This window comes from Nilaparvata lugens, chromosome 2 (genome assembly GCF_014356525.2).
Source record: "Nilaparvata lugens isolate BPH chromosome 2, ASM1435652v1, whole genome shotgun sequence".
In the NCBI taxonomy this organism is placed as follows: domain Eukaryota; kingdom Metazoa; phylum Arthropoda; class Insecta; order Hemiptera; family Delphacidae; genus Nilaparvata; species Nilaparvata lugens.
Genome location: NC_052505.1, coordinates 58,921,362 through 59,965,291, shown reverse-complemented (window position 1 = coordinate 59,965,291; position 1,043,930 = coordinate 58,921,362). Strand labels below are relative to the sequence as shown.

At 35.1% G+C, this 1,043,930-nt stretch overlaps 12 protein-coding genes across 27 annotated transcripts; 6 read left to right on the top strand and 6 right to left on the bottom strand.

Annotated features, from left to right (window-relative positions):
• Positions 1-11,564: 11,564 nt before the first annotated feature.
• Positions 11,565-19,711, bottom strand: LOC111058039 (6-pyruvoyl tetrahydrobiopterin synthase). Its single transcript, XM_022345537.2, has 3 exons — positions 19,216-19,711; positions 14,509-14,588; positions 11,565-13,346 (listed from the first exon to the last, which is right to left on the bottom strand). Exons 1-3 carry the CDS (start codon positions 19,290-19,292, stop codon positions 13,069-13,071), a joined length of 435 nt encoding a protein of 144 aa, XP_022201229.1. The 5' UTR covers positions 19,293-19,711; the 3' UTR covers positions 11,565-13,068.
• A 150-nt stretch (positions 19,712-19,861) lies between these two features.
• On the top strand, positions 19,862-34,711 carry LOC111063171 (coiled-coil domain-containing protein 124). Of its 2 annotated transcripts, XR_005570599.1 has the most exons (6): positions 19,875-20,097; positions 21,872-22,040; positions 23,561-23,695; positions 30,790-30,938; positions 33,085-33,378; positions 33,672-34,711. XR_005570599.1 is itself a non-coding variant. In XM_039422267.1 (5 exons), exons 2-5 carry the CDS (start codon positions 21,882-21,884, stop codon positions 33,269-33,271), a joined length of 630 nt encoding a protein of 209 aa, XP_039278201.1. In that variant the 5' UTR covers positions 19,862-20,097; positions 21,872-21,881; the 3' UTR covers positions 33,272-34,711. The 2 variants fall into 2 exon arrangements, 1 of the variants encoding a protein (XP_039278201.1); XM_039422267.1 differs by having other exon boundaries at positions 19,862-20,097; positions 33,085-34,711.
• Positions 34,712-41,703: 6,992 nt separating this feature from the next.
• LOC111058042 (cAMP-dependent protein kinase type II regulatory subunit) lies at positions 41,704-73,731 on the top strand. 4 transcript variants are annotated; one of them, XM_039422265.1, is made up of 9 exons: positions 41,932-42,492; positions 53,740-53,828; positions 54,897-54,980; positions 55,397-55,503; positions 58,218-58,407; positions 60,043-60,270; positions 64,592-64,694; positions 65,135-65,301; positions 73,491-73,731. In XM_039422265.1, the coding sequence occupies exons 1-8, from the start codon at positions 42,300-42,302 to the stop codon at positions 65,263-65,265; spliced, it is 1,125 nt and encodes a 374-aa protein (XP_039278199.1). In that variant the 5' UTR covers positions 41,932-42,299; the 3' UTR covers positions 65,266-65,301; positions 73,491-73,731. The 4 variants fall into 4 exon arrangements, with proteins under 4 accessions (XP_022201233.1, XP_039278199.1, XP_039278197.1 ...); XM_039422263.1 differs by lacking the exon at positions 73,491-73,731 and adding an exon at positions 65,532-70,708; XM_022345541.2 differs by lacking the exon at positions 73,491-73,731 and having other exon boundaries at positions 41,704-42,492; positions 65,135-70,708.
• A 3,082-nt stretch (positions 73,732-76,813) lies between these two features.
• LOC111044850 (farnesyl pyrophosphate synthase) lies at positions 76,814-94,678 on the top strand. Its single transcript, XM_039422262.1, has 8 exons — positions 76,814-77,287; positions 80,219-80,393; positions 82,750-82,890; positions 85,113-85,313; positions 90,670-90,825; positions 92,469-92,546; positions 92,917-93,045; positions 93,801-94,678. The coding sequence occupies exons 1-8, from the start codon at positions 77,196-77,198 to the stop codon at positions 94,008-94,010; spliced, it is 1,182 nt and encodes a 393-aa protein (XP_039278196.1). The 5' UTR covers positions 76,814-77,195; the 3' UTR covers positions 94,011-94,678.
• A 332-nt stretch (positions 94,679-95,010) lies between these two features.
• Positions 95,011-139,872, bottom strand: LOC111044844. Its single transcript, XM_039420137.1, has 17 exons — positions 139,512-139,872; positions 138,319-138,488; positions 137,058-137,201; positions 136,348-136,557; positions 133,790-134,068; positions 133,227-133,368; positions 130,508-130,761; positions 127,479-127,757; positions 126,911-127,052; positions 124,204-124,457; positions 122,645-122,798; positions 119,419-119,631; positions 116,885-117,149; positions 108,971-109,344; positions 99,549-99,770; positions 96,836-97,044; positions 95,011-96,183 (listed from the first exon to the last, which is right to left on the bottom strand). Exons 1-16 carry the CDS (start codon positions 139,536-139,538, stop codon positions 96,844-96,846), a joined length of 3,330 nt encoding a protein of 1,109 aa, XP_039276071.1. The 5' UTR covers positions 139,539-139,872; the 3' UTR covers positions 95,011-96,183; positions 96,836-96,843.
• Positions 139,873-140,527: 655 nt separating this feature from the next.
• On the bottom strand, positions 140,528-186,636 carry LOC111044851 (homocysteine-responsive endoplasmic reticulum-resident ubiquitin-like domain member 2 protein). Of its 5 annotated transcripts, none has more exons than XM_022330088.2 (8): positions 172,752-172,992; positions 167,670-167,721; positions 161,284-161,434; positions 154,532-154,829; positions 147,229-147,409; positions 145,331-145,449; positions 144,519-144,675; positions 140,528-143,245 (listed from the first exon to the last, which is right to left on the bottom strand). In XM_022330088.2, exons 3-8 carry the CDS (start codon positions 161,425-161,427, stop codon positions 142,945-142,947), a joined length of 1,200 nt encoding a protein of 399 aa, XP_022185780.2. In that variant the 5' UTR covers positions 161,428-161,434; positions 167,670-167,721; positions 172,752-172,992; the 3' UTR covers positions 140,528-142,944. The 5 variants fall into 5 exon arrangements, with proteins under 5 accessions (XP_022185780.2, XP_022185778.2, XP_022185779.2 ...); XM_022330086.2 differs by having other exon boundaries at positions 161,284-161,437; positions 172,752-172,991; XM_022330087.2 differs by lacking the exons at positions 167,670-167,721; positions 172,752-172,992 and adding an exon at positions 186,488-186,636 and having other exon boundaries at positions 161,284-161,437.
• On the top strand, positions 164,747-181,331 carry LOC111044852 (nucleoside diphosphate-linked moiety X motif 19). Of its 4 annotated transcripts, none has more exons than XM_022330092.2 (3): positions 164,747-164,930; positions 176,356-176,569; positions 180,940-181,331. In XM_022330092.2, exons 2-3 carry the CDS (start codon positions 176,464-176,466, stop codon positions 181,173-181,175), a joined length of 342 nt encoding a protein of 113 aa, XP_022185784.1. In that variant the 5' UTR covers positions 164,747-164,930; positions 176,356-176,463; the 3' UTR covers positions 181,176-181,331. The 4 variants fall into 4 exon arrangements, with proteins under 4 accessions (XP_022185784.1, XP_022185783.1, XP_022185782.2 ...); XM_022330091.2 differs by lacking the exon at positions 164,747-164,930 and adding an exon at positions 172,992-173,119; XM_022330090.2 differs by lacking the exon at positions 164,747-164,930 and adding an exon at positions 173,070-173,912.
• A 5,061-nt stretch (positions 186,637-191,697) lies between the features above and the next one.
• LOC111044845 (trafficking protein particle complex subunit 8) lies at positions 191,698-247,262 on the top strand. The gene is made up of 22 exons (XM_039422256.1): positions 191,698-192,056; positions 196,332-196,493; positions 197,304-197,417; positions 198,975-199,152; positions 200,864-201,011; positions 201,470-201,628; positions 203,060-203,221; positions 204,689-204,798; positions 207,544-207,798; positions 214,717-214,996; positions 216,279-216,464; positions 219,613-219,776; positions 220,459-220,586; positions 221,573-221,787; positions 222,933-223,169; positions 230,166-230,476; positions 232,487-232,625; positions 233,152-233,245; positions 233,587-233,804; positions 236,732-236,979; positions 242,277-242,366; positions 243,940-247,262. The coding sequence occupies exons 1-22, from the start codon at positions 191,900-191,902 to the stop codon at positions 244,184-244,186; spliced, it is 4,002 nt and encodes a 1,333-aa protein (XP_039278190.1). The 5' UTR covers positions 191,698-191,899; the 3' UTR covers positions 244,187-247,262.
• On the bottom strand, positions 246,656-265,758 carry LOC111044854 (protein artemis). 5 transcript variants are annotated; one of them, XM_022330094.2, is made up of 3 exons: positions 265,605-265,758; positions 264,070-264,196; positions 246,656-252,365 (listed from the first exon to the last, which is right to left on the bottom strand). In XM_022330094.2, exon 3 carries the CDS (start codon positions 252,342-252,344, stop codon positions 251,094-251,096), a length of 1,251 nt encoding a protein of 416 aa, XP_022185786.2. In that variant the 5' UTR covers positions 252,345-252,365; positions 264,070-264,196; positions 265,605-265,758; the 3' UTR covers positions 246,656-251,093. The 5 variants fall into 5 exon arrangements, 3 of the variants coding, with proteins under 3 accessions (XP_022185786.2, XP_039278193.1, XP_039278192.1); XM_039422259.1 differs by lacking the exon at positions 265,605-265,758 and adding an exon at positions 265,098-265,233; XM_039422258.1 differs by lacking the exon at positions 265,605-265,758 and adding an exon at positions 264,852-265,047.
• A 10,295-nt stretch (positions 265,759-276,053) lies between these two features.
• LOC120349655 (histone-lysine N-methyltransferase SETMAR-like) lies at positions 276,054-277,142 on the top strand. Its single transcript, XM_039420136.1, has one exon. The coding sequence runs from the start codon at positions 276,054-276,056 to the stop codon at positions 277,140-277,142; it is 1,089 nt and encodes a 362-aa protein (XP_039276070.1).
• A 106,522-nt stretch (positions 277,143-383,664) lies between these two features.
• On the bottom strand, positions 383,665-385,164 carry LOC120349654 (craniofacial development protein 2-like). The gene has a single exon (XM_039420135.1). The coding sequence runs from the start codon at positions 385,162-385,164 to the stop codon at positions 383,665-383,667; it is 1,500 nt and encodes a 499-aa protein (XP_039276069.1).
• A 48,584-nt stretch (positions 385,165-433,748) lies between these two features.
• LOC111058086 (lachesin-like) lies at positions 433,749-912,920 on the bottom strand. Its single transcript, XM_039422255.1, has 9 exons — positions 912,506-912,920; positions 566,203-566,309; positions 503,026-503,233; positions 499,472-499,633; positions 489,514-489,642; positions 461,842-462,126; positions 457,786-457,848; positions 455,153-455,302; positions 433,749-435,736 (listed from the first exon to the last, which is right to left on the bottom strand). The coding sequence occupies exons 1-9, from the start codon at positions 912,585-912,587 to the stop codon at positions 435,660-435,662; spliced, it is 1,263 nt and encodes a 420-aa protein (XP_039278189.1). The 5' UTR covers positions 912,588-912,920; the 3' UTR covers positions 433,749-435,659.
• Between the last annotated feature and the right edge of the window lie 131,010 nt (positions 912,921-1,043,930).

Here is a 1,043,930-nt window from a genome sequence, read left to right as displayed (position 1 = left end):
GGCTGTTGTACAATTTGGCCAGGATGCCTGATATTATCTAATCTTTAATGTTATCATCTTTGGCGATATTAGCCTATTATTTCACTTAGACCTATAAATCTCTCAAATAGGAATTTTTATTTATCCATCCAAATTTAAATACGTTACAGCACACACTTACAGAGTCGATACAACACAACGCAGATAAGCAAAGCAGCAAAATAAATTGTTATAACAGACTGACTTCTCATGATAATTCGCATAATCCTCATCATTCTACAGATTCAATCCCGAATTAATTACAGTAATACGAAATCTATACTCTCAACCACTGATCCGGATTAATTAGATGAGAAATTGATACTGAACATTGTATTTTCAACTATATACTGATCTACTCCAAACTTGAAAGAATAGGAAGCTTATGTTGTCAATACTCCTTTCAACGTCAACGTCAACGTCAACGCAACGTCAACTTCATTGTCAACCTCAACGTCAACGTCAACGTCAACGTCAACATCAACGTCAACGTTGTCAAAGTCTTATCATAGAGAAACAATAGCATAAGTAGATATCCCATGGTGGAGGGCGTTTATGTCGCAACTTTTACTGTTATCTCAAGCCGATAGTCCACGTAGTTCTATCCTGTGAAGCTGTGTGACACTAGTAGTCTCTCATATTGTGCCGTTCATACACTCTCACCCCAACAGAACAGTAAAATTCGACAATAGTCAACAGTAATCGGCTTGAGATAACAGTAAAGGTTGCGACATAAACGCCCTATACCATGGGATATCTACTCAAGCTATTGTTTCTCTATCGACTTATTCTTCCAATTATGGAGAAATACCACAACATCTCATACCATACATACACTTTGAAAATTATTCCCTTCAAACTGTTAGGCTCGGTCGCACAAAAGCCGGTTAAATTTTAACCGTGATTAATTTCATGAGAACCAATCAGAGAAGGCCTTTTTGATAAGACGGATTTTCTAATTGGTTATGGTGGAATTAATCACGGTTTATTTATTTATTTATTCTATTTCATTCATTTACAATGCAAATGACACTAATGTAATAACATGGTAGATAAAATAATAAGGTAGTCCTTGTGCTATTCTTCTTCCAAATTTATAGGTGACGAAGTCCAAGATAAGGTTAAAATTTAACCGGCTTTTGTGCGACCGGCACTTAGAATTTCCTATACAGTACAACATAATTTCAATGCCTCCTAATCAGTCAATGCTAACTATATAACGTGATTCTCACTATGGAAACATTAAACTTCAAATTAGTAAGCATTGCAAATTGGTGTAAGAACCGAAACTATTGTACCGGCGGTACCTCACATATTTTCAACTACTGATCAAGAAATAGAAGTTGGAAGTTAATTGATTGATTGATTGATTGATTGAGTACTTTATTTATGTAGATTACAATATATACTGGCTTATACACTTATATACAATAGCTTACAATACAGCAAAATTATAGATGAATTTACATAATATAGACTAGGAAAATAATTATTGAACTGTATATGATATGAAAAAGCAATTTGTAATATAATAACTATAGATGATAATTATATTGTTATGCATCTACATAAATTGGCGGAGCTTTGGACATATCAACGTTCATTCTTCGTAAAGAATAAAATCTTTTGAAGTTAATGTGATATTACAAGAAGGAAGAACAGAAGAAGATTGAAAAAGAAAGGAAAAGGAGAGGAGGAGGAGGAGGAGGAGGAGGAGAGGAAGAGAGGAAGACGAAGAGGAGGAGGAGAGGAGGAAGGAGTGGTGGAGGAGGAGTAGGACGGAGAGGAGGAGGAGGAGGAGGAGGAGGAGGAAGAGAGGAGGTGAGAGGGAGGAGAAAGACGAAGATAAGAAGAAGAAGAAGAAGAAGAAGAAGAAGAAGTAGTAGTAGTAGAAGAAGAAGAAGAAGAAGAAGAAGAAGAAGAAGAAGAAGAAGAAGAAGAAGGGGGAGAAGAAGAAGAAGAAGAAGAAGCTAAGAATTGATGACAGTTCGACCCATAGCGGTGAGCAAATCGTACCGTCAAACGGGTATATATGGAACGATATTTTCAATAATTCTCATATAAAACTGAAAGTTGATGAAGAATTTTTTACAAATCAATATTTTTTTTTAATTAGATACGCTATTTTCCATGATTTATGAGGAAAAACCATCAATTTGTATTTTTTTCACTTATATTTTTTAATTTATCACTGTTCCATATAACCCTGGTTTTGGGTTATATGGAACGACTAAAATTTCTACAGGAAACCTCATTGTAAATGATAAATGTTCCATATAATAATTATATTTTACTTTATGGAACAATTTTGGTATTTTAAAAAATAATTTAACAATACTGGTACCATCAAAAAGTCATATTATTGAACATAATAGAATCATGAATCAAAACAATAATTAATCAATGTCCTTGAAAGAAAATCGTCCTCTTGAGATTGAAGGACTTCCTAAAAGTTTCACAATGTCTTTCAAGCTAACAATATTGATATCTTCAATGGTAGGAAATACAAAGCAATGGTTGAGTTTTTGGTATTGCCTCATACAGCTTACCTTGATATGTTCAGTAACAGGGTCCATAGAGACAATTTTACAAACGAAAATTTTTTTCATTTCTTTCCTTGTGTGTTGATTATAGATGAAACTCACAAGAACAAAGAGCCCTTCATCAAGCTGGTTCCATTGAACTCTTTCTGCCGGTTGAGAATGTGTGGGCTGTATGGGTTGATCAATAAGAATAGGTTGGTTCTCATCTCCTTGAATCGATGCTTCACGTGAAGGTTCCTCCTCTTCCTCTGCATTCCCTTGGAGATCATTCGATGTCACTGATTGGCCAGGTTGAACAGTGATTTTACGTTTTCTCTGGTTACCATTCACAGGGACATTTTTCTGGAATGTTTCCTGTAGCACTTTTGTGAAAGAGTTATTGAGGGCATTTTCATTAATGTCAGTGGTAGGAAAAAGTTTCTTGATCACTCGGTCAGGATTGAAAGGAATAATCCCACAAGCCTCAAACCCTGCTTTAATATTTCTTTCTACACTTCCTTCGAGTTTGTCCATAAGGTCTGTGATGAGTGAAGGAAATTTAGATTTTTGAATAACTCCTCTATTCTTCTGTTTCCACTCGATCAAAATTTTTTTCCACATCATTTTTACTGGACGAAAAACAGCTACATCCAGTGGCTGACAAACATGGTGCTGTTAGCAGGCAGGAATACAAAATTAATATCATTTTCTTCACAAAGTCGAATTATTTTAATTGACATGTGGGATGCCAAATTGTCACCGATCAACATTTTTTTGCCTTCTTTCTTTTTTAGGTAAGGAAGCGCCACCTTTAAAAACCAATCCTCAAATATAAAGCTGTCAAACCACCCACTATTAGACCTATTGTAGACGGTTCCTCTAGGCCCTCCTTCAATCCAATCAGGATATAAGTTCTTTGCCTTATAGACAATGTACAGAGGAAGCATACATCCATTCCCTGCACAAGCAAACATAAGGGAAGTGGAAGATTTTGATGTGTCCATAATTTTGCTAGAGTGTTTGCTGCCACGTCTCACAATCACTTTTTCTTTACCTGGATCGTCCGATAAATTGGTTTCGTCAAAATTCACAATATTTTCTGGCAGGATACCTTCAATTGACACTTTTAAATTGTTAAAATAGGTTTGCATTGTCTCTTTGCTTAAATAGGCTCGTGATCGCTTAATGTTTTCAGAGTTCCTCACTGACAGCTCTGGATGTCTGCCAATAAAATTGTTATACCACTCTATCCTGGTAGATTGTCTTTGAAAAATTGACTACAACACCTTTTGATTCAAGTAACTTTGAATAAATTGTCTTAACTGCACACTTGTAAATGATAACCAAACTCTGCTGCTTCATCAATGCTTCCACAATTTTATCCTCTTCATTCAAGTTCAACACAGTTGGTCTTCCTAACTTATCACTATTCATACCGCGATATCGTCTGTAGATTGTCGTTTTTGGTACACCAAACTTTTCTGCTGCCTGTGAGAAAGACAAATGTTCATCAACTACCGAATTCAAGGCCAATTCGATGTTATTAAGATTGTAATTGCGCCTGAGAGCTGTTCCAGGAACGTGAATATGTTTTCGAGGCATTGTTCCATATAACCTCACAGAATGACAACTTTTATAAAAATCCTCCTCAAATTATTGAAACACAAACTGATCTAGGTAAACAAGCATGTATTTTTAAAAGAGGTTATGACCACACTAGACTTCAGTGAAAAAACGGATAGTTGGTTACTATGGCTACTTGATCACAGATGAGACTATTCTAGAAACATATTTTTCATATAAACAGCTGTAATAGAAATCTTGATATTGGAAGGGGAATAATTATTTTTTTAAAGTAAATAATCACATATATTCAAGTATTGAACATTATTAATGCATATAATTGAGTTGAAAACAGGATAAAAGTCTGGTGGCAGACCTGGGAGTGGGAATTTTGAACTGGGAACAAAAATTCCATATAACCCCTGCAGTTCCATATATACCCGTTTGACGGTACTTATTACGGTAATCAAATTATTTGATCTGATTACATAACTATTTCTATTGCAGACTGAAAGGAAGAAGTAGTGTCAAATAATTTACCGAGCGAAGTGAGGTCTGAGATTCAAGTCGACAGTTTGACATTTCTCTTAATGTTTAAATGTTTATATGTTGCGCATTTACGGCGAAACGCGGTAATAGATTTTCATGGAATTTGACAGGTATGTTCCTTTTTAAATTGCGCGTCGACGTATATTCAAGGTTTTTGGAAATTTTGCATTTCAAGGATAATATAGAAGGAAAAAGGAGCCTCCTTCATACGCCAATATTGGAGTAAAAATCAGACTATAGAATTATTCATCATAAATCAGCTGTTCAGTGGACTATAATACTACCTGTTCTAAAACATCGAACATCTAGAAAATGTATCTTTCCATCAACGTTGTAGACAGTTGAAGCCAGACCTGATAACAGCGCTCACACTCACATTCCGGGACGACACGTCACGGTACGATAGGACAGAAAGCTCTATGTTTATTTAGGATTTTTTCTAGAGATTTTAAATTGATAAATTATTTATTAATTTTCGAGAAAACACAAAAACATCAGGTCAATGTAACTTACTGAGCGCGAGTTCTACTGATCACAGAACTACTAGTATATATGTTTGATATACTAGATTGAATGAAGCGTTTGTTCCAGTATTCCACTAATACACTATAGAAGTAAAGCTGGGAAAATCTAAAGTAAAGTAAAGCTATACTACTCACACTGAATATGACAGCATAGGTGTTGAAACAAGCATGTAATCTATACTATAATAAAGGAAAGAACTGGATCATACACTTAAGCCCCCCACATATTATGTGGGTTAGTGTATGATCCAGTTCTTTATAATTATATATGTATATTATACACATCGATTTTTGATCGGTACGGTATTTTGCCGTCCGTATTGTTGTCAAATAATAAACGCTAGTAATGAAACAGGCGTTTTATTGGGCTGGACTTGGATTTGCTATAATTTTATTGATTGTCTGAGAGTTAAACTCAATTCTAGGATCACTTCAAAGTGATCTGTATTGGTCTGTATGTGTGTGTGGTGTGTGTGTGTGTGTGTGTGTTGTGTGTGTGTGTGTGTGTGTGTGTGTGTGTGTGTGTGTGTATGTGCGTCTGTGTACACGATATCTCATCTTCCAAATAACGGAATGACTTGAAACTTGGAACATAAGGTCCTTAAAATATAAGGATCCGACACGAACTGCAATTTAATATGGCGGCTAAAATGGCAAAAATGTTGTCAAAAACAGGGTTTTTCGCGATTTTCTCGAGAACGGCTCCAACGATTTTGATCAAATTTATACCTAGAATAGTCATTGATAAGCTCTATCAAATCAAATCAAATCAAATCAAATTTTTATTCTCACAATTGAGTCTATTATTTCCAAAAAGAGTCTTATCCCAAAAAATCAAAAAATGAGTTGGATATTGCATTGCCATCTATATCAATTTCTGCGTCGATTGGGCAGAAGCAGAAATTCCAAAAAAATCTTATCCCACACAAATTGATAGGAAAACTTTTGCAGTAGTTCCAAAGTAAAGCCTTATCCATCTATTGCCTGTTCCAAAACGAGTCTAATCCAGACCTTTTCAAAAGCATGTCTTATCCTTCAGTAATGATATGGCTTCCTTGACAAGCTACTCCAATGAGAGTCTTATCCTCTGTATGAGCATTGGAGTCTGTTTTGAATCTTTATTTTCTTGAATATTTTAATAGTTAACCACAGAACTGCATTCTCATTTATACAAAGGTCCAGTGAAATGAGTTGGCAAACCTGCCAGCAATGTTTCAATCTTCATAACCTACGAACTTCGTATTATTGTTCTTACTAACAATACAAACTGCTTAGCTTGATTTGTCTTTGTTACTAATCTTCAAGTTTTAAAACTAAAAAATAACTTTTTAAAATGTTTTGAGCTTTTCAACGTTTTACTAAAGATGGAAGAACAAGACCAGAACTTTAAAATAATCAAATCGGAGTAATGTTCATCTGAATTAGTTTTCATGTAAGGACTAGTAGAAATACCTACACCTATAACATCATGTTGTGTACCGTAAAGTGGGGTAACTTGAAACACTTTTCAATTTCAAAATCTTGTAACTTTTGACAGGATGATTTTTTCAACAGAAATGTTACTCACTCATATTAGTCCTATTCCAAAGAACATATTTATACCTTGAAATAAGAATTTTTTATTGGAGAAATATATTTTTCTAACATCATGTTCCAGAACCCTTCCCTTATATTAGTTATACCCTGTTTGACTTCAAATTTTTGCTATTTTTCATGTCAATTTATAATGTTTCACTTCTAAGAATTGTAGAAATACCTACACCTATAACTTAATGTTCTGGAACCCCTCCCTTTTTTCAGTTGTACCCTGTTTGAACTCCGAATTTTAGCTATTTTTCATGTCAATTAAAATGTTTTACCACTATGACTTGTAGAAATAAATACCTACACCTATAATATTATGTGTATAACCTCATGTTCTAGATCCCCTCCCTTTTTTGAGGAGCACTTCAAATTTCTGCTATCTTTCATGTTAATTATAATGTTTTATTATTAAGACTAGTAGAAATACCTATACCTATGTAATATTATGTGTATTACTTAATGTTCTGGAATGTATCCCTTTTTTGGCTTGTACCCTGTTTGCAACACAAATTTTTAACATGTCCCATGTTAAGTTTAATGTTCTATCATTAAATTCTAACTTTTTTGTATCAGAGTATTCTAGTTTTTTCCAAACAGATCCTTATCCACTATCACCTGTTCCAAACAGATTCTGATCCACAACCTGTTCCAAAAAAGGTCTTATCCAAACTTCAATATTCAATAATATTTTTCTTGCTCAAGGTAGTCTAGAGCTTTTTATTGATTCGTAATCTATGATGCAAACCCTTGTTTCATTAAAAAAATCATCTTGGAATTCCAATCCACAGTACTCAGAAGAGTTTTTTGTGATTCCTGAAAAATTTGGTAAAACGGAGAAGACTTTTTTTGGAAATAATGGACTCAATTTACAAATAATACAGTACAGTTACAGTACATTTATATATACCCTTACGTTATGAGAGACTCACATGTAGGCAAAAGCCTGTGTTTGTGAGGGCCTGGCGTAATTCGCTGAATTAAAATCGATAAACTAAATTATGAAAATTTGATATTATATTAAACTAAATTGAGAAAAATACAGATTGAAAAAAAGATATGAGTAAATGTTGATATTATAGGCAGAAAAACAAATAATTGGCTGCAGAAACAGCCAGTTATAATTAATGACTAAAAGTTAGTAAAACTAAAAGGTAGATACACTATAGCAATGCAATTAAATACTAAGTTATAAAGAATTTTCCAAACTTAGAATGAAAGATGGTGATGACGATGGACAATCCAATCAAGAACATGTAATACTATAACAGTGGACTACACTGGCTACAAAAAAAAATAATAATAAGCACTATGGGACTTGGATTTCGAAGGACCACAGACAAGATCACCAAGTTCCACATTCCCTACCTATATACAGAGAGCAGCACGCGTTCAGACTCCTCCTGGTCACTTACAATTAACCACCTCTCAACAAGTCGCTTATACTGGCCTGATCTGTAATTTTGAAAAGTTTTAAGATAGTCAGGTATGTTTCTAAGTATTATGTGTGACAGGTACTGAATATTAGTTGTTGAATATGTTTTATTTAATCTTGGAGTCTGTATATTGTTTATATGTGATGCTCTGGTGGGGTATCTATGATCTATTGTATTGTTGAAAATTTCGTTATGGTGAGAGTGCATGTAAATCAAGGCAGATCTCACAAATAGCTGCCTTTAATTAATTTAATTACATTAAACACTTTAAAGTCCTCATATAATTCCTTAGTGGAACATCTGGGACCTCTCTGCAATGCGACCCTCAAGATAGAATTTTGAGAAACTTTTAAAGGCTCAAGAACAGTTTTATAGCACCCCCCCCCCCACGCAATTATTCCCCACTGTAACATTGATTGTACATATGCAAAATATACATTCCTAAGCTCCTGTACATTAAGTATATTCTTAAGCCCATGAAACAGAAATATTGCTTTACGAATTTTGCTTTTAATGTATGAAATGTGAGAGGACCAATTCATTCTGTCATCAAATATTACCCCAAGATATTTATATGTGCCTACTTTTTCAATAGATGGACAGTTGCAAAAACCCCCCTGTTGAATATTGCAACTGCCACAAGTCCCATATCTGTAAAAATTCCAAGATCTCCGCCCCATCTATGCAAAGTTTGATTTTAGATCCCCAATTATCAGGCTTCAGATACAATTTAAATAAAAAATTCCAAGTGGAAAAGATTGAGCATGAAAATCTTTACAATTAATGCCTAGTAACATTTTCACCTAAAATCGAAAATAAGCTCGAAATTCGAGAAAATGTTATTATTTCAATTGCAAACTGTTGGCAACTGTGGATTCTATTGAATCATTCACTTTGAAGAGTTAGCAGACTTCCTGTGTCTCCAGCGTTATTGTCCTGTCACCAGCTGACTCAGATCTTAGAATAATAGACTTGAGATGCGCGTGAACACTAGCGTCAGTTTATCAATTTTTATAACGGCAAGGAAAGTTGTGTGAGAGCGCCACACCAGATTTTTATTTAAATTGTTTATTCACGACATGTTTCGGCCATAATGCCATTACCAAGTAAGTGAATAAAAATAAAATTAGTAAAATAATGAAAAAATAGTAATTGGAAAGAGTAATTTTTATTCATTTACTTGATAATGGCATCTTGGCCAAAACATGTAAATAAACATTAAAAAAAGGTACCTACTTAAATTTTTATTTCTAGTATTTTTTACAAATAAGACCAACACTTTCTATATTCAGCAATTTTGGGCAGTTTGAAGTAAATCTCACTATAGCTTATTCTATGTAGGATATAGATAGATAGATAGATTTTATTTTACAATCGTTTATTTCACATAGGCTTGTCGCCTATGGTAACATGGTTACAAAATTACAGTTTTACAAATCATCTTAAATGATAACACAGCTACATGATTTTATTACATTCTCATATTAATAAGAGATATAATAATACATAGATAATAATTCTATATAACTCTAAAATAATTAACAAAAAATGTAAGATGCATAATAATACATACAATCAACGAAAATAAGATGCCATTGGGTATTATGATTTACAGGTTTGATTTGGCAATCAAACGTTCCAATACTCCAGCAAAACGAGCAAAAAAATATAAAACTGTACAACGATTATTGCAAATTTCCAATAAAAAGTATTCACAACATCTACAAAAAGATTGTGGCTAAAACATATCTAAGTATTCTCATTCAACGAGCCTGGACCTGAACATACCCAAGGTTGCCGCAAAAATAACATCATTGATCGTTCCAAAATCTTGAGGCCGTGACCGTGAATGAGTTATTATACATAACTGTGCGGTGACGAGGTATTTGAAGGAAGTATTCATGCTGTCTCGTGTTCCTGTTGTGAATATGAGCTAGGAGTGTGAATCTTTCCTTCAAATACCGAGGACCTCTCCCCTTGACAATCAGCTGATAAACAAGACCTGATATAAGATTATTCTACTACGATTCTACACGATTGTAGAATACTGTTTATTCTATTTCACTTTGCTTTTTTAGTGAGGTCAACGTTATAATGGCATTATTTGATTAACATTGGTGTTGCTATCCTTGTCTATCATTCAACAAAGTAGAATAGTAGCGCTATTCTTTTGTAGCTCCGCAACGTTGCCAGCTCGTTTTAACAATACAGAAATAATATGAAAATTACTATTACTGTATCATTTAGAAATTTATTTTCTTGGCGAATAAGATATAATTTATATAAATTCGGCGGAGCGCCACTAGAATATAATACTACCCGTTCAACAATACATCAAACATTTTTGAAAATGTATCTTTCCATTAGCAACAGATGCTCTTTTGTATCTTCTCAAAAGCAACTTGAAACACAAGGAGATTTTTGGAGTACGTCCTTTCAGCACAACTCAGTTTACAGTCCGCGTCCTGTAGCTTTGCCTACCGGCTTATACTTGAAAATTTTCAGTGGAAGCCTATCAGCTGACATTCAATCAACATGTTCTTTCTATTGTGGTGATACGTTGCAACTCTCTCATTCATGAAGAATCCCTGTGTTTAGGAAGCTTCTTCCATCTAGGATCTCTGGAGCCTGTTGTTTTTGCAAAGCCGTAAATATTACCCCGCCAACCATACCTTGCCTATAAGCCGTTTCAAAGTCACGGAGGCAAAGCTACGGGACGCCTACTGTACAGCTGATAACAATGCTCATTGTATTTTAAGAACACATTTTTAGCTTCAACCATCATCACCAGCTTCATTTACCTCAAAGTGAGATGATATAAGTTCATAAGATCATGTTCTATGAGGATCACCCTTTAGATGCACATTATCAACAGTCATAACTATTGACACAAAGATCGGATCTCCTCGTACTACAGATCATTCTTCGTAGCTCGTCAAGGCGGTACAGAATCACGTATCATAAGTCAAATTTGTAAGAGAAATGTATTGTTGAGTATACTTCAACCCATATTTCTATGATAGGAGCCAGTAGTTCAAGATGATTTCAAGGCAACTGAGCTCGTATAGGATGAAATTCTCATAATTTGAAACCAATCATTAGTTTCTATTATGTATCAGACTCGTTTTAGAGACTCTTGATTAACAGTAAAAAATGGAAAACTAAAATCGCCATTTTTTTCAATCGGTTGTAACTTTCTAATGGTATTGAAATATAAATTATTATTGTTCATTAGAATGAGAAAAGGAGAAATTCTTCACATCCTTGACTAGATTTTAAATTTTTAATTGATATTGGCCATTATTTTGTGTATGGAAATTTGTGTTGGAAGTACGGTATGTTCAATTCCCATTTTTTTTTTTTTTTTTTTTTTTTTTTGAAATTTGACTCATAATTTTGAACCGCCTTGACGAGCAGAATGAGCTATTGTACATAAGGAGATCCGATAATTGTATCAAAAGTTATGACTGTTTGAAATGCTGATCTTTGAGGTGTCCTTATGCGCGCGCGTCTCTCCACTAAATTAAGTGCATCTAACGGGTGATCCTCTTAGAACATGATTTTATGAACTTTTATCATTATGCGAATTCTCAATGGGAGAACAATGAAGTTGGTAACGATATTGAAGTTGAAAGTTAGGTGTTTTTCAAAATGCAAGGAGCATAGTTAGCAGGTTTACCTGGAAATCTATAAGAGATAGAGCGCTCTATCTGGTCTCAGGTGTATAGCACAAAATTACGCTCAGAGGGATTTTGAATTGTACATTTGAATTGTGACAATTAGAAGATATTGTTGAATAAAAACTGAAATTCATGAAAATTGATTTTTCTCTTGAATTTTATTCATTTTGAAAAATTGTAACTCATTAAAGATAGTGAGCTCGGAATTATTTCAATTTATTCAGAATTTTAAAATGTAAAAAAGACGAGAGCGAATGTTTCTGCCCGATGGCTGTATTTGGCAGAAATAGCTGAAAACTGGAAAATGAACAGAAAATACTAGGCGTTTGTCCCCCCACAACCTATATTTTTACATATTAATCATTTGATTTAACTGGTGGGGAAAACGTGAAATGTAGGGGAATTTTCTGAACCTGATTCTGTGGACACCCTGTTGAAATACTTTAGTACTGAAATGGATTCAAGAATACTATACAAATATAATTGAAATGATTGGATGTTCAAAATACTTTGTATCAATAATATTTGAAAAGTCATTAATGGATGTTCAAAATACTTTGTATCAATAATATTTGAAAAGTCATTAATTATAAAATAATTTTATTCAATAACAAAAATACAGTAAATTTAGATACCGGTATATTTTTTGCAAAATTATAAAACTTGTTTCATTAATACTATATAGTTTGAACTATAATATATTCAAGTTTGAGATTCGTTGGAATTTAAAGAAAGTATAAAATAATATTTCAATATCAAATACAGTAGATAAAATAAGGATCTATAACTATTGTAAGAATATTTTCATTATTTGATGGGTAACAACTATTTATAGATCTATTACAAAAATAACTGAAGCTATAAATTTTGGATAGTGAAATATAGAAAAATAAATGCTTTTCCTCCATAACTATTGTAAGAATATTTTCATTATTTGATGGGTAACAACTAATTATAGATCTATTACAAAAAAAACTGAAGCTATAAATTTTGGATAGAGAAATATAGAAAAATAAATGCTCACCAAGGTTACATTACCTACGTTAATTAATTTTGGAAAAAACAAATACCAACAGGACAATTTGAGTCACTTGTCATATTATTGGATATTCTTTTACCGATAATTTTAAAGGAAGTGTCAAACATTTGGAATGTACGTAATCATTGAAATGGTAAGCGAAATCTGAATAAGACATTATTCTCCACGATAGAGCACAACATTCTTATCAGTCTCGAATATTTTTACCTCATACAAAATGGATGGATCCGGCATTTCTCTTTTCAAATTATTCCAAATAAATATAGCCACATTTTCTGTAGTGCTCACTATATTCTTAAAATAGGGGACGTCCTTGTCCAGGTTCTTGTGATCCATTGGTTTGTGAATAGCAGCATCCATGTAGGTTTTCAAGTCGTTGATGTTCATCACCATACCAGTGTCTTTCGTCACCGGCCCTCTCAGAGTTATTTCAACTGAAAAATATTCAGATTATATTAAACAGAAAAATTCATCTTATTAGGAAAAACTTGAGGTCATGTCATTCAACTTGAAGGAGAGAATGAGCCTACTCGTCAATTGATACGATAAACGTTATAAAAGATAATATGTATTTATTCAACACAATATTTTCACAAAAACAGTTGAATAGCGTCAAGTGGACTATACGCGCACTTGATGATTAGGTTCTTTCATAGAAGATACACAAAAGCACCCTGCTTTCCTATGAGCTTCTTCTCTGCTGGGCAGAGAAATAACATGAAAAAATCTTTCAGGCGGAGTTAGGACTTTCAAGTCCTCTCTACCACTCAACCTCGCAAACATGATTGGTTCTAATGGGATTGTTCGCAAATTTCTAAATAAAAATGTGTGAACACTACCATAACAACCAATGGTATTCTTCTTTGTCATACAGAACAAACATTAAGATCGGAAAGCACGGCTTGTGGTGTTCTATTTTAGTGGATTTTTACTATAACTCAATTGTTTCAGAACAAAGTTATGTTTATGAAAAAAAATACAAAATGAATATACATTTTTCAATAGCAGCATTTCAAAATTGCATAGAATGATATTTTTATAATATTACAACATTAAGGAAGCATATGAATATTTATGTATGCTTATTTGGCCCTATTCACACAGAGCCGACATCAGGCAGAGACGTGTCCCTTCCATGACCCTCGTATGTAAACAAAATTATGTTCCAATGCTCACAGAAAAAACATGGCGCTTTCCTATGAGCTTCTGCTCTACTGGGAGGAGAAATAACATGAAAATGGAATGAAAAAATGAATATTACTTCTAGTCTTTACATTGTAAATAAATGAATAAATGAGTGAATGAGTCTCTCAATATTACTTACAACTATTTATAACGTCCCTTTTTCCTTCATTAACACATTTTATTGATTACATATTATTACAAACACTAATGTGTCGCCTACAACAATATCTGATGATTTAATAAAGCACATTGATCTTATGAGAACTAGGAAGTAGTAGAGCTTGAAAATTGAAATTAAAAACTTGATACCAAACACTAAGATCGAGATGGGAGATCAGTCATAGATCTCAGAAAATATTGTATTGCCTCTTCATCCAATGAGTAGAGTGCCAGACTCTATAAATGAATTACCTGTGTAGTTATGACCATGGCCATGTAAATTGTTGCATTTTCCATAAACTTCCAAGTTCTCCTCCTCATTCAAAAGTGGACTGCAATAGAAAATGTGAGTTTTATTAAAAAAATTAAGTAAGAAGCATGATATTGATATTTCTAGTCTATATTATCAAGAGAATTGATTCATAGGACCATATTACAAACATAATATTGAGGATTTTTCTCTTTGTCTGTCTGTGTACCTTAGTAATAATGATGTATAGCAATCATTAAAGTGAGTAGCCTACCTATAGTTTTTCTTATTTCAATTTATTGGGAACGTGTATTGAGTTTTATGGCGCCATCGATCCCAAAAGTGTGGGTAAAAAAGTAAATTCGTATGGTTTTTGTTGGTGGGAAGTCCCTTGCGGGAAGGTGCCACCACCTGAATATATAATTTAAGCCGTCAATGGGCCTTACGACGGGTAAAAGAAAGGAGACAGGGCCGCGCTGCCTGTGCACTAGGCTATTGTTCCAGAAAGGTAATCCTCTAACTCTCGACTAGCATACTTTATTGTCCTCTGATTCCGCTTCATTACTCTCATTAGTGGCCCCGTGTGCTTTCTTGAAGGCAATTTCTAGCTGGTGGCACCGACTTATCTATTACTTTGCACTATACATCTGTTACTTGTATTCTCTGCAATTATTGAATGTAAGTAGTGATCAAGTACTTGTAATATATTATTGAATTATTCCCAATGGTTCACTTGATGAAACTCAACTTGCTCACAAGCTGTATACAGACTAAATTGAGTTACATACAATTCTATACTTATTGAACGTACAATTTTTTGGCGTCCTTTCAAATTCTATTAGATTGAACACAACTTGGCAAATATATTATGTGTAGCATATGTTTGTCAAGTAACATTCGATCTCATAGAATTTATAAGGACGGCTAACAAATGTACGTCCAAAAATCGATGTGGACTTTACACACCACGTTTGACTAAATTTGTACTTGTCATCGATAGTAATGTGTGTATTTATCTAGTCACTGTATGCTACCACAGGTTTACAGCTGAAAGTACCTTCAAGTAACCACACTGGTCCACCAATATATTGATCGAAGTGGTAACCCTAACAATAGACCACGAAAATGTCGAAATTCAATAACAATAGGTGACCACTGAAGGGTATCTAGTACTTCTACCTTTTCATCCATTGTTTTCAGCGGCCCCGTCTCATTTCTTTAACCCCTTACGACTGTCATACTTCAGCTGGGACCGACAATTTAACGTGCTCATCCGATAAAACGGGAGTGATCTGGTTAAAAAACTTTGGTAATGAGCGGGTTTGAACCCGGGATCTTTATGCTGATACGCAAGCACTCTATCCACTAGACCACGGATCACTCTGTGTGAATATCACTAGACCACTCAAGTGTGGGTAATGAATGATGAAATTCAGTAATTCAGTAATCAGCAGCACTGCAGTATCCAGCACTTGCTGGATATATTGTGTCAAACAATTTGAAACTTGATAACAAAGTCTAAGATCAAGATGGGAGATCAGTCATATATATCTCAGAAAATATTGTATTGTCTGTTCATCCAATGAGTAGAGTGCCAGACTCACAAGCCTCTCCCGAAGTGCTCTCTCAAAAACCTTCTCCTGCTGCTCACGGAAATACACGGGCATCATATTGAAGATCTTGAATGCTGGGACAGGGAAGCTATTACGCGATCTTGTCAGTATGTCATGATATCATTTCTCCTCCTTGTGTTGTGGCGGTGTACATGTTCTCTTTGCAGAAAGTTATGTTGGCCTCTTCTCAACAGTAACAGCGAACTGAACAGACAGTAACTATAGACCTTCATAATCTTCAGTCTCCTAAAGATTGGTGCACAGTGTTCCAGCCATGAGACAAGGTGATGATCCGGAGAACCTCCTTTGTAGGAACAAGATCTTTCTGCAGCCGCCTACACGACCCCAAAGCAAAATGCCGTAACCAGGTTCTTCAAAGAAACATGACCTCTCAGCTTGTGCATCAGATAATTGATTCTTGACAGTCTATTGCAGATCATGTCAACATGCTGCTCCCATGTCAATGTGGCATCCATCATGAATCCAAGCAGCTTCACATTGCGATTCCCAAAGATTGGTGGATTCCATAGAGTACAAAGTAGATTTTGAGTCTTCCTTTCTGTTCGGTGCTAGTTTTTTCACCCGGAACCAATCACTGGCAACCTCCAACAGTTGGGCTGACCTGTGTATTGCCACATCCACATCTCCATTCCTGGCAACTAGGGTTGTGTCATCTTCAAATAGCAGAGCACTTGCATCCAGCCTGAGGTCATTGATGAAGATGAGGGAGAGGAGAGTTCCCAGGATAGAACCCTGAGGCACGCCACAGCATACATCACGAGCGCCTGACACAACACCACCAATTGACACCACCTGCCTACGATGAGACAGATAATCCTTCAGCAACCCAAGGGCCGCCCTTTGAACTCCATATCTCTCTAACAATTCACAGTAAAAGGCACAGTCGAAGGCCTTGGTCAGGTCACACAGGATTACCGCCACTGAGTGCTTATCCTCCATTGCTGCCAGCATGGACTCCACCAAGCTACGAACAGCATCTGTGGTAGAACGCCCCCTTCCGAATCCAAACTGATGAGGTGAGAAGAGTGTGTTCTCCTCAAAATAGGCACATAGTTGTGTGTACAGAACAGCTTCAAAGATTTTTCAGATCACAAGGATTATTGAGATAAGTTCGACCTGAAGTTTCCCCGACTCCTCGGGGTCATCTTTCTTGAAGAAACGAATTGTTCTAGTCTTAAGCAAGTCAGGAAAGACTCCACATTCCAAGCAGCTGTTGATTAACAGGCACAAGAAAGCTGCTATACTTTAAATCACAGACTTCATGAGTAGTGGAGGCATACCAAAGATGTCCGGACTTAAAGAACTCCTGAAGCCATGGACTATATTTAGTAGATCCTGGGTGGTTATCTTTTTCCATCATAGGAACTGGAATTCACATAGACGCATCCTATTGACAGCATCAGCAGGAGATCCATGAAAATGGTCAACAATCAACTTTACAGAGTCCACAAAAAAGTCATTGAAGTTTTCTGGACTAGCATTCTTTGCCATAACAGGCTGTTTCTTACTTGCACTGTTGATAATGTTCTATGCAGCCACACAGGGTTTAAAGGTTTGTCTTATCAGATTCTCAGCACTGGACTTCTTAGCCCACTTCACCTCCTGTCGATAAAAAAATGCTCTTGAGTCCGAGATAGACTGAGTACTGTATAATAGCTGTCCTTCACTTCACCAGCAACAGCCTACTTGTAGAGAACCAGCACCAGTGCCCTGATGTTACTCAGATCGGCCGCATACCACTGCTTGGCATCCACTGACTAAGGCTTACCACTTAAGACACCAGAAAACCTCTTCAGTTTGGAGGGGAAGAAGTCATTAAACAGTGAGTTGAAGACAGAAACACTCACCGAAAGCCACATCCGGACTCCGAAGTGTTCTCAGGTATTCCCAGTCAATTCTTCGAAGAGCAGTGGCAAAGAGTGAGAGACTCTCAGGGTTGAGCCTTCTATATGTGAAGCTGTACCTATCAGCCCATGTTGGCTCACTTACATCCCACCTGGAAAGTTGACAACCTTCATAATTAAGGTCTGATGGTCAGCAACCACAGGCTCAACTACTTCAACACTGTAGTCCCGAGAGCCCAGGCTAGTGGCAACGGTGTCCAGGCACGCTACACCACTTGTAGGTCTCCAGTTTCCAATGAATAGATCACTGCTGGGCTGTTTTCCTCTGAATGGATATTAAAATCACCTCCTATGATAGTATGTTGACACTGTAAAGAGCTCAGGTACACAAGGCAATCCTCCAACAAGTCAAAGAAACACTGAATATCACCATTTGGTGGCCTGTACACAGACAAAATTATAGTAGAGCAACTAAAATACATAACTGCCGACAACTCCAGAGTGGTGTCACTAATAGAATTATCAAGGTTGATTGGCTCGACATTTGCCCTCAACCTGTTGTCAACATAGAATGCTGTGCCCCCATAGTTCACAGATCCTGACACTGCAGACTTGTTAGCATCAGATAACCAAGATTTTGGTAAAATTCGAATTCTTGTGATTTGAGCCAGTGTTCACAGGTACACTAGAAGGTGGGATTGGTTTCCTAAATCCGAACCGTCAATGGGTATAGTTTTGATGCAGGCACTGTACATTAATAAAACAAATCAGCAAGTCAGTTACTCTTGTGAATACACTTTATATGACAGTTCATGGTGGAAGAATTGCTGACCACACCAAACATATCTTCTGTACTGAGTACTAAGCGTTGCAAGATACACCCACTGCCGACATGCCAATTTACTACTGAAGGCTCTGATAGGGAAATCAAAAGAAAACTTGGACAATTCCCCAATCCTTGGACTGGAGTGGTGGAGACACAGTACAGTATAAGAAAGAGATGTACTAAGTATACATGTGACTAGAGACAATAGCCTGCTTCAATTTTTCTTGAGTATTTTTATGCCAAACATGCATCTCAATCCTGAAAAACCCGATCAAAGTCAAAATATTCAAGTGGTTTTGCTACACCGTAGCTAAGAAATTAATACATCAAGTTGCCTACTCAAGGTAGGTTTGGGTCTGGTATGGGTGGAGTAAATAAGACATAATAATATGTAAGAAAATTTACCTGTGCAACCGATGACATGCACTGAATTTTTCAATTCGAGTCAAATAAGCAATTGGTTGAGATGCTGTTGGTGACATTCTGAGATCCTTGAAATATTCACAGTTGAATAATCGACTACTTTACTCTGTAACTTGTACAGCTACAATGAGGCAGAACCAAAGGGCTAGGCTATTACATAATAAGTTTATTGTAAACTTTTTCAGGATAAAAGCGATAGTTGTGATGACTTGTTATATAACCTGTTCACACTTTAACAAAGGTTCTCAATAACTAGTATATTATTATTAATTTATGAATCTAATAGAAATGGCTTTTTAATACACTTTAAACAATTATTATCGGTCAAAATGACTAAACAAATAATATGTTGGCAAGTTTTGAAAGTTGTTTATATAGGCTAATCATGATTTTCAAGGATAAGTTTATAGGCCTATCAACTTTTTTTGTAGGTTATGTTTTATGTTATGCTTATGCTTGTTTTTTGAGACCTTCGAGTGTCGAAAGTCGAATATCTAAAAATTGCTCGATAAAAATATATCGACAGTGAATATTTCTTTGTTGTTCGATGACATAATGAAGTATCGACTATTGTGTCTCCAATGAGGAAAATATCGATAATATGATATCAAATTGTTTTGACTACCACAAAACTTTATCGAGATTCTTAACCTCGACAAATTTTTCGAGTTTTTAAGTAAATTTTTATCCAAATAATTTTTGTTGTAAATCTCATTTCATTTTTTATAAACGTTATCACATTAATAGAAAAATATAATGTAAAGTTGAGTACTAAATGTAGAACCAAATTCGACTATTATAATATTGCGTGATATTGCTATTACTGATTTTATTATAACTTACTTATCAGTGGTACAATAAGAGGTTAGTTTGTTTGGCCAATTTTATAATCAATATCATTATTCATTATAATATCTGTTTGATTTAGGGTTATTAAACAATTCTCCAATACTCATGCATGTTTCTGGTCGAATAGCTAGTAATTTTCTTGTATTAATTCCATTATTTTATGTTTTTTTAACTTGAAAACCAGTGTTATTCAACATGCAGATCCTGGTCAATTTGCACTTTAGTATGTGGAACGGGCTTTAAACTTTATTATCAATCTTAAAACTATCATGTGTCATTCTTGGTATTTATAAATAAGGGGGCTAAAGTGAAGACTGTGATCCCACATACTTTACATTACCTTTGGGGCCTAAAGTCAAGCCTATCGGTTGCAACCAAAAATTTGATGACAAGTATGGGGGCTCACAGTTTTACTTACACCAATAAGTGGGGACAGAGGTAAAAGTCTGTCTCTGGTTAAAATTAATGTACTAAACATTGGAACACTTTTAGCAAGGTGTAGGCTAATATAATCTGGGTACGCCCACTTGATAATTGCTACTGGTAAGCCAATGTTATTAAGAAAATGTCTTTTTGACCGAGTAGGTACCAGTAACTTTAGTCTACTTAGTTTCTATTTCATTTGTTGCCAATATCCTATACAACCTATGTCATGTGTATATTTTTTGTCAACAACATAATTTATTTAGAATCCATGACCTAAGAACAATACGTACTTTTATTATTGAGTTCTTCGCCAGGAGGAACCGCTCCTTAGATTTTGTTATGACTGTGGATCACATTGGAAAACAGAGGTTCATTTTCCATTTTTGTCAGTTTATAGTTGTGATCGATGACCCTTCAGACACTCATCTATAGCACTAGCCAATGCTTCTGCAATTGGAACAGGATAATCCATGGATGTCCTGTGTTTTAGAGTTATTGAAACTCTTTACCAGATTCACATTCTGTGAAGGACTCATCTCCTTCCATCTGGTCATTCTATGATGTCCTGACATAATATAGTAGACATTGCATTGTAGGCAGTAGTTTTCCTGTCAGTGCGCTAAAAATATTCAACAGGATGCCAGTGAGTCTCCGTGTGCGGGATGTGAAGATATTTGAGAGGGTGCTTCGAGCAAAGCTTGTGAACCTGCCGCTTTACTCCCTGAATGAAGAGGCAATACAGAGTTTTTTAAATTTGCTTTAAATGTCACCCATCTCAATCTTATGTTTGACCTAATGACGCAATCTATCCAGCAAGTGCTGTTCATGGATGGAGAAAACTGAATTACTGAATATAATTAGAGGATTGTTCAACTTCAGTGGTTTGTAAATTGTAAGCCTGCTTGATTATCATCCGCAACCGACACAAGGTAATCATAAGGATTTAATGGAGATTCTACTTCTGATTTTTTTGGACTATGATTGTTTATGACACTCCATGCAGCCTTACGGATTTATATTTTATTCTATAGTAGGCACAAGTAAGATTGCATAAATCACAGATTCTTCATCCCTCAGCCAGTGTTTAGTTACACACAATAGGTACATATTTACCTAATAGGGGAAGAGTTCAAGAAGGTCAAGTTAGGTTCTTATACACTGAACTTTTAATGCAATAATGGTGAAATTACAAATATTCTGTGTTACTTCAACCTGATTTCCGCTCAAGGTTGCACATTTAGTCCATCTTGAGTTATCCAAGATAGCTTATATATATGATTGAAAGAAGATCCTAGTTTGAAGGTACTAAGCATTACTATATTCGGTACTTTTGCTTTAAGTTTTCAAAATTCCTTCATTTTAGGGTTTACACGATGCCAAAAAAATTTGCTGGTGAAAACAGTAAAGCGGCTGCAAGTAGAGCTCGTAAAGCCGCAGCTAAAGAGGAGGAAACAATCAAAAAACAAAAAGCCATTGAAGATGAATATTGGAAGGATGACGATAAGAATCTTGCCAAGAAACAGCAGAAAAAGGTAAGTTTTTTACTTGAATATTCATGATAATTATACCATATCTTTTAATATTGTGTCAACTTTCACAAAAGGTTGGAATACCCTTCCAAGTTTTATGGTAAATTTCAAGGATTGTTATTGATGGTGACTTGATGTAGTCTGTCTCGTAGAAATGTTTAGGTTCGTGGAATGCGTGCCTGCTGCTGGACTGGAAAGTAACTTTCTTAAATCAAGCCTTTACACATGAAGGTCTACAAGCTATTATCCGCACAAAGAACAGAACAACATCATGCAATAAAATTACTTTCTCATTGCTTTTCTACTTTTTGCACCTAGTTCCGGTTGGATGACGGTAGAATGAGATTCAATGCGCAATCTTCTATGTAACAAGATTCTGTTTTGAAATATTTGAACACTTAGTTTTAAAGATCAACTCTGTGGACTTTACCCTCAGAATAAATTATTGATAGAGAAATAGATCAATTAGGAATAGATTATCTTGATTCTTAACTGACGATCTACAGAGTGTCCGATAAGTCCCTCCCTATTTTTATACAGCTTTAATTTCGTTATTTATAAACCAATTCTGTTAGAACTACATCTGTTAGATAGAGCACTCCTTGAGGCTGTGTTTAAAACCAATTTTTATTTGTTTCATTTTAAAAATGCCCCCTCTCTTGAATGTGGAAGAACGAGCCGAAATAGCAGCTCGTTATGTGGTCTGAGGACCTGTGGTGCGAGTACAAAGATGGTGGAGGGCTGAACGAGGGATCCATGCAAAACTGGATGCAAAAACTGTTCAAAATTCCTATTCCAAATTACTAACAACAGGGAGTGTCGCAGATGCAAGACGATCAGGAAGACTATCAACGTCAAGAGCAGCAGAGAATGTTGACAGAGTTCGTGAAATGTTTATGAGGAGCCCTAAGAAATCACTGCGTTAAGGATCTCGTGAACGTGGTCTTTCACGTTACTCTGTTGCAACGTTTCTTAAGAAAGATCTCAGTGTTTTTGCCTCCAGTGCTGCATGGATCCCTCGTTCAGCCCTCCACCACCTTTGTACTCGCACTACAGATCCCCAGAACTCATAACGAGCTTCTATTTTGTCTCGCTATTTTTTCTTCCACAGTCAAGAGAGGGGGCATTTTTAAACTGAAACAAATGAAAACTAGTGTTAAACACAACCTCAAAGAGTGCTCTAACAAATGTAGCTCTAACAAAGTTGGTTCATAAATTAAGAAATTATAGCTGTATAAAAATTGGGAGTGGCTTATCAGACACTGTATGTTTAGAAAATAAATGTCTTGTATGCGAGGAATCTTTAAAAAGTGTCTCCGTTTAAAACTGTACATCGTTTTATTCCAATCATTTTTCTCTTTTTTCTCCTTATGCTATCTTTACTCAATATTTTATTTCTACCTTCAACGCATAAATACTACCAATACTATCGGGGAAGAACTCATACTTTTCCATCCAAACATTTTTTGACTAGTATTTATCTTATCAGTTTATCATATATCTTGGATACATTTTTCTTACAGGAAGAGCAGGAGAAAAAGAAACAAGAATTGTTAGCGAAGAAGGCTCTCAACAAACAGCTGGCAGAAGAAGAGTTGAAAAGCATTCAAGTCGGTGGAAAGCAATCAGCCTCCAAAGTGACTAGAGCACAAATTGTTGTAAGTTTCATCTCATTCCATTAGAGCATATAGCCTATCATTTGGTAATTCTCATCATAAGACATCTACGAAAGTTGTTGTGGCTGAATTCATTCACAGTATTTGCTTATATTCCCGTCTCACGTATAATAAATTTAACCGCGTTTGAATGACAGTTTCTGAATCAACAATGTACCTGAAAACAAATTTAATAGATCTACGTGTAAATAGAATTACAATATTCTTTAATTCATTGTTATACCGCTTATATGTTATTGAAACGTTGGTATGGAATTCGAGTTGAAAACCTTGCCTTATTAGATGCATGGTTAACGATTATAGTGAGCGTGACGTGGTGTTATAACATAATAAGTACTTGCGAAACATTTCTTACATGAATATGTCACGCGATATAAAATTGTTTGTTTAAAACTTGACGCTCTTTATCTCACTAAGAATTTGATAGCATAGAAGGGGCTTCAGCCGTTAATAGCATGAGATTGTCATTGTTGAGAACTTCAGTTTTTAAATCTATAGAGCTCTGAATGGTTTGAAAACAAATTATACAACTTACCAACTAGCCAACGACATCATTTTTCTCTGGGTGATTGAAGTAATTTATGAACTTCAATGTTCATCTATACTAAATATCATAAAAATAAAAATCTATTTTCCCATAAAATGTAACACCTTATTACTGGTGAAATATTCCGTTCTGTTGGCATGCTCGTTACTTGTTTAAAATTGATTCATAAGTTGTGAAGTAAACAGAATCATTTTAATCTAATGCATTGGAACACACAGGGAATCACTCAGAGCAACAAATTAGATGAAATTAATTTATTCATTGACACATTAACAATTAGGCCACATATAATCTGTCTGATAGAACACTGGGCTAATGATAGTAATTTATTTCTATTGCATAAGTTTCATAATTTCAAACTTATTTCATATTATTGTAGACCTGAAAAAATAAGAGGAGGTTCTTGCATCCTTGCTAGGAATGATTTAAATTTCGTATTAATAAAAGATTTTGAAAAATTCTTGAACAATCTTTTGAAGGCTTCAGGCACGGAAATTGATAAAAGGAGATGTAAAAACGTGACAATTAATAACTGTCTATCTGATCATACCCGTGTGGGGACTTGCCAGTTACCTCCATCGGGCGCGTCCCCGTTGGAATCGGGGAATGCTCACCGGCCCTGCAGCCAGCAGCGTCGGGGGGTAGTGGTGAAATAAAATAGCCACCGTGAAAGAAAAACTGGACTGGTCCTCCAGGTTGGGGGTTGGGGTAGGGCTAACAATCCTACCCCGTAAAAAGAACTACGTTACGAAAACCACTAAATGTGCCTCGGAACAGGACAGGAATTACAGGATTGATTTGGAAACAGACAATGACTTGATTAGGAAACGGATGGAAAAACGAAAGAGGAGAAGAAGAGATATGTTGATTGCTTCTTGGAATGTCACAAGTTTAAATAGAGCCGGTAGCACAATGAGACTGAGACAAGAACTAGAAAAGTATAGAATTGGAATTGTAGCTCTACAGGAAATAAGATGGAAAGGGAATGGAATAATGGACCTAGGTAATCATACCATATTCTACAGTGGACACGACCATAACACATTTGGAACAGGATTTCTTGTACACAAGAATTTTAAGGACAAAGTTATAGGATTCAAAGCAATAAATGAAAGGATTTGTTTGCTGAGAATAAAAGAAAAATTCTTTAATATAAGTTTGATATGTGTTCATGCACCCACCAATGAAGCAGATGGAAATAATAAAGATCAATTCTATGAGAAACTGGAAAATGTCTATAAAGATACCCCTGAGTATGATGTTAAAATAATCCTTGGTGACTTCAATGCTAAACTTGGACGAGAACAGTGTTACAGGCCAACTATTGGACCCTACAGCCTACACAATGAAAGCAATGAGAATGGCCTGAGAATGATTGATTTTGCAGGAGGAAACAACATGACCATTAGTAGTACCTTTTTTAAACACAAGGACGTTCACAAAATGACGTGGTTATCCCCAGATGGACGGACAAAAAATCAAATTGATCATGTTATGATTGACAGACGTCACGGCTCAGATATCCTTGATGTGAGAAGTCTTCGTGGAGCTGATTGTGACACAGATCACTTCATGATAAGATTGAAATACAGGCAAAGAATAAATAACACTGGGTTCTCCAAAGGCAAGAAACAACTAAAGTTCGACTGTGAAAAGCTACTCAAAAACCAAAGTCTGAAAGAAGCCTACCAACAAAGATTACAAGATAAGCTAGAAGAATACCAGCATGCGGGGGACACAACAACAGAACAGAAATGGAAAAATCTGAGACATAGTATTGTGATGAGTGCTCAGGAGACAATCGGATACAAGAGAAAGGAAGTCAGAAATACATGGATAGATGAAGAATGCATACAAGCCCTTGAAGAGAGAAATAAGGCAAGAATAAGTATGTTGAATAGGAGAACAAGGGCAACAATGAACCTGTTCCAAGAGAAGAGATCGTCTGCCAGACAAGTCTGCCGTAGAAAGAAAAGAGATTTTGAAAAGAGGAAGCTGGAAGAAATCATGGCATATGCTGAAACAAAGGATGCAAGAAAGATGTACCTGAGGATACGTGAAGGAAAAGCTGGTTTCCAACCACGAACAAATTTCTGCACAGATAAGGAAGGCAACCTCATTGGTGGCGAAGAAGAAGTCATTGAACGATGGAAAGAATATTTCAGTGATTTACTTGGAGAGATTGCAGAAGAGGATGGTGGAATGGAAGGAATCACCCGTATAGGTCCAGAACCATTCAGCCACGACCCCCAACTACATGAAATGGAAGAAGCCATTGGTTCGATGAAGAACAACAAAGCGCCTGGAGAAGATGCAATCACGGCAGAAATGATCAAAACTGGTGGCCCTGCGCTCCTCAGCACATTACATAGTTTGATAGTGCAAATCTGGAGAGAAGAAGAAATGCCTGAAGACTGGCACACGGCGTTAATATGTCCTATCCACAAAAAAGGAAGCAAAATCGACTGCACAAACTACAGAGGAATAGCCTTGTTAAGTGTTGCTTATAAGATATTGACCAAAATAATTGCCAAGAGATTGATACCATATATGGATGAGATAATAGGAGACTATCAATGTGGATTTAGGCCGAACAGATCATGTACAGATCATATATTCACAATACGCACAATTTTAGAGAAATGCTATGAGTACAATATAAGTCTACATCAACTTTACATAGACTATAAACAAGCATTTGATAGCATAAAAAGAGATAGTCTCATTAAAGCTATGATAGAATTTGGTATACCTTGTAAGCTGGTGAGATTGGTCAGAATGACACTCAAAGAGACTAAATATAAAATAAAGGTGCAAGGGAGACTATCTAGCAGTTTCATGGCAAGCAAAGGTCTGAGACAAGGAGATGTTTTATCAGCAATGCTGTTCAACATAAGTTTGGAGAAAGTAATGCGAAACTTGACTGTCAATCCAAATGGAACAATCATGGATAGAACATTGCAATATATGGCATATGCGGATGATGTGGTTTTGATTGCTAGGAACAAAAGAGCTCTGGAAGAAGGTTTCAACCAACTGGAAATTGGCTCTCAGAATACAGGACTCACCATAAATGCAAACAAGACAAAATACATGTTCAACAGCAGGATAGATGGTCAAGAAAACGAAAGGCAACTAGTGATGGGCAATAGTATCTTTGAAAGAGTTGACGAATTCAAGTACTTAGGTGCTATGATAACACATAGAAATGAAGTGCAGGTAGATATCAAAGCAAAGCTGTCAGCAGGTAATCGATGCTATTATGCCATGAAACATTTTTTGAATTCCCGGCTCATCACTAGGAAAGTGAAAATACAAGTATATATCACCGTTATTAGACCAGTAGTGCTTTATGGTGCAGAAACTTGGGTCCTAACTCAAAAAGACGAAGCGCTACTTAATGTCTGGGAAAGAAAAATCCTCCGGAAAATATATGGACCTATCTTCAGTAATGGAGAATGGAGGATACGTACTAATCAGGAGTTACGAGAGCTTTTCGGAAACCCAGACATTGTGAGTGAGATAAAAGTTAGGCGTCTTAGCTGGCTGGGACACCTTGAACGAATGAGTGACTCCAGGAGTGCGAAAAAAGTCCACAGAATGAATCCAGGTGGAAGAAGATTAAAGGGAAGACCGAGAATGCGCTGGATTGATGACGTAGAGAATGACCTGAAAGAAATGGGTATCAGAGGTTGGAGGAGAAAGGTGCAAGACCGAGACGAATGGAGAGGCATATTGCGGAAGGCCAAGACCCTCAATGGGTTGTAGAGCCACGGAGTAAGTAAGTAAGTATCTGATCATACAGTTCAGATAGTTCAGTTACCAAAAGAAGCATTAATATCTTCTAGATCATTCAAATCTAACTTAAACATTTCAAATAAATCTACAAAAGCTATAAGAATATTTTCTAAACATAATATTTCCAAATTCAAGCTTCTCCTGAATCAAGAAAAATGGTCTGACTTGTTTATTATGCGCCATACAACTTCAGATTAAAATTCTCTTTATAGGAAATTCACTCATATAATATTGTCCCACTTTGAGGAATCATTCCCTAAAAGGTATAAACCAATAAAAAGTCGCACACAGGAATCTAAAGGATGGATCACAGCAGGCATACGCATATCGTGTGCAAGGGCTAGAGAGTTACATAGTCAAGCTAGAACAAATCACAATTCTTGCTTTCTTCTTTATTTAAAAATTTACAAGAAACTACTAAATAGATGTATTAGAGCTGCTAAAATTAATTATAATAGCAACAGAATAAAAAATGCATCCAATAAAACCTAAATGGCTTGGAAGATCGTTCGGGAGGAAACATGTGTTAAAAATTACAATAGATGTTTAACAGAAACATTTTCTAACAAAAGCATAGAGGATATCTTGAACTCATTCAATGAATATTTTATTGATATATGTAACACTCTTAATCTCAGTCCAGACATTCACAAGGCCCTAAACTACTGTAATAAATCTCCTAAATCGAATAATTTTCTTAAATCATTCCATCCAGTTACAGAAAGGGAAGTAATTGACTTAATAAATAATATAAAATTATCAAAGACACCTGGCTGGGTTGAATTTCCACCATTCTTGCTTAAAACTTCTGTAATGTCTCTAGCAAAGCCAATGGTGCTTTTGATAAATTCCTCATTTAGAAATGGTGTGATCCCGGAATTTCTGAAATACTCAACTGTGATCCCTATATTAAAAACAGGAGAACCAAGTAATCTGAATAATTATAGGCTTATTGCAATGTTGACAGCTTTCTCCAAGATGAGATGGCGGTGGCTTCCAGATTGATTAGATATAGGACACGAATAATCTACTCCATGCAGATCAATTTGGGTTCCGTAAGGGCAGAAACACAACCGGGGCTATATATGAGTTCATTTCATGTCTTTCATTGGCCGTTGATGGATCGCAGTGGGCTTCAGGCATCTACTGTGATCTGTCGAAGGCCTTTGACTGTGTCAATCATTCTATTATTTTGGAGAAGCTTCGCTACTATGGAATAGTTGGAGCAGCTCATAAATGGTTCAGCTCTTACCTGAAGGATAGGCAACAATGTATAAAAGATAAAACATCCTCCAAATCCTCTGCTTTTTTGAATATACCTAGTGGGGTGCCACAGGGATCGATCCTGGGACCTCTGCTATTCATTATATACGTCAATGACCTCCCAACATCAGTCTCCCATTCAAGGTTAATAATGTTTGCGGATGATACTACAGCTTTAGTAACAGATAAAAATCAAACAAATCTAGCAAATAATATAAAAAATGACCTTGATACCATGTCCTGCTGGCTCACAGCAAATGGACTCTCTTTTAATTATAATAAGACTTTTTTAATGGAGTTTAGCTACAGATCAACAGACAACAGAATTCTTCTTTCATTAACTGACAGCAAACTGAAACCAGCGAAATCAATAAAATTCTTGGGAGTTACAATAGATGAGCATTTGACTTGGAAGGAACACATACAGAGTCTCACCTCCAAGTTGAACCGTGCATACTTTATGATTCTAAAATTGTCTCATTCGGTGGACAGAAACACTCTCATCACAGTATATTATGCCTATGTCTATTCCCATATCTTCTGGGGTAATTCAACAGACAGTTCTAAGGTATTCTTAATGCAAAAAAGATGATTTGAGTGATTTTTCGGGTTGAGACAAAGAGACTCATGCAAGTCTGTTTTTCAAAATTCTCAGATTCTCACCTTGCCTGCAATCTATATTTATCAGTTATTAATTTTCATCAAGAGTAATATCAATAAATTTCAATTTTGCACAGAGAGACATAATTACTGCACACGCAATCAGCATTTGCTGTTGTATCCAGTCCATAGACATGCGACATATGAGAAGAATCCCTCTTATTCAGGATTAAGATTATATAATAAATTACCTGAGACCATTCGAAAAATCGAATCTCTAAAGCTCTTCAAGAAATCTGTGAAAAGAATCTTAGTTGATAAAGCGTACTACTCGGTGGCAGAATTCAATTAACCATAAACTCTGCACTCAATGACACAAATTAAAATGCTCACATTTGCTCTATTTTTAGGACTAAGAATAATGATAGACTTAATATAGGATACACTTTGTTATATAATTTTTTATATACTGTTACTATTTATTTTACCTGTTAGAAATCTTACTTAGTTCTAAGGATGCAATTATTTGACAAATCACCTATCAAATGGGAGTATTCCCAATATTATGATGTAATGTGATGAAATAATAAATAAATAAATGTGACTCGCTCAATTAGCTGGGGCTGTGATCATTTTAAGTTGAAGTTCTGTCAAGTTTGTTATAACTGAGACATTGAAAAATAATGATCGTTCCATCATTTTTTATTTTTATGTCAGTAAAATTACTTGTTCTAAAATTATTTGTTCTCGTACAACTGTGGTAACTGTGGTTTTTTGTCAATGATTACACCAGTACCTGTAACTTGTTGTGCATGTCAATTAATAATATTATAGTGTTCGATTTGCATTTCAACTAACTTTATTGCAGTCGGAAACTGAGAAACGAAACCAGGTAGCTATGAAAGCCAAGCCTCAAGTGGAAACTCACCTCAGCAAGCCACTTGAGGAGAATATCAACAGACTTACTATTGAAGGTGAAGAGGCGAGGACTGTCACTGAGGCTATTAGTATTCTAAGGTAGGCAAATTTAAATCTTGTATCAAATTTATTCATAGATCGGGTCGCTGACGAACCCCACCAATGTGACAGTCTGCACCATTAACGTGTGAATGTTTCACTTGACGCGTATATTGTTTAAAATATTATGAATTATATTGAAAGTGAAAACAATCTTCAAGAGCGCAGTCGTCAATCCCGATACCATAAAATTATTTGATACAGTTAAAACCACATATATTTCTCAATTTATTACACCAAATAATTCATTTTTACTGCATTATTAATATCCAGCGTACACTATTTTCAATGTACTTAATTGTTTGAATTATTTAAAACAATATTTCGGGAAAATAAATAGTTTGGCGGTTAATCCAATTTTACCTGTTCCAAATTGACTTATTCTGTCTTTAATTTTTTATTACACCTTAAAATCTATATTCTATCTTTAAAACAATTTTTATGTTGACATATATGTCCCATTCTATGGATATTTACCACATTCATCCATTTTGATATTTATGTGATATATCTCATCACTACTCCACATAAAATTTCAGAGTCACTGTTGGTATTGTAAAACCGTTCCGTAATGAAATGAGAACACTCAGATTTTGTCACTACAAAAATGTTTCATGGTAGAAGACCATGGTTTCAGCTTGATGATGTGACACCTGTGTGGCAACGAAACCATAGTACATAAATAAATGTAGAATTGGCAAAGTCTCTTTGATTCTATATCAATACAGAAAATTCTTGTATATCAAGTGTAATATTCACTTCATACTGTCAGCATTGCTAATAAATATATCATCAATGCTGTCCATCCAACTAATGCTGATTGTTGGAAGTGATTCTCACAATAGCTCTAAAATTGCAATAATTTGATGGCGGCAGACTTTCATGACAGTGGAGACATTCACGACAGTGTTTTATCTTGTTTTCATGCCAGTTTATATGTATAGATATTTCAATGACGAGAAAATCTAACAAAAAATGAGCGGTTTTACGGGGACCGTGCCTTTTTTTCGTGACTGATCCATCTGTAACTGAAATATTCAAGTTGATACCCATTTAGTTATGGATAGATTTGGAAAAATCCTGATTTCTCTCAATTTTATGAATTTTACTCAATCCGAATAAAAATTACTCAATTTTACTGTTAGGTGGAGTAGCATACGGGTCTTTCCATCAACATGAGCCATAGTTAAAAATAGAATAAATTTATGTAATAATGTTTTAGAAGAATAGAAATAAAAGTTTCAAACGAAAATAGAAAGAAAAATATTTGCTTGAAGAATCTTGATGAAAAAAATCAGGTGCCATTGGGTATTATATTTTGGTTTTGTTTTTGGCATTACAACTCTCGAGACTGCAATATTTATGTTACTGACTGGCAAAGATTATTTTATATTATATTATATGCGACTGCAGGCTTTCATGCCTGTCTGGTGAACTCGATCCCCGCACTGGCATATCATTTTTGTATAAATCAAATTTCCCTCTATCTGTTCTTCCTGTTTTCAATATTTGCCTTCGCAGAAGGTTTAAAGGTACTTGATAGCATACACATTTTTTGTTTAATTATAATTATGTAACTATTCAGTATTTGCACAATTGCATTGTCAAATTTATTTCCATCTTTAATGTCTGGTTTGTTGTCATACTCCACTACAATATTTTCAATACGCCACTAAATTCATAAATTGTTCAAATTTAAATTATGATATTTTTCCGTTTCTCTATCTTCTTATATTTGGCCTCAGTTGTAAATTTTCAAGTACTCTATTTTTCATGTAATATTTTAATTTCTTGCTCAATTCATATGTTTGTCATTCTGTTTTGATAGGTTTCAGCCTTGCCACAATCATCAATGAAGAATTCTATTTTGTCTTATTATATAATGCATATTTTATATGCAATACTTTGCTTTGACTTATAAAAACCTTCATTTAGGTCATAGAAGGACTTTTCAATAGTTGAACAAATAATTAAAATAAAACACAATCGTGGTACTGAATTTCAAACATTGAGTATAAACGTTTCTACTCAATAACTGTGGAGCGTTGATTGTAGATGAGTAACTTTGTGCTTGACCATAAATGTTTAGACAAGTGTACTTTATAACAGTGCAGTGATGTTAATGATACTGTTTGTTGAATTGCAGTACAAAAGATGCAGAGGTTGACTTACATCCAGAGCGGAGAATGAAGGCAGCCTACAACGCGTTCCACGACGCCAACATCAATAGAATAAAACTCGAAAATCCAACAATGCGCATGTCTCAATGGAAACAACTTCTATGGAAAGAATGGCTCAAATCACCCGAGAACCCTACCAATCAAAGGAATTAGAAAATACTTTTTGTAATAATTGCACGAATATATTTCAACTTGTGTAAATTTTTCAGGACTTGAAAGCCAGAATATTAGTGTAAAGCACACTTGAAACAGGGGCATTATAGACATCCGCACGAATATAGTCCGACGTTCAACGTTACCAAATAAGAGTTGGTCAGCATTGTCAATAGCTAATTATGATTGAGAACTCATTAATATGTTTATAATACACCTGACGAACTGGCAACGTCTATGGTTTTGAGTTTGGGGGGGGGCGTGAGGAGGTACTCACTTGTTCCAATTTCCATCGGATTATTTTCGTGCGGTTCACTACAGCTGCTACGGGATCGCGGAATTAGAGATGTCAAGAACTCAAATGTACATGGTATCTCCGACTCCGTGTTCCCATGACAGCTAGTGGACAGCTAGTTGACACTACTATTGTCCCTGAGTGCAGGCTGCTTTATGGAGATATTTTCGATGATATAGATTCCAATGGCCATTTCTATAAAATACTTAATAACATTCTTAGCACGTTTGGTTGTCTGCCAATTAGCTACTAGATTTCATATTATTAGTAGCTGAGCAACCAAAGTGTGCTTCATTGAGAACGTATTGAAGAATCGTTTATAAATAATAAGGCCTAAATCCATCATCCTTAAGCAAATAATGCATCTTATACTATATAAAAATCCATGTATTTGATTTTTCATGGAAATTATTTGTTGGATTCAGAATACATTGTACTTACCTTTTGAGTGGAGTCCCATCTAAATTTGAAAATAGATGCCTAAAGTTATCTTATGTCACTTCTAAGGAGGTACCAGGAAGTCGTGGTATTAATCGAAATATTGATTTATATGAACTATAACGACACGTTGTGCTCTTAAAATACTAATAAAAGGCTACTATTTCATCTGCTTAGAAATATAACTAATATAATATAATCAAATTTTCTCAAGTTGAACCAAACTTAAATTAGAGAAATCAAATCACAAAATAGTTTTGGATTTTGGATCAAAAACAGTTTTTTTGTTGAGAATTATTCAGTCATCTCCTCTCTTCTTACTGGCTTTCAAATGCTTGAAAAAAAAAAATTAAGCTGTCAACTATTTATATGAAGAAGTAATTGTTTTGTTAAAATTTATACTGTAGGGAATATATTGTGATCAATAATATAGTTTTAAACAAAGTGATTTCAATTGAGAAGTATAGTGATATACACTTTGAAGAGTCAGCATTGCTCGAATGGAAGGGATTGATATCATATAATGAGGGAACGCTGACTGTATAAAGTGATTCTCACTACAGTGATTCTCCCAATGTACTGAGGTCATTGGAACTTTTGAACAAATCAGATTGTGTTTTACAATGTTCATTTTGTTTGAATCTTGACTAGAGATGGTAGTCTATTGTATGAATTCTATTTATTTAATTATAATTAAATTCTAATTATCTGTTGTCAATCAATCTCCGTTGTTGACTAATCAAGTTTATACGTAGACTAGCTTACCCGGCGAACTTCGTACCGCCAAAAAGTCAATGTATTTCATGCCACACTTGACTTTATTTGGTGAATCATGAAATTTATCTGACAATCAATATTTTCATTTACATCTCAATACGCTCTTCCTATGTGCTTAGTCATGCAGCATTTATTATTCCGAAAACATACTCTTCTCATTCAATTGGTAGTAATATCTATCAGTAAAGTGTTGAATTAAAAAAAGATAGGTTAAATCAGTGTTTCAAGGATGAATTTAATGTTTTCATATTTGTTTATTGTCAATAGATGGTCCAGGAAATAATGAGATGTACGATGAATTACACAGAATGCCATATTCTTTCCATCTTCCATTTTAGGATGAATATAAGCTAAGCTAAATTAAAAAAAAATGTAAATTATTCTGTCATTCGTCAGTAATTAATGAATGCAATATGAACAACTCTCTTTCATGAGGTGAATAATTTTTTTCCAACATTTTCCAGTTTCTCAATGATAGGAGAGTGATAATTATTTGTATAGGTTTTCTAAGGAACCATTATCTACAGCTGGTACCAATCAACTACACTAACTTCAACTCCAAACTACCGTTTCAATACCAGTACACAATTTATCACAGGGTGATGTGTTTATTATACAGCTGGTAACTTTAGATGCTAAATCATATTATCACAATAATATGATCTTGAATCATGATCATCTTTCCGTTCTTCGGTAGCCGCTCGGCCGAAAATTTCGAAAAAATAGTTCTGTAAAATGGATTAATAAATAATATTATTATTATCAGCCCCCCTATTAGAATTTCTTGTCAGAAACCATCTGCAATATTCACACAACATATTCCCAAAGTTTCATGCCGTTCTGTCAAGTAGTTTTCGAGTCTATAGGGAACAAACAAACAGACATTCATTTTTATACTGTATATGGAGTATAGATGTATACAGAGTGAGTCATATGTATGGGAACCCCTCAATAAGTTGAAGACTGTTGTAGATATAATACTGTAACTTTCAGGATAAGTTATTGGTCGAATTCTCCACCTTTTGACGTAAAACTGAATTTCAACCCCTCATAAGGGGATAATTTAGGGGTTGTAACTCGAATATTTAAAATGTTAACACCCATTGTGTGGTACATGATTTTTAAGGCCTTTTTAAAACAAGGAAAATGGCATCAATAAAAATGTTCTATGAAATCTGTATCCAAAATGGCGGCTTATTGAAATTTCAGGTAAAAACTAGAACTTCAATCAGCCGCCGTTTCGGATACAAGTATCATAGAACATTTTTATTGATGTCATCTTTCTTGTTTTGAAAAGGCCTTCAAAATGATGTGCCACACAATGGGTGTTCACATTTCAAATATTTGAGTTACAACCCCTCATTTCTTAAAAACGAAAACTTTAATCTTCCGCCATTTTGGATACATATTTCATAGAACATTTTTATTGATGCGATTTTCCTTGTTTTAAAAAGGCCTTAAAAATTATGTACCACACAATGGGTGTTAACATTTTAAATATTCGAGTTGAAATTCAGTTTTACGTCAAAAGGTGGAGTATTCGACCAATAACTTATCCTGAAGGTTACAGTATTATATCTACAACAGTCTTCAATTTATTGAGGGGTTCCCATACATATGACTCACTCTGTATATAAGAAATATGGAAATCTTCGGCTTCATAAACTTATTTAACTAATCTCAAAACTATAATAACAGTTTTTCTGGAGACACCTGTTGGTGGTAGTATTACTCAAATGAACATCTACTGTAAAAATATCTACATTGTACAACAGATTAACTAGACTATCAAGATTATAAGGCATCAAAAAAGTATGATTTATGAATGATACATAATTTTGAAGGCCTTGGAACGAGCCACAACCTTTATTTCAACCTTTGATTTCATCCTTTTGAGTGTGAATAAATTGACAATAATTATTAATGTCATTTAGCATTATTTCGTATATCTATTGTTCAGGATGTTATCCCCATAGAAGGCGAGAAAATTAGGAAATTTTCACCACATAATTTTATATTTTGTCTAAAGACAAAACAACACTTTCCTAATTTTCTCGCCGTGTATGGGAATAACATCCTGAACAATATATAGATACACTGTACGAAACAATGTTGAATGCCATTGATAATAATTATTTGTAGATCTATTCACAATCAAAATGATGAAATCAAAGTCGTCTGCTCAATATCTTTTTATTTGGTGCAGAGATAACCTTTTTTACGAAACCATTGTAGTTTCAAACGTCGGTGGTGGGGAGGGGGATCTTGGGGGGAATTTGCAGTTCTGCCCTACGTACTAGGTATACTAACACCCCGCTAAATTCAGCTTTCCCCTAGTTTGTTGCGCAGAACCCTGTTTTTTCTCTTTATTATCTGGGTATGAAATCTATTGTTTTTATTACTTTCCTTGCCCTATTACCATAGGCAAGGAAAGTATTGCTTTCCAAAAAAATTAATGTACCCTGATTTCAAGTTTTCTTTCCGTTTCAAGGTCCCTTGAGTCCAAATCCCTTGATTTTTGGGTATTGGCTGTGTGTGTGTGTGAGTGTGTGTATGTCTGTGAACATGATAACTCCATTCCTGATCAACCGATTGATTTGAAATTTTAAAATTAAGGTCCTTATACCATGAGGATCCGACAATAAGAAATTCAATAAAATTTAATTCAAAGTTGTGGAAAATGACTAAAAAACCATGTTTTTCACGGTTTTCTCGAAAACGGCTCCAACGATTTCAAATTTCTTCAATATCTTCAAATTTGTACCCTTGATAGCTATATATAAACCCTATCAACCGACATAGGTCTCATTTCTGGGAAAATTGCAGGAGCTCCGTAATATTCTTGAAAAAATGGATTTTGTTAAATTTCTATTACGATTTTCTCAAAAATGACTACTTGACCGATTTTTTTTAAATTCATACCCTGTATATTTTTTATCAACTGGCATGAGTCTCCTTCCTGGGAAACTAGCAGGGGGTCCACCCCATCCTTGAGAAAATTGACTTTGTAACCTCCTTCTCGTCCATGAGGTAGGTAGGTAGATAGAGCAGTTTATTCAAATGAAAACAGTCATATTCGAGATATTTTACCTGTAGATAAAATATCCAGCTTTTTTGACGACTTTCAAAAAAATCATCAAATTTCACAATTTACACAAAGGAAATGTACTCTGAAAACAATATAAATACAATAGTTTGATCATATAGTTTTAAATATGTAGCCGCCAATCGTCAGTTATTCCCCTAAATTATTCTCGTTTAAGAATGATGAGGCTTACGATTCAATGAGCAAGGAAAGTTGTGTGAGTGTAACACACCAGATTTTTTTAGCCTTAATACAATAATGCTATAACATAATAACAGGAAAGAAGGGAGTAATTATCAACTTAATATAATTTACCTAGTATAAATAACAACATATTAGATCTGCCACTTTTTGCGCCAGTGCTTTTGTTTTACTTCCCTATTTACCTACTCACACAATTTGATGAAATGTGGTATAAATATATATAAAATCAATAATATCCGTGTGAAATTTGCAGGTTTGCTGTGATGTAGGTATTTCCCGAGGGAAGACACCAAACCCCCTTTCCTCGTGGGGGGGGGGTCTTTTCACAACTATCAAATTAGTTGAAACCAGAATGGGCCCCCAATAATTTATATAAGTCGGCGCCTATGAAATATGAAGGCCTAAGTAACCTACAACATAAAATAGTAAATCACTCTTGTTATTAAATAGAGCGAACGACTATTAGTCAAATTTCTTCAAATAAATTAATTTAATCACTTACTGTGATGACGAGATCTTATTTTGACAGGACCTGCCGAAATAATAGCTCAGGATACTCAGGACCTGCCAAAAGATCTCGTCTCAGTAAGTAAATGCATACAGTACATTTATTGAATAAATTTCACTTCTAGTCGTTCTATTTAATAACAAAAAAGTGATTTAATAGTGAGCATTTGGTAATAGTAATAATATATAACTAATATTATTGAATTTTAATCATTACTGAATATAAATTAATATTGGAACTGCAAATATTACCGTAGTTAAAAACATAAAACTATCGAGACTAAAAAGAAAATACTAATTTCACACAAGAATAAAAATAACATTTGCTATTAAAAAGAACGACTAGCAGTCAGATTTTTTACAATAATGAATCAATCACTCATTAATTCATTTATTGTAGAACATCTGACTGCTAGTCGTTCTTTTTAATAGCAAAAAGTGATTTAATAATAAGCAGTTCGTGATGGAAAACAACATTGAAGAATAAAAATAAACATACACGGAAACTAAAAAATAAATAAAAAATGTGCAATACGCAGTTGACCTCTGTCTCAGCATCAAATGTTGTGAACACATTGAATGTTTATATATGTGCAATTTCAAGTCGAGTCATGCATGAGGTGAAAAACAAAATTTGAAAAGAGCCATTGAAACACGTTGTGGCTTAAGGTGCGTACAGATATACGCGCCGCGAACATGTGCAATTCACTTTTAAAAGTAAATCTGTACGCACCTTTACATGTAGCTGCTCACACTGAACGCAACCAGCAAATGCAAGCGTTCAGTGTGAGTGTTCTATTGCTCTTTCAAGATTTTGTTTGTCATCTGTACGCATGGTTGTGCACTACCAATCTTGTATTTTCACATAATATACGCATTCAATGTGATCACACCCTTATATTCAACCCTTGCAGCCAAAGCATGGCCTCCTCATCATCTGCCAGGTGCAATCTAGCCAACCCTCCAGACAGTCGATACAATGGACACGCAGAAACAATAATACATGGTATATTTGTTTGGATCTCTCTACCTTCACAATTGGGATAGTCTGCGAATCCTTATAGATGCATGCTTCTATTGCATCTCCCTTGGCCAGCTCTGAACCTGTTCAGGCAAACCCATAACAGCTATCGGGGCAGCTCGAAGCCTGGGACTTTACTACTCGGCCTGGTAACAGGATCTTTGTTTCTCACTGCCGAAGTATCCCAGTCAAACCATTTTTTAATTGTGCTGTCAATGAACCCTGCTCGGTAGGGGCAGAACCAAACTGGCTTTCTTGATTTTAAGCGCAATGCTGCAGGAAAAACTGCTGTGCCTGTTGGGTCCTGATGTATTGGAAGTGTAGGCATCTCACTGATCTTCCTCATTTCTCTGCCAGCAACTTCCTCTTTCCTCAGCTTTGGGATTTGATATGTTACTGAATAATGGTATCAAATACAGCCCAGTGGATACAGCCCCAAGACAAAAAACAGAGGTTTGCGCAACTAATTAGGGGAAATCTGAATCTTTCCAGGGTGTATATTTATTTTATAGTACTTAGCCTGGAACCGAAGACTCCCTATCGTTACACCGTTTACTTCCCCCCCGGAAGTTCGAAACTGCAATGGTTTATTTAACAAGTAGCCTATATCACGGCTCCAAATCAAGATATCGATCTGACTTTGATTTGATACTCACAAGGATGAATAGATCTACAATCAATGCTATAAAACATTTTATCGTATCTATTGTTTAGGAAATCGTACATCCATTGTTATTCCCATACAAAGCCAGCAGAAAATCAATAAATTTCATTTCATAATTTTATATTTTGTCTAATGAAAGTTTACGCTTCCGTTTTCCGAGAAAAGTGATAGCACGTTTTAAGACCTTTAAAATGATGTACCGTATCATAAGTAAAACTTTTTTATGTCATATAAACTAAATATGTCCATCCTGCATAATATTCTTTGAATGCCGATTTGAGTAACACTACCTAGGTACTGTACCAGGCAGGAGTGGTCTAGTGTATAGAGTGCTTGTGTAGCAGCATAGAGATCCCGGGTTCAAACCCTCTCTTTAATCCCACTTACATGGCATTTCATATAATGGAACTTAATTTACTTTTAGGAAATATAGTTCGATTTCAAAAGATTATTAATAGCTCGAAAACCCTTGATGATAGAGAATTGAATTTGGTGTCAAATTGTGGACCAGGATTTTTTCTTCCATGTGCATTAAATTAAATTACGAATACCAAATAGTTTTGAAATTATCTACAAGTTTAAAGAAACCGCATAGATTTCAAGAAATTTATCCTCTCTCCAGAGTTCAATTCATTTTTAAATCAAACAGAGTGGATAAAGACAAATTTGAGACTACAGAGGATATAAAGGATAAAATTCCCTACAATTCTACACCAAATAGGTTGTTTTCTTCTTGAATTAATCTTAAGATGATAAGTTGCTTGAACTTTGGAGAGAGGATATATTTCTTGAAATCTTCGTCTTCTTCAAACACACCTAACTAATCTCAAAACTATTCATTCTTAATTTAATTCAATGCACGTGGAAGGAAAAAATCCTGGATTATAATATGAGATTATCAAATCAATATACCGGTAGGGTATTTAATTCTCTACATTAAATCAACATATTCAATTCTCTATAATCAATATATTTAATTCACTATCATGAAGGGCTTTTAGTGATGGGGACTCGACGGTTCCAGGCTATGTAGGTAAGGTACTATATGTAGGTACCGGTACTGTCATTAATACCAACACCCTGCAAAAATCCAGCTTTAAATTCCTCTAATTCTAAAAATGGAAACTAACAATATTTAAAACAAAGAAAATAAAAAGTTTGACTACATTTAAACACCCCCTAGATTTTCAAAATTTCACTGCGACTATTTTAGTATGCCAAAAGGCAGTTTCAATAGTAGATAATTACAGGCTATTGAACATCAGTATCTGTCCCACCAGACTCGGTACCAATTTACAACATTCCTCCTTTTCCTTACCGTGTTACAATTTTTTTAAGGCAAAAAAATATTTCCATTATGTTGTGCTTTGACCTCTTACATTCAAATTACCCGCGATGGTTGTTTGTTCGATTTCTAGGCCTTCACAATCATTGAAGTTTCCGATTACGATAACAAAAACAATGTATGGAATATTTACTTGAAACCATTCATTTTCTTGTTATTTAAGAAAATTCAAAGAGTAAAATATTTACCACATGAACCTTTTATTCTTCCTTATGTCACTTGTGAGAAATGTGTGAATCGTATGGTAATGATAAGAATTGAATGTTCTTGTTTATCATGAATAATAATCAATACCATCAATAATCGTTTTCCAATGAATAATTTACAATATTATAATTAATATTTTGCATCAAAATTAGCCTATTTTGCAATCACTCCACTCAATACATTACCCAGATTCACTGCACCCTGGCTAGCCGCCATCTTGATTTTAGCAGAGTTTTTGCAGGGTCTCTAATCAAAAATTTATACAAATAAGTGAAATCAGGTGTTAAGTTTTCTATTTTCCGTGTAATGATTCCGGCATTCTTTCGATTATCATTTTTCTGCATTATGAATTTGTACTAAAAGCCCTGGAGAGAAAATTTCGGGGTTTGTTCTTATAAGGTGAAGTGAGAAAGCCTTCTGCTAGTCTTCTCCAGGCCAGTTTCCTAGCTATTTTTCTACAGTAATCGTATTATAAATTTTACATTATGAGTAGGACACCGTCTGGGAAAATTACGGTTCCAGACGAACTTCGTGATGTATTGCTAGAATTCACAATAAGCTACTTGTTAGATCAGCCTCCTGATGTGGTTGAATTTGCTATCAACTTCTTCACAAATATGAGGGAAAACCGAAGAACCGGAGGCCGATCATCGCCAGACTCGATCATCTCTGACGATGGTAAGATAACATTCTAAGATGCTATTATGAATATAACATTATTTTAAGTCTAAATAACTTAGAGCCCTTTATTCAGTTTTATTATTAATAAGTTATAATTATGTAGGTAGAGTCAAGATTGATATTAGCCTACTGATGAAAAATTAGCCTTTAATGTCAACTGTCATTATATTGACTTTTTTAAGTATTCCTCAACACTGCAGCTGCATTAACTACAGTATAATAAACTAGTGATGATACTTTTGTAAGTTAGTAGGCTCTACAGTAACAATAGTTTTGAATAGGCTCATGTATTTAATTTTAGTTGGACCCATGAACAAACAAATTCATTTCATCTACATGAATGTTGAATGATCACAATGTCAACAGGTGTAATTTTTTGTAAGTTTTTGGTAGGCTTACCTATAGCATGTAAAATTGTAAAAAATATTGTATACCTTCTACTTTTTTCTTTTCCTCCATCCATTACCCACACTTGTGGAATCCATGGCGTTAACGGTCATGGAGACGCCAATACTCAAAATTCAATTCACACTTTGTTATAACATTTAAGCCATGCCCTTTGACTTGATGGGAATTCAGACTAGCCTAAATGCTATTTGACCAAAAAGTTGAAATAAAATATCTAGGAACCAAAAACCAGAGATCGTTTTCAATAACTACGTTATAGGTAGGTGTATAAACTGTACTGATCCCTTTTACTGCCTTGTCAATACGTCTCTTGCTCTAATGATTGAAAAAAAAGAGTTGGATTAAAAAAATATACCTTTTGACTTTACATTTTGTCATCCATAAAAGGTATCTTCTGATCCATCTTACAAACTTTTAAAACCCTATTCGAGTTTGAATAAGGAAATATTACCGTACAGGTAGTTTGATTCTTAGCCAGTTTTGTTTATCATTAAACATAATCTCTTGCTGCGACAATCTGAGATTTCTTATTCAGCTATAGAACAACAATTGTGATTGCTTTTATAATTAACACAGCTTAATGAAAAAATAAATAAAAAAAAATGTTGAAAAATGAAAATATTAGGTAAAATATTAGCCAAAGAAATTAAAGAAAATGTTGAAAAATGAAAATATTAGGTAGATACATAAAAATATAATAATAAAAAAAATTGTTTATCATGAAACAGATAATTGCCCATTTTAAATCAGAATGAAACATTTTTATTCAAAAAATGATTTATTCCGCACAACATACTATTATTACAAAACATTGTACCAGCTAAAAATACTAATGAAAATTATATGTTTTGCTTTAGTTTAGATGACAAAAACATGAAGCGAAATAAAGATGAGCACACCTAGGCATAAGCCCTATTGGAGTGCACTTCTCTTAAAATAAAATAAATTAAAAAATATATTTAATAGGGATATCTAACCATTGATATAAAAAAGTTCTGTAAAATGCAAAAACTAGGCTACTTCTTTTGAGAGCGCTAGAAAATGAATTACTTGTAAATTTTTGTTCAAATTAACCTCTTGTTAAGGTGGAATAATAGCCCTTGTCTATGGCTATAAACTGGATCCATAATTTTCTTTAATATAAGGTGCATAACCTACATTGATATTAGCCGAGTTTTGCATGTGTCACTTCTGTTATCGCTTCTTCCCTCCAGCTTTCCAGAGGTCTACCAAAAAATAAGAAGCCTGATACTTGTAGATGGTCAGCTATTGGTGACTTACAATTACCTTATATTATAAAAAGTTTAAGCTAAGAATGTAATATTTCTTATCAAGATTTTTTAAATATTCCTCGTGTCATTGAAATCACTCAGCCAATTTATAAGTGTCCTGCAAAAACTCAGAATAATTTTTCATTCTCAATATTTTTCCATTAATTTTTTTGCAGGCTCTATAAACAAGAATTTATGAGTCTATACAAATTTATTATTTCAAGTTTGGTATCATAGGCCTACACAGTAATTAGTTTGTTACTGCTCCTCATAATTTTGATGTAGGTTCCCAGTACCATGAATTCCACTTTTTAATTAAAATATTTTCCAAACTTATAGATTTTGAGTGAGCTTACTGTACTGCTTAATAGGGAAAGAGCTATCTCTCAATTTATTGTAAAATAATGATCTAATCAGGTGAATTGGTGTTATTTGCATTATGTTTATGTAAGTTTTGAATGCTCCACCGCAGAGCTCATCAAATAATTTTTGCATTTGAGAGTGAATTAGGTCTATAGCATATTTTCATTTGCGATTGCTCATTGATATTCCTGACAGAATAGAATTCACAAATTGACCTTCTTATGTTCCCATGTAGAGTTTGAATATGTTCTCCAATATTTTTTCATCCAATAATCATCCTATTTCCCTAATATTTGAAGCAGTGACTACCTTTTTAAAATTTTTGCTTCCGCAATTTTCAAGTTTAAATTTTTGAGAGTGAAATACTCAAACGTCGATATTTCTAAATTTTGTTTTAGTTGAATTTCAACCGTGCTAAAAACATTCCTAATCAAGGAGTAGAAGAAGAAAAGCTAAACACATTCTTGACAATTGTTTAGAAAGGCCGTACGGTAACTGATAGTAAATGTGAAGAAAAATTTAAATTCGGCGAAAGTAAATGACAAGGGTTTAATTTATGTTGGGTCATGGTGAATCGCTGTAGCAATATTGTTTTTATCATTCAAGTGTCGAATATTTAGACTAGAGTAGAGACCGCCTGGGTCGAACTCGCTCATGAACTGTTGTATTGATCTCTGAGATTTTTTACAAGGTATAATATTAGAGTATAGTAGGTTCCATGGGGATCCAATTCCAATTGAAAATAAAATACTCTGTCGCTTCAAAACTTTTGTCCGCCATCTTGGATCCAACTTCATTTTGAATCATGTGATACATGATTTCGATATAGAATTTCAAAGGAAAATCAATGGCGAAACCCGCACATCCATATCTCAAACCGTTTCAATGATCACAACATTTGAACATACTAATAAATTATTTAAAAATGAAATGAATGAGTACCTATACATTGAATAATCAAGTGTTAGTCAACACTAATAGTAGCTTCTACTCACATTTTAACACTAAAAAAATAGCAACTGCTATCACAAGTATTATTATTAATTACGTGTATGTTACAGACAGACAGACAGAAGTTAACGGAAGGGAGCTAATAGAATAAATTGATGTGTATTATTTAGCTGAAATCATGTGTCGGCGCATATAGTCTGTCTGTCTGACAGTCTGTGTGATATCTCCCAAATAGCATCAGCTTTTTTAGATGAATGAAAAAAATAAAGAAATAGCATTCATATTGAATGAAAAAGACTAAGAAATTGTCAAAAAACCACTGATTTATTGATAATTAGAAAGACCGGTTTCGGTTATTACACCATTGTCAATCTCTGATAAACTAAAACTAAATACAAGAGCAGCAGAATTATATATTTTTCATTCAATATGAATTACCACAATATAAACTTCTCAACTACACAAAAAGGGAAAATAGCATTCAATTAATTCCAGCTTATTAAATAATAAAATGAAAAAAAATCTTATGCACTTTCAATGTTATTTTTATATCCTGAAAAAGGACGGAGTGAGTCAATTTTGTTGTCCAACGAACTTGACCTGTAAAAAGGTTCGAAGAATTCGTGTTCGAAATTTGAAGCTGATTGATCAATTCTCTCTAAAGTTCTTGTCGAACATACAAACAGTCAGAAAACGACTTTGGCCTTTAGTAAGTCAAAAGTGAGAACTTTGCTAACGCTTGATCAATAAAATTGATTTAAGCTTTGAAAATTAATTCTCCACTCGTTTTATATTTTTCTTGGTACACTGTTTTAAAACAATACCTCTCACTATATATTTACTTTGGAAATAAAACTAGATTGCATTAAAACTTAGGACATCTTCCCCCAAACTTGCCGTTTAAAATAATGTTGTTCTCGATTAAATTTATTGTGTTGAAAGTATTCGTTGCAGTTGTAAATTTTTTGCAATCAATCAAATCCAAATTAAAACAACATGTGATTCCGCAAAATATTATTATTATTTTTTTTTATCTTATATGATCATCTGCGACCATGGTTTTTTGTTGCATTAAAGAAGCAATTATCTAAGAACTTAAGGAAGCAATTTCTATTTTTCTCAAAATCCACTACCTGGTTTTCTTTGAAAAATGGCAGTTCATTTACGAGAAACAAATCTCCTCAATGAAGGTATAAAAGCATACTAATGTCTATCGTTAACTATCATCACTTGTGAGTAATATTGGCGATGATCTCAGTACAGTGATTATTACAGATGATCTTAAATATGGCTCTATTCCTCTTTGCTCCTCTAAAATTAGTATCATCAATAATTGGTTCTCGTATTGACGTTTTAGCCATTAAGTACTTTTAAGAGACACAATCACCAATTCTATATACTTTTTAACTAGATGCTATTAAAAACATATTTTTATTGCTCAAATTATATGTACTAGAAGCGATGAGTTTGATTGCAACGAGCATGGTGCGCGGGTTTGTGTGGGTGTCGGCACTCAATCAATATTCTCGTTCATAACAGCCTACGAGGGGAAGCACCTACCTGTTTAATGTTGTGTGCCTAATTTGGAAAAAGATCATCTTTCCCTGCTCCCTTCACTGAGAGAGAAAGAGCAAGAGAGTGAGAGTGAGGCAGTAAGAGGTGTGATGAACTTATTGACAGTTTCCCTTCTTTTGTCGTAACTGAGAAGGGCAGAAGGGATGCTGCTTTCCCTATTCGCATGCATCGGCTCTCATCCACTTTGAATGTATTTTATTGTTCTGCTACGCTGAATCTCATTTCCATGTATCTCCCCGTTGGGCAAACTCTATTCTCTAGTTGATTAAATAGATGAATACTTTGTTTATCGTGTACAACGTTGACAGGTACTGTTATAATGTAAAAACTCAAATCTAGAATATTCAATTGCCTTATTTCAAACCATGTAGCCTATTCTTAATTTTGAAATTTATAAAAATATTTGGAAAATTCAATTGAGTGATATTCTTTATTAATCCTGAAATATGTAGGTATTTTAGTGTTTTCTTTTTAGGTTTGGGATCTGTTTTATAACTTGAATCGATTTCAGTTCTTGGATAAATTATGTAAATTAATATCTTTAGAAATCAATCTACACCCTTATAAGTTTATTTTATTCACACAACATTAGATAAATGACTGGGAAAAAATCAACAGAGTAAACCCAAAGCTGTCTCTAATTTCGATAGTAAAATAGTTCAAATGAGTTTATCTAAACACTTGTATTAATAATCACAAAAACTTCTACTCCAGATATAATATATTAATAATATACTTAACATTTTGTTTCTGGGTTAATCAGAAAGGTCAAAAGACCTTTCAAAGAGGTAAAACAACTATGTCTACTGATATAATTTGTATCATCCATCATACTCTGTATAATCTGCTTAAGTAATGGCTATGGAACGAAATATGTTTCGTGAGATTTACTGTTAACTGCCAGCACTAGTTTGGGATGCATCTCAGCTACTACAAAAGAAGGGTATTTATTTGGTTAATGACACCTCACAGCACTGATGACAGTTTGAAGGGAATCTCACTATAGAAGAAAGTTTTGAATGAAGTGGTGGAGCAGGTCCACTTCCAGACCTAGTTACACAACCAACCTAATTTGTAATTTGAGTTGACACAACCTGAGCTACACTAAGCAAGTTTCCTGGTCAAATATTGGATTCTATTTCAAGTGAAATAGGAGTATGGTCAAGAATATTTTCCAAAATAGCCAGTTTATACATTGTACTTGGGAGAAGGCAGGCAAACCGATCGGTTGGGAAACACTGACCAGAGCTCCATGAATAAGTTGCAAATCCATTAGTTCGGCAGCGAGCTCTCCTGCCCTTGGGACACACTAGTTTATTGTAAAATATTTTCAGGCGGTTATTTCGTCTTCTTATTTTGAGACATGAATGCTTTTTCTCTAGAGATAACTCATATTTCCTGTTTATTTTTTGAACAAACGCTTTACCAACATCGATTTGGGACGTGGAGAATTCTCGTGTGAATGCAACATTGGATAAACGTTCATGTCAATAATATTTCAGTTCTACGATAATGATTACCATGGTAACTTGAAAGCAGTGGAATGCACAAAGAGTAAAGAACCTGGGGTTCCGTCATTCATGAATCGATTAACTATCAAACGCAGCTGCAATAGAGATGTCAGTGCAGTAATAAAAGTACGGGCGGCTTATTTTCTCCATCGAATTTCAGGTTAATATTTTATTATTTCTAAAAGCTTTATAGAAACTCCTTCCATTAGGGTATTTCGGTATTTTTAGGTAAAAGAATATCATCTTCGAAATCTTTATTGAAGACGATCATGCATTCATCAATGATAACCTGCTGAGTATAACCAGCTAGTTATTGCGTGGATTTCTTTTCTCAGACTCTAAAAAAGTTGATATGAATAATTCAGATGGTTCTTTTTTCACAATTCGCTGCATTGAATAATCCATTATGTGATGAGTAACTCAAGAGAAAACTGTTTGCAGTATTGTTGCTAGAAATTTACATTTCTAAAGCCGTTGCATATGAACGAATTTCCATAAAAAACCTTCAGTTTTCGTTAAGTCTTGTCTGATCTTCCAATACTGGATAAGAATATTGAAGAAATGTGACAAGACTGAAATCTTAATAACTCTTGTATTTAGTAGAGATTTGATTCTGCGTGAAAAGGTTAATTCCCTCATCCATGGGCTAGGGAAAAAAGGATAAAATAGGCTTTTTATCTCCTGATTATCCATTATTTCATGTGAATTTTCAGAATAACTCCATCAAATCAGAATCGACCAGTAACAAAAGATAAGTTTTATCTCTCATGATATTAATCTCTTTTCAAATTGTATAAACTTTTACTTTACCTTTTTATCTGTAAGTCACGAAATGTTTCGGCAATAATTACAATTATAATTCGAATAACATTATTAATAGAACCGTGAGAGCTATTCAACTTAAAAGAACTATTTCTTAAAAAAACGAAGTTTACTAGCTTATTCAATGAAAAAACTATTAAGTAACCCTGATGAATAAATAAAAAATTACTCCTCCGTAACTTACACAATTTTTGTGCTTCTATATAAACTCTCATATAATATTATCCTCTTGGTAAAGGTCTATATCTCCTTTGGGCGTCATCCTGAGTACAAAACAGAAGCAACAAGGTAGATTTAAACGTTTGAATTTTTTTAAGGTCGGTTGAAAACGTCGCAATAAATATATATTTCGAATAATTATTGAGGTGAAGTGTAAGGTTTTCTTTCATCTGCTAACATATTCAGAAAGTGGGTGCAATTCCACTAGACAGAAAAGTGGAAAATTCTGAGCAACCATTTCACTTTTTCCAAAGCTAAACTTTCCCCCGTTATTGATCTCAGGAAGAAAGTTAAGCAATAAGTTAGCAGGAAATTTTGCTCTCATTGATGCTCTGCATAGGAGTTGCCGTAAACAGAAAGACTTCAAATGCTGATTCCAAGATGGAAAAGAAAACTAGACTGGGAATGATGAAAAATTTCTTCACCAAGTCATTTGATGTAAATTGGAAATTCTCGTGAAATAAAGGCTATTGTGAACATTTTAAATGCTTAGCGTTTTCTTTTTCTGTATACTAGCTATACCTACAAAACTAGACGCTTTATATTTTCCTAAATGTTTTGGGCATCAATTGTCTTTTGATAAATCCGAGTTCTTGTTCCAACTTGTTCTAATGTACGGCCTATGTATACATTTTAACAATCGGTAAATCCAAGCTTCTGTTTTGACGTACATAATACTAATAATACATCAAACTGGTGTAGTGTTGAGTCATGAATAATAAAAGGTTAATAAACTCGCAGTTTTCCTCTGGGGAAAATCCAAATGGGTAAATTGGCGAGGAGTGAACTACATTACTTTGGGTGCACTTATGCAAATCGATGTGAGAAACATATACCTAGTGGGAAATGTTTGAATAGAAAGGGGCTCCTTATCCTCCTATCATCAATATCTACATCAACTCTACACCACTTTGTTCAAAATTAACGTCAATATAACTATTAATTATCTAAGTAATTGTTTCTAATATAGGAATACAACCATGCAGATTACTCATATTAAACGGTCTTGTGTGTATAGGTTGTCTAGTTTGCAATTAAATGTCTGAAAATTCATATTGGTGTAGGAACTAGCATTAACGAGGAAGACGTTCGTAATTTTTGTGGATATCCTATTACTCACTGGATTTATTCTCGAATTGATGTTGACGTTTGTCCATGTCTATAATATAATATGTTGGTGGTAGATGCTTAGCATTGCCAGTTGAACTTTGGTAGTGGCCGCGTGTAGATGGTTGGTGGAGCTCTATTAAGTTTTAATTGATGTTTTATTATGCCCAGTCGCTCTGCATCTGTCATGGTGAAAAAGTCATCTCGGACAGCAAGTGAGTTTGCCTTTTTCTGTCTTATCATACATTTTACAATATTATATGTATTCAGCATTGTTTTGACAGTACAGTATGTACATGTGTATGTATGTACAATACGAGTGAAATAGTAGGCTTATCCAAATTTCATGTTCCTATTTACACTGATGATAAACGTATATTGAACTAAAATTTCATTCAATTTATTGGTTTTATCAAAAGATACAATATTGAGGGAAGAACAAACCGGGGTTAATTTGAAGAAAACGTGAATTTTTTTGATAGTCTCTCACCTCTCAGTGTATTTTCAAATCAAAGGTAATATTTATTTATAAGCAGTAACTTCCTTGAATAAGGCAAAAACTTGCTTTCGAGATCTACTGCATTATCATTGATCTGTTGGATTCAGAAAAACCAAATATTGTGTACAGTTATAAATAGTTATTCAAAAATAGAACTGTGAAACGTCCTCAAAAAATTAATTGGCATCAACTCCATCGAGAGTGTATTTTATTCTTCACTCATTCAATTTATTTAAAAGCTTGTAAATTGTCTTACATAATTTTTAATTACTTGATCTTTTGCAAACTTTGAATGTTGTCAATGTAATTTTTATTATGAATTATCACAGCTTCAGCTTTACGGCTTTCATTTCTCAATAATTATGTTGAAGGAATATTTTATGTTCAATCTAAAAAAGGTCAAGCGCAATATTTCCTTTCCATGGATCTTAGGCTATGAACAATTTCATTCACTATCACTTGGATATCTGTATTACTTGGTATTATATCTGTAATCAATTGCAATATAGAGCTACTATTTGTTTATAAAATGAGTTATACAATACTGTATATAAGAAATAAATAAAGTATTATTACTTTAAACATAAAGTTTCTTTATGTTTAAGATAATTTTAAGAAAATTACTTACAACATAAAGTTTCTTTCCAAGATATACAATATCTTGGGCTTGCATTCTGACATTAATGTTTTTTCTCAAAGATCTTGAAAAATGTCACTATTATTTTTTGTAGTATCACTTGGATAATTTATTAATCTTGAACTTGGTGGATGTTAATTGTGTTCAGTTTCAAATCAAATCAATGTTTATTTCAATAGCATATACAATAATAATACAATAACATAATATAGATATCAATTTAATAAATGTATTATAATAATTTTTGAATAACAATCTACCATATATCTTTACAGTGTTCTCATTAAGAAAAAGAATCTTTATTCGCCATTAAACAAACATAGATGCAATAGGATTCGTCAATTGACTTTGGAATCACTTCCATAAATCACTCATTAACGTATTTGACAACTATGTTCCACGTGTATGATTTAAAGACCAACCAACTAACTTCAATTTCAATATATTAACTACCGGTGTATTAAAATAAGGCAATCATGCAGTGTTCTCATTTGGAATCGCTTGAATATTTATTACTCATTAGTGGTGATGGTTGGTGTGTTTGGGCCTCATTTGCGTCGATGTGTGCAGCTCATTCTGTAAACGTTGCAAGTGTGTACTCGCCGTGGAGTGGCCACTACACTTGAGAAGGCAGTTGGGGCTCGGGGCTCAGGGCCGGGGTGGCAACGGCAGCTCAAGGGTGTTGACACGCTGCTACTTGTGTGGGCTCAATGGCGTGGCATGGCACAACCAGCACAACACAAAATTACGCATCTCACACTATACTCACATTCATTTCAAACTGTCAGCCCTCCTTATAAATATCAACAAAGCTTTCCATTCAACCAATGCTGTCAGTTTGGATCGAATCTCACTAGAAGCGTTCTAGCTGCCCAGCGTACTACTTTCTTTTAAATACGGTTCGCTGCTGGTTTCTAGTCGTTCCCGTATATAATGATACACCGGTACAAGATATACTCCAGTATCGGTATAACTATGGTATCATATATCTATGGTATAAGTAAACACATACAATAGATTTATATCAAATCAAATTTATTTCAATACTTACAGAAACATTTGCATGAAAATGTGAGACTACTGTCTCATTAACAAATCAAAATAAATAAATATATAAATAGTCGCTGACACCAAGTAAGGAAAACATAATATGATAATACGGTATCACTATCTGTTTTGTATGTCATATTAACTAGCGTACTTCGTTTTCTGGTATATTCTCTATCTAGGTTATTCTTAAAGTTCAAGCATTACAACGAATCCGACCATTTATTCTTTAAATAGAATACTATTTTTACTCACTTTTTTAAAGTGCAGTACAGTTTAAAATGTATACTATTTTTGCTAAAATGTAGTGCAGTACTTTTCCGCTGTTGTTGAACTATATTGACGATTTGAATAAAATAAGTTGGCACTTTTGAATTGAGAAACTAGTTTCGGTTGCTACATCAACAATTTCTAGTAAACACAGCGAACGACAATCAGAGTCCCAATCATACATGTACTTCATCCATGTATAGATTCTGTATAATAGAAGGATTGATCAGTTGAACAGATAAGCCGACTATCGGTTTTGATATAATTTTGCCGTGGACTAATTACGCCACGTAATAGTGTGTCAAGATACGTTATAGCCTATGTATATATGGTATTATATGATGTCAATCATAGCCCCAATCATACATGCACACTATACATCATTATAAATTCTCAATAGCATTGTTCAGTAGCCTCATGCTATAAGATCTTGTTACACTCTCCATTCCTATTTAATATTTTTTCTCATTACAGTGAACAAATATTATTGCTATTGCTTTTTGTTATCCATTGTTGAGAGTAATCTAGAAAATATTCAAGAGCAATTGAATGTTTCTGTTGCAGAGCCTGAAATTTTGCGTAAGGAAGGCAGAAGAAAATCTGTGTTTGCAGAAACTTACGATCCTTCGGATGACTCCGACGAAGGACAAAAGGTAAAAATTGAGTTTACTGAAAATGAATAAATTGTCAGTATTTTCCAAAACCGTACGGTATTGAAATTTATTTCAATTCATACACTAAATTCACTTGTTATCAAATTAGAAAAAAGTAATTTTAAAAATATATTCCACTTGACTTTATTCTAATTACTTGGTTTTTGTGAAACTAAATCTAATGTGGAGAAATTATCATTTCTTATCTTTCTTGAAGTTGTTCATTTACAGTGGAAGGATTATTATTTAGTGACTATTGTATTTTCCAACTTTGAATTTCGGAATAAAAAATAATTCTCATTTTTGATGATAATGCTTATCAGACGGTTATGCAATAACATTTCTTATTTGAATAAATTTTTTATTTTTGATACTGTGCTCTTGAATAGGAATAAATTCAATAAACCAGGGTAGTTGATTCAATTTTTGTATTGGATATCTTTACTATTAATTGATTGATTCGTGAAATACTACTAATTATTCATTTTATGTATTGATCCTCTGTGTATCACTCAATTAAAATTTCGAGATAAAGTTCTTGAAATAATTTTTGGAAGTTATTCTCTCAACCTTTATCAGAAGTAGGCTACACAATGTGCCAACTATTTAAAGAAGACTATTAAATGCTATAGGATCCTATTCAATATTAATGTTCGGCTATTTCTTAGTCAACCAATAAATATATATAAAATTTGCTGATTTTGAACTGAATTTTTCAGAAAATAAACGACTGCTTGATTTTATTAAAATATTCTATACTTGACTTTATTTATTGTGGTTATGCAATAACATTTCTTATTTGAATATATATATTTTTTGATAGGAATAAATTCAATAAACCAGGGTAGTTGATTCAATTTTTGTATTGGATTTTATAAGCTAACAAACTTTGCTGATCGAAATCATTACAATTTTATATTCAACAATTACATTGATTAGTAGATGTTGTATGATTGAAAAGTTTGTATATGTTATTAAATTAATATTTACGTTTATGCTGCAAGTTGTATACCTTTTTCTTGAAATTTGTTCTTGACCTTGATCTTTTATTTTTGTCTTATCTTCTAGGTTGTACATCCGAAAACAGATGAGCAGAGAAAAAGCTTAGCGGAATCTGTAAAGAATATACTTCTATTTAGATCTCTAGATAAAGTGAGTATTTTTCTTTTACTTATGCATGAAAACTCGAAGAGTTTCCAATCTATCAACTTTGTTGATAATACTTTTATAATACTTTTATAATCATACATTTAAAAAAATTGGAACATGAAACACGAATCATACTATTAAAATTACTACTACAACAGTGTTGGAAAATGCCTTATAAATGACTGCTCTATCAGTCAACATTCAAATATTGTCTTGAATAGATTTAAAATGTGTGTACTTCTAATATACGGTACTTAGCTAGAGAATTCTTACTAATATACTGTAGTTGAAAATATCAATTTAGCCAATACATCTTCACGCTATCGATTTTAATATGAAAATGTGATTGTGAATTCAATTTCGTATGCTCGACGTAGTCTGTAATGAAGTGTGCCTAATTTACATGATGAATGTTGCAGGAACAAATGAATGAAGTATTGGACGCCATGTTTGAGAAGAGAGTTAACAAAGATGAATTCGTCATCAAGCAAGGCGATGATGGAGATAACTTCTATGTCATTGAATCGTGAGTATCGTTGTAAAAGAAAATAACCAAAATTTTATACTTTTTCTAGCTGAAAATGTGGAATTCTGATTGCTTAGAATCAATACAAAACTTATATGTGAAGCTGCGTGCGTACAGTGATTTTCTTTACTTCACTTTCCATTAATTTTCATTTATCTAGGGTATATCTTTCAATAACTTGAAAATGGAAATTGGTGGAAATTTACGCAAAGAAAAACACTGACCGCCAATCACTTTCTTTCTATCTTTCCCGTCTGTAAACAGCTTTTTGCGATTTTATTTTTAACCATCATCTGTTAGCCGATGAATGGAATTCTGATATAAGTCAGGAAGAAATTCCTGCATTATTATTTTTTATTCAACCTCAATTTTATTTATTTATTTATTCATTGGATAAAACAAATACATACCATATTCAGAAAAAAAGAAAGGCAATATCCCAAAACGTCTACTTCTTAATCCCCTCTTATAAATAATAATCCAATAATTATTTGCCTACATTCATTATGCACACCAGATCACTCATCGTGAAAATAGCAAATCGCAAGTAAAATATGTATAATACTTCTAGATAGTAATACTTCTAATCGGAAAACCATAAAACAAATTCAAAACTCACAGATTAAAAGTTTTGCGCCAAACATTTCCATGTTATCTCAAACTACTACAGCTGTTAGGTACCAGTTTTAAACTTTCAACGACGGGGTTAGTCATGAGATGGAGCTTATTACAGTATTTCCATCGGAAATCAATTTTGCTTTCTATATTTATAAAAGCGAAATGGCACTCACTCACTGACTGACTGGCTCACTCACTCACTCACTCGCAGAACTAAAAATCTACCGGACCAAAAACGTTCAAATTTGGTAGGTATGTTCAGTTGGCCCTTTAGAGGCGCACTAAGAAATCTTTTGGCAATATTTTAACTCTAAGGGTGGTTTTTAAGGGTTTAAAGTTCGTCTTTTAGCATGTATATTCTTCTTATTCCAATCTCTTAATTATAATAATTATTGAAAAATGTCCATACCATATGTTACCATAGAACTATAATCTAGAGAGAGTATCTCTTCGAAACAGTTGTTAACTGGTAACTAAATTAATAATTTTGTCAGGTTGGCATTAAGTTGAGTTGACTTTGTTAGGTTGGCACCAAGTTGAAGATTGAAATGCATTTTTCCAGTACCTCCTAAATACCAATTTATCCAGTTAGCCAAAATTAGCGTTTTCTCAGCTTTTCTGCGTTTCCTCGCCTTTTTCAATAATTGATGGAAATATATTTAAAAAATTCAGTACACAGGTTTAGCTGAGGTGGAAGAATTTTGTTCGCCAAAGATACGCCGATATAGTAACAGGTGTTTTTCGAGATCAAATTGACATAATACGTTCAAATTCGGTACAGAGGTTCCGCTGAGGTCTACATGCAGGCGAGCGAAGCGAGCCCGCTGATCTCATTTTTGGACAATCCAGTCGGGGTACAGAGGTTCCGCTGAGGTCTACATGCAGGCGAGCGAAGCGAGCCCGCTGATCTCATTTTTGGACGATCCAGTCAGGGGTCCAGGGGGCGGAGCCCCCTGGCTAGACGGATATGGCGAGCGAAGCGAGCCTGACGGCTAGTGTAGTATAAATAGCCTAGCCTACCTCTCGAGACTACAATTTTTTTACAATATATTTAACATGATATAGATTTACATTATTTGATTACTTGGTTGACTTGTTTTCAACTAGGGATATGTTTTGTTCATGCAGTGTCGCCTACTTTTCATGACATAAAACAAAAATTGTATTGTATAAATTAAACTTATCGATTCATATGAGAGTAATTGATTGTTTTGCAACAACTTTTTTTATTTGTATTCCATTGAAAATCACTATAGTTCATATAGTGTAGCCTTCTTTTCAGGACTAACCCCATAAAACTGGTACCTAGCTGTAGTAGCTCAAGTGAACATTGGAAATATTGATTGCTATTGGAGTATGTGATTGATTGAATATTGATCTGGTGTTCCATTCAAATTTATAAGAAAGCTCTACAATATTGTGGTTGGCCTCGCTGAATGAGTATGGCTGTTCGAGTCTCCTCAGATCGGTCTACTCCTAAATCACTCCACCAATCCATTCTTTTAGCATGAATGTGTGTGTGTGTGTGTGTGTGTGTGTGTGTGTGTGCGTGCTGCCCCCCCCCCTGTATGCGTGTGTGGGCTGTGTGGGTATTTATGTGTGTGTGTATGAGTGCGGAGTTAATTATTATATCGCATCATATTTTTTTCTCAGTTTCTATGTTATTTAAGCTATTTTTATAATTTAATTGTAGAATTATCAAGGGTTTTATTTAATCTTAATCATAAATAATAATAATAATATTCTAAGAACTCACGACTCACAAACAAACCTTAAGGTTCATGTGAGCGTAGTTTCAGTAATTGTGAACTTTACTTATTCTATTGAATGCTGTGTATAAATGTACATTGTATGCTTGTATTTTGTTGGAAATAAATAAATTCAATTCAATTCAATTTGCTTTAGCGGTTACAGGATTCCATTGTTTCTCGAATTGAAATTACTTTTGTTCTTGTAAGTACTGTCAAATACTGACAAATAATTGAAAGCAAAGATTTTAACCATTGAAAATATAGATTGATATTGAAGATGACAAAAATGTTGACCATTGATAATATAGATTGATAGATTGATATAGTTGATTGGTTTGTTGTCAGTGGTGAATTCGAGGCATACGTGCAGGACGACTCGGGTGAGCCGATGCTGATTCACACGTATCACGGCAAGGGCAGCTTTGGCGAGCTGGCTCTGCTCTACAACATGCCACGAGCCGCCTCCATCAAGGCCGCCTCTCAGGGCGCACTCTGGGCCATGGACCGCATCACTTTCAGGCGCATCGTGCTCAAGGTAACCCAACCCTACCTAACCGATAATAGATTATACAGGGTATTTCAGAAGTAGTGTCGAACATTTCAGGGTATTGTTCCTGGATGATAGGAGACTACAAATGTAGTATTTGAAGTGTCCAAAACTCAGCGGTTATCCTTATGGCTGCCATTTTGTTTTTTTCACTTCGGAATTTTTATCTCAACGAAATGTTGTATTGATTTGAAATTTGGCATGAATATTTATGCTATAAAGACTCAACTTTTCGATCTAAATTTTCAAAATGGCGGCCATTTTAAATTTTTGATTGAAAATTTCACGAAAACCGTTCACTTTACAGAAAATTTACAAGAGACAAAAAAGTTAACAAATTTTATAAACATTGCAAGGATATCTCATTTATTAAGATTTGTCAAAGAATAAAAGAGAAATTAATTATTTTCGTATTGCATGCATGACCACTTTTCACAATTTAAACATCAATATGACATTATTTTAATTCCAATTGTATTTAGGATGAAGCTTTGAAACACGGTATGGCTCCATATGGCCATCCAGCTGATTTTACAATGTTTTTCAGATGATCTTTTTTGTTCATGATCATGCATGCTGTACAATAATAATTTATTTCTCTGTTATTCTCTGACCAATCTTAATAAATGAGATATCCTTGAAATGTTGATAGCATTTGTTAACTTTTTTGTCTCCTGTAAATTTTTTGTAAAGTGAACGGTTTTCGTGAAATTTTCAATCAAAAATTTAAAATGACCGCCATTTTGAAAATTTAGATCGAAAAGTTTTTATTTTATTTTTTAAAGTTGAGTATTTATAGCATAAATAATATTCATGCCAAAATTCAGATCAATACAACATTTCGTCGTTGAGATAAAAATTCCTAAGTGAAAAAAACAAAATGGCAGCTATAAGGATAACCACTGAGTTTTGGACACTTGAAATACGACATTTGTAGTCTCCTATCATCCAGTAACAATACCCTTAAATGTTCGTCACTACTTCTGAAACACTCTGTATAAATAACTATATATAATATGGCACCTTGAGAAGCACTCAAACTGTTTGCGCGTGTAAACGCATGTCACCAATCGTACAGATTGAAAACTTATACCATTGGGAAAATATAGCATAAGAAGATGTCCCATGCTATAGGGCGTTTATGTTACAAGTTTCACTTTTTTTTTCAAGGAATAGTCGATTACTGTCGATTATTACTGTCATGGCCGTGTGAGAGTGTATGTACGGCACAATATGAGAGACTACCAGTTACATAGCTTCACGAATAACTACGTGCACTATTGGCTTGAACAAACAGTGAATAACAGTTGAAATTTGAAACATGAACGCTCTATAGCATAGGACATATTTATGAGATATCTTCTTATGCTTATACTATATTAAGATATAGCAAGATAGTCAATTTTAATTACATTTTTGTAGATTTATTGGTATTAAATTAAAAAAAAAGTTGAATTCAAGATGGCGGACCAAAATTTTGAAGCGACAAAGGTAGTTTTTTATACAAATAGGATCCCCAATGAGCATATCGTAAATTTCCCTTGTAACAAAAATATTAGGCTGTTTGCATAATTTTCACCAATCGTGTATAATTGAAGTTAATGAGTTGGTTGGTTGTGGCAGAGCGCGTTCCGCAAGCGCAAGATGTACGAGCAGCTGATCGATGTGGTGCCGATGCTGAAGACGCTGCAGAACTACGAGCGCATGAACCTGGCCGATGCCCTCATCCCCAAGGTCTACCAGGAGGGCGAGACCATCATCAAGCAGGGTGACTCAGCCGACGGCATGTACTTCGTCGAGTCCGGCACTGTCCGCATCACCATCATCGGCGACAACAATCAGGAGACCGAGGTAAGCTGCCTGCACACTCATGCCTGCATCTCATGCCGGCGCGCTGCACTCTCGCCGAGTTCGTACGAATGGATGGCTACTGTGCCACCGCTCTGTTCGGCGAGCGACTCGGCGAGGGTGTCGACAGCAGAAGCATCAAACTGTGCTGTACTGTATCAATTTTACAAAGATGCTTATAAATATAAATTATGAAATATGTAGACTCACTTCAATCGACATTATTCCATGTGAAATAACACTACATGTTATTAAATGAATATAATTTTATCGTCAAGAAACAATACATGTCATAAGCATCGTCAAACAAATTCACAAGTTGTACTATTAATGAACAAGCAATGCTTGGGAAAACTAAGGCGAAATTTATTCTGTTGCTTGAAAACATGGATTAAGCCTATGTAGCATGTAAACTATAATATTCCATTTGCAATTGACATTATTCATGTCAAATAACACTACATGAAATTAAATAAATGAATTGAATTTATTGTTAAGGAACAATACATGTCACAAACAACGTCAAAAATTCAAATGTTGTACTATTAATGAAAAAGCAATGCCTAGGGAAGCTAAGGCGAAATTCATCTTTAACATCTCGCAATTGATTTGTGATTGATGTGAACCGTATTGAATAAGTTTTAGAATATGAATCATTTATAGGGATTGATAATTTGGTAAATATTCACGCTGGAAGCTAATGAAATTACCTCCCTCAACACAAGTTGGAAAGCTGCAGAAACAGATCAAGTAGCTGCAGGCTCGTTTCCAATATTCCAGTGTAGGCTATATATCCAGTCTTCCAATGTGCGTGTATTTACAACTGACGCAGAATGGGATTTTGATCATGGATCTATATTTCAGATTAAATGAATTTCTTACAGCATTGAAATTAAGCAGATGAATTCAAAATGTAATAGATCACAAAGTCATGTAGTATTATAGTAAGAATACTAAAACAGTTATTGTGTTTATTGACCATCATGACTTTCAAATAACATCCTTGTTTTTAATCACATTAATTTAGTAAAATGTGTTCCTACTTAAATGTTATGAAATTCATACATTGTTCTTAAATTTACATGTTTTAAATATTTTTTAATCATCATGACATTCAAATAACATCCTTTTTTTTAATCTCAGTATTCATTAACTCAGTTATTTATGTTCCCACTTAGATGTTATGAATTCATATACTGCTCTGAAAAATTTTACATGTATTTGAATATGGTTTAATTTTCAAATAAACCTATTTTAAATCTAGACCTCAACGTTATACTCTGAAATTTTAATATGACTAGCTTTTTCATTTTACATGTATCATTGGTATTATATTCTCATCATATTTTGTTTAATTGATCATTATTTTGCATACAACGCTGCTGCTGTCTCGTGGTACTTAGGAACAAGTATGTGTGATTACTGACGGCGAGCATGACGTTTTGAGTAGCTTGACTGTGTGAACAATTTCACAGCAGCCTGACTGGACCTGGTTTAGTTGTGAAATCCTCCTCTCCCTTTCCCCTCTCTGCCAATCAACTTTTCTTCAATTTCTAAACTGTCCACCGTTTCTAATATTTGTAGTTCTCATTATTAGAACCTTTCAAGAGAGTTGTTACTATTCCACTTTCATCACAATTGATGAGAAGGGCATTAGAAAATGAAGTTGATAATTATACAATACAGTGATGACCAATGATCCTTTATTACCCTTGTAAAGTCACTTGGATATTCGTGAATTACTTATTTATTGTACGCTCATAATACCGAATAGGGCCTACCTCATTTGTACGTTGGTATCTGGCATATCAACGCTGAATTATACATTGATAAATTACTTCATAATTATTCAAAGCTCCTATCATCTTTACATTACATTCATTAATTCATATCATACCATCTTTTGAAACTATCTACAGTACCTTCATCTTCAGGCAGACCTCATGAGAAATTTCAGTTGACATTTCATAAGAATAATTGGTCCTTCAGAATTTTATAAAATCCTCTAAAGCTTTTGTGAAAAATCTCCTAGAATAATTTTATCCATGTTGAAGAAATATCTGCTGCCTTTCTGCTGAGGATAAATTATTTCATTCTGTAATAGGGCATAGAGTTATTGCATGCGAAAAAATGAGTCTGGACATCTTGCCAATCACTCAGTGGTTCTTGTATTACAGAAGTTCTATGATTAGAGGCCTTGCTTAAGTGAAGCACAAATGATAGTGAAATCTCACAAGTGACTCTTGTGTAGTTACCCTCCTAGCAGTGCACTGTAACACTACATAGCACGTTTCAAATCGAGAGAAATTCATCCAAAGCTATTATAGCTTCTATTGAAGATAACAATCCTCCATTATTCCATCATACATTTTTCTATTGATAGATAAGGACCAATAATATCAATGGGATAGATAATTCAATATTATGAGGGGTTAAACAAAAAATATTCTTTATACAACAAAACATTCTTATTAGAAATTGAATCTATTACTATTAGAAACAATCATCATGTATAACTGATTACATAGGAAAGGAATGATTACCATACAGTAAATCGTTCTGCTAAAGTTTTGTTTTGTTAAACTTACAACTGTCTTCCGTTTTTTCATCGCACAGTCACTGGCTACCTATTTTGTGATTGACCATTTGAAATGAGGTAATTGAAAATAATCTTGCCGCTGTAACAATAATGTATTCAATTGGTGTGTTTCTAGATGACTTGCAAATCCTTAGAAGAGTTGTAGGTAAATTAAATCTCCTTAGAAACGTTTATAGGTGGCTTGTATTTTTGTAGTAACAAACTAGATGAAGATGATCCCATAGATGCGTTGAATGTTGTTACTCTCCTAAAGCTACTAGTTCTTTTGATCTGACTGTCACTTGAATTGTCCTGGTTGATTCACTGCCCACCTAAACTAAAATTATGACAAATATGATTAACGTTCAACACAGTTTTATGAATAATAATCAAATTTGTTTTTTGTTTTCCTGAATTTGAATCAGTTAATACTAATTTTTATAAATGCGCTCGAATTGTTAGTGTGTTAGCGCATGTTTTACCGTATGAAACGTGTCGTTGTAATTTATATGAAAAACTGATCTTATTTTTCAAAGTATACATCAGTTAATGCGGTGATGGATTGATCTAAATCAATCATTGATGTCGATAATCATTTTATTGAGAAATCATTTTTCATGTCATCTCATTCTATTAAGCATCACAGCTCATATTTCATCTCATTATAATGAAGCCCGTACTATGTAACATATAGGTACAAACGTCTTCACTCAGGGTTTTTTCTTACAACTGTCTATAATTTACTGATGATTATGTCAAGGATTATGTCTTCACTCTTTTGTTTAATAAATAATACAAGAGTACTTCCTCATTTTTTTCAGTTCATATTGAATATGATTTGAATCAACTGTGGTTTAAATATTTACTGGAACTCTACGAACTACTTGCAGCTATAATTTAATTTCTATAATTTCATTTAGATAAGAAATTCATCATGAAAATAGTTTTTGCTATAGGCCTGCACTGTTAGTGCAATACTAAGCCTTGACCCAATCACATAATCAAACAATTTATCAGGTCATAGAGAGGAAATAATTTTCTCAGTTCCATCTCTGCGCCAAGCGTCAACTAGATCAACTCTCCTCCTTCAACCCTACTGTCTCGTATTAGAGTTTGAAATGAAATAGTTTTATAAAGTGAACTGTATCTTGCACTAGCTTTTCATTATTAATGCACTTGACTATAATGTGAGTGTGTAATCAATATGATTTAAATTATTATAGACTATAAAATTTAATATTAATAACATTTTATTCAGCTGTTGTGAGATACATTTCAAACTGTCATAAATGTCGACAGTCTGAAATGAATCTTAACAAAGATCAAAGAATTCAACTTTTTAGCTTCAAAAATCGATTATCTGATCAATTGAATGATTTTTTTTAGTTTAGGGAAGATTCCCATTAGGGACGAGTCAGTCGTTGCCAGAATTGTAAAGATTATTCTTTCAAGTGATTTATCATTTCACTGATTCCTATAATGTTAATTTATTATGTGAATTTAAGTAGATTGTTTTTGTAAAACGTATTTTTAATTTACTATTCATTCCAATAATAATCATCATTCTTATTGTGAATCATTGCAAATCCTAATAATGTATTACTATTCTACTAATTTTCATAATCTGACTCAAAAAAAGGCATCTATATTTGCGTTCATCTAATGAGTAATGTGGAAGATTATATTTTCCCATAGTCTTATCCCGCAGATTTTAATGTTGTTACTAATGGGTTGTATTATTTTCAGATAAAACGTATTACAAAAGGCAGTTACTTCGGAGAGTTGGCTTTGGTCACGCATAAGCCCAGAGCAGCCTCAGCCTACTCTGTTGGAGAAACAAAACTTGCTTGTAAGTTTGTTTACTGTTTTATGTACAGTAATAAACACCTTCTATAGTTTTTAGTGTTCACAAAGTGACTTACAGTGAAGTGCATATTGCATGACCTATTTGATTTATTTATTGAAATCAGGAATAAGAGAAGTTCTAGACTTTGACTATCTTTTCTTGTGCTTCATAAAAAAAAGATTAGTAATATTGTTGTTTTTATCGACTATTTATACATATTTTGATTTAACATTTTCAATTGCAGTTTAATATTTAAAAATCTCCACTTCTAAGGATCATGGTGTTTGTTTATTTCAATTACCAAGCTTCAAAATTCAGAACAGTTTTTGGTTTTCCAAGTGAGATGATTAAATAATTGGAATGGCTTCTTAATCTCTTTCAGACTATTTCTGTTTAAATTGGAAATTGTATTTATGTTGATTGGATATTTGCTTTGGTTGCAGTTCTAGAAGTGGATGCTTTCGAACGTCTGCTGGGCCCGTGCATGGACATCATGAAGCGCAACATTGATGACTACGAGACTCAGCTGGTGAAAATATTCGGTTCAAAGCAGAACATTTCCGATGTACGATGAAAGCCTTGCTACTACAATCTGTAGTTTGTTGACACTGTACGTATTTACCTCCTTCCTAACCACTCAATAACATTATACGAGCTTAAAATATGATTTCACATACAACCTTGAACAAAATTGAAGATTTACGTCAAATCATTATGTTTTCTCTCGGAACAATTCAAGCTCTTTGTGAAGCTGCTATTTTCTATTTGCAACGACCAGTATTAAGATGAATTGAATAAATTATTTTCTCAACCACTCTCATCAATTTTATTTATTTGTAGATTTGAACTATTTTAAATCATCGAATGAAAGCTGGTCGTTTTACCATTGTGTTGTGGTTGCTTCCCCATGGTAAGTCATAGTACCATTCAATATTCAACTAACATGTATTCAAAATACCCAAAATTTGATATGATCTGGAGATCAGTCTGTTGGAGTATTTTGGATTATTATTATTTAAAAAATGGTAATAAAATTGAGATGGGTGTCGTCTGATCCTGGTTGTAGTAAATAATGTGTGTGTGTACGTGTAAAATCGATAATAGTTATAAGTACATGTTTATCAAACAAAAATCTGTTATTTAATGTCCCTAAAATGAAAAGGCTAAGATACGTTCAAATGAAAACTATTAATGAATTACTGTTTGAAGATACGTTTTAGTTGAAGATCAGAACAATTTTGTTTCTTAATGAGTTGTTGAAAGAAATGTAGCCTGATTTCTATAACTAATATTGACTTCGCATTCAAAATAAATAACATTATTTATTTTTTAAATGAATATAGAACTAGTGGCTTTCGGATTTTATTCGAAATAGATGCTTATATTTAGATTGATTATATTTCTTTTAAAATACCTGGATGGAAATATTTTGGATTCTTGTGCAATATCTGAACTATCCGTTTAGAAGACAATCAGAAAAATACTTAATGTCCTTGATAGATTACCAAATTAGACAACTTAAATGAAGGGTATTTATGATTCCATCACAGTTAAATAAGTGGAGCTTGAGACGAAAAACGTTGATCTATGTTGAAACCTCCTATTAGTTTGTAGTCTATGCATACATTTTTGCTTGCATTGCGAAAAAATTCATCAAAACAAGTTTTGGGAAGATACCTTTCTTACCGAAGAAAGTTATAAGGAAAGTAACTAATATTAAAGATATTTTCTATTAAGAACTTGAAAACTTAATGATTTTTTAGTTTTAATCGGCTCCCTAGTAACTATATAGTGGATGTATTTTATCAGATCTTACTAAAATAAGGTCTGGATTCCCCTTTAAATCTTCTAATGCTTGAGCAAGTGTAGCTCCAATATATTTTGAAACTCCACATACTGTAGTACTTTGAAATTGAATCGGAATTTGTTGAGTAAATTCGATCCTTGGGGCTGCTTTGTTCTCTAATAGTGCTACGAAATTGATGTCAAGTCAAGTAATAAATGGCTTTTCACTCATCAATCTAATAAATAATTAACCTTTATGTGTTCGCTTGTTAATTGTTGTTGGACCATTAGCATAATATATTCAAAATGCCATATAGTAATAATATAAATGAATGTGTTGATTGTCCTCTTTTAGTACAATTCAGAATAGTTATTGCTAGTATTATTGATGAACGACTGTATTGAAATCTTCGTATGATATTTTATGCTGATGATGAAACTTTTCTAAAGCTGCTTAAACTTTGACCAAATTTCTTATCAATAACCTTCTACTTTACTCATTTTCTCTTTTCTATTATTCTCGGTAGTTTTTAACAGCAGCACATTTCACGCACACTCAATTTTTCAAAGCACATTAAACAGCCGGAACATTTTTTATTATTACGCACCGACTTATTTGCTTCATTTCTCAAGTCATTCTGTTGACCCAGGTTTTGTATTGCTTCTTAATCAATACGGCACTGCCTTATAATATGATCAATTGTAATTGGAATAATATAATTTCTAACTTGCTTAAGTACTACTGTGATACGGCCAATTAGTTATTTTAATACACTTAACAGCAAACTGGCGACCAATTGAATTTATTACATTAATTATTATTGTAAATTTCGTAATAAATTTGAGAGTTAAAATCTTTATAAAGTTTCATTAGCAGTAAGAGCAGAAGAATATATTTATATATTTATAATCTGAAGTCAATAATCATATATTTATTAATGTAATAATTATTATTATTCCTTGTTTGCTTTTTTAATTTTAAGCTTTGCAACTCTTTCATTGTAAAGTTGTGTTATTAAGTCCATCACTATCAATTTACAAATTTACTTAATATATTATGCTTTTTAATCGAATGATAAAATAGCTTATTAGATTTCCAACTCTTGTTGAAATAAATCTTGATTTTAAAGCTGCGACGATAGCTGTACCTATTCCTGAAATACAAAGCAATGGAATAACATGTTGAATCATGTTATTACTAAGCAAAACCAATGCGCAGTAATATTGTAAACAATAATAAATACTGTTTTTCGCAAGAGAAAGAAAATAAATTTCATACTTCATTGAAGAAGTTTTGGGCAATTGCCTGTTTTTCTTTTCCGATTATTGTATTGATTGTGCTAACCTAATAAATAAATAAAAACAGAATCTGTCATCACTAATCCAATACATTTATAAGATAGGAAAATATATTTCCAAGTAAGAAAAACCTTACTTTTAAATGTTAATAATACATTTCAATATTGTCAATTTATATTAATTTACATTAAAATACAGTGCATAAGAGTGATCTAATAATTCTCAATGTATTTTTTCAATTGTTACTCTGTAGGGCATGAGTTTTTATCGTCAGATCTATTTTATGCAGAAAAAAATTGAGAAATTGATTGTGCGCATTTACTGTATACAATATTATATAATATTGAGTAATTCTTGCTATTAGATTTGTTTAAAATGTTCAAAAACTGGCGATTATACTTAATCATCATTATTGTTTACCATTTACAATCTTCTATACAAGTTGCTGAAACACAAAATTCAAAAATATTCTCGAGTAAATAATTTTTGCTAAGGTATTAATTATGTTTGTTTAACTACTGTGAAAAATATTCAAATTCTTTCACATTGAAGCTAATGGGCTGCTTATGTTTACTTATTTCTTATCTGGAAGTGTTCACGACACAAAGAACTTCGTCTTTGACTTCTTTATCGCTTAGAGCTAGACTAATCATAAATTTGTCTAGCGATATTCTTAACTGGGAGAAAACCATGTGCTAGTACATTTACATTGGATTTTCTCAACCTTCATTAGGGAAACCACTCGAAAATTCGAATTCAAGCTCTGACAATTTGACATTACAAATAATTTGGTATTGGTCGATCTTTGTTCGAGAATAGTTGTAAATTTTGAAGTCAAAGAAGTCTTGGTCAAAGCAAGTTTCTAAATGAAGCAATACTAATCTGCAAACTATCGTAATCCTAGATGTCAAAAATTCTGAATATCTTGATATTGTCTGTCCCAAATTCCATTACGTATTTGTGTAAGTGTTACATTATTAATGTTACGTGAAACTGTGTAAAGGACTATTTGATATATTGTAGTGGAGAAAAGTATATATTTTGTTTTTATAGTAGTCTTGCATTATCCTTTACAAGTAAACTGATGATATTGATAGTTGATTGTTGTTACTTTTAAAAATGTTGATCATGAAATTTTTATAAAACTATGTAATAGGACATGTATACTGCCAAATTGTTTAAATCATTTCAAACATTCATCGGAAACTCCTATAATAATAAATTTGAAGATACAGTCATAATTGGCAAGTTTATGTTGATAAAAATCAAGTACTTTTTCATTCATCTACTGTATCCATATATTTTTATGTTAACGCTCATAATTGGAAATTTAATAAGTCAACTAAGTTTTCATTCGTCTTCTGTGCCTACCATAACTTTGTCGATTCTCCAACTCTTGTAAGTCCTCGGTTAGAGACAGCCTATTTTTGGAAATGTTTTCCAATCATTAATGTACTCTTCTTGTAATACATTATTGAAAATTTTCTTGTAAACATAATTCATCCTTGCGTGCAATATTTCACTCATCAAATCGAATAATTCTTATTTAGTGCTTGGTTCATGTTTTTAGACATTACTAAATAACTGGAAAAGATTGATAGTATCATCTTTCAATAGAATAACTTATACTTCTTTACACTTTCAATTTTACTGTGCTCCTTTCAATTCATTTATTTTTAATAATTTATGTCTTCCTCCCTTTATCGTGTCCAAGCTTCAATAGTATCAACTGACATTTTTTTACATTGTTCATTATTTAAATCTATAAAATTATTAGCTACACTTGATCCAATTCTACTTGAATGTCTTCAAGCAATGTAAATTAATTTTCTCTGTTTAGTCTTCAGATAATACACTTCATAAACGGTTCTTGTTTAAACTAATTTCTCCAAAATTATTTTGAATTTCCTCAACCTTATGTTGAACTTTTTACATATTGTAACGAGTACAGGTGAAGATGGTAGTGATAAGAATTTCACTTCGTGATTATACATTTTTCGCTCCTTTACCTTGAATTGAAATATGAATGATAGTATAATGGGGTATTCAATTATCAATAGTCTACTATGTGATGTATTTACCGATGATACAACTGTTCGTAATCTTCCTCTTTGCTTTCTTAATATCAAAACTTACAGTTACTTCTGTTTTTTGTTGCTAAACGCACATTCAAGTTGAAGCAGGAATTTAATTTTTTTTAGTTATTAAGGCTCGAAAGTGTTGATTGCTTAGTTGGAACATATCATGGATTGGCTTTAATATGTCGGATTGTTGATGAGATGCTTTAAACTTTTCCAGATTATATTTATTTAGTTCTCAAGAAACCTTAAACCTCTGAAAACCGTTTCAAGTTTACATATTTGAAACGGTTTCAATCTTAATGTATTGGAGCATTGTTTTGTTGTTATATTATGTTAACTTCATTTGTTGAATCTCCAAAGTTTGTTATAGATTTATTTATATTTTAATTGGTGTCTTGTTATTTAAATTCAATAGTTTATTGTTATTTATTAATCCTATCATTTCAGTTGTAAAATATTGTATATAGTCATCTAATTTTCTCATTAAACATTTCATTTATTTATTTTAAATATGTTACCTGCTGTACCTTAAAATAATTGGTGAATCATGTACAATTACTATGAGATAGTTCTGTCATCAAACATGCTATTTGATGATGTCATTGTGAGTTCTATCTATTAAAATACAGATATTTACTATTGAAGAGTATTAACAGACCAAAAGTATTATTAATGGATACTGATAATGTACTAATTTGTACTGATACTTTACTAATCAGAGTACTGATACTTCACACTGCATACCGTTACTGTCGGTTTTGTATTGTCAAATCTTAATTTGAATGGAAAAATAAATTTATGTATTAATACTTTGTGTAGAATCACATTCCAATAAAAAATGACTTACTATCATTGTGAGTATTTAGTTATGTTAAAACCAATTGTCCGATTTTCGAAAGTGCTGAATGCGGGCCTATTAAATAGAAATTCAGATTAGCTAAAAAAAAGAGGTAAACTGTATTGTTTCTTCGTCGATTACTCAGCAGCTTTCGATTCTATTGATAGGAAAGCATTATTTTACAAACTAAGTTGTTTAGGATTATCAACCAAAATGTTAAATATTATTAAAGCAGTTTAGGATTATCAACCAAAATGTTAAATATTATTAAAGCATTAAATGATAATTCAAGTACTTCAGCTGGCGTCTGGTGCTCTGAGGGGCTGACTCAAAGTTTTGAGACTAGGTCAGGCTTAAGACAGGGTTGTTTATTGAGTCCGTTGCTTTTTTTCACTTTTTATGAATGACTTCCATGATGAGCTGGTGGGAGGGTTGTTAATCTCAGGTATGAAGATTCGAGTGTTGCTATATGCGGATGATATTGCCATATTATCGGATTCTCCAACTGGCCTCCAATATTTGATAAATAATCTGGAACGATATTGCGAAATGTGGAACTTGAAGGTCAATCTGAATAAATAAAAAATAATGGCTTTCAGAAACGGAGGAAAATTGAGCAGGTACGAAAAATGGTTCTACAAGGGAGAGAGAATCGAATGCATGAAGGAATATAAATATTTGGGGGTAGTTCTGACACCCACCCTTAGTTTTGAAAAGCATCTGAGTGATAAACTGTCTAAAGCAAAATTAGGTATGAATCTGGCTTGGGGAGGAATGCTGAATGGTAATGGGGTCGACTTTTCTTCTAAATGTAAATTGTTTAAGTCATACGCTAGTACATTTTTATGTTATGGGGCTCAAATATGGGGTTGTAAACAGTACGAAAATATTGAAAAACTGCAGCGCTTCATCAAAAAAGTGTTTGCTCTACCCATAAATACGCCCAATTATATGCTCTTCATCGAAACAGGACTAACTCCTCTCTTTGAATACTGCCTCAGGTTGCAAATCATGAAAATGGAAGATGAAAGACTACCAAAAATTTTAGCTCAGCAAGCAATAAGAGATAAGTGCTTTTGGTTCAGGGAGTGGAGGGTCGTTTGTGATAGGGTAAACTTAAATATGAATCTTTCTTTGGAGAATGTGATAAGTTGGAGAGAGTCTTTCCAAAGCTTACTGTCTGTTCTGCAAATGTTTCACAGAAATAAATTTATAAGTGAAGCACGAGCGGGACGGTTTCATGCGTTGTAAAGGACTCTCGACTTTGAGCTGAGTGACAAGAAATAAATTGGAAAGGACACCCAAATGTGGGCTATCAGGTGGATTTTCAAGGCAAGGGGTGAGCTAATCCATTTGAACTATAAACCTTGGGTAGCTAATAGGAACTATATTTGCTCGATGTGCAATCTGAAGGAGGCTGAGGATGTATTCCATTTCATTGCTCGATGCCCTTGTTTGAAGGAATGGTTTGGTGTTGTTGAACAATCAAGGGAAGAGTTTACTATGTACATGAACGGCAAAGATTGGAAGAAACTAGCCTCTTACTGTAGAGAAGTCTGGAATTACAGACATGCTCTCACCCAAGAATTTAATTGGTAGAGGCTACATTGGCTACTTTGTCGAGGCACTCACTACTTGATTTTTGGTATCACTTATAATTGTCATTTTCTGCTCTCTTTAGCATTCTGTTTATTTTAGTTCAAGCCTTGTTTTATTTTTGAGTTTGTTTCAATTTGAGGATTCAATCTTTCTCATTGTATATTCACTCACGTTACTGACTAGATAATTACACTATACATTATATTGCTTACTGTGTTACTACTTGATTCATCATTTCGTATAATTTTTGTATTTTACTATACACTTGGAGGATCATATTTATGTATTTTCCACAATCGCATGTTTTTCCGGCTTTACGGCTGGCGATCGTGTGATCAAGCCGTAAATGTGTGTTTAATTATTGTGTATTTATAGTTTAATGGAGAATAAAAGCATTTTTCTATTCTATAGAAATTCAGAAATCTCATGATAAAGTATTGAGCTGTATTAATTCAACTGTTTACTCGATGGTCTATTTCTATCAGTTGGGCTTGTTGATAGTTAATTTTCCGAATAAAAGAGTATTGTAGCTTGCACCAGCTCAAAAAGTGATTCAGTTAATCGTATTAACAATGCAAACAGATGCTACTAACAATGCCACTTCTGTTTGCATTGCATCTTAGGAGTGGCGTGCAAGTGGCAAAAAGTCAGTGTTGTGTAGTACCAATTTATTGTATCGCTGTTTCTACTGTAGACTGAAAACTGCTGTCTTCTTTTCAACTTCAATTATGATTTTTAAGAGATTTTATCTACTCGAGTCGAATTTATCGATTCTATTGCATATAATGGGACTGTGATGTTCACTCTAAACTGTGAGCATTCTTTATAAATAATACCATATCAATACTTCGCTTTCAACCAATGCTGAATACCAATGAATATCACTATTAAAGATTAACACTTGACTTGAGAGCATTTTAGATAATGCAATGCGTATTACTATAGTGTACGTGAGAAGAATCAGGTAGATATGTATCGGCCTACTCTGACAATGTCCTAGTCAATCGGGTAATGCAATCTTAGAATTGATGGCGTAGAATTGAATCTTAGTTAAGTGGCATCGAATTGAATCTGTTGGTCGACGCGTCCGAAATAGCCTATTACTTCAAGTGTTATACAGCCTATATCAAGACTTGTTCCTACAGATTGAGTTAAGTTAACCTTGGCAATGAAAATAGGTTTGCTTTTTTACGGCAGGCGGCCGCCTTCTCCGGGCCAATGCCACCTGGCTGCAAACAAACGAGTTTTTCAGCTGATCACGCGACCACTAAATGAAGATCCGAAGCTGGGTGCACACGAATAATGCGATTTATGTGGAGGAACTGATTTATACTCCAACAATAATAACTCATGTCATGCGGATTACCATTTTTAATGTGGATACTGTATGATAAATTGACTGGAAGTCCTGATTTCAAGAATAAATTTATTTTCCGTGAAGCCTTACAAAAATTTGTCCTGACCTCAAGAAGAAATTATTTGAACATAGAAATTAACACAAGCTAATAATATTATACTAAAAATCCTGGCAATCAATAGATTACTTTTTAAGTAATAATGGAGAAATCGAATCAAAATCAGTTTTGTTAATTCTCATCAACTAATGTAATTATTTTTTTCATGGAGTTGAAGGTATCTGTATATTAATATTGATTTTTCTATGAATGATAAATAATTATTATCCAGAGTATAGCTATCAATTTATTTCTGGCTAAGGAAATTTCTTGAAAAGTTATAAACAAAGTCTTGCCCACTAAGCTTGAATAAGTTACCAACAAGCTTTATCAACAATCAAATTTGTTTTTTATTTAACCATTGTTGTACAAGTTAATCGTATCATATAGTGTATCGTCAAAATACTAAAGCAATAAAAACATAATGTAATACAGTAGGCTACTGTTGGCTACAGTAGGCTATCTTGAACATCAAGGAATCAAGTATATTAATAATAGTATAATAATTGGTAAGTTTCCTTATACTATTAAGTTTTATTATAAAAAGTTCGTCAACTCTGTAAAATGCCCCTTTTACCAAAAAAGGAATGACATCCATTTTGATACATCTGCGGGTTTCATCCTTTATTACAGATGGCAGTTGATCGAATGAAGAGCTTGGCTCCCATATAACTCAGCTTCTCAATCAAAAAGCCTTAACCTGTGTGAGACAACACACAAATTCCCCTTATTGCCTCTAGTGTTGTATTGGCGAACCTAATTTTGCTGTATTGGCCTAACCTTTAATTTTGCTGTAAATTCTACGATATAGTTGAGAGTTGAGCATTACATCATGATAAAAAATGTAGTCCTTATAAGTACGAGCAGCCTACTTCAGGAAATGTAACTAGTATCCTATTCTTTTCAATTATTGCACTAAATGAGTTGTTCAACTTGGAAGGATAATTGTCACAAAATGAGATAAACGCACGATAGGTTCACTTGCAACTGAATAATAATTATTGTTTACGTTTGTCAGTTTTTGCATTCTGTGATAATTGTTTCTGCGTAAACATAGTAGTAGACGTTGAATTGAAATGTGTCACAGTCATACAACGTCATTTGATCTTTGAAAAAATATTTAATCAATATTAGGATTGAATGGTAATTAGGCTAGTATATTTTCACACTCTGAAACAAAATAAAAACTTTCTTTAGAGAAACAAAATAATATATCTCCTATATTATAATCTTTTGTTGAATAATCAGCTCCACATTGTTTTTGAAACATGGATTTTCTTTAAAGAATGCATGCAAAGTACCTTGAATTGTAATTTATTCAGTAGAACCTAAAGAAACTATAGCAGAATAATATTAAATTCTTTAGTTACTGACCAGCCATTCGCCACGGTTACTGAAACGCTATTCATTCATTCATAATATTATTCTCTTTCTGTTGAGAAAATAATTACGTTTCCTATGAAAATCCTTCATTTGTGAGAAAAAACTGACAATGACTTCCTTGACGGTGGCTGTGAAGCAATCGAACCAAAAATCAATATAGTCCAGTTAATATAGACATAAAAAAGGGGCGTGCTTGCAATTTATATTGTAGTTCTGATTTTTTTATATATTATTTGGGTACATAAGAGAAGTCCAGAACCAATTTCTTCATGCAAAATTTCCTTGTGCTAGATACAGAGTGGCCCAAAAACCTCGTATTTTCGGCTCATTTTTCAGTTTTCAGCTATTTCTGCCAAATCTCGTGATCGGACAGAAACATTATTTGCTCTCGCCTTTTTTCTAGATTATGAAATTCTGAATAAAATGACATCATTCGGAACTCATCTCCAATGAGTACTGAGTTATGATTTTTCAAAAATGAGTGAAATTTGAAGAAAAAAAATCAATTTTGATGAATTTTGGTTTTTGATCAACAATATCTTCCGATTGTTACTATTTAGATGTATGATTCAAAATCCCTCTGGGCGTATTTTTGTGCTCTACAATCTGAGATCAGGTAGAGCGCTCTATCTCATATAGATTTCCAGGTACACCTGACAACAATGCTCCTTGTATTGTGAAAATACTCAATTTTCAGCTTCAACCATCATCACCAACTACATAGTCTTCACATTAGCTGTGCAAAGGCTAAAAAACTTTCTACTGGTGAAATTTTTCAAAGTTTTTCGATTTGTATACTATCAAGCTATCATAATGAAAAAGTTTTCTCAGAAAAATCAATTTTTGAGAAACTTATTCAATTTATTAATAATAACTTATATATTTGGTAAATTGAATAACTTTTTAAAAAATTGATATTTTCAGAATATTTTCGTTTTATTCAATCAACAATACCATGAATTTATCTTCAAAATTTCATGGATGTATTTCTTACCGAATTTGAAATGATCTGACCCAAAAATGTCAACTTCAGGCGCTCATATCTCAAAAAGTAATGATAGGAAAAAATGCTTTCCTGAGAAAACGTTTCTATTTTGATAGCTTGATGGTATAAAAATCGAAAAACTTTGTAAAATATCACCAGTAAAAAGTTTTTTTTAGCCTTTTGCAAAGCCTGATTAAAAGAAATTGATCTTGTGAAATAATAAAAAATGATGTAAAATAATTTGTCACCTATTATTTTATGTTTTAGGTGACGTTTAACATGAACTAACTATTCTATGTCATAGTTCAATTATTGAACAATTATCGAATTATTATTTACAATTATTGTAAGTGCCAAACTAGTAATTAATTTGATTTAAACTATCATTAAATTTTTGATAAATTTCAATCTATCTTATAGATATTGATGAAAATCGTTTTTTTTTATTTTATTAATTCAAGACAGACTAGGAGGCTAGTGACAATTCATAAAGCGCTATTAGTTTGATGAATAAAGGCTATGCCTACTCGCAACTGGTCACGTTCTAGCCTCGCGGTTTCACATTGAATTTGCTCTTCTTTTTTCATCTTCTCTTCTTCATCGAGAATATGTGATAGCGGTCGTTGTGGAGCGGGGTGGAGGGGAGATGCATGGGAGCAGTGCTCGATAGAAGCCGCACCGAGTCTATAATAAGAGGTTTTTGTTAATCAGTTGCTTCATAACCAGTTAACGCGTCCTATAGCATCGCTCTCGCTCTTCCCGATCGGAATCCAATTCGTGTGCGATTAGCAGCGGAGACCCTTTCAAGTGAATTTTGTTTTCGATCCTCCTAGCAATTGATTGCCATTACATAACAATTATTATTTGAGCTTACTGGTTTTATTAGACGATAAATTCGTCTTATTCAAATCTAACAGTTATTGAACAATATTTTTTCTATTTACCGGTGTTCTTGAATGCCGGTTGTATATTGAACAGCTATTATTCCAATTTAACGATCCCTCCTTATTATCGTTTAATTAGTTGCCTCTATTTTACTTTCAATATTTACTTTTATTTGTGAATTGGAAAAAGAAAAAGATGAGGAGGTCGTTGTTTAGTTCGGCCACTACTTGGTCCACAATCCAGAGCCTGCTCAAGACACAAAACTCGTTGACAGCTCGTATGAGAAGGTAAGCCTCAATCAATCACCTTAATATGCTAAAATTAGAAATATATGTTTAAATATATTGCGGGATCTTGATAGGCTCGACTGTTAATGGAGATGGGCTTATCTGTGGATGGAGATAGGCAATAGAGGTGTACAACAATATTCTTGAAAATTATTAATCTTTCCATTTTATATATTTTTTTCAAAAAATATAATTTTACCACTAGGCTAATATATATTTTTTCAATATGATTTGCAATATACAGTTCCAGTAAATTCAACTGTTTTGGTCGAGCGAGGCAAGAGAAGTCTTTAACTATCATTCACATCATCAGGAGTGTGGTATTTTTGTTTGTAATTATGTTATGAAATGTTTATGAATATGATAACTTCACAAGTAGATATGATAATACAGTGAGTATAGCTGGAGGTTTGCTGGAGAAAAAATGTGTTTTTTTTTTAATTTTACATATAATCAAATCAGTACAAGTGGAGATTATAATAGAATATTACAAGATAATTTTTATAATAATTGTATAAACTATTATCAATGAGATTCTACTTTGTTCATTTTAATTTTTAATTCTTTTTATCCAAGGAATTCATATTTTAGAGTTTTTTGAGGAACCACCCATCATTGACAGTATTCCCTGATATTAATGTGATATGATACCGGCGGTAGAAGTAATAAATTAATCACCAAAATCATATGTGCGCCATAGAATAATAATTGCAGCATAATATTCTATTATTTATTAAAACTGGATTGTAAGTTTATGCCTCAATTATATATTTAAATTTCATAAAATCAATAGCAGAGAGCTGAATTTATTGTTGAGTTCAACTGGAAATCTCAATGGAAATTATATCTCATATGTTTTTCATACGGGGTATGCCTATGTATAATAATTTTTGTTTGCTTCAATAATAGGTACAACAAAAGAGAGGAGAATTTTAATTTTCATTAAAAGTGTTACCGTAGCCGTAGAGAAGAACTCAATGTGTTACTATAAATGAATTAGTTCTTGAGTTATATTTATTCGAATTTATCTTCATGGTATCCATTTATTTTTGAAGAATCATGATTTCAATGAATTTAAACATCATTATTGGCTTTTGGCTGCCTAATGTATGATAATAGGAGTGTCTATATTTTTATTAGATTTATCAGCAGTCTAATGGTGGAGAATAAAACTAAAGAAATTATTGGTGAAATATGTAGTCTTCATTTTATCAAGTGGTACATCGTATATGATAAAAAATATTTCATTTCATTCTTTTAGCGATATTCATCTCATATGCATGTCTTAGGCTCAGAAGCTATATATAGTAGGATGCCTTTACATTAATAAATCGTAATAGATATTGAAATTATCTTATCCTAAATTAGGACTTTCAAGTACTTCATTTATATATTTTTAGTTCTTATTGCCATAAATAGGAATTTTATTAATCATGAGAGTAAAATCTAAAACAAAAAAAAGAGTATTTTGATTAAGTGACTCTTCACTCCAAGTTGTTCTCGCTCAGTTTACTCAAAAACAGTTTTCAGTGTTACTCAAAAACACTTGAAGAAACTGGTACCGGTATAGTAGTATAGATAGGTACCTTCTCAATTGTTCAAAGTTCAAAAACCGATATACCAAGTAACCCACTTCAAAAAATAAGATTGTACTACTGCTGTTGGAAGGCAATTTTTCACTGCTAAATGTCAATAAATTGAAAGATTGCGCTCTCTCTCTCTCTCTCTCTCTCTCTCTCTCTCTCTCTATTGTTATATCATGAGAGTTTATTGATCAGTTGAATAGTTGAGCCTATTCACTCACAATTTATTGTCATTCAACGAAGATATATTTAGAATATTCATGATCCATTGTTATCTTTGGCAATAAATTAAATCAATCAATACCAAGAGTGGCACTCACACCTTTGAATTATTAAATTATAGAACAAGTTTTTGTTCTTATTGATAATGCAGCACCTCAATTCATCGAATAGATGTTGCCTAGATGAAAAAATAAAAGAAGATACAACGATAAAAACACAACTGTTATTTACACAGTGGAAATAAGCTATTCTTCCGGTTCCTTGTTCAATGATTGGATAGGCTACATTGATTGTCAATTGAATCAACAAATAAGATTGATATTTGAAATATGTTTCGCTATTTAGTGAGTAGACAGACTACTTCATGCACTCACTATGTATACAATATCCCAATCTCTACTTCCACTCTTTATTTTTTAGCGTGTAGCTTATTTCCTTTTGTCATCTATTGGAAATAAGTACTTCACGCTGAAATTCTCCTAATGATTGATCGATTTTTATTTTAATTTCTTTAACCATTCAAAATGTGTTGCTAGTTCCTACAAGGCCCATTGCATAATAGGCCTACATTGAAAATACAATAAAATTTATTTATTCTTCCTTATTATCATTACGGTAAATTGTTGATATGAGATACAATAATAATCCATTATTAGTAATATAATGTAATTTTGTAAAATAGGGTGAACATTAACAACGTTACTGTACTTTCAATTGGTCTTGTGAGTTATGGCGGCCAGGGGTGTTGTTGGAGTTTAAAGTCGAGAATATTGAATTTCTACAAAAATGTAGTTATAGGATAGAAAGAGTGTTTTTCAAAACAATTACTGACAATACTACAAATCGAATTCATAATAATAATTGATATTTATAAAGTTATAGTGTGCCCAAAACCAAACTTTTTCTGACAATATTTACTTTAACTGATTCTACATTATATAAAGTGGAATTATTGTTTTTAAACGTCAATAGTATGTTGCTTGCTTTCCTATTTTAAAAAGTTATTGCATTAAAACTAGCTGTCTAAGCTGAAATAAGTGTTTGATGAAACGCTAACACTCTCTCACTAACTAATATTTGCTTTATATTTAGATAATTAATATATTGCTCATTATTTTGGGAACAGTGATTGCGCTGCTTCGGTGATGCTGAAAGACGTACCGCAGGCCGCAGTCATTCCCGCCTGGAAGCAGAGCGAACTGCTCGAATTCAACAGGTTGCTGCCCGATATTGTCAGAGATCTCACCGAAACTGACAACCGCTACTATGATGTCGACATATCCAACAAGTGGTTTGCAAAGGTAGGCCTACTATTAGAAAACATTCTAATAATAATCGACTTACTAGAATTAATATCACCGTAACTTATACAATGAAGGTAGATTAGTTGGAACTCACTTTAGATTTAGATTTCACTGGTTGAATGAGACATTGATGTTATAGGAATTAGTCAGTGTTTTAAGACTTGTGCACACCACTACGATTCGCATATGACAACGAAGGCGCTGATTTGATGCATTCAACCATGGAGCTCTCTGTTTGCTCTCCCGTCACCGTCATGCGAATCGCTGTGGTGTACGAAATAAGGCTCAAACCAAATCTCACTATACAGAAGGGATAAATTTGTATCTATAATGGTAAGGAATTGAAGAGTACGATCTTTTTTACTCGTGATTATGTGTACATTGCTTGGGCGATTATGCGTGAATACTTAGGCGAAGTAGTGGGTAGACCTACTAATGTAAGGGGATAGTTTTTTAATCTTTATGAGGATGGTGCCTACATATGAGTCGTAGACTTGTGCAGGAAGAATGGATGGTTTCATCACTTCATACATTTTCAAACATGAATTAATTGATGAATACAGTGGATTAATGATAGGTACTTACTTATTAACAATCAATATAGAAAAAATATATTATCAGCTGTTAAATTATCATAATTAATTGTTTATAAATCGCTTAGTTGATTTAAAACCATATCTAGGTTGCTACGTGGTATGAGGCCCCACACTTAAAATAGGGATGGAGGAGAGAAAATATAAAGAGAATAAAGAAAGAGGAAAAGGAGGATGAAGAAACAGGGGGAAAAGAGTTATATAATAATGATGAAAAAGAAGAAGAAAATAATAATGGAAATATTGAATGGAAAAGAAATATTATTACAATGCTTGTTATGAAAGTTGAGGGAGTTTCTTTAGAGATAGTTTTGCTTAGTACACTCGATAATATAAAACTGACATATTTTCTCACCTTCACTACTCATTGCATTATCTCAGTAGTAGGAGTAGCCTTTTGTTATTTCCCATCTTATGCCTTGAGAATGTCAGAAAGCGTAGATAAGATACCAACGGTGTTATTTGCTTCAACAGCATCATATCTTTGACAAATAACTCTACTAATGATATAGCAGCGTCACTCATTCTCCATTATTGGACAAAAACATTTTTTAGACATAAAGTAAATTTAAATTGATGATGCATCTTCTGAATACAGTATAAATAATCGTTATGTTGACGATAATAATAATTATTACTTTATTTTTGCAAAAAATAATTTTTTTATATCTTCTCAGCATTGGAGTGTATCAATGAAATTTATTATGTTTTTAGCTAGAAAAATGTCGTCACAAATTAATTCTATCAACTCAAACACGTCAAGTTCTATAGATAGTGAATGCACGGAATGCATACATAAATAGATCAGCAGGTACATGTATACATACTGTACCAAGGTACCTAGAATACATGTATTCTAGGTACATTGTACTGTACTGTACATTTTATGTGTATTATTGAACATCAGGAACGTTATTGGAAAGAATGATACGGTAGTCAGTTTGAAGTTACATAATAATAACGTATATAAATTACATAAGCTAATTGTTATTAACTTATGTAACATAAATTACTAACGTAATTAAAAAACTAACATAAATTAACGAAAAATGGTTGATTTCATTCATCAAAGGGAATTCACTCACCGTTATTATGGTAATTCTAGAGTTTGGATGTGATAGAAGAGTTTGTGTTTTAATTCACTCATGTAAGACAGTATTGATGTCTATTGTCTTCAATATCTACCATAACATTTTTCAGTAGCAATAGTATTAAATTTAAAATAATATCCAATCTAGTTTATTCATGCTATAATGTTAGGTAGTTTACTCAGTTTTTATCTTGTTTATTCAATATAAATAATATACCTCTTTCATCTTTTGTATTCTTTTTCAATAATTTTAGAATGAAAATGCTCGATGAATGAAAAAAGACTTGATAAAGGGATTATCTTTATCAAACAACAAGAAATAATATAAAACAATATATCTGTATAAAATATTATAGAACGTCAAAATTGGAAGTCTTTTTCTCAAAAAAAAAAAAACAAAAACAATTGAAAGCAAGTAAGTTGGATAGGAACTCCTTTTTTCAAAATATATATCTTAATTATTCTGTTCATTACTCCATTTCGAAGTGAAAAGTGTAAATTTAAAGTATTGTGCTCACTATATAACCTTAGTGTCCGGTTTCCCATTACTGAACTTTGGACTATATACGGCGAGGTGGAACTACCCTTGGGTCTCCCCACCATTCAAAGTCATACGCTAATAATAATAATAATTCTGTTCATTTCGTAATTCACATTATTGGTTTTTAAGCTGCTGCAATACAACATGACTGGAGGAAGCAAGATGAGAGGACTTGCCGTGGTACAAGCTTACAGGACTCTGGCTGCACCGGGAGATCTCAGTGAAGAAAATTTTAAACTAGCACGAATAATGGGATGGTGTTTGGAAATCGTAAGTTCAAAAACCTTTTTTTATCATTTAATTGATTTAAAAAGCCAGTATTCCATAAAAAACGAGAAGTCAAAATAATAGCGATTTGTCTATTAATTATTGAGAATTGAAATTTCAATAGATATTGCAATATCTTTATATGATTCTCACCGCCAGAAAATTTGTTTTTGTGAGAATGATCATATTTTTAATAAATTATATCAGAAATCCCTGGGTAAGGAATATTTCGAGTGAATGCATTTAGAATGCTTTTCATGTAATATGTAATGCAAATAACAATAATATGTATTTTACTCAAATGCTATTTCAAGAATATTTCATATTCTAAATAAAGTGAGAACTTACTAAGAACTTTAAACCCAAAAAAGAATTAAATTATTCTTCTGCTTCATTTTTTGAGAATCACTGCATTGCCAATATTAAAAATAAATAGTATTAATAAATAAATAGAACTTGGTATAGTATCTCTAAAATAATATTTTTAATACAGTATGAATAGATCGATGGTATTCCAGCCTTTGAAATATTCTTGGGGGTCTTTATCTATTCAATAGCATATCCTTAGACGATAATAATAATAAAAATATAAATGTCAGTGGCCCAGATAAATTATAATTTCGAGCGTCATTGGTCACAATTTGATCACGTGATTTATCTCACCGGTAGGCTATAGACTTATCCCATGTCTCATGCAGTATATTGAATAGGCTAAGACTGCATTATCATAAGGTTATCATATCAATTTTTATTTGGACCTGACTATCTTTTCAGTTTCTATTATTCAGTTATCATCCCAGTGAATAATTCAAGCGAATCATTTACGTCACTTGAAGTATTGTTATTTTACTGTATTAAAATGATTTGAGAAGTATTGACAAGTAAATATATATTTATAAAATATAGTTGAGTGAGCTATATTTAGAGCTTCTTGATAGAGTTGGTAGTAGGCTGTTATCAGAGAAATCACTTTCCTTTCACGTGATTCTGAACTAATTTTTCTATCAAAAATCATTCTTTATCTAATTACGTAAATTCTTTCCATTTCTAATGCTCATTGAATAAAACACTTGAATATCTTATCATCAATGCCTGTGTATTTGATACTAACATGGATATGTAATATTTACCGCATTAAAAAAGTTCAAGTGTCATCAATGCCGTAATTGAAAAGCCTGAACATCATCTTTATGATCATCAATGCTCATAATGAGATAAAAGTCTAAAAATAGAAATGTAATATTGCAAGTTAGTAGCATAATTAATCCTATAGATAAGATTGGAGTTGTTTACAAAATAGCATGCATCTTCAAATAGCCTACATCTGTATCTTTATTGTTTAACATAATTGTCGAGCCACTCACTAATTTGGAAGTATGTCCTTCTAATTAAATGACCTTCCTGTGCCCTATTTCCGCGTTTGTATCTTTACATTAATCTCAGAGGAAATTGTTTTCTACAAGTTATCAGTTTTAAATAAAAACCTTATTTTATTACCTTATTATAGACACTTTAAATTGTTGCATTTCATCAGCGATATTATGTGAATCTAGATCATAAACCAAATAGTAATATAAATCCGGAATAATAATTTAGTTGAAATTCTTAATCCAATTTTTTTGAATCATTATTTAATAGGTAAGGATATTTCTTTTTTATTCCTTAATTTTTCTTATTGGAGCTGCATATTGTTCTCTAAACTTCTCTCAATACCCATCTATTGTACTAAACAAAACCAGTTTTATAAGAAACATCTTTTAGACAAACAAAACTGAAGTTTAAAACCAGCATTAAAAAAATAATAAAAATTTAACAACAATCATGTTAATAATAAATGAAAAATAACAATTCGAAAATAGAGAAATAACAGACAGCGGTAGCCTAAAACAAAACTAGTTTAGTCAGTGTAGATCAAAACTAGTTTGAAATAAAATTTAAGATGAGTCAGTTTGTAGCAGACATATTTGTAACTATGACTATTTGTAACTATTAGCAGACTATTCGTAAAGTCTGCAAGATTTATTGATTCCATAACCTTATGGAATAAGATTATAATCTTATCTTCATGTTCTTTTTTTTTTAATCACAGTATTATGGAAACTGTATGAATTAAAGAATGAACACAGCATAACATTATGAATTAAGCATTTTTCATAAATGTATGTATTTTTCGAACTTGAATGTGATTTGAACATTTGAACAAATGTACTTTTGATTGATTACAGCTGCACACTTCACTTGGACTGACCCAGGACATACTGAACCGGGCTGAGCACCGCAATGGCAAACTGTGCTGGTACCTGCACTCTCCCCGCCAGCAGCCCGACGAAGCTCCCCGCCTTCTGCACAATGCCATCTTTATTCTGCTCAAAAAACATTTCCACAATCAATCCTTCTATGTCGATGCTATGGAGCTGTTTCACGATGTAAGAATTCTCAATATAAAATTATTCTATTGTGAGAGTCACTTTGAACTGTCAACATTGATTGAATGAGAAGCGTTCGTCGTGTCATCATCATGAATATTGCAAATCAATAAAATAATAAAAATAATAATACAACAATGAGAGAAAATATTGAGATACAGAAAATATATTCATATCAAAAATAAGAAACAATATCACAAAGAATCTTTCATAATAAATTAATATTTTTAATGAATATTGATAGTTTCATGTGGATCACACTATAATATCATATTAGCATGATCCTTATTAAAGCTTATTGTTCACATAGACTTTGTACTAAAAAATTAGGATTTGCTGTAGCTTGTTTAATGGACATTTTTCTATTCACCTTTCAGGAGAAGTTAACTGTGAGCCGTTCCCACAGTCAAGGTTTACACCGCAAAGTTTTTAAAATGAAAATGTAAAGAAATTATACTGAATTAAATCTCATTAGGTCAATAATAAAATACACACCATTTATTCAGATTTCGTTTGAACCTTCACAGTAGAAACCACTCAAAAGTTATGTAGCCCACTTTTACAAAGCTTTTGAAACTATCGAAAAGAATTTGAGTGTTGGTACTCTTGCAATTTGAGACTTTGGTACTCAAAAAGAATTCATGCTGTTTTAATTTGTAAATAGTTGTGGGTTCACTTATGCGGATTCTATGTATATGCCTACGGTACACCGGTACACGATATGTAGAGGTTGCATATGTATTGATATAAATATTTATATCCTATGTAAACTTTTAAAAATTCGCGGATGGATGAACATGCTAAACTATCAACCGGGTACATCCGATAAGCAGTTTCACTTACTTGCTGACGTTAATAACTTACTTGCTATCAATAAAACTTGATAGTAAACATCGGTGTAATCGATATGCGGACTTAACATTTTACCGGGAATTTGACACGATCCCGGAATTAGTTCTCTTTATTCTAATACCGAAATGATAATGATATTGCATACTTTGAAAAGAAAAATTGAATAATCATGGAAGTAACTTTTGTTAAAAAAGCAGAAGTTTTATTGTGGAAAATGACAGGTTTCATTCATTGTGTAAGAAGAAATATGCAATAGAACAATGTTATCAGTCTGGTTATAAATTGATATCAAGAGAATACAAGTAGAAAATAATAAATAAGGCAAGAAAGAAAAACAATCATTGTTCAAATCTACTCGTAATAATAATTATAGTTCCATTGACAGAGCTTCAGTGATTGTGTGCTGGTAGTGATCCAGCTTATTGAAAAATTAGGAATGTTGTTTGTTTACAAATCATTAAAATTTATACATCCGGTGAGACAATCCAGACCAGACTGAGACTATTCAAACCACTTACTTATAGATAAGATTTACTTCTTTTCTCTCTGATTCAAACAAAGATTGTCAGAATAGTTCTAAAGTAGATCGTTATATTTTATTTATTATCTTTAAGTAAGCATTGGAGGAAAGAAATTATTTTTAATTTGAATTTAATTATGAACTTGGAGGCATGTAGGAGACATCAAATCAAATGTTTTTATAAATTATTAAATTTATTATTTTAATAATTCATGAATCTTAAGACTAGATACTACTTACTAACTCTATTTCTAGCTCTAAAGGTTGGATTCTATATTTGTAGCTTAAAACATAATTCTTGACTTAAATTGTAGAATTCAATCGAGATCAAGTTTTATTTTTTCAACGAAGCTATGTAAGCTATGAAAGATGTTCGTTCACATTAGAGTTTAATGCTTGGGATTAAGGGAGAAGGGGGCTGGAGAAAGGTGGTACGATTTTAGAAGAGGGGCCCGGAATTTTTTTTGCGGGGGGGCCCGGTTTGGTAACGTTACGCCACTGCCATGCAGCCTCCAGTCGCGGAACGGCGGCCGAGAGAGGCGAGAGTGGCTGATCCAAACACACAGCTATTGGCTGCAGGATTACAAACATAGCAGGAAAATCTCTCTTGAATTCATAGAAAAATTTGACACAGATATACATTTCCATGTCCCATCATCTCCCACACATACAAGTATGTGCAATCAAGCTACTCAACCTGACATATTGGATTATGCATTGTCAGTGGACTTACAAAGACCTCCCTGGTTGAGGTGGCTGAGGACCTGTCTTCAGATCACCTGCCAGTGTTGTTCACTCTTGTGAATCCCGACTACATTGCAAGACCACCTCCACATCGCCTTACAGTGAAGTGGAGGATGTTTCATGAAAGTGTGTCAAACTCTATTCCCATCCTTCCAAGCACACATTCGAACACTGTCGACTTGGAATAAGCTCATACAGCAAATATCACGGAAGTAATAAAAACAGCACTAGCTGATAACACTTCCTTAGCCCCACCCCAACAACGCTCACTACTTCCCACTGAAATTCAAGTGGCTATCAGTGAGCGCCGCAGCACTCGCAAACGTTGGCAGATAACACGAGCTCCTGCTGACAAATATGCATTTAATAGAGCATCAAACAAATGCTCTCAACTACTTAAATTACATCGCCTCCAATCCTGGGAAGAGTATCTCACCTCTTTGCCACCCAACTCAGCCTGGCAAGCTACCCGAAAACTTCTCAGGAAACAACCTCCAAACTCTCCACTTGAGGGCCCAAATGGGCTAATCTTCTCAGACCAAGAGAAAGTGGATCAGTTTGCCTCCCATCTAGAACTTCACTTCTCAAATCCACTCGTCCCTCATAGTCAAAAGCTCGACACCCACTTTAGAAAAATAGTCGACAGTGTTTTAGTAACAGTGCAAGACCCCACCCCAAATAATCTCTCCCCCTTTATAATGGGAGATATAACAAATGCACTTAAAAATACCAATCCAAAAAAGGCCCCAGGTCTTGATGGTATTACTGGAAAGGCCATCTTAAATGCGCCTCCAGAGCTAGCCCAACACCTGCTTGTAATTTTCAATTCTATTCTGAACACCCAACACTTCCCCTTAGAATGGAAAAAGAGCAAATTATTCCTGCTCCTAAAGCCTGGAAAACGCTCCACCCTACCATCCAGCTACAGGCCAATCTCCATACCCTGCTTTTTCTCGAAGCTTTTTGAGAAAATGTTTCTGGAGAAACATATAAGAGATACACTAGATAGTGTGATAAGGCCAGAGCAGTTTGGATTTCGTGCAGGTTTTTCAACAACACTGCAACTAATGAAATTCTGCTCTCAGTTATCAGATTCTTTCAACAAGAAAGAGCACGTGGCTGCAGTCTTTATAGACTTCAAAGCAGCCTTTGACACTGTGTGGCTGGATGGACTACCCTATAGACTTTCATCTGTCTTTCCACCTTCAACAATAAGACTCTTCAAGTCATACTTTACTAACAGGTGAAGTTCACACCTGGGGTGAAGTTCACACCCGCACCCAATCTTCAGTAAACTCTTCAGCTCTCACCCCAGTAACAGCAGGTGTCCCCCAAGGATCTGTGCTTAGACCTATCCTCTACTCCTTCTTCATCAATGACATGCCATCTCTACCTTCAGTTCAAACAAGTCTATTTGCTGATGACACCACATTCCACTCGAGCAGCATGAATCTGAATAGGGCGGCCAGGAATGTTCAAGAGCAGTTGAACCTGCTTACATCTTGGTGTTCATCCTGGAAGGTAGAGATTAATCCAACTAAATGTGTGGCTGTCGCCTTTTCCCGAAAACTTAATCTTCCTCCCACTCTCAAAATCCATGGCCACGCCCTGCCATGGTCCCATACTGTCAAGTACCTAGGTGTAACTCTGGACAGAATACTCACCTTCAAGCAACATATTAAAGTGAAAATTCAACACTGTCGTGTGCTGTTTGTACAACTATTCCTCCTCCTTGTCCCCCTTCACTCCCCCTGAAATTTCGGCTGCTCATATTCACAGCCATCATCAGGGCATACCTGACCTATGCCGCCCCAGTCTGGTTCCCATATCTATCGAAGACCAATAGAAAACATCTATTTGGCCTTCAAAACAGACTCATCAGAACCATCTGCAACTTTCACTACACTGTGAATAACAGGTTACTCTATGAATATGCCAGTACCCCTCAATTACTCAACTTCATTCAGCTCACATCTCGAAAGCTTCATGATACAGCTTCTATCTCGTGGCGTACATCAATAAGGCAGATGTACGAAATACCACGACCAGCTCAGACCCACAAGCCACTCCCATTTCAACAATGGTGGCCTGATTGACAGTTAGCAGTTGGGCCGTGAAGGTGCCAACAGCTGGTTGTCAGTCAGCCACTGTTCACAGTACTAAAATCCCCAGAAGAGAACCCTCCTCCATTATCACTTCTCCCAAAAAAGTAGACTTGGCAAAAAAAAATTATATATATATATCACTTTAAAAATATATTTTGAAAATGAAATGAAATTAAACTAGAATTAGAATATCAGAAAATAATGAATTAGAAAAAGAAAAATCAGAGAATAATAAATAAATAAAGATAAAATTGCCAAGCTCTACTAAAGGTCTTATATATCAGGAATCCCCAACTTCAGCACTTTTATTACTTTGAGCAGTCATAGAGCTCCATAGCTCAAGACACTGCCGAGTTAGGGTGCAATGACTCACCCTCACATGTTCCACCAGTAGCGTAGTCAGAGGAACACAGTAGAGACACAGCTTAGCGCTAGGACATTAAACAGGAAAGTCCCCCGTTTGATTCCTTAAGCTTCTGGGAGATTTTTTCTCACTTTTGTGTCACATTACCGTGATTATTATTTTTCTTTCTTATTTCCTGCTGATGACCCGACCGGGGCTCTGAATTCAGAGCCTAAGCTGGGATCCACTCTAGGATGACCCAACCGGGGATCTGAATTTCAGACCTCCAGCAGGGATCCCCTCTCCATTGATGACCCAACTCAAAATTCTGATTCCCTCAGAATTTTGAGCAGGGATCAATCCTCATGCCCAGTTGACTCCCTCAACTCCTTCACCTCTCCCCCCATAAAGAAACAACATATAAACAGCCTGCAGCTGAGGTTTCATGCACTGTCCAGCAGCCGATTATTGATGAACGTACCAAACATATTTCTAACTTTAATCATGTTCAATCTATGTGTGATTATTTGTTCTGATGTAAACTGAATTTTTTCGAATCATTTAAAAATTATAATTTGATTTGCTCTGAACTGGACTTCTTATTCATAGGCATTAAATCCATTCATGATTTCTCAAGATGTTAGTATGATTGGAACCGATGACTTTCCTTGGGTGAAAAACTATCAAACCTTATTGGACAAAATTGGTAGCACGGTAGTATATACTGTACATGATGTACTTTATATAATTATGTAGCTGAAGAGTATTAATTCTTGTTGATTAATGTTGCAGATATCTCACAAAGCTATGATGGGAATGGTACTGGAATTGGAAACACAGAGCGATCGCTTGTTGAATCAATACACAATGGACAGATACTCATCGATTGCAAAGTATAAAACTGCCTACCACTCATTCAAACTGCCTGTTTCACTTGGTCTCTACATGGTCAGTGTCTTGCTATTCTTCATTTTTCAAACAAAAAAATATAACTAGTATACAATTACTTTCAAATAGAAATAAATATAAAAAAATCTGGTGTGGTACACTCACACAACTTTCCTTGCTCATTGAACTGTAAAAGCCTCATTCTTAAACGAGAATGATTTAGGGGAATAACATAATGACGATTGGCGGACATATTTGAAACTACGATCAGACTACTGTATATGTGTACCTATATATAATTGTTTTCAGAGTACTTTTTTCCTTTGTGTAAATTGTGAAATTCGATGATTTTTTTAAAAGTCGTCAAAACAGCTGTTCTACACATGAAATATCTCGACTATGTGTTCTTTTTATAAACTGCTCTACCTACCTACCTCATGCACGAGAAGGACAAAAGACTCCAAAGTTTACAAAGTTTACAAAGTCCATTTCTCAAGGATGGGGTGGACCTCATTAGTTTCCCAGGAAATAGACTCATGCCTGTTGATAGGGCTTATAAATAGCTACCCATGGTATAAATTTGAAAAAATCGTTAGAGCTGTTTTCGAGAAAACAGTGAAAAACATGGTTTTTTAGTAATTATCCGCCATTTTTCCCGCCATCTTGAATTGAATTTTATTGAATCTTTTATTGTCGGGTCCTCATGGTATAAGGACCTTAAGTTTAAAATTTCAAGCCAATCGGTTAATTAGGAATGGAGTTATCGTGTTCACAGACATACACACACACAGACCAACACCCAAAAATCATGTTTTTGAATTCAGGGGACCTTGAAACGGATAGAAAACTTGAAATTGGGGTACCTTAATTTTTTTTGGAAAGCAATACTTTCCTTACCTATGGTAGTATGGCAAGGAAAGTAATATAAATCTTAGTACCCTTATTTTGAATTATTTTATCACAACATGTTTCAACATTGATGCCATTTTCAAGAAAATTGCCATTGACTTGAGAATAGCATCAATGTTGAAACATGTTGTGATCAAATAATTCAAAATAAGGGTACTAAGAGTTTTATTTTTATTTCTATTTATATTACAAGTAGCCCTATACAGAAAAGAGACAATAACTTTCAAGTATTTGAGTATAAAGTATTTTTATATATGCTTAGGAATACATAGGACGTTTATTAAAATGATAGACTCTAGCTAGAAGGTGATGTCAACATTTTGCACGATTTCTCTAACGTGTTAGTTAAACCTCCACTTATGAAAGTTTCCTGTTAGTGGTTTATTTTAATATCAGTTGATATGTGGATCTATGGAAATTTTAATTTTATACTTTTCTATCAATAACTCAATAGAATATTTCAGAATTTATTATCATATTATTATGTTCTAAGTATCAAAATGAGGAAAAGTTTGTGAGGTTCCATATGGGTCATGACGAAATAGCAGCGGAACAGTAGTGCCTTAGTTTACCTATTTAATAACAGTTAGGCATAGAACTTACAGTATTGTGACAGATTGGGATGGAATAATTGAGGATGTGAGGATAATTTTTATTCAGAGATTTTTTTAAAGATTACATCCTAAGGACGTAATAATAAGGTCAATAATTTTATATAATTCATAATCAACACTAAGTTTACATAATTGGATTGCTATTACTGCCAATAAACCTGTCAATTTCTATCATTATAGGCCGGTGTGAGAGACTTGGAAATGCACAGACAAGCTAGGACTATTCTACTCGAAATGGGACATTTCTATCAAGTTCAGGTAAATAAACTTATTGCACAGCAAATATATTTTCAAACTTCAGTAGTACCTACTGAAGTAAGTTTTATGCCTTTTATTTGAAAATCATACATCTGATTTTGTTTCTCCATCCTTTTGAACCTATAGTGAATTGTAGGGAATAATTTTCCAATATAGGAATTTCAATAGAAGTTCACTTAATAATTCACATTATGAGTATACTAATGACTCACTTTAACCTTTATTTGTAAGTTTGTAATAGAAATACGATGTTATGTTTAATGAAAACTCTTTGAAATCCCTCGTAAAGCACTAGAGTCTATTTGGTTTATTAAAGCACTGATTTTTTAATGTATAACAACTATTAATATGGAATGTTTGCTTATTGCAGAAAGACTTTTACAATTGTTTTGGAAACTCGGAGATGTTGCCCGGCACCGACATTGAGGATGGAAAATGTTCGTGGCTTGTAGTGGTTGCTCTTCAGAGGGCTTCAGTCGAGCAGAAACAACTTCTATTGGTAACTATTCCAACATAATATCATTATCTTGAGTTTTGAGTTACATTTTAGTATTATTGTTGGTAACAATAATTTTCTTAATTTTACTCAACTTTTATTGATTTATTGCCTATTACTTCATTGTATATTATGTTTATTGGCAATCAAATATTATAATATCTTATCTTATTTCAATATGTTGAAAAAATTGAATAATTGTTATTTTATCATTAATCCCATTTCTTGGCCTCAACATAAATTAGGTTACACATAATATAAACATCCAAGCAATGCATTTTTTCTTTCATTTTTATTTTATAATATTAAAAGACATGTTTTCACCCATAACTGTATAACTAATGGAAATTAATTTGATTTTGTACAGTAAAAATAATCAAATACAAATTTATTTGAATATTTCATTTAATATAAATTTGATAAGTATAATAATTATTAATTCCATCTTAATCCAATACAACCGTGGATTTGGATGCAAAAATGTTTATAAAATGATAAATATTGTATAATAAGGTTTTGCAAATAAATTAGAATTCAAATAAAATATTTCAATGAAAATTGAATCAATCTTGTTTTTAATTAAGAAATACTTATTAAAGTTCTAATGAATTAAAACTCATTAGTAATAAAAATTAGGATACTTTTAAAAATCAACTATACTTTAAAATACAATCATGTCATAATCAGTAATAAATATAGAATGTTTTGATTGATCTCATATTGAATCGTAATTGATGAGTGCATTATTCGATATTCAGGAATCATACGGCTCGAAGGACCCAGCCAAAGTGGAAGCCGTGAAGCAGCTGTACATGGACCTTGGGCTTCCTTCCACATTCAAACTCTACGAAGAGCACACGCATGACCTCATCTGCACCCAGATCCAACAGATCTCCAGAGGATTACCTCACAAGTTATTCTATACCTATCTCAAAAATTTCACTATACCCTTGTCCAATAAATTCTAATGGAATCTGGAAAATCCATTGAGAATTTAATGAAAATACGATCAGCCGAGAGGTATATATATATATAAGGTGGCTGGGAAGGATAATGGAGTCTCAATGAAAATATTCTCAGGAATAGAATGACGAACAGGGTTACGACTAGAGTGATGGTAGTAAGATTCGGGGCGTTGAGAAAAATTATGCTTTAGTAATTTTTTCCAAAAACAAAACTGCTTTGGCTAAACAAAGTGGTTCGGTTTTCTTTTAAACACTACATCCATCGTGTAAATGTAATAGCTCTTTCTTTTGAGAGACAGACACTTTTATTAGCTTTGATATTAGGGCAAGGAAAGTAGGGTTATAGTATCAATAAATTAGATAATGAGTCTACTGAAAGTTGAGTAGTTGAATAGCATTTCACTCAGTGAACTACACTCACCTTCATAAAATCATAATAATTTATTGGAATAATTAATGTAACATCTTTAGATAATATTAAACTTGTTCAGAATGTCCAAGTTAGTGAATATCGTCACCAATCAATTTTTCAGAAAAATGATGAATTATCATAGACAGAGTTCAGTAATAAAATAGGCTAAGTAATAATAATTATTAATTATTCATGATTTTATATTATTTTATTATCATTATGAAAGTAGTATGCTATGAAATATATTATTTTAAACGAGCTTTATTGCAGTAATAGAGAGTTATTATTATTATTACTAAACTATTCTGAAATAGAATTTAAATTTGAAATACATTATTTCTATGCAATATGCAGTGTTTCATTTTCATTAAGCTCATCATTCTGTCTGTAGTATAAAATCATAGAGAAAAGATAGCGTGTATCAGTTGTCTCTGATAAAACGTATCTAACTCTTTATGTGAATATTCAATAATTTATTTTTAGTTTGAAAGAGATTTATTAGTTTCAGGATTTTTCTAATACATCTGAACTTTTCTCACCTCGATATCTAGATATCAAGAAATAAACACACATTCATAGAATAAGAGCACATTTTTTTAACTTGAAAATTGCTTTATTCGTCAACATAAATTTTCAAATAATAAAAACAACATATTGATGCATTGTGCATACATAATTGCTTATTAATTGTTGGGTAGATTCATTAATCTTATCAACAAAACAGTCACAGAAGACCTTGTGTACAGTAAATTTTATAATTTATTTATTTATTCATACTTTCACTAATCAATCAATGATTGGAAGTTAAAAACAGCCAGACACAAAACTTTTTTATCTTAAAAAATCTAAAAAATTATATATTACAAATGAAAGAACTAAAAATTTATCCTGAATATCAAAAGTGAATGAAGTGACAAAATTAATCCATTCGAATATTTGAAGATTTTCGCTTAATATCATTGAAATCACACTCTCTACATAGTTTTCTCAAAATTTTAATTCATTCTATTTCGATCATCTGCCTGTTATTTGGAAGAGAATAAGTTAATCAGATTTGATAAAATATTAAAAGCTATTATAATTGAAGGAACCAATGTTGGTTTCGGTTATGGGCTTGAACAATTACAACCAGGGGTCTATTGCTGCATGTACGGTAAACATTGCATGTATACATGAATACAAACTTATAATAGTAGTAGCCAGCTGATTGTTAGCATAGGAAAGTAGCTTGTATCAAGGTACCTGTATTCTAGGTACATTGGCTTGTATTTTATCACGCAACAGGGCCCTCATGGTTTCGAACCCAAAAAAATGTAAAATACATGAATTAAACTCAGTGAATAATCAATTCACTGAGCTTTGAAATTTATGCTTCCAAATATTAATAAATTTTTTTAAATTTTTCATAATCAAATCAATTTTTAAAAGATCTATTTACTGAAAAGATGCAATGTGAATTTGATCCAATTCTATTCCATGATGGCACTTTTACTCTACAATCAATACCTTATAAATTAGAAAACAGGAAAACATTCAATTCTTCATCCACTATTTAAAATTTGGCATTCAAAACTTGAATGGAAATAACACAAAATAAATTAACAATAAAAATAAAACAAAAAGATGAAGAAATTCTCACTACATTGTCGCAGACAGGGTTCGTCACAGTCAACGCATTAAAGGAAGTCTCTTTACAAAAGTCCGTGAGTCTGGAGAGGAACATCCCAGGAGTTTACTTCTCACGTTAATCAATCCATCAAACGTCTGAAATAATTTATTGAAATATTTTCAATTATTATGTAAGATATTGATCGATAAGTTAAACAATTTGAAGCTATTCTTAATAGATTACCTGATAGATACGATACCTAACCACTGAAAAAAGAAATACGTTACACAATTGTTCGAGTACTAAAATTCTGGATTATTCTATTATAACATGTTATAAAACATTGATAGATTGATACATTCATTCATACATTGATAGCAATTAATACTGCTGGTACCGCTAAACTACACATTTACTGCTTACACAACTTACTGCTCAACAGTTGAATAAATTAACTGTATGGTTGTATTGGAAAATAGAAGCTTTTCTATTGTCTTCAATAATACTATGATAAAAGATTCTTTTAGATCATAGAAACCAGTAGAACATTGTACCAATCCCATAGGCCTACCTCTTATACAAGAAACATAATAGTAATCAATATTAACTTGGTAAGAGTTAAAATTGTTTAAATTGAAATTGAAATAAAAATCCGAATACGGAAATATGGAATTACAGATAGGCCCAAGTACCGACCTATAAATTTTGATGAATAGGCCGAAAAAATAAAGTAAATGTACTGTTTGTACCTTTCCTTCGTATGTTAGATGCGAAAGGAGACAAGAGTTTGTATTGTACAATACTCACCTGATAAATCAATTTTTGGTAATCTCATTCATACAGTGCTTCATGTAATCATCTAATTGCGAGTAGTCCACTAAAGTATCTCTGATCAGCTCCATAAGAATGTTGGACCATTCTTCTTCTAGAATTTTCAGTTTTAGGAAAGCCGAACAAGCTTGTTCGATTAGGAACTCCAAGTAGGCACGGCCTTTCTGCCTCCATTGCAAGTCATCCTAGCAAACAAGCACAATCGTTAAGAAGACTTGGCTAATAGAAGATTAGCCAAACTTTTCGAGCTCTTTTTTCAATTCAATAATGGATTAATTTTATTATCAATTCAATTTTTCAGATTATATTATTGTATTCTGTAATCGTATTTTTTGGAAATTTCGAGTATGGTACGGTATTCAAGTAATTATATTAATAGTTGGAAAAGTAGAGAGGATCATTGAAAATTAAAAAGGTTTACAGTGAAATAAAACTGAAAGAAATCCAATATTTTTGAAGATCTTAGTTTAATTTTCGGAATGGAAAGTTTATATCTAAGTTAAATTTTCATTTTTTTGTGTAAAGATTTTATAATGATCGCATTTGAACAAAAACATTAACTGTCTTTTGAATACTTCTTCCACTATTTCATGAAAAATGTCAGAGGGGCGAGCTCCACTAGGATATGTAAAGACACATGAATGTTTGGAAGACATAAGAATGGTTTTTTAATAACAATAACTGCAGTATTTGATTGAAAGTTAGTCTTCTTATTGAGCATAAAACCCGGTTTATGAATTGGGAAGAGAATCGGAATCTCTTATATTATCTGACTAGGTAATTTTGATGTTTTTTCACTCACGGTAATTAGAATACAGCATGTATTGTGAAATATATCATTTTACTACCATATAAATTTCATAGATATATCATTTTACAATTAATTATATAAATTTATCATTTTAACAAATTATATTAATTCCATAAATAATATCACCAAATTTGGTCTCAGTCATATTAAGCGTTTTTCAGGCGTTGTTTAGAGTTGGTGGGGCAGGATCGAATCTCTCCGATTGGCTGATTGCGTTGTCGTCTGGAAAACGCTATGGTCTGCCCTTATTCAGACTTGTGCTCATACTCTATCGTCTCCAACCATCGAGCTCAAAATAAGATGCTACATCATGTCAATGTCTCCAACAGACGATACAGACTCCAACATACGATAAATATTTCAGACTTGATTAGGTATTCTTCGAAGGACGAAGTTTTTTTTTGGACTTATAACTTACTTACTTGACTTAATTCCTGTAACTCCGGTTGGAGCATAGGGCATCCACGAATAACCGCCATCAATCTCTATCCTCCGCCATTCTTTTCACCTCTCGCCATGTCTTCTTCACCTTCCCAAGCTCGCTGTCTACTGTTCGCCTCCATGAAATCCTTGGCCTTCCTCTTTTTCTCTTTCACTGGGGATTCCACTGCAAGGCATCCTTTTCAATTGCTCCCTCTCTTTTCCTCAAAGTATGGCCTATCCACCTCCATTTCCTCTTTCTGATCTCAATGTCTATGGGTGTCTGTCCTGTATTGTGCCAGAGCTCCTCATTTGAAATTACATTTGGCCACCAAACACGTTCAATCTTTCGCAAGCACCGGTTGATGAAGACCTGGAGTCTTTTACTGATTTCAGCTGTAACCTTCCACGTCTCGCACCCGTAAAGGAGGACAGACTTTACATTTGAATTGAAAATTAGTATCTTGGTCTGTTTTGAAATGTTATTGTTCCTCCATACTGTATACAGCTGTGAAAAGACTCCATTTGCTTTTCTAATGCGAGTTTTGACATCATCCTCGGCACCCCCTTCCAGATTTACAATGCTGCCCAAATAAGCAAATGAGTCCACCCTCTCTATTCTCTTCCCATTTATTCAAAGCTCTCCCCACCATGGACATTGAGCATCATCTCTTTTGTTTTTGCCTCATTTATCTTCAGGCCTACTTTCCTAGCAATCTCATTTAACGCCCTCAGTTTCTCCCTCATGTCACTGTGTCTCTGTGCTAGAAGACAAAGGTCATCTGCAAAATCCTTGGCTGATTGCGTTGTCGTCTGGAAAACGCTATGGTCTGCCCTTATTCAGACTTGTGCTCATACTCTATCGTCTCCAACCATCGAGCTCAAAATAAGATGCTACATCATGTCAATGTCTCCAACAGACGATACAGACTCCAACATACGATAACGATTTCAGACTTGATTAGGTATTCTTCGAAGGACGAAGTTTTTTTTGGACTTATAATGTTACCTAAATTTGGGAGAGAAATAGTACAAGGTATTATTAGTTTTTCTCTTCCGATCTGTGCTCCAATGTAAAAATAAAAGTAAAAGAATAATAAAAGGTCCCAGAGATTGGACCTGGTTTAAATTATTTTTGTACCACGAACCTATTGTATTCCAAACTCCATAGAGCCGTTTCCAAGATCCGTTGGAAATACATTTGATAATTTGAGTTTATCAGTAATATTGGATTACACTTTGACATGTAATATACTGCAGGAGTGCTGCTTCCTTGTTGCAGTTTCATATGACGACGGATAAGGAAAGTAAATGACATAACATGCAATACATACAGCAATATACACAATATTCTACTGTTCATTCAGTAGTAAAGGACATTTGTTATTAACATTTTAACTTCTTATTTCCATATTCTAATTCCCCTGATATTTTAGGATAATAGTTTGAGTGATTTACCTGGGTGTGATTGAGCCGCCGCCACTGCAAGGCCTCCTTGGCGACAACCGTCCTGAGGGCGGGGTCAGCGGCCCACAGCCAGTCGCGGGCACTCTGCTGCTGCGTCTCCAGTCGCAAGCGACTGAGCAGTGGCTGCAGCAGGCTGTCAGGCAGCGACGACAGCACCAGGTCGCTCAGACCCGCAAACTCAGATGCCGCTGCCACGATCTCTTCCTCGGTTACCTGCACAACAAACCACGCCATAACACTAAAAACATAAAAAAATCTTGAAAAAACTGTATTTGGATTGGTTAAAAACGAGATTACTGATGTTTGAGTGCTTTTTCAATACAACTACTATTGAGAGACTAAATTACTAAGATAAGAATAAGAATAAGAATAAGAATGCTTTTTATTCCTTCAATGCATACATACAATGCTATCGGAAACGTCAGTCAACAATATAATACATAGTTTTAAGTTTTGAATTATACAGTGAAAGTTACACTTAGTACGATTTGATTTGACAATACAGAAAAAGTAACAATGTATCGAATAAATACAAAATTGTCTTGCATTAGATGAAAAACTGAGGAAGAACAATTAAGTACATTTACATGATTAGTAGCTTATTGAATTATTTCACTACCTATTTGACTTGAAAATAGTCCTTCACTGGTAGTTGGAAGAAATCTGAAATTGAGTATAAAGGATTATTCAATAGTAGGCACTCTAGGTTTTTCTTATAAATTGGCATTGGTAGGTTCCTGGCTATCTCGGGTAATGTGTTGAATAATTTCAATGAAACTTGATTTGGACTTGTTGATATTCTTTTGAGTCTTGTATATGGTATATCTATTTTTGTCTTATTTCTAGTATTATGACAGTGAATGTCAACTCTGCGGCTATAAGAACCTAAATTATTCTTTATCTGGAGGAGAAGTTTGAAAGCTACCAAACTGTGCACTGTCATAATTTTCTCCTTTATAAACAATGGCTTACAATGCTCCAGATAAGTAGCGTTACATATAATTCTTTTTAGATGAAATATTCAATCCTATATCATTCATCATCACTAGAAACAATAACGGTCCCAGTATGGACCCTTGAGGTACTCCGTGTGGTACATTAAGTGGCTCAGAAATATTTGAGTTAATACACACTGACTGAGTACGACCCTCCAAATAGGATTCTAAAAGTTTAAGAGTATTGTCATGGACACCAAGAAACTGTAATTTATTCAACAAGATGCAGTGATCCACGACATCAAATCCCTTACTTAGATCGAATAGAATTAATCCTGTGTATTTTTTACTATTAAAGCCCTCCTCAACTTCGGTTATAACTGATTGCACAGCGTCTATTGTTGACTTCCCTTTTCTAAAACCATACTGGGAATCTGTAAACAAGCAATTTAATTCAAGGAAGTCATAGAGTTGGGTTGCGATAATATATTCTAGGATTTTTCCAAAGATAGGTGGGATGGAGATTGGTCTGAAGTTATCTGGAAAATTTATGTCACCCTTCTTATGAATCGGGATGGTTCTTGAATGTTTCAGCAAGGATGGAAAAACTGATGATTTTATACATGCATTTAAAACTGTGGTGAGCGGCTGTAAAATGAATTCAATTACTTCTTTAATAAGGGAGCTAGAGTGAGAATATATGTCTTTGGTGGTGGAAGACTTCATTCTAGAAACTATTTCGAGGACTTGAATACAGGTTACTTCTTTTATTACAAAAGTTGCCTGCGTTTTTGGGGAAGAGTTCAGCAGGTCAACAGCAGAAATTTTTGACGGCTCAATATCTTTATAAATTTTCTCAATGGAGCTGATAAAGTGTTTGTTGAATTCCTTTGCTGAGATAGAAGTAGCGGTAGATTTAGCGGGCTTGGAATTATTTCGAATAATTTTCCAAGCTGCTGAGCATTTATTGTTAGCTGCTTCAATCAAATTCGCATTGTGGTTTAACTGAGCCACTTTCAATTCACTTCTGTATAGCTTTTTAATACTATTGTAAGTCAACCTAGCTGATTCTGTACCTTCTTTTTTCAGTTTATAGTAGGCAATCAAAACGTAATTCTTAAGTATGTTCAGAGCCGGTGAATTGAGAAACTTTTTAGCCTTAGATTTATTGGAAATATCCGGTCTACGTTTGACAACTGGAAATGAGTCCAAGAACAAACCGTTAAACATATTGAAAAATGCATTAAAATTGTATTCAGCCCTGTCATGAATGGTTACTCTAGTCCAATCGACCAAACTAAGTCTATAGCAAAACCAGTGCAATGCCCTTGAGGTTATTGGCCTGAAACTCTGTGGCTGCAAACTCTGTTTTTTACCAGAATTTCCCGAATTTAAATTTGATCTCACAAAGAAACATAGTGCATCATGATCACCTAGTGCTAGCGGGTCTACCTTAACACTAAAATCTTCAGGATTTAAATCAGTAGCTATATTATCTAGTGCAGAATTATGTCTTGTTGCCTCAAAATTTGTCAGATGTAAATCCAGGGACTTTAATAGATTTATTAAATCTGACCTTCTAGAATCCATTGATAGAATATTTACATTAAAGTCTCCACCTACGATAATATTATATTTATTTTTCTTATATTTATTCAGAGATAAAATTAGTCTCTCCAAAACACTGAAAAATAATTCCAGGTTACCATTAGGCGATCTATATATCACTATGATGAGAAGTTTTAATTTTTTAACTATAACTCCGGCAAATTCATGGTGTAATTCAAGACAATGAGATGACAAATCAAGAGGCTGGACATGGTCCGAATACTTGTTGGAAATAAATATAGCAACCCCACCATTTCTTAAAGAGGTTCTGCAAAAGGCAGTTAACAATAGAAACCCACTTATCTGTACTAGATCTATGATTTCTTTCCTTAACCAGTGCTCAGAAAGACAAAGCACATCAAAATCCCTCTCTTGATTTATCATCTCGATCTCAGTGATTTTGTTATTCAGAGATTGAACATTACATACATAAGAGAAAAAATATTAGGATTATTTTTAGAATCTAAAATGTTCCGTTTAAAAAACGAGCTGGATTGTTTGGAGAACTGACTAAAAAATTGTTTTCATCCAGTGATTGATAGGAGATCGGGATGATGGTTTCAACTGAAGGTGATTTCTCTGTCAGTACAGAGATGACTGATTTTTGCGCGCGGAGAGGGGCTGGTGAGCTGGGTGTGACTGGATATGATCCTAGACATTGAAAGACAGGAGAGTCAGGTGACTTGTGAGAGTTGCGCGTAAGTAAATTGTGTTTCTCCGCTAATAATTCAGCTCTCGAGGATGCAGGGCGAGCATTGAAAAAGTCTCTCACAAAATTCGTCAGTCGGTTGACGAGAGTCCGTTTCCCACGCCGGTTGAGATGAAGCCCGTGTCGCGTAAAATGAGATCTGACGAGGAACGCATTAATATCCATGTAGTCAATATTAAGTCTACCTGTATAGTTCCGCACCGCACTGGATAAGTACAAGTTTGCATTACAGATATTTTCATTGAGAGTAGAATCATCGTATCGATAGGGTACACTGCATAACAGGACATTAGTCTGAATGTTTATATCAGCAAGAGACTGGACTGCCTGGTTTAACGTCGACTTGAACGGTTCACCGCGATGTAAGTCATTTGAACCCGCCGATACAATTACAAAGTCTCTCTCAGTAAAGTCCTTGATCAAACTACAACTATCAAGAACAACATTTTTCAACTTAGCACTCGATTTGGTGGAAACTAAAACCTCAAAATCATCTCCCAGGTCTCTCGTGTGCTTACAGAACTGTTTTCCCTGACTATCAGTTAGAAAAGTAACTCTCTGTTTCTTCTTGGAGGTGATATTCTTACGGCGTTTCAAGTGAGTTGTTTCTCGCGTTGAGGGGGGTTGGTGAACTTCAACTTGTACCTTAAATTTATCCGGCATCAAAGGTGACGATGTGTTAGAAGAGAGTACGGAAAACCTATTCTCTGTCACGATTGGATTACTCTCTCTCTGTCCATTCTTAGGCTTAACAACTTTTTTAGATATGATAAAGTCCGTATCTTTAATTGAATCTTGTTCCAGAAGGATATCTCCTCTATCATAAAAACTATTTTGTTCTGTTTGAATTATATTTATAATAGCATTTTTATTTTTCAACTCTTCACTCAAACTGCGTTTAGTTGCCTCTAGACTGACAATGCGTGATTTCAGCAATTTTATTTCCTCGTCTGCTCTCCCTTCATTGACCAAAGAGTCCTCAAAACATTCCTTTCTTCTGTTCCTCTCATCACTCAAGGATTTAGCCAACTGTTTATTTTCAACTGAGATCTCCATAAGATCGTTTCTCAATTCATTGTTCTCCGAAATAGAACTGTCAAGTTTATTTAAGACTCCGATAATATTTGGAATCAAGTCAACTATTGCATTATTCGAATATTTTTCAGCTATCATAGAGAGTGTTTCCCTAACATTAACTGCCAGTTCAACAACATCAGCATTGATTAAGTCACCATTTAAACTATTGAGCTCCGATTGCGCGCGAATCAAATTTTCGCGCCTTTGACGAGTCGTCATTGGCTTCATAGGCCCGATTTCACCAAACACCAAACCAACAGTTTAACAAAATGAAATCTGCTGTTTAACCGTAAACGACAGAATCGAATTTCACCACACTCGTTTAGGGTCACGTGACTCCGAAAACTCCAGTTCAAACTTACCGGCCAAGTTTGGTCGGTTAGCCTTCGAAAACGGGCGATTATAACCTATAAACAGTTTTATATCGCACTACTTTCGCGTTTTCGTGTAGCCTACTGTAATCGTAAACAGCTGAATGTTAGGTCACACACACTCATGTATTGACATTTCAAATGTTGTTCAATAGTCAGTTGATTATTTTGATATTGTTGGATTTAGTTATAAGTTTGTTAGTTAATTCATTAGGCAGTAGTTTATTAAAATTGTTGAATTCGCTTCCTATTTTTAACCAATCCAACAGTTTCAATAATTTATTTAAAGTAATAAAGTAATAAGTCTTCTTACATTCAATAATATTAAAATGTTTTTCTATTAGATCAATCAGAACTGTTCATATATATATGCAGAGGCTCCCCAATCGTTTTCCCACTCAACGTTTTCTCCATGAGTTTCTTATTAAACTACCTAATGTATATAAATGACCCAATTAAAACTAATTAACAGATAAAACGAATAAATTTTCGATTACAAATAATACCTATAGCTAATTTACAACACCGGAAAAACTATAGAAACAAGAAAAAGGCAACTTATACGTATATGTATGACTGTTTGGTTTGCAAGGGCATTTTCCAAGTGTATTGAAAAACATTAAGGTATTACTTGTACATAAAAAAGGCGATAAAAAAACTTCTGACCATCAATTATTGTACCTGTGATATCCAAAGTATTCAAGGCCATAATGCAAGACCAGATATCAAGTCATTTTGAAAGCTTTGGTATGTTTACTGAAAAACAATTTGGCTTCAGGCCATGTAATGAAGTTACAAGACTAGTAAATAGTGTTGTTGATTATTTGGATAAGGATCTTTCTGTTAGCTTTAGGTCATATGCTGGTATGTCTTACGATACGGTACTGGCATAACATACTTGGTAGCAAACTTTCTTATTATGGCTGCAATTCTGAATGAATCGATCTCGTTATGTCATATTTAAAAGACCGCAACCAGATTGTTTACAGAGATTGACAGTTCTCTAAGGGCAGGAAGGATCGGTATAGGGTCACTCAAGCTCCATACTTGGAACAATACTCATTAATAGCCTATATTTTAATGACATAATTTGTAACATAGAAGGTACTCATAAAGCAGGATTACTTTTTGCTGATGATTTTAATCTCAAAGTTAGTTGTAAATCCAAAACAGGAGTACAAAATTTTCTAGATGATAGCTCTGTACTCCTTAATGATTCATGTGAATAATGAAATCTCTCATTGAACCTAGAAAAAACTCTAATATTATGTCCACTTACAATAGATATTCAATCACCTATTCAGAAATAGGAATACTATCAGAGCTCAAAAGCTCAGGATCACTACTTTGCAAAAAAATCTTGTGTATACATCTGTCTTCAAGTATACATCACTTGTGTATACTTGACAATTCTTTACTACTAGGAATCAAATCATTGTCTCTTGAATTCTTCAGAAGAAAATTGAAAACTACTGAAAGCCTAAATTTTATATAGCATACAAGAATTTTATGTGATTGACTAGACCAAATATTTGCAGACTAGTACTATTATGTATTATCTAGTATCTATTATTGACGTTTGTAAATGCATTGTTAACAATGTCTTTAATAATGAAGATTCTTATTCGTATTGAATGTTAGAACAACAATCTACGAGAGCACAACGAAGTTTTTAGGTTATAAAAATGACGTCAAGTGGGTTCACTGCCTTCACAATATCCCAAAACGACGGTTTCGGAATCTTTGGTCAGTTTGTGCTGGTGAAATCCGTCAGCATTCAAAACTTCTGTTCAGCCAGGAACCACAGTTTCGAAACCGGCGGTTTCAGAAACTTTGGTGAAATTGGGCCATAGTCTCTATGAAAAGTAAAAACACCGGTTCTATTGAAAGAGAAAGTTCACTGATAAGAAAACTGGTGGTCACTGTCGACAGTCAGCGTTGTCATAGCAACCGAAAGACGCTACCTATTTTGCTAGCAGTCACGTCAGCCGGCAACTCTTGTACAGGTATGAAAATAAGATAAGGAGAACGCTATCAGTTGCACATAAATTGAGCTGCTTGAAAACAACAAGGAATTATTGAGCCGGTGAAATTGAGAGGGTGAGTGATACTGAGAGAGAAAATAATTGAACACTGTAACAGCAGAAAGGATAACTCCGACGATGTTTCACAGTCAATCGTAACACAAGCAACAGATGGGGTAAGAATTGATACGGAAAACAACAGCGTTTAGGAGTGTTCCTTTTTATATCACTTCTCACAATAAAGTAATCATTAGAGACAGTTTTTGTGAGGGTGAATTTATATCCGTTAGGTTCTTAGCAGAGGGTTCAAGGTTCATCAAGCTCGAAAAGTGTAATCAAACTGTCAATTTCTTGCAATGTCCACTAGGTTAGAAACAAATGAAATTCTGAATAAATCCAAGTTCCAACAAATCACAAACTTTCTATACACATTACTGAAAGTCCATCACTAACTTTTATGAAAAATCTATCGATTATTGATGAAAAACTATCGAAAACATTTTAAAATATGAAAAATAGCAGACACGACACTAGAGCAAACAATCGAGGCAGCCAGTGCTACCAACCAATATATTATATATTTATTCAAAAAACCAATCATTATTTAAATTACGATATATGGTATTGAAAATGCTCACAACACAAATATATAAAGAAAATATATATTTACCAGATACATATACTTATAATTCGTGTTTTTGGATTCAAACAGTCAACATGTACATTTTGAACAGAAACTTCGAAGAATGTACAAATTGACTTCTAGATCTTTATTTCAATGACATTAGTGATGATAAAAATGAATTCATATTTCAAGATAAGAATACTGATCCTTAGTGGAATGATAGTGAAACCAATGAACTTCATGTGATCCCAAGGATACTAAACCTCCCCTTAAAGTGAACTTTATATGACCTTATATATTTTTCATGTTTCTAGTAGTGTTTCATGAAGGTTTTAGGATTTATAATAGTATTAACCACTATAATTTCATACGTTTTGCATAGATTGTGCAACATGAACTTGAGGGTAGGGTAAAAACTACCTCAAGAGTGAACTATGACCTTCCAATTTTTTTCCTATCTTTCTAGTAGTGTTGCATGTAAGATCCATCATAGAATTCATCACTATAATTTTTTGTTCACTCTATATAAAATAATAACCAAAAGTTACTTTTCACTACCATATAAATTTATTTTTATAATTATAATAAAGATCGATTTCTGCTACACATAAGTGCTCGTTGCGTTCATCAATAACCCTTTGACATATTAGAATCATAAAATAACATCATATCTTGAAATATATAGAAATATTGAATAGGAAAGAAGTGGGTCCCTGGGACTCAGGGTCACAACTAACGCCAGAAAAAAAATAGGGTCACGAGAACCAATCAGAGAAGGCCTTTTCGATGAGACATCTTTGATTGGTACTTGTAAAATTAATCACGGTTAAAATTTAACCGGCTTTTTTGGAACCTGGCCTCACTCCAGAAAAGCGAGTTTCAACATAGCGCTCCACACGTGTGAACTAGTTTTATTTAATAATTTTTATTCAAAAACTCGAACTAAACTTGGAAGTTTAATTTATTTATTTATATATAACATTACATAAAAATAATAAAACAACTTGAAAGTAGGGTGCAGGCAGCCGAGATGAGATTTCTCCGAAGAACCAAGGGATGTGACAGAAGAGATCATTTCAGGAATGAAGATATTAGGAAAGAATTGAAAATCTGCAGCATGAATGAAAGAGTTACGGAGAATCGGCATCAATGGAGGGAGCATGTTCAAAGAATGTCAGCTGAAAGAATACCATTTAAAGTCTATAATTATCAGCAAGTAGGCAAAAGAGATGTTGGCAGACCACGCAAGTGGTGGCAATAATAGGATTTTGTATGTTTATTTGAATAATTGGCTAGATGTGAGTCGGAACAGGTTAAAGCCTAATCCTTGTTTGTAAGAAGAAGAAGAATAAAACAACTCAAAGAGGTTTACAATTTTGCCAAAACAAACCTCATAAAACATACCTGTAGTGTTGTCAAAAGTAGTTAAAAAACGAATCATTAGCTAGCAGATCGTCATGAAAAGTGTAATAGATGAGTACAAAATTATAATCAGTTTTATTGGATTTAACGACATATTTACTTAGGCCAACCATTTTGAGTTCTATCATGACCCTTCCATGTGATATTATGAATTCTCCGGGAAAACCCCAAATAATTACTTTAGTGATTATCTGCCACAAACTCTTGGAATCATATTTATATGTGAACGCACTCACTATACATATTTTTGACCTACGTAGATAGTGTAGAAGAGTTTCTCCTTTCAAACTGAAACTTCAATTTGGCGTTTATCAGGGTTCAATCAAGGGTCTATTCTTTCCCTTTTGTTTATTTTGGACGTGTATTCGGCAGTGTAGCACTTTACGCTAACGACACTTTCTTGTACAGGACTTTTCCCTAAGTCCAATATTGACAAGTAAAATTCGATACTTGAAAGATTATTGAAAATCAGTTCTAGTTTGGGATGAAATATACAAGACATAGAATTTAAAGTAGAGTATTGCAATTATTCACTTGCTAGGGTATCAGAATAATTTCTTTCTATTAATTATACATTAATTAATAGCATGAAATTTAATTTTCACAGTATCATCAAGGAACAAATAATCACTTTTGACAGACCGGCAAGTCATTGATGTTGGACAGCCCCCAGTGCGAGAGGCGGTAGATGGCATAGCTGCGCCACTCCTTGTCGTAGATGGGGTTGCCCTCGGGATGAATGGTCAACGAGGTCAAGCCCTGAATGTCGGCCAGGGCGTTGAGTTGGCCCAGCGCCTGTACGTTGGTGTCGCGGAACATGAAATGCTCGGCGTTGGGGAAGCGCTGCTTCAGCCTGCATAGCACCGGAGCCAGGCTGTTGAAGTTCACATAGTTGAAGCGAATCGTGGTGACGTCACCTGCCTTCACCGGGTTCCACGGCCGGTCGATGAACTTGAGTGCGCCCTGACCGTACACGTTCAGGTAGCGGCCGCTTATCTCCACCAGGTAGTCGCCTCCTGTTTGGAAAATCACATAGAATAGATTATATAATTGCAGGTATAGTATGGAAGAGTATATCAAATCTTTTTTAGCTACTTATTGAAAGCGTATAAATTATAGTTTTTGTTTTTGATAGAGAAATCTTTAAATGATTGATGATACGCCTAGATACATATAACCTCTATTCATAAGAAATTGAAATCTTATAAAAATGTAACAGAATTTTTTATATATTAAAGATACTTTATTTTAGATATATTGCTTCTACTCAGTGTATGCATACAATTTGAATAATTTTTCTCTTGAAAATGAATAATGAAATTACTATGAAACAAAAACTATTGTCCTTTTTACTATTCAAAAAATTTGAAATAGGTAGAATAACTCAACTCCCAACTTATCATCAGCAGTCAAAGATATTCCTGATAGTCGAATGACAGCAGTCCATTATATCAAACGGATAATACATAGCACAATAGATCTTATTTGGTATATAAAACAGAAGACTAATTACTTATAAAACTGAAGTCGTCATTTATTACCCTACTTGCTCTATGATATTTCCACATATATTTTTTGTCTGAAACCAGTCTAAAACTAATTCACAATGTAGAGAGATGTGCTCCAACATTTCACCTGCTTCGAAGTTACCAAACAGTTAACAAGGCACTTAGGTCACAGCTTCGTAGTGGAGAACGATGATTTCAGTAGGGATCGAATTCTTAGCCGGATGAAAAATCTGATTTATGATGTGGGAAGTTGGATTTAATATATTGAGAAGAAGAGAAGTTTAGAGATCTGTTTGTTGTTTAATTTTTGCTGTATGAAAAATTATTGGTACCTGTATAACAATTACCTCGTAATTGTATCGAATTAATACAAAAATGAATCATACACGAAAAAATTAGAGTTACTAACATTTAATGTGTAGCAAATATTTTAATAATAGACTTATGTACTTACATAATAGTATGCTAATTAATTCTGGTGAAATGGTTATAAAATTAATAAATAATACTTTGATTTATCAGTATTGAATGAATTTTAATAAATCTCATTGCAAGTTAATGAATTACTCAAGTTTAAATAAATTTCAAAATAAGAACGAGAATACTTCACAAGCATATGTCAATATAAGTGTGCTACAATCAATAAAAGTTCAAAATCAAGGATATATTCATATATTTTTCAAGATGGGGGCTCTCTTTGTGGCTGTTTTTCTGCAACATATTCTGTGAGTCATTTTCCTTGAGGCCAGAAAGTAACTAGTAAAGAGTAACAATGAAGGTAGTTGATAGTGCTCAGATAACGCATGTATGTTAATGTATCCGCTTCCTTCCAACTTCACCGCTCCATATGTTCTGAGACATTTGAATACTTACTTACTCCTTGGCTCTACAACCCATTGAGGGTCTTGGCCTCCCGCAGTATCCCTCTCCATTCGTCTCTATTTTGCGCCTTTTTCTCATCCTCTGATGCCCATCTGCCTCGTCAGTTTGAGACATTTGAAAACATTCATTATTTTCAATAATAATTATCAGCTACCTTCTCTGATACTTACACTATACCTTCGCTCCACTATGTTTTGAGCTATGCACTTGAGGTTTTTTCTGAAAAGGGTTAGAATAGCTATTTATGCGTTACTTGATTCTATGGGCCCGTTCTGTGTACATGGAATGTGGTAAATTGTCCGATTCACAATTTACCAGGTAAAAAGTTCCGCGTTCCATGGGAAGAGTTTTGACAGATTCTGTACCAGAAACCAGAACCAGTTCCAAATTCCTGCCCTACAGTCGAAGCGTGGTAAATTGTCCGGCCTGGTACAGTTCCAACTATCTGAGCTCTCATTGGTCGATTATTGTAGTCTGCTTGCTTCTCTGGGCATGCACTGATAGTTTGTTTGTTTTCCATAGCATAGCCATAGAATATATAACCAACAATATGATGTTTGATAACCATTCATTAAATGAATTTTTCTCTAAAGAAATTTGAGAGTAATGGAATAAAAGAAATTCACACTTTTCTAGACGGTAAGTTTGTAAAACAGCCTTTCTTCATTCACGCAGCTAGTAAACGACACATTTCGGTGTAAATCAACTTTATAAGTGCGCGCCAAAAGCTTGAACCAACGATTTTGAAATGGCGTTCAATTCAATTCAATTTATTAATTTCAACAAAAATTAATATACAATTCATACTTACAAACATAAAATACAAATTCTTTATAAAATAATGAATATTTACATAAAATATCATATTCTAAATAATATTGTTGCATCCCTCTTTAAGCAAAGCTTGTGATGAGGGATGGTGTATCTCTAGAATGTTGGATAGCATAAGATACTAATATACATCGTAATATTAATAACATAATTAGATTTTATAATTTTACATTACAATATCAAGAAAAAAGAAAAAAAAGAAAATTCCATTCTCTTATGCTATTTTCAAACAAATGTTGCTCTTGTAATCAGTATAGGCCTAATTGAGATTCAACTATATGTTCTACATCAAAGATAAAGATCACCAATATTTAAAAATAAAACAACAAGTTCTGTTCTGCTCTGTTATACTAAGTAAGATATGTATTTGAAGAACAGAATTGAGATTTACAAAACAGATTTGAGAAATAAATCAAAATTAGTCTTCATTTTGTCTCCCTAATAAGTAGTGTCCAAGATACTGTCTAAAAGTTTTGAAAGTGAAAGAATAATAACAAATTGGTATACATTGGGATGCTCCAGAAACTTCAAGCAACAGACGGTTTAAAAGTCTAGGACCATAATACGCTGCATGAGCACTGGCAGCCGCTGTTCCACAAGATGGTTCTAGCAAAAATCTCTCAGATTGTCTACGAGTAACATAGCCGCCATGAGGGGCTATAGGGAATCTATCTGTCTGTCTGTCTATTGGGCCACGAATAGACAAAACTAGCTAGGTCAAGATCATACAAGTGCTCAATACTGAGTACATTAAATTCTTCATACAGCAAATTTGTTGGATATCTAACCGGTTTTTTCAAGCATATTTTAATAATTCTCTTATAGCTGCGCCACTCCTTGTCGTAGATGGGGTTGCCCTCGGGATGAATGGTCAACGAGGTCAAGCCCTGAATGTCGGCCAGGGCGTTGAGTTGGCCCAGCGCCTGTACGTTCGTGTCGCGGAACATGAAATGCTCGGCGTTGGGGAAGCGCTGCTTCAGCCTGCATAGCACCGGAGCCAGGCTGTTGAAGTTCACATAGTTGAAGCGAATCGTGGTGACGTCACCTGCCTTCACCGGGTTCCACGGCCGGTCGATGAACTTGAGTGCGCCCTGACCGTACACGTTCAGGTAGCGGCCGCTTATCTCCACCAGGTAGTCGCCTCCTGTTTGGAAAATCACATAGAATAGATTATATAATTGCAGGTATAGTATGGAAGAGTATATCAAATCTTTTTTAGCTACTTATTGAAAGCGTATAAATTATAGTTTTTGTTTTTGATAGAGAAATCTTTGAATAATTGATGATACGCCTAGTTACATATAACCTCTATTTATAAGAAATTGAAATCTTATAAAAATGTAACAGAATTTTTATATATTAAAGATACTTTATTTTAGATATATTGCTTCTACTCAGTGTATGCATTCAATTTGAATAATTTTTCTCTTGAAAATGAATAATGAAATTACTATGAAACAAAAACTATTGTCCTTTTTACTATTCAAAAAATTTGAAATAGGTAGAATAACTCAACTCCCAACTTATCATCAGCAGTCAAAGATATTCCTGATAGTCGAATGACAGCAGTCCATTATATCAAACGGATAATACATAGCACAATAGATCTTATTTGGTATATAAAACAGAAGACTAATTACTTATAAAACTGAAGTCGTCATTTATTACCCTACTTGCTCTATGCCAATATGCCATTTAGACAACCCAGAGAATATTTCCACATATATTTTTGTCTGAAACCAGTCTAAAACTAATTCACAATGTAGAGAGATGTGCTCCAACATTTCACCTGCTTCGAAGTTACCAAACAGTTAACAAGGCACTTAGGTCACAGCTTCGTAGTGGAGAACGATGATTTCAGTAGGGATCGAATTCTTAGCCGGATGAAAAATCTGATTTATGATGTGGGAAGTTGGATTTAATATATTGAGAAGAAGAGAAGTTTAGAGATCTGTTTGTTGTTTAATTTTTGCTGTATGAAAAATTATTGGTACCTGTATAACAATTACCTCGTAATTGTATCGAATTAATACAAAAATGAATCATACACGAAAAAATTAGAGTTACTAACATTTAATGTGTAGCAAATATTTTAATAATAGACTTATGTACTTACATAATAGTATGCTAATTAATTCTGGTAAAATGGTTATAAAATTAATAAATAATACTTTGATTTATCAGTATTGAATGAATTTTAATAAATCTCATTGCAAGTTATTGAATTACTCAAGTTTAAATAAATTTCAAAATAAGAACGAGAATACTTCACAAGCATATGTCAATATAAGTGTGCTACAATCAATAAAAGTTCAAAATCAAGGATATATTCATATATTTTTCAAGATATACTTTGTTATTATTCTTGGGGGCTCTCTTTGTGGCTGTTTTTCTGCAACATATTCTGTGAGTCATTTTCCTTGAGGCCAGAAAGTAACTAGTAAAGAGTAACAATGAAGGTAGTTGATAGTGCTCAGATAACGCATGTATGTTAATGTATCCGCTTCCTTCCAACTTCACCGCTCCAATATGTTCTGAGACATTTGAATACTTACTTACTCCTTGGCTCCACAACCCATTGAGGGTCTTGGCCTCCCGCAGTATCCCTCTCCATTCGTCTCTATTTTGCGCCTTTTTCTCATCCTCTGATGCCCATCTGCCTCGTCAGTTTGAGACATTTGAAAACATTCATTATTTGCAATAATAATTATCAGCTACCTTCTCTGATACTCACACTATACCTTCGCTCCACTATGTTTTGAGCTATGCACTTGAGTTTTTTCTGAAAAGGATTAGAATAGCTATTTATGCGTTACTTGATTCTATGGGCCCGTTCTGTGTACATGGAATGTGGTAAATTGTCCGATTCACAATTTACCAGGTAAAAAGTTCCGCGTTCCATGGAAGAGTTTTGACAGATTCTGTACCAGAAACCAGAACCAGTTCCAAATTCCTGCCCTACAGTCGAAGCGTGGTAAATTGTCCGGCCTGGTACAGTTCCAACTATCTGAGCTCTCATTGGTCGATTATTGTAGTCTGCTTGCTTCTCTGGGCATGCACTGATAGTTTGTTTGTTTTCCATAGCATAGCCATAGAATATATAACCAACAATATGATGTTTGATAACCATTCATTAAATGAATTTTTCTCTAAAGAAAATTTGAGAGTAATGGAATAAAAGAAATTCACACTTTTCTAGACGGTAAGTTTGTAAAACAGCCTTTCTTCATTCACGCAGCTAGTAAACGACACATTTCGGTGTAAATCAACTTTATAAGTGCGCGCCAAAAGCTTGAACCAACGATTTTGAAATGGCGTTCAATTCAATTCAATTTATTAATTTCAACAAAAATTAATATACAATTCATACTTACAAACATAAAATACAAATTCTTTATAAAATAATGAATATTTACATAAAATATCATATTCTAAATAATATTGTTGCATCCCTCTTTAAGCAAAGCTTGTGATGAGGGATGGTGTATCTCTAGAATGTTGGATAGCATAAGATACTAATATACATCGTAATATTAATAACATAATTAGATTTTATAATTTTACATTACAATATCAAGAAAAAAGAAAAAAAGAAAATTCCATTCTCTTATGCTATTTTCAAACAAATGTTGCTCTTGTAATCAGTATAGGCCTAATTGAGATTCAACTATATGTTCTACATCAAAGATAAAGATCACCAATATTTAAAAATAAAACAACAAGTTCTGTTCTGCTCTGTTATACTAAGTAAGATATGTATTTGAAGAACAGAATTGAGATTTACAAAACAGATTTGAGAAATAAATCAAAATTAGTCTTCATTTTGTCTCCCTAATAAGTAGTGTCCAAGATACTGTCTAAAAGTTTTGAAAGTGAAAGAATAATAACAAATTGGTATACATTGGGATGCTCCAGAAACTTCAAGCAACAGACGGTTTAAAAGTCTAGGACCATAATACGCTGCATGAGCACTGGCAGCCGCTGTTCCACAAGATGGTTCTAGCAAAAATCTCTCAGATTGTCTACGAGTAACATAGCCGCCATGAGGGGCTATAGGGAATCTATCTGTCTGTCTGTCTATTGGGCCACGAATAGACAAAACTAGCTAGGTCAAGATCATACAAGTGCTCAATACTGAGTACATTAAATTCTTCATACAGCAAATTTGTTGGATATCTAACCGGTTTTTTCAAGCATATTTTAATAATTCTCTTATACAATACTATAAGAGGCTTAAGAACGGTAACACCACTACCACCCCAGCCAATGATACCATATCGCACAATTGACTGCACAAGCGCAAAGAAAACCATTTCTCAGAAAAAATATTTCTCAGTTGAACAAACTTATACAGCGTTTTCCTCAACCTAGAACATAAATATGAAATATGGTCTCTCCATATCAAATGCTTATCAATGATTATTCCCAAGTATTTGGTGCTGCTCTTGAATATTATTATAGGACATAGACAACTATTATCATCGCATCCAGTTTCATGAAAAGCCAAACTCCCCTTGTTATCTGGCTGACCTGCTGAGGTCAAAGAAAACGACACTGCTTTAGTTTTTGTTATATTTAAACTAACTAAGTTGAAATCTAACCAGTTTTTTATAACTTTCAAACCCTCATTAGCTCTACAAAAAACATCTTCCCATTTTGATGCACAGAAAGTAGCAACAGTGTTGTCAGCAAAAGAAAACAAAGAACAGCTCTCAAGCTCTATCTTGAGTAAGTCATTAATGTAAATCAAAAATAATATTGGACCCAGAACTGTTCCCTGTGGCACACCCATCGTAATTTCTAATTCTGAGCTCATTATACCATCAACACCAACCACCTGTGATCTACAACTGAGATAGCTTTTGCAGAAAACCAAAGCAACACCTCTAATTCCAATACCTTCTAACTTTCTAAATAAAATATTGTGGTCCACTGTATCAAAAGCCTTCTGGAGATCTAAAAACACAGCTATACATTTTTGTTCCCTATCCAATGTTTCAATAATTCTCTTAGTAACATTATATACAGCATCAGAAGTACACTTACGAAAACCAAATTGGCAATTGGATAAAATTTCATATTTTTCCAAGAATTCGACCAAACGAGCCAAACACATTTCTCAATCACCTTTGACAAACATGAAAGCAGAGAAATTGGGCGATAGTTCCCTTGATCACTTTTGTGATCCATGGGAACTATCGGGAACATTTTGGAACTATCGGGAACGTTTCATGGGAACATTTTGCACTAGTCACGTGATGGAACAATTTACGATTGGAACTGGAACAATTTACTGTAGGCTACACAGAACGTACACAAATGGAAATAGCATTACCTTGCTCTCTGATCTTGCCAGGCGTCGACGAGGTCTTCGTCTTGACCTTGGTGGTTTGCGCGCGATGCGAGTGCGTGCGACAGTAGGAGTGCTGCGAGCCACTTGCGCTTGCGCTGTGTTTGTTTTGCGACGAACTCGACGAGCTGGCCGTGTTGTTGGCACTTTTGATCGACCTCTGCGCATGCGCCGTCGACTCTGACGAGGGCCGGCGACCGCGACCGCCCGCCAACCGCCAGCGGGCCGCGTCTTCGCTCACCTCGTCCTCCTCATAAACAAATAATTTGTAAGTTGCATAATTATCAAACAAATATTGAATAAAATGATTTATTAATTAATTTAATGATCTATTAATCCAGTCATTAAACACTTTAACGACCTTAAACACCAGTATGGTACACTGCAAGGTTTTCCCATGTGTACCTAGTGAAAAATATGCGATAGTCATGTTTCAAGCACTATGGTTATATCAGGAGCACAGCTATAGAACATTTCAAAAGGTTTGCTTCAAACGTTGTGTATAGTTGAGAAGTTTTATTGTGCTAATTATTAATATTTTATGAAAAATACTATGAAATTGTCAAAAAACCACAGATTTATTGATACTTAGAAAGACCGGTTTCGGTTATTACACCATTGTCAATCTCTGATAAAAGTTTACTTTAAAAGCTGGTCCCAGGGTAAAATATCATTACTTTAGATTGCGATTTGTTTCTATCATTGTATAAAGAAACACAGAAATATACTCTGGTCCACTCGTAAAGTTCCCAAATTTGTAGCCTGTCGTTAAGTGTTTTTTCATATAGCCTATTAATGTTTATTTATCAATCATTTGACTTTATTGCCAATGTTTATTTATCAATCATTTGACTTTATTGCCAATGTTTATTTATCAATCATTTGACTTTATTGCCAATGTTTATTTATCAATCATTTGACTTTATTGCCAATGTTTATTTATCAATCATTTGATAATGAAAAATTCTACACACACATCAAATTTTTTCAAGGTTTGTCAATTTCACATCATATTATACAGAGTGTGTTTGAAAAGTCACTCTACACCAGTAAATCATTTCCAAGGTGATAAATTAGAGGGCACAGCGACGATTCGAACAATCTTTATCAGGCCTATTTGGAATGAGGGAAAAACATAGAAATCATTCAAATAACGGAACTAGACCAGCAGAATCCTTGTTTGCTGGTGGGAGAATACAGCTCAGAAAAAATATAACAAATTCATCTTATAACCACACATTATAATATTATCTTATAAAACACATTGAACACACGTAAATTGCTTCATGAATGTTTATTTGTTTGTTTTTGAAAGCTTCTCAGAGACTCTTTTATAAGAGTATAGGAGTTGTCAAATCAAAATCTACCATTTCACTTCTCATTTTAGATTGTCGATATTGAAATATATCTATTAACTCTTATCCATGTCTTTAGTTCATATTATAAAATCCTGTAAACATTTAACATAACATTTAGATTATGGCTTTGCTACTGATATATTCATTGTTCGTTTTTTAATTTACTTATTTATCCATTTATCTATTGATTTTTGCATTTAATAAGAATGTTATGTGATCTGCATCCAATACAATACAGGCGATCATTATAACAGAAATCAAAATGAAAGATGATGGTTTCTTGATCAATTTCCGAGCTGCGACACTGTATTACCACACTTTTTTGACCATGGAGTGATTCGTGGTCTATTGCATAGAGTGCTTGCTTAGCAGCATAGATATCCCGGGTTCAAAACCTCTCATTACCAAAAGTTTTTTAACCAGATCACTACCGTGTTATCGGATGAGCACATTAAACTGTCGGTCCCAGTTGAAGTATGACAGTCATAAGGTTCATTGAAGGCTTAAATTATATATTCAGGTGAATGTGTGAATGTTGTGTGAATGATTATATTAATAATTCCTTCTTTTACTATTGTTTCTTGAATTATATAATTGATTTTTCAGTCTAAATGCAGATTGACTGTTTTGTTCCAACTATATGTTTCTGTTTTGTAGCGATATTATTTAATGTATTTTTATCTATATATTAAGTTACATTATATTTTTTATTCAATTGCATGTGTTATGTTGAGGTTGAGTGCCTGATAAAGATTTTTTCATTTCATTTTTTATTTCATTTCATTCAGGCAAGGTGGGACCTTCCCGCAAGGGACTCCCCACCAACAAAAGAGATACGAATTTACTTTCTACTGTTTTGATGATTTTGTTTTCTTACTGGCAGGAGAACTTTAGAACGGCCATCGCCCATTTTCAATATAGTAACTGTTAAGCAAACGTGAATAAAAAAAATGCTCATTTACTTAAATAATTAGCGGCAAGTCGTTGTAAAAAACATCAAAACGGTGTAGGGATAAAATTTCTTAATAAGGGGCCCATTACTTGACCCTTTACGATGACTGGTGGAGTACAGTAATATCAATTTTTTATAAGAATATTTTTCAAAAAAATTGTCGATGATCTTTTACAAAATAGTTGACCATGTAATGGGCTGGGCCTTACCTCTGAGCTGGTATCGCTAGGCAGCGAACTGAGTGAGCTGTCTGCGACCGGCTCCACACTGGACACAGTTTCGGCAGCGTCTGCCTGCTGCTTTAGGCCAAGGCCACCCTCTTCGGGCGAGCCGGCCAGCGGTGCTAGTATTGGCGGCAGTCGGTAGAGTTCGCTAGTGTCCAGTGCTGGAGGAGCCGGGTTACGCAGCGGTGACGACAGAACCTGCAATCAGACATGGAAATTGCCAGAAATTATGAGAATATAAGAATGATAATATAATAGAACATGTGTAGAATGTCTATATTTTATTATTTATTGAATAGAGCAAACAATATAATAGTCAGAAAAGAGAAACAGGCTATTATGGATACTTATTGAACTATTCTTACTTTTCCCATGGATAATTTCTGTTGCAAGCTACTTCTATTTGAAGGAGAATTAATTTCAAGGGTGAAGTCCATGAGAGATAAAAGCACGTAGACTATACTAAATAGCGGTTAATACAAAATTTAAATTTCATAATAAAGTTATGATGGCATTGTTATTCAATTGGGTCAGCTGATGGTTTAAACTTAAAATGCACTTGAACTGCTATTGAGCATACGTGTTTTAGTATCTATGTCAAGCACATCAGCGTGCGACTGGCACTACTGTTCAGCTTTTCGACTATCCATTCGAAAATGTCCAGTGAAACACATTTCGTCAAAAAGGATACAGAAAGTAGCTCCTAGTTGAGGCAGCAGCGTTTTGTCTAAAAAAAATGTTTTTAATACATGTGTCCTTAGAATGAAATGAAATTTGTCAAGTACCAGACAGGACTCCCATTCAAAAATGGTTATCTTAAAGATTTCTACTTAAAAATGGCTATAAACATTAGCAGTTTATACATTTTGTGGTGAATTTATGAAACATTTCAAAAGGGTAGCCTATTTTTTTAATTTTATTTCATTCTATCAATTATTGTAGTAGCCCTAAAAGGAAAAGTGAATATGTGCCCTTGAGTTACTATCAACCTAAAACGTTTTGTCAAGCACCTATCCTATTATATTAAGCGAGCAATTTCTGTATTTATATATCTGGTTATTTATGTTCAACTGATCTCGAAAACGGCTCTAACGATTTTCACGAAATTTGGAACATAGTATAGGTTTATGATATAAAAATTCGATTGCACTAGGTCTCATCCTTGGGAAAACTCGCTGAACGACATTAAAAGGATAATTTTATTCATCCTTGACTGAAACAGCTGTGGATAGTAAAAAAGTGATTGAGCGAGTGAGTATGTGAAAAATCAAAATATCGCATCCCCGAAATTCTTAAAATGACGTATTGCCAGCTGTAAAATATAAGCACGATCATTTTAGAGGATTGCGTTCTGTTTATCAATAAATAAAAATAACGAGCGAAGCTCGGTGCCCTGATATTGTATAATAATGCTTATGCTCTTTTCAGGCCCAGTTCAGTAATAAAATAAACAAATAACAACAAATAGACAAACTAATGAATAAAACGTACATATAGGGTTTATAATGTTCGACATAAATATATGTCTCTTCGGGTTTTCTTCATTTTTTGGAGGTCAAATGCAAAGCTCTCCCACAGTTCCATGACATGGCACGCTCATCCGCCAGGTGAATACCCTGAGTCCCCCTTCATAGTGGGCAGTCTTCCACCAAGTGCGGCATCGTCTGCACATCTCCACAGGTGCAGTGGGGGTCAGTGGCTATGCCACGCACCTGAATCCTTTTTAAAAATCATGTTGTGGTGAATTGATAAAACATTTTACAAAAGGGTTACTTGAGAATTTTCATTCAATTCTGATAATTGTAGTAGTCCTTCAAGGAAAAGTGAATATAAGCCCTTGAGTTGCTATCAACCTGAAAAGGTTGGCTTTCGAGTTGGGAGATCAACAGTGGGTGCAGTTGACCATGTAGCTGAGCGGATCGACGCGGCCTTCGAGGATGGTGAGTCTCTTGCTCTTGCTCTTTGTTATCTGAGCCGAGCCTTTGACTGCGTGGACCATGGCATTCTTCTTAGAAAGCTGAGCTTTTATGGTCTTAGAGACTCTGCCCTTTCTATCTTGGGCTCTTACCTTTCTGGAAGGACTCAGCTTGTCTCCCAGACACTGCGGACTCCCGGACACTTCCGGTGACTTTTGGTGTTCCTCAGGGATCGGTGCTGGGGCCTACACTGTTCCTTGTCATGATAAATGACCTCGACGACCACGGTTCCTCTCTGATGTTCGCGGATGATGCATCTCTACTGTCATCGGGTGCTGAGCTTGAGCGGGTTTTGGAGGCATCTGCGGAGCATCTTCGATCTGCCACTTCATGGTTCCTGGCTAATCGATTCCAGCTGAATGAGGACAAGACCCAAAGGATCATCTGCAGCTTGTCACGTGAACTGCGTGACCCTCAGTATCCAGTGAAGCTGCTGGGTTTTGTCTTGGACAGCAAACTCAGCTGGAACAGTCATATACAGCAGGTCTCTCCCGCATTTGCTTTCTGCTGCTCAAGATGAGGGGCCTGGTGACTGAGAAGTACCTTATAATGATGTATCACGCGCTCTTCCATTGCCACATTACCTATGGCTTGCTTCTGTGGGGTCATTCAGCGGGGGCTGCTGATGTGCTGAGACTGCAAAAGAGGGCTATAAGAATTATAGCAGGCAGCGATCATCTTGCCCACTGCAAGCCCATCTTTGCTCGCCTTGGTGTGCTGACGGTCTTCAGTCATTACATCCTCCTGTGCTTGATGTATGTCAAGAGGATACGGTGTACTCTGACTGCCCGAAGTGACGTTCACAACCACAACACCAGGCACCGCGAGCTGCTGGATGTCCCTAGGAGACGTCTCCACCGTTCACAGGCCAGCTATAGAGTTTCTGCACTGAAATTCTTCAACAAGCTGCCTCCTGGTGTGGAGCAGTTGGATGAGGCCGCCTTCAAGAGAGCCGACAGAAAGCTGCTTTGACATAAATCATATTATAGCGTAAATGAATTTATGAGTGATGATCTGAACTTTTTTAAAAAGTGGTCACTGTTTTACCTGCCATCTGAATAGTTTTTGTGTTATTGTGTATATTGAAATTGAACTCTATGACGCCATCGATCCCACAAATGTGGGTAATGGATGAAGCAAAAGGTATTAAAGGTATTAAAGGTTTGTCAGCACCTAAATCTTGTTTGAAAATCATTCTTAACTTGCACCTACATATTAGGTTGCTGGTAACTGACCTTGTCCAATCCCTGCGACACGGTTCTCCTTCGAGAGTATTCGGCTCTCTTGACTTCGGCTCGCTCCGGCAACCGGACTGCCCTCGCCGACAGGGGAAGCGACTCCAATTCGCTCTCGTCACTGCGTCCCCCTCCCCCTGCCACTGCCCCATCGCTACAAACAACACAAACATAGAATTTCAATGAAATTTCAACACGGGAGGAGAAGTTACATTCTTAAATTAGAAAATACAAAGTACGATAGTTAATGTAGAATAGTGGGTTATCTTCCTTTATAAAGGAAGGTTTTGGTTAACAGATGTATGAACGTACACATGTATGGGATAGAAAATACACGATTGAAGCATCATCACGTCTGAACTACTGAACTGATTAACTTTCAATTTTACATAAAGATTCTAATTTCTCAAGGATGGATATAGGCATATCCTTATTCTCAGTGTTATTAATAAATTAATTGAAACAAATTGATCCAATTTGTGATTCAAAGTTTACACATCAATAATGGTTCAACCAAACAGACCTTCCTCCAATTGACTCAAGCAGTAGCGTAATTGGTAACACGTGCGGCTCATGAATCAAAGGTTCGAGACCAATCAAACTCATTTTTTTCTGCTGAGGATTTTCAACTCTTATGAAGATTATCCATGTGATTTTGACAAAACGAATAATTATTTTATTTGTTGATGGACATAAAGAGAATGCATTTTACAAACACAAAATTTTACTCTGTGCAAAGCACAGGCTACCTGCTGGTAATGAATAAAATGGAAATAAAAGACGAATAATATGTAACAAGAAATGTTCATGAAATAGAACTTGAGCATGATAACACAGTAAAAAATGAAGCTTTTTATTTGTAGCTGAAACATTGTATTTTTAGCAAGACACAAAGAGGTCTCTCACAATATATACCATCAATATACATTCACTGTAAATTCTGAATTTTTAAGTAAAATTGCAAATTAATCAGTTCAGTACAACAATGTAAAAATTCAGTACACATTATAAGTTTATTGCCTACCTGTTTTGGACATTTGTAATGGTGAAAATGATTTTGAAAAAAATTCTGCGAAAATTGAAAATTGAGTTTTAACCTCGAAATTGTTCCAGCAGTTTTTCAACTTAAATGTGTAGGTAATGCTAGTTCGCCTCCTTGGTGAACATTGGGTAACGCTAAATGGACTAGCAAATGATGGCGGTCAGTCAAATTTATGTTCTCCTGTCCGAAAACTGCACAGTATCTCAATTTGGAAATTTGGAATTTGTAAATATACAGTGTATATCTAGGCATTTGAGACTCATGAGATATATATTTGTTGTGTATCTGTCATACGCTAAATAAATAAATAAATAAATTGCCTACCTATCCTTAATCGTCACTCATTCTTTCAACAAAAATTTAGCATTTCTGGATTTTATGAATTCTTCAATTATTTTCCTGCATTTGAATACAGAAAAAAAATCAAAGTACAGAACCGGCTCATCCCCCGAATTTAAATTTCAACTTGAAAAATCTCACATTTACCGTTAATGAAATCTAATAAAAAGATGATTACTTTCCGCCGGCCGTTTTCCGGATGTTGGCAAACGAACGCGCGGTTTGCGAGCGCAGCAGCTCCCAGTTGGTTCGCGCATTATAGATGACCTCGTCGCGCTTGTCACCCACTCCGCCCACTGCGCCCCCCTCGGCCTGCGACGTGGACAGGGGGACTGTGGTGGGGGGAGGGGGGCCGATCACGTTGGTGGTGGAGCAGGAAGCCTCCTTGGTTGAACGCCATGCCAACGCAGCTCGGCGCACTTGCTCCGTTACCTGTTCACAAAGCAAAGCACAACTAACTTTTCATCCAACTAAAAAATACTATCCTTATTGACCGAGCGAAGTGAGGTATAATTTTACACTTAATACGTCAAATACTAATGGAATCTAGTAAGTTCTGGACCTCTTCTCCAGCATCATGAACTTCTGTCAGCCCTCCATGATAGGAGTGTTGTGGACACTCAGATATTAGGTGATTCATTGATTGAATTTGTCCACATTGGCACAGAGGATCAGAGGTGTATCCCCATGCTGTCATCAGCTCAGCACACCTTCCCACCTGCGTCCTGAACCGGTCAAGGCCACACCACTCTCTACGTCTCAGCTGGGTGCCAGGAACAATGTCATTAGGGTCATCCACAAGGCCTTTGTTCCTGACCTCTCCCTGCAACCATCTCAGTCTCCATAACTCCCTCGCACTTCTTATTTCTCCCTGCTCATCAAGTCTCAAGTATCTTCTTGACTTGAGGCGCCTTGGTGGAGGGTTAGCCAAATCTCTAGAAACTGGGAGATCCTCATGAATGTCTTGCAACTGATAATATTTCAGAAATATACTATTTCAAGGATAATACAAAACGAAAAGTAGTCTCCTTTGAACGCCAATATAACCGTAAAAGTCAGACTTTCATCATAAATCAGCTGTCAAGTCGTCTAGTGGACTATAATACTACCTAGGGCTCTATAAATATAAGTCTTATTATAGTGCCTTAATACTACCCGTTCAAAAACATCGAACACCTTGAAAATGTATCTTTCCATCAACGTTAGTAGACAGTTGTCTACTACTAACTTTGTCTTTCCATAAGCTGAGGCCATGATTCTAGTTTGGAGTTTGGAGTTATTGATAGAAAACATTTTTTTTACATTTTTCTTTTTTAATCTGATGATTAAAATTGCAACAAATATTATTGAACAGAAATTGATTTCTAAAATCATGAAAAGTGATACATGAAGTTTGTAGGAAATCAGCATTATGGTAGTTTATTTTGTTAATTTCAACACACCGATTTTTCGCCAACACGACAACACAGAATGTTCTCTGATGGGTTGATTGGATTGGCGTATCGACGGCGGCCAGACCTGATAACAGCGCTCACACTCACATTCCGGGACGACACGTCACGGTACGATAGGACAGAAAGCTCTATGTTTATTTAGGATTTTTTCTAGACATTTTAAATTGATAAATTATTTATTAATTTTTGAGAAAACATAACAACAGGTCAATGTAACTTACTGAGCGCGAGGTCTACTGTTCACAGAACTACTAGTATAATAAATAATATATCTATACTTATAAAATTCTGGACTCACTCACTCAATGATCACGATTTCTGTTGAAAACGAGAGAAAGCAAGTGTGAGCAAGTAAAAAAATTATAACAGCTCTAAGTTACCAACAAATCGGCCCTTGCTTAGCACTTGGTACAAATGATTAAAGGACGTGGTACAAATGATACAACTCATGGTTACCTGTTGCTTGAAAACTGGATGACTGTTTTCAGTCATATCGGTGCATTTCCATCAATACTACTAGATAAAACATCAATAAAGGATTCAAACCTACTATAAAGGATTAAAAAAACTATAATTATTAGATTTTTTGTTGTGTGAAGCCACAAATTCTGAGCAGTGCTCAAGTAGCATACAACATGTCATTTTAAGAACGGAGTCACATGATTGCTCTAAAACACTCCTCAATGGTATAAGGACAAGTCTCTACCAGTGTCCTAATTATCTTTGATACAAATAACTTATAGCTGCTACACAGCCTTATATCCTCAGGAATGCAATTAAAACACTTGAGTCCTGAATAATACGGTCCCTTTTCGAGAAGAGTCAATCTATGGATAGGGAACTGGAATAATCCTGTATTTTTACCTCGTGTTTCATAAGTATGACAAATTACATGAGTTTTTTCTTCGAGGAGAAATTCAAACATTTGGAAATTAACCCCTTGAATTTTATTTATCTGATAAAAAACCTTCACCGATATTCACACAGCTTGATTCCTAAAGTAGCATACCGATTGCTTTGGGTTGGATAGCCTAACATAATTTTTATTTATATATATGGATAAATGGATACTGAGTGATGGGTTATTTTTTGATTCATTCCAGTGAGTGTACGGTATTTGACCACTACCTCCGTAAACAAAGCCGTAGAACATTCGTGGGACATCAGCACAGGTAGGGCTCCTACACCAATAAAAACACTAGCTGATATAGATAAGCTGAAATCAAAGAATTTTTATTGGTGTAGAAGCCCTACCTGTGCTGACGTCACACGAATGCACTACGGCTTTGTTTACGGAGGTAGTGATTTGACAGGTGATTGTATGTTATCTAATGTGATATCGTACGATTTTTGATGTGAAGAATTGGAAATTGAATTTGAATTGAAACTTGAATGTCTTGAAGGAATAATAATAAAAAATGTTCTACTTACTTGCATGTGACTAAGCAGTTGAAGCTGTGGCAAATGAGATACTAGAAACGAAGCGCAGTCCCCACTCAAAGCGATAGGATTTCCGTCAACACTGATCTCCTTCAACTGTACAGCCTTCAGTACACTGTTCATATCTTCTATGCTGTGCGAAAATAATAAATTAACTGAATACCGTAGTACATTTTTATAAACAACAGAATTATTATGATTCATTAAATAATAAGTATTTTGTTGTATAAAACAAAAGGTTTAATAATAGGAAAATTAATATTTTAGTATTTTTTAGTTATGTTAATCATAATATTTTAAAACTAGAATATCTATTACATTTTTTCATTGAATCTTGATCGAATTGAAGAAGTCAAGTCTGATAGATATGCTATGTAATAATGTGACGAGTGCTAGGAAAAATGTACAATATATCTTAATGTAGTAATATGGTAAATTACATGTAGGCTAGTACAGTGGCGTAGCACTGAATCCTACCAAATAATAAGTACAGTACATTGATTTGAAATAGCTCATACGTCGTTGCATATAATTATATCCTACTCAAGGGTAAACTTACCTCTGAATTTCGTTATTGCTCAAAAATAGTTTATTCAATTGCAGAGTTTCAGCGAAACCCAAAAGTCGTTTCAGTCTATTACGGCGCAAATTGAGTTCCTGCAGCGAACGTAGTCCCTGCAAGTCGTAAGTCCCCAGCACTCTGATCTGGTTTCCGGCCAAGTTCAATACTTTCAGTTCATTGAGCATTGTCAGGCCACTTATTTGAGTTATCTGGTTGCCGTGCAAATCGAGAACTTCCAACTTGGAAAGAGATTTCAGTCCTTCCATACGCCGGATCCTGGGAAAAGAAATTAACATAGGTACTCAGAAAAAATTGTGAGACACAATAATTGACCACGAATAATTGATGATTTTATAGAATAGCTCGAATTAAATAAATTTGATTATCAATTGAATCAAATCAAACCAGCAGAGATGATAGATTATATGTCTATCCAGTAACGTAATTTGAGTACTTTGATTGAAATAATTTACGATTTGGGTTTCCAGTCAACCGAATAGCCGAATTTCATGAAATTGAGACCTTCTCTCAATAAATTGTTTCTATTCAATTACTTGGCATAATGGCATAGTCACAATTCAATAGAAATAGAAATATATTTATTAGCCGATAAATACTTAAAATAGTACAGTGGGCCATGTCACATATAAACATCTCAATATAAAAATACAGGTTACAACATACCTATAAACATCAATCAATAATTATAACATAACAATTCTCGTAATTATATAAATATATCAGTCAGCTTGAAAGAAATTATTTACAATATCACAAGGGAGATCAAAGAACTCTCCAACACTGTACAGTGGGTTCTCTAAAAGCATCCTTTTCACATTTATTTTGAAAATGTTATTTTAAATTTTTATATATATCTCGATTTAAATAAACCATTTATCTAGTAATTTGTTAACCCTGCCTCAGTGACACCATGGAACAATGCAACAAACATTTACGATAATAAATTCTCCGTCAAAAAGTTTGTCCGTCTATTGATGACTCTGATATTTACTATAAAGTTCCATAGATCTCGAATTGAAGATTCGATTCAAATGTGAGAAAAAATGTAATATTACAAATACCCCCCTCTTGACATAAAAAAATTTTTACTGTTTGAAAATTAAAGAAAAATTTACATTGACCCTAATGAAAATTGTTGAAATATAAATTCGAGAACAGTAACAATTTTTTCTAGAAAAACATTACATGTCATCCAATATATTGAAAATTATTATAAAAATTCATCAATAGCGTTTGTTATATGTTTCCAAACAATATTTCAAAATATAGAATATCAATATTACTTTTGATTTAGCTTTATAATTTAAAGGATAATATCTCAACAGAAAGTTTAATATGTAAAGAATAGTTTTTTTGAATTGCACATAAATTTAATAGATAGAAAAATTCAATTTTTATTGCATAAAAAAATTTAGTATGTTGAATGAAAAATTTATTATTATTATATATATTTTATTTTTAAATGAATTGATGAATTGTTACAATTAATTTTCACATAAAATTTCAATAAATCAAAAATGTTCATTTCTTTCACTATTGACGCGGTTGATTTTATTGATGCACATTTTGGAAAACAGTCCGTTAAGGCACTCAGTATGATTTTCAGTTAAGTGTGACTCCAATGTGATGACGTAAGTGTTGGGCTGATCTGGATGCACGTAGTGTTGGGCTGATACTTGTAGTCGACTGATGCATATCAAACTCGATACAGGTGACATCTCAGTTAGCATTGCCTCATGCTTGTAGTAGACGGCTGCATTCCAAATTCAATACAGAGTCACATAAATTTTGTATCATATTTGTAATTATACAATGTACATTTCAGGCTTGAAATGACAATGTAATTCGTTTTTTGGAAAAGAGATAGACGCTGCATACAGGATTAATTTAGGTGAGGATTAATTTAGGTAAGGTTTGGTTTTTTGATACTTTCAGTGTTCAAGGTTTAGAGTTCTGCATACAGGAATAATTTAGGAGAGGATTTTTTGAATCAATTCTTTCATGATACTGTGACTGTTCTTCTGAATTCAAAGTTGCGAATGTGAACATGGATGACAATTACCTCCAGGTAATGTAGTAGTGTTGAAGTTTGAGATACAAAGTCAGCAATAAGCGTTGACATCGTTATTGGCGTATGCTTTGGTGTCAGCTTTGGCATCGGCATCAGCATTGGCGCAGGCATAGGCATTGGTATCAGCATTGGCGCAGATATTGGCATTGGCGCAGGCATCGACGTTGATTTTTGTTGTTGGCATCAGCATTGGCACAGGCATTGGCGTAGCTATTGGCATTGGCATCAGCATTGGCGCAGATTTTGGCATTGGCGTAGTTATTAGTGTTGATATTGGCGTAGTTATTAGTGTAGTTATTGTGTTGACATTGGCAAGTTATGGCGTTGGCAAGAGCATTGGCGCAGATCTTGGCATTGGCGCAGGCATTGGCGTAGCTATTGGCATTGGCGCAGGCATTGGCATCAGCATTGGCACAGATTTTGGCATTGGCGCAGGCATTGACATCAGCATTGGCGCAGATTTTGGCATTGGCGCAGGCATTGGCGTAGTTATTGGCATTGCGTAGCTTTTAAAAATAGACGAATTTATGAGGAGAACCAGGTGAGTCATCCCCATAATACTCGATTTAGAGGTTTTGTTTACCCACATCACAGACTAAGCCTGCTGGAGAGTGGCCCGTTATATATGGGAATGAAAATATTTAATTCAATCCCATCTCACATAAGAGAAATTGATGGCTTGAAGGAGTTCAAAAAAACACTTAGGGAATTCCTTATTGTATTGTGTCCGTACAGGTTAGCAGACTTCCTTGTTGAGTAGTGTTTGATTGATGTATGTTATGTGGGATCTGTAGTGTTGAAATAGGAGGGATGGTAGATATTAGATTAAACTTTGACGTGTCATATACTGCGGGATCGTTGCTCCCTTAATGCAGTTCAATAATTGTGACGAATAAGAAAAGTAAAGTAAAGTAAGTAAAGTAAAGATGATTACTTTCCGCCGGCCGTTTTCCGGATGTTGGCAAACGAACGCGCGGTTTGCGAGCGCAGCAGCTCCCAGTTGGTTCGCGCATTATAGATGACCTCGTCGCGCTTGTCACCCACTCCGCCCACTGCGCCCCCCTCGGCCTGCGACGTGGACAGGGGGACTGTGGTGGGGGGAGGGGGGCCGATCACGTTGGTGGTGGAGCAGGAAGCCTCCTTGGTTGAACGCCATGCCAACGCAGCTCGGCGCACTTGCTCCGTTACCTGTTCACAAAGCAAAGCACAACTAACTTTTCATCCAACTAAAAAATACTATCCTTATTGACCGAGCGAAGTGAGGTATAATTTTACACTTAATATGTCAAATACTAATGGAATCTAGTAAGTTCTGGACCTCTTCTCCAGCATCATGAACTTCTGTCAGCCCTCCATGATAGGAGTGTTGTGGACACTCAGATATTAGGTGATTCATTGATTGAATTTGTCCACATTGGCACAGAGGATCAGAGGTGTATCCCCATGCTGTCATCAGCTCAGCACACCTTCCCACCTGCGTCCTGAACCGGTCAAGGCCACACCACTCTCTACGTCTCAGCTGGATGCCAGGAACAATGTCATTAGGGTCATCCACAAGGCCTTTGTTCCTGACCTCTCCCTGCAACCATCTCAGTCTCCATAACTCCCTCGCACTTCTTATTTCTCCCTGCTCATCAAGTCTCAAGTATCTTCTTGACTTGAGGCGCCTTGGTGGAGGGTTAGCCAAATCTCTAGAAACTGGGAGATCTTCATGAATGTCTTGCAACTGATAATATTTCAGAAATATACTATTTCAAGGATAATACAAAACGAAAAGTAGTCTCCTTTGAACGCCAATATAACCGTAAAAGTCAGACTTTCATCATAAATCAGCTGTCAAGTCGTCTAGTGGACTATAATACTACCTAGGGCTCTATAAATATAAGTCTTATTATAGTGCCTTAATACTACCCGTTCAAAAACATCGAACACCTTGAAAATGTATCTTTCCATCAACGTTAGTAGACAGTTGTCTACTACTAACTTTGTCTTTCCATAAGCTGAGGCCATGATTCTAGTTTGCAGTTTGGAGTTATTGATAGAAAACATTTTTTTTTACATTTTTCTTTTTTAATCTGATGATTAAAATTGCAACAAATATTATTGAACAGAAATTGATTTCTAAAATCATGAAAAGTGATACATGAAGTTTGTAGGAAATCAGCATTATGGTAGTTTATTTTGTTAATTTCAACACACCGATTTTTCGCCAACACGACAACACAGAATGTTCTCTGATGGGTTGATTGGATTGGCGTATCGACGGCGGCCAGACCTGATAACAGCGCTCACACTCACATTCCGGGACGACACGTTACGGTACGATAGGACAGAAAGCTCTATGTTTATTTAGGATTTTTTCTAGACATTTTAAATTGATAAATTATTTATTAATTTTTGAGAAAACATAACAACAGGTCAATGTAACTTACTGAGCGCGAGGTCTACTGTTCACAGAACTACTAGTATAATAAATAATATATATACTAGTATATAAATAATATATACTTATAAAATTCTGGACTCACTCACTCAATGATCACGATTTCTGTTGAAAACGAGAGAAAGCAAGTGTGAGCAAGTAAAAAAATTATAACAGCTCTAAGTTACCAACAAATCGGCCCTTGCTTAGCACTTGGTACAAATGATTAAAGGACGATTCATATAACTCATGGTTACCTGTTGCTTGAAAACTGGATGACTGTTTTCAGTCATATCGGTGCATTTCCATCAATACTACTAGATAAAACATCAATAAAGGATTCAAACCTACTATAAAGGATTAAAAAAACTATAATTATTAGATTTTTTGTTGTGTGAAGCCACAAATTCTGAGCAGTGCTCAAGTAGCATACAACATGTCATTTTAAGAACGGAGTCACATGATTGCTCTAAAACACTCCTCAATGGTATAAGGACAAGTCTCTACCAGTGTCCTAATTATCTTTGATACAAATAACTTATAGCTGCTACACAGCCTTATATCCTCAGGAATGCAATTAAAACACTTGAGTCCTGAATAATACGGTCCCTTTTCGAGAAGAGTCAATCTATGGATAGGGAACTGGAATAATCCTGTATTTTTACCTCGTGTTTCATAAGTATGACAAATTACATGAGTTTTTTCTTCGAGGAGAAATTCAAACATTTGGAAATTAACCCCTTGAATTTTATTTATCTGATAAAAAACCTTCACCGATATTCACACAGCTTTATTCCTAAAGTAGCATACCGATTGCTTTGGGTTGGATAGCCTAACATAATTTTTATTTATATATATGGATAAATGGATACTGAGTGATGGGTTATTTTTTGATTCATTCCAGTGAGTGTACGGTATTTGACCACTACCTCCGTAAACAAAGCCGTAGAACATTCGTGGGACATCAGCACAGGTAGGGCTCCTACACCATAAAAACACTAGCTGATATAGATAAGCTGAAATCAAAGAATTTTTATTGGTGTAGAAGCCCTACCTGTGCTGACGTCACACGAATGCACTACGGCTTTGTTTACGGAGGTAGTGATTTGACAGGTGATTGTATGTTATCTAATGTGATATCGTACGATTTTTGATGTGAAGAATTGGAAATTGAATTTGAATTGAAACTTGAATGTCTTGAAGGAATAATAATAAAAAATGTTCTACTTACTTGCATGTGACTAAGCAGTTGAAGCTGTGGCAAATGAGATACTAGAAACGAAGCGCAGTCCCCACTCAAAGCGACAGGATTTCCGTCAACACTGATCTCCTTCAACTGTACAGCCTTCAGTACACTGTTCATATCTTCTATGCTGTGCGAAAATAATAAATTAACTGAATACCGTAGTACATTTTTATAAACAACAGAATTATTATGATTCATTAAATAATAAGTATTTTGTTGTATAAAACAAAAGGTTTAATAATAGGAAAATTAATATTTTAGTATTTTTTAGTTATGTTAATCATAATATTTTAAAACTAGAATATCTATTACATTTTTTCATTGAATCTTGATCGAATTGAAGAAGTCAAGTCTGATAGATATGCTATGTAATAATGTGACGAGTGCTAGGAAAAATGTACAATATATCTTAATGTAGTAATATGGTAAATTACATAGGCTAGTACAGTGGCGTAGCACTGAATCCTACCAAATAATAAGTACAGTACATTGATTTGAAATAGCTCATACGTTGCATATAATTATATCCTACTCAAGGGTAAACTTACCTCTGAATTTCGTTATTGCTCAAAAATAGTTTATTCAATTGCAGAGTTTCAGCGAAACCCAAAAGTCGTTTCAGTCTATTACGGCGCAAATTGAGTTCCTGCAGCGAACGTAGTCCCTGCAAGTCGTAAGTCCCCAGCACTCTGATCTGGTTTCCGGCCAAGTTCAATACTTTCAGTTCATTGAGCATTGTCAGGCCACTTATTTGAGTTATCTGGTTGCCGTGCAAATCGAGAACTTCCAACTTGGAAAGAGATTTCAGTCCTTCCATACGCCGGATCCTGGGAAAAGAAATTAACATAGGTACTCAGAAAAAATTGTGAGACACAATAATTGACCACGAATAATTGATGATTTTATAGAATAGCTCGAATTAAATAAATTTGATTATCAATTGAATCAAATCAAACCAGCAGAGATGATAGATTATATGTCTATCCAGTAACGTAATTTGAGTACTTTGATTGAAATAATTTACGATTTGGGTTTCCAGTCAACCGAATAGCCGAATTTCATGAAATTGAGACCTTATCTCAATAAATTGTTTCTATTCAATCACTTGGCATAATGGCATAGTCACAATTAAATAGAAATAAAAATATATTTTATTAGCCGATAAATACTTAAAATAGTACAGTGGGCCATGTCACATATAAACATCTCAATATAAAAAATACAGGTTACAACATACCTATAAACATCAATCAATAATTATAGCATAACAACTCTCGTAATTATATAAATATATCAGTCAGCTTGGAAGAAATTATTTACAATATCACAAGGGAGATCAATGAACTCTCGAACACTGTACAGTGGGTTCTCTAAAAGCATCCTTTTCACATTTGTTTTGAAAACAGATATACTCAGATTCCTGGAACACAACGGTAATCTATTGAAAGCTCTTATTGATAGAACGTCAGATTGACATGCAACTTTCTCAATCTTACATAGGGAACATTCAAATAATTACTCTGTCTAGTGCCATGCCTATGCATTTCTGATCTACACTTCAAAGTATGCAACTCATTTTTCACTTTTATCAGAAGGAGCATAACATACAAACTGAACACTGTCATAATATGTTGTGATTTAAAAAGAGGACGACAATTCGCATAGTAGTCTGAACCAGTCATTATTCTCAGTACTTTTTTCTGGAGTAATAGAATTCTCCCCACATTAGCTGCCCCACCCCAGAGAATAAGCCCGTACATCATTACACTCTGGAAAAACCCAAAGTATGAAATCTTCAAATACTGACAATACAATATGAAAGATTAAGTCTCAACTTATTTTATCCAGACTAAAGTGTAAAAATCACTAAGAAATCATCTTCAACTCTGTGTGCAGTATCATTCTTTTCCCATCGTTGAAATAATTGACGATGAAAATAAAAAACTTTATAATTTCTATCATAAAAATACATTTTATTATCCTACGATAATCCCCTCTTGTAAGTATGTTGTTCGTCTGCGAATGAATTATTTCACGGTAATGAAGGCTCACTCTATATTCATGATTGTGATAAATGAAAAATCTGGTGTGGCGCAGTCACACAACTTTCCTTGCCGTTATGAAAATTGATCACCTGACGCTGGTGTTCACGCGCATCTCAAGTCTACTATTCAAAGATCTGAGCCAGCTGATGACAGGACAATAACGCTGGAGACACTCGAGGTCTCCTATCTCTTCATAGTGAATGATTTAATAGAATCAACAGTTGCCAACAGTTTGCAATTGAATAATAACATTTTCTCGAATTTCAAGTTTCAATTCAAGGTGAAAATGTCACTTAACATTAATTGTAGAGATTTTCATGCTCAATCTTTTTCACTTGAATTTTTTTGTTTAAATTGTATCTGACACCAGATAATTGGGAATAAAAAATCAAACTTTGCATAGATCAAACTAACATTTTCGCTATTTTAGCCGCCATCTTGAATTGCATATGATCTAAATTGTTCGTGTCGGATCCTTATAGTGTAAGGACCTTAAGTTACAAATTTCAAGTCATTCCGTTAATTGGGAGATTAGATATCGTGTACACAGACACACATACATTCATACAAACACACACACATACAGACCAATATACCTAAAAGCCACTTTTTTGGACTCCAGAGACTTTGAAACGTATAGAAATTTGGAAATTGGTGTACCTCAATTGTTTTCGGAAAGCAATACTTTCCTTACCTATGGTGATGGGGCAAGGAAAGTAAGAAACCTGTGAATAACACAGGGCCTACAGTACCGGTGAATAAAGCACTGAAATCTATACAAAAAGGTTTTCTATGTTACGTTCTATAAAAAAAATCCCAAATACCTATTATGATAAGTTATAGACTATTATACCTATTATGCCTATTATGATAGATCTATAACTTTGCTAGTGAGGACATAGTTGAGGATTTAATATTTCGTATATTATGTATCTATACTGGGAGACGGCTTTCCTTACAAAACATATTTATATAACAGAAGCCTCAAATACAGAAAGGTTCTATGCTAAGACGTTTCAATTATTCAACAATGTTCAATGAAAGTATTTGAATAAATTTACCTGTTTTTGCCCATCAAAAGAACACGAAGGTTTGGCAATGAATCGAGCCCAGCTATTCTATCGAGCTGATTATCATAAATATCGAGGAAGACTAGTCTCACAAGTCCTAGTGACTGTATATTATCTAAGCGAGTTATCAAATTGTGCTGGAGAGAGAGGAGTCTGACTTTGCTTTCGCCTACCAGGATAGGCACGGTAGTCAATCCACGCCTGTAAAAATAGTAACACAATAATTCATCAATTTGTTAATTTAAAAAGCAGTGAACAAAATTGAAATGCACTGCTCGAGATATGGAAATTTGTCTTTAAATTCACAATTTTGATATTCTATTATTGAATTGAATAGCTGCCTTTATTTTAATTCTAGGAGGGCGAAGTGAGGGCGCAGCAGGACTTCTTTTACACTAGACCCTCCAATACAGTACTAAGTTACAAACCAATACAAAACATCGCATCCAACACAAAATACATTAAACGCTTTGAAAATACAAAGGGTCTACGATACAAGATTCACATTGCTTAGGTCGCTTAGGAACCTTCAGCTCTGATATTAAATAAGACGAGAAATTCCATAAAAGCAATGCAAAGTAATATTTTTTATTAGCGAATTATTGAGATATTTTTGTCATGATACACTACACTCTCATAAACTAATGAGTAGCATGTAGCATTATAAATAATCAATCATTCAATGTGAATCACTAACTCACCTATCAAGACTAATCCTATCAGGATTTCGTTCCCTATCCTTCTGACTTCTGGACGCTTGTATTTTCCCTTCATTGTTTGTTTGTAGGAAGACAACACCCGAAGATACGCCTGACTCAGCTTCTCCATTTGTAACTCCACTACCACTGAAAAATAGGAATTATCACAGCTGGTTCAAAAATGTAGAAAATATTGAGAAATGTTTGCGCGATGGTGTAGTACATGAATGAGCATAATAGCTAATTTTAAGTAAAATTCAGCCTTCTGAAATAAACTTGTATTAAAAAACTGTTTGATTTTAATCCTATTCTTACCTATGCATCCAATCCTAAAATACACAAAACAATATATTAAAAGTAGCCATGGTGAATAATAATGTAGCACTTTATACATGGATAAATTATTTTTAAAGGTCGAGTTTTTTACGTAATTTAACAAGCTGTAATCTTTTGTTTGAATTAATTTTATCAATTATCTGAAATTATTTACCTTAATTTTCAACTATAGAACACAAACAATGGCTTTTATTATCCTGAAGATAATTTTCACACAGTAAAACCATCTACTGGAAGACACCAATATTGATAAAATATTCTGAAGCTATCTATTTTGAAGAGAAATATTATACGTTATACGTAGAGTTGTCATTAAATGAATTGAACTCTGATTGGTAAGTAATTGTTATATCGGAGACTGGTGAGAGACTAGCTTTAAGCTGTGTTTACACCAAAGTTATTAACAAAATGTTAATAACTTAATCCTTATAGATTCTATTACATTGAACATAACTTATCATACACATGATGATCATATGTGTTTGTCAAGTTCCGTTCAGTCTAATAGAATCTATAAGGATCAAGTTATTAACATTTTGTTGGTGTAAACGCGGCTCAAGTTACTATTAGCAGATTGGAAAAACTTATTTAATTTGGTTCACTTTGAAATATTTCTTTAAATAAATGTAATGTATACTCCAATTCAATGATACATGTGTAAATCTTAGACAAGACTACGTTTTGGAATAAACGTTTTTACTGCCAGTATCCCTTATAAATAGCATCAGTGCTTTATTCCATTCAACCAATACTAAGAATTTAAAATGGATCGCACTGTAAGACCAAAGTATGCAATATAATTCTTCTATTGCAATACCAATGGTATTATGGCAATTATTATAAATGATATCTATTATTGTGAATGATGTAAAAATGTTGAAATTTATATTTTTTAATAATAATATTGTTGGTACGGTAGGCCTACTACCCTAGAGTGGTGTTTGAGCGCTGATGGAGCTTGGGAGGCTTAGGAACAGCTGGCAGTAAAGGTAGAGCAGGCGCGATTTTGAGCAACTTTCTGTTGATTTGTCTAGATGCTGATCCATTTTCCAAATTCTGCGGAGGTTTTCCTTGTGCACTGAAAACATTCTGTTTTTCCTGTAACAAAGAACACACACTAGTCACGGAGATTTGGTGGTACGAGAGAATTTATTTCAGAATATCAAACCATAGCCTTTCAAGATAGAACTACAATGAAAAAATCATGTTTTTGGACTCTGGGGACCTTGAAACAGATAGTAAACTTGAATTTGGGGAACCTTAATTATTTTTGGAAAGCAATACCTTCTTCCTCACCTATGGTAGTAGGTGGGGTAAGGAAAGTAATACTACCTACTCATTATTGATTTCGGATTAAATCAATATTTATGTCTCCAAGATTGTTTTAAATGTTAAAATGAGAGAGACGACTAACACAAACATGGAAATCCAATAACTTAGTAAGAGTTGAAAAAGGACTAATATCATCCAAAAAAATCCTCAATTATTTAAGATGAGAATAATTAGCAATGAAGTATGTTTCTATTGCTCTTCCAATATGGCATTGAGGGTTGAGTATTCTTGAAAAGGCATTCATATCTCAAATACTTGTAACTCACCAGTTCAATAGAGCCGTGTGATGTAGTGAAACTTACAATGACATATATAAAAGACTTGAATGTACTAAAAAATCACTTTTATGAAAGAGAATAAATTATTTTGTACCGATACTTGAATTCTATAATATGAATCACTGTATTATAGTCACTGAGATGATAATAAAGTACCGATAAAGACTGTTTAAGATAGGTAGTCTAGATTTAAGGATGGATTTTTTAATTAATTACTTCAATATCCTACTGGAAGTCGAACATTTTAAACTATGTTAAACGATTCTACTAGTAAATATGATAATGTAAAAAGAAAATTGGTAAAGGCTTCTGAAAATTGAGTACCGTAAGTTTGACATCGGAAGTAGCTGCACATTACGGTTATAACCCAGAAAGTAATAAGAACAAATAATAATATTCATGTTTTGGTATTTTTTAATTCTATGATAATACATTGTTTGCAATTATAGGCTAGTAATGATAATGCATTCTGTACGGTGGGATTCTGTACAATTTCATGATTTTTACTCACACTTGGCCCTCCACTACTTATTGGCATTGGCTGGTCTCCTGGCAGAAGTTAAACAGTCATCTCCAAATGAATATTTCATTAGTAATCACAACATGAATACACCTTTTCTCAATTACTCTTCTTAATAATACTATCAGGCTATCACTAGAAGGAACTCTTTTTCGGTACTAGGCCCGGAGCGACACTGGTCTGGATATTGGCCAATAACAATAAATTCGGCTGCTCGGTCAGGAGTCTGATTGTTGAGGATGGTAACCATGACAACGCACAGCGGACTGTCCTACAGCATAGACCCAGCAGAATATAGAAAGTTCAAAATCTGTGAGTGACCCTTTAGAGGCGGCTCTTTTGTTAATCGTATCACTGATATACCCCAACTATGAAACCATGCATCCGGTTAACGAGAAAAACAATTCTGCGCGTTCAAGACGCCCGCATAATTGGGGCCCTACAGCTCCAAAATACACTCTCACACGCGCATGCTTGTTTTCATTACCTCTCAACTTCCTTGATAAAGTTTAGAGTTTATAATGAAAGCTTATAATAGAATAGGCTATATTGTTTTCTTATTGGGTAATGGGTGAAGATGAATAATTATATATGAATGGACGTACTGTTTTAGGTGAATTCCGACCGGTATATTACCAGATACATCTGTTTCAATTTTATCGGTTATTGGAACATTTGTTTTTTCCAGGGAAAGTCTTGACTCACGTGAGGCGTCATTTCAATTCACGAACGCAAGCCGATGCTATTCCGGGATTAAAACACTGTTAACAGATTATGAATAGTTATGAAAATACCTTGAAATCAAATTTTTATTATTTGAACTAAACTTGATTCTACGGAATGGAAGTCAAAAGTTCTGGATGAAATTTCGAATTAGATGGAGCATCAAGAGAAAACGCTTGAAATTACAGTAGCCTTATGAGAACCGAGCTTTTTGTATTGGCTGAACTCTATAATAATACTGTACTAAACTAATTGATAATCATGGTAAAAATTGAACAATCACAAAAATTTAACGGTTTATTAATCCACTTCATTAAATTACAATTATAATACAGCATTATATTAGGTTATATATTATTTTAAAAATAATACGTTACCTCAACTCTGTAGGTACAATTATGTATATTTCATTCCTACCAAACTTAGCAGCTCATCATCCATTGGTTATCCAGAATAAAAATAAGGATAGAATGAGTATGATTATACTAAAATTTAAAACTTATAAAGTTGAAAATCAAAACGCTCTTGTACATGAAAAGTTAAATTGATGCTGATTCCTACATTATTTACTAGGAAGAGAAGACAAATCAGTTATTTATGGTTGTGTTAACCGTGATAGTTTTGATAAGATAAAATTAATTAGAGACAATTACGCTTTTTATGACATTTCAATAGAATAAAAGTAAAGACTAGAGCTCTGTGAATAGAAAACAGTACCGGTACAATTATATTGATTTTGCACCTCAAATTACTCGGATCAAAACTTTTAGAACTCCTGAACTTGTACTCGACTCGAGCTTTATAGAATAGATCAAGATAAAAAAGTTACCTGTAAATTTGATACTCGATACTAATTTTCAATTCAATGATCACATTCAAAGAGCAAACAAATAAATAAATCGAAAATACTTTTCAAACGATAATGGCAAAGGATATTATCATCTAAAATCGTTTGGTAAAAATTATATGACAGGATATCACTGAATTGAGTATTTGTTTAACAAACCAAATAGCAAAGCTCGTGTTCTTTGAAGAGTTTCAAAGAACTGAAATTTAATGTGAAAAAATAGTTGGAAATTGAAGTAGGCTACAAGGTGACAGAAGTTTAATGACATGATTTTTAAATTTCACAAATATTTTACTAAATTTTGATCTGTACTTTGAAAGAACTTTATATTCGGTACTCAATTCATGAGCTGTTTTATATAACTCCATCAGATGGCATCGGAAACCTTTGGTAGTAACCCTAAACAAAAATCAATACTCTCAATAATATATTCTATAAAAGTATATAATAATCTCCACTTAGATAATATTAGATCAATTAAAGCAGAATCTACAAGCTAGAATAGAATATTATATACATAGATTACATTTCAAAACAATTCAATTAACTTCATTGTGATTGGCCAGCTTCGACTAATCTTGTCTTATTATCAATGATATATCATTTTCTTGACAAATTATTGTATGTCAAATTAATAAATAATGACAATGATCTGTATAGGATAAACAATCTTTATGTTAATCACCACAGCTTTGTACATATATTTATATCTACATTATGACTAATTTTTGCAAATAAAACATTTGAAAAAATGGTTCAAACATGAAAACTTGAAAGTATAAAACAGGCCCAAGCTTCTAATCTGGCTTGATTGCCAAATGATTTATGAAACAGGATCCAGGTCCTATAGTGAGATTCACTTGAAACTGTCAGCATTATTTGTAGATAACAAAGCTTCCCATTCAACCATTGCTCACTGTCCGAATTAATCTCACTATCACAGTATGAAAGAACACAGATAATATCAGAAATATTTCACATATCACTATCATGAAGATGGGGAGATAACAATTTTCTGAAGATCGAACGACAAAAAAAAATTTCTCACTCAAGATAAAAATCTTCAAAATGAGTTGACACTTGGAAAACCGAAACACATAACTAAATAAATGTGATCATACTGGATTTTAAAATCTGTTTACACAAACAATCCACAATTAGATAATTTTTCGAAAAAGCGTGACAAGACTGTTTCTTAAAAAGTGAACAGTTACTTTGAAGAATGCATTCTTATATTCTTCTAATGAACTTGTGTAAGCATCTTGAATTATTATTTGTTTGAAATGGTTTATTTCTCGAAAAAATGTAGTGCCGTATTTAGTGGTCAATTACCTTAAATATGCATTATTTCAACTTTTCAAAAAAGTAGCACAAAATTCACTATTTTGAAGATGTTCGGTTCAATTATTTAAGAAACTGTAGGCAAATATTAAGTATTGAAGTCATAAAATTAGCAAAATGCATAATCTTGACTACTTTAATAAACTAGCGTAAACTTCTAGAACGATTTTTACATAACTGTGATGTTTTATTTCACCAAGAGAATGTAGTGGCGATTATTGAGTATCACAGTGGAAATAGCAGACAGCTATTTTGAAGAATGCATTCTTTCAACTATCTAAAAAACTAGCATAAATTGCAAAACGATTCATTCACTGTGTAGGTTTTATTTTTTTAAGAAGCTGTAGTGACGTGTATTGAGTATCACAAAAGTAGCCAGTTATTTTTATGAATGCATTGTAATGTCTAATCCATCCCATGGAACGTTTCTAATAAGCCTGCCTAAACTTCCAAAACGACTGTGAACAGTTGAAGAAGCTTAGAGTTGGTGAGGAATTAGCAGCAATATCACAGTTATATCACATTGGGTTGCTCGGGTATGAGGGAGAGGAGAAAACTGCAGAATATGGACCAGGTGAGCATGAGGACCGAGGGCCGTTCAGTGTTGGGTTGAGCGGGAGGCGGAGTAGCATTCGTGTCCGCCCCTGGCTGATCTATCCCCGCCGCTCCAACCCCCGCGGCCCCCATGGCATCCGCCCCAACGGGCACGTTGTTGTTCTCGCGCTCCTGGTCGCGGTCAACACCCCCAGCCGCTCCTTCCGCGACTCCTCGCACTCCATCGATTCCCTGCATCCTGAAGAATCCCACTTGGTACCTGGAAATAACAAATTACATGAATTAGTACTTCTTCCTAATAAGAAGACATGATTGGAGATCCACAGTTTTCGTGAAACCGATTTTACTTGAGTTTAAACAGTTATACTACTTTGATTTTTTGAATAGCTTTGAACATTAACACCTTCAACAATTGAGAGTTTATATGATACTATTTGTTGATACTGGATGATTTACATTTTATTTGTAAGTTCTTTGCTTATATTATAATACATGTAATGATGTTTAGAATAGAGCACTTTGATAACTATATAATATATTTAATTTTCATGGTTATAACATAACTGTAAATGGTGATCATTCATCGAAGCAAAAATGTGTGTGAATGAAGCATAAAAACCTTTTTTAACTGCTACTTGCATACGAATTAGTTTTAATTCAGCAAGTAGTATTTTTGTTTTGCCAGGGTTATGTGACGATTTTATTTAATTCATTATTCTTAGTAATTTATGATAATTTGTAGGCTATTATTTTTTCTGTTCTGGATTTATAATATTCAATTTGATTCTATTATTGTTTTGGCAAAATAAAACTGTTTTGAATTGAATTTATTTCTAATATGAAGGATAATTATAGTACATTCACAGCTTTCCTCTCTGAAAAACTATTCATTAATAAATTCATTGAGACTTTCCCCAGTAAACATTATTTATATGCACGTGTTAATTCATAGTTCTTATTTTTATCTTAGCTTGAATCAAAGCTCAGAGCATGTATTTGTAAATATATTATACAAGATATGGCTTTATTAGATGCTTCTCTCAAATGAGAAGTACTGTGTGAAAAATAATCCATTCGTTTTTTGAATCAACTATTTACACTGAATTCATTTTCAACTGTAAAAACAATACTATCACAACCGTACAATAATTCAAAGGGGATGTAGTCTATAATAAGAGTAAAACGTGTTGATAATGGAACATATAGCTTTGAATTGCAGAATAGTGAAGATGAAATATAATTCAGTGGAGATTTTGACAAGATTAATTGACAAGATTACTTCATTAAATACTATTATATAATTTTTCAAATGCATGTTCGTTGTGTTTTAGCTTTTCTATCAAACTATTTAAAAAATGACTTTCGGTTATTTCTTAGAAAAAAACGCTGGGAATAAACTTACTCGGGACAATTTCTGGACTGTTTAAAAAATGGATGTTTTAGGTTATTGTTTGTTTTTAATTTCATCAATTATTTTCTCAATTTACTAAATATTTAATTCAAATATATTAAACAAGAAAAAGTATACTTACAAGTACATGATGAGGCCTAACGTGGTGACCATGAAGAAGCGAACTGGAGATGAGTAGAAATAAACGACACTGAATAGAACAGTCACTCTGCTCATGATGTAGAACCAGTCTAGCCAATCTCTATGTCCTCTGCCCTCTTCTTCTTCATTTTCACCACCTATCACAACAAATAAATTCATAATTGCTCAATTAGAACTAAGCTTTTCAACTGAAAAAATAATCCAAGAATGGAAGAAGGTTGATGATGACTTGAGTGATAGTAGGATGATTTACAAATCTGCCAATTGATACGTTATAATGGTAGTGGAGAAAGATAGAGGATACAGGTATATCTCATGTAATATTAACTGCTAATTCATGTTAAAAATAATAAATTATAATTCATCCAGAAACTATATTTTTGTATGATTTAATGGTACATTTTCATAATTGAGATTGGATATTTTGTTAATTATATTCAACTACATTGTTCAAAAACGATCCGGACATTTTGCGGAGATAGAAAAGGATAGCGCTATCTGAATTGTCGAATGATAGTCAAGGATGGCAAAACCAATGATAATCAAATACTGCCATTATAACGTGGACCTCACTACAGTGTAGCCTACAATCCACCACAATGGGTTGGTGATGATATTATCCAGTAACGAAAATTTGACAACAATACTGCCCATTTAACCGACACAGAGCGTTTGACAAGAGTCCCATTACAGCTATGCACGAATAATAAAAAAATAAAATGAATAAATAAATGAATAGATAATTAATAGATAAATGAATAGTTAGAAACGAACGTTTTGCTAAATACTTACCGGCAGCTGGATTGGCGGCTGGCTGGTTGTCATCCCTGACTGGAGCGGGCTGTTGCTGAGGGGTGGGCGCTGTGTGAATCGGGTAGGCATTGTTCACTCCACCTTGTGTCGCCGCCAAGCTACAACAAAACCACACCAGTTATCAATAGCAGCTAGCAATTTTCATCAATTCATCCAATCCATGCATTTATTGGCTGCTGTCACAATCACTTTCCATATTCCAACTAATTGTCTAATGCAGTATGAACTGAATATACCGGGTGCGACAGCGAAACTTCCTTTTTCAAAGTGAACGCCATTCAGTCAGCTGATGTCGTAGTAGAGCAAATTTGGTCTCGTTAGAGAGGCCAAACCATAAAAATTACTTCCCGACATGTTCAGTCGCCATCATGCATTGGAACAATGAGAAGCGTGCGTTTGCCGTTGAGACTTATTTTTCGAGCGGATGTTCTGTGGTCACAACCCAGCGCGCGTTTCGAAATTGCTTCAATTCAGCCCCTTTGGTTACTGTCTCGGACAGGAAATCAATTGCTACGTGAGTCACTACGTTCAGACAAACTGCAAGTGCGACAAGACAAGTCCCTCGGCCTATTAGATCACCTGAGAACATTGAGGCAGTGAGAGTTTCAATGTTGCAATCATCATAGCGTTCTGTACACAAACATGCGTCTGCTCTTTCCGATCGTTCTGTAGGAAGAATTCTTCATGATGATCTTCATTTCCATTTATACAAGATGTCAATTGTGCAGGAACTTTCTGAACGTGACTTCAATATTGAGGGAACACTTTCCAGGACGCCTCATCTCAATTAGAAGCGATCAGCATTTGGAGTGGAGTGGCCAGCCCGATCTCCTGATTCGAACCCTTGTGATTTATTCTATGGTTTTTTTGAAATCCCTTGTTTATGTGAACCGTTCAAGGACCCTACAAGATTTGAAGACTAATATCAGGGGAGAAATTGCTAACATAACGCCTGCAATGCTGGCAGGAGTCATGACAAACGCCAGAAATCAGTCTACTCAGTGTATGGACAATAATTAGGGACGTTACCTACCTGATTTGATATTCAAAACTGATTGAAACAAAACCTTATTTGTGTCCACATTACAAAAAAAAAAAAAAAATACAAACTTTCTGATCCATAAGAAGAGTTTTATTTACTTTTAAAAAAAGGAAGTTAGAAGTCTTTGGGTCCATGAGAGTGGCCACCAACACCAATGCATATATTTGCATACTATTGTATTTTCAGCACTCTCGAAAATAGAAGCGATGGCCGTTTTCTCACTTACCGATTGTCGGTCTACATTATTTATTGGCCGATACTCAAAATTTTTCTCTGATTGGCTAATTCTCACCAACAGCTGATTCTCAGCCAATCAGAGGACAATTAGTATTCCAATCAGAGGAATTATGAGTGTCGGCCGACAATCAGCAAGTATTAAAACAGTCATTGTTTCTAACAAAACCAACTTAAAACTACATTTATTGCGAAATGTAGGCAACTTTGAATAGGCAGTATTTTTTATGACAGAATTCACTACTATGAGAGAATGAACAAAGAATATTCAAGATAGAAAATAGAATATAAAAAAATGGTATTTAAAAATCTTAACCAGTAATTTTTTTATGATGATGCCCATGCGTTTAATAAGAAGGAAAAGTGAATGGAACAGATGAAAGGATCTTCAGCTTTGGGTTCTGAACCAACAAGAAGCGATTTTTCAACTCATAAATAAGCAAAGTTTGCTCTTCGAGTCGTTACCCGTCCAACCGGAGTTTGAGGCACATGAATTTCAACTTGTCTGAGCGGTAGCTTTCCTACGTGACCACAGAGCCAACTGCTTCCCAAGAATGACTATTTCATTCATTCATTTGAAATAAAAGAGATTGCAACTCACAACTGCATATAGTGCGACATGTACTGCGAGTATGCCTGCTGCATCCAGGCCATCTGGTGGGCGGCCATGGCGTAGTTGGCGGGGGTGGCATTGGGGGCGGGGACGGGGTACGAGGAGGCAGCTGTAGCCGCCGCCCACAGAGCGCGCGGGTCGCCGTCCTCACGTTGCTCCGAGCCGGCAACTGAAACATCAAAGCATTACTTCATTTCTACTAAATCGAGAACCTGGAATCAGTGACATCATTACTCGATATCGACAAAATATCACAGTTAAATTAGATACGAAATACATTTATACTGATTGGGAAAGTGCGATCATTGCTTTATATCAAATAAATATCACAGATAAGAGTGTAGCAGGGGTGATTTGGGGGCATATGCACATAATAGCGGCATGTGATGTGGATTGTCATTCAAGTGGTAATATTTAATAACAGTTTAGCGTTTAGATGAAGCTCATGCACAAAAGTTGTAAAAACGACACATAGGGCTATATGCAATTAAATACAGAGTGATCTTTTAGTCATGTTACCCAATTCTAAGTGGGTGGTAAATTACCACTGGTCGGCTAATATATTTTCTAATGGAGGAAAATTTTGTTTAGTCGCACGAAGTTGGTAGCTCTACTTAATCATAAACAGTGCGAGATGATTATCCTTGAGCTTTGTGAAATTTTGTGTGAATTCCGGTCGTCTCAAGAACAGAATCTCTTTTATCATGACTATTATGATGAATAATACAAAGCATAGAATAACCTTAATCGGTGAACATTTTAAGCATATCCTTTAATAATTTTTAGTAGGCCCCTAACGAAGAAAAGAGTAAAAAAACATTTTATATGTATTTTGTATGTAAACCTAAATTTTTTTATTGAAACTGAATTTTCGTTTTATTAATTACATTAAAAACTGGATAACAGGACTAAAAATTCAGCCTGCAGTTGAGGTATTTAATACAAGAATTCTGTTGAATAACTTATGATGATGATTTCTTGTAAGTAATCGAATTGGCCCTAAATTTGAAATAAATTATTTGATTGTACGAGAGGAGTTGTGTTATATCTCAATAATAAGAAGAAAACGACACTGATATTGTAAATACCACTATATTCATTTGTTTAAAAACACTTTAAATTTCAGTAAATGTTGTAATGTCAAGTGTTTTCTGGAATGTAAAGTGTTTTAAACAAATATATCTTCTTCTCTACTAATAAAATTCTTATCTCACTGACTCACTCACTCACTCACTGATCACGATTTCTGGAAAACTACTGGATGGATTGCAACAAAACTTGGAATATAGATTCCTTATACGACCTAGGTGCTAACAACTAAGAAATATTTTGGCAATATCTCAACTCTAAAGCTGGGTTTACACCAAATTTAGTAACAAAATGTTAATAACATAATCCTTATAGATTCTATGAGATTGAGCGGAGCTTGACAAACACATGTGTTCATCATGTGTATGATAAGTTATGCTCAATCTCATAGAATCTATAAGAATGATGTTATTAACATTTTGTTAATAGCTTTGGTGTAGACCCAGCTTGAGGGTGGTTTTTAAGGATTTAAAGTTCGTCTTTTAGCATGTATATTCTTCTTCTCCTAATCTTTTAATTATAATTGAAATTTCCATATCATATGTTACTATAGAACTATAATCTAGAGAGATTACCTCTTCGAAACAGTTGTTAACTGGCAACTAAATTATTAGTTTTGTCAGGTTGGCATTAAGTTGAGATGACTTCATTAGGTTGGCACCAAGTTGAAGAACTAATTAAAATGCATTTATAGAGAACAAATTGATTGGGCACTGCTGCTTCAATCAGAGCTATTCCTGGGAGTGTAGATGATTTTTATTTTTCATAAAACAAACTTTTATGTCGGGAAATGCTTCTATCAATTGATCCTATTCTATCAAGACTAATTTTGTTTGTATATCCGACAGATCGCGAAAACTACTTAAACAATTTCGATGAAATTTTAATAATTCGGTATGATATATGGAGGGTATTTTTAAAACTTCAGAAGTGTCCGTTGTGGGATCTGTTTGCATAGAATGAAGAAATACGGCTAAAATTCAACTTGTGCGAAAGAAAGGGGTTATTTATTTAAACGGTCAAATAGCTGTTGTTGCTTTTCCCAATGCAAAAATATCTTCCATAGAAGTAAGGCGCTTTTCCCATGAATCAATTATTCTCAAGCATTGATTGTTTTACCAAAGAAAATAGATGAAGGTAGCTTTCGATAAACATATTGGAGAATATGCATAACAAATCGTTGGCTGTCAGTATTCCTCATTAATAGCATCAATGCTCCCCATTAAAACAATTCTGACAAATTGATGTGAATCTTACTATAATTGGTTACTTTAGATCAGATGAAGATAATAATGTTGATGATTGCTACTGTTTCAATTTCAATCATGTTTGACATTTTTGCTTTTGATGCCAGCTGTTATTATTATGTGAAATAAGCTCTCCTTGAATGAAATCATAAACATTGAAGTCAATTATACTAAGAAAGCAATTTCTCTTTGAATATGTGTGTTTGTGGATATGTATTTATGTCGGACGGATCTCGAAAACGGCTCTAACGATTTTGATTAAATCAAGAATATAGTGGATTTGCGACAAAAAACATTATTTTGGAACAGGTCTCAACTCTGGGAAAATTTGCTGGAGTTCCTTGAGAAGGATTATTGGTCCCTCAAGTAGCAGCTGATCAGAAAAAAGTTTTCCATAGTCTGTTGAAAACGTAAGAAAGTGTGAACAAATGAAAAAGATTATAATAGATGTAGTTGAGTTACCAATTTTGGCGACCTTATTTTAAAACAATGCAGTATTCATGGAACATCTGGAAGAATAGATTCAGAAAGTGACTGGATAATAGTAAAAGAAATTAAAAATCGGTCTCTCCAAACATATGGTAGTTGAATGTGATGTTCATTGTGAGGTGATAAAAATGCGATTAATTTCTTCAGCTTCTATTGTATTGGTTCCTATGTTGCTCTATGTTTGTACGCAGCCATGGCCTTGAGAGATCCAGTTGCACCGTTTGTTAATTCATAATCCGGACTAAATACCACGAGAACCAATCTGAGAAGCCTTCTATTAAAAAAAAAAACCCTGCTCTGATTAATTCTCATGAAATTTAATCCTGATTGAACAAGCTTTTGTGCTACTACTGGGCCTGATATTTTCATGTTTCAAAATCAGCTAAAAATTAAATCGAAAAAAAACATAATATTTCATCAGCTGCTCCTATTTACTTCCGAGATGTCATTGCATGGCACAAGACAAACCTATTGATATTGATAGAACACAAGTAAATAATAAAGTTGTCAATTTAGATAGGAATTAAATTAAGTTACATGTTAGTTTACATTCAAATTTTCATCCCTAAGCTTTCGGTTTTAAGCTAAGATCAAAGAAAGAAATTACATAATGGTAGTCAATAATCATAGTGATTGAATACACTCTAGTCAGATTTATGCAAATTCACATTAAAATGATCCCAATTTAATATTTATTATAGTAAAGTTTAGGACATAGAAAATAAGCCACAATTATGTTATACTAACTATTGTGCCGAGCACTCCTTTTAATTCAGGCCTTTTCCCAAGTTATAATAGTAAATTTAATACGCAATAGACTAGAGCCATTATTGTAAGTGAGTTAGCGAAATAAATTATTTTCTCTCTCTTTTATGAACGGCCATGACTTCGAGTTTCCCATGATAGATATTTAAAAATTGTGGCTCCGAGTCGTCGAGGAATGTAGATTATGGAATTATCTCTAAAACTTAGCCTTCTTGTCGCGACATAAAGTGCGATAAGTTGGAAAACAGCAAGCATTGAAGTTATAACAAACTACCGATTTTGCAGTTACTATTTGGTCCAAAGGCTCTAGAAGCCACGCGACGATTGGTCAAATTGATTCTCTTCGCCCAATAGGAGACCTGTTTCTAAATACAGTAGTGGGGGGATTCCCCAGTCGAGAGACCAGATTACGTTTCGGAGGACACTTTGCTAGGAGCACTACGAGAGTAAAGATGTAGTCACTATGTTTCCCCCTTTTTGGGCAAGTTTATAAGTTTATACAATTAGTTAATGTAGGAACTAGTTTTTTTTATTAAAGTTTAAATTTACTAGTAGTGCCATGTCCTGAAAGGTTTAATTGTGTTTCTTCATCATGTACGAATAATTGTTTCTTCAAATAACCGCTAAGGTACGTAAAATAAGGTTAAAATATAATTTAGGGAATTTAATTGATTGAAAATTCCATAAGAGTATTGAATTAATTAAGCCTGTTATTTTTCAAGTTAATAATATTGATTGAGAATAATCCTTTTGATTTTATTAGTGATGGAAGATAATTATAAATTTTTTTTCTAAAGAAGTATAGAAAGTTTTCAGTTACGTTACATTTGAGTTATTGTTTCTGGAAATATATTATTGTAGAGTATTGCTGAAAGTCAGGAAGATAGCCTTTAAATTGGAATGAAATTTCTAAGATTATGTTCATATTGAGTTTATGACATTTTATAATTTTATTTTTTTTCAGACTCTGTTTTCTTATGTCATTAAGGCTTTCGAATGATTTAGTAAATTTTTTATGATAGAAATCTTAATAGACGAAGAAGAAAGTTTTTCTTTTCCAGGAAATTAATGTTAATGAATGTTCAAATTTTATTACAATTTAAATTATTTTCTATGTGTCTACTAATTTTATTTAATTAAAGGTAAATCAAATCATAAACTCTGGAATGTTCATTTTTAATCAAGGTTCTGAGCAGTTTTGGGCGAATGCCCGTTATTTACACTTGGATTGCGTCCTAAAGTTCATAAATAATAAATAAAATAAATGTTGGCTAGCGCACAAGTTTCCAACAATACTAGCCGAGCTACTATATGAAAAATTATATTTGATTTCGCAAACCAAACGAAAAATATCATATAAGTTAGCATCATTTCAATCTGAATTATACCTTTTCTAAGAGTATTATATCAAGTTATATAAAAGTTAACATCATAATTAATGAAGTATTCATTTTCTAAAAGCATTATATTAATTTATTACGGGTGTTTTCATAAATGTTGCATTGTATATTAATGACACTCTGGCAAGTAAATTTGTTTTAAATCTGTTAAATTTTGAGAATGAAATCAGAACGTCAAGATAAAATCTAAATTAAATAATTGAATAAACTCCTGTTTTAGCTTTTGATGAATTGTAGGAAGAGTTAGAAATTAATGCTGTAATACATTTATTTACAGCGGTTCATGTGTGTCCCCAAACCAACTTCTTGTACTACCACCCCTTTGGTTCCGCAACTTTATGTAACACCGCTTCAAGACACCCGTTCAGACGACAGGTCTAGGGACGTAAGAGGACGTCGCCGTCAAGCCAAATTCAACCGGTAAAAGCTCACCGCCAAAAACAAGGTACTGTAACCCGACGATAAAGCAACGTACAGACCAACGAAAGTGCAGTGTAGTGAAACAAAGGTTCATTCGAGAATGTCAATCAAAAGTGGGGATTCAAAATTATTATGAAATGGGTTATATGGGTTACTATCGACGAAACTTGGGTTCAACGGGCTTTTCTTTCTTGAGTAATTCCATGTTGAAATTAACTTGTTATTTGATGACTGATATTGTTTGGTTTTGTGACGTATTGCTATCTAATCGGGGATAGTAATGCGCCCCGAATCAGATGAAGAATGTCAACAAAGTAACATGAAATTGTTGTTTCTGCTATTATGAATGAAAGAATCAGTGGATTGGCTGCTTTTACACTTTTGGATAAGTGAAACGAAAAGTAAGCGACAAGCTATGCCAAAAATTCCAGAATAAGCAAGAGATCCATGGATAGGCTACCAGAGTCATCAAATTCCGAATCAACTTAATTTGGAATTCAATGTTCAATTGGATCAAGCAAAAACAAAAATAGCATGATCACTGCTAATTTGATATCTGTCAACGGGAAATATTAATTACCAATGAATAAAGTCGAGGTCGACTCTTAAGCCCCGCCCAATATTCTACAAAATTCGCTGTAATTAGACTACTCTTCTACAGAGCACTTCCAACACATTAATTAATTATTCGCATGATTTGACTCAATTATTTTCATGCCAAGTTGTGGCATAATCTCAAAAACGATTATAACAATTTTGGTAGGATTTAGATTATAAATGTTTCACAAAAGTAATTTTATTTTTTAATTCCCGTAGCGAAGAACGGGTGCCCTGCTAGTAGTCTATGAAATCAGGACTACTTATTTTTATTTATAAAATAGAATTATAGTACCCTTTTTTGGGAATAATAAAATAATAGATTAAGAATACAATTTATTGTGTAATTATTGAACGAATTATTGTGTACTTTTCATAAGAGGGTACCATTCTTCTATTTTATAAATATATAGTGATATTGAATATTGACAATAACTGTATAGTTTTCTTGAAATTAATGAATCCTTGAAGGTATTCAAGTGATGAACGAGCCTAAGCTTACAGCCCAAAGCACCACTTGCTTTGTTCAAATTTGTCACCGTCTTATTCAATACTTTATGTAGTACTTCAACTTCGCCCACATCACTTTTAATGTTGTAGAGTGCAAATAAAAAGACATTAATCTTCTATCTAGTACCATTCAAGTCCAAGTAAGACACTGAAACCTGATATTTATCTCAACTTATTTTACATTTTTCACCCAATAAGACGTTTTTCAAAATTCAAGTAAACCCTACACAGTGCACATAAAGGGCCGTAAAAATTGGTATTTGCAACCTTAGTATGGCTTACAAACCGTATTCAATTTAGAGCAATATAACGTTTAAAAAATTCATTAGAACTTAGGTGAATCATTTATTCAAATGGTGGCAAAAAGATACAAGTGAGCAACTAGATTCATACTGTATCATATAGAGAATGAATCATTGTCACCAATGAAATACAAGTTTCATCTTCACATTTTGCTATTCAACTCGCATTTTTAAAAAATGTCTTTAACACCCCTTTGGTTCAGAGCACCTCATATAAATTATCAAAAATATATTTTTTAAGAGCAATTCTTGACAAGGTTTCTGCTAACCTGCTGTGAGATTGAAAGGTTTTAGTGAGCAACATCACAAGGGATGGACACTTCAAATCAAATATATTCTTAAAAATTAGATGCAAAAATTATTTCCTATCAAAACTTTTTCTTATCAATTTCTTTGTCATGAAATACATTGAGTTAAAATCAAGACTAAAAGATTCCCCTACATTAAAAGAAAAATGCAAGTTTTCGGTTACCTGTATTACTTTGAGCCATATTCTGCCTACTGCTGGTGGTTGTGCTGGAGTTAATGCTACTGTTACTGATACTGGTACTGATTGAGGAGGTGGAGGGGGTGCCGGCGGGCGAAGGAGACGCAGAGGAGAACGAAGAAGTGGAAGTGGAAGCCGAAACCCGATGGAAGTCGCGCGGCGGCGAGCAGACTAAGTGCACTGTGTGGTTTTCCTGTCCCTCGTACATGCGCAGAACATCCTTTAGCTGAACTGAATCCACCAATAACCGGCCAGAGTAGATCAGTTTTTGGTCTTCTAATTTCTAAAAAGAGAAAAGTCACTCCTTATTATTGCACAAGTCTGGGCGCAAAAAAAGAAAAAGTAGTCACTTAATATACAAGTCTGGGGTGCAAAACTGTTTAAAATGCTCATCCTATACTACTAAACGAGCAATTTCTGTTTATATGTTTGTATTTCACCGGATCTCGAAAACGGCTCTAACGATTCTCACGAAATTCAGAACATAGTAGGTTTATAATATATAAATTCGATTGCACTAGGTCTCATCCCTCGGAAAACTTGCTGACGGACATTAAAAGGATAATTATTATTATTATTATTCATCCTTGGAAAAACAGATGATAATAATTATTTCGTCGTCTGTTGATGGAAGTGAGTGAGCGAGTTCATGTGTGTGGGAATGAGTCAAAATTATGACTCAGCTGTTGAACTTTTGTAATCATTCAATCAGGCACTTAGTGCCGGTTGCAAAAAAGGCGGCTTATTTTTAATCCTGATTAATTCCACAGTGGAACCATCTTTTTGAAATGGTCTTCTCCGATTTGGTTCACGTTAAATTGATCAGGATTAAAACTTGACCGGCTTTTGTGCAACCGGGCCTTTGTGAGGGAAATTTTTGCATTCCTCTGGGAATTAATCTCAATTCACTGTGATTGGATAGAACATTTCTGTATAAACTATAAATATTATTATAATTTCTTCTTTCGTAATAATGTTTTTATGCTTTTGTACTCCAGAGCGAAGTTCGGTCCCCGATATTATACTTAGATATCTCTCTATTACCAATTCTCTTCTAGTAGCTAGGTCGTAGTTAAGTTTCCTGCCTTGATCTTCCCTTTCCTGCACATCTGTACTTCATTAAGAAGTACATAGAATCAATAAAAGAAGAATAAAAGATCTCAGCCAATCAGAGGATAATTCTGAGTGTCGGTCGATAAATCTCGGCCGACAATCGGTTAACGTGGAAACTGCCATTGCAGTCTGTTTCCATGAGAATTCAATAAATCCACTACCAAGCCATGAAACTCTAAGGTAGTGAAACTAATTATTTTCAATGCTTCTGTGAACAGAATCTGCATGGTCGTTGTATTATTTTTCATTGGCCACATGAGCGTTTTGCTTGTGCGTGGGTAATGGAAAGTGCGTTGGTGAATTGATGAAATGATAAAAAATCCATGCAATCGGCGGAATTTGAACCCACAAACCAGGCGGTGCTAGGAGACCGAAGTTTGTAACGTTCCTTATCCGGCCCGGCCTTTTTTAGAAGTGAGTGTTCAGATGCATGAATAACTTGAAGCCAGCCACTTGCCTTGCAATTAGCCTCGTCAGCAACACAATAGCAGTGATGAGGCGCTAACTAAGTCTGGCCACTAATCAAAATTTATTCACTCGGAATTCATACAAAATATTAACAAAAGTATAACACAAGTTACAAGTGAACAAGACTACTCACAAAAAGTACAGTATGTTACTGGACTTTGTCCGCGAATAAGAGTCAGATACAAAGTGTTATAATAAGATTATTTATTTTATAAATTGATATAGTTGAAGATTTAGTAGGTCTAGGAAAAGGAGTTGGGAAGAAGAAAGATTTAGAATTTAAGTATGATGTAATGAAGATGATTGAGTGCAAGCTCGCACATACATACAAAACAAGGATTTTTAGTATCATTTGCATTATCCATTATGAATTACACCCATTTGTAGAAAAAGAGCGATAATACCTATCAATCTACAGATAAATAATAATAATAAAAATATCAATCAATTCCATAGTGTAGTATAATTCAACAGAAAGACAGTTATTAGTGACATCATCGAGACAAAAACGTATCACACAGAATAAATTGATGGACTATGTAGTAGTCAATACAAGGTTGACTTGATTTGTGGATATATATTGAAACTTATTAACTTGAAACGTTAAAGAAGCCTTCCACCTCGACTGGCGAATGAAGCCATAGCCAAAGCTTAGTTTTATTTATTAAGTGTTTATGGGTATTTATTCTTCTCAAATCAGGTGGTAGTAAGTTATAAAATTTCGGAGCAAGAAAAAGAAAACACCTCTGGAACGTGGTACAGTTCGATTTTGGAAGCCTAACAATCATTTGAGTAGTTTGAAGTGTTACAACAGAAATTTCATCATCATTGTTATATACTGAAACAGATCTGTTACCACTTAATTGATAAAATAAAGACTGAACCTTCAGCACATAAGTGTGTCTCAGTGGTAGAATATTCAGTGCTTTGAAAATTGGAAATGTATGAGACCTCCTATTAACTCCCTGTATAATCCTTATTACATACTTCTGTAGCACTACAAGCCTTTTATAATGAGAAAAAAAGTGGATGCCTAACAGGAAATTCCGTATACAAGCTTGGAATGAAAAAATGCATAGTACATAATCCGTAGAAAATGTTTAGGGAAAAACTGCTTCAAGTGATAAAATCGTCTTATCAAGAACATGGAATACATCTTTATTTTCTTTATGTGGGTGTCCCAAGTTAATTTATAATCAAGAATCAAACCTGAGTATTTTATTGTATCAGATTGATTTATCTCATCACAGCTACATGACACACTATTACAACCAACTGATATTTTAGAGAAACTGGAAAACTGAAAGGAGCTGATAAGGAGAAATTTATATATTTAGTTTTAGATGCATTTAGTGCTAATTTATTATATTGGAACCAACAACACAAGTCATTAAGATCCAGCTGCATCATTTCTTGCAATTTTATCTCACTGTCAGAAGAATATGCTAACGCAGTATCATCTGCAAAATAAGTCAATGAGCCTTGAAAGTTATGGGAAAAGAGATCATTTAAGTAAATCAAGAAAAGGATCGGACCCAACACCGATCCCTGAGGTACACCACAGGTTATCAAAGCCAATTCACTACTAAATTCACCAATGGACACATATTGTCTACGATTATACAGGTATGACTCGATCCATCTAAAGGCCACCCCCCGGATACCAGATTCATGCAATTTGCGTAAAAGAATGCAATGATCTACCGTATCAAAGGCTTTTTTTATGTCCAAGAATAGACCTGAAGTTCTACTCTTATACGGTTTGTTAATCCCATTATAGATTCCAGACATGAAATTTTGTAAAGCATGCTCAGTGTTCAGACCCTCCTGAAACCCATATTGTTGCTTATTGAAAAATTTGAATTGCTTGTAAAAACCGATTAATCGCTTCTTGAATAGTTTTTCAAGTAATTTAGAAAATATAGAGAGCAAATAAATTGGTCTGTAATTAGAAATGTCGGTATGTGATCCAGATTTGAAAATAGGAATCACCTTGGCAATTTTTAGATCGACAGGAAATCTACCCTCCAAGAAAGAAGTGTTGAAGTTATCACATAGAATCGGAACTATTGAAGTAGATATAGCCTTGAGAAGTTCAGAACAAATTGAGTCAGGACCTGGAGACTTGCCCTTTTTTGATGAATTTATTTTACACAACAGTTCGTCAGGAGTGACCGGCCTTAAAAACAAAGAATTACACGAACGATAAGTTTTGAATTTGGGTTCATACGATTTTTTTGTAGCATCATCTAAATCAGCTATAGATGACACAATTTGTCCAGAAATTCTTATGAAATAATCGTTGAATTTATCTGCCAGAACCTGTTCATCCAAAATCACAGAGTCATCAATATTCAAAGATATTGGCTTTTTCTTAGAGGATAACTGACCTCAATAACTATTAATAATCTCCCACTGTCGCTTGGGAGGGTAGGCTTTCAAATTAGAAGAATATTTCACCTTCTGCTCCTTAATTAATTTGACTATTTTATTTTTATAAGTTATAAAATCATTTTCAAGTTGAACATTATGAGGGTTTTTAGAAAGTTTTTTATAGAGTTTGTCTCGATTCTTTATTTCCGAGCACAAACTTTTTATCATCCATGGCTTTAGAAATTTATAATGCTTTTTCGATTGCAATTGTTGTGAAAATTGAGAAGTAGCATCGTCTATATAAAAATTAAGCACATTCATGAAAGCAGAAAATTTTACATCAACATTATCATAGGCGAGAACACGCCTCCAGTCATGCTTTAATAGTAAACTATTTAGTTTCTTATAATCTACTTTTTTCCTAATTTGTGGAACCATATCATTATCATTTGTGTTTTTAATAAGGGACAATGAAGCTGATACAGCTCTGTGATCAGTGATATGTGATTCAATTACCTAACGGTAGGACATGCATGATAAACATGTGTGTACATGCATGTTCATCAGCGAGATGCTTCTAGCATAAAAAAACAACCAATAAAAATAAATAAACCACTGAAAAATTACAAATTAAAATGATAGAAAATCATTTAACCTCAGAGTACCGTAATGAAGAAAAAATAAACAACGAGAAATCAAAGATAAAAAAAGGTATCCTCAAAACATTTAATTCAAAACCTTTTGCTGTGATGACGCAAAAATGTATGACGACATGTGTATATACACATTTAATCATGCATGTTCTGTCGTTAGTGGCCAGCCCTAGGCAAACTTAAGTGAAAACAAATCATCTCAAAACTAATTTTTTTAATGAATAAAGAAAGCTCAAAGAGAAATATTATTTGTGAAATTTTGTGTTGAACAGATTACAGCAATCTAATAATTTCACTTGCACTCTTTATTCAACTTCAATTCGAATTTAGTCTATCAAACATTTTTTATTCAACAGATAAAATAATGATCACCCTTGAAAATCATTCTATGAACAAACAAGATAAACGACAAGTTGCTTGGACTTTTGAAAAGTTGAATTCGAATTTTAAAACAATCAGAATAACATTTTTGATTCACTACAGTTGATTTCTACCAATGGGAAAATAGTAAGTGAAGACGTATTTTCAAGTTTGAAACAAAAATGAGATAAGACCAGAAATAATTACTTACTCGTCCACAGTAGTTCACTTGGACAACTAAGCTAATCTCACTTGTAACGTACACGTAGCCAAAAGCACACCTGATTGCGAATCGTGTGAATAGAAGATTCCGATTATTATTAGACGACACAATACCTGACGTGTAATTGTTAAAAGACGATTCAACATAAACCAACACTTTGAACTACATCTACATCGCCCAATCGCAATAATCACATTCAACTTGAAACTATGATCACAATGTATAATGATGATTAGCTCCCAGCGTTTTATGCGGATGACGTATTCAATGAACTAAAATTGATTTAAAAAAAGAAAAAATGATCATCAAGTCATTATTTTCAATTACTGAAGAACATTATAGCAAGATTTGAGGAAAGAAATATGAAATGAGATTACTGATGGAAAGCATTACAAAAATACTGAGTTTCAAGAGTTCAGCATGACTGAATGTAAGAGACTTTTATTATTTAGTAATATGAAATGCAAAACTTTTCTAATAATTCAACTACATATGGATAATTTATTACTTTATAGTTTATTTGCTGTTTTGAACTACATAGCTGAAAATGAATATTTCATAATCAAGACAGAGTCTTGAGATTCAACTTTGCAGCTAACAGTATGAAGGGATAATTCCCATAAAACATTACTCAGCAAAGATAAAAGAGGACAATAGAGAGTGATTACAAACAGCTAGCCTAATATTTATTCATGCAGCTCTGTTATCAATTAGCTCAGCAGCTCAACACATCCTACCGAATGCTTTCAACACTCTAGGATCTTTCTAGATAATTTGAGTATGTTTTTATCGCTATCGATCCACTTGGTGGGACCGACATTCATATGTGGCAAATGATGATTTAAAAGTATAATCTCCGGAAGATGATATCTGCTGAATTGAAAAACTAGTTGAAAAGTTATGCAAGAAAATTCAGATATTGCTACATGTTTTCATTTTTTGTTTAAGATGATCATATGGCTACAGCCGAATGCATATGCATTCAGATTATTCAAAATTATAATTTTGTAAAACTAAACTCATGGATATTATTAATACGCATCTAAAGTCTAATAATTGACAAGAAAAATGTTACCCACTTGAATGATCAACAAGTTTAAAAATAGCAGGAGTGGGTAATAGATAATAGTATTATTGGATAGATTTAAAAACAGAAAATTGTTAAAACACTACATAACATTTTATCAAAGTCTAGTTCAAGAAATAATCGAGATAATCATTGTCGAAAGAAAAGTACAGTTTTTGGAATATAAGTAGATTGAATTATTGTCATTTGTATTTTTGAGAGCAACCAAATGGACAGGGAAAGCTTAATTATATATCATTATAATTAAAAATCATAATTCAAACAAATTTACAAATAATTTCCCAAATTATATCCCAAACTCGAATTTTTTTAATAAATCGTTCAGTTCAAAATTCTGAATTAAAAAAAATTAAATGAAATTAACAGTATAGTCAATTTTAATAACTCAATATTTTTATCTACTACAATTGGAGATTGAGGATAATGTTATGAAGATAGCAAAGCATTCTGATATACTCACAGGCTTACTGGGATACACTTCTGCCAGATGTCCTTTCAATTTCTTGATAGTCCAATTCAATTCACAATGCACGGTTTGGTCTTCTATTTGTTGGTTTGGAGCCTTTACAATTATTGTAACAGGCATTGCTGCAATTCCATCCATCCAGAAGCTTCTGAAAAAATTATTAAGTTGCTGTATATCATGGAAAAGAAATATTTCATTATTGTACTAACACTTCAAGATTAATAAGTGCCAAATTATTCATTATTGATGGATACCTAATAGTAAAAGTACACTATTTCATATTTTTTATTATTTAATAAAATTTATATGATGTCAAAATCGATAAATAAATATATAGAAATGATGACTGGGAACGATGTGTTCAAGGATTAATTATAATAATAATTAATTGTGTATTATGATTAATACAATCTTATTTTTCAAGGATGTCCTAAAGTTTCAATTTTAAGAAAAATTAAATTTTTACAAATGTTCTTTTTTCTACCAACAAACTTGAAAAGCATAATAAAGAATAATATACATCAATTTCTTATCAAGTTACCAACCTTATTGATTTTCCTAATAATAGAATGAATAATCTATAAGTTTTTGGGAATCTTAAAATTGTGTTTTACGAAATTGCTTTTCGAGGCAACGTGGCCAATCTTCGGCGTACATTGATACTAGATGAATAAAGCATCAAGTTCTCTGAAGATGGGGGGGGGGCCCAGTGCCTTGAAACCAGAGATGACAGAAATAATCAATTGCTTTACTTTATGCTTGAGACGCTTCCGGATTGACACACCAAGTAGTAGGATGAAAGGATAAAATATAGAATTGGGAAATTGCCGGAGAACTTTGTTTACTTTCTTTCATCTTACGATGCCAGCCTACAAGTGAAATATAATGGACAAAATAGAGAATCCAAACAATAAAAATACCATCATTTTCATGTTATTTTATTTACCTACATACACTTTTAACTATTCATTTCACCTATTCTTCCCATATTTCATAGGGAAATACATGTAGGCTATATATTTTGTTTTTATATTTTCAGTATAAATGTAATATACAGTATATTTTCAGGATAGTAATATATTCATAGCTCATAACCATAGTTTTGAGCGGGATGAATAATATTGATATTGAATAGATGAATAAATCACGACATAATTCAGATGATGCAGAATACAGATGATTGAAAAGTATCGCCTGTTAGCCTGTTCACGTGTTTGTTGCAATAAACCGGCTTATGACTGGTCTGAACGTGACTGATGGATATGGCTTCCAATGTGGCACACATGAATGACCTTTTTTCAATGAATGCAATTTTCACATACAATATAATCTACATAACAAACGTAAAACACCATCAAAAATTTGAGATGCCGGTATTGAAGCATCCTATCAGAAAGTTTTTTTTACAATCATAAATTTCAACAAAAATGATTTTATCTATGCCTATTACAGTGTTGGAATATTGAATGAATTGTTTATAAAGCGAGACCAAAAACATGTACAATGTGTTTGAACATGATATTGCTCTCATTTGATTATAATTAAATCTTTTCATAATGAAACTGAATTCAAATTTATATTATGTCAAACACTCTGAAAGCTTCTTCAACTGAGATATTGGCAATGACATTTAACATGATATTGCAATTATTTTATTACAATTACATCTGTTAATAGTTTAATTCCAATTTATATGCTAACAAACTCCCTGAAAACGTCTGCAACTATAAAAATTAACAGTAAGAATACCTACATTGTATAAAACTCTACTATACAAAATACTACTCGTTTATAACTCCATAGATCGGAATTAATTTCTATTACTTTCGGAAATTTTTCTGACACAGTTTTAATAGGCTACTAAAAACAAAACCATCTAATCATACTCTCCTTTTGAATAATATCAGGCCTGGTATCTAAAAAATGTGAAGTTATGAGTAAAATAGAGAGTGAAACTGAATCGCGAAGTTGCCTATATTATTCAAGGTGTATCTATTAAGTATTGTATCAAGAAATACACTATTGAGTATAAATTGGAGAAATTTTTATACTCTAAGTTGTCATTCTTGGTTGCTTTTCTGAGTTGTTATTTTTGGTACCGGTAACCACACCATAATTTTTGTGGTGATCCTATAAAATAAAAAATAGATAATTTATTTATATAAGTTCTTATAAAATAAAATGGAAGGGATGAGAGTATATACTATCACGAGAAATAAAAACTGAATACGTCAAGAAGAGAAGAAACAGAGACTGGAGAATAGACTTCTATAAACGGAAGTGAAGACAGATAATTTTTAGGAGTACTGGAAGCAGTGACAGAACTATTTTATTGGCAAGTGGTGCAACAATAAAAGTGAAAGAAGCGTAGACAAGCGGCCGTTCTTCATACTTTCACTTTCTATGCGTTTCTTTTATCTCTCGAATATGCCGAGGCGGAAGAGCAATACAATAACTACATTGATCAACAAATAATACTGTTCAACGAGATACTAAAGATTTCAAGAGAAGATAGGATACCTCTTGATCGGTTAGATTTGTTTATGGAGTATACTACAGGCTACTTTATTGAAGGATAAATTTCAGCATAACATTAATAACTGAAATCAATTGGAAAATAATGTGGAACGTGTTCCGAAAGAGTTGAAGAGATAGATAGATTTTGTTTTGAAAGATCTGTTTATGAATGATACGGTACAATAATTTATTATAGGGATAAGTTATTGATTAAATTCAAATTCATTTCCTACAGCGATTTGGGTCATGATAGTGAAAGATAGTTTAATACAACTATTCTCAAGATCAGTATAACAGGAAGGTTGGACTGTTTATGTGACAAAATCTCGGAATAAAAGATTTGTTTTTCTACCCTGAATATTGTATTTGTCTTTTCCAATGAAGTTTTGGTGAATATAGTTATAAATACCCTGAAACAGAATATCAAGAAACAATGATTGGAACAATACAATAATGAATTATTGAGATCATATCCAACATTTCAAGGGGTTCTCTACTGTCCCTGTATTTTATATTTGAGAAATAAATTTATAAGATTTATTCTATGGTTTAGAGTCAAGCTGAAGCTTACAAAATAATATTTAATAAAAGGACTGGACTTTTAATACTAACTAGGGCTAAATATCTACTTAGATATTAAAAACAATATAAACACATCAATTACCCTTTTATTTAATACATTTCAATCTTTAAAACATCTACTGTATGGCCATGGCAGTAAGTAAGTGAAAATTTGGAATAGAATGAACCACATAGAATTTATGGAAGTGTTGAATTAATCTAATGAATATGTTGATGTTAATTATTTTAATTAGATTACACAGAAGTTAGTTAAAAGTCATTGCATACTAATCTATATTATTACAATGAAAATGTCTTTCAAAGATAAGAGTGATGTGTGTTATTGACATCTGTTAACTCAATTATTATCGAGTTGTTTGCTCTAAGAACTTTTCATCCATTCACATGTCAGCATATTCCAATTGCTCATTTTATCAACTCCGTTTCAGCTGCCTACTCAAGCTATTCAATCTCAACAAACTCGCATCCAGGGATCTACTACACAGTTATAAACCTCATAATGTGTGATTCACTATTAGACTGATTAGACGTGTGTAAGACAGGTAAATAGTTATTCGAATCAGATAGTTCATTCTCTAAACTTGAAGAAGCACTGCTTCTACTTTTACAATAGTACTTTCAACTTAATTTTTAAGACTGGACGAGTTTCAGGGCGCTGAGCTTCATCTTCAACAGGCACCAGCAGACCATCTTATGGGCTTAGCGCCCCGAAATGCGTTTAGATTAAAAAAGTAAAAGTAATATTGTAAAAGTGGAAGAAGGTCTTCTTAAAGTTTAGCAATAACCAAGTTAGGATGAAAACCTTGAGGAAATTTTATTCTCAATTAGAACCTTGCTAAAAGTATTCTTTAAATATATATATAATGTAAATTATGTTTTAAAAAGTGTGTGACATCAGGAAAGAAATCATTAAAAGTGAATTTGTATGGCTTTTGTAGGTGGGGAGTCCTTTGAGGGACCCAACCAATCTCGCCTGTAGATATAAGCCGTCAATGTGCCTTACGACTTACGACTGTCATACTTCAGCCGGGACCGACATTTCAACGTCCGAATCCGATAACAATTTTATATTAATTTATTCAACACGAAACATAATAGATAATAAATTATTGCTGATACAATAATAAATAAATTTAAACAGAGAAAACAACATAAGAACATAATGAGGTTTAGCTTGTGGGGGATCAAATATATGGTACAATTATTATTTTATTTATTCTCTATACAATATAGAGTAATAACATGACCTTATAATGTCATTTATCACTATCATTTATACTGTACTTAACATTATTTTCAACAACTTACTCTTCATGAAAATTAACAGTTAAAAGTAAAGAGTAGAGGTTACCTAGTTGCTCTATTTTTACTCATTTCAATTTGAAGATGAAATTACTATAAAATGACTTTCCTGGTGGTCATTTATATTAAGGATACAAAAGAGCTGCTTTGTTTCATCCAGCTGGATGAGGTATTCTTTTGGGCGTTTCAAAAAAATGTTTCTATTCTATAGTTGATTTTTTTTTGGTACCCGGCAAGAGATTATAAAATTCTGAGGCCAAGAAAGCTTATAATTTTTTTATTATTGTAAGATTAGTTTCATCTAGGTTAAAAACGCTCATTTTCCACTTCTCAGGCTATAAGATGATCCAAAGCTATCTCACCTTCTTTTTGTACTCACAGTTGAAAACTATTGTTCAAACTTAATAAATGTATAATTTTGAAAGGGGAGCACTCAATAACTTCTTCTTTATCCTTTACTCACACTTGTGGGATCGATAATACAAAAACACTACATAACAAATTATGACAGTGTGTCGTTTAAAGCCCAGGTTTTAAACAAAACAATACATTCAGACTAAAAGGCCAAAGTGTGTGTTAAGTCGTCTGGAAACTCCCAAACACTGTAGTGGGCCCAGACCTTTAAGCATTAGATGACCACTCTTTCAAATGCACCAAATTTCAACTATTTCATCCGTCCTAGCAGCTTGTTAAAGAAGCGTAAATAAAGCTGACTTCCACTAGCAAACCTGCGATCACTGGAGGCGTACCCTGGGAATGTCAATCAGCTCTCGATGCCTGATAACCTGATTGGTTAGATTATTTTGATTTAGCCTACATCAGACAGAGAAGAATGAAGTGGCTCACAAGAGAAGACCGTCGGTAATATGACCGAGTGGAAAAGTGTGATTTAAATTGTTATATTGTAACTTGTTATGACCAAGTAACCCTCCATCACATATCTCTGCTGCTTCAGCAACAGACAACAAACAAACCTTTTGGTAATCTAGTGTATCTGGCTATCCTAGCTTAGTCTTATGTCCAATACAAAGCCTACCAATTTTACAGGGTCTTGATCACCAGGCAGATTACACCAGAAATCCTAAAAATAGTACGTAAATGTTCCAAGTAGCCAGAATTAGTACATAATATGTGAATAAAGACTTTTTGTCAAGTACTAGAGGGTTTTTAGTAGTAATGTGTGCACCACAAAAAAGACAAATCAAAGACTACAGTTGAGTTAATTATTGCGATATATATTATGAATAAAAACAAACAAATACTTATAATGTGATAATGTGTTTGATTATACATGAATGACTGTTTAAAGAGATCTATAAGCTCAAGTGAATGATTGTAAAAGTTGATATAGAAATTGAGGAGTCTTTAAACATATTCATTTAATCTAGATAGCCTTATGTCTAAAGGAGGAATAGTTTCAATTTAAATGTCAAATGTCTAAGGGGAATAAATTTAATTTCCATTCAAAAAAATATTTCTTTTTGAAAACAATATTATTATTTATAATAAATAGTAGGCTAATAGCCTAGATATAATACAAAAAAGACCTACAAATAAAACCCCAAATTCGTTTTGTTCACCAAGCTAAAATAGCCATTTTGAGAATTGTTTATTGTGACTAACAAGGGCTTATCTAAGAAAAAATGAAGAAATTATATTATAATCACGTTTAAAAAATCATGTAGTATTAGATTTAACATTGCAGATACAACAAATCGAAATAATTACTCAGTAGGTTATCTATAAATTATAAATTCATAGGTTAGGTAGACATACATTTTTTGATCAAAGAAGTAACGTCAAATCAACTTGAAAGACGAAGGTCGTGTCTAAATTTGTAATTCAAGTTAATCTTTGACAAAAATACTTAATCAATAACAATTGAATTATTTAAAAACATATTCGAGTGATGCAACAATCTGTCCAATACATTTATAAAAACAACATTTCCAATTTCATGTTTGAAAATAAATACTTACTCAGAGCTTTGCCTTCGATTTCTAATAAAAACAACAGAAGAAAAGGTGATAAAAGACTACAGGTTGGTACACCTGAGTTGGCTTGACAAAACCTACTACGATAGCTCCTTACATTTTTCGATTAATTAATAACTAATTATTTGTAAAGTTGATAAATTCTTGTTTTTCTTGCTCGAAATTAGTTTCTTGTCCGTTAAATCAATAAATTCCTGGTCTGAGCAGTAAAGCTTTTCTATCTGACCAAGTTTTCAGAAGTAACCTCCATTGCCAACGCCAACCTTAGTGTTATAACAAGAAAAAGCGTACCAAAAATTGCTTTAAGGTGCAAATTACTGGTAATTTCAAGAGGAAAGTGTTTGTGAGTAACAGATCTTCTAGAGAATTTAATCTAAATAAGTAAGCTGAGCGACGCAACCACAAGGTAAACTGCATGCCATCATTATTATTGCTTATCTGGATTTCTACGTAACTCAACATGCTGGACAAGCCAACACTACAAGCCCAATATAATTATTTATTCTGAACAAGCCTATTGTGTGAATTATTGGTATACAGCAAGCTTAATTCTTACCAGAAATTCGAGCTATACGCACTCGATACTACTAAATAGCAAATGACATAACCTATTTCGACTTCAAATCAGTACGAACTCTACTTGTTCAAGTTTCCTATTCTTGCAAACCCAGTTCACAAAGCGGTCTACTACTTCTGCAAAGTAACAGTCTATGTCGCCATAGATTTTATTCTTCACAAACTTTATATTAGTGTACTAAGATACGATCTCTTTGATGGTAAATAACTTGACTTGGCGACACACCTGGTAAATATAATACCTTGTGTAACCTATTGCAGAATACTCCATCTATAAACGAATTGCAATTAATTGCATGAAAAATTTTTCTCGACTGTATAGGCTGTGATATATATGTATAGGATAAACTATTTCGATCATTATTAAAATTTCTCATAAAATAACTGTGATACTGGCTGTGATTACCAAAACTTGTATATTATATATGTATCTCTGCTTTACTCAAATAACTGTTGTGGTGCAGACTTTTAGTCCTATCTTAAAATTCACTCGGAACAGTCAAATACTTTGGAGAAATAATCCAGTTAATTATGGCTAACAAGCATAACCACAGTGACAAAACTCAACAGAATAAAAATTTGCAAGAATATATGTGCCAAACCTGCCAACACTTAGTCCACGATAAGGTGAATGGGATACACCAAAACATGACGCAGACCGGCCACAGTGGTCCACTGGTAAATGACAAGCCTATACAATCTTTTAATACATCACAAACGGATGCAGAAACTGAAAGTGATCACCCCCTCATTATAGGAGACTCACTTCTCAGAGGAGTGGACGAAATACTGCGCAGTCAAGGAGTGAGCAATGCAGCTGTTGAAGTCATTCCAGGGGGAAAAATCCAGGACATGAGCAGGTTCCTAAAAAACCGAACCCACTTACCTAGCAAAGTAGTGATCAACATAGGAACAAATAACTTAGCCAAAGCAAAGACACCTAATCATGTAATGAGGCCTCTCTGGATGACAATTGAGGCAAATCAAAAAAGATTTCCCAGGACAAACTGGTATATCTGCTCGATTCCGCTCAGGGAGGACTGTAACCAGAGATTTTTGGAAGAGACTAACAAATCATACAAGTTTTTGAGCGAACAGCTGAAAATATCATACTTGGACAACACCCAAAAACTTCACAGGCAGCACCTGGATTGGGATGGCACACACCTTAACAATGACGGTAAAAACATCCTGGTAGCTGCTATATGCAACGCCCTGCAGCTGGGGAAGAACGAAGGCAGAGATGCTGATGATCCCGAAATTGAGAGCGCGAATATTGTCACGAGAGTCCACATTAACCCGAAAGAGACTAAAAGGCCTTTGAGGAAGGAAAAACAAGCTACAAACATTACCACGGGAGTCCATTCTGCGGAGTAGCAACAACAGAAAGACATCCAAAAATATCCCAGACAGAATTCAAATAGCTTTGCCGAAACACACAACAATACAGTACAACCAAATGAAAATACAGACCACATGAGATCCAGAAGGGAAGGACAGAATAGCAAAACAAAGGACCTGAAACTCAAGATCTACCACCTGAATATCCAAAGAGGACTACAACAGAAACTTGATAGACTGCAGATTGAACTTCACCTGTATTCTCCCGACCTGGTCATCCTCTCTGAGCATGGCCTGCGAAAGGAGGAGCTCCTCAGTACACACATTCCAGGCTACACTTTGTCAACAAACTTCTGCCGCTCACACCTCATGTGGGGAGGTATAGCCATGTACAAACGGGATAACACAAACCTAAAAATGGATGAAATCATACCTGAAGAATCACTCCAACCGTCTGAACAGACATTTGAGACAATACTTCTGAAAATTCAACTGAAGAAAACCAACCTTATAGTCGTAGGCACCTACAGATCACCTGATCCTGGAACGCTTAAGGACTATCTGGAGAAAATGGGAAACCTGCTGCACCAATACTCCTCAAAAAATTTCGAAATAGTAATACTGGGAGATACCAACATAGATACCCTGAAAACTGATGGAAAAAGCTATAAAGAGCTGAAAAACACACTGAATCAGCATGGATGTTTCATTCACAAACTGCCCGCAACTCGAATAACACCTACTTCAGCCACAAGCCTTGACGGATGTTACCACAGCCTGCCACCTGATTACGTCAAAGTCACTGTTTGCCAAAACCAGATATCCGACCACAATTCAATTCTCTGCCAGATTCAGCATAAAACAGAACCCAGGAGAGTAATGTTCAAATTTGCCAGAAACTACTCAAAAAATAACCTACACAAACTAAAATACAGACTCAGTCAGACTGACTGGGAACAGGTTATAAACCAGGACTTGATAGAGGATAAATATTCAAACTTTGTAAAGATCCTGCGCCTCAACATAGATGAAGCAATGCCCAGAGAACCAAAGAAAATTACATCAACTAAGAACGTGTTCTGGGACAACAATACCATTGCTCTAAAGGATCAAGTACATCAGGCAAATAATAAGTTCATTACTACAGGATCACCAGAGGATAAGCAGAACTTTATAAAACTTAAGAAAATCTATGAACAGGACATCCAAAGAAAGAAAAAATCCTACATTAACAAAAAAATCCAACTAGCTGATAACAGAACCAGAGTACTCTGGAGGATAATAAATGAGGAAAGAAACAGAAGCGGGTTGGGAAAAATGGACAACTTAATACTCAAGAAAACTAACAAAATGATAGTTGATCCATATCATGTTAGCAACCTCCTCAATTCTGCCTTCACGCAGCCACCCTCTGAGACTGCTTCTGAAAATACCTCTGACCATATCCACCTGGCAAATAATAAACAGGAGCTCAAAGAATTCGAAACCATTCCAATGGCCAAATTAGAGCAACTCCTTAGAAATCTCAAACCTAATAACTCATCAGGACACGACGATATCACTGGCAAGATAATTCGACATTGTGAGCGTGAACTAAAGCTGCCACTCCTTGACATAGTAAATGCATCAATTTCCCAGGCTGTTTTTCCGCAGAGCATGAAAATCTCAAAAATTTTTCCCAAATTCAAGGGAGGTGACAGGTTGAATGCAAAAAACTATCGGCCCATAGCTAACTTGCCTATCACATCAAAGTTGATTGAAAGAGCTGTATATGACCAACTTATTGTATATCTTGAGAACAACAGCCTACTTTCAGCACACCAACACGGATTCAGGAGGGGCCTTGGAACGGTTACAGCGATCTCCGAACTATGTAACAACATCAGCAAACACTGGGAGGAAGGTAAAACTGTTTCAGGTCTTTTTATTGACCTCCAGAAGGCATTCGACACCATTGACCTTGGCCTGCTGAAACGAAAGCTCAAGATATTGAACATCAAAGGGAGAGCCCTACAATGGCTGGAAGACTATCTCCTGAATAGAAAGCAATATGTTGAAATCAACCATCAGAAGAAAAACAGCATAATAAGCTACAGATCCTCTCTAAGGACGGTCTATAAAGGTGTTCCTCAGGGGTCAATACTGGGGCCACTACTATTTCTGATCTATATAAATGACTTCCCCACAGAAATCGACCATAGGAAGAACTGTATTCTCTTTGCAGACGACACCACTATCTTAATACCATATAAAAAGCATGAACACACCGAAGAAGTGGTGGACACAACACTCAACGAAGCAAACGAAATATGCAAAAAACTAAATCTAACCATAAATAAGGATAAAACAGTTCACATTCGCTTCACCCCAAAAAATAGAAACATTGAGGACCAAACAAACATAGGCATACCAGCACAGACAAATACTAAATTCCTGGGCATACTGATCGATGGTCACCTCAACTGGCAGCACCACATTGAACTGCTTTGCAAAAAACTGTCATCTGCCATCTTTGTAATCCGAAGGATCCGAAATATCACAGAGGAGAAAACTGCATTCATGGCTTACCATTCTCTATTTGCGTCTCATTTAAAGTACGGCATTGTGGCTTGGGGGTCTGCAGCCCAGACGAATATTGATAGAGTTCTGCGATTGCAGAAAAGGGCCCTGAGAACTATCCTAAGAAGAGATATGATGGACCACTGCAAGGCGCTCTTCATCCAGCATAACATATTCACAGTTGTCGCACTCTACATATACGAAGTAACAACCCTGGCTGTGAGGAGTAGCCCAGAATTGAGGGGAAATAGACATGCCCACAACACAAGAAATGGAGCTGACATTGAGCTCCAGCAGCACCGGCTCACAAAATTCAGCAGGTCGCCGGCCTACTCTGGGGCCCGACTCTTCAACCTTCTGCCCAAGGAGCTTAAGGCAATTCAGGACTACGGTGCCTTTACTAGAAGTCTGAAGAACTACCTGATCAAGAGACCCTACTATGCACTGGCAGAGTTCATAGACGACCATGCATATCGGCATCACCGACCGTGAATCCCCATTGATTGGGAAGAAATTTGACGATTCCCAGGTCAACGACCATGGAGAAGACTACAACAAGTAACAAGTAAGTAAGTAACAAGTAAGTAATAACACGGCACAGCTTAGATTTTTTATAAGACGAAGAACACAGCAGCTTAAACGAAAATAATCAACTTGTTAAATATTAATATTTAACTTCACAAATCCTGCATATTATAAAGACAAATCATGTAATGTTTCATTTGATTTTAATAAAAACCAGGTTTTCTGTCAATTGAAAGACTTGCACACCCAAAACAGAACGAACAATCAACCTCATAAAAGTACACAGCACAGTAGACAGTACACTAATTCACTTCCCATTGGTGGATCTGGCCTTAGAATAACCTTGATTATTTGAAGACCATATGTTTTTGAAGGTTAAAGTTTTCATTCCAAATTGACAACTTATCAGCTGATGACAAAAATAAAGTAATGAGGTTAGTGAAAGTTTTCTCAAAATACTGATTTATTTTGTTTCTCCATTCTCTTTTGTACTCATTTCAATATTTTTACGAGAAATAACCTTTAAATATGTTAAAATGGAAGGAAGCGGCAAGTGTTATCCTATCGGCTGCAAGCCCCTCAATCTCGTCACGTCTGTCTGCTACTCCGGGGCCGGGAATCAACAGTAAACAAATTGAGGAGATGCGGAAAGAAAACGAGAATCAAGACTTTCAAATATTAGCACTGAAGAAAAGCAGAGAAAGTCCCTTTACACCTGGCGCATACGTATTTCCGGGAGGTAAAATGAATAGAAGCGATTCAAGTATTGAATGGAGTAACATATTTTCAGAATTTGGGTTCTCAGTTAATAAACTTTGCTCTTTGATGAAAAATGAATCAACAGGTTTGCCTATTTTTGAATCTACTTCAGAATCCTTGCCAAGATGCATATCTCTTCGAATAACTGCTATTAGAGAAGCGTTTGAAGAAAGTGGTATCCTTCTATGTAGAAAATCATGGCACAACTTTGATAATTTTTATAAAGCAACGCATTTGGATATAAAAGAATCAATGACATGGAGAAGGAAAATAATGAAAAATGCAAATGAATTCCTCAACTTATGTAGAGAATATAAATGCTTCCCAGATATTAGTTCCTTATACTTATGGAGTGATTGGCTTACTCCTCCAAATCTTCCTATAAGATTCGATTCTGTGTTTTTTGTAGCGATTATGGAGAAACTTGTCCCTGCACAATCAGAGGATTATGAAATCGAACTTGCAAAGGTAGGCCTAATTGAGATATTGCATTCCCTGAACAATTGTTTTACACTTTGTCAGTATATAGGTTTATTTCCCGTATATTCTAATAAAATATCACATACTTGGTACCTACAAAGTCAATTACTTCCTTCATTTATTAACATTGGCCATGATCCTATGACGAAATATTAAACATTGCATGATGTGATTTGCACGCCACCACATAGGCATTATATAGCAGCTGAGTAGTAAGCTGCCCCCTGTCATTTTCAATAACTATTCCGTAATACTTTTTAATCAATTATCCACTCTTATATGATCGATGGCGTCATAAATATTAAAAATACAAAAAATCACTTTAAAGTGCAGATGGCAGTGTGTGGGTTCCAAAACTCACAGTGGTAAGCTAGTATATTTTAGAGGTCTTTGTTCAAGAGCCCCTTATAACACTATAATAAACTTTGCCCTTTATGAATTTGGACGCAACTCTTCTAACATACATCAGATCCAACTGTTTCGCCCGTGCAGGCAGCTTTTGTTGAAGTAGCCTATAGTATAGCGCTGAGTTCCTGCATCATATTCCCTTAGCATTTCTGGAGGCGTACCCTGCAAGTATACATGGAGAAGCAACTGCATTCTTAAAAATTACAATTATCGAATCTTTTCATATTATCTAAGAGTTCTCTATGCGTAGTATTGTAATAATAAACATATGTCACAAAAATGGGCTTGCAGTGTGCATAGTGGCCAATTTGCCCTTAAAATCCATGCAGCTCGTTTTTGTATCTTCAATAAGTCAACCGATTTGCTGAATGGCCTCACATCATAGGAAATAATATGACAGTGGACTTCAATCCAAATCTCCACTCGAATTCCCTATAAAATGTGCCTGTGTTTGTAACAAATATGTAGAAGAATCTTTTTGAGCACACCGGGATATCGGTGCAAAACGCATGACATGTCATCTTATAAACACAACCCCCAGCATAATCTGCAGTCTGTCACGAAGTCTGCCTGGTGATCAAAAACTCACTGTCTTTGGGAACGGCACTTAGATTCCTTATTCCTTTTTCTTCATCAAAGACCAGTGAACTGGATAGATGGCATCATGAATTTACTTTTAAGATGGCAGGTCAGGCTATGTTGTCCTTGTGTGCATCGAAATATTCACTCATGGTGTAGGATGGGTTATTCTTCAGCCACGTCACTATTTTAATTTTGAAGTCACTTCCTTGCAGATTCCTCACATTGACAGGTAGGTCGTTGAACAAGCGAAGGGCCAAAATGGGGAAACAGTCTTTCTTCTTACTAGTTCTGCAGCGTGAAATATCCATTGCAAACCTCCTCCTTGATAGATGGTCTCAGACGGACTCACTTTCAGATGCGGGGACGGCTTTCCCGTCATGTATTTTTTTTTAGTTACCCCAACTGTCGTCTAGTTCCTTCCTCAGCCACTCTTTAACTAATCAGTCAGGGGGAAAACAACAGACCCAATTTATTTCCAACCTACAATTTCTCTCTATTCCTTCCCTCCACATCATCCTTCATCCAAGCTCCCACTTATTTCTCCTCATGTATCTGACTATCTTTTCACTAAGTGGTTCCAATCTTCACTTGGTCTTTGATTAAGCCATTTTGTAAGTAACCCATCTTTTCTTGTAACTCTGCGAATCTACCTTAGCGAATTTTTATCTTATTTTCTTGCCACTATGTAATGGAAAAGGTTTTAGACCCACACAACTTAGATGGCCACCTAACTTATAAACTTCTCTTTTCATTTTACCCTCTCCCATCATAGAGTGTTTTTACTCATCCTTCTCTAATTCAGCCACAACTCGCAAATCATGTTTTATTTATCTATTCACAGACATGTATGATTTATACATAAATATAGACATTGAGCTGCATTCCCACATTAAGCCCCCTATCACTTCTCTAGCTCGAGCTTACCGGGTAGGTTGTTTAAACTTAAAAACTCTTGAATTCGCAGATAAATAAATGGAATTACAATGTTTAGAGAATGTTTATGTTTAATAATATGATTTTTCTGTTCGATGGGGAACAATTTTTTCTTCTTTGTATTTCATTCATTCATTCAATATGTGATACAAAATTACGTGAGATAAAAGCCAAACCAAATCGTTTTTCCATTGTAAATTATTACAGTTCTTAATACTTTCAATATCAACATGGAACTCTAGAGCTAAATTAAACCTATTAGTGCTTTAAACAGACCCTTGCGGAGCACACGGGTTACCTGCTAGTAAAGAATAAAGGTACTCACTGGACATGTCAGCTACAATATTTATACATTGAATTTACAGCACACGTTTTGTCTTTAGACATTTTCTCCTATTAAACTATTCTATTTTCCTTCAAACTTTTTAAACTTGCTCAATTGTAATTTGAGTTATCGAATACTGTATGATGTGTGTTGTGAATAAATATTATTCTAATTATTTTTCAGTGGAGCCATGTACAAGATATTCTAGACGAATCACATGACAAAACGGTTGATGCTTATCTGCCACCACCGCAGTTCTATGAGCTCTCACGGTTCGCCTCCATAGATAGGATGTCCACATTGATGGATATTGCTGACAATGTAAATAAATCTACTCATGATCGCTGGATGCCAATTAGAGTATATGCGTCAAATGGAGAAATATCCATCTTGCCAGGTATGGATTTTTTTTGTACAATTTATTGTATGTGGAACCTCTATATTTTAGCTACAATGAATAGCATTTATAGACTAGGAATAATATGAGATATAAATCTCTTGCAGGAGAACTATTACTTTTGCGAGTTGCGGACGTGTTTAAAGTCTTAATGCGATTGAACCAAATTAATTTTTCACTTTAATAAAAATTTTACTCACCTTCAAAATCAGACAATATTGGAAATGTGTTGTGAAATCAGCGATCCAAACAAAATTACTCTGTAAAAGTTATTCACGAAACATTTTTGTCAAAGTGAACTTTTCCTTTCACTAGCAGCGATTGATGAGAAAAGGAAACTTTCCCAATATTGTGTGTTATTTCACTTCTGAAATTTGGATCTTGGTGGGAATAAAATTCATTAATAATGTGATGGCTAAAAAGGAACTCATTACACAGAATAATTTTGAGAGTGGGAGAAATTTATAAACTGGAACTAATAGACAATGAAGAGAAACAGAGAAATGTCAACTCAAAAATTAATGGAATTTCAGCGATGGTAAAACTTGACAAATGGAGGCAGTAGAAAACAAGAAGAAGGTGGTGACGGTAATAAATACTTGACGAATTTTGATTGAAACCAGAAATAAACTTAGATGTAGCTTTTAAAAAGCATTAATGTTGTATGGGTAGAGTTATTGTCATGCTGAATGGGAGGATGTAATATAAGGTTAATCTATCAATGTATGTACTACTACCTACTCTGATAAATTTTCAGTTCACTCACATCTTTTATGGTTTCTCATTGCATCTGAGCAATAATTTTGTTCATTTTCAGACACGATTGAAACTATTGAAGTTTGACTATTGAAACAATATAAACTATTGTAACAATATTATTAATATATCAAAATATTACGAGTTTAGTGAAGTGTGTGTAGTTTTCTCTCACAAGAATTTTAATGATTAGTGTTATTTTTGTGAAAATAAAGAATAAATGGGAGTTATGAAAAATAAACCATCATTAATGTATAATAATTATCTCGGATATTCAATTAAAGCTATATAAATAGAACTACAGACTTCTGCTACTGCAAATATTGACCGAAGAACTAAATAGCCGAAGGAAATTTGAAGAATGAGACTGTCCAAATATTGCGCCTGGACCGGGATTTCCTTCTGCTACTTAATTTTTCAGTCAATATTTGCCGTAGCAGAAGTCTTTAGTTCTATATAGCTTTCGGTGGATATTTGAATTGATAAGCAAGGTTTATCAAGCAAAGACTGCTTTCAGTAATAAAAAGAGGGTATCGACTGCAAGAACACTGAGTGTAGAGGTGAGAAAACTGTTGCTCAAAACGTATGTATGGAGCATTGCAACATGGAAGTGAAGCTCGAGCGACTTGGTGAGAATGAAGAGAGAATACTTTCTGTTTTTGATGGTGCCACAGAAGAATGATGAGAAACAGTTGGAGAGAGATGGTAAAGAATGAAGAGTGTTTCGAAGAGTTGGAGAGAGAGGTTGTCTACTGAGAGAAATAAAAAGGAGCAAAGCACAATTTCTTCATATTCTTCGACATGAGGGACTAACAAAAAGAATAGTGGAGCAATTGACTGAGGAAAGGAATGCGCGAGGAAGGCCAAGACTAGAGTACATAGATCAACTGAAGAAGGATCTGAGATGTGCCAACTACAGTGACCTCAAGAGGATGGTGGATGACAGAGAGGCATGGAGAGTTGATGCCAACCAGCCCAACGGCTGTTAAACAAAGAAGAAAATAATATTTCAGCAGTTGGCTTACTGTAATAATAATAATATCGAGTGACCTGGCTGGCTCAGGTCTGGTGTCAGAGTTTTCAGGTCGCAACTGATCAATTTCAGGGCCTCTGACATGACCTAACGACTGTAATTTCTAATAAAATCGTCCATATTCAATAAAAATTGTAGGATGATAATTTTTCATAACAGGTTTCCTGATAGTTCAATAAATTAGAGTTTGTGAAAACAACCAACTCAATGCCTATAGTAATGGGTGTCTTTTGCTGAGGGCGAAACAAAATGAAATAAGGTAAAATGAGTGGACCTTCATTTTTAGGTGGGTTTTAAACCACCCAGAAGTATCTTTTCAATTTAGAAAACCTATTTTGAGTGATCGGCTCCTCAAAAGTGGTCGCCTATATCCAATGGGAGTAGCAGGTGAATGAATCTTAACCTATCTGAACGACCTGTCAACCAGTTCCTCAACAGAAACATTACCTGACTTATAAAAATAATTATTATTACTGCAATAACTCAAGTTGAAATTTTTCTAGGTGATGAAATGTGTTGTGAAATCAGCGATCCAAACAAAATTACTCTGTAAAAGTTATTCACGAAACATTTTTGTCAAAGTGAACTTTTCCTTTCACTAGCAGCGATTGATGAGAAAAGGAAACTTTCCCAATATTGTGTGTTATTTCACTTCTGAAATTTGGATCTTGGTGGGAATAAAATTCATTAATAATGTGATGGCTAAAAAGGAACTCATTACACAGAATAATTTTGAGAGTGGGAGAAATTTATAAACTGGAACTAATAGACAATGAAGAGAAACAGAGAAATGTCAACTCAAAAATTAATGGAATTTCAGCGATGGTAAAACTTGACAAATGGAGGCAGTAGAAAACAAGAAGAAGGTGGTGACGGTAATAAATACTTGACGAATTTTGATTGAAACCAGAAATAAACTTAGATGTAGCTTTTAAAAAGCATTAATGTTGTATGGGTAGAGTTATTGTCATGCTGAATGGGAGGATGTAATATAAGGTTAATTTATCAATGTATGTACTACTACCTACTCTGATAAATTTTCAGTTCACTCACATCTTTTATGGTTTCTCATTGCATCTGAGCAATAATTTTGTTCATTTTCAGACACGATTGAAACTATTGAAGTTTGACTATTGAAACAATATAAACTATTGTAACAATATTATTAATATATCAAAATATTACGAGTTTAGTGAAGTGTGTGTAGTTTTCTCTCACAAGAATTTTAATGATTAGTGTTATTTTTGTGAAAATAAAGAATAAATGGGAGTTATGAAAAATAAACCATCATTAATGTATAATAATTATCTCGGATATTCAATTAAAGCTATATAAATAGAACTACAGACTTCTGCTACTGCAAATATTGACCGAAGAACTAAATAGCCGAAGGAAATTTGAAGAATGAGACTGTCCAAATATTGCGCCTGGACCGGGATTTCCTTCTGCTACTTAATTTTTCAGTCAATATTTGCCGTAGCAGAAGTCTTTAGTTCTATATAGCTTTCGGTGGATATTTGAATTGATAAGCAAGGTTTATCAAGCAAAGACTGCTTTCAGTAATAAAAAGAGGGTATCGACTGCAAGAACACTGAGTGTAGAGGTGAGAAAACTGTTGCTCAAAACGTATGTATGGAGCATTGCAACATGGAAGTGAAGCTCGAGCGACTTGGTGAGAATGAAGAGAGAATACTTTCTGTTTTTGATGGTGCCACAGAAGAATGATGAGAAACAGTTGGAGAGAGATGGTAAAGAATGAAGAGTGTTTCGAAGAGTTGGAGAGAGAGGTTGTCTACTGAGAGAAATAAAAAGGAGCAAAGCACAATTTCTTCATATTCTTCGACATGAGGGACTAACAAAAAGAATAGTGGAGCAATTGACTGAGGAAAGGAATGCGCGAGGAAGGCCAAGACTAGAGTACATAGATCAACTGAAGAAGGATCTGAGATGTGCCAACTACAGTGACCTCAAGAGGATGGTGGATGACAGAGAGGCATGGAGAGTTGATGCCAACCAGCCCAACGGCTGTTAAACAAAGAAGAAAATAATATTTCAGCAGTTGGCTTACTGTAATAATAATAATATCGAGTGACCTGGCTGGCTCAGGTCTGGTGTCAGAGTTTTCAGGTCGCAACTGATCAATTTCAGGGCCTCTGACATGACCTAACGACTGTAATTTCTAATAAAATCGTCCATATTCAATAAAAATTGTAGGATGATAATTTTTTCATAACAGGTTTCCTGATAGTTCAATAAATTAGAGTTTGTGAAAACAACCAACTCAATGCCTATAGTAATGGGTGTCTTTTGCTGAGGGCGAAACAAAATGAAATAAGGTAAAATGAGTGGACCTTCATTTTTAGGTGGGTTTTAAACCACCCAGAAGTATCTTTTCAATTTAGAAAACCTATTTTGAGTGATCGGCTCCTCAAAAGTGGTCGCCTATATCCAATGGGAGTAGCAGGTGAATGAATCTTAACCTATCTGAACGACCTGTCAACCAGTTCCTCAACAGAAACATTACCTGACTTATAAAAATAATTATTATTACTGCAATAACTCAAGTTGAAATTTTTTCTAGGTGATGAAATGTATCCTGAACATCCAGATTACGAGCACCATAATGTGATTCTAAAGGAAGAGTACACCATTGAACAGTTGAGAAGCTCCAGAATGCATCGATTTGAACACGAAGATGTGTCAACTAAAACAACCAATGGCATACCACGATTCAATAGAATAGTTATTTCTAATTTTGGAGACGACAAAATGAAACACGTGCAACCTCGGACTTCTCCAATAATTGCTAAGTTATAAATGTGGTGATAGTAATTACATAGTTATTTGTTGGGCATTTGCTATTTTATTGAAATGATGAAAATGTATTTATTGATTATTGGTGAAAGTTTTTTCTTAATTCCATAGTCTGTGTATCCAATTTTCAATAGAATTTATTACTGTGTCGATCATCTACTCTTTTCCACTATTAATCTGAACTTTGAATTGAACAACAATTTTGAAATGGAAACACTTTCTTTTTAGCAGTGAAGATGTTTCGACCTGTTGTAGGCCATCTTCAGACTGAAGAAACTGACTGCTTGTGAAGGCTATTTGTAGTGAGTAGGGAGTGTGAGTGGTGAGGATGATAGGGAAGGGTGGGATTGTTGGATGTGCTAGTAGTTGGGCAGTATTTTTGAATTGTGAACTATTTTGTCAAAAAGTGTGTGGATGAGAAATTCATCGTATCCCCACAATGAGTAGGACGATGAGAAATTTATTTGGTCATTTAGGGTAATTTTACCTAATACTTTCATCTACACATTTTTTGGCCTAATACTTCACAATAAGAAAATACTGCCAATCAGCACATCTATATGCCCTTCCCACGCTATCACCACCATCAATTCTTTCACCTGCACTCCCTACTATCAATAGCCTTGACACAAAGTCAGTTTTCTCAGTCTGAAGATGACACACATGTGTGTGTCGCAATGAATTTATTTCATTATGCTGAAGTCGACTTCAGCATAGTATGAGAGCGTCTATTTCGCTCGTATAATTCAGAAACATCTGCGGAATTCCAGCCTGTTTTTTGCGGATAATACCACAATCTTGGGTAAGGGCAAGGGGCCAGAGGAAGCTAAGCTGAAGGCTCATGAGCTTTTTGAAGAGGCAAAGAGTTGGTTTTGCACAAATAAGCTCAAGTTGAATAAGAGCAAAACCCAATAGTCCAGTCACTATATACATTGGTGCATGCAATTTATGTTGTAGTTATGATTTTTTTAAAATTATTTGGGTACATAAGAGAAGTCCAGAACCAATTTCTTCATGCAAAATATTGGAATAGGGGCTTAAGTACACTCAACATTAAATACTACATGCAATTATACTTGGACAGGTCAAGAAAGTTATTGCAGAGGAGCAGCATGGTTTCTTACCAGGGCGCTCCACTGTAACTAATCTAATGGTATTCAGCAATGAAGTGTCCACAGTGTTAGACGGTGGGGGAAGGGTTGATGCCATATATACAGATCTTTCTAAGGCATTTGATACAATAAATCACAGATTGTTAGTTAAGAAACTCAGAGTAATGGATTTCTGTGATAACTTAGTCAAACTTCTGGAGAGTTACTTACATTTGAGATTGCAATATGTTATGATACATAATCATAAATCTGATTCCTTTTATTGTTCATCTGGCGTGCCACAGGGCTCTAATCTTGGGCCACTACTTTTTCTATTATTCATTAACGATCTTCCTTCATTTGTTAAAAATTCTTCTTGCCTCATGTACGCTGACGATGTTAAACTATTCAGAGAAATAAAGAATGTCAATGATTGCATTAACCTTTAGAGGGATGTTGATAGTTTATTAGTCTGGTGTGAAACTAATAAACTGAAAATAAATGTGGCCAAGTGCAAAGTTATTAGTTTCACTCGACAGTTGGCTCCTTTTGAAAATGTATATAATATTGGTGGCACCCCTTTGGAAGAGATGAAAACTTTCAGGGATCTCGGTGTAGTGTTTACCAGTGATTTTACTTTTAATTGTCATGTGGACTTCATATGCAGTAGGGCTAATCAGCAGATGGGTTTCATCTTAAGGACATGCTCACCATTCAGTGATGTTGCCCCTCTCTTATTCTTATACAAGTCACTAGTTAGAAATCTTCTAGAATATGCCTCTGAGATCTGGAATCCATATTGCAATGGCCAAATTCTCATTCTGGAGCGTTTACAAAACACATTTCTGAGATATATGTATTACAAGAAGTTTACTGTCTACTGTCCATTTGATATCCCAACTGATACGCTGAGGTGTATATTTGGAATTAAAACATTAAAATCAAGGAGGGATGTCAGATCCCTTATTTTCTTTTACAACTTACTTAACAATGAAATAGATTCTGCTTATTTACTTTCTAAACTTAATATCTACATATCATCCATAGCTCGTCGTTCTTCATTTTCTTTTCTTGTAACACGCTCCAGAACAGAGAGTCATTATAACTCTCCAATTAATAGAATCCAAAGGCTTTTCAATCTCTTTTCTTGGCGCCTAGACGTCTTTGGGTGCTCTCGTGGCAGATTCCGCAACACTCTGAAGGGCTTAATTTAGGATAGATATTTGTTGCCAGGTTTCCGTATGACATTTTTCTTTCTCTCTTTTTTATGACTTCTTCTTCTCAGTGCCCACATGATTCTTTGTTATTTCTGTATTGCATGGTTTGTGCCCATGTAAGATATTTTAAGTGCATATTTTCCCACCTCCCATATTTTATCTTGGAAAGTAGTTTCGGCAATAGATAGGATTAGATAGATTCAGGATAGATAGGAATCCTAGCTATAAGATAGGATTTTTTTTAAATAAAAAACATATTTCTTTTGTTAAGAAGCTTTTTTTGTTATATAATTTATTTTGTTCTTATTTTATTTCACTCTTGTTTTATTCTCAGCTTGATGTTTATTTTAAATCTAATTTTTTTGAATGAATAATGTTGTAATGTATCAAGGAGACATATAAGGGTTTAACCTGTTGTCTCCATGTATGTATTTATGTGAATAAATAAACAATAAATTTTCCACTTTTCAACCGATTTTGAATTATGATACATGATTTTGAACCGCCTTGACGAGCCGGGAAGAATGAAGTGTAGTATGATGAAATCTGAGCATTGTGTCAAAAGTTATAAGTGTTTGAAATTTTGATCCTTGAGGTGTGCTGAAGCGCGCCTCTCCACTAGGAAATACTGGAATGAAGTGCATCTAAGGGGTGATTCTCATAGAACATAATCTCATGAACTAATGTCATTGTGCGAAATATCAGTGTGAAGACTATGTAGTTGGTGATGATGGTTCAAGCTGAAAATTAGGTGTTTTTCACAATACAAGGAGCATTTTTGTCATGTGTACCTGGAAATCTATATGAGATAGAGCGCTCTACCTGATCTCAGATTGTAGAGCACAAAAATACGCCCAGAGGGATTTTGAATTATACATCTAAATGGTGACAATCGGAAGATATTGTTGATCAAAAACTAAAATTCATCAAAATTGATTTTTTCTTCAAATTTCACTCATTTTTGAAAAAATCATAACTCAGTACTCATTGGAGATAGAGAGTTCCGAACGAACTCATTTTATTCAGAATTTTATAATCTAAAAAAAGGCTAGGGCAAATTTTTCTGTCCGATTACGAGATTTGGCAGAAATAGCTGAAAACTGGAAAATGAGCAAATGAGCTGAAAATACGAGTACGTGATGACTTATAGCAAGTTTGATGCTCACTGCCAGCCCATTTTTCAACGTCTGGGCATCCTTACTGTGTATGGACTTTACATATTAGCATCACTCTTGCACGTCAAAAAACCCCAGTCTATGTTCTCAAGAAGAGAGGAAGTGCACTCCTACAATACTCTTTAGAGGTATTAAAGTACTCGGGGGAGGACCAACTTGGATGTTCCGCGCCGTCGATTGTCTAGGGTTAAGGATTGTTTTCCGGTGCTGGCAATCAGAATGTTCAACTGCCTGCCGCATTCAGTGAGAAGGGGCCCTCACCTACCGCGTTCAGGAACACCCTATCAAGGTGGCTCATTGGAAAGTTTTTATTCTTTAGAGGATTTTTTCAATGATGACTATGCTGGTCTGTGACACCGCCATCTATGTGTAAAATACAGTTTTAATTTTTGACACGACCTATCCGGGGATGTCTGGTCATCGTTCACGATATTGGATTATTATTAAATTGAAAAATATTTTAATAAAGATTGGATTTTGAGCCTCCCCCCTCAAGAATTTAAAAAACTCAGTCTGCGTCCAAACTCCCTTCCTGTGGGCCCCTGGGTGATTTTTTAGCACAAGTAGGGATGTCAATCCCGGGACTGATTTCCAATCCCGGTATTTCGGGATTATTCAATACCGTATCAATCCCCTGATCCCGGGATTAACAAAAATCAGTTTCATGCATTTTTAACCAATTGTTCCTCCTCAATTACATGTTAAGTAACAGTGTGTGGAGATGAAAAAGGGCTCATTACAGAGGGAGAGGATATTATTGAAATGGAAAAATACTTAGGAATACTATTAAAATTTAACATTCTATTCCTATAAATGTTTTCAAGACTAGGAGTAACGTTTTCAAAAGCTGAACCACTACAAAATGAAATTACGTAGAGCCAACTTTATTTACTTTAACTAAATACTCTACTTATGATAGAGAAAGAGAAGATATGAGGAATAATTAGACAGAGAGAGAATAGATGTTGCTTGTTTATTTCTGATTTCCAAAGTCTTTTCAAAGTTCTGAGTGTATTTCAAAGAAATGACATAAGCACTATTCCAAATATTGCGCCGTCTAGACCAGTGAATATAGAATGTAATAGAGTTTCAGAATATAGAATAGAATTCTTAAGTATAGAATTACATTCTATACTCTGGTCTAGACTGGTTATTGTGGTGCTGTGTAGACAGAAACAAACGTAGAGGCATAACAACCGATCAACAACCATTCTGCGAATGATGCGAATTCTATTTAGCCAGTACAGAGTACAGTATATTTTTATTATGTATAATATGCAACAGGCTGTGCCTGTAGAATAAATTAGTCAAACATAAATTAGACATGCAAACTCATATTCATCACTGTAAATGAATTATATATTGATTTGTTTTTGGAAAAATACAATTCATAATTTCAGGTTTTCTAATCCCGGGGCGATTGACGATTAGAAATCCAGGGATTGTTAGGTATCAAAAATGGACCGAGATCCCGGGATTGACATCCCTAAGCACAAGGTACGGTATCTGAACTTTTAAAGAATCGCAAAAAGTGCATTTAAAACATGCATTAATCACAACATAATAACCAGAGACAAACAAGTAGATAAACTTTACGCTTATCATTTTTTTCTCTATGATATAACTTTTAGTCTATTTCACAATTGTAGGTATAGCATACAAGAATATACCTTACATAACACAGGCTTTATCCGAAAAAAATGTAAAAGAATACCTTAATGTAAATTTCTAGCTAAGATATAAAAGTTGACAATAATTAAAACAAAGTTTCAAATGCAAATATCACGGTTTTAAAATGAAGATTTAAAGTTCTAAAGTAAAATACGACCCACCTGCTTGAATGCAAGAAATGTCTACAGTGATAATTTGAATTTATCCTAATGTTTTACTTTTTATATTTACTCATTAATTTGATATTATTTACAATTTAGACCAAATACAAATATTATGAAGTAACCTATGCTTCAACTTTTGAATCAGCAACATACTTCCTAAAAACAGGTGTAGCAAAGTAGCAGCTTGAGTGAAAAATACATGTCAACCTCCATCAAATAATATTATATGATTATGAAAAAATTTATTTTAGTTGTTAAATGCATTGAACAACACGAATAAAATATAATAGATGAATGAATTTGAATACAAAGAGTTCCTCATAGCGTATTCTTTCCGATATAAAAAGAACAATAAATTATACGTCGTGGACTTTGACCGTCATCTTATTACCTTGAAAGCATACCCACATACATAGCATCATAATAATTATCCATGCTATAAAGTCATAATTATAGTGAGCTCCACCACGTTATAATGGCAGTGTTTGATCAGCAATGGTATTGCTATCCTCTATCATTCAACAAAGTGGATAGCGGTATCTCTTTCTCGCTTTGCTCTGTTGCCAGATCGTCTTTTAACAATGTAGAATTGATAATTAATTAACAAAATATTTTATCTTAATTATAAAAATTCATTATGAAATTTATTGAAAAATATAATCATTTCTTCTGTAATAAAATATGATTGATGATTTCAATTTTAAACGAGAATGAACCGTTAGTACTACATCAATAGACCATAAATCAGCTACCATCTATAGATACCATTGAACAGAAGATTGGCAACGTTCTTCTCCTATCTTTCTGTAATGCCATTATAACATGGACCTCACTATAGTTACTGCATTCTATAGTGAGGTCCACATGTCTTGTGAATGCCTTTTATAGACAGTAGCTGATACAGGTTTATTGATTAATGAACTTCAGGACTCTGCCAGAGACGGTCTTGAAGAGGAGACTGCTTGAGGGCTTTCTTTCAGGAGAACCCCTTTTATTCTCTGAGGTAGTTCTATGATGGTGATCCTCAGACTGTAAGTAGATACTTCTTGCATTAGTCTTGCTGCTGCTTTTTGTGTTTTGACGTGTATTTTTGTTCTTGACCTGTCTTATGACAGTTTTTTATGTTCTTGACTTGTTCACTTGTGGCCATACCTATGACCACGCCATAAACAGAAACTCATTATTATTATTATTATCATAATCATCATGGTGTGATCATCGAAACTAGTTGTTGAACTATTTTAAAACTTTTTGAAAATGAAGGGTGCTTCAAGGTTTTTATTTTGTTTCATTAATTTAAAAAGTAGCCCATGTGAATGAAGTGTTTTTAGGTTTATTGATGTAATATTGACAGATCATTCTTATTTGAAATAATAAATTATATTTTATTAAGCAAGAAACATAAAAATTTTCCTCTAAAACGCATATTTTTTTAGTTATAACCTTCAAAAGCCAAAAAAAAAACTTTTTTCAATTTTTATTCTGGAAGCTCCAAAATAATCATACTACAATATCCCAAAGATTTATCTAATTCCAACTTTTACTTTGGTGAATTGGAGCTTCCAGAATTGATCCAATATCCTCGACATTATTAGAATTACAGACGATTTCTTGAAAATTGGCATATTTTTGCCACCATCTTGTTTTTTTTATGTTGACAAATATTATTGAGACTGCCATCATGGATAATCTCTTTTTACAAATCATTGCAAAGAGATTGATATCATTCCCAAGTCTGCACCTTCAAGGAGTCATGAGTTACACAGCTTTCTAATTGTTGGGATTGGCATTTGGTTTTCCACTGCAAACAGTACTTTTCTCTCTTTTTCCGATGAAGCTCTAGCCGTAAAACATGGACTTACAGCCTCCAACTTACAGCCTCATGATGTTATTTCAAAGCTTTGGGAATTTTCTAGAACACTGTACCAATAACATTAGTGTATGTCTACTGGGAATACATTTACAGGATGGAAAGTGAGATATTGTCCCTGAAAAATGTATATTTCAAGTTTTTGAAGTTGAATAAATCATGAAAAGAGTAGTCGAAATGAGACTTTTCTCTCGAACATCATGGTTTGGTTAATTCTAAACACTTTGGTGATAAAACCAATCCGATATCTCTCACAATAACTGAATAGCAAGCGATGTAAAAATTCCTGTCAATAATGACCACTATCTTGAATTTTTCAATGATGCTGAATATTTTCATCAATATTCTTATTCGGCTTGTTGTAACAAAGAAAGTATTTATCTTGACCATTTATTTCAACAAGTATTTATCTTTACCATTTGGAAGTATCTATCTTGAAGTAGTTATGAAAAAATCGGTTTTATAGTTACAGCTTTTCTATGGAGGGGGCTGGAGAACTCATTTTTTGATGTATAGCACATTGAGATATATCGTTCTAAAATTGAAAAAATGCTCTAAATTTTATAGATTTGAAATTATTCTTTATCTCTTGCACAAAAAATTTATAATGGAATGAAGTTTGAAAAAAAAGAAAAAAGATTTTTTGGGCTTTTGAAGGTTATAACTAAAAAATATGCGTTTAGATGAAAATTTTATGATACACTAGCTGTCAGGCTCGCTTCGCTCGCCATATCCGTCTAGCCAGGGGGATCCGCCCCTGGACCCCCCCGACTGGATCGTCCAAGAATGAGATCAGCAGGCTCGCTTCGCTCGCCTGCATTTTTCATTTGTAGGCCGATCATATGTTAGGACGATCCAGTCGGGGTCCAGACTAAACGTCTGGCTAAACGGATATGGCGAGCAAAGCAAGCCTGACGGCTAGTAATATAATATTCCCAGGAATAGCTCTGATTGAAGTAGCAGTGCCCAATCAATTTTTCCGCGGTAAATGCATTTCAATCTTCAACTTGGTGCCAACCTAACAAAGTCAACTCAACTTAATGCCAACCTGACAAAATTATTAATTTAGTTACCAGTTAACAACTGTTTCGATTAATATTCGAACAACTCTCTAGATTATAGTTCTATATTAACATATGGTATGGACATTTTTCAATAATTATAATTAAGAGAATAAGAAGAATATACATGTTAAAAGACGAACTTTAAACCCTTAAAAACCACCCTTAGAGTTAAAATATTGCCAAAAGATATCTTAGTGCGTCTCTAAAGGGCCAACTGAACATACCTACCAAATTTGAACGTTTTTGGTCCTGTAGATTTTTAGTTCTGTGAGTGAGTGAGTCAGTCAGTCAGTGAGTGGGTGCCATTTCGCTTTTATTATATAGATAAATTGTAGAGAAAGATTTTAAAAATATTTTCGTCTGAATAAAAGTTGAATATCTTGAACGGTTATTGAAATACAAGCGACATAGCAAAACCCTGAAAATTTTGGCGGCCATCCTGTTTCCGAGGTGTTTGCCTGTGATTTCGACTTATCATCATCACGTTCCTCATTATGCTAGACCTAACGAAGAAATTAAGACATCTTTCACGGCTGTTACCCATAAATATAATGATCACGGAACAACGAGCTAAAATATAGTAAACCATAGAGTGGCTGTTGGTGTGCTTTCAGCGCTCTCAATGTGTTACACGGCCAACTAAGGGCAGCCATGACAGAGAGAGGCAAGAAGAGTCTCTATTGCCAGTCTGCCAATTCAGGAATAGGTGTGTTTTTGACGTGACAACGTCTTATAAATTGGTTTGCCGGGTGACACTTCAAGAAACTGCGTTACGTTCCCACGTTATGCGCTCACAATGAGAGCGAGTGAGAGCGGTCGTTTCGGTTCTCGGTCGTCTGGAAAGAGCACGAATAGGAGCAGTGGCGTGCAACCACCTGGAGAGAGAGTGAAACGGAGCAGTCAACCTGCGCAGGCGCCGTAAGCATTCACGGAGCCAAGACCTTAAAGATGCATATCTCTTCAAGGTCTTTGCACGGAGCAGTCAACCTGCGCAGGCACCGTAAGCAATCTTCTGTGACTGCGCCTGCTTAGGTGAATAAGTGAATAGGTTATGTTGTAGAATTAGAATTCACATTCACAATAATGCATAATCACATAATCATGCATAAGTGAATAGGTTATGTTGTAGTAATCACAATGTTGTGGTTCAGGCGAGATTCTTTGTATAAATTAATGTTTTAAATATATCTTTGTATAAATAAATGTTTTAAATTGTTACTATTATTTCATCCTTCTTCCTACAATATGAATGAATATTCACATTAAAATTATTTTACCACTCAAAGTCGTCATCACGTAAAACTTTCGCCTGTATACCGACTTTACAGGCAACCATGCAATTTTTGTGAGTTAAATTGATTTCTATGACTAAATACTATCATTATGATATTTATGATGATGGTATTGCAATCTTGACTGGAATGAACTATCAGACATCAGCTTATATTACATCAAAAAAATAACAAACTAAGGCCGGTATTAGACGTAAGCCTAATATTTCTATCATATTATGCAGATCGCATATGAAATAAGTGGAAGAAAATGATATTTTTCATATCATAATCATGATCATAATTTAATAATATTATATAATAATATGTTAGGCCGGTATTAGACGGTAATAGTTCTATGATATGGAAAAATATGATTTTGTACAACTTATTTCATATGATCTGCATATGACAGAAATATTACCGTCTAATACCGGCCTTGGTTTGTTATTTTTTTGACCATCATATTTTTGGCCATTCAAATTTTCCGCCCCTTCTTGCCTCTCTCTGTCATGGCGTAACAGGAATAGCGGCCACTCAGCCACACTATAGTTTACTATATTTTAGCCTTCGACCATTAATATAATGGTCGAAGATTTTAGCTCGTTGCTAGGGAATGACATTTGCGCCCGGACTAATAGTCGCCATTTAGAAGATAAAGGAAAGAATCGGCTTATACTTACATGTATGGGATAGGAAATACATGAATGACACATCTGAACAAATGAATTGATTAAATTGAAATTTTGAATTCACTGAGGATAGACATGGGCTCTCTTCTTCGTTGCTATGATTCGACATTTTGACAAATTATGCCGTGTTCAACCCTGCAATAGATATTTTGAGTTCCAGATATATTCAGAAAACTGTTGATTGTCTACTATCAAATCGAGCAATAGAAATTTTTTAATTCAACTGCTCATGTAGGCTACACGCTGAGGTAGCTCTTGCAGATTATATGTCGACTATGAAAGTCGATACTGATAACACAATCGATTTTGATGACCAGCTGTTTTATGTCAGTAATTATTAAGGGTGTTTATAAATTATTATAAAATCATGGGTGTTGTAAATTTATTACATTTGAAACATCAATTCTTCAAATGAAATGATCAATATTTATCAATTCAGAAACTATCTATTAAATTTACAACAAGATTTACGTTCTTCGTTCGGCAGATAAAGTTATTTAAGTCGTTGAAGTATGGCGAATTTAAAGTTGTCATCTTACGATTTCATCCAAAACTCATTTTGTCCATTAATTGCAACATTTTGTAGCCCCAAAGTTGATCAAACTTGTAGAAAAAATAATCTATCCTTTACAGAGCTTGTTCAACCTTTCTGCAAGATCGGATCTGAAGGTAAGAAATGTTCTATATTTTGTTAGGTTAGTTTTGTTTGATCTCTAACTTCTTGTCTAGTCTTTGCTGATAAGATACAGATGTGATACATGCTTTATGAATACAGATTCTTATTTCGGGTGATTTCTAGACAACTATTGAAATAAATGTTATTATTAAACTAGGTTCTTACTTGAAATGCTAATTATGTAATTATTAAAAGACTAGTCTATTATGTTTTTACCAGACCATTATTTGGGGTTCAAACTTATAGATGTACTGATCTGATCCCTAACCCCTTCCAGCATATTATTGCAATTTTAAAACAAAAACCCAACCTACCCTTTAACCGTTGAAACATAATAAACATAACTCATGACACCAACCCCTTCCAGCATATTGCAATTTCAAACCAAAAACCTATCCCTCTAAGTCCAACCTAACCTTTTACCCTTGAAACACCAATAAACATAACTCATGACACCAACCCCTTCCAGCATATTGCAATTTCAAACCAAAAACCTATCCCTCTAAGTCCAACCTAACCTTTTACCCTTGAAACGCCAATAAACATAACTCAACCTGATCTCTAACCGGCGTATTTCTAGGTGTGTGAAACGTCTTGAACAAATTGAAGTTAGTAAAACTAATTTTTTTCAAAATTTGTGATGAGTAGCCGCCGTTAAATTTTTGTGATCAAAATAACATACTAGATCGATCCCAACCAAAAATTTGATAACAGGTAGCCTATAATGGCACTGGACCTAGACTTTAGTCAAAACATTTTAGTAAAATAAGTAGGCCCTACTCACAAACAAATAAGGCTCATTCAGCAACAAACTTGAAAGCATTGCGGAAGTGTACAGGAGTTACCATCCCAATTCTGAGGCTGAATAAGATTGACTTTTACGACCCTCCAGGTAGGGTTGAATCAGTTTGAGAGAAGATCCATCAACTCCATAGAGTTTCTCAAAACAATATCCTAATAAAATAGTGAATTAAATACATTCACTTGTAGAGTTGCTCAGTTCAGTCAGGATCAGCAATACATCTTCTCAGATGTGACACAAAGTGCCAGGTCAGAAACTTAGAGGCTGGATGCTGAACCAAGGCCTCAAACAAGTCCACCGCCTCTGTAGAGGGAGCATGGATCTTCACACAGGTCTTATGAATGGAGTCAGTCTAGCTGTCCTTCCCGCTGTTATGATCTTTTTAGGCTTGTATAGTTTCGCCTCGAAGATGAAAGTCTGTCGAAACGAAATTTCTCATATATGCTACAAGCTTCAGGTCACACATGTCAAGCTGAGGCCCATGCTGCGCCACGCCTGGCCATTAAGGAATCTGTAAAGCAGCTGCTGAAAAAGAAGAAAAATGTATTGAAGAATGTTGAGAAATTCAGCTCAGCACTGGGATGAACGAATAGCAGATCCCAGCTGTTCAAATCCAGAAACTCGTGAAATCGCTTGGACTTCACCCAAAATGTACTGATGATGCCCTGCAGGTTCAGATCCTGGGTCGATAGGAACCCAGGAGACTTATCAGCACAACTAAGTGACCACCGAGAAAAAGATTTGAAGTAGAACCCTTATTGCAGTCATCAATCCTCAAGGTTGTAGCCACATTGTCAAGGCAGTTGAGCCTAGTGGGCTGCCAATTGGCCATATACAGTCCCATAGATCTAAGGAGGTTATTGAAATTCTTAGCTCTATTTTCAGCCTACAGAATATCAATGTTAAATTCACCTCCAACTACGATTTCAAAGTCTGGGTTCACTTCAAGTCCAGCAATGAGTCCCTCAGATTCAAGGTCCCAGCTGGAGAGTTATACACAAAAATAATATAAAGCTTATTAGCGGTAACATAAGCAGATTAATTATATTTTTCAACACAGACAAGAAACATCTACACATGTGCAGAGGCAATACCTACTATTACTTAGAAGTAATAGTAGGTATTGGCTGAGGACATTCAAAGTTATATCAATATAAATAGGCCTAGCATCACCTTCTCATTGGTACTCTATATAACAAAAGAAAATATTCACTTTCTCATAATTATAATTTTTTGAAAGTTTCAGCACATCCAGTGCTCAGTAAAACACAGTATTTAAAATTTTATGTTGATGATTACAATCAGTTCAATCTATCCAGTTCATTTCAAAGGCATTATATACATTATTTAAAAGCGAAACTTTGTAGTTTTTTCGGTACAGTTACAAACTGACTTTATTTTTGAAATATTTGAAATTGGATTGAAATTTGGGTGCAGGTGAACAGTAATTAGTTTTATTGTAATCAGAAGGTAAATAAATTGGAAATCTGGTGAAAATAAGGTGATAAAACTAATCAAATTACTGTATTTTCTACAATAAAAATTCCTTTTAAAACAACTTCATAATTTCAGAGATCTTAGTAGCAGAATGAAATGAGGATGGAGTCGAGGTGAGGGAAATAGATGGAATGCTGGAAATAATCTGTAATTACTATCAGAAGCTCTATAATGACGACATTGGTGACTTGGGAGGCGAGGTTCAGCAGGAGAGAGAGGGTGAGGATGAGGAGTGTCCGGCGATTCTTAAAAGTGAGGTGAAGCGAGCGATTGATCACCTGAAGGAGGGAAAAGCAGGCGGCCCGGATCGAATATCGAATGAAGATTTGAAAGCAGGCGGAAATACGGCAATAGATCTATTAACAAAGCTATTCAATATATGCCTTAGATTCGGAAGAATTCCAGAAATATGGTTGAAAGCCAGCCTGATACTCTTTTTCAAGAAAGGTGATAGGAAAGAGATAAAGAACTATCGGCCGATAAGTCTTCTATCCAGTATATATAAAGTGTTTATTGCGGTTATAACGTATAGGATAGACAACTATTTGACTGGATCAACTTCTGTGAATCAGACCGGTTTCAAGAAAAACTTTTCAACTCTTGACAACATGCTTTATTATTGGAATTGATAAGAAATTCTAAAGACTACAATTCCCAATGGTTCTATTATTTATAGATTATGAGAAAGCGTTCGATAGCGTTACAACAAAATCTGTACTAGATACACTCTATGGACTTGGTATTAGAGGAAAATACTTAGAAATATTCAAGTTCATTTACGAGAGAATGAAAATCGAGGTTAAATTGAGAGGAAAAGAGAAAGTCGTGGAAGTAAGAAGAGGATTAAGACAAGGCGACATTCCTTCGGCAAAAATATTCAATGCTGTCTTGGAAACATGCTTCAGAAATCTCAATTGGGAAGGATATGGAATAGACATTAATGGCCAAAAATTAAATACCTTGAAATTTGCTGATGACGTAGTTCTAATAGGGAGCAGCACAGAAGAAGTTCGTTGTATGCTAGAGGAACTAAATAGCGAAAAAAGGAGGATTGGATTAAAGGTGAACTATGATGAATCCAAAGTCATGTCATTCAACTGCCAAGAAGAGGAAATATTACTGGAGGAAGGGAAAAAAGAGAGAGTGGAAAACTTCATTTATTTGGGACAAAAGATTGGAAAGGACGGTCAAAGGGGAGAGATTACCAGGAGGATTGCGTTGGGCTGGTCGATGTTCAGACGTTTCAATTACCTATCCCGATCTAAAATCGACATGAGTGGCAAAAGAAAACTATTTCAAATGAGCGTTCTGCCAGTGATATTATACGGCTGTAAAACTTGGACATTGAATGAAAAATTAATAAAAAAGCTAAGAACTAGTATAAGATCGATGGAAAGAATAATGATCGGAGTGACAAGAAGAGATAGGAAAAGAAATAATTGGGTTAGGAATGAAACAAAAATCGAAGACATTGGCAAGATAATAGTAGAAAGGAAATGGAATTGGGCTGGCCATGTGGTGCGAACAAAGGACGACAGATGGACGAGAAGAATATTGGACTGGCATCCACGGAATAGGAAAAGGAGCAAGCTACAGATGGGATGAAGAATTCCGGCGAGTTTGTGGAGGAGTAACTTGGCAGAGAGTCGCACGGGAAAGAAAGGAATGGGAGAGGATGAAAAACGTGTACAAACAGGTCTGGCTCTACAGGGATTGAAATGTTTAAGTTGAAATTAATTTTATATGAACTCTACTAATATGATAAGATACTCATTTTATCCTAAATAGGATACCCCAGCAGATGCTGAATTGCGAAGAATATAATTTTATTGTAATTGCAATATTATATTATGTATATTGAGTTTTAGAAGCAATAAAGGGTTATTTATTTATTTAGTAGCAGAATAACATGTAATGGTGCCATTAAGTAATTTTGATAAAACGTACATACTTCTTGAATATTTTCCAGCTTATGTCCAAGATTCAACCGGTTCATCAATCACTGTCAAGAACTTGCGTCTCAATTTGATAGATGTTCACAGTCAACCTCCACAACCCACCAAAGCAAGAAAACTGCTCAACGATTCGGTTAGCTTGGTGACAAACGAACGATTGACCACTTGTGAAATAGGTGTGTAATTTTGTTTTATTATAAATTATTCAATGTCTAATAAAGGCAGCTAGCTATAGGCCTATTAGAAGTGTGAAATTCTCAGTATTAATCCTGCCAAATATTCAATTTCTATCAGGCAAAATTTGTAAATCAGTTGAATTTACTTGTAGAGTAAATTATGTTAATTAAAATTAGTGAATTATACGTTAACCGTATGTTAACGAACTTTACACTTTAATGGCAAACATTATACAGATGCACATTTACGTATTTGAAGCTTGAACATTAACCAACACATAACATTTTCGGAAACTGCATTTTCTCCAGTTATTTTGACCTTCATTTTAAAAAAGTAGTTCTTATCTCATTTTCCTCTCATCTATCACATATTTGGATAAATTTTAAGAATCAAGATTTAGTTGCTTATCAAGGATTGCTTGATTCAAATCTTGTTGATTGCTAATAAAATGATTCTTCTAGTGACATAGTTAATAGCCATTATTAATGAATTATACATTTATATACATTTATACATTGATACATTGGCTACAATGTCATTCTCAACTATGAATGATTGGGAAAGGAACAACAGGAAAGGAATTGAATAATAATAATTATTATTTAATTATTGGAAAGGACTACTTAATCTCTTATTTAGGCTACAATCTACTTGTTTAAGAGTGATATAAGTGATTGAATAAATAACACTAATCATGAAATCAGTGTTAAGAAATCATAATCGTTAGTCAATGATATGAGTGGCGGAATAAATAATACTAATCATAAAATGGATAAAATTCATAGTGATTTTTGTTTTCTGTTTCGTAGGCTCTCTCCTTCTTGAAGTACCAACTGCTTTTCCATGGTTTGAGTCATGGCGCGAAACATTTCTACAAGTTCAGTTTCCATCAGACCACGAGTTTCTCAAACACTATCTTGGATGTATCCTTCATTAGTATTCAAAATCGTTCATGTTCTGTAATGCAATTATTCAATTTCGAAGTTCAATATTCATCATGTGTATTATTAAGCCGGGTCCATACTGAACAAATGTTCGACAAACCTGTTTGTTGAAACAATATGGGAAAATTTTATTATATTTGACAAACAATGTTTGCCCGTGGCCAGTGTGGATGCGTCACCAAACTAAGTGGGGAGAACAGTTTTTTATGTTTTACAACAAACACTGAAAATGTCTGGAAAAACATTAATTTTTTGTTTGACAAACAATGATTGTTCAAACTTGTCCCTAAAATGTTTGTCCCTGAGCCCCTCAACAAACATGTTTGCCGAACATTTGTTCAGTATGGACTTGGCTTTAAATCATCACTGCTGGATTTACATCAAGTGAAATCAATTTTAAGCCAAGACCAGCGTCAAGTCTTTAGCATACCAGTGCAAATCACACAGATGGGCGAATTTTTAAGCCGTGGTTAATGATTGTAATCATCACCGTTGGCGTCCTGCGACTGGCAGTGATGCATCGTGAAGCGATCGAAACTTGATTGAGGAGATAGCTAATTTCCGCTTTCCACTCCTCTACCCACCTAGGGGAATGCAAGATAACCTCCCCTCCACCCCTTTCATTATCCTACCCCGTTTCTTACCCGGACAGTCAGTCCGTTAATCGTTGATCCGTCAGCCACGTTAATCGTTCCGTTAGTTTCTGTATTTGTGTGTTAGGCTGGTCACTAACTGTAGAACATGCATGATACACAGTTGATATTCATTGTTGTGTCATCACAGCTGTGATCACAGCGAAACGCTTCAAGCAACATTTTTTAAAGTAAGGTTTCTGTATCTCCGATCTTTGTTGTTTATTTTTTCTTCGCTGCTCCATTTAAGGTTGAATTATTTTTATAATTTGTAATTTTCCAGTGGTTTATTTATTGTTTCTGTTAGTGTTACTATCTTCCCTTAAGATTTTACACAGTCTTAATTTTCCTGTGATTTCAATTTAATCTATAATATAAGAAAAGAAAGAATTGGCTTATACACGTACGGTATAGGAAATTCACGAATGACGACGCATCATCACGTCTGAACTACTGGACTGATTAACTTGAAATTTTTCATATAGACATAATTTTCTTCAAGATTTCAGTAGGTAAAGTTTTTAATATCAATAGAATTCACTTTCCTCAGCTGTTTCCTAAAGTTTGGACTAACTTATATCTGAAATTTTAGCAGAGCTTCATTTTCTGAACTGCTTTGAGAAGCTTGGTATGTTGATGGTGAAATTGAACATAAAATGGAAGAAAAACTTGATTATGTGCATCTTTCCAGAAAGCTTCACAAAGCAGTTCAGAAAATGAAGCTCTACTAAAATTTCAGATATAAGTTAGTCCAAACTTTAGGAAACAGCTGAGGAAAGTGAATTCTATTGATATTTCAGTGATCTTCAGGAAACCAGGGTTTTATGCAGAAGTATTCAAGTGAATAAGGAGTATAGTATTCAATTTTATCCATTTATGAAAGTTTCCTGAACAGAAATATCAGGCATTCTAGTGGTTTCTTCAAAAGAAAGCAATCCGTCAGAAACGCTGGCCAGAATGGAAGAGGACCTCGCCAAAATGCAGAACTTGCCGCCGAACACACTCCCCAAGTGGTTCAGTCCTACCAACATTCTGCGCTACTACGTGCTTCTGCATGACAGCTCAGACACTCATCAGAAAGTGTAAGTAGTTTTTCAATGTTTCTTCATTCATCACTTTCTTTACATAATTATTCTGGTTAATAGACGTATCTGAACTCTTACTCACAAACATACCGGAAGGTTCATGTAAGTTCGGTTTAGATTATTTTGTGAAATAGCTTAATCATATAATCTTCTTAAAATTGGTACATTTATTGATGTTTTATAAATCTGTATTTTTTTGTGAAACAATAAAATTCAATCCAATTATTACTGGTCTTATTATCTTTCTTACATAATAGGCTACATCTGTGCTTTTACATGACACCTCAGACTTTGATAAAAGGTGTTAGTAGCTCTCCAATAGACAAATAGACCTCTTTTACTAATTTTCAATTAATGAAACGACTTGAAATCGTCACAACCTATTTATCAAAAAACTTTGAAAAAAATTGCTTCGATCGACTCCAATCAATTTAAACTTACTTTACCTGGATTTTACCAGAAATTGAAATGGTGTGGATTGATATGCATCCTAACCTATACTATTAAACGAGCAATTTCTCTTTATATGTTTGTATTTCACCGGATCTCGAAAACGGCTCTAACGATTTTCACGAAATTCAGAACATAGTAGGTTTATAATATAAAAATTCGATTGCACTAGATCTCATCCCTGGGAAAACTCGCTGAAGGACATTAAAAGGATAATTATTATTCATCCTTGGAAAAACAGCTGATAATAATTATTTCGTCGTCTTTTGATGGTGGAAGTGAGTGAGCGAGTTCATGTGTGAGGGACTGTGTCAAAATTATGACTCAGCTGTTGAACTTTTGTAATCATTCAATCAGGTACTTAGTGCCGGTTGTACAAAAGCCCGGTTAAATTTTAAACCTGATTAAACCAGTAGATCCATCGTTTTGAAATAGTCTTCTCTGATTTGGTTCACGTGAAATTAATCAGGATTAAATTTTAACCGGCTTTTGTGCAACCGGGCCTTTGTGAGGGAAATTCTTGCATTCCTTTGGGAATTAATCTCAATTTACTGTGATTAGATAGAACATTTCTGTATGAACTATGAATGTTATTATAATTTCTTCTTTCGTAATAAACTTTTTATGCTTTTGTACTCCAGAGCGAAGCTCGGTCACCGATATTATCAAGAATACAACCTTCACTATAACCCAGAAAGTTTACTCATTTACATTTTATTGGTAGCAGTGATGAGCTTAATATATGAGTTGAAGTGATTCACAGAGTGGTAGCATTCCTTATAAATAACTATCACTTCCAATTCAATCAACGCTAATAGTTTGAAATGAATCCCACTTCACCTTGAATTATCCACAATTTTACAATCACATGTTCAACATACATCTTATTGACCGTAGATTAATTATTAAAGACATTATTAGAGAGTCCCGATTAGAAAAATACAATCTAGTTTGTTCATCAATATTCATAGCTGAAGAAAAATGTGCTCAGGATAATGTGTTTAATGAATTGTAATTCCTTTCATAATACAAGACAAAGATCATGATATTTAACAAAACATTTTCAATACGGCAAATAGCACGGTTTCTATTCCTCTGACTCACTTGATCGTAGGACAACTTGATTTTTCTCTCATGTTTGTGGGAGATCTCTTTCATTTTAAATGACAGTGTTGACTGTATTTTGTACACTTTGTTAGCTTTCTGAACAATTTTTATGTTGTGAGTTCGTACCTATTACATCGGTTCTTTTTTTCAGATCTGAAACAGTATTTGAAGGCATGTGTACCACGTATGGAGCAAAAAACTGTTTTTTGCTTCGCATCAACTCACAGCCACCAACACCTCTAGACAATGAACTAACGGATCCGTGGATACCATACATAAATAAGAATATATCCTCACAGGTTGGTTACTATTCCGAGTTTAACTCCTTTCTTTCTAAAATATGTGTCTTCAACTGTTTTATCCAGGAGGAGAAATTCTGTTTTAGTTATTTGCTGGAAGAAGATTATTAAACTGATTATCACAATTATTTCTTGAAATTAGATAATTCAATGAATTACTTCAATCATTACTTTCAAAAATTTGTATTCAATTTATTATTCTTTTTACATAAACTTCTGGACTAACAAGTTTCCAATTCTCAGGTCCTTAGAAGTTAATAAAAAAAAAGAATTAGGAAAAGCGTTTGTAGATGATTTGAATATACTGTTGACAATATTGAAAACTTTCACTTCTTCAGATATTTCAGTCATGAGAATAAGTTTGGCTAGAGAAGAAGATGTGTGGTTCAAGTAAACTCTCAAACTCTTGGTTCAAGTAAATTAATTGAAATTAAAAAATCCATATTTCTGTTTTGAAGGACAATGTGAACGATAACGAGCTTGATAATCATATCAGCTCAAGCACAGGAAGCTTGGAGACTGGACAAGAAGCTGATGAACATCCGGTCATCCTTCATCCACTGAGTCCTGTCTCAGAGACACAAAATATCATCATGAACAGCAACAGCTATGACAAAGTAAGTGAATTGATTTACACAATTTAAGAACATCTAACATATTAAACATTACTCTATTTCATCAATTAATTAATTAATTATATACAGAGTGTCTGATAAGTCACTCCCGATTTTTATACAGCTATAATTTCTTTATTTATGAACCAATTTTGTTAGAACTACATTTGTTAGAGCACTCCTTGAGGTTGTGTTTAACACCAATCTCCATTTGTTTCCGTTTAAAAATGCCCCCTCTCTTGACTGTGGAAGAACGATTCAAAATAGCAGCTCGTTATGAGTTCTGTGGATCTGTTTTGCGAGTAAAAAGGTGTTGGAGGGCTGAACGAGGGATCCATGCAACACTGGATGCAAAAACACTGAAATCTTTCTTAAGAATCGTTGCAACAGAGTAACGTGAAAGACCACTTTCACGAGATCCTTGACGCAGTGATTTCTTAGGGCTCCTCATGAACATTTCACGAATTCTGTCAACATTCTCTGCTATCCTTGACGTTGATGGTCTTCCTGATCGTCTTGCATCTGCAACACTCCCTGTTGTTAGTAATTTGGAATGAAATTCTTTTACAGTTTTTGCATCTAGTTTTGCATGGATCCCTCGTTCAGCCCTCCACCATCTTTGTACTCGCACCATAGATCCTCAGACCACATAACGAGCTGCTATTTCTGCTCGCTCTTCCACAGTCAAGAGAGCGGGCATTTTTTAAACTAAACCCAGTGAAAATTGGTGTTAAACACAACCTCAAAGAGTGCTCTATCTAACAAATGTAGTTCTATCAAAATTGGTTCATAAATAAATAAATTATAGCTATATAAAAATAGGTAGTGACTTATCAGACACCCTGAACATTAGAAAATTATTACAACTGCATTCTTCATTAATTAGTTTTGGAAAGAAAAATTAGATTATAATTTGGCTGATTGAAAATTTATCGTAAATGCATATCAATAGATCAAACATGAAGAAGCATTACTGTAAGAAATACAATTGATCTCCAAGTTATGAAACTCGATACTCGCTAACTTAACTTCTTCTCTTCTGAAATCAATGTACATGCAAGTGTAATGATCAATTGAACGAAATTTCATTTAATTAACTACCCTTAATACTTCTGTAACTACAAAAATTATACCTATTGGCAACATTAGTTTAAAAGGAAATCAAACTGAAAAACAGTACTACAAAGCTACTAATATAAACATTTTCGTTTGAAAGGGGAACTTGCATTTGCTGGTTGGGTACGTTGACCTTATACCAACTCTGTATAGTAGCGCTCATTTTATATTTTAACTAATATGGCAAAGACTGCGCAGTATACTTTTCAATTCTGATATTTTTTAATGTGGATTCGACTAGTTATAGTTTCTTATAACTTATTAAAACTTGTTCTTTTCAATTGAGAGTTTTTCTTACAAACGTGCAATTTTTCATAGAATTTAGCAGATGGAGGTGTGAACAACAATTTGCCTAGAGTTCAGCACGGCGCCTGTCTGACAACTGGCGACTTGGATCAAATCAGACAAATGATCAACGAATTCTGTGTGAATGCGCTGCTGCCTCATATTGAGGTTCATATTGCTCAGCTTAGTTTCATTGTAAGTATTTTTAATTATCACATAAAACCTTTTTAAAGTATCAAAAACTACAGGAAACCTCTTGAGTCCTGCTCTCCAATAAAGTTTTGGTCCGGTGCCCACAAAAATACCATTTGTTCTTACGGGATCACTGGAAGAAATGTGCGATTCCTCCTGTAAAAATCAATGGTATTCATTTTCTGCCCAGCAGAGCAGAAATTCATTTGAAAGAGGAACTTCTATGATAACCTATTTTTAGAATAAAACATTGTATTACAACTAGATTATGTCTTGAATAAATATATATAAATATTATAACTATAATTACATTACTTGCATGTCAAAAGCAAATTTAATTGTATTGACTATCAAAGTTCATCTGTGTTACAAATTTCTACGAATCCATAGGCCTTTTGCCTCTGGTTTTTTGGGTTGGACTGTATGATACAAATAAACACATTCATATATCCAATTCAGCACATCAGTATTTAGACCCAGGAAAACAAATAGGAAAAATCACTTACCCCAATCCAAACTATGACGTAATGATATACCGATTTGTTACAAACAGGGTTTCAGGTGGTAAATTGGAATAAGGAATATGAAGGAGACAGATGGGTGAAAACAAATCGATATTATTCTGCGATGGTGTGTGATCCGCTCTTGTGGTCCTTAATCCTCAAACATTTGTACTGACTGGATATATATTTCACTCAAAGTATTTTAAACGATTTAGAGTGTTGGCTTTCACTCTCAATATATTTTCACAAACACAAACACAAGCACAAGTTATGAATCAATTACACGAAACGAATATATTATATTTACAATAATAATGGGACGAATTTCCCACGATGACATATTCAAAAAATAAATCAAACAAATAGGAGTTGCTAGTTATGGATCAACTATCCAAACGAAAAACAATGATCTGTCGAGAATGAGATCTGTTTTGCAACTGAGCTCAGCTCCGGGCTGCACACGCCTAGAGCGGAGGGGATGGCTCAAGTCGTGGGAATGAAAACGATAACAGGACAAAATCTCTTCCTCAGAACTTTGCAGCGGATAAAGGAAAAATAAAACTACTATACAAAGAAACTGGCTTGAACAATCTGAAAAAGAGTTTTTTTTTCAGAATTGTTCGAATTGTGCTGTGAATTAAATCCCAAAATATCCATTAGGAATTCATATTTTTACATAAACAAGGCTTTGAATGCTTCGAACGAATTATTCTGAAAATTTGCTTATGGAATAATTTGTCCATGATATATATTTCACTCATACTTGTCTAGTTCATCAATTAATATTAATAAGTCACGTTTACAAAGTAAGAAGGTATATTATACGGTAACATTTTTCACTAGAAATATTTCTGTCTTTATTATTATCTATACTCTTGAATTAAAATTCAATTAACTTACATATATTCTGTCATGTTTACTTGTCAACAAATTATTTTCAATCCTTAAACGTATTTGAATGTTTCAGATTTCAAATAAGAAAGGAGTAAGTAGGTCTTTGCTGAGTGCAACAAAAAGATGGTTCGGCAGCAATAAGCCAGGCACCCACACGAATGCACTCCCACCCACATCTGTCATGTGAGTCTCATTCAAACTTCATTTTCTAGAACATGAGCTTTTAAAGTAATTTGAATACAATCTAACAATTAACAGTTGTGACATGGGTTTGTGTGATCACTTTTACAACCTATTATTAATTTTAATTGGTATAGATTCATTTGTTCAGTAAATCATTTACTGTAACATATATTGAGGATTACAGCAACCAATAAGTGAGTTTCCATAGTGTGTATGAAATAAGTTGAGACTTAGCTCTCCATCCGAAGAAATAACAGCGTTGCAAGTTTGTATGAGATTGCGACTTTCTTGAATTTTTAATTTAACCACAGAATTGTATGTAGAGTATCATCTCCGATATTCCAATAGTGCTAAAAAAGGTTCAGGGTTGAAAGAAAATTTAATTTTTTTGATGAAATTGAAAACATTGCGAAAATATGTTTTTCTTTTGAATATCACTTCTCTCAGAACTATGGTATGTCGTAATAAGTAAGAATTTCATATCAAAATAACGAGGAGAATGTCTCCTTTCTATTGGTGTGTAGATCATTTTCATCCGACCTATAGTTATTTTTTAATTAATGATTATTTTTGTTAATGTTGAGACATTTCGAGCAGAAAACAAAAATTTTTGATATGCTAGAAATTTTCTTGTTTCAAAAGATAAGTGGGTGGTGAAAACGAAAAAGCTGCTCAGAAATAATTGAAATTATATTTCCAGAAACTAGTCGGAAGAATGTATTTTGACCTCTTTAGAGTTTGAAAATCAAGGAGAGCGGCTGAATTCACATTAGTTTGCAATATTTATCAAGTTTCATGCAAGTAATTCAGTACCGTCATTGTCAGGTGGTTATTTTCTATCGCCTATTACTAGTAGCTCGGAGAACTGTAGAACTCGCTACACTCACTAACATCACTACTCTCACATGCCCGCCTATTCACACACAAACACGCATATAAATTGGATTTAGAGTATGATGATCATATGCAATAGGATCGGTGGAGGACGCTGAGAGATAGAAGTTCTTCACACTTTTGAGCTAGGATGCACGGTTTAAGAGGAAAAAATCTGAAACTTGAAAAAAATTATCGAATTATAAAAAAATCAAAATTTTCAAGTATGAAATAAGACCACCTTGGAGCGCTGGAAAATAAAAGTCTCCTAAACTTTTGAGATAGAATGCACGGTTAAAGAGATAACAAATATGAAACTTGAAATTGGGACTTTACGTTTATATGAAACTAGAGAAAAAATTCTAATTCTAAAAATTAAAAAATTTTGAACATGTGATACATGAAATAATACCGCTTTGAAGCGCTGAGAAGAATGAGCCCAATTTGAACCTGATCCGATAAAGTATTGAAATGAGGTTGATTTTTAGGGTAAAATTTCCGAATAAAAAGTCGCCATCTTGAAACGGGGATAAATTTTAAATATTTTCTGCGCCTTGTTTCAAAGTACTTGCATACCAAATTTTATCCAAATCGGACCATAACTGCGGTACAAACAAACAAACAGACAAACGCCGATTGGCTTGAAACATAGAATTCGCTTCGCTCATTCAATTATATTTTTCAATTTCTCTGCTGAAAATTTATCATTTAGTGGGTTTTTTAAGTGATCGTATTGCTTGTTTTTGTGATTAATGAGGATAATTTTGGAATTCTAAATCATTCATTTTTCCAATACAGTACAGTCAATAGGACGATATTTAGCGAATTCATCCATTGAATTCTTATTTTGGTAATGCTATCTCATCAATTAAAAGATTAATTATAATTTATTAAATACATATTAAATATACAAAAACTAGCTCTTAAGAAGGAACTTATGGACTGCTGGAGGGAGTCCAACCCCCAAATTAATTGACTTTACCATTAAAAAAACTGTAAGAAAAATATCTTTCAACTGGAAAGTGGAATAAACATATTTTATAAGGAATAGAAAAAGAAAAAAGTTGGGTTACGGATCATGAAATGTACATTTTATAAGAATCAATTCAATTAAAATTCATTTTACTTTCATAAAGTGTACATTTTACAATACTTACCACTGAAAATTACTCCTCTCATATGGAAGCAGACCCTGTTTGGTGAAAAAATTGTTTGATACACGACATAGAGACAGGATTTACTCTATGGACAGTATAAGAGGAGGCTGTGGTTTATAACTGCTCGAGGTCTACTGTTCACAGAACTACTAGTATTTTCACATGCTTATATGTTTATCTTTATGTTCTGCATTTACGGCGAAACGCGGCAATAGATTTTCATGAAATTTGACAGGTATGATCCTTTTTGAATTTCGCGTCGACGTATGTATGAGGTTTTTTGAAATTTTGCATTTTAAGGATAATACAAAAGGAAAAGGAGTCTCCTTCGAATGCCAATATTACCGTAAAATTCAGACTAGATTCTTTCATCATAAATCAGCTGACGTGTGGACTACTCATTGCATGCAAAGACGCATGCAATTAATTAAAAACTGAAAGTAAACATAGTATTTTCTCTCGACCTTTCTCTGCTTTCAACTCGGGCTGGCCTGATGCCAGTATGACTCTAGCTTTTGATGTTAGCATTAATTTTAACACACCAACCCCAACAGCCATTAGCCGTTTTCACACCGATATCACATACAGACAGGATTTACTCTGATGGACAGTATAAGAGGAGGCTGTGTTTTATAACTGCGCGAGGTCTACTTTTCACAAAACTACTAGTTATTAATGGGTCAATTGGATAATGATGCCTGGTGTTTGCATGCAGGTACTCGGCCGACTCACCCGAGATCCAGCAACGGCGACTGGGCGACCTGTACATGATGGTGCAAGCCTACCCTCAGGCGTACTCGGCCTACCACTCGGCTAAGCGCGACTTCCACGCAGACGGCGCCTGGCTGCACTACGCAGGCGCACTTGAGATGGCCTCCCTCGCCCTCCTCATGCAGCCGGGCGACCAAGCCATCCGCAAGGCCCACGACTATGCTGACGAGAGCATTCACACCTACCAGAACTCTTGCAGGTCAGTTGCTCACTTTCACTATCACATCAAACCAATAATTTCCACTATTTAAATTGTTGAATAGTTAATAGTTCATTGTTAATAGACTTCTGTTAGGAAGACTATTTCATATGGAGCTGATCATCAACTTAAACCTGAAACTCTTATACTTACTTTTAACCAAAACGAAAAACGGTTATTGTGTAGTATATTGAAAGATAGAATGAACCTAAAAATGCACACTATACATGACGCACAAGGATTAACAGCAAAGCGAGTTGTACTGTTCAGGATGAATACATAGCCACTGCAGATTTACAATAGTATACCTCATGTAATAGTTGCGTTAAGTAGACACACTTATAGTTTCAGATATATTACGATGGGTAGAATAAATAAATAAATAAATAAATAAATTTGTTTTATTGACCAATAAATACATTTGTACAGTACATTTCAGGCCTCGTCAAAAGTTCAAGATTACATGATGTAAGTCACTAGCATAAATACATTTTTCGTCAACATCTTATTCTTAATAAAACTTGAATGAACATTTTCAATAACATCAGTAGGTATAGCAAAATATTTCGAAACATTACATTTACACAGCATATAGATAAATAGCAATTCGTAATATATTAAAAGAGAAACACAAAGACTAACACTACAACTAGTACTACCTACTATATAAAGTCATAACATAGTAATCACAATACTATTCTTACAATGTAAGTTACATTTTTATTCTAAGTAGAAAACGTTATATGCTATCAATTAAAAACTCTTCAGTAGAGTAGTAAGCCTTTTCTTTTAACATTTGTGAAATGGCAACTTTAAATTTTTCTTGAGGCAGGTTCTTAACTTCAATTGGTAGTTTATTGTAAAATAACAACTGTAAATAGGGGTAGCTTTTCATGCTCTTACTCAATCTGAGATTTGGTTTCATAATTTTTTCCCTATTCCTAGTATTGTAAGCATGATATTCATTATGTTTGTGAAAGTTGTTAGAATTCTTCTTTACACTTATCAAATTGGAATATATATATATAGAGATGGCAGAGTCAGTATACCCAGTTTGATGAAGTGAGGCTTGCAAGTTTCTCTTGGGGAAAGGTTCAAAATAGCTCTAACTGCCCTTTTCTGCCATATGAAAACTTTTTTATGTGTTGGGCAATTGCCCCACATTCTTATCCCATAACTAAGATGAGAATGGAAAAGTCCGTGATAGGTCATCAACAATACTTGCAGATTAACAGAACTATTTAATCTCTTGAGGAGGTATGTTACCCTTGAAAGTTTTTTACAGAGACTATTCACATGTTCCTCCCAACAGAGTTTACCATCCAATATTACACCTAGTTATTTGACAGGCTTAAGATTATTGTGGTTCAGAGTATGCCCTAATGTAAATGTTATTTTCTCTGTTTTCTGCTCATTTAATTCTAGGTCATTAGATAAATACCATGATTTTGCCAGATTCAAGGAAATGTCAAGTTTACCCTGAAGTTTTTCGATTTCAGCATCTGATTGGATTATTGAGATGTCATCAGCATACAATACAGAAAGACCTGGTATATTGAAACTGAAATCATTCACGAAAACCAGAAAAAGGAAAGGCCCAAGGACCGATCCTTGAGGTACACCTGTATTTATGTTCAATACATCAGAGCATTTACCTGCACACTTTACCATTTGTTTTCTGCCAACCAAATAACCTTTCAATAGCTTTAATTCTCTATCTACTATACCATAATGTTCCAGTTTTTTGAAGAGAATCACATGTGAAACTCTCTCAAATGCTCTGCTAAGGTCTAATAGGGTTGCCCCTACTGCACATTTATTTTCAAAACATTGATGTACAAAGTCTACAATTTTCTCAACAGCGTCTATTGTAGAGTGACCTGGTCTAAAGCCATATTGATGGGGATATAATAAGCCATTGAAAATGAAATATTCATAGAGTTGCATTAGCAGACAAAATTCTAATATTTTACTGATGATAGGCACAAGAGCAATTGGTCTGTAATTTAGTGATAGATTAGCAATAGATTAGCAATAGATTAAATTTAGTGACATCTTTGACGAACAGTATATTTGAAATAAGTAACTCATGTTTGTTGAAGTGGCATAGGCAGCAAATATGTTTGAATATCCAAAAATGTGGTCCATAACTGATGAACTTGATACTTACCAAGAAATAGATGACATTATTGTACACGAATCCGATGTTTTGAGAGAGCATGTCAATATTGATGATTTAAAATGTATGAATATCAACATAAGGAATATCAATAAGAATTTTGATGAATTAATGGTTCAGTTACAGGATATCCCATTCCAGTTTGATGTTATTGTTTTAACGGAGTGCTGGATAAAAAGAGATTTTGTCCCTAAAAATATAAGTGGATATAATGTGTTCTTCACATTGAAAAATAGATTACAAAATGACGGAGTAGTTATTTATGTCAGCACTGGTTTAGACGTAGTGGTTGAGGAGATTGAATCTAGACAAGCTAATGTTCTTAAAATCAAGTTACGTTTTAATAATAATATGTATAATGTTCTTGCAGTTTATCGTTCACCATCGCAAAATGACATATCGGATTTTGTAGCTGACTTAAGCCAATTTTATTATAGTATTAGAGGTCAAAGATGTTTATGTTGAGGTGATTTTAATATCAACACACTCCCCCCCACAACACATAATCAATTAGATGATTATCTGAATGTTTTAAGTGAGTATGGAATGAGGATGGGTATAAAAAGTGCAACAAGAGAGAACGCAGAATCAGCAACATGCATCGATCATATAATAGTTTGAAAATCCATTAAAAACTGTTCTATTCCAAACAGCCATTACATATCATTATATGACTATCATTGCGATCAACCATAACTATGAGCCTGAAAATCGAGAAGTAATGAGTAATATTATGGGAAGCTCAGTAAATATGCAGAGTTTGACAAATGATGTATCAGTAGAGAAATGGGAAACTGTATACAATAGTGGTGATACTAATAATTCCTATGAGAATTTCATTGTAACATTAAAGAACCTTATATCGAGCTAGTACCAGTAAAACCATGAATAACAAGAGGTTTAATTAGAGCAATTCGTACAAGAGATCAGCTTAATAGAAGAAGGAAGATTAACTACAATGATCACAACTTAGCTGAGCAGTACCGGCGGTATAGAAATTACCTGAATGTATTAATTAAACAAACTAAAGAGGAATACTTCAAATAGAAAAGTGGTGAAGCAGGAAATAATCTTAGAAAGACATTGACTACAATCAGAGAAGCAACAGATTCAAGACAAAAAAGAAAACCTGAAATTGATAGATTGGATGTAGATGGTAACATAATATCAATGAAAGACAGATCTGATGAGGTGCTGGAGTTCACAAACAATCATTTTGCTTCAGTTGGAAGAAAGATGGCAGAGTCTATCATGAGGAGATTGAAGAAAACTCTATCAGAGATTGTCAATGATTACTACACTTCTGCTAATAGATCAGCCATTTCAATGTTTCTTTTACCAGTGGATGAGCATGAAATTCTGTCCACAATCAATACACTCCACAGTTTCAGCTCACCAGGAATTGATAGAGTTTATAACAGAATAATTAAAAGAAATCAAGAACTACATAGCACGACCCCTAATGCATATATTCAATTTGAGTTTTGAACAAGGGATTTTTCCAACTGTTATGAAGAAAGTATGTGTTAGGCCCTTACACAAGAGTGGTGACAGAGTGTTTATTGGTAACTATAGACCAATCTCTCTGGTCAGTAATTTTGCAAAAAATCTAGAGAAACTCATGAAAAAACGAGTGATGAATTTCCTGGAACATAATAAACTGTTGTCTTCTAATCAGTATGGATTTCGTGTAGGTAGAAGTACAGAGGATGCAATTTTTAGGCTGTCAAAGTTTGTCACTGAATGATAATCTGAATGATAACAGGAAATGTCTAGTAATATTTTTAGATCTGGCAAAAGCGTTTCTCATGAATTGCTTTGTAAGAAGCTGGAAAGCATAAGAATCGTACTTGAATGGTTCAAATCCTATCTTCAAGGTCGTACACAAACTGTTAAGATTGGGGACCATATCAGCAATGAAACTACAGTTGAATATGGAGTACCTCAGGGTACTGAGGTCCGTGCTTGGGCCTATTCTGTACTTAATATTTGCCAATGAACTGTGCTCCTTGGACATCAGAGGAGAGATGGTAGCATTTGCTGATGATACAGCCATTATGTTTCGGGGAGAAGATTGAAACAATTTATTGGAATTGGCAGAGTCTGAGATGCATAAAATCATGCTTGGTTGAATAGAAATCTACTCACTCTCAACATAGAAAAATCTAAACTTTTGGCCTTCTCACTGATTGCTACAGGTAAACCACAACAGAATGAGCTTAAATTACATGATTGTGCTCATCCTGGCAACTTGCCCTGCAACTGCCCTCCCATTGAAAGAGTTGATAGACTAAAATATTTAGGAATAATAGTTGATGATCTTTTCTGATGGAACAAGCACATATCCTGTATTGTAACTAAATTAAGAAAACTGGTATTTATATTTGTGAAACTTCGTCATATCTTGCCTACACAAAAACTAAGAACAGTATATTATGTTTGTTTGAATCTGTTGTTAGATATGGAATATCTAATTATTGGGTATATCTATAATGGTTAGATTTGGGGAGGTGTATATTACAATCATTTGGATCCACTCATAAAAGTGCAAAACCTTACATTAAAAATTACTCTACCCAACCGAACTGCTATTTAAAGATTATAACGTTTTGAGCGTTCGGCAACTATACATACATACAGTTCTTATCTTCATCAAAAGAATCCCTCATTTAACACGCAATGTAGACCATGCGTACAACACTAGATCTAGAGATAGGGAGTTGTATATTGCTAGAAGAAATACAACTTTTGGTCAGAAATCTGTACTATTTATAGGCTGTAAAATTTTTAATTCATTATCAGTGGACGTAATGGGAATGAACATTTCAAAGTTCAAAAAAAGTATCAAACATGTGTTAATAAGCATTGGAAATGAAGGTAGCGAACAACCATTGTATATTAACTAATATTGCATGTTATTTAAACTCTATTTAAACAATGCTTTACACTATCTAATATGTTTTCCTTTTACTACGATAATTAGTTCTTATTCATGTTTAGCGCTATTTACGGTATTCAATTGGTAGAAATAGCCCAGATCAATGTATTGTGAAGAAATTCATTTGTATTTAAAATATTATATCTAGAATTTAGGCTAAATGCATCCCGACACATAGACTCTATAGTGGGATGCTACACGATAGTTCAAGGAAATTAATGCAAGTATGTAAAGGACTTTTTTCCATATTGTAAATGTTTTTTCATGAACTTCTGTTTAAATACCTCTGACATGGGTTACATGACAGAGAAAAAAAATAAATTTAAAGTATGTTATTGATATCAATGTTATGAATTTTTTATCCACGATTTTGTAATATTTTTTGGCGTTATTTATTCCATGTGGCATTTCATGGCAAATAAATGATTTCTTGCCATAGATGGCTCAGTCAAGTAAAAAAGTTTGACATCGCAGCGGCGTTACGGCAGTTGAACTTTTTCTCGTGAATGAACAATCTTTTTTTCGGCGAACAACTGAAACAAAAGTGGCTTTTGCTGTACCGGTACTCAAACAATCAATTGTTTCTTGTCTTACTTTTTTTATCTGGAAGAATTCTAATAAAGAATTTTTTCATTTCATTTCATATTTTTGAATGTGATTCTATTTCACTCCATTTTTTCGAAGCATATTCTTTTCCAATAATCGTTCAAAATGCGCAGATTTATGCATTTTTATTCCCGATCATTCAAGTTTTCCCTTGAAGTACATAATTCTGAGCAATTTTTGTTGAATTGGGATAGAATTATCTACTTTGTATGATGACAGGCAAGAATAGCAAACCAATTTCCAAAAGATGCTGACTTGAAGGGCCGTTCGCACAGCTTTAACAGAATTTCAGATTGAATTCGATAAAATTAATGTTGAGTTTTGTTTGCTCTGATGTGGTTGATTTTGAGATTGAGCTAGCAGTTGAGTCAGTTGAGTTGCAAACGACACTAAAATGTCAATATAACTCCAAAACTATAAAATCAAATCAAATTTTATTCTCTTAGAAACAGTTTACAAAATAATGCGCAATACATCACACAACAGTGTTAGGATGGTCACTAACGGTAGAGCATGAATGATAAACAAGCATGATACACATGACGTCATACATTATTCCGTCATCACAGCGAAAGGCTTTCAGAAAAATTTTTGGCGTTATATTTTTGTATTTCTGATTTTTTCTTGTTTATTTTTTCTCGCTGCTCTATTTGAGTTCAAATTATTATTGTATCATTATAGCACAGAATAGACAGAATGGAAACTCGGCTAGTACCCCGGCACAAAGATCCGCCGTCTTGTTAGAAAGTTCCGCATTGTAATAGTATAGATGGGAGGTTCGGATCACTTTACTGATCCGGATCAATTGATCTCGTTCACTGCCGCGAGCCAATCAAAAGACCAGAATTTTCATTTCTAACAAGATGGCGCAGTCACGTGACGTGTCTAGTATTTGTACATTGGTTGGATAGGCGTTTGATTGCTAGTTTCCATTCTGTATCTATTCTGTGATTATAGTTTTCAATTTTCCAGTGGTTTATTTATTGATATTGGTTGTTTATTTTATGTTAGAAGCCTCTTGCTGAACATATGTGTGTGCATGATAAACATTCATGTACATGCTTTTTTATCATGACCGTTAGTGGCCAGCCTCAGAAACACTGAAACAGTACACACAGTAAATCACAGAAACAATTTTTATTTTGTATTGCTCAGATTCGGAATAGAGATGATTTGAATGTTGTTTGTGCGGCAGGATGCCGCAGTTCGCGACGCGCGCAACCCTGTTCTCTGTGGAGTGTTTGCGTGCACGCGGCATGCACGGAGAGGCGGCCAAACAGCTGATCCGCATGACGTGTGAGGACTCTGACCTGCGCAGTGCGCTGCTGCTGGAGCAGGCGGCCCACTGCTTCCTGCAGGCCACGCGGCCTTGCATGCCTCGCAAGTATGCCTTCCATCTGGTGCTGGCCGGCCATCGCTTCTCCAAGGCCGGACAGAAGCGGCACGCCTTGCGATGCTATCGGCAGGCGCATCAGGTTGGTTCAGTATTCTACCAAATTCATACAAAATATTAACTGCATAAAAATGTTTTATTCTACTAGATTTATTGAAATTATATCATGAATCGAGCAAGAAGAATAAATAGTATATTATTTGCGCTTGTATGGAATGAAAAAATCATATTTTAGGTAGATTGATTGATCAACAGATTTGTTTATTTTTCATTTAGTCAAACCGCACACTTAATTGCTCACAATAGACTGAAGTTAACGAAACTACAACGAAAATTTTCAATGTGTGCTAGATTAGCTGCACAAAAGACCTGGAGCAACCTTGTGAACTTTGTGTAACAGACGCTTCAGTTGCTGATATTATTTTTTATTGTCATGAGGTAAGGGAGGAACATCGTATTTTTGCTATCCATGTCCCTTCCTTACATCTTGATATTGATGAACTAAGAGCAGTATTTCATATAATTTGTTTCATGGAGAAGGCACGTGAATTCTCTGAAGGTCCATGAATTTTTTGTTCAGTATAGCTTCTTTACTGAACTGAACTGAAATCTCTTGATCTGTCTTTTTGTAGAATGGAGTTTTGTTATGTATAATTGTGTTGAATTCTTGTGCTATGTTGCAGTTTTTTTCAAGAAGTAAAGTTCCTTGTAATCACACAAGGTTCTGTCGATTGGATCCTCAAGTCCTAACATATCTTAAACGGACTAGTATGTTGCTTCCATACTCTTCCAAATCTAATCTCAGTTACATTTTGCATTGATTGCTAAATACATTTTTCATTGAAATGTTTTCTATCGGGTCGAATAGAGATTCAAAATCCAAGGTATTTCAAACGTACTGCTTTTTACATTTCAATTGCATTACAATAATTACATTTCGATTACGTACTTCAATTACATTTTGCATTGATTGCTAAATACATTTTTCATATTTTCATTAAATTTTTTTCTATCGGGTAGAAATGAGCTTCAAGATATTCCAAACGTACTGCTTTATCCATACGTTCATAATTTGTTGATCTTCACTCATCACCTCATCCCATCATTCTTTGTAATCGTAATTCCCTCATCACCTCAATTTATTGCAATCGTAATTACATTGTCACAATTTATTGCTAAACTCATTTTTCATGGTTCGTTTTCTATGTATATGAGGATTTCATATGATGTGAACAAAACTAGTTGAATCTGAAAATTCGCAGGTTTATTAGGACAAGAATTGAAGTCTAACCTTACATGTTCCATTCGTTTCTTATGTGTATTCGTCTGTGATCAATACTATTTGAATGTGATAACTGTGGCAGGTTTACGAGGGTAAGAACTGGAGCCTGGCCGAGGACCACATCCACTTCACGATTGGGCGAATGGCGGCCGGGCTGAAGCGGGGTCAGGAGGCGGCTGAGGCCTATGCCAGACTGCTGCCTCGAGCCAGTCGCCAGGGCGCCGCTCAGCAGGCCTCTTTCCTCAACGAGTACCTCATCACGCAACAGGTTTGTCTCTCGCTATTCCCAAGAATAACCATTTAATGTTTCATGTTCATTATAAGGGTTAGTCTTATCAAGAATAAAAAATCCAAGTACCCTTTATTAAAAACTTTAATTCTCAACATGTTTCAACATAAATTCCATTTTCAAGTGAGTAGCCGTCACTAAAAAGTTGGTATTGATGGCGGTTAGTGTTAGTTGCTATCAGCTCGCCGATGTTCGACTGGCTCCTTCCCCAAGTTCGATCTTTGAGGATGAATTCCCTGATTTTATTTCGTGTATGTATTACAGAGTTTAAATAATTCAAATAACGATATACTCGAACTGACAAGCTTGTTATTTTGAGAAAGTAGTTCCTGATTTTATTTTGTGTACATATTACATAGTCTAAATAATACTAATAGATAGGCTATACTGTCTATACTGATACAGTTTCAATCAGGATTAACCTCGACCACAAGTTTCAATTGGAATCGGTCCTCACCTTACCTTTTTTATTCCAAATTATCTTGACCAATGCTCTATGATTGAATAGACAATTGAAAATATTATGTTGAAAAATATGATAGTATCATGTACAGGATAACAATTAATTGCAAACCTAACCATAGAATCATGAGATGATTCAATGACACTTTGTAAACTTGAAATAATTTGATGATTAATATCATAGAATAGAAAGCTCATTTACCATATTGTTTATACAGATTTCTCTGTTTATTCTATAACAATAAAATAAAAATTATTATTATTTTTTGCATTTTTATCATCAAAAAATAAAATTTCAGTTTCAATTTGAATTTGCATAGAAAGTATATAAATTTGGAAAAATAAATCTTAGAATACCGTTTGACCTTACTTTACAGAAGTTTGGCTTTACAGGCAGTCTGTATCGCATTATTGAGCTCGAATTTGTTCTTTATTTTTGTTACTTCGTGCTTTCTGAATTGTATTTATTTATTCTTCATTGATTCATACAATAAGTACATCTAGTCCAATCAAATGGTCGTTTTTCAGGAAACCTCCCCGAAAGAATTTTTATCGACGGATCCATATGTATTTTGGGGCGCTGAATTCGAATCAATCAAAGGGCGGTTTCACCCCCAAAACCCCCAAAAAACCCTAAAATTTCGGACTTTTTTAATTTTTCCATTCAACTCGAAAACTTCGAGTTTTTGGAGAAAAATCATTCTCTACAAAATTAAAGATAATGAAATTTCCAATAAATTGAGTGGTCGCGCAGGATCCTACCATTTTTGGTTCCGGAGCTACGAGTTTTCAAAAAGGGATATATTTTAAAGGGTATATTTTATATTTTCATGTAATTCTCTTTCATTTGAGGCCAATCGAATGTTCCTATCATGTATCTTACTCGTTTTAGAGACTCTTGAATAACAGTAAAATCGCAGAAAGTATGAGAAATAAATATAATCATTTTTTCAATTGGCTGTAACTTTTGAACGGTATTGAAATCAGAAAAACGATTTATGGAAGCGAAAAGAGGAGAAAATTCTCTACAACCTTTCTTTTTTTATTTTTTGTGTGAAGTGTTTCACAAGATAAGCAACTTTGAATATGCGAGTTTTTGAAAATGATTAACATATCACAAATTTGTCGCATATTCAAAGTTGCGTATCTATCTTGTGAAACACTTCAATAAAGAATCCAAAAAGTAATCAAGGTTGTAGAGAATTTTCTCTTCTTTTTGCTTTCATGAATCGTTTTTTTTTATTTCAATACCGTTCAAAAGTTACAGCTAATTGAAAAAAAATGATTATTTATATTTTCTCATTTTTTCTGTGATTTTACTGTTATTCAAGAAACAAGTAACATACATGATAGAAGTTTTCGATTGGTCTCAAATGAAAGAGAATTACATGCTCTATAAGCTACGTTGCCTTAAATCCATCTTGCACGACTGTTCATTAACGAAAAACTGTTGATACTGTGAAAATGAGGAAAATATCGCAAATTTCTTGATTTTTTTAAACAAACGTATCTTACTTTACGATTGTATTTTTACAAAATTCATTTACCTCACATGAAAGAGGAGATCCTGTTCTTCAAATCAATACCAAGTACAATTTTTTATCATTCCGGGTTACCGAGATACACAGTTTTGAATATAGAAATTGACCATTTTTCTGTGTATTTAAATACGGGCTAAAATACTTTAGAAGAGGATTTCTATTTTTTCATCAAATTTCAGTTATGATACATGATTTTGAACCGCCTTGACAAGCTGAGAAGAATGAGCTGTACGAGGAGATCTGATCATTCTGTCAAAAGTTATAAGTGTTTAAAGTTTTGATCTTTGACGTATCCTTATGACGAACCCCCCCCCCACTAGGAAATACTGAAATTAAATGTTTCTAACGGGTGATTCTCATATAAAATAACACTCGTGAAATGATTTCAGCCGAAATATGTATTTTTTTTGTTAGGAAGGCCTTGAAAAGGTATTATGATGAAAAATTTGTATTTTGGCTGTAGGACATGATTTTCTATTTTTGGGTTTATTCCCCCTTCCCCCACTACTAAATTCGAAAATTCCTAAGGAATCCTGTTCAGAATTAATTGTTTCTCACGTGATATGTGGTTTTTCATCTATACTAGAAAAATATCAAAGTTGTTGTATAGGGTAGAAGTGGTAGGTTTGCATAATTTTGAAAACCCCTTTAAAATACCCCTTTTTTGAAAATTCGTAGCTCCGGAACCAAAAATGGTAGGATCCTGCGCGACCACTCAATTTATTGGAAATCTCATTATCCTTAATTTTGTAGAGAATGATTTTTCTCCAAAAACTCGAAGTTTTCGAGATTAAAATGGAAAAATTAAAAAACGTCCGAAATTTTAGGGGTTTTTGGGGGTTTTGGGAGTGAAGCCGCCCTCTGGCGTGTCAGCAAATTTCAGATTCGAATTCAGCGCCCCAAAATACATATAGAATCGTCGAGGAAAATTTTTTCGGGGCTTTTTCCTGAAAAAAATGACCATTTGACTGGACTAATCATCAAGAATGATAGGAAGAGAAAAAATAAGGTAACCTTGTGCTATTCCTCTCTTGTTCTGTTTTCTTTTCTGCCGACATGGATTTTTATTTTGTGCTACTATTAATCTGCTAATATTTGTGAGTGGTTATTTTGTTGAATGGCAGGAAGTGAGCATAGAGACAGGTGAAATTCCAGTTCTACCATTGCCTGTGATCGATGGCAACTCTATTCAGGTGCTGTTGGACTCGGCCCCGCAGCCCGTTTCAAGTCCCAATGCTATTCCTGCTTCCGGCCTATCTTTCCAACTTACCCAAGAAGAAAACACAAGGTAAACAGAATTTTCGTATGTTTCAATTATTGGCTGGTCATACTGATTTAGATTGGATTGATCGCATATTTGAGAAGAAAATTAAAGGTGAATTATATTCTATTTGTGAATTTATTATTGACTGGTCATATTGATTTAGATTAGATTTTCGATGTCGGATTAAGGAGAGAACATAATGCACACAATAGACTAGTTCATTATTATATGCCTATCTGACATGTGAGTTATAGTCTTGATTTGCAATTTCAATAAATTTTTGATAAAATTAGAATATTATTCTTGAATTGGCATTAATTTATTGAAATAATGTCATTTTCTTACTATTTTCAAAAAATTACAAATCCGATAATATAGAAAATGTTACTCGGAAAGTAACGTGATACATGTTTTATGTTGTGCAGTTCTAGTGTGTGGAGAGTTCTAGTGTGTGTTCTATCAAGAATCAGTTAGTGTTATGAAACATCCGAGGTTGAGTGGTCTCTACTCCGCCTAATAAAGAATATTATCATTTCATGTCAAACATGCGTAGGGTTTCTTCCAAATGCTGCTGATTTAGAATCTTTATATTAATCTATATACATTCAATTTCTATAATGGTGTTTTGTAATGTGATGAAGAAGTTATTTCCTGATCAAATTATTGAAATCCTTGCAGTGTTTGAGCATGTGTTGTTTTTCGACAGGTGGTGCAAATTGGAGGAGCAGGCAGTCAATGTTGCTTTCGAAGGCCAAGCATTTGTGTTCAAACCTACCATAGAATTGCTCAATAACACTACAAACAATGCCAATCCAGTTTCAGCTTATGTCAACGGTAAATTCAAATTCATCACAATTTCGTTTGTCAATTTCATCTATTTACTTCAATAATAATAGATTTATTCATCTTGTTAAAGTTTATTAATCAAATCAAATATCCTTCATTCAATAAATTGACAACATTGAAAACGTCTTACCTGTTACCTGTAAGGAGTTAAACATATCAATAGCCCGCACCCCTACCCCCTGTGTTAAGGTGGTGGGGGTGGTTCAAAGGTACCATTTATTGGTTTCTCGCATATAAGTCGAAAGCTATGCATGTCACGGACATGATAATTCTATACAGAATTGAAGCTTACATAATTTCCTACAATATTCATCACACAAATTTGTTTATTTCTTCTATTGTTTCCGAGATATTCTAAACCGAGTATCCAGTTGAAATTTCGTCTCATTTTGCAGATGAGATAATTGTGAATGTGTCCTCTACGCATAACTGTGCCCTGTATTATTCAATTCAATGTAATTTTTGTTCCCTGTATTATTCAATTCAATGTAATTTTTGTTCCCTGTAATATATAATTCAATGTAATTTTTGTGCCCTGTATTATTCAATTCAATGTAATTTTTGTTCCCTGTATTATTCAATTCAATGTAATTTTTGTTCCCTGTATTATTCAATTCAATGAAATTTTTGTTTCATTTTGTCTTTTCACATAACTGTAATCTATCATACAGAAAAGATAGCGTAAAATGATATCCCATGGTATAGAGCGTTTGTGTTCCAAATTTCACTGTTTACTCAAGCTGATAGTCCGAGTAGTTCTTTTTCGTGAAGCTTTGTTACGCTGGTAGTCTCTCACTCTTATACTCTCACCCGGCCAAAACAGTAATAATAGACAGTAGTCGACAGTAATCGGCTAGTGTTAACAAAATCTTTGATTGAAATTTGAAACATAAACGACCTATATCATGGGATATATTCTTAAGCTATCTTTTCTCGATGATTCTACTGAATGGAATGTGTGTTGAATTTGACAGAAGAGATAAGCGTGAGCGTGTGTATGGAGAACCCGTTGCACATAGCGCTGGCCCTACGCAAGGTGCGGCTGCTGTGGAGCCTGATCCCCGCCGACGGCGGCCTCTGTCAAGATAACCAGCCTCAGCCGGGAGTGGCGGTGCCCGCGCATGCGCAGTTGGCCGCCTGCTCCCAGGCCCTCGACTTGCTCACCATCGAGCCGGACTCGGCCAAAAATGTACGTAACTGAACTTGCTTTTCAAGACTTTGGTCGTTCTAACCTTGCTACATTTGGACTGTCGTATAAATTAGAATTGGAACAGTTTCAGGTTTGAGTCTGTAGTACTTTCCTTGAAGTTGTAATGCTAAGTGATATTTTTTTAGCAATGTTGAAAGGTATGATTCATACCTTCGTACCGAAGGTACCGTCATAGGTTCATTTCTTTGAAGCAGATCAGAGGCTCTGGATCCTCGGTATGATATAGTCGTGTCAAGCCTGGAATTGTGAATGAATTTGGCTATCATGTAGGAGTGGTCTTCAGGGCCTCCTTTCACCAAAGATTAATATATAGTGAATAAGTGGAGAAAAATGTAAAATGCTTTTCGATCAAGATCTCGACTAGCTAATGAAGAAATAATTGGAATGGTTTTTCCATAAATTAATTTCGGAGAAAAATCTGAGTAAAAGAGTCGGAAAAAATATTTTACAAAATTCAACTTTTGAAGCGTTGCAGTGATGAACCTTCGAAATATTCCTAATGTATATATTAATTTTTAAAGCTTGAAAGAATATATATAGCATTGCCAATTACTAACCATTAATATTGTATGGATTGACGAAACCTGTTGCATTCATGTCTCTGTGACCCTATTCCTATTATTTATAAAAAAAATAATTTAGTACATAAACGATAGAGTTATGTTTGACGCCCATCACATCTGAACTATCTAAATGATCAACTTGACATTTTGCATAGAGATTCTGAAACTACCAAGGATGTACACATGCTTATTTTCCTTTTCATTATCAATTAATTCTGGTTTTAATGATTGAAACGAATTTATTTTATTCGCTAGACAGTCTACACAAGAGAAAACACATAAAATAGTTAGTTCAATCAATTATTATAGTTCACCCATTGCAGTGGTAACGTGATTCTGGAAGGTCTCCGGTTCGATCCCATCAAGTGTCAATATCTTTTGCTCCGACTTCCCCACCGTATTACTGTATTTATACAACATTCCAGTGAAGATTATCCATGCGATTTTGTACTTTTTATCAATTGCGTAGCAAGGGTAACACCAGTTCTTACTCAATATTATTCTTATGATGAAATGCAATTTGATGTACGATAATATTAATGTGTTGCATCTTGATTGTAGGTTATTCTGAAAGTGACCCCGAAACGAACGGGTGAGCTGAAGATCACAGGCGTGGGCTACAGTGTGGTGAGTGGGGTGGAGGGGGGTGGTGCAGGGGGAGCGGTGGTGGCGGGGAGGCAACACTTGGTGGTGCCACCGCGCATGCACGTGCGTACACCCAACGACCTCCGCGGCCTCCAGGCGGCTGTCGACAGTCGGCTCACGCTCAACATCGTCGACTCGTTGCCGCATCTTGGGGTGAGCGCTCTTTCTCTAACAAGTGTAATCTGAATAAAATAAGTTGAAATTTGATTATTATAGAAATCACTAGTAACTTCTTTATACTTTTATATAAACACAACTATATATTGCTGTTATATGTTGAGGGAAGTGATTGTCTCAGTAGTATATAAAAAAGTATAAAGAGGGTAAGTTACTAGTAATTTCTATAATAATTAAACAATTCGCGTATCCCTATCAAAATACTTTTTTAGAAGTTGAAATTCATTACACTTATAAGTAGAGACATAAGTTAATGTGCAGCCTCTCAGTTTGAACGGAGATAAATGAACTTTTCATTTAAACTCAGAATGTAACACGTTATGATGAATGTGACCATATTTCCAAGTAATCATAGTTTAGCGTTAAACGGAGATTGTACTTTGTTGGCCCTCAGCTTCCAATCGGTGTAGCTAGATCATGTAAAATTGTGACTTTCTCATGCAAGCCCAGATGACTAAGTATATTCAATGGGCCATATGAATAAAACCAAAGCATATGCTCATGAGCATGAGCATGGAGCATAAGGTTTTGCTCATGAACATTATAGGTAGAAGCATAAGCATTTGCTCATTTTTATATGAATAAGCTTTACATTATACTCTTACCTTATGCTCCTGAACTCTGTAGCAAATGCTCACGTATTTTAAAGATTTTTCAACAGCTGATTCGCCTTTGTGGCATTACTTTGTTTTTATAGCTCACTTAAGCGCTAAATATGCAAGTAGGGGACACCGCGTGTGTTTGCGTCGTCTGCTCTGTTTTCTATTTATGAATTGAGTTTAGAATTTTGAAATAATAGCGTGAAATGTCATCTCTATAATAATCTTCAGCATAATCTTATAATATCAATAGCCTTCTTATAATCGTTTTCTTGAATGCCTATTTCCTATTCTGTGATGGCTATCTTTATATCGGATACCGTAGGTATCTTTTGTATTTATTCTTTTGTAGGAATAATGATGATATTTATCATGGTTGAATCTAAAAAGATTCAAGTTCTCAACTATTGGTTGTGATCGTATTGGTATAGTTTCCTCTTACTCACACGAATTAGTTGAGCCATTTTACTATGAGCAAAAGGTGATACGCTGCTCCAGACTAGACTCAACTTTTTTGGAGCATTTGATTCAAAAGTTGAGCAAATGCTCTAGTTTATTCAATTTTGAGCATGAGCAAAAGGTTTTGCTCATGCTCAAACTATTTTTTTGATGAGCATGAGCAAAAGGTTTTGCTCATGCTGAAACTTTTTTTTTGATGAGCATGAGCAAAAGAGGTGATTTTGTTGCTTTGATTGGGGTCACGAATAGTTTTGCTCATGGTTCTTACTCCCAGGATAATATTGACAACTTATCAGTAAAATTGTCCAAAGTGATAAATAGCTACAGTCATACCAACCTCATTCTTGGCACATTCCCTTACAGATACGATCTTCCAGGGAGCTCTGATGAAAATCGTGTTGTTAGTTGTGTGAATAGGGCTATAAGATGTATTCCTTATCATTACCCGCATTTGTCAATTAGGATTATTAATTTATGGAGCTACAATAGATCTATGCATACCAACCACGGTCTGCATCTCAACAGAAAGGGAAAGCTGAGGCTAAGGATTTTCTGAGTATAGTTGCTGAGTTAACTTTGGCAAAAAATAGTCTTCCTTCTGAGAGTGTTAAATCTTTTAGTCACGTGAATGACAGGTCTGCACACGTACGTATGTCACCAGCTGGCCAGTCTTCATCAATGATTGATGGACAGGCTCTACAAGCTCTTCAAAATTCCAGTATTTTTTTAGAACCGGTAACCTAAGCCCAAGTGGTGGGTTAGATAATTTGGGCAATGATACTACCATTATGAGTCTCAACATTCAGGGGTTTATGGGTAAGGTTGAGTCTCTGAAAGCTGCTTTAGTGACTGAAAATTGGCAACCAGCTATGATTTGTTTGAGCGAGCAAGGGCTGAGAAGGGATAATTGTGGGGTTTTGAGCTCTCTTGAGGGGTATTCAGTGAGATCAGCATTTTGTAGAGAAAGTAAGGCAAGAGGAGGAGTTGCAATCTTAGTTAGGGATGATATTTCTGTCACTGTCAGAGAGGATATTAATGGTTTTTCTTCAGAGAAGGTGTTCGAAGCTACTGCAGTTGAGTCCGAGGGATTGTGTGGTGGTAAAACATGGGTTTACTCTTTTGATCAATAGTCCAACAAGAATTCAATCAGGGCCGTTTTATACTACATCAACTTGTATTGACAACATAATATCCAATGTTGTATCTGAGAGCGTTGTGGGTGGGGTGATTGACTTGGGTTTGTCTGATCATCATGCGATATTTGTCAAGCTTATTGGTCGAAAACAATGTGAGGATGAGAAGTATATAAGTAAGAGAATTTTCTCAAGCAAAAATGTTGAACGCTTTTTAGATTTATTGAAAGTGGAAACTTGGGAAGATTGTTTTTCATCCTCTAGCTGTGATTTGTGTTTCAAGAAGTTTTTCTCTAGATTCAATCGATGCTTCATGGAGGCATTTCCAATCAAAACCATGAAGATTAAAAAGAATAGTTCAATGAAAAAATGGTTGATTCCAGGTTTGAGGATCTCACTTAAAACAAAAAGAGAGTTGTTAATGTCTTTGAAGAATGATGCAAGGCGGGATCCTAGCTTTCATTTATATGTTAAAAAGTTTAGTAAGGTACTGAAAAAAACAATTACTTTGGCCAAGAAAAAACATCTTGATAGTGTGATTAAGCATTCGGATAATGTTACAAAGGCTACTTGGCAGGTAATAAGGAATACTATGGGAAATTCATCTTTCAAAAACGAATGCCCAAAATTGTTTGCGGATGGAGTTTTGGTTGACGAGCCTGTACAGGTTGCAGAATGTTTCAATGAGCACTTCAACAGGAAATCCAAAGCACATAGGTGCAACTTAGAGGACATTAAAGAGTACCTACAAGCATTCAGACAACATAGAATAGAGAATAATAGGGGTATTAGACAGTTCAGATTTCAACCATTATCGGAAGGGCAGGTTCTCAGGATAATGACAGGCTTAAAAAATAAGAGTTCAGCGGGGTGGGATGGCATTCCTATATTTATCATTAAAAAGTCATGTAATCTCATACTTAAGCCTCTAACATACTTGATTAATCTCTCTTTTGATACTGGACATTTTCCTGACTTGTTGAAATACGCTGTTTTGAAACCTTTGTACAAGAAGGGGGATAAGAATGATGTTGCTAATTTTAGACCAGTAGCTCTGCTCTCATCTTTCTCGAAAGTTTTTGAACGGGATTCTCATACTCAGCTCAATAATTTTTTTGTTAAATCACAGTTTTGATTTAGAAAGGGCAGATCCATTGAAGATGCTGTTTTCGGAATTAACCAGGGGACACTTAAGGCTAGGAATGACTCTGAACAGGCTCTGGGTATTTTCTGTGACTTGTCGGGAGCTTTTGATAATGTTCAACATGATCTTCTATTGCACAAATTGAAATATTATGGTGTAAATGGGAAAGAATACTCATGGTTCCAGTCATATTTCTCGGGGAGGTTCCATAGAGTGTCAATATCTGTTGGTAATGAAACATGCAGCTCTTCTTGGTTACCTATGTCTCAGGGAGTAAAGCAGGGTTCAATATTGGGTCCCCTCTTATACCTGGTCTATGTTAATGACATCGAGAGTCACGTCAATTTCAAACTCTCTCTTTTTGCGGACGACACTACAGCTTTAATCTAATCGAGAGTCACGTCAATTTCAAACTCTCTCTTTTTGCGGACGACACTACAGCTTTAATCACCAGTAGGAACAGTGAATGTTTGATAAGAGAGGCTGAGAGGTGTCTTGCTGAATTAGATTCGTGGTTTGTTCAGAATAGTCTTAGTTTGAACTGCAAAAAAACTAAAGTAATTCCCTTCAGTAGAGACTATAAAAGTTTTGGAATAAACTTGAATACTCAAAGTAGAGTTGAAACTTCTGATTCCACGACATTCTTGGGTCTGATGGTGGAGAGTGATTCGTAGTGGAAGCTACATATTTCTCATGTCACTGGTAAATTGAATAGAGCCTTGTTTGCATTAAGAGTAATGGCTAGAGTAGGGAGTGAAAAAACGGTTCTTTTTGTATATCATGCTTATTTTCTGTCAGTTATGAGATATGGAGTTATTTTTTGGGGAAAAAGTATGGAGAATAATGGAATATTCATACTGCAGAAGAAAGCCATTAGGATAATTTATAAGATTAATACAATGCGCTCTTGCAGACCTTATTTTAAAGAAAAGAGATTGCTGACGGATCCTGCTATTTATATATTAGATTTAGCAATCTTCGTTTTTAAAAATAGACGAATGTACGAGGAGAACCAGGTGAGTCATCCCCATAATACACGATTTAGAGGTTTTGTTTACCCACATCACAGACTAAGCCTGCTGGAGAGTGGCCCGTTTTATATGGGAATGAAAATATTTAATTCAATCCCATCTCACATAAGAGAAATTGATGGCTTGAAGGAGTTAAAAAAACACTCAGGGAATTCCTTATTGTATTGTGTCCGTACAGGTTAGCAGACTTCATTGTTGAATAGTTTGATTGATGTATGTTATGTGGGATCTGTTATGTTGAAATATGAGGGATGGTGGATATTAGATTGAACTTTGACGTGTCATATACTGCGGGATCGTTGCTCCCTTGATACAGTTTGATGGTTGTGACGAACAAGAAAAGTAAAGTAAGTAAAGTAAAAGGTTTTGCTCACGTTTATTCATAGAAAATGAAGCATATGCTCCATATTTTAGAAGTATAAGCAAATGCTCAACTTTATTAATATGGCCCAATGTCACAATACTGTTGGCGTTAGCCGATGCTCCAAAACGAATTTATGTTTTTATTTCATCAATGACAGAATGGCAGTGATTTAGTTTTCAATTTATTTTTTAAATAAGTGTATTGCTGCTGGGAAAAAACGTACACCTTGCTTTCAAGTCTAGGTGATTTGATTTGGGAAAAAACGGCCTACAACGTTTATTGGGAAGCTTTTCCTCTAAGTCGACTAACGACTCAAATATTCGAGAAAAAAAAGTTCATAATAAAAAATACATTCTTCGAGTTATTTTTTTACGGAAAACTATTCGGTTTATCGTAGAAATATAGAGGACCATATTGAAAGCCAGTTATATGTAGATAATATTCAGAAAAAAGTCAAAGCTGTACTAAGAATAGTAACTGCAGGACAGGCTATTTTATAAGCGCGCGTTTTTACAACTTACCTCCCTCCCCCCAAATCTGTCGACCACCCTGGGACGTGACGACATCGAGTTTCATATACACTAAAAACCCCTTAACAATAATCCAAAGTCAAATTCTCTGCCTCTCTCATGTATGCTCAATGTAATAGCTTGTTAATAGCATTACCCAACTTGTTACGTAAGTACATGTCCCTGTTGGGGTATTTTGGTATTTTGAAAGCAACGTGTACGCTTCTTCCCAGCAACAATACATTCATTCAAGAAATAAATTGAAAACGAAATCACTGCCATTCTCAAGATTTGCTACTTTGTTATTATAATATTTCCATAAAAAACTGTGAACAACTTTTGGAAGCACACAATTTAGAGGTCATCTCAAAAACATTGCACTTTTGAACTTGACCATAAAAACATGAATGACATACTGAGTGCATGCCTGCTCGTTAACAATTTGCAGGCTGCACAAAAGCCGGTCAAATTTCAATCGTGATTGATTCCATGAGAATCAATCAGAGAAACCTTCTTTTCAAAAAAGCCTTTACTGATTGGTTGTCGTGAATTAATCACGCTCAAAATTGAAGAACCAGCCTTTGTGCAACCGGGCCTTGAAATTTATTCGTGGAAATGACATTATATCAAAAATAACTGTTTCCCAGCGCCATCCAATAAAATGGAACAATCTCAATTAAAATTTAACCGGCCTTGTGCAACCGGGCCTAGGCCCCTGTGGGTTGGGGGAGCTTTGAGTCGATCATCGTACTCAAGAATGTGTTGAAAACCAGAATTCACCCACTGCATCCATGCTTGTCGTAGGAGGCGACTAAAATGGACCTCAAGGCAACTCCAGAAGTTTCCTTGCCTTCAATCCCACGAGATCTGCCCCATCAGGGCAGTTTTCAGAGGGGAAAAGAGAAAAACCCACGAGACCAGAGATGGGCGAAACTCCAGGCACAAATGTGGGTCAAGAGGCTGAGAGTCGAGTGCCCGGCCACCCTAGAGGCAGTTTGGCGTCCCCTCTCTCAGCGGAAGGACCTACAAAAAGACCAGGAGTGGAACTCACGTAGGTCACGAGTTTGTGGGTGGAGAGGCCAAAATTCACCACTGATCAAAATCGTGACATTTTTGACAAAGAAGGGCGGCCAATTAGGCAAAACTTCTTGGGAGAGGTGAGGCTTTTGACCCTGCGAAGTTTCGGAGGGGCAAAAAGAAAAAACCAAGAGACCAGTGATGGGTGAAAAACCAGGCACAAATGTGGGTCATGAGGCTGAGTCAAGGGTGGCCGGGCGCCCTAGAGGCATTTTGGCCGCCCCTTCCTTCGGACCTACAAAGAAGGCCCGGAGTGGAACTCACGTAGGTCACGAGGACTAATCAGTCTGAAGAGACTGCCAAGCATATCACACTGGATTGCGACAAGGATTGCAACCAGGTGATGAATGGAATGTTAGTATAGGGAAAAACTCCTGGTTCTTGTAAAGGACATAGGTATTGGTTTGCCTAACTAACATACTACTTGGGACCACAATAAGCTTCGGTTGACGTGTGGGGTTCTTTGAACCTTTGGATCCTTAAATCCGTCCCTTCAAAACAATATACAATAAACAATAGTAAACTAGGGCCTAAGAATTTATTCTTAGAAATGCCATTATTTCAAAAATAACTGTTTCCCAGCGCCACCTAGTAAAATAGAATAAGCGCACTAAAAATGTATTTTGATGTTATTGAAAAGGAGGTATGTAATGCAGGTGACTTTGGAAGGGCTGCGCAGCGATGTGGTGTGCGGCGAAGTGTACGCAGTGCAGGTGGAGCTGACCAACTGTGGCTGCCAGCCGATCAGTCGCATCCTGGTGGCCTCGTCGGCGCCACACCTTGTGTCGATCGGCACCAAGTGCTGGCCGAGTGGCCAAGTGTGCTCGGTGCCGCTCGCCTCGCCCCTCGCGCCTGGCCAGCGTGTGAGTGAGAGGATGCTGTTGCGTGCGCCCGACGCCAGGGGGCAGGCCAACCTGCATCTGCTCTTCTACTACGAGTCAGCGCCGCAGCAACGCAGTCGGCCTAGGTAATGTGCCGTCATATTAGCATTAGCAGTAACACATTCTAATGTGAGTCCCACTGTATTATAAATGGTTAGGAGTGCGATAGGGAGGAAGAGGAAAAGGAGGTGGTTATAAAAGAGGGAGAGGAGGAGAAGAAGCAAAACTAGGAGGTGGAGGTCAATGAGAAAAATAAAAAAGATCAAAATATAGAAAAATCACATGAAGTTGGATGGAAATGAGACAAATGAGATTAAAACACTACTGGGAATAGGTGATGCGAGATACATAAATAAAATGTCAGTAATAAAGCAGTGCATAAACAGAAAACAAAATTACTAGAAAGAAGAATAGGAAGATCAGGAGAAAGATAATGGTGATAAAAAAAAATAATGATTGGAAAGCACTTGTAGGGAAGGAGAATGATAGGAAAGAGCTTATACTGTAGTAAGAGTTATAGGTAATAAAAGTAGGATAGGATAGTGAGAGTTGAAACGAATAGTTATGGAATGGAGAAGAGCAATATGAAATGAACCCACAGTAAGACGGGTTGGATGAAATTTGCTCATTAGTCTCAAGACTAGATAGCAATAGTATTTACGAAGAACATATATTATTAATAATTCAAGTCAATAAACTAGGACTAGGACACAGTGGCTCTCAACCTTTTCCAAAGACTTTACTCCTTAGAAAAGTGGAAAATTTTTATCTTGCTTACCCCCTTGTTACAGTTTTTGGGATTCCACCAATTTCATTGTCAAATTAGAATTAAAAGTATAGATGTATTTTATAACCAATGTTATCATCACAAAGGTATTTTCATATTGCATATTTGTTTCCGTATAAAAAATGTCTGAATCTAGAAGAAGTATACAGATTACTCGAGGATGAAACATAATCATCAATTATAATAATTAAGCTCTAATGTTAATAGTTAAACTCTCAAGAATAAACTAATAACGACATTATTATGCAGTTCGATGGCACAGAAATATCAGTCGATTAAGCTAAACACGCTAGAGTTTACAAAATAACCATGCGTGCTTACTTCAACACAATTTGATCATAATCTATGAAAATTAATAAGTGCAGTATTGACAAATTAAATTATTGGTTGATTTGAGGTTATATTTATCCTCCTTTAAAATACTACACTCATTGTCTTGAAAAAATGCATTAATACAAATTTTAAATACAGTTATATATTACGTTTGTTTTGAATGGTCATTAGTGAAAAGCGTCATGTTGAATTTCGCATCACGTTTTTCTCTTATAATATCCATAGATTGATTTATAGTCCACATACATCGGCATAAGTTACCTATTTGCCAAATGTAACGATCAGTTTTTCTGATCAATAGCTCGACGGAATACACATTTCGCTAACCTTGTAAAAAATATGCAGGTTGAAAGAATGTTAAAGATGATCGTCATGTCCGAAAGCACTCCACATGAAGAAGGATAATTTGTACAGTTACTTTCTAAAATTCAAGACTGCCTTGTCGTTTTAAAAGTGTCCAAAATTCAGTATCCACAGAATCCAAAACTTCTTAATTGCTATAAATTGTGCCAATAAAGATAATGTAACCATTCTTATTTCTTCAAAGCTTTACTTTTCATTGTAAATTTTATAAGGAATGAGGAATATATCTGACCACAATCATTTTCAAAAAGATATTTGTAAATATTAAATTTAACTTGAATATTTCAGTTGAAATGAACATGCATAAGACCTGTCGTTTCAGCAGGGGAACTGAAATTCAGACGAAATCCTTCATCCTGTATAACTTGGTAACCAAGTATTTTCTATGTTAATTAGAACTTTTTCCTTCTTTTGATGTGGAGGAATCACGCCCTGACTTATGGGCAACATTTTTCAGAGCACTCTGTATATTGTTCTTAGTGTATGGTATCGATCAATTTTGTCGAATGTGTTATTTTGCTATAAGTTTTTCACCCATCCATATTTTGTATCAGTGTTTTATCAATAATTTTCAGGCTAAAAATACCTATAGAGATGTATTGTTATTTTGTAGGTATAGGCTAGTTCGCCACTGTTGGCCGCTGACAGTTTACGAATCACTTCACATTTCTGCCTTAGCAACTAGGAGTTGTTCCTCTAGTCATACAAGCGAAACGATGAACATTAGACTAAGTGTTGAAAATAACAATCAGGTACGTACAATCAACAATTTCTTATGTTAATGCAAAACTGTTATAATTCGGCATTGTTCGTAATAGCTATGATAATACTGAAACTAAAAATGTCAAATATTCTTAATCCTCTGCAAACATAGTATATTTCCTGGTCCGCAGTTAATCTGCAACTATTCAATAGTGCACAACAACTGTACAATACTGTTCTCAACACTGTATAGAACTGTAACACCAACATCTTTTGTATTTAGAACCTAGGTTCGACATCTATTCGCATTGTTATCTTAATTGAGTTTTTAATCGATTTATATAGTTAAAATAATCTTTAATATTATAAATGTGTAAAATTTATGAAAATTCAATTAAAGTAGAATGCTTTGTATCTTTTGAGAAAAATATTTATCTAAAAATATTTTTAACAATAACGTCTTGAGATGGAAGAAAGAATCAAATATTTTTTTATTCCTAGCGTCTTGAAGATAAATGTATACTAGTACATTATCTAATGTAAATCATGTTTATTATACAACTTGATTATTCACAGGTACATGATCCTCTTCTCATACAAGTGTCACTTCAACAAGTCTCCTTATTCAGCCACAAATGGAAAATGTGTTCAAATACACACTGCCCAAAAGGTAATTAGGTTTTTTCCATAGAAGTACAGTCTCTATGACGAAATGTTTTGAATCCTCGGTTTTTAAAGTTTAAAAGTTCTATGCTATAAAAAATAGAGATATTTCCTTTAAACTGTCGTCAGCAATCCTTTTAAATAACATTATTTCTTTCCATTCAAACAATGCTGATAGTTTAAAGTGAATCTCGACAAAATTTAATCCAAATATTGTCTTTACCTCTACCGTATTCTTCTATGCACCGTGTCATTTGTAATGATTTTCTGTAGAGTATTCAATTTATTCATGATTCCTGTACAATTTTTCTAATAATCTTCCAATTAAATATGCTTTTTTCTTGATAGAATCAACGATAGACGCCCAAGAAACAGTGCACCTTCTGCTGCAAGCATGCAAGAAACTATCGGAAAGTGGGAAACCCGAACTGAGCTCTGTCACTTTGAATACTGAGAGCAAAACATCGCCTTGCTTGGATTTCATTGACAGGGGAACTGACGAAGAAACAAGTGCAGGACCAGAGAATGATCTCACGTTACAGTCCACACTGGTATTAATTTGGAAGGTAATGAATTATTCTATCTATTATTTTATTTACATAAAAAACTGATATCATCTCGCATGAGTAGGGTATAACAACTTTCACAGCTCAAAACTACCCCCTTTACAAAGTCAAGTTATGTTTATAGTACTCTATATAATAATTTTCGCCTTTGTGAAAGTATAATTCATTTTTCATAATAAATTCTCTATCAAATTCCCACTGTTTGATTTAGTGACACATTTTCTAATGAATTATAATTGCAGTGATAGTATTACAAATTTTAAAAACACTACAAATTGTAACCTTTCCAGTTATAAATTCATCCATTAATAATTTCGTCTAGCTATTTTCTCATCAAATTCAACTATTTTAGGGTAAGTTTTTTTAATGTTTATTTCTACAGGGGACGATTCTCTAATGAAGCCAAGCTGGTTTAGGAATGGATTCTCTCGAATTTAAGTTATTTCAGAGATGTTAATGTCTTCAAGGTCTACTCTATACTTATAAAATTCTTATCTCACTGACTCACTGATCACGATTTCTGGAAAACTACTGGATGGATTGCAACAAAACTTAGAAAATAGCTTCCTTATACGTACTAGGTGCTCACTAAGAAATCTTTTGGCAATATTTCAATTCTAAGGGTGGTTTTTAAGGGTTTAAAGTTCGCCTTTTAGCATGTATATTCTTCTTCTCCCTATCTCTTAATTATAATTAAAATGTCCATATCATATGTTACTATAGAAATATAATCTAGAGAGAGTACCTATTCGAAACAGTTGATAACTGGCGACCTTTTAATAATTTTGTCAGGTTGGCATTAAGTTGAGATTATTTCATTAGGTTGGCACCAAGTTGAAGAATTAACTAAAATGCATTGATCGAGATCAAATTGATTGGGCACTGCTGCTTCAATCAGAGCTATTCCTGAGAGTATAGATAATTTTTATTTTTCATAAAACAAACTTTCATGATGGGAGTTGCTTCTATCAATTGATCCTATTCTATTAATACTAATTTTGTTTGTATATCCGACAGATCGCGAAAACTGCTTAAAGGGGTATTTTAAAAACTTCAGAAGTGTCTGTTGTGGATTCTGTTTGTGAAGAATGAGGAAATTCGGCCAAAATTCAACTTGGGCGAAAGAAAGGGGTTATTTATTAAAACGGCCAAATAGCTGTTGTTGCTTTTTCTAATGTGAAAATATCTTGCATAGAAGTAAGGCGCTTTTCCATGAATCAATTATTCCCAAACATTGATTGTGATTGTGATAAAATATGATTTTGATTAAAATATTGGAGAATATGTATAACAGTTCGTTGACTGTCAGTATTCCTCATTAATAGCATCAATGCTCCCCTTTCAAACAATGCTGACACATTGATATGAATCTTATCATAATCTGGTTACTTTAGATCAGATGAAGAAAATAATGTTGATGATCGCTACTGTTTCAATTTCAATTATGTTTGACATTTCTGCTTTTGATCCTAGCTGTTATTATTATGTGAAATAAGCTCTCATTTAATGAAATCATAATCATCGAAGTCAATAATTATACTAAGAAAGCAATTCGTTTGAATATGTGTGTTTGTGGATATATGTATCTATGTCGGATGGATCTCGAAAACGGATTTAACGATTTTGATTAAATCAGGAATATATTGTGCTTGCAACAAAAAACATTATTTATGAACAGGTCTCAACTCTGGGATAATTCGTTGAACTACCAAGAGAAAGGATTATTGGTCCCTCAAGTAGCAGCTGATCAGAAAAAAGTTTTCCATAGTCTGTTGAAAATGTAAGAAAGTGTGAGCAAATAAAAGACATTATAATAGCTGTAGTTGAGTTACCAAATTTGGCGACCTTATTTTAAAACATTGCAGTATTCATGGAACATCTGGAAGAATAAGTTCAGAAAGTGACCGGATGATAGCAAAAGAAATTTAAAATTGATCTCTCCAAACGTATGGTAGTTGAATGTACTGTTCATTGTGAGGTGATAGAAATGCGACTGATTTCTTCAGCTTCTGTTGTATTGGTTCCTCTGTTGCTCTATGTTTGTACGCAGCCATGGCCTTGAGAGAGACAGTTGCACTGTCTGTTAATTCATAATCCGGACTAAATACCAAGAGAACCAATCAGAGAAGCCTTCTATTAAAAAAAACCCTGCTCTGATTAATTCTCATGAAATTTAATCCTGATTGAAATTGAACATGATTTTATGCTACTGGGCCTGATATTTTCATGTTTCAAGATCAGCTAAAAACTAAATCGAAAAAAAAAACTTAATATTCCATCAGATGCTTCTATTTTCTTTCATGATGTTATTACGACACAAGACAAACCTATTGATATTGATAGATCACAAGTTAATTCTAAAGTTATCAATTTAAATAGAAATTAAATTGAGTTACATGTTAGTTTACATCCAAATTTTCATCCCTAAGCTTTTGGTTTCAAGCTGAGATCAAAGAAAGAAATCATATAATGGTAGTCAATAATCAAAGCGATTGAATAAACTCTATTCAGGTTCATGCAAATTCACATTAAAATGATCCCACTTTTTATTATTGTAGAGTTTAGGACATGTGAAATCAGCCACAATAAATGTTATACTATTATGAATGGACTCTTATGTATGAATGGACTTCCATGGAATGAAGAATCAGTGGATTGGCTGCTTTTACACATTTGGATGAGTGAAACGAAAAGTAAGCTACAGGCTATGTCAAAAATTCCAGAATGAGCAAGAGATCCATGGATACCAGAGTCATCAAATTCCGAATCAACCTAATTTGGAATTCAATCTTCAATTGCCAAAGCAAAAATAACATGATCACTGCTAATTTGATAACTGTCAACTAGGTGGTAAATTTCAACTGGATCAGGAATCAATTCTCTCGAATTTCCGAGATCAGTCCTCTCAAAAATGTATAATTTTCCAGGGATCAATAACGGAAAACGGTGGAAGCAAACGCGTGGTGGAGGGCCAGCATCACCTGAGGCTATCGCGGCTGGACGAGTCGGTGTCGTGGCCACCCGACAACTGCCCCCCCGTCCAGGTGGGCTCGGACGCCCTCTGCCTCTTCGGCCCCCCCGAGGCGCGCCCCCAATCGCAACTCTTCAAGCAGCGACTGCTCACCTTCAGACTCAACCATCCCACCACTGTCTCTCACGATTTCAAACTCAACAGGTATGTTTTTCTATGATTAATTGAAGCTCGGAAGAAGATCAAACTTCATCAAGTTCGAGAAAATACCATCTTCCCAATAAGTAATTGAAGGAGTGTAACGGACATTAATTGTCCGTTTGTTTGTTCGACGATAACTTACTAATGAGTTCATCAATCAACTTTGAATCTTCAACACATACTCTTTGAACCATCATACAGATCAAGTTCGTTGGAAAACGAACTCCTTCGTCCTTTACTCCTCCTGCTGTGTCCAAGTAACAGGTAGCTGCAACATTGAAAGTGCATAAGAAACAAATTTTAGCCTATTAATAGTGAGGTCCACGTTATATGGCAGTATTTTATTAACACTGGTGTTGCTATCCTTGTCTGTCATTCAACAAAGCATATAGCGCTTTCATTTTCTAGCTTAGTAATGTTGCCAGATCGTTATTTTAACAATCTACAATTATAATTAATCAGCAGGTAACCCGTGCTTTGCACTGGGGAAAATGCAGTGATGTAAAATGCAATATCCTTATGTCCAGGAATAATAAAAAATAGAACAATTAATTTTTATTCTGTCAAAATTACGTGGATAATCTTCATCAGAGTTGAAACTTATCTGTTAAAAAAGAGTTCGATCAGTCTCGAACCTGAAAACTTGATGCACTGAAATGATGAATAACAGGAAATAGGCCTATGATCATCCTATTAAGAATCTTTATTCAAAATTTCAAGATTATCAATTGAGTAGTTCAGATGTTCGTGTATTTCCTATTCCGTAAATGTTTGAGCCAATTCTTTCCTTTATAATATTACTAGCAGTTAATCCGTGCTCCGCAAGGGTCTGATTAAAAACTTGACAAACTGAAAACTGACCTACTGAAATCTTGACGAATCTAAATTAGGCTTATAACCATCCTCGGCAAATTAAGAATCTTTATGCAAATTTAAAGATTAATCAGTCCAGTAGTTCAGACATGATGATGTGTCAGTCATGTATTTCCCATTCCATGTGATAGCCAATTTTTCCATTATTATATAATAGATAACTGAAGAAGACATCATACTTGAAAACCTAACAGTATCATATTGATTTTTTTCAATACATCAATTCTAGTATCGATTAGATCTTCCACAATTTTATTCAAGCAGCCTTTTGTTTCCCCAATTCCCCAAAAATACCTACAATATTCTTTTCACTCCGAATTTGTGTCTGATAGTAGCCTACATCATAACTGAAGAATATAAATTATTACTAATTTTATTGTTATCTGTTCATGTTTTTCGTATAAATTCCAATGATACAGCGTGAAACCTATGTCCATTTAATTTGTACTGATTGCAAAATTTCACATTAAATAATTATTTGATGAAATCCAATTTCAATCATAATGAAAACAATTTCCTTAAAAAAATAATTTATAATAATACGTTTTAAGGGAAAAAATCAAGAACAAGAAAAATGGAAGAGTCGGGGATTCGAACCGAGAAACCTTCGCTTCGAAGTCGAGTACTCTACCGCTAGACCACGACACCGCTGAAATAAGTCTTGTAACAATGTTATAACCTCCTCATAGAAAAAAACACATTTTACGACAATGAAACAATGTAAGCCGTATGAACTTGATGTCCCGTAAATGAATTTTAAACTTGAATTCTGAAAAATCTAGAAGGAAAATTGAAATTTGGGCTTCGAGGTGCAAGAGATTGATATTTTTAGAATCTATGTTCAAAATTTGGAGATCTAAATCATTCCCGTTTTTCCGGTATGCAATCCACAAATTGACATGTTTTGATGCGAACAAACACAACCCTACTCCCTTTTTTTATATAGATAGATTAACAAAATATTCAATCTATTATCAAAATCAATTTTTTATTATTGAAAAAATATATTTTGTAGACGAATAAAATATAACGTATTATTTTTAAAAAGAATGAAAATTTCATATTATGCTACTGTACTTCAGCTATAGTGAGGTTCACGTTATAATAATGACAGTGTAGGAAGATAGGAAAAAAGGGTTGCCACTTGCCAGATCTCAGCCTTGCCACCCAAGCAGCTGATACTGGTATATCTGATGAATTTAACTGTTCTTTACTGTTGAAAATAGTCAATCATATTTTATTTGTGAAGAAAATATATTTTTTAAAGATGTAGTAATAAATTTTCATGATTGAGATTGAATTGAATTGATGATCAATTAAGGGCAGGTCACACAGAGCTCGCGTCCGCGGCGGTAGCGAAGTCAAAAAACTCGCCTTCCATGTTATTAAGTTGTGCAGGTCACACCGAGCTCGCTACCGCGGAGGTAGTACCTCGGCGGTAGTTTCACTTCGCGAGCCAGGCGAACTTTTGAAACGTCTCCTAGTGGGAGTACCGCTAGCGGTAGTGAGCTCGGTCTGACGTGGCCAATCTAATAACATGGAAAGCGAACTCCAGAACTTCGCCATAGGTTGCCGGCCTTCCCCCACTTCTAGAGAACCAGCCTCATCAAAACAAGAACAAAACCAAACTACCGCTGGCGGACGTTTTTTGGTGTAAACTGCTTCCAGAAAAACTACCTCCGCGGGAGCGAGCTCGTTACCGCTAGCAGACGTTGGTGTGACGACCGCTTTAGTTAAATTTCTACATTGTTGATAAACGATGTGGCAACATCGCAATGCGTGAAAGAGATAGCGCCATCTGCTTTGTTGAACGATAGACAAAGATAGCAACACCATTGCAAATCACACACTGCCATTATAACGTGGACCTTACTATATCCTCTATAGAAGGCAGTGACAAGGCAGAGAATCGGCAACGCTATTCTCTCATCTCTTTCCACTGCCATTATAACGTGGACCTCACTATAGTAATGTACTATTACAAATCACAAATCAGCTGAATATTGCATGCAACTTGGATTATTTCTCTTCACTTCCAACTGCATTCAATAAAAATCTGGTGTGGTACACTCACACAACTTTCCTTGCTCATTGAACTGTAAGCCTCATTCTTAAACGAGAATAATAATTTAGGGGAATAACATAATGAAGATTGGCGGCAACATATTTGAAACTACGATCAGACTACTGTATATGTGTATATATAATTGTTTTCAGAGTACTTTTTCCTTTGTGTAAATTGTGAAATTCGATGATTTTTTAAAAGTCGTCAAAACAGCTGTTCTACAGATGAAATATCTCGACTATGTGTTATTTTTATAAACTGCTCTACCTACCTATCTCATGCACGAGAGGGAGTTTACAAAGTCCATTTCTCAAGGATGGAGTGGACTCCATTAGTTTCCCAGAAAAAAAGCCTCATGCCAGTTGATGGAGCTGATATAGTATATTTCGCACCTAGAGCAGAAAATGAGATTTTTCCAGCTCGAAATCGGTTTTCAAGTCCGAGGCCGTAGGCCGAGGACTAGAAAAGATTGAGAGCTGGAAAAACATTTTTGCCCGTGGTGCGAACGATATTTTTCGCCACACTACAGGTATTGCTGACAAAATAAATGAAGAATACAAAATAAAGAATACTCGTTAAGCTATCGTACCTATCTCTTGATTTTAGTGGTAGAAGATTTGCAGTCAGGATTTCAGATTCTTTTAAAATTTCACTTGGAATACCACAGTCATCTTCGAGCATTTTTGAAAATTCGGAATGCACTAATCAACAATAAATAATTATTGAATAAAACTGGTTGCGAAGAGAATTAGTTTGATTCGGAACTGGAACTGAAATCATGGCTACTTCAGCTGATGATGAAAGTGGCCACTCGCCCGATCTAGCTGATGACTTATTAACTACTTCCATGAGCGGCTGGAAAGAGACAACTTTCTGGCCTAGCCCGGAAAAGAAACCCTTTTCTGACGTCGTCTGCAAACAATGTCTTTCAGATCTACGTAGGGACTGGAAAACAGCTGCTTTCTGTGCAGTGTGGCGAAAAATAAGTATAGAGGGTATGAATTTGAAATAAATCGGTCAAGTCATTTTTGAGAAAATCGTGAAAAACATGGTTTTTTAGTAACTATCCGCCATTTTTCTTAAGAATATTACGGAGCTCCTGCAATTTCCCCAGAACTGAGACTCATGTCAGTTCATAGGGCTTATTTAGTAACTAAATAGCTATTAGCTAATTGATAGCTATTAGCTATTTAGCTTTCCACCATTATCCGCCATTTTTCTCAAGAATATTACGGAGCTCCTGCAATTTTCCCAGGAATGAGACTCATGTCAGTTGATAGGGCTTATAAATAGCTATCCATGCTATGAATTTAAAGAAAATCGTTAGAGCCGTTTTCGAGAAAACCGTGAAAAACATGGTTTTTTAGTAATTATCCGCCATTTTTCTCAAGAATATTACGTAGCTCCTGCAATTTTCCCAGAAATGAGATTCATGTCAGTTGATAGGGCTTATAAATAGCTATCAATGATATAAATTTGAAGAAAATCGTTAGAGCCGTTTTTGAGAAAATCGTGAAAAACATGGTTTTATACACACACACACACACACACAACACACACACACACACACACCACACACACACACACACACCACACACACACACACACACAGACCAACACCCAAAAATCATGTTTTTGGACTCAGGGGACCTTGAAACGTATAGAAAACTTGAAATTGGGGTACCTTAATTTTTTTTTGGAAAGCAATACTTTCCTTACCTATGGTAGTAGGGTAAGGAAAGTAAAAACAGCTGACAGAATATTAGCTGCATTTTTAGCGTGTTTTTAGTTCGGGGGTTAGAATAGCACTAGTTATCCCATTGATTTAACAGAATCCCAAATTGGTCGTAGATGGTGTTGAAGATGGTCATGACGTATGAAAGCGCTCGAGTAGAACTACCATATCAGTGTATTAACCAGACTGCGATAGTGATATCTCTCTATAATAATTAATTGAATCTCACTATAATATTTGATCAAAATTGTAAATCAATCAATTTTATTGGAAATAATAACAATGCTGCAGACTGCTAAACCCGTTAAAGAGATGGTTTGGTTAAAGAGACTTATGTTACGGGCATATAGCAGTTATTTTACTATTCACAAAGTTATTATTTGTGGAAGAACTATTCTGCTGGAATAATTTCCAACGTTAAAGGTAATGGAATTACGTTCAATCTTTTTGTGTAGTATTAGAAGTTGATTTGTTCAGTCTTTAACGATTTTGAAACGTTGGGTCTTTTTCATTTGTCAATTTCGAAAATACTCTAAAAATTAATATCTTGTCTGAAGAAGACAAACTTATCCTCGTTCTTCAATGATATCTTTCGTAACTTTGTTGAAAAATGATTTATTTTTATAGGATTTGCATCGTTCCAGTCAAAGTTGAGGCTCGAAACTGTTGTGATAATACTCTTGCCGTAAAATTCGAAGCTAAAGGACCACTAGTCAGGTTGGTGAAGCATATTTCATTCAAATGAAATACTGTAATTGTATTCATATTACTTTATTTTATTTCAATACCTTTAAGCATAAGATATATTACAGAAAAACATTCGTTCCAACCTCTAAAGTATTTTCATCGAAAGGAGAGCCAACAATAACATTAAGTTTGCGCTTGTGTTCGTATAAATGTGATGACTCACATCCGCTGTAAATTGCTGGACTAGTAAATTCCAGTTCACAGTGCTTTCATTGACACTGTAACACTTAATGTGATTTTTACTTCTATCTATGACAAAAATGTTAAGTGGCTACTGTGAATCGGTCTTGCTGCTCCAAGATCCACTCTCATACGCGCACGTTTCAATGCATTCTCTATTGGCTCCCAGATACGAATATAGGACTGAATAATGCCATTAAATTGCACCACCAATATTTCTATTCTTATTTTTGACTTGAGCAAAACTTATTAATAAGTCTTTTTTATTAACAAGTAAAGCTTGATCATTTAGAAACGCCAAGTTGACCATTTATCAAAGATCCCTGTCAGTATCTATGTTAGAATATTCGAAATAGATATAATGAATATTGTTATGAATGTAGAATTTCATAGACGATTTAGAAACTTCTTGTAGAATTTCATAGGCAATTTAGAAATTTCTTGATTTATTTCAATAATGTATTCTTTTAATGCTTAAGGATTGATTATTTTATTTTTAATAAGTCTTAGAATAAAATGATTTATTTATAAGAGCCAGTTGTACCAACCCCGTCCAGTAAGCTAGAAGAGCAAATCAAAGAATAAATGAAAAACAAACAATTTGTTTAATATCGATTTTGTTTAATATCTAGATGAATAAATCAATTGAGGGAACATTCATAAATTAATTACAAAGAACTACTATAGTCCGTGCAACCCTTAGTTTGCAGCACGGGGCTCTATGGTCAATGCTATCTCAATAGGAGCACACTGTTGCAGTTTTTATGCTGATTCTATCAAAAAGGCTTACGCTCTCATTTTTTCTCTTTCACACTATTAGCTCACAGGCTCTCTGCATTCTAAGAAATCTGGCAGCTCTATACCCCATAAGAGCAATGCTGTAAATTTAGACTGGCCACTAACGGTAGAACATGCATGCACATAGACAGCCGACTTACATTGTTGTGTCATCAGCGAGATCCTTCTACCATAAAATAAACAACCAATAATAATAAATAAACCACTGGAAAATTAGAAATTATGATAGAAAGATAATTTAGTCTCAAAAATAGAAGCAAAGAAAAAAATAGAGATTCAAAAACCTTACCTCAAAAAATGTTGCTCGAAGCATTTCGCTGTGATGTCACAACAATGTAAGTTGACTGTGTATGTGCATGCATGTTCTATTGTTAGCGGCCAGTCTAAGGTTTGCACAGACATAGTAAAGCAACAATTTATTTCATTTTATTTCAGACACGACTAGTTTTGGATGATTCTCGCCATTATAAAGTTAGTTATCCTAACCCCGCCCCGTCTGCTAAATAGATTCACAATATTCTGTTCATAACCAAGCAAACTGATGAATATAGAAAACGTTTTGCAGTTCGCATAAGGGCCAACTGTATTCGCCGCGCCCAGCCAGCTGTTTCCAGTGGGTAGGCCAGACGGCGGCAAGTGTCGAACTGGAGGGGAGAGCGCGCTACGATCTGTCGCTAGCAGTCGTGCTGACCGCCCCGGGCGCCTACGATCTGGGGGCGCACCTCACCGTATCCGTCGCCATCTCACACCTTAGTGCCGAGTTGGTGCCTCAGACGTGGCGACCCGAGGCCATACTCATCGTCAACACATAGTCGATGGATTCACTTCAAACTGTCAGCGTTGATGTCGGTTCCAACTGTCACCATTGATTAGAATGCTCACCGTTTGAAGTGAATTTCAATAAAGCTGCTGCTAACTGTGATCACCCAAGTGTAAAAAGTATAGTTTGTTCAACGAGACTACTTACATTATTGAGTAAGTGAATAGTTTATTTCCTGTCGGTGATACCTGGTTTTCAAGACTCCAGGAGACTTTCCAGTTACTCGAGGTAGGTTACCGGACCTACCGTACCTAAACCACAGTTAAGCAGCCCATAGACAATAGACAAGGAAAATGGAGACGGCAAGTTACTGGCGGATAGTAAAGCCAGTTACAAACACATCGATTTCTGGATTTTCGTTTTTTTGCTGTTCTTACGAATTTTACCAGATTAAACGGAACTTGACAAACATAATCTGTTTAATCGAATAGGGTCTAAGGACGGCAATACGATGTGGGTTTAACTAGACTAACTGTGTAGGCATTTTTGTGTGAGGGTTGTGTGGCAGAGAGGACCTACATTCCCAACTCCGCCCTTAATAAAGGCAAATCAATCAATCTCTAACTTACCGCTTATTTTTCCTGCCTTAAGGGTGCATTTTCGTTTGTGCGTAAACTTCCGCAGTCGACGACAAGCATTGTTGACATTCAAATTGTCCAAATTTCAAGTGTGGTAAAACAGCTGATCAAATAACTTTTCATTATTTGTGTTTCAAGAATCAAAACTTTTCTAATACTGTAATATCAACATTTATTTCCATTTAAAATTATAAACTAAACTTCCCCCATTAAAACATAATTGAACATAGGTTATTTAGACAAATTGAAATCTACGGTCCAATGTGAGATGCTCACCGTGATGTGGTCGACTACGGCGGCATTTACGCACAAACGAAACCACAGCTTAAAGTCTTTCTTTCCACTCCAGCGGCAATTAATTACTAATCAAAAATTATGTTTGTTATCACTAGCCAAGTGGTATTATGACTTGCAATGGCTGCCAGTAACTTTCAGTCTCCACTCTCCCTGTATGTGAGCTGTTTTACTTTAATGCTCCACAGGATCAAGTTACATGCTTCTAGTAACCTGCCTCGGGTACTAGAACGTCTACTGGAATCATGAAAATTAGGCAAAGTATCATCAGCTGAAAGTACTAGTGTCTGATTCACGTATGTAGCTATGGTCTACTTCCATTCAGTAAAGCAAATTTAACAAAAAACACTTCACTCACATGGGCTGCTTTTTAACAAATTAATAAAAACAATATAAAAATCTTGAAGTACCCTTTATTTTTAAAAACTTTGAAATAGTTCAACTATTTCATTTTAAAAACTATTCTATTTTTTTTAAATAAAAGGGTACTTCAAGATTTTTATATTGTTTTCAAATTTAACAAATTTATATACTGAAGTATACAAATCATAATTATTGTCTCTTGTAGATAAGATTAATATTTATATGTTACCCATCAATAGGATTTGATTCATATCTGTTTATTGATGAAATTTCTACTAATTATCGTTCTTATAGTAAAATAAAGTGCCATCATTAAATTTGTTGAAATCATGATGTAATCTCGAACACTTGTGAATCAACCTACTTTTGAGAATTTATGTACTTTTAGTGCTCATGAACGAACTGGCAGCGAACAAATTTGTTACCTAGCAACCAATCAGAATAATTGTAGTACTTGCCAATCAAGTCTTCTCTAGAATCTTGAATAAAAACGGCCCCTAATTTTTCGACTCAAAATTATAAAAATTAATTATTGAAAATTAAAATTATTTGACGGTTTTGTGTTACATTAATGGTTGATACTATGTAAGCTTATTTTTCAAACTTTAAAATTGATTATTGCTTCAAGTTGGAAATAATTATGAAATTTTTGTGTGAACATAACGTACAGTATTTGGAATGCTGATGAAATGTTGAGAAGGAAGTGGTTGTAGCTTAGAAAGCCACAAGTCACTCTTTCACTCTTTCCATTTATTTAGTTAGAATAAGATCATTGAATCAATTGACCTCTATAAGCGATGTCCAAGTCAGCACTTAATTAACTTTGGTGTTGCTTTCCTTGTCTGTCATTAGAGAAAGCAGATAGTTCTATCCTTTTCTAGCTCCGTAACGTCGCCAGATTGTTTTTGAACGATATAGAAATATAATTAATTGCCAAAATATTCAATCTAAATCATGAAAATTGATTGTTGAATCATTGAAAAATATATTTTCTTGATGAATAAAATGTAATTTATTATTGTTATTAACAAGAATGAATAGTTAATATTACATCAGCTATAAATGAATCAGTTATCTTATATAAAGGCAGTGGCAACGCAGAGAATCGGCAACGCTGTTGTCCGATCTTCTCACTGACTTTATGACGTGGACCTCTTGCTTTCAGCTGATAATCTTACCAACAGAAAACATGTAGCTGTAAACTGCATCAATCTGTAGACTTGTTGAACAAACTATCATATGACCAGTCTGCTATCAGTGCCACTAACTCTCATCACTTTCAGAATACTCTAGCAACTTAATCTTTTCAGACTTGTTAGTTCGATTGTTAAGACTCTGTTATCAAATACTGAATTTTAAAAAGCTTCTATTACCATACTCTCTATTGAGTATTTAGCATACTTGTAAACTTGCATAAAATTCCTATATATATTACAATAGAATTCTATCTATCTATAGATATTTCATAGTTGCGTCTATCAATTATTGATATATTTTGTATGATTATGTATACCATCAGACTATAAACTTGTATTTATAAATGCTATTACATTAGAATATTATTAAATTATATTTTTTGTTCTATGAGGAAGATACTTGAAAAGTCCATTACCCGGTAGCTCGTCTATTCAATTAAACCACCCTGAAATGACGCCATCACATTGTAGGCAGATTTATTCATTGGTACTCCTAGCATTGCAATTGACATTTCAGTCGTCACCAACAAATTCAAACACTGAAAAAATTATCTAGTGGATCAAGCGAACATAATATTGACTAAATTTTCATCACTATCATAGAAATTTTATAATTAGGATATTTTTCAAAAAAAAATGAATAATGTCCTTGTCTCTACTTTTAAACATACATAATGATTGTTTTATAAGTAACTGATAACCATGATCTTATTTTACTGCGGATAATAATGTTGGAAGAAATTAATATAGTGTAAGTAATAGGTTTATTGTAAGATCCTACAATCAATTCATTCAAGTGCAAACATTATAAAAGTATCCTAGAGGTTACAATAAGAAGTTTGAAACAATATCTCAGTTATTTTCACAATCAAAAGTTCAATTACAATGTCAATTTTTCCATAATTATAAATTTCTAATGTATGAGACAAGAGTTCAGGTTGGTTACTGACCATACTGGATCTTGAAATTATCAGACTCTTCCCCAACAAAATATTGCTTGTTTTGAAAACTTGCTTTCCTTGTACTCTTAATAAATGTTTTCCAGTTTGAACTCATAAATCTAGATCACCTGTAAATCATGTCCGTTACTATCTAAATTCATTAATACTATAGAATTGTAGTATTTCAAATCAAATTTGTAGTATCTACTATCGAACATTTTTAGTGGTGTAGATTTTCAAGTGTGAAGTAAAAATTCATTTCGAAGTGACAACTCTAATCTCTCGCGATAGTAGTTATGGGTAGCATTGAAAAAATAGCATGTGTCGAGAAGGTGTGCCTCAATAATTTTTGTCCTTAGTAACATTGCCATATCATAATATAAGTTCTGATTTTTAACAAACAGACACCATTTCCTCCAGAATACACAACCGTACTTTTCTAGTATTATTTTCGTTGACACATAATATTGGTGGCACTGTTGTGATATTCACTTCAAACTTTCAACATTGGTTGAATGAGAAAAATTAAAGTTTATTTATAAGAATTTAAAGTTTCAAGTAAATATGAAGTTTCGTGCGGAGCGATGAAAATTTTTAAGATGAGTAGTTAACTCATATTAATTATTAGAAATGGAACATAACTTGCAAATAATTGTGAATAATAATAATAATAATCAAAATGGGGTTAAATGAAAAGGGAAATTCAAATTTTTGTTCCTTCTAGCTTGAAGATTTCTGGGTAGGAACACGTTTTTTGGCTGACTATACTGCGCCAAGTGTAAATTTATGTACATTTTAGTCTCTTAAATTAGTTATTTCAAATGACATTAGTCCAATTTATGCGTATTTATTGTACAGTAAAATACATGAATTTTATGCTATCTTATAATCATTGTAAGATAATTTTTATTTTAGTCATGAAGAATCAAATACTCGTTTCAGGTTATTGTTTGTTGGTTTAGTAATAAATTCTACTGAAGACTCAATTAGCGTGAATGTGTTACCGTACTATCATCATTTATTTTCTTTCTTTATAATTTAGAAGCAGATTAGAATAATGCAGTGCAATTTATGAGTAGTCCAAGCCCACAGCGAAAAGCACTTTGTTCCAATTTTCTACAATTTATTTGGTACTTAATCTATAGCTCAAGAAATATTACTTTTAACATGAAGAGGAGAAAACGATTTCTACAGTTCGTACAAAGTACAGAGTAGTGGAGAGGAGTAAGCATTCTGCGCACAATATGGATATTGACACAATAGTAGAGAGAATGCTGTTAGGTAGTGGCAGTGATAGTGAAGGAAAGAGCATCGGGCCTCTCTGTTTTCGAAAGAGAGCCGTGTAAAAAATAATACCTCTAGTGAAGGGAAGAGCATCTATAGACTATAGATTGAAAATTTGTAATGCATTGCAAAAAACTTTGGAATTTTACTGGAACTTTTGAACTTCTCACAGATATGAAACTAGCTTATTTTGGATTCTTGTTTGGATGCAAATTCAGTAAAATTGGATACTAATTCAAAATTCAATTTTTTATGCTATATAATATTATATACAAGCATGAAATGTAGATCGTTACATGAACCTCTAGGGCCTGTAATTAGATCAAATTATACAGCTTTAGTCGATCAGAAAAATCGATCTTAAAACATAATAAATTATGTAGTACAGTTGTAACATTTATTTATTTAAACATTTGTGGATACAAATAAATACATCATATTAAAAAAAATAATTTATAACCATGATATTATCAAAACAATAAAATAATCTCATATTTTACCCATGGAATAATCACATCCGTCTAGCTACAAGAGCATCCAATCAAAATTAACCGCCGTAAAATGATTGTCATCTAATGGAAGCATTGCCAGGAGAAGCAATCTAACAACAATGCGATAGCGTTATACGGTGGTACGGTGGTTGAGTTGAATTGGATTTTCGTGCAGCTGACTCGTAAACTTCAACAGCTTTAAGAGTAGAAAAATATCGTACGTTTTGTAGGAAAAAGAAATTATCTACTAAATGATCAGTAACTAATAGAATGAACGTCTTGATGTTGTCACAGCCACTCAATAATTGGGAATTCTAGAAACTAGTTCTGGTTGTTATACAACATTCTCTTGTGAATTCCAGTTGAAATGATAAGTGTCAATCCTATAGATGGAATGTGAATTTTGTAACTATAAAATAATAGAATGTTAATATTTCACTTTGTTTCATAATACAATATCAATCACATCAATTTTATTTTAAATTCATCTCTTAAATTGTAAATTACGTTTACACAAGTTGAAGAACTTCCAATTTATTCTCATTTTTGACCCATTTAGCATTATTTTTATTTATTCAAATAAATACCTACCTACAAACGTAGACTTTGTTTTGGTACAGACCTCATTAATGACTGACTTAATATTATGCATGGCCTCAGTGGCTGTCATTAGTTTTAGTTATTTAAAATGTATATCTTGAATTGTAAAATTTGTTTAGATTAATGTTAGGCCTACAGGATTTGTGTAAAAAATGATAGATTAGTAAAATGGGAATGCTGCCTCTATTCTATAAATACTCTTGTTTGATATCGGTATCTCTTCTCTAGTTTGATGGCACGAGACAGCCCCTGGCTGAAAACAACTTGTAATCTAGTCATGCGCCAACTATATAGCGAGTTTGGACAAAGTCTTACATAGAAATCTCCATAGAACAATCAACCTTTTCAAAAAATAAGTGATAAATAATATCAATGTAAAATACGAGGGTCAAGTTTTTTCAACCTCTGATTGTCCATGAGTAAAAGATGAATATACATAGAAGAATAATTCTTCAACTAAAAGTTACACCTATATTATAATTCTTCAACATAATTGCAGTGATGGTTGAGACATTTGGGAAACCAGTTGACCTGCCTACCAAAACCCTCTTCATAAAATGCTGCCGCCAGATGAGTTTGAGGGCTATGACGTTTTTTTTGGACATCTTCGTTAGTTTGGAAGCTCTGCTCTCAAAGTCAAGTCGTGAGTTTGGGGAAAAGTTACTATAGTGGTCAAGTCAGATTTGTATGACGGGTGATAGAAATTATCCCATTTGATTAGCTGAAGAAACAATTTGTTTGCACCAGCAATGTGAGATCGAGTTGTGGATCACAACGTTTTGGGAAGTCATTTCAACTGACTGCTTTAATTTTACTACACCTTTCACGCACAATATCATATCTTAACATTTCCAGCGTAAACTTGAATCATTCTTTGGTAGAATTATGCTGAATTATTGTATTTTGCTTAGAAACGAATAACACTAGGCAACCAGCACTTTTGACGGGGGATCCAAGTGATGTGTCCATTTTTCTGGGTCTATAACTCGACAACAATTTACGATATGGCCATACCGATCACTGGGCGTTTGGAGGAGATGACAAGCTGTTCAGCCCAGTGAAAATCACCTCACTACCGCTTGTATGTGTCTTATGATGTGTGATCGGAGGTTGGAAAAAATGACCCTCGTACTATCATATTTTCCCCCTTTCTCAAATCGGAGGTGACTCCAATGATAACGCATCACTTGTATCAGACTCATTTTCAGTCTCAGTATGAGATGGATCCGAACAATTATTCACATCAAATGAATTGTTCAATTCGAATGCATTGTCCAATAGCAAGGCAACAATTTGTTCGGCAGAGTTAGAATCTGGAACCACTGACGGATGAATATTGGTTGGTTTCAGATAGTTTATAAAGCATCGGAGTTCAGTCAATGAACAGTGTGTTGCATAGGCTACTTTGTAGTTGGTATATCCATTTTCAGTTTTTTCACTAATAATATTAGCATGGTCATAAGGCTTAAGGTTGAACGAAAATGCACAAGGCTTAACTTCTCTCACTTTGTAACTACTGTTACTACAGAAATCGCACCTTTTCACACCTTTTCTCCTACAGAAACACACATGTATTCTTCCTGAACGATTATTGCTATCTATTCTTGGTCGTTTAGTTTCTCGGTAGCTACTGGATTTACTATAGAAAATGACAGATCCATCCATTTCGGAAATGTATTTGAAATGCGGGAAATCATCCACATTTACTAGAAGTTTTGTGTTCAACTTCTTACTAACATCCATTATGAGTCTTTCATACCCATAGTAAGCTACAATTGACAAACTAACATGATGATTTAGAGATCTGTCAAGCCACTCTTCACTTAGCTCAATTATCTTAGCGGTAGCATCATCACGCTTCGGGAACCAATTATATAATTTATCAGCAAACGTAGTGTCCAAATAGAGATCGGTGATTTTTAAAGGTTTACCGTCCTTGTCATGTAGCCACTTCATTTTCGATACATCACTAGCATTATGTATCCTGAAGTCACCCGTGTACAATGCAGTAATGTCTTGACACTCGAATAGAAACATCACTGACCCAAGAACATGTAGAGTAGGTAGAGCACTCACTGTTATTAAAGGTGATGTTCCATCACTGTTTTTTCGAGGCGAGTGAAGTATGCAAGGCTCTCCGACGTCGATTGACACAACATTACTATCTACCTGAATATTAGGAAATTTTACCGTAAGCAATCGTTTGGTTATGCTAGAACAGTACAAGGTTTTATTACTATTCGAATCAAACAGAGTTCCACCGTATTTTCCAAATCCTTCTAAATGATCGCTGTGTGCGTGCGACACAAAGAACACAGACGCATCGTGATTATTCGGTTTGAAGTCGTCAATTGCGATGAAATTCAACTCTGGATTCTGCAGCCTGCCATTGAATGTCGACATTGTAAGTAGGCCTGCTGGTATCTGCAAAAGACAGTTCAATGAGGAACACACGTTTTTGTAAAATTGGAACAATATTCTAATAGGGGGATTAATAATAATTATTTATTAATCCATTTTACAGACATGTTTTCGAAATTGTCGGCCGAGCGGCTACTGAAGAACGAAAAGATGATCATCATGATTCAAGATCATATTGTGATAATATGATTCAGCATCTAAAGTTACCAGCTGTAATCAACACATCACCCTGTGATAAATTATTGTGTACTGGTATTAAAACGGTAGTTTGGAGTTGAAGTGTAGTTGATTGGTACCAGCTGTTGATAATGGTTCCTTAGAAGACCTATACAAATAATTATCACTCCCTTATCATTGAGAAACTGGAAAATGTTGAAAAAAATTATTCACCTAATGAAAGAGAGTTGTTCATATTACATTCATTAATTACTGAAGAATGAAAGAATAAATTACAATTTTTTGAATTTAGCTTAGCTTATATTAATCCTAAAATGGAAAGAATATGGAATTCTGTGTGATTCATCGTACATCGCATATTTCCTGGACCATATATCGACAATCTACAGCTATGAAAACATTGAATATTTTTCTTTGAAACACTGATTTAACCTTTTTTTTAATTGAAAACTTTACTGATAGATATTACTACCAATTGATTGAGAAGAATAATATGTTTTCGGAATAATGAATGCTGCATGACTAAGCACATAGGAAGTCTGTACAGAGATGTAAATGAAAATGTTGATTGTTAGATAAATTTCATGATTCACCAAATAAAGTCAAGTGTGACATGAGATACATTGGCGGTAAGAAGTTCGCCGGGTAAGCCAGTTGTGAATTAAGCTTTATTATTAATAGACAACGCTGAAAAAGACAGGCTCAATCACCAGGAATACTATAAATCTATGAGGGACCAGTAAGCCATTAATTTAGAGTAGTTCAATTACTTCCATTATGGAAACTGGATACATTATGGTCAATCAATACGTATGAAATTTATTAGCTACCATACAGAATAAGAAATTTTTGATTTTTCATGTTTTGAAGAATTCATTGTTACGAATGATAAATTGATAGGAGCTTAGACTATAGATATTTTCTAATTCAAATGAAATAACTTCTGAAAAAATAATGATTGGATAAATACCAATATTGAATTAATGTTGACCAAGAACTCAGTACTTCGACAATTCATTCAACTAATTCTGTATTGATAAAATTATAATAATTTTTTTTATTGATAATCAATTTCATCAACTAACTGAAAAAGTACTTCAATTTCCATGAATTTAATTAATAGAATTATATTAATCATATAAAAGTGTAGGTCATATCTAAATTCACAAAGTGTTCGATTCTTGTTGGCAAGAAAGATGTTATTCAACGCAGAAATCATTGGTATTTTACTAAAACATAGGATAAAATGAATAATTTCCCTTTCAGGGGGAGTTTCGACAACCCACAAAACTAATTTTTCATTTGAAGAAATATCGAAAAGGTGCATAGGACCTTACTTTTTTGTTCAGCATGCCAAAATACCCCTCATTCCAATATTAAAATTTTCGATTGACTACAGTGAGTCAATCATTCTATCAAGGCTTGAATAATTTTGAAATTGTAATATAAATAAAAATGGTAGAGAATAATTATCATGTAGATATCAACACCTTTATTTAAAGACATATTAACTGCATGCGTATTCATATTGCCGATACAGCATTGATAAAACTGTAGACGTTTATTTAGCAGTCTCAAAAAACTGTTCTAGCTGAAAAATTAATAATACATGCCACGTGTGGGCTTAATACATTGCATCAGGAAAACGAAGTTCAAAACTATGGTTTTCCTAAACATATGTTTTTGAGATAATTTCTTCGATGCAGCTGTTTCACATTCACCATTATAAATATTATACAGAGTTTGTGAAAATAAAAATATTTATTGATTACCAAAACAATACTATTATTATATTAATGATAATAATTAATTATCAAAACAATACATTTATTATATTAATGATAATAATTAATTATCAAAACAATACATTTATTATATTAACAATAATAATATTATTAAACATATTTATCAATCATCAGAACAATATTATTGAGGTTGAGTGGAATCAGGTAGAAAGCAATAATAGAACAGATGTTCTTTTTTGAATTTCTATCATATTATTTTGTTATTTCCAATGATTACAACATATGTTAGAATATCACATGTCAATAAATAAATTATCTCATTTCCATATGGCACTCACCTTACCATGTTCATAACCTTACTTGATAAGATCCTTTTTCATCCTTTGAAACCCTTGGAGGCAAAATATCTCAAAATCCGTTCTTAGTGCGCGTCTAGCATGTTTGAAGAATATTTTTTGTGCAAAGTTTCAAGTCTGTAGGCCAATTAGTTTGAGCTGTAGTGTGATTTTACATCAAAATTTTCGAAAAATGCCCTCTCCTGGACCCCCCTGTGCTCCTGATCGAAATTTTTCTGCATAGATCTAATTTTTTTCGTAGCTGAACAAAAAAGTTCCTCATGACTTTGCTGTGCAGTGAGCGGTTAAAAAGTACAAAATTTTGGGGGGCCCAGCTCCCTCAGGGGGACAAATTTCTGAAAATCCTTTCTTAGTGGATGTTTTCAGGCTACCATAAACAATCGTGCAAAATTTCAAGTTTTTAGGCTCAGTAGTTTGGGCTGTGGTGTGATTTCAGTCTGTCGGGGCTTAGCCTTTTATAGATATATAATAATAGGAACAAAGAAAGATAAGATAAGAAAAGAAATAAGAAAGATAAGAAAATATATAAGATAAGATAAGAATAAGATAATGTATAATGATACATCTCTCACTGTTATGTTGAAACAAACAATGAAAATGTACTTGTCATTTTAAAATGTATTTGTTTTAGCTTGTGGTATATCCTGGTGATAGAAAGATTATAAATTATATTTGTCTTTTTCAACAAATAGTAATTAGTCCAGGCAATGAATGCTCAAAAAAAGGTATGGAAGGAAAATTTGGAAGACAATTTTTGACCCGAAGCTCTTTTTAAGATAGTAAGGAGGTGGACATATCAAAAGTTCCCACCCCTACCTCCTGTGCTAAATTCTCTTTGAAATGATATATTATTCCAAGTTTTCCTTGCATTGTTATAGCAGGCATTGTTTTAATGTAGGGGGTGATATTTTCAATAATTCAGCATTGACAATCAATAATTGACAATAACATTTGAAGGGGGTGTCTGGAACATTGACTTTGCAGCTCAATTGTGACTAGTAAGAGGGTGAATTTAGGAAGAGTGCGCATCTTTATCTCTTCTGTTGAAGGAGCGGAACCGCTGAGTTGACACTTGTTGCAAAGTTGAAAATTTCACCCCCTACATTAAAGCTGCTATAACAATGGAAGGAAAACTTGAAATAGTGGAATAATACATCATTTAAAAGAGAATTTAATGCTTTACAAACCTGCGATCAGTAATTACTTTTATCATGCATTGTTGGAGAGCTATATTAGCCCTGAAAGAGCAAAAAAATGGATAAAAACCTGCTATTTTAACAATTTAACACCTTCAAGAGCGAATATCTCAAAAACTGTTGGAGGTAAGTTATCACAAAACTCTACAAAAATTGTAGAGAATTTACCAAGCTTAATTTTTGAATAGTTAGTCATATCGATTGAACGCATTGTTACCAAGATATAAGCGTGGAAGAAAAAGCTTAAAAATACAACGTTAAACCACGCTCATCCCTCTAGCAAATGAGATAGGGATGGGGACTTTAGATATATTCTCCTCCTAACTGGTCCCAACAAAGCTGCAAAGTCGAAAATTGTGTTCAAAACATTCCCTCCTAATTCCTTTGTCAAATGGTCTACTATTTCAAAACTAGAGATTTTCACACTCAACACTAAAGCTGCTGCAACAGTCGAAGGGAAATGCGTAAAAATGTGAAATTATACATCAAATTGAAGATAATTCATTGCTTCATAAGTTCATAATCAGCATGTATTTATTCCATCGATTTTGAAAAAGTTATAAGAGCAAAAATATGGAGGCAAACGTGCTTTTTTCAAAAATTTCACACCTTCAAGATCGGATATCTCGGAAGATATAAAAGAAGTTGTTAAATGAATATTGTAGGAAATTACGTAAGCTTTAATTTTGTATATTACAGTTATGTCCGTAAGATACATAATTTTCGAGTTATATGCGAGAAACCATGTTACCTTTGAATCACAACCACCTCCTCGGGCGTGGATCCAGGGGGGGGGGCAATCGCCCCCCCCAAATTTCCAAGTGATGTTTGAAAAAAGTTACTATAGTCTAGTATGTATATCGTATTGCTTTAAGTTAAATATATATTTTGTCGATCATGATTTAAATTTCTGTTTTAGTTTCTAATTACATGGAAATGTCTAGGTTTTCTACCCACGCCTTAGCGTGGTCCGTCATATTAAAAATATCTTCAAATGTTCCATTGAAGGCTCTGGAGCATGCATTTATTAGGTGGTCGATGTTCTGCACAGCAGCACCACACTCACAAGCTGGGGAATCAACCCATCCGCAATTGTGTAGGATCCCCATTTACTATAGTCTAGTAAATATAGACATTAAAAAGGGGGTGTGCTTGCATTTTATACAGTAGTTCTGATTTATAAATATATGGTTCGATACATGAGAGAAGTCCATGACCAATTATTTCATGCAAAATTTCCTTGTGCTACATACAGGTTGGCTCAAAATCACTCGTGTTTTCGGTTCATTTTCAAGTTTTCAGTGTTATTTCCGCCAAATTCTGCAATCGAACAGAAAAATTTGCTCTCGCCTTTATTTAGATTATGAAATTCCTAATAAAATGAGATCATTCCGAACTCTCTATCCTGATCAGTATTGAGTTACAATTTCTAAAAAATAAGAAAAAAATTTGATGAATTTCAGTGTTTGATCAACAATATCTTCCGATTGTTACCATTTCAATGAATGAATTCAAAATCCCTCTGGGCGTTGTGCTCTACAATTTGAGATCAGGTAGAGCGCTCTTTCTCATAAAGATTTCCAGGTACACCTGACAACAATGCTTGTTGTATTTTGGAAAAAACCTAAGTTTTGGCTTCAAACATCATCAGCAACTCCATTGTCATCACTTATCTCGGTGACCCGTTATTATAAAAAATAGTATGTTGATCTTGAATTCTAGAATAGAATCTCCTCTTTTAGTTACTGTAAACGATTCATGGAGGAATATGATCGTAATGTATGATCCGATAGTTAAAAATCAAGAAATCAAAGATACTATCCTCATATCAACTGTCTAGGCCGTGCTAAGATAGGAAACAGTGATTCAAGATGAGTTTAATACAACTGAGCTCATACAGGATTCAATTGTCTACAATTTGGAATCAATCATGAGTTTCTATGATGTACCAGACTCATTTTAGAGACACTTAATTAAATCGTTGAAAATTGAAGAACTAAAATCACTTTTTTTTAAATCGGCTGTAACTTTCTAATGGTACTGAAATCAAAAGTATTCTCCTTTGTAGTGGAGAAGAGGTTATACTTCTCCACATCTTTACAAGATTTTGTAGTTTTATCCGAAGTATTTCACAAGATACTCAGCTTTAAATATGGAAATTGGTCATATTTTTTAAAAAGAAAAACTGGTTCAATTACACTCAAGGTTAAATTTCGTATTTTTCGAACAAATTTCACTTTGATAGGTACATAATTTTGAATCGCCTTGACGAGGCGAGAAGATTGAGCAGTGGTACCTTCAATGATATCTGATCATTGAATTAAAAGTTATGAGTGTTAGAATTGTTATCCTTGTGGTGCTCTTATGCGCGCCTCTTTTATAAATTAATTAAATCTAGAGCATTCAGTGCATCAACGGGTGATTCTCATAGAACATGATCTAATGAGCTTATATCATGGTGCGAAATCTCAATGTGATGACAATGGAGTTGCTGATGATGATTGAAGCTAAAACTTATGTGTTTTCCAAAATACAAGGAGCATTGTTGTCAGTGTACCTGGAAATCTATAAGAGAAAGAGCGCTCTACCTGGTCTCAAATTGTAGCGCGCATAATTACGCCCAGAGTGATTTTGAATGATTATGCATTGAAATGAAAGCAATCAGAAAAATTAATATTGTTGATTAAAAACTAAAACTTTTGAAAAACTGTAGCTTATACTCATTAGGATAGAGAGTTCGGAATGATCTCATTCTATTAGGAATTTAATAATCTAAAAAAAGATGAGAGGGGGGTTTTAGAGTATTTAAAAATTATGTCACCCCCAGGTGAGGGACCGATTCGCGACTGCACCCTCCTTAGGGGTAGGGGTGGGGACTTTTGATATGTTTACCTCTTACTACCCTAAATAAAACTGCAGAGTTGAAAATTGTCTTCCAAACTTTTCCTTCTATAATCTTGAACTGGACTAAATAGATTGTAAATATTTAAATTTGAACCCGTGACAATAAGAAAAATGTTCAGTCTCTTTGAAAGGTTCAAAATTCAATGATGGCTAATACACAGTTGATTATCATAGATCAATGAAATCAAATACAATAACGTACAATTAAGGTCTTTAGGAAAATAATCCTTTGATCATTCATGTCTTGGGGTGTCTTCCAAACTGAAATTCATTTATTGTTGTAATATTTTACAAAATGAATTAAAAATTCACAAAATCATTGATACAAAACATACATACAATATCATATACATACAATATCACTTATAGAATTATACTTACATTTATTTTTTTATAAACTTGTATCAGTTGCCACACCAATATAATGAATAATAAAAAATATGCTATACAAACAATGTTTCTCAATGTTACATTCAATGTAGTAGAAATCAAATTATATACTCAGTGCATACTGTCATATACTTTATACACTTATACACAGTGACACATTATAACTTCTACAGCACCTTCTACATTTCCTTTATACACATATTTATTTATACAATAGTACTTTTTACATACTAGGCATATATCAGTAGTATTGTGATCAAAAGAGTGAGTTTTAAAAATCTATGTTGAAAACAGTGTCTTATTTTTTGTGAATTCCTTAACTGAACAGCACTGTTGTACAAGTGAAAATGACTCATTGGATTATTAATTAGAAGTATTCTTCTTGTGATTGTCCAATAGCAGAGCTCGGATAAGTGTGGTTTCTTCAGGTCCTTTAGTCACTAAAGGATATATATTGATTGGTCTCAGATAGTTTGTAAAACACCGGAGTTCAGTCAATGAGCAATGCAGTGAGTGAGCTATGCTGAAATTGGAGAATGTATCCGCTCTAAAACTATTGACATGGTCATCAAGGTCTAATTTAAACGATTTTGCACATGGCATGAGCACTCTTAGTTTTCCACTATTACTATTAAAACAAATATCACAGAAAAGCAGCTCATTTGAGCAAATTAACGGTCTATTTATACACACATGTATTCTATTGCTATCTATTATGGGTTGTTTATTGGCTTCAGGACTAAATTTATTATAGAAAATTATACATTCATCCATTTCGGGAAAGCTTTTGAAATGTGGGAAATCATCCTCATTCACAAGAATTCTTCTATTTAACCCCCTACTAACCTCGATTATCAGGTGTTCATACCCATAGTAAGATGGCAGTGTCAAAGCAACATAATTTATGACTGATATATTAAGATGCTGTTCACTCAATTCGATTATCTTAGGGGGGCATAACATCGCCTCGGAAACCACATATAATCCTTGTCAGCAAATGTAGTGTCCAAATAGAGATCGGTGATTCTCAAAGGCCTTCCAACCTCGTCATGCAGCCACTTAATTTTTGATATGTCTGTTGTATTATATATCCTAAAGTCGCCCGTGTACAAGGCAGTAATATTTTGACACTGGAAGAGAAACATAACTGACCCAAGAATATGTGAAGCAGGTAGCACAGTGACTGTAACTGAAGGTGAGTTTCGGCATTAATTTTCCAGAGAGGACTCAAGTATTTTTACGTCACCGATGTCGAGTGACTTGAAACTATCAGCAGGAATATTAGAATATTTTATCTGCAGCAATCGTTTTGTTGTGCTAGAGCAGTACAAGGTCTTATTACTATTTCGACCAAACAGCGTTTCTCCATGACATTCCAGTCCTCGTAGATGATCGCTGTGTGCATGCGATACAAAGAAAAATGTAGCATCGTGATTTCTCAAAGTGAATTCATCAATTGCAATGAAATTGAACAGAGGATTTTGAAGCCTTCCATTGAAAGTCGACATCGGATGTATCTGCAAAAGGTAATTCAATAAGGAGCACACGTGTTCTGATGAGTTGAAATAAGTAGGCAATTCTAGTGAATGAAGTTTATATGTGTGTACAGTGAGAGGAATCACTGTTATTTGGTTTCTTAATATGAACATCCATCAATCTTTCTCTCAGTACAACATAATTTCAAATTTCTTCATTGCTGCCACTGTGATTCTTATCGTGATTTCATGTGGATATTTCTACCCAGCACAGAGAACATGTGAAACCTTCAATCACCTTGCTGTTATGGTGTTAAATTTACATTACGCAAGTGTTGCATCAAGATTGTACTGTATGTGGTTCACATTACCAAAACAAACAAACTTGAATCCAAGATTCTTGTTCACTGTCAGAGGTGCGTTAAAGCCAAATTTATAATATTTTCAAAGACTTTAGCTCCACTATTAAGAATGGCTACAGGCCTAAAATTACTAATCTCATTTTCTTTGCCTGATTTAAAAATAGGAGTGATTTTAGCTTCTTCCCAGAGAAGAGGAAATTGATTGCTTCTAATTGACAAATTGAATATATACAATAATGGCAAAATCAGTTCATTCTTCAATTCTTTAAAGAAATAGGTAGGTATACCATCTGGACCACTACTTCTTTTATTCTTCAAATCTTTGAAAGCGTTAGCCACATCTATCTCACTCACTTCTCCTAAATTGAAACCTACAGTTTGAGAAAAAGTATCTTTGAGTAAATCTTCAATATTATATTTAAGATCTTCCTCCCTGTACACTGATTTGAAAAAATTGACGAAAGCATCTGGAATATTTTTACCTTCATATTTAACATTACAATATGTAATCTCATTCAAAATTTTTATTTTAGACTTCAAACATTTTACATATGTCCAGAAAGAATTTAAATTCTAGAAACTGAATTCTCTACATTCCGAATATAATCCATATATGCTACATTAATTTTAATTTCAAGATCTGCACGTACTTTTCTGAAAACTTCATTAAAAAATGTGATATTTTCCTCTTTTTAGCTAATCTATTCTTCTTCTTGCAAAGCCTTATTATTTCGTGAGAAAACCAAATTGGATATTTCTTTTCAGGGCTTAGTGCTTTCAATGGTATACACAGATCAAAAAATTCTAACAAAATTTTATAAAAATATCCAAACTGCTAAATCTGAATCATTTAATTCATATAAAATTATATGAATAAATTCATAGGTAATGAATTAGGTAACTTTGGTGTGAACGCAGCTTTAGTATTTGGAGGTGTTGGATCCAAATACGAAATCAGAATCTTCTTACCTCTATTTATAAGAAAGTTAGAATTTAGAGGAAAACAAATGAGTAATCAATTGTGAAGTACGAAACAACAACAGCACTTGTTTTGCAGCACATTGGTCTGGCACAAGAAACTGCCAAGTTGATATGTTGTAGATCGTATCCATTTCTACAAGTTCCCTTTATTCGATCTCTACTCTTGTTGTTGCGTTTAGTTTAATCTGTAGTAATCGAAACGAAGCTTTACCCTTACAACTCGAGTAGCAGGCGCATGGATCTTGACTTATCTCATCAATATCTTATCAGCGCGACCACGGAACATACCCCTTCACCATTGAGCAGACCACACCTGACCCAAGTTATAAGTGAGTGCTTACATCTCCATTGGTCTCTGAATGATTTTCATAGGTTTAAGTAGAGCCAAATAGGATACGGAACATACAAAATATATAACATATTTTTTCTAACAATTATACATAGTTTTCTATGGGTGCGGGGGGGAGGTACTCAGCCGTTCCAATTTCCATCATACTATTTTCGTGAGGTTGACTATAGAGATAAAAAAATAGATGAATATTAATCTCAATCCAGCATAATCTCAAATAATCTCTACATAGGCCTAGTCCAGTCAATATAGACATGAAAAAGGGGGTGTGCTTGCAATATATATAGCCTAAATTGTAGTACATAAGTTCTCACTCATGCCAGTAGATTTCCACCAAGTTTATTCTATTTGGGGTGTTGTAAAATGATGTAATGATAATCCTTAATCAAGGCAGCCAAGGGTGGCCGGGTGCCCTAGAGGAAACTTGGCGCCCCTTCCTCAGCGGAAGGACCTACAAAGAAGGCCGGGAGTGGAACTCACGTAGGCCACGAGGACTAATCAGTCTGAAGAGACTGCCAAGCATATCACACTGGATTGCGACAAGGATTGCAGCCAGGTGATGAATGGAATTTTAGTACAGGGAAAAACTCCTGGTTCTTGTAAAGGACATAGGTATTGGTTTGCCTAACTAACATACTAGTTAGGAACACAATAAGCTTTGGTTGACGTGTGGGGTTCTTTGAACCTTTGGATCCTTGAATCCGTCCCTTCAAAAACAATAAACATCTTCAAATATGAAAAGATTTAAAGAATTTTAGTTTTAAACCAACAATATCTTCAGATTTTCACTATTAAAAGTATAGTTCAAAACCCCTCTGCGCGTAATTCTGTGCTCTACAACCTCAGATCAGGTAGAGCGCTCTATCTCACATAGATTTCCAGATACACTTGATAACAATGGTACTTGTATTTCGCAAAACACCCAAATTTCAGCTTTAGCCAAAATCGCTATCTTCATTATCTTCACATTGAGATTTCGCACAATGATATAAATTCATAAGATCATGCTGTATATCAGAATCACCCGTTAGATGCACTTAATTTCTTTATTTCCTAGTTGAAAGGCGCTCATAAAGATACCTCAAGGATCAAAATTTCCAACACTTATAACCTTTGAAAACAGGATCTTCTTTTACTACCATCTCATTCTTTTCATCTCATCAAGGCGATTCGAATTCATGTATCATAAGTCAAATTTGTTGAAGGAATGGGAAATTTATTGTTGAGAGTACTTTAACCCATATGAAATATGAACAGTTGTCAATTTTTAGTGTATGTTGGGTTATAGCCATAGGTATCAGAAAATTATTTTGTACTCGTATAGCAAATTAAAATTTTGTTTAACAAAGTAAAATGGTTACTAAAGGTTAAAGCTTTCTATTTTACTAAAGAATTTTTGCAATAGGCTATAAAATATGATCAGACATTATGTAAAATTATAATCTTAACTTGGAATGGACTAATATGTTGACTGTTGTGAAAGTAATTTTAATTAATTATTAAATACATACCTGAAATATTATAGCATTATTTGAAATCTACTGAAAACTAAATGTTGTATAATAAATATTCAATGTTGTTGACGATGGTTATTGGTTTTTTGTTAAGTTTCACAGTAAATAAAATTCTTGAACATTAGACAACCATGGTGAGATTCAGCACTATTTGAATAGGAATCATTGATGCTAATTATAAGGATAGCTGACTGTTTAAAGTGAATCTCACTATAGAGTCAAAGTATTAAGTTTTGTCGACAGAGTAAAAGTTCTTACCAAGAATTTGAAGATTGTCTTAAAAGTGTCCTACATTCACGTAGCCTGGACAATTGCTGATAGTAGTGAGCCTCTTAGCAAAGCTGCGATTCTATAATGCCGAAACACTCCTCAAATACTTCAGGTACTGGAATATAATATGAATTGAAATGAATTTACTGGAAATAAATAACAACAAGCATGACTCTGTCGAAATAGCAACAAGCATAACGCTGTCGAAATAGCATACAAGCAATAAAGTAAGTTCTTTTAAATATTTACTTGGAAATTGATGAGAAAAATATGATCATAAAAATAGTTTGAATCATAAAAATTACTATACAAATTGATCATAAGCATACCTCACTACCGTACCACAAAAATATAATTAATGATGGAGATAGAAACATTTGCCTTGAAGACTATAATATTGTGTTACAGGGTTGTAGCCTGCATTAGGCTACTTTTTAGAGGACTGCAAATGATACTAGTCAATATTAAATTTGACGAAGGATGTGATTTTTCAAATTTATATGAAACATAAAAAATGAATAATATCTTGGATTAATAGACTATAACTAAAATAAGCAACTTTAAATGTGCTAAATAAGGTACCATAATATTAATGGAACAAACTTGACTCTATTTGCAAAAATTGCATCAACGTACGGTTGTCTGAGCAAGAATCTTGATTGCACAATGCAGAGCAGAATTGAATGCCAGAACACTAACAGCCAAAACTGAATACACAATAAATTATTCGCCAAATAAGTTAGGTAATAGGCATGTTTTTGTTACGTTACCTGTAGCCTATCATTATTTTTATCCTGTTCTTTTTCCTTAAATCCTTGAAAGTAAGAAGAAATGACTAATCCTGATGAGCAAAAAAAAAAAAAATAATAATGCTATGCTAATACAAGTAGGCCTACAAATAAAACAATTTTTGATTTATTGCATTACATTGTAACAAACATAATGAAATACCAGTAAATGAACTAGTAAATTTAGTGTACCAAAACACTGAATTCTGGGCTAAAGTGCCAACATACCTGTCATAAAATTTTTGGTTGGGATCGATTTAGTATGTTATTTTGAGCACAAAAAATAAATGTCGGTTACTATTGTTTTTTAAAATAAACTAGGTGTAAAGTAACACAACTTCACATGCATTTAACCTATAAGTAGCAACCATAAGTAGCTAAGGTTAGGAAAAGCTTTAGGTTAGGAAAGCTTAGGTTGGGAAAAGCTTTGGGTTACGAAAACTCATTATGAATATCATAATTTGATGATTTCAATAATCAAAATGGCTGCTACTCATAGGTTAAATGCATGTAAAATTGTGCTACTTTGAACTTAGTTTATATTGAAAACAATAGTGACCGCCGTTTAATTTTTGTGATTTTGTGCTCAAAATAACATACTAAATCGATCCCAACCAAAAATTTGATGACAGGTATGTTGGCACTGGACGTGCAGTTACACCGAATTCTGTATAATAAACCTCTAATATTTGAAATAAAATATTACTATGTAGATAATAGCACGGGTTTCCTTACCTTGAAACAATAGATGACTTCTTAAAATCTTAACCTAAAATTTTGTTTTTGTCATCAAAGTCGATCAAGTAATATTGAGTATCAATAGTATCGATACATATTTGCTCGACTAGCGACTACAGAACTATCGATAGTATGAACGATCGAACATTCCTTGACTGGAATGTCACACGCTTCTAATTGGCTAGCTCGATCACGTGGTACAAATCCGGAATTAAGATTCCAAACAAACTTTATACTATTATAGTGAGGTCCACGTTATAATGGCAATGTAGGAAGATAGGAAAAAAGGGTTGCCACTTGCCAGATATCAGCCTTGCCACCCAAACAGCTGATACTGGTATATCTGATGAATTTAACTGTTCATTATTGTTGAAAATAGTTAATCATATTTTATTTGTTAAGAAAATATATTTTTTAAAGATGTAATGATAAATTTCCATGATTGAGATTAAATATTTTGTCAATTAGTTGAATTTCTACATTGTTGATAAACGATGTGGCAACATCGCAATGCGTAAAAGAGATAGCGCCATCTGCTTTGTTGAACGATAGACAAGGATAGCAACACCATTGCAAATCACACACTGCCATTAAACGTGGACCTCACTATAGTAGCTATAGTAGTTCTGTGAACAGTAGACCTCACGCAGTTTTCTCATCCACAAGCATTATCACCTGTATGAAATGTTAACAAACTCGTTTGAATTTGTATTTCGTATGATAATAATTCATCCAGTTCCGTGATAATCTGATGAAAATATTTTTCAAATATTTGAACTTTTTTTTTCAATCAAAAATATTATAATTTCTTCAGCACTATTTAGTTCATTTAACTAGTAGTTCTGTGAACAGTAGTCCTCGCGCAGTAAAATCCACAGAACTGTCCATCAGAGTGAATTATGCCCTGTCCTGACGTGACGGCGAGATATCGGTGTGTAAACAACTAATGGCTGTTTGGGTATCGACAATAATTATAAAATATAATTTTAAATATTATTATCGACAATAATTTGTTGTAAACAACTATGCTACTATCATCAAAAGCTTACCAAGCAGAGAAAAGTCGGGAGAAAAACTTTATACCGGGTACGGCATAAAAACCTGACGATTTTTGAGGAATAATAATCAAAGTATGTTCCGTACATTAAAAACAAGTATTTTTATTTTTTATTCTGATCTGTCTAAATAACCTAAAAAATTATGTTCAATTATGTGGGAGGTTGGCTTTATTCTTTTTTATTCTTTCAAATGACAATAAGATGATATTATTATAAATGTTTTAATTATTTTATAATTATTCAAAAAGGAACATGCCTGTCAAATTTCATGATAATCTATTGCCGCGTTTCGCCGTAAATGCGGAAGATAAATATAATAGTATATTTCGCACCTAGGGCCGAAAATGAGACTTTTCCGGCTCGAAATCGGTTTTGAAGTCCGAGGCCATAGGCCGAGGACTAGAAATGATTGAGAAAAAACATTTTTGCCCATGGTGCGAACGTTATTTTTTGCCACACAGAAAAATATACAATATATGAGAATAATTATTGTTCATTAAGTACTTCCGAAAGCAAAAGTGGAAGGTCATAGCTCTAGCAAATCTGAGGTAATCTGAATTATCAGGAAATTGTCCAAGTATTTTTATTTTTTATTCTGATCCGTCTAAATAACCTAAAAGATTATGTTCAACTAGCAGGAACCCGTGCTTCGCAAGGATCTACTTTCAAACTTGATAATTTGAAAACTTGACATAATGAATTCTATCTTCTATATATAGATATTTATAAAAATGAATGTCTGTTTGTGTGTTTGTTCCCTATGACTTGAAAAATATTTGACATAACAGCATGAAACTTTGGGAATATGTTGTGTGAATATTGGGGATGGTTTCTGACCAGAAATTTTAATAGGGTGGCTAATAATGATTATTTATTAATCCATTTTTCACAGACCTATGTTTTCGAAATTGTCGGCCTAGCGGCTTCCGAAGAACGGAAAGATGATCATGATTCAAGATCATATTGAGATAATATGCTTCAGCATCTAAAGTTACCAGCTTTAATAAAGACGTCACCCTATGATAAATTGTGTAGGCTACTGGTATTACAACGGTAGTTTGGAGTTGAAGTGTAGTTGATTGGTACCAGCTGTAGATAATGGTTCCTTAGAAGACCTATACAAATAATTATCACTCCCCTATCATTGAGTAAACAGAAAATGTTGGAAAAAAATTATTCACCTGATGGAAGAGAGTTGTTCATATTGCATTCATTAATGGCAGAATAATTTCCATTTTTTTTTAATTTAGCTTAGCTTATATTCATCCTAAAATGTAAGATGGAAAGAATATGTAATTCTGTGTGATTCATCGTACATCGCATATTTCCTGGACCATCTATTGACAATCAACAACTATGAAAACATTGAATTCATCTTTGAAACACTGATTTATCCTATCTAATTTTTTTTAATTCAACACTTTACTGTTAGATATTACTACCAATTTATTGAGAAGAATATGTTTTGGGAATAATGAATGCTGCATGACTAAGCACATAGGAAGTCCGTATTCAGATGTAAATGAAAATATTGATTGTCAGATAAATTTCATGATTCACCAAATAAAGTAAAGTGTGACATGAGATACATTGACTTTTTGGCGGTACGAAGTTCGTCAGGTAAGCTAGTTGTAAATAAAGCTTTATTATTAATAGTCAACCCTGAAAAAAGACAGGCTCAATCACCAGGAATACTATAAATTCTATGAAGGACCAGTAAGCCAATAATTTTGAGTAGTTCAATCACTTCCATTATGGACACTGGATACATTATGAACAATCAATACGTATGAAATTTATTAGCTACAAAATGAAAAACTTTGATTGAAGTGACCCAGACTACCACAATATGAATAACCATTTAGATCAAATATAAAAAATTACTCACATCTCTCATCAACTCGTACTTTCTATTCACAAAATATCTACACAAAAATATAAGTTATATTGAATGAACTCACGGCTAATAGTACTACTCAAGTTTGTTTCTTTCTGGCCGTGCAACAAATAAATGTAGGTTTATGTTTGACATCTTGTTTTTGTAATCTTGTTGTCTATCAAGAAATTTTTCAATGTTTTCTTTTGTTTGCAATAAAATTTAAATTTGAAAAATGAATTATCAACAAACTCCTAACCAAAGAAAAGCTCTGTGCTCAGTATTCTAATCGGAATGTATGAGACTCCCATATACAGCTGATAGAAGGCCAAGCATAAACATACAACAATGGAGCAAACACGTGGCAATAAGCTCGCGCTTTCGATCCACAGAAAATTAAATTCGATCAGCTGATTGATAAAATTATTTTAATCTTTCCAATGATTACAAACATAATATGTTAGAATATCATGTGTCAATTATATCAGTTCCATATGGCATTCACCTTACCATGTTCATAACCTTACTAAATAGGATCCTTTTTCATCCTTTGAAACCCTTAGAGGCAAAATATCTCAAAATCCGTTCTTAGTGCGCGTCTAGCATGTTTGAAGAATATTTTTGCAAAGTTTCAAGTCTGTAGGACAATTAGTTTGAGCTGTAGTGTGATTTTACATCAACATTTTCGAAAAATGCTCTCTCCTGGACCCCCCTGTGCTCCTCATCGAAATTTTTCTGCATAGATCTAATTTTTTTTGTAGCTGAACAAAAAAGTTCCTCATGACTTTGCTGTGCAATGAGCGGTTAAAAAGTACAAAATTTTGGGGGGCCCCAGCTCCCTCAGGGGGGCAAATTTCTGAAAATCCTTTCTTAGTGGATGTTTTCAGGCTATCATAAACAATCGTGCAGAATTTCAAGTTTTTAGGCTCAGTAGTTTGGGCTGTGGTGTGATTTCAGTCTGTAGGGGCTTAGCCTTTTATAAGTATAGAGATTATGTGGGAGGTTGGGTTTATACTTTTTTATTTTTTCAAATGACAATAAGATGATATTATTATGAATGTTTTAATTATTGAATAATAAACACAAAAAATGAAAAGTTTTCTGATCAGCTGTTTTAGCACACTTGATATTTGGCCAATCAGAATTTCAACGTCAACAATGCTTGTTGTCATCGACTTAGGAAGTTTAGGTTAGAAGTTCTATACTACTCTGGAAATCGAATTTGAATAGTTTATAATATAATATATATATTATATTATAATATATATTATATTATAATATATATTATATTAGAAATTATTCTGTATTCCATTCATCCAAATAAAATAATAGTATATTATTGCAGAATAGCCTACTTTATTTAATTCTAGAAGCATAAACTGATTCCGTTTCGTAAACTATTTGTAAAAACGTTCAGCACCATGGATATTGCCCAAGTAGTTCCAAAATTATCCACAAGGTTTCATGATAAACGAAGTACTATGAGGTTAGATTCTATTATACTCTGCAAATTGAATTTGAATAGTTTATAATAATATCTTATTTGTATTTCATTCATCCAAATAAAATGATAAGATCTTAATGCAAAATACTTTATTCAATTCTAGAAGCATAAACTGATTCCGTTTCATAAACTATTTTGTAAACGCAAGCATTCACATCAAATCAGAATCAGCTGACTTCAAGGTTATTTTACAGTCCTAGGGCCGTAAAAATTTTACCGGCCTGGTCAGAAAACAATCACTTTCGGCCTCCATATGACGCACGTAAACCAGCTCATTACATCCAAGTGGGGCGAAAACAAACATAAAGAGAAATGCAAAACCGTCGACTTGAATCTTAGACCTCACTTCGCTCGATCAATTATTTTCAATCACCTATTAAATTTTTTTTCTTCAAATGCGAGAATATTGATACTGGTGGGCACGCATAATAATACCATGACTGTAAAACAGAATATTGAAACCATAGACCTTACTTGATACTTGTTGCTTCTTGATACTTATCCCACTGGAAACGCTGCTACGTCGTGGTCGTCACTCTGTAGATACTCTTTTACCGAGTAGTATAGATTGGCTAACAGATAGCTCTTGAATGATTTCTTGAATCTTTCCTCTCTCTCTATGCTTCTAATGCTAGCCGGAACCTTGATGAATATTTTTGAGCTGAGGAATTTTGGCCCATTCCTGGCTAGGGTTGATGTCACCTGCTCCACGTGGATCATCCGTGTTTGGCGAGTTTTATGCTGATGGATTTCCTCATTCCTCATAAACAATTCAGGCTTCCTCCTCACCATCATGGCCGATTTCAGAATGAACATTGCTGGCAAATTTAATATATCTAATCGTTGGAACAGAGGTTTAAAATGTGCTAGGTATGGTGCTCTACATATTGTTCGTACACTACGCTTTTATAATAGAAAAAATCTTTTGGCCAGTGTGCTTCCATCCCACACTGTTATGCCATAGCTCATAATACTGCTGAAGCATCCGTAAAAAACCTTCATCACGATGACATTGTCCACAACAGGAAAGAGTCTACGAATCATATATCAAATTGAAGTCAATTTAAATTTATAGATAAAAAGTTTTATCACCCAGCTTGGGACAATGAAGCGACCAATGACGACTTGCATGTTGCAGGAGCAGTGGGCGCGCACAGACTCACTCATTAACTGGAAAACTATACGCCTATGCTAAAACGTGAACGTCAAGTTTTTATTGTTTATGCCACAATTCACACTACACGTTATATAAGTAATGAGTTATACATAGAAATGGATTGATAAGAAAATGGTTCAAGACTTTTAACGTGAGGGTGAAATAAAGGTACTTGAACCGATAATGAGGGGGCGGTAAGTTAATCGTTATACGACCGCGGCGCCCCCCTAGCCGCGGCGCCCCCCTAGCCGCGGCGCCCGGGGCGAAGCACTTAAACTTTGAGGGAGACACCGGGGGTGTGTAGGGGCATGGAATACCCCCCACCAAAGGGGGGTCCGGGGTTCTCCCCCGGAAAATGTTGAAAATAAACCTTCAATTTGGTGCAATTTTACGCAATTTCCACTTGGAAACAAACATTCCAATCAAGTTTTATTGGTGATCGATAGGCCACTTATTATTTCGATTTTCCCTTGAAAATTTCTTAGGCCTATTTGTTTTTGATGTAATAACAAATAGAATGGAATGGAGTAGAATTTTATTTGTCATTCAATTGTTTAAAAATTGGTGATTCTGTAGAAGGCCTATTCATTATTTTCCTGATAACAAGCTAGAATGCTTAAATTTTGGCTCCAATAAATCACTATTTCTAGGCTTAGTCTTAATTTGATTGAAATGTTTTTTCAAATTTACTTGATTCTTAAGTCTCTCCTGTCCACGGTAGCAACTACGCCCCTTCATCATAACTGTGGAATTTTCAGGGGTACTCTCTAGAAGAAGCTGCTGGAGCTTAGTTCAAGGATATGTATCAAACTGAATAAACTATAATCAACTAGAGCAATATAAACTATTTTTAATTTCTTTATAATAAAATAGATGGTGAAAAGTGATCTAACCTCTAAGTGCTATCTGTATGTTTCTCTATCCCTTGCTATCTAGTCCCAACGCACTAGACTACTCATCACTGTCTATAAGAAAATAGCTCATTATTATTATCATCATTGCTATGCTATTGCAGTGCTATTCTCTCATCCCTTATATATTTCTCGACTTACATAGTACAATATAACGGAAATATGGTATTAGATGCTAATTTTTGTGGCTGGATCAGCCAGCAGGTTCCATTTCGGAGGGGGATACATCCCCATATCCCCCCCTCTGGATACCCTTTGGGCGGCCCTGGCCAGTTACACACACATCGATTTTTGGACGTACGATTCTTCATGAATTTTATCAGATTAAACAGAACATGTCAAAGAGGACGAAAGAGGGTTGCAACAATTGCAAGAATGGTGCGCAATTAATCAATTATTACTAAACAGAGGCAAAACAAATATAGTTCAGTTCTACAATCGAAATAAACCTGACCACTCACCACTATTTTAACTGGATGGCGGTAGTATCCTAGTAGGAGAATCCACAAAATACCTAGGAATCATAATAAATAGCAACCTCAGATGGCCCAGAGGGACTTCGAATTATACATCTAACTAAATGGTAACAATCGGATGATATTGCTGATTAAAAACTAAAATTCATCAGAATTATTGATATTTTCTTTAAATTTTACTCATTTTTGAAAAATCATAACTAAGTACTTATTGAAGATGAAGAGTTCCGAATGATCTCATTTTATTCTTAATTTTATAATCTAAAACAAAGGCGTGAGCAAATTTCTCTGTCCGATTACTGGATTTGGCAGAAATAGCTGAAAACTGGAAAATGAACTGAAAATACGAGGTTTTTGGGCAACTCTGTATATAGCACAAGGAAATTTTGCATGAAGAAATTTGTTCTGGACTTCTCTCATGTATCCAAATAAATTGCAAGCACACCTCCTTTTTATGTCTATATTGACTGGACTAAGAAGTTCCTGTGACAACTATAGGAATCAGCTTGCTAAACACTGCTTACAAAATCTATTGCATGATTATCAAGGAAAGGATGCAGCCCATAATCGAAGTTCTCCTCCTGGAAGAGTAATGTGGCTTTACTTTCAAATACAACCTTACCGCGCTATACTGGGGGGGAGAAGGCTATAAAAATCTCGCCCGGGCGCCTATTATCCTCGGGGCGGCCCTGTAACTGGTTATAGTGTGTAAACCAGCCTGTTCAGTATAAAGTATTCCAATCTAATATCTAGTCTGATATTTCTCTGTCTCTATCAATCTCCCTCTCCCTCTCAAGAGAATTCAAAGTTCACTCATCACGTAAACTGTAATCTCTGAGATGCAGATTTTGAAGGTCAATAGCAACTTGCAGAGGTAAATAGGGTTGGTCTATCGGCAACTTTCATAATTTGTGGGGCAAATCACTCACCTATTTTGTTTAAGTAGAAATAGATAGAGATATAGATGTTAGGTAGAGATATAATTATCAATTTAGTAGATGGTACATAATTATATATAAACTGCAAGATGTCGAACATTCCTTGAGACATGGTGTAAGCAGAGATAACGTTATGTATATTATTGGTGGTTGGCTTATGATCAAAGGAGACCTGTGCTTTGATACCAGCTATAGCTCAATTTATGAACTGATCTCTTGGGCAACTACTTGATCTCTTTCTGGGAACTTGTGAGGTGGATACAATGTTTATGAAGAGTCGTGACGTATACCGTGGTGCTGTATTGGATTTGAGCGCTAGAGCAAAACCTTATTCAATTCCAGCGAGGATTTTGCTCGACAAATCAAGCGCAGAGGTTTCTGATCAGAAACTTCTACTCCTGACGGAGCACTTGCGGCGTTTTAAACTATTCAGAACGATAATCATCATCAAAATCTCCGACTTAGACGGATCTACGCATCCTGAATAATCGCTAGATTTCTCCCTCTTGCGACTTCCATCTTTCTCACCTGTTTGAATTATTACTCTGCACCTGCAGCTGGGAAGTTTGACGTGCGCTCAGCTTCAAAGATACAACTTCAACGTTCCAATGCTCAGTTATTCAACGCTTTGGATTCAAAAACGATAGAAGTAAGTTCAAAACCGATTGATGGAAGCTGCAACTCCGCAATTGCGACTGTGGTAATGATTCACTTACATATTTATCACTTATGATCTCTAACAGAAGTTTTCAAGTTTTCATTCACATACGACTGCAATCTCATCAGTACATCTCACAAGATAAGATTTGCTGATACGCTTTCAAAATTATAAGTACATTTTATATTTTTGGAAGATGGAAGACGATATGAATATTTTGTCTTGCCAGGTGCTAAGCTCATAGAATTGAACTTGAATGACAAAAATAAACTGCCCGTGGTTCGACTTTCAAATTTCAAAAACGCTCCAACTCTGACTTGATTTCCAGCTATCAATTTTTTGGATCTCCTGATCTCTTGCTGAAGAATGTGACTTCCACACATTTGTCACCTATACCTATAGGAATACTTGAATATGAAATCAGAATTTCGACAAGAAATTTGATTCAATTAAAAATGAAAACATTTATATTTACATTTGGAGTGTAATAACTAGATGCTTCACTAAATTGCCCCAACTCACGATAGTTCGATTGAGGAAGACTCAAATTAAATTTCAATGTTGCCAATAATATTTTAAATGATCGTTTTCTCAGTTTTGAGTCTGTTTGGGATGTGGTTAGATTCACATGTTCAACTCTGGCCCCAGTGGACTTTGCTTCTGAAGGTTGAAAGTTGCTCAGTGGATTGGGATAAACCAGTTTCTCGTTTTCTACTCACTAGCCAACAACCCAACTTGCAAGGCAAATACGAATTAGAAAGGCTGTTCAGTAAATAGCATTCGTTTCATGGGACATTTCGTGAAATTTCAAACGGGCTAACAAACGAGCAAATACAATCAAACAAAGGTCGTGTGTGTGTTGAGGTACATGGCATTTACGCTGGCTTACTCTGTCTCTCTCTCTCGCCCTCTCTCACTCTCTGCAACTGAAAACTCAAACAAGGGTCGAGGGTTGAGCCTCTGACTGGACGCGCGCTAGTGTGCTACTCAGCAGAAAATAAAGTTGTAGCTTTTAGTGTACGGTGATCCCAACTGGAACGCAATAGAGCAACTTTCACGTGGAGCAATGGAGCAACTAGGGAAGAAGAGAGCGACAATCAACCTCAGTTGTAGCCCACCTCTCTCCTTTCAACTGATGTATCATGTTACTACTAATTATCAACAGGATCAATCCCTCAGTAATTCTTAAATATTGTATAGAAACTATCAATATATGAGAGCACACAGATTGTACATTCATGAATGGTGCATATACTGGTCCATCTATACTGTTCCATATTTAGTTAAACTAGTAGTTCTGTGAACAGTAGACCTCGCGCTCAGTGAATTACATTGACCTGTTGATATGTTTTCTCAAAAATCAATAAATAATTTATCAATTGAAAATGTCTAGAAAAAATCCTAAATAAACATAGAGCTTTCTGTCCTAACGTACCGGAATGTGAGTGTGAGCGCTGTTATCAGGTCTGGCTGCAACTGTCTACAACGTTGATGGAAAGATACATTTTCAAGATGTTCGATGTTTTTGAACGGGTAGCATTATAGTCAACTGTCTACTAACGTTGATGGAAAGATACATTTTCAAGATGTTCGATGTTTTTGAACGGGTAGTATTATAGTCCACTAGACAGCTGATTTATGATGAATAATTCTATAGTCTGATTTTTACTCTAATATTGGCGTATGAAGGAGGCTCTTTTTCCTTTTATATTTTTTATATTATCCTTGAAATGGATAATACTACCGTACTGTTTACGGGGCAGAGTGGACTCCCTAGTTTCAATCAGTCACTGAAGAGTACGCGCGCGAGTTAGTGGAGTGGGAGAGGTTCCATGTGGTGGGGAAAAGACGCCATTATTAGTAGACACCATGCCGTGGACAGGCGAGCATCGTGGTTTTGTAGTCGAAACATTCTTTAAAAATAAGGATAGTGTGGTGGCGACCCAGCGTGCATTTCGTAGACGGTTTGGTTTGAAACGTCATGATAGTGTTCCCGATGCTAAAACCATAAGGAAATGGATTACAAGTGTACGGGCGACCGGATCTGCACTGCCTAGAAAACCAGTCGGACAACCAAAGAGTGTGAGGACACCAGAGAACATAATGGCGGTAAGAGCGTCTATTGAACAATCTCCATCGCGCTCTGCGCGGAAACATGCTGCTGCTCTTGGAATGTCGGCCAGAACGGTGAGGCGAATTTTACACTCAGACCTCAATTTACACCCGTATAAGTTGATGGTTGTTCAAGAATTGATGCCAGCAGATTTTGTTAAACGTACAGATGTTTGCAATGCAATACTGGCTTCTTTACAACACGGCACTATTCTGTGGTCTAGTGATGAAGCACATTTTCACCTCTCGGGCACAGTAAATAAACAAAATTTTCGTTACTGGGCAGCTGAAAACCCACGAACTCTTCACCAAAAACCTCTTCATTCTCCAAAAGTGACTGTGTGGTGTGCTGTGTCCTCCATAGGCATAATTGGCCCCTACTTTTTTGAATCGGAAGGTGCAACCGTTACTGTGAACGCTGTGCGCTATTGTCAGATGTTGGAGAACTTTTTCTGCCCCAGAATTGAGGAGTATGGTGAGGAAAATAATTTGGAAGCCTTTTGGTTTCAACAGGATGGTGCCACGGCTCATACCGCCCGTCGCTCTCGCCAACTTCTGCAACAACGGTTTCCTGGCCGCTTGATCTCATTACGAGGAGATGTTCCATGGCCCCCTCGCTCCCCCGATCTAAGCCCATGCGATTATTTTCTTTGGGGTTACCTCAAATCTGAGGTTTACAAAGTTCGACCAAGGACCTTGGAAGCCCTTAAGGAAGCAATTGTTGATGTTATCACTGGAATAACGCCAGATATGCTGCGTAGAGTTTTTGAAAACTTCATGGAACGCCTGAATATGTGCATCGCTCGTCAAGGTCGTCACCTGGACGATATCATTTTTAAAACTTAATGAAAAATAAATTGCATTGTATTTATATTTCAGGAATAAAAAGCTTTTGTAATAATCTTGTATGGTTTTTATACAGTTAACCGATCATATCAGGGAGTCCACTCTGCCCCACTCTGTATATACGTCGACGCGCCTTTTAAAAAGGAACATACCTCCATACCTGTCAAATTTCATTAAAATCTATTACCGCGTTTTGCATTAAATGCGCAACATATAAACATTTAAGAGAAATGCCAAACCGTCGACTTGCATCATAAGGTGCGTACAGATATACGCGCCGCGAACATGGGCAATTCACTTTTAATCAGCTGATCATATCTGTATTTTTACAGAAACGGTAAGCTACAGATATAAAAAGCTTGGTATCAGCTGATTAAAAGTGAATTGCTTATGTTCGCTGCGCGTAAATCTGTACGCACCTTTAGACCTCACTTCGCTCGGTCAATTAATATTTGAGCAGTTTTCGATTGCTACTACTTTGTCAATTATCTGAGATTATCAAATCAGCACCACTCAAAACTGTAGAATACAGAGGAACAGCTTTGAAATACAATAAATATATCGACTGCTATTGTGAGATTCACTTAGAACTGTCAGCATTTATTGAAATCAACATTCATGCTTCCCATTCAACTGTTAATGGTGGAACTTTGAAGAGTACTGTATCTCACTATAGGGAGCTGTCAGCACATTGGAAACTGATACCGGTGGGCTTTAATGCAATTTTAGAACTTAATACTCTCCCAAACGTGCTAACAATCTAGAGTTCAGTGTGTTATTTGAACTGATTTGAGATTATAATGCAATAGGAAGGATTTCACAAAATGTAAATATTTACATGAAAACGGTTGATTAGAATCATACGTTCCTTTCTTGCTATGTAAATGTATTATTAGGTTTTATCAAGAGGGAAATTTTTAACAATGACATAATTATGTGAAAAATATGTCAGAATTTTTCATGAAAAAATGAAATTACATGGCATCAATCCACCAATGGATGATACCTGTTATCTATGTGGGAGTATGAATTTACAAGGGATTTATTGAAAACAAGAAGTAATGAAATGAATTCAAGTTCGACAAGAGAAGAAATGAGAAGTATATTTATAAGTTGTAGAAAGTGATCTACTTCAATTTGAATTATAATTGATTTACATCTGAAAATAACACAATGAAACGGTAGTCTATAGGCTCTGCAATCGGAAAATATGTTTCATGATGTATCCAAGTTTCATTAATTCAACTTCCTGCATGTTGGTAATGAGCTATCTTTATATCAAAACTGGCAAAGAATGAGAAAGTCGAAAGTTTCGCAGTTCAATTATATAGTTGAGTGCATCCCTGTTCAGCACCCTCGCTCTCCTCTCCCCTGCCCAACCATGCTTTGGAAGTTGGAGAGGATTTTGAAGTAGAATAAAGAATGACCCAAACTGAGTCGCTCAATTCTTCGGCAAAGTCGATTTCAGGCTTGGATGATCGTCCAATAATGATTACTATCTATTTTTCTTGTGTGGGTTTCCTGCCCTCTTTAATTTGAATTTTCGTTCCTTCGCCATAAATTCGATACATATGATAGTCTTAAAGATGTTTCAAGGTTTCCTGTAATGTCTTCACTATAATTATTCAAAATTGATCCTGCTAGATAGACCACTTTTCATACTGTTATTTTACTTAAAGTAAGCATATTCAAATAGACCCAGCTCAGATGAATGGGTGATGGTTCTGTCTGCTGATGTTACCTTCAAGGTAAAATGGAAATGAAGAATTGGATATGCTAATTCACTTCTCACATTCATTTAAAGAAGAGGAAGAAACCTTTCTGTTATAATAAGCTCGGAAGATTGGATGAAATAATAAGATTGGATCAACGATAAATTGCAACAATTTAGAGAGGAGAAAGACTGAAAAACTTTCCCTAAATTTAATGGAATAAATATTATTATCGGAAGTTGCTACTCTCATATTCTGTTACTGATTCATTGATAAAAGATGACCAGAATTCCAACTGAAGTTGACAGTGCCAACAAGATTGAAGTATTTCCCCTATTCCAAAACATTCTCGAGGAATTGATACAACTTCTTAGGATCCAATCCACGCCTTCATCATTTGCTCCAATACAGTACATACATTTCAATAGTGCATTCCGGAACTATGTCATTGTGCTGTATAATGTAACAGGATCATTGTGAATTAAGATGGTTCATCACATCAACGAAATCCTCTCTTCTTCACCTTCATCTTTTTTGAAACAACTCATGTTTTTCCATGCATCATTCATTTGTCGCTTTGTACATTGTTGAGCAATCGATATTGTTTTATATTCGGTCAAAATTGAATATCAACACAGTGTAATGGGGTAATATTGTTATTGGCAATTTTGGGGATATATTATATATGGTATTGAGCTGGTATTATAGGGTTGTGAGAACAACCCTAGACATCATGGTAACATTTTATAATGGGGGAATCGCTTGGCTTGCGAGAGGTTAAATTGATCTAACTCTATAAGCCATGAGAAAGGAACTGTATTTTAAAAGAATAAACAAAACAGATTATATTTTGGAGAACTAAGTAATCGATTTAAGTAAATTGTAACTCAAAATGAAACTGGAAACTTCAATAAAACTATATATGAGAATAAGATAATAATTTAAAGCATTGTTGATTAGAGTTCAAAGCTGTTCCAGGGGATAGTCCACGACTGGAGTGCGTATTGGAGGAGACATCATAGCTCTTGCCTTACTTCAAATATAACTTCGAATACATGAATAAATTAAAGTTGAAGTCAGAAGAATTTGCCAAAAAATAATTACATATAGTATTAATTTATTATTCACTCCTAGCAGATAAAAACTGGTTGGCATCTCTATATGTTCGAAGAAATCGTTAGAAAATGAATTATGTGTTTCAAATGTCGAGAAGTGAATATGCCAATTCTCATTTAACATATCTGATAAGTTGAGATATTCAGGTATTTTCTCGAGTTCAAAAATTGGTAAAGAGAGTTTTGTTGAGTTCGTCCACATGTGAGGAATCAAATTGATAAGTTTAGGCAAGGGATGGGAACGAGAATCACAAGGATAGAGTGTGGTGATCAGAATGTCGTTGTTGTCTGAAAGTTCGCATGCGCAAGGGATGTGAAGAGACAGTGTTCCTGGTCCGCTTCCTGGGATTGTTTTGGTTGTATTTCCTCACCGAATCTTCATAGTCTCTCTTGGGTTGTGGAGTAGAAATGTATCCTCACGAAGGCGTGTGATCTGCTCATCGTCGTTTGTCAAACACTTGAATTTGCAGACTTGATGAAGTTTTGACATTTCAGCTTCAGTTGATAAGAGATGTAGACAAGTGTTTGTGGCCGTGGTAGATGAAAGTTTGGTTCTTGGGATCAAGCAGAGTCCTTTCTGCTTGAATTTGCAGTCTTCTTCTTCATCTTCGGAAAGGATTTTCAGGTTGCTTTCTTGTTTCAAAATGAGGTGATGTTGGAAGGTCAAGTGACAGGTATGACCATTCCAATGAAGCGGTATTGATTGTATCTGCAATAGCGCTGTTGTCAAATTCCTCTTTATTGGTATTTTGAAAGTCACCAATATTTCGCTATCTGTCTTACTGCAGGTTGTGAGTTTCAAATTTCGAATTTTATCCAGTTCTTCTGTTGCTAATGTGTAGTTGTTTAGGTTGATTGACTGTTTCAGTTGTTGAAGGTGTTTTTGAAGACCTTTTTGTGAGATGACGTGACGAGAGAGCTGTTGATTGTGGCATCTCGTCTGTATATCTTGATAGTTCTGGTTGAGCGTCGTCATGTAGGCTACATGAATATCGTTGTCCTCAGTTGAGTTTTCAGCAAGTCGACTATAGAATTCCCTTTTTGAAGTTTGTCCCCATTACAACAGACATACATGATGGAATATAATAAGTCACGTGTCTATTACTTTCATATGGTTGCCATAAGTCACCATTGAAACATACTATCTATTTATGAGTCTGTTATTTTTCTAATATGATATTTGATTACATGGATATTGAATACAAATGAATGTATTTCCTAATTTCACGATATAACAGATGAGTCTATCGTTCAAATTTTGTCGAGAGATGTTGATTGACTAGGCAGCCTACTGCTCTGCCACACACACTTACTGGAACAAGTTGAATCGCATACAGCCTGTTGAATTAGCAGGATAGCAAGCTGTTGGCGCTGCTTTGTACTGTTCAATCACACAAGACAAAATTTCACTTTAGTGGCATTCATTTGAAACTGTCAGCATTCCTCTGCATGCTTCTCATTCAGCTAATGCTGGCAGTTGGATGCGCGTCAAGTAGTTGCCATGATGCCTTTCTGCAGTGAGCGTCGGCTGCGTTCGTTCGTCGGAACAACACTTCCTTCGCATTTCCTTCCTGACGCCATCTTCGTTCACTCCTCTCCTCCCCTCACCCCCCTCAGTACCCGACGACAACCGACGCCTCAAGAAAAGCCTAATCGCCGCATACTTCACAACTGACGCCTACGTGCTTCAAATTGTCGTCGCCACTCTTCAAGCTGTCGACTGTCGTCTTGTCGCAGCGTTTGCAACGCGACACAGCGCTGCTCTTATTCAAAATGCCTCAATGAGCTTGACGGATCTCCAAACGATTTCCTCCTATCATTAGTCCGCCTCCACTGTTCCGGCTCTATTTTCCATGGAGAAACTTATTCTTGAATTTCTGGAGTAATAGATTCACGAGTTTTATGCTCGTCAAACTACAAATACATGGCAGGCATATGCATGTGATGTGTGAGCAAGTTGATATCAGAATTCGATTGAGGAGGCGATTCCTGAATTTCTGAAATTACATATTCATGAATTTTATGATTATAAAATTACAATATAAGCTTACATGTTAAATGTGAATGATGTGGGATAAGAAATGCGATTTTAGGAAAAGTAGAAGTTGTTGTATAATAATAATAATAAGACAATGAGATGGACTCTCTCCGCTACTTTTTAACCTATCTTTAGCCAAAGTTATGGAAGAGTGGGAACGAGATTTGAATGAGGTGAATAGTTGGAGTCCAATCTATCACGGTAGAAAAAAGGAAAACTCACAAATTTGGTCTTTGCGGATGATTTAGCAATTTTTGCTGAGTCTGGAGAACAGGCTATTGAGCAGATAGAAACTTTGAAAGAATGTGCTGATAAGATTGGACTACGAATTTCCTTCGAAAAGCGGTATCCACTTTTCATAAGACGGAATCTAGAGAGCTTGAGACCAAATATAGAATGATAAAAAAGTACTCAATTTTAAATATCTGGGTGAAAATATCTCGGAGAAAGAAGCCCATAATGACAGTATTAAGAATACACGAAAAGGTCTAGTAAGTAAAATCTATGATAAAAAATACGTATCCATTAATAGCATAATTATACATTATTCGACTGTTATTAAACCCTCCATGACATATGCGAGTGAAACATTGACGCTCGCTTGTAAAACGGATTTGGATGTTCTTTTGAAGAAGGAAAGGGAAATAATCCGGAAGATTCTTGGCCCGAGACACACAGAGTATGGTTTTAGACTTCAGAAAAATTGTGTAGTCGAAAAACACTCTAATATGGTCTCGAAAATGAGAAGGAGAAGACTAAAGTTTTTTGGTCATATTAAAAGACTTTCCGTGAGCAGAATAGCACGAAGAATAGTCGAATATGTCTGCTTCCTCAAAAATTGAGGAGATTGGATAAGAAATGTTAAAAAATGATCTCAAACTAGCGAGAATTCCTGAAGAAAGTATAACTGACAGGGAAAAATATCGGAAATGCGTTGAAAATTGGGAGGTCAGGCCAATGGAAGCTTGTAGAAGGAGCGAGACTAGATGGATTGAAGTTAGAAAGAAGGCATTCTCAGAGAGAATGAAGGCATACTGGGAGGAAAAAACCGGAGAGTAGGCCTACCCAGAAATGTAGTTTATAGACGTAAAGCTAGATGGGGGGAAAATAATAATGATGAAATAGTAAAAAAGTAATAAAATAATAGAAATAATTTCAATGAAGAAAGTAATTCTGAAATTTCCTAAATAACAGATTTATTCGTATTATTTTAATCCTATGATTGTCAAATTACAATCACACATTTAGGTCTATATGGAAATGATTCTTCTACCCCAAAAAATTTATATCTCCACATTCTCTATGAAAATGAATGTCTGTTTGTGTGTTAGTTTGTTTGTTCCCTGAAGACTCGAAAACTACTTGACAGAACGGCATGAAACTTTGGGAATATGTTGTGTGAATATTGGAGATGGTTTCTGACCAGACATTTTAATAGGGGGATAATAATAATTATATATTAATCCATTTTACAGACCTATGTTTCCGAAATTGTCGGCCGAGCGGCTAACGTAGAACGGGAAGATCATCATGATTCAAGATCATGTTGTGATAATAATGATTTAGCATAAGAGCTTACCAGCTGTAATAAACACGTCACTCTGTGATAAAATTGTTTACTGGTATTAAAACGGTAGTTTTAAGCAAATAGGAAGTCCGTATTGAGATGTAAATAAAAATATTGATTGTCAGATAAATTTACTGATTCACCAAATAAAGTCAAGTGTGACATGAAATACATTGACTTTTTGGTGGTAAGAAGTTCGCCGGGTAAGCTAGTACAATTATATTATGCTATTGCACACTTTATAGACTTCATAATAGGCTGTAGGTTCACCTTAGTAACTATAGTTGGCTGATTAAATTCACATTATTTTTCAAGAAGAAAACAAATCTTAATTGTTAGATATGAATATAATTGTATAAGGAAAAACAGTTGAAAGTTGAAGCGTTTAGATTAGACTGATACGAATCGAATTGATGAATGAAATATTTTCAACTCTGTTTTGATGTAGTCATACATTATTTGAATTGACAAGCTTACTCACAAATCATTCATAATTTTCTGTTAGCCAAATAGAGGTACACCCCTTCTCAAGATAAACGATGCTCAGTCTTTGAGGCTTCGATTGTCAGTATTTAAAAATTATAATTACATCAACTTGAGTGGTCATAGTTCAATATAATTATATATTATAATCATATTCAATTATTATAATGAAAGTATAATATAATCTCCTTATTTCTGACTGATGAGAAGCATTGGTAGAGTAAGCATGGCTGGCAAATCGAATTTCGCATGGCAATCAGAGAATCGAATTGGACGGGTTCTGTCACTTCATAGTAATTTTCGGCATGCGGTCGCCCGAAAGGTCTCCGTTACGACTTCGTTAAGCCGGTTGAAAAACCAACCCTTATTTGTCGCCAAAGCTTGAGAGGATATAAAAGGGATCGTTTGCATTTTATTAGGGGCTCATTTTCAAATTGCCTTACCTAAATAAACAAAACCTTTCGGAGAGGTTTTTCAGCATAATGAAGGTTTTTTCTGTTTGCACACCTTCTTTGTCTTAATCCTCAAACGGGATTGGTTTTCGGTCTCTTTCTTTTTTTAAGTGAATATAGCTCGAATCACAGCTGGAATTACGAAAATACATTCAATTGCGACCTGCCGGCCAATCTAACTTTGAAATTTCTTCTCACATGGAAATCTCTTTTCACTCTCCAATCAAGAATCTTCAATGGGTCCATAAACTTCTTATACCAACTCAATAATTATGAACATTGAATTTGAGAAAGAATCTTCAAAACTCTTTTGAAAATTAATTTTTCTCACGGTACTCCACTGATATACATCGCATCCATTCATCCACCTATACCAGACTAGATTGTAGGCATATAATGTGTATATAACATTCTTCTTGCAGTGAGGAGAGAGCTGATTCCATGATAGCTATATGTGTGTCAGTATAACATTGGATTTTAGATTGGATTTCTTTATTGATTTAGATTGGAATATGCCTGGATACTATTAGCTTACAATAATATTGAAACTATGAGTGTATAATTATGAGCTTTAAGCAACTATATTATGAGATACAGTGAAAACACAAGTTTGATGGAAAAGTACCACAACATCACTCACAACACAACTGTAAGGATATGAGATACAATTTGTTAATAGTAGAATAAGTGTATTTTATCCATTTGAGAAGGTGAATTTCGAATATCTGATTGTCTATTCTTGAAAAATTATATTTAGGTATATCCTTTCTAATCAACCGTTCAATGTTGGTGATGGGAGAGAAGAAGAAAGTGGGGTAAGATGGTATGAGGAAAGAGAGAAAGTGGCTACGTGAAATAGAAATAAGATACGGAGGGAAGCGGTTGAGAAATCTGATCAGTCATCACATCTGATCGACATCATCATCATCATCATCATCATCATCATCATCATCATTCCCCAGCTAACGGCCGGGTGATTTGAAGCTGAAAATCTTAAATTCCAGAGACGTCGAGGTTATTATTATTTTTCACTAGTTCGATGACGATAAAGAGGTGGCTTGCAGACATGGTTGGCTAGGAGAAGGCGCGGTGATTCACAAATCGTAAGTTGGTCTCTGTTGTGAGAGGGGGGGGGGGGTTTGAACGAAACGAAGGTAGTAGAAAATGAAGAAGCCAGCAGCAGCCAGTAGATGAGAAGGAGAAGTAAGTTCGGGTTGGTATGGTGTGTGATGGAGGGGAGGGGGGTGTTGAAGCAGGAAGCAGTCTGATGAGCTGGTGACGCTATTTCCGTCGACGGTCGACGTCGTTGTAGGAAACGACATCTGTATTCAGGCGGCAGCAGATGCGAGAGACGAGACACGAGATCTAGTTGGCCGTGGCGGCGGCGGCCGCAATTCCAAGATGATAAGACGAAGGGGCGGTTGTTGTGGGGGGGGAGGGGTAAAGTAGGGGTTGTTGGTTGTGGAGGCGCAGCCAGCGATACAAAGTATGCCACACATGAACTGCTCGTTGTAGTCTTACATATTTACCCAGCACACAGCACACAAAGCACACAGCACGGCACACTGAGGCAGCTCGATAACTTTGTTTGGGGTGGTGACGCTGGTGAGGTGAGGTGAGCTGCTTGCAATAGCACAATCGGCCCAAATGCGTTCGCAGTCTAACAATGTTGGCTGCAAAGATTGCTTTGTAACGCAGTCATATTTTCCTGTTTTCTAGCAATACACTCGTCATTGACTAGTTGATGCATCTTGGTTTCATGGATTCCAATCTATATAAACGTTTGTGATAGTGTAATTGTATGAATTATAATGCATCCACCATGAACAATAGTGGGTAAAGAAATTGCTTTGTATCACAGCCATGTTGTTCTGTTTCCTAGTCATTCATTCGCCATTGTATTTGAATAGTATTGGATCAAAAATATGTTCTTGTCATATGGCGTAGCGAGCCTGTTGCATCTTTGCATGAGATTCATCACGCTAGACAGAAAAAGGAAAAAAGTCAAATTTCTTAGTTCCAATCTCAATGATTATTTCTGTGATATTAAAACAATCACAAGATTGAATAATCTAATTTTATTGCTTTAAATTTGATATTATCCCCTCTAATTGACTCCAGCTCAGCATCTAAATACTGTAGCGAAGACAAATCAAATGTTGCATTCTATTATCAAAGAAAAGCCATAAAGATTGGTGCCATATACATTATTCTAACCAGTGATTGATAGATTAATAGATTTGATAATAATTGGTTATTATATGGTTCTATGCTATTATGAATTCATCATTCTCTCAGATATCATTGATGGCTCGACTGCACTGATAAGCTTCAATTGAATAAATTGAGAATAATCTAAAGCATATGAGTGAATGAGTTCCAAATTTTCTTGGAAATAAGAATTCCAAAAGTTCAAGATCAACTCAATTCAAGCTACAAGGGTTCACTTCGATGTAGAAACGTTGAATACTGAAAGACAAGGAAATCTCACGGTTTAGCGTAACAGCAGCCGACTTTCTCTCGTGACTGAACCATTTCTAGCACTGCTACCGTTTCACTTTTAAACTTTTTAGAGTGAATAAGTGAGAAAAGAAGTGGAGTCAAAAAGGAACAGTTGATTTATGTTCTCTAGGAAATGTACTCTCTACAAATAAATAATTTATATTTTACTTACAGTATTAATTTTGAATAGATTTCACCTGTTTGCTTCATTAGAGCTCAATTCCACTTTGAAGATCATAAAATCTTTCTTTCATCACATCAACAATTTCTGGAATCCCGACCAGTTGAACTTATCCAATCGATTAAAAATGAGCTCATGCCAGATTGTTGTAGCTCAGTCAGATTTCACTTTAATCATTGATGAACGCTGCTTTCAGTTCATAAACAAGTCCCGAAATCACTTTGGGAAAAGGAGAGGAGAGGAGACAAAATGCAGCAGGACCGGCGTTGATCTTTTAATAAAACAACAGAAATTAAGAAGTAGGAGAACAAGAGCAAGCCTTAAAGGTCACAATGGGATAGCGCAAGCAAGTTGCGAAGTTTCGGGAAGGGACAAGAGCTGTTAAAGGTGTCTCCTGTTAGCCTTTTATTAACTGTGGTGGGGGAGAGGGTTGTGAAGAGAGAGAGAGAGAGAGAGAGAGTGAGAGAGAGAGAGAGAGAGAAAGATAGTGAGAGAGTCGCAGAGGGTTGAGAAGACGCTAACTTTGCTGCACTTTCTTCAGCTATGCTTCCCACTGGACACATTCATTCAATGGACTCGACAAAGTTGGAGAATGGTTCTCAGTCTCCTGTGCGGTGTCCTCTCTCACACACACTCTCTCTCTCTCACACGAATCAACCTCAGCTACAACTAGGCTGCTGCTTCTCTTTGTCTGCTTACATAACTGAATTATCCGTGAGCGACTTAGTTTTAAAATAGAAACTATGACGACAGGGATGCTGAGCTGACAACAGTCGGGAGATTTCAGGAAGCCCTTCTTCCTCTTCCTTGTTACTTTCTTGTCCCCAACCCCACCATAAGAGCAACCCCTCCCCCCACTTCAGTGGGTTGTCGTCGTTTCGGCAACACCTTCACTTCTGCTAACTTTGTCAGGGTTGGTAAGTGGCCCTTTGACGCTCTATTAGACGCTCGCCTTGGACCTTACCACTTTCACAGATAACTCTCTCGATCACTTTCTCTTTTCCTTCCACCACATCAATTTGTATCTCACTCTGTCTGTTCTACCACACTTTCATACTATCTTCTTATATTTATAGAATATTTTGTTTTTTCAATTATTCATTGTATTGGAGGGTTGAGTTTAATATATTCTGAGCCTTAACATGGTCCAGAGCAGAAAATAGAGGCAGTGATTCTGTTCTACCTTTCAATATCTCTCACTCTCCTTCTTTCTCTCTCTCTCTCTCTCTTTGTACCTTGAATTTTGCTTTGAGATCCAAATGTCATTCCATCTCCATATCGTTCACTGATTCATCACAACAGGATTTGTTCACTTTTCTACCGACATGCAGTATGTCATTCAGGTGTGAAATCAATTTGCTCACTCACAGGCCGTTTTCATGCATGTTTGTATGCAAGAAATGGATCTGCTATCATGAATTTAAATTTCATACGTTGTAAAATATATCGATAATTGACTATATACTATATTGCTTTAGTGTACATATCTCTATATTGCTTATATTCTAGGCTATATTGTTAGCAATATTGTTGGCTATATCGCTGGCTATGTTGGAATGAGAAATATATTCAGGTATTGGAATAGTTCATAGTATTCTTGAACCTGTAGCTAGATAAAGGATGCAGTATCGTACAAAATAAATACTTTTATTCCAGACGATGCGGAAATGATGAAACCAATCCTGTCACTATGAAGACTACCGTAACTGCAAATAATATTGGCAATAAATAAAATAGCTGGAGAAAATTTGATGAGCGTTGTGGAAACTGCCTTCACCTAAGGGTCGTCTGCTGTAATAATTTGAAAAAGAATCATCGACTTTTCCACGGATGTACTTCAGTCGGCAGAGCATCGGGTTTTGGCATCAGTTTTTTTACACGCAAGCACCAGTATATCACATTTATTCAGTTTTTGCAGTAGCAAAAAAAAAAAAAAAAAAACAAATCGCCGTCCGCACACTTCACCATACAACGAGAGTCTAGAGTAGAGTGAAACCAGCCGAGCTCCATTGCAAGTCGCCGGGAGACAGTACCGTTACAACGGAGATAAGGCTGACACCCTTCCCAAAGTTATGGAGGTGAGGGGTAAGAACTCAAGATCAAACTCACAATTTGTGAGTGAGATTAAATAAGCTCAATGAAACAAAATCAATTCATTGAGTTCCATTGGCCAAAATCAGAGAAATGAACAATAATCTCCATAAAACAAAATAAAATTACAGAGCCAGAGGGGAAATTCAAAGAACACCTTTCTGAGAGATGTACAAAAAATATTTAAAATATAGTTTTACAATAACATTTAAATTTCATAACAGAATAGTATAAATTGAAGGAAAGTAATCCAATGATAACTGGCTGGCAAGTAGACCTTATCTTTTCGATCGTCAGCCGTTATCTATCAATTTGAGATCTGTCAGCCCGCTTATGGAATGTGCTGTCACAACGTCAATTCAGGTGAATAATGATTACACATAATATAAGATTTGGATGGGAGTATTGACAAGAATATTGCGGGTAGGAATCAAACCGAGCATTTGTCAATTGCTAGATCCAGCTCCACACTTATAACTTCAACAATAATTATTACAAGTAACCAATTAATTTGACTTTATGAACTTTGACGTGAAGAAGAGACGTCAACATGGCCACGAGTCAAAGAGTACTTCAACATGACCATCTCCATGCTGGAAAGCATGGAAAGGAGCGAAAAACACAGAATGTTTGAGACAAGGTTTGAAAGTGAAGCGATATTCCTATTTCATTTTCTTGTTGCGGTCTTGTCTATCTCGAATTATCTAAATAGGAGTTACAGTGAGTCTCTTACACGAAAGAGACTTTGGGAATAATAACTAGCGTGGAAAATTAGCTGAGTATTTTTCTCCAAGCGCAAGAAGCATGACTTCAGATGTTGGATGGAGAGATGAAACAATATTAGATTATATTCGTTCAAAGTTCCAATATTACATTTCCAAAGGATCTAATAACAGCATGTTCCAACAAATTACTGAATGAATGAGTGAAAAATTTGATTTTATTCTCACATTATTTCCAATATTATACAAAAGGATATTCACAGTTATAACAAACATTAAACCCTTGGTCAACGACCGTCAGGGTGACCAACGAATTACTGTTTATTTGTTTTTCAACAATATGTATAGTGTCGAAGCTCATGTTTTTCGAGATTCCATTATAAAAACGCAATTATTCAACTAATTATCCCTTATTCCACGTACTCATCAAGTTCCTAGTATACGTATGTTAATAATTATGAAGTCTACTTTAATGCCATAATAGGCTATAAAACAATGACAACTCTGAGCCATGAAATGCAACTCCCAAACCCTACTTTGCTCCAATTACTTGGCGAGATTTCTTATCGCTAACGATAATGTCAGCTAGTTGGAGTTGTGAAGGATTATAAGTGACATAATTCCGTGTTCTCTAAAAGACAACGCGAATTTGGTCGTGGGTGAGAATGGAGAGGGGGGAACCATTAATGTCACTCTACCTCCCTGCTTCAATCCACCCTCCATCCCCCGCGATGACTACGATTATGATCAACAATAATCCCTTTCTCGGCAAAATAACGACGATAATAATTTACAGAGGCGACGTCGCAATAAGTCACTTGTCTCGTTCAAACAGCTTCTTGTGCGCCGAGAAAGAAAAATAATTTCGCTGAACTTTTATCATCGACTACTATCTCTAGCTTGATAATGATAATTATAATCGGCATCATCAACGCCGAAATCATTATTTCTATAATAATCCGGAGCTGGCGTTCTATCATGGAGCTGTCGTCTCATTATATTATACTGCTGGCTGCGAGTCCTTTCGTTGAGAATCACTTTAAACTGTCTGCATTGTTTGAATGAAAAGCGTTGATGTTATTCATAACGAATCCTGACAATTCAAAGTGAATCCCACTATAGCACAAAATCGTCCTCACACCAGCTATCCGTCATATTTTTTCAAAACTTTCCGTCACAATGTAATCGAATTTTTCTCTACAGAAATGCATCAATCCATTCATGCTTCAACGATTACTCTAAACCAATGTTCTTTTTTGTAAAATTAATGATGCAAATGACACCCCATCGTACAATAAATTATTACAAATAGAAATCGAGATCGCTGAATCTTTGGTCGCAAAAATCATTGGTTGGTCATCAGATGCATCATTTATTTATCAGAGTAAAAGAGCAGCTACATGACAACCAGGAAAACTCAAATATGATTATTGAATTTCTCATGATGTTTGATGATTCCGATGCTTGATGCATTGGAAGCATTAAAACTTCCAAAGCTTTCTGCTTTGACGATTAATGATTTTCTGGCGAAAAGATCTTTCCAACCCGTAAACTGGAATATTACTTATATTTGCTGGATTTTCCTCATCCATCCCTGTTTCCCTATCAGGGATTATTTTCATCTTGTATCAAAAAGGTTTAATCTTGACACAATCCTTCAAAAATGTTTCCAGCTTATAATAATAGATTGATTAAGAAGATGGCAAGTCTTTGTTGAGAGATTGATTTCCATCACATGAATAAATTTGTTGAACACATAATATATTATAAGCATTGAGGTACAATGCTACACCATTAGATAATTTATCAGTATAGAGTGCCGTTTTGGTATTGATTTACATATTTGAGATGGAACCTCGTTAATTTTCTCCTGAGAAAAAACATGGAATTCTTTCAGGCTCTACACAAAAGAATTCTCAACATGGTAATCTAATCATCATAATTTAGCTACTGGAATAAAATGAGGCTACTGATACATTTTTATTGTAAATTCCTTCTGAAATGCCTTTTATAATGAGCAAGTGGCGGTGATGTGGATGCAAATTCCAATACATCGAGTGTTTAAGTCTCCTAAGTAACAAAAGAAAATGGCGAAAATCAATTCATAACTCAGACCAATTTTCGGTTTGACAACCAAAACTGATATTTAAGTAGGTTGTTGAAAAATCCTTGCATTCAATAAGGTTCAACAATAATAAGAACCAATAAGGTACTAGGTTGCAGAAATATAATCTGCAATTCGAGCCATTATTCATTTAATTAAGTTATCTGCAACAACGAGAACTCATCTACAATGTTCACGACTGAAAATTGTAGATTTTTAGTCTAATTTTGATGTCACTTCTTGACAAGAAAGCTTTCTCTTGCCCAATCAGAAAGAAGCAACAGCAGCAAATTGGATGAAAGAAAGTGAAAAGGTCAGTGTTAGGTAAAGTGAGATTCACTCTGAACTGTCAGCATACCTTATGAATAAAATTGATGCTCCCTATTAAACCAATGCTGCCAGTTTGAAGTGAATCTCAGTAGCGCATGTTGACTGTGCGCCGCCGAATCTTGTGAATTGTTTTGAATAATTTATCCGATGGCGAACCCTTGTACGAGTGAAGGCTGGATCCTTCTCATTCTCCAAAGGCTTCAGGGGAGCAAATGCCTACTTTTTCATCCGGGCCAAGAGCCGAAATGAATTATCCAGCACTCTACCAAACAAGCTAAATCGGATTGTCTGACTCTAAAAACGACGCCAACCTCTCAAGATCAGATCAATAACACTGAAACAAAATCTGTCATGCCTAATGTTACCCATGAATATTTTTCTCAAGTCAAACTCTTTAAAAACATAATGGAGACGTCATCTCTAATGTGGCTTAAGTAAAATTCTCATCTAAAAAAATCCAAATTGTCATTTCCAAAGTTACCCATGTGTATTATTCAGGTGAAACTCTACGAATTATTGGAATAGTATCAGCTCTACAGCTCTTGAAATTGTATAGGAGAAACATTGAAATTCTGCAACTATTTGCATGTAAAATCGAGCGGGTAATAGAAAAACAACACTGTTAAGCTACTTTTACTGTGGACATATTCACTCTTGAGCCACCTATGATTGGTCGACAGTGAGAAATACACTTGACTTAGAATTTGAATTTGTGATAGCACTTGTTCCATTACATTAATTTATTATCTCCTGTTTAGACATGTTGTTATCTATAGTCGAATGAAAACTACTTCCGACTTGGAGGGATATGCAGAGCAGAGAGAAATGGGGAAACAGCGGCGGCGATGATACCGTGGGCTGAAGAGGACAGTGTTCTGTAGTCTTTAGTGAGTATTCAACACTTCATGATACCCAGTTTCCTCTCTGAAAGCATTGCATCGGCTGAGTCTGATCGTCAACTTGGCAACCGCGCTTCTGAAATGAAAAAAAAAATCCAAAGAATAGTACAATAACAGAATATCACTATCTTATCATTGAAACATAGAACTTTTTGCATAAATATAATGATTTAGCATAATGATAAGGTTCTTTTATATGAATGAATGATACAAAAACTTCTTCCTATGATTAAATTCATCACTGTAATTGGTTGATCTGGTTCTCTATCCCCCTCTATTTATCTGCTCCGCATATCCCTCCAAGTCGGATGTTATTTTGATTCTACTATAACTCTGAATTGTGTCAATAGAAGCATAGAGATAATATAGCATAAGAAGATATCACATGGTGTAGGTTCCAAATTTTAAGCCGATTTTTGTTAACTCAAGCCGTTTACTGTCTGCTATTGTCTATTATTACTGTTTTGCCCTGTTGAGAGTATAAGCACGGTATAGTATTGATTGATTGATTGATTGAGTACTTTATTTATGTAGATTACAATATTTACTGGCTTATACACTTATGTACAATAGCTTACAATACAGGAAAATTATAGATGATTTCACATAATATAGACTAAGAAAATAATTATTGAACTGTATATGATATGAAAAAGGAATTTGTAATGAGAGATTACCAGCGTCACATATCTTCACGAAAAAGAATTACTAGAACTATCTGCTTGAGTTAACAGTGAAATTTAGGACATGAACACCCTATCTATACCATGGGATGGATATCTTCTTATGCTATCTTTTCTCTATGCCAAGAGGCGGTAGATGTTGGTAATATTTCTAGCTCCACCTACTCATTCTTCATTGGTCGACAAATGGTCAAAAAGGTGGCAACATTTGCTGGGTGAGGATATAATGAAAAATCTGGTGTGGTACACTCACACAACTTTCCTTGCTCATATTCGAAACTACGATCAGACTTTTGTATATGTGTATATATAATTGTTTTCAGAGTACTTTTTCCTTTGTGTGAATTGTGAAATTCAATGATTTTTTTAGTCGTCATTTTTTTAAAGTCGTCAAAACAGCTGTTCTACAGATGAAATATCTCGACTATGTGTTCTTTTTATGAACTGCTCTACCTACCTACCTCATGCACGAGAAGGAGGTTACAAAGTCCATTTCTCAAGGATGGGGTGGACCCCCCATTAGTTTCCCAGAAAGGAGACTCATGCCAGTTAATAGAGCTGATAAATAACTATACAGAGTATGAATTTGAAAAAAATCGGTCAAGTTATTTTGAAAAAATCGTGAAAAACATGGTTTTTTAGTAATTATCCGCCATTTTTCTCAAGAATATTACGGAGCTCCTGCAATTTTCCAAGGAAAAAACTCATGTCATTTGATAGGACTTATGAATAGCTACCCATGACTTGAATTTGAAGAAAATCGTTAGAGCCGTTTTCGAGAAAACCGTGAAAAACCTGGTTTTTGGTCATTATCCGCCATTTTTCTCAAGAATATTACGGAGCTCATGGAATTTTCCCAGAAATGAGACTCATGCCAGTTGATAGTGCTCATGAATTCCATGGTATGAATTTGAAGTAAATCGTTAGAGCAGTTTTCGAGAAAACGGTGAAAAACATGGATTTTTAGTCATTATCCGCCATTTTTCTCAAGAATATTACGGAGCTCCTGAAATTTTCCCAGAGATGAGACTCATGCCAGTTGATAGGGCTTAAAAATAGCTATCCATGGTATAAATTTGAAGAAAATCGTTGGAGCCGTTTTCGAGAAAACCGTGAAAAACATGGTTTTTTAGTCATTTTCCGCCATTTTTCTCAAGCATATTACGGAGCTCCTGAAATTTTCCCAGAAATGAGACTTATGCTAGTTGATAGGGCTTATAAATAGCTATCCATGATAAAAATTTGAAGAAAATCGTTAGAGCCATTTTCGAGAAAAACGTGAAAAACATGGTTTTTTAGTAATTATCCGCCATTTTTTCCGCCATCTTGAATTGAATTTTATTGAATTTCTTATTGTCGGGTCCTCATGGTATAGGGACCTTAAGTTTAAAATTCCAAGTCGATCGGTTAATATTAGGAATGGAGTTATCGTGTTCACAGACATACACACACACACACATACACACACACACACACACATACACACACACACACATACACACATACACACACACACAGACCAATACCCAAAAATCATGTTTTTGGACTCAGGGGACCTTGAAACGTATAGAAAACTTGAAATTGGGGTACCTTAATTTTTTTTGGAAAGCAATACTTTCCTTAGTAGTAGGGCAAGGAAAGTAAAAAAGGGTTCTCAATTTACTCTTAGAAGAGTTAATTGTATCATACGCATAGGTATTCTCTTATCAATTTTCCATCATTTTTCCAATTCCAGACAGTAATTCAAAATTGTTATGATTTCAAGGAGATGACTTTTTTAATAATAATGAAGTTTTTTTTTGGTGGGAAATTTCCCTTGCAGGCCTAGTGGGCAGCAACTTGCCTATAGTGAATTTCACTTGAGAATTTCCCATGAATAACACCAATGATTCCTATACAACCAATGCTGACAGTTTTTTGTGGATTTTGCTAAAAAAGTTTCGGCTGATGCGCGTCTTTGCTTATCCAAGGTTGAAAGATTAACCGCGACAGAAGACTAGTACGGCGGCGTACGGCATACGGCTGGGAAAGGGTGCGAGCACCTCATGAATTATTCAAGGCGATCAGCCGGGTCGAGAAGATGTCCCTGTTGCCTTAATTCAGGCCCACGGATAATATCCACAACCAAGTATGCCTGACAGAAATGTTCAGCTTTAGACCTAGGCTTTAGGACACAATGTTGCTTTCTATAGGCTTACTACAACAGGACCATGCTGACCGACTGGAAAGTTAGATTTTTTTGAGAAACACTGGTGTTTAATTGTTCGCGAATGTGTGTATTATAATTAATTAAAAAATACACTAGCATAATATTTTGGAAAGATGGGACATTGAGATAATATATATATATATTTATTTATTTATCAACTTGTATTGTACTTTAATTCCCACTAGATATATTTTATAAAACATATGTTTAGAAGATTACAATTGTTGAAAATATGGATCATTATATTTTTCAGTGGATATACGATCTTCGGATTAAATTGTGCTCCTCCTTCAAACGTGAAAACTGTGAAAAACGTGCCCCTTAAAATGAAGCATATGGGTGTGTATTTGGATGACTGTAATAATAAATTATTCATTGTTTCAGTTGATGCAACTTTGCCACGTATCTATGACTGCAACAATAAAAAGATTGTTGCAGTCATTGACAAAGATGCATCTTGACTTGGATAAGATTGTTTTGAAATTCAAGTAATTTTTTGGATTGCAGATGCTGACCTCAATAATAATGATAGAACAAATATCTGTATTTAGGTTCGCTTCCTATATAACTTCACCGTATAAGGTAATCAGTTGATAGAAAAGCTTCGTGCTATTTATTTCTTGGCTGGCTGGCTGCTATTTTCTAAAGATGAACTGCAACGCGGTGAACAGTACTTCCGCTGAAAAAGAGCGGTGAGTTATGAATTCATCAATCCATTTTCTGATGAAGAAACCTGATTAAATTAACACCTGATATTCCATGGTTTTCCATAATATCAACCCACATAAAAATAATCTCATCATGGAAGAGAGTGTTGAGTTGCTGAATTGCAAAGATAGTAGTAGTTATACTGCCAATTCCATTTAAACTGATTTGTCAAAGTTGTGTTCTTCAATTTATGGTTTTGTGAATAAGCTACTTCTGAAGGAGATTGTTATAATACTTATTTATCGAATAGATATTATACATGTCCATTTCTTCCAATTCAAAATAAGTGACTCAGCTTACAAGAAAGAACAAAATTTATGCTCACTTCCATTTCTTTATCATAACTCACTTTTAAATCGGGGTAACCCTACCAGAGTTTTAATGAAAGGTTTCCATTGTATATAATGGGAATATTGTAGATTTAGAACCAGGATTGAGAGTGACCTGATTCAAATTTGGTGTGAAATGTTGAAGTTTGATACTCTTCCTAAAATACCCTTTTACATATCTTACAATCTACTATGACTTGCGAAACAGTTCATCTGTTTCCTTGATTTCACCTTGATTAGGAGGTACTAGAAGAGGTAAGATTTGCAAAAATACAGAAAATATAGCTTGATAGCATATATAGCTTGTGCAATCAAAGACAATTTTCAATTCTTCCTCTTTGAGTGATTCTATACCAATGCGGATTGCATTTTGTTGAAACAAAATCCATATTGTTAGTCTTTTCCTCCTCTTTGAATAAGATAGACCGAATCTATTTGGAAAGACCTAGATCAGATCTCACAATGTTTGAAAATCTCTATGCCTTTTTGGCGCCAAAATTTTATAATCTATTGCCGGAAACCTTAAAGGAAATCAAAAATAGAAATATATTTGTAGAACGCCTGTGAGAATAACTCATTCAACTAGATGACACAAGCAGCTTTTTCATTTCTATAATATAATTGTCAGACAGGAAAACAATAATTTACTATCAAATTTTATATGACGTATATTGTTTTTACATACAGTTAGCAAAAATTAATTTAGTCTTTATTGAATTTAAAATGACTGATCAAATATGGAGGACGCATGCAATTACCTTCTTTTTTATATTATCATATTTATTCATTTTTCCCACCTGAGCAACAAGTTAGCTGAATCTGAATCTGATTATAAGTGCAGTATAGATTGAAGCGGGTCAGCAGGTCTTGCCCTGGATACTGTTATATTTAATTAGTAACCAATTGAATTAATAGAAATGCAAATATACTAAACTGATACTCCATCCTCCACAGGCTAGCCTCAGGATGCTTTTCTTTTGTTTCCACTACTTTGTGATTATTGATCATTGTGTCAGCGACTATTGATTATTGATTATGCTTCATATTCTGTTAGTTTCTTCACATTTATTTTTTTTCACACATATTTCTGTAAGTGTTTTTCTGTAAGTATTGGAAATCAATTTTATTTCATTCTTGACTAAAATTGATCTAGGAAAAAAATCACAAATAAAAAGACTGGAAATCTTCCAATTCTCATGTTCAGAAAGTATTCACTAGTTATTACTTTTTACAATTTATTTTTACAGTAAAACCGGTTGATATTGTGGTATGTAATGGATGAATATGATGGATGTAATAGTAAATTATTCATTGAAGAATGATTTGGAATCAATTGGGGTTTCATAGGAGATAAACTGGAAATATATGTAGGCTCATGTCAATTGGAATAACTATTTATTTGAGGAATTTGTTGGCAATAGAAAACGATTGACTCGTTCAAGTTAACTGGAATTTACAGAGGTGAACGAATATAGAATACTTGAGAAGATTTCATATTATGCTAATAGGAACGAGTCATTCAACCTCCCTCCGATCATACAAACGTTTCAATCCATAATATTATATATTCATTTGTTGCCTAGTGTGTTGGAGAAGCTATGTACAAAAAGATAGCTCTGCTGGTCTAGATTTACATTATGAAAAACAAATTAGCAGTTTTTTCATACTTTATTGAGCTGGACTGTTTTAATCACAGCCCATCTCTCCCTCAAGGGGCTCACATTAATTTCCTTGTTGCAATTAAGAAACAATTTGTGTATTTTTAAAAAAGCTCCGGGAAATAATATCTCGTGCCGTCTTATCTGGATAGGGGAATAATCGAGTGCACATTTGAAGCTCTTGTTCTTGAGCCGAGCGACTGGCGAATAATTTTCTTTTCGCATGGACCTCGGTTGGCGGACAAAAAAGATCAAGAGGAAGAAGAAGGAACGAAAGAGAGAATGAGGAAAGAGGGTCGAAGAACAGATGTTCACACGGGAAATGAGCGGCATCTGTTCCATCTCTTGAGTTATGCATTTTGGAGGGCTCCCAAAGCTCAGACTTCCATGCTCTCAAGATCAGAGAAAAGTTTTTTTTTGGATTTTCTTACTCGAATGGTGCTTCCATTCGAATGTTGGATGCTTGTTTGTAAGAATTATATTCTACTTCTATTCTTGATGCATATGAAAATGTCTAAAACATAATGTTTAGACTAACATAGGAAATTTCCAATCTCTACAAGAGAATTTATTAATTTCTTTCATTGGCTAGTAGCAATAGTGCAGTTGAATGGTTACATGCCAATTATATGAACTTATAATATTCTTCATGGCACTTTTAAAATTGAATGAAAACGACTAAGAAATTGTCAAAAACCACAGATTTATTTTTCACATGACGTTGATCATGCATTGTTGAAAATGTCCTTGTCAATAAAGTAATCTCTATTTCTATTTCCAATAAGAATCAAACTTGGATCGTGAATTAAACAATGAATGTCGAACAAAGAACTACTCCCATGAAAAATAATTTATCGAATTTGTTTCTATTCTATTGTTATTGCTTCTAACTCGTAAATCGACTAGAAATGTTTTCGATTGTCCAAACTGAACAAATTAATTTTAGAATCGGAGAAGAAAACTGAGAATATCAGGAAGGAGGCTATAGAGCAACTACTTCCTTGAAACATAATTTATCGAACATGTATCTCATAACTGATAAAATGCGTATGGATAAGAAAGAATATCTTGGAGATTCTACAAAACACTCATGAAACATAAGTTATCTATCCGTTATCTTATTGCTGATAACATCCGATGAATTATAAGAGCTGAGGATCTCAGGTGGTAAGGCAGTGAGTGATTTATAAGTGGTACACGCAGTGTAGCACACAATTCATGATTCAGGTTGTATCGAGCCACTAGCACGGCCGGGTGACATTATAACGTTCGACCAAAAGTTAACATAATTCAACGCGCACTTTTTGGCGCATGTAAAATTTACGCCTGACAGAAGGCGGTGTGTGACGGTGGCTTACAATTCAAACAAAACAATTGGCTTAGAACGCGGCGGCGGTCCCATAAAACAGAGCGCAGAACACAGCTTTTGCCCATTCTCTATTTCCCAAAAGAATTGCTGCTGCTGCGAAGGGGTATGCTAGCTCTCCCCTCTCCCACACGCTCACTCGCTCTCACTGCGAAATATATTTATTATTCATAATCTGGATTCGATCTGCGGAACAGCGGAATTGTGCGGGCTGACTGTGTCGATCTATCACCATCTCGAGACGTCCTGATCCCTGAAAGATGTTCTGCTGCTTAATATCTCGCCGAACAACTCGCAAGAGGAATGGCGACATAAATCGTGCCGAAACAGTCAACGAATTCAGTCCGTCGTTAGTGTACACGTCCTGGTCTCTGTTTTATCCTTCATGGGCGGTGACTGCTGTAGCTTATTCTTGAGCTGCTAACTGTAACAAATATTTCTCTGAACTACTTTTGTTGCTGCAAGTGCTATCTCACTGCAAACTATCCATGGCTACACTCATTTCTCATAATTCATAAAATAAAAGGATGTTCTTTTTTCAGAGTTATAGGCTACTCGGATTGATGTAACTTTTCTTAAGTAACTAATAAAATCCTTGGCTTGTTATTATAGATTGTTCCAATACAAATACTAATAAGAGATTCAATTCCAATACAAAATCAGTACAGACATGTAAAATTATATAATTTTATAATACTGTTGATAATTTCAGAAAGTTTCTCCAATAAAGCAATATACATGCAATATCTGTACAAACATTTGAAATGAATTCACGTGTGAATTTGTGAACTCGATGTTTTTTTCTACAAACGAACAATCTTTCATGTTGATAAAACACAACATAACTATAATATATTATCATGATCAAATTTCAGTTATCATTATCAAAGAACTCGAACAATTTTGGAACATTGGGTTTTATGTCCTTGTGTATCTCCATCAATAGAAGCCATGCACTGATAACAACAACAACAACCAATAAGAGCGTGAACACTTAAAGTATTTTCATGTTGCAGAATATCTTGTCCAATAATTGGACAACATTTAGGATTATTGAACTGCAGAAACTATTAATCTGAAGATGAAAAGATTTATTATTCTTCTTCACTTGCTCTCTCCACTCTCAAACTCTGCGGTGGGCTGTTGATATAGATTATTATTTTCCCAAGTATAATCATTATTATATAAATTTCATAATATAATTATATAAGATAATCATTTTTTTCCAATTCATATTGAGTTCAAACATCACTGTTTCACTTAGATACAACAAAATGTCAGTATTCAATGCAGTCATTATCGAATCGCATTTCATGTTCACATCGTTGAATAATTCAAGATATATTGCTTGCTTTGTGGGAACCATGGAATAATATTCGACATTTGATGTAATCATTAATTGGAACTTGAAGCCTATCATCTTCATCAACAAAACAAACACTCTTCCCCTCCACTCAACTGAAATACATGATACTCTTCATTTTTGACCATCAACTCACAGCATAGATGCTTCAATCCCACAGTTCTTATTACAGATTGAATTTGATTCCAGATTAATGTTCCAAATTCCTTATCGAATCATCCCTGTAAAGATGTATATTGCCCAACAAAAACATTTTACAACGATCCCCACCAATATTTCCAGTGAATCAGTCAAATAAAGGATCCTTTTGAGAAGATCCATTGGTTTGTTATTTGATGATTATCCGGCTCACTCTCACTCTCAATCTCTCTTTCTGTCTCTCTCCAACTCTTTCCACTAACTTTGCTCATTCAACACTGAGCCGATAAAAACGCAACCGTGAAAGCCGCCGAAAATGCCAGTAGCGGAGCAGTAGCTGTGAACATTGGTTGGAAGCACAGGGCTACTGCTATAGCAGCGCTGCATTGCATTGTACCCAGGAGTATTGTACTCGCTACGACAAGTTGCTGCTGACTTGTGCGCCCCAGTCTGTCCCTATCTTTTGACAAAACCCTACGGCTTCTAGATTGGATTTACAGAAATGGTGTCCTGGAGGTGACTCAGTGCACATTGTTGAATTTCAGATGCCGCAATTTCCGCAGTTTATAGTTCAATCGATTAACTATCGTTCACGTATTCAATTAGGTACAGCTGAAGAGAGGATAATAAATTGTTGAGGAAAGCAGGTTATGAAAATTTATTGATGCTTCATAAACAAAATATATAAATGAGATATAGCTATTTTTGAGCCATCAAAATTTTGTTGTTTGTTCACAAATTTCCTTCGAATATAGGAAGATGGTTATCAAATTTATTTAGGTGATATAGCCTTGAAGTCTTTTCAAAAAATAAACGTGATTTGAAGAGTTCTCCAAACTCTATCCAACGGGGTTCGATGAGATTTCGATTGTGCTCAAACGGCTGTAGAAAATGCACCCTGAATCAAAATTTTGTGACTCAAGAAATCGCTACTAATTGAGATTAGTCGGTAGAGGCAAGCAACAGTTTAAAACTTCAAAATCATATAGTGTGTGAACGATTCTGCATTCTCATCCTCAAAAATTTAGAACCAAAATTTTGGTTTGAACTTTCATTCGTCTCATGAACATTCCGTTTGAGCATTCCTTTGCTTTGGAAATAAAAGCACTGTCCCTATATTCAAATATGAGCTTATTGTTGATTAATAACTGTCGATTCCACTTGAGACGTTAATTACTCTTTTCTTTATTCTCTGTTCTGACTTATGTGACTTTTCTTTTCGCAGAATATCAATATGACTTTCGAATAACAGATAGCAAGGTATCTAGAATACATTGTATTCTAGGTACATTGACAGATAGTAATATGATTCTAATGAAATTTTACAGTATATTTTCCTGATATAAATTCGTTCCGTTCCGAATGTTTCCGTAATCTCCTGATCCTATACTATTAAACGAGGATTTTCTGTTTAGATGTTTATGTGTTTAAATGTTGATATGTTTAGATGTTGATATGTTTAGATGTTTATATTTCACCGTTTCTCGTAAACGGCTTTAACGATTCTCACGAAATTTGGAACAAAGTAGGTTTATGATATAAAAATTCGATTGCACTAGGTCTCATCCCTAGGAAATCTCGCTGAACGACATTAAAAGGATAATTCATCCTTCGAAAAACAGCTGAGACTTTCGTCGTCTGTGAATAATGGAAGTGAGTGAGCGAGTGCGTCAGTGGAAAATCAAAATATCTCATCCCCGAAATTCATAAACTGACGTATAGCCCGCTGTAAAATATAAACACGACCTAAAAGATGAAGAAACCATAAGGGCTTGATAGGTCGAATTATTCATAACTAATGAAAAATAATAATCATATTCATCATAAAGACATATTTTCGCGATGTTTTAAAATTCATCATAATTTTCAAAGTTAACAATTATTTTACAGTTTTAAGTGATTAGTGAGTGTTATTCAATTTGGTCTGTAAACAATCTAAATTAGAACTTTTCGGTTTTCAAATGTTTGGACTAAAAATTGGACCTGAATTCTAGTGTATGGAACATAACCTACTTTTAGGACTATAATTTATTATGTGTAAATCGAAATTCGGGGAAGAAACCGTTTTTGTCTGTGCCTGTTAGTCCTTCCCCAATCATTTAAAAAAAATTGTGTTCTGTTTATCAATAAATGAATAACGAGAGAAGCTCGGTGCCCCGATATTGGACTATTATTTTAAAACGTCATATCAGTATAATACTATTCGCCAGGGAAATTTGCAATAAAAACAGTAGAATTTTCGCACAGCTTTCATCAGTGAACTTGTTGATTCATTTTATAAAAGGCTTCAGTTATAGTTGCTAACTGAGTTAACGTCAAACTCGAGTTGAATGAGTGAAAGGCCTAGTGGAAATATAAACGGATGGGAAACGAGCTTAATTAGCTTTTGCTGGGAAAAGTATTGGAGTTGGTAACGAGAAGAGGAAAGTGAGTGAGGATTGAGAAAATTGAATTTCCTCTCGAGTAAAAAACTCGTCTCCTCTTTCCGGCCGCCTGATAGAATGCGGCGGCTGCAAAAGATTCAACTTTATTAGTCTATTAATTATGATTCATTTACAGATTGAGCTCATCAATCGAATGAGATCATCGCGTCTGGAAGTTTCAAGTTCCTTCTCATTCGCGCTCACTCCCACCAGTTTTGACATGTAAATTGAATAATAGCCTCGATATTGAATGTGGGTACCATGGAACTTTTTGATATAAATTGGGAGAGGAATAGAGAGAAAAAATAAATAGAGAAAAGAGGGAGGGAGGTAGGCGAAGAGAGACTGATTATCATCAAATTACAGACCAATGATTCTTCTCAAAAGGGTGCCGCTATTTGTGTAATTTTGTAAACATAAATATTAAGAGGATCGTTTTTTTGTGGCGCTTTGTAAATCTTTACATGGATGATAAATCATATACAGTAATATGTGATAAAATCAATATTCAATTCTAGAAACTGAGTTTCAAAGCATAGATGCTGTGAGGTGCTAAGTTTGTCGAAATTGTGGAGAGTAGCATGTATTTCAAAACTGGTTTGTTATTTCGAAATTTTTATTAAAAGTTACCTTCTCTTATTAAATGAAACAACTTGGAATATTGTCACAATCACTTCCTGTATTTGAAATATAATTTTTTGAGTCAAATTATTCAATGGGAAAAATGAATGGCTCTGGCAATTTCAATAATAATTCGTCTTTTCTATCCAATATGAATTTTTGAATATCTACCACCACCATCATCTTCACAAGAATTTTCGGATTACTATGAACTATGGTATTGATTGGTAACGAATGATATTGTATTTGATTTGATCTTATTTTGTATTGTTTTTTGAAGTGAAAAATAAATTCTAAATCTATCTATCTATCATCTTCACTACAATACAGCATCATCAAAAAATGATTAATCTTCTTGTGATTTCAATTTGTGTTTCCTTTTAGTGATTTCATTCTAGTGATCTCAATTTGAATAGGCTAATAATAATTATTGTACCTGATAAACTGAAAATTCAGTTTAAAAAATAATAACTGATAATTCTGAATAAAAGAAATTGGAGATCAAAGAAATGTTTATGATGTTAAATATTGTCTACAACTAAAATAGTTGTTGATTTATTAGTTGATCAATTTTTATGATGATAAATATTGTCCATGGAAATAATTTAATGAAAAATAAAAATGAAAGTTAAATAAATAGAAATAAATCAATTAATCAAAAAGAATTGAATGAACTAAAAATAGTGCGGGAGAAATTATAATATTTTTGAATGAAAAAAAAATTAAATATTTGAGGAATATTTTCATTAGATGGAATGATTATCACGAAAATGGATGAATACAGATTCAAATGTGTACTGAGTTTGTTAACATTTCAAACAGGTGACATTATATATACTTGTGGATGAGAAAACTGCGTGAGGTCTACTGTTCACAGAACTACTAGTTTATTCATATTGTATTTTTTATTGGCTGGATGACTGGATGTCCAACACACATTTAAATTTGATTCCCACAAAAAATGTTTTAGAAGCTTTTTTTCTACTCACCAACATTAATAATCCTATACTATTAAACGATAAATTTATGTTTATATGTTGAGATGTTTAGATGTTTGTATTTCACCGGATCTCGAAAACGGCTCTAACGATTCTCACGAAATTCAGAACATAGCAGGTTTATAATATAAAAATTCGATTGCACTAGGTCTCATTCCTGGGAAAACTCGCTGAAGGACATTAAAAGGATAATAATTATTATTCATCCTTAAAAAAAACAGCTGATAATAATTATTTCATCGTCTGTTGATGATGGAAGTGAGTGAGCGAGTTCATGTGTGTGGGACTGTGTCAAAATTATGACTCAGCTGTTAAACTTTTGTAATCATTCAATTAGGTACTTAGTACCGGTTGCAAAAAAGCCGGGTTATTTTCAATCCTGATTAATTTCAGTAGATCCATCGTTTTGAAATGGTCTTCTCTAATTTGGTTCACGTGATTTTAATCAGCAATAGAATTTAACCGGCTTTTGTGCAATCGGGCCTTTGTGAGGGAAATTTTTGCATTCCTCTGGGAATTAATCTCAATTTACGGTGATTAGATAGAACATTTCTGTAGGAACTATGAATGTTATTATAAATTCTTCTTTCGTAATAAATTTGTTATGCTTTTTTACTTCATAGCGGAGCTCGGTCCCCGATATTAATTATTTATATCAATAGCTTTGAACGTTTATTGAAATCCTGTCTACCTACATGCTCATAGCTGATACTGTAGATTACTTTTCAAACAGCTGACAACTAATCAAGTTTTGATTAGAGCAATTTGTTTCATCAGTACTGTTGCAACAACATATGATTTCCTGGAAGAGGTATTACAATGAATTTATTCTAGAAAGTTGAGGTTACAGTACTCGAATATTTTTTCATCTCCAAAAATAATCACCTACAATTTTTTTTTAATAGTAATTATATTTCTATGATGTTCAACATTCTGGGTTGCTTGGTTATTAACAATGCTTAGCCCCAAACATTCTGTTCAGCCAACCTCTATCTTTACTATTCTACCCTACTCTACTCTACTCCACTCCACCTAACCTACTCTACCTAACCAACCCTACCTAAACTACCCCACCTAACCTACTCTACCTAATCTTCGCTACCTAACCTACCCCCAACACCCCTAACCTAATTAACCCGCCCTCCCCCGTACAGTCATGGAAGGCAATTGGGCGGGCGAAGCCTTCATAACTCGCGGGGAGCGCGAAGCGCGGAGGCTGCTAACCCACCCTTCCAGGGGTGCAGGGGGCGAAGCCCCCTGCCGAGCGCGAAGCGCAAGTTATGAAGGAAAAATTGGCTCATACAGTCATGAACGGGATAGGAAATACACGATTTCCATCATAATTGATTACCAATTTACTGATAACTTAATCTGATTAACTTGAAATTTCGCATAAAGATTAGTTATTCATCGAGGGCGGTTACAAGTCTATTTTCAGTTTACGTATTCAGTTTGTCAAGTTTTCAATTCGTCAAGCTTTCAGTTTGTGACTATGTTTGAGTGGTCAGAGATAAATTGTGTATTCAACGGTTTCATCTTCTTCTTCCTTTATCTATATTCTTCTATCTATCCATCTATCTATCAGGCTATCTATCTATCTATCTTTTATTTGTCCTATTATATTAAGCGAGCAATTTCTGTATATCTGTTTATATTTTTATATCTGGTTATCTGGTTATTCATGTTCAATGGATCTCGAAAACGGCTCTAACGATTTTCAAGAAATTTGGAACATAGTAGGTTTATGATATACAAATTCTATTGCACTAGGTCTCATCCTTGGGAAAACTCGCTGAACGACATTAAAAGGATAATTCATCCTTGGCTGGAACAGTTGAGACTTTCGTCGTCTGTGGATAGTAAAAAGTGAGCGAGTGATTCTGTGGAAAATCAAAATATCGCATCCCCGAAATTCATAAGTTGACATATAGTCAGCTGTAAAATATAAACACGATCATTTTAGAGCATTGTGTTCTGTTTATCAATAAATAAAAATAGCGAGCGAAGCTCGGTGCCCCGATATTTTTTATGTAACAAACGACACTGATGTGAAAACCTGATAAAATACCAAGGCAATCCTTATTTTTTCATCCAAATTTAGGTTATGACACATGAAAACTGGTTGGGCTCAAAGATCTTAAAGATGCATAGACTCATATGTAGCGCTAGTGTCGTACTTGGAATTGGAATCGGCCATTGAGGGGGCAACCCATAAGATTATTACATACCAATGCCATTGTAATATTACAATGACTATAATATTACAAATATATAGATATAATATATCGTGCTAAAATACCCCAATGGCGGCCTTCAATTTCAAGTAAGAGCTATCATTGGGAAGGCTTAGGCATTGTGGGTCTATATCTCTTTGATTGGGATCCCTCATTTGTGTAATTTATGATGTATTTTTAAATTTTTATATTAATTTTTATATTTTTACATCTAAAGGTGCGTACAGATTTACGCGCCGCGAACATGAGCAATTCACTTTTAATCAGCTGATGCCAAGCTTTTTATATCTGTATCTTACAGTTTCTATAAAAATACAGATATAGTCAGCTGATTAAAAGCGAATTGCTCATGTTCGCGGCGCGTATATCTGTACGCCCCTCTATATACACATCATAACACATCCTCCCTTTTCAAACTAGAGGTAGGATATGTGCCCTGTTACTTCTTACTCGTGCTCAGTTGTCAAATCGGATGAATTGGACTTCGGAGTGCCGCTGTGCTCTTGGATGAGATAGGATCTGCGACATTATAGTTTACTCTCAATTATTCCTCTCTTCCTCCTCTTTCTGAGACTATCCTCTTTGTTGTGTAATGTTTCTATAATATTATATAGGAATGAATTGGCTGATACATGTACGGGATACGAAATACATGTTTGACGCATCATCACGTCTCAACTACTGAACTGATTGACTTGAAATTTTGCATATAGATTCTTAATTTATTTAGGTTGTTTATACGCCTATTTTCAGTTCTTCAAAATTTTAGTACGTTGAGCTTTTAGTTTGTCAAGTTGACGATTCTTCAGGTTTCTAGAACAAGTTTTCAGTCCGCCAAGTTTTCAGTTTGTGATACTTTGCTGCTTTAGTCCATCTATCTATCTATAATCCATTCATCATCATCACCTATTTATGATAATTATTATGTAGGAAGTAATTCGCTTATACTTATCGATCGGGATATGAAATACACGATTGACGAATCATCACGTCTGAACTATTGAGCTGATTAACATGAAATTTTGCATAAGGACGGTTCCTTAGTTTTCGAACCTGGTTAAGGGCCTGTTTCCAGTTCTTCAAGGTTTCAGTACGTCAAGTTTTCAGTTTGTCAAGTTTACAATTCTTCATGAAGATTCGGCATTTGCCCATGGATAAAGGCTTATTTTCATTTTCATTATTCAATCAATTTCAATTAAATATTAGAACAGATTCATTAAATATTTGTTGTTCAAAATTCACGCAACAATAAAAGCCCAATCAAACTGAGCTTTCTTCAAGTGATTTCGTGGCGTAATTTGTAGCACACGTAGAAAGCTGTGGGTTCGAGATCAATCAAACTTATTTTCTTCTTGCTAAGAATTTCCTACTCTGAGGGAGATTATCTACGTAATTGTGACAAATAATGTATAATTATTATTCTATTTTTCATGTTTTTGTTTCCTGGATATAAGGAGATTACATTTATAACTTAAAACGTTGCAAAGCACGGTTAACTGCTAGTTTACAATAAAATAAAATTAAGAAAAATTGTAGGGAACAAGTTACATAAGAAATTATGCCAGAATCATTGTAATGGGTTATGATACAGCTAAGAATGAACGCTGTTCACTGTGAGCAAGTATTCAGAGTAATAGTTGAAAAAAAGTAGTTGTATACAAAAATTAAAGAGAACTTCAAAGAAGATCTCTGATCTTAGATAATATTCTGAGAAATATTGGCTAGTCTTCATGAATATTATAATCTTTGTCAACGATTTTTCATAAAATATTCGATCATCCAATGGTCCCCTGAAGATTCACTCACTTCCAACTCATTGGAAAATACCGAGATTCTCAAATTTCAGGAGAGAGATAGCTTTGAATATTAATTCCCTCTTCATCCTCCAACTAATCTCATGTTGGCATTAATAAATCCATAAAGAAAAGACAAATAATGGGTGAATAAGCGATAAAAACATGGAAATAGGACAACAGCAGCAGTAATCTACTTTTGTTGGAGTTGCAATGGCCATCCATGTATGTTGTGATTCTTAGTTATTCGCCTTTCGTGAACGGCTGGGCTGGGCTGGGCTACTAGCTGCCAAGTTTTATTAGCTTTCGCCGTCGCTGAGTGAGAAGAAATGTGCACACGCCACAACAAAGCGGCTGCACATTCAACTACTAACAACGATATATACTTTGTATTAAATTTCTTCACACGCTTGCTCCTCTATTTACGTCAATTACATCCGCGCTCCCTCACAACACGCTAAACTCTCTCTATCCTCACTACCATTCCCTTTACTCTCACTCTCTAAACTCTCTCAGAAACTATCCGCTTCCTCGCTCCATATGAGAATGAATGACGCAATGCGTCTCAATAGCAGGGTGTGACCTTCACAGACCACAGATGGAGAAAGAAAAGAAAACACGTTCCACTCGCACAAAAGAGGTGAAAGAGGTCAAATGTGACAGCAAAACAGTGCAGGAAATAACTTGCTCAACGACTTGATGTGACTTACGAATCTTTGTTGACTGGTCTGATATTTGTTGCTTTCACACACAAACATGCTCTCTGTCGTTAACCTTCCATCCCAAATAAACATTCCTCATTCCTAAAATCTGACAACTGGGAAACCGTTGCTTCATGTGTCTCAATTACTTGAGATTCTATGTTGGTGAAGGTTGTCCGTAAAGCTACTCTAAATGTAGATTTCATTGACAAATAATTATGAACAGGTAATCTCAGGAAGGTTAGGTTGAGCTTATGACGGTACATATTGATACCAATAAAAACTTCATTAATTGAAATGAATTACTAGGTCTCAGACAGAAAAACAAAAATATCTGTCACCAATGGTGTTATCAGTCAAAGATATAGATAAGACGATAACGACTAGAAAGGCTAAGATTATGGCTAACAATTTGAAATGAAAATCAATTTCTCAATCATTTAATAAAATAATAATATATTGTGTGACTTTGAGGTTAGGTTCTATATAAACAATGCTTGTCGGCAATATAAATAACGATTAAGCTGAGCATCTACAATTTATTCAGATACTCGCTAGCAAAATAATTGCATCTAGGTAGCATTTGTTAAGACGAGGACAAGAGGGTTTTGTAACTTATAGCATGCAAAATAAAGGATATGAATGTTTGAAAAGTAAATATAAATGTTTATTGATATATGTGAGCAAATAAAGGACACAAAACATAATAAAAAATAAAAAGGAAGTAAAATCTAATTTTTCTACGCGCATTGATACATTCTGTACACTCGAGCCGAATCTGACTGTTCACCAATCAGAGCACAGTATTTGCTCGGCGCTAAAAAATATTTAATTCAAAATCTCCACGTGGTCTTTATTGATATTATAAAAAATTGTAATTGTTGTAGAATACATGAAACAATATAATTAAAATAAAATAATAGTTAAGGATAGAAATATTCAGTCTTTATATAGTAATATGTTCTCGTACTATGGACTATTTGACAGTATTGAATTGCGTCATCTCGGATTATTTGAAATCCACCAATAGGAAAAGATATTTAAATTTTATGCAAATTTAGAGTCGGAAGTATCGTTGAAAGAGAATAGGGGAAGACCAACTGCCCACTTGCTTGCCAGAGACTGACCAAGACGCCCACCATCACGAGAGCAATAGACTGATTCCCTTATAAAAATTAAAATTTTATTTATTGCCAAAGTTTAAGTATCAAAGACTTTTAATAAGTAATAAACCTAACTCAGTGAAGTCGCTCTATGATATGAGTTATTAATTTAAATATCCCCATTGGAGAGGACGACAGCAGCCCACCAGAAAGGCATAGGACACACGAGGTGAATCCATGTCACATCTTTAAATTTGTGAAAAATCGACGCACGTGAGTTACAGAGATATAGTTTCTCAAGAGGGCCCTCAGTGCTACGAATTGATAGAATTTTCATAAAGCTAGCTCGTCGAAGGTATTATTAAAAAATCAAGCTTGATTTAGACTTAATTGTGCAAGTAGTATAAATAAGGGAAAGGTCATATCTAGAATGCATATGAGAACTAAATGTTAAATTATATATCACTATTTAAAATTATTAAATATTATTCAAATATCAGTATTATTAGCATAATAAGAATTATAGAAGCTCAAGTTCACAAGATTTATTCTTGTTCACAAGATATATTTATCTAATTTCCATTGATGGCCGAACTTAAACCCTGAGATTTTTATATTTAAAATATCAAATATTATTAGAATATTGAATTATGAAATATTCTAATTCGATAAGCAGAAGCGAGTCGAATAATTGAGCTATAGAAATCTGTAAAATGTATGCTGATACAAAAATCATGAAAGTTATTAATAGATGCTATTAAGCAGAACAAGAGTTTTAATTGAGCGATCTGTGATATTTTTCTTGTGTATTTTTGTATTTGTGTTTGCATTATTTGTTTCATATATTATTTTTTTGCTCGTTGATTTTATTGTAATTATATATTTATTGATTGAATGGTGTTCTTTTCATTTTTAATCCTATCTTCATGCAATCTTGTACTAGTATTTTTTATTATCATTATTGACAAATTAATAGAATTATCAACCAACTGTATTCTTCATCGAATGAGTTGGATAAATCAGCGATGTACAATACCGATCATTAAATCTTCAGAAATAATACTTTCTCAAGATTTATTTAAATGGTTCAACCCAATCACTGAAATCAAATGGACTGAAATACAAGGTCTTAGTATTAAGTCGAAGCAGTATTACAGCCTCTTCAACATCTATAATTGCGGAGCCAGTCAATCCAGCGGTAAAGATTGCCGATTGACAAAGCAGCAGCAGTTTGCAGTAATTTATAGCGGAATTTGGTATAAGCTCCTCGAAGAGCTGGTAAGAACCATATGGTATCTTTATTTCAGAAGGTGTCAAATTATCAAAAATATTCAATCTTCACATGCTCTACCGACCGACTGCCAGCTGGGCATATGTAACCCCAAAAGGTAGTTACAAGCTTAGAAACTTTTTTCGCGGAACCTTAGAAAAAATAGATTCTCTGTGAATCTAAATACGTATTTTTTGATTGACGAAACATGAGAATGATGAGGTAGGCTCTGCCGTCCTGACAAGACTAAAGAGAGTATGATTTACATAATTAATACTCTCCTGAAAAAGGTTTTTCTCAACTATGCGTATATCGAAGGATATTTTTACAAAACGAGATAAAAATGGTGGACTCCATTATTCACAATGAATTTAAGGCTATGTAAGTTTATTATTGATAAAAGAGCCATGTAAATCGAGTGTTTGTATAACTCGACCAAAACGTCGAATTCAGTTCAATCGTATAACTATGAAGAAGCTAGCTAGGAATGTACTAGTATAGCTCATTCCTGTCGTGTAATGTTGGAAGTAAATCCAATTGTCCTCAAATAGAGTTCAATATCAATTCAAACTAGATCTACATATATGATTTGAAAGGAAATTGAGGTAAAGATGGTGGTTGGTAGAAGTGCGGCACGCATGCCGAACGAGGGGATAAAGAAAATGCCACAGATTCCACTTTGATAGAAATGAACGTCGTGAGTTCATTTTCTGCACAAAGCTGAACGTCAGAAGGGGAAAGAAGGATTGTGAACCAACAAGTCCAAACTGGAGGAATCCGAGGCAGAAACTTTGCAGCAAGCAGTTCATAGTGAACAATAAATTCTTACAGATTGCGTTCAGCTCAACTTTCGTTTTATGCTTTACTTGCTTTTCGCCGAAAATCCATATAAATACGAACGTTCGCTCGAATAGACCGAGCTTAGGCTGGCAAACACTTTGGTTTCCTCCAATCGCTCTAGTTCTCTTCACTGATTGACAGCTTATAAACTTTCCACTATTGAAATTTGAACAGCTAAACATGAAGACATAATTATATCAATTGACATTCTTGGTACCTATTCTTGCTTGGTATTTTCGGCACTCTTGGTGTCGAATGCTAGTTCTTTCAAAATTGCCAATTGATCTAAAGTATTATATTGAAATAAACATCAATCCATCTCTCCAAAATTATATTTTACATTCATTTGTGCGTGCGGGATGGATGGTCTCTTTTGATGGTCTCAGTGCAAATCAAGATTTGGTATTTTAGTGATCACTCATAATAATTAATTTACATGCTCTAAACACATTTATATACAAAACATTGAAAAAAACTCATAACCACTTCTAATGAGAAAAGTCCACTCCTCTTATCAAAAACCTCTTCAAATATTTATGTTATTTTGGCTTGGCCTAATGTAACTTGAGGAAATCGTTAGATTCTTCAAGTCATTCAATTTTCTCCCGAGAGTTTATCCTTCAAGTTGCAATCCTATTGTTTCCATTGGAAGAAACAGTTGCACTTTAAAAATTGGTGAAGAGCAATGAATTGTTGATAGAGTCATAAGAAAAAAATGAATCGGATGAGATGATTATTCAATGATCCACTATAAATCTCAAGCTCCTTACATTTTGATGACTGTCAGTATTAAAGTTGAAATTGTGAGTGTAAACATCGCAGTTTGTGATGGATAAATCGATGAATGAATTTCAACTCAATGATTACTCAAGTCCTTCGGAATTTAGAAACACAAGAAGTCTTCAATCTCTTCAATTTTGCTCTGCTATCCAACTGTGGTTCACTAGGGAATTATTGATTTACTTATAAAAAATCGAGTTTGACAGTACGGCCATTATCTTTTTCTTCACAACAGTTAATGACTTGAACAGAAGTTGTTTGACAACAATGAAGTTATGCGTGGAAGCAAGTGATCTTCTACATTCACCTCTAGCTTTGGCAAACATAAGCATAGCAAACTGTCGATTCTTGCCAGAGGCGCTGGATGTCTTGAATAATTCAAGGGTCTGAGGTACCGTGACCCGTTTTCGATATGCGGTCAACCCCTTCCGCCGCATCACCCCATGATCTGCATTATTAACTCACAATCTACTGTATCTGCCAACTAAGAGTCACACCCTAGGACTTGTCGCAAAACCTGATCTCCACATGTAAACATGCTACAACATTCACTTGGAAAGGTGTCTGAATCCCCCTGGCAATGTTGCGAGCAGTTGTACTGTCCTTGTTAAAGAACAAGTATGAAAAAGTTATATGTTTTGTTACACTTTTCCACGTGTATACGAGAAATGAGATCAATTTATGAATCTTATGAAAACACCGACTGTTCGAATGGAGAGTGAAATGATCAAAATCCAAAAAAGTAGTTACTTGAATGAGCATGAAGGTAACGCATAATACAAACATAAATACCAAGACCACCCTAATTGAACTGAAACTATGTGAAAGGAAAATAGAAAGATTTTGGAATCGGAATGTTTTGTTTAATTTTACTCAATAGATATTTTAGGAGTTAAAAATCTGATGAAATTCACTGGGAAACTGGAAAATTATTTGGAAAATCGACCACACGAATCAATGGAGTATGATTGTTTTTTCTCAATGATATGAACTTCATAGAATATTGATTTACTGCAAATTATTGATAGAGGTTAATGTCAAAGTTTATGCCGTTATTCCAATCTGTGATATACAGATGATAGCGAGAAGAATGATTAATAACAAAATGCCAAACACAGATATTATAGATCATTATAATACAAAAAAGGAAGGATCCGGTGAGATGTAAAGTTGTTCCACAAAATAGAATTCTGGATCAGGTATCCCATTTCAGCTATCTTGGCTGTGATATCTCTTATCAAGATGATAAGGATGCTTGCACCAAGATGCATCGCTTCCAACATATTTGTGGAACCATAAATAGAACTCTTAATTGTAATAGAAATCTTAATTGTAATGATAATTGTAATAGGAACTCTTAGGAATAGTGCCAACAAAGAAACAAGGAAGCCGGTGATTGTGAGTTGGTTGGAGCGGATTGAACTTTGACCTCCCTGAAACAAACTTGAGGGATGAAATTGTACCACCTGTAATAAGAATCTTGTTTGACGTCGGTACCAAGTAACACGTTGTAGTGAGGCTGCTCAAAGGAATATTCAGTTGCCTGAACCCAAAGCTGGGTGTGCAACAATATCTAATACCGTGTTGCTTGTTCAATGATCGTTGCGTCCACCTATCTATTGAAAATGAACTTTTGAATGAGATGAAAAATATAATAATTCGTGTACATCGGACATTGTTGGTTTCTCTGCACTGTCAATATCAATATTTTGTTACATTGAACCAATAAAAACTTATTCGATCTGAAGTGTCTGTGTGGATGAATGATATACCGATTGAGATACCCAGTTGGATCTAATGATACGGAACTAATTTCTTGCTTGATGATGATGAGTAATCCTTGCTGCAGAACGAAGAGAGTCAACCCTGCTGCGTGATTCCTTGCTTGGTGCACATTTAGACTCCTTATCAGACTTTCACTGAGATATATCATCTTCAACATTCTAGTGATAAGATTTTATTTGTTTCTCTAGCCGATTAATCTTCTTAATCCTTCCCTTTACTAGCGTTAAACTTGTTTGTTTTGAAGAGCTCTCTCATTAATCTTTTTTTTTCTTCTTAAAATATTATTGTCAGCATACCGCACAGAATTCTGAACTTATAATTTAAATCATCATATTCATGATTAATGAATAGAAATAATCAATTCATGACATAATTCCAATAATATTCATACTTTATTATCAATTGAATACTTAATATCAAAAGGATTTTTACACTCTTTACTCTTTTAGTTTACGTCGTACACTATAAACAACTAGTCTACCTACTCTCTAGTACATGTAGAATATTTTCAGTCTTACAGTAAAATTTTCTTGATTTTTTTTCTTCAACTACACAATCACTTTATTATCAGAACCTCATATTGAACGAGTCAGGGGATAGGGAGGAATGGCTGAAGGGGTTGAGTTTATTGTTGGAAAGACTAACAAGGGCAACCCTAAATTGACCTTTCAAAGTTTTACTTACAGAAAAACAGTTGCTAATTCATTGGGGAACATAAATTGGCGTTGTCTGTCAAAGACATGTAAGGCTACTCTTAAAACTGATAGAAATATTAAAAAAATAGTAGATATGAGCCAATCTGATTCTCACAATCATTCTCCTCCTTGTGATGGAACAACGAGGTTAAACGACGACTCTGCAGATGAGGATTCCGTTTGCGATGACCATTCACATGTTGCATCAAATATTAGTGTGATGTCAGCTGCAATGTCTTCCACCCCTATATCTCATGCCAATGAAACTGAACTCCCTGTTGTATCTGAATTACACAACCAGGTGTCTTCAGAGTGTGTAGAGCCTGATAGGATAAATAAATCTGTTTCTCAGGATGTTTGCGTTGGCTGTTTTCATCTTGTTGAGAAGTTAATGATTGAGAATCATAATCTGGTTGCGGAGAATTCTCGTCTATGGGTACAATGGAATGCTGCTGTTGACCGTTCCATAATGAATGAAAAATTGATAATGGATCTTCAAGATAAAACGTTTAGGGATTTTGGTGCTCAAACGGAGGAGATGAATGTGCGCTTGAACGAGGTAATTGACGTCGAGCAACATATCGGTACGGATTGTTGTTCTGTTGATGTAGTGCAGGGGGAGGGTACATGTTCGGAGAAAAGGCTCTTTCTCAATAGGATTTCTGATTTACAGTCTGATTTGGAGAAAAATAGGTGTTTGATATTAGATATGAAGACTAATGTTGGGAAGGCCAAGTCAGTACTGAACAGTTTTCTTAATGCTTGTTCCATGATGAGCTCAGTTTTTAATGGAGTAGGAACTTATAGAAACAATTATCAGATTGAAAATGTTTCTCCTGATAATGACATTCTTGTTGAAGACTCTTCAAGTGTTTGGCTGTGGGGTGACAGCCATGTGAAAGGCATAAGGGAGTTGATGGATAGGAAGTCAGCCTCTAAGCTCAAGTTCAAGTCATTGATTTCTACTAGCGCACCGATTAATTATATCATGGATGGTATTTTGTCATCATTTGAGCTTGGCACAATGAAACAAGATGATACTGTTGTTCTTATAGGGGGAACAAATAGCTTTAATGACACCTCTACGGAGATAGACATTTATAATTGTATAATGAAGCTCCGTAAACTAGTTAGTACTCTGAGGAACAATAAGTTAGGGTTGATTCTTTCGACAATACCATACAGGTATGATCTTGCAGTGGGGTCGCATATGAACAAGTGTATAGAGTCTTTTAATGAAGCTGTTTGTTCAATTTCCCAAGAGTTTTCTCTGAGTATGCTAAGCATATGGAGCTACCAGGCGAGATTTCACACTCGGCATGGGCTGCATCTTAATAGGCATGGGAAAATAAGACTTGCAAATGAGTTATTGAATTTACTATCAGGATCTACTCAGACGTATGACGTGGCCCCAGTCTTGTCAATCAAATCAGCTTCTTCTTCAAGCAATGATTGTTCATTTGTTGGTGTTGAGAGTTGTAATAATTTGTCAGGTTTGATCACAGGTGGAGTTTGTGAGATGAGATTGAATTCAAATCCAGTCTTACAGATACCAGTCATTACGAAGCCCAGGTCTTTTTTAGAAGAAGCAAAGCACATAGAAATCCATGTATAGAGTATATTGTTGACTCAGGTAATCAAGTTAAATATAAAAATGATCAGAATTACGACAATTTTAATACTATTATTTTCCATTGGAACGTTCAAAGCATCAGAAATAAGCTTGACTCTGTTGAATATCAACTTAAAGACTTGAATGTGGACATTGCTTGTATAGTTGAAACATGGTTGGAGTCAGAGGAGGTTGACTTGTATGGAATTAATGGCTTTTCAATTGGGAATGCTTATTGTAGGGTCACCAGGAAACATGGGGGGTGCCTGATCTATGTGAAAAATGGACTAGATTTTGAAAGGCTTGAAAGCATAAATCAGATGTCAATAGAGATGGTTTTAGAGGCGACAGCTATCCATTTAGTGCATTCAAATACAATAGTTTTAGCTTTATATAGACCAAACTCTGAAAACAATAATTTTAACATATTCCTGGATAGACTAAGTTGTATATTGGAACATGTCTTGAAATATGCCAATAACATAATTTTATGTGCTGATTTCAATTATGATTTTATAAGCAATGACAATAATATTAAGGAATTGAAGGACTTATTTGTTTCTTTTGGATTGACGATGAGTTATAACAATATTACCAGACCTAATTCATCTAATGGGGGAACCTGTATTGACAATATCATCACTACCATCAGTGAAGGTTCTTTTACATGTGGGGTTGAAAAGACATGGTACTCAGATCATTGGGCTCTCACATTTAAAACAAGATTATTTTCAAAACATTCAGGAAGCAATTGCACAGAAACCAAAACTATTCGACACATCAACAGTGACAGTATTATACATTTTCAAAATTTGCTACATAAAATAAATTGGACGGACCTATATAGAGATGGCAATCTAGAACTAAAAACCTCCTTTTTCCTGAGTACACTCAAGAATATTGTGGATTTGACATTTCCATTGAAGACTGTAAAATTAAAGACAACAGCTCCTAAGCCAGGCAAAATCTATAGTGTTGAATTAATGAATATCAAGAATATGTGTGATCTGCTCTATGATGTTTATCTTAATACTGGTGATAATGAAATAAAGATTCTGTATAAAATTAGAAAAAAGGAATTCAAAGACATGTTAGTGACTCTAAGGAAGACACAAAATGACAAAAAAATTATTGAATCCAAAAACAAGAGCAGGGCAATTTGGGGTATAATTAAAAAACTGAGTAAATCCAAGTCAATGATTAAAAAAGGCTCACTAAACTCAAATCAGTTCAACAAATTCTTTACAGAAAACATAGATAAAATTGTAGCTGAAGTTGAAAGTAAAAGTTGCAGTCATAGTGCAATGGACTTTTTGAGAGCTGGTTACTGTGCGCCCACGTCCAGATTTGAATTTGAATTAGTTGAAACAGATAACATAATTAATATACTCAAGAAAATGAAGGGGAGTAATAGTGCAGACGTCTATGACATTAGTCCTAGGATGCTTAAACTCAGTCTTGATTATATTATAGATCCTCTTACACACTTAGTTAATAGTTCAATCCTTGAAGGTGTTTTTCCACAAAGCTTGAAGATGAATAAAGTTCTGCCCATATATAAAAAAGGCTGTAGATCAGATTATAATAACTTTAGACCTATTAACATAACCACTACTGTTTCAAAAGTACTTGAAAAGGCTCTAAATGATCAAATTGTGGATTACTTCGAAAGAAACAATCTTTTCAACAATTCTCAGTTTGGATATAGGACTGGGAGAAATACGGTTAGAGCTGCAATTGATCTATACAGGGATTGTCTGAATTCTTTGGAAAACAAGAAATTTACTCAGACTAAATTGTTTGACCTGTCAAAAGCATTTGACACTGTATCGCACAAATTGTTGCTAGATAAGCTTGCATTTTATGGCTTCCAGGAAAGATCTTTGAGACTGGTAGAATCTTATTTGGGGGATCGATTCCAGAAGGTTGTTTTTGAGGAATCTGAGTCACAGTATCTACCTGTCTCCCATGGCGTGCCTCAGGGTTCTATTTTAGGGCCTATTTTGTTCATCGTCTATATAAATGATCTACCAACAATTGTAAACCCTCCAGCCAAAAGCTATTTGTTTGCGGATGATCTGTGTGTTTTTCTGAGCTTTCCCACAGTAGTTTCATTGAGTCAAGCTTCCCAGGACTTGGCTGATTCGATCGAAAGCTGGTGTAATTCAAATTTATTATGTGTAAACTCTGATAAAGTTCAGAACTTGACTATCAGTTATAATAGAAGACTGACTATGAATGAGGAGAAAGAGGCAAAGTTTCTGGGCTTCACACTTGACACTTGCCTTAGTTGGTCCCAGCATATTGACATTGTTGCTAGCAAGCTGAATAAGGGAGTCTTCTTAATTAGAAAACTGAGGTCATATGTCAGTTTGGATGTTTTAAAGGTGATTTATTATGCTCACATCAATTCTCATCTGTCATATGGCACCATACTTTGGGGTTCCAGAGCTTACAGTGGTAGACTTTTTAGAATACAGAGAAAGGCCGTCCGGCTCGCAAATATGCTGGGTTCAGACCACAGCTCTAGCTCAGTAGTAGATGCATGAATATTCCAAATATAATGAATCACCATAGGGTTCAATGACTGGTGATCAATAATTCTTACTGCTGCTTCCGTGAAGTTATGGAAGAATACCAATAAGGAAGTCAAAAAGATAGTTGGTGACTGATTATCAGTAACCATATACTCAATCGAGAATAATGAAGATCAACTATGGTTTTTCTAGTTGATTTTTAAAACGCTTGTCATGAATACAGGTATGCACCAATTTACCCTTTTGAAATTCCTTGGAACTTACAACGCCAGTTCTTGAAGTTCTCTGGATCCTTATATGATATACTGTAGACCTATTAATGTAATTATCAGTAAGATTTTTCTGGCTGAATAGTGTTACTATCATCAAAGGATGATAAGTAGTAAATGCTCTGAATAAGATCAATATTAATTAATTCCTTAATTATATATGCTGCGGAATGAAAATGCTTGGTACCAAGACAGCTCAAACTGTATATCACGAGATGAATTAGGAAATAATAAAAACTTCTAAGATCTTGTATGCTGACATAAAACATAGAATATATTCCCATAAATTAATATATATAAAATATCCTTATATCTATAATTTTCTTTAAATAGATAAATTTTCTAATATTTGAATAATTATCACAAGATTTATTAGCATTCACAATAATGTGAGCTGTAAATATATATATATATATATATATATATATATATATATATATATATATATATATATATATATATATATTTGATACTGATAAGTGGACTTCAAGTCGGTTCAGAATTTAGACAAATTGAAACCTGTTCAGACTATAGATTCACTAGAACATATTTTGATCAATGGATAATAATTAATAAAAATAATAATTTAAAATCTCAGGGTTTATGAGTTCGTGCCGTGCATGGAAATAAGCTTCCTATATGTATCAAATAAATTCATAAAAGAGTTCTTATAACATCTATATGATAGTGGTCGACACATTGCGAATTTCTTAAATTTGAACAAAAATTTATATAGCGCTTTAATCAATTCCCCAATTCACTGACAAAGGCCTTATTATTAAATGAGCTCATTGAGATAAATTGCACACTCACTATAATGATGTTCTTGTAGCTCTCGTAGAATAATTAATTATCTCCAATAATTAATTAGCCAGGTCCTTTTCGTCTCCGTGGGCTCGTGTATGGTCCAGATTTCTTATAAATTTCTATCAGTATTAAAGATATATTTACGGGAATGAATTACAGTTAAGAACTCTTTAACAACACTGAGTTCACAAATAATCAAACATCAATTACATATACTCAACATTTAAAAAAGGGATTGGCTTGATGCTTTTTTAAAAATTAATTGGAAAAATGCCCTATTCTCCATGTGCTCCTCACAGGTCGAGATCACAAGCCAGAGAGAGTGATTTTCAGAAAAATTTCATCTCGTCCTTAAACGATCTATAAGCTTTCCTCTGATTGGCTTTCTCATCTTAGTAAGATGTGATGTAATTGGTTACTTAAGATTCAGGGTTTCTCCAACTTTGTTATACAAAGATAAATAAAAGTTTATAAATAAATAAATTAGGTAATAGTCTGAGAGTATTCCAATGAATAAATCTCAATATATGATGCTATAATATGATATAAATTTAATTTTTTATGTGAGCTTTGTGTAATCTTGGTTTTCATACTTTTTAGATTTCAATAAATATTCGAGTAACAATAATAGTCGTTCTTATCTATTTACATAAACCTTCTCTAGTATATATATAATATCTATTTTGTGAGTAGAAATTATAATTCAATTCATAATAGTTGATCGAGCAATCAGCTGATTTGTTAGATATCTATTCAATAAATTGTCGATTGGTCTAAGATCGATTGATGTATTAAATCAAAACAAAGGATTCTAACCTCAAATTGTACATGCAATCTTTTATTTTTTATAGTCTGCCAATAATAAACAAGCCGCTTTATAATTTTATTTTCTGCCAAAGAATTCTCATTATTGCTTAGTTACAATTTTGCATGGTTCTCTTATCGCTTAATAGATAACATGATTACTTTTTATCATTTCTTTCCATTTTACAATTCTACTAAAGCTCAGTTGTTTACTTCAAAAGTATTTTATGGTGCTAAAACTCCACGTCACACACAGAATCGGATCAATGATTGGAATAAAATATATATGGATTAATGCTCAAAGCAAACTTCTGAATAGGAACATGAAAGTGATTCATTATTCCAAAGTGATTGATTAATTGAACTTCACCGATACACATATTCTTGATCTGAAAGATGTAGGCTGAGCTGAATGCAGAATATAATTTAATTCAATTTCATGATGATTATTCAATTGAATAGATACGTTATAACCGTTATAACGTTATAATTAACATTATAACGTTAATAACGTTGATAGCGTTAATAACGTTATAACCGTTATAGCCCTTATAACCGTTATAACGGTAATAACGTTATAACGTATCTATTCAATTGAATAATCATCATGAAATTGAATTAAATTATATCCTGCATTCAGCTTAGCCTACATCTTTCAGATCAAGAATATGTGTATCGGTGAAGTTCAATTAATCAATCACTTTGGAATAATGAATCATTTTCATTAGTGTTGGCATACCATTGCCAGAACATTGCAGTAGCTCTGAAGTATTTTGAATTGGATAAAATCTCTTACAGGAGTAAATCAATACTGTTCGAACTTATAAGAGAACACTTTTTAGTACTTTGATTTGTTAGATAGGCTATCAATTAAAAAGTTTGTTTAAAAAGAAAAACGTTTCTTCAATGATGATTGGTCCAAAACGGAAGGGAGGTTACCTTTCACTTCCTGAGAAAATTAAAATCACCAGAGAAAATTATTGAGGGAGAAAGATCGCATTGGAAGCATTTGAAATGCCTACTAAATAACTCAATCTCATCAAAAACTCTATTCAAAATATTTATCTGCTGTCCTTTGAAATTGAAGTAAGTATATCGTATTGGTACAATGCAAGTTTATTTTTTCTTACCATAGTGTTCATTACTGAATTCCGGTATATTATGAATATGACATGCAGTGATTTAAGTTATGTACAATTTATAGATTTATTCATCATTGCAATTGATATTGGTTTTAATTCTAGCTTTTCTCTGAGCACCATTCCAAGAGCATGTGAAATACATCAGAATAGGATAGAATATGGTTTTCTCGTTTTTTTACATTACGAACTTTTTCAATGTAGTATCTGACTTTTTCGCGAGTTAGTCTCTTTTTCTGCATAGACTTGATGGAATTTAACATTTGATATCAAGAAGTCTGTATCTTGAGCGAAGAAAATTATGTTTGCTCTCAGTGCAATACCTCAGCAAAGTATTCGGCTGCATTTTGAGGCGAAGCGGTGAAGGCTTCTCATAAAGTCGAGTGAATTGCAGAGCTTCATTGTGAGTGGCTTTGTTGGCAAATAGTTTCACGTCTGATAGTGGTGAGATTCACTTTAGAGTGTCAGCACTCAGCCACTTGGAGACAGATTGGAGTGCGCCTCACGTCACATGTCACAACCTGCCATTCCTCACATTGAACCCAAACCTCACTCTTGAATGGCAATTCCGATGCTCGACTTTCAATTCCGACCGGCTTCATTAAAAAAATACCTTGTGATTATTCGGAATGTGTGCAAATATTCGCGCACGTTTGATATCTAGAAAAAATAGATTGTAGAAGAAATGCATGATTGTAGAGAAAATCATATAATGATTGTTGTCTCTCATACAACATAATTGGAGTTTCACCTTGTTTTGTGAAACATTATCATGAGAAGTTATTGTTGGAAGTTGAAACCTTTAAAGATAATTTTAGTGGGTTTACATAGAAAATGCAACAATAAGCTTCAAATAAGAGCCTCTCTCAGTATTAATCTCAGATTCCTCATCACTACAATTCAAAGATATGCTGTAAAAATGAATTCTCTCCAAATTCTGATGCCTAATGAATATTGTAACTATCGAACAGGAATGAGACTTTTGGTGGCCTCCGAATGTTACAGGTTGAGTATTTTTTGAAGAGTTATGGAAATTCAAGAAGAAATTGATCACTGGAAAAATCTTACATCAGATTCAACCTTACATCTTCACCTCTCATCAATTACATTACATTATTATTAATTATAATTATTTCAATTACGTTTTCAACCTTACATCAATTAAAGATGGCAAAAGACTCAAAAACTGAAACTCTCGTGATTTTCTTGAAGTGTCACCGTACAAAATTCATTTGATAAACAATATAGTAAATCCATATAAATAGGTTGCTTGTTAGTTTCCTAATGAAAACCACTAAAAAAAAGACTAACGGTCTAAAGTATTAGAACCCATTTTCAAAAGATTTATTGGAACCCATGAAAAGTTATTCACGTTATTGGAATAGCTAAACCATCAATCATTTTTTCAACACATATTCTTGTAATCTGTCCAATTCCAAGGATGAACCTTGAAATCACCTTTTTCCTGCACCTTGGTTGTGATAGAGAATTCGAAGTGAATCTAACAGTTGGTTCTTCATTATTCTATGCTCCATAGAGACATTTTCTTCTCTTTTACTGCCTTGAATGATATTATGTTTCTAGGATCTTACACCTAAAGTTGAAAAAGTACATACATTCTAAGAAATTGAATGTAAATGAAACCTTATTGAACACACACAACTGTAACACAGTATTATAGATGGCTAATACTGTATTTTCTAGAATATATATGAAGTACTCTGTCAGAAAGCTCGATTATTCACAGAAATATATTCTGTGAAGGATGTGTTCTCGAGAAGGAAAAATGAAGTTGCCTCCAAAAGCTTCTCACAATTTTATTTAGATGGTTTATAATTTAGTGGTTGCGTTAGGACAGCTATGCATCAAATCCGAAGGAATTGTGGTAATTTCGTAAATATATACCAACAACAATAGATCAAGATGATTCCAGGAGTTGGAACAGCTTTGCATAGGATTCTGGAAGATTGTTGTGGATTCGCGAATATGGATCAACAACAAGAGATGATGGAGAAAATGGTAGGCATTCAAGAACAAACTCTGAGTACGGTCAAGTCAAGAGGAGTGAGTAGTCTTGGAAGAAGCTTGAACTTGTGACGTCACGGCCACTTTGCTTATTTCCCAGGACAACCATTTCTAGTGTCCAATCTCCGGCCTTTTCGACCCTGTTGCATAACAGGGCAAGTTTTGTCCCTCACATGCTGATGCAATTTTGATACTTCTATGCATCCAAATTTCGGAAACCGTCTTCGGCGAGGGAAAACGACAACAGTGGAGACAGTAATCGCATCAAATGCTCTGGTCAGAATCACTTCAAACAGTCAGCATCCCTTATAAAAATAGCATCTCTGCTCCACACTGAACCAATGGTGGCAGTTAGAAGTGAGGAGAGAATAATTTATTCAACTGTTCGGAGCCAAAAAATTATATGGTTTATAATAGGGAAAGTTTGATGTATAAAATATTCTAGTCATAAACTTGTGAGAAGAAATTTGAAAGGATAGAATAATTATTAAGAGGAAACTGACGCACTCATATCACATTTTTAGATAAGAATGTTTTAGTATTCTTCTCCGTTCATACATGTGCCGTGAATGTTCTCTCATGCTCCTTTATGTGTTGATTTTTTTGTGCATGTGCTTTCAAGAAAACTCTAACCACATAGTCAAAGGCACTAGATAATGGAAATTGATCAGATAATCTAAGATTCTACATTTTATGTAAATTACAATATCATAGGAAATGAGTAATGACATGGTAATGAGAGGAATGAGTAGTCTTGAATACTTAGATACTGAATAGTATTATAGTAGTAGTAGTATTCTAGTAGTAGTAGTATTCATGATAAATAAATGTATCTGCACTCTTAGATGCATTTTGAATCACAAAAAAAGGTTATGCAGCTTATGCTGCTTATGCTAATCATTGGAGAAAGCGTCAAGCAGTTATCCCTCACGTGACTCCGAAGAGAACATCCTATTTGTGAAATGTGATGTGGGTGATCAGATATCACGCTAACTGTTGAATTAATCTTGCTATAAAAGATACTCGCAATATAACTCCAAAAATTTAAAAATAAAACTGATGTCTGGAACACATGAAATATGTTGAAGTTAATTGATTCGCAATTGAAGAATAATCGATTCATTTCCCAATTACATTTATAATGAGTAGGCCTACGAGTAAATTACCTTCCTATCAGTTACTGTGTTCTGGACGTTTTCCCAATTCACAGATATTGTTACATTTATAAGGTAAGATTTTGGAGAATAAAAATTTAATTCCAACTCTTTCCAGCAGCATGATCAACACCAGTTTGATCATACATAAATAAGCTTAGTTAATGCTTTACACGGTTTTTGATAACATGGGAACAATGTTTATTAACATTCGCAAATTACCAGCTTTGAGCGAAGTACAATATGAAAATGACTCTTCTCACACCATCTCATTGTCAAAATCCAGCCTCACTTGGAGTCAAGCATCCCATAAGACCTCAACTTATTCGCAAACAATTCTGCCAACTTGGAGGAGGTAAAAACTTTCAGGCGACTCTCAAGGAACTATAATCCTGAAGTTGGCTCGTTGAGAAAGTTTGCCGAAAGTACCGGCGACACCCTCTTGTTCGATTCAAGGAAAAACTTTGAAAGTTGGTTCAGTTGGGAAATTTTGCATCTCCTAATAGTTCTTGCTAAATTACTCTCAAAACACCAGCTAGGCAGTTGTGGTGGTGAAACCTACTATGCGGCAGCAGCGACTAGTTTAAAATGGGGAAAAATAACTTCATGAAAACAACGTCAATGTAGTGGGAGCTCTTGTTCAAGCAATGAGTCCCTGAAATGTTCAAATTACTGGAAATATCTGTTTAGATTGGTCCAATGGTTAAAAAGTGTTCTCGACTTGTATTTATATTCGAAATGGTATACACTACAAACATTGTGTGTGCTCTAAGCTTCATGCTGAATTAATTTGGAGAAATATTGATTAAAAAAATATCGTGATGAATTAAGGAATAACTATAATTTATAAGCCAATAAGTTTGAATGAAGAATGTGTACTCAGCCCTTTATACACTATAAATGTTGGATAAGTTGATAATAGATCTGTCAACACACTATTCTTTCCCTCAATCTCATGCAAGTGAGGTAGTCTTGAAAGCATTCCAATGCTCTCAAATCTCAAGTTTGTTTTTTACATTTGAATTTCTACACAACGAGTGTGTTGTATTTTGAACCAACTCAAAAACTCTCCGGTGAACTACTCTGCACCTCCATGTCAATCAACTAGGTGACACGCTGGTTTCACACTAGAACGATGCATTGTTGATGGACATCTCCACTATTGGCCACTCACTGTGACAACCACTCTAAACTGTCAGCATTGGATGAATGGGAAGTATCGTGATGTTATACATAAGGAATGCTGTCAGTTGAAAGGGAGTCTCTCCTATTGGCCACTCACTGTGAGCTTCATTACAAACTGTCAGCATTGGTCGAATAGGGAGTGTCGATGTTGTTCATAAGGAATGCTGACAGTTGAAAGTGAGTCTCATCGTAGACTAGGTGAGGCCAGATGAGGTGACAACATTGTTGCAAATACCAGTTAAGTACAAACGTTGGCGTTCGTTAGCTTTTTGGATTGAGTATGGAGCGAAAGTATGGTGGCATCCATAGGCCAGAAATAGGTGAGAAAACAATGCACGAGTGGCCAGCCAGATGCGCACTTTGCGTTAGGCCACCCGCTTCTGCTTGATCAAGTGTTTAGATTAGACACTTTACAAATATGATTGTACACGGGTGTGCAAATGTGTAACGCGTGAAAGCCACCGGCAAACAGGGTGCGAGAGAGATTGAGAGAGAGGACTATGTTCAGTGACGCAGGCGGCCGTGTGTGTACACACCGGTTTGTGTCGGTGTGCAGTGTAAACGCGTCGCATCGTACACGCGGTTTGCCCATGGATAACTGCTATTCAGAGCGGTTTGGGGCACTGGTCACTGCAGAATGAGTAGTACTTGCATTTGGCCAACGTCACCCTTCACCCTTCCCACCCTTGCTAGTGATTAATTTACGTGAGTGGTTGGTTTGGCGGGTGGTGAGGGTACATACCTCCACCTTCTCCCATCCCTCCTCTTGAAACTCATCCTCCCCCTACCCCTCCTTCACCACCACCTCCTCATCCTCCTCCTCCCCACTGGGATACAGACACACAGCCTGCGGCTCATCAGCGCTTTCAACCGGAAGTGGACCGGCTGGTGAGGAGGGAATGCAAGAGGACTTCCGGCCCACCAAGCACTCAGCTAACATATGCTCATATTACAAATTGCACCACTAAAAATGTATCCGACAATCGTGCAACATGAATACATTGCTCACCCAACACTCAACAAAACGTTTATTCTACCTGTCGGTTAGTAGTTGGTGAAATATGAGGCTTTAGCATATTGTAATAACACTCAGACTGTGTTACAAGACTTGAAGATGCAAGAATATATTGATTGGGTAGCGTCCTAATCTAATCACACTTAATCTTAAAGCTTGAATAACTTGAAAATTGGGAAGCTCAGTCTATTGTATGTAAACTCGTACTGTATGGAAAGTTGGCAACTCATATATTCAAAATCATAATCTAATCACTCAGGCCAAATCATATTATTACGACCAGTGCTACTTTCTATAACATTAGTGAGAATGCTACTACTTTCTAAAGTATTACGACAGTGTTACATTCTATACTCACTGATTACGACCCATTCTCGTTCATGATAGTAAATTCATTTGAAATTCCACTTGGAAAAATACAACATTCAGATCTTCGAATTTTCATTGGATATTGAACAATACAAGAATATTACACGCAGCTTCTGTTCCACTTGTTTGTGTCTTGTGATAGTTATTTTCCTAATCGTTCACTGTTTTCTCGAATCCTTTTTCCTTTGAAAATTTTGCACTCTATTTCCATGAAAGTCATTATTGGTCGACTAATCTGACTTGATTACATATTTATTTGAAAACGTTTTTTTCGAGTTGAGATCATGAGCGTAAACTTACTCTAAAACAGACCTTCGATTGAGTGACTCGTAACAAATATGTGGTTCTAATGTGGAATTATGAGAATAATCGGGAACCTCTATTGGGACCAGGTCGCTAACCTCAGAGTGGAAGGAGAACACACGGATTACATAAAAATAAAGCGAGGTGTCCGACAGGGTTGCATACTCTCACCTCTTATTTTTAACCTCTACTCGGAGCACATCTTCGGTGAAGCCCTGGATGGCATGGACAAGGGAATTCTGCTAAATGGATGTAGACTGAATAACATCAGGTATGCTGATGATACCATTGTTTTTGCCGACAACCTTGAAGACTTGCAAGCCCTGGTGGACAAAATTACCCATCACAGCAGTCAATATGGGCTTGAAGTCAATGTAAATAAGACCAAACTTATGATAATCAGCAAACAAAATATCACAGGAAGCCGACTATTCATAAACCAAGCCGCTATTGAGAGAGTTGATCACTACAATTATCTAGGAACCATTATTAATGAGGACTGGAGCAATGCACAGGAAATAAAAGCACGCATAGGAAAGGCAAGATCTACCTTCAATTGCATGAGTGCCTTCTTCAAAAGTCACAACATCACCCTTGACACTAAATTGAGACTCCTGCGATGCTATGTCTTCTCCGTTCTCCTTTATGGTGCAGAATCCTGGACGCTTAATGAAACCACAACCAAAAAGATCAACGCTTTCGAGATGTGGCTATACAGGAGAATGATGAAAATCCCTTGGACTGCCAGAGTGACAAACGTAGAAGTTTTGAGGATGGTGAAAAAGGACCTGGAACTGATGAACATAATCAAGGCACGTAAGTTGGAATACCTTGGTCATATCATAAGAAACGAGGAGAGATACAGTTTGCTGCAGACAATTATGCAGGGGAAGATCTTTGGACGAAGAGGACCAGGAAGACGCAGGGTATCGTGGCTTAAAAACCTCAGGACCTGGTTCAACAAAACATCTACACAACTGTTCCGGATTGCTGCAAACAAAGCACGGATCGCTATGATGATCGCCAACATTCGTAACGGATTGGCACCCTAAGAAGAAGAATGTGGAATTTGAGTGGACAAAATAAAGTAACCTCTATTTTTACAAACGTTCATATCAGTAAGGAGAAACGTGGATGCAGCTTGAGTTCTAGTAAAAATATCATATATCACGAAAAATAGATTGACGAATAAAAAATAGTTTCCAATTTACGAAAATGAATTCCAGGTCAAAAATTGTTGCTTCGATCAATTTTTATCTGAATTTTGTTCATCATATTCCATTGTGATTGACTAATGCTGGTTGATTGCGGTTCATGTCAGAAGAATGAATTACACTGCATAATTAATTAATTAGGCTCTCTCTTAAAAATGAGAATGGAAGTAGCAATGTTCAAAATAACAATAATTTAGTGTATGCCTATCTTGTTATCCAGAAATACGACAAAACAAGGGCAGAATATCATTTTCTGTGTAAAGCCAAGGTGAATTGCTCCAAATAATATGAATGCTTTGAAAATCAGAAATCTCTTTCTGTGAAATAACAAAAGTTATAGAGCTGGAAGAGGCGTGAGTCAAGGTGCGGAGGGGGGCAAAGACTATCAACCTCTGTTCCAGCTCATGCATAACAAATTCGAGCACAACTTTACAGAAAACAGTACCCTTGACAAAGTTTGCGGTGCGGATCAATATTCTAAGATTTTCCTCACTTTTTTCGCAGCTTTTCAGTTTTTGAGATGCTTGTTATACATCAGCTCAGCCAGGAGATTGTAATAAGAGTGACAAGTTTGATAAATCATTCCGGAATTTGTTATGCATAGTATTACAATAAGCTTTATTGGAAAACTCCGAAACAAGTAACACGGGTTTTTGATGTATGTGATAAACTAATCCGCCAATTCAGATATTGATCGTCAACATTTACAATCCACATAATCCTCTATGAATTTGGTAAAAATAAATAATTCTGAGATCTAGGAGATTTTTTCTTCCATTATTGACCGAGCGAAGTGAGGTTTGAGATTGAAGTCAACGTTTTACATTTCTCTTTATGTTTATATGTTTATTCATGTTCCGCATTTACAGCGAAACGTAGCAGTAGATTTTCATGAAATGTGACAGGTATGTTCCTTTTTGAATCTATTGTCGACATATATATACGGTTTTTTGAAATTTTGGTCATCAAGTTCCGAAGCGTATTAAGAAGTACTTGTTATTTATTGAAAGAGGTTTTATAAGAATTATTCTGCGGAGAACAATGCGGAGTATTATGTGTGTAGGAAGATTATTTGCAGAGAAAAAACAGAGAAATCGATGGATTGTCGAGAGATGGGACTTTCCGAATGTCGAGAAGAATTTCCTCCAGCCTAAGTACTGCCTAGTCGACTAGAAGAAAATTCCGTTATAAGGGATATGAAACCCTTTTTGGTGGGGGTCTACGATGGCTGGAATTCGGTTTTGTAAAAATGTGGTCAAAGGTGAATATGGGGAAGGAAATATGAAAGAGCTGAGGGCTAGGGTCATCTTTCACGTTTGTCTGCTCTTCGCTGAACGATGGAGGCAGAATGGACTCAGAAGGGAACTAGGTGATGTAGGGACAAAGGGAAAGGGTCCCTGCTAGGGAAGGGTCTCCGCTCGCAAAGTGGCTGCTCTCTCTGCTGGCCGGTTTCCGAAAAAGAATCGATGGCCCCCCCTGCCCCTCCACCGCTAGACTTGAGAATATGGAAGTGACTGTCACCCACCGGACAGATGAAAAGGGAACAAGAAGAAGAAAGGACAAGGGAAAAGAAGAACGACCGAGTTGGTTGTATACGCAGTCGAGAGAAGCTGGAAAAATACCTTGGGGACAGTTTGTTTCAAGCCAGTTCACAAGGGAACACGATGTCTATCACGTGTAGCATTAACTTGGAAACTCTCGTTCTGGATTGAAAAATAAGATTGAGTGTCAAATTTCACATCAGGTTTTGATTTCTCTGATTCATATACTTATTGCTTATTACACCAACTTACGGAACTTGACCTGCAAATCATAGTTGATATTCAATTCCATTAAATAGTGATAAAATTGTATTGTAAAACAATTGAAAACTGTGTACAATGTTTTCTTGGATCAAATTCCAAGTATGGTTATACAATGAAGTATAAAAGATTTTAAAGAATAGCTGTTTAACAATGAAGTATAAAAGATTTTAAAGAATAGATTTTTAACGAAAATCTAGTTTTCTATTAAAATGAATGTAGCTTAGGGACATTGCAGTATTCCTTGATCAATAGTATAGGCCGTATTGTACTGGAAAAAGTAAGGAACTAGTCACTAATGAAAATGTCTCTATAAAAGTGTCCATGAACGTACTCGTACATGGAACCAGTTATTAATAGAACAGCTAAGTTTCTTGAACCTCTTGAAAATATGTTGGAAAAAACATCTGAATGTACTGATAGACTAGTTACTCACACATCGATTTTTGAACGTACGACTTTTGCCGTCCTTATGAATTATCTCTATTAGATTAAACATAACTTGAACATAATCTTCATTCAATCTGATAGATTACATAAGGACGGCAAGAAAATCAAACGTTCGAAAATCGATGTGTGTGTAACTGAAATGTGTTGATTAAGAAAAATGTAGAAAACATTTTTGTGGAATGTAAGGTAACGGATAAAAATTGTTTCTAGCAAACACCACCTATTTTTGATACCTTAAACCTCTGAATCCCTTGAAGTACCGCATCAAATGAAGCTTAAATTTCCCCATAAAGACCTCATCAATTTCATGTGAAAATGTTGTCAACAGTCAAATACTTGTTAAATTTACTCCTCGCAGTGATAAGAGAATGATATTAAAGAAGCTAGTAATCACTTACATATCACTTCAAATGTAGCTCTAGAGCTTCACATTTCTCATAAAAGTTTCGTTTCTGGTCGAATACTTGTATTTACATGAGTCAACTGTTAGTGAGTGCCATCACTGCCATCAGAAGGGCCATGATTGCGTGGCATGCCACCCCGTGATTGTAGTCTATACCTTCCACTACTGCATCAAATGAAAGTGCAAACTTTCAAGTTTGCTATACGGGGCGTGTATTGTGTTGTTTCTACCACTGACGCATTTCACAAATTCCATTCTCTGTTTGATATCGGTCTGTTTAATTAAATATTCAACAGCAGAGTGTAAACCGTGAACCGCTTCTGACTATTTCTCGAAATACAGCCAACAATAATTGCCATAAAGCCTTGAAGGCGATGCGCTCTGCTCGTTGCTACTAACGAAATTAATATTTCTCAAAAGCCACCACGACTCCCATTGTCTGCCAAACCTACGCTAGCACTCCATTCTAATATATTATTGTTTCTCAAAGGGACATCATCCACGTCAAGAATTCAAACAATGTGTAAATTGCTCAGGCAACAAATTATTTATGCAAGTAATGAACTGTGGGCGAATGTGAGGTCGAATGAAAACTTGTTCTCACGGCCAACTCTTTGGTCCAATAATATTAATTGAAGAAATTATTGATATTAAATTTACATACAATAAAATTTAACATTGTCGAGTGGGGTTCTTGTGTATTTTAAAAAACGTTTCCTCGTTCAAATAAAACAAACAAATAGTTTTTACAATGAGACTCATAAGTGATGGCCTATCGCCTATGTAAGGGTATTTTCTTACACTTGAAGATTATCTACGTAGAAAAGTTTACTTGTATGTATAACTTTATAATGATATATTTTGAATATGAATTAACTTAACAGATATATTATGTACGTTACATTATTTTGTTACTGTTAAAAGAGAATACGATTAGATTTGATTCAATTTTTTATTTGTTTGTCTTAAGGTGCGTACAGATAGGTGGGTACCCTCTACTACGACAAACCACTCGGTCGTCTTTGTAAACAAAGGTATTATACGTCATCACTAGGCATTTTAAGCAAAGCCAATTCAAAAGGTGAATTAACTTCATCAAAAACACGGCATAATGAAGCTTTATGAAAAAGTGTTTGATATGATCTTAAAAATGGATTAAAATGCACTTGAAAAAGGCTAAAAACACAATAAGAAAATAGGCGCTGAGAGCTGCCTACGTCATTCATGGATAAGCTATAATATATGGTTTGTTTACAACGTCGACCAAACGCTTCGTCGTCCGAGTGGTTGTCTCCCGTACAGATATAGGCTACGCGCCGCGAACATGAGCAATTCACTTTTAATCAGCTGATGCTTTTTATATCTGTATCTTACCGATTCTGTAAAAATACAGATATAATCAGCTGATTAAAAGTGGATTGCTCATGTTCGCGGCGCGTATATCTGTACGTACCTTTAGAATGACTAGTAGTAGATATACGTACTTTAACAATGTGAATTTAATAAGTAATACGTACTTTCAAATCTTGCCAAAAGATCTGCCGGTAGAAGTAGTAAGAAGTTCGTGATGGTCAACAACATTGGAGAACGTGCATTATTAGTTATTGGGATAGGCTATATCATTCTCAATGTTTACGATGCATTATTATGTTGCTATGTCATTGCTATTGTTTAGTTTTTTATGTTTTTCGCCAATGGATTGCTCGATTTGAATATTCATATCAGATTGGCATCAATCTAATCAATTCTAATGAGTATTTGATATACCAATACTAATAGCACTTTCGGATTCTGAAAGAGCCGCTGGAATCAATTCTAGTTGCTTATTGTTGAGCAGGAAAAAATGGAGTTTTTTCAGTAAAACTATTCGGCTTCAGTCAATGGCAAACCGCTGTGAGGGTAGCTCCACAATGAGCTCTACAAGCAGTGTATGAATAAAACCAGAGCAAATGCTCATGAGCAAGAGCATGGAGCATAAGCTCATTTTTGATCGAGCGAAGTGAGGTCTAAGATTCAAGTCGACGGATTGGCATTTCTCTTAATGTTTAAATGTTTATATGTTGCGCATTTACGGCGAAACGCGGTAATAGATACTCATGAAATTTGACAGATATGTTCCTTTTTTAATTGCGCGTCGACGCATATACAAGGTTTTTCAGAAATTTTGCATTTCAAGGTGATATAAAAGGAAAAAGGAGCCTCCTTCATACGCCAATATTAAAGTAAAAATCTGGTGTGGCGCACTCACACAACTTTCCTTGCCGTTATGAAAATTGATCACCTGACGCTAGTGTAAACGCGCATCTCAGCCAGCTGGTTTGACAGGTCAAACATTAATTGAAGATATGTCCATGCTCAATCGTTTCCACTAGAATTTTTTTGTTTAATATATCTGAGACCTGATAATTGGAAATCTGAAATCAAACTTTGCATAGATGGGGCGGAGCTCCTGAAATTTTTACAGATATGGGACTTGTGGCAGTTGATATAGCTTATCAATGACTATTTTAGGTATAAATTTGATAAAAATCGTTGGAGTCATTCTTGAGAAAATCGCAAAAACCCTGTTTTTGACAACATTTTCGCCATTTTAGCCGCCATCTTGAATCGCATTTGATCGAAATTGTTCGTGTCAGATCCTTATAGTGTAAGGACCTTAAGTTCCAAATTTCAAGTCATTCCGTTAATTGGGAGATGAGATATCGTGTACACAGACGCACATACACTCATACACACACACACACACACACACACACACACACATACAGACCAATACCCAAGAACCACTTTTTTGGACTCAGGGTACCTTAAAACGTATAGAAATTCAGAAATTGGGGTAACTTAATTTTTTTCGGAAAGCAATAGGCCTACTTTCTTTACTTATGGTAATAGGGCAAGGAAAGTAAAAATCAGACTATAGAATTATTCATCATAAATCAGCTGACAAGTGATTACACAGATGTGTGGAGAAGCCAGTCTATTGCTAAATTTCCATACAGTAAGGTCTATAGTTTCAATCAGGTACTTGTGGATGAGAATACTGCGTGAGGTCTACTGTTCACAGAACTACTAGTTATATGAATAAGCTTTACCTTATACTCTTACCTTTTGCTCCTTAACTCTGAAGGAAATTCTCACGTATTTTAAAGATTTTTCATCAGCTGATTCGCTTTTGTAGCCTTACTTTGTTTTTATAGCTCACGGAAGCGCTAAATATGCAAGTAGGGTGCACCGCTTGTGTTTGCGTCGTCTGCTCTGTTTTCTATTAAATAGAGTTTATGAATAGAGTTTTTTAGGTTAGTTGAGTTTAGAATTTTGAAATAATAGCGTGGAAAAATGTCATCTCTATAATAATCTTCAGCATATTCTTTGCCACACCCGTCTTTTTTGATATTTTTATTAAATACAATAATTTAAATAAAATTCTTTAATTTTTACCACTGTCAGAAGCATAATCCAAAACAAAACAGCTTCATACTTCATACTTCTGTCCTTCGTTATTGACCAGCTTCCTGGATGGACGGCATCATTTTATATTCAGACCTAATTTGGTCGTCGTTAATTGTAAAATTTTTTACAAAACTTGTCAAACATTAACGTTTTTAAAGCTTAAAAATCGATCGAGATGGTCGGTCAGATTCTGAATCACTTGAATCAAATTAAAGACTTGTCGGCCTCAAAGTATTCAGCCACAGAGTAGAATGGCATCCCACGCAGCCAGGCTCTAATGCTTCCACCAAAACTTCTGTCATCCAGATCCCTCACCATGTCTGGCAGCGCATTGAAGATCTTCTGTGCCAGTACAGGGAAACAGTCTCTTTTCTTGTTCAATCTGCAGAAGGGTAGCCTACATCAATTTTAGCTTTTCCTCTGGTATTATACGAATGCTTATCGGCTCTTCTTGTCATTGAGTGATAATGACTTTTTATGTGTAGCAAGGAGAGCAGAATATACTGGTTGAACACCGTATAGATACCCAGTCTAATGAAGATCGGCCGACAGTGATCAAGGTATCCAGCTGAGTCCAAAATTCTTAATGCCTTTTTCTGTTGAAGAAGCACATCATTACATCCGGGCGCATGTCCCCACATCTGCAGTCCGTAGATAATATGGCTGTGGAGCAAGGCAAAGTAAACTTCAACAAGATGCTTCCTTGAAATAAGAGGCTTTAGACGTCTGAGTAGAAATATTACCCTGGATAGCTTCAGACAAAGTTTGTTGGTATGGCTACCCCAGGTGAGTCTTGAATCCAGCATAAATCCTAGTAGCTTGACCTCAGTGCGATTGATGAGCTGATTTGTACTGAGGCTGCAGGTAGTCTCTTGTGTCTTGTCTTCATTTAGACTCAGCTTATTATTGTTGAACCACTGTTTTGCTAGTCCAAAAATATCTGCAGCCGCCCTCTGCGCCAACACTGGTGTTCTCCCTCTGGCAAAGATTGTGGTGTCGTCAGCAAAAAGTAGGATGCCTCCCAGCAAACCAAGGTCATTGATCATAATCAGAAAAAGGAGAGGTCCAATCACTGATCCTTGTGGCACCCCATGATTAACCTGTAGAGGACCTGAGTTAACTCCCTCCAGCGAAAGGATCTGCCTTCTGTCTGTTAGGTAGGATTCCAGGGTGGCAAGGACCCGACCTACAACTCCATATGCTTCAAGTTTCTCCAGCAGAATATCATGCGGGACACACTCAAATGCCTTACTCAGGTCTGCCAGAGCCAACGCCACTGAGCCCCCCTCTTCTAAAGAATCTAGGATGTCACACACCAGCTTGGAAACAGCTGTGACTGTTGATTTACCGCGCCTGAAACCATGCTGCACACTTGAAAATAGGTTATTGCTCTCAAAGTGGTCCATTAGTTGAATCTTCATAAAGGCTTCAAAGATCTTGGCCAGTGCGAGAATAATAGAAATTGGCCTGTAGCTTTTCAGGGCTGTAGGGTCACCCTTCTTGAAGATAGGCACTGTTCTAGCCAGTTTTAGGGCTGTGGGGATATATCCTTTGCTAAGGCATGCATTCAACACTACACTAAGAGGATGGGCAATGACATCAATAATAGATTTCAGAAGGTCAACTGACATACCGTAGATATCTTGAGTCTTTTTATTTCTGAAGTGACTCATTATTTCAATAATGTCTTCTGGTGTTACTGGGTCCCAGTCCTCCATTTCCACAGTCCCATCTCTAGGTTGCTGAAAGAGTCTGCCAGCAGCCACCTGTGATCTGTCTGTTTCTGGTAGGGCACTGACAATTTTTTCCACCTCCAGTATCAGGAAATTATTGAATTCATCAGGGTTTGCCCTGACTCTGGGCTTCAAACTTTGCTTGCTTGGTCCTGGAATACTTTTTACTAGGTCCCAAGCAGCCTTACATTTGTTATTGGCCTGATTGATTGAGCTAATGTTAGCCTCCCGTTTTGCAAGGTCCACCTCCTGCCTGTAAATTCTCTTTGCCTTAATGTATTGATTATGGATGGTCTTCCTCTCTTCCTCATCGAGACAAGATTTCCTTCTGCAATCCAGAGCCAAGACAAAACTCTGTAGCTGAAGTATACCAGGCATTACTTTTTTGCCATGAATTTATTTTCTGGGCCAGATGGCTCTTTTTGATTCTTGCCATTTTTGCAGGAAAGATTCTGTCAAACACGTTAGAGAATTCTTTAAAAAAGGAGTTGAAGAGCTCTTCTGGGTCATCCATTGGGTCAGACAGAATTTCGGTCAAGTCTAAGTTGGCCAAGGCTGCTTTTAGTTGTGGAATCCTCTCAGGGTCAATTTTTCTAGAATATTTAAAGTAATTGGAGTGCCAAAGTACAGAATCTGAAGGTTCAATCACCGACTTCAGCCTCATGTTCATTATGACAGCGTCATGATCAGCAATCATAGTTTTTTTTACACACACCACACAAACTGTGTTGTCTCTTCGACGCTGCCATCTCGAGCTGGTCAGCTATCACTGTCCACAGCTCCTTACATAGAGCCTAAGGGAGTTTTCAAATTTTATTATGAAAATGATAGCCAAATGGAATTGATAGTGAAAATGAGAACATTCTTAATTTAGTAATATGCTGATTCTAATTTTATATTCATGTTCTTGGACACAGTCCTTAAATGAGTTTAATTTTAATTTTACAATACATAGGTTATACTTATACAAAATCATAATAATGACAAAGTGTTTTATTATTTTTTATTTTAAAATTTTAGTATTGGAAACTTTATATTCAATAACTTTGTTGTGTTGGCATCCAAACTACAAACATTATTTTGAAATTATCAACAATACAATGACATATGAACTTTCGACTATTGATATTTATCTATTTGATTATACAGTATCTGACGTTATTTTTATGAATAACGGTTTGCCTGGCTTGGACGCAGTCGGTAAAGCATGAGTGCAAAAAATATATAACTCTGGTTGTGGTTCTTTGAATGCAACTTAGATAAAGTTCTTATAAGTTCGCTCAGGAGTTCCCGCAGTTTACTGCTCTTGGACAATTTATATAAATCTTTGGAACGTACTATTTCCAGAGATTCAATTATCAATGCAATATATTGCTGAGTAAACCAGCTTATTCTATTAAGGATAAAATCGGATGGTAATTTTCTTAATAATTCAATACTGATAATTCGATAATAAATATGAGATTGGTCATGCATGGAATTGGGGAATAAAGGATACACCATAAAAATACATATATTGTATAAATAAATATCAACAACCAAATAAATGTGGAAACATATAGAGCAACAAGCACACACAATAAATATAGGAACAAATATATCAAGAATAAAATATCACAGATTGGCTCACTACTTTTTAGCTCTTTAGCACAAAACGTTACCATGTGCTTTAATTCATTAATAATATGCATTTATTTTCATGCAGCTCAGGTATCGACTTGCTGCTGCTTGTCGATTTTACAATCTCACTGTATATATTCTTTCCAAAAATCATAAAAATAATCAATTGATAGATCATAAATTATAAATATATTAATATCTGTAGATCTCAGTATATTTCTCAATAATATATATGTTACCGGCAAAGTACGAAATCAGGCATTGTATAGAATGACTAGGCATTATACAATGCCTAAACCGGGGCAGGTAAAGTATGAAATATCGCGCATTATATACTTTGCCTAGTCATTCTATAGAATGCCCGCAGGCGCATCAGGCAAAGTATGAAAACACTACTGTTTCAAGTCTCAACGTGTTTACTGCTGTGTTGCCACTCTTCGCACGCCTAGCCTCAGTCCCAAAGCTACTGCTGTGTTGCCACTCTTCGCACGCCTAGCCTCGGTCCCAAAGCTACTGCAGTGTTGCCACTCTTCGCACGCCTAACCTCAGTCCCAAAGCTACTGCTGTGTTGTGCGGACGTACTGTATAGTGTCAGTGTATAGTGACATTACTCTCCTACTATATTGTTTATCGCTATGGAGCAAACGGATTCTGTTGCTGTTGATCGGCTGTCAACGATGAAGAATCGGTTTACGGCTGAGCTAGTCAAGTTGCGCGAAGGCAGTGCCAAAAATTGTGTGTGTTTAACTGAAGATGACCATGAAAAACTAGTGTTAGAAGTCCAAGACGCAAAGAATAAGCAAAAAAAGGAGCCTCGTGACTACTGGTTACTAAATAGGTATGACGTAATGATAGTCGAAAATGTTAAAAAACTAATTTATCCGTTGAGACCTGGAGATAATTCTGTAAAGTTTTACGTCCACGACTATGATCTTTTTTCTATCCTCCATGAAACCCATTTGTCTATTGGTCATGGAGGAAGAGATAGAATGTTAAAGGAGATAAATAACAAGAACAAAAATATTACACGTCATGATATTGAGCTGTATAATAGTTTGTGCGAGCTATGCCAAAAGAAGCAGAAGGGTTCTAAGAAAGGACTCGTAGTCAAGCCAATAATTTCATCTGAGTTTAACTCTCGTTGTCAGGTGGATTTAATAGATTTCCAATCACAACCGGACAGGGATTTTAAGTTCATAATGGTATACCAGGATCATTTGACTAAATTTGTGATTCTAAAGCCACTCAAAACCAAAACTGCAGAAGAAGTAGCTTACAACCTCGTTGATATTTTTACTATGATTGGAGCACCATCTATTTTGCAGTCAGACAATGGAAGGGAATTTTCAAACAAAATAGTATCCAGTTTGAAAGAGTATTGGCCTTTGTTAAAAATTGTCCATGGTAAGCCACGTCATTCTCAAAGTCAGGGTAGTGTTGAGCGTGCAAACCAAGATATCGAAAATATGTTATCAACATGGATGCAGGATGAACAAACAAACCATTGGAGTGAAGGGTTGAAGTTTGTTCAGCTCATGAAAAATAGGGCCTTTCACTCTGGAATTAAAAGAACCCCCTACGAGGCTCTATTTGGTTGCAAGGTAAAAGTAGGCCTCACAACATCTTCTCTCCTGCAAGAAATATTAGACACCATCCTGAGTGAAGAAGACTTAGAGAGAGTGACAAATGACTTGAAGACATCACTAGGAGATTCACCACATAACATGGACACTGACGCCATGTCATCTTCAGAAAAAAATGATACAGCGTCAGAAGCTGAACATGTTCATAATAAGCACACAACCGATGAGACAAACTTGACAACAAACGACGAAATCCCATCTGATACCCAAAACACGTGTAATATCTGTCCCCTGAGTGTGAATGAAAAACATAGGTGTGCTATGTGTCTTTGCGATATTCATATTTCTTGTGGTAATTTAGTCCAGGTGAACAAGGACAACAATGATGACAGTGTTGGAAACACTGAAGAAACATTATTATGTCCATTGTGTTGCAGCAAAGAAAATATCGCTAATGAAAGGAAAAGATCAAAAGAGCATCTCGAAAAACAAGCGAAAAAAATGAAAACTCTTTCAGACCAAAAGTTTCCGCCAGCTGCTAATGGATCCACTGTCTGTGTTCCAATCCCAGAAGTTGATAAGGGAAAAGGTGATTTAAGAAATGTCTTAGCTGTAGTAATGGAAGTCACAGAAGATGGTTTTTATAAGCTGGGTACTAAAAACGGTATTTTGAAACAGTTATACTCAAGGTCCCAATTTACTGTCTGCAAGAACAACTTTATCAGAGCTGAAGATGTTCCGGAGCTGGAAACTGGACTTCGTTCTGCTGCAAATGCCCAGTCATGTGGAAGTGGCCAAGGTTTTGTAAAATGCACCTGTAAAACAAAATGCCAAACAAAAAAATGTGCTTGTGTGAAAAACAATAGACAGTGTAATTCAAAGTGTCATAGCGCTCTTCCCTGCTGTAACAAATAATAAGTGGAAATGAAAGTAAATTCTAAAATTAATTTAGATAATAATTTTTTATAAACTGTAAAAGTTTCAACTCATAATTTAAATATTTCTTGGTTTTTGTATAATAAACAACTTTATTAATGTAACTTTGTACATTAGCCAATAAACAATGTTCTGAACAATATTTCAATATTTCATACTTTGCCCACTGACCCTTTAGGCATTCTATAAAATGCCTAGCCACTATATACAATGCCTAGGCAAAGTGCTAAAATTAGTGTAATTTTTATTCCATTTCACACTTTGCCCAAAACCGCTAGTCATTGTATAGAATGTCTAGGCATTCTATACAATACCTGGATTTCATACTTTGCCGGTAACATATATATCTCTTAGGGCTTAAGGTTCGGCCTCTGATGGAAGTAGATAAATTAATTTATCCAGTGAACAAGAGCTACATTATATCTTTACAAATTGTTAAATAAAATCAATGATTGAGTGAGCATATGTATATTATAAGATTAAAATTAAATATTCCTTTAATCTGTGCACCTTTGGATATGTAAATTTGATACAACTCTTAGCTAATAAAATATATTTCTTGTACCTTCTTAAGACTTGCGCAAGTTTTATAATAATTTTTAATATTTATAACCTTTCCAACGAGCTAGCTTTTTATATTTGTTTCACTCGAAGCACTGAGGGCACCCTAACTTTATATATTTCGATAATTTATCACTCACGTGCTGAATTTTTACAAGATGTTGGCGGCGATCTGAATTTCCTGGTCATCCTGGATTTTTGGTGGCCGAAGTCATCTTCTCCAAGGGGATAAATAAATGTTTAAATGACTTTCGCTTTAATGCAGCATCACTAAGTCTTATGGAAAATTGATTAATGAATTTAAACTTTAAGTCTTTCAAAAGTACAATTTAACAAAGGGTCTTGTGCTCTACAAATTTTAGTGTCGTTCCATAGTGGAGTCTGGCAGGCAAGTGGGCAGGTTCTACTCTTATTTCTACAATTTCATTTCAGACTTACAAATTTACATATATTTAAATGATCTACTAATATGCCATTAAAAGGATCAAATAGTCCATGCCAATCTACCAAATAATTACCTATATCTTAGGTATAACAATTTATAATTTCTCAGACCATATCCAATACATAAACTGAGTAGTGATAATTTATAAATTCTTATCATTTATAGAAATATTTATATATATACATTTGAATTGGCTCTCTATTGCCGCCCATCGATTACTGCAATTTGATTGGTTAATGCAAATTCATTAATGTATCCATGCGCCTAGGAATATCCTACTTCCTTAATATTCTAATTTATTTTTATTTGGTGGTTTATGTATATTCATTACAGATAATAGATTTTTTTGGGATTTATAAGTTGTTTCTCCCTCTACAACAATTAGCCATGTGCTTTCCAAAGTCCTCCAGTTGAATACCATTTGTTTACAATAAATTTTTGCCAAGGTGTCTGGCTAGATTTCACATTATGCGACTTGGTCGTTTAGGTCGCCGATCAGTAGGTATTTAAGCCTAACCTCAAATCTTCCAATACTTTATATAATGTAATAAGTAGCAAATAACATTCTTTTTCTATTCAGCTGTTCTAATTTTAGCCATGGTACCCGTTATTATCTAATCGTTCAATTGTTGTTATCGCATTTGGCGATAATAGACTAGCAATTTTACTTCAGACCTATAAAATTCTTCCAAATAGCGATTTTACTTGCCCATCAAATTTCAATATGTTACAAGTATCAATGTTTTGTTCAGCACTGAATTCGAATTATTTATCTTTTTAAAAGGTAACATTATAAATTCCCCTCCTCTTAGACTACTAAAATTTCTAGGAGTTTAAAATTTCGTCAAACATACAACATATAGAAAAACATTTCAAACATGTGAACCTCATATTAGATTTTTTTTGTGATACCATAATAATTTCAAAAACACTTTATATTTCACTTTATTCTAATTTTTTCACTTTACTATTTTCATTTCACTTTCTTCTTGTTGACACTATCTGTCAACAAGGAAAGTCTCTGTCTGAGAAGACTCTCTTCTTGGTTATGTCGAGTGAGTAAACGTGTGTCAGCTCAGCTCCGTCTTCTAACAGATATTTTGTAGGGTTATACAGTTCAATTCACTAGATATTATACATCAAGTTATTCAGTTTCTCGAGCTAAATTCAATAGTGTAATTATATTTTTGATTAACTCACACTCTTTTTATTTATCTTGAAAAACATTCCTAATTCTTTAGTTCACCTTCTCGCCTAGCCTATAAAAGTGTAAATCCACCTAACGGTACATGATGGTTCGACCGAACAGAGGCACGCCAAAGAATGAGGTCAATGCTCCAAAGCCAAGGCTAGCTATTTCTGGATCACTGTCTGAAGAGACCCTCCGAATTATTCAACAGCAAATCGAAGAGTCTGTCCATTGTGCTGTATCAATGGCAGTGAAGTCTATTTTTGAGGAACTTCAGGCATTGAAGGAGGAGAACAAACAGCTGCACGATAGAATTCGTGAGCTAGAGGTGTCTTGTCACCTGAAGGTCGACGACCTCGAGCAATATGGGCGCCGACATTCCATACGTATCTTTGGGATCCCGGAGAGCGACAAAGAAGACACGGACCTGCTGGCGCTCGATGTCTTCAACAAGAAGCTGAACGTGCCCATGACTCTGGCGGATGTCAACCGCTCGCATCGCGTTGGAAGGCGTCAACCACCTCAACAAGGGCAAGCTAAACCCAAGGACCGACCCATCATAGTACGACTCTGCAGCTACCGGACCAGGAAGATGATCTTCGACGCTAAGAGGAAGCTGAAGGGTTCCGGCGTCACCATTCGCGAGGATCTGACTGCGGAGCGTCTCAAGATCCTCAACGCTGCGGCCGACCGTCATGGGCATAGGAATGTCTGGTCATCGGACGGGAGGATCAAGATCTCTATCGGCGAGGGAGGATCCAAGAGGGTCCACACAGTCGAGAGGATGACCGACCTTCAAAAAATAAAGGTAAATTAAATCATTTCAGGATTCGATGACTAAGGTGCCCTTCACTACAATAATAGGAAATTCGTATTAATACATTTCACAGTAGATATACCTTGGCATTTTTCATGAGCTGGCTTTCTGTTCTATAAATGAATCTTTCCACTGCTATTTATGATTATACATGAGGCAATTATTTCAAACTAAGGAGATCCACATTTGTTAATACTGATTAATAATTTATCTTGATATTAATTCCCAAAACTACGTTCAATCCATCGTCTCCTCTACTCCTTATTTTTTCTTTCTCGTTTCTCTTCTTGATCTTATATTTATAATGATTACTTTAATATTTTTGTTTGCGATGATGATTATTATTCTTTTCTATTCTTCTTCTTCTTCTTCTTCTTCTTCTCTTTCTTCTTCTTCTTCTTCTTCTTCTCTTCTTCTTCTTCTTTTCTTCTTCTTCTTCTTCGTCTTCTTCTTCTTCTTCTTCTTTCTTCTTCTTCTTCTCTTCTTCTTCTTCTTCTTCTTCTTCTCTTCTTCTTCTTCTTCTTCTTCTTCTTCTTCTTCTCTTCTTCTTCTTCTTCTTCTTCTCTCTTCTTCTTCTTCTTCTTCTTCTTCTTCTTCTTCTTCTTCTCTTCTTCTTCTTCTTCTTCTTCTTCTTCTTCTTCTTCTCTTCTTTCTTCTTCTTCTTCTTCTTCTTCTTCTTCTTCTCTTTCTTTTTCTTTTCTTCTTTTCTTCTCTCCTTGATTAATTCAAGATCACAATGCGATGTTCTATTTCTTATTCTATAGTTCAGTTTCATAAGTTCTTCGCAATTTGTGCACATTCCTTCTTTCTCTTCTTTTCTTCCCTATTATTATCATTATTTTCCCTGTGATTTTTCCACTAGCTATCCAGCATGTTCAAATGTTTATTTTTCTTTCTATATCTATTTATCTTTCTACCTTTTCTCTTTCTATCTGATTACCTTCTACTAATATCCATATATTTATCAATATAATATTCGATTCTTCCCCACATTAAATCATACTATTCCTCTTCAATTTTATGCGAATATTATTCATTATCAGTTGTATTATGTATCTTTCCTCTATTCATAACTTTCTTCAAAGATTTTTCGTTTTTCTGCTGGCTTCTTCTTCTCTTTTTCAGTTTTTACTGGATCCCATTTCGCTCTATCTCCACCATGAACACGATCTTCCACTACTGGATTTCATCTCTCTCTATCTCCACTTGGACTCGATTTTCCACCACTGGATTCCATCTCTCTCTGTCTCCACTTGGACTCGATCTTCCACTACTGGATTCCTTCTCGCTCTACCTCCACTTGGACCCGATTCTTCCACTACTGGATACCTACTCGCTCTATCTCCACTTGGACCAGATCTCCCACTACCAGTTCTTCCTCAATCTTCATCTTATTCACCATTAGGATTATTCATCACCGAAACTCCACACATCTACATCTTATTGTGTTTAGTGAATTTCTGAACTAGTGCTTTAAATAGTGAAGGGAGCCGAACTGTCAAGGCATACTGAATGCACTCGAATCAAGAGACTTTTTCATTTAGGTTAAGTTTTATCAGATTCATCCCCATTTCCCCCGTCATGTGTCGTTCTGAGGTCGGTTCACGATTGGTCTGCTGCTTCCATGATGCCTCTTACTGACACGTCAGCTCGCTCGCCCTCAAGTAGGTATGATTATTTCAATAATAGTAATAATGACGCAGGTATGTTTCTAGCAAATAAGCTCCACTCTTTCAAAAAACTTTTCAAGGCTGCTCACCTTAACGTACAATCCCTCAGTTGCCACATTGATGAACTCAGAGCAATCTTCCGTTTTCAGGACTTCAATATAATCGGAATTTCCGAATCATTTTTGAAGTCTAGTATTTCATCAAATTTTGTTGCATTGCCTGGATATAATCTTTTCCGGAATGATAGATTAAATAAAGCTTGTGGGGGTGTAGCAATTTATGTGAAAGATGGTATCAAACAAAAGTTTTAATCACATCTAAACAAGAGTATTGTTCCAGACCAGAGTTTATGCTACTTGAACTATCCTTATCTAGTAATGATAAATTACTCGTTGGTATCTGTTATCGCCCACCAAAAATAGGTCATTTCACAGATTTCGAAAATGCCTTGCTTTCTCTTATGCCTTGTTATAACCGTATACTAGTTATGGGGGATATGAACACCAACTTGAACATGACGAATCGTAACTTTGACTACTTTCAACTGACTACAATTCTCCAATGCTTAAACATGACTATTTTACCCCTCGATCCAACTCATCATACTAATGAATCAGACACACTCATTGACCTTCTCATGTTAGTGATCCCAATGAGGTTGTTCAAGCAGGCCAAATCTCAGTCCCAGCTATTTCTAGACATGATTTGATCTACTGTGTACTTTCCCATAAGATACCCAAGCCAGAACAGAAAATTATCACTTATAGAGACTTCAAAAACTTTGATGAAGCCGCCTTCCTGACTGATGTGGCTCAGACTCCATGGCATCAAATTGAAGCATTACCCTCAGTTGATGACATGGTCAAGACTTTCGAGAATTGGACTTTGACTTTGTATGACAAACATGCACCTTATGTGACAAGGAGGATTAATAGAAAACGACGAGTACCGTGGATGACTGAAGACATACTTAAGATGATGGGACGTAGAGACAAAGCACATAGAAAATTTAAAAAGACATTTGACTTGGACAGTTTGATAGAGTATAGGAGCCTTAGAAATAGGGTTAAACAGGAATTACGGAACTCAAAGATTAGGTACTTGAATTCGTTTATGACAAACAATAGACAAGACTCTAAATCACTTTGGCAGGGAATAAAAGAATTCGGGCTTGGCAAACAGAAATCGAATCAACAAATTGACTTACCATTGAATAATATAAATGACCATTTCGTTTCACACTCTAACCAACGCGACGAAGTTGTCATTGCTAATCATATAGATGATCTTGAAGAGCAGGTTACAAACTTAGATTTACCAATCACTGATCAATTTCATTTCCATCCAATCTCAGAAGAAGACACTTTCAGAGCGATTCAACGTATTCATAGTATTTTGTCTACGGGTGTAGACAAAATTCCTATTAAATTTATCAAGAAGATGTTATTTGCTGTTTTACCAACCATTACATACATTTTCAACAAGTCACTTGAAGAAGGCATTTTCCCTGAAAACTGGAAGTTTGCTCTGGTTCGCCCTCTAAATAAAGTTCCATCACCCAATAAAGTTGAGGATTTTAGACCAATCAGTATTTTACCTGCATTGTCCAAAGTGCTAGAAAGACTCATTCATGCTCAAGTTTTAAAATTTCTAGACAACAATAGTAAGCTTCATAACTTTCAATCAGGCTTTAGAAAATTCCATTCAACTGAGACAGCTCTGCTTCGTGTCACTGATGATATAAGGTTAGCTATGGACCAAAGAAAATGCACCATCCTCACACTATTTGATTTTTCTAAAGCATTCGATACTGTTGATCATACAGTCCTACTGAATAAGTTGGCTATTCTTGGTTTCAGTCGCAACTCGTTAGTTTGGTTTAAATCCTATCTATTAGGTAGGAAACAATGTGTATCTGTCGGTGACAAAAAGTCAACTTGGAAAAACGTTATGCATGGAGTACCACAAGGTTCAATTTTAGGCCCTCTCCTCTTCACTTTGTATGCTAATGACCTTCCTTCCATTATCAAATTCTCCAGTTTCCATACTTATGCAGACGACCTTCAAATCTATTTAAGCTGTCCCATAACAAAAATTAATGAAACAGTTGGAATAATGAATCAGGATATCAATTCGATAGTGGAATGGACAAAGAAAAATGGCCTTAAGCTTAATCCCATCAAAACACAACCCATTATAATTGGATATTCTCGTCTTATAAACAATATTGACCTTGAATCGATTCACAAAATTAGTGTAGATGGTAATGACATTCCTTACTGTAGCTCAGTTAAAAATTTAGGCATTATATGAATAATACTCTTGACTGGTCAGAACAAGTGAACAAAACTTGTAAAAAGGTATTCTCAGCCATGCATGCATTGAAGAATTTTTTTTTTTTTTTTTTTTTTTTTTTAAGATTACGTCCTAAAGACTCCAGTCATGGAGTATAAGACAAGTCATGTTATTACATAATAATTCTAACACTAAGTAGTTCAACCTAGTTTAGGTTTGAAAGGAATTCTTGTACACTATAAAAAGCTCTATCAACTAAATATTTTTTAATTTGTTTTTTGAAAATCTTCAAATCATCATTACTTTTCAAGATTTGAGGTAGCTTGTTATAAAATTTCCTACCAATATAATCTGGTTTTTGTTCAAATAACCTACTATTGTGACCCATTATATGATAATCTGCTCTGTTTCGCGTATTATACTCATGAACATCTGAATTCTGGATCACACCACTCGTTTTCACATGCATTACAACTTCATATACATACAAAGATGGCACAGTTAATAGACCAAGCTTTTCAAATAAAGGCCTACAAGAGTCTAACCTATTCACTTTCTCTATACATCTGAGTGCCTTCTTTTGAATCTTAAACACCCTGTCCATATTTTGTTGAGATGAATTACCCCATACTAAAATAGCATACCTAATATGAGATAGTATAAGTCCATGGTAAGCAGTTAACAGTAGTTTTTTATCATTCAGCCTAGCAAGCTGCCGCAGGACAAATACCCCAGATGATATCTTATTACATATCCTCTCAATGTAAGGATGCCATGTTAATTTCCTGTCCAATAAAATTCCCAAGAATGCTACTTTCTCTTCTTGTCTAATTCATTTTCCTCTACAAACACATTTATTTCTCTATCCTCTACTGAATTATATTCACTTTTGAATTGTAGGAATTGACATTTCTTACATTTATTGTTAATTGCCTTTGCTTCAAGAATTGGACAATTGACTGTACTCCAGTAAAAGCATTTATTTCTAGACTATCTAATAAATAATTGTTAAAGATAAGCGATGTGTCATCAGCAAACAACAGAGCTCTGTGATCTTTTAACTCTTTTGGTAATTGGTTTACATACAACAGAAACAGTAAGGGACCCAGAATTGAGCCTTGAGGTACTCCAGCCTGGACCTCCAGTTTTTGAGATTTAATTTTTACTATTTCATTCCCATCCACCTTGGTAAGCTCAACACACTGGTTTCTACCTATGAGATATGATTCAAACCATTTTAGTTCTATACCATTCACACCTACAGTTTTTAGTATTTCCAATAATATTCTATGGTTCACACAATCAAAAGCTTTGGATAAATCAAGAAATATTGCGGCTGCCTTCTCACCTGAATCTATTATATCTATTAGTCTTTCAACAAGGGATACTATTGCAGTCTTAGTAGATTTCCCTTTCTGGAACCCATGCTGTTCATCACATATGAAATTAATTTCTTCAAGGTGCATCAATAGCCTATTTAAAACTACTCTTTCAAAAATTTTACTTATCACATTTAGAATACTAATGGGTCTATAATTTTCAACTCTTTCAGAATCACCGCTCTTGAAAATTGGCAAAATTTTTCCTTGTTTCAGATCATCAGGGAAAATACCCTGCTCTAGTGAAGTATTAAGGAGATGCAATAAAGGGTCCAGTAATTCATTTTCACATTCTTTTAAAATTTTGCTTGAGACCCCATCCAATCCTACTGTTTTTTTGTTATTCAAATTTTTTATTATTCTTGACAACTCATCTCTTGATAATGGATGAAATTTAAATACCTTTTCAATTGGCTCAGCATTTAATGTAGTTGTATTACAAGTATTAGTGTTCAGTGACTTTTGGAGATTATATGCAACCTGTTGATAATACTTATTGAAAAGTTACAAATGTCTATACTATCATCCATATAATTTCCATGGTCATCGATTATCCTAGGGACATTAGTAACTGTATCTTTTTGAGCTGCTCTCCTATTTCTATTAATTACCTCCCAAACAGCAGAGTTAAAATTGGTACTAGTTGTTAATATTTCAGCTGTTTTCTTACACTTAGCTTTCCTCACTTCTTTTGCATAGTTTTTCTTTAGACATTTGTATTTGACTTCACTCGGAACATCCCTCACTAATTTAAATTCCTCATAAGCTTCCTTAACAATATTTCTTTGAGAAAGAATATCTTCAGTTATCCATTCATCTACTTTGTTCAATTTACTTTTTACTTTGACATGATATCCTCCCTAGAAACATTAAATTATTATTGGTTCAATCTCTCATCTTCCCACATTTAATGTATTGTAATTCTGTTTTTAACGATATGCAAGTCACTCTGAATGATAAACTACAGCGTTGCCAAAATTATTGTCTACGTTTCGTCTACTCTCTCCAACGCCATGATCATATCACCCCAGCCCACATTGCTAGTTCAACATTGAAGCTTCCCGATCAGAGGCTTTTTCGAATAGTCAAGCTTGTTAGAGATATCTTGAAATACGGTAATCCGAACTATTTTAAAGATGATTTCAAATTTGTCTCTGAAGGTAGGAGGATAGATGCTTCACATACTAGAACCGGAGAAAGTACTTTAAGGATACCCAATCATCAAACTACTATTTTCACAAAATCCTTCTTAGTCAGTGCATGTCGTGCATGGAATACACTTCCTGTTTCTATCAGGTCTATCGAGAGCCGAGCGAGCTTCAACCTGACTTTAAAAAAACATATTTTGGAACAAATGACTGAAACTGTCCGGCCCTAGAACGATCACATGACAACCATCCCTCACCCATTCCACCAATATAAACCTTTAAACCATGTTATAGAACGAATTGTATACATATATATTATATAAACTCATGTTATTTCAATTATCCACTGCATACTGCTGTATATTACTGAAATTTGATAACTCTGATCTACTTTCAGCCTACTTCATTTTATTAATCAATTATTTGATCTTATCTACCTATATAATTATTTTACTTTATCAATTTTCTGTTTTTTTTTCTCTTCAATAATCATATTGATTAAAACTTTTACAATATTTCCATTAATAAATAAATCCTAGTTTAAATAACGAAATTAACGTTTTGGTAGAGAGTTAGTGGGGAGGATATTTTTATTATTCTTCCCAAAGAATGGACATTGATATGTCCAAAGCTCCGCCAATTTATGTAGATGCATAACAATATGATTATTATCTATAGTTATTATATTACAAATTGCTTTTTCATATCATATACAGTTCAATAGTTATTTTCCTAGTCTATATTATGTAAATTCATCTATAATTTTGCTGTATTGTAAGCTATTGTATATAAGTGTATAAGCCAGTATATATTGTAATCTACATAAATAAAGTACTCAATCAATCAATCAATCAATCAATCAATCAATCTGATGTGAAGATTGGCATAATAATTGGTAAATAGGTAGTAAATCAGGCTCTAGAAGTTCTAGTTGCCATCTATTCTGCTACTCTCCTCCTCGTTGGGTTGCTGCTCAAGGTGGCCATCTGCTGCTCCCATGCTTCCACATCTGCTTCAAAGTTATAGTCACATGTCAGCTTGTAGAAGTGAACATTTTCCTTAAAATATAACAAACCACTCTCGGTCTCAGACAGCACCGTATCGCGCATGCGTTAGTAACGTTTTTTCCCCCGTTCCATTCAGTCAGTTCTTTGGATGTAACGTTCTTTGTGATGATGGTTACCGAGCACCGTAACTGGAGCCGTCATTCTATCTTGAAGATGATATTATCATTAAATTCGATTTAATATTCAACATATTATCATCATTTCATTTTATAAAAGAAAGAGTACTTTTCAATAATATAATTAATAAAATATAACGGTTGTTATACAACTAATGTCAAAAAAACACTACAACTAAGTCAGCATTTTGTCATTTCAAAGCCAAAACCTAACCCCCTAACCTCCCCTTTTATATTTAAAACATTAATAAACATAAATCTTGGTAAAACCCGTAATCCCTTCCAGCATATTGCAATTTCAAAGCAAAATCCTAACCCCCTAACCTATCTTTTCACCTTTGAAATATCAAAACCATAATTCTACCTGTACCCTAGCCCTTTCTAGCATATTACAATTTTAAAGCAAAAACCTAAACTGGCCTCATGAAACATTATTAAATATAACTTCAAGAAACCCAACCCCTAACCCTTTCACATTCAATACTTTGGATTTCAAAGCAAACTCCTAACCCCCTAACCTATCCTTTCACCTTAAAAACAACAAAAAACATAACTCTATCTGGACCCTAGCACCTTCTAGCATATTGCAATTCCAAAGCAAAAACCTAACCTATCTTTATGAAACATTATTGAATATAACCTTTGAAACAACAAAAAACATAACTCTACCTGGACCCTAGCCCCTTCTAGCATATTGCAATTCCAAAGCAAAAACCCAACCTATCCTTATGAAACACTATTAAATGTAACCTGATTTGAAACAACAAAAAACGTAACTCTACCTGGATCCTAGCCCCTTCAATATGCCCCTAGCATATTGCAATTTCAAAGCAAAAACCTAACCTATCCTGACTGACTGTGGGTGGAACAGGGTGATTGAATCACCCTAATTGGCAGTGCCTTAGGCTGGTTTGCCTTATGACTGCTCATAGCATTAACAGAACTGAAAATTTTGGGTTGCTCCTAGATAATAGACCTTAAGTGAATTTGGCTTTTTTTTTAAGATATAATATAATATGTTTTGTAATATCAAGTTTCGTAATATGGAATAGTTGTAAAGCATCATGAATAGTCAGTTATAATATTGAATATTTGTAATACATTTGTATCTATGAATATTTATCTATCACTCTCATCTTCTTAAATACCTATTTCCTATTTTGTGATGGAAATTTTGTATTTATTCTTTTGTAGGGATAATGGTGATATATATTATGGTTGAATCTAAAAAGAGTTTTATAGTTCTCAACTATTGGTTGTGATTGTATCTGGTATAATTTTCTCTTCCTCATACGAGTTAGTTGAGCCATTTTACTATGAGCAAAAAGTGATAAGCTGCTCTAGACTAGACTCACCTTTTTGAAGCATTTGCTTCAAAAGTTGAGCAAATGCTCCAGTTTATTCATATAATTTTGAGCAAAAGCTTTTACTTTTGAGCAAATGCTCGAACTATTTTTTCGATGAGCATGAGCAAAAGGTTTTGCTCACGTTTATTCATAGAAAATGGAGCAAATGCTCCATATTTCAGAAGTATAAGCAAATGCTCAACTTTATTCATATGGCCCAATATATCATACACTAATGTAATGATAGCTAGAACCTGGAAGGAGTTCATAATTATGCGATAAGAAAGTGATCTATTTAGCTCTATAATGATCCACATGATGCAATACTCTACCCAGTTATAGCAGAATACTGCAGTTATACTGCTTTGAAACATGAAAACAAATCTGTATTTATAATAAAAAACCAACTTTTTTCGTTATGCATATCTTCACACAGCGAATTAAGTAGTAGGGCTTCAAACAAGGGTGCCCATCCCCCCCCCATGGTCCATGTCGCAAAATCCCCCCCAAAATTTCGTATCCATTTAGGTACTGAACAATTGTATATTGAAAAATTCCCCCCTCATTTTCCCTAGTTTTTTTTCTAAAAATCCCCCCTCCCAAAATTTAGCCTCATGTCGCAACTTGCGACATCAAAACATGCTGTGGGCACTGGGCACCCCTGGCTTTAAAAACATATGCTCAGAGTGCTTTCTCTATATTCACTTCTTGGAACTCAATAATGAAATCATCCTTATCATAAATTGATTGATTATCAGTGATCAACTAGCAATAATTGGGAAGTTTGGGAGTCATTACGCTCCGCTCTGTTTGCCATAAAACGTGATATTATGCAATAGTATGTAGATTAATATGAAGAACTAAAGTTCAATAGAGTCTATCTATCCCTATCAATCATTGAAGTACACATTTGTTCACTTTGTTTATTTATTATTATCATTCGAGTTCACTGCCTGCGCACAAGTTGTCTTTGCCGGTAGTACCATTATTGTGATATCATTGATAATTTCGATTTCATCTTTTTCAAGTTTATGAACATTATCTTTCACTCTCAATTTGATATGAAACAGTTGCCAATCACCAGGATGAGAATAGAATCAAGTGCTCTCATTACTATGGAAAACAGGAAAACAATCATGCTTGAGCCGAATTGTTATCCCAGCTATAGTAAGAGTCACTACATGTTGTCAGTACAAGTTGTATGAGTGGCGTTGGCGTTATTTATAAGGAATGCTGACAGTTGAAGGTGATAGCAGCAGTTCGGCCCAGCACTCGGCATAATTTCGTTACCGGAGCACACAACACACAGCACGAGCACACACACACAGCACGAGCACACAACACACAGCACGAGCACACAACACACAGCACACAACACACAGCACGAGCACACATCCAGTAATCGCCGAGTAATCGATGTGATCAGCTCTATAATAACGGATACACTGTAGCATAATTGAAAACAAATCAGCGAATAGAATCTCGTCTCTGAACCGGACTAATTAATTAATTAATTAAAACGAACGTCATGCCGCTCGTCTATGATCCGGCGCATCTCCTATAAAAACAGCCGTGTTTTCAGTGCCGCTCCCCTGGCGAAAACAACAATCATTATCGCCAACATTGTTATTATTTCAGTCGGCATCCACAACATTCACTCTGATTTCAATTATGTCGCCGAGGTCGAGGGAATTGCAAAAGATAGAAAATTACAAATAAAACACCCAACAAAGGTTGAATTCACGTTATCCTGACTTCCATGCTTCATTTGTACCACTCTCAGATTTTTTCAATATTGCAACTATTGAAATGCAAGCTGCAAGGGATGTCACATTATTCTCAAATACAGAATTGAAGTTAATTGCTTGTGGAACAAGTCACTCCAACAAAGATCTTAGTGACTATGCTGTTGGGAACATCTTAGTCGATTCTACAATTTCAATTATATTTTTTTCTATCGGGCTACAATTTATTCTAATTATAATGGGCAGAGATTTCTCGTGCGGATACAATGTAATATTGAGAGAAAATTTAAACTGTTTCCGTAGTAAGTTTCAATCCCATTGTCGAATTGGATAAACATATCAAACCTTCAGGAATAGACTTATGTTATAGAATGCCGCCGAAAATACGGCAAAACAAACATAGTAAATATGAAAAATCAGTCTCAAATAATATAACATTTGAAATCAATGATATTTTATGCATAGTGTTGTGAATAATATTGTAGTAGAGGTGATGTTGCTGTTAATATCCATATTGAAATAAATAGAACTACTAGTAGTTATCACAACATCTCATTCCAGGATGAAAATGACAGGGCTTGAACATTTTCTCACTGCTTTGAACTCGAATCAATGTGAATGGTTATAATAGTTGTAATCGTTTGACACAAAATGATTAATTTGATAAAGAATTAGAAATAACCAAGATAGGTTAATGGATGAATATAATTGAGAGTAGGTACTGTAAGTTTGCACTAATGTAATTTGCAAAGAATGCTGACAGTTTTAAGTGATTGAGATGTCACTACAGCACTTCCGCTAAAACATGTGATGCAAGATGATCCATTGTGTGATATTAACGACAAGCGTTGAACAAACCGATGTTAGATTATCGGCAAAGGCAAGACATATAGATAGATTATAGGCCTATGACTAAGGCGATCTAGGCAGAGCATATGAGCTGGGTTAACAGCTAGGATAAGAGCGTCGAGAACCTGAGGATTTGGGATTGTTTGTGACAGGATGCGTCGTTCCAGGAGGATTAAGAGCTGCCTCAATAGCCGAGGCTTCATTCTTCCTCACGACCCTTAGTCACAAGTTGGACCCTCATATTGGCGGGGATGAGGCATATCAGCTGGCGGGGGTCGTCACAGGTCAATAGCCGTAATATTTCAAAGGTTTACCTCCAACACCCTGATCGACCTCGGCGTAATCAATAGCCGGCAGCTTAAATACGTCATATTGAGCTAATCAAGCACATTCTGCATCAGCCAAACTTTCATTCAATGTACATTGGACTCCATGGATTCTAGATAGTTTCTGGTTGAGTGATTCAATATCATGTTGTGCAATAACTTGAATGCACCGAAATTCAATCAATGTGTCTGATTGCTCTTCTATATGAATGTAAAAATCATAGTTGGAGAGGCTTGTAAATAAGTAGGTGATTGATGTGGTCAGGCCAACAATTAGAATCACTCCACCTGAACCGATCATCGAGAGATATTTATTTATTTATTTATTAGATAGAGCGAACAATACAATAGTCGGAAAAGAAAAAACAGGCTATTGCCCAAAACTTCTTCAATTTCCTGATTTTGTCACAAATCGTCCAAATATCATGTAGGTTATGTTCACTTCAATTTCAACACCAAATCTTCAATCTGAAACTATGAATCAGAATAAAACAAAGAATTTCAAATCTAGATAGATTGATAATGAAACTACCGTTAAAACAAAAACCAAACTTCAAATATTCACAAAATATAGAATAAAATCACTTAAATTTTGAGCTCGAAAATATCACTTTGATATGATAGTTATAAAGAACGAGTAACAAAAAATATTTTTCGACTTGATTGATTAGAATGTTCTATTACTGTACTTCTTAACAGTAATACTACTTACTATGAATTATCATATTAAACATTTCACTCCTCTGCTATGGTAATAGTATAATGCTATGCATAATTCAGTACACACTGAGGTGATGGAATATATTCTCCTTGATTTTTTTTCATGGGAATATATTAGCATGTTGTGCTTTTTGTAGCGTCAGATAATCGAGACTCCAAAAACACACACTAAATCATGTAGGGTTTGAATTTAGATCCATACATAATTTTCAAGATTATGCTATTATCTACATCCATATTTCATTCAAATTCCAGTGAACTATTGTTGAAGGAAAGAATGATAATATTTTATTATGAGTGGAAGGGGGGGTTGCCACCTGTCTTTGAAACTCGCATAATAATGCTTGAAAGTCTAGAGGAAAGGGTCGATAGTTGCTCTCAAGTAAGAAAACATTTTCTGAGTAAACGGTCGAGCTTGTTCTGAGCCGGCAAATCTGAAAGCATAAACAGGCCAACGAATCCTAATTCCTCCAAGCTACGCGTTTGCCTACAAAAATATTTTGATTGCTCGCTGAAGAGCGTTCGCGCCATTCCCGCTCTATCCAATAGTCAAGTATTGTCAGCTTCGTTAACAATAGAAATTTAATGCTTCAAGTAAGGGTTTCACATAGTTCTCGCGAATTTGTATTTCAATCTTTTTAACTTATTCATCTTATCATTCATACACATAGTTTTGGAATGCAAAGATTTAGAAATCACAGATCTTGTCCAATTTTGGGAACTGGAATTCACAACAAAGTTCGAAACTATATTCCAGCGAAATTCAGCTTAAATTCGACTACATTCTATAACTCCAGAGAATAAGAAAGGTTTCATGGTGGACGTGCAGGTGTTGTCAATGACAGCTCTGTAATAGCATTTATTACTCAGAAATTCATGAATCCATTCAAAAACTAATGTCTGGTTTCTCTTCGATAATTAAAATTATGATTAAATGCATCAGTAGAATTATTCTACTGTTTATATGACATTTTTTATGCTAGAATTCAACAACAGACGGTTTCGAAAAGTATGCTATCAATTCAGATCATCCCATCATCACCTCTGTCACTCATCATACTCAGTAATGTGATAGATCCACACGGAAATGGAACCAGGCTTATCCAGTTCTGAATTTTAGTATCTTCGTTCACTTAAGCTGATTACAATATTGAATAATTCTCCACAACAAGTATCTATCTCCAAGAATAATCACACCAAAAATTTTTACTTGCAAAAGTGGACTTGATTGAAAAGTGAAATTATTGGGAGAAAATTTCAAATCCATTGTGAGAATAGATGCTATTGCAGTGATAAGCTAAATACGATATCATGAAGAAGCTGAGATTAGTAGTGAATTGAGGATGAATAACATCTTGAGTGGAGGATGATGGATGCTCACACTGACGACAAAAATAATAAACATTCGGATGTTGGGAGTGACAAATGGTTGCAACCGCTTTCTCACTCTTTTTCTCTCTTTCCATCCCTCTCATGTCTCAGCTTATATTTATTAGGAGTATTCTGCATAGCATCGTTTGTCACAAGAATTTGTCCTACTTACAGTAGCAGTTGTCTCGTCAGCATTTCGAAAAGGAGGTTTCCTTCTCCATCAATTGCTTCTCCGTCTTTTCCAGTCTCTTAAGCTCAATGTATGTAGCTGTCCTGCGGAGTTTTGCTCGCTAGAATGAAGCCCGAAGCCTGTCATCTGTTTGCTTAAGGGAGAAGGGGACGATTATCTTGTCCTTTCGCAGGTGGAGGTCGGCTGTCGTCTTAACTTTATCGGGTAGAAGTGAGTCGTCATGCCATGTGCTCAAGTCATCTTCACTTATGTCATCGTCAAATAAATGTGGTGCACTTTCCGCACCATGATTTCAATTACTCTAAATTGTATAATGTTCATACTTATGATATGACTTATAACTCTGATGCTAGACTTCAGCAGCTTCAGGAAGATAATAATTATTATATCTATATTCATAAGCGAAACCAATTTTAATACGCGTTCTGCACAATGCTAAGTATAAATATTTCCAAGTATGATTTCAGTATCATAAATGCCTTACGACTGAAGACCAAAGTCATTTTCTGTCTGTATGTTCGACAAAAACTTTAGAGGGAATTGATCAATCATCTTCAAACTTAGAACACGAATTCTTCGAACCTTTTTACAGGTCAAGTTTGTTGGACAACAGAATTGACTTACTCCTTCGTCCTTTTTCAGGATATAAAAACAACATTGATAGTGCATAAGATATAGTTTTAATTTTATTATTTAGTCAGCTGGAATTAATTGCATGCTATTTCTTCAATTATCCCATTAATTTAAAAAAGCTGATGCTATTTGAAAGATATCACTCAGACTTTATGCGCCGACACATGATTTCAACTGAATAATACACAACATTAATTTTTAAGTTCTATATTAACACGCTTCCGTTGACGTCTATCTGCCTGTCTGTAACAAACACGTAATTGATAATACTACTTGTGATAGCAGCTGCTATTTTTTTTCAGTGTTAAATTTGTGAGTAGAAGCTACTATCAATGTTGACTAGAGCTGCGTTTACACCAAATTTATTAACAAAATTTCAGTAAATTAATCCTTATATATTCTATGAGATTGAACATAACTTATCATACACATGATGAACATATTTGTTTGTCAAGTTCCGTTCAATCTAATACAGTGGAATCTATAAGGATTAAGTTATTAACATTTTGTTAAAAATCTTTGGTGTAAACCCAGCTTTACACTTGATTATTCAATGTATAGGTACTCCTTAATTTTATGTTTGTATCATTTATTAGTATCATGAAATATTGAGATCATTGAAATGGTTTGAGATATCGATGTGCGAGTTTCGCCATTAATTTTCCTTTGAAATTCTGTATCGAAATCATGTATCACATGATCACCTTCCCATTTGAAAAAATGATGCTGGATTCAAAATGAAGGTGGATTCGATATGAAGTTGGATTTATATGACGGATCCAAGATGGCGGACAAAAGTTTTGAAGCAACAGAAAGTGTTTTTTTTCAATTGGAATAGGATCCCCATGGAACCTACTACTGTAATATCATACTTGTAAAAGATCTCAGAGATCAATACAACAGTTCATGAGCGAGTTTTTTTTACAAAGGGGGTCTCTGATATAGAACTAAACAATCTATATTCCCACGTGTACAAGCGTCAGTTCGTGATGGAAGAATGATGGACATCCAATTCTAGTATCGGGTACAATAATTTTCTAAGAAGCGCCAGGGATAGTTGGATATTTCAGTGAAATTGCGACTGATTGTGTAGTGTCTGGAACAGACTCAGCTCCAATTTACCTGAACAGATTCATCTTATCCGATTCTATTGCCAAGTCAGATGGGAGAAGAACCTCTAGAGCAGCTCATTAAAAGTGGATGAGACGCCAGTCCCCTCTGGCATTGAGTAAGACGCAAATCAATTCTTAAACAGGGTCAGAATACGTCTCTGTCTGTCAGAGTTTTCGCTACAAAAAAATTGAATCACCGGAAATTGATGATACTGTCTTTTCAGTTTGAAAAAGCCGACACAAAGCGAACGGACAAGATGCACCAGTACCAAATTTATTATCATTTCCTACATTCTTAAAAGATTTGAAAGGTCAATAATTATGTCATGAGGCTTTATCTCTAGGAATGAGGATTCACAGTTAAACATCACTCTTGTGTGAGCTACTCTCTTTGCATAATAATTGATGAAAAATATAATCCGTGCAGTAATATACATTAATAGATACGAGCCAATTCGAAAAATCCATTTACCACATTAGACATGACAAAAAATGATAATTCCAGCCCTATTATGATCTCCAGTAATTATAGCCTCAGGTTACAAACTGAAAATATAACTGAAAATGTAATAATGAGCCGGCATTAGAGTTCTCGTAATGTTGAATGGATCGTAGTCATTGTTACAGCCATTAGCAGAGAGATATATTATTATTTGATGGAATCTGTCCACCATTAAAATTGTAATTTGGGAACAGACCAACATGATAATTCATTTCCGACTCAATAGCATTTTCAACAATAATCACACCAAAGAATCCATTATGAAAATACTGCTTGTCAATAAGGTTGCATTCAACACTCTTTTAAACATGTCAGAGCTGAGCGATTTCTTTCAAACGCAAATTACTATTCATGTAAATAAAAAAAGTTTGCTTTATTTCTTATCAATAACCACTCATTTGAAACCATATCAAAATTACATAAATAATCATCATCAACAAGGAAAGTAATTGAAGGATTAATTTTGGATTGACGGAGTCCTAAATTTTATCTTAAAAATTCAGATAACAGAGTGAATTACACAGCAATAATATTGTAGAACTTCCCATTGTCGTACTTCTCAAACTATCGGCACAATATTTTTTAAGCTTATCGTTTTTCATAAGCCTCGATGAAGTGATTTAAAATGGATTCAATTTTAAATCATCTTTAGAATTTTCAGTTTAATTTATTGCTGAGATCTTGTTTGATATCATAAAATAGTTGATATTCCCATTATATCATAATCAGTTAGATTATATTTGCAAATCTGAAAGTTAAAATAAGATGCTACGTAGTGTGATACTGAGGTATTCATATTTTTTCGGCACCTATCACTTGAAATTCAGTCCGGCATGGAATTGGTTTTGGAAAGTGTTTTCTCCAATTCTTTTAGCTTTCAATTTATTTACGTCAGTTCATTTCGCCTATTCTATGATATCCTATATGAAACAGATGCGACTATTTTCAGAGATGCCACTAGTAGTATTCAATCAATTGATTCTATTCATTATAATAGTTTCACGATTTTTCAAACGCAGAAAAACAACACAACTTTTCAACAAATTGCCGAAAAAGATAGAATGTGTAGAAATGGGAAATATGGAGCTGATATTCACTGGTTTTCTGTTCATTCAGGCAATCCCAGCAGTTCTAAACTTTTCAAATTGCATGTTCATCTACCTAAATATGGGACAGTCACTGGAAGACTACAATATTCTGACTTGCTTTGAAGCTTTCATGAACTATGGTAGTGTTCATTCCTTGGAAACACAATTATGGTTTGTGATTTTAACTATTCTAGAGCATTTGTTTGAATTGCAAACAAAAATTAAGAAACTGGGAGGACAGGGATGCGAATTGGAAACTTTTCGGAGGTTGAACAATGATTTCGAACAAATAAAATCGCTGTGTAAGAGTTTCAAGACCGTCTACGAGTTTGATATTTTCATGTGCATCAATCATAATATTCTGCTATACATATCATATCTCGATCATATTTGCTTAATACTCAATCCTCAATTTAGGGCGTCTAACCCCGTCTTCTACTACACTGCTTCTTACAATATCTGTATTTGTCCGACGAGAATGATTCTTTTGAGTTATATATCTTTCTGGGTTTCAGAAGAGGTAAATGAATGCTTCAATATGGATCACATTTCGATTTGAATTCTTGAACTAATATCCACTTTATAATAGAACTGTAGGCTAGAGTGACCAGGAGAGAATATGATTATGTGATAGATATTTTGATCCAAATCTAAGATTCACGTTATTAAGTCAGTGGAGCTGATAGGACTACAGTGTTGCCGATTTCAATATTCCAACTGCCTTCTACTACAGATTCAAGTTATCCCGATAAATCTAATAGTTCATACTCGTCGATATCAATCAATTATATATTCTATTCATTAAAAAAATATATTATTCAATAATTTAAAAATACATTTCCATGATTCGGATAAAATATTTTTGTAATTAATTATATTTATACATGGTATGAGAAAAATCTGGCAATGGAGCGGAGCTGGGAAAAATAGAGTATCCTGCTCTGTCCAATGGCAGGATAGCAAACTATCAGATGCGAACTTTATAACGTGAATCTTACAATCTAAAGAAGATAGCAAATCGCCACATCACATTGTATTCCAACTCTCTCATTTGACATGATTTATCAGAGTAGGTAGGCTATTATTCAATAGTTGTTCTACCTCAAACAAAGTTCTATAGTGATATCCACTTTGACTGACTGCATTAGTTGAATGAGAAGCGTTGCCTTTATTCTTGAGTAATGCTGACAAATTTTATTGAATCTCACCATATCAATATTTGTTTGAAGCATTTGTAGTTTTCAGACTTGATACTTAAATATTGATATTCATTCATTTATTCATAGACAATTAATACAATGCAGGTAAAAACAACATTCATTCGCCCAGAACTGCTTTAAAACTTAATTTATGTGTTTACAAATGGCTGAATATTAATTTCATTTTACTACCACCTATTTTCTATTCTCTGTCAAACCATGGTTTAGCAACCAAACCGTAAAAAATAAGTGCAGTATATAGGTCTACTTGTAACTTATATCTATTTGTAAATGGCTGAATATTTTATTAATTTGTAGCGATAAATGTTATATTATGTTCTCACGTGTATGACAATGAATTGAATGGAATTCATTTGTAATGCTATTGATTTTTTCCAGGCTAAAAAGATTCCCACCTTGTTATTACGTATGAATTTTCAAGAAATGGATGAATCGACTAGAACTGATGTGAGTGCAATATTTCTCAACTTTGAAATAGTTCCTGATATCAAATATTATTGGAGAAAATCAAATAAAAGTGCATAATCCAGTCGAACAAAACTATTGCCAACTATAATATTCCTTCATATAGATTTCATATTTAATGTCAGAAAATTTGTTGTTATCGTTGTTTCACGAGTAAACTCATAGATCGAATTGACGAATCAAAGCAAATTCACAAAGCACTACAGACTGCGCTGCACAGCGTGTTAATTTATCCGGAAATAGATAAAACTATTTAAAAACAGATTTACCGTTTCCTATATAACAATATCCTATGATTCCAGGTAATCGTTTTTCTGCAAAAACTGCGCAATCAAGAAATTAAAATAAAGTCGTTCGGCTATGGAGAATTGGATACGTCAAAGCTTTTCAAGGTGAGTCAGAAATGAGCTATGTTGTAGATATTTTTATATTTTTTGGACAAGGTTGCAATGTTTTCGGGATCTGAAATATCTCAAATATCCATTGCTATCTCGCAAAATTCACAGCATCCCAAGCAGTTGGAGTTCACTTTTAGGCTTGTCTAGGTTATTTTGAGGCTGGAGCCTACAATAACTATATCGGTGTCATAAGCATTATTTGCATGCCTGTCAGTCAGGGTGATTAATGTTAAATATCGGGGAACCGAGCTTCGCTCGGATGTTATAACAGAAAATTGAACCTTAATTCAAGTGTATGGAACATAACCTACTTTCTGGACTATTTGTAGTGTATAAATCAAAATTCGGGAAAGAAACAGTTTTGGGCTGTGCCTGTTAGTACTTCCCCAATCATTTTAAAGAATTGTGTTCGGTTTATCAAAAGTCAATAAATAAATAACGAGCGAAGCTCGGTGCCCCGATATTTTATTGATAAACATTCTCTAAAATGATCGTGTTTATATTTCACAGCTGGCTATATGTCATCTTGTGAATTTCGGTGATGCGATAATTTTAATTTTTCACATACACACTCGCTCACTCACTTTTTACTATCCACAGCTGTTTCAGCCAAGGATGAATATTATCCTTCTACTGTCATTCAGCGAGTTTTTCCAAGGATGAAACCCAGTGCAATCGAATTTTCATATCATAAAACTACTATGATCCAAATTTCTTGAAAATCGTTAGAGCCGTTTTCGAGATCAGTTGAGCATAAATAACCAGATATAAATTGATATAAAATACAGAAATTGCTCGCTTAATATAATAGGATAGTGATCATTGAAAATATTCTGCTGGATTGCATCAACAATTTGAAAACTAGGGGCATTTATTTATTTATTTACTCTTATGGCTTTTATCGGCAGAGAGATCCTTTCGGATGTTCTGCCTTGCCGTATTACCCAATGTCATTTCCTATCAACACTCAAGTTTATAGGTTATGTCTTGAGTTCTTCTTTTTTCTCACTAAAAATTTGCACTTTCACTCCCCTTTCACTAGGGGCATAATCACAATGGATGTATATGCTCATGTCTTAAATATGAAATAAAATAAGTTCTCTATAACAAACATCTTGTATTGAACTCTATCATAGACTAAACTGTTATTAACAACAATTGTATTAACATGAATAATCATATGTGAATCATATGATGAATCATAATTTATCATCTGGTATATGGCAATCCTCCCCCTTAATTGAATTGCCGTATCTGGTCGCGATGCCTTCAGGATACTCCATCCTTTGCTCTTACAAGGTATATTATTACCTTTAAAATATCTCTATCAATTATTCCTGGTATCCACTTCTTTCTGAGCAGCTGGAGTAATTCCTTATTGGACCTTTTGGCCCTTATGTGCTAGCAAAACCTGAGAAGAACCATAGAGCACATTGTTACTGAAGCTGCTCACACTGAACGCAACCAGCAAGTCCACTACGTCATGTTCAGTGTCAGTGTTCTTATGACTCTTTCCAAATTTTGTTTCTCATGATAATGCATGGTCATGCATGACAGAGCATTATAACCCTGTGTCTACCTTTATGATTTTTTTAGCATGATAGTTCCATGTTTTGGAGCAAAAACTTGACGTAGGTCGTTACATAACTATAAAATAGTTATTTGTGCAAATAGTGCGCAAAGTGACAGTTTGCTGCACCGAAAGAAACGTTTACGCACGAGCCGTAGGCGAGTGCAGAATAATGTTTTCTTGAGTGCAGCAAACAAACTTTGCGCAATTTCACATTAAATTTTCCCTACAGTTACCATTGAATATGAAAATTGGGTAAAATTCCCTGAAATCCATCTAATGTTTTTCTGTGTAATTTTATTATTAATAAAACCTTAATTTATTCAAAATTGAATAATGAAAATTAAATTATGATTATTAGTGATTCAATTGAAAATTTATCAGACTGCTTGAAGGGGGTTTATCTTATGTAAGCATTGAAATGACTATTATCAAGGCACATAATAAATAGGCAACGCCGTTCCCCACTGCCATATTATAACGTGGACCTCACTATACCACAGTCAATGTTACCAACTTAATTTTAATTTTTCTGCACTGGTGCTCTATATAGCCTACTAACTATTTTGTGTTGTCATGCTGCAAATCTGGAGTACGCAAAGTAATACTTTGCACACTAGAGTGGAAAAGTGATTCTTTGCGGCCTGCATTCAGTGCAGAAATGGTCACTTTTCAAGGTATCTGTAGGAAAATATGTGTGTGTGTGTGTGTGTGTGTGTGTGTGTGTGTGTGTGTGTGTGTGTGTGTGTGTGTGTGTGTGTATGAGTGTATGTGCGTCTGTGTACACGATATCTAATCTCCCAATTAACGGAATGACTTGAAATTTGGAACTTTAGGTCCTTACAATATAAGGATCCGACACGAACAATTTCGATCAAATGCAATCCAAGATGGCGGCTAAAATGGAGAAAATGTTGTCAAAAACAGTGTTTTTCGAGATTTCCTCGAAAACGGCTCCAACGATTTTGATTAAATTCATTTTTATACCGAGAATGGTCATTGATAAGCTCTATTAACTGCCACGAGTCTCATAAATCTGTAAAAATTTCAGGAGCTCCACCCCATCTATGCAAAGTTTGATTTTAGATTCCCAATATCAGGCTTCAGATACAATTTGGAAGAAAAAAATAGAGTGGGAAAGATTGAGCATGAGAATCTCTACAATTAATGTTTGGTAACATTTTCACCTTAAATTGAAAATAAGCTCGAAATTCGAGGAAATGTGATTATCCGAATGCAAACTGTTGGCAACTGTCGATTCTATTGAATGATTCACTATTAAGAGATAGCAAACCTCGTATGTCTCCAGCGTTATTGTCCTGTCACCAGCTGGCTTAGAACTTCATTACAGCTGTAGTTGTGGCGGCCATTGTTGTTACAACTTTTGCCGTCAGATAGCGTACAGCGCTGTCGACGGAGAACTGTGATTACAAGCCAGCTGTTTCTGTTTACTTTTTGATTATGTTGTAACACATTGTTTGGTCACGTACGTTTTTGAAAATTATTTTATTTACAGTTTTTTTTTTTTAATGTAGGTGGAGGAAAAATGCTGTGTACTATATCACGAGTGAAAAATGTTTTTTCTCCCTCATGAAAATTGTTGCCATCGGCTTCACCTCGGGCTCCAAACCTTTTCCTCAGGGAGAAAAAACAGTACTTTTCACTCTAGATATACAAATAACTATTATAAGTCCCGGATTTTTTTATCATGTGCTTCGAATACATACAATTCCAATAATAATTTGTTTCATTCGACAGGGATTTGGAGTATTGGCAACAGCCTTGGTTATACTGCTGCAACTTAATGTTAATGATCCAGTCTTCAATTATTAGGTTAGTAATCCTCATTCATCATAATGAGAAAATTGGAGCGACATCATGCAATTTTAATCTGTAATCTCCATAGACATACTTTGCTTAAAATGCAGCAGCTTAAGACCGTTTGCATGAGCGTTTTATTCGTGAATACAATTTCAAATAATATGAAAATATGATCGGGAAAGAACAACAGACATAGCTCAAAACTATTCTATTACAATAGTACAATAGTACCTTCAACTTTCTTATTGAGTCTGGTCGCGTATCAGGGCGCTGGAACTCAATACTCTATTAATGTACTTCTTGCCTGCTAAAGATGGCACCTAGCGCCTTGAAACGCATCCAGAACTAGCAAGTTCAGTTCAGTTTATTCTTCAACACAGTCTATTGACTGAAGAATTGCCAAGTTCTTGCTTCACCCATGATATGGTGTTGTGGGGTGACCAAAGTAAGATCAACTGATCACTTGATCCTTAAAAGGGCTATCCAAAATGCTGGGAAGTATGGTATTAAACATATCACGAATTTGTGTTGTAAGGTTTTTGCCATAGATATTTCAATTTTCATTTTATTTTATTATTTCATTTTATTTATTCATAGACAATAGATACAATGCAGGTAAAACAACAGGCATTCCCCGAAAACTGCTTTAAACCTTAATTTGGAATACACGGTCTAGAGGTTATGTAAATAATAACTTAATTCACATATATTATATATTTTGAGTCCCAAAAATGTATGTATTACGATAGTTTTGGATTTATCAGATTAATTAATTTCAAAATACAAATCCAAACCAAAATCTTCCTTCACAATCACAAAAATATTTAAAATTTCACTCAAATCCACAAATTATACTCATGTTGAAATTCTAAACATGTTAAAATTATTATTAGAATTAAAATTTTGAAATAGACAAACTTTCGCTATCTACAGATTAGAGACTATGTGGGAGAAGGTTGATCCTGCTGTTGAAGGTTGATTGGAGAGAGTTTGTGCTTATTCAGTCGATATTGAAGAAAATTTATATTATTTCTCTATCTTGTATTGATGTTTATTTATTTAGCGTATGGCAGAAACACAACACATTTAAAGCTAATGAGTCTCAAATGTCTACATATACACCATATTTTTTCAATTTCTTCAAGATGTTGTGTAGTTTTTGGCCTGGAGAACATAAGTTTGTCTGACCGCCATTATATGCTAGTCCATTTAGCGTTACACAATGTGCACCATGGAGGCAAACTAGCGTTACACATATTTGAGTAAAAAACTGATTACTGGAACAATTTTGAGGTTAAAGAAGGTTGAAACTCAATTTTCAATTTTCACAGAAAAAAAACTTTTTTCTAAATTATCTTCACCATTACAAAAATCCACAAATACTTCGAATTGTAAATTATCACATAAAAAACAATTCAAATATAGAATTTCTGTTTGAAATTTGCACCCAAAAAACGTTCAGCTATGTTTGATGTTATGACAATTTGTATTGATGTTATTACAATTAGATTACAGAGGTGAGTTCGAATTCTGAGCCAGTATTATGACCTACAGAATTATATAAGTAAGTTTATGTAGAACTGAAAGAAGTGTTCCATAGCCTAGTGAAGCTTAGTGATTCACCATAGAAAAAATAAAATTATTTTCACTGAATATTATCACGCATATTGTGAGTGTGAAATACCTAATCCAGGGGCTTATAAAAGGGGGGGCCAAGGGGGCCCGGCCCCCTACCGAAATTTGAAGAAAAAATATTGCATTTTGCGGTACGACGGTGGAAAACACCAGACTAACCTGGACGACTGGGACCTGCCACCTCGATACAGGAAGATCTTTTAATTGCAATAATAATTGTAGCTTCATCCCTAAAACTACTGGCTATTCTTCCGGTTTCTGTCGCCACTGTGGAGAGAACATTCTACAGCCTCAGACGACTCAAGACATACGGTACTTGAGAAATAGCACATCTGAGAGTAGACTTAATGCACTTGCTCTGCTTTCTATCCACAGAGATCTCAGTAAGTGATGATTGAGTTATAAATTAAGGTAATTACTTTAATATATATAAGTTTGCAAGTAAGGCAAAAAACTTTGTTTTGTAAACATGTATTTTTAAATAGGCTAGGTTAGTATTATTTAACACTTTTCCTTTTCAAGTATTAAAACCAAATTCGTTTATTCAACATATATGCTATTCACTTGCATTGAGGATATTGTTTTTTTTTAAATAATGTTATTAAAAAGGAAACTGTGTATCAATCATGCATTTTCTTATACCTTTCTAAGTTATTAAATGAATATCATTTAGGCCTAAAATATTCTTGGGATACGAACCACTTTTCTATCAGTTATTCTTGGGCTAGAATAGTTAAAAATGTGATTTTAGACACCTGATTAGAAAAAAATTCCTGGGGAGACCCCCGGACCCCCCGGTATCATCGCACTCCCCCCCCCAGAAAATATTACATATATACGCCACTGACCCAATCGCTAGACGTGTGTGAAAGAATGATGTGCTGAGGTGATGAAGTGTATTGGAGAGATGTTGAGTTGAGGCTTGAGGACCATTGAGCGGGAAATAGAGGACAGTGCACACGGAACACGATGTGAGACATATAGGACGAGCAGCCTGGTCCTCTGCCATAGGAGAGATGGCACAGGCTGGTATCAATTCAGTGGCGATGCATTCGGAATGGCTGCTATCTATTCACGCCTATTTGAGCACAACAGATCCACACCATAGAACTCTATGTACTCCAAGCTCTCTAATATACATGTATGTACATATCGGTCCGTTGGCCAAACTGATCTATATGTACCATTGAATGCTGGAACACACTGTCTGTGTTAGGGACTGACCCTCGGGAGCTGGGCAATGTAGTCTGTGACACCAGGCTTCTCTTCCTTGACCTTATTGGATTATTGAAGGTCCAGCTGGGCTGCATCCAGGTGTGAAGTAATTCGTCGAGTTACGGTCAAGATGGAATGTTCTGAGAATGCCAAAACAGATCCACACGGAAGGTATTCATCTCAGATAACATATGACATAACAATCTGTTGAATTTATTAATCATCACACATCAATGTACAGCATTTATATTATTTTATACAGTCTATTATTATCCAAGAGAAAATGAGAAAATCAGCAAGCTAGGCTGTAATATAAATTGATGATAACCTCGACACATATTAATAGTGAGGTATCATTCTGAAAACTTTTAATTGTAAATTATGTTATATTGAAAACTAGCAGGTAACCCGTGCTTCGCAAGGGTGTTTCTCAAAACTTGACGTAATGAAATTTAGAAGAATTCAAAATAGGCCTATAAGAATCCTCGGTTGATTAAGAATTTATATGCTGCATTTCAAGTAAATCAATATGACCACCTTTCAATTTGAAAAAGAAGTTGAATTCAAAATGGCGGGAAAAATTTGGGTGTGACGGAAAACCTGTTTTTATCATTCGAAAAGGATCCCCAATCATACGTATCTTCTAATTTCCCTTTTAAGAGAAATCTTCTGCTGCTTCCATACAAACTGGAAGCATGACAAATAATTGAAAACTTGACAAACTGAAAACTTGATGTAATCAAATCTTGAAGAATTTAAAATTGGTCTATAACCACCCTCGGTTAAGCAAGAATCTATAATATGCAAAATTTCAAGTTAATCAGTCCAGTAGTTCTGACGTGATAATGCGTAATAGTATATTTCGCACCTAGGGCCGAAAATGAGATATTTCCGGCTCGAAATCGGTTTTTAAGTCCGAGGCCGTAGGCCGAGGACTAGAAAAGATTGAGAGCCGGAAATACATTTTTGCCCATGGTGCGAACGCTATTTTTCGCCACACCAAAAAAAAACTTCCCAATATATGAGAAATTAAAAAATAAATAAAATTCAAACAGCCTATTTTGATAGTTTGAATCTTGGTTATGACAACTTTCACTGTCAATTAATTTCAATATTACTAATTAATGATTTAAAATAGTGACAATATTTTTATACTATTAATATTTTGAATAATTGTTTGAATTTTTATAGCTCGCGCTTTGCGCCTGGTGCAATATCTCATGGATAGATGGATGAATAGAATTTTCATTACTATTGTGAAATAATGTGATTAAAAAATTAATATAATTGCATATTTCACAGTTTTGTCTCAAAATATATCTAAAAAATTGATTGAAATTTAAATTACGGTAACTAATATAAAAAATAGCTAATAAAAGTCGAAATTCATCGACAAAAAAAAATGTCACTGACCGAGGTTCGAACCTAGATCATGTTTGTAATTCACTGAGCTTAGAGCTTTTGAGTACACGCCTTTACACTCTCGGCCATTGCTCCTTTTGATCGAACTGGCCTGTAAGTCAGGTAACGTATGTAGGCTACTATAATATAGTGTAGCCTATAGCGGCAAACTTTAAGCCGGTTTGCCGGCATTTTCACAACAAAATATTGCTCTGAAAATAGTTAAATCATAGAGAAAACATTCGAAGATTCAATCTTGAGTGGGCCTAATATTTTCTCTATATGGTTTGATATTGAAGAAAAATTATCTAAAAGTTTTAATAATGAATTACGGAAAAATTACTAGGAATTTTTTAGTCAAGGCTGAGTTTCACCAGTAGGCTTACCTTAAACTTTAGATCTCTGCTGTATTTTCCTATTATTATTGTTGATTGTATTGCATTAAGAAGTGGAATTCGATAATAAAAAAGAAACAATTATTACTCTACCTCACTTTTAAATATCGATACAATTATTGTACTTTGATTTCAAATTCGATTCTTCACTTTTAAAGACTTGCGATACGCACCTTTCTGACAATGGACAATGTAGCCAACATTATATTGTTGAGGCTATGGATATATCATCGTATTCTATTGTTTGATATCAAAAACACAATAATAAATATTAAATTATGAAACAGTAAATTATAAAATATATTATTATAGACATAATACCGCGATTCACGATACATAATTATATAGATTATTACAGTCATTATGAGATTATCTCTCCATGATTTTTGTGAGATCGGACACGATCAGCTGTTATTCAAGGTCATTTTACAGCCCTAGGGCTGTAAAGTTTTACCGGCCTGGTCGGAAAACAATCACTTTCGGCCTCCATATGACGCACGTAAACCAGCTCATTACATCCAAGTGTGGCGAAAACATAATTTCCCTATACTTTACATCAGTTTAGGCTACGTCTATAATCCAGTTCTTTCCTTTATTATAGTAATGAAGATGATACATGGATGGATGATCGTTGTTATTATACTAAAATATAGAATAAGTTGAATAGTTTCCCTTTTAGAGGGAGTTTTGACAACCCACAAAACTCATTTTTCATTTGAAGATATAACGAAAAGGTGCATATGACCTTATTTTTTGCTCAGCATGCCAAAATACCCCTGATTCCAATATTAACATTTTCGACTGACTGTACAGTGAGTCAGTCATTCTATCAGGGCTCGAATAATTTTGAAATGTTAATTAAATAAAAATGGAAGAATATAATTTCTTTATGTAAATAACAACGCCTTCATTCAAAGACATATTAACTGCATGCGTTTTCATATTGCCGATACAGCATTGATGAAACTGTAGACGTTTATTTAGCACTTTGTCTCAAAAATTGTCGTAACTGAAAAATTAATAATCCATGGCTTAAACATTGTAAACATGTAGGCCTAAACATTGCATCAGGAAAACGAAGCTTCAAAACTATGTTTTTCAGGTAGAAAGCAATATAGAAACAGATGTTCCTTTTTTAATTGCGACCATATGATTTGGTGATTTTCTAATGAAATCGAGTGTACCATTAATGAAATTTAAACATTAATTCTGAAAAATCCAGAAGGAAAATTTAAATTTTGGCTTCCAGGTGCACGAGATTGATATTTTTAGAATCTATGTGTGAAATTTGGAGATCTAAATCATTCCCGTTTTTTCGGTATGCAATTCACAAGTTGACATGTTTTGATGCGAACAAACGAACACACGAACAAACACAACCCTACTCTCTCTTATTATATAGATGTATAAAAATATGTAATGTTCTTGAATTTAAAAATTAACTCCTCTGCATGTTTCGTCTAACATCCAGAGAAATTATTATACTAATGGAGTTAGAAGGCTATAGGTTGACACTTGAACCCCATGTCTTGAACATTCTCAAAAAAATTTAGATTTAAGCATGGTCTAAATCATAAATAATATAAAAGTATGTGATGATATGTGAATGGAGAATGAATAATGACTGATTTAAACGAAATAGCTTTTTTGGATTAGATCATTAATTTACAAAAAACATCTACTATGGCACAAACATCTCATTTTGGTTCTACAAATCGATATTAAGTTGTAGCTAGCTTACGTAGTCAATGGTACATTGACACGATGTTAATAGACTACGTTATTTATATAATTAAATATCCATTCGCAATTGTTCAATAATTATTGACTTCAAAAAAGTTGCCAATGGATCTTATTCGAAAATGAATAAGTTAATTTTCATAGAAAAATAGCTCAATTATTGAGGTGGAGAAGAGAGGTAGATATTTTTTCGACGCTGTTGAGTTCTACATAAATGAGGACGGTAACGCCTAAAGTGTGAGTGAGCGAAGGAAGGTGGGGGAGCCCTTACGCCCTGCGCCCTTAATGCGCCCTACCGTATTCTTGGTGAGGCACCTCACTGCCGTTACTGGCCCATCTGGCCCTAGCCAAGGGCGCCGTTCAATGTCTTCTGCAGTGTGTTGTACGGGCATAAAAATTGCAAGCCTTTTCTCCCCGGCCAAGCCAGCACTACATTTTCATTTGTGCTCTTTCCCCCCACCCCTTAACCCCCCCACTTTGAAACTACATTCTACCCACCACCGCAAATCCACACACTGTGGTAGATCTGAACACCCACAAATACAAAATACTGCTCCAACGCCCACACCATATATGAACACAATAAATCAAATTCACTGCTATACTTTTTCTCCGATTGTTCTCCACTGATATGAATCACCTTCCATGTATCTTTGCATTATGCAGGTGAGCGTGTGAAGAGGAGATAATTCACGAAGATTTTCTATCACAAAAGTCGTTGACAATGAAGATTTGAATTTTGAATCACCACACTAATAAGTGTGTGAAGGTGAATATTCCAAACGATTTGTTTCCCATTACTTTAAATTTATTTAAGTTGAGGCATAATATCGAGCGATTTTTAAAAGACTGTTGAGTAAAAACATATATGTTTATATCTCAATATTGAAATACATGAGAACGCATTTTCTGTAACGGTAAAATATCTGTTACTTTTTGAAAATAACTCCAGTAGGATGGCCTCCGTTCAGACGCACACATTCCTCGAGCCGGACCTTGAAGTGACTCATCACATTGCGTAGCATTGCCAGTGGGATTCTCCTGCCGGATCCGCTCTTTCAGGGCTTCAATTGTTCGAGGAGGATTATCTTGGTAAACTTTACTTTTAAGATAACCTCACAAGAGAAAATCACATGCTGTGAAGTCAGGTGAACGAGAGGGCCATGCAATATTTCCATTTCGGGAGATCACCTGATTAGGAAACAACTGATTGACAATATTCAAGCTTACTTGAGCTCTGTGGGATGTTGTTCCATCTTGCTGGAAAAACATCTCATCGTCAACCTTGTAGTGTACAAGTTGTGGAGTAAAAAGGTTGTTTAACATCTCTGCGTAGTCACTGTCACAGAATTGCCATGGTCCTATGATCCCTAATGAGGAGACATGTCGCCCAACACAGTAACTTTTATGGAATGCAATTGTTGCTGATGCAGTTCTCTAGGATAAACTTCACTCCAAAATCGGAAGTTCCGCTTGTTCACGTAACCGGAGAGATGAAAATGTGCTTCATCGTCAACCACAAACGGTTTATAATGTCCTCGTCTTGATTAATCAAATCCAAAAATTCTAAGCAGAACCGGCTTCTGCTCACATAATCTGTTTCCTTTATGACCTAAACCATATGGATTTTTTAAAGGTGGAAGTGCAAATCTTGGTGTGAAATTCTTGTTACAGTTCTGTTTGAAATCGCAAGTGTAACGCTGTGTCGGCGAGCTGAGCGGCGAGTGCTTCTTTCAATGGCGACTCCTACATGTTCAATGTTATGTTATCAGGTGTGCGCACAGTTTTCGGTCTCTCTGTTTTCCTCCTTGTCGTTGAAGCAGTCTCTTTAAAGCTCTCAGCCCACTTTTTAATCGCACATGCAGACGGCACCGGCAAATTCCGATAAATATTGAAACGCCTGCGAAATGCACGACGTGCTAACTGATATGAACTACCGTTTTGATAAAATGCTTGGACAGCGTATGCACGATGCTGTGGGATCCAGCGCTTCTTGTGACCAAATGCTATTGCGCTCCAAACGTAACTGACGCTATCCCCTTCACCTCCATCCAACGCAGCGGTTCGCGCGATTTTTTAAATCGCTCGTTAATGTGCCTCACCTTGTATTTAGTCACTGCACACTAGCTGCTCCTAGTATTAATTCATTGATGCAATAGAATATAGAAAATATTTTCTAGAAAATGAGCAACTATAAACTACTCTATTTATATGATTGATAATAAGTGACTTATATGTAAATATATGCTACTCATATCAATAGCTACTAATATTACTAATGAACTAATAGTAGTAATAATAGTTACTCAAGGACATATTTGAATTCAAATTGTTTTTTATTCATTCCAATAACAATAATAATTATTCTGATCAGGTGGTTTGCAAATCATTACCAGTTATTCAACTTGAGAGTAGGATGGATTGCCCTCACTGTATAATAAATTCAAAGTAAGCCATACTGTCAAGATAGGAGAAGAAGTTTGGAATTCTATTATTCACTTTGACGAACGTCTGTCTATTCAGCATCTATTGGTGAGATGTTATTCGATTGAATGTATAGGAATAAAATGAAATATGAGACGATACATGAACAGGATTCTATTACCATTGCCTTTGGTGCTTCTATAAAAACTGATCAATTCCAATTGTGAGAAAATCGTCTATCCACTGATATCCTCCGTGTTTAACCTCTCTGCTCTAATTTCTATCAAGATACCTTTCCCTCCCAAAAGATCAGACCTGATTAAAATCTCTCACGAGTCTAAAGTACATTATTCAATTGTGTAGCGACGGACAACGGAAAGTTTTGACGCATTTTTCAACAGACTCGGAATGAGTGATGACCGTTGCAAGCGACAGAAGGGCTTGCTGAAGATGAGTCAGTTGTGGAGAGGTTGGGGTCTCGAGACCAGTGGCTAACCGACTAACCGGTGACGAGAGGTGAACAGTTCGTTCACTCGACGAGCACTGACGTCAATTAATCATCTTGGCGTGGCGTCCACAGAGGAGTGCGTCACACATCTACCAACCACCTCGTTACAACACACTCAAATGTAATGAACTGTGCTCGTCTCAACCACTCAATGAGTGACTCATAGATTGTATGTTATTCCATGATAGTTTGATGGATGATGGTATCAATAATATCAGTGGATACTCTTTTTGATAGTCAGATGGTAATTTTTAAGGAAAAAGCACGGAAAAAATGTTTTATTCGGTGTTATATGTACAGTATTTTGAGGCGTTGAATTCAAATTCGAAAATTGCTGTCACGCCAGAGGGCGGATTCACCCCTTAAAACCCTAAAAATTCTCAAATTTTGGGACTTTTTCCAATTATTCCTTTTTATTTCGAAAACCTTGAAAAAGATCATTCTCTACAAAATTGAAGACAATAGATTGAGTGGTCGCGCAGGATTCTAGGATTTCTGGTTTTGTGGGACAAAGAATTTACGTTAAATGAAAGTCCAATCAGAACGGTTTTTTATTTTAAATTATTACAGTTAATACGTTCAATATCAGCATGAACTGGAAAATTGAATTTGATCCATTCGTGCTTTATACAGAATCTAGCGGAGACGGGTTATCTGCTAGTACTTAATAAGTGGCTCAAAAAAATCACTTTGATGATATTGGAATGTCAATGTATATCACTCTGTAATAGTTTGATATCAAGAAATTGAAGAGCAAGAGTATTTTTAACTTGAATCTCAATCTCTAGAATATGTGATGAGCCTCTTTCATCTTCCGATATGCGATGCGAAACTCAATTATATTACTGAGGTTGTATTGAATGTGGTAATTTATTATAGATCGATTAGAGTAAACACAACTCTTACAATGTTAATATCATTTTTCAAACATCCTACTGCACTCCATCACAGTGCAGTAATTTCGAAGGAAATTATTCAAATAAATAATCACAATATCACAATGGTGACGGATAGTATTGACACAACGGTTGTCTGATAGTATTGTATTCAACGTAACTCGTATTTTGTTATAGTTGATGTGTGATAAAAGAGAGTATGATCAATAGTTGATCACAGTTCCCTCTTCCCAATAAATTATCAAGTATCCAACTGCCATATATAATGACTCATTTATAATTAACATAACATATTCCCTGATACTCAATTAGAGATCCAAATGAACCAAAGAAAAATGAATAGACCTCCGTTATAGTTTGAGAAACCACTATGTTCAGAGTAACTCAAAATTACTGATACTTACTATACATTATTACGATACATTACTACACATTACAAAACTATACATTATACAATTTACAACGATGAAATATCTTATTCATTTTAGAAGTTATTTATAAATTGATATTTATTTCTCGGGCATAAAGTAAACAGCCTTTCAATAGCGAAAAACAGTCAATATAAGATTTTCTCTATCACTGATTTACTATCGAGTTAACCAACGCAGAATTATGATGACATTGAAAAATGATTGTGATTCATCCATACAAATGACTTTAAACTATCAGTGGAAACATGAGAGAGGAAAATAAAAATCAGTAACTGCTTAATTGATTAATGATAGAAGGTCACGTGATAATGATTCAGACTAATTGGATGGGAGTAGCCAAGTTGTTTTGTTTCATAATAATTGATAATTGAAACATCAATTTGCTTAATGAAGTAATAGATACCTGGGTGATTTATCCTGTACATTAAAATATTCAATTTCATTTCGCTGTTGGTTGTATCGATTTCATACAAGTTGTTTCACGATTATCGTCATGTTTCATCCCATTTCTTCACAAAATTGTGCAAAAATTTTTTTTCCATTCAAAAAAAAAAATATTAAAAATGGTCCTATTATAAAAATGATAATTTGAAGCTTGAATACTCTCATATTTTAATTCAGTATAATCCAGATACTTATAATATTTCCTACAAACAACTAATGAGATCATTCAACTTATTCATTCCTCCAATAATGGATAAGGCTTCGGATTACATTGGATGCGAAAAGTCAGACAATCTACTTGAACTTTTTTTCGGAATTTCAACTCTTATCTTGAACAGTCGTAATATTCACTCTTCTATTTTAATATCCTTGATAAACAAAGCATTTTAAATAAAGAGGCGGAAAATAGAAAGTCGTCAATTATAATTTTTAAATGAATTTATTATGTATCACAAAGAATAACATTTAAAATTTTGAATGTTTGATTGAGATAGGAATGAATAATCAGATTTCGAGAAACCCTGTGAAAAACATTCGAAGGTGTTTGAAGAATGAGGTGTACGTAACCTTTCTCACCCTCATAGACTTGAGACTCCCTAAAAAATTAGATTTTCTGAAGCACTCCCATCTATGGATTATTCGGTCATGATAAGCTTGTTTGCTGCCGCATAAAAAACTGTGTGGATGTTGGTCGGGAGGTGGCGATTGCCCGGAATAAATTCCGAGGAGAAACTGTTTCTCGCTTTTTTCAACAACCGTTTTAAATTCAGGTCATGGCCCACGAAGAATGAATATTGCTGAGAAAAAGTTGGGGGTTGTGAGGTAGAGAGTTGGGGTGTGTGTCGGTCATAGACGACCAAGTCCGGAGAAAGTTGAACGGGTGGATTTTAGCCCGAGGGTGAGGGTGACTGCCGCAGCCCATAGTAGGAAGTCGTGGGACATTATAGCCCATGTCATTTACAGACTTTAATGAGGTTTCGCTAGCGTCGCTTCATTCGAGAGGCCGCCGCTCCGCCGAGAGGCCAAGATCCAATCTACCGGAACTTAGCAGTGGTCCGCCCGCGCCCCTGTGCGTGTGTGCGCGTCACTAGGCTAATGTGTCGGTCGGTATAATCTCACCACACCTCAACTTCTCACTCACTCGCCCACCTCATCGTTCCAACACATACGGACCCGTCTAATGTCTTTCCGTTGCTTTTCTAGTGCAATGCCATACTAAAACCCTCTTGTTTCATCCCTGCTTTCACTGACGAGAGACAGTGTCTTTCCCTAGCAAATTAGTGTGAGAGAAGAGCTATTTTTTGCTGCTTCACCTTACTACGAGGTTAATTGTGATAACAATCTAGCGAATCTATGAGCTAGCTCATATAAAAGCAAAATGTGCAATGATTTATTAACTCACCCATTCGTAATAAAGAGAACTAGAAATAAAACGGACCAAATACATTATAAATTTGGCAGGTATGTTCTATATGTTCAGTTGGCCTTCTCAAAGATTTGAGAGAAAAACAAAGATATGAACAAAATTGGCATGTTTTCCAGCTTTTTTCTGCGTTTTCTCAGCTTTTTCAAGAAACAATTGAAAAAATGTTCAAAAGGTACAGGAGTTCAGCTAAGGTCTAGAAATTTTGTCTTTAGAATACTACAAGGTTACGCCAAAGATACGCTGTTTATCAGCGTATTTCATCGTTTTATGATATTTTTCAAGAACTGATTGAGAAAAAAATGTTCACATTTCGTAAAGAGGCTAAGATAAGGTCAATGTTGTACAATGTGTTCCTGTTCTAAAAGGGCTTGAACAAAGATACGCCAAATATTGGTGTTTTGCAGCTTATTTTAGAACAAATAATGACCAGAAAACGTTTAGATCTGCGACAGAGGTTCAGCTATAGTCTAGAGAGGTCTTCAAGATTCTGCTAGAGAGTGTACAAGAAGACTGGAGCTTGAAAGTCTAAACTTGATACACACACGCAGATTCTGTTTGGGTAATGACGGTGCTAATTTGGAGGGATCCTTTTTCAGGTTTTCAATGTATTCTTCTAGATTTTCCAAGGACACTGGATTGAAAATTAAAAAAGCGAATATGAATGTTGTTTAAGTTCTGTAAATTATCGCTTCAAAGAACTAAACGGAAGTACAATATTTCTCATATATCTTCTAACTTAATAACTCCTCTACATGAGAAATTATTATCATATACAGAAAATTTTAAAACTCTGAGCTATAAGATGATTAATATAAAGTTTTTCGAGGACTTCTTATAGGAAACGTTCATATCCGTACGAAAATGTTCAAAGGTTCAGGTAGGGTCCAACATTTTTTGTTGAGAGTGCTACAAAAGTTCGTCAGTGATACGATCAAAATCGGCGTTTTCTAGCGTTTTTCTGAGTTGTCTCAGTCAATTGGGAAGAACATGGAAGTCTGTAATGGGCTATCTGTTGGTAGAAAGCAAGCTCAAATGAAGAATGCGGTAGGGATAGGTATCAAAAGACAAAACATCGATGTTTTTCCACCTCAACATCGATAAGTGAAAAACACAGATGTTTTCAAACATTGACGCATCGTCGTACATTTTACGGATGATACACGAAGACTATTATATCCTTAGAGTAACTCAGATAGTGAAATGAATTTCCTTTTTTTATGTACATGTAAAAGAAAGGGACAGAGCTTTTAAAAAGTAGTAACCAATAAAGGAATATTATTGATTGGCAGCAGCCAAACTAAAAGTTTATAAATTGTTTGTAGTTGTAGGTAATCAGACTTGACGTTTAGCAACGGAGATTGATATTTAAACGAATATAAAAAGAAAATTCAATATTCGAAAATATTGTTTTATAGATTTGAATATTTGTGTAGTATAAAATAAAATGAGACGGTATTATTCTTTTGTCCTAGTTTTGTAAAGAGAGTAAAGTTGAACTAATGATATTACTTTTTTAATGGATGAATACTCAAAATACATGTCAGAAACGATGGATGAATAGATTTTTATCAGTATTAATAAAGTGAAAATGATATAATGTACAGTTAAGATACTTTACACTTATTCTTCTAAAATGAAAATGATAACACAGTAGCCTGTCTTTAAAGATGACACTGAACCGAAAATTCTGTTGGAGGAGGCGCCTTCACCTCCTCCAACAGAATTTTCGGTTCAGTGTCATCTTTAAAGACAGGCTGCTGTGTTCTGAGGTCATGTAATGAATCCTTTAAATATTTCTCCCACACCTTCTTCCTCTCATCCTTATCAATCACAAAATTGCCGTGTACATCCGCTAATCGACCACTTTTGTTAAAACAGAATTTCCCAGCCATCTCCTCTATTTTAAGATGGACATTGAAGCTATCATAGCGACTTTGATATAGCTCTATCTCCTGACACTGTTCAACCTTTTCTCTCTCCTTGGCCTCCTTGATCTTTCCTCTAATGATAGTATGTATCCTTCTATACTCAACAAGATTGTCTTTGTGACTCTTCCTCAGTTCCATAAGTTCCAGTATCTCATCAGTCATCCATGACCTACATTTCCTTGGGTCCCTTCTTAGGTATTGATCTTTTATACCTTTTACTGTTCCCTTTACAATTTCAAGTCCCCCCTCCTCACTCTCCAGATCTCCACCCCCTCTCAATCTCTCATTCAAGTCATTACTCACCATCCGCCGTACAACAGGATCCTTCAGTCTTCTGAGATCATAACTCTTCACCTTCCGGACTTTAACTCTCTTCAATCTGTCCTTAAACCTGCCAACCAAAGGTGTGTGATCAGATTGGATATCTGCCCCAGGATATGTTTTGACAAATATACAACTGTTCCGAAATCTTCTATTGACCAGCAAAAAATCTATCTGATTTCTTACAATTCTTCCTGGTCTATCCATTGGTGATTCCCATGTGTACAGTCTTATTGGGTGAAGTTCGAACCATGTATTCATCACAACCAACTGATTCGATTCAGCGAAATTTTCTAATTCATCTCCACGAGTGTTTCGGTTACCCAGTCCAAAAGGCCCCACAGAACTCCATGTTCTGCCCTCTCCCAGTTTAGCATTGAAGTTTCCCAAGACAATTGTCAAATCATGTCTCTTGAGTTTCTCAATTATTTGGTTAATACTGTTGTAGAACTCTTTGACTTCCTCATCTGTTCCATCAGTTGTCGGTGCATAGACTTGAATGATATTTATGTTGACTGGTTTTGCCTTGAGTTGCACCAGTATCACTCTTGATGAGACTGGGACAACATTGTTAACACATTTTGCAACTTCTTTTATCATTATGAACCCAACTCCAAGTTCATGTCTTCCATTGTCTGTTCCAGAGTAGTAGACCCGGTGATCCTGGATGTTGAGGGAACCTGAGCCTGGCCATCGCATTTCACTCACTCCCATTATACTCAATTCCATGTGTGTCATCTCCTGTATTGCATTGTGAACTTTACCACCCTGACTCATGGTTTTTACGTTCCACGTGCCGATCCTGATTTCATTCTGGCACTTCAATCTTTCAGTTACACTTGAAACTGCTCCTCCCGGAGATCCGATTGAGGAGCTTACTCCGGAATTGAATTTCGCTGCAAGCATAGCCATTAGATTTACTAGGACTCATCCTGTGTGGATCTTTAATGAGGTGCTCGTTCATCCCTATGCCGTTGACCGCATTTTGCTTTCATCCGTCTTTGGTTCAAGATATATTGGAAATTAATTATAATAGTAATCCTTATTTTGCTACACCATCAAGAAATGCCAGATAAGAACCCTCTTGTGATAATTAATAATATTCAATTTTGTTCCATGAGTCAATAACAATCTAATCCTGTATAACCATTCCTATGAACTTGTAACATTTTATCACACTAGGCCTCCAGCAATATCATCTAATTGTGAGTATATTTAGGATATCATAAAAAAATATACTTCGATCACCACTCTCAAGTTGGTTGTTAGAGTTTGGTGAAATGGATCCTAAACTTAAGCAACATTCAACCAGGATCCAAAACACAGTGTGTTTTTCTGTATTCGCAAAAACAAACGTGAGAATCCGAATAAAACCTTCTTGACAATGACGCATGGTTCCAGGAAAATAGCCTTTTCCTACGTGACACAAACATCTGTCCTCAGCGTGATTCATACGGTGCACACACAAAGATTAAGATGGTTCATTTGTGGCCTGAACGACAGACATGAGCGACAGACTTGAGCTTTTGTTACACCATCAATCAAGTAGGTTTATTCATTTCCGTTCTATTTCAGACATGCTTTCCGCCAACAAGTTGCTGCGTCTTTGAAATAAGGCATGTTTTTATTGATTTTTCTACGAAATCTATATCTATTCAGGAATAATTGTGTGAAAAAATGTCTGATCCACACATCAAAACGATTAAACGGTTCAGTGTTTGACACATTCAAAGTATCGGTTTATTGGACATTTAAAATTTCAGTTGCATTCATCATTCATAGATGATCGACATATATATCCTTCAATATTCCATTTCTAATGTCATAGAGATCTATTCATCCCTGTCTTAATGCCTATTCTCAATTTCAACTGATTATTTGTTATGGCTCTGTTACCTTAGCAACGTGACAGTAACAATAAGGGAACATCGTAAGACAGAACATCGGGAACGAAAGATTGCTCAGTTTTCAGTCTTTATTCAGCTGTGATTGAGCTCAGTTGATCAAGAAGGGGGTTGTTTCTTATCATCAGAAAAATTTTCTGGCTCGTTGATTTTGAACTGAATATTGTAGTGTTTAAATAACGAATAAAAAACTAATTTTTATTAACGAATAAAACCCTATTAGAAACCTTTCATAATAATATAAATTTGAATAGTGATCTCTTCGGCTAGTTAATCCGACATAGCTCGCTCTAATAATTACATGAGATATGATATTTCAACGGAATTCATCACATTGATGAGTGAAGATACATCCTCAGGAATGTTTAACCAGAGAAGTGAAATTATTTCCAAGGACGGAAGAGGCAATTCCGATCTGGACATATTCACTACCAACATTTATAAGTTTGCAGTTCTTACAGGATTATTACCAACAAAAATAATGATGGAAAACTCAAAAACTGTTTCAACCTTTGTATTAACTAGCCTGAATATGATAATTTCGCTATTTGGTAGTTACATGTGTCCAACAAACCCTATCTTGCATGATGCGTTTACGTCAACGACCATAATCTACCTAGTTCATTATGCTGTCATATTTGTCTCTGCAATATACCTTGTAATTTACAACATCAATCATCATGAGTTTTATGATTTTTACCAGAACGTGGGCAGAGCATGTGGGGGTGGAGCACGCTGTGTGATACCTGGTGCTAAGAAACAAACCTTCATATTCTACACAACTCTCATCTACGAGATTCTTCCTGTTATCTACTCTGTCATTTATGATGAAGAAGATATAATTGGATCGATTTGGAAATTGTTCATTCATATTACTAATGAGATGACGTTTTTCCTTGCTACACATTGCATATCAGTCATCGAGCTAGTGTACTCCAATTTGGGTGAGCAATTAAGCTTTCTTGACCAATCAAAAACTGTGAACAAGATATCGTTGCAGTCATTGAGAAAGGTGCACCTCGACTTGGTCGAGATTGTTTCAAAATTCAACAAACTTTTTGGTTTGCAGATGCTGATAACGATAGTTATAGAACAAATATCTGTATTTAGGCTTGCTTTCTACATAAACTTTATTGTAAAAGGTAATCAGTTGGTTGGAAAGATTCCTGCTATTTATATCTACATCTATATCTCTCTGATGGCTGGTTGCTATTTTCTGAAGATGAACTGCTTAGCGGTGGGCAGTACTTCAGCTGAAAGAGTGGTAAGATATAATTTTCTTTTCCTATTCTCTGACGGAAGAAGCACTTCAAACTTCACGATTTCCCATAGAACTCACTCACATAAAAATAGCCTTACAATATGTAAGAGCTTTGTTATTTTCTAATACTCACTATACTGATCTGTCAATTTTCTTTTTTTTCAATTAATATATATTTTGAATCATCTATCGTACTTCTGAAGGAGATTATTATAATTCTCACCTATCAATAAATATTACACGCGTTTTTCAATATGAAATGAGTGACTCGGCTTGCAAGTAAGAGCAAAATTCATGCTTACTCTCATTTCTTCATCATAAATTACTTTAAATTTGGGAAACCCCCCAAGGGTTCTCAAAGAAAGTTTCCATTACAGAACCCAAAGCTGTTGATGATTGTCATTTCGGATCCTTTAGATGTAGAACCAAGCTTGGATGAGTAGTCTAAATCAAATTAAGAGTCTTGTTTTACATTCTTCCTAAAAGTCTCTGTTACGTATTCTAGGCAACAAAGACCATTCAATCTGCTTTGGCTATCGATATATCTAGTCTTGATGTGGAAGCTCATGAAGAGGTATGTTTTGCAAAAGTACAAAATATATTGTTATACATGCAGATTATTATTATTATTATACATGCGGAAATTAAGGTTCACAACTCGTCTTGCTTTGTGAGAGATTTCATTTTATTACAGCGTTATATATTTTGTTTAAATAAATATATATTGCAATTATTGTGACTTTTCAATTTTAATAAACTTTGTTCACTCGGATACAGAAGAATGATCAATCTATCCGTGATAATTCAGCGACTCTTGAATCAAACATTCCTTACTCAAAGGCGAGAGTGTATGTGTGTGTGTGTGTTGTGCGGGTTGCATACAACTCAGGCGCAGGCTAATTGCAGTATTTATTTCTCGAACATTGCCACTATTGCTATAATATTGCTCTATTGAATAATAATAATTTATAAAATTATTTTTTTTCAAGGAGTATAAAATATTATTACATTTGATTTTTTTTACCACTTTTTTTCGTTACGTGAACACATCGGCTTTTCATTGAGGTCTAAACAAAGTTCAACTGAAGTTCGAAATTTTAACAGTGGGTTAGTCATGCATTGTCAATTAATCCATTCTTGAGCTACTACACCACTGGAAAACCCATTTTTTTCAACATAGCTAGATGAGGTGCCTAGAAGGTTTCAATTGGTGGAGAAATTATTATTAGCTAGTTCTCAATAATTGAAATGTACGCTATCTGGAAGAAGAATTAACAATTCAGGAAGCCAGGAATCTTCCAGTTCACACTAACACAGTTTGCATGTGAACCAAAGAATGGATCATTTGAAGTAAAAACTGTTTTATTGCAGCTCTATTTACTCATTGATGATATGGCAGAGCACAGATTCGGTGTGACAGCTAGTGGATGCTTCAAAATAGAGAATCAAATGTTATATTCGGTGAGAGAGATATTTATTTTAATTGGGAATTTATCAATTCGTCAATTGCAATACATAGTTTGGTTGATGTACGACTAAGAGCATTCTCTCTATTTTTCATATATTATGAATTCTAGAACTATTTTCTCAAGAAACTAAGTTATCCATGTAGTTCTTGCTTTTCATTCATAAAAAATCCTGAAAAGTTGGTGACAAATATCACTATTCAGTCAGAGTAACAGTTGAATTGATGAAATTTTGGATTACTCAATAGAAAAGTCAATCTTTCTATAAGTTGAAGTCTTTCCTTATCTTTGAGCAGTTAGCCGTAAGAAGTTTCGAATTTCATATTTTCCGTGGAAAAGAAATGCTACATCCAACATGTGACTGAGCATCAAACAGACGTGAACTCATTAAAATGATGTAACAATATTTCGAAGAAATGTTTGTTAAATTTATTCTTTATGTCTGTTTTTTATCGGTGATAATGGAAAAAGTCTAACTAAATTTTGGAATTTTCTAATAATTTGTAATTGATTCAATTCATTTAAAAGGATTTTTTTTATTTACAGATGATTCTTGCGTTTTGAATTGTAAATTGAAGTGTGTAATATTGAAAAATGTTGAAGTGACACTTGACCTAGCTAAATTTGGACTGTTGTATAAATTAGAATTTGAACCGTTTTGGGCGTAAGCCTGTGGTACTCTTCTGGGATTTGTGTAATTCTGAATGATCGAATAAAAATAAATAGAATAAAATTGTTTGTCTATCAAATTGTTGCATGTCTTATCTAAAGCCAGAGTTGTCAACTGAATTTTCAATATAACTCACACAGAACAAATCTAGTTTACAACTTGTAAAAGCAGCTTGAGATAATATAAATGATATAAGTGCTACACAAAATGATGAACTATACATAACTGATAATGCATAACTGATTCCTTGCAGGTTTTTGAGATGCTCTTTTCCTACATTGTTATTGTAACAACGTTTCATCTTACTCATTGAACGTCATGAGAAGTGCGGATGAAGACAGAAGAGTAAAGCCCAGTAGTGATGGAGAAGAGTAGAGTTTTGAAAATGTGAAACTAAAGAATAAAGAGAATCTATCCAATGGAATAGGATATCCGGATCCACGAAAGTTATCACAAATTTGCCAAATCTAAATCTAAGATACACGCATGTATTATGAGAACAAAATGAGAGTCATATCTGTTCATTTATTATTCAACTTTATCAACTTTGAAGTCTTGAAAGAGTAAGTTGATTTATCTCCAATGAAAGTTAGCAAATGAGATGGATCCTTCTTCAATATGACTAATCACAGTTAAGTACACTTGTGTTGTTCAATGCAGATCAATATAACCACGAAACACTATACTTTAAAGACTTCATTTTGTTCCACTAACCAATGGCTAGTTTTGTTATCAACCAATCAATTTGTATTCTCTACTCTCAGGATTTATGGAGTGAATTATCCTATTGATAAACTTGAGCATGTTTGATGGAGTACTCTCTTTCTTCTTCTTTCTCTTTTTCTTTCTTCATTTTCTCCTTCATAATATTATAATTGTCAACTAAGATATTTATCATTGGCATATATTGGATGTTTCTCTCTCTCTAATATGAATTAGTTATTTGTATATCTAGAGTGAAAAGTATGACTTTCTCTCCCTGTGGGGAAAGTTTGAAGCCCGAGGCGAAGCCGAGGGCAACAATTTTCCTGAGGGAGAAAAAGTAATTTTCGCTCGTGATGTACACAACATTTTTCCTCCATCTACATTTTTTTATAGAAACTGCAAATAAAATCATTTTAATAACTTACGTATTGGTGACAATGTTTCCTAACAACATAACCTAACATCTAAAACCTAAAAACCGGTCGGCTGATGGGCACTGCAGATTGCGCTATCTATCGGCAAAAGTTGTAACAATTTTATCAGCTGAGCAGCTACCAAAAATGGCTGACTCCAGATCACGCGTTTCAGATTTGAATTGCAGATCAAAAATATTTGTTGGCTGGTATTTTGAATAGAATAAAATATTTTAAAGTATAAATTTTCATTGTCTACTAATATTGAGAATATAATATCATACAAACATATATTTGATGAGTTGATCAAATTTCTTGTTGTGGTATTGAATTCAGTTGTCTCAATGACAGACACCTCTATTACGCTTTCTCATCTGAGCTTAGACCTTCTAACCTATTACAATGTGAGTTTTTGAAATAGAGATGCTTCCCATATTATTTAAATGGAATCACTTTTCCTCCCTAGGGGGTTTTTCTGTTTTTTACTACCGAGAGCGAAAAATTAACACTTTAGTATTATGTTTGAGGTGGTAAAGTAAGTACTTTAGACAGTGGGTGGAGGAATAATATATTAATTTATCAATCCACTGTCTAGTTAGGCACACATAGATTTTGGACGCAAGATTATTCGTCATCCTTGTAAACTCCATCAATTAAAGAATAAATTGACTAACAATTTCATCATGTGTCTGCCAAGTTCCATTTAATCTGGTAGAAGTTTCACTTTCCTTGCCCTATCACCATAGGTAAGGAAAGTATTGCTTTCCGAAAAAAATTAAGGTACCCAAATTTCTAAATTTAATTTCAATACCTTTCAAGGTCCCCTGAGTCCAAAAAGTGGTGTGTGTGTGTGTGTGTGTGTGTGTGTGTGTGTGTGTGTGTGTGTGTGTGTGTGTGTGTGTGTGTGTGTGTGTGTGTGTGTGTGTGTGTGTGTGTGTGTGTGTGTGTGTGGTGTTGTGTGTGTGTGTTTGTGTGTGTGTGTGTTTGTGTGTGTTTGTGTTTGTGTGTGTGGTGTGTGTGTGTATGAGTGTAAGTGCGTCTGTGTACACGATATCTCATCTCCCAATTATCGGAATGACTTGAAATTTGGAACTCAAAGTCCTTACACTATAAGGATCCGATACGAACAATTTCGATCTAATGCAATTCAAGATGGTGTTTAAAATGGCGAAAATGTTGTCAAAAACCGGGCTTTTCGCGGTTTTCTCGAAAATGGCTCCAAAGGTTTTGATCAAATTTATACCTAGAATAGTCATTGACTATTGGCTCTATCAACTGCCACAACTCCCATATCTGTAAACATTTCAGGAGCTCCGTACCATCTATGCAAAATTTGATTTTAGATTTCCAATTATCACGTCTCAGATATAATTAAGATGAAAAATTCCGAGTGGAAAAGATTGAGCATGAAAATCTCTACAATTAATGTCTATAACATTTTCAACATTAATTGAAAATAAGCTTCAAATTTGAAAAATGTGATTATTCAATATTGCAAACTGTTGATTCTATTAAATCATTCATTATGAAGAGATAGCAGATCTCGTGTGTATCCAGCGTTATTGTGCTGTCACCAGCTGGCTCAGATCTTTGAATAGTGGACTTGAGATGCGCGTGAACACTAGCGTCAGGTGATCAATATTCATAACAGCAAGGAAAGTTGTGTGAGTGCGCCACACCAGATTTTTTTTCAAGACTGCGAAAACAAGTTCGTGCAAAATTCGATGAGTGTGTAATTGAAATTTTTCACAATACTTATTTATTATTAGTCCTGTTATAGTGCAGAACACTCGACCGCCTGGGTTCCACGATGCTGCTGAGTGCTCATGTGTAAAGAGCCACTCATACAAGCTAATACACTCTGGTCAGTGCTGAGTGTGTGATGGGGAAGCACAAGAAGCTGAACAGGCAGGCCCATGCATAAGCACTATTGCGCTAAGTGAAGGTAATTAGGAGACGGACAGTTGGCGGAACAAGATGGACATAGTTGAGAACACGGCGCCTCTGTAACATATGAGCAGCATGTTTCAACGCATGTGTGCAATTGTACTTCGTTTAGCCTGAAGCCTGAATCGTTGAAGACAGTACTGTGCGATTCTATTCCATTTGGTATTGATAATATTCTAGTTATCAACAAATATATTTGATTTCAGAAAGTTAACCTGAGTTAATAACAAAAGTTTTTAACATTGTTGTTATTAACTGATGTTGATAACAAAAGTCATTAACATTAAATAACATTTTCTTTTGGCTGCTAGTTTTGTTATTAACAAAAGTTAATAACTATGTTACGTTTTTCGTCTGCTACTGTAGTTGGTAGGGAACATTGGCGCGCTCTGTGTAGCAGGATGCCGGGCGAGAAGGTTGCGGGGAAGATTAAGAAAAAATGCACTAAAAGAGGCTATTAACTTTTGTTATTAACATTTGTTAATTTTTCTCTGATATTATTATTCATTATTTTTTTCATTTATAATTTTCACAAAGTAGCACTGATTAAGAGAGAAAAACTAAGGATACTCCTTGTACTATTTCTCTCCTAAATTTAGATAACATTATAAATGTCCGAAATAGGGTTATGGTTTCACTTTCCTAAAATTTGGTCCATTTTTACTAAAAAACAACGAAAACTGAGAATTTCAAATTTTGACGGTTAAAAACAGAATAAAAAACAAAATACCAAATACCATTAATACCTGGTTTACCCAAGAATGTGATAGATGCAAGTATGGGGACTGTTTGACGTTAGCCAATCATCGCCAAGACCCTCTTCCACACACAGGCTTTGCCTCTGTGGAGAGTTTTCATGAAGTTCTTTAAAATATAATGTTGTATTTTCTGGAGCTACGATATAATAGCAACTAGATTTAGTTATAATGATTAATTTTTTAGTTCAACTGTAAGTTTTATTTATGATTGTTTGGTTGCAGAAGATGTAACGTTGTTGTATAATATGAATATTTGTACCCTGAAATCATGATAATTGGATAGCCCAAATTACAAGCGAGAGCAGAGGACTGTCGATAAATATATAAAGAGCAAAATATTGAATGATAATATGCTAGAATAAAGAGAGCAATAATTAATAGATTGAATGTAGTAAGTAATATTTTCAGCATTAAATTTATACCAGAAGTGACTTATTTGGTTACTCACCAGCAAGCAGTTTTCTTCAAATACTAAATACCAACTTACTCCAGGAATTGGAATTAGGTTTGTGGCAGGACAAGACGGAGTCGGGAAAAGGTGTTGGCCTCTCTTGTACATCTGCTACCCCTATCCGATGTATGTTAATTCTGGCATCAATTTAATTACTGATCAGTCCAAAGATTGCTTGGAAGATAACGTTACTATATTGACTATTACTTTACACTGCTGTACAATTCAAAGTCCGATCGCACTAGTTGAATATTTCAATTTATATATTCACAAATAACAAGGAAAAACTGTACTTTTCCCCAACTTGGGACAGTTAATATATCGATAATAATTTCAACACAACGACAAACGTGTAAAATTGAATTTCAACGGCAACAATAGAAAAAAAACAGCAACGATCCTGTTTTTTTCACTTTCCGATCCGAGCTGACAACTTCAACTGACGATTATGCGATAGAATAATCTAAATACTAACTTATCCGCTAGGGCGCAGCAGCTGCCGGCCTCGCCACTACAACTACCCCTAGACTTAAAACTAATTTAAACTAGACTTAATCTAAATACACTAGAGGGTGTCACCATTCCCCCCACCCTGAAACGTAGTTTTCAGCCACGACTTTGGCCAAAACTAGACAAAACAAAACAAACCAGAAGGAAATTAAGACGACAAAAGAAAAATTCTAACACAACAAAACGAACAATAATTCTTATCCTAAGAATTATTGTGTGGGCAATGGAAACAATTTGGTGGCAGGACGTTGGAAACGACCAGTAGCTAAACATACTACTGCCACACGTATGACACCATTGGCTCCAGGAAACACTTCCTCAATGATTGCTAGAGGCCACTTCAATGGGGGTAGATTAGGCTGATCCACTATCACAACCGTTCCAACAGTGAGAGGAGGTGATGACTTGGACCACTTTCCCCGTACTTGTAATTCATGGAGATACTCCTTTCTCCACCTATTCCAAAACGATTGAACAAACTGGTCGATGAGTTCGTAACGAGTGAGATGATTGACGGGAATGTCGGTCACATCCTTCATTGGAAAAGCCGTCAACGGTGTCAGCTTCAAAAAATGAGCCGGAGTTAAGGCGAGAGGTTCGTTCGGATCCTCGCTCAAAGGGCACAACGGCCGAGAGTTCAACACCGCCTCCACTTGAACCAACGCAGTATTCATCTCCTCATAGGTCAATAGTTGATCGCCAATCACTTTTATCAAATGCGACTCGACCGATTCTATGTTGGCCTCCCAAATTCCACCGAAATTTGGGGAAGCAGCGGGAATGAATTTCCAATCCACTCGATAATCAGCCAGCTCATTAGTAATTGTATTTTGAAATTCCGACGAATCCAATAATTTCGCTAACTGTACCAGCTGTGCATGCGCACCAACGAAATTTGTACCATTATCGGAATAAATTACACGGCAAGGTCCGCGTCGAGATAAAAATCGGCGAAATGCTAAAGGAAAAACATCGGCGTAGATAAATCAGAAACCAATTCTATGTGCACAGCCTTTGTTGACATGCAAACAAATAGACAAATATATGCTTTGAGGATGAGTGGATTTCTGCGTCGAGCCATTGTGATGCGTACAGGCCCACCATAATCAACACCACACTGTCCAAACGGTTTACTCTGGAGTACCCTGCATGCAGGCAAATCACCCATTTTGGGAGGTGTTATGCTAGGCCGACATCGGAAACACCTATTGCATTTTTGAATATGACTCCGAATGACCACATGAGCAGAAAATATCCAGAACCTCTGTCTTATTAACGACATTAATAGACAAGGACCAGCATGTCAATTTTTTCGATGATAATGATCGACAAGAAGGGTGATGAAAGGATCACTCTTAGGCAAGACAATAGGGTGACAGCTGTCAAAATCCATGTCTGAGTTCGGCAAACGACCACCAACTCGAATTAACTCCTTGTCTATAAACGGTGACAAACGCTGAAATTTGGGGGCACAATCTTCACCCTTTTTTAGTTGAACAAGTTCACATGAAAAATGAATTCTCTGTACGACTCTACACAAATATCTATCCGCCGCATCGAATTCCAGTTCACCTGCTTTCAGCAATATTCGCACTGCCTTCAATACTAGTATCATGATACGAAGCAAACGTTGATAGTCAGAGCATTTCTCAATCAAATTATATATTACATTATCTGAAACACTTTCAGATTGAACAACCGTGACAACATTTGAAGATTTCATTTCAGGTGGACACTCTATTTCTTCAATTTCAAATTTTACAGGCCAGTGATTTTCCTCCATAGTCAACCAGTGGGGTCCTGTCCACCATGTCTCGTGATTAATGAGATCCATTGTTTAAGACCACGCGATAAACAATCGGCGGGATTTTCCTCACCAGAAACATGCATCCAACAATCGATGCATGAGTTTTGAATTTTCGAGACTCGATTAGCCACGAACGTTTGCCAACGCGACGGCGAACCTCTTATCCAATGGAGAACAACAGTTGAGTCCGACAAAGCGACAACTCGGACAATTCTACAACGAAGTTCGAGGACAGAGAGGGTAGCTTCAAGTAGATTGACTAGGAGAAGAGCAGCGCACAATTCCAATCTCGGTATTGATAGAGTTTTACTCGGTGCAACCTTTGATTTTCCACACAGCAGCATTACTGTTGAAGAACTACCATCTTCTTCCTGTGATTTCAAATAGATCACAGCTCCATAGCCAGACTGACTTGCATCGCAAAAACAAATTAATGTAATCTTGGAACCAACAAATACTCCTAAGTGACGAGGAATGGACAAATTCGACAAAGATTGAAATTCTGTTTGACATATCTCCCACTGAGATGCAATAGAATCAGGCGGTTTTTCATCCCAATCTGAACCAATACGCCATAATTCTTTTATAAGACATTTCAAAAACAATGTGAGAGGAGCCAATAGTCCTAGAGGATCATAGATTCGTGCCACAGCAGATAATATATTCCGTTTTGTGGCAATAGAGTGACCCTGTGAGACGAAAAAACGAAACGAATCGGAAAATGGTTGCCATTCTAGACCTAATATGGCTAATGAATTTTCGATATTGAATTCTTTGGACAACAAGGACCTTTCACTATCATTGAGACTTGTCATCAGCTCCTCCGAATTTGACGCAAACTTAGTCAATTCAAATCCACCAGCTCTAAACAGCTCTTTTGCCTGACTACACAATTTTTTCACGTCACTTACAGAAGGGACAGACGTTACCAAATCGTCCATGAACATATCTGTAGGAATGCGAGCTTTAGCATCCGGAAAATTATCGCCTTCCCTCTCAACCAACTCATGGATAGTTCTCAAAGCCAAGTACGGAGAGGAAGTGATACCAAATATGACAATTTATTTCATAGGCTTCAACAGGATCGTCTACCGAAGATCTCCATAACACCCGCTGAAATTCACGGCAAGATTCACTCACAAGTATTTGACGATACATCTGTTTCAAATCACCTGTCACTCCAATTGCAAAAAGACGAAAATTCAATAGCAACACGAAAATGTTCGTCTGTAACTTCTGACCAGCATGGAAAATCGAATTCAATGACAAACCAGTCGTAGTTTTAGTGCTTGCTTCATAAACGATTCTTACAGGTGTAGTAGTACTACGAGCCTTCACGATTGCGTGGTGAGGAATATAATACCCCTGTTCATTTTCCTGATCCTCAATCAAGGTCATGTGCCCTTGGCGCAAATAATCCAACATTATTTCGTGGTATGCGATCTTAATATCTTCGGAGCGAGCGAGAGATTTTCCAAATTTGTTAATCTCCGTTTAGCCATAGAATATGAATCACCCAAACAATCAGCTGATTTTTCAAACGGCAAGAATACCATGAATCGACCTGATTCCAAACGACGAACAGACGAACGAAAATTATGTTCACAATCCAACTCGGCAGGTGTAAGATCATTCCCCGATTTAGGACAATCTTCAACCTCCCAAAACCTCTGTACTAGGTCATTCAAAGGTGGACTAGAGACGAGCAAACAATTATTGAATTGTTTGTTTTGTGACGAGTTCAAAACTGGGGCTCGACCCATAACAATAAAAACCAGTTTACTGTCAACTAATTTGACTGAACCTACCTCTTGATGAGATTGGTAATTATTGATAAGATCGGGAAAGAATTCGGCACCCAAAACACCATCCAATTTTCCAGGGATGAAAAATTTATCATCCGCCAATTTCAATGATTTCAAGTAGGACAACTTAGACACATCAACTTCACGAGATGGTAATCTGTCAAGTATTTTTTCAACTACCAACGCATCAACAGCAAACGAAAATGTAGTGTCAGCGTGAGAACGAATTGTGAACGACGCTCGACCTTGAACCTTACTTGATTGACCGCCAAACCCAGTGACAGTTGAATAGACAGGTTTAATATACAAGCCTAGCTGACGACACGCACGAGAAGTTACAAAATTCTTCTCACTACCATAGTCGATAAGAAATCGCAGGGGACATTCTTGCCCTCTCTTATTTCTGATCAGAACGATAGCAGTAGACAATAAAACAATAGTTTTATCATTTTCAGACTCATTGTTTACCAATTTAGTTCTACAACAACTAACACCACTCTCTTCAGATTGATTTTTGAAATCGAAATGTAACAACGTATGATGTGAATTTTTGCATTGAGTACAGGAAGCATTGCTTTTATACTCACGAGCTCAGTGACCTCCCACTAAACATTTTAGACAATAAGACTTCTCTTTTATGAGACGAAATCTATTCCATGGCGAGAGTTTCAAAAATGACTCACAATCTGTCAACTTATGTTTACTCCCCTTACAGCTTATACAATGAGATTTTCCCCGACTATCACTAGGAATTTTATCTCCTGACTGAATTGAGAAATTCTTAGAGTTTGATGAGCCCTTTAACGCTTTTCCACTATGAAAACTATCACCCTTATTTTTATCAATCGACAATGATCGAACTTGTTTTTCAATGAAACTTACAAAGTCTTTATAAGTGGGCTCCTCTTTATCTCTATGAGATGATTCGAATTCTCTACGAGTTACAGTATCAAGAATTCTCAAACCAAAATGTAAGAATATAGCATCGTCAAGCCCATTATTTTTCAATCTTTTTACAGCAGTAACAGAGTTATAAAATCTGTCTAATACCGAAGTCAAACCTTCCCTGCTTTCTACTTTAAGCCCTTTGAATTGAAAAATCTCATCGAAATAGGTTTCCAACTGAGCTCTTGGATTATTATAGCGATTAACTAAAGCATTCCAAATAATACTATAGTTTGCAGCTACGGTAGGTAGATGCCTACAAATATTGGATGCTTCACCTGTAAGTTTTGATGTTAAATATTGAATTTTTTGTTGGTCAGACAATGCTTTATTTTCATGAACGAGATTTTTGAATAACTCATAAAAGACAGCCCATTCAGACTGACGACCACTAAATTTCGCTAACTCAATTTTCGGTAATAGTAATTCATTTGACACAGTAGTAGGTGAGGTTGTCGGTGCCGATTGCACTTCGACAGTAGGCGCTGAATTAATTTTTTGGAGAAGTTCAGCTGTTTCATATATTTTCGCTACCATAACCAAGTAACTGTCATTGAATGCTGGATTGAATTGATCATTCAAACTTAATTCAAATTCATTGATAAGAAGTTCAGTTTTTTCATATTCAATAACAGTATTTGGAATCAATCTATGCAATGTGAGGAATTGACTAGCAACTTTTTTATTAGTTCCTACATCCTTAACTGAATCATAACATCTTTGAACTCTTGAAAATAGCTGAGTTAATTTTGCTTTATTTATTCGCAATGATACCTCAGTTGGCGAAGCCAGCTTTGGCTCATCGGAAGCAGTTGCCATTGTAATTCAATTTAATTTTTCAATAGAATAGAAAACGATTCGATGAACAAGTTATTATTACAACTGGACAAAACAGATAACTTATCTGAAACAAACAAGTCCATTGTATTCCGATAATGTGATAAGCATTGCTTGAACGCAAGGCTAGCAACTATGCTGAATGAAAGGAGTTGACAATCGCTGACATGCAGCTTTCTCTAACAAGAAAATAATTGTACAATACGGACTTAGAATTGAAATGCAAAATAACTCTAGCATGAAAAAAAATACAAATTCGAAACAAATTGGGTTCATATCCGGTCCAGCAGGAACATAATGGATAGCCCAAATTACAAGCGAGAGCAGAGGACTATCGATAAATATAACAAGCAAAATATTGAATGATAATATGCTAGAATAAAGAGAGCAATAATTAATAGATTGAATGTAGTAAGTAATATTTTCAGCATTAAATTTATACCAGAAGTGACTTATTTGGTTACTCACCAGCAAGTAGTTTTCTTCAAATACTAAATACCAACTTACTCCAGGAATTGGAATTAGGTTTGTGGCAGGACAAGACGGAGTCGGGAAAAGGTGTTGGCCTCTCTTGTACATCTGCTACCCCTATCCGATGTATGTTAATTCTGGCATCAATTTAATTACTGATCAGTCCAAAGATTGCTTGGAAGATAACTTTACTATATTGACTATTACTTTACACTGCTGTACAATTCAAAGTCCGATCGCACTAGTTGAATATTTCAATTTATATATTCACAAATAACAAGGAAAAACTGTACTTTTCCCCAACTTGGGACAGTTAATATATCGATAATAATTTCAACACAACGACAAACGTGTAAAATTGAATTTCAACGGCAACAATAAAAAAAAAAAAAAAACAGCAACGATCCTGTTTTTTTCACCGTCCGATCCGAGCTGACAACTTCAACTGACGATTATGCGATAGAATAATCTAAATACTAACTCATCTGCTAGGGCGCAGCAGCTGCCGGCCTCGCCACTACAACTACCGCTAGACTTAAAACTAATTTAAACTAGACTTAATCTAAATACGCCAAAGGGCGTCACCAATAATAAAAACCAATTTGATTTGATTTGATTTGTTTTTGATACAATGGAAGGGTGCTTTATATATTCTATTGTTTTAAAATTGTACAAGATCTATTCTCATTTAATAAAAATGAAATATGATCATAAAATGGTCAATAATAGCTATGAGGTATCTAGTATAATACAGTGCTATGCAAATATTTATATAGCATTATCTTTGTTCATTTGAATTATAAGAACTATAATATGATAAGGACCTCCCAACTTGGAAGTGTTCCTCGCAATTTGTTCAGATTATTGTAATCATGATTAAATCCAGTCATGGATAATAAAAGTATTTTGACTCTTTCTTCCAGTAAAATACCTATGAATATAGATTACATAATAATAATTTCATAATTATTATGAGCAACGTTCAAAAAAGTTCTACGTATTTCCTCCAAATTCTTGAACTGCTTCACCTGGAAACTCAGGATGATATTAATGAATCTGGATTACTGAGTGCACCAAGCACAACTGAAGGGAAAACCCTGTTGCCGAGTAAACTACCGTTGAAACTACCAGCACATAGCGGCAATAGTCGAGTGTTATTTCCAGGCGTGGAGAGGTAACACCCGCTTGAGACCAATTCGAGGCTAGGAAAGTCGGCAGGAAATAGGAGTAACGACGATTAGCGGCTGGGGAAATGTGGATCAAGAGGGTGGAGTGGAGAGGCTCTGGCTCATGGAGCTCGAGAAGAATTGTGGGTGAAGAAGGAGCAGAGAGCAGTAGTTGTCGTCAGACCGGAGCCGTCAAAGGCACCTGCCTCTCTCAGCTGGTGTGACGAACAACGTCGCCCTGTTTCCCAGCAAGCTTTGTCTGCACTCTTTGCGAATCGCTTCCGAATTTTCCATTTCTCCCACTTGTCGACCCCTCTTGGAATTCCAAATTGGAGCTATTACAGCGCACTTCTTCACTTGAAGGTGCGTGTGTCGGACAATATGAGCCACCTTCGTGTTCCACCTATTAGCCACTTGATTTATCACCTCTCGACCACTTTGTCTGGTCTTGACGCTGTGTCATCTGTTATCGGAAATAAATTTCGCGAAGTTGGAATTTTTCTCTTATAGCAATAATTTAATTTGTGATTCAGTAGTCGAAATTTTTATTTATGAGGAGTTTATTTGGATCTCATAATGGTTCAATTAGGGGCAGATGCTATTCATTTATATCAAGAAATTTCATCATTGTGAAACTTGTAAAACGGGAAGATAATTTTTTCTAATATATTATAACAATGATTTATTTTGAAATTTGGTTGATAGTTTGATACGACTGTTTTGGTTTTGAGCAACAGGTCCTCCACATATTCCAGTCACAAATAAGAATGACTTAATGTCTGTCATAAGATTGCTTCTTCCAAATGAACTGCAATAGTCTTTGAATTGAGAAAAAAACATTACAATCTAGAAGACTAGTAGCGTGAGAAGTAGGAACTACTTATGATAGCCTATTACTCATTTTCATAAAGTGATGATGACCATGTGGATAGTGCATGATAATGTAGAATGATACTGAATGTCAATGTAAAAGGGTTTTTGTTTTGTAATGAAAAGATTTTGTACATGTAAAGGAAATCATCAAAGGAAAACGTCGATAAACGTTCAATCTGAACATTGAATTCATTATTTTGAAAATAATTATTCCAATTCTTATAACAAGCAGAGTAATATTATTCTTTTTTCCTGAGAGGCTTATTCAGATGTGCTCAAGGTAGGACAATGTATTATTGTGCTGATGAAAGTATTTTGAAATATAAACTTTCTCAGCACTATTTCCCAGTCGTTTCCAAGAAACATTAAACTGAGAGATAAAATTATGTTCAAGACTGATGGTTCTGTGGTATTGTCATTTTCAAATGTGGAGTAGTTGCAATAGAACCGATATGTGGGAAAGATTCGTCTTCGACCACATCAATGATTTATCAGTTGAACTGTTAAAGCGTTACATCTCAGAAGATTAGCTCGAGCGCTAAAATGGTTGGTATTCCTACTCAGCAAATTTGAATTTAAGAGGCATATTCACGGTTATCAGCGTGTACAATAAATGCGAAGAATATTGGAATAGAGGGGTGAGGGATGAGAGAAAGGCCTAGGATCATGTTTGGTGAAACGATAAGCTTGTGTTTGCTCACAGCTACCCCTTTTCTCTACCACAACTCCTCTCCCCACCCCTACAGCACCCAGTTGGGACAAGAGCATCGTCCCAACAGGAGAATAATGCACTTTAAAGAAGGACAGCCAACCCCTCTTTGCTCCCGTCATAAATCAGGATTACCTCTAGATATTCTCACGAAGACGGCTTGCTTGCTTGCTTGCTGTGCCTACGCTATGGCTTGTACCATAGTGAGATTCACTTGAAGCTGTCAGCATTGGTTGAATGACGAGAATTGAGGCTGTCTATAACAAATGTTGTAGCATTTCTGCCACCATGGCGATTCACTGCTCCATGTCGGCAATGAACTTGCAAAGAAGCATATCATACTTGCGGTGGGTTGGGGGTGGGGTTGATAACGTGCTACAGAGCATTGCATACCAAGAAGACCACAGTAAACCCTTATCGCGGAAGCGTAGCACTCACAACGCAATCATAAACCTGGGATAACCAAGCTATTCTTGATGTTTTGTGCAAATAATTTACTTCGAAATGCACCTGATCCTCTGTGAGTTTTTGTAATTATACTCAACAAAGCCTTGATGTAACAGATTCAATCCTAACGTCTGGTGGCTCGTAATCTCTCACTACATATTACCAGAGACAAATAATCTAGACATCTAACTCTATGATATATGTTAAACGGTATCTTCACTCTATCATATAACTGAGGATTCAGAGGAATACTGTCTAATCAGTTGTTTCTGATGTGAGATTTCGCCAATGGGACAACTTTCCCTTCAACTATGATGATGTAAGGTGGATGGATATATGTTAGTCCGGGCGCAAATGTCATTCCGTGGTCATTTTTGAGTAACAGCCGTGGAAGATGTCTCAATCTCTTCGTTAGGTCTAGCATAGTAAGGATCGTGATGATGATAAGTCAAAATCACAGGCAAACACCTCGGAAAAAAAAGGCCGCCAAAATTTTCAGGATTTTGCTATATCGCTTGTATTTCAATAACCGTTCAAGTTATTCAACCGTTTTTCCAGACAAGAATATTTTAAACATCTTCCTCTACAAATTTTTGTACTATAAGTTTTCCTTTAAAACGCATATTTTCTTCGTTATAACCTTCAAAAGCCCAAAAGAACTTTTTTCTAAATTTGTTCAAATTTCATTCCATTATAACTTTTTTTGTGCAAGAGATACAGAGGAATTTTACAAAGATACAGAGAATCTATGAAATTTAGAGCGTTTTTTAAACTTTGGAACGATATATCTTCATGCGCTGTACAGCATAAAATTAGTTCTCCAGCGCCCTCCAAAAAAACCCTGCATGATTTCTGGTGCGTTTTTCCATAGGCATGAGGTAATAAGCTAGAACTATAAAATCGATTATTCCATTACTACTTCAAGATAGAGACCTGCAAATGGTCTCAATCTCTTCGTTACAACAAGATGAATAAGAATATTGATGATGAAAACAACGAAAATTTTCGACATCATTGAAAAATACAAGATGGCTGTCATTATTGACAGAAATTTTTATATTGCTTGTTATTAGTAATTGTGACAGATATCGGATTGGTTTCACCAACAAAGTGTTTGGAATTAACAAAACAATAATGTTCGAGAGAATCATCTCATTTCGACCACTCTTTCCATTATTTATTCAACTTTAAAAACTTGAAACATACATTTTTTCGGGGATAATATTTTACTTTTCACCCAGTATATGTATTCGCAGTTGATGAACACTGTTATTATTGGCTCAGTGTTGTAGAATAGTCCCAAAGCTTTAAAATGACATCTGGTTGAAGGGTGTAAGTCCATATTTCACGGCTGGAGCGTCATCGGAAAAAGAATAAAAAGTACTGTTTGCAGCGGAAAACACGCTTTTTCCACCAAATGTCAATCCCAACAATTAGAAAACCGTGTAACTCATGACTCCTTGAAGGTACAGACTTGGGAATGGTATAAATCTCTTTATAATCATGTGTAGAGTGTAGAAAGAGATTATCTATGATGGCAATCACAGAAATGTTTGTCATCATGAAAAACAAGATGGCGGCAAAAATATGTCTATTTTCAATAAATCGTCTGTAATTCTAAAAAATTTCGAGGATATTGAATCAATTCAGCCATCTGGAAGCTCCAAAATAATCATACCACAATATCCGAAAGATTTATCCAATTCCATCAACTTTTACTATGGTGAATATAACTTCAAACTCTTGAAATTAGTTTTTTTTGGGGACAACATTTTATTTTCCAGCCTGTAAATGTATTCAGAGTGAACAAACACCAGATTCTTGGTATAGTGTTGTAGAATATTATAGAAGCTTTAAAATAACATCTAGTTGAAGGGTGTAAGTCCACCTTCTATGGCTGGAGCGTCATTGGAAAAAGAGAAAAAACTACTTTTTGCAGCGGAAAACACTTTTTTTCACCATATGTCAAACCTGAACTATTGGTAAACATGTAACTCATGACCACTTGTAGGTACAAACCTGAAAATGGAACCAATCTCTTCGTTAAGATGTGTGGAAATAGATTATCTATGATGGCAATCTCAAAAATGTTTGTCATCATAGAAAAATCCAAGATGGCGGCCATAAATCTGATTTCAAGAGTTTGAAGTTATATTCACCAATGTAAAAGTTGATGGAATTGAATGAATCTTTCGGATATTGTAGTATGATTATTTGATCATGGATGAGTTGATCCTATGGCTGGATGGCTGAGTTGATCCGATATCCTCGACATTTTAGAATTACAGACGATTTCTTGAAATTGACATATTTATGCCGCCATCTTGATTTTTCATGATGACAAACATTTTTTAGATTGCCATCATGGATAATATCTTTCTACACATGCTTATAAAGAGATTGATACCATTCCCAAGTTTGTACCTTCAAGGCGTCATGAGTTACACGGTTTTCTAATTGTTGGGATTGGCATTTGGTGGTAAAAGCGTGTTTTCCGCTGCAAACAGTACTTTTTATTCTTTTTCCGATGACGCTCCAGCCGTAAAATATGGACTTACAGCCTCCCACTAGATGTCATTTTGAAGTTTTGGAAATATTCTACAACACTGAGCCAATAATAATAGTAGTGTTCATCAACTGCGAATACATATACAGAGTGGAAAGTAAAATATTGTCCCCGAAAAATGTATGTTTCAAGTTTTTGAAGTTGAATAAATAATCCGAAGATTGGTCGAAATGAGTTGATTATCTTGAACATTATTGCTTGGTTAATTCTAAACACTTTTGTGATGACAACGATCCGATATCTGTCACAATAACTGAATAACAAGCGATATAAAAATTTTTGTCAATAATGGCAGCCATCTTGTATTTTTCAATGATGTCGAATATTTTCATTGTTTCCATCATCAACATTCTTATTCGTCTTGTTGTAGCGAAGAGATTGAGACCATTTGCAAGTCTCTATCTTGAAGTAGTCATGAAAAAATCGATTCTATAGTTCTAGCTTGTTACCTCATGCCTATAGAAAAACGCACCAGATATGATGCAGGGTTTTTTTTGGAGGGCGCTGGAGAACTAATTTTATGCCGTACAGCGCATGAAGATATATCGTTCCAAAGTTTAAAAAACGCTCTAAATTTCATAGATTCAAAATTCATCTGTATCTCTTGCACAAAAAAAGTTATAATGGAATGAAATTTGAACAAATATAGAAAAAAAGTTCTTTTGGCTTTTGAAGGTTATAACTAAGAAAATATGCGTTTTAGAGGAAAATTTTCTCATAAAAAATTGTAGAGGAAGATTTGAAAAATATTTTCGTCTGAAAAAACGTTTCAATTATTTGAACGGTTATTGAAATACAAGCGATATAACAAAATCCTGAAAATTTTGGCGGCCATCTTGTTTGCGAGTCGTTTGCCTGTGATTTCGACTTATCATCATCACGATCCCTATTATGCTAGACCTAACGAAGAATTTGAGACTTCTTCCGCGGCTGTTACTCAAAAATGACCACCGAGTGCCTTATTCATGACATTTGCGCCCGGACTATGTTAAGAATTATGTTATTTCGAGAAAATATCTCGTCCTTTATCGACATCAATATGAATGCTGTTACTATTATAACCATAACTACTTCAATATTATCGACATGATTCCCATAACTGTGCGAGAAAAACATTTCACCAACAACTTTAGGAATGAAAACTCTAATTGCAGTGAACTGTTGTTGTATATTATATATTACCTATGTTCAAGGTTTCCAACGAAATCTACTTTGTCTCTTGTAAAGGAAATTATTGATTGCATTTCAATCATTGATCCATTTATAATAATTATTGATTGCAGCTTCCCTCATCTCCTGCGAATCTCAACTGATACAAGAATAGACTTGACATTTTCAGCTTGTTATCAAGACTTTATGAAGCAATGATTTCAGGAATTTTTGCAGGCGTTACCTATAATTATATTGAGGAAGAATCAAACCGAGAGAACATTTATCGATATAATCTACACACAACTAAATGCCACCTCCCACACAGACAGGAATCAAGGGCGCACGGTTAGGAATTCAAAATTAAAGCAGCATGTAGCAACACGGTTAGAGGCTCTCGAGGGACGGCAGCAACCAGACTCATCAGACGAAGCAGAAGTTCGTCCGGTGTCCCAAATAGCTCTGTCAGTGGGTGACATTTGCGAAATTGCTACGTATTCGCATCCCTCTCCACAGACTGCAATCCCTTCCGACATGAATTCCCTTTTTCAAATAATTATTTTACCTCACACTCGATTGTTACTCACGGCCATTGTCAAGTCACGAATCTGAATCCTTATTCCTATTCCTGTTTCACATTGTGACAGGATAAGCACAAAATCTGGTGCAGCTGATTCCACTTGAAGCCGAAATCAACGATGTTGTATCAAATCGGTTGAAGTTTCATGCAAAAAAACCCGAGATGACACAAGATCTGTTCATGTAAAGATTTATCAATCTTTAAATTAGATTACTATCACTACCTTCAGCTTTATTATATTATCACCAATAATTAACAATATCATGTATCAGTATTACTACACCAGATAATATTGACAATAATATGAACTATCACCATTAGGATTTATATTCTCTACGACATAATATTCCTGCACTTTTACCATACAGTCTCAATCTATCAGACAATGGAAAATTGATATGTTTTTATGATTGAATCATTAACAATATCATGTATCAGTATTACTACACCAGATAATATTGACAATAAAATGAACTATCACCATTAGGATCTATATTCTCTACGACATAATATTCCTGCACTTTTACCATACAATCTCAATCTGTCAGACAATAGGAATTTGATATGATTTTATGATCGAACTACTGTGAGATACGAGTATACGAGTGTAGGCTTAATGATTGTTTTTTGATCTGAGCAATGACGTCGAAGCCTATGGAATTTATAATATCAATACAATGCAAGAGAATAGAATTCATCAAAGTCCATAAACTCAGTTTTTGCTACATTGTTTCCGATTCGTCTCTCTGATATAATTGAGAAAAACTGAGTAAAAAATGAGTCTTGCATAATATGAGTTCGAGTACTACTGTAATCAGACTTCATCTTTGAATTTTAGGTATTGTTAATACAAATCGGAATTCAAACATGATCATCATAACCGAATTCTTGAGGAGACATATTTACCAACTCCTCAAGTGCGCAATTTGAGTGGGGAGAAATGTCACATGATTAAACTTTATGGTGCTATGGGCAACCAACTTAATGATTACCCTGTTTATAAGTTATTCAGTTTGTATTCAACTATATTAATAAATAAATGTTCATTGAGCATAAAATATTCATTATTTCAGAATATATCATTGGCACGTATTTTTGAAACCGCTAAAGCACATGCGGATTAACAATGGAAATCGTTATAGGAATAATACTAAAAATTTTACAATGCAAAATGAAACTGGTAGTTCTAAATCACGAGCAATGTTTGTTTGCACTCTTGAGGAGTTGGTCAATATGTCTTCTCTATATTGAACCATCCTCCATTTTCACTTTATATATAAGTTCACTCTCTCTTGCAATTATTTCTCTAAAGCTCCACTTCTGTTGTGGATTCAAATAATTCTGTGAATGAATATTATATAGTTCTCATGTGGGGTTTCCTCTAAGCATCAGCCAACTAATTAAGCTGCTCATTCAAATTGCAGTTATTTTCCTCTTTTTATTGGGCGGGACAGCTAGCTCATTGTGCCCTGCAACGAATCATTTCTATCATGGAATTTCCCCGAAAATACTAATCTTCTTGAGTGTATAGCATGAGACCTCTGTGTTGTACGCGATAAACAATGGAAATTTACGAGCAAAGCTAGCAGTAAAGCGAAGGTGTGCTGTGCGTTGCGAGAGACCGAGATAGAAAACTAGAGATGGTGTGTTAAAGTGAGAAACCACCAGAGGGAGAAAGAAATTATTTACCTCCTTCATCTGGTAATTGTCTAGTGGCTATGTATCCATTTCAAGAAACGGCCTAATTGCTTTCCGTTTCTAGAATAACAAAATCGTAAACTCAGAGAATCGTCTATCATAAAGATGTATACATCTTGGTTGAAAGGCTCCTCGATCAATCTATATCGGCATCGAAAGTTTCATCAACGTTGGTTCGTAGATCTAATCATCTTGTGTTTTCCCTTGGTCTCCAAATAGAAAGTTCCGGTTATTGCGCTCGTTTATGGCTAGGATCTCCAATGACTGACTCACTGTTGATCAGTCTACAAGCCGATAATATCAAAATTGGTATCTCTCCTTCAGAACTTATACATTATCTCTAGCAATTTATTATCCTTCAATAAGAATAAGGTCTACCGGCTATAAACTTTTAGAATATCAAGTAATATCCTAATTTCTCTCAGGGTTTATTCTAACAGATCAACTGTTACGATGGGAATGTATCAAGTTCTCTATATTGGTTATTGGGAATCAATGAGAAAAAACAGAGTTAAATCAGAAAGTCTGAACCTTCCTGTAAATGAAACTTTTAATACATTTTTGTATCCAATGACTGATGACTGAACTCTCAAATCGAAGAATCAGACAGCCTGTAGAAATTGCACAAGTCAGTGAGGATTCCGACCAATGACAACAATAAGTAGTGAGCAGCAGGTGATTCAATGTTTGGCAGCAGATTACACTCGATAACAAATAAAATGTGAAGCAGCAATATCACACTATTGTTTAGACCCGGTTTCGGACATTCATCAATATTCAATATTAATGTCAATAAATCTGATCGAATTAGTGACCAATACTTTGAGATAATAGCTTCATGTGGTTTTGAAAATGTAATTGATATTGACACACGTGTGACTGACACCACTTCAACATGTATTGATCACATACTGGTTAGAGGTCTAGCTCCATCTCTTGCACGCTCTGCTGTTGTCGAGGTCTCTATAACTGATCACAGAGCTGTATGTATATCTATGCATGCTGATAGGTCTCGATCTGAGGTGGTTTCACATGAATTTCGGAAATTAATTATGAAGAACTTACTCGTTTACTCAGTGAAGAGGATTGGTCTACTGTGAACAGAGCTCGAAACGCTGATCAGGCTTACAATTGTTTTTGTAATATTTTGAATTTGTCCATTCAGTCATCTACATCCACTAAGCTTAGGCAAAATAACCATAGACAGAGATTGTTAAAACCTTGGATGAGCAGTGGACTTTGTGAAGCGATTGTATCAAGAGACAAACTATACAAAAGATCTATGAATGAGCCTGACAATCGTAGGTTGAAGCTCGAATTTGTAACTTTGAGAAACAAAATAAAAAAGTGGATCAAGAAATCAAAAGAAAGATACTACTATGGTCGATTCCAGATGGTTAGAGGAAATTCCAAAAAACAGTGGAAATTGATTAATGAATTGATTGGAAGAGGTACAAAGAAAAGCAAATTCAATTTGATTACTGAAAATGGGATTGTTAGTGAGGATTCAAAAGTGGCTGATATGTTTAATGAATATTTGTTTCCGCACCCAAGTCAGCTGTTCCTCCTCCTTTCCCTTCAATAGCTTTACATGACTATCACAATTCTTTCAGAGAGCCACGTTGTGAGAGATCCTTTTTCCTGCATCCAATTTCTCCTTTTGAGATAGAGAAAGTGATTTCATCCTTGAAAAAATCCAAGGCCCCAGGAATTGATGGATATTCCTCTGTCCTAGTTAAATGGATGAGCTCTTTCATTAGTCCAGTGTTAGCTTTTATTTTCAACTTGAGCATTTCTGAGGGCGCTTTTCCTAGCAAACTCAAAATTGCAAAAGTGATTCCAATTCCCAAAAAAGGTAACCGAAAATTGGTGGAGAACTATAGATCAATTTCACTTCTTTCTGTGTTTTCAATTATTTTTGAGAAGCTGATTAAAATTCGTCTATTGAACTTTCTAAATTCATCCAATTTTTTCTCTAGTAGTCAATATGGCTTTATGGCTTGGGAACTGAGTTGGCTCTGAGGAAATTTGTCTCAGAAATATGTTCAAATATCAATAATAAAGAGATTAGAAGAGTATCAGGTTTGTTTCTGGACATTCGAAAAGCCTTTGATACTGTGGACCATTCTACACTTGTCAGAAAGTTGGAGGCATCTGGAGTTCGTGGTCTGCCACTTGCTTGGTTCCGTTCATATCTTACTGGGCGTTCCCAGGCTGTAAGCATTGGCTTGAGTTCCAGCCCGCTTCTGATGATCGACTGTGGAGTTCCACAAGGCTCTGTGTTGGGACCAATTTTATTCTTGGTTTACATCAACGACCTGTATCTGGGCCCCTTCAGAGGAAGTTTTACAGTGTTTGCTGATGACACGGCACTTTCTTATGGTGCATGTTCTGATGAGGATTTGTATGATTAGATGTCAAACGACCTGCACTTGATTTCCATGTGGTTCGGGTACAATAATTAAGCCTGAATCTTGATAAAACCATTTATTTGAATTTTGGAATAGCCTCTTCTTTCTTGCTAACCCACCTTTAAAGTTCCATCATGTGGGATGTACCAGTCGTGACTGTGACTGTGGTATCATCAATCAGTCAAAAAGTGTAAAGTATCTTGGCATTACTGTTGATGACAATTTGATGTGGAAAGGACAGATAGACGGCATGAAGAAGTACCTGCGTTGCTTACTGCATAGAATTTTCAGTTTGAAAAATATGTGTCCAACATTTGTTTTGAGAGATCTTTACTTTGCTCTTGCTCAATCTCGCCTTTCTTATGGGCTGGTCTGTTGGGGAAGTACTTATATAACTCACTTAAGGCCAGTAATGTCTCTGCAGAAGTCTCTAGTTAGAGCAATTGCTAATCAAGAGAATTTTGATTTTCTATCGTCATGCCAGGTTATGAAAATCATGCCTCTGAGGCACCTGTACGTCTTCAAGGTCCTGTCTGAATTCTATTGGTCTAGTGGAAATCAAGGGGCAACTTTGGGACATGAAACTGGAATAATGAGAACAAGGTTCACTGATAGGTTCCCAATCCCTAGACCCAATAGCACTTTCTTTCAAAAATCTTTTTGTTTTTTGCAAGGCAGGTTTTTCAATCATGTGCCACAGGATATAGTTTATGCTAATTATCCTCTTCCTGTTTTCAAGAGAAAAATAAAAAAGGTAATTTTTGCTCTCAATATCGATGTCATTGAAAGCTGGTATCATATTCAGAGATAAGATTATTCATTTATGTGAAAAACCCTTGATAAAATGTTTTAAAATTAGCATGTAAGTCATATTGAGTTATCATGCCTTTTAGTATGTATTCAGTGAGGTTCCCTGCTAATGTTCTACTGTTGTAGAAATTCAATAGGTCTAATCATTTTGAATATCCTCAAATTTTTCAATTTTAATTGTGTAGCTCCATCTCATTTTATACTTTTTTGTAGCCTATACAGTATATTTACAAAATGTTTCATCTTAGCCTAGTATAATTAGTTATGCTCTCGTTTCATATATTATTTGCTTCTTATATTCTTTTTATTTTTGTCAATATTCTAATATTCATTATATTGTTGTTGATATGATACTCCTGTGCGCGGACGGAAAATTTATTTTCTTTGCGCTCAGTAAATTTGCCATAATTATTATGATTTAGTTTTAAATTTTTTATTGTATTATTGTTTTATTTACAATCAATATTGTGTTTCCAACAGTATGTCTGTATTTGTTTTTATGGCAAATAAAGTCTATTCTATTCTATTCTATTCTATTCATCGAATATAATGTACCATTAAACTTATAGATTCGATACAATGATCCATTAGATTTGATAAGTGACCGAGAAGCCTTACATTTCAAGCTCTCTTGTTTCTCTGATCTCAACAGTGATCTACATTGATTTCACATGCGGATTGCCCCTTAATTTGCTCCTCTTCACGTGACAGCACATCATAGTTCGTTCTGCGGTTACGCAATAAAATGTAAAATGAGCATTCATAGTAGGCCTACACATCCATCAGTCCTGATATATTGAGGGAGATGATTGAAAAAAATTATTAAAACTTTGGTTTTTAAAAATTGAAAGAAGGAATCGCCTTTATCCAAGTTGATGACTTTATTAAATGATCAAATAAACAGTGTATCATGAAAATTTGAAAATTGTAGTACTCTTTTAACATTATTATTTTGGCTCTACAGCATTTTGGAACTTTCGAACAAGTCATTAAGACTTCAAAATATGTTGTGGGAGAGTAAAAAGTAAGAAGGGTACTAAGATGTATATTTTAAGTAGTTGTAAAGAACAAAAAGTTGAACATAATTTACCATATATACTATTATACAGTTGAAGCATAAACACCAATAAACAACAGAAACAGCATAGTTTAGTTTTTGATAAATGATAACATCCTTCTAGTATCAGAGATGTTCATTGTATTCTCTCTGAGATTGCACTTTAAAATCTGTTGTATTGCAGGAAGCTGCACAGAGAATAGCAAATTCCTGGAACGCATCCGATATGTAGGCCCAAACTGGAAGAGGAGCTCTGTCGATGGGCATGAAACAATTTGTTGTGATGCATATGATGGATGAGATATGAGGCAAAAATTACATGAAAAACTGTCGAATTCATGAGTTTTTCTCATAAGAGCGATATCGTACAATGAGTGCGTTAGCTATGCGAGCAGCAGCAGCAGCAGCAGCAGCAGCAATAGCAGCAATATGTCAGCTATAATGATTCATAGTGGCTGCGATTGCAGCCCAGTGTGATCCACCTAGAACTGTCAGTATTGCTTATGACATCAGCATCGATGCTTCTTATTGAAATGATGCTGACAGTTGCGGCAGCAGTCCAGGCTGCTGAATAATAGTCAATGATGGCGTAGTGAATGACGACGCACTAAACGCTTGTGGCCCATTGTGCCGCGCTGGACAAAGAGATTAGATAATGCTGATTGCGGCAATCGACCCCATCCCCTCCCTTTGTCTTTGAGCCGCCGCCGCCAGCTCCAATATAATTGGAATTTCCAATTCGCATGACAGCAGTCACTGCCAAACGCATCAGATATACTGCAAGATTACTTCCTTATTTCGTTTCTATTCTAACTAGTATTGAATTTTCAGTTTTCTTCATGGTTATTAGAAAGTGCGTGTATCCGGAGAGTAGACCCGTGGTGTGGAAAGATGGGGTGAGGGACGAAATCATGAGAATGCAACAATCCAATGGAGTTGTATCAAATCGGTTTAAGTTTCGTGCAAAAACATAACCATAGATGACTGAGAAGATCTCCCCATTTAAATATTCATCAATCATCAAATTAGTTTACTATTTCTTTACCTTCACCATATTATTACCAATGTTTGATGTTTAAACTGACCAAATAAAATTCCACAATTTTTTTCATAATTGCTATGCCTTTATTTGCTGTAAAGAGATTGCCACCCCGAAAAAAAATTACAGCATCATCAGCAAAGTGGAACAGAGAACAGTTCTCCAGCTCCAAATCGAAGAAATCATAAAATAAATAAGAAATAAAATAGGACTTTATACTGTACCCTGGAGTACACACACCTTATCAACTCTAACTTCTTGTGTTCTACAATTGAAATAGCTCTGAACAAATAAATTTTTCCGATTAAAAAATCTGATGTTTTCATTTCAATGAATGGATGCTACCAATTCTCTCAAATTCAATCAAAATAATGTTTTTGGATTCTGAAATCTAGAATTGGAATAAATCCATTCAGCAGTATCTGAAACTGTTACAACGAATAAGGTAAAATCATTATTATAATTATTCTTGAATCAAAGTTCTTTAGGCTACTTCTATAATCACCAAATGCATCTAACCGGGGCTAAAGTTTGCTTCAGTTATAATGTGACGAGACTATGCTTGAGAGCTCATGAGAAAATCAAACACTGAGAATATGCTAATGCTACGGGTTGCCGGTAATCCCAGCACTCGCGAGCCCCAAATCCCTGGCAAAACAAAAGCATTGTAAACAGAGCAAAAGTGCTATGCTATCAATGCTATCGTAACCTTTTCCCGCAGGCTATCTCAGCTCACTCCAGTCGCCAACTATCAGAATCATTAGAATTTAATCAATACTCTCTTCAATCCCGACTGATATTGATGAATACTCTTTCACTTAATTTTGGTTTTGGATTTATTGATAAAGAAAAGTCTTCTTGAATCAGAGCCGTTAAAATTAAGGATAGTTTCCTACTTTCGTTTGAGTTTGAGGAAAGAACAAAGTGTTGATCTATTAAAAGAGGGTGGTTCAATTACAACCAATTGGAATGGTATGATCTTTCTTATTATAGAAATGAAAATTTCGAGTTTTAGTAACGGTATTCTCTCTTCCACACTCAGGCTTTGCATTTGTTCCCATTGTGCCTTTGGAGAGTTTTCATGAAGTTTATTAAAAAAAAATGTTGTATTTTCTGTAACTACGATATATTGCAGTTAGATCTAGTTATTACGATTAATTATTTAATCTCATCTGTAAATTTTGTTCATGATTATTTTTCTGCATTATTTTTCTGCAGAAGATGTAACGTTGTTGTATGATTTGAATTTTTTGTACCCTGTTATCATGGATAATAAAAACCAATTTGATTTGATTTGATTTGTATTCGCATATCACTACAGATCCTCATAAGAGATTAGCCGTCTTAAGGGAAATCTGTTGAGAATATTGATCACAAGCTACCAGTGAAGCAGTATGGAACAATTACCTTTTTCTGTACCATAATCAGCTATCAAAGAATAGAATGAAAACTCTGATTCCTTGATAGAAAACTCATGTATAAACAGTGTTAATGTGAGGTTTCATTGTGGATGAGTGAGTAATGGCAAGATTCGATCTGTTATTTTCGGCTCATTCGAACAGATCAGTAGATTTGAATGTACAGACCACTTCGAGATGTGCACATCTCAATCAGTCTAATGGAGCTTATAAAATGTTGTTGTGATTTTCTGTTCATATTGGGAGATCGAAGAAATAGTGTAAATATTTCGTTCCCAATAGTAGTTTCAATTGGACGAAACCATCGGTTCCTAATTAATTTTCAAGCAATAAAATGATGAACGACATTGAAAACAAACATTTTTTAGAAATACGCATCTCATCTCTAATCCGAACAGTTGAATTGTAAAGCTGGGTTTACACCAAATTTATAAACAAAATGTTGATAACATAATCCTTATAGATTCTATTAGATTGAACGGAGCTTGACAAACACATATGTTCATCATGTGTATGATAAGATATGTCTAATAGAATATTAATTATAAATATAAATATGATAAATTAAAAATATAAATATGATAAGATAAATCTAATAGAATCTATAAGGATCAAGGTATCAACATTTTGTTATTATCTTTGATGTAAACACAGCTTAAGGGTCAGACCGCAGAACGGTCAGTTTGAAGTGTAGCATTCAGTGAAGGCCGCGCTTAAGATCGACCTCCATGGAAAAGTAAGGATGGCCATACAAACTCCTTACAAAATCACTTTCGACTTGGTGGAATATGCGGCGCAGATAAATGGAGGGAGACCCATTTGAATGTTGGAAAGAATACATTTTCCCGGAAAACACTTGGCTCTCTAAATAATGTCAAGAACGAGAAACAATTATCGATGGAAAATGAAAAATTACATGCCTTGACAAGCTGAAAAAGCTTTTATGAAATAAATAGAAGACTATCAGTGTTCCAGTTATGTGAGAAATAGTTTAAGGATGTGCTAAAATCAAATGTATTCAACTGTCATCATACTGGTCTTTCTCAATTGGATCGAATCAGTTGGAATGATAATTCATCGATTTTCAATGTTCCCCTTAATATGTTTACAACACTGATCTGAAACCATCTGCTATGAAGTGGTGTTGAAAAGTTTCGGAGATGTTGAGCGACTTCCAAAGCTCGCCCTGTTCATAGTAGCTCTGGGTTTGTGTGAGTCCTAGCCCTAGCAGTGCTCGACTTCCTTTTATATTCTGAGCAATAAGATTGGCTTCCTCACCGGATACACAGGCTTCTCTCTTGAGAGTTCCCATTCAAGGCAAGGCATCCTTTCCATCGGTAAAGGAGAGATTCTTATACTCTTTTCCACCACTTGCGATTGCCTGCCATCCCCTTCGCCCATTATTTCTTCATTTTACTCTTCTGCGAGTCGACTCTCCACATACTCGACTCATTCAGTCAGCCTCTCTACTGCTATTCCTCCTAAGAGCGATGCAATCGTGAAGGGACCAGGGAATTGTGTTGTTTCTTACTACTTTTTTCCCTCTCACCCTCTAACTCTCACCGTTGCACCCTCTCACTCCACCCACCAATCGCCAAAGCAAATCCGTTCCCATGCAAATCTCACCCCTCACCATCAAACACTGGATGCTTCTTTCAGATTCAATGTATAGCAACTTCTCCTCAGATTCAATATATAGCAACTACTTCTTCAACTCCCACCAACATTTCTATTTGTCTTTTTGCTTCTACTCTGTTTATTGTCAACTATACATACATTCCATTCTTCACACACAAACAATTCTCTAGTCTCTACTCCACACACACACACATGATATTCTAGTCTCTACTACACGTTCTCACAACATTCTAGTCGATGTTTCTCTACCCATTTCTCACTTTTTCCACTCCACACACTTACAATATTCTAGCAGATGTTCTTTTATTGCCCCTCTTTCTCTCACTCTTCTGAAACGACATCCAATTACTACTTCAATTGGAAGCTTTATTGTTTCTTTGAGCTGTCACCTGGGAAAGTTTCTCTGAGTGCTGTAAACTATTGCAATCTTGCTTTTCGGTTCAACAGAATTGCTATTGTCTAGTGTGCACGACAAAGAAACTATCAACTTACTATATTGCGGATAAGGCTTTGATTCGAAGTGTGTTCATTGATCGTAGTAAAGAAATTTATGATAGAGATAGTATGGTCTAAATTGGACTAGAACACTACAAACTAATAACTCAATTATGAAGTAGTTGAAGATTATACATCTACTTTGAATTGTGAGCACATCTAGTGGGAGTTGAAAATCACTCGTAAAACAGCAAACTAGCACACATGGATATGATAATAGAGTTAATGAACTCAAAAAGATGTAATTTTCTTCTACTGAATTCAATTCTCAATAGCCTAGCAATTTTAAATATTATCATAATCCATTATTTTGATAATAACTGTGATTCATTCTCATGCTGGATTGCAGAGAAGCTATCATACTTACTAATGTATCTATATGCATTTGAACTTACTATAAATGATCAGTATTCCAAGAGTAACAGTGGAACTATGGAGTAGATGGAATATCAGTATTGTTTTCAAAACCGCTCTGGCAATCGCTCTGTATCCATAACTACTTTTCAAATAATTTCACATTTTTCCAATTAAAATTGAATAAGAGACAAGAGCCTGATATTCTAGTGAAAAATACAGAGTTACACAACTAGTCTATATTTTAATAATTATAGTTTGAAGTCAATGGGAATATTTACGACTTAATGTGATTTGAATATTATTTTTATTGGTTGGATAAAGCATTTATTTATTTATTTAATTTTATCCATCCATCTAGTTGAAAAGGTACTCACATATTTCCGTTAAAATATAACTATAAAACTATTCCTTTTATAAAAAGAAATATTCACTTGTCCAATATTCATAAGTATCCAATCCTTGACAAAAGGCACAATCACTTAGGCTTTTCAACAGCTGTGTTCTTAGTTGGTTAGATTTTGCGTGGACTCAACACTCAGTGACAATCTGAAGATTGATGAACCGTTGCTTAAAGGTGAGCGTGCACTAGGTCGGTGGATCGGTGCATCGCGGCGCACAGGAGAGCGGAAAATGGAAGGTGCGTGCACTGCGAGCGTGACGCGGCGCCGTTTTGCACTAGTTAGTTGTGAGGTAGACTTGTCAATTTTGATTTGAGGTAAGACATGGTTGTTGAAATTAGAGTTCTAATCGAGGTCAGTTCTAATTTGAGGTTGTGATAAAGTGGCAAGTCGTGAGTGATGAATGACTCAGATGAAGAAGTTTTATTTTTGGCAGTTGTGGTTGGAGCAGAGAGGAAGAAACTCGATAGTTAAAAAAAGGAAAAAGGAAAAAATGGGTACATCCCATTAATGCAAATTAGTAGGTAATTGATTAGAATGTGAACTGGAAGAAAGAACTGTGACTGACAGAGCAGCAGGCTGTTTAGTAAAGCAGAGGTCGGAAACAGCCGAGCCCACACGAAGATACTGAGCGCGGAAAAATTCCGACCCACTCTCCGTGCACTAGGAGCACTTCGCGACGCGTTCCCGACTCCGAAAAGTCCAGAGACTTTTCGAGATCCATGAGGTATCATGAAATGGTCGAAAGTTATCCTTTGAACTATCATTCTTGAAACATCCAACATCCCAGCTGCCCGCCGGATGCTGGATCGAGGATTCTGCTCGAAATACTTTAGAATAAGATTCTCAAAAGCATCAGAAATTAAGACGGGCCTCTCGTACCTTGAAACTGATCCTAGACTCTCACCATCTTGTCATCAATCTGTCAATCTTAAAGACGTGTTATGAGATGGATGTTTTCGGTCAGGAAAACGTCTCCTGTATACTCTCTCTGCCACTATTGAATTGCATCCACACTCTCCATATACCAATAACATGTTCAAGTATTAAATCAAGGTAAGTTCCATGATAATGAACGCGAATACTTCTCTTCTAGCCAACGTTGATAAATATCATGCCAATTAACTGAAAAGCACACTGAAAACTATACTGAGAATAGGCTGAAACATAGTACACTTCTTGTTATTTTTTTATTCAGGATTTATGGTACAGAGAATAATGCAAGTTATTGAAAAAGTCATATCATTGTAGAATGTTAAAATGTTGATTAAAAATTGTGAATATTGTCAGAGAGGAATCAGATGATTTCACCCTTAGGATCACCACTTGATGCATGCTGTTTGTGAATTTCCTCATTTTGAAGGTGTTCACTCCAGATATTAGCAGTTTTGAATACTTTATCATGGAGCTTATTTTTTCGAATTCATACTCATTCGAAAGCTTATGAAATGGAAAAGTTTTTGAGATATTGAAACAGACTACTCTAATTACCCGGAGAAAAATCGAGTAAAAAAGGTTTGAAATTTGACATTGAATTTGAAGAATATCATTTTTTCAAGTTTAAGCTCTAATAAAAAACTACAAAATATCTTACAACAAATAAAATTACATTAATCTTGTTAGAAATGTTTTTCTCTTTCCAACAATACCCTTGAAAATGAAATTCGACCAGTAGTTTTATTCTTTAAGTACCGAAAGGAATATTCTGAAAATATCGAAGAATCGATATATCTCGAAAACTAAGGTCGATAGGAAAAAAGTTTACTTAACATTTTTTGTCAGAAATGTCGAGTAGAATACATGGTCAACGGCTGTTACAACCTTGGTGGGACACTCTGTATATATAATATAATTCTGAACTATGAATGATTGGGAAATGAACAACAGGCTTAAAGACCAAAACTGCTCCTTTCCCAAATTTAGATAGAAATTGCCCAAAAATAAGTTATGTTTAAACTTCATGATTCCACTAGCTTCCTAGCTTGGGAGACACTTGAATACATCCAAAACAATTTCTGGTATCTACTAGGTTCATTCGATTCTCCATTCTGATATAGATCTGTTTACAATTTGAGGTTATCAAATCGGATTTAGGATTTAGATCCTATACGGTTATGCGACTATTTGAACTATCAATATAGTTCAAGCATTATAATTGATGAATGAACTTATAACTCTCCAAGGAACTATTGAATTTAGCTCCTATATTCTTCACTTACGTGACTGATAGTTGTGAGCGTGAGTCCATAATGATCAGGTATTATAGAAAATAATTCGTCGTTTAGTGTAGGACTTTTCAAAGAGCCAGTGATAAAGTGATCTCAGGTCTTAAAATTTCTTATGAGCATCGACTGATATTTCAGGGCATCTTTTGACTAACATCAGGTGTACACAGCTAAACATAGAATTAATAAGATATTATAAATAAATGGAAGCTTCAAGAATTTACCTCATTCAACAAGACAACTAATACCACTTCATAGATGCTCGAAGACACCGTCGTAAACTGATGTACGATCTGCCATGCTCGTCTATTTGTCGACAAAGACATTTTGACTGAAAATTACCTCTGAAATAATAGAGTGAGCTAAGGAAGTGGTTGAAGGAAAGATTCGTTCGCCGGAAGTTAGGGGTGTAGACAGGAGTGAAGCTTTTTCGTGGGGTGCCTAAGTCTGAGGGGATTCAGGGGATTCTTCCACTCGAGTCCCCCGCCCTGTTCTCTATGCAAATTTACAATGTTCCACTCTTTCTTGTCTCCAATATTCTTCTCGGGCGAAATTGTTGCGGAAGTGGCTCCGAAAGTAATCTGAGACGGATGTGTCTCTCTTCTACCGTCACCCTCTCTACCCTCCACCATCTACCCATCACCCACCACTCAGCACCCACCTGATGGCAGCAAAATCGGTTACCGGTGAGTGATAAGCAGCCAATGTTGACTTTTGAAACCCCAATTTTCCAAATCCAGTCATGCCCTTCACTCCGTATTTGTGAGATCGTTCAAGTAGTCTTTTGACAATCACAAGTAGGCCTACTCTGTTTCCAGGCATATGCGTCTACCAAACACCAATAAAACCATTCATACTCGTGGTTTGGTGGAAATATACTCATTGAAATCATACATTAATCGAATGACGCGAAAAACTATCAGGTCTTATGAAATAGATTTCTATAGGGAGATCAAACATAGAAAACTTCCCCTTCAAATGGAAATTGATATCCATATCAATTTTCAAAAATGATATATAACTAGGTGGAAACTTCCGTGAGGGACTCCTCACCGGAAAATCATTAACGAATATTTTTTCTAATTTCTCTTTATTCAATGAATAAATTGTTCAAAGATGTAATGTTGTTCGATGTTATTGTATTCTATTTTTAACCGTTCAAGTTGGACTTGAGAAAGTTCAAAACGGATTGTGGTATTGTAAGTTATAAAGCCGTATTTGACTTACATGTGCCCAGCTGGCAGTAGTCGGTAGAGCAAATGAGATTTGAATATTTTTTATATTTATGCGCCTGCTGAAATAAAAATACCATATGGTTCTTACCAGCTCTTCAAGGAGCTTATATAAAATTCTGCTATCAGTTGCTGCAAACTGCTGCCACTTTATCAATCTGCAATCCTTACCGCTGCTCTGATTGACTCCACAATTATAGATGCTGAAGAGGTAGATAAATATAAGGATTCTAAATATTGCACAAGACAATATAGTACCGACACCAATCCAACTCGCTACCATCTGACAAAGGGGTCAACAGTGTGAGATAATACCGAGTGTGATCAACGACGGTATTTTAGTTAGAATTCCTTATACTTTCTATGACTTGTAGAACTGCTTTTGCTTAATTCTATGACCATGTGTCTCAGCCAATTCGACTTCAGTAGTTGGGTTCAACCATTTAAATAAATCTTGAGAACTTAATATTTCTGAAATTTAATTATCAAAACTGTATATCGCTGATTTGTCCAAGTCATTCGGTGAAGAATATAGTTGGTTGATAATTTTATCAATTTGTCAATAATAATAAAAAAATACTAGTACAAGATTGGTCATGCATGAGGACAGGATTGTAAATGAAAGGTACACCATTCAACAAATAAAACATATGATAACATATGGAATCAATGAGCAAGAATAAAATATGAAACAATAGATATAAAAGCAATATGAGAGAATGTCCAAGAAAAGTATCACAGATGGCTCAATTTAAAACTCTTGTTATGCTTACTACTATTGTGGCGAATTTTTTTTTTCAAAATTATAACTTCTTCAAGATAAAATTTTATTAGATTAAATATTAGAGTGTTGGATTAACGTTGTGATTCTCAAGGTATCGGAGTAGTTTCATGGTGTAATTCAGCACATACGTAATTAAATTCTAATATTTCCTCTATTATTTTTCAACGTTCTCCTCGAGTACTTAAAATTGTTGTAGATGCAAAATCATCATAAAAAATCAGTTGAAAATCCATTCTATTGCTGAGTCTTCTACTTCGATTGAGGGAATTTTGCTGTATTCTGTCCTTGTTAGTTGTATTCCTTTCTCGTTCTATTGAGGGAAATTATTGTCCCTAAAAATTATAATTTTTACTCTCCTTGCCCTTTTACCATAGGTAAGGAAAGTATTGCATCTCCCAATTAATGGAATGACTTGAAATTTGGAACTTAAGGTCCTTACAAAATGAGGATCCGACACGAACAAGTTCGATCAAATGCAATTCAAGATGGCGGCTAAAATGGCGAAAATGTTTACAAAAACAGTGTTTTTCGCGATTTTCTCGAAAACGGCTCCAACGATTTTGATTAAATTTATACCGAGAATGGTCATTGATAAGCTCTATCAACTGCCACGAGTCTCATAAATCTGTAAAAATTTCAGGAGCACCACCCCATCAGTTTGATTTTAGATTCTCAATGATCAGGCTTCAGATTCAATTTGAACAAAAAATTTCGTGTGGAAGAGATTGAACATTGGAATCTCTATAATTAATGTTCAGTAACATTTTCACCTAAAATCAAAAATAAGCTAGAAATTCGAGAAAATGTGATTATCCAATTGCAAACTGTCAGCAACTGTTGATTCTATTAAATGATTCACTATGAAGAGATAGCAGACCTCGTGTGTCTCCAGCGTTATTGCCCTGTCACCAGTTGGCTCAAATCTTTGAATCTTTGAAAGTAGACTTGAGATGCGCGGGAACACTAGCGTCAGGTGATACATTTTCATAACGGCAAGGAAAGTTGTGTGAGTGCGCCACACCAGATTTTTTTATGATAGTCTTTATTTATTTTCTCATTCTTAAAGTTGGAAAAGTTTTTCCTTGACAAAATGAAACGTTCCTGAATAATTTAATCAAAATGTGTGTAGCTTCACACTATTTTCTCTTTATTTTATTTTGTGTCCAATTTTTTAGTTTTTCGAAATTCAATTCAATCGTGGACTACGACTACACCCACTTCCGGAAAGTCAATCTTCTGACTCTAGCTGTTCAAAGTCTAGAACTTAGCTAAAGCCAACCAGCTTTAGGAAACCGGCCCTAAAGGAATTCAAATGAAACCGATTTAAAAATAATGCTTAAAATCCAGAATCTTATAATTGTACAAGGTTACCTGCATTTTCCAAACGAAAATTACTTATAGTAAGGCGAAGAGGAATAATGAATGGATGTCTTGCTGGGAGCATAATGTCGCAAGGAGTAATGGAGACGGAAGATCGGGCGCTTAGCTATGCAGGGGTTGACGTTGACATGTTGGGTTAAGAATCGCGCCGGGATCACGGGATCACAGGTGACAACGATCTCCAAGTTGCCAGAGTAAGAAAGAGGGTGGGGGATTACAGAAGGGTTCGTTTTATCAATAGTTAATATGCAATTTTGAGCTGTGAAAAATTCAGGGCTTAGCGCTCGGAGTAGCACCGCGGGAGCCATAACTCGACTGTTCAGTATTCCGGGGGCGGTCCGCCGCCTCCTGAAGCTCTTCTGCCGGCTCCGGATGCTGCTCACGATCCACGGGGTCCCCGCCCTCCTAGCCGAAGCGTAGTGGCCTTTTTAACGGTCACATTAACTTTTTATTGTTAGCACTTCTTTGCCAACACAGACGCTTTCTTATACAACACTTGCTTTCTGATTTGCTCTGAAGCTTCAAGATACACTCGCTCCAGCGAGCCGGAATCACAAATCACGTAGGTGTTGGGTGGGGTTGGGTTAAGGGGGCTGTTAAACTGGGTTTACATTCATCACCGTTGGAGAAGAAATGCATTGTCAATTCTCAGAACTTAATTTTGAATCACATTCCCAAAATAAGATGATTGTGAATCTACAGCCATTAATATCTAGGCTGGTATTTTTTCAATTGAAAATACTCTTACACAACTTAATTTCAAAATATCGGGACAATGAGCTTCACTCCGATGTACTAAAGCATAGAAGCATAGTTTATATTTAATATCGGTGGACCGATCTTCACTCTGAAGTACAAGAGCATAAAAAATTTATTACGAAAGACGAAATTATAATATATTTATAGTTCATACAGAAAGGTTCTATCTAATCACAGTGGATTGAGGTTAATTCCCAGAGGAATGCAAATTTTTTTCTCACAAAGGCGCTATTGCTCAAAAGCCGGTTAAATTTCAACCCTGATTAATTTCACGTGAACCAGATACCATTTCAAAAAGATGGCTTCTCTGATTGGTTCTACTGTAATATTGATCAGGAATAGAATTCAACCGAATTTTGTTCAACTGGCACTAAGTCCTGATTGAATGATTACAAAAGTTCAACAGCTGAGTTGAGATTTTGTCTCAGTCAAACACAAGTACACTCGCTTACTCTGTTCCATCAACAGACGACGGAATTATCAGCTGTTTTTCCAAGGATGGATAATATTATCCTTTTAATGTCCTTCAGGGAGTTTTCCCAGGGATGAGACCTGAACATATAAATAGAAATTGCTCGTTTAATAGTATAGGATTTATTGATACACAGAACACAATTCTTTCAATTGACTGGGAAAGGACCAACAGGCACAGCCCAAAACTGTTTTCTCCCCGAATTTTGATGTATTCACTATAAATACGGTAGACCCAAAAGTAGGTTATGTTCCATACACTTTTGAATTCCAATTCTCAGTCCAAACATTTTAAAACAGAAAAGTTAGAATTTAGGTTTTTCACAAACCAAATTCAATAACACTCACTATTCGCTTACACTGTAAATTTATGAATAACTTTGATAATTTTGATATAGGTACTTTAATTTAAATGAAAATATAATGGATCTTGAATAAAATGATATCGTTGGTCATGTCAACAAATCAGATAAGGTTAATCAAGTCAGTTTATCCAAGGGTACCTCAATGTATTCTAGGTACATTGAGTTTATCTATAATTGCCAGATAATACTTCTCATTAGATCCGCTGATTGATTTGCTTTAGTTCAACAGCTGAACATAATTCTGTCTCTCTCCCACACAGGCACTCGCTACTTCTATTATCCCATGTAACCCATGTCACTAGTCGACAATAGGTCAAGACATAATTTATATTGTATGGGAACAAGGAATGCCTATCAAACTGCTATTATTTTCAGACCTGACGTGTTGGAGCTAGATGGCAAGTGCACAGCTCAAATTCAGAGTTAGTTTATATAAATTCATTGTCATTGACAATAATTGAATGAACGTGAACTACCATGTCATGGTTGAGGATTTGAGAATCAATCATTTGAAAAATATAAATAGAAATGATCTACTTTCCCCACTCAAGATTGCTCTATCTCGTTTAATACATTCTAATTAAACAGTAGGCTCCATGATATCATATGTTACGTTCTGTTCCATGTTACGTGTTATTTTGTAATAACTAGTGAATGCTGCGGTGCTCCAATATTCATTCCCGAAACAAACGCCAGAACAATCTAACTAATTGATACAAAGAATTGATGTAATCCCAGTGCCAGCCATGAATGAGCCTCAATCTATCCAATCAATATGAATGGATTGTTATTGTTATTGTGGACAGAAATATTGTGATGGGTTTTGTTTGAAACCCTCACTACAAATCCACAGAGCATGTTCACTGTAATTCATAGCGAACAAACAACAAAACATACCTCTCTCTTTCTAGAAGTAGCTTCACTTAAATAACTCTTGATTCATGATAATATAAAAATATTTATTCAATTGTTGATGTTATTTATCAGGGCGAAATACTTAAATTATGACTTCTATTATATTAATGGGAATCTGTAGTAAAATGTACTGTATATTACATCATGTCGTACTCAGAGAGTAACAAAAGTAAGATGACATTCTATAAGGCCTACCCTGTAGTCGTATCCGGTGATAGAATGTATTCTGTTATATCACGGGGATATTTTGCCAATGATTGCATTTAATCATTAATAAAAAAATATTTTTCGGAGTTAGCACGTAATTAATTCTGGTATTGAATCTTCGTTTTATTTTTTTTTTGCAGAGCCAGAGCTTTTAAATCCTCCAAACAATATTATCAATATCTACCTTCCGGTAGTCCGGTGTTGTATTTTTTACAACATTCAATTTTCCAAGTGATATGTACTCTATTTACTGACAAAACATATTGATTAATTGTATTATTACTTTTCCATCTTCTTGGATTATTTTACCTATAAACATTTGGATGATTACCATTTCATAGCTCAATAAGGAACATCAAGCAAAGCAATCAATTCTGTAGTTATTGGTTCGTTACAGTCCCCGTATACAGTCTTTCCCTATCTTATGCATAGTGCGACTTATGCAATGTCGCAACTAAATGACTCCTAAAGACTGAACCATTGCTCGGTTGATACTGCAACTCAGTGGAGTGATTGGGAGAAAGTTTTGGAATGCATAGGTGACTCATTCACTAACACCACCCCATTCAATAGTTTTGTGCAGCAAAAAAACTGACACTGTTGCACTTTTTACAACAGCGCGAATGCCGGAAGGATAATAAGCGAATGGTCGGGGTCAGTAATAATACTTCCTCATTGTAACCTCTTCACAATTGTTATGGAGAAATCCAGAACACCAGTGGTATGGAAGAGAGCAAAAGTTGTTGCCATTCTGAAGCCAGGAAAGGAGCCTAGTGACCCAAAGAGCTACAGACCAATATCACTCCTATCTGTCATCTATAAGCTTTTTGAGCGTGTCCTGCTGTCCAGGATTATTGGAAGAGTAGAAGAGTCTCTTCCACAGGAACAGGCAGGATTTAGGGAAGGCCGTAGCTGTGAAGAACAAGTGCTGTCCATCACAACCTACATAGAGCATGGTTTTGAGAGGAAGCTGAAGTCAGGGGCAGTATTTCTTGACCTTAGCTCGGCCTATGACACAGTCTGGCACAGTGCACTGCTGCTAAAACTTACACGGACATTGAAATGTAGAGCAGCTGTCAACCTCATACGATCCCTGCTATTGAATAGAACGCTGAGGGTGGCACATGGTGGTATGGAAAGCTCTGTGAGGAGAATACAGAATGGACTACCTCAGGGCTCCGTGCTATCCCCGATGCTCTTTAATGTGTATACCGCCGATCTCCCTACCACAGGAGCACAGAAATTTGTGTATGCAGATGATATTGGCTTGGTGGCACAAGATTCCTCATTTGAGGTATTGGAAACTACGCTCAACAGAGATCTGGAAATTTGGCAGAATACTTCAAGGCATGGCACCTGAAACCCAACCCAACCAAGACAGTCACAACAGCTTTTCATCTCAGTAATCGGGATGCAGGGAGAAGGCTAAATATTGTTTTCTGTGGAGAGAGACTGACACATCAGGAAGCTCCTCGATACCTAGGTGTGCGACTTGATAGGTCTCTAACATACCGCCATCACTTGGAGGGTGTAAGAGACAAGTTAAAGACCAGAAACAATATTATAAGCAAACTGGCTGGAACAACCTGGGGTTGCAATGTGGGAACGCTGCGAACATCCAGTCTTGCCTTGGTGTACAGTGTGGCTGAATACTGCTCACCTGTGTGGGCACATAGTGCACATGTGGGAAAGATCGATGTGCAGCTAAATGAATCCATGAGAAAAATCAGTGGCACATTAAGACCAACAGAGACCAACTGGCTACCTGTGCTTTGTAATGTCCTGCCACCAGACCTCCGCAGATTGAATAAGACAAGACAACTTGTTAACAGGGTTGTCTCAAGGAATGAGTTGCCAATAGCTAAAGAGCTAAATAATGCACCAGCAAGACGGCTACAATCTAGGAGGTATCTGAGATTAGATGATCAGAATGGTCAGGATATTGAAACAATTTGGAAAGCAAGGTGGTCCTCCTCATCAGTAAAGAATAAACGCCTAATTGAGGATCCAAATGTACAGGTGCCAGGGACACTGCTTGGCCGCCGGCAGTGGTGCTGTTTGAACAGGTTCCGGACATCTACTGGAAGATGCGCCCAGTCTCTTGCCTTATGGGGTTTTACACCTGACCCATACTGTGAATGTGGCGAGATACAGACAATGGAGCACTTGGTTTCGAACTGCCCTCTGTTCCCATGTGAGGGAGGATTGCAGGAGGTGCATGCGGCAAGTGATATGGGGCTTAAATGGATCGAAGGAGTATTACAGAGAATTGACATTTGAGGCAGACCCATAGAGGCCATTCCAAAATATGCAGTAATACTGCATATAGCATACTGTCCTTCAATGTAATATTTTGTGTTTTTTTAAATTATGACAAGTCATAACTGACGCTTCCACATGCTGGCCCAAAAAGCATAAGCTTATATATATATTGAGCTCTAGTTTTATAATTATTGCTATTGTTATAAAGTCGCACACAAGTCGAGTACGTCGAGATGGAATACTCATTGACTTTTTATTTTCCAATAACATATTCATACTCAACTTGTTCAAGTTGAATATCACGCAGAATGTTGTAATTTTCCAATAGTTTCAATCATTACAATTCAATTTATATAATCCTATTATATTGAGCGAGTAATTTCTGTATGTATTTATTTATTTATTCATCTATTTGATTATTTATTTATGTATTTATGTATGTCCAACAGATCTCGAAAACGCTCTAACGATTTTGATGTAATTTGCAATATAGGAGGTTCTTGATATAAAAATTCGATTACAAATATTCTCATTCCTGGGAAAACTCGCTGGAGGACATGACAAGGATAATAATTATTTATCTTTGGAGAAACAGCTGAGACTTTCGTTGTCTGTCGGTAATAGAATATGGGAGTGCGTGTGTGGGAGTAAGACAGAATTATATTCAGCTGTTGAACTATTGAATTCAATCATTCGATCTCACGAGAAATAATATCTGGTGAGAAAAAGATCGACATTATCAACAAATCTGATTTGTTGACATGACCAAAGATATGATTTCATTCAAGGTCCATTATTTTTTATTTATATAAACTCTAATATTGTAGCAAACATAGTATACCTATCATTCTAAATTAGAATACTTATATCAAAATTTTCAAAGGCAATCATTATTTAACAGTTTTAAGTGATTAGTGAGTGTTATTTTGTTATTCAATTTGGTTTGTCAAAGACCTAAATTTGAACTTTTCTGTTTTCAAATGTTTAGACCGAAAATTGGACTACCGTATTTATCGTGTATACATCAAAAATCGGGTAAGAAACAGTTTCGGGCTGAGCCTGTTGATCTTTCCCCAATCATGTAAAAGAATTTTGTTCTGTGTATTGATGGATAAATAAATGTTCTGCGAATGCCTGAGAATCGAGTTCTGGAACAGCTTGTAATGCGTATTTAAAAAAGAAAAATGTGGCAAGTATGTTGATGAACTGAAACGGGATCTTCAAGAAATAGGCTTGGAAGTTGAGGATGTCATTAATATAGTGAAAATAAACAATTCGCTCAAAACACTCATATTCAATTTGCCAAAAATGCACAGGGAGATGTAATCACTGATGCAGAAAGACGACAACGATCCGAGAGAATGAAGAAATATCGGGCTGATCGAAAAGCCAGATAGCTTCAGAACCAAAGATGATTTCAGTTGATTGACTTCAGTTGTCCAATGTGGTTCAGAAAGACGAGTAAAATAATATATTCGTCGGTATTATGTAAAAAGGGCGATACCAACAAAACATACCTCTCTCTTTCTAGAAGTAGCTTCACTTAAATAACTCTTGATTCATGATAATATAAAAATATTTATTCAATTGTTGATGTTATTTATCAGGGCGAAATACTTAAATTATGACTTCTATTATATTAATGGGAATCTGTAGTAAAATGTACTGTATATTACATCATGTCGTACTCAGAGAGTAACAAAAGTAAGATGACATTCTATAAGGCCTACCCTGTAGTCGTATCCGGTGATAGAATGTATTCTGTTATATCACGGGGATATTTTGCCAATGATTGCATTTAATCATTAATAAAAAAAATATTTTTCGGAGTTAGCACGTAATTAATTCTGGTATTGAATCTTCGTTTTATTTTTTTTGCAGAGCCAGAGCTTTTAAATCCTCCAAACAATATTATCAATATCTACCTTCCGGTAGTCGCGCCCTACTCAATCACACGAGCAGTCGCGTGTTGTATTTTTTACAACATTCAATTTTCCAAGTGATATGTACTCTATTTACTGACAAAACATATTGATTAATTGTATTATTACTTTTCCATCTTCTTGGATTATTTTACCTATAAACATTTGGATGATTACCATTTCATAGCTCAATAAGGAACATCAAGCAAAGCCATCAATTCTGTAGTTATTGGTTCGTTTACAGTCCCCGTATACAGTCTTTCCCTATCTTATGCATAGTGCGACTTATGCAATGTCGCAACTAAATGACTCCTAAAGACTGAACCATTGCTCGGTTGATACTGCAACTCAGTAGTTTTGCAGCAACCCCATTCAATAGTTTTGTGCAGCAAAAAAACTGACACTGTTGCACTTTTTACAACAGCGCGAATGCCGGAAGGATAATAAGCGAATGGTCGGGGTCAGTAATAATACTTCCTCATTGAGCTCTAGTTTTATAATTATTGCTATTGTTATAAAGTCGCACACAAGTCGAGTACGTCGAGATGGAAATACTCATTGACTTTTTATTTTCCAATAACATATTCATACTCAACTTGTTCAAGTTGAATATCACGCAGAATGTTGTAATTTTCCAATAGTTTCAATCATTACAATTCAATTTATATAATCCTATTATATTGAGCGAGTAATTTCTGTATGTATTTATTTATTTATTCATCTATTTGATTATTTATTTATGTATTTATGTATGTCCAACCGATCTCGAAAACGGCTCCAACGATTTTGATGTAATTTGCAATATGGGAGGTTCTTGATATAAAAATTCGATTACAAATATTCTCATTCCTGGCAAAACTCGCTGGAGGACATGACAAGGATAATAATTATTTATCTTTGGAGAAACAGCTGAGACTTTCGTTGTCTGTCGGTAATAGAAGATGGGAGTGCGTGTGTGGGAGTAAGACAGAATTATATTCAGCTGTTGAACTATTGAATTCAATCATTCGATCTCACGAGAAATATTATCTGGTGAGAAATAGATCGACATTATCAACAAATCTGATTTGTTGACATGACCAAAGATATGATTTTATTCAAGGTCCATTATTTTTTATTTATATAAACTCTAATATTGTAGCAAACATAGTATACCTATCATTCTAAATTAGAATACTTATATCAAAATTTTCAAAGGCAATCATGATTAATAGATTTGAGGATTTAATGTTCTCTCTAAAATCCATTGGAGTCACGTTGTCAGGAAAATGAACTTTCCGGTGAGTTGTAAATCACTTATGAATGATGATGATATTTCACATGATATTATCAACCTTATATCGTAATTTCAATATATTGATTTGGAAATTTTCATTTGAATATGAATCATACACCAAAGATGTTTTCTCAATTTGAATTTTGAAATTTTTTGATGTCTGAATATCAAAATTCTAGTTGCACAGTAAACTATTTTCTAACTCGTTGCTGTTGGCCTATGTTTTCACTAGTAGTTTATAGCAGAGATTGGCTTGTTAGTCCCAAATTAGAGGAGAGCTTGGAAGAGTAGCCTATTCAAAACATTTTCAATTGATTTGAAACGACGTTTGCAAGTATGTCGATTGAATGCAATCAATTCCCAATTTCGTTTGCAAAATGTTATTGATTGAAGGACTCATTAAAAGTAAGTCCACCACGAATTGAAAACATGTCAGAATTTGTAGAGACATGGCAGAATAAAAAGATGGCAACATCATTCAGTATGATTGTTTGATGCACATACTACAGTGAGGTAGCTGATACAGGTTTATTGATGTAATATGAACGGTTCATTCTTGTTTAACTTAATTATATTTGATTAAGCAAGAAATTATATTATTTAATAATTTCATAATGAATTTACATCATTGAAATAAATATTTTGTTAATTCATTATTCATTCTACATTGTTAGAAGACGATCAGGCAACAGAGCATAGCGAGAAAGATATAGCGCTATCCGCTTTGTTGAATGATAGACAAGGATAGCAATACTATTGATAATCAAACACTGCCATTATAACGTGGACCTCAATATAGACCTGTATAGCTCTATCATAGCTACACCTGAGTACTTCCTGCTGATTTTCGAGTAATTCTCCGTACTCCAATTATTGTTTGTCATGCTTTATAGAGTCAGAAAATAAATGGAGGCTCCAGAAAGTGATAATAATCATGTTCATCAATCCTAAAACATTTTATTCGCTTCCATGAATAATAAACAATTCATCATAACAAGCTAAATTAACAAATAAGTTTCGAAACATTTTTATACTTTATTCAAACAATCGTTAGTCTAGTTCATTCGATATTTGTTGAACATAGAGCTCGAATGAGTGGCTCCAAACCTAGCACTTTCTTAGAAGGAAACGAACTTAAATATAATACAATATTATCAATATCTTCTAGTTTAGGCCTATTATTTACACATGAATATTGGGGTACAAATGATTGGATATTATTATTACTTATTATCTTATTCTCTTATCCTAATCAAGTATGTTTCTTTTTACATAATAGTTTGAAAATTTACATTGATATGTTGGTTTTGAATAAAAATCTTGAAAGAAAAAGTCAATGCGATTAATTTGTGATTTTCTGATTTACAATGCTAGCTTCTTTCTGTTCGAGAAGACAAACTTAAACTAAATATGTCTGATGTTCAAGAGATATTTCTGATTAAGTAGAATGTAGCCACCCAGTACAGGATAGATTTTCTGGAATTATTGAATACAGAACTCACTTATATGATCAAAAGAGTCTCGCAGATTCTATCTCAATCTAGCTTCAACCACTTCATCAATTCTGTTATTCATTGAATAAAAAAAAAAACGCATGATAATTAGGAAATACGGTGGACCAGTAGTTTATGAAGTTAAACATGGGTATATCAATATCACAATACGGACAAAACAACAAAATATGATTCCTGAAAATTTCACAAAAAGAAAAAAAACATTATTTGACGAGTGAAATAGGGGCGAAATGTTAAAACTCGAAAGTGTAAAAGAGATATACCTAGATTGTATACATTCATTTAATTATTTTATTCCTGTAAACGATGAACAGCAAAGCTCTTTGGATGTTATCAGGCAAACTTTTACTGATTAAAAATATATTGAACTCACGAACAGTAGAGAAAAATTTAATTCTGATTCGAAACATAAATTGATATTTATCTATTTACTAACTAAACCAACAACCGGTCAACTGGGTGAATGCTGTCCAATGCCTCCATAGAATCCTTACTCTGAGCATATTATCAACATATTATTAAACTTTTCGTGATAAATTATATTTCAGTTTACATAATTGATTTTACAATATTAACAATGAACAATTTACACAGCATAAAATATACAAATATACATTGGAGATTGAATTTTTTATCATAAAGCGATTCTCATGATTGGGAAAGACACTCATAGATTTATTATATTGACCAACCAAGTATTCAAATTAAATAGTTCTCTAATTGAGCCAAGGATTTAGCAATGATTTTATGTTGTCATAAAAATGTCGTACAAAAATGTATATGACTAATAAATATTTAAAACAAAATTACTGGGAGTTCTGCTCTTCTCCATCGGAATAATCTGTTATGTAACAATGAATCTGTTGAATACTTGGGATAATAAGTCTCAACTCACTTCAATTGCATATTCACTATTCAAGCCTATTTTCAATATCATCAGAATCAGGTTTTGATTATTTGAGCCTCCAGACAGTCAAATTCTCATAATTATCTATTATAACCACAATATTCAGTGTATTAATAGGATAATTGTGTCCTGTACTGATCGAATAATGGAAATTCATCAAAGAATAGATTATCAATCATATCCACCTGATTACCCTTTAATCTTCTTTATTAAAATTATGTTCATCATACATCCATTTATACTGTAGATTGATTACGAGTACAATTATGTAGTATTAAGAATGATTGAATGAATACATCTTCATGAGTGTTTAATGATGATATTTCCAACAATGAATAGTGAATCCACTTCAATGAAAGTTGCCAATGGTTGTTAGCGTGAGGTTTGGATGGACGCTTGCTCTATCAATGGTATTTTTGGAGAAATCTTAGGGAGTTGCCAAAAACATGAATATCCCAGTTGCCACCAAGAAGGGCTGCGTCCACTTCACTATTCTTCGACAACCTGAAACATATAATAGAGATGTAATATAGTTTATACAATGTTGAGATATTTGAAATATTTGTTTTATCAGTTCCTTTGAGGAAACTATTATTAATATTCGATTTGATAAATGGTTCTTTCTTCGAAAGATTCAACTTCCTTTCTGATAATCTACGTGACCCCGTTTAGCTTGCTAAAATGTTATTGTTATCCTCCAATTCACCCAAGTTTGTTATATTGATATCTTATTCGTTTCTTTTCCACATTATTGGGGAAAATTTATAGCTTCCGGCCACGTCCAAATTGGTGTAACGCATATAAGATAAATACAATGTATCCTAATTCAATTATAATTCAACCACAGTAATGAAGTCTTATAACAAAGCTGAAACGACAGTAAGCAATGAACGTATCAATCTGAACACAACATTGCCCCCTGTGGGTTGGGGGAGCTTTGAGTCGATCATCGTACTCAAGAATTTGTTGAAAACCAGAATTCACCCACAGTATACATGCTTGTCGTAGGACGCGGCTAAAATAAACCTCAAGGCAACTACAGAAGTTACCTTGTCTCCAAACCCACGGGATCCGCCCCATCAGGGCAGTTTCGGAGGGGCAGAAAGAAAAGAAGAAGGAGACCAGAGATGCGTGAAACTCCAGGCACAAATGTAGGTCAAGCGGCTAAGTCGAGGGTGGCCAGGTGCCCTAGAGGCAATTTGGCGACCACTCGTTCAGGGGAGGGACCTACAAAGAAGCCAGGAGTGGAACTCACGTTGGTCATGAGTTTGTGGGTGGAGAGACCAAAACTCACCACTGCTGAGAGAAGGGCGGCCATCCAGGCAAAACTTCTTGGGAGAGGTGAGGCTTCTGACCCTGCAGAGTTTCGGTGGGGTAAAAAGAAAAACCCAAGGGACTAGAGATGGGTGGAACTCCAGGCACAAATGTGAGTCAAGAAACTGAGTCGAGGGTGGCCGGGCGCCGGGCGCCCTAGAGGCAGTTTGGCGTCCCCTCTCTCAGCGGAAAGACCTACAAAAAGACCAGGAGTGGAACTCACGTAGGTCATGAGTTTTAGGTGGAGTGACCAAACCTCACCACTGCTCAAAGAAGGACGGCCATTTAGGCAAAACTTTTTGGGAGTGGTGAGGCTTCTGATGCTGCAGAGTTTTGGAGAAGCAAAAACAAAAACCTAAGAGACCAGAGATGGGTGAAACTCCAGGCACAAATGTGATTCAAGAGGCTAAGTCGAGGGTGGCCAGGCGCCCTAGAGGCAACTTGGCCACCCCTTCCTCAGCGGTAGGACCTTCAAAGTAGGCCAGGAGTGGAACTCACGAAGGTCACGAGGACTAATCAGTCTGAAGAGACTGCCAAGCATATCACACTGGATTGTAATAAGCAACCGGGTGATGAATGGGATGTTAGTATAGGGAAAACTCCTGGTTCTTGTAAAGACACAGGTATTGGTTTGCCTAACTACCCTACTACTTGGGAACACAATAAGCTTCGGTTGACGTGTAGGGTTCTTTGTATCTTCGGATCCTTGAATCCGTCCCTTCAAAAACAATAAACAATAAATATAATATTTCGAGAGAAACTACATAATCATTGAAATAAAATGGTAAATAAATGAACAATTATAATAATTTATCCACTAAATTTGGTAATATGATCACGAAAGCATATAGTGAAATCTTCTTAGAAATGAGGAGGAATGATTATATTGCATTTCAATTGATATTTCATACCAGAGAGGCAGGAGAAATGATTAAGAGCATGCAAGTAAGGGTATCAATTAATTGCATGAAGGAGTTCATAAATTTCTTCAACCTCCAGTTCTGAAATCGTAGATTTTTAAGTCGAAATAGTATTATAACAGTAGGCTTATGACATTTGAATATTGAATACATTATCATGGATTATAACGTTCAAATTCAGTGCTAATTAATCATTAATCAGATCATATCATAATTTTCTTTATATTCATCAAAACAGCAAATTTGCACTGACCAGCTATCCTATAAAACAGCTCGAATCAACCATCATCTATTATGAGTCGCAATCATATTTCAACAATAAAAGAAATTGGTCTTTGTGGAATCGACATTAGTGTTTTCCTCGGAAGCAATGAGAGAGAAGGACTCGAAAGGAAAAATGGAGGACACAGAAGGAAAACAGAGAAGGAAAGGAGAGAACTGCGCACACCAACTCCGGGCAGAGTCGAAATTTACGGAGTGGAAAATCCTATCATTCCCGCGCTATATTGGGATTCGATTAGTCTCCTCATCTCCAATAATCGTGTTTGCCTTAAGTGCTGCAGTCGTAGTAGGTATGAGGCAGAGTATTGTGGAAGGAAGGGAAGGGGGGTGATTTTGTGCTGCTTATGAAGAGTGAGATGACGCCGAGAGAAAGATAGAGTGTAATGAAAAATAATGAGTTCAATTGGATTGTGAAAGTGGAATTTCGAATGAATTTAATAAAATATCTGTGATAGCACGGAGGTAAAACTTATTTTGATAATGATGTGTTGAATTGAATTATTACGGTGGATGTCAGTTCATCATTGTTACCTAGAGATGTTTACTGGCAGAAATGTTAATAAATAAGGTATGAATCAGATTAAGAGTGGAGATTAAATTGGTGTATACACCTGAAATAACATTGAGAAGATTTTGTGGGAGAATATACTATGAAAATCATGGAGTGGATGGAATAAAATACTTGTAACAGTTTATTACATACACATATTGTGAGATTTGAAATAAACATGGAAGTGATGAGAGAAGCACAAAACTTTTCCATCCAAATGCACAAAAGTATTTGGTAAGAATCGAGAGACAAATTATATCTTTTTGTTTTGGTGACGAAAACTACATTCGACGTTAGCTTGGAAGAACTGATAAGTGCTATCATAATACATTTTATCATTGCTATCATTATTCAATACATTTCATTTATTTTTAGAAGAAATTTTAAAGAGTTTGGAATCGATTTAATGTGTTCATTGCATCGAATTATGTGTCGGTGTCAGCAACAGAACAAACAAAACAACATACACGAGGTTCAACTAGAAACTATCAATATGATATTAAAGAAAATTAATGAAGATATCAGGATTCGGAACCCCTCATCTCAAAGCACAGACCAACCGAAACAATAATATGAGATTGTACTTGAAATCTTTGATCAGTCTTAGAGAGAATGGTGCATGACGCTTTTGTACGAACTTAAAGCATACACGTTAATAATCTACAGATAATTTATCTTCAGACTGGAATCACACCACAGCCCAAACTACTGAGCCTACAAACTTGAAATTTTGCACAATTGTTTATGATAGCCTCAAAACAACCTCTAAGAAAGGATTTTCAGAAATTTGCCCCCCTCAGGGAGCTGGGGCCCCCACAAATTTTGTACTTTTCAACCGCTCATTGCACAGCAAAGTCATGAGGAACTTTTTGTTCAGCTACGAAAAAAATTAGATCTATGCAGAAAAACTCCGACCAGGAGCAGAGAGGGGGCATTTTTTGAAAATTTTCTGTAAAATCACACTACAGCTCAAACTAATTGGCCTACAGACTTAAAACTCTGCACAAATATTCTTCAAACATGCTATAGTGAGGTCCACGTTATAATAACAGTATTTGATCAACTTTTGTTTTGATATCCTTGTCTATCATTCGACAAAGCCGTGGTACTATCCATTTCTAGGTCCACAACGATGCCAATTATGTTTTTGACAGTGTAGAAATATAATTAATTAATTCAGAGAATCAGCATCGCTATTTTTCTATCTTTATCCACTGTCATTATAACGTGGACCTTACTATAGACGCGCACTAAGAACGGATTTTGAGATATTTTGCCTCTAAGGGTTTCAAAGGATGAAAATGGATCCTATTTAGTGAGGTTATGAACATGGTAAGGTGAATGCCATATGGAACTTAGATAATTGACACATGATATTCTAATAATTATGTTGTAATCATTGGAAAGCTTAAAATAATCAGCTGATCGAATTTAATTTTCCATAAATCGAAAGCGCGAGCTTGCCACGTGTTTGTTTCATTGTTGTAAGCTTGGCCAGTTCAGTTTGCGCCTTCTATCAGCTGTATATGGAGTCTCATACATTCCTAATAGAACAGAGCAGAGAGATTTTTTTTGGTTAGGAGTTTGTTGATAATTATTTTTTCAAATTCAAATTTTATTGCCTTAAAAATCACATTGGAAACTTTTAATAGACAACAAGATTAAAAAAAAATGTCAAAAGTATACCTACATTTATTTGTAGCACGGCCAGAAAAAGACAAACTTGAGTACTAACCGTGAGTTCATTTAATATAACTTATAAATATTTTTTGTTGATATTTTGTGAATTGAAAGTACGAGTTGATGAGAGATGTGAGTAATTCCTAATATTTGATCCAAATGTTTATTCATATTGTAGTAGTCGGGTTCACTGCTATCAAAAGTTCTTTATTCTGTAGCTAATAAATTTCATACTTAGTTATTGATTGTCCATAATGTATCCAGTGTCCATAATGGAAGTGATTGAACTACTCAAAATTAATGGCTTACTGGTCCCTAATAGAATTTATAGTATTCCTGGTGATTGAGCCTGTCTTTTTTCAGGGTTGACTATTAATAATAAAGCTTTATTTACAACTAGCTTACCCGGAGAACTTCGTACCGCCAAAAAATGTATCTAATGTCACACTTGACTGTATTTGGTGAATCATGAAATTTATCTGACAATCAATATTTCCATTTACATCTCAATACGGACTTCCTATGTGATTAGTCATGCAGCATTCATTATTCCGAAAACATATTCTTCTCAATCAATTGGTAATAATATCTATTAGTAAAGTGTTGAATTAAAAAAATAGATAGGTTAAATCAGTGTTTCAACGATTAATTCAATGTTTTCATGGTTGTTGATCGTCAATAGATGGTCCAGGAAACATACGATGTACGATGAATCACACAGAATTAGTAGACAAAGTTCTAAATAAACGTCAACAGTTTTATCAATGCTGTATCGGCAATATGAAAACGCATGCAGTTAATATGTCTTTGAATGAGGGTGTTGATATTTACATAAAGAAATTATTCTCTTCCATTTTCATTAATTTAATTACAATTCCAAAATTATTCAAGCCCTGAAAGTATGATTGACTCAGTGTATAGTCAGTCGAAAATTTTAATATTATAAAATGAGGGGTATTTTGGCAAGCTGAACAAAAAAAATAAGGTCCTATGCAGGTCTTCGATATTTCTTCATATGGAAAATTAGTTTTGTGGGTTGTCAAAACTTCCCCTAAAAGAGAAACTATTCAACTTATCCTATCATTTAGTAGAATAACAATGATTTCTGCGTTGAATAACATGTTTCTTGCCAACAACAATCGAACTCTTTGTGGATTTAGATTTATGACCTACACTGTAGATTTTTATACAATTCTATTAATTAAATACATGAGAATTGAAGTATTTATTTCAGTCAATTCATGGTAGTTGATGAAATTGATTAACAATAAAAAAATGATTATAATTTTAACAGTACATAATTAGTTGAATGAATTATTGTTGTTGTACTAAATTCTTGGTCAACAATATTTCAATATTGGTATTTATCCATTCATTATTTTTCCAGAAGTTACTTCATTTGGATTAGATAATATTTATTAGGTCCTTTCAATTTATCATTCGTAACAATTAATTGTCCAATACATGAATTTAATCAAAATAAAAAAAGGCCCATATACTTCTGTATTCATGTTCGCGAACGTGTTCGCATGTTTACACTTGTGATGGATAGCCAAAATCGTAGAGCAAACTGCACGGCGAACACGGAGGACTCTGATTGGCTGAAAAGTTCAGCGTTCGGAGTGCGGTACGGCGAACAGTTAAAACTGAGGCGAGCGGCACGGCGAACGGTTCGGAGTACGGTACGGCGAATGTTTAACAGCTGATTTTTAACTTTATGAAACATGCTCATGTTCGCTGAAAGGCACGATGTTCGGCGGAAAGCACGGTTTGCTGCGCGGTTCGAGGTTCGGTTCAGAATGTGTGGTCGCACCTTTAGATGTTACAGGACATTTATACAGATCACAGGCCAAAGCAACATAATAATCTATACTACAATAAAGGAAAGAACTGGCTTATACACGTACGGAATAGGAACATTATGTTTGACACATAATCAAGTCTTAACTACTGATTAACTTTAAATTTTGCATATAGATTCTCAACTAACCGAGGATGATAATAGGCCTATTTTCGATTCTTCAAGATTTGATTACATCAATTTTTCAGTTTGTCAAGTTTTCAGTCTGTCATGATCCAGTTGTTGTATGGAAGCAGCTGAACATTTCTTTTGAAAGGGAAATTAGAAGATAGGTGTGATTGGGAATCCTATTCGAATAATAAAAACAGGTTTCCCGTCGACCCGAATTTCGTCCACCGTTTTTGAGTCGCCATTTTGAATCCAACTTCATTTTTTCTACATTGGAAGGTGGTCATATGATAATGATCTCGATACAGGATTTCAAGAGAGAATATGGTGAAAACCGCACATCGATATCTCAAACCTTTCAAAAGTTATTCTAATTCAAAGATACTGATATAATCCATCTATCTATCATCTTCTATGCTATAATGAAGGAAAGAAATGGCTTATACACGAATACACCTGTAAAGGGTAGGAAAATTGTGTTTGACGCATCATCACGTCAGAACTACTGGACTGATTCACTTGAGATGTTGCATATAAATTCTTAATTAACCGAGGATTCTTTTAGGCCTATTTTCAATTCTTCTAGATTTCATCACGTCAAGTTTTCAGTTTGTTAAGTTTTAAAATATACCCTTGCGAAGCACGGGTTACCAGCTAATATGTTCTAAAGGTAGTTCTCAATTTATAGCCTGTACAATCATACCGTCTCTGTTTTACAGCAACCACATTTCTGGGTAGCTGACTGTATGCATCACACACCATATATCATGTTATGTTATACAGAAGAGAGAAGACAATAGATAATGTCACTACACAAAAAGCGAGTATGAGCTATGATTTGAGTGAGTGAGTGAGTGAGTGAATGTGAGAGAGAGGAATGGAGGAAGACAGAGAAAGAGTAAGAGAGAGAGTGAATGAGTTAGATTGGGCCCCAGTAGTGTGTTGAACAAGTAGACGCCTGTATGGAGATTGGGAAAAAAGCCAAAATTCTTTCAGCAACATATTTCATGCGCCAACTTTTTACTCACACGATGAGTTGCTTGCTCTTGCTCTGTGGGATGGCAGCAGCGTCGTGACTATTTTCAACTAAGCATGACAACGTGGCTCACTACTTACTCCTCTGCAGTTCTATCCAACTAGATTGAACTATTGGTTTCAAACTCATCCATGATCAGTGAGCCTGTTGTGGCTTTGAAAATGTAGTAGGCTAATAATATCCAAGCGAAGGGTAAAATTTCATTTACAGTATATTGTTTCTTCTCTGGACGTAGGCCTATCACTCTTGAACTTTGGAAACGTTGTTCCTTGTTAAAGTACGTAAAAGCTACAGAAAATTGTGAATAGTGATTCAAAATCAATTCACTATTTCTCCCAATAAATATATATAAAAGGAACCTATATACATCGTCAATTTCTTTTTTATTAAATGAGATATTCTTTGAATAATCTCATTTCTTGTTTTTAATGTATGGGTTGGAAGCAGAAAATACAATGGTATGTTAGTCTCATGAGCCTCGTGAAAACATGAGAGATGATAGTCTCCATTTTGAGACTTTGACTTGATGTGCAGAGTCTTTATGAATAATCATTGGAATTTTTTATGAAAAGAAACATTGATGGAGAATAGGGAGAAGAAAGTCTTATTTTATTATAACTAATATTTGAAGGATCGCGATTTTTAAAGAAAGTTAAATAAACTAGAGAGCTATAGTATTATTATTGTGAGAGGGTTATCTTATTATTTATCATAATGGATTAGCATAGTTGGGAACAAAATCAAATATTTCTCGAAAGCAATTCTTCCAAGTTTTGAGTGACCTTGAAAGACTTTATTCTTTCTTTTAAGACTTGATGACTCTTTTAAACAAAGTAATCCAACAAATCGAAGCGCTCAGTCAACACCTTTAAATTATCAAGATGCAGTCGAGGATGTTGAGTTATTGATGAGCTTGCGGATGTGGAGTGGATGGAGCTCATATATGGAAGTCAATCTCCGTTGGTTCAATTTGATACCACCTGGGGTGTTTCAAAGTTTGGCACTTGGCTTACTGTTCGGGCTTGAAAATTGTATGTCATCGTTGCCTCAGTGTGCACCTTCCGTGTTCGACACGACTTCAGTGTGAAATATCATATTTTAATAGGATGAGTTGGAGCAAACTTGTATAAATAACACATGTGTGGAGAACAAATTTCTTCAAGCTTTTCGTGATGTATTGAGACCCTAAATGTCGTGGAGTTGTATGCTCTACATCATCACAACCAGATTTTGTTACAGGAATGAATGGACCGTGGAAATGTATATTCATAATATAATCATCTCTATCTCTCCAGTTTGTAGAGAATACAGGTGGCTACGCTTTGATGCGTTAGAAGTTTGAAGTTTGCTTACCTTGAAACTGTTCTGTTAATGCAAAGTAAAGTTTCATTGTCTCAATCTTCTGTAGTTATATTTGGATACAACTCAAACTCTATTACGTGTTCTTTAATACATCAATGAACAATGAAAATCGGAAGTCGTACTCACAATGATCCACTGTCCACAAATAAAAACATTAATTTTCTATTGTACTTTGTAGTCATCCATTTCTCTACCTTATATTATCACGTCAACTCAAAACCTTTCCAGTATTGTACGTAGGAATAAATAAATCATACGATTCAATAATCTAAACTCTGCTATAATCCATATCATCACAATTTTTCCAAGACGAATATCAATCTCCACAAATATACAGGGTGAGCATAAAGTCTTGCCCTGATTTTAAAAATTTATTACAGAATAATCGTTTGACATAATAATTTAAATCTGGCGTTGCTACGTGGGTTAGTGTTACTAGTTTTTTTGACCAATAGATGGCGCTAGTGGTCCTAAACAATGACGCTGTCTGTTAGTTTACGTTAGTTGCGGTCAAAATGGCATCGAAGCAGGGAAAAGCACATTGTGTGCTTTGGTTTCACGAAACGAAATCGCCCATCAGTGTTCAGCGTAATTTTCGGGCTTCTTATGGACGCAGCCCTCCTGATGTTGAATCAATAAAGCGATGGTATGACAGGTTCAAAGAAACAGGCAGCGTTGAAGATTTCCTAGAAGTGGCCGGCATAGTGTGAATGAAGCAACTGTTTATCGTGTTCGGCGATCATTTCAACAGAGTCCGTCTGAATCAACTCGTCAAGCATCACGTGAACTTCAAATAACGCAAGCAAGTATTGTGAAAATTCTTCATAGAAGGCTTAGGTTGCATGCTTATGAAGTGCAAATAGTGCAGGCCTTGCAACCGAATGATTTGCTGAGACGTGCAGAATTCGCAACTGAGATTCTCAACAGGATTGATGGCGCTAACGATTACTTAAATCGCATATGTTTTACAGATGAAGCCACTTTTCATGTCAGTGGAATAGAATCAACACGCTACTGTACAGTTACAGCAAGACAGTGAAAAAGTATATGTTTGGTGCGGCCTAATGCACAACAAAGTTTTGGGCCGTTTTTCTTCACGGAAAAAACCATTAGCGCTTACATTTACTTAGACGTGTTGCAACAGTTCATTGTACCACAGTTAGAGGATTATCAACCATGGATAATTTTCCAGCTAGATGGAGCACCCCCCCACTGGGCTTTGATAGTGCGTAGTTTCCTAGATGAAACATTTCGGGATCGGTGGATTGGAAGGGATGGTCCAGAACACATGTTACAAAACACCTGACGAGAACTGGAACACCGCTTCGACATTCTCCGGGCTACCAAGGGGGCACACGTTGAAGTTTACTAGCGTAAGTGATATTAAAAAAACTACCAACACTAACCTAAGTAACAGCGCCAGATATGAATTGATATGTCAAACGGTTATTCTGTAATAAATTTTTAAAATCAGGGCAAGACTTTATGCTCACACTGTATATAAAAAATACTTTCATTTACTTAACAAATCAAAACGCTTGAATATTGTGAATTGAAATTTGCTACAGCCACCTCCCAATCCCGGGTGGGTTTTTTACTGTAATCTGGATCTCACAGCGCGTATGGCTGGCTGGCTCAGTGCAGTGCGCAAAGTACAGCCGTCCCAAAAGATTAATAATCCATTACGGTCAAAATGTAATTACCAGGCTTTATCCAACATGGATGCTCGTTCGACCGAACGAACACATTCCAATTCCGCAACAGAATGCCCTGGATGTGACTCACGTTCTAATTCTGTAGAACTGCCATAATCATGATTATTATTCCAATCATGGACAACGAAAAATGTTGAAAAATTTTCCATCAGAACTATGTCACTACGATTGGGTTTCCGAATAAAAACAACATTGGAATCATTAATTTCATGAATAATTGGATTATGCCAGCGAGATTGAATTCCTGCGTCTCACAAATATGAGTTCATGTATTAATGTATTATTACTAGTATAACGAAAATCATCGGATAACGGTAGGTTTACTACTTTTTTCTTAATCGATTGTCACCAAATTACATGTCAACTCGATTGGGAAAAAGCTCATGTCAATTGTTGGATATAACGTTTTTCCTATTTTTTTATCATCAATCTATTTCTTATATTTCTGCTGTAATGTTGCAATTTTTAATTGTAATAGCAATATATTCTAAAGCGATTGAATATCTATACTTATAAAACTCTTATCCGACTGACTCACTCACTCACTCACTCACTGATCACGATTTTTGGAAACCTACTGGATGGATTGCAACGAAACTTGGAATATAGTTTCCTTATAAGTCCTAAGTGCTCACTAAGAAATCTTCTGGCGATATTTTAACTCTAAGAGTGGTTTTTAAGGGTTTAAAGTTCGTCTTTTGGCATGTATATTCTTCTTCTTTGAATCTCTTGATATTATAATTGAAATGCTCATATCATTTTTGTTAATATAGTTATATATTTTTACTTTCCTTGCCATATTACCATAGGTAAGGAAAGTATTGCTTTCCGAAAAAAATTAAGGTACCCCAATTTCGAAATTTCTATAAGTTTCAAGGTCCCCTGAGTCCAAAAAAGTGGTTTTTGGGTATTGGTCTGTATGTGTGTGTGTGTGTGTGTGTGTGTGTGTGTGTGTGTGTGTGTGTGTGTGTGTGTGTGTGTGTGTGTGTGTGTGTGTGTGTGTGTGTGTGTGTGTATGAGTGTATGTGCGTCTGTGCGTCTGTGTACACGATATCTCATCTCCCAATTAACGAAATGACTTAAAATTTGGAACGTAATGTCCTTACAATATAAGGATCCGACACGAACAATTTCGATCAAATGCGATTCAAGATGGCGGTTAAAATGGCAAAAATGTTGTGAAAAACAGGGTTTTTCGTGATTTTCTCGAAAACGGCCCCAACGATTTTGATTAAAGTTATACCTGAAATAGTCATCGATAAGCTCTATCAACTGCCACAAGTCCCATATCTGTAAAAATTCCAGGAGCTCCGCCCCATCTATGCAAAGTTTGATTTTAGATTCTCAATTATCAGGCTTCAGATACGATTCAAATAAAAAAAATCGAGTGGAAAAGATCCAGCATGAAAATCTCTACAACTAATGTTCAGTAACATTTTCACCTAAAATCTATATATATAAAAGCGAAATGGCACTCACTCACTGACTGACTGACTGACTGACTCACTCACTCACTCACTCACTCGTATAACTAAAAATCTACCGGACTAAAAACGTTCAAATTTGATAGGAATCTTTTGACAATATTTTAACTCTAAGGGTTGTTTTTAAGGGTTTAAAGTTCGTCTTCTAGCATGTATATTCTTCTTCTCCCAATTTCTTAATTATAATTGAGATTTCCATATCATATGTTACTATAGAACTATAATCTAGATAGAGTACCTCTTCGAAACAGTTGTTAACTGGCAACTAAATTAATAATTAGTTGACTTGGTTGGCACCAAGTTGAAGATTTAAATGCATTTATCGCGGAAAAATTGATTGGGCACTGCTACTTCAATCCTGGGAATATTATATTACTAACCGTCAGGCTCGCTTCGCTCGCCATATCCGTTTAGCCAGACGTTTAGTCTGGACCCCCGACTGGATTGTCCTAACATATGATAAAAATGCTCAAATGAAAAATGCAGGCGAGCGAAGCGAGCCTGCTGATCTTATTCTTGGACGATCCTGTCGGGGGTCCAGGGGGCGGAGCCCCCTGGCTACACGAATATGGCGAGCGAAGCGAGCCTGACGGCTAGTTAAATATAAGCTCGAAATTCGAGAAAATGTGATTATCCAATTGAAAACTGTTGATTCTATTAAAAAGATTTGAGTTCTGTCATTTTATCAGGTTAGCACCAAGTTGAAGAACTATTGAAATGCATTTATCGAGAAAATATTGATTGGGCACTGCTGCTTCAATCAGAGCTATTCCTGGGAGAATAGATAATTTTTATGTTCCATAAAACAGACTTTTATGACGAGAGTTGCTTTCATCATATTGGTCCTATTGTATCAATATTTATTCTGTTTGTATATCCGACAGATCGTGAAAACTGCCGATAAAATTTGGATAAGTCAGTATGATTGATTATATTGAGGGTATTTTAAAACTTAGAAGTGTCATCACAAATGTGAAGAAATTCGGCCAAAACTCAACTTGGCGAAAGAAAGGGGTTATTTGTTAGAATGGCCAAATTGCTGTTTTGTTGCTTTTTCTAATGTAAAAATCTGGTGTGGCGCACTCACACAACTTTCCTTGCCGTTATTGATCACCTGACGCTAGTGTTCTCACGCATCTCAAGTCTACTATTCAAAGATATGAGACAGCTGGTGATAGGACAATAGCGCTGCAGACAAACGAAGTCTGCTATCTCTTCATAGTGAATCATTAGAATCAACAGTTGCCAACAGTTTGCAATTGGATAATCACATTTTCTCGAATTTCGAGCTTATTTTCAATTTTAGGTGAAAATGTTACTGGACATTAATTGCAGAGATTTTCATGCTCTATCTTTTCCACTTGAAATTTGTTGTTCAAATTGTATATGAAGGCTGATAATTAAGAATCTAAAATCAAACTTTGCATAGATGGGGCTCCTGAATTTTTTAGAGATATAGGACTTGTTGCAGTTGATAGAGCTTATCAATGACTATTTCAGGTATGAATTTGATGAGAATCGTTGATGCCGTTTTTGAGAAAATCGCGAAAACCCTGTTTTTGACAACATTTCTGCCAGTTTAGCCGCCATCTTGGATTGCATTCGATCGAAATTGTTCGTGTCGGATCTTTATAGTGTAAGGACCTTACGTTCCAAATTTCAAGTCATTCCGTTAACTGGGAAATGAGATATCGTGTACACAGACGCACATACACTCATACACACACACACACACACACACACACACACACACACACACACACACACACACACACACACACACACACACACACACACACATACGCACACACACACACACACACACACACACACACACACACACACACACACACACACACACACACACACACACACACACACACACACACACACACACACACACACACACACACACTTTTTCGGATTCAGGGAACCTTGAAACGTATAGAAATTCAGAAATTGGGGTACATTATTTTACAGTTTTAAGTGATTAGTGAGTGTTATTTTGTTATTCAATTTGGTTTAACAATCCAAATTAGAACTTTTCTGTTTTCAAATATTTGGAAAATATCTCTCAAAATTGAACCTGAATTCAAGTGTATGGTACATAACCTACTTTTCGGATTATTTATAGTGTATACATCAAAATTCGGGAAAGAAATAGTTTTGGTTTGTGCCTGTTAGTCCTTCCCTAATCATTTTGAAGATTTGTGTTCTGTTTATCAATAAATAAATAACGAGCGAAGCTCGGTGCGCCGATATCAAGAACTTATCAGAGCAGATTTTTTTTAAGAGAAGGCTACTCTGATTGGTTCTTGTAATACTTAGTCCGGATTAGGAATTAACAGACAGTGCAACTGGCTCTCTCAAGACCATGGCTTTAAGTGTGTAATAGAACAACAGAGGCAGTCTGGAGGAAAAATCAACAAATACATTTTCCCTATTAACAATATTTCAAATACATCAATTCACTTGGATTGAAATGAGAAAGGAATAGATTAGAGGGGGATTGGAGCCCAAAAATACAAAATTCGATTTCCATTTTAAGTGCCAGGTCTTGACAGACTCATTGCACAAAACTTTGCAGTACAATACATAATCAAGAGATATACTCAATATAACATATAATATAAGTTTAGTAGAAATTAGTTCACTGTAATGAATAAGTAAATGAATGAAAGTATAATATAATATAAGATTATATGGTATAGTATAATATAATATATAGTATAATATCATGCTTATAAGGTGAATATAATAAGGATGATATTGATATGTTTAGGAGAGAGAGAAAAATAAAAGAAAAGAAGAAAGGGGATAAGAAGAAGAGATGATAAAGAAAATTTGCAAATATAAAATAAAACTTTGAGATGGGATGGATGAGAGATAGTTATCTTGTGAGAGGAATAATTATCATGTTCTGTAGAAAAAATGTTGAAGGATGAGAGATGATATTCGCAGGGCACCGCCCTCTCTACTAAGTATTAGAAAGTTGATATAGTAAGAACTGAACTAATTTCCTGATGCCATACCGTTTAATATTATGTAGTGCGTGTATAGACATTTAAATATGCAATGCATACTACATTATTTTTTTATCATAGTAATATATAAAGATCAGAAAGATGAATTCAATAAATACTTTGTAAATCCTCTCAATCTTCTTGATTATACGAGTTGGAAATCTCGCAATCTTCAAAATAGATGAATTAATGAAGTGAAAATGGTAAAGACATAGATTGGAACCGGAGATGAGCAGACAAATGTAGTAGGAGGAAATTAGTGTGTGTGTGTGAATGTGTGTGAGTGGGAGAGAGGGATATCTTGTGGAAGGCAAGAATATTATGATCTGTAAAAATAAAATTGGAGGGTGAGTTTGGTAGCGCTGCACTGCACTGTGCCAAGGGGTGGTTGTGTGCAGGGGACATAAACATAGTGAAGTTGCTGGGAGATGGCTCCCTTGGGCATTCCGACATTGCAAATTGCTCAGGCCAGGTGCTGCAGGTTCCATACACCCTCTCACTCGCACCCACCGTCTCCTTCTTAACTGCTAATATAACTTTATACCGGGGGATAAATTTAACACTTCATTAATTATGTAAGTGTTTCTTGGTGATACGGAGAGAAGATAAAAGAGAGCGGTTTGAGAGGGACAGAGAGATCTACTGTTTAGAAGGATGGCGTGTTCTGGAAAGTCAGGGAAAGTGTATTCTCATGAAACAATGGGTTTCAGATGTATCTCCAGTTGAGCAAGAAATAATTAAGAAATAAATAAATCAATGAACTTCTCAGATATGGTCAGAGCCAAAGATCTTCAAAAAACAAAATGCTTGTCAACAATTTTGACGTATAAGAGGAATTTTATAAGGACATTCTATTCAATCGGCCGCACCAATTTAATCTATATTGAATATCCCACTCTTATATAGGTTGAGGTTCATGAAGATCAATGTAACAGATATTTCGTGAAAGTTCGATCATGATAATATGTGAGCGTAAATCCCATACCATAAATTACATGCTTTTTATATTATCTATTTTTGAACAATGCATACGTTTCTGACATAACTTTTGATGTATGATCCCAACACTCATTCAATCAGATTGATAAACAACCCACAAAACTTCATGGTACAAGAGATTGATAAACAACATGGAAGGTAAACAACAATCTAGAGCATTCAAGAATCCAGGTATCTAATCAATTGAATGAATTTCCATCCAAATTATCGTATGTTGTGGTTCTAGTTCCATGGAATTCAATTCTATCCATAGCAAATCACAATTATTTGGGTTAGTGAATAGATTTTCATTTGTTGAACTCCTCTTCCGCGAAAATTAATTCAATTCTATTAGCTCTATAATATAACCGATATTATAGAATGAAGGTATGTAGGGTCTGTATATATATTCTCATATTCCAAATGAATTATTTAGCCCACTCCTCAAAAATGAGGCCCACTCCTCAAAAATGAGGCTCTGACCTCCTCCTTCATGAATACATCATAATATTCAAGTGTTTCAATTCCATATTCTGTGAATTTAAAGTTTGTTCTGTGTTGTTTTATAAAGTTTCATTATCAGCCCATCCAATTCTAAAATTGATAGTTTAATTTTGATGTGGAATTTCCAAATCAATGTTTTGGTTTAGAACTTTAATATGGAGATAACCCAATTGAACTATTTGCGACATAACTGAGAAATACAAGATGTTTTGGACAATAGCCCTTATGTGAATATTGTATTCGTTCACTCGATTCAATTAATAAGTTATGGATACTGATCATAGTTGTGGTAGCGAGATTAGAACAACCTCCAACTCAAATGATCTTCTCATACTTCCATAATTATACTTCACTTGTATGGGCTACTTATTTCTAAAATCATTGAAAACAATATAAAACCATAAAGTACCCTTCTATTTATTTATCGTATGAAGATAATAGATTATCCAATATTGTTTTGTTCATTTTTTACTTTCCTTGCCCTATTACCATAGGTAAGGAAAGTATTGCTTTCCAAAAAAATTAAGGTACCCTAATTTCAAGTTTTCTATACTTTTCAAGGTCTCCTGAGTCCAAAAACATGATTTTTGGGTGTTGGTCTGTGTGTGTGTATGTGTGTGAGTGTGTGTATGTGTGTGTGTATGTGTGTATGTCTGTGAACACGATAAATCCATTCCTAATTAACCGGTTCACTTGAAATTTTAAACTTAAGGTCCTTATACCATGAGGATCCGACAATAAGAAATTCAATAACATTCAATTCAAAATGGCGGATAATGACTAAAAAACCATGTTTTTCACGGTTTTCTCGAAAACTGCTTCAACGATTTCCTTCAAATTTATACCATAGATAGCTATTCATAAGCCCTATCAACTGACATGAGTCTCATTTCTGGGAAAATCGCAGGAGCTCCGTAATATTCTTGAGAAAAATTGCAGATAATTACTAAAAAGCCATGTTTTTCACGATTTTCTCAAAAATGACTTGACCGATTTTTTCCAATTCATGAGCTCTATCAACTGGCATGAGTCTTTTTCCTGGGAAACTAATGGGGGGTCCACCCCATCCTTGAGAAATGGACTTTGTAACCTCCTTCTCGTGCATGAGGTAGGTAGGTAGAGCAGTTTAAAAAGAACATAGTCATAGTCGAGATATTTCATCTGTAGAACAGCTGTTTTGACGACTTTTAAAAATCATCGAATTTCACAATTTACACAAAGGAAAAAGTACTCTGAAAACAATAATATATACACATATACAGTAGTCTGATCGTAGTTTCAAATATGTTGCCGCCAATCGTCATTATGTTATTCCACTAAATTATTCTCGTTTAAGAATGAGGCTTACAGTTCAATGAGCAAGGAAAGTTGTGTGAGTGTACCACACCAGACGAGAAATCTCGTTACATGGATAATTCTGTAGCTCTGATTACCTCAAGTTTTTCCAATTAGTCAATCATCACCACAATATCACCTTTAATATGACTCGAAAAGTATTACCACAGATCTAACCTTGTTCACTTAGTCTATGGTATTACTTAAAATAACAATCAAGTTGAAAATATTGTTATAATGTACGTGTACCTCATGACCAAAAACTGAGACCCATGTTTGTGGCAAACATGTTATGGTGTTGAAGATCCATTCTTCTGCACTGAAGGATTCATGGAAAAGTTTTCACTATTTTCCACTTTGAGCTAGTTTCACAAGATGAACATTTTAATCTCCTAGGTTGCGTTGACAATGAATTTCATAGACAAAAAAAATTTGGATCACCTCGAGTATGATTCTCTCAACTGCCCGGAGAAACAAAACGGTTTAATATTAGAGGAATGTGAAAATGGAAGAAGTCTCAAACAGGTTCAGTTTGAAAATGATGAATAGTTGATGATAAATAAACCAACAAAGGTGGCCAGGTACCGCAAAGTGAACATGCTGTATTGCAACACAGAGCTCTCTTCTAACAGAGACATTCCCGTTGTAGGGTAGCGCTTGCCGCGATAACAGAGCAAAGAAATTAATTTGTTTCTTATCGCTTGGAAAGATGAATAATTACAACTTCACAGGGCGCCAGCCGACGAGTAAACAATGAGCAAACGTGGAGTATTGTAGCTGGGTTACGACTTTTCTCTCTCGCTCTTTAAACGGGGTGAAAATTAAAAACGTAATTAATTTAGGCAGGAGTGAGAGAGAGCGATTGTCGCGGTCAAGTGAAGCATGCAAACTTTTTCCAGGTGGAAACACGTTTTTGTCTGTCTGAGTTGCGTCGTCTCATCTAGCGCCGCTTTTAATTGAATAACAAGATAATGAATGGATACAAAGCCCCGAATCAACTGAGTGTGAAGATATCACAAACAATAAGCTCTCCCCGGTGATAATTTGAACTTTGTGAGACATGTTGGGCTCTTTGAAAAAGCTAGACTATCTGAATATCAAAATCTGATTTCCCAGCATAGCCTACTTCATAATATCAGGAAGAATTTGAAGAAGCTATGAAACTATAACCCAATTTCTCTAATATAGTATCACGAATAAAAATCAGTTTGATAAACTGGTTAATTGATTGAAAGCTAGCAATTTCCAATTTTGAGTATTTTTTAGCAAATGCTAGGATTCGAGTCAGGTGTGTAGTTTTATTTCTGTAGTTGGAACCAATGACTATTTGCTAGTCTCTAGATTCTACTCTTTATTCAATTGCTATTCATGATGGATTCATCCGGAAAGAGATCGATTTGGTTAAAAATATTTCAAGTTCATAATTTGATACTTGAAGGTGGTTAAAAAATCATTCCTAATTCATCGAGGAATTTACTGTGATCATTTATTATCAATACGACGATATTATCCTTGATCAATTTTGATTAGTCAAGGAAAATCGAATTTGAATTTTAGATGGTAGCTTGAATGGTCAAGGATGCATTGATTGGTTCAAATTAATAATGACCATACAAAATAACAAATTTTGAAAAACAATCTAGCCAAAAAACCACATTGGTGACCAATATTCAATGTCTATTATATCAGTTTAAACCCACATGAATTACGTTATGGATTGCATCGATATTGCATAAAAGATAAATGTTCAATGCTTTTGGCACTCTACCTGTTGAGGAGGCAGCACCAGGGGTGCCATTGACAGGGGGCTTTGGTGGCCGGGGGGCGGGGGGACCCGGGGGCGGCAGACTCGCCGTGGGGGCTCGACTACTGGGGGGCGGTGATTGAACACCCCCTTCCCGATTCACCGACACTCGCTCTGCGAACAAAACAAGTGACAGTGCAAAATTAGCAAAAATGTCAAAAGTTACAAAATTCAAAAATATTTTAGTCGAAAAACAAGCGGAATTATTTTCACGTGGAATGTCCCATATTTATGAATGTCAATGTGGAACAATTATTTTAAAAATAAGCAAAATTAAACTTCCTTGAACCTACAGCAAGAAATTGAATTTAGAATCAGGACTCAGACCAAATTATATTATTTGTTGCTGACAGGGCCAAAATCTGACAGAACGAAGGAAATAATATTATCAATCATATCACAAGATTCTCAAATGCACGTTTGTGCACGTGTGTTTTAGATGTTGAATGAGAAAAGCATGTTGATCTTATTAGATATAACTGTCATAGTTCGTGGCATTTCACAAATCATGAGAAATTTTCAGAGCACAAGTTCTTAGAGTTATATGACTGCTCAATTCCAGAGAATGGAGTCATACTGGGAAAATGTGAAGCTATTGTTATTACACGCATATTGGTACAACGGACATTAGAGTAAATTCGAGGAAAAAAGAAACTCAGGTACTCAGAAACTCAAAGTCTGCCCTCGCGTGCAACCCCTCATCTCTAAAGTTTTAAAATAAAGCAGTAATTAATTAGCATTCCCAACAAATGCTCAGTTATCACTGTTGAGAATTTCGATCTCCAAACAATTTTCATAACAAACTCAATATTTTGTCATCACCAATTGAAAAGCTCCCACTTAATTAGAATGTTTCTAGTGGAGCTGAGAGCAGGAACAATATTGCAAAGTTGGCTGAAAGTGACTTATAACTTTATTCAGCAGAACTTTGCAATAGGAGTGAACTAACTAACTTGAGATCGGAAAGAGAATTCTTCGCGTTCAGCCTATTCACTCACAGATAATGAGATCGCGATAACAAATTAAATCAGGGCGCGTTAACTGACGTGTAAGAGTAAATGAACAATGCCTCTCTTCGGGGACATTTTCCCTGCAACTTGATTACAAGATTATTTGTGAGTTGATCGGAGAGATACCCTGAACCCAGAACCCAGAACCCAGCTTCACTCCATTCCAACTTCTAATGACTTCAACGTCTCTCTTCGTTCTTCCTAATCGTGGCACACCGTAATAAGGTATTATTATTCCAGGCTAGACTAAACTGATTGTCTACATCAGCAAATCATTCGTAAGATCCAAAGATGTGAGAATAAACTTTCCAAAACCATTAAACCATTAATGTGAGAATAAATTAAACACCATTCGGTGATTAATTAAGATGTTCAATATAAAAATTTTATGTATATCAACTTTGTGTCAAAGTCAACACCAGAATCTGGGCTACAGAATCATCAAGCCGGTTTTTCACATATCAGGATCAGAGTATTTGTCCGATACAATGAAAATATCATTGCCATGAGTTCGAATGGGAGTAGACCCAATAAGCCCAGCTGAGCGCGTACGGATTCCTATCTTACTATAAGTCCCTTTAGTACTTATGGGATCTTTATTTTCACTGTATGTACCGAACACGTACACTGATACTGAATCTTATATGTGCGAATCCAGTTTTATTAATCATTCATCTTTGTTGAAAGCATCTCGTAATTTCACGAGTACAACCAATTACCCAAGAATACTTCTGAGAATGCATGTGTGTACTTTCATTGTAAGAGAGGAATCGGAATATCAGCTTTTGAAAACTAATTAACCTTCCTGTGGGTGCGTCCTTGAAACTTACATGAGTGGGCGCGTAGCAGCACTGAGTGCTGCCTCTTAAATATCCTAGTTTCTAAGCCTCATACAGCTCAGGCTAGAATAAAAAGGATGTTTATATCATAAAAAGTAATTTTACAATCAATTTGGATAATTGCAGTCATATCTTGAACATGTTATACTATTTTTCAATAACGATATACTGGAAATTGTTACTCACTGAATTGAATACGAATACTGATTACATTAAAAGAATAATTTCATTTCAGCTATTGTCAAAATATCAAAAAAAAAACATCATACAAGTCACATATAATAATTGATAATGAAACTTGAAAGAAATGAGATAGTCTCTTAGAAAATAACATATATGAATATTTGAAAATTAGGAACACAGAGTGCTGCCTGTAGGACGTGTCTATGTGTTTGTCTGCAACTCACGACTGAAACAATCAATGTAAACAACATCTAGCATTTGGATTGTATTACCAATGTTGGCAACTGTAGGTACTGAATGTCCCAACTTTGTAAAATGAACGCCATCCTACTTATTACAAGAATAATTACTTGCTACGCGCCCACCGGAAGGTTAAGTTGCGCTCATCGTTGAGTGTTCTTCCAACTTAACTTGATCTGATTGATTTGTAATGAATTTCTCAACTTCTCAGATGATTAACTTCTCTAAACATGGACTAGTCTAATATTTTCAGAAAAATTGTTTTTTTTAATAAATAGATTCGAAAAAAATGAAATTTGATGAATTTAATTTGCAAATTTCTCACCTTCTTTGCTAGCTCCGCTTATAACTTTGGTTGGTTTAGGCGGGGAAGACGGCATGGGAATTTCTGAAACAATTGAAGTTTCTTATCAAACATTTAAATCGTTACTACTTTCAATAATATAATATTGTTTCTGCTTCCATGATGCCTCTCATTGACACGTCAGCTCGCTCGCCCACAAGTGGTTATGTTTATTTCAATAATAGTAATAATGACGCAAATGAGCTCCACTCTTTCAAAAAACTTTTCAAGGCTGCTCAACTTAACGTCCAATCCCTCAGCTGTCACATTGATGAACTCAGAGCAATCTTCCGTTTTCAGGACTTCAATATAATTGGAATTTCCGAATCATTTTTAAAGCCTAGTATACCATCAAATCTTGTTGCATTACCTGAATATAATCTCTTCCGAAATGATAGATTAAATAACGCTTGTGAGGGTGCAGCAGTTTATGTGAAAGATGGTATCAAAACAAAAGTTTTAATCACATCTAAACAGGAGTATTGTTCCAGACCAGAGTTCATGCTACTCGAATTATCCTTATCTAATTCTGATAAATTACTCGTTAGTATATGTTATCGCCCACCAAAAATAGGTCATTTTACAGATTTCGAAAATGCCTTGCTTTCTCTTATGCTTTGTTATAACAGTATACCAGTTATGGGGGATATGAACACCGACTTAAACATGACAAATCGTAACTTTGACTACTTTCAACTGACTACAATTTTCCAATGCCTAAACATGACTATTTTACCTCTCGATCCAACTCTTCATACTAATGAATCAGACACACTCATTGACCTTCTCATTGTTAGTGATCCCAAGGAGGTTGCTCAAACAGGTCAAATCCCAGTCCCAGCTGTTTCTGGACATGATTTGATCTACTGTGTACTTTCCCATAAGATACCTAAGCCAGAACAGAAAATTATAACTTATAGAGACTTCAAAAACTTTGTTGAAGCCGCCTTCCTGACTGATGTGGCTAAAACTCCATGGCATCAAATTGAAGCATTACCCACAGTTGATGACATGGTCAAGACTTTCGAGAATTGGACTTTGACTTTGTATGACAAACATGCACCTTATGTGACAAGGAGGATTAATAGAAAACGATGAGTACCGTGGATGACTGAAGACATACTTAAGATGATGAGACGTAGAGACAATGCACATAGAAAAATTTAAGAAGACATTCGACTTGGACTGTTTGATAGAGTATAGGAGCCTTAGAAATAGAGTTAAACAGGAATTACGGAACGCAAAGATTAGGTACTTGAATTCGTTCATGACAAACAATAGACAAGACTCTCAATCACTTTGGCAGGGAATAAAAGAATTCGGGCTTGACAAACAGAAATCAAATCCCCCAATTGATTCACCATTGGACAATATAAATGACCATTTCGTTTCACATTCCAACCAATGTGACGAAGTTGTCATTGGTAATCATATCAATGATCTTGAAGAGCAGGCTACAAACTTAGATATACTTATTGATCAATTTCATTTTCATCCAATCTCAGAAGAAGACACTTTCAAAGCAATTCAACGTATTCATAGTAATGCTATGGATGTAGACAAAATTCCTATTAAATTTATCAAGAAGATGTTATTTGCTGTTTTACCAACCATTACATACATTTTCAACAAGTCACTTGAAGAAGGCAATTTCCCTGAAAACTGGAAGTTTGCTCTGGTTCGCCCTCTAAATAAAGTTGCATCACCCAATAATGTTGAGGATTTCAGACCAATCAGTATTTTACCTGCATTGTCCAAAGTTCTAGAAAGACTTATTCATGCTCAAGTTGTGAAATTTCTAGACAACAATATAACTTCATAACTTTCAATCAGGCTTTAGGAAATTCCGTTCAACTGAGACAGCACTCCTTCGTGTCACTGATGATATAAGGTCAGCTATGGACCAAAGAAAATGCACCATCCTCACTCTATTTGATTTTTCAAAAGCATTTGATACTGTTGAACATAAAGTTCTTTTAAATAAGTTAGCTATTCTTGGTTTTAGTCACAACTCCCTAGTTTGGTTCAAATCCTATCTCTTAGGTAGGAAACAATGTGTTTCTGTTGGTGACAAGTCAAATAAGTGAAATGTTATGCATGGGGTACCACAAGGTTTAATTTTAGGCCCTCTCCTATTCACTTTGTATGCTAATGACCTTTCCTCCATTATCATGTTCTCCAGCTTCCATACTTATGCAGATAACCTTAAAATTTATTCAAGCTGTCCAAAAACAAAAATTAATGAAACAGTTGGAATAATGAATCAGATATCATTTTGATAGTTGAATGGACAAAGAAAAGTGGCCTTAATCCCATCAAAACACAACCCATTGTAATTGGATATTCTCGTCTTATAGACAATATTGACCTTGAATCGATTCACAAAATTAGTGTAGATGGTAATGACATTCCTTACTGTAGCTCAGTGAAGAATTTAGGAATTATTATGAATAATACTCTTGACTGGTCAGAGCAAGTGAACAAAACATGTAAAAAGGTATTCTCAGCAATGCATTCATTGAAGAAAATGCACGACATCCTCCCTAGAAACATTAAATTGTTATTGGTTCAATCTCTCAACTTCCCACATTTAATGTATTGTAATTCTGTCCTCAAAAATATTATATTAAATAAATATAAGTCACTCTGAATGATAAACTACAGCGTTGCCAAAATTATTGTCTAGGTTTCGTCTACTCTCTTCAACGTCATGAACATATCACCCCTGCCCACATTGCCAGTTCAACATTGAAACTTCCCGAACAAAGACGTTTTCGAATAGTCAAGCTTGTTAGAGATATTTTGAAATACGGAAATCAGAACTATTTCAAAGATGATTTCAAATTTGTTTCTGAAGATAGGAGGTCAGATGCTTCACATACTAGAACCGGAGAAAATACGTTTAGGATACCCAACCATCAAACCACTATTTTCACAAAACCTTTTTTAGTCAGTGCCTGTCGTGCATGGAATGCACTTCTTGTTTCTATCAGTTCCATCGAGAGCCGAGCGAGCTTCATCCTGACTTTAAAAAAACATCTTTTGGAACAAATGACTGAAACTGTCCGGCCCTAGAACGATGTGATCGACAACCATCCCTCACCCATCCCACCAATATAAACCTATAAACTTTTTATAGAATGAATTGTATATATTATAAATTGTAAATTATTATTAATTGTATATATAATTGTAATTATTTATATATATATATCATATAAACTCATGTTATTCTAATTATCCACTGCATACTGCTGTATACTACTGAAAAATGATTTACCCTTATCCACTTTCAGCCTACTCCATTTTATTAATCAATAATTTGATCTTATCTACCTATATAATTATTTTACTTTATTTTTTTCTCTTAAATATTCATATTAATTCAAACTTTTACAATATTTCCATTCATGAATAAATCCTTAGTTTAATCAATGGAATTAACGTTTTGGTAGAGAGTTAGTGGAAAGGATATTTTTAATATTCTTTCCAAAGAATGGACATTGATATGTCCAAAGCTCCGCCAATTTATGTAGATGCATAACAATATAATTATCTATAGTTATTATATTACAAATTGCTTTTTCATATAATATACAGTTCAATAATTATTTTCTTAGTCTATATTATGTAAATTCATCTATAATTTTGCTGTATTGTAAGCTATTGTATATAAGTGTATAAGCCAGTATATATTGTAATCTACATAAATAAAGTACTCAATCAATCTATCAATCAATTCTCTTTGATTCAACTGAACATATGCACTATCATAGAGAAAGGATAACGTAAGTCCAGTTGTTTGTCTCTGGTAGGTACCACTTACTAAAATTTCACGATTATTGAGGACTAATAATTTTATTCATATAAAATTAGTAACGGGTGCTTTTTAGAGGTTGTACCAGTGCAGTGGAAGGAAAGGCAATGTAGAGTGTTACTGGGTCATCCTATGGAGTAATAATAATTGAAATATAATTATTATTTCTGATTCATGCATGTGCGAATGGACGAAAGACTATTGATAGGTTATATTTTTACCGTATAATCGAATAGATCCCTCAGTTTCTCCTAGCGAGTTCTTGGAGATGCATCGGTAGTTGCCGAAGTCGGACGATTGGAGGCCGCGAACGGTGAGCTTCATGTGGGCGCGGTAGCTGTTCTCCGAGGTCTCGGTGGTGTACTTCTGGGTGGGCAGCAGCATCACACTCTGGTAGACCCAGTAGCTGATGGCACGCGGGTAGGCCTCCGTGTGGCAGTCCAGGGTGACGTCTGTGCCCGACGGCGCACCCACCAGCTGATTCGGGACCCAGATCATTGGCGAAACTACAAAAAGGCATTGATCCATTCATTAATATCAAAATAATTCATTTTAATTAATTTAATTGATAAACGATTAATAATAGATTATATTGGAAAATTCATGAGATTCCATTGTTAGAAACTGAGTAGAGGAATTGCCATCATAGATTGGGCTTTTCATACGTCATGTTCCGATGTCCATTTTTCCCCTCAGTCCATCAAATAATAATTTGTTCATCTATAAATTTATGGAGTGAAGCAGGAGTGCCTAAAAATTATTGAGAGAGCTCAAAATCCAAATTTTGTGATTGGTATCAAATTGAAATTTATTTGTGCAACTAGTGTGCTAAGTGACACTCTGCTGCACCGAAAGAAACGATTACGCACGAGCCGTAGGTGAGTGAGGAATGGTTTCTTGGATGCAGAAAAGGAACTTTGCACAAGTATTTCACATTAAATTTTTCCTACAGATACCATTGAATATGGAAAGTGAGTAATCATGGGTTAAATGTGAAATGTCCTGAAATCCGTCAAATGTTTGTATGTGTAATTTTGTTGTTAATAATACCTTCATTTATTTTGAAAATAACTAGCAGGAACACATGCTCCGCAAAGGTCTATTTCGAAGCTTGACAAACTGAGACTTGAAGTAATGAAATTTTGAAGAATTGATAACAGGCCTATAAATATAGGAATTTTATTTCTTGATCTCCTATGTTGAAATCTATTGAATGGAACTAAATGAATGATGAATTAATTTTAATGTTGAATGACAAAATTGAACGTTTGATAAATATGAAAATTGAACTGTTACAAGTGATAAACAAACTATGCTAATTGAAAACATCACAGGTGGCAATCAGATGATTCGCGACATAATCATCCTTGGTTAATTAAGAATCTATAAGCGAAATTCCAAGTTAATCAGTCCAGTAGTTCAGACGTGATAATGCGTCAAACATAGTTTTCCTATCCCGTACGTGTAAGCCAGTTCTTTACTTTATTATAGAAATACGTAGTTAACGACTGCAAGAGTTAAGAAGCTGTGGAACAGAATAGTGGTGAAACTATGATAGCGCCAGAGGTGTCTCAAACACAATAGTAGGTACATCAAGTCAAGAGACTTCATTGATGTTTGTGGTGTCATTTTTGAAAAATTACATTAAATCACCCGCTCTCCTCCCTAGGATTGGTTTCCAGGTACCACGTTCAGAAGAGTTAGGATAGGACCTTTCATGTCCCAAGGTCAAGGACCCTTCATAACTTCAGTCAGGAACTGACTGGCAATTGGGAGGTACCGGGTTCGATTCCCGGGCTGGCAACTAATTTTTGGATAGTAGTTCTCATCGTATTTCCATCTAGCTGTTAACCCTGTTGTCAATGTCTGCGGTAGCAGAAGTCTTCGGGGTGATTTGCAGCATTTTCGTTAAATAATAATTATATATTAATTAGCATATGAATAAATACATTCTCTATTTAATTCCAACTTCAATTAATATGATGTCCGTAGTTTTTATTAGTTTTATAGAGTTGATCAAACCTACAGGTTAAATCCCTCAACTTTTATACTTGAATATTTGTTGTTGTTAACACGTTTTATTTTTCCTTTTCTGCTTTCATCAATTTCCTTTCCATAGTGACACATGTTTCCCCTTAACCTGTTTCTATGTTCAATTGTATTCTTCTATAACTTACTAGCAGGGCACCCGTGCTTCGCTACTGGAATTAAAAGATAAGATTATTTTTGTGAAACATTTATATTCTAAATTCTACCAAACTTGTTATAATCGTTTTTGAGATTAGGCCACAACTTGACATGAGAATTATTGAGTCAAATCATTTGAATAATCATTGATGTGTTGAAACTGCTCTGTAGAATAGTAGTCCGATTGCACAGAATTTTGTAGAATTTTGGGCGGGGCTTAAGAGTCGACCTCGAATTTATTCATTAGCAATTATTGATATTTCCCGTTGACAGTTATCAAATTAGCAGTTATCATGTTATTTTTGCTTTTGCTTGATGCAATTGAAGGATGAATTCCAAATGAAGTTGATTCGGAATTTTATGACTCTCGTATCCATGGATCTCTTGTTTATTCTGACATTTTTGGCATAACATGACGCTTAATTCTCGTTTAACTTATTCAAAAGTGTGGACGCAGCCAATCCACTAATTCTTTATTTCATAGAAGTCCATTCATACAAAAAAGTCTATTCATAATAGTTAGTATAACATTTATTGTGGCTAATTCCTCATGTCCTAAGCTTTATTATCATGAATATTAAAGTGGGATGAATTTGCATAAATCTGAATAGAGTTTATTCAATGACTTTGATTATTGACTACAATTATATGATCTCTTTCTTTGTTCTTAGCTTGAAACCAAAAGCCTATGGATAAAAATTTGGATGTAAACTCAATTTAATTCCTATCTAAAATATCGGGGCACCGAGCTTCGCTTGTTGTTTATTTATTGATAAACAGAATACAATTATTCAAAATGATTGGGGAAGGACTAACAGGCACAGCCCAAAACTGTTTCTTCCCCGAATTTTGATTTATACACTATAAATAGTCCAAAAAGTAGGTTATGTTCCATACACTTGAATTCAGATCCAATTTTAATCCAAACATTTGAAAACAGAAAAGTTCTGATTTAGATTGTTTACAGACCAAATTGAATAACAAAAAACACTCACTAATCACTTAAAACTGTAAAATAATGATTAACTTTGAAAATTATAATATACTCTAATTTAGGATAATATTCCATGTCATGTCAACAAATCAGATTATTTTGATCAAGTCGATTAAAATTTCTAGATTCAACAGATGGACATAATTCTATCTCTCTCCTAAACAGGCACTTGCATCTTCTGTTATCAACAGACAACGAAATTATCATCTGTTTTTCCAAGAATGGATAATAATTATTATCCTTTTCATGTCCTTCAGTGAGTTTCCCAGGGATGAGATCTAGTGCTATCGATTTTTCATATCATAAACCTACTATGTTCCAAATTTCGTGAAAATCGTTAGAGCTGTTTTCGAGATCCGTTGGACATACATAACCATATACAGAAATTGCTGTCCTAATAAATAATAGGATTGAAAACTTTAGTATTCTGATCTATCAATATCAATAGGTTTGACTTGTGTCATGTAATGACATCATGAAAGGAAATAGGAGCAGCTGATGGAATATTATGTTTTTTCCCGATTTAGTTTTTAGCTGATATTCAAACATGAAAATATCAGACCCAGTAGCACAAAAGCCTGTTCAATTTCAATCAGGATTGAATTTCATAAGAATTAATCAGAGCAGGTTTTTTCAATAGAAGGCTTCTCTCATTGGTTCTCGTAGTATTTAGTCCGGATAATGAATTAACAGACAGTGCAACTGGCTCTCTCAAGGCCATGGCTGCATACAAACATGGAGCAACAGAGGAGCCAATACAATAGAAGCTGAAGAAATCAGTCGCATTTCTATCCAGAATACTGTAATGTTTTAAATTAATTAGGTTAACAAATTTTTGACTCAACTACAGCTATTGTGATCTTTTTCATTTGCACACACTCTCCCACGTTTTCAACAGATTATGGAAACTTTTTTCTGATCAGCTGCTACTTGAGGGACCAATAATTCTCTCTCAAGGAACTTCAGCGAATTTTCCCAGAGTTGAGACCTGTTCCAAAATAATGTTTTTTGTTGCAAACCCACTATATTCCTGATTTATGAAAATCGTTAGAGCCGTTTCAAGATCCATACGACATACATACTGTGTCGGCCTGCTCCAGGGAGGGTATGGACAACACAAAAAATGGATAAATGTATGAAAGTTCTCACTTTTATGGGTACATGAATATATATGCCCCTCAGAACTGGGATATCAGAACTGGGAATTTATTTAATTGGTCAGAGTCAACGGCGGTATACTGATAAATACACCTTGATCTCTTATATGGACCGAGAAATTTGTAGGTTATCTCAGATTTGGGATTGGAATATTTCAATTGTAATGAGCTTGAATAAAGCAATCTTGAAACTATTACCTGTTTGTTGTTCTGATAAAGAGCCAATGCAACCTGAACAAAGATATATATCACAAATTTATGTTTGATTGTGCCTCTCACCGCTATCAGAATTAATAATGAGTACTTTATTAAATAAATATAATTTCCGAAAAGAGGTTCGAGTACAGAATCTAATCCTATCAGTGTTGGGTTACATTGACTTAAATCCTGCAAATTGCCGCATACACTGTTTAATTTAGTCTGGAAATTATGAGCTAAGTCCCCGGCAATGACCAATGTGAAAGCAAATGTAAGCAGAATTATATTGATTAACTCCGCAGTGATCCACTGATACATTAGCAACCATCTACAAATTTCCACTAAATCAATTTCCCGACTTGTTTCACTGACCATATGAGGTCTACCAAAATACCAATGGTAATGTGTCAAAGACGATATGAAGGTTTTTAGAAAGGAAACGAACTGGAAGATAATTTGTGCTCAGTTATTTCAATATAATTGTAAAAACACAAGATTTGCGACAATTTTCAAGATAAGCAGATAGTAAATTATAATTTTCAAGTGAATAGTGGTGATCAGTAAAACGTGTTCTGGTTTAACAATACCAGACATGTACAATCTACAATTTAATAATTATTTATAAATCAAAAGAAAATAATATGATAAAATGATAGCAACAGGGTTGTAAGTTCTGCTTTGGAATAGCTTGATCGATAAACTTATTATAAATTGATTCAATTTAATGACGATTATTATAATGTAGATTAACGTTGAATTTTCCCTGATTCCAATCTGGTCATGACCATTAATTTTCTCGAGAACTTATATCGCTTATGAATCGTAGATGAGGCCCCAATTTATTTACTAGAAGAATAACTCACGCGACTCTCTTTTCCTTTTTCCTTGGTTCACAAATAATTATTCTTCTGTCATATGCTGGATTTTCTGGCCTCCTAGTAGAACGTGCTGCTGGTATATTACTCGGCGATTCATGTAGATTCAAAAGGGTATTTTACATTAATGATTATTTTTACAGACAAGAGGAACTTTACAATTAACATTAAATTAACAAACAAACAATTGAAAAAAATATATATATGTAAAATTTTTCAACAAAAATGCAAGTTTACTAGGAACGTGTGACTAGGGCAAGGTCAGTGCTAGAGAAGAAGTCTTCTTCCTCGAATTGAGCTTACAATTCTTTGAATCTCTCTGTTTCTAATTTGCATAAGACAATAATTGCTATTGGTTGTAGCTGAGTGACGTAGCTCACACGTCATATTTTTATGAAAAATAGTTCCTTTGTTTACATTCAATTCCCTGACTTACAAGACAAATAAATACATTAAAACATAAATATAATTCAATTCCAACAGTGTAGGTGAATTATAATAATAAATAAAATTATAATAACAGATATTTCGACATTCTGTGTTGCATCTCAACAATTCAAATGTTGGTATCCCTTTCTTTGTCCTCTGATTGATTGTTCATGCAAAGAGGAATAGATCTAGCAATATTGCTTCTATTTAATATTTATTTGTTTATAATCCAAACAATAAATGTAATTAAATTGAATAATGTAGTTCTCAATGTAGACTTACATACAAAGAGTATTTGTAACTTTTTTGTTATTACTGTATATCAGCATAATATATCCTTTTTATAATTTAAAAAAAAAATAAACTCATTATTCTTCTTCTGCTTCTTCGATGGCGCTACAGCCCAAATCGAGCCCTGGCCTCCTCAATACTGTGCCTCCATCCATCACGATCTCTTTCCTTCATTCTCCAATTCCTGATGCGAAGAAGTTCTGCAGCATCCTTCGAGATCCCATCCACCCATCTCAGTCTTAGCTTTCTCAAGGGGCTTCTGCCTCCTGGTTGCCCCATATATATTTTTCTGGGAGACCGAGTGTCTGGCATCCGCTCCATATGCCCAGCCCATCTTAAGCGGCTCAGTCTGACATATACAGACAGGGGCGGCTCATTATAGAGTGCATCTACTTCATTGTTGTTTCTTATTCGCCAGACACCCTCATCACATACAGGTCCATATATACTATGCAGCATTTTCCTTTCCCAGCGGTCTAGATTCGCTGCAGTCTTGGATGATAACATCCACACTTCACTTCCATAAGTGACTACTGTGCGTATTATAGTTTTATATATTCTGATCTTTGTGTTCCTGTGGACGCTTCTTGACTTGAATATCTGCAGCATAGAGAAGTATGTTTTGTTTCCTGCATTGAGCCGTTTTTGTACTTCTTTCATCTCATCACTGTCATCCGCTATGTTAACTCCCAGGTAGGTGAAGTCATTCACTTTTTCAAAGCTATACTCCCCCACTGAGAGGGTTCTTCTGTTGTGATTACGTCTGCTTTGGTGCATGAACTTGGTTTTTTCACAGTTTACTTTTAGCCCTAGCTCATGAGCTGCCCTTTCCAAGTTTTCAAACATCTCTGTGACTGCCGCTACCAATCTTCCCGCTAGGTCAAGGTCATCTGCATACCCTAAGATCTGTTGGGTTTCATTTATTAAACTCATTTATTGTGCTAATAATTTCGATTAACTCATTATTATAGATTCTTTTTTCCTTTTCCACACAATAACGAAAAATAATCATTCACAAATAATGGCATGCTATCTACATTATATTGTATAATACGCAGGTCTGATTGATCTCAACTCTATACTAGTGTTCTAAGCATTCAAACGTTTTAGGTTAGGTTTACCACAACATTTCCTTAACCTATAAATGCGATTTCAATACGATAATTTTATAATTAATAGAATAAATAATATAATAAGTAATATGAACCCTCAATTCATTTACTGGAAGAGACTGATTCAATCTGATATTGTTATCAGTAACGGTAACGTTGATAATTATTCCATTTCGAGATAGTTGGCTGCTTCTGCCTTGATTTTTCATAATATGGTTTAAAAAACTAGTTTTTTCAAGTGGCCAAGATAAAGGATCCTCACAATACATATCTACAAACACACATATTCAAACAGAAATTGCTTTCTTAGTATAATCACTGAGAAACAATAGCATAAAAGATATCCCATGGCATAGGGCGTTTATGTAGCAACTTTTACTGTTATCTCAAGCCGATAGCCCACGTAGTTCTTTCCCGTGAAGCTTTATGACGCTGTTAGTCTCTCATATTGTGCCGTTCATACACTCTTACCCGGTCAAAACAGTAAAAATCAACAATAATCGACAGTAATCGGCTTGGGATAACAGTAAAAGTTGCGACATAAACGCCCTATACCATGAGATATCTACTTACGCTATTGTTTAAGTATGGTATAATTGACTTCAATGATTATGATTTCATTCAATGAGAGCTTATTTCACATAATAATAACAGCTGGCATCAAAAGCAAAAATGTCAAACATGATTGAAATTGAAATAAAACTAATTAAAATTAAAATTAAACAGTAGCGATCATCAACATTATTATCTTCATCTGATCTAAATTAATCGAAATATAGTAAGATTCACATCAATGTGTCAGCATTGTTTGAATGGGGAGCATTGATGCTATTAATGAGGAATACTGACAGTCAACGAACTATGATGCATATTCTCTAATATTTTTAGAACAAACAATCAATGTTTGGGAATAATTGATTCATGAGAAAAGCGCCTTACCTCTATGAAAGATATTTTTACATTAGGAAAAGCAACAACAGCTATTAGGCCGTTCTAATAAATAACCCCTTTCTTTCGCCCAAGTTATATTTTGGCCGAATTTCCTCATTCTTTGCAAATAGATTCCACAACGGACACTTCTGGAGTTTTAAAAATACCCTCCATATCATACTGAATTATTAAAATTCAATGGAAACTGTTCAAGCAGTTTTCGCGATGTCGGATATACAAAAAGAATTAGTCTTGATAGAATAGGATGAATTGATTGAAGCAACTACAGTCATAAAAGTTTGTTTTATGAAAAACTAGCCGTCAGGCTCACTTCGCTCGCCATATCCGTCTGGACCCCCGACTGGATCGTCCAAGAATGAGATCAGCAGGCTCGCTTCGCTCGCCTGCATTTTTCATTTGAGCATTTTTATCATATTATGTTAGGACAATCCAGTCGGGGGTCCAGACTAAACGTCTGGCTAAACGGATATGGCGAGCGAAGCGAGCCTGACGGCTAGAAATATATTATTCCCAGGATTGAAGTAGCAGTGCCCAATCAATTTTTCCGCGATAAATGCATTTAAATCTTCAACTTGGTGCCAACCTAACAAAGTCAACTCAACTTAATGCCAACCTGACAAAATTATTAATTTAGTTGCCAGTTAACAACTGTTTCGAAGAGGTACTCTATCTAGATTATAGTTCTATAGTAACATATGATATGGAAATTTCAATTATAATTGAGAGATTGGGAGAAAAAGAATATACATGCTAAAAGACGATTTTTAAACCCTTAAAAACAACCCTTAGAGTTAAAATATTGCCAAAAGATTTCTTAGTGCGCCTCGAAAGGGCCAACTGAACATACCTACCAAATTTGAACGTTTTTGGTCCGGTAGATTTTTAGTTATGCGAGTGAGTGAGTGAGTGAGTCAGTCAGTCAGTCAGTCAGTGAGTGAGTGCCATTTCGCTTTTATATATATAGATAAAAATTATCTATACTCTCAGGAATAGGTTATAGCTCCGATTGAAGCAGCAGTGCCCAATCAATTTGTTCTGCATTTTAATTAGTTCTTCAACTTGGTGCCAACCTAGTGAAGTCATCTCAACTTAATGCCAACCTGACAAAATTATTAATTTAGTTGCCAGTAGTCAATAACTGTTTTCAAGAGGTACTCTCTCTAGATTATAGTTCTATGGTAACATATGATATGGAAATTACAATTATTATAATAAGGATATTGGGAGAAGAAGAATATACATGCTAAAAGACGAACTTTACACCCTAAAAAACCACCCTTTGAGTTGGAATATCGCCAAAAGATTTCTTAGTGAGCACCTAGGACGTATGAGGAAGCTATATTCCAAGTTTTGTTGCAATCCATCCTGTAGTTTTCCAGAAATCGTGATCAGTGAGTCAGTGAGATAAGAATTTTATGATTATAGACTAGCAAGAACCCGTGGTTCGCAAGGATCTATTTAAAAACAAGAAGTATGGACATTCATGCCCGTATGACTTTTCTATGAGGTGTCTGAGAGTCAGTTTTCAAATTATGTCGTTGAAGAACAGGCGGGATTTCGTATCATTAATTGTTTTATTTAAAATATTGAATAATCATTTAGACATTCCGAATATTATCGAACTCTTTAGTATCTTTGTTCCGTTAAATAGACCTAGATTAAATATGTTTTTTGCTTTGGATAGAATATACACTGTACATCATGCAAATTGCTTCTTACAAAAAACTGTTAGATTGTACAATTCTTTGAATACGATTCTAGATATATTCGCTGATAATTTGCGCAATTTTAGTGAACAATGTTATCAAGCTCTTAAATTATAAATGTTTAATCAATTTTCAGACCATAAAAATTTAAAATTCAAATTCTTCTTCTATAATAGGCTTGCTACCTATTCTCTTTTTTCAATTTGCCTTTTTTTTCTTTAGTCTTTTTTCTATTTTCTATTGTGTCTTGTGTTATTTCCTATTTATAATCTTTCTTCCAAACTATTTTTATTGCTATTTTTAGTTTTTTTTTCTTTCTTACTAATTTAGTTTCAGTTTGTGTAAACAATTGATTTTCAATGAGGCTTGTTTTGGCATAAAGCTGTAAGCCTCTATATGTTGTTGTAATTTTTCTATTCATGTGAATAAATAAATAAATAAATAAATAAATTAAAAAACTTGACAAAATGAAAACTTGACGTAATGAAATTTTGAAGAATTGAGAATGGGCCTATAATCATCCTTGGTTAATTAAGAATCTATAAGCAAAATTTCAAGTTAATTAGTCCAGTAGTTCAGACGTGATGATGCGTCAAACATAATAATTTCCCTATCCCGTACGTGCATAAGCCAGCTCTTTACTTTATATAAATTATTATAGATATAGTTAACGACTGCAAGAGATAGGACTGTGGAACAGAATAGTGGTGAAACTATGATAGCGCCAGAAGTGTCTCAAACACAATAGGAGGTACTACATGAACTTTTTGAAAGTGTTTTGAGAAAATGTTAAAACAACAGAACTGAATCCTTATCATTCTACCTTCATTTAGAGAGGCTTTTGATTGAGCCGAATGGAAATCTATCTATAAAAAATGAATGTCTGTTTGTGTGTTTGTTTGTATGTTTATTTGTTCCCTGTTGTCTTGAAAACTACTTGACATAACGGCATGAAACTTTGGGAATATGTTGTGTGAGTATTGGGGATGGTTTCTGAACAGAAATTTTAATAGTGGGGCTAATAATAATTATTTATTAATCCATTTTACATACATATGTTTTCGAAATTTTCGGCCGAGCGGCTACTGAAGAACGAAAAGATGATCATGATTCAAGATCATATTGTGATAATATGATTTAGCATCTAAAGTTAGCAGCTGTAATAAACATATCACCCTGTGATAAATTATTGTGTACTGGTATTAAAACGGTAGTTTGGAGTTGAAGTGTAGTTGATTGGTACCAGCTGTTGATAATGGTACCTTAGAAGGCCTATACAAATAATTATCACTCCCCTATCATTGAGAAACTGGAAAATGTTGAAAAAAATTATTCACCTAATGAAAGAGAGTATATATATATATATATATATATATATATATATATATATATTATATATAGTATTCATATTGCATTCATTAATTACTGAAGAATGAAAGAATAATTTATTTACAATTTTTTTGAATTTAGCTAAGCTTATATTCATCCTAAAATGGAAAGAATATGGAATTCTGTGTGATTCATCATACATCGCATATTTCCTGGACCATATTGACAATCTACAGCTATGAAAACATTGAATATTTTTCTTTGAAACACTATTATAACCTTTTTTTTAATTGAAAACTTTACTGATAAATATTACTACCAATTGATTGAGAAGAATAATATGTTTTCAGAATAATGAATGCTGCATGACTAAGCACATAGGAAGTCCGTATTGAGATGTAAATGAACATGTTGATTGTCAGATAAATTTCATGATTCACCAAATAAAGTCAAGTGTAACATGAGATACATTGGCGGTACGAAGTTTGCTGGGTAAGCTAGTTGTAAATTGAGCTTTATTATTAATAGACAACGCTGAAAAAGACAGGCTCAATCACCAGGAATACTATCAATCTATGAGGGACCAGTAAGCCATTAATTCTGAAGAATTACTTTCATTATGGACAATCAATACGTATGAAATTTATTAGCTACCATACATAATGAAAAATTTTTGATTGCAGTGACCCCGACTACTGTATTATGAATAACCATTCGGATCAAATATAAGGAATTACTCGCATCTCTCAACTCGTAATTTTTATTCACAAAATATTAACAAAAGATATATATTGAATTATATTTAATAAACTCACGGCTAATACTCAAGTTTGTCTTTTTCTGGCCGTGCTACAAATAAATGTAGGTATATGTTTGACATTTTGTTTCTGTAATCTTGTTGTCTATTAAGAAAGTTTTCAATGTGATTTTTGATGGCAATAAAATTTGAATTTGAAAAAAGCATTATCAACAAACTCCTAAACAAAGAAAACCTTTGTGCTCTGTTCTAATCGGAGTGTATGAGACTCCATATACAGCTGATAGAAGGCGCAAACCGAACTGGCCAAGCATACAATGATGGAACAAACACGTGGTAAGCTCGCGCTCTTAATCAACGCAAAATCAATTCGATCAGCTAATTGATGAATTTGTTTTAAGCTTTCCAATGATTACAACATATGTTAGAATATCATGTGTCAATTATATCAGTTCCATATGGAGTTCACCTTACCATAAGCTTACTTAATAGGATCCTTTTTTATCCTTTGAAATCCTTAGAGGCAAAATATCTCAAAATCCGTTCTTAGTGCGCGTCTCGCATGTTTGAAGAATATTTGTGCAAAGTTTTAAGTCTGTAGGCCAATTAGTTTGAGCTGTAGTGTGATTTTACATCAACATTTTCGAAAAGTGCCCTCTCCTGAACCCCCCTGTGCTCCTGATTGGAATTTTTCTGCATAGATCTGATTTTTTTCGTACCTGAACGAAAAAGTTCCTTATGACTTTGCTGTGCAATGAACGGTTAAGAAGTGAAAATTTTGGGGGGCCCAGCTCCCTCAGGAGGGGGCAGATTTCTGAAAATCCATTTGTAGTGGATTTTTTGAGGCTACAATAAACAATTGTGCGAAATTTCAAGTTTTTAGGCTTAGTAGTTTGGGCAGTGGTGTGATTTCAGTTTGTCGGGGCTTAGCCCTTTAGATATAGGTAGAAAAAGAAGAAGAAGAAGAAGAAGAAGAAGAAGAAGAAAAAGAAGAAGAAGATAGATTATTATGTTGCTTTGGCCTGTGATCTGTATAAATGTCCTGTAACAACTAAAGGTGCGTCCACACATGCCGAACCGAACCTCGAACCGCGAAGCAAACCGTGCATTCCTCCGAACATCTTGCCTTTCAACGAACATGAGCATATGTTTCATAATGTTAAAAATCAGCTGTTAATCATTCGCCGTACCGTACTCCGAACCATTCGACGTGCCGCTTGCCTCTGTTCTAACTGCTCGCCTCACCTCACTACGAACGCTGAACTTTTCAGCCAATCAGAGCCCTCGATTACAATTCGCCGTGCAGCTCGCTCCACAATATTTTGGCTATCCATCATAAGTGGAAAACATGCGAACATGAATACAGAAGTATGGGCAATTTTTTATTTTATTAGATTCATGTTTTGAAGAATACATTGTTACGATTGATAAATTGATAGGAGCTTATAAATATTTTCTAATTCAAATGAAATAACTTCTGAAAAAAATAATGATTGGATAAATACCAATATTGAATTATTGTTGACCAAGAACTCAGTACATCGACAATATTATTCATTCAACTAATTCTGTATTGATAAAATTATAATCATTTTCTCTATAGATAATCAATTTCATCAATTAACTGATAAAAGTACTTCAATTTCCATGAATTTATTAATAGAATTATATAAATCTAAAGTGTAGGTCATATCTAAATTCACAAAGAGTTCGATTCTTGTTGGCAAGATAGATGTTATTCAATGCAGAAATCATTGTTATTTTACTAAAAGATAGGATAAAATGAATAGTTCTCTTTCAGGGGGAGTTTTGACAACCCACAAAACTCGTTTTTCATTTGAAGAAATAATATCAAAAAGGTGCATAGGACCTTACGTATTTGTTCAGCTTGCCAAAATACCCCTCCTTTCAATATTAAAATTTTCGACAGACTGTACAGTGAGTCAATCATTCTATCAAGGCTTGAATAATTTTGAAATTTTAATTAAATAAAAATGGTAGAGAATAATTATCATGTAGATATCAACACCTTTAATTAAAGACATATTAACTGCATGCGTTTTCATATTGCCGATACAGCATTGATAAAACTGTAGACGTTTATTCAGCAATCTCAAAAAACTGTTCCAGCTGAAAAATTAAGATACATGCCACGTGTAGGCTTATACATTGCATCAGGAAAACGAAGTTCAAAACTATGGTTTTCCTAAGAATATGTTTTTGAGATAATTTCTTTAATGAAGCTGTTTCACATTCACCATTATAAATTATACAGAGTTTGTGAAAATAAAAATATTTATTGATTACCAAAACAATACTATTACGGTATTATATTAATGATAATAATTAATTATTAAAACAAGACTTTTATTATATCAATAATAATAATATTATTAAACATATTTATCAATTATCAGAACAATATTATTGAGGTTGAGTGGAATCAGGTAGAAAGCAATAATAGAACAGATGTTCTTTTTGAATTTCTATCATAATATTTTGTTATTTCCAAAGATTACAACATATGTTCGAATATCACATGTCAATAAATAAATTATCTCATTTCCATAATAAAAAATTATGGCACTCACCTTACCATGTTCATCCTAAGCATGTTCACACCAAATTGTTTTAAGCTTCCCAATGATTACAACATATTATGTTAGAATATCATGTCTCAATTATCTCAGTTCCATATGGAGTTCACCCTACCATAAGCTTCCTTAATAGGATTCTTCTTCATCCTTTGAAACCCTTAGAGGCAAAATATCTCAAAATCCGTTCTTAGTGCGCGTCTCGCATGTTCGAAGAATATTTGTGCAAAGTTTCAAGTCTGTAGGACAATTAGTTTGAGCTGTAGTGTGATTTTACATCAAAATTTTCGAAAAATGCCCTCTCCTGGACCTTCCTGTGCTCCTGATCGAAATTTTTCTGCATAGATCTAATTTTTTTCGTACCTGAACAAAAAGGTTCCTCATGACTTTGCTGTGCAATAAGCGGTTAAAAAGTACAAAATTTTTGGGGGCACCAGCTCCCTCAGGGGGGCAAATTTCTGAAAATCCTTTCTTAGTGGATGTTTTCAGGCTACCATAAACACTCGTGCAAAATTTCAAGTTTTTGGGCTGTGGTGTGATTTCAGTCGGTCGGGCCTTTTATAAGTATAGAGATTTATAATATAAAGAATATTTGTGAAGAAAACCAACAGTCTACGTATTTGTCGATTTCAAAAAGGCTTATGACTCAATCCACAGATCCACACTTTTCAAAATTCTTGAAGAAAAAGGACTAGATCAGAAAACTCGGAAAATGATAGAAAAACATTAACTAATACAATATCCAAAGTAAAGTTCATGGGAAAACTGTCAAAACCGTTTGAGATAAAGTCTGGCGTCAGACAAGGTGATGGATTGTCTCCGTTGCTATTCTACATAGTTCTGAATAGAGTAATGGAAGAGTGGGAGAAGCAACTCAAAGAAAGAAACCTTTGGAAGCCAATCGCGCTCGGGACCAAGAAAAATAATTTACAAATACCTTATTTGGCTTTTGCGGATGATCTTGCAATAATGGCAGACTCGGGCGAAGTTGCAATAAAACAAATGGAAACTTTGAAAGAATGTGCAGAAAAAGTTGGCTTACAAATATCCTTCGAAAAAACAGTGTTCACAACCACAAACCTAGAAGTTACCAGACTACAAACTAAATATGGAACAATCAACAGGGTTCCAGGTTTTGAATATTTAGGAGAGGTTATTTCGGAGAGATTATCACAGCAGGATAGAATAAAGAAAGCTCGTAAAGGCCTAGGGCTGGTGCAATCCATTTACAATAAAAAATGCTTGTCTCTTCACACTAAAATTAGACATTATAATACAGTAGTAAAGCCATCAATGCTATATGTCAGTGAGACCCTAAATCTCAACAGGAAAGCTGATCTAGAAAATTTGAAGAAAGAAGGAAGGAAAATAATTAGAAAAATTCTAGGTCCGAGATTAACTGAGAATGGTTATAGATTACAGAAAAATAGCACAGTTGAGCAACATTCAAATATTGTAACAGACATGAGAAAAATACGTCTAAAATTCTATGGTCATATCATGAGGGTCCCTGACCATAGAATCACAAAAAAAATAGTAAAATATGTAGCTTCGCTTGCCTATGGAGAAGAATGGATTAGGAATGTTAAGAAAGATCTCGTTTTGGCAGGGATTACTGATGATGAAATTAAAAATAGAAATAATTTCAAAACAAAAGTGAACAAATGGAAAACTATTCCAGAGACAAAAGCATCAAGAGTTGGCACAAGATGGAGTGAAGAAAGAAAAGCTGCATTTTCTCAGAGAATGAAAAGCTGGTGGGCGAACAAGAATACCGCCAAGTCTAATAAAAATCGATGATCATGATTTTACTCAGCGTCTTCCACTTCGGGAGCTCTACGACTAATAAAAATAATAAAGGATATCATTTCGTTATTATATATAATTAAATAAATGTATGTATCTTGGTTTAAGTGCAGTAGCATATACTTATATTTATTTTTGTAAAGCTTTTTTGTATTTTGTTTTTCGGCAAAATAAATTCATTCATTCTTTGATAAACCCCAGCTTTGAAAGAACATTATTTGTAATAATTATTTAAATCTAGCACATTCTATATGAATGTAATGTGGATGTAATATATTTCATATGTATTAAGTAGAGCCTGCACTAGGTCGATGAAACGGCGCGACGCGGCATGACGCGGCGCAGAGAATTTCCGACCAGGAATTAAATACATGTGATCAAGTGTACCTCCGTGCACAAGAGCGCGGCGCGGTGCGTCGCGGAGCTCAAAAAGTTTCTGGACTTTTCGGGGTCGAAACCGCGTCGCCCCGCGCTCCTGGTGCACGGAGGTCAATCAAAGTTAATCAAAAGTGAATCAAAAGTCAAAATATTTATAAAAATGTCTAAGTTTCTTACTGAGTCTACCATATCATTATTGCCTTACTAACAGTTCAAGTTTAACAATAGACTCTATAACAATATTAATATATGGTTCCTAACATTCCATTACAAAAGTTAGAACTCGATAATTCTCGTTCAAGAACCAGTATCTTTTTTATTTATCTTTTCAATTTATTCACAACACACATAAATACAATGATAAAAAGCAATATACAACAAAACAATATACAACAACTATGGTTATTAAGTTACTGTAGCCTGGCCATGTTCGAAAGAAGCAGAGGTAGAAAACAGCCGAGCCCCCACGAAGTTACCCGAGCGCGGAGTTTTTCCGACCTGAGCTCCGTGCACTAGGAGCGCGGCGCGGCGCGGAGCTCGAAAAGTTTCTGGACTTTTCGGGGTCGGAACCCCGATGTGTAATGCTTGTACATTTAAACATTTAAACATTTAAACATTTAACATTTAAACATTTAAACATTTAAACATTTAAACATTTAAACATTTAACATTTAAACATTAACATTTAAACATTTAAACATTTAAACATTTAAAATTTAAACATTTAACATTTAAACATTTAAAATTTAAACATTTAAACTTTAAACATTTAAACATTTAAACATTAAACATTTAACATTTAAACATTTAAACATTTAACATTTAAACATTTAAACATTTAAACATTTAAACATTTAAACATTTAAACATTTAAACATTTAAACATTTAAACATTTAAACATTTAAACATTTAAACATTTAAACATTTAACATTAAACATTTAAACATTAAACATTTAAACATTAAACATTTAAACATTCAAACATTCAACATTTAAACATTTAAACATTCAAACATTCAAACATTTAACATTTAAATATTTAAACATTCAAACATTTAAACATTTAAACTTTAAACATTTAAACATTTAAACATTCAACATTTAAACATTTAAACATTAAACATTCAACATTAAACATTTAACATTTAAACATTTAAACATTAAACATTAAACATTTAAACATTTAAACATTTAAACATTTAACATTTAAACATTTAAACATTTAAACATTTAAACATTTAAACATTTAAACATTTAAACATTTAAACATTCAAACATTTAAACATTTAAACATTTAAACATTTAAACATTCAAACATTTAAACATTTAAACATCAAGAGAAATACCAAACCGTCGACTTGAATCCTAGACCTCACTTCGCTCGGTCAATTATACTACATATTTTTCATTCATTCATAACATCAGTTGAGGCAATTTGAGAGCTATCATACGCTGGTTAATATACCAGTTTTCAGCTGGTTAATATACAACATATTTGAGTTTTGAATTTGATTTATTGTTTCACAAAAATAAGACTAATAAGACATAAGTAATGTACTAATTCAAAGAAAATTCTATCTATGTTTAAATCATTTCACAAAATAATTGAAACTGTACTCACATGGACTTGTCGGTCTGTTCGTGAGTAAGAGTTCGCATATATATATTGAAATTTAATTTACACAGATAACTTATCTGTGATACAGAGAAGTAATATTACTATTATAGATAACTACCAATATTTAATAGTATTACAATATCAAAACTATTTAAATAAAAGATAAAAATACTTTTTTTAATTTTAATATTCAAGCTCAACTATCAACATTCGCACGGGAAGGGAAACGCACACGCACACACACACACACACACACACAACACACACACACACACACACACACACACACACACACACACACACACACTACGCACACACTACGCACACACATGAGTGAATAAATTCCAAGGCGTTACACATACATTGATTTGATCAATCTACCACACTGATAGTCATTCAAAGATGCCAACTATTCATGTAGCATTTTCTTGTATTTTAGTTCAATACAAGAAAATGGATGACTTTATGGGGGGGGAGCATTCCGAAGAATCATATTAATTACATAAGAGACATTTCTGTCGCAAACAGCTCAAGAATTTCTCTCTAAATTGGGATGCAGAAGATGTCCGCTTCTAGTCCTATGTTCTTGTTGTGCTGGAATATTTAAGTTCGAAAAAATAAATATGGACAAATTTAACATAAAGCTTCTCAATAGTTAGAACATTAAAATAAACAAATAAACGTTCGGGAGAATATGTTCTTTCCAGGCCCAGTCCGGCTTTGATAATAGCTTTCTGAGACACTGAAAGTTCTGCAATCTTAGTATCACACACACCTCCCCAGACAATAATTCCATAGGTAAGGATTGACTGCACAAGTGCGTGATGCACTGTCCTCAATTTCTTCGTGTTAAGAATACCCTTCAGTTTTAAAAAAACAAAAATTGATTTCCGTAATTTTTTTTTCAAGTAGAAAATGTGTGGATCCCAAGATAAATTATCATCAATGATTATACCCAGGTATTTGAACTCGTTGACCGATTCAATCACCTGGCAATCACAGTCACAACTTTTCACAACACATATTCACAACTTTTACATCTGCAAAATGATTTGGCTTGAATGTGCGGTTTCTGCCATTTATTTTCTTTTGAAACTCTGTATCGAAATAATGTATAATGAATTTGGATTAATATAAGCATATTTAAGATGTTGAAGCAACAGAGTAAATTAATATTTGAAGAATAATTTTCAATTTCAAATTAGAACCCTAACTTCAACAACTTTTTCTCGGCTCGTCAAGGCGGTCAAAATAAGTCAAATTCGGTCGAAAAATGAAAAATTTATTATTGAGTGTACTTATACCCGTATTCTAATACACAGAATATTTCCATATCCGAAGGTATGGGCTTAAGTGCACTCAACAATAAATTTTCCATTTTTCGATCGAATTTGAATCATGATGCATGATTTTGGACCGCCTTAACGAGCTGAGAAGAATGAAGTGTAGTACGATGAAATCTGAGAATTGTGTCAGAAGTTATAAGTGTTTGAAATTTTTATCCTTGAGGTGTCCTTGAACGCCACTCTCCACTAGGAAATACTGAAATGGAGTATAAATATTATAATTAGTAAATACAGTACTCATTTAACGGGTGATTCTCATAGCAAATAATCCCATGAACTTATGTCATTTTCGAAATATCAATTTGAGTACAATATAGTTGTTGATGATGGTGGAAGCTGAAAATGAGGTGTTTTTCACAATACTAGGAGCATTGTTGTCAGGTGTACCTGGAAATCCATATGAGATAGAGCACTCTACCTAGTCTCAGATTGTAGAGCACAAAATTACGCCCAGAGGGATTTCGAATTCTACATCTAGATTGTAACAATCGGGATATATTGTTGATCAAATACTGAATAAAATAGATTTTCTTCTTAAAACTCAGTACTCATTGGAGATAGAGAGTTCCGAATGATCTCATTTTATTTAGAATTTCATAATCTAAAAAAAGGCAGGAGCAAATTTTTCTGTCCGATTACGAGATTTGGCAGAAATAGCTGAAAACTGGAAAATGAGCCGAAAAACGAGGCTTTTGGGCCACTATGTATCTAGCAAAAAGGAATTTGGCATTAAGAAATTGGTTCTAGACTTTTCTTATGTACCCAAATAATATGTTAAAAAATTAGAACTACAATACAAATTGCAAGCACATCCCCTTTTTTATGTCTATAATTGACTGGACTAAATCTTCACTTCTCGTTGTGTTTTGTATTCCCTATTGGAAATGGAAATTGTATTTTATTGATCCATCGACTAAGATTACTCACTTAGTCTACTTTGTAAAAACTTTGTTCAAATGCTTCCAAAACTGTTATCAAGACGTTACGTGAAAATACCAAAAGAGGAACATTTGCTTGCAAGTCATAATATAAGCTCAATAAAGTTCCACAGCTATTCAACATTTAACATTCAATTATTTAACAGTACCAATAAAATGTACCTTTGAGACGAGAACTATTTGATCTCCATGAGAAAATACGAGTACTCATAGTAAAGTCTATTCGGAAGGTTTCGCCAACAAATACCCACAGCTCTTTGATTAGAGATTGTAAAATTCGTGTTAAATTTCACGCGGAGCTTGCCACAGAGGATGTAAAATTATGCTCTCACCAGATGAGACAAGGAGGCTGCGATGTAAAGTGGAGGATTACAATTTCATTTTCTTGTATAGCGTTTCTTGGTCTTAAGCGCTTAACCAACATTGTCATAAAATGGTTAGGAACCCAGCTCCCTAACGGTTTCAGGCTCTTCGATATGCTTCCATAGAATATCTTCTCAATATCTCAGTGCTGCGTTAAGTTTCTTCATAGGACCATTATTTTTGTCCTCTCCTTTGAGACTCAATTTGCGATGCCAAAATGAGGTTTAGCCAGCTCTTGTTTTGAAAAAATAATGAAATCCACCCACTTTATGTTGTTCAGTTGCCAAAATTATTACAACTGTTAATTTGTTAAGAGTGACTTCGAGAAACTAGAGTATTTTTTCTCTACTCAGAGAACTCAAATTTCAATAATTCATATGCCATATTTCATTTAATCTCACATTTCTTTCATTCCACACAATTGTGGTACTAATAAAATGATTAAGGTAGTAATTCATTATGATTCTGCATATTGGATTCATATTAAAATTTTGCTAGAAATTTTCAATGTTGGCTGTCAAAAACACCATAACGCCAATCCCGGTTTTTTATGACAGTAATTACTTCAATCTGTTTTTGAACTCATAATTTGCTATTGACAGAAGATTTCCTGACCTAAACTCCAGGATTCCCTCAACAGAGGAGCATGAATCCCACGCTTTAATAACACCGAAGGATGAATATTAGTTTCTTCTTGTTTCTAGAAATAGAATTTAATTTGCTTTGTCCATAGTCCGATATTGACCAGAGCCAGGATGTTTGAAAAATATTCAGACATTTTTCAGCGAGGAGAATAACAAAACAAAACATTAAGCCTTACACGCCAATAATCAACTGATTACCGTACGTCTTGATCATTGGGCGGCTTTTGGTGAAAAGTGTAAACACCAATCATAATTAAAAATTTCAAAAATGTAGATTCTTAGTTTTGCCGATACTTTGATTTATTTCTCCAAAATCCAAAAATAACCAAGCTTTTAGAAAATCTGAACACCAATGTGCTTCGATAATATTAACCAACAAAACAAGATAAATATCACGCAGTGAAATTGCTAATGCAATGAGATGCTCACTTCCAAAGCGTTAGGAGGTCTATATGCTAGTGATATTGACACTTATCAACATTATTATCTCCGATGACTCTTGACAAAACAACGTAAACATTGTAATAATTATATCAATACTGTCGACAGAATATTTTTTCTGAATCGAGTCCAATTCAGTTTTGGTTCATCTTTGATTGGAGTCACGCTCACAAATGAATATCCAAACACTAATCATCTCAGTGATAATCCCACCAATATTGTCGATACAATGATTTGTCTTTGTTTTGCACACTTCAAATCCAATTTCGGAGATGATTTAGCAGGTCGCGTCGCATCGAGTATGATGTCGCAGCGCGACATGAGTGGAATACAGAACAGGTTGCAGCGGCAAAACATTTTCCCGTGATTAATGAGACATATATTTGGGTGCGCGGATTAATTCGGCGAGTGCGCGCGACAAAGAAAATCCAAATTGTTGCAGGATGCCATCCATCCCTCAAAAACGCGACCATAAATCACATAAAACTGTGAAGCGACGGCAGCGCCGGCAATAGTATTACGTTTTGATTAATGATATATCTACCCACTTACCACTATACCCCCCCCCTCCAACCACCCTTCACCAACACCAACATCACATTAACCAAACTGCGCGTGTTTCTGATTTCTCATTATATCTGTTGAAATTCAATTTTCGTTGCAGCTTCAGCTTTTGTGTAAACTCACTTCAGTGATCATAATTTGTGGCGTCACCCTCACAATACTTGATGAAAGCGAAGTAGCCTACTGCATTCAATGAGTTTAATAGTATGGTTTACAATTATAGTTCACCATATCAACTTTTCTGGTTAATAAAATTATTATCATCGACTATAGTTATTCATTACTCTTGTCAAATGCGAGATAACTTGATAGTATGTTGAATGTAGTAGTGGGCTACCATTAATAGAACAAAAGGTGATATGAAGACCCTTCAATCAATTATGATGAATAACCATCATCCAACCATTATACGGCACATAATTGTATATTTGCAATAGAAGATATGTAAGCTCATTGTGTAATGTAAGTTCACAACGAGAGACTCCCATTCTCTTAAGAAAATCAACCTCATTACAACCTCATAACAGAATAGGCCATTTCCATTGTAATACAACCACAGGAGCAGCAGCAAATGGAATTATTGCAATGATATTCTAGGCTGGTGGCTGTTGGTTGATGGTTAGGGGGTGAGGGTGGGGGGCATGTGCCCACTACACCCAACTCCCAGGTTGGGTGTGAAATTAACGTTGCTCTCCTGCAACCAGAAATGTTTGCAATTTGGGAGGTACGCGCCGCGGGAACGTAAGTCAGACTTCAGTAGCAGGGGATGTAGAATAGAAACGGCATGCGGCATGCGGCAAGTGGCATGTGGCATGCGGCACGGTATGCGATGCAATGCACTGTGCAGCGTGAATAATAGAGTGGCGCCTCAGCCGCCGCTCCGTGTCCCGAGGGCTGCTGAAAAATTCCTCAGCAAATGGATCTCATGCAACATTCAGCGACGCACATTTCGCACACGTTCCAACAAGAATACGACGTTTCCCGTGGCGTGATACTTGTTTTTATGGTCAGCATTCTATATGAGTTATTGTTGATTTTTCTTCTGATGCGAAACTCTAGTATTGTAAGGGTTGTGGAATTTGTAGTTGTTTTTATAATTAATTGTTCATGTACTATTGATTATTGTTTTATTTGAACCTCGAGAATCTCTTTTGGGCTTGCGCCCCGCGCGAGACATTTTCCAATTTGTCAGAATGGACTTGAATGTGTGTAGGAGACAGTTTTCTTATATTTCCAATAAATTAATAAACCACATTCCCTTAAATATTCTTGAAAAAACAAACATAAGCCAAAGGCTTAGATCAGACATAGATAAATGGATAATAGCAAATAAAATCGAGGAAAAATTGTTTTAAATAAACTAATTTTCGTCTACTCCATGGTTGCAGTTGACTTACCTCCCTCTTACCGTTCTCTTCTTCTTCATTCTCCTTCTTCTTCGTCTTCTTCTTTCTTCTTGACCTTTTCCGTCTTTTCTCCTTCCGTTCCTTTATTTTTAGTATCCTCTTTATTATTAAGTAAGTTACTAGTTTTTATTCTGTATTTTTTTCAAGAAATTTGCTTTGGATCATTTTTGTTAAATATTTTTGAAAAACATTTATATTGCAACTCACACCTGCGCACAGGGTTTCTTTGCAGGTGTAGATTCTTATATATATATATATATATATATATATATATATATATATATATATATATATATATATATATATATATGTCTTGAAAGTGTTGTATATTTTTGAGAATCAATAAATTTGAATTTGAATTTGAATCGTCAATTTTTCCCTCACCAAATACGATTCTTGGTATGACATTTTAAATTCTGATACTAAATGCAATTTGGTAATATTAGATGAGTGCAATTTTTCAGTTGTTTCTATATACATTCAGTTGTTTCTGTAATATTTCATGTGCCACAATAATTAATGTTCTGTTACTGTTGATTCCTTCTGATACGAAATACAATAATATTATTGCTAGAATCATCCAATTTGCTTTAGATACTCGTGAGAGATTCATGCATTCGTTTATTATAATATAATGGGAGTCCATAAGTGATCTCCACCGATGATAAAATCATGATCATATTTAGCTTCACCTGACATGAATCTGTGGAGTGAAAAGTAGATATTTATAACTTATTCCGCTCCTTCTAACAAATTTTAGCAAGCTGGATTTGCTGCAAAGACTGATGGTTTTCCAATGCATGTTTAAACCATCAAATCAATGAATGACCATTATTAAAGAATGAATCGTATTTTATAATAGGATATTTTTCTTGAGAGTCATACTACTCTTCACTCTAATAATTTGGTATTCTTGCTAATACATTTGAATGATATTTATAATAAATGTGAAAGTATAAATATCATGCTAAATACAATAATTAACATTCAAATTTGGAAGTAATTTCCATGTATAATACTAGATAAGCTTTCATTTATCTTTTAACTTTGATCAGTATAGGCTGGGATTTCCAAGAATCATTCTCATCTAACTGGAAATGGTTGTAATCCTCAAGAATGAACAAATCCAATGTAATCATTTTTACAGTATAATAATTCTTGTCTTACATTCTCAATATCACTATCATGTCACAGTATCTTTTTGATTCACTGAGACTCTAAAACACCCTACTACCTAGAAATACCTGATGTTTTCCTATTTTCTAAAATATAGAACAGTTTTTTAAGGCTGTGCAAAGGCTAAAAAAACTTTCTACTGGTGACATTTTCCAAAGTTTTTCAATTTGTGTACTATTAAGCTGTCAAAATGGAAAAGTTTTCTCAGGAAAATTTTTCCCGATCAATACTTTTTGAGGTATGAGCGCATGAGACTGAAATTTTTAAGACAGGTCATTTCAAATTCGATGAGAGATTCATGAAATTTTGAGGGTGAATTCTTCATGGTATTGTTGATTGAATGAAATGAAAATTTTCTGAGGATATAAATTTTTGAAAAAGTTATTCAATTCACCAAAAATGACCAAAAATAACTCAAGTCGAAGTTATATGAAATGTATAAACTTTCAAAAGTATAATGTACAACTACAGTTTATAAAAATTGATATCCTCAGAAAAATTTTTGTTTTATTCAATCAACAATACAATGGACAACTTATTCTCAAAATTTCATGGACTTTCTCATGGACCGTATTTGAAATGACCCGTCCCAAAAATTCAAACTGTATGCGCTTACATCTTGAAAAATAATGATCGGGAAAAGTTTTTCATTTTGAAAGCTTGACTGTATACAAAACGAAAAACTTAAAAAAATTGTCACCAGTAGAACGTTTTTTTAGCCTTTGCAGTCTTTAAACGATTACTGGTTCCAAGTCAGAGGAGTTTTTGCCAGTTACTTTACTTTCAGTTAGTTTTCTATAACTAGGCCAGTTTCATTGAGAACAAAAACGTTTTCGATTAGAAAAGACTGGAATGTGGTTTCTTGTTGGTGCTGATGCTGAGGATGATATATGAATGGTAATGCCGGCCTATGACGCACGGCACACCTTGTTTGCTACAAGAGAGATCACTCGACAAAAAGGAAGGCGTGTTGAAAGGTTGAATTGTGATGTTTGTGGATGGGCACGGGCTTTTCCGCAGAAACGTAATATGTCAGGAAGAGCACGGGACAAGGTCCGGAAAAAGAGATATAAAATATGTGAACGGTCGGTGGAGAGGTGAGAGCAACACAATCACCGGAAACATGTAGGTGTATGCGAGTGTGTGAGTGTGCGAGAGTAGAGGTGGTGAGTTCACATGGTATTTGAGAGTTTTGCTCTGGTTGGCCACACTCATACACACACACACACACACACACACACACACACACACACACACACATATGGCTTGCCAAAGCTACGTTAACGCTCTTTACTGAATCAACGCCCTACTGCCCCACTCGTTTTACGCACTGCTGCCTCACTGACCTTTGTGGTATCTCTATCTCTATGAACATCACTGAATACCATTTCGTAAGCACGGTGAGATCACTATAATCAGTCAGCGTTGGTTGAATTTGTGTCTGCTGAAGTATTCCGGCTGAATAATTTAAAGATATATTGAGAAGTTGATCATTTGCACCTAGAATATTTTTTATATTGTATCTTTTATTTTTATTTATCTATTTATTACGTTAGCAAAAGCATCATGTTGTATATTCTAAAGAATCTAGTAGATCACAACATGATAGAAGCTATTTATCTATCTACTGATATATTCCAGTGATGAATTTCTGGATACTCAGGAAAATTCATCATCCTCATCATTTTCCAGATTTATGCTCTGGAAAATCTAGCAGATCATTTGCAATTTCTATTCAATCAACTGCTGGTGTATTTTGAGTGCCGAATTTGAAGATTCATTGAAACATATTCCACCTTTGTGATGTACATGTTGTATATTTTGAGAAATTCATCCGCTTCAATACTGAATAGGTGAATAAGGTCGATTCATAACTGTGATGTATTTCCAACAGGGCTTGATAAATTTTCTAGTACCACTTTTCTTCTTTTTCCAACATGCATGGCATTTCCAAGTGTCAATGAAGGATGATCGATCATTTGATGATTAAAATAATAAAGCATTAACATTCTGAATGATAGAAACTGAAGACTATCTTATAATAACTTATAATAGGATTTTGTATACATGATTCTCACTCCATCTACTAATCATGAGTCACTAATCAGAAAATCTGAAAGGAGATCACCATCTCGGTCATTATCTCATTCATGAATACCAAGATGTACTAAAAGGTCAAATACTAACATCTACCGATGTTCTAAGGGTGTTGAATTGCAATTATTTTAATATCTATGCAGAGTCGATCATCTGTGAACCAGCGCCAGCGTGAACATCACTAAATAATTTCTATTCTTCTTTATTTGTTAAAAAGTGGTAAGCTAGCTAGTAAGTATAAGTAATAATGACTAATAACTTGTTAGGCAAGTTACTAATGAGTGAGTAACTAATTTATTAGTCCTACAAGATAATAAATACTAATAATATTAATCTAATCATGTAATTCAAGTCATATTTCTATTCAAATAAAGTGTATGATTCCTATCAAGATAACTACCAAATAATAAGAGGAAGTACTGCGAATAATGGAAATCCATCTACTGATGGATTTGGAGGTTGAATTCAGAAAACTAGCTTAAAGACCAAAAAAGCTACAAGATGGATGTCGAGAGTGTGCTTTGAGGGTACTCACATTCTACGTCAACAATGATTCGTTTACTAACTGAAGGAGGCACCCCGTTGCTGGCAATGCACAGGTATGCACCCATCTCCGTCCGACTGATCCTGGTCAAGTTCAGCGATTCACCCTCGAATGTCGACACTATAACAATATATATTTTATTATAAAATAAAAAACAAAATATATTCAAGTAATATGATTATGAGGTCATTATTGGGTGAAAGTCTAATCACTAGAAGTATTCACTTTCACATCCACCTCCTGATCTCGTGATATTTTTGACATCAATGGTGCTAACTATCCAATCCTTGCCATTCTTGTATTGAAACAACTCTTATACAATGATGATGATGGTATTCAGGTCTTTTCGTATCAATGAAAACGTGGAAATTTATTGTAGACATTATCATCCAATTTGCATTTTTGAATTACATTAATCGTTCTATAATATTGTAGCTATTTGATTGGATGTGTTCAAGTGTAAAGGGTTTGAACGTCTCCCAGTCAATGACTTGTTTGCATGAATCTTCATGAGTCATATTTGTTCAATTTGTAGAGCCTATTGTATATACAAGTACAGCTAACAACTGATTCCCACAAATTGACTCATTACATAAAAGAGCTTTCCATGCCTGACTTGGTTGTTAACACATAGTAGGTTGCACCTGTATGAGATAGCAATTCTAACTTCCCATGGAACAGGGAAGGGGGCTAAAATCCCATTCCAATATGAATGGATATGAGAAATAGATGACAAAGTTTAAAAAAAATCTAAATATTTCTATCTGCAAGAATAAATACACTAGTAGAATACTGTATATAAATAGAAGACCATTACTGCAATATTAGTTTAATCAAAAACAAGATTTTTATATTACTTGTTAATTGAAAATTATTAGTTCAAAAATTAGTTTTGTGTTTGATAATCCTCATCCAAGAGAATACTTCTATCTATCGAAATATGTATTTTAAATTAGCCTATTCTATGTTATGAAAATTTTCAATGAGAATATTGTTTCAAAACGATCTTCAACCATAATGAACCTCAAGAAATCAATTGAAGATCATTATTCATGGAAAGTAATTCGTTCATGACTAGGTTTTGTATTTGATGATGCTTGAGGTTCAATTTAATAATGTACATTATGCGAATACTCTCTATTGAACTACGTATTAGATTTAATACAACTGAATATATCCAATCATTGAATAACAATATTATTGTTTGTATCCTTCCTATGCAATTGCACAACAATACAGTCATGCTTGTGGCATCACAGTTAGTAGTACAGCAGAGGTAGTGCAAACATTTGGCCTCACAATGTTTGAATCCGCACTAAACCCATTGACAAAGCCCGATTATGAACGTGTAACAAACATACATGCGTTCCTGATTATAACCCTATAATCTGGTGTGCTGCCACATTGTCAGCAAGGGTTTCCTTCATTTTCCGCTTAATCGCCAGATTAATACATTCATTGTTGCAGTAGTGAGGATCACTTATAATTGGCATCATTACTCATGATTAACATCAACGCTCCCCATTCAACCTTCACTGACAGTTTTGAATGAATCTCACTATACGTGATCGAACGTCTGACTGTTTCCACACCATAATCGATTGCCTATACCTATTTGCGAGATAATACACCTATACCTATACAAAATATATTGTTAGACATTGGTGAAATATATGCAGGATAGAAATACCATGTAGAACCCCTGTTCTGCATATCATAGTAGGGCTTCAACTCGCACTTTCTACGCGAATCTGCGTGAATCAAAGTTTGTCTAATTGAATAATTGAGTAGGGTAATATGACAATGTCGCCTAGATTTGTCTGACTTGAACAGTTTCTATGTGAACTGTCTGAACTATAGTGAATTTCCTTTAAATTGTTGGCATTGACAGCATTGGATCGGAATCATTTTTGTGTTATTGATGTGGAATACTGGCAGTTGTCACTGGGTGTAAGAAAATCAAGCACAATTTGAAAAACGTCTAAACAGTTTGAGAAATCTCTATTGAAATTATTGTAAATTAATTTTTTTAATCGCTAAGATTAAGAGAATTTTCTCTACAGAAAAAGAGATTTCAAGCAACTCCAATTCTTATGAAAATACAGAGAGGGTGAAAAGTTCGAGAACGGCTTAATATCGCATACACAAAGATAATTTGATGGTGGGTATGATTGGGGATGGTACTCAAATTGTAGAAACTACTTTACAGTGACTTTAAAAATCTGGTCCGCCATCTTGGATCTGCCATATTGAATGCAACTTCTTTTTTTTAAATAGGAAGGTGGTCATGCGATACATGATTTCGATAGGGAATTTCAAGAAAAAATGAATGGCGGAAACCGCATATCGATAACTCAAACCGTTTCGAAGATATTCACATTATTAATCAATACTATTCAAAGCAGGAAAGAGAAAAAAAGTATGAGAACGGCTAAGTATCTCATAAAAAGAAGTGATTCCAAGGTGGGTGTGATTGGGGATGCTACTCGAATTGAAAATACTACTCCACTATGACTTTAAAAATCTGGTCCGCCATCTTGGACCCGCCATTTTGAATGCATCTTTATTTTTTTAAAAAGGAAAGTGGTCATGCGATACACGATTTCTGACTAGCAGGTAACCCGTGCTCCGCAAGGGTCTATTTCAAAACTTTACAAACTGAAAACTTGACGTAATAAAATATTGGAAAATTGAAAATTGGCCTATAACCATCCTCGGTTAATAAAGAATCTTTATGCAAAATATCAAGTCACTCAGTTCATTAGTTCAGACGTGATGATGCGTCAAACATAATTTTCCTATTCTGCTACGTGTATAAGCCAGCTCTTCCCATTATTATAGTATAGATGGATGATTTATCAGTATCTTTGAATGAGAATAACTTTTGAACGGTTTGAAAAATCGATGTGCGGTTTTCACCATTCATTTTCTCTTGAAATTCTGTATCGAAATCATGTATTATATGACTACCTTCCCATAAAAAAATTAAGTTGAATTTAAAATGCGGTTCCAAGATGGCTGGCCAAAATTTTGATGGGACAGGAAATCAGTTATTTTTATTCGAATAGGATTCCAATCATACCTTTCATCTAATCTCCCTTTTGAAAAAAATGTTCAGCTGTTTCTATACAACAACTGGAAGCATGACAAATTAAAAATTGATGTAATGAAATCTTCAAGAATTGAAAACAGGCCTATAACAATCCTCGGTTAATTAAGAATCTTTATGCAAAATTTAAAGTTAATCAGTCCAGTAGTTGAGATGTGATTATGTGTCAAACAATTTTCCTATTCCGTACGTGTATAAGCCAGTTCTTTCCTTTATTATTAGTATAGATACGGTAACTGAATACATAATACTTTAAAAACTCATAGTATCATATTGATTTTTCTTCAATACATCAATTTTAGTATCGATTAGATCCTCCTCAATTTGAATCAGACAGCCTTTTGCTTCCCCAATTCCAAACAAAATACCTACTAATTCGTTTCACTCCTAATTTGTGTCCAATAGTAGGCCGACATTATAACTGAAAAATATCAATTATTACAGTACTAATTTTATTATGATCATTTCATGCATTCCTTATGAATTCCAATGACACAGCATGAAACCCATGTCCATTTCATTTGTAGTCTACTGGTTGCAAAATTTTACATTTCATTGATGAAATCTATGATCAATCTTAATGAAAACAACTTCCTTCAAAAAATAATTTCTAAATAATACGTTTCGAGGGAAAAAAATGAGTGCAAGAAAAAACGGAAGAAACGGGATTCGAACCGAGGAACACTCGCGCCGTAACCGAGTACTCTACCGCTAGACCACGGCTGCGTTCAAAATATGAAGCCTTGTATACTAACATTATAACTTCCTTACTTATAAACAATCACATTCTACAACATGTAAGCTATTCTGTATAAAATTTCATGTCCCTTGAATGGAATTTGAACATTAATTCTAAAAAAATTAGAAAGAAAATTCTCTATTTAACTGTATTTCTGTATTTGTATGGCTGGTCCGTGAACAAATAAAATGATTATTTAATTCAATTTGATTTAATTTGAACATTAATTCTAAAAAATTTAGAAAGAAAATTGAAATTTGGGCTTCAAGGTGCACGATTTTGATATTTAGAATCTATGTGCAAAATTTGGAGATCTAAATCATTACCATTTTTCCGGTATGCAAGCCACAAGTTAACATGTTTTGAAGCGAACAAACACAACCCTACTCTCTTTTATTATATAGGTTTGCATGGTACTGATTGATAATGTGAATATCTTCTGAACGGTTTGCGATATTGATGTGTGGTTTTCGCCATTCATTTTTCCTTGAAATTCCGTAACGAAATCATGTATCGCATGACCAGACCACATTCCTATTTAAAAAAATAAAGTTGTATTGGCGGATCCAAGATGGCGGACTAGATTTTTAAAGTCATAGTAAAGTGGTATTTTCAATTAGAGTAGCATCACTAATCACATCCACCTTGGAATCACTTCTTTTTATGAGATACTAAGCCGTTCTCAGACTTTTTTCTCTCTTTTTTGCTTTGAATAGTATTGATTAATAATGTGAATATCTTTGGAATGGTTTGAGATATCAATATGCAGTTTCCGCCATTTATTTTCTCTTGAAATTCCCTATCGAAATCATGTATTGCATGACAACCTCCCTATTTAAAAAAATGAAGTTGCATTCAATATGGCGGGTCCAAGATGGCGGACCAGATTTTTAAAGTCATTGTAAAGTAGTTTTTTCAATTTGAGTAGGATCCCCAATCACACCCACCGTTAAATTATCTTTGTGTATGAGATATTAAGCCGTTCTCGGACTTTTCACCCATCCTGTATATTGATCACCTATAGTTTTACTTATTCTGAATAGCACAGAACAAAAATGCAGTTTAATATTTAACTTTTTCATGATTTTTTAACATGATTCAAAGCTTTTTTCAAATTCATAATTTTTTCCCATATATCATTTGGGAAGTATTTTTCAAGTAGGTAAACCTCCAATCATATTGGAAAATACCAAGATCATTATTTTTTGATTACATGTGGAAAACAATGTAATGTAACTGGGTTCATTTATCTCGCATAGCATAATTCTGGAAATTTGATTCTGTATTAAATTTGAAAAACAGTTTTAACTTAGGTTTGACTTGCTTTAATAGCATATCACTATTTAAAAACGAGTTATTGAGATACATTCGGAAAACAATGTGAAACAATTTCCTCAATAACATTATAGCACATTCTCTCTTTTGCATCAATCTCATCCGACAAAACTATTTATTGCATCTAGCGCAGATTAAAACGGCGAACAGAGAAGTGGCAATAAAAGTATGATATTGCTCGTAAACGTGAGATTGGAGAGTTGACACAGATGAATCAGGCAATGGGCTGCAGACACAGGAATCGACAGCCTCACTACAAACTGTCAGCGTTAGTTGGATGGGAAGCATGAATGTTACTCATAAGGAATGCTGAAGCGATATCACCCATAGAACTCTATCTATGAGTTGAGAGCTATCAGACCGGGCAAAAGGTGCTCTGCAATCGATAAATTTATTGCTCAAATATCCTGTTCCAAGTGCAGAAAAACGAGGAAGAATTCCAGCTGCATCGGCATTCTAAGCTATTCAATTGAATGTTCGCGTTTCATTGCTATTGGAAGACTTACTAAAACATGGCTGGCGTGAGTGCATTATCGACCTTAGCGACCTTATTCGATAATGACATGTACGAGTAGTTCTTGCAAAAGTCCTATCCTTCCATCTCCCGAGAACATATCTATAATGAGAGTGAGTGGGGCTGTGTTTGCTCGCATCAAAACATGTCAACTTGTGGATTGCATACCAGAAAAACGGGAATGATCTGGATCTCGAAATTTTGCATATAAACTCAAAAATATCAATCTCGTCCACCTCGACACCCAAATTTCAGTTTTCCTTCTAGATTTTTCAGAATTAATGTTCAAATTTCATTCATGCGACATGAAGTTTCATACAGCACACATTGTTGTAAAATGTGTTTGTTTATGCGAAGTCTATAAAATTAATTGTTACAAGACAACTTGGAGCGTAGCCGTGGTGTAGTGGCAGCGCACTCTGCTTCAGAGCATATGTTTCTTGAATCGAATCCCGATTCTTCCAAAAAATGTTTTCGCTCGAAACGTATTATTATAAAATAGCAGGTGACCCGTGCTCCGCAAGGGTCTATTTTGAACTTAACGTAATGATATGCTGGAAAATTGAAAATAGGCATATACCATACTCGGTTGATAAAGAATCTTTATGCATAACTCGTGCGAATATCAACAAATAGGCAATGTGGTAATCACCTCTCTCATAGTAAAACGAAAAGCACAGAAAAATATTGGAAGATCAAAATCTTTAAATAGTCCTGATCCATCTTGATGATGAACCATTAATTTAATATAAGTTATTCATTTATTGTATAAAACACTATAATCATAATACAATTATGACATTGGACGAGAAACTAGGCTGAGCCTGTACTATTTCTCTCCAAAAATTTTGATAGGATGTTTATTTTGTCCAAAATTTAAGGTTATGTAATCACACACTGCTTCAGCACTCGATTTTCGGTTCAGGAATAATGATATCTTGAATGATGATAACTCTTGCGCAATATTGATTTAAATAACAATTATCTTTTCCTACTGGCTTGTCCGCTCGGCTACACACATTTCACATCTTACAGCAATCAATAATTTGATCGCATCTTTCCAATTAATTGAAGATGTGAAGATCCAAAATCTAAAATCGAAGAAAATCTTATGGATGAGATATTTCAGACTAAGTTTCTACTCACATCAGTAAGTTTTGCCGGATACTAACGACAGGACAAGTATGTCAAGCATGTGTGAACGGATATGTTTTCGAACGAAAAATACGTCCACGCAAAACGCTTTGAACGAAAACAGCTTCTAACATGAACCAAACACAAAACCTATAACAATAGATAAACTGATGAAGAATCACAATTAATATTATAATAATAATACGAACATAATCTAATTACAAATAGAGCTGCGATTGAAAAGTAAACAATAAAGAATCGAAGATACAAAAACCTAAAACGTAACCACAATACGTATATGTTGTGTGAAGCCTTTAGCTGATGAAACAAACAACTTGTTTGTTGAATGTGTCTGTTCACACACTTGTCCTGTTATTGGTGATCGGCTTAAGAAAAAAATCCAAAAAATAAAAATAAAATAAGATAGAAAAATATAAACAGAAAAAAGGATGATTTTTTGAGATGAGATTTTCCTAAGATAGTAAGTTTTTTGTTCTTCCTGTAATATATTTTCCAAGGTAAGGTTAAAAACGAGGAACATAATATTGGCGACTATTTGCATATCATCTTGGAATTTTCGTAATTGTAAATAAATGAAGAGGAGCTCATGGTTCACAATGATCCCCACAGGAATCTTACGCACAAAATAGTCCGATGAAAATTGGAGCGACTGTTTCATATGATAGCAACGGTTTCAGTGTTGCTTTACATGGTTCTACCAAAAAAAGTCGTTGGCACGTGGAGGATGATTTATATAGGTTCACTTTCTTTTTGAGTAGAATTTATTAAAATGAATAACGGTATGGAAGTTACAGAATCTATATTTGTTAACTTATTGTGAGTTAGTGAAATAAATAATTAGTTGAAAAATTATATAAAAAAAAATTAATTCAATAATTCATTTAAATAAATTGTCATGGCACTGAGATCTCGCTCAACAACATTTTCATATTGATATTAAATATCAAATTTTGTCATGTCCACTATAATGGACGAATTTTGTCCATTAGCTTTTCACAAGCTATTCTATGTTGATTGAGAACTCATTTCCAAAGAATGGAGAATTGTCCAAAATATAAACTGGATAGAATAAGAAATAGCTGATAGGCTACTTCTATTTTCATGTTTTCATGTTCTCATGTTTTCCACTTGATGCATGACGAACTTTAACGAGGGCTCTGATTGGCTGAAAAGTTCAGCAGCGTGGAGAACAATTCAGAGAGCGGCGAGCCGTACGACCGGTTGACATACCATAATGCTTCTCATCAAACCAATACTACTGGATAGTAAGAAGTCGATCTCAGTATATACAATTCACACAACTAACAAACTAGCAAAAATTGTAAGATAATATACAAATATATCATTTATCAGTTCAGTTCAAACTGAATAGAACCGAACTGACTATTGAAACTCAAGAAATGAATAGAGATGGTATTTGCGATTTGGCATTTGAGCAATTGAAGTGCTCCAGTCGTCAAAAAAGCGCCCTCAGAGAGGAGATTGAGAGGAATCATACGAAGAGAAAATGAACAGCAAAATACAGGAAACCTTGAGGAGGAAATTAAAGTTGAACTGGAAGGAAGAGAAAGAAATAGAAGGAAATGAATTGGGTCGTAGTAGTGGCGGTCTGACCCCGGCAAAAAAGAGAAAACACTCAACTTGAATGAGGGTTGTAAAGATATTATGGAGTCGCTCACCAAGAGACAGCGCTTCCACTGTTCTCAACAAGAAATTGAGCTTTGTCCCAACGCTGGCGAACTGCATTGAAAAGTCATATCTCGCAATGAAAGGATTATTTCACTATACATGTTCAACGGATATGAATAAATTTAATAAATTCTACTCAATCTCGTTTCTATAAATCTAGGTCAAAGTGAACAGTATTTGATTGGGAATGTGTCTTAAGTAGTCACATTTGAAGCTAGTTGATTGAATGACCTGGGGAATGTAGTTTATTTGAATTGAATGTTGGTGAACTTGAATAGTTCAGCTTAGAATACTGGTGTCTTGGAACTATATTCTATAAATAGCTGAACAGAATCTATAGAGCTCTTCTTGAGTGGAACTAATTTTTGAGTGATCACATTCAAAATAAATGTACTATAAATTTGAGTCACAAGACCAGGACACCATCCACAGGATTTGTGTTGCAATCGGGCTGGTATAATTCTTTTTTAAACCTGTTCAGTTGGATAACCATAAAAAAATCATACGCGATTATAAATAATAGAATAAACTCAAAAGTGTATTGTGAATGCTTGGGTAAGTTTAAAAATATCTGTCATGGATCATACATTAGCAGAGATGTACAAAAATATGGGATCAGAGCTGAAGAATATTATTTTGAAGCTCCTGATATTTTTAAAAGTTTGTAGTTACTGCTTATGGTAACTAGAATGTTGCTAACCCTTAGGTTAATGTCGATCTTCACAGTAAGCATCATACTTGGAGTGAATTTGTGATTCTCATATTCTCAAATGAAAAAATTTTCAAATAAGACGGGAATTTCTTTCAATATTTTCAAGCTCCGCGTTCTCAACTCTAGCTTATAAAATTACAGGATGAACATAACAAACTATTTGAGAATATCTTAGAAGAATTTGATGAGTTCCGACGTACCACAGCCACCTCTAATAGGATGCCCACGCCAGTTTGCCTGGTGAAAAACTATTCATAATAGTTTTATTTTAAACTTTTATTTGTAAAAATTTGGGAGAAGACAGTTTTGGGCTATGCCTGTTGTCTTCTCCCAATCATATTATATTTATTATAGTTATGATCTGTAATGACAATGGAATAATAATAATGTAGATTTAGTAGTCAACTTGTTAGCCCAAGTTGGAATCAGTAAGATGCGAGTTGAATGGGGAGTACAATTATGTATGAATGCAATGAATTATCATTGAGTCATTATTATTATAATGTTATAGAGCTATTATAATAATGATTCATCATTGGAGAATGGTGCAAGCAAAATATGATCCTAGACCCACGTTTACAATGTTGTAAATATTGGTTGTGTGCATGGCACTCAATTATTAGAATTGGCTGTGGTACCAACTACTCATGATGATGCAACCTTATCCTAGTCGAGTGGTATTTGAAGATCGCCCACCTTTTTTCCTGCGGTCGACGGAAATAGGCTGTGAGTCCTCTCGACGCCAGCTGAGCTTTGGCGTGGGGAAGCCATTCGCTCGACACGTCAGCGTCAGGTTCTGGTTCTCCCGGACCGCCACAGACGACGGCGTGCTGTCTGCGTCCACTATGTTCGGCGGAACTGGTAGCAAAACAAACAAGAATATCATGTTTATAGAATATGAATTTTTAAAACACAAATTTTACAAGATATTGAGTATTAAAATATTTCTCTGTAGAGAAGTCTTATCTAAGAGTAATGTGAAATCCCTTGACAAGTACATGGAACTTTTGACCGACTGTATTTTTAAGAGAAATATATTTCATGTAAATATCGTATAATTACAGTATTATTGATCATTGTGATTGTAATATGTGTTGGAAACATTCCCAGGGTTGCTCTTTTTTGACTCATCATCTGTCTGATCATCAGATGTTTAAGATAATATAATAATCAATTTGAATTGAACTAATCTTTTCATTGCCAATCTATTGAATTCCTTTTCAAGTTTCCATTATCCAATCATGTTTGTTTATCCATATTATTCCATTCATCCTGTCAGATCAAATTGTATGTAACCATAGCCACCTCTAATACACTGTATTTTGATGTAACTCTGCGCAATTCTAGCATATTCTCAGCTGATGATGCTAAAAAATGCAATTTTTACTTTCCTTGCCCTATTACCATAGGCCTGGGTGAAAAAAATTAAGGTACCCAAATTTCTGAATTTCTATACGTTTCAAGGTCCCCTGAGTCCAAAAAAGTGGTTTTTGGGTATTGGTCTGTATGTGTGTGTGTGTGTATGAGTGTATGTGCGTCTGTGTACACGATATCTCATCTCCCAATTAAATTAATGACTTGAAATATGGGACTTAAGGTCCTTCCCCTATAATGATCTGACACGAACAATTTCGAACAAATCCAATTCAAGATGGCGGCTAAAATGGCGAAAAGGTTGTCAAAAACAGGGTTTCTTGCGATTTTCTCGAAAACGGCTCCAACGATTTTGATCAAATTTATACCTGAATTAGTCATCGATAAGCTCTATCAACTGCCACAAGTCCCATATCTGTAAAAATTTCAGGAGCTCCGCCCCATCAATGCAAAGTGTGATTTTGGATTCCCAATTATCAGGCATCAGATACAATTTAAACAAAAAATTCAAATGGAAAAGATTGAGCATAAAAATATCTACAATTAATGTTCAGTGACATTTCCACCTAAAATTGAAAATAAGCTCGAAATTCGAGAAAATGTGTTTATTCAATAATGCAAACTGTTGGCAACTGTTGATTCTATTAAATCATTCACTATGAAGAGATAGCAGACTTCGTGTGTCTCCAGCGTTATTTTCCTGTGACCAACTGGCAGATCTTTGAATAGTAGACTTGAGATGCGCGTGTACACTAGCGTCAGGTGATCAATTTTCATAACGGCAAGGAAAGTTGTGTGAGTGCACCACACCAGTTTTTATTGCATGTATTATCTAGCAGCTTCTCTTTGTCTCAGATACAACGACCAGCAACGGTCACAGTTATCACAATCATATAGTTATTAAATTCTTTGAGTATCGACCTTCTGATTGCGTGCCGACCAGATTCAACTTGTGCATCATAAAATGAATATGTTCAGTTCTAGAAAATAGACCACATATTTATGTTTTGTTTCAAATATGGCAAATAAATCTTAAGTATAAAATCTGATAGGGTTAGGGGTTAGGTTTTATTTAATAATGTTTCATAAGTGTAGGTTAGGTTTTTGCTTTGAAATTGCAAAATGCTATAAGGGGTTAGGGTCCAGGTAAAGTTATGTTTGTTGATGTTTTAAAGGTGAAAGTAAAGGTTAGGGGGTTAGGTTTTTGCTCAGAAATTGCAATATGCTGGAAGGGATTAGGGGTTTTATCCAAGAGTTATGTTTATCAATGTTTTAAATGTGAAAGGGTAGGTTAAGGGGTTAGGTTTTGGCTTCAAAAATGCAATATGCCGGAAGGGATTAGGGGTTTTTACCAAGATTTATGTTAATTGATGTTTTAAATGTGAAAGGGTGGGTTAGGGGTAAGCTTTTTTCTTTGAAATGTCAATATGCCGACTTATTGGTTATAGTGTTTTTCAACATCTGTTAAATAACAACCGTTATATTTCATGAATTATATTATTCAAAAGTAGGCCTACTCTCTCTTTTATTGAATAAAATAATAATAGATTGATTATGATATTGAATTTCATGATAAATCATCATTGAATAATAATATTATCATCAAAATAGAATAACGCATGCGCAATACGGTGCTGACTACTTAGACTGAGAGTGATTTGTGAGTTATCTTTTCTCAATTTCGATGTTGAACTGTTTCTTAATAAAACTTTTATTTTTATATGATACCAATCCGCACTCAATATTCTGTAATCATATAGATGCAATAAATTCTCAATCACCCTCGTCGTAGCCAATATTATGTGATATGAATGATTTGTGACGATCACAGCACACAGGAGACGTGCCGCGCTGTACCTTGCCGCCTTTCACAAATTAACATTTTTTGCATTTGCACGGCGCGCTGCCGATGTGTGCATTCCATTTTTCTAGATGCTAAGTATTCAATTAAATGATTTTTAATTTGAAAGTACTGTAATGGTGTGGCGCGCCTCCTGTTTGCTTTACAAATAAAACTGTATTAGTATAGATTTCCCAGAATCATTATATTTTTATTGATTTTTCTTATCTGTGCTACAAATAAATCGATATCAAATAAAAATAACTATATAATTATCTTACGAACTAAACTGTATTATTATAGATTTTTCATAATCATTATGCTTTTAAACATTATGGTATCGAACTATCGATCGTAAGATAATGGATGGTATCCATATTTTCATTATGCTGTGAAGGTCGTATTTCACTCCTAGCTTTCACAACAGCCCTCTAATGTTTAGCAAAAATCAACGAACTCGAATTCTAAGCGGGGGTTGGGGCTGAAATTTACATAAGCAGGGGCTATCTGTGAGTGTTATTTCATTTTTAGAACGAGGGATCCGTTATATCGATATTTTTACTGTGAAAAGATCGATAGTTTTTCAACGATATTTTTTTGCCATCGATGTTGAGAGACCCATATTACTATCAATGCGACTATCGATGTCAAAGGATCGATGGCCAAATACTAGTTGATACTGACTCATTCTATAGTACTGCATGCATTCCTAGCTGGAACAAATCACCGAGTCATCAAATAATGTTTTGAATTCAAAGGTGAATTCCGAACTGATCGAACAGTCAGTACTTTTCATACTGACTAGGGTCAGAACATAGTAAATAGAGCGCCGGAGGTAGAACAGCGGAAAATATAGCAGAGAGTGTTGAAAATGTTGCATGTAATACATATTTTTGTCCGATATGTCTCCGCTTCCTTTAATATTCTACTCTACCTTACCAGCTCAACCATGTTATGACTATGAAGTATTCCGTATGTATTTAGAACGTAAAGTATTTGGAATTATTTATAGATTGGAAAGGTGCTTATGACTCACCAACAACCTGCAGGTATCCGACCTGGCTGATCATGGGGTTGGTGTTGACCTGGCACATGTAGTAGCCCCTGTCCTCCTGCTGCACACTGCTCACGTGCAACAGCCACGTCTTCTGGTTGTCATGCGTCACGCTGAAGCGTGGCACTCGTGCTATCACGTGCCTGTGTATTGTCAGAATCATCTGCCGGTCTATGTGGATCCAGGCTACCTGCAAAGCAAAGCCAACAAGTTTCATCAAATTGTAGAATCTTTAAACAAATGTATTATACCCTTTTCATATTATTAGAACCTCTATAATAGGAAACCGGATGAATGACTTGGTTTCCCTATTGTGTAGATCATTGAGAGGAAGGCGATCCTGGGGCATTCGTTGCTCATGACCTGACCACTGATATTTCTATAATATTTAAAACACTGATTGGTCTTCCCATTAACTTTGTAACTTCTCATTCCTGATTCGATTCTGTAGCAGATGATTTATTATAGACGAACAGGTGTTACACGTTCTCCCAGCACAAATAGATTAAATTTAGTTTTATAGTTCCATGCTGATATCAGAATTATTGAAACTGTAATAATTCACGAAAGAAAAAAAATTGCGGTTGAGCTTCTTTCTGTCTTACATAAACTCTATACAACAAATTGAATAATTTCTATTCAATTATTAAATTCAAAATTCATTGATCGATAATAATAAAATGAGTCCTATAGCCATCCTCGGTGATTTGATAATCATTATGCAAAATTTGAAGTTAACCAGTTCACTAGTTCAGACATGTCAATGCGTCAAGTTGTATAAGCCAATTCTTTTCTTTAAAAGTATAGTATAGACGAAAAGCGATTAATTTTAAGGTTCCTTACACTCTTCTAATCGTTCCGACGCACTCGCAGAGCGTGAGTTATTGAACTGCGGCCTAGGCAAGAATGAACATAATTCGATTAGCAGGGGCACTCTCCATCTTGTGCAGCCTCCGAGGAGGCGGCTGGCCGGACCCAATATCGTACTTCAGGCCAAGTCCGGTAGCCTAGGCTACAATTCTGAAGTGGAAGACTTATCTGCTACTGTTGGAAGGTGGTGGGAGGCGGGAGGCGATGCACGATGAAGATATGTGTGGCTACAGGTATTGACTGTGTCTCCCTGGGGATTGCTGCAGATTAAACCTACCCATTTTCCCCTACCGCAACAAATCAACCCCCCTCACCAAACATCTCCCCCGCCGGAAATCGATCGTACTTACTCTTACAACACAATTCGCCCACACTTGTTTAGTGTAGCGTTCCCACGATCCCCGTTACCACGACAACAACGAACGCCGGCCACGGAAGGCACTCCATTTGGCAGCAGAGATGCCGTTCGCCCCGTATCTCCGCCGTATTCCTCCCGGGACCAGCCATGTTACCGTCTCTCACAAGATCTTCAAATGGTTCAACCCTTCATTATTGCCAGCCATTCACCAATAGCAACAATTGACTGCCAACAACAGCTCGCTAACAATCATACTCTACAAGAGAATCCGATCAGTAATCTTCGATGTATAGGCTAATTCACACTGGAACTATGTAGTTGCAAGACTTTTTGATATACAGTATAATTATATTTGTGAATCTTGATGTTCTAGATGAATCTTGTGAAGTGAACGTGTTTTTCTCATAGCATATATCCAGTTCTTTTGATGTTCAGTCCTCAATTTTTTCTCGTTTGTGCAATCTTGATATTCTGTGTCATCTCTTTCTGTTCCGAATAATAATACTCTCCTGGGGTACGAACGGTCAGATCAATCTATATGATAAGAGAGATTAGGGTTGTGTTTGTTCGTGTGTTCGTTTGTTCGTTTGTTCGCATCAAAACATGTCAACTTGTGGATTGCATACCGGAAAAACGGGAATGATTTAGATCTCCAAATTTTGCACATAGATTCTAAAAATATCGATCTCGTGCACCTGGAAGCCCAAAATTTAATTTCACTTCTAGATTTTTCAGAATTAATGTTTTAATTTCATTAATGGTACATTCGATTTCATTAAGAAATCACCAAATCATATGGTCGAAATTAAAAAAGGAACATCTGATTCTATATTGCTTTCTACCCGAAAAACAGTTTTAAAACTTCGTTTTCCTGATTCAATGTTTAGGCCTACATGTGGCATGGATTATCAATTTTTTAGCTAGAACAATTTTTGAGACAAAGTGCTAAATAAACGTCTACAGTTTCATCAATGCTGTATCGGCAATATGAAAACGCATGCAGTTAATATGTCTTTGAATGAAGGTGTTGTTATTTACTTAAAGAAATTATATTCTTCCATTTTTATTTAATGAAAATTTCAAAATTATTCGAGCCCTGATAGAATGACTGACTCACTGTAATATTGGAATGAGGGGTATTTTGGCAAGCTGAGCAAAAAAAATAAGGTCATATGCACCTTTTCGTTATATCTTCAAATGAAAAATGAGTTTTGTGGGTTGTCAAAACTCCCTCTGAAAGGGAAACAACTATTCAACTTATTCTATCTTTTAGTGAAATAACAATGATGGTCCATCCATGTATCATCTTTTATACTATAATAAAGAAAAGAACTGGATTATAAACGTAGCCTATACAGGTGTAAAGTATAGGGAAATTATATTTGACGCATTATCACGTCAGAACTACTGGATTGATTAACTTGGAATTTTGCATATAGATTCTTGCTTAACCGAGGGTGGTTATGGACCAATTTTAAATTCTTCAAGATTTGATTACATCAAGTTTTCAATTATTTGTCATGATTCCAGTTTGTATGTAAGCAGCAGAAGATTTCTCTTAAAAGGGAAATTAGAAGATAGGTATGATTGGGGATCCTTTTCGAATGATAAAAACAGGTTTTCCGTCACACCTAAATTTTTTCCGCCATTTTGATTCCAACTTCTTTCTTTAATTGGAAGGTGGTCATACTGATTTACTTGAAATGCAGCATATAAATTCTTAATCAACCGAGGATTCTTATAGGCCTATTTTGAATTCTTCTAGATTTCATTACGTCGTTTTAAGAAAGACATTTGCGAAGCACGGGTTACCTGCTAGTATAATATAGTTATGTACATATCAGCTTGCGGAAGACCTTCTTTGTCGATATCTAACAAATCTATATCAATTGCTTGGAATGTACCCTATCATTGCCAGCTGTTTAGTAAGCTGCAGTCAGAAAATTTGCTTTCCGGAATGGGGCATAGTCGCAGTTTTTATGATAATCTTTGTTTTCTCATTTCTATTATTGGAAACGGTTTTCCTTGACGAAATGAAAGATTCCTGAATAATTCAAAATAGCTGAAACTTTACAATATTTTCTCTCTATTTCATTTTGTGTTCAATTTTCTAGTTCTTCGAAATTTAATTTAAAGGTGCTTATTCATTTGTGCATAAACTTCCGCAGTCGACGACGACAAGCATTGTTGGCATTCAAATTGTCCAAATTTCAAGTCTGCTGAGACATCTGATTAAATAACTTTTTATTATGTTGTGTTTATTATTCAAGAATCAATCATTTCTAATAATATCAATATATTGCCATTTAAAAGTATAAAAAAGTATAAACCCAACCTCCCCCATTAAAACATAATAATTGAATATAATTTTTTAGGTTATTTAGACAGATTGAAATCTACCCAATCTGAGATACTCATCCTGTCGTGGTCGACGATTGCATTTACGCACAAACGAAAACCCTCCTTAAATGTGGACTACGACCACGCCCCGTTTCGGAGAGCCATTTTTTTACTCCAGCTGTTTAAAGTCTAGAACTTAGGTAAATCCCGAGCTGGGAAACCGGCCCTAAGCGTCTTTATGAATAATTCTCAATTTTTGATTGAGATTACATCATTAATCAGTTTTCAACCCTAGTTTACCTTCAAAATTGATTGCTTAGGCTCATATCCTCAATAGAAGTCTCAACCAATTTTGAATTGATCCAGGATCGAATCACGCCATGGCCGCATTCTATAATGTGTTTTGATTGAGTCAGTTTATGATTGAAACTAGGATTATAGTTAAATGCTATTGAGCATACGGGTCAAAAATATTCTTTCTAATACCACAAATAATTTCACAACTCTACAAAAAAAATTCGAGTCTCCAACTACAAGTACCCTAAAAAATTGTTACCTTAATCATTGTGTCTCGGAATTACCTCATCTACGGAAAAAAATCAATCGCTTTTTTTTCAATTCAATCCACTTCTCACTCATTTCATGAGGCCCAAATTACACCGAAGTGACGTGACGGTGGCGTTTCTATGGCGTGGAATTGACTTTCTGTCATTTCCACTCCACTCCTACATAAACATTCCATGATGCATTGCAACTATAAGTGGTGTTCCGTCACTTAAAGTAGATTAGAAAACATTCTCAAATGTTTTCGAAATATACAAATATTGAACAAATTTTAATTTCATGACGTTGAATGTTATAAAATTTCTCATTCTGATATGCAGAGAGAATCATGTGAATTTGCCAATTGCCAGGCAATTTGATCAAATGTATTCATAAGCTTTGTAGTTTGCTTACAGAGTCAAGAGTTGAACAAAGAGACATAGCTATTCTTCCGAGCAATAATTGGCACAGTTGGCAATTGTTATAATTATGTTTGCTAGAGTTGGATTACATTGGAATCAACAAGTGGATGACCCATGGGAATTATCTATAGTGACAGAATAAAAGATAAATTTCGTAAGCCAATTACATATTATACGGTCTTGGAAGTAGACGATATTTCAACTGAAGTTGCGGGATTATCGCCATGAATTCTCCAGCGGTATAACAAGAGCGCTCTCATGAATATTCAAGGAAAAGCTGGGAAGGGCCACTAACGGCTGCAGAGGGTGAGAGGGTAACATTCCGCTGCTATCCTCTCTGTCCTCCTTTGATGATAATTGTATTATCTCAAAAGATTACGGTTCAATTTCGGATGAGATTACTCAGCCAGCCGTTCATTATTACAAGTCAGCAATGTGTCTTTGATCTCTCAAGGAATGAATCTTCTCGAATCCACGCCTTGTTTCAGTCCGCCCTCTAACTTCACAAAACTCAAATTTCATCTTATTAGATTGTAACGTCGAGCGTCACAACTAGTGTTTTCCTTTCCATTCTTGACAGACACATAACTCTGAATATATGATATATGATCATTCATGTGAGCAAGATTGACACTAGTAATCATTAATTTACACAGAAATATTCTATGAAGAGAGAACTATTTGTTCAGTTTTCTTTTCTCATCAAAAGAACGATCTGTTCTCTATTCATGGGAATAAGTTCATTCCACTTAGATGTTCGAGTAGGAGGCATTCTCGATCCTTCCCTGTTCTCAATCCATACCATACTAATACGGTATGGTATAGGGTTGAAAAATTGAATAGACTAGTATCAAATCTATTATGAATTAATACTAATGCTTACTTCCTTATACTCTAATTCAATTTGGAAATTGAGAATAGCAGATTGACGAAAAGTAATTGTGTCTGAAGAGAAGTCAGGACACCAATGTTAATTTGTGGAGCGGTCATAGTAGGTCTCCAAGCGGGTGAATCATTTAATCTATCACAAACAACCTTATCTCAGTGGGCGTTAGATGACTTATTATAATTCTTTTGAGGCGAGCAATAGCCAAGTTTCCAAAATTGAAACGTACTTGTATACTGAAATAATAGGTAAACAAACCTCTCAACAAGACTCGATAGGTCATATTGTGGCCCACTGCTGCAATGTATGGGATCTTCCCCTGACCACTATCCATTCATTTTTAATTATCGTACACTACTATTCTTTCTCATGATACAAAGCTGAAACCATCTCAAAGACAGCTACTGAATTTTGTTTCTGTAAGTAAAACTGTACCTCTGCTCTATATAACGTTGATCATCATCACTTTTGCAATAGTCATTTAATAGTCCTCAACTTATTGTAGCCTAAATATCCAACTTCCCATTATCTTCTTTATTAAATTTGATTATTTCTTGATACTCCGGACGAGCACTCCTCTTGTTCTTGCTCCTATGAGTAACTTGCTTTCCAAGGCAGGGTAGAAATAGGATTTGTCTACATGAGATGAGCTTCCAAATAGAAGTGGAGCTCGAAAATTGAAATCCACTCGTATTTGAAGCTGTACTATAACTTCAAACTCATCATCATTTCCATAATTTTCAATCCAATCTAATCGTAGATGAAATGAATTCATTCATTCATTGGATGAGGAAAGCAATATTGTAGTGCCATGAAAATGAAAAACAAGGAGACACTTCAAATCTTCTGTTATCCCCAGTTTCAACAAGACAATGAATAATCCAATTTATTTTATTTTTAACTCATATATATTCATTTGTCAAGTGAATTTATCGACAATATTAACATTATAGAAATGTAGAGCATATTTTGTAAACAAATAATAGAGAATTCGCCCCTACAGTAGTTCTCTATTGTGCTTTAAGCATTGAGATTCTTCTCACCTCTTTCAATCTCACGTTTTTCATCGTGACCGGATACAAAGGTTTTTAGTGTTTTTTAATTTTGATAGCTCGATGTGCGAGGGCTTTAGGTGCGTACAGATTTACGCACCGCGAACATGAGCAATTCACTTTTAATCAGCTGATGCCAAACTTTTTATACCTATATCTTACCGTTTCTGTAAAAATACAGATATAGTCAGCTGATTAAAAGTGAATTGCTCATGTTCGCGGCGCGTATATCTGTTCGCACCTTTTCAGGCACCGCTGGTCTGATGACAAAGTTTCTCCCGGAATCCACAACCTATCGATTTATCAATGAGAATTATGGGAAGCACTACCGTCGGATAATCAAGTTTCTCCTTGGGTTCCCATTGAAGTTTGTTCTCCTGTATTCGACAGAAATTCTGTCTGAAGAGCTCTCAGCTAATCTATGTCGGCATCGCTTAAGTACACATCCATTGACATATTGAGTTTTTATCAGCTTCTGGAATGCATCTACAAGTTCATTCCTTTTTTATTCCATGCCACAGCAATATATATTACAGTGTGTTCTATTGTGAATAATTAACTTGACTGCTCTTACCATCTGGGACTCCATTATTGAAATAGAAATATTCTTTTGAACTTGATTATTGATCTCGCATGATAATCTCATATTTATATCGATTATACTGGACTGTGAATAGATTGATGTTTAATCGATTGATGCATAATTCTACATTCTACTGCAAGTATACAAATCTATTTTCCAATAAGAATGAATTGATTAATGAAAGAGAATGAACTAGTAATTCTCATATTATGTTGAGACGTAGTGATGCAGTAGTGAAGTCTTTAGCAGTGGGATTCTTCAATCGAATATATTTCCAACTTGAACTGAATAGTAAAACTCACTATTGAATATATATTTTGATTTTTCACATTCTTGATAATTACATTTCATTCCTGGAACTATTGAACGTTCAAATTCTGATGTGTCTTTGATTTTGATTCAATTTATTTGAATTAAATGTTACAGTTTTGCAATGAGTGTTATGAGAATATTGCTAATAAGCAGTAAATGGAAATGCAAACTTTGAATTGTTAGTCTACCATTGCTTGTTGGATTGGATCGTTTGGAATTGATTATTCGAATAAAAAGTATGGGTGATACAAGATAACATTGAGTATCTCTCTGCAGGATCACCTTTGCATTGATACACTCTACTGCTGATTACTTAGGCACTCTACAAATCAAAATTAATCACAGTTGATGAGCAAAGAGATTTGAATTGAATTCTCTCTGAGACCCGTTTTCAGATCCAATATTCAGTCAAGTCTAATTGAATTTGACCAATGTAGCCTTTGTTGCCAGCATTACAACACGAATTGTTCACATAGAACTTGTGAACGCTAAGCTGTGAGGGATAACACTGTGAGTACAAGGCTGAATTGCACAGTATTCACAGTATCACAGCTGCTGACCCACGTTGTAACAATTCAATTAGGGATGATGATATAATAAGAAATAGATGGAGTATTGATGATCAATATCATGAAACAGTACTGATGATTCACTGATATCATGGAGGAAATATAGCAAACATGCATTATGATAAGATCCTTAAGCTAATTTATAACCGGGCAATGTAGGAATAGTTATAATAAATTTTTAAAACTGAGGCGCCAAGCTCTGCCAACTATCTGTCAACTTCTCGATAAACCACAAATCGACTGAAGTTTCATTCAATGACATCACTCACATAACAAATTAGTTACACAGTTGATGCAATCAGCAGCCCTTATACAAATTTTTGATTAATCAAACAAGCTTAAACAAAACTATAACCATATTTTCATTATTCTGGAAAATAAAATATGACAATTCAATTTCATTCAATCGAGTTTGATATTATTAAATGAAACTGCAGTTACATTCTATAAATGTTTGACAATGCGTCATAAGATAAAAACAAACAACAACATACAAAACAAAAACAGCAGATAAATCAACTAATCAGTCAAAAACTGACAGGCAATACGAAAGGATTATAAGTTTGTTTGAAATCTTAATGACGTGAAATCACCATGTGATTGAGCTAGCCAATCAGAAGCGTGACAGTCAAACTGTCTTGATATCATAGTAACTGTAGATCAGAACATTTCTGTTTGTTTTCAGCAGATGTGATGTTCATATTATGAGCTCAAGGATCATGCATAGGTAAGGAATCGTATTATGATTATAGATAGATACGTAGAGGTTTTAGACTCGAACCATCAATTTGTTTGGTTATTCAAGTCGTCAAAATGAAAATTGGAGAGGATTATGAGAGTGAAACACGTTTATTAATATTATGGAATATGATTCAATGTTGGCTGTTTGTAATTATTGTTTCAAAGGGGATTTGGAATCGAAGTTTGAATATGTTTGCCTTAATTATTGAATTTTCGATTTCATTTTCAAACGAACGTCAATTGTTGAGTTGATGCTTTGAGCCCATTTTTTTTTACTGTGAATTGTAATCAACAATCCTGTTTAAAAATCAATTTATCTCAGTGTGAATGTTCCATTTCACTTTTTGTATCGGACTATCAATGTGTCAGAACAGAAGAGTGAGTCATGCTGGTCAGCATTGGTTGAATGGGAAGCAGTGATGTCATTTGTGAAGGAATGCTGGGAGTTCCAAGTGAATTTCACTTCATGATACGTCATTTTGTTTTGAGCTTGACACCCACTCTAAACTCGATTATCAGCAGACTCCAGAGTCATCACCTGAATTAAACAGATCGAAATAATTAGATGGGATTTGGTAGAGATTAACGTCATTTGGAGAGTGTATCAAGTGTCGTTGCATGATCTTGATTCCTTGAAGTTTAAACGGGTTGAGTGTGTTGGGGGGTTGATCGGGGGTGGTGGGACGAGTGTCAGCCTAATTACGATAACGATGAATAGAGACACCACTTCAACTGGATGTGTCATTAGTTACATCCTGTTTATCAAGTGATGGTGTCTGATCGTCTAGCTTCTGATTACTAATCTGGTATAAATGGATCAAGCCCACGTCTTCATTCATATTAATCCTTTAAATATATCCAATTCAAAGTTACTCAGTGGATTAATTAATCTCTCCGCAATCTATTCAACATTTCACTAATTGTGTTATTGTTTCATACATCCAATATCTTGACATATCTCCATTTGGAAAAGTTCCATAAATGATTGAATTCTAAACAGTTTTACTAGGAATATTATTATCGATATAAAGCGAAATACACTGATACACTCACTCAATCATTCACAATGAACATAACTAATAATCTACTGGACTAATGACGTTCAAATAGGCTTCCAAGATAGAAATTCTATTTATTTTTTTAAATTATTGTAAGTAGTAATAACCATTTAATGTACAGTAAAATATATGATGAATTGATGAATAAGTTAATAACACAAAAATGTTATTCAATTGGAATGAAATGAGTATTGTAACGACGTGTTTCTATTGAACACCATCAATGTAAGAATGATGAAATAAAATTTAATTCAAAGTACAAAGCCTATATTTTTAGGAAAATAAACGGTCAACAGAGTAAATAATGATCTGTTCATAAGATTAGAGTAATTAAAAGGCTAGATGAAAAGGAACGGGTCAAAATTATATTATAGACTATGGAAATTAATTTGGCAAAATGATTATTACGCTATTTGTAACAAAAAGCGAATAGATAGAATTTATCTATTCATAAACATACATTGGAGTATTTCCTTATTTAATCAAGTACTACTTCTTGTAGACTCATGAAGTTAAATAACTCCATTCAAGTTCCACCAATAGTGAATTAATATGCAAATTATTAGTCGCCATTAGGTAAAAGTTTTTCGATTGGGAGATATGACGAGGAGAGTCGACCAGAGGACACTAGAGAGACAAGACTGATGTAGAGATTTCCCTTGGGCTTTATGCCATATACGCTTCATTAATATTGAAAGTTTGAATGTAACTTATTTTTCAGATGCTTAAATAACTCTATGAAACAATTTTATGTGAGAGTTGAAAATTTTAAGTCTCAAATTATGATGCTGATAGGAATAGCCAAGCTAAATATCCAAAGGGCCACCACCACACGCTGATTTTCAGAGGGCGAAAACTATGTAGTTATTATTTGAGAACTTTCCCCAATTAAATTCAAGTGAGCCTACGAACTACGTTAAGAGGGCCTTCAAATATTTATTATTCCTCGAATATTATTGATTCTCGAAATAATTGCAATGAAAGTGGGGTAAAAATCATATATACAAGCTTGCAAGCATAGATTCAAGGGTTGATAATTTTGAATCACCGAATATTTTCATAATTATCAAGGACTCAAATAGATTATTCCAGTAGAATAGGTCAGATAGTTATATATATTTTCCATGCCTGCCGAACATACAAACCCTGAGATAAGGAGTCCTCAGGAGAACTCATAAGATACGTATCAGGAAGAAACGTGCAAGGACAATCTGATTATACTTGTGGTCCAAAGAATTTATGAATTATATATGGATTCTGATAATTATCAAATGATATTATATTGTGGTATATTGACAACTATTATTAATATTATAATATACAAAATTATTCAGCATAACAGAGACCTGTATTTTCTTGTCTATACCTGACCATCATATATGCTATAAATATCCTATCTTATGCTATAAATGATCAATATCGGGGGACTGAGCTTCGCCCCGGAGTAAAAAAGCATAATTTATATTTATTTATTTTTTATAAACAGTACACAATTCGGTGTAAGTGTACGTCCAGTGTCAAAATAACTATCATCAAATTATTGGTTGGGATCGATTTAGTATGTTATTTTAATGACAGATATTTTGTCACTGGGCGTACACTTTAGCCCATAATTCTTTGAAATGATTGAAAACAGACTAATATGCACAGCCCAAAACTGTTTTTCCCCGAATTTCGATTAATAGTCCAAACACTATAAATAGTCCAAAAAGTAGGTTATGTTCCATACACTTGAATTCAGGTCCAATTTCCAGTCCAAACATTTGAAAACAGAAAAGTTACAATTAAGATTGTTTACAAACCAAATTAACACCCACTAATGGGTACGCGCCACCTTAGTCCTCCGACACACCCAGAACCTGACAGGAGTGGACAGCGACTATCTCATCCATCGACACCGTACGCCAGCGACAGGGAAAGACTGTTTTGAAAGAGTCTCGAATTGGCGTGTGCGTCAATATCCCTCTTCGTAGTAATATCAGGCGATGACTTATCTTGTAACTGTATAATTCATTATATATCATTCCTATTTTGTGCAGTTGTCTCTCTTTTCTGCAGTTATTTGGAGCTTAAATAATAAAACTATTGGTGAATTTCTTGACACAAAACAAAAATAACTTCACTTAATAGTTCAATTGTCATGATTAGTGAGTACACTGAAACTTCTCTATAATTCGTAGTTTTGCCATCAAAAACACTGTAATTAGTATTCCCATAAAGATAAATACACTAATATGCCATAGTAACTGATAGCTCCAGTAACTGATGAGTTCATCGAAAATTATGCTACAGTAAATAATAACTCCAGTGATGAGGAGACAGAAAATCACATCAACTGATGTAGTGAATTGGAAAAAAGGGTGTTGTGATTTATCATTAGTGAGCTGGAATATTAATTGCATGCAATTACCACAATTTACCCATTTATTCATAACAGCTAATGCTATTTAAGAATTATCACATATACTGTCCTTAATGTCCCGAATTAAGCTGATTAATATACAAATTTTACATCAACTCGCTTTCGTTAATGTCTGTCTGCCTGTCTATTGTTTGTTTTCAACAAAGCCTACATGTATTAGATAATACAACTTGTGATAGCAATACCTTTAACGTTATAGTAATTGGTATTATTAGTTTAGGGATTTTGAATTCTGATTGTGAATTATTTACCCATACGGAGTGAACTTTAAAGTTCTATGGATTCACATTATAGGAATATAACTAGAGACACCCTTGGTTGAAGAACTCGCTCATGAACAGTTGTATTGATCTCTGAAATCTTTTACAAGTATGTCAAATTAATATTTTACAATATTTTCTAATATCCATTCATAGAGTCTATTAGATATTATGAATTAATTATGGGTAATTATGGAATCAGTATCCATGATATATTTTTTCGTATTTTATTTTATCAGCCTCGATATTGCAGAGCTTGATATATAATATTCGTCACCCTTCAAAATTCGTATTAAATGCTTGGTCCCGTAAGCTACAAATTATAGAGGTTCTACTGTGTTGAATGTAGTCTAGGCCTACTGGAGGGTTAATTACTCGAACATTGAGAATTTTGAATATAATAAATTTTTTCAGTATTGTTTTTAATTTTGAATGTCATTTTCAATACTGGAAGATATACAGTTATCGTTTCCCAAAATAGCGGGAAAATGTTATTTTTTCATGATAATATTCTGATGATTGATTTTTCTACGTTTCAACGACGGGATTTGCTTTTGTCTGTATATGTACGTTGGCATGTTTGTAAATTAGCTTTTGATGATTACAGCTTGGCACTGCTCTCGGTTTTATTCATAACAGGTAATATTGTCATCGTCAATACACGCCAATCAGTCATTGGCCGTTTCAACACTTACCGATTTCTCGTCACGGTACCGGTTTCTTTTTTCCGATGTCCGAAGGGCTAATTGGGGTGACATATTGACAATGAGATCTGTTTATAAATACTGTACGAGCTCTACTGTTCACAGAACTACTAGCTACAAGTATTCAACTACAGAAGTCAGAAATAGACATTTAATTTTACTTATGGAAGACACGCACCCTTATCTATCTACTTCACGTCTATGAAGATAACAATATCAAAGAAACAGAGTTGAAAGTACAAAGGCATAGAGATGGAAATTTAGAAGTAAATGAGTTGTTATAATTCAATTACCCAGGTATATTAAAACTGACTACTTTAGCATTTACCTGATTAATATTACCGCAATCATTATGTTTCAAATTAAAATTTGCGTTGCGTTGCTGTCACTCGGCTGCTCTCTGCACTTATTTTCTCGAATCATGCGATAACTTCAAAAACATGACGTCAACAAACTTGGTGACTCAACACATCTGTCTCGTTTTCAACTGACAATGGCAAACTCTCTAGATCAGCTGTTTTCAACTGACGATGGAAAACTCTCTTGATCAACTGTTTTCAACTGACGACGGAAAACTCTCTCAGTCAGCTGCTACTCGGTTGATGAATATTATTACCCAATCATTTTTAAGTTCCCTCAGTGAGTTATCCTAAACAAGAGTCCTAATCCAAAAAATGATGATTTTCGTATCACAAACACACTATATTTCAAACTATATACTATACTAGCAGGGCACCCGTGCTTTGCTACGGGAATTGAAAGATAAAATTATTTTTGTGAAACATTTATAATCTAAATCCTACCAAAATTGTTATAATCGTTTTTGAGATTAGGCCACAACTTCTCAAAAATCGTTAGAGCCGTTTTCGATTTCCATCAGACATACAAACAAACAGAAAAAATTAATTGAATACGATGATAAATACGTCCATAGTAACATCCATATGGGAACGTCTGTTACAGTAGACTGCACAAAACTAATCCGATGTTAGTTGGAAGAGCTGAGTACCTCCTCACCCCTTACCCTAAACTTCGCCAATTCTTCAGGTGTACTGTATTATGAAAATATCAATATTAATTCTTACTTATAATCAGCTGCCTAGGGGGCCTAGGCCCCCCTCAAGGATCAGATAAATAATGAAAATGCGGGTCTATCTACACGAATCCTGAGAGTCTCATAATGATTTAATACTTTTCTTTATCAGCAGTAGTATAATTCATTTTACAATATCAACAATGTAGCAAAATTGCCTTGAAAGTATGGATACGGGTACAGAGTAATAAATAATATATTTTCCTCTGTGGTATAGTTTGAATACAGAATGGGTACACTTATTGATCAGAGCACAATAAGTGAGTTATTGAATAAATTTCAATATGAGAATTAACAAGTTGCAAGATGTCACAGTGAAAGCAAAAGAAAGGGCACAATCGGACAATTAAAAATGTTACATAACGTACCAAGAGTTGAGAATTATGGGAACAGCTTGATGTATCTTTAGCTTTCTAACTGAAAGCTATTTTCCAATTAGAATATGATCCCCAATGAAATTGTTGAAATTGTCATTGTAAAAGAAAAATTTATCTTTTTCCATGATTTTTAAGAAATCTGTTTCAGTGTATTCCTACTTTAGGGCCTCTCTGTAGATCCATATTTCTAATAAATATTTCATGATTGAATCTAATAACTAATAATGTATATGTTTGTATTGATACTTCAACCACATTTGTATAAAATTGGAAAAAATGAAGCATATAATAACATCTTCGAATGTAACATTCATGGGGAAAAACCCAGGTCCCTCTATCCTTTGGGGTATTCCTCCCTCCCCCCAAAAAAAAACCTCTTGGTTTTTGCCCCCCCCCTCCTAGCAGTTTGGTGAAATGGCACCACTGAAGTTGAATGAAATCAACTTCAATTATTGTATGGCAAGATTACGATACTTATGAGCTCTACTTAGAAATGGATTGTGAAACAAGATAATTGTACTGGAATGTAATAAACTGTGATATTTTCATAATTATATAAAAGCAATTAAGCCATTCATTTCAATCATTGAGAGAAAAACCAATAAGATGCTCATATTATCTTCTCAAATCTTAATACATTAACAATACACTACCGGTAATTCAGGAGTAAATACCGATGTGATCGATTACAATGAACATTAAATGAAATGGTTGTTTTCTTCTAAATGTCTATACTTGAGCATTCTGTTAAATTCGAACAGAGATCACTTTTACGGAGTTTTCTCAGAATATGCAGCAATCACTGAGGAATCTCCAACACATAACTCAATAATCCAGGAAAGAGTCATCTAAAATTAAAACTATTAGTGCAATATTGCTAAATTATTAGTGTTTTTCAGAAAATTATTAATCCCATAAATATCTCTTATTTAAATGATAAGTTATGGAGTTCCAAATATTATAATATTTTTCGCATTCCCATTTTCCTTTTTTCTCATATTTGAATCGCTTCATTTGGGTCACTCGTTGTTTAGTCGAATATAGTATTTAATAGTATTATTCAGGTATATATGTATCACATAAATCCCTCTCAGCAGCTACTATGTAAACGCTCAAAATAGGTTGCTAGGGAACGATAATGATAAGAATATGTGATGAATAATCTATCCTGTTCTAGGCGAGCAATATTTCTGTATCACAGATATCCAAAAACTTCAACACTAAAATGTGATTATCTTTGAAACGGTTGATATATTGATGAGCGATTTCCACCATTCATTGTCTCTTGAAATTCTTTATTTGAATCTTGTATTAAAACCTTCCCATAGAAAATTTTTGATTCAATGTGGCGGAACGAAGATGGCAGACCAAAATTTTGAAGCTACCTACAGAATTTTTTTCAATTTGAATAGGAATACCAGTGGAGCCCACTGTTAAATTATCTTTGGAAAAGGAACATTAAGCTGTTTTCCTATTAATATTACGCTGTAGGCCTACGTGAATCCATAGAACTTCATAGGTTTCTCCGTATGGGTAAATGATTCAGAATCAGAATTCAAATTTTGTTAAATCAATAATATCAACGACATAGCAACTGACATCACAATATATTTGTATCATTAATATTACGCGTATGCTACTGAAGGATAATAGTCAGGCAGACACACAGGAGTAAGTTATTTTGTCTCATGCAGTACTTTCAATGTTACTTTTATATCCTGAAAAAGGACGAAGAAGTGAGTAAAATATTTTGTTGTTCAACGAACTTGACCTGTAAAAAGGTTCGAAGGTGCGTGTTCAAAATTTGAAGCTGATCGATCAACTCTTTCTAGAGTTATTGTAGTGCATTCAAACAAACAAGCAAACCCACAGACTGGCAACAACTTTGAACTTGCGTAAAAAGTAAGAACTTGCTAACGCTCGTTCAACAAATATTATTGAGAGAACAACGGGCGGTATTATCAAGTTGGGAGCACATAACTTGAAGGAGTCAAATTATTTCAGTGTAGGTGATTGTGTATTTTAGACGAGAGTGTGTTTCTGAGAGATATAGGCCTATAGTGAGAAAGTGAAGAAGTGAGGATTTAATTGAATTGCAGTTTTAGTTTTTTTTTGCACGGCCGGCCCTCTCTCACATTCAACTATCAACCCTCCAGTACGATGCTACATCAACTATATTATACAATTCTACTCGGTGGAATGGGGGAATAATATTATAATATATTATAATATAATAATCACAATATTACAAGCAAGAGTTGATAGTATTGAATATTATTGACACAAAAAAATTTACAATTCACAATATTAAAAGCAAGAGTTGATAGTATTAAATATTATTGACACAAAAAAATTTACAAATCTAGGCATGGGAAAGTCAAATTCAAGATAGGTTGAAGATAATTATGTCTAAAGCATTGTATGAAATAATAACAAAACCCTGAGGGGTTTTGAAGAAAGGAGAGCATTAGCACACAACCGGGTAAGAGAGAGAGTTAGAGAGAAAGAAGAGAGAGAGAGAGAGAGAGAGAGAGAGAGAGTGTGAGAGAGAGAATGAGAGAGGAAGCAATAGAACTAAATAAGGTTGAGATAAGAGACAATGTCACGTAGGAGTATTGTCCAATGGTGGTCACACACACACTTCTACAGTCACACTAAGTTATAAACAGAATATTTCAAAGAAAGTACAGTCTGTGCCAAAATTGAAACCAGTTTACTCCCTATCTATTCTGCCAGCTTAACTGACATAAGCGACAAAAGCTGATAGCGACAACCAGAGACTGTTTTCCAGGTAGAGAAATTAGTCACGGACTCGCCCCGTCAAAACAAGACACTCCTTTTCCAGCACAAAAGTGGACACCGCCAAGACAAGACTGATTTTCATTGCTAGGATGGATGTGTCTGACTTTGACGGTGGTGTATACTGACATCGCCCCCTCACTAATCACTTGAAACTGTAAAATAACTATTAACTTTGGAAATTCTGTTATCTCGGTTCTGTAATCGACCGAGCGAAGTGAGGTCTAAGATTCAAGTCAACAGTTTGGCATTTCTCTTAATGTTTAAATGTTTATATTTTGCGCATTTACGGTGAAACGCGGTAATAGATTTTCATGAAATTTGACAGGTATGTTCCTTTTTTGATTGCGCGTCGACGTATATACAAGGTTTTTGGAAATTTTGCTGTAAAATTGCTGTACGTCAGCTTATGAATTTCGGGGATGAGATAAATTGATTTCCCACAGAGGCACCAGCTTCCATTATCCACAGACGACGAAAGTCTCAGCTGTTTTTCCAAGGATGAATATATTATCCTTTTTATGTCGTGTAAAGATCCATTTTCATAAATATAGAAATAGTGTCACAGTCGAATTCTAAACAATAAACTAACGTTTCAAAGCTGCTATCTGCCAACTAGCAGATAAGGCAGCTCTAAGATATAATATTTCAAAAACAGCTTAGCCACCTCTCCTTTCCCTATATCCTTACTGGCATAATGATAAGCAAGAAAATGCATGTGATGAACCGGCAGTGACAAAAAAGAACAGTCCGGTCCCAGAAGTTGTCGTGTTGAGTCGTATTGAGTAACTCGTGTCATTCTGTGTGTTGCCTTGTCGTCGTATCTCATGCTGTAAGATGTCCACATCAGCCAGTGCATGCAGTTGGGCTGAGAGAAACGTATGTGCGTAGGTGAATTATTATTATTATTAACAGTGGTGAGTAAAACAATCACATTTATCATTGTCATTATTTGCCAGTTTCAAATTATATTTACCCATCTCCTAGTATATTATTTTTCATCCATAATCATCCCGAATAATATCAAATTTCCTAGTTAAATTTTCTTTTATTTTAAAAATAAATCAAATTCTACTCATCAAATCTTATTTTGAAAAGGTTTGCAAATTATTAATTTTGATAAAAATAAAAATCCATTACAACATAGCATTCCCGAAACAGGGATAAATTCAGTAAAAATCATTACAGTCGTTCAGCGAGTTTTCCTAGGGATGAGAATTTAGGTGCAATCGAATTTTTATATCATTAACCTACCATATTGCAAATTTCAACAAAACCATTAGAGCATTTTTCGAGATCCGTTGGACATAAATACATACTCATATCACCATTTAACCACATAACCATATAACCATATAAATTCAGAGATTGCTCGGTTAATATAATAGGATTTAATATTAAATTGGCTCAGAATAATTTGAGAAGTCAAATCAAATTTTATTCACTCCAAATTCATACAAAATATTAACAAAAGTATAACACAACAAGTTACAAGTGAACAAGATACTACTCACAAAAAGTACAGCATGTACTGTACTTCGTCTGCGAATAGGGGTCTGATCCAAAGTGTTGAAAGTAAGATTATTCAATTTATAACTTGATATAGTTGAAGATTCATTAGGAGAAGGATTAGGGGAGAAGAAAGATTTAGATTGGATCATGATGTATTGAAGATGATTGAGTGCAAGCTCGCACATAAATACAGAACAAGGATTTTTTGTATCATTTACCATTATAAATTGAAAATTTCACCCATTTGTAGAAAAAGAGCAATAAGTGCTTATCAATCTACAGAGAAATAATATATTTAAAATATCAATCAATTCCATAGTATTGTGAAAATAAAATACTATAAATGGAAACATTACAAAAGATTGAGAATAATTCAACAGAAAGACAGTTATTAGTGACATCATCGAGACAAAAAACTTATTACACAACAAAATTGATGGAATATCAAGTAATATTAATACAGGGTTGATTAGATCAGTGGATATATATTGAAGCTTATCAACTTAAAACCTTGAAGAAGCTTTTCACCTCAACTGCGAATGAAGCCATAGCCAAATCTTAGTTTTATTCATGAAAAATGTTTATGGGTATTTATTCTCCTCAAATCAGGTGGAAGTAAGTTATAAAATTTCGGAGCAAGGAGAAGAAAACACCTCTGGAACGTGGTACAGTTCGATTTTGGAAGCCCAACAATCATTTGAGTAGTTTGTCGTGTTACAACAGAAATTTCAAATTCATTGTTATATACTGAAACAGATCTGTTACCACTTAATTGATTAAATGAAGACAGAAATCTCAGCACATAAGTGTGTCTCAGTGGTAGAATATTCAGTGCTTTGGAAATTGGAAATGTATGTGACCTCCTATTACCTCTCTGTATAAGTCTTATTACAGACTTCTGTATCACTACAAGCCTTTTATAATGAGAAACAAAAGTGTATGCCCAACAAGAAATTCCATATACAAGCTTAGAATAAAAAAATATCTTCGTAAAAAATGTTTAGGGACAAACTTCTTCAAGTGATAAATTCCTTATACGAGCTTAGAATGAAAAAATATCTTCATAGAAAATGTTTAGGGAAAAACTGCTTCAAGTGATAAAATCGTCTTATCAAGAGCATGAAATAAATCTTTATATTCTTTATGTGGGAGTCCCAAGTTGATTTATAATCAAGAATCAAACCTAAGTATTTTATCGTATCAGATTGATTTCATCACAGCTGCACGACAAATTATTCAAATTCAAATTTATTCAAGTAAGTCACAATACATTCCGGTCTATACACGAATCTACAATAAATTACAGTACAACAGCTAATTATGCAACAAATTTCACATATTATGAAAACTTATTAATTACAATGAAGATTGAATGGAACATTAGAATATTGATAATATAGTATTGTCATGTAACTACATAAATCAGCGGTGTTTCAACAATGAATAAATGATAACTTCAATGAATAAATATATACCCCACTATAAATTATATGTGTTGGGGTATAAGTAATTAGTTGCTTATTGCGTGTTATAATTACTATTTACAAACTTCATTCACTGATATAGGATTAAATTTTTTTATAATAAACAACTAACTTACAACCAACTTTATGATATTTTAAAGGAACTGGAAAACTGAAAGGAGTAAATAAGCAGAAATTTATATATTCCGTTTTAGATGCATTTAGTGCTAATTTATTACATTGGAACCAACAACACAAGTCATTAAGATCCATCTGCATCTGTTTTTGCAATTTTATCTTACTGTCAGAAGAATATGCTAATGCAGTATCATCTGCAAAAGAAGTTAAAGAGCCTTGAAAGGTATGGGAAAAGAGATCATTCAAGTAAATCAGGAAAAGAATCCTCTAATAATTCAAAGGAATCAAACCAGCAATATATAATTCTAATTGAGCTCAGGTTGGAATTTTTTTTTCTACAGTTCCAAGGTATCAAATCTGCAAAACATCATCAATATTATAAGGTCATGAACATTCATGGTCACTACAAGGTCACTACATATGAGCATCCGTCAGTTATTAAATATTATGAAGATTGTAAGGAGTTCCAGATATATTTTATCTTCTATCCCGTCCGATATGATTCAACATAACAGTAACGAAGCAGAGTAAACGCACATTACAGTATGTCCTAGCTGTGACTAGACCACCTGGATGCGAGAGAGATATAATAAAGAAATTACAAACGTGAGAGAGAAAGCGACAGATAATTGAGTCAGGTACGTGGAGAGTGTAGCTCAGTATCTTTTCCTCGTCGTCTACTTGCCTCTTAGTTTGACTTTTGATGTTGAATTCAATTTGTACCCAATTTCACTTCGCCTCATAACCACCCCCACCAACCCTTTCTACTACCCCTCTTCCCTCAATCCTCCTGAACCCCCTCAGCAAGCCCCTCGACCTTTCTCAGAGACCACACAGAGAAGCCTACGTTCAACTCCCTCCTTAATCTAATTTACTGTCTCCATTTTCCTCTAGGCTGGTGATCACGGATAGTTTAATAGGTGACGAATTCTTTCCCAAACACCGATTTTCTCTCCACTTAGAACTCTATTATCCATTCATACAACATTGAGAGAAGACAGTGAAACCTAAACTCCAGTTTAATTCTTTAATGACAGGTAAGTGTAGTGAATTTGAATCTCTTCTCGATAAATTTTGTGTTGAAGATAAGTGGGCTCTCGCACTGGTAATGCAATATTTGTCTTTTTCTGTGATGTTTCTCCATACACTCATTGAATGGAACCTAAACTCTAGTTGATTCTTAACTGGCAGGCTGATGCAAAGAATCTAGAATTTTCCTTAGTAGATTCTGCAATACTTTGTCCTTTATTTGTAATATTACTCTAGCTACTTGAACCAAGTTTCATCGCAGGCGTCAATGTTACATAATAAAATAATAAATTGTAACCTACAAAATTCTTCCTTCGAGTTGGAACTCGTTAGGCTAGCTTCACACGCTTTCGGTTTCATTCGGTTCGGTACGTTTTCGGTTCGGTTCGGTTCGTTACCGAAAACGAATGAGGATTTCATACATGTCAGGTTTTAATTCGTACGGTTCTAATTAGGTATTTTCTTCTCAAACACAGCTGTATTTGGATTTTCACAGTTCATGCTGGTAAATTTAAATATAACAGCTTGTGTTAAATTGTGATATGTTATTTCTTGAACAACAAAATTTTAAAATTAATTAAAAATTGTGAATTATTTGAATAGTTTCTTTTTGATTATGTTAATTTTGGATGTTCAGAGAGATGATTTTTTTGAATTGAAAATTTGTTCTTGTTTTGACACATGGTATATAAACTTCATCTCTTCTCTCCATTGATGAAATCATGTAATATTCGTGGAAAAATAAAAAAATAAAAATTCTCCCTGAGTTTTTAATTTATATCTTTCATATTTTTTAGCAAAATATTCATTGAGAAAAAAATGTTCATGTGAACTAACAGAAATGAATTGACCATATGATTTTGACTTGGAAAATTTTGAAATAGATAATCACGATATCAGTTTAAAATAAAAACAAAAAAGGCAAGCGTGTGTAAAAGACTTTGTTTTTTCCCGTTTCCCTAGCAACGAATTCGAATATGATGAAACCTATTCGTGTCGAGGGGGCGTTCGGTGCTATGCGGTTGCTATTCGGTACCGAATTCAAACCGAATCATCGTTTCACACTTATCGGAATTTGCCGAAAACGAAACGAACCGAACCGAACCGAAAGTGTGTGAAAGTAGCCGGCGCTAGCAACGAATTGAAACCTGATGGAATTTATTAGAGTCAAGTGGGCGTTCGGTTCTATGCGGTTTCTATTCGGTAACTTACCGAATTCAAACCGAATTACCTTTTCACACTTATCGGATTTTGCCGAAAACGAAACGAACCGAATGAGTGTGAAACTAGCCTTACAAGTTTATGTTGGTTGTTTTCGGGAGGAATACTTCTTGCAAAATAATAACGTTGAATTTGGAAGTATTGTTCTCAGAAAAACTTAAACCAAGTTAGTAATTTTCTGTGTTTAATTTCATCTACACCACCTTTCGAGCATTCGTTCGTTGACTGGACTACCAACGATAAATACAACAGATTACATATCAACAGAATGTCAAAATGCGTTGAGAAAAATGAAAAAGCTCATCCCTGATGCTTAGCACTGAGAGCTTCACGGATTACTCTTACAATTCCATTAAAAAACTGTGCAACTAAAGTACGATTGTTGCGCTGATGCAGTTTACATAGTTGGTTGTGAGCGGCTTAATGGTATGAATCATTCTGCAGGCTTGAATGTTGAATGAGGTAATGCCGGCGCGTTGGAGGATCGCCAAAATTGAGAGCAGCCTCCTGTGGTGGTGGTCTCAGAGACCGGAAGAGGTGACTTGAGCGCCCCCAGCCCCTCACAGAAAGTGGGTTCAGGGGGGCAAGGCATGGTAATTATGCAGTATAGTTTCCTTCCCTCTGTTCCAGGCTCTCTCATCACTGACACAGCACCCTCCTCCTTCCACTCCACTCATCTCACTCATCCACCTCCCCTTTTCTACCTCCTCCTCTTCTCCCCAACACAGAGCACATTGCTTCTCTCTTGGTATCAGCAGCTAATTAACAAGTTCGCCACCGTAAATTTCTCTCACAGCTGCCACCTTGCCATCATCATCTTTCTCTCTCTTTTTCAACACACGTTACCATCTACTCTCTCACACACACCCACCTCAGTAACTAGCCTCCTACAACCCTCGTTCACTGAGTACTTTTAGTTTGTAACGCTGTTAAAAGCCTTCATAATGCGAAATTTCCTAGCTGTGATTTTATAAACAGTGGAGGGAGAGATTCTAATCAACATGGTAACATGGAAAAATGTAAGGGGATGATGGGGTATCGAACACAAATATTGTGTGCAACCGAAGCTTTGTTATTCAAGGAGGAACAAAAGAGGTGGTTCTTGGGAACCGAATGAGATGTATTTGTCCTCTGGATAAAATTGAAGACTTCTTATCCTTTTTAACTTGAGGGTATTAAAGTTGTTTGTAAAATTCGAACAGACAATTTTTCTCATGGATAAAACTATTCACTCTGTAGAGAGCATGTGAATCTCTGTCTTCGAACTCAAGGGTATTAAAGCGGATTTATAAAACATATTGTTATGGATGAGGCCTTTAGAGGAGCGGCAGGAAGTTCATCAGTATAAATCGCCAAATGTTTTATTAGTGAAGAAACCCTCAACAATATGATTATTCTTGCTCTGGGTAGAACAAACCCCTTGTAAGGAGGAGTTGAATGTCTTTCTCCGATTTTGAAGTTATACTTGGAATGAAAAAACTATCATCTGAAAGTTTCTTTAGTGATCTGACCGTTAACTAGGCCAAAATTTATTAGAGTCAAGTGGGCGTTCGGTTCTATGCGGTTTCTATTCGGTACCGAATTCAAACCGAATTACCTTTTCACACTTATCGGAGTTTGCCGAAAACGAAACGAACCGAACCGAACCGAAAGTGTGTGAAAGTAGCCGGCGCTAGCAACGAATTGAAACCTGATGGAATTTATTAGAGTCAAGTGGGCGTTCGGTTCTATGCGGTTTCTATTCGGTACCGAATTCAAACCGAATTACCTTTTCACACTTATCGGAGTTTGCCGAAAACGAAACGAACCGAACCGAACCGAAAGTGTGTGAAAGTAGCCAGCGCTAGCAACGAATTGAAACCTGATGGAATTTATTAGAGTCAAGTGGGCGTTCGGTTCTATGCGGTTTCTATTCGGTACCGAATTCAAACCGAATTACCTTTTCACACTTATCGGAGTTTGCCGAAAACGAAACGAACCGAATGAGTGTGAAACTAGCCTTACAAGTTTATGTTGGTTGTTTTCGGGAGGAATTCTTCTTGCAAAATAATAACGTTGAATTTGGAAGTATTGTTCTCAGAAAAACTTAAACCAAGTTAGTAATTTTCTGTGTTTAATTTCATCTACACCACCTTTTCAGCATTCGTTCGTTGACTGGACTACCAACGATAAATACAACAGATTACATATCACCAGAATGTCAAAATGCGTTGAGAAAAATGAAAAAGCTATCCCTGATGCTTAGCACTGAGAGCTTCACGGATTACTCTTACAATTCCATTAAAAAACTGTGCAACTAAAGTACGATTGTTGCGCTGATGCAGTTTACATAGTTGGTTGTGAGCGGCTTAATGGTATGAATCATTCTGCAGGCTTGAATGTTGAATGAGGTAATGCCGGCGCGTTGGAGGATCGCCAAAATTGAGAGCAGCCTCCTGTGGTGGTGGTCTCAGAGACCGGAAGAGGTGACTTGAGCGCCCCCAGCCCCTCACAGAAAGTGGGTTCAGGGGGGCAAGGCATGGTAATTATGCAGTATAGTTTCCTTCCCTCTGTTCCAGGCTCTCTCATCACTGACACAGCACCCTCCTCCATCCACTCCACTCATCTCACTCAACCACCTCCCCTTTTCTACCTCCTCTCTTCACCACCAACACAGAGCACATTGCTTCTCTCTTGGTATCAGCAGCTAATTAACAAGTTCACCACCGTAAATTTCTCTCACAGCTGCCACCTTGCCATCATCATCTTTCTCTCTCTCTTTTTCAACACACGTTACCATCTACTCTCTCACACCCACCTCAGTAACTAGCCTCCTACAACCCTCGTTCACTGAGTACTTTTAGTTTGTAACGCTGTTAAAAGCCTTCATAATGCGAAATTTCCTAGCTGTGATTTTATAAACAGTGGAGGAAGAGATTCTAATCAACATGGTAACATGGAAAAATGTAAGGGGATGATGGGGTATCGAACACAAATATTGTGTGCAACCAAGGCTTTGTTATTCAAGGAGGAACAAAAGAGGTGGTTTCTGGGAACCGAATGAGATGTATTTGTCCTCTGGATAAAATTGAACACTTCTTATCCTTTTTAACTTGAGAGTATTAAAGTTGTTTGTAAAATTCGAACAGACAATTTTTCTCATGGATAAAACTAGTCACTCTGTAGAGAGCATGTGAATCAAGGGTATTAAAGCGGATTTATAAAACATATTGTTATGGATGAGGCCTTTAGAGGAGCGGCAGGAAGTTCATCAGTATAAATCGCCAAATGTTTTATTAGTGAAGAAACCCTCAACAATATGATTATTCTTGCTCTGGGTAGAACAAACCCCTTGTAAGGAGAAGTTGAATGTCTTTCTCCGATTTTGAAGTTATACTTGGAATGAAAAAGCTATCATCTGAAAGTTTCTTCAGTGATCTGACCGTTAACTAGGTCAAAACTTTCAAGGAATACTTCCTTAATTATTGAATTTATTGGAACGAAATTTCTCGTGCCATACTAACCAACTATTCGTATTCGAGCTTTCAGGCCAAAGAGTTTCAACTTGTAAGAAAACTATTTATACCACTCATTCTATATAAATAAAAATATCAATTTGAGTACCCTTATAAATTTTTTGTCCCTACATGTTTCGGCTACTAAGGCCATTTTCATTTTACTTGTCACAATATGACAAAATAATTTATCAGGGTACTCAGATTAATATTTTTATTTATTTCAAAAGTAGCCCTAAAGAAAAAAGAGACTTATATTATAGAGAATATCAGCTTGTTGACAAATATTCGTCTTATCTGTTATAAGAGGATGAATAATATGAAATAATATTCGCTCTAATTACTGTACTTTTTAGATTTCTCGTATATGAAACCTGTAGAACAATTCTATAAAATGAAGTGTAGTCTAGTTACTTGGTAGAGAATTTTGATTCTCATGGAAACTACGATTTAGTAAGGAATCGAATAGAAATCAAATGAGAGATCATAGTTCATAGCTGTAGAAAATATAGTGAAGATATGCTACGTCGTATCGTCTGTATCGAATAGTCTATATCAAATAGTTTCTAGTACGACAAACATTTAATGTGCAATTCCATTTGGATGCTTGGTTGCATATATTAATCTCTAATATCAGTTACTTGCATTACCACAATTTAAACACTCATATTAGTGGAAGCGTCAGGTTTCATGAATCACTTATGACCTTTCCAGATCCGAATGATGGCTGGAGATTGTTTGAGAACAGATTCATGGAGTACCCTGGAGAGTGAGACGAGTGATAAGGCATCGATCGCCTCAGCGTTTGGAAAAGAAACACCATAGGTTTGCAAGAAGCTCAAATTACATGAAGTTCCACGCTGGATGTTTCATAATTCTGTGAAGATTTTGAACAGAATTTACTATGTATCTATCACTTCAGAAGTCACGCTTTTTTTCTAACATGTGTGCTTGCAGTGATACTTTTTGACCCCATTCAGTATTCCGGTCTTTTTGACATTATAATTTCAAATCGTTTTTTTTCTATGAGTGTATGATAATTAGATGATAGTTTAGTATCGTTATAATAATTTGATGATAGCTTTATAGTTATTATAAGACTTCTCTCTAGCTATTTGTATGGAGCAAGTTGAACTGTTCTGCAAGCCCTGAAGATCAATGATCATGATCATGTTCATCATATTGCTCATTCATTACTCACAAGCAAACCTTCAGCTCATGTGTGATGCTCTCATGAATTGCAGGTTTGTATGTGGGTAATGAACAGGATGTTATGGATTCTAACATTTAGTTGCATTATGCCATATCGAGGTAATGTAAATCGTCACAAGATGTGAATCAAACTTACTTATTAATCTCAATAACTGATTATTGTTAAATCTCAATAGTCTTACAACCATGGAAATGGAGATATGAATTGATTTGAGAATTATTTGAAAATTATGTCGATTCAATACCTTCAAAATCTATTTCGATCATTTTATTTCCATTGATACTTTGAATACTCCTATGCCCCTCATATGTAAAATGATGACCATTCAAGATTTTCTGATCATCAATAGCTAATTCAATTGATATAAAGTGAGAGCGGGCAAGAAAAATCATTACTTGAAGGATCAAGAATTTTTTGAACATAAATATACTTATTTTACTTATCCTGGCGCTACAGCCCGATGTGGGCTTTGGCCTCCTCCAGAATCTGCCTCCAAGCCTCTCTGTCTGCTAGTCTAATCTAATCCAATCTGCTGCGTTTCGCCTCCAACCTCTCACTCCCATCGCTTTCAGGTCTCTCTCCACATCCTGCATCCATCGTATCCTCGGCCTCCCTCTTTTTCTTACAGCTTGCAGTTTCTTATATAGCATTCCTTCATGAATTAATTCTTCGGCCATTCTTTCAACATGGCCGAGCCACCATATTCTTCTTGCCTTGACGAACCGGAGAATATTTTTACCTCACAAGATAGCTTCTATTTCGGCATTCTTTCTCATCCTCCATGCACCATTTTCATGTATTGGATTATAGATCCTCTTTCTTTCAAACACCAGTAACGCTTTGCAGTCTTCTTGCAGGATAGTCCATGCTTGACATGCATATAAGACAACTGGTCTTATGAGCGTTTTGTAAATAATCTTCATTTCTTTGTTTCTAGTAAGGAATTTTGACTTATAAATAGCAGTTATAAATTTGCAAAGTGCGCACGGTTGCCAAGCATTATAATGTATTTAATTTCCAAATATATTTTATTTATACAGTTTATTCTCATCCCTAAATATGTGAATCTTGTAACCTTTTCAAACGTGCTTTCTCCTTTTTTGGTAACTCCCAGATCTCCCAGTCCTCTCGTGTTCATTTTCATATATTTCGTTTTTTGTTGGTTTACTCCAAGGCCTACTATCTTGGCTTCATTCTTGAACTGCAATAAGACGTCCTTCAATAACCGCATACCTCTTGAAATAGTTACAACATCATCTGCATACGCTAAGACTTGCGTCATTCGATTTGTGATATTGGCTCTCCTGTCAACGCTTTCCATTGCCCTCTGAATAACAATAATAAAGAGTAAAGTATAGTACGTCTCATGCCATCAGTATTGTGAACTCCCTACTCACTCTCCGTTCACTCAATACCATACCATTTGTGTTACTCTATTTAAACATAAATCTTCAATTATTTTCTTGTTGAGTCTACTCCCAATTCCTATACATTACTATTACCTCGACTCTATAAGTGTTCCCAAGAACGTCACTTATTCGCAAGAAAAAATCATATACAATCAGAAAAATTATTCCAAAATACTGTGACGCCCCAAGGGGGGGGGTTTCAGCCAATGCCCAGGCTGTGACGTCACATTTATAACAAATCTTGTATTGAGTCCTCGGTGTTGAGTTTAGGGATGAATGCGTGAATGAACAATTTTATAAACTGCTTGACCTTCTTTGTAATTTTCCTTGTACAGCGTACGTGCACTAGCACATACATGATAAGACAAATTTTCTAAATGATAACAGATCATGCTGTAATTTCAAACGATCATTTCTTTTGGGGTTATTCTTATGACCTGTGATTGGCTTAGACTTGACCTGAGATTCATTCATCAATTCACTTTGTTAACACAATTTATAGCCTAATTAGTATTCCTATAAAAATTATTATCATACTGGAAATTGTTATAAAATTTTTTTTCTGCTCTTATCAGTAATATAATATTCATGCCTTGTTAGTTACTGCAACACTCATTTATTATGTACTTTTGAATAATTATAACAATAATGAATGATTTAATATAAATTCAATAGTCAACCTCATAGAATTCGTAAATATTCGCAATAAACTATAATATTATTGGATAATTCTTCAAAGAATGAGTAATACAAAACAGTATGCATCATATCAATCTCAGCTGTTGATAAGCGAGCCTTATCGCTCGATAGATAACCGTTAATTTGACAGTCTTTTCAAATAATAGTAACAACAATATTTTTCCTCTGCTAATTCTCGCATTTTGGGAGATCTACTCAAAAAATTCATCACAATACATATTTGAACAATTTGTACTGATTCATATACCGAATCCCTGAACATCATATATATTATGCGAGATCGTCGAGAGCTAGAGGTTTATAATAGCTTATCCGATAAAATCAAATGGGAGCTCTCAAGAACTTCAAGACTGGCAAGATAATTATCATACTATCAAATAGGTGATGGAAGAGTGAGAATCTCTCGCAGATTATGTGAAGAGTGGCGTGAGGCAGCAAGAGATGAGGCACTGAGAAGTCTTGAGTGGTGACTGAGGCAAGGGCTGAGGCGAAAAGCAGCTAACGTTCAAGAAGACTCTGGTAAAGTGAACAGGAAGTCAGCTGGGAGAGATATTTACGACGCGAAGCTTCTTAATTAGCTGCTGATACTTGTGGAAACGAGCCGACGGCTCCCAAAGAGTGGGAGGGGGTAGTTTTCTTGATGGTTGAGTTGGTGGGGAGGGTATGCAAGTATGCTACATAATTACCAGAGGCACTCACCCCATATACACCTATCAACATTCTCCCATCACGCTCTCATTCACTATCTCACTCGCTCTCTCACTCTCTCTTTCTTCTTATCTTCCTTCCTCAACCTTACTCCCTCTTCCCCAGTCATTCTTCATCATACTCTCTTTCTCTTGCTCGCAACAACACTCCCTCGCTCAAGACACGCAAGCAAACAAGACATTCTCCAGTTACCTAGGACAATGTTGGCAGCACTGATACAGACACATCTTATTCCATCTATAGTCTACATCCGATCTATTAGCAGTTCGTATCAAGGAGCGTACAGACTTATGCGCAACGAACACGCGCGATTCGCTTTTTATGAGATGATGCTATACTTACTATATATTTTGTATTTGTACAGGAACAGTGAGATAGCGCTTACGTTAGTGTTCGTGACGCTTACGTCTGTAAGCACATTTAGATTGAACAACTAAAAGTGACTGCCGGTGCAAATTTCAACGTTTTGTGAAAACTTCGATAAATTGATCAAAGAGTACTTTGAAACTTTCAATAAGGTCCACGATAATTTTTCAGGTAATGTAGAATAATGAATATTTCCATTTTTTTAGATTTCTGACACTGGTTTCCCAGTTTTCAACAATGAATTCTTGAAACTCTTATTGGAAGGAAGAAGCTCGAACAAAAAATATTCGGCTAAAGTAGTACCATACTATCCATCTCCCACTAGGAATGCTAATCGTTGATTATTGAAGAATTGGAATCCAGTGTCAGAAATCTAAATAACATAAGAATGAAAATATTCATTATTTCAAATTCTCATCTTCAAGGATCTATGTGACACGAAGAGACACTATGTGATACGAAGAAATTTTCAAAGATGACATGAAGTTGAGGCTGATATCTTTATCACCTTTACCGATATTATTCTATTCTGATTATTGATTTCCATGATAAGAGAATCGAATTGTCAAATGTATTGATCCAATGACATTTATATATTTCGGGACTATTGATATTTCACTTTACTCAATGTGTAAATAATGATGAAACACCATATTGAACTATTTGATGAACATTATTTTACAACTCAATCGTGATCATTTTCAACTGATGAACTATAATAATAAAATAGTTTCCCCAAACAATAATATGGACTCTATTATCTTTTCTAATCAATGTTTGTGCTATTCAATAGATAGAGAGATAGATTAAATAGCATCCACTGCCCACCTAAAACAGGGGGATCAGGAACTTGTCAAAAAGTCTTAATGGTCGAACAAAGAAGACACAGCCCTCAGTAACAAATGCAAGAGACAGGAAAAGAAAGCATTTTACAATTCATGTGGAGTAATGTTAAATGTACTCTTCCTCTGTGTAGAAAACACTCTTGGAGAAATCTATCTTTTAAACAATTCCAATAATTGATTATAAATCATTTTTGAGAGCTTGAAAATAAGTGACAAAAGTATCAGAGATATATGAAAAATATATCCATGATTTCCTATCTGAAAGAGTAAAAGTGATATTTTCAATGAAATCAATGATCAGTTTTCAGTATGGAAGTTGAAGAAATCGGTGTGGAAAGCCTGACTGTCTCAGCGTTCTCATCAGATTCACTAAAAAAACAAGACTCAAACTGGGAGATTCTTCATTTTCTCTATCTTATTCTATGTCTCCTTCAATCGCTGAGAATGGATATAATCATTCAGTAACCGATTGGCTAGATGAGAAAGATGAGACTAATCCATGCTATGATAATCCATCATATGAGGTTTCAGGAGAGAGTATATTATTAATGAGACAGTTGAATGTCTTGAAAAGCTAAACAAACATCTTCAGTCTTCTTCCATCGCTTGAAAATATGAATAATTATTCAGTTATTGATGAGCTAAATGAGTCAGAATTAGATGGGGAAGAAGTTTCCAGAGTCAAGTGAAAAGTAAGAGAATACATTATTGAGACGGATGAACGCCGTGGATGGCTAAAGAGGGATAACATCTGCTCAATTTATCACTTTGGTTTGCAGGCATCATATAACCTGCAGGAGCCAATTAGGGCCAATTACTTCCTGAACCTTGCACCGAAGATTAATAGATTCCGGGCACAATGGACAGAGAGAGCGAGTGAGAGGAAGTGAAAGAACAGTCTCTCACTCCTAATTGTCGATCTCTATCGCCCGGAGATATCTGTGCGGTTTATTACTGACTGCCTTGATTGGGTTTGCCAATAATTTGGCTTTGAGAATACTCCAATTGCGAAATATCACCTGCTGCTGAGCTTCAACTTTTGATCGGGGTGATTTGTTGCCAGCCAACAATACAATTCGAATACAACAAAACAAACACAGTACTCTGTAGTAATGATATCCAGTGCTTACAGTAGTTTCTAAGACATTGAGATGATATTCATTCTATTCAAAACAATACGGAAGGAGTTGAGTTTTTTTTTCAATTTTCAATAATTATTGACAATGGAAAAAATCCTAACTCCTTCCGGGTTTTATATGATTTTAATTATTTGAATTTTGATGAGTTAATCAGTCATCCAGGCTATAGTGATAAGTCCAATTAGTGATGGAAAATGAAATTTGATCTAGTGAAGTAATGTGATTATTTGATCAGTTAGAGATGTGATCTGATCTTTAATCTCTGATCTCTGATCTAGTGATTTGATCTACGATGGTCATTTCTTTTCAAATTCCAATCACTTATTACGAGACACAGACAGGTTATATCAGGAAGATTTTCGAAGAGCTTAACAGTGTATCTTTTCCATCAAACGCTGAGATCTGTGCGACCAGATTGTCTGTTGTTGTCGAGTTTGGCACAGAGCATGGTCGCCTCACTTGAGTCTCCCGCAAAGTGGAGTTGGGTAGCATTATTCAATATTCATTTTTAGAAAGTGCATTGGTTCAGCTTAAATCTAACAAAGTATGCTTACGCCAAAACGTTATGAGTGATGTTGTTCGTGAATGGTGTCGGAAAAAACGTTAGTTGAATTGACTTCTGGAGTTGTAGTTATCCATGATAATTTGGCCTCACAGTGTTGGTGCAGCCAAACAGCTCCTTCAGCAATGCAAATGAGCTATTTTTGAAAATCCGCCATACAAACCTGACTTGGTCACTAAGTAGCTTTTACTGTTTATTCAAAAGTAAGACATCACTTGGAGGGCAGCGCTTACAAACTAACGAGGAGTTCCAAAACAATTTTGTTTGAAAAAAAACAGTCTTCAACTCATTTGGCGGCATCATTTTATGAATAGGATTCTAGTAAACTGATTTGGTATGATGAATGACTCAATCATCACGGTGACTCAAAAAAATAATACGACTTTCAGTGAACGACTACAAAAATTACACTTGTAAGTGATTTATAGTGAAAAAATATTATTCTATGAACATTTGTCCATAAATTTGTATGGCCAAAATCATCGTCACTCTTCAAGGTTTGAAGCACCCTACACAAAGATGCCTGTCCCGATTTGAAACATTTAACTCCTATCGCTTCCTAGGCCTGCCAATATTAATTTAATATTGTACCTACCGGTTTGTAAGTCATGACTGCACTGGGAATCCTTCCAATCTCCATCCACTCAATATGCCCACTCTGGCGATATTCTTCAACTTTGTCAGATATGGAGAATATACTCAGCTTCCTTCTTATATCGATATTATAAAGTCTGTCTACCCTTGTTTAGCCTTCCACTGATCTCAAGTAAAAAACTGAAAATATGTAAAAAATCAACTTTCTTATCAAAGAAGAATTTCGTTTAATAGTAATAATTGGAGAAAAATAACTTAGAAAATTGATATCTTCCTGGAACTGCGATAATAACATATTCATATTCTTAGTGTCATTGAAAAATGAATAATAATTATAAACTTGAACTAAACTATTATGAAATGTACTGAATTATGAACTATACTCTAGTTTCATGAGTAAGAGAAATGCTTCAATGCATTCATCCAAATGTAATGTCAATGATAAAATTTATGAGAACATTCTATTTCCCTGCGAATCATTTCACCACAATATTGGATAATATATAATCATATTATTGATGATTTATAATATGCAGCTAACCTCTATGCAGCTCAAAGAAACGTAAGATTAGAGGAGAATTCTACGTTTGTCTCTAAGAATATCATTCCAAGTTTAAATAAGGAATTATTCTTGACAAAGGAATATTTCAGTTGAGTGATATTTCTAAGACAGGCTTAAAAAGACAGGGTAGAGACACGGCTTGGAAACTGTGTTACGAGTAGATTGAGTGGAGAGTAATGGAGCTTGTTTCCGAGATGGCAAATCAGAGGATACGACTTCCAATGTTGAGAGAGATGGATTGAGATCGGCCAGACAGACGCAGAGACAGACTTGCTTTCTCAATGGCAGATATGAATAAAGTGAAGGCACGAGGAAGAAAAAAAGACAAACAAGATGAAGCATTAAAATTTCAGTGTATTACAAAGAACATGCTCTTAGGAAACTTGACTTGTACATTTTTTATTCATTTCTCCGTGACTTGATGCCTGTAATATAAGTAAGCAAGTCTGTGAGCGAACAGGGGTGAGAAGGAGTGAAGGGTAAGTCTGGGGGTTGGAAAAACAATCCGAAATAGAAATGTCAGACAAAAAGACCGGCAGTGATGGTGCGCTAAGCAAAAAAAGAAAACGAGAGGGAGTTAAAGGCTGGAAGAAAAGCCTTTTCTCCCGGGAAATCATCCACTCAAGCCGCTTTAGCCCGCGGAACAGAGGATGACGCTTTCCGGTGGAAAAGTTGCTAGTAGAAAAATTGAATAACAATAGAGTCAGTACAAGGGGCACTCACTGTAGTCCCGGACAGGACAGTGTTCTCCTTTCCAATGTCATTCTTCTTGACATTTTCTAGAAATACGCTGTCTGGAATCATTGTATTAAAAAGTAATTCTTTGGAGAAACATTATTTTTATTCTGTACAATATGAGGACTGATGCTCTGGAACCTATCATGTCAGTCAGTGAACAATTTGATCAAAATCTATCTTTCTGAGAATAAGATGGTACGAGTATGGTCGCCATTGAACAGGGTATTCGCAATGAGCATTTTCAACGGAATATAGAATCTGGATTCGCGTACAAGGTTTTTCAAGTCCAAGCCAACTTAGTCTTGTCAACTTTATCCTTGGTGTGATCTGATAGTTGATATGGATCATAATAGTACTCCAGGGTATAATTTATCAATCAGATAAATGAATATTCACAACAGCAATGATCACAGTCAGACTTTGTACGTTTCCATTCTGGGAGATAATAGTCCGGGCGCTTTATCAACTTGTCATTTTTGGTCATTGTGGTCATTTTTGGGTAACAGCCGTGGAAGATGTCTCAATTTCTTCGTTAGGTCTAGCATAATAAGGATCGTGATGATAAGTCGAAATCACAGGCAAACACCTCGGAAAAAAGATGGCTGCCAAAATTTTCAGGGTTCTGCTATATCACTTGTATTTCAATAACCTTTCAAAATAGTCAACCGTTTCTCTAAACGAAAACATTTTAAAAATCTTCCTTTACAATTTTTTTTATAAAATTTTCCTTTGAAACTCAAAATTATTAGAATCGAATAGAATAGAAAATATATTTATTGATACAAGAAAAACATAACATGACAATCAATCAATAATAATTTGATGATAACAAGAATATATATTTTATGACATGACCTTGTTGGTCGTCTGCCAAGCTGAGTTATTCATTGATTTAAAATTCACATGTAAGAATTTGAAAATGATTGTATCCAATTTGAAAAATTCCAAATTTGAAACAATTTTGAAATCAATCAACCAAAGATATCAAGGCAACAGAAGAATAACATATAATTACATTATTCTACATAATGCAGGAGTAAAGACAGCGAGACCATCAAGTATTATATTCCTGTATTAAAATTTCTCTGTAAGCCCAAGCACTCATCACAAAATCTATCTGCGCCCTCCAATCACTACCATTCAAAAACCCTGCCACTTGATCCTCTGATAGCTGTCTATCGCCTTAATGCGCTCCTTCTATCTCTGCTAGTACTGGACACCTTCCGATAAAATGCATTGTATCCACCCTTTCCCTCCCATTGTACAACGTACAATCCCCTTGATCTGAATATGATTGATTTCTCATTGCGGATGAGATTGGCTTCTATATAGTTATTGTGTTCAAACGTGAGTAGACAGCATAATTTACAGATTGCTTTGCTCTTTCTCTCCATTTCTCTCTACATTCGTTTTTCATACACTCATTAATATTATTCAAACTCTGCTTTAGAACATCCTGCATTCCTTTCTCCCATCTTGACAATTGAATGTTATATTTTTCTAAGTGAACATCAGACTGATTGAGTCACTACAAGATTCGATACAATCGTCTGAATCGCGGGAGGCATAAACACTCGCTTAACCTTGATTCTTCTTATGACTGATTGTATAGTGATAAAATTTTCAGAGGTAGTGTAGCGGTTGCTAAACACTGAATACGGATATCTTAAAACTATTACCTGTGATGGAACAGCATACAAAATCATACAGGTCGAGCAAAAATCCCGATGTAGATAATTTACGGGACTGCGTCTCTAATAAGTTCCAAAGGATTAAAGTAGGGTACTAAGGACCAGAGATCGTTCGGAATATATTTCGAGAACAGAGTCTTGTCGGGCTTTATGCTCTATTGTAGGAAATTATATGATCTCCAGCTGCACCTGCTATACAGTCGACGAATTCGCTCCCAAGTCGAAGTTGGTAACAGATAAAAGCTGATATATGAGCAGGTAAGGACAGAGAATAAGTAATCTCGATCTGACCCCACACACTACATCCACTTAGATCTGTTCCAATATCCAGGTCGAATCAATTATTTCAATGATCGTACTTGATCGGTTCTTGATAATATAGAACGTGTCAGACACAATAATTGACAGGCTTAAGAGATAATCGAACTCAGAAGACGAATTGACAAAATGGAAATATAATATAATAAAATATATGATTTGACAGTGCAGATTCAGAGCTTGGATTACAGATTGAGAGTAGTTTAACATTAACAAAATAATTAGAAATTTGCTTGTGCTCGCATGATACCATGCATGATTTAACAGAATTCATAATTGACAAATTTAACAGTTTTTTTTTGAAAAAATAGTGATAACAAATTATAAAAGATTTTTAAAATTGCTGGGGTGTGGTTCTGGCAGCGGAGGATAGTTAATCAACTACAAGTTCTTATAAATTCTATATCAGATAAAATCTAGGATCTTAATAATTATAAGCGCTTGTCGGCGTGGCCATTTCTTTAACGAAGAAAATTTTTATATTTTCTGCACTGTATTTTCTTTCGAAGCGTAGATTGGGGCCCCAAATATATAAAACTCACGTGAATCCTCTCGGCGGTCGTGGTTCCTCTAGATCAAATTTTGTTTGATCGGTGGCTGGTCCAGGCTTCGGTTTTAGCACGTGTGGAATTTTGATTAAATATTTCTTTCACCAATTAAATCAGGGAATAATTAAATTAGAATTCCTAGAATTATCGATTGATGAAATAAATTTATAAAATACAAATAAAATAGCCTAAGATATTGGCTCACAGATAAAATATACAAAAATCGAACAAAATTTCACTAATGGGTCTTTGGTAACTTTCAACAAGGTCTTAGCGGTGAGGATTTTAAAAGGGAAGTGACTTGTCTTCTTCTAAGCCTTTGGCTAGAACCTTTTTCTGAGAATCTCTGTGTAATTAATTTGCATGAAAATTTGCCATTGGTAGAATGATTATGACGTAGGCATGACGTCAGTGGCAAGCAATAAAACATAATTCCTTTGTTTACAATAATAATCTAATTTGTATAATTTTTTAAATTGCTTAATTCTCTAGATACAGTTCCTCTATACAGTGTACATACACTAGCATATGATAAGGCAAGTTTGCTGTCTGATAACAGATTAACATATGATGTTTTCAAACGATCATCCCTTTTGGTGCCATTTCTATGACATATGATTGTCTTAGACTTGCCAAAGAGATTCATTCACCATGTGACTCAGTTGAATCAATAATAATTTATAATTTAATATTTCTATACAATTCTTATTATATTCGAAACTGTTATAATTAATTTTTGCTGCTCTTATCAGTGATACAATATTCATGCTATGACCTAGTTAGTTACAATAACATTTGACATTATAATGTAATTTCGTGAGTAATAAATAATTTTAACAATAATACATACATTTTATTTTTCTATTTGAAATTCTTTGTCCTTTATCAATAGTTATTAATTTTAGAAATAATATTATAGCTTGCATGAAAACCTGGCATGACATTTATAATATATTGAGTCAGTCAGCTGTGTCTGAGCTGCTACAAAAACATCTGATCAATTGTAAACAAAAGTGTAACCTCCAAAAGTTCAATGAGCAATTCAAAAATGACTTGACCGATTTTTCTCAAATTCATACCCTGTATAGTTATTTATCGGCTCTATTAACTGGAATGAGCCTCCTTTCTGAGAAACTAATGGGGGGTCTACCCCATCCTTGAGAAATGGACTTTGTAGCCTCCTTCTCGTGCATGGTAGGTAGGTAGAGCAGTACATAAAAAGAACACATAGTCGAGATATTTCATCTGTAGAACAGCTGTTTTGACGACTTTTAAAAAATATCGAATTTCACAATTTACACAAAGGAAAAAGTATTCTGAAAACAACTATACACATATACAGAAGTCTGATCGTAGTTTCAAATATGTTGCCGCCAATCGTCATTATGTTATTCCCCTAAATCATTCTCGTTTAAAAATGAGGCTTATAGTTCAATGAGCAAGGAAAGTTGTGTGAGTGTACCACACCAGATTTTTTGTAATGCTTTCGACTTGGATGCGATCAGAATCAAATCATCGGCATACATTAGTCCTTTAATATTTAATTCGTCCATCCATATCCCTTTTTCAATATTATCAAAAACATCATTAATAAACAGGGTGAATAGAATCGGGGACAACAAGCAGCCTTGTTTTAATCCGTTCTCTGTATTGAATGCATTACTCAGCCCATCCTTCTTATTTTGACCACTCTTACACCAAACAGACACCTATGTATTTTAATATAATTTCTGGACAATGCTCACAAATTTGCTAGAAAATCCAATCTGAAACAGCTTATAGAATTTTTCAAATCAGCTCCAGGTTAATTCTTAAACTTGCTGCTCAATTTTTATAATTATATTTATGATACAGGATTGGTGTCTGACACTTTTTCAGAAGTGGTTATCTCCCCAATTCATAAAGAAGGTGATTTGAATGAAGTTGCTAATCACAGAGGCAAAAACACTAAGAGGCCAATTCATCAATGCATTTAGAAACATTTTCTCAGGAATTCTTCTGAATAGACTAAACGAATGGGTAGAGAAGAATGAAGTAATTAATGAGGAACAGGCGGGTTCCAGAAAAGGATACAATGCAGAGGATACTATATTCAATTTATACAGCATCATTAATTTGGAACTGAAGAGGTTGAGAGATAGAGTTTATTGTTCGTATGTTGACTTGAAGGCCGCTTCCGATAGATTAGATCGTAATATTATTATTATTATTGATCATTTTTCCTGAATAGAGATTTTTCTCCGTGTTATACTGGAAAATGCATAATTTATTATAATATAGTCAGAAAAGAGTTGAGAATGAAGACAAGATATAACACTCACTTAGCTATTATAAATAATCATTCTGGTTGGAGTTTGATAGAACTCTCATAAAAAAAACAAAGCATGTGAAGCCTCGTAAACACTACGAGACATGTTGTAACCAATACCCGTCTAAGGAATGATAGCGTGACCAATAATCGCAGGTCTTCATGCACGTAGACAATAATGTTGTACGACATTCTAATAGTGAAGACGTAAATTTAGTCGAGACGAGACGTCCAAGCCTGACTCCACTAGTTTCAACTGGTTCATCACCTGTGTTGGGCTGTATATTTTTCAAATAATTCAAATAGAAGCTAAGACCCATTACATGAGAACTGATAGAGGGAATAATAATTATTACAGAACATTTTCAAACTAGTGCGACCTCAAATCGCGAAACAACTCCAAATATCAGCGCTCCAAGTGTGTGTTTTGTCAATTACGATTACGAAATTTCCAATTGGTGAATCAAAATGATCAAAAAATTCTGAATAATACCAGCATAATGTGATTTTGGATCTAAAACTGAAACCCAAACCACCCTCTAGGCTGACTTAAACCTCCAACTTACTTTTCCTAACACTGATATAATCATAATCATGATCCCAATCCTTATCATAATCATTACATCCATGAATCTTGAAGCTTTCGAGAGCCTGAAAACATTTTGCCCTTGTAGGGAACGCTATCTATAATTGCCACACCACAGAAACAAAATGGAAACTTGATAAACTGAAAACTTGACGTACTGAAAATTCGAAGAACTAACAACTAGACAAACTGGAAACTTGACGAATTGATAACTCGAAAAAATGAGACCTTGACAAACTGAAAGCTTGACTAATTGAAAATTTTATAAACTGAGAACTTGATGAACTGAATACTCCACGGAATTAATACATGACAAACTGAATACTTGGCGTTCTAAATTCTAGGCATATTCGAAATATTTTACTGTTATATTAGAAACATATTAGACACATTACTGAAAACTTGACGAACTGCATATCATTGAAGAATGTAATTTTCTTGGAGGATAATTTGGTATCATACATATGTGGCACACAGAAAAGCTGCTTGCTTCACACCCTCCCTTTTGATGCCAAAAGAAGCATCTCCATGGTGACGAGAAAGTACAAATTATTCAAAAGCGCGGGAGCAAAGAGTGAATGCTGGTTTTCATTAGTAGTCGGACTGTTGTAAGTGTGTGTGTATGCGTGAGGTCGAAAAGGGAAGTTTGAAATGCATCTTTGACTGAAGACTACTCCTTTGTACGTAGGCTACAACAACCGACCAGTCATGACCCGAATTAAAATACAATTCACTCCTCGCCCTCATTTTATTTTGTTCCCTCTCCTTCACATCGTTATTCCCCTTAGTTTCATCCCTCTCATTCATCTCCTGTAGCCTACCTCATTCCCGTTCCCATCCATGTGATTTCTCTTATAGTTCATCTCCACTTCTTCCCTATATTCCTTCTCCACATTCTCCTCCCACCAATCTTATTTCTTCTCCCACTCCTCTTTTTCCTCTACCTCCCATTTCTTCTCCTCTTTCTCTGCTTCCTCCTCTATCCCATCTCTCCTATTGTTTTCACTTGTCTTTTCCAACTCCTCCTTCTTTCCCTTATTCTCATTCATCTCCTTCTCAGTCCTGCTCCTACTTCTCCTGGTTTTCTTCCCTCTCTTCATCCTCCTGTTTCCCCCATTACTTCTCTCTTCCCTTCCCGTTCTCCTTTTCCTTCTCTTCTGCTCTCCTTTCCCCACCAACTATCTTCTCATTAACCTTTTACTTTCTTCTCCTTTCACTCGTTCTTCTCTTTTTTGTCCCATTATATCTATCTTCATCTAACTCCTCGTTCTTCTTCTCAACCTCCTTATTTTCCTTTTCCCTGTTCCAGTTGTCTCTATAACATCCATCTCCTCCTCTTTCTTCTCACCTACTACTTCTTCTCTCTTCAATAATCCACCCTCCATTCATACTCACCCTGCAGTTCCTCCTTTCATTCTCTTGTTCTTCTCCTTTCAAGCACCAGCGCACAACTAACCACAGAGTTATCAGCCTCATCATCCGATTCGCTGTGAATTCTTGTTGATGGCATACCTAACCACATTCCAGTAGCCACCCACTCCATCCAGAAATCATCATACATTGGCACTGGGCATTCGGCACTCAGTACTCAGCCGTGACTATGGTATTTTAACCGAAGAGTTTAGAAGTAGAAGAGTAGTGACATTCACTTTCATTGTCAGTATTGGTTGAACGGGAAGCGTTCAATTCGTTTATACGGAATGCTACCAGTCTGAATTGTTTCTCACAAGTAGAGGGAGTTTTTGGAAGTAGACTCTATACTCTTTTGATACCAATGAACAAAGCTCTCCCTTGCCAACAAAACTCAAACTCCAAATCAATCAGGCTTCGTTCGTAGTTGAACCTGTTGAACGTGAAACCTTGTCACCCAGCAAAATACCTGACAAATACTGTCACGTTATTCTTTATATTTAAATAACGATTAGCCTCCTGCTTGGCATCAGTCGGTAAAGCATGAGATTTGATATAATTAGGGCGTGGTTTTCTAATAGTATTCAGTCTTAAAAAATCTTGATAGGCCTAGATATGGGCTTCTCCAATAACTCTTGTAATTCAATAAATAATAAATATATATATATATATATATATGATACTTATACTATAGAGATGAGGAATATAAAATAAATTGCACACCATGAAAATTTCACACATATATTACACAAATAATGCAAAGATCAATCGAGGCAAAAAATATATATAGAGCGATAAAAAATATAATATAAAAAATAGAACAATATTTGAAATCAATAAATATCACAGGCTAAACTTTATATTCTAGATTTATGGCACGAATCATTACCATATGCCTTTATCTTAAAATCATATGCATTCTTTTGCATGTAGCTGCGACATGCACTTGCTAATACTTGTCGACTTGGATAATTCAATCAAAAATATGTGCTCTAAGATCAGCTTGATAAATTAGCCACTAATAATCCAAATATATATATATATTAAAATCTCTAGTATTTAGTAGATTTACTTGTATCGAACATATATTTTCATCTCAGGGTGCAAGATTCGGCACCTGACGGAATAGGTAGAGCCATTCATCTAGTGAATTAGAACTATAATAAATTATCGCAAATTGTATTGCAAAAAATTAAATATTATATGCATATGTTTGATAGCCTAGATTTTGTACTTCTTTGATTTTAATAGAAATTTCTAAAATATTGATCTATATTTTTCTTTCAAATAAATACCTTTAATACTAATTTTTACTTGCGCAAGTATTACTCTTATTAATTTCTCAATTTATAATAAAACCCTTTCGGCGAGCTAGCTTTGATCATCAGATTAATTCGAAGCACTAGGGCGCCCATCACTAAATTCAAATTTAATCACTCACGTGTCGAAAATCTTCTTGTAAGCCGCCGATGTCGATCCAACTCCATGTGGTCCGGGAATATGGTAGCCGGAATCGTCTCCTCCAAGGGGTTATAAATTTAATAAAAATGAAAAATGACTTCTGCTTCACAATAGCATCACGAAGTCTTTTAAGAAATTTAATAATTTACTTTAACTTTAATTTTTTACAAAATTATTAATAAGGTACTTCGCTCTAAAATATTTGGGATCCTCTTATGGTGGCATCTGGCTGGCGAGTGCTGGTTCTTCCTTTTCAAGTTTTACAGATCCTCTTTCCGACTTTCAAATTAGCATAAAATTTAAATATCTTAATCCTCCGCCATTAAGTTCAAATAGATCTTACAAAAATACCAAAATATTGCTTAGATTATATGATTAATAATTTCTTTGCATTCGAGCCATATTGATAACGTAGATTACACAATTTTTACACAAAATCTAGTACATTTATATAAATATATATAAATATTTTTGAATTGGCCTACAGTTGCCGCCTATTAACTGCCGTTTTACTATTGGTGCATGCAAATTTTATTCGGTATTCATGCGCCTGGTAACTCTTATTTCCTGAATACATTAAATTATTTTTATTTGGTTTTTTATTTATGCTCTTTGCATGCTAGTTAATATTCTATACATTAATATTAATTCCATGCTACCTAATAATTAGCCACGTGGACGGGTGTTTTTTCACATTGCACACCATCCGAATGCAATAAAGCTCTGCCAAGGGGTTTTGGTCAGATTCTACGTTCTTCGGTTTGATCGATCTCTAGGTCACCGATCCGTGAATACATCTACATAACCTCAATCTTCAAATATTTTATATAATAATCTATTTATGAGCAATAAACTTCCTTCAAATCCTTTTTAGGTTCTTGTACCATTTAGCCAGAACAAGCTGATGCTATCTTATCTTGATTATTATCTGCTTGGCGATATTAGCCAATTACTTTATTTTTAGACCTATTACTATTTCTGTTAGGGCTTTTTATCTACCCAGATTTAAATATGTTACACGCGCCCCTGGGTTTGAATTCAAAATATTTGAGAATCACAATGTTTTTAATGAAAACCCACCCTTCAATACATCGATATACACTATACTTTATTTATAAATTATACTCTCATACTTCTATCACAGATCGCAGACATATTTGCTGCATCTCCTTTATACCTTTATCAAATACAATAACAAATTCTCCTCCTCAACACACATAAAATATCATAAATATAAACTTCTAAACGTATTCCTCCTGACACCACTTAAAACATAGTAATTTTTAAATTCGCCGCTTGCAGGGCCACCAACTTAACTACACACATTTCATAATTCTCATAAATGATTCCTTTTAGACAATAATTTCGATTCATAAACTTCTGGCTTATATCTTATAGTATTTCTTAGGTCTTAATATAAATAATTTTCTATACATCAGGTACAATACTTTCTTTTGCTAATGGTTCTTTGGTTTTGGTAGCTGGTATTCACTTTAAGTCTTTTCAGGTAACAAACGTGGCATAATTAAAAGTAATAAATATAAAACATATAAATAAATATATCGACATTAATAAATATAATAAATAACAATAATAAATAACTCTTTGGGTACAGTACTTCTTTTTATAAACATATGTTCAACAGACATTACATTCATTTGATTTGGGTGGCTTTGCCCAGCTGGTCACTGGTTCTACATAATTTGCTGTCGAATTTCATAATTATTAACCTAACTGCTCAATTTTTTCTCTTAAAAAGGTAATTAACAAATTTTAATTTTACTATCCCCGCTTGTGTCCTTTTTTATCTGATGTATATAATTTAATTACATATTTAAAAATTATTCTTTTTCTTATTGCAGGCTTCTAACGGCTGGAAGGAATTAAAACACTGGATTGTTGCCATGCGGTCCTATGCCAAGATTAAATTTATTAAGGAAGGTCAGTAATCGGTTTGATAATAATGTTTTCCTCGATTTCTTATCATATTATTTTAAATTCGATGATATTTCATGTAGAATTGTTGTGGTTTTCCCGTATCTTGGCTTTTTGCTTGTAGCTAGGCTATACTGCTGTAGGCCGTTCGGTTATCTGCTGTTGATTGTTGAGGCTGTCCTATTATTAATCTATCCTTCATAAATTTAAAGCCCTTATATCTTGTGTACTCTTTCAAACAATTCCTTACTTCATTTATGATAATTCCTTTTAATCCCTTCTTTTTCCAATCAATCTGTACTCTTAACTCATCCTTCCTTTCATTTTCATTTAATACTCTTGATTTCGGTTCATTATAAATTAGTAGGCTCAAGACAATAAACATTTTTATAATATTAGCTTCCCAATTATCAATAATAGATTCTTTTAATAACCACAATATAATATTTTCCATCATATCTACAACACACTCTTTTATTAATATCACAGCCATTATTACAAACATTAAACACCATAACAAAACATTTATCATCTCTTTAATAGTATTATTTCTCATCAGATAGTAGCCAGGTACTTCCATTTTATTAATATTATTTTTTAATTTTTTCACTCTTCCTAGACACCGTTTATCCTTCATCAGTCTCAATAAGTAGTCCACTCCATTATTTTCCCGGCATGAATCAATAGTTGCTTTGTTACCAGTTCCATTTCTGTTCCAATTAGGCCTATTTGATTCCTTTTTTCGGTCACATCGCTGATCATAGCCTTTAAAGCGTATGTGCCGCGGATGCACGCCGTCGGTCCGCTCCTGTCTTCCTCGGTGCCGGTCCGGTGTTCTTCTTTGCCCCTTGAAGCGTGCATGCGGCTTCCATCGGCGCGCGCGGTTCCTCCTTTTCCTTCGCCTCCGGGCCTTATGATGCATGTTCTCCCGAATGCCGTCCTCCTCGTCCTGATGTCGGTCGGGTGTCCTCGGGCGCTTTCGTCTCCGGGCCTTGCGGTGGTCGCTCCTCTTATCCGGTAGTCCGTCCTCCCTGGTGTCATCCTCTTGGTACTCTATCCTGGGTTCATTGGGGTGCCTTGGTGGGGTCGAATGATGCGCGGGTGCGGTGGCGGTCTCTTGATGCGCGAGTGTGACTTTCAAAGCGGTTAGTATGGTGGCGGTCTCTTGATGTGCGGGCTGCTCTACCTGCGGTGATGGATTGTCGGCGGGGAACAGGATGCTCAGTAGGGATTGATGCTTACAGCTGGTTTTTGGTGGTGGTTTATCTTGTATTAACATCTGTTTTTCTAATATTTTCGGTAAACCGTTCACAAGGTGGTATATGAGGCTGTAGTATCTTTATTTTCTCTATCTATTTTTTCTGAGCTTGTGTGGGTTGTATCGGGGTATCATATAGTCCTGGTTTATTAGCTGTAGTTTTCTGTATATCTGGTGGCGGGTCGTTGGGTACTGGGTTCTGGGTTTTTTTGTTGATTCAATCCTATTGCATGTGCTAATGTATAATTTGTACTTACTTGTTGAGGTGGCGGTTTATAATTTCTGTTGTAATTGTTCTGAGTGTGATTATTATTTGTGTTTAATCGATCACGGCCATAATAATAATTTCTTTCATAGGTTTGCTGTGGATAATGGTTGTTTGACGATTCTGAAAACTTCTATTATTCCAGCTGTTATTTTGATTATGATTATAGCGGCGTTTAAATTGAGGGGTAGATCGTGAGCGATCATATGGTACTGATTCATAGTTTGGCTGTTATACTGATTAAATTTTGAGTTATGTTGATTTTGTGCGTATCTCTGGTCTGAACGGTGGTTTGATATTGCCATCACAGACTGTATGCCATATAAATGATTTATCAGCTGCTTGCAATCAGTAATGGGTTGTGTGGCGAGTGCCATTCTAACTTGATACGGTAGCTTCTTTAAAATAATACTTGCTAATGCCGATTCATTAATGGGCTCGCTCAATTGAGAATTTTTAAACTGTAGGGCAGTGACGAAAGTGGTACATGCACCGTCTAAGTTAGGGTTGAAATCGCATGATATAATGTCCGCTAGCACGTCCAACTGTTTACTTCTGCTCCAATACTGTTCCAGGAAGACAGCTACAAACTCATCCAATGATGTAAATTCATGGGCTCTACTCCGAAAGAACATCAGGGGTTCGCCAATCAATAAACTAGTCAAACGAAGACGCCAAAAATTCCAAGAGGTGGGTGTTAATGATTGAACTAGTTTTATCTGATCTATAAATTCTTTAGGTTGGAGATAGCGGTCTGTATTGTCAAAACGGCCTAATTCATTGAAACTGTGTAGTGAATCAAACGTTGCTATGGGAATAGGCTCTATATTCTCGTGCGGAAATTGATGTATTTGACTTTCAAGTTGTACCAACTTCTCTTGGGCCTGTTTCCAATGACTAGAAGCTTCTGTTTCATTATCTACTACTTCGGCATTTAATTCAGATGAAAATAATTGCTGTTCTCCAACGGCTGTCTCCAATGAATTAAGTTGTACTTTGTTTTGATTTATATCAGAATTTAGGTGAGCTATTTGTGTAGATTTACTATTCTGTTGTTTATTTATGGAAATAAGTTGACTATTGTTCCTGTTTGTAGCTATTTCATGAATTTGTGAAGTGTTTTGTGCTGGTAGGTTATCTATTCTTTCCGCAGTCTCCTTACCCATTCTTACCGATGTATCCTTCAGTGATTCCCGCATTTCCTTCATTTCCGCCTTTAAGTTCTTCATTACTGTGGTCATTGTTTTTTCTAAACTATTAGAAAATGACTTGATCATCCCCTCTACTATAACCCTCCTTATTGCTTCTTGGGAGACATTTAACGGTTTATTACTGTTCACAGGATTCTTGGCGGTGATTGAAGATATCTGGGCGTTGGACTCCATCGCGCCCCCCTCAGCGTCGATCTCCGCTACTATCGCCGTCTGCAGTGTGTCTGCTACCTTACTTTGCGTGGACGAAAAGAGACTCATATTTTAAAAATGGATTAAGTGTCAAGTGTTTGTTAAAAAAGTGAAAGTTTTGGCCAACAAGGCATTAATAAGGACACAAATGAGGATAGGCCTATGGACATTACAAGCCAGGTAACCTATTTATTACTTAAGCTCTTATAATATAATAATACTATTCATTGATTTCTGACTAGCAGTTTAGGCCCATAAAATATAATAGCTCTCTCTATAAAATATATATTCTACAATAATAATATAAAATTTTTTTTTAAAACATATAATTTCTCTTTATTTAAAGCTATTGATTCCCCAAAAAGTAATACAAATTTCCCTTCGCCAGTTTTCCTCACAACTCGTATAAGTTATCTATAATTTTCAATATGGTTATTGACCTAATTTCAAATAATTATTCAATGAGCTTGGCTCTCATCATCAGTCCCACGTTGGTACGACATGTCTTTCTGTCACGTTATTCTTTATATTTAAATAACGATTAGCCTCCTGCTTGGCATCAGTCGGTAAAGCATGAGATTTGATATAATTAGGGCGTGGTTTTCTAATAGTATTCAGTCTTAAAAAATCTTGATAGGCCTAGATATGGGCTTCTCCAATAACTCTTGTAATTCAATAAATAATAAATATATATATATATATGATACTTATACTATAGAGATGAGGAATATAAAATAAATTGCACACCATGAAAATTTCACACATATATTACACAAATAATGCAAAGATCAATCGAGGCAAAAAATATATATAGAGCGATAAAAAATATAATATAAAAATAGAACAATATTTGAAATCAATAAATATCACAGGCTAAACTTTATATTCTAGATTTATGGCACGAATCATTACCATGTGCCTTTATCTTAAAATCATATGCATTCTTTTGCATGTAGCTGCGACATGCACTTGCTAATACTTGTCGACTTGGATAATTCAATCAAAAATATGTGCTCTAAGATCAGCTTGATAAATTAGCCACTAATAATCCAAATATATATATATATTAAAATCTCTAGTATTTAGTAGATTTATTTGTATCGAATATATATTTTCATCTCAGGGTGCAAGATTCGGCACCTGACGGAATAGGTAGAGCCATTCATCTAGTGAATTAGAACTATGATAAATTATCGCAAATTGTATTGCAAAAAATTAAATATTATATGCATATGTTTGATAGCCTAGATTTCGTACTTCTTTGATTTAATAGAAATTTCTAAAATATTGATCTATATTTTTCTTTCAAATAAATACCTTTAATACTAATTTTTACTTGCGCAAGTATTACTCTTATTAATTTCTCAATTTATAATAACCCTTTCGGCGAGCTAGCTTTGATCATCAGATTAATTCGAAGCACTAGGGCGCCCATCACTAAATTCAAATTTAATCACTCACGTGTCGAAAATCTTCTTGTAAGTCGCCGATGTCGATCCAACTCCATGCGGTCCGGGAATATGGTAGCCGGAATCGTCTCCTCCAAGGGGTTATAAATTTAATAAAATGAAAATGACTTCTGCTTCACAATAGCATCACGAAGTCTTTTAAGAAATTTAATAATTTACTTTAACTTTAATTTTTACAAAATTATTAATAAGGTACTTCGCTCTAAAATATTTGGGGTCCTCTTATGGTGGCATCTGGCTGGCGAGTGCTGGTTCTTCCTTTTCAAGTTTTACAGATCCTCTTTCCGACTTTCAAATTAGCATAAAATTTAAATATCTTAATCCTCCGCCATTAAATTCAAATAGATCTTACAAAAATGCCAAAATATTGCTTAGATTATATGATTAATAATTTCTTTGCATTCGAGCCATATTGATAACATAGATTACACAAATTTTTACACAAAATCTAGTACATTATATAAATATATATAAATATTTTTGAATTGGCCTACAGTTGCCGCCTATTAACTGCCGTTTTACTATTGGTGCATGCAAATTTTATTAGGTATTCATGCGCCTGGTAACTCTTATTTCCTGAATACATTAAATTATTTTTATTTGTTTTTTATTTATGCTCTTTGCATGCTAGTTAATATTCTATACATTAATATTAATTCCATGCTACCTAATAATTAGCCACGTGGACGGGTGTTTTTTCACATTGCACACCATCCGAATGCAATAAAGCTCTGCCAAGGGGTTTTGGTCAGATTCTACGTTCTTCGGTTTGATCGATCTCTAGGTCACCGATCCGTGAATACATCTACATAACCTCAATCTTCAAATATTTTATATAATAATCTATTTATGAGCAATAAACTTCCTTCAAATCCTTTTTAGGTTCTTGTACCATTTAGCCAGAACAAGCTGATGCTATCTTATCTTGATTATTATCTGCTTGGCGATATTAGCCAATTACTTTATTTTTAGACCTATTACTATTTCTGTTAGGGCTTTTTATCTACCCAGATTTAAATATGTTACAATACCTATCAAATCGTCGTCGACTAAGTCAAACTTCTAATCAATGGTTTCCGGAAGAGACTAGTTTTACAGCTTTTGTTGAGCTCTCAATTATATTTGATGTGGATTTCAACTGAGCTTCTCGTGTGAGTAGGCTGATATTTACTTTGAGCAGCAGTCTTCGAAAACATTGATTGATGCTAAGGGGACATTTATTCCAAACTGACAGTATTGGAAAGTTGGTGATTACTAAGCATCGATGTTCAAAGGAAGGCCTATAGCCATAATATAAATGTACTGTCGTCAAAAAAATGCCTGGTTGATAACAGCATTCACAATCTTGAGATACCAGCTAAGTCGACCCAATATTCCTGGAATACTATGTTGGTGCATTCAATGAATACCTAGTATTCTAGGTACATCGAGCCGAGCTATTTGATATTTTTATCAGTGCTTTATTTTTTGTAATGAGCCACTATAGCATTGACTCAGCAGATTGCAAGAGTTAGCGAGTAGTTTGTCAAAATCCAGCATCATGAATACCCCCAATGTTATTTGGTAGCCGCTTAATCACAATCACCGAAAATGGTGTCCATTCCGAGCTATGAAGCTAGGAACGTTGTCCATGAAATTCATCGATTGCCCACACTACCCACGAAATTCAGTCACAGTTCTAATTATTTCTATATTATGTAATGTCTCGTTGTTCATGTATCATTGCCCGGCTGACAAAACCTGTGATGGATGTTCTTCATTTTGTCCATAATTACTGAGGGTGAGTGGTTCGCTACAATGGATCCGTTTTAGAAGTAATGGAAGCCGGTAGACACAGGTAAGCGTATAACAATAGCTTAACGAGGCCGTGTTGTGTTATAATAGGTCGCGCTGGCTCAATCACGGTCGAGGGGACTGCACAGAATTCCTGTTCACTGCTTTCAAACACAACAAACAATATCAGAATAAAGTTAATAACGGTGGACAATGCTGAATCGATAGCGCATAAAAAACACCTATTGATTTACGGGCGATGGCACACAATGAGTATGGAAATGTATCAGTATTATTTCGCTGGTCCAAGCTCTCTCTCAATGGAACAATGTTTTATTCAAAATATAATACCGTGCTCACACACACGCACGCAAGAATTCGCGTACGATCGCGCTCATCATTATTGTGAGACTGTCAGTATTGGTTCAATGAGAAGCATTGATCTAATTCACAAGGAACTCTGACATTTTTAAACTGAATCTATCTGTGTGAACTAAACGATGCAGCCTGACTGTTTTCTTGATGGTGATTTAATACTTCCCACTCATCCCATTACATGTTCGACTCTACAATAAAGCTCTGTGGTGAAAGTTTTTGTAATCACTTCTCCAAAAAATCAATAATGGGGTACTGTATTTTTCATTGGTTTTCAATCTATTTAGTGTAACGTCGAAAACTCTCAGTACAATGGAATTTATTGGAGGCAAATCAGTGATGTAAATTCTTGGTATACTAAAAGTTTTTTTCTCGAATCTACTCACACAGGTTATTTTAAAAACCGAGATAATGGATGAGATCAACACAGAAATAATTGAATTATCCCTGGAAGCTGGGCTTTAATGGAATTGAATTGAATACCTCTATAGTATTGATGAGGCGCAAATTATATTTTTCATTCATTTAAATTTTTGTTAACTTTCATTTTGCGGGCTTTATCCTGTTAATAAAAATATTTTGATTCCAATAAATAGTTAATTATTTTTGAGGATCACAGTTAGATGAGTCATAGATGAAGTGGGATAGATGAATCTGGCGATGGAACACACTCGTAGATGATTATGTGAATGAAAGCAACAAATCACCACTGCAGCTATAACTTACCACAGCCGCAAGCAGTTTCGCCGCAACACAGTATCACATAATATATCACATTTTCATGTGCATTCAAAACCCATGATGTGATATTCTCCACAGACATTCAATTACCTCACTGAGTCTTTATTCGGAGAAACATTATTTTTGTAAGTGTATCAAGGTAACAGAAAAATTATTTAGCAATTTGGAGATGGAGATCTTGGTGGGGTGACTTGGATAGTGTGTGGGGGTGGAGGAGTATAATATCGAGACATTGCGTGCTTGAAACCCCTCAGCAGGCAACAAATGGCAAGTACTACAACGACTTCCTCTCGAACGCCTTTCTTCAATCCCCTCTCACTCTTACGACGGCTATCATGTTGTCGTATCTTTCACACCTTCCTCCTGCAAAGTGTTTAACCGATTAGAGCTCACACAATACGACACAACAATAGGCGATAGAGCACACGCCACCGTTGCAACTCCTCCACACTAAACGTCCATCGATTTCCCATCAGTGTTATTACCTTCTACTATTGTCATCAAGAGGCTCCGATGATTGAGAGCGGGGACTCGAGTCCTTCTCTTATCACAGAATCCGTCGAAACTCACCAGAAATCCCCTGATAATTAGGAGGCACACTCGCAAATGGAGTGCAAGCGTCGTATTGAATATCAATTACCGTGTCTCACGGCAAATTAGAGGCTTGAAAGCACCGAGAAGAGTTCCGGGAAGGATTAATGGTGATTACAAACTTGAGAACTGTATCAATTTGAAGCAGCTCGGTTCCAGTGAATCGAAATCGATATTCTATTGTTCAGATTCCAAGTAACAACGTTATTTCAACGAGAATCCAATAATCATTACCAGAAGATTCTCATCATATTCTACTGTTAACTACTATTGATATATCACAACATCCACCATTCTTCATAGATGCCATGACGTCAACTATTTTATCCCATACACTAGATTAGGTAGTAGTCTAATTTTTTGGTATACTGATAATTTTATCATACAAACATATATTACATGAGTTGATCAAATTTCTGGTTGAGGTATTGAATTTAGTTGACTCAATGACAGACACCTCTATCATGTTTCCTCATCTGAGCTTAGACCTTCTAACCTATTTCCAATGTGAGTTTTTTTAGAATAGAGATGCTTGCCATGTTATTTGAATGGAGTTACTTTCCCGCCCTGAGGAGTTTTTCTTTTTTTTTAGTACCGAGAGCGAAAAAGTGACACTTTAGTATTATGTTTCAGGGAGAAAAATAAGTACTTTAGTCAGTAGGTGGAGGACAAAATATTATTCCCACGATTCTAATTGGACTATTCTCACTCAGCCCGGCCGAGTAAGTATAATAATAATACATTAGATATCAGGGGCCTGTTTCACAAAGGTACAAGTAGGTTACAAGTCTTGTTGCCAACCATGGTTTTGGAGAACAGCTGATTACAAGCGTTTCACAAAAGTAGAATTGTAAACTTGAAGTTACAATGAATTTCTACAAGTTTACAAGTGATTTGCTTGTTACTAAAAGTGTTTCACAAAGATTTCCATTGTAGCCAACAATTTCTGTCGAAACTACTTGTTCGTAACTATGAAATTTCTACCGAAGTGGAAAGCTATGTAAAGGATTTACAAGTGATCATTAAAATTATTTTAAATATCCAATAAATATTTCTAATAATCAAAAATGCCCTAAATTCCTCTATAATTCATTATTTTGGAAATATATGCATTAGGAAATTGAATTTAATAAATTTACAAAATAGTTATTAATGTGTTAGCTCATAGGTTATGTGTACTATAGTATATATACACATTATACCGGGTGATTACAAATGAAATAGACAACTTCAATAGCCTGTACAAAATTAAACTGGTGTATTTCAACATGGTAAGTGATATAGGTTTGTAGGGAATTTCTTGAAGTTTATGTTGGTAGAACTGTTGCTGGCTATTGTTGGCTGCTCCGTGTTACAACAGCCAGCTTAGTTTAGCAATATGGCCGCTACTCAAGTGGAGAAAGCTTATTGTGTTCTTGAATTAGCCAAAACAAACTCTGTTACTGTTGTGCAGCGTCATTTCAGAACAAAATACAGTAAACCACCACCAACAAGGCAATCAATTTATGACTGGTATGAACGTTTTGAAAGCAGTGGATGTGTGTGTAAGAAGAAGAGTACTGGAAGACCTTCTGTTACAGAAGAAAAAATTGATAGTGTTCGTGATGTTTTTGTACGAAGTCCAGGAAAATCGACTAGATCAGCGAGTTTAGAACTGCAAATTCCTCAACCTACTGTGTGGAAAATTCTTCGGAAACGTTTGAAAATGACACCTTATAAATTGCAGTTAGTACAAAGTTTAAATGACAATGATAAAGTTGTATGTAAAAATTTTTGTCAAGAGATGCAACATTGTCTTGAAAATGACGACACATTGTTTAATCGCCTAATTTTCAGTGATGAATGCACTTTTCACATTAGTGGAAAAGTTAACAGACATAATGTACGAGTATGGGGAACAGAAAACCCAAGAGAGACTGTACAGCATATACGCGATTCTCCTAAAGTGAACGTGTTTTGCGCTTTATCTTGTGAAAAGGTTTACGGGCCTTTCTTCTTCCAAGAACCATCAGTAACCGGAAGAATTTATCTGGACATGTTAACCGAATGGTTAATGCCTCAACTCCATGAAGATAGTTGTAACTTCATTTTTGTACAAGATGGAGCTCCGCCTCACTGGTACTCAGACGTCAGAGGGTATCTGGATGAACATCTTCCTAGATGAATCGGCCGTGCTAGTGAGGAAAACGTTGTGTTTCAGCCGTGGCCACCTCGTAGTCCGGACCTAACGCCCTGCGACTTTTTCTTGTGGGGCTATGTAAAAGACAGAGTTTTCGTACCACCGCTTCCTGTTGATATCGATGATCATAAACAACGAATCACAAATGCTCTTGCTACAGTTAACCGTGAGATGCTTAGTCGTGTGTGGTCAGAATTTGACTACCGTGTTGATATCTGTCGTGTTGCAAATGGTGCACACATTGAACATCTGTAAATTTTCAATAAGAACTTCAAGAATTCTTCTATGTAATCATGTAAGTAATGATCTAAACTTTTAAATAATAAATTCTCTACAAGCTATTCAAACTGTCTATTTCATTTGTAATCACCCAGTATATATAGTACATATACTATATATTGTAAGAATATAATTTTGAATAGTTCTCAAAATCATGGAATGAAAGGAATTGATAGGTCTCAAGCAAGCAGCTGTATCGTTATCACTAGATACAATGTCAACAAACAGTAGATAAGATAATAACGGCTCTCCAGGCTACAGTTTTGAACAGCCAAATGAAAATGAAAGTATTATTGCTATTTATTTAATAATGTGAAATATATAATATTCGAGGTTAGGTTCTTTGATACTTACTAGTCGGCGACCTGAATAATCGGTCGAGCCATATAAATTGAGAATTAGCCAGACACCTTGTGGCAAATTTAGTTGTGTTTAAATAGCATTCGTTTAAACTATGATCAGAGGGTTAGTAACAAGCATGGCATGTCAAGGTAAAAGAAAAAGCGTTTTAGAAAATACAAAAATATTTATTATGTCATACGAGCATGAACAAAATGTACAAAATAAAAAAAAAAGATTAAGGAAATGGGATGTAACTTTATTCAGCGCATGAATACATTTTTGTAATTTTAGGATACACCAATCAGAATGCAGTAATTGACCGGTGGCAAAAGCGAGTTAATTCAAAAAATACAAGTTTTTATTATATAAACAGTAAGAAATAGTGAACTTTGCAGTATCCAGATCTATGTAACAAATATAAAATAAATATTTATGACAAAAATATTCGCTCTTTAGGTTGTAACATAGCAGTTTAGTATGGTCTATTTTTGACAACTTTGAATTACATCATTGCGTAGTAGTGAGGCTAGTGAGGCCACCAATGAGAGTGGATATTTAAATTATATGCAAATTTAAAAATACAGAAGTATGGTTGTGAAAAGAATAAGGTAGGTCCAAGCCCACTGGCTTGCTAGAGGTCACCGGGGACAGCCACCAGTTTAGAGAGCACAAGACTGGATCCCTTTTCAAATATTTGTACGTTTAAGAAATCCAAAGTTATTAATTAGAAATTAATTGTATAAGACTCAGTGAAGTTGTAATATAACAGGAGTCATTAAATTTAAATAATCCTCTCGGAATAAATGACAGCAGTTCACCAGGAAGGCCAAGGACATCGAAACGAATCTGGACCGCCATCAAAATTGTGAATTTTGACACATGAGTTCAAAAATTATTTGGGAGGGCCCTCAGTGCTTCGAAATTATCTCGATTAAATAAAGCTAGCTCGTCGGAAGGTTATTTAAATATTAAAAATAATATCAAAACTTGCGCAAGTAAAACATAAAGGGAATTTTTTTTAAGAAACGTTTATGAGATTAACTGTTAAATATGCACAGAGGGAATATTTATTAATATTTGATTTATTGTAATTATATGCTCACTCATATATCTTTATCAGTAATTTATTAGATGTTTGAAAGGCTCATGTTCATAAGATAAATTGATTTATCTAATTTCCACCAGAGGCCGAACCCAAGCCCTGTAAGATATATATATATATATATATATATAATATAATCTTCTGAGATTTATATTTTATATTTAATTTTTTATATTGATTTGGAAATAAGATTTATAAATTTTTATTTGACAAGCAACAGCAAGTTGATAACTGAGCTATATACTTTGAAAGTATATGCTGATTAAAGAAGCACATGGTAATAATTCGTGCTAAGAGACAAAGTCATTCATTATTGAGCAGTCTGTGATATTTTTTGATATATATTTATTCTCATATCATTTTTGTATTTGTTGCTCTATATTTTTTATTTATTGCTCGTTGATTTTTTATGTAATTATATTATTTTTGTGTTCATTGAATGGTGTACCTTTCATTTATTATCCTATCTCCATGCATGACCAATCTTGTTATATTCTATTTTATTATTATTATTGGCATATTATTAAAATTATCAACCAACTGTATTCTTCACCGAATAAGTTGGATCAATCGGCGATATGCAGCATTGATTATTAAATCTTTGGAAATAATATGTTCCCGAGATTTATTTAAATTATCCAGGACCAACACATCTGATTTGTAGAAACTCAAAGGTCATAGTATTAAGTTACAGCAGCAATATAAATCAATAGAATTTATAAGGTATTCTGATAGAGTGTCGCCTTTGATCCCGTTCGGTATCATTTTTCATTGCTGACCACTTTGGTGAATGGTGGCAAGTGGCATTGGTGGCGATACCGCATTGTCTAGTACGATAATCAGAGCCCTTATCTACCTCTCGATATCTATCGAGGTATATCGAGGTACGATATCTATCTACCTCTCCTGCATCTATATCTGTGGAGTCTACCAAATCAGTCACAAAAACTGTGAACTGTTAAAAATTAAAACTGTTAAAACTATTCAAAAATCTTTGCTCTACCGACTGCGGCCAAGAAGGGCACATGTTATAGAAAAAATAACATTACAATATATACAGAGTACATAATTTACTGTGTAGGTTACAAATTCAGCAATAAATGAAGTAGACTATACAAAAAACAGTATATTGCTTTCAGATAATTTCAAAGTAATTATTGAAAAGTACAAGTAACCTTTATAAATTATGAAAAAAGGAAATTATCATGAAAATAGTGTGATGTACCAATGATCGTACAGTCCTCAAAATACAGAATAAATTTGTTCATAGGCTAGTACAAGAACGGAATAGCTTCTATCACCGTAGAACAATATAATCTTATCTGAGGTCGATAGACGATTGTTATCTAACTTACAAGGCAAGAAATAAATAAATCTGTAATTGTATGCCTTCCAAAAAATTAGTCAATGGAAAAAACCATATATGTTTATATGCCTATGGATTAGAACAGTAAAGTTATATTTGAAGGTTAGTTTCGAAATGAAAACATAACCCCGAAACAAACCAAGGCTAGCTCATTAACAAGTAGCAAATTGAGAAGGCAGTTCAACTAAACATCGATCATAGAAATAATATATTATTAAATTTTTCATTTTTATACTTTCGTTTCTAGGTCAAATAAGCCCGAATATTTATTTATTTAAACTACAAAGAAAAATATACTTGTTAAAAATATATGAACAAATTAGCTTAGCCATATATAACGTTTGAGGGTACTGACTCACTGACTCACTGACTCACTGACTCACTGACTCACTGACTCACTGACTCACTGACTCACTGACTCACTGACTCACTGACTCACTGACTCACTGACTCACTGACTCACTGACTCACTGACTCACTGACTCACTGACTCACTGACTCACTGACTCACTGACTCACTGACTCACTGACTCACTGACTCACTGACTCACTGACTCACTGACTCACTGACTCACTGACTCACTGACTCACTGACTCACTGACTCACTGACTCACTGACTCACTGACTCACTGACTCACTGACTCACTGACTCACTGACTCACTGACTCACTGACTCACTGACTCACTGACTCACTGACTCACTGACTCACTGACTCACTGACTCACTGACTCACTGACTCACTGACTCACTGACTCACTGACTCACTGACTCACTGACTCACTGACTCACTGACTCACTGACTCACTGACTCACTGACTCACTGACTCACTGACTCACTGACTCACTGACTCACTGACTCACTGACTCACTGACTCACTGACTCACTGACTCACTGACTCACTGACTCACTGACTCACTGACTCACTGACTCACTGACTCACTGACTCACTGACTCACTGACTCACTGACTCACTGACTCACTGACTCACTGACTCACTGACTCACTGACTCACTGACTCACTGACTCACTGACTCACTGACTCACTGACTCACTGACTCACTGACTCACTGACTCACTGACTCACTGACTCACTGACTCACTGACTCACTGACTCACTGACTCACTGACTCACTGACTCACTGACTCACTGACTCACTGACTCACTGACTCACTGACTCACTGACTCACTGACTCACTGACTCACTGACTCACTGACTCACTGACTCACTGACTCACTGACTCACTGACTCACTGACTCACTGACTCACTGACTCACTGACTCACTGACTCACTGACTCACTGACTCACTGACTCACTGACTCACTGACTCACTGACTCACTGACTCACTGACTCACTGACTCACTGACTCACTGACTCACTGACTCACTGACTCACTGACTCACTGACTCACTGACTCACTGACTCACTGACTCACTGACTCACTGACTCACTGACTCACTGACTCACTGACTCACTGACTCACTGACTCACTGACTCACTGACTCACTGACTCACTGACTCACTGACTCACTGACTCACTGACTCACTGACTCACTGACTCACTGACTCACTGACTCACTGACTCACTGACTCACTGACTCACTGACTCACTGACTCACTGACTCACTGACTCACTGACTCACTGACTCACTGACTCACTGACTCACTGACTCACTGACTCACTGACTCACTGACTCACTGACTCACTGACTCACTGACTCACTGACTCACTGACTCACTGACTCACTGACTCACTGACTCACTGACTCACTGACTCACTGACTCACTGACTCACTGACTCACTGACTCACTGACTCACTGACTCACTGACTCACTGACTCACTGACTCACTGACTCACTGACTCACTGACTCACTGACTCACTGACTCACTGACTCACTGACTCACTGACTCACTGACTCACTGACTCACTGACTCACTGACTCACTGACTCACTGACTCACTGACTCACTGACTCACTGACTCACTGACTCACTGACTCACTGACTCACTGACTCACTGACTCACTGACTCACTGACTCACTGACTCACTGACTCACTGACTCACTGACTCACTGACTCACTGACTCATAAACAAAAAAATAGGAAGAAATATTTATTTATTATGATATTCGTTATTGTTATAAACATATATATTCTTGTCTACTAGCATGTCTATGTTCTATAATCATTAGCTGTTCATTGAAGCCAATTTAAAAGCATATCATCATAGACGAATTCTATTATTTATGTATTATTATAATTATAAAAAACTAAATAATAATTTGGAACAACTTCAAATCAGGAATTTCACCCTATTTTAAAAGCTTTAAAGTTGGACACAGTGACACCACCCATTCGGCGTATTGGTTACGTCACAGAATCGGACCAATCCCGAATTAATATGTAAATTTGGCAAGATAAAATTTGGAAGAGAAATTGAAGTGAAAATTAGAAGAGGAAGACTCGAGGCCATTTTGCAAGGATCATCGGTAGGATGCAGACCTACTCCACGCACCTAATTGTTCAAAAGCTTTAATTTCTGTTTCATGTAACTTAATCTTTGTTTTTCTGTTTTTTAAAAAAGTTGTTCCAAAGTTCCTATAATAATTGTGATATTAAGATTTTAAATTTCATTCAAATAAACCCTGAAATTATATCAGTGAAGTCTGTTCAACATTTTTCGCCATGTGGAAGGACCCAGCCGGAACGATATATTCTACGGCCGAATATATTTCGAAAAAACCAAAAAACAGAAACAAAAGTCTGCGTAAGTTATTCGAATATATAAAAGGGGATCCCCATAAATCTGCGAAAACTGTACAGCGTATAAATTCGTCCATTTGGAAAAGTCATGACTATAGTTTTAAGGGTACAAAACTTATCATAATTAATTTTTATAATATTAAATACATTTAACTATCCACGCTGTACTTAGCCAAAAGGTCTATTTTCCTTAGGCGAAACCACACCCTGAGAATAATTTTAATTATTAATTTATTCTATTTTCTGAATCACCATTTCATATTAACTTGTTTTTTTTTCTTGTTGAACTAGTTCAGTTTATGACCCTTTCCAAGGGCTATTATCCATTTCATTTTGTTTAATTGAAGAGTACCGAACTTTCTATATAATATTTATAAATTAAAGATTCAAATCTGCTATCAACCAATATTTATTTTGTATCTATTGAAAATTATTATTCACATAATCTGTTCATTAATTTATTCCATATTTGCTGTAACAGTTTATCTCTCAGAATATATCCATATTACCGTTTTGTTAAACTGGGTTTACTTCATTATACCTCCAAATTCGTTCTTTCTCGACCGACACACATTGGTCATTCAGGACACGTCCTGTTTTGCAATAGGCAGACAGTAGCGAGTATAGTATCTATCATTAGACTATTATCTATTCTGGTGGTAAGTGGTGGTCGTTTTTCTTATCAAGTAATAAATTCTGTCATTGGGAGTATCCCACAGAATCAAATAGTAAATCGACTACCACCGGCCTGCTACACCGAGGTGAAGTGAATCCCGCATCATCAGCCGATCAACGTTGAAAAGAGAGGTAATAGATCGTATAGACAACGTTAGAATTAAACTCGGTACTCGAAATATTTACTATTTTGGTCCAGCACTTCGCTACATAACCTATAGTATTTATCAGAGACCTGGTTCGCATGGATTTGCCATTCTACCTGTTGTTTCATGCGGTCTAATATCTTTCCAAATTACGGCACAAGTATTGGATTCTGGATATATTGGTCATCATTTGGAGAAAAGGTTCACTCCAAAGTTACTATCTCTGTCTGATCATAGTGACAACAGGATTTATTTTCAGCAGATTCAAGTTGAACTGTATTTTATTATTAAAGTGAATTTAATTCCACCTCACTATATTATAGCCACCTACCATATTAAGTTAGAGTCTCAGGTCCCTTACTTCGGCTACCTTTGTAGACCGACAAACCCTCTGTTGAGCAAGTTGACCTTTTCAATCCGTCCCATCCATATACTAGTCATTCTGCTTCGATACATCAATTTAAGTGATATCGACAATTCGATTAAACAAAGATCAATCAATCTAACCTGCAAATATCTATCATTGAATCATAACCTCAAATATTACAACCGTTCAACTATTCTATTTAATCTGACTATTCTAACCATCAATTACTTGTTCATTTTACGTCCTCTTCTTTCTACGGAACAAAATAGGTTACAACATTCGCCGACACAAGGTAAGACCCAACGTACAAGGAAATCGTACTCAAGACCGAACAATTATAATTCTAATTTATTATCACATAGTTCCAATTATACATTTCCGTGTCCCCCCTTTGGAGTAAGATCATGACACATGACGCCCCTCCAGAGACTGGGATTTGACAATAGGTTATGTTTACTATTGAAGTACTTTTAGACTTGTAAAATTGTGAACTTGTAAACTTGTAGATCATAAATTTTCTTGAAACGTTAGTACTTATAAACTTGTAACTACAATAATTACTTAAATACTAGTCCGTAACCATGATTGGTAACAATACTTGTACCTTTGTGAAATAGGCCCCAGATCACTATTCACTGTCACTGTAATGTGTGAATCCAGCTCAACTGAGCACACTGATAAAATACTTTTCCTGACTTAGATTGGAGTTGTGTTTACTCACTTTATAATTTCCGAGGTGGTCGACAACGCATGGTAGCGAGGCATCTCTGCCTAGTGCAACAGTCACGTTTGGAATGGGCTCGGCGAACCTTGGCTCCTCAGTCACCGCTGAAAATTGGAAAAAAACATAATTCAATAATTTCTTGAGAAAATTGAAAAGGGTATTGAATTTAAAATTCATGAAACAGGGTGCTGTCATTATACCAGGGTATCTATACTTATATAATTCTTATCTCACTGACTCACTGACTCACTGACTCACTAACTCACTGACTCACTGATCACGATTTCTGGAAAACTACTGGATGGATTGCAACAAAACTTAGAATATAGCTTCCTCATACGTCCTAGGTGCTCATTAAGAAATCTTTTGGCGATATTTCAACTCCAAGGGTGGTTTTTAAGGGTTTAAAGTTCGTCTTTAGGCATGTATATTCTTCTTCTCCCAATCTTAATCATAATTGAAATGTCCATATCATTTGTTACTATAGAACTATAATCCAGAGAGAGTACCTATTCGAAACAGTTGATAACTGGCGACCAATTAATAATTTTGTCAGGTTGGCATTAAGTTGGCACCAAGTTGAAGAATTAATTGAAATGCATTTATCGAGAACAAAAATTGATTGGGCACTACTGCTTCAATCAGAGCTATTACTGGGAGTATAGATAATATTTATTTTTCATAAAACAAATTTTTATAACGGTAGTTGCTTCTATCAATTGATCCTATTCTATCAAGACTAATTTTGTTTGTATATCCGACAGATCGCAAAAACTGCTCAAAGGCGTATTTTAAAAACTTCAGAAGTGTCAGTTGTGGAATCTGTTTGTGAAGAATGAGTTAATTCGGCCAAAATTTAACTTGGGCGAGAGAAAGGGGTTATTTATTAAAACGGCCAAATAGCTGTTGTTGCTTTTCCTAATGTGAAAATATCTTGCATAGAAGTAAGGCGCTTTTCCCATGAATCAATTATTCCCAAACATTGATTGTTTTACCAAAGGAAATGTAAGGTAGCTTTCGATAAAAATATTGGAGAATATGTATAACAGTTGTGAAGACGTGTTTCTGATATCTACGAGAGCAGTTGCTAAATTCCCTCTTTTGCGAATAAATTCACAAAAAATTAAGGCCGTCCGGCTCGCAAAATTGCTGTGTTCAAACCTCAGCTCTAGCTCAGTGGTAGATACATGAATTATCCAGATGCAATCAGTCACCATAAGGTTCAATGACCGGTGATTATTGATTCTTACCGCTGCTTCTTTGAAGTTCTTGAAGAATACCAAAGAGGAAATCAAAAGAATATTTGGTGACTGACTATCAGTAACCATGTACACAATAAAGAATAATAAAGACCAACTATAGTTTTTCTAGTTGATCCTTAAAACGCTTGTCATGAATACAGGTGTTCACCAATTTATCCCTTTGAAATTCCTTAGAACTTACAACGCCAGTTCTTGAAGCTCTCTGGATCCTTATATGATATAACTGGAACCTTATTAATATAATTATCAATATACTCTTTCTGGCAGACGAATGTGACTATCATCAAAGGATGATAAGTACTGAATGCTCTTAACAAGATTAATATTAATTGATTCAATAATTTCATATGCTGCTGAATATTTTCTGGTACCAAGACAGCTCAAACTGTATATCACGAGATGAATTAGGATAAAATAAATTTCTATGATTTGTATGCTGACATAAAACACAAAATATATTCCCATGAAACAATGTATATAAAATTTTCTATATCTATAATTTTCTTTAAATAAATTCTTTTCTAAAATCTGAATAATTATCACAAAATTTGATAGCATTCACAATAGTGAGTTTTAAAATTTATAAATTTGTATTTAATACTGATATATGGACTTCAAGTCAATTCAGAATTCTACAAATAAAAACCTGTTCGGTCTGCAGATTTAATATGATATACTTTGATCAATTAGCAAAATAATAATTGTCAAATTAATATTCAAAATATAAGATCTCAGGGTTTTATAATGAGTTCGTGCCATGCATGATTCCTACATATTATATTAAATAGATTCATAAAACGTTCTTATAAACTATGTGATAGCATTCAACACGTTGCGTATTTTTCTTGATTTCAGTTGATTTGTTTAGCGCTTTGATTAATTCCCCCACTATGAACAGAAAGGCCTTATAACGAGCTCGTTTGATCTACCACTCACATTAATGATGTTCTTGACGGTATTGTAGATTGAATTAATTATTTTCAATAATTAATTGTGCAGGTCCTTTTCGTCTCGGCTGGGCTCGCGCTTGGTCCAGATTTCTTATAGATTTATTTCCGTAATTAAAGATATATTTATAGGGAATGAATACAATTACAAACTCTTCAATAACACTGAGTTCGCAGATAATTTAACATTAATTACAAATATTTCACACTTAAAAAAGGGGTTGGCTTGATAATTTTAAAAATTTTAAAGGAAGAAAGAACCCTAAACTCCATGTGCATCTTCTCAGGTCAAGATCACAAGCCAGAAAAGAGTGGTTTTCAGAAAAATTTATCTCTCCCTAGAACAATTTTGTAAGCTTCTTTCTGATTGGCCTTCAATTTAGTAAACTCAATACAATTGGTCGCCTCAGAATCAGGGCTTCTTCAACTTAATAATAGAAAAAATTGAATGAAAAGTTTTTATATAAATATATGGAGTGTTTATCTTAAACTATTTTCATAAATAAATCGCGATATATAATGTTAATAAACAATATACATTTAGTTTTTTACGTGAGTTTTGTATACTCTTGATTTTCGTGCTTTTTAGATTATAATAAATATTTATACAGCAATAATAGTTGTCCGTATTTCTATACATCAACCTTCCTTAGTATATATAATACCTTTTTTTGAGTAAATTTTTATAATTCAACCTATATTGGTTGATCGACAATCAGCTGATTCGCTAAGTATTGATTCAAATAACTATCGATTTATTCTAGATCGATTGATTCATTTAAAAGTGTAAACAAATAATTTTAACCTCAATGTACATGCAAACTTTTATTTTTTATAATCTGCCAATAATAAGTAAGCCGCTTTATAATTTTTAATTCTGCCAATGGATTCTCCGTTGTTGAATCACAGTTATACATGTTTTCTTATCATTTTAGATAATACAATTACTCATTATCGCTAACAATATTCGATTTAAGTTTATTGATCTTTTGACTAGGTCTAACTTTCTTTTCCATTTTATAATTCTATTAAAATTTCACTGGTTTACTCCAAGTATTCTGTGGTGCTAAAATACCACGTGACACAGTTCATTGACTGTCAGTATTCCAATAGCATCAATGCTCCCCTTTCAAACAATGCTGACACATTGATGTGATTCTTACCATAATCTGGTTACTTTAGATCAGATGGAGAAAATAATGTTGATGATCGCTACTGTTTCAATTTCAATCATGTTTGACATTTCTGCTTTTGATGCCAGCTGTTATTATTATGTGAAATAAGCTCTCATTGTATGAAATCATAATCATTGAAGTCAATAATTATACTAAGAAAGCAATTTGTTTGAATATGTGTGTTTGTGGATATATGTATCTATGTCGGACGGATCTCGAAAACGGCTCTAACGATTTTGATTAAATCAGGAATATTTGGCAAAAATATGATAGCAAAAGAAATTTAAAATCGATCTCTCCAAACATATGGTGGTTGAATGTAATGTTCATTGTGAGGTGATAGAAATGCAAGTAATTTCTTCAGCTTCTGTTGTATTGGTTTCTCTGTCGCTCTATGTTTGTCATGACCTTGAAAGAGACAGTTTCACTGTCTGTTTATTCATAATCTGGACTGAATACCACGAGAACCAATCAGATAAGCCTTCTATAAAAAAAACCCTACTCTGATTAATTCTCATAAAATTCAATCCTAATTGAAATTGAACATGCTTTTGTGCTACTGGGCCTGATATTTTCATGTTTCAAAATCAGCTAAAAACTAAATCGAAAAAAACATAATATTCCATCAGCTGCTCCTATTTCCTTTCATGATGTTATTGCAACACAAACAAACCTATTGATATTGATAGATCACAAGTAAATTCTAATGTTGTCAATTTGGATAGAGATTAAATTGAGTTACATGTTAGTTTACATCCAAATTTTCATCCCTAAGCTTTTGGTTTCAAGCTAAGATCAAAGAAAGAAATCATATAATGGTAGTCAATAATCAAAGTGATTGAATAAAGTCTATTGAGATTTATGCAAATTCACATTAAAATGATCCCACTTCAATATTCATGATTGTAGATCATAAGGACATGTGGAATCAGCCACAATAAATGTTATACTGTTATGAATGGACTCTCATGAATGAATGGACTTCCAAGGAAGAAGGAGTCAGTGGGTTGGCTGCTTTTACACTTTTGAATGAGTGAAACGAAAAGTAAGCGACAGGCTATGCCAAAAATTCCAGAATAAGCAAGAGATACATGGATACCAGAGTCATAAAATTTCGAATCAACCTAATTTGGAATTTAATATTTAATTACCAAAGAAAAAATAACATGATCACTGCTAATTTGATAACTGTCAACGGGAAATATTAATTGCCAATGAATAAAGTCGAGGGCGACTCTTAAGCCCCGCCCCATATCCTACAAAATTCGCTGCAATTAGACTACTCTTCTACAGAGCACTTTGAACACATAAGTAAAAAGTCAGCTGTTGTGTGAACTATTAATTGCAAGCAATGAAGCATGCAATATTGATAACTCGAAGTAGCTTATCATTTTCTCCCGACTCTGTAAGCTTTTGATGATAGTAGCATAGTTGGTGACCTTTAGTGGTTGGTGACCCACCTTTAGCGGGTCATGTAACGTTATTTTATTGTTTAAAATGACCTAAAATCTCTTACAATAAATTAGCGTGCAATGCAAATTGAGATTGTTCCATCATTGAGGTAACTCTATCAGCATGCCTTGGTTTACACTGCAATAAACTTTCAGTGGTGACCTATCACTAAGGCTGCTATATCTCAGTTAATATTGGTCCAATCTTAAAAAAATATTGTTTTATGGATTTGAAAAATCATCATAATTTTATTCTTGCTGTGTCCAGTTGTTATAAATGATCTTGCGAAGTTTCAATTTCGTATGTTCAACCATTATTTAGAAAAAAATAATAAGTGAAAAAAGCAAAATGGCCGCTGATTGTGTAACTGAAGACTTCCGGACAATTAAAATATGATATTTGGATAGGTTTTTTACCCAGGAACAATGCCCTAGACCTAGAGTATTGGTAGAGTGTTCGTAAACAGTCTGTATAAACATCAACTATAGCCTAATCCGATACAAGGCGGATTCTGTTCAAAGATATCACAGACAAGCTTCATGTTTCCTCCTCATGAAGCATCAACTCCACGATAAATGGAAATTTATATAAGTCTCCAAAGATAATTGACAGCAATTTGGAGCAAAACGATAGACCAACTGCTGAATTAGCTATAAATAAGCTGTAAGAGAACCTCTATTATCATCTTATAACATGAAATTAATGCATCACCTGAACTTCCCATACCCTACACTGTTTTGAGAATTACATTACTCAGGGTTAACACATAATAATTATAGGAAATAGTAATGGTCACAATCAGGCATGGTGATAGTAACAAATTGACAACCTGCCTTTGAAGAACCTGCAAATACTTGAAGGTTAAATTTTCAACATGTTCCAAACAGACCTGCAGGCTTGCATGATGAACCCTTATTCCACCTGACACTCAATCTTCCCTTGTTCTTGATAATATTCCCACTGACATGTCACATTATACTAATTATTTTATTTTTAATTCCAGATATGAGTTATATCATCCATTTTGATTTTCTCATACTTGCCTAGAGGTGTACACTGAAATAGCTAGCTGCTGGAGCTGGTTTTTCATTCAATTTTCCTGAGTGACTGAATCCTTCCCTCTCAATCCAATTATTATATCGTCTGTGAAATGTTTTCCGTTGAAAAGAAGTATCATAATTTCCCCTTATATATATTTTTTCCTTGTAGCACTAACTGCTGATTTCGAAAGTAATGAATTCCAACTTTACCATTTACAGTCTATTGAGGTAAAAGTCGGATAACAGTACAGGAAAATTGTTCTTCCAATTCTAATGAATTTCGAAAAGTTTCCGCTCAAGTAATTCGTGATTAAAACATTTTGTAAACAATCAAACAACAACATTTTCAGTTGCATTTTCAGTACTGTATTATGAGTTTGTTCTCAGGAACTGTAAGTGTAACTCAAATATGGCCAGTGTACGGTAGGAACTGTACTCTAAACTATATGGTACATAATAAAGAACCACCTGAATAATAAATTATGTATTATCAATGATTCCATAATTATTATAATTCCATAGTGCAATCTGAAATCCTCGGTTGTTTGTTGCATTTCTAGAGTGGAGCTGGGAAATACTAAGAGGGTATGAATACTGCAGGAGCAAATAAGTTTCAACAGAAGAATAAACAACACAGTCAAAAATCTTTGAGTATAGGTATCGAAAACATAATTTTCCAGGCAGTATTATATTTATCATAAATAGCATATGCTTTTCGAAAAGAGAAAGAAGAACAAGAAGTTAACAGTCAAATTAATCTTGATGAGGATACATCTTAATTAATAATGAATGACTGATTCTTTCAAAAATCTCTATCCAATTGAGATAGAAGAAGAGAATACTACTGAAAATTAAATTCATAATTATTCAGGTTGAACTGTATATCTATGTGGAATATGTTTTCCTGTGAGAATGACACTTCCATTAGCCCTTGGCTGGTGTGTTGCAAGAGAGGTTATGAAGAGAGATGTTTCCAAAAAACCGGGAAAGTAAATGATCTAAAAAGAAAAATGCTATAAGAATTATATCAGGTGCTGCGTATTTGGAGCATTGCAAGCCATTATTTATAGAAAAGTTATGATATTTTGCAGTATGGTAGCTTTCAAACTCCTACTTCAAGTAAAGAAGGATGTAGGATCATATAGATGCAGAGTTGACATCCACAGCCATAATACACGAAATAAGACAAAAATTCATGTACATTACAAAAAACTAAGAAAGTATTAACTAGTTATAATAATTTATCATTGAAACCTTTCAATATTCTGCCTGACTCAGCAAGAAACTTGCCTATAACAGTATTCCGACAATACCTTGAAAACCTTCTCTTACATTACCCACTATACTCACTTTCTGATTTCCTCCAGCTGCCAATAGAGAGAATCATTTTTGGAAACCATATACATAATAGTGCTCGGTAGTCTCTAACTATCAGTGTATATTTATATGTTCATGTGTTGTAAATAATGTATTTTGTACGTTGTATTATTGTACTCTCCATATTATCGTTAAATTGACGTGTATGGTGGAAACCTTGAATAGAGGTTTCCTATAGCATTGTTTGTGCCCTGAAGGAATAAAAACTTTTTATTCTATTAGAATGTATTTACAATATATATAATTCCGATTTGACGTTTCCGATAGCATTGTTTGTATGCACTAAACAAATAAAAAACATCCTTATTCTTATCATAGAACATTATTATTGAGATAATTATTTTACTATGCGATTCGAGGGCATTTCCGAGTGTGGAAGTGTAAGAACTATTTTTTCTTTTTCTTTTATATTGTTATAATTTTCAACTATCTTCGATCACTATTCAGGAGAATGTTTCGTTTAAGTGAAAGAAAAATCCGGAGTAACTCAGAGTACAATTTTTTTCGTTGACAGTTTTAAGAAGACATAAATAATATTGAAAGGCTGTACGCCATAATGTTTGAGGAAAATGTGTGGACTTGCCCGGAATAGAAATGGGCTCTGACCGTGAAATTGAGGTTAAAAAGACTCGACAAAAGGATGCGCTAGCCTGACATTACGTAAATTTTGGGCTCTCACATTTTCTCTTTTCAACATTCATGGAAAGGCAAGCTTTCACTTGACAGAACCGATTAACATCTGAATTGATGTACGTTCTCGATCTTATCGAGCGGTTTAGATTATTCAAAATGTCTTCTAAGACGAGCTCATTTGTAATTCATCGCATTTGCATTGCAGACGGCAAGACGACAGTCTACGGCAAATATTCATGGAGTAATTCTTCCACGGTTAGGCGAAGAGATGGAGTGTATTTGCAATTGCCTGTTTCACGGATAATATGGGGTGACGCATATTGTAACAGGGATCGCTCACTCCGGAAGATGCTATGTCAATAACAAGATATCTAATCCATTTCTGGGAAAATTCCATGAGCTCCGTAATATTCTTGAGAAAAATGGCGGATAATGACCAAAAACCAGGTTTTTCACGGTTTTCTCGAAAACGGCTCTAACGATTTTCTTCAAATTCAAGCCATGGGTAGCTATTCATAAGTCCTATCAAATGACATGAGTGTTTTCCTTGGAAAATTGCAGGAGCTCCGTAATATTCTTGAGAAAAATGGCGGATAATTACTAAAAAACCATGTTTTCCACGATTTTTTCAAAATAACTTGACCGATTTTTTTCAAATTCATACTCTGTATAGTTATTTATCAGCTCTATTAACTGGCATGAGTCTCCTTTTTGGGAAACTAATGGGGGGTCCACCCCATCCTTGAGAAATGGACTTTGTAACCTCCTTCTCGTGCATGAGGTAGGTAGGTAGAGCAGTTCATAAAAAGAACACATAGTCGAGATATTTCATCTGTAGAACAGCTGTTTTGACGACTTTAAAAAAATGACGACTAAAAAAATCATTGAATTTCACAATTTACACAAAGGAAAAAGTACTCTGAAAACAATTATACATACACATATACAAAAGTCTGATCGTAGTTTCGAATATGAGCAAGGAAAGTTGTGTGAGTGTACCACACCAGATTTTTCTTATAGTTGTTGTCTCTCCTTTCTTCCTATTCCCCCGCACAAACAACACACATCCAAAGAATCATCACATCTTCTTCTGTTTCCAAGCCTTTCTTTATTTTATTCTTAATTATTTCATCAATTCTCTCATCCTCTGTTATCCTACAGTTTTACTCTCTCTTTCTCCTTTTCTCGACTTACACATTCTCACTCTATTCAATCCCCTCTTCTCCTAGCTCTTCTTTTTTCTTCTTGAATCTCGTCTACACTTCGTTTCCATCTTAACAATTCCTCTTCTCATTTATTACATCTTTATCAACTAGTTTCTCTCTCTAATTATACTTTTTTCTCTCTTCTCCCCAATTCTTAAAATATTCTCACTTCACTCTCCCTCCCTCTGTACTCCCTCATAAACTCGCTTCACGACTAATTCAATCCCCCATATAGGTTGAGTCGAGAATGTCGAATGTCGGTTATATGTATTGGGCGGGTCTTGAAGCAGAAGAGCAAGCGGAATAAAAAGAAAAAGAGAATGAGAAGAAGTAAAGTAATAGTGAGAAGAGAAAAAATATTGAGAAGAAGAAGAAGGAGAAGAAGAGGTCCAGTACCCACTATACAGTTACAGTACTTATATACTTACAGTACCCACTTACAGTACCCACTATACTCACTTTCTGATTTCCTCCAGCTGCCAATAGAGAGAATCATTTTTGGAAACCATATACATAATAGTGCTCGGTAGTCTCTAACTATCAGTGTATATTTATATTTTCATGTGTTGTAAATAATGTATTTTGTACGTTGTATTATTGTACTCTTCATATTATCGTTATATTGACGTGTATGGAGGAAACCTTGAATAGAGGTTTCCTATAGCATTGTTTGTGCCCTGAAGGAATAAAAACTTTTTATTCTATTAGAATGTATTTACAATATATATAATTCCGATTTGACGTTTCCGATAGCATTGTTTTTATGCACTAAACGAATAAAAAACATCCTCATTCTTATCATAGAACATTATTATTGAGATAATTATTTTACTATGCGATTCGAGGGCATTCCCGAGTGTGAAAGTGTAAGAAATATTTTTTCTTTTTCTTTTATATTGTTATAATTTTCAACTATCTTCGATCACTATTCAGGAGAATGTTTCGTTTAAGTGAAAGAAAAATCCGGAGTAACTCAGAGTACAATTTTTTTCGTTAAGGACAGTTTTAAGAAGACATAAATAATATTGAAAGGCTGTACGCCATAATGTTTGAGGAAAATGTGTGGACTTGCCCGGAATAGAAATGGGCTCTGACCGTGAAATTGAGGTTAAAAAGACTCGACAAAAGGACGCGCTAGCCTGACATTACGTAAATTTTGGGCTCTCACATTTTCTCTTTTCAACATTCATGGAAAGGCAAGCTTTCACTTGACAGAACCGATTAACATCTGAATTGATGTACGTTCTCGATCTTATCGAGCGGTTTAGATTATTCAAAATGTCTTCTAAGACGAGCTCATTTGTAATTCATCGCATTTGCATTGCAGACGGCAAGACGACAGTCTACGGCAAATATTCATGGAGTAATTCTTCCACGGTTAGGCGAAGAGATGGAGTGTATTTGCAATTGCCTGTTTCACGGATAATATGGGGTGACGCATATTGTAACAGGGATCGCTCACTCCGGAAGATGCTATGTCAATAACAAGATATCTAATCCATTTCTGGGAGAATTGAAGAAAGTTTTGAAAGAAGTAAGCGAATCCTCATCAAGAGCAATGAGTTATATTGAAATGTATTGAAATAAAGACTCGAAAAAAGATGCACCAGTCAATCATTCAATCAAAAATTGGATAAATCCAAATGAGTAGTTGATTATGAGTCAATTTTTAATTCGTGATGTGCAGATACAATGACATTTTTCAGTTATACTGTATGTGTATGATTGGTTCATCTCCTATGTTTATATAGTATTCAAAAACTGTACTTCACCTTGAAAAAGGGCCAACGGTTATTGGCTGAACAGTTTGAATTGAAATTTTCATAATAGTGTGAGATGATATTATATAAAATATGTGTAAACTACTTCCAGGTTATTGGAAGTGTTGTTCCTCTTTCAATCATTAAATCAACAATTTGTACATTCATATGAAAAACATTTCAAAGAATTGAACGTTTGGAAAGTTTCAAATATAACAACTACTTCATTTGAGCAATATTTGAAACCAAATAAGTAATAATAGATTATTGAAAATGAAAAGAGAAGGATTTCAAAATCAAACTCACATAATTTTGCATCTGTTACTCACGTCATGAAAAATTTCTTCGAAACTATTCATTTAAAAAGGAAAAGTGTGCTGCTTATTCGCTTCACAATTCTCATGTGGATTTCATATCTGCTCATCCCTAGTTCTATTAATTTCTGTAATATTCCTCCAATTTCAAATCATGAACTTCATATTTATTCAGTTACTAAACCATGCTGGCCCGGTGAACTTCGTACAGCCAAAAATTCAATGTACCTCATGTCACACTTTACTTTATTTGGTGGATCATGAAATTTATCTTACAATTAACATTTTCATTTACATCTCAATACGGACTTCTTATGCGCTTAGTCATACAGTATTTATTACTCCGAAGACATATCTTCTCAATCAATTGGTATTAATATCTATCAGTAGAGTGTTGAATTAAAGAATAGATAGGTTAAGTCAGTGTTTCAGAGATGAATTTAATGCGTTCATAGTTAGTTGTTTATTGTCAATAGATGGTCCAGGAAATATGCAATATACGATGAATCACACAGAATTCCAAATTCTTTTCATCTTCCATTTCAGGATGAATATACGCTAAGCTAATAAAAAAAAAAAGAAAATTTCTCTGTCATTATTCAGTAATTAATGAACGCAATATGAACAACTCTCTTTCATGAGGTGAATAATTTTTTCTAACATTTTTCAGTTTCTCAGTGATAGGGGAGTAGTAAAGGTCTTCTACGGAACCATTATCTACAGCTGGTACCAATCAACTTCAACTCCAAACCACCGTATTAATACCAGTACACAATTTATTTATCTGTTTATTACAGCTGTTAACTTAAGATGCTAAATCATATTATCATAACATGATCTTGAATCATGATCATTTTTCCATTCTTCGTTAGCCGCTCGGCCGACAATTCCGATAACATAGGTCTGTAAGATGGATTAATAAATAATTATTATTAGCTCCCCTATTAAAATTTTTGGCCAGAAACCATCCCCAATTTTCTCACAACACATTCCCAGAGTTTCATGCCGTTCTGTCGAGTAGTTTTTGAGTCTATAGGGAGCAAACAAACACACAGACATCCATTTTTATATAGATAAACAGAAGCGGCCCATAGACGTAAAATAATATTGTACAATATACTGGTAACATGTTGTTATGAAAACGTCATAGACACGGTTGACATTATAGACCCATCGTAGGTAGGCTACTATATTGCAAAGTTAGTAGACAGTCTGTCTACTAACGTTGAATATATTGTACAATAATATTGAGCGTTGGATTCGTCATAAAAATGGAAATATCTACTGATTTCTATCCTCAGCCTGTCTCCGATATTAATAATCGAAAATGAAAAGGCATGAATCATGTGTGTGTAGAATCATAGTCATAGCTCAATGTAGTTATGAAAAAAGAATGGACCCATTAACATTATAGGTGATGAACTAAGTTAGCACTGAAATCCGTGACTATCAAGCGCAAATGTTCATCATGCTGAACATTAATATTACTAAATTGATCAAATGATATTAACCATCTCATAAGTAGAGAGTTGTCCCCACCCATTATTATTTGTCATGTGTCATGTGCTCATACGTATTAAGCCTGAGGCTAGGGTTCACCAACCACTCATCTGGATGATTAATGAATGGCCCACTTGTGATGGCCACAATATGACCTTTGCAAAGGTCAACTTGGGATAGGCTGAGGCTACACTGCAGGCACAACAGTTCTGTTCTCATCCTCATGGAAGGTACTAGCTGCTTTTATAAATGTGTGTAGTAATCATATAATTTCACATCAATTATAGTAATAATTCAAATCCTTAGCGGTGAAGACTCACTCTATTTTATAAGATCATCTTATAATAGCCTATTTATGAAAATTTGGGAGAAGAGTAGTTTTAGTCTAAGCCTGTCGGTATCTCTTAATCATTATCATCAAAACTGAATGAAAGACTTAAACTTCTTATACAACTGCTAGGAGTCCATGAAAAATAAGTTTTGACTTGGAGGGAAATGCGGAGCAGAGGAAAGTCGGGATACAGGTGCGGCGATGTTGCTGTGTTGTAAAGCGGCCAGCGTAGTGAGTGTTCAACTTCTCATACACATACAAGTTAACCTTTCTGAAAGCACTGAGTCGACTATAACTTAGTCTGATCGAAAAATTCACAACTACGCTTCTTTCAATGACTATTAATCTCTGTAATTTGCTGATCTCCCTCCATTCCACTGCTCCGCATATCCCCCCCCGCAAGTCAAAGCTTATTTTGTATGGACTATAGTAACTGTTGGTGATGAGCCACGTTAAAATCGTAGTAGTAGATCATCTACTCCATTGATATCACAATTTCTATAAGAATATCCTGTCATTCTAAAACAAATTTATAGCCTTTGTTAGTATTACCACAGAAGAAGGAAACCGTGTTCTCTCCTCCGTGGTATAACATAACTGATAGTTATAAAGCCAGAGCCATTAGAAGGACAGTGTTGCGAAAATAATACTTTTTACTATTTCTTTCAATTGACTGAGTTATCCACATTACTATTCTAAGATATAGATTTTTCTGGAATATTTTAGAAGTATTTTGTTATAAGCTCTCTGAGCTGTGGATGTGATGTAGTGGTAGTGGTAGATGCCTTTTCTGGATGAAAATGACTTGGAACACGACTGTATAATCTAATATACTAGTTTCGGTTGTTACACTTCTGAGTAGATTTTTGCCCACACCTGTCTCTATCAGAGTTCCCAGTGTCGCTCTGGGCCGGCTAAACTCAGTCGGCGACTGGGGAGGGCCGCGGCAGGGGACGGGAGTCTCGGTGGGGCGTCCGTCAACCACCCTCGCTTGGGTTGGGGGTTGAAACAGGGTTTTGAGCGCTTTGGAGGAATGTTTCCCTCTTTTAGGAAAGAGGCCGTGCTTTCGCACTGCCAAACAGGGTTGGTCGCGGGGAGGAAGGGAACAGGAACCTTGCAGTGCTAGTCGTGAGAAAGGGCTTCGTGTCGGGACTAAGTCTTAGTCCTCGGGCACCGGGTGTCTTCCCGGGGTCCGGGTTGGTTGCGGAGCTCTGGTAAAGGCTTTTCCCGGCCTTCCCAGAGGTCTTCTCCCGTTCCGCACTGGTTGGTGCGCTGCGGCGGCCCGCGCTCTGGACTTCCCTAAGTCCTACGGCCGGGCACTAGCTGTCCTCCCGGGGTCCGGATCGGCCGCGGAGTTGCGGGAAAGGCTTTTCCTGGCCTTCCTAGACGTCCTCTTGCGATCCCGCACTGGACTAGTGCGCTGCGGCGGCCAGCACTCTGGACTTTCCTAAGTCCTACTGGCCGGGCACCAGCTGTCCTCCTGGGGTCCGGATCGTCCGCGGAGTTGCGGGAAAGGCTTTTCCTGGCCTTCCTGGACGTCCTCTTGCGATCCCGCACTGGACTAGTGCGCTGCGGCGGCCAGCACTCTGGACTTTCCCAAGTCCTACTGGCCGGCACCAGCTGTCCTCCTGGGGTCCGGATCGTCCGCGGAGTTGCGGGAAGGCTTTTCCTGGCCTTCTAGACGTCCTCTTGCGATCCCGCACTGGACCAGTGCGCTGCGGCGGCCAGCACTCTGGACTTTCCTGAGTCCTACTGGCCGGGCACTAGCTGTCCTCCTGGGGTCCGGATCGTCCGCGGAGTTGCGGGAAAGGCTTTTCCTGGCCTTCCTAGACGTCCTCTTGCGATCCCGCACTGGACCAGTGCGCTGCGGCGGCCAGCACTCTGGACTTTCCTAAGTCCTACTGGCCGGGCACTAGCTGTCCTCCTGGGGTCCGGATCGTCCGCGGAGTTGCGGGAAAGGCTTTTCCCGGCCTTCCTAGACGTCCTCTTGCGATCCCGCATGGACCAGTGCGCTGCGGCGGCCAGCACTCTGGACTTTCCTAAGTCCTACTGGCCGGGCACTAGCTGTCCTCCTGGGGTCCGGATCGGCCGCGGAGTTGCGGGAAGGCTTTTCCTGGCCTTCCCGGATGTCCTCTTGCGATCCCGCACTGGACTAGTGCGCTGCGGCGGCCAGCACTCTGGACTTTCCTAAGTCCTACTTGCCGGGCACCAGCTGTCCTCCTGGGGTCCGGATCGGCCGCGGAGTTGCGGAAAGGCTTTTCCACACCTTCCCGGATGTCCTTTCTCGCCTCGATGTCCCACTGGTGGCCTACCAATGGGGAGTCAGGTTTCGACCAAACCTGACGTGTGTCGTTGGTCGAAACTGGTAACCTGTCGTCTAAACAGGTTAAATGTCGTTAAACACTCGCCCAAACGAGTGTAGAGCAGTGGAGTTCACTGTGTGGGAGGCTAATCGACTTTAGCCTCAACACAACTCCCGTCGCTGAAGAAATCGGAGTTCACTTAGTACAAGGCGTACTGTGACGTTGCTAGCTGCTCGCTGCTTCCTTCTCAACCTCTCTCGACCGCTCGACTTGGCTCTCGAACTCGACTGCCTTCTGCTGGCCTTTCTCGAGCCTCCCTCAGTGACCGAGGGGGAGGGGAGAGAGGATGCGCTGCATCGCTGAGCGGTAGGCCAGTGGCTGGCTTGAACGTTGACCCCTCAGATTCTATGAAAGATAGCCGAGCGTCGAATGAATGAGCCCTAAATTCAATTCCTTTCTCTAGTTACGATATACATCGTGACACACTATTATCAATCTCTAGCACAATTGAGAGCTCAAACATCCAGCAGCAGAATGAGTAGTCAGGATGAAACACAACTATTGACCCAGAGTTGTTGACAGTCAATGTTCAGCTCCGTTATTGGACGCGACAAAACACGTTGACAGTTCGAAAATATGGGCATGAGAACCAATGAACATTAACAAAAGAAGCGATACAGAATGGTGAACATTAAAATGGAATAATACAATGTTCACTTTCATAGAATATATAATATTCAAATTTTAATTATACCATTTCATTCTATCTAGTAGTCAAAATCAGTACCGATGAACAAGCTACTAGAAAAATTCGATGTAGAAGTACTGTAATGCCTACAATCATTAAGATTCATTGGATTGGAATAATGAGTTAAAATCTCACCTATTCAAGCCCGCCGCAAAGTAGACCCACGCTAATCCACGAAAAGCAGCCCAAGCTGTGGGATTTTTTATAAACCATTGCTATAGAAATATTCATAATCAAACAGATGATGGGTTATAAAATGACGTCAGCTACACCGGAAATTTAGCACAAATATGCGCGTGACACCTACCGTCTTCTTCTATATACCGTGGGGCGGAACTCCTGAAATTTTTACAGATATTTTATCTGTTGCAGTTACAGATATTTTATCTGTGGACTTGTGGCAGCTGTTAGAACTTATCAATGACAATTTCAGGAACATATTTGATCAAAATCGTTGGAGCCGTTTCATCGTTGCTGAAATTGAATACAATCAACCAATCATGATGCCCCAAGTTTGCTTAGAACAAACCAATATCTAGTCAATAGAAAGAACTTTTATTGCGTCCAGCTCTTGTACAATTTCCAGTCTTTTATCACTAATCAAACCATTACAATAACTCGATGAGAGTGTGATTGAAATAATTTCGAATCAATTATTGATTTGTGCATGCAGTCGATTGAGCCGCGTACCGTTTTGAATAATCGCCTGTTTTTATGCGAGTTTACTGGCAAAGGGAGCAAAAGCAGTGCGGAAAGTTGGAATATAAAATCGGACACGCTTCATCCGCTATAATTGCTGTAATAAATAAAAACATGTGTCACAGATTGTCTCGATGTATTTCATCGGGCATGATATGTGTACAGTATTTATTAGTTGCCGAACATTTCTGAGTGATCAATTTATTCTGTTCATTAACTATGTGTCGAGGATAATGTGATTGCTGCAATTCTATTGTATAATTCATACAACATTTCCCTTCTATTTTATTATTCAATATTCATTAAGAGAAAAGTTAAGTTTTGAGAGTGATGAGAATTGATCAAGCTTGATAGAAGTTCAAATTTGAATTATTTCTAGTTCTAGATTTTTGCAAATTTTATTAATGACTCACCTATTTAATTCAAGTAATTTTCTAATGGTAGTGTATCAATAGTTCAAGAATAGTTTACATAAGAAATTCAAATATTCTTGCTATTTCTTCAGTATAACTTGCAAACAGTGCAATACTTATTTCTGATTCTGATTTTTGAAATCTTGATCCAGAATGAGCAAAGATTGAGTCAGTACAATGTGCGTGATAGCATAGGTGAATTTCTCAGAGAAGTTGCTTCTGAGGAGAACAGAACATTATTATTCATTCAACTCACAGGTTCACTTTCGCCAACATGTAGTGCAGACTAAGATTCTGAGTTTTTCCACTCGAAACTTATTGTACAGTTCTATTATATTTCAATTTTAATATTTATACTAATTAATATACGTTTGATAATTATTATAATTATAATTTTAGTTTTAATATTACATTGGATTTTAAGCCTGAGTTTCTTATGTACATGATTTGAAATGTATTGTATACTATGATCCGATGATTGGAGAGTCATAATTCCTGAAGATAATGCATCAATATTTTTCATTTAGCTACAATCAAAATACTTGTAAGTGATAATTGAGAATCGAACATCACATAATTCCAACATCATAGTGTGTCAAAATGAATCAGTAAACTCACAAATGAAGTACCAATTATTGTGGAGTTCATATTCCTTGAGATGATATTTACTACTATATTTTGTTCGAAGCAATTTCAGCGTAGAATTTGAGAGTTCAGTGAGACCTTTTCCTTGTGATGCCGCGAGGAGACTCGCAGTAGAGCAAGAGGGTGCAGAGGAGGGACTCTAGTCATGGTTGGCTGCTGAAGAGGGTATTAGAAAACGATTAATGCCTTCTAGAGCCCCCCTAACTTTAGCGGCAGAGGGAGGAAGAAGACCTCCGGTATTGCAAACTGCGCTTCACCTTATCAGCAGTGTCCTCGTACCCCTCCTCCACCTGCTTCTCATCCAGCGCCCTTCTAGGCTTTGCATAATATCCCTCTCATCACCCTCTTGGTGACTTTCACCCGGCACACATTCTCGACCTCCTTTTAACTTATCGGTAAACATTTTGACACCGCCTGACTCAGCAAATTTCAAAGCACCCGTGCTCGTAGAATCAGCCTGGTCAGCTGTATCCCCTTTGCCTGGCTTGCACTGCAAGAAACCGATTTCTCGATAATCCAATAGCCGTCACAAGCTCCTCAAAATGTAATTCGTAGCGAGATTATTGTTGTAATGTTGTAGAATTTGGGATGAAGACAAATTCAAAATGAGAAATACGAAGAATAATTCCGTGAATGCTACCAGAAGCCAGAAACGACCGAACAATCGATATAGTTGTCGATTTTTGTGATAACAGAAATCGAAAGTGGTAGACACTCAAGGGTATAATACTGTATTTATGTACTAATAGCTTTTTGAAATGCTTCGACTTGACTGCTGAAGCCTGACTCGTTCAGATAACCTATAACATTGTACTCTCAAATCTGTGGATAGGATACACCTACCTGGAAAAAGTTCAATGACAGGGAACACTGGGTTTAGTTCGATTAGAAGCATTAACCGTCATGATTATTTTTTCACTCTACTAGTCCAATCTAGTTACGTGATTTGAGTCTATAATAATTATTAGTTGATATCTCAATTGAGAAATTGCTCTTCATCAATTTTTTAAAGAAAATAAATTCTCAATCTTTTTTATCCATCGCGATTGCTTTATGCGCGATTGCTCCAATATGACCATATCTTCATGTGAACCAGAATTATTTATCTATTTATTCACATACATGAGCTCACAGAATAAATCCATGAAGAGCCTTATTGACATCAACTAGCTTAGACACATAAGCGTCATTAGCGTCAAACCAAAGAATATAATAATGCTACCCGTGGAATCAATAGAATTTGGATTATACAAACATAGAATCATGAACAAGTAACTAAATCGATTATCTTCTCTTTGTTCAAACTTGATGCAAACGTCTTTTGGACATTATTCTATGAACCCGGAAATGAGTTCAGCATTGTTTTCAATTAGAATCAAGTTCCATGATGAGATTTGTGGTACGTGAGATTTACTTTGATTTGTCAGCATTTATTGGGAAAGAGAAAATTATGCCATTTATGAGGAATACTGACAGTTCGAAGTAAATCTTACTATGGTCTCACTAAGCGACCTGTGGCGTGATCAGAGCAATGCTATTATTGTTAGGCCAAAGTAGGGTAACAATCACTTCCAAATGGGAGAAAAGACGCACTAAACACATAATTCAATTTCTCTTGCATGATTTCAAGCATGAATATTCTGTTTTCTTATTCGATGTTTTTCTAAAAAGACAGCAAAATGCATTCACGAACAGACATAAGCCTAGCAAGCTAAGCCAATCTTCTGTGGGACTGTCCATCCCTGAGTTGAGAGCTCAGCCGTGATGTCCATCAGTGTGTTGTCATTAAGTAGTATCACTTCCAACTGTCAGCAATCCTTGAAAATTACTCTAAAGCATCCAATTCAACCAAAATTCTGAAGAAGGGTAGTATCAATATAGAATTGATCAAAATCTATCAGTTGTCAGCTAGCTTGATTGCATTCCATACAATGATGCATTCAATTGATAACTCAATGCAACGTGAACTATCTATTTTAAATTTTCACTCGTCTTATCAGATAGTTAACAGATTTTTTTAGAAAAGTTGCTATCCTCCCTAGAGAATGGCATTTGGCATGTTATTCATGAGAATTGCTAACAGTTTAAAGTAAATCTCACTATTGGGACAATAAGCTTAGTGAATCTCTCTACTCTCCCGATCTCAGGTTATTTTTGGCTGTGATATCGGAATTATTCAATCAACTTTTCAGATTTTTGTAGTATATACTTTGAGAGTTCATGTTCCTGGGGGTATATTATAACTTGATCATCAATGATCAAGATGCAGATCAAATCGGATCAGATCAGATGCAAATCCATGCGGGATTGTGCCTCTCACAACTTTCAGAATAATTATTAATATGCGATTCAAAAACCAGATTTGCTATCTGAAAAAGTGTTCGAGAACAGAGTCTAATCTGATGAGTGTGTTCTATTAAGGTGCGTACAGACTTTCGCTCTGCTCCGCAGCCGAACGTCACTCCAGCAGAGCGATTGATGATCGACCGGGGAGCAACAGTGGATCGACCGGGGAACGCGAGAAGAGCTAACATCTTCCGTAACGTTCATGATGGGTGCGACTGCCAAGCGAGGGCAGAGCGACTGCGGTGCGATGGAGGACGAGGGCGGTACGAGGGCGGAGCGTGCTCGGTGCGGTTTGGAGGCGCGTATATGTGTACGCAGCTTTATATTGACCTAGATCTTGCAAGCTGCCGCTGTCTATAGTTGTAGTTATGTTCTCACCTTGAGCTAGGTAATGATAGCAGCCAGTGTAAAAGCGAGTACAAACAAAACTATATTGTTTAATTTTGCACCAGTCGACATTCACTACTACCTACCACTGTCCGCTTAATTAATTATTTGGATGATTCCAATGACCATATGAGGTCGACTATCAGCCAGATTGAACGTGTCAATATGGTAACTGAAGGTTTTATGAAATAAAACGAACTGAAAGGTAGAATAATACCTACTCACAATATATTTCAAAATAATATGATTTGCGGCAGTGCAAGTTCTTGATGTTATTTTAAAATTCTGAACAATTAGCATGTGACTCGAAAAATGTGTTCTGGTTTAGCAATACCAGGCATGTATTAACTGATTGATAATGAAGAATGAATTTCACAAAGAACAAATAAAATGGAAATTAACAGGGTCGTAAGTTCGGCTTCGGCATAACCGGATCGATATACAAAGATAATATCATCATCATCGTCATGGATTAGGCTTTTCAAGCCTGTTCCTGCTTCCATCTCTTCCTCGGCCTACCAATACTTCTTCTGCCTATTGGCTTGTGGAGTAGGGCATTCAATGGGAAATGGTCTTCAGGCATTCTAAGGACATGATCTGACCACTTATTTCTATATGTTTTTATCAAACTCAACACTGGTTGGACATCACATTCTCTTCTCATATTTTCATTTCCAATCCGATCCTCTCTTGTGCATCCTTTGACTTGTCTAAGGAATCGCATCTCTGCTGACTGTATTCTTGATTCAAGCTTCCTTGTCAGCACCCATATGCTTCACTTCCGTAAGTCAAAGTAGGTATCGTCATGGCTCTATAAAATTTAATCAAGGTGTTGTTCCTGGCTCTACCTTCAAGGGATCGAGTGATTGCTCCGCATACCATGTTGAATTTTGATATCTTTTTTTGGACATCCTGGTGGTAATCATATGTGATGTCGCAGCCTAAATATTTGAAATTTGAAATATGTTCCAAAATCCTGTCTCCTAATACTATTTTTGATCGTATCGGCCACTTGCCATTAAAAGCCAAGATTTTCGTTTTGATTGCTGAAATTTTAATTTTTAAATGTTCGTTTATTATGTTGAGCTTATGCATTGCAATTTGTAGCTTGTCCTCAGATTCCTGTATGATTACTGTGTCGTCCGCAAACATTGAATGGTTCATATAGCTGCGGGTTAAGAGATGCGGGTCAACGCGTTGCTGCCACAAATGCATAAGCTCATCAACATAAATATTGAAGATGGCACGTGAAATTGTGCATCCCTATTTTACTCCTTGATTTGTCAGTATTTCTCTGGACAATCTCCCATTTTCCAATGTTATTGTTATGGGAGTATTGTGGTATAACGTTTTTATGCTACTGATTAAATGTTTAGGGTATCCATTTGTCATCATGATGTTCCAGAGTAGCTCTTCATCAACATTATCAAATGCTTTCTGCCAGTCTACAAAGGCCATGTGGGTTTCACAATATTATACTCTCTGCGCTTCTCAATTATCATCTTCAATGTGAACACCGCATCAATACAATATCTTCCTTTTCTGAAACCCATCTGATTCTCCTGTACAAAGATTCTGTTATACTTTGCAATCTCTTAGCATGGAGTGAAGCATATAATTTATATGCTGTATCTGGCAGACTTATTCCTCTGTAATTTTCTGGGTTTGATCTATCTCCTTTCTTAAAAATAGAGACTACTTTTGACACCATTCTTGTGGTACTGCATGGGTTTTCCAGCAGGTATTGAATAAATGCAAGAGACGGAAGTGGAGCATCAATCCTCCATATTTTAAAAACTCCATATTTATACCATTGATTCCTGCAGCTTTCCGGTTTTTAGATGCCTTGAGGGCTTCTTGCAGCTCTGTCATGTCAAGTTGGTCTACATGACAAAAAAGACATTTTGAAGGAATATTTTGTTCCCCTCCTGCAGTGTCATCAAACCATAATTTTTTGTAATGGTCAATCCAATCATTCTCTACCACACAACTTATATTTCCTAGCTCTCTATTCGATATCTGCATCATCCTTATGAACTAATAGGCCAGTTCCTGTCTGCCATGTACAGAAATAATATTAAAACTAATTCTATTATAATTCTATTTAACATTGAAATTTACTCAATCTGAATGTGGTCATGACCATTAAACCTTCAAAAATTCTTGCGTCGCAGCCTTTCTGCCTCGATCGTTGAAGTCATAGTTTATGTAGAATAATTAATATTTAACCATATTATTTATTCAGAGTCTCTTGACAGATAAGAATCGTCACAATACTTATCAATATTTTACGTGAATTATGACTTGTTGATCAAATAGGCTGACACAGAGACTATCTCATGAACACAATAAAAGAGTCTTTCTCGAGAAAAACCACTCTTTAACAAAGTTAATCACTACACAAAAGCACTTAATCTCAACCTAAAGTCTTGATTCAGCTCTGAACCGGAAAACCTGTAATCATCCATCCAACCTGGAAGAAAGTATCACAAAATCTGAGTGAAACGTCTTTTCTTCACGCCAATTTGGCTTTTCTATTGAATCCTTTCAAACGTCTATATTAGGAATATGGTTACTTTTTTGGAGGCTATTCTGACACATTCTGATGGTTCGTGAAAGATACGCCCCTTTAGTGACAAATTCCCCATAATAGCTGAATGAGTTGGTGAGAAGGAAGTAGATGATAATCACAGTGTTTAGTCAATAATCAAAGAGAACTCTGCTCCTTGAGTACACAAGAGTATGAAAAAGAGATAATCAATGTTTCAGAATTGATGGAAATGTTTCAACGAGAACCCTGAATGAACACATTGTGACCTGCCTCTTCAAATTAATTCATAGAGAGAACGGTTTTTGGATCCTCGAGAAATTGAAAATGAATGTATAATGACTGGCTAATAAATAACCTTATTGGAATATTGAAATAAAGCATATTAGTCAAGAATGCGAATACTCCAAAAATCTGAATGATTAATCTACAGAATTTCTAGTGTTATATCTCAAATAAATTTGGCTTATCGACTGCCATAGGCGATAGGCATTACTAGAAAGGTCACTACCAATCATTTTAGATCTATAAAACCAAAATCTGTTCTTGGGTAAGGGAATTGTAAATAGTAAATAATTTGAATATACATTCTCCAAATGACTCTCATAGACATGACATTCCATCACACCATTTCAATTTCCTTTCTACAATCATTCCTTCTTCAACTTTCCAGATCAAATAATAATGTAAACCAATGGCTTTCCACCAACAGAACAAGAGAGGGTTATTCACCGGAGTCATTGGAGCAGCAAGACTCCCGTTCTCGTGGGATTTAATATCGCTCCCATTTCCGGTGTTCACAATCCTCCCCAACAATGGAAGTTCATTCGAGTTCCCGACCATTCTATAATGTTCATTCAAGGTCACTCAATCCGTCCATTTCCTTCGATGAGGTCTGGTGTGCGATCACGTGAAATATCCGGATATCAACGATCCCTTGTACTATTTATCAACTTGAATAGAAACACCATCTCAATCCTCTATATTAAAATGAGAGAAGTCTTTGAAAGTCGATCATAAGCCAAAGTTATAAGTCATGGATTCTTTCGCTGATCTAATGACTGTGATTTTAAACTTTATGCTGTACAGTTATGTGTTTCTACAAAAACAAAGATCAGTAGCACTAGAAAATATAGAGATTATATTGGAATTTGAAAAAAAAAAATTATCTGATCAAAGATCTAATGCCCAGGAGCTGTGTAATGCTTGAATCGAATCAAAAGTCATAGTATGAATAACCGTGACTTGAACCATCAATATTACATTGTGGCAGTCACAGTAAATATCTTGCTGCTCAATGTTCAAGATTTCACATCAATTGTGATTTCCAATGGTGTAACAACCAGAATTACTATGAAAATTGTAGTCTATCGATCTCTCTTCAAGATGTAATTCCAATCAATATTCCGAAGTCAATTCTTCGGATTCCTTTGAATTATGGATAAAATATACCAATTATCAAGAGTTTTCTGATTAAATCAATCTTCAGCTTTGTCTTTTCATGAATGACTAATTAATTATCGACTGGTTTAGCAAAAATGGTAACGCAACAACTCAGGTGAGGTTAAATTCGATCTCACATTTTTTTAAAGACATACAGGTATATTAATATATAATTATATATTATAATATATATTAATTATAGCAGGTTTATTAAAAGGACATAAGTTATCATACACAATAACTTGTTTTTCGGGTTTGACCAGAGTTCCATCAATGGATGAACGTTTTGAAAATTACAGATGAAAATAGTACAAAATACATGCTTTTTGTCTACTTGGTATATAAATTCTTCCAAAAATTCAAACATCACTAATTAGAAATCGTCTACTGGATTTTTTCACACTTCATGATTTCTACCAGCTATCTGAGAGCACATAAATACTTTGATGCAACATATTTGCTGAAACTTAGCCTCAAATCTGCCATTTTTTCTTCTAAAAAAAAAACTGGGGTTTGATGTTGATGCTGTTATTCAGTCAAGACAAGAGAGATTCATTAAGTATAAAGCTAGATTAGATTCTCAATAATTATATGGTCAACAGGTTGAATGATTTTAATCAATTCAGACAAGTTTCCATAATCATAATCCTCTTAATCAGAGAGTACACCAAACCAAATTAATGGAATCAATATACCAGAAAACTTTACTGATAAATCTACAGTAGTCTTTCTCCTTAAAACTATGAACTTTGAAGTACTGAATCCAGCTCTCTTCCAATAAAATATAGCAATCAAGTTAATTTGTTACATAAGAAATTTTCTCAAGATTCAAGGTTTGTATTGGGGTCAAAAGAGGCAACTTCCACTTAGAAAAAGTGATTGTGCAACTATCTCTTCTTCCGAATAACGACAACACTGAGATTCACTCTAAAGTGCCAGCATCCCTTATGAATAGCATCAATACTTCCAATTTATCCAATGCTGACAACATCAAGTGGAACTTTGGAAGCAAAAGAAAGAGCTTGGAATTGAAAGGTTGCTGTTTTGGACTAGCAGTGAGTATGATACGTCAGCTTATTTCCTAGGAAAGGGATCACACACAATATATGTGACAGAGAGCGAAACGAAAGTAATGAAGGAGAACAAAGTTTGAGTTGTCTATTTTTGGCAAAACTTCGTTTTCGTTTTCTTCCTGTCTTGCACACATAGTGGACCATGGTTGGTAGGATAGAGGGTTGGGTGGGGGGATGGACAGTTGCTATAAGCAAACTGATGTCAACTTTCGTTTGGTGCTGTCACTCGTCAACCGGAAGGGAGACTGCACTGCTTCTCGTTTTGTCTCATTTCCGAATGTTCAAAAACATTTACTCATAGACTACGTTCGTGAAGTGATAATAGTGCTCTATAAAATATCCGGACTTTCTGAATGAATCTATTCTGCTGCTGCTTTTGTGTTTCGCTTGTCTCCATGATCTAAATTAATATTCAAGTAAACAAAAATTCAAATAGGAAATGAGTAATCAAACTAACATTTATGTTGAGAATCTCCATTTGATATGATACTTTCGATTTGTCTTGTTTGTTATAATATCTTCTATCGTTTACTTAATGTGGCATTCATAATACATGACATAAGTGCAGTAGTGTATTGGATCATGGCACTACCATCAATGAGAAATTCATTCTATTTCCAATTTATTCATTTCATATATTGTTGAATTATACAATAACTCATTCTATTTCCATTTTATTCATTTCATTTATTGTTGAAAAATACAATAACTCATTCTATTTCCAATTTATTCATTTCATATATTGTTGAAATATACAATAACTCATTCTATTTCCAATTTCATATATTGTTGAAATATACAATAACTCCAACTACGACATAACGCATAACTGGCTCAGAGTCATTTGACCAGGGGTTGAAGCTTCAGCAAATGTCTTGAGTAGAGTTTCTTGTGTTGATAAGCTCATTTTCCTCCACTATAATAGGTATAAAAATTCGAATTGAGAAGTGTATTTTATTGATGCTGGAGATGATTATAGATTCAACAGAGAATACATATAAGTATTCAGAATAGTCTGAATATCGTCTTAGTGGATAAAATTCAGCTATCGTCTTCTTTTAACGATTATTTCTCTTGAGAAATCTTACGAGATCAACTGAAAACGCCAATTAGCATTTCTCATGATCAACTACAGCGCTTCCATACAACCAAAGCTTACAGTTTGAGATGAATCTCACTATACAGGCATCATTTACACATATTGAGATAAATGCTCAGATTTCCGTTGGGTCGTTCAAAATTATTCCACACTACATTAAAACGACAAAATCAGACCAGTGGCCCATAATCTAATTTACAAAAGCAATACTCTCATTTCCGTCGCGTGGAATCGAACAGCACGAGAAGTGGCAATAACCAACAAAATCGGTCGATTTGCAGCCAGCCTGGTCAGGCCATGAGGCCAGCCAGTGTTTCCAAAGTTGTATTTTCGATCAAAAGAACCAGGGAACGAAGGAAGTGTGGAAGTTGCGACCACAGTTAGTTGTTGTTCTAGAAAAGATCCCCTCATCATTGCGGTTGGAGAAATACGAGCAGAGAGAGAGAGAGGGTCAATGTTGTAAATGATTTGAATCGGAAGAAAGAATGGAAAACAGGAGGAGAAGAAGACGAGAGGGAGAATTTTGGAAGAGAAGACAAAGAAGATATGGGATATTGAGGATGAGGAGAAAGAAGAATTAGAAGGAGGAAGAAGAAGAAGAAGAAGAAGAAGAAGAAGAAAAGAAGGATGAGGAGTGGAAGGGATAGGGGAAAGAAGGAAGAAAGGAGGAGGAGGAAAAGGAAATGAGGAAGAGGAAGAAATAGTGAAGGAGACAAAAAAGCAGTTGGAGAGGGGAAATAAGATGGAGGAGTGAGATGAAATAGTTGGAGTTAGAAGAGATAAGAAAGTAGAACCAGAAAAAGAACAGGGAGAAGAAGAAGAAGGAGATGAAGGAGAATAAGATCAGAATGCAGGAAGAGGAAAAGAAGAATGGGATGGAGCAGAAGGAAAAGAAGAACATGAGAAAGAAGGATATGTATCTGAGGAATATAATGGGAGGAGGCTGTGAGGGTGTGATGAAGAAGCACAAGTGGATAAGAAGAAGAATAGAAGAAGGAGTCGAAAAAAGAAGTAAGAGTGGAAGGAGGAGAATGGGAAGGAGTTGGATGATGAAGATAAGGATGATGTGAATAAGGGGATAAAGAAGAAGAGGATGATGAAGGGGAAAAAGAAAGAAGACGAAGGAGAAGAAGGTGAATAAATAAAAGAGATAACGGAGAAAAAGGAGATAGAAGAGAAGAGAAGAATAAAGTAGTGAAGAACAAGGTTAGAGTTTGCAGGAAGACGGACTTTGTTACAACGGACAGGCGGGCCAGAGTCCGCCTTTTTTTGCTAGGGTACCGGAGAAATAAGACAGCTTATTTCCTGAGACAAATTCAACGAGGGGCGAGGGAGAAGTAAAAGCAAAGGGACAAACACAAGTAATGAGGGAGAGTCTGTTCTTTTGCCTTAGTTTTGTTTCTCCACTTCACTGAAGTTGTTTTTGTAGAACGCGTGGTCGGTCTTCATTGAATCGCAGCCAGCGCGTCATTTGCCTATCATTCGTTCTCTTTCACTCTTCGCTCCTTATTTATCATCCTGGCACGCAACGCAACCAACAACAGTGTGCGACATGGAGGTCATCTTTGTAAATTCAAGCACCTCTGTTGTGAATGTGCAACACCACAAAACTACTTTAGAATATAAGTCAGTATCTTGTACAGCCTATTATTCAACAGAACGATCCAAATTCATACATTGTCACTTCTTGTAATTTCTTTCCAGTGACATGTTTCAGTAATTACTATAGTTACATGTCACTACATAGCTGCCTAAAAGTCAATTTTCAGTATCAATGTGAAATGCTTTATTTTGACTGGAATAATCAACGTCTGTTAACAACTTGCCACATTTGCTAAGTGTTTTTATTCTGCTAAATAATTCGCTTGTTTTCTTCATTTTTCTCTTCCATTCAGTATGATTTGTTGCATTTTTGGCTCGTGAATAGAGATTTAATTTTAGGGTCAAGTGTAAGAAAGACCTGACTCACTCTTCCTAGACTGAAAGAAAAGACAGTTATTCTCTAGTTCTTAAAAATATTCTTTCCAATTGGATATCAATTTCATGAAAAGCAATTTGAAAAATCACTTTTGATGACTAAAAAGCCACAGTGTAGTGTTTATAAGGGAAACATATTTCTTGAGTGGAGAGAAATGTGTAATCGTATATTATGTTATCGGCAGCAGAAGTTTGTTGGAGAATGTGATTCTCCTGCCTGAAGTCTTATCGATATAAACTTCTTACACGTAAACTGAATAATATGATTCTGTAACACTTCCTAATGTTTATTGAATCGAATTCAAACAAGAAAATCATCTAGAAAGGTGAACGAATTTTCCGTTTCAAAGAACACTGATGGAGATGACGATGTCACTGAGGGATTTCGAGTTTGTGTTTGTAATCTCATGTAATGGTAACCTTAATTAATGGAGTTCGTGTTTATTAATATTGAGCTGTGCGTCTTTATGGAATACAACAATGCATTTATGGGTAGAATGAGAGATAGTATATAGTATGATTTCATAATAATGTAAGGGAGTGAGGAATGTATGAGAAATACGGCAATAAACCAAACCGCGAAAGATTAGGAGTTAAAGGAGAATTGACTTGAAGGATGGGAAAAAGGTGATGAATGAAGCTTATGTAGAGAGAATGTATGAGAAATATTGAAATAGGATACAAGTATAAAAACTTGCTTCACCTGGCCAAAAGTATTGTTTGGATTGTGATGTTGAAAAAGAACCTGAATCAAACCATGACCTTCTACGCCTATTCACTTGTTATCTTGAAGTTTCTCAATCCAATGCATTTATTTCGTAAAATGGATACTTTTCCCTTGTGACACCCACTCACTAAGTATTTATTACACATTGTCATATTTTCAAAAGCAGTACTCGAAACATTTTTAAAACACCACCCACCATAGCGGAAAATGAAAAAAACTTTATTGCGTTACCCCTTGTAAAATCAGTGTTTTCACAGTCAATCTGGTTGGAAGCGGATTGGCTCCGAACTAATATTTTCTTTGAAAATCTTCTTCCACGATTGAGCTTTCCAACGCCTACGCACTCCTGTCGCTTCTTGTTCTTTTCTTCACATGCCTCTTCTGAATGTTGTTTCCCTTGAAATCCAGGGACAGATAAAATGGGAACTAGGAATAACAATGTTATATGAATACTAGATTTTTGGGTAGTTTAAAGAACAGTAGGCCTAAATCAAAACATTAGTACGGAAACACTAATTTATTTATATAAAAATGAATTACCCGTGATAACGTAAATCAAAATTTTCTTTTCATTATTTATCTATTTTAACAACTTCTTCATTGTCATCGGAAATGAATGTGTCATGTTTATGATCACACACCTGCATGAAGGAAAATTGGAATTCACACACGAGGAGGGCTTTCATAACCAGAGCATCGAAAATCAAAACTTACTTTAGTTTTTGAAGCCAAATCGCGTTATTGCTTTTGATACTCTACAATATTAAGTGCTACATTCAAGTATCTTTTATGGAGAATATCTCATTTTTCTTCTCACGATAAATATAACATTTATTGTAAATCATAAATGCAGTTCCTGGAATTTTAGATCATACCAATTGATTCCTATCACTCATTCTATTCTTCTTTTAATTGAAAAGATCATTCAAAAATACTAGTAGTTCTGTGAACAGTAGACCTCACGCAGTTTTCTCATCCACAAGTATCTGATGTCACCTGTTCTAGTTGATTCAGTTGAATCACAATTCACAGTTGAATCATAATTTACTCTTAAAAACTGTTATTTGTTTTCTCCAAGATCAAAAATTCACTTATGTTCATGAACTCAGTTCACGTTTGATGATTTATCCAGTTTTGTGATAATCTTACCATTTGATAAAAATTTTCTCATGTAATAGTGTGAATATTGTGTGGGTATTATTGTAGTTGTTTTTGTGTATCTTATATTATTTTTCAGGTTTTTGAACTGAAATGAACTTTGATTCTACTGTATGTTGAACCCTGCGTTTTAGTCTGAGAATTGACTCTGTCTTGTTTGAATTTGCTTAGTTGTCGAAATTAAAGCAATTTTCGTGCATTTTTCAAATGCAGTTTCAATTTCTGGTCGAAAAAGCTACTGTATTTGGGAATTGTACGACCATTGACCTTTTTGCAGCTTTGGCTTTTCCACTGGGAGTCAACGCTCGTGGAGGGGGAATAATTTTCAGTGAAAAGGCCACAGTTGGTATTGAGACGCGAACGAAAAATCATGTAACGGTGCGCGAGCCTCGGTCCTCTGAATGGGTCTGTTGCCCATCCAGAGGGACAAATTGAAAAGTTTTTCATTATCAGTACTTTTGTTGTAGTTTGTATAGTAATCTAAAATTGATAGAATCAGTAGATGTAAAATTGAATAGTTAATTGTGTGCGTGAATTTAAGTAAAGTGTAGTAAGTTTCATAACGTCTGAGTTTATTGAGTTTTGGATTATGTGTTCTCAAAAGTAAAGTTTAGATATTGTTAAAATGGTGAGTGCCAAACTCTTGTTGTTCTCGTATTATAGCTCAAAATTCAGTACATAGAATGACCGAGGCCCGAATTTAGTTGCAGCAAGTTAGCAGATTCTCAAAATGTATAGATCGAAATTGGATATACCTTCTTTTTCTGAATCAGTTACTGAGTAACTCTGTTTGAAAATTTGACATGATTTATATTGATTCGTTAATGAATTCAATAAACCTGACGTTAAATTTTTAAAGTATTCTTTCAATGAAGTTCCTGACTCGTAGTTGCTAGTTGCTAATGGGTGACAATCAAATAATCATGATAATCTGTGCATTTGAATGAGCGAATCCACTAAAAGCTCCCAACCAATCGAGGATTCAAATACCGGTAGATGAATTGATAGCAGTAAACTTTAACAAATATTATAGAAAAGAAGAAACAACCCCCTTCCGTTTACACTCAACTATTTTGAAATTAATTTTTTTCAATCAACAATATTATAGTTTTTTCGGCATTATTCACTTCATTTGATAATTTTTTTTTTATTTTTAATCACCTATTAAATTTGTTTTTCAAATGTGAGAATATTGATATTGATGGGCAAGCATCATAAAAAATATTGAAACCATACCTCATAGAAAATATCGGGGCACCGAGCTTCGCTCGTTATTTTTTTTTATTGATGAACAGAACACAATTCTCTAAAATAATCGTGTTTATATTTCACAGCTGGCTATATGTAATCTTATGAATTTCGAGGATGCGATATTTCGATTTTTCACATACTCACTCGCTTACTCACTTTTCTACTATCCACAGCTGTTTCAGCCAAGGATGAATTATCCTTTTAATGTCGTTCAGCGAGTTTTCCCAAGGATGAGACCTAGTGCAATCGAATTTTTATATCATAATCCCACTATGTTCCAAATTTCGTGAAAATCATTTGAGCTGTTTACGAGATCCGTTAAACACAAATAACTATATATAAATAATATGAATAAAAAAATACAGAAATTGCCCGCTTAATATAATAGGAATATCGGGGCACCGAGCTTCGCTTGTTATTTCCATTTATTGATAAACAGAGCACAATTCTCTAGAATGATCGTGTTTATACTTCACAGCTGCCTATACCTCATCTTATGAATTCCGAGGATGCGATATTTTGATTTTTCACATACTCACTCGCTCACTCACTTTTTTACTATCCACAGACGACGAAAGTCTCAGCTGTTTCAGACAAGGATGAATTTTATCCTTTTAATGTCGTTCAAGGAGTTTTCCCAAGGATGTGACCTAGTGCAATCGATTTTTTTTAGTAGGTTATTATTTTTTTCCTTAGATTTTTTTTAGCGGGCAGCCGTGCTTCGCTACGGGATTTAAAATATAAAATTATTTTTGTAAAACATTTATAATCTAAATTCTACCAAAATTGTTATAATCGTTTTTGAGATTAGGTCACAACTTAGCATGAAAATTATTAAGTCAAATCAATCAACTAATTAATTGATGTGTTGGAAGTGCTCTGTAGAACAGTAGTCTAATTGCAGCAAATTTTGCCGAATATGGGCGGGGCTTAAGAGTCGCCCTCGACTTTATTCATTGGCAATTAATATTTCCTGTTGACAGTTATCAAATTAGCAGTGATCGTGTTATTTTTGCTTTGGCAATTGAAGATTAAATTCCAAATTAGGTTGATTCGAAATTTGATGACTCTCTGGTATCCATGGATCTCTTGCTTATTCTGGAATTTTTGGCATAGCCTGTCACTTACTTTTCGTTTCACTCATCCAAAAGTGTAAAAGCAGCCAATCCACTGATTCTTTCTTCCATGGAAGCCCATTCATACATAAGAGTTCATTCATATTAGTATAACATTTTATGTGGCTGATTTCACATGTCCTAAGCTCTACAATCATAAATATTAAAGTGGGATCATTTTAATGTGAATTGGCATAAATCTGAGTAGAGTTTATTCAATCGCTTTGATTATTGACTACCATTATTATGATTTCTTTCTTTGATCTTAGCTTGAAACCATAAGCTTAGGGATGGAAATTTGGATGTAAACTAACATGTAACTCAATTTAATTTTCAGCTAAATTGACAACTTTGGAATTTACTTGTGATCTATCAATATCAATAGGTTTGTCTTGTGTCGTAATAACATCATGAAAGGAAATAGGAGCAGCTGATGGAATATAATGTTTTTTTCGATTTAGTTTTTAGCTGATTTTGAAACATGAAAACATCAGGCTCAGTAGCACAAAAGCATGTTCAATTTCAATGAGGATTAAATTTCATGATAATTAATCAGAGCAGTGTTTTTTTTCAATAGAAGGCTTCTCTGATTGGTTTTCGTGGTATTTAGTCCGGATTATGAATTAACAGACAGTGCAACTGTCTCTCTCTAGGCCATGGCTGCGTACAAACATGGAGCAACAGAGGAACCAATACAACAGAAGCTGAAGAAATTAGTCGCATTTCTATCACCTCACAATGAGCATTACATTCAACTACCATATGTTTGGAGAGATCGATTTTAAATTTATTTTGCTATCATCCGGTCACTTTCGGAACCTATTCTTCCAGATGTTCCATGAATACTGCAATGTTTTAAAATAAGGTCGCCAAATTTGGTCACTCAACTACATCTATTATAATGTTTTTTCTTATTTGTTCATACTCTCTTACGTTTTCAACAAACTATGGAAAACTTTTCTCTGATCAGCTGCTACTTGAGGGACCAATAATCCTTCTTCTTGGTAGCTCAACGAATTATCCCAGAGTTAGATTTGTTCCAAAATGATGTTTTTTGTTGCAAGCACAATATATATTCCTGATTTAATCAAAATCGTTATAGCCGTTTTGAGATCTGTCCGACATAGATACATAAATCCACAAACACACATATTCAAACAAATTGCTTTCTTAGTATAATTATTGACTTCAATGATTATGATTTCATTCAATGAGAGCTTATTTCACATAATAATAACAGCTGGCATCAAAAGCAGAAATGTCAAACATGATTGAATTTGAAACAGTAGCGATCATCAACATTATTTTCTCCATCTGATCTAAAGTAACCAGAATATCGTGAGATTCACATCAATGTGTTAGCATTGTTTGAAAAGGGAGCATTGATGCTATTAATGAGGAATACTGACAGTCAATGAACTGTTTTACAACATATTCTCCAATATTTTTATCGAAAGCTACCTTATATTTTCTTTGGTAAAACAATCAATGTTTGGAAATAATTGATTCATGGGAAAAGCGCCCTACTTCTAAGCAAGATATTTTCACATTAGGAAAAGCAAAAACAACTATTTGGCCGTTTTAATAAATAACCCCTTTCTTTCGCCCAAGTTAAATTTTGGCCGAATTTCCTCATTCTTAACAAACAGATTCCACAACGGACACTTCTGAAGTTTTTAAAATACCTCTCTAAACATTTTTCGCGATCTGTCGGATATACAAACAGAATTATTCTCGATAGAGTAGGATCAATTGATAGAAGCAACTCTCGTCATAACAGTTTGTTTTATGAAAAATAAAAATCATCTATACTCCCAAGAATAGCTCTGATTGAAGCAGCAGTGCCCAATCAATTTGTTCTCGATAAATGCATTTTAATTAATTCTTCAACTTGATGCCAACCTGATGAAATAATCTCAACTTAATGCCAACCTGACAAAATTATTAATTGGTCGCCAGTTATCAACTGTTTCGAGTAGGTACTCTCTCTAGATTATAGTTCTATAGTAACATATGATATGGACATTTCAATTATAATGAAGAGATTGGGAGAAGAAGAATATACATGCTAAAAGATGAACTTTAAACCCTTAAACCACCCTTAGAGTTGAAATATCGCCAAAAGATTTCTAAGTGAGCACCTAGGACTTATGTGAGAGCTATATTCCATGTTTTGTTGCATCCATCCAGTAGTTTTCCAGAAATCGTGATCAATGAGTCAGTGAGTCAGTGAGATAAGAATTTTATAAGTATAGAAGATTGATCCTATCTTCAAAGTAGATCATATAAATACAAGTAGTGATATCAGAGTATGGTGGAATTCCTTCTCTTTCCATATTATCTCTAAAATGCAAAATTTCAAAAAACCTTGTGTATACATCAACGCGCAGTTGAAAAAGTCATATTCCTGCCAAATCTTATGGAATTCTATCAACGCGTTTGGCCGTAATCGCGTTACATAAAGAAGCAAATCGAGTTGAAGCATATACCTCACTACAACAAACCCTAGTTCACTACAACTTGGGTTATGATACGCTTTCATTCAGTAAATAATGAATGAAGTGGATAGTGAGTTATAATCAAGTTAGAGAGGGAGAAAATGTTGTAAATTGCATTGTAATGGATATTTTCATCCCATAATAAGTCATCTTCTATACATATCTTTCCACAGAGATAGTTTCAAGAAAATTATGAATGAAATGGATAGTGAGTTATAATCAAGTTAGAGAGGGAGAAAATGTTGTAAATTGCATTGTAATGGATATTTTCATCCCATAATAAGTCATCTTCTATACATATCTTTCCACAGAGATAGTTTCAAGAAAATTGTCATAAAATCATATTATACAGAACTGCACAAAGGTTGTACGAATATGGCAGGGTCTTCACTTTGTGAAAGGGTGAAATAATGGATGAGAGCTTGGAAGACTCTTGCCGTATTGTAATGGAGATTAATCCCGACGAGAATAATATTCTTCAGTGCGTCCAATGGCAGCTTTGTAAGCACACCGTGGTGATTCTTTAAGCCCCAAGTGTTTTGCGTCCAGTAACTCGGTTTTGGCTTCCATTTTCCATGAATTTCTGAAAACAATAATTTTATACGACTACTTACCAACAAAGAACAATGACGTGCACAAGAACAATGCTCTTATAGTTTGTCACGAGGTAATGTCTCTGCGAAGATTATATAGTAAAAGGTCCAGGTAATATGCGATATACGATGAATCACACAAAATTCCATATTCTTTCCATCTTCCATTTTAGGGTGAATATCAGCTAATCTAAATTCAAAAAACATTGTGAATTATTCTGTCATTCTTCAGTAATTAATAAATGCAATATGAACAACTCTCATGAGGTGGATAATTTTTTGCAACATTTTCCAGATTTTCAATGATAGGGGACTGATAATTAATTATTAGTATAGGTCTTTCAAGGAACCATTATCTACAGCTGTTACCAATCAATTATTACACTTCAACAAACTACCGTATTAATGCCAGTACACAATTTATCGACAGTACAGAATATTGAATAAAATTCTTATAATCAAAAATACGTGATCCGCTGATCGATATATAATTATATTATTGATGTCGCAGGAATCATTCAATATATTAGACGTCTACTATGTCCTAAATGGGATTTCTTTGACACCGGCGAAGTACGGGTGACCTGTTTATTAGAAAAAATATCCTATACTATTAAACGAGCAATTTCTCTTTATAATAAATAAATCGTGATATACGATACATGAAACATACATTTAATTTTTTTAAATGAGTTTTGTATACTCTTGATTTTCGTACTTTTTTAGATTGTAATAAATATTTATGCAGCAATAATAGTTGTCCCTATTCATTTACATAAACCTTCCTTAGTATATAATAATACATCTTTTGTGAGTAAACTTTATAATTCAACTTGTACTGGTTGATCGAACAATCAGCTGATTCGTTAGGTATTGATTCAAATAACTATCGATTTATCCTAGATCGATTGATTCATTTAAAGACATAAACAAACAATTCTAACCTCAAATGTACATGCCAATAATAAATAAGCCGCTTTATAATTTTTAATTCTGCCAATGGATCCTCATTATTGTTGAATTACAATTATGCATGTTTTTCTTATCGCTTTAGATAATAACCATATGATTACTCTTTATCGCTAACAACATTCGATTTTACTTGAGTGGTTCTTGACTAGGTTATCTTTCTTTTCTATTTTATAATTCTATTGAAGTTCAATAGTTCATTTCAAAAATATTTTGTGGTGCTAAAATACCACGTGACACTATCAAAATATCATGATCAATACTATCAAAAGCCCGTTTCAAATCGATAAAGAAACCCAATGCTTTTTTTTCAGCATCCAGTGACTTGTATATTCGGCATAAAAAGTTATTAATGGCATCAATAGTTGACTTTCCACGTCGAAACCCGAACTGGCTTGAGAGAATTCTGTTAACTTCAAGGTGTTTTGAAATGGTAGTTATAGCCAATTTCTCATGCAACTTGGCAAATGAGCTCGTGACTTATATTGGTCGAAAATTACTCACTTCTGTAGTGGATCCTTTTTTATGGATGGGAATAACTTTGCCCACTTTCAATTGACAGGGAAATGTTCCTGAGCTGAACGATAGATTGATAAGCTTCGTTATTACACTTCTTATTGGATCAAAACACTCCTTTAATATACAGCTTGGAATATCATCCATTCCACTCGACATTTTGCTTTTAATATTGTTCATAGCTGAAGAAACCTCGTCCTCTGTAAATTCAGGGAATCTCTCCAATGTGGCGCCTACAGACTTAACATTTAACAGTAAGGACTTGGAAGATATAAAGTACTTTATAAAGCATTTATAAAGTACTGATTTATCATATCTGGTATGTCAACAATTGAATCGATTTGAACTCCATTAATAGCTTTCGGATACTTTGTTTTCACGGTATTTGTGACTGTCTCCATTTTTATTAGTTTCCAAATTAGTTTAGATTTATTCTCTGACGACTCGAGCATTCTCTCTGCATAAGCTTGCTTTGATGAATTAATTAAATGTTTTATCATTCGTGATAAGTCTTTCAGTCTATCCCTATACGATATTTCAGTTGAAAATCTTCTCGCAAGTAGTAGAAGGTCTCTTTTAGCTTCACAGGCATATTCTAGTAGCGGTGATGTCCATTTTATTTGATTTTTGTCATTTTTCTTCTTCCGATAAACAATTGGGAACGATTCACTGAATGCTGCACAATACATACTCAAGAAATGATTGAATTTTTCATCAACACAATCTCCATTATTAATCACTGTTGACCAGTCTACCTCCATAAGGCGTTTGCAGAATTTTTGTTTCGCATCCTCTGAAAATATTCTTGATGAGAAGAGATATCCATCACTTCTATCGGTGTTCTCCAATGAATAATTCACAATTTGAGCACAATGGTCAGAAAGTCCTATTTCGATAATATCTACATATTCAACCTCAACCAATGCTGTCACGAAACAAATGTCAATCAAGGTTGAGGATGTCTCTGTTATTCTTGTACAACTCTTTATTATTCCTCGTAGTCCATGTGCCTCAAATAAGGATTCCAGTGTCTTTCTCCTATTTGAATCAACCATGAAGTCACCGAGCACTATACAGCTTTCAAATCTATTTGTCATTATAAACAGAATTTCCTCAAGTTTGTCAGCAAAATTTTTGAAATCATTATTAGGTGGCCTGTAAATACATATAATAGCACATTTCATGTGTACTGCTACCGCCACTTCGAAATCATTGCCCTCAGTCTGTTTAATATCAAGTTTATTAGCCACTATCCCTTCTCTTGCATAAATTGCCACGCCACCTCCTTCTCTGTCGATTCTGTTGTAAGATGAAATGAGGTTGAAATTAATAATGTTTACTGCGTTATCATTCTGAAGCCGATAGGCACAAAAAGTCAATCCGAGTTTTTTTACCATTTTTTCTTATATTTCCAAGTTGAATAGCTAGTTCATCCGTCTTGTTTCTTAGACTTCTTATATTATAATGGACCAAATTAAAGAAATTATCATGTTTATTCTGTTTTTCTGAAGTTGTTACGTAAATCAAATTGCTATTGAGGCTATCGGTCCTTTCTCTAAAAAACTTTTAGAGTTTCTTGGGTTTCCATTTTCCACAACTGGAATTTCAATTCCACAACTCTGGCTGGGTTTCGTTAAGTTCTCCGGCCCATTCCGTGTTACCCTCATTTGCTCACCGACAATATCCGAAATATTTTATGTTACTTGTCTTGGTTTCATTATTATATCTCTTAGTCTTCTAGCGATTATAGATTTACCTTTTCTATTTAAGTGTAATCCGTGTCGTGTGTGTTCACCAGCTTTCAAATTCCACATATCTAGTACTGTCGCTCTATTACGTGCAATATTCTTCAGTCCTGAATTGATATCTTCAATAGCAGCATTGATGTTTGATGAATTAGGCACATCGTATCGATATGGAATTGTTCCTATGATGATATTCGTCTTTTCTGACAGAGTTAGAAATCTACACAATTGTTGTTGAAATACTCTATTACAATTCCCCACCATGTGCCAGTTTACGTCGTTTGTACCTCCTATAACTATTAAGAAATCATCGACATTCAGATTAGCCACCTCTTTGCTTTTCAAAACCGCATCCACTATTTGTGACATTTTCGCACCACCAAGCACCAAACCAGACACCAAAAACTCTTTAGACAATGTATTGTTCAAATTTGTCGCCTGATCACGACCTTGGCTATCCGAGAAAATTAATACTTTCCTTTTCAAATCTTGTGTTCCATCAATTTCCAGGTCTGAATTCTTGAGTCTCCATTTTTGTTTGTTGTTGAGATCATTGATTCGATTGGTGAAACTTGAGACAATATCTCTTAATTTATAATTTTCTCCTGTAACAGAATTTATTCTATCGTAATTTTTCCTTATCTCGAGTTCTAATTCTTGTATCTCTCTGTGGAGAGAATTATTGTTCTCATTTGAGATTTTTATTGTTTGTTCACGGATATCAACTATATCTAAACTGTCACAATCCGGCTTGCATTTTTTAGTCGTCAGTCCATAATAGTTGTCTGTTTGCGTATTGATACTTCGAGAATTTGTGTCCAGTTCAACTTGAGTTTAATCTCTCTTTATGAGAGAGATTTTTGCATTCCACTGGGAAAAGTCCACTGTGATTAGATAGAATCTTTCTGTATAAACTATTAATTTCCTCTTTCGTGAGAAATTTTCTAGGCTATTGTACTCCAGAGCGAAGCTCGGTTCCCCTATATTCGATACTTATTCTCCCTAGAGTTGTTATGCATTGACTTTTCGAACTGAGGGAGACTTTCACAATTCCCAACAGGTACACCCAGTTGAGAAAATAGTTGAACATTTTCCAAACCTTTCGGATTTTTCTAGCCACGATTGTATCTTCTGCTGATCGCAACACTGCCTCTCCGCTGTCTAGAGTGTCTAGAGTCCGACCAATTCAATCCAGCGCTTTTCTCATTTTATCGGGAGTGCAGTGTTGCACGTCACTCGCCACACGCACGCGAATGTTCGCGAGTGGCAGCAGTCACAGTTGACAGTTATTGGATGAGGTGGAGCCGCGTTCACTCTCATACTTCGCTATGCTCATCTTTTCCCTCCATTATCCGCTTTCCGCTTTCTTTCCGCTTGCAGCGTTTTGCTGCTTTGCTCCTCTGCTTCTTCGCCGCCTTGCGACAGCGACAAATTGGCGCCGAAATTAAACGAACGATTGCTGCCGGATCACTGCCTGGCGACGTCCGACAAAACGATATAAGCTTTATTCCTCCTCATGCATTCACTCCCTCACTCATCACTCAACCTCGCTTTCTCGCCTTCACTCCTCCATACTCTTCGGAATATTATGCTGATCAGTCATAACTCTCTTACTGAAAGTGAGTTATGAATTTTATCAAGTACCTAGTCCAGGATATTTTCACTCTGTATTCTTTGTCATCTTGAGGCATCATACACCATAATCATCTCTCATCAATACTCTTAATAGACTCTAGTAGGTGAAATGCAGAATAAGGTATTAAGGTACTAGGTGGAATGCTCGATAATGCATTAATTTCGAATTGAATATGAATATATATATATATATATATATATATAATATATATATATATATATAATATATATATATATTATATATTCAAATTTTAATATTATTTGATGTTATAACCTACATTCATTTGAGACTCTAGGAACAAGACACTTAAAATACTAGTTCATGTTAAAAAATATATATTTTCAATGTGTCTATTTTTGATCGTCCTTTGAATATTATAATTATCTTCATTGAATCATTTGAATTAATAAGTAAGATTCCTATGTTGATATTGAGGCGACTTTCACTATATTTTACGGTTCTCATTATTGTGGAGATCACAGTACAAAATCAATCTCAAATATTTCCAGAACCAGACATTCAGTTCTTATCTGGCAGTCGATGAGTTCGGATCGGTGTTTATCGAAGCTTCAAAACAACTCTTAAACGTGTTGCAGCGTATCGGCCGGTTCGTTCAACATTGAAGTAACGTTTGAAAGTGAATTTAACCTTCCGGGACGCGCGCCTATTTTTGTAACAGGTGGACGCGCGCGTTGTACTTTATACAACACTTGGTTCCTTCATTAAAAGTGTGTATTCGAATTTCAATACTATAAAATAAATATAAAATGTTGAAGTGTGCTAAATGCTCCAAGGACATTGCGTCGACGAAGGACGGATGCTGTGTATGCGTTAAGTGCCAATCCCAGTACCACACAGCATGTGTAAGCGAAGCGAAGACACGTGCTTCACTGGTTAACTGGATATGTGAAAAGTGTGACCTTAAGAATAAACCATCAAGAATCAGTGATCAGGGAAACTATAAAATACTAGAAGCGATTTCCGCGCTTAGGAGTGATATGAACGAAAGACTAGACAGCATGCAAAATAAGTTAGATGAGATGAATGGTTTAAAGGAAAAAGTAGTGTTACAGAGAAAGCAAACATAATAGACGATAAAGTGCAACAGTTGAATGCTGAAAAGTCTAAACTACAACTAGAATTAACTGCTGCTAAGAAAGAAATACACGATATCCAAAAACAAACAAGAAAAAACAATATCGTGATTTCTGGAATCCCAGTGCAACCAAATGGGACCAGTGTTTTCCCTTTCCTGAATAGAATAGCTGAATTATTGAATCTGTCTTATTGTCTAACGGATTTTAATGCTGCACATTGGTTACCAGTTCGGGCGGGCGATGAGCGATCCCAACCAATAGTTGTGTCTTTCGTGTCAAGACTGATGAAAAACGAATGGCTCCATGCTAGGCGTCTCAGAAAACCCCTAAAGGCGAAAGAAATTGATAGAAATTTCCCAGACGCAATGATCTACTTGAATGAACAGTTAACGCAAGAATCGCGCATCCTTTTCAACAAGGCGAGGACTATGTTCAAGGAGAAGAAGATGGCCTCCGTATGGACAAACGATGGCCATGTGATGGCTAAAAGAAATCCTACATCACGTCCATTCCGAAACAGATGTCTGCTGGACCTACAGGACAACACGCTCCCAGCTGCTGACGCCACTGGAGGCAGCGCCGCCCCCGCCCCCGCCGACGCAAAGGATACAGTTGCTCAACCACCGCCGCCACCGCCACATACAATCACCGTCAGTTAATAGATAAGTGCTCAAACTCAAGGTAACAACACAATCAAACTATTTACTTCAAATTATACATAAGCTATTTATAAAAAAAACTATATATGAATTCAAGACTCAGTTATAAAGCCGCCAAGCAAGAGTTGTGAGACCCAATCATAGTGCAAAGGAGTAACCCAGTATAATTGTATAAGTGGTGCCATTAGACTGATAGTGATACAACATAAATAATCGAATTAACTGTTAATTGCTTAAAAGATACAGGGTATATAAGTTAACATACAGTATAATGATATAGTATTGCATTGAATTTCCCCACTCGTACAGCGTAAAGCTGAAAATTTATAGGAGAGATAGCAAGAGATTTCTCATTAGAAGATCATATATAGAATTCTTTTCCCTCTTATATATTTGTTTCACTCTGAATACAATGTGAATTATGTCACTTGACAATATTTACTCGTCTGATTAATGAGTTGATTAAAATGATGATAGGGGGCGAGAGGTTCATCGCTGAGCACTAAAGAATGAACTTTCGTTTCTATCTCATTCAATTTGTAATGAATCAAAATAATGGTTATAAATAATATATTTTTATTGTACTATTTCTATTTCTGGGAAATCTTCCAATAACTCGAATTCAAAAAAATTTTGTTGCAATAATGTTTGATAGTTTTGTTTTTCCTCTCTTGACAACGAGTCGAATATCGATAATCAGATCCCCTTGAATATATTTTTATTTCCCTGGTCTTATCTCTGGAAAGTTCTCCATGAGGCCCTATTCTTGTTTATCATTTTTTTTGTGTGCTTGAAATTTTTCAAACCATTTTTGCTACTCTGAACTACTATTATTTTCTTCACTTTGTATAAATTAAAATTCAACTTCAAGCGGCTTCACATTGTTTTTGTTTTTTCTAAATTCTAAATAATGTGTGCTGGCCGGTGCGCTGACGAGATTCAGAAGATAATCATGGATAAGGATGATTATCTCGAGCGACCAATTATTGACTGTTTTGAGTTCAATAATATTGCAGATTACAATGCTTTCAATGATACCAGTGGTGATTGTCGTGGGTCGAATAGCTTTAGCGTGCTGCATCTAAATATTCGTAGTTACAATAGAAATTTTGACGAGTTATAAATTTTATTGCATGGAATCAAAATCAAATATAGCTGTATTATTCTAACAGAAGCCTGGCTTAGAGATGATAGTGACCTTGTGAGTATTGAAGGCTTCAGGTTGCTTCGTTCCTACAACAGTATCAATCAGTGTGACGGTATTGTCGTATATATCGATGAATCTTTATCAGTAACTAGTAGCCAGCTGATTGTGGGAGGAGTTGCAGCCTGCCTCGCTTTATCTTTCAACTGGGCTAACTGTCCTTGTCAAATTTACTGTATTTATCGCAGCCCGTCTTCATCACTATCAGCTTTTAACAACGGACTGGAGGGCTTATTTAGTACTGCGCCGCCGAATCAAAGGAGCTTGAAAATCATTGCCGGTGATATGAATTGCGACATTCTAAACCCCAATTTACAATAAGAGCGTTACCTGGATATCTTATATGAAAATGGATTTGTAGCATGCATTGATAAAGCAACTCGTCCCACAAGCAATACCTGTATAGATCATTTTTTCATCTCACTTCCTAAAAACCTCTTTGTTTACTCTTGAATACTGAAGACAGACATAACTGATCACTACATCACACATGCCTCAATATCGATTCAAGTGATTCAAAAACAAACAACTCGGATATAAACTACTATAAGAAAATAAACTGGCCAAATTTAACAGATTCTCTTAAAAACGAAACCTGGCAAAGAGTATTAGAATCAACTGATGTAGATACCGCTTCTATCAATTTCAATAGCATTATACTGGAAATATCGGAGAAAAATACAACAACTCATGTTCCCAAAGCAAAAAGCAGAAAGTTGAAGCCTTGGATTACGGGTAGTCTTCTGTCATCCATACGCCGCCGTGACAAACTAGCTAAAGAGGCCAGAGCAAACCCACAAAATGTGTTACTCAATTCAAAATATAAACGATATAGAAATACATTGAAGTCATTAATCAAACGCGCGAAATTCGATTATTATAAAATTAAAATACAAGAATCTAACGGGGACCCTAGGAAATTCTGGGACATTGTTAACGATGTTGCGGGACCGCCTACAGGCAAATCTAAGTTTCCCTTGAATGCTTTTGAGGGACATAGTAACACTGCACCTCCCTCTTCCGAAGATATCAAACAAATAGGTAATGAGTTAAATAGGTATTATGAGTAATTTTTCTCAATTGAATTTTTATTCTTGTAGGGAAATCCCTGTCCTTTTTAAGAATAGTTTCTCTCAATTAATTTTTATTCTTGTTGGTAAATCTCAAGTCGGTCGCGGGCTGGCTGAGGCTCTCGACCCCGCCGGTCCACTTGAGGTGGACGACGCTGACCACGCTGCTGATTCTATGTTCCGGCTGCGGCCAGTTATACGGCAGGAGCTTATTGAGGTGGTAGGGAGCATTAAGGGGAACTCTGCGCCGGGCTGGGATAATATACCATCAAAATTTTTTAAAAACAATATTGCCACTTTGATTACTCCCTTGCATCATATAGTTAACCTCAGCTTCATCACAAATAAATTTCCAAAACCATGTAAGATAGCCAAAGTGGTACCAATCTATGAAAAAATCAGGTCAAAAAAACTTAACATCTAATTACAGACCGATTTCTCTGCTTTGCACCTTATCTAAGATCATTGAAAAATGTGTTAAATTACAGCTTGCTGATTACTTGGAGCGTGAGAAAATAATATCAGATCTCCAATTCGGTTTTAGAAAGGACAGGAGCACGTCTCATGCATTTTTTGAGTTTTCTAAAAACATAGCTGAGGAGATTGGAGATAGGAGACGTGTCCTGGTTACTTCCCTGGACCTAGCTAAAGCATTCGACTCCATAGATCGACATAGGTTAATTTCAAAATTGCATTATATAGGTGTTAAAATCGTTGGAGTGGTTCATAAGCTACCTGGAGAACCGCATCCAATACGTTAGTATAAATGGTATTAATGCCATGAAAAGGCTAGAATCGACTATGAGGTGGTTCAGGGAAGTACACTGGGGCCGCTTTTGTTCCAGATATACATCAATAATTTAGAGAAGGTTTCCACGGGTGGCAGGTTGTTCCTTTTCGCTGATGACGCGGCGGTGGTATCGTCCGGCTGCACGTGGGACGAAGCTTACGAACAGGCGGGGACAGACTTGGCCAAAATCAAACGCTGGTCGGAGCAGAATACCTTAACATTAAATATAGAAAAAACCAAGCATCTGCCATTATTTTTCAGAAGTGACAGTGACCCTGCTCCGAGACGGCTGGCCCTCCACTCCTGTGGTGACCTGCAGTCGGTGGAATGCGGCTGCAATGTCATAGAGCGTGTGGAACAATACAAATATTTAGGTGTAATAATTGATCATAAATTATCCTGGGTTCCACACATTCAGGGAGTTAAAAACAGGCTTAGAAAACTCATTTACGCCTTTTCACAGCTTGAAGGGGTGCTGACCGTGGGTCAGTGTAGGACGGTTTACTTTGCCTACATGCAGTCGTTGCTCCAGTATGGTGTCCTGGCGTGGGGGGGGGGGAGTCTGGGCCGTCGCGCTGCATCCACTAGCTGTCACACAGAGATCACTCATCAAAATAATTCTAAATAAAAATATCCGATTTCCTACTGAACAACTCTACACCGAATTTCCTGTTCTTGACATAAGACTACATTATTAAAACTCTACATATTTTTATCAAATCGTACAGAACAGAAATTTTTACACAGCTAAACCATAACTTCCCCACTAGACATATGCTGAATTTTGCATTCAATACACCTAGAGCTACCTTTACATCGGTCGATAACAACCCATTTCGTATCGCTCACCTACTTCATCGCAATCTTCCAATCACAATAAAAGAGGCTGAGAGATGCAGTGTTTCTAACTACAAAAATAAGATAGTCACATGGTTGCTTGGTATTGGTCGGGAGGCATCAGAAGCGCTCATAAACTCGCCCTATATGTAGATTCTGATTCAAACTCTGTCAACTTGGGTACTGTGATGCAGCACTCTGAACATCATAATAAGTATTTTGAAAACTTTAGGAGATAGGTACTCCAACATAATACTAAGTCTTTAATAAAAGAAACCCACGACATCATGCTCTGTTTATTAAAAAAAAACTATTAATGATCTATGTTCATTTTTCTTTATATAACATATTTCCAATATTGTAATAGTTGAGTGAGAATAATATTAAGGTAGAATTCTGCAGAATTTTTTATTTTACAGTTATTATAGATAGGAATTCTTCCCCCTCACACGGACCAATAGTCTATGTGGGGGAATATTTATTTCCTGAAAATATTTGTTATTGAATTGTAATGTAAATGTTTTATTGATGTATTTTTTTGATGGGAATAAATTGAATATTGAATTGAATTGAATTGTATAAATTTATAAGAATGATAAATATTCTGATTGTTCATAGATTGCTTCTTTCAATTGTTCAATTGTCTGGATTCCATTATTATGTTGATAATGAGTTGATATGAAATATAAATGCAATGAGTCCTTTATTGGTGACCTCCCACTCGTGGGGGAATGTTGTGGAAGGGAGCCAGTCAATGGAATTCAGGGAAAATTCATCCTCTATCCCCTTCTATGAACACTACTCACAAACCCTATCCCCTGTGGGCGCACCTTGATGATAGTTGATGGAATATGGTACAAAACACGAAATTCGAGGAGCAATATTGAGAAAATCCTCATTATGGGAAAATCAATAGTTTCACTGTGTAAACAAATGACCTGTAATCTATCAGATGAATTCTCTTCTTCTAGTGAGCATTTATAGTGATGCTATCAGCTACATGAGAAAAAGTTTAGCGTTTAGATACTATTGAGAAGAATCGCTTCAACTTCTGTATACCTGTGAAACAAGCATTTGGGAGATGTGACTAAAACTTTTCCGGGTCCTGACAAATAATATGTTTCAAGGACAAGGAACGTGGAACAGGATGACAAGGAGAACAAAAAAGACAAGGTAAAGGGATAAGAGGTGAGGCCTCGTCCAAATGATATTGTGAGCTTGAGAAACTTTTCCGTTAGGAGAAAAGCGTGGGTAGTAGAGAAATAAGTTCGCCTCTTTTTTATCTGTGTCAGACGATAGGGACATGTACGAGTGCGACATGTGTACATGTCCGCTTGCGACTACTGTCGATAACGTATCTTCAAATCGAAATTTACAGTTAATACAATCATTTGTGTATTCTAGGAATTGGATAAATTGAGCAATAACAATATTTCTGGCTAAAGAGTGACCTGAAAGGTTAAATGTTAAAATACTCACTCTGTGAGTATGGGATCAACGGAAAGAACAAAAGTAAAAACACAGACAAGAATAAAGAGAAGAACAAAGGGAAAAACTCAGGAACAAACACTCTTCTTCTTCTGTTTAATGAATGAGGCTGAGAATCACACTCCAAATGGAACGACCTGATAAGATTCAACCCCTCTAGGCTACAGCAATACATAGTATTGGAAATTAAATGCTTCAAAAGGGGTCGATGTCAAACGAGGCAAACGACAGAAGAGTCATGCGACAGTCGAGACCAGCGACGGTAGAGACCGGCGACATTCGAGGCCAGCGACGGTAGAGGACTCCAGAAAAAGTGGCCTCAAATGTCGCCTGCGTTAGGCAACAGTTGAGGCCACTCTAATTTTTGTACAGCCCCGACAGTCGAGACCTGCGACGGTAGAGGACTCCTGAAAAAGTGGCCTCAAATGTCGCCTGCGTTAGGCGACAGTTGAGGCCTCTCTAATTTCTGTACACTCCCGACAGTCGTGACCTGCTACCGTAGAGGACTCCTGAAAAAGAGGCCTCAACTGTCGCCTGCGCTAGGCTCTACCGAATGGTAGACAGCACCATTATCATTTGATTTGTATGGATTTACCAGCAATTGAATAATATATTATATCCCATTATTCCTTCCATATTATGAATAAGTATTGCAACTTTACAACTGTAAATAAACCTTGGTTGCTTCATCATAAAAAACGAAATTTTCAAACTCGTATTGCATTATGCCTCCTTCATTGACAAATCTAAATATTTATCTATCTTCTATTCATCTATATGACGAGATTGTGTCTGTCTTTCTGTCTGTTTGTATGTGAGCTCATCACACTTGAAATACTTGACTGATTAAGCTGTAATTCTTCACGAAGATGATCGTTCTGAAAATCCTTTAAGGATAAGCCCTATCTACCTTCAAAGTTCATATGCTTTTTTTTATGAAGGAAGTTTCCATTATTTGGTTTTCAACAAATCAGAAGTTATAATCATTACAAAATGCATTTTGTCTGGAATCGCAGTAGGATGTTTCCTCAACTGTCGTCTGCTGCAAGCGAGTCTCTAATTTTTGTACAGGCCCGACAGTCGAGACCTACGACGGGAGAGGACACCTGAAAAAGAGGCCTCAAATGTCGCCTGCGTTAGGCGACAGTAGAGGACTCTTCAATTTTTGTACACTCCCGACATTCGAGGCCTACGACCGTAGAGGACTGTAAAACAGTCCTCTACTGTCGCAGGCCTCGACTGTCGTCGGTCTCAACTGTCGCGCCCCCCTTCAAAAGTAGCATATTTAGCATCTATTCCATTACAAAGCTTTCCATTACAAAGTACATTGTGCTGGAGGCTGTTGAAATCAACATGGATTCCTTGAAAATACCAAACTTCAGGAAAACGAGATATGGGTAGACCTCGGAAAAAATTTGCAATAGGATGTCAAACATGTAGCAAAAACAATATTATGCTGAAAATGTTTGATTTCAATTCTAGATTGAATGTAAGATGTGATGGATATAATCTATATTATTTTGAGTAGGAGACTGAGCCTTTTAACCTTGAATGAGAGAAGAAGAAGAAGAAGAAGAAGAAGAAGAAGAAGAAGAAGAAGAGAAGAAGAAGAAGAAGAAGAAGAAGAAGAAGAAGAAGAAGAAGAAGAAGAAGAAGAAGAAGAAGAAGAGAAGAAGAAGAAGAAGAAGAAGAAGAAGAAGAAGAAGAGAAGAAGAAGAAGAAGTGGAGGAAGAAGAGGAAGAAGAAGAAACAGATTGTATCAATTCTATTGTATATTAAATTTTATGCTGTTCGGTATTTATCACTCGAGATGAACTATTTGACTTCTAGAATATCTGAAGTGAAACATCAAACATCAAACAACATAATACAAGAACAAATCCATACTTCTCCTCACATACATGACATTAATTTTGTGAATCAGTTATGCAATTGAAAAAATTGCATTAACGTGGCTTTAGAACAGTGTTTGTACGCCTGGATAGTGGAAAGAAATGCGTGCTTAACAGGCAGAGCACGTCGTGGGTTCGTGTGAGAGCTTGGCTATGTGAGAGACGTGAATTGGTCGGCCAGAGTGCATATAGTTGAGGTAGAGAATGCACGGTAGCCATGAGAGGGACCAGGATGGGTTGGCATACAACTAACATGTATTACATACGAGTGAGTTGACACAAATGTATACAGTTGTATATTAGTATACATGTAGATGATGGGTGGACATATGGTTTACGAGAATGTATAATATGACTATATATAGTACAAATATATAGGCCTACTTATATGAGGATGGAGTGAGCATGCTACACCAGACAGTGTAACATTTATACCGCAGTAGCACACCATCTATTCTCTTAAATATTGCAATACCACACAAACTGTTCTGGTACTGCATACAACTGTAGTGATATTCACTTCTTACTCTCAGCATTACTCATTTATGAATACCATTCGATGCTGACAGTTCTCTGAAAGTTGATCAGCTTCCAAAAGTCATTTGATGTTTTCATTCTTTTGAAACATGACTTTGATGTCTATTTTATAGAAACTCGTATCACTCGTTTCTCCCTCATCGTTTCTATATTTTTCCTTTCTATCTTCCTTGTTCTCTTCATTTCTAGCTTGCTTGCATTTCTACTTTTTTCTCTCTTTCTACTTCTTACTCACCTCCTCCTTCTTCACTCCTCAATCTGATCCTATGATAAAAATGTCTAGGCTGGTTAAAAAGGCAATAATCATAGCTCACCTGGAACTCAATTATAGGCTTGATACAGAATAATTGAATTTGATTTGTTCGAAGGCAGGGAATCTACCTTCAAATTACACTGAAATTAACGGGAATCGGAGAATCGTACACTAAAAAATGAGAGGTCCCGTTAGAAACACTTTCAACTCATCTCACTAATGAAGAAGCTGAAAACACGACAAATCTTCAATCTGACTTGTAATCAGAGTCAAGAAGAAAAAATAGTCGTGAGAGTAGGGGTAATCACAAGATTTCTATAATCAATCTAATCACAGAGCTGAGATGACTGTTGTTTGAGTTTTTGAGAAGTGAAGCTTCTTCAGTAGATGCAATTACGCCTTCTTTGGAAACATCAATTTGAGGACATTCTTGTTATTTTGTCCCTTATATCCAGGTAATCATTATTTTTAGAGGGACTTTCATCACCTCACAAACAATGACAAAAACCACTTCAGCCAATCATGGAACCACATTCAACAACAGCAATTGATGGCCACGTTTGTAACCGCACTTTAAATGTTGAACGTGCACACACATACAGATGAACCAACCTTTAATAAAACCACCAAATTCATCCCACTTTGAGCTCCAGTGCAAATATTGGCTACAAATTTCGATTATCGTCCCATTCCAACACAGCTCCACTCCACATTTTTGCTCACCTTAGACGGAATTGCAAATGAATCAGCAATAAAACACTTCAAATACTCCACAGTACAAAGCACTTCAGAACTTCATCAAATCCGAATAAGCTATGTTTTTTGGACTCGATTTGTTCACCGATCTGTTTCATACTTTTCCATTCAATTACGAGAATGAAATAGTGTGAGATCATTGATTCTTGAAGTGATGAATTAATAGAAAATAATAATTATATATATGCTCAATTAGCCTAACGTTATTAGACAGTTGTCTAATAACTTTGCAATTAGCCTATTTAGTATTGGTCATCGTTATTTCAAATCAGTAACAGCACATGAATACCAGTAGTCCAGGCAACGAATGCTCAAATAAAGGTATATAAGGAAAAGCTTGGAACACAATTTCCAACTCCACAGTTCTTTTAACGATAGTAGGAGGATTAAATTATCAAAAGTCCTCACCCCTACCACCTGTGCTTATGGGTGGGGGTGGTTTGAAAGTACCATTTTTTCATTTTTCGCATATATCTCGGGAACTATGCATCTTATGAATATTTGTATCCCATGCAAAATTGAAGCTTACAAAATGACCAGCAAGTTTTGTCCTCTACATATTTTCCATATCTCTCATATTTTCTGAGATATTCGCTCTTGAAGGTGAGAATTTTTTTTTGAAAAAACACTTTTGCCTCCAATTATTCCATCTTTTCAGCCTTATAATTTTTGAACAATTGATGGAAAAAATCCGTGCTGATTATGAGCTGATAGAGCATCAAATCATCTTCAATTAGATGTATATTCTTACTATTTTACGCATTTCCTCACGACTGTTGCAGCAGTTTTAGTGTTGAGTTTGAAATTTTCTATTCCGCTGACAGCTGATCAGTTGACAATAGAATTTGGAGGGAATGTTTGGAACACAATTTTCGACTTTGCAGCTTTGTTGAGACTAGTTTGGAGATGAGCATATCAAAAATCCCAACCCCTAGATCATTTGCTGAAGGGATGAGGGTGGTTTGAAAGTTGCATTTTCCACTTATTACTTACATGCTTATATCTTGGAAACAATGTATTCTATTGACATAATCAACTACATAAAAATGAGGATCAATAAATTTCCAACAAATTTCTCGATATATCCCATACTGTTCGAGATATTTATTTTCTAAAGTGACGTATTCTCGAAAAACCAGATTCTCTTATATTTTTTCGCTCTTTAAAGTCTTATAAATCTTTAAAAATTGAGGAGACAAGAATCTTGAGGATCACAAGACTGTAGAGCATCAAATTATCTTTCATTTCATGTATAATTCGACTATTTCACGCATTCCCAGATTGAGATTTTTATATGATTACCTCCAAACTAGTCTCAACAAAGCTGCAAAGTCGAAAATTGTGTTCCAAACATGCCCTCCAAATTCCATTGCCAACTGATCTATTGTTGCTGGATAGAAAATTTCATTCTCAACACTAAAACTGCTGTAACAGTCTAGTACAAGCTGGGTTGTTATGATATCATGTTCATGTTGTTCGTGAGAACTTGACAGAGGAATAACAAATACTCCCCTGGAAGTAGAGGAAAAAATGAGAGAAATTTCTAAAAACAATGAGGGGAATTTCGTTACAGAATTTTCATTCCAATAATTTGTGAAATGAGAAAAAACGATTCCCTAAATTTTCTCTTTCTGATACTGAATCTCTACTCTTCTGAAACTACTGGTACTCTATCAATTATTGAAGTTCCTACTAGCAGGTCACCCGTGCTTCGCAAGGGTCTATTTTAAAACTTTACAAAATGAAAACTTGACGTAATGAATCATTGGAAAATTGAAAATAGTCCTATAACCATCCTCTCTGTTAATAAATAATCTTTATGCAAAATTTCAAGTCAATCAGTCTAGTAGTTCAGACGTGATGATGCGTCAACCATAATTTTCCTATCCCATAAGTGTATGAGCCAGTTCTTTTCATTATTATAGTATAGGAAACTGAAGAATACATAATACTTGAAAACTTCCCAGAATCATATTGATTTTCCAATACATCAATAAATTTTAGTTCGATTGAGATCCTCCTCAATTTGAATCAGGCAGCCTTTTGTTTTCCCAATTCCAAACATTTTCACCATTCATTCTCTCCTGAAATTCTGTATTGATATAATGCATAATATGACTATCTTCCAATTTCAATAAATAAAGTTGAATTCAAAATGGCGGACCAAAATTTTGATGCGACAGAAAATCAGTTATTTTTATTCGAAAAGGATCCCCAATCATTTCTAGAAGAAATGTTCAGCTGTTTCTATGCAACAACTGGAAGCATGACAAATTGAAAAAAAAACTTGACGTGATGAGATCTTGGAGAATTGAATATATAGGTCTATAACCATCCTTGGTTGATTGAGAATCTATATGCGAAATTCCAAATTAATCAGTTGAGTAGTTCAGATGAGATGATGCGTCAAACATAATTTTCCTATTCCTTACATGTATTAGCCAGTTCTTCCCTTTATCATAGTATGAATAACTGAAATAGCATCCTAAGTAACAAGGACAGGAAAGGGCCTTTTGCAGGTGAGAATGATGTTTCTAGTCAAGGCGTTAGCCGAGACTAGATTTTCATTCGAGCACTGCAAAAGACATTCACGTCCAAGTAACTTACACTATTCTTTGTCATTATATTGTGGAAAAGAACAATTGAGAAACAGAAAACATTACCTGCTTGTGCTGACATTACTACATGCATTCTATAAACATAACCTAGTTTACATTACAAGTTTCGAATCAGGAATTTCTTGATTGTAGTTGACAAAACTTCCACCTGGAGCGCTAAAAGGCGGTTTTTGCGTAACCTACACTTCTAAGTAGTAGCGTAGGTTACGGTTTTTGTACCAGTTTTGCTTGTTCCTAATCCGAATTTCGACTGTAAAGAAAACATATGATTTTATTACAGTATAGTATGCTGTAATGAGAATCATATGTTCATTTGTTCTACAATCAGCTGTTTACCGGCTTGATTTCATGGATGTAAAACAGCTGAAATTGAATGACTATGACAAAAAAGACATAACACTTGAAAACCTCACAGTATCATATTGATTTTTTTCAATACAATAAATTATTTCAGTATCGATTAGGTCCTCCTCTATTTGAATCAGACAGCGTTTTGTTTCCCCATTCCAAACAAATTCCCACGATATTCATTTCACTCCGATATTGTGTCTGATAATACATTATAACTAAAAAAAAAAATAAATTATTCATAACAGTTTTATCGTGTTATATTCATATAGTAATATATAAACTCATGTTATTTTAATCATCCACTGCATACTGCTCTATATTACTGAAAGTTGATTACCCTGAACTTTCAGCCTACTTCATTTCATTAATCAATGATTTGATCTTATCTACTTATATGATTATTTTACTTTATTAATTTTCTCTTGAATATTCATATTAATTGATTGATACTTTTACAATATTTTCATTTATAAATAAATCCTTAGTGTAATTAACGTTTTGGTAGAGAGTTAGTGGGAAGGATATTTTGAATATTCTTTCCGAAGAATGGACATTGATATGACCAAAGCTCCGCCAATTTATGTAGATGCCTAACAATATTATCTATAGTTATCACAAATTGCTTTTTTCATATCATATACAGTTTAATAATAATTTTTTTAGTCTATATTATGTAAATTCATCCATAATTTTGTTGTATTGTTAGCTATTGTATATATAAGTGTATGAGCCAGTATATATTGTTGTAATCTACATGAATAAAGAACTCAATCAATCAATCTTCTTTCTTTTCATCACCTTTTTCTTCTTATTTTTCTTCTTTCTTTTTTTTTCTTCTTTTCTCCTTCTTCTGCTTCTTCTTCTTCCTCCTCTTTTTTTTCTTATTTCCCTTCTACTTCATCTTCATCACCTCTTCTTGTTTATTTTTCTTATTTCTCATTCTCATATCTCTTTCTTTTTTCTCGCTCTTCCTTTCTATATTTGTTCATCTTTCTCTTTCTCGTACTATTCCTTAATTTCTATCTGTTCCTTCTTTTTTATTCTCTTCCTCCATTAGAACTTGTAGATTTTGGAAATTTTCAAGCATCTTCAATAAAAATCTTGAATAAATTACAGAAATCTCCTTCGTTGAACTACCACCCTTATCACATTTCTATACAGAGTGGGTAAAAAGTCCGAGAACGGTTCAATATCTCATACACAAAGGTAATTTGACGGGGATCCTATTCAAATTGAAAATACTACTTTACTATGACTTTAAAAATCTGGTCCGCCATCTTGGATCCGCCATATTGAATGCAACTTTATTATTTGAATCAGAAGGTGGTCATGCAAGATTTCGATTTTTCGATTTCAGGTGATCAATGATTTCTATTTCGATACGGAATTTCAAGAAAAAAAGAATGGTGAAAAAGCACATCGTTTCTAAGATATTTATTTATTAATAAATACCATGCAAATCAGAAATGAAATACATAAGTGGTAATAATTAATAATATGATTATCTCCTAAACGATTTGAGATATCGATATGCGGTTTTCGCCATTCTTTTCTTCTTGAAATTCCGTATCGAAGTCATGTGTAATGTATCCAATTATTTTGACATGCATTTTCACAGTCTGAGTGTACCCATTGTATTAAAAGTGTCGACGACGGTGAAAATTCATGACAAGTAAAATTAGACTGAAAAATGTATGCCTCTTGGCAGTTGGTTACGAGGACGGGACCTGGAACTATCTACAGCAGATAATCGGGCACAGCTCTACCCCTCTGTGTAGAGACATAACTCTTCAGGTTCAATGAGTTACTAATATAATTATTATTTTTATTATTCATGGGTTTTCATTGAAGGCAAATCCTGTAATTATTCTATTAAAAAGGTTTCTGTATTCTGTTTGAAAGGTTTTCTCAATATTTCAATCAAATTTCCAGTTTCATTTTGAGTTTCAATTTAATTAGATTGATTATTCAGTTCTCCAAATTATAATCTGTTTCCTTTATTATTTCAAATTATAGTTCCTTTCTCATGAGTTATAGAGCTAGATCAGTTTAATCTCTCGCAAACCAAGTGATACCCCATTATAAATTTTAACCATAATGTATAGCTAATTTTATTAAGTCAAATCTGAATTAGTTGATCATTCTAAGCAACTAAGCGACTGAAGTCTCTCCAATCCCATTACACATGTATCACATGTCCACCATCCTATTTGAAAAAATAAAGTTGCATTCAATGTGGCGGATCCAAGATGACGAACCAGATTCTTAAAGTCATAGTAGAGTAGTTTTTCAATTCGTATAGGGTCCCCAATCACACCCACGGTCAAACTATTTTTGTATATGAGATATTAAGCTGTTCACTCACGGACTTTTCACCCACTCTGTACATCGCACATCAATAATTTAGTCCATTATCACTGGTAATCCCGTCCTGTCCCCAAACCTATGGATTGGGGTACAGTTAAGATTTAACTCACGAAAACGTCAACAGCCCCAAAAGTAAGTCTTTAATTTGCACTAACCTTGGAACTGGCGAGGAAGTGGACTGTATCTCGTGTGTTGAAGTTACTGCTGACGATATCCTGTCTTTATGCGTAGGCCTATATGATATTGTACATATATCACGAAACGAAAACGAGGTAATTGCGTTCAGCTCGAACGCCACGGAACAGGAGAAACGGAACGAAACGATGTTGACTTCTCGAGCACGCTTCTTGAAGTGCTGGGTTGAAAGATAAACGGTGAGGATGAAGGAGGGGTGAGGGAGAGAGGTTATCTTGCCTCTTTGGGAGAGGGGGAAGGGGAAGAAAGCACAAACTAAATCAACCCGCAATCAAGGCTGCCGATCCTCCGTGAATCCACCATCTCCGCCCGCCTTGGAATGCCCCATTTCCAAGAACATAAACTCAAAAAAAACTAAAATTAAAAAGTAAAAGAAAAAACAGAACAACAAGCACTGAACGGTAGGAAAGGAAAAACTAAGGGAAGAAGGAATAGGAAAGGAAAACTGAAAACTTGGTGTGTGGGTTAAACTAATAGGTAAGTATGGGGGCAAGTTTCCTAACTGGCCTAACATACTCACCAGAGTTAGTTTTCACGTGAGCTGAGCGCACAACACCCTTAGCATCACTTATGATTTGGGTGACTCTACCTAACAGGTATGATAAGGGTGATGAATTGTCCTCTCTAATCCATACTAACTGCCCTACCTGAAGGTTTGTGTCACTCTCAAACCACTTATTCTTCTGTTGAAGAGTGTGGAGGTATTCATCCTACCACCTCTTCCACAATCTCTGAGTGAAGCGATTAACCTTTTCCCAACGAGACAGTCTGTGCTCGTTGACATCACTCACGTTAATTTCAAGAACCGCCAACAGAGGGCGATGAACAAGGAAATGTCCGGGAGTCAGCACCTCGTAGTCATCAGGAGATGAAGAGAGCGCATACAACGGTCTCGAAATGAGTATCGCCTCAATTTTCACCAACAGAGTGGAAAGCTCAACAATAGTTAGGACCGAATTTCCCACTTCACGAAACAAATGGAATTTCACATTTTTAATATTAGACTCACAGATTCCATTCATGAAAGGAGCATGTGGAATATTAAAACGAAATTGGATGCTCTTAGATGACATCGCATCACAGACGTTGGATTGATTTTCTGATGATCTGAGAATCCTCATGTATGAGGAGAAACGTGTTATCTGAATAACAGCAGTCTCTTCAGTGATATTCAAAACAACACCTTCATTTTGTTTCACATCAGGCAGAATTTCAGTAGCAGGGTAAGTCATAGATAACAACGGCCAACATGACAACGAATTAGAACACCACGTTGGAGCATTGAACCAATCTTGCGAATTGCACAAGTTTTGGGGAGAAATGCCTCTTGATCCAACGTCGGCAATATTGAAATCAGTACCAATGTGATTCCAATCTGAAATATTAGTCAACTCTAATATTCTCACAACACGATTTGCAAAAAACGTTTGCAACTTGTAAGGAGGTATATGCAACCAAGATAAAACAATAGTTGAATCACTGAACAGAAACGTAGATTGAAGATTGATTTTTTCCAGTGGAGGAAGGACTGAAACATACAATCGCGAAAGCAACAACGCAGCTTGAAGCTCTAATCGAGGAATAGAGAGAGTTTTCAATGACGCAACTTTAATTTTAGCTTTCAACAGGAAGCATTTCACCGTAGATTCTGATGACACAACTCTCAAGAAGATACAAGCACAGATTCCTTTCTGCGATGCATCGGAAAACCCAAGTATTTGACAAGAAAAAGCATAACCATAAACGCATCGAGGAATTGAAATTGAACTTAGAGCAGGAAGCTCTCTCATCAGCTCGTTCCAGCATTCGTTGTAGTCAACAGGAATCGCCGTATCCCAATCGATGTCCAACTTCCACAGCTCTTGTAGAAAACATTTCATTTTGAATATTACTGGAGCTATAAAACCGAGAGGGTCATACAGACGCGCGATAACGGACAGAGCAGTGCGCTTGAGGTTTTTCTTTTGAAACTCTGGAATGGAGACTTTAATATGAAAACAATCAGTATTTGGTTCCACATTATGCCAAGAACTTTCACATTTGAATTAGGCTCATCACTGATATGAAGTGGTACTTGAGTGTTTTCAGAACGAATCAAATCCAAGAACTCAAGAGAATTACTGCTCCATTTATTCAACTTGATATGAGCACAGTTTAGAAGATTACAAAGTTGTGATTTTATTTCACAGATTTCTTCCAACGAATTAGCACCTGTGAGAAAATCGTTGTGATATATATCATCACGAATAGCTGCTGCTGCCAACGGAAATTTATCTCCTTCATCTTTCGCCAATTGAATGAGAGCACGTTGAGCAAGAAAACCAGACGGTTTCAAACCATATGTGATTGTTTTGAGCTCATAAACGACAATATCATCGGAAGGATCTTCACGAAACAATATGTGAAGGAAAGAACGATCTTCTTCATCAACGAGGATAGCACGATACATTTTCGTAACATCACACGTGAATACGAATGAATGAAGTCTGAATCTAGTTAACACATCACATATGTCATTTAACAATTTTGGACCTGAATGAAGAACTTGATTCAACGAAATGTGACTCTTTTTAGCAGACCCATCAAATACAACACGAACCTTTGTTGTAGGTGATGACGGATTGAATACACAAAAATAAGGAATAAAATATTTACCTGGTTTTTTAGCAACTTCCATATGATCCGAAAAAAGATACTCTTCCATAAATGATATGCAATCAGATTTCAAACAAGCATCATGCAGCATACGATGCTCCAACGACAGAAAACAATTTAAAGCAACATCATGAGATTCATGAAACTTGAGTTGATTAGTGTCAACTTTGAAAGGGAGACGAACAACATATCTTCCTTCAGTATCACGCGTGTGAGTTTCAGCAAAATGTTTCTCACAAAACTCATCATCGGGACTAGGAAATTTATGATTAGGAATTTCTTCACTTTCCCAAAACTTATGAACCAAATTATTCAACGAGTTCTCAGAGGTGGGACACGTCATTAATGCAGTCAATGACTGATTAAGAAGACCGGAATGATTTGGAAATTCACCCAAAATAATGTCACCAAACACGGTAGGAATCACGCAAAACGAACACTCTCCACTAGATGAGACTTGATTATGATGACGTAATATTTTGTTGAATAACTGACATCCCAATAGAAGATCAACGGAACGTTGTTCATAGAGCACAGGATCAGCAAGGTTGAATTTTTTCAACTCATTTTGCACTTTCGAACTGAGATAAATAGGAGGCAATGAACCAACTATTTTATCAATCACATAAGCCTCAGCTTCTAGACGAGGGTGATTTGAGCCCTTAGGTTCCAACAAACATTTCACAACACCAGAAGAATTCCCTACACTCGAGGAATTTAAACCAGAGAAATTTTGATGACAATCATGAACAGATAAACCAAGTTTCATAACAAGATCTTTTGTGATGAAATTGGCAGTACTACCAGAATCAATCATTAAACGAACACCAATAAACGAACCAGATGAATTTTTAATAACTGCTTGAGCAGTACCTAGAACAACACTCGATTTAAGAAAACTCACTATAAAGGAACTAATACGCACAAATAATTTCCTGGTTCTACTCTCACTAACTATATAAAATTTTTGGTTTCTATTTAACTACATAAAAATTACTGATAACTAAAAAAAAACTTTTCAATTTGTCCCTCTGAATGGGAAATGGGCCCATTCAGATGACCGAAGCTCGCACACCGTTACATGTTTTTTTGTTCGCGTCTCAATACCAACTGAGGCTCTTTCACCGAAAATTATTCCCCCTCCACGAGCGTTGAGCACAACTTCCAGTGGAAAAGCCAAAGCTGCAAAAAGGTCAATGCTCGTACAATTTTCAAATACAGAAGCTTTTTCGACAAGAAATTGGAACTGCACTTGAAAAATGCACGAAAATTGCTTTAATTTTGACAACTAGGCAACAAGTTAGCAAATTCCAACAAACATGGTCAAATATTCTCACACTAAAACGCAGGGTTCAACAAACAGTAAAATCAAAGTTCATTTCAGTTCAAAAACCTGAAAAACAATATAAGAAACACAAAAACAACTACAATAATACGCTCTCAATATCACACTATTACATTACCCCCTCCCCTAAAAAAGACGATTTCACCAAAATTGCATTCACTCTTAATTTGCTTTCACACTAACACTTGATACTATTATCTGGTCGACATCAAGCCTGGAGCTGGGACCTGGAACAGCCCTTCGATATGGATGAGGGTGGTCGAAGAGATGCACCCATGCACCCGACGGTAGTACCCAGACATCTCAGCCCGTGGTAGGTGGTGGACATCAGCGCAAACTGCAATACAGCTGTAGGTCAGTTCTGGCAGTCGGAAGCCAGTCAGCTGTTCGCTGGCCTCAGCGACATCAGGAAGTCAGCATCCTCCCGGAACAGTGGACATCACATCAGCAGTAGCAATGATGTCATCGGGAGTGGGGCATAGATGGAATGGCCCCATCACTCTTGCACACAGTAGCCTCTTGTAGACAGGCCGTGATATCCCAGAAGACAAATCACTGTTTCTTCCAACAGGAACTAACCTTTTCAACTGTTATCACTCAACATTTCATCAAAACTCACAACTTACATGAGAGTTGGGTGTGCCAGACCCAGAAAGATTTACTAACACTGAAGCTCAAAATAGAAATGACCGGGCCCTTTAGAATTAATTCAACTCAAAATATTCACTTTTCATATAAGACAACAATAAATTTGAATGCATAATATATTTCCTAAAACTTCAAATAATTTCCTAAGTCATTTCATTATCTCGTATCAATTAATTTCGAAATAAATTACAATTATTCTATCTCTCTACAAATTCATAATCACAGAACAATAGCATGCAAGCTTGCACTCTTGAAAGCTGCATTACCGAAGTAGCGTTCAATATTCAGATGTAATTAATTGTCGCTTTAACCAATTTACCATTTGTTTTTAAAACTGTTTATTTCATATCCCTTTTCACGCTCTTCTCTTCTCATTCTTTTGTTTCATTTCTACTCTCGTTCATCTTTGACAAAATAATATAATTACGATCACTGTTCTACTCTAATTTTCATTGTTCTCAACATACAGATAGTCCAAGGAGTATTTTCTTCTCTTCCCATCTGTTACTTTCTCTCTCATTGGTCATTCTCACTCTTACACACTTGTTGATATCTACACCATCTACACTGTTTCTCTCTCTTTCCAACATACACTTCCGAGTCACATACCTCTCTTTCAATATTTCATTCAGGTCAGATCTACTCGCAGCCTTAGCTTAGTCGAATAATAAAACTAAACCTTGGAATAAAAAAAAAACTTCCACTACTTCTTATCGATGGCCAATTTCCCTATCGCCCTCTTAAGAGCCAGCATAGTCGAAAATGCCTACAATCAAGAACTTCTAAACAGCTAAACTATGGATGCCCGATCCATGTTCATAACACCAGTTCACCTAACTGTGTTATCTCTCTCACTGAATTTCCCGAATTCAATCGCACCTTGGAATTCCCGATTCCAAAACCTCTCAGTCCCGCTGAGATCGTCGTCACCACTCGATAATACCGCCTGTATTATCCTCAGTACCTCAGGCCCGCTGAGTAAAAAAAATCACATCTTAATCCATTTTACCTTATTTACCAATAATTTCTGCCCAGAATAAACCGAAATCTCAAATCACAACCTACTCGATCCAGCCGTAAAGTGAGTATTCAGTTCAAACGGGCAGAAATAATACTATTCATTCATCATTCTTCCATAATATGAAATCTAATCATCTCAATCTCCCGCACATATATTTTTTTCTCGAAATACAACTGGATATAAAATCAACTTCATACCTCCTTGGACTATCTCTCACAAAACATAATTTTAAAACAATTCCACTCAAAATTTTCCTTGACGAACTACGGTAATCACATTTGAACATAAAATTACATTACAACGTTTTTCAATTCAACAAAAATTCATTTCTCTCTAATAAAAAATGCGTTCTACATTTTCTATCAGTCTGGTGCAGTGTTGCCAGCTTTTGCAGTCACCGGAAAGCTCATATTACAAATTTCTTTTCCATTGTTCCAGATATTGGAATAGAATTTCACGCAGCAATATTCTCAAGCTCAACAATGGATTAATGATTTTTCATCTTCAACTACAAAATAATTTTAATCAATAAATTCTCTGATTTCAAAATTCATTCTATAAAACTAACACTTTTCATCTCGAAATATTTCACGGTTCACACTTTAATACAAGGTCATGTCATCTTAATAAAATTTTTATGTTCCTGCTCATGTTGCTAAGAAATTATTCATTTTAAAGCAGGCTGTTTTCTCAATACTTCTTATCAATCCACAAAACTACTGATTAATCTGGCATTTAAATGTTTGTCATTTTTGCAGACAAACCCCACACCTGACACCATTTTGTAACCCGTGGAGGTATTTTTAAACTCTACACCACACCTGACATCATTTCTGAAACCGGGGATATCTTTGTCTCTATTTAGTAAATCTTCCAAAATATGAAATATATAAGAGTACATGTGGTTCGATAGTCATTCTTACAGACTATACCACCGCTGGCCACCAATGTAAACGGAGGGGGGGTTTGTTTCTTCTTTTCTATAATATTTGCTAAAGTTTACTGATATCAATTAATCATCTACCGGTATTTGAATCCTTGATTGGTTGGGAGCTTTTAGTGGATTCGTTCATTCAAATGCACAGATTATCATCATTATCTAATTGTCACTTATTTTAGCAACTAGCAACTATAGTAACTACGAGCCAGGAACTTCAATGAAAAATACGTTTAAAATTTAACCTCAGGTTTATTGAACTCATTTACGAATCAATAGAAATCATGTCAAATTTTCCAACAGAGTTACTCAGTAAGTGATTCAGAAAAAGAAGGTATATTCAATTTATACATTTTGGGAACCTGCTAACTTGCTGCATTTAAATTTGGGCCTCGGTCATTCTATGAAATTAAATTATGAGCTTTATAAGAAAAACAACAAAAGTTCGGCACTCACCATTTTAACAATATTCAAACTTCGACTCTTCAGAAACACACACATACGATTTAAGAAAACTCACTATAAAGGAACTAATACGCACAAATAATTTCCTGGTTCTACTCTCACTAACTATATAAAATTTTGGTTTCTATTTAACTACATAAAAATTACTGATAACTAAAAAAAACTTTTCAATTTGTCCCTCTGAATGGGAAATGGGCCCATTCAGAGGACCGAAGCTCGCACACCGTTACATGTTTTTTTGTTCGTGTCTCAATACCAACTGAGGCTCTTTCACCGAAAATTATTCCCCCTCCACGAGCGTTGAGCACAACTTCCAGTGGAAAAGCCAAAGCTGCAAAAAGGTCAATGCTCGTACAATTTTCAAATACAGAAGCTTTTTCGACAAGAAATTGAAACTACACTTGAAAAATGCACGAAAATTGCTTTAATTTTGACAACTAGGCAACAAGTTAGCAAATTCCAAAAAAAATGGTCAAATATTCTCACACTAAAACGCCGGGTTCAACAAACAGTAAAATCAAAGTTCATTTCAGTTCAAAAACCTGAAAAACAATATAAGAAACACAAAAACAACTACAATAATACCCTCTCAATATCACACTATTACACAACTTTAGAGATGTTATCAGTAGACTTCTGATAACGAACAGGAGAATTCGAACGGCTATTATCACTACTACGAGGATAATGAAGTAATTTATTATGCATACGACCACAATAACACAACGATTTAGACTTGCATTGGTTTACAGCGTGAAATTTGGAGAAACAATTGAAACAGACTCTCAATGATTTAATAAATTCATTCCTAGCTTTTGGATCTCTTTCCAAGAAAGCAGGACATTTGAACAACGAATGATTCGTTGAGTTGCAAAATGAGCATTTTGTTTCAGCACTATCATTCAATTCACAAGTAACTGAGCTGCTTTTATTTCGAACGCTGTTATCAGCCTGAGTAGATAAGACAACCTTTTTCTGAAATGACTTATTTTTCGGCTTTTCGATAGATTTTTGTTCATTAACAGATGGCACATCAGATGCAGATAATTGATAAGATCTAACTCTCTTATTCACGAAATCAATCAACTGTTGACAAGAAGGAAAGCTCTTATCAGCTACCTCGAGCTCAAACGATTCACGTGATATTTTGTCTAATTGACGAATAGCCAATGAGTACAAAATATAATCAGCCAAATCAGGAACTTTCAACGATTTCAGAGTGGTAATACTATCACCTACTTTAACAAGAAAATCTTGAAGCGATTGTAACGAAGATTTTAATGGGATTGAACTAGTTTTCAAATCTCATTTACGTAGTAGTTAGCTAGCACCCTATCACTTTCATAACGCTTGCATAGAGTTTTCCATGCCAAATCAAAATCACTACTTATCTGAAAAGATTTCACTACTCTGGTTGCTTCGCCTTTCAACAAATTATGCAAAATATGAGATTTATGAACAGGAGAATAATATTTATAATCCACAATCAATGATGAAAAGATATTTTTGAATCTAGGCTAGTCTGAAATATCAGAGCCATCAAACGGTTTTATTTCAGTTGGAGGTAATATCATGTTCAAACGGGGAGAATGAGAGGTTGAAGGTGAAGGTTCACTTTTCTCCTTCGGCTTCTCATTTTTCATTTGATTCAATTTATCACGAGCATTTATTATTGCACAGGATAAATTATCAATAACGGAAAGTGATTGATATTAAGGTTCTTTAGTAGGTTCAACTTGAATAGGGGGAAGGGGAGGAAAGCACAAACTAAATCAACCCGCAATCAAGGCTGCCGATCCTCCGTGAATCCACCAATCACTATCATAATTATTATATTCATTCTTACATCCGTAATAATTGATCAATTTCTATAGATTATTTACACTCTATTCATTTCACTTATTTATTATTTACTCTCCATTCAGAAATTTCTCTTCTTTCATTCCATTTTTTAAAATAAACCTAAAATGCATCTTGGAAATATTCCCAATATCCAGTCTTATATTTATTTCTGCACTGATGAGAGACACAATGTTGTCGACAAACTTTTGTCTGCGATAAGTTTCATTTGACAGGAGCAAATGTGGGAGACAAACTTTACAAGACCTTTTCGAGTGTCCCGGTCGTTGAAAATCAATCTGGGATCCATCTGAACAGCGCAGGAGATTTTTCCAGACGATAAGATAACAGTGACGGCTAGGATAGTGGTGTGATGAGGAAGGGGGTCTCAAATGGAAAAGTTCATCGGTAAGATGAGTAGGGGAAGGATTGGTGAGGGGTGGTGAGTATTGGGAAGTGCTTGCCTTTCACAGAGGGGTTGAGTCGATGTCGTAAAAAAGGCTTCCATGTACAGGTGTTCTTCCACATAACCGTAGTTATGTACAGTATTTATATTCACTGGATGAAAATACTGTATATATGTGTATATATTGTATTATATGAGTTGGATTGAGCACAGATTTGAAGAACAAATTATTGAATAGCGAAGGAGCACATAAGTTAGTAATCCGCTTTAAGTAGTTTATGTGGCCGCAGTAAAAGTGAGTTGATGGAAAAAGCTTAATTCAAGGAATCTAAACTTCAAAACAACATGGTGTATATGAATTAGTATGATAACAATAGATTATTATGTGATAATCAGAAATAATGTGTGGGGGGTTTATTATTATACATTCAATATAAAACCTTTGCTCATGGGGAGCAAAACCATCTAACATTGAATTATAAGAAAAAACATTACAGCTTATTATGAAAAATGATATTTCATTGAAGTTATGAGCAGTTGTATTCATATAGATAGTTGATAGGGAAATTATAATCTATTTACACTTCAATAGGAAGAACTCAAATGATCGAAAATAGTGTTTCGAATGTTGAGAGAGTGTCTGACAACTCTTGCAAAGTGGTTGAGGCCGTAGAATGGAGGAAAATCTAATTCGGAATTGAAAGGAAAGGAGCGTCTGTATTGTGTGTTTGAATGTAGGAAAATGTACTTGGACTTTGAAAATTCAGATGAAAGAAAAAGGGGTGAGATGAGCTTGAAAATAAGAATGATAGACGCGGCAAAACGATAACGCAGTGGCAATAAAGGCGTCTGCAGGTTGAGAGAGATAGTGAGCGAATGGGTGCTGGTGCGGGGGAGTAGGAAGACGAATGGTCTGCATTACACAAGTCGAAAACTCGATGTATCAAACGCCTTCCGCTCCATCTAGTGTGCCGCCGCCCTACACGGCACTGCAGCCGCCGCCGCCCTCCACGGCACTGCTGCCGCCGCCGCAATGTGACGCTGCTTTTTGCCTGTAAGCAGCACAATCAGCAAAAGCAGCAACGCGCTGGTCGGATAACACGACGACACCCTTCTCCAACAACCCCCCCATCGCCCACCAGTCACTTGCTAATGGACTTTTTGCATTTTTAAAAATGATTTCCAAGCGCCCGGAAAACGTAAAGTGCACTCTTGCCGACGTAGTCGTCTACTCAAGCGCCAAAGAAGACAAGGCGTACATTTTCCCAGCGGTGTCACCACAACCAAATTGAACACGAAATAGAATCTATCACCAAGATAGAAGACAAGGAGAATAAGTGGCTTTCTTTATACATCTGTGGATTGTATATCGTTGGTTGTGACTGACTTGTTCTTTCATTGTTATTTCATTTCAAATCATTAATCTAGTTCAATGCTGACAGCATCCTGGTTCAGCGGATAATTGATAATTGATTTGGGTATTATTTATTGGTTTTTCAGCCAGGTTACTTCCTTGTTATCGGATAGGCACATTGATTGTGTAGTGTTGCAGTTGTGAGCTCTATTGACGTTTCAAAATATATTTTAGGGTAGATGGGACCTTACTGGAAGGAAATCCCTGACAATAAAAGGCTACACGGATAGCCCATCTATTTTTATTTGCATTGAAGGGTTAATTCTAATCACAGTTTTCCATGTTTAAACTCCATATTAACCTCGTAAGACGTTTATTGAATGAAATACCTTTCTTTATTGGAATTCCTCAACTCAAAATCTCATATTATATACAAGAGTTAATTAATCCCTCTTCATAACTCTTCAGCACGACACAATCAATGATTAAATCCTAAAATAGCCAGCCCTGACAAAATACATTTCATTCATCAACGGGAATATGTGTGTAAATATTGTACAAATGGGAGACAACAACTAATGTACTCCAATAGCAATTAGTTGCTTGGACTGAGTTGGAATCCTATAACAATCACATTAGCGCCTGCTAATCGACCACTATTATTCACGTGGTGACCAGAATGTACGGCCTAGTAGTGTTGTGGCCGAGTGGGTTCACTAGAATGTCGATGCCAGTAATTTACGAGCCACTCTGTATGTATATGTCCTCCTCTTGCCAATCGCCTTCGCCAATGCCATTTCTTGCTCACACAATACCAGTGCTGCAGTGAGATTCAGTATGAACTGCCAGCATTGGTTAAATGAGAGACATTTGCAAGGGATACTGACGGTGTAGAGTGTATTGTGACTGCAGATCGCACATTGCAACTTGTTATGCTGCTACTGCTACTGGCATGGCCGGTTTAATTTGGCAGCTGACCGATGGCACTGCAGTCGGCATCTGTCACTGAGACGTTGTGGTCACCATGCAGATGAATCTCGGTTATCAGGTGCACTGGTCAACCTGAACCGGAGATCATCAAGTGGTCCTACTACAGCAAGTTTATAGGAATGTAATGTGATATACGGACTGATCTATTGGAAAAGGTCTAGTTATTATTATACAACGAATGTGATGATAGATTTTTGGATAGTTTATCACGGAAAATATAATAATGCATTTATTAATAGATTCTCGAGATGTTTTACACTGAAAAAAAATTTAAGAATAATCATCATTTGTCCCACGTAAAAACTCTATCTTGAATATTATCTCCACCTCCTGTATTATAGCACAAGTATCGATAAGGTGTTCCTTATTATTGTGTATGTAATTTCTGCTCTGTTTCGCAAGGTTATTCTATTCGTGTATTTCACTTCCCAATTATATTTCAATGTATTGAGAAAGACTTATTCTATTCTCTAGAACCTGCGAATCATGAGAGCTAGCAATCAGCCAGTTACACACTTATCGATTTTTGAACGTTTGATTACTTGCCTTCCTCATGAATCCTATCAGATTAAACGGAGCTTGACAACTGTTCAATCTAATAGAGTTTTCAAAGACGGCAAAAAATTGTACGTCTAGAAATCAACGTGTGTGTAACTAGTCGATCGTCTGCTTATTGGTCTAGACTCTATTTTGTCATTACTTCCACTTCGAATATCTCCGCTTTTGGATGAATTTATCTCATGACGGAATCGTTTTTGTAATGGTTCAAGTTGTATACATACCTATAATTAGGTAATGATTCAATTTTGTCCATGAGTTATTCATATTAATATGGGAGAGAAATGGTTGAAATTGGGCTTTTAATTTCATACTATTATTTCAATGAGGTACTTGTACAAGTATCGACAAACTTGGCAGAAAAGTGTTAAAATATGAAGGAAATCTCTCCCGTTATCTAAATACTGTCATTCTGATCAATAATCCACTTCGTAAACAAATTGAGTGATCGGTGAATGTTGAGGTAGTTGAGCTGAGGAAGTATCGATCCATTCCTTAAAAATTCACTTGAAACTGTGAGAATCCCTGGCATATAAAATCAATGCTCCCCATTCAACCAATGCTGAATCGCTCAATAGAAGTAGACAAGATGTCTGCTTCCTTCGTCATCACCTATCTCAAAATTCTTATCATTCCAAGAGGGAGAGAGGGTAAATAGAGCCATTCCGACCCCATGAAGCCATAACTGAACATTATGATAAAAACACACACCCTTCGTCCCCTCACTGCCGTGCTCCTGTCCTATCGAGAGGCGTCTAATCCACTTCCGAGGGGTGCAAGGGACGAAAGTCACCGTTATCTTACCATTCACTTCCGAATTACCTTGCTCCGCACAGGAAATTATATCTTCATGTTCTCCATTCAAAGTTGCCGATGCTGCGAGCCAAAGCTCAAGTCTCGATACTTTTCCACATTCGTATCTTCTTTACATGTTCATGTGCCATTTTTTGTGCTGACTAGCATTATAACTGGTGGTTCACCTTGCTACAGCAATTAATTTTCGAATATCAAGTCTCAATATAATATCCATTTATTACACTTGCACATTTTATTACGACCCTCCTGCTAACTTATGGGAATCAAGATAATATTATCTTGTTCGAAAGATATGGCTGCTGATTCAACTGGAAATATCCTTATATTGAAAGAATTTTTTTTTCACAGTTCACAATTCGATAGATCCACATTATTCGCTTTCTGTGGTTTTGAAATTTTTGGAAACAACAACGTGATCAAATCACAGTATTTAACTATCACTAACAAACAGCTTTTGGTCATTACTTCATAATGGAATACATTTCAAATAGAAATAAGCCAAAATATTTATTATCCTCCAACTTCTATCTATCACTAAACTTGATTCAAACCATGCAGCTGAGGAAGGCCAATCATACATTGTGGCTGCTAGTTCCGCCATCTATCATATATCTTCATCCTTACGAACGAAACATAAACATTGGCTTCCACATCAAAAACCTATATATTAATCATATTAAATTGAATTAGAATGTTATTATCTATAGAGTAGCTGAAGGTAGGATCAGGCAACTTTTTTCAGAATAGAACTTCACATTTTGAGAAATCATCTTAGAATTTGCAACATGCCTATACTAGAGTCTCTAAAAAATAACTTTTCACCATTGCTTACACAACGTATTTCCATTGTTCCATTTCGATCGGTCAAGTAGTTTTCAAATATTCAGGCAATAAACGTACATCCATTCATTCTTACAAGTTATAATCTATATGCATTCAGATTAAATACTGTATTATGGAATATAGATGATATTAATAGCTAAAATGTTTATATAAATTATGAATCTATGATGATTTCAATGATATTGAAGCTACAAACTACAAAATCAGCTTTGATCATTACCCGAAGTAGTTGGATATCATCCAATATTGAGAATATTCACTCAATTGATAAGTTACCAATTACAGTATGAGCTATGACTATTACCTATCATAATTGGATATCATTCAATAACCAACATATTTGCCTCCAAATTGTCATCATAATGTGGATAAATCGATAGAACAAAAGCAAGCTGTATAAGCCATCAGTGAATTCGAACTAATTTATAATTGGAAATTGTGGAGTTCATAATATGAGAAAGGAATTCCCCGAGGATGTTCATTGTCTGAGTTGACGATCAATAGACTGCTGGCTCATTATGGAAAGTGGAGTGTTTCAATTTACTGGGCAAGAACATTATTTCTCTTTTTACATCAGTCATACATTATGAACGACCGGGTTGAAAAGTCATTTTATAATGTAGTCATTGAGAGAATAATGGAGGTAGTAGTGAGTGAGTTAATGGTGGTTTTCATGAGAGTAACCTATATAGACAGATGACAAAAAATGGAATAGCATTCGTTGTTCTCTTTTACGACGAAATGAATTATGCAAACTGTTCACATAGGAACGAGTCCATTTGCCATTTTTCAGCTGCTGTTTCGCATCGGCATATGCTGCCATTTGTGATAGATAAACAGGACTAAATGGTTGCGACCGACAGCCCACCCAAATAGCTAGCAGACGACAAAATCACTCTGCAAATAAAGTGCAGAAACACGAGTCGGTAATAGAATGCAGGTCGCTCACTTCTCATCGACTCAACATAGAAGTCGTTGAGTTTCAGTTCCCGAAGACCATAATAACTAATAAGATAGGTTATGATGTACTTGGTCAGAATAATTGCTTAAGCAGAGCTGATCGATTTTAGTTGATTAGAATCTTTTCAACATGGGAGTTAAAAAACAACAATAACTTTTCTGAACATGCTCATTTGACTTCATCGACAATAATTCTCCTCCATAGAGAAGTTCTTACATAGGAGAAGTTTGGAGATTCATTTATCTCTGATTTCACATGTGGCATTCAAAGTAGAAATATGGAGAGAACTTATCAAATTTTTTTTGTAGTAGAGGAATATTTTGAGTCTTGATGATTATATATCAGAAATCTTCACGATGAAGCTCATGAAAATGAATTTTTCCCAGCGATATATTCTGCAATTCGTGCAATCACTATGTACTCGAACATCCAGTTATCATTGAATTATCCAATCTCAGAGTTTGAATAGGTGAGTTGAATGCAATCTATTCAAAAAATATAGCATTATTATAGTTCAACATTATAAACCAGGCTTGTAATTGCGACACAACGCGACGTGACCCGATGCAACATCGCCTAGATGATTCTTCAATGCCATATAATTATATCATTCGCATATGATACTTAACAGCAATGATGTAAATTGATCTGCGCATAAAAATGATGTTCCATGATTGTTAATCTATAATGATTTAATAAATTGAAGTTCTTTAGGAAAAAACATTCTTCCAATATTTTTTTATCAAAATCAGGGTGATCCCTGGATAAAAACCTGATTATTGGGATTTCCATGACATTTTTGTAGCCAAAACGCCTCCTACACCCCAAAATGTCACGAACTCTGGCATGATCCAAGAGTGAGTTGTGGTGGAGCATGGAGAACGAATTATTCTTATAAATCTGGTCAAACGGTGCCATGAGTACGCACATTGACTGCAGTAAGATTCACTTGAAACTGACAGTAATCCTCGAGTATTTCATTCACGGAGGAGTGCTTCCCATTTACACTATGCTGTCAGTTGGAATGAGAGGACCTCTTTGAACCGCAATCGGACAGAAGGCAACCACTATGTGATGCGGAGGGTAGTTGTAGTACGGAGGGTGTTCAGAGTGGGTGCAGAGAATGGTGAAGAGGTGGGTGCAGAATGACCAGGAAGAGGGTGAAGTGGTGGGAGAGTAGAGAAGTAGAGGGTGAAGTGGAGGAGGAGACGAGAGAAGAAGACAGAGCAGATAGAGGGAAGAGGAGGTGAATGAAAAAGAGGAGGAATCGAGAAGAATAGAATGGATAGTCATTATATTGGGAAGTTGGTGGGAGGAAGGGGATGTAGGAGAATGATAAAGAGGATCAGGATGCGGAATGTAGGGAAATGAGAGTGATGGAGAATTAGATGGAAGGGGCACAAGAGGAGGGAGTTGAGGGAGCGGTTGATGAGCAGTACAGGAGGAAAAGGGTGGGATGAGTGATCATGACGCGAGAAAGAGAGAATGCAAGAAGTATGAGAATGCAAGAGAATGAGGATTAACGGAGGAGGAATGTGGATGAAAAAGATTTTAAAAAGATTGGAGGATGAGGCAAATGGAGAAATGAGTAAGAGGAGGATTGACAGAGAAGGAGAATAGTGGATGGACAGCAGAAGAAGATAGAGGATGAGGAAAAAGTAGGAAAGCGGAAGAGGATGGACGATGAGGGAGAAGGAGGAATGTGAAGAAGACAAGAAATATCAGTGGGATAAGACGGAGCAGGAGGAAGTGTAGAATGAGGAAGAGGTGAGAAACGTCAGAGAGGAGAGGGAGGATTAGAAAGAAGAAGGTAATGGTAAGGGGGATGGTGATGACAGAGGAGAAGGAAAAGATGGAGAGGATCAATTATGAGGATAAAGGTAAAAGGAGAAAAGGAGAGGGAATAGGGAAAGGAAGGTGTGACGTTGGAAGGAGGAGGAAGATCATTGAGAATGACAGGGAGGATGGATGATGAATATGAAGAATGGAGAGAGAACATAAGTTATAAAAAGCATGACCGAAAAAAGAGAGGATAAAATAAGAGGATGAAGAGGAAGAAAGGAAGGATGAGGTTGGATGATGAAGGTTAGAGTGGGGGGAGTGAGTGGTCTACTGGAGCATTGCGCGAATACGGAATGAGCTTTATTAAATAAAAAAGACAGCCTCTAATACGTTGGTGGCCGAATACAAATTGCCTAATATATTATTAAACGGGAGGATGAGAAGGAGTCGTCGGCAAATGTTTGTTCAGACTCAAAGTCCAATATTATGAGATGTGCACTGAAATATTGCCTCCAACGGAGAGTGCACACGTTAATCAGTGAGAGTATTGCCGCGTATTCTAGGCTACACATGTCAGTCATCACTTGGACAGACCTACATTCCACGTGCGGACTAGGTGAACAATGCGCTCTCGTACGCGTCACTCATGTATCATGCATTTTATTTTCAGTTGCAGCATTAATTTGTTGAAGGTAACTGACTCAGAATAGAATTGATCTATTGCTAAGAGTAGAGAACATGATGCATGTGCGAGGCAATTCGTGGAAACCTTACATTCCATCTAATGAACAAGAATGTTCTCTATACATAGCTAGGGTGGTTGGCTACCACTAAAACCAACTAAAGATGGTTCCATGCAGTTGGTTTAATTCATGATTGTATATTTGATCAAATCTCCATAAAAGACTCCACTTTTTGCGGCCTAGAATTGAGTAGTGGTATACAGGTTTGTTTCATATTTCCCTAGCATTCTAGAATCTCATTACAACACAATATAGCATCAAATGATCTCATTATAAGAACGCCATCCTCCTAAACTAATTAGTTCATTAAATACTGAAATCACGTAGAATGCAGGCTGAGGAACCTTGTATTGGAATTCGATAACTCTGTTCTCTTGAAAGGTCAAGGTTCAAAAATGTAATCTTCAAAGTGGGCAGTTTTTGTGAAGAGGATCATCCCTCACAAATTTGAGATCTATGACAAATCAGCTGGATCAATTTCATTTACTGATTCAATCATATCTACACACTTGCGATCCAAACAGTTAGCCTTCAACAGAAGGATGAAAAATACTAATATAAAAAATTATCTGCACTGGAGAAATTCTACCAACCGTTTCTGTACAATTTGAAGAGTCGATGATCAAGCCCCTCATATCATTACCTGAAATCAGAAAATTTGTCAACAAATCGTTCCTATATATGTTCTAATGACAACATTCAATGGTGATTGTCAATAGGATAATATTTTCAACTGATATTCAAAACCAATATCATGGACTGAACATGTCACCAATGAAGAGGTACTAAGAAGAATGAGTAAACAAAAATAAATCAGGAACACTATCTCGAGATCCGAAAACTGCAATATCTGTGCCACATCATGAGGAACAACTCCAGGTCCTTTTTACTCCAGACAATCGTCCAAGGAAAAATCGATAGAAGAAGATGTAAGAAGAGGTTCTGGAGGGAGAAGAATATCTCTGCTTAACCTGGGGAAGTGGACCGAAAAACATTAGCTGAAATCTTTCGCATGGCTGTGGAAAAAATAAGACTAGTCAAGCTGGTTGCCAAGATCCGTGACGGATGGGAACCACAAGAAGAATATTCAAAAAAAGTTGAGGTACAAATGAACTCCATATAATCCAGAGATGATATGATCAATGGTACAGAGTGTACATTCCCAAATGTTAAATAGTGTCTCTGTTGAATAGAGAAAATATTTTTCTCGTGTAAGTTTTTGTGAGAACTATAGCACGTGAAATATCACAAGGAGAACAATTATTACAACGGTTACAATGGAGCATTGTCTTCAAAGTCAGTTCTTTGACTCCCAAACTGTCCAATATAACAAAAATGATTGCAATAGACGTACAAAGCGTGAGTACTCATACATCTTATCCTCAGTGATTTAGAATTCCTCATGAGAATGCGTTATATGAGATATTGTGGAGCGTTTTATAAATAAAAGCATTCATGAAGATACTGAACGATATCGATGGGATGCCACTCCAATAAAGAGTATTCTATGCTTTAAAAGCGCAAAAATCTCATAACCAGGGCCTCGAGAAAAGTATTCCAGTCAGTTTTTTATATTGTTTCGTTCAACGAAAGACTCCCCTCATTTCCTGATATTCTATGGTGTTATTAAAAACGTTGCAGAATAAAAAAAAAACGTTGCACAGTAATAGAACAGAAAAGATAGAGAGGATGAGGAAATATGAGAGACTTGACTTTTGAGCAAATGAGTCGAGAACAGGATGAAAGAGCTGAGATTCATTATTGTTATTGGATCTATTCTTCAAACAACAATAATATACTGTATCGTAATGATAGGATTTGATATGTCCTCTCTCAAATTGATAGATCACATCAAAGCATATTTTTTCTCTCGCTCTCTCCACGACGTTATTAGTATTTCCGAAACAATTACTATACAAGTTACGGAGACGTAGATAGTACTTATGTTCATCTTTAGAGTACATAGTAATAATTATGTGAAACCATTATATCAATGAAACAATGATACTGTTTTGTCACAAATAACATTATTCTATTCTGTGTGAATGAATTACACCACTCTTATAATATGATTGGAATTCATAAAGTTATAAATGGATTTCACAATTACATTGAGACACGAATTTATCCTTCTTGTCACGACTGAAAAATAATCCAATCTGGATATATAACAGCGAAATGGCACTCACTGACTGACTCACTCACTCACTCACTCTCAGAAATAAAAATCTACCGGACCAAAAATGTTCAAATTTGGTAGGTATGTCCAGTTGGCCCTTTAGAGGCGCACTAAGAACGGATTTGGAAAAATTTCCAAAGATACGCTCAAAATCTAAGTTTTTTCAGCGTTTTTTAGCGTTTTCTTAGCTTTATTGGGAAAAAATGTTCAAATTTAGTACAGAAGCTCAGCTACGGTGTAATAATGTTGTGTTAGAAGGAATTTGAAATAACGCCAAATATACGCCCAAAATTAGCGTCAAGTAATAGACAGGTAATGTTCAAATTTGGTACAGAGGTTTAGCTAGGGTCTAAAAATTTTCTTATGAGGTGACTTTAATATTTCATCGAAGATACGCGTTTTTCCAATGTTTTTCTTTGCTTTTATGCGTTTTCTTACCTTTTCCAACAATTGATGAGAATATATAAAAGAATTCAGTACACAGGTTTAGCTGAGAGTGGAAGAATTTTTTTCGCCAATGATACGCCGATATAGTAACAGGTGTTTTTACCAGCGCTTTTCTACGTTTCCTCAAATTTTCGAGATCAAATTGACATAAAACGTTCAAATTCGCTACAGAGGTTCCGCTGAGGTCTATAGATTGAGAGGCCTTCAATAATATCGCCTATAATATGCTCAAAACTGGCGTTTTTCAACGTTCTTCTAGATTATTAGCTTTATCATTATCTTATTGACCGAAATTTGTTACACAAATTTGTCTGATTTTTCAGGTTTGGAGTGAGTGATGGCGGTGATAAATTGGAAGGTTTCTATTCTCAAGTTTCTCATTGAGCTTTCAATGCATATTTCTTCATTTCTCATGAAAATTTCAGAATCGAGAGAGTTGGGGAATGAATGATTTGTAAGTTCTGCACGTAATTCCTATCTCAAGTTCAAAAGGCAAGACTGGCTATAATGATTCTCAAAATATTCCAACTAAGTCCAACCATAAAGTAAGGACTTGAATCTTAGACTTCGCTCGGTCAAATATATCAACCCGTTCCATTCAACCAATGACAAGAGTTTGATAGTTCATGTCATTATTACTCACTATCGATGCGAATGGATAGGTTCATTCAATTATCTCACCTAACCATCGCGAATGGATAAATGTGATGCACAAGTAGTTTAGGACTGTTAAAAATGCTCAAAATAATCCACACATTACTCTAGTCCTACTCATATTCATTTTCCCTAATAGGGCTATTATTCAATTGTTAGAATTAGATGGGAATTATCAAATACCCTCTTCTAGATGAATCATCTTTATACTGAGTGAATCTGTTACATCTTTATACTGTAAAATTATAAAGTGATTGCAAATTGAATAATTCGGAGGGTACAAGAGAGTGTGATACACCCATCGTTTCTCTGTCTCTCGCATAAGCTTAAAGATTGTGCAAAAAATTCATCTATTTGAAATGCATTTCAAAAACAGATGGCCCCATGCGTTATCTTCTATTCTCGCTACTGCTTTTTCCTCTATTACGAAAGAGAAATCCAAAGTTCCTTTTTAATCCTGCCTTCATATACTGCCAGTTGAAGTGAATCCATATTATTCACTTTATATGTGGCTTGCACCCAACTCGAGCCTCCTGGCATGTTGCCGTTTTCCTCTATTACGAAAGCCATGTGTGTTGAGTTTGCTCTCCTTTACTTCATCATCCGTAAAATGGCTCTTTCCGTGTAGCGGAGCACAGCATTTTACGAATGAGGAGTAAAGAGAGAATAGAGAATTGTTCTCCACTATGATCGATCATTCGCTACTGCTAGCAGTCAAAAAAAAAAAAAAACAGATGTCCCCATGCGTTATCTTCTATTCTCGCTACTGCTTTTTCCTCTATTACGAAAGAGAAATCCAAAGTTCCTTTTTAATCCAGCCTTCCTATACTGCCAGTTGAAGTGAATCCATTCTGCTCCTCGACACGGCCTTGTGAAGGTCGGGAGGGCATTGCCCGGCCTTGAGTGAGCAAGCGAGCGATGTCAGCTTGTGCGTACATCAAGCTATATATAAAAACACATTTCTTATCACTTAATGCAACTTGGAGAGTGATTGAGTGCACTACACGTACTAGCTGCGGAGGAGGGCTATCACAATTGGACTGCATACTCCACAGAGGTCACCGCTAACATTATTGATTGTAAGTAAAACTTTTTGTTACATTCTCATACTTTTGTGAAAGTGTTGATTTTTATAATATATATTTAGTGTTACAAATTGGTTACATTGTTTTTCCACAGCATTTTCTCACCTCACTACTCATAAGCAGTTGTGCTCTCGTGAAGGAACCTTACCTGCATTGAGAAAATCATAGCCGAGGTGCTAGCTGAGAGAAGCCTATCCGATTATTTCATTTCGTCAAATCAACACATGTAAGTTCATTTTTACTTTAATTTTCCTCTTCTCCGAGGACAATATTGTTCTCCATGTTAGATCCTTCAACAAGGAAGGATCATTTTTTCAAACATGAATCTTGACAGTGTTTTCTATCATCAATGAGACATTTTAATATTCAACCAACCTAATGAATTACAATAGCAAAATTCAGGAATTTCCTTTAATTCGCAACTTCGATATCTATCAACTATATTCTTATTTATAATATAACATACGCTTATATGTTCTGACTTCTGTTCTTCACTTTTACCAGGTTTTATAAATGTTAAATATTCCTCAAACGTTAGTCCTTCTTTTCCGAAATTATTCAATTCTAATATTGTTTTGTCAATAAGTTCGAAATAACAACATCTATATTTTTTATCGATTTTATTCGAAAAATAGTTCTTATCAAATGAAATTGAATCCATCTCCAATCTGAAATTAAACAGAATATGCTATCAATCTTGTTCTAAGCCTGTCTCATCTGAAGAATCTCGTAAAAAATTCCAGATAAGTTTATTTAATTGTTCTTTTGTTAAATGAGCATTGTTTTCTATTATAACCTTCTTAATTCTATTGATAGACTGTGTAATTATTGTCAGACTACAGTCCAAAACTTCTTTTCATCCCAATTTCATAAAATAAATTGTTCAAATAAAGGTTATGCACATGCGACTTTTCAATTCTTCACTAATTTCCACGTTGAAACAGACACATGAAACAATTGATTTTGAATTTAGAAAGATTAAGATCCGAATTGACAAAAAAGCAATAAATGAAGATCTTTGATATAATTCAATATATTATGTATATTTTGTAATTCAGTTTAATTAATGAGATACTATACTTACAAAGATTGGGCTATCAATGCTCACCTATTATGATGGAATCTAGACCGCAAATAAACATTTTTTTTTACAAACAGCATTAAAAATACATAACAATTTTGAATGTTTTTCAAGGCTCATTTTTGTTATTACATTGAATTCTATGCATACCTCTCTGTTTGTGATCATGAGGTTTACCAGCATGTAATTTTCCAGTTTACTCAAAGCTTGTAATTTTTCAATTGTCTGCCTACGATTTTATTTATTTATTCGTTGATATAATTACAAATCATATGAATATGATCGGGTAGAACAACAGGCACAGTCCAAAACTATTCTGTTCCTTTAGATGAAATATCCGAACATTTTTTCTAAAGGAACAGAATGGTATTCAAAATGTCTATCTATAATGAATTGAACGTACAAATCTGAAGACTCCACTGATCCATCTCAGTACAGTAGCTTGATGTTGTATCAGCAAAGACAAGATCACTACTAACAGATTAGCTTGCTCTAGCTTATTATTATTATGAAAAGCACACTCTAGCGATAATTTATTGTACTTTATAATATATATTGGTTTCATTGTTTTCACAGCATTTTCTCACCTCTCAACTCATAAGCAGTATCTACACCTGAGAGGAATCAATCATACCATAGGCCGCTATCTACACCTGTACCATAGACCGCTATCTTACCATAGACCGCTATCTACACCTGTACCAAAGACCGCTATCTTACCATAGACCGCTATCTACACTCGAGGAGATTCACGCACCATCAACACATGTAAGTTCATTTTTACTTAAAGTTTTCTCCTCCGAGGAGGAAAATTGTGCTCCGAGCACAGTTTTTCTCCTCCGAGGACAGTGTTTGTCCTCGGAGGATAAAAAACCTTCTACATTATACTGCATGCTTGTGATTTTTTCGCCTCATCTGTATGATGAGCGTCTTTTGTCTTAGACTCATCAGCATAATATATACAAAACGGTGTATGCATTACTTTTTCAAATGGTTCAACGATAATATATTTACAAAACACACATTGTAGATAGTGATAGTTATGTAAGAAATAACCATTTCTTGCAAAATAGTCTGCTCTATCAGTTAATGGTTTGCAAATGTAACAATGTAGATGGTGTGGAGCTAGTTTTTCAAAGTACTCTCCTTGTACAGATAAATCTTCTGGCATATTAGTAAATGATAAATATCTTTCTTCATATAATCGTAGAATATTATTATCGTAATTCTCATCTTCAATTGTTATATTTCCTTTCCTTCTACAATTTGGGCTAAACTTTGCATGTTCGTTGGCTACAACATCATTTTGCTCCCAATCTCCTATACAAACTGAACAAAATACGCAGCGCACAATATCCGGTTCACTTGCAAATACAAAACCGTCTTTCGCCATATTTTCTGCCGACAAATCTGACTAGTTTTTGTCCATTTTTTATTGAATGTTAATAATCTCAATCTTTCATGTAACATTATCTGTCCTTGTGATAACATCGTGAATGTCAATTCACAACTGATTGTGAATTACATTCCTTTACACATACTATTGCTTATGTCATCCTGATCATTTTGTTTTTTCAGTATCATGCCGAGGGAACGCAGACTTCGTGGGATCAATTCAAGCGCAGTTCGCCATCGCATCAGTTTTGAGGACGAGGATATTGACATTGAGAGTGTGCTTGAGAGGACGAAAACTCGAGTGTTCGAGATAATTAGGGAGCATGCGGCACGGTATGATGCAAATGTTAAGTGGTACATAGTGCTTAACGTTTTATTGTATAAATTAGTGGTGCTGGATGACAAGGTTGATGAGTCTGTTTCATCTCTAATAAATCTACATAGTTACTCCAACATAGCGCTGAACGTGCTTGAGAACTATGAAGATTTTAATGAGCATTTTTTCTTGGCTGTGAGAAAAATCATCATGTCTTTCGAAAATTTCGTAAGACATGGGTCTGGATGGGTGTTGAAGAAAATTGAATCACTGGATGTAAATGTAATCAAATATAATCCTATATACACATCCAGTTTCATTCAAACACCCCAGTTTTTGAAAAACAAAAAATGTATTATAAATGTCAAAAATCTTTCTGACGAAAAATGTTTTTTGTGGTCGGTCCTCGCATATTTCCATCAGAACCAAAGGACTCACACTTAACTGTAAAGTATTTGAGCAAGTTTGCTCACAGACTCAATATGCGAGGTGTAAATTTCCCGGTGACGACACGCGATATTAAGAAATTCGAAATACTCAATCCGGACATTGCAATTCACGTCATCGCGTATGACAACAAAAAATTTTTTCCCTACCGTACAAGCATTTTCCGCACGCGTAAACATCAAATTAATCTTTTAATGTTGAAAGGCGATGCAGGAAAAACACATTATTGTTTAATCAACACCGCGAACGGGAAAAACGGGCTATCGCGTCTTTTCTCCCACCTTTCAAAACACGATGGACAAGTACATGTATGCAATTTCTGTTTTCACCGGTTCATATCAAACAAATCTATAAATGTAGACGGGAAAGCAAATTTGTTGAAACATATGGAACTTTGTTCCAAGTTTGAATCTCAGCGCGTTTCATATCCTAAACGCGGAGAGACAATTAAATTCAAGAAACTAGGCGCGACGTTGAAGAAAAAGTACACTATTTACGCGGATTTAGAAACATACGTTGTGAATATTGATAATGATGATGATGATGATGATTCCGATTCCGATGAAATTACTCGTAGTTACACCAAGAAAACGGCGCGGCATATTCCTTGCGGGTATTGTTTCGTTGTTATAGATGTAAACGGAGAAATTGCCTACGGACCTGTACTCCATAGATCGAGTAGTTTAGACGAAAAAATCATGGAGAAATTTCTTCAGGAAATTACAGATCTTGGCGAAATTTTGTATGAGGATATGAAACGTGAAATTCCGATGCAACATTTGACCGAAAGTGAAGAGCGCGAATTTCAAAATTCAGTAAACTGCGGGCTTTGTGCTGAACCGTTCTCAGAAACCAATATTAAATGTCGTCACCACGCGCATGAAACCGGTAATTACCTATGTGCAGCACACGTTTCTTGCAATTTAACAGCGCGTACTCCAGATTACATTTCGTGTTATTTCCATAATTTCTCCGGTTTTGATTCGTATTTTATCCTGAAAGCGCTCGGTAAATGTAAAAAAGAAATTTCCTGCATCGCAAATACGTCAGAAAGATTTTTGACACTTTCGGTAGGCAAAATTAAATTTCTAGATTCCTACAAGTTTATGTCTGAATCCTTGGAAGTATTGGTGCGTAATTTGGTAGAAAGTACAGACATGGAAAAGAAGTTCGAAAGATTATTTTCGGTGTTTCATGATCCACCTCGCGAACACAGACAGCTCTTGTTGAAAAAAGGAGTATATCCCTACTCATACATGAGCTGTCCCGAAAAATTCGCGGAAACATCGCTCCCACCCATTGAATGTTTTCATAACGACTTAACTGATACACCTCTGTCTCGCGAAGAATATGAGCATGCGCAAAGAGTGTTCTCAACATTCAAGCTGAAAAATCTGGGTGAATATCACGATTTTTATTTATGTTTGGACGTAATGCTATTAGCAACAGTATTTGAATCCATGAGGTCTACGCTTTTTAGCTCATACGGCCTCGATGTGACCCATTTTCTTTCCCTCGCGGACTTCACCTGGAATTGCATGTTGAAGTACACTAAAGTCGAATTGCAATTACTTACAGATCCGGACATGCATCTCATGTTCGAAGCGGGAATGAGAGGCGGGGTCTCATTTATCGGTAAACGTTATTGTGAGGCGAATAATAAACATCTACCTGAGACATACGATCCCTCAAAACCGTCTAATTATCTCCTTTACGTGGATGCTAATTCTCTTTACGCGGATGCTATGAGCAGACCCCTCCCTTTTGGGAATTTCAAATTCCTCACAGAGGAAGAAATTTCCAAACTTGATTTCGCGAATTTGGACAGCAATTCAGGAACTGGTTACATAATTGAATGCGATCTCGAGTACCCGAAAGATTTACACGATAAACATGCCAGCTTCCCTCTCGCGCCGCTACACTTAACTCCCCCGCGGGAATTGCTGTCCGAGTATCAGACAAATGAGAACGGTCAGGGAGTGACCAGAAAACTCATGAACACACTTTTTAACCGTGAAAAGTACATTGTACACTATGTCAATTTAAAACTCTACCTTCAGCTCGGTTTGAAATTATTGAAAGTGCATCGCGTCATTAGTTTTTCCCAATCTCCCTGGCTGAAAAGCTACATCGACTTCAATATCCGGAATAGACAGAACGCGAAAAATAAATTTGAGGTATCTTTCTTTAAGGCCTGTTGTAATCTTTGTTTTGGTAAGACTATACAATCAGTTCGGAAACACATTAATGTTAAAATTATTACAGACGAAAAACGATTAGACAAGTACATTTCAAATCCGTTATGCAAACGCTGGCAAATAATTAGTCCGGACGTGATCGCGGTTTTCTCTCGCAAGTTGGAACTTAAAATGAACAAACCTGTCTATTCCGGCTTCAGTGTACTGGAGTTGAGTAAATTCCATATGTACGAATTCTTTTATTGCAAATTACAAAAAATCGTACCCTGGAACCGCGTAGAACTCTGTATGACCGACACCGACAGTTTTCTTCTAAACCTAAAAGTCGAAGATGTGTATCAGTTGATCAAAGATAATTTGACCCTTTTCGATACTTCTAACTATCCACCTGCCCACCCTTGCTTTTCCATGGAAAGAAATAAAGTTGTAGGTAAGTTTAAGGATGAAACGGGCTCAAGGCCGATCTCTAAATTTATAGGTCTTAGATCGAAACTTTACAGCTTTTTAGTTGTAATGAGAATGATGACGAGGTTGTAAATAAATGCGTAGCAAAAGGAGTAAAGTCATCGGTTAAATGTAGAAAACTTAATTTTAATTTGTATAAGAAATCATTGTTTGAACGTAGTGTACATGTAGAAAAATTTAGTATGTTAAGATCCTATAACCATAGTATGTTTCAGGTCGAATGTGCAAAAATTTGTTTGAGTCCTTATGACGATAAAAGATACATTGCAGAAGATGGTCTGAATACTCTCCCTTTCGGTCATTATAGTCTCAACACTTCAACTGATTGATCAGTATGTGCTGTGACAATCATCCAACACCACTAATTTGATTTGTCTGTTGTAAATATCATGAATATTATTAGATCTAAGCTAGCTTTAGAGCTTCATAGCGTGCCGCGTGTGAACTATCCCACTCGCAAGTATGAACTGAAAAGTGAAAAAGATCTCCTTCAAGCAGACCTTATTGAAATGATAAGTTTATCACGTTTTAATAAGGGTTATAAATATATCTTAGTTGTTATTAATTGTTTTACAAAATTTGCATATTGTGTACCATTAAAAGACAAGACAAGTCAATCTGTATTTAACGCTCTCCAACCAATTATTTCTAAAAATAAGGGCATTAAGCTGTTCCAAACAGATCAGGGAACAGAATTCTTCAATTCAAAAGTTAAAGCATTATTAGATAAATATAGTATTAAACATTACCATGTTTTTACCGATAAGAAAGCATCCATAGTTGAACAGCTGATAAGAACACTTAAAGCAAAAATTTATAGATATTTAACTGAGCATGGAACAAAAAACTGGTTAACCAATCTAGACAGTTTAGTTAAAAATTATAATGCTACAGTGCACAGTTCAATTAGAATGAAACCTAAAGATGTGGGGAAAAAAGATCGTACACATGTTTTATCGTCATTGAATTCTGCATTCAATAGACGATATAAATTGAAAAATTCAAAACCAAAATTTAAGCTAGGCAATATCGTGCGAATCTCGAAGAAACGATTATTTTTCGATAAATCTTATAACATAAACTGGAGCGCAGAGTATTTTGTGATTCATTCTATATTTCCTTCCAAACCTATAACCTACTCACTGAGAGATCTAAACGGTGAAGTAATTAGTGGGCGGTTTTATGCAGAAGAAATTAAAAAAACGCAATTAAACGAAACGGAGAGACAAGTGTATTTGATTGAAAAAATATTAAAACGTGATAAAAAAGGATTGTTAGTGAAATGGATTGGATTTTCTAAACCTAGCTATATTAGTAAAGATCAATTATTAGATGAAAAATAATCAATTGTAAATATCATGATGTACATTTGTTGAAAATATATTAGCTCCTCATAAAAAATTGCTTCTCATTTCGTAATATAAGAATCCATAATCTGTCTGATGATGTATAGAGAGGCGTTTCCCAGAGATTGGAATGCAGACCACCTCCTCTCCACATCATCAGACAGATTATGGATTCTTATATTACGAAATGAGAAGCAATTTTTTATGAGGAGCTAATATATTTTCAACAAATGTACATCATGATATTTACAATTGATTATTTTTCATCTAATAATTGATCTTTACTAATATAGCTAGGTTTAGAAAATCCAATCCATTTCACTAACAATCCTTTTTTATCACGTTTTAATATTTTTTCAATCAAATACACTTGTCTCTCCGTTTCGTTTAATTGCGTTTTTTTAATTTCTTCTGCATAAAACCGCCCACTAATTACTTCACCGTTAGATCTCTCAGTGAGTAGGTTATAGGTTTGGAAGGAAATATAGAATGAATCACAAAATACTCTGCGCTCCAGTTTATGTTATAAGATTTATCGAAAAATAATCGTTTCTTCGAGATTCGCACGATATTGCCTAGCTTAAATTTTGGTTTTGAATTTTTCAATTTATATCGTCTATTGAATGCAGAATTCAATGACGATAAAACATGTGTACGATCTTTTTTCCCCACATCTTTAGGTTTCATTCTAATTGAACTGTGCACTGTAGCATTATAATTTTCGTTTAATTGCGTTTTTTTAATTTCTTCTGCATAAAACCGCCCACTAATTACTTCACCGTTTAGATCTCTCAGTGAGTAGGTTATAGGTTTGGAAGGAAATATAGAATGAATCACAAAATACTCTGCGCTCCAGTTTATGTTATAAGATTTATCGAAAAATAATCGTTTCTTCGAGATTCGCACGATATCGCCTAGCTTAAATTTTGGTTTTGAATTTTTCAATTTATATCGTCTATTGAATGCAGAATTCAATGACGATAAAACATGTGTACAATCTTTTTTCCCCACATCTTTAGGTTTCATTCTAATTGAACTGTGCACTGTAGCATTATAATTTTTAACTAAACTGTCTAGATTGGTTAACCAGTTTTTTGTTCCATGCTCAGTTAAATATCTATAAATTTTTGCTTTAAGTGTTCTAATCAGCCGTTCAACTATGGATGCTTTCTTATCGGTAAAAACATGGTAATGTTTAATACTATATTTATCTAATAATGCTTTAACTTTTGAATTGAAGAATTCTGTTCCCTGATCTGTTTGGAACAGCTTAATGCCCTTATTTTTAGAAATAATTGGTTGGAGAGCGTTAAATACAGATTGACTTGTCTTGTCTTTTAATGGTACACAATATGCAAATTTTGTAAAACAATTAATAACAACTAAGATATATTTATAACCCTTATTAAAACGTGATAAACTTATCATTTCAATAAGGTCTGCTTGAAGGAGATCTTTTTCACTTTTCAGTTCATACTTGCGAGTGGGATAGTTCACACGCGGCACGCTATGAAGCTCTAAAGCTAGCTTAGATCTAATAATATTCATGATATTTACAACAGACAAATCAAATTAGTGGTGTTGGATGATTGTCACAGCACATACTGATCAATCAGTTGAAGTGTTGAGACTATAATGACCGAAAGGGAGAGTATTCAGACCATCTTCTGCAATGTATCTTTTATCGTCATAAGGACTCAAACAAATTTTTGCACATTCGACCTGAAACATACTATGGTTATAGGATCTTAACATACTAAATTTTTCTACATGTACACTACGTTCAAACAATGATTTCTTATACAAATTAAAATTAAGTTTTCTACATTTAACCGATGACTTTACTCCTTTTGCTACGCATTTATTTACAACCTCGTCATCATTCTCATTACCAACTAAAAAGCTGTAAAGTTTCGATCTAAGACCTATAAATTTAGAGATCGGCCTTGAGCCCGTTTCATCCTTAAACTTACCTACAACTTTATTTCTTTCCATGGAAAAGCAAGGGTGGGCAGGTGGATAGTTAGAAGTATCGAAAAGGGTCAAATTATCTTTGATCAACTGATACACATCTTCGACTTTTAGGTTTAGAAGAAAACTGTCGGTGTCGGTCATACAGAGTTCTACGCGGTTCCAGGGTACGATTTTTTGTAATTTGCAATAAAAGAATTCGTACATATGGAATTTACTCAACTCCAGTACACTGAAGCCGGAATAGACAGGTTTGTTCATTTTAAGTTCCAACTTGCGAGAGAAAACCGCGATCACGTCCGGACTAATTATTTGCCAGCGTTTGCATAACGGATTTGAAATGTACTTGTCTAATCGTTTTTCGTCTGTAATAATTTTAACATTAATGTGTTTCCGAACTGATTGTATAGTCTTACCAAAACAAAGATTACAACAGGCCTTAAAGAAAGATACCTCAAATTTATTTTTCGCGTTCTGTCTATTCCGGATATTGAAGTCGATGTAGCTTTTCAGCCAGGGAGATTGGGAAAAACTAATGACGCGATGCACTTTCAATAATTTCAGACAGAGGTGTATCAGTTAAGTCGTTATGAAAACATTCAATGGGTGGGAGCGATGTTTCCGCGAATTTTTCGGGACAGCTCATGTATGAGTAGGGATATACTCCTTTTTTCAACAAGAGCTGTCTGTGTTCGCGAGGTGGATCATGAAACACCGAAAATAATCTTTCGAACTTCTTTTCCATGTCTGTACTTTCTACCAAATTACGCACCAATACTTCCAAGGATTCAGACATAAACTTGTAGGAATCTAGAAATTTAATTTTGCCTACCGAAAGTGTCAAAAATCTTTCTGACGTATTTGCGATGCAGGAAATTTCTTTTTTACATTTACCGAGCGCTTTCAGGATAAAATACGAATCAAAACCGGAGAAATTATGGAAATAACACGAAATGTAATCTGGAGTACGCGCTGTTAAATTGCAAGAAACGTGTGCTGCACATAGGTAATTACCGGTTTCATGCGCGTGGTGACGACATTTAATATTGGTTTCTGAGAACGGTTCAGCACAAAGCCCGCAGTTTACTGAATTTTGAAATTCGCGCTCTTCACTTTCGGTCAAATGTTGCATCGGAATTTCACGTTTCATATCCTCATACAAAATTTCGCCAAGATCTGTAATTTCCTGAAGAAATTTCTCCATGATTTTTTCGTCTAAACTACTCGATCTATGGAGTACAGGTCCGTAGGCAATTTCTCCGTTTACATCTATAACAATGAAACAATACCCGCAAGGAATATGCCGCGCCGTTTTCTTGGTGTAACTACGAGTAATTTCATCGGAATCGGAATCATCATCATCATCATTATCAATATTCACAACGTATGTTTCTAAATCCGCGTAAATAGTGTACTTTTTCTTCAACGTCACGCCTAGTTTCTTGAATTTAATTGTCTCTCCGCGTTTAGGATATGAAACGCGCTGAGATTCAAACTTGGAACAAAGTTCCATATGTTTCAACAAATTTGCTTTCCCGTCTACATTTATAGATTTGTTTGATATGAACCGGTGAAAACAGAAATTGCATACATGTACTTGTCCATCGTGTTTTGAAAGGTGGGAGAAAAGACGCGATAGCCCGTTTTTCCCGTTCGCGGTGTTGATTAAACAATAATGTGTTTTTCCTGCATCGCCTTTCAACATTAAAAGATTAATTTGATGTTTACGCGTGCGGAAAATGCTTGTACAGTAGGGAAAAAATTTTTTGTTGTCATACGCGATGACGTGAATTGCAATGTCCGGATTGAGTATTTCGAATTTCTTAATATCGCGTGTCGTCACCGGGAAATTTACACCTCACATATTGAGTCTGTGAGCAAACTTGCTCAAATACTTTACAGTTAAGTGTGAGTCCTTTGGTTTCTGATGGAAATATGCGAGGACCGACCACAAAAAACATTTTTCGTCAGAAAGATTTTTGACATTTATAATACATTTTTTGTTTTTCAAAAACTGGGGTGTTTGAATGAAACTGGATGTGTATATAGGATTATATTTGATTACATTTACATCCAGTGATTCAATTTTCTTCAACACCCATCCAGACCCATGTCTTACGAAATTTTCGAAAGACATGATGATTTTTCTCACAGCCAAGAAAAAATGCTCATTAAAATCTTCATAGTTCTCAAGCACGTTCAGCGCTATGTTGGAGTAACTATGTAGATTTATTAGAGATGAAACAGACTCATCAACCTTGTCATCCAGCACCACTAATTTATACAATAAAACGTTAAGCACTATGTACCACTTAACATTTGCATCATACCGTGCCGCATGCTCCCTAATTATCTCGAACACTCGAGTTTTCGTCCTCTCAAGCACACTCTCAATGTCAATATCCTCGTCCTCAAAACTGATGCGATGGCGAACTGCGCTTGAATTGATCCCACGAAGTCTGCGTTCCCTCGGCATGATACTGAAAAAACAAAATGATCAGGATGACATAAGCAATAGTATGTGTAAAGGAATGTAATTCACAATCAGTTGTGAATTGACATTCACGATGTTATCACAAGGACAGATAATGTTACATGAAAGATTGAGATTATTAACATTCAATAAAAAATGGACAAAAACTAGTCAGAATTTGTCAGCAGAAAATATGGCGAAAGACGGTTTTGTATTTGCAAGTGAACCGGATATTGTGCGCTGCGTATTTTGTTCAGTTTGTATAGGAGATTGGGAGCAAAATGATGTTGTAGCCAACGAACATGCAAAGTTTAGCCCAAATTGTAGAAGGAAAGGAAATATAACAATTGAAGATGAGAATTACGATAATAATATTCTACGATTATATGAAGAAAGATATTTATCATTTACTAATATGCCAGAAGATTTATCTGTACAAGGAGAGTACTTTGAAAAACTAGCTCCACACCATCTACATTGTTACATTTGCAACCATTAACTGATAGAGCAGACTATTTTGCAAGAAATGGTTATTTCTTACATAACTATCACTATCTACAATGTGTGTTTTGTAAATATATTATCGTTGAACCATTTGAAAAAGTAATGCATACACCGTTTTGTATATATTATGCTGATGAGTCTAAGACAAAAGACGCTCATCATACAGATGAGGCGAAAAAATCACAAGCATGCAGTATAATGTAGAAGGTTTTTTATCCTCCGAGGACAAACACTGTCCTCGGAGGAGAAAACTTTAAGTAAAAATGAACTTACATGTGTTGATGGTGCGTGAATCTCCTCGAGTGTAGATAGCGGTCTATGGTAAGATAGCGGTCTTTGGTACAGGTGTAGATAGCGGTCTATGGTAAGATAGCGGTCTATGGTACAGGTGTAGATAGCGGCCTATGGTATGATTGATTCCTCTCAGGTGTAGATACTGCTTATGAGTTGAGAGGTGAGAAAATGCTGTGAAAACAATGAAACCAAATATATATTATAAAGTACAATAAATTATCGCTAGAGTGTGCTTTTCATAATAATAATAAGCTAGAGCAAGCTAATCTGTTAGTAGTGATCTTGTCTTTGCTGATACAACATCAAGCTACTGTACTGAGATGGATCAGTGGAGTCTTCAGATTTGTGCGTTCAATTCATTATAGATAGACATTTTGAATACCATTCTGTTCCTTTAGAAAAAATGTTCGGATATTTCATCTAAAGGAACAGAATAGTTTTGGACTGTGCCTGTTGTTCTACCCGATCATATTCATATGATTTGTAATTATATCAACGAATAAATAAATAAAATCGTAGGCAGACAATTGAAAAATTACAAGCTTTGAGTAAACTGGAAAATTACATGCTGGTAAACCTCATGATCACAAACAGAGAGGTATGCATAGAATTCAATGTAATAACAAAAATGAGCCTTGAAAAACATTCAAAATTGTTATGTATTTTTAATGCTGTTTGTAAAAAAAAATGTTTATTTGCGGTCTAGATTCCATCATAATAGGTGAGCATTGATAGCCCAATCTTTGTAAGTATAGTATCTCATTAATTAAACTGAATTACAAAATATACATAATATATTGAATTATATCAAAGATCTTCATTTATTGCTTTTTTGTCAATTCGGATCTTAATCTTTCTAAATTCAAAATCAATTGTTTCATGTGTCTGTTTCAACGTGGAAATTAGTGAAGAATTGAAAAGTCGCATGTGCATAACCTTTATTTGAACAATTTATTTTATGAAATTGGGATGAAAAGAAGTTTTGGACTGTAGTCTGACAATAATTACACAGTCTATCAATAGAATTAAGAAGGTTATAATAGAAAACAATGCTCATTTAACAAAAGAACAATTAAATAAACTTATCTGGAATTTTTTACGAGATTCTTCAGATGAGACAGGCTTAGAACAAGATTGATAGCATATTCTGTTTAATTTCAGATTGGAGATGGATTCAATTTCATTTGATAAGAAATAAAATCGATAAAAAATATAGATGTTGTTATTTCGAACTTATTGACAAAACAATATTAGAATTGAATAATTTCGGAAAAGAAGGACTAACGTTTGAGGAATATTTAACATTTATAAAACCTGGTAAAAGTGAAGAACAGAAGTCAGAACATATAAGCGTATGTTATATTATAAATAAGAATATAGTTGATAGATATCGAAGATGCGAATTAAAGGAAATTCCTGAATTTTGCTATTGTAATTCATTAGGTTGGTTGAATATTAAAATGTCTCATTGATGATAGAAAACACTGTCAAGATTCATGTTTGAAAAAATGATCCTTCCTTGTTGAAGGATCTAACATGGAGAACAATATTGTCCTCGGAGAAGAGGAAAATTAAAGTAAAAATGAACTTACATGTGTTGATTTGACGAAATGAAATAATCGGATAGGCTTCTCTCAGCTAGCACCTCGGCTATGATTTTCTCGATGCAGGTAAGGTTCCTTCACGAGAGCACAACTGCTTATGAGTAGTGAGGTGAGAAAATGCTGTGGAAAAACAATGTAACCAAACTGTAACACTAAATATATATTATAAAAATCAACACTTTCACAAAAGTATGAGAATGTAACAAAAAGTTTTACTTACAATCAATAATGTTAGCGGTGACCTCTGTGGAGTATGCAGTCCAATTGTGATAGCCCTCCTCCGCAGCTAGTACGTGTAGTGCACTCAATCACTCTCCAAGTTGCATTAAGTGATAAGAAATGTGTTTTTATATATAGCTTGATGTACGCACAAGCTGACATCGCTCGCTCGCTCACTCAAGGCCGGGCAATGCCCTCCCGACCTTCACAAGGCCGTGTCGAGGAGCAGAATGGATTCACTTCAACTGGCAGTATAGGAAGGCTGGATTAAAAAGGAACTTTGGATTTCTCTTTCGTAATAGAGGAAAAAGCAGTAGCGAGAATAGAAGATAACGCATGGGGACATCTGTTTTTTTTTTTTTTTGACTGCTAGCAGTAGCGAACGATCGATCATAGTGGAGAACAATTCTCTATTCTCTCTTTACTCCTCATTCGTAAAATGCTGTGCTCCGCTACACGGAAAGAGCCATTTTACGGATGATGAAGTAAAGGAGAGCAAACTCAACACACATGGCTTTCGTAATAGAGGAAAACGGCAACATGCCAGGAGGCTCGAGTTGGGTGCAAGCCACATATAAAGTGAATAATATGGATTCACTTCAACTGGCAGTATATGAAGGCAGGATTAAAAAGGAACTTTGGATTTCTCTTTCGTAATAGAGGAAAAAGCAGTAGCGAGAATAGAAGATAACGCATGGGGCCATCTGTTTTTGAAATGCATTTCAAATAGATGAATTTTTTGCACAATCTTTAAGCTTATGCGAGAGACAGAGAAACGATGGGTGTATCACACTCTCTTGTACCCTCCGAATTATTCAATTTGCAATCACTTTATAATTTTACAGTATAAAGATGTAACAGATTCACTCAGTATAAAGATGGATTCACTTTGCATTTAAAGATTTTAGGGTTGCATTTAAAGTAATATCCTTGCATTTAAAGATCCTTGCAACTAACTCTAGAACGAGAAACTTAAAGAGTAATAGGGTTTTAGCACATCTACAAAAGAGTTTCTTATCTATACTAGACTGGAATTTAATCTGTCAGTATAAGTTGAATTGGGTTCTTAGAGATTCATGATGCTGACTTAAGATCTGACTGAGAGAATAATTTGAGCATATCTTCCAAGGTTGACTCTCACTGTCAGTATAACATTAGATGGAGTCACTTTAATTTGACAGTAGAAATATGGATTCACTTTAATTTGACAGTAGAAAGATGGATTCACTTTAATTTGACAGTAGAAAGATGGATTCACTTTAATTTGACAGTAGGGAATTTTTCCTCCAAAAAGGGAATTTTTTTTTCCCTCCCCCTCGTCCTCACTGGGAGAGGGGTGAGGGTGAGGGAGAGGGAGAGGGAGAAGGAGAAGGAGAAGGAGAGGGAGAGGGAGAGGGAGAGGGAGAGGGAGAGGAGAGGGAGAGGAGAGGGAGAAGGAGAGGATGAGGAGAGGGGGGAGGAGAGGGGGGCGCATGCGCAGGGGGGAGGGGGAGGGGGATTTGCGCAAAAATTTTTCCTTATTTCTCGCGGATTGCGCAAAAATTCTTCCTTGAACTGTCTATATAAGGCTACTTACGGTGTCAATGGTCTAGAGATTAGATAATAACAGCTCTCAAGGCTATGATTATTAACAGTCAAATGAAAATAAAAGTCTGCTTGCAACTTATTTAATGATATAATAACTATACTATTTGAGGTTAGGTTCTTTGACATTAGCTAGTCGGCGACCTTAGTAATCGGTCGAGCCGTATATTTGAGAATTAGCCAGACACTTTGTGGCAAATTTATTGCGTCTAAACAGCATTCGCTTAGACTAGGATCAGAGGGCAGTAAGCAAAGCATGCCAAATAAATGTAACCAAAAAACGATTAAGAAAGCACAAAAATATTTATTATATCAATGAGCATGAGCAGAAATATAAAAAACAAAACAAAAAGATAAAGGAAATGGGATTTAGTTCTATTAAGCGCAATAATACATGTTACAGTCTTGGGATGTACCAATCACAATGCAGTATTTGACCGGCGCTGAAAATGATTTAATTCAAAATCTCCATGTGGTATTTATGAAAATCATAAAAATTTGTAACCGTTATAGAATGTACAGAATTATGTCATCAATGTAAAATAAGAGTTTAAGATTAAAATATTCACTCAATGGATAGTAATATGATGTTTTGTTATGGACTATTTGACAATACTAAATTACGTCATTGTGGAGTATTTAAAATCCGCCAATGGGAGAGGATATTTAAAATTTATGTAAATTAGAAGGATGGAAGTATCGTTGAGAAAGAATAGGGGAAGACCCACAGCCCACTTGCTTGCCAGATGTCACCAGGGACACCCACCAATTATGAGAGCACTAGACTAAATCCCTTTCATACATTAAATAATTTTTGTTGAAGTTCAAGTCTTATTCATGTAATTCAAAAATAGATTTCATAAGACTCAGTGATGTCACAGTATGACATGAGTCATTAAATTTGAATGTTCCCACTGGAGAGGACGACAGCAGCCCACCAGAAAAGGTTTAGGATACCGAGACGAATCCAGGCCACCATCAATAATTGTGAAAAATTGACATGTGAGTCCAATTGAAAAAGTTATTAAAGAGGGCCCTCGGTGCTACAAATAAATCACAATTTGATAAGGCTAGCTCGTCGAAGGTTTATTTGAAGATCAAACTTATTATTGAAATTTGCACAAATATTCAAAACGTAAAGGGAGTCTTATTAAGAACAATAATTTATGAAAATTTAATATTCAAGTATGCACAGATGAAATATTCATTAATTTTTGATATATTATATTATATGCTCTCTTATAAATTTTTTTTATCAGTAATTTATGAGAATTCTTATGAAGCTCATGTTCACAAGATAAATTGATTTATCTGAATTCCACCAGAGGCCGAACCCAAGCCCTGAGATATTTTGATATTTTTATTTTTCATATTGTTGGAAGCAAGATTCATAAATTGTATTTGATAAGCAATAGCAAGTCGACAACTTAGCTATAGAAATAGAAAGAATATATGCTGATTATAGAAGCACATGATTTATTAATTGATGCTAATAAGCAAAGTAGAATCTTTTGTGAGCTATCTGTGATATTTTTTGCTATATATATTTTATCATTTTTTTTTATATTTATCTTTCTATTTTTTATTATTGCTCGTTGATATTTTCATGTAATTATATATTCATTTGTTGAATGGTGTACCCTTCATTTATGATCCTATCTTCATGCATGACCAATCTTGTTACAGTCAATTTGTTCACCAGTATTGACAAACTATTTGAATTATCAACCAACTATATTCTTCACCGAATAAGTTGGATAAATCAGCGATATACAGCATTGATTATTAAATCTTTGAATATATTACGTTCTCAAGATTTACTCAAATTATTCAGAATCATCGCATCCGATTTGAAAGAACACAAGGGTCATAGTATTTAGTTGCAGCAGCAATATAAATTAATAGAATTTATAAGGTATTCTGATCTGAGTATCACCTTTGATTCCGCTCGGTATTATCTCACACTGCTGACCCCTTTGTCAGATGGTGGCGAGTGGCATTGGTGTCGATGCCATATTATTAAGGGTTGTAAGGATATTCTATTAAAACCTTTACAATATATTTTCAATCTCTCTTTAAAAACAAATAAATATCCTACTAAATGGAAAAATGCCCGTATAACGCTCATTCATAAATCTGGTGAACCCAATTTAATAACTAATTTTCGACCTATTTCTATATTGGATGCACCTGACAAAGTATTTGAATCTATTTTATATAATATAGTATTCAATCATGTAAAACACGTCATATCACTCTTCCAACATGGTTTCATGCCCCGAAGGTCTACTGTAAGTAATCTGTTAACATTTACTCAATTTGTCTCTTCTAAATTAGATAGTCAGGATCGGGTGGACGTGATTTATCTCGATTTTAGTAAAGCTTTCGATTCAGTTGATTTTGAAGTTGTATTGGAAAAGTTAGTTACATATGGGTTTTCAACTGATTTGATCAAATTTTTCCGCAGCTACCGATTTGATAGATTTTCACACATACATCTCAATAGCTACAAATCTGCTGACTATGAAAATACATCAGGGAATCCTCAGGGATCGAATCTTGGGCCTCTTTTGTTTTTACTCTTAATAAACGATCTTCCCGATTGCATTATTGCATCTAAGATCCTAGTGTTTGCAGATGATGTAAAATTGTATAAATTGATAAGGAGTGTTGAAGATTGTGCTCAGTTACAACAGGATCTTGATAGAGTCCATCTATGGTGTCGTAGAAATAAACTCAAATTAAATATCTCAAAAACCAAGTTTATGGTTTACATGAGACAGAGGAATTATGATCGTTACGCTTACTCATTAGCAGGCATTAATCTAGAGTATGTCAATAGCATACGAGATATTGGAGTGTTGACGGACTCGACTCTTGATTTTAAAGACCAATTTAATCACGTTCTTAGCAGTGCTAATAGGCTACTTGGTTTTATAATTCGTAATTCAAAACCTTTTACTAGTTGTGATGTAAGTGTAAAACTGTTTAATGCACTGGTACGGAGTAAACTTGAGTATGCATCTATGGTGTGGGGTCCCGCTAATGTAACTGATAGCTACGAAATTGAGAAAATTCAAAATAGATTTCTAAGACACCTTTTCATCAAGAAATTCCGTATCTTCTGTCCATTCAATTTCCCAACTAGTGAATATTGAGATCCTTATTTAATATCCGGTCATTACAGGTGGGGGATCATTAAATGCCCTATTGTTGTTATATAATATTTTAAATCATAACGTCCTTTTACCATATTTTATCAGCTTAATTAATTTCAGTGTACCATATGCAAGACCTAGAAGGAATATATTGTTCGAGATTCCCTTTGCTAGAACAAACATTTCTTTAAAAAACCTTACGACTGTTTAATAGCTTGAATGAACACATTGATCCTTTTTCGAATTCATTCAATGAATATAAGGAACATTGTGAACTGAATCTATCATGAGACGCTCGTTTTTAAGATGAATTGTTTTGTAAACTCTGGCTGGAACTTTCCTAGTTTAAGACTTTTCTTTTCCTGTTTACTTAGCTTTTTTTTTAGCTATTATTTTCTTTCCTGTAATCTTTAAATCGTTTTTTTATTGTATTTTCCTCTAGAATCTTTGGAAAGGATTGTTTCACCTTCTTTCTTTTCACATTTTTCTTTATAATAATGAAATTAATTTGATTATTCTGAGTAAATGCTTTTTGCTTTCTTTTCTCATTTTTCTTTATATGAATGTAATTAATTTTATTATTTCAACTGTGTAAATGCTTTTTGCTATCTTTTCTTCATTTACTATATTTAAAATGTATATAAGTTAAATTGTTGTTTCATTTATTGTGTAAATTAGGCTCTTTATGGATCTCTGTGAGCCTTTGTATGTAATGAAAATGAATAAATAAATAAATAAATAAATAATAAATAAATAAATAAATGAATGAATAAATAGATAAATAAATAAATAAATAAATAAATATTTTAATATTGTCTAGTACAAAATTCAGAACCCTTATATCTATCTACATCTTCTGCATCTATATTTGTTGAGTCGACCAGAACAGTCATAAGAACTGTAAACTGATAAAGCAGCCACCGGTTGCAGCCGTTGAAAGCAGAGAATTATTTGAGCTCCTTGAAGAGCTGGTGAGAAATTTGTGGTATTCCTCTTTCAGGAGTCATAAAAATAATAATATTATTCAAAAATCTTTTGCTCTACCAACTGCTGCCAGCAGGGCACATGCGACGCCAAATATAACGTCACAAATAGTATCAATTGGATTTTGTCTATTTCATTTGTCTGAGTAATAATTTCCTGCTAAGCGCATTCCATCATTTATATTTCATACAGGTCTGGTACCTCGAAATGGGGTCACACTCATCACTCATCATCATTTTATTTTGCAGTTTTATCATAAGTGATACAGAAAGAGTTTACAATATATTATGTTCTAAGCTGCTAAATTGTATACTTTCATTTTTCTTTCTGCAATATTATTTGTATAATGCTCAGCTTCTTTGCCAAAAAGATCTTTCATTTCATAATTATGAATTATTTTACATTCCATCCACATTATTTGAAAACGACTATGAGTAACTGGAACAGGTTGTGATGTATTAATGGAACATGAAAAAATGTTATTTGCCAATTTTCATAAAATCAATCTCAATCTCACAATTTGAATAGAACTTTTGCTGTAGATTATCATTAAAAATTGATAGCTATGATATTATTCGAAGTCAATTATTTCCAATGAAAACTAAACTTGACTCACGCGATTAAGATAATAATATGGAGTTGAACAACAATAAAAAATGAATTACTGAGATTATCCTTGTGTTTTGAACTTTGAATATCGCTGTGAGAGGTTGCTATCACATTCTCAGGCGAATTATATTGCAGGGAATTTCGTGAGCGGAGAATATCAAACGAAAGTAGTTTGTGGGGAGAGAAACAGAGAGAGAGAAGAGAGAGATGAGTGAGGAAGAATGACGAGGCGATAATGGGAGTTGAAGCAAATCTAATAAAGCCAAGATTTCTATTTACCCTTTGTCCAAAATTTAATTTCAGTCTCTTGCTCAGTCTTTCTTTGTCCATGAACCTCGTAAGACGTGCCGCACCAGAAAAGACTTTCTATCACTGGAGACGTTTTACAAGCACTTCTCCTCTACTTCCCATCTTTCAACAACTCACTCACACTTCTAATGCGATTCCTTTTCATATTTTTTCTTGAAATTGATATCTTTTTCACTCACTCCATCCTAACAAGGGAAGCTTGTGGATTTTCACGGAAGCTCAACATTTGAAAATCATAATAAATTAACTTCTTTGAATTATTTCATTTTTCTAACGAAATTCATCATCTATCAGAAATTTGATCTCTGTAACGAATGAATCCGATATCCACCGACTTCACAGTTCTGTCTGTGATTGTCCAATAATAAAATCGGTTACAAAAACAAGATTTCTGGGTGTCCTTCTGGATTGTCATTTAAGATGGGATGTACAAATTATGAGCTTATGCCTTAGGTCAGGATACCTCATTCACAAATTCTATAATATGGTATGCTAAAAAATAAGGAAATCGTTCGTCTGGTATACTTTGCCTATGGACAATCAGTATTGCAATACGGAATAATTGCATGGGGGTGTTGCCAGAAACCTTCATTTCAATAAATCATTCGTTGTTCAAAAGTTTTAAATTAGAGCTATTTCATCCAAACCTAGACGATACCCCAGTAACGATATTTTTATTGATTTCAATGTTTTAACGCTGATACAGTTGTACACCAAAAGCCTTCTTCACTTTATACTGAAAAATAAGAATAAAAATAACCTGCGTGAGCCCATATACCACTTAAGACCTTCTAGCATAATCTACGATAATGATCGGACCGTGCTTGATGTATGTCGTCGACAATAAATAAATTGATGAACAGTCTCCCTCGAGACTTCCTGAATATTAATATGAAAATTGGAAAAGGGAGAAATTTGGATGAATATATACCTGGATGTGAGCTTAGTGAACTCCCATTTCAATATTCTCCCTAGTTTTGAATCAAAAGATCTTGAGTTACTTGCTTACGATTAAAAACAGTTTGCACCTATTTGATTGCTTCAGTAACTTATCATCAATTGTTTTGTTTGTTCTGTTGGTTCAGTTTCGTAGTACTCCTTATCATTCCAAAGTATCATAGTAACTTGTTCATAGTATCAAAGTAGTACCGTAATGTAAATAAATATAATAAATTATTGTCATTGTTGGTAATTGCAAAACCATTAGGTTCCATAAGCATAACTATTGAATAGCTATGCGAACTTTGTTGTTCAATTAGTTTAATGCTTGTTCTATTCATAATCTTGCTTCCTTTTTTATAATTATAATCTCTTTCACCTCATCTCTGGAAAGTTTCCACTTTTATTTTTTCAGGTACCTACGTTAGTTATAATTATCAACTCGTTTGTAATTTTCTTTGTGTCTTTGTTTGATCTTTTCTTAATAACCTACCTGCGCACAGGTTTTAAACCTATGCAGGTATCATTTTTCCTCAAATATATGAAAAAAATATTACTTATCAACAGGAGAGACTTTTCCTGAACCATAAATTGATTATCTTGAATCATTTTATTCACTTATTGGAAAAATTTCAATTTATTGAAAAATGTTTGCCAATATCTAATATCTCAAATCTCTTCTCTTCGAAGAGAAAGGGAGAAAAGTAGAGGGGTAGGAATACCAAATTAGCGATGAAATCATCAGAACGAGTGATGGATCAGTTTTTTGTATGAGTGGAGTTTATTTGATACCCAATGGTAACTTGTCAAGCCACTCAAATGTAACTTATTCTTGAGTTTGAACTTGTTTTTCATAGTTCAAAGGCTAAATAGGCGAGGACGATAATTTCCCTAAAGGAGAAATAGTTTTTCTCATTCATCTAGAGTCGTATTTGACTCTCTAAGACTAAATAGAAAAGCACTTATTTTCCTCCCTTGGCATTCATCGTAACCTCATGTTATTGGAAGAAACCAATCGATAGAGCAATATAGTCGATTATCATTGTCTTCTAAGGCTCAATTCACACAGAACGAACGCGAACCTTTGTCACTTGCACATCGCTTCTATAATTATAAACAGTAATGGATCAATATAGATAAAACTCAATGTGATGCTAGCCCATCTGCCATATATCCGTCCTGTGTGATTAAAGCTTAAGATTGAAGAAAAAACGACGCTGAGTTTAATCAGTAACATCCTCTATCATTGTAGAAAGGATAAAGGTACAATGCTTGTGAGCTGTGACGGAACAAAATATCATTGGGAGGTAGATGGTAAATACTCTGTGTTTTTGTAAATGACAGTGATACTGGTATTGTAGAGAATTGGCAAGCATTCGACTAAAGAAAAATATTGATCGCCTGAAGTTCTGAAAAAGTTTCAGAGTTTCAACCAACACAGAGAGATATATGGTTAATGATTTTGGAACACTAACTTTAAAAAAAATCTTGTCAAAATTCAACAGATTCATGCCTCGCCAAAGTTTGATAGGTCTACCAGATATCCGTTCCGATCTTTACATCCTTCAGTATCATGATGAATTGTATATAAAATCACTAGAAGTTCAATGAGGTCCGTGTGATACGATAGGTGCATGTTACACGATAACAAACTGATGCTGTTATCGCGAATGACGATCAATCTGCGAGCTGGCAATCTGCATGATACAAAGTGAGTCAACATTCGGTGGCTCAATTCGCTGGTGGAAGTGGCAAAATTTAAATTAGAGGAATGGCAGAGACGAAATGCCTAAAGACAGCTGAATAATCAAGTTGCGTCTCATCTCATCTGAGCTGTCTGGAGAAACAGCATCGCAAGGAATGCAATTAAACTGATGTGATCATCTATTATTTCACACTTGACAGTCAGAGATTCAGAATGCTCTTGTTATGAGAAAGGTTGGGTCAGGAGCGCCTTGCTTATGGAAATCCCCGTCTACATCTTTTAAACTCAAGATATCAGAGTAACTCTCAGATTATTCAGATCTCTTATCTGCAAGTGGTTTGACAATTTCAGTGATTGAGTGTTATTCGCATGCTTACTAAACAGCCTCCTCAAGTCCAAGAAACTGCCCATTTTTACCCTTGTACTGTGATTTCTCTGTTTGAATCTGTTTAAAATTATGTTTGGTCATATACAAACACTGAATTATAGAAAGGGAGATGGTTCTAGGATACATATTAAAAGATCATCCATATCAGGATATGAGTATAATCATCAGCTTATGTTGAGTTGCACCTCATTGAATCAAATTTGTTGAGGGATGTGCACAATAATAAATATATGAGACGCCTTTCACGACAATTGTTTTTCTGAAAAAACAATTGTCGTGAAAAAAAGAAATCGTTAATCATTTTATCACTTAGATTTTCTTCATCGTGTGGAATTTAAAGTTCAAAATATGTTTGATATGACTAACTTGTCAAAAATCGATTGTGATGATAAACAAAAGCGTGAAAATTGTGTATTTCTCGTTAATTGGTACATCAACCTTTCTGTTACAACGGCTCATAAAGCTCCGAGCCTTTTGTTTCTGATATTTACTCATTTCTATATAATTATATAACCGTCTTATAAATATAAAACTGGGAAGCATAAATGAAAGCGGTCAGTCTAAATGCAATCGCAATTAGCAAATCTCTCCCTTTTGTGCTCTTTTTAACTGTAGTGAGATCAAAATAAAGCGTAAATCATTGCAGTTCAGATCGGTCTTTACAATCAGTACAACGGGTTGCCTATACAACCCCTTCCTCACAGGCCACAGTAGTAGGACTGTCATAATAACTAGTGACTAGAACTAGACTAGATTGTAGGGCCCTTTGTTCATCTGCAGTGTGGTATAAATATCAAATGAAGTATATTTAGTAGATTGGCAGTACACCATTATATATAGTAGATAATAGTTCACTATTAAATAGATGAGAATACAACTATAGTTGTATATATATTATGATTATATTAATAACTACAGTACTTAAATATTTTAGAACTAGTTTGAGCTAGCTGGGACTAGGCTTATTCTAAGATGGTCATGTGATAGCCTATTATGTGATATTTATACAAAAGATGTAATTTCATTTGCATCTTCCTTTAAGCGAAACAATGAAGAAAAACCCATCTCTGTTATTCTATGATCGTGTTTTTCTCTGATAATACGAGTTAGTGATCCAATTCAGGGTCTGTCCGGAGGATGACGTAAATTATCCTTCTCTGACGTCATTGTAGAGACATTTTCGTGACGCGTCAGAGTTAAAAATGCAGCGCTCCCTCGAGCAACGCAGTGTCATGAGGACCCAGACTTCCTAGGAAATGATTAAGTGGAATTAGAGTTTCGAACTTCATCATATGAATAACTTCAATGGTACCCATTGCTTATTTGATATCGATGATTGATACCAATTCCCCATACTATATTTGTTCCAGTCTTCAACATTATCAGGAAGTTATCAGATGTAGCTCACTTGTCCGATTGAATGCATTCATATCCTCTTGTGGTGCAGCTTCACTAAAAGAAAAGTGAATTTTGACTCTGAAACTCATTTGGCGGATGGAATTCATATGTTGTAACCTCTTGCTACATACATTGTACTTCGAAGCAGGCCATTAGAGTGGAAATAGAGAGCTTCCCCACAATCATGCAGATGAAGTGTAAATATGAACTTTTGGTAGATAGGCACTAGCACGTAGGAGACAATGGAAAGAGTGCGCCTAGAGGCTCACACACCTTCCGCTGGACTAAATTAACGACAGGAAACAAGCCAGACTGCAATTGGTCTGTGTAATGCTATACGCGGCGCACCGTTCCCTGGAGGGATCGGTTCCTGCACGGATGCCACTTGTTGGACAGTCCAATAACTCAGCTTTCCCCAACCCTTGGCATTCTTGCCCCTTTCCCAGAATGCGGCTACTGTTCCAACGGAACCTTGCAACCAAACACTGCAGACCCTTCAAGGCACGCGCACACACACACACGAATCAAACTCCATTTCAAAGTTTGTGCCGGTCACTTCGACGTTGTGATCACCAATACCCGTACCACACCGCTCTATCCCCCCCCCCCCAACGGTTGGTTCAGTCTACCTTCTGATGATCAAATTGGGGAGCAAGCATTATTGTAGAACAGTTTTCTCCATCATAGAGAATTAATTGAGTCAAAAAATAATTTTACTAAATGATAAGTGTTTTCAAATCGAATCCTCTAAATATTAATGATTTTCCTTAATCATCAGAGGTGATTCATTCTGAATTCCAGACGAACGTTTTTTTCCAATTGAAAGGATGAATTTATTAAAAAATGGATACATTTTTCAAATTCATACATTGGAATTATTAATTCAGATTCTTCTGATGTAGGATGTAGATCTATACATTTTAAGGATTATTAAGTTGACGATTCAGATTTGATTCTCTACACTCCTGATCATACATTATCTTAACTTTTATTATGTTATGAATCAGTTATCCTCGATTCATGTTTCTCGATAACTGATTCACCCGACTAGAACATTAGCTCAACTAGGAATGAGGATGTCGAGTTATTATTTTCATTATAATACAGACGATATCAAGGATAATCCATACTAACGAGATTCCTGAAAATAACTGCATGTGGTATTTTAGAGTTAGCCACAACTGTCATCCAATATTAATTGTGTTCCAATATCATTCCCAATATTCTATCATCCATTTTGACATCGAGTCAATTATTTATCATCTGAATCTTGATTGAAAATATTCTTTATTTACTAAAATTTGTTCATCTAAAACAAGCACAGTAATAATCCTGTTGAACAGCATTATAAATTATTATTCATGACAGAACAGTACATTGGATGTAACCCCTGTTCTCATCGTTCAACGGGTTATCAAATGCTTTCCAGTTACAATAGACTACTCATTCTACAAGTTCACAAGTACGATTAGATTAAAAATTGTAGTGTTTATTATTTCTATAATGGAAGTATATTTCTCTTACGTGATTACTGTTAAGTGGCGTAAACTATAATATACATTTAGAATCTCCCAAGAGCATCCTTGTCGAGAAGTGTTGTTTTACATTATCCACGCGATGATACTACCTATATTGCAGAACAACCATTGTTGAACATCAACCAACAGGATGATGCCTTATACTGAGACTCATATTCAACAGTCAGCATTGGTTGGATGAGGAACATTGATGTTATGCATGAGGGACCCTGACAGTATAGCATGAATTGCACTATAAATGAGCAGCCTTATTTGGTGAGTGGGAGAGTCGGAGCAAGTAGCAGACTACTGAGTTATGTTCTTGACCAACAAGTGGCTGGCCCGGAAAAGGCGAGCATTGCTGAGAGAGAGGTCCCATGACACAGGGTTTTGTCAGAGTACAGGGTTAGAAATAGCTTTGCCATGTCCAAGGGCTGTTAATTACCTGCGCATTGTCCGTTGCACTCAATTGCAGCATGCCTTACAGCTCCGACATAACTAACCTGGCCGCCATGCATCCAATGAGCTAGATAACGGACAACAATGCACCATTTGCATCGATTCACAGCCAGAGCTATTAATGCTGAACAAGACCAATGTTTGCTCCAGTGTCATTTGCAGCCGCTATATTTTCGAATAGCCTCAGCTTCTAAGTCATTGCTGTCATCACAAAGCATGTCATCCGAACCCACACTGACGAATTCATCATTACTCTTCTGATCTCTCTGATCCCATGGATCAATCTTATTTCTAGATCTCAGGATGTCTTCTATCGTTAGGTGTATTCATGAATCTCAATGACAGAGCATGAATGACTCGTCTATTGATGATGTGGTGGTATAGTTTGTTAGTAGAGTGATGTACAGTGTGCGATAAAAATTCCTTTTAATTGTGAAATACCACGACAAATGATAAAGATGTTTTTAAATGCCTTCAATCATTCCGGATTCACATTTGTTGACGTTCAAGCCGATCATTATCAGCACAATGTGTATTGCTCCATCCATTGAGATATTGGTTAATAAACATAGCTCGATGATAATCACCATACTCTCACAATATACCATTGTTTCGTTTATCGCCACTATATGTCGATTGTCGATCTGTCCTAATGCACTATACTAATATGTTGACAAACAAATACTTAACATTCTCATTTCTTTGTCAATGATAGAATTGGCATAATGCAAATCTCTTTTATTATTCATTGTTATTCGAATTAAATGGAAATTGATTATTCAACCCCTGATATGAATTCAGTAACAATATTATTTGTTATTACTTGAACCTGATAAGAATGAAATCAATATCTCCACTACTACGCTATTGCGGATGGAAAAACATAGAATAATCTCTCACGTGATCCATAGATGAATGAAAGGTGCTTGTTTATTTAATTCTGGAAAGTTCGAGGTCTGTGGCCACCTACAGTTATTTCTACTATCTAGACAAAACTGGAGCGGAAAACTTTCTGCTTTGGCTTCGAATCTGGACTGCTAGGGCTGAGAAGAGCTCTGATAATGGATAAGCGAACCTTTCGCGAGGCCCCATTACCGGATCCATCCCTTATGCTATTTGCGAAGCCTTCTTCTACCCCTTCACTCCTCATCATTGTCCTCTTTCTGTTTCTCGTTTTCCTCCCGCTTCTTCCCTTATTTCTCCATCTCCTCCTTCTCCTCCTCCATCTCATCATCCCCACGACGCACAACACATTACCCACTGCGAGCTTCACAAGTTTTGTTGGACACCACGGAGATGTAGGCAGGAGATATCTTAGTAGAGACATTGTCTCTGACCAGCTGTGCGTTCATTTTCAACTCAACCCATCTAGTTATTTCCTCACACAATAAAATTTTTTGTAAGGGTGATCAGAGTTTTCACTATCTCACGAGATCTGTACTATCGTTACATTATTATACAGAGTGAGTCATATGTATGGGAACCCTTCAATAAGTTGGAGACTGTTGTAGATATAATACTGTAAGTCTCAGGATGAATTATTGGTCAAATACTCTACCTTTTGACGTACAACTGAATTTCTACCCCTCATGAGAGGGCGACTTAGAGGTTGTAACTCAAATATTTTAAACGTAAACACCCATTGTGTGGTACATCATTTTTGAGGTCTCTTCAAAACGAGAAAAATAACATCAATGAAAATTTTCTGTGATACTTTCATCCAAAAACACGGCTCATTGTACTTTATCAATATTATTTCTTTAAAAACTGAAACTTCAATCAGCCGCCATTTTGGATAAAAGTATCATAGAACATTCTCATCGATGTCCTCTTTCTTGTTTCAGGAAGGCCTTGAAAATGATGTACCATGTGTTTACGTTTAAAATATTTGAGTTACAACCCCTAAGTCACCCTCTCATGAGGGGTGGAAATTCAGTTGTACGTCGAAAGGTAGAGTATTTGACCAATAACTTATCCTGGAACTTACAGTATTATATCTACAACAGTCTCCATTTTATTGAAGGGTCTCCATACTGTAAAGCCGCATTGACATGTACATATAATATACTAGCCGTCAGGCTCGCTTCGCTCGCCATATCCGTCTAGCCAGGGGGCTCCGCCCCCTGAACCCCCAACTGGATCGTCCAAAAATGAGATCGGCGGGCTCGCTTCACTCGCCTGCATGTAGACCTCAGCTGAACCTCTGAACCGAATTTGAACGTATTATGTCAATTTGATCTCGGAAAACACCTGTTACTATATCGGCGTATCTTTGGCGAACAAAATGCTTCCACCTCAGCAAACCTGTGTACTGATTTTTTAAAAATATATTTCCATCAAATATTGAAATGGGTGAGGAAACGCAGAAAAGATGGGAAAACTCTAATTTTAGGCGTATCTTTGGCGTATGCATTTCTTCCAGACTGCCCATTACAAACCACATCCAGAATAATGCAATTTTTTGTTAAAATACTATGTATATAATAATATGGAGAGCTTTTAGCAAAATTTTATTTAATTATTTTCTATTATTTATTAATTTATCATTATATTATACTAGAAGAATTTTAGTGAATACTATGAAACTTAAAAAACCCATTATCATTGTGGGGTTAGAAAAGTGCAATTTACGTATTGTTATGTTTAAAAAAATAGCATACTTTGGAACTTCTATAATATTGTCCTTTCACGCTTATTGTACAAACGATTGATATTGATACTGTATTCATAATCATACTTCATTTTTAGTCTTGTCCTATTATTTTCAATATTAATATGTTGTTTAAATCCAAATCACTGGTGAGTCTCTACTATTGTTGATAAAAATATTTATTACGACAATTATTGTCGTATTAATTTTATAATCAGTTAAAGGCATTTCCAAATTCGATGACATAGATTGCAACTGAGTTGCCAATCAAACGCTAATTGCTTACTTTTAAGTAGTTATCATTCCACTCTCAATGGTCGTAATCGGCTTCAGGATTATCTCTACCTGAAAATTCATTTAATCTTTCAGAGAATATAAAGTAAATGTTTGCCTTCTTAGAAATTATTATGTTCGATATCTGATTAGATGAACTAGGATTTTAAACTATATCTGGAATAAGTTATATAAACTAGAGACTGCTCTACTAACACATTATATCATATATAAACTAAGATCTGCATCTCCATTAACTATATCAATACATGTTTATTTTCAATTAGGTATGCTAACGTTTTTAAATAATCTGAATGTGAACTACAGTAGGTAGGCTATCCATTTTTTTTTGTTATGTACCCACCCTCAACTTCGGTAGGCTGGCATGTCAGTACTGCTTTCTCTTTCTGAAAACGATATGAAAGATATTCTCTCTTTCTGTTTATTACGAAATGATTCCTTAATCTATGAGTACTCAAACAATTCTCTTTTCTTTAATCTTTTTTATTTTCTTTGTATGAATGTTGTACGAATGTGTGCCATTATAATTGATTCTGTATTACATTTTAGCATTGAGCATTACCTTCTCCATAATATATTGGTTGAAAATAAAATTCTAAATGATTAATGCATGTGAATTAGTGGAGGATATCACCAGGGTTAACTCGTGTTTTCTAACATGCGGTGATAATATTACAGGTTTGCATCAAAATATTCGTAGTCTGAACAGAAACTTTGATTCCTTTTTACTGTACATAAACTGTTGGAAAGTGAAGCCTGATATAATTGTCCTATCAGAAACATGGTTCCAACCGATAAATGATGCGAACCCTTATATTATTGATGGATATGATAATTACTCCACTGGCAGTGATATAAGTAGAGCATCAGGTATCATGATATTTGTTTCGTCTAGCAGAGGTTTTGCTTGTTCGCGAGATGAATCACGGATTGATAGAGCCGATTCTATTTTACTCACTCTGAAAAAATCCAACTTCAAATTTAGATTATTGAGTTTGTACAGATGGCACTCTGTTGGATTAGATGTTTTCCTGAATAGTTTGAGCCATTTTCTGGAGAATCTAGGATATGAAGGTGACTCAATGATTCTTGGAGACATTAACATTAATATAAATGACTTGAGTAGTGCTGGGGCTTTTGATTACATGGAAATCATGCATTTCAATGGCTACCAATCACTGATAGATGTAGATACTCGTGTAACAAACCTTAGCTCAAGTTGCATTGATCACATCTTTTATAAATCCAAGTTTAACAGGAAAATAATTGAGAGTTCAGTCATTGAATCGCTGATTACTGATCATAGAGCTATATCGGCTTCATTGTCTGTGTCTGGAGAACGGACCGGTCATGCTACTCCCATAGTTGAAGATATCATCGACGTCAAAAAATTGACGGACTTGTTGATGGAGCATAGTTGGTGTGACTTATATGCTTGCGACAGTGTTGATGATAAGTTTTCTGTGTTCATGGATAGTATGCTGGCGTATATAAAGCAGTGCACTCGTTCAAGCCAGAGGCTTGTCAAAAATGTTAAGCGTCTAAAACCGTGGATGACAGATGGGCTCTGCCTAGCAATTAAGCATAGAGATAAACTCTATAAAGCGCATAGAAAATCTCCCCAAAATGAGAGATTAAAAGCTAAGAACTTGGCTGCAAAAAATAACATAAATAAATTAATAGAAAATCAAAAGATTAAATTCTATTCCAACTTGAATACCTTTCCTGTAAAAAAACAATGGGAAATTATAAACAATTACAATGATTATTGCAGTGAATCAGTTTCCAAACGAAAGTCGATCCATCTGCATTGTGGAGATAATCTAATAACAGATGGAAACGTTCTGGCTAACAAATTCAATGAATACTTCATAAATATATCTGATGAAATAGTTTCTTCAATACATGACCCAGATGAATCCATGAGAGAAAATCATGATAGAAAATTTAAAAGTGATTCTATCCAAGATTCTTTTTTCTTAAATCCTATTAGCTATCAAGAACTACTAACTGAAATAAATAAATTGAAAAATGGAAAATCTCCAGGTCCTGATAATATTTCCTCCAGTTTAATAAAATCTATAGCTTATGCTATTGTTCCTGTTCTTTGTCACATTTCTAATGCCAGCTTTTTGAATGGCCATTTCCCATCAAATCTAAAAACAGCTAAGGTAATACCTATTTTTAAGAGTGGATCGAATAGAGAAATTTCAAATTATAGACCCATCTCACTGCTTTCAGTGTTCTCAAAAATTCTAGAGAAACTTTTTAAGAAAAGATTAATGAGCTTTTTCAATAAAGTGAACTATTTTAATAGAAACCAATTTGGATTTCAGGAGGGCTTGAACACAGAACAGGCATTATATAAGTTTATGTCAGATATTTATCACAGCATCAACATACCACATAAAAATAGAACATCTGGTCTATTCTTGGACATCCGAAAGGCTTTCGACACAGTTGAACACAGCACCTTGTTGAATAAGCATCATGCTGCTGGTGTCCGTGGTGTTACTAACATGTGGTTAAAATCATACTTGATGGATAGAACGCAGTATGTGTTTATTTCGGGTTGTGATAGTGAGCTGACAACAGTTAAATACGGCGTTCCACAAGGATCCGTTTTGGGCCCTATATTGTTTTTAGTCTACATAAATGATTTGTTTTCCCACACATTTTTTGGATCAATTACATCTTTTGCCGATGACACAGCCCTAGCGTATTCTGCTAGAAATGAAGAAGAACTGCTTGAAATGATGCAGCTGGATTTGTTTGATTTGCAATGCTGGTTCAACTGTAACAAACTAGCACTAAATGCGAGCAAGACTTCCTATATAAACTTTTCATTATCATCACCATTTAGTTTCACTGATCCTGTCAGGTATCATCAGGTCGGTTGCAGATCTGTGAGTTGTGACTGTGAGGTGATTCAACAATCTGACTCCATTAAATATCTTTGGCTAATATTGGATCAAAGTCTAAATTGGGATTTGCATGTGAATAAAGTGAAAGGGTACCTCTTATACTTGGTTAGGACTTTCTATCAACTGCGTCAATTCTTCCCTGTAAATATTCATCGTGTAATGTATTTCTCTTTCTTCAATAGTAGGCTGGAATACGGAATCTCATGTTATGCATCTACCTTCATGTCTCATTTTAAAAATCTTATAGTCCTACAAAAATCAATTGTTAGAATAATGTTTGGAGCTAATAGACGAACGCATACTTTCCCAATTTCAGGTTTTTTGGAATTCTACCTTTCAGATACATGTATGTACTGAAAGTTTTATCTTTTTTTTATAAAATGAGTGGAGATAGGAATCAAATGGGGAATCTTGAACAAAATCAGCAGATAACTAGGCAAACTACAAGGATGCTAATCAGACTCCCCAAACCAAATAGCACTACCTTCCAGAGATGCTTTTTATTCCTTGGACCTAAATTCTTCAATATCCTCCCAGATGAGATTAGAAAGCTACAGAATCTCAAGAAATTCCTAAAACAGACGAAGAGTTGGCTATGGCTTCATTCACCATTAGAAGTAAAAGACTTATTCAAAGTAGTAAGCTGAGAAACACATGGTGCTAATATCTAATACCTAATATTATTGAATATGAATTTCAGTGTAGTATGGTATTTTTACTGTAGTTACTTCTGTATCATTTAAAGTTTAACCTTTGCTTTGAGCTTTGATCTGCAAACATTGTTTTATTTATCGCTGTTATGTCTCATCTTTTATTTTTCATTTTTCTCCCTCTCTTGTCATGAATTATGTTGAAAAAAATTATACTGGTGATTCTTCCTCCCATTTTTTTCGCATTTTCAACTACATTTCATAATATAAGTAAATTTAAAGAGAGGAAATGCTACAATCAATCAATAAAATTACTTGATGATGGTGATTGAATGTGTGTGTGTGTAGGCTTTTTTCTCCTCCTATATCCGATTAAACCTCAACTCCTGCTCACGGACAAGTGCTTCATGAAGCACTTTGTGAGCAGTTATTGTTCACATTAATATTATATTATATATTATTATATTATATACTATTACTTACAATCTATTATTAAATTTTAGATGGATTATTGTTGTATTTGTCAAGCTATTATATAAATTTAAATTTATATATTTAGAGCCATCAAAATGTATTACAGAATTGTACAAAATAAATCAAGGAACACTACAAGTTTGAACAGAATCAGAAATCTAGATCTACTAGAATGTCTAAGAAAAGTTCGTGATCACTTTTATATATTTTTCACTGCAGTTATGAAGGAATGGATGAATCGTAGTTGAAGGAATAATGAATTCTGTAGACTTTACCAGAAAATGTCGATGAGGAGAAACATTTAATTACTTATCCAATAATGGTTTATTACAGTATTTCCATCATAAATCAGTTTCTGCTGACAATACTAAATTCATTTCCAAAGTAGTACATAATATTCGGTTTGTTGCTGAAGGTTGATTATAGATGGATAGATGTATTTCATTTGCACTTTATAACAATACGAGTGATGTGGGCGAAGTTGAGGCAATAAGAACCTCCTCTTCCACTTAACCTACAAAGTATGTTAAGTAGGTTAAGTATGTTAAGTATGTTAAGTAGGTTAAGTAGGTTAAGTAGGTCAAGTATGTTAAGTAGGTTAAGTATGTTAAGTAGGTTAAGTAGGTTAAGTAGGTTAAGTAGATTGAGTAGAAAATAAAATTTTATCCATCTTCGGAGTCCTGTTGAATCATATATTCATATTCAATTCCTAATTTCAACTTAATGCAGGCAAGTAATAATTTTAAAGAATAATGAGTTAGAGTTGCAGGTTCTTAGACAAGTATTAACACACAATAACAGGATAATTGTCAAATGCTTGCCTAGAATAAAATACAATATACGTTCCATTAAAATTGTAGAGAACAAGGAGATGATAAAATTTAGAAATAAGATGTTGGTGGGACATTCAACTGTAATTTAGAGATCAAATAAAAATTACAAAATATATTATTTTAAAAACCAGATTGGTGAAAGTTAGGTTGAGAAAAAAATCAATCATAAAATGAATGCGGATATTAAACTGCAACTTCCGCTCTGCTTAGAAGGAAGCACTTACTCTTGGCATTCCATGACGTTCAAAATTTCAAGAAAACGTTTATTTCTAGACTATGAAGAATCCAGAGGAGAGAACGTCTTACAATGCTAAGAGCAAGTGCTTGCTTCCGAGCAGAGCGTTTCGGAGATTGCAATACCGCTGCTCTAACTCGATCGATGTTTTGTGGTGTTGTAACACTTCTCGCAGGTCCTCTTCGTACAGATGACACATTCCCCGCTGTTCTGAATGCATTTGTCCAATTTCCATATTATATATCACATCACAAATTTACCATCATATTCCATAATATTTTATCTTTGTCTCCATGTTGAACTATAATGGAATCTCTTATAACCTTATCTTAGTTACATTTCAAAAATATCCAGGGTAATTGATGAAAATGTTGAAAATGAGGGTGTAGAGTGGACAGGTTGACTGTTGTAGTTTGGGATTCCCATTTCCCTCACTTTATCTCATCTAAATATTCATAAGACAGCTGTTATTGAATGCACGGAAGCGTGGTCCATTATCATTACGCCATTGTTCTCTCACTCTAATCCACTGCCATTGTTCTTAAACAGTTATTCTCTAATATGGAATCGGTTTGCCAGCGCGCTGCTCTCAAATGCTTCCATCTCACCACAATACTGCCACACACAGTCTCAGTATTTACAAGTCTCAAAGACTTGGACTCCACTACTCGCTCGTGCAGATTCAGTTGAAAAAATTCAACAATACTGCTTCCCATATCACAAACACAACGGAGTCTTATTTTCACGGGATCATAACTAGCGAAAATTGTGCATTGCTATGTTTTCCATAATATTGCATTCGAGTTTTCATCTTAATTTATTTATGACGTGTGAGTAATAAAATCGAGCACTTCCAACGGTATACATCAACAATTCCACAAAAATATGAAATAATAAATTATATAATTATTCACACCAAAACTGTCTGTATTTCTATATATGACTTTACTGCTTCTCATCCAATTAATGCATACAGTCTGAAGTGGATTCACTGAGAAAGCTGCTGAGTATTTCATTGAAGAGTTTACAGGCCCAAAAATCATAATATTCATAGAAGATAATAACTTGGGGAATATTATTCTCACTCAACATTTTCGTGCTGAGATAGATTCTCTTTAGTTGAGTGGACCTGATCCTGTAACACAAGATTACTATCTAATTGGACAGGCAAAACAAGAAAGTTAAGAATAATGCCACTGGAAATTGAGGACAAGAAATCAATATTGAAAAGCTGGCCTGAACAGTGAGGAAGTTTCACATCAGGCACCTCTATGAAAAACACGGAGACCTAAGGAATGAAATAAAAAGATGATACTTTGACTCCAGTTTACTTTCAAGGGGGATGAACAGCTGTTATGAGAAAAGCTAGAGACACATAAGAGCTGCGCTGCAGAGTAGAGGGTGCTGGCAAGTGCAGTTGAAATAGATTGTTGGCGAAGCAGCGGGAGAACAAACGTTTTGAGAATGTGGCAGGAGGAGAGAAAGGTGAGGCTTGAATAGTAAGTGAGTGAGAGGAAGTAAGTGTTCGAGTGTCAGTGGGAGAGAGAAAGTGTGAGGGAGGAGAAAGAGAAAGATCTTCAGAATAGAAGAGAAGGGACAGCGACAGTTTTCTTTCGGAGATACATCACAATATGCATAAAACATTGTGGAAACTGAAGGCTGCTGGGGTGGGATGTTTGGACAGCCTCTCCACCCCACGCAGGGACACAGTAAAGCACTTTCGTCCTGTGTTTTATGTATAGGAACGTAAAATACGTTCTCGCAGCGGCCCGAAAAACACAACGCTCTCGTAAAATGGAACATAAAAATCTAATTTCATAAATGCTCGTCGTTATGTATAGTGCACCTTACATTGTACTTACAACTTTTGTTAGGAAAGCGAGATGGCTAGGCGACCTGGCAGCGGATTAACTATCAAGAGTCACCAATTAACAAATGCTCAACTATGGAAGTTTCCTATGTTCCACTATGATGCAAGGTGTGATGAGAGACATAAAGACGCTACATCGTATTCATTCCTACAAAATTGTTAGTTTCAATGGAGTGTTTCACATGAAAATATCGATAGAAACTGTTTTTAGAGTATTCTTGTTCCAGAATAAAATACTACCCAGTTCCTCGAGAAATCTTGAATTTTGCATTTTTCTACATGGGAGAGTAAATGATTAGATTGTAAATTCACAAAATATATATATATATATTATATATATATATATATATATATATATATATATATATATATATATACAGTATATATATATATGTATATGATATAATATAATATAATATAATATAGATTGAAACAGGATACACGGATAGATTAATAACACTTAAAAACTTACATTTAAACGAAAATTTTCGGGGGCTGGGCCCCCTTTGACAATCAAACAGGAAGTGAAGTGGTGCAGATTTGAACATGTCAACGGTCGTGACCTGTTTGATTGACAAAGGGGGCCAAGCCCCCGAGAATTTCCGTTTGAATGTAAGTTTTTGAGTGTTTTTAATCTATCCGTGTCGTGTGTATCCTGTTTATATATTGTGGAGCTCTTCTTGGGGGAGTTACTATCGCCTCCAAGGATAGGTCGACACACGTATGATGAATCTTGTGTGGAGTACAAATAGCCCCACGTTACTAGCCAAATTTGTGTGGTGCTGTATTTTGAATGCCTCACGTTGCATCGGCAAATTGTGTTGTGCTACAAATATACAGCTCCACGTATAATGAATCTTGCAATGAGTCACCAGTAATGAGGTTAGAAATTTGAAAATGCGTGCGTGGGCGCTAAGTGAACACCATACTGATTGAGTCACTACAAGATTCGATACAATTGTCTGAATCGCGGGAGGCATAAACACTCGCTCATCCTTGATTCTTCTTATGACTGATTGTATCATAATAAAGTTTTCAGAGGTAGTGTAGCGGTCGCTAAACACTGAATACAGATATCTTAAAACTATTACCTGTGATGAGACAGCATATAAGATCATACAGGTCGAGCAAAAATCCCGATGTAGATAATTTTACGGGACTGCGTCTCTAATAAGTTCCGAAGGATTAAAATAGGGTACTAAGGACCAGAGATCGTTCGGAATATACTTCGAGAACAGAGTCTTGTCGGGCTTTATGCTCTATTGTAGGACATTATATTATGATCTCCAGCTGTATCTGCTATACAGTCGACGAATTCGCTCCCAAGCCAAAGTTGGTAACAGATAAAAGCTGATATATGAGCAGGTAAGGACAGAGAATAAGTAATCTCGATCTGACCCCACACACTACATCCACTTAGATCTGTTCCAATATCCAGGTCGAATCAATTATTTCAATGATCGTACTTGATCGGTTCTTGATAATATAGAACGTGTCAGACACAATGATTGACAGGCTTGAGAAAATAATAATCGAAATCAGAAGACGAATTGACAAAATGGAAATATAATATAATAAAATATAAAAATTATAAAATATTATATTATATTATAAATATCATATAATACTATATTATATATATAATAAAATATTATAGTTTGACAGTGCAGATATGAAGCTTGAATTACAGATTGAGAATAGTTTAACATTAATAAAATGATTAGAAGTTTACTTGTGCTCGCATGATACCATGCATGATTCAACAGAATTTTATAATTGATAAATTTAACAGTTTTTTGAAAAAATAGTGAAAACAAATTATAAAAGATTTTTAAAATTACTCGGGTCGTGGTTCTGGCAGCGGAGGATAGTTAATCAACTACAAGCTCTTATAAATTCTATATCAGATAAAATCTAGGATCTTAATAATTATAAGCGCTTGTCGGTGTGGCCATTACTTTAACGAAGAAAAAAATTATATATTCTGCACTGTATTTTCAGTCGAAGCATAGATTGGGGCCCCAAAATATGAAACTCACGTGAATCCTCTTGGCGGTCGTGGTTCCTTTAGATCAAATTTGTTTGATCGGTGGTCGGTCCAGGCTTCGGTCTTAGCACGTGTGGAATTTTAATTAAATATCTCCTTCACCAAAATAATTAGGGGATAATTTAATTTGAATTTCTTGAATTATCGATTGATGAAATAAATTTATAAAATAGCCTAAAATATTGGCTCACAGATAAAATATACAAAAATCGAACAAAATTTCATTAATGGATCTTTGGTAACTTTCAACAAGGTCTTAACGGTGAGGATTTTAAAAGGGAAGTGACTTGTCTTCTTCTAAGCCTTTGGCTAGAGCCTTTTTCAGAGAATCTCTGTGTAATTAGTTTGCATGAAAATTTGCCATTGGTAGAATGATTATGACATAGGCATGACGTCAGTGGCAAGCAGCAAAATATAATTCCTCTGATTACAATAATAACTTAATTTGTATAATTTTTTCAATTGCTCAATTCTCTAGATACAGTTCCTCTATACAGTGTACATGCACTATCATATATGATAAGGCAGGTTTGTTGTCTGATAACAGATTGACATATGATCCCTTTTGGTGCTATTTCTATGACATATGATTGGCTTAGACTTGCCAAAGAGATTCATTTACCATGTGACTCAGTTGAATCAATAATTTATAATTTAATATTTCTACACAATTGTTATTATATTCGAAACTGTTATAAACAATTCTGCTGCTCTTATCAGTAATACAATATTCATGCTATGACCTAGTTCGTTATAAACATTCGACATTATAATGTAATTTCGTGAGTAATAAATAAATTTTAACAATAATACATACATTTTATTTTTCGATTTTAAATTCTTTGTCCTTTTTTTCAATAGTTCTCAATTTTATAAATAATATTATAGCTTGCATGAAAGCCTGGCATGACATTTATAGTATATTGAGTCAGTCAGCTGTGTCTGAGCTGCTACAAAAACATCTAATCAATTGTAAACAACAGTGTAACCTTCAAAAGTTGAATGAGCAATAATTCATAAATGATTTGCACTTAATCCGCAGAATAATTATAATTTTATTAAATAATTCTCTGAAAAAAATGTGTAGTACAGAACGGGGCTAAATCGCACGTCCAGTGCCAACTCACCTTTCATCAAATTTTTGGTTGGAATTGATTAAGTATGATATTTTGAACATAAAATCACAAGAAATAAACGGCGCTCACTCATCATAATTTTTTAAAAAAATAATTTAGTTCTACTAACCTCACTTTGTTCACAAGATTTTAAACACCTCTAATATATTATATTCACAGTTAAATTGGTTTCAATTGTACCTGAATGACACTTCAAAACATGCAGATCACTTATTCTTAACGATAAACTTCAAAACCTTTCTTAAATATTATCAAACAGTACTTTATTAAGATATATTTTTCTGTTTTTCCAAAGACCAGAAATCAATTTTAATATTCACTGGACTTTGTTACAAATATCGATGATCGATAAATCAATTCGATATTGATTTGTGAACTATCAATAAGTGATGCACATATAGAGAAGCTATCATTAGAAAAATGCAATTAATTTATTCGTATTTCATTATGAATTTGAGTTCAATGATTTTATTTCAATAAATACTTGAAAATATTCAAATTGTTTTATTTTTCCCACCAATCTCGTCAATAAAACTTGAAAACATCACAATGGATGTGAATTTTTCAATATAATTGAATACTACTCTAGTAAAATTTTAAATTCTCCATTTTATAATTCGCCCGTTGTCAATGTTTTTGAAAGTGAACCCAACTACAACGCTGTAGTGAGGTCCATGCTGTAATGGTAATGTTTACTCAGCACTGGTATTGCTATCCTTGTCTATAATTCAACAAAGCGGATAGCGCTGCCTCTTTTTCGATTTGCTCTGTTGCCAGATCGTCTTTTTACAATGTAAAATTATAAAATTATTGAAAAATATAATTTATTGATTAATTGACCAAGCAAAGTGAGATCTTAGATTCAAGTCGACGGTTTTGTATTTATTTCTATTCATGTTTATATGTTTTTTTTATATTTATGTTTATATGCTCTGCATTTATAGTGATATGCAGCAATAGATTTTCATAAAATTTGACTTTGACACTTTCATGAAAGTGTTTAATGTAAAAGGGTTGGGGTTTAGGTTATTTCAAGTTATATTTCATGAGGTGAGGTTAGGTTTTTGCTTTAAATTTGCAATATGCTAGAAAGGGCTAAAATACAGGTAGAATTATGGTTTTTGATATTTCAAAGGTGAAAAGATAGGTAAGGGGGTTAGGATTTTGCTTTGAAATTGCAATATGCTGGAAGGGATTACAGGTTTTTACAAAGATTTATGTTTAATAATGTTTTAAATATAAAAGGATAGGTTAGGGGGTTAGGATTTTGCTTTGAAATCTAGAGTGTTGAATGTGAAAGGTTAGGTTAGGTAGGTTAGGTTAGGTTTTTACAAAGATTTATGTTTAATAATGTTTTAAATATGAAAGGATAGGTTAGGGGGTTAGGATTTTGCTTTGAAATCTAGAGTGTTGAATGTGAAAGGTTAGGTTAGGTTAGGTAAGGTTAGGTTAGGTTTTTGCTTTAAATTTTCAATATGCTAGAAAGGGCTAAAATACAGGTAGAATTATGGTTTTTGATATTTCAAAGGTGAAAAGATAGGTTGGAGGGTTAGGATTTTGCTGTGAAATTGCAATATGCTGGAAGGGATTACAGGTTTTTACAAAGATTTATGTTTAATAATGTTTTAAATATAAAAGGATAGGTTAGGGGGTTAGGATTTTGCTTTGAAATCCAGAGTGTTGAATGTGAAAGGGTTAGGGGTTAGGTTATTTCAATTTACATTCAATAATGTTTCATGAGGTTAGGTTAGGTTTTTGCTTTAAATTTTCAATATGCTAGAAAGGGCTAGGAAATTTCGATTTGCTCTGTTGCCAGATCGTCTTTTTACAATGTAAAATTATTAAATTATTGAAAAATATAATTTATTGATTAATTGACCAAGCAAAGTGAGATCTTAGATTCAAGTCGACGGTTTTGTATTTATTTCTATTCATGTTTATATGTTTTTTTTTTATATTTATGTTTATATGCTCTGCATTTATAGTGATATGCAGCAATAGATTTTCATAAAATTTGACTTTGACACTTTCATGAAAGTGTTTAATGTAAAAGGGTTGGGGTTTAGGTTATTTCAAGTTATATTTCATGAGGTGAGGTTAGGTTTTTGCTTTAAATTTGCAATATGCTAGAAAGGGCTAAAATACAGGTAGAATTATGGTTTTTGATATTTCAAAGGTGAAAAGATAGGTAAGGGGGTTAGGATTTTGCTTTGAAATTGCAATATGCTGGAAGGGATTACAGGTTTTTACAAAGATTTATGTTTAATAATGTTTTAAATATAAAAGGATAGGTTAGGGGGTTAGGATTTTGCTTTGAAATCTAGAGTGTTGAATGTGAAAGGGTTAGGGGTTAGGTTATTTCAATTTACATTCAATAATGTTTCATGAGGTTAGGTTAGGTTTTTGCTTTAAATTTGCAATATGCTAGAAAGGGCTAAAATACAGGTAGAATTATGGTTTTTGATATTTCAAAGGTGAAAAGATAGGTTGGAGGGTTAGGATTTTGCTGTGAAATTGCAATATGCTGGAAGGGATTACAGGTTTTTACAAAGATTTATTTTCATTGATGTTTTAAATATAAAAGGATAGGTTAGGGGGTTAGGATTTTGCTTTGAAATCCAGAGTGTTGAATGTGAATGGGTTAGGGGGTTAGGTTATTTCAATTTACATTCAATAATGTTTCATGAGGTTAGGTTAGGTTTTTGCTTTAAATTTGCAATATGCTAGAAAGGGCTAGGAAACAGGTGGAGTTATGGTTTTTGATATTTCAAAGGTGAAAAGATAGGTAAGGGGGTTAGGATTTTGCTTTGAAATTGCAATATGCTGGAAGGGATTACGGGTTTTTACAAAGATTTATGTTTAATAATGTTTTAAATATAAAAGGATAGGTTAGGGGATTAGGATTTTGCTTTGAAATCCAGAGTGTTGAATGTGAAAGGGTTAGGTTAGGTTAGGTTGGGTTAGGTTAGGTTAGGTTGGGTTAGGTTAGGTTAGGTTAGGTTAGGTTAGGTTAGGTTAGGTTAGGTAAGGTTAGGTTAGGTTAGGTTAGGTTAGGTTAGGTGGGTTAGGTTAGGTTGGGTTAGGTTAGGTTAGGTTAGGTTAGGTTTTTACAAAGATTTATGTTTAATAATGTTTTAAATATAAAAGGATAGGTTAGGGGGTTAGGATTTTGCTTTGAAATCCAGAGTGTTGAATGTGAAAGGGTTAGGTTAGGTTAGGTTAGGTGGGTTAGGTTAGGTTAGGTTAGGTTGGGTTAGGTAAGGTTAGGTTAGGTTAGGTTAGGTGGGTTAGGTTAGGTTAGGTTAGGTAGGTTGGGTTAGGTTAGGTTAGTTAGGTTAGGTTGGGTTAGGTTAGGTTAGGTTAGGTTTTTACAAAGATTTATGTTTAATAATGTTTTAAATATAAAAGGATAGGTTAGGGGATTAGGATTTTGCTTTGAAATCCAGAGTGTTGAATGTGAAAGGGTTAGGTTAGGTTAGGTTAGGTTAGGTTGGGTTAGGTTAGGTTGGGTTGGGTTAGGTTAGGTAAGGTTAGGTAAGGTTAGGTTAGGTTAGGTTAGGTAGGTTGGGTTAGGTAGGTTAGGTTAGGTTAGGTTGGTTAGGTTAGGTTAGGTTAGGTTTTTACAAAGATTTATGTTTAATAATGTTTTAAATATAAAAGGATAGGTTAGGGGGTTAGGATTTTGCTTTGAAATCCAGAGTGTTGAATGTGAAAGGTTTAGGGTTCAGGTTATTTCAATTTACATTCAATAATGTTTCATGAGGTTAGGTTAGGTTTTTGCTTTAAATTTTCAATATGCTAGAAAGGGCTAGGAAACAGGTAGAATTATGGTTTTTCATATTTCAAAGGTGAAAAGATAGGTTAGAGAGTTAGGATTTTGCTTTGAAATTGCAATATGCTGGAAGGGATTACAGGTTTTTACAAAGATTTATGTTCATTAATGTTTTAAATATGAAAGGGGTGGTTAGGGGGTTAGGTTTTCCCTTTGAAATTACAATAATTATGCTGACTTAGTTATAGTGTTTTTTTAATATTAGTTAAATAACAACCGTTATATTCTATTAATTATGTTATTGGGAAGTATTCTTCTTTTATTGAATGAAATGATGATAGTATATTGATTATTATATCGAATTTAATGATAAATCATCATTTGATAATAATATATCCTCATCAAAATGGAATGACGGCTCCAGTTACGGTGCTCGGTAACCATCATCACAAAGAACGTTACATTCAAAGATCTAACGGGGGAAAAAACCGTTACTAACGCATGTGCGATACGGAGCTGTCTGAGACCGAGAGTGGTTTGTTCTTTCTTCATTGTTAACATAACCTCATTCTTATTTGTTGTGTGCCACTTCAGAAATTCAATTCAATTTTTTTAATGTTTTAATTGTGCTCTTAGGTTGAAATTTATAGTACAGACACATTTTTTTTTGTTCCTTTCTCATTAAAAAAAAATAAGTCGGTATCTTTAAAAATAGTTGAGATACAATTTGTGCCATGATTAGTCACATTTATACACTATTTTCTATTAACTGACTAAACGTCTGCTACATATTCAAGCAATTTTTAGTTTTTATTTCTATTGTGTAGAGATAGAACGCAAGTAAAGTATGTCGATATGTACTGTATCGACCTTTCAATAATTTGATTTTGATATTCAATAATCAAAATGGCTGCCTCTAATAGGTTAAATGCATGTAAAATTGTGCAACTTTGAACTTTGTTTATTTTAAAAACAATAGTGAGCGCCGTTTATTTCTTGTGATTTTGGGTTCAAAATAACATACTAAATCGATCCCAACCAAAAATTTGATGAAAGGTGAGTTGGCACTGGACGTGCGATTACACCCAGAACGGTACTCTTATCTTATACTCAGCGGTTGATAAGGAAGCCTTATCGCTCGGGTGCTAACTATTCGTTTGGCAGATCTTTCATTCTATAAGGGTAATTACAATTTTTTTAGTTAATTCTCTCCTTTTATGAGATTTACTCAAAAAATTCATCACAATATATATATGTATATATATATATATATATATATATATATAGGACTTTACCAGTCCTATCACCAACTACAACCACCAAATCCATCAATCCAGTAATTGCATCTCCAAAAATTGCATCTACCTCCTTTCCTGCAACTTCTGTCCTGCCTCCTACCATAGGTGAAACCACCACTGCCCTAAACCTCGGGATCAACAATCACAGGGCTTCCTTTAAAAACAATACTTCCCTACCCATCCCCACCCATGGCTCTGAGCACAACAAGAGCTTTGACCAATGCTTCAAAGTCAAAGTCCTTGCCACCCTCCCTTCCACAGCCTCCTCCATAGATGTCAAGACGAAAGAATTGGCTTTTATTTGGGTGCTTGGAGATGCTTCCAGTCCTGGTCTCAACAGACAGCAATGGTACCATAGCTACCAACTGTTTAATTCAATTGAAATAAATTACATCATATAATAAATTTCACAGCTATCAAATATATTTCCTTTCTAACTACAATTCCTTTCTCCAATTTTAGTCTAATTCTTTTTTGATTTCTAATTTTAAATCTCCTCTTTTCTATCAATTCATAAGCTACACCTTATTCATAACTCACTCAAATCTTAAATATCCCGTTTGTAGCCGCCCTCTAAGTACCCCATAATATCCCCTGAATCTGTACCCTTTTTCTCTCCATCCGTCTGCACCGTGTAATCTGTGGTCTCTGCTGCTACAATTGAGTCTCCGTGCGTACTCTGTGGTCACACGACTATTGGATTCAAAACTAACTGCAGTCTGCTCGGTTGAGAAAGGAGACTCAGTCTCCGAAAATTTCCCCCCATTTCTAATGTAAGTTTTTAAGTGTTTTCAATCTATTTAGTCTATATCGTGTCTCCTGTTTTAATTTATATTACAAACTTCAAAGTGTCTTATATATATATATATATATAGTTCAATATATATAGTTAATATATATATATGACACTTTGAAGTTTGTAATATAAATTAAAACAGGAGACACGATATAAACTATATATATATATATATTAACTATATATTTATATATACATATATATATATATATATATATATATATATATATATATATATATATATATATAAGACACTTTGAACTTTGAAGTTTGTAATATGAATTAAAACAGGAGACACGATATAGACTGTCTCCTGTTTTAATTTATATTACAAACTTCAAAGTGTCTTATATATATATATATATATATTATATATATATATATAGTAATTACGAATTGAATTATGAACATAATAGTTGAGAGATTATGTCTTTCTTGATGCCCCCGAAAAGTTCAGAAATAAAATTCAATAGATAACAGCTAATACAATCATAGTTTCTTGATTAGATTTTAAATTGATGGAGTTAATGTGAGTGATGGAATATTAACAGTGAATATTCTCGAATTATCTAAGAAACGAATACAGATATGGATTATGCCACAGTAACCATCCAGGAATGTCCGAGTTACAATATAATACTCAAATAAATGAATAAATATTCAATAATATGAGCTCAACGAGTTGAAAACATTGTGATTTCAGATCTAGAAACATATTATAATATTGTGATCAGCCTTGTAATTTTAATAGGGTATTTTATTTTATTTATTTGCATAACTTTGAATAGTTAGAAATTCATAAATATTACCTAAAAGAGTTCTTAATAGGTGACATGCAATTATCATTATGATGAAGAAGTAAAATTATTCACTTATGCATTTCGAATGTATTTCTGTTATCCTCGAAAAGAATGAAAGAGTGAGTCAGTTTTCAAACGACGAAAATATATTATTTTAATCAGGCTTTGACCTACACGGGAAGTTTCAAGTTTCTAGCTACAGTCCGAGAGATATTACTTCCAACTTGAAGAGGGGAAACCAGTTTCTTCTTCCTCAGTTTGCAGCATGGACAAAGTAGTGGAGAGGAGCAAGCATGCTGCACAAAATAATTGGATACTTACACGGAAGTGTGGAGAATGCTGTTAAGTAGTGGGAGTGATTAGTAAAGGGAAGAGTATCGGGCCTCTCTGTCTTCGAGTGAGAACCGTGTTGAAAGTAATATCTCTCGAACTATAGTCGGGGAAAAATTGTGTTGCTACTCAATTTCAACATTACAAACCGACATACTTGAACGAAAGTGAGTATAAAAACTTTGGAGAAGACAAACATTATTTATTCTTGCTGCTATGTGGAGGTCTCTTTTGAGATTATAATTATTACATCATGATTAAATCTCCAAACACTTGAGAACTCCAGTTTGTTTCACGCAGTTACATTGATGAGAACTTATCGGCTTTTTTCGAAGCTGATTAATGAGTTCGTTGAAGCCGTTCTTTGATTTTAATGGAATATCATCTCTACTACAAACTACAGGTGATTTCTTGAAAATATTGGCGTTTGTTTGAAGGATCCACCTTAGTTCCATATATTCGATAACAATGTGGTCGCTGTTAGGCAAGTATCTGAACCTGCGACAAGTGAATTATAGCGGAAAAGAAGATAAGCGACCCCTGGCTGATGCAAAGGATTGAACGGAGGCTCAACGCTTGAGCCGCCCGTAATTGAAGTTCGCTACCATGGGCTTTTGTCTGCTCGGCTCTGCTGGATGGTCAGTTGAGTGGAATCACTCAGCTCACTCACTAATAGTTCCAATGTTGTCCGAATCCCGACAGTATAGTCAACCACCCAACCTACTGCCAACTGTTCAACAAATTCCTGTTCCAATCTGTTTGCAGATTGAATCTATTCAGCAAATAATACTTCTCAAAAACAATCTCAAGTATCAAACATCAGTATCTTATGATTGAATGAATGGTGGATTGGAATGGTATGATTAATAATGGTGGAGTCCACTTTTAGGTGTCAGCATTGGTTGAATGGAGACCCATCTATTAGAGGAGGCTGTAATGGAAAGAGTTTGTGTTATAAATTGTATAAGTGTTCTGAACAAAGCTCAGGCTAGAGCTACCAGAGGACTGTAATTTACTATTTAAATAATCAAATACAAACAAGGGGCAAAATTTCATCTTCAATTTGAGCCAGGTTATTTGTACAGTTAAACTCTGCATTAATGAACAATAAAAAAGAGCAAAAACTCACCAAGTTTATTCCAATCTTGACTACTTGCCCTTCGAAGCTTTTTTTAGGTGTTTTGGTCAGGTTCAGGGTGGGACGAAATCAGGGAATAGACAGGTTTTTGCTTCCGGGCTGCCTTTCGTTCAACTTGCAGGCCATGCACTGTGTTTTGAACAAAGCTCAAACTGGATTCTTTATAAATTCAAATCCGATTCAAATCAATTCAATTCAATACTATTTACGCTGTTATATTCATAATTCACACACACTACACTCAAACAATTTACAAGAAATTTCCGAACGGAAAATACATGACAGACAAACACAATTTTGGTCTTGCAACAAGACGGGCTGACGAGACAAGACTGACTAGACAAGGACGACTCACAAAAAACATCCAGAATGCCAAGCAAGCAGGACGGTCTGCGCCGGCGCAAACACAAGCCTGCTATTGGCAGAACTATAGTCTGGCATTCTGGCGCTACAATTCGAATTCTCTGGCCAGAACAATAAGCAAAAATCATACTTTATGAGTGTCTATTCTTCTAAGGTCTCTGAGATAATCTGCAATAATTTTCTTCTAAGAAATTCCCAGCTTGTATTCTTCTATGATATTCTTCTGTAGAATTATGAGATCAACAAGAGTGACAGTAGTCTACCACTGTTTAGAAGAGTGTTTTTTTCCGAGGTAATTTGGTTACAGTAATGTAACTGGAATGAATCGACAGGGTGGAAGCAGTATTGAACAAAGCGTACTTGAACTTGTATGATACACTCTTTGAATTCGTACTCTTGTATGATGTTTTGTAGTACACGAGAGCTTCTCACCACCCATATGAAAAAACAGATATCATCATAACTAGACTGTTAAGATTTTTCACACTATAACATCCATCACAATAATTACAATATACTAATTATTATATGATATTTATAATTTTCTCCTGTTGAGTATGATTCTTCGAACTATATGCATATGATCAAACATCCAAGTTAAAATGTCAGAGGCATCCCAGCTTCTTACTTCAAGAATTTATAAAAAGTATTATCCATTCTATTTCATACTACTTCTCGAAGTGAGTTCAAATTTCGAGTTACGTTCCAAAAAATATTCCATCACATCATTATTAATATTGTGATCAAGAATTTTGAATTTTTAATTATGTATGATTCAATTTTGAAAGATATTAGTCTTATTGAAAAATAAAAGATATTGATCAATACGTTTTGGGCGTAAGCCAGTGGTACTCTTCTGAAAGTTGTGTAATCCTGAATGATTATATTTTAATTTTTCAGCTCTCAGCTCTTTCAAAACTTGATCTTCGAATTACTCAATCTGCAGCACTCTAACCATGAACTGAGCTGTTTGGGAGAAAAGCTCGAATATATGCCATTTGAATGGCAGGGAATAGGATTTTGTTGGATTTTCTGTGACGAGAGTGGGCGTAGCAACAAGTCCGTTGTTGTTGAGAGCTTAGTTTCCTCTTATATTGGCTGAAGAAGCTGTCACAGAATATTGAGATGTGAAGTTGGTGACATTGTTCGCCACTCATGTTGTCCTATATCAATCTTCATAACCAGATCCGGTAGGCTGAGCTCATAACACTGATTCTGACCATCACTATTATTACTTTCCTTGCCCTATTACCATAGGTAAGGAAAGTATTGCTTTCCAAAAAAATTAAAGGTACCCTAATTTCATGTTTTCTATACGTTTCAAGATCCCTTGAGTCCAAAAACATGATTTTTGGGTGTTGGTCTGTGTGTGTGTATGTGTGTGTGTGTGTGTGTATGTGTGTGTGTGTGTGTGTGTGTGTTTGTGTGTGTATGTGTGTGTTTGTGTGTGTGTATGTGTGTGTGTGTGTGTATGTGTGTATGTCTGTGAACACGATAACTCCATTCCTAATCAACCGATTGACTTGAAATTTTAAACTCAAGGTCCTTATTTCATGAGGATCCGACAATAAGAAATTCAATAAAATTCAATCCAAGATGGCGGAAAAAATGGCGGATAATTACTAAGAAACCATGGTTTTCACGTTTTTCTAACGATTTTTTTCAAATTTATACCATGGATAGCTATTTATAAGCCCTATCAACTGACATAAATCTCATTTTTGGGAAAATTGCAGGAGCTCCGTAATATTCTTGAGAAAAATGGCAGATAATCACTAAAAAACCATGTTTTTCTCAAAAATTACTCGACCGATTTTTTTCAAATTCATACCCTGTATAGTTATTTATCAGCTCTATCAACTGGCATGAGTCTCCTTTCTGGTAAACCAATGGGGGGTCCACCCCATCCTTGAGAAATGGACTTTGTAACCTCCTTCTCGTGCATGAGGTAGGTAGGTAGAACATAGTCGAGATATTTCATCTGTAGAACATCTGTTTTGATGACTATTGAAAAAATTATCGAGTTTCACAATTTTCACAAAGGAAAAAGTACTTTGAAAACAATATTATTATTTATAAACATATAAAGTAGTCTGATCGTAGTTGCAAATATTTTGCCGCCAATCGTCATTATGTTATTCCCTAAATTATTCTCGTCTAAGAATGAGGCTTACAGTTCAATGAGCAAGGAAAGTTGTGTGAGTGTACCACACCAGATTTTTCTATTTGCAATGCCATTCCAAGTTTTTTCTATAGCATCATCACAGTCGAAATGGTATCAATCATAATGGTTTTCAACATAATTTCCAATCCCATGATATACAAAATGACACGGAATAAATATGATTCATGTCATGAATTGCTAGCAGAGAAATAAATACATATTTTCATAATCAATAAATAAATATGTCTCACTATGAAAAAATATTCCAATTATAATTATATTCAAAATCATTGGAAGAGTTTCACTTCCACAATATTCTTTTATGTGATAGTATTATTCTATTTGCAATGTCATTCCAAGTTTTTTCTATAGAATCTCGTTTACTATTGTCTTGTCTGCCACACTACATTCTTACTGGATACAATAAATAGATGTCCTATTTCTCAACAAATTGGAAAAATTTAAGGTTGAATGTAATTTTTTCGACATTTACGTTTGTCTGACACTAATTCGATTGATGAATTTTTCATCTTATATATTCATTTTTAAATAAAGAAAATATCAAGAAGAGAGATACAAAATCAAAGGGAGAATCAAATGATATCGATCAGGCATCATGAACAACCTTTGCTGTCTTTCGAGATATATAGCATCTGTTTTCTATGCACAGGTGACATCGATCCCATCAATCACACGGATCCATCTGTGGAATTACACAGATATGAAGGGGTTCGTTGAGAAATTAGCAGCCACAGTAATAGGCATTGTTGCATATAATTGCTCTAGTGGGCAATTGAATGGAAAATCATATTCAGAAGCAAAGTTGCTAGCTGCGTCTTGTTGGTTGCTTTTTGCGCGGACTATGACCACATATTAACAGCAACCTCATTCAATGTTTAAAACACTTGCTACATTTTCAGGTGAAGAAAATTCTCTTGTGACCGTGCACTAGGTTTGTTTGTTGCTTGCTGCTCAAGCGTGCAAGCCGCCTGAGTGAGACTGGCTATGAATGCTATTAGAATGCTCAGAATGAGATGTTGAAATTTAACCCACGTACATTAAAATTGAATTGATATCATCCTACTCCACTTCTGTCTTTGCATTCCGAAATTTCCAAGTGATAGAAGTTGGAACGAAAACCGATTTCGTGAGAAATTTCAAGGGAATATTGGTTTCGATACATCAATTTATTCATTTATTAATCATTTAATCAATATCAGCAGTTATGGGTCTTCTCTAGTCATACCAAATGGATACTCGTTCAATCACACTGACTATTATCAAGAAATCGACATCGTCCAGTGATGAATGTTGGAATTACACAGATATGGAGAGGATCGTTGAGAAAATAGCGGCGACAGTAATAGGCATTGTTGCATGTGAAAGCGTTCAGACGCGCACGAAAGAGGCAATAACGTTGATAAGTTGATAACGCCACGCCACGCACCTCGCCTTGTTTGGACACTGACTTCGCCGCTCGCAAAACACAAATTTCTATTTATTCATAAATCCGTTTTCCGGTACAGCAGCTGAAACGAAACAGGGGACACGCGTAAATTTATGATTTCATTCCAGCGACGAGCCGGCGGCGAATAAATCCGAATTTGCAGGCGTCTCGACGCAACGGATTAGTGACGCCGAATTCATTCGTGGACAACCAGCCAATATATAGTTAGATTCACTTTGCACTGTCAGCCTTTCCTTTTACGCTTTTCATTAAAACGAATACTGACCGTTTAAAGTGAGAAGCGCCGCGTTTGCGTATCGTGTGCCTTTCCGCTCAGCGGCCTGTCGAACCGCTGATAACAATACGTTACGCCGACCAAACCTGATGAATTGATTTGGAGTAGCACAAGATGCAGTGAATAACAGCCTCGTGTCCCAGAACGCCAATACGCTTCGAAGATGATTGAGAGCGGTGTGGAGTGTGGATCAAAGCTGAGCTCTTCCTGGAAGCTTGCCCAACGGGTATTCCATGTTGTTATCGGCTTCAGTGTGTAATGAACGATACTGAAATTAACATGAAGACATCCTACAGAATCATGTGAAAGCTAGATAGATGATTGACTTTGCTATATTGAATTTGGAATTTAAGTTTACTGCAAGAATGCCTAACAAATTTCCCATGTTGTTTTACACTTCAGTGTGTATCGAAAGATACTCTAATATTACGTGTGGGCTTCCTGCAGAATTTATTGTATGAAAACTTGTAAGATGTTTCAAATTGGTATCAGTGGGGCTGAGCGCTTTGTGGAAACTTGGTAGTCTTATCCCTAAGAGTAGCCTATGGCAGCCATGGTATGTCATATCGTTATCTACTACTGTTTATGGCAATTTTTATATCCTATATTCATAATTCTCGTTGAAAAATCCTATAAAGTTCCATAATTGGTTGAAAACTGGAATGGTTTTTGCTTAGAGTTTCCCGAAAGCTTGCTCAACATTTAATCAATCAATCAAATAAGTTTTATCTTGCCAAAACAATAATGAATCAAATTACAAACAATAAATCCAGAAGGAAGAATATAATACAATTCCACTTATTAATAAGAATACTGGATTAAATCTTTACTTCATTCTGACTAGTACCACTTGCTGAAGTGAAACTAATTCGGATGCAAGTCGATTCTGTTATTTACACCTAATATCGAATAAATAATAATGATGTGAATAAATAATAATGTTCCCACATTCTCTTGTGTGAGACTGAGAACGCAATTAAAATAAATAGTCTTGAAGGATGATTGATTGATACTGTATTATTCGAGCTGACATTTCCCTAGAACGCGTCCATGGATTGGTTAATGATGACATCTACTTCAAGGTACAAGTATATTGGATGATATTTATTTATCAATCTGTATTATTTTATGACAAATAGATGAATTTGAATTTAAATTTGATAAAGCAAGGTGAATGGAATCAATATAAATTGCATTTGAGAGTTTCCTTGAGAATCGTTTAAAGAGTAATTCACGTTATCTAGTATTGATCATCAGTATACTGGATGACACAATAATTTTAGTGTTGTAGTTTTGTGAAATCCCAAATATACCTGAAGATGAATGAACGTGTAGGACATTGGAGTTCTCTGGAAGCTTGTTGAGGGGATTTCCATGTAATCTGTGATCTCCATGACTATAACCATATAATCTGTAAACCGTGTATCAGTTCATTCAATAACAATACGATCATGCTCAATGATATTCCTTGATACTGCTACCTGTAACATTACTCAATACTATAGGATATGAGTTTTCAGTGAGGCTAGTTGTGAACAGATACATATCTTGTGTTAGCAAAGTTATGTTCAATCTAATGAAATCAATAAGGACATTTTCAATTCTCATAATAATAATCCTCTCAGTTGCAATAAGTGATTATAATTAATTTCATTGTTCTATTCCAATTATTTCTAATGAATTAATCTCATATTAGGAATGTTAATAAATTTTCTCCAATCATCATAATAGATCTATTTATAGATATTCCAGGGCAGTATGCACCATCTCAGTTTGAGCATGGATGTATTAGCTGTTGGTTCTACACGGAATGTGACATGTTTTGATAAATGCAATCATATCTATATGAAATCCTAGTTTAGCGTTGAACTTTGATGATGCAATACAAAAACAATGAGTTTCCTGCTTGTATTTACTGCTTGTAATGAGTTCTGAAATCATATGAGTATATGATTTATGAGCATAGAATATGCTAGAGCAATCTAGTTTATTTATCTAATAAACAATCATTGATTTTTGCAATCCTATGAAATATAAGTTTTCAGTGAGGCTAGTTGTGTACAGCTATATATATTGTGTTAGCAAAGCAATGTTAAATCCAATCTAATGAAATCATTAAGGACGGCAAAACATCGGATGTCCAAAAATTGATATGTACTAGCTAACTAGACTGATAATGATAGATATAGTACCTACTATCATTAACTAACTCTATTAAATAGAGTTAAAAATTTAAAATTTTCTTCAATCACTAATCAATGCTATTCTCTTAACATCATATACCAGAGGTCTCAAATCATTATTTGGAATGCAATGAACACTGACAGATTACGAAGCGAATAGTCATTATTTGAGCTCAATTATTGCAAACTGGATCACATCGATCACGATGCAGATGATAATATTCTCGTTAGTCACATGAGTACTGTGGATGGGAATGTATTATTATTATAAATTGGGGAGCAATTATAATGATGCTCTGATAATTTTATTGGACAATGTGTAGAATGGATGCAAGACTGTATGTAGCACCCCGAGCAATTACGATTCAAATTGAAATGATTATTCATTTCGATTACGCGAGGTGGATTGTTCGATTCAACAAGGGGAGTTTCGGGATTGTGAAGTGAGAGCGAAGAAATATTTTGAAATGAAAGTGGGAGATAGAAAGTTTATTTGAGAGAGATAGAGGGAGCAGTAGTAACAAATTTGTTTTCAATTTGTCCGGATGATATTTTTATGGTGCATTAAAACTCGGTAATTGCGTGGTACCAAATACCATTCGAAGCACGGCCTGAATGAGTAATAATGCAATTATTTTTGCTGGAGCTCCAGCAAACGAGAGATGGAGAAAAAGAGACGGTGAGTGTGACATACAGAGTGAGACATACTGAGTAAAAGAGAGAGTGAGAGAGAGAGAGAGAGAGAGAGTATGAGAGAGTGAAAGAGATGGAACTTCTATCGTCCTCATGACCTGATTTGTATCCAACATTTTCAATCAGCATTGCATGTTTTTATTCACTGAATATTGATGACTTAATAGAATGAGGGTAAATAGATTCGTACAGGTGTGATTACTTTGGAAACACCTTCAAAACAATTGTACAATGCTCAATACAATCGTGTTCATATTATTCGAACCATTAAATGCAGTCATTTGATGACTGCTATAGTGAGGTCCACGTTATAATGTCAGTGTACGATTGACAATAGTGACGCTGTCCTTTTCTATCATACAACAAAACAGACAGCCCTATCTCTCTCTAGCTTTGCAATGTTGTCCGTTTGCCAGAATATTTTATTTTTACTTTTGACAGTGACTGTACAAAAGTAAACAAACAATTCTCAGCCGCCAGTTTTTTACTTCATTCTACCAAAATACTCCAGTACACGTCGTATAATTGATTTAAAATGTATCTTTAAATAAATAAAATATTTTTTTGATATATAACTGTATGAGAAACACAAATTGATATACCTGAAATGACATTTTGAAAGTTTATAACTAACCATCCTAGACTAATAATTTCATCCATGCTTCAGTCAGCCTACTCGTACCGGTATAAATAATATTGAAAGGTTATTTCTATTTTTCTGTTGTTTTGAAATTCAGATTGGTGTTCACAGCTTTTTGGAATAAGCTGCCAATTCAGATTTATATAAAAATAGAAATCTGATTTCAGTTAAGAAAGTAAATTTTTGAATCAAGTTATGGAAAAAATATACTTTATTATTGGATTTAATTAATTTGACATGAAATTGAATATTTTATGAAGAAAATGAGAATTATTATCAGATCAAATTTAATAGGATGAATCCAGTAACAGCTGTGTACACTCAGTGGAAAAATGGAGAGACTTGGCAACGTTTTTCTTCCATCTTTCTTCACTGCCATTATAACGTTGACCTCACTATATCAAATCAAGTTGTTTCTTTGGAAAATGTTTCTTGAAATAAGGTCATCAATGCACTTTTAGGCCTACATCGATCACGTAATGTGCAATAAAGATCAGCTAAGAGCAAAGCTAGATTCCTCACTCAGCCAGAGCCGACAAAGAACGGGAAGATTTGACCAAGTCAAGCCAGAGACAAATGATCAATGAATGTATTTCCACTCTACAGTAATATGGTCAAGCGTTTTGAAAAGTGGTCATGATCCTTGAGATCGGCGTTGGATTGTATGATTCATTCAATTTCGATCAAACAAATGATCGGTATGGCTTAGAAGATGACATGAAAGACTTAGAAAAACAGAAAATCAACTGAAATCAGCGATAATGGAATCATCCTTACCCCGGGAGTATCCTTGCGCCTGGTCTTTTGCACCCAGTCATAACTGATCTAGGTCATTTCTTTGCACTCATGAAAAGTATGCATCCCCCCTCATCAGTACCTTCAAATGGACTCTCCCACTAGACAACAAGTGCTGGTCGAATACACCCAGCGCGACTTTTCACGTTATCCGTATACGGGTCGAATCCACCCAGTGCGACCTGTCGCGTTTTCCGCATATGGGTCGAATCCACCCAGTGCGACCTGTCGCGTTTTCCGCATATGGGTCGAATCCACCCAGTGCGACCTGTCGCGTTTTCCGCATATGGGTCGAATCCACCCAGTGCGACCTGTCGCGTTTTCCGCATATGGGTCGAATCCACCCAGTGCGACCTGTCGCGTTTTCCGCATATGGGTCGAATCCACCCAGTGCGACCTGTCGCGTTTTCCGCATATGGGTCGAATCCACCCAGTGCGACCTGTCGCGTAGAGAGAGAGAGAGAGAGAGAGAGAGAGAGAGAGAGAGAGAGAGAGAGAGAGAGAGAGAGAGAGAGAGAGAGAGAGAGAGAGAGAGAGAGAGAGAGAGAGAGAGAGAGAGAGAGAGAGAGAGAGAGAGAGAGAGAGAGAGAGAGAGAGAGAGTATGAGAGAGTGAAAGAGATGGAACTTCTATCGTCCTCATGACCTGATTTGTATCCAACATTTTCAATCAGCATTGCATGTTTTTATTCACTGAATATTGATGACTTAATAGAATGAGGGTAAATAGATTCGTACAGGTGTGATTACTTTGGAAACACCTTCAAAACAATTGTACAATGCTCAATACAATCGTGTTCATATTATTCGAACCATTGAATGCAGTCATTTGACGACTGCTATAGTGAGGTCCACGTTATAATGTCAGTGTACGATTGACAATAGTGACGCTGTCCTTTTCTATCATACAACAAAACAGACAGCCCTATCTCTCTCTAGCTTTGCAATGTTGTCCGTTTGCCAGAATATTTTATTTTACTTTTGACAGTGACTGTACAAAAGTAAACAAACAATTCTCAGCCGCCAGTTTTTTACTTCATTCTACCAAAATACTCCAGTACACGTCGTATATGTATTTTTAAATAAATAAAATATTTTTTTGATATATAACTGTATGAGAAACACAAATTGATATACCTGAAATGACATTTTGAAAGTTTATAACTAACCATCCTAGACTAATAATTTCATCCATGCTTCAGTCAGCCTACTCGTACCGGTATAAATAATATTGAAAGGTTATTTCTATTTTTCTGTTGTTTTGAAATTCAGATTGGTGTTCACAGCTTTTTGGAATAAGCTGCCAATTCAGATTTATATAAAAATAGAAATCTGATTTCAGTTAAGAAAGTAAATTTTTGAATCAAATTATGAAAAAAATATACTTTATTATTGGATTTAATTAATTTGACATGAAATTGAATATTTTATGAAGAAAATGAGAATTATTATCAGATCAAATTTAATAGGATGAATCCAGTAACAGCTGTGTACACTCAGTGGAAAAATGGAGAGACTTGGCAACGTTTTTCTCCTATCTTTCTTCACTGCCATTATAACGTTGACCTCACTATATCAAATCAAGTTGTTTCTTTGGAAAATGTTTCTTGAAATAAGGTCATCAATGCACTTTTAGGCCTACATCGATCACGTAATGTGCAATAAAGATCAGCTAAGAGCAAAGCTAGATCCCCCACTCAGCCAGAGCCGACAAAGAACGGGAAGATTTGACCAAGTCAAGCCAGAGACAAATGATCAATGAATGTATTTCCACTCTACAGTAATATGGTCAAGCGTTTTGAAAAGTGGTCATGATCCTTGAGATCGGCGTTGGATTGTATGATTCATTCAATTTCGATCAAACAAATGATCGGTATGGCTTAGAAGATGACATGAAAGACTTAGAAAAACAGAAAATCAACTGAAATCAGCGATAATGGAATCATCCTTACCCCGGGAGTATCCTTGCGCCTGGTCTTTTGCACCCAGTCATAACTGATCTAGGTCATTTCTTTGCACTCATGAAAAGTATGCATCCCCCCTCATCAGTACCTTCAAATGGACTCTCCCACTAGACAACAAGTGCTGGTCGAATACACCCAGCGCGACTTTTCACGTTATCCGTATACGGGTCGAATCCACCAGTGCGACCTGTCGCGTTTTCCGCATATGGGTCGAATCCACCAGTGCGACCTGTCGCGTTTTCCGCATATGGGTCGAATCCACCCAGTGCGACCTGTCGCGTTTTCCGCATATGGGTCGAATCCACCCAGTGCGACCTGTCGCGTTTTCCGCATATGGGTCGAATCCACCCAGTGCGACCTGTCGCGTTTTCCGCATATGGGTCGAATCCACCCAGTGCGACCTGTCGCGTTTTCCGCATATGGGTCGAATCCACCAGTGCGACCTGTCGCGTTTTCCGCATATGGGTCGAATCCCCCAGTGCGACCTGTCGCGTTTTCCGCATATGGGTCGAATCCACCCAGTGCGACCTGTCGCGTTTTCCGCATATGGTCGAATCCACCCAGTGCGACCTGTCGCGTTTTCCGCATATGGGTCGAATCCACCCAGTGCGACCTGTCGCGTTTTCCGCATATGGGTCGAATCCACCCAGTGCGACCTGTCGCGTTTTCGCATATGGGTCGAATCACCCAGTGCGACCTGTCGCGTTTTCGCATATGGGTCGAATCCACCAGTGCGACCTGTCGCGATTTCCGCATATGGGTCGAATCACCCAGTGCGACCTGTCGCGTTTTCGCATATGGGTCGAATCCACCAGTGCGACCTGTCGCGTTTTCCGCATATGGGTCGAATCACCCAGTGCGACCTGTCGCGATTTCCGCATATGGGTCGAATCCACCAGTGCGACCTGTCGCGTTTTCCGCATATGGTCGAATCCACCCAGTGCGACCTGTCGCGATTTCCGCATATGGGTCGAATCCACCAGTGCGACCTGTCGCGATTTCCGCATATGGGTCGAATCACCCAGTGCGACCTGTCGCGTTTTCCGCATATGGGTCGAATCACCCAGTGCGACCTGTCGCGTTTTCCGCATATGGTCGAATCCACCCAGTGCGACCTGTCGCGTTTTCCGCATATGGTCGAATCCACCCAGTGCGACCTGTCGCGTTTTCCGCATATGGTCGAATCCACCCAGTGCGACCTGTCGCGTTTTCCGCATATGGTCGAATCCACCCAGTGCGACCTGTCGCGTTTTCGCATATGGGTCGAATCACCCAGTGCGACCTGTCGCGCTTTCCGCATATGGGTCGAATCACCCAGTGCGACCTGTCGCGATTTCCGCATATGGGTCGAATCACCCAGTGCGACCTGTCGCGTTTTCGCATATGGGTCGAATCACCCAGTGCGACCTGTCGCGATTTCCGCATATGGGTCGAATCCACCAGTGCGACCTGTCGCGTTTTCCGCATATGGTCGAATCCACCCAGCGCGACCTCTCTAGGGTTACAGACTGAGATCAGGGCAGGTACGGTGCGGGGATATTCAGTTATGTAACTTTTTTTGTAGCTCATCAGTCCATTTGTTCATGAAAGTTGAGTAAGAGATAACTAATAAGGTAGAAGCAATTCAATCATCATGACAAAGCATTTAATTGACCGAGCGAAGTGAGGTCTAAGATTCAAGTCGATGGTTTGGCATTTCTCTTAATGTTTAAATGTTTGAATGTTTGAATGTTTAAATGTTTGAATGTTTAAATGTTTGAATGTTTGAATGTTTGAATGTTTGAATGTTTAAATGTTTGAATGTTTAAATGTTTGAATGTTTAAATGTTTGAATGTTTAAATGTTTGAATGTTTAAATGTTTATATGTTGCGCATTTACGGCGAAACGCGGTAATAGATTTTCATGAAATTTGACAGGTATGTTCATTTTTAAATTGCGCGTCGACATATATACAAGGTTTTTAGAAATTTTGCATTTCAAGGATAATATAAAAGGAAAAAGGAGCAATTACTTCATACGCCAATATTAGAGTAAAAATCTGACTATAGAACTATTCATCATAAATCAGCTGTCGAGTGGATTATAAATCGCATGCCATGACGCCATGCAATGCAATATCTCAATGTAACTTGGTAAAAATCAGCAGCTGTGTATACTATAAATTGCATGCCTCATTGCTTGCCTCATTCAATGCAATTTTTATGCACTATTGAGGTGCGTACAGATTTACGCGCCGCGAACATGAGCAATTCACTTTTAATCCGCTGATGCCAAGCTCTTTATATCTGTATCTTACCGTAGCAGCATAGAGATCCCGGGTTCAAACCCTCTCACAACCAAAAGTTTTTTAACCAGATCACTCCCGTGTTATCGGATGGGCACGTTAAACTGTCGGTCCCGGCTGAAGTATGACAGTCGTAAGGCCCATTGACGGCTCAAATTATATATTCAGGCGGTGGAACCTTCCCGCAAGGGACTCCCCACCAACAGAAGCCATACGAATTTACTTTTACCGTTTCTGTGAAAATACAGATATAGTCAGCTGATTAAAAGTAAAATTGTTCATGTTCGCGGCGCGTCTATCTGTACGCACCTTTAGATAGGATGCAAAGAACTTATAACAGATTGTCTGGGCGCCTAGATGATTTTCTCGCGCTGAATTCCGGAAAGCGTTATAATGATAATTAAATCTTGTGAAAGCATGATCTGATCAAATAAATAGTCGGTGTATCAGTGTGGAGGTGCATATGGTATGAGGTATGAGACGTCGTTCAGTTATAAATGTTATTCATTCTATTGATAAAATTTTTGTTCATTATTTGTTATTGTAATTTTTATATAAGTTTAATTTTTTTTATAAGTTTTGGAACTTTGAATTCTCAATTTGTTTTAATTTTGGTATTTGTTTCAAGTATTTGAGATCTTTGTATATTTCATTTTTGAATTGGGTGGCATTTTTGTTGTTAGTATTATATATTATTGCATAAGTTTGTATTATTTTTATCATTTCCTTTTTTCATTTGTATCTGTACTATTTTTATTGTTAAGGAGACATATTTGAGGAAACCTGTTGTCTTCATTGTGAATAAGTAAATAAATCAATAAATGAACTATTGATTGCGTGCAATAACGCATGCAATTAATAACGAAAATAACATAGTATTGTCTCTCGAACTTTCTCTGCTTTGAACTCGGGCTATCCTGTTGACAGTATGTCTTGAAGAAGATTATTTTTTGATGTTAGCATTTTTGATACACCAACCCCAACAGCCATTAGCCGTTTTCACACCGATATCTCGCCGACACGATATCTATCCGACACGACATACAGACAGGATCTACTGTGATGAACAGTATAAGAGAAGGCTGCGGTTTATAACTGTACGAGGTCTACTGTTCACAGAACTACTAGTTAAATTGGGCGTCGACGTATATACAAGGTTTTTGGAAATTTTGCATTTCAATGATAATAAAGAAGGAAAAAGGAGCCTCCTTCATACACCAATATTACCGTAAAAATCAGACTATGGAATAAATTATTCATCATAAATCAGCTGTCTCGGGGACTACTAGTCGTTCTGTGAACAGTAGACCTTGCACAGTTATAAAACGCAGCCTTCTCTTATACTGTTAATCAGAGTTAATCCTGTCTCTGTGTCGTGTTGGCAAGATATCGTTGTGAAAATGACTAATGGCTGTTGGGGTTGGTGTATCAAAAATGCTAACATCGAAAGCTAATATCCTTCAAGACATACTGGCAACAGGACAGCCCAAGCTCAAAGAAGAGGAAGTTCGAGAGACAATACTATGTTATTTTAGTTATTAATTGGATGCGTTTTTGCACGCAATCAAAAGTTCATTTTATTTATTCACAATGGAGACAACGGGTTTCCCCAAATATGTCTCCTTAACAATAAAAATTGTACAGATGCAAATGAAAAAAATAATACGAATTTATGTAATAATAAATAACACGAATAACAAAAATATCACCTAATTCAAAAATACTTATGAAAACATTAAACATTTAAACATTTAAACATTTAAACATTTAAACATTTAAACATTTAAACATTTAAACATTAAACATTTAAACATTTAAACATTTAAACATTTAAACATTTAAACATTTAAACATTTAAACATTTAAACATTAAACATTTAAACATTTAAACATTTAAACATTTAACATTTAAACATTTAAACATTTAAACATTTAAACATTTAAACATTTAAACATTTAAACATTTAAACATTAAACATTTAAACATTAAACATTTAAACATTTAAACATTTAAACATTTAAACATTTAAACATTTAAACATTTAAACATTTTAACATTTAAACATTAAACATTTAAACATTTAACATTTAACATTTAAACATTTAAACATTTAAACATTTAAACATTTAAACATTTAAACATTTAAACATTTAAACATTTAAACATTTAACATTTAAACATTTAAAATTTAAACATTCAAACATTTAAACATTTAAACATTCAAACATTTAAACATTTAAACATTTAAACATTTGAACATTTAAACATTATTAAACATTTAAACATTTAAACATTTGAACATTTAAACATTAAAACATTTAAACATTTAAACATTTAAACATTTAAACATTTAAACATTAAAACATTAAACATTTAAACATTTAAACATTTGAACATTTAAACATTTAAACATTTAAACATTTAAACATTTAAACATTTGAACATTTAAACATTTAAACATTTAAACATTTAAACATTTAAACATTTAAACATTTAAACATTTAAACATTTAAACATTTAAACATTTAAACATTTAAACATTTAAACATTTAAACATTTAAACATTTAAACATTTAAACATTTAAACATTTAAACATTTAAACATTTAAACATTTAAACATTTAAACATTTAAAACATTTAAACATTTAAACATTTAAACATTTAAACATTTAAACATTTAAACATTTAATCATTTAAACAATCAAACATTTGAACAATTGAACATTTAAACATTTGAACATCTAAACATTTCAACATTAAAACATTTGAACATTTAAACATTTAAACATTTAAACATTTAAACATTTAAACATTAAACATTTAAACATTCAATCATTTAAACATTTAAACATTTAAACATTTAAACATTTCATCATTCAAACATTCAAACATTCAAACATTAAGGGAAATGCCAAACCGTCGACTTGAATCTCAGACCTCACTTCGCTCGGTCAATTATCCTTGAAATGCAAAATTTCTAAAAATATATGTCGACGCGCAGTTTAAAAAAGAACATACCTGTCAAATTTCATGGAAATCTATTACCGCTTTTCGCCGTAAATGCGCAACATATAAACATTATAAACATTTTAACATTCAGAGAAATGCCAAACTTGACTTGAATCTTAGACCTCACTTTGCTTGGTCAATAATACTACAGTTCAAAAACATCGAACATCTTGATAATGTATCTTTCCATCAATGTTACTAGACAATTGTCTACTAATTCTAGTTTGGATTTATTGAAAGAGAACATTATTTTACATTTTTCTTTTTTAATCTGATGATTAAAATTGAACAAAAATATTATTGAAAAGAAATTGATTTCTAAAATCATGAAAAGTGAGAAATGAAGTTTGTAGGAAATCAGCATTATGGTAGTTTATTTTGTTAATTTCAACACACTGATTTTTCGCCAACACGACAACACAGAATGTTCTCTAATGGGTTGATTGGATTGGCGTATGGACGGCAGCCAGACCTGATAACAGCGCTCACACTCACATTCCGGGACGTTACGTCACGGTACGATAGGACAGAAAGCTCTATGTTTATTTAGGATTTTTTCTAGACATTTTAAATTGATAAATTATTTATTAATTTTTGAGAAAACATAACAACAGGTCAATGTAACTTACTGAGCGCCAGGTATACTGTTCACAGAACTACTAGTTAATGCGAGAGTGAAAATTTATTCTCATTTCAGCGTTTATGGAAGCTGGGCGAAAGAATTGAACCAATTTATTGAATTATCAGCTTCATTACCCAAATAGTAGCAATTCCGTCATTATGATAATAGAAAATTGAGTTGTGTAAGAGATCCAACTCATGACTATTAAACCAATCAGCAACGAAATTGTTTGTTTTTTCAGTTAAAATTGTTTTCTTCAAAATACTTTTCCAAGAGATAGTGATATAATCTACATTTCCAATCGACCTGTTGTGCATTTTCATATAAGCATATAAGTAGCTATTGTACTAAGTGTTCATTGTTCCTGATCACGTAGATGAACTGATTTACGTATTACTGAATAATAATTTTTTCTACATGAATCAAAAATTAAATGAATGTATTAATCAGTTGACAAGGCAACGGTGAAAGGGAGAGTCCCTTTCCACAAGTTCACCAATAGGGAAGTAGCAATTTGCTGTCATGGAGAAAACCAATGAGTTGTCGTGTTGTTAATGAGTAGATTAATATTATTCAACCAATTGCAAGATAAGCAATGAGAAATAATTATGAGATAATGATGGCTTTTATCAACACAATATTGGTTTTCAGTAAGAAGAATTTATATAAGTTTAGAAAAAAAATTCTTGATGAATTTCTTAAACTTCTCATTTTTTGTGTGAGTGGTCAGAAATCAAACGCCAAGTTTTAATATTATTGAAATGTGTGATAATTTTAATCAGAATAGAATATTTTTCATTGATCATCAAATTGAAAATATACTTAGAAAACTGATTTAACATGATCTTATCTATTTCCGTCTGTGATTGATTCTTGCATCAACTTCTGCTATTAGCTAATCTCACATTCATTCTGTCATTCATAAAATAATGAAATAAATCTAAAGTTTCTGTGCACTACGATTCTGGAGACTACCCAATATAAGGTTCACTGAGCATAAAATTGTCTTTATCATTCCACTTCAACGCCCTCCTTATTGCTTTGTTTTGTTGCTTGGCCTCAACCACGTCAGAAGATTGATCCATCCAAATAAGCCAATTTAGAAACCTCGATTGAAGTCCTATTGCTGCAGCTCTTGTCAACAATTTTGTAGCCCACAAGAAGGCGAATTGTTCTCTTCCACTCTCAGAATGTTACCAGAGCAGTGTCTGTTGTTTGGAGTTTTGAGTCTCTCCTCGAGCATACATTGATTTATTCTCAACATCAGAAATTCTATTCAAGCATTCCATTGAAACACTTTGAGTACTGACTTCACTTCGAGCAAAGAAGAATAGAAGCTGATATTCACATTCTCTATGCCTTGAGTTTGCAGTTGATCCTTTTTTGTTTAGCCAGTACAGTTATCAGAAATAATGAATGATATCCGTGTTTGGAATCCATCTTTGATTAATTTTACTAATCTAGTTGGTGAATGACAACGTTCTCGAATTTTATTCATTCTATAAAGCAATCACTACGAAAGGATTCCTGAGTATCCAAACCAAATATGGATATGAGGATCTATAGTGAAAATTACTTCTAACGGTCAGTACTGTTTGAATAGGAAGCATTGATATTATTAATTTGTGAAAAATTATAAAAATATGAGGTGAATAAGAATACTTTAGTGAGTGGAATAAGAAGCTAAAGCACATTTGATTTATTTTTTATAAGATAATAGACCCATATATTATTATTCACACTACTTGTTTCTTTGAGTAAATGCAAGTTTAGTTCAAGCTTGTATTGAACAAACAGCCCTTAATATGGAGACAGAGTTTCTATCTATGAATAATATTTCTATTACTCAAGTGACTGGTCAATAATTCAAAGAAAACTCTTCTGAGAAAGCAGACATCAGGATTCAGGTGCATCTGATGACGAGTCGACTTCCTATCATTTCTTGGTCAAAACCCTGGAATATTTCGAATCAATCCTGGAGAATCAGTCATTTATTTTTTACCGGTGATTAAATTTCAAATCTATACAATGGTTTGTGTGAGATCTGATTGTACTAATAGTTCACGTGATGATTATAAGCGTTTCATAACTTATGCATAATGGATGGAGACATAGTCGATTAACACATCATTATTGTCAAGCTCGGTTATCGTGCTATTATACGCTTGACTAGCATTGCTATGCATGCACTATAACAGGTGTGCTTATAGACGGATGAACCATGAATATTGATGATTATGTTGGCTATTATGGCTGGCTATGTGCAATAGGACAAAGACAGATTCGGTTATGACTCGAACCAATCAACTCTCATCTCGAGTACTGGATCTTGAAAATTTATCTTTTAATTGTTCATAACTGGAAAGGGTTGAGAAAAGATTAGAAAATACAACATATTTTCGAGTCCATAAACATCATAAAGTGTTTTGAGTAGACAGAATTGAAAATTTTTAATATCCTCGTTCGGAAAAATCTGTTGAATCATAATAAATACTGAGTATTCTTGTCATTAATTCTCACTCCACAATTATATGTTGTAGTTCTCATATATGCGACATGCATATGTATGTATACAAAATATCATAAAATTTAAGGAAATGTACAAAATTAGATCATGGAGAATTATGAATGCTCTATCATGAAGCAGATCATGAGTTGAGAATTAAAAATAATGTATTTTCAATTATGCTCACACTAAGAAAGTGTGCAAAGAAAGCTCGAAATGACTGATTCTACTTGAAAGTCCAACATCGATTTTCATCTATATAATTATATAAAAGCGAAATGGCACTCGCTGATTGACTGACTGACTCACTCATTCACTCACTCGCAGAACTAAAAATCTACCGGACCAAAAACGTTCAAATTTGGTAGGTATGTTCAGTTGGTCCTTTAGAGGCGCACTAAGAACGGATTTGAAAAAATTTCCAAAGATACACCCAAAACCTGCGTTTTTCCAGCGTTTTTAGCGTTTTCTCAGCTTTACCGAGAACAAATGAACAGAGAATGTTCAAATTTAGTACAGAAGCTCAGCTAGGGTGTAATAATGTTGTGTTATAAGGAATTTGAAATAACGTCAAAGATACGCCCAAAATTAGCGGTTTTTTGAGTTTTCTCAGTTCTTTCATCAAGTAATTGACAGAAAATGTTCAAATTTGGTACAGAGGGTTAGCTGGGGTCTAAAAAGTTTGTGATGAGGTGACTTTAATATTTCATTAAAGATACGCCCAAAATCCAACGTTTCCAATGATTTTCTCAGGTTTTCTGCGTTTTCTCAGTACTTTGACTTTCTGATGGAATGAAGCATGCTCAAATGAAAAATGGAGGCGAGCGAAGGTGAGGCGCTGATCTCATTTTTTGGACGATCCAGTCGGGGGTATGACGGATAGACGGATATGGTGAGCGAAGCGAGCCTGACGGCTAGTTAAATATATATTTACTGTCAAAATAATGTCTTTGTTTCCGTGGTTACATTGATAAGTATCGAGAACATCAAAGGCATCATCGTAATTAGGCCCATTCATTGCATCTTCTACAAGTTGTAATTTGAAATTAATTGCTAATAATGCTAAGATCACATCACTGTACTCATGATATCTATCGGCTGTATTCATGGATCTTGATAACTGTGAGAGATCATGATAGGTGCTAGACTGGTGAGCCCCCTGGTTGAAGATCTCGATCATGAACTGTTTCATTGTAATCTTTAAAACCCGCCACTTTTAATTATACAGAGTTGGTGAAAATATATAGAGACTGCTAAATATCTCTTTCACAAGAATAACTTGACTGTAGGTTTCATTGGGGAAACTATTTGACATGTAAAATTACTCTGTCGCTTCAACATCTTTGACCCTCATAATATGAATCCGAATTCATTTTTTTAAATGGGAAGGTGGTGATGTGATTCATGATTTCAATACAGAGTTCCAAGATGAAATGAATGTCGAAAACCGCACATTGATAATTATCTCAACCCGTATCAGTTTGTTGATGTAAAAGTTGTAAATTATTTTGTATGTTAACCAGCTGAAATCATGAGTCATGAAGTACATGAAGGACTGTCTGTGTCAAGATACCTAGAATACCTATATTCTAAGTACATTGGTCTGTGTGATAACTCCCAAATAGACTCAGCTGATGTTATGAATGAATGAATGGAAAAACTGTAGTGATTGCATGCAATTATTTCCTCAGCTGACTGAATGATAAATCACAGCACATTTTTTTCTTATGCACTTTCAATGTTATTTTATTATCCTGAAAAAGGACGATGAACTGAGTCAATTTCGCTGTTCAACGAACTTGACCTGTAAAAAGGTTCGAAGAGTACGTGTTCAAAATTTGAAGCTGATTGATGAATTCTTTCTTAAGTTATTGTTAATATACAAAAGGATGGACAACGACTTTGGCCTTCAGTAAGTCAAAAGTAAGAACTCGCTAACGCTCTTATTATAGTCAAGCGATCTTTATCTACTCTTGATTTCTAGAAGTAATCTACTCATCTACATGTTTATTCTCTGTTCTGAATAAGTTATTTTTTTCCATTTGGTTCCATTATAATGTAGTGTTGCAATGGTATGCAATGGGTCTTGCAAGACATTGTCATTTTGTGATAAAGAATCAATTGAGAATCTTATCATTCAATAAAATAAATTGTTGGACAATGAGTTTGAATGGATTGGATACATCAATCAATTGTCAATCATATTACAGTTTCAACTATCAAAGTAACAATTGTCTACTCACATTGAGTCAATGCAATTTCTAGGACAATTGAATGACTCTAATTGGGTCACTTACTATTCCACGGTGACACATTAATTTCTCCCGATGTTATATTCTATTCGTGAGAGTTGGATGGTTCCGATCTTGGATTCTATTGATTCTATATTGCAATCACTATGAACGGATTCTTCTAATGCACTTATGCCGATGGTGAGATTCAGAGCTAATTTCCTGTATCCTAAACGAGCAATTTTTTGTGTTTATATGTTTACATGTTTATATATTGTGATGAATCTTTTGAGTAAATCTCATGAAAGGAGAGGATTAACTGGAAAAATTATAATTACCCTTATAAAATGAAAGGTTTGCCAAACGAACAGTTAGTACCCGAGCGATAAGGCTTCCTTATCAACAGCTGAGTATAAGATAAGAGTACCGTTTTGTACTACACATTTTTTCAAAGAATTATTTAATAAAATTATAATTATTTTGCAAATTAAGTACAAATCATTTATGAATTGTTCATTGAACTTTTGGAGGTTACACTTTTGTTTACAATTGATCAGATGTTTTGTAGCAGCTTAGACACAGCTGACTGACTCAATATATTATAAATTTAATGTCATGCCAGGTTTTCATGCAAGCTATAATATTATTTCTAAAATTAAGAACTATTCAAAAAGTGAAGAATTCCAAATAGAAAAATTAAATGTATGTATTATTGATAAAATTATTTATTACTCACGAAATTACATTATAATGTCAAATGTTATTATAACGAAGCATGAATATTTTATCACTGATAAGAGCAGCAAAAATTAATTATAACAGTTTCGAATATAATAAGAATTGTATAGAAATATTATATTATAAATTATTGTTTCAACTGAGTCGCATGGTGAATGAATCTCTTTGGCAAGTCTAAGACAATCATATGTCATAGAATAGAATAGAATAGAATATTTTTATTTCTCCAAGAACAATTACATGATTGCATGAGACATTGTCAAGATAGTTATAATACATTACAATTACATCTTAATATATTTCTATACAATATAAGTCATAATAACATCTAAGTATACATTTTTTAAAAGTCATAATACATTCAAATATTCACTTCTCATAGTACTCTTTCAAGCTGTAAACGGGATTTTTGACTAGAAAATTGTAAAGTGCATCTTTAAACTTCAAAAACGGGAAATTTTTTATTTCTTGAGGAAGGTGATTGAAGAGTCTCAAACCTACATTTACATGGCTTCTTAAGGTCTTTGATAACCGTACTTGTGGTATATGCAAATTTGCATAGCTTCTTGTATGGTGTGTGTGGATGTTTTTGTTGCTGGTTAGATTTGTTTCCTCAGATTTGACATGTAGTAGCAGGGTGTATATGTACAAACAAATAACTGTCATTACTCTACTTTTAATAAAAAGTGGCTTACAGTGGGCTCTTATCTCTGAATTGGTTATAATTCTAATTTCTTTCTTTTGTAATAACAAAACTTCGGATACTCTTGCACAATTTCCCCATAGAATAATACCATAATTCAATATAGAATGAAATAGAGCATAATAGATGCTTATAAAATAACTTTCAGGTACATGGTATTTCAAAGTCTTTAACAAATAAATAACCTTTGAAAGCTTACTACATACTGAATCTATGTGGTCACTCCATGTCAAATGATTGTCAATCTGAACCCACAGTAATTTGATTTTTCTCACATATTTTTCTGGGGACTTGGATCTGGTATTCAATGAATAAATGGCCTCTTGTGTTTTTGACTCATTGATGACAAAACTATTAGCTTTGAACCATATGACAGCTTGATCTAAGGTTTCATTGGCAATCCTGTTTAGAGTTTGTAAGTCTCTGTCAACAGAAAGAAAAGTTGTATCATCTGCGAACATGATTGTTTTTGAAGACGTTATACTATTAGGAAGATCATTGACTAGAAACAACAGTGGCCCCAGTACTGAACCCTGAGGCACACCAAACTTGACATAGGAAGCAGATGATTTGTTTCCATTCACATCAACTATTTGCGATCTTTTATCCAGATATGACTTGAAAAAATTGAGACACTCTCCACGTATTCCCAAGTGATTTAATTTTTGAAATAGAATTAAGTGATCTACACAGTCGAACGCTTTACTTAAATCGCATGCTGTAATTTGAGCCACACACTTATCCTCAAAAGCCTGTATTATATCATCGATAATAGTTAAAACTGCTCCTGTAGTATTTTTGCCTACTCTATAGCCGAACTGGGAACTACTTATCAAATTGAGACTGTCAAAGTAGGTACAGATTTGGGTCTTCACAATTTGTTCAAAAATTTTGCCAAAAATTGGAACTATTGAGATTGGACGATAGCATTTAGGTAATAACCTATCCCCACTTTTTTTGAACAATGGTAACAGTCTTGAGATTTTCAACTTTGTTGAAAAACTCCCTGTCTCAGGCACATATTGATGCAATAAGTAATTGGTACAACAATAGACTCACACACACACTTCAAAACCTGGTTGGAAATGTCAAATATGTCTTTGCTCTTTGAATTTTTCATATTTTTTATAACTTTGTAAACGTCCGCACAAGAAACATCCCTCCATTTGAAATTGTTGTGTGGAGAAGGCAGGCGCTCCATGAAGTCCTTAGCTGTCAACTGAGGTCGCTCAATGCTGTCTCTTGCATCCTGGACTGATGAGAGGTAGTAGTTGTTGAACTCCTCTGGTGGAATCTCGATGCTTTGTGACTTGAAACCTCCATTCCTCACTTTGTTAACAAGGGTCCATGCAGCTTTTGACTTGTTGTCAGATTTTTCAATGTAGCCAGCATTATGATTGAGCTTTGCCTTATTCAGTTCATCCTTATAGATTTTTTTACTTTTTTTGTATGCCAATTGTGATTCATTGCTTTTATTTAGTAGGAAAATAGTTCTGAAAGCCATCATAGTATTCTTCAATCCAGCCAATTCTGTGGTGTACCAATTTGATTTTTTTCCAGTTTTCCGTGTCTTCTTACTTTCTTTTATAGGTATACTTGGGCATATTTCGTTGAATATTTTGTAGAAGACTTCAAAGAAATGATCAAAAGCAGATTGGGCTTCCTTTATACCCTCAAATATTTTCCTCCAATCCACTAACATCAATTTATTCTTCAACCTATCAAGCCTTTTTAGTGATACATTTCTTGCAAACTTTTTCAATGAAGGCACCTTATCATTCATTGAATCATTTGAAAATGTCAAGTGGATACCAGAGTGGTCTGAAAAATTGAAATTCAGTATTTTCAAATGAATGTCTTGTTTGTCGACTGTGGTGATGACATTATCCAGACATGCTTTCTCTCGTGTAGGCAACATATTCAAGTCATCCATGTTAAATTCGCTTAGGAGGTTTTTGAACTTCTGCACACTGGATTGTTCTGTTGCTACATCAAAATGAGCATTGTAGTCCCCGCCAATAAATATTTCTTTCTTAAACTTGAATAGGTAGAAAAGGAGATGCTCCAACTTTTCCATAAAAAGAATAGGGTCTCCTGATGGTGATCTGTATATGCTCACTAAGATCACTTTGTACTCCTTCAGGTGAACAGCTGCTGCTTCAAATGTAAGTTCCTCGCATATCCAAGCTAAGTCAAGCTCTTCATAGTTTAAATTATGTTTCAAGTACACCGCTACTCCTCCTCTTGAGTGATCTCTTCTGCAGTAACTTGAGGCCAGGAAGTAGTTATCAATCACCTCATATCTCAAAGCATCATTCCGCTTCCAGTGCTCACTAAAACACATTACACTAAAATCGTGCTGATCAGCCAAGAGGGAAAGAATGTTCAATTTTCCTGAGATTCCTTGTAGATCCAAAAAAAGAACTCTTTGCTGGTAGTCAGCATTCTCATCCAGAGCTGCATTAGTTTGTAACGGGCTACTAGAATCTGGCTCTGATAGCGATACATTATTACCTATCACTTCACGTCATAGAAATAGCACCAAAAGGGATGATCGTTTGAAAGCATCATATGTTAATCTGTTATCAGCTAGCAAACTTGCCTTATCGTATATTCTAGTGCATGTACACTGTCTAGGGGAACTGTATCTAGAGAATTCAGTAATTTAAAGAATTATACAAATTAAGTTATTATTGTAATCAAAGGAATTATATTTTACTGCTTGCCACTGACGTCATGCCTACGTCATAATCATTCTACCAATAGCGAATTTTCATGCAAATTAAATACACAGAGATTCTCTGAAAAAGGTTCTAGCCAAAGGCTTAGGAGAAGGCAAGACACTTCCCTTTTAAAATCCTCACCGCTAAGTCCTTGTTGAAAAGTTACCAAAGACCTATTAGTGAAATTTCGTTCGATTTTTGTATTTTTTATCTGTGAGTCAATATTTTAGGCTAATTTATCTATTGTTTTGTAAATTTATTCATCAATTGATTACTCTAGAAATTCAAATTTGATTATTCCCTAATTCAATTGGTGAAGGAAATATTTAATTGAAATTCCACACGTGCTAAGACCAAAGCCTGGACCAGCCACCGATCATACCAAATTTGATCTAAAGGAACCACGACCGCCAAGAGGATTCACGTGAGTTTTATATATTTGGGGCCCCTATCTATGCTTCGAAAGAAAATACAGTGCAGAAACATATAAAATTTTTCTTCGTAAAAAAAATAATGGCCAAGCGCTTGTCGGCGCTTATAACCATTAAGATCCTAGATTTTATCTGATAGAATTTATAAGAACTTTTAGTTGATTAACTATCCTCCGCTGCCAGAACCACGACCTGAGTAATTTTAAAAATCTTTCATAATTTGTTTTCACTATTTTTCAAAAACTGTTAAATTTATCAATTATAAATTGTGTTGGATCATGCATGGTATCATGCAAACACAAGCAAATTTCTAATTATTTTGTCAATGTTAAACTATTCTCAATCTGTAATCGAAGCTTTAAATCTGCACTGTCAAACTATCTATTTTATTATATTATATTTCCACTTTATCAATTCGTCTTCTGGGTTCGATTATTTCTTAAGCCTGTCGATTATTGTGTCTGACACGTTCTGTATTATCAAGAACCGATCAAGTACGATCATTGAAATAATTGATTCAACCTGGATATTGGAACAGATCTAAGTGGATGTAGTGTGTGGGGTCAGATCGAGATTACCTATTCTCTGTCCTTACCTGTTCATATATCAGCTTTTATCTGTTACCAACTTCGGCTTGGGAGCGAATTTTTCGACTGTATGGCAGATGCAGCTGGAGATAATATAATTTCCTACAATAGAGCATAAAGCCCGACAAGACTCTGTTCTCGAAATATATTCCGAACGATCTCTGGCCCTTAGTACCCTATCTCAATCCTTTAGAACTTATTAGAGACGCAGTCCTGTAGATTACCTACATCGGGATTTTTGCTCGACCTGTATGATTTTATATGCTGTTTCATCACAGGTAATAGTTTTAAGATATTTGCATTCAGTGTTTAGCGACCGCTACACTACCTCTGAAAACTTTATTATTATACAATCAGTCATAAGAAGAATCAAGGGTGAGCGAGTGTTTATGCCTCCCGCGATTCAGACGATTGTATCGAATCTTGTAGTGACTCAATCAGTCTGGTGTTCACTTAGCGTCCACGCACGCATTTTCAAATTTCTAACCTCAATACTGGTGACTCAGTGCAAGATTCGTTATACGTGAAGCTATTTGCAGCACCACACAATTTGCCGACGCAATGTGAGGCATTTAGATAGGGCACCACAATTTGGTGCCCAAAGTGTTAGGCATTGATGAGGTGGATAATCGACTGCGAGGATTATATAGTTGTTCAGTATACTTCAGCGCTGACAACGAGAAATTTTTTTGAAAAAATTCGTGGTTGTGAATTTCTTCAAATTTAATATCAACTGTTCACTGAGACATAAAACAGCAAGACGTGCCATACACAATTTTTGAACAAAATAAATTTATCGATTGATGAATTTTTTAAAGAAAGAATCGAACTCAGAATTTCACTATTGTTGTCATTTGAAAATTGTTCATATAATAAGTCCCAGGTATAAGAAATACCATAAGAAAAGGTCATATCATTTTAAGAGCACTAGGTCTATATCAAAGCAGTTTATAAAAATTTACGGAAAGGAGGATTAAATTCATTCACTGCATTTTCAATGCACTCATAAGGGGTATTCACAATGTTGGAGTTGGCTGGCTAAGTCGAGCTATTCGCTAACTCCAGCTATTTGTCTGTGTTAACTCAATGCTATAGTGGTACATTAGAAAAAAATTAACAGACGAGATAGCAGATAGCGCAGGTTTGAGTTCGCTAACTCTAGCTAGCTAACTCTGTTAAAACGGCAGCCATATGTTTATAATCTTACTTTTTCAAACTTACTTTGAGTTACACAAATTATCCGCTTGGATCGCTACTGCAGTTAGCTAATAGCCAAGGTCTATAAATACAGGTCATGACACTCGTGATAAAAAACAAAGAAAGAATCGAACCCCGAACCTTTATTGAACCATTAGTTCATAACTAATGGTTATGATTATGATGGTTATGGGGAAATATTCCCCAAAATACAGTTCACTCTCGAAATAGGAGAAGAAGCTGAACTACCGTTCTTAGACATTCTAATCACCAGAAACGAAAATGGCAATCTAGAACTCTCTGTATACAGAAAACGAACCCATACAAATAGATACCTCAATCTCATCATCACCCCGCACATTCCTTCTCTGTAGTCAATAGTCTTATCTTTCGATCTCTCCATCTCACTGACGAAAAAAGCAAAGAAGAGGAGATCAAGACAATCATTATGTGGGGTCTTTATGGCGGTACATTTGAAATATTCCAATCTGCTCATAACAAAATCATACATTATGCTTTTCAAAAACTATATTCTGGTTCAGATAATATGTAAATTCAGGTTTTCAATTTTTTAATAATGGAATTCCAATAATAAATGGTTCAATAATATTCAATTTTTTAATTATTAAAAATTGTTCTTATTCTTGTAACTTGTTATGACTCATAAGGCATTGGGACAAGAGGCTAACCTCAAAAAGATTTTGAAGTTCCTAATCTGAAAATCAACAATTCAGTTCCTAGTTGGAATCTAAATGTTATTATTCTGTGGGAAGAATTTATTTTACAATTCAAAGCCAAGCAATAATCCTTGAACAATATAACAAAATAACATATCATGTTGTTCAATCTATAATGATAACAGCTGATAAATTTGAAAACTGGTGAGCAGATTGGAATATTTCAAATGTACCGCCATAAAGACCCCACATAATGTCGATTTTGCCATGCATCACGGGACTGTGTCATGACCTGTATTTATAGACCTTGACTATATAAAATATAGGTCATAACACTCGTGTTCCTTATAGAGCGGCCATTATGTGGGGTCTCTATGGCGGTACATTTGAAATATTCCAATCTGCTCATAACAAAATCATGCCTTATGTTTTTTAAAAACATTATTCTGGTTCAAATAATATGTAAATTTAGGTTTTCTATTTTTTAATAATGGAATTTGAATAATAAATTGTTCAATAATTGATTTTTTAAATATTAAAAATTGTTCTTATTCTTGTAACTTGTTATGATTCATAAGGCATTGGGACAAGAGGCGAACCTCAAAAGGAGTTTCACGTTCCCAATCTAAAAATCAACAATTCAGTTCCTAGTTGGAATCTTAATATTAGATTATTCTGTGGGAGGAGTTTATTTTACAATTCATAGCCAAGCAATAATACTTGAACAATATAACAAAATAACACATCATGTTGTTCAATCTATAATGATAAATGCTGATAAATTTGAAAATTGGTGAACTAGGACCCCCGCGGAATGTGTCTTTACCTGTATTTATGGAGGTCATGACACAGTCACGTGATGCATTGCAAAATCGACATTATGTGGGGTCTTTATGGCGATACATTTGAAATATTCCAATCTGCTCACAAATTTTCAAATTTATCAGCTGTTATCATTAATAGATTGAACAATATGATGTGCTATTTTGTTATATTGTTCAAGTATTATTGCTTGGTTTTGAATTGTAAAATAAATATTCTTCCCACAGAATAATAACATTTAGATTCCAACTAAGAAATGAATTGTTGATTTTTAGATTGGGCAAACTCCTTTTGAGGTTTGCCTCTTGTCCCAATGCCTTATGAATCATAACAAGTTACAAGAATAAGAACATTTTTTGATAATTAAAAAATGAATTATTGAACCATTCATTCTTGAAATTCCATTATTGAAAAATCGAAAACCTGAATTTACATATTATCTGAACCATAATATTGTTTTTAAAAAGCATAATGCATGATTTTGTTATGTGCAGATTAGAATATTTCAAATGTACCGCCATAAAGACCCCACATAATGGCCGCATCCATAAGGAACACGAGTGTCATGACCTGTATTTATAGACCTTGCTAATAGCAGATGGTTTTAGATGGGGCGTTCACAATCCAGAGTTATGAAATAGCACTTTAGCTGTCTGAAACAACATTGTGAATACCCCTATAGTATATCTTATAATATTTGTAATTGAAAATGGGTTTGTTTTTTTGAAGTGTGAATAAATATTGTTATTTTGATGAGTGATAGTCGCTTAACCTAGATTTTGATTTGGACTGTAGTATAATTGAAAAGGGACAGTTTTGGGTATAAGCTTGTTGTGTCTCCTCATTTAACTGTGAATTTATAATTGTACTACCAAGAGAATGAATGAATGAATATAAACTATAAATTCAATCTTTTGTTACAAATTTTCTCTGCTTTTACACTCCAGAGCAAAGCTCGGTCCCCTGATATTTAGCATGAGTTAAATAAACATGGGAATTTATAGGCTTCAATTTGTGGTAATATCTATGAAGAATACTGCAGTTGATAATAGATATAATTTCTATTGTTATCAGAATCGAACTCTCCCATTATAGCCTAAAGTCAGTGGTAGTGATAGAGCTACAGAGTTAGTTGTCAAGTGCCATATTTCCACCGCCTACTAGAGTAGATAGCACGATTCTAATCATCCCGCTGTATCTGGTAGGCCAACAATAATATTGTTGATTCTTATTGATAGTAATCAATCATATTTAATTCGTCATGATAGAAAAATTCCCACGATTTGATAATTGATTTCCATAATTGGAATGGGATTCTCATTGATAGTCATCAATCATATCTAATTCGTCATGATGAAAAAATTTCTACGATTTGAAATCGATTTCCATAGTTGAAATGGGACATTTTGGTACAGTGGTTTTCTATATCACTTATAAATAGTCTAAATACAAAGACAACGAATAAGCAACGATTGACAACGATCCGGCAACGTTGCTTAGCTGAGATAGGATCATCAGCTGCGTCTAATGAAAGATGAGTAAATCATTTTCCGTGGTAGATAAAAAATGAAACTCTCACCGAAATGATAAGCCTAGTTTACTGCCTTCTTCAATTTCAATCAATTATTAATCAGTTGATTACGCGAATCTGATTACGCAATTCCAAATATCATATCCTACATCTTCAAAATGGGATGACGACATAATATAAAAATCTGGTGTGGCGCACTCACACAACTTTCCTTGCCGTTATGAAAATTGATCACCTGACGCTAATGTTCCCGCGCATCTCAAGTCTACTATGCAAAGAATCTTATGAATTTTGTACAGCCTGATAATATCGCACCTTCTTCTCTCGGCCTGGGTCTACATCACCACTGTCAATCTTTCTTTATAGAGCCAACAACTATCGACGAAATATTGATAACGATACGCAGTTTAAAAAATAAAAAGTCATCTGGTTTTGATAGCTTTAACGTGCTTTTGATTAAAAAGATCGCCCCTTATATTGCACCCGTCCTCACCTATATTTTTAACCTGAGTTTTAACGATGGAATTTTCCCTGACTTATTAAAGCAAAGTATTGTCATGCCAATCTATAAGAAAATCAACTCTTTGAAATTGAATAATATTAGACCTATTACTCTACTATCTGTTTTTTCAAAAATTCTAGAAAAATTAATGATCAAGCGTTTAGCTAATTATCTCAATAAATTAATTTTTTCTCTCAAAGCCAATATGGTTTTCAACGAGGAAAATCGACAGAAGATGCTCTTTTCAATTTTTCCAACTTAATTTATTCTAGTTTTAATAATGGCAATAAAACAACCGGGCTATTTGTAGATTTCACAAAAGCTTTTGATCTTGTTAATCATGAGATTTTATTGATGAAGCTCGAAGCGGCTGGGATAAGGGGATTAGCGTTGCGGTGGTTCCGCAGCTTCCTAACTGGTAGGGAGCAGCGGGTGAGAGTGGCAACTGCCTCAGAGAGCCTCTTCCAGTCACTGTCGGGGTACCTCAGGGATCAATATCCTCTGCTATTCTATTCATTTTATTTATTAACGATTTGCTTACAAAAAACTTTCATGGTCACATTCAGGCTTTTGCTGACGATATTGCCTTTTTTATTCCAATAAAAATAAAGAGACTGTACAAAATAATATTATCTATGACTTCCTTCATGAAATCCTTCCTATGAAATCCTTCAAGAGTGGTGCACAATAAATAGAATGAGAGTAAACGTTGCAAAGACAAAATATATCAATTTCGATTTTAAGGCATTCATTTTTGCAGGCCCAATTATATATCATACACAAAATTGTGACAATCGTGATAATTGTGACTGTGAAGAAATTGAAAAGGTAAAGTCATTCAAGTACTTGGGTTTAACTTATGATGAGAAAATGTCATGGAAAACTCATATTCAAAATTTGCATGTAAATGTTAGAAGAGCAATAAGAAAGTTCTATTTCCTGAGAAGCATCTGCGATGAGCAGCTAATGAAAACATTGTATTATGCTCTCATACACTCTCAATTACAGTATGGTTTGGTATGTTGGGGTGGAACTTTTAAAACTATTATTAATAGGTTAAGAATAACCCAGAATCATTATATAAGATTGATAATGTTTAAAAATGTAAGAGAGAGTTCTTTTCCTTTGTATGTAAATTTGAAAATAATGCCTATCCAAAATTTATTCGTTTTTAAAGTTTTAAAATTGTTTTATTTGAAAAGCGGAAACTGTGGTACGGGAAATCTTTATTACAATATGAGAAGCGTTAACCAGCTACTGTGTAGGACACCAAAGGTGAGCAGGGAAATTTTTAGGCACTCGTTTATGTACTTAGGACCTTATATTTACAATAAATTGCCAATTGAATTGAGAAGGTGTGATTCCTATATTATCTTTTGTGAGAGAGCAAAGAGCTGGTTATTCACAGTGAACGACGTATGGATGGTTAGAAATGTTGTTAGATAATGGTGCAGGTTGAGCTAGCATTTGTTCAACGGCACCATTCTCATAAAAATATTATTATTCAATTGAATCACTATTCCAATAAGGCATGTACGGTATTATATTAATTATATTAATAATTACATTTGAATGCATTTCATTTATTCCAGTTTTTGGTTTTCTGGGCTGTTTCAATTTATTTGTTTTTTTATCTCATGCGCTACAGGCAGTAGTTTCAGTATTGTTTTAGCAATATTAATCACCTAGACTAGACTCACAGCTTTTATTTATTTTTTTTTTCATACAAGTTTATTTTTATTTTTATTATTTATTATTTAAGTTGATAATGTTTTTACCTTGTTAATTATACTTGATTATCTGATCACACAACTGGATACGTGATCAGTATAATTTCCAAGATACTATTTAATTTTTACTTTTGTAATTTGTAATTTGAGGAGGAAATAAATTCATTTATTCATTTATTCTTTCAAGATATGAGCCAGTCTACTATTCAAAGATTTGAGCCAGCTGGTGACAGGGCAATAACGCTGGAGACACACGAGGTCTGCTATCTCTTCATAGTGAATCATTTAATAGAATCAACAGTTGCCAACAGTTTGCAATTGGATAATCACATTTTCTCGTATTTCGAGCTTATTTTTAATTTTAGGTAAAATGTTACTGAACATTAATTGTAAAGATTCTCATGCTCAATCTATTCCACTCGAATTTTTTTGTTTAAATTGTATCTGAAGCCTGATAATAGAGAATCTAAAATCGAAATTTGCATAGATGGGGCGGAGCTCCTGAATTTTTTACAGATATGGGACTTGTGACAGTTGATAGAGCTTATCGATGACTATTCCAGGTATAACTTTAATCAAAATCGTTTGAGCCGTTTTCGAGAAAATCGTGAAAAACCCTGTTTTTGACAACATTTTCGCCATTTTAGGCGCCATCTTGAATCGCATTTGATTGAAATTGTTCGTGTCTGATCCTTCTATTGTAAGGACCTTACGTTCCAAATTTCAAGTCATTCCGTTGATTGGGAAATGAGATATCGTGTACACAGACGAGCACACACACACATACACACACACACACACACACACACACACACACACACATACACACACACACACACATACACACACACACACACACACCACCACACACACACACACACACACACACACACACCACACACACACACACACAACACACACACACACACACACACAACACACACACACACACACACACACACACACACACACACACACACACACACACACACACACCACACACACACACACACACACACACACACCAATACCAAAACCACTTTTTTTTTCGGAAAGTAATACTTTCCTTACCTATGGCAATAGGGCAAGGAAAGTACTCATTTTTTTCGGAAAGCAATACTTCCCTTACCTATGGTAATAGGGCAAGGAAAGTGAAAATTATTCAATTTACTCTGAATTCAATTTTTCAGATCTTCGAAATGATAAAATTATGTTATTATGACAATCAGTTAATTCTCTACTGTGTGTTCAGTTGCATACATATTCAGTAAAAATCACAATATTATTATGATATGGAAACAATTATTTTGTCACTAAATATGCTGCACTTGGGCTCATGTTGGCTTCGAATTAATATAATATTAAAACATCATTCAATTGATTGTCACTGAATGTTCTTCTTCAAAATATAATATCATATGTATGTCATTAAATGCTTGTTCAGTATTATGGATTCGTGTTACTTTGATTATCATCATCATTTTGCCGTTGATGCTCTGATTTCAAAGACATAAACTTCCAACTTTCATGCGAGTGATTGATGTCTAAATCGGCCATGAAAACTATGTTCATGCCCTAAAGCTATAAATGAAATAGCATCTGTATAATTTATCACGTACAATTGTATGATCTAAATAAATATTCCACTCAATAAAAGTTATTATTTTCATCACCAAACACCAGTCAACACGGTCTCTACATTTCCTCGTGTTCTCTGTTCCATTTGAATGCGACGATCTGTAATGAGAGACAGTCAGTATTGCTATTGAAAAAAATCATGAATGAAATAACAAGTAAACAAAAGAGACATGGTATGTTGTCAGTACGAGGACAGAACAGTAGATTCGCAGACCAGAGCCAAAAGACTGCAAAAAGGTCATGTCAGGCCAGCCCTTGTGATGTTCAGCTATTTACATAGCTAATAAAGTTAGTTGTTTTCCAAACCCGTCTGTAGTAACAAGTGTCCGCGTTTGCATGTGTTGATTGGAGCTGGATATGATGGGAGGGGGAATACATGGAGTGCCCTTGCATTTACATTTTTATTTACACAGACCGTTCAGTCATTGCCATCTGCATCATGTAACAGATGCATGTGCATTCCACAGCCTCTGACCGTTGCTGTAGTCAAATTCACCTACAACTGTCATCAGCATTGCTATCGGATAACATCAATGTTTCCCATTCATTCAATGCTGACAGATTGTAGTGAATCTCAATGTAGCAGTGCGACTCAATGTTTCATGTCATGCAAATTGACAACTAAACTGGACAGCAACTGTCAAAAATTATGGTCATCGGAGTTTTGACGAACAAGACATGCTATGCTGGATGTGGTGATGAAGTACTCGTGTTCAAAAGTACCAAGATTTTGTAACTTGGTACTACTCTTGGACTCTCCACCACACTAATAACGACATGCTCGATGTTGTAATGGCATACCCCAGTGATGTACAAAGTACCAGTTTTCCCATTTCTAGAGTCTCTCGACCTACTGCTGGATGTTTAATGAACCTAGGTACCACAAGAACACTTGTGTAAGTATCAAAGATTCCTAGTTCACCATCCCAATCTATATTACTGAGATCCTATTATGAGCTGTAGAATATCTTATTTTCCATATTCAATTGGCAATCAACTGCCACGTGATTCAAATATTATATTCAATAATAATAATAAATAAATATAGGAAGGCTGGTACTATCATCAGTTGAATGTGTTATTTGAATCTTAGGTTTTTCTGCCAGTATAGAGACATCAGATTGACGGGCCAGATCCAATGTAATTATTGTTCCATATAAGTTGATGCTTTTACTGACAGTGGTTGAATCAAACTTCTTACGATGAGGAACGGTAGGATAGTGAAAAAACAGTTGAGATTACGAATCGCTACCAAACTGAAATGAGAGTTGAGAGTGGAGTATGAAAATAGTAAAAAATGTCATTTGATAGGCAAGACCAGTGAATAACGTGCCAATTGGAAGGCTTGTTTGAAACTAGCGATAGAATAAGATAGACAAGAATTGGAGGGAAGTCGCAGACACAATGCAAAAAGTTACGTTTTGTTTCGCGACGATGCATATTCACAGAGAAGTTTTCATGGGGAGGTAACTTTGTATATTTTCTTTTTCCCAATTTCGCATTAGTGGACCTGTTAACCCAACCCCTCCTCCCCCCTTCAAAGAAGTTGCCAGCATTAGCCTGTTCCCCATTAGCCATCTGTTTGCAGTATTGGAATATTCAGCGATGATAGAAGCGAGAAAGTCTTATCTACACAACGTAAGAATGTTGGAGGAAAGAAATATTGGAATAGAAGTGTTTAGGAGTTCAGAAACAAAAATCTGGTGTGGCGCACTCACACAACTTTCCTTGCCGTTATGAAAATTGATCACCTGACGCTAGTGTTCCCGCGCATCTCAAGTCTACTATTCAAAGATTTGAGCCAGCTGGTGACAGGGCAATAACGCTGCATACACACGAGGTCTGCTATCTCTTCATAGTGAATCATTTAATCAAATACCTTAAAGATGCATAGACTGACATGCAGCGCTAGTGTCGTACTTGGAATTGAAATCGGCCATTGAGGGGGCAACCTATAAGATTATTACATACCAATGCTTTTGTAATCTATAGTATTACAAATATATAGATATAATATCTCGTGCTAAAATACCACAATGGCGACCTTCAATTTCAAGTAAGTGCTATCATTGGGAAGGCACAGGCTTTGTTGGTCTATATCTCTTTAAGGTCTTTGCATTTAATAGAATCAACAGTTTGCGATAATTGGATAATCACATTTTCTCGAATTTCGAGCTTATTTTTAATTTTAGCTGAAAATGTTACTGAACATCAATTGTAGAAATTCTCATGCTGAATCTTTTCCACTCGAAAAGATTAATTTAAAATTTGCATAGATCAGGGTGGAGCTCCTGAAATTTTTACAGATATGGGACTTGTAGCAGTTGATAGAGCTTATCGATGACTATTCTAGTTTAATCAAAATTTAATCAAAATCGTTGGAACCGTTTTCGAGAAAATCGCGAAAAACCCTGTTTTTGACAACATTTTCGCCATTTTAGCCGCCATCTTGAATTGCATTTGATCGAAATTGATTGTGACGGATCCTTATAGTGTAAGGACCGACCTTAAGTTCCAAATTTCAAGTCATTCCGTTAATTGGGAGATGAGATATCGTGTACACAGACGCACATACACTCACACACACACACACACACAACACACACACACACACACACACACACAACACACACACACACACCACACACACACACACCACACACACACAACACACACACACACAACACACACACACACACACACACACACCACACACACACACACACACACCACACACACACACACACACACACACACACACACACAAATACAGTTATCGCATTTCATTTATAATTATTGTGAAATCTCTGTTACAAATAACTATTTCTTGTTGATGATTTCTATCTTCAAATTTTCATTGAAAATCCCTATTCGTGTCTGATTTCGCTCTGTAGCGGAAAATGAAGTTACTGTATTCATTCCATTTTGTTTTTCATTTTTAATAACTTATTTGGAACTTTCCTACCTTCTGAATTCAAGTGGGCTACAGTAGTATCATATTATAAAATCGAGTAGCAGTAGATGATAGATGAAAAAATCTATTACATTTAAATCATTTCACTTTGTTTTTGAATGAATATATATTACCAAACGAACAGAACTAATCACTACTACAATGATGATGCAATGATGTGAGAACTACTGCATTGTATTGATCTAGAATGTTCTCAAGTTATGTGATACTACTGCATTGTATTGATCGAGAATGTTCTCCAAGCAAAAGCTGCACTGTGCAGACCAGATTCCGTAAATGAATAGAAGATTTGAGGCAGGAGATGGATTGCGATGATAAAGTGTGGGGGATTAGGAAGACTGTTGATACTGAAGAAGGAACGATTAAGGTGGAGGGTGTAAATAAAAACAAGTTCTCAAGGGCTCGACGTAGACAAATGGCAACCGGACGAATTAATTGCTCAGGCCGTGAATTCCGCTGCTAAAACAAGTGAGAGGCCCTACGCCCATCCCTTCCTCAATCTTTCTTGCACTACTTCACTCCCTCTGCAGAGCTATTGTCACTCAAAACATCATTTTTTCTTCCTGCACGTTTTTTGTGAGAATGAATCTAATGAAGAGTGCGCGTGACATGTATTCACTTGAATGACCACATCTCAGCAACACAATATTTTCAGACCATCACATTACAATCTTCTTCAGTTCTCATAAAAATGTATGGTATAAACACATCGATATCTGTCAATAACAGAAAAATTAGGAGAACAATTACAAACAATGAAGGCTAAAGGTTGCAGGTTGGTTTTCGGGGCTCTTCTACAATATTCTTATTCGTTTGGGCGGTTAGACCCTCTGATTATGAGTTTATGAATATATTGTGATCAGATTATGATTAGATTATAATCAGATTATGAATACATTTTTCTTATAATATTAAGATCAGATTATTATTACGTTAAGTTTCGATTGAGATTAGATTATAATTCCATAAACAATAAATTATATCGACTTTCTGTCATGTTAGATCCTGTGAAGAAGTGGTTGAAGAAAATACATTAATTCCTATTCTTATCATTTTTCATAGATAACAAGTAGTATCGAGGTATCCTAGAGATGGAGTCTATCAATACCTTGAAATAAGTCTATATTTGAGATGGAAGTACAGTTATGTTATAAAATTAGAATTCTAAACTTATTAAATAGTCAGATAATTTCTTTTTCAATCACCTAAGAGATATCAGAGTAGGACCATGGTGAAGATTGAACCCTTTCAATACATTTTTCTGATGATCCCTGAAAAATACAATCTCTTTTTTTCAGCATATCAGTCAGGCAGTGATGTACAAAGCAATATCAGAGGCGAACTTTAGATTTTCACAGAAGATAATATAATTAAAGCATTGGCAGTGTTGTGATATATCTGTGTAAATGATATTGTAATATTATTTATTGTTAATGATGATGGTTCATTTACAAGCACAAGTACATCAGAAGCCGAAAAAGTGATTCATCCTTGTTGTTTCGGTCTCCTGGTTATAATTTTCAACATCGTTCTATTACGTCATGTCTAGACGGAATAAATTGGTTGATGCTCTTGACTTCTGTACGGCTGTAATAGGCTACTTAGGCTTATAGGCTAGTGAGTGATTACCAAATTTTTGAGTGTCAAAACGTTGAGTGACAATTTCTATTTGAATAAAACGTTGGTTGTTACATCATTATCAATCTTTAATCAAACAATCTTTAGTATACTGTTTCCTGTACTCAACATGTTGACATGTTACGTCATAACTTCACATGATATAATCAAAACATATTTTCCGGTTCTAGCAATAGGATGATCAGAACTATAATGAGAGGATACGTTTAAACAAGAGATTCATGAACGTGAACTATTGAATGAGACAGTGTGTGCATAGTCTATATTATCAAATATATTGAATGATCAAATGCATGTCATATTATTATATCAAAGGATATTAGAGACAATATTCGAAATCGTCTCCAAGCTTTCAGTAAACTATCAAATTATCATTATGTGACAACACATTTCGTAAGCAGAGCTCGAATTGATAGATAACAAACGACTTTTACTATCGATAAGATGAGGTGTCACCCAGTTATCATTTTGTCCCATGCAGCTTTAGTAATATAATAAAGATTCTTTTCCAATGCTATTCTATTATAAATGTGAATGTTTTGTGAAATTGTTGTACCTCTCTCGGGAAGGTGTTTTTTAAATTTTCCCTCTGGCTTCATGATTGATTTTGTTCAATTGAGATTATTCTATCTCACTCATAATATTGTGAGTGAGATCTTGAGTTTTTACCCCCTCCACCTATTACTCTGAGGAAGGTTTCTTATCTCCATTCTAACGGGACTATCACCTGGCACCTTTCAACGGACTCAGCTGGCATCACTCTTCTCCGGACTCTCGTTGTATGGTGTGCGGACTGCGATTTATTCGGTAGTGCAAAAATTGAATGAACGTGAATTAGTTCGAGCTTGCAGATGAACTGGTGGATAAATCTGATCCTAATGCTCTACTAACAAAATCTTGAAAGCCGGTGAGTCTGTTCTTTTATTAAAAAATAAGTTACGAAAGGACTCTTTGGGTGGAGTTAATTTCCACAATTGGTAAAAGGATGTATGTTCGAAATTTCATGAAATCAGAATGAACTAATATCAATCTCTTGAATGGAGCAGGAATTCCTCAAGGTATAATTGTTATTACATGCTAGTCTATTGATTGCAATTCTTGTCCGAATACAAAGAAGCTTCAAGTTAGATGTGAGGACGGAAAAGTCTAGAAAAGGTGTGAACGGTCGAGTACTTATACCACTTTGAAGAAGGGAGCGACTTGAAAAGTTTCACTTACTTCAAGAGTTGGACCTGCTGTGAATAGAGTGAACTTCCCTCTCAACAGTGACGAATGAACTTCTTCGGATAAACCCTTATAACTCCTTGCATCGCTTCCAAAACATCTCTCAACTATTACCTTCTCTCTCTCATTTTCAACCGACAGAAACTTTCAGTAATCAATATTTCTCACAATATTCTGAACTTTTCGCTAATTTCCATAATTTTTAATTCGAAAATACTAACTGATGAATTGAATTGCACTTCAATGTGCAACTCGAGTGAATACTTTGAAGCAGACTCCAATTTGATACAGTACTTAAATTAATATTCTATATAAATGGTTCTCAACCATTAGGTCGATAAACTAATATTTTTGGTCGCGTCACAGCTAAGTTCTTGAGAATGAATTAGAAAAAATATTATCAAAGGCTTTGACAATAATAATAATGATGATAATAATACTTTATTTTCAACAAAGCTATAGCATAACAATGTTCACAGTTGATATCAAAGCAGTCAGCTTCCGCAAAAGTCGGAATGAGTCTAATTTATATGAAAAAGTTTATTGAGAGGAGTTTCTATCGTCAATTATGATGATTTGTTATTATAATTTTTATGTAAATATCAGTTGAATGGAAGGAACCTGTAAACATGAATGTTTGTTTGAAGGTTCACATGGAAGTTTAGAAGACACAGCACCAAGCCAAAAAAAATGTTACTCGAAGGATAATAATTATTCTCTAAAATTCTAAAATTTCAAATTCGAGGTGAAATCAAATAATCTTTTTCTTATATGAGGGTATTTGAGAAATGTTCATGTACACGTATGTATTCGAAGTGAATGATTTGAATGGTACTATCTTTTCATTCGATGTTTGCTATTTGAAAATTATTGTAGATTTGGTATCGATTAACAGTAACGGTTGAATAATAATAAATAGAAGTAGTAGGTTGTGAGATTGCTACTCTTGAATCATCACATTGTACATTCAATTTATTTGATTTACCTGTTAAGCAGTTCCACCCTTTGTGATGGTTTCATGTTAATCATAGAATGAATCAGCGTAATTTACCTGAAACAAAGAAAAAAATCAATGCTTTAATGAATTTCAAACGGATTTTCAAGAATTAAAGTTCTAGATGGAATTGAATAGTGAATGCATTTATTCAAATGCTAATTAATATATAATTATTATTTAACGAAAATCCTAAATAAAATGCATTCTCTATTTAATTCCATCTGTAACTGGTTAGCCGCTATGGCTTCGTATAAAATGAGCGCTGCTATCCAGAGATTGTCAGTTTGGTGTAAAGGTAAGCATTCCTGACTAGCAATTGGGAGGTACCGGGTTCGATTCCCGGGCTGGCAACTAATTTTTGGATAGTAGTTCTTATCGAATTTCCATCTAGCTGTTAACCCTGTTGTCAATGTCTGCAGTAGCAGAAGTCTTCGGGGTGATTTGCAGCATTTATTTAGGATTTTCGTTAAATAATAATTATAATTTAACTTCTAATGGATACAAGTTGAATAATCATTCTGATTGACGTATTGTACATTGCTCGCTAGGAATTTATCAATAGAAATGTGAGTCAAAACCGAAATTCGTTACTCATGAAACAATAAAATTATATTTATTCAATAGGCCCACATACCATCATATACTTGCATGTTTGATTTTACGTTCATCGCTACATTGACCTCTTTTTCATAATATAATGAGCATTGACTTTCTGTAATTCGATTGTATAATTGACATTTTTCCCATTTTAAATCGAGGAGGATAAAAGTTCAAATAGATTCTATTTTATTCTATGGTAGATTGATTTTTTTTTCAATTATATGAACTCGCATTACTTAAACGGGTGGTTTTGCAACATAGACACAGATTACAGGAACCTTTTCTAGTTAGGTGCATTTTTTCCTCCAAAATAGCATCAATGCTTCTCATGCGACTATTGCTAACAGTTTAAAGTGAATCTCACAATAGAACAACAACACAATTCATTTATGTACCGTCTCGACGTGTATGGTAGGTAATACCATCAACCAACAATCGCGTTTAAGGTCACTCATCGACTGAGGAGCAAGAGAATAAACGCCCTCCGAGTTTAAACAGAGATTTGGGAAGAAAATTATTCGTGACGTTGAAAAAGAGATGGAATAGAGAATAAAGAAGCTGGCGTAAATTGCTGAGCAAATTGAATGAGGATTTATACATGGGAAAAGGTGAACTGTGGAATGGTTGGCTTGGGGAGGGGGATTTGAATTGCCTGTGGGATGGAGAGGGATCGATGCAAGTGGATGAGTGTGCAAGAGGGAGCGGAATAGGAGAATTGGAAAAAATAGGGTGTAGTTACCGGTCCGAGTGAGAACAAGACGCCGTTGAATAAGTAATTTAATTAAAGGAAGAATTCTTTCCGTGGGGCCAACCCAACAACTGGCAGCCTCTGCCTATCAGATCCACCAGCCCCTTTCCTATCCAATCAATCCCCCCTCCGCCCTTGCTGCCACAATGACGACATAACATAGTTTTATTCATGACTCAGACGCTGAATTTATTACAGACTGAACTCTGACCACTTACTGGTGTTCTTTCTAGGAAAGCGCAGGTAAAGAAAGCTACAGCTCGCTGTCTGCCGCTGTTTTATTCCAAATTCACATTTTAATACAGCTGAAGGAGCGTGGAAGGATGGAGAACCCTATAAGCGTCACAATAACAGAATTTGAGTGAAACAGCTTTACAGCTGAATATCGATATAATAAATTATGAATTAATATTGTCACATATTAATGTGGAGGGGCATGAATGTGCACTAAAAGAATAACAATAACTAGAGTAATTGAATTAAAAAACCAAATAAACAGTTGGAAAATTTGAGGTTATGAATCTGTACTTCGTAGTTGTAGGTTAGGTTGACTGACCTTCGTTTTGTTGGGGCATGGACGTCACTGAGTTCAGAGGGTCCAGGCAGAGTGAACAGTGTAGGCCTATAGATAAAATTGGTTTGAAAAAGTAATTTGCTAAATTGATAGGTTGGCGGTCTACAAAGGTAGCCGAAGTGACTGTAAATTTCCAAATTAGCGCTGTAGGTGGGAATGTAGTGGATTAAAATTAAATCTAATTCAGTAATAAAATGCAGTTCAGTTTGAATCTGCCTACTATGATCAATGCTGTCGCTAGGATCAGGGATATAAATTTCTGAGTGAGTTCCTTCTCCAAATAATAACCACTATACTTAGGTTCTAGTACCTGTGTTACAGTTGGAAGAGAAATTAGACCGCACAAGACAACAGAAAAAATAGCAAATCCATGCGAACTGGTTCTCTGATAAATACTATAGGTTATATGATTGCAAAATGCCGAACCAAAATAGTAAATACTTCGAGTACCGAGTTTAATTCTGATGTTGTCTATGCGACCTTTTACCTCTCCTTGTGGCGTTAACTGGTTGTGAATGCAGGATCCAATACACTTCGATGCGGTAGGTTGATGGCAGTCGATTTTTATTTGATTTGGGAGGATATCTCCAATAAAATGTTTTATTATACGATATGAATATCGACTACCATCTACCACCAGAAGAAATAATGTTCTAATAATAAGTAGGACACTCGATAATATCTGACTACTGCAAAACAGGTCGTGTCCTGCACGATCGATATGTGTCAGTCGAGAAAGAACGAATTTGGAGGTGTAATGAAATAAATTAAGAGCAGTGAAAAGGTAATATAAATATATTCTGGAAAATATTCTCAGACAGCAAAAGATTGAACAGATTTTAGAAAATATAATTTCCAACTGATAAGGAGTATATTAAATGATAGCAAATTTGAATCTTCAAATGATAGATACTGTATGAAAATTTAATAATTTCTAATTGATTAAAATGAGATGGGTGATAGCCCTTGGAAAGGGTCATAAAACATACAAATTGAATAGGCCAAGTAGGCTAATACAAAATTATAATTCAAAAATATGATAAATTGATAGATAAAAATATTTTCAGGGTGGGGTTTCGCCTAAGGAAATAGACCTTTCAGCTAAGTACAGCGTGAATATTAAAATTTACTTATTGCAATAAAAATCATTTATGATAACTTTATACCCTCAAATCTATAGTCATGACTTTTCCCAAATTGACGAATTTATACGCTGTATAATTTTTGTAGATTAGTGGGGATCCCCTTTTATATGTTCGAATAAAACTTATGTAGATTTTTGTTTCCATTTTTGTATTCGAAGTATATCCGTAGAATATATCGTTCCGGCTGGATCCTTCACGCGAGGCGAAAAACGTCGAACAGACCTCACTATTATAATTTTAGGGTTTATTTAAATGAAATCGCAAAAAGTAATATCACAGATTACTATAGGAACTTTAGAACAACTTTTAAAACAGAAAAGACAAAGATTGAATTACATTAAAACAGGAATTAAAGCTTTTAAACAATTAAGTATGTGGACCAGGTCTGTATCCCACTGGTGATTTCCGAAAAATGGCCACGAGTCTCCTTCTTCTCATTTCCACCTGAGTTTCTTCTTAGAAATTAATCTCGCCAAATTTACATACTAATTCGGGATTGGTCAGATTCTGTGACGTAACCAATACACCAAATGGGTGGTGGAAATGTATCCAACTTTACAGCTTTTAAATGAGTAAAATTCCTTATTGTGAGTTGTTCTAAATTTTTATTAGGTTCCATAAGAATATAAAAATGAATAATATAAATTCACCTATCACGATATACATTTGTTAAATAACTTCAAGAGTAGCCAATGATTTGTAGAACATAGACGTAATTTTATAACATAAAGTAGAAGTATAAAAACATATAACAATACACATGCTTGTAATGATAATAATCATAATAAATGAATATATCTCTTTTGTTTACATAGTTTTTTATGTGTTAGAATGTCGATCCTCAATCATCATATAACAGCCAATTTGTATTTCTTATCTATAATAAATATATCTTCATGACAGCTCATAAATAAATATTTAGGCCCATTCGGCATAGAAATTATAGTATGAAAAGAAAAATTAATATTATATAGCTGTTGCGAGCAATTATTAATCAAACTGCCTTCTCAATTGGCTAGTTGTTGACAAGTTAGCTTTGGTCTGTTTAGGGTTATGTATTGATTCAATTCTAACCTTCAAATATTGTATTACTGATCAAAACAATAAACATCACAAATACATACGGTCTTTCAGTTAATACATTTCTGAAAGATATATAATTACTGATTTATTAGTTTCAGCCTTTATAGGTCAGATAACTGTCGTTTATCTGCCTTAGATAAGATTATGGTTCTTTCCCAGTGATGGAACTTATTTTGCTCATGTAATGGCCTATAAATAATCTAATTTATAATTCAGGGGCTGTACAATCATTGGGTACATCACAATATAATTATTATTCGATTATATTATATAAACATGACCAGTGTAACAGAAACCTTCAACCATACAATTTGAACACGAATAATATTTGACAAAAGCAGTAGGAGAATATCAAATTGATTGTCTCATTAATTTATTAAAATTCTTATCTTATAAATACTCTCTGATCAATACTCTTATAAATACTGCAGAAATGAAAGGTATCAATAAGGTGACAATTTGATTCGAGTAGGTAACATTCCCAAACTCCAAGCTATGTTATTTCTATGTCATAGTACTGTTCTAGAGCATTTTTATATCATTTTCCAAAGTTATGTACTCCAGAATCTCTTATCACAACTATGAGAGACTCACTCAGTGGAGATTCACTCAACTTTATTAATTATCGTGAAGTTTACAATTCACGCTAACCGGCAAGTGATGAAGATTCTTGATATACTCTGTGATCAAACCTCACATTACCCTACATGAGTTGAGTGTTAAAGCTGAGCAAAAATAAAATTCGTAATATTTCACCTATTTTATGATGTGCAGTCATTCGCGTTTTCCAAGAAATTCTTTTCAACCTTAAGCTTAAGACAGTTGCAGCTTCCATTATGTAATTCAAAATTGCATCTCGCCGGGGATGAACTGAAGGCCACTCTTGAGTGTGCTCGAATCAGTATTCATAGAGTTTCAAGAGCCTGGAAGTCTTTAATCAGAGCGACTCTATCTTATCGGCAGAGCCTCATTAGGAAAACGATGAGTGCTTCCCCTCCTATCCTTAACGGCACATCTCTTGTCAGAACATAACTCTCTCTTTCTCTCTTTTCCTCTTTCTCATCTCACGCCATTCTACTCTTCTCCCACGCTTTATCTCCTCTTCTCTCAATCAGCGCCAGCCAAGTTGAAGAAAGAGTAAACTTTAAACAAAGTTAATTAACGGAATGATATTTAATAGACAAGAGATCATTATATCATTCCAGGTTTTGGGCAAGTTGAAACAATCCATCCCCATCCACTCCAATTATTCACAAGCCATATTATTTTAAGGAGCTAACGGAAAATAATCAGTTGAAGGATAGAACATGTTTTGAAAATGATAATTCAACTTTTTATAAATTTAGAGATGTGGAACTATAGTCAGTTTGTAATCGATTTTGATCTTCAATAACGACTGATGGTGCCTTGCTAATGGCTAGTTCAAACTTTCCTTCAAATTCAATATTTTTTCTAATAAAGTGGAAAGTAATGTGATGACAATATAACAAGTTGATGAATATGAATATCATAAGGTGAAACTCTTTATCGATTGATAATTAATGCACTTATATTTCGAATGTAAATCAATCCTGTATTATTGATTGAATATGATAAAAACATGATTATCAATATGAATGAAAACCTATTATCAATATAACATAACCTATCATGGCAAAAATAGTAAAGGATGACTGATGATTTCAGATCAGTTCAATTCGAATTTAATTGTAAGATTCTATTCTCAAATGAATTTCTCTCCATTATTTTGAAATTTCTTTAAATGACTCATCCTATATTGAACCTTCTCCAACAAATCGATTTCAGAACTTCAAATCCATCTGTGCCATTATCCAAAAAGATTGAGTGACATGCAATCTAGATCAAATTTATTAATTTTTGATCTTGTTCTGTGGTGGCTCAGCAATCAGTTGATAACATTCATGACAATAATTAGTGATGAGAGGAGTCAGAGTATGAACTACTTCTACTTCAACTATTTACTCTGAAAATGGAATCATATCCAAGGTTTTTTGACAGAATAAAATTTGTGAGGCTCTTAAATAAGACCACTTTGAGAAGCAACATTCCCACTGGATATTCCAATAGATCTATTGATTCATGTAGATAAGACATTGCAATTGCAATGGGACCGACCAATCCCTATAAAGCAGTGTGATGATCAATAATCAGGAAGTATTGATCAAAATTCAGTTCAGGAGTTCAGCCTATTCAAGACAATGTGAAACTATATAAGTAACTGTATCAACAAGAGTGCACGCAAGCTGTCAATCATCTCTCTATATTCTCATGACAGAATCGAAATACTCCTGAATTGATGATATTATTCCTCTACAGCAACATCAGTAGTGTAGTCTTGCTCGTCGATTCACAGCATATAGATCATTCGAGTTTATCACACAGAAGACAATGAACGGAAGAACGGATTAACCAAACAGTAAAGCCCCGCGCACACACATGATTATTGTTTGTACGATATTTCGTCGTCCTTATGAATTCTATGAGATTGAACGCAACTTGACAAACATCGTCTGTTTGAAATCATCTGTTTGAAAGCAATCATTTATCGGAAAATAGGGCTATCAAAATCTATTATTATTGTAGAGAAGAAATTAGTGTCGAACTATAGTCAGAAATCCAAATAGAGTAATGAAATTTGAAGTGGGAAATCTAATGAGTAGTATTGAGTATATATTGAAAAATATCTAAGACGGATTTCAGGAGTTTTACAGAATTTACAGTAAATATCTACGAGTAAGTTGAGCAGTAAGTTTCTGATTTTGAGAAGTATCTGGTTCCCTTATCAATATTAATTTTAACTGACACTGAACTTATCTAATGACTGAGTACAGAAGCCTCTCGAAGTCTCCAGATGAGAAAAATGTGTGTTAATGTATATTCAGATCTTCCCAAAATGGAGACTTGAGCAGAAGCGGAGAACCTATCACAACAAAAAAGGAACTACAGATAGGAATTTATAAGGCAAAATACACGCTGTTGAAGCCCACAAATTCAAATCTCCTATAACGAACTGGAAACTACGTCAGTCTGTTCTGCAACGTTTTAGACAAATTGTAGAAGGTTTGAACAACAATTTTTGCCTATTATCCACACTTTATTCAACTATTAGTGTTCACAGTTAAGAATGTGGAATAGGATAAAGAGGTGAAATTCATATTATTCAGTCTCATTCGAAACAAAGGAACAAATACTATTCGTCTTTAGTAGGCTATATACTTTCTTTATTAGTTTCTTTAGTATTTTTCACCGTAAAAGGTTGTAATTTGCTATTTCTATAGACCTATTTCGATAAAAATAGTATCCTATGAGGTTAATCTACTAACTCTTTGAGTCTTCATTATTATGAGGTTCAATGATAGACTAATTAAACTTTGGTTTAATTTCAAGGGTTTGTTCAATAATTCAATTAATTGCAGGTATCTGAATATCTCAGAAATTCAAGTTGTCCAATCTCTCTGATTGTATTTTTGTAAGACTCATATAATTGCAAGTCACCTCTTCCCACCTATCCCCGCTGTTTAAGCCCACAAATTAAAATCCCCTATAACGAACTGGAAACTACGTCAGTCTGTTCTGCAACGTCTTAGACAAATTTGAAATTTACGAAACGAGCACTGGTGTTCTTTTGAGAAACAAAAAGTTAGTTCATTCTAGAAGTTGAAGTGGAGTACAGTAGACTATTGGTGAGGTGGGGGATTGAGGGTTGGTGTTGGAGGATGAAAGTCTTGTGGCATTCGACGATGTACAGCCACAGCCACAGATCAGCTCCACGCGTGAGCTTTCCACTTTCCACTTGCCGCGATTCAGAAGGCAGCGATCTTGAATTCCTTCCACCCTATTTCTATTGAAAAGCCATACTTTCACCGAGCCCCGCTGGCATCAGGAATTCATTCAACTCCTTTCTCAAAGCCCGACATCCACTTTTCGTCGTCTATCTTACATTTCCTTTGACAACAATCCTCCCATTCGAAAATTAACTTTCACTCAATTTCCTCTGGAAGTGTTGTTGGCTCCTTCAATAGCTCTCGCCGACTTCCAAAAACCGGAAACGCTTCCACTCTCACCAACTTGTTCGCCGCGAATTCGCGCCTCCTCTTTACTAGCTCCCCTATATTCTTTCAATCTTACTTTTGAGCTTTCTCCTACTATCATTCATACTCTCACTCCAAAATTCATTCTTCTTAATTTTACTCGAATTCTAACATTTGTCCTAGCTCTCACTTATACGCGCCAAAAACCATACATCATTCAGCGACCGGAAAGTAATAGTGATCTCCATTCCAAATTCATTGTATCAATTCCAACTGTACAACACTTGATTAATTACTGACCCAGACATTCATACCGGACAATCATTCGTGGAAAGTCGCTGGATTGTGGTGTTTGAATCGAGTAATAATTACTTTGATGTTGGAACTTTAATGGGATTCATTGGGAATTTGTGGGAGTGGATGAACATTGTTTGAATATCACCTCTTTTTTTAAACTTTTTAATATTGATATTGGAGTTGAATGAAACTATTATTGTCTCCCTATCCGTAAAATTTATTATTGATATATTAGGCAACTTCACTTCCACTTCAAACACTTCGTTCCAAGGGGTTGAAAATTAAGGTTCATGATAAAGTTTCCCTGCCATAAAAACCAACTGAATACGGATGATGGTGTTATTTCATTGCGTCATTAAATGTATTCTTGTTATTCGAATTTTGAAAAGAGCTTTCACACTATTCTCATTTTAATTTCTCAGTACTGAATAGTTAAAACAGTGAGCTGGAAATCAGTCCGTTTGTGAATGAAGCTCATTACTGCACAGTAATTCCACATACATAGAGGTATTTCAGCTTTTACTTCTAGTACATTGTACAAGTATCGTGGGAACTAAACTATAGTGAACCAGTCATATCACAGTTTCATCTGAGAAGACCAGTCGTCTAAAATACTAGACTCTCAGGGCCGTTTGCACATTAATAGTTTAAACTAAATTTTATTTTAAACTAGATTAAACCCGTATCAAGTCTCGTTTGTTGAATTTTGTTTCATTTTGAGTTAAATCACCGGCTGACTGAATTCAGTTTGAGCTTTGACTGTGCAAACGACCCTTAGTGGTAGAATTATAAGTAGCTATGGTATCTCCACGTAACGTGAGTTTAGTGAGATACATCAACTTCCAATCGACATAGCTGATCATTGAGAGGATTGTTCGGTTGATACAAAATTAAAAGTACGACTCTGTTCTTAGAAACTATTTCACTCGTCCATCAATCACAATCTTACCACCCTTTCTCGTCAGCTCACCAACTTCTTGAGCAATTAACTTTCTTATAAATTATAGGGATATTACAACAACAGTCACTCGAAGGGAAGAAGTTTTATCCCCCGGTGAGAGGCTAAACAGAGCGGTAGATGTGTTTGGATGTGGTGAGGGGGGTGGTGTAGACTACCACTCAACAGACATCATCCCTCCTCCAAGTTACCGTCGCCATTTAAAGCTCTTAAATCTTACTCGTCTGGCGTGAAAACTTCATCGTAGTTTCCATGAGTGAAGTAGGGCAGGGAAGGAGTTGCTCTTGAAAATGCCTCCGACAACTAGCCAAAACTTTTATACATCTTCCACTCCTCACAGGCCAGGTCTCTCCTCTCTTACTACTTGTGAAACCCCTCATCAACTCTCTCGAAAATTATCCTATTTAATGCTTAATTTTGAAACCCACCGCTGCCGGCTACACATTCTTCTCTGCTAACTCTCTCTGTTTCTCTTACTCTCTCTTGCTTCCTTTCTCTCCTCAATCCATCCCTCTGTTGTTTGTAACGTCGTTAAAACTTGTAACCCAGCACTCCGTCTATTGTTATTATAACTAGTGCACATCTTCCGCGTTCTTATCACACTTATACGGGTCCACAGCAACGCCTTTTCATAGGGCCTCACCTCCAAAGTGCCGCTCAGTCAAGCCACCTTAGTAATTAGCATTATTTCACTGCAATGCTGCTGAAGCACATCGTAAGCCAGGCGGCTATAGTCTTGCAGCCAATCCCCTGCGACTGTCAACTGCTTAAGCAACTTATGATTAGTACCAGTATAGTATAAAAGTAGAGGCATAATAAATAATGATAATTAACATTGGATAATAACGTGTACTTTCGTATAAAAATTCAAATACTGCACTGCGTACCTATTAATCAGAGATAAAAGAACTATCCATTATAGTTTTTGTTCCAATATAGTTATTATAAAAGTTATATAATATGAGTTATAGTTATATCTATTTAATACTGTATAAGTTATAAAAGTTTCATCTTCTTTCGCTGGGGCTATTATTGAAGAGAATAAAAACAAAAATCCTAGTACCTTTTTTAAATTGTTTATCTACGACATGTTTCGGCTATGATGCCATAATTAAGTAATTGAATTCAATTATTTCATAATGGTATCATAGCCGGAACATGTCGTGAATAGGCAATTTTGAAAAAAAGGGCTCTTAGATTTTCATTTTTTAGTGTTAAATGCATACGTTATTGTGCATACGATTTGCAGATGATATGGCGATCCTGGCTGATAGCTGGACAATGATGAATGGAATGTTGAGAGATGTGAATGAGGCTTGTGAGAGGTATGGAATGAAGATAAACGTCAGGAAGACAAAGTGCATGAGAATTGGTGCTGGGAAAGCAAGAATGGGGAATGCTGTACTGGAGGGTGAACAGTTGGAACAGGTATCATCTTTCAAGTATTTAGGAAGCATAATGGAATAGGATATGAAATGCAACAAAGTAAGAATTGCTATGGCAAAAACAGCATTCAATAAGAAAAAGAGAATTCTTTGTAGCCAACTGGATAAGACACTAAGGAAAAGGCTAATAAAGTGCTATGTTTGGAGTGTGGCACTGTATGGTGCAGAAACTTGGACGCCGAGAAAGGAGAATAAGAGGAGGCTTGAGGCATTGGAAATGTGGATATGGAGAAGGATGGAGGGGATCAGTTGGAGGGATGAAGTTACAAACGAGGAGGTGTTGAGGAGGGTTGGGGAAAGAAGGAGTCTGCTGGATGTGATAAAGGGAAGAAAGAGGAGATGGCTGGGACATTGGATGAGACGGCAATGCTTGTTGGTGGAAGCCATGGAGGGGACCATTCAGGGAAGAAGAGGAAGAGGGAGAAGAAGATACAAAATGTTGGACGACATCAAGGAGGGGATGAGCTACTATGCAACGAAGCGACTGGCAGAGAATAGAAGAGAGTGGAGGGCTGCTGCCATATAGAAGGACCTGCTTACGAGCAGAAAACTACAGACAGACAGTGTTAAATAAGTTTCACATAGTTTTTTTTTTTATAAACTATCCAATACAGTTTTCGATTCTCTATGGTATGATATAATTTATTATTGTGATATGAAACAGGAGTAATGTATTGCTATATCACATTCTCGAAACAATCAATCATACCATATGATTCGAATACTATATGATACAATAATATTTAAATCAAAACCCTGAAGCAAGAAATTGAATATAATATTGTTATACTTTTTCTTGAATGAATACTAGCTAAATGGAGTAGAGTTCAGTGAAGGTGAGAATATCGCAATATTCAAACCGTTTTCATAAAAATTTAAGGAATATGAATAAATGAATCTATTCATTTTTCAGATATTGATAATCCTGGAGAGCTCTTTTCTTACCGGATACTGAGAGAAGTATTAAATACGAGATATTGAACTCTCGATAGCAAACTATGAGAGGATATGAAATTCAATGTTCTACTATTTAAGTAAATGATGAATCATTTGAAGTTTTCGAAGAAAATGAAAATTTATCTGCTTCCAATTGAATCCGAAACAAACTCATCAAATACATCGTTCCATAAAGGTTTCGAAGGAAAAATCGTTTTTACACTATTCTGCCTATTCAGGGACTTTCATCTCCATGAGTAACAGTGTACAGGAGAGACTCTGTCAGACATTATTTAGATCAAACTCACTTTCTCACTTGATCATTTTCTCTCTCTCTCACACACACACACACACACGTACTCTCTCTCACTCTTTCACTCTCTCTCTATTTATCTCTCTCACTCTCTCTTTCTCTCTTTCTGTCTTTATAATAATCGCCTTCACTCCCTTTATTTCCCTTTACTTCCCTTTAGCATATCGTGTTTTGACAGCTGCTGACTTAACTCTCTCAAATTTAGTTTGAATTCGAAATTTGGTCCAGAGTGAAAAATTGGTCAATTGAGAATGTGTCCAGTCACCAGATTGGCCAAACAAGTTTAGCGAATGAATGTAACATGACGCCAATTTGAACTGGAATCATTCCCTTATCATCAATATCACTGTTCTCCATGCAATGAATGCTGACAGATTGAAGTGAATCCCACTATAGCTGGAGTGACCAGCGAATATCAACTTTATCTCGAATAATTATTTTGCGGCAAAAATAGGTGCAGCAACAGCAGCTTGATAACATGACATTCACGAAGCGGAAGGTTTTCTACTCGGGGTGACTAGCCTAATGCTGTCCTGCACTCATCAGTTCCATTGAAATTAAGAGCAGTTTTGTCATTTCGCATTAACAGTATTGCATAGGCCAATCATTTGAAATTGTCCCTATTCCCATCCTAATATTCATACTTCGATAGGAGGGGATATGACGTCATCAATTTGAATCTAGCAATTCTTAGTTGAATGTTACATTATGGGTCACTCATGTAAGGAATACCTCTGGACTTGTGGACTATTACTTTCATATCAGATTAATTTTGTTTTGGGCTACTGAGTCTATTGATTGATCGATTGCTCTCATATTCTGCATCAAATCAGCTCTTGATTCACATGTTGAAAAATGGAAAATTCTAATCATTATTGACCGAGCGAAGTGAGGACTAAGATTCAAGACGACGGTTTCGCATTTCTCTTTATGTTTAAATGTGTCAATGATTAAATATTTAAATGTTTAAATGATTAAATGTTTAAATGTTTAAATGTTAAATGTTTAAATGTTTAAATGTTTAAATGTTTAAATGTTTGAATGTTTAAATGTTTAAATGTTTAAATGTTTAAATGTTTATATGTTCAAATGTTTGAATGTTTAAATGTTTAAATGTTTAATGTTCAAATGTTTGAATGTTTAAATGTTTAAATGTTTAAATGTTTAATGTTTAAATGTTTAATGTTTAAATGTTTAAATGTTTAAATGTTTAAATGTTTAAATGTTTAAATGTTTAAATGTTCAAATGTTTAGATGTTTAAATGTTTAATGTTTAAATGTTTAAATGTTTAAATGTTTAAATGTTTAATGTTTAAATGTTTAAATGTTTAAATGTTCAATGTTTGAATGTTTAAATGTTTAAATGTTTAAATGTTTAAATGTTTGAATGTTTAAATGTTTAAAATCTTGTGGATTCGCAAGAGCCTCTGGACGCTTAACACCTGTAATTCGGATAAAAAATCAGCCGGCAGAGCTGCCTACACCCGTCCAGAATATCCTACAATTCCACAAGAAATAATATTTCCGCCGTACTCTGATATAAACCGCCTGAGAATCAGGTGTGATAGCCTACCAATATCTCCAGGCAATTCAAACCCGAGCACAGCGAATGTAATTTATTTCTTATGAATAACCAGTAAATTCAATATTGATATTCCAATACCTGAAATAATTCCTACAGAGGAAAACCAATATGGTAATTATAGACCGAACTGAGCAGGATCTAATTAGAGAAATTACTGAAATTGGTTAATAATTATGCAAATTTATTGATGAATTATAATCGTTAAGAATCAAATAATAATAATTAATTAAATAATTGACAAATTGGAATAATAGAGTTTTCAAAATTTGGTAATAAATGTTCTTGATATGAGATAATAAAATGAATGTTCTTGGTAATATAGTGCAATTAGGATTTTAATAGGGGTTACACGGTATTATAGGAGGATATAGTCCTGCACTCTTTCACAATAATTAATTGATAGAAAATTGTAGCTTTCTCAATTCACTGATTGGATAGAATAAGTATTTTTCGCTCACCAACTCGATCGTGGGGCCCCAATTCACTTAATAATTTTATTTCACTTGAAGATCTGGCATGGAATGGCGTCACCCAGGATTTAATTTCACAATTCTTCCTCAGGAATAAGCTTATACAAATTGAACTTGCCTTCCAATTTAATTTAAGAGCACAAGACTACAGAGGAGCTACACATTTAACACACTGGATATATTACATTTAACAAGAAGAGAAACCATTTAAACATTAATTTTAATAGGACAAATTAAACGGGTCCTGATAATCCGATTCTCAGAAGGCAAGTCTCTCTTCTTCCCAAAAAGCGGAAATCACCTGGTCTTCTTCTGAGAAGAAGAACCACGTGATTTGGGCAAGAACCAATCCTGTGCCTAATAAGGAAAAGTCCACCAATGGGAATTTTTCCACGCGGTTTTAATATTTAAATTAGACACAGAGGTTCGAAAAACACAGAAAATGACAAAAAATTACGTTAAACGGGAAGACTATAAAATTAAAGCAGATAAACAGAAAATAAACAGGGGTTGCAGAAATGAACAAGCTTGAGTTAGTTTTAAAAATGAAAACAGACAATATAGAGATATCACAGTAGCACAGTAGCCGGCAGTATCAACAGCTGACAGATAAGGCTTGTCATCAATTTTGGTGCAATTCACTCTAACCTAATTATTGAAAATAAGTAGTAAACAAACATGGTAGGCAGTTGACGAATGACTCTGACAAAATTGGTAAATTATACGAAATAATACTGTAAGAATTTAATAAAACTATAATTGAATGAGTTTTACATAATTTGACGTGAGTACATTTGATTTATGTCTCAATTATACATTAATTTTAGAAAATATGCTGGCATAGGCTTTGTATCCTGACATAAAGCCCCCAAATTAGAAAGGTTTTAGGCCATTAAAGGCTTTTTAATTTCAATCAAGAAGGGTACAATGACATATGCTAACTTAAAACTACGACTTAGGGTCTATCACAAAAAATTCACAGCCAAACAACAATCTGCACAAAAAAGCATGATGTTACAACAAATATGCATGGCTTTGTGCCGCAGCAGTGGTGCCAGAAACACAACTAAGGTCCCGGATTTTTGCCCAGTCAGACTTACAAAGGAAGTACAGAGGTGGGATAATACCACATGCACAATGAATCCAAAAAATCCCTACGGTGAGAGGAGGGTGCACAAGCCCCCCATCACTCCTCACAGAATAAAGAGCAGAGGTGCATGAGTGAAATAGACCTGCATAGAGTGCATAGAAGATGCCAAAATAACAATATCAAAGGGCCATGCCAACAATTAACAATTTTTATCAAAATTTACATTTAACATTAATAACAATTTTAATCCAATATTGCAGGTCTGTTAAAATATACTATACCAAGTTTCATCAAGTATGCCAGCTTACAAAGATTGATAATATCTCTCTGTGATTCAATACATTTAACTAGTCTCCACTTGTTCAATCAAAATTCTACCTGTTTATTTTTAAAGCTTGATTCCAAAATTCCCTTCATTTCTCAACATTTCTATACAAAAATACAATAAGTAACATAATATTCAAATTTTCCTATAAATTAGTTGCTGAATGCATGTTTTAGATTTCTGATGCATCATATTTTTTTTTTCAAAATACTAATCACATTTATGTGATTACAATAATTCATTAAGTTAATAACAATAATAACATATAAATTAAGAATTCTAATCTATAGTGAGCTTTCATGCTACAAATATAATATTCAAGATAATTTTATCACCAAATGATAATTAATAGTTAATAGTGCATGTATAATGCAACAGCACAAATGATAACAACAATAATGTTTCAAACAAACAATACTAATAATATGAAGACCATTTAATGGTTGATTTTCAATCACAAAAATATCCTACACCTAAAATTATTAATAAATATCACAGCAGACTATTTTTCTATTTTATCTTCAATTTTTTTTTTTTTTTTTTTTTTTTTTTTTTAGAGTAAGTTTATAAGCTAATTTTCTTCAAATTATTTTATATATATATTTTTTTTTTTTTTGTCTGGATAATTCAAAATAACTTTACTTTATTTTTAGAATTAATTTCAAATTTAGTTGTAATTGCGGGTAGGCTAAATTGCCAGTGAGCAAATCTTTATATTACAATAATAAACAATATAATACAATAAATAAACAACTTGCTTTGAGTTGTGGGTGCTGTGATGATAATGTGAAGATCCAACGATGCGATGTGGAGCAGCTGGTGCGATTTGAAGCAGCTGGACCGATGTGGAGCCGGAGCATCGTGGAGCAGCTGGTGCAATGTGGAGCAGCTGGACCGATGTGGAGCCGGAGCATTGTGGAGCAGCTGGTGCGATGTGGAGCAGCTGGACCGATGTGGAGCAGCTGGAACAATGTGGAGCCGGAGCATCGTGGAGCAATGTGAAGCAGCTGGTGTGATGTGGAGCAGCTGGACCGATGTGGAGCAGCTTCGGGAGGCAGAACCCGCAAACCATCACTACTAGTAGCCTCGTGGGGCAGAACCCGCAAACTGTCACTACTAGCTGACGCAATAGGAGCAGGCAGATTTTTCTCTTCTTCATGATCGGATTTACCGCTGTCACGTGGTTGGGAGCAGTGTGAATTTTTTCCGCCAGACTGCAGCACCTCACGGTCGGTTACTCCTACGATCGGAATAACTTTTTTTCTGACTGTCTCGTTTTTATGATGATTGATGCCAGAGACAGTCGAAACTGGTTGTCAATTATTGTTATTACGACGCTGAGAATTATTTCCCTTCTGATTATTAGAATGGAACTGCTTTTTGTTGGACTGGGTTGTTGGTTGGGCGACGAACTGGTGTTGATACAGATGGCTGCGGTTGAGTGACGTCTCGCTTCTGTTTAGTTTTGTTCTGGTGTTGTAGTTGAGTCGACTGATTTATTTGGAATAAATGAACTTCCCTCATTATAATTTCTCCGATGATTATCTCCAAATCCACGGCTATTATTTTGAGGTCGACTCGGTTGACTGCCTCGATTATAATTACGATGAGGAGTTTCAACTTCATTCACGACAACACCTAACCGCTCATCCTTCTGATGGTTTGTTTTGAAATTCCGTGAACCAAATTTATCGTCTACACTCTGTACTCGACTCAAACAAGCCTCAAACTTGTCATAGGATTCAAAACTTTGCGAGCTTAATGCCGTCTGAATGGAATAAGGTAACTTCCCAATTAATATTTCGATCAAATTTCCATTCTCGATTGGATTATCCATCAGATTGTTCAAATAGCGAATGTGGGCTGAAAAGGCACTCATGACAGCCCCGTATTCTGCTTGTCATATCTGCATGTAATAATGTGAGACAATAATTTCTCTGTCTTGCGGGAGACCAAAAAGTAGCTAAGATTGTCAATAAAATCCTTTAACGAGTTGAATTCAGTAATGCGACTTCTGATGTATCAGTGGCTCTTTCTGTAGACATAGTAAAAGGCATTCTCCACGTAATCCATGGTATAGTAGTAACGGAATCAATAGCCTGCAAATGCTGAATGAATGCCCGTGGTTGAATGGTGCACTCAGTATCATCAAATATTGGTAAAGATGACAAGATTTGTCCAGTATTATGATTATTACCACCAGAAATGTTAGCCAAACTATTCTTTATTTGTAGACACTCGGCTTTAGTTTGATCTAGCTGAGTTTTCAATCCCTTATTACTTCGGGATTTAAGTTTCAGCTGAATTCTGTGTGACATCTGCTCTCAGCTGGTTTATTTGGGCCGTGTGATTTGTTTGCTGAGCCTCCAATTTACCTAACCTCACATCATTCTGAGCTAGCTTAGCATTGGCCTGGGTAATCTTGCTCTCCAATTCACCATTTGCTTCAGTATTTTCCCGGTGTTGGTTTAGAATTCTTTCACCAAATTCACTTCTCACCGTTTGTATTTGTTCATTTGTATAATTCTTAGCTTCAATTTGTTTTTCATCCATTTTTCGATGTAAATCCTCAACGTTACTTTTGAGTTGCAAAAAGTTTGCGGTCATTTCTTCCACTTTCTTGTCCAATCTATTACTGGTTTCTTCTATTTTCTTGTCCAACTATTACTTGTTTCTTCTATTTTCTTGTCCAATCTATTGCCGGTTTCTTCTAATTTCTTTTCTATTCCAGCAGCAGTGGTCTTGAAAACTTCAAGTATGGTTTCGATCGTCCCAGGTGGTAGATATGGCAGCCCCTGCGGCTGTTTGGTCTCCAACTCAGCAGCAGGACATCATTGGATACGTTTGACGATCTACCTCGCGCCGATCGACGTTGGCGATTGGTGATGATTGCACCGAATTAAGTATTGGCTGACTTTCCTCTAGCTGAGTCGATGACAAACGCTCTCGAATGCCGCGCTCAAAGTCAACTGAAGTCGCGCTGGTTGCCGGTTTTGGAGAAGTTTCGGGTGAGACAGGATCTGCCGGTGTAAACAATGTGGTAGACCCATCCAGTTCCGTGGCGGGGTTGCCATGATTCTCCCAAAAAGTGAAGTGTAGACGAAATCCAAAGTGAAAAATAGTGAGTGAATGATAGTGGTGCGCGCAAATTGGAATAACAGAATCAGGTCAGTGCAAATTATCTTGTAGTTCTTAGGAATTAATACCGCTGACTAATTCCCACAACTTCAAAGCAAGACAAAATCGCGACAATAATACGTTTTAGAATACAATAATACTCTACAATATAATATACCGTAATGATCAACATAAAATTCAACACAATCAAATAATCCAGTGTATGAACAATCACAAATTAATAAATAAATCGACTACCTCAAGCTTGTTCATTTCAGGGATAATACATCAGAGTAACACCGTGTAGCCCCCATTAGTGCAACAAAAAATACCTGCTCAATTCGATCAATAATATTAAGAAAAAAATTGAACAACAATATTGAACAGAGTATTGATGGCTAGGCGACCCACGACTCCACTGAAAAGAAATATTTATATTTCTGCTCCCTCTCAAGCGTAGATAAGTCGATCTCTGAAATAAATTTATGATTATTAAGATGAAATAAGCTCCCTCTCCTTCACCGTCCCTGTTCGGGCGCCAATCTTGTGGATTCGCAAGAGCCTCTGGACGCTTAACACCTGTAATTCGGATAAAAAATCAGCCGGCAGAGCTGCCTACACCCGTCCAGAATATCCTACAATTCCACAAGAAATATATTTCCGCCGTACTCTGATATAAACCGCCTGAGAATCAGGTGTGATAGCCTACCAATATCTCCAGGCAATTCAAACCCGAGCACAGCGAATGTAATTTATTTCTTATGAATAACCAGTAAATTCAATATTGATATTCCAATACCTGAAATAATTCCTACAGAGGAAAACCAATATGGTAATTATAGACCGAACTGAGCAGGATCTAATTAGAGAAATTACTGAAATTGGTTAATAATTATGCAAATTTATTGATGATTATAATCGTTAAGAATCAAATAATAATAATTAATTAATAATTGACAAATTGGAATAATAAGTTTTCAAAATTTGGTAATAATGTTCTTGATATGATATAATAATATGTTTCTTGGTAAATAGTGCAATTAGGATTTTAATAGGGGTTAACACGTATTATAGGAGATAGTCCTGCACTCTTTCACAATATTAATTGATAGAAAATTGTAGCTTTCTCAATTCACTGATTGGATAGAATAAGTATTTTTCGCTCACCAATCGATCGTGGGGCCCCAATTCACTTAATAATTTTATTTCACTGAAGATCTGGCATGGATGGCGTCACCCAGATTTAATTTCACATTCTCCTCATGAATAGCTTATACAAATTGAACTGCCTTCCCTTTAATTTAAGAGCACAGACTACAGAGGAGCTACACATTTAACCACTGGATATATTCATTTACAGAAATATAACCATTTAACTGTACCAAAATTTTGAGTTATTAAATGGAATTTATTCTATCTTAAGTTAAGTGTAGTTTTCAGTTCCCATGAAGATAGTAAATTTATTCTTGTTCATTGGCAACTTAGCCAGCATTTCTAAAATCGTTATAATTATGACCAGAATCTTATTAAAGTCCTTGGTTCCCACGATCCCACTTGGAATTATCAATTCTCACGACAGCTCTAGACGCCAGAAGTATGCTGAATCAATCCCATAGTTCTAAACTTGCAAAAGGGAAATAACTTTTCTCTCCTATTTTCCTTCTTGCTTGAACGTATCACCTTCCTTATTTACTGAGGAGAAGAGAGTGGGCGAAGAGAAATTCACCGGCGATCGGGTAAATATTTCATGGCAATTATGGGAAAACTGATCAGTCTGGAAGCCTCTGAAAACTAGGAGAGCACATTCTAATCCCAGCTGTCAGAGTGTTAACTGTTTCTTGAGATTTCTTACAAGTTCCAGTAATATGTTTTCGTTTGGGGGTACATTCTCATTCTCTCCAGAGAATTTAATATTGATTGTCCAAGTAAATCGGACATTTAATGTGAGTAATATTTAGAAGTAAAGTCCCCCTTATAGCTATGGGATAGTTAAGATATTGACGATTGATTCCTCTATACTTCGCATCTTCAATACCCCTTTTGGGTGAGTATTTTTATTATTGTCATTGAATATAATTTATCAATTATTGTGATTTATAAGTGTTTGTTTTATGTATAAAATATTATTTATTTCCTCATAGGAAGCGGTGAATTGTATTTATTTGATGATCTACCTAGATCATCAATTGAATACAATCCTATTAGATATTGGTATTATTATGTTTCTAATTCTGTTGTAAATTTGTCATCAGGTTTCTGTATCGGGCTGAGAATTTCCATTGTAAAAGGGCCGGCGACTTCTTCCAACCATGGATGGAATCGTACGTCATTGAACGCTGATGAGGAGAACAAGACTAACTCCCTTTTGGATCTGTCGCCGCGACGCCTGAACATTCCTGGAGGACGACTGATCATCTTCACCCTTCATCCATCTCCGCCAGGGACTCCGGACATCGCGACGACAACTACAAGATGAGTACTTGATCTTTCCCCACCAGAATTCAATGTGTCCCTTAGATTTTGGTCTCTTAAAGACAAAAATAATTAAATTTGGTCTCTTAAAGACAAAGATAATCTTTAATTGAAGAAAGTATTTATTGTAAAGTGTTGTTTGAGTTTAATATTTAATATAGAGGCAATCAATCGTCAAATGATTTTTATTTCGAATTCCTCACCACTAGAATAGTACTAGAAATTTCACTAACCCCTCCACCATCGGGGTCTAGCATGATTTCCAAACTTAATTATAGTTGTCTGAGAATTTAGGTTCTCAAAAGGCACTATAAAATTGGTAGCAGAACGTACGGTTAATTAGTGAATTTTCTGGTCCTATTTTTGTGTTGGAATTGGAAATTTAAATTTAAATGGGAAAATTGAATTCTGATGGAATATTATTAAATTAATGAAATTTTTAAGTGATTTAATGAGTAGCGGTTTCCAGACTATCAGGTTCCATTATTTATCTAAAGTAGGAAAAATTTTAGTGATATTGAATTATCAAGCTTTTCAATTGTGTAGAAGTAATAAGTATTAATAATTAGTAGATTTGATTATAATAGGATAACATGGCGGTTACACTGGAGATAGTGAAAACGGCATTTACAAGTAACCGTGTAATTAATTCATTTTTGTCTCATAAATTAACCCAGATGTATTAGTAAAAGATGAACTTCTGTTCGAATTGGAAATCCTAGGTTTAGATAGATCGGAATGCAAAGTCAGACAGTTGATTGTCTGAGAACTTTGTTTAGACAAAAGATCGCTGACCTCACTGAACGTAGACAAGTGTCCTATGAAACGTTAAGATCTCATAGCACAATAAAAGAAATTAGCTCTCGAATTCTATATTTATTGGAAGAACTTGAATCCATGTCGGAACTGACTAGAAAGAATTGTGAAATTAGAATCGAAGACTCTTCATTCATTTCAGTGATTGACAATCTTTGAAAGCCTTTCCAACAATAACACCAGATAAACAAGGAAAATCATTGACCTTGTTGTATGAAATGATAAATATGTTGCCTTCTATCATTGCTCGTACTGTAGATTTGCAAAGTAAACGTTAAGAGTAGGCCTCCTTCTCCAGCTAATATGAAATCGCCTAGTGCATTCTCATTTCCCAGTACATCAAATGTTGTAGTTTCAAATCAACCAGGTACAAGTAAACTATTGAATATACCTTCTGTGAACATAATAAATTCGCCAACTGGAGAGGTGAATGCAGCTGCAGGCCCTGACAATAATATATTTTGAGTCAAAATCAAAATCAGGTACAACATTCAATGTATTCAAAAATGCATAACCCCATTGAATCTTTGACTAAAAATTGAAACCTACTGATGGTCTGAACATTCATGATTTGTTATCGTTTCTAACTATTGCACTAAAAATTCAGTCATTTTCTCAAATAGATGACGGCCAGATGCTAAAACTATTAGTGCCATTCACAGTTGGGCCTCTATGCGATAAAATCACTATGGCGATCAATTCAAGTCACTCTTTTGATAAATTCCACCAGGAGGTTCTGAACTATTTTGTACCACAGAGACTTATGTCAACAATAGTCAAAGATCGATTTTATCGACTGCAAGCGCCGGTTGAGCCTATATCAGCTTACGTGGTGTCGATAAAGAGAGTGCTTTGCTATTGAGATTGGAAAAATCAGAAGCTGAAGTCGTATCTACAATATTAAGTGGTCTGAGTCCTCACGAAAGGTCAAGGTTAATTTTCATGAACAACCTACAACTCTAGCCCAATTAGATGAAATCTGTATCCAGGCACAAAATTTACATTTTGCAGACATCGAAAGAGATGCTTTCTATAGGACTAATAGGGATAATAACAATACACCTCAATTTGAAAAGAGACCCATAAATAACTATCCCAACAGAGGATACAGGCAGGGATTTGTATGCTATAAATGCAATGGACCCAATCACATTGCAAGAAATTGCACTAAGAATTTAAACTTCAACCTAGCCTCATCAACAAAAAAAACTTAGTGTCAAAAGTAAATAAAGTAGAAAAACAATCAAAATTGAAATCATTGAAAAATAAAATTTCTAATTCTAAGAAACGTTTCATTCAAAATTTGCAAAGAAAATCTGAAAATAAAGTGTGTGGGATGATTTATTCTAACAAAGCTCTTCCCTTTGTACCAGCGAATTTCAATAATGGTGAAACTACATTCCAATGTCTAGTTGACTCTGGTTCAGCGTTTTCAATAATAAAAGCCTCCACACTTCAGGAAATAATTAGCAGTAATAAACTTAAAGAAATTGAGATCATTGAAGATCAAGTTATTTGTTCGACTGCAAATTCTTCTAAATTAGTTATGAATACGTCGTGCATTTTGAAAATTAAAATAGAAATATTCTCATGGAAATTCCGATTTTTAATTGCTGATAACTTGCCAGTTGAAATAATTTTGGGATGTGACTTCATAGAGCACTCTCAGATCCTAGTGAATTTAATAAGAAGAAACTTTTTCTTTGACTTCAGTCCTCACTTGAAATTTCCTTTAATCAATAAAGATTTTTCTAACAATTCCGAAATTCAAGTTCATAATATCATGGAGAGACTGGCCCCAATGGACTTATCGCATTTGAGTTATTTTGATAGGAGTAGTCTAGAGAAATTGATCAGTAAACACGCAGATGTTCTGACTGAGAAAATTGGATCAACCGATCTAATAAAATATGATATTAAATTAACATCCAACAAGGTTGTCAGATCTCAACCGTATTCTATGAATCCAATCAAGTTAGAATATCTAAGAAAAAAGATTCAACAGCTACTAGATGAAGATATAATTGAGCCCTCAACATCGCAGTACTCGTCACCTTGTTTATTGGTGCCCAAACCAACTCCAAATTCTTATCGATTGTGCATTGATTATCGTCGCCTCAATAAGGTAATAGAGTTACAGTCAGCTCCATTAGGAAATCTTCACGAATGTTTTCATTATTTTTCAAATGCTAAGTGGTTTTCGTGCATTGATTTGACTAGCGCTTATAACCAAATCCATTTGACTGAAAAATCGAAGCATCTAACAGCGTTCATAACACCATTTAACTTGTATCAATTCAAGCGTTTGCCATATGGAATCAGTTGTGGATCAGCTGTTTTGACCAACTTAATGCAGAAATTGTTTGGTGACTTGCGTTTCAAGGGACTATTTTTTTATTTGGATGATTTGATTATATATACTGACACTCTCGAAAATCATTGGAAATTATTAGATGAAGTTTTCTGTAGATTAAAACGATCAAACCTGACAGTGAACCCTCAGAAATGTAACTTTGCTGCTAACAAAATCAATTTCCTAGGTCATTTGGTTTCTCATAATAGTATTTCATCGACCCAGAAAGAACAAAACCAATTGTTAATTTTCCTGTTCCTACTAAAGTAAAAGGAATTGAACGATTCTTGGGAATGGTGCAGTTTTTCTCTAAGTTTATCCCCAACTTAGCACAGATTTCAGCCCCATTGAATGCCTTGAGGAAGAAAAATGCGAAATTCATATGGAATGATGAATGTCAAAAATCGTTTGATAAACTAAAACAGATTCTGTCACAGCCTCCGCTTCTAAAAATGGCTGATTTCAATGAGAAGTTTATTTTGAGCACTGATGCTTCTTCAATTGCAATAGGATGTGTGTTGGGTCAGATGCAAGATGGAGCTTTTGCCCCAATCGCTTATGCATCACGCACCCTATCACCATTAGAACGAAAATATTCCACCTATGAAAAGGAAACTTTAGCTGCACTTTATGGAGTTGAGAAATTCAAATATTTCCTTGAACATACAAAATTCATTCTGAGAACTGATTGTAATGCACTGCAATTTGTCTTGAACCACCCAAAGCAACTTGGTAGGATAGGGAGATGGGTTCTAAGGTTATCTGCCTTTCAGTTTACTACAGAGCATGTGAAAGGCGTTGACAATAAGGTCGCCGATTGCTTAAGCCGTATGTTTGAAGACTCTCCTCCCGAAGTAATAGAACAGAATTTATGTAGTATAAATTTAGTAGATTTCCCACTCAGTTTCACTGATATTTCAACCTATCAGAAGCAGGACGAATTTGTGAAGGAGATAATGCAATCAGCGAGTGCTGGTAATGATATCTTTCCGTATCAAATAAAAAAGGGAATTCTAGTATGCAATGTTCGAAATTCAACTGAACCAAAAATAGTACTTCCCCAAGTTCTAAAACCCATGGTTTGCAAGTATTACCACGAATCTTTGTTTGGCGCTCATCTAGGATATACAAAAACTTTGAATAAAATTAAACAGGTTTTCACTTGGAAAGGAATATCTAAAGATGTAGGAGTATTTATTAAGAACTGTAAAATATGTGCATTATCTAAACCAGCACAGAAGGCTAATTATGGCTATATGGCTTCCAGTGTTGCTTCTTACCCCATGGAGAAATTATTTATAGATTTTGTAGGAAAACTCCCAAGATCTTCTAAAGGTAATTGCATGATTTTTAGCTGTCTCGACGCGTTTAGTAAGTATTGCTGGCTGATTGCAGTCAGAGAAGCCAATGCTAATACCGTTTGCAATGAACTACAAAGGATTTTCACTAATTTCGGTGTACCTAAAATAATAGTGTCAGACAATGGACCACAATTCAAATCTAATATATTCAATAAGTTCTGTTTTCAAAGAGGCATTTTACATGTCACGTGTACTCCATACCACCCTCAATCCAACGCTGTTGAAAGAGTACATAGGAATTTGAAATCTGCACTTATTGCATTCTCTTCTCATGATCACACAAAATGGGATGTACCACTCAGTTGGTTACCTCTAGCATTTAATTGTAGCTTCCATGAAAGTAGTAAGTATACTCCTTATGAGTTGATATTCAGGCATAAACCAACTCACCCACTCACGAATATATGGGTAATAGATGAAATACTGCCCCAGAAATTCAGTGAAAGTACGAGAAAATTGTGGAAACAAGCTCATGAAAACCTCTTGAAATCGCAGAGTAAAGTGAAGGAAAGATTTGACTTACAAAGAAGTAGAATCCCTTTCAAAACTAATGATAGAGTTTTCCTAAAAGCTAATCCAATAAGTAGAGCTGCTGATAAAATTTCGGCAAAGTTAGCACAAAGATGGTCTGGCCCATTCATAATAAAAGAATGGATTTCACCTGTATCTGTAAAGTTATTTTCCATGGATGGAAATACATTCATACGACGTGCACATGTATCACAATTGAAATTAGATAAGAGCATTAATACAGGAGACACATAAGAAGTCAGGTGGACGCATCTGAATTTCGTGACTGTAACTGTAACTATGACTGAATTTAGTGACTGTTGTATCATGTCTTTGAAGTTGTAATAATTGAAAGTCGACTATAAACAAGAGAGAAATTTCCTAGGTAGTAATATAAGTTCATGGCCATGATTATAGTAATAAGAATATTAGGAAGATATGAGTAAAATAGGATAAATAAGTAGAATTATTATAATAATCGTAATTGGAGTATAATCTTATATAATATCAAGTTTTTATATATAATCAATTAAACTATATCGTTGTGAATAAGGCATAATCAGTTTATTATTGTGTAGGATTATTCAGTTAGGTTGTAGTATTTTATTCACGTACTATAGTATTCATTGGCAATATAGAAATAGGTTAGTAGTGTTAATGTGTAACTAGATTAAGTATTGAATGAAAAGCTTGATATATCGATAATTCTCAGAGTAGGCTAGTTCATTGTTCTAGTAAGGTTTCATGATGATTTTGTTGATATTATGATACCGTAATTTGTGTAATGTTGACATCGAGCGGCTAGCTCCGTTCAGAGAGAATAGGATCCAGACAGAGTCAATCCTATTTTCTCTGACTGCGTTCGACGTAAGTTACTCTCGCACACTCTCTCTCACAACCTTCATGACTTGTAGTAGTAGTAAGTGTTTGCTCGGAAAACCAGTCAACGACGCTAGATTGCGCTGGGCCCGCGCTTTTCTTCGTTTCGACTGACTCCGAATGCTGTGGATTCTCCCCACACCCTTTCAATTGGCGCGCTCACCTATTCAAAATTTTGGTAGTTTTTTTTCATTGGCGTCCAACTTTCCTTTAACGGGGGGAGAATCTGTACCAAAATTTTGAGTTATTAAATGGAATTTATTCTATCTTAAGTTAAGTTAGTAGTTTTCAGTTCCCATGAAGATAGTAAATTTATTCTTGTTCATTGGCAACTTAGCCAGCATTTCTAAAATCGTTATAATTATGACCAGAATCTTATTAAAGTCCTTGGTTCCCACGATCCCACTTGGAATTATCAATTCTCACGACAGCTCTAGACGCCAGAAGTATGCTGAATCAATCCCATAGTTCTAAACTTGCAAAAGGGAAATAACTTTTCTCTCCTAGTTTCCTTCTTGCTTGAACGTATCACCTTCCTTATTTACTGAGGAGAAAGAGAGTGGGCGAAGAGAAATTCACCGGCGATCGGGTAAATATTTCATGGCAATTATGGGAAAACTGATCAGTCTGGAAGCCTCTGAAAACTAGGAGAGCAATCATTCTAATCCCAGCTGTCAGAGTGTTAACTGTTTCTTGAGATTTCTTACAATTTCCAGTAATATGTTTTCGTTTGGGGGTACATTCTCATTCTCTCCAGGAGAATTTAATAATTGATTGTCCAAGTAAATCGGACATTTAATGTAAGAGTAATATTTAGAAGTAAAGTCCCCCTTATAGCTATGGGATAGTTAAGATATTGACGATTGATTCCTCTATACTACGCATCTTCAATACCCCTTTTGGGTGAGTATTTTTATTATTGTCATTGAATATAATTTATCAATTATTGTGATTTATAAGTGTTTGATTTATGTATGTTAATAATATTATTTATTTCCTCATAGGAAGCGGTGAATTGTATTTATTTGATGATCTACCTAGATCATCAATTGAATACAATCCTATTAGATATTGGTAATTATTATGTTTCTAATTCTGTTGTAAATTTGTCATCAGGTTTCTGTATCGGGCTGAGAATTTCCATTGTAAAAGGGCCGGCGACTTCTTCCAACCATGGATGGAATCGTACGTCATTGAACGCTGATGAGGAGAGAACAAGACTAACTCCCTTTTGGATCTGTCGCCGCGACGCCTGAACATTCCTGGAGGACGACTGATCATCTTCACCCTTCATCCATCTCCGCCAGGGACTCCGGACATCGCGACGACAACTACAAGATGAGTACTTGATCTTTCCCCACCAGAATTCAATGTGTCCCTTAGATTTTGGTCTCTTAAAGACGTAAAAATAATTAAATTTGGTCTCTTAAAGACAAAGATAATCTTTAATTGAAGAAAGTATTTATTGTAAAGTATTGTTTGAGTTTAAATATTAATATAGAGGCAATCAATCGTCAAATGATTTTTATTTCGAATTCCTCACCACTAGAATGGTACTAGAAATTTCACTAACCCCTCCACCATCGGGGTCTAGCATGATTTCCAAACTTAATTATAGTTGTCTGAGAATTTAGGTTCTCAAAAGGCACTATAAAACATTAATTTTAATAGGACAAATTAAACGGGTCCTGATAATCCGATTCTCAGAAGGCAAGTCTCTCTTCTTCCCAAAAAGCGGAAATCACCTGGTCTTCTTCTGAGAAGAAGAACCACGTGATTTGGGCAAGAACCAATCCTGTGCCTAATAGGAAAAGTCCACCAATGGGAATTTTTCCACGCGGTTTTAATATTTAAATTAGACACAGAGGTTCGAAAAACACAGAAAATGACAAAAAATTACGTTAAACGGGAAGACTATAAAATTAAAGCAGATAAACAGAAATAAACAGGGGTTGCAGAAATGAACAAGCTTGAGTTAGTTTTAAAAATGAAAACAGACAATATAGAGATATCACAGTAGCACAGTAGCCGGCAGTATCAACAGCTGACAGATAAGGCTTGTCATCAATTTTGGTGCAATTCACTCTAACCTAATTATTGAAAATAAGGTAGTAAACAAACATTGGTAGGCAGTTGACGAATGACTCTGACAATAAATTGGTAAATTATACGAAATAATACTGTAAGAATTTAATAAAACTATAATTGAATGAGTTTTACATAATTTGACGTGAGTACATTTGATTTATGTCTCAATTATACATTAATTTTAGAAAATATGCTGGCATAGGCTTTGTATCCTGACAATGTTTAAATGTTTAAATGTTTAAAAGTTTAAATGTTTAAAGTTTAAATGTTTAAATGTTTAAAGTTTAAATGTTTAAATGTTTAAATGTTTAAATGTTTAAATTTTAAATGTTTAATGTTTAAATGTTTAAATGTTAATGTTTAAATGTTTAAATGTTTAAATGTTTAAATGTTTAAATGTTAAATGTTTTAAATGTTTAAATGTTAAATGTTAAATGTTTAAATGTTTAAATGTTTAAATGTTTAAATGTTTAAATGTTAAATGTTTAAATGTTTAAATGTTAAATGTTTAAATGTTTAAATGTTAAATGTTGAATGTTTAAATGTTTAAATGTTTAAATGTTAAATGTTTAAATGTTGAATGTTTGAATGTTTAATGTTTAAATGTTAAATGTTTAAATGTTGAATGTTTGAATGTTTGAATGTTTAAATGTTTAATGTTTAAATGTTAAATGTTTGAATGTTTGAATGTTTGAATGTTTAAATGTTTAATGTTTGAATGTTTAATGTTTAATGTTAAATGTTTAAATGTGTAAATGTTTAAATGTTCAAATGTTTTAAATGTTTAATGTTTGAATGTTTAAATGTTTGAATGTTTAAATGTTTTAAATGTTTAAATGTTAAATGTTAAATGTTTAAAGTTTAAATGTTTAAATGTTCAAATGTTTTAAATGTTTAATGTTTAAATGTTTAATGTTCAAATGTTTTAAATGTTGAATGTTTAAATGTTTAAATGTGTAAATGTTTAAATGTTTAAATGTTTAATTGTTCAATTGTTTTAATGTTTAAATGTTTCATTGTAGTCTTTCAATAACTTTGCTTACACTTATGTAGTGATTAGATATTTATTATGGCTTTTGGCCGGCTTTTCTTTTATTGACTGTGCATCTTTCTGTTGCAGTAGCATGTTCAGGTTGCTTGCGTTTTAGCAGTTTCTTCAAAAGTAAATGCTTTAATTACAATATGTAAGAATAAGAGAGAGTATCAAAAGTTGTCGCCTTACGACGGATATTAACCTCCTATAACCGCTACTAGAGGTACGTCATAGATTATAATATAATTTAGGAAATCATTATCTATGAAAGCTTCCATCAAAGTATTAAATTTATTGTGATATTAGTGGAGTAATTGAGAATAGTCCTTTTGATTTGCTTGTAATGGAAGATGGTACCATAATTGTAATTCAAACTAATGAGTGATGGAAGAAAAGAAGGAAGAAGGAATCAAGATATTTTTGTTTGATATTATTTCTGAAGAGAAAGCTATCAACCTGAATTTTAATGACTGTATTTATTGATGTTTGTAGTACATATTCATGATTTCTATTATATTGTATTTTGAATCATCATCAATCAAACTGAATACATTTCCTAGATCTTTATTGTTTTTCCTTTTTGGCAGTAATTCTGTAAATATGTATGTCAACTGGAGATGAATGAATCTGTATTCTAAACTCAAGGAAATAGATGGTTTCCTAGAATTCCGCTATGATTGGGTGAAATGTTGTCAGTTCTAGTGCCTTTATGATAAAAAATAAGGTGAACATTCAAATAAGGTGGAGAAATTCAAAACTTCACGAATTCGACACGCCTGGACTTGATGCACCATTTGGACGTCGTTTGCACTCAATAGGAACAACGTTGGCATTCCCGATGGTTTTTCGAAATATGAAATTATAATTTCCAATTCAATTTCCAATGGGCCGAGTCAACCACCAAGCGGCGGCGCGTGAGATTGCGTTTCAAGAGAGGAACGAGCGATCAAGAGAGAAAGAGAGAGAGAAAGAGAAAACAATGCAGGCAGAGAGTAGAAGCGAGAGAGACTCATTTGTATGGATTACGTCATTACGTTTCATCCTTCTTCGTCGACTTTCTCCAGCCAAGGAAGCCATTTTACAGTCAAAGGAGCAATTTCATGCTTTCGAAAAGCGGAAAATTGCTGCATTCATAACAGAGCGCGGCAAACTGAAGCGTCCCTCATTTTTTGGATTCTTTGAGGAGCAGCTGGCGGGTCACAGGATCCATGAGCACTGAATATTACCAGAATTACTCTTTGTCGGAGAAGGAAGGATGCGACGCCACGACGACAATTTATTGAGAGACGCCTTTCAGTTTGATCCATTCTCTAAGCTATGTGATACGTCTGGTTATTAATATCAGCATACTCACATGTATATTATGCTCGAAATAATATCCTCCATTCCTTGTAAAGTAAGGAGTTATATTTTCAATAGAGGATACGTTTATCAAATTGAATGTTATATGGTTGTGAATACTTTTAGAAAGTGGCATTTCGAAAATAATATCCTTCATTCCCTATGAGAAAAGTAACGTGCTTCATTTCCAGTAGTGGATAAAAGTTCATTGCATAGAAATTATTAAAACTGTCAAAGTTACTTCCAGTATTTGATGGAACTGTTATAGCAGTATTTTAATTTCCACGTCCAAACTATATACTTTCTGAAGTGTGTGTGAACGTGTTTTTTGTAAGTGCTAGAAAAGGAAGATGGATTTGTTGAAAACGGATAGAATATTACTCTATTCTCTTCACATCAAGTATTCTATCTTTGTTTCATTTTTTATTGTTTCGTAGAACAAATATTTCAGATGACAAGTAGTGCTTACAAAGAGTAGGTCATGATGATAGAATAAGAAATTAACTCAATTGCACAAAAACATAGAAATATGCATGTAGATAGACATAACAGCTACCTAGCATGAACAAAGGCATAGTGCGACTCACTTCATGGAGTCATTAGTCAGTATTGGTTGAATGGGGAGTAATGGTATTAGGCATGCTGACAGTAAGTAATGAATATCTCTACTCTTCACAGTAGCAAAGCGGTGATGAAAGCCATATTTCGCCGCGGCCTACAAGTGTGCTTCCACCCAATACAAATGAGCGCGCCTAAATTTACACACGCGTCTGCACGCTCACCACAAACCCGGTGGCAATATCGCTGTGAGAGTGTGGACCACTATAAAACCTCCACTCGCTCACCCACTATACCCACCCTATTGAAAGATCTGTACTGCTCAGACAAGAGCTACAAGTTCAGAACCACTTTTCAATAGTCCAATGATGATAATTTGAGATCAGACTGTCTCTCTCACTCACCCTTTCTCACTCGGTCTCTCTTGCTTTCTCTCTCTCTCTCACTCTCTTTCCCTCCCTTTCTATGTCTCCTACATTTCTTTAGAAGGTTTTGGAGAATTTATATTTAGTATGGTTTATATTTTTTGAAATTTTCCACTGAAGAGGAATTCTCTTATCATTTGTCATTCTTGTTTTGTTTATTATTCTCCATTTTTTGTTTGTAAGATTATTATTTTAATCCTGTTTGAGGTTTTGCTTGACCACTCTTCCCCTGGGCTTCGACCTCCAAAGGAGAGTGACAAGCGATCTTACCTGAGTGACTCCTCCACATGTCCATGTGGTAAACAATCATACTGGGTCCGTTACCATTGAATCGTTAGCCCTGAGTAGACGTGATGAACCAAGGATGACAGCCTTCTGCATTTGACCTGCGAGTGCAGTAGCAGCTCTCTCACAGGCTGGAATGGTTTTAAGGTTGACGAAAAACGAGGGTCTCATGCCACCCAAAACTCCTATTATCAACACCACAATTCTTATGGAGTAGTCTGGGTTAAGCCTGCGCAGCTCTATTGATAGGACTTGATATTTTGCCTGTTTTCCCTCCTCCTTTCTGACAATGTTGCCTTCAGCTGGTGCTGAGAACCCAATTACATACATTGTCTTCGAAGTGATGTCGAGGAGGACAACATCAGGCTTTGTGGCTCTTAAGAGCCTGGTGGTGGAGAATGAGTAATTCCAATAAATTCGGCACCTCTCATTCCCACAATAGATCCAATCTCTTCTGGGGCATAAGGCAGCACTGGCTTTTGTCGATACCATATGAGTGTCTAAGATGGTGATAGAGCACTCACAGAGCAGCATTATGTCGATGGATGTAGCCTGCAGTTGCATGCACAGAACAAGAAGACAGGATGTGCATGATCGTCTCTGGTGCTCTATGACACACCCTGCAACTGATATCAGGAACATCCATGTGCATTACTCTGCTGCAGTATGACAATGTGTTGATGACACCATCTTGACATGCCAGTATGAAACCCTCAGTCTCAGATTTCAGGGCTGCTGACTTCAGAAAAGCCAAAGTCAGTGGCTTGGACAAGCCTTGCTCCTTAACATGCCTGTAGAAAACACCATGCAAGGACTTGTCCTTATGTTGCTGCAACAGGAATCTGGGCTCGGCAGTCTTCATTCTAGCCCTGAGCTGATTGGGCTCATGCTCTTCCTCCCGATCAGTGCGAAAATCGAGACCAAGGGTTAATGCTGCATGCTGTGCTGCCTTATATAGGAAGGCCCCAACCCCTGCAGCTTCATGGTCATGAACCAGCTGCATAAGAGGATTAGAGCATCTTTGTATGCTGCAGACAAACTGTTGTGCAGATTCTCCAAACCAAGTAGACCTCTGCCCCCTTCATGCCTTGGCAGGTATATTCGGGCAACAGAACAGCGGGGATGTAAAATTCTCTCCATGTGCATCCTTTTTCGGGTTTCCCTGTCCAGGACCTGGAGCTCATTCCGATTCCACTCAACCACTCCAAAAAAGTAGGTGAGAACTGGCACAGCGAGCATGTTGGTGGCTTCAACTTTATTCTTGCCAGAAAACTCAGATGACCAGAGCCTCCTGAGTCTCCTCTTATACTCACTGCAGAGAGCCATCTTTATTTTTACAGCATCCTCGGCTTGATTCTGATCAAATCCCAGATACTGGTATGACTCTCCAGCTCTCAGGGCTCTTATTATGCTTCCATCAATAAGCTCCATTTCCTGCACCAGGCCCTGTAACCTTCCTTTCAGGAGATGAGCTACTGCACACTTGTCCAATCCGAATATTATTATTATTATTATTATTATTATTTTCATTGATTTAATATACAATATCGGGGCACCGAGCTTCGCTTCTAATTTGTATTTATTGATAAACAGAACACAATTCTCTAAAATGATCGTGTTTATATTTCACAGCTGGCTATATGTCATCTTATGAATTTCGGGGATGCGATATTTTGATTTTTCACAGACTCACTCGCTCACTCACTTTTTTACTATCCACAGCTGTTTCACCCAAGGATGAATATCATCCTTTTAATGTCGTTCAGTGAGTTTTCCCAAGGATGAGACCTAGTGCAATCAAATTTTTATATCATATACCTACTATGTTCCAAATTTCGTGAAAATCGTTAGAGCCGTTTACCAGATCCATTGAACATGAATAACCAGATATAAATATATGAGAATACAGTAATTGCTCGCTCAATATAATAGGATTTGATGGTCCATAAGTATCCTAGGAACCAGGTTTGTTAGTCTCATATTTTTTAACGTTGAGTTTTAACCAAATTATTACTTTTTATTCTAGTATGTATGTATTATCTAGTATGTATGTATTATCTAGTATGTATATATTCTAGTTTGTATGTGTGTGAGTGCGTGCTACGTGAGTGCGCGCGCGCGCGCGCGCGCGCGTGTGTGTGTGTGTGGTGTGTGTGTGTGTGTGTGTGTGTGTGTGTACCAGCGACTTATATTATATCAACTCATATAATATAAGTTGATACTGTATAATATAAGTCACTGATTTGTTCACGATATATCATCTGTTCTATTATTGCTTTGTACCTGATTTTTATTATAAATATAATAATAGTATTGTTTTGATAATCAATAAATATTCTCATTTTCACAAACTCTGTATAATAATATGGTAAATGTGAAACAGCTGCATCAAAGAAATTATCTCAAAAACATCTGTTTGGAAAAAACTTCCCCCCAGTTGCACGTAAGCTTACGTCGGTTAACGTTTAATCGCGATAAAATGTTTTATTTTAATTGAGATTAGCGCTAACCGATGCATTTTGGTTGCACAAAAAAGAAATTTCAAGCGATACGCCGATTAAACTAATCGACGTAAAAAGAAAAATAACAGGCCATTCATGGAGAATTAAATCCAACTAACGCCGATTAGGTACCTACTGATAGCTGTCTTCCAAAATTAGGGTTAGGTAAAAAAAACTACAAAATTCAAAGTACGAGCTTGTGAAATCTCAGCTGCTCATTAACTGGCTTTGCCATTTTTATCGTCAAGGTGTGTCAATTTTGTACATTTTGTCTTACCACTTTGTCAGCATCGTTTCAGCAGCTGATTCAACCAGTCGACACCTCATTTGAATCGACCGCCAATTTCGCCACTGCCATCGATCAATCCCACCCCCATCTTTATTTGGTCATCGGCATCGTACTATTTCTGCGTATATTTTATCGTATATTTTGTATCTATTCGACGTCAATGTATTTATTGGTTTATTTCATATATTTGCCAACGCTCAACATTCATCTCTACAAGATTTACATTCATAATTCGCATATGCATTCATGTGTTTCCGGTCACATACGTAGCACTTCTTTTCCTGTTTCCGCGAGTCACACACTCTCAATTCCGGCTTCAACAAGTCAACGTTGTCATGGGGTAGACTCCCTTTTTTCAAGTTTATTTAAACTTCCCAGTCATTCATAACAGTTCAAAAGTGTTTTCAATGGATTCATCAAGGAATACCGTCAACGCCAATACATCATTCATCGAATTTGTAAGACCAGTTTAGTAAATATTTCAACTTTAGGACTCAGTGCCTAACTCGCCATGCTTTCACATTAAATCACTTCAAACGTTTATTCTCAAGAACTCTCATCATTAATTATCAATTCAACATAAAGCATAGGCTCATACAATTATGAACTGTGTCACGTGGTAATTTGAAACCACCAAATCTTTCTAAATGAGCCAATAAAATGTAATAGAACTATAAAATTGGAAAGAAGGTTAGACCTATCCAAAGAGTAAATCAACTCAAATCAAGTATTATTAGCGATTAGGAGTAATAGCATTATCAACAACGATAAGAAAACATGTATTATTGTGATTTAATAATTATGAGAACCCATTGGTAAGATCAAAAAATTATAAAGCGGCATAATTATTATTGGCGGATTAAAAAAAAAAAAAAATAAAATGCATGAACATTGAGGTTAGAGTTACTTGTTTACGTTTTGAAAAGAATTAGTCGATCTTGGATAAATCGATAATTATTAGAACCAATACTGAACGAATCAGCTGATTATTCGATCAACCCATATGACCGGTTGAATCATATAAAATTCACTCATAAAGGATATATTATGTATACTAAAGGAAGTCGATGTGTAGAAATACAAATAACTATTATTTCTGTATAAATATTTATTATAATCTAAAAAAGCATGATAAATCAAGAGTATACAAAACTCATATAAAAACTAAATGTATTATCTATTAAAATCGTATGTTACGATTTATTTATGAATTCAATTTAAGATAAACACTCCATATATTTGTATAAAAACTTCTTTTATTTAATTTTTTCTATTGTAAAGCCGAGGAAGCCCTGATTCCCAAGGCAACCAATTGTATTGAGTCTATTAAATTGAAGGCCAATCAGAGAGTAGCTTACAGAATTATTCTAGGAAGAAGCAAATTTTTCTAAAAACCTCCTTCTTCTGGCTTAAGATCCCACCCGAGAGGATGCACATGGAGTTTAGGGTCTTTTCTTATTCCTTTTAAAAATTTTTAATGAATTATTAAGCCAAACCCTTTTTTAAATGTAATGTATGTTTGTTGAATGTTAATTGTTTGTGAACTCAGTGCTGTCAAGGAGTTCGTAATTGTAAAGATTCCCATAAAAATAGCTTTAATTCGAAAGAAACTTATAAAAATCTGGATCACGCGTTAGCCCAGCAGTGACGAAAAGGAGCCTACCTAATTAATTATTGGAAATAATTAATTCAATCCACGAGAACATCTAGAACTTCAGTCAGTGAGTGATAAGTCAAACCAAATGAGCTCATTTTTTCTACGTTCAGTGGGGTAATAATTAATAAAAAAGCGCTATTCCAATTAATTTGAATTAAAATAAAAGTCACCACGTGTTGAACAATATCACATAGTTCACAAGAACATTTTATAAATTTATTTATTATATGTAGGAAGCTTACTTCCATGCACTGCCCGAATTCATATTAAAAGCCCTGAGATCTCATGTTTGAATATTAATTTATTAAATATTAATTTTGTAATTGAACCAAGTATATCATATCAAACTTATAGACCGAACAGGTTTTTATTGGTAGAATTTTGTATTGATTGGAAGTCTAAGTACCAGTATTAAATATAATATATTTATGAATTTGAAACTCATTATTGTGAATATTAGCAAAGCCTGTGATAATTATTCAGATTTTAAAAGTAGATTATTTAAGTGAATTACAGATTTATCGAATATTTTATGCACATCTTTTTTTATGGGAATATATTTTGTGTTTTATGTCAGCATACAAATCGTAGAAATTTATTTTATCCTAGTTCATCTCGTGTTATATAGTTTGAGCTGTTTTGGTACCAACAAATATTTAGCAGCACTTAAAATTATTGAATCAATTATATTAACCTTATTCAGAGCACTCAATATTTATCATCCTTTGATGATATTCATTTATCAGCCAGAACAAGTATATTAAGAAATTATATTAATAAGGTTCCAGTTATATCATATAAGGATCCAGAGAGCTTCAAGAACTGGCGTTGTAAGTTCTAAGGAATTTTGAAAGGGTATATTGGTGAATACTTGTATTCACGACGAGCGTTTTAAGAATCAACTAGAAACAACTATAGTTGGTCCTGATTATTCTCTAGTGGTACATGGTTACTGATAATCAGTCATCAAATATTCTTTTAATTTCCTTACTGGTATTCTTCAAGAACTTCATAGAAGCAGCGGTAAGAATTATCAATCCCTGGTCCTTGAACCTTATGGTGATTATTTGTATTTATAAAATTCATGTTTCTACCACTGAGCTAGAGCTGAGGTTTGAACCCAGTAATTTTGCGAGCCGGAAGGCCTTAATTTTTTGTGAATTTATTCGCAAAAGAGGGAATTTAGAGACTGCTCTTATAAATACCAGAAACATCGTATTATCTGTGAAGGAATTGCAATCCACAACTTCTCACAATAGCTTCATAACGTGGGACTCTATCATAAGAGATAACCCCCCCAGGAGCACAACTTCACACAATGGCACCCAACCAGTGGAGCATGATGAAAAGCTTACCTACTCAATCTTACTATCAATGATTAATGAAATTATTGATAAAACTGAAAGCTGCAAGAAACATAATCTGAAGTTGTTTCGACAAGATATATCTGATAATCTATTGTAAGTTCTGGCTAAAATAATTGAGTTGCTCTTCAAATTAAAATTTTTCAAGCTGCATAAATACAGACAAACTGTATCACACGAGTTTGATAACATAATTCTCATAATAGAGAAAATTGGATGGAAATTTCCATAAAAGTTATAGTAAAAATTTGATTTTGATCTTTGAATCTAGACATTGTATGCTGACCAGGGTTATAGGTTATTTGAGGCATTATAATACTATCGTTATTCAGGAGGATAAGACCCTAATTAAAATTTTAAGAACTATATTAGTGTAATTTGTAAGCCATATCTGTCTATGTTGATAAGCGTACCTGTAGCACTCGAAGGTCTTTTTGTAATATATGTACATGACACTTGAAACTTCAACACAACACAATTTTATCCAGAATAGGCACTATCACTGAATCCATTTTAATATTCCTGAGACTTGGCAACACACTTGGCTATTTACTCGAAGTATTCCATAATAACGTCACCATGAACCAGTCGCCGGCTAACTCGCAAATTTCCTACTTCAGCGAACATCCCCAAAACTATGTAGCCACGACACCGGCAAATCAACAGCCCCAGGACGATGCAGCGGAGACCCCACGAGAGAGAGAGGGAGGCAGCATATGCTCCATCAGTTTCGACCCGCAAAACTTAGCCCAATTGTCTTCTACGAAGATTGATAACGTCGTCGATGCGATTAATTCCGATGAGAGTCCGGCTGAGGGAGATGAGGGAGTGAGGGCGTCCAACCCGGTACCGGCGTCTTCGCAGATCGCCCCAAGCGCCGCCGAAGGAACGGAGAGTGCCGCCACCCAATCGCCATCCGATATCGCCAGTCAACCGCCATCCGCAACCACCAATCTAGGAAAAGGCAACACCACATTAAATTCTTCAGTCGGATATACTACAAACTTCATAGCAAACGATTCTATAAATGAATTTAAACTCTTGCTCAGCCAAGCCTTGGAGGGAGTGACTAAAAAAATACAAGAAGATATCAATGAAAACACTAAAGCCATCCAGGATAAAGCGGAGGAAAATACTAAAATCCTACAGGAAGGTATCAAAACTATGGATGAAAAATTTTCTAGCTTCAGGAGGAAGTGAGAAATATAATAGATACAAAAATAGATACTCAATCTGCAGTTATCAAAAAGTTAGAAATTCGTATAGATGACGTCACCTGTCAAATAAATGAACGGTTGGATGACGTACCAAAGGAAGTTGAAAAACAGGTGGACGTATTGGGTAAGGAGCTGGGCACCGCTATCATGGGAACTGTCATGGGAAAGGTGTTAGAAAATAAGGGCGAGATAGAGTCGAAAGTGGAGGAAAATAATAAGAAAATAATAGAGATAGTCAAGGAACAAAGTAACGTGCAGGCATGTATGGCAAATTTAGCGGAGGAGGGGGCAAAATCAAGTGAGAGATACGGCATGTTGGAGAATGCTATAGGCGGACAGCAGTTGAAGCTAACCGGATTGTATGATGAAGTGAATACACATAAGAAAATTATGAATGATAAATGGATCGCAAATGAAGAACGAGTCTCCAGAATAGAAACACGCATGGAAAATATCCCAGTCAGTCGAGTGCAGTATACACCGAATGAAGTAGTAAACGGCACTCAACTTTTTCAAAGTCTTGGAAAATTCGATAATTCCTACCGTCATATGCAACCCAGACCATTCATAGATCAAATAAAAGCTATTCAGGAATTGATACCCACCTCTTGGTTAGTATGGCGCTTCCAACTGTCCAGTCTACTACTTGGCGAGCCGCTGATGTTTTTCCAGAGCCGGATGCGAGATATCAACAGCCTGGAGGACTTCATCTCCCAATTCCTGCAGCAGTATTGGAGTAAACGTAAGCAGATGGACGCACTATCAGAGATTATATCATGCACATATGATAATAGAGGCAGACAATCATATACTGAATTCGTAGCTAAGATGATGTGTAAGAATTCGCAACTAGACGAATCTTTGGCGGATACATCATTAGCAAATATATTAACAAAAAAGCTTCCTTACAATGTTCGCATGACACTAGCAGTATCTTCGATTTCCAGTTGCAAAGAATTAATGGAACATTTACACTGTATCCAATCCGTCACTTCTGAATCCAGTCAGGTAAATGACCGTACAGGAGATTCCAATCATTCTCCTCATCATAATAGCAACAGCTTCAGAAAAAATTATAATGGTGAGAATCAAATGTCAAATGCCGGAGCAAACACTCGATATCAAAAATACCCCGAAAATACTGGCAGAGGTCAATCGTTTGAAAACAGTTCTAGAAATAAATCGCAATATTACAATAATAAACAACAGGATAGAGGAGCATATTATGATGGCAGAGATCGTTTAAATGGAAATAATTACAAGCGAGATAGAGACCACAAAAATCCAAGTGAGACACACCAAAACCATAACCGAACAAATACATCTTACACAGTAGCACATACAACAAAAGCAACCCAAAATCAACATGCAAATAACCCACCACCAAATCAAGAAATAAGCACTTCTAAAACTACATGACTATATGATACCCCCAAAGCAAAGGATAATTATTCATCTACCAAATTAGAGGAACAAGCCAAACCTCTCCACATAGACACCACTTTCCGGGACGATCAGCGTGAAACACTCTTAGAAAACCCTGACGACACCGATGTGACATCAGACGGCCAGCTACAAACTTATATCGAATGCAAATTGTATGGGACTAAACTACAAGCCCTGATTGACAGTGGCTCGCAATGCTGTTTATTACAAGAGGATATGTTTTCGAACATCAAAGATAAACATGCAATAGCTATACTACCCCTTACCAATGTATACATTTCCGGTATTAATCCTGGCAGAAGAATAAGAGTAACCACTCAATGTCTCTTAGAAGTGGAAATAGAAGGAGTTATATTTGAATATACTTTCCTGGTGTTGCCAGTCAAAGGTCCATCAATGATAATAGGCGCTGATTTCTTACAGTATTTCCGAACCTGTTTGAATTTCCGTACATTGAAATTTCATGCAAGCCCTGAAACCGCCACCACCGAAATTATTACACCTCTTAGTTTAAAAAGACATCCTGGAGAAAATCGGATAGTACAATTTGCATACCACATGGAAGGCGTGCCTAGGACTTGGGGAATTCATGAAATGGAAGAAACCATGGAGCATTTTGAAGTGTTGAGTTTAACAACGACGGATGACGGCGTGATTGATAAAGAGGTTTCCTCTGAAGAAATGCTCGGAAAATTATTGGATAGGATAAACTGTTATGCTGAATGGGATTTAGATACAAAAAACAGTGTCGCGAAGGTTTTCATTGAAAATAGAGATGTCTTCTCAGAACAACCAGGACTAGCTAAAGATTTTGAATGCCGACTCAAAGTCAAACCTCATGAAGCCTATTACCGAAAATCTTATCCAATACCATTTACATACCGCCCGGCAGCTATAGCAGAGATAGACAGAATGTTAGAATTGGGGATTATTGAACCATCAAGCTCTCAATATAGCTTACCAATTGTTTGTGTTGCTAAGAAAGACGGTACCGTGAGATTATGTCTGGACGCGCGAGCACTTAACAGCATTTTGGAAGATGACCGTGAGAGCCCAGACCAGATAGAGCAGGTGCTTCAAACCTTTAGTGGGAAGAATGTATATTCTACAGTTGACCTAAGCGCAGGTTATTGGCAGATCCAGATAGCGGCAGAATCAAGAGATTATCTATCATTCTTATTCAACGGAAGAAATTACCGCTTCACTCGCCTAGCTTTTGGACTGAGGAACGCCATGGCCATATTTATTCGTTGCCTTCGTCAAGCCGTAGGAGAAGATGTCACGGATTTCTGTACACTCTACGTGGATGATGGAATTATTTCTTCAACAAATATTCAGGACCATTGTCAACACCTAGATATAATATTTCGTCGTCTCATCAGATGTGGACTCAAATTGAAATTATCAAAATGCGAATTTTTTGCACAACAAGTCAAATATTTGGGACATATCATCACCCCGGACGGCATCTCCCAGGATAGCAGTAAATTAGAAGCCATCAGAAAATTCCCTTCACCAACCAACCGAAAGCAACTACAGAAATTCATTGGATTTCTTCAATTCTATAGACGTTTCAACAGCCGTATGTCACACTACACTGCCCAATTAAGTCACGTATTATCTACCAACAAAGCATGGAAGTGGACAGAAGCAGAAGAGAAGATATTTCGAGAATTAAAAGAAGCTTTCCTTGAAATAGTTGTATTAAGTCATCCCGATATGAGCCAGCCATTTTACATAAATGTGGACGCCTCAGATTACGCCATAGGAGCAGAAATATTTCAGAAAAGTGCCGAAGGAGATAAGGGAGTACTAGCTTTTTTCAGTAAAACCCTAAATCCAGCACAAAGACGCTATTCGATTACTGAAAAGGAATTATTAAGTATAGTAGAAGTCTGTAAAAAATACCGCACGCTACTGTTGGGAAATAAAATTTATATCAATACCGACCATAAAGCTCTTACATTTTTTAAGACAGCTAAATTAAACCACAACAGACTGTCAAGATGGTTTCTCGCTCTTCAAGAATTTGACCTCGATCTCACACACTTACCAGGAAAGCAAAATCAAACAGCCGATTTTCTATCCCGAGAATTAGATGCCACTTACTGTAACGACACAAACCTGAAATGCTACGCAATGGAAATGGACGAAAGCATACCATATCCCGAGAATATCAAACCTCAAGTCTACAAGAATACACTAACACCCAGAAGGATTCAGAATGCGCAAAAAGAAGACCCTAAGCTATCCCAAATTTTAGAAATACTGGAGGAAGGACCATCTGAACCGCCCCACTACCTGCGACAGTACACGCGATACCGTGGATTCCTATTTCACCGCACCACACCACAAGATTATAACTGGAGAATCATAATACCTAAGGAAATAGCGGAAGAAGTGATTAAGGAAACGCATGAGAGAATTGGCCACTTTGGAGTAAGAAAAACGATATGTACACTAAAAGAAGCCTGTTATCTGAAAGGTATGCACAAAAAGGTAGTCAAAGTGTTAAGAGCATGCGACCTATGTCAGAAAACCAAACATTTAAAATATCAAGTCAGGGGAGCAATGATACCTATATTGCCGACCGCCCCATTGGAGTTAGTATCAGCCGACATTTATGGTCCTCTACCCCTAGCACAACATGGGAAGAAATATATATTCGTATTAACATGCACATTCTCTAAATACACCATGTTCTTTCCCATCGGTAAGCTAACAGGGGAAGTCCTAGCAAATTGCATAGTGAATAAGTGGACTCCGCAAGTAGGAAAACCTAAGCGCATCCTATCAGATAATGCATCATATTTTTGTAGCAAACCATGGAAAAGAATACTTGACCTGGCTGATATAAAAATATCTCGAACTTCCACATATTCTCCTAGTTCGAACCCCGTGGAGCGCCGCATGGCAGAAATCTCACGATTCATGAGGGCGTACTGCGCTGAAAAACATCAAAGTTGGGTTAGATATCTACCGTTCTTGGAAGAATGTTTCAACAATTGCATAAATGAAAACACAGGATATACACCAGTAGAGGTTATTTTCGGAGAAAGAAATAAAATGTTTATTGAAAAGTTAATAGATTTCCCACCGTCGAATGCTTTAACTCATCCTAACCTAGACATCTGTCACATTGTACAACAGAGATTAGAAAGGTCAGCGACCTCGCGAAAGCATTATCATGATAATAAATCCAAGCAATTTAAATACAGTGTCGGAGATGAAATACTTTTAAAAAGCCATAGATTATCCAATGCATTGGAAAAAACTACCAGAAAATTCTTCCATATTTATACTGGACCATACAAAATTGCAGCCGTAACTGAACGTAATACAGTTCAGTTGTATGAAGAAAGCAAACCAAATTTAACTTGGTGGGAAAATATTTCTAATCTCAAACCGTATTATCGAGACAATAAGCGATAAGAATATAAACAATAATATTTGGATTCATGGACCTACCTGTCAACAAATACGTACCAAACAAACACCAGGTGTACCAAAAATTTATTAATTACTTAATTTTATTTTATTTATTTTATTTTCTCCTTATTTGGACATAACTTTGAATATCCATTTATTAAATTTCTAGTTAATAATTTTGATTTGTTGGATTGGTACAACTGGACGAAGCCTTGTCGGTTGACCAGCCAGCGATTTCCTTCTTCTTCTTGTTCTAAAAGACCTAGCTGTGGGATCTCAAAATGTAGCATGTGATTTGAATTATGAAATATCTAAATTTTTTACTACAAAATTTTTCTTTTAAATTATGCTAAAGTAGCATAAAATGTAAATCTACAATGCCTGATTGAATTTTATATTTGAATAACCCCAGTTGGGTTTTTTTTTTATTTTACCATTAATTTTGAATGACCGGACAAATATAATACCAGGATAAATACAGGATGAAGGAGACTACACATTTCCATAAACTCAAGCAAATTCAACCAAATATTTTGGAATTCCAGTACAGTATGAAAATTAAATTTCAATTTACAATTCGAAGTGGGGTAAGCAGAACACTTGTTTTACAATTCGGCTTCTAATTCAACCAAGTCCATCGAATTTTATGAGTTTCAAACTTCGTTAATCGTCGCTTATCTACGATTCCACATCACACTGAAGCTTCAGTTGTAGGCCTACCGGGTTACTAACATAGATTTAATAATCAAAACTTGTAAACTGAATATTTTGTAACTTCAGAAATGAAATTGATTTTTAATGTTGAAAATATAAGATTCAATCGGACTTGGCTTAAATTTTATTTCAACCAGGATTGCCAAAATATTCACTGGCCCTCATGACCAGCATTGCTTCCTACTTGTTAGGCAGTCTTATTTGAGATTACTCAAATAGGGTTGGTTACAATTGGTAGCGGACCGTGGTTCTAATGTGGTTCTGCCTTTTAATTTATATGGAAATCTTGGTTGAAATTGAAGCATAATTTATTTAGTATGGTTACTGAGAGAGAGCTTAGTACTGAGCAATTATTTTCATGATTTGTATTTTGTACCGTATTGAATTGTTTCACTTGCTATAACCATCGATTTTGTAATCATGGAAAAACTAAATCAGACTATTTCTGATGAAATTGATCTGAGTAAATTTTTAACTCAGAAAATTATTCCTGATTATCTTGTGAAACCTAACCTTGTTTTTGAACTCATGACCTTGGGAGAAGACTTGTCAAGTCTTGAGTCATGCAATGTGAGTAATCTTAGATCTAGCTATCGTTCATTAGCAGGTAATAGTACCAATCAAATTATTCATAATTTGTCAAGTTATAATGAGTCAGTCAATTGTCTTAGAGAAAAACTTCCAAAAGTAATGGAACTTATTGACACTGTACAAAATGGTGTGCAAACTGGATATTACAGAACTGTAATCAGAGCTAATGTAGTAAAAATTGAGTCAATATTTATGCATTATTTAAATAGGATGAAACAAATTATTGTATTTTTACAAACTGAGAGTGAAGAAACTTTTGTCTTAACTGAAAATTTGGATGAGCTTTCGAAATTTGCAAAACATTTTATTGATTGTTATAATAGAATTATTGAACTACAAAGCTTGATTGCTCCATCTAGACCACCATCACCGAATCCAGCTGCTTTACTGGAACCTTTTCCTAGTCAATCTAAAGTTGTAATTAATAAAAATTTAGGAACTAGTTCAAAGGATACTTGTGCTGTTACATTGTGTGAACCTGGTACAAGTGGTGAGTCTACAACTGAATTTGAAAATATTGGTCCATCAAAACTCAATCATGGTTATCAAGTTAATAATTTGATCCCTAGACCAACTTTGGAAATTGATTCAAGTTTCTACAATAAATTGAGAAATCCTGTAGAAAGCTTCTTGAAAAATCTTCAGCCTTGTGATGGATTAAATATTGATAGCTTATTGAAATTCTTAGAAGCTGCTATAAAAATTCATGATTTATCAGTTATGTCTGACACAAGCCTATTGCAAATTCTTGTTCCTTATACAACTGGACCTCTAGGTGATAAAATATTGTACTCTTTGAATTCTAATGCTAGCTTCAAACAATTTCACCTTGACTTGTTGAAATATTTTATCCCTCAGCGTCTTCTCTCAACAATTAAGAGAGATAAATTTGATAGATTGCAAGGACCCTGTGAAGCCCTATCATCATACGTGACAAGTATCAAAGAAGCAGCGAAATTATTATTATTGGATGAGAGTGAAGCTGAAATTGTAAGTACAATCATATCTGGTCTTAATCCTCAAGAGAGAAGTAGGTTAGTATTCATAAAAAACCTGAATCATTCAATGACCTAAATATGCTTGCAGTTCATTCTCAAAATATTGCCTTCATTGATAATGAAAGAATGCATTTGTACAATAATACTTCTGTTCAAAATCATGCTTTTGGCAATTCTAATAATAAAAATCCCAATAAAAATAATTTCAACCGTAGGAATGATAGTGTATGCTACACATGCAATCAGAAAGGTCACATCTCTCGTAATTGTTATTCAAAAAACGAGCGGCGCGGTTTTCCAAAAGACAACACCTGATTTCTAATGCAAGTCTAAAAATAAAAAAGAATTATACTCACAAAAACCAATTAGGAAAGATTAAAAAAGGACTTTGTGGCGTTATCAATTCTAATAATAATCTGCCTTTTATTCCTGTTAGCTTTGGAAATAGCAAAATAACTCAGTCTGCTTTGATTGATACTGGTCCTCTTACTCCTTTCTTTCATACAACTTATTTCATGAGTTGACTAAAAGTAATGAGGTGGATTTCAATGTATTCAATAAAAACCTGATTTGTTCTGCTGCTAATTCTTCTGATATGACTATAAAAAGGCTTGTATTATGAAAATCAGATTGCAACATATGACTTGGAAGTTTGAATTCCTTTTGAGTAGTGATTTGCCAGTCAAGATAATACTTGGTGCTAATTTTATAAAAATGTCAGATATGATTATTGATTTACCTAATAATCGATACTTCTTTTGCTTCAACCCTAGTACTACATTTCCTTTAATTCGTGATGCAAACAACAATGCTAATAAAAGAAATTTCTCGGTTAGTAATGTTATTCAAAAAATTATTCCTGGAGATGTTTCTCATCTTTCTGATTTTGAATTGAAAAGGGTGAACAAAATCATTGCTGACTTTCCTGATGTATTGACCAGTAGAGTAGGGAGTACTGATTTAGTACAGTATGATATCAAACTGACTTCAAATAAAATTGTTAGATGTCAACCTTTCCCTCTTACTCCTTTCAAAACTCAGGTTATGAGAAGTAAAATTCAGAAATTATTGGATGATGGAGTTATTGAAAACTCTGACTCTCAGTATAGCAGCCCTTGTTTTCTTGTACCAAAAACTGAAAATCCCACTGAAGAGAAAGATTTCAGACTGGTAGTAGATTATAGGCGTCTAAATCAAAATATTGAATTAATTTCTGCACCAATTGGAAATCTAAATACATCCTTTCATCATTTTTCGAAAGCCAAGTACTTCTCTACTCTTGATTTGAATAATGCTTATGGACAGATTGCTCTTACCGAACGTTCTAAAAAGTTAACTGCTTTCATTACTCCTTTTGCACTTTACCAATATAAAAGAATTCCAAATGGAATTTCTTCTGGAGCTCAAGTACTTTCCAGCCTAATGGAGAAAATATTTGGTGACCTTAGATTTAAAAACGTTTATTTCTATCTTGATGATTTAATTGTATACACTGAAACTCTTGAATCCCACTTAGAAGTACTGAGAGAGGTATTCAACCGTCTTCGTAGTGCAGGTCTAACTGTTAATCCTACCAAAGTCTCATTTTGTGTTCCAAAAATATCTTTTCTTGGACACATTGTCTCTCACAACTCTATTAGCATCGACCCTGATAGAACTAAGGCCATTGTAAACAGTCCTGTACCGAAAAGGGTGAAAGACATTCAGAGATTCATTGGTTTGTTAAATTTTTACCATAAATTCATTCCCGACCTGGCAACCATTGCAGCCCCATTAAATGCACTTCGAAAGAAAGATGTAAAATTCATTTGGAGTACTGAATGCCAGCAAGCATTTGACAAATTGAAAATGATAATTACCCAGCCTCCTGTTTTAAAAATTGCCGATTTTAATCGTAGATTTGTTCTGGAAACAGATGCATCTAGTGTAGGTATTGGCTGTGTCTTGAGTCAGGATTATGACGGTACTCTTGCCCCAATAGCATTTGCATCCAGAACATTATCCACTTTAGAAAGGAAATATTCGGCGTATGAAAAAGAGGCACTTGCTGTGTTATTTGGTATTGAAAAGTTCAGATATTTCTTAGAGCATACGAAATTTACTTTACATACTGACAATAGTGCTCTGCAATGGGTACTTAAGAATCCCAAGCCATTAGGAAGGATAGGCCGGTGGATTCTTAGAATAAGTTCTTTCCAGTTCGATGTCAAACATATCAAGGGTACTGATAATGTGATTGCTGATTATCTAAGTAGGATGTTTGATGAAAATCCTGATAAGGAATCTACTGATAATGTTTCTCCTAATGAATTGAAAGTCTTGATTCTCCTGCTTTGTGTAACGTTGCTCTATCTGACTTTCCACTATGTTTTACTGAGATTTCTGATTATCAAAAAAAGGATCCGTTCATAATAGAGATAATGAATAAGAAGGAATCTGGAGAAGATATTTTTCCATATTCTATTTCTAAAGGGGTACTTCTTTATAATAGCAGAAATAATCAGGAACCCAAGATTGTTCTTCCTAGTATTTTGAAGCCCATGATTTTCAAATATTATCATGAAACTACTTATGGCGGTCACTCTGGTTTTCTGAAAACACTAAACAAAATAAAACAAAAATTATTTGGAAGGGTATTTCTAAAGATCTAGTTGCTTTCATCAAGTCCTGCAAGTTATGTTCATTGAGTAAGCCAGCACAAAAAACTAATTATGGTTATCTTTGTTCATCTATTGCTTCACAACCAATGGAAAAAATGTTCTTGGACTTTGTAGGGCCATTACCAAGGACAACAAGTGGTAACACCATGATATTCTCCTGTATGGATGCTTTCACTAAGTATTCATGGCTACTTCCATTACGAAAAGCAACCTCTGAGTCTTTATGTAAGGAGCTTCAGAAAATATTTGTAAACTTTGGTGTCCCTAAATATGTAGTTTCTGATAACGGTCCTCAATTTAAATCAAATTTCTTTAAAAACTTTTGTTTCCAAAAGGGAATTTTGCATATAACTCAAACAGAATATAATCCTAAACCTAACCAAGTAGAAAGAATACATCGTAATTTAAAATCTTGTCTTATTAGCTTTAATCATGACAAACAGAATAAATGGGATTTAACTCTACAGTGGCTTCCCTTAGCATTCAATAGTGCTTTCCATGAGAGTAGCAAGTTTTCTCCTCATGAACTGATGTTTCGTCATAAGGTTAATAATCCTATAAACAATATTTGGAAAATTGATGATATACTACCAACGAAGTTTGTTAAAGATACTAACAAAATATGGAAAGATGCTTATCATAACTTATTGAAGTCTCATAATTCCAGTAAAAAGAGGTATGATATGTATAGAAATCCAATTCCATATAAGATAGGTGATATTGTTTTCCTAAAATCAAATCCTGTTAGTAAAGCATGTAATCAGATTACTGCCAAATTACTTCCCAGGTATTCTGGACCTTATTTGATAAAAGAATGGATTAGTCCAGTCAGTGTGAAATTATTTTCAACCGATGGACAAAAATTTGTGCGACGAGCACATGTGAGTCAACTTAAAATGGGAAATAATCCTTAAGTAGACTTTTCTCATAATGAGATTTTTATTGTAATACACATATGTGGTGGACGCACCCATATGTTTGTGGTAGTTACTCTTGTAACTATTCTATTTGTGTAAAATTTTGTTGTGTTCTTTGGAAACTTGTGATTCTGCACAATTATTGTGTCACTTGATTTCTTGTAACATGGTATGATGAAGAATGTACTGTATATTTAAGAATTGTAATTATTATTGCTTCGTAACTAAGTAAGTTACAGTGTATCAATTTAGTTGTATATGTTATTTTGATAATGTGTTATTTGCTCACTAAACTCATTGCTCAGTTTTCTCTCGGTAACTCATGCTAACTCTTGCTTTTCTCTTTGGTAATTTGGATTTTTGAAGTTTTGTCCAATGCTTGTAGATTTTATTTTCTTCTTTGAGCCTTGTCGACCTGATCAATTGACAATGATCTCTCTTCTTTCTCTTTCTCTTCCCTCTACTTTTCATTTTCTTTGGGCGGCCGACCAATTACTCTCCTTTTCTATTTATTTAACTTCTATCTTGAATAAATTTCTGGTACAATTTGGTTCCTAAATTAAATACCCCCAGTTGTGGAGGTTTGTACCAAAAATTTATTAATTACTTAATTTTATTTTATTTTCTCCTTATTTGGACATAACTTTGAATATCCATTTATTAAATTTCTAGTTAATAATTTTGATTTGTTGGATTGGTACAACTGGACGAAGCCTTGTCGGTTGACCAGCCAGCGATTTCCTTCTTCTTCTTGTTCTAAAAGGCCTAGCTGTGGCATCTCAAAATGTAGCATGTGATTTGAATTATGAAATATCTAAATTTTTACTACAAAATTTTTCTTTTAAATTATGCTAAAGTAGCATAAAATGTAAATCTACAATGCCTGATTGAATTTTATATTTGAATAACCCCAGTTGGGTTTTTTTTTATTTTACCATTAATTTTGAATGACCGGACAAATATAATACCAGGATAAATACAGGATGAAGGAGACTACACATTTTCCATAAACTCAAGCAAATTCAACCAAATATTTTGGAATTCCAGTACAGTATGAAAATTAAATTTCAATTTACAATTCGAAGTGGGGTAAGCAGAACACTTGTTTTACAATTCGGCTTCTAATTCAACCAAGTCCATCGAATTTTATGAGTTTCAAACTTCGTTAATCGTCGCTTATCTACGATTCCACATCACACTGAAGCTTCAGTTGTAGGCCTACGGGTTACTAACATAGATTTAATAATCAAAACTTGTAAACTGAATATTTGTAACTTCAGAAATGAAATTGATTTTTAATGTTGAAAATATAAGATTCAATCGGACTTGGCTTAAATTTTATTTCAACCAGGATTGCCAAAATATTCACTGGCCCTCATGACCAGCATTGCTTCCTACTGTTAGGCAGTCTTATTTGAGATTACTCAAATAGGGTTGGTTACACAGGCAACACACTTATTTCGCAGACGAGTATCCACTTCGAATAACAACACCTGAAAATAAAGAAATGAAAATTAGAAACCATTTTTAACACCTTTCTTATTAATGAAACAAGAGAATAAATAACTTCTAATGTTAAAAGCCAACTACCTTCATGTAACAGGAAGAGACATCAAGATGGCGACAAGTGACAAACCGAAGCCAACGTAAACCAGCTGTCCACTACGAAAACCAGAGTAGTCAATGCCTATTAAATCATCAAAGTTGATACCCCGAATAAGAAGATCAAGTGTCATATAAATGTGAATTGCATGTAGAGATATTATAAAGATATTATATTATTATTATTTATGTATAAGCTATTAAGAAAATCACTAAAATTATCCGCCAAATGATCAAACCGCATAGTTACCACCAAAAGCATTAATCCAAGTCTCAATGTATTAGAGGAATAAGAAGTTCTTGTTGATAAAAACTACCAAAGATTATCCTTAAAAATATCCATTATATGAAAACAAAGCCCAATTTCTGCAAGAGAATGAAATGAAAATGTACAAATCACTGTTCTATGTTGAGGGAGAAAATATGTTATACTCTGCAAGTCGGAGAATTATCAGTTGTTAGGTTGGCAATGATTTTGCACCAACATTCAAATGTGCTTCTGGCCTGAGGGCAGAGCGTGGATTAGAAAAAAGATTTATATTATGTATGGAGGAGGAGATAGTTTATATTGTGTATTGTGTGTAGAAGGAGATTGGCCGATGTAAGGCGTATGTATTGAATTGAATTTATTTATTGTTGTATATGTTGTTGAATTGTTAGGAGGTAAGATTCTCAGTAGAGTTATTAGCAGACTTTGTAACATGTATGATTTCTGATCCAAAACCAACTGGATCATAAAATTTATATTATATTCTCGAATTGTCGTTTTAAATCAGAAATCAGAGGGCGTTTTGTGTCACGTGGTAATTTGAAACCACCAAATCTTTCTAAATGAGCCAATAAAATGTAATAGAACTATAAAATTGGAAAGAAGGTTAGACCTATCCAAAGAGTAAATCAACTCAAATCAAGTATTATTGCGATTAGGAGTAATAGCATATCAACAACGATAAGAAAACATGTATTATTGTGATTTAATAATTATGAGAACCCATTGGTAAGATCAAAAAATTATAAAGCGGCATAATTACTATTGGCGGATTTAAAAAAAAAAAAAAGAAAAATAAAATGCATGAACATTGAGGTTAGAATTACTTGTTTACGTTTGAAAAGAATTAGTCGATCTGGATAAATCGATAATTATTAGAACCAATACTGAACGAATCAGCTGATTATTCGATCAACCCATATGACGGTTGAATCATATAAAATTCACTCATAAAGGATATATTATGTATACTAAAGGAAGTCGATGTGTAGAATACAAATAACTATTATTTCTGTATAAACATTTGTTATAATCTAAAAAAGCATGATAAATCAAGAGTATACAAAATCATATAAAAACTAAATGTATTATCTATTAAAATCGTATGTTACGATTTATTTATGAATTCAATTTAAGATAAACACTCCATATATTTGTATAAGAATTCTTTTTTATTTAATTTTTTCTATTATAAAGCCGAGGAAGCCCTGATTCCCAAGGCAACCAATTGTATTGAGTCTATTAAATTGAAGGCCAATCAGAGAGTAGCTTACAGAATTATTCTTGGAAGAGGCAAATTTTTCTAAAAACCTCCTTCTTCTGGCTTAAGATCCTGACCCGAGAGGATGCACATGGAGTTTAGGGTTTTTTCTTCTTCCTTTTAAAATTTTAAAACTATTAAGCCAGACCCTTTTTAATGTAAAGTATTTGTATTAAATGTTCAATTATATGTGAACTCAGTGCTGTCAAAGAGTTCGTAATTTGTAAAGATTCCCATAAAAATAGCTTTAATTCGAAAGAAACTTATAAAAGTCTGGATCACGCGTTAGCCCAGCAGTGACGAAAAGGAGCCTACCTAATTAATTATTGGAAATAATTAATTCAATCCACGAGAACGTCTAGAACTTCAATTCAGTGAGTGATAATTCAACGAGCTCGTTTTTCCTACGTCCAGTGGGGGTAATTAATTAATAAAAAGCGCTATTCCAATTAATTTGAATTAAAATAAAAAGTCACACGTGTTGAACAATATCACATAGTCCATAAGAACATTTATGAATTTATTTATATATGTAGGAAGCTTACTTCCATGCACAGCCCGAATTCATATAAATCCCTGAGATCTCATGTTTGAATATTAATTTATTAATTATAATTTTGTTAATTGAACAAAGTACATCATATCAAACTTATAGACCGAACAGGTTTTTATCTGCAGAATTTTATATTGATTGGAAGTATAAGTATCAGTATTAAATATAATATATTTATGAATTTGAAACTCACTATTGTGAATATTAGTAAAGCCTGTGATAATTATTCAGATTTAGAAATAGATTATTTAAGTGAATTATAGATATATCGAATATTTTATGCATATCTTTTTTATGGGAATATATTTTGTGTTTTAGTCAGCATACAAATCGTAGAAATTATTTTATCCTAGTCATCTCGTGATATACAGTTTGAGCTGTTTTAATATCAACAAATATTTGCAGCACTTAAAATTATTGAATCAAGTGATATTAATCTTATTCAGAGCACTCAATATTTATCATCCTTTGATGATACTCATCTCATATACCAGAATAAGTATATTAAGAAATTATATTAATAAGGTTCCAGTTATATCATATAAGGATCCAGAGAGCTTCCAGAACTGGCGTTGTAAGTTCTAAGGAATTTTGGAAGGGTATATTGGTGAATACTTGTATTCATGACGAGCGTTTTAAGAATCAACTAGAAACAACTATAGTTGGTTTATTATCTCTAGTGATGCATGGTTACTGATAATCAGTCATCAAATATTCTTTTATTTTCCGTATTGGTATTCTTCAAGAACTTCATAGAAGCAGCGGTAAGAATTACCAATCACCGGTCACTGAACCTTATGGTGATTATTTGTATTTATAAAATTCATGTTTCCACCACTGAGCTAGAGCTGAGGTTTGAACCCAGTAATTTTGCGAGCCGGACGGCCTTAATTTTTGTGAATTTATTCGCAAAAGAGGGAATTTAGAGACTGCTCTTATAAATATCAGAAACATCGTATCATCTGTGAAGGATTTACAATTAACAACTTCACATAATATGGCTTCACAACGTGGGACTCTATCATAGGAGATAACCCCTCAGGAAGCACCATTTCACAACTGTTATTTCAAACTGCAATTTTCATTAGTTCAATGGTTTTGTAAGACTTGGTTCTGCATTCCTTCCATCTGGCTGACAACCAATTCGAGGCATTTCTGTCATATAGAATGCACTCAATCTACATTCAATCAATTCAACAATTAATCCATCTTCAGCAACATATGCTTTTCATCATAGGCTCTAGACATCAAGTTAGAGACCCTTCAACTAGTGTGTTCAAAAACGATCCAAGCATCCAACATACGTTGGACACTAGAGTCAGCCAGGTCATATATCTACAGCATAAAGATATATTTTGCAGTATTGATTAATTAGCAACATATTTTCACCGTTGAACCAGCCAATTCACGGTTACATTCATGCAGTTAGTTCACATAACCTAACTTGCCCACTCGTACTTAGCCATCCAACGTGCACATGTAGATTGAACTTTCATCAATGTCTTCATTCATCGTGGATTAGAGTCAGAACATTCATTACAATCAGTGAATTAGTCATTGTGCACCAAGTTCATAAACTGTCTGGTCAAAAACATTCAGTTCGTGCGTCATCGTCCAAATTCGTCATAGTTCAACCACGATTTGGTTCAGCCACTCATCATTCGACTCCAAGAGGTCTTCATCCGCGCCCAATGACGTTGGATTTAGCCAAGCAGAGCCAGTACGGGGGTACGGCCGCATTTGGGACAGACCAGCTCTTCCTCACCAGGTTTTATTTCAGATACGTAAATTTCAATTGATTTAACAATCTTATTCATGGTCCCTTTTCTCAGAGGCATTATTAATCATATTTTATGGTAGTTCCATTTATTTGCAGCATAATTTTTACATGACAGTGTCATAACACTTGTACATTTTTTTTACTTCAACGATTATTATTATTCATAATTCTAACTGAGGTTAGGTCATACAACTATCAGCATATGAAATATAATATCAGAGTCAATTACGCATTGCTCTACCACTGGATATTATAGGGACCTTCAACATTTTTGTACATTATTTACTAAAACTTAATAAGGCGGTTTCAACTGTCCTCACAGTCATCTTACAGGGCATCCCTAGTTGTTGTTTCTGTACCTTCCACCAAGCATTATTGGTTGTGAAGGCTTCATTAATTATTGATTCACTGACATCTCATAAGATTCAGGTTCCATCTCACATATGAGACTTTTGTAACATCAAGTTGCCAACATTCAACTTTGTATACCTTATCTAATCATTAGTTATTAGGTCAAGTACATTTTTCACAGTTATTCATTTATTGTGTTTTGCAAAGATTATTCATGAAACTTTATGAAAGGTTATCATTCAATTCAAGATTTCATTTATCTCATTCAATTATTATTCAAACATTATTAATATTTCAAGTTGTGATACTTATTTCAATTTCAATCATTCCAGTAGCAATTTTGGAAGCGCACTTATTATTATTATTCTAATTGTTCATGCAATTATTCATAGTATTAAGTTGTATTCTTATTACTCAATCAATTCTAGTTCAAACCTCACAGGTCAATTCCTACGTTCCTACATTATTCTTATATCTATGGAAATAGGTCAATTCATTAAATACAAGCGGTTTCGAGTGTTCAATTCATGTATTCAGATTTTATCAACATTTGTACTGCAATTAATCTTAAGCATTGCACAAAGCAATTCAATAAATGTCAATTGCATCATACATTCTTACATTAATTCATACTTTAAGATCCTAATACTAGCTTAGAGGTGTTTTCAACACAACAGCAAATAAACATATTTATTTGTCTGTCATTCAGCGTCCTGAGCTGTTTTCATTTCATTCACAGATACATTATTGTATTCTGTCATACCAGAGAGAACGAGAACCAGCGCACTCAAGTGGCTGTTTCTCCGCATTGAATTTATGTGATTCTGGACCGACATTGTCTAACCTAGACAGTATACATCTACAGTATTCATTATCTACAGTCCACTATCTCACAATTCGGAGTTACGCCCGAATTAGGCCCAGATATCTCAGAGCTAAATATATAAATGAATTTTAAATAAACGAAAGAGTATTAAGCTGATATCAGCATTCAAAATTGGATCATCATTTTTGAGGTAAGTTTTTGATCTGGTTCGTTTGCAGATAGCACGACACTGGCGACAGACACAACATTTTTATGGCACATGGGTAATGAATAGTCACCGCTTCAATAACATAAACTCACTTTTTTGCCATTTGTTTAGAATAATAATATTCCAATAACATCACTGTCGGATAAATTACTGTGTTGCCGGATTATGAAACCGTTAATGTATTGGCTAGTTAACCGGAAAACTTAATCGGAATTAAAAACTAACCGATCTTTGTGGAACAGAAATGAATCCATAGAACTAACGCTGCTTTGTTAATCGGCGTTAATGTCCATATTCAACAGACGTACGTGCAACTGGTCCATAGTTTAGTATTGGAACTTAGTTTTCCTGATGCAATGTTTAGGCCTACACGTGGCATGCATTAATTCTTCAGCTAGAACAGGTTTTTGAGACAAGAGTGCTAAATAAACGTCTACAGTTTCATCGATGCTGTATTGGCAATATGAAAACGCATGGAGTTAATATGTCTTTGAATAAAGGTGTTGATATTTACATAAAGAAATTATTCTCTTTCATTTTTATTCAATTAAAATTTCAAAATTATTCGAGCCATGACAGAATGACTGATTTACTGTACAGTCAGTCGAAAATTTTAATATTGGAATGAGGGGTATTTTGGCAAGCTGAGCAAAAAAATAAGGTCATATGCACCTTTTCGTTATATCTTCAAATTAAAAATGAGTTTTGTGGGTTGTTAAAACTCCCTCTGGAAGGGAAACTATTCAACTTATTCTATCTTTTAGTAAAATGACAATGATCATCCATCCATCTATTATCTTCTATACTATAATAAATGAAAAAAACTGGATTATACACGTATACAGGTGTAAAGTATGGGAAAATTATGTTTGACGCATCATCAGGTCTGATTAACTTGAAATGCTGCTTATAAATTCTTAATCAACCGAGGATTCTTATAGGCCTATTTTCAATTCTTTTAGATTTAATTAGGTCATGTTTTAAAATAGACTGTTGCGAAGCACGGGTTACACGCTAGTTGATAATATGCTTCAGCTACCACTTATTTCCATCATCTTTTAATACCATCACTGTTTCTTGGAATTGAGTATCAGAAGTTTGCTTTTAAAAATACTTTATGGTAATATTTGAAATCTGGAATGACTACTTGAAATAATGAGGTTTTTTCAATTATACTAAAATAATCAAATGTTAACTCCTCGAATGTACCAAATTAACAATCGTTGGTAATTAACAATTAACAGTATTCATTTCATTCGTTTAATTGATGTGATTGGAAAGTGAATGATATTGCTAATGTTTCAAATGGAAAATTCCTGGATTGAATAATATTATTTCTCCACGTTCCTTCTATTTGAATTGATTGGAAAGCCTGGTAAAGTTTGAAAATTAAACATCAAGAAAGATAGCTATCAATATACCTTATTTAATCATAATTATCTCGTTTGGGTTCAATCCATCCGTTCATCGTATTTCAACTGGGAAGCCTTTTGAAGTGGGAAAATGATTCATGAATAGCCTACAGCAAGCAATCAGTACCTTCTCGAGCAGTGGAAACTTCTTTCCACGTTTAGTGGAAAAGAAGTTGACTTGTTTTTATACCACGACCGTCGTGCTGTCATGTTTGAGCACGTGTTTGTTCGACAGTTGTGATTGACAGCGGTGACGTCACAGCAGCATGCTTGAACGCGCCATGTAACTTGCCTTTTCCTCACAAAGGTCGGATGTAAAGTACTGGCACTCGAAGGGGTTTAGCGCGGATTTAGCCGAATCAACCGCTCCCGGTCCCGTTGAGTGAGCCTTCAACAAAGACAAACAGCTTGAGTGCACACTCTACGCGCTCTCAACGGGCCGGGGCGTTTGATTTCGAGTGCATGTTATGTTGTTATGAGACTGCTGTTTTGAGGCTGAGAGCGGCGGACGATGACTGTTCAAGCAACAAAGCAGTCTTTGAAACAATCAAATTAACAGCTGTTGAGTACGACACGTTATGGTTTCGGCGGCCATTATTGTACTATCTGTAACAGGATTTGAGTGCTACTTCGATTCACTTCATTCAGTCAGCATTCCTTATCAATGAGATCACTGCTTCTCATTCAACCAATGATGACAGATTAATATAGATCCTACTATGGTGTCCAATTAGCAAATAGGTTAATTGAAAATCTAGCACTCTACATCATTTTGATCAAGTATGTTATTTGTATATTGTATCCTGAACTCAATTCTCAGCATGGAATCCTGAAAATAATAATATAAAAATATCGTAACGGGCTTTTTAGTAATTATCCGCCATTTTTTCCGCCATCTTGAATTGGATTTTATTGAATTCCTTACTTTCGGATCCTCGTGGTATTACTTTTCCATTGTTATTTTTGAATTAAAAATGTACAACCAATATGTATGAGCCAAGGCTCTCGAACAAATAAAATGAGTATTTATTATTTATCTATTTATTTATTGTATAAGGACCTTAAGTTTAAAATTTCATGTCAATTGGTTAATTAGGAATGGAGTTATCGTGTTCACAGACATACACACACACACACACCACACACACACACACACACACACACCACACACACACACACACACACACACACACACACACACACACACACACACACACACAACACACACACACACACACACACACACACTTAATTTAATTACATTTATTGTTTAGGTTATTAACAAATAAATATGGAAGTGATTTCGCTGGATTTGTTCCTCTTTGCATGAACAACCAATCAGAGGACAAAGAAAGGGACACCAGAATTTGAATTGTTGAGATACAACACACAATGTTGAAATCTTTATTATTATAATTTATCTGTTATCGCAAATTGATCTGCACGGCTTGAATTGAATTTTATTTATGTTTTAATGTATTTATTTGTCTTATGAGTCAGGGAATTATGTGTTTCAATTTAAAAGGAACCACTTTTCATGAAAATATGACGTGTACATTACGTCATTCAGTTACAACCAATAGCAATTGTCTTATGCAATTAAGAAACATGGAGATTCTAGGAATTATTAGCTCAATTAGCGGAAGGAGACTTCTTCTCTAGCACAGACCTTGCCCTAGTCACACGTTTCTAGAAGACTTGCATTTTATTGAAAAATGTTATATGTTAATTGTTTCTAATTATTCGTGTTTGAAATATTAATGTTAATTGTAAAGTTCTTTTTCATCTGTGAAAATAATAATTAACGTGAAATACCTGATTGAATCTATATGAATCGCCGAATAATACACCAGCAGCACGTTCTACTTGGAGGCCAGAAAATCCAGCACATAGCAGAAGAATTACTTGGGAACCAAGAAAAAAAGGAAAATAGAGTCACGTGAGTTATACTCATTTTATTTGTTCGAGAGCCTTGTAATTAAATTGGGACCCCATCTACGATTCATAAGTGACATAAATTCTTGAGAAAATTAATGGTCATGACCAGATTGCAGTCAGGGAAAATTCAACATTAATCTACATTATAATAGCCATCATTAAATTAAACTAATTTAAAATCTGTTCATCATCTAAGCTATTCCAAAGCGGAACTCACAACCCTGTAATTATCATTTTTTTATATTATTTTCTTTCAATTCATAAATGATTGTTAAATTATCAATTGTACATGTCTGGTATTGTTAGACCAGAACACATTATACCGATCACCATTACTCACTTGAAAATTTCAAATTACTATCTGCTTATCTTGTAATGTCGCAAATCTGATGATTATAATAATACATTGAAATAACTGAGCATATCTTCTAGTTCGTTTCCCTTCCAAAAACCGTAATATCGTCTTTGACAGGTTATCATTGGTATTTTAGTAGGCCTCATATATGGTCAGTGAAACAAGTCGAGAAATTAATTGATAGTCCAGTCAACGAAAGATTATAGAGGGAGAAGTTTGGAACTATTAATAATATAATAATATATAATAATAATAAAATATAATATAAATGTTATGTCTATATACATAGAAATGCGAAACCATTGACTAGAATCGTAGACCTCACTTCGCTCGGTACATAACGACGATCAAGATGAATGTGATGGTGATGGTGGTGATGATGATGATGATTATGATGATGATGATGATGATGATGATGATGATTGTGATTGATTAACACCACTCACTGCTCCTCAATCGCACATTTCTTCGGGAAAGGAACTCCGGAAAATACCCCTCCAAGGTATTCAATTGGATTCTTTCCAATATAACTGGACGAAAATCTTTTTTTAAATGAGTACTTGAAGTGCATGCTCAATACACGATTCCCTAGATACAAGAAGGGAGATACACTAGTGGAAAAAGAAGAGAGAGCTTCCCCATACAAATTAAATACAATACAACAAGCGTTTCTTCTTGCCATTTTTTAATATCTGCAAGGTATTCAATTATTTTACACCAGCCTTGTTGCGGAAAGATTTCATTCACAGCATTTTTTATCAGCTTGGATTTTTTGGCACGATTCACGACTCCAAACAACCGCGGTTTTCTCATAATTACCATGTTCTTGGGAAAGTTATCAAGTCTGTGCAATCACTTATAGGCTCGAAACTCCAACGACTTTCTAAAACCCTTGAGGAAAACATTAAATTTCTCTTATAAAGATTTTGCGAACTCGAAGCGCGCATTCATTTTGCAATATTTTTTCGTATAAAATAAATTATTGACTCAAAATAATGTTTGTCTATTTGTGGAGGTCGTTTAGGTTGAGGTTCATGTTGTAAATACTTTGAACTCTACATTTTTACTTTCCTTGCCCTATTACCATAAGTAAGGAAAGTATTGCTTTCCAAAAAAATTAAGGTACCCTAGTTTCAAGTTTTCTATACATTTCAAAATCCCCTGAGTCCAAAAACATGATTTTTGGGTGTTGGTGTGTGTGTGTGTGTGTGTGTGTGTGTGTGCCCTATTACCATAAGTAAGGAAAGTATTGCTTTCCAAAAAAATTAAGGTACCCTAGTTTCAAGTTTTCTATACGTTTCAAAACCCCCTGAGTCCAAAAACATGATTTTTGGGTGTTGGTCTGTGTGTGTGTGTGTGTGTGTGTGGTGTGTGTGTGTGTGTGTGTGTGTGTGTGGTGTGTGTGTGTGTGTGTGTGGTGTGTGTGTGTGTGTGTGTGTGTGTGTGTGTGTGTGTGTGTGTGTGTGTGTGTGTGGTGTGTGTGTGTGTGTGTGTGTGTGTGTGTGTGTGTGTGTGTGTGTGAGTTCGTGTGTATGTCTGTGTTTGTGTGTATGTCTGTGAACACGACGATAACTCCATTCCTAATTAACCGATTGACTTGAAATTCGAAACTCAAGGTCCTTATACCATGAGGATCCGACAATGAGAAATTCAATAAAATTGAATTCAAAATGGCGGATAATTACTAAAAAACCATGTTTTTCACGGTTTTCTCGAAAACTGCTCCAATGATTTTTTCAAATTTATACCATGGATAGCTATTTATAAGCCCTATCAACTGAAATGAGTCTCATTTCTGGAAAAATTTCAGGAGCTCCGTAATATTCTTGAGAAAAATGGCGGATGATTACTAAAAAGCCATGTTATTCTTGGTTTTCTCGAAAACGGCTCCAACGATTTTCTTCAAATTCATACTATGGATAGCTATTTATAAGCCCTATCAACTGAAATGAGTCTCATTTCTGGAAAAATTTCAGGAGCTCCGTAATATTCTTGAGAAAAATGGCGGATGATTACTAAAAAGCCATGTTAATCTTGGTTTTCTCGAAAACGGCTCCAACGATTTTCTTCAAATTCATACCATGGATAGCTATTTATGAGCCCTATCAACTGTCACGAGTCTCATTTCTGGGAAAATTGCAGGAGCTCCGTAATATTCTTGAGAAAAATTACTAGGCGAATAAAATACCAGGTTTTTCACGATTTTCTCAAAAATAACTTGACCGATTTTTTTCAAATTCATACCCTGTATAGTTATTTATTAGTTCTAACAACTGGCATGAGTCTTCTCTCATATAATCATGGGAAACTAATGGGGGGTCCACCCCATCCTTCAGAAATAAACTTAGTAACCTCCTTCTCGTGCATGAGGTAGGTAGGTAGCGCAGTTCATAAAAAGAACACATCATGGTCGAGTTATTTCATCTGTAGAACAGCTGTTTCGACGACTTTAAAAATATGACGACTAAAAAATCATCGAATTTCACAGTTTACACAAAGGAAAAAGTACTCTGAGAACAATTATATACACACATTTATACAGAAGTCTGATCGTAGTTTCAAATATGAGCAAGGAAAGTTGTGTGAGTGTACCACACCAGATCTTTGATATTGATATCATATCATATTGTCACAAAGTAGAATTGTGACGAAAAATATTGCTAAATAGTTAATAATATTGAAGAAAGACGCTCGGCTGTCAGCAACGCTAGCCGACCGCAGAGATAAGGAAGGTACCGATGGTGCACCATCTTCCGCGCATCGAGACGATTTCCACCGCCTCTGGCGGCGGCACAACTCCATCCCCTCCACTTTAGGGGAGTATTTAAACGCCGGACGAGGGCACAGCGGACCGTTGTCTGCCGTCCCTGTCCTCCCATCTCCTTAGGGCACAGCGGACCGTTGTCTGCCGTCCCTGTCCTCCCTTTCCCCCAGGGCACAGCGGACCGTTGTCTGCCGTCCCTGACCTTCCATTCCCTCAGGGCACAGCGGACCGTTGTCTGCCGTCCCTGACCTCCCATCTCCCTAGGGCACAGCGGACCGTTGTCTGCCGTCCCTGTCCTCCCATTTCCCCAGGGCACAGCGGACCGTTGTCTGCCGTCCCTATTCTTCCTTCTCCCCAGGGCACAGCGGACCGTTGTCTGCCGTCCCTATTCTTCCTTCTCCCCAGGGCACAGCGGACCGTTGTCTGCCGTCCCTATTCTTCCTTCTCCCCAGGGCACAGCGGACCGTTGTCTGCCGTCCCTATCCTGTCTGGCCTTCCTTTTCCTACTCCACTGGAGCGGAACCGAGGCCGTAAGGCCGATACAAAATTACATCAAAGTTGTGTCATCAGAGAAGAGAGCGACCTTCACGCCGTCAGAAGCACCAGGAGGTGCTGTTCACGCCAGCTGAGGCACAAAGAAGAAGGAAGAGGAACTTCGACTTGCCTCCTTCCCCGCCCACATTACGACTGAGCGAAGTCATCCAGGAGGAACACCTGGGTATCAATCACCACCTCTGAAGCTACTCAGGGTGTACGTGATAGATTGGCGCCCAACGTGGGGCACGAGGCAACGAAGTAAGAATCATCATGAGTGAACAGGGCGAGTCTGATTCAGATGCTCGACATCAGGAGCTGACAGAGGATCAGTCAGTTGAGGACGTAAACCCCGAGGTGATAGCCGACCCCAGAGTTTCCTGGATCTATAAATTGAAAAAGGAAGAAGCGTTCAATCTTCTACAAGATTGGGGCATAGTGTCATCTGGAACACTTGCTGAGTTGAGAAGGTTGTTAGTAGAACAACATAAGAAGATGGCTGTACGTTATCCCAGCCTAAGACCCGGAATAGTGAGCAGAAGCAGTGGGGGATCTGGACACTCAGCAACAGGTACTCATGCTGAAGTTGGAACCAACATTCACACAAACCCCCCCATGGACCCAGGGGCGGTATGTGACAAAGTAAGAAGCTGGAGACTGTCATTCGACGGCCAATCAGATGCTCCCAGCTTCTTAGAAAGGCTAGACGAGCTACAACAAGCCTATGGGCTCACTGGCAACCAACTACTAGTTGCCCTTCCTGGATTACTAGTTGGTAAAGCTACCCTATGGATGCGTAATCGTCGTGACCAATGGAGATCATGGGACAATTTCGTGACAGATTTCAGATCACACTACTACCCACTTACCTATGAGGAGGACCTCGAGAATCTAATTCAGGCAAGGAAGCAAAAGGAAGGTGAATCGTTTGACGAATTTCTCGAAGATGTACTGACACTCATGAGACGTCGAGGAGGTTTTACAGACGAAAATAAATTACAGAGAGTGTATAAGAATCTCCTCCCACGGTACAAATTGTATATTCGGCAATCAGATGTTCATAGTATCAACGAATTGGAAAAATTCGCGAGGGAGTATGAACAAATAAAAGCAGAGGAGAAACAGAATAGACAGAATTCGAGAGTTCACATGATTGAGGACACGAAAAAGATTACAAGGCTCAAGGTTGAGACAGTTATAGCCCCTACTAGTAACAGACCATCTCTTAGTGAGTCTGAACCCATGTGTGGGCAATACAAGAGACCGGGGCACTGGAGATCACACTGTCCCGATATTCCACCATGTAAAAGGAGCGGAAAAAGAGCACTGATATGTGTCTGTGATGTGCAGAAGGAGAATAAAACTCCGAACAAGACAGCAGTGATTCGAACGGCACACAGGATTCCTGTGATTGAAGAGTCATCAAGGGACAACAGACTATTCATTACTGTGACAATCGGAGGTAAAAAGTGTCGGGCATTGCTAGATAGTGGCGCTGAAGCTAATTATATGAGTAATGAGGTTTATGAAGTTCTCCAAAAAATAGGGATGATAAGGAAGGTACCAACTCATCACCACGCAATATTAGCTGATGGACGATCTACCCCATTAAATGGGAAGCTGACAACTAATGTCACTATAGGACAAATCACAGTTCCACTAGTGGCATCTATACTGGATGGACTTGGACAAGAGTTGCTATTAGGCATGGAATTTATGCGTGAAAACAGGGTGAATATTCACACATTCACGAGAGAGGTAGAGTGGGATCCTCCCCAACTGAATCCTACAAGTCCGCTAATAATGTCGCGATCTCTCTTATTGGGGACTAAGACAACAGCAGTCCCAACAATATCAGCTGTTCAATCCGAATCTCAGGACAACAAGGATTGCAACAAAAGGATATTCATGCAGTTTGGTTTGAACAGAGGCGAACCCAACGCCTTGATTGATAGAAAGGCAGAGATGTCATATATTCCAAGGCAAGAATCCTGGGGCAACATTGTGATGGATCATAGGGATGAGATGACTGAGTATGAACGGCAGGCCACGATTCATGCCCCAGCCACCAATACAAGTGGTAGCTCCGAGAGTGATGTGGAAAAGTTAGTACCACCCCCCATTGATATGGTTGTAGAAGAGCCAACACAGTCTTTGACCATCAAGGAAGTAGTCTCACAGTCCCAGGATCCCAGACCAGGACTCTCAAGGAATAAGGATACATTGTTGTGTCACCGAGTCTCAACACCTGGTAAGCGTAAACGGGCTGGCAAGCCACGCATAAAAGTCCAATTTCCAGATGGACGATGTAAATATGTACCTGGTGGACCGGGTGTAGATGATGATCATAGTGAGTGGCATACACCTCTAAAGGTGATGCCTGGGAGGTGTACACCTCTTAAGGTGATGCCTAGATGGCTCACGCCTTTAAAGGTGGTGCCATAGAGGGCTCCGACCCCCCCCCCCCCAAGTAGGAGTGGGGTGTCACAAAGTAGAATTGTGACGAAAAATATTGCTAAATAGTTAATAATATTGAAGAAAGACGCTCGGCTGTCAGCAACGCTAGCCGACCACAGAGATAAGGAAGGTACCAATGGCGCACCATCTTCCACGCATCGAGACGATTTCCACCGCCTCTGGCGGCGGCACAACTCCATCCCCTCCACTTTAGGGGAGTATTTAAACGCCGGACGAGCCCCAGTCCACAGCATTCCGCTCACAACCTTCCTGCTCCTTGTACAGCGGCCCGTTGGCTGCCGTACGTCCCCGACCTCCTGTCCTGGTACCGCGGCCCCTTGGCTGCCGTAAGTCCCTAACCTTCCATCTCCCTAGGGCACAGCGGACCGTTGTCTGCCGTCCCTGTCCTCTCATCTCCCTAGGGCACAGCGGACCGTTGTCTGCCGTCCCTGTCCTCCCATCTCCCTTGGGCACAGCGGACCGTTGTCTGCCGTCCCTGACCTCCCATCTCCCTAGGGCACAGCGGACCGTTGTCTGCCGTCCCTGTCCTCCCATCTCCCTAGGGCACAGCGGACCGTTGTCTGCCGTCCCTGTCCTCCCATCTCCCTAGGGCACAGCGGACCGTTGTCTGCCGTCCCTGTCCTCCCATCTCCCTAGGGCACAGCGGACCGTTGTCTGCCGTCCCTGACCTCCCATCTCCCTAGGGCACAGCGGACCGTTGTCTGCCGTCCCTGTCCTCCCATTTCCCCAGGGCACAGCGGACCGTTGTCTGCCGTCCCTGACCTTCCATTCCCCCAGGGCACAGCGGACCGTTGTCTGCCGTCCCTGTCCTCCCATCTCCTTAGGGCACAGCGGACCGTTGTCTGCCGTCCCTGTCCTCCCTTTTCCCCAGGCACAGCGGACCGTTGTCTGCCGTCCCTGACCTTCCATTCCCCCAGGGCACAGCGGACCGTTGTCTGCCGTCCCTGACCTCCCATCTCCCTAGGCACAGCGGACCGTTGTCTGCCGTCCCTGTCCTCCCATTTCCCCAGGGCACAGCGGACCGTTGTCTGCCGTCCCTATTCTTCCTTCTCCCCAGGGCACAGCGGACCGTTGTCTGCCGTCCCTATTCTTCCTTCTCCCCAGGGCACAGCGGACCGTTGTTTGCCGTCCCTATTCTTCCTTCTCCCCAGGGCACAGCGGACTGTTGTCTGCCGTCCCTATCCTGTCTGGCCTTCCTTTTCCTACTCCACTGGAGCGGAACCGAGGCCGTAAGGCCGATACAAAATTACATCAAAGTTGTGTCATCAGAGAAGAGAGCGTCCTTCACGCCGTCAGAAGCACCAGGAGGTGCTGTTCACGCCAGCTGAGGCACAAAGAAGAAGGAAGAGGAACTTCGACTTGCCTCCTTTCCCCGCCCACATTACGACTGAGCGAAGTCATCCAGGAGGAACACCTGGGTATCAATCACCCACCTCTGAAGCTACTCAGGGTGTACGTGATAATATAGTTTTAATCAGCATTACCATCCCTTTGTAAGAGACCATGTTGCCAATCTTGCATTGACGCTTTAAATTTTTCAACCTTTTTATATGAAACCTTCGATAATAATCGTTTAATAATCTACTGGCATACAGGTTCGAAATAATAGATGAAAGATACAATTTAAGGAGATTGTCTTTAGGTGGACTCACTGATTTCTCGCTGACACAACACTCAGAATGTATGTCCTAGAATTGACCAATTTTCGGTCAATTAGAGAAAATTCTGGGTGTTGTGTCAATGTGAAATAGGCCAGTAAGTAGAAGCTATAATTCGCTTCCACAGAAACCATAAGAAAGCTTGAAACTCTGTAGATGCTTCAGATTTCTCAATACATTACATTCATTCCATTACATTACAATTCGAGTACATACCCATATTCTATCTGCCTCCGTGTCTAGGGTACCTACAGATTTATTATTCTTTACTATGCACCTATACTATATGAATAGGAGTACAGAATTAGGAGTTACAGTCTCTGTGATAGAGTGATATAGTGATAGAGTCAAAGACGTTCTGTAACTATTTACTAGATATAAATTTCATGAGACATTAATGGTGTCTCGCTTTTTGCTAGCACTTTGACTTGTCTGACGCCGTCGAGGCCAACCAGATATCTATCTATCTATCTATGATGTGATAGTTTAACTAATTGGAATCTATCTATAGTTTGTTTGTTTTTTTTATTTCCTTTGCCAGGTCTGAAGAGAGACATATAGCAAACAAAGTGAATAGAATCAAAAATGTCAATAAAATTCCTCCATTTTATGAGCAGTATAATCATCATGTTATTAGATTTAGGCCAGATACTAATAGGTACAAAAATAAACTTTTGTAGCATTACGATCGTCTAGACATTGGAAATGAAAAAGGAAGAAACAAAAGGAAAATTAATTACACACTTTTCACAGATCTGTAATAATATGATATTAAACAGTCCAAAAATTGTATACATGTATCATTCCAACCATCTTGTGATAATTCATAAATATAAAGGACTTGCATAAAATCGAAAATAATGATCTATTAGGCTTGAATAAGATTCCACGACACCTCAATATTTATCCTATTATATTAAGCGAGCAGTTTCTCTATTTTTATATTTCGTTATATTTATTTATGGTTATTCATGTTCAACGGATCTAGAAAACGGCTCTAACGATTTTCACGAAATTTGGAACATAGTAGGTTAATGATATTAAAATTCGATTGCTAGGTCTCATCCCTGGGAAAACTCGCTGAACGACATTAGAAGGATAATTCATCCTTGGAAAAACAGCTGAGACTTTCGTCGTCTATGGATAATGAAAAAGTGCGTCTGTAGAAAATCAAAATATCTAATCCATAAAAAATTCATAAGCTGACGTATAGCCAGCTGTGAAGATAAACACGATCATTTTAAAGAATATTGTGTTTCGTTTATCAAAACAATATTCATTGAATAACAACAACATCAATAAATAAAAATAACGAGCGAAGATCGGTGCCCCGATATTTAGCTATTATACTTAATACCATATTTAATGTAACTTGTTGTAAAACGTAACTAAAATAAAACGTTTACATGCTGAGGTCAGCATCGACAAAGTAAAAAACCATCAAGGTATTCGATGAAAGATAATAATAATATTATTGCTCATCATCAGCCTGTTGTCGCTCGCCGCCATCAGCACACTCTGCCTGTGAGGATAGAATGTACTATTATTACATTTTATACACCCTGAACTCTTCAAAAACAGCTTCTGATCGCCTTCCTTCATTACCTAGTTGAATATTATTCAGATCTCTTATATCGCCGATACTTCAATACATCATTACTCTCATTTCTCTAAGAAAATCATACTTTGAATTAAAGAACAGATTTACAGAAATGAAGACACAAAGCTGATGAATGAAATTAGATTTCACCGAAAGGTGTTCGTTCCAGACAAGGTTTGGAAAACAGGCCATTGGCAGATGCTACTACTGCTATCAATGCTGGCAATTTTTGGCAGCGAGCCAAATGGCCCTAATGCTTTGTGCTCTCAACTACAATTTGCTGCAAGAACCAACAGGATATCTGCGATTGGTGGGGTAGGACTCATTCAACTCTCACAGCATGAAAATAACATTAGCTCTAATTTTGGTAACTAAAATTGGTGGAGAATAATTACCCATGTTTGGAGTATAAGTATATCAGTTGGAATTCGAGATGGTAATCCTTACAACGTAGGTAATCAAGAAGCTTATTGTAACATTGACTCATTCATGTTTTTCCTGCATTCTTACTAATTCATGGATGAGGTTATCAGCCTGAGCCTGTATTTTCAGGTTTATTTATTTTTTATACTTCTTACTTGAATATTTTTCATTACTTATTGGGAAAATAAAACATTGCTCTACTAATGGAATGAATTTCTATGAGAATTGAATGTTCTTACTTTCATAAACTGAGGTTTTCATCTTCTTCTTCTCCATTCTCGTCTTTTCCTATTGATATTGTACTGATACATTTCCTATAAGTCCCAAAGGAGGAAAAAATCTAATCAAGATGGGGGAATATCATTAGTTATCAGTAGTTGAAGTCAAAATGAAATTTAAATAAAAGCGAGAAGGTATCAGTTTTAAACCTGATATATGCCAACCGTCAAATAACCGACAGCACCCACTTAGCAAACTGATAAGTAATGCAGGCAAAGTTAAAAATGAAATATATCTATCCATATTTCCCAGTTTTCAGTGAAGTAGAAAAAATCTAATTATAATTTTTTTTTATCCTATTCTTTCCTTATATCATATACTGGCTGAAAGGTTGGATTTCCCACAAGGTTCAATGAGCTATCCGGCGCATCAAACTTTAATTTTTATAATTGAGTTGAAATTAAAAATATAAATTGAGAAAATCCCTTAGGAATTCGTTACGATATTACTATAGCTATATATTACTATCAGCTTCATCGATATTGAAGCTAAAATTGTTATATAACAAAAATAGTGGAAAAAAACTGTTAACGGTGCTCATGATGATTTAATAATATCCGCAAAAATCTTGTCATAACCAATCACCCACGTATTTTATCCTAGTATCATGCACATTGTTAGAAGTTTTTTGGTACTACCTAAGTTTCTACTGGAGAAATGAAAAGAATAAAATGTCATTTACGAGTAGTATACTTTCAAATGATATAATCAGGAAGTGAACAGTGCAGTATATACTGGAAGTATAGGGACCTGCTTATGGGTATTTTCAGAACAACAGTAATAAAAACTGGTAATGATCGCGTGTTGCTACTGAGTCTAGTCTTATTGCAAAGTTTATGTTACCGCGTAGCAATGCATTATATCTGATTCTGAACTTGCCAAAGCATGAAACTGTTCCAAGACAATTGAGCATTTCGTGGCAGTTCACTGTTATTAGAGGTATCAGAGGCAAATCTCGTTGATACCAAAATGCCACAATTGATTATGCCTGCTTTTCGCACTTGCAAGCCGAACGATCAGAATTGACTCGATATCTTTCAGTGTGTTGAAAATAATGAAATGGTATTTTTCCTAAAAGGTTGTTACGTAAGTTAGTTAAGTGGAGCCTATATGCACATTGATGTTAGTGACGGTGATGTCACTGATTCAATTTACAATTATTGAAATAATATTAAAAACATTCTTAGAAGGAAAAATTATTTAGGGAGGAAGAGTTCATTGATAAGAGAAGAACCCTGACTTATGTAATCAATTACTTGATTGAGTAGATATGGATATTTTCATGATTGCAATACAGATACAGTTTCATAATTTCAATACATATCCATACACTTAGCTGGCTAGTTTGGTCTATATTTATGGATGTGGCCGTTATGGAGTTATGGCAGAGGCCCCCCGCCACTGACGACTCTGTTCTCCCGCAGAGAACCCCCGTCTTCGGAATCTCCTGGTGATCGTCATGGAGAAGTCAGGGGGAGGCTTCTGGATCGTACCAGTGTTTTCCAGTTTTGATTAGGGGAACTATCGACCAATGGCAAGCGCGTTCTCAAAACTTCTGGTGGTTTCCATGCACTGCGATTGGTTGGACGTTTGCCATACGGTACCTCTAGACTGTAATGTTGTTTTTGCTATAACATGTGCCCTGCTTGGCCGCAGTCGGTAGAGCAAAGATTTTTGAATATATATAATATTTTTTGTGATTCCTGAAAGAAAATAGCACCAGTTTCTTACCAGCTCTTCCAGGAGCTCAAACAATTCTCTGCTTTCGCTGGCTGTAAACGTCGGCCGCTTTAACAGTTCACAGTTTTTGTGTCTGATTTGGTAGACTCCACAGATATAGATGCAGGAGAGGTAGATAGATATAAGGGCACTGATTATCGTACCAGACAATGCAGTATCGCCACCAATGCCACTCGCCACCATTCACCAAAGTGGTCAGCAATGAAAAATGATACCGAGCGGGATCAAAGGCGACACTCTATCAGAATACCTTAGAAATTCTATTAATTTATATTGCTGCTGCTACTTAATACTATGACCTTTCAGTTTCTTCAAATCAGATGTCTTGGTCCTGGATAATTTAAATAAATCTCGGGAACGTATTGTAATAGTGTGATATTGAGAGGGTAGTATTGTACTTGTTTTTGTGTATCTTATATTATTTTTCAGGTTTTTGAACTGGAATGAACTTTGATTTTTACTTTATGTTGTTGAACCCTGCGTTTTAGTCTGAGAATTGACTCTGTCTTGTTTGAATTTGCTAACTTGTTCCTTAGTTGTCGAAATTAAAGCAATTTTCGTGCATTTTTCAGATGCAGTTTCAATTTCTTGTCGAAAAAGCTACTGTATTTGGGAATCGTACGACCATTGACCTTTTTGCAACTTGTGGCTCTTCCACTGGGAGTTATGCAAAACGCTTGTGGAGGGGGAATAATTTTCAGTGAAAAGGCCTCAGTTCGAATTGAGACGTAACTGGGAAAACATGTAACGGTGTGCAAGCCTCGGTCCTCTGAATAGGCCCATTTCCCATTCAGAGGGACAAATTGTTAAGTCTTCAGTTATCAGAAATATTTATCTAGTTGAATAGGAAACCAAATTTTATAGAGTTAGTAGGAGTAGAATCAGGAAGTTATTTTTGCGTGTGAGTTCAAGTATAGTGAGTTTTATTAAAGCGTATGTGAGTGTTTTCTGAAGAGTCCAAGTTTGAAATTTGTTAAAATGGTGAGTGCCAAACTTTTGTTGTTTCTCTTATTAAGCTCAAAATTTAATTTCATAGAATGACCGAGGCCCAAATTTAAATGCAGCAAGTTAGCAGGTTCCCAAAATGTGTAGATTGGAATTGAATATATATTTTTTGTGAATCAATTGCTGGATCACTTTGTTCTGTTCGGAAATTTGACATGTTACCTGACTTTTATTAATTCGTTCTACCTATTTAGAGTTCAATAAACCTGAAGTTGAATTTTATTAGTATTTTTCATTGAAGTTCCTGGCTCGTAGTTGCTAGTTGCTAAAGTAGGTGACAATTAGATAATGATGATAACCAGTGCATTTGAATGAACGAATCCACTAAAAGCTCCCAACCAATCGAGGATTCAAATACCGGTAGATGAAGCAGTAAACTTTAGCAAATATTATAGAAGAGAAGAAACAACCCCCCCACCCTCTGTTTACATTGGTGCGCAGCGGTGGTATAGTCTGCAAGAATGACTATTGAACCACATGTATTCTCATATATTTTATATTTAATATTTTGGAAGATTAATCAAATAGAGACAAAGATATCTCCGGTTACAGAATTATGTCAGGTGTGGTGTAGGGTTAAAAATACCTCCACCGGTTACAGAAATGGTGTCATATGTGTGGGGTTAGTCTGCAAAAATGACAAACGTCCTAATGCCAGATTAATCAATAGTTTTGTGGATTGATAAGAAGTATTGAGGAAACGGCCTGTTTCAAAATTGATAATTTCTTAGTAACACGAGCAGGAACATAACATTCTATTGTGATAACATAACTATGTAAGTGTGATACGTGAAATATTTTGAGGTGACAAGTCTTAGTTTCTGTTATGAAAGGAGTTTTGAAATCTGAAAATTTGAATTAAAAATTATTTTGTAGTTGAACATATTATGAAGATGAAAATCAGTTATCCGTTGTTGAGCTTGTGAATATTGCCGAGTGAAATTCGATCCAAGACCAAGAACAATGGAATGGAAATTTGTAATATGAGTTTTCCGGTGACGGCAGAAGCTGGCAACATTGCACCAGACTGATGGAAATATAGAGAATGTAGAACGCATTGTTCAATAGAGAGAAATGATTTTTTGTTGAATTGAAAACTTTGTAATGTTATATTTTGTCAGATTTTTATTATCGTAGTTTGTCAAGGAAAATGTTATGGGAATATTTTGTTAAATCATGTTTTTTTTTTAAGAGAGAGTCCAAGGAGGTGTGGAGTTGATTTTATATCCAGTTGTATTTCGAGGAGAAAACTGTTATGTTGCGAGAGATTGAGATGATGAAGTGATTTATTTGAAAGAGCAATGATGAAAGAATATAGTATGAATTTCCGCCCGTTTGAACTGAATACTCATTCTACGGCTGGATCGAGTAGGTTGTAATTTGGGGATTTCGGTTTATTCTGGGCAGAAATTGGTAATTGAGGTAACATGGATTAGATGCGATTTTTTTACTTAGCGGTACTTAGGTAAGGATAATACAGGCGGTATTATCGAGAGGTGACGACAATCTCAGCGGGACTGAGAGGTTTTGGAATCAGGAATTCCAAGGTGCGATTGAATTCGGGAAATTCAATGAAAGAGATAACACAGTTAGGTGAACTGGTGTTATGAACATGGATCGGGCATCCATAGTTTAGCTGTTTAGAAGTTCTTGATTGTATGCATTTTCGACTATGCTGGATCTTAAGAGGGCGATAGGGAAATTGGCCATCAATGAGAAGTATTTCATTCCATGGTTTAGTTCTATTATTCGACTAAGCTAAGGCTGCGAGTAGATCTGACCTGAATAATTGAAAGAGAGATAGCTTACTCGGAAGTGTATGTTGGTAAGAGAGAGGAACAGTGTAGATGGTGTAGATATCAACAAGTGTGTATGAGAGAGAGAATCTGTTTATTGTGTAATAAGAGTGATTAATATCAACAAGTGTTATTGAGAATGAGAGAGAAAGTAACGGGTTGGAAAAAATACTCCTTGGACTGTACGATGAGAACAATAAGAGTAAAACAGAAAATCGTAATTATATTATTTTGTGAACGAGAGTAGAAATGAAACGGAAGAAGGAGAAGAAGAACATGAGAAGGAATATAGAATAAACAGTGGTAGAGACAAACGTAAAATAGTTGAAAACGTAATAGATAATTGAATCAATAATGAGTTGGACGTTATGACTACAATATTGAAAGCTACTCTGAAAATGCGAGCTGGCAGGCTATTGTTTTGAATCCATAGACAGAGAGATAGAATAATTAATTGTAATCTATTTCGAAATTAATTGATACGAGATAATGAAATGAAAGTTGATAATGACTTAGGAAATTATTTGAAGTTTTAGGAAATATATTATGCATTCAAATTTATTGTTTTCTTATGTGAAAAGTGGATAGTTTGAGTTGAATTAATTTTAAAGGGACCGGTCATTTCTATTTTGAGATACAGTGTTGGTAAATTTTTCTGGGTCTGGCACACCCTACTATCATTTAAGTTGTGAGTTTTGATGAAATGTTGAGTGATAACAGTTGAAAAGGATAGTTCCTGTTGGAAGAGACAGTGATTTGTCTCCTGGGATATCACGGCCTGTCTACAAGAGGCTACTGTGTGCAAGAGTGATGGGGCCATATTAATTTCATCTATGCCCCACTCTTGATGACATCATTGCTACTGCTGATGTGATGTCCACTGTTCCGGGAGGATGCTGACTTCCTGATGTCACTGAGGCCAGCGAACAGCTGACTGGCTTCCCACAGCCAGAACTGACCTACAGCTGTATTGCAGTTTGCGCTGATGTCAACCACCTACCACGGGCTGAGATGTCTGGGTACTACTGTCGGGTGCATGGGTGCATCTCTTCGACCACCCCCATCCATATCGAAGGGCTGTCCCAGGTTCCAGCTACAGGCTTGATGTCGACCAAATAATAGTGTCAAGTGTTAGTGCGGAAGCAAATTAAGAGTGAATGAAAAGTAGTCTTTTGGTGAAATCGTCTTTTATAGGGGAGGGGGTAATGTAATAGTGTGATATTGAGAGGGTAGTATTGTACTTGTTTTTGTGTATCTTATATTATTTTTCAGGTTTTTGAACTGGAATGAACTTTGATTTTTACTGTATGTTGTTGAACCCTGCGTTTTAGTCTGAGAATTGACTCTGTCTTGTTTGAATTTGCTAACTTGTTCCTTAGTTGTCGAAATTAAAGCAATTTTCGTGCATTTTTCAAATGCAGTTCCAATTTCTTGTCGAAAAAGCTACTGTATTTGGGAATTGTACGACCATTGACCTTTTTGCAGCTTTGGCTCTTCCACTGGGAGTAGGGATGTCAATCCCAGGACTGATTTCCAATCCCGGTATTTCGGGATTATCCAATATCAATCCCGGGATCCCGGGACTGATCCCGGGATTGGCGAAAATCAGTTTAATTCATTTTTTACCAATTGTTCCTCCTCAATTACATGTTCAGTAACAGTGTGTGTAGATGAAAAAGGGCCGATTAAAGAGGGAGAGGCTATCATTAAAATGAAAAAAAAAATACTTGGGAATAATATTAAAATTGAACATTCTATTCCTATAAATGTTTTCAAGATTAGGAGCAACTGTTATATTCCATGTCCTACCTTAAATTTGCTGTATCCTAGATGATAGTGAGAACTGAGGAAAGCAAGATAACTCATCAGAGTCTTTTTTATGTAGAACAAGAGCATTTCTATCCTACATCAGGACGGGATAGAGCTCACACTTAATTACGTCAAATACTGTAAAGTGAATTAATATCACTTGAATTAATAATATTAATAATAAAATAGAATACTTTTGTAAGACCATAACGCCATACCGACCAAACAACGCGAAAGCTGCCACTACACTACTAAATGAAATTTCGAAGAGCAAACTAAAATATTTACTTGAACTAGATATTCTACTTATAATAGAGAAAGAGAAGAGGAGAGGAATAATTAGACAGAGGAATAATTAGAATCGTTTAGTGCTTTTTTATTTCTGATTCTGAAGTCTTTTCAAAGTTCGGAATGCATTCAAGGAAATGCCATCAGCACTATTGCAAATATTGCACCGTCTAGACTGGTAATTGTGGTGCTGTGTAAACAAGTTTAGAGACATAACAACCATTCTGCCAATTATGCGAACTGATAATGCGAATTCTATTAAGCCGATAAAGAGTACAGTATACAATCAATATTATGTATATGAAACTGTAGGCTGTGCCTGTAGAATGGATTAGTCAAACACTTAGAACAATAAATTAGTTATAAAAACTCATATTCATCACCGTAAATGAATTCAATATTGAATTGTTTTTGGAAAAATATGATTCACAATTTCAGGTTTACAATCCCGAAAATCCCGGGATTGACGCTGAAAAATCCCGGGATTGTTAGGTATCAAAAATGGACCGGGATCCCGGGACTCGGGATCCCAGGATCCCGGGATTGACATCCCTAACTGGGAGTTATGGAAAACGCTTGTGGAGGGGGAATAATTTTCAGTGAAAAGGCCTCAGTTCGAATTGAGACGTAACTGGGAAAACATATAACGGTGTGCGAGCCTCGGTCCTCTGAATAGGCTCATTTCCCATTCAGAGGGACAAATTGTTAAGTTTTCAGTTATCAGTAATTTTTATCTAGTTGAATAGGAAACCAAATTTTATAGAGTTAGTAGGAGTAGAATCAGGAAGTTATTTTTGCGTGTGAGTTCAAGTATAGTGAGTTTTATTAAAGCGTATGTGAGTGTTTCTGAAGAGTCCAAGTTTGAAAATTGTTAAAATGGTGAGTGCCAAACTTTTGTTGTTTCTCTTATTAAGCTCAAAATTTAATTTCATAGAATGACCGAGGCCCAAATTTAAATGCAGCAAGTTAGCAGGTTCCCAAAATGTGTAGATTGGAATTGAATATATTTTTTTTGTGAATCAATTGCTGGATCACTTTGTTCTGTTCGAAAATTTGACATGTTACCTGACTTTTATTAATTCGTTCTACCTATTTAGAGTTCAATAAACCTGAAGTTGAATTTTATTAGTATTTTTCATTGAAGTTCCTGGCTCGTAGTTGCTAGTTGCTAAAGTAGGTGACAATTAGATAATGATGATAATATGTGCATTTGAATGAGCGAATCTACTAAAAGCTCCCAACCAATCGAGGATTCAAATACCGGTAGATGAATTGATAGCAGTAAACTTTAGCAAATATTATAGAAGAGAAGAAACAACCCCCCCCCTCCGTTTACAGTATCATTTCAAAAGATTTAATAATCAATGCTGCATATCGCTGATTGATCCAACTTATTCGGTGAAGAATACAGTTGATTGATAATTTTGATAATATGTCAATAATAATAATAAAATAGAATATAAAAAGATTGGTCATGCATGGATAATAGGATAATAAATGAAAGGTACACCATTCAATAAACACAAAAATAATATAATTACATGAAAAATCAACGAGCAATAAATAAAAAATATAGACCAACAAATATAAAAATAATATGAGAATATATAAAAAATATCACAGACTGCTCACTAATGATTGACTTAACTTCCTAGCATGAATTATTACCATGTGCATCTTTAATCAGCATAATATTCTCTCAAATTGTACAGCTCAATTTCTGACTTGCTGTTGCTTGTCGAATAAGAACTTATAAATCTTATTTCCAAATTAATATGAAAAATATAAATATTAAAATATATACATCTGGGATCAGCCTCTGGTGGAAATCAGATTAATCAATTCAGCCTATCTTATGAACATGAGCTCTAAAAAATCTGATAAATTACTAATAAAAGATATATAAGTGAGCATAAAATTATAATAAATCGAATATTAATAAATATTCCCTCTGTGCATATTTAATAGTTAATCTTATGGATGTTTCTTAAAAAATATTCCCTTCACGTTTTAATACTTGCGCAAGTTTTGATATTATTTTTAATATTTAAATAACCTTTCGACGAGCTAGCTTTATTCAATTGTGATAATTTCGAAGCACTGAGGGCCCTCCTAAATAACTTCTCAATTGAATTCACGTGTCGAAATTCACAATTTTGATGATGGTCCAGATTCGTTTCGATGTCCTCGGCCTTCCTGGTGGGCTGCTGTCATTTTCTCCAAGGGGATTATTCAAATTTGATGACTCTTGCTATATTACAACTTCACTGAGTCTTATGAAATTAATTTCTAATTATTAGATTTGGATTTCTAGAATGTACAATTATTTAAAAAGGGATCTAGTTTTGTGCTCTATAAATTGGTGGCTGTCCCTGGTGATCTCTAGCAAGCAAGTGGGCTTGGATCTACCCTTATTCTTTCACAACCACACTTCCGTCTTTTCAATTTGCATAACATTTAAATATCTACTCTCATTGGTGGCTTCACTACTATGCAATGACGTAATTCAAAGTTGTCAAAATAGTCCATACTAAACTGCTATGTTACAACCTAAAGAGTGGATATTTTAGTCTTAAATATTTATTTTATATTTGTTACATAAATCTGGGTACTGCATAGTTTACAATTTCTTACCGCTTATATAATAAATACATGTATTTTTTCAATTAATTCACTTTTACGGCCAGTCAAATACTGCACTATGATTGGCATATCCCAAAACTACAAATCCAAGGTTCGAACCCACTAGAACGTATCATACCATGACCGTGCCCGTACCGACACATGCAAAAAAATATTCTTTGCATCATTTGATATGTAATGCACCCATTAGACCGTTCCGTCACCGGCCAAGCACGGAGCGTGCCATGCACGTCCAGGTCAACATTTGTCAGCCAGTATATTTTGTCTGTGACGGAACGCTCCTTGCATGGCACGTGACGCCTGCAAACCCCGTTGTAACCGCGTATGCACCGCGTTGGTAAACAGTTCACCGCTACATTCTCTTGCTAACTGACGCGTTCCCAACAACTTCTGACCGGGCATCATACGCGTATCATACGCGTATCATACCCGTATCATACGCGTACCATACGCGTAATGTACTGGCATAGACCGCTGTTGATCCGGTGTAGTGGGCATAGTTGTTATTTTACGTGCCTGGCATGGTCTGACACGGTCCGTGTCTGATACGTTCTAGTGGGTTCGAACCTGTATTCATGCACTGAATAAAGTTACATCCCATTTCCTTAATCTTTTTATTTATTTTTTACATTTTGTTCATGCTCGTATGATATAATAAATATTTTTGTATTTTCTAAAACGCTTTTTCTTTCACATTGACATGCCATGCTTGTTTACTAACCCTCTGATCATAGTTTAAGCGAATGCTATTTGTACGCAACTAACTTTTCCACAAGGTGTCTGGCTAATTCTCAAATTATATGGCTCGACCGATTATGTAGGTCGCTGACTAGTAAGTACCAAAGAACCTAACCTCAGAATATTATATATTTTATATTATAAAATAAATAGCGATAATACTTCAATTTTCATTTGGCTGTTCAAAACCATAGCCTGGAGAGCCGTTATTATCTTATCTAGAGTTTATTGACATTGTATCTGGTGATAACGATACAGCTGCTTGCTCGAGACCTATCAATTTCATTTCCTTTCATCATTTTGAGGAATATCCAAATTTATATTTTTACAAGACCTTTCTATATTGTTCTGCCGAGCTTATATAAATGGCGTGTTGCAGTCGGGAGTTAGCTGACAGACTACAGTCGTATTGCTTGCTTCTAGTGATAATTGTGAAAGATGAGTGATAAAGTTATAATAGACTTATGTTGTTGTTTATACATTTATTATTCTTGGTGTCAGTTATTTTATACAGTTATTTAAACTAGTTAACGTATGCTTTTGATAATCCTGTGTAATTTATTAGTTAGTTATCAGTTTATAGAAGTTTCTAGTTTACCTCCGTGTGTTATAGTGTTGTAAGTAATAAATCTAATCATTGTAAATCGCCTCAAGTGTTTTATTAGTCTAGAAACCCGTAACACTATTGTGTTACAAGCTTTAAGCAAACCCCCCCCCCACCATCATAAGAGCGATAAGAGTACGTTATATAGATATCCCACATATGTCCTTCATCCCCCCTGCAAAAAGTCGTTTTTTGGAAGCTGTTCCCTCTCTGGGAACCCTGAAATTGTTTATGAGCCCACCACAATAATTTCAAGGGCGCACAGTCCACGTCCTGTCTCCTCACCCTTGTGGGCTTCCTGATAATATCAATACGAGTGTGTCCTATCTAATAATTTTTTTCCAACTGAGCTTTGATATATGTTTAGATGACAGTTTATTATTATCATCAATGTTAAAGGCAGCTTTACTGCCTCAATTAACATTCATCTTCACATTTAAGACAAATTATCCTCCTTGGAGATTGTAACATAGCATGATGATATGATAAAAAATATCATAATGTTATTTTTCCTGTATTATAATAGATTCTCATAACAATTAATTAGTGAAACAATAGTGAATGTCGAAACTCCACATTTCTTACAAATACTAGCGCTCAGTGTCTCTATTTCCACAATCGGGAGAATAGTACTCAGTTCTTTCAAGTATTTTCTCATCTCGTTTCAGAATAATAATGATTTGTATAATAAATTATTCGCAATTCTTTCACACATACAAGTCTTGTGACTTCAGATATTCCGGAAGTTCACATTTATCACAACTTACCATCATATTGCTTCATTTTGGGAATTGGTTGGAGAGGAATTATTCCCCTCTCGATTCAGTTGATAAATAATCTTCCATTGTGCATAGAATATATACACACGCATGAAGACAGAGATTTCGGTGAGCTTCGAAATTTAATTATTATAGAGTTGTTTTATTGTAGGAAAACTGTTTATACAGTGTAGAGGTGAGTTTGGGAACAGAGCAGGGTATAGCAGCACTGGGTGGAAACAGAAAACAGAGAATGGCTGACACCCACAACAAAGCAGAGGGACAAAGCTATCGCCGGCAAAGACGGCTTTGTTCAACCGCAATGGAGGCAGTAGCTTAAGCTACAATTGCTGTAGCTCCTTGTTCCAGTCTATCTCTTCGGACAATGCCGTCGCACAATTCCTCCAAGCAATTATGATCCTTCTTCCTTTTTCCTTCCTCTACTTCTCCTTTTTCTCCTCAGCTACTTCCTCCCCTTCACAGTTCTCTTCTACTTCTTCTTTTTTTATCCTCCTTCTCCATCTCCTTCTCCTTCTTCTTCTCTTCTATCTTCTCATACTTATCCAACTGCTTCCACTTCTTTTCTCCAACTCCTGTTGAAACAATACCCTCTCTGAAAAGAACGCCTGGATCGCTTTCATTTCTTCTCTCCATGAAATCGATGAGACTCACTGTGGTCTCTAATGTTATTCTACTTCAAGACAACCCGTTCAACCCCAAACTTCTGCGCAAAGAATCGTAGAACCCAGACTAACACTGTACAGTGCGAAGCAAAGTGACGGTCTCTGCGATTTGACCACTGTAAAGAGTAAAATGGAAGTATGCTCGGCCTTTCTATTCCATGATAAGATAGATTAATTGGATTTTGATGTTGGAACATGATTAATTCGGAAGCGCCTGATCTTTTCGACCCAGTCAAAACTGATCGAGGTCATTTCTATGCACTCATGCGTTTATCGTCTTCAGTAGCTTCAAATAGTTCAGCTATAGTAGCTTCCACTCATCACACGCGACAAGTTATGGTCGAATACACCCAGCGCGACCCAGTATGAATCGTTAAACTTGTACATATTATTTGATATTACTTGTGATATTATTTTTCTCTCTTCAACAGTTGGACATTCATTGAGTTATGTTAGCAAATGTTATATATTAACAATGAAGGTTGAGAATAGAATTATAATGATTTGTAGGAAAAGATTAGAATTTTTTCTTATTCTCGCACATTTGTATTTTATATTATATCACAATTTAGTTTAAAATTGAGCCATATTCAAATATCAACTTTACAGGTCTTTCCATACTCAATTGTTCAATCCATTATAATATCTAAGAAAAAGTAGCAATAGAATCTTAAATTTTATCGTACTCTGTAAAGAAGCTATTCAATAAATGTGATTGATTGATTGAGTACTTTATTCATGTAGATTGCAATATAAATACTGGCTTATACACTATATGTGATGAGGGATGAATAGATCTGGTTAGTCAACCTGGGGGACTGGTTAATCGATATGGGGGATGATGTGCGAGAGAGTCATTGATAAAATGGGCCGGAAAGTGCAGGATACCTGATGGAGAGGGTGGCTAATCCACAGTTCCAACGGATATATTTTAATCTGACAGCTAACTACTCGCTGAGGCGAAACTATATGGATATTATGGGTAAGAGAAGGTGCTCTGGCCAGAGAACTCAAATTGTAGCGCCAGAATGCCAGACTGCAGTTCTGCCAATAGCAGGCTTGTGTTTGTGCCGGCGCAGACCGTCCTGCTGCTTTGGCCTTGTCGATGTTTTGTAAGTTATCTGTCTTGTCTCGTCAGCCCGTTCTTTTGCAAGTACAAATTTGTGTTTGTCCGTCATGTAATTTTCGATCGGAAATTTCTTGTAAATTGTTTGAGTGATGTGTGTGTGAATTATGAATATAACAGCGTAAATAGTATTGAATTGAATTAATTTGAATTTATAAAGAATCCAGTTTTAGCTTTGTTCAAAACACAGTGCATAGCCTGCAAGTTGAACGCGAAAAGGCAGCCCGGAAGCAAGAACCTGTCTCTTCCCAGATTTCATCCCACCCTGATCCTGACCAAAACACCCAATAAAGGCTTCGAAGGGCAAGTAGTCAAGATTGGAATAAAATTGGTGAGTTTTTGCTTCTTTATTATTCATTAATGCAGAGTTTAACTGTACAAATAACCTGGCTCAAATTGAAGATTAAATTTTGCCCCTTGTTTGTATTTGATTATTTAAATAGTGAATTACAGTCCTCTGGTAGCTCTAGCCTGAGCTTTGTTCAGAACAGAAGGATAATCAGTTAAGGCGAGAAGTTCTATGTTTCCACTAGAATTTAGAGTCGATAGAGGGGAAGGTAGTTATTTTTGGTTCTCTGTGTAATAGCCGAGAAATTGAAGATGTATATCATTTTATAGGGGAATGTAAGGTCTCATTGACAAATATCACTGCTCAATACAACTTAATATTCCATTGTACTGATTTTTTTTAATTTATGAAATTGTGATTGTTAACTGGTGTGATTAATTAATTTATATTTGGCTCAAAGTATAATATAAGACCATTTCTTTCAATGGTTTTTGTAAATTACCAGCTTACCCCGGCGACCTTTGTACCGCCAAAAAGCCAATGTATCTCACGTCATACATGACTTTATTTGGTGAATCATGAAATTTATCTGACAATCAATATTTTCATTTACATCTCAATAAGGACTTTCTTTCTATGTGCTTAGTTATTTAGCATTTATTATTCCGAAAACATATCCTTTTCAATCGATTGGTAGTAATATCTATCAGTAAAGTGTTGAATTGAAAATAAGATAGGTTGAATGAGTGTTTCAAAGATGAATTTAATGTTTTAATAGTTGTTGATTGTCAATAGATGGTCCAGGAGATATGCGATGTACGATGAATTACAAAGAATTCCATATTCTTTCCATCTTCATTTTAGGATGAATATAAGCTAAGCTAAATTAAAAAAAAAGTAAATTCACATTTACATTCAAATTTACAAATTTATATTCAGTAATTAATGAATTAGTCCAGTCAAGGAAAGGTTATAGAGGGAAAAGTTGGGAAGACAATTTTTGACCCCGCAGATCTGTTGAGGGCAGTAAGGAGGTAAACATATCAAAAGTCCTCACCCCTACCCACTGTGCTAAGGGGTGGGGTTGGTTTAAAGGTACCATTTTCTTGTTTCTCGGGAACTGTTGGGAATATCACAGAATTACACTCAACAGAAAGTGTAGAGAATTTATCAAGCTTCATTTTTGAATCGTTAGTTATGTCGGTTGATCGCATTGTTCTCAAGATATAAGCGTGGAAGCAAAACGCTGAAAAATGCAACTTCTAAACAACCCTCATCCCCTTAGCACATGAGTTAGGAATGGGTACTTTTGATATGTTCTCCTCCCAGCTAGTCTCAACAAAGCTGCAAAGTCGAAAATTTTGTTTAAAACATTCCCTCCAAATTCCTTTGGCAATTGGTCTATTGTTGCAGAAATGGAGATTTCACACTCAACACTAATCAACACTAAAGCTGCTGCTAAAGGTGTGGGGAAATTCGTAAAAGTGTGAAACTATACATCAAATTTAAGATAATTTGATGGTATATAAGCTCATAATCAACATAGATTTTTCACATCGATTTTTGAAAAGTTATAAGTGCAAAAATAGAATAAAATTGTGGCAAATGTGTTTTTATTCAAAAATGTCACACCTTCAAGAGCGGATATCTCGAAAACTGGAGGAGATATAGAAAAAGTTATAAAATAAATATTATAGAAATTATGTAAGCTTTAATTTGTTATATGACAGTTAAGTACTTAAGATACATAGTTTTTTGAGTTCTATCCGAGAAACCAAAAAATGGTACCTTCAAACTACCCCCACCTCCTTAGCACAGTGGGTAGGGGTGGGGACTTTTGATATGTTTACTTACCTACTAACCTTAACAGATCTGAGGGGTCAAAAAACGTCTTCCAAACATTTCCCTCTTTACCCTTTTTGATAAAAGGAAATAATTATTGTGATTTATAGTTTTTCTAAGCTATAGTTTTAAAAAAATCATAGCGGAGAGAATTGTGATGCATTGCAATTGCATTGAAGATTTGATCATTTAACTCAAACAAATAATATTAGAATGAGGGAAAATTCGGAACGATTATGAATACTTCGTTATTATAAATATTGTATGAATTAATTTGAAGTCTAAAGAAGGACAAGATGACTGGAATCATTGTACATTTGTGACAGTTGTAGCGTAGACAAACTTTAAGTACATTGTTTCGCTCCCATCACCTTTGAACCGCATGTAATCGAAAGCAATTATAAATGTTTGTGACAACATTGTAAGTGGTTAAGGAACTCTTACCTATGCGTTTTGTTGAGCTCTATGTTGATATCCTAATCCCAGCTGAAACTAATAAGAGCAGCATTTCCATCATAGTGGTATTGCGAAAACCACAGAACAATTTGCCATTCCCAGACCCATGTAGCTCTAAGTTCTATTGCAGTCTACTCACCTTCGAGCGAAACTTCTGTCACTTTCAGTTCAGAAATTACATGCAAATTACCATAACAGGGAGTCAAGTGCAGGAGTCAAGTTTTCAGTCACTACTTTTGAATGTTTTGAGTAAATTATCCCTATAAGAAGAATTCCTTCATTTCAAACGACTGGGAAAACTGCCAGAATATGTTTTTATTATTACTTGGTGTAAATTTTATAGTATGGGAAGATGTGAATATAACCATAGAGAAACAATAGCATAAGTAGATATCCCATGGTATAGGGCATTTATGTCGAAACTTTTACTGTTATCGCAAGCCGATAGTTCTTTTCCGTGAAGCTGTGTGACACTGGTAGTCTCTCATATTGTGCTGTTCATACACTCTCACCCCAACAAAACAGTCGAATTCGACAATAATCAACAGTAATCGGCTTGAGATAACAGTAAAAGTTGCGACATAAACGCCCTATACCATGGGATATCTACTTACGCTATTGTTTCTCCATGCTATAACCTACAGTTTTATGGTCTAGTTTGTATGAATTAGAGTAGAGAGCAGTAATGAGTCTGTTGAGATCGGAAGCTTCACGATAATGAAATGAATGGATAGAAAGATGGAATGGGTAGTAACAATGAATAATTATTTCTCATCACTGTTCTTGTATATTTCACTCTTCTACTATCAACAATCTATCACAGATTATCCCTCACTCTTCTCCAAAATCACTTCGCTCTGAACCATCTCTATTAGGAGGGACCTGTAAGCTCAAGATCTCTATTCAGGCCTATCATGCTACAATCTCGAAGCGAATCAATTCATTCTCAACTTTGAACTGTCAGCATTGATTGGAATAGAGAGTGTTGATGATTTCATTGGGCATGCTGAAAGTTTGAAGTTATCTCACTCACCTCAGTTGGCTGAGTACATTTTTCAGGAGTCAAGAATTGAGTTGGTGGCAGTAATGGGTTCCAAGCGGCAGAAAATGCATTCCCCTTCGAAGCGGCGAACATCAACGTATCAGCGTTGACTTACCGCAAAGTTGGAAGCCCCTCGGGTGCTTGCCGGGTAAGTAAGTCAGCCGAGACGACAACCAACGCGATCGCACACCGAGCAGCGTGTCATTCTGGCGTCAGGAATTGCTTGTAAATAAATTGACAGGAATCCATTTATTTGTTCCCGCCGAAAAAAGGGATCTGGGAAATTGTCCCGTTTGTAGCTATATGGAGATTAGCTACATAGTGCAGTATTACCCATTCAACCAAAGCTGACAGTTTGAAATGATTCTCCCTGTAGCTGCTACGTCGTCAACACGCACACTTTATTAAGTTCACACAATGATGGATGCTCAGTTGCTCCTGTAAACATGAAGGCTCACAATGATACGTTCCTATTAACTCCACTGATGCACGAATTGTAGCTGATTCTGATTCAGTTACAAGTAATGAAACTGGAAAAGTCAGCAAGTTTCCACTATTCATGTAAGTCTACACTAGATGAACTTAAAAAAAATTGAAAATGAAAATTATCATGAATCATTATTGGTTATTATATAATATTTCAATCCATCTGACAGATCGTATCACCTACTGATAATCTTGTTCGGGTGTTAATAAAATTCCTTATTTCTCAGCTTTTTTAACAATGTTCCTTCAAAATAATAAAATAGATTTCATTCTACATTGCTGAGAATGACAATCGGAGTATTATCCACCCATAAATTGTAGTATTATAGTATTATCTCCCTATTCTCTTTGAATTATAGAAGTAATATTAGGACGAATCTATTCAACATAAATTCTGTGGTAGGCACTATTTTTATTTCCACAGGAGAGCACAAACATGAACTGAAAGATAGTAAACACGTATAGTGAATAAAATAGTGCATAATAACTATATTATGCACAAGGAAACATTCATAAATAAATGAAATACGTACGATTCCGATTTATTCATCTCCATTTTTATGATTTCATTAGTGGAGTTTTTTTCAACACAAAAATCTTTTTTCAATAATATACCCATTTTACAAGAATATATCAATTTGGAGTTGATTGGTTGGTTTCTAATATAACTAAGGATCTCTCAATTTATCATTAATTATATTATTCTCCATCTGCACTACAATAAACTTGTTCATTCAAATCATGAAGTTCAATCGCCGTATTCGTTTGCTAAATTTCAAAGTTTTACGCGTGACAAAACGTAGAACGTTATCAGTACAGATGAACTCTCTCAACACAATTCACGCCTCATAGCTTGATAAAGACTTTTGATTGAAAACGACAATCTATTCATGGTCGGTGGGTCACAATGGCAGAGTCGAGTTGAGAGATTCAATTCAAATGTCAGCATTCTTTATATAGAGACATTAATGTTCCCATTCACCCAATGTTGACAGTTTTAAGTGAACGAAAGGTTGAAGCGTATCGTTTTTAGGAGGTGAGGAACTAGTGAATGGTGGTGGGGATGGTGGGATTGCTGAAATGAGTGGGTAATGTCGTGTTGTGTGATATCGGAAAATTTTGTGAACAAATTTTGTGGCAGGACACGTCAACGTGGCAGGACGGCAAAAGTTTGTTGAACAGTTCACAGCTATTTCGATGGATTGGCTACATTTACCAACGGTCACACAAACTATGTGTAGTGTAATGTTCTCGCTTCAATCACAATGCAGCTCAGCTTTTTCCTCACTGCGGCTATTTCCACATTCAAACTCCTGGACCAGTTCAGAATCAGTCTAATCTGCTCGGTCTCAAGTCTCAACACAACATTACCTTTTGTCGACAAAATCGTCGTCGTGAAATTAACTTCAGCCGGGCAGTATTGAATGGATGTGGAGCGCTGTTATTTACAAGGAATGCAGACAGTTTGGAGCGAATCTCTCTCAATGATAGTTCTTGCTTGCTGTCACTATTGTCTCCATCACACAAAGACAAGAGAGCGAGCATCAACCACTTTGCCAAATCAATCTCACGCTCACCTTCTCTGCTCCCCACATCATCCCATCCATTCCAAAACTCTCCTCCAACGGAATCATTCTTCCTACAGTGAGATTCACTTCTAACTGTGTCAGTATTGTTTGTTTAGGAAGTAGTGATGTCTATCTACAAACAATTCTGACAGTTTAGAGTGAATCGCACTATAACAACAGCACATCACACACTACTTGCCCCTTCACTCTTTCACTCCCTGTGAGACCAACAGACTCATTCCACGATGTACACGAGATCAATATATGTTTCGATCAGACCTCGGGCCTAAATTGCAACCCGGCTTGGTTTTGTTGCTTGCTCTGGTGTTGATGATGCTCCTGCTGTTGTTCTTGGCCCTGCAACATTGCTGGACCCTTGCTAATGACCCACGGGATGGGATCAGTCAGGACTACTGTTGAAAAAGCTACAGTTTTCCTCTTCCTTACACACAATCACACCCTTCCGGGTTGACATAGATAGTGAATGGCTTTTGGAACTCAATAGTACATCCTCTCATGAAGGTGAATGATTCAAGTGTATAATTATGATCTCACAGTATATTGATCTCAAAACAATCATCGTTTATATCATAACCAAAGCTTCTATACTATTATAACTGGATATTGATACAGACACAGTTATAAGTGAATTCCTATTGCCTTTCACTTACAAAACGTTAATGTCCAACTTAGAGTTAGCCTTTCTATCTGCATTATTTCATTCTCTATTTACTAATCATATTTTAATGGGTTTTCCTTCAAATGCGTGACAATTTGTTTCTGATAACATTCTTCCATTATATTTTCAATGAACACGGTTAATTTTGGATGCAATCACATGTTCCAATCATTCAGATTCATCATCGACAGAGAAGCCCTAGCCGATCTTTCACATTTTCTAGTTTTCCCAGAAAATTATGGCTTCAGTAACTGATAGACGTGGCATTACCTTATTAGAAGTATCGGTCCAATTGAAGGAAGTTTAACTTCACGATCAATTTTTCTGTTCTAAAATCCTATCAATACTTCTACTTTACAATTTGATTCATGTTTATTAATAATTCACCTTTGAACGCTTTACAGAAAACACCATACATCACATTATTGAACGACAATGAATACAGTCATAAAAACCTTTCACAACAATCAAAACAATCCTGTTGAAATCAATGACATTGCAATCCATTATTTCTCTTTATCATTTCAAACCATCTTTACTCATTTCATGAAACACTCAAATGCATGCATCTAATACAATATGTTGTAATAGTATCTTTTCATTCTTCTGGAAAATTCTATATGACTACGTGGTAATTGAACCGTTGATGAAAACAAGATAATTGATTTTGAAAATGGAGGAGCATGAGAAAAAGCTTTGACTGACGTGTGGCGTATAGCGCTTTTGTGAGTTCAATGAAAATTTGACATGAATACATGATTAATCCATTGTAGAAACTCATTGAAGATTTTTATCTGACAAGGAATGAGATACCAGAAACCAATCAAGGTTTACAAGTGCAATTCCCAGCTAGCAAATCTCCAACTAGCATAATATTTAGGTAGTATATTTCCAGCTAGCGAAACGAAGATTTCTGAAACTATCGTTCAGACTTTGAATATGTGAGCCCAAGTTACAAAATGCACACATATTAGAAATAACTAGAGTTTCCAGGAAGGCTGGACCATATCTGAGGAACGTGTAGAGTTTCAAATTTCCGTTGTGCAAACAGAAGTTTGAGCAGCTACCAATGCAGCCAGGAGATATCGAGTAAGCGCGAACTCCACTCAACTCATGTTAATAGCATTATCAGCTGACAAGAGTTACGATGAGTGAGTTCTTGGATGGGAAATGTCTGCTGTCTGCTGTCTGCATGAGTATTGGTGCTGAGGGATTGTCTCGTTAGCTGCTGTATCAGATAACGAACAATGCTGAGCAAGTTATACAATCCATGTGTATCCTTGTTACATTTATACAGCGGTAAACTTCAAATATTTGCTCGGGGATTTGTAGCGATTGTTCTGAATCTCTGTAACAAGCTCGCTACACTGTGATTGCAGTGCTATTCCAGATTGATGTTTGATCACTTGGTTATTAGATTGGCATCTCCATTGCTGAGCTGGACAAATTTATGGTTCCATCAATATATTATTGATTATCTCCTTTCAGTGAACAATAATGATTGATAATAAAGTCTGCTATGATTCCAACACCATGAAGCCCCGAGAGCATTACATTCAATTATTTATTTATACATTGATACATAGGCTACAAAATCATTCTCAATTATGAATGATTGGGTCATTTGAATGCACATTATCGATTCCATAGCAGAAGATGTTCATTTTTATTGATAACCCTCCTCAAAGAAATGAATTCGATTGCCTCAACTAGAACTTTGTGTATCCAACTCACTCTTAGTTTATTTTCAACTCTAATTTCACATTCTTAACCAGCGTTTCAACATTATTTATTTATTTATAATCTTCGAATCGATGAATAGTTCTTCAGTTCGATATTTTTGAACTTTTTGTTACCTTATTTGATGGAAACTACAATAAATTATTTATAGAGAATCCAGCGAAATCAGGCCAAGCACAAAAAGTTATATATGTCCAAGTGACATATTGTTAGTTTCCAGAAAATTGAGCCTTAAGTTATAACAAATCATCTTGAATAGCAAGCAAAATCGCTTAATGAAAAGATTTTATAGGTCTCTAGCAAACAGCTGCTTTGTTATCGCCGGGTGCGATATCAACAAGTGAGAGATTAGATAATAACGGGTATCCTGGCTACAATTGAACAGCCAAATAGAAAAGAATTGTATTTGCTATTTATTGAATTATATAAAATAGTGAAATTTTGAGGTTAGGCTATAATACTTACTGGTCGGCAACCTAAATAATCGATCAAGCCGTATAATTTGAAATTTAGCCAGACACCTTAGGCAAATTTTAGTTGTAAACAAATAGCATTCAATCAGAGGATTTGGTAACCACATGGCATGTTATTGTAAATGGAAAAAAAACTTAATAAACTTAAAAAAATTTATTGTGTAAAATGAGCATGTACAAAATATGTAAAATAAATAAAAATATTAAGGAAGTATGTATATAATATCAGGCGCATGGATACATTTGTAATTTTTAGATGAGCCAATCAAATTGCAGTGGCTGATTGGCGGTAATAACGAGTCGATTCAAAAAGAACACTCCGAATTTATATAAATGATAAGAATTTGTAAGTTATCACTACCCAGTTCATGTACCGGATGTAATCTGAGTAATTATAAAATATAACATGTAAGATATAGGTAATAGCCTAGCAGATTGACATGGACTATTTGATTATATAATGGTGTAGTAGAATATTTAAATAATATGCAGATTTGGAATACAGAAGTATGATCGTAGAGAATAGGGGTAGATCAGGGCCCACTTGCTTGCCAGATGTCACCAGGAACGCCACTAATTTTATAGAACACAAGTACCTTTTTTGTTAATAATTGTACATTTGAAAGATTTAAGTTTGAATTCAATAAATAATTCTCATAAGACTTAGTGAGGCCGTATTAAGGCGTGAGTCATACAGATATTTATTTATTCTCTTGGAGAGGACGACTTCGGCTACCAGAAAACCCCAAGACAACGGAAAATTCGGATCGACATCATCATGTTGTGAATTTCGGCACGTGAGTTACAGTTAACAAAAATATATTTATCCAGGGCGCCCTCAGTGCTTCGAGTGAAACAAGATTTAAAAAGCTAGCTCGTCGAAAGGTTATACAAATATTGAAATTAATATCAAACTTGCACAAGTCTTGAGACATACAAAAAACGATTTTACTAATTAAGAACTATATATCAGATTTACATGTCTAAGTATGCACAGATGAAATAAATATTTAAATTGAATGTTATAATATATATATGCTCACCCGATCATTAATTTTATTAGTAAATTATAAAGATATAAATGAAGCTCATGTTCACTGGATAAATAATTGATTTATCTAATTTCCATCAGAGACCGAACCTTTAGCCCTGAGATATATATATATATTATATATATATATATATTATATATATATATATATATATATATATATATATATATATATATTCTAGATTCATATTTAAATATTTATATTTATTTGGAAAGAAGGTTTATGAGATTTTATTCGACAAGCAACAGCAAGTCGATAACTGAGCTGCATAATCTAAATGCATATGATTGATGATTTAAGAAGCACATGGTAATTTTTCGTGCTAAAAGCAAAAACCTAATAAGTGAGCTAATCTGTGATATTTTTGGATATATATATATTTGTTCTTATTTTTATTTTTTATACTTGTTGCACTATATATATTTGTTTATTCGTTGATATTTTTGTGTAATATATTTGTATCAATTTTGATGGTGTATCCTTTATTTATTTCCCTATCTCCATGCATGACCAATCTCGTTATAATCTATTTAGTTACCAGTATTGAAATATTATCAAGATTACCATCCGACCATATTCTTCACCGAATAAGTTGGTTAAGACAGCGATATACAGCATTGATTATCAAATCTTTGGAAATAATACGTTCCAGAGATTTATATAAATTATCCAGTATCATTGAATCCAATTTGAAGAATCTCAAAATCATAGCATTAACTTGCAGCAGCGCAAATTCTCGCATCTGTATTTGCGGAATTCGACAAATCAGTCACAGAAATTGTGGACTGTTGGAGCAGCCGACGTCAGTAACCGGCAAAAGCAGAGAACTGCGGGAGCTCCTGGACGAGCCAGTAAGAAATTGGTATTATTATTATTCTAAGAACCACAATAAGGGTTATATATTTTGTCATTCATGCTCTACCGACTGCAGCCAAGCAGGGCAACTCGTTATTGAAAGAAATAACGTGACAAAGTTTACCTACATTAATTTTTCATTCATGAAATGAATACAGAAATGATATTCACCTATTTCTATAACTATTCAGTGTACTTTCACCAAATCAAACATACAGTTTCATGTCTCAACTTGCTCTCCTTTCTCAATCAACAGTTAAATGGTGATAAGAAGTATCACTTGTACCCCTTGTATACCAAACAAAACTCCATTGTCTAGCTACACCTAAATCTATCAAATTTACCAGCAATTGAACAATGATTAATGACCTCATTGCAATATTATCTGATTATTGGTTCGATATCTTTTGCTAATTGGTTCTTGAGGTATCTTTTGCTTGGTGACCTGGCTTAATCAAGGTTAAATTTAATTTGATGGATACGAGCAACCGTTGTCCTGTAAACAAGGGATCCAAGTCACTTGTACCCCTTGTTTAATCAAATAAACAGCTGTTTGAAAATGTAGTTTACAAATTTTACACCAGATGTCAGCACTGATTAGACTTACGCTTATACCTCTTGTATACTAGATTTTTACCACTTCCAGATATCGATTACTGTAGCTAACTCAAAAAAATGAAAAATGTCACTTGGACCCCTTGTATTCTGACCCTCTTACATGCTATCATGTTTAGTCATTTATACTCATCATGATAATAAAATATCTCTTAATTATTGTTCCCTTTTAATCTAATGAATTGCCAGATTGTCATTTTTCGGAATACCGGCATTTGGTATTGTCACTCTTACAATTGTAATTGTTTATTGTATTGTACTCCGGAGATGATTGTAGCTTCACCGAGAATTGCATAACTGAACTGAATTCGGACAGGCAAATTGCTTGAGGTGCCGCTTCACTGTTGGCCAAGACACGGTAAAACTGAAGTGAGCAATAAGCTAGCTGTTCTAGTTGCAAAGGGCTGCAAAACTGCAATAGAGGGATAGGGATCATTACGGTGCTGGCTAAGGCTATCCAGCCCTGGGAAAGGTCTAGGCTCCCTTCATTAGGGAAGGCCCTTCATAATGATCCCCAACTCACTTGTTGCTACTACTCCTCCTTGTCATCCTTGTTACTCCTCTCAAAACACTCCTACGCTCCTATATTGTCCCCTATTTTTCTCGGAAGCACACATATTTCCCCACAACAGTCCAAACAAATGTTATCTCTCGCGTTCCAGCGCACTTTTCATCTTGATTACATTGGACGAGCAAGCGTCATATCGTTCTGTCTTTTCACCAAGTTGATCCTGCAAGCGCCTCTATAACAGGCACTACGCTACACTGTCTGTAGAATAGCACGGACCATTTCTCTCATACGGCTGGATCTAGTAGGTCATGCAGTAATAACTTATTCCATATCATCACATATATCATCATATAATCACAAATATCATTATATCATCATATAATCATAAATATAATTATATCATCATATAATCACAAATATCATTATATCATCGCACATCGTAGGATTTACAGATCATGTGGATGAACCTTTCTATTGAACCCTGTCGCACTGAACAACCAGAAACGTACGATAACTTAGAAAATCCCATTTGTCAACTTTCAAGAACCTGCAAATCAGATACAAAGTTTTTTTTATTGCAGATGATGCCCACATGAGCTATTGGCTTGTTCGTGGGTAATGAGGAGTGCGAGGGTCAAATGAGATGATCGACGAACGTGAACCGAATGGGATTCGGCGGGATTCGAATCCACGACAAGGTAGCACTAGCAGACTGAAGGGTGTAACGCCCTAGTCAACTCGGTTCTCTGGCCGGCAATGTTTGGTTGTACATTGTATTTCACATGGAATAGAATTTTGAAAATCGAAACTACCACAAACAAATTCACTGATGAACTTATAGTATCACAATCAACATTGATCTTCACTTTCTTAGGCTACTATCTGATTTAATAATTATGCGACTTCAAAGTTTATTATTGAGGTATTTGATTCTAAAATAGAGGAAGCGTAGGCCTATGCCTACTTCAGTCTTGGTGTGCTTCCTGGTATGCTAATTCTATGATTATACAGTGAATTGACCAGTATTATTACTAAACGTCAATTAATGTGTCACCACATCACAAATATAACGATTGAAAACAGGTAGTTTTCAACTGAAATTGAATGTAGCTCAGGCTCCAGTGATTGTATATGCTACTTCATAGAGTTCCACTTCTATGATCCTTACTGGTGTAGACCTATAATAATGAAAAAAATTCTGTATAAAATTACTCTATTGAATCTTCCATCTTTAATCTTCCTTCTTCAGTATTATAGTTTAATCAACAATGATGTCACATCGATTGAGAACAAACTGTTCACAACTTTTCTCTTTTTTTAAATACATTGCAATCTTATTATATTGAAGCTGCAATTTTACTGATGAGCAATTTTTTCCAATATAATAAAGAATTGAATTGAAAAGATAGGTAGTTCTCACCAGGACTACTACTTCTAGCAACTAGCTTGAAACTAACAAATAATATTAAAAATGAAAATATAACTAAATTATCATGTCTCACAGATACACATTAACACTATTAACACAGCTCTGCTTTAGGCACTTTCACTCCACAATTCGAAGGGCTTGGTCCGCTTCAATCTGCGCAGCGTATGTGTGTTGTCCAGTAACCGAGAGACTTCTTCATTTTCATGCCGTTGTATCCTGTCTGCATGCTTGCGTTCGAAGCGCCCAATTTCTGATGACACGAACTCCACCTCCATATCTCTGTGGATGTCGGCGTTCCGGATGAATCTTGCAGCATCAACGATGTTCCTCAAAACTTTGTTCTTGAACCGTTGAATCACATCCACATTGCTCTTGCTGGCGCAGTCCCTCAGCTGTATTCCATACATACATATGGGTTTCAGGATCTGCCTATAAATATAATTATATCATCATATAATCACAAATATCATTATATCATCATATAATCATAAATATAATTATATCATCATATAATCATAAATATAATTATATCATCATATAATCACAAATATCATTATATCATCATATAATCATAAATATAATTATATCATCATATAATCACAAATATCATTATATCATCATATAATCACAAATATCATTATATCATCATATAATCATAAATATAATTATATCATCATATAATCACAAATATCATTATATCATCATATAATCACAAATATCATTATATCATCATATAATCATAAATATAATTATATCATCATATAATCATAAATATAATTATATCATCATATAATCATAAATATAATTATATCATCATATAATCACAAATATCATTATATCATCATATAATCACAAATATCATTATATCATCATATAATCACAAATATCATTATATCATCATATAATCACAAATATCATTATATCATCATATAATCATAAATATAATTATATCATCATATAATCATAAATATAATTATATCATCATATAATCACAAATATCATTATATCATCATATAATCATAAATATAATTATATCATCATATAATCACAAATATCATTATATCATCATATAATCATAAATATAATTATATCATCATATAATCATAAATATAATTATATCATCATATAATCATAAATATAATTATATCATCATATAATCACAAATATCATTATATCATCATATAATCATAAATATAATTATATCATCATATAATCACAAATATCATTATATCATCATATAATCACAAATATCATTATATCATCATATAATCACAAATATCATTATATCATCATATAATCACAAATATCATTATATCATCATATAATCATAAATATAATTATATCATCATATAATCATAAATATAATTATATCATCATATAATCACAAATATCATTATATCATCATATAATCACAAATATCATTATATCATCATATAATCACAAATATCATTATATCATCGCACATCGTAGGATTTACAGATCATGTGGATGAACCTTTCTATTGAACCCTGTCGTACTGAACAACCAGAAACGTACGATAACTTAGAAAATCCCATTTGTCAACTTTCAAGAACCTGCAAATCAGATACAAAGTTTTTTTTTTTATTGCAGATGATGCCCACATGAGCTATTGGCTTGTTCGTGGGTAATGAGGAGTGCGAGGGTCAAATGAGATGATCGACGAACGTGAACCGAATGGGATTCGAATCCACGACAATGTAGCACTAGCAGACTGAAGGGTGTAACGCCCTAATCAACTCGGTTCTCTGGCCGGCAATGTTTGGTTGTACATTGTATTTCACCTGGAATAGAATTTTGAAAATCGAAACTACCACAAACAAATTCACTGATGAACTTATGATATCACAATCAACATTGATCTTCACTTTCTTAGGCTACTATCTGATTTAATAATTATGCGACTTCAGAGTTTATTATTGAGGTATTTGATTCTAAAATAGAGGAAGCGTAGGCCTATGCCTACTTCAGTCTTGGTGTGCTTCCTGGTATGCTAATTCTATGATTATACAGTGAATTGACCAGTATTATTACTAAACGTCAATTAATGTGTCACCACATCACAAATATAACGATTGAAAACAGGTAGTTTTCAACTGAAATTGAATGTAGCTCAGGCTCCAGTGATTGTATATGCTACTTCATAGAGTTCCACTTCTATGATCCATACTGGTGTAGACCTATAATAATGAAAAAAATTCTGTATAAAATTACTCTATTGAATCTTCCATCTTTAATCTTCCTTCTTCAGTATTATAGTTTAATCAACAATGATGTCACATCGATTGAGAACAAACTGTTCACAACTTTTCTCTTTTTTTTAAATACATTGCAATCTTATTATATTGAAGCTGCAATTTTACTGATGAGCAATTTTTTCTAATATAATAAAGAATTGAATTGAAAAGATAGGTAGTTCTCACCAGGACTACTACTTCTAGCAACTAGCTTGAAACTAACAAATGATATTAAAAATGAAAATATAACTAAATTATCATGTCTCACAGATACACATTAACACTATTAACACAGCTCTGCTTCAGGCACTTTCACTCCACAACACTTGAACACTACACAATTCGAAGGGCTTGGTCCGCTTCAATCTGCGCAGCGTATGTGTGTTGTCCAGTAACCGAGAAACTTCTTCATTTTCATGCCGTTGTATCCTGTCTGCATGCTTGCGTTCGAAGCGCCCAATTTCTGATGACACGAACTCCACCTCCATATCTCTGTGGATGTCGGCGTTCCGGATGAATCTTGCAGCATCAACGATGTTCCTCAAAACTTTGTTCTTGAACCGTTGAATCACATCCACATTGCTCTTGCTGGCACAGTCCCTCAGCTGTATTCCATACATACATATGGGTTCAGGATCTGCCTATAGATGAGAATCTATCCATCTATCTATCTCTCTGTTAGTGAAGTTGACTTAGACAGACTTGGCTTCATATATTTTGATTTTCCAGAGTTTGGCCCAACTGGAGACTTCATCAGCAGCATCCTAAAGTTTCCTCATAAATTCCTGACTGTTGTTGCCGAGATTTCGTATAGCTGTGTCATCAGCAAATTTTGCCACTGTATTATTCTCCAAATCAGGTAGATCACTGGTATACAGTGTTCACAACTGATCAGAAATGTAGCCTAGGCTCCATATTGATTTAATATTCCACTTCAACTCCAATTTGAAATATTCTTTTGAATTGAATATATGCTAATTCTACTAAAATGATCACTATTCCTCAACATTACGATGAAATCGACAAATAATGAGATTTCGCAGATGTCACAACGATGGAACACTAACAACAACGGTTGATCTGAAGTGTAGCCTAGGCGCCATTGATTGTATATGTCACTTGAACGTCCATTAGAGATCAGAAGTCTGGTCTGTACACGTTGGCCGTAAGATGCCGCCACAAATTATGCAGAAGGGTACAAGGGACTTGGCAGGTTGTGAAGCAGTTTGGCTGTGAGAGGAGGGGACTGCAGTTGTCGCAATAGGTTCAGGGTCCTGTCTTATGTTTTGTTAGCTCAACTTGTCCGGAATAATCGACAGCTTTGGTCTGCGGAACAAGTTGCAAGCCGTCGGACCTCTTAATAGGATTAGGTCGAGAGTCTTCCTGTTAGCAGGCGAGCAAGCCGGTGTTGCTCTACAGCTCACTGCTATACAATCTCACAAGCCTGGATGATGGAGAAACCTGGAACATGTTTCGTACATAGATCATGAAGTGTAGAGTAAGCAGTAAGAAGTTGATGCGAGTGTCAAGGAAAGAGTGTAGTCCTTGTCTAAAGACAAGGCATCAGTGAGTGTCTATCCGAATCAAAATTTATGTGCCTATTGGGCTTATCGGAATAGGATTCTAATTAAGGATTGAAGAAACAACTTTGTTATCACAAGTTTTATCATAATAATATTACGATTGATAACATGTATAAGGTTTCCATTTGAAATGAAAAGTTTGAAAAGCCTAAGCAGGGCTTGAAGCTTGAAATAAATAAGTGTTGGACTGATTTGCAACAGAATTGAGGCTCTTACAGAAAGGGAATTGGGGTTGTGATTGCTATGATTTAGTGAGTCAAGTAATTTAGATTAGGGATTTTTCAGAAAAGACTCTGATATTGAAATATAAATTGGAATTCTTCATTCTCCAAAAAAGATGAACAATATAATTATATTTGCATGTAAAAAGGAAAATACATTTCATTGGGTGCTTCTTTCATTGGCACATGCCTGTGAGAGAGGAGCGAGTTGTCTAGTAGCATCAATATACATAATCTTAAATTAAACTATGCATAGCTATGAAAAATATGACTAAATAAAATAAAAAAAAATGTTTAAGAAATAATAGACTAGAGTAGCAGACAAAACAAAACTCAATCTAGAGAGAGTCAATCTGCTTTATTATTATAAAGCAAATAAAATAAACCAAATCAGGCAAACTAAAACAAAGTTCGATCTCGCACGGTGAGATCAATGAACAAAATAAAATCGTTAAGAAAGATACAATAATTGTTGAAAACTTGCTTTTTTGACCAAGGAGCGAGAACACTCACATCCAACAAGCGCACTCATTCACACATTCGTTACTCACTTTCAATGTATAGGCAATGAACAATTATTAGCCAAAAAAGGTACAATCATAGGAAAGAGTATAATTATAATAGAAAAGATTATTAGAATAACAATTTCCCTTGTTGGACTTTAGTGAGAAAATATAATTTATTGAGTAAGTAGTATTATTGCAGCGACAATAATATTTTGCTTACTTATGTCTATACGACTTCGAGAACCAGCAAATTTAGGGATATTAATTTTGCTAGTTTTCACGGATGTGACGGCTCCACTAGACAAAGAGACAGCGGATGTTTGGTAGCCTGTAGATATCCTCACAGAGGAATATTAAAGACCTGACAAGTACCCGCTTGCCGAGTCTCGTGAGAACCGACTCTTTCACGAGCAGCAGATGGGCCTTCTGGCAAACTAAAGTGAAGAGGAGGAAGTTTTCCGGACGGAAAACTACCAGTCGTTGGACAACCGCGTTATCGAGCGTATCAAAAACCGTATAATGTGGACAGGGAAGTTAGTTTCAATTAATTTTCCGTCATCATGTTAGGTTTGAGTGTCCTGTGTTATTGTATTACGAGTGGGAGTGATAGCTGTGGGTGTGTGCCCAAGTTAGGTGAGTGCCTCTTTATAAAAATTTTCACCCGTCCGAGACCCTAATCAGTAATCATTGGTTGTAGTGAACTTAGTAAGGTTTTTCGTGTAAGTTTTCGTATCTGGTTAGCAAAATCTAACCAATTTAATAAATTGGAAATGAATTACGTAGCAGATAGTCGTTGTTACTCAAATTCCCCTGACTTCTTTAAAGTAGTTAAAGATCTTCTATCCCCATTACAAGTTGTTCAAAATTGAACGTATTATTTTTACCAAATACAAAACGAAACAAAAATGATAAAACATGATTTCTCCAAAACCAGTATAGAGTCAATGAATATTTTCCTACAGAGGATAGAATAGATAGATTTATTTTAACACACTATTGTATCGAACATTTTTTTCAGAATTATAACTTCTCCAAGATAATTTTTATTAGAGTGCTGGATTAACTTGCAATTCTCACGGAACTGGAGTAGCTTCATGATGTAATTCAGCACATTACGTAATTAAATAATTCTAATATTTTCATCTATTGTTGTTCAACGTTTTCCTTGAGTACTTAGAATTGTTGGAGACGCTAAATCATTATAAAAAATCAGTTGAACATCCAATGCTGAGTATTCTACTTTGCTTGAGGGAATTTTACTGTATTCTGTCCTTGTTAGTTGTATTCCTTTCTCGTTCTATTGAGGGAAATTATTGGCGTCCCCACCACGTACTTGGGAGTTGAGTGTATTTTTATGTGCTCGATTACTAAGCGTGATACCCCTTTTTGAGCCTGATTCGGTCGACTTGGAGACCTCAACGAACAAGAGACCGCCTTTAGATTCTGTGGAGTACAGACTCATTGTCTGATTGAATCATGACATACTCATCTTGTTTTTCATTCTCTCCTGGAGACTAAATTTATTTATAATTATTGGGAATCATGTATTCCATCAGTTTTGAATCGTTTATCTTTTTCTCTCTTATTAACTTATTAATGGCGTAATTTGATTCCATTAAAAGCGATTGACTGTTGCAGTATATACTTATTTTAGGCTATATGGATTAGTAACAGTCGAAACCCCATTTGAGGGTGAGTAATGAATATTTTATAGTATTGTTGTATTGCTTTTCTCTTGTATGTATCATATAACAACCCTCCGTTTAACAGTTTAATATTTTATCTTCATTTCATTTTTAATTTAAATTGTATGTATGTATTGTATTCATTAGATGATTTCATGAGAAATGATCCATTGAATACAATATTAAGTATGTTATTTATTCTAGCATTACTAAGTAGTTGTGATCTGTGTTGCAGGTTTTTTCTTTTGGTATGTTTGTGTATTCTTGAATACTCATTCGAGGATTGAGCTGTAAATATGCCTTGCTGTCGAACGAGGGCTGACGAATTCGTCGACCGAGATGGCTGGTGATATTGGACATCAGACCTTGCCGTGCGGGGTTCGAAAGACAATCTTCGATCTGACGCCACTAGCCCGATGCCTGGAGGTCATCACACTTCACCCTTTGGACACCGGACTCGATGACGACAGATCTTAGATATGTACTTGATAAACCCCCACTACAATATCAGATGTGCCCCCGTAAATTTGGTCTCTTAAAGACATGTGTTGATCTCCTAAAGACTTGTGTTGGTCTCTTTAAGACAGATTTATTATTTGATTATCCATGTAAAGATGTGTTTTGTAATATTTTCGATACTATTTCCATTATTATAAGAGCAGTCAGTCAACCGCATATCTATGTTCTTATTTCCAAACCAACATTAAGTTGGCTCTCCACTAAAATATTTTTGAAATCTCTCAACGCCATCGTTTTGAGCTCGTTTTGAGCTGATTTGAGCAACTTTTATTTCGTTTTGAGCACCCACCGTTTTTGAGATATGACGTCTCAAAAATTGGAGAACCAACTTAATGCCAGCTCTCTACTTTTCGAAATCGAAAAACTAAACACGCCATCGTTTTGAGCTCGTTTTGAGCTGATTTGAGCAACTTTTATTTCGTTTTGAGCAACCACCGTTTTCGAGATATGACGTTTCAAAAATTGGAGAGCAGCTCTCCACTTTTTGAAATCGAAAAAACAAACACGCCATCGTTTTGAGCTCGTTTTGAGCTGATTTGAGCAACTTTTATTTCGTTTTGAGCACCCACCGTTTTCGAGATATGACGTCTCAAAATGTGGAGAGCCAACTTAATGCCAGCTCTCCACTTTCGAACTCCAGTACAAGAGGTGCTCAAAACGTGGAAACCTGCACAAGAGTAGAGGTCTATGAGAAGCTACTCTGAGCAGAAATTGACGGTTTGAGCCATCACAGTTCTCAAGTAATTCACACTCATAGTATGTCTCATGTACTATATGGTAATACAAAAAATAAATTATAACTCCTGAACTGGAGGTGTCAAAGCAAAGTGTACCTACTGTCATTCTATTTTGGAAGGTAAATTATATGATGAGCCAAAACGAGAATTCGATCATTTGGAAATAATGATGAAATACAGAGTTCTACAAAAAGAAACATCCTATTCTAAAAAGAAAACTGACTGGATTCGATAGAAAGAAGGTTCAAAATCACAATTCAGTGCAACAAAACTTCAAAAGGACATGGTGCATAAAGATATGGAGTTGAATGATCCAGAAGCACCTCACATTCCCTCACTGAATACTCCAAGAGTGGCAAAATCCCAGTACAAGCGTTCAAAATACTTGGACGACGATCCAATTGTTGCCTTATGTAGAGGGAAATATGAATCTCCCTACAGAGGAGTTATTCAAGACGTATCCTACGATAGATTCCACTGTCATTACTTCAGTGCGCAACAAATTCGTATATATAATGATTATGTAACAGCAACAAAAAATAATGCTCAGATTAGCATAGATGCTACAGGAGGTGTAGTGAGAAGATTTGAAAGGGTCAATGGCGAGAAATCAAGGAGCATTCTACTTTACGACATCTCAATCCACAGTAATAAAGAGAATAAAATATATTCTGTGTCAAATATGATTAGTGAGAAACATGACACAGTATCAATAACCTACTGGCTCTCATCTTGGTTGAAGTATGGTGCTGTAATTCCCCCTTGTGTGGTCTGTGACATGTCTTTAGCTATAATTGCTTCAAGTATAAAAGCGTTCACTCAATTCAATTCATTAAGTGACTACTTGAAGAATTGTGCTTTCATCTTAACCGATCAGGAACGATTCATCAAGCCACGCTGTTACATTAGAATTGATGTGGCACATGTCGTACAACTCATATCACGATGGAAAAGCCTCAAGACAGCCATAAAAAGAACAAAAGTATTTTATATAATTTGTATTTGCCTTCTTGTCAAGGAAAGTGACCTTGGTCATTTTAAAAAAGTCTTAAGAAAAATCATGACAGTTGCTTTTTATGAGACTGAAGGAAGCTTGCCTAATGGGCAACCAACAGAATCAGAGAAAGCAAAGATATATTTGCAGAAGAAAATCTCTTCATCAGATATTCCGTATGAGAAAGCAGAAACAGATTTCGGGATGGCTGATGACAACGAAGAAGTTGATTTCAAACTACCTTCTCAAGAATCATCAAAAACATTCCGGTGAACCGAAATATTCTTAGTGCGAAATAGTCTTAGTATGCTACGTCATTTTGACGTCACCGGGCATGCGCAGAAGGCCGAAATAGAAATAGTAGTCATGCGCACTGGTCGAAATATTCTTAGTATAATGCCGTCATCAATGACGTCATTGCGCATGCGCTGTACAGTTCTACACCATCACAGTAACAACTTAATGCTCACGCACGCGAGTCCGCGTGATCAGTGTTACCAACAATAGAAACTCTAAACTATAATTTCCCTATGGATTCCTACAGCAAGATTTCTTCCCTAGCAATAGCTTGGCACAACATCGTATCATTACTGTAGTAACTCAAAAAAGCTGTTTTGTGGGCTCTTATGTTTCTACTCTAGGGGAATTATCTATTAGAAGTGAACTATAAACAATCAATATTCATTTGATTAATTAATAGATTACTATGGCATTTCTTTCCACCTTACCATTCATCAAATCGATTTTTAAGGCTAAATAATTTTTTTTAAGGAAAATATCAACTTATTTCGAGTTGATACAGTGATGCATAGGAAGTTGAGTTCAATTTTTCTACTTGATATCATCTGGTGAAATTTATACAATATAACATTTCTATTTATAGATTGATTAATTAGTTCATTGATCACATTAGCAATTATTAGTTTTATATTTCATTTAAAATTAAGGGTCAAGTTGAGGGTCTCAACCAACTTATTTTTTTAATTCCTCACACTAACCTTTCAAATCAATGTGAAGCGACTGTATTCAAATTCACACCATTCTTCTACAACTGATGATTATTATTTCCAAGGGTGCCCAGGGGATGCATATTAAATGGGGGGGGGAGAGTTTCTTAATTCAGTGGAGGGGAGGGTGTGTTCACCCGTGTTATCATAACAATAATTTCAATCTTTTAAATTGTTCCTTTCAATAGATTCAATGCTTCACATTGAGTTGTGATCGATAGATAGATACTATATCAACAGATACTATAGATATTATAGACTAACATGATAGAACATAATTTCGACTTAGATTACATCATCATCAGTATTTTCAATGTCCTTTTAAATGATATTCTATTGATTTGGAATGTTTACTCAAAATCAAGAGGAAGAAGACTTTCAATGATATAAAATGGAACACATGTTGCAATCTATTATTATGACAATAATCCAAGGTTATGCTCCACGAAGTTCCATGATGATTTTGCAATTAAATAATCGCAATTGCATTTCTTTTGTTATTCCAAACTCTCCAATAACTCTTTAGTTAATTATTAATTAAAATATAATTATATGAGAAATTTTGAATATTAACATTAATAATTAGAGCTTACACATAATATTAAAATTCATATTCATAATCATATTATGATGACTGCTGCAATAGATTAAAATATCAATATTTCGATATCTTTGTCTTTCCAAGTTTTCTTCAATTTTTAAATGAGAAAGTAAGACTTTTAAAGATACAGAGAAATTTTAAGACTTTCAAGATACAGAGTATTGAATACAGACTTTTGAATACCGATTTCCATTCAAGATGATTCACTGAAGTTTATACTTTTGACTAAGCTTGTACTTGAAATCGTTTTGGAAAGGGCCTATAAGATACTTAGGTTTCACTCCAATTGAAATTTCGTGGGGTACTAATCCCCCTCCCCCCTCTATGCGTTCTTGAAATTCTTGGGTTCTCTCTAAATCAATAAAATTCTTGTGTGGAGGTCCCAAAAAAGCTAGTGATGTAGTATGACTGACGATAATTTGTATAGATGGGGGGAGTGTGTGTAGAAGCTAATTTTTTTTCTGAATCAATGGGGTGGAGGGTAAGGGTTCAACCGAGTAGAGCAAGTTTGATAATGATCTTGATGTGTTGTGAAAATCATTACTTCAATACTTCAGTATCTTATCATTTAGAACACTTTATAAAACTTTAATAGCCTACACTTGATAATACTTTAATATACTTAGCAATACACAAAATTATGGTGGAGAGGCTACTGATCCATGACAGACGGCAATCATAAGTGTGGTGATTTAAATTTCGACAATGTATAGGATGTATTGGGCCATCTATACATGGTCGAAGACTCAAGATAATACACTATAGCTCTCTAGAATCGATATCCACGAGAATAACATTCACAATTATTTAAAACTATCATAAACTAGAACTTCTCTTTGCTCTTTGAATAGGAAATAGAATTAGTGTTAAGAAGCCAATATAATAAATGAATTCTATATAATAAGAAGCCAATCAATTGTGATCGTGTGAAATTGAGTGGGTATTATTGCAGTTGTTTTTTGTGTATCAGGTCTAAACCTGAGGTTAAATTCTTAAAGTTTTTTTCATTGAAGTTCCTGCTCATAGTTATTAGTTGCTAAAATAGGTGAAGATTAAATATTGCTGAGAATCTGTGCATTTGGATGAACGAATCCACTGTAAGCTCCCAACTAATCATAGATTCAAATAGATTTTTAATAGTAGTATAATGTCAGTAAATTTTACAGGAGAGAAGAAACTCTCTGCCGTTTACATTGGTGCACAACGGTGGGATAGACTGCAAGAGTGTCTTTCGAACCTCATGTCTAAGAAGTAAGATAAGAAAGAAGCGAGAACTTTAGTTAGTTCTTAGTTCTTGAAGACCTAAACTTTATTTTAGTTCTTTGTAATTAATAGTCCACGTTGTGCCATGAAGATTAACTAAAGGACTCGCCACACCAAGCTCGCCAGTACCGCCGAGGTAGTACCGCTGGTGGTAGTTTTCTCGGCTGAGCACGCCACACCGAAAAACGTCCGCTAGCGGTAGTCTCCGAGTAATGAGTCTAGTAGTGGGGGGAGAGAGTCCAACTACAGTGTGGGTGTGAGACGTACTAGTTGCGTTGTGCTGCAAGGAGGAACGCCGAATGAGTCATCACTATGTGCGCATGCGCTACCTCTTCGAATCGCCTGCCATGTATTCAGGTTGAGTGCGCCACACTGAGCTCGCTTTGTCCGCCGTACTACCTCTCAGCGAAGTTTTGTTGAATCGCCTAGCAGGCGGTCGTAGGTGGTAGTGCGCCGTACTACCGCCGCGGTAGCGAGCTCGGTGTGGCGCGATCAACCTGAATACATGGCTAGCGATTTTTAAAACTTCGCTACCGCCGCGGTAGCGAGCTTGGTGTGGCGTGCCCTTAAGTCATGGTATAAAGAAATTCTCGGCGACATAATCTGATATCCGGTCTAAGGTGAAGAGGTTTATAGAACACCTCCACCGGTTACAGATTGATATCCGGTGTGAGGTAAATTGGTTTATAAAACACCTCCACCGGTTCATTATAAAATACCTTTCTAGTATTCAATGTATTGATATCACTGCGACTTTGATGTTGCCTCTTCTTACAAAAATAAATACTTCCCTCTCAATGGAACACTTGAAGAAAATGTTTGCAAACTGGCTAGGAAACAATAGTCCATCTGTACTCCAGAATTCGAAGAAACTATACTGTGAGGGTCAGCTGTTGTTGTAGATATTCTTATTGTTATGAATATTCGACACTTTCCTTCGAAAACTTCCAGATTGTAGACTGGACAGACAATAAGCCCTCTTGTGAGAAAATCACCATGTTCCTTCAGCTAGAAAAGGTTTTGTTATTGAATACGTTTGAACCACCGATAACATCACCCTATGTTTTTGGCGACCCATTTCCCTCTAAGCAGGTCACTTTCGACTCATTTATGTAATTCGAACAAGAATGCAGCTTTCAAAGCCAAACAGCAATACAAACATGGATACAAAGAACTTCTTTCCTCTTCAAAGAAGATGAGTGAATATTTCAAGATGATAATACAATATTGTCCATATATGATTTGCTAATAATAAGGATGGAGAAGAGAATTACAATCATATTACTTTCTCTTATAATCATATTCATTTGCAAAGTTGAAATAGATATTTCCTGTCGAATCTATGATAAAAAACGTGAATTATCTCGATTTCCGAGTTTCAAAAATGGCCATGAAAATTTTTTTGTGGAATCTATCGATTGGAACTCAACAGTTATGTAATCAGGGTGATTCCCCCTGCCTAGAACTGTGGTCCTCACCTCTCAAATTTTCAAATTCAGTATTCTTTTGGTGGAAACGTGAATTTTCTCGATTTACGAGTTTAAACTAGCCATAAATAATTCCGTATTCAATTTTTTCATTATAACTTACTGGTTCTGAATCTACGATGACCTCCTCTTCATAGAACTTTCATAATCGATGATCTATAAGCATATTTTTGTGCTCATCTGACCAAAATACATTTATTTTGTAGAACTTGAAGGGCATTATTTTTTGAATCCTGTTGTTCCAAATATTTACATGGAACTATTGTCATAACTCATAAGGAACTGTAGAATTATTGATTCTACATCTAGAACAGTCAATTTTCGATGTGGTTCTGGATAATGTTCTTCCAACTTTACACTGGCGTTGATAATTAATAGTAAAGTCAAGCGCTGGCTTATCTTGGAGCTCTATTATTAGTAGTTTTGCATGCATAAACTCTCAATAATTCGTATATTCTATATTTAATTCATACAACAAGAATCAAGGGAGAGAAAGATTATGATTACAGAGTGGGCTAATGGCTAACTAATTGAGTTGATTAAATATTTTTTTAATCAGCTTATAATTCTGTAATTTTTCATCTGCCATTTTAAAAATATGACAATAGTTTTTTCAATTTCAAATTTGCATTTTATAACTATTTTCATATTGTATTCGATTTTTTTACAATATCTGTGATTGATCATTGAATATATTTATTATTCTGCGATTTGAATGATTTATTTATAACCAACCATAATAAGTATCATCCTCCTCCTACTCCTCTTCCTCCTCCTCTCCTCCTCCTCCTCCTCCTCCTCCTCCTCCTCCCCTCCTACTCCTACCCCTCCTCCTCCTCCTTCTCCAGAGTATGATAGCTGATGACAAATGCATTTGAATGCATCAATCAATTGACCACATCATGTAAGATTTACCGATCAACTAAGTTAATTTTCAACAAAGACGTGCAAAAACAACCCCTAAAAAGAAACTGGAAAATATTCTTTTCATACGTGAACACATAGTTAAGACTAATCTAACATGTAATGTGGCTGCCTGATTTTCCCTCTGTCAAGTCTACAGAAGAGTTAGAACAATATCTGTCACATAAGTGTAAAGTGAAATTTCGTCCCCGAAGATTGTATGTTCCAAGCTTTTAAAACTGAATTAATCATGGAAAGAGTAATTAAAAATGCTCTACAACATCTTTTTGTATATAAAGTCTTAAAGCTATTCTATGTCGGAGCTGGCAATACTGGTACAGAGAATTTATAATACAATACAAGAAGAATCACACAAAGAATGTTTCGTTTACCATAAGTCAATAAATCAATTTTCAAGCAATCGATCCAATATGTAGCTCCAAAATACTTCAATCAACTACCATACGAAATTAAATCATCTGAAAATATAGTCTTTTTACTTTCCTTGCCCTATTACCATAGGTAAGGAAAGTATTGCTTTCCGAAAAAAATTGAGGTACCCGAATTACTAAATTTCTATATGTTTCAAGGTCCCCTGAGTCCAAAAAAGTGGTTTTTGGGTATTGGTCTGTATGTGTGTGTGTGTATATATGAGTGTATGTGCGTCTGTGTACACGATATCTCATCTCCCAATTAACAGAATAACTTGAAACTTGGAACTTAAGGTCCTTACACTATAATGATCCGACACGAACATTTTCGATCAAATGCAATACAAGATGGCGGCTAAAATGGCGAAAATGTTATCAAAAACCGGGTTTCTCGCGATTTTCTCAAAAAACGGCTCCAACGATTTTGATCAAATTAATACCTGATATATTTATTGATAAGCTCTATCAACTGCCATGAGTCCCATATCTGTAAATATTTCAGGAGCTCCGCCCCATCTATGTAAAGTTCGATTTTAGATTCCCAATTATCAGGCTTCAGATACAATTTAAACAAAAAAATTCTAGCGGAAAAGATTGAGCATGAAGAACTGTACAATTAATGTTCAGTAACATTTTCACCTAAAATTGAAAATAAGTTCGGAATTCGAGAAAATGTTATTATTCAATTGCAAACTGTTGATTCTATTAAAACATTCACTATAAAGAGATAGCAGACTTCGTGTGTCTCCAGCGTTATTGTCCTGTCACCAGCTGGCTCAGATCTTGGAATAGTAGACTTGAGATGCGCGTGAACACTAGCGTCAGGTGATCAATTTTCATAACAGCAAGGAAAGTTGTGTGAGTGCGCCACACCAGATTTTTTAAAACTTTTAAGAGCTTGGATGGTGTCTTTCCAAGAATTAGTTTTTCTTGATGCAACACTGAAGTATGAATATGTTTATAAAGAAGCAGGTACATAATAATATACAGATTCTGCATTATATACATATACATTTTTTCTCTTTTCCATAATTAGAATCGTGAATAACACATGTAGAGATAAATAGTTGAGTAGTAATGGTTTTTAATAGTCTACATCATATAAAAAATAATAATGATAGCTTACATTTTTTTGAATATTCCAGATAAATTGTATTGGTTGTATATTTTTGTTCACATTGATTTGCAGACGTCACGGAGTGCAAGAGATTTTTAATTAATGCTGGACTCAAAAATCAATGGATTTTATTTTGTATAATTTCAAATCAAGTTATAACCATTTATGTAATTTTTTTAGTGATGATGATTATTTTATTTTTTCTGTAAGTTGACCACGAATACTGGTTTAGAGTGATCAACTTAGTTCCTATTTTTAAACTGTAATTTGCTATGTTTTTGTGAAAAGGAATCAATAAATTCCATTTCATATTTGCAGAAGAAAATCTCTTCATCAGATATTCCGTATGAGAAAGCAGAAACAGATTTCGGGATGGCTGATGACAACGAAGAAGTTGATTTCAAACTGCCTTCTCAAGAATCATGAAAAACATTCCGGGATTTTGTAATGGAAACTAAGAACAAAGTTATGGATAGAAAAAATGATGTGGGAGACAGGAATAATCAACAGTTTCTCCCAAATGTGGTGGAGGATTTGTTGAAAATATCAAACCTCATCCCACTTTGGACTGCATTGATACAACCTCATTTGAAAATATCAAACCTCATCCCACTTTGGACTGCATTGATACAACCTCATTTTGGTTATGGAGGCTCAACTGCATCAAGCTCTGTAGAAGAAACCCAATTCTCCATAATAAAAAACAAAGTTTTTCAAGCTAACAAGATTCCTACAAGAGCTGACACATTTGTGATTCGCCGTATAAAATTCATTGATGGTTCATTGAAATTGAAGAGAGAGACCAAAGAGTTGCGCCACCAAAGAAACGAATGTCACCAATCAATTGAAATGAATCAAGATGAAAATTATTTGAATGAATGTGATAAAGTAGGTGAGATTTATTGATGAATAGGTGATATAATTGATTTTTTGATTCACCATATAGTACATGGGACATACTATGAGTGAGAATTATTTGAGAACTGTGATGGCTAAAAACGTTAATTTCTGCTGAGAGTAGCTTCCCAAACACCTCTACTTTTGTGCAGGTTTCCACGTTTTGAGCACCTCTGGTTCAGGAGTTATAATTGATTTTTGATCACCATATAGTACATAGTACATACTATGAGTGTGAATTACTTGAGAACTGTGATTGCTCAAAACGTCAATTTCTGCTGAGAATAGCTTCTCGAAGACCTCTACTCTTGTGCAGATTTTCACGTTTTGAGCACCACTGGTTCAGGAGTTAAAATTGATTTTTTGATTTACCATATAGTGCATGGGACATACTATGAGTAGGAATTACTTGAGAACTGTGATGGTTAAAAATGTCAATTTCGGCAGAGAGTAACTTCTCATCGACCTCTACTCTTGTAAGGGTTTCCACGTTTTGAGCACCTCCAGTTCAGGAGTTATAATTGTTTTTTTGATTTATCATATAGTAGATGGGACATACTATGATTGGGAATTACTTGAGAACTGTGATGGCTCAAAACGTCAATTTCTGCTGAGAGTAGCTTCTCATAGACCTCTACTCTTGTAAGGGTTTCCACGTTTTGAGCACCTCTAGTTCAGGAGTTATAATTGTTTTTTCGATTTATCATATAGTAGATGGGACATACTATGATTGGGAATTACTTGAGAACTGTGATGGCTCAAAACGTCAATTACTGCTGAGATTAGCTTCCCATACACCTCTACTCTTGTGCAGGTTCCACGTTTTGAGCACCTCTAGTTCAGGAGTAATAATTAATTTTTTGATTTACATTATGGTACATGGAATATACTATGAGTAGGAATTACTTGTGAACTGTGATGGCTCAAAACGTCAATTTCGGCCGAGAGTAGCTTCTCATAGACCTCCACTCTTGAGCGGGTTTCCACGTTTTGAGTACCTCTAGTTCAGGAGTTGTAATTGATTTTTGATTTATCATATAGTACATGGACATATAGACTATGAGTGAAAATTATTTGAGAACTGTGATGGCAAAAAACGTCATTTCTGCTGAAAAATAGCTTCTCAAAGACCTCTACTCTTGTGCAGGTTTTCACGTTTTGAGCATCTCTGGTTCAGGAGTAGGATTGATTTTTGATTCACCATATAGTACATGGGACATACTATGAGTGAGAATTATTTGAGAACTGTGATGGCTAAAAACGTCAATTTCTGCTGAGAGTAGCTTCCCATACACCTCTACTTTTGAACAGGTTTTCACGTTTTGAGCACTCTGGTTCAGGAGTTATAATTGATCTTTTGATCACCATATAGTACATAGTACATACTATGAGTGGGAATTACTTGAGAAATGTGATTGCTCAAAACGTCAATTCTGCTGAGAATAGCTTCTCAAAGACCTCTACTCTTGTGCAGATTTTCACGTTTTGAACACCTCTGGTTCAGGAGTTTAAATTGTTTTTTTGATTTACCATATAGTGCATGGGACATACTATGAGTAGGAATTACTTGAGAACTGTGATGGTTAAAAATGTCATTTCGGCAGAGAGTAGCTTCTCATCGACCTCTACTCTTGTAAGGGTTCCACGTTTTGAGCACCTCCAGTTCAGGAGTTATATTTGTTTTTTTGATTTATCATATAGTAGATGGGACATTCTATGATTGGGAATTACTTGAGAACTGTGATGGCTCAAAACGTCAATTTCTGCTGAGAGTAGCTTCTCAGAGACCTCTACTCTTGTAAGGGTTTCCACGTTTTGATCACCTCTAGTTCAGGAGTTATAATTGTTTTTTCGATTTATCATATAGTAGATGGGACATACTATGATTGGCAATTACTTGAGAACTGTGATGGCTCAAAACGTCAATTTCTGCTGAGATTAGCTTCTCATACACCTCTACTCTTGTGCAGGTTTCCACGTTTTGAGCACCTCTAGTTCAGGAGTAATAATTAATTTTTTGATTTACCTTATGGTACATGGGATATACTATGAGTAGGAATTATTTGTGAACTGTGATGGCTCAAAACGTCAATTTCGGCAGAGAGTAGCTTCTCATAGACCTCCACTCTTGAGCGGGTTTCCACGTTTTGAGTACTCTAGTTCAGGAGTTGTAATTGAATTTTGATTTATCATATAGTACATGGGACATACTATGAGTGGGAATTAGTTGAGAACTGTGATGGCTCAGAACGTCAATTTCTGCTGAAAAATAGCTTCTCAAAGACCTCTACTCTTGTAAGGGTTTTCACGTTTTGAGCACCTCTAGTTCAGGAGTTAAAATTGTTTTTTTGATTTATCATATAGAAGATGGGACATACTATGAGTGAGAATTACTTGAGAAGTGTGATTGCTCGAAACGTCAATTTCTGCTGAGAATAGCTTCTCAAAGACCTTTACTCTTGTGCAGTTTTTCACGTTTTGAGCACTTCTGGTTCAGGAGTTGAAATTGATTTTTTGATTTACCATATAGTGCATGGGACATACTATGAGTGGAATTACTTGAGAACTGTGATGGTTAAAAATGTCAATTTCGGCAGAGAGTAGCTTCTCATCGACCTCTACTCTTGTAAGGGTTTCCACGTTTTGAGCACCTCCAGTTCAGGAGTTATATTTGTTTTTTGATTTATCATATAGTAGATGGGACATACTATGAGTGGGAATTACTTGAGAACTGTGATGGCTCAAAACGTCATTTCTGCTGAGAGTAGCTTCTCATAGACCTCTACTTTTGTAAGGGTTTCCACGTTTTGATCACCTCTAGTTCAGGAGTTATAATTGTTTTTTCGATTTATCATATAGTAGATGGGACATACTATGATTGGCAATTACTTGAGAACTGTGATGGCTCAAAACGTCAATTACTGCTGAGATTAGCTTCCCATACACCTCTACTCTGTGCAGGTTTCCACGTTTTGAGCACCCCTAGTTCAGGAGTAATAATTGATTTTTTGATTTACATTATGGTACATGGGATATACTATGAGTAGGAATTACTTGTGAACTGTGATGGCTCAAAACGTCAATTTCGGCCGAGAGTAGCTTCTCATAGACCTCCACTCTTGAGCGGGTTTCCACGTTTTGAGTACCTCTAGTTCAGGAGTTGTAATTGAATTTTGATTTATCATATAGTACATGGGACATATAAACTATGAGTGAAAATTATTTGAGAACTGTGATGGCAAAAAACGTCAATTTCTGCTGAAAAATAGCTTCTCAAAGACCTCTACTCTTGTGCAGGTTTTCACGTTTTGACCATCTCTGGTTCAGGAGTTAGGATTGATTTTTTGATTCACCATATAGTACATGGGACATACTATGAGTGAGAATTATTTGAGAACTGTGATGGCTAAAAACGTCAATTTCTGCTGAGAGTAGCTTCCCATACACCTCTACTTTTGAACAGGTTTCCGAATTTTGAGCACCTCTGGTTCAGGAGTTATAATTGATCTTTTGATCACCATATAGTACATAGTACATACTATGAGTGGGAATTACTTGAGAAATGTGATTGCTCAAAACGTCAATTTCTGCTGAGAATAGCTTCTCAAAGACCTCTACTCTTGTGCAGATTTTCACGTTTTGAGCACCTCTGGTTCAGGAGTTGAAATTGATTTTTTGATTTACCATATAGTGCATGGGACATACTATGAGTAGGAATTACTTGAGAACTGTGATGGTTAAAAATGTCAATTTCGGCAGAGAGTAGCTTCTCATCGACCTCTACTCTTGTAAGGGTTTCCACGTTTTGAGCACCTCCAGTTCAGGAGTTATATTTGTTTTTTGATTATCATATAGTACATGGGACATATAAACTATGAGTGAAAATTATTTGAGAACTGTGATGGCAAAAAACGTCAATTTCTGCTGAAAAATAGCTTCTCAAAGACCTCTACTCTTGTGCAGGTTTTCACGTTTTGACCATCTCTGGTTCAGGAGTTAGGATTGATTTTTTGATTCACCATATGGTACATGGGATATACTATGAGTAGGAATTACTTGTGAACTGTGATGGCTCAAAACGTCAATTTCGGCCGAGAGTAGCTTCTCATAGACCTCCACTCTTGAGCGGGTTTCCACGTTTTGAGTACCTCTAGTTCAGGAGTTGTAATTGAATTTTGATTTATCATATAGTACATGGGACATACTATGAGTGGGAATTAGTTGAGAACTGTGATGGCTCGAAACGTCAATTTCTGCTGAAAAATAGCTTCTCAAAGACCTCTACTCTTGTGCAGGTTTTCACGTTTTGAGCATCTCTGGTTCAGGAGTTAGGATTGATTTTTTGATTCACCATATAGTACATGGGACATACTATGAGTGAGAATTACTTGTGAACTGTGATGGCTCAAAACGTCAATTTCGGCCGAGAGTAGCTTCTCATAGACCTCCACTCTTGAGCGGGTTTCCACGTTTTGAGTACCTCTAGTTCAGGAGTTGTAATTGAATTTTGATTTATCATATAGTACATGGGACATACTATGAGTGGGAATTAGTTGAGAACTGTGATGGCTCAGAACGTCAATTTCTGCTGAAAAATAGCTTCTCAAAGACCTCTACTCTTGTGCAGGTTTTCACGTTTTGAGCATCTCTGGTTCAGGAGTTAGGATTGATTTTTTGATTCACCATATAGTACATGGGACATACTATGAGTGAGAATTATTTGAGAACTGTGATGGCTAAAAACGTCAATTTCTGCTGAGAGTAGCTTCCCATACACCTCTACTTTTGTGCAGGTTTCCACGTTTTGAGCACCTCTGGTTCAGGAGTTATAATTGATCTTTTGATCACCATATAGTACATAGTACATACTATGAGTGGGAATTACTTGAGAAATGTGATTGCTCAAAACGTCAATTTCTGCTGAGAATAGCTTCTCAAAGACCTCTACTCTTGTGCAGATTTTCACGTTTTGAACACCTCTGGTTCAGGAGTTTAAATTGTTTTTTGATTTACCATATAGTGCATGGGACATACTATGAGTAGGAATTACTTGAGAACTGTGATGGTTGAAAGGGTCAATGGCGAGAAATCAAGGAGCATTCTACTTTACGACATCACAATCCACAGTAATAAAGAGAATAAAATATATTCTGTGTCAAATATGATTAGTGAGAAACATGACACAGTATCAATAACCTACTGGCTCTCATCTTGGTTGAAGTATGGTGCTGTAATTCCCCCTTGTGTGGTCTGTGACATGTCTTTAGCTATAATTGCTTCAAGTATAAAAGCGTTCACTCAATTCAATTCATTAAGTGACTACTTGAAGAATTGTGCTTTCATCTTAACCGATCAGGAACGATTCATCAAGCCACGCTGTTACATTAGAATTGATGTGGCACATGTCGTACAACTCATATCACGATGGAAAAGCCTCAAGACAGCCATAAAAAGAACAAAAGTATTTTATATAAGATGTATTTGCCTTCTTGTTAAGGAAAGTGACCTTGGCCATTTTAAAAAAGTCTTAAGAAAAATCATGACAGTTGCTTTTTATGAGACTGAAGGAAGCTTGCCTACTGGGCAACCAACAGAATCAGAGAAAGCAAAAATATATTTGCAGAAGAAAATCTCTGATGGCTGATGACAACGAAGAAGTTGATTTCAAACTGCCTTCTCAAGAATCATCAAAAACATTCCGGGATTTTGTAATGGAAACTAAGAACAAAGTTATGGATAGAAAAAATGATGTGGGAGACAGGAATAATCAACAGTTTCTCCCAAATGTGGTGGAGGATTTGTTGAAAATATCAAACCTCATCCCACTTTGGACTGCATTGATGCAACCTCATTTTGGTTATGGAGGCTCAACTGCATCAAGCTCTGTAGTAGAAACCCAATTCTCCATAATAAAAAACAAAGTTTTTCAAGCTAACGAGATTCCTACAAGAGCTGACACATTTGTGTTTCGCCATATAAAATTCATTGATGGTTCATTGAAATTGAAGAGAGAGACCAAAGAGTTGCGCCACCAAAGAAACGAATGTCACCAATCAATTGAAATGAATCAAGATGAAAATTATTTGAATGAATGTGATGAAGTAGGTGAGATTTATTGATGAATAGGTGATATAATTGATTTTGTGATTTTCCATATAGTACATAGTACATACTATGAGTGGGAATTACTTGAGAACTGTGATTGCTCAAAACGTCAATTTCTGCTGAGAGTAGCTTCCCATAGACCTCTACTCTTGTGCAGGTTTCCACGTTTTGAGCACCTCTAGTTCAGGAGTTATATTTGGTTTTTTGATTCATCATATAGTACATGGGACATACTATGAGTGGGAATTACTTGAGAACTGTGATGGCTCAAAACGTCAATTTCTGCTGAGAGTAGCTTCCCATACACCTCTACTTTTGTGCAGGTTTCCACGTTTTGAGCACCTCCAGTTCAGGAGTTATAATTGATTTTTTGATTTATCATATAGTACATGGGACATACTATGAGTGGGAATTACTTGAGAACTGTGATTGCTCAAAACGTCAATTTCTGCTGAGAGTAGCTTCTCATAGACCTCTACTCTTGTGCAGGTTTCCACGTTTTGAGCACCTCCAGTTCAGGAGTTATAATTGATTTATTGATTTAACATATAGTACATGGTACATACTATGAGTGGGAATTACTTGAGAACTGTGATGGCTCAAAACGTCAATTTCTGCTGAGAGTAGCTTCTCATAGACCTCTACTCTTGTGCAGGTTTCCACGTTTTGAGCACCTCTTGTTCAGGAGTTAGAAAGTGGAGAGCTGGCATTAAGTTGGCTCTCCAATTTTTGAGACGTCATATCTCAAAAACGGTGGGTGCTCAAAACGAAATAAAAGTTGCTCAAATCAGCTCAAAACGAGCTCAAAACGATGGCGTGTTCACTTTTTCGATTTTGAAAAGTGGAGAGCTGGCATTAAGTTGGCTCTCCAATTTTTGAGACGTCATATCTCGAAAACGGTGGGTGCTCAAAACGAAATAAAAGTTGCTCAAATCAGCTCAAAACGATGGCGTGTTCACTTTTTCGATTTTGAAAAGTGGAGAGCTGGCATTAAGTTGGCTCTCCACTTTTTGAGACGTCATATCTCAAAAACGGTGGGTGCTCAAAACGAAATAAAAGTTGCTCAAATCAGCTCAAAACGAGCTCAAAACGATGGTGTGTTCACTTTTTCGATTTTGAAAAGTGGAGAGCTGGCATTAAGTTGGCTCTCCAATTTTTGAGACGTCATATCTCGAAAACGGAGGGTGCTCAAAACGAAATAAAAGTTGCTCAAATCAGCTCAAAACGATGGCGTGTTCACTTTTTCGATTTTGAAAAGTGGAGAGCTGCTCTCCACTTTTTGAGACGTCATATCTCAAAAACGGTGAGTGCTCAAAACGAAATAAAAGTTGCTCAAATCAGCTCAAAACGAGATCAAAACGATGGCGTGTTTGTTTTTTCGATTTCGAAAAGTGGATAGCTGCTCTCCAATTTTTGAAACGTCATATCTCGAAAACGGTGGGTGCTCAAAACGAAATAAAAGTTGCTCAAATCAGCTCAAAACGAGCTCAAAACGATGGCGTGTTCAGTTTTTCGATTTCGAAAAATGGAGATCTGGCATTAAGTTGGCTCTCCAATTTTTGAGACATCATATCTCAAAAACGGTGGGTGCTCAAAACGAAATAAAAGTTGCTCAAATCAGCTCAAAACGAGATCAAAACGATTTATAAATGTAGGTAGAGGGAAAATTTCACAAGTAAAAAATGTTTTTTTCTCCCTCGGGGAAATTGTTGCACTCGGCTTTGCCTTGGGCATCAAACTTTCTACCCAGGGAGAAAAAGCCGTATTTTTCACTCAGATATACAAATAACTATTTATTGTCTGATACAGGATTTTATCACATTACTCCCTCTTTAATTACAGTTTATTAATATAAATTTGTTTATGTACTATCCATCCCTTGTTTTTAATCAAATATTGAAGATCTGATAATTGTGATGAATATTGAATGTCTATCTATCCATTCCATTGTGGGTAGAATTGTGGATATTCAAACCATTAAGCTACAATATATTACTTGTCTATTTCCAAGTTTTTATCAAGAACTCCTTTTTCCATCAGTCCGGAAGAAATCTTTGAATCATCTTGTCGTTCAGGTAACAATAGCACTGGTTGCAGTGAGTTCTATTTGTTGGTTTAGCGGCAGGAATGCTTCCTCTACTCAGTGGCAAGAATAGAATTCCTGCTCGAGTGGAATCCATCTTTCCACCTCTAAATACTTGAATCGTTTAGAAAAATGGCTCTTTTGAAGTTGAAAGCTAACTTGGAAGGTTGAAGATTCAGAGGCCAATCTTTGCTTTCCGACGTCTGACTTTCAATCTGCCAGTGCTTAGAGTAAATATTAAATCCCCCCCCCCTACAAAAGAAGCAGTGCAGAAATCCCCGAGGGCTTAGCAAACAAAAGAAATTGACAAGGTACTTAACTTCTCCTTTGACGATGCTGAAATGAAAGCCCCACTTCAACTCGGCCAATGCATTTTTACCAGAAGATTAATGCTCAGCATCCGATCCTCGAATTTGTTTCATCAATCCAATGACTTTTTACCAATAAAGTGATATCTCTGATAATAATCGATTTCTATCAATGAATAATAATTGACTGGCCATCTACGTATGTATATAAATATTTGAATTTTCATTAGATACTTGATATTGCAATATTTATTCAAAAGACAGGTAACTCCACCATTTTGATTTTTTGGTGAACTACAAGTGAAGTAGAGAGTAGGAGTTACTGAAGTAATGAATTAAGGAGCGATATTATTGTCAGATGATTGACCTGTCAAGGTGTACCTATCAAGGTATTTGTCATTGCTGGAGACAAGTCTCCAAACCGCTCCCACAATAATCAGCAGTCTATTGAAACGTCACTACAATAATGGCTTATACAACAAAGTGAAGAAATGAAAAAATATTCACAAGTAACAAATCAAAGGATTGAAGTGCTGATGTATAATGAAATCAAATAATTCATTCATCAGACTCTCAAAGGTTCATTCTGATCATTCTAAATTGTAACCAATCAGCTTGAAATGATTAGACTAATGAATAGTTTGTGAATAAGCTAATTAATTTATCCTCCCAGTGTCAAGGTTTCTGTTATAATCAAATTATTCTCCCTGAGATCATGAATTCTTCCAATCCATTAATGAAGGAATATGATATATTTTTCAGGTATGATAAATTCCTGAAATAATAATGATGATAGAATTATTGAGAGCAGTGTTACCTCTTCCATAATATGGATTTGAGTTTCTAGTTACGATCATTATCATGCTTGTCCTTCGCTAGATAATAGCCAAAATCGCTGCATTATTTTTTCCCTTATCTGAAGAGTTTTCAAGTAACGGATTTTCAAGTTTTCTTTGAGTTTAATTAAAACTAGCTCTTCCCATCATCTGACCTCACCGAGTTACAAGGGATCGCGATGCTTTTGAAAGTTTACCAGTAAGTTATAGTCCAGGCAACGAATGCTCAAGAAATGGTATAGAGGGAAAAGTTTGGAACACAATTTTTGACCCCGCAGCTCTTGAAGGAATACAAAATTGAAGCTTACCATTCAGCCTACAAGTTTTTATCCGTGACATTATTCCTTATCTCTCATAGTTTTCCAGGTATGAGCTCTCAAAGGTGTCACATTTTTAAGAAAAACCCATCTATCTCCAATTTTTTCATCTTTTTGGCCTTATAACTCCTCAACGATTGATTGGGAAATCCGTGCCAATCATGAGCTCAAAGAGCATCATATTCTCTTCAACTTGACATATTATTTCATTATTTTACGCATCTCCCTATGATTATTGTTGCAGCCGTAATAGTGTTTAGTGTAAAATCTTCAGTTTAACAATAGATCAATTGACAGGAAAATTTGGAGGGAATGTTTGGAACACAATATTTGACTTTACAGCTTTGTTGAAACAACTTAGAAAGCAAACTTATCAAAAGTCCTCATCCCTACCCCTTGTGCTCAAGGGGTGAGGGTGGTTAGAGAGTTGCGTTTTTTCATTTCTGGCTTACACGCATGTATATTGGGAACAGTTCGTTTCAGCTACATGACTAACTGAGCAAAAATGAAGCTAGATAAATTTTCCACAAGTATTGTTCAGCAGAGTTTTGTGATATCTCCTTTAGTTTTCGAGATATTCACTTTCAAAAGTGTAAAATCTTTGAATAAAAAGTATTCCCTCCAAGGTTATGCACTTTCAGGGCTTATTACTCGAAAACAATGCATCGAAAAAATAAGTACTGAACGTTGGGTTGTGTCCCAAACATTCCTTCCAAATTTCCCTGTCAAGATGCATTGACGATTTTACACTCAATACTGTAAAGGCTGCAACAATCGTAGGGAGATGCCTAAAATAATGAAATAATACGTGAACTGGATGAGAATATGATGTTCTATGAGCTCATGACTAGCACGGATTTTTTCAATCAATCGTTGGAAAGTTAGAAGGCCAAAAAGACGAAAAAATCAGAGCTGGGAGTTTTTTTTAAATGTGAAACCTTTAAAAGCTCGTCTCTCGAAAACTATAAGAGATATGGAAGAATGTTACGAATAAAACTTGTAGTCTAATTAAGCTTTAATTTGTATTTCACAAAAATTCACGAAAAACGAGATATACGCAAAAAACAAAATGTGGTACTTTCAACCACCCCCACCCACTTAGCACAGGTGGTAGGTGTGAAGACTTATGTTATGTGAGGACTATGAGGAGATATGTTTACCCTCTTACTATCCTTTTAAAGAGCTGCAGCATCAAAAATTGTCTTACAAACATTTCCCTCTATAATCTTTCGTTGACTGAACTGTAATCTTTCAATCTTTTCCTTTGAATAAATTTAAACTATTTGTAGTATTCTGCTAAATTTTTCAACTATCGAGCTTCTAAAATCTATCTCAATGTAAATCAGCTTTTTGAAATGGATGAATAATAAACTTCAGCAGAAAAAGTAATAAGAGTATTATGCAACAAGATGAAAAATCTACAAAGGCTCTCTCTTTCCCCTGCAATATGAATTCCATCAGCAAAAAAAAAAACGCATAAGATTGTGATGATATTGCTTCGATCTAATCAGAGATGCAAGTGGTGGGAAGGGGGCGCGCCGAGATGATAAGCTAATATACACGGTAGTGATTGAAATTTTCAAGCTCGCATCTCAATTATACCGAAAGCCGAGAGAGTCCCACTGTGTTTCAAATTAACTATAAGACGCCCACCCCTCTTCTCACAACGAGCGAGCTTTGTGCATGAGATTCGAGCATTCGAAGAGCTTTCCTTCTGCAAAAGACAATCATTTCGAAAGAGGAATGAACAGCCGAAGAGGCAGTTGCTCTTCAATTCCAATCTAATTAACTTTGACCTGTTTACTTGAAAGTTGCACATCCATCAGCGGGGAAAGTACAGCATCCTTTGCTACTACAACAAAAGTACAGCTCGAAAATTTTCTCCTAAGTCAAGAACTTCCAATGAAGAGAACATTAAAATTGGGGAGTAAGAATTCGATCGCCGCAGAGCCTATTCAACGAGTATTCATTGCTGGCTTTGAATTCGGCTTGAATTCTTAGGAAATTTGATTTGTGGATTCAATATCAATCCATAAGGGGCTAAATTGCACTATAAATAAAAATCTGGTGTGGCGCACTCACACAACTTTCCTTGCCGTTATGAAAATTGATCAACTGTCGCTAGTGTTCACGCGTATCTCAAGTCTACTATTTCAAGATCTGAGCCAGCTGGTGTCAAGACAATAGCGCTGCAGACACACAAAGTCTGCTATCTCTTCATAGTGGATGATTTAATAGGATCAACAGTTGCCAACAGTTTGCATTTGAATAATCTTATTTCCAATTTTAGGTGGAAATGTTACTAGACATTAATTGTAGAAATTTTTATGCTCAATCTTTTCCACTTGAAATTTTTTGTTTAAATCGTATCTGAAGCCTGATAATTGGGAATCTAAAATCAAACTTTGCAAAGATGGGGCGATGCTCCTGAAATTTTTACATACATGGTACTTGTGGAAGTTGATGGAGCTTATCAATGACTTTTCCAGGTATGAATTCCGTTAATTGGGAGATGAGTTATAGTGTACACAGACGCACATACATTCAATCGTAGATGCACATACACGCATTACTTATCATATTAATAAGTTGGTCATTCAAAAAGTTTGAAAACTCATTAAATCACAGTTTGGAATTTCACTATCACACTGAGATCCGTTGGTTGACCTTGTGTATCATTCATGTAAGACAGTAATATGAGATCCATTTGCAAATTCACCCCTCATTGAGATCCGGTGGGTGAACTTGTGTAGTACAGTGAGATCCTAAAGGGGAGCTGTTAGCGCGGGCAATTCAAATGTACGCTTCAGGAATTCAAAAAAATATCCAACTTTTTAAGACAAGAAACATGCCAAAATGAGGGAATAATTGTTGTGAAGTATATTACAGTAACAGTTATTTTGATTTACTGGGAGAAAAGTTATTATATTCGATTTTATTTCTGGATGATTCTTCGAGTAGGGTAGTGAAAGAGAGAGAGAGAGTGAGAGCGAGTTGTATAGACGGATTTCTTGTATTTCTTGTACCCAGAAAAAGGCTGTATTACAATAAAGTTGCTTTTTAAAGAACTATACTATCATTATTACTCATTGAACGAATTCACTAACTAACGCCACAGACTTCGCCAAAGACTTCAACTGCAGTGAATTTTGGCAAATAAATACATAATGGCAAAGAGGGATTAAATAAATGCTACAAAAATGTAGTCTACATTTCATGTAAGAAATTTACTTTTTCATAGAGAAGCATTTATTAAATTTTCCTCCTTGACCATACTTACTTAGTTACCATTATTCACTGCAGTAAAAGTATTCTGAATACTGTATTACGTGGCATTAGTTGGTGAATTTGACCAATATATAAAAAAGTATTTGTTCAGAAAATATATAAGCATACTGAGAATAGTGATACATACCTACTTTTGAAAATAGAGTCAGGAACACATAAAATGGAATAGAGAATGCAAATAATTGATTACAGATGGAATTAAATATTTATTTAGGATTTTCGTTAAATAATAATTATTGATTATTTTTTCCTCAATTTAAGCAGTGGCTTCATTTTGATGAGACTATCATCTTTACAGTAGTCAGAGAAAATCCTGCGTTATTTGATATTTTAAAATGAGTAAGTTCTTTAATGGCTAAAATAATAGATAACCCAGAGTCCAACATTGTGGAATTGAATATAGTTATTCATTCAAACATGAATCACTGTAAGCCAAATGGTCAATGTTTTTCTCCATTTTGTATAAAATACAGACAAGTCTTATGAAAATAAAATTCAGTATCATATACTGCTATGCAAACGTTTTATTTACTGCTATGCATTTTTCCATTGTAATATGCTGTTACCCTCTTTAAATTTTAGTTTTCTAAGTGAGCTCAGGGGTAGTAAAAGATGAATCAATGTGAATGAATGATTTTTTATTACTTGAAAAATACAATTTTCAACAATTTGGTGCTCAGGCTACAAACCATTTATAATTGATCAGTTGTCGATTAGAGCTTGCCGGGAGCAGGAGTTTTTTGCTCGAAGCTCTACTTATATTTCACTGAAATAGTTGTGGTTGGTTGTCTCGCCGTGCCTGTTGATAGTATTATTCTATTTCGTTTTCGAGGTTTAAATTTGTGAATTAGTCCACTGACTCCGTATTCTCAAGTTTTCTAATTAGATTGAAAAATGAGAGTGTGCAACGTTTGTAAACTGACAGTTAATCGGTAGGCTAAAGATAAGCTGGAATGTTATACTTGCAAGGCAAAGTTTCATGGGCAATGTATAGGGGGAAAACGTTTCAGAAGCAGAATTTGATGTAATTGTAAAAAGCTCGTGGTCTTGTCATCAATTTTTGAAACATCTACGCAGTCAACGTAATAATAGTGCTGAATCAACTCCTATTAAAACATCCACCAATTGGGCTCAGTCTGTGGAATCAATAAACGATTTTGAGACAACCATGGATCCTGGAAATAGCATCAGTCAGAGACAGATTAAATTAGAAAAATCCTTGGAAACATGTCTGGAACAATTTGGATCAAATTCGGAGACTTCAACAGGCCAAAATTATTATACTGAGTCTACAAAATGAGAACAGAGTGCTAAGAAGGGATGTAGAACTGTTAAATGATAGGGTGGACTCTATGAAGCAATATGGAAGACGGAATACTTTCGAGATACACGGGATTCCTATCGTGAGTGAGGAGAAAACTAGAGATGTGGTGCTGGCCACATGTAAAGCTGCCGGAATCGAACAAGGTTCTGAGGCAATAGATGGCTGTCATCGCCTTGGCCAAGGGGGCAAATTAACACTCCGGGAATAATCGTAAAATTCGTACGATGCGATGGTGCACACATGAACCCCGATTGCACAGCTAAAAATGTTTCTCACAATTGAAATAAAAGTAAGTGAGAAAAGACGGATGACCACAAAAGTAAGAAGACCATTGTGCCGAAAATTTATTTTTTTTAAATTATTACTTTTCCAAGATAGAATTTTATTAGAGTGCTGGATTAACGTTGTGATTTTCTCACGGTATCGGAGTAGTTTCATGATGTCATTCCGCGCATTACGTGGAGACCTGAAGAGGAGACCGCTTTTATCTTCTGTAGAGTACAGACATGTTTTCTGAGCTTAATTATTTATTGACCTGATTCAATAATGTATTTTCCAGACAGTTTCTTATTTTCTCTCGGAGACTAAAATTATATTATTGGGAATCATTCATCCCATCAGTTTTGAAATCGCTAATCCTTTTATTAAATTATTAATGGCATAGTTAATTTCCATTCAGAGCGGTTGACTGCTGCACTTTATTATTATTGTAGGCTATGGATTAGTGACAGTCGAAAACCTATTTAAGGGTGAGTAATGAATATTTTATAGTATTGTTGTATTGTCTTTATTTTGATGTATCAGGTAACAACCCCTGATTTAACAATCATTCAATTAATTTAATTAATTTTTCAACTATTTTCAAATATTTTACTCAATTTTGTAGTCTTACATCTGAGATGTATGACGATATACTAATGTAAAAGGAAGTGATACTCAATGGAGTATCTTCCCATTCTTTATTTTATTGGTAGAGTCATTTATATCTCTAACCTTATGTAATCGTGAGTAAAGTTTGAAATACTCACTGGTTGTACATCAACTGTAACTCTGTAACTGTTCATCATTCTTTTAACTAGTAATTTCTTTTCATAATCCCATTCATTATAGATTTTGAATTCTACAATAAATTAAAACCTATAATATTCCTCTAATTTTATATTTAATGTAAATTGTATGTATTGTATTCATTAGATGATTTCTTGAGAAATCATTAATTGAATGCAATATTTAGTGTGTTATTTATTCTAGCATTACTAAGTAGTTGTGACTTGTGTTGCAGGTTTTTTGTGTGTGTGTATATTCTTGAATCGAGGATCGTGCTGTAAATATGCCTTGCTGTCAAACCAAGGCTTACGAATTCGCTGACCGAGATGGCCGGTGATATCGGACATCTGACCTTGCCGTGCGGGGCTGAAAGACGATCTTCGATCTAACGCCACTAGCCCGATGCCTGGAGGAGGCCATCACCCTTCATCCTCATCCATCACCCTTTGGACACCGGACTCGAGGACGACAGATCTTAGATAAGTACTTGATACCCCCACTACAATATCAGATGTGCCCCGTAAATTTGGTCTCTTAAAGACATATTGTATTTGGTCTCTTAAAGACATGAGTATTTGGTCTCTTAAAGACATATTGTATTTGGTCTCTTAAAGACATGAGTATTTGGTCTCTTAAAGACGTAATGTATTTGGTCTCTTAAAGACATGTGTATTCGGTCTCTTAAAGACAGATTGATTATTAGATTATCCATGTAAAGATGTATTTTGTAATATTCTCTATACTATTCTCATTATTATAAGAGCAGTAAGTCAACCGCATATCTATGTTTTTAGTTCCAAGACCCTCAAACCACTAGAATTAGGATCACATCATTGATCAAATAAAAATACGCAGATCTCAGGGTCTAGCACAATTTCAACAACTAAGCCTTCTCCGACAAAATCATTTGTCACCAGGAGATCGGCTTACCAAGAAGCATGCAAGGAGCGACTGGTGTTTATTATCTGTCACTATGGGGTGCGCAGAAGGATTTTATCTCATGTGAAAAAAACTGGCGAAAGGAACATGGGCTTGAATATGTGTGGATCGATAGGGCAGGTAATGTGAAAGTCAGACCAGTGGATAAGGGAAAGATATCAATTATTATATATACTGATAAGGATCTAGAGGCCTACATTGCTTTTCTGGCATTGTTTATGAACTATTCGAATAAAAATTCGACTGAGTCATTGTCAATATTGTAGAACCGTTCCATAATTGAATAAAAACACGAATATGTTGTCAAATTCTACACTGTTTTATTTCGTAAAACAGTGTAGAATTTGACAACATATTTGTGTTTTATTCAATTATTCTAATAAACTTGACTCTGTATTTTCTTTGTGTTCCATACAAATGAAATAAAGATAAATTTGAATAAATTATAGTTTATTTAATAACTATAGTGAGCCCCTGGCTGAAGAGCTCGCTCCAAATACTGCCTCTGATATCCCGCCAACTGTCCTATTGTAAGCAATGGAAAGTCAAGAAAAATAGTGTTTTAGTTATTAATTGCATGCAATTGATAATCCATTTGACAGCTAATTTATGATTTGAAATGATATTATGTGTTGAAAATTTGAACTTGATTTATGAAAGCATCAAAAGTTATCGTCGAACATACGAACAAACTCACAGACGGTCAAAGACTTGACCCTCCAGTTAGAAGTAGGAAATTACACTCGTTCAGTTTATGTACTTCAAAACTAAATAGAACCACACACGACCGTAAAATCAAAATCATTTTACAAACTATAGTATTTAGTATCCAGAAATTATAATGTTATGTTTATTCCACAATGCTCAATTTCACTTCATCATATTGTTCATCTAATGTTTTTACTTTCCTTGCCCTATAACTATAATACGTAAGGAAAGTATTGCTTTCCGAAAAAAATAAAGGTACCCCAATTTGTAAATTTCTATACGTTTCAAGTTCCCCTGAGTCCATGAAAGTGGTTTTTCGGTATTGGTCTGTATGTGTGTGTGTGTGTGCGCGTCTGTGTACACGATATCTCATCTCCCAATCAACGGAATGACTTGGAATTTGGAACTTAAGGTCCTTACAATATGAGGATCCGACCCGAATAATTTCGATCAAATTCAATTAAAGATGGCGGCTAAAATAGCGAAAATGTTTCAAAAACAGGGTTTTTCGCGATTTTCTCGAAAAAGGCTCCAACGATTTTGATCAAACTCATACCTAAATTAGTCATTGATAAGCTCTATCAACTGCCATGAGTTCCATATCTGTAAAAATCTCATGAGCTCTGCCCTATCTATGCAAAGTTTGATTTTAGATTCTCAATTATCAGGCTTCAGATACAATTTAAACAAACAATTTTTAGTGGAAAAGATTAAGCTTGAAAATCTCTACAATTTATGTTCAGTAACATTTTCACTTAAAATTGAAAATAAGCTCGAAATTCGAGAAAATGTGATTATTTCAATTGCAAACTGTTGACAACTGTTGATTCTATTAAATCATTCACTATGGAGAGATAGCAAACCTCGTGTGTCTACAGCGTTATTGTCCTGTCACCAGCTGGCTCACACACACACTCGCACACACACTCGCGCACACACACACACACCACACACACACACACACACCAACACACACAACACACACACACACACACACACACACCACCACACACACACACCACACACACAACACACCACACACACACACACACACACACACACACACACACACGCACACACATACACACACACACACACACACACACACACACACACACACAACACCACACACACACACACACAACACACACACACACACACACACACACACACAACACACACACACACACAACACACACAAAATAATAATTATATTTGAAATAAAAACATATTCTTGCGTTATATCCAAATTCATCAAAGAAGTTAATTTTTCTTTTAATCCTTCAACCATAAAACATTTTTTAGCAGATGCACTCAGCTTATCAAAGGCTCTTGATCAAAATATCTGATTTATTGACATAACATGGTAGGCTATATCATTCTAAATTGAAGTATATCTGAATTTTCGAAGTTAATAATTATTTTACAGTTTTAAGTGATTAGTGAGTGCTATTTTGTTATTTAATTTGGTTTGTAAACAATCTAAATTGAAAATTATCTGTTTTCAAATATTTGGACTGAAAATTGGACCTGAATTCAACTGTATCGAACATAACATACTTTTTGAACAAATTATAGTGTATAAATCAAAATACGGGGAAAAACAGTTTTGGGCTTTGCATATTAGTCCTTCCCCAATCATTTTAAAGAATTATGTTTTGTTTATCAAGAAATAAATAACGAGCGAAGCTCGGTGTCCCGATATTACGTATCAATGGGAGAATAATATATTCTCTAGTGATTAGTGATTGGATCAACCTCTGCTACATAAAATAGTTATTTGTGCAACTAGTGCGCAAAGTGACAGTTTGCTGCACAGACAGAAACGTTTACCTGAGTGCAGCAAAGGAAGTTTGCTCACGTATTTCACATTAAATTTTTCCTACAGTTACAATATTGCATATGAGAAGTGGTTGATTATGGGTAAAATGATGACTGAAATCCATTAAATGTTTGGCTGTATAATTTTGTTATTAATAACAACTTTAATTTATTTTAAACTTGATAATCCAATTGAAAATTAATAATCAATAATTAATTCAAATTGAAAATTAAATTAAGGTTATTCAATTAATTTGAAAATTTAAATAATTTTGAGTAAATCTTGATTTCTAAATAATTTTCAACCAATCAATTTATGAATGGAAAAAATATTATTTGAAGTAATGAATAATTAATAATATTCAAAATGTATAATTTAATGATTTCTCATTTTTATTCATTTGAAATCAGAAAAATTATAGATAGAACAAATTCTCATTTAAAATACACGCCAAAACAATGTCAACAGCTGATTGGGATGGCTGCAAGTTAATAAGCAAAGTATTAATAATAATAATAATATCGAGTGACCTGGCTGGCTCAGGTCTGGTGTCAGAATTTTCAGGTCGCAACTGATCAATTTCAGGGCCTCTGACATGACCTAACGACTGCTTTTTAGGCAGCCGGGACCGATGGCTTAACGTGTCCATCCGAAACACGGGAGTGGCCCGAGATAAATATCTTGCCCGGGCCGGGATTTGAACCCGGGCCTCTGAATCATAAAGCCAGCATCTGATCCACTCGACTACGGCCACTCCAGCAAAGTATTAAGAGTACGCAAAGTAATACTTTGCGCACTAGAGCGGAAAAGTGATTCTTTGCTTTCTGTAATCAGTGCAGGAATGGTCACTTTTCAAGGTAACTGTGGGAAAAAGAATAATCCACTACTTTATGTAGGGAATTTAAAATGTGTGTTTGAACTCAATGAGGCATTGCAGTATTAGTCTGTGGTACTATGAAACTCAAAACAGCTGTTATGTTTTCTCAATGAAGTCATCTTTCAGCTTTTATTTTCAATTGCTAAATCTATCATCTTCCACAATTTTCTCATCCACAAGTAGTCACCTGTTCTAGTTGATTCAGTTGAATAAAAATTCACAGTTGAATCATAATTTACTCTTAAAAACTGTTATTTATTTTCTCCTAGATCAAAAACTCACTCATATTAATAAACTCAGTTCACGTTTGAATTTGTATCCCATAATGATGATTTATCCAGTTCCATGATAATCTTTCCATCTGATAAAAATATTTCTCAACTATTTTGAAATTAATTTTTTCAATCAATACTATTATAATTTCTTCTGCATTATTCAGTTCATTCAATCATTTTTCATTTTATTTTCAATCACCTATCAAATTCGTTTTCCAAATGTGAGAATATTGTTACTGATGGGCAAGCATCATAAAAAAATATTGAAACCCTACTTTATAGAATAGACACGGTCAGACATCTGTGTAATGAATGAAATGAATAACTTATCACTGGTCAGCTGATTGATTATGAATAATTCTATAGTCTGATTGATCCTATCTTCAAAGTAGATGACAGATATAGTGATATAAGAGTATGGAGGAATTCTTTTCTCTTCATATTATCCTCAAAATGCAAAATTTCGAAAAAAAACCTTGTGTATACATCGACGCGCAGTTGAAAAAGGAATATTCCTGCCAAATCTCAACGAATTATATCAACGCATTTGGCCGTAATCGCGTTACATACAGACAGACAAAAGCAAATCAAGTTGAAACATAGCCCTCACTATGTTCGGTCAATAAAAGGCCCAACGGACTGAAATCACACCACAGCCCAAACTGCTAAGCCGTTTTCAGGCTTAAATTAAATTTTTGCACAACTTGTTATTGTAGCCTCAAGACATCCAACCAGGAGCACAGGGGGGTCCAGGAGAGTTAATTTTCGTTTATGCGTAAATTTCCGCAGTCGCGACAACAGCAAGCATTGTTGACATTCATATTGTCCAAATTTCAAGTGTGCTAAAACAGCTGATCAAATAACTGTTCATTATTTGTCTTTATTATTGAAGGATTAAACTTTTCTAATAATATCAAAATATTGCCATTTAAAAGTATAAATAGTATAAGCTCAACCTGCCCCATTAAAACTTAATTGAACATAATCTTTTAGGTTATGTAGACAAATTGAAATCTACCCAATCTTAGATTATCTCCTAAGCCTTATCAACTGACATGAGTCTCATTTCTGGGAAAATTACAGGAGCTCCGTAAAATTCTTGAGAAAAATGAATTTCGTCAAATTTCTATCATGATTTTCTCAAAAATGACTTGACCTTTTTTCAAATACATACCCTGTACAGTTATTTATAAGCTCTATCAACCGGCATGAGTCTCCTTCCTGGGAAATTAACAGGGGGTCCACCCCATCTTTGAGAAATGGACATTCTAACCTCCTTCTCGTGCATGAGGTAGGTAGATAGAGCAGTTTATTCAAAACAACACATCTATTCTATAAGAGAGAGTAGGGTTGTGTTTGTTTGCATCAAAACATGTAAACTTGTGGATTGCATACCGAAAAAACGGGAATGATTCAGATTTCCAAATTTTGCACATAGATTCTAAAAATATCAATTTCGTGCACCTCGAAGCCCAAATTTCGATTTTCCTTCTTGATTTTTCAGAAATAATGTTGAAATTTCATTTTCATCCACCTACTGTCTAAAGTACTTACTTTACTCCCTGAAACATAATACTGAAGTGTCACTTTTTCGCTCTTGGTAGTAAAAAACAGAAAAACTCCTTAGGGAGGAAAAGTGACTCCATTTAAATAACATGGGAAGCATCTCTATTTTAAAAACTTACATGGTAATAGGTTAGAATGTCTAAGCTCAGATTAGAAAGCGTAATAGAGGTGTCTGTCATTGAGTCAACTGGATTCAATACCACAACCAGAAATTTGATCAACTAATGAAATATATGTTTGTATGATATTATATTCTTAATATTAGTAGACAATAAAAATTTATACAATTTTTAAAATATTTTATTCTATTCAAAATACCAGCCAACAAATATTTTTGATCTGCAATTCAAATCTGATCCGCGTGATCTGGAGTCAGCCATTTTTGGTAGCCTGCCCAGCTGATATAATTGTTACAACTTTGGCCGATAGATAGCGCAATTGGCAGTGCCAATCAGACGACCGGTTTTTAGGTTTTAGATTTTAGGTTATGTTGTTAGGAAACATTGTCACCAATACGTAAGTTATTAGAATGATTTAATTTGCAGTTTCTATAAAAAAATGTAGATGGAGGAAAAATGTTGTGTACATCACGAGCAAAAAATACTATTTCTCCCTCAGGAAAATTGTTGCCCTCGGCTTCGCCTCGGGCTTCAAACTTTTTCCCACAGGGAGAAAAAGTCGTACTTTTCACTCTAGATATACAAATAACTATTATGGAACATCATACTGGATACCTATTGTTGTAGAATTTGTTTGTATAAAGGAAGCTCATAGAGAAATTGATACGGTGGTAACAATGTGTAGCAGTATGATGTGTTTCGATACAGGAAGCTCATGCTTTGATACAGGAGTTTTGATACAAATGCTGGCAGCTTATTACCGGTATTCCGGTATAGCGATTGTGATAATATTATATTATTGTGAGTTGTTGAGTTTTAAGTAACAACCCATTGATTCTCAATCTTTTAAATTTCCAAAAATCTGTTTTAGTAATACGATATTAAACACTGAAAATCATCTAACTTGCCATACAACACTACCGGCGCCGGTACAAGTAGTAAGTTAAATTATGTTATGAAATTGTCAAGCGTTTTGATTTTAAATGAAATCAATACAATAATAATATAGTCAATTAGCCAACATACAATATTGTTCCACTGACAATTTCCTAAATCCGTGAAATATTGACAACTTTTTCTTTAACATAGGAGATTTATTTCAAGTATGATGAGATTAGATACCGTACCGTATGTACTGAAATCCGATTATCAGGAACGAAAATTTGTTGAACCCAATTGAACAGCGATATTATTCAGCTTTTTGAACAAACATTTAGAATAATATGTGTCGAATTATTTTGAGCAAAGTGCTATAAATAATCATGTTCTATCTATTTTGGTGGCAAATTCAATCGCGGCCCAACCTAAAATTTAACAGCATATTCGAATATTGCCGGAATTTCCAGCAATTTATTTGCATCACTTCACAAATAGATGCAAAAATTAATTAATATCGTTATGAATTATCAGACAGAAACAAATTAAATCTTTTTTTAAATGAAATATACTACATTTATTTTCATTCTTATCACTGAAAAGATACTGAAGCAAAATAAAAGTACCTTAAGGATAATGCAATGGGAGTTATAATGTTGTTACAAGACATTCATTTCCAAGTATACTCGTGACGTAGTGGTGAAGCACTTGGCTTTGAAGCAGAAGATAATCGGTTCAAATCCCGAAACTTTAGATTTTTTTGTTCTTAATTTTTTCCCTGGAAATGTATTATAGTCCAGTCAATATAGACATAAAAAAGGGGGTGTGCTTGCAATTTATATTGTAGTTCAGATTCTTTAATATATTATTTGGGTACATAATAGAAGTCCAGAACCAATTTCCTCATGCAAAATTTTCTTGTGCTAGATATAGAGTGGCCCAAAAACGTCGTAATTTCGGCTCATTTTCCAGTTTTCAGCTATTTCTGCCAAATCTCGTAATCGGACAGAAAAATTTGCTCTCGCCTTTTCTCTAGAATATGAAATTCTGAATCAAATAAAATTCAGAACTCTCTATCTCCAATGAGTACTGAGTTATGATTTTTCAAAAATGAGTGAAATTTGAAGAGAAAATAAATTTCTGATGAATTTTAGATTTTGATCAACAATATCTTCCGATTGGTACCAATTAGATGTGCAATTCAAAATCCCTCTGGGCGTATATTTTTGTGCTCTACAATCTGAGATCAGGTAGAGCGCTCTATCTCATATAGATTTTCAGGTACACCTGACAACAATGCTCCTTGTATTGTGAAAAACACCTAATTTTCAGCTTCAACCATCATCACCAACTACTTAGTCTTCATATTGATATTTCGCACAATGACATGAGTTCATAAAATTATGTTCTAAGAGAATCAACCGATAGATGAACTTCATTTCAGTATTTCCTAGTGGAGAGGCACGCTTAAAGACACCTGAAGGATCAAAATTGCAAACACTTATAACTTATGACACAATGCTCAGATTTTATCGTACTACACTTCATTCTTCTCGGCTCGTCAAGGCGGTCCAAAATCAAGCATCATAATTCAAATTCGGTCGAAAAGTGGAAAATTTATTGTTGGTTGTATTTAATCCCATATTCCAATACAAAAAATGGCCAATTTCTATATTCAAAGCTATGTATCTCGGTAAACCACTTTTTTCCACTTTTCGACTTTTTTTGATTTGATATTATTTGGTTTGGTGACGTATTAATATCTAACGTAAGGATAGTAAGGCCTCTTTCACACGATAGGAGACGTGCAATTTGAACACTGAACAGTGTTCACGTTTTTTTGTCGAAGTACATTGAGTCAAATCGTGTCTTTCACATGGTGACTCCTATCCAGGAACCTCGTTTTGTCACGTCTTTTCCCCTCGAGGCAAGCAGAGGCAAGATCTAACAACTATGCCGACGTTTGCTCAAAGTATATGACTCATCACTTTTTCTCAAAGTCTAACTTCCTTAAAAATATAGATAGAAGATTTCTGATTTCGGATTTGGATTCAGCGACCCCAAATTCTTTGAGGCGTAAGTCCCGTTTTCGAAATATCCGAAAACAAGGAAGTTATGGCTGTTTTTAATAAAGCTTTCTATTATCATATAATTATACGGTAAAAACGAACAGGTACTGTACTATACAGTACGTAAGTACTCTAGCTATTATAATACAACTTACACTGTATTCGTGTAGGAAATTTGGTAGGTTATTTATCTTGATTTCTGAAAATACCCCAAAATAAGGGAGTAAGATAACTTTGAAAAACCAAAGTTTTCCTGCCGATTGAAGAAACATTAAAAATTAGTCTAAGACATATTATGTCTTAGAATAAAAACGTGTAACAAATATCAGATCACTATTCAAGCTATCAAGCTTTTCATAAATTTATTTGTCTCCTCATGGCAGGAGGTTTGCGCCCAACGTTATCACTTAAACATTTCTATGATTAAATTGTGATAGAGAACATTATTGTATTGATCTTCTAAATCCAGTTACATGTACATCGATTTTCGTAAAATTGATTTTTTACCGTTCCTATGAATTCTAAGAATTCTATGAATTGTTTATACAGGTTCATCACAGGCCAGGCTGGTCTGAGCTATTCATGACTTTTTTTCAGTATGCATTATCAACTCAGCAGTTCTAATACACAGACATCACTACTTGGAATGCCATGACATTTTCTATTCTTTCAATTCCTATTATTACCATAGATCGATTCAGATCAGCACAATGTTTATACTGTATGTTCATGATAGATTTTTCTGATTGTAAAAAGAAATAGTCAATAATTGCTGGGAATTTAAAGTGATATTCAACGATTTGAACCTGATAAATTGGATTGTTGAATGACAATTGAAATTCAGTCAATTTTACTGTACAACATTCCTTTTCCTCCTATTTTATTGGGTGATGAGTGGAGATGATTTATGATTTCATATTTGGATTCATCTTTTCATAGTTCAATATTTTTTTGGAAAACTAGAACTTTTAAGAATTAAAAATGTCTATGTATAAACTTCTCAGGTGTTCAAAAACTTCTTAAAACCTTTGCCTGTCCCTTTGTGAGGCAGGAGTATTTTTATCTTAGTACGTACTATATAATCATATGATAGTGGAAAGATATATTAAAAACAGCTGTAACTCCCTTGTTTTCGGGTATTTTTGAAAATGGGACTTACGCTTTAAGAATTTGGGGTCGCTGAATCCAAATCCGAAATCAGAAATCTTCTATCCATATTTTTAAGGAAGTTAGACTTTGAGAAAAAGTGATGAGTCATATACTTAGAGCAAACGTCGGCGGAGTTGTTAGATCTGTCGGCTTATTCGTAAGATCCCCATGTGAAAGTACAGGGGAGCTGCAAAATATGAAATATGATCTTCCGTAATATGATATTCCAGGAGCGAGGTCTCTGCCGTGTGAAACTGGCCTAATGCGCCCCCAGATCAGAGAATAGAGGTAATGTAAAGTGTTAAATTCAATATGATTCTTATTCTCTTCCGTGTCAGTATTGTTGATATTTTTTTTGTTTTAAAATATTGTAGAGTTAAAATAGTGAACGGCGATTAAATCAGGCATGGCAAAAACTTATTGTAGTTTTCTTGACTCTAACCCGTTCGCCTGCATGAATTGGAATAGTATAGACTCAGATTCATTTTCTAGATGTGTCGGCCTACTTTAAAATTCTAAAACATTTTCTTCAGAATTATTTTTATTTTATTACCTTCAAAAAGGTTAGGCACACTTTACAGACCTATGCTTTTGAAATTGTCAGCCGAGCGGCTACTGACGAACGGGAAGATGATTATGATTCAAGATCATGTTGTGATAATATGATTTAGCATCTAAAGTTACCAGCTGTAATCTCTTCTTCTTCTCTATACTTATAAAAGGCTAAGCCCCGACAGACTGAAATCACACCACAGCCCAAACTACTGAGCTTAAAAACTTGAAATTTTGCACGATTGTTTATGGTAGCCTGGAAACATCCACCAAGGAAGGATTTTCAGAAATTTGCCCCACTGAGGGAGCTGGGGCTCCCCAAAATTTTGTACTTTTCAACCGCTCATTGCACAGCAAAGTCATGAGGAACTTTTTCGTTCAGGTACGAAAAAAATCAGATCTATGCAGAAAAATTCCAATCAGGAGCACAGGGGGGTTCAGGAGAGGGCACTTTTCAAAAATTTTGATGTAAAATCACACTACAGCTCAAACTAATTGGCCTACAGACTTAAAACTTTGCACAAATATTCTCCAAACATGCTAGATGCGCACTAAGAACGGATTTTGAGATATTTTGCCTCTAAGGATTTCAAAGGATCCTATTAAGTAAGCTTATGGTAAGGTGAACTCCATATGGAACTGAGATAATTGACACATGATATTCTAACATAAATGTTGTAATCATTGGAAAGCTTAAAACAATTTCATCAATTAGCTGATCGCGCCTTCTATCAGCTGTATATGGAGTCTCGTACACTCCGATTAGAACAGAGCACAAAGGTTTTCTTTGGTTAGGAGTTTGTTGATAATAATTCTTTTTTCAAATTCAAATTTTATTGCCATCAAAAATCACATTGAAAACTTTCAGACAACAAGATTACAGAAACAAAATGTCAAACATATACCTACATTTATTTGTAGCATGGCCAAAAAAAGACAAACTTGAGTACTAGCCGTGAGTTTATTAAATATAACTTAATATATATATATATATTATATATATATATATTATATATATATATAATATATATATATATATATATATATTTTTGTTAATATTCTGTGAATAAAAATTACGAGTTGATGAGAGATGCGAGTAATTCCTCATATTTGATCCGAATGGTTATTCATAATACAGTAGTCGGGCATCGGGGTCACTGCAATCAAAAATTTTTTATTCTGTACGGTAGCTAATAAATTTCATACGTATTGATTTTCCATAATGTATCCAGTGTCCATAATGGAAGTAATTGAACTACTCAAAATAAATGGCTTACTGGTCCCTCATAGATTTATAGTATTCCTAGTGATTGAGCCTGTCTTTTTCAGCGTTGTCTATTAATAATAAAGCTTAATTTACAACTAGCTTACCCAGCGAACTTCGTACTGCCAATGTATCTCATGTTACACTTTACTTTATTTGGTGAATCATGAAATTTATCTGACAATCAACATGTTCATTTACATCTCTATACGGACTTCCCATGGGCTTAGTCATGCAGTATTCATTATTCTGAAAACATACTATTCTTCTCAATCAATTGGTAGTAATATCTATCAGTAAAGTTTTCAATTGAAAAAAGGTTATATCAGTGTTTCAAAGAAAAATATTCAATATTTTCATAGCTGTAGATTGTCGATATATGGTCCAGGAAATATGCGATGTACGATGAATCACACAGAATTCCATATTCTTTCCATTTTAGGATGAATATAAGCTAAGCTAAATTCAAAAAATTGTTGATTATTCTTTCATTCTTCAGTAATTAATGAATGCAATATGAATACTATACAATAAATATATACTCTCTTCCATTGGGTGAATAATTTTTTCAACATTTTCCAGTTTCTCAATGATAGGGGAGTGATAATTATTTGTATAGGTCTTCTAAGGAACCATTATCAACAGCTGGTACCAATCAACTACACTTCAACTCAAAACTACCGTTTTAATACCAGTACACAATAATTTATCACAGGGTGATATGTTTATTACAGCTGGTAACTTGAGATGCTAAATCATATTATCACAATATGATCTTGAATCATGATCATCTTTTCGTTCTTCAGTAGCCGCTCGGCCGAAAATTTCGAAAACATATATGTCTGTAAAATGGATTAATAAATAATTATTATCAGCCCCCTATAAAAATTTCTGCTCAGAAACCATCCCCAATATTCACACAACATATTCCCAAAGTTTCATGCCGTTATGTCAAGTAGTTTTCAAGTCTACAGGGAACAACAAACATACAAACTAACACACAAACAGACATCCATTTTTTTATAAATAGATTTCCATTCGGCCAAACAAAAGCCTCTCTAAATGAAGGTAGAATGATAAGGATTCAGTTCTGTTGTTTTAAAAATTTTTCAAATCACTTTCAAAAAGTTCATGTAGTACCTACTATTGTGTTTGAGACACTTCTGGCGCTATCATAGTTTCACCACTATTCTGTTCCACAGTCCTATCTCTTGCAGTCGTTAACTATATCTATAATAATTATATGAAATGAAGAGCTGGCTTATGCACGTACGGGATAGGAAAATTATGTTTGACGCATCATCACGTCTGAACTACTGGACTAATTAACATGAAATTTTGCTTATAGATTCTTAATTAACCAATTATGGTTATAGGCCTATTCTCAATCCTTCAACATTTCATTACGTCAAGTTTTCATTTTGTCAAGTTTTAAAATAGATCCTTGCGAAGCACGGGTTCTTGCTAGTATACTCATAAAAGGCTAAGCCCCGACAGACTGAAATCACACCACAGCCCAAACTACTGAGCCTAAAAACTTGAAATTTTGCACGATTGTTCATGATAGCCTGAAAACATCCACTAAGAAAGGATTTTCAGAAATTTGCCCCCCTGAGGGAGCTAGGGCCCCCCCAAAATTTTGTACTTTTTAACCGCTCATTGCACAGCAAAGTCATGAGGAACTTTTTTGTTCAGCTACGAAAAAAAATTAGATCTATGCAGAAAAATTTCGATCAGGAGCACAGGGGGGTCCAGGAGAGGGCATTTTTCGAAAATTTTGATGTAAAATCACACTACAGCTCAAACTAATTGTCCTACAGACTTGAAACTTTGCACAAATATTCTTCAAACATGCTAGACGCGCACTAAGAACGGATTTTGAGCTATATTGCCTCTAAGGGTTTCAAAGGATGAAAAAGGATCCTATTAAGTAAGGTTATGAACATGGTAAGGTGAGTGCCATATGGAAATGAAATAATTCATTTATTGACATGTGATATTCTAACATATGTTGTAATCATTGGAAATAACAAAATAATATGATAGAAATTCAAAAAAGAACATCTGTTCTGTTATTGCTTTCTACCTGATTCCACTCAACCTCAATAATATTGTTCTGATAATTGATAAATATGTTTGATATTATTATTAATTTAATAGAAGTATTGTTTTGATAATCAATATTTTTTTCACAAACTCTGTATAATAATATGGCGAATGTGAAACAGCTGCATCAAAGAAATTATGTCAACAACATATGTTTAGGAAAACCATAGTTTTGAACTTCATTTTCCTGATGCAATGTATAGGCCCAATGTATGGATTATTAATTTTTTAGCTAGAACAGTTTTTTGAGATTGCTAAATAAACGTCTACAGTTTTATCAATGCTGTATCGGCAATACAAAAACGCATGCAGTTAATATGTCTTTAAATAAAGGTGTTGACATTCACATGAATTAATTATTCTCTACCATTTTTATTTAATTACAATTTCAAAATTATTCGAGCCATGATAGAATTATTGACTCACTGTAGAGTCAGTCGAAAATTTCAATATTGAAATGAGGGGTGTTTTGGCAAGCTGAACAAAAAATAAGATCCTATGCACCTTTTCGATATTTCCTCAAATGAAAAATGAGTTTTGTGGGTTGTCAAAACTCCCCCTGAAAGGGAAACTATTCAACTTATCCTATCGTTTAGTAAATTAACAATGATTTCTGCGTTGAATAACATGTTTCTTGCCAACAAGAATCGAACTCTCTAAATGGAGGTAGAATGATAAGGTTGACAACTTTCAGTTCTGTTGTTTTAACATTTTTTTTAAATCACTTTCAAAAAGTTCATGTAGTACCTACTATTGTGTTCGAGAAACTCCTGGGGCTATCATAGTTTCACAACTATTCTGTTCCACACTCCTATCTCTTGCAGTCGTTAACCATATCTATAATAAAATAAAGAGTTGGCTTATACACGTACGGGATAGGAAAATTATGTTTGACGCATTATCACGTCTGAACTACTGGACTAATCAACTTGAAATTTTGCATATAGGCTAGATTCTTAATTAACCAAGGATGGTTGTAGGTCTATTTTCAATTCTTCAAAATTTCATTACGTCAAGTTTTCAGATTATCAATTTTGAAAATAGATCCTTGCGAAGCACGGGTTCCTGCTAGTGAACAGATAAATTATGTACTGGTTTTAATACGGTAGTTTGAAATTCAAGTTTAGTTTTTTGGTACCAGCTGTAGATGATGATTAGTCAGAAGGCTTATACAAATAATTATCACTCCCGTATCATTGAGAAACTGGAAAATGTTGGAAAAAATGATTCACCTCATGAAAGAGAGTTGTTCATATTGCATTCATTAATTACTGAAGAATGACAGAATAATTTACATTTTTTTGAATTTAGCTTAGCTTAGCTTAGGATATTCATCCTAAAATGGAAGATAGAAAGAATATGGAATTCTGTGCGTGATTCATCGTATATCGCATATTTCCTGGACCATCTGCTATTGACAATCAAAAGCTATGAACGCATTGAATTCATCTTTGAAACACTGATATAACTCATATGTTTTTCAATTCAACACTTTACTGATAAATATATTACTACCAATTGATTGAGAAGAATATGTTTTCGGAATGATAAATGCTGCATGACTAAGCACATAGGAAGTCCGTATTGAGATGTAAATTAAAATATTGATTGTCAGATAAATTTCATGATACACAAAATAAAGTTAAGTTTGACATAAGATACATTGACTTTTTGGCGGTACGAAGTTCGCCGGATTCGAAGTTCGCCAAAGTTGGCTAGTTATATATAAAAATGAATGTCTGTTTGTGTGTACTTAGTATGTTGGCAGTACTGTTCTGCCTAATAAAAACTGTTTAATCTTGTTCCGTATTTAATTTGCTTCCAAAAGTTCAATTAACTTGAATTTCTAGTATTCGTTAATCGTAAGAGGTATTTTGTGAGTTGGTGAATCTGTGAAATTATTTTATTGGTGTGAATAACCTGAATTGTGACTGTAGAGTTCTGATTCGTGATTTTAACCTACAAACTTTTGACTGGTTTTGAACAGTGAGTAACTCTGCTTTCTTTAATCTTATCATCAACTCAAGACACGTTTGTTGACTGTTGTTTGTGAACTTCTCAACGGTTGCCTACGTAGGCCTACTGTTCGTGTTTCGATTCAAGTGTTCTGAGCGGGAAACTAGATCAGCTGTGCTCGGACACTGTTGTCATGGCCACAGTACAACAACTCTAGCTGTGTGAATCACTGAACTGTTTGTGACCCTGACCCACTGAGCGTTTATCTACAGAGATAACAGAGGTAGAGTGATCTTCGTTTTTCTGTGTTATCTTTTCTCGCTCGGTATTGGACGTTTTACTTGGCGCTAAATTTAATTACAGGCGCTAAATTTCTTATGTACCAGTTCTCACTCCAATTCCTTTTCTCCATGAGCTACCCTCTCTTTGTCATGCCTTGACAGCTCTCTGGGCACTTCTAATTCCTGTCGCAAATCAAATCAAAAAATTCTTTATTGGTTCTTCAACAACAATAAATATACAAAAAAACGTTCAGCAAAAATAAAAGAAACCAATCACCTGCAAGGAAAATCCTGTGTCTATTTTTCCTCTGTTTTTTGGCGCTGGCTTTTGAACTCAAAATGAATAAGCCTATGACAACACGCCGTAGACGGGAGTGTTTGATCAGAGATGCAGAGTCAGAACTCAATAATATTAACAGTGAGCTTTGTAATGAGTTGGTTATAGACTTAGCCGTAAATATCAGAGGAACTCTGTCTAGTATTGCAGATAAATTTACTAACGATGCTATTGTTGATCCAATTCCGGACATCGTTCACGTTTTAAATAAATTGGACTCTACTATTTCCTACAACCATGAACTCGAGAATGATAGGGCAGTAATGTTGAAAGAGCTGGTCAAGCTGCTGGAACTCGAAAAAAGCAGAGGAAAGGAAACTCTCGAAGACTTTTTATTTAATGAACAGAAAGCTGAGGAGGATTTACGTGTTTTAAAGACTCGCTTAGAAGAGCTTCATGTAACTAAAAATCGTTTGAAGGAGGAATTGAAAAGTAAAGATGAAATTATAAGAATTATTCAAGTTGATGATAACAATCGATATCTGAGTGATTACACTGGCGTGGGCGAGGTGGGCTCCAGGTGGGACGATTTCATTACGCCGAAATGCACTATTAAATCTAGAGCCAATGTGGTTGAGAACCAAAGTGCAATAGAAGTGAATGATAGATTTGCTGTACTCTCTGATGATGTGTCGTCTCCGAATAAGTCTGCATCGAACAGAGTGCTAGTTAAGGCGCATGTTCATAGACTCGCGTCACCCAATACTCGTTTCTCGAAAAGGGGTGTGTTGAATTACTCGAATAAGAAGAAGAAAAGCAGAAATACAATTTTATCAGATAGCCAGGGTAAGCGACTATGAGAAGGCTTTCAGCATTTACATGACGACTCTGACGTTTTTGTGGACTCCAAGCCAGGAGCTAAACTTAAGCACATTATTAACGATGGACTTGATTTTGTCAGGGATTTCTCTGAGGACGATTATGTTGTTATTTTTGGTGGTACTAATGACTGTCATAGAAATGAGCCGCATCAGTTGACCCTTCCTCAAGGAATAGGTACTCTTCTTCAACTCAAGCTGAAAACAAACATGATGGTGTGCAGTGTGCCCCATCGGTACGATGACCCCGATCTCAATCAAGGCATAATGTATTCAAACTCTTACTTGTCTCGAATGGTGAGCAGCTATGAGGGGGATCTACAGATTAGCTACTTGGATGTCAACGACTTCTTTCAGCAATCTCATTTCACGAGACATGGTCTCCATCTCAATCGAAAAGGAAAAAGACAACTGGCGAAAAACTTGTCAATGTGGATTAAGAGATCTATTGTGAATGGGAGTGATAAATTGGCTGTGATTGATGGAGGTGATGTTTCCACGAATGAGCATGTAATTGTGACCCGTGAAGTGCCTGAATCCCCCGTTATTCGATGCATTGGTTCATTCCCTATTACACCTATTCCTTTCATATCTCCTATGTAATGATCCCTGCATTTATAGGTCAAGAAGTAAACTCTTCTTTCCACCCTACTCCTGATAACACAGTAACTGAGAAAAGACATTATAGTGAGGTTGATGCGCCACCACTTTCAGCCTCTCTTCAATCCCTTGATTTTCTAGAAATACAAATAACAACATAAGAAGTAATGATTCTGATAATATCAATTATTGTAACAATAGTTCTCAAAGCGGCGGTAGAAATGTTACAAGTATAAACAAACTAAATTGCTTCTTTAGGAATATTCAGGGATTATGCAAAAAAGTTGATTATTCATCAATATTATGTGATAAACATGATGTTAAAGTTCTAGCAATAGCGGAGCACTGGTTGAAAGAAATGGAGCTCAGCTTCTTTAACTTGCCGGGTTACAAAAATGCTTCTATTTATTATAGGACAAACCAAGGTAAAGGTGGTGCAGCTATATTTGTCAGTGAAAATTTAGAATACAGGGAACTTGTTCAAGTGAAAGATATGTCAATTGAGATGGTTTGTGAAGTTGCAGCTATTCAATTAATTAAGGAAAATATTACTATTCTGTCAGTCTACAGGCCATATATAGGAATGTTGATTTATTTAGAGGTTTTTTAAATTGTTTGTATAGTGTGTTGAGTGTAGTATTTAATAGTAGGAATAGTCTAGTGATCTGTGGTGATTTCAATGTGAATATTATAGGTAACGACTGCTTCAAAGCAGATTTGATTAATTTATTTGACTGCTTTGGCTTAAGTATCACCATAATGGATGTTACAAGACCTGGTCTAGATGGAACTTCCATTGGATCGTGTATAGATAATATATTTACTGACATCCACAGCAGTAGAATCAGTGGTCATCTGAAATTCTACATACTCTTTTTTCCGATCACGACGCTCTGTTATTGGAGTTTAATTTTATAGATAGGGCCAGGATTACTTGTCATGAGGTTACTGTGAATTGTTGTAAGTTTAGATTAGTGAATAATGATAGTATGAGAATCTTTCATAGCTTGCTGAATTCAATAAATTGGATTGAGGTTTATAGCCTAAAGAATGTGGATCTCAGATTTAAAAAATTTTTCGAAATTTTCATGTCAGTTGTTGTGAACTCTGCTTTTCAGCTGAAAACTAGGAAATACAAACAAAATAAATTTAATGAGTGGTATACCAATAATTTACGGAAATTGAAGGATCACTGTGTTCAACTGTATAATCTATATAAGACTTTTGAAGTGCCTGGAATTCTTAATGCTTACAAGGAATTTAGAAAGACATATTATAGAAGAGAAACAAAGAGTACTAGAATCAATTATCACAATAACATAATTAGTAGCTCTCTGAACAAAAGTAAATCCATGTGGAAAATTGTAAATAGTCTAACCAATCATAACTGTGGTGCAAATATGTTAAGTAATGACATGTCTTCTGAAGATTTTAATAACTTCTTTGTTGATCACGTTTCCCAAATCAGCATGAATATTCCTGAAAGTGTCAATGATACCACTTTTTATTTGAGTAGACTAGAGCAACCTAGTTTAAGTTTCACTTTCAGGCCTGTAACAGTAGAGAAAATGTATAATGTGATTTTAAAGTTGACTAATAGTATGTGTTTAGATATTTATGGATTGAAATCAATGATTTTGAAACTTTCTGCTGTAAATATTTGCGAGGTATTGGCTCATTTGTTTAATGAATTTATAATTACCAAAAGTACTTTTCCAAAAGATCTGAAAAATGTTAAGGTTTTACCCATGCACAAAAAAGGTTCAAAAGAGGATATTAATAGTTTTAGACCAGAATGATTTGATTTGATTTGATTTGTGTGTGTTTGTTTGTTTGTTTGCTCCCTATAGACTCGAAAACTACTTGACAGAACAGCATGAAACTTTGGGAATATGTTGTATGAATATTGGGGATGGTTTCTGACCAGAAATTTTTATGAGGGGATTATTTTTTCATTTTATTTATCCATTTTACAGACCTATTCGAAATTTTCGGACGAACGGCTACCGAATATCAAGATCAAGACATGATCAAGTTCATATTGTGATAATATTATTTAGCATTTCACGTTACCAGCTGTATAATAAACACGTCACCCTGTGATAAATTGTGTACTGGAATGTAAAACGGTAGTTTGGAGTTGAAGTTAGTGTAGTTGATTAGTACCATCTGTAGATAATCGTTCCTTAGAAGAGCTATACAAATAATCCCCTATCATTGAGAAACTGAAAAATGTTGGAAAAAAATTATTCACCTCATGAAAGAGAGTTATTCATATTGCATTCATTAAATTACTGAAGAATGACAGACTAATTTACTTTTTTTTAAATTTAGCTTAGCTTATATTCATTCCTAATGGAAGATGGAAAGAATATGGAATTCTGTGTTATCCATCGTACATCGCATATTTCCTAGACAATCTATTGACAATCAACAACTATGAAAACATTGAATTTATCTTTGAAACACTGATTTAACCTATTTTTTTTTAAATTTTTCAAAACACTTTATTGATCGATATTACTACCAATTGATTGAGAAGAATATGTTTTCGGAAAAATAAATGCTGCATGACTGAGCACATAGGAAGTCCGTATAGGGATGTAAATGAAAATATTGATTGTCAGATAAATTTCATGATTCAACAAATAAAGTCAAGTGTGACATGAGATACATTGACTTTTTGGCGGTACGAAGTTCCCCGAGTAAGCTAGAAGTCGATATTTTATTATTTTGTAGAACAGCTGTTTTGACGACTTTTGAAAAAATCTTCAAATTTCACAATATACACAAGGGAAAATGTACTCTGAAAAGATATATACAATAGTATGATCGTAGTTTTAAATATGTAGCCGCCAATCGGCATTATGTTATTCCCCTAAATTATTTTCGTTTAAGAATGAGGCATACTGATCAATAGAAAGTACAAAGAGAACGCGCATCCTACATGGCTGAAGGTTGGTCATGAATCATTTTCGTGAGAGTACGAAGAAGACGCTGGTCATTTCAGTGCGCTCCTTCTTCGCACCTTGGTAGTTGCTGCGCCTTTTTCTACCTGCTTTTGTGAAATCATGATAATATCTATAAATATACATCCTACTACTTCTTTTCTAGTTTCCTCCAATGAACTCCTTCAACAAAAATCGACGTGTTGAGGGCCGAAAAGTGAATATTGAGAAATATTATAAGTTATTGTAGATTTCTGTTAGTGTTCTCCAGTTGTGTTGAAGTGATTTGAATAGAGCCGAATTGATTGATATGGATTCCAGTGAACTTTGATTTATGTTAACTGTTAATTATTTTGAAATATTGTTGTGTTTAATTTTAAGTGTTAATTTTATTTTTTCTGTCGCCGGCTTAAACAATGCAGGTGTTCACAAAAACATCTGTGTAACTTATCTGCCAGCGGACGTTCCAAGAAAACTCTGCTCGCATGCAGATACTTTCGAATCAATCTAGGTCTGTTCAGACCAACCTATTTTGATCTGCATAGTGGCAGAGCAGCAGAGCACAGATATCTGAGCATCCGCAGAGTTTGTGTTCACATCAAAAACATCTGTGAGCCGACAGAGCTTTTCGCTCTGCTCTTAGTTGCGCTCTAGCCGAGGGAAGATGATGTCAAACCAATATGTGCCGTGTTAATACACAGCATTCATATATAAATTCATTTTATAAAAGTGTTCCTTGGCTCAATAGGGGCAACGATGATATAGCAGTGACGATGATCTTCTTTTGACGTTGATCTCATTGAGTGCACCCATCCAAGAAATAAGAAAATAAAAATTTATGGCGAGTTCCATCACTTGATGCGTGATCTCCAAGCTGATGAAGACAAATTTGGGGGGTACTTCAGACTTAGTAAGGACCAATTCAGTGAATTTTCATCATTTATTAATGATAAAATTAAAAAAGAAGATACTAACTACAGAGAATCTATAAGTAGCAGAGAACGACTATCTGTCTGCTTAAGGTGCAGACAAAATAGTGATGATAGTATATTGATATTACTGTCCATTTATCTTTGTATTAATTATATGCTAGGAGTAAATATATAATTGAAACATTTCTTTTGCATCGTTTGCTATATGATAGAAAAATTATATACAATCTCTCATACTCAATCAGGAGTAATATTTCTCTAAATTTTCCTATATTTCCACTGTATTGTAGTTTTAAGTACTACGTAGTGAGTTTCTCGATTGTTTGAATTAATTGGGTATTATTAGTTCATAATGATTGCAGCAGTCAACAAGTAACTGCTGACTAGCCTGCAAGACAGCAATTCAACAGATATTTTCCGTGAATTGTTGTGAATAATATAAATTTCTTGTAAATTTTTAATAACAATATAAATTGAAATTCATAGCATCCTTTTAATATATATTTTACAACAACATGTTTCGAAATCTTCAGAGTCATTCTCAAGTGATTCACACTCAAAATGACTCTTAGGAGTTCAAAACATGATGTGTTAGAATACATATCAATTGAGTGCCACAATTTTTAATTTTTATTGTACATACAAGTAGCCCTGAAGAGCAAAGTTAACCTTTACCAATTAGTGACTAGAGACACAGCATGGTCAGCTACAGCCAAGGAAACAGAGTAGACTGATTTTGATTTTGTTCTAGTGAAGTTCTCTTGTCGTTGAATATTAGTTGAATGAGTCAGAAAAAGTGATTTCATTGAATTCTACTAATAAGTGGAAAAATGTAATTTGATACAGTCAGCCCCAGTCGGCAAGATCAAAAGAGAAGAATAGTTAAAGTAAATCATACATTACTTGGGTCATATTTCATTAATGAAAACCATTTCCACTTCAATAGCATGCCTACCAACTCCAGAATAATAAAAATACTTTTGTTCTGAGAAAATTTCCCTGTCAAGTTTTTTAGGTAATGTTTAGAAGGCAAGATCTTGAAATCTCTGCCGATTCCTCATTTTTCATATTTTCAAGCAAACGCGAACCAAATTATTAATTTCGAGGCGCTGAATCCGAATCTGAAATTAGAATTCTTCTATCTCCATTTTTACGCAATTTAGGCTCTTGATGAGAGATCTTTATCGAAAACGTCCACTTGGATGCCTGGAGAAAATCGGTCCCAGAGCGATTCGAAAACATCTGCATGCCAGCAGAGTTTTCTCGGAAACGTTGGCTGGCCGATATCGGTAGATACACAGAGTGCGATGTGAACACCTGCATTGCTTAAGCCGGCGACAGATCTTTTTCCATCCATTCATCCACAGACTCTGCAAAGCTACCGAGTTTGATGTGAACACCACTTAAAGTGGTGTTCACTTGACGCGAGTTTTTCCAGGCATCCGAGTGGACGTTTTCGTTAAAGATCTCTCATCAAAAACCTATATCACGTAAAAATGGAGATAGGAGAACTCTAATTTAAGATTCGGATTCAGCGGCTTGATATGAATAATTTGGCCCACGTTTGCTCGAAAAAATGAAAAAGAAATGTAATATTTGAAAAATTTTGGAATCAAAGTGCAACTGAGAACAGAGCAAAATAGCTCTGCCGGCCCACAGATGTTTATGGTGAGAACTCAAACTCTGTGGATGTTCAAATATTGCTCTTTTGCTCTGCAGAGTGAAATAGATTGGTCTGTACAAGTACAGCTTGGGTCAACAAGTAGTATAAAATGTTGAGAAAATAGCTTACAGTGAATAATCGGAATCGCATGAAACTGGTGTTACCCTCCTTTCATTTATAATAGAGAATGAGTTGGATACTGGATAGATTAAAGATAATGCTCACTGATGAATGAGAGCAAATAGTGTGATCATTCATCTACAATCAAATAGAATAGAAAATGAAAAAACATTATTGAAGAACGTAGATGAAAATAAAATTTTGCATCCAGGGCAAAACAGGTTATGTGTCAAACTGCTGATTCCATGAAGGTTTTTAATCCTCGTTGAGAACAGAATACTCATCCGTCACCGGACCTGTCAAGAGAACAGAAATGGACACCTTGATACGGCAGAATTTAATGCATCGCGATATCACTACTCTTGTTTCACTTTCTATATGAATGACGTATATATAAAAAATTATGATTCTCGTTGACTATCTTGATGTGAATCGAAAATTCAAATCAAATGAAGCATCATGATTTCCATAATGAAGACTTGAAGAGTAGTATTATTTACATCTATTACAGCTCTCAATTTGAACTAACTGTGAGGTATCTGTGCTGTTTGTTCTGTTAATTACGAGTTCTTGTTCTTATTCATCCGTTCCAGCTCTCAGAATGGCCTGACAAATTCATTTCTGCCTATTTCAGGAAAACGAGTCAAGCAACAAAATATTTTGGCAATGCCATTGTCATCCGTCCCGTTACCCATGAACAAGTCTAGGACTAATATGGGCATTACCGGTACCGTCAACTGCAAATAGCCATGGAAATTTTCTCAGTGCAGTTTCTTCGAGGCTCACTAAACTAAATGCTTGTAAATAGAGGATTTAAATCTGTGTGAGTGGCTAGAAAAACTTTCTACTGCTGGTATTTTTGATTTGTATACTATCAAGTAATAAAATAAACTCTCAGTTAAATTGTTTCTTCGATTATTACTCAATGAGCGGCTACAGTTGAAGCTATTCAAACTGGAGTTCAAATTTTAAAGTTTGTGAGACATAGATTCATAGAGTTTCAAGGACGCATCGATATATATTGATAATATTGTGCACGATAATATTGATGACTGGATTAGAAGAAGTTCCTCAAAATATCAATTTCCTTAAAAGCTATTCCAATTCAAAAAAATAACTAAGAATAACTCATATTAAAATATTTTTAGTAATTTTTTTGTAAATGGAACTATATTTTCAAAAATTGATACTATCTGAGAAAATCTCTATTTTATCAACCACGAATATCACTAATTTTGTTTCACTTTCAGCTGAATGACGTTATATATATATATATATATATATATATATTATATATATATATATATATATATATATATATATAACGATTCAAACCCACTATTAGTTAGTTAGTTACAGTTAACCGCTCTTTTCTTGTAAAATTAAATGAATACACCAGTCAATCTTATGGATGCGATGTGGGAGTACCACAGGGAAGTATACTAGCTCCTTTTTTATATAACACTAGCAGGGCACCCGTGCTTCGCTACGGGAATTGAAAGATAAAATTATTTCTGTGAAACATTTATAATCTAAATCCTACCAAAATTGTTATAATCGTTTTTGAGATTAGGCTACAGCTTGGTAGGAAATTATTGAGTCAAATCATTCAAATAATTTATTGATGTGTTGGAAGTGCTCTGTAGAAGAGTAGTCTAATTGCAGCGAATTTTGTAGGATATGGGGCGGGGCTTGAGAGTCGCTCTCGACTTTATTCATTAGCAATTATTAATTCCCGTTTACAGTTATTAAATTAGCAGTGATCATGTTATTTTTGCTTTGGCAATTGAAGATTAAATTCCAAATTAGGTTGATTCGGAATTTGATGACTCTAGTATCCATGAATCTCTTGCTATTCTGAATTTTTGGCATAGCCTGTGGCTTACTTTTCGTTTCATTCATCCAAAAGTGTAAAAGCAGCCAAATCCACTGATTCTTTCTTCCATGGAAGTCCATTCATACTTAAAAGTCTATTCATAATAGTATAACATTCATTGTGGCTGATTTCACATGTCCTAAACTCTACAATCATAAATATTAAAGTGGGATCATTTCAATGTTAATTTGCATAAATCTAAATAGAGTTTATTCAATCGCTTTGATTATTGACTACCATTATATGATTCCTTTCTTTGAACTTAGCTTGAAACAAAAAGCTTAGGGATGAAAATTTGGATGTAAACTAACATGTAACTCAATCTAATTCCTATCTAAATTGACAACTTTGGAACTAACTTGTGATCTATCACTATCAATAGGATTGTCTTGTGTCATAATGACATCATGAAAGGAAATGGGAGCAGCTGATGGAATATTATGTTTTTTTTCGATTTAGTTTTTAGCTGATTTTGAAACATGAAAATATCAGGCCCAGTGGCACAAAAGCATGTTCAATTTCAATCAGGATTAAATTTCATGAGAATTAATCAGAGCAGGGTTTTTTTTTTTAAATAGAAGGCTTCTCTGATTGGTTCTCGTGGTATTTAGTCCAGATTATGAATTAACAGACAGTGCAACTTTCTCTCTCAAGGCCATGGCTGCGTACAAACATAGAGCAACAGAGCAACCAATACAACAGAAGATGACGTAATTAGTCGCATTTCTATCACCTCACAATGAACATTACATTCAACTACCATATGTTTGGATCGATTTTAAATTTCTTCTGCTATCATCCGGTCACTTTCTGAACCTATTCTTCCAAATTTGGTAACTCAACTACAGCTATTATAATGTTTTTTATTTGTTCACACTTTCTTACGTTTTCAACAGACTATGGATAACTTTTTTCTGATCAGCTGCTACTTGAGGGACCAATAATCCTTTCTCTTGGTAGTTTAACGAATTATCCCAGAGTTGAGATCTGTTCAAAAATAATGTTTTTTGTTGCAAGTACAATAATATATTCCTGATTCAATCAAAATCGTTGGAGCCGTTTTCGAGATCATCCTACATAGATACATATATCCACAAACACACATACAGTATTCAAACAAATTGCTTTCTTAGTATAATTATTGACTTCAATGATTATGATTTCATTCAATGAGAGCTTATTCCACATAATAATAACAGCTGGCATCAAAAGCAGAAATGTCAAACATGATTGAAATTGAAACAGTAGCGATCATCAACATTATTTTCTTCATCTGATCTATAGTAACCAGATTATATAGTAACCAGGTAAGATTCACATCAATGTGTCAGCATGTTTGAAAGGGGAGCATTGATGCTATTAATGAGGAATACTGACAGTCAACGAACTGTCAGTATCGAAAGCTACTTTATCTTTTCTTTGGAAAAACAATCATTGTTTGGGAATAATTGATTCATGGAAAAAGCGCCTTACTTCTATGCAAAATATTTTCACATTAGGAATAGCAACAACAGCTATTCGGCCGTTTTAATAAATAACTATTTTCTTTCGCCCAAGTTAAATTTTGGCCGAATTTCCTCATTCTTCACAAACAGATCCCACAACGGACACTTCTGAAGTTTTTAAAATACCCCTTTAAGCAGTTTTCGCGATCTGTCGGATATACAAACAAAATTAGTCTTAATAGAATAGGATCAATTGATAGAAACAGCTCCCGTCATAAAAGTTTGTTCTATGAAAAATAAAAATTATCTATACTCCCAGGAATAGCTCTGATTGAAGCAGCAGTGCCTAATCAATTTGTTCTCGATAATTGCATTTCAATTAATTCTTTAACTTGGTGACAACCTAATGAAATAATCTCAACTTTATGCCAACCTGACAAAATTATTAATTGGTCGCCAGTTATCAACTGTTTCGAATAGGTACTCTCTCTAGATTATAGTTCTACAGTAACATAATATTATTATGATATGGACATTTCATTTATAATTGAGAGATTGGGAGAAGAAGAATATACATGCTAAAATACGAACTTTAAACCCCTAAAAACCACCCTTAGAGTTGAAATATCGCCAAAAGATCTCCTAGTGAGCACCTGGGACGTATAAGGAAGCTATATTCTAAGTTTTGTTGCAATCCATCCAATATATAATAGTTTTATAATTATCCATCCAATAGTTTTACAGAAATCGTGATCAGTGAGTCAGTGAGATAAGAATTTTATAATTATAGATTTACGTTAATGGATTGCCATCTGTGATAAAAAATGGAGAGCTCTCCATGTAAGTTATGCAGACGACACTGCTTTGATAGTAGCCCATAAAAAATTTCGAAATAGCCTAAAAATTGATTCAAGATGACTATAATAATATTGTTCGATGGTCACATGATAGGAGCTTGATTTTAAATAAATTCAAGACAGTGGTCCTACACTTCAAAACACCCCATACTAAAGTTCTTAATCCTCCAGTTATGAAAAATCATGATTGTAAGTGTCTTTATTTGAATAATGGTGATCCCTGCACCTGTACCCCTTTGAAAGTTACAAATAACACCCGTTACCTTGGTGTAATCTTGGATGATAAACTAAAATGGGAGTTACATATAGATAATATTTCGAAAAAGTTACGTGCAATCAGTGCTCAAATCTCCTTTTTACATAGAAATATACCACCAGATGGTCTGTATCTAATTTATAAATCATTATCAGAATCCTTAATCAGGTATGGCATCGAGGCTTGGGGATGTGCTGCAAACTACCTATTAGACAGGGTAGAGCGTATCCAATTCAGAACCCTGAAATGTATAATGTCCGTATCTAACCGATTAAATTTTACAATTCATGATAAACAATCCGTTCAACGATTTTTTCACACACTCACTCAAAAAAAATTCTATCTATATAAGTTAGCATTAATGTACAGAAATAATTATTCTTACCGACAATTTGCACCTATACGTCAATATATAATCTTAGAGCATTCAGTGTATATTCAATTCCTAGATAATTATAATAATTTGTACGGAAAAAGATCATTGAAATACACTATTCCAAAACTGTTTAATTTGCTCCCTATCATCATCCGAGATTTCTCCAAGGAAGATATTTTCCAACTTATCATTGTAAATGACTTTCATTTGTGACACTACTGCTTCAATACTTTAGTCTACGTAGTCTACACTAGATAGAGAAAAATCGTTAATTTTTCTGCTTTTTTTATTTTCATAATTACATAAATATTAGTTTGATGGTAAAATGAATTTTAGTATTTGTGAAACACCGCCGTCTTAGAGCTACTAACTAATTGTTCATAATATATAATAATATATCATATAATTTTCATTATACTATATGGATGGATAATGAACGTTTGAGACTCCCGATCACTTATTATATTTTTTGTTTAGTTTCATCCTAAGATTAATATCTTTTGATGCTTACTTACTATAGAATATCAAGTCTATTTTATTCTAAATTTAATTTAGTTTTATGATTTGAAGTTTTTGAGTTTTCCTATTTCCATTAACCCTATACCACCCTATTAATCATCCTTAGTTCATCTAATAACTTATACTCCTTTTTAAATTCCTAAACTCCCAGTCCCATGAAAGAATTTTTTCCTTAGTTTATTGTTTAAGTTAGCATTCATTCTATTTATGTATTTTATTATTTGTAGGCCCCTGCTGTAAAATCTTTTAGGTTTAGCGGGACCAATTTTGTAATGTATTTTTCTGAATAAAATGATTGATTGATTGTCTGCTTTGAAAGCATGTCTGCTTTGAAAGAGCAACACCATGTGATATTTGGAGACCGATAGATAAAGTTAAAATTCGATGATACTATTGTACAATGCGATTAGTTGGTAGTGAACAAAGCACTGTTGTAGCTCAACATCATCTAGGATTATAATATTTCAGCCCGGCAGGTCAATTTATCATTCAACTCACATTATGATAATGCGGTCGCTCTATTAAGAATATGTTTAGGGATGCTTTGTCGCCCTGCGGCACCTCCATATTTATCATGAATGATATCCTAACAAGGCGGGGGCCCTTTCCAAAATGCAGTATCCGTGGGCAGGTATTTATCATTATGTGGAGGACATGACAGTGTTTATACGTTGTCAGCCGTTCGGTTATTGTTGTCGTAGTTGTTAACCCTGGCGCAGTGGCGCACGCTTTGTGGCCAGCGCGAATAAAGAGATAGCCGCTCGAATTTATTGCGCCCAGCATAATGGAAGGGTCAGAGCATGTTAGCTAGCTACCTATTGAGAGTTTGTTCATAGAGACTTCACAACTACCACCTTCCTACAGGCACTGCCCATCAACCTACCTATAGATATAAAGTTCAGTGTGTAGGTGGGTTTTGGCTCGATGACATTGTTGTCTAATACGTTTAGAAGCTTGAGAGTTGTTGGTAAAAGGGTGGTCGAACTAATGCTGTTACTACTCGAGCATGCGCCCAAGTTTATCGGTAAGAGGATCGGTCAACACACTCGCAATGAATTAGATAAGTGATGTTGATAGTAGGTTGGAGTGAGAGAGAGGCATTGACTGATACCAGACCCCCTCCCTCTTCAATCAAAGTTTCGCTGGAGCTCACCACTACCCCTCACCACCACGCAACCAACCTTCACTCATAAAATTACGGTGTGTCCACTTTGGAGGAAAAAGATGGTAGAGGTGAAACAACAATGGATGACGCATTGCGGAAGAGTGCCCGTCTCGCTCTACTGATATCCACTGGCAGCTTTGGTTGGGAAGCATTAATGCTACTGATAAGAAATGCTGACTGATTGAAGTGAATCTCACTTTATTGTCATCCAAGGCCGCAGACATTGTCTGCTCAGGCCACAGACTCTGTTATACTAGTAAATAATCCTACTCAATAATTAAGAACTGTTGGGATTCATTTGAATCGCTCAACAAATAGCTAGTATAGAACGTCAAATTATACAATACAAAGTAATCGTTCTTTCATGATCTCAATAATAATCTTTGATAGCTAAGTTCTCTATGAGGGATACACTATTTTCATACAACACTCTGTCCTCTAACATGGTGTCGTCCGATGAGCGATTTCCGATGAGCGATTCGGCAAAAAATAGTCCACTGAGCGATTCATTGTTCAGAATAACAATAAAGATAGGTAGACGCTAAGAATGGGAGGACTTGGGTGTCATTAATCATCAGGAACTGTGACAGAGGAAGGCTAAATGGGTAGTGTCGTGTTTATACTCGCAATACGATTTATTGATGATAACGATTGAATAAGTAATTCAGAACCCACCACCTTCCATGAAAAAAACTCGTTAAGGCTGTACAAAGGCTAAAAATAAACTTTCTACTGGTGATATTTTTCAAAGTTTTTCGATTTTTATATCATCAAAATATCAAAATGAAAAAGTTTTCTTGGGAAATTTTTTTCCCATCATTACTTTTTGAGATGTAAGCGCCTAAAGTTAGATCCAAATCCAGTGAATATGCACTCGTTGGAGGCTGGAAATGAATGTGTGACGAATGAAACGCTCAAGAACTCATCCAAAAATAAGTCGTTTAGCTGATTGATTATCACATCCGTACTTCCTACAGCGAGATTTAAATTAAATGATCAGCATTCCTCATGAATAATTCCAATACTCTTCCAAATCAACCAATGCTGACAGGTTGGAGTGAATCTGCCTCTATATTAGCTGGAAGTGCATGCGCGTGGGTGCGAGGAGCAGGCTAATTTCGGAGTGCAGCTTCTCTGCATCAGTCAAAGACGTGAGTAAATCCGAGGCACTTTCCCAGTGCGATGTAAACAACGAAATACCGTACTCACACTACAATAATCAGTTCCATCCATCTTCTTTCCGTGTATCATCATAAAAAGTTTCAGTACGCTTTCTTCTTGGACCACACAACGACACAACATGCTATGTTACATGTTCTAAATAGAGCAGATTAATTATTATTAGCCTACTGTATTATCATTTTTTGTTTCCTCTGTTTGATAAATATGATACTAGGATAATAACTGATATATCTGATAAAATAGTTTGATATCAGAGCCTTGAACACCGCAGCGTGGAATTTCTGCGGGACACGGGACAACGGCGAGTAACTAAGTAACTAACTATTCTTATGTAGTTCCAATAAAAAGATTCCATTATTGGAATATAGTGCTGTAGATCTTGAACGCTGGTCTGAACATTATATATTCATATTTTAGTTCAAATTATGGTGAACATGGATTATTCTACTTTTCCACTAAAACTAAACGCTAAAGTTCTCTATGCACGTGTAGTGACTGACTTGACGTATGATACTAGTTCATGATTACTAGGGTATTGAGGACATAGACCAGTTTATGGGATCAATCTAACTTATAATTTGAATCGGCGGAATCGACTGAGGAACTAATTTGTAGTTTGCATTATGTAGCTTCATGTGAAATGCAAGTCAGTTCAGTTCACTTCCCCCACCTTCTAGTAGTTATATAGTGGTGTAGGTGAATAGGAGTCACATTCCTACCCACTGGCACTACGGCACATAGACATAACCCTCATCTTACTCACAGAGCATTGAATGTAACATTATATTACTATACTCGCTGATCTTACCAGTGTCAAGAAAATTAACTACAGCAAGTTTTTGAAATTGGATATTCAATCGGAGCAGACCAGTTCAATAAATTATTCATCGAACATCTCATCAAGTTATACTATGAGAGTATAACTAACTATGTTTGACATTCCAATAGATGAAATTTCAACAATATTCTGATATTTCCTGAATCAAGCAGTTCATGTAATGACTATCTAAGAAGAAATATCTACTTTTATACTATGCAACAGTGTTTGAATAAGTTGGTTGAAAGGTTAGATTCACGATTGCATTTCAAGATGGATTGATTACCCTAATTTGCATACAAGTTGAGTATATGAGATTTCTTAATAGTTTATAATGGAAATATAATAGAATAGAACTTCATTTGCACTTTTTAAAATACAGTATAACAACAGAAACGGAAAATTATGCAATTCAAATGATATAATAGAAACAAATAAGAAATAACTCTCAGAGGCCAGTTTCACACGACAGAGACATCGCTCCTGGAATATCATATTACGGAAGATCATATTTCATATTTTGCAGCTCTCCTGTACTTTCACATGGGGATCTTACGAATAAGCCGACAGATCTAACAACTATGCCGACGTTTGCTCAAACCTATGACTCATCACTTTTTCTCAAAGTCTAACTTCCTTAAAATATAGATAGAAGATTTCTGATTTCGGATTTGGATTCAGCGACCCCAAATTCTTTGAAGCGTAAGTCCCATTTTCAAAAATACCCGAAAACAAGGGAGTTATAGCTGTTTTTAATATAGCTTTCCATTATCATATGATTATATAGTACATACTAAGATAATAATACTCCTGCCTCACAAAGGGACAGGCAAAGGTTTTAAGAAGTTTTTGAACACCTGAGAAGTTTATACATAAACATTTTTAATTTTTAAAAGTTCTAGTTTTCCAAAAAAATATTGAACTATGAAAAGATGAATCCAAATATGAAATCATAAATCATCTCCACTCATCACCCAATAAAATAGGAGGAAAAGGAATGTTGTACAGTAAAATTCACTGAATTTCAATTGTCATTCAACAATCCAATTTATCAGGTTCAAATCGTTGAATATCACTTTAAATTCCCAGCAATTATTGACTATTTCTTTTTACAATCAGAAAAATCTATTATGAACATACAGTATAAACATTGTGCTGATCTGAATCGATCTATGGTAATAATAGGAATTGAAAGAATAGAAAATGTCATGGCATTCCAAGTAGTGATGTCTGTGTATTAGAACTGCTGAGTTGATAATGCATACTGAAAAAAAGTCATGAATAGCTCAGACCAGCCTGGCGACTTTGATGCTTTTGAAACCGGAATCTTGTTTTATTTTTATTAAAGAATGATACGGAATGAAAACCATGTATCATAGTACAAAGCTTTGTATCATGAGTAAGATTGAAAATCATGGCTTTTTCGATTTTAGTTGCTGACCTGAATCCTCATTCCTCAGTCGTAGAACTATGGACCAAGCGCGAGCATTTGCCTTTTATGTCATATACCGTCGACACAAACTTATGAAAAGCTTGATAGCTTGAATAGTGATCTGATATTTGTTACACGTTTTCATCCTAAGACATAATATGTCTTAGACTAATTTTCAATGTTTCTTCAATCAGCAGGAAAACTTTGGTTTTTCAAAGTTATCTTACTCCCTTATTTTGGGGTATTTTCAGAAATCAAGATAAATAACCTACCAAATTTCCTACACGAATACAGTGTAAGTTGTATTATAATAGCTAGAGTACTTACGTACTGTATAGTACAATACCTGTTCGTTTTTACCGCATAATTATATGATAATAGAAAGCTTTATTAAAAACAGCCATAACTTCCTTGTTTTCGGATATTTTCGAAAACGGGACTTACGCTTTGAAGAATTTGGGGTCGCTGAATCCAAATCCGAAATCAGAAATCTTCTATCTATATTTTTAAGGAAGTTAGACTTTGAGAAAAAAGTGATGAGTCATACTTTGTGGAAACGTCGGCATAGTTGTTAGATCTTGCCTCTGCTTGCCTCGAGGGGAAAAGACTTGACAAAACGAGTTTCCTGGATAGGAGTCACCATGTGAAAGACACGATTTGACTCAATGTACTTCGACAAAAAAACGAGAACACTGTTCAGTGTTCAAGTTGCACGTCTCCTATCGTGTGAAAGAGGCCTCACAGTATTTTCCTCTCTACACACAAAGTAGAAAAAAGTTCTTCAGGCTTAGCCGAGGTCGTCAACCGGGCTCCAGATAGTAACTCTTCATGAAAAATTCTCATTTGTTCTTTATACTCCAAGTGCCATAAAAATCCGTTATTCCACTTTCGTAACGGAAGACATTGATATTGAACTATTCGTAACATAATATCTCGTCTTATTTCTTGTAATACATATAATATTAATTATGGCTATCAATTGATAGAGTAGCAATCAGATAAATATATTTCCATCTCTTTATAGCTTTAAGAACACATATAAATTCACATATACAGTCAAAGTAACAGTGAGCAATACCTATCTAGAGAAATCACAGTTAATTCATTGTCACCATACAAAATATATTACATTTTAAATCATTGAATAGTATTTATAGATTTTATAATTTCAATTCCAATCAATTTACTGCATGAGAATTTTACTTTCCTTGCCCTATTACCATAGGTAAGGAAAGTATTGTTTTCCGAAAAAAATTAAGGTACCCCAATTTCTAAATTTCTATACGGTACGTTTCAAGCTCCCCTGAATCCATAAAAGTGGTTTTTGGGTATTGGTATGTATGTGTGTGTGTGTGTGTGTGTGTGTGTGTGTGTGTGTGTGTGTGTGTGTGTGTGTGTGTGTGTGTGTGTGTGTGTGTGTGTGTGTGTGTGTGTGTGTGTATGAGTGTATGTGCGTCTGTGTACACGATATCACAACTCCCAATTAACGGAATGACTTGAAATTTGGAACTTAAGGTCCTTACACTATAAGGATCCGACACGAACATTTTCGATCAAATGCGATTCAAGATGGCGGCTAAAATGGCGAAAATGTTGTCAAAATAGGGGTTTTCGCGATTTTCTCGAAAACGATTTTGATCAAATTCATACATAGATTAGTCATTGATAAGCTCTATCAACTGCCATTAGTCCTATATCTGTAAAAATTTCAGGAGCTCCGCCCCATCTATGCAAAGTTTTATTTTAGATTTCCAATTATCAGGCTTCAGATACAATTCAAACAAATAATTTCAAGTGGAAAAGATTGAGCATGAAAATCTCTAGAATTGATTTTCAGTAACATTTTCACCTAAAATTGAAAATAAGCTCGAAATTCGAGAAAATGTGATTATTCCAATTGCAAACTGTTGACAACTGATTCTATCAAATCAATCACTATGAAGAGAAAGCAGACCGTGTTTCCAGCGTTATTGTCCTGTCACCAGCTGGCTCAGATCTTTGAATAGTAGTCGACTTGAGATGCGCGGGAACACTAGCGTCAGGTGATCAAATTTCATAACGGTAAGGAAAGTTGTGTGAGTTAGCCACACCAGATTTTTTCTATCATCATGCTTCCTGGCGGGTAAGCACTTTTCATGTAGAAAAAAATCAATAACATAGTCTTTCTTGGTTCAAAACCTATAGGTTTTCCGACATGCTGAAAAGTTCAACTCAATAAGCCCCCTCCCAACCAAAACAGAGATCCCAACAATATACTGTCACCGACAATAATTCCTCATAGAGGTAGTAATTCTGATAGAGTTTTTCGCGGAATGAAAAATGAATCAACGTCCGACGTATATGAAACGAATTGAATGAGACACAATCGACACAGCATTTCCTCAACCAATCAATTACTATTGCATAAGGGATGAAATATCCAACTTCTTCTTGATAATAAAGCGAGCGGAGTTATCCTGCTGGCTAGTGAATAATATGAATAGAAATCTTAGGATAATTCTTGGGGAATAATGCATTCTTTTCTGAGGCACCCGTACTTATCGAATGATATAAATAAAGGTTAGTATCTAGATGATATATTATGGAAATAATATTAATAGTACAATCATCCATGGCCTACATTTGCTCCATGTATTCCCATATTGCTATTACATGTAAGGGATTGGATATGAATAGTTTTTAAGATTGAATGAGACTTATCCTCATAAATAATTATTTATGGAAAAAATCTGGTGTGGTGCACTCACACAACTTTCCTTGCCGTTATGAAAATTGATCACCTGACGTAGTGTACACGCGCATCACAAGTCTACTACTCAAAGATATGAGACAGCTGGTGATAGGTCAATAACGCTGGAAACACACGAGGTCTGCTATCTCTTCGTAGTGAATGATTTAATAGAACCAACAGTTGCCAACAGTTTGCAATTCAATAATCACATTTTCTCGGATTTCAAGCTTATTTTCAATTTTAGGTGGGAATGTTACTGAACATTAATTGCAGAGATTTTCATGCTCAATCTTTTCCACTTGAAATTTTCCGTTCAAATTGTATATTAAGGCTGATAATTGAGAATCCAAAATCAAACTTTGCATAGATGGGGTGAAGCTCCTGAAATTTTTACAGAAATAGGACTTGTTGCAGTTGATAGAGCTTATCAATGACTATTCCAATCAACGACAATTTGATCAAAATCGTTGGAGCCGTTTTCGAGAAAATCGCGAAAAACCCTGTTTTTGACAACATTTTCGTCATTTTAGCAGCCATCTTGGATTGCATTTGATCGAAATTGTTCGTGTCGGATCCTTATAGTGTAGGGACCTCACGTTCCGAATTTCAAGTCATTCCGTTAACTGGGAGATGAGATATCGTGTACACAGACGCACATACACTCATACACACACACACATACAGACCAATACCCAAAAACCACTTTTTCGGACTCAGGAGACCTTGAAACGTATAGAAATTCAGAAATTGGGGTACCTTAATTTTTTTCGGAAAGCAATACTTTCCTTACCTATGGTAATTGGGCAAGGAAAGTAATGCAACGTATAGAAAACATGAAATTGGGGTACCTTAAATTTTTTGGAAAGCAATACTTTCCTTACCTATGGTAATAGGGCAAGGAAAGTAAAAAGGATTATATTCTTAATAGAGGCTTAATATTATACTATGAGACCTAAGCATGTGAGGATTGTGTGGATAATCATTCAGAGGATTTGAAGCAATTATTTGTGAGAAAATTGAGTGAAATTTTTTGGAGAAATAATTTTCAAATGCAGAGCAGAGTAGGGAGTATAATATCATTGCACAAATCAGCTTGATTCAACTTCAACGAGAACGAAAAATGTTATTTCGTTCAGAAAAGAATCTCCGTTGTTGAATAATCATTCCAATCAAGTTTTTCATTTGTTTTCTTTATAGTTAAGAGAAACAGAAATATGTATACGAGTGGCCAACATTCGAATTGCCTGGAAACGTACATTTTCATTTTTGTCATGCCCATCCTTAGTCGCGTTCAATTTTGATTGGATGATTACTCCTATGCCATCGACCAAGTATTTGATACAAATTAATCAATTCCTGTCGCAGAGGCCAGTCTATTACACATCATAAATATTCATGGCAGATGGATATTAGTTGATGGCTTTGCGACCAGCTGGACAGCTAACAGGTATCGAACCCTGAAGGCTGACACATTAATGAGACCGTATTGAATTTCTGACCAGTTCTCCCCCACTCCCCCAGTCAGATGGATGTCTTCATCATTCACAAATAATGTTAATTATTGGATGAATAAACGTAGCAGTTCAATTTTCCCTGTGCAATAATATTGGAATCGTATGCATGTTCATATAATTGGACGAAATATTCGAGTTTTCCAATAACAATATCTGATGTAGAATATTCAAATTGAGAGTTCACAACAATTTCATAGGATACCGATACCTCGGTAATAATAGGATTATTCTCATAGAGCTTAGTAGTAAAGTAGTAGATACTGACTTTCATGAACTCAGTGATGGAAATTCGGTTTTCCTATTATTCCAATAAATTATGATTATTAATATGATGTTATTCTTTTCACAATAATAAATTATTTTTCTACAGGAAAACTCCATTCTATTCTATTTTATAATACAGTATACGACAGATCACGTTTCAAGATTGAATTTTCATCATTAAATTTTACTTGCTCTTCCATTAGCATAAAAAATAAGCTTGGAAACGTTTGATCTCGGTTGCAGAAACATCTATTGAAGATTCATCGACAAAATTAATCACATTGAGTTACCTCATCAGAGATGAAATAAACATTCTATTATCGATGTTAATTGTAAGACTTTCTTGGAAATCTTACTAGCAATGGTCAGATTTCGTTGATGAATACTATTGTTTATTTAATATAATTTTATTGTTAAAGTTTATTGTATTTTCAAGCGTATAGGTGGATGAAGGTGGGTAAGGATTACGGTGACATTTGCACACTTCACCTACTGAAGTATCTACAACAATGTGGAAGATGATTCATTTCACAATGGAAGATGTATTTTTCTTAATTATTGAGTACATCATGGATAATAAAACTATGTACTTTGTATAACAGAAACTGCTGGAATTTCCTCTTGAAGCAGAAATTCCAAGTACTTGAAAGATGATCAATTATTCATGAGGATCATCATGATTATGACTGTGAACGTTAACAAAGCATCAAGGATCTAACGCAAATTATATGCAAACAAAGGGGTTAATATGTTAATGATTATCCACTGAGCAAACGCCTCAAGCGACTCGAGAATAAGATTTCTGAGACTATATCGTCCTTGAAAACAATCTCCAGATCTTGCGTGAATTACTAGAGCTATTGGAATTCTAGAATACTCGAGACCTTTTCTCCTACTGTTCGTAAACTTCACTGCTCTCTACTAGGTTTGCGCAATTTGAGACACTCATAACATGTGTGAGTATATGTTACATCATTGGAAATCGTTTCACTGTCACTATGAACAAGATGCCCTAAGGTACCAGTGAGCTGGATAGAGTAGGTGCAAGAGAAACAGATTGCTGAGTGTTGGTCTGGTAGTGGGTAGCACGGCCAATATTGCGCTCCCTAAATCTTAGCGCTGAGGAAACGTGTTGGCGTCCGGCGGCGCCGAGTGTTCACGGTCGATAGGCTCTGATGGCGGAGCGACGCGATGTTGACTGAGAGCAAGATTAATGTCGTTCGCAGCTTTTAATATCATCTTCGGGACAGGCAAGACTTCGAATATCACGTGCTGCCTTCTTCTACTCTCCAGTGAGATTCACTTCAAACTGCCAGCATTGGCTGTATGGGAAGCTTCGGTCTTATTTTCAAGGAATGCTCACTGAGATTTGAATGTCCTCACCTCTTCCACACCAGAAATCTTCATTTCTTGGTTGAAGTCACTCAGCTTCGTCAGGCTCTAATCCGTCCACACATCAAATTCGTTTCAAGACTACACGCGCTCAACTACTAGATTCAACTCAACCTGTCATCTTTCCTTATACAGATAATATCGATGCTTCTGATTCAGAAAATGTAGACAATCTGGAGTAAATCTCACTATAATAACATTCGAGAACACTATTGCTCCGAGTGGTATCTCAGAGCACATTGAGAGTTTATTTTGTATGTTATCGAAAAATAGGAATTTCCAGTATTAAATTATTTTTCAGATTTCTTTTACACTGGTATTATCCAAAAATTGGATTTAAATGTTGTTGCAATAGGCAAGCTGCTTTTACCAGAAAATGAAAATTCTCTTCATCAGATCACTCGCAATACCTACAGTAATTAATAGTTAGCCTACTTTTGGAGAGGGAATGATTGGATTTGAGTAGTTTGGTGATTATAGTCTGTGTAAAACAAGTTGAGACTTGGCCCTCCATCCGAAGAAATTATAGAGTTGCCAAATCGTGTGAAATTGCAAGTTTCTCAAATTTCCAATTCAACGTCAGAAATGGATGTATAATATCATCCCCGATATCCTAGTAGTACTAAAAAAGCTTCAGGGTTGAAGGATTAAAAGGAAATTCAACTTTTATGATAAAATTGGAACATCGCGAAGATTTGTTTTTCTTTTGAATATCACTTCTCTCAGAATCATGTAGCGACGTAATGAGTAATAATTTTATATCAAATGAACGGGGAGACTGTCTCCCTTCTATTGGTGTCTGGATCACTTTTATCCGACCCATAGTTATTTTTCAAATAATAATTATGTTCGTCAATGTCGAGACATTTTTAGCAGAAAACATGAAATTTTCGACATTCTAGAAACTTTTTTGTTTCAAAAGATAAGTAGGTGGTGAAAGCGAGAAAGTTTCTCAGAAATAATTGAAATTAATTTTCCATTGTTCAAACGTACTCGGAAGAACGTATTTTGGCCTCTCGTGAGTTTCAAAGTCAAGGATAGCGGCTGAATGGTGTGCCGCCATTATGCTATCAATAGCTGGGATCAACAAATTCGAAATACAGATCGATTGAAAAATTCAGCAACTGCAAGCCAGATGATCATAATAATAGTGAAAATGACAACCTCGCCTTGAATAATCCAAGCTGTGTTTCATTACAGCCTTTCTAGAGGCAATCAGCTACTTGCGTTTGAAATAATTCAGTCAAATAATCTTGTAAATTGCCAGCATTTAGCATACAATTTTGTACACAATGCATATCATGCAGTCACTCTTCTAACTTTAAAATTCCTTTGAGACCAAAATACGATCTTCCGACTACTTTTGACAATTGAAAAAACAATTTCAATTATTTCTGAGAAACTTTCTCGCTTTCACCGCCCACTTATCTTTCGAAACAAAAACGTTTCTAGCATGTCGAAAATTTCATGTTTTCTGCTAAAAATGTTTCGACATTGACGAACATAATTATTAATTAAAAAATATCTATGGGTCGGATAAAAATGATCCAGACACCAATAGAAAGGAGACAGTCTCCCCGCTCATTTGATATAAAATTATTACTCATTACGACGCTACATGATTCTGAGAGAAGTTATATTCAAAAGAAAAACAAATCTTCGCGATGTTTCAATTTTATCATAAAAGTTGAATTTCCTTTTAATCCTTCACCCTGAAGCTTTTTTAGTACTACTAGGATATCGGGGATGATACTCTACGACGATACTGACTTACTGAAGGCCAAAGTCGATTTCTGTTTGTATGTTCGACAAGAGCTTTAGAGATAAATGATTGAATAAATAAATGTTCAATCAGATTAAAATTTTGAACACAAATTCTTCGAACCTTTTTACAGGTCAACTTCGTTGGACATCAAAATTGACTCACTCCTTCATCCTTTTTCAGGATATAAAAATAGCATTGAAAGTGCAAAAGAAAAAATTTGTTTTGATTTTATTAATTAGTCGGCTGGAATTAATTGCATTCTTTTTCTTTAATTTTTCCATTCATTTGAAGAAGCTATTGCTATGATATTGGGGAGATATCACACAGACTGTCCGACAGACAGACACATGATTTCAGCTGAATCATACACAACATTAATTTATAGTTCTATATTAATTTGCTTCCGTTAACGTCTTTCTGCCTGTCTGTATCATACTCGTTATTAATAATACTACTTGTGATAGCAGTTGCTATGACAATTTTTTTTGTTCAAAGTGTTAAATTTATGAGTAGAAGCCGCTATAAGTGTTCACCAACACTTGATTCACCAATGTATAGGTACGCATTCATTTCATTTTTGTATCATTTTTTAGTATCTTCAAATGTTGAGATCATTGAAACGGTTTGAGATGTCGATACGCGGGTTTCGCCATTAATTTTCCTTCAAAGTACTGTATCGAAATCATCATAAGACCACTTTCCCATTTGAACAAATGAAGTTAGATTCAGAATGAAGTTGGATTTGAAATGAAGTTGGATCCATATGACGGATCCAAGATGAAGGAAAAAAGTTTTGAAGCGACAGAAAGTATTTTTTCCAATTGGAATACGATCCCCATGGAACCTACTACAGTAATATCATAGTTGTGAAAGATCTCAGAGATAAATACAACAGTTGAAGAGCGAGTTTTTAAACCCAGGGGGTCTCTAGTTATAGTTGATGGATATAGTACAATTTGATTGTCAACGATTTCAGATTGCAAGTTTGATCGTCAAGTTAAATACCGATATTGAAAACAAGTATCAAATGGCTAGATGTTATCAAATATTTTGTGAGGCTATAAAACATTTCAATTTCCACTTTAAACTATGAAAGTATTCTGCTAGTGACAGGGAATGTATGTTTTTTATATCGTTGACCAGGGCTCCTTTCTTAGGATCATAGGTTTTGGAAGCTTAGGTTCAGGCATAGGTTTAAGTTTAGGTTTTGAGCTTTTGGAAGTGAAGTTTCTGACTTGCCCACTCCATTAATGTAATCACATCTGGAGGTTTTCGAAAATATCTAGGAAAATTTAAAGCTTGGACAAATTCCAATTATTTGTTAAGATTACCTGCACATAATAGTTAAGCTCGATTGATATTTCTAAATTCTTCAATTTTTTGACAACCAGTTCACTCATTATACGTTTCATTTCAAATTCATAAGTTAATCATGTTGATCAACTTATGAATATCTTGAATAATTAATTATTGGAACTAGCTGCTTAAAACTGTGATTCATTTCATTGGACAAGATTATTTTGGAACTAACTGCAGTAGATGAGTGAAATGAAGAGGATCACATAATTCGTATGATTTGTAGTGTCATCAACCAGCCATTATCAACCAACTAAAATTGTTTATTTTCTATGAGGAGCAAATTTCTCAAGCTCTTGATTCGACTTTTGACGAGATAAGTTGCATTTCTGTAACAAGTAACTGATTATTATTAATTATTGGTACTGTATATTACTCCTTTATCATACAAAATGATCATGACTCAACTTATGGGAAGATCTCTCAGAAAGAGCGATTACCTAGTGTATGGCCGATATTATATGAGAATGAGTGGAGAAAACCAAGACCAAATATAGTTTGTTGTAGCAGGTTGAGTGGCGAGCTATGGTGAGTGCCTCATAGTGCAAAATACAATGGGAATGATGGAGTGAGGAAGTGAATGAGTGAGTGAGTGAGTAATATGAGGAAGCCCTCGCCACTTTAGTGCGTTCCAGTGTAGAAGTGTAGCATATACGCTTTTAGATACGCTTTTTTGTATTTTATTTTCAGCCGTAAAAATACTTTTTACTGAGAAGGTGCTGTACTGTTCTGCTCCACCCCTTTCGTGAGCTGTAGCCTGTGTCTCGCTGCAACATCCACCAAGGGTTAGAGTAGAGAGATACGGATATTCTAGAAAAAATACAGCGAAATGTGTAAGCAGTTCTGCAAAATTATGAACGAGTGAGAGAAATGACAAGGACATAATGGAATGTATCTTCGCAACGAATATGAAAGTAAGAATTCTTGCTCTTGTTAAATTTATGGTTTTTGAAGGTAGAGGCATTTGCTAACAATAAGGTATAAAGAAGTTCAAGAAGGTATCTTTTAATACGAACAGTCTTGTCATCAGATATGTTTTTTATATCAGTTTGATTTATACAATTATTGTCACAACAAGTCTTGAGAACTTCAAATTGAATAAAATACAACAGCGTATGATGATTGTTCAATTCTACCACATTGGTACTGTTTCATTACCCATTCACTTGATGGTATTTCTGTAATTCTGTTACCCTGTTATCAATAATATGCGATGGAGAGGGTTTTTATTTCGAGTTGGCTGCATTGATTTGTGATATATATAATTCTAGAAAGTAACATGCCATACTTAACTTTTTGAAAAAGTTCTAATTTGCATTCAATATAATCTCCTATTTGTTTTCAAATGTTTTTTATTTCTATCAATGGGTTCACAATTGAAAAAAACACTGGACAATAATTGACAAATGAATGACCATTTCATAGAATCATATCTATCGAATTGATTAACTATCTTAATCAAAACTCAACTATTTTATTGCTGTTAAATATTGATATACTACGCAATTGATTCAACCAAAAAAGCCTTCAACGTTTCTATGATAGCAATCAACGGCTACAAGTATATTGATCCATTAAGGTGCGTACAGATTTACGCGCTTCAAACACGCTCCGATCATGAGCGTTACGTGAGATGTTACACAAGGGTTCGCATTATGTTCGAAGGATGATCGCGCGCTTGTCTTATTGTTGACTGCGCTACAATCAAACCTCACAAATGTGAAACGTTCAATCCAGCTGATCGGGTGACAAAACCATACAAAATATTCCGACCAGGGGATTGCTAGGTAGCCTAATAATACATTATGTTTATATAATAAATTGATGAAGATTAATATGTTTGTTGCATTTATGCTGATGTTTTATTACAAAAAAGGTTATGTCTGTCAATGTTTTGGAAGATGAAAGGCTTGGTTGGTAGTTCGGCTTCTTTCTTCTAAATTCTAATGTGCTGGTACCTATTATTAGAAATGTTTTAATAATTTTACATTATTTAATTTTGATGATTAATTAATTAATTATCAATTTTGATAATTTTATATGCTAACACAGAGATCGTAACTGATCCAACAAAAACGCTAACCGCGCATGCTCAATTATTGGTTAGTTCGCCCTAGGAACTTGCCAAGCTCGCGCTCTGTTACGCGCTCAGCTCGCGTTCTGCTCTTGCTCGACCTGCGATCATCTTGCGATCTACTCGAGTAACGTTCGTTTGCGGTGCGGAGCGTAAAGGTAGGCTCACATAGATCGTTATCGGACGGACGGCACGCATTGGACTGATCGAATGAATAGGTTTGATGCATTGTTTTCAATTGGAGTGCACATACCTATACGATGCGGATAGACATGGGCACTCCAATAGAAAACAATGCATCAAATCTAATCGTCCGATTCGTCCGATGCGTGCCGTCCGTCCGATGACGATCTGTGTGCGCCTACCTTTACGCTCCGCTCCGCAAACGAACGTTACTCGAGTAGATCGCAAGATGATCGCAGGTCGAGCAAGAGCAGAGCGCGTAACAGAGCGCGAGCTTGGCAAGTTCCTAGGGCTCTACGCACCTTAAGATAGCTACTATAGCATATCGACTGCATATTAGAAACATTATCCAGTTTTTTTTTGTTTCAGTGACCTCACAAACTCCTTGGAAGTACAAAGATAACCCACACTTTCACAATCATCGTTTGAATTCGACATCTTGTCAGAGCATGAAAGCTTCGTCCAAGCTGCCGGTGGTGTGAGTGTAGCAACAGACAAAGCAGCTGAATAAAGGTATTTTATCGGGGAACTTGAAAGCTCTTTGTTGCTTTACAGCGGGAGCGCAGCACTGCGTTTGACAACAAAGACTGGGACGAAAGATCTTTCGTGGAACCGATGAGTAGATCTTCTATTTTCAATATTCCACTTGTATCGGAATTTTTCCGGGATAAAATTTTGAAACACATGCTGTTGCTGAGTTTGTAGGCACACTGGCCCTTTTAAATGTAATAACGCTTTTAATAATAGAGCATCGTCAACCAACGGAAACCAAGGTGGAGGGGGCGGCGGTTCCCTCGCGTCAGAGTTTTGATTAGTTTTGAACTTCAGTCGAATAATATATTGGGTAAGCATCAACCTCAACGCAAGCGTGAGTCTTTCCCGAGCAAACGGTTTCCATTATTTAAACCAATACGAACGTGCATGTGGCCGGCAAAGTATAGGTATTCGTACATGTCAGAATTCAGCAGAAAGTTGGTATTGGAAATGGATGGAATTGGATGGTTCACTTTACAAACTTTTATGTTTTCTAGTGAAATTCACAGTAATTATTTGTTTCCAATTTCATTGACCAACCTTCCAATAGTGAGAAAAGGTAGGATGAACTTTCACATTTTTTTTTTAATTTCAAGTCGTCGGTTGAGAGATGACTATTATGTGCATAATTGATCTATTATTAAGTCTTGTTGTGTCCGTCCCGCCCTGAGCCGGCCGCTGACATGTTGTGCAATCGAAAAGGTTTCAGGTCTACATGGAGGATTGTACAGGCTAAGAAACGTTGATGGTTTATGAATAGAGCCAAGGAATAGAACTCAATGGGAAGAAGTCCAACTTGACTGAGAATCTGTAATAGGAATTTTCAATCCAGTAAGAATAGAATCTAAGAAATACTCAAGTATGAAATATATCTTATTTCGGCCAAAGCTGGATTTATCATAATTGGAAGATCTCAACAATTCAAGGATAAAATTATAAATCTATAATTATTGGAATGATTTCTCATGATATTTTGAAAAGATTAACTTTATAGTTAGGAATTTTGTTACCTCTTATTTTAGAATCTTTTTCAGTGACGTACTATACTCTGTCACATGTTCCCATGACCCAAGAGTTGTCTTGTTCCCAGTTTGCCATATCGTGTCATCTACTCTCTATTATTTTTGAAGACAGTTGCAGGGATGCAAATACTATAGATGCCAGAAAACTATTCTGCGAGAAAGATTCACCGAAAATAATGTCCATTATCAAGCCCAATAATTACTGTAAATTGAAAATCAATACTGTGACTCTAACTGATGCTCATGTACCAAGATTATCATATTAATGATCAAGGAAAAATAACTAATCCTATATGATGGAGAACGAAGAAATCATGAGGAAATTACAATTTCTCCTTCTTTCAACACGAGATTCTCCTTGTTGAGGATAACTAATCAGGCACTGTCTTTTACTGCACTTGGTACATGTGCTGGTGTAAAAATCCAGTAGGCCTATAACTTTTGAGATTTTTTCATCAAGAATAATTATGATCTTTGTTTATTCATGATTCCTTATGCTTTAACAATCCCACTCCGATGAAGGACAGAATTACGCGAATAGAATTCCGAAGAAGCGATTTCTAAAGATTCACAATATGATTCTTCCACTATCTGATTCAATCACTGTTTTTAACATCAACGTTTTTATGAAACATGGACAGCAGTGCAGTCCTTCGTTCATAGCCCGAGAAACCGGAAATATTAATCAATATTATTCACATTATTTTTAAAATGAATTCAATAATACAAGTGGATACAATACAACTCGACAATAAGTGTTTCTACTTTCTAGGGTTGTATGGAATGATAGAAATCAATAATATTCCGTAAAGAACTTCAAAAGTGGAGAAAATCAATAATTGGTCGAAGTTTTACAAAATAAATATATTCCGATTGGAAAACTATAAAAACTGAGTGCTTGGATGTGAAAAAAAAACAGAATTTTCAGATGAGAATTAGCACGTTGTAGATCAATTTAATGATTCCTTGAAGAATTACTCCGTGATAAGTGGGATGATAATTTTATAACAATCAAAATGGATTGTAAGCTCCAAATTTTCAACTTCATATTATTATTCATATATTGGCTTGCTCCATCAAGTTGATCAACAATAATAAACGATTGAATAAAAACTATTAATATAAACGATTTTACTATCAATTATAAAAATACAGTAATCAGTAGTTGTAGATTTCAAGTAAATCGCAGTGAAAAGTCGTAAATACTCCCAATCCAAATGCAGTTCCATTAGATATCAGATTCTACAGACCACACATAGACAGAGCACGTAGGCTACTCAAAAGATAATAGTATAGAGAAACAATAGCATAAGTTACGCTATTGTTTCTCAATGATAAATAGTTAATCAACAGATGATTGAGAAATCAAAATTGAATAGAGGATATTAATCATTTATATTGCAGTAATGATCATTCCTTTCTAAAATTCCATTTACTTTTTCATGAAAATTAATTAGCGCCGTGTCATCGGGTTTCTCGTTAGGTGGGTGCCTGGGTGGATGCTTGATGTAAGTTATCTCCACAAACTGACAATTTATTATGACCTTTCATATCAGGGTCTGCTTTTTCAACAGACACCAGAGTGAGTATTGAAATACTGGTATTGCAAGTTCATTCATCATCTGGCTATACTGAACTCCATCCTGATAAAGTTTTTATTTGAATTCCATTAACTAGTATCATGAAGACCACTCTACATCAACGTCTTTACATCTACAACCCTAGAATTGAATCTTATCATGAAAGTTGAATAAGAAACTTTGTATAGATTTACTGCATGTCAACATGTACGCTACACATCTTCGGCCGAACTGATATGATGGAATGAAGAGTTAGTGCCTCTTTACTTCTTTATTAATTCAGTCGAAGATAATCGTTATTGAACACAGATCATACTTCTGTAAATTGAAGTTTTTGGTATAGTGAAGCATGAGATCTGTGTTATTCTTCATCATTATAGCCGGAAATGAGTTGTGTTAGTTCAACACAAACACGAAATCACGTTTCTATGAATTGATGTTATAGGTTTTATTCACTCTCTTGTTGAAACATAATGTTTTTACACTACATGATCAGTATAGGCGAAGCAGTTTTAAAACGGTATCAAATTCCTGTAAATTGGAGTATTTGGTTTAATGTAATTATTCACAACATTACCTATTAATTGATTGAAATCAAGCAGTGGCTGCAAATGATCATAGTTGCCTGTAAAAATGTTCTACTTGTATTGCATTGCATTCTCACCTTGACACATGAGTGTGACCAGCTGAAAGATGCCAATTTTGAGATACCTTCCACTTCTCGACGTAGTTGTTCTTTTCTCCATTATGCTAGCAACGAGAACAATGCAAGATATCCAAGATAACAGCAAGGAGTCTGGAGTCTGATCACCATAGGTGAAGTTCTGAGAGATAGGGAATCATCTGAATATTTTATTAAACACTAGCAACTTTCGTTATGAAATTATTAATATTCAGTATCATTCTGGATTCGGGAAATATTGATTAACACTGTGATAGTTGTTATCTATTGCGAGGGAGCATAATTGGATAGTTCTATGGAGGTCCAATGATTCGAATTGTTTTTCGGTAGCACGTGATACGCGCGCGTTTTAGGTAAGAGAGATTCAACGCAACCTTCCTCACAAAACGCTGGAGCGAAACTGAAGCGAATTTCTTTCCCCCACCATTCGACGGAGCCAGCAGAGTGGGGGATGCTAACTCTCGCACTACGGGTGATTTGAGCATGCCCAAAGCTTTTCTCATCCACCCAGAGTACAACCCTCGATCAACTTCAAACTAGCCCTCCAAATACACATTTGAAATAATCGATTGATTCTTATACCATTCACGTATTAAAATTTTGAGTAAATTTTCCACGAACATTATTCCATATGTGTCAGATTAATTAATATAGATACTAGTAGTTCCGTGAACAGTAGACCTTACGCAGAATTTTCATCCACAAGTACCTGATTAAAACTATAGACCTAATAAAAACTATAGATTGATAGACCTTATGGAAATACAGCAATAGACTGGCTTCTCCACACATCTGTGTTATCACTTGTCAGCTGATTTATGATGAATAATTTTATAGTCTGATTTTTACTCTAATATTGGTGTATGAAGGAGGCTCCTTTTTCCTTTATGTTATCCTATTAGACTACCGGAACGGAAAGATGATCATGATTCAAGATCATATTGTGATAATATGATTTAGCATCTTAAGTTACCAGCTGTATAATAAATATGTCATCCTGTGTTAAATTGTGTACTGGTATTAAACGGTAGTTTGGAGTTGAAGTTAGTGTAGTTGATTGGTACCAGCTGTACATAATCGTTCCTTAGAAGACCTATACAAAATAATATTATCACTCCCCTATCATTGAGAAACTGCAAAATGTTGGAAAAATTATTCATCTCATGAAAGAGTGTTGTTCATTTTGCATTCATTAATTATTATTGAAGAATGACAGACTAAAATATTTTTTTTCCTACAGTTACCTTGAAAGTGACGATTCCTGCACTGATTACAGAACGCAAAGATTCACTTTTCCGCTCTAGTGTGGGAAAATTTTTTTTCTGCACTCCAGATTTGCAACATGGCAACACAAAATAGTTGGTGGGTTATATGGAGGATTAGTGCACGAAAACAAAACATAAGTTGGTAACAATGACTGTGGTTAGATTTAGATAAGAATCATTTCAATGGCTACCCTACATTTATGATAAAATCCCAATCTAGAAATCCAAAACAAGAATAATGTTCATCTAAATCATAATTAAATAATCATCATTTACGGATTCTCATCATTTAATAGTAAATAATAGTTATTTTCTATTGATAATAATTATTTCAACTGCAAGAAATGAGGAAAGTAGCAAATATACATTATAAAATTCGAATTTTGAGGTTAAATGATCACCGTTCGATATTCATATGAATAAAAATAATAAAAAACATAACAATACTACAATAAATATTCTCTGTTGTCTAGGTTATTTTTATAAATATTTTTCAGTTTACTTTGAGCATTTTTCTCGGTAATTTGAGCAAAAGTCTAAATTTCTGAATCGTGTTTCAGTAATTTTTAGCTGGATGAAACAAACTTAGGTACGATTCTTCCCGCTAGGTGTGGCTAGGTCGCGCGCTTGTCGGTTCAGCCATCTTGTTGTGTTCAGCCATCTTGCAGCTCGGTTCAGCCAACAAGCTGTTGGCGTGTATTTTGAATGTGAATTTTTTGTTCCATCTGTATTTTTTCTGATTCTTGAATGAATAAAAATGAGAACTTTGGCTGATAATTTTCAACTTCAATTGGATTATTAATTTTTAAATGAATTAAGGTTGTTATTAAAAACAGCATCACACACACACAAACATTTGATGGATTTCAACCATCATTTTACCCATAATTACCCACTTTTCATATTCAATGGTAACTGTAGGAAAAATGTAATGTGAAATACGTGCGCAAAGTTCCTCTGCTGCACTCAAGAAGCCATTCCGCACTCGCCTATGGCTCGGGACGTAAACGTTTCATTCGGTGCAGCAAACTGCAACAAACTTTGCGCACTAGTTGCACAAATAACTATTTTAATTCAGCTAAGCTTATATTTATCCTAAAATCGAAGATGGAAAGAATATGTAATTCTGTGTAATACAACGTACAACGCATACTTCCTGGTCCATGTATTGACAATATTAACAACTATGAAAGCATTAAATTCATCTTTAAAACACTGATTTAACCTATCTTTTTCTTTTTAATTCAACACTTTACTGATAGACATTACTACCAATTGATTGCGAAGAATATGTTTTCGGAATAATAAATGCTGCATGACTAAGCATGACTAGGAAGTCCGTATTGAGATGTAAATGAAAATATTGATTGTCAGATAAATTTCATGAATGACCAAATAAAGTCAAGTGTGACATGAGATACATTGACTTTTTGGAGGTACAAATTTCACTGGGTAAGCTAGTATTTTATAAATCAATCTAAAATGCTACGCTCCAGTTCACTCGGCTAAGTTTATTGATCAGTACGATTCTAGTGCCTAATTGTTGTACATATAGATTAAATTATAATGTTACCTCGCATAATAATTCAGATAATTCGATTAAAATAATGGATAATTCAATGGGAATTACAGATAATCCAATTGGGAATTTGGATAATTGAAAAAAGAAGATTTTAAATATATTTATTTAAAAGATAACTCAATTATCTCGTATTTTGACCAGGCAACCTTCATAATAATATATACGGCTATAATATTATCAGCATCTTTGAAAACAAAGTCAATAAAACAAGTTTTTAGTGAGTAATTTCATTCGTGTGCACGTCATTAACAGTGAGTTTAAAGAAGTTTGGAAGTTTGAAGAAACACAACTGACTGGTGGAAGCAGAAAAAAAACTGCGGTTAGATTGAGAAGAAAGTCGCCAGTAGGTGCCACTTCAACAGTCAGCATTGTTTGAATAGGTAGCATTGGCTTTTTTAGGATGTTTCCTGACGGTTTCTAGTGAATCTGACAATAGTTGCGATTGGGACCAGCAAGGAAGTGCATGGTTGCCGGAACCCTAGCCTGCCGGGGGCGGTTGGCTTCACGAATTCACGAAACCGTGACAAAAGCTAAATAAACCAATTAGAAGCCGGCAAAATCGAACAACTCTGGCAACTGTTGTCGACACTAACTATACTGCCAGCTATGGTGACATGTGCTCCAAACTGTCAGTATTGATTTAATGTATTATATCAATATTGTTCATATAAAGGATGCTGACAGTTAAAGCTGAATCTCACTACGGCTGTGTAACTTGCAGCTGCAGAGAACAGCTGTAGGCCTATTGAGATTGACTCCACACTAGCAGCATCACCTGTTAGTAAATAACATCAATGCCAATGCTCTCTATTCAGCCAATTCTGACACTAATTCAAAGTGGCACTTCACGCACATTGAACAGCAATGTCACTTTTCGGCTCTGTCAGCTATCCTTCTATTAGTCAGTTCAAAATCGTCTTGTAATCCTTTGATTAGAAAATCGTCTAAGAGAGTTTTTTGAAGAGTTTGAGAGGGAGAGTGTGAGTGATGGTAGGGACAAGAAAGTAGCATAGAGATTGATTGATTGATTGATTGATTGATTGAGTACTTTATTTATGTAGATTACAATATATACTGTCTTATACACTTATATACAATAGCTTACAATACAGCAAAATTATAGATGAATTTACATGATATAGACTAAGAAAATAATTATTGAACTGTATATGATATGAAAAAGCAATTTGTAATATAATAACTATAGATAATAATTATATTGTTATGCATCTACATAAATTGGCGGAGCTTTGGACATATCAATGTCCATTCTTCGGAAAGAATATTAAAAATATCCTCCCCACTAACTCTCTACCAAAACGTTAATTTCATTATTTAAACTAAGGGTTTATTTATTAATGGAAATATTGTAAAAGCTTTAATCAATATGAATATTTAAGAGAAAAAAAACAGAAAATTGATAAAGTAAAATAATTATATAGGTAGATAAGATCAAATAATTGATTAATAAAATGAAGTAGGCTGAAAGTAGATCAGGGTAATCAACTTTCAGTAATATACAGCAGTATGCAGTGGATAATTGAAATAACATGAGTTTATATATATATATATATATATATATATATATATATACAATTCGTTCTATAACAGGTTTAGAGGTTTGTATTTGTAGGATGGGTGGGGGATGGTTGTCATGTGATCGTTCTAGGGCCGGACAGTTTCAGTCATTTGTTCCAAGAGATGTTTTTTCAAAGTCAGGATGAAGCTCGCTCGGCTCTCGATGGACCTGATAGAAACAGGAAGTGCATTCCATGCACGACAGGCACTGACTATGAAGGATTTTGTGAAAATAGTAGTTCGATGATTGGGTATCCTTATAGTACTTTCTCCGGTTCTAGTATGTGAAGCATCTATCCTCCTACCTTCAGAGACAAATTTGAAATCATCTTTAAAATAGTTCGGATTACCGTATTTCAAGATATCTCTAACAAGCTTGACTATTCGAAAAAGCCTTTGATTGGGAAGCTTTAATGTTGAACTAGCAATGTGGGCTGGGGTGATATGATCATGGCGTTGGAGAGAGTAGACGAAACGTAGACAATAATTTTGGCAACGCTGTAGTTTATCATTCAGAGTGACTTGCATATCATTAAGAACAGAATTACAATACATTAAATGTGGGAAGATGAGAGATTGAACCAATAATAATTCAATGTTTCTAGGGAGAATATCGTGCATTTTCTTCAATGCATGCATGGCTGAGAATACCTTTTTACAAGTTTTGTTCACTTGTTCTGACCAGTCAAGAGTATTATTCATAATAATGCCTAAATTTTTAACTGAGCTACAGTAAGGAATGTCATTACCATCCACACTAATTTTGTGAATCGATTCAAGGTCAATATTGTTTATAAGACGAGAATATCCAATTTATTATAATGGGCTGTGTTTTGATGGGATTAAGCTTAAGGCCATTTTTCTTTGTCCATTCCACTATCGAATTGATATCCTGATTCATTATTCCAACTGTTTCGTTAATTTTTGTTATGGGACAGCTTAAATAGATTTGAAGGTCGTCTGCATAAGTATGGAAACTGGAGAATTTGATAATGGAAGAAAGGTCATTAGCATACAAAGTGAAGAGGAGAGGGCCTAAAATTGAACCTTGTGGTACTCCATGCATAACGTTTTTCCAAGTAGACTTTTTGTCACCGACAGATACACATTGTTTCCTACCTAATAGATAGGATTTAAACCAAACTAACGAGTTGTGACTGAAACCAAGAATAGCCAACTTATTCAGAAGGACTGTATGATCAACAGTATCAATGCTTTAGAAAAATCAAATAGGGTGAGGATGGTGCATTTTCTTTGGTCCATAGCTAACCTTATATCATCAGTGACACGAAGCAGAGCTGTTTCAGTTGAATGGAATTTTCTAAAGCCTGATTGAAAGTTATGAAGCTTACTATTGTTGTCTAGAAATTTTACAACTTGAGCATGAATGAGTCTTTCTAGCACTTTGGACAATGCAGGTAAAATACTGATTGGTCTAAAATCCTCAACTTTATTGGGTGATGGAACTTTATTTAGAGGGCGAACCAGAGCAAACTTCCAGTTTTCAGGGAAAATGCCTTCTTCAAGTGACTTGTTGAAAATGTATGTAATGGTTGGTAAAACAGCAAATAACATCTTCTTGATAAATTTAATAGGAATTTTGTCTACACCCGTAGCATTACTATGAATACGTTGAATTGCTCTGAAAGTGTCTTCTTCTGAGATTGGATGGAAATGAAATTGATCAGTAATTGGTAAATCTAAGTTTGTAACCTGCTCTTCAAGATCATCGATATGATTAGCAATGACAACTTCGTCGCGTTGGTTAGAGTGTGAAACGAAATGGTCATTTATATTGTTCAATGGTAAGTCAATTTGTGGATTCGATTTCTGTTTGCCAAGCCCGAATTCTTTTATTCCCTGCCAAAGTGATTTAGAGTCTTGTCTATTGTTTGTCATAAACGAATTCAAGTACCTAATCTTTGAGTTCCGTAATTCCTGTTTAACTCTATTTCTAAGGCTCCTATACTCTATCAAACTGTCCAAGTCAAATGTCTTTTTAAATTTTCTATGTGCTTTGTCTCTACGTCCCATCATCTTAAGTATGTCTTCAGTCATCCACGGTACTCGTCGTTTTCTATTAATCCTCCTTGTCACATAAGGTGCATGTTTGTCATACAAAGTCAAAGTCCAATTCTCGAAAGTCTTGACCATGTCATCAACTGAGGGTAATGCTTCAATTTGATGCCATGGAGTCTGAGCCACATCAGTCAGGAAGGCGGCTTCATCAAAGTTTTTGAAGTCTCTATAAGTGATAATTTTCTGTTCTGGCTTGGGTATCTCATGCGAAAGTACACAGTAGATCAAATCATGTCTAGAAATAGCTTGGACTGAGATTTGGCCTGCTTGAACAACCTCATTGGGATCACTAACAATGAGGAGGTCAATGAGTGTGTATGATTCATTAGTATGATGAGTTGGATAGAGAGAGGTAAAATAGTCATGTTTAGGCATGGAAAATGGTAGTCAGTTGAAAGTAGTCAAAGTTCCGATTTGTCATGTTCAAGTCGGTGTTCATACCCATAACTAGTATACGGTTATAACAGGCAATAGAGAAAGCAAGGCACTTTCGAAATCTGTGAAATGACCTATTTTTGCGTGGGCGATAACAGATATCAACGAGTAATTTATCAGTATAGTAAGGATAATTCAAGTAGCATAAACTCTGGTCTGGAGCAATACTCTTGTTAGATGTGATTAAAACTTTTGTTTTGATACCATCTTTCACATAAATTGCTACACCCCCACAAGCTTTATTCAATCTATCATTCCGGAAAAGATTATAATCCAGGCAAAGCAACAAAGTTTGATGGAATACCAGCTTCAAAAATGATTCGAAATTCCGATTATATGCAAGTCCTGAAAACGGAAGATTGCTCTGAGTTCATCAATGTGGCAGCTGAGAGGATTGTACGTTAAGGTGAGCAGCCTTGAAAAGTTTTTTGAAAGAGTGGAGCTTATTTGCTAGAAACATACCTGCGTCATTATTACTATTACTGAAATAATCATACCTACTTGAGAGCGAGCGAGCTGACGTGTCAGTGAGAGGCATCATGGAAGCAGCAGACCAATCGTGAACCGACTACAGAACGACACTGACGGGAAAAGGGGATGAAGACTGAAACTGATAAAACTTAATCTAAATGGAAAAGTCTCTTGATTCGAGTGCATTCAGTATGCCTTGGCAGTTCGCCTCCCTTCACTATTCATAGCACTAGTTTCGAAAAATTCACTAAACACAATAAGATGTAGATGTGTGGAGTTCCGGTGATGAATAATCCTAATGGTGAATAAGATGAAGATTAGGAAGAACTTTTAGTGGGAGATCTAGTCCAAGTGGAGATAGAGCGAGTAGGTATCCGGTAGTGAAGATCGGGTCCAAGTGGGGTAAAAGCTAATTCAGATTCACGAGATCAGATTCAGTTCAGCATTCCTTTATTCATGTCAGAGTCCAGCAGATAATCCAATGTGGTGGGCAGTTCGCAGTGGTTAGTAGATGCTGATGGGAGTGAGCAGGTGGATCGAGAGAGAGCCAGGGCGGCGGCAAGAGAGAGCAGCGTGCGAGAAGTCACAGGAACCAGGTCTGAAAACAGGAAGAAAACTCCAGCAGAAACACAGCAGAAAAAAGTACAGAAAGTATATGAAATCATTAAGAGGATAGACAATTAAAAGAGAGTGTACAGAGAGATGGAAAATAAGAACGAGAAATATGAATCAGTAGATGATTCAAATTGCAGTGACGGTTGTTAGAGAGAAGAATGTGAAGAGAGGACTAAGCTGTGTGAGATACACATAGATTATGTAAGATTATTGTCTAAAAAGGTGGATGAAGAGAGAGATATTAGAAGAAAGTAGTAAATATCCGGTGCATAAAATGGGGAGATAATAAGAAAATGAAATTGGAGGAGATGAGAAAAACCGAGGAGAGAGAGATTGATTGAGTACTTTATTTATGTAGATTACAATATATACTGGCTTATACACTTATATACAATAGCTTACAATACAGCAAAGTTATAGATGAATTTACATAATATAGACTAAGAAAATAACTATTGAATGTATATGATATGAAAAAGCCATTTGTAATATAATAAACTATAGATATAATCATATTGTTATGCATCTACATAAATTGGCGGAGCTTTGGACATATCAATGTCGTAGAGAGGGAGTGAGTAAGAGAGAGCGAAGGAATTTATACGGATAGCATAGAGTACAGTGTGATCTGGTATAGAAATGAGTAGCATGTCTATATTATCAAAAATATACAGTATTACTAGTTTGAGCATGAATTGAGCTAATTTTGAGGGAGGTCAGAATGAGAAGAGGTAGGAAGAGAAGAAATAATAGTAGTAAAGACAGGTAATACTGCATATAAGAAAACAGAATAACGAATATATAAAAAGAATACGCGAATAGAAGGTTGGAATGTGACTATGGTGAAAATCACAATAGAAGTGCCAATCATAGTTTACCGTCATTATTACGAGGACTGTTTATTTTGTTATTGTTGTCAATACACGAAAAGTCAAACTTGAATCCTGCTGTAAGTTTACTATACACACTAGTAATAATAACATGTGGAGACTGGATTCAGGCTTGTTGATAAACAGAAATGGATTTAATAGTTATTATGGAATTGACAATGAACTGAGATGAGGAAGAAGCGTATTAAACTCAGCAATTCGAATAGGTTATAAATGTATTAGTAAAGTGAACTTAGGTTTCGGAGCAATTTTCATAACTTTTATCAGCAGTGGAAAAGGTTCTATTTTTGTACTATGCTATCGTTAGATAAAAAGTGACACATTGCTCAGCTGGAAACATCATTCGGTTATATCTAATGGAATACTAGTTTCCTGATTGAGTATTGGATGATTCAATCAGTAAAAACGTTCAGTATACTAGATGAATAATTGCTATAACCAAGTTGATATAGCTTTATTCCAGTTATATTTTAGTAGGACGATATGACGTGCCAACACCACGTGAAGTGTTTACTGGAGATCGGCAAGACGCTCGGCGGTGTAGATGCTTCGTCCAGGTCCCTCTCCGACGGCGTACTTGATGCGGCCATCGACTGTCCACGTGTTTCTTATCCCGTACTTGTTTGCTGCTGCGTTCAAGAGTGCCAGTCGGTTGTTTCGTCAAGTCCTCCCTCACGGTGATGCCAGTGTTCTTGAGAATCCGCTTGGCTGCGAACCCTCTGCCTCGTCCGGTAGCCGTCGAACCTCACAATGATGGGACGATGACGCTCCTTGCCGGCTGCTCTGCCCGTGTCCTGACCTGGCTGCTGGATGGTCCCACTCGATGCGAACGATGAATGTCGTCGATCTTCAACTCCACGTTCAGCTTCTCCTTGCAGACTCGCTGAACAATCTGGTCGGTGGACTCCCCTGGTCTCCGTAATTCCAAAGAATCGCAGGCAGGTACGGCGACCATATGTTCAAGATCGTCGATTTTAATTCTGTCTCCTTCTCAATTGCTGCCATCCTCTGCCGAAGTTCATTATTCTCACCCTGCAATCGATCCAATTCGGATTGGAAGGAGGAGAAAGCCTCTGCGATAGCTTGGTTTACTTCCTTGTTCATCCTCTGTAGAATTTCGTCGGCCAGTTGCGTTGTGTCTTGACAGGGAGGGGTCGTTGACACATGTACCGTTGCACGCCTACCTTCCTTTTTGTGTGGGAGTTTCCTGCTTCTTCACCATGTTGCAATAGATAAACCAAACTGTGGTCAAACTAATTGGAGGTTATGTAATACTATTTATTGTAATTACTGCGTAATTACAATGAAAATCAGACTTTTAAAAATATTTTATTAAACTATGTGAAAAACTTAATGCACTAATGTAAAGCTCGAATCGATTTTAACAAGATAACCCTACAAAATAACGCTTTTCAACGGAGTCGAACTGCACACGTGTTCACTCACTGACCATCAGAGGCGAACCCTGAGAGAGAGAGAGAGAGAGAGAGAGAGAGAGAGAGAGAGAGAGAGAGAGAGAGAGAGAGAGAGAGAGAGAGAGAGAGAGAGAGAGAGAGAGAGAGAGTGAGGGAGAGAGGGAGAGAGAGAGAGAGAGAGAGAAAGAGAGAGAGAGAGATAGAGATTGATTGATTGATTAATTACAATGAAAATCAGACTCTTAAAAATATTTTATCAAACTATGTGAAAAACTTAATGCACTAATGTAAAGCTCGAATCGATTTTAACAAGATAACCCTACAGAATAACGCTTTTCAACTGAGTCGAACTGCACACGTGTTCACTCACTGACCATCAGAGGCGAACCCTGAGAGATTGATTGATTGATTGATTATATGCCTTTATTAGGGCGGAATTAGGACTCCTGGTCCTCTCTGCCACACAACCCTTTACAAAAGAAGAAAATTTATATATAGACAGAAAAAAATAGATTAAAGATTATGTATAAGATTACATAAGATGAAATATAAGTAAATAAACTATAATCAAAATACAATAAACATAATAATAAAAGAGAATTTTAAACTTATTCATTTATACAATTGGAAAAATATTTCAAATTCCACTAGTTAAATCTATAGGAAAACCTATCAGAAATGAAGATCTATCAAGTTCATTCACTCACACATGCACACAAAACAACCCTAAAAATAAAGATTTTACAAAGTATAATAATTATCAAAACAATATATTAAGATGAAATTTTTTGTATCTCTAGTTGCATAAAAGGTGAAAATGAGTAAATGAAAAATGTAGATTTATACAATGTAAATAGACAATAAAAATAAAGCTAAACCCGACCCAAGCCTAATCTGCGCCACCAGATCCCAGCCAATTCAATACTGCCCGCCAAACAGAGCTCGATCGCCAATATTCTTCACAGTGGAGGCAACAGATTCCAGATCCGACAAGCTGATACATGGAATGATTTATTATACATAGATGTTCTATGATTGGAATAACCAATAGTTGGGAGCCCTGCCTGGTACCTCTCACACTACGATCTCCAATAAAAACAAATTTATGTGCCAAATACCCTGGGGTTTTTACATGCAAAAGGTCATGAAGCAGCATCAGAATGTTGATACTCCCTCATTTTCTTGAGTTTTGGCACATGTAGTTGCTGGAAAAATGGGGTGATATGATCATCTCTTCTTAGATGAAGATGAACCGGATGCAATAGTTCTGAGCCCTCTGCAGTCGCTCAGACAAGGCCACAGTCATGTCATTGATCACAATGTCACCGTAAGAGAAGTATGGGAAAATTAATGACTTAACCAGCATCACTTTCACATGAAGTGGAATGAAGTCACCAATCTTCTTAAGCGAGTGGATACCTGCAATACCTTATTACAGGTGGTGTTGATTTGTTTCGTCCAGTCGAGTGTTTGTCTATTGTCAGTCCCAGATTTGTAACAGAGTCACTGTAATTCAAATTTATGTCGTTTATTTTGATGTATGGTCCATTATCAAAGTTGAAACCTCGGCGAGTCATGAGTTTAGTGTAGCAATAATTATTGCCTTGGATTTCGTTTCATTAATTCTAAGCCAGTTTCAAAGTCAGTCCGTAAGAGTCTCAGTTCACTATTCATATTGTCAAGTAGCAGTAAAGTCGTTCAAGTCAAAGTGGATGTACAATTGGCAGGTCATCGGCATATAGGTGCTGTTTGGAGAATCTGAAGATATTGGTTACATCATTATATATATACTGAACAAAAGAGGCCCAAGTACAGACCCCTGGGAACGCCCCTCCCTAAAATGTGATAGCCAGATGAGAACCCATTGTACTTAACAGATTGGCACCTGTTACTCAGGTAGGAACCGAACCAATCAACTACATGAGTGGAGAAAACCCCAAATTCCTCAGTTTTCAACAGGAGAGGGTGGTAGACGCAATCGAAAGCTTTACTGAAATCTATCAGCACTAGCAGAGTAGCCAGTCTTCCCTCGATCAAAGTAGAAGACTCAGCAATAGAATGGACGTTCAACTGATTTTTTATGATGATTTTGCATTTACAACAATTCTAAGTACTCTAGGAAAACGTTTGAAAACAATAGAGGAAATATCAGAATTTAATTACGTAATGTGCGGAATGACATCATGAAATTACTCCGATACCGAGAGAAAATCACAACGTTAATCCAGCACTCTAATAAAATTTTATCTTGGAAAAGTTATAATTTCGAAAAAATAAATAAATTTTGGCACACTCTAAAATTCCAATCACTAAACTGATTGAGATATATTTGTGGAAAATTGGTATTTTCCAACTGGAAAAGAAAAGCCAATACAATATACTGGATTCACAGCAAATTCTATGAAGCATCATGATAACCTCGCTTTGAGTCTGTACAATATTTTTCAATCTTGAACAGGGACCAGCCAAGAAAAATCATTGCACAAAATCTTCTAGGAAATTTTAACGATCCAAATAGCCAAAAAATTGTATTTTAAATTTTGGAATCATTGAATTTATTCTACTAATTAAGTATCCGAGTTAAAATAGACGTACCTAGTTATTAGCGTAGGCCTAAGATTTACGCGCCGCGAACACGAGCAATTCACTCTTAATCAGCCGATGCCAAGCTTTTTATATCTGTATCTTACCGTTTCTGTACAAATACAGATAATAATCAGCTGATGAAAAGTGAAATTCGCGTGTTCGCGGCGCGTGAATCTGTACGAACCTTAAGAACTCAAGAGAAAATTTCTCAATCTGACGAACTTTTCCTTAAGATAATATTCCAAAGAACATTTATTTGATGAAATAATTTGACTTGATTTCTTAGTGAAACGAATGCATCTATCCTGTGATGTTTTTAAAGTTTCCGAAGTTGTCCATTATCTCGCTTGAGAAAACTTTCCTGATTCAAATGACATTTATATTATGTCATTGTGAAGGAGAGCTGTTAAATGGAGACAAAAACAGAGAAATAGAGGATAACGACGGTGTTGCTATCTGGATTCAACCTGCGCTGCGCCACCAGCAAGTGATTCATATCTCGTGTCGAAAGTGATTAAAATGGTGAGAAAAAGTGTAGGGACCACCACCACCAAGCTGAGAGAAAACTGCAAAAAGAGCGCTCCAACCGGGAAAATCCCCAGCAAATATAAACACAGCTGTGTTTGCATTTCATTTTCACATTTCCGACAATCCAGTACACTTAGTGCCAGCAGTTAGTTGGGGGGTGAATGGTTATGAGGGGTGGGGAGCGATGATGATGGCTTGACAGAGAATGCTCTGCTCAGCCCTTTTCTACTCCTCGTTCTTTTCACCGCCATAATTTCTCTCAACGGCAAAACTTTGTTCTCAGATATGCATTTGTCGATCAGTATGAATAACGCGACTCCAAAACGCGCCTCCACTAAACAAAATAGCTGAAACGACATGGGACAACGTTGTGTAGGACTGAACGCGGAAATCTAAGGAAAATTGTTGATCGAGGAAAACTGTGCTCACTATTTTTCCAGCATCCGTATTATTCAGAAACACATCCGACATTCAAATATTACTCCCAGGTACGCATTTGATATCCAATATTCCCTGGAAAATTAGAGGCTGATATTATTTTTCCAACACAACGGTGATATTCCCATTTCAATAATTTCGCGATTGTTGTATCTGATAGAAAAACATCCTACGAGATGTATACTCATACTGATTGGAATAGAAGCTCTTGAAATTCATTTCAGAATTTTTTATATAATTTCTTCATGTTGTTTTCCAGGTTTGCATCAAAATATACAGATACAAAAGATAAGCGAGAGTGTGGAAATGTTATCTTGAGAGGACTGCAAAATATTACGCCAAAGATACGCTCAAGATGGACAGTATTCTTATATTAATGTGCAATATTGTAAGTTTGTCCTCGCCATTCCTGGTTGAGAAAAAAGTTTTATATTCTTCAATTCAGTACAAGGGAGAGAAAGATGATGATTGTATTGATTATCCTCTTCCTAAACCCTTAGAAAGGGGTGAGAGAATATGTATGGGCCTGAAGTCAGACGGTGAAACGGGATTTGGTATTTTATTGAGGGGTAAGACGCTGAGTATTTTCCAGTAGGTTGGAAAAAATGGAAGATAGAAGTGAAAAGTTATACAAATGTGTTATATAAGGAAGAGTGACAGGAAACAAGGAGGAGAGACAGACAGAGAGAGAGAGAGAGAGAGAGAGAAGAGAGAGAGAGTGAGAGAGAGAGAGAGGAGAGAGAGAGAGAGGAGAGAGAGAGAGAGGGAGAGAGAGAGAGAGAGAGAGAGGAGAGAGAGAGAGAGAGAGATAGAGAGAGAGAGAGAGTGAGAGAGAGAGAGAGTGAGAGAGAGAGAGAGAGAGAGAGAGAGAGAGAGAGAGAGGGAGAGAGAGAGAGAGTGAGTGAGTGAGTGAGATACACTTCATTGATTTGATGGATGATGATTGATTGATTATTACCTCCTTTTATTTTAAGGCGAAGGTAGGATAATAATACAGCCAGATCACTATAACTATAGAGTTAAGATATTTGATGATTAAACCTAGATCATTTGTCTCTGCTATAACATCACCAATCAATAGATCCAGTTGAAACTTCAGGCAGAGAGGAGAGAGTCATTCATAATATGTATTCTCAAAAACTGTACTTTGAGAGAGAAGAATATGAAGAAAAAAAATTTCATCCACAAGGACATCTGAGATAGATGAATGAGAGTGATTGAGATGGAACAACAAGAAATATAGGAAACATTGAAAGCTTTGTAATGAGACAGTGTCTATGTCAGTGTAGGTAAGAATTTCATAATCCTGCCCATCATCAACAAGATATAAAATTGAAAACTGTTGATACCAGCCATAAGCTAATATAGTGTGATGTACCAATGATTGTACATCCTCAAAATACACAATAAATTCATTCATAGGCTAGTATGAGAACGAAATAATTTCTATCACCGTAAAACCAATACAATCTTATCTGAGGTAGATAGACGACTGTTATCTAACTTATCTAACTATCTGTTATCTAACTATCTGCACTACAATTGATACCCTTCAAAAATTTGTCAATGGAAAAAACGTATATGTGTATGTTTATGGATTGGATCAGTAAAATTATATTTGAAGGTTAGTTTTGAACAAAAACATAACCCTAAAACAGACCAAAGCTAACTCGTTAACAAGTAGCAAATTGAGAAGGCAGTTCCACTAAAGATCGATCATAAAAATTATATATTATTAACTTTTCATTTTTATACTTTCATTTCTATGCCAAATAGGCCGAATATTTATTTATTGAACTATCAAAAAAAAATATATACTTGTTAAAAATATATAGACAAATTAGCTTAACCATATATGACGATTGAGGGTCGATATTCTAGCATATAAAAAACCATATAAACAAAAAAAGGAAGAAATATTTATTTATTATCGTGTTCGTTATTGTTATAAGCATATATATTCTTATATTATGTCTACTTTATGTTATAAAAGCATGTCTATGTTCTATAATCATTAGCTATCCACCGAAGCCAATTTAAATGCATATCATCATAGACGAATTCTATTATTTATTTGGTATTATATATTATAAAAGCTAAATGATAATTGGAACAACTTAAAATCAGGAATCTCGCCCTATAAAAGCTTTAAAGTTGGACACAGTGACACCACCCATTCAGCGTATTGGTTACGTCACAAATCGGACCAATCCCGAATTAATATGTAAATTTGGCGAGATAAAATTTGAAGAAGAAACTCAAGTGAAAATTAGAAGAGGAAGACTCGAGGCCATTTTGCAAGGATCATCGGTAGGATGCAGACCTAGTCCACGTACCTAATTGTTCAGAAGCTTTAATTTCTGTTTAATGTAATTCAATCTTCGTTTTCTGTTTTGAAAAAGTTGTTCCAAAGTTCCTATAATGAATGAATGAATTTATTTATTGCCAAAAACAAATTACAAGTACAAATTCTTAAGAGAGAGAGAGAGAGAGAGAGAGAGAGAGAGAGAGAGAGAGAGAGAGAGAGAGAGAGAGAGAGAGAGAGAGAGGGAGAGAGAGAGAGAGTGAGTGAGTGAGTGAGATACACCTTGATTGATTGATTGATTGATTGATATTACCTCCATTTTTATTTTTAATGGCGAAGGTAGGATACTAATACAGCTAGATCACTTTAACTATAGAGATAGATAGATATTTGATGATTAAACCTAGATCATTTGTCTCTGCTATAACATCACCAATCAATAGATCCAGTTGAAACTTCAGGCAGAGAGGGAGAGAGACATTCAATAATATGTATTCTCAAAAACTGTACTTTGAGAGAGAAGAAATTATGAAGAAAAAAAATTTCATCCACAAGGACATCTGAGATAGATGAATGAGAGTGATTGAGATGGAAACACAAGAAATATAGGAAACATTGAAAGCTTTTTGGTAATGAGACAGTGTCTATGTCAAGTGTAGGTATAGAATTTCATAATCCTGCCCATCATCAACAAGATATAAAATTGAAAACTGTTGATACCCAGCCATAAGCTAATATAGTGTGATGTACCAATGATTGTACAGTCCTCAAAATACACAATAAATTCATTCATAGGCTAGTATGAGAACGAAATAATTTCTATCACCGTAAAAAAAATACAATCTTATCTGAGGTAGATAGACGACTGTTATCTAACTTACAAAACAGGAAATAAATAAATCAGTAATTGTATACCTTTCAAAAATTTGTCAATGGAAAAAACCGTTATGTTTGTATGTTTATGGATTGGATCAGTAAAATTATATTTGAATTTTAGTTTTGAAACAAAAACATAACCCTAAAACAGACCAAAGCTAACTCATTAACAAGTAGCAAATTGAGAAGGTAGTTCGACTAAAGATAGATCATAAAAATTATATATTATTAACTTTTTCATTTTTATACTTTCATTTCTATGCCAAATAGGCCCGAATATTTATTTATTGAACTATCAAAAATATATATATATACTTGTTAAAAATATATAGACAAATTAGCTTAACCATATATGACGATTGAGGGTCGATATTCTAGCATATAAAAAACCATATAAACAAAAAAAGGAAGAAATATTTATTTATTATCGTGTTCGTTATTGTTATAAGCATATATATTCTTATATTATGTCTACTTTATGTTATAAAAGCATGTCTATGTTCTATAATCATTAGCTATCCACCGAAGCCAATGCATATCATCATAGACGAATTCTATTATTTATTTGTGTATTATTATGATTATAAAAACTAAATGATGATTTGGAACAACTTAAAATCAGGAATTTCGCCCTATTTAAAAGCTTTAAAGTTGGACACAGTGACACCACCCATTCAGCGTATTGGTTACGTCACAAAATCGGACCAATCCCGAATTAATATGTAAATTTGGCGAGATAAAATTTGAAGAAGAAACTCAAGTGAAAATTAGAAGAGGAAGACTCGAGGCCATTTTGCAAGGATCATCGGTAGGATGCAGACCTAGTCCACGTACCTAATTGTTCAAAAGCTTTAATTTCTGTTTAATGTAATTCAATCTTCGTTTTTCTGTTTTAAAAATGTTGTTCCAAAGTTCCTATAATAATTGTGATACTAAGATTTCAAATTTCATTTAAATAAACCCCGAAATTATATTAGCGAAGTCTGTTCAACATTTTTCGCCACGTGGAAGGATCCAGCCGGAACGATATATTCTACGGCCGAATATATTTCGAAAACCAAAAAACGGAAACAAAAGTCTACGTAAGTTATTCGAATATATAAAAGGGGATCCCCATAAATCTGCGAAAATTGTACAGCGTATAAATTCGTCCATTTGGAAAAGTCATGACTATAGTATTAAGGGTACAAAAGTTATCATAATTAGTTTTCTTAATATTAAATAAATTTAAATATCCAAGCTGTACTTAGCCAAAAGGTCTATTTTCCTTAGGCGAAACCACACCCTGAGAGTAATTTTATTTATTAATTTGTTCTATTCTCTGAATCACCATTTTATATTAACTTGTTTTTTCTTGTTTAACTAGTTCAGTTTATGACCCTTTCCAAAGGGCTATTATCCATTTTATTTTGTTTAATCGAAGAGTACCGAACTTTTTATATAATATTTATAATTTAAAGATTCAAATCTGCTGTCAACCAATCTTCATTCTGTATCTATTGAAAGTTATAATTTGCATAATCTGTTCATTAATTTATTCAATATTTGTTGTAAAAGTATATCCTTCAGAATATATCCATTTTACCGTTTCATTAAACTGGGTTTACTTCATTATACCTCCAAATTCGTTCTTTCTCGACTGACACACATTGATCATTCAGGACACATCCTGTTCTGCAATAGTCAGACATTAGCGAGTATAGTATCTATCATTAGACTATTATTTCTTCTGGTGGTGAATGGTGGTCGATTTTCTTATCAAGTAATAAATCCTTTCATTGAGAGTATCCCGCAGAATCAAATAATAAATCGACTTCCACTAGCCTACCACACCGAGGTGAAGTGAATCCTACATTATTAGCCGATCAACGTCGCAAAGAGAGGTAGTAGATCGTTTAGACAACATTAGAATTAAACTCGGTACTCGAAATATTTACTATTTTGGTTCAGCACTTTGCTCTCATACAACCTATAGTACTTATCAGAGGCCTGGTTCGCATGGATTTGCCATTCTGTCTGTTGTTTCATGCGGTCTAATATCTTTCCAAATTACGGCACAATTATTGGATTCTGGATATATTAGTCATCATTTGGAGAAAAGGTTCACTCCAAAATTACTATCTCTGTCTGAACCTAGTGACAGCATAATTTACACTCAGCAGGTTCAAGTTGAACTGCATTTTATTATTAAATTGAATTTAATTCCACCTCACCATATTATAATCACCTACAGCATTAAGTTAGAAACTCAGGTCCCTTACTTCGGCTACCTTTGTAGACCGCCAAACCCTCTATTGAGCAAATTAACTTTTCCAATCTATTACATCCATACACCAGTCATTCTACTTAGATACTCTGATTTAAGTGATATCGACAATCCGATTAACCTAACCTACAACTACCTATCGTTAAATCATAACCTCAAGTACTATAATCGTTCAATTATTCTATTTAATCTGACCATTTTAACTATCAATTACTTTTTACTGTACGTCCTCCCCTCTCTACGGAGCAAAATAGGCTGCAACATTCGCCAACACAAGGTAAGACCTACCATACGAGGCAATCGTACTTATGGTTAAACGATTATAATCCTAGTTCCTTGTCATACAATTCAAGTTATATATTTCCGTGTCCCCCCCCTTGGAGTAAGATTATGACACATGACGCTCCAACAAGAGGCTGGGATTTGACAATAGATAATTCAATTTTATTTGTTGAGATGAAGAAAAGTAATCAAAATAATACTGAATTTGCTACTACCAAAAATATTACTAATACTCGTATTGTCTCTAAACTTCTAGCTAGGCTACAGGCTACAAGCACCTCCAACTTCATTTCTACATGGAATGCGATGCCAATCTTGGTGGAATGGCCGAAATTCTGCTCCACATGATTCAGTTAATGATATATTGGAAGGTAAATTACTATGAAAGTTCCCAACTATAATGACATGTGATTGCTAGCACACATGTGCCGTGTGAATTTGTCAACGTCCAACCTCGAAGGGGTCACTTTCTTTCAGCCGGTGACCTTTGCTTTCAACGCGGAACAACTCTCGTGGAAATGAGATTACCTTCAGCAGCCTATGTCCGGACATTCAAATACTTTTTACTTAATTTTTTCATCATCGACAAGCTCGTAGCAAAGGCGTGCCGGCAAAATCATCTGAGTTATTTTTTGAGGAGGGAAACGCTGTCTCAAAAAAAAGATGGAACGAGAGGATTAGTGGGGAAGAAAATCGAATTGGGCAGGGGGAGGGGTGTGGGAGAAAGGGGCAAATGGAAGGGAAGATTAATGGATTATGAATACTTTGCATGGCTGAGGCGCGACCCTTGAAATTTGTCTCGGCACACAATGCTTCTCATCCGGCACCCTTTAATCCCTGCTCCACTACTGCTTCGCCCATCCGTTCTTGCTTGGCCCAAACTCGTGCTCAGCCCGAGGAGCTTTTTGTCTGAGCGAAATTCGAACGACACCTTGAATATCAACTGCTCACTTTTTCTACTCACAACCTCTACAACGGAAACTACTTTTGTTATTCGCTGCCATAAGTTTAGTGAGTTTCACTGAAAACTGTCATGATGTTTGTTGAATGGGAAGAATTGATGTTCTTGATAAGGTGAATTATTAGTATGACAGCTCCAAGTGCCGTATCATCATCAATCCACACCAATTAACATTGAAGACTCCAAACAATACAAATGATTGCTCTTGAAACCGATCTCCTGGTGACAAATGATTTTGTCGGAGAAGGCTTAGTTGTTGAAATTGTGCTAGGCCCTGAGGTCTGCGGATTTTTTATCTGATCAATAATGTGATCCTAATTCTAGTGGTTTGAGGGTCTTGGAATTAAAAACATAGATATGCAGTTGACTGACTGCTCTTATAATAATGAGAATAAAATAGAGAATATTACAAAATACATCTTTACATGGATAATCGAATAATCAATCTGTCTTTAAGAGACCGAATGCACATGTCTTTAAAAGACCAAGTATAATACGTCTTTAAGAGACCAAATATAATACGTCTTCAAGAGACCAAATATAATACGTCTTTATGAGACCAAATACTCATGTCTTCTAGAGACCAAATTTACGGGGGCACATCTGATATTGTAGTGGGGGGTATCAAGTACTTATCTAAGATCTGTCGTCCTCGAGTCCGGTGTCCACAGGGTGATGGATGAGGATGAAGGGTGATGGCCTCCAGGCATCGGGCTAGTGGCGTCAGATCGAAGATCGTCTTTCAGCCCCGCACGGCAAGGTCAGATGTCCGATATCACCGGCCATCTCGATCGGCGAATTCGTAAGCCCTCGTTTGACAGCAAGGCATATTTACAGCACGATCCTCGAATGAGTATTCAAGAATTCACACACACACAAAAAAAAACCTGCAACACAAGTCACAACTACTTAGTAATGCTAGAATAAATAACATACTAAATATTGTATTCAATGAATGATTTCTCAAGAAATCATCTAATGAATAGAATACATACAATTTACATTAAAGATAAAATTAGAGGAATATTATAGGTTTTAATTGTAGAATTCGAAATCTAAGTTACAGTTGCAGATGATGTACAACCAGTGAGTATTTCAAACTCACTCACAATTACAAAATTCCAGAGATATAAATGACTGTACTAATAAAATAATGAAATATACTCCATTTAGTATAACTTTCTTGTACATTAGGATATCGTCATACATCTCAGATGTGATACTGAAAAATTGAGTAAAATTTATAAAATATTTGAAAACGAAGAATTGTTAAATCAGGGGTTGTTACCTGTAATATCAAAATTATTAAAATAAAGACAATACAACAATACTATAAAATATTCATTACTCACCCTTAAATGGGTTTTCGACTGTCACTAATCCATAGCCTACAATAATAATAAAGTGCAGCAGTCAACCGCTCTGAATGGAAATTAACTATGCCATTAATAATTTAATAAACAGATTAGCGATTAAGAACTGATGGAATACATGATTCCCGATTATATAATTTTAGTCTCCAGGAGAGAATAAAAAAATGTCTGGAAAAGACATTATTGAATCAGGTCAATAAATAATTAAGCTCAGAAAACATGTCTGTACTCTACAGAAGATAAAAGCGGTCTCCTTTTCAGGTCTCCAAGTCGACCGATTCAGGCTCAAAAATAGGTATCAGGGCTGGCAATATTATCCAAAAGAAAATTGCCAAATTACAAAGGACGTGGTGGGGACGACAATAATTTCCCTCAATAGAACGAGAAAGGAATACAACTAACAAAGACAGAATACAGGAAAATTCCCTCGATCAAAGTAGAAGACTCAGCAATAGAATGGACGTTCAACTGATTTTTTATGATGATTTTGCATTTACAACAATTCTAAGTACTCTAGGAAAACGTTTGAAAACAATAGAGGAAATATCAGAATTTAATTACGTAATGTGCGGAATGACATCATGAAATTACTCCGATACCGAGAGAAAATCACAACGTTAATCCAGCACTCTAATAAAATTTTATCTTGGAAAAGTTATAATTTCGAAAAAATAAATAAATTTTGGCACACTCTAAAATTCCAATCACTAAACTGATTGAGATATATTTGTGGAAAATTGGTATTTTCCAACTGGAAAAGAAAAGCCAATACAATATACTGGATTCACAGCAAATTCTATGAAGCATCATGATAACCTCGCTTTGAGTCTGTACAATATTTTTCAATCTTGAACAGGGACCAGCCAAGAAAAATCATTGCACAAAATCTTCTAGGAAATTTTAACGATCCAAAATAGCCAAAAAATTGTATTTTAAATTTTGGAATCATTGAATTTATTCTACTAATTAAGTATCCGAGTTAAAATAGACGTACCTAGTTATTAGCGTAGGCCTAAGATTTACGCGCCGCGAACACGAGCAATTCACTCTTAATCAGCCGATGCCAAGCTTTTTATATCTGTATCTTACCGTTTCTGTACAAATACAGATAATAATCAGCTGATGAAAAGTGAAATTCGCGTGTTCGCGGCGCGTGAATCTGTACGAACCTTAAGAACTCAAGAGAAAATTTCTCAATCTGACGAACTTTTCCTTAAGATAATATTCCAAAGAACATTTATTTGATGAAATAATTTGACTTGATTTCTTAGTGAAACGAATGCATCTATCCTGTGATGTTTCTTTAAAGTTTCCGAAGTTGTCCATTATCTCGCTTGAGAAAACTTTCCTGATTCAAATGACATTTATATTATGTCATTGTGAAGGAGAGCTGTTAAATGGAGACAAAAACAGAGAAATAGAGGATAACGACGGTGTTGCTATCTGGATTCAACCTGCGCTGCGCCACCAGCAAGTGATTCATATCTCGTGTCGAAAGTGATTAAAATGGTGAGAAAAAGTGTAGGGACCACCACCACCAAGCTGAGAGAAAACTGCAAAAAGAGCGCTCCAACCGGGAAAATCCCCAGCAAATATAAACACAGCTGTGTTTGCATTTCATTTTCACATTTCCGACAATCCAGTACACTTAGTGCCAGCAGTTAGTTGGGGGGGGGGGTGAATGGTTATGAGGGGTGGGGAGCGATGATGATGGCTTGACAGAGAATGCTCTGCTCAGCCCTTTTCTACTCCTCGTTCTTTTCACCGCCATAATTTCTCTCAACGGCAAAACTTTGTTCTCAGATATGCATTTGTCGATCAGTATGAATAACGCGACTCCAAAACGCGCCTCCACTAAACAAAATAGCTGAAACGACATGGGACAACGTTGTGTAGGACTGAACGCGGAAATCTAAGGAAAATTGTTGATCGAGGAAAACTGTGCTCACTATTTTTCCAGCATCCGTATTATTCACAGAAACACATCCGACATTCAAATATTACTCCCAGGTACGCATTTGATATCCAATATTCCCTGGAAAATTAGAGGCTGATATTATTTTTCCAAACACAACGGTGATATTCCCATTTCAATAATTTCGCGATTGTTGTATCTGATAGAAAAACATCCTACGAGATGTATACTCATACTGATTGGAATAGAAGCTCTTGAAATTCATTTCAGAATTTTTTATATAATTTCTTCATGTTGTTTTCCAGGTTTGCATCAAAATATACAGATACAAAAGTTAAGCGAGAGTGTGGAAATGTTATCTTGAGAGGACTGCAAAATATTACGCCAAAGATACGCTCAAGATGGACAGTATTCTTATATTAATGTGCAATATTGTAAGTTTGTCCTCGCCATTCCTGGTTGAGAAAAAAGTTTTATATTCAGAAATATTCTTCAATTCAGTACAAGGGAGAGAAAGATGATGATTGTATTGATTATCCTCTTCCTCATCCATTACACAAAAAAACACAATCAATCATAGAAAAAAAAGATGAAAGATTAAAACTGAAATCAGTAATTATTCATTACCTCTGCAGCTGCTAGCCGCGCCAAAAAAGAAACAAAAATGATGATACTAAAAAAAAGAGATACTACAAATTCCTCCACCTCACAATTTACCATGTGGATTCAGAAAAAAAACAGTCTTCCGTGATAATTAATTATTATATCTTTCCTAAAATGATAATGAAAACTCAAACAATGTCTCCCACCACTTTGTGCATCACTGTACACAAATTCTCGTAAAATTCCCGTTAGTAAACAAAGGCCATAAAAGTAGTAACAATCGCTCCGCCTATCAATAAATTGATTGGATGAATTAGAATTATAGGTCAAAACTGAAAATGAAAACTTACGTTATACTTCCTTGCTACAGTACTTTATTTGCTCCTTTTCAATTCAATCAAAAGTGTATATAATATTCAATTCCATGTATAAGCAAGAATGTGATAATAATGAAAATAGTTCTACTCTCAGAAGCTATGCATTATATACTCATATAATTTCATCTGTCTACAAGAGACTCATGGAAGGTAATTAATTACAGTTCTGCTCTGAAAATACGACAAGGTTATGGGCGACTAACACTAAAACCCAGAAGTGCTCAAAATCTGACTGATTCAAGTACAAAGCAAGAATGAACAATAAATTATGCAATAATCTTAGTACAAATGAATAAATAATAATATAGAATAAAGTGAATGAAATAATCTCAGTCCTAGCTAGCAAAATTAAGTCCGTAAACACTATTGTAGATAGAATTTAATAATACTGTATTGAAACAAATTTCAATTATGGAAATCAGATACATGAGATGACTCAGAAAATTCCGAAAAATCGTTCTCGGTATTAATGCTGAAAGCCTTTCCGCCATCATCTATTCTTATTTTGATATTACCGGCATGATCAGTCCATACATATTTGATCTTCCTATCACGCTGAATCTGTTTCGCCCTGGCAAACAGTAGGCCTACCCTACGTTTAGGCGTCAGCGACCTGTTGATGTAGATTGATCGAGACTCACCAGTCAAGTCAACGTGTCCAGTATTCAGATCGCCCTTCATCTTTCTCTTATGCATCAGATCATGAGCGTCTCAACGGCGCACAAACTTGACGATGATACCAGGTGCGGGACGGTTATTCTTATTCTTCAACCTATGGCAAGCATCAATGGAATCCTTTGGAATGTTCATTTCCACAGACTTGCAAACCTTGATAACAGCTGTTTCTGTCACATCCTCATTAGCCAAGGATGGAACAGCGTTGATTTCCAGGGTGTTTCTTCGCGAATACTGTTCGAGATCGTCCATCTGACATGAGACTGCGTCCAGTCTCGTGCGAAGAGTCACATTTACGTCGGAAAGATTTTTGATGACCACTTTTTGAGCTTCAATTACTTCAGCTTGCTTAGCCAATATTTCACCAGTTTTATCAATCTTCTCCATAAACGTACGGATGGAAGCTGATAAGTCTTCCCGCAACTGACTATTACTGCTCACAATCAACGCCTTTAGATCTTCTAATGAAGCATTTGAAGATGCAAGTGTTATATCCGAATTGTTTGCGGCTGACGCAGTGTTCACTCGCACTGGTGTCGTATCACTGTTGCTACACTGAATTCTAAACAGTTTTTCACAACTTTCACAGGACCAACCGGAACCACTAACCAACTGATCTATCTCAGTTTGACCCAACCTTTCCCATGAAAGTACGATTTGCACTGTCTACAAACAATTTTATCTTTGTTGTTTCTGATAACTGATAGGTTACATATGTTGCACAAACTCATGACTATACTGTACACAACCTAAAAATAAAAACTGAAATAAACTGTAACTTTTGTAATTATTGTTTCACTATGCTTGAATTTCAATTTTTCGGAGAAATGCAAAATTACACGACACGGCGCGGCTAGACTACAAGTAGATTTCAGTTCATTGCAGGCAACTAACGGTAGATGATAACAAGCCAAAAACAAGCGACCGTCTCTCACCAAGTCTGGCAGATAACTGTACACAGCTTTGTAATGCTGTGATATTCAAACTACTTGCAAATAATGTGTAGTATTGCATACTTCCAGCAATTAGTATTTTTTATTCCAATTCACAAATTTATTTCTAATGAAACATACCAGTATTTATTTCATCAATCTTTTTTTTATTATTTTTTATCTGACTGAGCTGTGTGTTTTTGTTTTTCTTATTCTGATTCTGATTGTGAATTGTAACGCGCTCTTTGCCCAAGCTAGGGACGCGCACGATCCCCGGTGTTGCAACGGGCAGCCTAGCATCAGCCAGACGGTCGGGGCCGCTATATGGGCGCTTTCCCTATACCCATATCGCCGGATCGGGGGAGTTTGTCGTGTAGGCTGATAGATATTACCGGTAAGCCTGCTTATAGATTTTGGCGGTATTCTCATACTGCCAGGCATCAGATGTCAGGCCGGTAGTGTCATTAGTCTCCAAGTAAATTTTACATCGTGACAAAATATTGTAGGTTTGAACAAATAAAATTAGAATTTAATGCGCTTGTGCAGTTGACAATTTTTATCAGTTCCGTTCTCTGTGATAACTGCTACAGAGCAATCAAGCAGGCGTATTGTGGAGCAGAAATGCGTGTGATTTGTGTTTATCATGAAAAATATCAAAATAATATGGAATAGAATTTGATATTTTTTTCTTTTTATATTTTAATTGAGTGGAAAATATCTAAAGAAACAATAATCTGTAATCAAAGAGCGTGAGCACTCAAAAACGCTTAGAAAATTGTTGAAAACAAGTAAGTGGAGAGATTGTCTTCTTATACATTACTAGCAGAAACCCGTGCTCCACAAGGATCTATTTTAAAACTTGACAAACTGAAAACTTGATGTAATGAAATTTTGAAGAATTGAAATAGGCCTATAACATAACCATCCTTGGTTAATTAAGAATCTACATGAAAAATTGCAAGTTTGTTTCAGTCTAGTAGCTTAGACGTGATGATGCGTCAAACATAATTTTCCTATCCCGTACGTGTATAAGCCAGCTCTTTACTTTATTATAGATATAGTGAACGACTGCAAGAGATAGGAGTGTGGAACAGAATAGTGGTGAAACTATGATAGCGCCAGAAGTGTCTCGAACACAATAATAGGTTACTGCATGAAATTTTTGAAAATAATTTTGGAAAAAAATGTTGAAACAACAGAACTGAAAGTTGTCAACCTTATCATTCTACCTCCATCTAGAGATACTTTTGTTTGAGTCGAATGTAAAGCTATAGGCTATACATAGAAATGAATGTCTGTTAGTATGTTTGTTCCATATAGACTTGAAAACTACTTGACATAACGGCATGAAACTTTGGGAATATGTTGTGTGAATATTGGGGATGGTTGCTGAAGAGAAATTTTAATAGGGGGAATAATAATAATCATCAATTAACCCATTTTACAGACCTATGTTTTCGAAATTGTCGACAGAGCGGCTACCGAAGAACGGAAAGATGATCATGATTCAAGATCATATTGTGATAATATGATTGAGCATTTGAAGTTACCAGCTGTGTAATAAACAAGTCACCCTGTGAGAAATTGTGTACTGGTATTAAAACGGTAGTTTGGAGTTGAAGTTAGTGTAGTTGATTGGTACCAGCTGTAGATAATTTTTTCCTTAAGACGACCTTGAGGATGACCTTAACGACAACCTTAATCGTTCCTTAGAAGACCTATACAAATAATTATCACTCCTCTATCATTGAAAAACTATAAAATGTTGGAAAAAATATTCAACTCATGAAAGAGAGTTGTTCATATTGCATCCATTAATTACTGAAGAATGAAAGAATAATTTTAAAGAAATTTGAATTTAGCTTAGCTTATATTCATCCTAAAATGGAAGATGGAAGAATATGGAATTCTGTGTAATTCATCATACATCGCATATTTCCTGGACCATCTATTAATAATCAACAACTATGAAAACATTGAATTCATTTCTGAAACACTGATTTAACCTATCTATATTTTTCAATTCAACACTTTACTGATAGATATTACTACCAATTGATTGAGTAGAATATGTTTTTGGAATAATGAATGCTGCATGACTAAGCACATAGGAAGTCCGTATTGGGATGTGGATGAAAATATTGATGTCAGATAAATTTCATGATTCACCAAATAAAGTCAAGTGTGACATGAGATACATATACCTTCTGGCGGTACGAAGTTCGCCGGGTAGGCTAGTTGTAAATAAAGCTTTATTATTAATAGTCAACGCTGAAAAATGACAGGCTCAATCACCAGGAATACTATAAATTCTATGAGGGACCAGTAAGCCATTAATTTTGAGTAGTTCAATCACTTTCACTATGGACACTGGATACTATGGACAATCGATGAATCAATACGTTCTAGTAGTCTAATTTAATTCAATTCAAAAATACGTATCAAATTCATTAGCTACAAAATAAAAAACTTTTGATTGCAGTGACCCCGACTACTACGATATGAATAACCATTTGGATCAAATATAAGGAATTACTCACATCTCTCATCAACTCGTACTTTTTATTCACAAAATATAAAAAAAAGTTATATTGAATGAACTTACGGCTGAAGTTTGCCTTTTTCTGGCCGAGCTACAAATAAATGTAGGTATATGTTCAACACTTTTTTTTGTAATCTTGTTGTCTGTTAGAAAAGTTTTCAATGTGATTTTTGATAGCAATAGAATTTGAATTTGAAAAAAGAATTATCAACAAACTCCTAACCAAAGAAAATGTCTGTGCTCTGTTCTAATCGGAATGTATGAGACTCCATAATACAGCTGATAGAAGGCGTAAACCAAACTGGCCAAGAATACAACAATGAAACACACACGTGGCAATAAGCTCGCGCTCTCGATTTACGAAAAATTAATTCGATCAGCTGATTGATAAGATTATTTTAAGCTTTCCAATAATTACAACATATGTTAGAATATGATGTGTCAATTATCTCAGTTTCATATGGTGTTCACCTCACCATTTTCATACATAACCTTACTTAATAGGATCCTTTTTTATCCTTTGAAATCCTTAGAGGCAAAGTATTCCAGAACCCGTTCTTAGTGTCTAGCATGTTTGAAGAATATTTGTGCAAAGTTTTAAGTCTGTAGGCCAATCAGTTTTAGCTGAAGTCTGATTTTACATAAAATTTTTCGAAAAAAGCCCTCTTCTGAACCCCCCTGTGCTCCTGATCGGAATTTTTCTGCATAGATCTGATTATTTTTCGTAGCTGAACAAAAAAGTTCCTCATGACTTTGCTGTGGAATTAGCAGTTAAAAAGTACAAAATTTTTGGGGGGCCCTAGCTCCCTCAGTAGGGCGAATTTCTGAAAATCCTTCCTTAGTGGATGTTTTGAGGCTACCATAGACAATTGTTCAAAATTTCAAGTTTTTAGGCTCAGTAGTTTGGGATGTGGTGTGATTTTAGTCTATCGGGGCTTAGACTTTTATAGATATAGAGAAGATAAGCTGTAAGAATTGATTGTCTTCAGGCAACATTTTCCCAAGTGATAAATTTCAAAACATCTGAAAATTCTCTTGAGCCCAAGAAACATAGAAAAATGAAAAATTATTCATTATTTTGGTGGATAATCTTTATCGGAGTTGGAAATTCCTAGCATATAAATGAGTTTGATTGGTCCCGAACCTGAAACCTTTCATTCATTAATTCAGCGTGCTACCGAATCACATGGAGAAAGCTCGGTTTGGTATGACTTTTATAGTCTCGTGAACAAAATGTTAATAGCTCAATCATTATGGATTGGTTCTATTAGATTGAACGGAACACACACAAGCACATATGTTCATCATGTGTATGATAAGTTATGTTCAATCCAATAGAATCTATAAGGATCAAGTTATTAACATTTTGTTGATAACTTTGGTGTAAACGCAGCTCAAGGCTGTTCAAAGGCTAAAAATGAACTTTCTACTGGTGATATTTCTCAAAGTTTTTCGATTTGTATATCATCGAGCTATCAAAATGAAAAAGTTTTCTCGAGAAAACATTTTTTTCCGATCATTACTTTTCGAGATATGAGCGCCTAAAGTTTAAATTTTTGGGACAGAACATTTCAAGTTAAGTGAGTTAATCAATGAAATTTAGAGGATAGATTCTTCATAGTATTTTTGATCTAGTGAAACAAAAATTTTCTGGAATATCAATTTTTGAGAAAGTTATTCAATTTACTAAAAATGACCTAAAATAACTAAAAAAAAGTGAACACCATATAGTCAGCTGATGTCGTAGTGGGGCAAATTTGGTCATGTTAGAGAGGCCAAACCATAACGTTTATTCCCGAAATGTTCAGCCGCCATCATGCATTGGAACAATGAGAAGCGTGCATTTGCCGTTGAGACACTTATTTTTCGAGCGGATGTTATTTAATCACAACTCAGCGCTTATTTCGAAATCGCTTTAATTTAGTCCCTTTGGCTACTGTCCTGGAGCGGAAATCAATATTATTACGTGGGTCACTACGTTCAGACAAACGGCAAGTGCGACAAGACTAAGATTTGGAGTCCCTCGGCCCATTAGGTCAACTGAGAACGTTGAGGCAGTGAGAGTTTCAATGTTGCAATCACCACAGCGTTCTGCACGCAAACATGCGTCTACCACAGAGAAGAGGATCTAATGTTCTCCTACTTTGTGCGTCTACTCTTAGACTTTCCTATGGTTCCGTGAGAAAAATTCATCATGATGATACCTTCATTATCATCCATACAAGATGGCAGTTGTGCAGGAACATTCTTATCGTGATTTCGTTTGATGGGAACACTTTCTAGGACGCCTCATCTCAATTAGGAGCGATTTGAAGTGGCCAGTCCGATCTCGCGATTTGAACCCTTGTGATTTTATTCTATTTTGAAATTTCTTGTTTAAGTGGAACGATCAAGGTCCCTACAAGATTTGAAGACCAATATCAGGGAAGAAATTGCTAACATAACGCCTGCAATGCTGGCAGGAGTCATGACAAACGCCAGAATCGGTTTACTCAGTGTATGGAGAATTTGGGACGTCACCTATCTGATTTAATATTTGAAACTAATTGAAAAAACTTTATATATGTATCTACATTACAAGAAAAAAATACAAACTTTCTGATTCATAAAGAGTTCTATTCACTTTTAAAAAAGGATTTTTCATACGATTGACATTTTTTTAATTCACTTGAAAAATTAATAGATAAATAAATGTCATACGACTGATATTTTTTCAATTTACTTTTTCCAGAGGAGGTTTTCCCAATTCAATATTGCCGAATCCAATGTCACGCAGTCAGGTCTACTCGGAACTCCAATATTAAGGCTCAGATATTGTTTCATCAATTACGAGTGGAAAAGATGCAGGTACATTTGCGCTCTGAAATCGGTCCTTTGTGTCACTCCACTTCACATTTCATCAATTTCCGCCGTAGCTTTTTTCAAGCCCTGGATTTTGATACACAAGCGACTCTCCATACTTGACCCCTTTCACCACTATTGATGTTTTTCCCAGCGCCGGTAAAAACAAATAATAATGAATGAAATTTGCAGTATCGGTCAACCCTCTTCACATTTTCTACACCACGTCTCGTTTAACGAATAAGTTCAGTTTTTTGCACTTATTTTCACGTTTTTCAAACAGAAGAGTCCAATAAACTTCTATAGGTATTTCAGCTTTGATAGCCTATCAACCTGTAGGCCGGAGTAGTCTACATGCAGACAAGATTTTATAATATTTTGAGAAAAAGATTTTCACCAGTCAAGTAGAAGTTTAACGTTTGCTACACGTTTGCTACGATATCCATAATATCTAAAAATTGAAATCATCAAACCATTCATATCTATTCATGTTTACACACTGATATGCCATCAAGCACAACCGTTAATGATTTGGAGATTATTCAAAATAGGTTATTGATGAATCTTCATTTCGAAAAGTATACTACATTTTGTCCAATAGCTTTTTCCACTGAAACTTTGAGGTCAACATTTAAAATCCAAAAATCAAAAACCAGAAGATCCATTAGAGCATTAATGTTATTATATGAAATTCTAAATAATAATATATTCATGCCAGATTTTATCAATTTGTGAAATGTCCATGTTCCATACAATACCAAGACTTAATATGCCGTTTCAAATACCGTTTGTCAGAGCCGCTCACCATTTCAATTCCTACCTGAATAGAACAATTATAGACTAAACTCATTCCTTGACCCTTCCCCATTCTATGACCGCTACAATACATTCAAAATCTTGTGAAAAATTATGTTGCTCAATTGATGATTGAATTATTATTTTTGAGCTCCACTGAACTCTTTTTTTTCAATTGTTCCTTCTTTCTTTGTATATACATATTTTTCATACCCCTTGACTAACTTTACTGAATCTAACTTAAATATCGTTCTCTTCTAATCTTATCAGTTATACTGAATCGTTGTGAATATTTAATGAAGTGCGATATTATTTTCTTTTGTTTTCCTTTTCAATTGTAGTTATATATAACTTAACACCGACACCGACACCGACTCGTCAGGACATGACATAATTCACTATTAGTACCTAGTACTAGTAGTAGCAGGACAGTATTAGAGGAGGCTGTGGTTTTTAACTGCGCGAGGTCTGCTGTTCACTGAGCTACTATAGTGAGGTCCACGTTATAATGGCAGTGGATAAAGATAGGAGAATAGCGATGCCGATTCTCTGCATTAATTAATTATATTTCTACACTGTCAAAAACATAATTGGCATCGTTGTGGACCTAGAAAAGGATAGTACCACCAGCTTTGTCGAATGATAGACAAGGATAGCAAAACCAAAGTTGAACAAATACTGACATTATAACGTGGACCTCACTATAGTCCAATAGAGTGATACTTTTTTCAATGGTATTACTATTTTAGTGACAGCTGTTGATAAGCAAGCCTTATTGCTCGATAGATAACCGTTCATTTGACAGTCTTATATATATATAAATATCGAAATGGCACTCACTCACTGACTGACTCACTCACTCGCAGAACTAAAAATCTACCGGACCAAAAACGTTAAAATTTGGTAGGTATGTTCAGTTGGCCCATTAGAGGCGCACTAAGATATCTTTTGGCAATATTTCAACTCTAAGGGTGGATTTTAAGGGTTAAAAGTTCGTATTTTAGCATGTATCTCTTAATTATAATTGGAAAATGTCCATACCATATGTTAATATTGAACTATAATCTAGAGAGAGTACCTCTTCGGAACAGTTGTTAACTGGTAACTAAATTAATAATTTTGTCATGTTGGCATTAAGTTGAGTTTACTTTGTTAGGTTGGCACCAAGTTGAAGATTGAAATGCATTTATCGCGGAAAAATTGATTGGGCACTGCTACTTCAATCAGAGCTATTCCTGGGAATATTATATTACTAGCCGTCAGGCTTGCTTCGCTTGCCATATCCGTTTAGTCTGGACCCCCGACTGGATCGTCCTAACATTTATGATAAAAATGCTCAAATGAAAAATGCAGGCGAGCGAAGCGAGGCTGCTGATCTCATTCTTGGACGATCCAGTCGGGGGTCCAGGGGGCGAAGCCCCCTTGCTAGACGGATATGGCGAGCGAAGCGAGGCGATTCAGGCCTTTTTCCAAGTTATAATAGTAAATTTAATACGAAATAGACTAGAGCCATTATTGTAAGTGAGTTAGCGAAATAAATTATTTTCTCTTTCTATTATGAACGGCCATGACTTCGAGTTTCCCAGGACAGATATTTAAAAATTGTGGCTCCGAGTCGTCGAGGAATGTAGATTATGGAATCATCCCTAAAACTTAGCTTTCCTGTCGCGACATAGAGTGCGATAAGTTGGAAAACAGCAAGTATTACAATTATTATAACATACTAATGATTTTGCAGTTACTATTTTGTCCTAAGGCTCTAGAAGCTACGCGACGATTGGTCAAATTGATTCCCTTCGCCCAATAGGAGACATGTTTATAAATAACTTACAGTAGTGAGGCAATTCCCCAGCCGAGAGACGAGATTACGTTTCGGAAAACACTTTGCTAGGAACACTACGAGAGTGAAGATGTAGTCATTATGTTTCGCCCTTTTTGGGCAAGTTTATATCATTGTTAATGTAGGAGCTAATTTTATTTCCATTTAAGTTTAAATTTTCTAGTGCCATGTCCTGAAAAGTTAAATAAATTGTGTTTCTTCATCATGTACTAATAATTGTTTCTTCAAATAACCGCTAAGGTACGTAGAATAAGGTTAAAATATAATTTAGGGAATTTAATTAATTGAAACTTCCATCAGAGTACTGTATCAACAAAGCCTGTTATTGTTGAAGTTAATAATTTTCATTGAGAATAGTTCTTTTGTTTTTATTAGTAATGGAATATAATTATATTTTTTCTGAAGAAGTATAGAAATTCTCAGTTACGTTAAATTTGAGTTATTGTTTCTAAAGATATATTATGGTAAAGAATTGCTGAAAGTCAGTAAGATAGTCACTAAATTGGAATGTAATTTTGAATATTATGTCAAGTTTGTGACTTGCTAAAGTTTTATATTTTTCTGACTGTGCTTTCTCATGGCGTTAAGGCTTTTAACTGAACGCTAATTTATTAAATTATAACAGAACTTTTGAATTATTTGTGAAGGAAGATCCATTGATTCTGATACGAAGAATCAGTAGTTTAAAGATAAAAATCTATATAAAATGAGGGTTCAAATAGAATGAGAGAATTTAATTAACTGTAATCAATAGATAACTCCTGTTTTGGCTTTTGATGAATTGTAAGAAGAGTTACAAATTAATGCTGTAATACATTTATTTACAGCGGTTCATGTTTGCCCCGAACCAACTTCATGTTTCACCCCTTCAAAATCCAGCTTTGAGACACAACTTCATACCATCATGGACTCCACGGGCAAGGCATGTCGTAAGAGGTCCCGAGGATGATACCTGACCAGAATTGACGTAAGGCCATTTCGGGAGACGGAGGTTCCGCATCACAAGATGACTTCCCGACATCATCAACTCAACTCTTAGAAGAAAACGCCGAAATAACAAAATAACATCGAAAGGAAACACGACGGAAACCATCAACAAAGTGCAGTGCAGTGAAACAAAGGGTCATACAAAAATGTCAAAGTGCGGGTTTGAAATTGGTGTATGGGGCTATCGACGAAATTTGGGTTTTCCTATTTTGAGTTTTGTTCTGAAATTAATATTTGCAACTGATACTATTTGGTTTGGTGACGTATTAATATCTAAGGTAAAGATAGTAATGCGCCCCCAGATCAGAGACTGAAGGTAATGCAACGTGTTAAATTTAATATGATTCTTATTATATTCCATGTCAGTGTTGTTGATATTTTGTTTGTTGTAAAATATTGTAGTGTTAAAATAGTGAACGGCGATTAAATCAGGCATGGCAAAACCTTATTGTAGTTTTCCTGACTCTAACCCGTTCGCCTGCATGAATTGAAATAGTGTAGACTCATTTTCCAGATGTGCCGGCATACTTTAGAATTCTAGAAATTTTCTTCAAAATTATTTTCATTTTATTACCTTCATAAAAGTTAGGCACAAGTATCAATAATTTTTGAACTGCTAATTCTCGCATTTAAAGTCCACTATAATGTTAGAACGTTTACCATATTTCCTCGCATCCCATGTGCCCCCATATAAGAGGCGCACCCATGAAAGAGTGTAAGTTTGTATGAAAAGGAAACAAAATATGAGTAATATTGAAGCAATCACTCCATTTATGATTATTCATTTACAAGATATTTAATTAATGTATGATAAATCGTGAATTACCTTATTTAGAAGTAAAGTAAACCATTCAAATAAACAACTTCAATTGTATGAGCAATAGACAGACCAATGCTATATCGTAAATAACGATGTCAAACTGATCATACCGATATTGTGTCTCCATTTTTGGAAATCTCCACGTATGACGCGAACCAACGAATTTCGCATTGGATTTTTAGAATAAAATTGCGCTTTGTATGAGACAGAATACGGTAGAAAAGGCTTCTTCAGTCTGCAATTATTTCAATATTGAATCGAACTTGCATTTCAGCTTCAACATCCCCATTAGAATAGGTGCCTTACAGTAAAGGTTTCCAATACATATGGACCGTGTAATTGATGTAGGTCGTTGATGCACTCTGTCAGCAGCTAGCAGACTGAGCATGCTTGTGGGACTTGCTCTTGCACTGTCTAATTAATACGGATCCTTGACGCTGGCACAGACATTTTGAGAGGACAAATTTGTCTCGTTATCAGAACATGCTGAATGAAACCATATCATCGCTTAGCGGAAAGCCTCAACCATCCAAGCAACCAGCCGCCACCTTTCACCCAAATCATTTCTCTCGTCTCTCCAACACTTCCCTCACCACTCCCGTATGCATATAAGCGCCACGAGACGTTCGTAAATGAACGTCATTCCTGTGAGATGACATATCATATATCACAACATGTGAGAAGTGCTATATGAAAGTGGAGACAAGACAGCTCATGCAAACATATCAAAAACAAGGAACGCGATGAACGTTCTCCTTCTCCTTCCCTTGCCACGTCAGCCGGAGAGAAATGAAGAGAGCAAAGCAAATAATCTCCTTTACCCCTTCTTCTATTGGGTGAAAAGTGTTGGTAGGTGAGAGGGGAAGTCTTCAAGGATGATGGAATACGTGGGTGTTTCAAGGGTTTTAAGGAAAACGATACACCAACTTCACTATCCAAATATTTTTTAGTGTACCGTAGAAGTTTATCACGTTTGAATGACGCACAGGCATGTCCACTGCGGCCAAAACCTATAGTCAGCTGTTCCTGTTTCACAAAATCAATACCATTGGATTAACACCCGATTGGAAAGATACAACAATACACTAGATTAACTAACATCGAGATCACTGGAGTACCGAAAACTAAAGAAGGGAATGTTTATTATATTGTTGAAAAACTTTCGGAAATTTTAATAGTGCGTTTCGACCCTTCCGACGTTTCTATAGCTCATAGACTTCCGAAATCAAAAGACGCTCCCCATCCATCAATAGTGGTTAAATTCATTTTAAGAAAACTTCGTGCTGAATGGTTGGACTCTGCTCATAAACTCAAAGTAATCCAGGCTAACTTACTTCTTGAATCGTCGATAATAAAACTTTGCTTGGGATAGCCATGAGTTATGTAAAACAAAATAAACTGTTGTTTGCATGGGTTCGAGACGGAAAAATTTTCGTCAGTGATAAACAGCTGAGGAGAACTCTCATATAAAATACATATTATGTACATATATTTCTCTCTATATGCTGAGAAACTCTTCTACAAACTCGAACAAATTTCTATTTCATTTAATTTTTTTATTTTCATTTCTCTCAAGGGAGGATTGAGGTTGAACTCTCTTATCATTTTGTTTTTTTTTCTTGAATTTACCGCATAGTCAACTCATAGTTCATGCATACGGTTCATTTCCCAACAATATAATTATTATTCATTCAATTTCCAGTCATTAGTTTATTTAATTTCTGGATTTGGTTATGCAATGGAGTTTTGTTCCAAAGTAGATTGTTATTAATTTTTATTTTTTCTTTCACTATATTGTAATAGCCAAAATTGATTGAGCAAGGAAATTGCAGGATGACATAATTTTCATTCCATTTTATCTTTTATTCTGTACAGTTGATTAGATTAATTTTGCGTTGTATCAACTTCAAGTGCGATAAAGAAAACTGCCACGGTGTTGACATGGCCGGTTTTATCATTGGATTGGATGTGAGATACAATCGTACTGATAATAATGATAATAGTAATAATAATAAGATAGAGGTAATTGTCGGTGACATCAACTGTGATATTCTCAATGAACAAACTAGCAGCCTAAGCAACAGGTATTTTGACTTGCTCTATGAAGGCGGCTTTGGCTGCTGCATTGATTCTCCGACTAGGGATAGCCCTACTCCATTTCCTTCTTCATGTATAGATCATTTTTATTTGTTAGACACCCAAATACTGATTCTCTTCCACACAGATCACTACGCAATAGGCATCACCATAAAACATAATAATAATAATAATAATAATAAGAACAATAGCTCTCATATTCAAAACTCCAAATTCAAGAAAATTGATAATGTAAAATAGTCAAGGCAATGAATGTTCAAAAAAAGGTATAGCGGGAAAAGTTTGGAATACAATTCTCGACCCCACAGTTCTTTTGAAGATAGTAAGGCGGTAAACATATCAAAAGTACTCACCCCAACCCCCTGTACTAAGAGGGTGGGGGTGATTTGAAAGTACCATATTTTATTTTATTGCGTAGTCTATATCTCGAACAATATGCGTATTTTGGAATTTATGTCGAATACAAATAGAAGCTTACAAATTAGCCTACAAATTTCATTGGTAACATTTTTCCATATCTCTCATAGTTTCCTAGGTATGAGCACTCGAAGGTGTCACATTTTGAAGAAAAACCCTTCCGGCTCCGATTTTTCCACCTTTTTAGCCTTATAACTTTCCAACGATTGCTTGAAAAATCCATGCTAATCATGAACTCATAGAGCATCATATCCTCTTCAATTTCATGTATTATTTGATTATTTCACGCTCTTCTCTGCGATTTATTGCAGCCGGTATAGTGTTGAGTGTGAAATCTTCAGTTTAACAACAAAACATCAATTTGGAGGAGATTTGGAGGGAATGTTTGGAACACAATATTTGACTTCGCAGCTTTGTTTGGACTACTTTGGAGGTAATAGTACTTTACGTAACAAGTCCGGTAACGATAATTTACGGCTCGGCGCGCAGCTTGAAAAGTTTCTGGACTTATCGCGTCGCCGTGAGGGCTCGGCTGTTTCCGAGCTCTGCTTCTTTCGAACATGGCCAGACTATATAACCATAGTTTTTGTAATAATTGTACTGTTGTATATTGCTTTTTTTCATTGTATTTTTGTGTTTTGAATAAATAAAAAAGTTACTGGTTATTGAATGAGCATTATCGAGTTCTCACTTTTGTTTGTCCTTTTTCAGGAAAAATAACATTGAAAGTGCATAAGAAAGAATTGTTATGATTTATCATTTAGTCATCTGAAGAACTTATTGCATGCGAAAAAATCTGGTGTGGCGCACTCACACAACTCTCCTTGCCGTTATGAGAATTCATCACCTGACGCTAGTGTTCACGCACATCTCAAGTCAGCTGGTGACAGGACAATAGCGCTGGAGACACACGAAGTCTGCTATCTCTTCATAGTGAATGATTTAATGATTTAACAGTTTGCAATTGGAAAAATAACATTTTCGAGCTTATTTCCAATTTTGGGTGAAAATGTTACTGAACATTAATTGTAGAGATTATCATGCTCAATATTTTTCACTTGAATTTTTCGTTTAAATTGTATCTGAAGCCTGATAATTGGGAATCTAAAATCAAACTTTGCATAGGAGGGGCAGAGCTCCTGGAATTTTATCAGTTATGGGACTTGTGACATTTGATAGAGCTTATCAACTTTAGTGAGATAACAAAGCAAGAAGTAAATAATAAAAAAGTGCTTTAAAAAATCACTGTTACCAAAATCAATCCTACAGAGTGGGAGAGATATTACAAAAACTTGCTCACAGAATCAAGGAGAGAGTTTCTTGATGATAGTGTAATTCCTGAAGATCAGGAACAGCGAGAGACTCTAGTATTGCAGAAGGAAGTGGAGAAGGCTACACAAACTTTAAAAAACAATAAATCTGCAGGACCAGGAGGCATCAGTCCGGAACTGATCAAGTGTGGATCTAAAAAGTTGTTCAGAATCTTGACAGTGCTTTTCCAGAGAGTCATTAATGGGGAGGAGGCGCCAGGAGAATGGAAAACAGTGCATATCACTTCCATATTCAAGAAAGGCAACAGGAATAGGTGTGAAAACGACAGATAATTATATTGCCGTTCTTTCAGCTATGGCCAGAGTGTATGAGAGAATTCTGAAAATAAAGCTAGAGAAGGAAATATAAGAGAAGATTGGGTGTGAGCAGGCAGGATTCTCGGCGGGTAAATCATGCGTAGATCATATATATACTCTACAGCAGATCATTCAGAAGAAGTATGCAAAAAACAGGTCAATGCATCTTGCTTTTGTAGACCTTAGGAAAGCCTATGATACAGTGCCTCGAAAAAGACTTTGGAAAGCGATGGAAAACCTTGGAATACCTCGACATCTCATCAATGCCACAATGAAACTATATGACGGGAACAGGATTGGTATCAGGATTGGTGAAAACTTGACACATCCATTTGAAACATCAAAAGGTTTGTTGCAGGGTTGCAGCTCATCTCCAACTCTGTTCAAGATCTTCTTGGAAGATACCTTACGGACATGGAAGAGAATGTGTCAAAGAATGAGAATACCCATCAGAGGAGAGAATTTTTTCACCCTTTGTTTCGCAGATGACCAGGTTGTGATTGCTCAGGATGAGGAAGACCTAAGCTTTATGATGAGGAAACTTAAGGAAAAGTATGAAAAGGCTGATCTGGAGATAAATATTGACAAGACGGAGTATTTGCAGACAAATGGGAATTCAACACGAAATTTAACCATTGATGACAATACTGAGATAAAAGGAGCAGAAAAATTCAAATACATTGAGTTCACTAACACGCAAAGTGCCGATACAGAGGAAGAAATACAGATCAGATTGGCACAGACAAGAAGTTGCATAAGGCAGTTGCACCCAATCTTATGGAGTAGAAATATCCATAAGAAAACTAAGCACAGGATATTCAATACCATCGTGAGAAGTGTAATGACTTATGGTGCAGAAGTGTGGGTGACAAACAAGAGGACAAAAAGTGAAATAAAAGCTGTCAAAATGGAGTTTTGGAGAAGATGCTGTTCTTTGACCAGACTGGATAAAGTGAGGAATGAGTTTATCAGGGACCAAGTGAAGGTAGAGTCTGATATAATGGAATTCATAGAAGACAAGAGGTTGATGTGGTATGGTCATGCCAGAAGAGCCTTGGAGGGAGGGATGAAGTGGATAAGGCTATGTTAATGAGGAATTTAAGAGATGGTGAGTGGGAAGACAGACAAGGATGGAAGACTTTGCTAAAAGAAGGAAGACAGTAAAGTACTGTAAAATCCTAATTCATATATATATATATATTGTCACGTTATTCTTTATATTTAAATAACGATTAGCCTCCTGCTTGGCATCAGTCGGTAAAGCATGAGATTTGATATAATTATATAATTAGGTCGTGGTTTTCTAATAGTATTCAGTCTCATAAATCTTTCTAGGCCTAGGTATGGTTTCTCCTATAACTCTTGTAATTCAATAAAAAATAAATATATATAAATATGATACTTATACAATAGTGTTGAGGAATAATAAATAAATTGCACACCATAAACGTTTCATACATATATTACACAAATAATGCAAAAAATAAATCGAGGCAAAAAATATATATAGAGCGATAAAAAATATAATATAAAAATAGAACAATAATTGAAATCAATAAAAATATCACAGGCTAAACTTTATATTCTAGATTTATGGCACGAATCATTACCATGTGCCTTTATCTTAAAATCATATGCATTCTGTTGCATGTAGCTGCGATATGCGCTTGCTAATACTTGTCGACTTGGACAATTCAATTAAAAATGTATGCTTTAGGTTCAGTTTGATAGATTAGCCACTAATAATCCAAATATATATATATTAAAATCTCTAGTACTTAGTAGATTCCTTTGTATCGAATATATATTTTTATCTCAGGGTGCAAGATTCGGCACCTGACGGAATAGGTAGAGCCATTCATCTAGTGAATTAGAGCTATAATAAACTATCGCGAATTGTATTGCAAAAAATTAAATATCATATGCATATGTTTTAATAGCCTAGATTTTGTACTTCTTTGATTTAATAGAAATTTCTGAAATATTGATCTATATTTTTCTTTCAATGAAATACCTTTAATACTAATTTTACTTGCGCAAGTATTACTCTTATTAATTTCTTAATTTATAATAAAAACCCTTTCGACGAGCTAGCTTTGATTATTGGATTAATTCGAAGCACTAGGGCGCCCATCACTAATTCAAATTTATCACTCATGTGTCGAAAATCTTCTTGTAAGCTGCCGATGTCGATCCAACTCCATGTGGTCCGGGAATATGGTAGCCGGAATCGTCTCCTCCAAGGGGTTATAAATTTATTTAAAAAATGAAAATGACTTCTGCTTTATAATAGCATCACGAAGTCTTTTAAGAAATTTAATAATTTGATTCAACTTTAACTTTTACAAAATTATTAGCAAGGTACTACGCTCTAAAATATTTGGGGTCCTCTCATGGTGGCATTTGGTTGGCGAGTGCTGGTTCTCCTTTCTCAAGTTTTACAGATCCTATTTCCGACTTTCAAATTAGCATAAAATTTAAATATCTTAGTCCTCCGCCATTTAGGTTCAAATAGATCTTACAAAAAATGCCAAAATATTGCTTAGATTGTATGATTGATAATTTCTTTGCATTCGAGCCATATCGATAACATAGACTATACAAAGTTTTAACACAAAATCTAGTACATTTATATAATATATAGAAATATTTTTGAATTGGCCTACAGTTGCTGCCTATTAACTGCCGTTTTACTATTGGTGCATGCAAATTTTATTCGGTATTCATGCGCCTGGTACCTCTTATTTCCTGAATACATTAAATTATTTTTATTTGGTTTTTTATTTATGCTCTTTACATGCTAGCTAATATTCTATACATTAATATTAATTTCATGCTACCTAATAATTAGCCACGTGATCAGATGTTTTTTCACATTGCACACTATTTGATTGCAATAAAGCTCTGCCAAGGGTTTTGGTCAGCTTCTACGTTTCTCGGTTTGATCGATCTCTAGGTCACCGATCCGTGAATACATGTACATAACCTCAATCTTCAAATATTTTATATAATAATCTATTTATTAGCAACAAAATTCCTTCAAATCCTTTTAGGTTTTTGTACCATTTAGCCAGAACAAGCTGATGCTATCTAATCTTAGTTATTATCTATTTGGCGATATTAGCCAGTTACTTTATTTTCAGACCTATTACTGTTTCTGTTAGGATTTTTATCTACCCAATTTAATACTTTACACGCGCCCCTGGGTTTGAATTCAAAATATTTGAGAATCATAATGTTTTTAATGAAAACCCACCCTTCAATACATCGATATACACTATACTTTAATTATAAATTATACTCTCATACTTCTATCACAGTTCGCAGACATATTTGCTGCATCTCCTTTATACCTTTATCAAATACACTAACAAATTCTCCTCCTCAATACACATAAAATATCATAAATATAAACTTCTAAACACACTCCTCCTGCTAACACTTAAAACATAATATTTTTAAATTCGCCGCTTGCAGGGCCGCCAATCTAACTACACACATTTCATAATTCTCATAAATGATTCCTTTTAGACAATAATTTCGATTCACAAAACTTCTGGGCTTATATCTTATAGTATTTCTTAGGTCTTAATATAAATAATTTTCTATACATCAGGTACAATACTTTTCTTTTGCTAATGGCTCTTTGGTTTTTTGGTAGCTTGTATTCACTTTAGTTTTTTTAGGTAACAAACGTGGCATAATTAAAAGTAATAAATATAAAACATATAAATAAATATACCGACATTAATAAATATAATAAATAACAATAATAAATAACAACTTTGGGGTAACCATACTTTTTCATAATCATATGTTTGCAGGCATTACATATTTGATTCAGGTGGCCTTGCCCAGCTGGTCACTGGCTCTACAGAATTTGCTGTCGGCTTTCATAATTAACCTAACTGCTGCATTTTTTCTCTTTAAAGGTAATTTACAAATTTTAAATATACTATCCCCGCTTGTGTCCTTTTTTAGTGGATGTAGCTAATTTAATTACACATTTAAAAATTGTTCTTTCCTTATTGCAGGCTTCTAACGGCTGGAAGGAATTAAAACACTGGATTGTTGCCATGCGGTCCTATGCCAAGATTAAATTTATTAAGGAAGGTTAGTAATCGGTTTGATAATAATGTTTTCCTTGATTTCTTATCATATTTATTTCAAATTCTGTGATATGGCTTAATATTGGCTACATTTTCCCACCAAACAATGTGCGTGTTCTCACTCTCTTGTAACTGAACTGTGTTATGCTGCGATATGGCTACTATAGTGAATGGCCCTGAATAAATTAAAAAGAATTTGCGAGTTACTTTCTCCAAAGCATTTGATAATCTGTGGCTCTTTACTAAAACTTCATCTCCAACGTTATATGAAAATATTTTATATGCTCGGTCGTGGAATCTCTTTCTGCTATTTGCCTTCTGCTCTAGCTTTAACCTTACTAGATGATGGATATTAGGGTTTGTTAACTTATTCACTTCTGAGCTTGGAAAATCAATTAATTTTTCGATAAAGGTATTGTTCCTTTTACCGAATATGATTTCGTAAGGCGTACGACCGGTGCTTTCATTTAGGCTATTATTATAGCATTCTTCTAAAAATGGTATATACCTAACCCATTGTTGGTGTTTTTCTTTACAGTACGTCCGCATAAAACGAGAGATCTCTGCCATACGTCGCTCTACCGGATTAGCGCTGGGGCTGTAAAGAGATGTCCTCGACCATTTAATATTAGCCAGGTGAAGTATTTCTTTCCACTGCTTGCTACAAAAATAGGTTGCGTTGTCGGATAGTACTCATTTGGGCTTTCCTATTTCACTTGTCCATCTTTCCGTTATGCATCGGGCCAAAACTTCTCGGTCAATTTGCCTATGGGAAATAGCATGGTATATTTTGAAAAAACACATGTAAGCACGAATATGTATTTTTTTCCGTATTGCGCCATGGGCAATGGACCATATATATCCGCTGATATCAATTCCAATGGTGCGCTGGGGAGAATGGGATTCATTTCACCTCTGATATGGTATCGCGGGTATTTGGCTTTCTGGCATATATCGCAAGCTTTCACTATTTTGGCCACTTTTTTATGCATGCTTTTAAAATAACAGCTTTCTTTTAGTAGGTGGAGGGTCTTCGTAGTTCAAAATGTCCAATGCGTTCGTGAGCTTCTTTTATCAAATCTGTTTCCATATTAGCGGGGATGATTAGGCGCCAGTCGTAAGTATTTTTAGCCGGTCGGTGGAACATAAATCCTTTGTAGCGGGTATACTGTCGCAGGTAGTCGGGCGGTTCGGCAGCTCCTTCTTCCATCAGTTCGCGGATCCGGGACAGTCTTGGGTCTTCATATTGGGCGATACGGATTCTTTCAGGTGTTAACATGGCAGTATGAATTCGTGGTTGGATGTTGGGAGGATATGGTATGCTTTCTCCACTCTTTACGGCGAAACATCTCAGGTTGGTATCTTGACAATATGTAGCGTCTATTTCCCTGGATAGAAAGTCGGCGGTCTGATTTTTCTTTCCTGGCAGATGGGTCAATTCGATATCGTATTCTTGAAGCGCAAGAAACCATCTAGATAAGCGGTTGTGATTCAATTTGGCAGTTTTGAAAAATGTTAAGGCTTTGTGGTCGGTATTGATAAATATCTTATTGCCGAGTAACAATGTCCGGTACTTAATACATACTTACACAATACTCAACAACTCTTTTTCGGTCACAGAATAACGACGCTGGGCTGGGTTGAGTGTCTTACTGAAAAATGCCAACACTCCTTTCTCTCCTTGCTCATCTTCTTGGAAAATCTCTGCGCCTATCGCGTAATCTGATGCATCGACATTCAAGAAAAAAGGTTTCTTTAGGTTAGGGTGTTTCAACACGACGGAATTTAGGAAAGCTTCTTTTAGTTGTTGGAATATGATCTCTTCTTTGTTAGTCCAAATCCAAGGCTTGGTACTAGACAGTATATGACTGAGTTGAGCAGTGTAGTGTGACATTTGTTTATTAAAACGGCGGTAGAATTGTAAAAATCCAATAGTCATGGTTTATTAGCTGTAGTTTTCTGTATATCTGGTGGCGGGTCGTTGGGTGCTGGGTTCCGGGTTTTTTGTTGATTAATCCTATTGCATGTGCTAATGTATAATTTGTACTTACTTGTTGAGGTGGCGGTTTATAATTTCTGTTGTAATTGTTTTGTGTGTGATTATTATGTGAGTTTAATCGATCACGGCCATCATAGTGATTCTTACGATTGCTCTGCTGGGCATAGTGGTTGGTTGTGCGATTTTGAAATTTTTCATTATTCCAGTTACCATTTTGCCTGTGCTCCTGCTCATAGCGGCGTTCAAATTGAGGAGCAAATCGGTAGCGATCATATGATACCGGTTCATAATTTTGGCTGTTATACTGATTAAATTTTGAGTTATGTTGATTTGGTGTGTATCTCTGGTCTGAACGGTGGTTTGATATGGCCATCACAGACTGTATGCCATATAAATGATTTATCAGCTGCTTGCAATCAGTAATGGGTTGTGTGGCGAGTGCCATTCTAACTTGATACGGTAGCTTCTTTAAAATAATACTTGCTAATGCCGATTCATTAATGGGCTCGCTCAATTGAGAATTTTTAAACTGTAGGGCAGTGACGAAAGTGGTACATGCACCGTCTAAGTTAGGGTTGAAATCGCATGATATGATGTCCGCTAGCACGTCCAACTGTTTACTTCTGCTCCAATACTGTTCCAGGAAGACAGCTACAAACTCATCCAATGATGTAAATTCATGGGCTCTACTCCGAAAGAACATCAGGGGTTCGCCAATCAATAAACTAGTCAAACGAAGACGCCAAAAATTCCAAGAGGTAGGTGCAAGAGTTTGTACTAATTTTATCTGATCAATGAATGGTTGAGGTTGCAAATGGCGATCAGTATTATCAAATTTTCCTAATCCTTGTAATATACTATGTATGTTGAGGTTGTCTGTTTGAATCCCTTGAGGTCGTTGTTGAATATGATTTTCTAATGCTGTTATTTTTTCCTGTGTTATCTGCCATTGACTATTATGTGTAATTTTATTTGCGTTTATTTCTTGATTTAATTGAGTCAGAGTGGATTTTTGAATTAGTAGAGTTCCGTTTAAAGCTTTACAGGTTTCAGTATTTTGATTGATGCTACCTTGCAGTTGGTTCATTTTTGTGGACATATTAATCTGTTTATTTTGTATTTCTTTAATACTGTTAATATTTTTGTCAACTGTAGTTGTTAATGTTTGATTGGCAACGGTAATTTGTTTGTGGATTTCTTGGTGGCAATCGGCCTTAATGTTATTGGTTATATCCTGAATGGGTGTAGTGATTTGTATGGTTAGGTTATCTATCCTTTCATTGAGTTCACATGTAACCGTATCCAACCTTTCCGCTAATCCTGCCGTAACTTTATCCTGACTTTCTTTTTGTAGGGTTATCATTGCTTTTAATTCTTCCCTATGATTCTCTACTTTAGTTTCAATATTATCCAACCGTTGTTCTACTGATTTTATAGCGCCTGCGGTCTCTTTCATGCCCTGTTCCACTGTTTGTTTATTTTCCTCTTTTACTGTAGCAATCTCTTTTTTAATCTCCTGCATCATATTATCCATTGTTTTTTGTAACATAATATTGAAAGTACTGCTAGTTTGTTCCATTATTACCTTTTGAAGCGGATCTAACTCTGTGATTGAAAATATACTTTGTTTGCTCAGGTGTGACTCGGCCTCCGGCGATGCGGGTTCTGCAGGCTGCTCCTCGCCCCCTTCAAAGTTGATCTCTGCTATCCGTTGATTCAATGGTGTGTCAGCGGCGTCGATTCGAGTGGATGATAGAGGTTGCAGACCTGGTGGATCGAAGACTATCGACCCGACGCTTCCTGGTTCCCTTTCTCGTGGCGTATTGGCATCTACTGTGGTGGGGTTTGATGTGCTTGGAGTCGACAAAGTGGGATCTGTGCAACCGCCGTACATATATGAAACTTCAGAGTTTGCGGGAGTGTGATTCATTATGTCAAATATGATAAATGCTGATTAAAAAGTGATAAATGATAAGCGAAAATGCTTAAAAAAGAGACACAAACCGGGACTTACAGTGAAACAGTGATGTGTAAAGTGTTTGGATACTCATACGACAAGGTATTTATACTTAAGTTTTTTATAATGCTCTAGCGCCCCCAATGTTTTGTTTTAATTTATTCTTGGCTAGTTTACAGGCTGAGACTTATTTTCCAACCGGCTTAAACACATAATATATTTTTGACTAGAAAGTAATAGCAGTTTAGGCTTATAAAATATAATCTCTCTCTATAAACATGTATTTTTTACAGTACTAATAATATAAAATTTTCTTTAAAACATATAATTTCTCTTTATTTAAAGCTATTGATTCCCCAAAAAGTAATACAAATTTCACTTCGCCAGTTTTCCTCAAAACTCGTATAAGTTATCTATAATTTTCAATATGGTTATTGACTTAATTTCAAATAATTATTCAATGAGCTTGGCTCTCATCATCAGTCCCACGTTGGTACGGCATGTCTTTATGTCACGTTATTCTTTATATTTAAATAACGATTAGCCTCCTGCTTGGCATCAGTCGGTAAAGCATGAGATTTGATATAATTATATAATTAGGTCGTGGTTTTCTAATAGTATTCAGTCTCATAAATCTTTCTAGGCCTAGGTATGGTTTCTCCTATAACTCTTGTAATTCAATAAAAAATAAATATATATATATAAATATGATACTTATACAATAGTGTTGAGGAATAATAAATAAATTGCACACCATAAACGTTTCATACATATATTACACAAATAATGCAAAAAATAAATCGAGGCAAAAAAATATATATAGAGCGATAAAAAATATAATATAAAAATAGAACAATAATTGAAATCAATAAAAATATCACAGGCTAAACTTTATATTCTAGATTTATGGCACGAATCATTACCATGTGCCTTTATCTTAAAATCATATGCATTCTGTTGCATGTAGCTGCGATATGCGCTTGCTAATACTTGTCGACTTGGACAATTCAATTAAAAATGTATGCTTTAAGATCAGTTTGATAAATTAGCCACTAATAATCCAAATATATATATATATTAAAATCTCTAGTACTTAGTAGATTCCTTTGTATCGAATATATATTTTTATCTCAGGGTGCAAGATTCGGCACCTGACGGAATAGGTAGAGCCATTCATCTAGTGAATTAGAGCTATAATAAACTATCGCAAATTGTATTGCAAAAAATTAAATATCATATGCATATGTTTTAATAGCCTAGATTTTGTACTTCTTTGATTAATAGAAATTTCTGAAATATTGATCTATATTTTTCTTTCAATGAAATACCTTTAATACTAATTTTACTTGCGCAAGTATTACTCTTATTAATTTCTTAATTTATAATAAAAACCCTTTCGACGAGCTAGCTTTGATTATTGGATTAATTCGAAGCACTAGGGCGCCCATCACTAATTCAAATTTATCACTCACGTGTCGAAAATCTTCTTGTAAGCCGCCGATGTCGATCCAACTCCATGTGGTCCGGGAATATGGTAGCCGGAATCGTCTCCTCCAAAGGGTTATAAATTTATTTAAAAAATGAAAATGACTTCTGCTTTATAATAGCATCACGAAGTCTTTTAAGAAATTTAATAATTTGATTCAACTTTAACTTTTACAAAATTATTAGCAAGGTACTACGCTCTAAAATATTTGGGGTCCTCTCATGGTGGCATTTGGTTGGCGAGTGCTGGTTCTTCTTTCTCAAGTTTTACAGATCCTATTTCCGACTTTCAAATTAGCATAAAATTTAAATATCTTAGTCCTCCGCCATTTAGGTTCAAATAGATCTTACAAAAAATGCCAAAATATTGCTTAGATTGTATGATTAATAATTTCTTTGCATTCGAGCCATATCGATAACATAGACTATACAAAGTTTTAACACAAAATCTAGTACATTTATATAAATATATAGAAATATTTTTGAATTGGCCTACAGTTGCCGCCTATTAACTGCCGTTTTACTATTGGTGCATGCAAATTTTATTCGGTATTCATGCGCCTGGTACCTCTTATTTCCTGAATACATTAAATTATTTTTATTTGGTTTTTTATTTATGCTCTTTACATGCTAGCTAATATTCTATACATTAATATTAATTTCATGCTACCTAATAATTAGCCACGTGATCAGATGTTTTTTCACATTGCACACTATTTGATTGCAATAAAGCTCTGCCAAGGGGTTTTGGTCAGCTTCTACGTTTCTCGGTTTGATCGATCTCTAGGTCACCGATCCGTGAATACATGTACATAACCTCAATCTTCAAATATTTTATATAATAATCTATTTATTAGCAACAAAATTCCTTCAAATCCTTTTAGGTTTTTGTACCATTTAGCCAGAACAAGCTGATGCTATCTAATCTTAGTTATTATCTATTTGGCGATATTAGCCAGTTACTTTATTTTCAGACCTATTACTGTTTCTGTTAGGAATTTTATCTACCCAAATTTAATACTTTACAATATATATTATATATATATATATAATATATATATATATATATATATATATATATATAATTTTCTTAGAATAGCGGGGATCCCCTTTTATATGTTCGAATAACTTACGAAGAACTGGAATTTTGTTTCCGTTTTGGTATTCAAAATATATTCGGCCATAGAATATTTCATGCCAGCTGGATCCTTCACGCATGGCAAAATCATCGATCAGACCTCACTATTTGAATTTTAGGGACTCTTTAAATCAATTCGCAAAAATTAATATCACAGACTATTATAGGAACTTCAGAACAACTTTTAAAAACAGAAAAAACAAGAATCAGATTACATTGAAACAGGAATTAAAACTTTTTTAAAAAATCAAGTATGTGGACCAGGTCTGTATCCCACTGGTGATTTGTCCAAAATGGCCTTGAGTCCTCTTCTTCTAATTTCCACCTGATTTTCTTCTCAGAGATTAATACTTTCCAAATTTGCATACTAATTGGGGATTGATCAGATCCCGTGACGTAACAAATGCGCCAATTGAGTGGTGGAAATAGACAAAACTTTTAAACGAGAAAAATTCCCTATTATAAGTTGTTCTAAATTATTATTTGGTTTCATTAAAACATAAAATGGACAATATAATCACATCTACTACGATATACATTTGTTAAATAAAGAGATAGGCTCAATAATTCAAAAGAGCTTGTGTTCTAATTTATAATTTTACTTCTGCCGAAAAATTCAAACTAGTTCATAATTATATTTTTCATGGTTCTCTCATCGCTTTATCGATAGTAGAACTACTTATTAAAAGAAGGATTCGATTTTATTAGAATGTTACCTTGACTGGGCTAACTGTTTTCCAGTTCCATAATTCTATCTAAGATAGTTTGTTTTTTACTTTCCTTGCCCTATTACCATAGGTAAGGAAAGTATTGCTTTCCAAAAAAAATTAAGGTACCCTAATTTCATGTTTTCTATACGTTTCAAGGTCCCCTGAGTCCAAAAAAATGATTTTTGGGTGTTGGTCTGTGTGTGTGTATGTGTGTGTGTGTGTGTGTGTGTATGTGTGTATGTCTGTGAACACGATAACTCCATTCCTAATTAACCGATTGACTTGAAATTTTAAACTCAAGGTCCTTATACCATGAGAATCCGACAATAAGAAATTCAATAAAATCCAATTCAAGATGGCGGAAAAATGGCGGATAATTACTAAAAAACCATGTTTTTCACGTTTTTCTCGAAAACGGCTCTAACGATTTCCTTCAAATTTATACCATGGATAACTATTTATAAGCCCTATCAACTGGCATGAGTCTCATTTCTGGGAAAATTTCAGGAGCTCCGTAATATTCTTGAGAAAAATGGCGGATAATGACTAAAAATCCATGTTTTTCACCGTTTTCTCGAAAACGGCTATAACGATTTTCTTCAAATTCATACCATGGATAGATATTCATAAGCACTATCAACCGACTCGAGTCTCAATCCTGAGAAAATTGCAGGAGCTCCGTAATATTCTCGAGAAAAATGGCGGATAATTACTAAAAAACCATGTTTTTCACGATTTTCTCAAAAATAGCTTGACCGATTTTTTTCAAATTCATACCCTGTATAGTTATTTATCAGCTCTATCAACTGGCATGAGTCTCCTTTCTGAGAAACCAATGGGGGGTCCACCCCATCCTTGGGAAATGGACTTAGTAACCTCCTTCTCGTGCATGAGGTAGGTAGGTAGCGCAGTTCATAAAAAGAACACATAGTCGAGATATTTCATCTGTAGAACAGCTGTTTTGACGACTTTAAAAAATGACGACTAAAAAATCATCGAATTTCTCAATTATTCACACAAAGAAAAAGTACTTTGAAAACAATTATATATACACATATACAGAAGTCTGATCGTAGTTTCAAATATGAGCAAGGAAAGTTGTGTGAGTGTACCACACCAGATTTTTCTGATTTTTTTTATTATGTCAAATGGGTCGTCACAACAGATAGCACTGTCGGCGGTGAACTGTGTGATCACAAGACAGCTGTTTAATTTTTAAGTTATGTTGAAACACATTTTACTGGTCACGTAAGTTTTTAAAAAAATTCTTATCTGCAGTTTTTATGAAAATTTAGGTGGAGGAAAAATGTTCTGTACATCACAAGTGAAAAATGTTTTTCTCCCCCAGGAAAATTGTTGCCCTTGGCTATGCCTCATGCTTCAAACTTTTCCTTCAGGGAGGAAAAATAGTATTTTTCACTCTAGATATACAAATAACTATTTCCTCAAGCTACTGTCTAAAGTTCTTACTCTTCAAAACATAATAATAAAGTGTCACTTTTCTGCTTTCGGGACGAAAAAAGAGAAAAAGTCCCTAGAGCATAAAAGTAACTCCATTCAAATAACATGGTAATCATCTCTATTTTAATAACTTACATTTGATATGTTAGAAAGCCTTAGCTCAGATGAGGAAGCATAATGGTGTCTGTCATTGAGTCAACTGAATCCAATACCACAACCAGAAATATGATCATCCCATTGAATATATTTTGTTTGTATGATATTACATACTTAATATTAAAAATCTATACATATTTTAGAATATTTGAACTATTTAAAATACTAGCCAACAAATATTTTTTATCTGCAATTTCAATCTGAAACGCGCGAACTGGAGTAAGCCATTTTTGATAGCCGGTCAGCTGATAATTGTTACAACTTTTGCCGATAGATAGCGCAATCGGCAGTGCCAATCAGACGACCGGTTTTTAGGTTTCAGATTTTAGGTTATATTGTTAGAAAACATTGTCACCAATAACGTCTTCTTCTCATAGTGCCTATTCGTTCTGGATGTTGGCTATCTTGATTTTTTTGGTTGTGATTCAGAAGAGTTCTACTAATGTTTTACCAAACCCCTTCCTCAGATCTGCCAACTAAGATATTCTTCTTTGACTCGGTTTTCTGTTGCTGTTTATCTTGCCATGAAGGATCTTTTGGAGTAGCCCGTACCTTTCTGTGTTCCTCATTATATGTCCGAGGTAATTGAGTTTCTGGCATTTTATAGTATTTATCAACTCTGCTCCCTTTCTCATGCGCTGCAGTACTTCTGCGTTTGTGACTTTCTGTGTCCAAGATATCCTTGAAATTCTTCTGTAAAACCATAGTTCAAATGCTTCAAGTCTGCTGGTGATTTCTTTGTTCAGAGTACAGGTTTCCACACCATACAACAGAACAGAGAAAATGTAGCAATGCATGAGTCGGAGCTTCATTTCTTAATACAGATTGTGGGATTTGAAGAGTGAGCTCATTTCAACAAACACTGAACGGGCTTTTTCAATGCGACACCGGATTTCTTGAGAGTTATCCCACTTCTCATTAATAATCGTTCCTAGATAATAGTACTGCTTCACTCTTTCTACCTCAACTTGTTCGATGTAAAGGCTGGCTCCAGCAATGCTCTCTTTACTCACTATCAGAAGTTTTGTTTCCTCTGTGTTTATTTCTAAACCATACTGTGAGCTTATTCTTGTTACACTGTCCATCAACTGTTGTAATCCTTCAAGACTATCTGCAAACATGATGGTATCATCCGCATATCGTATATTATTCAGATTTGCACCATTCATCATGATTCCTTCTTCCAAAGAATGAAATAAACTCAGAGTACAAATCAAACAAAATAGGAGACAAAACACAACCCTGACGCACCCCTCTCAATATTTTCACTTCATCAGTGTGGCTGCCATTAACTCTCAAAACTACTGTCTGATTCCAGCGATTATATACAAGTCTTTGTTATTCATTCCTATTGCCTTGAGTATGTCAATCATTTTAACATTTTGAACCCTGTCGAAAGCCTATTCATAATCAATCAAGCACTCAAATACATCACAACTGACATCTCTGCACCTTCGGAACAATACTTGAACCTCTCTTGTTCCAATAGCATTCACAAACCCAAATTGGTTTGGTGAAATCTGCTCTTCACAAAGCCCATATATCCTTCTGTAAATTATTTTGAGGAATATCTTCAAGAGGTGGCTCATCAAAGTGATAGTCCTGAAGTCACCACATGTTTTTTTAGGAAGTGTGACGAATTCTGACTTCAACCAATCTCCTGTAATTACTTCTGATGAGTAAGTCAGTCAGATTTCAGTCAGTCATTTAATACCATCTTCATTCAGCAATTTCAAGAATTTAGCTTCTATTTGGTCTGGTCCGGCTGCCTTTCGGAGCTTCATATGTGAAATGGCTGCTTGTACTTCCTCGAAAAGGATTTCTGGCCCTTCTCCTAAAAATGTATCATGTTCTTCCCTAACATCATAGAGAAGTTTCTCTAAATATGATTTCCATAGCTCCTTTTTCTTATCAGTATCAATGATGGTATCTCCTGCTTTATTTACCAGAACTTTACAATTCTTTTTATTGTATTTTCTTATTACTTCGCGGACTTTCTTGTGAACGTTGACCAATAACGTAAGTTATTAAAATCATTCGATTTGTTTCTATGAAAAAATGTAGATGGAGGAAAAATGTCGTGTATATCACGAGCGAAATTACTTTTTCTTCCTCAGGAAAATTGTTGCCCTCGGCTTCGCCTCGGGCTTCAAACTTTTCCCGACAGGGAGAAAAAGTTGTACTTTTCACTCTAGATATACAAATAACTATTGTAGGATATGAGATTTTAGCGATGGTAATTCTATTTTGACGTATGATGTTATCATAATACGAAAGTAGTCATGTTTTGTGATTAATTCAAAAAGCAACATCGTTAATTAAATAAAGAAACAAGTTAGTTTTCACGAGAAAATCTCAATGTATAGATCAAGAAAATTTTTAATGTGAATGTGTAAAATTAATAGAAGTTTTATTGATTTGTAACAGGATATTGTTTTGTAGAATAATATCCTACATTTCGGGGGCTCGTCCGGGATTGGATTGAATTGAACGGGATAGATCGCCGGATAGATCTGAAGTTCTATGTGGAAAATGTCATATTCAGCAAGGTCGAAGAAGTGTGACTTGCTGAAAATAGCAGAAGAGTTGAATTGATTAAGAGTTGAATTAATTAGTTAATCAAAAGTTGAATCTGCCTATTGATCTTAGAGTGATACAAATAAGTAAATTGATTACCGAATTAGAAGACTATACTAATCAGAAGAGTTTACTAAGAATCTGTTGGAGAAAGTAGACAGATAGAGAAAATGATGAGATAAAGAAACGAGAACGAGAACGTGAACGTGAGGAAAAGGAACGTGAAGAGAGATGATAACGTGAGGAAAAGGAACGTGAAGAGAGACGAGAGAGTGAGGAGAAGGAACGTGAAGAGAGACGAGAACGTGAGGAAAAGGAACGTGAAGAGAGACGAGAACGTAAGGAGAAGGAACGTGAAGAGAGACGAGAACGTTGGGAAAAGGAACGTGGACAGAGACGAGAACGTGAGGAAATATTTATTCTGCAACTTAAGCAGCAATTTGAATTGAGAAAGCTTGAAATTCGAAACAGAGTTTGTTGTAACTATAATCACAATCAAGAAGTTGGACTTGACGCGGAGTTGATTTGTAACCATGTTAAGTTGGAACATTTTTCAAAACCTAGATTTGAATACCGAGATCAATCCAAAGATTTACAAGCATTTGCTCTAATTCCTTGTAATGATAACTTGTCAAATCCTTGCAATGGAGAATTATTGAACATTGATGAACAAAAACTTGGAAGTATTAATGGTTATGTCAGTTTAAATTATGCAGCCCACAATCATCTGCACATTGGAAATGGTGAAAAGAGGAAGAAAGAGGGTGATGATGAGGTGGAAAGGGAACTTAGATGGAATAGTGGTGAGAAAATGGAATTCAATGAAATTATGAAATTAAGGAAAAACTTGGAGAACGGAATGAGAATGTACAAAGAATGAGGAGAGAAAGGTATGGAAATGGAAGAGAGTCAAGGTATGAATTTAGAAAAAAATGGAAGATTGGCTAGTACTGGAAAAAGTGAAATAATTTTTTTGTAGAGCATTGAATTATCTTTGAAATGATGTATCACTTCACTATTCAAAGTTTTCCTTTCATTGTTATACAGCAGCTTTAATGTAGGGGGTGAAATTTTCATTGCTGCAACAATAATTGATCGTTTGACAATGACATTTGAAGGGGGTGTCTATGACACAATTTTTGACTTTGCAGCTTGATTTGAACTAGTTAGTAGGTGAGCATAGCTAAAGTTAGTGCGCTTCTTTATCACCTCTGTTGAAGGTGTGGAACCGCTGAGTTGACACTTGTTGCAGCTATGAAAATTTCACCCCCTACATTGTAGCTGCTATAACAATGGAAGGAAATCTATGAATAGTGGAGTAATACATTAAAGAGAATTTAATGAGATAGTTTTAAAGAGAATTTAATGCTCTACAAACCTCCGATAAGCATATGTTCTTATGCTGTATTGTTGGAGAGTTATAAGCCCTGAAAGAGCAGAACATTGGATAAAAACCTGTTATTTTAACAATTGCACACTTTCGAGAGCAAATATCTCGGGAACTGTTGGGAATAGCACAAAATTCCACTGAACAAAAAGTGTAGAGAATTTATCATTCTTTATCTGTTAGTTATGTAGGTTGAACGCATTGTTCTCAAGATATGAGCGTGGAAGCAAAACGCTGAAAAATGCAACTTTTAAACCACCCTCATCCCCTTAGCACATGAGTTGAGAATAGGGACTTTTGATTTATGTTCTCCTCCTAACTAGTCTCAACAAAGCTGCAAAGTCAAAAATTTTGTTTAAAACATTCCCTTCAAATTCCTTTGTCAATTGGTCTATTGATGCAAAAATGGAGATTTCACACTAAACACTAAAGCTGCTGCAAAAGGTGTAGGGGAATTTGTAGTAGTATATCAAGTTGAATTTGTAACAGTAAACTATAGTAATTTTGAACAATGATTATTTTACCCTATTTTCTCCACTACTTTATATCTCCACTATTATTATTCCTATCAAAAAAGTGCATAGGACCTTTTTTGTAAAGAATTTTACGTACGGTAGTTTAATTTTACCAATGAAAACCTTTTTCCTGGAGGTCATAGTTTTTGAGTTATTTACAAAAAAAACGAAAAAATGCACCTTTGGACCCCCTCCCCACCTTTGCTTTACCACCACCGGTCAGTACTTTTAGTATGTTGTTTAAGTAGCCTTCGCCTACAACTCTACCAATTTTGGCTTATACATGAATTATTTCCTCTATTATGTCTTCGTTGCCTGGACTATAAGTAAACCAGGTCATATGATTAACTGTAATGGTATATGTGGTTTTATAAAAAACTAGCTTACCCTACGAACTTTGTACCGCCAAAAAGTCAATGTATCTCATATCACACTTGACTTTATTTGGTGAATCATTAAATTTATCTAACAATAAATATTTCCATCTACATCTCAATACGGACTTCCTATGTGCTTATAGTCATGCAGCATTTATTATTCCGAAAACATATTCTTCTCAATTGGTAGTTATATCTATCAGTAAAGTGTTGAATTAAAAAAATAGATAGGTTAAAAAAGTGTTTCAAAGTGGAATTTAATGTTTTCATAGTTGTCCATTGTCAATAGATGGTTCAGAAAATATGCGATGTCTGATGAATCACACATAATTCCATATTCTTCCATCATCCATTTTAGGATGAATATAAACTAAGCTAAATTCAAAAAATTGTAAATTATTCTGTCATTCTTCAGTAATAAATTAATGCAATATGAACTACTCTCTTTCATGAGGTGAATCACTTTCCAACATTTTCCAGCTTCTCAATGATAGGGGAGTGATAGTTATTTGTATAGGTCTTCTAAGGAACAATAATTGTCTATAGCTGCTACCAATAAACTACACTTCAACTCCAAACTACCGTTTCAAAAACCAGTAAATAATTCAGCACAGAGTGACGTGTTTATTACCGCTGGTAACTTTAGATGCTAAATCATATTATCACAATAAATTATCTTGAATCATGATCATCTTTCTGTTCTTCGGTAGCCGCTCGGCCAACAATTTCGAAAGCATAGGTCTTTAAAATTGATTAATAAATAATAATTATTGGCCCCCCTATTTGAATTTCTGGTAAGAAACCATCCCCAATATTCACACAACATATTCCCAAAGTTTCATATTCTGTCAAGTAGTTTTCAAGTCTATAGGAAACAAACAAACAAAGTAACACATAGACATTCATTTTTATTTATACCGTATAGATTGTATATTATTCGATGAAATTACTCATGTAAATGGGGAGCAGATACTCTTTCAATAAGATTACAAAATTATGAATGGTTCAGTTATAAATAATTTGACAGCAGAGTATAGATTTCCAGCCGCTGATATTGATGTTTTCTTATCTGATCTTGATACACAGAGACATTGATAAGACTGAAAAAATATCTTGCAGGGTGACTTGAATATCGATCCATTTCAAAATAGTAAAACCTCAAATCAAAATCAAGCAAAATTTTTTATTCACAATACAAACAATTGAGGGTCCTGCCAAACCCAAAGTTTTTCGGCGGGTGCCCAGTTACAGCAAAAAATGAATATATCAGATTAATACAAATGAACGGTCTCAAGTCGTTCATTAACAAGCCAACACAAGTAAATGATAATTCTGAAACCTGTATTGATCACATTTTCTACAGAAGTCCAAGAATTGGGGAGTAAAACATTTAAGTAATTATTCATAAATCTTCTATAAGCGATCATTTTTGTACAACTCTCCATATTAATATAAAAAACAGGCATCTAATAAGCCAAATAACTTGAATCATTACAAGGAAAAAATTATAATTATTTCAAACTCATTGATTTGATGAAGGAGGAAACATGGGTAGATGAACTTTCTATACTGGACGCCTCTACTGACTTGGATGATATAGTTGACCGATTCGTAAAAAAGTTATCAACTAATCAAATAAAATTAAAAAGGAATTCTATAACTTTCCTTTAAATGAATGGATAAGTTCAGGTTTGGTGAATTCAATAAGAATAAGAGAGAAAATGCATAATACTTTGAAAAAAGAACCTTTTAATGACATGTTGAGCGGAAAATTATAGAGTCTATAGAAATTTACTAATTGAATAAACTTATCGAAAAATCAAAAATCGACTTTTATGAGAACAAATTGAAATCATATGAAGGGGAAATGAAAAGGTATGGAGCTGCAATCAGGAAATATTGAACAGTAAACGCCAAAAAGTTCTGCCTGGCGGTATTGATCCTGAACTACTAAATAATTTTTTTTCAGGGGTGGGAAAGTCTTATGCAGAGAGATCTCTCCGTGCTGTGAAGAGTTTCCAATGAAAATCTTCCTCATCTGGAAACCACTGCTGATTCTAATTTCCGCCTTGTGAATTTTTTTTTCATGCATCCTACATGTTCACAAGAAGTTATAAAACAAATAAATAATTGGAAAATTGCATCTTATGGTCTTGATAATTTGAGTAGTGTTTGCTTATTGTCATTGTTTTTGAAGGGACGGATTCAAGGATTCAAAGGTTTAAAGAACCCCACAAGTCATTCAAAGCTTATTGTGTTCCCAAGTATTTAGTAGTTCGGCAAACCAATACCTGTGTACTTTACAAGAACCAGGAGTTTTTCCCTATACTACCATCCCATTTATCACCTGGTTGCTTGTTGCAATCCAGTGTGATATGCTTGGCAGTCTCTTCAGACTGATTAGTCCTCGTGACCTACCTTAGTCCCACCCCTGGTCTTCTCTGTAGGTCCTTCAGCTGAGGAGGGGGTGGCCGAGTTGCCTCTAGGGCACCCGGCCACCTCTGACTCAGCCTCTTGACCCACATTTGCGCATGGAGTTTCACCCATCTCTGGTCACTTGGGTTTTTCTTTTTGCCCCTCTGAAACTCTGCAGGGTCAAAAGCCTCACCTCTCCCAAGAAGTTTTGCCTGAATTATGTAACAATAAATATTGTTACAATTGTGAGTGATGAGAATTATGCGATTTAGCCTGAGAAGTAAGCCTGTTATGAAAATGGATTTTGCTGTTTTGCTTTTCTGCGGTGTGTTGTGTCGACTCTGTCAGTGTGTGTGTAGACGTTGTAGTACTCAGAAAAACTACAATTTTCCTGGAGCAACAGCTTAGTTCATGACCCTTGCTTTTCTGCGTTGTGTAGTGTCGACTCTATAGGTGTGTGAGTGTAGAAGTTGTGGTACTGAAAAGATCAACGATTTTCCTAGAAGATCAGTCTGGTTCACAACCTTATAAGGCAAGGAATTTATAGCTGGCAAGGAAAAATAGCTGTCACTTGGTGGAAGAATGGATCTTAAATTTGTAGTTGTAACGTTCCTTTCTATTGGTGGAAATTTTTCTAGAGAATAGTGGCTACCAATCAGAGTTGGCGTTGGTTGGCTTCCCATCTAGTGAGGCCGTTTGCAGCTGTCCACGGCAATACGAGAAAAGCGAAGTGCATTCACTCAGCGTCTGGCCTCCGTCATAAGCAGTACAAAATGTAGTCTGATCAATATTTTGTGTTAATCATGGCTTCCATGCCAGCTTTAGGCCTTTTTAGTATTGGCTCTGGAACCGTTTGTTCCAGTAGCGTTTTTAGTTTTTTTCCGCCTCAGTAGTTGCTTTAATTGAGAAGAGAGAGAGTATCAAATTGTCACCTCACAATGGAGATTTTCCTCCTATAACCGCTACTAAAGGTACGTCATAGATTTATAATAATAATTAAGGAAATGATTATCGATGAAAGCTTCCATCAGAGTGTTAAATTTGTTGTGAAAGATACATTTGAGTGTAATATGTAGATGTGTAGATATGTAGATATGTAGATATGATCATTTAATTTATTCTTTTAAAATTACACCATATATGTAATTTACGTAAGAGAACTGACTAAACTAACAACAATACTCGAAATACCTTGTTATGAAACATGTTATGAATGTTGTGAATTATGTAGGCCTATTATGGAATAACTATGTACTCATCGCTTTGTGTATAGGGCATAACCCTGATTACAAATAAATTCTATTCTATTAAATCAAGAGATTGAAGTAGGTAATGTCTACTTATGTTTTAAAGTAATAAGTATTGAGTTGAGTTTTATATAACCTAAAATAGGTTGATTTTATTATATAACTGAAGTAAGGTTAATTTGTATTATCCTAGTTTATTTTTTCATTCTAACAGCGGTGTAAGTACGGGAACATCAAAGTATGGGATCAACGTACGAATCCATCAATTCACGGGTTCATGAACGTGTGTCTTTAAGCCGCTGAGACGCCTCTGAATCGATGGCCGTCCTAGAAGCTTGGGGTATGCTGTCTCCTGTCCATCTGGACGTGTAGAGCTCGATCACCGAGCCTAGATTCAAATTGAAGAAACGGCTATGAGGTAACAACTTTTTTCCAAATTAAACGAACGTCCCAGGAACTCCGGATGTGACAAAATGGGTTTTAGTGACTACAGACTTTCAATCAATTAAAACGTGCGGAATTAGACTTTTTGTTAAATCGTAATTTTGAGATATTATTGGGGATAGATAGATTATTAATTTTATTAATGTGGTTTGAGTAATAGATTTTCGGTTGTATCTTTACATCGAAATGTGAGGCCATATTTTCTCTGTAAGGATCCAGCTGGGAATTTCAGTTTTCTTTAAATTTATAAATAATTATAATCTTCTAAACTACTAAAAGTTGAATGAGTATATGAATTTTTAAAGGTCCCTTATTGATTAAATTAATGTTTTAAAATAATTCTCATCTTAAAGTTGTGAAGGATCAAATGAAGTTTCAAGGACCCTAACCTTTTCTAAATTTGTTTTGATGACATATATTTTTTGAATAGTTTTTCCAAGGTAGTATTCCATGATGTGATACTTGAGGAATGTTTGTCTTTGCAGCTTTCATGATATAAAGATACAGAATAGATATTATTGGGGATCATTAATATTTGATAATGTTTTGATAGTGTTTTAAAGTTTCCAAGTGTGTTCTAAATTTAATGTTCTAAGAATTTTATGAATTTTATGTGGATCTTTTCTTAAAATATTAATTGTCATTTATGGTTAACTTCTGAGACATATCTATGATAATTTTCAATAATTGCTCTTTTGAAATTAGAGTCCTTTAAGCTTCTTATGATTCAATCTAAAACGTTTTCAATGTAGAGCATACGGAGTAGGTTATTACCGAATTATCTTTTTCAGAGATAACTTTTTAAATTTAGTAATTTTATTTTCGGTTTTCATGATGTAACTTCTTTGTTTTATTAATTGTTGAATTTAACTGTAAGAGGTGACAATATAGTTGATACCTTCTCTCTATTTCGTTGTCTCTCTTGTCATTTCTGATTTCCCGTTCTCTAGCACTAGGTATGTTTATCAAGCATCCCTTTTATTAAGTTATATTGTGTGTGCTTCTAAATTCTAAATTCAAAATTAACTTTCTAAATTCATAGCACGGCACAATTTGCTGCGCAACTCTGCTCCTTTTGCTCTTTTTACTGACTTATTATGTTAATTCCAAATCAGTTTATTTATGAAATTGATAAACATTCTTACGGCTAATGAATGCTTGATTCCAGAAATGAGTATTGAAGTTTGGAGCAGCATACGAATGCTGAAGATAAATTAATTGAAGAAGATTTGGAGGTGAATTCCATATTATTTCATTAATGTGATCAATATTAATATTTTCCCTGTCTGTGTTTCCATTTAGCTGTGATGCCCTAGCTCAAGGCATTATACTGGTGTAGGGACAATTTTATTTTTCGAGATTCTTATAGAAAATGACATGTTAGGGACAGTCAGAAATTTAGTGGAAGTTTTGATATGTCAGAAGACTGTAGTGACAGTAGCATTGCAGATTGTAGCCTGGATAATTGAGAATAAAGTTGAAGGAAGGTTAGATTTGAGGAGTATAGCAGAAAAATAATAATTGATTGATTTAGTTGAATTTATTTTGTTTGTTTGAGTTTTGATTTTGTGTTTAAATTAGTCCTTGCATCTTCTAATGAAAACGTAATTTCAGTGTTGCATCAAAGACCACCAAGTCTTGTGAATGGCGATTTTGCGTTTGATTGAGCTGATAGACGATGGCTGCAGTGTTGAGTCTTGATGTTGTCCGTGATGCTGATCTTCAATAGCGGGTCTGGTGAGCCAACATACTGTAAGGTTGGTGCCGAGACAAACATTGTCTATCCTTTATTATATTGTTTGAGATGTTCGTCTATCAAAATTTAGTTATCTGATTAGTACTGGAATTTCAGTTGTTTGATAATATTTCATTGGTAGGGTCAGTAATGTGGTATAAGAATATAGGGTGTATTTTGTGGTCTGGCGTTGTGAAGAGAGTTGTCAGATTTGATAGGGTTTGTTAACGTTTCCTTTAAGCTGTGGTAATTTTTTTTTTGAGCTTAGATAGATAGATGTGAGAAATCTTATCTATTGAAATTGTAGTTTTGTTTGATGAATTAAGTATCTGGAGTGAGTGTCGCCAGTTGTAAGGGGCACTATTCAGATGAGGTCCATATGACAAATCAAGGTTTATAGCTGGGACTATCCTTGTTGTATTTGTGGAATGGAAGCTAGAATTTTAGCAAAAGGTACTCAGAGAAGTATGAGCTAAAATTGGGTTATTCTGTTGAATGGTGTGGTTCCTTTCTGAAGATTTATGGGGGTCTGAAGAAAATAGATGGAATGCTAACCAAGATCAGGAGTTTTTTTTTTGAAATTTTAGGGTAAGCCTCAGTTGAAAGGTTCGTTAAATTGATAGCTGGTAATGGCCACAATACACTGTCAAAATTTATTATCTAATTTCTTGGGATAAAATTTATCTAAATAATGTGGGTAGTGAAAATCTAAAGATTTATTTATTAGGAAGAGTTAAACTAATAATAAGTCAATGTGAATTTGAAATAAGTATAATAAATGACAAAAAATTTAGAAAATTTTATAGAGTTTAATTGGGATTTTGTAATAATAAATAGTATACTGCTACAGTTAATTTGGTGATGCAGACAGTGGGGAAAGTAATTTATTTCTATACAGAGAAATTGGGGAAATTAAAAATAAATAAATAATTTTTGAATCGTTTTAGGATAATTAATTATGAGAATTAATTTTACTTGGTGATAGGATAATCGATTATTTTTTGCAGTATTGTGAGGATGAATAAGAGAGATTCAATATATTATAATGTTGGTTTAGTATCTTGTGACCTTGAATTTCTAGGAATCTTGTATGAGGGGTAATAATGAAGTGAAGAATAATTGAATAAGATAGACAGGATATAGAATCATGTCCTATAATAATTGCAGCAAAAGTGATTAATATTAAAAGGGGGAAGAATCGGGAAATGTAGAAGAATAGGAAAGGTAGTTCTTTAATATAACATAAAAATGGAAAAATTATTAAATGAAACAAAAAATAGAAAATAGGAAACGGGAAGAAAATCTAGGTAACTCAATTTTTCACAACTTTTGTGATGATAAAAAAAAGGAATATGTAACAGGAAATGGAACAAGTTTCAGTACTATAGAATATGGGGACTATTTTCATTAATCTTGGGAATATGCTTATGTTGTTTGCTTTAGCTTGTCTTTGTCAATGGAATTCTTGAAATAAAGGTTTGAGTTTCTGAAGGTTCTTCATTGAGTGTGGTAGGCAGTATAAAATTTTGTTCAAATATTTTTTGTGGAGCTTAGTTCAGTTATATACTAGTCGATAGTGGAAAATTTTCTTTATGATATGGTTCAGTGTCTGTTATCATGATCATTAGCCTAGGCGTTTGTACTGTCATATTTCTTCATGTGCTGGAGAAATGAGTTTAATTGAGTATACAAGGAGAAGATAGTAAGTAGTAATTTGGAGAGTATAAATGGGTGATATGAGTTTTGTTGCTAAGTTGATACGTGTATCTAGGTCAACGTGTATCATGATACGTAAGCTGCTAACATCGTTGCATGTGAGTTAACTCTGTGTAGTTATTGGCTTCATGACATTGAAAAGCGGTTGCATACGTAGGTCAGGGTTGCTTTGACATGAGGCGGCCGTCAGCTGTTTCAGTGGTGAGATGCGTCAAATGTCAGTTGCTCGATTTTAACAACTTGTCGAGTTATGATGGTCTGGTCATATGATTGTGATAATTTGATAATTTTTTTTAATTTGTTGTTTCTATTCTGAGTTTTTTTGTTGAGGTTAACTATGGGATAATCTGATTATGAACTTAACAGCAGAGGATTGATTGGAGAGTCTCTTTAAATATTTTGGTCGTTTTATCTTTGTCTGGGAGAAATTTCAGCAAATTATCTTATCAGTTGTGAGGGACCAGTAAAAGGTGCACATACTGGGTTTCTACACTGCTCCTTTAGGAAAGTAACTGTGTGAATATTAATTTTGATTTTATTTTGTCACTGTTTATTGATGTCTATTACTGGTTGTTTAGCTTCATATGAGACAGGGCCCGTCTAGATGTGGAGTCTGGCAGCCGGTTTTACACAATTTGTAGTTGACTTTACAATTTTTTTTTGGTGTCTTATGTTGCAAAATTTCACAAGTAGTCCACATTGTTTTCTTAGATATCTTGATTATTCCAAATTGGTTGATTATGTTCAGATTGATTTGTTTTAACTATTATGACATCGAAATTTGTTGCTAGTCCACTTGGTTAGTTGAAAATTGTGAACTTGGTTATTTTGCTTGTTCCTCCTGATGTTTATGGCTAGTTCTTTGAAATTCATTAAAAGTTTTGTTGCTTTCACATGATTGTAGTTCGAGTCTGAGTAATCTGAGATTCATTATTAGTATTTTATTTGAAATTTTGAGGTGAATAATTCCTTTTTGTAGTTATTGGTCTTATACAGAGTGTTACCGATAGCACTGTCATGTTGTTTTCTGCCAAATTTTTTACGACTTAACCCGGTGTTTCACACTCAAGAAGGGGGAGTATTGTAACAATAAATATTGTTACAATTGTGAGTGATGAGAATTATGCGATTTAGCCTGAGAAGTTAGCCTGTTATGAAAATGGATTTTGCTGTTTTGCTTTTCTGCGGTGTGTTGTGTCGACTCTGTCAGTGTGTGTGTAGACGTTGTAGTACTCAGAAAAACTACAATTTCCCTGGAGCAACAGCTTAGTTCATGACCTTTGCTTTTCTGCGTTGTGTAGTGTTGACTCTATAGGTGTGTGTGTGTAGAAGTTGTGGTACTGAAAAGATCAACGATTTTCCTAGAAGATCAGTCTGGTTCACAACCTTATAAGGCAAGGAATTTATAGCTGGCAAGGAAAAATAGCTGTCACTTGGTGGGAGAATAGATCTTAAATTTGTAGTTGTAACGTTCCTTTCTATTGGTGGAAATTTTTCTAGAGAATAGTGGCTACCAATCAGAGTTGGCGTTGGTTGGCTTCCCATCTAGTGAGGCCGTTTGCAGCTGTCCACGGCAATACGAGAAAAGCGAAGTGCATTCACTCAGCGTCTGGCCTCCGTCATAAGCAGTACAAAATGTAGTCTGATCAATATTTTGTGTTAATCATGGCTTCCATGCCAGCTTTAGGCCTTTTTAGTATTGGCTCTGGAACCGTTTGTTCCAGTAGCGTTTTTAGTTTTTTTCCGCCTCAGTAGTTGCTTTAATTGAGAAGAGAGAGAGTATCAAATTGTCACCTCACAATGGAGATTTTCCTCCTATAACCTCTACTAAAGGTACGTCATAGATTTATAATAATAATTAAGGAAATGATTATCGATGAAAGCTTCCATCAGAGTGTTAAATTTGTTGTGATAGATACATTTGAGTGTAATATGTAGAAATGTAGAGTACCATTCTGAAGAAGGAATTGAGAATGATATTTTCGATTTTAAATTATTTTTGAAGAGGAAGCTATTAACCTAAATTTCAATTACTGTTGTTTAAATCCAAATTGACTGATGTTTATAGTATATTATTATGAGTTCTATCAGTATTTTTGTTATAGATTTTATATGTCTTTTTGATTCTAATGAAAAGCTTTCTTGATTATTTAGGAAACACCTATCATTTAATTTATTCTTTCAAAATTACACCATATATGTAATTTACGTAAGAGAACTGACTAAACTAACAACAATACTCGAAATACCTTGTTATGAAAAGTAATTCAATCAACTTGTGAATTATGTAGGCCTATTATGGAATAACTATGTACTCATCGCTTTGTGTATAGGGCATAACCCTGATTACAAATAAATTCTATTCTATTAAATCAAGAGATTGAAGTAGGTAATGTCTATTTATGTTTTAAAGTAATAAGTATTGAGTTGAGTTTTATATAACCTAAAATAGGTTGATTTCATTATATAACTGAAGTTAAGTTAATTTGTATTATCCTAGTTTATTTTTTCATTCTAACAGCGGTGTAAGTACGGGAACATCAAAGTATGGGATCAACGTACGAATCCATCAATTCACGGGTTCATGAACGTGTGTCTTTAAGCCGCTGAGACGCCTCTGAATCAATGGCCGTCCTAGAAGCTTGGGGTATGCTGTCTCCTGTCCATCTGGACGTGTAGAGCTCGATCACCGAGCCTAGATTCAAATTGAAGAAATGGCTATGAGGTAACAACTTTTTTCCAAATTAAACGAACGTCCCAGGATCTCCGGATGTGACAAAATGGGTTTTAGTGACTACAGACTTTCAATCAATTAAAACGTGCGGAATTAGACTTTTTGTTAAATCGTAATTTTGAGATATTATTGGGGATAGATAGATTATTAATTTTATTAATGTGATTTGAGTAATAGATTTTCGGTTGTATCTTTACATCGAAATGTGAGGCCCTATTTTCTCTGTAAGGATCCAGCTGGGAATTTCAGTTTTCTTTAAATTTATGAATAATTATAATCTTCTAAACTACTAAAAGTTGAATGAGTATATGAATTTTTAAAGGTCCCTTATTGACTAAATTAATGTTTTGAAATAATTCTCATCTTAACGTTGTAAAGGATCAAATGAAGTTTCAAGGACCCTAACCTTTTCTAAATTTGTTTTGATGACATATATTTTTTTGAATAGTTTTTCCAAGGTAGTATTCCATGATGTGATACTTGAGAAATATTTGTCTTTGCAGCTTTCATGATATAAAGATACAGAATAGATATTATTGGGGATCATTAATATTTGATAATGTTTTGATAGTGTTTTAAAGTTTCCAAGTGTGTTCTAAATTTAATGTTCTAAGAATTTTATGAATTTTATGTGGATCTTTTCTTAAAATATTAATTGTCATTTATGGTTAACTTCTGAGACATATCTATGATAATTTTCAATAATTGCTCTTTTGAAATTAGAGTCCTTTAAGCTTCTTATGATTCAATCTAAAACGTTTTCAATGTAGAGCATACGGAGTAGGTTATTACCGAATTATCTTTTTCAGAGATAACTTTTTAAATTTAGTAATTTTATTTTCGGTTTTCATGATGTAACTTCTTTGTTTTATTAATTGTTGAATTTTAACTGTAAGAGGTGACAATATAGTTGATACCTTCTCTCTATTTCGTTGCCTCTCTTGTCATTTCTGGTTTCCCATTCTCTAGCACTAGGTATGTTTATCAAGCATCCCTTTTATCAAGTTATATTGTGTGTGCTTCTAAATTCTAAATTCAAAATTAACTTTCTAAATTCATAGCACGGCACAATTACCACCCTTCTTTGAGCAGTGGTGAGTTTTGGCTTCTCCACCCACAAACTCGTGACCTATGTGAGTTCCACTCCTGGTTTTTTGTAGGTCCTTCCGCTGAAGGAGGGGTCACCAAATTGCCTCTAGCGCAACCGGTCACCCTCGACTCAGCCTCTAGACCCACATCTGTGTCTGTAGTTTCACCCATCTCTGGTCTCTTGGGTTTTTCTTTTGCCCCTCTGAGACTGCCCTGATAGGGCAGATCCCGTGGGTTTGAAGGCAAGACAACTCCTGGAGTTGCCTTCCGCAAAAAAAGTTCAATTCAATAAACCAGTATCAATATGCCTTTCAATGAAAATAAGAATACTGAGGATGCCATGACTGAGCTTGTAAAAGAAATAACATCCAATTTCAACACAAATAGAAAAAAATCTTTGGCAGTGTTTCTGGACTTAGCCAATGCATTTTCTATAGTGTCCCACACATCAACCAGCTTGAAAAACTTGAAAAATATGGATTTCGTGATGCGGTTATTGCTGGTTTTCGCTCTCTTTGTTGGTTATTTGGGGAACAGAACACAAATTATATCTCTGAATGGAAAAGAGAACAAAATAACTTTTAACAGAATTTGTTTTACCCCAGAGTACAGTCTTATCCCCAATTAATTTCATTTCCAGTTTATATAAATGATCTATTAAGTCTTCCTATTAAGGGATGTAGAGTTTTGTTTTATGCTGATGATACTGCATTGGTTTTTACGGGGACTTCATGGCACAATGTGATATCCTTAACCAATATCAGACTCTCTGGTGTGAGAATGTGGCTTGTGAGAAATGCGTTGACACTGGATTATTCAAAGAGCGTTTATATGACTTTTCAACCAAACTCAAGTAGCCTACTCAACCCGATGATATCAGACTTCAATTGAATGCAGTAAGAGTAGGCTGCACAATATCAATTGCTTGTATGGTATAAACGGTAGCAATCATGATCAACTGACTTGCTCTAGTCCCATTTTGGAAAACGTGACCAAAACAAAGTATTTAGGTGTCACTCTCGATCCGAGTTTAAGATGGAATGAGAATATATATTACTAGCAGTCAGGCTCGCTTCGCTCGCCATATCCGTCTAGCCAGGGGGCTCCGCCCCCTGGACCCCCGACTGGATCGGCCAAGAGTGAGATTAGCAGGCACGCTTCGCTCGCCTGAATTTTTCATTCGTAGGTGATCGTATGCTAGGACAATCCAGCCGGGGGTCCAGACTAAACGTCTGGCTAAACGTATATTGCGCGCGAAGCGAGCCTGACGGCTAGTAATATAATATTCCCAGGAATAGCTCTGATTGAAGTAGCAGTGCCCAATCAAGTTTTCCGCGATAAATGCATTTCAATCTTCAACTTGGTGCTAACCTAACAAAGTCAACTCAACTTTATGCAACCTGACATAATTATTAATTTAGTTACCAGTTAACAACTGTTTCGAAGAGGTACTCTCTCTAGATTATAGTTCTATATTAACATATGGTATGGACATTTTTCAATTGTAATTAAGAGAATAAGAAGAATATAAAAGCTAAAAGACGAACTTTAAACCCTTAAAAACCACCATTAGAGTTAAAATATTGCCAAAATATTTCTTAGTGCGCCTCTAAAGGGCCAACTGAACATACCTACCAAATTTTAACGTTTTTGGTCTGGTAGATTTTTAGTTGTGCGAGTGAGTGAGTGAGTCAGTCAGTCAGTGCCATTTCTTACTTACTCCTCGGCTCTACAACCCATTGAGGGTCTTGGCCTCTCGCAGTATGCCTCTCCATTCGTCCCGATTTTGAGCTTTCCTTCTCCATCCTCTGATACCCATCTGCCTCAAGTCATTCTCCATGTCGTCAATCCAACGCATTCTTGGTCTTCCCCTCAGTCTTCTTCCTCCAGGATTCATTCTGTGGACTTTCTTTGCGCTCCTTGAGTCATCCATGCGCTCCACATGTCCTAACCAACCTAGACGTCTCATTTTCATCATAGTGCTACCAGATCTGTTTAGACTAGTAACATTCCAGGAGGCAATCAACAAATCTCGTCCTTTTTCCTTTCTCTTTGCACCTATCCGTTTCCTTATCAAGTTTTTGCTGCGTTCCAAGTCAATCTGAGTGTTCCTGTCCGTTTCCGAGGCTATATTAGTGGGTTTCGTAACGTAGGTTTTTTCCGGGGTAGGGTTGTTGGCCCTATGCCCAACATCCAACCTGGAGGACCAGTCCAGTTTTTGTTTCACGGTGGGTATTTGATTTCACCACTACCTCCCGGCGCTGTTGGTTGCAGGGCCGGTGAGCTTTCCCCAATACCAATGGGGACGCGCCCGATGGAGGTAACTGGCAATTCCCCACACGGGCAGTGCCATTTCGCTTTTATATATATAGTGTGGTGCGTTTTTTAACGGCTTCACACATGTAGAGTGAATCTTGTACTGAATCAATGGTGTAGAGGCTATAAATTTTGCAATGGCGTGTGTGGACGCTGAGTGTACACCAGACTGATTGACTCACTACAAGATTCAATACAATTGTCGGAATCGCGGGAGGCCTAAACGCTCGCTCACCCTTGATTCTTCTAATGACAGATTGTATAATGATGAAATTTTTATAAGTAGTGTAGCGGACGCTAAACACTGAATACGGATACCTTAAAATTATTACCTGTGAAGAATGAGCACACAAAATCATACAGGTCGAGCAAAAATCCCGATGTAGATAATTTACGGGACTGCGTCTCTAATAAGTTCTGAAGGATTAAAATACGGTATTTGGACCAAATATCGTTCAGAATATACTTCGAGAACAGAGTCTTGTCGGGTTTTAAGCTCTATTGTAGGAATTTATATGATCTCTGGCTGCATCTGCTGTACAATGATGTGTTCGCTCCTAAGTCGAGGTTGGTAACAGATAAAAGCTGATATATGAGCAGGTAAGGACAAAGAATAAATATCTCGATCTGACCCCACTCACTACATCCACTTAGACCTGTTCCAATATCCAGCTTAATTCAATTATTCCAATGATCGTATTCGATCGGTTCTTGATGATATAGAACGTATCAGACACAATAATTGACAGGCTTAAGAAATAATCGAACTCAGAAAACGAATTAACAAAACTGGAATATATTATAATAAAATATATGATCTCACAGTGCAGATTCAGAATATAATTTACAGATTGAAAGTGGTTTAACATTGACAAAATGATTAGCAATTTTCTTGTACTTGCATGATATCATGCGTGATTCGACAGAATTTTACAATTGATAAAATTTAACAGTTTTGAAAAAATAGTGAAAAAATGAATTATAAAATATTTTTGAAATGCTCGGGGATCGTGGTTCTGGCAGCGGAGGATAGCTAATCAACTACAAGTTCGTATAAATTAAATATTGAATAAATTCTAGGCTCTTAATGCTAAAGCACTTGTCGGCGTGGCCAATAATTTAACGAAGAAAATTTTATGTTTTTCTGCACTGAAATATTTTCGAAGCGTAGATTGGGGCCCCTTTAAACTTATAACTCACGTGAAATTCCTTGGCAGTCGTGGTTTTCTTCTTTAGATCAAAAATCGTTTGATCGGCAGCAATCCAGGCTTCGGTTTCAGCACGTGTGGAATTTTAATTTAAATATCTCCTTCACCAAATTAATTAAGGGATAATTTACTTTAAACTTTTAATTTATCGATTGATGAATATAAATTTACAAAAAACAAATAGATTGGCCTAAAATATTGGCTCACAAATAAAACATATAAAATCGAACAAGAATTTTTTACGAATAGGTCTTGGTAACTATAAAGAGATCTGAACGGTGAGGATTTCAAAAGGGAAGTGCTCTCTTTTTCTCTAAGCTTCTTGGCTAGACCTTTCTTCTGAGAATCTCGATGTAATAATTTGCATGAAAATTTGCCATTGGTAGAACGATTGTGACGTAGACGTGACGTCAGTGGCAGGCAGTAGAATATAATTCCTTTAATTACAATAATAATTCAATTTATATAATTCTTAAAACCACTTAAGCTCCTTGACATAGTTCCTCTTATACAATGCATATGTGCTAGCGTATATGATAAGGCAGGGTTGTTGTCTGATAGTAGATTAACATGTGTTGCTTTCAAACGATCACCTTTTTGGTGCTATTTCTATGCACTATGATTGGCTTAGGCTTGCCAAAGAGATTTAACCACCATGTGGTTCAGTTGAAGTAATAATTAATAAATTAATATTCTTATATAATTTTTTATTATGTCTGAGACTGTTATAATTAATTTCTGCAGTTTTTACCAATAATATACTGTTCATGCTATGACCTAGTTAGTTACAATAAGACTTGACATTATAATATAATTTCTTAAATAATAAATAATTTCAACAATAATATAACATTTTTATTTTTTATTCGAAATTCTTGGTCCTTTATTGATAGTTTTTAATTTTTAGGAATGATATTATATCTTGCATGAAAACCGGCATGACATTTGACAATACTTTGAATCAGTCAGCTGTGTTCGAACTGTTTTAAAAACATCTGATCGATAGTAAACAAAGTGTAACCTCAAAATCAATGAGCAATTCATAAATAATTCGTGCTTTATTTGCAGAATAATTATAATTTTATTGAATAATTTTCTAGAAAATATTCGGTACAGAACGGTACTCTTATCTAATATACAGTTACTGATAAGTAAGCTTTATCGCTCGGTCGCTAACTATTCCTTTAGCAAATTCTTTCATTTTAAAAGGTAATCACAATTTTCTCTCTTCTCATGAGATCTATTAGAAAGATTCATCACACAAAAGCCCCCAGGATATTTTAAATAGGTAATTGGGAGACGAGTCGAAACAATGACTATTTGAAAAATCCGATATTGTGATGAATACACCATTTCATCTCCTTACTTCTACGAAAACTCCACACTCAACACTAAAAACAATATATCGTGCACTTTTGGCTACGAGAAAATAAATAATTGATTGTTCCTTTCATTGGATACAATCGAAATACAATAATTAATGAGGTCTCTTTGGATCCTTCATTAAAACAACTCCACAACTTCCATTCACGGGTGGCTTATGAGCAGACCCATAACTATAACGAATATACAAAATTCAACATATTATCCTCTTAGGATTCAAATAGTATTTGCAACAAAAATAGATTTTCATCATTTTTTCATGGTTATTACGAGTTTCGACTCTTTGTTTTGGCTTTTACATAAATTGGGTGAGAGTGTGATTTAACTTCGGTGACTTGACAATTGACTACCGTTTGACTCGAGCAATTCCTTTTTTACGCTTAGTACGTTGTGTACAAACAGGGTTACACTTGAAGTGATTTTTGATTTTTATCAATGCTGGTTACAAATATTATGCTTTCAAGATTATATTTATCAATTTGAATTACAATTCATGATCCTTTGATGCAACGATAATAAATTTCACATTTGAAGGTAAGAATTTCATTTTCTTTTGAGTTTTTTAGAGATACATTTATATGACATAGAACATGCGCATTTCGTGCAATTTAACATAAATATATATTTTTGGTTGCGTTTTTACTTATAATTTCACATTAAATAATAGGTTACATTAATTAATAACGATATTGCTTTGATTCCATTAACATTGACTCTATGATCTCGCACACATTGGTTGGTGTGACGAAGAAAATTATCGAACAGGCTTTGACTCTGAATAGATTTTTCTATCGATTCTGTATTTCGAGGTTAGATTTACACATTTTTTCAAATAAACTTTGTTTATTTTCTTCCCTCCTATTCACTACTAACTTCATCTGATTCTAATTTACAATTATTTTCTGTTGATAATATAACCTTTGTTTCTGTTTTTTAGTTGTGCGGATTGTACTAGGCGATTTTTCCTGTGATGACTATGACATGAGGCGGATGGCTTGATTAGGTTGGTAAATTCTTAAAGTTGTTTTCAGTTTTAATTTCTTGACTTAAATTTGATTTCAATTTCTTCTTTTGAAGTGGACTTATAATGTTTCCTTATTAGCTGAGATGCGGCGAAGTTTAGGTTATGTTGATTAACTAGGCTGCAGTAGAAAGATGCCAGTCTGCTAAGATATGATTCGGTGGGTAGGCTGTGACCATGAAACGTTTGATGATTCGTATAATCCACGAACGTAGTTTCAGTTAATTAAAATATTATTCTTTCCTCAAGCCCCCATCTAAATTTGATTTCGGTATCATTCAAGGTCCAATTCCAATTTGTGACTATCCATTTTTTCAAACTTGGTTTAAAACGAATGTGCCGGTGGTGTAAATCAATTCTTTCAAACTCATTTCCTCTTTGTCGGCCGGTGACATGCAGTTTGATATTTTTAAACCTTACATGCCGGTGGTGTCTGTGTGTTTTTTCAAACGATATTTTTCTTTCCTGCATGCTGGTGTAAAGTCTGTTTGATTTTAACCGGACATGACTGCGGTGGTTGTAGGTTCTTCTGGATACCGTCTTCCTTTTTCCTTGCATGTTGGTAGGGATCTTGATGTAAGATTTTAGCCTAACATGACGGCGGTGTAGATAGGTTCTTCTTGACACTACTTTTCCTTTCTGCATGGCGGGGAGAAATTTGATATTCAATTTTAGTCTTACATGACGGCGGTGTAGGTAAACTCTATCAATGCTTTTTCTTTTCCGTGGAGCTGCTATTTTACTTGTGTGTTGTTTTGATTTGTAGGTTTTTACTTTCAATTGTGATTTCGATTTGTTGTGGGATTTTATTTTTCTTCTATTGTTTAGTGGACTATCTTCATGAGTATTGGTTTCACATGTTTCAGGTGCTGTTCGCGGTGGATGGACGTTGATGTGGGCGGTCGGCGGTCCGGGCTGCTCTTCTACTCGGCGGGCAACGTCTTTGGACTCCTGGTAGTCGGCGCGCGGTGGTATGGGCTGTCCCTCCATGCCATGGATGACGTCTTCGGCTTGGCTGGTGATGTCGTCCGGCTCCTCTCGGTGTTCTGCTGGGTGCGGTGCGACTTCAGTCTTGACATTCTCGGTGGGTTGGTTTTCCATACATGTGTCATGTTCACTTGCTTGTTTACGACCTCTTCTTCAAGTATGTTTGCTTTCGCATGTATGGGCTCAATCATTGGTCCAATATTGATTCTAATTGTCTGACTTTTCTCCTTGATTTGCCGTCCTAACATCCGGCTTCTTTCCGCTGCTTCCTCTAACTGTTGATCCAGTTTCTCAAAACCTTGTTCACTTGCTTTCCTCATCTGTTGGATTTCCTTCTTTAATTCTTCTCTTGCTTGTTTGCTTCCTTTAATTAGTTTTTCCCTTGCTTGCTTATTATCTTTAATCATCTCTTGCATTTCCTTCCTTAATTCTTCATTTGATCGTGTGATTTCTTCATGTGCATCATTTAATGCTTTCAGGATGATGTCTGTCCAACATAGCGAGATGGGTGTGTGGTCTTCGGTGAGCGGTGGGGATTCCGTAGTGTGAGGTACAGACGTCTGGACCTCTGGAACGGCGGTACATGGGCGTTTCTCCCGCGCGACATCTTCCGTCTCTGAAATCGCTGATGTGGCCTCCAGGATGCGGTGTGGTTCTTCCATAATTTATTGGATGATACAATGATGCGAGTGCAGTGAAACGATCGCAATTATGTGGGGTTATGTGCAGATTACAAATGAATGACCACAAGTTGAAATAGTGTAAAAATTCGTTGAAGTGAAGGAATACAAAAGTGTGCTTCAATAATATGTTCAGTGATGAAGTGAATCAAAGTAGCAATATCGTTAACATAAAATGATAACAACATAAAGGATACACAATGGATAATTATGCGGTAACGAAGGTACGTCTCTTATAATTTATTATTATTATTATTATAAATATTTTACTCTGATAAGTTCTCGCCGCAATTCTATATAGGGCTAGTATTCTTCGCAAAATTTTATATAAAAGCAGTGATGCTCTGCTTGAATTATTCCGCAATATATCCGTGATTTAATTTTACTTCCCTCTTTATGCTTTAAAAACTTTAAAAAATATGAATAACTTTAATCCTCTTTTCCATAAATTTTCTATAAATTGTTTTAATATAGACCTAATATTCTTGAAATAATATGACTTTTCTTATGGTATTTCTTATACCTATGACTTATAATATGACCAACTTTCAAATAACACAATATAATGAATTCTGAGTTCGATTTCTTCTCTAAAAATTCATCAATCGGTAAATTTCTTTTCCGTTCAAAAATTGAGTATGGCACGTCTTGCTATTTTATATAACAGTGAACAGTTAATACTAAATTCGAAGAAATTCACAACCATCAATTTTTCAAAAATTTTCCCGTTGTCAGCGCTATAGTATACTGAGCAACTAAATAATCCTCGTAGTCAATTATCCACCTCTTCAATGCCTATCACTGTTGGGCGCCAAATCATGTAAAGCGTTTTTTAATGTGCCTCACACATGTATAATCATGTAATGCTGTATTTAAATGCCCCACGTTGGGCGCCAAATCATGTGGTGCGTTTTTTAACGGCTTCACACATGTAGAGTGAATCTTGTACTGAATCAATGGTGTAGAGGCTATAAATTTTGCAATGGCGTGTGTGGACGCTGAGTGTACACCAGACTGATTGATTCACTACAAGATTCAATACAATTGTCGGAATCGCGGGAGGCCTAAACGCTCGCTCACCCTTGATTCTTCTAATGACAGATTGTATAATGATGAAATTTTTATAAGTAGTGTAGCGGACGCTAAACACTGAATACGGATACCTTAAAATTATTACCTGTGAAGAATGAGCACAAAAAATCATACAGGTCGAGCAAAAATCCCGATGTAGATAATTTACGGGACTGCGTCTCTAATAAGTTCTGAAGGATTAAAATACGGTATTTGGACCAATATCGTTCAGAATATACTTCGAGAACAGAGTCTTGTCGGGTTTTAAGCTCTATTGTAGGAATTTATATGATCTCTGGCTGCATCTGCTGTACAATGATGTGTTCGCTCCTAAGTCGAGGTTGGTAACAGATAAAAGCTGATATATGAGCAGGTAAGGACAAAGAATAAATATCTCGATCTGACCCCACTCACTACATCCACTTAGACCTGTTCCAATATCCAGCTTAATTCAATTATTCAATGATCGTATTCGATCGGTTCTTGATGATATAGAACGTATCAGACACAATAATTGACAGGCTTAAGAAATAATCGAACTCAGAAAACGAATTAACAAAACTGGAATATATTATAATAAAATATATGATCTCACAGTGCAGATTCAGAATATAATTTACAGATTGAAAGTGGTTTAACATTGACAAAATGATTAGCAATTTTCTTGTACTTGCATGATATCATGCGTGATTCGACAGAATTTTACAATTGATAAAATTTAACAGTTTTGAAAAAATAGTGAAAAATGAATTATAAAATATTTTTGAAATGCTCGGGGATCGTGGTTCTGGCAGCGGAGGATAGCTAATCAACTACAAGTTCGTATAAATTAAATATTGAATAAATTCTAGGCTCTTAATGCTAAAGCGCTTGTCGGCGTGGCCAATAATTTAACGAAGAAAATTTTATGTTTTTCTGCACTGAAATATTTTCGAAGCGTAGATTGGGGCCCCTTTAAACTTATAACTCACGTGAAATTCCTTGGCGGTCGTGGTTTTCTTCTTTAGATCAAAAATCGTTTGATCGGCAGCAATCCAGGCTTCGGTTTCAGCACGTGGGAATTTTAATTTAATATCTCCTTCACCAAATTAATTAAGGGATAATTTACTTTAAACTTTTAATTTATCGATTGATGAATATAAATTTACAAATAACAAATAGATTGGCCTAAAATATTGGCTCACAAATAAAACATATAAAATCGAACAAGAATTTTTTACGAATAGGTCTTGGTAACTATAAAGAGATCTGAACGGTGAGGATTTCAAAAGGGAAGTGCTGTCTTTTTCTCTAAGCTTCTTGGCTAGACCTTTCTTCTGAGAATCTCGATGTAATAATTTGCATGAAAATTTGCCATTGGTAGAACGATTGTGACATAGACGTGACGTCAGTAGCAGGCAGTAGAATATAATTCCTTTAATTACAATAATAATTCAATTTATATAATTCTTAAAACCACTTAAGCTCCTTGACATAGTTCCTCTTATACAATGCATATGTGCTAGCGTATATGATAAGGCAGGTTGTTGTCTGATAGTAGATTAACATGTGTTGCTTTCAAACGATCACCTTTTTGGTGCTATTTCTATGCACTATGATTGGCTTAGGCTTGCCAAAGAGATTTAACCACCATGTGGTTCAGTTGAAGTAATAATTAATAAATTAATAATCTTATACAATTTTTATTATGTTGAGACTGTTATAATTAATTTCTGCAGTTTTTATCAATAATATACAGTTCATGCTATGACCTAGTTAGTTACAATAAGACTTGACATTATAATATAATTTCTTAAATAATAAATAATTTCAACAATAATATAACATTTTTATTTTTTATTCGAAATTCTTGGTCCTTTATTGATAGTTTTTAATTTTTAGGAATGATATTATATCTTGCATGAAAACCGGCATGACATTTGACAATACTTTGAATCAGTCAGCTGCGTTCGAACTGTTTTAAAAACATCTGATCGATAGTAAACAAAGTGTAACCTCAAAATCAATGAGCAATTCATAAATAATTCGTGCTTTATTTGCAGAATAATTATAATTTCATTGAATAATTTTCTAGAAAATATTCGGTACAGAACGGTACTCTTATCTAATATACAGTTACTGATAAGTAAGCTTTATCGCTCGGTCGCTAACTATTCCTTTAGCAAATTCTTTCATTTTAAAAGGTAATCACAATTTTCTCTCTTCTCATGAGATCTATTAGAAAGATTCATCACACAAAAGCCCCCAGGATATTTTAAATAGGTAATTGGGAGACGAGTCGAAACAATGACTATTTGAAAAATCCGATATTGTGATGAATACACCATTTGATCTCCTTACTTCTACGAAAACTCCACACTCAACACTAAAAACAATATATCGTGCACTTTTGGCTACGAGAAAATAAATAATTGATTGTTCCTTTCATTGGATACAATCGAAATACAATAATTAATGAGGTCTCTTTGGATCCTTCATTAAAACAACTCCACAACTTCCATTCACGGGTGGCTTATGAGCAGACCCATAACTATAACGAATATACAAAATTCAACATATTATCCTCTTAGGATTCAAATAGTATTTGCAACAAAATAGATTTTCATCATTTTTTCATGGTTATTACGAGTTTCGACTCTTTGTTTGGCTTTTACATAAATTGGGTGAGAGTGTGATTTAACTTCGGTGACTTGACAATTGACTACCGTTTGACTCGAGCAATTCCTTTTTTACGCTTAGTACGTTGTGTACAAACAGGGTTACACTGGAAGTGATTTTTGATTTTTATCAATGCTGGTTACAAATATTATGCTTTCAAGATTATATTTATCAATTTGAATTACAATTCATGATCCTTTGATGCAACGATAATAAATTCCTCATTTGAAGGTAAGAATTTCATTTTCTTTTGAGTTTTTTAGAGATACATTTATATGACATAGAACATGCGCATTTCGTGCAATTTAACATAAATATATATTTTTGGTTGCGTTTTTACTTATAATTTCACATTAAATAATAGGTTACATTAATTAATAACGATATTGCTTTGATTCCATTAACATTGACTCTATGATCTCGCACACATTGGTTGGTGTGACGAAGAAAATTATCGAACAGGCTTTGACTCTGAATAGATTTTTCTATCGATTCTGTATTTCGAGGTTAGATTTACACATTTTTTCAAATAAACTTTGTTTATTTTCTTCCCTCCTATTCACTACTAACTTCATCTGATTTCTAATTTACAATTATTTTCTGTTGATAATATAACCTTTGTTTCTGTTTTTTAGTTGTGCGGATTGTACTAGGCGATTTTTCCTGTGATGACTATGACATGAGGCGGATGGCTTGATTAGGTTGGTAAATTCTTAAAGTTGTTTTCAGTTTTAATTTCTTGACTTAAATTTGATTTCAATTTCTTCTTTTGAAGTGGACTTATAATGTTTCCTTATTAGCTGAGATGCGGCGAAGTTTAGGTTATGTTGATTAACTAGGCTGCAGTAGAAAGATGCCAGTCTGCTAAGATATGATTCGGTGGGTAGGCTGTGACCATGAAACGTTTGATGATTCGTATAATCCACGAACGTAGTTTCAGTTAATTAAAATATTATTCTTTCCTCAAGCCCCCATCTAAATTTGATTTCGGTATTATTCAAGGTCCAATTCCGATTTGTGACTATCCATTTTGTCAAACTTGGTTTAAAACGAATGTGCCGGTGGTGTAAATCAATTCTTTCAAACTCATTTCCTCTTTGTCGGCCGGTGACATGCAGTTTGATATTTTTAAACCTTACATGCCGGTGGTGTCTGTGTGTTTTTTCAAACGATATTTTTCTTTCCTGCATGCTGGTGTAAAGTCTGTTTGATTTTAACCGGACATGACTGCGGTGGTTGTAGGTTCTTCTGGATACCGTCTTCCTTTTTCCTTGCATGTTGGTAGGGATCTTGATGTAAGATTTTAGCCTAACATGACGGCGGTGTAGATAGGTTCTTCTTGACACTACTTTTCCTTTCTGCATGGCGGGGAGAAATTTGATATTCAATTTTAGTCTTACATGACGGCGGTGTAGGTAAACTCTATCAATGCTTTTTCTTTTCCGTGGAGCTGCTATTTTACTTGTGTGTTGTTTTGATTTGTAGGTTTTTACTTTCAATTGTGATTTCGATTTGTTGTGGGATTTTATTTTTCTTCTATTGTTTAGTGGACTATCTTCATGAGTATTGGTTTCACATGTTTCAGGTGCTGTTCGCGGTGGATGGACGTTGATGTGGGCGGTCGGCGGTCCGGGCTACTCTTCTACTCGGCGGGCAACGTCTTTGGACTCCTGGTAGTCGGCGCGCGGTGGTATGGGCTGTCCCTCCATGCCATGGATGACGTCTTCGGCTTGGCTGGTGATGTCGTCCGGCTCCTCTCGGTGTTCTGCTGTGTGCGGTGCGACTTCAGTCTTGACATTCTCGGTGGGTTGGTTTTCCATACATGTGTCATGTTCACTTGCTTGTTTATGACCTCTTCTTCAAGTATGTTTGCTTTCGCATGTATGGGCTCGATCATTGGTCCAATATTGATTCTAATTGTCTGACTTTTCTCCTTGATTTGCCATCCTAACATCCGGCTTCTTTCCGCTGCTTCCTCTAACTGTTGATCCAGTTTCTCAAAACCTTGTTCACTTGCTTTCCTCATCTGTTGGATTTCCTTCTTTAATTCTTCTCTTGCTTGTTTGCTTCCTTTAATTAGTTTTTCCCTTGCTTGCTTATTATCTTTAATCATCTCTTGCATTTCCTTCCTTAATTCTTCATTTGATCGTGTGATTTCTTCATGTGAATCATTTAATGCTTTCAGGATGATGTCTGTCCAACATAGCGAGATGGGTGTGTGGTCTTCGGTCAGCGGTGGGGATTCCGTAGTGTGAGGTACAGACGTCTGGACCTCTGGAACGGCGGTACATGGGCGTTTCTCCCGCGCGACATCTTCTGTCTCTGAAATCGCTGATGTGGCCTCCAGGATGCGGTGTGGTTCTTCCATAATTTATTGGATGATACAATGATGCGAGTGCAGTGAAACGATCGCAATTATGTGGGGTTATGTGCAAGATTACAAATGAATGACCACAAGTTGAAATAGTGTAAAAAATTCGTTGAAGTGAAGGAATACAAAAGTGTGCTTCAATAATATGTTCAGTGATGAAGTGAATCAAAGTAGCAATATCGTTAACATAAAATGATAACAACATAAAGGATACACAATGGATAATTATGCGGTAACGAAGGTACGTCTCTTATAATTTATTATTATTATTATAAATATTTTACTCTGATAAGTTCTCGCCGCAATTCTATATAGGGCTAGTATTCTTCGCAAAATTTTATATAAAAGCAGTGATGCTCTGCTTGAATTATTCCGCAATATATCCGTGATTTAATTTTACTTCCCTCTTTATGCTTTAAAAACTTTAAAAAATATGAATAACTTTAATCCTCTTTTCCATAAATTTTCTATAAATTGTTTTAATATAGACCTAATATTCTTGAAATAATATGACTTTTCTTATGGTATTTCTTATACCTATGACTTATAATATGACCAACTTTCAAATAACACAATATAATGAAATTCTGAGTTCGATTTCTTCTCTAAAAATTCATCAATCGGTAAATTTCTTTTCCGTTCAAAAATTGAGTATGGCACGTCTTGCTATTTTATATAACAGTGAACAGTTAATACTAAATTCGAAGAAATTCACAACCATCAATTTTTCAAAAATTTTCCCGTTGTCAGCGCTATAGTATACTGAGCAACTAAATAATCCTCGTAGTCAATTATCCACCTCTTCAATGCCTATCACTGTTGGGCGCCAAATCATGTAAAGCGTTTTTTAATGTGCCTCACACATGTATAATCATGTAATGCTGTATTTAAATGCCCCACGTTGGGCGCCAAATCATGTGGTGCGTTTTTTAACGGCTTCACACATGTAGAGTGAATCTTGTACTGAATCAATGGTGTAGAGGCTATAAATTTTGCAATGCGTGTGTGGACGCTGAGTGTACACCAGACTGATTGATTCACTACAAGATTCAATACAATTGTCGGAATCGCGGGAGGCCTAAACGCTCGCTCACCCTTGATTCTTCTAATGACAGATTGTATAATGATGAAATTTTTATAAGTAGTGTAGCGGACGATAAACACTGAATACGGATACCTTAAAATTATTACCTGTGAAGAATGAGCACACAAAATCATACAGGTCGAGCAAAAATCCCGATGTAGATAATTTACGGGACTGCGTCTCTAATAAGTTCTGAAGGATTAAAATACGGTATTTGGACCAAATATTGTTCAGAATATACTTCGAGAACAGAGTCTTGTCGGGTTTTAAGCTCTATTGTAGGAATTTATATGATCTCTGGCTGCATCTGCTGTACAATGATGTGTTCGCTCCTAAGTCGAGGTTGGTAACAGATAAAAGCTGATATATGAGCAGGTAAGGACAAAGAATAAATATCTCGATCTGACCCCACTCACTACATCCACTTAGACCTGTTCCAATATCCAGCTTAATTCAATTATTCCAATGATCGTATTCGATCGGTTCTTGATGATATAGAACGTATCAGACACAATAATTGACAGGCTTAAGAAATAATCGAACTCAGAAAACGAATTAACAAAACTGGAATATATTATAATAAAATATATGATCTCACAGTGCAGATTCAGAATATAATTTACAGATTGAAAGTGGTTTAACATTGACAAAATGATTAGCAATTTTCTTGTACTTGCATGATATCATGCGTGATTCGACAGAATTTTACAATTGATAAAATTTAACAGTTTTGAAAAAATAGTGAAAAAATGAATTATAAAATATTTTTGAAATGCTCGGGGATCGTGGTTCTGGCAGCGGAGGATAGCTAATCAACTACAAGTTCGTATAAATTAAATATTGAATAAATTCTAGGCTCTTAATGCTAAAGCGCTTGTCGGCGTGGCCAATAATTTAACGAAGAAAATTTTATGTTTTTCTGCACTGAAATATTTTCGAAGCGTAGATTGGGGCCCCTTTAAACTTATAACTCACGTGAAATTCCTTGGCGGTCGTGGTTTTCTTCTTTAGATCAAAAATCGTTTGATCGGCAGCAATCCAGGCTTCGGTTTCAGCACGTGTGGAATTTTAATTTAAATATCTCCTTCACCAAATTAATTAAGGGATAATTTACTTTAAACTTTTAATTTATCGATTGATGAATATAAATTTACAAATAACAAATAGATTGGCCTAAAATATTGGCTCACAAATAAAACATATAAAATCGAACAAGAATTTTTTACGAATAGGTCTTGGTAACTATAAAGAGATCTGAACGGTGAGGATTTCAAAAGGGAAGTGCTGTCTTTTTCTCTAAGCTTCTTGGCTAGACCTTTCTTCTGAGAATCTCGATGTAATAATTTGCATGAAAATTTGCCATTGGTAGAACGATTGTGACATAGACGTGACGTCAGTAGCAGGCAGTAGAATATAATTCCTTTAATTACAATAATAATTCAATTTATATAATTCTTAAAACCACTTAAGCTCCTTGACATAGTTCCTCTTATACAATGCATATGTGCTAGCGTATATGATAAGGCAGGGTTGTTGTCTGATAGTAGATTAACATGTGTTGCTTTCAAACGATCACCTTTTTGGTGCTATTTCTATGCACTATGATTGGCTTAGGCTTGCCAAAGAGATTTAACCACCATGTGGTTCAGTTGAAGTAATAATTAATAAATTAATAATCTTATACAATTTTTATTATGTCTGAGACTGTTATAATTAATTTCTGCAGTTTTTATCAATAATATACAGTTCATGCTATGACCTAGTTAGTTACAATAAGACTTGACATTATAATATAATTTCTTAAATAATAAATAATTTCAACAATAATATAACATTTTTATTTTTTATTCGAAATTCTTGGTCCTTTATTGATAGTTTTTAATTTTTAGGAATGATATTATATCTTGCATGAAAACCGGCATGACATTTGACAATACTTTGAATCAGTCAGCTGTGTTCGAACTGTTTTAAAAACATCTGATCGATAGTAAACAAAGTGTAACCTCAAAATCAATGAGCAATTCATAAATAATTCGTGCTTTATTTGCAGAATAATTATAATTTCATTGAATAATTTTCTAGAAAATATTCGGTACAGAACGGTACTCTTATCTAATATACAGTTACTGATAAGTAAGCTTTATCGCTCGGTCGCTAACTATTCCTTTAGCAAATTCTTTCATTTTAAAAGGTAATCACAATTTTCTCTCTTCTCATGAGATCTATTAGAAAGATTCATCACAATAGATGTGTAGCAAAATGAAATTTATGATTCATAAATTTGATAATTTGAGCTTACTCAAAGACAAAAGTCTAAGTAAAATGGTATACCTAGTATACTCTCAGTCATTCTTCCAGTATGGAATTAGGGTGTGGGGTAGTGCATTCAATGCTCATTTGAAAAAATTGAATGTTATTCAAAAGAGTATTCTCAAGGGAGCCTTGGGAGTCCACAGACGTTACCCTAGTCACCAACTTTTTCTAGAATTTGGAGTTATTACAGTCAGACAGCTATATATAACAGAAATCTCATTAAATATATCAGCAATCATATAGACCTCTTCACACTGCATCAAACTGATTTTATTTTCAGATTTGCACATAGATATATTGTTTCTCGAACTGACTTAACTATATGCAGAAGACAATTCAACTACACAGTAAATAAACTAATAAATTTAATATTACTCCAGAACATTTTATTAAAATAGAACCCTTAAACGTATTAAAAACGAAAATTGAGAACTGAATCAAGACCAAAAATATTGTAGACAAAATATTTTAATTCTAGGCATTTATCAATTATTTATTCTCATGTGTTAGTTGAAAGTTGTCCCTCAAACTAAATTCAATTGTAATATTTCATCCTGTGCTGTTTTCAAAATCTTGATATATCAAAATGAATATTTTTTAAACAAATTATATTTTGTTTACGTTCATGCTAGCGCTATGAACTACTCTATGATAATGTTTTTTCTCCTTTTTCAAGTTGATTGCTAAATGTTTTGTTCATACAGTTACTTTTTTTTCTATTTTTCTCTAATTGGAGTGCTTAATGAATGCTCGTTCTTAGCGCATACACTTTGTTTTGCTGGCAACGCCAATGTCATTATATATTTTATTATTATTTTGCTCTAATGAAAGCTTTTGTAATCTTGATAGTAAATTTCCAACGTATGAAACTGAATTAGTTTTTCATGTATTTGCGAATTATTTATATGAATTAGGCAATAAATTTGATTTGATTTGATTTGACATCTATCGTCGTCAACTATAAATGGGAATTTTAATATGTTCAAATTAAACATCACAGTGAATCACATATTAAAAGGGTGAAGGAAGAAGATATACAAGTGCCGCGTTACTTCGTGAGAATTGAAGTGTAATACTTTGTGAGTATGTTGGGGGACCCCTACATAAATGGTTATACTAGGTATTTATTACATGATACTAAATTCATTTTCTAAACTGTGTAATATTGAAAATGTTAATTTTGAATGTTTATTTTATTTTTATATGCATTAAATATTAGCTCGACTAATTTTAATATGGAGGTTGGTCAGTCCACTGTGTTCAACTTCTTGTCGTGGAATGTTCAGGGGTTAAGTAACAAAATTGACTACATTGAGACTCTTCTAAATGACAATGACACCCATTTTGTGATGATAAGCGAGCATTGGTTAAAAAAGGATGAATTAAATTTCGTAAAAATAGAAAATTTTCATTTAGGTTCTTATTTTTGCAGATCAAATAGGATTCATGGTGGTGCTGCTATATTTGTAAATGATAAGTTTGAACCTAGGGAGATGCAGAGGGTAAAAGATTTGTCCGTTGAAATGATATGTGAGTCTTGTGCAATTAAAATAACTGCATTGAGTGTAATAGTTGTTTCCATTTATAGACCAAGCAGCGCTTTGTCAAGTAACTTCTCCGAATTTCTGGACATATTGCATGAAATATTAAATTACCTATGTACTTTCAACTGTCATATAATTTTGGGCGCAGATTTCAATGTTGATTTCAACGTAGCAAACAAGTACAGAGATGATCTTTTAAATTTATTGGCCAGTTTTAACTTAAGAATCACAACGAAAGAGACGACACGACCAAACTTACATACAGGTGGTTCATGTATAGATAACATTGTCACTGATATTCAACACACTAGGTGGGAAAGTAAAATTGTTTATACTGCTCTCTCCGATCACTTGGCTCTAACCCTTAAAGTGAGAATTAATAATAAATCCGGTGCCAAAAAGAAACAGGGAATACACCTATCAAGAATGGTTAGCGATTATGGAACGTGCATATTTGTAGCATCAATTCGACGTATAAATTGGATAGCCGTTTATGAATTGGTAGACATTGAAAAGAAAGTTGACAAGTTCTACAGTCTTTTCTTGAGGGCTGTGGACACAGCGTATCCATTGCTACAGAAGAGGACAGGTTCAAGGGCAGCCAAAAATAAATGGTACACACCTGAATTAAGAAATTTGAAATATAAATCTGAGCAGCTATTTCATAAATTTAGGACACTTAGAACCGATAATATCAAGGTAGAATACAACAGACTTAGAAGACAATACAGATCAGAAATGAAGCTAGCTAAACTCAATTACAATAGTAAATGTATACAAGAAAGTAAAAATAAAATTAAAGCTGCATGGGAAGTAGTTAATAGGCATCTTGGTAGGAATAGTTCTTCATTAAATAGTTCCTGTAAGTTGTCCGGTGATGAAATAAACAGATTCTTCTTAGATAGAATAGAAGCCCAGAACAAAAACATTCCTAAGAGTACCTTCGACTCCAATTACTACTTATCAGAAGTGCCAAAGCCAGAATCAAAGTTCATCTTTGAGCATTTCACCGTGGAAGAAGTTTTTGACACAATTCACAGAATGAATAACAGCAACTGTCTGGATGTGAATGGCCTTAACTCTTCAATACTGAAAACGGCTGCTTCCGAAATCTCAGAAGTTCTAGCCCACATTTTCAACCAGTGTCTGGACATGGGGATTTTCCCTGACAAACTGAAAAGGGTGAAGATGATCCCTGTATTCAAGAAGGGTGATAAGTCTGACATAGAGAATTACCGACCTATTTGTATAATAGAAATAATTTCTAAATTATTTGAGATGCTGCTCCACAAACAATTGGTAGGTTATTTCGAAAAAAACAGTATACTTACAGAAAGCCAATATGGTTTTCGTAAGAACCTGAGTACTTGTGACACTGTTTTGAAGCTTGTTCAGGATACTATTGAAAAGTTGGAGCAAAATAGACGTGTCAACCTTAGAGCCTATGATCAATCCAAAGCATTTGAGTCAGTAGAATATAGTATCTTAGCGAACAAACTCTCATACTATGGCCTTGAAAACGCGGCAGTAAACCTCATTCATTCATACCTAACCAATAGACTGCAGTTTGTTTGTAGAGATGGTAAATTTTCAAGTGGTGAAGTCGTTAAGTTTGGTGTGCCACAAGAATCCATACTTGGGCCACTTTTATTTATCATCTACATAAATGACTTACCAAGTTTGATAAGCAATTGTCACATTGACAACCAACCCTACCTTTTTGCTGACGATCTAGGTCTAATAGTGAATGGTTCTGATAAACAAAGTGTAGATACAGTGGTTGAAACAAGCACATTGGCTATAAGAGATTGGTGTGCATCAAACAGTTTAAGCTTGAACCTACAAAAAACCAACGACCTAAATATTGTATTATTTTACTGTTTACTAATTGTATTGTCAGTCTTTGTATAATCTATTGTAGAAAATGACGTTGTTTGTAACATTTTTATGTTCCTTGACAATAAATGATTGATTGATTGATTGATTGATTAAATCTGTAGAGTTCATTTTTTATTATTTTTTTTTTTATAATTCCTTACTCACTTGAATGCAAATAACAACTTATTATTACTTTAGATCATAATATGAAATGGTTATCTATTTATTAACTAATAATGATTTGTTGATGGATTGTTGAGTTTTTGTATTGTCGAAATCCATCAATTAAGTAGAGAAATAATTAATGTATTTCTACGATTTTTGCAGCTCAGTAATGAACAACAAAGACCGTTTCAAATAGGAAAACGGATGGAAGGATTCAATGCAGGCTCAACCCGAATATTTCAATCATGTCGATCTTACTTCAATCATGGTGTTGTATTTTTAGCAAAACTCTAATTTCCTTGTTTCGATCCTTATAAAATATTATTTTTTTTAGGGTTCTCAGAGCTATTTATTACTCATGATTACAGTTATTTGCGTCAAAAACCTTTTGAATTGTTCTCAATTGACCAAGAAATCATAATCTCCAAATTAGACTTGATGGTTATTAGAATGAATACTATGTGAGTTATGACTATCTTTTTCCCTAGAATATGTCTTACTGAAGTTAATTAGTTAGGTCTCAACTACTCACTACTCTAAACTTCCGGATTTTTTCTGAAATCTAATTACTCAATTCAAAATCTAATTTCAGAATAGGAATTCTGATACTGATTGATGTCTCAAATCTCAATTCACTCAAGTTCTAAGGCTATTTAAGCCTCTGCTTAATTAATGAGATATAGGTTTAATCAGTACCCTGAGCTGACGGTCCATTGATCAATTTATTGTCATAAGTTAATAACGATAGAGCTTTTGTGAAAACATATCAATCAATGTGATTAACGCTTTCTGTTCCAGTAGTTGGTGATAAGAGTGTTTGAGCCAAGGATTATAAAAGACGAGAATAATGGATGTGTGTGAGAGAGAGAGTGTGTGTGAGAGAGGAAAGTTCGTTGAGTTTCAGTAAGCTGAGCCCCATAGAATCTCATCGCATCAACACAACTCTAGTTGTTAGGCGGGATGCACACCGGAGAAACGCATTTCATGAGTCCTCTTTCATGAAACTTGTTTCATGCAATCCGTTTCACTCGCGCATGCATACAAAAGAAACGTTCCCTGCTTAATCTTATCAGTCGATTGCGAGCAACTTTCGTTTCACGTTTCCTGAAACTTTTTTCACGAAACACGTTTCTCCGGTGTGTATCCCGCCAAAGTCTTCATGAGTCTTATTATAGGCTTGAAACTCTAACTCATTTCCTATATATGAGTTCTGTAACTCATCTATATGAATAAAAATCGAGCTTCAAATTTTGACACTCAATAACTTTTTTATCTGTGCACCGAATTTGATGATTTTTTTAGTTTTGTTCGTTATGTTCAGGATCAGGTTTATGGCCTATCAAATGTATAAACCTACTCCAGGACTCTTTCCTACGGTCCTTCAAAGTTTACATGTAATTAATGAGAGAAGATTTGTGAGCTGGCCACACACAGAAATAAAAATCAGCTGTTATAATCATTGCGTCATACAACAGCCGTCGGTAGATAGTAGACAAGAGTGTGTGCTGCTTCATAATCGTCCATGTATTTTATTCTAAACGCCCCGACTAAAATAAAATGACTGTTCTGTGTGAAACCATCCAGCTGTGCGACTTCAGGTTAAAGACTTACATGCTCTAAAGACATTGCTTTGTTTTGAATAATTGTGCTACTTTCGGTGTTCAGAATTAATACCTTTTTAGTAAATTATCTATCTATTTTGCAGTTGGAAAAATTATCTGTATTAATAAAATGCCGCATCCGCCTCCTTAAGCTGCGTTTACACTGTGTAACTTTGTTATAAAACATTGGTTATATAACAACTTTAACAAAAATGTTATGAATTCATGTAACTTATTACATGTAACTTGGTGTGTTAAACTCACATCACAGTAATGTCGAATTTAGCGCCTTCCCGCTCCATCTGTTGCCAACCCAACAGCCATTGTCATTAACTATTCTCGATTTTGTCATTATTGTGTTCTGTAGTTGTATCTCTTTTCTGATTTTGTATTATTGAGTATTTTTAGTGCTTCTCCATTTGGCATTGATTTGTTGATTGTAATTTTAATTCTGAATATGAATTCAGATGTGTGTGGCAGTGTTTTTCTTTGCCGCTTTTTCGTAATGGCTTCTCGTTTGTTCTTACACAGTTGTTCTACACACTACAGCATCTTTTCCTGGTTGTTCCTGATACATCTTTTTCAGCGACTGCAAAACTGATTCTAATTCATCTAATCTTTTTGAACAATTACCTATGTATTCAAGTCGAAATTCATGAGCGGCGTCTCATTTCTCAGTGATTCCCAACAATTACTTCTCAATTTCTACAACATCGTTTGGTGACGTATTCTCATTCAGAACTTCAGCGACTGCAAAGCTGGTTCTAACTAATTCATCTAATCTTTTTGAACAATCACCTATGTATTCAAGTCGAAATTCATGAGCTGCGTCTCATTTCTCAGTGATTTCCAACAATTACTTCCTAATTCCTACAACATCGTTTGGTGACGTATTCTTATTCAGAACTCTAACCTATTACAGATTTCAAACATGTTGAAATTCGAACTAGCAATATTTATTATTATCAATTATTTTGAGAACTATACATATCTTTATTCAACAAGACATACAAATCATTGATTTGGTTCACTTCATCAGGACTTACAATACTAGGACTCAATTTTTGCAAGCCTATCCTAGCCTGCATTGACATACATTGTGCATCACGATTTTTCATGTAATCAATGTCTACAAATTTTGAGACATTCCAACTTTGAACGATCATTCATCTTTAAAAACTACATTATTCTCTCCATGGTACATCATCCTTGCTGAAACCCTGGTTCCTGAATTTCAAGTCTCATTGAATCTCCTTATTCAACTCTGGTTCCTGATATTCAAATTTCTCTGGACATTGAGATTGGACGGCAGCACACTTGAAAGGCGGTATCTGTTCATTTTATTAACTTATTTACCTATTATATCTACTACAATTCTATTACCGATTTCAATAATAGTTATTCTCATAGCTGGCCTGGAGATTTTTGCCAGTCATTTTAAATCATTCTTATTATTTAGACTACTTATTTTCATTTGCATTTGTATATTAATACATAACTTGTATTTGACTCATTTTGTATCATCCTTTGGTGATACTCAAGCTTAATAAGCTTTTTCATTTCAATAATTTACTTCATTAAGTCAAAGCAGTTTTAGACATTTTGATTGATTAATTTAAGGTTATTCTAGTTTCAATTGTTTCCAAATCAATTAAATTCTCAAATTCAGTCATTCCTAATTCAGTTATTCATTTTCAATATCAATCGATAGCCTACAGTTTAAATATTCCAAATTTCACTTATATTATTGATTTTTCAATTTGCTAATAAATATTAGGCCTACTACTTTTATACTATTTTTCAATACTGTATTTCTGTTCACAGATACTTTGGATTAATTTTCAATTTTGGGCACCGAGTGCCATCTTAATAATATTTTTGGATTATATAGCATACCTATTTCTGACCATCCTCTATGGCATATATTCAATATTTGTAATTGTTTTACTATTGAAGCCCGGGAGCTTCCCTCATTAGAATTTATTACTATTATCATCAATAAATATTATAAATTGTTAAATCTGTTTTATTATTGAATGATGCCTGCTCTTTACTTCAATTCTTGAACCTTGCTCTCTCATGTGATGATAAGGGAACAAGGCTCTGGTCCTCCTGGTTATTATTTCACTACTATCAATTCTCATTCATTCTCCAGTGAAGTGGCGCATGTTTACTCAACTCCCCAGTGGCATCAAGTGTGATTTAATCATAAGCAGTCCACTGCCAGCTGTGCGGAGTGCATGCAATGCTTCATGGTGTTTTATAACAAGTTTTACCTTTCCCGCACGAAGTCGGTAAAGATCAAAGAAAAAGTATAACTTTTTGTTACATGTTACGTGTGCTATAAGAAAGTTTTACTACTTTTAAGATGTTACAAGTTATAGAATGGAGTTGAATTTGGTTGAATTTGGAGATGGTGGTGGGAGAAGTAGCTGAATCATCAGCTGCTCACAGACTCGAATCCAGGACCCTGACCTTTTGGTGGGGGGGGGGGAGCGATTGGGGTGGTCGTCCAGGGGACCCCCACCTAAAAATTGTTGAGGTTTTCAATCGAAAACAGCATTTGAGAGCTTTATTTGTTGAAATTTATTAGATTTTTTAACTTGTTCATTTAAATGCTAAAGTCATAATATTTATTTCTGCAACTACAGTACTTTAAATATACTTTGGTTCTTGCATTTTATATTGTAGTTCTCACTTTCAATATATTGTTTGGGTACATAGATTTCCTTTTGCTAGATACAGAGTGGCCCAAAAACATTGTATTTTCGGTTAATTTTCCAGTTTTAAGTTATTTCCGCCAAATCCTGTAATCGATCAGAAAAATTTGCTCCCGCCTTTTATTTAGATTATAAAACTACTAATAAAATTAGATTATTCGGAATTTTCTATCCCCAATGAGTACTGAGTTACAATTTTTCAAAAATTAGAAAAAAATAATTTTGATGAATTTTTCAGTTTTGATCTACAATATCTTCTGATTGTCACCATTTAAATGTATAATTCAAGATTCCTCTGAGCGTAGTTTTGTGCTCTACAGGCTCTATCTTATATAGATTTTCAGGTAAACCTGACAACAATGATCCTTGTATTTTGGAAAACACCTGAATTTCAGCTTCATTCATCATCAGCAACTCCATTGTCATCACATTCAGATTTCGCACCATGATATAAATTCATTAGATCATGTTCTATGAGAATCACCCGTTATATGCTCTTAATTTAGTGGAGAGGCGCGCATAAGGACACCTCAAGAATCATAATTTCAAACACTCATAAATTTTGACACAATGATCAGATTTCATTGTACCACAGCTCATTCTTCTCAGCATTTCAAGGCGAGCCGCAGAAAATTTCATGTGGCAAATCCAGAAATCAGTCTGGAAAAACACTAGATAATACAACAGAAAAACAAAAGGATGCAATTACACACTGGAGATTCGACAACTTGTTTAAGAGAAACGAAGGGCAAGAAGAAGATGGCAACAAACTCGTGATCCTGCTGACAAAAATATTTTGAATAACAAAACACAACAACTGAGAAGAAGATAAGGAAACTAACTGAGGAGTCCATTGATAACTACCTTCAAAATTTGACAGCTGATGCCAATACAGATTATTCATTATGGAAAGCAACAAAAAGAATTAAGCGACCAATATCACAATCCCCTCCAATCAGAAAACCAGATGGTACTTGGGCAAGAAATAACAGAGAAAAGGCAGATATATTTGCTAATCATCTAGAAGAAATCTTTCAGCCAAACAACATTGAAATAAGTAAACTCTTCATTTGTAGAGCTTTAATCAAATAAAATTGAACATGACTTTCTACTAGTAACGGATCAACAACATTTGATATTTATGAATGAATCAATGACAACGAAAACATATGGTTTATCATATCATTCTACCCGGCTAGATTTTCGTGTTATCTTAGGGGCAAGATGACGGAGCGACACAGTGGACTCTTGTCCATCAGGGCGACGAATGTGAGCATACTCTGGGTTTGCCTCAATCAATTCAACTTCTTCTACTGATGAATCTTGCTTTGAATTTCGGTTCATTTTCTTCATCCAAACTGGTCCTGGGCTCATTAGCCAAGATGGTAGTGACTGTCCATTTGTTGAGGATCTCATGTGTGTGAACATTCGTTCATGAGGGGTGCAATTTGTTGTAGTACACAAAAGAGATCGAATAAAGTGAAGTGCATCAGGCAACACTTCCTCCCATCGATTTGAATCAAGTCCTCGTGATCTTAGAGCTAGTGTTATTGCTTTCCATATAATTCCATTATATCGCTCTACTTGACCATTCCCTCTCGGATTGTAAGGCGTTGATCCACTAGTTGCTATTCCTTTTGAGCCAAGAAAGTTTTTCAACTCAGTTGACATGAAGGATGTTCCTCTGTCTGTGTGAATATAGCTTGGAAGGCCAAACATTGATATTAATGAGACCAGGCAATTTATGACTGTTCTCGCAGTCATGTCTGGACAAGGAAATACAAAAGGGAATCTTGAGTACTCATCAACCATCACCAGTAGGTATTTATTTCTTGTTTTTGATTGTACGGGTCCTTTGAAGTCCATATTAATTCGTTCAAAAGGTTTCGTTGCCTTTATGAGATTTCCTTTTGTCTTCATATACTGTGGTTTTATTTCAGAGCAAATTGCACAATTGGAGCAAACTTTCCTTACATCATCTTCAGTATAGGGGAGATTTTTCATTCTGAGCCAGTGGTAGAAACGAGTTACACCAGGGTGACAAAGTTCATCATGGTATTTTGCCAAAGCTGAGTTCAATGTTGAACAACCAGCTGTAATACATATACGAGAGAGTGCATCAGCTGGTGCATTTTCTTTTCCAGGTCTGTAGACTATGTTGAATTTGTATTCAGATAATTCTAGGCGCCACCTTTGTATCTTTTCATTTTTTATTTTTCTATTGTGTTGAGTGCCAAACATGAATGTGACTGATTTTTGGTCAGTGATCAAAGTGAATTGTTTTCGTAGTAAATAGTGTCTCCATTTTCTTATAGACTCCACAATGGCATAGGCTTCTTTCTCAACAGCTGAATGCCTGGTTTCACTTTGGGACAAAGTTCGTGAGAAAAAGGCTACTGGTCGAGAATTTTGTGCTAATGTTGCACCAATTGCAAAATCTGATGCATCTGTCTCAATTATGAATGGTACATTTTCATCAACAAAGAGCAGTACCGCGGAAGCAATTTCATTTTTCAACAATTCCAAAGTTTCCATCTGATCTTGAGATAGAGGGAATTTCTGTATGTGGACAAGGGGGTGAATCTTTTGAGAAAAGTTTTTAATCCATCGGGAGTAATGAGCCAGTAATCCCATGAGTCGTTTCATTTCTTTAGCATTTCTTGGGGGTGGAAAGTTCATGAGTGGTGCAAGGCGTTCTGGGTCAGGTTCAATTTCTCCATGTTTTATCTCATACCCAAGGAACTTCAATGATTTTTTTGAAAATTTACATTTTTCTTCATTTATAGTCAAGCCATACAATTCAATTACTTGTTGAAATTTCTTAAGATTTCTGTCATGTTCTTCTTGATCTGAACCGCAAATGACAACATCATCCAAATAGGCAAAGCAGTCGTTCAAATTCTCTCTTTCTATAAGTCCGCTTATTGTACGTTGGAAGGCAGCTACTCCATTGGTTACTCCGAATGGTATTCGTTTGAACTGATAAAGTTTTCGGCCTACTTCAAAGGCAGTGTAATGTCGTTCATTCTCAAGAATCGGTATTTGGTGGTAAGCTGACTTGAAATCTACAGTACTAAAAAAGTTGTACTTGGCAATTGTGTTTACAAGATCTTCGATCAATGGGAGAGGGTATGCGTCTAAATTTGTGAATTTATTAATAGTCTGTGAATAGTCTATGACCATTCGTTTCTTCTGTCCATTGGTTACAATGAAAGGCTGGGCACGCCAACTGGACTGGCTTTCCTCAATTATTCCTTCTGTAAGGAGGCGATTGACCTCATTCTTCATGAATTCATAGTCATCTTGTGGGTGTCTTCTGGATCGGGTAGTTATTGGGTGGCAATCGGGAGTCAAGTCATTGAAAAGGGAACATGGTTTTATCATGGCCTCCACCAAGAGGCAATCTTTCAAGGGTGGTGTGGTTGTAGAATTATTATCTATTACAAGAGGCTGTTTATTACCATTGAATGCTAAACTTATTGTAGAGTGATTCATCAAAAAATCGTGACCAAGTATCACATTGCAACAGCATTCTTTTAATACCAAGAGTTTAATATTGTTGTATTCATTTCCTTTGTACACAATATTGCTATAAACACATGCTTTTGTAGCGGTGTTATGTTGAACAGATGCAAATCTTATAAAACAAGAATCTGATGCAGTTTTAAATTTATTTGTTTTTGCAAATTTTTCATCAATAAAACTGGCAACACTTCCGGTATCAATAAGAGCTGGTGTATTTATTCCATTCACCGAAACAATAATATAGCTTTAGGAAGATTACTGGCTATACCAGCTGCAGTAATAGTTGACGTAGTTAGTTTTTCTTTGAGCGTTTTACTTTTACACACATGGGAAAAGTGTCCAATTCGGGAACATTTATGACAAGTCTTTCCTATTGCAGGACATTCTTGAGAATTTGAGTGTTTTTTATATCCGCAACGTTGGCATTGAACGGATTTCACTACAATTGCCTGTCGATTTTGGGTTACAGCATTAACATCTGAGAAAGATTCACTCAAGCTTATGTTTTTATTTTCTTCAACATAGTTTGTATAAAAAGTACTTTTAAAGGAGTCGGCATATGTTTTTGCGGATTCAAGAACACGTGCTTGGGAAACGGTTTCTTGTAGACTCAAATCTCCTTGTTGAAAAAGTTTCTCTTTAATTTCAATAGAACATAACCCTGAAACAAGAGCATCTCTAATATGCTCGTTTTTGTTTTCTTCGGCTGACACTCTAGTGAAGTTACATGATAAGCTTAATCTTTTTAGTTCAGAATAGTAGTGATCAATGGACTCACCTATTTGTTGTTTTGCATTAGCAAGGCAGTATCGTGCATAAATTTCGTTCTTCGGTTTAACGAACATATCTTCCAACATGGATATAGTTTCTTCATATGAAGTATAGCTTTCCACAATTTCGTATAAAGCAGGTGATGAGAAGTTTACCAATATTTTCATTTTGTCTTTGGTTGTCGTTCCTTCTAAGAAATTTTCGAACGTCTTTTTCCAATGTTTCCACTCTCTCTCTGCCGTAGGCGAATCTGGGTCGATAGATAATTCCTTTGGCTTGAGAAACTTGTCAATATGTGATTCCATCTTATCTTCTTCGTAGTTACGGTTTTCAATCGTTTTTGTCTTTTTCTTTGTCGGCATTTTTATTTGATTAAATTTGAAATAAGTAAACTCTTCATTTTTAGAGCTTTAATCAAATAAAATTGAACATGACTTTCTACTAGTAACGGATCAACAACATTTGATATTTATGAATGAATCAATGACAACGAAAACATATGGTTTATCAATCAGAAAACCAGATGGTACTTGGGCAAGAAATAACAGAGAAAAGGCAGATATATTTGCTAATCATCTAGAAGAAATCTTTCAGCCAAACAACATACAATCTGAAATTGATCCTGAAGAAGATATAATAGATGATTTAGGATACCGAGATTGATCTAGTTTCTATGAATAATGAGGTTCAAGAAGAAATAAAAAATAATCTGAATGCCAAAAAAGCACCTGTGTTTGATCTGATTACATATTTATTAAATGCATCACTCCGATTACAGCATTTTCCTTCAATTTGAAAGGTGGCAGAAGTCATTATGTTGCAAAAGTCTGGGTTATGTCCTCAAAAAGCAATATCGTACCGCCCAATATCTCATCTACCTGTAATTTCAAAGCTTTTTGAGAAATTGCTAATGAAGAGATTTGCTCCCATCATAAGTAGCAAGAATCTGATACCAGCCCATCAATTTGGTTTCAGGCAGAAGCACTCAACCCTGGACCAAGTACATAGAATCACTAATGTAATAGAGAATTCATTAGAGAAAAAATGTATATGCTCAGCAATCTTCCTTGATGTGGCACAGGCATTTGACAAAGTGTGACATGAAGGACTGATCAATAAACTTCATAAAATTCTTCCCACTCAACTTGTAAAACTTTAAAAATCATACATCTCTAACAGATTGTTCAAAGTTAAACAAGGTGATGAAGTCCCTGAATTAAAGGAAATAAGGGCTGGGACTCAAAAACAGTAGAATCTATTGGCTGTTGGGCAGACAATCACAACATTGAACAACAAAATATTGATTTATAAACAAATTCTAAAACCTGTCTGGACGTATGGAATTCAGCTTTGGAGCTGCTCTAGAACATCTAACATCCCTTCGAGTTGGTGTAGTGCTAGTGAAGTGGAAAAAGTACGAATTATATAAATGTGTAGTGAAAGAATTTAAAGTAGAAGAATTATAGATATAGATTAGAACTGTAGTCTTCACTGGAAGACTTTAGCAATGAAAATTATATTTTTAGGATAAGAAATAAGAGAACAAAATCAATGGTTAGTCCTAGTGACTTGTTTTAATGGAAGTAATAATAAAAATATTTCATAGTTCAAAAAAAAAAATGTCAAGGCAGTTCCAAATCACGCATTATAAGTGAAATTCGATCAAAAAATAGAAAATCCATCCTTGAGTGTACTTTAAACAGTATTTCAATTCACAAAAAATGACCAATTTCCATATTCAAAGCTGCATATTGTGAAATACTTCGGATAAAATTTCAAAATGTGGAATGTATTTTCTCCTTCCACTACAATTAAGAATACTCTCGATTCCAGTATTATTAAAAAGTTACAACCGATATTAAAAATGGCGATTCCAGTTTTAAATTTTTTGCGATTTTTCTGTTAATCAAGAGTCTGATACATCATAGAAACTCATGATTGATTCCGAATTGTAGACAATTCATCCTCTAAGAGCTCATATTTCCCTAAAATTCATCTTGAATCACTGTTCCCTATCATAGCACTGCCTAGACCGTTAATTTATGATAAAATTATCTTCGATTTCTTGATTTTTTACGATCGAATCTTACATTATGATCATATTCTCCCATGTGCAGCAACCAAAATATGAGAAAAAATTCAAATTCAATTCTAAAAATCAAGATAAAGTATTTTTTATAATAATGTGTTACCGAGATACATAGCTCTGATTTGTCATTTCTTTGTGTATTGAAGTACTGGTTGATCTAGGGATGGATTTCATATTTTTAGATCAAATTCGACTCATGAAGCATTTTTTTGAACCGCCTTGACAAGCCGAGAAGAATGAGTTGTGGTACAATGATATCCGATCATTGTGACAAAAGTTATGAGTGTTTGAAATTTTGATCCTTGAGGTGTACCCTACTTATGCACGCTCGAGGAAAGAAAAAGTGATGTTTTAAGCGTTATTAATGTTATTCGAATAAACTTTATTGATCTATATCAAAGTATAATCAGTTTCCCTTCGAAAATTTCATACCAAACTCATCGGTCGTTCAAAATACATTTTCATTTGGTAAAAGAAGTGATAAGTTTCAAATTTCCAAAATATTTCCATATAATTTTCAATAAATAAGATAGGACTATAAAGTTTTTTTTCAATCTTAATGGCGAATTTTTACCACGTGACAGTCAATGGCCATACTTTGGGTAATATAATTACTGTAGAGACCCACAAACTGATGCTTTTGTTTTATAACATGTCACAAATTCCTTTTTGTCATTCAAACTTTTGTTGTACAACAAAAGTTTTATAACTTATTTTTCTAACAAAAGTTACATATAACCTGTTACATACAAAGTTTTATAACAAAGTTACACAGTGTAAACGCAGCTCCAGGTGTGCATCCAGCTAAAGTTTTGCTTTGATTTATTTATTCATTTCCACAAGAAATCATATACATTTTCAATATTAGTTGAACAAAAACAAATCAAGGGAATATAAGTCCCAACTCTTATCTATCTGTGTGTGTGGAAAGAATTCCTATCTGAAAAGCCTTTCGAAAAGAAAGATAATCAAATTCATTTCTTGAATAACATATACATTTTACTTTTTTCAACCTGAAAAAAGACTTCAATTGAACAACAAAAACTTCAAGTGTAAAGAATAAACCAATGTAAAATCTATTACTAATATGGTTGGTACTAAAAGGTCGAGAGAGTCAAAAGAGTGCTGCATCAAAATCAAAAACCTAAAATACAAGCAAGTGGAGGGAGAAAAAACGAAACAAGGAAAACCTAATGGCTTATAAAAAAAAATGAAAAATGGGAATATTTGTAGAAGTTTGTCATGAGATGCATTAAATCATTTGGCGGTATGAAGCTCGCTGGGCCAGCTAGTATCCATATAATTAAGCTACATCGATTTGACTAGGGATGAGTGGTATGAAAATATCAATAAGATAATTTACTCATCTTACTCTAATTATTTACAACAAATGTGAATCGATAAAATTATACCATGTACATCATTTACAACATATGATCTTACTCTGATTATTTACAATCTTACTCTAATTAGTTCTCCCGATTTATGAATGATGGTTGTGGAAATCCAATCCATTTCACAAGCAACTTATCCTTTTCTCGTCTCAATATTTTTTCTATCAAATAAACATCTCTTTCAGATTCATTCAAATGTGTTTTTTTAATTTCTTCTTGATAAAACCTGAAAAAAAACTTTAATTTATTGAACAACAAAAACTTCAAGTGTAAAGAATAAATCAATGTAAAATCTATTACTAATATGGTTGGTACTAAAAGGTCGAAAGAGTCAAAAGAGCGCTGCATCAAAATCAAAAACCTAAAATACAAGCAAGTAGAGGGAGAAAAAACGAAACAAGGAAAACCTAATGGCTTATAAACAAAAATGAAAAATGGGAATATTTGTAGAAGTTTGTCATGAGATGCATTAAATCATTTGGCGGTACGAAGCTCGCTGGGCCAGCTGGTATCCATATAATTGAGCTACATCGATTTGACTATGGATGAGTGGTATGGAAATATCAATAAGATAATTTACTAGTAATGATTATATTATTGTTGTGCATCTTGCACAACAATAATAGTATTGGTATTAATTAATTGTAATTGTAGTTACAATTAATAAATTCATTAATTAAATTGATTAATTAATTAATTAAACTAGATGCAATATGTATGCTCAGAATGATTTTTTTGCGACTTTTTATCATTTTACCATTCTTTCAAGAATACACGTCCAGCAGTAACATTCAAATCCCATCTTTTCCTTTTAAAACTCTTTATGTTGTGTGTGTATTCAGCACAGTTGAATATTCTTTTGGAAGAATAATAGTGAAGTTGTTTTCTGAATCTATATTGATATAAATTAAATCATTCTCACCAAATCTTACATTCTTAACATAGAACCAATCAAACTGAAAAACATTATGTAATGCTTTAATGGGATATATCTCTAATGAAAGTTCATTGAAAATTGACATATCAAATTGTGTCATTTCTTGTTGTAGTTTTCACTCATCTCACAATCTTGGACGTTATCATTACGCACCAATTCTCCTCTCGGTCGAAGATTAACACATTTCAAAATTTCAGTTCAGAGACCTTACAAGGATGAATGCGGTTCTGGTCTAATTCAATACTTGATCATTAACACGTTTGCGATTTTACTTCACAGAGCTCACAAGGACAAATCCATCTCTGCTCTAATTCATCTCAAATTCGATCATTAGCACATTTCATGCATAATCTTGTTTCACCTTGGAAAAAATGGTTGTGAAGTAGAGAACACTCTCTCACATTGAAATAGAATGTAGCTATCTATTTCTCATGCAATTTCTCCCAAGCAATTTGCATAGTGAAATCGGTTAAAGATTGATTTCAATATATAAATAAAGTGAGATAATCGGTGAATGCAGGTGAACATTGTAATCTTGTCACATCATCATTCTCAGTATTTTTAACAGAAGATGCTATTTCCTCACGAATTGATTTGACTGTAGCTTGTAATTCATCTTTCCTAATAAATGCTTGCATTTCACTACTCAGATCATTTTTCAATACATAAGTTTCGCTAAACGTAGATAGCAATGTATTTAAATCGTTTTTTGAAACAAATTGTTCAATTCCCTCCATAAGATTTGTCTTTATCGTATTAGTCATTGTGGATAATTGATCTTCAAACTCTTGTTTTGTTATAACAATGTTATTCAATGCCTGCACAGTTTTATCCAAATATTCCTTATCAACTGATAATGGATGAGTTTCATTTACTCTAGTAGAAAGTTCTGTGCTAAGCTGTTTCAATCTGGTATTTAGATGATTTCTATCCAATACTTGCAAATTTTTAATCTTGTCTGAGATAACTTTCAATTTTTCATCCAAATAATTCTTTTCAACTTTATTATCGTTGATCGTATTCAAGTGTGATCTGAATATCTCTGTTGTTGATTTGAGATCATGTAGAGAATTCTCCAAATTGATAGATTTCTCTTTAACTCCCCTATCGATATTGTCCGATAACTGTTGTAATAAGATAAGATAAGATAGGATAAGATATTTTTTATTGCCGATAAACATATACAGTGCAGTAATAGGCAAAAGTCACAATACAAACAGTACAATAAAAATAACATAATCATATCACTGGCGGAAATCACAATACAATGTACTGAAGATGTGTTCCTTCTCAATCTTGTTCAATCCAATATTCTTAACTATATCAGATGATTGTGAATCTGAATACGAACACAGAGATTCACCAACACCATGTTGATTAATTGCCTGGATTATTCTCTCACTAGAACTGTCAAGTTCTGGTTCATTCCATACAATCTCTTTCTTCACAGCTACTCTCTCGCTTTTACCTCCGAATCTCGAATCTCCGAATCACGCTCATTCTGCAACTAAACAATAATTTTACCTTTACGTAATTCCTCTATAATTGATGTAATCTCAACATCATAACCCGAGTGTCCAGCAAGTTTTGATGATTTTAATAAATGAAGTCTCTGAACCAATTCATCATAGTTGTCATAATATTGGTAAATTCTATTGCTAGAAGTATTTTTTGCAAATTTCAATAACCCTGAACCTCTCTTACTTGCTTTTTTAACAGGAAACAGCATTTGAATTAAGCGAGACTTTACACCAGTGTTATGTTCCACATATTCTCGTCTATCCAAATGAACTTTTGTTATTGATAAAATCTTCTTGTATTTATTTAGATCTTTTTCATCAAAGAGATATGAATTTGGTCTTGGGGCAAATAACAGTTCTAATAGACCATGTGTAATTCGGAATTTTTTGTTATCAATATAAAAGAAGTAGTTATCAAAGCTAACAACCATCTCACCCATAAAATATAATTTTCGGTCAGAATCATAGGTAATTCCATAAGGAATCAAGTTATCCAATTCTTCACTATGAAATGTATACAAATATTGTGCAAGCACTTGATTCTTTATCTTCTTTATTTTGCTGCTTGTATCACTCTCGAGCCTAGTTGAATTAAATATACTTGAATCGTTCATGCTTAGATCTTTTTCAGCTGCTGATGGTGATGCAACTTCTATTGTTTCACTAATATCATCATGTTTTTCTCCTAGTTCCATACTTTCTTCATCTTCATTTTCTTCTTCTTCTTCTTCTTGTTCCTCCTTTTTTGGTATAAAACTCTGATCAGATTGGTGAGAAGATTTAGTTTTCCTCATCTCAACTAGAGGTGTGATAATCGGTTTAAAAAGTTTTTCTCTGTAATCGTCAGATTGCTTTTCAAAATGTACATTGCTTCTATGTTTATCTCTAATAACTTTCCTCAATTTCTTAATCTTATCGATTAGAGCAACGCTAGTGTTTTGTCTTCTATGAGACATCCTCATTCTTTCACTGCTACTCACTCTCTACTGAATGTCAATAAAGTTATCCAGACCCTGCCTATATTTTCCACTATTAGCTACACATTCAGTCATAATAGTAAGAAAACTATGCTTCTTAGAATTCCACACATTTGAACACAATTTACTGAAATCTCTGGAGCAAATATCTTCACCCACATAGTCTCTATGTATTAATTCGAGTGATAATTGATCAATTTTGAATATAACAATCATATTTGCATTATCTTTGGTGAAATGTTTTTGTGTTGCACCATAATTTTGAATTAAATATGCTGTATCAATATTACGATGTCTACTCATAGTAAAATAATCTCTTATTTGAGGTGTGTGACTAAGTTGTAAATCGTCAAATATAACTAGAGAATATTGTGGTATATTGTTTGGATGTGGAATGCTATCGGGAATATCACATGAAATTCAATACCTTTCATTTTTGAAAAGACTTTTCTTAAAAACAAGTACTTATCTTGATATTGACTTTTAGTATTTAAATAAATATGTTTGAATCTCAATCCATTTTTGGAAAAAATCAAGTTGAACAATAAATTCGTTTTACCACATGCAGATGGGTCCAGGATGAGAATTCTAGCGTTATGTGGTATCAATGCCCCATTCTTACACCATACAGGCTTTTCCTCTTGTGCAATTAACTTATCGAAATTTACAATGACGAGTTTGTTCATGTTGAGAAAGTGAGATATACAAACAGAACGAACTGTTTCATGTGTCTGGTTCACTTGCTAATGAAGCGTTTCCAGGAGACACACATACATGTACTCACCCATTCAACATCTAGACACCTCGTGCCACATGCTACTACTTCACACTTCTCTATGACAAAAATGAGAAATGGAAGAGCGAACATTCAATTCAAGTTGTTTTTATTTGAAAAACACACACACACACACACACACAATGTGAAGAATATTACAATGATTATCCACAACAGATGTGGATAGATAATTATACAATGTACATTATTTACATCATATGATCTTACTCTAATTATTTACAACATATGTGGATAGATAATTATACAATGCACATTATTTACATCATATGATCTTACTCTAATCATTTACAACAAATGTGGATAGATAATTATACACTGTACATTATTTACATCATATGATCTTACTCTAATTATTTACAACAAATGTGAATTGATAAAATTATACCATGTACATTATTTACAACATATATCATCTTACTCTAATTATTTACAACAAATGTGAATCGATAAAATTATACCATGTACATCATTTACAACATATGATCTCACTCTGATTATTTACAATCTTACTCTAATAAGCTCTCCTGATTTATGAATGATGGTTGTGGAAATCCAATCCATTTCACAAGCAACTTATCCTTATCTCGTCTCAATATTTTTTCTATCAAATAAACATCTCTTTCAGATTCATTCAAATGTGTTTTTTTAATTTCTTCTTGATAAAACCTACCCTGTATTATCTCACCACTAAGATCTTCTAATGAGTAAGTGATAGGTCTTGTGGGAAGTATGCTCACAATTCGGAAATATTCGGGTGACCAATTCATTAGATTTTTTTTATCAAATATCTGTTCCTTTTTAGAAATTCTCACAATATCACCTAGCTTATATTTTGGTTTCAACACTTTTTATTTGAATCGTCTATTAAATGCAGAGTTTAGTGATTCTAAAACGTGTTTATTATGTTTTTTAGTTACATCTTTAGGTCACATTCCAATGGAACTGTGTACTGTATTGTTATAATCACCTACAATATTTTGTAAGTTATTAACCCAGTTTTCACTCCCACGTTCAGTTTAAGATCGATATATTTTTGATTTTATTGTATGATTAAATCTCTCAGCGATTCTAGCTTTCTTATCAGTAAAAACAGAATAATGCTTCATATTATACTTATCTAACAAGTCTTTCACATGCTTATTAAAATACTCCTTCCCTCCATCTGTCTGGAAAAAACGCATATGTTTATTCTTACAAATAATGAGTTCGAGTGCATTATAAACACTTTGTGCCATCTTATTCTTTAAAGGTATACAATAAGCGTACTTAGTAAAACAATTAATAACAACTAAAATATAATGATATCCTTTATTGAATTTAGATAAGCTACCCATCTCAATCAGATCTGATTGATATAAATTGTTCTCATTCTTCAACTCATATCTATGTGTGGGGTAATTTACATGTGCAGCAGAGTGAAGCTCTGCTGCTAATTTTTCTCTAATATTACTCATTCTTCTTTGTGTGGAGACACGCTTGAAACAGAATTCGATGTGTTGGTCACTACCTCGTTACACACACACTGATCTGTGCAATCAGTTTGCTATTTTGTAGTGACCGAATGGTAATGTATCGATTCCATTCTCTGCAATAAAGTGCTTGTCATTGAACGGGCTTAAACAAACCTTTGCACATTCAATTTGATGTATGTTATGATTGAAGGATCTCAACAAATTACATTTTTCTATATGTTGGCATCGTTCAATCAAACATTTCTTATACAAGTCAAAACTAAGTTTTCTATTTTTTACATGTGTCTTCACACCTTTTGCTACACACTTATTTACAGTTTCCTCCTTCTCATTATTTACAAGATATGAATACAATTTCGCCCGTAGTCCCAGAAAAGATTTTAAAGGAAGTGAACCTGCCTCATCCTTAAATTTCCCTTCAACTTCATTCCTCTCATTGGAGAAGCATTCGTGCTCAGCTGGGTAATTTGAAGTGTCAAACAGTTCTAGATTTTCTCTTATCAATTGGTAGACGTCGGGTGTCTCCAATGATAAGAGGAAGCTATCTGTATCAGTCATACAAAGCTGGATGCGTTGCCATGGTATGATTTTTTGCAATTTACAGTAGAAAAAATCATACATGTGTAGTTTACTCAAATCCAGGATGCAGAAACCTGAATAGATTGGCTTATTCATTTTTAGTTCCAACTTTCGCGAGAAACTTATTATCTGCCAGCATTTATATAGGGGATTTGAAATGTACTTATCTAGATGCTTGGTGTCTGTGATAATTTGAACATTACATTGATGCCGATTTCCCTGTATTGATTTTCCATAGCATAGATTAGACATTTGTTTAAAGAATGAGACTTCAAATTTATTTTTTGCGGCTTGCCTATTACAGGTATTGAACTCAATGTAGTTCTTCAACCAAGGCGATTGGGAAAAGCTAATGACGCGATGTACTTTTGACCCTACACCGCATGGTGGGTCATCTGAGACCCATACCAGAAAAATCATAATAAATAATGCATTTAGTGTCATAGCAGTTGCGCACAGTGTTCCATGTCAGACCCAAAGCATGGCTAGGAGTTAGTTCGGCATTTCACCATCAGAAAGCAGCACCAGACAGCAAACAGTTCTATTGCACAATGGCTCTGTTGAAACAGATGTCTTGTACAAAATACGTGTTTTAATTTTTTTATTTATTTTCTGTTCTGTCAGATTTTAACTATGTAAAAATATATTCTGTTGACAAATATATTACAGAATACGGTAATATGGTTATTTGGGACTTTTGTTGCCATGGAAATATACCGGAAATTAAAAACGGTTTGTTCCACGTGAGACCCACAGTGCAGTTTAGCAGACAGTTCACAGCTGTCTTGCACCAACTTTGTCATCAGTTCTGTTGACGCGATGCACGTGTAAAGATTGTCGTTCAGGTTATGTATTATGTTGTGTTGTTTTTATTTCAAATGTGTTATTCATATTAATTTAAAATGTCAAATAAACTGAGTGATGATCAAATATTTGCCGAATTAGATATAATTTTATCCATACCAGAGGGAAGTGACGATGAATTGGACAACAGTGAAGACGAATGTGAACATGATGGTAGCCCTAATTTAGACATAAGTAAACGTTTAGCCTTTGAACCAGAACAAACTAATGTTGAATTATGGACTTCCACAACTGAAGAAACCCATTCTGAACAGGTAGGCTTATGTGATATAGCTGTATCCTCACTTGATCAAGATCAGAAGCAGGCAGTTTCTCCCTCAGAGAATGTAAGCCTAGGCCCAGATGAATTTGTTGTTTTTGTGCAATCCGATGATGGAACATCTCAATTGAATGTTTCATCTGTGAATTCTTTAACCACAGATCTAGAACCTAAACCGTCAACTTCTACTGCTAATTTGGAAAATGTATTTGTGCTTGCTCCTGATGTGACAAAACTGCCTAAATCATCAACCATACTACAAAAACCAAAACATTCCACTAGGTCAAGGGCACTTCGTAAACAAACTAGGCCAAGCGATGTAGGCCTACATAAACCATCACCAACAAACATTAGGGGTAGACCTAAAAAACAAGATCACACACAATTAGGTGACTCACAACCACCCCCTAAAAAGCAAAAGAGAATTAAACCAGTTTTAAAATGGGAAAGAAAACCTCTAAATAGGGATGCAACAGATTTTAAATTCTCAGCTAGTGAAGACTTGCCTCAGGACATTTTAAATTTGCAAACCCCATTACAATTTTTTAATTTCTTCCTTACTGAGGATTTATTAGAAACTATTTGTGAGGAAACAAAAATATATAGTGTTCAGTTAGACCCAAGTAAACCTTTTTCACTCACAAAAACCGAGCTTAGAAAGTTTTTGGGTATTTGCATAATGATGTCATTGGTGCACATTAGTGATTCCAGAAAATATTGGAATGATGTTGTTGGAAACCAGCTCATTCAGCAAACAATGTCTGTGAAACAGTTTGAAACAATCAAACATTTTTTACATTTTTATAATAATGACACTCTTGTACCCCCAGGTGAAGATGGACATGATAGACTACATAAAATAAGAAAAGTGTTAGATAATTTCAATGAAAGATGTAGCTTGGTTCCCCTTGAAGAGGCTTTATCAGTCGATGAACAAATATGTGCTACCAAGGCACGTCATTTTTTGAAACAATATCTCCCAAAAAAACCACATAAATGGGGATACAAATTGTTTATTTTGGCAGGAGTAAGTGGATTTTCTTATAAGGCAGAAATATACTCTGGTCTTGAAGATGACCCAATCATACGTGGCCAAATCGGGGAGCCAGATTTAGGAGGCAGTGCTAATGTTGTTATACGATTAGCAAGAGGTATCCCTCCTGGAGTGCATCACAAACTCTATTTTGACAACTATTATACTTCTCTTCCACTCCTTGTTTATCTAGAAAAAAAGGAAATTCATGGTTTGGGTACCTTTCGAAGGGATAGGTTTCAAGATTTAATACTCACTCCACATGAAAAATTCTGGAAAGAGCCTCGTGGAATTTCAGAGGAGGTGACTACTACAATTGATGGCATAACAATATCTGCTGTTGGATGGAATGACAACAAAGTTGTTCATTTGGCTTCGACATTTGTTGGAGTACAACCAACAACTGTAGTCAAGAGGTATGAGAGAAAGACTCGAAGTCATGTTGAAGTTCAATGTCCAAATGTTGTAAAAGTTTACAACAAACACATGGGTGGGGTCGACCTACTTGACAGCCTTATTGGAAGGTACAAAAACACTCTAAGAAGTAAGAAATGGTATTTTAGATTGTTTTTCCATATTCTTGACCTCATGATAGTGAATTCCTGGTTGCTTTATAAGAGAAGCATAAAACAAAAAGGAGACAAACCCAAAATGAAGCTGAGTGACTTTCGTCTTGAACTAAGTGTTGTTCTGTGCAAATATGGACAGCCCATTACACCTGGAAGAGGCCGCCCAGCAAGCAGCACAGTAGAAAGCCAGATACAATCAAAAAAGAAAAAAGGGCCTACTGCACCAGCTCCACCAAAGGACATACGATTGGACCAAGTTTCCCACTGGCCAGAGTTCACTGAAGTGCGCCAGCGCTGCAAACTCCCTAATTGCTCTGCAAAAACATACTCAAAATGTGTCAAGTGTAATGTCTATTTATGCTTACATAAACAGAAAAATTGTTTTATGCAGTATCACAACAATTAGCCTACCTTTTCAAGAACCAAATTGTAAATAAATTAACAAGTCAGTTATTTTCAAATTTTTCAACAAGGAATCAACAGTAAACAACAGTAATCAACAGTAAACAACAGTAATCAACAGTAGTGTAAATTGTGTAAATAGTGTAAATTGTGTAAATAGTGTTCAGTTATGAGTGTGTTATGTGGACAAACAAGTCACTGCACAGTGTACCTCCTGGGACCCGAACCCGATTTACACCTCTGGGCCCAATATGCACAGTGTACCTTGTGAGACCCAAACCGGATTTACATGCATAAAGAGATTTATACGATGAGCAAGAGGTATCCCTCCTGGAGTGCATCACAAACTCTATTTTGACAACTATTATACTTCTCTTCCACTCCTTGTTTATCTAGAAAAAAAGGAAATTCATGGTTTGGGTACCTTTCGAAGGGATAGGTTTCAAGATTTAATACTCACTCCACATGAAAAATTCTGGAAAGAGCCTCGTGGAATTTCAGAGGAGGTGACTACTACAATTGATGGCATAACAATATCTGCTGTTGGATGGAATGACAACAAAGTTGTTCATTTGGCTTCGACATTTGTTGGAGTACAACCAACAACTGTAGTCAAGAGGTATGAGAGAAAGACTCGAAGTCATGTTGAAGTTCAATGTCCAAATGTTGTAAAAGTTTACAACAAACACATGGGTGGGGTCGACCTACTTGACAGCCTTATTGGAAGGTACAAAAACACTCTAAGAAGTAAGAAATGGTATTTTAGATTGTTTTTCCATATTCTTGACCTCATGATAGTGAATTCCTGGTTGCTTTATAAGAGAAGCATAGAACAAAAAGGAGACAAACCCAAAATGAAGCTGAGTGACTTTCGTCTTGAACTAAGTGTTGTTCTGTGCAAATATGGACAGCCCATTACACCTGGAAGAGGCCGCCCAGCAAGCAGCACAGTAGAAAGCCAGATACAATCAAAAAAGAAAAAAAGGCCTACTGCACCAGCTCCACCAAAGGACATACGATTGGACCAAGTTTCCCACTGGCCAGAGTTCACTGAAGTGCGCCAGCGCTGCAAACTCCCTAATTGCTCTGCAAAAACATACTCAAAATGTGTCAAGTGTAATGTCTATTTATGCTTACATAAACAGAAAAATGTTTTATGCAGTATCACAACAATTAGCCTACCTTTTCAAGAACCAAATTGTAAATAAATTAACAAGTCAGTTATTTTCAAATTTTTCAACAAGGAATCAACAGTAAACAACAGTAATCAACAGTAAACAACAGTAATCAACAGTAGTGTAAATTGTGTAAATAGTGTAAATTGTGTAAATAGTGTTCAGTTATGAGTGTGTTATGTGGACAAACAAGTCACTGCACAGTGTACCTCCTGGGACCCGAACCCGATTTACACCTCTGGGCCCAATATGCACAGTGTACCTTGTGAGACCCAAACCGGATTTACATGCATAAAGAGATTTAAATGGTGAGTAAGATTTTTTTCACTATTCTTCCTTCTTTATTTGAAGTATTACCAATGTGTTATAATTATTTCATGACTAAAAAAAAGTTCATGCGGTGTAGGGTTAATTGCAATCCAAGTTGAAGGTACAGCTTCAAATTCATGTAATGAAAAATGTACCTCTCTTGATCAAAAAGTGTGTTCATGAGTTTTTTAGTCAGAGTTTGACCATTCTCATTGGTTTGGTACTCAGAGAACAATTCGCTAGGAGGAATTTGATGAAGTGGAGCGAGAGGGAAATTGGCATGCATATCATGTAACTCCTGTGGGTACTTGAGATCACATTCAATTACATAACCAGTTTCGGATTCACTCTCCAAATTTTTAAAGTCAAGAGCATGGATTTCTTCCTCTGAGAGGAAATTGAAATTTCCATAAGGTAAGAATTGATTCATAGAGTGGTCATACAAAGAATTATGATCTATATAAAGCAAATAGTTACTTGGTTTTGTGGGATTGTATGTGTCAGGGATGTGTTTGTTATTGGCTTCGCAATAATGCTTGCCAATAAATGAAACACCACTGTGCATTCCTGATTCAAACATTAGATGTATATCGGGATCGCTAGTCAATTGAAGTTCAACCCGGGTGAAATTTAACATACAATTCCAAGTGTAATGAGCAAGCAGAAGAAACTGAGTCACATCGAGGCCATATGACCTAAAAAGCGTAGACCTCATTCCTTCGAAAACCTCAACTAATAGCATGACGTCTATGCACAGATAGAAATCATGATACTCGCTGAGAGATTTCAACTTGAATGTTGAGAACACTCTTTGTGCGTGCTCATATTCTTTGGGGGAGAGGGGTGTATCGTTAAGATTGTTATAAAAACATTCTATTGGAGGGAGAGAAGTATCAGCGAATTTTTCAGGGCAAGATATGTACAAATAGGGATAAACTCTTTTTTTTAACAAGAGTTGCCTATGTTCGAGATCGGGGTCATTAAATACTGGAAACAGACGTTTGAACTTCGATTCCATATCTGTACTATCTACCAAGTTGTGCACTAATACTTCTAAGGATTCATTCATAAATTCATATGAATCTAAAACCTTAATTTTTCCCACTGTCAATGTCAAAAATCTTTCTGATGTACTGGCAATATAGGAAATTTATTTTTTACATTTTCCGAGAGCTTTTAGAATAAAATGGCTGTCAAATCCGCTAAAATTATGGAAGTAACAGCTAATTGTATCATCAGTTCAAGTATTTAAATTACACAACACATGAGCAACACAGAAAAACTTTCCATTTTCATGTGCATGATGGCGTACCTTTGTGTCTGTTTCGGTAAAAACTTCATCGCAAAGGCCGCACTTATCAGCGGTTTGCAATTTGTGTTGCTGATGCTCACTTAAATGCTCCATTGGAATTTCGCATTTTATATCCACACTCAATAAATTGCCCAGTTCGATTATTTCCTTGAGAAATTTCTCCATGATATTACTTGATCTATAGAGTACTGGGCCATACGCAATATCTCCATTCACATCAATTATGACGAAACTACCCGCATGGAATATGACGCGCCGTTTTCTTGGTGTAACTTCTGGTGATAGGTACATCCTCACAATCAGATTCGTTACTGTGCATATTCACAACAAATGTTTCCAAATCCACATAGATTGTATACTTTTTCTTCAAAGTGGAACCGAGTTTTTCAAATTTGATTGTCTCTCCTCGTTTTGGTTATGAAGTTCTCTGAGACTGGAACTTTGAACAAAGCTCTAGATGTCTCATCAAATTTGCTTTCCCCTCCCAGTTTACTGTTTTGTCTGATGTGGATCTGTGAAAACAGAAATTACAAACATCTACTTGACGAGTATTTTTTGGAAGGTGAGAAAGAAGATGTGACAAACCGTTTTTCCCGTTTGCGGTGTTAATTAGACAAAAATGTGTTTTTCCTGCATCACCTTTCAACATTGGAAGATTAATTTGGTATTTACGCATACAGAATATGCTTGTTTGATAGGGGAAATACTTTTTGTTGTCATATGCGATAACATGAATTGCGATGTCTGTATTAAGAATTTCAAATTTCTTTATGTCACGATCAGTGGTTGGGAAATTAACTCTGCGAGTGTTCAGCCTGTGAGCAAATTTGCTCAAATATTTCACCGTTAAGTGTGTGTTATTTGTTGGTTTCTGGTGAAAATAGGCTAGAACACTCCACAGAAAACACTTTTTATCAGAAAGATTTTAGACATTGATAACACATTCCTTTTTCTTTATGAACTGTTTGAATATAACTGCTTGTGTATATTGGATTATATCTAATCACATTCACATCAAGCAAGTCAATCTTCTTCAACACCCACCCACTCCCAAATCGAACAAAGTTATCAAATGAACTCAAAATTTTCCTAACCGCTAACATAAAATGTTCATTCAATCCATCATAACTTTCCAAGACGTTCAAGCCTATGGCCGAGTAGCTATGTAGATTCACAATGGATGAAACAGCTTCAGATTCCTCTGATTCTAAAACTACCATCTTATACAATAATACATTTAATACTAAGAACCATTTCACTATTCCTTCAAAATGTGCATTTATTATCTGTGCATTTATAATTGCTCTTATTATCTCAAAAACACGAGCTTTTGAGTTTTCAAGCATATTTTCAATGTCAGGTGCTACGTTTTTGAAGGAAATGCGATGGCGAATTGCGCGCAAACTCACACCTCCAACCCTGTGTTCTCTGCTGTGCTCCATCTCTGCTACTAGCGGGGTGCTGAAAACATACAAAGAATATATTACTATGGCACAGAATTAGATATAAAAACAAGTAAACATTAATCTAAAAAATCAGTTGTGATTTGACAAGCTGCAAGTACAGTGCAAAAATGTTATCTCAGGATCAGATTTCCATGCACAAACGATTGAGGTTATTAACATTTGATAATCGTTGGAAATTAGAATCGACTCTGTTGTCACCTCAAAATATGGATGAACAGGGTTTTAAATTTGTGCGAGCACCTGACATTGTTCAATGTGTGTTTTGTTCAGTATATTTAGAAAATTGGTTGTCAACAGACGATCCTAGTATGGAACATGAGCGATGCAGTCCAAATTGTGGATGGCGCAAAGAAGATAATATTTCATGTGAAGAGGAGAATTCCGATAATAATATTCTACGACAATATGAAGAACGAGTTTTAACTTTCTATTGTCCGGAACCATTCAAGCTCTCGGTATTTATTAATAGAGCAGACTATTTTGCAATAAATGGATATTTTTTACATGAGAAATCATATCTGCAATGTGTATATTGCAAATATATTATTGAAAATCCTTATGAAAAAGTGATACATGTTCCGTTTTGTATATATAAAAAGATGAGCTATAATGGAAAAGAAAATACAAATGTTGAAGAAGAAGAAGGAGATGCTGTGGGAAAACAAGCTGGATATTGTACAATATGCACTCTGTTGTAGAAGTAATTCCTAATCAGAATCGAGATATTAGTGATTTGTTAGGAATAAGTGCATTGTAGTATTAATTTATCAGGGAAGAAGTAAGTTCTGAAAAAATCATGATTAGAAAAATAAAGTAAAAAAATTGTATCATACTTACATGCAATGAATGATGTGCTGTACTGTCTCTCTCTCTCTCTTCTAAAATATTATTATTTTTGTAGAGAGTTAGTGGGGAGGATATTTTTAATAATCTTTCCGAAGAATGGACATTGATATGTCCAAAGCTCCGCCAATTAATGTAGATGCATAACAATATAATTATTATCTATAGTTATTATATTACAAATTGCTTTTTTCATATCATATACAGTTCAATAATTATTTTCTTAGTCTATATCATCTAAATTCATCCATAATTTTGCTGTATTGTAAGCTATTGTATACATTGTAATCTACATAAATAAAGTACTCAATCAATCAATCTCTGCTTACACTCCAACTCTCAGACTAGTTCTTCATACATCTTTCCTCCTCAAAGACTGGAGTGATTATGCAGTACTGCACCCTCAAACTCTGTGAAATCAACAAACATAATGAAAATCACAATAATATTGAGAAGAAATTTAGCAAGTCAACATGTGATGTTAATTGAAAATTAATGAGGAGATTTGATATGACATTGCTCTCACATATTGTACAATATCCAGCTTGTTTTCCCACAGCATCTCCTTCTTCTTCTTCAACATTTGTATTTTCTTTTCCATTATAGCTCATCTTTTTATATATACAAAACGGAACATGTATCACATTTTCAATAATATATTTGCAATATACACATTGCAGATATGATTTCTCATGTAAAAAATATCCATTTATTGCAAAATAGTCTGCTCTATTAATAAATACCGAGAGCTTGAATGGTTCCGGACAATAGAAAGTTAAAACTCGTTCTTCATATTGTCGTAGAATATTATTATCGAAATTTTCCTCTTCACATGAAATATTATCTTCTTTGCGCCATCCACAATTTGGACTGCATCGCTCATGTTCCATACTAGGATCGTCTGTTGACAACCAATTTTCTAAATATACTGAACAAAACACACATTGAACAATGTCAGGTGCTCGCACAAATTTAAAACCCTGTTCATCCATATTTTGAGGTGACAACAGAGTCGATTCTAATTTCCAACGATTATCAAATGTTAATAACCTCAATCGTTTGTGCATGAAAATCTGATCCTGAGATAACATTTTTGCACTGTACTTGCAGCTTGTCAAATCACAACTGATTTTTTAGATTAATGTTTACTTGTTTTTATATCTAATTCTGTGCCATAGTAATATATTCTTTGTATGTTTTCAGCACCCCGCTAGTAGCAGAGATGGAGCACAGCAGAGAACACAGGGTTGGAGGTGTGAGTTTGCACGCAATTCGCCATCGCATTTCCTTCAAAAACGTAGCACCTGACATTGAAAATATGCTTGAAAACTCAAAAGCTCGTGTTTTTGAGATAATAAGAGCAATTATAAATGCACAGATAATAAATGCACATTTTGAAGGAATAGTGAAATGGTTCTTAGTATTAAATGTATTATTGTATAAGATGGTAGTTTTAGAATCAGAGGAATCTGAAGCTGTTTCATCCATTGTGAATCTACATAGCTACTCGGCCATAGGCTTGAACGTCTTGGAAAGTTATGATGGATTGAATGAACATTTTATGTTAGCGGTTAGGAAAATTTTGAGTTCATTTGATAACTTTGTTCGATTTGGGAGTGGGTGGGTGTTGAAGAAGATTGACTTGCTTGATGTGAATGTGATTAGATATAATCCAATATACACAAGCAGTTATTCATTCTCTCATTACTCATTCCTAGTGATTGATCAGACATTGGACAGAAATGGAGGGTGCTACAGGAATGGGCTTGATACATATTTAGTTGATGCATAGTGTCAGTTGAGCTCCAGTATATGTTGGTATGCTGAGCAAGATGGATGTCTCCAGCAATAGACACCATCAAAAGACTGTAGAAGAGATTGCACCAACCATCAAGGCAATTGCAAAGTTGCGACGTAACATCAAAAGGAAACACAAGGAACTGACTCTTGGAAGGCAAGTGGCAGAGGAGCAGCATGCAAAACACTTTAAACCACTAACTGAACCACTTGACAATATAGTTGAAGTTCTCAATCAGCATTTGGCAACACCACCACCACCACCACCACCTCCACCACCACAGCCAGCAGCAGCAGCAGCAGCAGCAGCAGCACAACCACTACATGAACAATCTCCAGAGCCACGCCCACATCGCAGACGTTTTGCAATTCATGTAGGTCATCATGCACCACATACACCGCCACCGCCTTGCTGTCCAGATCCCTGAAACAAGCGGTAAGACATCTGCCCAAAATTGGTGAGGAGTCTCCTTCGACATTTGAAGGAATTGAAGAAGCTTTGCAGTTAAGCCCAGTTCCAAGTACCTCGAGTACTGCACACAAATTGTGGCCATCTGCAAGTGCCAATGATGATGAAAGTGATGCGATGGATGTGGATGAGGAGGAGGAGGAGGGTGCTACTGCTCAGGAAGCATTACTAACCAGCAGTCAAAAGAGGATTCGACAAGCAATGACCGAGGTTGGGTTGACTGGAACACCAGTGGGGCATTATCTCCATAGAGCTATGAGTGGTGATAGCAGCTCTGACAAAACATATGGACCAGAAGTTGTTGGTAATGACTACTATTTGGGTAACAAACTGTTAACCTTTGGAAGTGATGGAAGAAAGATTGTTCTGACTGACCCTAACAATCCTTCAAATGTGACTAGATTTAATGCAACATGTGGACTTTGTGAACTCATTTTCAAAAAGAAACCCATTACTCCATTGGCTAGTGATGAGGTGGCATACACTCGGATATTACACATTACAAACTTGTATAAGGAAAATCATGATCCAGATGGTAAGAGTAAAAACTCGAATGATACAAAGTATAGTACAGTGATCCATAAACTGCTCAATAATGCTGAACCCGAGTATAGCAAGGTCAGTGGCAGAGGACTCGTGGCGCCATTCAATATGGTGGCAAACAACCATACCAAGATTGAGTATGTCTACTACAATGATCCCAATGAACTTGTGGACAGGCTGAAACTATTGGATCAGTCCAAGGCAGTTGGCAACAATGGACATGAGAATGAAATCAATTCAATTTTAGAAGAGTTGGTAGAAGGTGGCTACATAGTTGCTAATCCTGTATACTAGTTTCACTATATGAGAGATATTGATTCAATACTTACTGATATGATGGATCCAATTAAGCCTACTGATGGAGTGAACAATCGATATCTTGAGAAGAGGCTGATTGAGTTTGCTGGTGAAATGTTTACATTGTATTTAGACATTGTGTTAGATCCGGAAAATGCTAAAACTATGAAGGGATTGCCACCTGATGAAATGAAGAAACGTTTCATAAATCTTATGGGATTACTGGAACCACCTCCTGCAACACCATCTGAAACATCATTGCCACCAGCACAAACATCGTCTAGACCAAAAAATATAAAACCAGCTGCTAAAACCGCTAAGAAGCATTAGATGGCTGGATATAAGAGAGTGAGGAGGTACCAAGGGAGAGGGGTACTGTCATCAATTGCAAAAGTTGCAGGTTCAATAGTTAAAAAGAGTGCTGGAAAATTGGTGGACAAGGCAATTGACATTCTTACTGTTGAACTTCACATCCCTGGTTACCAGTACTGTGGACCTGGTACAAAGCTAAAGAAGAGGTTGGCAGGAGGCGATCCTGGTATAGTCTTGATCGAGCCTGTAAGGAGCACAACTTTGCTTACTCGAGGAGCAGTGATACATCGAGCAGAGCAGTAGCAGACAACATTTTGGCAGATCAAGCTTGGAGTGTGGTAAAATCTGCAGACGCAGGAGCACTTGAGGAGACTGCAGCACTAGCAGTGACCAGCATCATGAAGGCTAAAGCAAAGTTTGGTGGAGGAGTACACTGCAGATGTAAGACAACAAAGACTTGTGGTTGGAAACAAGTAAAGAGATGTTCTGGTAAAAAGGGTAAAGGACTCTACCTGAGACAACAGTGCAGGACGCAGGGAAATGGAGCATGTAGCCGTCAATGTGGCGGCAAGAGAAGATGGTAGTTGCCCTACCTGATCGAGCCCTCACCGATGCTGATCTCTACAAGTATGCATGTCGACTAAAGCTAAAGCACTTTCGAGGAGTGTTTATGCGGGATGCTCTACCAATGAATGGGCCCTGGAGGAGAGAATGTGGCATTATCAACCTGGACACCAGCACTGGTGCTGGCACACATTGGGTGTGCTATGTGAAGAAGGATGATGTGTCTCACTACTTTGATGGATTTGGCAACCTGAGACCACCATAGGAGTTTATTAACTATATGCACAAAAGACTGGAGCCAGCATCGAGGATTGAGTACAACTATGATCAGAAGCAGGAAGATCTTTACTCACACATCTGTGGGCATTTGTGTTTACAATTTTTGATTGATGAAAATAAATAAATGATTCACTATCTCTCTTGTACATTATTTCCATCCCTATACTTACTATAAATACCAAGTGTAGGCTGATTGCTACTCATTGTGCAACTGTATGTTGAGCAGGCAACAACATGATGCTATGTTTTGGAGGTAGGACATCAATACTAAAGAGCGACTTTTATCCACCACTTGATGTGAGCAGTGGTGAATGGGAAATTGGTCTGATTAGCTTTACAAGTTGCAACTCAATAGGGAAACTGTTGGGTTTTACCAATACCCAGTTCATAGAGTCCAACACATCTACTAGAAGTGATAATACTGTACAAATCAGTCGGCCTAATGTGATACACATCACCTGCAACATTGTGACTGGATCTTACTCTAATGAAATTACAGATCACGTGATCTATGAGTTTTACCCAAACGTTGATCCAGGGTATAAAATGGTGGTGACTGTGCAGAATGTAATCTATTTACCTGTAGACATCAAGCAGATTGGTAGCATTACACTGCAAGTAGTCGACGAGTATGGTTGTCTTATAAATAATAGAGGCGAGGGAATAAATATTGCTTTACATTTGAGACAACGCAAGTGAAATGGTGTTGTTATTTGAAAAGTGGAATCAAGGATTGGATATAGAGGCTGCAGTCCATCCTCCTCCTTCTTCTCTCCATCATCATCATCATCATCCTCCTTCACCTATAAAAGGAGATAAAAGGAAAGAAAGATTCATTCAGCATTAAACCTTGACAAGGTTGACATCTAGGAGCATCGAGTATTTGCAAGAACGAGGCTGTCAGATACAAGTAAAATAAGAAGGTGGGAGTTTTGGATGTGACACAGAATGGACCGTCATTGGACAACAGTATCATTGGGTTTGAGTACCATTCTCATGCACCCTATACTGTAAGCTACAATGCCAATGACGAGATACAGATTCCAATTCAACAGCAAGATATTTACACACAGCCATCGGAGAGCTATCTACATTTGGAGTATACTGTAACTGTAGCTGCCAACGCTGCTGTGGCCGGAGCTCCATGTGTCTCTGGATTCTTCAGCAATGTGTTTTCAGAGATAAGCTATGGAATCAATGGTGTGGAGGTGGATGGTATACGCAATCCTGGAGTTAGCAGCCTAGTGAAGAATGCTGTTACATTTGAACGTGATGAGTGGACCAAGATGAAAGGAGCTGGCTACAAGTTTAGTTCAACCACTGGATTCGCCGATTTTGCTGCCAATGGAGCCGAAACTACAATCATGGATGTGCCTTTGAGATACCTGCTGGGCTTTGCCGAAGACTATAGACAGATTTTACTCAATGTGAAACAAGAGCTGGTGTTGAGGGTCAGCCCCAACTTTCACAACTGTGTGAATGTCGCTGCTACCAATGTAGCAATCACAAAGCTTTCATGGAGAATGCCTTATGTGGAAGTGACACATGATGTGAAACTGCGTCTGCTACAGATTGTACAGAACGACACACCCATCAGTATATCATTTCGACATTGGGAGTTGTATACCTATCCAACATTACCACAGACAAGAAAGCATACATGGACTGTCAAGTCGACATCACAGCTTGAAAAGCCACGATACATTGTGGTTGGGCTACAGACTGCAAGACGAGGTGTGGCAGCAGCCAACAGTTCTCGCTTTGACAAGTATAATATGAAGGATGTTCATATTTTAGTGTTTTTAAACAACAGATACTACCCATATGAGAGTATTGATGGTGATGATAATCACATCTACAACATGTATGCAGCTTTCAATGGAGTCTACAATCATGGTAATGCTCGTGCAAGCAACCCTCTGTTTGAAAAGAATGCCATTGGTGATCGAAAAATAATGCTGTTTGCTTTTGATTGCTCCCACCAAAATGAGTCACTCAAAACTGGAAGTATTGATGTGAGGATTGAGTTTGAAGCATCTGAAAACATTCCAGGTAATACAACTGCCTACTGTATGATGGATCATGAGATGACTGAAGAGTATCGGCCAATGTCAGGCCTTGTACTGTCGGTATAAAAAAGATATATAGTCAGTGCACAGTGATAAATTGCTTAGTTGAGCTCGAGACAATGAATGAGCCAGTCATGACAGGATACAGAGGACTCTTTATGGAGGAGGGGGAGCTGTCTTTGCATGAAGGGGAGGATGTGGTGGGCTGTGTTATTGGTGGGCGACCGCTGATGAAAGATGCCTCTACAAGTACAACTGGACTCAATGATGATGGCTCCTACATTACAGCAGAAAGTGGTGTAGATGACTGGCCATCGAGTAGAGCGGAAAACATTTTTGGACCACTATCACTGTACCTGATAAACTTTCAAGGTTTTGAAGGTTTGGACAACAAGTTTATTGTGAAGGAGATGGCTATCCTGGAGCAAGATGATGAGCATCATGTGACTACTCATCACTACTTTTTCAAGCCTCCCTACTCCGAGTCCCTGCTCAAGACTAGCAGGCAAATCATCGCCAACAACTGTATACATCAAGCTAAACATGGACTCAGGTGGTCAGACTGTGGGACAGAACATCTTCCATATTCGGCTTTGATGGAAATTGTATGTGGAACAGTTGGAAGGTGGTTGGATCAGAACCAGCAGCGTCCAATTAAAATCTTTGTCCATGGATATAAGCAGATTACTCTACTGGATACAATTCCACAACTGAACAATGTGGAGTACCTGGACCTATCATCACCATATTTCTTTCCTGCTATGCCTGATTTGGAGTTGCTGATCAAGAAGATTGTTGGCATATACTGCCCAGAACATCATCTACTCAACGTTATCGACATGGTGCGGAACAAGCTATCATCTTCAACGTTGGAAGATTGGTCAACCAACAACGTTAACAACACTGATGGATTGTCAAATACACAACTATTTTGCTCATTGAAAATTGTTATTGCTCTACATGGATGGATTAACAAAACTTTGTTAGAAGATAGAACCTTTTGTCACAATTTTTTCAATGCTACTCATTTGCATTATCAATAGAAAGAAATATTGTAATCAACTCTATGCTCTATCATTTATCCTCCTCCTCACTCCTCTTCGAGTAAAGTGCGTACTATATGTTCACGTGGAGCTATTGCACAATGTTATGCAATCGTATTATGTCATGCAGACCTGATGAGACAGGAAATGGGTTACCCCCACCACTCAGCAAGCAGAGTATAAAAGATGATGCCGAGGAGAAAGACTTCTTCAGCTGTATATTCTGTTCAATACTGAAGATTAATTATATGTTTGCCAATAAATACTATGTGTAATGAGCCATTTGTTATTATTGATTATCCTACTTCCTCATATAGGTAAGAAATTGGGTTGCTATGCTTTCAATGAAGACAGTTTCAACGACCCCCACTCCACCCCTGTCATCATATGTTTACAGTCTTTTGTCTACTGCCTAATATCTATTGACATGTTGCAACAGGTTGACCAAGATGCAAAATATCAAAAGATATCCATTAGGGTGTAATGGTATACAACGCTGTATACTTACCTTAACAATTGGGACCCTACATCAATCTATACCCCTAAATGCTCGAACACAGGACCTACAGCATGGAAAGCGACGCCGCTAACCACTACACCATAATGGATAACTAGCTTCAACTATATGCTATCTCAGTCTTGACCTAGAGGAAACATCTATATTGATGTGCAAGATTCTGAGCTACTATTGTTAACTATGGGATGAGGTGTTGAACACTGAATTAATGAAACTCTCAATCAATGGTTAACACACAAAATGGGGTTTATTTCATACATGAGAGTTAGTTTTAGACAGTGGATCAGCCAATGAGGTTTATTTCTTTATTATCATATTACAAATGGTTATACATTCAATAGTATTTGACTTTCTTGAACAGAAGTTTTAGACAGTGGATCAGCCAATGAGGGTTTATTTCTTTATTATCATATATTACAAATGGTAATACATTCGATATTAACTGATTGGTGTGATGAGGACTACTGCCAAATTGAAGCCGTCTTGACCTCGGCCGGTGGGATGATTGGCGGCGGTGGTGGCTGACTGGTGGTGATGGTGGGGCGACTGGTGACGATGGTGGGGCAACTGGTGGCAGTGGTGGGCTGACTGGTGGTGATGGTGGGCTGACTGGTGGTGATGGTGGGCTGACTGGTGGCGATGGTGGGGTGACTGGCGGCGGTGGTGGGGCGACTGGCGGCGGTGGTGAGGCAACTGGTGGCGATGGTGGGGTGACTGGCGGCAATGGAGGGGCAACTGGCGGCAGTGGTGTGGCCACTGGTGGCGATAGTGGGGCGACTGGCGGCGGCGGTGGGGCGACTGGAGGCGGTGGTGGGGCGACTGGCGGCAATGGTGGGGCGACTGGTGGCAGTTGTGGGGCGACTGGTGGCGATGGTGGGGCGACTGGCGGTGGTGGTGGGGCGACTGGCGGCGGTGGTGGGGCGACTGGTGACGATGGTGGGGCAACTGGCGGCGGTGGTGGGGCGACTGGCAGCGATGGTGGGGCGACTGGCGGCGGTGGTGGGGCGACTGGTGGCGATGGTGGGGCGACTGGCGGCGGTGGTGGGGCGACTGGCGGCGGTTGGATGACTGGTGTTGTGGATTGGAGTCTACTTCTTTCGGATGTGGGGGATGAAGGTGGTGATTCAGTATCAATATCTAGGATCGATGGTTGGATGTGTGGGTGTGTTGGGGATGGAGGTTCATAGATGTTTATATTGAATGTTCTAGGGGATGATGGTTGGGAGCTGTATGGTGGGGTAGGGAATATGAATGGGGTCTAGGATCTACTTCGTGAGGTGGGATGGGTGCTCCTGATCATTAGAACCATTGCCGCTCATGTGTGCACACATGTACTGGCGGCACGACTGCACAAGACACAATGTCCCACTGCTTACAGAACAACTCCTTTTATAGCCTCAGTTCAAGATCCCTAGTGATTTATTTCCCATTTATTCCCGATTTTATGTGTTTTAATTTTTTTTTTTTTTTTTTTTATTTTTTTAGAATCATTGCCGCTCATGTCTGAAAACCACATACACACATTCATCACTATCAATGTCAAATATACTGTGGGTACAGCCTAATTCCAGGGCAAAGACTTGTTATATGTTTTTAGGTTAGGATGAATTACAACCACCAACTCTATGTATAAGAACCTAATTCACAATTAAACTCTCAATTAAACTTGTATGTATTGGAACCTAATTCATAATTACACTTGTCATTTTTGACTATGTCATTTACTCTATGTATTGGAACCTAATTCATAATTAAACTAGTCACTTTTGAATTCAAGTCATTTTAGAATTTAATTGTCAGTCTCAAACCATCTACTTCAAAATTCTACTCTTTTGAACTTAATTGTCAAATCAGGAATATAATATAATATATATAACTATAAAATGCATTGGTACTCACTCTTGATATTGATGAAGATGAAAGTAATCCAAAACAAATACACGAAAATCACACACACACACACTGGCGGCACACACATGTACTGGCGGCACGACTGCACAAGACACAATGTCCCACTGCTTACAGAACAACTCCTTTTATAGCCTCAGTTCAAGATCCCTAGTGATTTATTTCCCATTTATTCCCGATTTTATGTGTTTCATTTTTTTTTTAATTTTTTTTTTTTTTAACCTTGTGGTTAGGTTTGGTTGACCTGGATGACCTTGAGGTTAGGTTTGGTTGACCTGGATGACCTTGAGGTTAGGTTTGGTTGACCTGGATGGCCTTGAGGTTAGGTTTGGTTGACCTGGATGGCCTTGAGGTTAGGTTTGGTTGACCTGGATGGCCTTGAGGTTAGGTTTGGTTGACCTGGATGGCCTTGCGGTTAGGTTTGGTTGATCTGGATGACCTTGAGGTTGGGTTTGATTGACCTGGATGACCTTGAGGTTAGGTTTGGTCAACTTGGGTGACCTTGAGGTGAAGGCCGGTTCTGGGACACTTGTGTCCCAGGACTGGCCTTTTGTTACTACTAATATGTTCATTGGTTTGCTAGTAGAAAAAAATATACCCTTCAAATCCAAATTCAGGGTCTTTGAGGCAGTTTCGAGATTGGTTGTATGCTACGGAGCACAGATTTGGTGGGGGGGGGGAAGAATGATTGAAGAGGTGGAAAAAGTGCAGCGTTTCTTCCTCAAGAACGTGTTCAACCTACCTGTGTGGACTCCAAACTCCTGTCTCTATCTTGAGACCCAGGCGATTCCACTGCTTGTCCATACATTGAAGCTTCATATCAAGTTCTTGCAGAGGAGTATGAAGCTGCCTGCCCACAGATATCCTTGTGTTTTATTGGAGAAGATCATTGAGAAGAAACTGTTCATATACAACAATTGGTTGAGTCTACAGGATATGTATGGAGTCTCTGCATCAGATCTGATCACATGCCATGTACCATCAGTGCTGGCCAGAGTGGCGGATGAACTCCAGTCAGGATTTAGGAGAAGACTGCAGGAAAGTAGGAGATGTTCATTGTACCCAGAATTGGCACCCTTCACAGACTACATCCATGAGCTGACCGACTTCACTCTTATTAAGGCAAGGACGGAGTTAGTCCAACTCAATAAATATTCTCACAGCCAGGCGGTGAAGCTTTGCTCTCTGTGTAGCCTAAAAGAGGAAGAGGACATAATTCATTTCATCGCCAGGTGTCTGGTTCTGACCGAGATATGACGTCAACACTTGGAAGGAGTCTCTTGCTCGACGCCAAATTGAAGACTCACCTTGACGGGAAGAATTGGAGGATTGTGGGAAGGTACTGTAGGGATGCATGGAAGTACAGATACTTCATGATCCAGGAGTTCAATCATTGAACTGATTTAAAAACTCTGAACTGAATTGAAATTCTGATTACATTATGGTGGTCAAATAAAGTATTTATCAACTCCCCCAGATGGTGATATGCCATGGGGAATAAGCCAACATTTTGTCTGTACCTGTTTATTTAATGTGATGAATATTTATCATTGTTGATATTTATATTGTACAATATTGTTAATGATTACTATCTAATGTTAATTACACATGCAATTGTTCAATAAAGGCCTTTATTTTTTTTTTATCAGCTTTTATCTGTTACCAACTTTGGCTTGGGAGTGAATTTTTTGACTGTATGACAGATGCAGCTGGAGATCATATAATTTCCTACAATAGAGCATAAAGCCCGAGAAAACTCTGTTCTCAAAGTATATTCCAAACAATCTCTGGTCCTTAGTACCCTATTTTAATCCTTCGGAACTTATTAGAAACACAGTCCCATAAATTATCTACATCAGGATTTTTGCTCGACCTATATGATTTTATATGTTGTTTCATCACAGGTAATAATTTTAAGATATCTGTATTCAGTGTTTAGCAACCGCTACACTACCTCTGAAAAATTTTATCATTATACAATCAGTCATAAGAAGAATCAAGGGTGAGCGAGTGTTTATGCCTCCTACAATTCAGACGATTGTATCGAATCTTGTAGTGACTCAATCAGTCTGGTGTACACTTAGCGTCCATGCACTCATTTTCAAATTTCTAACCTCAATACTGGTGACTCAGTGCAAGATTCGTTATACGTGGAGCCATATAAATTTGCAGCACAACACAATTTGCAGATGCAACATGAGGCATTTAAAATACAACAATACACAATTTGGCACCTAAAGTGTTAGGCATTGATGAGGTGGATAATCAACTGTGAGGATTATGTAGTTGTTCATTATACTACAGCGCTGACAACAGGAAAATTTTCTTTGAAGAATTCATGGTTGTGAATTTCTTCAAATTTAGTATCAACTGTTCACTGAGACATATAAAACAGCAAGACATGCCATACATGATTTTTTAACAAAAGAAATTTATTGATTGATGAATTTTTCAAAGGAAGAATCAAACTCAGAATTTCACTATTGTTGTCATTTGAAAATTGCTCATATTATAAGTCATAGGTATAAGAAATACCATAAGAAAAGGTCATATCATTTTAAGAGCATTAGCTCTATATCAAAGCAATTTAAAAAAAGTTACGGAAAGGAGGATTGAATTCATTTACTGCATTTCCAAACCTTTTAAGGCATAAAGAGGGAAGTAAAATTAAGTCACACATATATTGTGGAGTAATTCAAGCAGAGCATCACTGCTTTTCATAGAAAATTTTGTGAGAAATACTAGCCCTAAATATAATTACGGCAGGAACTTATAAGATTGAAACATTCACAATAATAAGAATAATAAATTATAATAAGCATACCTGCATTGAATATCCATTATATTTGATTGTTCTTTCACTGTTTTATGTTAACGATATTGCTAATTTGATCCACATTTTTATCACACATATTATTGAATCACACTTTTGTATTCCTTCATTTGAACGAATTTTTTACACTGTTTCAATTTTTGATCATCATTCATTTGTAATCATTTCACATAACCTCACATGTTTGTGGTCGTTTCACTGCACTTACATCGTTATACCATCCAATAAATCATGGAAGAACCACACAGCATCCGGAGCCCACATCGGCGACTTCAAAGACGGAAGATGTTGCACGGGAGAAACGCCCATATACCGCTGTTCCAGAAGTCCAGACGCACATGCCTTATGTCACAGAATCCCCTCTGCCGACCGAAGACCACACACCCACCTTGCCATGTTGGGTAGACATCCTCCTGGAAGCGATAAAACAAGGTTCTCCATTAACACAGAAATTGATTAAAGAAGACAAACAAGCAAGTGAAGAATTCAAGAAGGAAGTCCAACAGTTGAATAGGGAAATCCAAGAGACAAGGAAGGAAGCCCAACAATTAAATAGGGAAACCCAACAGTTAAATAGGGGAATCCAACAGACAAGGAGGGGGAATGAGCAGGATTTGGATAAACTGGATCAAAAGTTGAAAGGAGCAACGGAGGAAATCAGGATGTTAGGACGGCAAATCGAGGAGAAATGTCATGCAATAAAAATCAATATTGGACCAGTGATCAAGCCCATGCATGTGGCAGCAGACATACTCGAGGAGGAAGTCAAACAAACAAACAAACATGGCACAAATATGGAGGATCAACCTACCCAAAATATCAAGACTGAAGTCGCACCACACCCCACAGAATGCCAGGAGGAGCCTGAGGATAACATCCATGGCATAGAGGGACAGCCCGTACCACCGTGTGCAGACCACCAGGAGTCCAAGGATGTTGCCTGCCAAGTTGAAGAGCAGCCTGGACCGCCGACCGCCCACATCACCATCCATCCATCGAGGACAGCACCTGCAACAGATAGACCCAGTATTCATGAAGATCGTCCACAAAACAATAGAAGTAAAACAAAAACCCACAAAAATCAAAATCACAACCAAAACTGAAAACCTATGAATCAAAACAACAAACAAGCAGGATCACAGTACATCAGAGAAGAAAACCATCCAATAGAGTTTATTTACACCGCTGTCATGTAAGGCTTAAATTTAATATCAACTTTCTCCCCGCCATGCAGAAAAGAAAAACAGTGTCAAAAAGGATCTATCTACACCGCCATCATATAAGGCTGAAATCTTACATTAAACCTTTTACAAACATGCAAGAAAAAGAAAAACAGTGTCAAAAAGGACCTACAACCACCGCAGTCATGTCAGGTTGAAATCAAGCAGACTTTACACCAGCATGCAGAAAAGTAAAACACTATTTGGGAAAATCCACAGACACCACCAGTGTGTCAGGTTTAAGAATAGCAAACTACATGTCACCGGTCAACAAGGAAGGACAACATTGGCTGAAGAGATCTACCTACTTCGTCGACATGTTCGTTTTAAGCCAAGTTTAATGAAACGGATAGCCAAAAATTGGAATTGGACCTGGATAACACCAAAATCAAATCTAGATGGGGGCTTGAGGAAGAAACAATTTCGAATTAACTGGAAACTATACTCGTGGATTACATAAATTATCAAACTTTTCATAATCACAGCATACCTATCAAATCACATCTTTGTGGGCTGGCACCTTTTCTACTGCAGCCTAATCATCAACATGACCTAGCTTTGCCACATCTCGGCTAATAAGAAAATATCATCAATCCACA

What these genes read in the sequence shown, in the direction of transcription:
- LOC111044850 (XM_039422262.1), top strand. Translation starts at nt 77,196, where the DNA reads ATGAGGAGGTCGTTGTTTAGTTCGGCCACTACTTGGTCCACAATCCAG. An exon ending in CCAACAAGTGGTTTGCAAAG is followed by an intron (nt 80,394 to 82,749) that starts GTAGGCCTACTA and finishes TTGGTTTTTAAG; the next exon opens with CTGCTGCAATACAACATGAC. An exon ending in AGCAGAAACAACTTCTATTG is followed by an intron (nt 93,046 to 93,800) that starts GTAACTATTCCA and finishes TTCGATATTCAG; the next exon opens with GAATCATACGGCTCGAAGGA.
- LOC120349654 (XM_039420135.1), bottom strand. Translation starts at nt 385,164, where the DNA reads ATGGCTATGCTTGCAGCGAAATTCAATTCCGGAGTAAGCTCCTCAATC.
- LOC111044845 (XM_039422256.1), top strand. Translation starts at nt 191,900, where the DNA reads ATGGCGAATTTAAAGTTGTCATCTTACGATTTCATCCAAAACTCATTT. An exon ending in ATTGACCACTTGTGAAATAG is followed by an intron (nt 196,494 to 197,303) that starts GTGTGTAATTTT and finishes TCTGTTTCGTAG; the next exon opens with GCTCTCTCCTTCTTGAAGTA. An exon ending in AAATACACACTGCCCAAAAG is followed by an intron (nt 233,246 to 233,586) that starts GTAATTAGGTTT and finishes TTTTCTTGATAG; the next exon opens with AATCAACGATAGACGCCCAA.
- LOC111044851 (XM_022330087.2), bottom strand. Translation starts at nt 161,427, where the DNA reads ATGGATGGAATTGCAGCAATGCCTGTTACAATAATTGTAAAGGCTCCA. An exon ending in ATGTCGCACTATATGCAGTT is followed by an intron (nt 145,450 to 147,228) that starts GTGAGTTGCAAT and finishes GTTTTGTTGTAG; the next exon opens with CTTGGCGGCGACACAAGGTG. An exon ending in AGCCGCCAATCCAGCTGCCG is followed by an intron (nt 144,676 to 145,330) that starts GTAAGTATTTAG and finishes TTGTTGTGATAG; the next exon opens with GTGGTGAAAATGAAGAAGAA.
- LOC111058042 (XM_039422265.1), top strand. Translation starts at nt 42,300, where the DNA reads ATGAGTAGGACACCGTCTGGGAAAATTACGGTTCCAGACGAACTTCGT. An exon ending in AACTTCTATGTCATTGAATC is followed by an intron (nt 55,504 to 58,217) that starts GTGAGTATCGTT and finishes GTTTGTTGTCAG; the next exon opens with TGGTGAATTCGAGGCATACG. An exon ending in TGGAGAAACAAAACTTGCTT is followed by an intron (nt 64,695 to 65,134) that starts GTAAGTTTGTTT and finishes CTTTGGTTGCAG; the next exon opens with TTCTAGAAGTGGATGCTTTC.
- LOC111044844 (XM_039420137.1), bottom strand. Translation starts at nt 139,538, where the DNA reads ATGCCAATAAGTAGTGGAGGGCCAAGT. An exon ending in GATAGGATTAGTCTTGATAG is followed by an intron (nt 136,558 to 137,057) that starts GTGAGTTAGTGA and finishes CTATTTTTACAG; the next exon opens with GCGTGGATTGACTACCGTGC. An exon ending in CTTTTGATGGGCAAAAACAG is followed by an intron (nt 134,069 to 136,347) that starts GTAAATTTATTC and finishes TTCTTTTCCCAG; the next exon opens with GATCCGGCGTATGGAAGGAC.
- LOC111063171 (XM_039422267.1), top strand. Translation starts at nt 21,882, where the DNA reads ATGCCAAAAAAATTTGCTGGTGAAAACAGTAAAGCGGCTGCAAGTAGA. An exon ending in CCAAGAAACAGCAGAAAAAG is followed by an intron (nt 22,041 to 23,560) that starts GTAAGTTTTTTA and finishes TTTTTCTTACAG; the next exon opens with GAAGAGCAGGAGAAAAAGAA. An exon ending in TGACTAGAGCACAAATTGTT is followed by an intron (nt 23,696 to 30,789) that starts GTAAGTTTCATC and finishes ACTTTATTGCAG; the next exon opens with TCGGAAACTGAGAAACGAAA.
- LOC111058039 (XM_022345537.2), bottom strand. Translation starts at nt 19,292, where the DNA reads ATGTCACCAACAGCATCTCAACCAATTGCTTATTTGACTCGAATTGAA. An exon ending in GCATGTCATCGGTTGCACAG is followed by an intron (nt 14,589 to 19,215) that starts GTAAATTTTCTT and finishes TTTCTATTGCAG; the next exon opens with TCCACTTTTGAATGAGGAGG. An exon ending in CCATGGTCATAACTACACAG is followed by an intron (nt 13,347 to 14,508) that starts GTAATTCATTTA and finishes AATATTTTTCAG; the next exon opens with TTGAAATAACTCTGAGAGGG.
- LOC111058086 (XM_039422255.1), bottom strand. Translation starts at nt 912,587, where the DNA reads ATGGAGAAAAGAACAACTACGTCGAGAAGTGGAAGGTATCTCAAAATT. An exon ending in GGTCACACTCATGTGTCAAG is followed by an intron (nt 566,310 to 912,505) that starts GTGAGAATGCAA and finishes TCCAATTTTCAG; the next exon opens with CGGTGACTGAGGAGCCAAGG. An exon ending in CGGATACCTGCAGGTTGTTG is followed by an intron (nt 499,634 to 503,025) that starts GTGAGTCATAAG and finishes TTTTGCTACCAG; the next exon opens with TTCCGCCGAACATAGTGGAC.
- LOC111044852 (XM_022330090.2), top strand. Translation starts at nt 173,214, where the DNA reads ATGTTAAAATGGAAGGAAGCGGCAAGTGTTATCCTATCGGCTGCAAGC. An exon ending in ATGAAATCGAACTTGCAAAG is followed by an intron (nt 173,913 to 176,355) that starts GTAGGCCTAATT and finishes ATTATTTTTCAG; the next exon opens with TGGAGCCATGTACAAGATAT. An exon ending in AGAAATATCCATCTTGCCAG is followed by an intron (nt 176,570 to 180,939) that starts GTATGGATTTTT and finishes AATTTTTTCTAG; the next exon opens with GTGATGAAATGTATCCTGAA.
- LOC111044854 (XM_022330094.2), bottom strand. Translation starts at nt 252,344, where the DNA reads ATGTCGACATTCAATGGCAGGCTGCAGAATCCAGAGTTGAATTTCATC.
- LOC120349655 (XM_039420136.1), top strand. Translation starts at nt 276,054, where the DNA reads ATGCCGTGGACAGGCGAGCATCGTGGTTTTGTAGTCGAAACATTCTTT.